We start from the raw sequence: 1,136,287 nt of genomic DNA, 5'->3' as shown, positions 1-1,136,287 counted from the left end.
AGGGGCAGTGCTAGAATTGAACTCAGATGGTCTAACTCCAGAGCTCAGTTGTAACTGCTGGGACCTGGTACCTCCTGGAGGGGAGGGGAGGCGACTTGCCCAAGTCAGGCAGCTCGTACACCCTGGCCACAGCCCTCCCCTCACTTTTAGTCCAGTTACAGCACACTGCTGGTCATGGCACGAGAATTAATGAGAGTCTGTCCTGCTTGGAGAGTACAGGGGTCACAGCAGAGTCACGTCTCTGGGCAAGTGCCAAGTCAGGGAGCAGAGCCAGGCATAGAGCTCCAGGCTCAGAGCCGCTGGGGGCGCAGACCTGCTCCTCCAGGTGCCATTGTCCTGGTGGGCTCCGTTTTGCCCACACCCACACTCTGCCCTCTTTCTCTTTAAAACGAGGCAAGAGTAGGAAGGCAGGATTCAAGAAGAGGGTGGGGGGTGTTTCTTCAGTTTCCCCTTTGAGATTCTTGCTGCAAAGCCAAGGAGGCCCACAGTCCGTGGCCAGATCCCCTGCGGTTGCTCCATCCAGCACTTTGCTGTCTTTGGAGGGTTTAGAGCCCGTGGGACTGAGAGTTCTGTCCCATCTGCCATGTCATGATTGCTCTGTGAATCATCTCGAACCTTCTTTTACAAGGCAAGGGTCAGTGGAACTGATTGCTCATCAGACTGTTAAGATGGTTATTTCAGTGTCCTAAAAAGAAATTGCCCGATGGGTGTGTCTATTGGGCAGCTCTGGTTATTAACTCAACAGTGATTGCACAGCACCACTGGATTCTGACTGCCAACTGTTATAAAAAGAAGCAAGTTACTGGGTTATAGAATTTGCAGGGACTTTACAAGTCATGTATTCAACTCCCTCCTAAGCAGGAGTCCCTCCTGGTCCCCAGCAGTGGCCAACCAGCCCTAGCTTGCCCACTGCTGGTGCGGGATTCTCCCCTCTTCACAGGTCATCCGTTGTGTTCTTGGACAACTTCTTACGAGGCTGAAATCTGTCTCTCTGTAGCCTCCTTATTGCTCTGGACCCCCCGCTTAGAGGCCACCCAGCATGTGTGCTCTCTCTTCCCCTCAGAGATTCAAGGAGAGAGGATATGTGTCTCAATCTTCTCTCCTCCAGGCTGTCAGCCCTCCCTTCTTCAAAACATCATTATGGAATGTGGTTTTCACTGGAGTTCTGTGAGGGAGTAAAGATAGACGCTTGCATTAAATCTTCTGCATTTAACCGAAGGTCAAGACTCCATTCCCCATCCCTGCAGAGAAGTCTCATCTAGCTCAGGACCCCCCAAATGCTCTGAGGGCAGTGAAACGACATTAGTGGGCTGTAGGGTGGGACAGCAAGAGGGAGAGAAATGGTATAAGAGAAACTTCATTTTCCATAATAGGAAGTCAGTAATAATGGTCTAAAACTGAAAAATCATGAGAAAGCAGGGCTAATGTGTTATTTGAAGTTCTGAGGCAAATACTGGAAGAAATTGCTGAAAATGTTGAGAGGAGGGGCTCTCTTGAGAGCCAGATCTGGGTAGGGTTGGGACAGGGGACTGCTGATTTTATTATAAACCTTGAGTACTATTAGGCTTTTTAAGCTAAGTACATGTACTTAAGCTAAGTGTATTTGTTGAAAATTATCTCTAAAAAGTCTCCCAAATGGAGTCTGGGCTCAAAGTCTTGTTAGTAGGGAAACAATTAGGGGCCTAGGTTTGGCTTTATTTGGCAGGGTAGATTTAAAAGACATTGAGATATGTAGAAGGACAGACCTGGATATAAATTTGGTCTGGTGAACTTGCCAGCTTTGTGACTTCGGGCAAGTTACTTAACCTCTCTGAGCCACAGTTCCTCATCTGTAAAATAGAGGCAGTGCTAGGACCTAACTCTAGGGGGTTGTGAGGATTAAATGAGATGAGGCAGGCTCAGGGCACCCAGCAGAATGGGGGCTCAGGGGCCATTTCCTGGCCACAGATTCTCTGTTGCTCGATCCCAGAGATATCCTGAGGACCAGAGCAGCCGTCAGAAAAAACACGTGTCTCAACTCCTGCCTGCAGAATGTTTGCTCTTCATAGAAGTCCTGGATTCAGTGCCTTATGGCAGAACAAACAAGCAGGAGTCCTTAATGGTTCCTAGTCCTCCTTCCCTCTCCATCCTCAAGGAAATTAGCTTTTTGTGTGTGTGTGTGTGGTACGTGGGCCTCTCACCGTTGTGGCCTCTCCCGTTGCGGAACACAGGCTCCGGACACGCAGGCTCAGCGGCCATGGCTCACGGGCCTAGCCGCTCCGCGGCATGTGGGATCTTCCCGGACCGGGGCACGAACCCGTGTCCCCTGCGTTGGCAGGCAGACTCTCAACCACTGCGCCGCCAGGGAAGCCCGGAAATTAGCTTTTTAACCCTTCTCCTCTCATAACTAGTTCATCTCTGGGAAAACTTTGAACCCAAGAGCAGCCGGGGGTTGGGGGTCACTTCAGTCCATTTTTTTTGCCATGAAGTGGGGGCACTGCTCCTCGAGAACGGCCAAGAAGGGGACCACCAGGCCAGTTCATCCTTTGTGCCTGCGGGTAGGGGACAGGAGCTATAGCCTCAGCCTCTCTGCAAAACCCTAGCAGGCCACGGGATTTGGAAGACTTGGGGAGCTTGTCCCGAGGTAGGCTAGGCTCAGCTCACTCCTTTTGGAACCAGAAACTGAGGCAAAATAAAACTGCCTTTTCTGGGTAGGATTCTGGACAGTTCTGGGAACTTGTCTGCAAAACAAATTGATTTATGGGGATCCAGCTGTGAGGAACTGTACAAAACAGGGATCAGAGGAGATATACTCCAGATGTGGCTTCATTAAGGTCAGGGGTAGAACAATGGGATTGAAAGACTTCCGAGGTCCATTGGGCCATGGAGACTTCGAGAAAGTATGGCCAAGGGCCTGTGGCTTCCAGCTGCTGATTCCGAGCTGTAAAACGGCTTTGAACTCATTCTGTCCAACCTCTTGAAACTACAGGTGGGGACCCCAAGGCCCAGAGAGGGAAGGGGCTTACCCAGCATCACACATGGAGGGGAGACAAGGCTGGACCCAGAAGCCACATCTGCTGCTGCCGGTACCAACATCTGTCTCATCACCCACCCCTGCCTCTCACTCCTGCCTTTTAGAATCCAGCCCAAGGTTGTTTTCTTAATCAAAAGTTGAGGGAAGACTTAACTCTGCCACACTCTGATGGTAACTTGCCCAGTGAGGAGACCAGGCTCACCCTAATGCTGGGGGGAAAGCTCCCTCCCCACTTCACAGGCTGCTGAGACCCTGGGTGACACCTTCTGTTGGAGCAGTCGGTCCCTGTGCTTCTGGAGCTGGAAGTGGTACTTTGTTAGGTGCCTGTTCCCTGTCCTCTGAGGGTGAGGGCAGGATGCCCTCCTACTGCATTGCCTGTATTGGGAATGAATTTCAGTTTTTTTTAATGTAGTTTTTTTTTAACTATTACAGCTATTATTTATTTTATTTGGCCATGCCTCAGGGCACGTGGGATTTTAGTTCCCCGACCAGGGATCAAACCTGTGCCCCCTGCATTGGAAGCGTGGAGTCATGACCACTGGACCGCCGGGGAAGTCCCAGATTTCAGTTTTCTGAAGCTTGGAAATGAGATTCACATTTGGCAGAATCTCAAATCAAGTCTGGTCTCCCACTTCTACTACAGCATTCCTGACATGTCTCTTTTTTTTTTTTTTAATTTTTAAATATTTATTTATTTATTTATTTGGTTGTGCTGGGTCTTAGTTGTGGCAGGCAGGCTCCTTAGTTGTGGCTCGAGGGCTCCTTAGTTGCAGCTCACTGGCTCCTTAGTTGTGGCATGCAAACTCTTAGTTGTGGCATGCACATGGGATCTAGTTCCCCAGCCAGGGATCAAACCCAGGACCCCTGCATTGGGAGCGTGGAGTCCCAACCACTGCGCCACCAGGGAAGTCCCATCTTCTTTTTTTTTTTTTAAACACTTTATTTTTTCCAGATTATTAAAAAATATATATGCTCAGCTGAAAATTTGGAAACTATGCAAGAATATAAAGAAATCACTTAAGTTCTCACAACCCAATGACAGCACCATTTGGAAGCATTTCCTTCCAGTCTTTTTTCATTATTACAATTCCTTTTATTTGGCTGGAATTGGCTCAGTATTAGCTTTTGCCAAATGAACATGGTTCTGTCCTTTGGGGAAATGCAGAATTAGTCTCCTTCCTCTGCCTATAACAGGGGTGTAGATGTGTGACAACAATATGCACCTCCAGATTCTTCCCTCCTCTGGGAGAAAATTGCAACTCCATTTTAAATGCCAAAGTTTTTAACAGTTATGGTCATTGCCATTTATTAAGAGCGTGCTACTTAAAAGGCACTGAACTAGTATTTTCATACATTGTTTAATCTTCATAACAGTCTTACAAAGGAGGTATTTTCTAGCTTCAATTTATAGAGGAAGACACTGAGGCTCAGAGAGAATGGGTCCCATTTGAACTGATGGGAATTGAGTTCAGTGAGATTATCACCTCCCTTAATCTGGCCTTTTTATCTTTATTAATGCAGCCTTACTAAAACTGCCTCTTGAATGCCAGACTTGCAAATCACACCTTTACATTTGTTCCTGACAAATTTATCTCCTTGATTCTGGTCCACAAAGATCTTTTTTTTTTTCTCTTGTAATAATCTCTCTGATGCAACATGACTCATGTAGAATTCCTAGCAATGATTAAAAAAAAAGGAAAAGAAAGCCCTCCTAGCACATTGCCTGGCACATAGTACTCACCCAGTACCTGTTTGCTATTATTATTATATGAGGTGGGTGACACTGTTTGGTTACCTGGGTTTCCCTCTGTTCCCCACAAAACACACAACAATGTGCTAAAAGTAGCATTGTGCTAAGGAGGGGTCCAACCACCGTGGTTGGTCTCTGAGATGGCTTCTAGAACATCCTTCCTTTCCAGCTGTTGGCAGAAACAAGAAGCCAAGAAGATGCTCCCTTGAATTTGGACCCCTCTGTCCCATGCCTGGCCCTGCCCTACCCCTGGGGTCTCATCATCCCACCCGTTGGTTGATACGGTAGGTCTGTCTTTGGTGAGAAGGGCCCCCTTCCCCCCACCAGCCTCCCAGCCCCTGACATGGCAGCCTGCCTTGCTGTTGCTCGTGCTGCTGACCCCTCAGAAGAGACGTTCCTTTTAGTGGGGTGGAGCTGTCAAAATGGATTTTAAAACATGGGTTGTGTTTTATTGTAATTTTTGGTTGTTTTCTAAATTTGGTCACAATCATGTCTTCTTGTTCTAAAAAGAGAGGGAGGAAGCAGCTGCCCCCTGGGAAGGCTTCAGAGAGGAGAAGGAAGGGAAGAAAGCCCTCAGGCTTCCCTGCTAATTGTTCTGCTTCCTTCCTGATCTCTCGAAAGCCCTCTCTGTGGGAGTACAAGGGACAGATGTGGACTTGAAGATGCCCGCATGGTCTCCCTGACCTGGGAACTTCGTGGAGGGCAGACTGTCACCGGCCCCTGATGACACTCACCAAGGCTACTGGCCCCGTACAAGTGCCAGACAACACAGACCCTGTTCCCACCTGGACCCAGGAGATTATGATTCAAGGTGGAAACAGAGAGATGGGAGGAGCCTGAAGAAAGGGCTGATCTCGTCTTCCTCAGAGAGGGGCGACATCTGTGCCATCTTGAAAGGCTGAGCAGCCTGTGGATAGGTAGGGGGAAGGCGGTCCAAGGGGAGGGCAGCCTGGCCAGGAATGGTGGGCAGTGGTGTTACTGGAATGTGAGGAAGAGAGGCTGGGAGGTGAGGCCAGGTCCTGGCAGGGTCCACATCTTGTGGGGGGCTTGGATGCCAAGCTGAGGAGTTTAGAGGTCATCCGGGAGGCAGCGAGGAAAAATGGTCTTTGCAGTCAGGACAAGACTGCAGCTGGCCGAGGGGCAGCTTCCTCCCATTGCATCATCCTCCCTTGAGTGTCCATCCCCCAGAGCTGCAGATTCTATCACATTCTGTGGTTTGGTTTCTGTCCACAACGCTGCACTGAACTACCCCTGCCAAGGTCCAGGACCTCTTGTTTGCTAAATCCATTGATAAGTTTTCTTCCTCATGTTCCTGCATCTCACCATTGCATTTGGCCTGGTCCACCCCTGTCTCCAGGCATTTTCTCCTCCTCTCCAGGTAGGCTCCTGGCTACCACATCTCTTAGTTCTCCACTCAACCCAGACTTCTGTGGGCTTCCTTTCCAACATCCTTGAGCCACATTCCCCAGGATCCTAGGGGACCCTTTATGTTCTCCCCCAGAGATCTCAAACACAGATGTGGCTTCAATGCCAATGGTTACCCGTGTCCATCAGTTAGGAACTGTATTCAGCTGCAAGTATCAGAAACCTGAAAAACAGTGGCTTAATCAAATTCAAGGCTTTATTTTTGTTACATAAGAGGAAGTCCAGAGTTAGGCATTTCAGGGCTGATTTGGTGGCTTTGTGGTGCTGTTAGGGATGGTGCTCATTCTGTCTTCCCATTCAACCATGCTTAGCATGTGCCTGTCACCCTGTAGTTGTAATATGCTCCCCCACCCCCCACCAAGCATTTAGTGTGTCATCATTCAAGGAGAATGAGAAGAGTAAAGAGCAAAAGACCTGCTAACTGAGTCCGTCCGCCATTAAAGAGCTTTCCCAGAAGACCCTTCCTGTTTCTGTATTAGTTATTGCCACAGTAACGCTCTGTAACAACCACCCCCAAACTCAGCTGGCCAGGCTCAGCTGGGCAGCACTCCAGACTTGGGCCAGCCAGTCTTGGTCTAGGTCAGTTCCAAGTGCACTAGTTCTGGAACCCAGGCTGAACAAGCAGAGATGAGCCGGGGAGGATTCTTCTCATGGTGAGTCATCAGAGCAAGCAAGCCAAACTGCGCAAGCAAACTTAAGGTTTCTGCTTATTCCTTCTGCGAACGCTCCAAAGGAAGTCATGGAGCTAAGTCCAGCATCAGTGGGTGAGTACTCACCCTCCATCCCCAGTGGCAGAGGAGAGCCCATGTTTGTGGAGTAACATCCACATTCACACAGTCTCCATCCAGTCCTGTGTCCTGTCACCCCTTCATTGAACAGGAGGCCGACAAGTGTGGGCTTTTTGGCTGGCACTTTGCCATCCTAAACAAACTCAAGGTTTTGATGGTGAGGAAGGAGGGAAGAACGGAAATCTGGTAGGCACACTTTGGCAGGACTTTTTTCAATAGCTGTGTCCCAGGAACTACCAGGTAAAAAATAATGAAGTTAGAGAACACACTGGCTGGCAGTGACACTAGTGACATTTATTATCCTTGGGAAGCCACCAGGACACAGAGACAGGCTATACCACAAGACTTATGTGGCCACCGAGTCCCCTCCTCCTGTTGCAACATTTCACAAACCTCCCTTATTTGGTGCTGTCATAAGTCCCACTGCACGAGGGCATGGGAGAACATTACCAGCAGAGGTGGGAGAAGTCATCGACGTCATCCCCATTTGGAGTTGCTTGTCCTTCTGTCTCTAGTGAAGTGCTGGCCTGTGTCATTCCCAGCACATGCTCATCAGCCCTGAAGGGTCCTGGCTCCGTCACATCATGGCCTGGCACCAAGACCTGGCTTCGATCTCTTGCCTTTGCTGTATCCATAGCTCAGATAGCTGTCAAATATATTCAGGTCCTAATATCATAGGGAGAGGAAGGTGCAAAGCATCTAAGACAAGAAGAAAGAGCTAGAGCTGTAAGATGGAAGCTGGGGCATTGCCTGCCTAAGGGCTGCAGCGGCTGTCCCACCACCAAATCCTGAGGAGCAAAGGAAGGAAGAGACGTTCACTAGACTGGATGTGCTGTTCCTGAGACAGGGAGCCCAGAATGGTTTCCAAAGCCCACGGCATTACTCGCCCTCTTAAGCCTCTCTCTTGCCATGTACACACTGGCAACTCGCACATCTCCCCCCAGCCTGGGTCTCTCCCAACCTGCTGCCTGCTGAGCACTTCCCTCCGGCTGTCCCATCCACCCTGAAAAAACAACACATTCTACCCTGGGCTCGTCATCTTTTCTTTCCCCAACCTGCTATTCTTTCTCCCCTGCTGTCCACAAAGCTGGAAAGATGTGGTTTGTCTCCCTGACCTCTACTTCCCTTTACTCTGGCAAGAACCCCAGTATTTCTTTGGGATCCACCCCTTGCCCTCTTAGTCTCTGTGGTCTGTATGACTCCAGCAAAACTCATGGATCTAAGTCAGTTAACACAGCCGTAGCGATTGGTTCAGTGGTGAGCATGTGACCTAAGCTGGTGAATCTCAGAACTTTCATGCAAATGCTAGGACACAAGCTCTCATTTGTTTCTGTTAGATTTAAACCTGGAAGGATATAGCTCCGAGAGGTGCTGGCTGGCAGCCACCTTGTGACCATGAGACTGGTGACCATCTTGTGACAATGCAGGAGGAGCTGTCAAGACCAGAGTCAGCGCAGAGTACCTGAGTTACAAGAGATGGAGAGAGAATATACTGATGATGTGGTTTGAGTCCCTGGATCCAGGTGGGCCTGAAATGATTGAGATCTGCCCTCATGTTGTTTAGTCATATGAACCAGTACACTTTACTTTTCCTCTTTTTAAAGGTCAGTTTGATTAGGTTTTCAGCCAATTGTAACCAGAAGTGTTCTGCTACACCTGTTTCACTGAATGGCAGCAGCACTTAACCAAATAAGCCAGAAGCCTGGGGTTCACATTTAGATTCACTCCCCACATCCAAGAAGGCTCAGCCCTGGGCCGTCTCTTTAGTTTCCTTCCTGCATCCCATTGCTGTCGCCTCAGGTCAAACCTATGTCCTCTCTTGCCTGAGCCATGGAATAAACAACCCATTGAGTGGCCTCCCTTTCAGCCTCAGTGTCTCAATTTCTCCTTCCCACTTGGCAGAGTTGTCTTTCTAAAAGCTAATCTGACTATGGCATGGTATTCAACCACTCCCCAAGCTCTGTTCGTTCACGTAAAGAATGACCTGGTCCCAGCCTGCTGCCAGTGGCCTGGGCAGAGTGGGTGTGACAGCATGAGGTTGCCAGAGCTGGCCTTTGGGGCCTCCCTCCCACCCTGGCACCATCAGCTGAGTGTGGCACAGAACTGCTCAGATGGGCCAGGCCCACAAAACCAGTGGAACTTAAAGGTCTGAGGGAGCAGCCGGGAGGTCAGGCCCCTGCTGCCCAGCTTCATAGAACCAGATCTCTGACCTGTGCCCAGGACTCTGGGTGCCAGGCTTCCCCTCTTCACTTACCCATCCAGCTTTACTGCCCAACCAGCCCCTGGCTACTCGAAGCGTGAGCCATGGACCAGCAGCCCTGGCATTGCTGGGAGTATATTAGAAATGCAGACTCTCAGGCCCCAGCCCAGACCTACCGAACCAGAATCTGCATGTTAATACTCTCACTGGGTGATTCTCAGGCACACTGAAGTCTGGACAGTCATTAAGGCTCCCTCCAGGTCATTCCCTGGGCCTCAGGACTGGGACAGAACAGCAGTGAGGTGTAGACGGAGGCATAGAGCTGGAAAAATCCAGCTTCCTTATCCCTCATCCCTGGGGATGTTTGTGCACCTACACTGGGGCCGTGGGATCTTAGAGTGGGCAGGGACCCTGGAGGTTCCCAGTGACCAGCCCACTGAATCTTGCTTGGATCACAGACACCTTTGAGAATCTCAAGGAAGCTATGGCCCCCATCTTTAGGAGAGCATGCATGTGTATGCACGTGGCTGCCCTGCACACAATCACAGCTGACGGCACACGCCCACAGGAGCCTCCAGGTAAAAACTTCTGCCTTAGAAGAATCCTTTCTGTAGCATCTCCAGCCTTGTTGAGAGCCCTGCAGGCTCTCACCACCTGCCACACCTGCATTGCACTCTGGTTACCCCCTTTTCTTGGAACTGGTTATGCCTCCCAGTGACTTCTTTCCACTGCCTTGTCCTGCTCTGCAGAGTCATGCAGAGGAGGTCACTTAGTCCTCCTCATGACAGGGATGAGAAGATAAGGAATTACATCTACCAGAGTTTGCCCTTCTCCACAATGTTCAGCTGTGGTTCTTTCCATATAGGATGGGACATCCAGACGCTTCCCAGCCCATCTTGGCCCCAGACATCCTCTGTTTCTCCGTGTTCCCATTAAGGGTTGGTCCCCAGAACACAGCATTCCAGGTGCAGCCTGACCAGCCTGGGGAAAGCTGACCACTCCCCCATTTGTTCTGAACACTAGCTCTGGGGACAGACATACAGCAGCAGATACACTGAGCTGGGGTTCAACTCAGACCCCCAGACCTCTCGTAAACACCTGCGTGATCTCAGCTTCCTTTTGTTGTAGGAAAAAATGGGGTGCAAGCGGAGGGTCACGTCCCAGGTCTTGAGTGAGTCCCTGGGGTGGGCCACCAAGTGAGGGTCCTTGGCTTCGAGTAGGAAAGAATTCAAGAGCGAGCCATAGTAAAGTGAAAGCAGGTTTATTCAGGGAGATACACACTCCCTGAATGCTCAGAGTGTGGGTCATCTCAGAAGGTAAGAGCGGCCCTGAGAGGTACACATTCCATATACAGAATGTGGTATGTCTCAAAAGGTGAGACTGGCACTGAGGTGTGGGTGTGGTTCGTTTTTTATGGGCTGGGTAATTTCATAGGCTAATGAGTGGGAGGAATATTCTAACTATCTTGGAGAAGGGGCAGGGATTTCCAGGAGTTGGGGCACTGCCCACTTTTTGACCTTTTATGGTCAGCCTCGGAACTGTCATGGCGCCTGTGGGCATGTCATTTACATATGCCAATGTATTACAATGAGCGCATAGTGAGGCTTAAGGTCTGCTGGGAGTCGAGTCTTCCACCAACTTGGAGCTAAATAGGTTCTAACCAGTTTCTGTGGTATCCTGTTCTTAATGGTTGTGTCATTCTTTTAATGGTTGTGCCCTGCCCCTTTCCTTCCTGTCTCACTTTCTCTCTTTCTAGCATTTGGGAGAGTCTAAATTGAAATCCCAGGTTAGACCACACATTCAGGTTTCTGTCCTGTTCTTTAAGTGCCCTCAGTGCCCTTGCCCAAAGGCATTTCCACCCCCCCACCACACCCCACCAGCCTCAGTTTCCTCACAGGTTTGTTGGGATGGTCAAATATGTAATGAAAATACTGGGGCTTTGAAATATGGGATTTTAAAAAATCAATTTATACTTTATTTTTGGCTGCGTTGGGTCTTCGTTGCTGCATGTGGGCTTTCTCTAGTTGCGGCGAGCGGGGGCTTCTCTGTTGCGGTGCACGGGCTTCTCATTGCGGTGGCTTCTCTTGTTTGGAAAATGGGCTCTAGGCGCGCGGGCTTCAGTAGCTGTGGCACGTGGGCTCAGTAGTTGTGGCTCGCAGGCTCTAGAGCACAGGCTCAGTAGTTGTGGTGCACGGGCTTAGTTGCTCCGCAGCACATGGGATCTTCCCAGACCAGGGCTCAAAGCCGTGTCCCCTGCATTGGCAGGCAGATTCTTAACCACTGTGCCACCAGGGAAGTCCCTGAAATATGTTTTTTAAAGTTTCTGTTACTTGTTATTTTGGAAAAGATTTCTGGTTGTTTCCAAAATCCATTTCCCCTTTCTTTCATAGGAATAGAACCTTAGCACACAGACGCTCAGCTTAAGACCATAAATCCCGGCCTGCCCTGTGTTAAGTGTGGCCCTGGGAGGTGAGGGGAGTGATGCACTCAAAATGCAGTCATGCTCTTCAATGGAGAGTGTGTCTTTCCTTGCCCTCTGCCCCTCCCCTGGCTGTGGACCTGGTGGTGTGCCATTTTGGAGCACAAGTATGAGTACAACACCCCTGGAATGGCAGAGCAACAAGATGGAAGGTGTCTGGGCCTGTGATGACTTCAGAGAGCAGCCTCCTCAGACTCGGGACGACTTTTATGTGAGTGAGAAATGAACTCCTATCTTCTTTAAGCCACTGTTATTTGTGGTGCTCAGCTCAACCTTATTCCAGCCTGATGAATGAATTTTCTTGAGGCGTGTTAATTCTAAGAGGCAGGTGTTGGCTTCAAATCAATAGGGAAGAGTTAGGGACTTGCAAATACCCTGAAGAAACCTGTATTTCCCCCTTTCTTTCTACTTTTTTCCTTCCTTTCTTCCATTTCTCTCCCCCCCCCATCCAGTTCTCCAACATTTAGTGGGTTATTCTTCTGTACCAGGCCCTCTACTTGGCACTGTGGTTATGAGATGATTAAGGCACAGTATCCGCCGAAGCCTAGCAGGGGAGACAGATATAATGACTAATTGTCCTCCAAGTCCAAGTCACAAGATTATGGTGAAGGTGTGTACAGGGTGATGGGTGAACCCAGCTACCACTTTGCCTTGGCAGGTGGGAAGCAGGGGGCCTGAGTTGGTCCATGAGGGTTGAGTTGAGGTTCTCTAGAAAAAGAAGGACTTGCTTTGCTGTTACTGCCTTGTGAGAGATCAACTTCCTTCTGACAAGCCCTGAGCAAGGAAGAGACAACTGCTTTGCAAACAAACACCTCATGTATTATTTCCTCTGTTCTCCTCACATATTTCGTCTCCTCCCCTGAATGATATGCCTCCCTGTGTCACTTAATTTCCACAGGAAACTGGAAAAAGCAACATCTGTCTAAATTTCCCCTAACTTGCTCCAGATTTCCAGGGTCAGAATGTGGACCCTGGGAGACATGGTCTCCGTGGGGTCAGAGGTGACAGCCCCAGAACTGGTGGACTCCCGCCGAGCCCCTGTGGCAGCCGGGCCGCCCCGGCGCCAGTTCCCTGCGCAATACAGATGTTCTGCTCGGCAAGGCTTTCACTGGGAGCATAATCAGTGGCTGAGGGGGCCCGTGGAGAGGGGAGTGCAGGCCTCGTTCCCACGGGCTCCTGCCCAACGTGGTTCCTGAGTTTTCTGTTCCTGGGAGAGCGGGTGGCCAGCAAATGCTCCAGCTCCCACACCAGTTGCTCCAAGGAAGCAACTTCCTCACATGGCCCCAGGCTGCCCCCAGCCATGGGGACATTGTTTTGTTCACAGCCCAGTGGTAATGGCATTTATTTAGGGGACACTTTCTCTTCTGCTACCCACAAGGAAGCAGCTCTGAGCAGGGGAAGGAGCAGAGATGAGCCTCTAGGGATCAGGTTACAGCCCTTGAAAAGCCACTTTCTCTCTGAGTCTCAGTCTCCTTACCTGTAAAAGAAAATGAGTTGGTCCAGGTGGCATCCAAGGGCAATGCATGGCGAAGGTGTGAATTTTGGAGGCCAGCAGAATCCCACCTGTGCCACTTGCTGCGCTCGTGGTCCTGCCTGGGTGGCCTTGCACCTCGCAAGCCTTGGTTTCCTCATCTGTGCATTGGGGAGGTGGGACCAGGGCACCTCGAAGGGTCCTCAGGGCTTCATAATGATGGGAGCGTCTGCCTTTCATAAGGAAGCTGAGGAAAAGGGTTTTATTCTCTCCTAATGGCAGAATATTTCTAATTCTGTGCCTGGTGAAGATAAGCAGGGTCATCTCAAAAGAACTGGCCTCCATGAGTTCCCCTTCTGCCCTCTGCCCCCCATCCATGAGTCTCTGCAGATCAAAACACTATTTTTCTAAAGCAAGAATCAGATGACTCTTTGGGGCCTCCTCCCAGGTCTTGTAGGATCCAGCCCTCAGACACCGCCCACACTGCTCTGCCCTCTCACTTTCTCTGGCCCCTCTCAGGCCCTTAAGTGGTCCAGCTGCAACCTCCTTTGGCCCTGGCCCCAGTAGTGGTGCCAAGGGGTGGCTGGGGGTAGCTCCTCCAGAGTCTTCCTCTGCTCCTCCAAGGCCACTCCAAAATCCTTTATCTAGGTCAAAACAGGGTGCTGTTGGTACAGGACCATGCCACATTCCCCAGGTTGCCCTTTCAAGATGCCGCCCCCCCAGCAGGCCGCCACTACAGCGTTTTCTCCGCCTGGAGCACTCCTCCCCCTCTTTCAGATCTTAGCGTCGCCCATCACTCCCTCCAAGTGGCATTCATGCACATCCTGCTGGTCCCCCCTCGCTCTCCTCTCTCATAGCACCTGGTCCTTTTCTTCAGAGAACTCATCGCATTTGTAACTACACAGGTATCTTGTACTTACCTGCTCAGTGCCTGACTCTTCCACTGAATTATAAATTCCAGGAGGACAGGGGTCATGCAGGTCTTGCCATACAGTTGACCCTTGAACATGAGGTAGGGGGCGGTTAAGGGAGCCCATTCCCTCTGGGGTTGAACATCAGAGTAAAACTTTACAGTCAGCTCTGGAGTTCCACATCCTCAGATTCAACCCACCATGGATTGTGTAGTTGTGTAGTATTTATAGAAAAAAATCTGCATATAAGTGGACCTGCAAAGTTCAAACCCATGCTGTGCAGCGGTCAACTGTATTCCCATTGCCTAATACAGTGCCAGTAAATAGTTGACTCTTGATAAACAACTGATGAATGAGTGAATGAATGAATCGCCCAGAGAATCTAGAATTTGGTGGCAAAACGATGTCAATGGGAAGGCAAATGGTTGCAAGTGATGCTGTGGTACCTGCAGGCTTGAGGCACTAGGCTTTGGCACCAACACTGTGGGTACAGTCCTGGCCTTGACACTTGGGTCTCTGGGAGGGCAAAGTCATTTTTCCTCTCAGCCCCAGGGAGAAGAGTGTCTTGAGAAAGATAGGAAGGTCCCCTGTGTTGAAATGTTTCTGAGAGGTGCAGGGAGGAAGCAAAAGTCTGAGACATGTCTATTGATTCCGCCACAGGTTGTGGTGACCTTGACAAGAACAGTTGCAAAGGATTGAGGAGTCAGAAACTAGACTGCTGGGGAGTTAGCAGGAGGTGAGGAAGTAGAGACTGTGACTTAATGACTATTTCTAGACATTAGAACAGGAATGGGAAGAGAGGTGACATTAGCTATTTCTTATCACACAGGATCACATCAAAATCAATTTGGAAAAGTTTCTGAATAATAAAAATGATTCATTTTCTGGATGGCTAGCAAAATATGATGCCTCAACTCCTTGTCTTACTTCTCTCAGAAAAGTAGGATGTCAGAGTTGAAGGGATCTCAAAGGCCGGATGTTCCAACACAATCCTCTCATTTGGTAGATGAGGTGCCTGAGACCCAGAGAGGGGCAGGGACTTGCCCAAGGTCACACAGCAGTTGAGGGTTAGAGCCAGATTTTAAACCCAGGCTTCTGTAGGCCCAGGCTGAGGTTCTTTTTCATATTTCATGTCTTTCTTTCCTCTGTCCTTTCCAAACAGTCTTTATTGGCTCCAGGAAATGGGGAGGATAGTTATTTTTAGTTTATTCAAAATGAATAAAATGGGTAATTTTTTTCCCCATATATCAGATCCAAAGTATGTCTTATGTAAGAGCTAAATGGGATGAGAAATGGTTCCACAGTGAGAACAAAGATTCCTTTGAATATTAAAAGCTCCAGAGTGAACTCCAAATGGGCCCAAATGACTGGGACCAGCTCCTAGCCTAGCTGACTACAGAAGGCTGTGCAGGGCCGTGTGTGTGTGTGTGTGTGTGTGTGTGTGTGTGTGTGTGTGTGTGTGTGTGTGTGTGTGTGTGTGTATGTGTGTGGTAGCAGGCTCCATCTGTGGGGTGTGATTGCCTGAGCACCAGGACGAGCACCACAAACCTCCTCAATACCTCTTTATTATTATGATTATTTAAAAAATATTTTTAGAGCAGTTTTAGATTCACAGCATAATTGAGCAGAAGGTACAGAGATATTTCCCATATACCCTCTGCCCCTACACATGCACAGCCTCCCTCACTGTCAGCACCCAGCACCAGAGTTATGCATTTGGCCCTTGAACAACATGGGTTTGAACTACATGGGTCTACTTATGTGTGGATTTTTTCAATAGTACATACTATAGTACCATAGGATCACCAGATATGGAACCACAGATAACAGAGGAAACTTGGAGATGGAGGGCTGACTATAAGTTATACTCAGATTTTCAAATATGCACAGGGTCAGCGCCCCTAACCCCTCTGTTGTTCAACGGTCAACTGTATATTTGTTGCAATGGAAGAACATACCCTGACACATCATTATCACCCAGAGTCCATAGTTTACATTAGGGTTCACTCTTAGTGGTATATGTTCTAGGGGTTTTGACAAATGTATAATAATGTGACCCTGCACCTTCTCAATACCTCTTTATTATTATTATGGTAAAATACACAAAAAAATTTACCATCCTAACCATTTTTAAGGGTACAGTTCAATGGCATTATTCACATTGTTGTGCAGACATCACCACTATTCATCTCCAAAACTCTTCTCATCTTGCAAAACTGAAACTCTATACCCATCAAATGCTAGCTCTCCATTATCCGCAGCCCCTGGCAACCCCCATTCTGCTTTCTGTCTCCGTGACCTTGACACTTGAGCTCTGTCACGGAAGTGGAATCCTACAGTATTTGTCCTTTTGTGTCTGGCTTGCTTCACTTTAGTCCCTCTCTGCATGTGCTCCCTGCCCCCCAATTCCACCGTTAGAAAGCCTTACCTCTGGCAGAGGATTTGATTCCCTGCTGAGGAGGGGCACACGCCCTGGGAAGAAAACACTTCAGGCGTTACTGGCACTTTTTCTTTAATGCCAATCAGTGGATGATTTCTTGAGAGCAGGTTTCGATGGGGGTAGGGTGACCCTGGTTGAAAGCAGTAGGTGAATAAGAGGGAGAGACATTAATGACAGAGAAAAAAGTTTTCCTGCCTGAAACAAAATGTTGTTAGGATGATTATAAATGAACCTGTATAATTGTTTTTATAACATAGCCACCACCTAAATTTATGTCTCTGGGTCTGTTGGCCTCATGTCTTGCTCTGACTTAATTCCTTGGGGTGTCATGGCTGAGGCGCCCTCTAATGGCTGCTAGTGATAATCACCATAATACCTTTGTGTTTGGTTGCAGTCTATAAATTAGCACACATTTTTTAAAATTTATTTTTTTGATTGAAGTATAGTTGATTTACAATGTTGTGTTAGTTTCAGGTATACAGCAAAGTGATGCAGTTATATATGTATATATGTATTATATATATATATTCTTTTTCAGATTCTTTACCACTGTTTGTTATTACAAGATATTGAATATAGTTACCTGTGCTATACAGTAGGTCCTTGCTGTTTATCTATTTTTTAATTTCTATCCATTTATTTGATCAAAATGGCAGTGGCGTGAAGTAGTTAGAATAGGACTTATTGTCTCTATTTTTCAGGTGGGGAAACTGAGGCTCAGTGGGGTAGAGGGACCTTCTCTATTTGTTGGTAGAACTGGATCAAGAACCCAAGTCTTTAGTCCAGGGCTCTTCTCATGGCTCCACATTTTGCTGGCATTTATTAACCTAAAAATGTCTAAGGATAACTGTTATTTGCAAACGCATGGTCCTCTCCCCACCCCCACCCCCAGCCTTCCACTTGACCCAGTCCTTCTCCAAGAATGATGCGTCACCATACAGATGCTCAAATTAGAAATCCAGGCGTTGTCCTTGATATTTCCCTCTCTCTTGCACCATATCCAATCTTCAGTTAAATACTGTGGTTTTTAATTCCTAAATATGTTTTTAGTATACCCACTTCTCTGCAGTTCTGAACTCCCATAGTCTAGGCCTCTATCTCTCACCTGGAGTTGGCCCTTTATATTGTTATTGCTGTCCTTTCTGCTCACCTGTTCCTCTGCGATTTCTTGGGAAATGTGGATTTGAACAATGTTAATCAGGTTTCTATGTTATAGGATTTCTCTTTGGTATGACAATCATGGTCACAGTGACTCTTCAGGGTGAGGGATCAAGCATTTTGCAAGCCCCAGACTTTCTTGGTCATTCCTGGACTCCTGCAGTCCATTCTCCCAACTGAAGCCAAAGAGTTTTCTGCTAACTGCAATCTTGATCGTGCTGCCTGCCCTTCCCATACCTCTCCTGCGACCCTGGCCTTTCTGCTTCTCTGACATGTGTAGGACACACCGTCAGTGCCCCACGCAGACCCCTTCTCCAGTCTCCTGCATCCGTCTCCAGCTGCAGCAGCAGCGCTGACTGCTGACACCACAGCTGCCTCTTCTGGGGAGCCACCTACCAGGGAGGTCACATTCCCCCACCCTCCACAAGCATCTCCTAACCATGATCTGGGTGGGTTCACAAAAGGCCTCCCACCCTGACCTCGAGGAGAGAAACTTTGCTGTGCAATTTATGCTCCCGAGCCAGCTGTGGATCAGGAACCAGTTAGACTTTACCGGAGAGCACCTCCACGTTCTTGTTCTGCTTCCCTCACTCCTTGTAGGTTTTTCCTGTCCAGCACTCCCTGGATACTTCCCTCTGTCAGCCTCCACCCTTCAGGAGCCCTCCCTAAGACACCAGCCGCCCCTCAGCCACCAGATGGGTCCTCGCACACTGTCCCTCACTCCCGTGCCTCATTCTCTCATAAAGCAGGTCTGTCTCCCCTATGGCGCTACCAGTTCCACCAGGGACCATGTATGTTTCTGTCCACAGTTCCATCCCCCATGCCTGGGAGGTGCTCAAGATTTGCCAAATGAAGTTAGAAAGCATCATAGATATCCAGAATGCCAATGAGAAATATTCATAAAATATGGCAGGCAGCAAGTTAACATCTAGAATATATTAAAACTTTTACCAATAAGAAGAGACAAATGTATTAATACAAGAAAAGAGCATGATCGGACAATTCATGCACACAGGTGGAGATGATTGCTACATCCATGGGAAAATATGTTAATCAGAAAATAGCAAATTAAAACAATAGTTGAAAGAACACTTTTTGACTACTGTGTTACCCAAGGTTGATTCTTAAAAGAGCATCATGCTGATGAGGGGAGGAGGAAACAGGCATTCTCATACATGGCTAGTGGGAAGATAAGTTGGTACCATGTTAGAATATAGCTCCCTAGGGCAGAAAGTTTGTCTCATTCTCTGTGGTCTCTCCAGTAGCCAGAACCATGCTTGGCACTGGGCACCAAATTAATATTTGTTGAGCAAATAGAAGGCAATTTGGCAATATCTATCAAGAACCTTAAGTTCTTCATACCCCTTGGTTTAGTAATTTTACTTCAAAAAGAGACCCTTAGAGAGTAGGACAAAGATATTTGTATCAAGACATTTTACACATTCATTTATAAAATCAGAAGACTGGAAACAGCCTGAGTGTCCACAGCTTGATGACTAGTTAAATTAATTATGGCACATCCACGCTGATCAATCTGATATAAATGATAAAAATGATGTATTTGAAGAATACTATGTATGTAGGATTAAGCTACTGACAAATGCTAAATGAAAAAATAATATAAAATTCTATATACAGTGTGACCTCAATTTTTGTTACCAAAAAAAAAAACCTGAGTTGTTAATGGTGGGTTATAGTGATTTTTATTTCTTTGTTTTTCTCCTTATTTTCCAAAATTTCAACAGTGAATATGTATTACTTTTATAGTCAGAAAAAAAAGCTTTGAAAAAGGGATCATGGTTAATAACAAAATTGTGGGCATCCAGGAAAAGTAGAAATGACTAGTCATCTTATTTTTCCCATTAATACTTCATAACAGATGATTTTATGGTGGGTTAGGGAACATAGCCCCGATTGAATTAGTCTGGTTTTACTTAGACAACAATGAGAAGTAAATTTCATGCTGTTGGAGACACTTGGTATTGTTGTCATGTTCTTAGTATATATTTTTCCATGACCTGGAGAATCTTAAAAATATTGGCTCCACTTTTTAAAAGAATTTTGCAACTTGTGTGACTGGAATTGATTTCTCCTGTGGCTCCTCGGATCTGTAAAAGGCATCAGAAGGCCACACGCTTGTTGACCTTTATTCTTTGCCTTGGCTAGAGAATTTCCCTATGGCTGGCTCAAGGTTTTCAAGAGGAAGGCAATTAAATGACCTAGCACAATTGCCTGCATTCTCAGCCCTGACCTTATCTTGATTAGGAGGAAGTGGATAGCTAGTTGTTCTAAATTTAGAGAATAGAAGAGAGCCAGATGTTTGAGACTGTCACGGTGGAGGAAGCCTTAACCCTTTAGGGCGTTTGTCCCACTCACCACTTCTCAGATATCTGTTTGTGCCCATCTTGACACAGAACAAAGGAGTTTTGATTTCCATTTTCCCCTTCCCCAAAATGTTTTCCTGGCTTCTAAGTCCATGGCAAACCTCATGCTAAGTATTGAAAGGACTCAGACCGCATCTGCTAGCTTATTATTATTATTATTAGTTTTGGCCGCATAGCACAGATTGTGGGATCTTAGTTTCCCGACCAGGGATTGAACCCAGGCCCTCGCAATGAAATTTCCGAGTCCTACCCACTGGACTGCTAGGGAATTCGCCTGTTGGCTTATGTTAAACCTTCATCATCTCTAAGATCAAGTCCAGGATTCAGAGCCTGGTAGTCAAGGCTCTTTACCACCTGGCCGCTCCCTCCTTCTCCTACCATTCTCACTACAGTGAGAGAACAGCATTTAAGAGAGCAGACTACAGGCAGTTGACACAGATTTGGCCCCTAGGATAGTGGGGAGACAGACATGAAGAAGGAGAGTACATTCATCTGAGAGAGATCTGGGTTTGAAGACCAGATACGCCTCTTACTAGCTGTGTGATCTTGGGCAAGTTATTTCACGCCTCTGTGTTTAGTCATTTCCTATTAAAGGGGGATAATAATAATGATATTAACAATAATGATAATATCAAATCCATAAGGTTTATATGAGCCTTATTATCATCATCACTGCATATAAGTAAAGCACTCAGTACAATGCCTCCCATATAGTTAGTACCTAATACACATTAATTCTTCTTTTCTCTTACTCATTCACTTGGAAAAAGTTTGCCGAGTTCTGAGTAGGTGCTGGAAATTCAGAAGGGGATAATGCACAGCTTGACCCCAAGAAATCCGTATTTTAGTGATGGAGACTCAGTGGGAACAGGCCAACATAACCCAGCTCCAGATATCACATTCCAGAAACCCTGGTCTCCTTCCCTTTCCCAAACACACCATGCACCCTTATACTTTGTGCCTTTGCTCACCTGTTCCTTGTGTCAGAAAAGCTTCCCCTCCCTCCTCTGCCATTTGAAGACTTTCAAGGTGCAGCTTAGATGGCATCAACATCGTGAAGCCTTCCTGACACCCAGATTATGACCTCGCCTTTGTGTCCACGGTGCCCTGCACAAACTTTCTGACTCTAGCCTTCCCCTTCTGTCAGGGCTGGTCAAATAAGAACGTCTCCCAATAGACTGGGAGCCTCTTGAAGGCGAGTATATGCTTGACCCATTTCCATGTCTGAACGTCAGCACAGGGCCAGGCACACTGTAGATGTTTAAGAAGTGTTTATTGGTTAAATGAGTGAATGAATGAATTAAAGGGCACCTGACATCATAGGAGAAACTGCTGCATTGACAGGGGAGACGAGGAGGAAGGATGCTTCCTTTCTGCTACAGTATTTTATCTGCTCTGCAGATAGTTGGGTCCCTCCTACTAATTCCATCTATGGACAAGGATAAGTTTACTTAGTCATAGGAAACTTGGAGAAGGTCCATGTCCTCAGCAGTGTCTGCCTGAGGAAGCTGTCCTGAGTGTGGCTTTCAAATTTCAGACATTGTCAGGAGCATCCTGAAAGGGTTAAGACCTTGTCCTGTTGCTGGTCTTGTGCCATTCCATTCTCTTTTCACTGTGTGGGAGACTATTTAATTGGAAGTGCAGTTGCTAAGGCCAATAGTGCAACAGAAATAATTGGGTGTACAACCACATGTGCTTTCAGGACTGGGACACAGAAATTTAATTTAATTCTAGTTTCCTCTATTTGTTGGGTAATCTAGGGATGACTCCGTCTCCTTTCTGGACCTCATCTATTAAATAGTGATTGTAGGAGGCGAGAGTTAGGGTGGTGAGACATTACTCTCTAAGGTTCCTTCCGGCTCTGATAAACCATGTCTGTAACTTACATGTTATCAGGTTGACCAAAAGCCCACTGACACTGAGTTGCTGGAAGGTGATGTGGATGGAGTTCTGGGAGAGTGTCCCAGTCCTTGTGAGTTCATGGCCATGGTTTAGGAACCAAAAGCTCAGAAATGCTCTGAAACCACAGATGGCCAAATCCACCCACTGGAAGTTCAGTACATACTTGCTCAAATTTGTAAACTAAAACCAGAATTTTTTGAGTTGTTGGGAGTATGCACGGCTAGATATAACCTGGTAGTGGGTGTGTGGGTTGGCTCATCCTAATGCGGGAGGCCTTCTCTGGGGCCAGTGCCGTCAAGTGAGGAGGCATCTCCCTGGCTAGCCCACCCTGGACATCAGGATGTAAACATCCCTATAGTGAGTCTTATTCAAGCACCAGGTGTTAATGATACCCTAAGGGAATTCTTTTAACTCACTATGTTATAGAGGCAACAACAGGGTCAGTTGAGAACTGAACCCACTGTCGGCTGTGAATTGCAGTATACACTTTTTAAAAAACTTGAGATATAATTCACATACCATAAAATTTACCTCTTTAAAGTGTACAGTTCAGTGGTTTTTAGTATATTCACAAAGTTATGTAACCATCACCACTAATTCCAGACTATTTCACCACCCAAAAAGAAACCCCATATACATTAGCAGTCACACCCCATTCCCCTCTCCCCTTAGTCCTCAGCAACTGCTAATCTGCGTTCTGTCTCTATGGATTTGCTTATTCTGGACTTTTCATAAAAAAGGAATTTTATGACATGTGACCTATCATGTCTGACTGCTTTCATTTTAGCATAATGTTTTTGAGGTTCATCCATGTTGACTGTATACTTTTTGAACAAGTAAAATCTATATATGCATATCATCTTTCAGCTAGCATAGAGGCAAAACTATAGTTAGAGTTTGGTGAGATCTACCAGCCCATCTTCATAGATAAAGAACCAGGCTAGCTAGGTCCTCCTTACTTTATTATTCCAGTTCCATTTTGGCCTTTTTAAAGAATTATGTATATAGATCTTTAAAATTGAGTCAAATTGGTTGATATTTTCAATTTTTGTTTTTTATTTGCTGGCAGGTTTAAGTATTTTCCCAACCTAAGATTATTTAAACATGTATATGTATTTTCTTGTCATAGTTTCATGGTTTCATTTTTTCATTTATAACTTTAATGCATCTGGAATTTGTGAATGGTGTGAGGTAGGCACCTAATTTTAAGTTTTCCCATATGGTTAGCAAGTTGTACCACCAGACATCATTTTCTAATGATTTGGAACCAATAGCATTAGCTTCTGCTACTTTTTATATATACTTGGGACTGTTTAGGAGCTTTCTTTTCTGCACTAATCTGTCTTTTCTTCAGCTGCTAGCATACTGTTAAATTTCTTGCCCTTTTATGATACAATTTAATATTTGTTAGGATGAGTTTATATTATCACTCGTTTTAAAGCATGCCTAGTTATTATCATACATTTATTATTCTAGTTTAGCCTTATTTGTTAAAATGACATATTTATTTTGTGTAATGTGTATTGCTATGTTATCAAAAATGTTAAATTCTGCCTTAGAGAACAATAGAAACAAGCAGCTGTGTAACATATTACAGATAAAGTTAGTAAAGCATGTATGGGCTGAACATAGATGGGAAGGACAGAAGGACCAAGGAAGCACTAAATATTCATGAGGTCTGAGACGTCAAATATGTGTGACAGCTATAGCACAGCTACAATATGAGAGCCACCTTGGTGATGACTGAGCAGAGAACAAGAAGGTCTGGGTCTCTGGAGTCCTAGAATTGCTGCTACACCAGCCTGGTCTGCTCCCTCCAACTTAGGCGAGAGTGGAAGACACTTCTATTTTGTTTAAGCCATGATTACATGACACTGAACATACCCTCACTGATATCACCCCTAATTTCATTTTTGTATTTGGTTGTCTGGCTTAGGATTTGCAGAACAGTGTTAATAACACTGATGGGAATGGATATCCTTCTTGTTACTTATGTGAATGGAATGGCTCATTAAGCATCCCACTGGCTTTGATTTTACATAGAGTACATTTGTCACTTTAGGAAAATATTCTTCTCTCGATGATGATGATGATGATGATGGAATGTTGAATTTTCTCAAGTGATTTTTGTCACCTATCAAAAAAATTATGTGGTATTTCTGCTTTGCTATATTGATATGATGAATTAGACTAATACATTTTTCTAAAGTTGAAACATATATGCCACTTCAATTTTTTTCTCTATCTCCTCTGTTCTCTTCTTCTATATGTAGAAGCTCTATTGCAGCTCTTGGCTCTCCAACTTTTCTTTCACCATTTTTACCTCTTTAACCATTTCCTTTGAGTTCTGGGAGAATTGTTCATGTTTGCCTTCTGATTTCTTGCTCCTTAAAGTGTGGTCCAGGGACCAGTGCATCACCTGAGAATTTCTTAGAAATGCAAATTCTTGGGCCCCATCCCAGACCTACTGAATCAGAATCTGCATTTTAACAAGACTCTTAAGTGATTTGTGTGCACGCTAAAATTTGAGATGTGCTGTAAGATCGCCCTTTCCAAGTTTCAGACTTTCCCCACTTATTATAGTAGTTTGATGATTTTAGTGTAAATTTGAAAGGAGAAATTCAGTGTGAGGCTTTGGGTCACCATTTGGGACCAGAATCCACAGGCTCTTTGTGGCAAGATGTGGGGAAGGGCGGTCAGCTACTGTGTGTGATGACATGAAATGAAAATGACATCCCAAAGGTCATCAAAATCACCACCAGGCATCATTAACCCAACAAGAAAGGATCCTTGTGTTGCATTTCTGAAGGGCAGTGTGTATCCCCTAGAGGGCTTTGCCCACACAGTTCTTTGACAAATTTATAAATGCCAAGTCGTATCCACATGAAAATCTCTTGCCCTGAGCTTATAGAAGAGGAAAGGAGGGGTTCCAAGAGACTGGTTTGGTGTCAGGCATGAATTTCCCTCTTTTCTTGGTGAGTAGAAGAAATTTCTACGGTCACTGATGTGCTTCAGGACCCCAGCATTGTGCCTGAGAGCTGCCTTGGAGGAGGTGGAGTATTCACAGACCTGAATTATATGAGTATTAGCATGTGGAAAGATTTCCCTTAATTTTTTTTTAGGAAAAAATTAATTGAATAATACCCAGTTCTCATCAGTCATGGCAGGATGGGCAGGAAAAGTCTTGGTAAGGCACAAAAAGCTATTGAAATGATTCTAAAGAACAAGAATCTTTAGGACAAATTGGCTCATTCTTTATTGCTGTCAAACCCTTTATTCCCTGGAGATGGTTGAAACAATACCAGCACATAACTCTCATTGTGGAATTAACAAACATCCTAGTTTTCTTAATGGTTTCATGAAGTTATTGTCTCAACAGGAAATTCTGGGCATTGTCACACATTCTTCTTGTTTATTAGTAGTAATAATAACTCTTTGCATCATAAATGGGCTCTAACCTTATAAGGCTTTTCCCCACAAAGTAGGTCATTTGATCTTTCCTGAGAATCCCATGAGACAGCAGGGTGAGTAGGCGTTAATGTGCCTATTTCGTAAAAGAGGGAACTAAGGGTCCAAGGAATTAAAAGACTTTCTTAAAGGCATGATATACAGTAAATGGCAAACTCAGGCCTCAGACTCCTGTTTTCTGGCTTCAGGGGAGATCTCTAAAGCACATATGGCCAAGTGTCTTTCATCCTTAAGCTTCCCCGTCTACTCAGTGATTTCTGCTTCTCTGCAGTGCCTGTACATATACGAAACATTGAGAACAATCTCCGTCCATGTGTAAAGTTCACTCTCTGCAGTTTTATGTTGAAATGCAATGTGTAACTTTAGTGAGGTTACAATCTTCAGATTAGATTCACATGGTCAGACATCTCTGGTTCTCTGTACACTGTTTAGATTTCCCCCACTTATGGCAGACCTTTGTTAAACTTCTGCTAAAGATCCACTCCAGTCCCAAAGAAGGTGAGATTCATTACAAATCAACAGGAACTGTTTATAAGTTATTTTTTTATTCCCTAAATTTGATTCATCTCAACTGATGGGAAGAGTAAAGTCATCTTATTTCTGCTCTTCTATAAACTATGCTTCTATTCCTCATCTTTCCATTAAAGAACTTACCAAATTTCCCTTATGTTCCATTTATTCTCCCTTCATATGTTCTCTTTGCCTAGAATACCCTTCCCTTCTTCACTTCACCACATTCACCGTTCTTATCCTTAAAGGGTCCCAGCTCAAAAGCTATTCCTTTGTGAAGCCTTTTCAAACCCAAAGTTAGACATACCTGTGCTCCTAAAAGCAATTTGAATGTATCTCTGCCATACCACGGACCTATCACAGTCTGAAATGTACTTAATTTAATTCCATATATACTGGAATTTCCACTAGATTTGAAGCCACTTTGGGGGCAGGAGTGACATCTTATTCCTCTTATATCCTCTGAATTTGGAACCTGACAACTGACAGGGATTCACTAAGGGTTGATCCATTTTCCTCCACCTGCTGGCTTTAGTGCACTGGGAATTCTTTTTGACCAGCTATCACTTTAGTTTTTACAGTCTAGGTGACAGGAAGGTCTTGAAGGAGGACTACTCAAACTGAGCAAGAATGAGCTATAATAGCTGATCCTTTTAAAGGACAGGAGGTACACTAAACTTGATTAATCTTGGGTTCTGTTCCTTTATGTCTCCCAGGTTAGAGCCATTTTAGTGTAGAGTTCTTTTTATCAACATCCTTCATGATTTTGTCCAGGACCAGTCCACCTTGAGGGGTTCGGCATTTTCTTTGGTACTAGGGCATTTCTTCCAACTCCTTCACAATTAGGGAATTAATACTCAATAGTTCTCAACCTTGGCTGTACATTTTAATCACTTAGAGAGCTTTAAAAAACACTGATGTGAAATGTTCATGGAATTCCCTTAAGTCTTTTGCTGAGTACTAAGCTGTACATGCACAGAGTGAGACTCTGAGAGACTTGGCAGGAAACGGCTACTGGAGGGCTACGAGGTCAACAGAGATTTTGGTAGTCTCACAGCACTGACAGATACTGGATTCCTGACTAGCCATATTAGAGAGACATCACCAAATACTCTGGACATTCAGTTGAGACCCCAGAAAGGCTGTGCCTTTCTGTCTTTAAAATAAAGGCAACTGCCTGCTAGAAAAAAAAAAAAGAGAGACTCTTTAAAAGGAGATAATCTAGACTCTCAACATCATATCCACAATGTCCAGAAAACAAACAAAAATTACTGGAAACATGAAGAAGCTGGGAAACGTGCACAAAACTAGAAGAAAGAACAGTTAGCAAAAACAGGTTCAGAGGTGATAAGATGATGGAATTAATAGATAAGAACTTTAAAATAGCTATTATCAACATGTTCAGTAAAGGAAGAGATGGACATAATGAATGAACAGATGGGGGAATCTCTAACAGAGAAATGGAAACAAACAAGCAAAAAAACAGAATAGAAATTTTAGAACCAAAAAATGTAAGATCTGGGGACTTCCCTTGTGGTGCAGTGGCTAAGAATCTGCCTGCCAATGCAGGGGACACGGGTTAGAGCCCTGTTCCAGGAAGATCCCACATGCCACAGAGCAACTAAGCCCGTGCGCCACTGAGCCCGCACTCTAGTGCCCATGAGCCACAACTTCTGAGCCCGTGTGCCACAACTACTGAAGCCCGTGTGCCTAGAGCCCATGCCCCACAACAAGAGAAGCCACCGCAATAAGAAGCCTGCACACTGCAATGAAGAGTAGCCCCCACTCACTGCAACTAGAGAAAACCTGCGCGTAGCAATGAAGACCCAGTGTGGCCATAAATTAATTAATTAATTATTTTAAATATACATATATATATAAGATCTGAAATTTAAAAATTTGCTAGATTGGATAATAGCAAATTGGACACTGCAGAAGGAATAAAGAGCAATGGAAAAGGTAAATATATGGACACAATGAAAGACTTTTTTCTCAGTACTTCAGCCAGGTGATTGAGGTCATCATCAACTGTGAGAAGTCACATTAGTAGAATGTACCCTTGATATGATGTGATGAGAATGATACTTTATCTCTGTGGTCTTCTTCCTTAGAATTTATAACGCAAGTCTAATTGTGAGAAAAAACACCAGGCAAATCCCAACTGATGACATCCTATAAAATACCTAATACTCCTCAAAACTATCAAGGTCATCAAAAACAAGGAAAGTCTGAGAAACAGTCACAACCAAGAGGAGATTAAGAAGACATGATGACTAGATGTAATGTGGTATTATGTGTGGAATCCTGGAACAGAAAAAGGACATTGGATAAAAACCAAAGAAACCTGAATAAGGAGTAGACTTTAGTTAAGAATAAGGTACAAATAATGGTTTATTAAGTGTAGCAAATGTACCATACTAATGTAAGTGTTAATAATAAGGGAAACTGGGTTCAGGATACGTAAGAGCTCTCTTTACTACCTTTACAATGTTTTCTATAAATCTAAAACTGTTCTAAAATAAAAAGTTTATTGAAAAAACTAAACTGACAATAACAAGTGCTGACAAAGATATGGAACAATTGGAACTCTCATCCATTGCTGGTAGGGATGTAAAAATTGCATAGTTTGGAAAACAGTTTGGAAGTTTCTTATAAAGTTAAACCTCTACTTATGGTATAACTCAGCAATATCACTCCTGGGTATTTAACCAAGAGAAATAAAAACATATGTCCTCACAAAGACTTGCATGTGACTGTTTATAGAGGCTTTATTCAGAATTACCACAAACTAGAAGTGACCAAAATGTCTATCAACTGCTGAATGGAGAAATAAATTGTACACATCCATACAATAGAATACAACTAAGTAATGAAAAAGGAAAGGGCTACTGATACATACAAAACATGAATGAAAATCAAAAGCATTATGCAAGTGAAAGAAGTCAGTTCATAAAAGAGTACTATATCATTCAATGTATTCAATGTATGCAATTCCAGAACAAGAAAAACTAATCTAAGGTAGAAAAAATCAGAACAATGTTTGCATCTTGAGCTCTGGGGAATGGTTAGGAAGGGGCAGCTGGGAACTTTCTGAGGTGATAGAAATGTTCCATATCTTGATAGAGGTGTAAGTCACATGGGTATACACATTTGTCAAAACACATTAAGATAAGTAGTTAAGATCTATAAATTTCAGAGGTATGTAAAGTATATCTCATTAAAAAAAAAAAAAAGTAAAAATGCTGATATCTATGTCGCACCCCCAGAGATCCTTATTTTGGTGGTTTCAAATGGAAGTTTTTGGGTTTTTAAAGTCTCCCTCAACCAAGGTTAAAAACCTTGATTATAGGTACTTGTCTAATGATAGGATCCTTCATCATTCCTGTTTGCCATGTAGATTTCTCTCTCTGACTTTGATGTGTAGATCATGGACACTAAGTGTATGGATTTACATGCTTACCTGATGGTCGGGTCCACCTGGGGATGGCTAATCGGCAAGCATCAGGATGCCAAAAGGCCCAAGAAGAAGATAGGATCAGGATAGAGTTTCCTGAAAGCCCCCCCAGCTCTTCTCTTTCTGCCTCTTCTGAGAATGGTCCTGCTTATTCAGGGACTGGATTGTTATGCTGATGGGAGAGGTAAACTGGAAGGGGACCAGTGGAGGTATCATTATGGGGCAGGGGGAATTCTTATTCCATAACAATTTTGGAAATTTTTCTGTCTTCAGTTAGCTGGTTTCACATACACAACAAGGTCCCACTGGATTCTGTAATCCTGACCTTCATCCTGATTTTGTCCTCTTGGTAACTTCGGACAGACTATAAAAAGAGAGAGAGCAGGACATGCCCATGTGTTGAGCACATGCCCTGTAATCTGCTGGAACTTTGCTTCTTCTTTCCACTTTGGGGTTAACACTGTAACTATATAACTTTCCTATTAGCTATTTTTCTTCTTTTGAAGCTGACGGGCAACCCATTAACATTTTTAGGGCAACAAAGCTTCTCTTAATACTATCCAACATTAATAAAACTGTATAATAAAAACTGAAATGATAAATCCTAACAGTTATTCCATGGATGCTCTTTGTCTGATATGTATTTCAGAACACATGGCCAAAGTTTCTGAGAGGGCTCACTAATAACTAGAACTTTGACTAACAATTTCCTCTAGGGTGCACCAACAAATAAACACATAGACTTAGACACTCCCAATTGAAAGGAATTTTTCAGGTCACTAGCCCAGCCCTCTCATATAGTGCCTGAAGAGCTGCTAAGTGGTACCCAGTCTCTGCTTGCACATGTCCCCAAACAGGGAGACTTATAAGACAATCAACATACCTGTGAGCAGTTCCAACAGCAAGTTTTTCCTGGTGTGAAGCCACACCTGCTTCTCTATAACTTTTGGCCACGGAGAACATTGGATCGCTTTTTCTGTTTGCTCTCCATGAGCCTTTTCTGCAACAAGTTAAATATCTCCAATTGCTTAAAACATCCCTCCTATGCTTTGAATTTGTCTGCACTCACCAGCTTGCTTTCTCTTTCCCTCAGGAGTCCTGGTCTATTTCCATTCATATCCAACACAATTCATCTGAAACAATGTCACTTGAGTGCCTTCTCAGTGCCAGGCGCTAGGCTTTGTGCTGTGGGGTAGACAGGAGCAAGTCAACCTTGGCCTTGTAAGACAGAGAAGGCTTGTCTGCAAAGGCCCTAGAAAACAGGCTGTGATAAGGGGCAGCAGAGAGGGACAAGTATCCTGTTTTCCCCCCAAATCCTCAGGCTCTCATTTTTCATAAATTTATTTATTTATTTTTGGCTGCATTGGGTCTTCATTGCTGCATGCTGGCTTTCTCTCTAGTTGCGGCAAGCGGGGGCTACTCTTCACTGCGGTGCGCAGGCATCTTACTGCGGTGGCTTCTCTTGCTGTGGAGCACGGGCTCTAGGCGCGCGGGCTTCAGTAGTTGTGGCACGTGGGCTCAGTAGATGTGGCTCGCAGGCTATAGAGCACAGCCTTAGTAGTTGTGGCACACGGCCTTAGTTGCTCCGCAGCATGTGGGATCTTCCTAGACAAGGGATTGAACCTGTGTCCCTTGTATTGGCAGGTGGATTCTCAACCACTGGGCCACGAGGGAAGTCCTCAGGCTCTCATCCTGCAGTGCAGCACGTTTGCTAAAATATATGACTGTGCAAGCTCAAGGCATGATTAGAGTGGGCTGCTCATCAAATGTTTGATGAATGCAAGTCACTTGACTAAGTCTCTGTGTTCCAAATTCCTGGGAGAGAGTGTGATTGGCCCAGCTTGGGTCAGAGGTCCTCCTGGCTCCGTCACTTGTCTGCAGAAGGGGCTGCATCCACTGGTATGAAAAGCCACACTTTCTGGGCTAGGAACAAGGAAAGTTCCATGAAATATGGGCATTTTCTCGATTTTATAGCTGGAGAAACAGATTCAGAGAGGTGAAACGACTTTGCCAAAGTTACTGCTTGTTAATGGCAAAATTGTGTTTGAATTCTGGGCTGCCAATTGACTCCCTGCATTTACTCAGCAATTCTTTCTGGAACTTGTTTAGTCATTCGCTTATCTATTCATGTATTCATTCAACTAGAACTTCTCTGGCACTAACCACGGGCATGATGTGAGGGCAGCATGGGATACAGCAATTAGTCACATAGATATGCCAAAGGGACACCCGTCAAGAGCATAAAAGAGAGTTCCTGCCCTGCTCAAACACACAGTTTTACTGGAGAAAGGAAACATGTGGACACCACAAATTCAGGCATTGTTGCATGAAATGACTCTAGGAGTGACTGATATTTCAAGGCCTAGAAGATATCAGAGCAAAGAGATCTCTGAGGACCAGGGTGGTTGAAGAAGCCTCCTATAGAGGCAGAACTCTTGAGTAGGTGCCTGCGGATAAAGAGAGAAAGAAGGAAGAATCCCAGTAGGCAAAGAGCTGTGCTGATTCTGCCTCTGAGTATTGCTCATTTGTATCCACTTCTCTCCATTCCCCACTGTGCCCTCCCCTGGTCCGAGTCACCAGCTTCCCTTACCTGGACACAGCAAAAGCCTCCCTAGCCTGGACACAGCAAAAGCCTCCCCAGCAGATCTGCCTCCCCCTTGCCTTGTTGTCCACGAATCCATTTTAAAATTCAATTGCCAAAAACTTCAAACATATCAAAAGTATAGCAAACAATGCAAAAGTCACAAGATACCCACCCTTTTGACTCAGTAGGTATTAACATTTCACTATATTTGCTTCAATTCTGTCTTGTATAGAAATATAAGATTATAATTTCAGCTAAATTCCTACCCTACCCCTTAACCCTCCGTCCACAGAGTAAATATTATCCTAATTTTGTGTGATGAATTCCCACATGTATTTTTATATCTTTTCTACTGATGATCCACAAACCACAAAGTATTAGGTTCATATCCTTTTGCAAGTTGCCTTTTTTCCCCCACTGCTCATTATATTTTCAGATTTGTCCTGATACATGGAGATCCGGTTCATTCATTTAACCATCGAGTAGTATTCCAATGTATAAGCAAATTGCACTTTACCAAGTTGTCCGTCTACAGATGCCTGGATAGGTCATTTCAACTTTTTTACTATTACAAATGGTACTTCAGTGAATATCCTTACATAGACATGCCTCACACACGTCTCTTTGGGTAGGAACCAAGAAATGGAGTTGCTGGATTAAGAATACCCATGTCTGAGGGGATCAGATTTTAAAAAAAACCAAAAAACAAAAAGGAATATCCAGATCTTCAACTTTACTAGGTGTTGCTTAATGGTTCTTTAAAACAGTGGTTCAGGTTACAGGTATACATCCCATTATATGTGAGTATGGGAGTTGCAGTGGCTCCACATCCTCATAGGTGCTTGGTATTGGCAATCATTTTTTTAAAAATCTGATCCCCTCTTGCCATGGCAGACAGTGGCATCTTCAGAATCATGCCTGACCACGTCCCTTCCCTGCTTATAATCCCTCCAGTCCTCCCCCACTGCTCTCTATGCATACCACCCAGAGTCTTGCTCTGCATAAGCTAGTCCATGGCCACTTCTCCAGACTCACCTCTCCATTCTCTCCTACTCCAACATGCATGAGTGCACACACACACACGCGCACACACACACATGCATGCACGTGCTGTGGTGCAGTCGAACCAAACCATGTTTGTTCATGTCCCCTAGCCTTCTATTGTCTTTGGGCCTTGGTTCAAGCTATTCCCTCTGCCTAGAATATTCTCTTCCTCTTCTTCAGAGGGCTGATTCCTACCAGATCTCAGCTTGATAGTTCATCCTTTGGGAGGTCTTTGCAGGCATCCCAGGGCTGAATGGGTGCCTTTCCTCACATTACCCCAGCACCATTGGCTTCTGGCATCGCAGTTCGCAGTGCACTGTCTGATAGTTGCCTGTCTATTACTTCCCTCACCCTCTAGACTGTGGACTCCGTGATAGCAGGGCCTGTGTGGAGCTTCTTATGGGAGTGTGCTCTGTGCCAGCCTACCTATTGAATGGATTTGTTAAATAATCCATGGGCAGGAGACAGGTCTGGGTGGAGCAGATGTGGGGGGCAGTTGGAAATCAGACTGGAGAGGAATTGCGGCCCTATCACCTTCATAACCCCAATTTCCAGGAAAGGAAACAGAGGCTCAGCCAGGTGACTGACCTGTCTAGAGTCATGCATTTAGTAAGTGACAGAGCAGCTTTGATTCCCAGTCTTCTGACTCCGTGTCCAGGCTCTTTCTGCTGCCCCTCAGCAGCAACCAGTGGGAAGGAGCCAGTAGAGAGGGAGGGACAGGGCTGCCAGGGAGGGAAGGCTGAGCAGGAGAGGGAGGCCTCAGGATCTAGGACGCAGGTGGAGGACTTGGCTCAGCAGATATGGCCCTGGATCCTCTGAGCCAGCAAGGAAGGAAGAACATTGGGCCAAATTTCCAGATCAGATACTTGTTCAGACCGTCCTGGGAGACTTGGGTGGGCCGGCCCTTCTCTGGGGAGGAGGAGACTTGTGGAAAGTAACTCAGCATCTCCCTCGGCACCCACCCGCCCTGAGTGGCCTCTTCCTGCTGCATCAGGAGAATGATTTCTCAAGGTCCCCTCTGGTAAGAGGGAGACCAGAGCCAAGGACAGCTGGGAGGAAACAGGAGCCTAATGCAAACAGGCAGGAGCTGGCCCAGGGCCTAGGGCCCGAGCGGAGAGTACACGGGTCAGGTTCAGAGACTCCATCCAGTTATTGCGTGTCTAGAGGAACTCACGTTTGCAAGGGCAAGTGGACATCGGTAAAACAGGGACAATAATACCCATGCCTCGTGTGAGTATGGTGGGGATTAAGTAAGGTGAAATATGTAAAAGGATTAGGTAATGCTCAGCACATAATATCACTCAATCAACTGTAGGTATTACCTTCTTACAGGGTTGTTGGGAGGAATGAACAGGATTATATGGTGGACAAACCTGTAAAACCGTGTGAGTGTTGGTGAGCAGTCCTTTTTCGTCAGCAGCTCGATAAATGAGTGTGGACGACGTGGGACATCCAGTGGACAGAGAGAAGGGGTGTGGACTCGAGTGACCAATCACCCTCCTCCGTTCCTTTAGTTTCTTCACCTGACATCTGCATCGGAGACTACACGAGTCAGTTCTGGAAACTGCTTAGAGATGGCACAGTCCAATCCTCCAGCTCACAAGGGAAACCAAGGCCTGCTGGGTGGAAGTGACTTGTCCAGGGCTGCAGACAAGGCATCCCCAACTCAGATCCAACACTGCTCCCTCTGTCCCCGCAGTTCAGCCCAAGCTCAGGACATGGCTCTTTCAGCAAGGTCAGTGGTTGGCTGTTCTTCCACATTGTCCACACCCGCCCCTAAAGTCAGCGGGGCTCCTGCCAGCTCTGAGCACCTCAGTCTCCAAGAGCCCCCTGCCTTGATCACCCTCTTTCTATCTTCCCATTGAGGGCAGTTGAAAGTAATTGAAAGCTACTTCCATCTCTGTTTTCCCCTGCAGAGCTCTCCTTCCCTGGGCCTCTCTGGGAGAGCTCGGGAGCAGGTCAGCGGCATGTATACCCCTGCTACCTTACCCAAGTTTCCTTCAGCATTGGGCAAGTGCAAGCATTTCCCTTCCCCTCAGACAGAGTCCCCTCCCTCTTTCCTTTTTAAAATGACACCGCCGACCACACACACCTTGCCATTGAACTTGCCCATCTGGCACACACAGAAGCTCATTCTGAAGGACCTTGAGTATGTGTTCCTGTTACACAGGTGGGATTTCTCTACTGAAAAACAGTTGCAGGAGAAAGCAGATAACAAAATTCCAGGCCTGTTAAGAGCTCATTTGACCCCAAGGACAGGCTGATGTCTGAAAGGCAGATTCAGTAACTGAGCTCACATCTTACCAAACAGTTTGGATTTTACTTTCTGGGTAAAAAGTTATCAGTCTGTGGCCACCACAGTTACTTTGAAGACATGGAACATTCTTATTGCCTCTGGAAGGAAAGCCCCCAGTCCCTGCATCCCATTCCCCAAAGTAAGGAGCACCAGGCCTCACCCATCCTTCAAGCCAGCAGAGCTGAGAGGCCAGCGTAGCACATGCTTGAAGAAATGGAAGGAGGAAACTAATAATATTTGTTAAGAACTTGCTATGTAAAGATGTGGTCTTAGGCCTTCTACATATACAAGCACACCTGGGAGTTATCTCGGGTTCAGTTCCAGACTACCACAATAAACAAAATATTGAACTAAAGCACATTACACAAATTTTTTGGTTTCCCAGTGCATATAAAAGTTATGTTTACACTACACTGTAGTCTAGTAAGTGTGCAATTGCATTATGTCTAAAAAATGTACATACTTTAATTAAAAATACATTATTGCTAAAAAATGCTGACCATCGTCTGAACTTACAGCAAGTTATAGTAGTAACATCAAAGATCACTGATCACAGCTTGGTGCTTTGTGACCACCTAGAGGGGTGGGATAGGGAGGGTGGGAGAGAGACGCAAGAGGGAGGGGATATGGGGATATATGTATACGTATAGCTGATTCATTTTGTTATACAGCAGAAACTAACACAACATTGTAAAGCAGTTATACTCCAATAAAGATGTTAAAAAAAGATCACTGATCACTATAATAAATATAATAATAATGAAAAGGTTTGAAATATTGTGAGAATTACTAAAAATGTGACATAGGGACTTCTCCAATGGCACAGTGGTTAAGAATCCGCCTGACAATGCAGGGGACATGGGTTCGATCCCTGGTCCAGGAAGATCCCACATACTGCAGAGCAACTAAGCCCGTGCGCCACAACTACTGAGTCTGCAGTCTAGGGCCTGCAAACCACAACTACTGAGCCCATGTACAACTACTGAAGCCGCATGCCTAGAGCCCATGCTCCACAACAAGAGAAACCACCACAGTGAGAAGCCCGTGCACCCCAACAAAGAGTAGCCCCTGCTCACTGCAACTAGAGAAAGCCTGCACACAACAAGGAAGACCCAACGCAGCCAAAATTTAAAAAATAAAAAATGTAACATAGAGACACGAAGTGAGTAAATGCTGGAAAATGGTGCCAACAGACTTGCTCAACGTTGAAGGGTTACCACAAACCTTCAATTTGTCAAAAAAAATCATACCTGAGAAGCGCAATAAAGTGAAGTGCAATAAAACGAGGTCTGCCTATAATATTATATGTGTATGCTTTTGCATACAACAGGCCAGGGACAGAAAGCTTTACTGTCCCTGATCCCCAGAGGAAGAAAAGGAGGCTCAGTTGCCTGATGGCAAGAGTAATGGAGATCAGATCTGAACGTTGAACTCAGTCCTCTCTGAGATCTCTCCATCCTGCCTTTCTGCACAGTGATGACACCCGGAAAAAGTTGGTGCTGCCTTTTCAGAGCTGACAACACTAAAGGCCCTTGGAGCTGGTCTGGCCACCAGGAGCTTTCTGATCTCCCAGATGCCCCTCCTGCCCTCCAGTCTGTCCGGTTGATGTCAGCTGGAACAGTTGGAGGGCTGGCCCAGGCATCCAGAGGTGAATGCCCTGTCCTGGGCCGAGGGCTGCTTGTTGGTAAGAGAGCAATGCTGCTGGCTCTCTGGGAGGGGAACCGACTGTGAACCTGGCTGACAGGACGTGCTGGCTGCACAGGTTTGCCTGGTATTGGAGCCAGTGCAGTTGGTCGCAGGGAACTTGATGAAAATAATCAGCTGCAAACTGCTCAAAAACAAACAGACTCCGATCCAGAGGTTTGAATAACAGCCCCCTCAGCCAGATGGCTGCAGGAGCCTTGCCAGGGAGAAAAAATGATCTCCCACCCTGAATTTCCTCTTTGTTCCGGACCCTGCTCTCTTTGGACGTCATTGGCTTCCCGCCCCTTTCATGCACCAGACACCCAGAGTCTTGTGTACAGGGAGCTTAAGGAAGCTTTCCCGAGATTAGGACTTGGGGACAGGGAATCCAGGCAAAGAAGTGGCTTTCTTGTCCCAGCATGAGTCACCCTAGTTCACAGCTGTCTGCATGTGGACCTGGAATGCTGCTTCCTCCTCCGAGGACACTCCCAAGAAGCCCGGGACCCTTGTGGGTGCAGAGCAGGAAGTCATAAGCAGGGCCGCTTTGTGTGGGGCAAGCCCTCTGGACACCCTAGTCCTCGCCAAGAGACTGTCATGTCTGAGCTATTGAAAAACTGAATGCTAGCCTGTTTCCACATTAAATTGCAACCACCCCTGGAGCTAAAGGTGGCCAGTGTGTCCTGCCAAACTCAGCCTCCCTATGGCTCCAGTAAGAGCATCGATGTAAGAGTAAGGCCGGTGTGGGTTGAATCCTTTCTCTGCTACTAGACATCTTCTTTGACCTCTCTGAGCCTCAGTTTCTACATCATTGAGTTTTAGTGAGAATTATAAAGAAATTATATTTTCAATGCATGCAGCACAGTATCTGGCACATAGCAGGCACTCTGTAAACACTGGTTTCCTCCCTCCTAGCCCTCTGGTCCAGAGCCTTTTGGTACTAATTTCTTCTATTACCCACTCCTAAATGCTTTCACTGATCCATAATCTAATACTTCATTCTTGGCTTTTAGCAAAGTTGCAGGTATAATCCTGGCAGTGTATAATTACATGAAGTCACATCAGTCTTATTTAACTTACAAGTTTACTTAGAACTTTCCTACCTCTATAAGAGGTAATGACATTTTAAAAAAATCTTAACAAACAAGTCTATGAATTTGTATTAAGGTTATCAAACGTATTAGTCAGGGTCAGCTGGATTTTGCTGCAGTAACACACACCTCCCAAATATGAACGGCTTAAAACAGCAAAAGTTCATTTCTCCCTCAAGCTATAAATCCACTGTAGGTTGGTGGAGTCTCTGCCCAACACTGACCTCTCTTAGATACTCAGGGTTCATCATCTGGAATGTTGTTGGCCCCTGCAGCTGGGGGAGACGATGAAGAGTTGCTTAGCACTTAGCAGAACTGGAACGCCTCAGCCCTAGCACACTTCACTTCACATTCGTTGGCCCGAGCAAATCACATGATCTCACTTAACCTCAAAGCAACAGGCACATCCAATCCTATTGTGTTCAAGGTGGGAGATAATTGATGAACAACACTACCGTCAAGCACTTGGAAGCTCAATGTTTTAAGAAGATTGGAGGAAACGCTGCAGGCAGGCAGAAACACTGAAATTCCACCCCTGCCATCCACCACTAGGGATTTGCTAGTCATTTGAAAAGTAGAATGTGCCCAGACATTTGCATAAAGAAGTTCCTTTTGTCCCTCCCTTCATTCTATTTCCTTGGTCCTCAATTTCCAGTGTGCATAAGAATGATTTGACATTGCATAACGTTGTATATACAATCCTAAAGTGTTTTCGAAGTGTTTTAAACATAGGCAGTTTTCCCTGTCTGTGCTGAATTTAGAACCTGACCTATTGAGGATGTGACTCTGTAGTATTTAATTAATACTAGTGCCTGACTTTATTGTTTTTTTAAAACCAGTTTATTGAAGTGTGATTGACATACAAAGAGCTGTACAACGTAATGTACGCAATCTGATGAGTTTGGAGATAAGTATACATCCATGGAACCATCACCACATTCTATGCCATAAACATGCCAATCACTTCCAAAAGTTTCCTCCCACCCTGTTTAACTACCTGAGTCTAATTGTTCCAATGTTTCATTGCTTTCTCCTCTTCTGTGCTTTACTTATGCTCTGAGGGGCCATTCCATCTCTGAATCCAATTGCAATTAATATTTTTTTTTTGATTTTGTGTATGTACTTGACAATAAGAGTTTATAAGAACTGATCTGTACCCAAAACTCTAAAAAAGTCTTCTACATATATGATGTCATTTAGTGATTCTCACCATAACCCTAAAGAATTTGTTTAGTAGTGGAACATTTCCATTCTACTGATGAGCTAATGGGAGCTCAGAGAGGCTGAGTGACTTGTGCAAAGACACACAGTGCATATGTGTTGAGATCAGGTTTTTGAACTTAATTCTGTCTGCCTTCAAATTCCGCAGGGCCACTCTGGGCACACAACGTTCCGGAACTTGGACATCCAGGAATTCCTGTCAATTAGGCATTTATTCACAGAATAAACATTTCCCTGAAGAGCTCTCCACAGCTGGCCAATCGCATGGCCCTGCCACATTTCGATCTAGGTGGTGAGATGCCCATTTGTCTTTGAGGTGTGACGCGTGAATTGAACTGTCAGTGTGTTATATGTGTGTGTGTGTAAGCTGGGTTCTGTGGTGGTGGGGGTTGTGTAAGCCTTCCTTGATGTGCAGGGTCACCAGATAAAACACGGACATCCAGTTAAATTTGAATTTCAGATGAACAACAGATTATTTTTTAGCATAGTAAGTCTGTCCCATGCAATATTTGGGACACTTATACTAAAAAATAATTTGTTGTTGACCTGAAATTCAGATTTAACTGGCACCTTGTGTTTTTATTTGCTAAATCTGGCAACTCCATCTACAGGCACGTGTGTCCGTATAAATGGGCTTACTTGTTTATGTCTCATGTGCACCTGAGCACGTGTGTGTCTGTGCCTGTGTGTGTCTGTGTGCCTCTGTGGGTCTGTGTGCATGCGTACCCCCGCTGCGGAGGAATCAGCAGGTGGTTGGGAACAAACAGCTCTACCACCCAAAAGCTTATCTCCCACCAGGCCAACCCCACTGGAGCAAGCGAGGTCAGGATGGGCCAGGGAGCTTGGACCTTCTGCTGAGGGCAATGAGGAGCCATGGAGGACTCTAAGCTGAGGAGGGGCAGCCTTAGATGTGTGCCGGAGACGTCCCTCTGGCTGTGTGGTGGAGAGGGCCAAAGGGGAGGGAGGCCTTGGTGAGAGAGAACGAGGATCTGGCCTCAGGCCTTGGCAGTGGAGATGGAGGGAAAGTGGCCAATCACGGGACTTGTTTAATGTTTCCGCTGGGGCTGAAGGAGGGAGGAGTTGGCGGTGATACTCAGCTTTCTAGCTTGGACATCGGATGGACTGTAGGCTCCTTGAGGGTCTGTCTTGCTCCCTTCCTCCTTCTCAGTGTCAGGCATGGTGCCTGGCATGTAATGGATGCTCTCCGGGTGTTAATGGCATGAACACATGCGTGCAGGAATGAGAGAAATGGGAACCCAGGAGGAGGCGGGGGAGGAAGGGAAGGTCTGGGAGGTAGGCTGACCTCAGGTACTTGGTTCTGAGGTGGCAGTGGGACTTCCTAGGGCGACGTCCAGCAGGCAGTTGGCCATATGGCCAGCTTAGGAAAGAGGTCCAGGCTGGAGAAGCAAATTCAGGAGGTATGAGTGGGTGGAAAAGGTATGAAACCACCAGCTGGGATCAGCTCACTGCAGGACACAGTGAGGAAGGAGAGGGCAATGGTGAAAGGAGGAAGCTTGGGGGTACAGCAGCATTTAAGGAGCTGGAAGCAGGAGTCTGAGAGGGTCAGTGTTTCCCCCTCACTGGGCTGCTGGCGATTAAGTGAGATACCCATGGCCTGGCAGCTCCAGGAAGGCCAGGCAAGGGTGATAAGTGGGACATTTAACAGGCACCAGCCAACAGGTGCCAGGTCTTTGGGCTCCCAGCTATGCTGGAGTCAACTCTGGAGTAGCTGGATCTTAGGGGAATGAGGGGAAGGAAGGGAGGAGGGCCTGGGCAGCTGGGGCAGGGAGGGGGCACTTGGAGGCTCAGGGCAGCTGCTCTGTAAAACAGAAACATGGAAATATTTTAACATGTAGGACAGTTATATAGGGATATCCTGGCTGCATGTCAGCCCTGGCGACTGACAGTATGTATGTATTTCATTCCTGGCTGTGGCCTCATGTTAGAATAGCGCCCAGCAGTGAGTAAATGATAGTTCACATCAGGTCCTCACACAGTGCCTGGTATATAATAGACTCTCAATAAATGTGCTTCCCAGTCTTCTTTTCAGGGAGTAAAGACGCCTCCATAGTAACAAGGAATTTCCTCCTCTGAGCACGATTTTTCTATTTTAGGGAATCAAATTTCCTTCCACTTGGGAAGACCTGTCTTTTCTGCCATTGAATTCCTGGGAATTTCAAAGGCACCAGGCTGCAAGCTCGCTGTGGCTCACGGCACAGTCAGAGCCCAAGTGAACAATGGCCTGATCTTGAGGGACAGTTCCAGTCAGGGTCACCCTTCTGGTAGCTTCCTCTTCCTTCCGACACAGCTTAGTCATCTGTCAGGAACCAGGAGCTTCTCCTGGGCCTGGCACATAATCTGTGCTGTGTGTTTGCTGTGATTATTTTTGTTATTACTGTCCCTGGGCCTGGTGTTTCCTCAAACTGAATCTTCTCTGTGACTCTAAAGCTTAATTTATTTTATTTTATCCAAGCTTCAGACTAATACCTCGATGGCTGTGGATCCCCAAACAGGGTCATTTTGCAGCAACTAATTCTAACACAGTCTCTTTCTGGTGATTTTTAAACACTCACACCACAGAAGAAGGTAGGCTTCCTTCAAGAGCTCACTTAATTTAGATAAATATTTGGCCTTGTGGATATACAAACAGTCCTAAAATGTACCTTTTCCTAGGCCTAGGGTCTCAAAAGGGTTTTCAGGATTCAACGCATATTCATTCAGTTATCAATTTGTCCACTTAGTTGTTCCCGCTGGAATGGCAACGAGGGTAGAGCTTTTTGTCCGTTTTGTTCACAGTTGTAAACCCAGAGTCAGAACAGTGCCTGCCACAACGTAGGTGCTCATGGCACATTGTTGAATGAATCAATGAGTGAATGAGCATCTTCTCTGTGTCAGGATACCCAGCATTGGAAAGCCAGATTAGGACACAATCGCCCTGCTGTCCACGAGCTTGTGGTCTTGTAGAAGAGCTCTCCACTTCCCCCCAACATCTGAAATTCAAAGCAGTTCAACACAACTCCCCGTGAGATATGTAAACACCCTGTACTGGTCACAGAAGCCTAACAGGAGGAATGACACTGTTGTTGGGAATGCCAGTGAAGGTGTCCTAGAAGAGGTGGCATTTGAGTTGGGTTTGATTTCCGCAGGAGGAGTTGGCAGAAGGGAAACAGGATGAGCCAAGGTCCAGAGAGGGAAACGTTGTCTTAGTAGAGGAAGTTGCAGGAAGGCAACCTGGGTTGTGTATGTAAGTCACTGTAATATAAGCTCCAGGAGGGCAGGGGCTGTGTCTGTCTTGTCCCTTGTTACATGACACTGCAACTGGCACATAGTAAATTGTAAACTGTAGCTTAAGAATGAATGAGTGATATGAGAATGGAAAGAAAAGATGGGACCTAGAAATCTTTTTTGGAGGTTTGTTTAGCACCTACAATGGGTTTCATCATCCCCTTCCATCCTGTGTAGATGCTCATGCCTAGAAGGAACCTTAAGTTCAACCCCAATCACCTCTGTAACACCCCACCAAGGGGTCATGTACTTTTGGTTGGTATGCCCCTTAGTGATGGGGTGCTCACTCACTCCCACACAGCTGGCCCCTCTTTTGTGTACATCTGATTGTTAGAATAGCCAGCCTTACATTGACCACACAGAAGCAGAGGGGTGGCAGGGAAACACCACTGAACTTGGCTTGGCTCCTGGCCCTGCCACGGACTTGTGTGGTCCCTTGGGCAGGGCTGGTGTAGCCAGTGATTACAAGTGTGGGCTCTGGTGTCTGACAGTTACTTGATGTGCAAGTAAGCTTAGATAAACTAAGCTTCTCCTCTGTGCCTTAACTTTCTTATCTGTAAAATGGGGATAGGAATAATAGTACTTTCCTCATAGGATCTTTGCGGGGATCCTCCTCAGTACCTTATTAGCAAATTAGTAAGTACTCAACATAATTAACCATGATTTGTAGTGTTATCACCTCCTTTCTGCCTCTCAGTTTCTTCCTCTGTATAATGGAACTTAGAACTCCTGCCTTGGATGTCTCAGGTGGTATGTTTGAGGAGCCAGAGAGAACGGGTGAGAGGCATCCACAGAGGGGAGGGTTGTGTGCTCTTCCCACCAGCTGTGGTGTTTGCCATGGGAGACTTCACCACATGGCTGGCCCCCCAAATCACTCCCACCCAACCCAGAACCCGAGTTTCCTCTCCACCTTTGGTGGCTAGGTTTCTGCTTCTTGCCATCCCATATCTCGACTTCTAAGATGTATATTTAGAACAGGCCTCTGCAAGGAGCAGAAGGAGGAAATGAAGGAAAGGAAACAGGCAAAGTTCTCTCTCTCAACAAGTCCTTGGGGGCCTCAGGACTCAGGCCCCTTTGCAAAGCAGGCTCGCCCAGCCTTTGAAATAACCACTTCCTTCTCTCTTGACCTTTTCAGATCAGAGAGGTGGGAGGGAGTGTGGAGGTTCACTTCCCAGACGTGCTAAACAGGAGGCTGCAGGCTTTCCTCTGATGTGCCCCACTTGTCCAGGGTCCCTGCCTCTGGGAGACAGGGCTCTGGGCTGTGGCCGCTCCTCCTGGGGTCTGCATTGGACTTGCCAGTGGCCCAGCTGCCACTGAGTACGCGGGTTTCTTTGAAGAGGTTTGGCTGACCTTCAGCAGAGCTGAGGTATTGTCAGAGCTGGAAGAAGTGTTAAGACTCCAGGGCAGTAGTTTCCAGGCTGGGGGTCCCTGGGTGTTGGGTTCCTGGGACTATGTCCAGTTCTTTCAAAATCCTAAAAGAGAGAGTCCATAGTTCCTGTGTGAGGGCTCATAGGCTCCTAATAGTGTCAGGTGTCTCCGTGTTTCTGAAGTCAATTCAGGGTGGTCCCTGTGCACCCTTGTGTTTGGAGAAAATAATAACATCTTTTTATTGAGCTTCTCCCCTGCCAGGAGCTGGACAAAACCCTTCACACATCGTCTCAGTGATCTTCAACCTGGTAAGGTGGGTACGCTTATGGTTCCTATCTTGCAGATGGAGAAACCTAGGGTCAAAGGGGCTAAGCAAGCTGCCAGAGGCCACACAGCCAGCCAGGATTCCAATCCAGACAAGCTGGTTCCCAGCTCCACCCTCAACCACTAGGAATAGTCTCCTGGAAGCTCTGTTACGTGTCTCTGAATATCACAAAAGGGGCAAACACATTCGTCATTACTCAGGAAAAGTACCGGCAGGGAAGATTTTTGGATGCAAGCACTCGACGTAGGAGGAATAATAACAGAGGTAGTGGGATAGTGCGAGCCAGACACCTTGTGTTGTAGAACTAAGGCCCAGTGAAGTGAAGGTCTCGCCCAAGGTCTTCTTGTGAACTGGCAACTGGGACAAGAACTTGTTTTATTTCAAGTGGACTCCTTGGGCCTAAATCCAGAGGGACCTTGGCTAGCCAGGAAGCAGGCCAGCAGTGGGTTTTTCCTGAGCTAGTGGCTCATACCTTTGATGGCATCAGCCTGTGGCTCTGACGGGCAGAGTCTCTGAGCTCCCCCTGTCCCAGCAGGCTGCTCCCTGTTATGGGACTGACCGCAAATCCCGACTAATTGTCCACCAGTCCCCACCTGCCTCCCACCAGCTGTACAGAGCTTTGGCCTTGCCAGACCAAAGGGCTGCTGAGTGCTGGTGGGGGCCAGTGGTATTCGTCTTCAGCAAACTCTTCCCTCATCACCTCTGTGACTTCCAATTCCCTACTTGTGCACGTACTTTACAGTTCGCAAAGTGCTTCCACATCTATTAGTTCATTTGAGACTCAAAGCTGCTCTGGGAGCTGGGCAGGGCAGGGATAATGTCCCATATTATAGAAGAGGAAAAGGAAGTTCCAAGAGGCAAGTGCCTTGTTCAAGGTCACATGCTCAAATAAGAAATTTTGGAGCCAGAAGTTGGAGCTGAGTCCACCCACACAGCCTCACCCCTTTAAAAAAGAGGAGTCTCAGGGAGCAGTGATGAGTAAGGTGCTAAGCTGGGTCCTGCAAAGCACTTTATATATAATTAACAGCATCACCATTAACCATATCTTTCTTTCCATAGTACACAAATACAAGTACCTCAGTTAAAACAGTTAAACCTGTATCAACTAAGATTCCAGTCCTGCATTCTGAGAACTCATTATGTGATGCAAATACACAGGTGTTCAAGTCAGAAGTGGTTTCTGTCTCACTGTCACCCTGGAAAGACGGTTCATCATCTGGGTCTTGGTTTCTACAAGTGGACAGAAGGTAATGATAACACTTACCTCGCTTCTTATAAAAACGAGTAGGACCATTACATACAAATTTCTTTCTTTTTTTTTTTTTTTTTTTTTTTTTTTGCGGTACGCGGGCCTCTCACTGTTGTGGCCTCTCCCGTTGCAGAGCACAGGCTTCGGACGCGCAGGCTCAGCGGCCATGGCTCACGGGCCCAGCCGCTCTGCGGCATGTGGGATCTTCCCAGACCGGGGCATGAACCTGTGTCCCCTGCATCGGCAGGCGGACTCTCAACCACTGCGCCACCAGGGAAGCCCCCATACAAATTTCTTTTATGAAATTTTTATATGACTGTTACACATGACAATGAATTTTCATAAGCAGGGAAGGCAAGGGAAATTTACATCTATAAGCTAATGATTATTAAGTGCTTCCTGAGTAATTTACATGGCTCATGCCATTAATTTGAATAATGGCCTTTAGGAGGCTAGTACCTTTATTATCTCCACTGGATACATGAGGAGACTGAGACGCAGAGATTTTAAGTAACAGGTAGCAAATGGCAGAAGCAGGATATTACATCTTGGTAATTTAGTGCCAGCAGGTAAGCATTTTAACTGCCCAGGTGCCTCAGAATCACCTGAAGGCCTGGATAAAACACAAATTGCTAGGCCTCATCCCAGAGGTTCAGATTCAATAGGTGTGAGAATTTGATTTCTAACAAGTTCCCAGGCGATGCCGACGCTGCTGGATCAGGGGCCACGCTGTGAGAATCCTGTGCCACACAGAGCTCTCCTGGTACTTCCTGCCATACAAGTGGCCAAATCAGGACCCTGAGGCCTGTTTGCAAGGTTAGCTGGACATCCATGCACTAGATACTTGATTTATGTCACAAGACATATGTTATGCTCATGGACAAAGTAGACGTGGAGGCTGAGGAGGTCCTGACTCCTTCAGAAACCAAGTTAGAGAAGTTGCCCAGTGCCTGATGGCCCTGCAGTTGCCAGAATCCTTGTAGCTGTGGCTACTCAGGTCCTTCCCCAGAGTTGACCAGGGGGAAGGAAGGCCACTGACTGAGGAAGGCACAGAGAACAGATTCACGGGCTGCTTCCTTGGCTTCCATCAGTTTTGCCCTTTAAGCTGGTCACACTCCCAGATTTCAGAAATCATCTATGAATGGAGAGATAAGGCATAGCCTGCGAAAAGAGAAAGCACAGACCGAGAAGATTTAAATTTAATTAAGATTAATTAAATTTATGTTTTTGAAAAGGAATAAGAAAAAGAACTTTAGAAGAATACAAGTATTTCAGAAAATAGGGGTTGAGCCAAAAGCAGGGGTCATGGGCAGAAGAGAGTCAAAAAATCAAGACATATGGATATCCAATTGTTCCGGAATTCTATATATTGAGAAGGCCATGCTTTCTCCACTAAACAACCTTTACAGCTTTGTCAAAAATCAGTTGTCCAACCCTCATAATGGGAGAAAATATTTGCAAATGAAGCAACTGACGAAGGATTAATCTCCAAAATATACAAGCAGCTCATGCAGCTCAGTATCAAAAAAAACAAACAACCCAATCCAAAAATGGGCAGAAGACCTAAATAGACATTTCTCCAAAGAAGATATACAGATGGCCAACAAACACATGAAAAGATGCTCAACATCACCAATCATTAGAGAAATGCAAATCAAAACTACAGTGAGGTATCACCTCACACCAGTCAGAATGGCCATCATCAAAAAATCTACAAACAATAAATGCTGGAGAGGGTGTGGAGAAAAGGGAACCCTCTTGCACAGTTGGTGGGAATGTAAATTGTTACAGCCACTATGGAGAACAGTATGGAGGTTCCTTAAAAAACTAAAAATAGAACTACCATATGACCCAGCAATCCCACTACTGGGCATATACCCTGAGAAAACCATAATTCAAAAAGAGTCATGTACCACAATGTTCATTGCAGCTCTATTTACAATAGCCAGGACATGGAAGCAACCTAAGTGTCCATCAACAGATGAATGGATAAAGAAGATGTGGCACATATATAAAATGGAATATTACTCAGCCATAAAAAGAAACGAAATTGAGTTATTTGTAACAAGGTGGATGGACCTAGAGTCTGTCATACAGAGTGAAGTAAGTCAGAAAGAGAAAAACAAATACCGTATGCTAACACATATATGTGGAATCTAAAAAAAAAATGGCTCTGGTGAACCTAGGGGCAGGACAGGAATAAAGACACAAACATAGAGAATGGACTTGAGGACACAAGGAGGGGGAAGGATAAGCTGGGACAAAGTGAGAGAGTAGCACTGACATATATACACTTCCAAATGTAAATTGATAGCTAGTAGGAAGCAGCTGCATGGCACAGGGAGATCAGCTTGGTACTTTGCCGACCACCTAGAAGGGTGGGATAAGGAGGGTGGGAGGGAGATGCAAGAGGGAGGGGATATGGGGATAAACATATGCATATAGCTGATTCACTTTGTTATACAGCAGAAACTAACACAACACTGTAAAGCAATTATACTACAATAAAGATGTTAAAAAAAAATCAGTTGTCCAAACTGAATAGCCAAAACAATCTTGAGAAAGAAGAATAAAGTTGCAGGACTCAAACTTCATGATTTCAAAATTTACTACAAATCTATAGCAATCAAGACTGTGTGGTATTCACATAAGGATAGACGTATATATAAGGGAACAGAATTTGAGAGTCTAGAAAGAAACCCTCATATTTATGATTAAATGATTTTCTGCAATGGTGCCAAGACCGTTTAATGGGGGAAAAATAGGGTCTTCACCAAATGGTATTGGGACAACCAGATATCCACATGCAAAAGAATAAAGTTGGACTCCTGCCTCACACTATATACAAAAATGAAGTCAAAATGAATGAAAACTATAAGACTCTGAGAAGAAACATAGGGGTCAATCTTTGCACCCTTGGATTAGGTAATGGGTTATCTCTCCATTTATTTAGATCTTATTTAATTTCACTCAGCAATGTTTTATAGTTTTCAGCACCGGTCTTTCACATCTTTTGCAGATTTATACCTAATTATTTCATATTTTATGCTATTATAAATGACATTATTTTTACATTTTAAATTCCAATTTTTATTGCTAGTATATAGAAATAAAGTTGATTTTTGTACATTGATTTGGTATCCTGCAGCCTCACTAAACTCACTCCTTAGTTCTAGTAGCTTTACTGTAGATTCCATCAGATTTCCCCATAGACAGTCAGGTCATCTGTGCATAAAGGCAGTTTTACTTCTTCTTTTCCAATGTGGATGCCTTTTGTTTCTTTTTCTTGCCTTAATCAACTAACTAGAGCCTCTGGTGCAGCAAAGAATAGCAGTGAAAGTGGACATCCTTATCTTGTTCCTGATCCTAGATGGAGAGGGGCATCTTATAGTAAGTACGATGTTAGCAGTGGGGTTTGTGGGGGCCCTTTGACAGAAGGAGGAAGTCCTCTTCTATTCCCCTTCAATTCTTAATTTGCTGAAATTTTCATCAAGAATGGATGTTGGATTTCATCAAATGCTTTTTCGGTATCTACTGATACAGAAAATACAGTGATCACAGATGGGAGAGGGTCCAAACTCAAGAGTGGCCTCTGTTTCTCTCAGAATGAAGGAAACAGGGAAGAAAGGGCCCTGGCCAGTGAAAGGAGCCTGTCTAGGGGAGCTGGGCTTGCCCCACCTCTGCTCTGCACCCCTCTCCTTGCCTGGCATTCCTAGAGGTCAGATCCTGGCCTGCGAACTCCAGAACCAGTGCTCTTTCCTCTACACCAAACTGTCTAAAGACTTTGACTCCGGAACTTTGAATGGTCAAGGCCCTGAAGATGGATGGCCCCTCAGTAGTATAAAATAGTAGCAGCCATTTACAGAGCACTTTTGGAATGTCAAGAACCAGGGCTGGGTCGAGGGTGAGGTAAGTGAGCCATCTCTGGATGCAGAATTTAAGGAGGTGTCCACAGGACTGTAGGCACCTCATTCGCTTCACCCTAATCCCAGCCCTGCAAGGAACAGTGCTAAACACTCCACTTGCATCTGTTCCCTTAATCCTCAAAAGAGCCTACAGTGGTAGGCTATTATTCTTATTTTTCGCAGAGGAAACAGAGGATCAGAGAGGTGAAGTGACTTACTGAATGATAAGTGGCAGAGCTGACTTGGAAGCTCTGAAAGTCTATTCATGATCCGTCTGTGCTCGTAATCAGTAGTTCTCAACTCCAGTGGATCAGAATCTCCTGGAAGGTTGGTGAAAGCACTGATGGCTGGGCCCCATCCCAGAATTTCTGATTTGGTAGGTCTGCTGTGTGGGCAGAGGAATTTGCATTTCTAGCAAGCTAGTCCAGGGACCACATTTTGAGAACCACTCATTAAATCTCCGGGGGCATGAAGATTCCAAGAGTAAAAGAGAGAAGTATGAGAAAACACTGCCAGATCCCTCTGGCTTTGAGAAAGGAAAGAAAGCATCCATCTCCCAGGACTGGACCAAGAGTTTCCATGTCATTTCTGGGCGTGTGTTGGAGTTCCAACCCCATTCCAGAACGCCTGCCACAGAATCAATGAGCACTTACGAGTCGAACTGAGGGATGAACGGACCAGTCGTGCTGGGACCTCTGCAGGGGCTTATTCATCCAAAAAGAATGCCTGACATTTATTCTGAACAGCGTCTTTCTATAAACCCTCAATTCTTGTGGTACCAAATGGCATTTTTTTCCTAAATATATTTCGAATATTTTCTAATTTATTCTTAGACATGTGTATCAGAGAGACATGGTTCATCAAATTTTTCAAGCCTTTGAATAAGGGCCACTGCAAGATAATGGGGGGGGGAACCAACACAGAACTATTCATCATGTTATAAGAAAAGCGAACTTAAATGAGGCTTGGCCAAATCGCCAAGCTTTAAACACGTGACAACATTCCAGAGTTGACCCTAGTTTCTGAGGGGTTAAATTTTTCTTTAATTTCCCAAATCTTTGGACCCCAAGACCCCCATTCAGCTGCACTTGGCCCTAAAGTGCAATAAGAAAAAAAGCTGATTTTATTCATTCACTTGATCTTTATCAGGAGTATCACAAGGAATTCTCAGCACTGCGGCCCACTGGAGTCACTCGGGGAGCTTCTAAAAATCTCTTTGCTCCTCGCCACATCCCAGACAAAGCACGTCAGATCTCTAATGAGGCTTCTGAATCTTAAATATCTCCCTTGAAGTGAGACCCTTGCTTAGAATATGGAGACAGCTACTGCCCAGGGCTCTGATTGGAGGGGTGATGAATGGGGAGTGAACTCCTATTTGTTAAAGGTCTTCTGATGCCACTTAACAACCCTCTGAGACAGGTATTATTACTGTCTCTACTTTGTAGAGGACACACTGCCGGTCAAGGAGGTAGAGTGACTTGCCCAAGGTGGCACAGCTGGAACTTAGCACCAGGCTTCGATCCTTCCTCCTTGGGAGGGAGGAAGGAGGCGAGAGTGCCCGTGGCAGCCACTGCTTGCCCCCACCTGCTCAAGGCAGCCCTTCTTTGTCCGTCCTACCTGGACCCCTGTGTCCGCTTGGAAACAGTTCATGATCTTCTCCAGTTCTGAGGCCTCTGTAGCTAAAGGTCAAGGACAGGACTGTTCTCCCATCCCTGCCCCCCAGGACTTGCTGTTAGGTGGTGGATGACAGGGGCCCTGCTGGCTTCTCTCTGGGACTCTGGCTTCTGGCATCCCCTCCTTTCCTGTAATCTGATGAGTAATCAGCAGCTGAGGTCACCATGTGTCCTCTCACAGACCAGGGCAGGCCAGGGCCCTGGGTGACCTGGCCAAGCTTGGCTGGAGCTTGTTCCTTATGCTGCTCCTAATGTATGCACAGCACCCAACAGCTTTGCTGCCCAAAATGGGCTCTGATATTTGTAATATGAAATATATATTTGATCTACATCCCCATTTCTGGCACAGAGTTCCCCAAACCCTTGGAATTTCCTGTGCTGAGAGGGATAAAGGTGTCTTTTGTTGTGTTAATGAAGTGACATTTAGACCAGCACCTAAGAATGGGGGCTGGTTGCCAGTTGGAACTTTCAGTCCCACCTCCAGACCCCTGAGGAGGGGAGAGGGGATGGAGGTTGAGTTCTATTGCCAATGGCCTATGATTGAAGCCTCCATAAAAACCCAGAAGTATGGGGTTCAGAGAGCTTCAGGGTTGGTGGGGAGAATGGTGCACTCCCAGAGGGCTTCGATGCTCTGAGCTCCACACCCTTTCCCCTGACTTTGTGCTATGCCTCTCTTCCATCTGGCTGTTCCTGAGTTATATCCTTTTATAATAAACCACTGATCTAGTAAGTAAAATGTTTCATGAGTTACGTGAACTGCTCTAGCAAATTAACCGAACCCAAGAAGGAGGTCGTTGGAACCTTCACTCTATAGCCAGTTGGTCGGAAGCACGGGTGACAACATCGACTTGCAACGGCGTTTGAAGTGGTGGGAGGGGAGCCATCTTGTAGGAGTAAAGCTTTCACTGTGTGATCTGCTGCTAGCAGGGTCAGAATTGAGTTGAATTTTAGGACACCCAGGTGCAGAGACCTGCTTGATGGTGTGGGGGAACCTACCCCTCCCAACACACCTCCACCTTTGGGAACTGGTACCAGAATCTTTAAGGCATCAGACAGCTTCACTGGTGCATCTCAAGGTAGGATCCTTATCCTTGCTTAATGGCTGAGGAAACTGAGACTTTGACTGGGCACAAGGCTTGAAGCAGCCACCTGGGACCAGGGCCAGGTCTCCTGTCTGTAAGAACCTGTTTGGGTTTCTAAGTCCCCCACTGTTCAGGTTCAGGCCTTCCTCACCCCCAGGCTCCTGTGGCATCCTTTCCACACCAATGTCCGATGCATCCCTCCAAGGCACAGCCTGGCTTGTCCCTTCATTCAGCAACCTTAAATGACATTGAAAACGAACACCTTTTTTTATTACGGAAACTTTCAAAGAAATGCAGAAGAGAACAGTATAATACCACCCTTCCCCCCAACTACCAACTCCTTATCTCCTTTCATCTTCACCCCATCCACTGCTCCCACCACTCCATATTTTGGGGAGCAAATCCCAGATATCGTATCATTTAATCTGTAAACGTTTCTGTAGTTATCTCTAAAAGATAAGGACTTTAAAAAGTATCCACAATACCATTATCATCTTTAACAAGATAAACAATAATTCCTTAAGATAAACAAAAGCCCAGAGTTCAAATTTCCCCTAAGTCTCTTGAATATTGTCACTGCAATTCATTTGTTTGGATCAGGATCAAAATAATGCCCAATTATTCCAGTGGGTTGACAAGTCTCTTTAAACCTCTAGATTCCCCTTCCTTTTGTTTTTTTCCTTGTAATTTATTTGTTGAAAAAAACTGATCGTTTATCCTGTAGAGTTAGTGTCTAACTCCACACTAACTGGATTTTGCTGTTTGCATCCCCTGTGGTGTTGTTTAACATGATTCTCTGTTCCTTGTATTTTAAAGAAAAAAATCTAATAGGAAAAATAATGATCTAATGTCACTACCCTAATAAAACTATTTTTATTCCTGTCTGTTCTCCTTTGATCCCTGTTTACATGCATATAACCTTTGGTGTTTTTTTCTGTTTAACACCACACTGTAAATATTTTCCTTGTTTCTATGTAAAACTTTCATAATTAACATTCTTAATAGCTACTTACTATTCCAGAGTGGTGTTAAGCCTTAGTCATTTTCCTACTGTTGGACTTTTAGGTTTTGTTTATTTTTGTCACTCTGATAGATAATAGTAAATTTTTCATGTCTCTAGTATAGTTATTTCTTTAGGGTAGATGAATGCCCAGGACTGAGACAGGGGTCCAAAACGGATGAATGGTTTTATGTATTCTGTACATATTGACAAGGTGCCTTCTCAAAATGTTGTACCAATTTCCATCATCACCAGTGATGTACACACGAACTCCACCTCTATGACTTTGCACTGCCTCCTCCCCACCTTGAACCTGGGCTAGCCTTACTGATTGTTTGACCAATAGTATATGACAGAAGTGATGTTCTGGAATTTCCAGCCAGTTTGCAAGAAGTCTAGGCCTCTAAATGCTTGCTCTGGGCCATGGCAGCTACCATGTAAGAGCTCCAATATACCGAGGAGACTGCTGTGCTAGAGAGGCCTGGTGTAGGAGCTGTGGTCAACAGATCCAGCCCAGCCCAGGCTGCCAGCCTCTCCAGGCATCGGACACACGAGGGAATCTTTGCATCCTCTAGACTCATTTGCTAGCTGAGTACCACTGAGTGCCCTCAGATGCCATGAAAAGCAAAAGCATTTCTCTGCTGAGCCCTGCCTGAATTCCTGACCCATAAAATTGTGAAATACAATAAAGTGGTTCTTGTTTTAAGCTGCTAAATTTTAGGGTAGTTTGTTATGCAGTAATAAGTACCAACAGGTGTCTTTATGCCTTCCCCCTTATTTTTCTTGTGTCAAGAACTATGTTCCTTTGATTTACACTCCAGTTTGCATTTTCCCAGGGATTTGGATTTGGATTCGTGTGGTTTTTTTTTCACCTTTGTAAATTGACCTTGTTTTGCCCCCGAGCAGAATTTTGACTCTGGAGTCACACTTATATAGTGAGTCAGGGACCCTGCATGTCCCCCCTCCCCCCAACCTCACTGGGCCATGTGATCCTGCTAAGGAGATTTCTACCTGAATGACCTGAAGTTTCCTTCCAGTTCTTCCATGATTCTAAGTGTCCTGGATGGTGGAGGGAGAAAATGAGATTTGTTTTCTAAACCCAACACCCATATCCACCTGATCATGGCATATCGAGTGCTGCAGATGAAATAAAAACTGTAAGAGACACTAAACATCATCTCAGTGCTCCTTGACAAGAAGCCCCTTGTAAGTAGTTCCATAGTAACCTGAAAACATAGAAATAAAAGAAGCTTTAGACCCTGAATGGTTTCTGCAGTAATATAATTTGGACTTTTCTGTGCCTTAAACAAAACTATATTTTTATATATGCTTTTTGCATATATTTTATATTTATTTCATAAAACATGAAACCAGTCTAAAGACACAATATTTGGGCAATAAGATGGGCAGTTTCTCATCTTAACTTACCCCCCAACCTCTACTCATGGTGTTTCTTCCTACTTAAAGCATTAATAGCATCTATTGCCTTTCTTTTTTTTTTTTTTTTTAGGGATTGAACTTTTTTTAAAAAAGAAGAGATGTAATACTATTAGAGAAATTTGAAAACAAGGTAACTATCCATAATGCTACCACATTGACACAGTGACAAGTACATTTTTATGTTCCCTGCTTGTTTTTATAAATCATGTGTGTGCAAATATTTTTCCAGACTTTTTTTTTACGTAATACTTTATCATAAGTATTTTCTCTGATCCTTCATAAACTTCATACCATCATTTTTAATGGTTATAGAATATTTATTCAAGACTTATACCCTAATTTATTTTATCATCCTCCTCCCCCTTTTTGAATATTTGGGCTGCTTCCAGTTTTTCACTAAGCAAGTCTTTGATGAGTATTTTTCTGCATATGGTTTTTCCATATTTCAGGGTATTTTCTTAGGCTAGCTTCCCAGAAGGGGATTATGGAGTCATAGTGTATGAACATTTTTATGGCTCCAAAGTATCTTTTGAAGAAGGTAGGTGTTCCATTTCATGAGGTTCACAAACATAAAAGAGGAAATTTGGCTTCAAAAAAATCCCGTGTAACACATCTATGTAAAAATTTGGGCAAAGAGAGGTTCTAATAGTTTTCTAAATTATTAAAGCGTGCCCTTCTTAATTTAAAAAAGTTACTTTTGATTCTGTTTGTTTTCGATGAGAGTCTTTGCTAAGATGTTTTACACTGCGGAGCTTTTCTAAAAAGAACCCACAGAGCACAATTTAACCTTTTCTTGATGACTCATGTGATCAGTATAACCATCAGCCATTTCCCTGGGCTGAATCCCGGAGGACTTTTAGGAATTTCTCAGGTGGAGAGGCTACTCGCTCCTTCACAAAACAGCCACAGACCAGGAGCTCTTCTAGAGACCTACCCCAGTCTCTAGTTTCACGGCTCTGCACTGAGTCGCTGGCTACCTGTAGTGAGCTGCTGCCTTCTCAGACACAGACTTGTCTGGCCAAAGACACCAATGCCAGCTCTGATCTTTCCTCTGTATTCACAGGCCACAGGCAGCTATTGGAACTGGGGGCCTGAAGGCCCAGCTCCCACCAAACAGCAAGGCACCCACATCAGCAATCATCCTTCTTGGCAAATATTATTTGTGAAGCACAAATGTTGAGGTGGTGAAAATTGCACGTTGGGATTTCCTTGGACTTGCCATTGGAAACTTGCATCTCCCACTGAAGTCCTGTGAAACTCCTGCAACTTCCCACGTGAAGGTGAAAAACTCTCAGTTGTCTTTTCGTGTATCCCCTGGATAACGAGGTAGGTGAATGGAGTTCTGAATAAAACCTGGGTGCCTAACCCAGGTGGTGGTGGACACAGTGAAATGTGAGTGGAATATGCATGGGCGGCCAGAAGACCCAGGTTGAAGTTCCAGCTCTGCCCTTCATTACCTACTGGCCTTGAGAAAGTCAGTTACTTAACCCTTCTAAGTTTCAGTTTTCTCATCTCTGAAAGGGATAATAAGACATGCCCTGCCGCCTCCAGGGTTGTTGTGATAATGACATGAGATAAGTGGTAAGGAAGCCATGAAAGCCCCTACCTACGCAGGTCACCATAACCTTATTTAGATTGTAAGAATACAGACCTGCTCAGGCCAGAGCAAGCCAACATTTTATTTTGTCAGCTTTCTGGTGGGAAAATGTATGATGTTTCATGCGTCATTAAGAATGAGAGGCCTGGCAGGGCTGGGATTCCCAGAGCATGAAGCAGGTGTGGGGAGTATTCGAGGGGTTGTCTGAATCCTCAGTGGCACTGGGGTGCTGGAGAGAGAGTGAGATGCTTTTCTCAAGAGCTCTACATGTGAGAAAAACAAGTTGCAAAATCCAGGATATATATATGCTTTTCCTGTCCATATAGGAAGGGATTATATAGGGAGGGACTGTCCATGGAGAGGCAGGGGGAAGGCCACATTTTTCTGAAAGCGGTAGCATTTAGACCATTTAAAGTAATATGTTGATATGATGGTTGTTAAGAGTGTGGTAAAAATATTAGAGGAAGCAGCTGGAAGAAGGGATCAGTTTGTGACTGACCTTAGTGGTCAGGAGGTGTCAAAGGGTGTCTGGGTATCCCACCAGCCAGTGTCACAGCCCCACCCATTGAACCTGGCTCTGCCCTCAGCCTCCTAGGTGGCGTCTACTCTTGCACTTCTTCCTCCATATTAGAACCTGGTCTGCTTGCACACAGTGGCAGGGAGGTTTGGGATTGATTTGGAGAGCCAGGCTGCCCTCTGCCATAGGTGTCACGCTGTAGTTCAAAGAAGGTGAGAAGTATTCTCTTAAAGCCTTTCAGCCGAGTTCAGGGTCCTCAGCCCCACCCTGCAAAAGCTTTTGAATGGTCAGATCCATCTGTTCCTACTGTGGGGAAATGCAAAACACATGGGCCGCCTGGCTCAGAGCAGGGTCCTGTGAAAACCACACGCTTCAACGATGACAATTGTTTGTCTCTCTTTGGGCATCTCTTCGGGAGACAGAGCAAGACAAGTTTAGCTCATCAGAAGTCACTGGGGCTTTCACTTTACCCTGAAATTTACTAAGTCAAGTAGTGTGGGTGAGAACAGACAAATGATTCTTACAGTAAGGGCCCCTCTATATTCCCACCGCTGGTGCTGATTAAGAGTTTTGAAATGGGCTTCCCTCGTGGCGCAGTGGTTGAGAGTCCGCCTGCCGATGCAGGGGACACGGGTTCGTGCCCCGATCCAGGAGGATCCCACGTGCCGCGGAGTGGCTGGTCCGGTGAGCCATGGCCACTGAGCCTGCACGTCCGGAGCCTGTGCTCCGCAACGGGGGAGGCCACAGCAGTGAGGCCCGCGTACCGCCAAAAAAAAAAAAAAAGTTTTGAAATGATTACTTCCTAATATGGGTTTTGGCCCATTTGTAGGTCATGAAATCTATTTAGTAGGTTTTGACCAGCCTCTTTTTTTTTTTTTAATTCAGTGGAATAGCACAGAATAGAGTAGAAAATACCTGAGCTCATTACATGTAATAAGTGCAAATACTGTTGCATGAAACTTTTGTTTCAGAAGTATGTGTTTATGGGATTGTGAGACCAAGCGTCTTGGTCAAAAAAAGTTTGAAAGTCACAATCTGCTAGTGTTTCTCAGTGTGGGCACAGTTGGTACTTTTGCTGGGCTATTTCTTTGTTGTGTAGACTGCCTCTTGCATTGTGGAATTCAGCATCCCTGGCCCCTGCCTGCCAAATGCCAGTAGCATCCCCATTCATTGTGACAAAAGAAACTTCCTTACCTGGACACCCTCTAGGGGTGCCATTGACCAAACACTTGAACCTATAGGGTTGAGTAAAGAGGAAGATGCAATCTATTGCTGATTCAAGACCTCTCCTGCGGATTTGCAGTCAAGGCCAACAGAGCCAGAACCGGAGGCAGTGAGGCACATAAGTGGGGAGAGAGAGGGGCTGTATTTTTTGGAAGCTGTACCACTTACTGACCACTCTCAAAAGCAAGGTGTGGCCCTGCCCTCTGGGGACGTCGGTCCTTAGTCAGTGATAAAGCTCCTATCAGTTTGGGCAGATTTCACATCCTGCCCTCTCTGGCTTATCACAAAGACACATTTATCAACCCTCATCCTCCTTGAGACAAAAATAGCTGTTAACTTGAATACTTCCATCTTCGCCACACCCTTCTTTACAGATATTGGGGAAAGGACAGTTATTATCAGATGTATTGATGAGGGATTTGGGGTAGGATGGAAGGCAGACAGCCCCCAGGAGAGAGGTTTGCACACATCTTCTTCAACAGGCCCCCTTCTCTAGCCAAATGGCAGGCAGGGGATCCCCTGGTTGTCTTATTTCTTTGAATTTGCACAGCAGAGATGGATTAGATTGGATTTGGGATCATGTGCAAGGTCCCTTCCATTTCTGGGCTGCTTTGTTTCCAAAATCTTGGATTCTAAAGGCCTTAACTGAACAGAATGCATGATCTCTTGCTCTTTCAAGGGTATGGTAAATAGGAAAATCCACCCAAGAGAGGTCTTGGCAGCCTGTCTGAGCTAGAAACTGCAAATGCATCACTGTGGGGGATTATATTTGAACAGGAAAGTGTCCTAAGGCAAGAAATGCCAAGATAGAGGTCAAGAACCAGGTGCTGTGAGAAATATAGATGTGAAACTTTAGGCCAGTGGCAATGAAACTTCAGTGCACATAAGATGGACCAGAGGAGCTTCATAAAATTCCAGTTCCCTGATTCTGTCTGCAGACATCCTGATTTGGTAGGTGTTGAGTAGAGACTTGGAAGCTATGCTTTTAACATTTTCCCCATGAAATTATTCTGATGCACGTGGGCCACAGGTTAGGAAACACTGGTCTGGACTGGGGCTGACTAATGCTGATTGGCAGAGTGACTGAGACTTTTATCCTTTAAGGGTCTGTTCTCTTAGCTGCCTTGACTATTTCATTTGCTCATTTACCATCATTATGGAATATGGAGCCACCAAGAAATCCCCAAGAAATTACCTGAGTTCCTCTCTGACCCCATAAGGTAGTCACTGTTAACACTTCTCATGGTAATCAGAGTTCTTACCCCCGCTAATACAGCCACTGTTTTCTTTGTCTGCTGGCTGTCTGGCATGAAGAACTCTAAGTAACCAGGTGGTACTCTCAGCTTCAAGTTTAGTGGCCTTACTATATCCCTTGGAAGAATTCTTCCCCTGCAAATCAGCACCTCTACCCCAAAAGAGCCTAGGGTTTCAGTGGATCACTGGAAGAGAGAGAGAAAGGGCTCAATCCTAGTACTATCCCTTGATTCCCAGACCCAAGTATTGTAGCTACTGGGGACACAGGACCATGCAGTGACCATGGGTTCCATGTTCTGGAGGACAGTGCCACAACCCTGCACTGTATTGCCCCTAAGCTGATGCCTTAGCTGAGCCTTTAACAGGCTATTCCACCATTGTATTAAGCTAGTGGCTTCTGGGTGATGTGGTAATGCTAAAACCAGTGGGTTCCTTGGTCATTCACCAATTTTCACACCTCTTTTGCCATAAAATGAGTCCCCTCATTTGAGACAATGTTGTACGGGACACCACACTGATACATCAAGCATTCTGCTACTCACTGAATGATGGTGCCGGCAAAGGTACCTGGTCAGGGAAGGCAAACTCATATCCAGATAGGTATCGATCCTGGTAAGGAAGAATTGCTCAGGAAGGGTCCGAAGAAATCAACTCGCCATCAAGTGGCTGGGTGGCCTCTTCGAGGAATGGTACTATTTTGAGGGCTCTGTGTCAATCTCTGCAGCTGGCAGGTTGGCCATTCCACAATGTCAGGAGGTAGATCTGCTTCAGAAGGATGGGGCCCCTGTTCTTGAGCCGTGTTTGCCTAACATTTACCCTGGCCATCACTGTCACTCTTCTTAAGGCTCCACCATGTCAGCCCTGGGGTTGCCAGGGCAAGAGCCTAGCTAACGTCCACAGGATGAGCCACTCTGTCCACCTGGTTGTTGCATGTCTCCTCTGTGACGGATGCTCTCTGGTGAGCATTGTGAGATACAAAGACCAACACATTTTGTGCCCATTCCTCTATGTAATCACATGATACTTAGCTTCTGGCAGAACCTTTGTATTAGCTCCCTGACTTATGAAAAGGTCTAGTGGAAGTCCTTGAAACTACCTTCCTTTTTCTACCTCCTAGAGTAAATCAGAAGCAATACCACATCCCAGCAAGTATTGCAGAGTTTAGAGCTACTGTTAACAGTTACATGGTGCAGGGGTAGTGGGTCCCATTGTATTTCCACGAATTCTCCTGAATGGCCTTTGAAAAAACCAAATGGATTGTGGTGGATAATAGTGGATTGCTATAAACTTGGCCAGATGGTAGCCTCAATTGAAGCTGCCATGTCAGATGTGGTAGCTACTGGAATATATCAATACAACCTTTGACACTTGGGATGCACTATGGTCTGGCAAATGCAGTCACAGCCTCTATGCGGGGGGAAATCAAAAGCAATTTGCTTTCATATGGCAAGGAGAATAGTCCAGGTTCATTTTTTGGCTCCAGGGCTATGTTAACTCTCCTGTTCTCTGTTATACTATAGTCCATAGGGGCCTTGTCATCCTAATATGACACAGATCATAATGCTGGTCCCCTATTTGGTAACATCATGCTAATGGGACCTGGTGAGATGGACGTGACAACCACTCTAGGAACCCTGTTAAGATCATGAGTGTGAGAGATAAACTCCACCACCTAGCTTATCCTGGGTCACTCAGGTGTTAGTCTTAGGTGCCTCTTTGGTATTAGGGAGTAAAATCCTAGGGAGCAGAAGTGAAGAAAAGAGAAGTGAGGCAGGGAAGGAGGAAGAGCCAATGAGAGGCATTAGATGATTGATCACTCGGTCTTGTGAGAGCATCTCTCAGATGGCGTATAAATGACTTTCTCAGGACAGTGCATCTGGTTGAAGAAAGGAGAGAAATGTATTTGCTGGCTTCCATTGGCTAAATATGGTGTTATTTCTCCTGCACTTCCAGGTTGCTCGGGCTGAGTGGATTAGGCAGTGTGTCAGAGGTCAGCATCTGCAGGGAGGCCCTGGGCAGGAAGGGAGAAGTGCTCAGTGTGGGTAAGGGGCAAGGGGCTGTGACGGGGACGGGGACTCTGGGTGTCTAGACGTTCCCACCAAATGGGAAAGGGAGCCCAGGTTTTTATCCTGTCAGCCACTGGTTGAGAGCAGCTGGGGGGTCAGCACTGATTCCCTAGCACTTCCAGTCCGCTATGCTGTGGGCAGAGCAGGCTCCAGCAGCCAGAGAAAGTGCTCAGGTGAAGGGAAGCAGTTGCTGGCAGCTGGATGACCTTGCCTATGGTGCACATAAATGATGGAGGCAGAGGGTAGGGACGGGCACTGGCAGTGGCACCTAAGAGGTGTTTGACACACCCTCCCTCCTTTTTTTTCTTGTCCTCTTCCCACTAGGATTGTCAGATTTTCATATTCATCTCTCATGCAGAACAAATCAGCTCTTAGTAGCCCATGGTCTTCCTTGGCATAGCCAGACACATCAAGGTGCTCATCAGAACAAAAGCATCCTCCGTGGAAGGCACGTGTGGGGTTACGCTGTCATTGTTTTCTATTGTTTACCCAAAGGGCAGCCCTTTTCTCTGGATATTCCAGTTAATTCTTTTCTAGTCAGCTAGTTAGGTCTATTCTGCTTTTTCTGCTCCTGAAACCAGATGAAGATGCAAGCTTTGAGTGTCTCCTGTGAACTTCCCCACCACAGCTCCTCACGTGTCCCCACGTCTCGAGGAAACATGTTCAGAAAGACATGCGCTATGTTCTTCATAACTTCTTCCTAAACCACAACCTGGGATGCTTCTCACTGATTTTTGTGCCCCTTCCAGCTGCTTGAGACAGTCTGGAGAATGCTTTTGGAGATTGCGTTTACTGGGACAGTTGGGTGGTTTATAGGAAAATGGAACAGCCCGTTAATTTAGTTGAGTCCTTCAAGAGCTGGGACATAGATCCCCCCACCTCCACACGTCCCGATCTCGCAGATTGTACTAAAGCCGTGGTAAACAATTTAGACCAGCTCCAATATGACACAAAGCTTCCTCTTGGCTATTTCTACAACTTCATATTGAATAGAAGGAAATCGCTTAAACCCTCAAAACACAGTCTGGCAGGAGGCGAAACGTCTTGTTTGGCATCCTGCCCCCATCCCTCCCACACCGGCAGCTGGGACCATTTGGTCCCCCTTCAGCTCCCAGGCCGGATGCCCTCCCTGTCCTCCATCAGTCTGAGTTCACAGTTCCCACCTCCAGGCCCAACTTTAAAAATGAGAGCCCTGATTACCTAGGAACATGGTCTGGCTTCCCAGGTGAAATAGGTACAAAATTAACAATATTAACATGCATCCATTTCCAGTCATTTGTAGGAAAGAAATGTGCTCTGGGGACTTATATCTTTAGATTCTAGTGAATTAGATATTATCAGATACTTACACAGAACCAACAAACCATGAAATGTGCACAAACGACTTCCCTGTCAGAATAATAAAGGAAACTGCTGCTTTATGCATATGTATCTTGGACTGATAAATTGGACCACAGTCAAGCCCACCAATCAAAATACAGCTATCCTTTCATCCATCAGGTAACATGCATAACTGAGGGGGACCAGGTTTTTTCATCATGGCATTTTAGTTTTCATTTTTTCAATGTGGGTATTCTTAATTTGTATATTAAACGTGTAGAAATATGTTCTTCCACATCCTTCTTGAAACATGCTCCCCTTCTCTATCTATTTATGTTTTCCCCCCATTTCTACCTGAGATATGAATGCTCAATCTCTTCCACTTTTCTCTTTCTTATAAGAAAAGGCAGAGTGCGTATGTGATGAGAAATGGCAAATGATTCTTAGACTTGGTGTTGGGGAACAATAGGGATGGTAGGGATCATGGCAAACTGGAGAACATGGCCTTGACTGAAGGCAGCCACCCACTTTTCATGCAAATCAATCACTGGCACAGGGAATGCAAGCCCCATGTTGCCAGGTTTTCCAAAAATTTAAAAAGAAGCCAGAATTCTGGATTTTAATGTAAAATCAACTAATTATCAAATATATTGCTAACTAATTTAATTTGGAGGTTGACACCAGGCAGGCTGGACAAAACATACCTGTGGGACAAATTGAGCCCACTGCCACCAGTTCACAACCTGTGGTTTTGAGCATCAAATAGAACAATAGAACTATTATATAATCATAGTTGATGTGGCTCTTTCGAAGCAATATAGAATTCTAGTTCTTTTTTTTTTAACATCTTTATTGGAGTGTAATTGCTTTACAATTGTGTGTTAGTTTCTGCTGTATAACAAAGTGAATCAGCTATACATATACCTATCTCCTATAGTTCTAAGAAAATCAGTTACATTCCCAGTCGATGTGGTACTTTATAAGCAATAAAAGATATAGAACTAATAAGGCAAATTCCTTATGATTAGTAATTCATAATAAAATAAGGTATGTCCAGCACAGCATGGCTGCAAGTGGGAGAAGAATTCATATTCACAGAATAAGAAAGAAGCCTAACCGTTTTGTTAGAATGCACTTTGCCTTTTGTGTTAGCTTCATGGGGGGCCATCCTAGCTCTAGAGCTGCATTGGCTGCTTTTCCCCTCCCTCCTATTTGCACCCCCCCTGCCCCCTGCAAACCCTCCATAGACCCCAGAGTCTGGGTTAACTTCACTACCAGGCTGAAGCCTCTCCTGCCTTCTCCAGACCATGCTGGTTTTTCTTTCTTTTTTGAAGACTGTGTGCATTAATCCCAGAGCTGACCCCTCACATCTGTACAGCACTTTACAGTGGACAGAGCACTGTGGCATCCAAGTGATTTCATCGACATTCCAGCCACCCACCCACAGCAGGATCATTACGTCCATTTTATAGATGAAGAAATAAAAAGTCACACAAGGATTTGCCCAACTTCACTCTGTAGCTAGGGCCAGAACTGGACTGGAATCCAGGCTCCTGACCCCAGGCCAGAGCTCCCGCTGGAGCCCTCACTGCCCATGCTGGCATTAACCCCTTCATGCATGAGTGCACCATTATCTCCAGTGCAATTTTGCTTTCAAGGGTGGGGAAATGGGTGTAATCCTCTTGTTCACAGACAGGTAGTGTGATGGAGTGGTGAAGAGCATGGGTGTTGGTACCTGTCATGCACTAGCTTGGGCACATTTTAAACCTCAGCTTCCTCATCTATGAAATAAGGATCATTGAAGTATCACCTATCCAGGGCTGTTGCGGGAATTGATTGTCATGAGTAAAGCATTTAGCACAGGGCCAGGACACAATCAGCACTCAATAAATGTTAGCTACGATGTCCATCCCCATCCCATCTCTGCAGGTGGTGACTTGCCATCTAGAAAGGAAAACCAGGAACTGACCGCAGAGTCACAGCCCACTGTGGCTATTGGTGCACCAGGAAGAGACGCCCTTGGGCCTGCCTGGCTTCAGAACTCTCCAGGTCTCAGCTGATCTCAGTGGTGCCTCATCTCCCCCAGATATCTTACACTACTGGGCCTGGTGGTAATCACAATAATAAAAAGCCACCGGGCTTCCCTGGTGGCGCAGTGGTTGAGAGTCCGCCTGCCGATGCAGGGGACACGGGTTCGTGCCCCAGTCCAGGAAGATCCCACATGCCGCGGAGCGGCTAGGCCCGTGAGCCATGGCCGCTGAGCCTGCGCGTCCGGAGCCTGTGCTCCGCAACGGAAAAGGCCACAACAGTGAGAGGCCCGCGTATCGCAAAAAAAAAAAAAAAGCCACCATTTGAGGGTTTAGCCAGTGCCAGGCCCTGTGCTAAGATCTGTAGAGGTGGAATAGTCTGCCCTCTGCTCCCTCCCCGCCAACCATGCACACTACCCATGTGTGCTTCTGTAGGCTGAGGCTGGTTCTTCTGTCCCCGATCATCACAGTGCCTGGAGTGGTATCTCACCTAAGAATTGTGTTCCTTCATTCGTCCCCTGTTTATTGGCATCTCCTACTGCCAGGTACTATTTTAGAAGAGAACAAAACAAATATAAATTCTTGCCCTTCTGGAGCTTACATTCTGGTGGTGGAGGATGGTGGTGCCGGCAAGGTATAAAGAGGAAAACCTTGCAATAGTAGATAAATTTAAAATTTTTATTAGGGTTCTCTTTGCTGCATTTATTTACATGAATCACTTATGCCGCCCCAAGGGGGCCATTCCTGGGCATTCAAGGGGGTTGTGTGTCAAGCGTGCAGGGCGAGGCACAGCAGTCAGGAGCCCAATCCAGCTGTGTGAATTTGGGACATTCACTGCGTCTCTCTGAGCCTCAGTTTCTTCGTTGTCATTTAGGGAAATCAGAGCGATTCCAGCCTTTCTGGGCTGGTGAGAGGATTTCATTGGCCCGTAAAGAGAGTGCTTTGTCTGCGAAGCAGCCCGGACAGGCACAGACGTGAGGGCCGGAGGGAGCTGCCCTCTGACCCACAAGAGCGCGGGCGCGGGGCTTTTCTCGGTTACACAAGGCCACCCGGGTGGAAGCCACGGCTGGGGGGCGCGCATCTGTCGAGGGGGTGAGTGGCGTGGGGAGGTGGTCAGCGCGGCCAAGAGCCACGGGACGTGAGTGCGCCGCTGCGGCACTGCCCGAGGTGGGGCGCGGCGCGGCGCACGGGGGACCAAAGGGCGCGGCAGAGTCGGGTTTCAGAGCGCGGGTGACTCAGGGCGCGGGCCGGATCCTGCCCACCGCTGCCGTTGCCGCTGCCCCTGCCCAGCGCCGCCTTTGTTCCCGGCAGGAAGGGCGAGCGGCCCGCGCGCAGAGCCCGTCGCCGTCCTTAGAGCTCGGCGGCCCGGTGCCCTCGGAGGCTCGCGGAACTGCGGGATGGCGCAAAGGTAAGACTCGCTGCCCCGCGCCCCGGCTCCCCCCGGCCCCTCCCGGCCGCCTCACTTTCTCTCTCTCCGCCACTTCTCGCAGGAGGGACACGCAGTGTTGGCGCCTGCTGTGGCTGCTTTCCATCTCCGTGCTTCTCCCCGCTGTCACCCGGACCCGCTCCGCGACAGGTAAGCAGCCCGGCCCGAGGGTGGCACCGGCTACCTCCGCACCCGGGGGAAGTTGGTTTTGGCTGCGGGCGCGGCTGCGGTGCGCGCCTCATTCCTGGACATAAAAGGGAGTCCTCGCCTCTCGGTGCGCACTGGTGGTTCTGCCACGGCTTCCCCGGGCGCTGCCGGGGGTTCGAGAGGCGAATGGGAGTCTCTGGGCGGCCGGAGCGGGTGGAGCGCTGTCCGGGCACCCGAGGTGTCTGAGCTAGGCGCAGCCCTTCCAATCTTGGGCAGAGGGGGACTTTGGAAGCCCAGTGACAGCGCCAGCGGTTCCGCGGGGACAGTTAGCTCCAGCTCACCCAGGGCCCGCGCTCAGGTCGCGCGTGCTGGCTGGCTCATTGTAAGGGCAGAGCTGGTGCCCTCTCTGTACACAGGTGCGGAAGCACGACTGCCAGCTGAGACACCTGGTGCTTTGCCGCGCAAGAAATAACGGGACTGAATTGCCCTGATGCCTAACTTAGCCCTGAGTTACCTGGAGAGTCCCATCCATCGTGGGCAGTAGCTCCATGTGTGATGGGAAGAGCTATGGACTGGGGACCAGGGGATCTGGCACCTTCTGTTCCCAGGTCTCACTTTCCCCGCCAGGACCCAGAGGCGGTTGCATGACTAGTGGAGTCTGAGTTAAAACAGTTTTGAGTTAAAGTGTGTTCAGGCTTCCTGGGCTTGAATTGTGGCTGTGTTAGGTGCCATTGGACAATGAATTTCACCACTCTTTGCCTCAGTTTCCCCATCCGAAAAAGGGGAATACTTAGACGACCTTTCCTCCTAGGAATGCTGTGCAGATTAAAAGAGATATTAGAAATAATATGCTTTCCACACCATGGCACATACTGGGCACAAAATAAGTGATCGAAACTATAGGTTGATCCTTGCAATAGCTGTGTTGGAAAGCAATGCAGACATTTTTACAGAAGAGGACACTCAGGGTGAGAGAGGCTTAGGAACTGGCCTGTGCAAAAGGCAGGGCTTGGGTGCCAAGGTCTCTAGACTCTGGTCCTTCCCTGCTCAGCCCTTTCTCCATGCAGTTCTGCAGGAGAGCTACCACTCTCCAAATAGTAGCCTCGGACTGCTTTTGGATTTAGGAGATTAGTACACAGTCTCCATAGAATAAGTGTGCTGGGAGACAGGGTCTGGGGTGGGGGGGAATGAACACAACCTCTGTCTCTGTGAAGGAAACTGAGGACTGTCGAGTGGCCATGGTTAACTCTTCGTGTGCTGAAGGAAGCCTGGGACAGCCCAGATCCTTGCCTCCTTGGGAGCAAGACTCAAACACAATGACAACTTTTCCTGCCAGAGCATCCAGCCTGGCATTTCTTGCAGACCAAAGGGCAGCTGGAGCACAGTTTTGGCTTCTCAGCACCGTGGCCCGTGTCGGAACGTTGCAGTTTTGCATGTAATATGAGGTACTGCCAACTCAGCGGCAGAAGGCAGCTTCAGGTTCTGTGGTCTTTGTGAACTCTGCTGCAGCCCTACCCCCAAAATGAGGAAGGTCTGGGGAAAGAAAATTTGGTGTTTCTTTCTCCTCCTGCGTTTGTAGGCTGGCTCTCTGGATGCCAGGTCAGGGCTGTTTTTCTAACACAGAGGAAGTCCTGTGCCTATCCTTAATGTAAAAAGGGAGTGCCAGGAAACCCTCAGGAGAAGAATGAATGATTGTAGTGTTTTAATTACTGGCTAAACTTTTGGTTTTCTCTAAAGTTAGGAATACCCGTTACTGATGGGTGATTGATGGATATTCAGTGTCCCTCGAGGGGAGAATCTTCCTAGACCTGAAATATCCTCCTGTAAACTAAATCTGGCATGAAGTTTAATAAGGCTAACACTTGTAAACCACTTCATATGTGTGATAAGTTCATCCTTCATTCACTCAATCATCACAATCACTCCAGGAGCTGGGTACTGGGACTGTGCTTCAGATGAGGAAACGTGGTCCAGAGACCCCAGGCTTCTCAGCTCCTGAGGGTTTTCTGGCTCACCCGGTTTAAAGAGACCCTTGTCAGTTGGCCCCTTATCCCTCGCATCAATCCTTGTGCCCCTAGTGGGTGAGGGCTGAGCTGGTAAAGTTACAGTGTCACTGGAATGCCTGCTCTTTTAGAAGATAAGGAAGTTGTTGTGAGACGGGGGCAGTGGTGTCATAACTAATTTGTTCCTGATTACAAAATGTTAATATGTGCAAATGATCTACTTTTCTTTAAACTGTTTTATTGTGAAATATAACATCTATGCAGAAAAGTGCGCACAAAAATACAGTCCCATGATTTCTCACAAAGCAAACTTTCATGTAAGTGGGTCAAGAAATGGAATAGCCCCCAGAAGCTCTCCTGTGCCCCTTGGCTGTGATTTTTCCCTCCCTCCCCTCAGAGGTAACCATCCCCTTGACTTTTATGGTGATTCCTTCCTTCCTTTTAGAAAATAATGTTAGTACCTAAGCATGGATCCCCAAATTCTGAAGTTCAGTTTTTCTTTTTTTTTTTGAGCTTTATACATGTGGGGTGTCTCCTTTGGTGTCTGGCTTCTTTCCCTGAATATTAAGTTTTGAGATTCATTTATGCTGTTGCATTTCACTGTAGTTAATTCATCTTCCTTTCTGTACAGTATCCCACTGTATTAACTTACTGTCCATTATTTATCCATTTTTTTCCAATGACATTTGGGTGGTTTCCATTTGGGGCTAATATTGTAGCGTGTCTCTGACATGCTGTTTGTCCACGTCTCTTTGTGCACGTGTGCACACATTTCCGTTGGTTGTACACGTGGAAGTGCGGTGCTGGCCGACAGGGCAGGCAGGCCCTCCAAATGAACAATGGCAGCACGGCTTCCGCTATGGTTGTGCCGGGGCTCACGGCCGTCAAGCTGGTAGGAGAGCCTCTGTTTCTTCACCTCCTCACCAGCACTTGGTGTTGTCAGTGGGCTTAACTCCAGCAGTTCTAATGGGTGCACGTTAGAATCTTACTGTCATCTTAATGTATGTTTTCCTGATTATTAAGTCGATTACCTTTTCGTATATGTATTGGACATTTGGATATCTTGATTTACTTTTTTAAATCGAGGTGAAATTCACGTAACATAAAACTAGCCATTTTCATAATGACAATTCAGTGGCATTTAGTACATTTTCAATGTTGTGCAGCCATCATCTCTAGTTCCAAAACCCTTTCATCACTCCAAAGAAAGCTTCATTCCCATCAAGCAGTCCCTCCCCATTCCCCCCATCCCCACTCCACCAGCCTGTGGCAACCACGAAACTGCTTTCTGTCTCTATGGATTTGCCTATCTTGGATATTTCATATAAATGGAATCATACAATATGTGACCTTTTGCATCTGATTTCTTTCACTTAGCATAATGTTTCTGAGGTTCATCCATGTTGGAGCATGTATTAGGACTTCACTTTTTTATGGCCAGATAATAGTCTGTTGTTTACTGCAATTTGTTTATCCATTCTTCCATTGATGGAGACTTTTGGGCTGTTTCCTCCTTTTGACTATTATGATTAGTGCTTTTATGACATTTGGGTACATGGATTTGAGTACTTGTTTTCAATTATTTCAGTTGTATACCTAGCAGTGGAATTGCGGGATTATATCATAATTCCATGCTTAAATTGTGGGGAACTCCTAAACTGTTCTCCACAGTGGCTGAACCATTTCACATTCCCACCAGCAGTGTACAAGGGTTCCAATTTTTTCATGTCCTTGCCAACACTTGTTATTTTCTACTTTTCAGATTACAGCCATCTTAGTGGGTATGAAGTGGTATCTCACTGTGGTTTTGATTTGTATTTCCTGAATGACCAATGATGTTGAGCATCTCTTCATGTGCTTCTTGGCCATTTGGGGGAAACTCTGAGTACCAGTCAGGGCAGGTTCAGGTTTTCCCTCTAATCATCTCATTCTTGCTGGTGGCCAGCTGATGTGCTTTCCTGCGTGAGAGAGAAAAGGGTAAGAGTCACGCCTAAGATTTTACATCACTGGCCTCCCACCTTACCTGTGCCCCAGCCTGTAATGAGCTCATGTTGCTCACATACCATTAGAAGTTGTGATGAATATGAATGATTGTAGTGTTTTAATTACTGGCTAAATTTCTGTTTTTCTCTAAAGTTAGGAATGCCTGTAGTGGCATAATGTCCTGTCATTATATGTTTTAAAGCAGAGTGAAGGCTGAAAACCCCTGACACACTGAACCACACACAGCTCCCCATGTATATTTGGGATTTTGCAGTCTCCTTGACTTTTCACAAGGTGTGATGAATCCCCTTGTCTAAAATACACTCCCTCGCCTTGTTTCTCTTTAGGGCCTTATTCTACCTCCCAGCTTAAATGGCACCTCTTCCAGGGTGCCTTCCCTGGATCTCCCCAGCTAAGCTTTCTCATCACTAAACCGCCACAGCCCTTCACCTGTCTCTCCAGGCACCAGCCACTGTCCCCCCTGTACTGACAGTATGTTTATTTCTCTCTCCTTCATATGAGAGCACCTTGAGGGTGTGGATCATGCCTCATTCATCCAGAGTTGGCCACGTGGACTTTGGCCATTTTGTCATTATGATAAATAGTGCTGCTGGAAACATCTTCAGACAAATGGCCTTTGTTTTCTTTTGGGATTATTTCCTTTGACTAGATTCCCTCAAACAGATTTGCCCATCAAATAACAGAACGAGTTGGATAGTTCTTATTATCTATTTAGATGGATCTTTCTGAGATACAAATTGAATCATGCTGCTCCTTAGTTTAATTGCTCTCTCTGGGTTCTCCACGTACCTAGGATGGAGTCATGCTCCTTGCCCCCAAGTACCCCTTGTGGTCTGGCCTCCGCCTACCTCCTGTTCTCTACTCACACGATGTCCCTCTTGACTTGGGCTCACACCAGCCGCTCGCTGGCAGGTTTCTGGATGAGATATTCACTGTCCCACCTCTGTGTCTTTGCATGGGCCAGTCCCTTCTTGAGAATGCCTTTCCCCCTTTTCACCGGGCACCCCGTCATTCATCCTTTAAGATTCCTCTCTGGGAAGTCCTCCTGTTCTACCAGGCATATTGAGTGTCTCTCCTCTGGGCTAACACTGTATATCACCGTCTCTCAGTCACAGGGCTTCCCAGACTGGACCGTGATCATTGATTACTTGTCTGCTCCCACCACTACATAGGAAGTTCTGTGAGGTGGGGACTGGGCCTTGCCCGACTCTGAACCCCAGAACCTAGAGGGCCTGACACAGAGTGGATGCTCCCCAAATCTTTCAATGAATCAAAGAGGGAATGAATGGGCAGGTCCAGACTGTGGTCTAGAGAGAATGTTCCGATTTATCATGTCCTCTGCAGTGTCTAAGTCATCCTGAGTCTTCCATGGCTCTGCCAGCTGTGGAGTGGCCATGGCTGAGTAATCAGGGCACGTTATAGGGCTTTTAGTTTTCTTTTCTTTAATGACTTTAATAACTGGTTAGGCTGGAATTTACACTAATGTTACTTTGCTCTTTATCTTTTTTTTCATTACATCTATTTGTGTAAACAATTTATTTTCTAGCTTATCCCACTCATCTTATTCCTGAAAGCCTCTATTTTGTCAAAAGCTGCACGTTTATCTTTCTGTGCTAGCTAAATATATGAGCTTATTTTCGAGTTTTGTTTGAATGTCTACAGCTTGATCCATTTAAAATGAACCATTGATTAAATAGATTACATAGAGTGTATTCTGAGTTCAGTTCTTTTCCAAAGTGGTACCCAGGATTCCCTGAAATACTAATTAAAATGTAAACTATTCCTCCATCCTAGTATTGCTTCTGGTTATCATATAAAATTTTTCTTTTAATAATAGAATTTTTTTGTGGAATCTTTATACATACTATTGGTTGCTTTCTTGTGCGTATGTGTTGTTTTTAAAAAATCCCACATGGTCTTGATAATTGTTGCTTTGTAACGTGTTTTAAAATCTGGTAAGGGAAGTTACCCCTGCTTCCTCCATTAAGCTATGAATTCCTTAGCATAGACTGATTTATCACATAATTTTCTCATGATATGATTGGATACTGGGAGTGTCATAGTGGTGGTGGGCAGGTGAGGGTTATAAAAAGCAAGGCAATCTTAACAATAAGACTCAATTTAAGACATTAATATGCAGTAAGGAGAACAGATGAGCAACTAAGGCTTCAAAGTCAGAGGAACAGCTGTAGGGCCTGAGCTATTGCTGTCGACACAGAGCCCAGGGAGCTGAGGTGGGTCAGAGGTGTTGGAGAGGCCCAGTTTGCTGACTGACCACCTTCCTCCGCTACCACAATTTAAGAGAAAATTTCTAGGTTAGAGCAGAACCTCGAGAAACCCCAGACCTCTTCCTGGGCAAGATCTAATGAGGCAAAAATGAGGCCTAGGTCACCTATTGAGTGCAACCCACCCCTTATCTCCAATCAGAATCAACTCAACCCAACCCAACCCAACCCAACCTAATCCAGTGTAATCCATCCCAACCCAACTTTATCCAGTCCAATTCATTTCATACTTGTTGCATGCCATGGATGACTTAAAGAACTGGACAGGGCAGAAAACAGTTCTGAGGGCCCTCATATCTCTCTTAAGTGAGCAGGACCCTTGACTTCAGGTGTTAGGGCAGCCCCCTTTTTGGTTTGGGGAGCTTGGCTAGAGTCTGGCTTGCAGAGAGCAGCCCTGCCTTAGGTCTGTCTGGGAGTCACCCCTCCTATCACTGAGGGACTCAAATGAGGCCCAGCTTAAAAGGCCCCTCCACCACCAGGAGGTCTTTGCAACTAGTCTCCTCCCAAAGCAAACGTCTGCCGAAGTCCTCAAAACTGTCTGCCCTGTTCTGTGTTTTGGCTACTACTATAGATTTCTGTCTTCCTCCCATATCTCCTGACTGCCTGCCCTCTCTGAGGCCCACTGGGATAGGTGGCAGGGTGAATGAAGAGCCACACTGGACCCAGTGCCCTTCCTGGAAGGACTCACAATCTAGTAGTAGGGACCAGCAGCTGGCTTGACTGCTGTGGACCTTGTCCTGAGTGTCCTAATGAGGGTGCAAGCAAGCCTCCTCAACACTAAAGCAGGGATGTCCATCTCCACCAGAAGGTGGAGGAGGCGGAGGGAGGTAAGCAAGCTTTGAAAGAAGAGATTTATATTTTTCAGGAACATTAAAATATTTTGATAATAAAAATAATAGTCATTGTAAAAATCTAGGTTGGAAAAAAAAAAGGAGTTTAAAAAAGTTGCATATTTTCGCATGACTCAGAGATGAATCCTGCTAACATTTGGTGGACTGTTTTTCAAGTTTATCTTCTGTGCCTGAAGGTGCACATATGTTATAATGCGAATAGATCGTTCTGTGCACTGTATTTTGTTGCTTGGCATTTTTTTCCTTAACAATTACCTAGATACTTCCTCTGGAACATTGAATATTCTTCCCTAAATCCTTTGTAATTGAAATAGTATTTCATTATGTGGATGTCCCATAATTAAACTAGGCCTCTTTTAGGCCTTTAGGCTGTTTCCAGTTGTTTACGTCCATAAACACTATTGTGATGACTCTATTCTTGTAGCTCTGTACTTGACCATTCTCGTGACTATTTCCTAGCACAAATTCCTAAAACAAACTGTTGGGTCTAGTGCTTGCCCGTTTTTTTCTTAAGGCATTCATTGCATTTTTTTGGAAAGGCATAGTAATTTATACTCCCTGCAACAGCATAAGAGAACACCTACCTAACTTACCGCACCTTTGTCCACTGATGCTATTTTTCTAACTGAAAGGAGAAAATGACAACAGTGCAAGGGACAGTGCCAGCATTACTGCTCCAAACTGCCCTTAGTTAAATGGAGTTGGGGATTCCTCCCTCGCCCCTACCATTCATTCATCCATTTGGCACGGGCCTTGTGGTAGCGCTAGAGGAGAAGAGGCTTTTTCAGGAAATTAGAATGCAAGAGCTCAGGTCACAAGGACCTTGGTGGTTCTCAACCCTGGCTGCACCTTAGAATCACCTCGGGGATTCAAGAGGAATCTGAAGCCCAGTCCTCCCCGCGTCCAGGATTCCTAATATGCCTGGGATCCAGTCTTGGGCAGATTTCAAAATCTCTTGGTATGATTCTAAAGTGCAGCCAGGGTTGAGAACAAGCAATGCAGTCCAGTGGCTTCCTTTCAAAAGTGACAATGCTGAGTCCCAGAAAGGAAAGGTCCTGTCCGTGGTCGCAAGACAGGTGAGAGGCAGAGCTGCCACTGGACCCCAGAACCCACGTCCTGGGTTCAGATCTCAGGTCTGTTGAGTGACCCGGGGCCAGTGACTTCTCTTATCCATGTTTTCCTTATCTGTAAATTGGGACAATAATTCCTACTATGAGGAGTAATAAGGGAAGCATAGGGCCTGTAATTGGTGACAAGTTCTGTACCTCTTTCCTTCCTGTTCCCGCATCTCTGTGAGTTCCTTGAGGGCAGAAACCCTATGTTATTTATCCATGTTTCCTCAGCGTCTGACGTGGCACCAAATGGACACAATGAGTGTTTGAATACATTCATGAATGAATATTCAAAGCCTGGGGCTGTGGAGATCTTAGTGAAAACCTAGCATTAGGAACCCTGGACCATAGCAGAGTCTGTGTGAGCCTCCAGCTCTGCTGGAAGACCACCCCCAGCCATCCACTGTGATGATGGTGATGGTGATGATGATGACGGTGGTGCTAATGGTGGAGGGGCCAGAGCGGGTGGGAGCAGGGGCTGGGTGTAACAGATACGTCAGGGATGGAATACATTTCATGAAAGAAAAGTGAAGGTATGCCTTTCCAGTGCTGGAAAGTTATAACCATTGCATCCTGTAGAACAGAGAGTCCAAAAGCCGATGACAAACTACACCTAAATCCATGCAGTTTCAACAGCGTCACACAAAGAACCATCTGAAGTTAGGTGAGCCAGCTGCTTCCCCCCTTCCAGCGGCACAGTCTTAGTGCCTAGCTTGTTCTGTCTTTGTTTTCAGCAAACAGGTCTGTCTCCTGGCCTCCATTCTCTCCACCCACCCCCTATACTGCAGCCACGGGAGTCTTCTAGCTTCTTGCCACTCAGGTGTGGTCCACCAACCAGCAATATCAGTATCACCTGGGAACTTAGTAGAAATGCAGAATCTCCAGTCCCACTCACAGACCCAATTTATCAGAATCTGCATGTTAACAAGCTCTCTGGTGATTCACATGCACGGTAAAGTTTGAGCAGCAGTGTAAAACCAGCTCTTATTATGTCACCCCCTGCCTTAGAACCTTTTGTCATCTTCCTGTGCTAACCAACCTTGGTAGGCAGAGTACTGGCCCTCCCACTGTGTCCACATCCTAATCCCCAGAACCTGTGGATATGTTAGGTTACCAGACTAAGGGGAATTAGGGTTGCAGATAGAATTAGTATTGATAATCATCTAACCTTCAAAAAGGGAGTGGATCCTGGGTTACCCAGGTGGGTTCAGTGTAATCACAAGCGTCCTTAAAAGTGGAAGAGGGAGGTGAGGTGAGAAGGACTTGACCAGTCTTTGCTGGTGTTGAAGATGGAGGAAGGGGCCACAAGCCAAAGGAATACATGCAGCCTCTAGAACCTGGAAAAAGAAAAAGAAAAGAAAAAGAATTTTTCCTCAAAGCTTCCAGAGAGGAGCACGATCTGCTTAATTTTTATCCAAGATCTGTGTTGGACTTCTGACCTACAGAACAGTAAGGTAATACATTTGTGTTGCTTTAAGTACTTAATTTGCAATAATTTATTACAGCAGCCATAGGAAATGATTTTAACATTCCTTAGCATGGCATTTGAGACCCTCTGAAGTCCTACCAGTGTGCTGTTTTGGCCTCATCTCCAAGAATATCCTTCCTCGTAGCCTGATCTCAAAGCTCACAGCCCCCAGGGTGGCTGGAATGTCAGGAGTGGGGCACCCTGCGAGTCCAAGCTAAGGTTATTCTCCCTGCACCCCCAGCACCTAGCCCCATGTCTGGCTCCGGCAGGTACTCAGTCAATGCTTGTTAAACAAATAACCCAGTGGAAGCCTGCTATATTCATTCAGGTCACCACCAGCCATGGTGGGGCCCCAGTACACTGGAGGCACTGGAGGGGCTCTACTTTGCTGTCCCCCTGCTCTTCTGTCTTGGGCAAATCACTGGCTCTCTTTGGGCCTCAGTTTTCTTATCTGGGAAATGAAGGGGTTGGACCAGGTGAATCCTAAAAGCACTGTTAGCGAGAACATTCTAGGATATCTGAATTCACTTCACCCAAACTTTGTGGCGGTTGGGGGAGGTGATTCAACTCAGCAGCGCTCGGTCCAGTTCCCATCCTTCACTGACATCCTGTTCCATAGGTCAGGATACAGAACTGTGCCCAACGGCTGTGTGTATTTGGTACATAATGGAGACCACAGCTGCTCTCCTTCCCTGTCTAGTTAAAATGCCAAATTGCTCACTCTCCCACAGAAAGAAAAAGGGAGGGAAAAAAGAAAGCATTTCTCACTGCAGAGTTTTTCCACGTGACACATTTTCTAATTTTATTTCAGGCTTAACTGTCTAGAGTAGATGGCTTCATTTCAGTGTCTCCCCCCTCCCCTTTTATTAGAATATGAGCTTCCAGTTGAAGAAGTGGAATGGTTTTTCTTGTTTAATATTTGCAAGTGTGGGCTGCTATCAAACTACGGCTGAATGTCCTCATTTTCTCTGCTGAAGGAAGTGCTCTCAGGTGCACAGCACTAAGCTAGTGGTAGGATTCCTGGGGTCTGGACCCTCCATGGGAAGCTTGACCAAGTCACTTCTGTTCTTGGACTCAGATACTTAGTCTGCAAAGAAAGGAAAAGATTGGGTCACCACGGAGACTGTATGGACGATTGGAAGAACTGGTTGGTGAGCCCCATTTCTAAGAGTTGTTTTGTTTGAGACTTTATTGGAATTGTGTGCACCTAAATTTATATCTGCCATCAGCTTTGTCATCTCCGCACTGTCACTGCAGTGCATGGATTGGTTGAGATATTTTTAGCACCTGGAAAGAGTGTTGTAGCTTTGTTTCGAAGAAACTGATTCTGCTCCTGCAAGGTCTGTTGCTTCCAATCTCTTCCTTTCATCCCTTTGCCCCACTGGGTTCAGGCCTGTGTCGTGCTCACTAAGGGACTGTCACAGCAGCTTCCTGTCCTGGCCAATAGGTCCTCCCATCTCTCTGTCCTCTAGTGCATCTTTTCACAGCAACCCGAGTGGCAGGTCCCATTATGTCACATGCCCTTAAAACCCTTCCCTGCTTTCCCTTACAGCACCTTAAATTCCACTCTCCTCGAGCTGGAGCTCAAGGCGTCTTCTCCCCTCCCAGCGCTCCTGGTGCCCTGGCTCCAGCTACGGTGCCCTGGCTTCCAACTACGCTGAGCTCCACTTGTCTCTGAATTTACAAGTATGTTCCCTCCTCCTATCTTTGCTAGCGCTGCCCCACAGTCTGGAATACTCTCCCTGCTCTGTTGAAATCCTCTTTCTCCTTTATAGACTTGGTATTCAAAGTATGGTCCCTGTACCAGCAGCATCAACACCACTGGGGAGCTTGTTAGAAATGCAGGGTTCCCCGGTCCAGCCCCAGACCTGCTGCATCAGAATCTACACCTTACCTCGCCCCCTGGCTGATGGGAGTGAAACAGAAGTGAGGGGCGCGCCTTGTAGCGTGGTGGTCAAGTGCTGGGGCTAGGGGTCGGGCAGGGCTGGTTTGGTTCTAGGCTTTGCACGTACTAGCTGGTGACCTTGGACAATTTACTAGTCCTCTTCTAGCCTCAGTTTTCTTATCTGTAGAGTGGAGATGATAATAGTACTTATCTCAGAGTTCTTTGGATGAGTACATGGAGTCATGTCCCCAAAGCTCTTAGCACAGTGCCTGGCACACCATGATCTGTCAATGAAGCGTAATGGCCATGGTGACGAGGTTCAACCTCAGTGCTAACTGACATGGTTCTTAAACCCTCCTATGGCCTCCCTCAGCATTGCTTGTACCTGGTTTCTTCCATCAGAGTCACTTGCAAGCCCATCTACCTAAGGATGGGGAGAGCTGGGACAGTGCCATTCATTTTCAGGGTCCAGAATCATTGACCTTCCAGTGCAGGGAGACAAGCAAGCAAGGACTTTGCAAGTATGGGTGGGTGAGTTGGATAGAATTAATGCCAAAATTTCTAGGTATAAATGGTCATCCTGCCTGTCATAGCCTGGTAGGTTTTTCATTCACTCATTTGTTCACTCACTTTTATTTGATAAATACTTATTAACTGCTTACTGAGTGCAAGGCAGTGTGGTACATGCTGGCTATAAAATGATGAACAAGATAAGTGTGGTTCCCTTCCTCATGGAGCCTAGAATCTAATGGGGGACATAGACACTAAATAAAGGGTTGTAGAAAAAACCCTAAATGTCTATAAACAGTAAAAAGTGTTATGAAGAAGTGCAGGGAGCTATGAAAGCATGTGCCTGGCCACTCTAATACTGTGGTGTCAGGAAAGTCTCCCCAAGTTGTGACCTTTAAGATGAGATCTGAGGTGTGAATAGATTTAGCCAGGAAAGGGGGTGGGGCTGGTGGGTTAAAAGAGGAGTGGAATGTTCCAGATAGAGGCAACAGGATGAGGATAGGATGGAAGCAGCTGCTGGTGTGGCCTGAGCAGTCAATTCTCTGAGCCTGGTAAAGGAGGGGAGGCTGGGATGGGACAGGACAGGATGGGATGGGGCTGAAGTGGGGGGTCTCCAGCATGAAAGCAGGACCTCCTTCCAGTAGCTGCTTTCCCGAGCCTGGCCCTGGGTGAGCATCTCGGCTTCCACTGCCCCTTGGGTCCTGCCCAGTGCTCATAGCCCAGGGTCCATGGGCTGAGAGCCTCTGGGTGCTCTTTCCTGCCCTGCTCTTGCCTCTACTTACCCGAGAGTTTATGGCTTCAGGGAGGGGCACAGTGTCTCCACCTCTGTGTTGCCCAAGAGAAGTGTATATGAGAGACTTGCAGTAGGATGATAGGGAAGCAGGGCTGAGTGAGAGCCTGGAGCAGAGTCTCTGGTCTTACCTTGGCCACCCAGAGCCTCCCAGGCCATCATAGCTGCCTGGCTGAGAGGTTGTGAAGGTCACACAAGAAAAGGATTCTAAGAATTGCCCTCTGCAGTTAGTCTCGGCTTTGAAAAGCTTCTTCCTGTCTGTGAAATGAAGGGGTTGGACCAGCTCTGAGGCTCATCCAGATCTTATATTATCTCTTCTGATTTCTCTCTCTGGATCTCTGTATTTAGAACGTGTATCCACAAGTACATGCAGAATTCTCTTGCCAGGGAACAGAGAGGTCTTGTGGGGGAATAACTTGGGTGGGAAGTCCTTAGGTGTTTTCACATGGGAAGCAATTCCTTTAGAGATGGTGGGAGATGGGTGATTCATTACCCACTCCTGTCCAGGCCATTCCTTTAGAGACCTGCTTCTCAAACTGGGTGTGCTCGTGGTCCTTGGCTGTGTGACAGCAGTGTGCAAAGCTACATTGTTTATTTCCTGCATCCATTTTACTCAGCGGTTGATAACTCAGGGAGTCCAGTAGCAACTGGAAAATAATTTAGAATATTTTTATGTTAAACAGCCCACAATTATTATGGAGTGCAAAACTTAAGTGCTTTTAAAGATAGGGCAGGAGGCTTTAATTAAATTTCCAAGCTCTGTGGGGCTCTGGCCAGACCCAGGCCTTCAGGTATAGGGTCCCCTCTCTCTAATGGTGATGCTTTAGTGGAGACGATGTTATATATAGATTTGAGGTCCCCAGTTGGTGGGGGAGGCTTGGAATTATGGTAGCGGGTACAAGAACCCGTTCTTGTATAAACGTTTCCTCCATCAATAGTTACCTAACGCACTTGTGTGTGGAAGGGGCTACTGACATGTTTGGTTTTTTGCTATGACAAGATGGAGGTCACTGCTCTCCATAGCGCTTGTACTAGAACTTTCAGGTTCACAAGGGAAGGAACTTGTCTGTCACTGCTGGATCCCCAGCACCTAGAACAGTGGTACCACACAGCATGTGCTGAATAAATGCTAGCAGAATGAATAGATGTGTGTGTGTTGGTGGCCGTAAGAAACTTCCCTCCTCAATCTGCATTTACCTTTCCAGGAATAAGTGTGTGGGTGCACGAGCATGGGAAGGTTGGGTGGAATGTGAAAAATGCTGTTCATGCATATGCATGCGGTAGACTGGCCGGTCCCACTCAAGTTCAAGGTTTCTAAGAATCTCTTTGGAGGCAGCCTCCTACCCTGTGTGGTCCATGCTCCTTGTGGGAGAAGCACAGTTCACCATTCATGCACCTTGGGTAGCTGGGGCTCCTGAGCTCCCTTCTTAGGGTCTGTGGGTCCCCCAAATACCTCGCTCCCATCAAAACCCACCGGGGACCTTGAGGACCCAGAAAATGTTGGACTTTCAGGATCCTCTATTCTGGCTCTCCTAAATTACAGAGGGGGAGATGGAGGCTCAGAGAGAACAAGGGACATGATGAGAGTCACACAGCCAGAATATAGAAGAACTGGATTTAGAATTGGGTTTTCTGATGTCCAGGTGGGTGGCATCACACCACCCTCAAATGCCCAAGTTTTGCTGCTGCTTGGGTGTAGACATGTGCGTCTGTCCCATCATCAGGGATGTGGGAGGAAAGACGGGGGACAGGAATTCACATACACTGAGGGTCTCTCCTGTGCCCGGCAGCGTATGGTTAGAGCTGAGCTTTGGAAACATCAGCTGGACTTCAAATCCCAATTCAAATCCCAAATCCCAAATCCCAATTCAAATCCTCCAATTCCTCCATTTCCTCCAGCTGTGTGACCTGGGCAGATTGCTCAGAAGGAGGGTTGGTTCCCTATCTGGACAGGGGGTAGTGGAGGTCCCACCTCCCAGGCTGTGTGAGGCGCTCAGAGTAGAGCCCGAGAAGACAAGCCCTTGGTGGGGGAGAGCTCTCCCCGAAACCATGAACCGCACCCTGTGCACAACAGCGTCACTGGGGAGCTTTTAAAACATGTGGAGGCCTAGGCCTTTCCCCCAGAGGTCCTGATTGGGATGCAGCCGAGAATCAGACTTCTAAAGCCCTCAGGCGGTTTTTCTGCCCATCCAGGAACACAGTGCTAGAGCATACACGCCAGGAGGGCAGGGGACGCATCTGTCCTGTTCACCCGTGAATCTCCCACAGTGGCAGTGCCAGGCACCTGGTGGCTGGTGAATGAACGAATGAACGAACGGACAGATAAATAAGATGTGCTCAGCACCTGACATTACCCTGTACCACCACCCTGAGAGCTGGGTATTGTCATCTCTCTGTCCAGATAATGAAACTAGGCTCAGAGGAGTTAAGGAACTGGCACAAGGCTAGTAAGTGGATGAGGCCTGGCGTGCAGGTCTCTCTGGCACAGAATTACACGTCCTTCCCCTGCATCTGCTGGGCGAGGCTCGAGGCTCATCCTCCTCGGGTGCCCCCGAGGTCACCCTCAGTTTCAGGCCTCCAGTTAGGGGCATCTCCTGGTACGCACCTTGGAGGGTCTGGTTCCCTCTGCCATTACTCTGGAGGTGCACAGGCTCTTCCTCCAGCTGACATTTGGAGGCCATCAAGCTGTACTTTCATCTAGATTAAACAAGAGTCAGCCTGTTTCAAAATATGACTTCAGGGTCACCATCTGTTCTGGCTGTTCCCTTAAACTCAAATCCCATCTCAGAGCCAAATGGGGCTCCAGCATCCCGCAGGGAGCAGGTCTCTGCACAGTGGAGCAGGAAAATCTGTAGAAAGGAGCAGTGTGTTTGATAACAGCTGTAGGACAAATTTCTTATGTCGTTCGTTTCCCCCTACTCCAAGGCATCGAGTTGTTATATGTGAGCACCACAGGCCCCACTACGCATCCGTTCCTGTATTGGGTGCCTACTGTGTACCAAGCACTTCCCTGTGCCTCACCTTCTTAGGGCAGTGGGTGAGAGTGGCCTGGATAGTCGATAACTGTGGGAACACGATATGCTGGGCAAGTCACATCGTCAGTCTGGGCCTTAGTTTTCTCATCTTGGGGACACTGGACTGAAGTCCTTCCCAGCTCTGAAGGTCACCTCGAGTCTCCAGGCCTCTATCAGCCTGTTCAGTGTAGGCACGATTTCACAGCTCCTGCTGAGGCTGTGAACTCATTCTGCCAGCTGCTTCCCTGCCCTGGCTGAATTCATACAAGCTCATCTGTTGGGACGCCCTGGGCCGTTCCCAGGGCAGCTTGATTTTGCCCAGGGCATCACATGACAAGTGCTGAGAGGCTGCAGGAAAATATGTCTCCTGCTGTTGCCAAACGACCGCCTTCGCTCCACATTCCAAATCGCCCAATTCCACCCTCTGCTTGGCAAGGGAAAGGAAGGGGCCCGACTGCAGGGGCAGCAGCTCGAGGTGAAGTAGTGATGCCTCCTAAAATGGTCAGCGGCAGCCTTCCTCAGAAACCTTTCAAGGCACCCCATTGCCTGTTGCATAAATTTTAGTCTCCTTGGCTTGACATTCAAGGCTCTCCCTAATCTGTTTCCAGTCTCTTGAGTGAAAAAGTGATTAAGAGTAGAAAGAGCTGGGAAGGACCTCAGATGACCCATGTGTGAGTCCCAACCACACCAGTCCAGCTCTGTGGCCTTGATCTCCTTCAGCCTTGGTCTGTTTATCTGCAAAATGGGAGAGCAATTGTTCCCACCTTACCAAATTGTCCTGAGAGTAAATGAGCTGATGTTGGCTTCACGCTTCTAACCTGGCTTCATAATTCTCTCCTTTCTGTGCTAATGTTGGAGGTTACCTAAGAGTCCCATTGCTCCCATCCCCCGGGACTACCCACTTACCCCTCAGTTTCCTAACTCCATAGGTTTGCTTATGCTCTGCTTGCTCTACCATGTTCACCTGTGCGGAGCCTTCCAGGCGCATCTCCATCGCCCTGTCCTTCAGTTCAGGCACCTGTATCAGGGCTCTGTGTGTTGGTGTCTTGCCCTCCCTACTAGTCTGAGAGCTACTCGGGGACCAGAGCCCGAGTCTTCTTGATCTTCCAGAGTCCACCCCAGGCCCAAGTCCAGACAAGTGTGGCCACTGGATGCTGGTTGTGGGCAATGCCAGAACCCTGGACTGGGACCAGGATAGAGTGAAAGACAGGGAGGTCCACTCCTGCCTCGCCTTCCGAGATCCATCCTCCCCTTGTGGCTGCGTTTCTCTCGGGGCTGGCACAACGTAAGTTATGACTGAATTGCATGTGGTTAGCACCTCTAACTCTGTAAGAGATTTTATGGACCACGTGGTGTCAATCATGCGAAAGAACTCAAGAAATACCCAAGGACATGCCTTACTTAGAGACTTAGAAAGCTCCAGAATTACTCTTTCAAGCTCCTCCCACCATCAATGCCCCTCCCACCCCAATGCCTTACAACGTGGGGCTGGAGGTTGGAGGTGGGGGGATGCAGGAAGGAGCAAGAATCTTACCCTTCTTCTCCCAGGACCTCGAGGGCTGGCCTGTTCCGCCCCATCTTGCCCAGTGGCCCCAGCTCATGCTGTAGCCCCCAGATAGGCGACGAGCAGCCTCTCTGAGCTCTCCAGCCAAACCTCAAGAAGCTAATAGTATATCACGAGAAGGGGAAGCGTACGTTGCCCACAATCCCTACCCGGACCCTTGTTCCGGGAGGCAGCTGGAATGCACACTGAAGTCTAAGAGGCCAGTGTGTTTTAGAGCGGCACCCCCAGCTCAGTTTGGTGGGTGAGAGCCAAGGCAGGCATGTTTCAGAAGCCTGGTCATTCTGCACCCTCTTGCTTAAGGGTCAGCCAAAAGGATGGAAGATCGCAGCCCTCAGAAAAGTTAACATCAGGCCTCTGTTTGGCTATTAATATTATATTATACTTCAACAGTTGGATCAGATGAGAGCTAGGCTGTTAAGTGCATATTGAGCTAAATGGTGCTGGTGGGATCACTGTGACAAACAGCTGGCGTTCATTAGAGTTCTTTGTAATTGCTGAAAAAGACTATTGATTGTATGTATTGATGACAATAAATGTAATATGGTAAGACAGGCATACGGTCACTCTTCTCCAGAATCCATTAAGCTCATTCATTCACTCATGTGTGCATTATTCGTTCATTCATTCCTCCATCAATGCTCAATTTTTGCCTAACTCAGGCAAGCCCTGTGCTAGAGGGGTGAGGGTGAAGTTAGGAGATATAAACATGAAACAGATGATGCCTGACCCCCGAAGGGCTGACAGGCTGGTGGGAGACATAGGCAAATAAACAGATAATAACATAGAAGTGAGGAATTGGAGCTTCCTGGGAAACTTACCAAAGGAGGGTTTCTCGGCAAGATGGGGTGATCCATTTGCAGGCATTTAGAAAAAAATCAACCCTGAGGCCCAGCTTCCCAGTGTGGCTGGAGAGGACTTCCCCCAGGTAAGGGCAAGGGGAAGGTGGGGAGGCAAGGGAAGTAGCTATTGTTGCCCCTCCTGGAAGTGTGGCCTCCTCCGGCTTGGGACAGGCTTTCTCTGGGGAGCAGCTCCCTTGGAGGCCACAAGCTTCCTCCTGGCTGTAGAACCCTCGCAGACATGCCCAGGCCCCCTGGGCTGCACCTCCCAAGCCTCTCTGCATCCCACAGATCACCAACCTCCTTCCCCCAGCTGGGGCCACGTGGCTGCCTCTCCCTGTTGTCAATCGGTGGGATCTAGTCACTCAGGGGACTCGGCCTCCCATCAGCCTGTCTGGGAGGCAGCTCATTTGCTGTGGCTGTGCTGTGATCTGAGGGAAGCCCCATCACAGCTAGGGCCCTGCCTAACCCTGTGTCCATAGAGAATGGACCCAGGCTGGGTCCACATCTTGTCTCTGCCACTTACTACCTGTATGACCTCATCCCTCTGCATCTCAATCTCTTCATGTATAAAATACAGGTAATAATACCTTCCTCACTGGGTTATTGTGAGTATTAAACGAGTCAGTCCAGGCACCACACTTATAATAGGACTTGGCATACAGTAAGGGTTCAATGAATGTATTAGGTTTTTTGCCTGCTCTAACAAATTACCACAAACTGGTAAAGTTCTGGAGACCAGAAGTCCAACGTCAAGGTGTTGGCAGGGCTGCACTCCCGGTGGAGGCTCTAGGGGAGAATCTTTCTTTGCCTCTTCCAGCTCTGGGGGCTTTCAGTATTCCCTGATTCATGACTGCCTCACTCCAATCTCTGCCTCATAATCATGTCGCCTTCGCTTCTGTCAAATCTCCCCTGTGTCTTATAAGGACACTTGTCATTGGACTTAAGGCCCACCTGTATAATCCAGGATGGTCTCGTCATCTCAGGATCCTTAATTATATCTTCAAAAGACCCTTCTTCCAAATAAGGTCACGTTCACAGGCTCCAGGGATTAAGATATGGACGTATCATTTTAGAGGCCATCGTTCAACCCACTACAGCGAACATGGGCCATTATTATTATCGTTTAGTTGTTGTTTCTTCCAGCAGCTGCAGTTAGCCTGACCGTAGCGTCCTGCCCTGGGGTCAGGAGGGGGATGGAGTGGGAATGCTAAACCAATTTCCAGGTTCCAGCTCCTCTTGGTCAGCCCCATTTTATTCAAGCCATTCCCAGGCTGGGACAGGAAATTCTGCTTATGAAGTTCCACTGGCCACATTATAGCATTTCCGCATATTCAAATTTCACTAATCTGAGATAAACAGTCCTCTCAGGCCCCTACACCTGTTTGGAGCTCTCTGTCCATGTTAGTTGCTCCTTACACCTGAGCAGGCTATGCTTAACAAAGCATTTTCACATGCAGAACCACATTTGACCTTCACTGCAACTAAGCTGAAGGAGGTCATTTCACCCCATTTTGCAGGTGAGAAAACTGAGACCCAGAGGGAAAATTGCACAAACCTATCTTTCCTGGCAATTATAGACAACAGTTCAGGGGAAAGAAAAGAAGGCTAATATCATTGATGATAATTGCAGTAACAACAACCACTGTGCTATATTGAATGTATGCTTTGCTAGGCCCTCTGCCTAGTATTTTACATCTGTTATCTCAAGTCATTCTCAAAAGTCTCTCCTGAAGTAGGTGGCATTATTCCTGTATTATGGATGTAGACACCAAGGCTCAGAGAGATTAAGTGTCTTGTTCAAAGTTGCACAGCTTTTAAATGCTGAACTGGGATTTGAAGCCAGACCTGGCTGACTCTTTCTCCCTAATACTGTGCTGCTTGGAGATCCTTCTCTAGTTTGGAACATATGTCACGCTGGCCAAAATGAGAGCAGTGGCGGTCCAGTTCCCTCCCAGATCTGCTCAGAAGATGAAGCCCATGAGAGACTGTCTCTTGCTGGTGGCAAAGCTCCTTCCTGAGAAGCAGGTGCTGAGTGTTGATGCTCAGAGCAGTGGGGATCGGCAGCAGGGCAATGGGAAGAGGGAGGCAGACAGGCCCAAGGTCACCGAGGGCCGGGACAGTCAAGGTGTGCTCCCTGGAGTGGGGCAGCCTTGGGTTGAAGTGACATTCCTGGAGAGGAGAGGAACAGAGGGAGACTCAACTCCTTGCCTCAGACCTTTAAGGTTCATATCTTAAAATCGCCAGTTCTAGGACCTGATAGCTGTGTGCCCTTGGGCAAGTTATTTAACTTCTCTGTGCCTCTGTCCCCTCATCTGTCGACTGGGAACAGTAAGAGTGGGGTTGTCGTGGAGAGCTCCGGGGCTGTGAATCAGGATCACCTGGGAGGCTGGTGCCCAGGCCATGCCTGGACAAACTGAATCAACATCTCTGGGGGTGGGCCCCTGGCATAAATATTTTTTTAAAATCTCCCCGGTAATTCTGTGTAGCCAGGGTTGAGAACCACTGCTCGGCAGGTAAAGTACATGGCGCCCAGGACATGATAAGGGCTCACTACACACGAACTACTGTTACACTTTCCTCATACATTCACAAAATTAACATTTATTGGGCACCTCCCTGTGCCAGGCTCTGCCAGGTGCCCATATCACCTGCAGTTCATACTTCTTGCTCAGCCATTTCTAGCACTGCTTCCAAGAGAATGAGTTAATTGGGTTCGATGCTGTGTGAAGACATGACCCAAATCTAATATTCTGAGAAGAAGGTTTTACTGATAAGGGCAGAATCCAGAAAATGTGCCGACATCAGAGAAACTGAAACCCTGTGTGTAGGAAGTGGAGCCGAAGATCTCCAGACCTTTAAAGAGGAAGCTAGAGAGAAAGAGTGGGCTGCAGACTCTCTGTGGGTCCCCAGGCAAACATCTGCCCCAGCAGTGCCCCCACTTCGACATCTGTAACGTGGAAGGGTTTCTCATGGGTGGCTTTATGTTGGGGGGGCTAGTTTTTAGCCACAGAATCCTTTTCAAACAAGGCTGTAATGGGAACCCAAAATATCAAGCAAATTAAGTCTGAGTTGCTTTGGTGTGAGTGTATGGATCAGGGTAGATGTGTGGGTGTGTGAATGTGTGAGAGAGTCTCCACGGATGATTTGTGTGTGGATGTGAGTGTGTGAAGGTGTCAGGGTGTGTTAGTATGGGATGAGAGTGGGGGAAGGTGTGTGTGGATATGTGTGCATATACGTGTGAGTGTGTGAACGTGTGTGTATGGATATCTGTATCAGGGTGTGCGTGAGTGTTCGTGGGAGTGTTGTGAATAGGTGAGAGTGTGTATGAGTGTGGTTTTACGAGCGTGAATCTGGATGGGTGTGTGTGTGTGCATGTGTGACTGTATCTGCATGTGTTAGGGAGCTGAGGGGCAGGCCTCCTTTAGCCTCCCCTCTCCTGCTGGTGGCCTCCTCTGTGCCCCTCCCTGCCCTCCTGCCATCCCTGGCCCTGGGGAAGAGTTGGGAACTGTCTGGTCATCTGCCCTGCCAGCATTGGTTCTGTGTCCCCTTGCAGCGCGGAGCCTGGCATATTCAGGAGATCCTGAAATTGCCCACTTCCAGCAGGTTGCCACCTGTTCCTCTCTGGTGCCCCTCACGTGCCCGGGGCAGGCCCCTTTTCCTCCAGGCCCGCTTCAGTGAGTTTGTGAGTTTTCCTTGCAGAGCCCCGGACTGAGTCCTCTGGAGCTGCTGCCGGGAGTGATGACTCACCGCAGTTGATGTCATCCCCAGGAGTCAAGGCCTCCATCACACTCAAAGAGTCTTTGTTCCCCAAATGGAAAAGGAAGGGCCATAAACTGAGAGGAGTTACTACAAAACCCTTCCCAGATGCCCGTGGCCCTCATGCCTGCCCACACCTGCTAGCCTTTACTGTACCACCTGGTGCACGGGGTCCCTGCAGTGGCTGTGAACCCAGGTTTGGGGAAGACAGTGAGGAAGGGGTCTGAAGACGCTCACCGCAGCAGCACAGCAAGACCCACTGCTTGCTTCCTGGGGCTTGCGTATGGCTCTTGCACTGGAGCCAATTCTGCCTAGCCGGGTGTGTGTGCGTGTGTGCGTGTGTGCGCACGTGTGTGTGTGTGTGTGTGTGTGTGTGTTGCAGGGCCCGGTCACAGAATGAGGGACTCATGGCACTCTCTCCAGGCTCAGCTCCTCAGTTCCCTAGTCTCTGGGCCTACTTATCTGATTCTATTATTAATTCTGTAAAGGCTATAACAGTTGGAGGATGACTGTGAAGGGAATTGCAGAGACCATGAGGGTACCCGGCCCAGAGTCTGCCTAGTCTCTGGGTCCTGAGTGTTCCTGGCCCATCGTGTTGTCCATTCTCGTGGTGACTCTGGGAGGCAGCTTTCATTGCTGCCCCACTGTACAAATTAGTTCACAGCTCAGAGAAGCGAATTGGCTTGCCCAAGGTCACACCCCAGTTAGCGGTAGATCCAGGGCTCAAGTCCAGATCGTTCTGCTACCAAACCCCAGGAGGTTAACCCTTACCTGTGGCTGCCAACCAGGAGAGGGCATCAGACTCACCCAGGCCAGACTCTGGAAGACTCAGATTCCATAGGGCCAGGCAGGAGGGGCAGACCTCTGTCTTTCTAAAAGCTCCCTGGGTGACTCTGACGTGTGGCTAGGACGGCAACCTTCATAAAACATTATACTGCCTAGTCAGATTTGAATCCTGACTGCAATTGCTTATTATCTTCATGGCCGTGGGGCAGTAATTAACTTTTCCAAGCCTCAGTTTTCTATCTTGTAAAATGGGGATAATAATATTATCTCCTTCATAAAGAATCAAGGGTGAAGGTGAAATGATTGGTGGAAAGCTCTTCAAATAGTGCCTGTCACGCAGCAAGCCCACAGTAAATCTTAGCCACAGATGTTATTGTTTCTTGTCATCCATTCATAGGTCACCCTTGCCAGACTCCGTGCTGGTGCCAGGGACTGCGAGCTGAGTCTGCGTGATCCATGTCTAGGCATATCAGGGAAGGAAGGGAGCTAACCACCAGAATGCAGGGATGAGGGTGTAGCGGTGGAGGGATGGACGGGGACTGTGGAAACACAGAGGGAGAGCCGAGGGGGAAGCCCAGGAGGCAGTGGCCTGTAATAGGTTGGCTTCCGCACTGGGGTTTCAGGTGAGTTACTTCTGCTCTCTGGGGCTTGATTCCCTTTGCCAAATGAGAGTATGAGCCCCACCTTCCCTCTCTCCCCCCTGGAGAGGGAACAGGTGAGAGGATGCTTCGAAACCAGAGAGGGTGCTGGTGGGTGCAGACTTCTTCCTGCTGGGGCACCCAGCTGGGCCCAGCTCCTTCCAGCTGCTAGGCAGGGTAACCAAGCTGCAGGGCCCACACCTTGCCAGGACTCTGACCACCTCCAGGCCCCTTCAAAACCATCGTTTTCTCACTTGAGGTCAGAGGCCTGAAAGAAAGAGAGAGAGGAGAGCTCGTACAGTAACTTCATTGAGCAGGAAAATTCCTGCGCTATATATGAAAACCGGAAAAGGGAAAGAGGCGTTCTAAGGTTACATGTAGAAAAATGCTCTTCTGTAGTTCAGAAAAATGAGGTCTTTGATTGTTGGCAAGCCCAGGTCTTCCTTCTAAGTTGATCCAGGATTTTTTCCCTGGCAGCGAAACAGTTCTTTTTTCTAAGAAATGCATTGGGTGGTAGGTTTTTCTAAGAACCTCTTGCATCTTTGCTGGGTGTGGATTGAGCCCCTGCAGGAGGAATTCTGCTGCGTCCATTTTCCTCGGGAAGGGAGTCAGGTAGATCTGGGCGCCTTCAGGGACTCCAGCCCGGGTGCGGTGATGTTTCCTCACAGGCAGAGTTATGACATTTTCCTGGGCACAGTGCTCCCCACCTCCGGCCAGGCCACACTGTCCAAAGATGAGGACATCTGTAGGGGGAGAGCTGGATTTGTGCTGGTCCCCATTGGAGTCATTCCTTCCAGGCCTGAAGGCTGTGGGCTGAAGGAACCGGCAGTTAAGGGTGGTTAGAGAAACTGGAAAACAGATGGGAGATGAGGATGCAAAACTGAAGACATTCAGACCTGGCAAGGGCCTTTGGAAACCATCTGATGCAGGCCTCTCATTTCATGGACGAGGAAACTGAGGCTCAGAGAGAAGGGACTGCTCGAGATCATACGCTGCATTGGTGGCAGAATCTGCCTCCCAGGCTGGGCCCTGTCCACCATTCCATGCAGTGTCTGAGAGGCCATGGTGTGGAAGTCCAGAGGGCAGAGTTAGGCCCAGCCAGGAAGGTGGGAGCTACAGGAGGACATGCCTTAGCTTACTGGGAGAAAGAAGACTTAGAATTGCCCAGCAGTGGCCAGGGTTGTCCTGGGGCCGTTGAGCTCCTGGACAGTGTAGATGTGCAAGCGGAAACCAGATAGACTTTGGCGTGGAGGGATGTGGCAGAGGAAACTCCTTCTCCAAATGGTGAGCAGTCTTTCTGCATAGAGTCTGTGGCTTGGTGAACTCCCAGCAGGCAACAAAGGAGGCACTGGGGACCTCCTCTCTCCCAAGGGGTCAGTGCAGGGAAATCCAGGGGAGAAGGGGCCCTGCTGGGGTCCCAAGGGCAGTCATCCCCACTTTACCTACACACTTAGCCTGCTGGCTCCATCAGGGTTGGAACACCTGGACTCCCTGAGCCCTGCCCCCAGTGGGAGCAAGAGGAATCAGTAAGTCCCCGTTTAAGCTGACTGAAGTGTTCTGTAGTCTTCACAACGGCAAGTGGAAATGGGATGTGGGGAAGGGACACCTTTTGCTTTCCCAGGCAGCCGTTGTAGGAAAGGGGTAGAGGATGGGAGGGAGGCACCAGGGTTCTAGGCCTGGCTTGTTCACAGCTCCCCACTGACCTCAGACCTGCTCTCTTGGGTCACTTCCAGACCTGACTGTGATTCTGGCACAGGTGGTGACCCTCGCAGCTGCAGCCCAGGAAGCCTTCCTTGGGTTTCATGGATGCAGTTCTCCGTGTGGCCGCCAGGGGCCGCTGCTGTGCACGTTCCTGGAGTGTCCTCAGCCACCCTGTCTGGCTTCTCTGCAACCCTCTTTGACCTAGAGCCAGAGGAATGCTCCTTAGTCCCTTGGGGCTTTAAATGCTAACAAGCGCAGAGCGCTGGGCTCAGGTCCCAGATAATCATCTGTGAGATGGAGCTTTGCAAAGCCAGATACAGTTCCCTGAGGAGGCAAGGCTCCAGAGCCCAGGCTAGCCCAGGCTAGCCCCAGGCACTGCCTCAGGACCCCACAGATGGAAGGGCTGAACCAGCCCATTACATAGAAGGAGAAACTGAGACCTGCCTGGGGAGGAGAGATGTCAGCTGTCCTGGAGAGGAGGAGAGGGAAGGGTTCCATTTCTTCACCTCCTCTGGCCAGGTCACTGTCATCTCTGTGGAAGGAAAACCTGAACCCTGCCCTGTTTGTTTCTTCAGCACTAGGATTCTGCCCTGGTTTCCATGGAAACTGGCTTTGGACCCCTGGGAGGAAAGTTGCACCATGTGGTGACTGTTCACATTTTCCTCTGCCCAGTCCGCCTCTAAAGCCGTCTGATTCCCTTCCCTGTGCCCTCGGGAGGGGCTGCACCAAAGTTGTGCTTAGGAGCCCAAACCAAAGACTTGAGGAAAGTGAGGCCCAGTGGCATCTCTCTATTTCCTTTCCTCAGGCCACAATGCCAAGGGTCTGCTCTCTGCCAAGCCCTGATGTGGGTATTTGAAGGAGGGAGTCATGACTATGGCTCTGTGTATAGGGTGGGAGAGGAGCTCCAGTGTCTTGGGGTGCAGCTGAGTGAGCTTAGAAAGATTTGGCTGTGAGAAGATACGGGAGGATGTTACCGATAGAAGGAACAGCCTGAGCAAAGACGGGGACAGGAAAAGGGAGCGAATGAAGCAGTGAAGCAAAAGGTGTCTTGAGTGGAATTTCAACTTGATCCTGAGGGCGCTGGGGAGCCATTGAAGGCTCTGGAGCTTGTGAGTAGCATGAGTGGAAGACTGCTAACTGAGACACCTAGATCATGAGCTTCTTGAGAGCCTGCATTCTAGGTTCAGCTCCATATCCCCAGCTGCACATAAGGTGTGAGGTGGGGGCTTTATGAATGTTATCAAATTCATGAACTGGAAAAGTGGGTTGAAGAACCTCCATTGGAAATGAAGCTATCCCTATGCATTAATGAAGTGAAAGATTAAGACTGAGGTCAGATGTCCTATGAGATAAGTAGTTATCTGTGGCGAAGTGTGGCCACCTCCCACAAAGGGCCCCAAGGTTCCTGAGGCCAGAGAATTATGCAGTCAGTCCCCCATTAGCACTGCCCCCTCCAGTCTTGCCCCTCAAGGATGGTGAGCTGTCTTCCCACCAGCTGTGGTCTCCACCCCTAGCTTCCCACCCAGCACAGAGCCATCCTAGGACAAGTGTATGGACCAAGTTGCTGGGCCTGTTTGTCTTGGCTCCCTGGCTTCTCTCCCCTCCCTGGTGGCTGCCTGAGCAGGTGGCCTTCCTGCTGGAGGCCAAGGAGAAATGAGCCAGCAGGCCCAGGCGCAGCCCTGAGCATGGGTCACTCCAGGCCAGGGGTCGCTCCCTGCCACGCCACGCTGTGGGACCATGCGTGTGGAGGGAGTGGTGGTTGCTGAGAGCATGGCTGGGCCGACTTGGACTTCCTCTAGATTGTGGCTTGGCTCCCCCTGTGGCCGACCCAGTGGAAGCAAGGCCTGTTGCCTGATGCCTGCACGCCGGTCCTGTCTCATGGCTGAGGTCTGGGCAGCGGCGGGGGGGGGGGGGTAGGATTAGGAAATGATCTCTTTGCAGACTTTGCTTTTTGCTAAGCTTATACCTTTGAATCAAACAGAAGACCAATTTCTACCATTTGTTGAGCACTTGCACTTTTCCTCCATCATCTCATTTGGTCTCCATGTGTGAGATGGGTGGGATGTCCCCTCGTCAGCAGTAAGTTATCTGCCCAAAAGCTGCCCGCTTCGTAATTGGCAAAGGCTGGATCTGAATCCAACACCAAGGTAGTTCTCCTCTGCAGGCTGCCTTTTTTGCCCACTGTCCGGCTGGCCAACCAGTGGTCTGTGCCTGGCAGGGCTGAGGCAGCTTAGGGGTCATGGGAGGGATACCAGTTCCGGGTCATCTGTCATTCCAAGTCACCCCTAAGGCAGAATCACACCTCCCCTCTGTCTATCCTTGTTTCACTGCTCCATCTACTGCTTTCTGGCTGTGTCTCCTCATCCTGGAACTCTCTCCTTGACCACCCATTTCCCTGTCTATAAGATAAGGAGATTGGATAGATTGGTGATTTTTTTTTTTTTCCCAAACCAGAATCCTCCTGGAACTAAGAATTCCCAGAGTGGCCACATGGAAGCCTGGGCTTTACTGGCCATGGCAGCACTGGGCTGGTTTAAGCAGGTTTCTGGGTGGGAACCTCTCAGCCCCTGTCCTTGGGTACCCTGGAACCCCAGCTGTTCCTTGAACTCTCAGGACACCACTTAGAAACAAGCCGCTGGATGAGAGGCCCTGGTCATTCACTCCCTGTGGAACCACACATTCTACAAACCTGGAGTATCCCACCAGAGAGGGACTTCTCCTCCTGTTCTCAGTAGGAGAGAGAGAGGAGCTAGAGGAAAAGCTTTCACTGGATTAAATGGAGAAGAAAGCGAAGCTATCAGCAGGGTACTCATGGTTTTGTTTGTTTTTATCTTTAAACTGTGGAGGGGAGGAAAGAAATCTCAGTGGGTTGCTTGCTTTTCTATTTCTTTTCTTTTCACTTTTTCTTCTTTCTATAGAGATGGGCTGTATTTGAGTGAGGAGAAACATGAAGAAAAGGTTTTATACTTTCTAAAAGGGGATGTAGGATGTTAACATCTTTAAAAATATGTAAATGTCTTTATTTTTCACATCATGTACTTGGGGTAAAATTCAAAAAGTAGAAAAGAGTATCCAGTGAAAACAAAGTCTCCTGTCGTCTCCCAGCCACCAACACTGTTCCTTGGAGACAATCTCTGGTCCCAGTTTCTGGTGTATCTTTCTAGATGTATTTAATATATATATTAAAATATATTTTATATATTTATGTATTAATATATGTATTTCCAACTGATAGCAATTCTATTCTGCACCTTGTCTTTCTTATATGTTTGTTTCTAGTTAATACATCTTGTTTCATATTAAAACCTAAGGAACCATACCTTTTTAAAGGCTGCATTGTATTTCGTTGTATGGGTATATCAAAAGTTACTTTTTTTTTTTTTTAGAAATTTATATATTTATTTGTGGCTGTGTTGGGTCTTTGTTGCTGCACGTGGGCTTTCTCTAGTTGCGGCGAGCGGAGGCTACTCTTCGTTGCGGTGCGCGGGCTTCTCATTGTGGTGGCTTCTCTCATTGCGGAGCACGGGCTCTAGGTACACAAGCTTCAGTAGTTGTGGCTCGCGGGCTTCAGTAGCTGTGGCTCACAGGCTCTAGAGCGCAGGCTCAGTAGTTGTGGTGCACGGACTTAGTTGCTCCATGGCATGTGGGATCTTTCCGGACCAGGGCTCGAACCCGTGTCCCCTGCATTGGCAGGTGGATCCTTAACCAATGTGCCTCCAGGGAAGTCCCAAAAGTTATTATTTATTTAACCATTCCCCAAGAATTCCAAGACAGAATGGTTTAGATACATTTAGATACATTTTAAACAATACTGCAGTGGATATTCTTGCAAGTGCTTTATATGTCACATTTGTAACTGTATCTGTTCTAAAAATTCATAGATGTATAACTGCTGGGTCAAAGAGTACATATGCACTTTTACTTTTGATAAATATCGTCAAAGTGCCCCTCCTACAGTTGTTGTGCCAGTTTACAGTCCCACCAGCGATGCATGCGATGGCCTGTTTCCTCAAACTCTTGCTAAACAGAATATTATCCAACATTCTGATCTTTGCCAATCTGATAGGGAAAATGGTATCTTCATAATCTTACTTGTTATCTCTCTTGTTCTGAATGAGGTTGAGTATTGTTTCATATGTTGAAGAGCCATTTTTTTTTCTTTTACTGTGGAAAGAATTTCCTGTTCTTTGCCCATTTTTCTGTTGGATTTTTGGCCTCCTGCTTATTCGTTTGTTTTGTGTATTAGCGTAATTCATCTGTTGCCTGTGATATATGTAGCAAATATTTTTGTCCAGGTTGGGATTTTATTTGACACTGTGGGGATTTATTTTTGCTATGCAGAACTTTAAAAATTTATGTGTTGTTAAATTTAATGAAATTTATAAATCTTGTTATTTTTGCCTTCTGGGGTTTGTCATACTTTAGTTTCTGTTTTATTGCAAGTTGCAAACTGGACAGAAAAAGCATTGGATTGAGAATCAGATCTGCTTTTAGCCACCAGATCCCTTCCCTCCTTTAACCTCAATTTTGCCTTCTTTCTGTAAACTGAAGGGGTTGGACTTCATTCATTTATTTGTTCATCTTTTCATGCATTCATTCATCAGCACTGAGCTGGATACTGGGAACACAGAGATAAATGGTGTGGTCCACGTTCTTGTGGTACAATGGGGAGAGAGACAAGTGACCCAACAGGGACCTGCAGTGTGCTGGGAGTGGAAGTGGAAGACCTCAGTATATATTGAGGCGACATCTGATGCAGGCCTGGAAGGAGATGTAGGTCAGGAGGTGAAACAAGAGATTTCATGGGAGGGAGTCTTGGAGAATGAGGAGTTAGTTATTCTGGTAAAAATAACTGGTGGGGTGAGGTGGGGTGGTGGCAGAGGGAAGAGCATTTGACAAGGAGGGAAGGGGACCTGTGATGGCCTGGGGCACTGGAGGGAGGGCGTCGGGAGTGCTGGGTAGTCAGAGTGCGGCTGGGTCTAGACCACAAAGGCCTCTCCAGCCAGGTGCCCAGGCTGCCGCGGACCCTGAGAGCACAGATGGCCAGAGAAGCCTTCTCAACATGATCAGATTTGCCCTTTGTTGAGGATGGGACAATCGTTTTCATTTGAGTGTTGTGAAATATTTTCCATGGCATTTTTATAAAGAATACTACAAGGAATACTTTTGAATATCATCTAGTTTAAGAAATAAAAGGCTTCCCTGGTGGCACAGTGGTTGAGAGTCCGCCTGCCGATGCAGGGGACACGGTTTGTGCCCCGGTCCGGGAGGATCCCCCATACCGCGGAGCGGCTGGGCCTGTGAGCCATGGCCGCTGAGCCTGCACGTCCGGAGCCTGTGCTCCGCAAAGAGAGAGGCCACAGCAGTGAGAGGCCCGCATACCACACACACACAAAAAAGAAATAAACATCATCACTGTAGTTGAAAAGCCCCGTGGACCACTCCCCAAATCTCATCTCTCTACCTCCTCTAAATGTTGGCAAGAACATGCTTCTGGTGGACATGTAAAATGGCACAGTTGCATCTTAATGATAGTTAAGATAATAATTGTATCCAAAAAGAAATGATAATTATGGTATATAATGTAGGTGTTAGCTAATGCTAGGGAAGTAATCATACTGCAATACATAATATAAGTATCATATCAACACTTTGTTCACCTTAAACTTACACAATATTACATGTCTGTTATATCTCAATTTTTTAAAAATGGCACAGTTGCTTAAGAGAACAATTTAGCCACACTCAGTGAAGTTGCAGATGCATATACCCATATCATCCAATAATTCTACCCTAAGTGGTGGAATTACCTGCACAGGTAAGCACAAGGAGATGTGTATAAGAAAGTCCATAGTAGTAGTGGTTGTAATAGTGATGGTAACCTCACTCATCAGCAGAAATGTGAACTAATCCATAGTGGCTTATGTATACCTAGAGTACTGCTGTGAAAATATGAGACCTGGAACCACACGTCTCAACAGGGATAAATCTCAAAAATACAGCGTTGAGTGGAAAATAAAAAAGTTCCAGAATACATGCAGCATGCCAACATTTATATGAGGTTAGTAGACAGGCACAGCAGTGCTGCATTCTGTTAGAGACATATAGTCATGTAGTAAACACACAAAGGCATGCATGAGGATAATAAACACCAGACCCCCAGAGTGGCTGCCTCTGGGGCATAAGCAGGGAGAATAGGATCAGAGAGTCCATGAGAGCTTCAGCTGAGTTGATATTTTCTTTCTTAAGTGGAGTGGTGGGCCCATGCCTGTTCCTCATGTTATTCTTGTTCTAAAAATGTTAATAATATATTTTATTTAGCCCAGAATTTCCCCAAATTATCATCTCAACATGAAATCAATCTAAACATATTAAACAAAATGAATATCTTACATTCCTTTTTTCAAGCATTCCTTTTTCAAAATCCAGTTTGCATCTGTTGTCCCGCCTGCAGAGCTCCTGCCCACCTCTCTCTGGGACCTGCCTTCCTATCTCATCACCGCAGGTGCACAGGGGTGCACGTCACTGCAAGCCAGCCTGCAGCCTTCTCCCAGGGGACAGTGGTTGGGTGGACCAAGGCTCATGAACCTGGGGTCCTTTCCAGGCCACCACAATGGAGGCCTATTATTTCTCCCCCCAAGGGGTAGTGGTTAAGAACACACCTCATTAGTGGGATGCTCTCCTGAGGGGCTTACCTTGGGCAAATTTCTTACCTTCTCTAAGTTTTCTCTGGGGTAGAATGGGGATAATAGTACCTACCCTCATGGAGTTGTTGTGAGGAGTAAATGAGCTAGCTAATGTATGTGAAGAGATGAGAGCCTGGTAAGAGTGAGAGCCCGGGGAATGCGGGTGATGCTGACCATGATGACGACAGTGACAAAGGGCGATGACGATGATACGGATTTCAGTTGTCCTAAGGTCTGAGAACACTTGGTTTTGTCCCTGCTTTTTTCCCCACACCCTGAGGCACTTAAACAGTAGACCTCATTCAAAATAAAACAAAACAAAATAAACCTATCCACTTTTTTAAAAATTAATTAATTTATTTATTTGGCTGCGTCAGGTCTTCGTTGCTGTGCATGGGCTTTTCTCTAGTTGCGGCGAGTGTCGTTTTGGTGTGTGGGCTTCTCATTGCGGTGGCTTCTCTTGTTCGCGGAGCACGGGCTCTAGGCAAGCGGGCTCAGTTGTTGTGGCTCGCGGGGTTAGTTGCTCCGCGGCATGTGGGATCTTCCCGAACCAGGGCTCGAACCTGTGTCCCCTGCATTGGCAGGTGGATTCTTAACCACTGTGCCACCAGGGAAGTCCCAAACCTATCCTCTTTTAAAGAAAGAAATGGGGAAAAAAATCCTTAAGTTGATGGGGGAACACTGTAGGGATATTCTAGGAATATTTTTAAATGTTTTCCAAACTGCTAATCATGACTTGTTCATGGGTAATGATATCAATTCAGTAGGTTGTTTCCAGCATGTTTTTAATAAAACAAAAGAGAAAAAGAATTGTTAAACAGAAAGGAAAATATCATAGTGCCTGGTAAGTATTAAAAGTAAATAATGTTTTATGAAACATCTGTTTCGCTGTTACAGATATATATTTGTCTAAACGTGCATATTGGGTGGCCATGTAAATGCATTTCTTATTGTCGGTCGTTGTCAAAAAAGTTTGAAAAACAATAATTAAGACACAACAGTGGGGTTCCTGAAGGATCCCATTTCATTCCTGAATTTATGTCTTCCTCATTTCCAAGCGTAGTCGAATATATATGTGAAGCATGGCCTTCTCTCTCCCTCCCTGCAGAATTGGCTTCCCAGGGCCACCTGGACCTCACGGAGCTCATCGGCGTCCCGCTGCCCTCGTCCGTGTCCTTTGTCACTGGCTATGGTGGCTTCCCGGCCTACAGTTTCGGGCCTGGTGCCAACGTCGGCCGCCCGGCCAGGACCCTCATCCCACCCACCTTCTTCAGGGACTTTGCCATCAGCGTGATGGCGAAGCCCAGCAGTGCCCGAGGCGGCGTGCTCTTTGCTATCACAGATGCCTTCCAGAAGGTCATCTACCTGGGCCTGCGGCTCTCAGGAGTGGAGGACGGCAGCCAGCGGGTCATCCTGTACTATACGGAGCCCGGCTCCAAGGTGTCCCACGAGGCTGCCGCCTTCCCGGTGCCCGTGATGACCCACAGGTGGAACCGCTTTGCCATGGTTGTCCAGGGCGAGGAAGTGACCCTCCTTGTGGACTGCGAAGAACACAGCCACGTCCCCTTCCCGAGGTCCTCCCGGGTCTTGGCCTTCGAGCCCAGCGCGGGAATCTTCGTCGGCAACGCAGGAGCCACGGGGCTGGAGAGATTCACTGTGAGTCCGAGCCCTGCAGATCAGGGGGGCCTCTGGACACCGTGCGACAAACACAAGCAACTATTCTTGTTATTATCTTATTCTTATGTCCTCAAAGAGGCATGTATGCTGGTGGGAGAAAGCTAGGCCCAGAACACAAAACCTAGATTCCAGCGCTGAGTTTTCAGTGTAGCTTGATGATTTTAGACAGTATCTGGATTCTCTGATCTTCTCTGTGTTCTCTTATCTATAAGTAGGGATAAGAAAACCTAGGCCACAGGGTTGTGGAGTCATGTGAGCTAGCCTGTGTGAAAGCACTTTGTATGTTTTAAGGCATTATAGAAAGGGTAAGGTTTGTTAGATCCTTCAGTGATTTTATCTTTGGAAAAGGGTGGCAGTTGCATGTAATTTCTACAAAGGTGGAATAGCTGGGATGCCAGAGTGTGAGGTAGTTTCTCTCTCTCCTTTTGGATAATGCGACTTGAAAAAAATACCGGAAAACTGATTTTGCTGTCAAAATGTTTTTTTTGTTTTTTGCGGTACACGGGCCTCTCACTGTTGTGGCCTCTCCCGTTGCGGAGCACAGGCTCCGGACGCTCAGGCTCAGTGGCCATGGCTCACGGGCCCAGCCGCTCCGCGGCATGTGGGATCTTCCCAGACCGGGGCACGAACCCGTGTCCCCTGCATCGGCAGGCGGACTCTCCACCACCGCCACCAGGGAAGCCCAAAATGTTTTTTATGAATAAGCCATTCTAAAGCAGATCCCTAAGTTACTGTAGTTATTCATTTAGTCAGCACTATTCTTACTGATACCTTCCCAACTGATTCAGGACAGGCCTGTGGCCTGGGGTTTGGGTTTATCTGTAGGACAGTGGAAGATGGATTTTAAGAAGTTAAAAACCGATGAATAATTTTGAAACGCTTGCTTGGGGATAGTCATGGAGAACGGGCTGTCAGGTGTGGAGAGGGGAGGCAGAGTGGAAGCAGGGAGGTTGGTGGACACCTACTCTGGGGACAGTTCCTTCCAGCTGGGAAGCATTGAGCCATGGGGGAGAGACACTTTCTGGTGCGGGAGGCGTGCATTTTAGGGCTCGTTGTTGACAAGCTGGGGACCTGGGGACCAGTTAGGAGGCTGCTGTTAGTCTACGCTTTGAACACCATGCTCTCCAAGGACCTCTCTAGTTAGTGGGGCTCATAGTACATTGGCCCAAGGAGCATGCCCCTGAATGAGAACAGGTCTGGAGGTGGCTTGGTTTCCTTGTCACGGCTCTGGGCGGCACTCCTCACACCTGTCCTTTCACGGCTTCTTCTCTGTTACAAAAAAGTCATGTTTCCCACGGCTGCTTGTGCTGTAGACGTGGCCTCTGACCCCTCTGCTTTTCCCTAGGGGTCTATACAGCAGCTTACCATCCACCGTGACCCCAGGACTCCCGAGGAGCTGTGTGAAGCTGAAGAATCCTCGGTGAGCCCCTACCTCCCCCCGGCAGCCAGAGAAGCTGGCGCCCAGGCAATTTTTCATTCCCAACGTCATGGAGTCTCTGAAATCTCTCATCTTGGCAAGCACTGCATCAAGTCCTATTTTGGGCTTTTTGGCTTTATTATTATTTTTAAGAACTTCAGCCATGTCTTTGGTGTGTGTGGGGGAGGAGTTGCGTTTCTTCTAAGGTGTTAGGTTCTTCCGTGGCCGTGCCAGTCAATGGCGTGGTTTCCAGACTTCCTGCCAAGAAAGGGTGTCAGGATTCTAAAATCAAAGTAAAAACTCAAAGACATTCTGGGTGTAAATTCTTATAAAAGCAAAACTAAATTTAGCTTTTATGCTTGGCAAATGAATCAGTTCCTCAGCTGGGGGGCAGTGGTGGTGGGCAGGGGACAAAAGATGGGTCCTTTCCCCCCTCCTTCCCTCCCTCCCCCCCGCCAGAATTGACTGAGCACCTGCAAGGTGACAGACCTGGGGAGATGCTGGAGATAAAGGGATGAACTGGGAACTGTCTCTATCCTCCAGATGCTCACACACACCCAAACTGCAGTGACAGAGCTGAGTGTGAGTGGCCCTCAGACCCAAATTCTAGAGGTCAGGTAGGACAGGAAGGTGGGGGAGGAGCAGTGGGAAGCCGGTCAGGCCGGAGCTGATGCCTGACCGGTGACAGGCAAGTGTCATCCAGATGAAGAAGAGGTGTTCCCGGCAGAAGCCATGGCAATAATGCAGGAAAGGCAGAGATGGGCAGAGCGTGGCGTATTCCTAGAGCTTCTGCCCCTCTTTGGGTGGTGTCAGCCCCAAAGCTAAAATAAGCTGATTTTATTCATTTAGTAAAAACTGCTGCCAGTGTCGTTGGAAAGTCCCTCCAAGGTGGAACTTGGATCTGTGAGAATGTTTGCTCTCCTTGAGGCTGTGATCCCAGCCTGGCGTTCGCATGACGCTGAAAGAAGGGAAGCTTTGTGTGTATTTATTCCTTCATCTCTGTGTTGCTATTGAACAAACAGAAACAACACAAGCGTCCACAAATAAGTTACAAAATCATGGCATACGGTGTCTTGGCTGCCATTAGGGGGCTAACCCTGAAGACTAGGTAGCAAAGGGAGGATGTATTTCAAATGTAACGACTCCCAGTGAGGAATTCTGGCGACAGTCGCACAAAGAGGGAGTGCCTTTTGATCGAGATTGAAGGGCACCTGGGCAAAATGCAGGTAGGTATGTTAGAGAGACTACACTGATTGTAGTTTTTTGTTTGAGCAATAAAATGTGGAAGGAAACAGAAAGAATAGCCAAGACGTATGCTGTCTTCTCCATCCCACTCCCTCTGTCTCCATCCATCTCCATCTCTCTCTTTCTCTTTCACACACGCACCGTTCCTCCACAGGAGTTCATTTCTGTGACTCCGCAGTTGTAAACTGCCCCCCTCTGCCCAGCATGATTTGTCTCCACACAGGCGTCAGGAGAGACCAGCGGGCTTCAGGATACAGACAGAGTAGCTGAGATCTTGGAAGCCGTCACCTACACTCAAGCCCCGGTGAGTACTGGATGCTGTGCCATGTCCTCTTAGTCGGCTTTTAGGGGGCTAGGCGATATCAGAGAGTCCTGGTCTGACGTCTCTGTTCTCAGAACTGTGACTTCATTAGACAGTTCACCTGGGGAGGTCAGGAAAACACTGGCCAATGGGCACTTTGCAAAATCCCAACTGCAGGGGAACACCGTTACCTGGGTGCCACCCTGTGCTGTGGCCACGAGAGGGCTGTCCAAAGGTGAACTTTGTGCTCTGTCACCTCCCAGCTGTGTGAGCTTAGGTGACTTACTCAGCCTCTCTGAGCCTCAGCCCCTCTCCCATAAAACAATAATCAGCGTGCTATCTCATGAGGTCCTTGTGAGGTTAGATGAGGCCATGCAGGGGCAGGTCTCGGCCCAGTGCCTGGCACAAGGGAGGTGGCCCTGAACGGTGGCTGTTGTCACATTTGCTCAGGGCTCTGGCTGTGAGAAGGAAGTTGGGGCCCCCACTCCTATGAGATGCAGAGTCCTCCCAGGAGTTCGTTTCTGGCCCCATGGGAAAGGCAGCCATCCTCCCAGTGGTGTGGGCCTCCTCCCTCCTGGGAATGTGCCCCATGGCCAAGACAAGGAAGTGGTTTTGAAAGCACTGAATCAGACTGTGGAGGCACCAAGGAGCCTGTTGTAATGAAAACAGCCGGCACTGTCTGAGTCACTGAGCACAGAAGCCCCAGCCATCTCCTCGACTGGTCTGGCTCAGTCTACAGACTCATCTCTGATAGAAGAAAGCAGGGAGCTAGAAATAAGGTGGGGCTCTAAATTATAGACCTCCAGTGACAGAGGGGTGGATGGTGCAGAACAGGACCAGAGTCTGTTAGTGTGGGAGGGACTTAAAGGTCACCTCTTTCTGTTCAGATGCGTACAGAAAACTGCCCTTTGTACAAATGAGCAAACTGAGGCCCAGAGAGGGCAGGAGACTGGCCCTAGGGTGTGTGGCTGAGCTGAGGCTAGAGCACAGGTCCCCTCATGCCCCATCGAGGGTTCAGGCCGTGACCCTGTGCTGCCGGCCTGGGCGGTGTCGCAGGGGTGCATCCTCAGGACCACAGCCGATTTGGGGGTAGCTGAGATGGAGAAAGTCAAGGGTCCAAGGTGCCCGCCTAGGTGGTGACTGGCGGGTGGCTTCTCTGGGCAGTGTTGCAATCCTGTGTGCCCATCAGCCCTTGGCCACCCCATTGGCATGTCCAGGGCATAGGGCAGCAGGGCACAGAGCCGTGGTCCCCTGGGCTTTCTAGCCTGACGCTGCCCCCCGCCCCCAGGGTACCAGTTCACAGCTAGGAGTGAGGCTGACTTGAGCAGAGAGGCTAATAACCCGAGGTGGCCCTGAGCGACGGACAGGAAAGGGGAGTGGGGCTTAGGAGCATGAGATGTCATGGAGGCGGGTGCTGGTCAGGGAGGGCTGTAACCTTCTTTGCAGGGTGGTGTTTTCCATTCATTCCCCAGAGGAGGCACTGAGGTAAACGCAAGTGAAGTGCTTTGCCCCGGGGCTGCCCAGCCTGGAGGTGGCAGAGCCAGGTCTCCAGCCTGGACCCAGGCTGCTATCAGTCATGTCACCCCCAGCTAGGGACTTCTCTCTTTCACCCTCTCCTGGAAGGCTCCCCTCCCTGGCCACCGGCCTTGCCCCGCCCCCTCCAGGGCGGGGGTGGGGGGTGGTGGTGGAATTACTCTCCTCGGCTCAGACATTCCCCTCCCCTCTCTGTCTGGCTTCTCTCTTGGAATGAATCTCACTTCCCTGTCCTCAGCCTTTCCAGCCCTGCCGCCCTCCAGGACACAAGCCATGACTAGCGAACTGAATCATGGACTGCCTGAGCACTCAGGGCCTTAAAAAGCCAGGCCCTCCTGGCCTCCTTCCCCATTTAGGGTAGGAGTCCCTGCTCCCCAATTCTTCCCCCTGCTAAGTCAGCATGTGCTGACACACCTTTCCATTTCTGGAAAGCTCTATCTTTGACGAGTTAGAATTAATACCTTAGGGTTCTCAGCCCTGGCTGTGCATCAAAGTCCTGAACGTGTGTGTGTGTGTGTGTGTGTGTGTTTATTTATATGTCCATATGTGTCTGTGTATATATGTCTGTGTGTGTATGTATGTGTGCTTGTATGTGTTGTGCGTATGTGTGCGTGTAGGGGTGTGTGTGCTGGGGGAGGGTCTTAAAAAAAGCCTCTTGCCTGGGCTGCATACCTGGACATTCAGATTCAGTAGGTCTGGAGTAAGATCTGATGGTCCGTACTTACACAAGACTCTGCAGGTGATTCTGCGCCACAGCCAGGACCTCTCTTCCACCCACACCCAAATGCTCACAGATTCCCAAACAACACACCCTTTCACTCCTCATCTGTGCCTTGGGTCTTGCAGGTTCTGTTTGCCCGGAGGGCCCTTGCCCACCCCTGTCTCTGCCTGGCCAATTCCCACTCCTTCAGGATCCAGTCCATAGCCCATCATTGGAGGCCAGGGCCACGCTGCCCTCCTCACGCGTGACTCTCACTCCGGCAATCCCAAGTGTCACATTCATCACAGTTAGTTGGGTCTGGGTCTGCATCTCCCCGTAGTCCAGCAGTTTAAGGACAGATGCCCTTCTTATTTACTCACTTCTATATCCTGGGGATCAGCCAAGACATGGCACACAGTAGGGCCTCAGGAAATATGTGTTGAACGTGGGCCAGCAAATTACCCCCTTTTTTTTTTTTTTTGTGGTACGCGGGCCTCTCACTGTTGTGGCCTCTCCCGTTGCGGAGCACAGGCTCCGGACGCACAGGCTCAGCAGCCATGGCTCACGGGCCCAGCCGCTCCGCGGCACGTGGTATCTTCCCAGACCGGGGCACAAACCCGTGTCCCCTGCATCGGCAGGCGGACTCTCAACCCCTGCGCCACCAGGGAAGCCCAAATTACCACATTTTAATTAAAAACTCTTAAGGCTTGACATTCCCATTTTGTCACAGGCCACACTGGTTCTCCATCCACACTAATGCCTGAAAACCAGCAGCAGCCTGTTGGAGACAGGACACCTGACCCTGACTGCCGAGGGTCAGCTCACCAGCTCTGCCCTGAACCCAGGCTTCATGGCTGCCTTGTTGGGGTTTTGCCAGAAGAGGCTTTTAGCTGAGAGGCTGGAGTTGGTGATTTCATATAAGTCAAACTTTGCCACCTTGAGTTACTGAGCTCAGCCCACCCTTACCTGACTGTCCTGTGTTTCCCGTACGCTCACCTGCCCTACCTGCCTCATCTCAAATCCCAAGCCCCTTGTAAAGCCACTTGGCTTCCAGCCACCAGCAGTCTTGCTCCAGGCTAGGGAACCATGGTGAAGTGGCTTCCCCCAACCCTTGGCAGGGAGAGGAGAGGAACCTGCCTGGGGCAGGGGTCCTTACCGCCTTGCTAGACCACCATGCAGCTGGGGAATGGGGAGCTCTAACTTGGTCTTCTTCACAGCCTCTCCTTGGTTGGGGGGCGGTGACTGCTTGCTGCTCCCACTATACCCCCTTGGTTCCTGCCTCACTGGGCTTCTTTAGTGCACCCTCCTGGTCTCCTGGCCTAAACTTCAATACCCCAAATCCATGCTCTCATTGACACCAGGGTGAACTCCCTAAAGTACACACCTGCCCACATCTCCCCCATCCTGATACCCAAAGGGACACAGTTTGTTGCCTCTGGTTTAAGGCCAGACTTCTCACCTAAGAGCCAGCCCCCTCCCTCTCTCTGCCTCCCCAGGCTTTATCCCCCTGCTTCCATCCTCGAACCCTGGCCAAGCACAGGTTGTCAGGCCCTGGCAGTGCTGTGTCCTTTCTCACCTCAATGCCTCCTTCCAGCCCTGTTCTCTGAAACTGTTCATTCTTCAAGGCTCAACTTCTTGAAGCCTTCCATCTCTGCCCTCACCCTGGAGATTTTAAGGTACAGTAGACTATATCTTTTTTTTAGTACACGAGTATTCCATATTCATTATGGAAAAAACTACAAGTACAGTTGAGCAAAACGATAATCACCTTTAATATTAACACCCAGAGAAATCACATCTAGGGATGTTGATGATAGCTACCATTTATGGGCTCATACTATGGGCCTGGCCCTATGCCAAGCACCTCCATGCATTTTATAACTTTTAAGTAGTTATTATTGGCCCCATTTTACAGAGGAGGAAGCTGAGGCTCAGTGAGGTTATATGAGTTGCTCAATATAATATAGCTAATAAGTGGAGAGCTGGGATTTGACTCGAGTTTGGTTATAAGAACTGAACCATTAAATCCTAAGTTTTGGGGCGCATAAGAATCTTCTTTGTTCTGATGGACCAGAGAGTCATCATTTATATACTAGGTTCTGACATTAAGGAAATAACCTTCTGTTATTAGTCAGGATAGGTAAGTGATAGGTATGGTAAGAAATTTACCCTGAAATCTTAGCGTCTTAGTTGTTTCGTGTTCATACCACAGGTCCCACACTGGTCGGTAGGATCCCTCCATCCACCCTAGCCCCTTGAGCTCAGAAAGTGATGAGACTATCTGACCACTAACGAGCCCTGGGTCACAGGAGCTGCTCCCCGATCCTGGGTCTGGGGATGACCTTTGCTGCCCTTTATCAGGATTTCTGCCTAGCTCTCTGAACTGCTCTGTTTCCAACTGTTGGGGTTTTTGGTTTGTTTGCTTTTTCCTAGTTGGAAAAGGTGGTGAAGACATTGACTGGCTTTGGAAAAGTTACACAGAAGCTGAAGTTTCCTAGAAAGGAAACCACACCCATCTTTTTTTTCATAGGTATACAGGGCCAGTGTACCTCTGGGATTGGATTTATACAGCTTTTATTGAGCACAGCCCCCTTCCTCCCTCCCTCCCTCCCTCCCTTTAACGCATCTTTACTGAGCACCTCCTCTGTGCTGGCCTGGGATGCAGGGATCACAGGGATATGGTCTCTGTGCTCAAAGAGCTTCAGCCAAGAGTATCAGAGTCTTGCTGTAAACTGAACAAAGTTTAATTACCCTAACATACACCTTTTTTAGGGCCTGGGTGGCCCAGTGATCGCCCAGGTGCACAATAGGCAGGTCTAGGTTTTCTTCTGGTTTATTCAGCTTTTGTGGAGGTACTGTTTTCTCCAGTGATACTCACTGCCGTCTTTTCTGCTCTCCTGCTGAGTAAATCCTTTGGGTCTCATTTCCCCTGCAGTCTAGAGAAGCAAGAGTTGGCCCCATCAACACACCTCCAATCCTGTCTTCTCCCTCTGAGGATGCAGAGCTTTCCGGTGAACCTGTACCTGAGGGGCCCCAGGAAACCACCAACGTGAGCGCCGTCCCGCACAGCAGCCCCAAGCAAGGCAAGTCCCCGATGCACCTTCATACGCAGTGGGTTTTGTTGAGTGACGACTGGGTGATGTATGTGATAGAGAGCATCTCACTTGAGCTTCCCCTCAACCCCCTGAGGAAGGGACTATAATCACCCTCATTTCCCAAACAAGATGGGGACATCGAGTCACAGAGAGGTTATGTCACCCAGCCGAGGCTCCACGGCTCCTAAATGGCAAAGCCGGTGTTTAATCTTGGATGCCAGAACTTTTAACCCCCAGACTCCACCCCTCCAGAAGGGCCTGGGGTGTGAAAAGCTTGTGATAATTGTGGCTGCTTATTAAATACCTACTGTGTGCCAAGTGTTTACATACTTCCCCTCCAATCCTGACAACATGTCTACTAGTCGCTAGTATTAGCTAGGATTTTACAGATGGAAAAACTGATGCTTGGAAAGGTGAGTGATGTGCCCACAGTCACACAGCTAGTGAGTGGTGGGACTGAGCCAGCGCCCAGGCCTGACTCCAGAATCCCTACTCTTTCCGGCCTTGGCCACAAACTCGCCGACTCTCTGAGGATCAGGCCATCTAAACTCCTGTTGGCACATGTGGGAAACTAACTGATGGCCAAAGAGGGGCAGACACCCAGGAGGTCATTGGCAGGCCCTGGGGGCAGTGCTGGCCTCCTGACTACCCATCCAGGGCTCTCACCCCTGCCCAGCCATACAGAGGAGCCCTGGCAGAAGCAATTGCACAGGATCTGACAGGATCCCCCAGGCAGCAGCATGGCCGGAGATCGGCCTGCATTTTCTGCCCTTTATCAGAGGGGTAACCATTCAAACTGAGGTTACAGCCAACGCCAGAGCACTGAGCTTTAGGTACAAGGTCAAAAACAACCCAGACTGCCCACATTCACATGTACAGCCCTGGAATTGGTGACACAGAAAATTTAATGACCCAGAGACATGATCATGGTGTACTCCACAAGAAAAGCAGCTTTCAAAACTATATGTGTGCTGTGACCCTAAATTTGAATATATGTTATTTATATCTATTTATATATAACCATGTAGAGCACTGTGTGTGTGTGTGTGTGTGTGTGTGTGTGTGTGTTAGAATAATATACAACAGAATGCTGTGAGTGGTCATCTCTGGTGGTAGGTTGTAGGTGGCTTTTATTTTCTCTTGTACTTCGGTATTTTGTTTTCTACAATCCTATGCATCATTATTCCTTTTACTTCTGCCCTCAGTAAATGAATATTATTTTAACAACTAAACTTGGGAAGTCTGTCTGTGAGAGAAGGTATATAGTACTGAATAGAAAACAATTGTATAATAATTTAATAAAGTTACAATACCAGCAAGGAGTCAGGGTGTAGCCGTGGAAAGACCGCTGGATGAGACCCTTTGGACGGAAACCCTGCTCAGACACCTCTTTGCTGTCGGGCGTGGGCAAGTTGCTCAGCATTTCCAAGCTTTGGATTCCTCCGGCGTCCACTGCGAGCATTCACAACCCCTGCCTCCCGGCTGGATGAGAGGACTGAATGCTGTGGCTGCGGGTGTGGAAGTGGTTTGTGAATGGCACATGCTGTTCTCCTGGGGGGAATTAGGATCTCAGAGAGAGGGGCTAGGAGGGGGCAGAGGCTGCAGGGCCAGGAGACGAGGGCCTCCCCTAGACTGAGGGGTGAGTGCATAGGAGGCGGGACCCAGACTAAGCACAGCTCGCCTGTTCCCCGGCATGTGCCAGATTACTTCTGTGGCAGACAGAAGGCCAAGCAGAAACAGCAGAGGTGGCTAGAGATCCTCATTCTTGTTGAGCAGACAGCTCAGTGAGGAGGAAGGGGCTGAACCCCGAGCCCTGTCCCTGGCTAGGGAAAGCCTCCCAGGAGTTTTATCCCAAGGGTCCCTGACACCATCTAGGCGTAGGACCTTGGTCCCCCCCCAAAACTCGGTCCTCCAAGGGGTGGGGACTCAGAGGCCTGGGGTCCCTCTGCCTGCTAGCACAGCACCCCCTGGTGGTCAGATCAGGGAGGACGAGAGAGAAGTGAGAGACTGACCACTGCTGGGCATTCAGTCTTTTAAGTGCATGTGGGCACAAGGTCCCTTGAATAGTTCATCACCTCCCCCTCGACAGTGTCCTTACCATGGGACGTGCATGAGCACAGTGTGTGTGGAAAGGGCTGGCTTCAGGCCCCTCGCAGCCTCTTATGTGGGACCTTGTTCCTTCTCTGCAAAACGGGGTTAATAATCACAAGGTGCTAGTGTGCAGATCAGAGCAGGACACACACCGTGGGGTGACAGTGGGGATACTGAAAACGTAGGATTCCTGCCTTGGTTCTGCCCACCTGCTGCGAGGTGGTATGGAGGTGCTTGTGGGTAGGACAGATGGGCCAGCCGGAGACTTCCAGGAGGCAGTGCGTGGGATGTGCTTAGCCTGCAGCCCAGCCTGTAACAGGCAGGCATTCATGTTAGTATAATGTCTTTTTCTTTGCTTTAGGACTCCATTTGTTTTTTTAAATTGCCAAAGAAATATGTGCTTGTGGTAACAGTTCAATCAATGCCGAGTTGTATGAATCAAAAAAATAGTTTCCTCTGATGTCCTCTGGAAGAAACCAATACTGTTAAGTGCTGTGGTTTAGCCTAGTATGTGTGGTTTATCTGCATACACATATATACATAATTATCTATATATTTTATGTTATATATAATAATTAATATATTAATTATATAATGATAATATATATAATGATGATAAAACGTGTATTCTCATATATAGTTTTTCTTCCTTTTACAAATGTAGAACCACACTGACAATGAACATTTATCCCTTGCTAACTATATGTCAGGCACTGTCCTCAGTGCCTTTCTTGCATTAGTTTAATTAATCCTTGTAACACATAATCCTCAAAATGACCCTAGGAGATAGGAATTATGATCCCCTCTTTATAGGCAAGGAACCTGAGCCACAGGGTAAATGCCTTGCCACAGGTCACATTCCTAGTAAGCGGCAAAGCAGTGTTCTCACCCTATAGTTGGTGCCAGAGCCTGTGATCGAAACCACCACGTAATACTGCCTTTCGTTGTCCGATTTTCTGCAACATTTTTTCCCTCTTAATCCTGTATTATGGACGTCTTTTCAAGTCATAGGTGAAGAGAGACCACATTCTTTTTCATTTGCAAAATGCAGTTATTAAGTGCAAAATGCCTGCTTCCTGTAGGGTCTGGTGAGATCCTGAATGACACACTGGAGACAGTTGACACTGTGGATGGTTCCCCCATTACTGACACTGGCTCGGGGGATGGGGCCTCCCTTCACGTCACTGAAGAGGTAAGTGAATGGTAAATTTCGTCTGAGTCAGTAGTACATTTGCTTGCTTATTTCAGACTTGATGGTGACTTGTCTTGGGCACCATAGAGAGTCACAAGGGTTTTAATTGAATATCAGGGAGACTGCCTCCCTCCTGCTGGTACAGAGAAGGTGGGAGTCCCAGGGCCCCAGAGTCTCCCCAGGGATGCACCAGGACAGGGGAGGAGAGGCAGGTCCTCAAACCTGCCGGGAGATGCATGCTGGGTTCTCAATCCCTCTTGTTGTGAAGATGCACAGCCTCTTCTGCCCTTTGGGCCCCTTCAAGAGAGAATGAGATTAATTGCAGGTGTGTTTGCTCTATTGCTTGGTAATTGGCTTTTACATTTGCAAAGCCAGTTGTTTCAATGCTGGACACAGGGAGGGTGCCAAATTAAAGCAAATTATGTTTCTCACCTGTGGCCTCTGCTAAAAACCTTGTGTCAGCTCATTCTTTCCCCTATCCTGGGGTGAAAACTCAAGACACTTCTCTCCTCTTCCAGTTACTATCTGGTAACAACCTATTTTCACAGGTATTTCCAAAATCCCTGCAGCATAATATCAAAAATTCAATAAAAATACAAATATAACCAGGAGCCAGGCAGGGAAGGAAGCATGGTTAGGGATATTTCCTCTCTGTTTTCTTACTTCTTTCTCCTCCCTCTCATCACTCCCCCCCGACCTGAAAGTCTGGCCCACCTGGAGAAAATGACACAGTTTTTTTGTGTTTTTTTTTTGCGGTACCTGGGCCTCTCACTGTTGTGGCCTCTCCCGTTGCGGAGCACAGGCTCCGGACGCTCAGGCTCAGCGGCCATGGCTCACGGGCCCAGCCGCTCCGCGGCATGTGGGACCTTCCCGGACCGGGGCACGAACCCGTGTCCCCTGCATTGGCAGGCGGACTCTCAACCACTGAGCCACCAGAGAAGCCCCACGACGTAGTTTTATGTGGCTGGTCAGACAGTGATCTGGGCCTTTTGTGGGGAAGATATCTGGCTGCTGGAACATTCTCTCACGGGGGCTTTTGTGATTCCTTACAGGTCCTCCTGCAGGGAATCTAGGACCCAAGTCCATTTTTGGCCTTTTAACTTCCGCCTGGGCTTCCACCCTGTGCTGGTCACCCTGATCCTCTAGGGGGCCCTTTGGGTGGGAGTCCGTCTCCAGATGGCTTTAGCTGGCTCCCTTTGGAAGGGTCATATCAGTCATTCACTAGGAAAACAACTGCAGAGCAGATATCTCTGCCTCTCTCTCTTGACTCAGTCTGGATGGCTCCCTGCTTTTGCCTTTGGTAGTTCCCTAGAGGGAATCAAACCCCAGTCCCTTTGCCTCCCAAAGTCCAAACACTACATACCCAGCTCACCAAATGGTTTGTGGTGGGGGCCAGTGGGGAGCCACAGCACACAGAAAATTGTCTCCAAAGGAATTCTTACAAAAGTCTCTAAGCACTCAACCCCTAAATGAATTCTTTACCTTTTCTTACATAGCCGAAGGCAGGTGGTGGGCGAATGCTGATAGAACTGATTCCATTTCATTCTCTTTGCCTGTCCCATGTAAGTCGTCTGGATCCTTTTTTTAGAACACGGAGTTTACCTGAGGCTTATGGAATTGTACTTTGGGGCTTTAGCTGACATTGAGTCAGAAAAAAAATCTCATTTTAAAATCCTATGATATCATCTTTTCTCTGTTTTGGGGGGACAGTAATTCTGTAAGGATTTGATGTTATATGGAAAAATGGTTCTGTAGACCAGTAAGTTTGGGGAATGATCCACTCTGTATTCTTCTCACAGAGAAGGCTCTGAGAAGTCCTTCAGCAAAGAAATATGTCTAACTCTGATCAGCCTAGTGTTTTTAGTATCCAAAAGAACTACATTTTTGGGGGGTTCCCTGGTGGCCTAGTGGTTGGGATTCCAGGCTTTCACTGCCGGGGCCAGGGTTCAATCCCTGGTCGATCCCGCAAGCCATGAGGTGTGGCTGAAAAACAAAAAAAAAAACCCGAAGAACTACTTTTTGCAGCAAAACGAAGCAAAACCCCACCCAAATTTTTTTTAAAAACAAACCTTTGTGAAACAGATAAAACAGTCGGTTTGGTGACACCAACAGCCAAAGCTGCTCTCTGTTGCCATTTCCTGCATCTGCTGTGTAACCTTCAGAGAATCTGCCTGTGAATTTCCCGCAGAAACTGAGTCACAGGGAAAGAGGGGGGGTGTCCAGTCTGGAGAAGGCTGAGGAGGGCGGGGTTGCTGCCTGCGTACCTCTGAAGCACCATCATGGACGAAGACACTTGCCCTGTTCTTATGGCTCCTGGATGCGCACGTAGGGGAGGTCACAGGGAGGAAGACAGGTCTAGATTGAAGTGTCTAGCGCTATAGCAGGAGGTGTAGCTATATGTGTCTCAGGAGGCACTGATCTCCCAGTCACTGGTGTGGCAAACAGATGCTTGGAATCACATGGGAGACACATGTGCCTTGCAGTCTCTCCTGCCACAGGGATTCTGGGACTGTTGTGGAGCTGGGGTAACATCACAGATAACAAAGTGCCTTGAGGAAAGAAGCTACAGAAATGCAAGCGGCCGGAGGACACAGGCAGTCAGTCTTCTCCAGCCACAGCCACCTTGATCGGGGGCATGGGCAAGTGACGTGGTCCCTAGTGATGCCTTTGTTCCCAGGGTCCACATATGGAAGAAGGTTTGGCAGCAACAGCAGCAGCTGGGGAGGCCGAGGTGTCCATCAGCACTGCCAGGGAAGCAGAGGCCGGCAGTGTGCCCACCGAGGGACTGACCCTCTCCATGTCCACCGAGCACCCTGGGGAAGGGGTCACTCTGGTAATTAGCTCAGAGCACATGCTCCGCTTCACTTGCTTCTGGAGCTTGGTTGCGGCTCAGGTGGGAGCAGTCACTGGCCTTCCTCACCTCTTTGCAAAGGACAGAGTGACATCCTTGTGGGGCCGAGTCCCAGTAGACACTGATTTGGAGGCCGAGGCCTCTGTTGACTCATTCAGCAGGTGTTTGTGGAGTGCTGTGCTGGGCTCCAGGTGAATAGGATAGACCCAGCTCCTGGGAACAGAGAGGGAAGAGGGACAATAGAGGCACAGGGGAGCATCAAAAGGGGCCCAGAGCCCAGACTCGGGGGACCAAGAAGCCTTCCTGGGGAAAGGAGGCTGAAGGCGAGACCAGGGGGATGCTTAGAAGTGATGGGGTGAGACGTGTGTTCGGGAGGTGAGCCAGAAGGAGCAAAGGCCTGGAGGCATCAACAGGAGCACACACAGACCTAAACAAGCGCAGCATGGCTGTGGGGCCCGGTGTGAGCAATGGGGAGGGGAAATGTGGCTAGAGAAGCCTCTGAGACCGTGGACGCCGTGAGACGGAGCCTGAGTGTCCAGCAGAAATGGGAAGTCACTGAAGGGTGTTTTTTTTTTTTTCCAGATTTTATACATGCTCTTTAATTTCAGCTTTCAGTAAAGCATGAGTGACCTTAAACTCAATTATTTGATCTTAGCTCATTTTCCTTTAAATAATATATAACTTTTATTTATTTTTGCTCTCATTTTTACTTATTTATTAAAAAATATTTTTTGCTCTCATTTTTACTTATTTATTTAAAAATTTTTTTATTGGCGTATAGTTGCTTTACAATGTTGTGTTAGTTTCTGCTGTATATACAGAAGTCAGAGTGAATTAAGTCAGAAAGAGAAAAGCAAATATCGTATATCAATGCAATATGTGGAATGAAGGGTATTAAAGCAGGAAGTGATGTAGTCACAGTAGGATCTTAGAAAGATTGGGGGAAGCAAGCCTTGGGGGGAGGGTGGTGGGTTTGGAGGCTGTGTCTAGGTCTGGGTCAGGGGTGGTGTTTTCTTGCTCTGGGAGTGGCCAACGATGTCACCTCCTGCCAAGAGTCCCAGTGAGTAAAGGCCTGGGAAGCATCTATTGGACCTGTCACCACAATGATCAGTAACCTCGGGGAGGGCAGTTTTAGCTTCCCCTGGCCACAGCGCAGCGGATCAGTGATGGGGCCCCTTTGTGACGTCTTCCTATTCAGGGTCCAGATAACGAAGAAGGTTCAGCAGCGACAGCAGCAGGGGAGGCCGAGGTGCCCGTCAGCAGTGCCGGGGAAGCAGAGGCCAGCAGTGTGCCCACCGGGGGACTGACCCTCTCCATGCCCACTCAGGACCCTGGGGAAGGGCTCACTTTGGTAAGGAGTATAACGTGCTGGAAAGTTGAGGTCACAGCTGGGAGCGGATCCTGGCCTTCTCAGGGGGCCGGTCTCCATTCTGTTCAGCAAATCCAGAAGAACCTGAATGGGGAGGGGACACCTCTCTGACCAAATACTCCCTCAGAGGTGGAGTCTGCCGGTGCCTGGTGAGTGTACTGTGGGCCCTGGAGGCGTGGGGACAGAGCAGGCTGATGCAGGGCTCGGGAGCCGGGGTGGAGGAGTGCTGGGTGTGAGTGGAGGAGGTGATGGCGGGCACCGCCATGCCCGTTTCTGGGTGCAAGCACAGCTTCTCAGAGCTCAGTGGAGGGTCCAGGTGCAGGCAGGCCCTGGTGGGGTCCAAGGGCATGGCCAGGCCTTCTCAGCCCTCTCCTCAGGCCTCACGGAGACACTGCTCCCAACTCCTGAAGACAGGATGCAAGTATCCTAGGACACTCAGACTCAACAGATTCAAACCTAGACTCCTGTCTCCACTCCTTTTGTGTTCCCATCTCAGATGATGGAACCATCATCCCCCAGCTGCCTAATCCAGAATTCTCTTCCCTCTTCCTTACTTCCACGTTCTGTCACATGTCAAGTCTTGTTGATTTTTCTACCCCAGCACATCACAGATCTGCCTCCTTCTACCCTTCTCCAACGCCAGCCCCCTGTACCGAGACACCGCATCCCCAGCCCGGGCAATGGTTAAGGCCCTTCCTGGCCTCCTCCATCCTCTCTGCCCCCGGCTCCTCCTGGTGGGGGCAGCCCTCTGTGGACCATTGTCCTCACTGCAGACCCCGCTCCCGCACCTGGCCTCCAAGGCTTGCAGGGTCTGGCCTCGCCAGCCTCTAGGTCCACATCTTGGGCCACTGTCCCTGCTCTTGGCGCTCCAGCCTCACTGGCCTTTCAGTTTCTTGAGCATACCTATTTCCTTCTTGCCTTAGAATCTTCCCACACCCTCCCCTCTCTGCCTGGAACCTTTTCCTTCTCCTTCTTCCCTCCTTTAATTCCTGCTTATCCTTTAGAGTTCAGCTCAAACACCGCTTCATCAGGGAGGTGCCTCCCAGGCTGTGAAGTCTCCCCGTTAGACACATTCACAGTACCCCAAACGTCTCCTCGGAAGGCCTCATCACAACTGGCTCCCTTCCAGGCTGGAGGCTCTGTGAGGCCAGGGATCACATACGTCTTGCTCACTGATCTGTCTTCATCCCGGCTGATGCTGGGGACTCAGTAGATGTTTGCTGAGTGAGTGAAACGAGGGGCTTGTCAGGCCATCACATGTCAACACTGGCCTTTGAGATCATTCCACACATTCACTCCCAGCCCTTCACCTCTGGTCTAATGTCCAGACAAGGAAACCTTACAGTGGGGAAGGTGTGCCCTGGCCAGGTGACGGGGCTCCCAAGGCCACTTGGCAGTTACATGGATTATTGTAATTAACAAATCGTCGCCACCACCTTCTCCTGCTTCTTCTTCCTCTTCTCTTCTCCTTCATCTCTCTTCCCTCCCTCCTTACCTTTCCTTCTTCTTTAAAGGCAAATCCCTTGTCACAGGGTGAGAAAACTAGGGTTCAGGTCCCAGTTCTACCAAGTCTTTACTCAACAGAAACTAGAACTTAACTAGCAGAGCTGTCTGGAGATAGAAGGGCTTCCTGCGGAGGTAGGCAGTGCCAGTTCCTGAGGATGCGCAGGTTTGGGCCAAAGCACGCGGCACAGGTGTGCTGGAGGGTACTCCGGGGCAGGGATGGGACGACCTGAGAGGTGTGTGATGGCCTCAGCAGGTTCCTCCCCATAATCACACACCCACCAACCAGGGGTGTGGATGAAGTGTCACGATCCCTTATGCCAATTTCATTTCAGGGTCCAATCAGTGAAGAAAGCTTAACAATAGCTACAGCAAAAGTGCCCCTCAGCACTTTTGAGGAAGAGGAGGCCAGCGGGTTCCCCACTGATGGCCTGGTTCCCCTCACACCCACAGCGGCCCCCAAGCAAGTAGTCACTTCCGTAAGTGTCTCCTAGCATCCTCTCTGGCTCACAGTGGGGAGAGAGGTCAGGGTCACGGGACAGGAGCAGTTGCCGGCCTTCCCAGAGCCAAGTGCACAGAGCATTTATCTGGGTCGGCACCAACCGGAGGGAGGCAGGATGTAACTGAAGGAGCAGAGCAGAGGGGGTCAGGGTAGCAGGCTTTGTCCTGACCCTCTACCCCCATCTTTGTCCAAGGAGAACTTTCTCGGAATGTGGTCCAAAGTTAGACAGCATTGCTGGGGTGAGAGGCAGTAAGCACCATGACTGGGGAGGGGGTTTAGAGGAGATGCATGTTTCAGAAGGGGATTATGAGTCTGTGCTTCTGTGAGTGTGTTGGGTGTAATGACAGTTGTAGGTAGGGAAGTGCTTTGAAATTGGGCTAGTGCCACTGAAAGGAAAGTCAACGAAACTCCCCAGCAGCAGTGTGCACATTGCATCATGGGTGAGGTGACTTGATTCATCGTGTTGGTTTGGCTTCTCAGGGTCCTGGTGATGAAGACTTAGCAGCAGCCACAACAGAGCAGTCCCTTCCCACGGCTGGGGCAGAAGAGTTGGGTGGCGCTCTCCCTGAGGGGCCCCCGCTTCCCATACCCACAGTAGCTCCTGAAAGAGGAGTCCCTCCGGTAAGTGAAAATTTCACTTTGCGTAGAGGCATGAAGATTTGACTTGGCTGGTCTTACAGAGGAGAAAACGAAAGACCAGAGGCATGGGAAGGGCCTGCTCCTGGCTCTCCTAGAGGGAGGTTTTCATTTTGGTTCGCAAAATGCGGAATTTGGGCTTTTGAGGGTCCTCCAACCTAGGAACGCACAAGGAAGCTGCAGTTTGTGGAGAAGAAGCAGCAAGAGGTAAAAACCTAGGGCACCTGGCTTTGTGTCCCAAATTGCCCACTTCTTTAATTGGAATGAGAGCTTTCTAACAGGCAGAGCTGCCTGAAGATACAAAGGCCTATCTCAAGTGTCATTAGATTCCATCCTGGAGGTGGGGAAGCTTGTAAAACATGGCAGGGACTGTAGAGGAAATAGAAGCATCAGAGGTGTGTTTGTGTGTGTGGGGGAGGGGGCAGAGGGTCACCTTCAGGTCCCTTCCAACACGAGTTTTTGGGTTGCAACTGTACGACCTCACGCAAATCCCTTTCTTTGGGCTTCAGTTTCCTCATCTGTAGAAGAGGGTGGCTGTGAGGTCAAGTCAGAATGCAGGTCAGGGAATGTTCGGAAAGGTCTATGCACAGGTGTGAGGTTGTCACCACTTAAGGGCTGTGACTTTGTCTTTTAGAAGTGGGAAACCCAGAGCTGGTCCTCAGCATGGGCTTGTGTGAACTGGGGAATTAAATTGCCATTTAAGTGTCTCTCTCTCTCTCTCTCTCTTTCTCTCTCTCTCTCTCTCTCTCTCTCTATATATATATATATATTTTTTTTTTTGCGATACGCGGGCCTCTCACTGTTGTGGCCTCTCCCGTTGCGGAGCACAGGCTCCGGACGTGCAGGCTCAGCGGCCATGGCTCACGGGCCCAGCCGCTCTGCGGCATGTGGGATCTTCCCGGACCGGGGCACGAACCCGTGTCCCCTGCATTGGCAGGTGGACTCCCAACCACTGCACTACCAGGGAAGCCCTAAGTGTCAATATTTTTAAAGGAAAGAATTCGATTGGTGACCAGCTTGGGCCTGCCAGTTCCCCGAGCAACACTTGGTCACACATGCTTTCAGAGCCTTGACTCAAGTTACAGACATGTGGTCCCTTGGCCACAGTGCTCCAGGGCTGACCTGGGATGGGAGGGCTGTGGGACAGGACACCCGAGAGCTGGCTGTGAATCCTGAATGCCCACGGCTGCAGCGCCCGGCGGTCATTAAGCACTGCTTGGTCTCTTTATTTTTTATTCATTCACTCATTGGTGTTCTCCCTGACTCAGTGCATAGCAACTCAGGGCCCTCAGTCCATACACTTGGAGATTGAGATGAATATGACCTCGTCCCTGTCCCCAAGGAACTCACAGTCAAGGGGCTGGAAATAAGCCTTTTGCACTGACATTTATTAAGCGCTCTGGGTTCCAACTTGATCTGATTCTATGCACACCACTGCTCTCTGGTACAAGGAGAATCGTCTCCATTTTCCAGGTGAGGGGAGTGAGACTTAGGTAAAGGAACCTGCCTGCTGTGGCACACCCTTAAGAGCAGGGCTGGGATTTGAACGCAGGCGTGCTGGCCTGCAGAGCTCATGCCCTAGAGCATCCCCGAGAGTGTGGTATGGTGGAGAGGTCCCAGAACGGGAGCCGGGAGGCTGAGGTTCTGACTTGTGGTGAGTCTTGGTGTTGCTGTCTATAAAAAGAGGAAGCGAGCGAGAGCTCTGGTTTTTAACCTTTTCTTCATCTTAGAGACACCTGGGAAGCTTAGGCCGCTGCAGGTGTCCGAGTTCACTGCCAGACCAGTTGAGGAGCCCCTGGTGCTGGGGCTCATGCTCCCAGGAGACTCTACTGGGCAACAAACATGGAAGCCACCAGGCTGGCTGTGATGCCTGTGGCCCTGGGCTCACTAAACAGCCCCCCTGCTCCTCTGCTTCTCACCCCAAGGGACACACAAAACACCAAGACTGCATCTCGCCATGGTGATGCCACATCAGGTGCAGCAGCACTGGCTGGCGATGCACCTTCACGTAGAGCCAGTTTTCCTTTTTCTTTTTCTAAAACTTTTTATTATGGAAACTCTAAAAATTCACAAAAGGACTTAGAATAGTATAATAACCCCCCCACATACACATCACTCAGCAACATTACGCAAGTCGTGCTTTATCTGTTCCACCTCCTACAGCCATCTTTTTGGAGTGGAGGGAAGGGGAAGACTGGGGTATTTTAAAGCAAATCCCAAACACTGTATCATTTAACTCATAAACGTGTTAATGTGCATTGTTAATAGGTTGATCTGGGACCTTTTTTTCCCCTTAGCCACAGTGTCATCCATCAGTGGTAATAATGGATGTCATTATCTATCTAACAAAATTGACAGAGGTTCCTTCATATTATCTAATACCCTAGTTATTTAAAAATGCCTTTTCGCACTTAGTTTGAATCTGCATCCAAACAAGGTCTACTTTGTGTTTGGTTGATGTGTCTCTTAAGTCTCTTTTGGTCTATGATTGCTTCCCACCTACTTTGTTCTTTTTGCCATTGATTTATTGGGAAACCTGGTTCAGTTGTCCTTGGATCCTTTATATTTTGTGCTTTCAGAAGCTGGCACTTGGTGAGGGCCTGGTGAGACCAGCTATGCTGGTGACAGTGTCAGTGGTTTACTACTGCTGAGAAGTTCTTGATCAACACATATCAACACCATAAAACGGCATATTGTTGACCCAGACACTTCTGTTCTAGGAATCAATCCTAAAGGAGATAGATAGTCTGTTGTGTAAAAAGGCTTTGTGTACATGGATGTTAATCTCAGTATTGTCCATAATGGAAAAAAACTAGACACAGTTTAACTAGCCAACAATAGGGGAGTTAACTGAATTAAAGGATGTTCAAATAATGGAACATTATGCAGCTATTAAAATTATACTTATTAGGAGTATTTAATGATGGAGGAAAATACTTACCATATAATGCTAAGTGGAAAAAAAGCTGGTTATGAACTTCAGTATACTGACTGGGCTGACCCTGGAGGAGTCCTAGCCTAGTGGGACCAACACACGCACAACTGAGCTTCAAGTCAGGTGGTCCTACGGTGGTCTTAACTATTTAAAAATAGACACATGCAAAAACCCTGGAAGGAAATACCTTCCCTAAATGTCGGCAGTTGTGGCCTTAAAGTAGTAGAACTGTGAGGGTTGGTAGGTTCCTAATACATGGTGGTTTTTCCGTCAAGGGGGCTTCTGACTTTTCCAATGAGATGTTTAAAAAAATTTTTTTTTAATTTTTCTTTTTTGGCCTCTCCATGTTTGCAGGGGTCTTAGTTCCCCGACCAGGGATTGAACCCGGGCCACGGCAGCGGAAGCACAGAGTCCCAACCACTGTACCACCAGGGAATTCCCATCCAATGAGATTTTTAAAAAGCTCCAAGAAGAGAGAGAGAGAGGGAGAGAGGTGTGGGGAGAAAGGTGAAAGAGAGAGATGAACATGCAGGGTTTCATCGCGGCACTTAAGTAATGAAGATAGATCACCCTAAGTGCCTGTGTCAGGAATTTGTGATGAATTGAAATGGGTGCCCCAATTCCTGAGCAGACAGTTTAATAACACAGTAGGGACAGTCATGGGAGTACCCACTCTGGAATATCTTTTGGATCATTTTGAATCTCAGAGTCACCGAAGGCAGTGGGTGAGAGGGGCATTCATGTCTGGCTCTGCCACACCCCTCTCTCTGTTTATTCATGTATAAAATGGGGATTGTAGAACCTTCTCTCTGGGATGTGGTGAGGATTAAATGAATGAATACATGGAAAACTTTACCTGGCACATAGTACACGCTCAACAAATTAGGTATATAGAACTCCTGCATAAGCCTCCTCTTGAAATAAGCACAGTTTCTGGAGAGAGGAGGGGAGTGGGAAGGGGTGTCCAGTGTTCCACTGACATCTTGTTCTCTTTAGGGTGAAGCTGGGGAGGGGCTTCCTGACCCCCTTGGACCTGCTGGACCCACGGTGAGATTCCCACCTGGGGTTGTCACATGCACAGTGTGCAGGGGATGGGGATGCACAAAACAGCCACAGGCGGATCCTTCCTGTCTGCCCCCAAGTGCCCTCCAGTCAGAGCTCAGTTCTCTTTCCTGTAGCAGGACTCTCTCAGAGAGTCCAGGAGCAGAAACTATTTACATCCCATTTATATCCTGTGCCCTGAAAGACCCCCAGGTCCCTCAAACTAAGCACATCCCAAACTGCACTTGTCACCATGCTCCCAGGCCTGCTCTCCCCACAGGGTTCCCCTGCTCTGGGAATGGTACCCCATCTTCCTGATCATGAAAAGAGAAGCCAGGAAACATCCTCGAGTGCCCCCCCTCAATTCAGTCAGTCCCGAAGCCCCCGAGTCTAGCTGTGCAGCACCTCCTCATCCCTTGGATGCTGGCAACAGCCTCCGTCTCCTCACCTTTATGTCATCACCCCCGTTCTCCCACCTACATGCCCACACTGCCACAACCTGCCTAGACTCAGCTCTAACCCCTAACCCAGCTCTTCCTTATTCGATGATTGAATTAGGCCTTGCCTGGTTCCCATCTTCAGGAACTGAGTACCAGAAAGGTGTTTTGGAAGTTTCCTTTTGTTCTTTGGAGGAATCTGATGGTATTCAACAAGTACATAATGAGTGCCTTCTCAGTGTCAGATCTCATGCTGGACACTGGGCACCCAGAGGTATCTCAGGATTGGGCCGACCCTGGAGGAGTCCTAGCGTAGTGGGACCAACACACGCACAGCTGAGCTTCAAGTCAGGTGGTCCTACTGCCAGATCCAGACCCTCGCAGTTGCTGGTGGGAACACAGAGTAGGAGAGGTGAATTCTCTCTGAAAATGGGGTTGGGCAGGGCTCCATGGAGAAGGTGACCATGGAACTGGGCCTTGAAGGATGAGTAGGGATTTGAAAGGCAGCAGAAGAGGCTGTGAAAGAGTGTCCTGTGTTTGAGGACTGGCTGTGTGTTGGCCGCACAGCAGGGAGGGGGAGAGGGAGGAGGGCAGCTGTAGAGGGGACCAGGAGAAAAAGCCAAAAGGAAAGTTGGCAGCAGCAGTTATAGGGCCACAGAATATGGGAAAACTTTCAGTGACACAGCTGTCCTTGGAGAGTAGCAGGTGAAACTAAGCCGTGGGAACTTTTTCTCTGTACAGGTGGGAGTGGAGGCTGAGGGCTCCAGCCTGGGCTGGGGCGTGGACGTCGGCTCTGGTGACCCAGTGCCCAGCGAGGAGCTGTTAAGAGTAAGTGTGAAGGGTTAAACAGCCTAGTGTCAGGGGCAGCCTTCACGAGGATCCAGGAGGGAGGGACAACAGGGGCCGATAGCAGATGAAAGCAGATTGCCACCGTTGATAACTCTTGCGGCTGATGGTGGGCTCCTGGGACTCACTATCCTTTCCCCTCTATATTTGTATGTTTGGCATTTCCGTCTTCCATCAGTTTTAAGTGAGTCTGAGCCTTAGTTTATAGTCAGGAGCCCCACTTGGCCACTTGCCTCCTTCCCCCGGCAGCCTTCTCCAGCAGGCTCTTTCACAGCAGGTATGCCCATGACCTTCACCTCTACCACCTGGCTCTGCCCCCCACCCCCTTACCCATTACAGAGACCTGCTGGCCTCTTCTCTAGATAGCATTTCACACTTTTGCTTCCAGACCCTTCTCAAAATCCTTCCTACCCTGAGGCGGCCCCCTCCCTGCGTCTCCAGACCACTCATTCTGCCTCTTTGGCGCCTCTTGCTCTCCCAGCCTCTTGCCCAAGGCTGGGCCCCCACTGGTCCCTCTAGATTTCCCCCGGGAGCACCTCTCTTCTCAGCTACATCTCGGGCCTCTGTCCCCAGGGCCCCAACCTCATCTCCATCCCTTCCTCTGAGCCCTTGTGCTGAATCCCCACCTAGAAGGCTCCACTGGGCTGCCCTTCTGCTCACTCATCATGACAGGGCTGGAAGGGTTCAGGACTCACTGGATGAGTGGAGCGGGACCCAGCTGGGACTTCCAAGCTGGTGGCATCAGCCAACCCAGCCCGAGGCTAAAGAGACTAGTACACTGCAGGGATGTTTTTAATAAGGGTTAACAATAGGCAGTTTTGGACTAACCTCTCAGGTAATCAGAAAACTAAATTAGAGCAACTCTGAGAATTCCAACAAATTATATTTTTATTATGTACATACATCTGGGGAGAAAACATGATATAATGTGCTTAAAAAGACCTGGATTCACATCCCAGCTCTTCTCCTAATTAGCTGTGTGTGTGAGCTCTTAGGCAAGTCACATCATGTCACTAAGCCTCAGTTTCCCCATCTTCTAAGTAGGAATACCAGTCTCTACTTGTAGAGTTGTTTTCAGAAATGGAGTGAATGGAACATATATATTTGTCCCCTCCTGCACTGTTTCTTAACAAGGTGTCTATTTTTAGGGTCCTCCAGGTCCCCCAGGCCCACCTGGCTTACCTGGGATTCCAGGAAAACCAGGAACTGATGTTTTCATGGGACCCCCTGGATCCCCTGGAGAAGATGGACCTGCTGGTGAACCTGGTCCCCCGGTAAGCTGCTGAAGCCATTGCCCCCACCCCCGTGCCTATGGGGCTTCCTTTAGCCAGGGAGGGGGTACAGACTGCAGACCCCAGCGCTAAGGCTTACAACAGGGAGCGAGGAACTAGCTAGCGTTTGTAAACAAATTCCTCCTCGGCTGAAACATTACTAAGACTCATAAGAAGCAGCAGCCAGGCTTCCCTGGTGGCTCAGCGGTTAAGAATCCGCCTGCCAATGCAGGAGACACGGGTTCGAGCCCTGGTCCGGGAAGATCCCACATGCGGCAGAGCAGCTAAGCCCGTGTGCCACAACTACTGAGCCCGCGCACCTAGAGCCCGTGCTCCACAACAAGAGAAGCCACCGCAATGAGAAGCCCGTGCAGCGCAGCGAAGAGTAGCCCCTGCTTGTCGCAACTAGGGAAAGCCCGCGAGCAGCAGTGAAGACCCAGCACAGCCAAAAATAAATAAATAAAATTTATTTTTTAAAAAAAGCAGCAGCCAAGAAAAACATCACCCTGCACATTGTTCCGCTGCTTTATCTTAGTGTAGGAAATGCAGGCTCCCGTAGAATCTCGGAATCGTAGAGCACCAGTGCTGGGCCCGGGGGGAGGCCCCCAGAAACTACCTCGTCCAGCCCTGCCCCCGACTCCCCACAGAAGAGAAAATGCAACCCAGAGAGTGAAGGACCCTCGTCCACAGATGCAGAGCCGGCCGTGGCTGAACTGGGGCCAGGACAGGTGTTCTGCTATGGGCTGACACAAGGCTTTGGACCCACTGGCCTCACCCACTTGGTCTTCCCAGCCCTGGCCTCCTTTTCCAAAGAGGGTTCATATTTGATTCTTCTCAGAGATGTTGTGGGCTGATTATCCTTGATGTTCCTCAGGGCCCTGAGGGAAAGCCTGGACTTGATGGAGCCTCTGGCCTTCCTGGAATGAAAGGGGAGAAGGTACGGAGAAGAGGGGGGCGGGCTCCAACACGGGGAATCACCAGGCCCAGCCTGCCTCTCTGACGTCCAAGCCTGACCTTGCCTGATCCCATCCTGGTCCGCGCTGCTGGATGTCTCCCCATCCCGGAGCTCTTTATGCCCAAACCTGCACTCAGCGTCTTCCCCTGCCCACTACTGCATGTCCCCAGCTTCCGTGAATGGCACTGCCATCCACGAGTCCAGCCCCCTGGACTCGAAAGCAGAGTCTTCTCTAACTCCTCCCTCCTCTCCCTTTCCTACCATGAACCATCTGTTGCCAAGACTGGCCAATCTGATGTCCACCTCTCTTTCCGCCCTGACATGACGTTCATCTCTCCTCGCCTGCAGTGTGGCATCAGGCTCCTCGCTGGTGCCCCCTTCTCTCCACCCACAATCCAGCCTCCAGCTACCTGCCCAGTCCATCTTCCTAGAGCAGGCTCTCACCACGCACTGCCCTCTCCACTGAGAAAGCGCCAGCAACCCCCCGTTGCCTGCAGGACAGAGCCCTCACTATGTGCAGACCTTCAAGGCCCTTCCCGGCCTACCTTTCCAGCTCCACCTCGCGCCGCTTCCTTACACACCTGGCCTCCAGGCCAGCCAGCCAGCACTACTGAAAGGCTCTGGGCTTGCACAGCCTCCTGGCCCTGGCCTGTGGTTTCCTCTCTGGCCTGTCCTTTCCCTTTCCTCATTCTCAGAAGTTCCCAGTCCAGGGAAGCTCTCCTGGACTCTGTGAGCAGAAAGTACCCCTCCTTCCTCTGCTTCCCGTTAGCACAGTACTGATTCTGCGGGACCCCTCCAGCCAGGGTCACTGAAGCTGTTGGCTTACCAGTCTGCTCCCAAGCCCAGCCTTTCAAGCAGGGTGTGAGCGCTGTCTGTGTATCCTTAGAACCTAGCCCAGGCTTCTGTGAGCAGTTTGATGCATGAATGAAACTTCTTCAGGCGCCCTTTTTGCCCTCCATTCCTGAGTCTCACACGCCCTCAGTCTCGCTCTTCTCTGTAAGCCCCTATAGTCTTCCGTTAAGGTTAAGCCACGTGGTGCTGTGGGGCGGGGTTCCTGCCCCTGCTGTGCTCCCATGTTCCGCAAATGGGGGAAATAAAGATAAGGTGAGCTTCCTTCTAGAGATGTAGCCGTGAGCTTCACTGGGGTTCAGAGGAGGGAGGGGCCTCCCCTCTGGGGTGGGGACTGGAGGCCTTCTGTGTACCCAACCTGGACGGAGTTTTGGAAAGTGCTGACTCCCTAGACACCGTCCTTGTCACTGAATTTCCAGTTTCCGTCAGCTCTCAGGAGTATTTTTATTGAAACAGTAACTCGATTTTCGTGAAAAGCTCATTTCTCAGAAAAAGAAGAAACAATAGTCGAGCTTTATAGAACTCATTTTACACATACTGTTTCATAAGAAATTAAATTTTGCAGGAAACATCACAAGACTTACTCTCATCTTCCTTGTTCTTCTTACCAGCTTCCCTGCCCCAGACACTCCACCCACACCCCGCCCCACACCCCTCCCACACCCCCCTCCCCACACCCCCCTCACACCCCTCCCCACACACCTCTCCCCCACACACCCCTCCCCACGCAGCCCCCTCCCCACACCCCCCTCCCCACAAACCCCTCCTCACAGACCCCTCCCCATACACACCCCTCCCACACACACCCCTCCCCATACACACCCCTCCCACACACACCCCTCCCCACACACCCCTCTCCCACACACCCCTCCCCACACACCCCTCCTGCACACCCCTCCCCACACAGCCCCCTCCCACACACCCCCTCCCCACACACCCCTCCCAAACACCCCTCCCACACACACCCCTCCCACACACACCCCTCCCCACATGCCCCCCAATACACCCCTCCCCACACCCCCCTCCCCACATAGCCCCCTCCCCACACACCCCCCTCCCCACACCCCCCTCCCCACACCCCTCCCACACACACCCCTCCCCACACACCCCTCCCCACATCCCTCCCACACACACCCCCTCCCACACCCCTCCCCACACAGCCCCCTCCCCACACAGCCCCCTCCCCACACACCCCCCTCCCCATATACCTCTCCCACACACCCCCTCCCCACACACCCCTCCCACACACCCCTCCCACACACCCCCCTCCCACACACACACCCCTCCCACACACACCCCACACACACCCCTCCCCACACACCCCTCCACACACCCCCCTCCCCACACACCCCCTCCACACACACCCCTCCCAACACACCCCTCCCCACACCCCCTCCCCACACACCCCTCCCCCACACCCCTCCCCACACACCCCTCTCCCACACACCCCTCCCCACACAGCCCCCTCCCCACACACCCCTCCCCACACCCCCCCTCCCAATACACCCCTTCCCACACACCCCTCCCCACACCCCCCTCCCAATACACCCCTTCCCACACATCTCTCCCACACACACCCCTCCCCACACACCCCTCCCCGCACACCCCTCCCCACACACCCCCTCCCCGCACACCCCTCCCCACACACACCCCTCCCCACACACCCCTCCCACACACACCCCTCCCCACACACCCCCCTCCCCACCCCCCACACACACCTCTCCCACACACCCCCTCCCCACACACCGCCGTCCCCACACACCCCTCCCCACACACCCCTCCCCACACATCCCCCCTCCCCACACACCCCCGTCCTCACACACCCCTCCCACACACACCCTTCCCCCACCCCTCCCCCGTACCCCTCCCCCACACCCCTCCCCCACACCCCTCCCCACACACCCCTCCCCACACACCCCTCCCCACACACCCCTCCCCACACCCCTCCCACACACACCCCTCCCACAGACACCCCTCCACACACACCCCTCCCCACACACCCCTCCCCACACACCCCTCCCCACACCCCTCCCACAGACACCCCTCCACACACACCCCTCCCCACATCCCTCCCACACACACCCCCTCCCACACACCCCTCCCACACACACCCTTCCCCCCACCCCCTCCCCCATACCCCTCCCCACACACACCCCTCCCCCACACACTCCTCCCCACATACCCCTCCCACACACACCCCTCCCCACACAGCCCCCTCCCCACACACCCCCCTCCCCACACACCCCTCCCTACATACCTCTCCCACACACCCCTCCCACACAGACCCCTCCCCACACACCCCTCCCCTACACCCCCCTCCCCACACACCCCCTCCCCACACACCCCTCCCACATACCCCTCCCACACACACCCCTCCCCACATCCCTCCCACACACACCCCCTCCCCACACACCCCTCTCACACCCCTCCCCCACACCCCTCTCACACAACTCTCCCACACACACTCCTCCCCACACACTGCTCCCACACACACCCCTCTCACACACCCCTCCCCACACACCCCTCCCACACACACCCCTCCCACACACCCCTTCCCACACACCCCTCCCCTACACACCCCTCCCTGGCTGGTCTCAGACTTAAAAATACCCACGCCCATGCCCACATCGGCACACAAACACCCTCACAGGCGCATTCTGCAGCTGCTCAGACGCTCGGTTGTGCACAGAGCAGCAGGCTTGCCCAGACTAATTGTGGCAGATAAATCACATTTTTCTTCCTGGAATTTGCTGTGAGGCCTAATTTGTTGCCCTGTGTGTATACGATGTTTTCTGGTCAAGGAAAAGTAGACTCTAGAAGGACTTTGAAATTTTCATCTGGAGAGCTGGAGGAAAGCCTCGCACATGACATTTACCCCCCACCCCCACGCCCCCCCCCAAAGTAAACCAAGGAGAATAGTCTGAATGTGAAATAACAAAAATTGCTAAAGAAAATGAATAATCTCAGGGATGTAACACCACATAAGATCCAATGATACATTTGATCCTTGATGCCCCTCTACAATCTCTGCTCAGCTTACACACCTTCAGTGACAGGGGACTCATTTCCTGCCTTTATATGTACAAGCTGGATAAAATCATCTGTTTCTGAGAAAGATAAATCAAGGTCCCACATATCTTCTAGAACTTCCTTTGAAACTGCTACAAGGTGTACTTTTGATTTGAAAAGAGTCAGGAAAGCAATTGAAAAAGTACAGTTTTTTACCTTATGAACACCTTTTTCTTGAACGGGGTCAACTGGCAACACAATAATAATGTTTTCAGAGGATAGAGTCCAAAAGTCAAGAGATGGGACTAAGTTAACTTCTATTTCACAATATCCCTGACTGTGATTTGACTTGTTACTTGAAAAATGCATAAGGTTGGTACTTCCTTCAAGGACAGATTGCGTCAGGCAGCAGAAGATGGTGTGGCTGGTCACACCCAAGAAAAGCAGACAAAGAAACTGTAGCCTGCAGATTGGGCAACAAAACTGGAACCCGATTCTTTCTGTTTCTGCCCGGGATAAAAGGTCACACTTAATTTTTCCCATGTCAGGCCAGCAGGCGGGGAAGTGACAGAGTCTAGCCAGCCAGCCTTGCTTCCTTCTGCAAGCACCCCTCTCCTCCCACCATCCCATAGAGTAACGGGATTCTTTCTGTGATTCTCTCTTCAGGTGTGTCTCTTCTGTTATTCAACCCTTCTGTAGAGTACTTTCTCTCAGCAGTTATATATTTTTGTCTCTAAGGTCTCTAATTGATTTTTTCTTTTTTAAAAAATTTATTTATTTTTGGCTGTGTTGGGTCTTTGTTGCTGCGTGCGGGCTTTCTCTAGCTGTGCTGAGCAGGTGCTACTCTTCACTGTGGTGCACGGGCTTATCATTGCGGTGGCTTCTCTTGCTGCGGAATACAGGCCCTAGGCGCACAGGCTTTAGAGCGCAGGCTCAGTAGTTGTGGCGCACAGGCTTAACTGCTCCACAGCATGTGGGATCTTCCCGCACCAGGGCTCGAACCTGGGTCCCCTGCATTGGCAGGCGGACTCCTAACCACTGTGCCACCAGAGAAGCCCTGATTCTTTACTATAACCACTGTTCTTATTTCATAATAGTTTGTCCTTGTTTCTTGGCTGTAATATCCTCCCTTTTCTCCCTGAGAATATATAGTATTTACTTAGACTCCTGATTGGATCGTGTTCTTAGCTGTTTCCTCAGGAAACCTTCCATGGTTGATGTTGTCGTTTCTCTTTCGGAGTGTTGCCTCTCCTCAAATGTGTAGTGTTTCTTGTTTGTGTGTTTGCTTTAGAAATTGGAATCCCTCTTTAGTCTGTTTCCCGCCTCTGTACAAATTACTAGGGAGTTGGGTGGTAGCTACTTCTGCAGGTTTCAGGAAGGCGACGGGAAGAGTAGGATGTACCATCAGGCAGGGTACCTCAACAGCTGATCTTAGGTGTTTGGGGTACCCCTGGACCTCCCAGGGTCCACTAGCCACCTGGGGCTCTGCCCTATCCCTTTGCTCTAGTAAACAACTCTTATTATCCTTGTAGCAGGAGTGGAAGTGGGAGGTGAGGGGAGATGGGCAGGGCTCCATGGCTATCTAGCTCCAGAGTTTCAACCTATCTCCCTGTCAGAGCCACACCCTGCTCCTGGCTTCCGCTCTTCCCTTGCCTGCTATTTTTCTACCTGTGGTTCCTCTCCACCACTGGAGCCTCTGGTTTCAGCTTCCCATGTTTTCTCTTTGCCATTCCTCACTGTTTCAGATTCAGTATCACTCGCCATCTTATTTTTGAGCATGACTATTTTGGAACTATCCACTCTGTCATTGCTATGGATTTGATATAGGAAGGGGAATCTGGCCCAGGGAAAGAGGGGTTTGGGAGAAGGCACAGCCTTAGATGGCGGGTGTATCATGGTGTCAGGGCCTTCTGTGTGGCCGTGCAATTGCTGGCTTCTTCTCTTGTGGGTGCTTCTGTGGTTTCCTTGGAGGTTCTCTAGCGGGGAGCCCCCGACTGCAGTCCTCTGATGTAGTGCAGTGTCTCCTGTGCTGGCCACTCCTGACCATCTGCCCCCATCGGTCCTCCCCTCTATCTGAGCTCGCAGCTGACTCCTTTCCTTGGGATCCACATCTGACCCCCCCAGGAAACCTGTACTGTGTCTCCCATTGGCGGTGGACACGCAACCTGCTTTAGAGACCCCACCCCACCCCCATTTTGGGGCTATTCCAGCCAGATTTTGGTCTTTAGATTTTTCCAGAAGAGAACCAGCCATCATCCACATATCCCCAGAAGCCTAGGGAATACGTATCAAATTCTTGAAGTCCCTTCCCTTGGCTTCGAGGAGGGGAATCGGGCCCACCCAGTACACTGACAGCTCTCCAAGGGAATTCTCCCTCTACAATCTCTTCCTGGTTAATCTTCAACTTCTCCTTTTCACTCTTGAGGTAGGTGATGAGATAATAGTTGGAAGATGGGTTTCACAAGCTTTCAGCATGACCTGCTTAGCAAACTCACAACTACTGTAATGGGCTCAGGTTTGAGACATCAGTCAGAACTGAGCAGGAAGAGTCCCATTTTAATGTCCTGTTACTTAAGAGTCTGAAATCCTGTGTTTTCTTTTAAACGTACCTAATGAAATATATATTAATTGGCCCCGATTTTTTTTTTCAGGGAGCAAGAGGACGTAATGGCTCATTTGGTGAAAAGGTAAAAAATGAAAATGAAGAAGAAAAAGCTTTCTCCTCCTTCCTCCCCTCTCTCTGAGTTTAGTATAATTGAACTGTTGGGCTAGAGTATTGAATGTATAAATGTCATGGATCAGAGAGAAACATCTGGAAGGAACTGCTTGGGAAAGGCAGAACAGCTGGAGCAGAGTGAATAACCCACCAGGTTTTCTCCTTTCTCACCCACCCCACCCTAATTCATTCAATGAGCGCCATTAGCTTATCTCCAAGTGAAATGTCAATTGGCAAGATGGCTGTTTCTGTACAATCAAGTAGCGCTGATCAGAGAATCCAACGATCTAATTAAGTTCAAAGAACAATTTTCTGACTCGGTTGCGGATGTTGTTCCTTCCATGAGTGACTCCAAGGCTAGATAATCAGCCTGTCCCCTTCCTTACAGGGTGATCCCGGCAACAGAGGCTTACCAGGACCCCCAGGGAAAAATGGACAAGTTGGCGCTCCTGGGGTCATGGGACCCCCAGGGCCCCCTGGACCCCCTGGGCCCCGAGGTCCTGGATGTACAATGGGACTTGGATTTGAGGTGCGTTTCCTCCTTTCTGTGGTTAAAGAACAACGTGCGCTAAGGACTACCGGAAAGGCCAGCTAACTGAACGCCAAGGTGGTGCTGATTCCCCACTGAGCCCCAGCTCCCAGCATCACACCTGGCACAGGGAGGTGATCGGGAATCAGTACTGAAATTCTCATTCTTCTTCCTTCCCTAGGATACTGAAGGCTCTGGGAGCATCAGGATGTTGCAGGAGCCCAGAATCTCTGGACCAACGGCTTCAAGTGTAGGTTGACTTTTTACACCTTCATTTTGAGGATTGTCATGCTGTCACGCTGGAGTGGAGAGGCTGTGGGGTGCCATCCTGGCTCTCCTACTTTCTCTAATTTACCCGCTCTGCGCCTTCAGCTTCCAGCTGTGTGGTGGGGAGACCAGGTGCTCTTTATAGCTTGTTTCTTTGAGGAGTAGCACAGAGGTTTTGCACAAAACATCATGTGGGAAAACTTGAAAATTATCTTTCTCTCTCTCCGCAGTCCCTTACCATCAGGCATCTCTGCTTCATTGCCTCCTTCCTGCCGCCCATTCAAGACTCACACTTTGCCCCGTTTCAGAATCCCTTGCTCCTAACAAGTACCCTCCCCCACTACATCTACCCCCCAGGGAGGTGTTGTCCATCTTCTTCTATGACACCTGCTCTCAAGAGGACCAATCCCCAGGATCTCATTATATTTGAGATCCAAGTGGTACCCAGAGCTGAGCACACCAGTGCAAGAGGAGCTGAGCCTCACCAAGGGGAGCAGCACAGCCCCCTCCATGATTGAATAGGAAGACCTCCCCCACACCCCAGATGCAGAGTGCTCTGGGTTCAGGGTCAAAAGGACACTCACCCCGTGCTGGGAGAGGGCCTCTGGTCCTCTTACTGTCTGGGAGATATTCCTTCCTTCTGACTCTGTAAGGGGAATTTGCCCCTCATCTTTTGCTCCCATTATCTGGGACAAAATCCTTGTAAGAGCTTAGGGAGAGATGGCAAGATGGGAGGATAGATGGAGCGTGGACAAAGTGAATAGAAAAAAACCCAAAGAATATTTGTTTGTCTGTTTTGCCAGGGTCCCAAAGGAGAAAAAGGAGACCAGGGACCCAAGGTGAGGTCACAGATCTGAAGTGGGGGTGAGAGAAATTTTCAGCCTGGTTCTAGGGGCATTATCCACATACAGTGAATTTTTTTTCCACTCTCACTGCTATATCCAGGGTGAAAGAGGGATGGATGGAGCCAGCATTGTGGGACCCCCTGGGCCCAGGGGGCTACCAGGGCGCATCGAGGTCTTATCTAGTGTGAGTATCACCAGCATGGCTGCTTTTGCTAAAGGGGAGGGAAGGTTGTCCACAACTTCAGGGCCTTCAGGGCTGCTCTTTATGCAGGGGGCACGTAGCTGGCGTCTGGTGTTGGAGTTCCTACCTGCCAGCATGGCCCACCTGTCTGTTCCTACCCTGGTACCACTATTGTCACACATAGTGTGTCCAGAACCCTCTCTTCTGGTTGGCAGCATTTGCAGTCAGGAGACTGAGTGTAACAGAGCTGTAACCAAGAGGCAAGGAACATAAGTGGGGGAATGAGGGAGGAAAGATGGTTTAGGTTATGAGAAATCAAGGAAGACTTTCTGGAAGAAGTCTCCTTGAGCAGGGACTTGAAAGCTAAGAAGGATTTACCAGGTAAGTATGGAGGACAGGACTTCCAGAACTCAGGTGGTCAAGACACTCTGAGCCGAAGCGCAGAAGAGAAAAACATGGATGTGTCCAAGGCACAGGGAGCTGATGGGCATGGGGGTGGGTGGAGAGCGATGGAAATTTGGAGAGAAGACTGGGATGTGGGCTGGGACACGATCACAGCCACTGAATATTAGAACATCACATTTGTGAAAAACTCTTGCCCTTCCAAGAGAAATAATGTCATACTGGGACATGACAGAAAGACAAAAAGTCCCAAATAAGTGGAAAAAAGAATGACTAGAGTTTTTTTTTTTTTAAAGTATGATTAAAAAATATCAAGTATAGGTAAGGGTGTAGTGAAATAGATAATCTCACATACTTTGTTGGAAGTGTAAGTTGTACGGCCCCTTTAGACAGCTCTTTGGCAATCTGCTAAAACTAAAAATGTTCATACTGAAAACTTCCATATGGAAAGACCTCCATGCTGTATGATTGAGTGAAAAAAGCAAGTTGAAGAATAATACCTGCAGCCTGATGCCATTTATATAAAATAACCACATGGACAAACACACACACACACACCCAACAACACTGTTTTCTGTGGGTATTAATATTAATTTATAATTATATAACATAAATATAATATTTAAATATATATATTTAAAATTATAAAAGAAAAGAGGCATTTACGTATGGTGCAATTTTAAGATTAATCGAAGAGGAAAGTGATAAGGCGGCTCAGGGCTGTGTTGTAAGTGGGAGGGATGAGTGTGTTGGTAGTGGGTGGGTGTTGCCAGTGTCTGCTTGTGTCTGCCATGCGGGGTGACTTCAGTTAAAGCCTCACAGCCAGGAGCAAGGTGGGACACGTGCCACCCTCTGTCTCTTTGTCTGATTTTTCTCTTTTCAGCCTTTGATCAACATCACCCATGGATTCATGAATCTTTCGGACATTCCTGAGCTCGTCGGGCCTCCGGTGTGTATCCACAGCTGCCCTAGAGTGAGGGTCCTACCCAGACACCCCAGCTGAAACTAAGTTGGGTTGGTTTGGAATCCTTTGAGCTCCTGAAGCATAGAGCTAGAGTGTCTCGAAGTAGTGAATAGAAAGAGAGCTTTGCATTTCTGAGAAGTTGCTGTCACATTAATTTGTGCAGGGAGTTTTGTCCAGTGCAGTGGAAGCTTCCAGTCCCTTGCATCAGAAATATGTGTAATGGAAATCAGAGAATCATAAGTAACAAATTGATAGATGTCTGAGCAGTGCTTTGGGCATGCTTTTATTTACATGATCTCATTTCCCAGAATGGGAGGAGCCTAGAGAGACCTATCCTTGTGCTGATGGGGAAACTGGCGCATGAGGAGGGAATGTGACTGGCTTCAGTCTTTCTGGCCCCATTTAGAGATTAGGAACGCACAAAGAAGCTACGTTATTTCTGCAAGTCCACAGAGTCTGTCCATGACACAACAGGACCTAAGAGGAAGGAAGCTTCCTCCTGCAGTCTGTGCAATGAATCCACACTGCATCTTCCATATCTGCTGGTGACAGCTGGGAAGAGAGGAAAGAGCTCTGGCCCTAGGAGCCTTGGGTTCCAGCCCCATCTCCTCTACATAATGCTCTGAGACTCTCATCATCTCTCTGATAACACCTCACCAGCCTTTGGGGCAGCTTATAAGAGGTGATGGATGCGAAACTGCTTTGCAAACTGTGGCACTCTGTGGAAGCCGACACAGAGATTGAGGCTTATACTTCCACAGCTGCGCAGTCCAGATGTCTGCCGGGGCCACCCGCCCTGCAGTCCCCAATGAGGTTGGCCTGAACCTCTGCCATCCACATCCTAGGGAAAATTCAGTGCTCTCCCCAAGGCTTCTGCAAATATCTGCACGATTCCTTTAGAGCCGGTATCTCCTGCTGAGTGGCCTCTGTTGGTGGGTCATTTCACTGTCTCTTCTGTACTACATCCAGTGGGTCTCCCTTTCCTTGATTTCTACTAAAATCATCCAGAACACCCCAGTAAGCAAAGCCTAAAGCAAACAAGCAAGTCATTTCACAAAAGTTTTTCCCAAACTATTGGGGGTTTAGAGTGTTAGGTGGCTTAATTCTAAAGCAAAACACAGACAGCCTAAGATCTAAGAATCAACATCTCCGTTCTAAGAGTCCTTGGGCCTTGTCTGCCCCCACCCCTTCTCTCTTTTCCCCACCTGAGGATCCTCCTCCTGTTCCAATCCCTGACCTCCTCTTTGGCAAATCCAGGCCCTGAAGGGGAAGATTAAGATTTTCCAACTCAGAGGCAGTTCCCTCCCAGCTGTACCTTTATACTTTTCCACTCTACTATATGTACATCATATAGATATATGTATATAGTATATTATATGTATACACACACACACACACACACACACACACACACGTTAGTCCTTTGTTACTTCTGCATCCTCAGATTCAACAAACCTTGGATAAAAAGTGCTGAAAAAAAAAATTCCAGAAAGCTTCAAAAAGCAAAACTTGAATTTGCTGCATGCTAGCAATTATTTACATAGCTTTTACATTGGTTTTACAGCTATTTACATAGCATTTACATTGTATTAGGTGTTATAAGTAATCTAGAGATGATTTAAAGTGTATGGGTATATGGAGTATGTATGTAGGTTATATGCCAACACTACACCATTTTATATAAGGGCCTTGAGCATCTGCGGATTTTGGTATCCAAAGGGGATCCTGAAACCAATAGCCCTCGGATACCAAGGGACGACTGTACAGTATATTGAGAAAGTTGTTGCCGTTCAGTTATATCTCTCTGTATATATATATTCTGCCAAACTCTATGTCTTTAATAGGTATGTGGGTATCTGGGCTTGGAGGAAAAAGAGTCCTGGCCCCATGTGGAGTGAACCACAAATTTTCTGTTTCCTGGAGCCTTTAAAATGGCTGGTCCTTTAAAATCCTCCCTCTTACTGAGGGAAAAGAACTGAATCTCACCAACTGCCCCCACTTCCACCCCCAAATACCCCAGCACACCCTTTGGGCCCACTCCTCAGAGTTTAGGAACTTGTTTTCTGAGAATATTTGTGGAGGTTGAGCACTGCATTCATTGCCCCAGAGGTTTCTGATGCTGAGTGATTTCACGGAAGAGGAGGGTGGGACTTAAAGTGCTGAGAGTCCTGGCTCGGGGGAGCAGAGGCTCCAGACTCCTGAGCAGCTCCTGACTCTGTGCTGACTAGTGTGTGACTGCACGGTTCCTTCCCCTCCCGGGCCGCGGCATCCTCTGCAAAATGGATCCTGAGCCCCACTGTGTGGGAACATGCTTGGGCCTTTGGAAGGTGCTGGAGGGAGTGGGCCCCTGAGGTACAGGTTCCTGTTGGCCTGGCAATGCTGCTCCTAACCTGCCTGCTTTGTCTGTCTGTGTCACAGGGCCCCGAGGGCATGCCTGGGCTGCCAGGATTTCAAGTGAGTAGCACAGTAGCCATCTTCCTTTGTGCCCCGAGGCTGTATGCATTCTGTTCCTTCCACCTGGAATACCGTTCCTCTCCATCTGCACAACTGACCTCTAGCGCCGTCTTGTTCATGTAGCCTTTCCTCATTGCCCCCATCTGGAGTGATCCTTCCCTCCTTTGAATCCCATAGGGCTTTATTTTCACCTCTGCTGTCGTTCTTTTCTGTCTTGAATAACAGTTATTTGTACCCTTATTGTTTTTTCCTGAACTGTACTGTGACCAGCTTGCAGGGGGTCAGGTCTTGTTCATCTCTTTCTAGCCCAGGGCAGCCAGAGCCAGAGCTGGAGTCAGTGGTTGGCTTCCTATAAATGAGTGGATGAATCAAGCATTTCAAATAGATAGAGTCCGAGTAGATAAAATCCCTGGAGAGAGAGGACGGTGGCGATGGAGGATGGAGAGAGGGGAATCATAGCCTGGAAGTCCAAAATTAATAGTCTGTGTGCACCACGCTATGGGGCTTCCACCATGGAAGGTGAAAATGCATTTCTGTGTAGCAAGTGATCAGTTTAGTCTAAAAGTTTGAGCCTGCACTGAAGCCCAAGGCTCCAGAGTGAAATCTGCACAATTTCTCCATACATTGCAGCTCTGAAACGCCCAATGCCAATGGTGACACGCGCTGCTTCCAGGATAAATGAACGAAATTTATCAAAAAATGTAATAGAGGGCTTCCCTGGTGGCGCAGTGGCTGAGAGTCCGCCTGCTGATGCAGGGGACACGGGTTCGTGCCCCGGTCCGGGAAGATCCCACATGCCGCGGAGCGGCTGGGCCCGTGAGCCATGGCCGCTGAGCCTGTGCGTCCGGAGCCTGTGCTCCGCAATGGGAGAGGCCACAACAGTGAGAGGCCCGCGTACAGCAAAAAAAAAAAAAAAAAAAAAAAAAAAAGTAATAGAAACTTGTTGTTGATGGTAGAATTATAATGATCTCTTTTTCTTTTTTTAATACTTTTCTGAACTTCTACATTTTTTAAAAGGAGCATGTGCTATGCTGACACTAAAAATACATGGGAACTAGACATTAAAAAACAGGAGAGGGTGGCAGCCATGGAGAAGACCTCTTAATTAGGAAGAGAAGAGGCCAGAACTGTGAGCTTGAGCTCCAGCCCCACCTTGGCTGCTCCAAAGCCAGAGCATTTTCCAGACACATTTTTCTCTAAATGAGTGGTTCTGTGTTCCCGAGGGAGCCCTAGGCTCCCCAGAAGAGCCTTTGGGACCACTTCAGGAGTAAGGAGGGGGCCAAGTAGGCAGGATCCAGGCCACTGCTGAGGCTCCATTTGATGTATTTTATACATTGGGCTTTTGTTTGACTTTACTTGAAAAAGGAGAATAAAAAGAGTTTCACTGCTAAAAAATAATAGTAACAAATATTTGAAGGCCACTGCGTTAACCCAGAAGGTAGGGACTTGTGAAAAGGTAAATTGCAATAAAGTGTTGAACCTCTTTTTTAGGGGCAGACGTCTGGCAGTGTGAGTCATTGTCACAGATATTAAGTGTATGTTGGAGTTGAGACGAGGTCACCTCTGACCGGGTGTGCAGAATTTTGGTTCTGCAGAGGGAATGGCGGTGGCGGGCGGGTGAGGGGTGCAGAGAGGCTAAGGGGATAGGCTCGCCCCTGGTGGAGTGACAGGAGTGGAAGATGAGGCGCTGAGGCCGGCTGGGATCAGTTTGGGTGTCAGGCTCGGATGTTTGGATCCCATCCCATAGGTAGTGGGGAGCCAGAGAAGGGGCAGGATTCATGGAGGGTGAATGATGGGGGCGGTGGGCTGCAGGACGGCCCCGAGGACCCATGGGTGAGCAGAGGCAGTAGGCAGTTTCAATGGTGCCCATTGGAGGAAACCACAGTTCAAAGAGGAGTGGGGCCTCCAGGCCGCCTAACACTCAGTGCTGTCTTCTTTCCACCAGACCACAATTTCTAGACCACTTAATATTAGGAAAACATCGTGACTAATTGTGACTTCCACTGGCACTCTGTGTTCTTTTACTTTTTGGAACAACAACTTTGTTTAGTTAAAGCATTTTAATCTTAACAAACCACCGAATACCCTCCAATGATTCCTTCTAGGGACCCAGAGGACCAAAAGGTGACACTGGTGTGCCTGGATTTCCAGGACTAAAAGGAGAACAGGTAAGAAGGGCCCAGCTATCTGGGTGGGATTGTGCTCTAGAACCTGGTAAATATTTCGAATGGGCTGAAAGTAGCTGTTAACTTTTTAAAAATTTGAGATATAACTCACACACCATAAAATTCACCCCTTTCAATTGTGAAATTCAGTGACTTTTAGTATATTCACAAGGTTGTGCAGCCATCACCACTACCTAATTCTAGAATATTTTCATCATGCCCAAAGAAACACTGTATCTAGTAGCAGTCACTCCCCGGCTGTTAACTTTCATGATCTCAAGGTTCTTCCAGGGTGAAGGTGGGGTGGGTGGAGAAGCAGATTTTCATCATAGTTTGGAAAGAGAACTCAACCCAACGCTCCCTTGAATGCTATGCTTTGTCTAACTGCCCGCGGGCACCTGCATTAGAGTGTGCACTCCCCGAGGGCAGGCACATCCACTTTCTTTTCTGTAGCTCCAGTACTTAGCACTGCGCCTGGTACACAAATGGCACTTAAAACATTTGTTGGATGAAAAGATGTATAAGTAATGAATACAATGATGCTAATATTTAGAAGTCATTATTTTATTAAACTATTATTAGTGTAAGTGGGGGCATTCCACACTTGGATGGCAGTCTTGGTCCAGAAGTTGTGGAATATTTAGCATGCAGAGCATTTCCTGAAAATTCCAAGGGCATTGAAGTGACCTTTGTACCCTTCCACATTTGCCTCTTAGAATTAATTTCCCAGTTGGTTTTTATAGATAAGGGGAGAGTGACGTCCATAAATGGATTGCAGTTATTCTGGATTGGATTCATTTATTCATCCATCCATTTATATACTCATCCAGGTTACATCCATTCCCTAAGGTGTGCCAGCCAGTTTCCTATACTAGGCACTAGGGATAGAGAAATAAGATGTGAGGAACAGACATGCAGACAGCCAGCAGAGTGCATGGTCATTGCTGTAACAGGGGTCTGTATAAAGCCAGTGGGAGCAGCCCTGAGCCTGCCTTGGGGAGTCAAGGAGGGTGTGTGTGTCTCTAAGAGGAGGGAGCATTAGGCTACTCTCTTTCCTTCCTCCCCTCACCGTTTTCCACTAGCCCCATGGAGGGGGAGAGAGTCTCCAGTGTCTGTTGGGCCACAGTTCCAGGAGGTGGAGGGTTCAGTGTGCTGGGTCTGAGTTTAGCGTTACATGGGACCACGTCTTGGGATGCCTTTTGCTGCCACGGGCCTACAGAGATGGCGTGGGGTCAGGGCAGTTCTGGCTTGGGAGGAGGCCTGGTCAAGCAGGATTGGCTCTTGCTTTAAACGCTCTGTTTTCTATGTGGCGAGGCCGGGTGAATCTAGAGGGACCTACGTGCCATCTCTCCCCTAATCCCCTGCCCCTTTGAAAACTGGGAAGAGCGCCCAGGCAGGTCTGCTCTGATCCTCGCAGCCAACGCGCTTTCTCTCGCTCTGCCTCTAATGCTTTTGTGCTTGCTTCTTCTTGCTGCTGGCGTGCTCAGGACCGCTTTTCCTCACCAGCGAAGTGGTAAGATCCAAATACCGGGTGTGGGCTTGGGGGACGGAGAGGAGAGGCTGCTTGGCTTGCTTTGGCACCACTGCCTTGGCTGCTTCCAGCCCTGTTGAAGGGAGACTTTCGTGTGGTCCAGCCCAGTTCCCCAGGGGCTAGCATTGAAGTCTGGGGCCAGAGCCTTGAATGGTTCCTCTCCCTGGCCTTTTCTCTGGACATATATCTTCTTGGAAGCCTCCTGGGATAGCCGATGGCCCTGCTGAGCACAGGATTGGGGGCAGGATCCTGTGTCCCTGCCACCTGTCTACCCATCTCCCCTATTTCCCAGCAACTGAGATAACTTTGCCTGATCAAGTGAGCATTTGCACAGGAGCCTGGAGTTTGGAGGCAAAGTTTCACATGGAGACTCAGGGCCCCTGTGTTGGAGAGGCCTCCACTGCTCATGCTGTCATCACTTTCCCAATTTTAGATGTTTTAACAAGACTAAGGATTCTAGGTGGGAACAGATCTCAAGTCGAGTTGTTAGGAAAGCAAGCCACCAAATACATTAGGAACCAGAGGTTCTCAGGGGGTAGCCACACAGCCAGAGGTGGGACGGACCTTGTTGGGACTGATTCCTGGAGGGTTGAGAGTGGGGATGCTGATCTGGCAGCAGAGGGAGCCCCAGAGGGGCTTGCAGGACCCCAACCTGTGCTTTCGGACAGTAACTGATGGTACATGGAGCGAACAGTCCAGAGAACATTTAATGACTTAGGAGGCTATGCAGTATTCTAGCAAGAGGTCATTGTCGGGCAGTGGGGCTGGAGAGGCAGCGTGAAGGCCAGAGAAATCATGGCGATGAGCCTCTGGATAAGGCGGTGAGGCGGAGGCCCGGCTTCATCAAAAGGTTCTCTGAATTGCAGGGTGAGAAGGGAGAGCCGGGCGCCATCCTGACGGGGGATATTCCTCTGGAACGGCTGAGGGCCCGAAAGGTAACTATGTCACCAGATCCTGAAGGCACACATCTTCTACATCCTATCTTTGCTTCTGTCACAAACCGTGTGCATCTGAGTGACAAGTCCGTGTCTCCCTGTTTTAGGGTGAACCTGGAGAGCGTGGAGCCCCGGGACCGATGGTAAGCCAGAGCGTCTTGCCCCTGCATCTGGACTGGGGTTTGAAGCATTTATCGTACTTTGGCTCAACTAGATTGAGTTGTCCCAGCTGTGAAAATAAAAAGGATGTGGCAAAATGTATCTGTGTCAAGGGTAGGCTAACTGCAATTAAATAAAATCTCAGTGGTTCAGCACGATAGCAGCTTAGTTCTCACTTATGCAGAGTCCACTGTGGTGGTTCCCAGTTGGGCATCTCCCCTCCAGGCAGTGACTCTGGGACCCAGGATGCTTGCATCCTGTGACTCTGCCCTCTGGTGGATTCAGGGCCACAATGGCATCTTCCAGCTGATAGGCTGAGGTTGGGGAGGGGAAAGAGACCATGGAAGATGATGTACTCCACTTCTGGCCAGACCTCTGATGCAGGAGGTGGGGGTGGAAGTGGGGGTGGGGATAGGTCTCAGAAATGTGGTTTAGCTGTGTGCCCAGAAGGAGAGGGGAAGTGGATGGTGGTGAGACCCACAGTTGTATGGGTCTTGCCAGCTAAAGATTGTCATTACCCAGGGAACCTGGGCCTTTTGGCTTCTGGTCTTGGGTCTGCTGCCCATTTGCTGTATGACCTCAAACAAGTCCTCTTCTCTCTCTGGGCTTTTGTCTTCCCATCTATAAGTGAGGGTATTGAATGAGTACTAGATGACATCATAGCGTCCTTCTTGCCTTACTGCTCCAGGAATCTATAATTTTGGGGGGCTGCTGAACAATTTTTAAGCTACCAGTTCTCTCCAGATGAACCCTAAACTTGTCCCTCGTATGTTTCTTTCCAAAGAACAAAGAAAACTCAGAGAACATCCACCACGGGTCAGATAGTGATGCTTCAACACAGATCATCTCATTGCATTTTCACCACCCTAAGAGGCTAATGTCTGAACCCCCATTTTATAGACCGGGAAACCGAGGTTAAAGAGGTTAAGTAACTAGCCCACTGCCATACAGCTTGTTAGTGACACAGCAGGGATTTGAACCCGGCCTGTCAAACTCTGTGTCCAGGTTTTTCCCAGCACACCTCACTGCCTCCAGCTGACACCTTCATTCTTCTGAAACGTTTTGAGCTGGAGAACTGCACACTGGGGCTTGAATGCGGGGTTTGTTTGAGCTGGATCTCAGGCCTGGGGAGAAAGGACCTCACATTTCTCTAACAGGCATGTGTCCTTGATGAATGGCCCATAACCTCCAAGGTGCATCCTTCAAAGGACCTTCTAAAGCCTTTGGTCCCTTAAGTCAGGCAGAATGGATGCCCTAGAGAGGTGTCCTTGGCCCTAGCTTCAGGCTAAGGCAGACTGGGAGAGTCTTGTGTTAACCACTGGGTAACACTTACTAATACCCAGTATGGTGGGAAACACTAATTGTTAGCAATGGTGGCCGGCAAGCTGCTGCAGATGGCCAGGGTAGTTATTGCCACTGAAGCCCAGCTGTGCATAGCTTGCCAAGCACAGACAGTAAGGGGGCACCTTCTTGTAATTTGCATAAGGTGGCACATGGGCTGTCTATGGCCCTCATGATGAGTATAGCTTACCACACTAGAGCCTTGTTACTCGAAGTGTGGCCCATGGACCAGCATCATCAGCATCACCTGGGAGCTCGCTGGAACAGCAAAGCCTTATGCCCCACCCCGGATCCGCTGGATCTGCATTTTGATGAGATCCAGGTGACTTGCGCACAGTGATGTTTGAGAAGCCCTGCGCTAGAACGTACCGCCACGTGGCCTGTGGCCTGTTAACTACTTGCATTTCTTTTCCTGAGAGTAACCTGGTCTGGGTACTTTACATACAGAGCCTGTCTCAACACAGTCTATTTGCCATTCTTCAGGGTAAGTCTGAATACAGACTTATATAGAGAGAGCAGGAAGAAGGGGCTTGATAGGCCCCAGGCTTAAACCAGTCATTCCCCTGGGAGACAGGACAGACCCAGTTACAAAACAGGAAAGGTGTCAACTGGAAGTAGGGCTTGTTCTGGGAAGAGGTGGTACATTGTATGCATCCTAGACACTGGAAGGCATGAGGGTTCCGGCAGGAGGTTGGAAAAGGGCAGTGGCTCTGGGAGCATGGGGACACAGGAAGCAAGTACTGGAATGCGGTCCATGGGCAGGGGCTCATCTGGAGAACTGGGGAGCCAGGCCAAGATTCTGGTCCTTCGGGACAGGTGGGAGCAAGTTAGGAACCAAATCCTGAAGCAGGTTATTGGGCTTGGCTGACATGAGGAGTGAAGCAGGACTGCATTATTCCAACGGGGGACATGGAGAACCCTGGGACATAAGACCTAAGGCAAAGGTCCACGTTCTGAGCTGGCCCAGCACACGGCTACCTGGGAGCTAAGACCAGGAGCTACTGACCTCTTGCTTCTTTGTTAGCTCTGACTGGCTGAGAGGGTTGGGTCCAGCGTCTGGACTAGGGTAGAGCCCTGCAGGAGGGACTGAGCAAGTGGGTCCAGCTGAGGACAGAGAGGCCAGGGGACAAAGGAGCCAGGCAGGTGGACATTTCATAAATTCTCCTTGCCCTCCATCCTCCTATTAGTGGTTCATTGTCACCACTACCCACAAAGGTAGGCTGGATGCCCCCCATCTCCCTAGCCCTTGAGTTTCTGTTCTTTCCTTTTTAATTGAAATATATTTTACATACAGCATTATGTACATTTAAGGTGTACATGTTGATTTGATACATTTATATATTGTAATATGATTGCTGTTGTGGAGATAGCAGCTCTCTCACATCACATAATTATCATTTCTTTTTTATGGTTGGAATAAAGATCTAGACTCTTAGCAGTTTGAGGATTATAATATTAATACAGCGTTGCTGTCCATATTCACTATACCGTGCATTAGATCTCCAGGACCTAGCTGTCTACTAGTTGCAAGCTTGTACCTTAAACCTCACCTCTCCTATTCCCCCACCCTCCTACCCCTGGTAACCACCATCTTACTCTGTTTTTACAACTTTGGCTTTTTTAGATTCCACATATAAGTGACATCATACAGTATTTTTCTCTTTCTAATCTGGTATTTACTTTGCCTCCAGGGGCCCAAAGGACCACCAGGACACAAAGGAGAATTTGGCCTTCCTGGACGACCCGTAGGTGTTGGGGTTTCTCATATTGCATATGAGGGAGGACATGCGGGCCAGGCTGGCCTGCGGGCAGTGGGTTTACTAAGGCCTCTCCTGTGGGTTTCAGGGTCGCCCAGGACTGAATGGCCTCAAAGGCGCCAAAGGAGATCGAGGGGTCATGATGCCGGTGAGTGCCACACCAGAGACCCAGCCCCATGCTGCCCCGGGGACGCGGCCCCAGAGCCAGTGTCCAGAGGAGGGGCGGACAAGTGCCAGGTCCAGTGAGCAAGGCTCGTGGACAGAATGCTCAGGAACGTTATTCTTCTTCCTCTGCTGCCACTTCCAAAGATCCTCCAGCCCAACCCTGTCCTCCGGCTTGCTCTCAGGAGGTCCCTGCCACCAAATCCACCTTAGTGGAGCATAGGCTTCCTTGTCCAGACCCCAGAGGGAGGGTAGGAGAACACAATCTGGGCTTTCTCAAGAAGTCTGGTTTCAAATCCCAGGTCTTCTGACTCGGGTAATATCCCATCCTTCCTGGGTTACACAGTCCTGGGGGTTTCGCATGTTGCTGGGGGTGCTCGGTGAGCGCTCTGGAGAGAACACAGACGGTCGATCAGCTGTGTAGGCAGGGCCTCGCAAGATGACAGACACCGGAGCATCAACAGGGTCCCACGTCTGCAATAAGGAAGCCAGCATTTATTGAGCACCTACTGTGTACCAGACACTCTACAAAGTGCTTTTGAGGACAGGATCTCAGTCTTGATAGTAACTCTCCTAAGAGAAACTCAGTGGTGTTCTTGTTTTACACAGGAGGAAACTAGGGCCTGTACAAGTTAGTGACTCACTGAAGGTCCCCCATTTGCTGCATGCAAATGCAGCTCAAAGTGTGTTGCTGCTTCTGTTTGCACCCCATGGTCGCCGCTTTATATGCCTAGAAATGCAGAAATGCAATCGTATTGAATCACTGGGCACCGACTCACTCACCAAGCCTCCTGGGGCTCCAGGTACAGCAGACACCGGTGCCTGCACTTGAGTGATCACATGGAGCTTCCTCGTGGGCCGGAGGCCTCTCACCTGTGGCCATAGCCTCCCCCTCCCCCTCCCCTCCTGCAGCTTCTGCTGCAGGTCCAGCTTGGGCTCCAGGCTTGGCGGAGCAAACATTGCACGGTGTCAAGGCCAGGCTGACCTGGCTCTGAAAGTGACTCTGCCATCTAACAGGAGTTGGCGTTTATTGTTACATTTATGAGGGGCTCTCCCAGGCACTGTATCCTGGGAAGGCCTCACTCCACCCGCCGCTCCATATGAGGGATGCGTCGATAGAGGTGGTGGGCTCAGTATGCTCTGAGCACTGCTCTTGGGGTCAGAATCTGGCTTCCAGTCTCCATTCCGCCATGAATTGCTGTGTGGCCTTGAGCAGGTCACTTCCCCTCTCTGGCCCTCATTATGTCCAATTGTAAACCAGCGATGATACTTGCTCTGCTGTCGTGAAGATGCAGCGAGGCCACGGATATAGGTGTGCTCTGGGAAGAGACTGGCCTACCCATGGGAAGAGTTAGTTGGCTTTAGAGGACCCTCCTTTCCTCACTGTGTCTCCAAACCCTGGGGAAGTGTCCTGCAGCTGCCTCTGCATTCATAACAACCCGAACTCAGGGATGGCCTTTCTTTCCTCCCTTTAGGGCTCACCTGGCCTACCTGGTCCTCCAGGCCCCCCAGGACCACCTGGAGCTGTGATTAACATCAAAGGAGTAAGTTGGCAGTGGGGAGGTGGGGGAGACCTGAAGGAGGAGCGGGGGACAGCCCCAGACCAGCCTAAGCTGGAGTCGGGTGCCCTGATTCCCTCCTCTCATTCTCACTTCCCACAGGCCGTCTTCCCAGTTCCAGTCCGGCCACACTGCAAAACTCCAGTAAGTAGCGTATAGTCACTGCCTTGGCAGTGAAAGGCTTTGGCATAGAAAGCAACTCAGAGAAGATGAGTTTTTGTCTTGAGCCCCTTCTGTCTGTCAGTGTCCTCTTTGATGTCTTGTATCACCTGCATATAGACCCTTGAGTGACTCGAGGTTTCTAGATAATAGATTGTGGCACTGAAATGTACTGGGTCTTCTAAGGGCACACATGTGGACAGAGTGTGTCTTTTAATGCAGTCAAAAAGCAGTGTCTTTTGTTAGCATGTTAGCTTCATGCTTGGAGCAGTATGAGAAGCGGGGAAATAGACCCCTTAAAATACAGATGAGAATAAAAAGGCAATTCTAACCAGCGCTCTTTACATTGGGAGCTTTGGGCTAAAATCTATGACTGTCCTTTCTCAACTGTCATATTACTGCACAGCACACAACCCTGAGAGGAGGGACTTTCTCTCCCCCTTTGTAATGAGGAAACAAACTGTGACTCAGACAAGCTCACTGACTTGTCTAAGGTCACAGGACGGACAGAGCTGGGGCTATCATGCAGGTCCCCTGACCACCAGGCAGCAGGTACAGGCACCCCAAGGGGTCAGACTCGTGGCTGGTCATCCAGCTGGTCAGTGCAGTGTCCCCGGGGTGTCACCCGTATTAGGTGTGGGGAAAACCAGGGAGGGTGGGCCTCTCCCCATGCACAGGCATTAGTCATGGAACTGTGCATAACTGTTCTCTCATTCATCCAACAAATATTTATCAAGGACTTACCAAGTGTCAAGTACAAGTGAGGGACCACAGGGGTGAACTAGACAGGCGTGGCCTCTGTTCTTGGGAGCTTGCAAATTACAGTTTAGAAGATTCTTTGAAGTGGGTTCTTAATTGATGCCTGTTGGAGGTGGTGATGAGACTTGGGTCAGAGGCTTTAAAATGACGCAGTTTGGCTGAGTGTTTGCCCAGACATCTGTCCATGTCTAAACTTTGAGACACCCAAGTCTGCATCCCATGGCCTGGGAACTCTGGCATGGAAGGCAGAGGATAGGACCCACTTGCGTAAGGTGACCAAGGGGCCTGCTGGCTCCCAGAACTACATGAGGACAACAGCTAACCAGGTCACGTTTACATCAGTGGCCTGAAAGGAATCCTAAAACGTCAGGGCTGGAGAGACCCTCCTGGGAGATGGCTGCCTCCCAGCCATAGAGCAGGGGAGACCTCAACCCAGAGAGGCAAGGTCCCACCGTGAGTTAGTGCCCGAAGCCCCTCCCAGCAAACATGATATCAGGCTTCAAATGAACCGGCCATGGGACAGTACTTGAAAAACTCAAGAGCGTTGTAAAAATGCTACTGCAATTACCGTGACCTGTGCTAGGACACTTTGCTGTGACCATGGCCTTTGGGGGTCATGATGTTCCTTAAAATAAGCCAAAGATGAACTCAGAGCATTTTGGGTTTTGATTTCATGTTGCCTGTCTGGACACCATGCAGGCTGGGGCATGGATGTTTCTTGACCAGCTCTCAAAATGGACATTTGAAAAAGCAATGCTTCCTCTCACATCCAGCACTTCACAAGCCCCTTCTCATTTCAGCCCCTTACTAATACCTTAACATTTTACCCTTAACAATCCACCCCTGAGCGGAGCAACTTTATCAGCATAGCTGTCAGATATCAGCTGGGCACTGCTGCCTTTATTGTTAACTTAGAAATATTCTTCCTGGAAAATTCCTGTCCCCTCCCCTCATCTTCTCTTGGTGACCCCTGAGCATCTTGTGACCCTGCACCCAAAAGCATGGGGGGATCTGGTGTGAGAGGGATCATTCTGATTCTGCATGTTAACTGGGAAAAAGGTGAAGGTGGACTATTAAAAGCAGGGTGGCAGGTGGCTCTGTGTTAACAGACAAAGAAAAAAAGAAAGAAATGCAGGAATCTGGGGATGAACTGTGAAGGAATATTATCTTGAATAGCTTGGACTCCAGACCCCTGGCACTTAATGGGAAGTCTAGAATAGCCCCCCAGTCTAATGATAACTCCCCTTTATTAATTAGCACCACCATCAACTCCTGTTCAGTGTGCTCATCTTTGATTACACATGGCAGCAAAGCTAATGGCTGGCCCAGCTTCGTGGCTTGAGTACATCACTTGCACGAGTGCTTGACCTCTCACATGAATCAATCCTGATTGATCAGAAGGGAGGGCTAGAACACTCACAGTTGACCAGACCAAAATTGCCATGACTTTTTGTCTTAAAGCTTTGGGCTTTCCTTCTGCAGAGTTGTTCGGCCAGTAGGTCTCAGCCCAGCTCAGCTACATGATGCCCTCCCTGCCCCCACCTCCCGACCCTGCCCCACTTGAAGGCCTGGGATGCCTTGCATTGAGGGATACCGGGAAACTCAGGGCCTTTGGGGGCTACAACACCCAAGGAAGGCCTGACTCCATGACCTCACCCCTCGCCCCCAGGACAGGGGACTGTGTCTCCCTGTGCATGCAAACACCAGAACAGGGTTGCAGTGTATGACCTTGGCTTTCTCTCTCTCTCTAGGTTGGTACCACGTATCCTGGAAATTCAGAACTCATCACTTTTCATGGTACACACTCTTGTCTTCACCTTGTTTCTCTGGGACATTTCCTGACCCTCCTATCTCTGCAGAGGTGGTTTCCAATTGTCCAGTGCTGGGTGTAGACTTGGTGGTCAGGAAGATCTGTCTGGGTGTCATGGGAAGGGTGGTAGCTGGACAAAGGCTGTGGGACTGGTCACCTCTGTTTGCTTGTCACCCGTCTCCCTATTCTGTGCATCTCGGCTGAGTCTCCTAGCTAGCAGGCTGCACTCCATTTTTCCATTCATGTTAGTTTGCTCATAACACATCCACTGATAGTTTCTCCTTGCCTGGTGCTATCCCATGCACTGGGCTGAGACAGATGGATCCCATGCTCTTCCTGTCACCCAGGCCCTTAGACTCTGCTGGGTGAAACTCTTTAAAAAGTCGTTACAATGCAATATGCCAAGAGCTAATGCAGGGGAGGCCGTGGGAGCTCAGAAGGCCTTTGCTTCAGAGTGTTCCTGGACCAGCAGTGTCAGCACCTCCTGGAAGCTTGTTAGAAATGCAGGATCTCAGGCCTCATCACAGACCTGCTAGACCAGGAGCTGCATTTTCACAAGCTCCCTCCGAGGTGTATACACAGTGCAGTGTGAGACGCACTGGCTCTTAGTGATTAGTAAACATCAGCATGTTCATGGCCTGTAGGAGCTTATCTACCACACATTAGAGTGGGGATAGGCCAGGAGACGGGAGCCTGCAGGCAAGCAGTGACTCTGGTTCCCTGTCCCCACACACGCTGTCACACCATGTGTGCCCCTTTTGATTGAGAAGTCTGAACGCTTGCAGTTTAAACAGGGAAAGGCCTTTTTTTTTCCCCGAGTACTGACCTCTGGCTTGGCTCTGTCACTCCTGGCCTGCTTAGGTGGTGGTGTCCCTGCTGGTATCTGGCTTCATGGGCTTTTGGCCACTTTTGGTGACAAAGTCCAGGCTGTTCTCAAACTGCTTGTTCAGATCCAATTCAAGGCTCTCCCTACCCCTGGTGCAAGGTGGACCTTGGGGAGGAGATGGGGTGGAGCTCGATTTGCTTTCTTGGATCCCCAGTGTGTAGGCACACATTGGTCAGCTGATCTCTCTCGGGACCTGAGAACTCAAAGATCTAGTGTCCACCCACTCATCTAGGTGGGGAAAGGGGACTGCTTCCCTTCCCAAACTCTGTACTCCCAGGAGGCTTTCTCTGAGCCCCTCTCCCAGATAAAGAGTTTGCTTCTCACAAGTCCTGTGGGGAGTGGCGTACCGCACTTTGCGAGTGGAATACTTAGTAGCACCATTAGCTGTCCTCTGCGGCACTCCCAGAGAGTCCTCCCCTCCCCTTACACCACCGTGCTGCCCAGGCTTAGGTGGGATGGGACCGGGAGCTTGACTTGGTGTTGAGTCTCAGGCCACGTGTATGAAGCCGTCCAGGGGAGTTAATTGTAGCCTCTGCTGGGCTCCCATGATGCACTGCTGGCACCTTGAGGATGGTACTTATTCCATCCTGCCTCGCGCTACCCTCACTGTGTCTGTCTCCTTGAGAGCTTTCCGAGGTCAGGAATTGTGTCTGCTGCATCTACCTCTGCCTCTCCATCCTGTAGCAAAGGATTTTATACCCTCAATAGGCCTTTGTTGTTGAGTAGACTTAGCTCAAGGGGCTGAGTTTCAAATCTTGTCTCAAAAATGTTTTATATAGAATGAAGGTGATTTTCCACTCTTTTTTTTTTTTTTTTTTTTTTAATGTGTGTGTATTTGGTGGCAGGTGTTAAAGGAGAGAAAGGATCCTGGGGTCTTCCCGGCTCAAAAGGAGAAAAAGGCGACCAGGGGGCGCAGGGACCACCAGGTATCCCAACTCTTGTTCTGGATCTTGTCCTTGATTTTTGTTTCTGAGAAATCCAATTGAGCCAGTAAGTAAGGCTGATTACATTACCACCCTGTCCACAAGCTCTATGGAATTCCAGAGAGACCCAGTCATGGGCAACACGTGTGCAAGATTGAACTTTGTCAAGAGAGACTGGAAGTTCTGATCGTTCCAGCTTCATCTGCAGAACGAGGCCTGGAGAGGACCAGGGACAAGCCTAGGATGCCACAGGGTCACAGGATCTGAACTAGTGCTCGTTTCCAAGCCCAGTGCCCCCTCTGTCAGCTAAACCAACGTGGGGTCACTTCTGCTAGGAACTCATCATGGTTGCCAACTTGGAGGCTTTGGTGTTTGAATTTCTGAGATTGATTGTGGATTTTTAAAAAGCATTTCTTTTTCAGGCCCTGCTGTGGATCCAACTTACCTGAGACATTTTCTGAACAGCTTGAAGGTGAGCATTTCTCAACATCTGGCCTGTGTTTCCAAGTTCTCAGGCTTATGTCAGAGACTGGTTCATCTGACTCTTACTGGATGTTCTCTGCTTCCAGGGGGAGAACAGAGACAAGGGGATCAAAGGAGAAAAAGGAGACTCTGACAGCGGCTTCTCTGTGTCAGGGCCCCCGGGCCTGCCGGGAAGTCCAGGCCTGGAGGTGAGTAGCGACCCCTCCACACCCCTTCCTCAGGGAGTCACGGCGCTCCCTGAAGCCCCCCAGTGTGACGAGGCAGCTGGGAGCAAAGGCCAGTCACAGTACCACAGGCTGCAGGCAGGCCTTGGGCGTTGGCCTCTCTCCCCCATACTTGCTAATGGGTGGGGAGCCTGGCAGAGGCCACAGAGGAAAGGGAGCTAGCCAAGGCCACATGCACGCAGGTTGCTTCCAGGTAACCCACCACTGTGCCTTATTCACATCAGCGGTGGAAAACTCAGCACAAAGAGTTGTTAATGGTAAACACATCAGATAACAGAGGCAGAAGGGAAGGTGAGGGAGATGTTTTTAGGGGGCTATTTGATTCTTCTGAAATTTCATCAAAGAAGGAGCCTGTAGATCGGCTTGGTCTTCTTAGGATGAGAAGTTTCTCCAGATCACAAAACAGAAGTTCAAATTATGCCTCCACTGAGACTATGATCAGATCATTGACCCTCAGGGACCAGGAGCAAATTCTGGACCTGGAACTCGCCATGAGCATAGACCGAGCAAAGCCAGGAGACCAGGGTTCTCCTTCCAGCTCTGCTGCTGATTTGCTTTGGGACCTCGGGCAAGCCCTTCCCCTCTCTAGGCCTCTGTTTCTCCATCTATGAAATGCCGAGGCTGGACTAGATGAGCTCCAGGGGCCCTTCTGAGTCCAGGGCTCCCTAGGCTTCTCTGCTGTCATTCAACGTAACGACTGGGCCACCGCTCTTTAGGTCTTCCACCTCCTGGCTTGTGCCAGGACTGAGGATGATGATAACAATAGAGGGTGTTTACTGACTTCTTATCAATGTCCTAACAAAAAGAACAGATGGGACTTCTAGTGACTAATGGTGCTTTCTCTCTTCTGTTACTGTGCACTTGACAGGGCCAGAAAGGGGAGACCATCATCGGGCCCCAGGGACCCCCAGGTGCTCCTGGCCTGCCTGGGCCACCTGGCTTTGGGAGACCTGGTTCCCCTGGGCCACAGGGGCCCCCGGGGCCACCAGGACCTCCGGCTATCCTAGGAGCAGGTCAGTACTGCGAGTGGTGCCCAGCGTCACCACACCTGGGTGGCACGTCAGAGCCACACTATCTGACAGAGGGCTGCTTCCTGGGTGGAGCCTTCTTTCTCTTCGTTTTTCTTTTTAAATTGAGATATAATTTGCATGCCATAAAATTCACCCATTTAGAGTGCAAAATTTAATGGTTTTTAATATATTCACAAGGTTGTGCAGCCATCACCTCTCTCTAATTCCAGAACATTATCATCACCTTAAATAGGACCCCTGTACCGATTAGCAGTCTCTCCTCTTTTTCCTGATCTTCCCCTGATCTTGGAAACCATGAATCTACTTTCTGTCTCTGTGGATTTGCCTATTCTGGACATTTCTTATCAATGGAATCACAAAATATGTGACCTTTTGTGACTGGATTCTTTCCCTTAGCATAATGTTTTCAAAGTTCCCCCATGTTGTAGCATGTATCAGTACTTCCTTCTTATGGCTGAATAATACTCCATTGTATGGATATACCACATTTTGTTTATCTGTTCAGCAGCTGATGAACGTTTGAGTTGTTCCCACTTTTTGGCTACTATGAATAGTGCTGTTGTGAACATTTGTGTACAACGTTTTGTGTGAACATATGTTTTCAGTTCTCTTGAGTATAATGCCCAGGAGTGGAATCGCTGGGTCATATACATGGTTACTCTACTTTTGGAGGAACCACCAGACTGTTTTCCAAAGTGACTGCAACATGTTGCATTCCCACTAGCAGTGTACAAAAGGTTCCAATTTCTCCTCATTGTCAACAACATTTGTTATTATCATATCTTTTTTATTCTAGTCATCATTCATTCATGTGAAGTGATATCTCATTGTGGTTTTGGTTTGCATTTCCCTAAAGACTAATAATGATGAACATCTTTTCACGTGTGGGTGGAAGCTTCCTGGCTGCTTTGTCAATGCCTGGGCCTTAAGGGACTTAAGGACCAGCATTGATTCTACCCTTCTATGTAAAAATTTCACCCCTTGTACCTCACTTCCTCAAATGAAAAATGGGTGAAATAGAAGAAAATCTCCATTTATCAAGTACTTACCAAGTGCTGGGCACTCTGCCAGTCACTCTACTACATTATCTTACTAGATTCTCAGAAAGCCTTTCAAGGAAAGTATTAGCATCCACATTTTACAGAGGAGGAAAGTGAGACCCAGAGATGTTTAGGAACCTTTCCAAGGTCACACAGCTAATAAGTGGCATGAATGGAATTAGGACCCAGATCAGAGTAGCTCCGAAGCCTGTGTTCTTTCCACTGTGCCCATGGTGGAAAATAACAGCAGCAGCAATAATAGCATGAATGCATCATTTTTTGTTGTTTGGGTTGGCATGAGCCAGGTGTGGTGGAAGCACACCTGGGAGGAGACCTACAATGTCTGGGGCATCCGGGAGAACTTTACACAGGAGGTGACTTTGGGGCAAGTGACAGAAATGGAACTCAAACTAGCTCAAGTGCATAGGGAAACTTATTGGATGTGCAGGAGGGTGTGAACAAGCAATTTGTAAGAGGGGCAGGCATGCAGTGAGACTTCAGGTGCAGCCGGAACCAGGGATTCAGTCCCTGTGAGGATTCTCTGGCCATCTCTTGCTCAGCTGCTCTCTGACTGCAGCATCACGCTTCTTCACCATAAACCATATCCTCTGCATGGCGAGAAATACCAACAACCTACAGCTTCCACTGTCATCTAGAAATCTTGACCTTGTTTCTCAGTTTTAGTTTGAAAAGCCCTGGGGTGGGGATGTTCTGGGGAAGGACACTGACTGACCTGTCTTGGGTCAGATGCCCAACCTTGGACCAGTCATCTGTGGCCAGGAGGTGGGATCACATGAGACCATGACAGCTCCTTCTGGACCTGAATGGTCATAGAGGTGAAGGGGAAGATCTCAGGAGCAAGTGAGGATGCTGGTCCTGTAAAGAGAGAAGGTGCTGGGTGGATAAAACCATAGGTGCCTATACAACCTTGAGGGATACATAGGAATTACAAGGGGTGAAGGGGCATTGCAGGGTGAGTACAGGATTCAGAGACTCTGTTGTCCACAGTAGCCCTAAACTAGGGGGCCCTAGGACTCCTTGCTCCATTGAAAAGGATTACCCTTCACATAATATATAGCAATTCACAGTTTACAAAACACTCCCATATCCATTATCCCATTTAATCTTTTTGTTTTTTTTTAAATTTACTTATTTTTGGCTGTGCTGGGTCTTTGTTGCTGCGCCTGGGCTTTCTCTAGTTGTGGCGAGCGTGGGCTACTCTTTGTTGCGGTGTGCAGGCTTCTCATTGCAGTGGCTTCTCTTGTTGCGGAGCATAGGCTCTAGGTGCGCGGGCTCTTTTAGTAGTTGTGGCATGTGGGCTCATTAGTTGTTGCTCGTGGGCTCTAGAGCGCAGGCTCAGCAGCTGTGGCGCACAGGCTTAGCTGCTCCACGGCATGTGGGATCTTCCCGGACCAGGGCTTGAACCCGTGTCCCCTGCATTGGCAGGCGGATTCTTATCCACTGCGCCACCTGGGAAGCCCCTATCCCATTTAATCTTAACAGCAACCCCAGGAGGGAGATGAAATGCGTAAGATTATAAAACTCATTTTATGGATGAAGGCACCAAAGCTCAGAAAGGTTGAGTCTGACTCAAGGTCACAAATCCTAGGAAGAGGCATGGCTGGGGTCCAAATCCAAGTCCTCAGACTTTGTCTCCACTAGACATTCACCACCTGTGTATGAATTTTCAGGTCCTGTGTCAGACTACAGGCTTATTTGCAGTGACCTCAAAAATCTCATACAGTAATTTTACTGGGACTTGTACAAACATCCTTAACTCTACCAAGAGTTTTGCAGATTCTGGGGGGGGAATTGGAGATCAGAGAGGTAGAAGGAGAGCAGAGGAATTGCTACAATAACATTTCTTTATGTTTGCCTAAAGTAAGGACTCTTCATTTGGGAACCATAAAGTCCTAGAAAATTCAAAGGTGTGCCTCAGGGAGCTATCATCCACTAACATTCTAAGTAGAAGTGTGTGTGTGTGTGTGTGTGTGTGTGTGTGTGTGTGCGCGCGCGCGCGCGCACTTGCAGATATGCATATGTGCATTTTTCTAGGGGAGAGGGCAATAGCCTTGATTTGATTTTTAAGGGCATTTTGACTCCTCAAAAGGTAAGAATCTTTGGTTGGACGCTATACAATTTGCAAAGCACATTCCTAGTTTGTGTTCTCAGTTCTCAACACAGGCTAGTGAAGACGTACCTGTTTACATTTCACCGATGAAGAAGCTGGGGTTCAGAGAGCTTGTTGTTTCCCCAAGATCACACAGCTGAGAACTGACAAATCAGGAACTTGAGTCTCCTGGCTGGACGGCCAGGGCCCCTGTCACTGGCCTACCCTGCCCCCCTGTAGCCCAGCACCTTTTCTTCTTCTTTCTGAGCCTGCTTCCTCTGTTCAGTAATTACCTGTTTGTCTCTTGGGAGAAATAAGTTGTATGAGTCAGAGCATTTTTGGATGCAAGTGACAGAAAATTCAACTCAGACTGACTTATACAAACAATTGAAACAACAGGAATTTATTCACTTATAAAACTGGAAAGTCTTAGGCATGACTTCATCCAGGGCTACAGTCAAGAATCTCAGTTCTCCCCCAAACCAGTCAATGTGGCTGAGTCATATGCTGGGCACAGAGCTCCTAAGATTCGGCTACGAGGTGCAACACTTTGCGGCACTGTGAGTGGGGTGGTGAACGCTCCCCTCGGTGACCAGCTGAACGTCGGAGGCATTTTGCAGAGAGTATGCTATTTTGTAACTTCTCTTTTCTGCTTTGTCTTAGCTGTGGCCATTCCAGGCCCACCTGGCCCTCCAGGACAGCCAGGGCTTCCCGGATCCAGGAACCTGGTCAGTATTATCATCAGTGTGTCTTCATCCTTCTGCTTTGGATGGGTTTCCTTAGAACTTTGGCTGCAGTGTTTAGGGGCTGGCACACCTGCTCTGTTGGAGTTAGGCCTCCATGACAATAGAAATGGTATAATTTCACAAACAGGGTATTTATTATCTCTTTGGATGACTTATTAAGTAAAAAGATACAGACTACAAAATCATTTATGATTTAAGTTCCACCTTTCCAATCGTTAATTGACTAAACTGTAACAAGAGCCAATCATATTACATCAGAAAACACAGGCACAAGACCGTAAACAACATCACAGGAGGCCCTGTGCTGGTTACATTTCCCCTGGGTAATGCAGCCTTCTCCATTCTACCGAAGGATGTCTCTTGTACCTTGTTACCCTGCAGATCATTGGAGCAGGATATGGCACACAGAGATCATTGTGATGCACAGAAAAGGGACAAATACCTCATTAGGGTGTCAGGAGTCCTAGGAATGCTCTTTGGTCTTTGATAGATTTTATTTGGAAATTTGGGCTGCCAGATGAAGAACTGTCCAACAGTAGATGGAATTTCAATATTTGGTACCTTTGGGGGATGCCTGAGTCATTTTAATCACAAAGTCATCTTCAAAGCTAGGTGAAAATTAAGTTTTTATAATCTTTCTCAGTTGAAAAGGTTGATATTTCTTTGAGGCTTGACACTTCTCGATAGATTTTTCCAGCTTTTATGCCTGTGCCTGGCTAGGCCGAGATGGCTGTCTGATCTTTGGCAATTTTCTAGACAGAGAAGTTACAGACCCCCATTTTCTGCTGTGTATTTAATACTGGAACTACCCAGCCAGGCAAAAAAGATTTAAGACGTGGGTAGAGTAACTCACTCGCTTACATTTCTTACTCCAAATGAAAAGCAATTTGCAGCAGCATGAGCTAACAAAACACATGTAACGATGTCGGTGCCGTTGTGCAGCTCACACCAATGGAAGCGGGAAAACGTACCCATGATTTTGCCAGTACCAACGTCCAACAGAGCCAACTCTGCTAACAGTTTTTAAATGTCTTTGAACTCTCAGGATACTATCTTCTTTGTCTTAATTTGTTTATTGTAATTGAGATTTGTGTTTCAAGGTAATGCATGTTTTCGTTTTATCGGAAAGAAAGTCCTCTGGTTATTAATGAAGTTATATATCTCTCTGTGGCACAATAAGACTTTGCCCTGGCTGCGAGGGGATGGCTCATATTTGACTTTACAGAGAGGCCAGTTTTTCAAATCGTGCCATCGCTGTGATGATAACCGCAATGTTTGCAATTTGAAATTATCTGACAGGTTACAGCATTTAGCAACATGGCTGACATGTTGCAGAAAGCCCATTTGGTCATAGAAGGGACATTCATCTACCTGAAGGACAGCACCGAGTTTTTCATTCGTGTCAGAGATGGTTGGAAAAAATTGCAGGTAATTCTTTAACAAACCGCCTCCAAGTACCCTGTAAAAATAACATCCTACTCCTGTAAATGCCATTTTTCCGATTTGAAAATAGGCGAACAGTTTCTAGTTGATGTTTCATTTTCAACGTGCTCTTTTCCTTAAAGCTGGGAGAACTGATCCCCATTCCGGATGACAGCCCACCCCCCCCTGCGCTTTCCAGCAATGTGAGTCGTTTCCCTGCCTTACCTCTAACTCCTTCATTCACCAGCACTTGCTGAATCCCCTTGGCATCCAGTATCAAGCTCTCCAGACTCTGGACAGCCAGCTCTGCATGGTTCACTATCTGGCAGAAGCCCCAAAATTGCCAAGTGCCAACAGAACGTTCTCACAACAGCTGGAGGGAGAGCTGGACCCAGACGCTGGAGACCTGCCATTCCCATGTCGTAGCTGAATCCTCTTGGGCAAGGGAATTCCCTTCTCTTGGCCTCAGTTTATTGATCTGTGAAAACACGGTTGGCATAAGCAATCTAGAAGAGCCCTTTAATATTTGACACTGAGACTTCCTTGCCTGATAAGAACACCAGCAGCTTGCGTTGTCCACTATTTTAACCTTACAGCTACCCTTTGAGGCAGGTGATAGCATTCCCACTTTGCAGGTGAGGAAGCTGAGGCTCTCAAGAGGTGCCTTGCTCTATTAAGTGAATGAGTTGGTTGTAAAACATGGACTTCTTCCTTGATTCAGCACTCTTTCTAAAAGTCTGGAGAATATCCACTCCCTTTCCGAGGATAATTTTTCGTTCATGTGTGAAACTCTTCACAGTTAAGAGTGGTCCAAAGACCGTGACAAACTGTTTAAAGCAGCTTTTCAAGAAACATTGCACTTGTACCTTAATGTACGGTGAAGAACAGATTGAATGCATATTCAGGACTGTTTTTTTTTTCCTTTTTTACCTGACAGTCTCATCACCTTCAGCTTCCACTGGCGTCTATTTCAAGTGCTAATTATGACAGACCTGCAGTAAGTACAATTCATGCATTTACTGTACAGATGCCGAAAGTGTGTCTGTCATGTGCCAGTCCCCATGCTTGGCACACAGTTCCTGCCCTCAAGATGCGTATAGACTAGCCAGAGAGGCAAATAAAAGATAGGTAATTCCAATACAGTGTGAGAAGTCGTTTGGGTGAGGCAAACACAGGGCACTGGGAGTGTTAGGAAGGTCAAAGAAGTCTGCCTTCTTTGGAGGAGGTGACCTTTAAATCACGACCTGAAGGACAGCTGAGAACAGGGGAGAGCCAGGTAAGGGGAGGGGAATGGGAGTCCCAGGCAGAGGGAGTATGGAACAGAGGCAGGCAAGGGCAAGTGCTGTACATTTCTCTAATTCCAAGTATTTCAGTCTTGCTGAAGGAGTAGAGTTCAAGGCAGGTAAGGGAAAAGTATAGTCTGCATAGGGCAAGGTCAGTCATCAAGGACCTGAAAGCCAGGCCAAGGGCTTTGGCCTTTTCCACTGGGCAGTGGGGGAACAATGAAGGATTTTAAGGAAGACAAGCGTAAATATGAGAAGGGCATCAGAGAAATTACCTTGCTTATAATGTACAAATGGATTAGAGGGCACAGGACCAGGGACCCAAAGACAGTTAAGTAGTTACTGTATTATCTGAACTAGGATCACAGCCGTGAACATGTAGAAAAGTGGGCAGATGGGAGAGAAATTAAGGAGGCAGGAGTGACAATTTGGTCATTGGTTGGGTATGGGGCAGTGAGGATGAGGGCGATCAGGAATGATGCCCAGGTTTCTGCTTGGGTAACTGAGTGGTGATAGATTTTTTTTTCCAGGGATCATTTTGTTGCTTAGATCTGAAACTCTCACTCTATTTCTTCACTAGCTTAAATGAAGATTTTATTCAGATAATTGCAGGAACCTCATGGAACTCAATTGCAGGAAGTACAACAGGGCCTGTGGACTCTTGTTCCTGCTATTAGTATCTCTACAGACCAGCCTCTGCAAAGGTCTTTCCTCCTGCTTCCCCTCCACCCTCACCCCAGCACACAGACATAGGTTACATCTGCAAAGCTTGCGCACAGCCTTGGGTTGCCATGGCACTGATCCTGGCCTCAACTCTATGGGATCTTATGGCTGCAGAGCTCAATACCACCTCAGTCTTGGGAGAGGTAGTCTACATGGGTCAGTTGCCTACTCCCAGTCAAATCAAGAGTAGCCAAGGGACTTCCCTGGTGGCGCAGTGGTTAAGAATCTGCCTGCCAATGCAGGAGACACGGGTTCAAGCCCTGGTCCGGGAAGATCCCACATGCTGCGGAGCAACTAAGCCCATGCACCACAACTACTGAGCCTGCGTGCCACGACTACTGAGCCTGTGTGCTACAACTCCTGAAGCCCACATGCCTAGAGCCCGTGCTCTGCAACAAGAGAAGCCACCACAATGAGAAGCCCGCACACCACAACGAAGAGTAGCCCCCGCTCGCCACAACTAGAAAAAGCCCGTGCGTAGCAACAAAGACCCAACGCAGCCAAAAATAAATAAATTTATTAAAAAAAAAAAAAGAGTAGCCAAGAGAGGAATGGAGATGCAGATGTGGAGAGTGGATGTGTAGACACAAGGGGTGGAGGGGATGAATTGGGAGATTGGGATTGATGTATGTGCACTGCCATGTGTAAAATAGATGGCTGGTGGGAGCCTGCTGTGTAGTGAGGGGAGCTCGGCTCAGTGCTCTGTGGTGACCTAGGTAGGTGGGATGGGAGGCGGGTGGGAGTGGGGTCCAGGAGGGAGCGGATATGTGTATACATGGCTGGTTCACTTCGTTGTGCAGCAGAGGCTAGCACAGCATTGTGGAGCAGCTATACCCCAATTTTTTTTAAATGTAAAAACAAAAAAATAGAGCAGCCAAGAGAATGAAATTGAATGGCCTGAGGCCACTCTGTTTAGCAAGTATTGTGGGGACACTTTCAAAGAAGAAGGCATAGACTTGGCGGACACCAGAAACACGTTTCCTTTAGTGCTGCCATCCACCGAGCAGGAACTGATGTAGGGCCTGGTGAGCCTGCAGTACCTGTAGGATATCTGAGTGGAGAGCAGCAGGAGGAAGCAGGATCAGAAGGTCTGCAACCCTGCAGTGGGTCTGGTCTGGAGATACAGACTTGGGAGTTTTCAGCAGAGCTATGGAAATTGTCTTGGGGATGGTAGGATTCCCAAAAGAGAATCTATATGGTGAGAAGAGATTGGATTGCGAGGAGCAAAAACAAAAAGGAACTGATGGAAGACATACGAGAAGGAAACCGGGAAGCCATCGCCAGAGAGGAAGAAAGAATGCCAAGCAAGATAGAAGCCAGCAGTGTCAAATGCTGCCAAGAGGCCCACTGAAAGGACTAAAAGGTGTTGTTCAAATTGAGAAACTAGAGAAAAGCATTTCTGTAGCATGGAGAGATGCCAACAAGATTCTAGTTGGTTGCAGAGTAGATGGGAGGTGAGGAAATAGAGAAGCAAGTATAGGTAACCCTTCAGAAAGCTTAGTTATGAGGGGAGACGTTAGGGCAGTAGCTACAAAATTTTTTTATAAATTCTAAGGCAATACATATTCATTGTAGAAAATTTGGACAATGAATAAAAAGAATGGGGAAGGGGACTTTCCTGGTGGTGCAGTTGTTAAGAATACACCTGCCAATGCAGGGGACCCGGGTTGGATCCCTGGTCCAGGAAGATCCCACACGTCGCAGAGCAACTAAGCCCATGTGCTGCAACTACGGAGCCCGTGTGCTGCAACTACTGAAGCCCACGCACCTAGAGCCCATGCTCCACAACAAGAGAAGCCACCGCAAGCAGAAGCCCACGCACCGCAACGAAGAGCAGCCCCCGCTTGCCGCAACTAGAGAGAGCCAGTGCGCAGCAGTGAAGACCCAACACGGCCAAAAAAAAAAAGAATGGGAAAGAAAATAGTAAATCACTTATAATTTTACACAACTACAACCATCTTCAAAAAGCCATTTTAATGTTTGATTGTGGAAATGTCACTGTCTTCATAAAAATGATATCTATTCATGATAGAAATGTTCCAGCGGTTAAAGGTATAGAAACATGAGAACATAAAAGCCCCCAATCTCACCATTCAGAAGCAGCCATCATTGCAGACATTTCTCTGTGCATCTCCTTAAAGAAGGAGAGGTGGATGTGGTGGGGTTGGAGGTGTGGCGGGGAGACCTGCACTCACCGCTGCCCCTTTCCTAGGTGTCCCCTGGTATCAGGGAAGCGCAGTCCATCAGGGCCTCTTGCGACTGCCCTTGGGTGTAGCCCCCAGAAACACGGCAGCAGAAAGGTGATGAGACCATAGGGCCTCTTCCCTCGGGTGCCACAGTCTTCAGACACATTAGAGGGAGGAAGACGTGTTTAAGATATTTAACAATATTTTCCTTTTCTGGCAACATGGGCCCGGGTCCTGCACCAGCTCTATGCTAATGAGATAAAAGTTACTCCTGACATGAGATTGAGGAGGGAGATGACTACCCCTTGAGTACTGAGTATAATTCCGAGGGTACAGCAGAAAGGGCTGGGAGAGAGGGCCGCAAAAGAAGGCTGGGTTTGGGGAGAGAAAGAGTGGGAGAAAGCAGATTATGGAATGGCTTTTATTTGGGCTCCTGACAAAGGTGGCAGGAATGTGAGGCTAGAATTACTGTATGACCCCTAGTTTCCAAAAGGGTCTATCCCAGCAGTCTTAGTAATAAATGTCATGACCTTCTCCTTTCAATGCCTTTTCCCTCTGGTCCCTCATGATCAGCCCCAGGCCTACTCAGGAGGTGGAAGAAAGGGCAGGAGGCAGATAGCTTGATGTAGCTCTGAGATCTAGGACCAAAGCCAGCTTAAAAACCTCCTAGAAACTCAATGAGGGGCAGACCCACAGATGGCCTGCCTGCAGGCTGGATTCAGATCTCTGAAGTGCTTTATTTTGTTTTGTTTTCCTCATATATGGAAGAAATTTCTACTATTTAGAGCTGTTCAGATTGCTGACGCAGGCTGCTTTGGGACACCTGAGCTCTCCTTCCCTGGAGATGGTCCAGCAGGGGCTAGAATTCCAATGTCAGGTAGAGGTTGAGTAAGGTGACCTCCAGCGTGCCTTCCGTTGCAGCAAGTCTGGGATCTTATTAGGAACATGTGAAGGTTATGGGGTTGGAGTTTGCTTTAATTCTTCAACTGCACCGTCTTTTCTCTCACTTTTTTCAGCTACACTTGGTCGCTCTGAACACGCCATTTTCTGGGGACATTCGAGCTGATTTTCAGTGCTTCCAGCAGGCCAGGGCAGCAGGACTGTTGTCCACCTACGAAGCATTCTTATCCTCCCATCTGCAAGATCTCTCTACAGTTGTGAGGAAAGCAGAGAGATATAGCCTTCCAATAGTGAACCTTAAGGTAAAAATAAATATCGTTCCCATTGCCTCCTGGATGGACTGGTTTCCACGGGGACTAGAGGCAGTTGCCACTCCTGACATCATCAGAAGTATGTTGTTTCAAGGCCCTGATTAGCTGTGTGACTTTGGGTGGTTACTTTCCCTCTCTGGACCTCAGTTGCCTTATATTTACAATGGCCCTTCCTGTTTGGATGGTTTATGACCCTTGGAGCAGACAGGAGGGATAGTAATGACCTCTTTCATTTATATAGCTTTTGTGCTTGTTTACAATGCACTTCATATCCATTATCTTAATAGATACACCCGATAAAAATGGGAGTTATTCTTTTCTGTTTGTCAGTTGAGGAAACTGAGGCTCACAGGGAGAAAGCAGTTTACTCAAAGTCACTACAAACTGGAATTAGTTTCCTCGACCCCCTCTTAGTTCCACCTGAGGATGCCTTCTGTAGAGCACTGGCTGAGGGGCACCAGAGAACAGCTGGTGAGCCCTGGTCCCAAGGCAGAGCCACTCTGTCCTGCACCCTGGTTTGGTACCCTCAGATATTTCTCTGCCCTCATTCACTGGCAAGGCAGGGCCCCGCATCATCCCTCAGTTATACCATGGAAATAGCCTACTTCTTTAAGGCTACAAGGGGCAGCTCTGTTGCTGCTCACACACATCCTGGGTCCTGACCCCTAACCAGACCTCAAAGGTGCTTCGAGACCCTTTGGTCCCTGTGAACCCCAGTACTCCAGTTTGGAACCTTGAGGCTGGCAAGTCCATCCTGACCCCACACCCAGCACTTCCCATCCCGTCTTCCAAGGTTCTGTTCCACCACATTCATCCACTTAGACTGTATTCTTGGAATACAAATAACCGAAGGAAAAGGAGTAAGAAGTTCATCTCCACATCATCCACTTGTAGGTTAGCACAAGGCTTGGCACAAATTCGAAGCTCAGTATATACGTTTAAAATAGCAATGATAGGGCTTCTCTGGTGGCGCAGTGGTTGAGAGTCCGCCTGCCGATGCAGGGGACGCGGGTTCGTGCCCCAGTCCGGGAAGATCCCACATGCCGCGGAGTGACTGGGCCCGTGAGCCATGGGCACTGAGCCTGCGCGTCAGGAGCCTGTGCTCCGCAACGGGAGAAGCCACAACAGTGAGAGGCCCGCGTACCGCAAAAAAAAAAAAAAAAAATAGCAATGATAAAAACCTAAAACACACTTTTGATAGGGAGGAGACTTTATACACATATAGTAAAAGAAATTACCTCAAGAAATAAGACCGTAAAGCCAAAAGGGTTCAAGGAAAGATTATAAAATCAAACCACAAGTATTTCCTGAGTTCTCACTCTGTCCAGGATCTGGGATTGGGGTTAGGGACTTCTGGGCCTTGAAGAATGGATAAATATTTGCAGGCTGTTTGTATGATTCTAACATGGCATTTTGTCTCCATAGGGCCAAGTACTTTTTGATAATTGGGACTCAATTTTTTCTGGCCATGGAGGTCAGTTCAATACACATGTTCCAATATATTCCTTTGATGGCCGAGACGTAATGACAGATCCTTCTTGGTAAGTAGAGATGGAAGCCCTTGAAGTATATCATATGATAGACAGTTTTAGGAGACAGTCTAACAATGGGATGCCCTTATCAGCTGCTCCTTTGGGGTGCTGCCAGCGTAAAGCCTCAATGAGGCAGCCAGGGGCCATGGAGAGAGCCTGGCCATGGAACCAGGAGACCTGGGTCCAGTAATTTAATATGGGACCTTGAGCAAGGCACTTCCACTCTTTGAGCCCCAGTTGCCTCACCTGTCAAATGGGCAGGATAATCATATCCATATGGATAAGACTGTTGTGAGAATTAAAAGGTAAGTGTGAGAACATCTAGCATACAGTAGGCACTTAATAAGTGGTAAGTAATGCTATTCATGGTGATTCTTTAACCCTATACTGTGAGTTACACTCTAATTCTTTGAAAATTATGTATGCTTTTAAGAATAGAACAACTCAGTAAACTTTTCCTCAGTGTCTACTCTATGCCAGGCCTAATGCCAGGCCTGGAAGTCACAGTAATAAACCTACACAGCCCCTCTCCTTTCAAAGCTCGTAGTCTGTGGGAAGATAGACACAGACTAGCTACAATTCTAGATGTAATATTGTCATTGGAAAATGGAGAAACAGATAAGATGGTAGGAGCACAGAGGAAAGAGTCATTATTCCTTGGTGGTGAGAATCAGGAAGCCTTCCTGTAAGAGGGGGCGTTTAATGGACTTGTGAAAGATGAGAAGGAATCACTGAAAATGAAAGCGAGGCCATTCCAGACTAAGGGGCCTCATGAGCAAAGGTTCAGATTCACGAAAGCAGAGAGTATGATTTCAGAGCAAGTACAAGCTGGATATGGTTGGAATGCAGTGTGTTCAGAAAGTTGGAAACAGTGATAAAGACAGAGAGGTGATGTGCAGTCAGACCCTGGAGGGTTCAGGAGTTTGACTTGACTCACTAGACTTATGCCAATTTGCTCACCGAGATATGCCACAAAGAAGGGTCATTTCAAAAAGTAACACAACAAAATTCCTTTTCAGGCCCCAGAAGGTTGTTTGGCATGGCTCCAGCACCCACGGAGTCCGTCTCGTGGATCAGTACTGTGAAGCGTGGCGAACCGCCGACATGGCAGTCATGGGCTTGGCCTCCCCGCTGAGCACGGGGAAGATTCTGGACCAGAAAGCATACAGCTGTGCTAATAGGCTAATTGTTCTGTGTATCGAAAACAGTTTCATGACAGATGTGAGGAAGTAATGACCTTCCCATGATTCTTAAGAGTTTTCCAATTTTTTTTTTATGTGAAGAGTTGACACTGAAATCTAAAATGTTTAAACGTTGTAAATATTAGTTTTTTATTACACATTCATCACAACAGCAACCAAAGAAAACATACCTCAATACACTCAAAACTGAAGACAGAAAGGACTCAGATCAAAGATAAAATCTGATCCATCTATTGGTGCTAGATTCTGCAGGAAACCCATGCAGTGTAAACACATCCCAACACGGTTAACAGCAAGTTGAAAACAAAGGCCTTGGCACTCTGCCCACTGCATCCTTCAGAAAGTGATTTCCTTCTTTTAACCGTTGTTGAGTGTAAGATGTCCTTCATGTTTTCTTACAAAGTCAGTGTTTAGAAGTGTATCCCTTTCTAAGTTATGTGCAGACCAAATGTTTTGTTCTTTAATATACATCCATTGTTTGCAACTGCTATTCATACAGAGAAACAGAACTGCTCAAAATGATCCTATTTGTATTTTCTGATATTACCAGACTTTAATGTTTTTTTCCTAAAATATTATTGCCATCTTGCTTTAGGAGTTTTATATTTTGACACAACGTATTTTAGTATGGTATCTGTTTATATAAATGACTTGCTGGAAAAGTTTAAACTCCCAATGATCTGAAACTAGAGAAGAAATAGCACATAATTACTACCTTTCCTGTGGTGGCCCTTTCCCCACACCCCACCCTGATTTTATAACTTCCATTTGGCAATGCTTGAATTATAACTGCGATTCAACAAACAGGTTCATGAGGATGAATTTTCTGAGACACGTATACCTTCATGCTGTACACTTTGATTCTTTTTTTTCCATGTAAGTGAACATAAAAACATCTTTTCCAGGCGCTTTCTTCTGTTTGACTTTTTTCCCCCAGTTCCTTTATTCTTCACCAGTGATGTGGAAGCGGCCCTGGGGTGGGTTTGCTAACCCTGTCACTGCCACTTGTGCTACCCCTCAGGAGATGATCAGAGAACAGGAAGATTTTCCCATCATGCTCCTCTGCTCCTGCCTGTTGTCTTCCACTCAGTGGGGGCAGAAGAGCCCCAGTGTGACAAACAGGATCAACTGTGTCTCAACACATGACTTTGGGCAAATCTGCCTTTTTCTCTCAAGGAGGTTGGGATAAAATAAGTAATATCAGCTCTCAGTTCCTAAATATCAGACTTAACATAAGTCCCATTTATCTTTCCTCATAACCCTGCAAGGTAAGTAGTTTTATCTCTACTTCACAAATGAAAAAAAAAAAAAAAAAAGTTGAGGCTCAGGAAGTCACTTGTTCCAGGTCACAAGGCTGCTGAATGGTGGGTCTGGTTTCAGGCCCAGGGTCCATCTCACTCCAGTGCCCAGGATCGTTTCAAGGAGCAACTGCAAAAGGCTGCCTATTCGCTCCCTCCCAGCTCCCAGGCTGTGACTCTCTGGCTCTTGGCTTGATGCTGCAGGAGAAACAGAATCACCAGGCAAGTGGCATGCTGGGATATTTCCTCCCATTCAGCTGGGCTGGCCCAGAAACTCAGCGAAGTGAATCCACCCTAATAGTCCTTGAGGTAGGAAGGAAATGGAGGACCAAATAAAGGCAGACAGCCCAGAACCTCCACTTAGGGGCTTCCTAAATGGAAGAGCAGTGAAAATCTGAGTCATGGGATGAAGACAGTTATAGGTTGGAAAGCCCCAGAAGGGATTGTTGGGGACTCACTCACCTACCCAGTGGCTGGGGTGCCTAGCATGGACAGGAACTGAGGGGGGAGGGGGGCAGGAGGTGCTGAGGTCATGAAAAGAAGGTGCCTTCCGTTTTAGCCAGAGCCCGCAGCGGCTGTGGGCCACAGAAGGCACAGGGTGGTGTTGGGGTTTGGGGGAGCCAAAAAGAGGGGAGACCCCTTTTGCTGACCCCAGGAAGGCGGTTGACATTCATGCCCTGGCTTCTCAGTCCTCTTTGTGCACCGAAGGAGGGTATGACCAACCGGCCCTCCCAGAAGAGGCCTTGCATCAACCCCAGTCCTGGTTAGACTCTGAGAATGACAGTCAAAATCTTGGGCCTGGCATTCAAGGCCCTTCACTGCACATCAGTTTTCCTGTCATTTGCCAAAGGCCACTAGCCTGAGGGCCTCGTGAATACTTAAGTGAGCCACATGGGCCCCCCTACCAGGCTGCTGTCCGTGCCCTGCCCCGTCTTGGGAAAGCCTTAGCCACTCTAGGTCTAGCCTGGCCCTCTTGCCAACAGCCAATGCAGACTCTGCTTCCTCTGTGACATCCCCCCGTCCTCTGAACCTGCCTACCTTTTGTCATGCTTTCTCCTCTGAACACCTGGTGTATTTCACACCTAGATCTTGTCACACAAGTGAAATGCAATGATTGAAAGGTCTCCAGCCTTCACTTTATCCCTGAATGTCCTTCAAGGCTGGGGAGGAGGCTAGCGCTCTCAGGCATAATAGGGGAGGGAAGAGAGGCCACAGTGGTCTTTACAGTGCAAGAGGTCTTGGGGTACTTGCTCTGAGTCCATATTGTGGACTCTCATCCAAGGTCCCCTGTCCAGAAGCAGAAAGACAGAAGTGGCTGTCCCATATCCACTCACATCAGGGGCCAGGTTCCATGGGGGAGGCAGACTCTGGAAGGCACGAAGGAGCCGAGAAGTTGGGAAGGAAGGGGAGTTGGGGGAGACACAGAATGAAGGGGGAAGTCCAGGGCAAGCTCTCTGCCAAAGTCAACGTGGCTGCGTGGTGGTGCCTCAGAAGAAGCGAGGGAACGAGGAGAATGGATCACAAGAGCCAGTCTCAAATTTCCTGCACCCTCTGCATTTAGATGGCTTGGACCATGTTGCTTGAACCTGTAGGGAGTGCAAGTAGGAGACGGCATGGACCTCAGGGAGTGGCAGCAGTCCAGCTGAATAGCGATCAGTGAGGGAAACACAAGGCAAATTCATAAGCCAAAAAACAACCAACAACAAAAAGGAACGTATTAGCTCACGAAACCAGGAAGAAGGACAGGGAATCCAAGAGATTCAAGCAACATCGTCACTTAGTCTGTTTCTCTTTTTCTCTGTGTGTGTCTGTCTGTCTTGCTTCTGCTTTTCTCTGTATGTGTCTTCTTTCCCTTCAGCGAGAACAAGATTCCTTCGTGTGCCAGGGGTCGTTCATAGCTCCAGGCTTACGTTACTCCAGACCCCAGAGGGTGGCCTCAAAGGAAAGAGAAGACTCCCTCTCCCCTCTGGGACTATATTAATTCCTGAAAAGGATTCTGGTTGGTCCCACTAGTGTTGTGTGTCTATGACTATGGGTGGCAGCTCCATCCAAGATGAGTTTTGCCAAAGAAATAATTCCTCCACCCATAATGTGAGGAGGTTTGCAATGACCAGAAAATAGGGCTCAAGAGGTTGAGAAAAAGACCAAAGAGAGAGAAAGAGATTCCAGCACCAGCAGCAGGGAAGGGCTGAGTGTAGGGGATGTGATGGTAGATGCTGGCCCTGAATTCTAGGATAAGGTATGTGGACTTCATCCTGCTGCTGGTGGAGCAGGTTGGGAAGATTTTAAGAAGCTGAGATATGGGATGGGGATCAGTTCTGTGTTTGAGAAAGATCAAGCAGGTCTTTTGTTTATTCATTCATCCATTCAGAGATACTTCTTCAATAATGCTTTTGTAGCCAGCACCATGTTTGAATTTGGAGAAATGGTGCCCCACTTTTCAAATCCACCAAGCCTATTCTCCTGCCACGGATTGTTTCAAATCCCATGTGTACCTCCTCTTCCTCCAACTCCTCAAAGACCTTACCAGTTGGGGCAAGTGTATGTGTGCAACCCCTGCCTAACCCAGCGCTGGGGGAGTACCTCTCTGGTTATTCCTTGAGCTCCTGAGTCACCAAGATACCGCTGAGCATCCTCAAAGTTCTTTGATCACCACTGGCTGATCTCCCCTGTGTCTTCCATCTTGTACTCCAACTTACAGGGCAGTCGAGTGTAGGCAGGCCTTTGTCTGGGTTTGAATTTGGACTCTGCCACCCACTAGCTGTGTAATCATCTGTAAGTTACTGAAAATCATACCCTACGCTCAACACTTCCCTGCAGCTCAGTTTCTTCATCTGTAACATAGAGGTAGTAAAGGAAACTACTCTCCACTGAGTTAAGTTGTTAGAAGCTCTGGGAGTGGGGTTGTGACCCTGAGTAAGTACTCACTGTCCTTGGCCTGCCCTAGATGTCTCTCAAGATGAGCTGGGGGCCCCTTCTCTAGACTTGCTGGATGGCGTCCTCCAATCTGCCTGGCTTCTCTGTCTGCCTTCAAGCCCAGAGCTCTGGCTCAACCTGTACACACTAGTGCAGCTGTACCTGTTGTTGAATATCCACTGTCCCAAGTCCCTGGGTGTCCTGGCTCCCCTGCCCCTCTGCTCATCCTCCGCATAACCCTACAACTAAAATGTTATCATCTGGCCCAGTACGGGCTCCATGATTCCGCTCTGGCACTGGGGCTATATTCCTTCTGATTGACAGGAGCATGTGCCACAATGACAGTGAAATAATCTGATTATTCCCCTGCCTAAGCCTGCCCAGCACCCTGAGTTCCAAGCAGGACCCAGAATGCCCTGTTATCTGATATGTTCATAGGAGATTGCCGGCCCCACCCCTTCCTCCAGACTTGCTCCTTCGCCTCTGATCCTTCTCTCGGGGAATGGTGCCACCAGCCAACCAGTAGCCTAGGAGTCATTTACTTACTTATTCAACAATTATTTTCTGAGTGCTTTCTTAGCAATAACAGCAACAATAATAATGAGATGTAAAGTAGGTGCGAGGAAGTTCAGCAAAGTCTGGATATTTCCATGGTGGTTACTTCTTCCAAATCTCAAAGTGGTTTTTTTGTTTGTTTGTTTGTTTTGCGGTATGCGGGCCTCTCACTGTTGTGGTCTCTCCCGCTGCGGAGCACAGGTTCCGGACGCGCAGGCTCAGCTGCCACCGCTCACGGGCCCAGCCGCTCCGCAGCATGTGGGATCCTCCCGGACCGGGGCACGAACTCGTGTCCGCTGCATCGGCAGGCGGACTCTCAACCACTGCGCCACCAGGGAAGCCCCCAAAGTGTTTTTTAAAATATCTCGGGGCACTCTTCCTTTGTTGCATGTGTTGGTGCTCCTTTGAGATGAAGAGCGGGCTCTTGTCTTACCTCTGTAGGACTGCGTCTCACATCTCCATGCTGATCTCCTGGCCCACAGCTTCTCCCTTCCAGTTCATTCTCTACACCAGGAGACAGAACTTTCTAAAAAAAACTTGCCACACTGTCAGTGTTTTGATTTGGGGTCCTCCTTAGATGAGGATTCATTTGCCAGTAGTTTATGTGGGAGGTGATCCCAGGATACACCAGTAGGGGAATGGGGAAGTGAGATAGGGAAGGGAAGGCAGGCTTTAAAGGGGGCATCTAGTCACCACTGCGGGTGACCAGATCATCCTCTCCTTTTAGGAACTCTGGGATCCAGTGTAGAACAGGCACCTCAGAGTTTCCCACCTAAGGGACAAGGAACTGTGGTATTTATACACCAACATCCACCAGTCATTGAAAGGCAGAGGGGCATTACATTCCAGTACCTCTGACCTGCCGTGCTCAGTCGCAGTGGGCTCGGGCTGCCAGAGAAAGGTCTCAGGCAAAGAGATGTAAACACTGGCCATAGGAAGCTGGAGGTCTTCGGGCCGGCACCACAGAGCCAGTTACATCAGGCTCAGTCTAATGGGAAGCCACGCGGGTTTTATTTCAAGAAAATAATTTGAGCTTAGAGTAACTTCCCCAAATCTCATTGAAATGATGAAAATAATAAAAATAATAAGAAGAAAGAGCTCTGAAACACCACTGTTATAAAGGAAGAACAACATCAACCAGGCAGAAGTCTTGAGAATTTCTGGAAGAATGAACCTAGTGTGATTGGATATCTTACAAAGGCAGGGCCTGCTTGTGAGTCTGTCCAGATGCTGGCGCCCACAGCACTATGCCAGCCAGGGCTGGAGGCAAAGATACTCTGGGACCCGTGAGGGAAAGCTTATGGGGACCTGTGGCGATTGCTGCCAGCACTCAGAAGAGCTATCGATCCTGTTCAATACAGGCTTTCATATTTATAAATAGCAACATGTATTTGATTTGACGAATCTCCTCAGTCATCTGAGGAGATTAAGCAGTCTCAAAAAGGGAACCAGCAGATCAATCAGAGCCAATGGCTTTTATCAAAAAGAATTATTACAGAAAACAGGAGCCAACTTGAAAAATTCAAGTTTGTGTTTCAGTGAAATGTCAGAGGGTAAAAGAAGCATCAGATGGGATACTAGGAGAACAAGGAACACTACTTGAAAATTTAATACATGATTGTATGAGCCCCCAAATAAAATAGGACTGCAGCATATATACTATTGAAAACTGATTTAGTGAATTATCAGTAAACTCATAAGAATTAATACAATCCTCTCAGAACACAGACAAAAAGATAAATTCATGAGATTAAAAAAAGAAAGAGAGAGGGCTTCCCTGGTGGCACAGTGGTTAAAAATCCGCCTGCCAATGCAGGGGACACGGGTTCAAGCCCTGGTCCGGGAAGATCCCACATGCCGTGGAGCAGCTAAGCCTGTGCGCCACAGCTGCTGAGCCTGCGCTCTAGAGCCCACAAGCCACAACTAATGAGCCCACGTGCCACAACTACTGAAGCCCATGCTCCTAGAGCCTGTGCTCCGCAACAAGAGAAGCCACCGCAATGAGAAGCCCACGCACCGCAACGAAGAGTAGCCCCCGCTCGCCGCAGCTAGAGAAAGCCCGCACACAGCAATGAAGACCCAATGCAGCCAAAAATAAATTAATTAATTAAAAAAAAAAAAGAGAGTGATAGATATAATGTCCCAATATTCATATAGCAGGAGGAGTCATAGCATAAGAGAGAAGAATGGATAAGAAGTGAAATATCAATTAACAAAATAATGAAAGGAGATTTCCTGAGCTGAAAGAGTTTTAGCTATGGATTAAAGTGATTCATTAGTCCTGGGCAGAAGTGTTGCAAAAAAATTCACCCAAGGGCACATCTGGTAAAATTTCTGAATTTCAAGTATAGTGTAAAAATCCTATAAATTTTCAGTACAGAAAGAAATTCAGACTGGCATTGGAGTTCTCGTTTGCAATATTAAAAATTAGAATACAATGGAGCAATGTGTAAATAATCCTGTAGATTAAGAATTATGACATTAAAATTTTGCAGCCAAACTGAGAACAAAGGAGAGAGACTTCCAGAAATGTCAAGACTCGAAATTGTAACACCCAAGTACCCTTTGTGAGAAACAAACTTAGTGGAACAATTATAACCCAATATAAATGAACAGAGAATTAGGCGCTCACAAAGTAGAGGGCATTGTAATACACTAGAAATCTAATAAGAGAGTCAGGGTAATTTATAGTTGTGTCTAATCAGTGTTTCCCAATTTGTAATGTGTGTACCACATCTAGATTGAGGTGATTTTTCCTTTAATGGTTATATACTTATTTTCATATGTGTTAGAAATATATAGGGAGCACCAAATCAATAATTTCATGGTTGTTTTTATTCAATATGAAGCTTAAGTGGGTATTTAAGTTTTTAAAAATATGTTGGTTTAAAGAAAAATATTAGGTAACTAGCAGTACAAACGGTATATTGTTAAGATAGTAGGCAAATGAGTGAGTTTGGGGAAAGGTTGGACTAAATAATTGTTGATAGTGGGGTTGTAAAATATGTTCCAGACTTTACCAACTTGCGATGATGATAAAATAGGTTCATGTTTCCTTTAAAACCCAAATTATAAGTCTGATCTCCTAGGTGGGAAATTAACACAAAGTCCTTTTCTTCCCCAAATATTCTTCAATAATTCTACCTTCAAATATATAAGGTTTGCTTATATTTTCCCCAGGAATCAGGTCTACTCATCTTCTACCTGTGGGTACCTGCTGGGAGAGGGGAACTCAGAGATGTCCCTTGTGCCAGACTCACTTCCCCGGTGTCAGTGCTCCACCGGCAGTTAGCAGGGAGCTTATGATGCTGAGAACTGTGCTGAAGTCATGCTGGTCTTGAAGAGATGGGCTCTGACATGACCACCCTGTTCTGGTGTCTTGACACCTAGACCACCTCCCCCGTCCACTGCCACCGATACAGATCTCTGCCAATCCATGCCATGGTGCTTTCTCAGAACTCAAGCAAGGATGCTTCTTCTCACAATGTTCTCATATTTAAGGTGTCCCCAGTGTCACAGCTCTTAAATAGTACGGCATTTTGTGTTCATCCATAGTGCAATCTTCTTCAAGGCATCCCCACCAGCAGGAGGGAGGCTGACTTAGAAGTTCTACCATTAATCCTACTCTGTATCCACATCAAACATGTCCCAGACTGTGATGATGAGTGTTTTGGTGTCCCCAAATGCACAGCCTAAGACAAGACTTGATGCAGGTGATCCCAGGAAGCAAAAGAGAGGGAATGGGGAGAGTGAGACAGAGAAGGGGGAAAAGTCCATCTATGGATGGATCATAATCAATGATGTGCTATGAAAATGTAATGATCAAAACTGATGCAAAAATACATAGAAAATCTTAATATTCTAACCACAAATGAAATGTAAAAGATTATTAAAAAAATCTCATCTCCCCAAATTCTGCATTCTTAGATAGTTTTATGGCCGGGATAGGAGCAATTCCTCAAAGAAAGGATGATGCTACAGATGAAAGAAAAATTAAATTGGCAAATGAAAATGAAAGATGCCTATTACATTCGCCCTCTTGGGTTTCTCTCTCTCTCTCTCTCTCCATCTCTCTCTCTCTCTCTCTCTCTCTCTCTCTCTCTCTCTCCCCCCCATATGTACAATACAATTAACTCACGTACAATAAAAATGCACTCACCCCCTCCTTAAGATTTGACAACCAAAGTGACATTCAGCTATCACATCTAGCTGCTGCAAATTGAGGGTCTCTGGCTGATGTACATTCCACTCCACCAGGTCCTGATGCTGGTCATTAAATTATTATTTATTGAGCAAATTGGGGTATAGAAGAAGAGTAATTGCCCTTGAAGATCTTATATTCCAGTGGGAGGGGAAATATAAGCATGCAAACAAATAAATAGATAAGATGAAATCAGGTACTGAAAATATCTAAAAGAAGACAAAATAATGAGGTGTGATTTGGGCAGGGGGATGCTGAGATAGCTTTCTGAAGAGATGACATTTGAGTTGAGATGTTAGCAACTGGTGTATTGAGATGTCTTGATTAAGGTATAAACATAGAACTATTTGACTTCCTACAGATGCTATCCCTGGCCATACTATATTTGGGGCACAGTCCTTTGTAGTATAGAACCTCTGGGGAAGTATATGAGTTAAGGTCCATCCAAAAGACAAAAAGCACTCTCAGTATTTGAAACAGAGGGAATCTGATGCAGACAATTAGTTACATGAGTGTTGGGAAAGCTGAGGAACAGAATAGGACACAGTAAGACTAACCAGATATTATCAAAAGAGGGACAAAGGGAGGAGAGTGTGTTACCAGAGCTTAGAAACGAGCATCAGGCAGCAGAAGTTGGAACGGGCTGAGCCTGGAGTCATAAAGGAAGAAGAGCCCACAGCCAGAAACTGCACTAGAGGCAGATAGGGGGAAGAAAAATGCCTTGATTCCTTCCTTCCTCCTGCTTTCCAATCCCTCACCTACCAAAGGTAGTCTGAAGTCATCTGAGCCAGTAGCTTGGGCAGCATGGCCTGCAGGGATCAGGCTCCCACCCCCAACATAGGGCAGAATTGGGAAAGAGTGAGAAATGCACCTTGAGGGCAAACAGGCCCGGGAGAGACACAGGAAGAGTCCATGACTTCTTGGGTATTAAAAGTCTACTTTAAGACTTCAGTCACGGGACTTCCCTGGTGGCGCAGTGGTTAAGAATCCACCTGCCAATGCAGGGAATGCGGGTTCGAGCCCTGGTCCGCGAAGATCCCCCATGCCACGGAGCAACTAAGCCCGCGAGCCACAACTACTGAGCCCGCGCGCCTAGAGCCCATGCTCCACAGCAAGAGAAGACACCGCCACGAGAAGCCCGCATACCACAACGAAGAGTAGCCCCTGCTCGCCGCAACTAGAGAAAGCCCACGCGCAGCAACGAAGACCCAATGCAGCCAAAAATAAATAAATAAATAGAGAAATATATTAAAAAAAAAAAAAAAGACTTCAGTCACAAACTCTATTTCAATCTCTTTTCCCTTTCCCCTGCCCTCACGCAGAGCATTCTTGAGCTGAGATCCTGACCTCTAGGAATGAAGATGGGGAAGGAGTCTGATCAAGTTCTGAGGTATATTCTCCCCTTCCTTCTTCAAGGCTCAGCCCTTCAGGCGTGTTTGTGGTGGGAGGGAGGAGAGGAAACAGGACAAGGGTTTCTTTACTTACCTGGCCAGGGCTGTCGTCCTTTCTAGGTTGGCTGTTCCTATTTCTCTAGCTTACAGTGGCCACTGACACCCTCTCTGTGGCAGGCACTCAAATGCTGGTGAATCCTCTGGAGGACCTTCCTACAGGAGGTGGGACCAACTACCTTCTGTAATGTCCACTTAGCCCAACTGAGAATCTCACCAGGGCAACAGTAGAGGATAGGTAGCTCCCCTTTTGCCCCAATTCCCATCTTGAAACAAAGTCGATCTTCCTCTACCTTACTCGGCTAAGTCCAAGGGCAAATTAGAAAAGGCTAACTGACTTGAGGACAGCATGCTCATTTCCCCTTCTCTCAGGGACCCCTCTCTCTTGCTGATTCTTTGGAGCCTCCCCAATATTTGGCTTAGGGGGAGGTCACCTCTCATCACAAACACTGCACTCCCCACAAAGCAGATGATTCTTACTCTAACTCCCCTCCTTCTCTCCTTCCCCGTCATCTCATGAAGATTAGAAAGGAGGGATGGGTGGTAGGGACTGTCTGACACCTTTCCATGAGCTCTGGGAAAGGAACCTGGTGTCATGGTGGGCCGCTGTCTTGAGAAAGGGCCATTCTCCAGTTCTCATCTCTGGGCTTTAGCTGGAACTCCCGGACAACAGGAAAAGTCCCAGTGAACATCCTGTTACCTCTGTTTTGTTTTGTTTTTCATAAATTTATTTTTGGCTGCGTCGGGTCCTCATTGCTGCACGCAGGCCTCTCACTGCGGTGGCCTCTCCCATTGCAGAGCCTGGGCTCCAGGCGCGCGGGCTTCAGCAGTCCTGGCATGTGGGCTCAGCAGTTGTGGCTCACGGGCTCTAGAGCGCAGGCTCAGCAGCTGTGGTGCGCAGGCTCAGTTGCTCCATGGCACGTGGGATCTTCCCAGACCAGGGACTGAACCCGCATCCCCTGCATTGGCAGGCAGACTCCCAACCATTGCGCCACCAGGGAAGTCCCCATCCTGTTACCTTTGAACAATGGAAGGGAGGCAGAGACCCGGGGGAATAGTGTCCCAGGAAGGAAGAACAGCAAATTTTGTAAAGGTCTTGAGATGCAAGCTCACTTGGTGTGTCTAAGGGACAGAAAGAAGCTGGAAGGAGCTGAAGGGAGAGTAAATGGGAGAGAAGACAGAGCAAGACAAGGGAGTCTAGGTAGGCAGCTGCAGATCACCTAGGCCATTGTAGACTAAGGTAAACGGTTTGGACTTTATGTCTGGTTGCTCTGAGAAGCTACTGGAGGATTTTAAGTGAGAGAGGGACATGAACTGGTTTTATTTTTATTTTTTGAGGCAGTAGTATCATCATGACATTATCCACCATCAGAAAATACAAAACCAGCATGGACCCCTTAAGTACACAAGGAGAGTCTCACAAGCACATACCTCCTGAAGCTAGCATTCATTTTATTACTGAGATAGATACAACTATCTAGATTTTTGATTTCACCAGATCTATTAGGTTTAAAACTATGTGAACTGATTTTTGTTTGAAAAGACCACTGTGACTTATGTGTGCTGAGTGGACTGTGGAGACAAATGGACCAGTTAATAAACTGTTGCCATGATTTAGCTGAGTGGTGATGATGTCCTGGGCTATGGTTGAAGCAGTAGAGATGGTGAGAAGTGGGCAGATTTGGGATGAATTTAGGAGGAGTCTGGCTGAAAGGTCTCAGTTATGAGAGAATGATTCTTGGGATTTGAGCCTGGCCCATTGCTGGATGATGGTACTATTCTTGGTATGGGAAGGAAGAGGAGGGCAAGATTTGGTTTCGGTTGGTTGTTTTTCTTTATTATCATATCTCCAGGGTCTAGAAGAGTATCTGAGTAGGTGCTCAGTAACTATGTGTTGAATAATTGAAAAAGCAATAGTTTGATCAGGTTCTAGTTGAGAGGCCAATTGGCCATACTCACGTTCTTGCCACCTGTGATTAAATGGTACATTGAACCACTCCATATATGTTTGTGAAATTCTATTTAAAAGGGGGAAGGGGAAACAATTCCAGTTAGTTGTCATTTGCCGAGTAGCTACATCCCATTCTTCTGCACAGGGACAGCAAAAACTCATTTCTCTGGCAGAGGAGCAAATTCCTTCTGTCCTCCTATTGGTCCTACCTCTTGGGGGACTTGGGAGAATTCCACTGAGCAGTGGCAATCTGGACCCCAGAGTGGAGGGATCTCTGCTCTTCACCACAGGGTCCATTTTCTGGGGACTCTTCCTCCTGCCCTGAGCTGACTTGAAGCTCCACAAGGTGATGAAGGTCCCCACAGGCCTTGGGCTGTGTTCCACTCAGTGGGGTTTCAGGATGAGATTCTCCCTCTTACTCCAGCTCCCCAGGGTACCCCTCTTCCCAACGACAGATTTCTGCTGTTGAATTACTTTAAGGAAGAATCATCAAAATCTCTGCACCCTGGAAATCTTGCTGCAAGGAGAAGGACCTCTCTTTTATCTCCCTGCTGTTCCCTACTGCTTTCAAACAGCCCGGCTTTGACGGAAGCATCCTTTTGGGTAGCGCAGAGCCAACCCACTCTGACACCCTGACATCTTTTGACCTAGACCTTTCCTCACAGCTGGCAAATATTGCCAGGCTGCTTACCAGCCCGTGGCCTGGAAGGCCAGCCTCTCCCCATCCTCCTGGCTCCTCACTACCTTGCCTCGCCAGTTCCACGTTTTAGAGTCTATTATTACTTACAGGTCCCCCTTTGCAGGTATCAATTTCTGTATTATTCAGACTTCTTTGGTTATGGGACAGAAATCAAGCTATACCTAGCTTAATTTTAAAAAAGAAGAGTTATTGGCTCCTGTAAAAGGTGGGCCTGGGGCTTCCCTGGTGGCGCAGTGGTTGAGAGTCCGCCTGCCGATGCAGGGGACACGGGTTTGTGCCCCGGTCCGGGAGGATCCCGCATGCCGCGGATCGGCTGGGCCCGTGAGCCATGGCCGCTGGGCCTGCGCATCCAGAACCTGTGCTCCGCGGCGGCAGGAGCCGCGGCGGTGAGAGGCCCGCGTACCGCAAAAAAAAAAAAAAGAAAGGTGGGCCTGGCACTGAGATCACTGTGTCCAGTAAACAAATAACATCGTCAAGCCCTCTCCCTCCGGCTCCCATCCTTTTGCCTCCATCACTCACCTTGACTTTTCTCTGTGCTCGGGCCTCATTTTCTCTTACTTGTGTTGGCTTCATCCTGGCAAGGACAGGGCACAGAAGCTACGACCACCGGAAGCTCCTGGCTTATATTATTTAGCTCAGTTATGCCTAGGCAATGAGAAGGTGTCTCTTTCCTCCCCCCTGCTTTACTGGCTGTAAGTCCCAGCTGATCGCCCCAGCTTTTATCAGTCTCCTCATTCAGTCCTGGAGGCCGGGGATGGGGTTCTGTGATTGGTCAGGCGCAGGTTGCATCATCATCTGTGCGGACAGGGGTCAAGAATCAGTGATTGGCAGCCTCAGTAAAATCTACGGCCTGGCTGAAGCAGGGGAGGAGCAGATCTCTAAAGGAAGAAGGTGAGTGTGCTCTCCCTTAAGAAAGGAGGAGGTGGACAGGGAAACACAGCAAATCCCTCTCGTAGGAAGTCAGATTTAATGCCAGGAACCAGAGAAAGAGTACACATTCAGACGCTGGTTTTGTTTTCTAGGTGAGACGAGAGAAGTGAACTTTGTGGGCAGGAATTGTAATGAGGAAGTGAGCGCAGGGGTCTTCTTCCGTGGAGAAATAGCACTAAGGGGGAAGTTGTGAGAGGAGGCCTACCCTGCAGCCCGGCCTGCGGGAGGCTCTTGGAGGTGGAAGCCATTTCAGGTGATGACTCAGTGCGGTGTATCACACCTCCCTCAGTTCTGCTCTGTCCAATGCTCCAAAACCAAATAAATAGGAACTGTGGCAGACTGGGTTCTTTTTAGCAGCAGTACACTCGGGTTTGTTTTCATGGGCATGAGTCCACTGCAAAGCAATTATTTTCTCTTGCCTCTTTGCTGCGTTAGAGAAATTGAGCAATTTTAAAGAAATTGAAAGAAACAATTTTGTAACTTGCAAAATGGAATCACATAGTAACTGCCAAGTTGGCTGTGCTGATACATCATCATGACTGGTTCTCCTTTTTATAAAAAATTAAAATTATATGTATTTAAAATGTACATGTTTTGGGAGTTCCCTGGTGGTCCAGTGGTTAGGACTCAGCACTTTCACTGCCGTGGCCTGGGTTCAATCCCTGGTCGGGCAACTAAGATCCCGCAAGCCAAGTGGTGCAGCCAGAAAAAAAAAGTACGTGTTTTGATGTACATATACATAGTGAAATGATTACTATAGTCAGGCTAGTTAACATATCCATCTCTCCATATCGTTACCATTCGTGTGTGTGTGTGTGTGTGTGTGTAAGATGAGAGAACCCGAGATCTATTCTCTTAGCAAGTTTCCAGTATACAATACAATACAGTATTATTAACTATAGTCATCATACTGTACATTAGATTTCTAGAACATACTCATTATATATAACTGCAACTTTGTACCCCTTGACCAACATTCCCCCACCTTCCCACCCCTGGTAGCCACATGCTACTTTCTGCCTCTATGAATTTGACAGTTTTGGATTCCACATATGAGTGAGATCATACAGCATTTGTCTTTCTGTGTCTGGCTTATTTCACTTAGCATAATGTCATCCAAGTCCATCTATGTTGTTGTACATGGCAGATCTCCTACTTTTTAAAGACTGAATTATGTATATATATATATATATATATATATAATTTGTTTATCCATTCATTTGTTGGAAGACGCTAAGGTTGTTTCCATATCTTGGCTATTGTGAATAATGCTGCAATGAACATGGAAATGTAGACACCTCTTTCATTTCCTTCAGATATATACCCATAAGAGGGATCGCTAAATCATATGGTAGTTCTATTTTTAATTTTCTGAGGAATCTCCGTACTGCTTTCCATAACAACTGCACCGATTTACATTCCTACCAATGGTGTACAAGGATTCCATTTTCTTTACATCCTCTCTGATACTAGTTATCTCTTGTCTTTTTGATAATAGCCATTCTAACAGGTGTGAGGTGGTAGCTCACTGTGGTTTTGATTTGCATTTCCCTGATGATTAGTGATGTTGAGCATCTTTTCATGTACTTGTTGGTCATTTGTATATCTTCTTTGGAAAAATTTCTATTCAGGTCCTTTGACCATTTTTAAAATTGTGGTTTGTATTTTTTTTTTTTTTTTTTTTTTGCTATTGAGTTGTATGAGTGCCTTATAAATTGTGGATATTAACCCCTTACCAGATACATAGTTTGCAAATATTTTCTTCTATTACATAGGTTGCCTTTTCATTTGTTGATTGTTTCCTTTGCTGTGCAGAAGCTTTTTATTGACAGTTTGATGTTGCCCCACTTGTTTATTTTTGTTCTTGTTACTTGAGCTTTTGGTTTCCTATCCAAAAAAATTACTGCCAAGACCAATGTGTCAAGACTTGTCCTGATCGTATAGTTTCTATTAAAATCTTAGCGTGCCAGAATCAGAAGGGATCTTAGAGATCATAGCCAACCCTCTCACATTACAGAGAAGGAAACTGAGGCCCAGAGAGGGGAAGGGGGGTGATTTAAAGGACCCAGTGAGTTAGAGGCAGAGTGAAGTCTATCACTGAGGTCTTCTGAATTGTTGCACGAAGATCTTTCTATTAAGTCACTCAAGGATGCTTATAAGGGAGTGTCTGCTACAAATTTGCTTGTAAATGTCCTTGAAAGCAGTTGATGGGAAATTTCAGCCTGCTGCTTCAAGTGAAATTGCTAAATGAATTCGATTCTTGCATGCCAAAAATATCTCTGCAAAGATGTAACTTCGTCCTGGTTTAAACACGGGACACTTGAATTCAGCCATCCAGGATGTGCCCTCACCTCCCAATGGCCTTTTTGTCTCTGAATCCCTGTGGTCTGAAGGTAGTCTTCCCAAATCTACTGTTTGACTGTGTTTTTGTTACCTGGTACCCTCTGGGTTCCCCATCTTGACTGTTGGGCTCTGCAGGCCTGTCGAGCTGCCCCCACTTTCACAGCGAGGCTGTGAGCCAGTTGCTCCTCCAGACCCACCTGGTTCTGTGCCCTGCAACCTGATCCATCTGGAATACAGCAGTGGGTTCTCTTGCCCTGTGATGTCCAGTTAGGTTAGGCCAGTTGGCTGGAGATAGGAGGGAGGGAGAAGAGTGAACTTAGGGTACTTATTTGCCGGGTTCCCTGTCTATGGGATCTCTAGGTCTGGCTGCATTCCCCCATTGAAAAGCTCAGCTCCCATCAAGCAGCTCCCTGCACAGGACTCTCTCTCCAGGCACCAGTAGCTCTTCCTTCCCTTTTCAGGCCTGTGCTGGTAAGAGCACCTTCTGTTACCAGTGCCTCCATGAGCCCTTGGCGTTCTGCATTCTCCCTTGAGGTTTCTCCATACCTGGCCATCTCTTTGAAAATAATCCTTTTATGAAACTCCCCTCCAATGACCCCATTTGAGTGTGCCACCTGTCCAGCTGGGACTCTGACTGATAAACTACCTGATTCCAACCTGGGGTCTCAGTCTCCCCCAAGCTCTGGGGCATATTCTATCCCGGGAGAGAGAATCTTCGGAGCCTCAGTTTAGGCGTCAGTTTGTCTGTAGGGTCCTTGAGCCTGAACTCTTAGGTCTTAACAACAAATTGTAACCTTATTCTGGAGAACAAGCCTCCGACACCTGAAGGTGGAAAGGAGATGGCAAGGAGCCAGAAATCAGGACCTGCAGAGCTGGGCTGGGCATCTGGCCGATGTTAGGTGTGTCATATAATAGAGGACAGGGTCCAGCGATCCTGAAAGAGAGCCTACTCTGGCAGCATCAGAAGCCAGCGTGTTCCTGTGCTTTCAGAGGCTGAGGAGAGCTGGGGGAAGGCATTTGTGTCCACGTTCAGACCAGAGCACTGGGGAGACGCAGCACCTGCGAGGGCCCAGTGTGATCACGGCGGCAGGGGTCTGCTGACTTGACCAAAAGAGCCCCCAGGGAAGGTGAAGCACAGCACGCTCCTCTCAGCTCTGACACCCTCCCCTACCCCCAGTAGCATGCTAGTCCGAGTCCTGGGTCCCAATGGAGCCCTTAAGCTCCAAGTCCCTGATCTGACAATCACAAGCTATTCACTGGTAGCCAATGTCGTCTTTATTTGCATCTTTATCGTGCTAGACACAAAATTTGTTAGATTGAGAATAATTCACAGTTGCTTACAACCTGTTTCCTTTAGACTGCCACTTGAGCCCAAAACTGTGTGGGGTAGTGCTTTCACAGAAGAAATGCACAGTTGAAAATATGCCCAAAGTGATAATATTACCTCACGTTTTTAAAGTGTTTCACAGTTTGTCAAAGATTTTCTCAAGCATCACGTATCAATTGATTCTCACAATAAACCTATTATATATGTGTATATGTATATATCTGTCATCTATCTATCATCTGTCTACTATCTATCGTCTGTCTACTATCTATCTATCTATCTAACATCTATCTATCTGTAAAATGTATCTGAAAAGCTTGAGGATTCAAGAAATAAAATAACTTACCCAAAGTCATAAGTCTAGCCAGAATGAATTGCTTCTTTATATTTCTTATGATCTCATGTGTAATATATTCATTGTGATTATGGCTGTCTTCCACTTAAGTCTGTGAGCTCATTAAGCATAGGGTTCATGGCTTATTATATTTTTTGTCATACATACCTAATAGGTGTGTGTATATGTATATACACAATGCGTCTACATTGCATTGTTAATGTTTAATAAATAAGAAAACAACCAGCCATGTATCTACCAGATTAGGAAATGAAACGTTGCCATAACTGTTGAACGACCCTCTGTGTCCCTTCCCTGTATCTTTCTCTCTCAATCTCAACTACTATTCTGAATTTTGTCTTTATCATATGAATGTATCCTGAAAAATATATGATTTACTTATGTATGTCATTTAACTTTATATAAATGGGTACATGGCCTGTTTATCCTCACTCCTCCTGCACATCCTCCACATACACAGACACTGCCCTGCTCACAGTAGGTGCTTGGACTAGCCTGGCCCTAGCGTGACCAAGAAAGCCTCTGTCTGCTCACCATGCTCTCCAAAGAATTGAAGAAGTCTGCTCAGAGGTTGAAGTTGGGTTCTGGCTAAGAAAAATCGTAGAACAAAACAGCTCAGGGCATCCAGCTGTGTCGCATGCCCATACTGCCACTCCAGGGGAGTCCCTTGTAGTCCCAAATCTGATCTATTCAGGGGGATAGTCCCAGTGGACTGTCTCATTACTTGAAGCTGGAGTCCCACTTTAGAGCTCAAAAGTGTCTTCTCTCAAGGCTTTTTCTGAGTCACAAGTGGCAAGTACCACCCCTTAATGACCTTGTACCCTCTATTAACCCAACTTCCACTTCCTTACACATTTCCCTCTTAAATTCCTGGAGAATTTATGACACATTTTAACAACCATTTAAACAATGCAAGCAGTTTCTGCAAACCTTAAGAGTGGCACTTTTCAAACTGTGGGCCATGAACCATTAGTGAGTTGTGAAGTCAATCTACTGGGCTCAGACCAGGATTTTTAAAAATTGACATAGAATTGAGCATTACCTGGTCAAGAAGCTAGGATTACAAAATATCAGCATGCGTTCCCGGTAGCAAGCGGTAAATATTATCTTGTGAAAGTTCACAGAGGGATCACCTTGTGGTTTGGATGGGCTCTAGGTGTTTGAGTGTCCATGACTGACCTTAACAATTACCGTAATCCCAGCCAGTTGCCATATGGTTGGTTCAGGGATGGACAGTAATCCTCGGCCTCAGCCAGTTAGGATGTGTCACTCCCTGGCCACAGTTGGGGGGACACACGTCCCAATTAATCCAAGGATCTGTCTCTTAGGGAATCCAACCAAATCCTTTGACGGGCCTGGAAATTTCACAGATAAATACTTTGGAGATGCCAATCTGGTCTGAAACACAAAAGGGCTATTCACTGTTCACCCCACCTCCATCCCAGGTCAAAATTTGCTGGGGAGGGAGGAGAGACCAAGAGCAAACAAATAAGACACAGGGTAATTTCCAAGTTACATCATCAGTAACCTACTTATAAAAGTCATGGTTTCGCTGCCCTAAAGAGAGCTTTGTAGGCAGCCACAGGTCCGTCTCAAGCTCCAGGTAATCCTAAGGAGTACTTTACATACTGGAATTACATATATAAAAATATATTATATACTGGATACTTAGGAGGCTGAATTCCTAGGGAAACAGGGGTTTGGGAATCAGCTGCATGCCCATGCCAGGGGTGGGTGGCAGGCAGGGGAGCATTTGAGGTTGTCCAGGAAGGACTGTAAGTTGAGTCAAAGTGAGAAGATGTGGGACAGACCCCAGGGAGAGCAATAATGCTTGGGGATGTACAGAGAGAAGAGTGGTAAGAGAGAAGGCCGCCACCACCACACTTGTACTGTTGCATCGTGGTGACACAAACAGGAGCAAATTGTCCCTCCTGCCATCTCTGGCAGCCTGCCAAGACCTGGTCCACATTTGCCTGTCAGATTCCCAAGGCTTTTGGGATAGAGAACTGGGTAGCGGGAGAAGTGGAAGGAGGAGGCTACTGGATATGCGTTAGAATGGATAGAGGGCCTCTCGGAAAGAAGGAAGAGCATGGGGTGGCACAGGATACATTGTGAGATTTCAATGTAATCCTTCTGGCACCATTAACAGTTTTTCTTTTCAGTAAACACTTATATGACTTTTTTGCGTGTGTGGGGAAGTCAGACCATTGTTTCTTTTGATGAAACATTATGATAAAGGGGGCTAGGAGGTGGTCCAGCTCTACTGGAGTTATGACACTACAATAGGTATTAATCATGTGTAGCCATCTCCCTCCCTATACTATGAGCTCCTAGAAGGAAAAAAGAGCTAGGCTAAAAGGAGGTGACCTGCCTATGTTTGAGAAGGAAAGAACAGTTGAGTGGAAAGATCTTATGCTGAAGTCTCGCCCCTCCGGGGATACCCGCCCTTCCCCCACTCAACTCTACCCATAAGGACTAGGAGAGAGAAAGCAGTGCGTCCAGGAGACTTGACCCCATACTGGCTTTTGGTTGGAGTTGGGAGGAAGAAACCCACCTCAGAAATACTACGGAGTCATGCATAAAAGGAACTCTCAAATAGAGTGTGGAATAGAACCTTCCAGAAGCTGAGACACAGATCCTATAAGCTTGGTGGGTTTACAGCATTTTCTTCTTTCATTTCCTTTAGCGTCACAGTTAAATTCCTTTGGAAAGTACCACGCTGTCTCAACTATCTTAACGGAAATGAGGAAGGAGTCTGAGTTACATTCTGGAGTCTGAAGGAGGAGTCAAGAACTGTCCTCTGGGGCGCTGGGTGTGAGACCCCGGGGGTGGAGTTAGCCATGCTAGTGTGCTCTGTCCCCACCTGAGCAGCGCTCATCCAACGCTCAGCTCTCCAAAATCTCTTCGAAAAATATGTCCTAGCTTTTGCTTTTGACTTACACGAGATGCTTCCCAGAACCTGGCTCCTGCAGCCATGTGCCTCATCCCTCAGCTCAGCTGTGGAGCCATGAAGACACTGGGACTCCTCAAGAAACAACCCCTCCTTCCCTTTTTCTCAGAACTCTGAAGGTGGCCAGGGCCCTGGGAATGCCACATGGCCTGGTTCTGATGGGCTCACACAAGAGAAACAGCACTTGCCCTGGTGTGATTAGTCTGCAGAACCTCCCTCGTGGCTCTTGTTTGGTCCAGCAAGTTCGGTCCAGCTGACTGTTGGTGCTGACTGGGGACGTAGGGACCCTCAGCCTCTTGGGGACAAAGTCCAGGGAGCATGTAGAGGAGTCAAAAACACAAGGGACCAGGAGGGCCTCCGTGCCAGGTGAAGGGGGATCGGTTTTGAGCTGGAGTCCTGAGATTTAGGATGTGGAGTGACTGAAGCCTGGGGACTGGTTGGTGGAAGGCGGATGGTAATGCTTCACCTTGGGAGCACTCACGTTTCCCCTGAAAGATGGGGGCAGAGGCCTGCAACCAACAGCTGTGGGGCTTTGTCTGCACAGCATCCCTTCTGCTAATAGGAACCTGGTGAGGATTCCTTTGGGAAATGACTCCTGCCCAACCACCGGTGCCTTATGTGTCTGGCAGTGTTGCCAAACCCAATGGCCCATCCATCCTGATCTCCACCACAGGAAAGGGCAGGTGGCAAGGGCACCAATCACCATGCCCCGAGACCCTGGCTTCACTGTCTGGCACAAGGCAGTGGTTCTCCACATAAGGCAGTATTGCACCCCACAGCCCTGGCCTTGGAAAGGGAGGGGTGTGCAGTTTGGTGGTGGTTGTCACAATGACTGGGGAGCATTTTGGCATCTAGTGACTGGGGGTCCTAAACATTAGCAACTCCCAGGACAGTGCTCCATAACAAAGAATTGTCCTATTGAAAGGCTAGTAGCCTCTCTGTTGAGAAACCCTGACCCAAATGATGGGCACCTGACCCCAGCTGGGCCATTCAGAGTCTATCCCTGGGATTTTTTTTTTTTTTTTTTTTTTTGCGGTACGCGGGCCTCTCACTGTTGTGGCCTCTACCGTTGCGGAGCACAGGCTCTGGACGCGCAGGCTCAGCGGCCGTGGCTCATGGGCCCAGCCGCTCCGCAGCATGTGGGATCTTCCTGGACTGGGGCACGAACCTGCGTCCCCTGCATCGGCAGGCGGACTCTCAACCACTGTGCCACCAGGGAAGCCCCTATCCCTGGGATTTTGTTTCAGAACGTCTGGCAGGAGAAGGTGGTGCTCATCCCCTCTACCCCAATACTTGCAGGAGTATGTCTGCAGGAGAGAATGAGGACCAGGCAGAGAAAAGGCTGAGATGAGAGATGAAGAAAAAGAGAGCTTGAGAGCTAATGACATCATCTGCCCTTGTTCTTTTCTGGTATTTCAGCCAAGTTTTTCTTCTTTTGTTTTTTGCTTAATGCTTTTGAGTTGGCTTTCTCTTGTAAACCAAAGAATCTCCACTAGCAGAGGCTTTAGGAGGCAATGTTGCTCCTCCCTGGCCACAGGTGTAGGGGATCCAGATTTTAGAAAGCAGCTTTAACTCTCTGTCTAGTCTTCCCAAGCATCCCTCCATACTTTCCACAGATAAGGAAACAGATCCAGAGAAGGGTCAAAAAGCAATACGTCAAGGCTTCTGCCTCAGAGCTCGGAAAAGAACAGAACAGCCTACTCTTATTTAACGAGATCAAATCTAAGCTCCGGCTATTGAGTTGGGGGTGCGATTATGTCTTTAACGTGCCATTTGGCATTCAGGGGAATGCTGAGAGACACCAAGGGGAGGTTCACCAGGAAATTTCAACCTGGTTGGGGCCAGCATGGCTGCTTGGATCCTGTTGGTCTGGCTTAAAAAGTGGCATATTCAGATGGAACTGGAAACACGGGGCACCCAAACTGAAGGGCAGGGAATTTCAAGCCCACTAAGGCTCACCCTCCTTCATCCTAGTTTTTCCAGTTCAGGTAACTTAACAGGTCTGTAGGTTCTGCCATTTCCTTTGCAAAAGACCTTCAGGAGAGAGTCGGCATCCCTCTTGGGCCCAGAGAATTTTTAGAGGTTGCTTGTGGCCAAGATACTATAATTAGATGAATGGGATCCTTTGCCCTTGCCCTGTAGGTTGGAAGGAGTTGTAGGGCTGGTGCTTGCTGACTTGGGTGGAGGCTGCCCTGGGGGCTGTGGGCCACCTGCTTGCCTGTAAGTGCAAACTTCCATCCCGACCTGTTGGGAGATCTGATCCGTTGGAATGTCCACTCTCCACTCTGCCCCCCACCTTCCCACTCCCCGTCTCCCCACCCATTGCACAAACTTAAAAGTCACCGTCAGTTTTTTCTGGCACTGAAATAGTCTTCATTGCTATTGGTATCGAAGGGAATTCAAACAAAAGCTATTGGCAATACAGTACAAGAGAAATTCAGCTTCTGGTGTTATCTCCCCTTCTCCAACTGTGAGAGCATGCTCACAGGCTGTCGTTCCTCCTCCCTCTTTCAAGCTGATGTCTCCAAATGCTTGGGTTACTTTAGGAAATTTTTGTAAGTGGTTTTTGAATTTGTTTTCACTTGAACTTTTGTTACAAATGCCCAACTTTAAACACACCAGAGACAGGGATTTATCCTCTACTGTTGCTGCTTTGGAGGAATTTGTTGAGGTTTCTTCATGTATGATTCAGTTTTGTAAATATCCCATCGATACTGAAAAACAGAAGTACTCTGCATTTTGCACAAGTGACCTTGTGTGTGTTGGTGGGGGTGGGGTGGGGGGAGTGTGAGCGCTTACTCAGCCTTGGTATTTATCCTTGATTGTTTTTTGACTGCTTGATCTGCCACTTAGAGTTGTATTAAGCTCTCCCCAGTGCTGCTGTGTTTCTGTTGAATTCTCTCATGAAATGTGGGTGCTGTTTTTTGGATGTATAGTTCTAAATGTGCAAGTGAATTTGTATGTGTGTGTGTCTGTGTGCGTGTGTGTGTGTAAAATTAAACTTGTGCAGATCTCCTACAAAGAGGCCACATGGCTATGTGCTCCATATCTTCTGGCTTTTTTTTCTCTTTATACTTTTTAAGAACGTGTGGTTAAAGGGAAATTTGATCCAAGGGGAAGGGGTAGGGGCAACCTATTGAAAACCTTCAATTTGTCTTGCCCACACGGAATCTTCCTGGCTGACCAGGGGGAAAAGCTGGGCTCTCCCTGAGACAATGTAACTGGGTAGGGCAGACCAACCCAGAGGAAGGGTAAGCGACCTTAGCGAGGCACCGAGTCTAGTCAGGGCAGGCGGCAACTGAGGGAAGAGTGACACATGACCACGTGCAGACAGTCCACTCTGGAGATTCTAACAAGGAGCAAGACGCTTCCGCAGACGAAGAGAGAGCAGCAATGGGTACTTGAAAAGCGGAGGCAACCACATTAGGAGGTCCGTCTGCATGGAGCAAACACTCATCCACTGAGCTCGGTTTTGGCCAGAGATTCCAGTCTTGAAAAGGGGGTGATAAAAAGGAGTCTGGGCCAGACGGAGGGTGTAGGCAACACAGGTGACCAGTGCAGCAGCCTAGACTTGAGAACAAGGCAGAACCTAGTTATCAGCCCACTGGAGGCCGAGTCCCGGAGAGGGAGGCCGGGATTGCTTAACGTCCAGCTGTCTGAGAGCAGGACTGGTGCAAACAGAGCCACAGTCTGCAGCTTGGGACTGTTTCTCGGGGCCAGAGAGAAGACGGCTCCAGCCTGCTAGCCCCCAGCCCTAACTCACAGGGGCCAGGAGATTGGCATTACTTTTTGGCTCTCTTATGGGGTAAAGAGGGTGGTCAGGCCCAGAAGATGTGTCTCTGGGGAAAGAGGAAAGCAGGAAGGAGAGCTTAATGTACCTGTATCTGTCTTTGCAGATCAAGCAGTCAAAATGAGCAAAGGTAAACTACCAGGATTAGATATACACACACACACACACTCACAAATTCATGTGAGCAGGAAGAATCCACTTCTGTTTTCCAGTATCTGTAGGACGTTTACTTAATCTAAATAAATAAATAAGTTCTTCAAAGCAGAGAAACTTTCCACAGAGCAATCCTTTGTCGGTAGTGTGTTTAAAATTAGACTTTCATAACAAAAGTCCAAGTGAAAACAAAACAATAAAAAACAAAAACCAAAACATTTTCTTAAAAGTAACCCAAGCATTTGGGGAAACCAGCTTGAGAGGCGAGTGGGGAGAGACAGACTGTGAGTATGTTTTTAATGTTTGAGAAGGGGTAGAGACACTGCCAGAAGCAGGGTTTTTCACATACTGTATTGCAAAACAGCTTTTGTTTGAACCCCTGTGAGACCTATAACAGTTACAACTGCATTCTGCTCTAACAGAAAACTGGATAGCGATTTTCAAGATGTCTGCAGGATGTTAGGTAGTAGGAGTTCCATTCCTGATAACTGGTGGATTGACCCTTCCAAGGAAAAAATTCTAAATGCAGAGGCAATATATCTTCCTAAATGCATTTATGAGCTGGCAAGAAAGTAAGAGAGTCTCAGGCAAAAATCCTAAGTGAGTACTAAGTGAAAGAAGGACTGCGCTGGCTGTGGCTCTGAGGGCATTGATTGAACCAGGTGGACTTGAGCTTCTGTTGTCGGGCCTCACAGAGGACAGAGAATCATGAAGTACAGAGACCAGGGCCATCTAAGGCCCCTAGACACCTCGTCCGTAAAGGTGAGGTGTCTAGGGGCTCAAATGTCAACCCCCAAATGTCTACACTCCCAGTTTGTGTAAATGGGAAATAGCTACTAACCCCATCAACCACCAGGGGGTTGCAAGACCCTAGGTGCTAAGCAAAAAAAGGGAAATTAATGTCGTTACGGAGCCTGTGGGACCACAATCTGCCCCTCATGTAGTTTGAGGCCCAAGTTCATATTACCTGTGTGTTCTAAACAGTAAACAACAAACAACCCACGCCCCCCAAACTCAAGCCAATAATTTGTTAGGTTAATCTGAGACTGGTAGTGGTACAGGTGGCAAGAACTAGTGCAAATCCTTGATAGAGGAACCTACCTTTATCTCAGACCTTAAAGAATTTCCACAAATAAAATCTCAAGGAAATGCACAGCTTTCAATAAAAAGGAACCATCCTTACACAGAGGCACTGTAAATGAGAAAACAGACGGAAGAAATAGACCCACAAGAGTTCAAATACTGGAAATATCATACACAAACAAAAGTAGGAAATAACTATGATTGCTATATTGTTTTTTTAAAAAGAACAAATTGAAAAACAAGGAGATATAAGGAAAGATCAAGCAGATTTGGAAAAGGTCCAAATATGACTTTTACAAATGAAAAATCAAATAAAGTAAAAACTTAATGGAAATGACAAACGATTAGAAAATGAAATTTAAAAATTAATTACAGGGAATTCCCTAGTGGTCCGGTGTTTAGAGCTCTGTGCTTTCACTGCCTAAGGCCGGGGTTCAATCCCTGATCCGGGAATTAAGATCCCACAAGCTGTGTGGTATGGGCCCCCAACCCCCCAAAAATTAATTAATTCCACTTACAATAATGTACAAATTTACCTAGAAATAAATTTAACAAATGTTACAAAAGGCTTGTAGCAATAAAAACTACAAAACATTGTTGAGAGGAATTAAAGACTTGAATAGATGGAGAAATACACCATGCTCACAAATTAGAATAATCAATATTATAAAGATGTACATTCTCCCAAAATTGAGTTATAGATTCAATGCAATTCCAATAAAAATTCTAGCAGGCTTTTTGGAGATATTGACAAACTATCATTAAAATTTACCTGGAACTGTAAAGGTCTTAGAATGGGCAAAACGACATTGAAGAAGAACAAAGTTGGGGGGGTTACTCTACATGATTTTAAGACTTACCATAAAGTGTAGTAATCAAAACAGTGATATTGGCATTAAGACAGACAAATAAACCAATGTAAAAGAAAAGAGGATCCAGAAACAAACCCACAACCAAATGATTTTTGACGAATGTACCAGTGTAGTTTTATGAGAAAAGAACATTTTTTTCAAGTCATGCATCGACCGAATGTCAGTATGGAAAATATTGAACCTTGATTCATACCTCACATCCTACACAAGAGTTAATTCAAAATGGCTCAAAGACTTAAATGTAAAAGCTAAAACTATAAAGCATCTAGAAGAACGTATAGGAGAATATCTTTGTGATTGAACGTAGGCAAATATTTTCTGGACAGAACACAAAAAGAACTAACTATAAAAGAAAAAGTTTAAAATTACTGCTCTTTGAGAATAACAATAAAATAACAGTCAGAGTGAAACTATTTACCATACACACATCTGACAAAGGACTCGTATCCGGATTATATAGATAACGCCTATAAATTATTAATAAAAGACTTGGGTGAAAGACTTGGACAGACACATCATAAAAGATGATACGCAAATGAGTAACAAACACAGATGCTCAACAGAGAGCAGCGCTCAGCGAGCCTGCAGCTGCTAGAATTTGCAAGGCAAGAGTTCAGGAGAGAAAGGAGCTATGTAGGATGTTTAGAAAGCTGCATAGGGGGTCTGTTTGAGTCTGTGGTTGAATATTCATCTACGCACACAGGGAAGGAAACCCCACAAAGCCAGCAATAACAACTTTAGAGGAAAGAAAAATTACTGAGATGCTATAATGTTCTCAGGTAATTCTGAGCTCAGACCAGGTCAGGAATCATTTGAGCTCTCTCCAGCCAAAGTAGAGACACTTTGTTGAATATATAGAGCATTTAACAGAGATCCCAGAAAGGCCGTACCTTACAAGTGAGGAAAAATTAGTCTTAGATTAATGGCTACTTCGGACTTGTCCTAAAGGAGTTTTAAAATAAGCCTCAAAAGAATCAAATTAATCTGCAAGTAACCTAGCTCACTGTCAGAAAAATTTCAAGATTCTTTAAAGGAATACAAGAAAATCAAGCATGTCACACCCTAAAATTTGCAATGTCTGGCATCCAATAAAAAAAAGTCACTAGAAATACAAAGCAGTAGGAAGATGTGAGCCCAAAATATCAGTAAACAGAAACAGACCCAGAAACAACAGAAATGATGGAGTTATCTGACAAGTACATACATTAAAACGGCTAGTATAGCTATGCTTCATATGCTTAGGGATATAAAGAAATATGTGGACGCAATGAGAGGAGAAATAGAAGATTTTTTAAAGAACCAAATGAAGCGTCTAGAGATGAAAAATTCAACAAAATAAAGCATCCAGATATGGAGCAACAGGACTCATTCATTGCTAGTAGAGATGCAGAATGGTATAGCCACTTTGGAAGACAGTTTGGCAATTCCTTACAAAACTAAACATACTTTCATCATATGATCCAACAATCATGCTCTTTGGTATTTACCCAAATGAGTTGAAAACTTATGTCCACACAAAAACCTGCACTCAGATGTTTACAGCAGTTTTATCCATAGTTGCCAAAGCTTGGAAGTAACCGAGACATCCTTCAGTAGGTGAATGCATAAGTAAACTGTAGTAAGCCTGTAGAGTGGAATATTATTCAGTGCCAGAAAGAAATTAACTATCAAGCTATGAAAAGATATGGGGGAATCTTAAATGCGTATTACTAAGTGGAGGAAGCAGACCTTAAGATACTACATATTGTATGATTCTGACTATATGACATTCTGGAAAAGGCAAAGCTATGGAAACAGTAAAAAGTCAGTAGTTGCCAAGTGATAGGGGGAGAGAGGGAGGAGTAGGCCAAGCACAGAGGATTGATACTATATCAATACTCTGTATGATACTATAATGGTGGATACATGTCATTATACATTTGTCAAAACTTACAAAATGTTCAATACCAAGAGTGAATTCTAATGTAAACTATGGACTCTGGGTGAGAATGATGTGTCATTGTAGGTTCACTGATTGTAATTAATGTACCACTCTGATGGGGGATATTGATAGTGGAGGAGGTTATGCGTGGAGAGGGCAGGAAATACATGGGAACTCTATGTAATTTTTGCTCAGTTTTGCTGTGAACCTAGAAAATAGGTATTCTTATTTATTATTTATACTTTATTTATAAAATATAAAGTCTATTGAAAAAGCAGAGAGAAAAGACAGATTACCTACAAAGGAGAAATCAACTAATATCTGATTTCATAAAAACAACAGTGGAAGCCAGAGACAGTGGGATTATGTCTTCAATTGTTGAGAGAAAACAATTATCATCCTACAGTTCTATATCCAGTGAAAACACTGTCCCATAATAAGGATTAAATATAGACATTTCAGTCAAACAAAACTAAAATTGTTTGCCACTAGTTAACTCTCACTAAAGGGAATTCAAAAGGATATACTTCAGGCAGAATGAAGGTGATTTGAGATGGAAAGTCTAGAAGTAAAAAGAATGAAGATCAGAAAAAGTGGTAAAAAGTGTATTCAAAAATGGCCACACTTACTCCCCTCTTGGTCTCCACGCCCTTTTGCAATGTGATTTTGCAGATCCTTTTATCAAGAGAGGGAGTCTATTTCCCCACCCTTTGAATCTGGGCTCAGCTCAATTCATGCCAAATCAATGGGATGTGGCAGAAATTATGTTGTGCCAGTTGTAAACTTCCATTCACTATTTTGGACCCCTGAACTGTCATGTTAACAAGTTCAGACTAGCTTGCTAGGATTAAAAACCACGTAGAAAAGCTGACCGAGACTATTATAGATCTGTTCAGCATCAAGTTGATCTGCCACCCGACAGCAGATTCATATGGGAGCTCAGCTGAGATCAGCTTAAATTTGCCTAGACCAGAAAAACTGCCCAGCCTACCCACAGTCTTGTGAGAAATAATACATGGTTACTATTCTAAGCCACTAAGTTTTGAGGTGATTTGTTATTCAGTTAGGAGCACCAAGAGTTAGCAATAGATAATAATGGTATAAATTGATAATGTCTTATGGGTTAAAAAATAAGATAGAAATAAAATATACAGCAATAGATAGATAGCATATGACTAGAGTTGAAGTGTTCTAGGGTTAAAAGAAAAGATGTTTATTTTTCTCATGTAATAAGAACTCCAGGGATAAGCATTTCAGAGCTGGTTCAGTTGCTTAAGGAATTTATCAAGGACCCAGACTGTCTCCATTTTTCTCTCTGTTATTATTAGCTATGGCCATCATCCTTATGTTCACAAGATGGCTGCTGCACCTCCAGTCATTGCAGCTGTGTTCCAGGCAGAAAGAGGGTGAGAATGTGATATGTCTGTCTCTTCTTTATGAGGAAAACAATATCTTTCCCAGAAGCTCTACCTGGTAGACCTCTGATTATATTTCATTGGCCAGAAATCTGCCACATGGCGATATCGAGGTGCCAGAAGCCTGGGAAATTTTTAGTTAAGTGAACTGCTTTGCCAAAGAAAATGAGGATTCTGTTATAAAGTGAATGTAGCAGTGGATGTAGATTAGGCAACTAGCAGTCTCTGCTCTCTACTTAAGAGAAAACATCTTCCTTGAGGGAATAATACAAAATGAAAAGCAAAGCAAACAATGTACTTAGCATAGAGATGGAGAGGTAGCATTGTGCAGGGGACAGGGCACTAGAGTGAGAGTCTCCTAGTCCTGGCTCAGAAGCTGACTTGCTGGGGGACGGTACCTCATTTTCTTCCCCTTTAAATCACGACGTTGGAGTAAACAAACTACACATTTTTGAGGGCCTGTAGAGACTGTGAAGGGAACTAACGTTTATGATCGATTCTTCACGTGCAAGAGCACATTTAGACCTTACAACAAATACATGAGTGTCATTATCCCAGTTTACACCGGGGATGTGAAATCTCAGAGAGATCAAGTAGGGTGCACAGATCCCACATCTAGTAAATGGCAGAGCCAGAATTCCAACTAGGGCCTGCAGACCTCCAAAGCCAGAGGCTTCCTTCGATTGCCCATTCGTTTCCAGAAGGTGAAATAAGCACATGCATTTTTATTTACTGAGTTTTAAGGTCACACTTCCTAAACGAAGTGTCTTTTAAAGCATGACCTGGTGACACTTCCCCTGGGGATGTTTATTACATACGCAGACTCCTGGACCTCCTTCAGATGAACTGGAGCAGACTCTCTAGGGCTGACACCAGGAATCTGCGTTTTAAAAAGCTCCCCTAGAGACCTCCCCGGTGGCATGGCGCAGTGGTTAAGAATCCGCCTGCCAATGCAGGGGACACGGGTTAGAGCCTTGGTCCGGGAAGATCCCACATGCCGCGGAGCAACTAAGCCCGTGCGCCACAACTACTGAGCCTACTCTCCACAGCTACTGAAGCCCGCGTGTCTAGAGCCTGTGCTCCACAACAAGAGAAGGCACAGCAATGAGAAGCCCACGCACCACAACAAAGAGTAGCCCCCGCTCCCGCAACTAGAGGAAGCCCGCATGCAGCAACGAAGAACCAGTGCAGCCAAAAAATAAATAAATGAATAAAAATTTAAAAATAAAAAAATTAAAAGCTCCCCTAGTAATTTAGAGACATTTTAAATTGGAGAACCATGATTATAAACGTATAATGTATTGCTCCATTCTAATGTAGTTTATTTATAGATCAGTGGCTCATGGAAATTTCCTCCAAATATCAGGAAAATAAAATTTAAAAATAGTCTGTTTCTCCTTCCTGTTCCTTAGTTTCCTAATGAATATGCTCAATTCCATGGAAATGTGAAGAACCTGGAAGTATGTCATAGAAGATATCTGATTAATTGAGGCTCTGTAAGGCAAAGGCACGGATTACTGTGAATGTGAACGCTGATTAGAATCACACAAAGCTGGAAGGGGATGGGCAAAGGAAATGACGTTACTAAATATTTACTATGTTCCAGACACTATTCAGACACATTATGTCATTTAAGTGGTCTAAGACATGTGATTCGATCCCTTTTATTTATAAATGGGGCAGGTACTATTATACTTCCATTTTAGAGATGAAGAACTTAATGATGAGAGAAGAACAATCACTTGTCTGAGATGACTCATTCATTCATTAACTCATTCACACAGTATCTCTTGAGGGCTTATCTTAAGCAAGACATTGAGACCAGAGCAGCAAAAAAAAAAAAAGCAGTCTAGAGACCTCAGCTGTCACAAGGCCCTGACCTACCCACCAGGTCTCCACTGAAGAAACCAGAACTGAGAAAGCAGATTGGGGCTGAAGCCTGGCAGAAACAGGCTCCCTGCGGTTGGACTGCCTGCTGCAGGGAGCAAGAAGAAAGCTTCCTGCTGGTGGTCTCAGGCAGCCCTAGAGAGCAGGCGGTAACCTTGGTTCCAGCAGTAGCTGCATCCCTGGTTAGGTGGTTCAGTGTATGTATACCAGACCCTTACTTGCCCAGAGGAGAGGAGCAGGTGAGGGGTCCGATGAGAGAGAGCCTAGAAGTAGAATTTGAAAGGGAAGAAGGGGAGCCCCCAAATCTGAACATATCCTCTCACTAACCTTGGGAGATAGATATTATTTCCATTTTATAGATGAAGAAATGGAGGCTCAGAAAGGTTAACTGACTTTCTCAAGTAAATGTTCAAGCCAGAAGGGGAATAGTGCCTGTCTCAGACTTCAGCTCCAACACCTCCACCTTGCCCCTTTAATGCTCAGGAGGGAGGTCTTCACAGGGTTGTAAAATGCTCACCAAGTAGTGCTAAAGTAATTTACAAAGCGATACTAGAGGCTGGTTCTGATTCCTGTTACTAAGGTTTTTTTAACTCCAAGTTCAAATCGCACAGAAAATAAAATTTTCTCCCTAAAAGGTTCTGTGGAAAATGTTCTCTGTTCTATGTAACAGCCTCCTCATCTGTGTTTGTGTCTGAAGAGAGGACTAGTCTGACAGGAAGAGTGATAAATCTGGAGCTTGTTTTGGCGTCCCGGAGGAAAGGTGGGTGGAGCGTCTCACAGTAAATTAGGAATTCAGAATGAAAACGTAGCCGAGTTTATTTGGGTTTCTAGTGACACCTCAGAATTATTGTGCAGGCGTGTCAAAGGCGGCTCAAAGTAATGACTGCTCCTCCTCCGCCCTCGGGATGCTGCGTGCTAAGAAGGGGGAATGCCTCTCCTTTGGGGATGAGGGTGGGAACCTTCCCTTTCCCACCTGAATCAGGAAGGGACAAGAGGAAAGGATTGTGGTTTGGAGTCCAGTCTGGCTCTGCTGAGTTCCGGAGAGGGGCGGGAGGCAGTTCGGGGGCGTGTCTGAGCTCGGGATTTGAGGTCTGACGCCAGGATTTGGAGACTTTCTTCAGAATTTTTTTTGGGGGGTATCTACGTTTGGGGGTGGACGCTGACAGTGGGAGGAAACAGGAGACTGGGTCGTATCTGAAAGGCACTGAGGTAGGATCTTGGGGCGGGGGGCGTTGAAAGTTGAGGCGAGGATCTGGGGGGTGGAAGTTGAAGCCTGCCTGAAGGTACTAAGGATGTGGGTGAATGTGTCGGGTATTGATGGTGCAGGGCTGTGAATGGGAATCAGGCTCAGTACCAGATCTTAGGTGAGAAGTAAAGAGGCTAGAAGAAAAGAGCGTCGAGCAGCCACAGCCTTTTCCTAAAGCGACTCACACCCAGACACACCCATCGTCCCAGACACACCCAGTGCCCTCGGTGGCTGGAGGCAAGGCAGTACCGGGGCCGGCTAGACCCTGCTCCCACCGGGCCTTCTCCGAACTCCCAGCGGCTTCCACAGCTGCAGGGGTCTGGCGGGTCCCCCCAGCGGGGAGTCTGAGGGCGTGGCCAGCGGCCCGGCGCCCGCGGCTCTGGATTGGCTGCCCAGAGGGCCCGTAGGCGGGGCTCTGGGTTGGGTCCCGCTCGGCTGTTCGCAGACGGCGGGGAGGCGGGGCCGGCGGGAGCCCGGCAGCCAATGGACGCGCAGCCCCGGAGCAGTTACAAAGGGCCGAAGCGAGGCCGCCGCGGCGGCGGGGGAGGTGGGGCGAGGCGAGGTTTGCTGAGGCGAGGCGGCTGCCGGGCCGGGCCGGGCCACAGGCGGTGGCGGCGGGACCATGGAGGCGGCGGCCGCTGCTCCGCGTCCCCGGCTGCTCCTCCTCGTGCTGGCGGCGGCGGCAACGCTGGTCCCGGAGGTGACGGGTGAGCGGCGGCGCGGCGGGACTGGCGGGCGGCTTCGGGGCGCGCGGACCGGGCCCGGCCTCTGGCTCGCTCCTTCTCTTTCTCAAACATGGCGCGGGGCCGGGGGCGCAGGTGGCGGCGCCTGGGCCGGGGCCGGGCTTTCCTGCTCGGGCCGCCGCCACGCTAGCCGCGGGTGGGGAGCGGAGGCGGGGCTAGGGCCTGGGTCCGAGCGCGGGTGGACTTGCCCGGCAGCCCGCGGCCGCCCCGGCTGCCGGCTCTCCGGGGGAAGTGGCGTCGGGCGAAGCCGTCCGGGGTCGGGGGCTGCCCTCTGGGGAGCGAGTGGGCGCGGGCCGACGGCCGGAGGGTGTGAGGCTGGCCGGGACCGGCAGAGCTGGGACTGCTCCCCATTCCCCTCGGGGCGCTGTGTGGCGTTGTCCCGGGCACCGCACCCTGAACGAGTAGGTGCTCCAGGCTCCGGGGTCCCGGGAGGGATTGGGGTCCGAGGAGGCTTCCAGGGCGGGGTGTGAGCTCTGAGCCTCCAGGGCCTCCCCTAGCAGTGGGAGGGGGGGATGTGTGGCAGAGACCCCCGGGTCAGCAGGGCCGCCCTGGCCTTTGGCGCCGGCCTGACCCCGCCGAGAGGGGCCGCTTCTCCAGACAGGGGTGGCTTTGGAAGGGGAGCTACTGTGAAGCTTTGTGTGAGGACAAGGAGGCACTAACATGTGCGGAGTGCTTCTTCTTTCGTGCTTCTGGGGAAGTGTTGAAGTGAATCCAGTAACCAGAGGCTACAGATTGTTTTCGTAGTAGAAACTTGAACGTTTGCTCACTCTGCGGGGGTTTGGAATGTTTGAATGGAAATGACTCTGAATTGATCAAACGCTTTTATTTCCTCGAAGGAACATCGCTAGAGATGTTCCATTTCTTGAGTGACAGTAGTTTGAATCAGTCGTCTGTGTAGCTGGTTTTCGAGGGAGTGTTTCTAGCGTTTTCCAAAATATTAAATTAGGATGGGGTATGGTCGTCACCTACCTCGCGGAAGGAGAAGTGAAAAACTTTGTTAGCATCCAAGTTATAGTACTAGAAACTGAAATATAGAGCCTTAGTGTAAGCAACTAAGATAAAGTGAAAGTACGTTTCTGTGTCTGTAATTGAACACCAAATGTTTTTAAAACAAAAACTTCAAGACTTAGGGTGCCAATTATTATTAATAGCTACTGTTTTTTAAGAGCTTACTATGATGCAGATGCATAAAGTACACCAAAGTACATTATCTAATCCTCACAACTAAACCCTTAGGGCTATGTGGCATTTGCCCCATTTTATTTATTTATTTATTTATGTCTGTGTTGGGTCTTCGATTCTGTGCGAGGGCTTTCTCTAGTTGCGGCGAGCGGGGGCCACTCTTCATCGCGGTGCGCGGGCCTCTCACTGTCGTGGCGTCTCTTGTTGTGGAGCACAAGCTCCAGACGCGCAGGCTCAGTAGTTGTGGCTCACGGGCCTAGTTGCTCCGCGGCATGTGGGATCTTCCCAGACCAGTGCTCGAACCCGTGTCCGCTGCATTGGCAGGCAGATTCTCAACCACTGCGCCACCAGGGAAGCCCTGCCCCATTTTATAGATGAGAAAACTGAGGTGTGGAGAGGCTAAGTACTCAATTATTAAGAGCTGGAGTTAGTACACTGAGGGTTCAGTGTTTCCAAAACCTATACACCTTAATATATACACCTCACTGTCTGGCATAGCCCATTTTTCTTTTTTAGTCCTCTAATAGTGATCTTTATTATTCACTTTTAGATTTTTGTCCTCACAATTAGAAAAACAGGTTGGCTTCTTTCTGACTCCTAGTACATTCCTTTTTTCTGGCCCTGCCACGCAGTGGTATCTAAATTCCCCAACCAGGGATCGAACCCGTGCCCCCTGCAGTGGAAGTGCCAAACCCTAACCACTCCTAGTACATTCTTGGAGTCCCTACACACTGGGCCTACATTAGAGGAAACAATGGAGTTTTGACATTGGCCTGAGAAGGGGGACAAGATAAATGTGTGGACAGGTGGGAGAATCAATATAGTTATGCATCAAGCATAAGTAACATTTCCACACCACTATTAACTCAAGTAGCGTAGTTCACTCTTTTCCACCTAGCTTAGCACACAAAGTGTTCGTGTATTCAAGCATCAGTATTGGACTTAATAGATGTACAGAGTATTGCTCAGCCCATGCCCTGGAGGAGCTTACAGACTACCCTGGCATGCCTACAATACAAAGCCGATCCAGGAGCTATTACTATGCTTAAGCCTAGACTACCTCAATTGGTCTGCCTGTTCTCTTTGATTATGTTGATGTTTCCATTCATCCTTTCATATATTCTGAAGAAGCGCAAATGCTTTTTAAAATTTATAATTTGACTTCCTTTTTAAGAGTTTGCAGTTGTTCCTTATTGTCTCGGCATCAGTTTTGTATTTCTCTGCCCAGCTTCTGCTCTCTCCAACATAGATTTCTCTAGGGAAATTGGTTCCTTGTCCGTGGTACACAGTTTAGTACCACTATGTCTACATATATATCCTGTGTGAGAATGCTTCCTTTCTGCCATTTCATAACCTTTTCTTTCAAAACATGCCTAAAACCCAACTCTTATTTACATTAATGCCTCTTGAATGTTTTGTCCTTTCTTCATATGCAGCCATCAGTTTAGTCCTGCCTGTTACCCCTCAAATCCATTTGCTTTCCAGAGTTTCTCTCACCTAGGCTTTTTTATAGGCTGCTGCCAAGCTAATCTTCCTTAGCCATCCCCACAGAGGGTTTACGAGATTTCCCATTTGTATTCAGTGCTTAGAGCAGTACTTGAGGCTTATGATTAGGGCCATCTCTGTGTATCCAACCAGAGATCTCACATCCCACTACTGCAAACCCTCGATTCCAGCATTTTCTATTTTTCCACCCACTCCACTTTTCAGCCTTTTCACTACATATTTAATTTTGCCCCTTTTGGGAGTGTGAGGAGAGAGGTTCTCAGTCCTGACTTCCTATACTGCTTTAGTTTGTGAACTCTTTATTTCCCTGAACTGTATAGAACTTACACTTTGTGTTGTCTATTTCTACCATGTTGCACTGTTACTTAAAAATACTCTCGAACGTGTTATAAGTACCCAGAGGGCAAGGATCATGCCTTTTATTTCTTTTATGGTCTCAGAACCTAGCACTATGTTTTATATTCTGTTCCACTTAAATGCTTGTTGTTTAAATTAATTCTGTTTGACTTGAGTATTCCTTTAGTGTTTATACTGTTATATGTAAGTACAGTTTATACAATATTAATTGAGAATTCTGTGTACAATCAGGAAAAGCCATGTGATGTGGTAAAAGAAGCAGTTGGTTATTAGATTTGGTTATTAGCCCCAACTTCTAGATATGCAGAAAATGGGGATGATGCCTACTTTGTCTAGTTTATGAGATTGTGAAGATCAAATGAGAAAATTGTATTGGCATTTGAGGTTGCTATTTTGTATTGTTATTAATAGGAGGGCTGATGTTCAACCAGCAATTCCCACTGGGCCACGTGTGTTTTGATTGGTTAGACATTCTTTCTGATTGGTTGGTACCACTGGGGTGCTAGTTGTTAATACTTTTAATATCACCCCTGCAGAGAGGCATCAGTATTCAAAGAGGGAAGTGAGTATTCTAGACTGAAGTGACTGGGGGAGGCTTCCTGGACACTTTAGGACTTAAACTGACTTTGAAGGGTGGCTAGAATTCAGTTGGGCAGAGAGGGGGATTTGATGAGTGTTAAGCTCTCTCTTTGTAAGCTGTGTCCCCCAACTCCCCTAGGGCAGGAAGCAAAAGCTTCTATTGTCTGGCTGGCAAGTTACTCTTTATAGAGTTAATTTCCTTATTCTGAAATGTGGGGTTTGGATATACTAACCACTGTTATTTTTTCCCAAATTCTAAAAATTCTCTAATATGTGACTGGAAACAGAAAGGTAATCTAAGTGGGATGAGTAAGGGAGAGTAATATAATGGGATGCCCACCAGGGCTAGGCATTCAAATGTTGAAAGTCATAAATCACTGAGTTTACGGATGGAAAAGCATAACTCTAGAGATTAGGTGAATTTCTCAGGGTTGGGCAGAACCAGGACAGGAACTTTGATTTTTCTGATTCTAGATCTTGTGTCCTATATGGCAGTTTAAAATGTGAAGGATTTGGAGGGGGGAGGAACAGAGTTAATGGAGTGACTTACCTAAGTGAAGTTACCTTGAATTTCACAGAGCTTAAGAAAAGTGAGTTCTGAAAGTGGGAGGGAGGGGAAATAATTATAGGTTATAAAGTCCTCAATAGAAGGTCAGTACCTTTTTTATACTGCTGATAAAAGGGCCTGGTGTAGTGCTTTTTTTTTTTTTTTTGCAGTACACGGGCCTCTCACTGTTGTGGCCTCTCCCGTTGCGGAGCACAGGCTCTGGACGCACAGGCTCAGCGGCCATGGCTCACGGGCCCAGCCGCTCTGCGGCATGTGGGATCCTCCCGGACTGGGGCACGAACCCACGTCCCCTGCATCAGCAGGTAGACTCTCAACCACGCAGGGAAGCCCGTGTAGTGCTTATTGATTGAGAAAAGTAGGCTTATAGTAGTTTGGAAATTTTGGTTTAATTGAAGTGGGATGTAATTGAAAGGCCTTGTAGCACATGGTTAGGTTTAGAATTTTAGATGATCTACTTTGTTGTTGAAATTAAATGGGGAGGAACTTCCCTGGTGGCACAGGGGTTAAGAATCCACCTGCCAATGCAGGGGACACGGGTTCGAGCCCTGGTCCGGGAGGATCCCACATGCCGTGGAGCAACTACTGAGCCTGTGCTCTAGAGCCCGTGAGCCACAACTACTGAAGCCCATGCTCCTCAACAAGAGAAGCCACCTCAATGAGAACCCCTTGCACCGCAACAAAGAGTAGACCCTGCTCACAGCAACTAGAGAAAGCCCTGGCACAGCAACGAAGACCCAACACAGCCAAAAATAAATAAATTAATTTAAAAAAAGAAATTAAATGGGGAATGGACATGTTCAAAATAATGAAGAAGGAGATAAATCTTGTTCCTGTGGGGAAGGATGCTCCTGTGAAGACTTTCGTTGACAGCTTCTCCTAGGCCTAATTGAAACAGTTGCCTGAACTCAATGCTGTTCTTTAGTACAGTTGTATTGTATCAGATATGTTCATGTCTAATGAAGTGGGTTTTGAAAATGCCAGTATCCTATGGATGGCCCTTTTGATATGAGAACATGTCTTTTCAAACCACAGAATCGCCTGCACATGTCAAAAAACCTCATGCCTTTTGCTGTTCTTTCTTGGTCATGGCTTGCATAATGCAACTTTTTCTGAAAAGATGGACGCTGGTTTGATACCATGTGATTGGGTCACATCTTCGCCTCTTGGTTCTGGAATTGACAGCAGATGCTGGCATGTTTCTCAGGAATTTTCATGTCTTGTTACATAGAACTGGCTGAAAAAAACTTTTGGAATCTTCTCAAAATTTATAGTCTGTCTTGACCCAGCCTAACTGCAATACTTAGGATAATATTTAATGCATTATTTAATGTAATTTTCTCAATATCAAATCTAAGCAGTTTCCATAAACATTAAGATTTGCTGCTACGCTGAATTAGATCCAGGTTTAGCTGTACAGTTTTAGTCCAAAACTGCAAGTAAGTTTCTTATGGTTACCCTTTTTACATGTGAACTTAACGATTGACTGACTTGTAGGCTTTTTGCCTTAGACACTTTCTCAAACACTAGGTAGAGTAAGTCTGATTGGTTTTATGGGTCAAATTTTATAGATCACATCTGGCCTTTTGTAAAGCTGCTCTTTCATTTTGGCAATCTGAGAGCAATATACATTATACAGAATGATTTATAACAAAAATATTATGACTTGCAGGATGTACACACAGGTTGCTTTGACATTTCTGTGAAGGTTCAGTGGTCCTTGCATCATTTTATCAATCTGTAAGGAATATATTTTAAGAATGTGCTAGGAATTCTACCTGCCTTGTCTCATTTAATTCTCATAACCAGCCTTGGATGATAGTTGTGTAATAGTACAAAAGCTTCTTACTTTTGTACCAGTTAATTTCCAAAAGACTCTCTTTTTTTAAAAAAAAATTAATTAATTAATTAATTAATTTTTTTGCAGTACGCGGGCCTCTCACTGTTGTGGCCTCTCCCGTTGCCGAGCACAGGCTCCGGATGCGCAGGCCCAGCGGCCATGGCTCACGGGCCTAGCTGCTCTGCGGCATGTGGGATCTTCCCAGACCGGGGCACGAACCCGTGTCCCCTGCATTGGCAGGCGGACTCTCAACCACTGCGCCACCAGGGAAGCCCTGTCGTTCATATTTTAATCATAAATACATTTGTAAAAGGAAGACACTGCTTCAAATGGAACAGATAGTGACTAACAGTAGTCCAACCACTGAGACTCAAATGATTGTGCATTACCATTGTGCATTACCATTAACTCCATCAGCCTGGGTAGGCAGAGTTGTCAGGATTTTGCTCAGATTGGAACTTAGTTTGTTCCTTTGAAAGTTTGTAAATAGAAGAGCTTCTGTGTTTCCATTCTACAGACCAGGAAACTGAGGTCATGATGTTAATGAATGATGGAGCCTGTGTTTAACCTTTGCAGAGTGTGTACTCTTTCCTCTACATCATGCTGCTTTCATACACAGTAAATATCTTTTTTTTTTTTTTTTTGCGGTTCGCGGGCCTCTCACTGTTGTGGCCTCTCCCGTTGCGGAGCACAGGCTCCGGATGCACAGGCTCAGCGGCCATGGCTCACGGGCCCAGCCGCTCCGTGGCATGTGGAATCTTCCCAGACCGGGGCACGAACCCGTGTCCCCTGCATCGGCAGGCGGACTTTCAACCACTGCGCCACCAGGGAAGCCCAGTAAATATCTTATAATGCTCATTTTGTCAGGAAGGTTTTCTTCCTTCCTTCCTCCCTCCCTCCCTTCTTTCCTTCCTTCTTTCCTTCACCATGAGAATATGCTTCAGCTTGTTCTTATTACAGTTTGCATCTTTGCAGCTTACTCAGATGCTTGCAGTCTTTCTTTGACGTTATATTTTTCGGTAATTCGAATCTCTCCAATGATTCTAATGATGGTTGATCCCTCACTATTTGTGTTGATTTATTTATATTCATAGCAAACTCTTTGCTTCTCAAATTAACATAGGCACAGACCTGAAAATTTGAATCAGAGAAGAGAAAAAAGCTATCATTGTCCATCGTTAACATTTTGGCTTATTCTATCCCTTTGCATTTTTTTGTATAATATAATCCTTCTTTAATCATTCTGTCTCAATAGTTTATCAAAGCTAAATAAATATGTTTTTAAGATGGCAGAGCTTTGGCTTGTAGAAGAAATAGCTCATTTAATCTTAGCAAATATTTAGTAATGGTCAACTCAGTGGGAGGTATAGAAAAAGACGCACACTTGCTTTCAAGGAGTATGATGCTGGGGAAATATGAATACAGATTCAGTAATAGCAACCACAGGGATTGCTCTCTAAAGGTGATAGGACTTGATCTTGTGCCTTGCAGAATAGGTAGGGTTTAGAGAGGATGAGGGGCAGAGGGAAAGTACTCCTAGGTAGGGGAGGATGATGTGAGTGAAGAAGGAGCATGCTAAGTTTAAAAATTTTAAGGGGAGGAATGGAAGTTCATGATTTAAAGGGTGGGCTCAGAGAATTATGAACCTTGAAAATCAGGAAAAAGAATGTTTAACTGCACCACAGAGGAAATGGAGTAGGGTGGCTACCTAGAAGGTTTTGGAGTAGGTATGATGGCCTTGGGAATGGAGTGAATGGGTGGCTCTGTGACATTTTAAAGAAGTAGGAGCAGCTGGTAGTCATGCCTTTGCATGGCTGTTGCCTTGCCTGCAGGCTCTTGGCTTCCTCCCTCACCTCTTCTATGTCTTTGCTCACATGTCACCTTTTTCTCAAAGAGACTTACCCTGACCACCCTTTTGTAATTGTCATTACCTTGCTTTGCTTTTTCTTTCTTTCTTTTTTTTTTTTTTTTGCGGTACGCGGGCCTCTCCCATTGCAGAGCACAGGCTCCGGACGCACAGGCTCAGCAGCCATTGCTCACGGGCCCAGCCGCTCTGCGGCACGTGGGATCTTCCCAGACCGGGGCACGAACCCGTGTCCCCTGCATCAGCAGGCTGACTCTCAACCACTGCGCCACCAGGGAAGCCCTGCTTTTTCTTTTTTTTAACACTACCTTCTGAAATACAGTATTTACTTATCATATTTACTTATTTACTATGTTTATTGTTTCTCTCTAACTACTAGGATATAAGCTTCATGAAAGTGTATATCTTTGTTTTGTTAATCAGTGTATCTAGAGTGCAAAGAAAGTGCCTGGTGCATCGTAGGCACTCAGTAAATATTTGTTCAATGGCAGTCAGTGGCTCTTAACTGTAAAAAGGTGGAGTACAAAAGTTAAGAAGGACTCTATGAAGTAAAAAAAGAATGACTCCAGGATTTTTATACCTATATAATGCCTTTAACTAGTAAGGAATTTGGTGAGAGAAAGATAGAAGGGTAGTGAATTCTGATTTGAGCATGTTGAGTTTGAGGTGAAAGTAGGATAGGCAAGTGAAATGGTTCAGTAGGCAGCAACAATATAAGACTGGAACATGGTTGGAATGGGAGAGGACCTTAGGCAGAGAAATGATTATCAGCATTTCCTTCCACCCCATTCTTTTGGATTCTCATGCCCCGCAAACCACCTTAAGTGGAGTATTTATTTTGATCCTGAATTCCTGGCTTAGATGTGGAGCCTTGCTCAGTTCACTGTTAGATTCTTCACTCCCGGTTGCAGGTCCATGTTTTGTTACCCACCCCCACCCCCACCCCCAAGCCAAAGAAGTATATATTCAGAATCATTTGTGAACTTCTGGTTCTACTGAAATTGGCCTTTAGGCTATGCTGCTTTCTCTGCAGTAATATGACTGACTTCCTGGGAATCTGCTCTGGTTCCTGGCTGAGGTACAAGAGAGGGAGTTTCTTGTTTGAGGCCTGCATTTACTCCACTGGCTTCACGTCACGGTTGTGACGTTAATAGGTATTACCTTACTGTCTCTTGGAGCTTCCTGATGGCAATATTGTTAAACGCTTTTCATGCTACTGTTTTTCTCTGTGAACCAAACACTGGTGCACTTGTACATATCTCTAGACCATCTTTATTTTTCTCTTTGGATTGATCTAACTTATTTGTTTTCCTTCCAATTTTGAAGGCATTTAAATCATGTGACTTGGTTGCCAGAAATGTAATAAAATCTTTATGGGAACAGGTATAAGAGCCCCCACATATTTGTCTGGCATTAGATTCTAATCAGTGTGTCTCTTTGTCTGGCATTAGATTCTAATCGGTGTCTCTCTGGGACTCACTTTTCGCAGGAGGATAACACCTAACTTAAATGATGATTGTGAAAATAATATGTATCAATAGTAGTGTTTATAGAGTACCTAGCACATAGCCTGATACTGATAAATATTCAATAAATGAGACATACATTTAAATAAGTGAAGAAATGCCTTTTGGAAGAGGAAATACATGTCTGTGTAATGAAGAACTATGATTAATTGGTAGACTGAGAGGCAGATTTCACTCAATGTAAGAAAGGACTTTGTATCAATGGGAGCTGTCATGAAGTGGAACATTATAAGGTGTTATGTTCCCTGTCACTGGAAATATTCAGGCAGAGGTGGGAGGCAGAGATAACCTTCTGTCCAAGAAGTTGTAGAACACATTTCTTGCATTAGGTGAGAGGATGGAATTGATTATCTCCAAGCTCTTCTTCTATCCCAGAATTCTGTACTTACAGGTGTAGTCCAGGCTTCCTTGCTCATTGCTTTTAGCCAGCATACAGGCTCTCAACTTCCCTAGCATTCACGGCTTCAAGATGAGCACTGTTTTATAACTTTATCTTATTGTATGGGAAAAATTTATTCAGTGCTTGGCTTGTCCTCTGGCCGTTTTCTATAAAAGAATTTAGGACGCTTGAAATAAAAATATATGCAGTAAGACCAAAACTAGTGATCAGAAGGATAAGAACCAATAAGTAAAAGAGGAAAAGAAAGAGAAAAATTAGCTATAACTTTTACCTGAGGAAAGCTTTAGTAGTTGAGCACAATAATTAACTTTGAGTTTTCCAGGATTGAGGGCAATAAGGGAACCCTGAGAGTTTGCATAGATCTCATTGCCTGTTGTTGAGAACACATGAGGAGGCTGCCACCTTCCTTAATAAAATGGAGCCCCCAAACACGAAGACTGCAATGCAGGGAGAATTTCCAAGTGTTAAAAGAGTTCCAGGACCTGGCAGCCCTGATTCTTGTTCTCAGCCTTCCTCTTTAATATGTTTGAGGATTCAGTTTAGTGCTGCTGCTACCATTTTTATTCTGTACTCTAAGGACACACTAGTTTTACCTTAATGCCAGTGAAACAGCTGGTATAAGGCTGGAATGTTTAAATCAAGCTATCCTAAAAGCTATGGATAGAAAGCAACATAAAACTATTCATTCTGGTTTACAAAGACTCTGTCTTCAGGTCCTTATCTTTTGGCCTGTCTCCATTTGGCAGACAGAGTCTGAATACTGCCACCAAGTGAACTGAGCCAGACATCTACCTCTTTTCCCACAGGCCCAACTCAGCAAGGTCCAGAGTGTGTCTTTGCTTGGGTTTCCTGTTTGAAGAACTGCCTCCTTTCTGGGTGATGAATTATGGGAATGATGACTTCCTTTAGGAGAGACTGCAGTTACCTAGAGAGCATATGTTGGTTGTATAGTAACCCAATATTCATATGAAAGATACCCACGTATGTTACCATAAAGGACATTCTTTGGTTAGAGACATGCTTATTTCACTGGGGAAAACAAGTTTCTCTCTGCTCTTGAGCATAATCTATTATAGAAATCTTTGTATAAGGGGCATTGGGAAAAAAGTGAAGAATTTGGGTTTATCACTCTCCATGACTTGAATGAATTCACTTGCCTTGCGTATTCTGCAGTTGCAGAGTTACTTTAGGCCTGTTCCAGTGTTTCCTTGTTCTAATCAACAGGCTGAACCTCCTTATTGTTGTTCACTTGCTTCAGGATAACCATTCCATCTAGATTTCCGAGGTGTGAACCTCACTGATTGCATAATAGTGTATATTTATAGTTCTAGGACACCTTGTACAGGCATCCTGTTACATTTCTACAATATAAGATCTTTAAATATGTATGGAAATAACAAATAGCTCCCATGCAGAAAAGCAAAGACAAATTTTTTTTTTTTTACTAGAAATAAGGACTAATATACATATATCAGAGCACTGAACATAGAGGAGATAAACCTGAAGAGGAATATAGAGATAAAAGCAGTAACGGTGGCTTTTCATTTATACAAACACACAAACTCTTAACCCTCTCTCTCTCCTCTCTCTCTCCTCTCTCTCTCCCTCTCCCTCTCTCTTTCTCTCTCTTTCTCTCTCTCTCTCTCCCCCTCTCTCCCTCTCTCCTCTCTCTCTCCTCTCTCTTCTCTCTCTCTCTCTCTCTCTCTCTCTCTCTCTCTCACACACACACACACACACATACAATATGTGTATGGGGCTTTTTTTTTTCTTGATGTATTCATTCCCAAACCAAACTATAATGTGCTCTAATTGAGTCTCTTTGTTTAGCACATGGCTATTGATTTGAGTACTTTCTCCAATTGAAAAACTGACATTTAAATTTTGTTATTCAGTGTACAACTGATTTGAATAAAACACCAAGATTGTGTATTGTAGATTTCCTTCAACAATAATTATATGTAATTATTTTACCAAAATAAACAAGTTAAAGTAGTTTTAGCTATTTTATCTCATTTCACATTTGGGGAAAAAATTACAGACCAGGGATAGAGTTTGCTCTTGTTTCTCAATGAGGAAAGCTAATTTCTGATTGCTAGTTCCAGCTGGTTCCACCAGAGAAGTGTATCGTTGATGCTAGTAAAGAGCACTGAGCATGTGGAGAGGAAGCGCAACTGGAAATAGGTCAGGCTGGCCACATGCTGCTAAAACAGGTGACAGTTTTCATGAGTGTGGTATCTCAGAAATTTTAAGGAACCTGTGAAGATTAACTGAGTTTATGCTCCTAAACTTGGAGCATACTTCCTGGCACATAGAAAACATGAAGTAAATGATTGTTATTAAGAAAATTGTTTTTTATAGAATCATAGAATTTTTAGACTAGAAAGGACCATGAGACCGTGATTATCATTTTGTCTAACGTTATAAGTTAGGAAACTGGAGCTCAGACATTACGTGGTATTTCAGGATAAGCAGGATAATTTCAGGATAATAATTCAGCTAATGACTGAACAGGAATCCACTCCCTCCTCACAATTTTATTTAGCATCCCTTTTCTGACTCAAGCCTCCATTAGGGAGAATGATGTTTTTAAAATCGCCTAACTTTGTGGAAGATTTCTTTAAATACTATCAAATCAGACCCTAACAGATGGATGCATAGATGGATACATAATGATAAAATCAGTATAGCAAAATAGTAGCAGTTATGGAATTTAAATGGTGGTTATAGAGGTGTTCACATTTCTGTCAATTTTTCTGAATGTTTGAAAATGTTCATAATATAATGTTGGGGGGGACTAAAAAAAATCTATACCATCTCCTCACCCCAGATATGTTTCTATTACTGATTTCTTTGAACACAGACCAACCAGCGGTACTTGCTACAGCCAAAGGAAATAAAACAACTGGGGGTCCAGGGCCCTCTGGCATGCACATTCTAGGCCCTTTCCTTGACAGTCTCCAGGGATTGAGAACCACAGGTCTGTTTCTGTCCTTTTCTTTCTTTTCTCTATCCTTTTTTTAAATTACAAGTGATAGTTGTGCATTGCAAATTTGAAATTCCCTACTCACCAACAAACAAGCCAATTAACACAATTAGCACTATAGGTGACTTTCCTATGAACAAAGGCTCTATTTTTTTTCTTTCTATTGTTTTGCTTTCTCCCTTTCCGTGGTAAATTTTACTTTTGTTCTTTTCCTTCTTATTTTTAATGCCTTTATAATCTTGAGTATTTCTATTCTTATATAATCTTTCTCCCCAAGATCACAATTGTTTCTTCCACCTTATCCTTTAAAAACAAAACAAAAACAAAAATGTGGCCACATAAATATTCTTTTAGCTGAGGCCTTTCCGCCCTTTCTTATATATCACCTAAGTTTTGTCAGATCCAGCCTACCCTTGCCTTGTGATCAGAGAAGGCGAAGGAGGGAGTTTCAATAAATTGGGTTTTAGGACTCAGGCAGAAACCTTAGGGGATACTCTTCAAGGGTCAGCAGACTCAGAATTAGCTGTGCATTGCAAACAGATGGTATGCCCTAAGGAAATAGTTGCTCTAAGCAATTGGGTCCTTGCATCTAATTTAGCTTAGAGATCCTGGAACAGGGAAAACAAGTCTCATGAAGCAAATGAGTATAATCACCTATGAACCATTATAAACCATAGCTAGGGCCTAATAACTATTAACTTATGTATAGACGTCATAACTCTGTGCCGCCATATACACATGCTGCATAATTCTGTACAACATAATTCTGTGCTGTATCTTCTATTCTCCAAAGGATAAGTAACATCAAGCCTTAGCAGACTCTAACCAAGCCCCTGCTAGAGGCCTTCTTCAGTAACCAAAATGGTACTAGTAATTGGAAAGCTGAATTCCTAATGCTAAGTCTTGGGACGTCTAGATTTTGAGGTCTGAAAACTTTTAGGTTGATTACAGTACATCCCCAAGCTCCAGTTTTTATATACACATAGTTTAGTCTTAAAAGGGTAGTGTTCCTCAAAGGAGTTCAGACAACCCTAGCTGCTTGCATCCTCATGCCCCAAGGGAGGCCATGGATTCAAAGGTTAGAAATATTGTAACAATATAACTATTATAAAAGCGTCTCATTTTGAGTGGGCTTTTCTGCCCTTGCTTGGTTTAGTTCAGGTTTCTCTAGGAGACTGTAACTAGAATTGAACTGCTTTCTTTGACTTTTTATTTGACAAGGGAGATGACCATTTCAGACTAGGGAAGGCAAGAAGGTTATAGCCTGTGTAAGTTGTGGTTCACCAAGTCTCAGATTTCTAACAGTATCTATCATCTTCCTTTTGGCTAAATTCTGTTATTTTTTCCTTTGTTTTGCAAAGGGGTGGGAATGACATAAAGCTAAATACCAAGAGACTCAATTAAGAGTAGAAAATGTGATTGCTTCTGTGGAGCGGGAAATAGGAAGGGTTGATTGTTCAGGAGTTGTTACCTTTTTTTTTTTTGGTAACAGTCTTGTAGAACTATTTGACACCTTAAACTCTATACATATACAACTTTGATCAAAATAAATCTAAGTTAAAAAAATTAATGGTAAATATATGGCAGTTATAAATCCATGAGTGCTTAGTAAATATGAAGGATTGAATTCCCCTGTTGAAAAGACAGACTCTTAGATAGGATTAATACAGACACAGAGGCCTGCAATCTAACAAAGTTTTTCAAGAGACACTTAAAGTGACATCAAAGGTTGAAAGAGTGGAATAGAAAAAGGCAAATCTGACCCAAAAAAAAGTAGGTATGATAAGATTAGTACCTGAGAAAATAAAATTCAAACTACAATAGCATTAAAGGGAAGAAAGAGATGTATTATATTTTATTTTGATAAGAGGTACCATCTCTTAAGACATGTCATGAATCTTTATGCAACTAATAATATATTGTCAAAATATGTAAGGCCAGAATTGTTAAAAATACAAGAAGACATTGATAATTTCACTGTTTGTAGATTAAGAAAGCAGTGCTTGAATAACATAATAATAAATAATGTATTCCAATTTCATAATCATGAATAATATTTTTGCAAAATAATTCTGCAGTTTTCCAGGAAATTGATGATTTGGAAGTCTATAAAGAAAGGTCAGATTAAAAATTAACAACCAAAAAAAAAAAACCAAAATAAAAAATGTATCTACTTGGAAATGTAAGATTCTTCTTCTAAATAATCCTCAGGTTAAAGAAGAAATTACAATTGTAAATTACAAGCCATTTAGAAATGAACAAGAGCATATCAAACCTAGTGGGAGTTTTGCTGAAGGAGTACCCAAAGGAAAATCTGAAAGTAAGAATATTCAAAATCAAGCCATAGACCAAGTAAATACAAAGAAAATAAGGATTTAGAAACAAATTAAAAAAAACAGATATGATACATAGAACCCCAAATCAGTTCTTTGTAAACACATTATTAAAATAGACAAATATTTGTTAAATCTAAAACAGAAAGACATGGATAGAAAAATGGCAAAGGAGAATGGTGTCTTTTTGTTGAACTGTAATGTATTTTAATGTCCAATTTCAGTTTTTTTCTCTTTAAGGTTAGTGCTTTTTGAATGCCATTTGATTAATATTTCCAGATTCAATGTCTTGACAATGTTTTTCTGTGTTTTCATCTAAAAGGCTTCTTGTTTTACCTTTCACTTTGAGATGCACAGTCCATTTGGAGTTGATTTTTGATTATGGTACGAGATTTTATTTTATTTTTTTCATTTTAAAAATATGTATGCCCAGTTGACCCAGTACTATTTGTTGGTAACGCCTTCCTTTTCCTAGTACACTGTGTTGTCACGTGTACTATAAATCAAGTAGTTGTATATGTGAGTCTGTTTCTGGAATCTCTATTCTATTTCATTGGTCTATTTGCTGTTGTGCCAATACCACACTGTCTTAGTATTATAATGTTATAATGGGTCTTGATATCTAGTAGTTAGGTTTTCCAAAAGCATTGTTTTTGAAGATTGCTTTGGCTGTTCTTGGGATGTTTTTCCACATAAATTTTAGAATCACCTTGTCAGTTCACACACACACACACACACACACACACAACCCAACCTGTAGGATTTTTTCTTTCTTTTTTTTTTTTTTTTTGCGGTACGCGGGCCTCTCACTGCTGTGGCCTCTCCCGTTGCGGAGCACAGGCTCCGGACGCGCAGGCTCAGCGGCCATGGCTCATGGGCCCAGCCGCTCCGCGGCATGTGGGATCTTCCCAGATCGGGGCACGAACCCGTGTCCCCTGCATCGGCAGGCGGACTCCTAACCACTGCGCCACCAGGGAAGCCCAACCTGTAGGATTTTGATTTGATTTTGTTGAATGTACAGATCACTTTGCAGAATATTGACATTTTTACAGTATTGAACCATCTAGTGAGGAGGCTGGCATGTTTCTCCATTTATAGATAAATACATTTTATTTTATATTTTTCATAATGTCTATCAAGTATTGTTTTGAAGCTTTCGCTGTAAAGGTCTTACATGTTGTTTTTTGTTAGATTTATTCCTAGACATTTGATTTTGGGGGATGCTTTTGTGAATGATAATATTTTATAATTTGTGCTTTCTATTTGTTGCTGGTTTAAGAAAAGGCAATAACTTCTTTGTATAGTGACTTTGCTTTATCTTGAATAGGTGTTGAATTTTATCCGTATTTTTGTTTATGTGATCTATTCACATTTTCCTAAACTGCCTAAATAACTCTCTTATTCCTGAGTCTACATACAATATCTTTGTATATCAGCGCCCTTGAATGACCTCCTTTCCTTTTTTAGCCTTCCATAAGCCTCAGTTGAGATGTCATCTTTGAGATAAGTCTCCCATTTCTGTGCTGCCTCTGCACTTTGTCCATATTACCCTTTATCAGTTGCATGTTTGTTCTCCACATTACATTGTGAGCTCCTTGAGAGTAGGAGTCTCATCCTAATCATCTGTCTTCCTAGAGGTGTGTTCTTTCTTCCTTCACAGATGACAACACAGTGTTCTTTTCTGGTAAAAGGTGTTCAGGCCTTATTCTCTGCTTCTAAAATTACTAACTACACAGGCCTTCGCCTCATATCTTCAACTATGGCTCTAGTAGGTCTTTTGCTGTTTGCTGGCCGAGGTGAAACTCTCCTCTGCCCTTAATTCAAAGGCAGCTGGTGGGTGGTTACCACTTCATTCTCTTACCACAGTTCTGTTTCATACGTCATTCCCCTATTCCAGAATGATATGCTACTTTCATTTAGGTTCATCACCATATCTTGGTATGTATGCAAGCAACTCACAATGTCTCCTACAGCCACTCTTGCTTTCCAGAGGGAAAGGGTTGAATCCTTTGTCTTGTTCTACTTGGGAGAGATCACCCTAGATTATCTAATAATCCTTTTTTTCTTTTTGTGCTTTTAGAATAAATCTAGATTACATTGGTATAACTTTTAGGGCACTCCTGTTTACTCATCTATAAAATAAAGGGTTAGGATCAGGTAATTATCAGTTGCCTTCCAGCGTGAACATTTTATGGTTTAATGAATTATGATTCTTTATCATTTGGGGGTATTACATATAAATGTGTGTACTGGATGTGTCCCAACACTTCGTTAATTTGGGTTGGAACTGAAAACGTACTTCCCTGTAGGTATCTCTCACATGCTACAAGAGTGAAGTTCTTGGGTTAACCCTGTTCAAGCAGTCACATTGCTGAAAAACTCTGTATGGATATTTGTGAATGGAGAGAGAAACAGCTACCATGAATGCTCGCTTAGTGCTGTATGTGTGCATGTTTATATTATATTGTGTCAGTGTTGCCTCCTAGAGCTGTATAAAGGTTTGTGTTGGTTCTCTGTCCAGCATCTAGAACAGGAACTGGCACATTGTAGGTGTTAAAAATACTTGTTGAATGAGTGCATAAATGAATTTTTGAGCATTTTATTATGTGCTAGGCACTGTTACTAAATCTTCTGTTATCTCATTTAACCCTCAAACCTTCTGAGATTGCTATTATGCATTTAGGAAACAGGCTCCAAAAGTTAAGCAACTTCCTCAGAATTACTTAGAGGCTGATTGGCAGAGATAGGATTCGAACTTGTTTGTTTGTTTGTTTGTTTCATCTCTGAATTTCATGAAAGAATGAAATGAATTACTGTTCTCTTGTAATACCCACTAGTCAACATAGAATCCAGTGAGAAACTGTATAAAAGTGTGTTTAGATTGGGGAAAATAAGAAATTCATTTATTTATTTTTTAGCACTCCCCATCATAAATACTAGTTTGTCCATTTTTTTCATGGGCTAGGGTGAGGCAGAGTGCACACATCTGTATATTAACATACCCCCTCAACTCATTGCAGTGGAACAAAAACAAGAAGATCACCTGATAGGAATGGAATTATAATCACTTTGTATACAGCTTTAATAGTAAGATCATTCCTTTGTCCTTAAACATACTTCTATGAAGTATCAGCTTTAATGGCTATATAGTGTATAACTTACAATTGTATCATAATTTATTCTGTCATTGCCCTGTTGTCACTCATATAGGTTGTTTTCAACCATAAAACGCTGTAACAAACATCTGTGTGCTTATATCTTTGCTATCATCTATTGTTTTCTTAGACTAAATTTTAGGAAGTAGAATTAATGAATTAAAAGATATAGACTTTTTTTGTGTGTGTGCGGCACGCGGGCCTCTCACTGTTGTGGCCTCTCCCATTGCAGAGCACAGGCTCCGGACACACAGGCTTAGCGGACATGGCTCATGGGCCCAGCCGCTCTGCAGCACATGGGATCCTCCCGAACCGGGGCACGAACCCATGTCCCCTGCATCGGCAGGTGGACTCTCAACCACTGCGCCACCAGGGAAGCCCGATATAGACTTTTTAAAGGCTCTTACTATATCTTTGCAAATTATTTTCCAGAAAGAACAGTTTGAAATTGACAATCCTTAGGGTTAAATATCCTGAGTTGGAGTTTTGAAGACAAGATAGGGAAGAGGGATGGAGCACAGAGGGGCATATTAAACATTTTTTATAACTTTGAAGAGATATAATACAGTCACATTTTTCAAAATTCAAAATGTGCAAATGGATTTATAGTGAAAAGTCTCCTTCCACTCCTATCTTCTGGGTACCCAGTTCCCTTCCTTGGAAGTCAGTGTTACCTGTTTCTTTTATATCCTTCCAGGGAGATATTTTGTAATATTTGCAAGCCAATATATGTATGCATTTTCCTCCCTCCCTCCATTCCTTCTTCCTTCCTTCCTTTTTCTAGCACAAATGTTACTATCTCTGTGATGACCTAGATGGGTGGGATGGGGTTGTGTGGGAGGGAGATCCAAGAGGGAGGGAATTAATGTATACATATAGCTGATTCACTTCACTGTACAGCAGAAACTAACACAACATTGTAAAAAATTATACTCCAATTAAAAAAAATAAAATTTATATTAAAAAACAAATACAGTGTTGTGCACTATGTGGATTTTCACTTAATATGTCTTCAGGTAAGTCTACAATGTAGTACATAGAAAACATCGTATTTTTGTGTGTGTTTGTGGCTATATGATCTTCCATTTCATAGTGGTACCATTATTTTACCAGTTCTATTGATAGATGCATAGGAAAGATTACAGTCTAGTATAACTGATTAGGAAATTAATAACCTATTATGTAAGTATATATAAGCCACTTTACACATGTACAAATTTATCTATAAGTTATTTTCCTTCTGGGTCAGAGGGTATGTTCATTTGTAATTTTGAAAGTGTTGGGTTGTCCTCCATTTATATGATGAGAGAAGTTATTCTGGGCAATAGGATATTTTACATCAAATGGGCTTGAGAGGTACCTACATGGGAATTTTGGACAGTTGAAAGGAGAGCACTGAGAATTGGGGAAAGGATTTCAAAAATGAAGGTAGTAAGGGATAAAAGAGAAAATTTGCTTGCTTGGCCATTTTATTGAGGACCCTGCTAGTAGCAACCAGCCACATACTAAAGAGATATTCCTTGGATGTTTTTTTAAGAAACACATACTAGATCTCTCCTGTGTGCCAGGATCTAGGGATGCAGAGATGCTTAAAGCATTAAACTAGTTCCTGACCTGAAGCAGTTCATAGTTTAATGGAGGAAAAAGAATAAACGATTATAAAATGAGGTGCACTGCTGTAGTTATTGCACCTTGAAGATGTTAAGTTGAACTAGGTCAAAAAATGAAAACATGGATATTTAACATTTGATGTAACTTGTAAAATAATAGAATCTTACTATTTAAAGGATTGTTGAGTTTTGGACTAACTTTTCATTTATCACAGAAGATCCCTACTTCACGAACTCTGGCTATTGGTCATTAAGCCTCTGCTTAAATATCTCTAATGACAGGGAAGTCATAACCTTCTGAGCAGCCAATTCCATTGTAGGGAGGAGCTGTAGTTAGGAAATGATTCTTTATGAAACAAAATTTACCACATCCTGACCTCATGATTTGATTTAGTATTGGAGTAAGATAAATTGACTCAGTTGCTACATCTATAAAATGAGATTGTCTTCACAGCGATGGTATCTTTCAGATCAAACTTTGCTGAATTAATTCTTTGATTCTCTGACTCATTTACATGGCAGATTGATATTCAGGTAACACTTACTGATTAGTTGTTATATTGGACATTTGTGGGATTTTGTGCCCAGTTCTCCCTCTGTCTCCCCCATCACCATGGCTACAGTTAACAGTAAATGTTGTTGACTCTTTTTAAATCTGTTCTTAAACAGATTCCCCAAATCTACTAAGCAATTATCCTGCACTTGTGCAGTTTATTTTGAACCTAAGTGAAGGCCTTTGTAGTAATTGCCCCTATTAAATCTCATCTTGCCATTTAGGCAGCCTTTTCGTAGTGTGCTTTTCTCTGATAACAGTTAACATTATATCAGCTAATTCTGTGGAGCTTTGGAGACTAGAAAATGGAGGTATTGTGAAAATCAAGTGATTGAGAATTTCAGAGTGCCCTCATTCATTTGTTGAATTATATAAATGATTCTTCTTAAGTGCTTTAAAGGTGACAGAAGTAAATGGAATTTATCTGAAGAAATGTTTGGATAAGTCAGGTTTTTGTTTTGAAGCCCAACATTTTGGAGTGAAATGTTATCCAGACTAAAGGAGAACTTACTTTCACAATGTATGGTGCTGTTATGTTGATAAGCTTGCGTTGACATTACTGCTGCAGAGCGACCCAGAGGGTGTGGAGTTAAGAAGAACCACTGAATCCTTTGAGGAACAAAGCCCTTGGCAGCAGGGTTTTGGCCTTGTTTATAGAGATATGCAGCATATTTTAAAAAGAGGAAGAGAACCTATGTGGTTCCCTAGACTTGGAAGAGGGAGAAGAGGAGAGGATAGGCCTCCTTGAGATGGGAGTGGAGAGAAGAGAGAAAGGTGGTTTACTCAGAGAAGCTTGAGTAGACCAGTAGACTAGATGGTAAATTGACATTAGTACTGGAAAGGATTTAACTTTGAACTTTTGCCTTTGCCTTTGCCAGCAATGGCGTGATCTTCTGCTTTTAAGCTAGCTAAGCGGACTGAATGAAAGGCATTGTGCGTGTTAGTTCCTTTACCTGTCTGTTGGTGTGTATTTGTTATATTTGGAAATACTGACTGTGCTGTAAAGAATAACTGTGCTGTAATAGACAGGGTAAGGGAAAGAAGTGTCATTACCAGCAAAGTCAGAGTGGTGAAAAGATTGGAATCCAGTGTCTGGTGAGAGCAGTCTTCATCCTCCTGTTCCTTTTTAGCTGCTGATCTGTCTTATGTCTTAGCAAGAAAAAACCTCTGAATCCTTCCAGGGGCCTTTTTTATCACAGATACTACTCTTGGAGGAATAGTGCTGTATTTGGTTTTGAATGTGTTGACTCTGCACTAACAGGTAAGACAAAGTATGCCCTGGAAGGCAGTTAGAAAAGGAGTTTGGAGCACAAGTGCAAGGAACGGGGAGTTTAGAGACAGATGTGAGCTGCAGCAAAGGGCTGAGTGTGCTGGTGGGCGCAGTGTCATGTGACTGAGACAGAAGGTTGTTAGTGTGTCTCATGTCCTAAAATATTTAGAAAAGGATGAATTCAATCAAAAGGGCATCACGAGTGAATTTCAGTGAGATGTTTCAGTCTAGTTCTTGATGGGGGAAGATGGGTGATAGAAGGATAGAGAGACCAAATAACAAGGGTTGAAAAAGGAGAGAGTATTTAAGGGTATGCCTAAAAAGAAGGGTAAGTTGTATAGACACTCTAGGCCTGGGAAGACAAAGTTTCTGGTACTAATTTTTATTTCATCAGCAAGGCTCATAGAAATGCCTGTTCCATATAGTATTCACAGGCTGTCTACCTCTCCACTGTCAGATATAAGGGCTCGTGAATCAACCCTTGGTAGCCCTGGTATTATTAGGTAGAAGTAATAATGCCTTGATATGTGACTGCTGGATACACTGAAATGAAGGAATCATGGAAATTTCCTTTATAGATGGGACCAAGAGCCAGAATCTCAACTTGGAATTTATCCCTCTGATACTAGAGTATAGTGAAAATGATAACCCCAGGGGTTCTGCTCTTTTTACTCTTCCCACTTCCCTTGACAGCTAGATGTTTGGTTTCTGACAGTCCTTCACGTCACACCAACATCTTCAAACTCAATAATTCTATGATCTATTCTGCAGTATTTGGAAATTTCTACTGCTAATAATTGTATTCCTGGCCTGGGACTGACAGTTTTCTGTGAACACAGTAACTTTTCATTGCAGTGCTGAATCACAGAGAAATCTTTGTGAATACATTTTAATAGGGATCAAGCTTAAGTTAAATTTTAGTTGCAGGAGAGCTACCAGTGCAAATAGTTAAAGTGATAATTAACTGAGTAATACCTTCCATGCATAGGCAAGTTCGCACATGCATAGGTTGTAACAAGTACATCATGTCTTACCTTTCTGTCTAGAGGCTAGAGTTTTGTGTTTTGTTCGACCTTGATTGTGACACGAGTGCAGATTTCCAAAATGTTAAAGTGTGGGAAAATGTGCATCTTAGAATTGAGGAAGCTGTGGCTACTAGTCGAGATTGGGGCACAGAAGCAAAAGGTGGCTAAGGTAGGAGAAAGGCACTAAACAGGGAGTTTAGTTCTTACCTTTACAATCAAGCAGAAAAGTCAACAGGAAGCTGTACTATTGAAAAGTTTTGAGTTACTTCACATATGGATACCAGTATAGAAAAGAACCACATATACTTATTCAGGTTCATGATGATAATTTACTCACATCCACCTTAGGCTGGGTAGAATATTGTTATAAGTCATTTTGTACTCCTAAGTTTTGGTTTCTTCATTAATAAAATGGTAGAACTGCATTAGAACTAGATAACTTTCAAGGTTTTGTGTGGTTCTGTCAGTCCAGGATTCCACAGTGGAATTTAGGCACTACATTTGGGAATAGGTGTTTCTTTGGTGGCCTACAGATAAAAATCATGTTTGGAACAATGCTATGTATTGTATGTGATAATTCTGTATGTTCACATAATTTATATTAGTTTCAGAATATGTTAATGTATCTCATTTGATAATCTCAATGAGATGATGAAATAGGTCAGGAAGGTATTATATTCATTTTGCTGATGAAAAACCATTGTGGTTAGCATATTGAATAGTTATTTAAATTTGATGATCTTATTAACACTTGAGATACTAGTCACGAGGATGAAATCTTGCCGCTGAGGAAGAAAACCCTGTCAAAACAACTTCCCTACCTTCATCTATCTGGCAAATTTACATATTCTCCAGTTCTGACTTGAATATCCTGCAAAGCTTTTCTTGATCTTTCTTATACCTCAGCATATTTGAAGCACTTTGATCAGCCTGCTCAGGACTCTGGATTTGAATGATCTGTTTAATGCCTTACTCATTCACCCTAGTGAACTCCTTAACTCCAGATACCTTACACCCCACAGCCTACATAGCACCTGGCATATAGAGATGCTCAATGAAAAACTGCAGAATGAAATGAAAGAGCCCAGTTGATGGGCTGGTGTTAAAAGGGTGCTGTGGAGGAGGGGAAACTTGGGCTCTGGGGTGGGAATAAGACATCTTGTATACTTTTTTTTTTAGATAGAAATTTTGCCCTGTACATGGATTTAAAAATTAAAAAAACAAAACAAAACAATAACCTAGTTTAATAAAAGGGAGGTAGCTAGGGATCAGATCTATTAATGAAATAAATTTGGATTTTTAAATAATGGGAATTAAAGCTCATGAATTCATGGGAATTTTTAAATTTCTGTTTTATTTTTTCCCTAAACTACATTACTATATCATACACATTTAACAGCAACTTTATATTTAATTAAGACTGATTTAGAGTACTGCAATAGAATTTTTAAATTCCCTCAAGAAATAAACCCGTACCTGGTTAAGCACTGTGTTATATGATGTTTTTATTTATCTAGAGACCTGTTCTTATTGAAAGACTCTTGTTAAGAGAAGCCCTTTTTTAGCACTGACTTTCTCAAACTTGCCATAATGTAATGACCCCTTTTAAAAGAAAAATACAAATGTATTTTTCATAGTAGTTGTATAGACATGAAAGTAGATATAAAATCTTTGTTTTTGGCTCATCGACAACTATAAACCAAGTCTGCAAATTAAATATAAAGACAATTATACAAAGCCAAAAAATTCAAATTAATACAGTTATTCAGTGTGACGGATGATATTTAGGTTTCACAGTAGAAAAAAATAGCCTTGGGTTTGATTTCATTTTAAATCTGTTTCTATATTTTAACTTCAGTGATACTGAAAGCAGCAAGTGCTGATTCTCAGATGTAATGTTGTGCAAGGTGGTATTAATTTCTGCAAGGCTTTGTAAGTTCAGGTTTATCAGACCTCATACCTAACCAAACACTTGCCCGCACACATTCCTCAAATACCAATTTTAATGAGATGTCAACTGTTACGTTCACTTGCTGATGAGGTTAACATTATGACATTATTGAAATCTTTGTTAAATGGCTCTCTAACACAATTAATGCTGGAAGTGAGAATGGAAAAATGTCATTGCATACTTACAACCACATTTACTGCTAATGAACTTTTGCAGATTGTACTACAGAGGTGGGACCCATGTAATACTTGTAGCGTGTATTTGGTATTGGCTTTTGAAAATACCATGAATATACCATGCCTATATCACCATATGCTTTGATGATTCAAGTTCCCTGTACTTTTCACTCTTTCAATTACAATTACTATGAAACGCTTGCTCGTAGAATGTGCCATGAGGACATTTGAAGGAGATCTTAACCTAGCTGAAGAAGCAGCAGTGAAAGCCTACTGACAGTACTTGTTTAGATAGCAGTTACTCATGATCCAGAATGTTTATCATTCATCTTAGATTATCTTTTAAATAAAAATATTAAAAAAAATTTTGGGGGCTTCCCTGGTGGCACAGTGGTTAAGAATCCGCCTGCCAATGCAAGGGACATGGGTTCAAGCCCTGGTTCGGGAAGATCCCACATGCCGCAGAGCAACTAAGCCCGTGTGCCACGACTACTGAGCCCGCGCCCTGCAACTACTTAGCCTGCGCTCTAGAGCCCGTGCTCCAGAACAAGAGAAGCCACTGCAATGAGAAGCCCACACACCGCAATGAAGAGTAGCCCCCGCTCACCACAACTAGAGAGAACTGACAGCAATGAAGACCCAACGCAGCCAAAATTAAATAAATAAAATAAATAAATTAAAAAAACAATTTCTTTGTACACAATTTTAGACTCCCCTTCTTCTCCCAACATATTTGTGACCTCCTGTTTGGGAAACACTGCTTTGGCAAAAAAAAAAAAATTTTTTCTTTTTTTCTTTTTGGCCGCGCTGCACAACATGTGGGATCTTAGTTCCCTGACCAGGGATGGAACTTGCATCCCCACTGCAGTGCAGGCACCCAGTCTTAACCACTGGACCACCAGGGAAGTCCCTGGCAAATATTTTTATTTCTTTTAAAGAAATGTTTTTTATTTTATCTTTTTACTTTATTTATTTATTTTTGTTTGTTTGTTTTTGTTTTGTTTTGTTTTTTGCTGTACGCAGGGCCTCTCACTGCTGTGGCCTCTCCCGTTGTGGAGCACAGGCTCCGGACGCGCAGGCCCAGTGGCCATGGCTCACGGGCCCAGCCACTCTGCGGCATGTGGGACCTTCCTGGACCGGGGCACGAACCCGTGTCCCCTGCATCAGCAGGTGGACTCTCAACCACTGAGCCACCAGGGAAGCCCCTTACTTTATTTTTTTAACATCTTTATTGGAGTAAAATTGATTTACAATGCTGTGTTAGTTTCTGCTGTATAACAAAGTGAATCAGTTATATATATACATATATCCCCATATCCCCTCGCTCTTGGGTCTCCCTCCCACCCTCCCTATCCCACCCCTCTAGGTGGTCACAAAGCACCAAGCTGATCTCCCTGTGCTATGCGGCTGCTTCCCATTAGCTAGCTGTTTTACATTTGGTAGTGTATATATGTCCATGCCACTCTCACTTTGTCCCAGCTTACCCTTCCCACTCCCTGTGTCCTCAAGTCCATTCTCTACGTCTGCGTCTTTATTCCTGTCCTGCCCCTAGGTTCTTTATATCCATTTTTTTTTCTTTTTAGATTCCATATATATGTGTTAGCATACGGTATTTGTTTTTCTCTTTCTGACTTATTTCACTCTGTATGACAGTCTCTAGGTCCATCCACCTCACTACAAATAACTCCATTTCGTTTCTTTTTATGGCTGAGTAATACTCCATTGTATATATGTGCCACATTGTCTTTATCCATTCATCTGTTGATGGACACTTATGTTACTTCCATGCCCTGACTATTGCAAATAGAACTGCAATGAACATTGTGGTACATGACTCCTTTTGAATTATGGTTTTCTCAGGGTATATGCCCAGTAGTGGGATTGCTGGGTCGTATGGTAGTTTTATTTTCAGTTTTCTAAGGAACCTCCATACTGTTCTCCATGGTGGCTGTATCAATTTACATTCCCACAAACAGTGCAAGAGGGTTCCCTTTTGTCCACACCCTCTCCAGCATTCACTGTTTGTAGATTTTTTGATAATGGCCATTCTGACTGGTGTGAGGTGATACCTCATTGTAGTTTTGATTTGCATTTCTCTGATGATTAGTGATGTTGAGCATCCTTTCATGTGTTTGTTGGCTATCTGTATATCTTCTTTGGAGAAATGTCTATTTAGGTCTTCTGCCCATTTTTGGATTGGGTTGTTTGTTTTTTTGATACTGAGTTGCATGAGCTGCTTGTAAATTTTGGAGATTAATCCTTTGTCAGTTGCTTCATTTGCAAATATTTTCTTCCATTCTGAGGGTTGTCTTTTTGTCTTGTTTATGGTTCCTTAGCTGTGCAAAAGCTTTTAAGTTTCATTAGGTCCCATTTGTTTATTTCTGTTTCTATTCAATTTCTCTAGGAGGTGGGTCAAAAAGGATCTTGCTGTGATTTATGTCATAGAGTGTTCTTCCTGTGTTTTCCTCTAAGAGTTTGATAGTGTCTGGCCTTACATTTAGGTCTTTAATCCATTTTGAGTTTATTTTTGTGTGTGGTGTTAGGTAGTGTTCTAATTTCATTCTTTTACATATAGCTGTCCAGTTTTCCCAGCACCACATATTGAAGAGGCTGTCTTATCTCCATTTTATATTCTTGCCTCCTTTATCAAAAATAAGGTGACCATATGTGTGTGGGTTTACCTCTGGGTTTTCCATCCTGTTCCATTGGTCTATATTTCTGTTTTTGTGCCAGGACCATACTGTCTAGGTTACTGTAGCTTTGTAGTATAGTCTGAAGTCCAGGAGCCTGATTCCTCCAGCTCCGTTTTTCCTTCTCCGGATTGCTTTGGCTATTCGGGGTCTTTTGTGTTTCCATACAAATTGTGGAATTTTTTGTTCTAGTTCTGTGAAAAATGCCATTGGTAGTTTGATAGGGATTGCATTGAATCTGTAGATTGCTTTGGGTAGTAGAGTCATTTTCACAATGTTGATTCTTCCAATGCAAGAACATGGTATATCTCCATCTGTTTGTTATCATCTTTAATTTCTTTCATCAGTGTCTCATAGTTTTCTGCATACAGGTCTTTCGTCTCTTTAGATAGGTTTATTCCTAGGTATTTTATTCTTTTTGTTGCAATGGTAAATGGGAGTATTTCCTTAATTTCTCTTTTAGAATTTTCATCATTAGAGTATAGGAATGCAAGAGATTTCTGTGCATTAATTTTGTATCCTGCTACTTTACCAAATTCCTTGATTAGCTCTAGTAGTTTTTTGGTAGCCCCTTTAGGATTAGTAAACAGTGTAAACAGTGACAGCTTTATTTCTGTTTTTCTGTTCTGGATTTCTTTTATTTCTTTTTATTCTCTTATTGCTGTGGCTAAAACTTCCAAAACTATGTTGAATAATAGTGTTGAGGGTGGACAGCCGTGTCTTGTGCCTGATCTTAGTGGAAATGGTTTCACTGTTGAGAACGATGTTGGCTGTGGGTTTGTCATATATGGCCTTTATTGTGTTGAGGCAAGTTCCCTCTATGCCTACTTTCTAGAGTGTTTTTATCATAAATTGCTGTTGAATTTTATCAAAAGCGTTTTCTGCATCTACTGAGATGATCATATGGTTTTTATCCTTCAGTTTCTTAATGTGGTGTATCACATTGATGGATTTGCATATATTGAAGAATCCTTGCATTCCTGGGATAAACCCCACTTGATCATGGTGTATGATCCTTTTAATGTGCTTTTGGATTCTGTTTGCTAGTATTTTGTTGAGGATTTTTCCATCTATTTTCATCAGTGATATTGGCCTGTAGTTTTCTTTCTTTGTGACATCTTTGTCTCATTTTTTTATCAGGGTGATGGTGGCCTTGTAGAATGAGTTTGGGAGTGTTCCTCCTGCTGCTGTATTTTGGAAGAGTTTGAGAAGGATAGGTGTTAGCTCTTCACTAAATGTTTGATAGAATTCGCCTGTGAAGCCATCTGGTCCTGGGCTTTTGTTTGTTGAAGATTTTTAATCACAGTGTCAATTTCGTTGCTTGTGATTGGTCTGTTTATATTTTCTATTCCTTCCTGGTTCAGTCTCGGAACGTTGTGCTTTTCTAAGAATTTGTCCATTTCTTCCAGGTTGTCCATTTTATTGGCATAGAGTTGCTTGTAGTAATCTCTCTAATCTTTCTAATTCTATTGATTTGAGTCTTCTCTCTTTTTTTCTTGATGATTCTGGCTAATGGTTTATCAATTTTGTGTATCTTCTCAAAGAACCAGCTTTTAGTTTTATTGATCTTTGTTATCGTTTCTTTCATTTCTTTTTCATTTATTTCTGATCAGATCTTTATGATTTCTTTCCTTCTGCTAACTTTGGTGTGTTTTTTGTTCTTTTTTCTCTCATTGCTTTTGATGTAAGGTTAGGTTGTTTATTTGAGATGTTCCTTGTTTCTTGAGGTGGGGATGTATTGCTCTAAACTTCCCTCATAGAACTGCTTTTGCTGCATCCCATAAGTTTGGGGTCATTGTGTTCTCATTGTCATTTGTTTCTAGGTATTTTTTGATTTCGTCAGTGATCTCTTGGTTATTTAGTACTGTATTGTTTAGCCTCCATGTGTTTGTATTTTTTACAGATTTCTTCCTGTAATTGATACCTAGTCTCATAGGGTTGTGGTCGGAAAAGATACCTGATATGATTTCAGTTTTCCTAAATTTACCAAGGCTTGATTTGTGACCCAGGATATGATCTATCCTGGAGAATATTCCATGAGCACTTGAGAAGAAAGTGTATTCTGTTATTTTTGGATGGAATGTCGTATAAATATCAATTAAGTCCATCTTGTTTAATGTATCATTTAAAGCTTGTGTTTCCTTATTTATTTTCATTTTGGATGATCTGTCTATTGTTGAAAGTGGGGTGATAAAGTCCCCTATTATTATTGTGTTACTGTCGATTTCCCTTTTTATGGCTGTTAGCATTCGCCTTACATATGAGGTGCTCCTATGTTGGGTGCATAAATATTTACAATTGTTATATCTTCTTCTTGGATTGATCCCTTGATCATTATGTAGTGTATTTCTTTGTCTCTTGTAATAGTTTTTGTTTTAAAGTCTATTTTGTCTGATATGAGAATTGCTACTGCAGCTTTCTTTTGATTTCCATTTGCATGCAATATCTTTCCCTCCCCTCACTTTCAGTCTGTATGTGTCCCTAGGTCTGAAGTGGTCTCTTGTAGACAGCATATATACACGTCTTCTTTTTGTATCCATTCAGCCAGTCTGTGTCTTTTGCTTGGAGCATTTAATCCATTTACATTTAAGGTAGTTATCCATAGGTATGTTGCTATTACCATTTTCTTAATTGTTTTGGGTATGTTATAGTAGGTCTTTTCCTTCTCCTGTGTTTCCTGCCTACAGAAGTTTCTTTAGCATTTGTTGTATAGCTGGTTTGGTGGTGCTGAATTCTCTTAGCTTTTGCTTGTCTGCAAAGGTTTTAATTTCTCTGTCAAATCCGAATGAGATCCTTGCTGGTAGAGTAATCTTGTTTGTAGGTTTTTCCCTTTCATCACTTTAAATATGTCCTGCCACTCCCTTCTGGCTTGCATAGTTTCTGCTGAAAGATCAGCTGTTAACCTTATGGGTATTCCCATGTATGTTTTTGTTTTTCCCTTGCTGCTTTTTTTTTTTCAATTGTGAAAAGATATATGTATTTTTTACATCTTTATTGGAGTATAATCGCTTTACAATCGTGTGTTAGTTTCTGCTTTATAACAAAGTGAATCAGTTATACATATACATATGTTCAGATAGCTCCTCCCTCTTGCTTCTCCCTCTCTCCCATTCTCCCTATCCCACCCATCCAGGTGGTCACAAAGCACCGAGCTGATCTCTCTGTGCTATGCGTCTGCTTCCCACGAGCTATCTGTTTTATGTCTCGTAGTGTATATATGTCCATGCCACTCTCACTTTCTCACAGCTTACCCTTCCCCTACCCCATATCCTCAAGTCCATTCTCTAGTAGGTCTGTGACTTTATTCCCATCTTACCCCTAGGTTCTTCATGACATTTTTTTTTCTTAGATTCCATATATATGTGTTAGCATACGGTATTTGTCTTCCTCTTTCTGACTTACTTCACTCTGTACAACAGACTCTAGGTCCATCCATCTCACTACAAATAACTCAATTTCGTTTCTTTTTATGCCTGAGTAATATTCCATTGTATATATGTGCCACATCTTTTTTATCCATTCATCCAATGATGGACACTTAAGTTGTTTCCATCTGGCTATTGTAAATAGAGCTGCAATGAACATTTTGGTACATGACTCTTTTTGAATTATGGTTTTCTCAGGGTATATGCCCAGTAGTGGGATTGTTGGGTCATATGGTAGTTGTATTTGTAGTTTTTTAAGGAACCTCCATACTGTTCTCCACAGTGGCTGTAAAAATTCACATTCCCACCAGCAGTGCAAGAGGGTTCCCTTTTCTCCACACCCTCTCCAGCATTTACTGTTTCTAGATTTTTTGGTGATGGCCATTCACCACTGTGAGATGATATCTCATTGTAGTTTTGATTTGCATTTCTCTAATAATTAATGATGTTGAGCATTCTTTCATGTGTTTGTTGGCAGTCTGTATATCTTCTTTGGAGAAATATCTATTTAGTTCTTCTGTACATTTTTGGATTGGGTTGTTTTGTTTTTTCGTTATTGAGCTGCAAGAGCTGCTTGTAAATTTTGGAGATTAATGCTTTGTCAGTTGCTTCATTTGCAAATATTTTCTCCCATTCTGAGGGTTGTCGTTTGGTCCTGTTTATGGTTTCCTTTGCTGTGCAAAAGTTTTTAAGTTTCATTAGGTCCCATTTGTTCATTTTTGTTTTTATTTTCATTTCTCTAGGAGGTGGGTCATAAAGGATCTTGCTGTGATTTATGTCGTAGAGTGTTCTGCCTATGTTTTCCTCTAAGAGTTTGATAGTTTCTGGCCTTATATTTAGATCTTTAATCCATTTTGAGTTTATTTTTGTGTATGGTGTTGGGGAGTGTTCTAATCTCATATTTTTACATGTACCTGTCCAGCTTTCCCAGCACCACTTATTGAAGAAGCTGTCCTTTCTCCACTGTACATTCCTGCCTCCTTTATCAAAGATAAGGTGACCATATGTGCGTGGGTTTATCTCTGGGCTTTCTATCCTGTTCCATTGATCTATATTTCTGTTTTTGTGCCAGTACCATACTGTCTTGATTACTGTAGCTTTGTAGTATAGTCTGAAGTCAGGGAGCCTGATTCCTCCAGCTCTGTTTTTCGTTCTCAAGATTACTTTGGCTATTTGGGGTCTTTTGTGTTTCCATACAAATTGTGAAATTTTTTGTTCTAGTTCTGTGAAAAATGCCAGTGGTAGTTTGACAGGGATTGTATTGAATCTGTAGATCGCTTTGGGTAGTAGAGTCATTTTCACAATGTTGATTCTTCCAATCCAAGAACATGGTATATCTCTCCATCTATTTGTATCATCTTTAATTTCTTTCATCAGTGTCTTATCATTTTCTGCATACAGGTCTTTTGTCTCCTTAGGTAGGTTTATTCCTAGATATTTTATTCTTTTTGTTGCAGTGTTAAATGGGAGTGCTTTCTTGATTTCACTTTCAGATTTTTCATCATTAGTGTATAGGAATGCCAGAGATTTCTGTGCATTAATTTTGTATCCTGCTACTTTACCAAATTCCTTGATTAGCTCTAGTACTTTTCTGGTAGCATCTTTAGGATTCTCTATGTATAGTATCATGTCATCTGCAAAGAGTGACAGCTTTACTTCTTCTTTTCCGATTTGGATTCCTTTTATTTCCTTTTCTTCTCTGATTGCTGTGGCTAAAACTTCCAAAACTATGTTGAATAAGAGTGGTGAGAGTGGGCAACCTTGTCTTGCTTCTGATCTTAATGGAAATGCTTTCAGTTTTTCCCCATTGAGGACGATGTTGGCTGTGGGTTTGTCTTATATGGCCTTTATTATGTTGAGGAAAGTTCCCTCTATGCCTACCTTCTGCAGGGTTTTTATCATAAATGGGTGTTGAATTTTGTCGAAAGCTTTCTCCGCAACTATTGAGGTGATCATATGGTTTTTCTCCTTCAATTTGTTAATATGGTGTATCACGTTGATTCATTTGCGTATATTGAAGAATCCTTGCATTCCTGGGATAAACCCCACTTGATCATGGTGTATGATCCTTTTAATGTGCTGTTGGATTCTGTTTGCTAGTATTTTGTTGAGGATTTTTGCATCTATGTTCATCAGTGATATTGGCCTGTAGTTTTCTTTCTTTGTGACATCCTTGTCTGGTTTTGGTATCAGGGTGATTATGGCCTCATAGAATGAGTTTGAGAGTGTTCCTCTGCTATATTTTGGAAGAGTTTGAGAAAGATAGGTGTTTGCTCTTCTCTAAATGTTTGATAGAATTTGCCTGTGAAGCCATCTGGTCCTGGGCTTTTGTTTTTTGGAAGATTTTTAATCGCAGTTTCAATTTCAGTGCTTGAGATTGGTCTGTTCATATTTTCTATTTCTTCCTGATTCAGTCTTGGCAGGTTGTGCATTTCTAAGAATTTGTCCATTTCTACCAGGTTGTCCATTTTATTGGCATAGAGTTGCTTGTAGTAATCTCTCATGATCTTGTGTATTTCTTCAGTGTCAGTTGTTACTTCTCTTTTTTCATTTCTAATTCTATTGATTTGAGTCTTCTCCCTTCTTTTCTTGATGAGTCTGGTTAATGGTTTATCAATTTTGTTTATCTTCTCAAAGAACCAGCTTTTATTGATCTTTGCTATCGTTTCCTTCATTTCTTTTTCATTTATTTCTGATCTGATCTTTATGGTTTCTTTCCTTCTGCTAACTTTGGGGTTTTTTTGTTCTTCTTTCTCTAATTGCTTTAGGTGCAAGGTTAGGTTGTTTATTCGAGATGTTTCCTGTTTCTTAAGGTAAGATTGTACTGCTATAAACTTCCCTCCTAGAACTGCTTTTGCTGCATCCCATAGGTTTTGGGTCGTCGTGTCTCCATTGTCATTTATTTCTAGGTATTTTTTGATTTCCTCTTTGATTTCTTCAGTGATCACTTCGTTATTAAGTAGTGTATTGTTTAGCCTCCATGTGTGTGTATTTTTTACAGATCTTTTCCTGTAATTGATATCTAGTCTCATAGCATTGCGGTCAGAAAAGATACTTGATACAATTTCAGTTTTCTTAAATTTACAAAGGCTTGATTTGTGACCCAAGATATCTATCATGGAGAACATTCCATGAGCACTTGAGAAAAATGTGTATTCTGTTGTTTTTGGATGGAATGTCCTATAAATATCAATTAAGTCCATCTTGTTTAATGTATCATTTAAAGCTTGTGTTTCCTTATTTATTTTCATTTTGGATGATCTGTCCATTGGTGAAAGTGGGGTGTTAAAGTCCCTTACTATGAATGTGTTACTGTCGATTTCCCCTTTTATGGCTGTTAGTATTTGCCTTATGTATTGAGGTGCTCCTATGTTGGGTGCATAAATATTTACAATTGTTATATCTTCTTCTTGGATCGATCCCTTGATCATTATGTAGTGTGCTTCTTTGTCTCTTCTAATAGTCTTTATTTTAAAGTCTATTTTGTCTGATATGAGAATTGCTACTCCATCTTTCTTTTGGTTTCCATTTGCATGCAATATCTTTTTACATCCCCTCACTTTCAGTCTGTATGTGTCTCTAGGTCTGATGTGGGTCTTTTGTAGACAGCATATATACGGATCTTGTTTTTATATCCATTCAGCCAGTCTGTGTCTTTTGGTGGGAGAATTTAATCCATTTACATTTAAGGTAGTTATCCATAGGTTAGTTGCTATTCCCATTTTCTTAATTGTTTTGGGTTTCTTTCTTTTTTTTTTTTTTTTTTTGCGGTACATGGACCTCTCACTGTTGTGGCCTCTCCCGTTGCAGAGCACAGGCTCCAGACACGCAGGCTCAGTGGCCATGGCTCACGGGCCCAGCCGCTCCACGGCATGTGGGATCTTCCTGGACCAGGGCACGAACCCATGTCCCCTCCATCGGCAGGCAGACTCTCAACCACTGCGCCACCAGGGAAGCCTGGGTTTCTTATTGTAGGTCTTTTCCTTCTCTTGTGTTTCTTGCCTAGAGAAGTTCCTTTAGCATTTGTTGTAAAGCTGGTTTGGTGGTTCTGAACTCTCTCAGCTTTGGCTTGTCTGTAAAGGTTTTAATTTCTCCATCAAATCTGAATGAGATCCTTGCTGGATAGAGTAATCTTGGTTGCAGGTTTTTCTCCTTCGTCACTTTAAATATGTCCTGCCAGTCCCTTCTGGCTTGAAGAGTTTCTGCTGAAAGAAGAGCTGTTAACCTTATGGGGGTTCCCTTGTGTGTTATTTGTTGTTTTTCCCTTGCTGCTTTTAATATGTTTTCTTTGTATTTAATTTTTGATAGTTTGATTAATATGTGTCTTGGCATGTTCCTCCTTGGATTTATCCTGTATGGGACTCTCTGTGCTCCTGGCCTTGATTAACTATTTCCTTTCCCATATTAGGGAAGTTTTCAACTATAATCTCTTCAAATATTTTCTCAGTCCCTTTTTTTTTTCTCTTCGTCTTCTGGGACCCCTAATTCAAATGTAGGTGAGTTTAATGTTGTCCCAGAGGTCTCTGAGACCATCCTCAATTCTTTTCATTGTTTTCTCTTTATTCTGCTCTGCAGTAGTTATTTCCACTATTTTATCTTCCAGGTCACTTATCCATTCTTCTACCTCAGTTATTCTGCTATTGATCCTTTCTAAAGATTTTTAATTTCATTTAGTGTGTTGTTCGTCACTGTTTGTTTGCTCTTTAGTTCTTCTAGGTCCTTGTTAAACGTTTCTTGTATTTTCTCCATTCTATTTCCAAGATTCTGGACCTTTACTATCATTATTCTGAATTCCTCTTCAGGTAGACTGCCTATTTCCTCTTCATTTGTTACGTCTGGTGGGTTTTTACCTTGCTCCTTCATCTGCTGTGTGTTTTTCTGTCTTCTCATTTTGCTTAACTTACTGTGTTTGGGGTCTCCTTTTCGCAGGCTGCAGGTTCATAGTTCCCGTTGTTTTTGGTGTCTGCCCCCAGCAGGTATGGTTGGTTCAGTGGGTTGTTTAGGCTTCCTGGTGGAGGGGACCGGTGCCCGTGTTCTGGTGAATGAGGCTGGATCTTGTCTTTCTGGTGGGCAGGTCCACATCTGGTGGTGTGTTTTGGGGTGTCTGTGGCCTTATTATGATTTTAGGCAGCCTCTCTGCTAATCGGTGAGGTTGTGTTCCTTTCTTGCTAGTTGTTTGGCATAGAGTGTCCAGCACTGTAGCTTGCTGGTCGTTGAGTGGAGCTGGGTCTTAGCATTGAGATGGAGACCTCTGGGAGAGCTTTTGCCATTTGATATTACATGGAGCTGGGAGGTCTCTGGTGGACCAATGTACTGAACTCGGCTTTCCCACCTCAGAGGCACAGGCCTGACACCCAGCCGGAGCATGAAAACCCTGTCAGCCACGCAGCTCAGACGAAAAGGGAGAAAAAAAGAAAGAAAACAATAAAATAAAATAAAGTTATTAAAGTAAAAAATAATTATTAAAAATAAAAAAAATTAAAGAGTAATTTAAAAAAAAGAAGAGAGCAGCCAAATTGAAAAACAAAGCCACCAATGATAACAAGCACTAAAAACTATACTTAAAACAAAACAAAAGAAAAAAGCAAAAACAGAACCGTGGGACAAATGGTAAAAGCAAAGCTATACAGACAAAATCACACAAAGCAGCATACACACACACACTCAGAAAAAGAGAAAAAGGAAAAAAATATATATATCATTGCTTCCAAAGTCCACTACCTCAATTTTGGGATAACTCATTGTCTATTCAGGTATTCCACAGATGCAGGGTACATCAAGTTGATTGTGGAGATTTAATCCGCTGCTCCTGAGGCTGCTGGGAGAAATTTCCCTTTCTTTTATTTGTTCGCACAGCTCTTGGGGTTCAGCTTTGGATTTGGCCCTGCCTCTGCATGTAGGTCACCTGAGGGCGTTTGTTCTTCGCTCAGACAGGACGGGGTTAAAGGAGCTGCTGATTAGGGGGCTCTGGCTCAGGCCAGGGGGAGAGAGGGGTACGGAATGCGGGTTGAGCCTGCGGCGGCAGAGGCCAGTGTTACGTTGCAACAGCCTGAAGTGTGCTGTGTATTCTCCCAAGAAAGTTGTCCCTGGATCACAGGACCCTGGCAGTGGCAGGATGCACAGGGTCTTGGGAGGGGAGGTGTGGTTAGTGACCTGTGCTTGCACACAGGTTTCTTGGTGGCTGCAGCAGCAGCTTTAGCATTTCATGTCTGTCTCTGGTGTCCATGCTGATAGCCGCAGCTCGCACCCTGAAACAATGGTCTCTTGCTTCTTAGGCAGTTCCAGACTTTTTCCCGGACTCCCTCCCGGCTAGCTGTGGCGCACTAGCTCCCTTCAGGCTGTGTTCACGCAGCCAACCCCAGTCCTCTCCCTGGGATCTGACCTCCAAAGCCTGAGCCTCAGCTCCCAGCCCCTGCCCATCCCGGCGTGTGAGCAGACAAGCCTTTCAGGCTGGTGAGTGCTGGTTGGCATCGATCCTCTGTGTGGGAATCTCTCCGCTTTGCCCTCTGCATCCCTGTTGCTGTGCTCTCCTCCATGGCTCCACAGCTTCCCTCCCACCATACCCTGTCTTAGCCAGTGAAGGGGTTTCCTGGTGTATGGAAACTTTTTCTCCTTCACAGCTCCCTCCCAGAGGTGCAGGTCCTGTCCCTATTCTTTTGTCTCTGTTTTTTCTTTTGCCCTGCCCAGGTACGTGGGGAGTTTCTTGCCTTTTGGGAAGTCTGAGGTCTTCTGCCAGCATTCAGTAGGTGTTCTCTAGGAGTTGTTCCACATGTAGATGTATTTCTGATGTATTTGTGGGGAGGAAGGCGATCTCCACGTCTCACTCCTCTGCCATCTTGAAGGTCTCCCTTGCAAATAATTTGCTGATCACTGCCTAGGAGTACAGGATTCAAAGATGGGAAAATAAAACAAATTTTAAATCTTGGCCCTTCTTAATGTAATGAGAGACACTTAACGGCAAAGTGTAAATAGATTGATTTGTGCTAACCTAAAGGTATGCAAAGAGGGCTATGGGAAAAAATTGAAAGGCGTCACCCAGTTGTCTTATGGGTAGGGGAGAGGTTTAGATCACATCATGGAAAAGATCTTGTTTGAATATGGTCTTAAAAGATGAGAGGGTGGTTTCAAGTAGGCAGAGAGATAGTATGTGTAAAGACCAAGGTCATGAAAGACATGATTATCATAATAATGAGACGTGTATGGCCCAGGATAGCATTTGTAATGTGAGCAATAAGTTGGAACCCCAAAGTAGAAGTTTTCATTGTTAGACCCACTGTTTAGCTCTTATTTCATATACTCTAAGGGAGCCATGAAGATCATAGAAAAGGGAGAGGTATTCATGGTAGTATTTTTATATATAGCGATTACCATAGTGTATTGTAATGTTCTCCTTCACTGGCTGTTGGAGCTACTCAAGGGCTATGACCATGAGTTATAAATTTTTGTATACTAAGCTTTTGGTAGAGCAGCTGTTAAAGCTAATGCTTAGAAAACATTGGTTGAATGACTAATCATGAGTAAAGAGGATTCGGAAGAGAATAATGACAATCTCCTGTGGTGGTTTTAATTTTTTGTGGGTGATAGACCACTTTGTGGTTCTGTTGAAAGCTATAAACCTTCTCCTTGAAAAGGTAAATACGTACAACATTTGGCCTACAGTTTCATGGGATCCTTGTATCCCTGAAGCCAGTCCGTGGATTCCTGGTTCAGAATCCCTCCTTAGGAAATTATACCCAGGGAACCTACAATCACCGCCAAACCTCACCATGAATAAGCTACTGTCTCTTTTAACAGTCTTTTAAATGTTAGATTATAACTGTATCTTTTTCTTATAATTTTCTTGAATTCTCTTCATGCTTGGGAGGATTTAGTTTAAAGAACTGAATTATCTATGGAGAAAGAAAATAATTTTTATAATGATTGAGGTAAAACTTTGCTGGTCTGTAAAGATAATAGACAAGCATGCTAATTAAGCTAGCAACCAGGAAGCAGCTGCTTGAGGTAATGCTGATGTTCCTTGAGTTTGGGTTTAGCAAGTGAGTTAGGGGTCCTCAGGACCATCCTCTAGCTTGATGATTTGCTAGAAGAACTCACAGGACCCAGAAAAGCTGTTATACTCATGGTTTTTATTTATTACAGTGGAAAGATACATATTAAAATCATCTAAAGGAAAAGGGACACCTCATGGGGCAAAGTCCAGGAGAAACCCAGTACAAGCTTCCAGATGTCCTCTCCCAGTGCAGTAGCACAGGTGCACTCCATAGCTTAGCAATGATGTATGACAGCACATGTGAAGTGCTGCCAACCAGGGAAGCTCACCAGAGCCTTGGTGTCCAGGGTTTTTACTGGGGCTCAGTCACAAAGGGTTTGCAGCATTCTTATCAGGGAAAATATTTCAAGGTGTCAGAGCTCATCTCCCAGGAACTGGCCAAGGGCCAGTCCTGAAGACAGGCCTTTCTTGGGGATGTGTAAGGTTTGAGCAACTTGGGCCTGCTGAGTGAACCCTTTCCTGCACACCAAGTTAGCTGTTCAGAGTTAGCTAGCTTTCTTCTGGCCTGCCCGCCTAGCCACTCTTTTTCTAGTTACAGTAGGCCTCTCATCACAGATGGCCATTCTGCAAACCTGGACTCTTCCCTTTCCCTTACCAACATGTAAAGTTTGATTGGACTCAAGGACATATGTGTGCTTTGTTGTTTCATGAGATCCTAGTGATCTGTCACTCATTCAGCACTTTTTGAATGTTGCTGTGTACCAGGCCTAGTTTTAGATGTGGATCATGAGGGAGAGGAAAAAATAACAGTTCTGGTAAGCAGTGTATGCTTTGGGGAACACTTAATCTTGTTGGAGCTTAGTGAAAGGTTGTGTGTGTGTATGGGAAGGTGTTGGTGATAATTAGAAGACTTCCCTTAAGTTGAGTATAAATATCAAATAGATAAAAGTGGGCATGGAGCTAGTGTTTCTCCAGTCATTTCTGTAGCCAGTTGCCTGTGTGATTGGAGCACATATGTATTGTTACCTTGCTTATGAGAAAGTACCCTAATCCTAGTTAGAAGATACATGTCTTTTGGGGATTTGCAAAGGAGAAAGGAATGTCTGGCGTAATACAAATCTATTTCCATTACTCCATTACCATAAACTTACCCTGACATTTCCAACCTACAGTGAGGAGGTGGTAGTATTTTCACATTGCTCCCCAGTCGGGGGAATATATGAATGCCTAGTTTTGGACCAATAAGAATAAGTATAACCTTTATAAATTTCAGTGTACTTTGTTTCAAATGGGAGGGCAAATGCTTGCCTTACATTGATGAAATTGCACGTAACAGTTTTTCTATACTTGGAAGCCAAAAGTTTTAGGAAAAAGCCTGGGTCCAAATTTCAACATGTTTGGCTCCTACATATGTGTGCTTCTTAACAGAATTTGGAACTTCTCAGGTTAACAAAGAGTTTGGTTTTTTGAACAGAGCAAAGAAATTGTATAATTATAATAGAATCAGGAATGTATTAGTACAGAGAATATGGGATAATTTAAAATTGTTAACCTTGAGAATTTTTTCTGACAGGATCTTTTCTTTTCCCCCCAGCATTACAGTGTTTCTGCCACCTTTGTACAAAAGACAATTTTACTTGTGTCACAGATGGGCTCTGCTTTGTCTCTGTCACAGAGACCACAGACAAAGTTATACATAATAGCATGTGTATAGCTGAAACCGACCTAATTCCACGAGACAGGCCATTTGTATGTGCACCATCTTCAAAAACTGGGTCTGTTACTACAACATATTGCTGCAATCAGGACCACTGCAATAAAATAGAACTCCCAACTGTTGGTAAGTTGTTGTATAAGTTTTTTCTTGATACTACAAGAAAAGCTCTTAGACTCTATGATTTTAGAGCTGGAAGGGATCTTAGAAATTGTCTATCCCAGTTTATTCAGTATAGAGGCAAGAAGTAACTTGTCCAAAGTAGTAGAGTTATAAGGGTAGCCAAGATCCTGACTCCTGCGTGTGTGTTGAGAAGGTGGTTCCAAGATACTTTCTCTGAGGTCTGTTGTGCCTAAAAGGGTAGCCTCTTTAGAGAATACTGATAAAGCCCACCATAGCAATATGTCCTCAGAGTGAAATTTTTTCCTTGTATAATGCTCCAGTCTTTTAAAGCAGTCAGTAATGGGAGGGAATTGAGAACAGCACTAAACAGTCCAGGTGCCTTCATTTTGTAATATCACCTTGCCTTATGATCTTTATGTATAAATTATTATATACGATTTCTAGGTTTTTGGTCCTTCACCATAGTTTACATTTTAAAATGTCCTGGAAGAGCCAGGAATTTGAAAGCTTCATAAATGCTTAGGATTAGATTAATTTTAAGGTTCTGATTTAAGATGCCAGTCTAAGCTCATCTGTTTAACTCTTCTGACACTTTCCCCAAATCCAAAATACCTACTGTAATAATCAAAGGAATACAAAAATGAGGAAAACCTATATTAATGCTAAGAGAATTAATGGAAGAAATGCTACCCACTTGCCTATAGTTGTGAGGAACTCTGCAGTTTATAGTGCAGATTATAACAGACTAGTGAAGAACTGACTAACTATAGGAAAAGAAGTAGGTGAAAGACCCTCTTGCAGAATCCCACCAATACCTTAAGCTGAGGGGCTGGGTGTGAGGCTAGGTTACAGGGGCAAACTCTCAATTCTCCTTTAGGAAGCACCTGCTTTCAGTGCTCACTTTCCACTCAGAGTTGGTCTAGGCATCATGCTAATTAAAGTAGGAAGCACTGCTGTAGCTCAGAGGAAAAGGGCCAGTCCTGCCAGTTGTAGAAGGAAGGCAGTCCTCCACCTAGTTCGAGTGATAACAGCAAAGTAAAACCAAATCTTCAGCATGATAGAGAAGGTCCCTGTGGCAAAGCTCTGTCAGACTGTAATTTTTCTTTTATATAGGCATCTGCAATTCTAATATGACAAGGAGAATGATAATTCCAGAATTTCCCATTTCCATTATTTGAAATGGCTTGAAATATCAGAATGGAGACTCACAAAACCTTATGAAGAGCTCACTTTATTTTTAATGCTAAAATACACAAGTACCTCATTCCCAGGTCCCTGATAATCAGACAGCAAAAAAATTTATCAAATGGAAAGATTGCATGGTTCAAAAGAAGTGAACTGAACTGGATAAATGAGAGTAGATGTCATCCTATGAAATACACTTACAACATGTTAGGGAAGAACTTTCAGACAGTTCAAGGTCTGTTTTCAGTTGTTCACAATGAAATGAGAACATTGCACAGTTGTTAAGATCGCTTTCAGATGAAAAGCTCAATTGATGAATTATTTTTAAAAATGCAGTATTGAAAGTGAACAGCAGACTGGATGTTGTAACTTTATTGTCAAGTGTGAGACAAGCTTAAAGCAAGACAAACTTGAGAAATTGTGTTACAATTCAGAGAAAAAGATAGTTGGTGAGCAAATTAAGAGACATAGAGGACAGATCTAGGTGATCCAATATGCTTAGCATAAAACCAGAAAAAGGCAAAAGGACAGAAGAGAGAAGAAATACTATGTAAAATTAATGAAAAAATACTTAACCAAATATATATAATGAAAAAACTATCAGTTTTCAAGAATAAAGAAAAATTGTGCACACATTCAGCACAAGTGAACACTGGTTACCTATAAAAGGAAAAAAAAAGTTCAGATTTTTTCCTTTTTTTAAATACCAGAAGGCAATGGAATATCATAACATTGCTTGTTACCCAAAATTCTTTAGATGAGCCAAGATTTTTCATATATAAAGGCAACAAGCATCTTTAGATAATTAAGTATTCAGTGTATAAGGACCCATATACTCTTTCTGAAAGGAATTACTAGAATTAGGATTCTTTATCATATGAAATCAATCCAAATAAAGATCTCAAGAATGATAAAGATGTGATGTGAAAGAAAGGGTGGTGAGCCATGAACCAGCATGTGTCAGAATGAATGCCGAAATAGCTGTAATTAATGTGTTTCTGAAACAATGCAAATTGTTAATTGTTAAAAGAGATTATAAAAAAAGATCTTTAATTAAAAGTCTAAGTGATTAAAATAAACTAGAAAGTATACACATGCAAACTATTAAAAAAAGAGGATATATTTTTGCATGAAAAAAATTGGTGGAGATATATACACAGGTGAGTTTGGGGGGATGGTGAGGCTGTAGTTAATTTTTTTTTTTAATTTTGCTCATCTGTATTTATATTTTTTAATTTTTTTTCCTGCTATGAGCATATACTAGCCTTCGAATAAGAAGATAAGCCAAACTATTTTTTAATGAAAAAGAAAAAGAAGACAATGACTTAAGAAGAAATATTTAATGGGAGTTGTTCCAGATTATTGGTTCTTCTATTAGCGATCTGACAGGGCTAAGGGGGGTGGGTGGTGGTCCTACAGTGTTTGTGGTAGCTGGCCTTGTTATTTAGGGGATGGCTCAAGACTTCAGGAAGACTAAGTGGATGTTCATAGCGATCATAAAAGGAGAGCCAATGGGAGAAGATTAAGTGCTTCACTTGTTACGGGTTTGAGCTTTATGAGCTGCTATGATGAGGCTCTGAATAATGGTAGTAGTGGCCAACTGCAGGAAATGTGGAGGATTTAGGAAATTGTGGATGCCGCCTACAGTGTTATTGTTGTTGATGTTTATTTCACTTGAGGCCCTTTTCCAGGAAAGCCATCATCTGGCCTTGGTCCTGTCGAACTGGCAGCTGTCATTGCTGGACCAGTATGCTTCGTCTGCATCTCACTCATGTTGATGGTCTATATCTGCCATAACCGCACTGTCATTCACCATCGAGTGCCAAATGAAGAAGATCCTTCATTAGATCGCCCCTTTATTTCAGAGGGTACTACGTTAAAAGATTTAATTTATGATATGACAACATCGGGTTCTGGATCAGGTAATGTATTTGTTTTTTTCTTTTTCCTAAGATGTCTTTTTAAAATTAACTGTGTTATTTATTAGTTGGCTAAGCCAGTTGGCTTAGTATGTTAAAACTTGGGATAGTGTGAATACTACTCCAGCTTTGAACCTAATAAAGGTCTTTAAGCTAGGTCTGTATCTGACTATGGCTAGTTTAGTAAGGACAAATAAAATTGACTGACTTATTTGAGCAGTAAAAGTAAGTCACCTTCACATTTGTGTAACTTTCAAAACATTCTCACCTTCTCATGACTGTGTGAGAATAAGGACAGTTATTCCTCTGTAGCTGAGGCCGAAGTTCACAGATGTTCAAATAATCTGCAGTTTACCCATTCTCTTCAGGACTGTTTAGCAGCTTTATTTTTGTATTGAAAGCAGGCATGACAGAGAGTGTGTTTGGAATTGTGAAGGTTATTTGCTTTTTCAACATTAAATTGCTGTCTCTGGCTCAGGCCTAGTTTTTTATTAAACTAATGAATTTTTAGTCATTTTCTCACTTTAGAAAAAAGTCTGACCACCTTGTTATTTAATATAGGTTTATGGATCCATGGCCCTTCTGATATTTGCTTTTCTCAGTTCTCTTTGCTTTTTGTGGGATCAGAAATAGATTATCTAATTACCTGAAGCAAATTTTGGCATAGCAGTCAGTGCTTCATATTTAAATCAAAAGGGAATTTAATTTTCACTTTTTCTTACATGTGCTTTGGAAGGATACTAAGAGAAGATTCCTATCCTCTACAGTATTGTAATTTGACACTTAATGCCTAGCCAGGAATTAAGAGATCTAGATTCCAGTGCAAGCTTTGTCATTGATTGGCTGTCTGATCTTGGTTAAACCATGTTTTCTCCTTGGGCTTCTGTTTGCTCATCAGAAATATGGGACAGATACTGTTGATAATAATACTTAAAGTGGTTTGTTAGGACTTTTAAATGAGATGTACTGTCCTTTAAAAAGTATAAATTAACTTCAAATAAGGGCTAGATTCATGGATAAAAAGATTTAAAAATATATGTATAATGAATTTTATAATCAAGTGATTAAAGGAACTTTATTGGTTTTTTAAATTAATTAATTTTAATTTTTGGCTGCGTTGGGTCTTTGTTGCTGCGCGCAGCCTTTCTCTAGCTGTGGCGAGCGGGGGCTACTCTTCATTGTGGTGGCTTCTCTTGTTGCGGAGCACGGGCTCTAGGTGCGTGGGCTTCAGTAGTTGTGGCACGCGGGCTCAGTAGTTGTGGAGCACGGGCTTAGTTGCTCCATGGCATGTGGGATCTTCCCGGACCAGGGCTCGAACCCTTGTCCCCTGCATTGGCAGGCAGAGTCTTAACCACTGCGCCACCGGGGAAGTCCCTGAAGGAACTTTAAAGCAGAAATTGTGATTGGGGGAGGAATATGACTCTGAAGCACAAAATCTCACCTGATGATACAGAAAGTTCACATAATGACAAATGTCTTTAAGGGAATGAAGGTGTATTCATGTATATATATGTATGTTTATTCATTTAAATATGAAGAAACTGACTTCATGGCATAAAGTTTTCTTCTGTAGAATTTGGCCGTACATATTCAGTAAGTGAGTTCTGCCCATGACTGCTAGGATACATACAGGCTTACGGTGGAGCCCGGGTCTCTTAAGGCAGCCTTTAGGGATCCCTGTGACTGTTGTGAGGAGGGAGGCAGTGACTGGCTGGATTGAGATGGAGCAGCCTTAGTACTAAAGATGTGACAGTCTTTGGGCAGGAGTGGTGGAGGAGTGGAGAGAGATTATTTTAGGGTTCCCCTTTGATTCTGAGTTAGTTCAAAGGGTTCCCAAAGAATATCTGGCTCATTCTAGAAGCTAACCTGGACCAACAAAATATGATAAGCAAGGGCCAAAGTCACAGAAAATTAGGGTGGCTTTAGATCATTTGGAATTAATCCCTTGGACCTGCTCTCTTGTTGCCACACTTACACCCAGGGAAATCAAAGCAGTTCCTGCCACTTGGCACAGTGGTATGTATCAGGCCTCAAGGAGAGCAAGCCTACCTAAAGGATTAAAACAAATTGCTGTCTGGATGGCAGTTTGTTTCTGAATAAGAATATATTTATTTACCTTTTAAGATACAGACATGAAGTAAAGAATGGAATTGTAGTAAAGAATGGAATTGTTCTTTTTCCATTTTATCTATATTTCTATATATGTCAGGGACCCAGCTCTATTGTTGAAAGCTTCTCTCCCTCCTTTTACACGCTGCAAAAACTTGTCTGCATTGTTTGCCAGCTCTGTGGCTTTGGGCAGTTAGCTGATGTCTCATGCCTGAGTTATTTCGTCTTTAAAATGAAAGTAATGAACCCTGCCCAGTGTACATTACTGGATTGTTGTGAGGTTCAAATGAAACGAGATGTTTGTGTGAAAGCACTTAAGCACTTGGTAGATTGTAAAGTTATATCCAAATGACAGGTGTTATTCTTATTGAAAAGATATTTGGAAAAAATCTGATATACAGTATGAATTTGCTGCATTTTACAAAAAAACTAGTTTAAGGCCTCCTTCCCTGTCATAGTTTATTCTGTGTTAATGGCTTTCAGATTTATCCAGACAGAAGGTATCTTCTGTTGAATGACAGCAGAAAATTCCATTGCTTTTCCTTCTATTTATTATAAAGACTGAATGCCATTTCATGAATGGGACTCATGCCTCTGAGTAAGTCAAATGTCTGTGTATAATATCCTTTTTAGTTCTTTCACTCATTGAGGAAAAGATAAAACATTTTATGTTATGAATTCAAATGTTTATTACTCAGTACTATGACCATAATTGAGGAAAGGCCCTATCTCTCTCTCAAAGACTGTACTTTTAACTTAGGAATTGCAGGGAGACAATGGAGAGATGTGTTCTGGAACCTAGCTCTAAACTTAAAGCTAATCGTATCCCTGTTGCATTTATTTGAATCACAGGTTGTGCATGTGCCCATATTTAAGCTGTCATTAGATTGCAAAGTATGTGGGAACACGCAAACATGTGCCAGATTTATTTATTTGGTTGTGCAGGGTCTTAGTTGCGGCAGGCAGGCTCCTTAGTTGCGGCACATGGGCTCCCTAGTTGTGGCACTCACACGGGATACAGCTCCCCAACCAGGGATTGAACCCGGGCCCCCTGCATTGGGAGTGCGGAGTCCCATCCACTGCACCACCAGGGAAGTCCCCTGTGTGCCAGTTTTTGAGAGTGTGCGTCTCTTAGGCCAATGTTTATTATGTCTCATTCATGCTTACGATCTCTTTAATGCATGCATGTCCTTCAGGTCTTATTTTTGTTGTTCACTGCATGTAAAGGTGCTTGGACCCTGTTTCCCCATTAAAGTTTTCGCTCAAGCAGTTCTAAAAGGTACAGAAGTAAAGCAGAGAATATAGAGATCTGAATTAGGCCTGTTTATTTTTGTCTTTAGAAAAAAACTATTACTTTTTTAAAAATGCTCAGATTTTCATGTGGGTTATGGTAACCAAATACAGATAATATGATAAATCTAGATTTGATTTTTAATTCTAGTTCTGCATCTAGAATCCAGTTGTGAAGGGGAAGACAAAGACTTTCTTTGTCCTGTTAGGCTTTCTTGACCCTGCGTGAGTCCTGAATATGTCAGGCATTTTCAGACTTCCCATTTGCTATTCCCTTTCTTCTTTATTCCCTGCATTTCTAACTTCCAGATCAGCCTCCTGAAATGAACTCTTAAGTATACTTTAAATCTTTAAGTACATGGTGTGGCCCTGTTCAAAGGCTTTAAGAAAATTTTGTAAGTTAGTGTCTACTGTAAACAACATAATTAGGAATTGGTTATTCATAATACAGAAGAGCTCCTTGACTTAAATAAGGATTTTTCACAGATTTATTTTTAACCAGCAGTCTCCTTATAAAAACAATTGTTTACAATTAGACTGCTAACTACTTTGCAGGAAGTACGGAGGATGGATAGAGCAAGGGGAAGGAAGGATCTATTTGAGAAACTTAAAGATGAAAAGAGACAACTTAAAGATTTAACATTTGGATTTATTAGTATTTCACACCAGAGAATCAAAGAGACCAGATAATTTTATTTACTTCCATTAGTTTAATTTGATCTAGCAGGCAACTCAAGATAGATTATAAGTGACACCAATTTATGTGTATTAGACTATAAATAAAATACTGTAGAACACGATGTACACTGATATTTTGTCAGTGTCAGTATAATTCGACAGTTCTTAGTCCATGGGGAATTGGACTAGTCCCAAATATAGTGTTACTTAAATTTTGTAGGTAGTTAGTAAATACTTTTATGTAAATGAAATAAGTGTGGTAATATTTAAAACTATGTATTTTATAGTAAGGTAAGTTCAGTTAGTGAGAAAATTGCCAATGTTTCATCACCAAGGTAAGTTACTTGGCATCTTTCCTTAAGATATTAGTGTTGCCTAGGCAGCCAGTTCCTGGCTCGTAAATTGGTAAATTGCTTGCCTTGAAATGGTTTCTGTGATAATTTTTACTGATTTATTAAAAGTTAGACCAGAATTTACTTCTTCATTTCTTATGCTTACACACTTTTCTCCTCCTTTTCTCCTTACACACTTTTCTCCTCCTCCTTACACACTTTTCTCCTCCTCCTTTTGTAAAACTGTTACCAGACTCATCTTTCTGAAATAAGATTTTTAAATTATTTCTTTCCAGTCATGAAATGAATGGAAATGTTTACTAGTTCCTCTTTCACCCACAGCTCTCATTGGTCATCTTGAGCCGGGCATTCAGTACTCTTCACATTCTGGTGCAGCTTCTCTTCTACTGTTTTACTACATACATTTTTTTTTTTTTTTTTTTTTGGCAGTATGCAGGCCTCGCACTGTTGTGGCCTCTCCCGTTGCGGAGCACAGGCTCCGGACGCGTAGGCTCAGCAGCCATGGCTCACAGGCCCAGCCGCTCCGCGGCATGTGGGATCTTCCCAGACCGGGGCACGAACCCATGTACCCTGCATCGGCAGGCGGACTCTCAACCACTGCGTCACCAGGGAAGCCCCCCATACATCCTTTTTCTGCTTATCTATCTAAGTTGGTTCCCTAAACATGTATCATCCATTTCTTCTACTTTTGCTTGCATATTCCTCCTACCTAAACACCTTACCTCCTTGTCTTCTTCTTTGTCCTATCCCTTCTGTAAAGGACAATCTAAATTCAGCTTATCTTTTAAAGCCTACCTTGACTCTCTAGGCAGGAGTTTCTGGATTCTTTTATTGTATTTATTATTTTCCTTTTATCATGAATTATTGTTTTTGCAAATTTACTCTATATTTCCTCAGTGAGATTGTAAGTTCCTTTAAGCAGTTAAACCTTTCTGAGTCACTCTTTTAACGCCTATCGTGGTGTTAGAAACAGGTACCGATATTGGTTGTTTGTGTCGAATACTATTTATTTTTATCTTTAGGTTTACCATTGCTTGTTCAGAGGACAATTGCGAGAACTATTGTGTTACAAGAAAGTATTGGCAAAGGTCGTTTTGGAGAAGTTTGGCGAGGAAAATGGAGAGGAGAAGAAGTTGCTGTTAAAATATTCTCCTCTAGAGAAGAACGTTCATGGTTCCGTGAGGCAGAGATTTATCAGACCGTCATGTTACGTCATGAAAACATCTTGGGATTTATAGCAGCAGACAATAAAGGTGAGTAACATTTGCTTCTCCTTTGAGTGTTACAAAATATACTTAATCCTTTCCACAAAGAAGACTACTAAACATTGTCATATTTGATGAGAAATGGATGTTTGTAATATAAATTAGACCTATTAAGTAAAATAGAATATATTAGAAGCCTTTAGGAACAAGAACTTCTTAAAGATTTTCTTGACTCTTGACAACATGTTCCTAAACCTCTAATTGCTTTATAAAATGTAAAGAGCTATTTAAAAAAAGGTTACATGCTTTTGTTGTTTGGTTCTGGGAAGTTAGTTACTGAGGATAGTCATAACGTAGAAAAAAAATTTATCAACTCTGGTTGCCCAGAGTTTTGAGATAGGCTAGAGCTCATATGTTTCCTTTTAATCTCTTCCTGACCATTAGGGCATTCTAATATTTCTTAATGACCTTATGTATAGGGAGAGTAAGAATAACTTCTCAGTGTATTCTGTGTTTAAATTGCTAGGCTAAATAGATTAATCTTTTAAGTAAACTCACTTAAATAGAGAAATGGTTTCTCCAAAACCACCTTGCCCTTAGTAACCATGTGGACCTTTTCTTGCCTGTGGTACACAGGTGCTTGAGGCCTGGGGGCAGATGCTGAAGCAAGTGAGGAAGCCATGTCAGTAGGTAGCATGAGAGGTGACTGTGAAAAGTGAAAAGTGACTTCAGACTGCACTTCATTTACTTTCCTGGCTTCAGTTATTATAGTAGTGCCCACAATCGTACCTTTATAGCTTTTGTCAGAGGCTTGTATTGGGTTGGCCAAAAAGTTCATTTGGGATTTTCCATGAGATGTTACAGAAAAACCCAAATGAACTTTTTGGCCAACACAGTATTACAACTCGACTCTCATCACACCCACCCTGAATCAAATGTATTTCCCAGCTTTCCTATTTTTTTAAAAAAAATGCTATCATCTTTTTTAAAGGCCATAACCATAGTCATCTTTTTACTTCTCTCCCTTCCCATTTTCTTCAACAATATTTATTTCTTTGAAATATTAACAATGTTTAATCTCAGTTTGTGTTCATGGGTGATTTTGATTTTTCTTTTTGCTTCTCTGTATTTTCAAATTTATTTACAACAAATATTTATTACTTGTTTTTTTAAACTTTTATTTATAGGAAATTTCCAGTATATAGAAAAGCAGAGAATAGTATAATGAACCCCCATCACCCAGCTTCAACAATTATCAGCTCACTGCCAACCATATTTGAGCTCTGATTCCACCTACTCTGCCCCCTCTGAATTATTTGAAGCTAATCCCAGAGAGCATATCTTTTCATCCATAAATATCTGTTTGTATCTTCAGATTATGGGGAATCTTTTTTTGTGAAACATAACAATACTACCATTGTCAATTTTTAAAATGCCATCAAATATCTAGTCAGTTTCACATTTCTGCAGTGGTCTCCCCCTTTTTTTTTTTTTTTAACAATTGGTTATTCACTTTAGGATCCATTGCATTTGGTTGATATTTATCTTAAATCCCTTAAAATCACTAGGGTTACCCTTTGTCTTTTTCTTCTCGGAGTTTATTTGTTAAAGAAACTGGATTGTTTGTCCTATAGGGCTTATCATTAATTGAATTCTTATAGTATCTCTGAACTTGCTCCTTGTATAATTTGAAAACTGGTAGTTAAAATTAGAGACTGAATCTGATTATTTTATTGGTTTCCTGAAAATATATACGTTCTACATATTCTTTCTATTGCATCAAATCAGGAGGTGTATAAGTGTGATTATCTGCTTTTCGTGACTTAGGGGCGGTGATGGATGTAAGCAGGGATTATCAATAGATACTACCAATTCAGTATTACTTAATTTAAAAACAAAACAAACAAAAGCAGTGATCATAGTCTGACCAAGTCCTTAGTTTTCACTTTCTTCTGTCTTCGACACCATTTAGCTTCTCCCCCAACCCTTAAAACAACCTTTGTTTTCTGTGACTCTGGACTTTCTTATTTCTTAATAGGTGTTTTTGTTTTCTGAAACTCTTCTTAATACATATGAAGGCTCTAATTCTACAAATAGTAATTTCTCCCTCAAAGAACTTACCCACATTTTTGCTTTCAAACTCAATGGTAGGTAGTGGTGACTTTCAAATATACATTTTGAGGTTCAACCCTGACCCAGGCCCAGCATGTTTTAGGCTTGTTCCAAGTTGTAAACACACTAACTGACACAAAATGTTCCTGCTGCTGGTGCCCTGAACTCTTCCCTTTTGCTCAGGCAGCAGCCAAGCTGTTACTGTCATCTGGAGGTTACCATGGGAACTGACAACCCTGCTGGCTTTTCCCTACACCTCCTTTCTTCTTTGTCAGGGTTAATGGACTTTGCCTAGAACCTAGACCCTCCATCCCCTATTCCCCTTTTCTTTATCTTTCTCATACTGATTTAGTTAATTCCACCTTAGACAACCCTTTATGTGGGCATAGCCTCTAATATGTCCTTCTTCCTTCCACCTCTCTTGTCACTTAACCTCAGAAAACCTCCCATTCTTCCATCTTGCTGTGTTCCTATTTATTTCTTGTATTTGTGAGCCTTTCTGAATTCAGGTATGGTTAATAAGCATGCAGATAAAGCTAGTGATGTACCTGTATCAAGGAAAGGTATAAGTTTGAACAGAATCAGTTTACAAAGTTTATGAAGAAACAAGTTGATAAAGAACTAGTATCATGAATATTTAAATCCTTTCGAAAATACCCAGAAATCTCCTCCAGAATCTTCTGAAAACATTTCATTCCTTAATCTTTTCTAATCAGAATTGCTTTCTTTCAATTAACAACCTTCAAAATATAGAAATTGTTTTATGTCAATCAGTTTTTCTTTTGTTTTACAACTAATGGGGAAGTTCTTATGTGCCATGCATTGTACTGAATGCTTTTTAAAAATCTATTATCATATTTTTTAAAATCTTCTTAGTAGTCTCACAAAGTAAGGTATTCTTGTTGTGTAAAAGAAGGAACAAAGGCTCATTGGTTAAGAAACTTGTCTGAGGTCATGTAGTCAGTGACAGCCAGGCCCTGATTCCAACCCAGGTCAGAATGACTCCAAGTGTGCATCTTTTACTGAATTGTCCTGCCTCCTAGTATTGTTGTAATATTTTTGCTTTCATGATTTTGTGAAATATATGACTTGCCAGCTACTCCTAGGTTAAATTGGCTTTTGTGGACCAGCCTAGCCTAGAAGCCCAGCCAGAACCTTTACCATGATTCTCATGGGAACATACATTTCCAATTCATGTACTGGCTTACAAATGAACTTTTGGAAGGACACATATTCCTAGTTGTTGAGGTTCAAAATCACCTTGTGTAAAACTGGATTCAGTCCTAGCCTTTTCTCCTCATGACATTTTTAGCTCCTGTCTCAGCTTCCCCATGTGTCAGTGATACCACTATTTTTATATTTTTCTAATCTGGAAACCTTGGAATTGTAATCTTTTCTGGCTTCTTTGTGAACGGTACACACAGTCTGTTTGTCATTAAAGCTTGCAGTTCTCATTTAAGCTCCCTTTCAGTTTCCAATAATATTCCATTCCCACTATAGCCACACTAGGTTCCAGGTACTTCTCATCTTCTTCCCTCCCTCCTCCCTTGTTTCCCTCCCCCCTTCCAGAAACAATCGTTGAGCACCTAACCTGAACCAGGCACCTAACTTGAACCAGGCATTCCTCGAAGCATTATCCCAGCCCTGCTACCATCTGTGTGGACTCAACATCACCATTTTTTAACTATGATTCCCTCTCTCTTGAATGGGATTAGTTATCCTTGCCTTATCTCAAGATTAAAGGGGCTTACTTTAAGGATCTAAAGGATACATACGTGAAAGTATAAGAAAACTGAAATATAAGAAAATATGAAAGAAATATATACAAATTTGAGGTACCAACATATTGCAGTTGTGTGATTCAGGATTGAGAGTAAAAAATGATAACTTTTGAATAAGTCATAAATGTTCTATAGCCCATCTGAAATATTGTTATTCTACTTGGCAGACAATGGTACATGGACTCAGCTCTGGTTGGTGTCAGATTATCATGAGCATGGATCCCTTTTTGATTACTTGAACAGATACACAGTTACTGTGGAAGGAATGATAAAACTCGCTCTGTCCACAGCAAGTGGACTTGCCCATCTTCACATGGAGATAGTTGGTACCCAAGGTAACTCAAAGCAATCCTGTTGTTTAAGCTTTAAATTCCCATGGATCTAATGTCTGTTCAGAAAATTTTTGCAAGAAGTCAGCTTAATTGGAGATATTTAAAATGAGTTTTTAGATGAGAATATTTTACCTTTCTGTTGAAAATCTAAGGTGGATTTATGAATCTGGGAATTCGTTCAGAGATTCTCCAGTCATTGTAACAATACTGATATTTTTGTAAGTTCTTAAAAGTAGTAGCGTTTAGTCTTTCTTGTGATTTTTGAGGATCTTGATTTTGGAATTTAGTTTATGTGCAGTACCATATGAAATGTGAAAAAGCTTTGTAAACATCAACATGCTCCATAAATGCTATCTGGCTATCTAATAATTATATTTGACCCTAGGATAAGGAGACTGCATGAGACAGTTTTACAGTTGAAAAATTGAATACTAAGTTTATGAAATTTTTATGCTTTGATTTTTGTGCCATATAAGATATCAGATGCCAATATATTCTCTGCTGTAATGATTATCCACTTGCTACCTGATGACTCCCCCAACTCCCAACTTTACAACACACATGCTGTTTTACTATCTCAGCCAGCCCCATCTTTGTAAATTTTATTATTGTTGATTATAATAGCTTTATTGAGTTATAATTTACCCATTTGGTATACAATTCAGTGGGTTTTAGTATATTCACAGAGTTGTACAGCTATCACCACAATCAGTTTTAGAACATTTTCATCATCTTAAAAGAACCCTGTAGTTCTTAGCAGTCATTCCCCATTTCCCCCCAAACTCTTTAGCCTTAGGCAACCTCTAATATACTTTCCATCTCTATAGATTTGCTTATTCTGGACATAGCATACAAAAGGAATCATACAATATGTGATCTTTTGTGACTGGCTTCTTTCTCTTAGTGTATTTTCAAGGTTCAGCCATGCTGCAGCATTTATCAGCAATTCATTCTTTTTTATGGCTGAGTAATATTTCATTGTATGGATATACCACATTTTGGGTATCCATTCATCAGTGATGGACATATGGGTTGTTTCCACTTTGGGCTGTTATGAATAATGCTGCTATGAACATTGTTGTACAAGTTTTTGTGTGGACATGTTTCCAGTTCTCTTGGATATATACCTGGGAGTGGAATTACTGGATCATATAGTTACTCTAAAGATTTGTGAAACTGCCAGACTTTTTTTTCCAAGTGCCTGTACTATTTTACATTTCCATCAGCAGTCTCTGAGGGTTCCAAGTTTTCCACATTGTAATTATTACTTTTTAATTTTAATTATTTTTAAATTACTTTTAAAATTTTATTTTTTTTCATTTTAGTGAGAAGACTAAATAAATAGATTAGATTAAAATACATAGTCCCTGCATAGTACAACTTTTTCTAGTGGTATTAAGGTATATTATACATTTAGTGAGTACATTCCAGTTGATAGACAAAGGAAGTGATTGAGATTCTTGGTTCTTGAATTCGAATATCAGTGACTAGGATTCCTGTAAAAAATTCATAGGGTATCAACAAACTAGTATCTTTAACCCCCAGTCTTTGCATATTAGACTTATATTTTTTGAGCATCATCCATTTTCTTTGAAGAAATGTAATTTCAGCAACTTTTTGTGTAATGATTCCCTTAAGGTGGTTTAGTAATGGCCTAGGTATTGCGGTGATGGGGGTTGAAATGCTTCGACACTGGGATGGGAGGAGAAGCTTTTGAACCTAAAGGTGAGATTTGTGATTGGTATTACCCTTTAAGCAACCATGTTTAATTTTTTTCTTTCTTTAGGAAAACCAGCCATTGCTCATAGGGATTTGAAATCAAAGAATATCTTGGTAAAGAAGAATGGAACTTGCTGTATTGCAGACTTGGGACTGGCAGTAAGACATGATTCGGCCACAGATACAATTGATATTGCTCCAAACCACAGAGTGGGAACAAAAAGGTATACTTATGGCTACACAGTGATTAATATGTTCTGAAATTGACTTCTTTTCCTTCTCATTTCTAGACACATATCTTTTCTGAAACTCGACCTTGTACTTTATTAGATTGCTCACAGGTAGAAGATCTCATGGTCTTGCCTGCTCTGAAACCAAGGTTACCTGACTTAAAAAGGTAACTGCTGATGAAAGGTGGCCTTTCCAGAAAATATTACCGTTATCATAATAGTAGCTAATGTTTATGGGGTACCTACTATGTGCCAATCATTTTAATGGGTCTTTTATGTATATCATTTATTGTTCTCTACAAATGTTGTGCTGTAGTTAGCCCAACTGTTTTCATATTTTTATCTCCTGAAAACATGCCTTTCTCTCTTCAAACTTTCCCATGTGCTGTACCCTAGAGCATAGTTTCTGCTTTTATTTCCCTAGCTTGTACTTAGTCTTCCTTTCTCATAGAAATCCTTTTCTGGACTGTTAGATGTCCTTGGCAAGGGCCCTCACTGCATGCTGAACTTGGACCATTGAGGCACTTAGCACATTATAACTGTCCATTTATTTGTCTGTATATTCCATTGGATCATAAGCTGCTTGAGAGCAGCCTTGTATTCCCAGCATCCATTTGTGCCTAATACATAGTAAGTCCTCAATAAATATTTGTTGAGTCTATGAGTACTCAAAGGACCTAATTAGGTAGGTATCACTACCCTCAATTCAGAGATGAGGAAACCGCCTTGTGGAGGTTAAGTAATGTGGCCAACGAACCTCATGGATGGTAAGCTGAAGAGCCAAGATTTGAACCTGGGCCTTTCTGACCCAAAAGGCTTTGCTCTGTGTATCACACAGCATTTGCCACCACATATCTTCAAACTGCTACCTTGGACTTGAATAGAGCCAATGTTCTATCTCAGTCGTATTTGTGACTTACGGATTCGACAGGGACTCTCAGATCTCTTGACTCAGTGTTCCAGGCAGTGGTTGCTGCAGGTCTTTCTGAGTCCTGGGACTTTTGAAGCCTCAGAACTGTGCAAGGTGGTATCAATAGGAGAACTGGCGTTCATTTTTATCTATTATTTTGTTCCCTGGAGTATGTCTTTGTCTTTCCTTTTATCCTGTATTAGTGAGAAGACTTCTAGATTAAAATATAGTACATAGTACATAGCCAAGTAGGTGGTGTACATTAGGACACCTAGGATAGTCAGTTATTACTTGTGGGTCATTGGAAACTTAGATCATAAGGCAGATAGCATAAAATTGCTGTTTCAGCTTTTCATGGGATTTGGTTGACATCATTAATTTACAAACTAGTTGGGATATTTAATATTTTTCTTGAGTCTAATATGATCTCAGTTATGTGTGGAAGCTTGAGCTTCAGAGATCAGACCCAGGGAGAGGACAGGGGTGGGCTGTGTAGAAACAGTCTGAAGGGGCTGGAGGCTGGTGCAACTGACTGCACCTGAGGTTATACACAGAGGAAGCCTGGGCTGCCTTAGAGGCCAGGTGCCATTGTGTGGGCAGTGCATGAGGGGAGGGTTGGGACCTGCCATTACAGCCTTTTTCCTGGCATGAGCTCTCAGGCAGCAGGACACAGCCTACACAAACTCCTGGAGCAGTCACAATACATACCCCACCCCCCCCACCCCAGGCTCCAGGAGCAATCGATCGTGAGCTGCCTCTGCTCCCCTCATGCGCTCTGGGGGCACACGTGAGCTGCCACCACCACCAACCCCAGGACCAGGCATCCGCCGCCACATCTGCAAACCCTCTTTCAAGAGGATAACTGCCAGCACATGCTGAGGAAAGAGGTGACAGGCATCCATACTAAAAACAGCCCTTGCACCAAAAGTATTAAACCCACACAAGGTACACAGGGACACCCCCACATATAAACAGTCTTCCAAGATCACCATCAATAACTGTTTCTCCTAAACTCACAGAATAAGAAATACAAGTAAAGTGAAGAAGCAGAGGAACCACTCCCAGTTAAAAGACCATTAGAATTCTCCTGAAAGAACAAACAATGAAACAGACCTCTTCGGTCTAGGGGACACTGATTTCAAAAAGGAAATAGTGGAAATACTGAAGGAATTAAGAAAGGCTATCAACAGAAATGCAGAGTACTATAAAAAGGAACTAGAAACCATAAAGAGGAACCAAGAAAAATTAGAAGAAAACTCACTTGTTGAGACGAAAACTAAAGGCAATGAATAGCAGAATAAATAATTGAGAAGAACGAGTAAGTGAACTGGAAGATAGAATATGGAAATCACCCAATCAGGATGGCAGACAGACAAATGAAAAAAAGAGACCTATGGGATAATATAAAGCATGCCAATCTAGGCATAATAGGGATTCCAGAAGGGGAAGAAAGAGAAAAGGGGATCGAAAATGTATTTGAAGAAATTATGACTGAAAACGTCCCAAACCTAAGGAAGGAAACAGATATCCAGGTACAGGAAGCACAGAGGGTCCCAAACAAGGTGAACCCAAACAGATCTACACGACGACCTATTATAATAAAAATGGCAAAAAGAGAGGATTCTAAAGGCAGCAAGAGAAAAACAAAGAGTTAATTACAAGGGATTCCCCCATAAAGTTATCAGCTGATTTCTCTACAGAAATGTTGCAGGCCAGAAGGGAGTAGCAAGATATATTCAAAGTCCTGAAAGGGAAAAATCTGCAACCTAGGATACTCTACCCAGCAAGATTATCATTGAGAATAGAAGGAGAGAGAAAGAATTTCTCAGACAAGCAAAAAACTAAAAGAATACAGCAGTACTAAAGCTATCCTAAAGGGAATATTGAAAGGTCTTCTCTAAATAGAAAAGGAGTAACAGTCTATAGGGAAGAGAAAATCACAATTGGAAAGCAAATTACCTAAATAAGCCAGTACACACACAGATTAAAAAAAAAAAATTCTGTGAAAGTAATGGTAACCACAATGAACAGCAAAAGGATGAACATGAAGATGTAAAAGAGGACATCAAACTCATAAAATGTGGGGAAGGAGGGTAAGAAAATGTAGATTTTTCTTTTTTTTTTTCATTTCCTAGATGTGTTTGAGCCTGTATGACTACCAGTCTAAGGCAAGTAGATATAGGACGGGGTTAATATATTTCAGAAACAGAGTAAACACAAATCAAAAACATATAGTACCTTGACAGAAACAAAAAAGAAGAGAATGTCAGTGTAATACAAGAGAAAATCATCAAATCACAAAAGGAAAAATAATAGAAAAGGACAAAGAAGAAATATAAAATCAACAGGAAAACAAGGTCAAAATGGCAATGAATAACATATCTATCAATAGCTACTTAAATGCCAATGGACTAAATGCTCCAATCAAAAGACAGAGTGGTAAGCTTCTGCACAGCAAAGGAACCCATAAACAAAACAAAAAAACAACCACAGAATGGGAGAAAATATTTGCAAACTATGCAATGGACAAGGGCTTAGTCTCTAAAATTTACAAACAGCTCATATGGCTCACTATCAAAAAAAGCAACCCAATCAAAAAATGGGTGGAAGACCTAAATTGATATTTCTCCAAAGAAGACATACAGATGGCCAAGAGGCACATGAAAAGATGCTCAGCTAATTATTAGAGAAAAGCAAATCAAAACTACAATGAGGTATCACCTCACACCAGTCAGAATGGCCATCATCAAAAAAATCTACAAACCATAAATGCTGGAGAGGATGTGGAGAAAAGGGACCCCTCCTACAACTGCTGGTGGGAATGTAAATTGGTACAACCACCATGGAGAACAGTATGGAGGTTCCCTAAAAAAACTAAAAATAGAACTACTATATGATCCAGCAATCTCACTCCTGGGCATATATCCAAGAAAACCATGATTCAAAAAGATACATGCATCCCAATGTTCATTGCAGCACTATTTAAAATAGCCAAGACATGGAAGCACTCTAAATGTCCATTGACAGAAGAATGGATAAAAAAGATGTGGGGTGTGTGTGTATTCACACACACACATGTATATATACATATACACACACACACACACAATGGACCATTAGCCATTAAAAAGAACGAAATAATGCCATTTGCAGCAACATGGATGGACCTAGAGATTGTCATACTAAGTGAAGTAAGTCAGACAGAAAAAGACAAGTATCATATGATATCACTTATATGTGCAATTTAAAAAATGATACAAATGAACTTATTTACAAAGTAGAAACAGACTCACAGACTTAGAAAACAAATTTATGGTTACCAAAGGGGAAAGGTAGGGGGGGAGTGATAAATCAGGAGGTTGGGATTAACATACACAATACTATATATAAAACAGATAATCAATAAGAACCTACTGTGTAGCACAAGGAACTCTACTCAGTACTCTGTGATAACCTATATGGGTAAAGAATCTGAAAAAGAATGGATATATATATTAACTGAACAACTTTGCTGTACACCTGAAATTAACACAACATTGTATATCAACTATACCCAAGTATAAAATAAAAAATTAAATTAAAAAATAATAAAAATATACTCTCTCTCAAAAAAAGAGATCTCTCAATATCCTGTGGTAAACCATAATGGAAAAGAATATGAAAATATATATATATATATATATGTATATCTGAATCACTTTGCTGTACAGTAGAAATTAACACAACATTGTAAATCAACAATACTTGAATAAAATAAATTTTTTTAAATAGAAAAAAAGAGTGGCAGATTTGATAGAAAAAAACAAGAGCCTACAATATGCTGCCTACAAGTGACCCACTTTAGGGCAAAGGACACACATAGATTGAAAAGTGAGGGGATGGAAAAAGATTTCATGCAAATGAAAATGAAAAGAAAGGGGAGGTTGCGATACTCATATCAGACAAAATAGACTTTCAAACAAAGCCCATAAAGAAAGATAGAGAAGGACACTATATAATGATAAAAGGATCGATACAGGAAGAGGATTTTATACTTGACAACATATATGCACCTTATAATATAGGAGTACCTAAATACATAAAACAAATACTAACAGACATAAAGGGAGAAACTGATGGGAATACAATAATAGTAGGAGACTTTAACACCCCATTCACATCAATGGACATATCTTCTAGACAGAAGATCAATAAGGCAACAGAGATCCTAAATGACACAATAGAACAATTAGGCTTAATTGACATTTTCAGGACATTACATTAAAAAAAAAAACCAGAATAAACATTCTTTTCAAGTGCACATGGAACATTCTCTAGGATTGACCACATTACTAGGGCATAAAACAAGCCTCAACAAATTTAAGAGTATAGAAATTATCTCAAACATCTTTTCTGACCACTGCAGCATGAAACTAGAAATCAACCACAGAAAAGAAATGAGAAAAAAAAAAAAGATTACATGGAGACTCAATAGCATGCTACTAAAAAACCAATGGGTCAATGATGAAATCAGAGAGGAAATTTTAAAATACCTTGAGGGACTTCTCTGGTAGTCCAATGGGTAAGGCTCCGCACTCCCAATGCAGGGGGTCTGGGTTCGATCCCTGGCCAGGAAGCTAGATCCCACATGCATGCTGCAACTAAGAAGTCTGCATGCTGTAACTAAGAAGTCCACAAGCTGCAACTAAGTCTGCATGCCACAACTAAAGATCCTGCGTGCCACAGCTAAGACCCAGCACAGCCAAAATAAATAAAATAAATATTTTTAAAAATACCTTGAGACAGATGACAAAACACAACCATACAAAATCTATGGGATGGCAGCAAAAGCAGTTCTTAGAAGTTCATAGCAATACAGACCTTGCTCAAAAAACAAGAAAAATCTCAAACATCCTAACCTACTACTTAAAAGAATCAGAAAAAAGGAAAAAGGAGAACAAACAAAACCTGAGAGCAGAAGGAAGGAAGTAATAAAGATCAGAGGGAAAAATAAGAGATTTTAAATAAAATAGAGATTTTTTAAAAAAAATAGAAAAAAATCAATACAACCAAGAGCTGGTTCTTTGAAAGGATAATCAAAATTGACAAACCTCTGGCCAGGCTCACCAAGAAGAAAAGAGAGAATCCAAATAAAGTAAATGAAAAAGGAGACAGACATAACAACTGATACTGCAGAAATACAAAAAACCATAAGGGAATACTGTGAACAATTAAATGCCAACAAATTTGACAACCTACAAGAAATGGACAAGTTTCTAGAAACATACAGCCCACCAAAACTGAATCAAAAAGAAATAGATACATACAGCTGATTCACTTTGTTGTAGAGCAGAAACTAACACAACATTGTAAAGCAGTTACATTCCAATAAAAAAATAGATAATTTGAACAGACTGATCATTAGAGGTGAAACAATCTGTAATTTAAAAACTCCCTACAAACAAAAGTCCAGGACCAAATGGCTCCACAGGTGAATTCTACCATACAAAGAAGAACTTACACTGATCCTTCCAACTCTTCCAAAAATTGAAGAGAACACTCCCAAAGACACTCTATGAAGCCACCATCACCCTGATACCAAAACCAGACAAATACACCAGCAAAAAAGAAAATTACAGGCCAATATCATTGATGAATATAGATGCAAAAATTCTCAACAAAATATTAGCAGACTGAATCCAAAACACACAAAAAAGACCATACACCATGACCAAGTGGGATTCACTGCAAGTTCACAAGCATGGTTCAACATTCACAAATCAATGTGATACACCACATGAACAAAAGAAAAGACAAAAACTGCATGATTGTCTCAATAGATGCAGAAAAAGCATTTGACAAAATTCCATTCATGATAAAAAAGAACTCTTACCAATGTGGGTACAGAGGGAACATAACAAAAGCTATTTATGACAAACGCACAGCCAATATAATACTCAGTGGTGAAAAGCTGAAAGCCTTCCCACTAAAATCTGGAACAAGACAAGGATGTCCACTCACACCTCTTTTATTCAACCTGGTATTGGTAGTCCTAGCCACAGCAATCAGACAAGAAAAAGAAATAAAAGATATCCAAATTGGAAGGGAAGAGGTAAAGTTGTCATTATATGCAGATGACATGATTCTACATATAGAAAATCCTGAAGACTCCACACATCAATTACTAGAACTGATAAGTGAATTCAGCAAGGTAGCAGGATACAAGATTAACATACAGAAACCGGTTGCATTTCTTTACACTAACAATAAAACATCAGGAAGGGAATGTTAAAAACAAAAAACTTTCAAAATTGCACCCTCAAAAATAAAATACTTAGGGGCTTCCCTGGTGGTGCAGTGGTTGAGAGTCCGCCTGCCGACGCAGGGGACACGGGTTCATGCCCCAGTCCGGGAGGATCCCACATGCCGCAGGGCGGCTAGGCCTGTGAGCCATGGCCACTGAGCCTGCGCGTTCAGAGCCTGTGCTCCGCAATGGGAGAGGCCACAACAGTGAGAGAGGCCCGCGTACCGCGAAAAAATAAAATGCTTAGGAATAAACCTGCCCAAGGAGGTGAAAGACTTGAGAACTCTAAAACATTAATAAAGGAAACTGAAGATGATTCAAAGAAATGGAAAGATATCCCATGCACTTGGATTGGAAGAATATTGTTAAAATGGCCATACTACCCAAAGCAATCTACAGATTTAATGCAATCCCTACAAAATTACTCATGACGTTTTTCACAGAACTAGAATGATCCTAAAATTTATATGGAACCATAAAAGACTCAGAATTGTCAAAGCAATCCTGAAGAAAAAGAACAAAGCAGGAAGCATAACCCTCCCAGACTTCAGACAGTACTACAAAGCTACAGTAATCAAAACAGCATGGTATTGGCACAAAAACAGACATATGGATCAGTGGTACAGAATAGAGAGCCCAGAGATAAACCCACACCACTACAGTCAATTAATCTTCGACAAAGGAGACAATAATATACAATGGAAAAAAGACTCTCCTTCAGCAAGTGGTGTTGGAAAAGTTGGACAGCTGCATGTAAATTGATGAAGTTAGAACACACCCTCTCACCATACACAAAAATAAAACTCAAAGTGGCTTAAAGACTTAAACATAAGACATTACACCAAAAACTCCTTGAAGAGATCACAGACAAAACATTCTCTGACATAAATTACACCAGTGTTTTCTTAGGTCAGTCTCCCTAGGCAGTAGAAATAAAAACAAACAAACGGGACCTAGTCAAACTTCCAAGCTGTTGCACAGGAAAGGAACCATTAAAAAAATGAAAAGACAAGCTACAGAATGGGAGAAAATATTTGCAAATGATGCGACTAACAAGGGCTTAATTTCCAAAATATACAAACAGCTCATACAACTCAACAACAAAACAACCCAATCGAAAAATGGGCAGAAGACCTAAATGTGCATTTCTCCAGGGAAGAAATACAAATGGCCAACAGGCACATGAAAAGATGCTCAATTTCACTAATTATTAGAGAAATGCAAATCAAAACTACAGTGAGGTACTACCTCACACCAGTCAGAATGGCCATCATTAAAAACTCTACAAATAAAAAATGCTGGAGAGGATGTGGAGAAAACGGAACCCTCCACTGTTGGTGGGAATAATGTAAGTTGGTACAGTCACTATGGAGAAAACTAAAAACAGAATTATCATATGATCCAGCAATCCCACTGCTGGGCATATATCCAGAAAAAACTGTAATCCAAAAAGATACATGCACCCCTGTGTTCATACCAGCACTATTTACAATAGCCAAAACATGGAAACAACCTAAATGGCCATCGACAGATGAATGGATAGTGAAGATGTGGTATACAGATACAATGGAATACTGCTCAGCCATGAAAAAGAACAAAATAATGCCATTTGCAGCAACATGGATGCAACTAGAGATTATCATACTAAGTGAAGCAAGTCAGAAAGAGAAAGACAAATACCATATGATATCACTTATATGTGGAATCTAAAATATGACAAATAATCCTATCTACGAAACAGAAACAGATTCAGGGACAAAGAGAACAGACTTGTGGTTGCCAAGGGGGAGGGCGTTGGGAGAAGGATGGAGCGGGAGGTTGGGGTGAGCAGGTGTAAGCTATTATATGTGGAATGGATAAACAACAAAGTCCTACTGTATAGAACAGAGAACTATATGCAGTATACTATGATAAACCATAATGGGAAAGAATATTTAAATAAGAATATATATATGCATAACTGAATTTCTGTTGTATAGCAAAGTGATTAACACAATATTGTAAATCAACTATACTTCAATTAAAAAAATTTATTTTTAAATTTAAAAAACAGCAGAAGCATAGTGAAAGGGGGAAAAGGTCAAAATTAATATTGACCCTCCCCCCACCTCCCCACCCAGGAGTAAAAGGAAGTTTATGAAACAGTTTAAAAGTAATGTCACTATTACATAAAATAAAATGCTGACTTCTTTTTTAGGTACATGGCCCCTGAAGTTCTAGATGATTCCATAAATATGAAACACTTTGAATCCTTCAAACGTGCTGACATCTATGCAATGGGACTAGTATTCTGGGAAATAGCTCGACGATGTTCCATTGGTGGTAAATCTCTCTCCCCTCCCCCAACATTTTGTCATGAACAAGTGGTTCAAGAATTGCCTTTTTTATTGAATGAAATTGTTTACCCAGTGATCACTGAGAGTGCCAGAAAAAATGAAAGAGATAAATGACATGACATGCTTTATCTTAGTGTATAGTTTTATCCTAATACACAGCTTTATTCCAGTGTAGTCTTTTTCTATTTCCACTTGAATTTTGGGGAGCAACGGAAACCAACCCCTTGTTATGTTGCAATATAGATATTTAGAATGGATAACTACTTGAGAGGCCACCCAGGAAGCTATTTCTAGCATGTACCTGAGTCAGACTGATTTTTTCCCCCTGAGATTATGGTTATTTTCTCAATCTTGAGAGCTGGAAATTACATATACAGAATACATATACTGCGTTGCATTACTTTTTTAAAGTAAGTTTGTGTTAGACTGAGCACTTTCAATGTTTACTTGAGAAATAGTCTCTTATCCTTGAGGACCAGGCTCACCAGACTAGTGCCTCAGGGTTTTGAGGCAGTGAGGGGTGGAGTAGCAAATAGGACAGGTTATTGACAGATGCAAGTAGAGGAAGGGACTTGCACCTCAGGCTTGCCTTGTAAGATTCACACCTTAGTGATAGAGTGTGTGTATCCCCGTACCAACTGAGAGGCTGTGCACTTGTAGAATAAAGGTTTCATTTCTTGCGCATTAGGGTTCTGGGAGAAAATCTGGTCATCACAGCTCATAGTTAACCATCATTAAAATAGCCTTTGCTGATCCCATGGCAATACTTAGTTTCAAGGTGTGGGCTCAGTACTGACTCCAGGAGGTGGGTTGTTGATGGAGATGTGGATGAGAGACTGCAGTCTGTAAGCTGTGTTCCATTTACCTGATTTAGTAATGGGACACTGTAACAGGACTCTCAGCTGTTCTTTTTCTGTCTGGTCAAAGAATGCTCTGACATTATCTGAGTAAATCCTTCAAAATAGATTTTTTTTCCTCTACCAATGTAGGAATTCATGAAGATTACCAGCTGCCTTATTATGATCTTGTACCTTCTGATCCATCAGTTGAAGAAATGAGAAAAGTTGTTTGTGAACAGAAGTTAAGGCCAAATATTCCAAACAGATGGCAGAGCTGTGAAGTGAGTATTTATTTTGGATACTACACAGTTCTCTAAACTGCTTCTGGTTAGTAAGTGGAAATTTGCTACTTTAAGGAAAACAGACATTAAGAATCCCCATTCCTTTATTTTTCATGGCTGTTAAACCAGTGAGTAAAAGTAGAATAATTTGTTTTTTATGTTCAATTTTAAGTATATTGAAAGGGCTGTGGAACGTTTTCAGTGGCCATTAGTGTATCAGAACAGTGTTTAGATCTGCCAATGAAACAAGCCTCCTACATTTTTAATTAAAGCTTCCCTTCAATCAGGGCAGCCCAGAATAGTGGGATGAGTGCTGGATGGAATTAGGAGGCCTGTATTCTAGATCAGCCTGGCTACCATTTCAGAGTCTGACTTTGGGCAAACCACTTCTGTTTTCTGGACCTTAATACGCCTTTTTGTAAAATGAGGGATTTGGATGATTATGAAGATGGTTCAGATGATTTTACATTTTATTCATCTCACTGCCCATATGACTATTCACCAGGAATTTGGGGAAAGTGCTTTACAGCAGTGCCTGAGCTTTTCAATCCCAGCTCTTACAAAAAGTTTTAGAAATATTTTTGTAGTTGTACCTTTAAAGAATTCATAAGAAAAATTTTATTTAATCTGTCCTTAATTGCTAGCTGTTACTATTATAATACTATTATAATATTGGTGAAACAAAGCATTTCCCTCCAGATTTGATGTTTTGTAGTTTAGGAAGAATAAAAAGCTGGTTACTTAAGTAGTTGATTTTACATCTTAAAATAATGTAGGCCTTAGTAGACACCTTTGACATCAAGAGAGTTCCTTGGCTACCTCCAACCAAATCAAGTATCCAGGCCCAGATAAAATATATTGTGTGCTCACAGAATCTGCATGTTTTAACGAATGGAATTGGGCTAGATCTTGTCTTGTAAAAATTTGATCTTGATACTACAAAGCAGTTACAAATTGGAATTACTCATGTACTCATTCAGTGATTAGAGCAGATTAGTATTAAACAGATGGCTTTTTAAGCATGAAGGAGAGTTAGCAGTTAACATTAAAAATGCACATGCAATTTGCACTTACTCTCACAGCATGCTGAATTAATGCCATCACTGGCATTTTTGTTTTTTTCTCCATTTGGCTAGTTTTCTATGTACTTATCACTAACTCAATCTTTCACTTTTCTAGGGTTTTACAAATCTCTCAATAGCTGAAACACATCAAGAATTTGAAACTGATAGGATACCTACAGAAGTATCTTCAGAACCGTCTGACTTTTTCCAGTCTGGACTGGTTGTTCTCTAGGCCAGCTTTCATCTTGGGATATCCCTCACCTTTCACCCGTGATTCCCTTTGCCTCTTTTATGGTGAATCCTCCTTCCTGGATCCCACATCTTCCTGTTTCTTGGTTTGCTCATTTTCCCCCTCTCTCAGCTCTCTGCTCAGATGTTACCTTGTCAGTGAGACATTACCTCTCAACCTATTTAAAATAGCACCTTCCTTCCCTGGCATATTTTATCTCCTTCTCTAAACGATGTTTCTCCTTAACACTTACCATTGACAGTCCATGTATTTTGCTTATTTATTAATTATATGCTTTAGCCTTCTAGAATATCAGCTTTATGAGAGCAGAAATTTTGTCTGTTAGTTCACTGCTATTAGTTCCCTAACACCTAGGATGGTTATCTAGTAGACTATAGGCACTCAGTTTGTTGGATGAATTCATGTATGGGCTGGGCCCTTGGTCATTTTTATCTGGAAACAAATGTTCATTTCTAAGGAATTTTCCTCAAGTATTTCCTTGATGTGTTCCTTTCCATTTTCCTCTGTTCTTTTTGTTCAACTCTGGTTATGAATGTAGATGTCCTGAACAGGCATTCTAATTTTCTTATCTTTTCCCTCCTATTATCCATCTCTTTGGGGTTTTTTTCCTCAACTTTCTGGGAGATGTATCAGCTTTTATCTTTTGAGTTTTTTATTATTATTATTATTATTATTATTATTATTCAGGTTTATCTTCTAGTTCTGTAAAGTTTTTCTAAAACCAAACAAAACCCAAAAAATTATCGATAAGTCCAATATCAGTGTTTTCTTTTATCTCTTTGAGGATATTAATGATAGATTGTTGATACTGTCTTCTTTCTATACACCTTCTGTTTTCTCCAAGGTGCTTTTTTCTGTTTTTGTCAACTTCTACATTTCATATTACTTTCCTCAAATGTTTGATCAAGCTCATACTCTTCATGTATAAAAGGGGCACTGAAAGCTGATGGGAAGCTTTGTGCACACGAATGGAGCTTATCATCATCAACTGTGATGTGAGCGTGATGTAACTGGGTTGCTTCCTTGGGGAACCACTGATGTCAGTCTCTTCAGGCTTTTCCTCTTGGGCGAAAGACTCTTCCAGTCTCTTACCTGGAGGATTATGTAAAGTCAGTGGCCGTGTTTTCGGAAGAAAGTTTATGGTCTTAGCGTTCAGTGTGTTGTCAGTGTGGAACTTCGCCATGTTCCCCAAGACAGAAATCTCAGTTCTACTCTCCCAGGTGCGAACCTCTCGACTTCTGCTGGGGTGGGGGTAGGGCAGTCACCCAACTGTGTGAGGTTGGGCGGGGGGCGGGGGGGCAGCTATCTGGGGTTCTAGCTCCTTTGGCTGATCCTATTTTTAGCCTGAACTCCACCCCAGGGGTACTTGATGCAGTTAATTCCTCACTTCTGGGGGGCATTTCATGGTGAGTCAGGTTCCTTCTTTGCCTTGAACAACTCTGCTTTAGTATTCAGCCTTTTCAGTCTACAAAGTAAATCACCCCTTGTCCATCTGCTTTCCAGCTCCTGGCACCAGTACCCTGTTGATGGGTATTTAGGTCATTTCTACTCACTTGCTATTACAAGTAATGCTGAAACAGAAATACTTGTATATATGTTATTTTAAAAGAAAATTTACAGGTAAAGATTATTATCCAAATCAGTGAAAAGTGGTGCATGCGTTAATGATCTTTCTTGTCTTTTCTTGTAGGCCTTGAGAGTGATGGCTAAAATTATGAGAGAATGTTGGTATGCCAATGGAGCAGCTAGGCTTACAGCTCTGCGGATTAAGAAAACATTATCACAGCTCAGTCAGCAGGAAGGCATCAAAATGTAAATTCTGCGGCTTTGCCTGAACTTTACTTTTTCTTCAGATCTGCTCCTGGGTTTTAATTTGGGAGGTCAGTTGTTCTACCTCACTGAGAGGGAACAGAAGGATATTGCTTCCTTTTGCAACAATGTAATAAGGTCAATTAAAAACGTCCCAGGATTTCTTTGGACCCAGGAAACAGCCATGTGGGGTCCTTTCTGTGCACTATGAACGATTCTTTCCCAGGACAGTTAACAAAATGTTGTGTGGTCTACCTTTATTTTTTATTAACACAAAACGTTTTTTTAAATGATTGCTGGTCTTAACTTTAGGTAACTCTGCTGTGCTGAAGATCATCTTTAAGGGTAAAGGAGCTGAATTGCTGAGTTATATGAAACATTTCTTATTTTTAAAGAAAGTGATTTACTCCTGGTTAGTACATTCTCAGAGGATTCTGAACCACTAAAGAGTTTCCTTGATGCAGACTTTGAATGTACTGTTCTATAATTTTCAGGATCTTAAAACTAACACTTATAAAACTCTTATCTTGAGTCTAAAAATGACCTCATATAGTAGTGAGGAACATAATTTATGCAATTGTATTTTGTATATTATTATTGTTCTTTCACATATTCAGAACATTACATGCCTTCAAAATGGGATTGTACTATACCAGTAAGTGCCACCTCTGTGTCTTTCTAATGGAAATGAGTAGAACTGCTTAAAGTCTGTCTCTGTGTGTTAAAACATGTAGTGTTTTAATTCAAAAGTTTATTTACCTGGATAACCCAGACTTTTTCTGTTTTGTTTTTTGGAAGAGTTTTTCTGGTATGTCATTTGGTATTCCATTTTGAAAATGCCTTTTTCCTACCAAAATGTGCTTAAACCACTAAAGAAATGAAGTGGCATTAATTGGTAAATTGTTATCATGGTCATGTTTGAATATTCTCACGTCACGCTTTTGCATTTTAATTGTGTTGTCTAAGTATACTTTAAAAGAATCAAGTGGCACTCTAGATGCTTATAGTACTTTAATAATTTAAAATCTGTAGCATACAGACTAATTTTTCTAAAGGGAAAGTTTGTCTAGCTGCTTGTGAAAAGTTGTGTGGCATTCTGTAAGCCATTTTTTTTCTTTATCTGATCAAAGACAGTGTTATTTTTTTAAGAAATGAGCTACGTTTAAAATTAGAATATGGTTAATGTTAAATGATAGGCCTTTTTCTTGGAAGGTAAAGGTAGTTAATAATGTGGATAACAGTGTGTGAGAGAGTCACATTTGTTGTGTAGGAGTCAATGTTCTGTGGATTTTCTGTCTTTGTACCTAAGGTTAGAGTTAGTGTGGTTTTGAGGTCTCACTACACTTTAAGGAAGGCAGCTTTTAATTCAGTCTTTCCTTCTCTGTGCAGATACTGCAAATGCCTAATTCACATGGTTATGGAATGAATTCGGTGCACCCTTGATATTTGGGAAAGTGGTAGCTAAGGAATATTCTGAGGAGAGGTTCTCCATTTACAGATGTTTTTGGTCAAATTAAATGTTTAAGGCAAATTTGTCATGGTCTTCTCACATTAAGTTGAAACTAGCTTATAATAACTGGTTTTACTTCCAGTGTTGTTAGAAAGTCTGCAAGATTTTTACAGTTTTTGAAGTCCTCTTTATCACTGTGATCTTAATCTGGGGGTGGGGGTGGGGAACCTATCATAGCTGTGAGGCAAGACGTTCACCTTATAGTGCTATCAATTTCCTGATGAAAGGGTCAGAATAACCTGTACAGTATTTTGGTAAGAGATAGTGGCCACTTATGCTGACTGAGCTGCATTCTGTTAATGTCTTATCTCTTATACATAGAACAAATCTGAAAGACTATTTGGTCTTAAAGCCAAAGTAATTTCAGAATGAATGACATATTACATAGGAATTTAGTGTCAATTTTATGTGTTTAAAAACATCACGAGGAAAATATGTTTAGAGGTTAATATTTTGAGTCCAAATTTGAGGGGTTTTTGTAGTTACCATGATTTCATCAAAGCAAATGAGTGAGTTTGAGAGGTTTGTTTTTTGTAATTGTGTTATATTTCCTGTTTATTAATCTCTAGCTCTGTGATCAGGTACTTTAAAAAATTTTTTTGGCCATTTACAAGCCTACCAGATCTGCTTTATGAAATCCAGGGGACCAATGCATGTTAATCACTAAAGCTATTTTTATATAATTTTAAGAACATACCAAAAGTTCTTCTCTGATTTAAAGTTGTGATACATGATTTCTCACTTTCATATAAGGTAATCAACTTTTGCTGAAGATATTCTTCATTAAGTCAAAAAATAAGTTACAATTTTACTGTTCTTGCCTAAATGGATAAAATGTACTTTTGATGAATCAGGGAATTTTTTAAAAGTTGGAATTTAGTTCTAAATTGGGTTTACATGTTACTCTAGATAATTCCATTTTCTTGGCTAATGATGGTTTGATAACCCCAATTGGCTAGTATTGAAAATGAAAGTAACTTAAAAGATTTATAGATCATGATTACTGTGGCTATAACTGCAGAAAAATTTGAGAATGAATTTTATTATTTAAAAACACAAACCTTTGTTTATACTGCCTATCTTCAGATGCTCACTTTCCAAGTTTCAGCTTGGCTAAAATATACCTTCAGGCAAATTATCTGTCCACGTCCACTTTGTTAGTGTCCCCAGAGGAACGGGGATGGGGGTCGGGTATGACCTAGTGGGGTGTAGACATTCCTGGTCCTTTCTTAATATCTCAGCTCTCTCTCTCCCAAACTGCCTTCCTGCTGGTCCCTGACTCAGATTGGGATGGCAGCAAGGTGGTAGCTGTGGCAATGAAGCAGTAGCCAGTTGTATCTTCCATAGGACAGGGTAAGGTCCAAAGAGCTGAGCCTCTAGTTATGCTGTAATGATAGTGCTCAGGAAGTGCCTCGAGTCAGGATACAGTGCCATGGTCATCAGAAATTCCAAATTTCAGTTCTTAAAAACTTTCATTGGTCACTTGGCCATTTTGCAGCTCATACATGGATTACCTTTTTTTTCCTCCTCTACATTAAAGAACTGTCACATACAGAATATTTTGTAAAACAAGATGGCAAAGTGCTAATTAAAATGCACAGCAAAATTAGTATTCCATTAGACATGTCATATCAAGAGTTTATTTTTACACCTGCACTGAAAGAGTGGTTGTAAGTAAACTGTTTCTTGACCATGGCAGTGTTCTGGCTCCAGATGGTAGAGAGTCCAAATACTGGTTCTGTCACAGCTTGGCAGAAATTGCCAATTCAGATGTTTTTGAGAGTCTAAAGAATAGCTCATGACATGTACTACAGCTTCTTGAGTGTTTTGTAATGCTGGGATGCCCATGGGCCCTCTCTCTAGAAATGCTGGACTTCTAGGACATTCTGAGGATTGTCAGTACATTTAAACTTTTCAACCCTATTATGCAGTCTTATTTGTAATTGTAAACTTTAAAAAATGTGGTTAATAACATTCAACCAGTTTCTTAAAACTTAAAAAGAACTTCAGTGAATGTTTTCATTTTTAAATGAATTTTGTGAATTGAATATCATGAACCATGTTTTGATATCCCTTTTTCACATTGTGCCAATGGAATGGGGTGTGTGGTATTTCTTTATATGTCAAGGAGATGCTTCAAAATGTCAATTGCTTTAAACTTAAATTACCTCTTGAGAGACCAAGGTACATTTACCTCATTGTATATATGATGTTTAATATTTGTCAGAGCATTCTCCAGGTTTGCAGTTTTATTTCTATAAAGTATGAGTATTATGTTGCTAAATTACTCAAATGGTACTGTATTGTTTATATTTGTACCCCAAATAACATCTATACTTTGATTTCTATATTTTATTGTATTTGTGCAAAATCCTTTTGGCTTTATCACTGTAATCTCTGGCCTATAAGATGTGTACAGAAAATGTCCATATAAATTTTCATTTAAGTTGGATGATTTTGAGAATCCTCTAAAGAGGAGAGAAAATACAAAAACTGCAGTTCCCCGTAAGTTTTTTTAAACTGTATATTGTATTTGTAGTAATATTCTGAATGAACTGTAAATAGGAAGTAGAGGAATAATGCTTATGTCAAGTCCTAACACTACAGTAGAAAAATGGAAGCAATGCAAATAAATTACTTTTTTTCCCAAGTGCTAGTGGCATAATTTAAAATAAAGTGTGTATATTGGAGTGAGCCATGCTGTTATGAAATGCAGTTGCTGTAAATAGAGACTAGAATCTTTGGATGACTACCTGGTACAGGTTACAGTATCAGAACATGTTTGAGAGGTCCCCACAGGTGCACACAGGTGCATCTGTGTGTGTGGAGGCTTCTTTCCACATGCTTGGAGGTTATTGATCTGTCAGTGGACAGGATGGGACATGTCTACATGTGAACTGCTTTGCCTCTGGCTCAGCAGATTTTGCTAAGTTTGTGTTAAAGTGGTGTTTAAGTTTTTCAATGATTTTCAAAGGAAATTTAGAGTATTTTCATCTTCTAAGTTTTACCTTATTTTTCCTTCTTTTCCTAATTTAAGGATTTGTGAGAAATAATTTGTAGAAATAAGTTTTGTTTGTTCTGTTTTTTGTTTTTTTAAGTAGATTTGAACAGTCTCCTGGGAGTGAGAACTTGGCTGATAAAAGAACTAAGGAAGTAGTGGTAGAGAGGGGAGATGTCATCCCCAAGCCCTCGATGGACTCTGGGAGAGGTTTTGCAGATGAGATTGTTCTTGCATTAAAGACTAGTCACTTCAATTCAGAGACTGGATTTAGGGATTTTTTTTTTTTCTTCATAATAAAGACGTATCACTAGGATGTAGAGCTTTTGTTGGAAGTTAGAAGAAAGTAAGATTATTTTTAAAACATTATATAGATTCAGAGAAAGCAGAACTAGCTTTATCTCTTTATCACCTCTTCTGCCCCTGGGGTTTCGTAATTTGGAGAAAGTGATTTTACATATATGGCCTGCAACTCTGCTTTTTTTGTTTCATAATTGAGGATTTAGAAAACAGTGGGGCTATTCCAAAAAAGTGAGTAGAAAATCTGATGTTACAAAAGCTAGGGCTTAGCCATGTATGACTTCTACGAGTTTGAAAATATTCAGTTAAATAATATTAAATCATTGTGGAAATAAAGGATTCTTAGTGTGAGTTGAAGAGAAATGGAAAAAAGAAGAAACTTAAGATGACTATTTTCTTTCCTATTATGAAAGAATAGAATTATAAAGGGATATTGGCAACTTAAAGTATTTCAAAGAAGGGAAAGGGACCCTAGACTGTTGAGAATTACAGGATTTGGATACAACTAAACCAGCTTTCAAAAATGAAAACCAAAAAAAGAAAAAAAGTGGCAAAGCAAGACTAAAATGATTTGTTCTCTGTAGATCTACCTTACAGGAAATACTAAAAGAAATTCTTCAGAATGAAAATGATACCAGGTGGTAACTTGAATCCACAGAATGAAATAAAAAGTACTGGAAATGGGAAAGATAAAAGACTGTATAAAGGTATTGCTGCTGTAACAAATTACTACAAATGTACTGACTTAAAATAACACCTACTTATGATGATGTCACATTTCTGAAGTCCAGGTATAATGTGGCTCAGTTGATTCTCTGCTGCATATTTCGGAAGTCCAAAAAAAAAAAATCAATGCATTGGGTGTGCTACATTCCTTTCTGAAGGCTCAGGATGAATTGACTTCCAAGCTTATTCAGGTTGTTGGCAGAATTCAGTTCCATGTGGTTGTAGGACTGACATCCCCATTTCCTTGGGGACTATCAGCCAGGGGTTGTTCTTCGCTTCTAGAAAGCGCTTACATTCCTTGGTCCCCACTGCCATCTTCAAGGACAGCAAAAGCAGTTCCAGTCCTTCTCACACTTCATCTCTCTAATCTCCCCTTCTCTCCATCTTTCCTCTGCTTCTCTTTTCCACCACATCTCTCTCCAGTGGAATCTTCTACTTTCTTCTTTGCCTTTTCAGGGATCATGTGGTTACATTAGCCTAGATTATCCAGAAAGGCCCAATCTCCCTATTTAGTAACCTCAATTTCATTTGTAAAATCCTTTCACAGCAGAACCTTGATTGAATAAACAAAGGATGGGAATCTTGAGGAGACATCTACCTACCACAATACCTATTTTCTCTTTAAATGGCATGTTATTGTATGACACAAATAATAATACTGTATTGTTGGTTTTATTACATAGATGCAATGTACATTACAATAGTAGCACAAAGGAGTGGGTAGGAAATGGAACTATACTGGAACAAAGGGGGATTCTGTATTTTATTGGAATTACATTAGTATTAATCTGAAGATATTGGTTAATTAAAATACATACTGCAGTCCCTAGAGCATCCACTAAAACACTCAAAATACAGTTGAAGAAAACAAATCTAAATGGCACACTAGGGACTTCCCTGGTGGTCCAGCAGTTAAGACTCCATGCTCCCAATGCAGGGGGCCAGGTTCGATCCCTGGTCAGAGAACTAGATCCCACATTCTGCAATCAAAAGATCCCACATGCCACAACGAAGATCCCGTGTGCTGCAACTAAAGACTCGGCGCAGCCAAATAAATATTTTTTTTTTAAATGGCACACTAAAAAATATTTAACACAAAAGAAGGCAGCAATAGAAAGATGGAGGTGCAAAAACATTTGAGACATTTAGAAAACATAGTAAAATGGTAACCATAAATCTAACCATACCAATGATTTCATTAAATTTGATTCAAGTATTTAGTCCAATCATAAGGTAGAAACTGTCATAATGGATAAAAAAGCAAGACTTAACTATATGGTGTCTACAAGAGACACTTTGGATTCAAAGACAAATAGTATAAAAGTATGGAAAAAAATATATACCATGAAAACAGAAACCATAAGGGAGCCAGAATGGATAATGTCAGACAAAGTGGGATTTGAAACAAATTACTAGAAATAGAGGACATTTCAAATGATAAAGGGTCAGTATATGAGGGAGATATGTTACCCAACCAAGCTTGGGTTCGCTCTCCTGCATGCGGTAAAGCCAATCTAGTGACACCAGGTTGTGGTGAAGGAAAGTAGTGTTTATTGCAAGGCACCCAGCGTGGGGCCAAGCAAGAATGGGCAGCTCGTGCTCGAAAGACTCGAACTCCCCCGTGGATTTTAAGGAAGGGTTTTTAAAGACAAAGTGAGGGAGGGGGCCATAGGGTCAGTGGTCAGGTTCAGGCCATAGGGTCAGGTCAGGTCAGTCAGGTTCATGCATAATTCTGACTGGTTGGTGGTGAGGCAACAGGGTGATGTTTTGGGACTCTCAGTCATCAACTTTCTGGTTCCCAATGGTCTGTGGTCTACATGCTTGTGGTCAGAATGCAGTTAACTTCTTCTAGCTGGTAGGGGTTTTATCTGCAAAACAATTCATGGATATGCCTCAGGATATTATCTATAGCCCTTGAGGAGGAACTAAAGGTCCTTGACTTTGTTTTATATATATATTATTTTGTCTTGCTTGACTGTTTTCTTTTGTTTCTGCATTTTCTCACTTCTGATTAAATTTGCCCTTTGGTACTTGGGGAAGGCCTTGGAGGCTAAAACTTTTCTACAAAGAAGGCGTGGGGAACACGGGGATCTGCCCCTGGGAGGGGACTGCAGGGTCCTGCTTGGTTTCAGATATAACAGCTATTAATATATATGCACCTAAAAACAAATATATGGAGAAAATAGTGACAGAACTGAAGGAGAAATGGACAATTCAGCAATGATATTTGGAGATTAATATCACATTCTCAATAATTGATAGAACTTGACAAAAAGCAAAAAAGAAAATATCATCACCCAACTTGTCCTGACATGTGTAGACCAACCACCACAGCAGAACACACATTCTTTCCAAGTCCACATGGAACATTCTCCAGGAAAGAGCACATACTATGCCATAAAACAAGTCTCAATGAATTTGAAAGGACTAAAATCATAGAAAGTGTATTCAACCATGTTGAAATTAAGTTAGAAGTCACCAACAGACATTTTGCAGACCCTCAAATACGTGGAAATTTAACACATTTCTAAATGCCTGTATTGAAGAAATCAAGGGAAGTTAGAAAATTTTAATGGAATGAAAAAACAGCATATTGAAATTACAGTATGCAGCTAAAACAGTACTGAGAGGGAAGTTTAGTTTTAAATACCTATATTTGAAAAGGTATTTAAATTCCATGAAGATAGATGCAAAAGTCCTTCACACTATTAGCAAACTGAATCCAGCAACAAATAAAAAGGTTTCTACACAAGGACCAGATAGGATATATCCTGGAGGTGCAAGCTTGATTTCACATCCAAAAAGTTGTATACCATATTAATAAAATGATAAAACCCATACGGTCAACTAGACACAGGAAAAAGCATTTGACAGAATTTGACACCCATTCATGATAAAAACCCAAACTAGGAATGTAAGGCACGTTCCTCAACCTAAGTGAAGAATTTTTTCAATCTATGAAAATCCCACAGCTAATAAACTTAGTGATAAAAGAGAGCTTTTCTTCTGAAATCAGGAGCAAGCAAAAATATCCACTCATTTTTATGCAACACTGTAGTGGAGGTTCTATCCAGCTCCTGATCTCCCTCTCCCCAACCCCTCCCAAAGATTAAAGGAATTCAAATTTGAAAAAGTAAAACTATTCACATGATCTTGTATGACCCTAAGACATGATCTTGTATGATCCTAAGGAATCCACAAAAACGCTACTAGGATAAATTGCAAGGTTGTGTGATACAAGATCAATATATAAAAATCAATTGAAATTCTCTATTAGCAATGAGCAATCCTCTTAAAATTAAAAAACTTCCACGCACAATAGCATTAGGAATACAAGAATAAATTTCATTGAAAAATTATAAAAGTTTCTGAGAGGGGCTTCCCTGGTGGCACAGTGGTTAAGAATCTGCCTGCCAATGCAGGGGACATGGGTTTGAACCCTGGTCTGGGAAGATCCCACATGCTGCAGAGCAACTAAGCCTATGCGCCACAACTACTGAGCCCGCATGCCACAACTACTGAAGCCTGCGTGCCTAGAGCCTGTGCTCTGCAACAAGAGAAGCCACTGCAATGAGAAGCCTGTGCATGGCAATAAAGAGTAGCCCCCACTCGCCACAACTAAAGAAAGCCCATGTACAGCAATGAAGACCCAATGGAGCCAAAAATAAATAAATTTTTTAAAAAAAAGGTGCTGAGAGAAATTAAAGATCTAAAAATAAATGGAAAAATGTCCCACATTTGTGGACTAAAAGATTCAGTACTCTTATAATGGTAATTGTCCCCAAATTGTTCTCTAGCTTCAACTCAATCCCTATCAATATTCCAGCAGGCTTTTTGGTTTGTTTAGAAATTGACAAGCTGATCCTAAGACTTGCGTGGAAATACAAAGTATCTAAAACGGCCAGAATTATTTTTTTAAAAAACTGAGGAATTACCCTACCCAATTTCAAACTTATAAAGCTGTGATAATCAAGACAGTGTTTGTTGGCATCAGGATAGGCAGATAAAGCAATGGAACAGGATTAACAGTCCAGAAATAAACCCTTACATATACGAAAAATTGATTTGACATATGTGCCAAGACATTTCAGAGTGAGAAAGATCAGTCTTCAATAAGTGGTGCTGGGACTACTGGACACCAATATGGAAAAAAAAAAAAAAAGACAGGAAGAGAGAGTTATTTAGACCCTTAGCTTATTATAGACCTAAAGATAAAAGCAAAGGCTGTACAACTAGAAGAAAATGGGAGAAAATCTTCATGACCTTGGGTTAGGTAAAGACTTCAATGTGACACAAAAAGCAAAATTAAAACCATGTTGATAAACTGGACTTCAAAATTAAAATCTTTTGGGGCTTAAAAATAATTACTGTTGTCTGTGATCAAGGTGGTGGAGGAGTAGGACGTGAAGCTCACCTCCTCCCACAAAAACATTAAAAACACACCTCCAAGTAGAATGATTCACACAGAACATCTGCTGAATGCTACCAGAAGACCTCTGACTCCCAGAAGGGCAAGAAAACCTCCAAGTAACTGGGTAGGACAAAATGAAAAAGAAAAAGAAAGGAATTGTGACGGGGCCTGCACCCCAGGGAAGGAGCTGTGAAGGAGGAAAGGTTCCCGCATTCCTGGGAAGCCCCTCACCAGTGGGGAGACCAGTCTGGATGGAGGGAGAGCTTCAGAGCCTAGAAGGAGAGTGCAGCAACCAGTCTGAGAACGGCAAAATGGGGAGTAATATGCACAGAAGGTCAGCACCACCACCCTGCACTCCCCAGCATGAGAGGCTCATCTGTCGGTGTGGGTGGGGGCTGGGGGCTGAAGCTCAGGCTTCAGAGGTCAGACCCAGGGAGAGGAGCAGGGTTGATTGAGAGGGGACAGCCTGAAGAGGCTGGACTGTGGCAACTGAGAAGGAGCCTGGGCCCACCAGTGAGGCAAGGTGCCACTGTTGGGGGGCATACAAGGAGCGAGGTGGGACCACCATAAGAGCTTCTTTCCCTGTGAGTGCTCTCAGGCAATAGGCCACCACCTACGGGAGCTCTGGGGGTGGGGGCAGGTTGCCGCCACCATCGTGGGCTCCAGAGGCAGGCATGGGCCGCCGCTGCCATTATGAGACTCGAAAGCAGGTGCCAAGCCCTGCCCCCGCCATCCCAGGAGCACACAAGTGCCACTGCACCTGCACACCCCACATCGAGGGGATAATGGCCAGCACATGATGAGGAAAGAGGCAGCAAGCATCCAAACTAAAAGCAGCCCCTCAATTCTGGACAAGATGGCAGGACTTGAGCTCACCTTCTCTCACAAAAACACCAAAATCACAACTCACTGCTGAACAACCAAAAAAGACTGGAACCTACCGAAAAAAGATATTTTACATTCAAAGACAAAGAAGAAGCCACAATGAGATGCTAAGAGGGGCACTTCTGTGACATAATCAAATTCCATACCCACCAGGTGGGTGACCCACAAATTGGAAAATAATTATATCACAGAGGTTCTCCCACAAGAGAGTTCTGAGCATCATGTCAGGCATCCTAGCCTGAGGGTCTGGCATTGGGAGGAGGAACCCCCAGAGCATTTGGCTTGGAAGGCCAGCGGGGCTTGAGTGCAGGAGCTCCACAGGACTGGGGGAAACAGGGGCTCCAATCTTGGAGGGCACACACAAGGTTTCACATGCACTGGGACCAGCACAAAGCAGTAACTCCATAGGAGCCTGGGCTAGACCTACCTGCGAGTCTTGGAGGGTCTCCTGGGGAGGCAGGGGTTGGCTGTGGATCACTGGTGGGGGCAAGGACGCTGGTGGTAGAGGCCCCAGGAAATACTGATCAGTGTGTGCTCTCCAGGAGGTCACCATTTTGGCACCAAGACCTGGCCCTACCCAACAGCCTGCAGGCTCCAGTGCTGGAACACTTCAGACCAAACAACCAGCAGGATAGGAACACAGCCCCACCCAGCAGCAGACAGGCTGCCTAAAGCCGTACTGATCTCAAAGCCACCTCTAGACACACTCCTTTACACAGCTCTGTCCACCAGAGGGACAAGACCCAGCTCCACCCACCAGTGGGCAGGCACCAGTCCCTCCCAACAGGAAGCCTACACAAGACCTAGGACCAACCTCACCCACCAGGGGGCAGACACCAAAAGCAAGAGGAGCTACGATCCTGCAGCCTGCGGAAAGGAGACCACAAACACAGAAAATTGGACAAAATTAGATGCCAGAAAAATATGCTCCAGATGAAGGAACAAGATACAAACCCAAAAGAACAACTAAGTGAAGTGGAGATAGGCAATCTACCTGAAAAAGAATTTAGAGTAATAATAGTAAAGATGATCCAGGATCTTGGAAAAAGAATGGAGACACAGACCAAGAAGATACAAGAAATGTTTAACAAAGAGCCAGAAGATTTAAAGAACAAACAAACAAAGATGGACAATACAATACTGAAATGAAAAATACACTACAAGGAATCAATACCAGAATAAATGAGGCAGAACAATGAATAAGTGAACTGGAAGACAGACTGGTGGAAATCATTGCTGTGGAACAGAATAAAGAAAAAAGAATGAAAAGAAATGAGAACAGTCTCAGAGACCTCTGGGACAACATAAAACACACCAACATTCACATTATAGGGGTCCAGAAGGAGAAGAGAGAGAGAAAAGCCTGAGAAAATATTTGAAGAGATTATAGCCAAAAACTTCCCTAACATGAGAGAGGAAACACTCAAGTCCAGGAAGTGCAGAGAGTACCGTACAAGATAAACCCAAGGAGGAACACACCCAGACACATATCAAACTCACAAAAACTAAAGACAGAGAAAAAATATTAAAAGCAACAAGGGAAAAATCGACAAATAACATACAAGGGAATCCCCATAAGGTTGTCAGCTGATTTTTCAGCAGAAACTCTGCCGGCCAGAAGGAAGTGGCACAATATATCTGAAGTGATGTAAAAACCGACAACCAAGAGTACTCTACTCAGCAAGGCTCTCATTCAGATTCAACAGAAAAATCAAAAGCTTTACAGACAAACAAAAGCTAAAGAATTCAGCACCACCGGACCAGCTTTACAACAAATCCTAAAGCAACTTCTCTAGGCAGAAAAGGCCACAAGTAGAAACAAGAAAATTACAAATGGGAAAGCTCACCAGTAAAGGCAAACATAAAGTAAAGGTAGGAAATCATCCACACACAAATATGATATCAAAACCAGCAACTGTGAGGAGAGTACAAATGCAGGATATTGGAACGGCATTGGAAATTAAGAGACCAGCAACTTAAAACAGTCGTGTATATACAAAGACTGCTATGTCAAGACCTCATAGGAACCACAAACTGAAAATCTACAATAGATACACAAAAAAGAAAAAGCAATCCAAACACAACACTAAAGATAGTCAAGAAATCACAAGAGAAAAGAACAAAAGGGAAGAAAAAAGACCTACAAAAGCAAATTCAAAGCAATTAACAAAATGGTAATAAGAATATACATATCAATAATTACCTTAAATGTAAATAGATTAAATGCTCTAACGAAAAGACAGAGACTGGCTAAATGGATACAAAAACAAAACCTATATATATGCTGTCTACAAGAGACCCACTTCAGATCTAAGGACACATACAGACTGAAAGTGAGGGGATGGAAAAAGCTATTCCATGCAAATGGAAATCAAAAGAAAGCTGGAGTACCAATACTCAGCTGACAAAATAGACTTTAAAATAAAGACTGTTACTAGAGACAAAGAAGGACACTACATAATGATCAAGGGATCAATCCAAGACAAAGATATAACAATTGTAAATATATATACACCCAACATAGGAGCATCTCAACATTTAAGGCAAATTCTAACATCCATAAAAGGAGAAATCGACAGTAACATAATAATAGTGGGGGACTTTAACACCCCACTTTCACCAACAGACAGATCATCCAGACAGGAAATCAATAAGGAAACAAGGACTTAAATGACACATTAGACCAGATGGACTTAATTTATATTTATAGAACGTTCCATCTGAAAGCAGCAGAATACACTTTCTTCTCAAGTGCACATGGAACATTCTCCAGGATAGATTCCATCTTGGGCCAGAAATCAAGCCTCAGTAAATTTAAGAAAATTGAAGTCATATCAAGCATCTTTCTGACCACAGTGCTATGAGATTAGAAATCAACCACAAGAAAAAAAAAATGTAAAACATGCAAACACGTGGAGTCTAAACAATATGTTGCTAAACAACCAATGGATCACTGAAGAAATCAAAAAGGAAATAAAAAAAATACCTAGAGACAAATGACAACAAAAACATGACAATTCAAAACCCATGGGACGCAGCGTAAGAGTTCTAAGAGTGAAGTTTGTAGCAATACAATCTTACCTCAGGAAACAAGAAAAATCTCAAATAACCTAACTTTACACCTAAATCAACTAGAGAAAGAAGAACAAACCAAACCCAAAATTAGTAGAAGGAAATAAATCATAAAGATCAGAGCAGAAATAAACGAAATAGAAATGAAGAAAACAACAGAAAAGATCAATGAAACTAAAAGCTGGTTCTTTGAAAAGATAAAGTTTATAAACCTTTAGCCAGACTCATCAAGAAAAAAAGGGAGAGGGCTCAAATCAATAAAATTAGAAATGAAAAAGAAGAAGTTACAACTTACACCACAGAAATAAAAAGGATCATAAGTGGCTACTGCAAACAGCTATGGGCCAATAAAATGGACAACCTAGAAGAAATGGACAAATTCTCAGAAAGGTACAAACGTCCAAGACTGAACCAGGAAGAAATAGAAAACATGAACAGACCAATCACACGTACTGAAATTGAAACAGTGATTTAAAAACTTCCAACAAACAAAACTCCAGGACCCGATGGCTTCACAGATGAATTCTATCAAACATTTAGAGAAGGGTTACACCTATCCTTCTGAAACTCCTCCAAAAATTGCAGAGGAAGGAATATTCCCAAGCTCATTCTATGAGGCCACCATCACCGGCTACCAAAACCAGACAAAGACACCACAAAGAAGAAAATTACAGGCCAATGTCTCTGATGAACATAGACACAAAAATCCTCAACAAAACACTAGCAAACCAAATCCAACAATACATTAAAAGGATCATACAGCATGATCAAATGGGATTTATCCCAGGGATGCAAGGATTTTTCAATATACACAAATAAATCAGTGTGATAGTCCACATTATTAAACTGAAGAATAAAAACCATATGATCATCTCAATAGATGCAGAAAAAGCATTTGACAAAATTCAGCACCCGTTTATCATAAGAACTCTCCAGAAAGTGGACATAGAGGGAACTTACCTCAACATAATAAAGGCCATATATGACAAACCCACAGCTAACACCATTCTCAAAAGTGAAAAGCTGAAAGCAATCCCTCTAAGATCAGGAACAAGACAAGCATGTCCACTCTCGCCACTTTTATTCAACATAGTTTTGGAAGTCCTAGCCATGGCAGTCAGACATGAAAAAGAAATAAAAGGAATCCAAATCAGAAAAGAAGAAGTAAAACTGTCACTGTTTGTAGATGACATGATACTATACATAGAAAATCCTAAAGATGCTACCAGAAAACTACTAGAGCTCAACGAATTTGGTAAAGTTGGAGAATACAAAATTAATACACAGAAATCTCTAGCATTCCTACACACTAACAATGAAAGATCAGGAAGAGAAATTAAGGAAACAATCCTATTTACCATCACATCAAAAAGAAATACCTAGGAGTAAACCTACCAAAGACCTGTACTCTGAAAACTATAAGACGCTGATGAAAGAAACCAAAGATGACACAAACAGATGGAAAGATATACCATTTTCTTGGACTGGAAGAATCAACATTATCAAAATGACCATACTACCTAAGGCAATCTACAGATTCAATGCAATCCCTATCAAATTACCAATGGCATTTTTCACAGAACTAGAACAAAAACTTTTAAAATTTGTATGGAGACACAAAAGACCCTAAATAGCCAAAGCAGTCCTGAGAAAGAGAAACGGAGCTGGAGGAATCAGCCTTACTGACTTCAATAATCAAAGCTACAGTAATCAAAACAGTATGGTACTGGCACAAAAACAGAAATATAGATCAATGGAACAGGAAAGAATGCCCAGAAATAAACCCATGCTCCTATGGTCAATTAATCTATGACAAAGGAGGCAGGAATATACAATGGAGAAAAGAAGCCTCCTCAATAAGTGGTGATGTGAAAACTGGACAGCTACATGTAAGAGAATGAAATTAGAACATTCTCTAACACCATACACAAAAATATACTCAAAATGGATTAAAGGCCTAAATGTAAAGCTGGATGTTTATAAAACTCTTAGAAGAAAACATAGGCATAACACTCTTTGATATAAATCACAGCAATATCTTTTTTGATCCACATCCTAGAGTAATAAAAATAAAAACAAAAATAAACAAATGGGACCTAATTAAACTTAAAAGCTTTTGCACAGCAAAGGAAACCATAAAACGAAAAGACAACCCACAGAATGGGAGAAAATATTTGCAAATGAAGTGACCGACAAGGTCTTAATTTCCAAAATATACAAACAGCTCATGCAGCTTTATACCAAAAAGCAAAAAAACCAAAAAACACCCAAACAACCCATTTGAAAATGGGCAGATCTAAATAGACATTTCCCCAAAGAAGACATACAGATGGCCAAAATGCACATGAAAAGGTGCTCAACATCACTAATTATTAGAGAAAAGCAAATCTAAACTACAATGAGATATCACCTCACACCAGTCAGAATGGCCATCAAAAAGTCTACAAACAATAAATGGAGAGGGTGTGGAGAAAAGGGAACCCTCCTACACTTTTGGTGGGAATGTAAATTGGTACAACCACTATGGAGAACAGTATGGAGGTTCCTTAAAAAACTAAAAGTAGAACTACCATATGATCCAGCAATCCCACTCCTGGGCATATATCTGGAGAAAACCGTAATTCGAAAAGACACATGCACCCCAATGTTCATTACAGCACATTTACAATAGCCAAGACATGGAAGCAACCCAAACGTCCATCGACAGATAAATGGATAAAGAAGATGTGGTACGTATGTACAATGGAATATTACTCAGGCATAAAAAAGCAAAATAATACCATCTGCGGCAACATGGATGGACCTAGAGATTATCATACTAAATGAAGTCAAAAACAAATATCATATGATATCACTCATATGTGTAATCTAATTTAAAAATATGATACAAATGAATTTATTTACAAAACAGACACAGACTCAAAGATTTTGAAAACAAACTTATGGTTACCAAAGGGGAAACTGGCGGGGGTGGGGGTGGAGGGAGGAGGAATAAATTAGGAGGCTGGGATTAACACATACACATTACTATATATAAAATAGATAACCAACAGGACCTACTGTATAGCACAGAGAACTCTACTCAATATTATGTAATATCCTATATGGGAAAAGAATCTGAAAAAGAATGAATATATGTATAACTGAATTGCTTTCCTGTACACCTGAAACTAACACAAAATTGTAAATCAACTAAACTGAAATAAAAAATTTTTAAATTACTTTCAAGAGAAAAGATGAACCAAGATTGACAGAAAAAGTTTACAAATAATGTAGCTGATAAAAGACTTGTATTTAGAATACATAGAGAATTCTTATAATTCAAGACAAATGATATAATTAAAAACGGTCAGAAAGCTTTATAGACATTTTGCCAAGATATACGAATGGCTAATAAACAATTTCTTATGACTATTGATAAAATTAAAACCGTAATAAGCAACTACTCCATACTAGAATGACTATAGTAATAATTTTTAAAAAAATACTAAGTGTTGGTGAGGATGAGAAACTAAACTCTTCAAACATTGATGGAATGTAAAATGTTACTACAGTCCCTTTGGAAAACAGTTTCTTTTCTGAAGGACAGTTTCTTCAAAAGTTAAATATAGACCAAAGGGGCAGGGATCAAGATGGAGTAAGAGGATGTAGAGCTCACCTTCCCCCATGAACACATCAAAAATACACCTACATTTGGAAAAATTTTCATGGAAAACTATCTGGAAACTGGCGGAAGAACTATACAAACAAGGCTTAAAGAAAGATTCCCAAGTAGCCAGGTAGGACAGGAAAAAAAGCACTGAGTTGGGACTTGTGCTTCCAAAAGGGGTCTAAGAGGAAAAGAAAGACTGTGCAGGCAGACTCTTGCCCTGGGGAGTGAGTGGGCTGAACCACAGACTGGGTGTCCCAGTCCTGGGGTCCTACACGAAGGAGACAAGCACCCTTGGCTGCTGAGAGAACCACTGGGACAGAGAGAAAGGTTGGAGAAGCCTAGACTCCACTTGCTAGGAGTTCATGGATGCTGGCTTGCCAACAGACAGGGTGGAGAGAGACCTGCCCTAGTGGGTGCTCCTTCACTTCATTTCCCAGTCCATGCTGGGCAAACACCCTGGCTCTACCCACTCCATATATGGCTTGGCACAGGATCTAGGGCAGCCAGGCCCTGGGAAAAGACTTTATCTAGTGACACAGAGGTGGGCTGGGCTGTGGTCCAGGTGGGGCCATTGTTGGTACTTACTCAAACAGCGCCAGGAAAGCAGTGCTGACCTCCAACAGCAGTGCAGCCACTTTAATTCTTGCAACCACATGCCCCAAGCCTCAGTCCCAGCCTAGTGAACACTCTGGCCCTGCTCACTCCATGCCACAACGTTGCACTAGATCTGGGACAACCACAACAGGAAAAGACACAACCTTGGGCTGTGACTGAGCAGAGCCTAAGATGCCTACACAGGGAGCACATCAGACCTCTGTAAGCACGCAAGTGTCACTTAATTCATTGCTCCCCTCCTTTGGGCCAAAAGCCCTAGTGTGGGGAGAAGGAAAAACACTTAAAAGGAACAGAGCCTGCTTGAGTCTGACCCTGAGGGCTTCTGCTCCAGCAACTTGGGAGCTGACCCCAAGCCCTGGCAGGGCTGTGGCAGATACTGAGCAGGGAAGAAATCCCACCTCACACCCTGCACAGGATTTAGCTCCTCCAACACTAGCCATACTCTCTATCAAACTGATAGTGGCCAGCAGACCCTGAAGAAAGATGTGGCTGTGTCCACATTAAATACAGCTCTCACACCAAAGACATTAAACACATACCATCTATATAGGGATATTCCCACATAAAAACACCCCTTCAAGATCACAATAGAGAACTGTTTCATCTAAATTCACAGAGAAAGGAAAATGAAAAGGCAGAGGAAGTACTCCCAATTGAAAAAGCAAGAGAAAACCCCTGAAAAACAATTAAACAGAGGTAATCAGTCTACCAGACACTGAGTTTAAAGATTAGTAATAAAAATGCTAACTGAAGTAAGAGTATTGATATAAACAGTGGTCATTTTAACAAGGAACTAGAAACTATAAAGATCTAATCAAAAATAGATTATTCAATTTTTGAGATAAAAGCACTCTAGAAGCAATGAATAGCTGAATCAGTGACACAGAAGAATGAACAAGTAAGCTGGAAGACAGAATAAAGGAAAATTGCCCAATCATAACAGTAGACAAACAAATGAAAAAAAACATGAAAGCAACATATGAGATCTATGGGATAATATAAAATGTGCCAACATATGCATAACAGGAGTTCCAGAAGGTGACAAGAGAAAGAAGGAGATAGAAAATGTATTTGAAGAAACTACAGATGAAAATTCCCCAAACCTCAAGAAGGAAACAGATATCTGGTACTGGAAGCACAGGAGGTCTCAAACAAGATGAACCCAAACAGGCCCACACCAAGACATCATAATTAAAATGTCAAAAGTTAAAGATAAGGAGAGGATTCTACAGACAGCAAGAGAAAAACAACGTTAATTACAAGGGAAACCCCATAAGTCTATCAGCTGATTTCTCTGAAGAAATTTGCAGACCAGAGCCCTGAAACGGAAAAACCTGCAACCTAGGATGTTCTATCTGAAAGATCATCGTTTAGAATAGAGGTGGAGATAAAGAATTTCTCAGATAAGCAAAAACTAAAAAGAATTCAGCAATACTAAACATATCCTAAAAGAAATGTCGAAGGGTCTTCTCCAAATGGAAAAGCAAAAATCTATAGGAAAGGGAAAATCCCAATAAGAAAGGCCAGTATATAGTAAGGATTGAAGATCACTTAAATAAGCTAGTACATTGATTAAAAAACAAACAAAAAACTGTAAAAGCAACTATAACTGCAATAAACAGTAAAGGGATAGGCATGAAGATGTAAGATATGGCATCGAAAACAATGTTGGGGAAGAGAATAGAAAATGTAGATCTTTTAGAATGTGTTTGAACTTAAATGACTAACAGTTTGAAGCAAGTAGACATAATTATGGGTCAAAATATATGAACCCCATGGTTACCACAAAATCAAAACCCTACAATAGATACAGAAAAACCAAAAAGAAAGGAACTCAAGCATATTACAGAAAAAAAATCAAACCACAATAGGAAAAACAATAAAGAAATGAACAAAAACAACTGGAAAATAAGGAGTAAAATGGTAGTAAGTACATACCTATAATTTAAGTGTCAATGGACTAAATGCTCAGTCAAAAGTCATAGGGTGGCTGACTGGATAAAAAAAGACTGTTCAATATGCTGCCTATAAGAGACTTGATTCAGGGTGGAAGACAGACACAGACTAAAAGTGAGGGGATGGAAAAAGATATTTCACGCAAATGGAAACAACAAGAAAGCTGGGGATAGCAATACTCATATCAGACCAAATAGACTTTAAAACAAAGGCTATAGAAAAGACAAAGAAGGGCATTATATAATGATAAGGGGATCAATACAAGAAGAGGCTATTATACTCATTAACATATATGCACCCAATACAGGAGCACCTAAATATGTAAAGCAAACACTAACAGGCTAAAGGGAGAAATGAATAAAGTAACAGGTGACTTTAACACAACACTGACATTAATGGACAGACCATCCAGACAAAAAGCAATAAGGCAACAGAGATCCTAAGTGACACAACAGACCAATTGGACTTAATTGATATCTACAGAAAACTATACGCAAAAAAAGAATACACATTCTTTTCAAGAGTGCATGAAACATTATCCAGGATAAATCACATACTAGATCACAAAAGCAGCCTCAGTAAATTTAAGAAGATAGTAATTATATCAAGCATCTTTTCCGACCACAATGGCATGAAACTAGAAATCAACTACAGAAAGAAAGACAGGAAAAGAACAAACATACAGACTAAACAGCATACTGCTAAAAAAAACTAATGGGTCAACAATGAAATCAAAGAGGAAATCAGAAAATATCTCGAGACAAATGAAAATGAAAACACAATTTTCCGAAAATCTATGGGATGCAGCAAAAGCAGTTCTAAGAGAGAGTTCATAGTGGTACAGTTCTCTCTCAAGAAACAAGAAAATTCTCAAACAATCTAAACCTAAAAGAACTAGAAAGGGAACAAAGCCCAAAGTCAACAGAAGGAAAGATCAGAGAGGAAATAAAATAGAGCTAAGATGAAAACCAAGAAAAGATGAAACCAAGAACTAGTTTCAAGAGCTAAAGTTTTTTTTTAAAAGATAAACAAAATTGATAAACCTTTAGCCAGGCTCACCAACAAGAGAGAAGACCCAAATAAAGTAAGAAATTAATGAGGAGAAATAACGAATATGACAGCAATTCCAAAACAATCATAAGTAAGTATTATGAACAGTTATGTGCCAACAAAATGGACAACCGAGAAGAAATGGACAAATTTCTAGAAACACACAGCCTGCAAAGACTGAGTCAAGAAGAAACAAACAATTTGAACAGACTAATCACTGGAAGTGGAATAGAATCTGTAATAAAAACAAAACAAAAAAACCCCCAAAACAACAACAAAGCTTTCTGCAAACAAATGTCCAGGACTGGACTGCTTCACTGGGGAATTCTACCAAACATATGGAGAATTTAGACCTATCCTTCTCAAACTATTTCAAAAAAATTGAGGAGGAGAGAATATTCCCAAATTCATTATATAAGGTCACCATTACCCTGATACCAAAACCAGACAAAGACACTACAAAAAAAATTACAGGCCAATATCCTTGATAAATATAGAAGCAAAAGTTCTCAAAATATTAATATTAACACACTGATGACAACAATACATAAAAAGATTCATATACCATGATTGAGTTGGATTTAGTTCAGGGTCATGAGGATCAATCAACAATCACACACATGGGGGAGCTTCAAGATGGCGGAAGAGTAAGACGTGGAGATCACCTTCCTCCCCACAAATACATGAGAAATACATCTACATGTGGAACAGCTCCTACAGAACACCTACTGAACGCTGGCAGAAGACCTCAGACCTCCCAAAAGGCAAGAAACGCCCCACGTACCTGGGTAGGGAAAGAGGAAAAAGAATAAACAGAGACAAAAGAACAAGGATGGGACCTGCACCAGTGGGAGGGAGCTGTGAAGGAGGAAACGTTTCCACACAATAGGAAGCCCCTTCGTGGGCGGAGACTGTGGGTGGCGGAGGGGGGAAGCTTCGGAGCCGCGGGGGAGAGCACAGCAACAGGGGTGCGGAGGGCAAAGCGGAGAGACTCCTGCACAGAGGATAGGTGCCAACCAGCACTCACCAGCCTGAGAGGCTTCTCTGCTCACCCGCGGGGCGGGTGGGGGCTGGGAGCTGAGGCTCGGGATTCGGTCGGAGCGCAGGGAGAGGACTGGGGTTGGCGGTGTGAACACAGCCTGAAGGGGTTAGTGCACCACGGCTAGCCAGGAGGGAGTCCGGGAAAATGTCTGGAGCAGCCGAAGAGGCAAGAGACCTTTTCTTACCTCTTTGTTTCCTGGTGCAAGAGGAGAGGGGATTAAGAGCGCTGCTTAAAGGAGCTCCAGAGACGGGCGCGAGCCACGGCTAAACGCACGGACCCCAGAGACGGGCATGAGACGCTAAGGCTGCTGCTGCAGCCACCAAGAAGCCTGTGTAAAAGGACAGGTCACTATCCACACCTCCCCTCCCAGGAGCCTGTGCAGCCCGCCACCGCAAGGGTCCCATGATCCAAGGACAACTTCCCCGGGAGAACACACGGCACACCTCAGGATGGTGCAACATCACGCCGGCCTCTGCCGCCGCAGGCTCGCCCTGCACTCCGTACCCCTCCCTCCCCCCGGCCTGAGTGAGGCAGAGCCCCCCAATCAGCTGCTACTTTAACCGTGTCCTGTCTGAGTGAAGAGCAGATGCCCTCAGGTGACCTACACGCAGAGGCAGGGCCAAATCCAAAGCTGAAAGCCAGGAGCTGAGCTAACAAAGAAGAGAAAGGGAAATCTCTCCCAGCAGCCTCAAGGCATCAGATTAAATCTCCAGTCAACTTGATGTACCCTGCATCTGTGGAATACCTGAATAGACAACGAATCATCCCAAATTGAGGAGATGGACTTTGGGAGCAACGATATATATATATTTTTTCCCTTTTTCTTTTTTTGTGAGTGTGTATGTTTATGCTTCTGTGTGTGATATTGTCTGTATAGTCTTGCTTTTACCATTTGTCCTAGGGTGCTATCTGCCCATTTTTATTTTGTTTCTTTTTTTTTTTAGTTTACTTTTTAAAGTTTGTTATCATTGGTGGATTTGTTTTTTCATTTGGTTGCTCTCTTCTTTCTTTTATTATTTAAAAAAAACTTTAATAATATTTTATTTTAATAACTTCATTTTATTTTATCATTTTCTTTCTTTTGTTTTCTCCCTTTTATTCTGAGCCATGTGGATGACAGGCTCTTGGTGCTCCAGCCAGGCATCAGGGCTGTGCCTCTGAGGTGGGAGAGCCAAGTTCAGGTCATTGGTCCACAAGAGACCTCCCAGCTCCACGTACTATCAAACGGTGAAAATCTCCCAGAGATCTCCATCTCAGCGCTAAGACCCAGCTCCACTCAACGACCAGCAAGCTCCAGTGCTGAACACCCTATGCCAAACAACTAGCAAGACAGGAACACAACCCCACCCATTAGCAGAGAGGCTGCCTAAAATCATAAGGCCACAGACACCCTAAAACACACCACCAGACATAGACTTGCCCACCAGAAAGACAAGATCCAGCCTCATCCTCCAGAACACAGGCACTAGTCCCCTCCACCAGGAAGCCTACACACCCACTGAACCAACCTTACCTGCTGGGGGCAGACACCAAAAACAACGGGAACTACGAACATACAGCCTGCGAAAAGGAGACCTCAAACACAGTAAGTTAAGCAAAATGAGAAGACAGAGAAATACACAGCAGATGAAGGAGCAAGGTAAAAACCCAGCAGACCTACCAAATGAAGAGGAAATAGGAAGTCTATTTGTACAAGAATTCAGAGTAATGATAGTAAATATGATCCAAAAGCTTGGAAATAGAATGGAGAAAATACAAGAAACGTTTAACAAGGACCTAGAAGACCTAAAGAGCAAACAAACAGCGACGAACAGCACAATCAATGAAATTAAAAATTCTCTAGAAGAGATCAATAGCAGAATAACTGAGGCAGAAGAACGGATAAGTGACCTGGAAGATAAAATACTGGAAATAACTACCGCAGACCAGAATAAAGTAAAAGAAATGAAAAGAATTGAGGACAGTCTCAGAGACCTCTGGGACAACATTAAATGCACCAACATTCGAATTATACGGGTCCCAGAAGAAGAAGAGAAAAAGAAAGGGACTGAGAAAATATTTGAAGAGATTATAGTTGAAAACGTCCCTAATATGGGAAAGGAAATAGTTAATCAAGTCCAGGAAGCACAGAGAGTCCCATACAGGATAACTCAAAGGAGAAACATGCCAAGACACATATTAATCAAACTATCAAAAATTAAATACAAAGAAAAAATATTAAAAGCAGCAAGGGAAAAACAACAAATAACATACAAGTGAATCCCTATAAGGTTAACAGTGGATCTTTCAGGAGAAACTATGCAAGCCAGAAGGGAGTGGCAGGACAAATTTAAAGTGATGAAGGGGAAAAACCTACAAACAAGATTACCCTACCCAGCAAGGATCTCATTCAGATTTGACGGAAAAACTAAAACCTTTACAGACAAGCAAAAGCTAAGAGAATTCAGCACCACCAAACCAGCTTGACAGCAAATGCTAAAGAAACTTCTCTAGGCAGGAAATGCAAGAGAAGGAAAAGACCTAAAATAACAAACCCAAAGCAATTAAGAAAATGGGAATAGGAAAATACATATCAATAATTACCTTAAATGTAAATGGATTAAATTTTCCAACCAAAAGACAAAGACTGGCTGAATGGATACAAAAACAAGACCCATACATATGCTGTCTACAAGAGATCCACTTCAGATTTAGGGACACATACAGACTGAAAATGAGGGGATGCAAAAAGATATTCCATGCAAATGAAAAATCAAAAGAAAGATGCAGGGGCTTCCCTGGTGGCGCAGTGGTTGAGAGTCCGCCTGCCAATGCAGGGGACACGGGTTCGTGCCCTGGTCCAGGAAGATCACACATGCCGCGGAGCGGTTGGGCCCGTGAGCCATGGACGCTGAGCTTGCGTGTCCGGAGCCTGTGCTCCGCAACGAGAGAGGCCACAGCAGTAAGAGGCCCATGTACCGCAAAAAAGAAAAAAAAAAAGAATGCTGCAGTAGCAATTCTCATATCAGACAAAATAAACTTTAAAGCAAAAACTATTACAAGAGACAAAGAAGGACACTACATAATGGTCAAGGGATCAATACAAGAAGAAGATATAACAATTGTAAATATTTATCCACCCAAGAGAGGAACACCTCAATACATAACGCAAATACTAACAGACATAAAAGGGGAAATAAACAGCAACACAATCACAGTAGGGGACTTTAACACCCCACTTTCACCAATGGACAGATCACCCAAAATGAAAATAAATAAGGAAACACAAGCTTTAAATGATACATTAAACAAGATGGACTTAATTGATATTTATATGACATTCCAGCCAAAAACAACAGAATACACTTTCCTTTCAAGTGCTCATGGAACATTCCCCAGGATAGATCATACCTTGGGTCACAAATCAAGCCTTGGTAAATTTAAGAAAATTGAAACCGTATCAAGTATCTGTTCCAACCACAACACTATGAGACTAGATATCAATTACAGGAAAAAATCTGTAAAAAATACAAACACATGGAGGCTAAACAATACACTACTAAATAACCAAGAGATCACTGAAGAAATCAAAGAGGAAATCAAAAAATACCTAGAAACAAATGACAATGAAAACAGGATGACCCAATACCTATGGGATGTAGCAAAAGCAGTTCTAAGAGGGAAGTTTAGAGCAATACAACTCTACCTCAAGAAACAAGAAACATCTCAAATAGACAACCTAACATTACATCTAAAGCAATGAGAGGAAGAAAAACAAAAAAACCCCCAAAGTTAGCAGAAGGAAAGAAATCATAAAGATCAGATCAGAAATAAATGAAAAAGAAATGAAGGAAATGATAGCAAAGATCAATAAAACTAAAAGTAGGTTCTTTGACAAGACAAACAAAATTGATAAACCATTAGCCAGATTCATCAAGAAAAAAAGGGAGAACTCAAATCGATAGAAATAGAAATGAAAAAGGAGAAGTAACAACTGACACTGCAGAAATACAAAAGATCATGAGAGATTACTACAAGCAACTCTATGCCAATAAAATGGACAACCTGGAAGAAATGGACAAAGTCTTAGAAGTGCACAACCTGCCGAAACTGAACAAGGAAGAAATAGAAAATGTGAACAGACCAATCACAAGCACTGAAATTAAAACTGTGATTAAAAATCTTCCAACAAACAAAGGCCCAGGACCAGATGGCTTCACAGGTGCATTCTTTCAAACATTTAGAGAAGACCTAACACCTATCCTTCTCAAACTGTTCCAAAATATAGCAGAGGGAGGAATACTCCCAAACTCATTCTATGAGGCCACCATCACCCTGATAACAAAACTAGACAAGGATGTCACAAAGAAAGAAAACTGCAGGCCAATATCACTGATGAACATAGATGCAAAAATCCTCAACAAAATACTAGCAAACAGAATCCAACAGCACATTAAAAGGATCATACACCATGATCAAGTGCAGTTTATTCCAGGATTGCAAGGACTCTTCAATATATGCTAATCAATTAATGTGATAGACCATATTAACAAACTGAACGAGAAAAACCATATAATCATCTCAACAGATGCAGAGAAAGCTTCTGACAAAATTCAACACCCATTTATGAAACAACCCTCCAGAAAGTAAGCATAGAGCGAACTTACTTCAACATGATAAAGGCCATACATTACAAACCCACAACCAACATCATCCTTACTGGTGAAAAACTGAAAACATTTCCACTAAGATCAGGAACAAGACAAGGTTGCCCACTCTCACCACTATTATTCAGCACAGTTTTGGAAGTTTTAGCCACACCAACCAGAGAAGAAGAAGAAATAAAAGGAATCCAAATTGGAAAAGAAGAAGTAAAGCCATCACTGTTTGCAGATGACATGATACTCTACATAGAGAATCCTAAAGACGCTACCATAAAACTACTAGAGCTAATCAATGAATTTGGTAAAGTAGCAGGATACAAAATTAATGCACAGAAATCTCTTGCATTCCTATACACTAATGATGAAAAATCTGAAAATGAAATTAAGAAAACACTCCCATTTACTACTGCAACAAAAAGAATAAAATATCTAGGAATAAACCTACCTAAGGAGACAAAAGACCTGTATGCAGAAAATTATAAGACACTGGAGAGAGGGGTAAGATGGTGGAAGAGTAAGACGCAGAGATCACCTTCCTCCCTACAAATACATCAGAAATACATCTACACGTGGAACAACTCCTATAGAACACCTACTGAATGCTGGCAGAAAACCTCAGATCTCCCAAAAGGCAAGAAACTCCCCCCACCTACCTGGGTAGGGCAAAAGAAAAAAGAATAAACAGAGACAAAAGAATAGGGAAGGGACCTGCACCAGTGGGAGGGAGCCGTGAAGGAGGAAACGTTTCCACACACTAGAAGTCCCTTCCCCGGCGGAGACTGTGGGTGGCGGAGCAGGGGAGCTTCGGAGCCGCGGAGGAGAGCGCAGCAACAGGGGTGCAGAGGGCAAAGCGGAGAGATTCCCACACAGAGGATCAGTGCCGACCAGCACTCACCAGCCTGAGAGGCTTCTCTGCTCACTCGCCAGGGCGGGCGGGGCTGGGAGCTGAGGCTTGGGCTTTGGTCTGAGCGCAGGGAGAGGACTGGCGGCGTGAACACAGCCTGAAGGGGTTAGTGCACCACGGCTAGCCGGGAGGGAGTCCGGGAAAAAGTCTGGACCTGCCGAAGAGGCAAGAGACTTTTTCTTACCTCTTTGATTCCTGGTGCAAGAGGAGAGGGGATTAAGAGCACTGCTTAAAGGAGCTCCAGAGATGGGTGCAAGCCGCAGCTAACAGCGCGGACCCCAGAGACGGGCATGAGACGCTAAGGCTGCTGCTGCCGCCACCAAGAAGCCTGTGTGCGAGCACAGGTCACTCTCCACACCTCCCTTCTGGGGAGCCTGTGCAGCCCGCCACTGCCAGGGTCCTGGGATCCAGGGACAACTTTCCCGGGGAACGCACGGCGCGCCTCAGGCTGGTGCAACGTCACGCCGGCCTCTGCCGCTGCAGGCCCGCCCCGCACGCCATGCCCCTCCCTCCCCCCGGTCTGAGTGACCCAGAGCCCCCGAATCAGTGGCTCCTTTAACCCTGTCCTGTCTGAGCAAAGAACAGACACCCTCCGGCGACCTACACGCAGAGGAGGGGCCAAATCCAAAGCTGAACCCCGGGAGCTGTGAGAACAAAGAAGAGAAAGGGAAATCTCTCCCAGCAGCCTCAGGAGCAGTGGATTAAATCTCCACAATCAACTTGATGTACCCTGCATCTGTGGAATACCGGAATAGACAACAAACCATCCCAAATTGAGGAGGTGGACTTTCAGAGCAAGATTTATTATTTTTCCCCTTTTCCTCTTCTTGTGAGTGTGTATGCGTATGCTTCTGTGTGAGATTTTGTCTGTATAGCTTTGCTTTCACCATCTGTCCTAGGGCTCTATTCGTCCTTTTTTTTGTACTTAAAAAAATTTTTTTTCTTAATTATTTTTTTATTTTACTAACTTTATTTTATTTTACCTTACTTTATTTTATTTTCTTTTATCCTTTCTTTCTTTCTACTTTTTCTCCCTTTTATTCTGAGCCGTGTGGATGAAGTGCTCTTGGTACTGCAGCCAGGAGTCAGTGCTGTGCCTCTGAGGTGGGAGAGCCAACTTGAGGACACTGGTCCACAAGAGACCTCCCAGTTCCACTTAATATCAAATGGCGAAAGTCTCCCAGAGAACTCCATCTCAGCACCAACACCCAGCTTCACTCAACGACCAGCAAGCTACAGTGCTGGACACCCTATGCCAAACAACTAGCAGGACAGGAACACAACCACACCCATTAGCAGAGAGGCTGCCTAAAATCATAATAAGTCCACAGACACCCCAAAACACACCACCAGACGTGGACCTGCCCACCAGAAAGACAAGATCCAGCCTCATCCACCAGAACACAGGAACTAGTCCCCTCCACCACGAAGCCTACACAACCCACTGAACAAATTTTAGCCACTGGGGACAGACACCAAAAACAACGGGAACTACGAACCTGCAGCCTGCAAAAAGGAAACCCCAAACAAAGTAAGATAAGCAAAATGAGAAGACAGAAAAACACACAGCAGATGAAGGAGCAAGATAAAAACCCACCAGACCTAACAAATGAAGAGGAAATAGGCAGTCTACCTGAAAAAGTGTTCAGAATAATGTTAGTAAAGATGATCCAAAATCTTGGAAATAGAATAGAGAAAATGCAAGAAACATTTAACAAGGACCTAGAAGAAATAAAGATGAAACAAGCAATGATGAACAACACAATAAATGAAATTAAAAATACTCTAGATGGGATCAATAGCAGAATGACTGAGGCAGAAGAATGGATAAGTGACCTGGAAGATAAAATAGTGGAAATTACTGCAGAGCAGAATAAAGAAAAAAGAATGAAAAGAATTGAGGACAGTCTCAGAGACCTCTGGGACAACATTAAACACACCAACAATCAAATTATAGGGGTTCCAGAAGAAGGAGAGAAAAAGAAGGGGACTGAGAAAATATTTGAAGAGATTATAGTTGAAAACGTCCCTAATATGGGAAAGGAAATAATTAATCAAGTCCAGGAAGCACAGAGAGTCCCATACAGGATAAATCCAAGGAGAAATATGCCAAGACACATATTAATCAAACTTTCAATTAAATACAAAGAAAACATATTAAAAGCAGCTAGGGACAAACAACAAATAACACACAAGGGAATCCCCATAAGGTGAACAGCTGATCTTTCAGCAGAAATTCTGCAAGCCAGAAAGGACTGGCAGGACATATTTAAAGTGTTGAAGGAGAAAAACCTGCAACCAAGATTACTCTACCCAGCAAGGATCTCATTCAGATTTGATGGAGAAATTAAAACCTTTACAAACAAGCAAAAGCTGAGAGAGTTCAGCACCACCAAACCAGCTTTACAACAAATGCTAAAGGAACTTCTCTAGGCAAGAAACACAAGAGAAGGAAAAGACCTACAATAATGAACCCAAAACAATTAAGAAAATGGGAATAGGAACATACATGTCGATAATTACCTTAAATGTAAATGGATTAAATGCTCCCACCAAAAGATAGAGATTGGCTGAATGGATACAAAAACAAGATCCATATATATGCTGTCTACAAGAGACCCACATCAGACCTAGAGACACATACAGATGAAAGTGAGGGGATGGAAAAAGATATTGCATGCAAATAGAAACCAAAAGAAAGCTGGAGTAGCAATTCTCATATCAGACAAAATAGACTTTAAAATAAAGACTATTAGAAGAGACAAAGAAGCACACTACATAATGATCAAGGGATGGATCCAAGAAGAATATATAACAATTGTACATATTTATGCACCCAACATAGGAGCACCTCAATACATAAGGCAAACACTGACAGCCATAAAAGGGGAAATCGACAGTAACACATTCATAGTAGGGGACTTTAACACCCCACTTTCACCAATGGACAGATCATACAAAATGAAAGTAAATAAGGAAACACAAGCTTTAAATGATACATTAAACGAGATGGAGTTAATTGATATTTATAGGACATTCCATCCAAAAGCAACAGAATACACATTTTTCTCAAGTTCTCATGGAACATTCTCCAGGATAGATCATATCTTGGGTCACAAATCAAGCCTTGGTAAATTTAAGAAAATTGAAATTGTATCAAGTATCTTTTCCGACCACAACGCTATGAGACTAGATATCAATTACAGGAAAAGATCTGTAAAAAATACAAACACGTGGAGGCTAAACAATACACTACTTAATAACGAAGTGATTACTGAAGAAATCAAAGAGAAAATTAAAAAATACCTATAAATAAATGACAATGGAGACAAGACGACCCAAAACCTATGGGATGCAGCAAAAGCAGTTCTAAGAGGGAAGTTTATAGCAATACAATCCTACCTTAAGAAACAGGAAACATCTCGAATAAACAACCTAACCTTGCACCTAAAGCAATTAGAGAAAGAAGAACAAAAAAACCCCAAAGTTAGCAGAAGGAAAGAAATCATAAAGATCAGATCAGAAATAAATGAAAAAGAAATGAAAGAAACGATAGCGAAGATCAATAAAACTAAAGGCTCATTCTTTGAGAAGATAAACAAAATTGATAAACCATTAGCCAGACTCATCAAGAAAAAAAAGGGAGAAGACTCAAATCAATAGAATTAGAAATGAAAAAGGAGAAGTAACAACTGACACTGCAGAAATACAAAAGATCATGAGAGATTACTACAAGCAACTGTATGCCAATAAAATGGACAACCTGGTAGAAATGGACAAATTATTAGAAATGCACAACCTGCCAAGACTGAATCAGGAAGAAACAGAAAATATGAACAGACCAATCACAAGCACTGAAATTGAAACTGTGATTAAAAATTTTCCAACAAACAAAAGCCCAGGACCAGATGGCCTCCAAGGCGAATTCTATCAAACATTTAGAGAAGAGCTAACACCTATCCTTCTCAAACTGTTCCAAAATATAGCAGAGGGAGGAATACTCCCAAACTCATCCTAGGAGGCCACCATCACCCTGATACCAAATCCAGACAAGGATGTCACAAAGAAAGAAAACTACAGGCCAATATCACTGATGAACATAGATGCAAAAATCCTCAACAAAATACTAGCAAACGGAATCCAACAGCACATTAAAAGGATCATACACCATGATCAAGTGGGGTTTATTCCAGGAATGCAAGGATTCTTCAATATACGCAAATCAGTCAATGTGATACACCATATTAACAAATTGAAGGAGAAAAACCATATGGTCATCTCAATAGATGCACAGAAAACTTTTGACAAAAAGTTTTGATAACACCCATTTATGATAAAAACCCTCCAGAAAGTAGGCATAGAGGGAACTTACCTCAACATAATAAAGGCCATATATGACAAACCCACAGCCAACATCGTCCTCAATGGTGAAAAACTGAAACCATTTCCACTAAGATCAGGAACAAGACAAAGTTGCCCACTCTCACCACTATTATTCAGCATAGCTTTGGAAGTTTTAGCCACAGCAATGAGAGAAGAAAAGGAAATAAAAGGAATCCAAATCGGAAAAGAAGAAGTAAAGCTGTCACTGTTTGCAGATGACATGATACTATACATAGAGAATCCTAAAGATGCTACCTGAAAACTACTAGAGCTAATCAATGAATTGGGTAAAGTAGGAGGATACAAAATTAATGCACAGAAATCTCATGCATTCCTATACACTAATGATGAAAACTCTGAAAGTGAAATCAAGAAAGCACTCCCATTTACCACTGCAACAAAAAGAATAAAATATCTAGGAATAAACCTACCTAAGGAGACAAAAGACCTGTATGCAGAAAATGATAAGACACTGATGAAAGAAATTAAAGATGATACAAATAGATGGAGAGATATACCATGTTCTTGGATTGGAAGAATCAACATTGTGACAATGACTCTACTACCCAAAGCGATCTACAGATTCAATGCAATCCCTGTCAAACTACCACTGGCATTTTTCACAGAACTAGAACAAAAAATTTCACAATTTGTATGGAAACACAAAAGACCCCGAATAGGCAAAGCAATCTTGAGAATGAAAAACAGAGCTGGAGGAATCAGGCTCCCTGACTTCAGACTATACTACAAAGCTACAGTAATCAAGACAGTATGGTACTGGCACAAAAACAGAAATATAGATCAATGGAACAGGATAGAAAGCCCAGAGATAAACCCACGCACATATGGTCACCCTATCTTTGATAAAGGAGGCAGGAATGTACAGTGGAGAAAAGACAGCCTCTTCAATAAGTGGTGCTGGGAAAACTGGACAGGTACATGGTAAAGTGTGAGATTAGATCACTTCCTAACACCATACACAAAAATAAGCTCCAAATGGATTAAAGACCTAAATGTAAGGCCAGACACTATCAAACTCTTAGAGGAAAACACAGGCAGAACACTCTATGACATAAATCACAGCAAGATCCTTTTTGACCCACCTCCTAGCGAAATGGAAATAAAAACAAAAATAAACAAGTAGGGACCTAATGAAACTTCAAAGCTTTTGTACAGCAAAGAAACCATAAACAAGACCAAAAGACAACCCTCAGAATGGGAGAAAATATTTGGAAATAAAGCAACTGACAAAGAATTAATCTCCAAAATTTACAAGCAGCTCATGAATCTCAATATCAAAAATACAAACAACCCAGGCTTCCCTGGTGGCGCAGTGGTTGACAGTCCGCCTGCCGATGCAGGGGACACAGGTTCGTGCCCCTGTCTGGGAGGATCCCACATGCCGCGGAGTGGCTAGGCCTGTGAGCCATGGCCACTGAGCCTGCGTGTCTGGAGCCTGTGCTCCACAGCGTGAGAGGCCACAGCAGTGAGAGGCCCGCATGCCACCAAAAAAAAAAAACAAACAAAAAAACCACCCAATCCAATAATGGGCAGAAGACCTAAGTAGACATTTCTCTGAAGAAGATATACAGATTGCCAACAAACAAGTGAAAGGATGCTCAACATCACTAATCATTAGAGAAATGCACATCACAACTACAATGAGATATCATCTCACACAAGTCAGAATGACCATCATCAAAAAATCTACAAACAATAAATGCTGGAGAGGGTGTGGAGAAAAGGAAACCCTCTTGCACTGTTGGTGGGAATGTAAATTGATACAGCCACTATGGAGAACAGTATGGAGGTTCCCTAAAAAACTAAATATAGAACTACAGTATGGCTCAGCAATCCCACTACTGGCCATATACCCTGAGAAAACCATACTTCAGGAAGAGTCATGTACCACAATGTTCATGGCAGCTCTATTTACAGTAGCCAGGACATGGAAGCAACCTAAGTGTCCGTCATCAGATGAATGGATAAAGAAGATGTGGCACATATATACAATGGAATATTATTCAGCCATTAAAAGAAACGAAATTGAGTTATTTGTAGTGAGGTGGATGGACCTAGAGTCTGTCATACAGAGTGAAGTAAGTTAGAAAAAGAAAAACAAATACCGTATGCTAACACATATACATGGAATCTTAAAAAAAAAAAAAAAGTTCATGAAGAACCTAGATGGCAAGATGGGAATAAAGACGCAGACCTACTAGAGAATGGACTGGAGGATATGGGGAGGGGGAAGGGTTAGCTGGGACAAAGTGAGAGAGCGGCATGGACATATATACACTACCAAATGTAAAATAGATAGCTAGTGGGAAGCAGCCGCATAGCACAGGGAGAGCAGTTCGGTGCTTTGTGACCACCTAGAGGGGTGGGACAGGGAGGGTGGGAGGGAGGGAGACACAAGAGGGAAGAGATATGGGGATATATGCATATGTATAACTGATTCACTTTGTTGTAAAGCAGAAACTAACACACCATTGTAAACCAATTATACTCCAATAAAGATGTTTAAAAAAAAAACAACAATCAGACACACACAAGAATAGCAAACAAAAACTATGTGACACACCACATAAACAAAAGGATAAAAGTCATATGATCATCTCAATAGATGCAGAGAAAGCATTTGACAAAATTCAATATCCATTCATGATAAAAACTCTCAAAGTTGGTATAGAGGGATCAACATAATAAAGGCCGTTTACAACAAACCCACATCAACATAATACTCAATGGTGAAAAGCTAAAAGCCTTCCCACTAAATTCAGGAACAAGACAAGGATGTCCGCTCTCATGATTTCTATTTAACATCGTATTGGAAGTCCTAGCCACAGCAATCAGATGAGAAAAAAATAAAACACACCCAAACAGGAAGAAAGAGGTAAAACTGCCACTATTTGCAGATGACATAATACTTTATATAGGGAATCTTAAAGTTTCCAACCCAAAAACTATTAGAATAAATGAATTCAGCAAGGTTGCAGGATACAGAATATACAGAAATCTGTTGAATTTCTATACAATAATAATAAAATAAGAGAACGTAAAACAATCCCGTTTAAAAAATTGTTTAAAAACAACCTAGGAATAAACTTAACCAAGGAGGTGAAAGACCCATACTCTGAAAACTATAAAACACTGATCAAGGAAATTGAAGATGATTCAAAGAAATGGAAAGATATCCTGTGCTCTTGGATTGGAAGAATATTAAAATGGCCACACTACACAAAGCAATATACAGATTTAATGTAATCCCTATCAAAATACCCAGGACATTTTTCACAGAACTAGAATAATCCTAAAATTCATATGGAACCACGAAAGACCCCAAATTTCCAAAGCAATCCTCAGAAACAAAGAATAAAGCTGGATGCATAATCTCCCAGACTTCAGACTATACTACAAAGCTACAGTAATCAAAATGGCATGGTATTAGCATAAAAACAGGCATATAGATTGATGGAACAGAAAAGAGAGCCCAGAAATACTGCACACCTATGGTCAATCAATCTAAGACAAAGGAAGTAAGAATATACAATGGAGAAAAGACACTCTTCAAGCAGTGGTGCTGGGAAAACTGGACAGCTACATGTAAAACAATGAAATTAGAACACTCCCTCACACAACATACAAAAATAAACTCAAAAAAAAAAAAAAACTCAAAATGGTTTAAAGGCCTAAATGTAAGAATTGAAAGCATAAAAATCCTAGAAGAGAACATAGGCAGAACACTCTTTGACATAAACCATAGCAATATTTTCTTGGATCAGTCTGAGGCAAAAGAAATAAAAGCAAAACCAAACAAACAGGACTAGATTAAAGTTTTTGCACAGCAAAGGAAACCATCTAAGTGAAAAGGCAACCTATGGAATGGGAGTAAATACTTGCAAATGATGCAACTGACAAGGGGTTAATTTCCAAAATATACAAGTAGCTCATACGGCTCAATATCAAAAAACAATCCAATCAAAACATGGGCAGAAGACTTGAACAGACATTTTTCCAAAGACATGCAGATAGTTAACAAGCACATGAAAATATGCCCAACATTACTAATTAGAGAAATGCAAATTAAAACCATAATGAGGTATCACCTCGCATTTGTCAGAATGGCCATCATCAAAAAGTCTACAAATAACAAATGTTGGAGAGGATGTGTAGAAAAGATCCTGGTCTCTGCTGTTAAAAATTTTGGAGGCAATTTCAAAAGTTGAGACAAGCATTCCTAAAGCCCCTTCCACCTTTTGCACTTTCCTCTGTTAGGGATGCTCTGACCAATAAAAGTCATAGTAACCATCTTTAATTTTAAATTCTCTGGGGCCTTAGGGACTGTATCTGTATATGCCCATAGGCTTTAAAGATACTCTCTAGAAATTCTGAAGGCTCCTCATTCCGTTTCTGTATTCCCTTCTGTGTTTTATTAAGGCTTCTTTGTTTCGGCCCCCTCTTCACAATCCTGCAAGAATGCGGTCTCAATAATGTCCAAGTTTGGGCCTATCCCCAGCATCACACCCCAGTTAGGATGCATTGCTGGTTCAGCTGTGCTGGCAGCAGCCTGTATCGGGCCGCCAGGGGTTTCTGAATGAAGCTCACCTGCCTCCTCCCCAGCTCTACCCAGCACCATTCTACATGCTCCTGAAATGAGGAGGGTGGTTAATAAATTTTGAACACCGGCCCAGGTCGGGTTGTGGGTTGCAAGAAATCGATGAAAGAAAGTTTTCCATTCTTTTTGGGTCATCTCTATAAGTTGGCATATTTTTCTTGCAATTAAATAAATCTGAAATTGAAAAAGGAGAATGGACCCAGGTCAATCCCATCGGCTGCTCCATTTCAGCAATCACACCTCCAGTGGGGACTTGCCTTAAGGGATTTTGCCCCATCTGAGTTTGGGTAGCTCCCTGGCCAAATCGAGTACCCTGGCAGGTATGAGACGGGAAGACCGCTCCTATTTCCTGTTTCTCTATCCTCAGAGACCAGCGGGGGCAGGAGTGGGGTGGGATGAGCCTGAAGCAGCAGCAGCAGCAGCACCAGCGTGGGGGATGGGAAAGGAACAGTCGAAGTGTTTGAATTCACAGCAAGTCCTCCTCCTTTGCTTTACAATCAAGTGAAACAAGTTTCTTTGCCTTCCCTTCCTGTTGGGCCATAATCTTACATTTTATGACACAATAACATAAAAGACTGTACAAAAGGTATTTCATAGCATTTTCCTTCCCATTTACAAAATAAATCTAGTTGCAAGATTTTATTGTAATTTAAGGATCTATTTTCAGGCCATTTTGCTCTGGAGTCTAAAGGATAGTGTGGCTATACAGTGTTACAAAAAATACCATCTTTTTCTTTCTCTTCTATGGATTCGTAACTGAAAGTCATCTACTTTTGGAGAATGCAGGCTAGAGGGCTGCAAGAGGGAACCGAATCAACATTGCCCATTTTGAAGGGGCTTTGCTTCCAGTTGCATCAACGAAACCTCTCTACAGGTTCTCTCTGCTTGGTGCTTCTTGGGCACCAAGAAGCTCAATCCCCAATAGCCAATTCCTAACAATTAAGACAATCAGACCTAGACAGACAAGGGCAAACAAAAGCAGAACAAAAAAGACCAAAAAAAAAGTCCTGGGCCTTTAACCCAGGTACCTCAGCAGCTGTAACCTCTTATATTGTCTGCCCACATCCCACCAGCCGAGTCTCCAACCCACTACTCGGTCAGGATCGCACAAACAACCTGTGCACAGGTGCGTTTCTTTAACGAGGTTACCCAGAAGGCGTCTTCCAAACCCAAACCCCCCAAACCGTTTTTTCATTGCAGAGCAAAACTTAAGCGCCGAAGGTCTGTGGCACCTCACCTGGGAAATCCAAGGGACGGTCCCTGGAACTAATGGCCCAGGCAGCTGCTTGGACTCATGCACAGGCTCTCAGTACCGGCGAGGGGCCCACGAACCACGGGCAAAAGCTCCATTTGGACTTACCTCCTCTCTGGCTCGTCTTGCCGGACACAGCAAGCCAAAACGCTGAGATACCCAGGCTTGCAGCAAAGAGAGGGCTTATTCACAAGGCAGCCAAGCGAGGAGATCAGAGGACAAATCTCAAATCTGCCTTCCTGAAGGCAAGGGCCTCGGGTGTTCGTGGGATAACTAAGAAAGCAGCAGGGTGGTCTGAGGCTAGGAAGCACTTATATCATTCTGCGCAGGCGTAACCAGGCTACAGGCCTCTGCGCAGTCAAAACGTCACACTCGCGCATGCCCAGTTGAAGGGTTGGTGGTCCTATCCAGTCTTAACTGGCTTAGCTTGAACTAGACGCAGCTGACCGCAAGTTCCTAGAAAATAAGTGAGGCAAGCATCCTATTGTTTGGACTACCTGCCACTTGGAGAACGTGCAAGTCTTTAAATGACCTTGATTAGAGAAGGCAGGTGAAATGGATTTAACCCGTGGTTTCAGGTATCTGCCTTTACTTGCTAAGCATGGCAACCCTAATTCAAGAAAACTGAAGACATTCACACAAAGAATTGCCGGTGAATGTTCACAGCAGCATTGTCCGTCATAGCCAAAAATGGAAGCAATCAAAATGTCTACCAGCTGATAAACGGATTCTTTCTTAAAGTGCTATATTTATTCGGTGGCTTACTATTCAGTGATCAAAAGGGATTGACTGCTCGTACACGATGCAACATGCATGGGCCTCAACACCATCACAGCCAGTGCAATAAGCGTGACCAAAAGACTATGGGTGGAAACCAGTGGACTTCTTTGCAATGAGGGGAATGTTCTGAAATTGAATTTTGGGAATCAATTCACTACTCTATAAATTCAATAAAAAATCATTAATTATACACATATAATGGGTGATTATATACTGTGTAAATTATACCTCAGTAAATGTGTTAAAAAAAAAAAAAAAAAAACTCTCTTCTGCCACTCTTCCTGGCCCCAGCATACTTTATGTGCCAGTCCTAAGAACTCATCCTTCTGTCCCCCAGCATACCCTGCTTCTTGCCTCTGTGCTAAGGCTCTGCTGGCTGCTGGGACCACGTGTGCCCTTTCCTCTGCCTTGCTAACTGAATCATTCCCCAAGGCCCAGCTCAAATGTCATTTTCTCCACCTGCACTCATGCTGCCTGTTGGTAGATCACTGATTCCCGGTAGTATTTCCAAGTCACTTGCCTCAAATTCTAATTGTGCTTCATTCCTGATTTAACCCCCTTGGGGATTTTTAGAACTCTTTTCCTCTTCACCTTGAAGGAAGCAGAGGGTTTTCACACTTTTCCCTTTCCAAGCACCTAACATCAGGACTCACAAGATAGGTTCCAGGATTATTTGGATGCGAACTCTGCTGGACCTTTGGCTTTGCAGGGAGCCTGTCCTGAGTTTGATGTGCCCTGTCAATCACAGTACCGCTTCTGGGGGTGTCATCTCTGTGTCCCCACCACATTCTGTTTACGAAGCCATGTCATATGTACACACTCTGCCCTTTAAGCTCTTGTATAAATTTTGTGTCCTTAAGTGGTTCCGAGGTATATCTCTGTCAGCTAGATAGGAATACCTCAAGAACGAGGACGTGTCTCATCCATTTGAACCTCTTGCCTAGCCCAGAGCTGAGCAGGTCCCAAGAAGACTTTGGTGAATGAATGAACATCCAGTTAAAGGAATCCTGAAAGAATATAACTGATCTGACAGAATCCAGCTACGGAGCTGGTTATTTACTTTACAAAAGCAAAGTCCTTCACTCCAGTGATCCCCAAATGGAGGGCCTGCCAGCTTTTTATAGACATTTCCAGCTCTAATATTTTATGATTCTAATATAGGTTTTACTTTTTTTCTTTCTTAAACCAATAAGTGAATGAAGTCTGCTTTGATCTTATTGGGATGTTAATATTTTCAATCTTTACTTTAAAAAGGAACAGGAGTTCGGTTCATTAGACTGCAGAGCCTGGGTTTTTAAGGAATGTGTCCTAGGTGTGGGTAAGCGTGATATGGAAATCCAGTGCTTGCTAAATACTGGTTGGATTTGGCAGGATGGCTCACCAGATATAGTTTGATTCCTCTTGGACTCTTTGGTTCCTTGGCTATGTCTGAGTCATTCCATAAGTCAGGCCGTGGGTCTGTGACTCAGGGAGCAAGGGGACTTGCACAGTATGTGACATATAATAGACACTCGATAAGTATTTGTTGGATGCCTGCCTGCCAAGGCCACGTGCTCTAACTTCTCTCAGACATGCAGACACTCTTTTGCTACTTTCCAGGATAGATGCTTCGCCTGCCTCTCTGGGGTACCCATTTTCAGTGACCAGGGGTGCATCCCCTATTTCATGGGACAATATGTGATTTCGGGGAAGTAATACTTATTAAAAGGTCTTTCTGGTACACTATCACTCCTTTTCATTGGTCCCACACATCAAGCCTTTGCCCCAGGACAGCCGGGTCAGAAATCAAGACCATGTCCCTTGGGTCAACTCTTTGCTTGGGTGAACAAACTGCACTTCTGAAACTGCTGTTCATGCTTTCCCAAGCGTCTCTCTGAATGATCCTGATTTCTTACTCTATTGCTACTAATCCATGCTCCTGCAGAAGATAAACCAGATTTCAGGTCTGTGTGGGTCTCAAAAGGTAATGATATTTATAAAACAAAACAAAAAGCCTTCCAATGCAACCTATTCTCCAAACATACTCAGTAGATGGCAGTGTTGCTCTTTCACCGGTATTTGGTCTTAGGGGTGTTTTTTTGTTGTTTTTGTTTTGCTTAGTTTTTATAAGATTTAGAACAGCTGAAGTTTCTGTCTAGCTTAGATTGTGGGTTCCACAAAATGTAGTTCTTTTTACTCAATCAGTCTTTTTTGTTCAGGGCCCTACCAAAAACCCTAAGTCCCTTGGGCAGACTAATAATTAAGTAAATCTTCAAACTAGTATTCTATTTAAAATTTTTTAATTACAAAAGTTAAGACATGGTTGTAAAAGTTCAAAAGACACAGAAATGTAGAAAGTAAAAGTGAATGAAAGTTTTCCAGGTGTTTTACTATGCATATAAAATACATATATAACATTACATATATTTATGGGGTCATACTATTCATATTATTCTACAACTCACATTTGCTTCTTTACATAGTGTGTGTTCCTCCACATCAATACGTACGATCTTCATTCTTCCCACTTTCATGGTTTATGACATTTACATTCTGTTCTGGAACTATAGTCAAGTCTTCAAGGCTTGAACTTCTGAATACTTAAACACAATAAAAATAATATTTACCATATTGTGGTTATATAAATATTAATCACTGCAGAACAAAATGTGATCAGATCTACAGAGAAGAAAAAAAAAATCCATGTACTTAACCCATACCATACAATTGTCAAGATTCAAAGTTGTTTTTTAATTTCATTTTATTTAAAAAAAATTTTTTTGCAGTACGCGGGCCTCTCACTGTTGTGGCCTCTCCCGTTGTGGAGCACAGGCTCCAGACACGCAGGCTCAGCAGCCATGGCTCATGGGCCTAGCCTCACCGTGGCATGTGGGATCTTCCCGGACCGGGTCATGAACCCGTGTCCCCTGCATCGGCAGGCGGACTCTCAACCACTGCACCACCAGGGAAGCCCTAATTTCACTTTTATTTTCCTCACTTTTACTCAGATGTCACTGTTTTTTATTAGTTTGTTGAATCTCACGTTTCTTGAAATCTCATTCTTTTCTCCCTTTTGCTTTGTTCAAGTACCTCCCTGAGTAATCCGTAAATTTTAGTACATCTGTTATAAGCTTTCTCTGCAGAGCTGAAAATATCTTTCCCCCACTGATTGTTTGCTTGGCCTGGAGTTTTTAGGCTTAAATTCATATTCCCTTGGAATTTTAAAGACATGGTTTAAAAGTGTTTCTGATGGAAAGTCTGATGTTAGTCAGATTCTTATTCCTTTGTAGCTGACCTTTTTTTTTTCCTGTCTGGAAGCTTTTAAGACTTTATCATTGTTCCTGGGGTTCTGAAATTTCTACGAGTGTCTAGGTATGGGTCTTGTTTTTACTTATCCTGCTTGGTACCTGGTGGGCTCTTTCAATCTGAAGATTTGTCTTTTCCCCTAGCTCAGAAAAATTTTCTATTATGTCTTTGGTTCTGCTTCCCAGCCCCACCTTTTTTTTGGTTCTTTCGCAAACTGCAAACTCGTATTGAATGAATGGGTGCTGACCTCCTAGATCTTTCCTTTGTCTCTGGACTTTTCTTTCATTTTTCACTGCTTTGTGTTTTTCCTGTGTTCTAGGAGATTCCATTGACTTTTAGATAACTGGTCAGGTTTTCAGTCTTGACCATTCTATTATTCCTTTGTTTGTTGGATTTTCTAAAATTTTGACAATTTTAAATTTCCAGAAATCATTTCTCCTTCTCTGATGCCTCCCTTTTTAATGGCAGCTAGCTCTTGTTTTAGAGGTTTCAAATTCTGTCAAATCTCCCCAAAGATAGAATTTTCTTCTTGAACATCCCCTACTATGTTTTGCTTTTTTCCAAGATAACTTCTGTTTGTTCATCTTTGTTTAGCTCTTTCATGCTCTTGGTTTCCCTGAAGTGTTTGGCAGCCCATAGCTGTTCATCCACTTTCATAAATGAAGGTCTAGATTAATCTGTCTAGATAGCTGGTAAGGCCCGTTTCCCCAGGAGGCCTCTCCCTTGAAGGAAGGGCTGGCTGCAGGCTCATCAGTGGTTGGGCCACATCATCAGCAGGCTTTACCTCGGGCTCCCCACACTTGCCAGTGTACGGAGAGGTTTAAAGAATGCACTGGAGCACTTCACTGTGGTTTCTTCTTAGGCAGAGAAACACCCTCCTCCCCTTGACATATATGTCTATTGCAGATGTCTAGAGCGATTTTAAGCTCTCTTCTGCTCCTCTCTTGAGTTTTGACACACATATTAAGATCCCTTTCTGGATAGATGACCCACATTTTTTTTGGATAATAATTCTTGGATCCTAGGGGCCCAACAGACAAAATTTCTACTACTAGTTGCTTTTTATGGATTGAGAGTATGTTGGGGGGTAGGGGGAAAGAGAAATGTGGGAGCCCAAACTGGCCCAGGTACTGTGTATGCAGTTCTTTGCTCAGTTATTCTGCCGAGGCCCTGTGTTTCTGTTTTCTAGTTCTTGGCTCTGAGTTGGGAGTTTCTCTGGAACTCCCTTGAGAAGGGAAGTTCTTGGTCCTGGTGTTCGGGGCTATGGTTTACCTTTGCTCTTTCTCTGTCAGTCTGATCCCATCTGCTTTCCAGCTTCTTGCATTTTCTCAGACTGTCTGACCTGCTGGCACCCTCTCTTATTTTCTAGCACTGATATAATTCTTTAAAAAATACCTTATATGGGACCCTGGTATGGTGGAGTGGTTAATGCATGTACTCAATTTGTGACTTCCGATATAAGTTTTTCAAACTTAAGAGTTTTTCTTAATTTATGAGATTCAAAAGGTATAAGACAGATATATAAAGTGGAAATATCCCTTTCATCCTGTTCCAGATAAAGACTACTAATTGTCCCCTTATATCTTTTCTCCCCTTCTTCCTTTAAGAAACAAAGCTCCAAATCTTAGCTGGGCTCGTGACCGCTCAGCTAAGGAGGACACTTCCTGGGTGTGGCCATGTGACTGAGTTCTGGCCAATGGCAGGTGAGCAGAGCAGCTGCTCAGTCTCACTCTGGCTCCTCTAAAGGGCGTGGACGTGCCTCTGCTTCTTTGATTTCCTCTTTGCTCTTGGCTGGAATGCAGACAAAGTGGGGAGCCACCCTCATCTATGCAGGGGAGGGCGACACTGTAGGGATGGTTAGAGCATCAGATGCAAGGAGCCTGGGGAGTCCCTGACACTTCATCACCAGCCCTGGTTTCTGAGAGAGAAATGAAATGCTGTCTTGTTTAAGCCTTGTATTCTGAGGTCACTTTTTGCAGCAGCCTATCCTATCTCCTAACTGAGACAGTCCCTGGGCTATTCAGTTCTCCTCCCTGGAAGCAACCCATGTGAACATATTGCTGGATCCTTCCAGGGATAATTCATGCATAGACTAATACATACGTGCATGAGTGCCCGCATACATACATAAACGTACATACACACATGTAGCCCCTCTCTATTTTTACGTAAATGGTGCTGTAGCAAAAAGCTGTTCTTTAGAGAAGAGGCCAAGCTCTGTTTGAGAAGTATTGCTGGTGACAGCCCTCAGCTCAACCTTTCCTCTTCGGTGCTGACAATTTGAGCTCTGTCTCCAAACGTGCATACCGCCCCCCCACAAAACCAAAGTGCAGCTCACTCTGCTTTGTGATGGTTTCTTACAAGCATGTTCCTCAGAGGACTCATTCCTTTCTCCCTAAAAAGAAAGATTTATTGAAATGTTGCAACCACACAGAATAATCTGTGTGGAGTTCCAGTAAATTCACTTTTCCTCCCATCTTGTGTCTTTCTGGGGCCTTTGTATGATAGGGTTTGGTGCTCCAGTGGCTGCCCAGTGGTCTCATCCATTAGCCCAAACCTGGTGCTGTCTGTGGAAGCTCTGAATGCAGATGTCACAGCTGAAGAATGAAGCAGACTGTTGAATGCTCCTTGAATGGTCTGTCCACTCTCTGCCCATTTTCCCCTCCCCCCACAGTCATGTCCCCATGCTGGATTCCAGTGCCCTGAATTGATCTTGTGAGGGAAAGCACTGGAGACTGGACAGCATCTCCTCTGAATTTTCTACGCTTTTTAAAAAGAAGAGAGAAGCCAGGAATCCACCTGGGTTGGTGGGGAAAGGGAAAAGGTGTGTGTGTTGGGAAGGGGGAGGGGTGAATGAGATCACTCTCAGAGCAGAGAGGTGATCTATTAATAGAGGGCTGCTTGTTTATTTCATTTATAGTGGTGTGTATCTGTTAACCCAGAGTCCTAATTTATCCCTCCCCCTCCTTTCACCTTGGGTGACCCCAAGTTTGTTTTCTACGTCTGTGAGTCTACTTCTGTTTTGTAAATAGATTCATTCGTATCCTTTTTTCAGATTCCACATGGGATATCATATAGCTGTCTTCCTCTGACTTACTTCACTTAGTATGATAATCTCTAGGTCCATCCCTGTTGCTGCAGATGGCCAGCACATCTTCATGGATAGCTGACTCTCAGAACAGACCAGTGGGAAGAGAGCTGACTGGCTGGTCTCCCAGGTGAGGAGCACACCACCGGCTTGTTCGTAAACCCAGTTAGATCCGCTGGGAGTTTTCTCTGCCTTCATGTCGGTCATTGAGGGGTTAAGCCTATGCAGACCCTCGGGGGTTTCAGCCTGGACTCCCAGGCCATTCATCATTGGGGACCAGGGCTTCAGGAACAACGCTGACTAGCAATTAACCTACACTAAAGGGAGCATTGCCCACCCCCGCATGTCCCTTATCTGCAGGCCCAATTACTCTACATTAACACTTACCAAGAAAACTGCCTGTTAATTGGAAGGGCAGTAGAAAGAAAGGCCACACACCTACCCAGTCTAACTTAATAATCTCAAAAGAAGCCATTAATTAATGGGAAACGTTGCACATTCAGATCTTGTTTGGATGGTTTGCCGCTAACTGTGAGTTTGTGTTTCTGAACTCGGCTCTGCGCTCCCCCCTCCCTCCCCTCCAGCACCTCAGGTTATAAAAGACACACTCGTAAGTGAAACTGCACTTTGAAGAATGTCCGCACTGACCGGCGTCCTTACAGATTCCTGGGAACAATCTTCTTATTGTCTAGATGGGGAAACTGAGGTGGCGAAAAAAGGAGAGAACTGCCCAGAGTCGCAGGTTCCGACAGCAGCTGGCTGCCTCCCTGGCCGGGCTTCTCTTCACTGCCCTGTGCACTGGCGGTGGTCTGAATGTAGCGGCAGCCTCCTCTCTGGTGCCCAGGTGCCAGACAATCAGGTTTGTTAGCTTTCATGCGGACTGATGAAGGGTGAGAAGCAAGAGTCTTCTCGGAGGGGATCAGGAGGGTGGGCAGCAGGCGCAGTGTCCCCGGGCAGCCGGCTCTAAAACGCCCGTCAAGGCTCGCTCCCGGGCCCTCCCCAGGTGCGCCGTGGGTTGAATGGCACCTACACCCTGCAGCCCAGCGATCCGAGGGTCATGGCGGACACTTCTCCCTCACCCCACCCCCACCTGCCATCAGTTCCCACGTCCTGCCCATTTGAATCCTGGGCATCACTCAGACCCAGCTCTTCTCTTCCTGCACACGTTCCTGGTCTCCCTCCCAGCTGGGCATCCTCCTGGCCTGGCAGTGCCCGAGGTCACCTCTCTCTCTCTTCCATTCCCCCCAGCGACTGTTTCATAATTTCCTGACATGCCTCAAGCCCTTCACCCATCCCTCCATGTCCTTATCAGATAACCTCACCTCCCTCCCCAAGAAAGTAGACACCATGGGGGAGGGGGTTCTGCTTAGTTCCCTTCCTTCCTGCTGGGACTGGGCCTGCCCTGCCTACAGGGCTGCCCTTTAGTTGCAGAGGTGTCCTGGGTCCCCCACCTGGGCTCTGAGTCTGTGCCTCCTCCAGGACCTTGCTCCTCTCTGACTTGACCATCGCACTCTCTCCTGCATTCTTCCCACACATTGGAAGACTCTCAAATGACTCCCATCTTAAAAGGGCACTGCTTCCCCAGCCCCCCTCCTCCAGCTGTAGTCCCCTCCCTCCCTCCCTTCCTCTTCCTCTTTTGTGTTGAGCCATCTACACTCCTTGTATATTCTCAACCTCCCACCCACTCTCAATTGCCCCATAGAGACAGTCTTTCCTAAATTCAAAATAAGCTCCTTGTTACTAAATCCAGGAGACATGTTTTCGGTTTGGGTTTTTTAACAAAATATGACCCTTTTTTTTAGAATTTTCTATGGTTGATGACTCCCTCCCTCCTTCCCGAAACTCACTGTCCCTTGGCTTCCGTGGACCCACTCTTCATTTTCCAGCCATCCCTTTCTGTCTGTCTCCTCATCAAGCGTTCTCCATGGGCAGCCCCATCCACTCTAGACGATGGCGTCCGTTCCCAACTAGATGCTGCTGCTGCTGCTGGTGATGGGTGGTAATGACGATGACTCTTGAATTATACTGAGTCCAGATCTGCTCCTGAGCTCAGGCTCATCTCCAGCCGCCTGGCAGACATCTCACTTGGGAGTTTTATAAGCATCTCACACTCACCATGTTCAAAATGAGCTCATTATCTTCCCTTTGTCCGCTTCTCCCCTAGGGCTTCCCATGCACATGGGAGTCATCCCTCCCCCCATCTCTCCTTTCCAATCAGTCAATCAATTAATCATCAAGCCCTATACATTTCAGTCTCCAAGGGGCCTCTCTATTCCCACTGCCATGACTTGAGCTGTGACAAATTCCAGTCTTACCTCTCTACCGCTAGAGTGATCTTGCTAAACCCATATTTTATCAAATGGCATGCTTCAGTAGCTCAGCACTGCCCCTGGGTCAAAGGTCAAGCTCTTTAGAACACCCTACGAGCCAGACTCTTCCAGACCACCAAATGGGACTACATATTGGAAAAACCCATGGATTAGGACAAGAGCTCGCAACTTGGCCTCAATTTTCTCATTTTTAAAAACCAAACGAACATCCCTTCAGCAATGTTGGTTCTTAGAACTTTGATATCCATTTCTTGATTTAAGGCATGAAACACTTCCATGAGGTAGGCACTATTGCCCCCATTTAACAGATGAGAATAATTGAAACTCACAGAGTCTGAGGTCACAAAATAATTAAGGCAGGATGTGAACTCCTGCCTGAGACTTCTCGCACTCTTCCCACGATCCCAGAGCTCAACAATCCAAGGGAGCAGAGAAGGGGTCTTCCAGTAACTCAGAGACCACTCTGACCGTGTCACAGATCTGAGAGACCTTCTCACGTTGCAGACATCATTTCCTGTGTGCACTGTACCTGGGGCCTGAGCCCCTACCCTGAGTTCTGGGTCAGAGAGAACTGCTCCCACACCTAGTCTCAGATGGGGTAGGGATGATGGAAGAGCAGAGGATCAATAGCCATCTGTCCAGCTGCACTGACAAGCTAATCTTTTCAGTACACATTTCATTAGCTCCTGCCAGGCTGCTCGCACCTGCTGACGGAGAGGCAGAACGGGGTGGGGTGGGGGGTGAGGGGTCTCTGCTTTATCATATGGCTCAGATGTCATGTTGGCAGGGGGTCTCCCGGCCCCTGAGATCCAGCTAAGCTCGGCTAGGTCACCGGTGCCACGCACGGGTGGAATCTGAATCATTCCCAAGGTTTTTGTAAATTCCTAGAGACTAGTCTTCTTTTAGTCCCCTCTAGCTCTTCCCCAAAGCAGCATTCACGACTCACCATCTAAATGAGACCTCCCTCAGCCCCACCCCACAAATTTCTTCTTCCCTTCATTGTGCTCTTACTACTGCTGCTGCTGCTACTGTCAGTCGTACTACTAATAACAACAGCAAACATCTAGTGAGCGCCCCCTGTATGCTGGGCACGGCACTAAGCGTCTGGCCTGCCTTACAGCAGCCCTGCGAGGCAGGGCTGTTACACGTGTCCATTTGGCACATGAGCAACAACTCTGAGAGGCTATGGGGGCGACAGTGTCCACCTCCAAAGTCCAAGCTCTTGCCCAGCATGTCACATTTGCAATTTGTGGAATTATTTGACTAACTTCTGGCTCCGCCACCAGACTGTGAGCTCTGCAGAGATGGGGAGCATGCTTGATTCCTTCGCCACCATGTCCCCAGCACAATGATTTTTTTTTTAAACGATACAAGGTATTGCACATAAGTTTCTTTAGACTTTATTGCTCCCAAGCCAATGGAGATAAGAAGCCGGTTTTCATTTGTTTTTGTGGGGGAGCGGTGGGATTTTGTTTTGGTTTTGCTATGCAAAGTCCCTCTTCTCCTTGGCTGCTTGAGGAAGACTGCTTCCGGCAAATACAGCAAGTTTGGGTGATATCTCGCTTAGATCCCCCCCCCCACACCCCACCCCCGCTTCTTAAAACCAAACCATGTCCAGAAAGCGTCCTCATGCTAGCTGATAACCCCTACCTTCCCACTGCAATAAACAAGCTACTCCAGTTTCGCATGTCATGCGGTGTGCCTCACTTTTCAGAATTATGTTCGCTGGCTTTCCTGGAGGTCTGCCGCCCCTCCACCTCCTCCTACGTTTCCCCTGTTCATTCTCCTGCTCTATTTTCACTGCTTTGGGCAGCCCTTCCATAATTTTAAGTTTTATTTGTCTCCAGTTCCAATAAAAATTGTTTCCATTGGATGATTTCCAGGAAGTGAAAAGGGGTAAGTTGACATCGTGTCATGAGGTGACTTTGTGGGGACTGGGATGAAGCTCTCTGGGGGGCAGCCCCAGCTGCTTGTTGGCATGTGGGCTGTGGGCTTCCTGGTACCAGATCTTTCGGGTATTCGTATTGCGGGGAAAGGACTGAGCCAGAATTCTTGGTGTCTGATCATAAAGTCCTTGCTCCTAAACATTATAAGGTTCCCATTAGCCATGCTATTGGAAGAAAAATAGAAAACACTGATAAGCTAAAATAAACAGTTAAAATCACCCATCATGTTTCCACCTAGAGGAAACCACTGTCAAATGTGTGATATGGTGGTTGAAAGACTTTTTCTATACATATACATGCACACAAAAATATTATCATATTAGGCATGTGATTCTGAAACCAGATATTTTTACTTAGCACTGTATGAATGTATTTCTATATCAATCAACACAGACTTATTTAACTTTTAGTGGCTCTATGGTATTCTAGTGTATGCAGGGAGTATGATTTATTTAATTAGTCCTCTATTGATGTTCACTGTTTCTAATTTTTAACTTTTTGTACAATGCTGCATTAAATATCCTTGTATATATATCCTGTGTACTTACTTGAGTTTTTCCCCCTAAGTCAGGGTTTGTCAACAATGACACCGTTGATGTTTTGTACCAATAATTCTTATCCCTGGGGGGCTGTTCATTGCAGAATGCATTATAGAATGTTGAGCAGCTTACCTGGCCTCTACCCACTAGATGTCAGTATCAGTAGCGCATCCCTGCCCCCTGTGTCCTGACAATCAATATCTCCAGATCGCCAAATGTCCCGTGGGTGGCAAAATTGCCCTTGCTTGAGAACCACTGCCCTAAGGATAAATTTCCTAAATCAAAAGTTTAAAGGATATGGGTATCTTAAGACTTTTGTTATCTATTGCCAAATCACCTTCTAAAAGTTGCAGGATTTATCACTTTATACTCCCACTAACACTGTATGAGCGTGCCCAATTTACCACTGTATGGATATGAGCATTATATCCATAATTTAATAATTTATTAAGACAAAAAGTTCTTTCATTGTTTGATTTTATTACTAAAGTTGAACATTAAAAATACCACATTGGGGCTTCCCTGGTGGTGCAGTGGTTGAGAGTCCGCCTGCCGATGCAGGGGACACAGGTTCGTGCCCCGTTCCGGGAAGATCCCACATGCCGCGGAGCGGCTGGGCCCGTGAGCCATGGCCGCTTAGCCTGCGCATCCGGAGCCTGTGCTCCGCAATGGGAGAGGCCACAACAGTGAGAGGCCCGTGTACCACAAACAAACAAACAAACAAAACACACCACGTTGATTGTGTTGATTGGCTATTGTTTCTGTAGCGAACTATCTCTCTGAATAATTTACCATTTTTTCTTTAGGAAATTTTTTATTTTTTATTTTTCCATATGATCCTTTAATATATTAAATTAAAAGTACATCCCTTTCGTAGCCTGCTGTTTGTCTTTCTGTGTTGATATTTGTGGTAGTATTTGTTTTAAAATCCTTAGGAATCTCATAACCAGCGCCAGGGAAAGCATTCTTGCACATTTGCCTTTGGGGGCTCTGTGTCCCTCCCTGCCCCTGAGCCTCCTACCCGGCTGGTCTTTGCCTGGTAGAGGATGCCTTTGGGTCATGCTCTTTTATATTAAAATCTGCTGAATGATCCTTTTGTGTTTGAGTGAAAAGTTCTTGCTCTGAAAGCCCACTTGTCAGGAGGAAGCCTTGATCTGGGAAGACTGACCTGGGGCTTGACCATAATTAGTTCAGGTTAATTATTGCCAATCTGTAGATTTGCAGCCCAGGGGCCTCTCTTCCCCTAAGCCAGGTCCTCTGGAGGTTTCTTTTATGAGCTCCAAACCCTGAGGGAGGACTTAAAGTAATGAATTTTCCTGTAATCAGATTTGAGGGTTTGTTCCCTGGGCTATCCAGTCAATTGGAGAATTGCGCACTGACTGGTTTATTTGGCCAAAGGATGCTGAAGATGAAGCACAAGGCATCTGATAAGCAACCCAGTGAGTATATTGAAAAAATGACTTGACATTTCAGAGACATCCACCTCTTCTATTTCATGAAGTTTTTAGAGGGAACAGATTAATTTACAAGGAGAGGATATCATCTGGGAGCTACTCAGGAAAGAACAGGGTAGTTTTTGTTTTGAGTATCAGGGAGTGAGACTCTGATTATCCTCCAGTGAAACCTTCTGAGTTTCACCTTAAACTTCTTCCCTATGGGAGTAACACGGTTTGTACATGTTTATAAGTATTTAATTTGTTCAATATTTATTCAGCATTCATTTGTTTGTTCATTCATCCATTCAATCACCAGGAGGCGATGGGGATGTACAATGCACGGTATGAGGCTCCTGCCCGTTTTAAGCAGCATGCCGTTTTAGCGTACATGCCGCCTGTATCACTGGGCGAAAATAGGTGCTTTGCAAGGGTTTGTGTTACGTACATCCGGATTTACAATGTGAATACCTGCAGAGACCAGGTGGCAAAGTCAGTGAAGCCGGTTCAGGGATCAGGAAGAGGATGAGAGCGGGCTGCCCTGAAGGCGAACAGTGATGGGTACCTGCCTGTCAGTCCACAGGCATTCCGTGGACGCTAGCTCCTTCTCCCAGGAGAGTCTCCCATTTGAAGCCCTCAGAAATGCAACAGCCTCACTAGCTCTGAACTTGGAAAAAAGCTCCTTGCAAGCGGGTTTCCCACTCAAAGAACAGGAGAGAATTTCAGACCTTTGTGTTGCTTTGAGGCCTTGTGGTCAGAAGCAGAAGGGAATTGCAATATCTCCTCTTGTCCTGTGGCAGGTACCTAAATGGTCAAATTCAGGCCCCAGGCTGGGTGGGACCTCTAACAGAGGGGAGCATCCCAGACCAGAGCTCCAAGGAGCCCTGGAGCTGGGAGGCAGCCAGGTGGGAGTGAGGGCAGTGGCTGCAGAGAGGACCCTCCTGCCCTCTGACGCATCACTGCAGTGAATCATGTGTATCCTTCTGACTCCTGATCACATTCATTTCTTGTTTTTCTTTATAATTGCATGATTTTTCTTTCCTTTTTAGCAAGTCTCATGGGTGATATAAAGGGAATTCTTGAGGGGAAGTTTCCACTCAACCCACTTCTTCTCAGGAGTTGCTTACTGGTTTCAGACAGGAACGTAGGTTATAAAATTTTAGGAAAAAGACTGTTCTAAAGACGTATTTCAAAAGAGAAGTTCATTATAGAGGGATGTGAAGCTCTCAAAACTGTCATTCTGAGTTAATTCCATTCCGTAGTTAATTCCAATAAAGGAGAAAAGAAAGAGGCAGCTAAAGGCCCCGGCATGGCTGTGCAGGAAATGGTGCCAGTCTCGAGAAACATAACCGCTCTAAGCCAAAGATGCGGTAAGAACACACATGCACACAGACATGCAAGAGGTGCAGCAAGGGCACGCAGGGACATGGTCAGGATGGTAGCCCACTGTGGCTGAGATTTGTGGAAAAGGACCAAAATTTTGCTGGTTCTGCTCCATGTGAGTTCAAAATTGCATTTAACTGCTGATAGCAGTGACCTGAGATACAGCAGCTTAAACGAAACAGGAGTGTGCTTTTTCCTCTCGGGCAGTGCAGGGTTGCTCCAGCGGCCTCACCGTGTTATCACAACCTTCTATCTTTCTGCTCTGCCATCCTTCGTAAGTGGATTCCCTCTGCAAGTTCACCTCATGGCCCAAGGTAGCTGCCAGTGCTCCTGCTGGGAAGAAGGATGTGGGGAAGAGCACAAAGGGTGCCTTCCAAATGTGTCAGCCCCCTTTGAAGTAATTCCCCAGAAATCCCCCCAGTGACTTCTGTGTATTTTTGATGGGCCACCTCATCTGCAAAGGAGGCTGAGACATGGGGTTTTGTAGCGTGGCATGTGGCCGCATTCAGCCATGAGGCGAATTCTGTTACCAAGGGAGAGGAGAGAATAGACGATGACCAGGCAAGTAGCAGTTTGTGACACAAGCTCAAGGAAGACAATGAACAAAGAAGGCAAAGCGCTCCCCCTCTCCTCCTCAACCTGCGATGCGTGGTGCACTGTTACTAGGCAAGAGAAAGCCCAAGACTGGAAGCTCTAACTAATTTGCTTCCATCTGTAACAGGGAAGAGCCAAATCTGACTACATGTTGGATCTGTTTCTTTTACTTTAACCTTTGCTTTCCGCTGCTTTTGTTCATTAAAAGGATACTGTCTATACATAATGGCCTGCCTCGGAGAACCCTGCCCCTCTGCCTGAATGTTAACCAAAGTGCCTTTGTTCAGGCAAACATCCGGACCCTGTCCACCTGTGGATGGCTACAAGAAAGAAGAAATTAACACATCCCCTCCCCAAGGCTGGCCATTCCAGGTGATATTTGCAAAACTTATAGCCTTTTTACTTTACTTCCTCATCTCCACCCCCTCTCTGTGCTATAAAAGAAACTGGCATCCAAACCCCGATAAGATGGTTATTTTGAGACTTTAGTCTGCCATCTTCCCGGTCTGCCGGCTTTCTGAATAAAGTCGTATTCCTTCCCTCAACACCTCGTCTCTCATTTATTGGCCTGTCATGCGGCGAGCTTGGACTCGGTAACACGTCTTCTCCTAAAATGTAAGAGGAAGTTCAGACCCAGGGAAGTTGAGGAGATAGAGCAGAATGTAAAAGGATTTCAAATTCCAGCCCCCTGGATAAGTTTTAACACAGGGCAGTGAAAGGACTGAGAAATCCTGGAGAATCTGATGGGGGAGGGGCTTGAAGGGCATCACATTTTCTGAAGTGTGCTCCACAAGATGCTGTTGGATGTTACATGAAGAAATGGCTCCCAGGTCACAAAGTCTGGGAAACTCTTGATTAAACCAAGTGAAGCTGTTTATTTCGCTGCAGAAAATGTTGGAGTCATTAATATGCTCACTTGTCTCGTGATTTTTTTACTTTTCTTTCTAAAAGACAGCATCCCCAAGCTTGTAGAGATGGAAGTCACTTCTTGCAGAGGGTCCCACGGGATTTGTCCAGAGTAAATATTTGGGAAATAGTGGTGTGGGCAGAGGCTGCCTCCTCATCTGCTGGGCTCTAGCTTTCTCAAAGCGCTGCCCATGGAACACCTGCGTCAGAACCAGCTTAGCCTCATTTCAGACCCACTGAATCACAATCTCAGGGCTGTGGCCTGGAAATCTGCATTTTCCCAAGGTTTCTGGGTAATTCTCATACTCACTGAAGTTTGAGATCCACTAGATGACAGAGCTGAGCCTTCACTTTACGAAGAGTACAACTTGATGAATTTACATCCAGGTAGCTCCTCCTGGCCCCCTCAAAACTCATTTCTCTCATCACCATTTGGTATCTGGCTAATTTTCTCAGCTCTGTTCAGAGCGGCTTGCATTTATCTTTATTGCCAGTCTCTTTATTGATTTAGGTCCTTCTCTGCAATTCGTCAAGCTTGGATTGTATTTTAATCTTGTCCTCCAAAGTAGCTAAGATCCCTTCCAGCTTCGTATCATGCAGAGATCTGATTAGCTGGGTCTCGATTCCATTCTTCAAGTCATTAATGAAAATATTAAATGGTCCTGGGTTGGTACGAAGGTCTTCAGGGTTCTCAGTAGATGTATGGCTTCCATATCTGCCACTGGCCTCTGCTTGGTGCAGTTACAGGTTCGAGATCACACCCAATATTTCAGTTGTACGTTACCATTTTCTCATTTACAAATCCACACATGTAGTGCAAATCTATGTAGGAAAAAACCCCATTAATTAATTCAATAAATATTAGACCAGCAAATGCCTTTAAGGCCTCCTTTACTTTTCCTCTCACATCAGTGGCATGTTGACCACAGGGTGAAGAAGCTTATATCAAATATGTGCATTAGAAAGACCAATTTTTATGTAAAAGGGAGCTCAGCTCCAACTCTGAGGTACACCATTCCAGGCTGAGCCAACCTCATGACAAGCGGCTTCTACATAATAATGCAGTAAGAGCTCACTTTTCTGAACATTTCCTAAGTGCCAGGCACTGTTCTCATCTCTTTACATGTGTTCATGTATTTAATGCTCACAACACCCCTATGGTATGAGTGCTGTTGTCATCACCCTTTTCTAGATGGGCCGCGTGAGGCACGTAACACACATACGGTGACCGAGCTGGGAAGCGTCAGAGCAAGATCTCAAACTCAGGCAGTCTGGCTCAAGTGCCCAGACTCTGGGTCACTATCCTGTACTGTTGCAGCAGAGACTGAATGAATCATTTGGGAGGAAATGCCTACCCAGCGCTCAGAGCCCAGAAATTTCCAGAAGACTGACCGTGAAAACAGCTCTTCATCAGTTCTCATTTAATGTCTGAAACCTCTGTCAATCAATATTATTTGCTCTTATTGTCTAAATGAGAAAAAGAAGCACCAGGATAACTCCCCCAGAATCAACCCCAGGCCCCGCGGACTCGCTCCTCCCTGGGGGCTTGCCCAAGAGATGTGCCTTGGAGAAGCAGAGGCTGCAAAAACGGGTGAAGAAATAAGCGTTGCAGGTCAGATGTTCGGTCCACCCCATTCTCCCTAGAAATTCTTTCTGTGGCCTCATCTTCAAACCTGTAGCAAAGCACTGACAGGTATGACAGCTGCAAAGCCTGCCTTTCTCCGGAGTGGCCTCATTCCCCGAGTAGGCCTGGGAGATGATGGCTGGGCTGAATTTTCTCTCTTTCAACAAACTCACTCAGTGGCTCCAGGCCGGGCCTGGCCTTATTCCAGGAGCTGAACAAGACCAGCCCCCGCCTTCAGAAATGTAAGAGTTGAGCAGATATCAGCCACAGTCCTGCTGGCCCTGACATGTGGAGGTGTGGGCTGGTAGCCAGCGTGCAAGCTGTCCCTGCTCTGGGGGAGCAGGAGGGAGCGAGCGAGCGAGGCTTCCTGGAGGATCTGGGCCTTGAAGCTGGATCTCAGTGACAGCCGAGGGGTGGGCTGAGGGGGCTCCTAAGAGGGAACCGACAGGCATGCGTTGCCCTCATGAGCACTGGAGCGACTCTGGTGGCTGGTGGCTTCTCAGCCAAATGCCTGCCAAAGCAACCGACAGAAGTCACATTTTCACCTCAGTTCCTCGGCCCTTCAGCCTGGCACTCAACAGCTCTTTCTTGAGCTGATATGCATCTCATTAGTCAGTCAAGCTGAGGCAGCCAAGGCCAGGGTGCCCAGAATAAAAAAACTGCCACCACCACTTCTCGCTTGGCCAGTGAGAGGAGGCTGGGACACGGTCAGGTCTTTGTTCTCGGAGTTACGACTATGGAGCGCTTTGTCCATCGGCCACCAGAGGGCGACGGTAGTTCACACATCCGGATATTCCTGTGGCGAAGGGGGTTGGGGGGCAGGGTGCCGCAACTGCCTGGGCGATCTGGGGAAGATGATAGGGACTCCCGCACCCTCAGAGCTTTTAAAAACCTTTAAGGGTGGGGGGTATTCCAATCTTAGAGAGCAGTCTAGTTTAAGAATGGCTCCTGAGGTACAAAAACACTTGATCTGGCAGAACACAAGAGAACTGGGTTCAGACCCCCAGCTCTGATGCTCACAGACGGTGTTTACCCTCAGCCTTAGTTGCCTCATCTGTAAAATGGGGATAACACTGCTTGTCGTGCCTATCTTACCAAGCGGTCATGAGGTTTAAATGAGACAAAGGAAGTTAATGAGCTCTGAAGGATGGATTTGTGAAGGCAAGAGATTTTGATCAAAGCTGCTTTGTTCGTTGCCAGTATCCTTCCTGTCACGGGGAGGGAGGCGGAGCCCAAGGAGCCCATAGCGCAGGAGACCTCAAGGGCGAGGGAGGCGGGGCAGCTGGGAGAGGCTTGGTCATGATTCACGGGTTCTGCCTGACCCTGACTCGCTGCGTTACCTAAGGCAAGTCTCTCGATCTGTACAGTGGGCAGATGGGATCTCTCTGTGCCCTACCAGCTCTGCCTTTCCAGTAGCTCCCACCCTTCAGTGTCCCCTGAGCTGTTATGACATGGAAGGCAGTGGCAGGGAGAGAGAGATCGCTGATCCGGGGAGCTGGAGGGGAGGGGCTGAAGAGTAGTCCCGATGCACAGGGAACCTTGGGACTCTTTTTTTTGGGCGTAGATCTTCTCATCTATGGAATCGGCAGATTGGACTAGTTGATCTCTAACCATTGTCTCCCCCTAACCTGTCTCAATACATACACATAGAATCCACGTGGATACTAAAATTCCCTGATTCTGATTCCGTTAGAAAAACAAACAACAAGCAAACAAACACTTTGCCCTTGGACAGCTCCTGACCTCTACAGCACCCCTAACGTGCCCCAGCTACACGACGACTGAAGCACATTACCATGTGCACGTGGCCCTTCCCCCCACTATCATCAGAGGTAAAATGATAGAACACTTAGTCCAACTAGACAATGGGCTAACAGGATGGCAGTGAGAACCACGGTCTGGTTGCCTTCCTGATGCTCCAGGGCCTGGATGCTAAGCTCCACCTTCAAGCTGTGGCCGTAGCTGCCCTTTGTCCAGTCTCTGGTGTCCTCGTCTCCAGCAGACTGAGGCTCTGCAGCTCCATGTTGGCACCTGGTCCTTTTGTGGCTCCAGTGGCCTGTGGAACATTGTTACCTTGTGTGGCCCATATTTCTTCAGTTTTATCTTCTAATGCTTTCCATTGATTTTTAAAAAATTTGTTACTTCATCTTTTTCTCTTTCATACTTTTTATTTTAATCGTGCATCTTGTAGTTCAAATGCACGCAGTTTATTTTTTTCAGTTTATTTAATTTATTTATCTGTGGCTGCATAGGGCCTTTGTTGCTGCGCGGGCTTTCTCTAGTTGTGGCGAGCAGGAACTACTCTTCGTTGCGGTGGACGGGCCTCTCATTGCGGTGGCTTCTCTTGTTGCAGAGCACGGGCTCTAGGCGCATGGGCTTCAGTAGTTGTGGCTCGTGGGCTCTAGAGCGCAGGTTCAGTAGTTGTTGCACGTGGGCTTAGTTGCTCCGCGGCATGTGGGATCTTCTTGGACCAGGGCTCGAACCTGTGTCCCCTGCACTGGCAGGCGGATTCTTAACCACTGGGGAAGTCCCTCCATTGATTTTTAAATTCCAGTGCAAATTTAAAGCAAACTGAAGTTTATAGAGTGTAGGAAAGGAGAATCCATCTAAAAAGTCCCCACTTGGAACTGGGATTACTTCCCCCCTCTCCTCCCAAGATCTGCATTTCTACCCTCTCCCTCCTCTTTGCTCCATACAGGTACAGTTCCTCCCAGTTTCAAACAAGCCTTCCTTTGAGGCTGTGCTTATATCAGGATAGTCTGGCTTCCCTCTTCCCTAGCTGTGACACCAGCATTAACCTCCTCTAGGGTCCTTTCTAAAATGAAGACTGGATCCCATCACTCTCTTGCCTAAAGATAAGGGTGGCTCCTATTTGCGTTCAGCCAGCATCACTATCCTTAGGCTGTTGCCACTTAGAATAATAGCAAAGACTAACATTCATTGCACTTTCACTCTGCATAAGGCTCTTCACTAAGTGCTGTATGTATGCTATTCTATTTCATCCTCATAACCATCTTAAGAGGTGGGTCATATTATTATCCACATTTTGCAGATGGGAGAATTGAGGCACTGAGAAGTGACCCAGGCCCAAGGTCACTTAGTTAGGAAGCGATGGTGCTGAGATTTGAATCCTGTTTGCAAAGGCTACCCCTTATCACAGTACAATCCACCTCATCATTTTGAGAAGCTTTCTGAGATTACTCCTAAGGGACAGAATTCAAAGTTCCTTCATCTTTGCCTCCAGGTTTTCTTATTATGGTCCTCCTTGAAAGACACTTTGCTGTGTGCCTCTCTGCTCCGTTACTAGATTGGAAACAACTCAAGCATGAGATCAAGGCAAAGATACTCAGAAAACATTGGTTAAATGGAATCCTCCTCTGTTCCAATAGTTGCCCGGTATCGCATACCTCTTTTTCTTACCCTCTTCCTCATCCTCTCTGCATTTGGACTCTGTGTATACCTCTGCCCATCACGGCCAAGTCTCCAGGGACAGACATCCTTGTGGCCATGTACAGCATCACGCCTGGACTCTGCTGTTGCCCCTTCTCCTTGCCAAAGCTCTCCCCCCTCGTGGTCTCCAGCATGCTGCCCACGACTGGTCATTTTGCCTCTGCCAGCTTCTCTTCTGTCTCCATCCACAGCCCTCCCACCCCAGGCAGGGAGCTGTCCCCAGCTTTGCCCCCATCCCCATTACATGACCCACCCACAGCCCATACTGGGGGACATAGAAGCCGTTCCATAAACAGGAGCTGGCTGAATATTTACAGGGAAGTAGTAAGTAGTACATTAACAACTTACATTGATGTTGTAATGATCCGCAGTGAAATATTCCTTCACCTATTTGCGAAATTATCATTCCAAACCACGGAATACATTAGGTTTTATGATCTACTTGCTTCTTTGGGGAAATATAAATCTTGAAACATCATCTTCATATGACAGGGCAAAGAGTCCCCTGGGATACAAGATGTTTAAGAACAGTAACTGAGAATCAGAAATAGTTTGTGACTAATATTGGGGTTTTGTTTATGGGCACAAATAAATCCCAGGTCTAGGGCCGACCTGTACAAATCTGCCCGCGATGAAAACTCTGATCACAAATGATGGAATGGGGAAACAATCTGAATTTAAAGAGGTGACTGGGGGGCAGGGTTGCAGTGTTTAGGAGCTAATATTTTCTGACCATAAATTTGTATTCTGTTCAAACATTCATAGTCACCAACTAAACTAAATACGATAGAAACTAGGAATTTTTATCGATGGTCTACAGCCACCCAGGTTTGTAAGTAGGTCATATGAAATGATGCAGTTCTTTTTTCTAGGATCGTCAAAAAAGGCCCCCTCACCCTTCTTTCACTGTTCAGGTGAGGAGCTATCGGTGATACTTGACACGAGAGGGGCAGAGGAAGACATATTGGCATTTGGGGGTCTGCGTGACTGGAAGGTGGGTGGGGGGTCCTCTTGGGGGGCACTGCTTGGGAGTGAGAAGACCCATGTTTGCTTCCCACTTGTTAGCCTTGGTCAGGCCTCTTCCTTGTTTAAAACCCATCACATATGATACTATGCATAGAAAACCCTAAAGACTCCACACAAAAACTACTAGAACTGATAAACGAATTCATCAAGGCAGCAGGATACAAGATTAACATACAGAAATTGGTTGCATTTCTTTACACCAACAATGAAATATCAGAAAGGGAATGTTAAAAAAATACCTTTAAAAATCAAACCCCCCAAAATAAAATACTTAGGAATAAGCCTGACCAAGGAAGTAAAAGACTTATACACTGAGAACTATAAAACATTAATAAAGGAAATTGAAGATGATTCAAAGAAATGCAAAGATATCCATGCTCTTGGATTGGAAGAATTAATATTGTTAAAATGGCCATACTACCCAAAGCAATCTACAGAATTAATGCAATCCCTATCAAATTACTCATGACATTTTTCACAGAATTAGAATAAACAATCCTAAAATTCATATGGAACCATAAAAGACCCAGAATTGCCAAAGCAATACTGAAGAAAAATAACAAAGCAGGAGGCGTAAACCTCCCAGGCTTCAGACAATACTACAAAGCTACAGTAATCAAAACAGCAATGGTATTGGCACAAAAACAGACATATGGATCAATGGAACAGCATAGAGAGCCCAGAAATAAACACACACCCATGGTCAATTAATCTTTGACAAAGGAAGCAAGAGAGTCCTCTTCAGCAAGTGATATTGGGAAAGTTGGACAGCCTCATGTAAATCAGTGAAGTTAGAACACACCCTCACACCATGCACAAAAATAAACTCAAAATGGCCTAAAGACTAAAATATAAGACATAACACCATAAAACTCCTAGAAGAGATCATAGGCAAAACATTCTCTAACATAAATCATATCAATATTTTCTTAGGTCAGTCTCTGCAGGCAGTAGAAATAAGAAAGATAAGCAAATGGGACCTAATCAAACTTACAAGCTTTTGCACAGCAAAGGAAACCATAAACAAAATGAAAAGACAACCTATGGGCTGGGAGAAAATATTTGCAAATGATGTGACTGACAAGGGCTTAATTTCCAAAATATACAAACAGCTCATACAACTCAACAACAAAAAAACAAACAAACCAATCAAAAAATGGGTAGAAGACCTAAACGGAGATTTCTCCAAAGAAGAAATACAGATGGCCAATAGGCACATGAAAAGATGCTCAACATCACTAATTATTAGAGAAACGCAAATCAAAACCAAAATGAAGTACCACCTCACACTGGTCAGAATGGCCATCACTAAGAGGTCTACAAGTAACAAATGCTGGAGAAGGTGTGGAGAAAAGGGAACTCTCCTACACTGTTGGTGGGAATGTAAGTTGGTGCAGCCACTGTGGAAAACAGTATGGAGGCGCCTCAGAAAACTAAAAATAGAATTACCATATAGTCCAGCAATCCCAGTCCTGGGCATATATCCAGATAAAACTGTAATTCAAAAAAACACATGCACCCCTATGTTCATAGCAGCACTATTCACAATAGCCATGACATGGAAACAACCTAAATGTCCATTGACAGATGAATGGATAAAGAAAATGTGGTACATATATATATACTGACACAATGGAATACTACTCAGCCATAAAAAAGAATGAAATAATGCCATTTGCAGCAACATGGATGCAACTAGAGATGATCATACTTAGTGAATTAAGTCAGAAAGAGAAAGACAAGTACCATATGATATCACTTATATGTGGAATCTAAAATATGACACAAATGAACGTATTTATGAAACAGAAACAGACTTATGGACATAGAGAACAGACTGGTGGTTGCCAAGGGGGAGGGGGTTGGGGGAGGGATGGAGTGGGAGGTTGGGGTCAGCAGACGTAAGCTATTATATATAGAATGGATAAACAACAAGGTCCTACTGTATAGCACAGAGAACCATATTCAGTATCTTATGATAAATAATAATGGAAAATAATATAAAAAAGAATGTATATATGTATAACTGAATCACTTTGCTGTATAGCAGAAATTAACACAACATTGTAAATCAACTATACTTCAATTTTAAAAAATTGATTTAAAAAAAACCTATCACAGACTCTCCATGGCTTCTAGAACAAAGTCCAACCCTCAGAATCCTTAGTCTGGCTTATAAAACCTCTGTGATTTGACGCTGCCCCTCTCTCCAGGCTCATTTCCCATCACACCAGGCTTTGTGCACTCAGTGCATGCTCTCTACTTCTTGGTCCCTCAACCTGCAATGTCTGCCCAGATGTCTATCCTTTTGAGCCATTTGGTAAACAACTGCTGATTTTTAAAAACACCATGAAGGTTATCTTGTCCCTGAAGCCTTCTCAAAGATAGTTTCTCCTCCTCCAACTTTCTAGTAAACCCTGAACACTGCCCTCTCCCTCTGTCTGGTGACCTCCTGGTACACAGAATGATAGAATATATTTCCCTGCCTCACTGGTTTTGGACTTGGCCAAGGGACTCGTTTAGACCAGTGACATGTGAATGCAAGAGCCGAGGCCTTAAGAGGCAATGTCTTTTTTATATTCTCTAGTGCTTCTTTGACTTTCCACATGTAGAATGTGTCTTTGGCAGCTACTGTTCCAAGGAGACTACGGAATCATGTGGAGCAAATCTGAACCCAGCTCCGAGTGAGGGCAGCAGGCGCGCAGCACTTGGTGGGGGTGTGCTGGGGGTGGGGAGCTGCCTTCTGGGGAACGGTGGGGGAAGGCGGGGCCCTCTTGGGACGGAGGGCAGGTAGGTTTTTGCTTGATGCTAGACTGGGAGGAAAAATCAGTGTTCAATTGTGATTTTTTTTTTCAGATGTTCATTTTTTAATTTTATTTTTTTTTATTTTTGGCTGCGTTGGGTCTTCGTTGCTGCATGCGGGCTTTCTCTAGTCGCGGCAAGCGGGGGCTACTCTTCCTTGTGGTGTGCGGGCTTCTCATTGCTTTGGCTTCTCTTGCTGCAGAGCGCGGGCTCTAGGCACACAGGCTTCAGTAGTTGTGGCACGTGGGCTTCAGTAGTTGTGGCGCACGGGCTTACTTGCTCCGTAGCATGTGGGATCTTCCTGGACCAGGGCTCGAACCCGTGTCCCCTGCATTGGCAGGAGGATTTTTTTTTTTTCATTTTAACATCTTTATTGGAGTATAATTGCTTTACAATGGTATGTTAGTTTCAGCTTCACAACAAAATGGATCAGTTATATATATACATATGTTCCCAGATCTCTTCCCGCTTGCATCTCCCTCCCTCCCACCCTCCCTATCCCACCCCTCCAGGCGGTCACAAAGCACCGAGCTGATCTCCCTGTGCTATGCGGCTGCTTCCCACTAGCTATCTACCTTACGTTTGGTAGTGTATATATGTCCATGCCTCTCTCTCGCTTTGTCACAGTTTACCCTTCCCCCTCCCCATATCCTCAAGTCCATTCTCTAGTAAGTCTGTGTCTTTATTCCTGTTTCACCCCTAGGTTCTTCATGACATTTTTTTTTCTTAAATTCCATATATATGTGTTAGCATACGGTATTTGTCTCTCTCTTTCTGACTTACTTCACTCTGTATGACAGACTCTAGGTCTATCCACCTCATTACAAATAGCTCAATTTCGTTTCTTTTTATGGCTGAATAATATTCCATTGTATATATGTGCCACATCTTCTTTATCCATTCATCCGATGATGGACACTTAGGTTGTTTCCATCTCCAGACTATTGTAAATAGAGCTGCAATGAACATTTTGGTACATGACTCTTTTTGAATTATGGTTTTCTCAGGGTATATGCCCAGTAGTGGGATTGCTGGGTCATATGGTAGTTCTATTTGTAGTTTTTTAAGGAACCTCCATACTGTTCTCCACAGTGGCTGTATCAATTTACATTCCCACCAACAGTGCCAGAGGGTTCCCTTTTCTCCACACCCTCTCCAGCATTTATTGTTTCTAGATTTTTTGATGATGGCCATTCTGACTGGTGTGAGATGATACCTCATTGTAGTTTTGATTTGCATTTCTCTAATGATTAGTGTGATGTTGAGCATCCTTTCATGTGTTTGTTAGCCGTCTGTATATCTTCTTTGGAGAAATGTCTATTTAGGTCTTCTGCCCATTTTTGGATTGGGTTGTTTGTTGTTTTGCTATTAAGCTGCATGAGCTGCTTATAAATTTTGGAGGTTAATCCTTTGTCAGTTGCTTCATTTGCAAATATTTTCTCCCATTCTGAGGGTTGTCTTTTGGTCTTGTTTATGGTTTCCTTTGCTGCGCAAAAGCTTTTAAGTTTCATTAGGTCCCATTTGTTTATTTTTGTTTTTATTTCCCAATTGTGATTTTAAACAGATTGTGTTTGCTTAAGAAAGTAATTAGCTGTGGACATTTCTTTGCAAATGGCTTGAAACCGTGTCTTTACTCAGTTATGCAGATGTTTGCAGGTAAAGAGAATTTTATCTTTAATATGAATTCACCAAATATACTGAGTGTCCACCAGGTGCCAGGCAGACTAGAGAATGGATTTGGGCACGGAGTGGTGAATGGATGAAGAGAAACACAAAAATGAATAAATCGAGGTCACCAATTTCAATGAGCTTATTATCTACTTTAATGTTTTCCCATATTTGCTTTATCTACTTCTTAAATTTTTTTTTCAAAACTATTAGAAAGTAATTCCAGGCATCATAACTCTTCATCCCTATGTATTGTAGCACAACTCTCCTAAGAACAACATACTCCTATATCACCATATACCATTATTACTAAGAAAATTAATAATAATCCTCTAATATCATCTAACATCAAGTCTACATTCAAATGTCTCTAAAATGGATTTTATAGCTGTTTTGTTTTAATCTATTCTGTTGTGGTGGTGGTGGTTTTTTGGAATTACCTGGAGTAAAAGCAACATCTGATTAGAGTAGTAATTGGCATTTCTGTTCATCACACAGCATTTGCTTGCACTGCAGGGTCCTCTGTGAAAGGAAGTCACCAGACTTTGCAGGGCTTGCCCTGCACGCTCTTATTAAGTAACGTCAATTACTGAGGCTTATAAGGAGAGCTGGCCCCTTTCCAATTCTTCTTTCCAACTGTACCTAGGAAGACCTTAGGCTTGTATCTCCTGGACCATGGAATATCCACTCAGGGAGAATGAATGGGCTGCAGCAAAGTAGGTTCTTTGACCCCTTCTGCAGTTGCCAGTGTCAAACTGATACCATTCAATTTGGCAAACATTTATTGTCTACCATGCACTGGCCCTTTCACACGTATTACACTGTTAAATGTTCATAGAACTCTGCAGAGCAGTATAGTGGTTACGAGTCTCAGCTCAGAAACCCAGGTGTACAAGAAATATTATTATTCTTTATTTCCTTTAAATCAACTTTGGACTCTTGGAGTTCTTTTACCATGATTATTTTACCTTTCTGCTTCAGTTATCACTGGGGTCTTCCTTCGCTGCCCTCTTTCCTCCTTCCCTCTCTCAACCGTTCTCTCTTCCTCCTCTCTTTGCCCCTGGCTCTGCCTTCCTCCACCTCCCCACCTCACCCCTTCTGCCCTCCTCTTCCCTCCCTCATCCCTTCCTCCTCCTTTTCCTTCCCGTCTGTCTTCTCAACCACACTGAGCTCCTTGGGGATGGGGCCATGGTCCACAGTCATGACAGTAAATTCCCATTTATTGAGTGCTCACTGCATACCAGGCACACAGATGCCTCTAATTAGCCCTCACCTAATCCTGTGAAGCAAGTTTATTGGTTATGATGCCTTAGGCTGTAAGTAAAAAGAAATTCAACCAACAGTGGCATGAACCATGAGGACACTTATCCTCTCCTTAACAGGGTGTCTGTAGGAGGATGTCATCTTAGTTCAGAAGGCGGCATCAGGACTCCAGCCTGCTCTGCCATCCTTCCTTGGGCTTATTCCTTCATGATCTCATGATGGCTACTGGGTCTCACTTCCATGTTCAAAGGCAGGAAGTAGGGCAGAGGCCATGGTTGTGAGAGCCTTTACTTTCTTGTGCTTTTGTTTCGCGAGACAATGGCTTTCCCAGGAGCTCACCTGAAAACTTGCCCCTCTCAACTCACTGCCCTAAAGAGTTATATGGCCACTCCTACCACAAGGAAACTGAGTGGTTAGCATTTTTAGCCTCTGTGGTGGTGAGAAGAGAGGAAGGAGTTAGGAATGGCCTTCGGGCAGCCATTTAACAGCGTCTGCCTCATTACTGGCCTCACTTTTACAAAAGAAAAACTGGGCACAGTACTTGACTAAGGGTCCCATTGCTAATAAGTGACCAAGGATTTGAACCCACATTTCTTTGATTCAAGTTCACAAAAGTTTCTCAGAAAGCAATTCTTATTGACAGAGGGTACTCTACAAGGCACATAACTCTGTCACCACCCCGCTGCATACATCTATTCAAAATCTCTGAGTTCTTACTGTGTGCCAACCCTGGGCTGAACACCAGGGGGCCAGAGATGAATGAGGACGACACAGGCCAGTGAGTTCATTAACAGATGATTCCAGTACAGAGTGTAAGTGCTCCAGAGAGCAGATGAACAGAAGCACGAACAGCTAAGGCTCAGAAGTGTACCCTGACCGATATCACCAGTTAGAAGGTGGCAGAGCAGAGACTCAAAACCTAAGCCGACTAATTACCGAGCCAGAACTCTGCTCCCCTCCCCCTGCGACGTCAGCCGTGCAGTGAGTAACTCTGACACTTAAGCGAGAAGTGGTCCCCAGGTCAGTGCAGGTGGTTTCTCAATGGTGGTGATTCTTCTCATAGCACTCCACAAAAACCATGACGAGAGCTTAAAGAAAACAAAAGCACTGAAAGAAAGTAAAAGCATCTCCAGAAATAATTGCCCCTGAAAACCTACTGTATTGGTCAACTCTGGCTGCCATAACAAAGTACCACAGACTGCGTGGCTTAAACAACAGACATTTTTTTCTCACAGTTCTGGAGGCTGGAAGTCCATAATCAAGGTGCCAGCAGGGCTGGTTTATGGTGAGGCCTCTCTTCCTGGCTTGCAGACAGCCACCCCTATCACTATGTCCTCACATGGCCTTTCCTGTGTGCACACTCAAGGCGGTGGGGGGGGAAGGAAGGAAGGGAGGGAGGGAGGGAGGGAGGAAAGAAGGGAGGAAAGATAGAAAGAGAGAGGGAGAGCTCTCTAGTGTCTCTTTCTCTTTTTATAAGGACACCAATCCTATTGGATTGGGTCCCCACTGTTATGGCCTCATATAACCTTAATTACCTCCTTAAAGGCCCTACTTCCAAGCACAGTCACAGTGGGGCTTAGGCTTCAGGATGTGGATTTTGGGAGAACACAATTCAGTCCATAAGACCTGTTCAGTGTTTTTACTGAAAAACAAAAGTTTTGGTCCCATCTAAATTGGCTCAGCACAGAGTAGACAGCCATTTGGATCATCCACATCCTACTTATTTTCTTCAATGCTGACCATTTCTTCTCCCCTTAATTGAGTTTCCACTTGGCTATGTCTGCAGACCCAGTGAAAGGAAGTGCCAACTTATCACAACTTGGAGAAAAAAACCCAGATCAGTCCTCAGTTTCTTCCTGAAGTCCCCTCCTTGAATCCTCCTACTGTAGAAGCTGAAAATACCAGATACTCACTGCCCCATATCCTTTGCACCAAGCTGGACCATGACCCCGGCTCAGCCAGGATGACCCATCACTTTGAACTGCAAGCTATGAAGCAGAGAAGGGGGGACCCCACAGAAGCCATTCTGGCAAGGGACTGGCCGATCTGGTGGCTACATCTGAATCTAACATCAGAAGGCTGACCATGTAAACTGTGGCGTGTGGGTCTATGACACCAGCAGTGGAGTCTCCACCAGGCCAGTTCTGCAGTTGCATGGCCTCCCTGGTGGGGTTTGGGCCCTCTCATAAACTCTGTGTGCTACCCAGTGTCCTATAACAAATTCCTTGTCTGTGTAAATTAGAGTAAATTTCTGTCACTTGCAACTAAGAAGTCTGGTTGATGCCTGCCTGACATTGGAAGGAGTAGTCTTACTACTAGCTTCCTACTAAGCACAAAAGATGCTGCTAACTTCCTTTTTAAAAAAATAAACTTCTTATTTTAGAATGATTTTAGACATACAGAAAAACTGCAAAGATAGCAAAGAGAGTTCTTGTATATTTCATACCCAGTTTCCTTTATTATTATTATTTTTTTTTTTTTTTGCGGTATGCGGGCCTCTCACTGTTGTGGCCTCTCCCGTTGTGGAGCACAGGCTCCGGACGCGCAGGCTCAGCGGTCATGGCTCACGGGCCCAGCCGCTCCGCGGCATGTGGGATCCTCCCAGACCGGGGCACGAACCCGCGTCCCCTGCATCGGCAGGCGGACTCTCAACCACTGTGCCACCAGGGAAGCCCAATAAACCACTATTGATACATTATTATTAACTTAAGTCCATTAAGTTAAGTCCATTAATAATCTTAATTATTTACACTTCCTTAGTTTTTACCCATTTAAACCAGGGTCCATTTTCTGTTCCAGGATCCCATCCAGGATACATTGTATTTGGTCACCATGTCTCCTTAGGCTCCTCGTGGCTGTGACAGTTTCTCAGACTTTCCTTGTTTGTTTGTTTTTTTTAAATTTGTAGTTTAAAAAGATTGAGATGTAATTGACATATTACATTGTAGTGTCCTTGTTTTTGATGATCAGTTTTGAGGAGTACTAGTCAGGTGTTTTGTAGAATGTCTTTCTACTGAAATTTGTCTGATATATTTTTTCTTGATTAGACTGAGGTTATGGGTTTTGGGGAGGAAGGCCGTAGAAGCGAATTGCCAATCTCATCACATCATATCAAGGGTATATACTAGCAACATGACTTATCACTGTTAATGTTGCCCTTGATCAGTCGGTTGAGGTAGTGTTTCTCAGATTTGTCCACTGTCAAGTTACTCTTTTTCTCCTTTATCATACTGTACCCTTTGGAAAGAAGTAACTATGCGAGGCCCCAAAATTACCAAGGAGGGAGTTACATTCCACCTCTTGAGGGTGGGATATCTACATAAATTATTTGGAATTCTTCTACATGGGTAATTTGTCTATTCTATTTTCCCCCATTTATTTATTTATTCAATCATTTATTTATATCAGTATGGACTCATGGGTATTTGTTTTGTATTTTGGGTTATGATCCAATACTACTTTATTTTGTTGCTCCTATGTCCCATTGACATACCCCCCATTGATGTGGGTTTTTAAATTTTTTTTAGCAATTTCTTACTTTTGGGCATTACAAGAAGCTCTAGGCTCACCTTGTATATTTCCTGCACCATTCTAGGCTCAGCCATTTCCCTGTGAACACTTTCTTTTACTGGAGTATGGTATTAGAAACCAAGAGTTGGTGCTAGGTTTGCTTTTTGCTACTGAGTCATTGTTGCCATTTTGTAGCCCCTTTCAGGTGAGAAGGCAAGGAAATATATGTGTGTACACTAACCTATGTATATACACAAATCTATAAATATTTCTTTGTGTTAACCATCTGTGTCTATATTAAGTTAAACATGAATTCATACTGATATCTCCAACCACATCACCACATTGATCATTCTAAGCCATCTCCCTTTGCTTATGTGAAAACTCCCACTCCAACAAGGAGACACCTGGCTCCACCATCTGCCATCCATACTCACTTGTTCAGTTCCAGTGGTTTCAGAATTGTTAACCCGCCCACCCATGGTAACAACTTTGTCAACTAGAGTGAAGTGCTTGTGTGCCTTTAGTTTTGTAGACTCTACTGATTTCCAGAGTTACCGAGGGTGGCACCTTTTTCTCCCACCCCTTTCAGTGAGGTTGTTTCATACATTTGTAAAAAATTCCCTTTTCTCCCTGGTAGGCAGATTTCAGACCATGTAGAGTCAGCCTCAGACAGTCTCTGGGACCCTTTCTTTCTACTGACTTCCCTTCCTCTCTTCCATCCTTCTGCCCTCTTCTTGGACCCTGGTTTCATCCTGCTCCCCTTTACCTGGTGTGGGCCAAGAAGTAAACATTTGGTTTCTATCTTGAAGGAACAAAGGTGTGTTCTTACAATTGGTGGTGATGCTCCATAGACCTCTGGGGGATGAGATCCATTGTCCCAGGTCCTCCAGGGGAGAGAAACTAGAAAACAAGAACATTCTCTAATGTTCATACACACTCTGATCGCATTACTTCAGTATGCTCTTATGCTAACTTAACTGCCATCCACAGACAGGAGGATGGAAAGGAAGACAGGGGGCGAACAGGGTCAGAGGACACCATCCTGCCACCTGGAGGACTGTGAGGACAGGCTGCAAGGATGGGTGGGAATCAGCCATGCCAGAGCCATGCCACAGTTCTACATGATATAGATTTCCAAAATCAAATCATTCATGGAAACATTCACCTTTAAACATTTTGTCCTTTAAATGTCTCTATTAGGTTTATTTTTTATAAGTCATCAGAGTATTGGAATACTCTGAAAAATCACTCACTCCTCCTTAAAAGGTGATCTAACTAAATTCTCATAGTTATAATAGTCCTTGTGGCTCTCGGGTAGTGGTGGTGGGGAGATGTGGGAGGCTAAAGTGTGAAGTGACATCCTTATCAGTTCTGTCCCTGGGGATGAGAAGAGAGCCTGACAACTCTTGCCTTTGATAAACACCTTTCTTATTCTAATTATACCTTTCCCTAAAGTAACTTTTCCAGCTTCCCCCCTCACCCCACTCCTTACATCCCTGTATAAAAGAAGCCTATTCAGACAGCTTGTGAACAATGCTGCTTCAGGATGGTTTAATCCGGGAAGGGAAACCTGTAGAGGGTCTTATCTGGGGTGAGCGTCTCAAGCAACTAAGATTATCTCCCTGTCACCTTGTGACCCATCTTCTTCATGCCACCTTTTAATTTTGGTAGCAATTACGGTGTATATGGATAATGCCCATTAGCATATTCATGTCATCTCTTCATATTTATTGTCTGCACAACTCATTAATCTTCATCTACTTTGTGTGCTTGACAGCTCAATCTATTTTGCAATCTCTGGGAAGCAGCCATAGCCCCCCAAAGCTTTTGTTTTCCTGTAAATAAACTGTGTAGGGGACCAGAGGACAATGGTGCATCCCGTGGTGATTGACACCAGCCACGGCTACTAATCAGGATGGGACTTCACTGCCAGCTGAGTCGAGTGCATCATGGGGCCATTGTTCCAATGCTGCCAGGGCAAGAACACACACAGCCAGTCACCTTCACAAGATGGGCTGATTGTTCTTCAAGATTAGACCGAGTTGCCTTATTATCTGTCCCAGACAACAAGGCATCTCACCCAAACAGACGCATTTGCAGGAATGGCCAGTACACTGGCCAGATTTGAATTGCTAATGTATAATCTGCCCCGCACAGATGTGCAATGAATATTTGGATGTTGTTTTGCCCGTCAGTCTAGCAGGCTGAATTGATGAGGTGTTGAGTATTCAATGATGGGTCCTGGACGTTGGCCAACAGCAGAGTTTGAGCACTTGAGCTGAAGATAATCAGATTACCCCCCAAAGTGCCTCTGCAGTAATTCAGCGGCAAATTCTGTTACTGAGGCTATTTGGTGGAAAGTTCTTTTTTCCTTTTTGGTGCAATTAGATGTTTTGTTATGCTTTTCAGACTTGGGACAGTTATAGAAGTTGCCTTTATTGTGTCCTTACTTGCCAACTGTTAGGGCTGTGAGTAATGTGGAACTGACTGCCTGGGTTTGAATTGGCCATTTTTGAGTGTATTTTCTTAAGCTCGTTTTGCCTCAGTTTTCTCATCTGTTAAAATGGGTTGAAAAATTCTATCAGCCATATAGAGCTGCCATGAGGACACAGTGAATTGATATCCATAGAATAAGTCCTAGAACATTGCCTGGCTCATAGTAAGTGTTCAACAAATATTAACTATAAACCTATTATTGGTCACTTGCTTTCTCTTGAGATTACTGTGGTCCAATAGGTTGGATACACTGGAAATAAAATTAAACCACCTTTGTTATCTCAGGATGTCTCCTGGCCTTCACCATGCTACTCTGCCTAGTACGTTTAGAATTGTATGGAACATTTCCCACACTTATTTGACCATGCAAGCCTTTTCTCTGGAGCATCTTTCACACCTTATTTTGCCTAGAACATAGCACAGGAAAATCTACCTAGAAGATGATAACACAACAGTTGCAAAGGTTTGAAAGAAAAACGTGATTCAGGAATTTTATATATGATCAAGCTATTCATATGTGAAGGCAATGGGAATTAATTATGCAAATACATGTATTATTTCTGAGAAAATGGTACTCAACGTGTGTCCATAGGAAGAGGATGATGGCTCTGAAGGAGGAACTCAAGAACAGCAGCCAACAACTTGTAGGAAGCAGTGAGACCAGTTGATTGTATTGAAATAAGTCTAAACAACTGCAACAAGTATCTTGTCAAAACTGACATCAAAAGATTAAAACATTTGAAAGAAATTATTATACTGAAATAATGGGCTATTGGCATACATCAATGCAGATCAAAAGAATGAAGAAGGGGGAAGGAAAAGCAAGTGTCTTTTTAAGAAAAAGAAAAGGTAGAAAGGATACACTTCTGTTTAATAAAGGTATAGTAAGAACCACCAGTCATCTTTAACAAAGACTTAAAAAAATCTAATAAATCATTAAAGGCCAATACTCTTAGATATGAGGAAAAAACCCCTTAAATCCAAGGTTTCTCTGCTTATTAGACAAACAAAAATAAAATGAAATATTCAGAAATTAAAATATGAGTAAAATATAATTATTCAAATGTGAACATAAAGAAAGTCAGGTCTGGCAACATTAATATCAAGCAATGCACAGCTATACAAGTCAAAGAGTATGAAACTGTTAATTGCACTCCTTTATCTCCAGGCCCTTGGACAAGGAAGGTTGTAAATAGATATTAGCAAGATGTATTGTGGAAGTGGAAGTAATGGGCAAAATGTACATGGGAAGGGATGGCTTGTGTGCCAGGGCCCCTTGAGTGTAAGATCATTTTTTAACTAGAGAGGACACCTATTTTATCTTCCCAACTCACCTTCTGGGATCTGCTTCCTCCTCCTTCCTCTGTACACCCTGAACTCCTTTCTCCCAGCTATGATTCCTGCTGCTGTGTGATCCTGGATCCTACCCACAGTTGATGGGAGCCAACCTGAGCCCGGCAAACCACAGTACCTTGCCTCCTGACTTGCTTCCTTACTTTCAGGGAAGGCACCTGAACCAAGAAGGTGATGTCTTCAATGATGTCTTTTTTAACACTGAAGAAGAAGGCTGGTTCCTCTTTGATGATGGAAAAGTAAGATGGAGGTTCTCGGCTGCTATTGATGGTCATGTTTCCTACCATGAGAAAGAAACTAGTCTATAATGAAAGACAGTGACGTCATATATTTAAAAAAACAGTTTCCTAGTGGCATGTGAATTTCTGGTTCCATTTGAACCTCAGGCCTAGCTATATACCTGTACTTCCCCTGTTTCAGTTATGTAATTTTTCCTTGAATCATCTATCCCTGTAGCTTCCTAAAAATTTCCCTTTTCTGCATTAGCTACAATTGGGTTTCTGTCACTTGCAACCAAAAGAGTTCTGGCTAATACAGTTACCTTGTTAAAGTTTTAAAATAGTGGTATGTCCTGACATATGATATTGTATTAGTCTACTGAACTGAAGTGTTAAGTTAGGTTTCCAGGTCCCACAATGAAAGGGAGCATACAATTAAGCTGAAAGCAAGCTGGACAACATGGTAATTTGGTTTGAAAATAAACGTCACCAGTTAGTGATTTTTGTTTTGAAAATTACTAATATTTTTGGTGTACTGCTAGGCAGTTTTGCAACCTTTTCATATGTCTACGTTTTTCTGATTTTTTCCTTGTTTTTTTTTTTTTTTTTTTTTTTTGCCGTACGCGGGCCTCTCACTGTTGTGGCCTCTCCCATTGCGGAGCACAGGCTCTGGACGCGCAGGCTCAGCGGCCATGGCTCACGGGCCTAGCTGCTCCGCGGCATGTGGGATCTTCCCGGACTGGGGCACGAACCCGTGTTCCCTGCATCGGCAGGTGGTCTCTCAACCACTGCACCACCAGGGAAGCCCATATTTTTTCCTTGTTTTTACTTTTTAAAATTTTAAATATTTACTTTCAGAATTTAAAGTCAATTATTTTTCTGCTAGGTTGCTTGTAGTAGCAAACAGTTGGAGCAATCATAATATATAATAATTAGGGATTAATTAGAACAGACAATACTTCCTAAATAGGGCAACAGTTGGTAACACAAATGTCTAAAAGTACACTGTAAGAACATAAGTGACCAATAAGATTATTTTATGCTTTCTTTTATGTTTGAATTTTTTTATCTTATGAGAAAAATCAGCTTATGGTGTATCAGAAAATACAAGCAAACAAAAGAAAAATTTAATGCCTACGGCTTAATCACACCCACCTGGGGACAACAAATGTTACCACCTTGGCGTATATTCTATTAGAAACTTTTATAATTTTATATATATATATATATATATAAATATTCTCACATTTATTCATTTAGAAAACCTTTTCTATAAAAATGGGACTATATCACTTGTGCTTTTTTAAAAAACAACTCAATGAGGTATAATTTACATGCAATAACATGCACTCATTTTAAGCATACATTTGATTAGTTCTGACAAATTTATACACCCTTATAACCACCACCATAATAAAGATATAGGACATTTCCATCATGTCAAAAAGTTCCTTTGTGCCCTTTCCTAGGCAATCTCTCTCTCTCCCTGGGCCACAGGCAAACAGTGATCAGCTTTCTGTCACTACAGATTAGCTTTGCTTTTTCTTTCCTTAAGGTTTCACATCCATGGAATCACACAATATGAACTCTTTTGTGTCTGACTTCTTTCACTCAGCATGTTTTTGAGATTCATCCACATCATTGTGCTTATCAGCATTTCATTCCTTTTTATTGCTGAGAAGTATCCCATCGTATGAATGTACCACAATTTGTTTATCCATTCACCTGTTGATGGACACTTAGATTTTCAGTTTTTGACTATTAATGGAAAAAGATGCTATGAATATTTGAATAAGTCTTTGTTTAGATATATGTTTCCACTTACTTTAGGCAAAATATCTAGAAGTGGAATTGCTGGGTCGTGTGGTAAGTGTCACATATAATTTTGTAAGAAACTATCAAACTGTTTTTCAAAGAGTTTATTCCGTTTTCCATTCCTATCAGCAACGTGTGAGAATTCCAGGTGCTCCACAGTCTCACCAACATTTTTACTGAGTCTTTCATTTTATGGGTATGCACTGATACCTCATTGTGGTTTTAATTTGCATTTCTTTAATGACCAGTGATGTTGAACATCTTATCATGTGCTTATTGGCCACTTGTATAGCTTCTGTGAAATGGCCATTCAAATCTCTGCCCATTAAAAAATGTGGGTTGTTTGTTCTCTTACTATTGAGTTGTAAGACTTCTTTACATATCCTGGATGCAGGTCTTTACCAGATATATTAAATATTTTCTCCCAGGCTGTGACTTACTTGTTCTTTATTTTTTTTTAAAAAGATCACTGTCCTTTGAAGAGCAGTTTTTAATTTTGATGAAATCAACTTACCAATTTTCCCCTTTATGCTTTGTGCTTTTTGTGTCCTATCAAAGAAATCTTTGCCTACCCCTGAGGTTATGGAGATTTTCTTCCATTTTCTTTTCTAACTTCTGCAGTCTAGCTTTTACATTTAGGCCTATGATACACTTCAAGTTCATTTTCGTATATAGTGTGACGTAAAGGTTGAGGTTCTTTTTTTTTCATACAGATACCCAATTGTTCTAGCGCCATTTCTTGAAAAGACTATCTTTTCCCTATTCAATTACCTCGGCACCTTTGGCAAGAATCAACTGCCCACATATGTGCAGATTTATTTTAGAACTCTATTCTGTTGGACTGATCTATTTGTGCATCCTTACTTCAGTACCACACCGTCCTGACTGCTGGGAAACCTGATATTGAGTTACACAATCCACAAACTGAGAGGGAAATACTACTTGTTGGGGTTGCTTAAACATTCTGTCCATCCCCCCATGGTGTGACTTTCCCTGGCGAAGGCAGACTTCCAATGCTACTCTTACTGGGATCCCAACAGACAGGGGCAATTCATCCTGACCTGTGAAAGATGGCCTTCATCCCTAAGAAGCTCATGGCATTCTACAGTTTACACATCAGCTTCACATCCTCTGTCTCACTCATATACTGATTCAGTCCTCTCACTAACTCCCTTCACAACCTCCCTATGGGGTGGGCTACTTAGAATCTGATTATACCCATTTTATAGATAAGGAAACCTAGACTTTAGAATTATCACCATGACACCTTCTCAATAGTTGTGGAACCCTGAAATTCTAGTTTAAGTAACACAGAAAAGCAAAGGCCGATCTGACTTCATCAACTTAGCAGTCTGCTCTAATTCTGCCTGTAAATTTCTTGGGTGAGTGGCAGGTCACAAAGGTAAGTCACACCTGTGCTACACCTGTGCCCTCCCCCCCCAAACCCCCAACGCACACAGACACACACACATACATATACACACACATACACACAACCCCTGAGAGACTTCTAGGCTATATTTGTCTCAAATGACTTCAGTGGTTAGCCTAGTGATAGTGCTTCCTACAAGACAGTTCAGCATTTGCTTGTGGTCCTGATTCTGGGTAACAGGACCAGTTAACCCTTACTGTGAGCTCCGCGCAATCCCCAGTCCGCTGGACAAGGACACAGTGCTGGCTCTAGCAGCCCCTTGGCTTGGAGGCAGTGTGGTAAAATCGCTCCCTATCTCCCCTGCCAAGGGTTGCTGTTTAATCAGAGGACAGTTGTCACTGAGAAAGCTCCCCACCCCTCAGCTAGCAGGCAGGAGAGCACAGGTGTCTGGGTGGTGGCACCCTCACAGGCTGTTGGGGACAGAGCTGCAGGGGACTGAGGTTAGGAATGAAGCAGTAAGAAGTTCAAAGGAAGTAGCAGGATATAAGGGGTTTTGGACAAAGTAGAGGTGGCGTGAGGGGCTTCAGAATGAAATTAGAAGAGGGCTGCAATTGTCCCTCTGTGTGACCTCAGGCAGGTCCCTTTCTCTTTTTGGGCCTGTTTTCCCATCTGTGTAATAGTAAATTAGGTTGCGTGATATCTGGGGTCCTAGTAAGCTCTGAGTCTACTTGATTCAGGGAGTTGGAAATGCAAAGAAAGGAGGTCACAGGACAGTTAGTGATGTTGGCAGAGGTGGACAGAGAAGGGCTGATGGTCATGAACAGGGATGGGGGATGAGCAGAGAGTAGGGCAGTGGAGTGTCCAGGTGCCTCATTTTCTTTATGGAAGGAGAAGACAGTACAAGTGAAACTGGCATACTGGGCCCGTTAGAAGGTGGTGAGGCATTTACTGATGAGGCATCTGTAGTACAACTGAAAGAACTGTTGACTTGGTCCAGGGCTTCCTGGCTGTAAGCCTCAGCTTTTCAACAGTACGCATAGCTACAATAATTGCCTGGAAAGATGCTGTGAAGGGCAAATGATACAACCTGGAAAGGGCTTTGCCAACTCTAAAGGCTGGCCGAATAGGGCTTCAGTATCATTACTCATTAGATCCTTTCCAAACAGGAAGAACCGCAATACTGCTCCCCGTCAGCTGAGTGAGTGGATGTTTTCTAAGTACATGCCTCCAGCCCCACCTCCATCTCGTGTGTGTGTGTGTGTGTGTGTGTGTGTGTGTGTGTGTGTGTGTGTGTGTGTGTGTGTGTGTAATCTGAGCTAACTGGTGATCCATGGAAGGCAGTGAAGGGTCAGGGGTTGCATCCATGTGCACAGGTGAGCGAGCTGACACAGGAAAACAGTGACCTCTTTGAAAGAAGAGTGCATGGGAAAGAAGCTTCCATCTCCAGCTCACCCATCCTTGGATGGGGGTGGGGACGTGACAGTATTTTCTGGTGAGGATTTTTTCAAACACCCAACTCTTAAAACCTTTTGAGTTACAACAGCTTGCATTTCTGCTTTGTGCAAGGAAATGACCCTGATAACTCCACTAGGACTTTGAATGACCCGATGTCTGCAACAGTGAGGGCAGGTGGCATGGCCTCCAAGCTGCAGTTCTCACGGGGTTGGGATAGGGCAATGGGGTGGGTGTGGGACATCAGCACCTCTTTTAGGGTCAGAGCACTAATTTGAAGACAGAAAAGTGTCCTGTCCCCCAGCTTTGATTTGACTCAAAGAATGCTATATTTATGTTGAATTTCATAAAGTATTGAAGGACGTGTGATATTTATGATTGTCAAAGGGGAACTGGCTGAGAAATTCTGGTATGTGCCATCCTGGATGGGTCAGGTAATCATGGGTTGAATCCTGGTTCACTCACTTTTCAATTGTGCCCTTGAGCAAGTCTTTCATCTCTCTGAGCCTCTTTGTGTATAAAATGAGAGACAATCATACCCACCTCACAAAACTGCTCTGAAGATGAAAAGGGAAAATGAATAACAAAGTCTTTCTAAACCTGAGGACCTGAACAGGTGTGCCTGCAGTGGGGTAGAGGACTTTTGACTGAATACACACACAAGGAGCTTGGTCAGGGTGGAGGCAGACTGAAGAACGGTAAAGTGGTTGGACTTTGGAATCAAAGCCTTGAGATGCTGCCCATCCCTCCAGGCTGTGTGACACAGGCAACTGCTTAACCACACTCATCTCGAAAGGGAAGAGTACCGACACCTCATAGAACTGTTAGGATGAAATGAGTTGTCTGATATGTGTCTCACGGCCCACAGTTAAGTGCCAGAAGAATTACTACTGTTAAGATCCTGGACAGTTCACTTCAGTCTTCCATGCTTTTATTTCTCCTAACTTCACCTTAGTTCTGGAAGCTGTGAATACCTCCTATGGGCAAAGCTCCATCCTAGGTCCAAGATGCACCAGAGGCTGGAAGCTCAGGCAGGGCTTTGCATCCTTTCCAGATCTGTGGTCTTACTGTCACCTGCTGGGACCTCAGACAATGAAGGGAAGTTAAACTTAAAGCCCATGAACCCAGGTAGCCCATTTTGGAGGGATCTGCATAAAAATGGTCAAATAGGCAAAAGTTTTAGTGCTTGGAATGGGTAAGCAAGCATCAGTTATGGCTCAGCACATGACTGAGTCTGTCTGTCCTAAACCCAGTGGTCAGAGCCATCAGGCCTTTCTGGAAAGGCTGCAGTTCCCTGAGAAATACATGCACCAAGCCACAAAAGATGGGATGAGCTACTTTACTGGATGGTAAGCTTTCACGACGCCAAAGGAAAGAGAACTCAACTGAACTTTTCATTCCATAAGACTCAATAAACCTGACACTCTCGTTTTAGTGAACTCCTTACTGGTACAGTCATTTCATTTCATTAAAATGCTCCTGCAAGAATCCAATCTTTCTAAATGTAATGAAATGTTAATGAATACTAAGTCTGACAACATTAAATTTGGTAGTGATTTAAACATTAATAAAATAAAATAAAATACTCCTGTGGTATATACTGACGTGATAAATCACAACCTGAAACTTCATGCTCTAAAGAACCCCAAAGAACAATATAGTAGTGCAGCACGAAACCACACGGAACTTCGAGAGCTAATTTTTGATAACCCTAAATTGCAAAATAGCTAGTATTTATATAGCCCATACTATATGCCAACTACTATTTTTAGTACTTTACATATATTATGGTAATCCATCACAACCACCCTATGAGGAAAGTACAAGAGTAGTTACTCCACTTTACAGATGAAGAAGCTGAGGCCCAGACATTAAGCAATTTGCCCAAAGTCACACAGGCTGTTAGGCTCTCAAGTCTGTGCTCTTAGAGTTGATTAATGTGGAACCTTTGGCTAGTGATCTTTGCTATTTCTAAAAATGAATTTAGCTTTAAGGATACGTGGGAAAGTGCTTTATGTTTATTTGTACTTAGACCAATAGGTAAATAATGAACTCTAAGACTGGTCAGTGCCACCAGAAGGTCAGAGAAAGTGGAAGGGGAAGGTCACTTCCAGTTCGGGAGCTGGGTAGAGGGTCAAGGAAAGCTTCACAGCAGTGGCATGAGGCAGGCCTTGAAGGATAAAAAGCACTTGTGTCGGGCTTCCCTGGTGGCACAGTGGTTGGGAGTCCACCTGCTGACGCAGGGGGCATGGGTTCGTGCCCCGGTTCGGGAGGATCCCGCGTGCCGCGGAGCGGCTGGGCCCGTGAGCCATGGCCGCTGAGCCTGCGCGTCCGGGGCCTGTGCTCCGCGGCAGAAGAGGCCACGGCAGTGAGGAGCCCGCATACCGCAAAAAAAAAAAAAAAGCTCTTGTCTCTTACACTTAGCAGGCGCTTACTTAATAAAACACAAATATTAATGAAGCTAATGACTCAGATAACACTAGGAAACAAACCCTAACCAAGATGCACACTGCACACGTGACAATAGCCATTCATTCCAATATCCAGTTAACTCTAGTTTCTGATTCAGGCTTGGCTGTCTACAGTCCTAACACCACCACCATAGATCACAGAGGCCAAAATCTAGTATTTTGTCTCTTCCTATGATAAACATCATTTATTGTCATGTCTGTATGCAAAAACACAACAAATCATCTTTGTTAAAAAAAAAATACAAAGCATTCTTGCTATGGATCCAGGCAAAGGTATGACTAACAAAAATTTCCTAACAGAGGTCACTGAACACTGAGGTGGACTGATTCTGGAAACTACAGTAAGTGTCTTCTCATTACACTATGAAGCCAAATTAATCAACTTTGATGATGATACACTTAAAGTGTTAAAACCAAATAAGGCACAAAATAACTCAAAATTTATTCGTACAGCAACAATCTAGAGAACATATAATTAAAATATTCTGCTGAATGTGAAATTGTACCATATTTATATCTTAATCAACATTGTAAGACTCAGAATTATTACAGCCTAAAAGATACTATTTTTTTCTAAAAAAGCAGACTGGGAGATATGGGGGTACAGGAAGGTGATTCAGATTTAAGATTCAAGTATGTTAAAAAAAAAAAAAAATCTCTTCTGCCCTAGATACTAGGCTTTTTTTCTTTGGTTTCAAAACTGGGTCAACAATCTACAAATGTGATGTTAATGAATACAGCATAAACACCTGAAAAAAATCTGATTATACCAGCAGCTTGGTGACATATTGGTAAAGCTGTTCTGTAAATGCTTCAGGGGAAAACTTCTCTTTCACCCTGGCTCTTCCGGCCAGTCCCATTGTGGCCTTTAAGGAAGGTTCATGGATGAACCTTTCTATTGCTTCTGAGAAGTCAACTGGGTCAGGCTCACACAGAAACCCTGTGACGCTGTGGACAATGGACTCCAAGGGCCCGCCTGAATTAACAGCAATGACTGGGCACTGCATGTACATGGCCTCCAAGGGAACGATGCCAAAGTGCTCATTGCTTGGTGTGTAAAGCACACACATGCAGCCGTGGAGGAGTGAGATTTTCTGTTTGTCCGAGCAAGACCGAAGGAAAGTCACGTACTGGCCTAGGTCAGACTGCTGGACCATTTTCTTCAATTCCTGGTAGTGTTGTACATTCTCCAGGACTCTCTCATCATAACCACCTGCAATGATCAGATGAACTTTGTCCCAATCTTGGGATGACAATCTTCCACGCAGCTTTACTAGGGCTTCTAGTGCCAAAGTCAGATTTTTCTTCCTTTCATATCTGTTGATGGAGAGGAGTATGAATTTTTTCCCCTTGGGGACTATGTCATCAAGCTTTTCAAGAACAGCTGAATCAAAGCTGGTGATATTCAGAGATGGGTAGAGGACATCGGGGTCTAGGTGAGACAGGGACTTGAACGTTTCCTTAAAAATGGCAGCTGTGAACCGGCTGTTGACCAAGATGCAGTCTGCCATGCCTGTGGTGTATTCCTCTACCCAGTCGATTGGGGCTCTGTATAGGCGTTTAATAAAAGAATCTCTCCTGGTGAGAAGCAGATCTGGGAAGTGACAGTAAAACAGGATTTTCTTACGCCGTCTGGCCAGCTTGAACACTGGGATACAGGCAGACACCTAGCCAAAGCAAAAATCAACAGCAGATGAAGTGACTGGTCAACTAAACTTCAACCAAATCAAAGAAACAGATACCTACCCTGCCTGCTAGTCTGTGGGCCCTTCATGGGCAATGTCTGGTTCTGCGTTGTGTGCCCCCAGACTCTCACCTGGTACGATGCCTGGTATACAGAAAGCTGGCAGACGGTTTCTGGATATGTGCTAAATATTTAAAGCTGCAAGTCCAGTGCTTTCCTCTAGAACAGCACTGTCCAATGGAAATAAAAATCTAGTCACTACACTAACAACTTCTTAAAGGTTAAATTAATTTTAATGTATTTTATCTAAAATACTATCACTTCAAAATGTAATTAATACTTAAAACGTTGATGAGATCTTCTATTGTTTTTTTCTTTTTCACATTAAATCTTTAAAATCAGATGTGTATTTTACACTTACTGCACATCTCAGTTCAGACTAGCCACATTTCAAGTGCTCAACAGCCACCTATGGCTAGTGGCTACCACACTGGACAGAGCCACTCCAGTATCTTCCTCGTCCTAAGGAAGTGAATGAATGAACTATAGTAGTTTAGAGTGTAGGCTCTGGAATCAAGATTGACAGGGTTTGAATTTCAGCTCTACTAGCTAGCTGTGTGACCATGACCAAGTAATATACCTCTCTCTCTGGGCCTCAGTTTCTTCTTCTGTAAATTGGTGACAATTCCAGTTAAAAAAAAAAACCCATATAGTTTTTGTCATTTTTAGATGCACTGGTGCATGTAAAACGTGTAAGAATTTAGTACACACTATGTTCTCAGTATTTATTGAAATGTTAACCGTAATCATTACTAGAGACTTTCCTGTTGGGTAATCTTTACAAGTCAATCTCCGGCTCACTTAACACCTGAAAAAGGTGAGCTTTAGGGATATTGAGGGATTTATCCAAAGCTACTTAGAAAATAGCTGATATGGAACTTGAATTCAGGTCTCCCACTTCCAAGCTCGGTTTTTTCTCTATCCACTACAGTCTCAGCTGCCTCATGCTTACTGACTAATTTTACACATGCAGGATATTTGGTAAATGTCCACGTTTCGCAAAAAGAAATAGCTTGTACACAAGCAAGGATGATCAAAAGTAACTCAGAAGTAATAATTAAACAAATACAAATACAAACGTGATGCCATTTCCACCTATTAGTTTGGCAAAGATTAAAATGCTGATAACATCCAATGTGAACAAAAGCATGGAGTAACAGGCTCTATCACTGTGGGAGAGTAGAATGACAGAAGAGTAGAATGACAGAAGGCAAATTTGGCAAAAGCTATTGACATTTAAGATGTACAACTCTTTGACCTATCAATTTTGACCTACCAATTTTATTATTATGAATTTCAAAGGCTATGCTTGCAGAAGTACAAAAAAAAAGGCATAAAGATGTTCATTACAACACTGATCTATTCACAAAAAACTGGTCACACTGATACTGTCCTTTAGCAGAAGAATGTATAAATGATGGTACAGTCAAACAAAAGCAAATTTTCCAGCCACTATTAAGAATGAAGTGAATCTCTAATATTGATATGTAAGGATGTCTCAAGTAAAAATTTTTGGTGAAAAAGAGCAAGTTGTCCAATAGTAGGTGTGTCATAATCCTAATTATTACAAATAAAACATGTCTATGAACAGACATAATATGCTGGTATAGCCACAGACAATTTCTGAAAGCATACAGAAGAAACTGTTAACAGTGGCTATCTTTAGGGAGTGGAACTGGAATGGGGCTTTTACATTCTAGTCTTTCTTATTATTTGAATTTTTAGTCCTGAATGTTACTTTTTAAAATAAATATTTTTGGGGATGAAAAAACAAAACACAGAAAGAGTCTAGAATAGCTAGAGCCCAGATCCAGGTGGACATTATCTACCAAGGTAAAGAACCTGGACTTTTCTCCAAAGACTAATGGGGAGCCATGTTAAAGTTTTAATAGAGACATGACATGTTTAGCTTAGGGTTTTATTAAACACATGACACTGCTGAGGAGCGGAGTGGCCTGACAGCAAATGCTACAGTGGGATGCATGTGGCTTGGAACTAGTGTTAAGAGAAATAATGCAAAACAGGGAAGACATACAAAACATGACTGAAGGCTGACTTCTAATGCTTGCGTTTCTTAGAGAGAGCACCAAGGCCCATATGCTTCAGAATCTCCCGATGATCCAGTGAAGATGCAGATTTCGGGGCCCCACCTCAGGGGCCCAGGATGAACACACCTGAGGGTGGGGCCAAGCAATCTGCCACTTTAACGGGTCCACACTAAAGTTTGAGAACCACAGTCTCACTCCCACTTTGATCTCTCCAAATCAGTTCCGATCTTTCCGAACCACAGACAGGGAGAGGTCAGCAGAGGTCATGCGGCGCGCGCTCCGTAGTGAGAAAAAGAGGGGCGGCGAGGGCCGGTCGTGGCCACCTCACCTGGTCGCACACTACCACGTCGAACTCCTCGTCGCCAAGGAACAGCACGTATAGAGCCAGGAAGATCATGCGCACGTAGGCGCAGATAGCGGCGCCGCGGCCGCCCCAGCCCAGGCTGCGAGGCAACCAGTCCCCGGCGCAGCGCACCGGCAGCTCGCTGCTCTCCGCGAAGCAGTGGCCGGGGTCGTAGTGCGCAGTCCAGATCTTCACGCTACATCCGCGCGCCCGCAGCGCCAGGGCTGCGTCTACAACCAGCCGCTCGGCGCCGCCCACACCCAGGTCCGGGTGCAGAAACAACACGGACGGTTTAGGACCCAGGTCCTCATCTTGGCCCTGCTCCTCCGCCATAGCCCGGGAGCCGCACCTTCACCTCTCACGCTTAAACGCTTCCGCGCATGCTCCTTCCTCCAGCTTCCCAGATGGCCCAAGACGGGGACCGACCACGCCCCGCGGCGCGTGCGTCGGTTAGGTCACGTCAGCGCAAATATGTAGGTGCCTAGTAACTGCCGGAGTAAATTTCTCGTCTCATCATGGCTAGATCCTCCCATTGGTTGAGACTGGACTCTAGGAAGGACGATGTGATCCAAAGGAAAAATACATGAGGTCTGTAATTCCCATACAGCAGCTCACAGGGTCTCCTCTTGCAAAATTCCTACAGGCATATCGTAGGACAGCCCAGGCGTCCCTGGAGTCAGCGAGGACCCTGCCAGCAGGTCTGGGGGCGGGACCTGAGTCAATCCCTCCGGCCGCCGGGCTCTACCGCTTCTCCGCTGTCCACTTCAGCTTCCTGCCACCCTCCTGTCTCCAGCATGGTTTGTGGCCCCAGCCGTCCCTCCTTGTCCCGGCTTCTCCCAGGCGCCGAGATTCCTGCCTTACGCTTTGTCCTGCTTCCGCGGCTCCCTTGTTTTCCCCAGCCCCCCGTGCATGTCCCGGTCTCGGCCGTCAGGGTCTGGGGGCCGGCCGGCGGCGCTCACCAGTCTCTCTCCTTGTCTCCCTCTACAGCCTGGTCCGACCCCCAGTGGTACTAACGTGGGCTCCTCAGGGCGCTCTCCCAGCAAAGCAGTGGCCGCCCGGGCGGCGGGATCCACAGTCCGGCAGAGGTAAGGCTCTTGCGACCCTCTCGGCTGTGGGCTCCGAGGGACAGGGCCCAAGAATTCGTTGGTCCTGAGAAGGAGATCCCGGGATGTTAAGATTCATAAGGGCAGAACGAGCTAGCTGCCTGTGATGTGACCGTAGGGGTAGTTAAAGACTTCTTGGTCTTTTGCGTCTCGAGAGGGAGGCAATATTTTCTTCGCATTGCTCAGCTTTGAGTACCACTCTTGAAAAAGGAAAGTTAAACTGGAGTAAGGTCATAGACAGCATTGAGAAAACCGATGTCATTAAAATGGTGTCTTTAGAGCTGAGCTCTCCACTCACATTTCTATCTGGAAGTCCCATACACACTCGGTCTAACATGACTCGTCTAATGCGCAGCTCAGTCTTTCCTTTCACCTCAGCTCCCGCCGCCAATCATATCTCCCTACGTCCATAAAGCACTGCTGTAAACTCGTTCACTCAAAGCCAGAACTTCAGCGTCATCTTGGATTCTTTTAATGCTGTCTGTATCCAGTACGTTTATATTGTACATGAAGAACTTCTCATCCGTTTTTTCCTTCTCCATTTCTACTGCCTCAGTTTAGCCCTCAGTTTCTCACATCTAGAGAATTTTCTACCTAACTCGCCTCCTCTCTAGATCATTTCCACTCTAATGCATCTTCTGCTCTGATTCTGGCACACTGCTGGTTAGTTTCTTGTTGCTGACCTTAAACACGGTGGGGAGGGGGAGAGGGTTACCAAAGCTCTTGGTGGTGGGTTTTTTTCCCCCCCAGCCTAATTGCTTCTCTCCTCTCTCTCCTGTGATCCAGCAACAGTGAGCTTATTACTGTTTTCTGAACTCACTAGACACCCCCCCATCCCCACCCCTCCGGCCATTTGTGTATATTCTGCAAGACTAGGCTCAGGGATTATTTCCTCTTGAGGCCTTCCCTGACTCCAAAGGCAATAGCAGCTACTAGTCTTCTTTTTTACTCCCAAGCATTTTGTTCATACCCTTCTAATAGCATTTATGTTTCCATGTTTATCTCCTTCATTAGACTTTGACGAAAACTGCCCATCAGCTCTATCCTACCATAAGGCTGACACAATAAATGATGAGTGAGGGAAGGAATCAAGCCACCCTGTAATCTTGGGATTTTTTTGAAGGAACCAGTGGGGGTTTTATCTAGAGAGGAAAAGACCTTGAAGAGATACACAAAAACTATTCTCAAGGATGTGAAGAGGGATGAGACTTCTCTTGTTGGCTACAGTAGGTAAATCTAAAACTGATGATTTGAACTTACATGAGACAGATTTCATCACAGAGCAAAAACAATTCCAGTAGAACTGTGAGAAATGCTAAGATGACCCTGAATGATTGTGAGTTCCCTGTCATCAAGATGTTCAAGGTAAGGCTGGGATGGACCAGCTGGAAAGTGTGTCAGGCTGTGGTGTAGGTTATTTGGGCCTGGGGTGCTGTCTTGTTCCCACCCTGGATTTCAAAGATTCTTTGTGCTGGAATGGAAAACGTGTCCTATCGGTACAGTTCCTTGGGGAGTGGGTCTAGTTAAGGAGAATTGGTAACACTGTGGCAGAGAAGTTTGATCATCTGAAAACTCTTAAAAAAAAGAGAAATCTTGTGTTTATCAAATAAATGAAACAAGTATTTACTTAATAAAATTGAAGTAACTGCTGCACAAGTGAAATGGAGAAACAAACATTTGAGGACAGATGCAGCTTATCAAGTTGGGGGTGTTGATGTCTTTTAGAATTCACTACCGCTGGGGCCAGTGTAACTCAAAAGACCATGGTTGTATGTACTGAGACACCCTACAGAGTTCCCATCTAGAATCTTGGCACTCTTCTAAGTGTTACTTCATGAGTGTAATGTAATAGGTATTGACTGTTCAAGAATATATTCCCTCTTTGTGAGTCTGTAAGAAAAAGTTGAAGCTAACAGTTAATAATAGTGCTGTGGATTATGTAGTCCACAGATTTGCATTCTATCTCATGTTCAGTGAGGTAATAGAAGTAGAACCTTAAGAAGTAACTATGGGATTTAAGGTCAGGCCAGGGTTGGAGTCCTTGCTCTGTTACTACAGGATAAACGGAAGTTGCTAGGATGAAAAGGAGCAATAACACATGGTAAACTGTAAAGCCTTAAAATGCTTCAGTGTTCAGGATTTTCTTTTTTGAATTTCTTTCTATACAGCAGGTTCTTAGTATCTGTTTTATACGTATTAGTGTATACATGTCAATCCCAATCTCCCAATTCATCACAGCACCGCCCCCCACGCTTCCCCCCCTTGGTGTACGTACATTTGTTCTCTACATCTGTGTCTCTTTCTGCCTTGCAGACTGGCTCATCTGCACTATTTTTCTAGATTCCACATATATGCATTAATATACGATATTTGTTTCTCTTTCTGACTTCACTCTGTATGACAGTCTCTAGTGTTCAGGATTAATGGGAATCAGGCATAGTAAGGTGATGGACTAGCTGGGGTATTAAGGAAGTCATCAAATAGTTATTGAGGGTACATGCCAGGCACTGTTCCAGTCATGAGGCTGTATCTGTGGACAAGCTAGTCAGGGTTTGACCTCACGAACCTTATATTCCAATGTAAGAGACCATAAACAAGGCAAATAAATAGATAATTTCAGGCAGTAAGGCCAAGAAGAAAAATAAAGTTGTGTGGAGACTAGAGGGTGGGTGAGGATAGGGTGTTCAGAGTAGGTGACAGGTGAGTAGAGACCTAAAAGAGACAAGGGAGCAAATTATGCAATGGTCCGGGGAGGAATAGGCTTCCTAGACAGGAATAGTTAAGTGTAAAGACTCTGAGGTGGGAATGAGCTTGGCTTCTTTGAGGAACAGCCAGAAGACCACCATGTTAGAACAAAGTATGTTCAAGGTTGGTTATGAAAACCATTGCGTTAGGGTATAGGAGGAGGGAGCAGTTACACAGTGGCCAGAAAGGGTAAAATAGACCCCAAAAAGAAATTTAGGAGATTAAAATGGGCTCTGTTAACTTCTACCTAGCTTCCCAATAGGGGGGATGGGAGGTATTTTGGGTACATTTTTGGTATTTCTAGGTGGCCTGAATCCTCTGCTATGTCTGTGTGCCAGCAGATGTAAGAAATCTTCAAAGAGCACAGACTGATTCCTTGGGGGCTCCTGGAGATTTTGAAGACAGGAACTGGAGTTAGGTGGGTGTGGGAATAGTAGAAAGTACCTGGGTCCTAGTCTTGGCTCAGCCGATGACTTATTATGTCCACACTGGGTTTATCATCTAGCTCAAGTTCCTTTTTATGAATGAGGAAAATTTCACGTACCTACTCCACCAATTAGATGATGTGTATCTGTGTGTGTGAAAGCTCTTGTAAGTGTATGAATTACTCTGTAAATCCCTGTACAGTTTACAATCAGTTTTCCCATAGAAACAGTCATACAGATGGAGTTAGAAGTTCCCAGGTGACCATGTAGCCCATAATTAATGTGTCTGAAATGTAATCTTTATAGTACAGTACATCAGAATCATCATTTGACACTAACTGTTTTTAGATTTCTAGCATGAACACAGCTCTTTTTGCTGGAGCCCACACTGAAACCGGGACCCCACTCTCCCACTCCATGCAGCAGGGCAGCCTCCCTGAGCTCTAGGCCAGTGCTTCTTGCATTCAGAGTGTGGAATCAAGTCTGTGGTAGGGTGAGGTGGGGATTAGGAACCAGAGTTGGGAGGCAAGAAGAGACGGTGGGGACAGGGTATTCACTTTTGGTTTCTCCCTGTTTGCCCGTCTTTTTTCAAAAATCCAGAACCAGCAGTCCACGGATAACTGGAATGGGATTTTGAGGGAGGGTGTGTTGGGATTCGGTTAATGGCGAGGGGTGGTGACGGGACAGGGCTTTCTCTCTCTTCCTTTCCCCTTCCCTAGAATTTCTGAGTTGGTGATAAATGGGCTGAAGGTTTCTTCTGACCTGTCTCATACTTACTACTTATTTTTACGTGGTACCAGTTTTGCACTGAGGGGAAATGAGAAGTGGGATTGGAGGAGTGCTGTGTGGGAGAATAGCTGTTGGGGAGGGTTTCCTAGTGACCAAGGAGAGGAGGGAAAGGATTCCCTGGCTTCCTTCCTGGTCAGTGGCATTAGTGCTGTTCGCTGCTTCTGTGTGCCAGGGCTGCCTGCGCCACACAGCTCACTTCACAAGCCTTGATCCCCTTGTGAGGGACAAGTTCTGGTTGGGTGTTTCCTGCATTTTTTTCACATCCTACCTCTGTCCAGGATCTATAGTCAGTATATCAAAATAATGAAAACAGATTGCAAAATAATATTTCATAAAATATATACTGTTTTGAGACTTGGATTACAATTACAACTTACGTTTTTTGTCTTTTTTGTAGAAAATACAGTAATTTAAAAACATTTTAAAGTAGTCATTTAAAAATCAGGTAATAGGGATTCAGGGTATTTTTAAGCAGGAGTTTTTTACTTGACTTCACAAAAATACATGTGAAGTGAAACTGAAGTGCACTGTCCAAATGAGGTGCCCATATGTGTAAGTGGATGGGCTCAAGTCAGAACTGGGTCCACAGCCGAGCGTGGCTGCCTGCTGGCTATGTGGCCTTCGGCACTTTGCCTAACCCTTTATGAGCCTCATTTTCCTCATTTATAAAATGGAGATGGTAAGTACTTTTCTGGGTTATTGTATGCATCAGTGTATGGTGGGTACTCAGTTCTTAGTGGTTATGATCAGTGGAGTAAAAGCAAGCAAAAGCAAGGAGGTATTAGCAAAGAAAAAGTTAATTTTTTGGTTCTTTACCAGTGTAATGGTAGCATATGTTATGATGCTCTGATAAGGGTTTCCAAGAAAAGGCCATTTGTCACATTTTTTCTCTTCACAGGAAAAATGCCAGCTGCGGAACGAGGAGCGCAGGCCGCACCACCTCAGCAGGCACTGGGGGGATGTGGCGATTCTACACAGAAGATTCACCGGGGCTCAAAGTGTAAGTCCTGGGAGCAGACCTTGTGTTTCTGTCCAGAATCACAGAGCCCTTTGGCAGCACTCTGTCTCTGCCACCAGTGGTGTTTGCTTTGATGAGATTTGTAATACACAGCAGCTTCCTTTGTGCCGGGTGGGCGGGGTCTGGTTTGTCCATATAGCAGCCAATTAGTTTAGGGCCTGGAATGACATCTGTTCATGGTTTGAGTGAAAGCAAGGGAACATCTTCATGTAGCTCTGTCAGAATAAATGATGGGAATAGAGAGAACTGGAGGGAAAACAGTTTAATTAGGTGAAATTGCTCATGTGGTGTTCTTGTCCCACACTGAGAAATAGAGGAGTAACCACTTGAATAGGAGCTAGGTGATTTTTCAAAGCTCTCCTGGAGGCATAGGCTGATATTATTGCAGTCTAATGGGAGTTTCTGCATTAGCCTGTGTTACCAAAAGTTCTTTGGCCTCCTTGTCGTTGGTGGGTGGTGACTGGACCCGTATCACTTCCCAAGTTCTAGGCCTGGGAATGCTCATTAGGTGATGGGATATGGGCATCTCGGGGAAGCCCTGTCCCCACGCCTCACCTCGCTTTCTGGTACTGTGAAACCTAATCCCACAGGTTTCTGACCAGGTAGGCTCTAGGACACCACTGCTTACAGCTGTTTCCTGACTGAATCCAGTGGATGAGGAATTGGAATAATGACAGCAGCTCTCATTCATATAGCACCTCAGGTTCAGAAGCTCAGATTCAGAGAGGCAAAGCTACTTGTCAAAGACAAACAGCCAGCAAGAGCTGGAGCCAGATATTCTGGGACTGTTAAATTCCATGCTCTTTCCATTCTGCCTGTTTGGTAACAGAGACACAATCAGATTTATTTGGATTAGTTTAATTAACTTGACCAGTAGCTTGACTTAGATCACAAATTTAATTTAGAAAGACTTGCCTAGAATTCTTGAGGTTTTGTTTTATTTATTGATTTTTTTTCCCCCCCTGTTATGACGAAGACTTACAAGGTGAGAATGTATTTCAGGAAATAATTCTTGGGGTTGGGGATGTGTGAGTTGGCAGCGTTTTGGTCCTTGTTAGAGGTAATTTTTCTGAATATTTCAGAGACAAATTTTGAAGCCCCTTGCTCTTCAGGGTATCCAGGGGACAACATTTTAAACCTTCTCGAGGTGGTGAAACAACTGTTCTCTTGTGGGTGAATCTGGCTTGTTCTTGCTTTGGGCTGTTGTGCAGCCAGGCTTGCTTGCTGCTGTTGTGAGTCCTAGGAATCGAGAGAAGCTATTCCTTTGCAGTGTCATAAACCACAGTCTCATACCAGAGAGAGAGGTTTTTGGTGAAAGGACATAGTTGGGAAATGGTATCCTCAAATCCACGTCTTGGAGCAGTCAGGTACCATCCTGGAGCTTGCTGTTGGCTCTTCCTGGGAGTTAGAATTTTTTTTCAGGTTGATAACAGTAGCATTTCCTGAGAGCTTACTAGAAGCCTACACCGTGTGTGTGTTAATATATTTAATACCTCAGCAACCCTATGAGAGAGGTGCTGTGATTATCCCCACTTTACAGACGAGGCAAATGATGTTTGGAGAAGGTGAGTCACAGGGCCACAGTCATATCAGCTTTATGCTTTATGGCTGATGTTACCTAACGGCGCTTTAAAGTAAGGCAGTATGATCCAGTGCATCATGACGACCATCTCTTCCTAGGTACTTTTAAGTTTGTTTACTCCCATAATTGTACAAATTTTGGAAGAACAAAATAGTGTAGCAAGGACTTGGATCTCCATGCATTGATGATTGTCCACTAGTGGACTCTTGTTACCGCCTGCTCCGCTGGGTTACTCTACTGCCCAAATTATAAAGATTCCTGGGGTCTTTTCCTATGTCCACCCCCAGGTGTACCTGGGAGGTGAAGTGACATCTTGAATTCTCCAAAACTGTTGTTGGCAAGAGGAGTCAAAAAGACGAGGCCTTTGACTGACATCAGCATTGACAGGTTGTGTAAAATCAAGGAGTTCTAACTTTAAGAAACCCATGTACTAATTCTCAACCTGGAAAGCATTTGATTTAGGGAAGGGCTGATGAGTAAAATCTACTTCCTTTCTACAGTAAACTAAATATAAATCAAACTTAATGTTGCCTAGAATGTTTGCTCCCCTAAATATAGGAACCTTAAAGCAGTAAAATGAGCACAATGTGTGGAATCAGAAAACCTGAGTTCAGATCCCTCCTTTCCATTCTGGCTCTGTGTTCTTAGGCTCTATGTTCTCATTTCATAACATTAATATTTGTTTCATCTGTGTCTTGAGCTTGTTAATCATATGGGATCATATATTTGAAAATGCTTCATAACTTATAATGAGATATTCATCTTTGTTATGCCTAGTTTATTGTAGTTAGACGATGAAGGTGGTCTTTATTAATTTGAAATAATAGTTTGGTAATTGGATCATTTGCACTTAAAGAGTTTGGGAAATTTTTTAAATTACTTTTTATTATGGAGAATATCAAATGCACGAAATTAAAGAGACTAGTGTCTCTAAGACATTAGATCCTTTTTTTGTGTATATTTTAGTATGTTTCATTAAAAGATAAGGATTCCTCCTTTCTAAATAACCACAATGCTGTCACCCTCAAAATATCCACAGTAATAATTTTTGGAATATTTTTAAATGTTGTAAATAATATTCTTCTACGGATCTTAGGTGCTTTCCCCTCCCTTTTCCCCTAGGCAGTCTTTAATATTACAAATATATTAATGTATTATTACTGAAACTAAGCCTGCCTTTTCTTATTTCCAGTGGCCCTGTTCCAGTATTGGTTATGAGTCTTCTGTTCATCGCTTCTGTATTTATGTTGCACATTTGGGGCAAGTACACTCGTTCATAGATTCCGCTACATCCATCTGTCTGTCATCTGAAGAAGAAAGGAAAAAAACCCCAACATATCTTGGACCAAAAGCATAGTGATTTTCTGTTCATGAGAAAGAAATTTTCTGTAAGCTTACTGTTTTACAGGGAACTTAATGAAAACTGATTTTAAGGAATCATTTTTTTCCTGTGGCTAATAAACTTTTAAATTCATATACCAAGTCTCATTGCTCATGCCTGGCTGCTAGGGCCCTTAGTCTCTCTACCTTTAGATTTACAAGTAAATATGCAGAAAGCATTTTGTGGAGATTGTTTTTTTGGTTGGATTGACAGTTTCTTATATGACCATGTAGTCATTCAAATGCACGATACTGTCAGTGGCCCTGGCTTGTTTTCTTCTAGGTATCTCTGTCTTGGTCATTGTTATTTTGGGTGTTCTGTGGTTTTCAAGGAGTGTGCCTATGACTCCATCAGGCAGATCTGTGTTCAAAGGCAGCTGGTACCCAGCGGAATCGTCAGAAATCATCCAGAAATCTTGGATGAAATGTTTGCTCATTCTATTCTTTGTCTCTAAAACCATACATAATATTTTTGCCTCTTCTTTCTGTCAGTTCTTAATTCTGTGGGTGTAGATGAGGGGTTTCAATCTATTTGTCACTTGTTGCTAAACCCCTTTTGAAAGAATTCATTTGATAAATTGGATTTCTTATATAAAATTTTGTTTTCATTTTGGAAATTAAAGACCTTAATAATCAGTGTGAGATACCATTTCTAAACTGAGTTGATATAATTCCAACCAAAAATAAAAATGTTTGAAGTTTCACTTAGCTTATGCTGCCTTCTGGGTATGAGCATTCACTTTTTGGTAGACCATAGGAAATACCAAGAATAGCTCAAAGGTGCGCACTCCAGGAGTCTAGGACTCTAAGCCACAATTTCTAAAGATTGAGATCCATTTAAAACGCCCTAGTTGTCCAGCAGAATCACAAAATGATGAAGAGGTGTATTAGTTTAAAAAAATCAATAATTTGGAAAACATCTTTCTCTAAGCCTATTAAAAAAATTTTCTACAACAGTTTCGTAAGTGTTTTTCTTAAATCCTGGCTGAAAAGTAATTTTAGGTCCAAAGTGCCAAATTTAAGTGGTGAAAGTATGTATCTTTAAAAATGATTTCCTAGGGCAATATATGGGTGCGTGTGCTCTTGTAAATCCTAACAGATGGCAAATTATTGGGGGAAAAAATGATGAAAAACTGGTTCCCTTTGATCTTGGGAATTGATTATTGCATGAAATAAGTATCTTCATTTTGAAATCAGAGGAAAAAGTCTCAATTTTCATTTGGAAGAAATTAAAGATGATAGTATCTATAATAGAATTTTTTTCTGATATTCTTGTTGACAGTACTAATAACAGTTAAAAGTTACACATTTAATTTGGAAAAGAAATCTGCTCCTCTGCAGGAGGGGTCTTTTTCTTTGGGGGAGAAGCTGAAGCCGCTTGGGGGAGCCATTTGGTTGTAAGGGGAGCACTCTTCACTGCACAGTGCTGCTGTTAGCCTCCTCTGCTTAGCAGTGGTCTCTAGTGGACTGATTGCTGAAAGTCACTGATTTTTCTGAGCTAGTGATTTATAAGAAAATGCTAGTTTTCAGTGGCAGAGCAAGATGCTTCATTCAGCAGAAGGAAAATTGGGGGTTGGGCATAAAAATGTACAACATTTATTATGTAGCTGTTTTTGGCTCTGATGAGACAATGCTAATACCATAGCTGACAGTCTTAGTGTTCAAGCTGTTCCTTTTTCTCTCTTTTTCTTTTTTTCCAATTTTTAAAAATTGTGGTAAAATACACATAACATAAAAAGTACCATGTTGGCAGTTTTTAAACTGTGCAAGTCAGTGGTATTGAATACATTCAGATTTTTGTGCAGCCATCGCCACTATCCATCTCCAGATCTCTTTTTCATCTTGCAAAACTGAAATTCTAAGCCCAGTAAATAGTAACTCTACTCCCCCTCCCCCTTCCCCTCAGCCCCTGGCAACCACCATTCTACTTTCTGTCTCTATGAATTTGACTTTCTAAGTACCTCATATGAGTGGAATCATATAATATTTTTTCCTTTTGTGACTGACTCATTCCACTTAGCATAACGTCCTCAAGATTCATCTACGTTTTAGCATATGTCAGAATTTCCTTCCTCTTCAAGGCTGAATAATATTCCACTTATGTATGTATCACATTTTATGTTCCTTTCTTTTTAAATAGGGATTCCTAGACTGTTGTTTCCTAGGGGATCATGAGCCATTTATAGTAATTTCAAAAACTTAACAAATTAGACCTTGACCTGCATTGAGGCTACCTTGGCCCAAAGAATCCTCAAGCTCCCTTGACTATGGGCTAAAATCTAGCCATTACTGAATGGACACAGCCCACACATGCTGAATAGAAGCTCTAAGTGATTAAAACTGGGAAAGTGAATTACATTATAACTGCAACTTGAGCTGAGCCTTATAAGTCACCGGGGAACAACCATATTAGGGAAAGCGCCCAAGAGTCCCTGAGGCTAGTGAGGGATGGAAAGACTAAGATCTCTGGGCCCAACAGTGCCTTGAACACATTCCAGTAAAAGAGTAGACGAGAAAAGATCTATTCCTGGGAGAGGCGAAACATGTTATATACCTTCTGTTTTCACACCTGTCCTAGTCTAGACTCCACTTTTTTTTCCAGGTGCTAATGTCCTCATAGGAAGAATTGAAAAAAACCTTCTGAAATGCAAATGTTGGCATCAAGTTAAAATGGATGAAAATGTCTACAAAGCTGGCTTCATTCAACAGGAAATACGGTACAGTATGTGGTGTTCCTATGCACAGGAACTCCAGAGCTGCACTGCCCCTCCCCTCAAGTGCTGCAGGAGGAGAGTTCCGGCCAGGACCAAGTTTTGCACAGGCTCCGGACGCGCAGGCTCAGCGGCCATGGCTCACGGGCCCAGCCACTCCACGGCATGTGGGATCTTCCCGGACCAGGGCGCGAACCCATGTCCCCTGCATCGGCAGGCGGACTCTCAACCATTGCGCCACCAGGGAAGTCCCCAGGACCAAGTTTGTTTGACTCTCCTAGGAGGTCTAAACTTACTGCACTTACGACCCCATCTTCCAGGCTTGGAAGTGTTTCTGACCTGGGTTCAACTGCTGGCCCTGCCATTTACCAGTTGTGAGATCATGGGTGTCTCACCTCTGTTTTTTGGGTCTCATTTTCCTTAGCTGTAAATGACTATAGATATGATAGTTCCCACCAAATAGGAAGACTAAATGAGAAGAAAGATCCAAGAGTTGCTTTGTTAATTAGCTAAGAGTTAACACGTGCTTATTCTCAGTAATTTTGGAGATGTAGGTTTCTTGTTAAATCAAAAACCTAATGAGGAATTTACTATTTGCCCCATTTTACACAAGAGGAAACTGAAGTTTAAACCACTCAGCTTGTAAGTGGAAGGGCTGGGATTTAACTCCAGATCTCTGACTTACCCACTGGAGTCACATAGATAGGATTATTAAGTATTTGGGTTGAGGGCTAGGGAAGGGTGTCACAATAGAGCTTGCACACAGAGCTTTAAAAATAACACAACTGCAAGAAAAGCGCCATCATTTGGTGTACTCCAGACATTACATAGCTTCAGTTTGAGGTTTTGGTTCCGCAGAAGGAATTGGTTTCTCTATTTCAGTCCTGAGCTTTGTTCAGTCTATGGAACTCTTGTGTTTGTAGAGAAAGTGTAGTTGTTTATTCGTTCAACAAACACTGATTACTGTGTGATATGCTTTTCTACTGGGGTTTTAGAAATGACCTGGTGAGGTGACTCATTGCTTTAAAAGGCTAGGCATTTGGATGTTAGGATCCTAGTCCCACCTGGGGCTAGTGGGGCTACAAGTCCTACATAACTGTTGATTATGGAGAAACCAGGCAGGGACCCCCCTCAAGGGCCCCTCAACTATTGGTGAAATCAGTAGTTGGGACCACAGTTTAAGAACCAGTATGCTCATGGTGTGTGGGCAATGGTGCCAGGGATTGCAAAACTGGAACTACCTTCCAGGAAATCTATACTGTATGGCCACGTGTATAACAGAGGAAGACCGGGGAACCCTGGGATACTCTAGCTGGAAGGGCTGAGAGTTCACACTGTGTTCTCCCCATTGTACAACAGAGTTCTGGGGCCCCAGAGAGGAGGGGCTTGCCCAAGATTGTGCAGCAAGTCTGTAGTAGAGCAGAGGTCAGAACCAGGCTTCCTGTTTCCAGGCCAGGGCTCCACCTCCTAACTGCACTGTGAGCCCTATTTGGGGCCTCTGCATAAGCCAGCAGACCTCTCTGGAGGCTAGACTCTGGAACGAGGTAAACCAAGTGATGGGCTTTGCTCAGTGGGCAGTGTTAATGAAAGGGAGAGGAGTAAAAGCAGCAAGGTTAGCTAGTAAAAATAAAATGAATAATGTTAGTAAATTTAGGAGAAAGTCAACGAGTTCCTAAGACTTGACAGAGAGACAAAATAGGGAGAAGCAGCCAGCAGAACTGCACTGTTTTGCACTCTTGTGACCACAAATGTTAGGTGAGCCAAGAACACAGCGAGATTGACCAACCAGGGTTAAAGTAAAGGCTAAACTTTTAAATACTATTCCTGGCCGCTCTGGCAACTAGGTCTCCTTCCCATGCTAAAGATAAAATAAAACATGCAAATTAACTGAATAGAAATCAAAGGTGTAGTCATAAACAGTCTAGATCACTCCATTTGGGTAAAGGGCTGGAAGTCTGTACCTCACAAAGCAAATGAAGACACGAGAAGAACTTGAATAAGAGGGTTAAATTAGCCCTGCGAAGTACTTGTTTTCCTCCCTATCGATGCTGGTCATAGGCGATGCAGGTGGTAAATCCTGTTCTTGCCTGTCCCTATGGTCTCAAGCTGTTCTAACAGACAGTAGTTGCTGGGAAGAAAATGGAAGCTCATTCTCCCAGGGCCCTATCTAAACTGGTTTGGGCTGTAAAATTTAAACAGGGGTTCTCAAAGTTTAGCATGCACTGGAATCACCTCAGGATAATCTGCTTCTGCTCCATGGCAGATCTGGCTAGCCCCAGACTGGGCGTCCCAGCTCTCTAAAACACAAGTCACACAGTGGGGTTTATTCCAGGCCCATCTCAGGTACAAGTGTGTTAATTTTGTCCCCCTTTCTCTCTGAAGCTTTAACTATGGTGCTATTTGTTCTGAAGTCTCTGCACTGCATCTGGGGAAATCCACCTGCCTTGCGTGGCTTTGCATTTTGTGTGTTTGTGACCTGGTGGTATGCATGGTCAGCTGGCAGTGGAGTGGAAGGCCCTGAGAGCCTGCAGAGCCCTGGTTCTCCCTTCAGTTCTCTTTGACTCAAGGCAGTACCTCTTTTCAGAGAGCATGTGCTGCCTGAATGAGCAAAACAAACTCTTGTCAGATTTCCTTTTGTGGTAGCCTTGCTGCACTGAAACCTTCAGTCAGCTCCAGGAGGCAGTAAAAACATGAAAGGTGCTGCAAGTCTTTCACGACTGTGCTGGCAGGGATTCCCTTACTGGGTGGGCCATTAGATACTGGCTTGGCACTCGCCCACGTCTGTCCATCCAGATGGTGTAAAAGGCTCTAGCCGGCACACGTCCCACCGTGGGAGAGCTGTCGGGTCCACCAGACTTGCGAACACTTCTATGAGACCCAAGTGATGGTGGGAGGGGCCAGCAAACATTTGCAGTGATGTGTGCATATCCTTTGCACTTCTTGTTGGTGCGTTTAGTAAACCGAAATTAAAGGAAATTTAGGTGAGTGGTGAGCTGTCATTCTCACCGATCTCTGAACCTGGTGCAGGCCTGATGGTCTGACCTTGCTCACTGCTCTTCCTCTTTTCTTCCTTCTCATTCCCCTCCGCCTCCTTTTCTTTTCGTTTTCTTCTTTCTCCTCTTCCCTTGACCCTCCCCCTCCCTTCTACCCTCCCATTACTCTCTTCTGTTCTACACAGCTTGAATATTCCTGGGCTATTGTTTGTACAAATACAATAAACTGTGCAAAGAAACACAATCCTCCAATGAAAGTTATTTAAAAGTAATTCTGATTTTCACTTACATTTTCCCAAGTTGCTATGGGTTGAATTGTGTGCTCCAAAATTTATATATTGAAGTCCTAAGCCCTAATACCTCAGGATGTGACCTTATTTGGAGATGAGGTCTTTACAGAGGTAATTAAGTTAAACTGAGACATTAGCATAGTCCCTAATCTGATATGAACTGCATCCTTCTAAGAAGGAGAAGTTTGGACACAGGCAGCCATACAGGGAGAACACCTTGTGAACTTGAGGACATCCATCTACAAGCCAAGGAGAGAGGCCTGGAACAGGCTCTTTCCCTCATAGCCTTCAGATGGAACCAAACCTGTCAGCACCTCGACTTTGGACTTCTACCCTCCAGAACTGTGAGACAATATGTTTCTATCGTTTAAGCTGCCCCGTTTGTGGTATTTGTTATGGCAGCCCTAGCAAACCAATACATACTAAAGGGGAAGCTAGTCCGTAATTCTCAGTGATGTTTTTAACCACCACCCTCCCTCCTGTCTTCCTAGTTCTCTCACACCTGCAGCAGCTGTGGTACCTCTTGATCTCTAAACTCCAGAAACCCTTCCCCACCACTAGCTTGAATGACTTCTATTTTTCTAACACCTCTCCTGCTGAGCAAGAAATTAGCAAACTTTTATTCATTGCTCTGGTAACTTAACCTTGAGAAAGGTGGTGCCCCAAATTGGAAACAAAAGCATTTTGGGTCACTGGAAGTGGATAGCCTTAATGTAAACGTAAATATGGCCTATTTCATGCACAAGGTGAGCACAATTTCTATTTGGATTGTTTAGTCCAGAGACTTGTTTATGTCATGGTGAACTGAGAAAACCCCAGTGTTCTGACTCAAGACCAAGAAGACCTTGGTTGGTGGTAAATTATTAGCAGGGAATTTGGTAGTGACCAGAGCTTGTTTAGCAGAGTGGATGGCATTCATACAGTAACCATAAGTCTGGACCAGTGAAGGCCTGGCACACCTAGCTAGGATTTGAGGGTATATACAGCAGCTTGGGTGTCCAGATTCAAGTTTTCACTTATGTGTATTATCCTTGCATTCCTAGAATGAGCTCCACTCTGTCACTGTAATAAAAAGAGTTAACATAGCAGGCTGAACACTGCTATTTTTAGAGGTTGGCCCCTGGCTGGTGGTCTGCAGACTTGGCATTTAAGGCTGATTGATGATGTGATTTCTCCTGTACACGAGCTTTCCTTCTGAGAGTCTGGAATTTTGGTAGTTATGCCTAGGCAACCACTGCCAATAAAATCTTTGGGCACTGAGTCTTTAATGGGCTTTCTGGGCAGAAACATCGCACACATGGTTGCATTCTTCGCTGCTAGAGAAAGGATCATTCTTGATGTGTCCCTCACAGGAAGGAAAGAGTATAGGAAGCCTGCATGGATTTCTCCAGAACTCACCTGTGTCTTTTTCCTTCCATGATCCTATTTTGTATCCTTTTACTGTAATAAACCTGAGCCATGCTGTGAGTACAACTATGTGCTCAGTCCTGTGAGTCATTCTAGAAACTCAACGAACACGTGGGTGGTCTTGGGGAATCCCTCAAAGAGTCACGGTGTCTTGCTTTTTAATGTGTTGTTGCATTGTGTCTGCTAATATTTTATGTTTTCTTTATTGATATTGTTCAGTTCAACTCCCATTTATCAAGCTTTTCTTCATGCACATTGTTCTAGACATTGACATATAGCAACTTCTTTAATCTTTTGAGGTGCCCAGGACAGCTCATTTTATAGCTGTCTCAGCTGAGAAAGCTGAGGCCCACAGAGATGGAGTGACTCACTCAGAATCATGGAGGTCCTGACTGCACAGCAGAGCTGGGAACCAGGGCTATCTGCCTCTACGTTAGGGTGACCAGCAGTCCCAGTTTGCCCTCGACTGAGGGTTTCCTAGAGCATGGCACTCTGAGTACTAAAACTGCGACGGTCCTGGGCAAAATCAGGACACCTGGTCACCCTACTTCAAGTCCACAGCTTTTTTTATACTTTATCCAACTAGATACTTCTATTTTCCTGAGGGAGAGCTTGTCCCCATTAGGAGGTGGCCTATTTAGACCCAAATTGGAAGAGCCAGACACCTGGTCTCTCAAGGAGACCAATTTCCAAAGACCTTGCCTTAGTGCCAAACACTCTGCACCTCCCAACCCGCCTTGCTCAGTCTGCTCTTTCCTCTTCTCCACCAAGTGCACCGCCCATCTCTGCCCACCACATTTTTCAGCATTACTGGTTTTAATTTCCTGCACCATCCCCTTTGCAAAAACTTCTTTCCTGATTTAATTACTATTTCTCTTAATTAAATTTCATTCTCTCGATTGTCGTTAAACTCCTGAAGTTGTTTCTCCAACGAATTTAACAGTGAGGCCCTGTGCTTAGAGATTAATTGTCGTCATTTTTCCCTCAAACACAGGTACTTTCTTACTTCTCTTCAATTATCTGTGGGCAAAAGGAAAGTGACCATCCTTCTTCCCAGGGCCTCTCTGAGAACAAACACCGCTGGGGGCTGCCGTGAGAGAGAGGGAGAGGGGAAGAGAGGGAGAGGGGGAGAGGGGGAGAGGGGGAGAGGGGGAGAGGGGGAGAGGGGGAGAGGGGGAGAGGGGAGAGGGGGAGAGGGGGAGAGGGGGAGAGAGCGAGAGAGGGAGAGAGGGAGGGAGGGAGGGAGAGAGGGAGAGAGGGAGGGAGGGAGAGAGAGAGGGAGAGAGAGAGGGAGAGAGAGAGAGAGGGAGAGAGAGAGGGAGAGAGAGAGGGAGAGAGAGAGGGAGAGAGAGAGGGAGAGGGAGGGCAGGGCGGTGGGGGGGGGGATGCCAAGTCTCTTGAATTTTTCTCCCACCTTCTACTGAGTCTAATCTCAGGGTAAGTAGCCAGAAAGCCCCAGGTGACTCAGGCGGGCTCGTGAACAGCCTGGCGGGGGTGGGGTGGGGGTGGGGAGGGGCTCCAGGGGCACAGCTCAGTTTTCAGAGATGATGGCTCCCTGCCAGGAGGGGTTTGGGATGGTGCGGAGGGATATAGGGGCTGCCTCTGGCCTCAAGCATTGCACCCAGCCAAGGTCTCTCAGAGGAACTAAGGCTGTGGCTCAAAGGAACAGAAACACTTCCGGCTAGAACTTCCCTTCCCTGGAACGCCCCTCTTAGGAAACCAAAGCTCCAGTGCTCTACCCTCTGATCACCTTTCTCACGGTCTCAGTACAGCAGCCTTTTGACCTTTCAGCCTCAAACTCCTGTTTTCCCAGCTCCATCACCCCAGACTCTCCTCTGTCTTTGTGCACAGACCCTTGAAAAACGGTGACTAGAGAAGGATGCATGGTTCCGGGTGGGGCCCAGTAAGCTTCCTGTATGAGCTAGTTGCTGCATCCTCTGGCCCTGTATGGGTGAAGCACCCGCAGAGGTACAAAGCACAGGCTCTGGGGCCCTCAGACCCAGCCTGGCACATACAGTCTGTGGGATCTTGTTTCTCCAATGCCCCAAGCCTCAGTTCCCTCGTCTGCAGATATTCAGATATAGTACCATGTGAAAGGGGTACAGGGCTGCCTTTTATTATATGTCAGGATTAAATGAAACAACGGAAGTAAAGAATTCAGCACAGTGCTTGGTGTGTAATTAGCCTTAAACAACAAGTAGTATTACTCACACTGAGTAGCATTTGCTCCTATATGTCACAGAATCCCCAACTTTTAGGACTGAAAAGAAAACTGAAGTCCTTTAAGCCCTCTCATCTCCCCAGCCATTTGATTATGACATTTCTATTTGGTCTCTGACTCTGCTTGGGTACCTCCTGGGATGGCGAACACTGCTCTGGGGAATCCCTGCCTTCTTTGGGTTACTCTATAGATGTCAATTAGCTCTGTTTACAGGTGTGATGTATTTAAACTGCTTTCCAGTTGCAGGGAACAGGAAGCTGTCCCCTATTCAACTACAATAATGTAGGCTGCCAGAGAACAGGACACAAATGATCATTTGGAAGATAATTCAGCAAATAACTCAATGACATACTCACAGATGAAGGATTCAGGCTCTAGACTCTCTGCCTACCCAGTTCCTGGGAGGGGCGGGGTCCAGTCCAGCTGCAGATAAGGTCCTGAGAATGAGGTAGAACCCAGTTAATTCAGACACGTTTTATAGACAAGGCCTCAAAAATCCCGAAGGAACTTTTTTTTTTTTTTATATCTTTATTGGAGTATAATTGCTTTACAATGGTCCAAAGGAACCTTTGAAGTCACCCTTCTCCTGAGTTCACAGGACTCACAAACAATACCATCCATCCCTGGTTATTCATGCTCATTAAATGTCAGAATAAAGAGCTTAGAGCTCAGGAGGGGCTCCATCCCCATTACTCCGGGGCCGCTTAGCTGCATTTATGATGAGAAGGCCCTGGGGTGTCTAACTACCCGATTTGCTTAATAAAGTCCTCCCGGTCCTGCTGATGTTACCAGCTTCATGTCGCACATTCTTGTGCTATTGGGGTGGTGCCAGAATGTATTTAAATATCCCATTGTGTCTATTTCATTTTTATTTAAAGGAAATGAATTTCAAGGTTTAAAGCAGATTTTCTAATGCAAATGCACCTATGCAGCTAGGTGTGAGGAGCCAGAGGTAAGGGAAGGGTTACAGTATAGGAACTGTAGGAGGCATTCAAGGCTCATCTAGCTGGAGGTCCTGTTCTCCTGTGAACTGTGGCTTGTGAGACGGTGGATTCTCATTGTTAGCAAGTACATATTTGTATAAACCTGAATTTTCATTTAGTGCTTAATAGATTTAATTTTACCTTAATGATATATTTTATTTCTTTTTTTTGGTATAAATTTACTTATTTATTTTTGGCTGTGTTGGGTCTTTGTTGCTGTGTGCGGGCTTTCTCTAGTTGGGATGAGCGGGGGCTACTCTTCGTTGCGGTGCGTGGGCTTCTCATTGCGGTGGCTTCTCTTGTTGCGGTGGCTTCTCTTGTTGCGGAGTACGGGCTCTAGGCGTGTGGGCTTCAGTAGTTGTGGCTCGCAGGCTCCAGAGCACAGGCTCAGTAGTTGTGGTGCATGGGCTTAGCTGCTCTGTGGCATGTGGGATCTTCCCGGACCAGGGCTCAAACCCGTGTCCCCTGCACTGGCAGGCGGATTCTTAACCACTGCGCCACCAGGGAAGCCCCAATGATATATTTTAAATGGACTCCTAGAAGGTTTGGATTGGACCTTAGAACTTAATTTGACCAATCCCTCCTGTTACAGATGAAAAAATTGAGGCCCAGAGAGGTTAAAGTTTTTTCCCCAAATCACACAGGTAGTAATAAGTGTAGGGCTGGGATTCAAGTCTAGATTTTAAAATTTCAGATGGTATTGGTTCAAAACTCACCCCACGTGCAGTGAGATAAGCTTCTTTAGCAGTCTCTCTGGCATAAAAGGGAAGTGTTAATGTTTCCTCATCCTCTAGCTCCGAGATCCTGTTTATTTGGAATTAGCTTGGTGGAAGGATCAACTTGCCTGCTCACAGCTGCTGTCCCTTCTCATGCCACATTGAAGAGGAACCACAACCCCCTCTCCTTGACCTCCCCTCACATGCTGCACACACGGCAGCTACATACGTACAGCAGACTTTATATGAAACTTGAGGAAACAGAGGTTTGTGTCACCATGTTGCTCGTTTCCCCTTCTTTTTAGAGCACGCTTCTGTAGGATTCATCCCAGAAATTCCCCCATTTCAAAGCACAGAGTAACATAGCTCATCAATTCCCTTTCACTCAGGACTACGTTTTGCTGCAACAGAGACCTGTAAAACAATGCCTTAAATAAGGTTTACAATTTTTCTCTCATGTAAGTCTGGAGGTAGGCATTCTAGGGCTGGTAAGGTAGTGCCACAATCTCATCAATGTCCTAACCTCCTCTCATCTTTCCATTTTGCCATCCTTAGCACAAGCCTACTGTCCTCAAGCAAGATCACCTCAGGACTGCAAAATGACTGCTGCAGCACAAGTCATTACATCCATGTTTCAGGTAAAGGAAGAGGAAAGGCCAATAAGGGGCCTGCCAACAGAGTCAGTGCCCTTTTCAGGGAGCATTCCCAGAAGTCTCATACTATAGTTATTCTTTCATTCAATTGGCCAGAAGTTACTCTCATGGGCACTCTTCTCTGGAGGGGAGCCTGGGAAATCTAATTTTTCAGTTGGCACATTGCTACCTCCAACAAAATCAGGGCCCTGTGTAAGTAAGAAGAGAAGAATAAATTTTGGGTAGGCAACCAGAATGTCTGCCACAACCCCCAACTCAGGTCTGGACCTATCTTTGCATCCCAATGACTCATTATTCTATTAAACCTAAGAGGCCATCACAGGGCTGAAGGGAGGGAGCTGGAGTAAAAGAAATGGCTGAATCTTTCATCTGCTGTCTTCACTGACAGTCTCTGAAAGTGGATGGCAACAAAGAGATTTATTTGCCCACTGATACGAAATCTACCACCCTCCTTAGAAGGCAGAAGCGGTTACAGTTGCCTTTTATTTTCCTATTGCTACACCCAAGGATTGTTGTGAGAATGCAAAGACAGATATGAGACAGCATGTTATAAACTATAAAACACTATTCAGCAACAGAAATGATCGTTTATCGTTATTATAAGTGTTGTCACGTCTTCTAAAGCCGTGCGCTCAGCTGAAGAAAAGGATTTTCTGAGAGAGAGCAAGAGAGCCAAAGAGAAAAGGAGAGAAAGAGTGAGGGGGAGGGGTAAGGGAGAAGGGAAATGGGGAGAGAGAAGAGTGGAGGCCCCTTTTCTATCAAAGGCAGAACAAAAATATATTGACATAATTGAATCCTATGTCTGACCCAAACACATATACAACTACCTGGGAGACAGCATCAAAGTTCTTTGCTCAGGGCTCTCTGATTATTTAAAAAATATCTCCCTCATTTTTAAGCAATATATGTATATTGAAGACTATTTGAACCATATGAAAAGGCACAAGGAAGTTTTTCTTAAAAACCTGCTTTATTGATATATAATTGACATAAACTGTGCACATTTCAAGTGTGTAATTTTATGTATTTTGACATAAGTATACACCCATGAATCCATCACTACCCTCAACATAATGAACACATCCGTCACCCCCAAAAGTTTCCTATGCTCCCTCTCTCCTGCCCCTTCCTGGTCAACCCCCTTCCTGCCAGGAATCAACTCCTCTGCTTTCTGCCACTCTAGATTCCTTTGCATTTTCTTGAATTTTATACAAATGGAATATAAAATTCCATAAAAACATGTACAATGTATGTACTCTTTTTTGTTTAGCTTCATTCACTTGGCATAATAATATGAAAACAAAAAAAAACAAAAAAATGCCAACAAACCTCACAACTTACAGAGACATATAATTAATGACATAACACAGATCCACCAGGATTCAGAACAGTTAATTAGCCATATTCGCTTCAGCTCTCATTTTTTTAATGTGATTTATACAAGAAAAAAATTGTAACAATTTGCATAATTCTATGAATAATTATAAAACAAACCCCTGTGGGCAACAAGTGAACGCTGTAAGCACCCTGTTATCTTCTGTGTCTCCTCCCTGACACCCATGTCTTCCCCCCCAATTCTAGGTCATCACTATCCCCACTCTTGGGAGACTCACTTTCTTGCTTGCCTTTCTGGTTTTATGACCTAGGTATCCATTACCCAGTAATGGTAGAGTTGAGCCACCTGTTTGTGAATTTTATATGAATGAAATCATACTGTTTGTCTTCTTCTGTGACTTGTATTTTTTACCGTTATGTTTGGGAGATTAGCCATGTTGTGTCATGTGGCTGTGGTTTGTTCATTTTAATGGCTGTATTCAATTTTATGAATATACTGCAGCGTGGCATGGCCCACACTAGAAAGAAACCTTTTAAATGTGATCATCACTGTTTGGCCTGTGTTCGCACCCAAGCCTTGTACCCAACAGACAGTCGTCATAGGATAGAAACAAGTGAAACACCCCAACTCCTGCTGCCAGTCCCCTGACCGCCACCCTGTGTCCATAGAAAGTTAATCCATTAATATTCACATATGCAAATCATAAACATTTACAACAATATCTTCTGTCCTGACACAGTATTCTTTCTGAAGAAGCAAAGCACAAAGCAGCTTCTAAAAAAAAAATCATGAACTTTATGTAATTTCATTAGTCAGCCCAGGCTAATAAAAAAGTACCACAGACTGGGTGGCTTAAACAACAGAAGTGTATTTTTTCTCATAGATCTGGAGGTTGGAAGTCCAGGATCAAGGAGTCAGTAGGTTTGGTTTCCACTGAAGCCTCTCTCTGGCTTACAAAGGGCTGCCTTCTCCCTGTTTCCTCATGTTTCTGTCTCCTCTGCCTTCTCACTGTATTCCCTCTTTCCTTCTGTTTCCTAATCTCCTCTTTAAAGACCCCAGTCAGATTAGATTAGGACCCATCCCAATGGCCACAGTTTACCTGTTTCAAGGCCCTGTTTCCAAATATGGTCATGGTCTGAGGTACTAGGGGTTAGGACTTCAAAACATGAATTTCAGCCCATAGCAGTTGCATTGATCTTAATACAGCCCATAGCAGTTGCACTGATCTTAATACACCTAGTTACATTCTCCGTGGGAGAAAGAAAAACAAGGATGAGGTCAGACACTCTCCTTCTACAGCCTGCTCTTCCCTTTTCACTCTTTTCCTCAGGCCTTCAATCCAGAACGTCCTAGCTCACTGCTCCTAAATGATGCTCTCACTATAAATTGCATAGAAACATAAGACATCAAAACCTAGTTTTATGTTTCTTTGTGTATAAGAAATAGTAAGAGTCACTGAAGTCGGTGCTTGCAGTCTGAGACTTTTCTAAAAAGAGTTCAGTGCATTATTCAAGTTGAAAAAATAATAATTTGGACCTTAGCCTGTCTCCAGCAGATGGACGACGCTGCCCGTCCCCTGCCCTTTCTTAAGAAGTTCCCTTTATTCTGTGATACCCTAAAGTGTCTGCTGGCATGGTGGTTTACAAGCACCTTCTCACGTGGTGAATAATTAGGTCCTAATCACCACCCAGTGAAGTAGAGAAATAATTTGAATCCCTGTTGTACAGATGAGACAACTGGAGCATAAAGAATGTGGGATTTTCAAGGTCACACAGCAAGAAAGGCACAAAGCCAGCTTCCATTTCTCAGTCTAGGTAATATGAATTCCACAGTTCCATGTTGCCTTCTCTCCCCAAAGTGGCGGTCCATCCACCAAGTTTTTGTTTCAATTGAGGTGCAGTGGTGCTAGTCATTGGGAGGGGGAACAACTGAAAACACTATGATGACTCAGGGCAGTCAGTAAGAAAATGGGCTTTCTCGGTGAGGCAGAGATGGGGAAGTAGTCATCTCTTTCTTCTGATAGCAGGGCGTACGTTTTGTTTTTCAATCGGCATGCTCACTGGATCCTTCTTATTACCCTTTGCCTTTCATGCTTTTAAAGCTTACCCACAAGCATTTTTTTCATTCCATCTGTATTTAGTAGTTGTTGTTCTACTACAAAGAAGACTTTCCTCTCTTCTCCATCTATTTGTGTACTCATTTATTAATTTATATCACTATAGTCTCACGGTATCTTATTTTATTCAGTGAGTTTTTGTTTTATTCCACGGGTTTCGATGACCAGACTGTGCTTGTTCAGTGGGAACCCCTTCATTCTGGCTCCTGGGTCCTCTTGACATGTTCCCGTAAGTCCATGAGCCTATCCTTACTTGGCACAAAAAGGTGTTCCACATTCTTCTCATATTTTCACTGCCCCAGCCTTAAACTCACTGTATTTTGAGAACTGGTGGATACCACCCAGTGTTAAAAGTAGAAGTCTTGAACCACTGTAGGAGCCAGAGGAGACAGTGATTTCTCCTCAAATTATGACCCTTCTTGACCTTCAGATGAAAGGATTAAGAGGATGATTGCCCCCATGTGCTTGTAATTCATCCCAAGGATAAACAAATCTACTGTCTTAAGTTTCTCATGATTTCCATTTCATGGAAGAGAATTTCAAACTAAGCCTCAGAGACACTAGGCGGGAAATGGGAATTCAAATCTGTGGGATAGGGTAACGGGAGATCAATACGGAACGGACTGCCGCCCTTACTAACAGTGACCCTGACCCACACAAGCCTGTGTGTGGGAGGAGCTTGGGCTCCTCCCAAGGAGCCTGCAGAGCCGGCGGCGAGCAGGAAGCCTCAGAGTACAGAGGACCATGTCACTCTTAACTCCCAGATGGTGAGAGGTAAGCCTCTGTCCTGGGGACACCGGAGTGGGCGGGGTGTCCTTTCTACACTCACAGGTGCAGCCAGAGCTGACTCTAAGATAAGACAGGTTTGATCATGGCTCGTTTTCCTTTCCATTAAAAATAATTTCAATTAGGAAAGACTTTAAGTTTACAGAAAGTTACAGATAAAAATGTCATAAGCACCAATGTACCCATCACCAGACGGAGGAAATGTTAACATTAGCCTTAGATCCTTTTAGAAAGAAAATAAAGCTACAGATAAAATTGAAACCCAATTGCCCTCCCTCTCTCTCCAGAGATAACTCTCAAGTTAGTACGCAGCTTCTCGGTGCTCAATATTACTTTGTTTTCACGTGGGTAAACACCAATATATAGTATTGCCTTGTGTACTTAAAACATTTCATAAGCAGTATTGTTACCCACGCCATGCAGCCAAGGCTCCAGGCGCGGAAACTGTTTTCTTTTTTTCAATCATACAGGTTAGTTGTTTTTTTATCAACAGGAAGCCACGAAGGCCAGAAACAAAACCAGACTGAACCAGCTAGGTCCAAGATGGCGGGCAAAGTAGGCTAAAGGTCACTGCTTTCCTTGCCTTGATTTATCTCTGCGTTTCCATACCAACCCCTGAAAGCTGAAAGATACTTACCCTGATTTATCTCTGTGTTTGTTTCAAAAGTACCTGGTGTTTGGCAGAGATGCTTCGCGGGCTGTACTTTGAGAGATACACAGTGGTCAACCATCCCAAACCAGCTCTGACGACCACGGGAACACGCCTGCGCAGATGAAACCAGGGGGCTGTCCCAGCATTACCTTCGCTTCATTACCTTGCTAACATCTCCGCCCAAAGCGGGGATTTGTGCTCTGCTAGGCACAATTTGTTCCACGTGCAAAGGAGCGTGGCAGATTGCGCATGACCTGGCTGCCCCTGGAAATCTCCGCCCCTTTCCTAGAGCCCTGATGACCTTCTCCCTCCTAACCCTAAAATTCCCTTACTCCCCTCTTTGGGGAGAAGGTGCTTCTAGAGTTTGAGCTTCCCTTCTCCATTCTCTGGCCTTTGGGTAAAAGCCTGTTTTGCTTGCACCAAACTCAATTTCATTATTGGGAGCTCGAAACTGAGTGGGAAAGAACTCCCTGTCTGATAGGGGTTGGGGGAAGGGAGAGCTTAGGTTCAGCTAGGGCACCAAGAGTGGGGGGTCTTACGTCTAATTCAGTAACATTACCATACTGCTTGTATCCGTTTTCAACTGGCTTTTTTTTTTTTTTCGGTACGTGGGCTTCTCACTGTTGTGGCCTCTCCCGTTGCGGAGCACAGGCTCCACACACGCAGGCTCAGCGGCCATGGCTCACGGGCCCAGCCGCTCCGCGGCATGTGGGATCTTCCCGGACCGGGACACTAACCCGTGTCCCCTGTATCGGCGGGCGGACTCTCAACCACTGCGCCACCAGGGAAGTCCTCAACTGGCTTTTGATTTTCACCTAACAGTGAGATTTATTGATATTAATAATGTAGATCTAGTTCATTCATTTTATCTGATAGTATTTTGTTGTATGACATTTTTATAATGATATATGATATTACTCTTAATAGTCCTAATGCTTTGTATATTGGATTTTCTTTGAAGATAATAAACTCACCTGGAATAATGACAGTTTTGTTTCTTACTTTCTATTCCTAAATCTTATTTCTATTTTTAGTATAATGTTGGCTAGGAGTTCAAGTGGGGATTATTTTCTTGTTCTTCTTCTGGTTTAAAAGAGATTTTAAGGTTTGCATTTTTAGGTATGATGCTTGTGGTAGGTTTTTGGTAGTTACCTTTTTACCAGGTTAAGGAACCTACCTCCTAGTACTATTTTGCCCAAGGTGTTTTTTCCCAAAGTCCATTCATGACTGACTTCATTATGTTTCTTTTTCTGAACCTATTGACATGATTATATAATTTTCTCCTTCTAATTTCCCAGTTTAGTAAATTACATCAGTAGATTTCCTAATGTTAAAGTATTCTATATTTTTAAGGAAAAGATAAGATAGAGGACCGTCCTCTATTTGATCATGATGTATTTCTTTTTATACATTGCTCAATTAAGTTTGCTATCCAGCTGTCTATCTATGTATGTATTTAAAAAATTCTTGTATTTGGGTACATGTTTGAAGTGGGGGGCCTGTATATATTTCCCCCCTGTCTGGTTTGTTATCTAGACTATATTGGCTTCATAAAATAAGTTGAGGAGTTTCATCTTTATTTACTGTCTGGAAGAATTTATATATAATTGGAATTATCTGTTATATGAAAGTTTAGAGGATCCACCTGGAGAGCCATCTGTAACCTATAATTTCTTTGTGGGAAAATTGAAAATCTATTAATTCAAGTTCTTATTTTGTTATAAAAACAATTGGGTTTTCCATTTCTTCTCAAGTTAGTAATGGCAAATATGGTACTTTACATTGGGGCAGACAAACTATGGCCTGTGAGCCAAATGCAGCAGCTTTTTGTTTTTGTAAATAAAGTTTGATTGGAACACAGCCATGCAATTCATTTATATATTGTCTATGGCTGATTAGGCTGTGCTCCCCTAATCAATCCCCAGTACCTATCCTCTATCTCCTTGAATCTCAGAGCTTTTCTATTCTCAGTATAGATGAAGAGTTTAAGAGTTGAATTTTCAACTCACTTCATCCAACCATTTACTCATCCATCCATCCTTCCATTCAGTGACTATTTACTGGGTGTCTACATTCTCAACATTATTCTAAAGCACTGGGGATATAGCAATGAACAAACAATTCCATGCCCTCATGAGGCTTACATTCAAAGATGGAGACTCAGACAATAGACAAATAAGATAGTACATATACAATATGCCTGGTGTATTTGGGAGAAAAGTAGAAAGTCTTTGGCTACCGTTTCCATTTCTGTAACATTCTTTGGTCTATTCAAGTTCTTTTTGTATCAATATTGCATTTTCTATATTTTACAATTTATCAGTTTCATGTAGGCTTTCAAATTTATTACTGTGGAGGGTTTCATTCTTCTATTTTCAACTTTTTGTACCATTGTCTTTTGTAGATAACATATTGTTGGATTTCATTTTTTTAAAGCCCAGTCTGACTCTTTTTCTCTTCTAATTGGGACAGTTAGCCCATTTATATTTATTTTATATATTTAAACTTAGTTGCCATCTTTTTTCATATTTTCCATTTATATGTCTTATTTCTTTTTATTCTTACTTATCACTGGGTGTATTGAATTTTCTTCTGCTGGTTTAAAAGTTATACTCCAGACAGATACACCAGAAACACATCTACGCGTGGAACAACTCCTATGGAGCACCTACTGAACGCTGGCAGAAGACCTCAGACCTCCCAAAAGGCAAGGAACCCCCCACGTACCAGGTTAGGGCAAAAGAAAAAAATAAACAGAGACAAAAGGATAAGGACGGGTCCTGCACCAGCGGGAGAGAGCTGTGAAGGACGAAAAGTGTCCACACACTAGGAAGCCCCTTCGCGGGCGGAGACTTCGGGTGGCAGAGTGGGGGAGCTTCGGAGGTGGAGACTGCGGGTGGCGGAGACTGCGGGTGGCGGAGTGGGGGAGCTTGGGAGCCGCGGAGGAGAGCACAGCAACAGGGGTGCGGAGGGCAAAGCGGAGAGATTCCAGCGCAGAGGATTGGGCCGACCGGCACTCACCAGCCGAGAGGCTTGTCTGCTCGCCCGCCGGGGCGGGCGGGACTGGGAGCTGAGGCTCCGGCTTTTGTCGGAGCGCCGGGAGAGGACTGAGGTTGGCGGCGTGAACACACCCTGCAGGGCGTTAGTGCACCGCGGCTAGCCGGGAGGGAGTCCGGGCAAAAGTCTGGACCTGCCGAAGAGGCAAGAGACTTTTTCTTCCCTCTTTGTTTCCTGGTGCACGAGGAGAGGGGATTAAGAACGCTGCTTAAGAGAGCTCCAGAGACGGGCGCGAGCCTCGGCTAAAAGTGCGGAGCCCAGAGACAGACATGAGACGCTAAGGCCGCTGCTGCCGCCACCAAGAAGCCTGTGTGCGAACACAGGTCACTATCCATACCCCCTTCCGGGGAGCCTGTGCAGCCCGCCACTGCCAGGGTCCCGGGATCCAGGGACAACTCCCCCGGGAGAACGCACGGTGCGCCTCAGGCTAGCAATGTCACGCTGGCCTCTGCCGCCGCAGGCCCGCCCCACACCCCGTGACCCTCCCTACCCCCCGGCCTGAGTGAGCCAGAGCCTCCGAATCAGCGGCTCCTTTAACCCCGTCCTGTCTGAGCAAAGAACAGACGCCCTCCGGCGACCTACACGCAGAGGAGGGGCCAAAGCCAAAGCTGAGCCCCTGGGAGCTGTGAGAACAAAGAAGAGAAAGGGAAATCTCTCCCAGCAGCCTCAGGAGCAGCGAATTAAAGCTCCACAATCAACTTGATGTACCCTGCATCTGTGGAATACATGAATAGACAACGAATCATCCCAAATTAAGGAGCCCTGTGGATGAAAGGCTCTTGGTGCTGCAGCCAGGAGTCAGTGCTGTGCCTCTGAGGTGGGAGAGCCAACTTCAGGACACTGGTCCACAAGAGGCCTCCCAGCTGCACATAATATCAAACAGCGAAAATCTCCCAGAGATCTCCATCTCAACGCCAGCACCCAGCTTCACTCAACGACCAGCAAGCTACAGTGCTGGACATCCTATGCCAAACAACTAGCAAGACAGGAACACAACCCCACCCATTAGCAGAGAGGCTGCCCAAAATCATAATAAGTCTAAAGACACCCCAAAACACACCACCAGACGTGGACCTACCCACCAGAAAGATAAGATCCAGCCTCATCCACCAGAACACAGGCACTAGTACCCTCTACCAGGAAGCCTACACAACCCACTGAACCAACCTTAGCCACTGGGGACAGACACAAAAAACAACAGGACCTACGAACCTTCAGCCTGCAAAAAAGAGACCCCAAACACAGTAAGATAAGCAAAATGAAAAGACAGAAAAACACACAGCAGATGAAGGAGCAAGATAAAAACCCACCAGACCTAACAAATGAAGAGGAAATAGGCAGTCTACCTGAAAAAGAATTCAGAATAATGATAGTAAAGATGATCCAAAATCTTGGAAACAGAATAGACAAAATGCAAGAATCAGTTAACAAGGACCTAGAAGAACTAAAGATGAAACAAACAATGATGAACAACACAATAAATGAAATGAAAAATACTCTATATGGGATCAATAGCAGAATAACTGAGGCAGAAGAACGGATAAGTGACCTGGAAGATAAAATAGTGGAAATAACTACTGCAGAGCAGAATAAAGAAAAAAGAATGAAAAGAACTGAGGACAGTCTCAGAGACCTCTGGGACAACATTAAATGCACCAACATTCGAATTATAGGGGTTCCAGAAGAAGAAGAGAAAAAGAAAGGGACTGAGGAAATATTTGAAGAGATTATAGTTGAAAACTTCCCTAATATGGGAAAGGAAATAGTTAATCAAGTCCAGGAAGCACAGAGAGTCCCATACAGGATAAATCCAAGGAGAAATACGCCAAGACACATATTAATCAAACTGTCAAAAATTAAATACAAAGAAAAAATAATAAAAGCAGCAAGGGACAAACAACAAATAACACACAAGGGAATCCCCATAAGGTGAACAGCTGATCTTTCAGCAGAAACTCTGCAAGTCAGAAGGGAGTGGCAGGACATATTGAAAGTGTTGAAGGAGAAAAACCTGCAACCAAGATTACTCTACCCAGCAAGGATCTCATTCAGATTTGATGGAGAAATTAAAACCTTTACAGACAAGCAAAAGCTGAGAGAGTTCAGCACCACCAAACCAGCTCTACAACAACTGCTAAAGGATCTTCTCTAGGCAAGAAACACAAAAGAAGGAAAAGACCTACAATAACGATCCCAAAACGATTAAGAAAATGGGAATGGGAACACACATATCGATAATTACCTTAAATGTAAATGGACTAAATGCTCCCACCAAAAGACACAGATTGGCTGAATGGATATAAAAACAAGACGCATATATTTGCTGTCTACAAGAGACCCACTTCAGACCTAGAGACACATACAGACTGAAAGTAAGGAGATGGAAAAGGTATTTCATGCAAATGGAAACCAAAAGAAAGCTGGAGTAGCAATTCTCATATCAGACAAAATAGACTTTAAAACAAAGACTATTAGAAGAGACAAAGAAGGACACTACATAATGATCAAGGGATCGAACCAAGAAGAAGATATAACAATTGTAAATATTTATGCACCCAACATAGGAGCACCTCAATACATAAGGCAAACACTGACAGCCATAAAAGGGGAAATCGACAGTAACACATTCATAGTAGGGGACTTTAACACTCCACTTTCACCAATGGACAGATCATACAAAATGAAAGTAAATAAGGAAACACAAGCTTTAAATGATACATTAAACGAGATGGAGTTAATTGATATTTATAGGACATTCCATCCAAAAGCAATAGAATACACATTTTTCTCAAGTTCTCATGGAACATTCTCCAGGATAGATCATATCTCGGGTCACAAATCAAGCCCTGCTAAATTTAAGAAAATTGAAATTGTATCAAGTATCTTTTCCGACCACAACGCTATGAGACTAGATATCAATTACAGGAAAAGATCTGTAAAAAATACAAACACGTGGAGGCTAAACAATACACTACTTAATAACGAAGTGATCACTGAAGAAATCAAAGAGGAAATCAAAAAATACCTAGAAACAAATGACAATGGAGACACGACGACTCAGAATCTATGGGATGCAGCAAAAGCAGTTCTAAGAGGGAAGTTTATAGCAATACAATCCTACCTTAAGAAACAGGAAACATCTCGAATAAACAACCTAACCTTGCACCTAAAGCAATTAGAGAAAGAAGAACAAAAAAACCCCAAAGTTAGCAGAAGGAAAGAAATCATAAAAATCAGATCAGAAATAAATGAAAAAGAAATGAAGGAAATGATAGCAAAGATCAATAAAACTAAAAGCTGGTTCTTTGAAAGGATAAACAAAATTGATAAACCATTAGCCAGACTCATCAAGAAAAAAAGGGAGAAGACTCAAATCAATAGAATAAGAAATGAAAAAGGAGAAGTAACAGCTGACACTGCAGAAATACAAAAGATCATGAGAGATTACTACAAGCAACTCTATGCCAATAAAATGGACAACCTGGAAGAAATGGACAAATTCTTAGAAAGGCACAACCTGCCAAGACTGAATCAGGAAGAACTAGAAAATGTGAACAGACCAATCACAAGCACTGAAATTGAAACTGTGATTAAAAATCTTCCAACAAACAAAAGCCCAGGACCAGATGGCTTCACAGGCGAATTCTATCAAACATTTAGAGAAGAGCTATCACCTATCCTTCTCAAACTCTTCCAAAATATAGCAGAGGGAGGAACACTCCCCAACTCATTCTATGAGGCCACCATCACCCTGATACCAAAACCAGACAAGGATGTCACAAAGAAAGAAAACTACAGGCCAATATCACTGATGAACATAGATGCAAAAATCCTCAACAAAATACTAGCAAACAGAATCCAACAGCACATTAAACGGATCATACACCATGATCAAGTGGGGTTTATTCCAGGAATGCAAGGATTCTTCAATATACGCAAATCAATCAACGTGATACACCATACTAACAAACTGAAGGAGAAAAACCATATGATTATCTCAACAGATGCAGAGAAAGGTTTTGAAAAAATTCAACACCCATTTATGATAAAAACTCTGCAGAAAGTAGGCATAGAGGGAACTTTCCTCAACATAATGAAGGCCATATATGACAAACCCGCAGCCAACATCGTCTTCAATGGTGAAAAAACTGAAAGCATTTCCACTAAGATCAGGAACAAGACAAGGTTGCCCACTCTCACCACTCTTATTCAACATAGTTTTGGAAGTTTTAGCCACAGCAATCAGAGAAGAAAAGGAAATAAAAGGAATCCAAGTCGGAAAAGAAGAAGTAAAGCTGTCACTGTTTGCAGATGACATGATACTATACATAGAGAATCCTAAAGATGCTACCAGGAAACTACTAGAGCTAATCAATGAATTTGGTAAAGTAGCAGGATACAAAATTAATGCACAGAAATCTCTGGCATTCCTATACACTAATGATGAAAAATCTGAAAGTGAAATCAAGAAAGCACTCCCATTTAACACTGCAACAAAAAGAATAAAATATCTAGGAATAAACCTACCTAAGGAGACAAAAGACCTGTATGCAGAAAATGATAAGACACTGATGAAAGAAATTAAAGATGATACAAATAGATGGAGAGATATACCATGTTCTTGGATTGGAAGAATCAACATTGTGAAAATGACTCTACTACCCAAAGCGATCTACAGATTCAATACAATCCCTGTCAAACTACCACTGGCATTTTTCACAGAACTAGAACAAAAAATTTCACAATTTGTATGGAAACACAAAAGACCCCAAATAGCCAAAGTAATCTTGAGAACGAAAAACAGAGCTGGAGGAATCAGGCTCCCTGACTTCAGACTATACTACAAAGCTACAGTAATCAAGACAGTATGGTACTGGCACAAAAACAGAAATATAGATCAATGGAACAGGATAGAAAGCCCAGAGATAAACCCACGCACATATGGTCACCTTATCTTTGATAAAGGAGGCAGGAATGTACAGTGGAGAAAGGACAGCCTCTTCAATAAGTGGTGCTGGGAAAGCTGGACAGGTACATGTAAAAATATGAGATTAGAACACTCCCCAACACCATACACAAAAATAAACTCAAAATGGATTAAAGATCTAAATATAAGGCCAGAAACTATCAAACTCTTAGAGGAAAACATAGGCAGAACACTCTACGACATAAATCACAGCAAGATCCTTTATGACCCACCTCCTAGAGAAATGAAAATAAAAACAAAAATGAACAAATGGGACCTAATGAAACTTAAAAACTTTTGCACAGCAAAGGAAACCATAAACAGGACCAAACGACAACCCTCAGAATGGGAGAAAATATTTGCAAATGAAGCAACTGACAAAGCATTAATCTCCAAAATTTACAAGCAGCTCATGCAGCTTAATAACAAAAAAACAAACAACCCAATCCAAAAATGGGCAGAAGACCTAAATAGACATTTCTCCAAAGAAGATATACAGAGTGCCAACAAACACATGAAAGAATGCTCAACATCACACTAATCATTAGAGAAATGCAAATCAAAACTACAATGAGGTATCATCTCACACCAGTCAGAATGGCCATCATCAAAAAATCTAGAAACAATAAATGCTGGAGAGGGTGTGGAGAAAAGGGAACCCTCTGGCACTGTTGGTGGGAATGTAAATTGATACAGCCACTGTGGAGAACAGTATGGAGGTTTTAAAAAACTACAAATAGAACTACCATATGACCCAGCAATCCCACTACTGGGCATATACCCTGAGAAAACCATAATTCAAAAAGAGTCATGTACCAAAATGTTCATTGCAGCTCTATTTACAATAGCCCAGAGATGGAAACAACTTAAGTGTCCATCATCGGATGAATGGATAAAGAAGATGTGGCACATATATACAATGGAATATTATTCAGCCATAAAAAGAAACGAAATTGAGCTATTTGTAATGAGGTGGATAGATCTAGAGTCTGTCATACAGAGTGAAGTAAGTCAGAAAGAGAGAGACAAATACCGTATGCTAACACATATATATGGAATTTAAGGAAAAAAAATGTCATGAAAAACCTAGGGGTGAAACAGGAATAAAGACACAGACTTACTAGAGAATGGACTTGAGGCTATGGGGAGGGGGAAGGGTAAAAAAATAAAAAATAAAAAAAAATAAAAGTTATACTCTATTTTGTGCATCTGATGATTGCTTTAAACTTAAGACTAATATATATTTAAAAACTTTCCCCTATTAATCTGTTAAACTTGTCAGTATTTATGTCTTTCCCCTAAAAAGACAAATACTCTAGTCTGCTCTCATATCCTTCAGTTTCTTCCCCACCCCCTTCCTATGCCATCATTATATGAAAATGATTTTGTTTCCTTTTTCAATCATGCTAGATTTTTTTTATTACCTTCCTAGATTTATGTGTCTAAAATTTTGAGTACTTTTTCCAAAATTATTTTCAATGTGTGGTAACCCTTTTGGTACCTTGTATGCCTGAGAATGTTTTTTACTACCCTTCATATGTTAACGCCAATTTTTGGATATAAAGTTCTACCTTCCAGATTATTTTCTTTCAATTAAAAAAAATTACTTTCATCTTGTATCCAACACTTCTTCTGCAAAGACTAATGCTTCTCTGTAGATGGTCTACTCTTTCTCTAGGTATTTCTCTGCTTTGTCTAGGTAGGTATTCTCTACCCTTGGAAGTCTTTTCAAATTTTACCTTTGTCTTTGGGACAATTAAAAAAAATATTACTACAATCTAAGTATGGGCTTTCATTCTCTGTCTACTTTCAATGTGACATCCTTCATCTTTCCTTGATTCTAGAAAATTAATGTCCATTTATTTGTTCAAATATTTTCACCTTTCTGTTTTTGTTTTCCTCGCTCGTTAGAACTCCTATTTGGATGTTGAAAATTTTACATCTAATCTCTTTATTTCTTAGAATTTTTTTCTTTTGTGTTTCTTTAAAAAAATTTTTTTTTTCTGTTGACATCTGGAAGAATTCCTCATTTTAATCTTTCAGTTCACTAATATATTCTTCAGCTAAATCTGTCCTATCATTTATCTGCATCTGTCTGATCTAATGTGAATATTTCCACTTGGTTTTAAAATAATTTGTTGTCCTTGTCTCATTATCCAAATATTTATTATGTTTATTTTAAATTTTTGGTCTATTCTTCTGTTTCATATAGTCCACAGTGTTCTATTTGCCATTTTTATTGTAATTTTGTTTTGTAGTCTTTTTTTCAGATGTCTATTTTTTTTTCCCAGTGAACTCATGCTACTCTGGTAATGTCTATTGGGGGATTTCCAACAAAGAGTTCTAGTCTCTATCTGTCCCTGTGAATATAAAGTGTGGGTAGTGGATAGTGTAACCACAGGTCCACTATTGATCACTCCTGATTGCTAACTCCTCATAAGGCAACCCTGTGGTTCAGGGTTTCAACTTTAAACCTTTCAGGACAAGATGCAACATAGTATCTTGGATTGGATCTTGGAAAAGAATAAGGACAATAATGGAAAAAGCCTGGCAAAATCTGAATGTAGTTTTGTTAATAGTGATGTACCCTTGTTAATTGTACTGCAGTTATGCAAGACATTAACATGAGTAGAAACTGGGTGAAGGGAGTACAGGAAACTTTTCTGCAAATCTAACATTATTCCAAAATAAAAAGTTTTTATAAATATTTTTGATAAGTGAGCTGGACACTCATGATATGTGTAATTATCTATAGGTGTATTTCACTTTAAATGAAACATTTAAAAAATGTAACACACACACGTGCACACACACACACACACACTCATACCCCTTAAAAACCCTTTCAGTCGAAGCACCAGTGGGAAGACAAAACCACCCTTGGTTGTAATCCTCCAGCTTTGAGGTTCTGAAAGGGGAGGGTTGGAAGAGTGAAAGCTCAAGGCAAGCTGGTCCATCTTCACTTGAAGTTGCCCCACAGTTCACTGATGCTCTTCTTATTTTTAAAAGTTCTATTCGGGCTTCCCTGGTGGCGCAGTGGTTGAAAGTCCGCCTGCCGATGCAGGGGACGCGGGTTCATGCCCCGGTCTGGGAAGATCCCACATGCCGCAGAGCAGCTAGGCCCGTGAGCCATGGCCGCTTGGCCTGCACGTCCGGAGAAAGTTCTATTTTCTCAAGTTCACTAACCTTTTTTTCTGCACTGTCTAATCCACTGTTAATCCAATTTTAAAATACTGTATTTTAAAATCTCAGACATAGTTTTCATCTCTAGAAGTCTTATTTGGGTCTTTTGAATATTCTCCATGTCTACTTAACTTTTTGAATGTTGGGAGTACAGTTCTAATACCTGCTAAGGTCTTTCTCTGCTGATTCTAACATCTGTGTTACTTCTGAGTTGGTTTTCATTGGTTGGCCTCACTATGGGTCACGTTTCCCTGATTTTTTGCATGTCTGGTAATCTCTGATTGGATATCAGACATTGTGAATTTTACCTTGTTGGAGTTGGATATGTTGTATCCCTATATATCTCCAGTTTTGACCTTGGATATAGTTAAGTATTGGAAACATTGTGATTCTCTCAGGTCTAACTTTTACAATTCGCTAGGTGGGTCTAGAGCAGCACAGTTTGTGACTAGTCATTCCTCACTGCTGAGGCAAGACCCTCCTGAGCACTTCACCCCATGTGCCGTGAATTATGAGCTTTTTTAGTCTGACTGGTGGCTGTAGGCACTGTTCCCAGTCCTGTGTGAGCACCAGGCCTTTTTTCTTCCAGTCCTTTCAGGTGGTTCTTTCCTCCACTTCAGGTAGTTTCTTCACATGATGTGTCGTTGATGCATGCACGGAGGGTTCTATGCAGATTTCTGAGGTCCTCTCACTGTGCGTTCTCTCCTCTCTGGTGCTCTGTATTACGAACTCTGGTTGCTTTGGTCCCCTGGACTCTCAGCTCCATCTCCTCGACTCAGGGAGTCTGCAGGCTCTGCCTCAATTCCCCCTCAGGTGCCACAGCCAGAGAACTGTCATAGGCAGTACATTGGGACAGTTTGCTTCTGGTCTCTCAGGCATGGTTGTCTTCTGTTTTGTGACTTCTATGTCTTGAAAATCACTGTTTTATGTACTGTCTTCCTTCCTTCCTTCCTTTCTTTCTTCTTTCCTTCCTTTCTCTCTTTCTTTTCTCTCTCTCCCCCTCTCCCTCCCCCTCCCTCCCTCCCTCCCTCCCTCTCTCTCTCTCTCTCTCTCCCCCTTTCTCTCTCTCCCTCCCTCCATCTCTTTCTCGCCCTCTTCTTTCTTTCTTGTTTCGTAAAAGAGGGTAAATTGGTCCCTGTTACTCCATCTTGGCTGGAAGCAGAAGTCCCACATTCTTTTTTTGTTCCCTCATTTAAACAGTGTGTTTAGGGAGGTTTCTGTGGTGAGAGCAAAGAGGGGCCAGGACAGCTATCCCAGTTTCAAAGCTCAGTGGCTCCCTCTGCCATTGTTACCACAAAGAACTCAAAATGTGGCCTCTCTGTGTAGCCACTTAGTCTCTCAGAGCTAAGCTTTCTGCCCGCAGACAGTGTTTCCTAGAGCTTCACAGGCCTTACTCTCCAAGGTGGACAGGGCGCAGGTTTTTTAAAATAGAGAAAACAAAAGATTGTGTTGAAGGGGACACCGTTTGTGAAATGGCAGGGCCGAGGGAGATGCCAGTGCAGATGCAGAGGTGAGGTGGAGGCAGAGGCCAAGGCCCAAGAGATGAAGATGCCAAACCTGGGGCCAAACGCAAGGCCACATGACAGCCATGTCTAAGGAAAAGTCCATTCATTCACATACTCCATGTCTGGGCAGGGGCAGGCACAGAGTAGAGGAGGCAGTCATGTATAAGAAAAGGCCCACATGTGTCTATGCAGGATGTTGAGCAATGGAGAAGAACTTGGTGTTTGCAACACTTACATTCTTTTGCAGGGCTCCCAGGAAGGGCACTGTGGAGAGGCTGCCTGCTTAGGAACTACATTCCCAGTCCCCTTTGTAGGTGGACATGCGGCTTAGAGGCAGGCCACAGAAGGTGCCACTGATGTTCACCTCCCACGCAGGCTAATCCACATGCTTCTCCCCTTCCAGCTGGTTGGAATGGAGACCCCTGGAGACAGTAGGTGACAATGGCAGAGCCTGCAATATCTCGGGACTAGCCCACCTAACTAGGGCATGAACAATTTTTGCTATCATGATGGTGAAACTGCAATGTTATGCTAAGAACATTTTCAGTAATGAAGTGACTTGATCATTTGGTAAATTGACCTTTGACAATCCAATTTCCAGCAAATTCTTCCTTGAGGGTATATATATATATATATATATATATATATATATGAATAACTTTGGCTTGCTTCCTTTAGAAAGACCAAGTGGTGTTTTGAGTAGAATAACACACCAGTTTTAGCTAAGAGCTGATTTTACTCATAGATTTGCATATTTTATAGTTTTTTTTTACCCTGTGGTTAGATGAGGAAGGACTTGCCTCCATTCTTGTCCCTCCATTCACAGTATGCCAAGCCCCCTCTCATGCTCCCCCTACTATTACAAGGAAGACAACTTAAGAGGAAGAAACCAAGGGAACTAGAGAGAGGGAGAGAGAGATGGCAATCACAGAGGAAATTCACTCAGTGGTGTCAAACCTAGACTAACGTAGATGAGAGACTCAAGGGGAAAAGAACATTTTGCCCCATCCGTGTGTGTGTGTGTGTGTGTGTGTGTGTGCGCGCGCACACACATACTTGATTGTTGAATTACTAAAACATGTCCAGTAATGTCCTGTCCTTCTTAATGTTAGAGGCATAACAATGGACTTATAGGTCTAACTCCTTTATTTTATAGATGGACAAGCTGAGACCCATATAGACACAGGGCTGCTCAAGGTCACTGTTCATAAGTTGCAGATTTGGGCTTTCCCAAATTCACTTGATTCAGACTTCACAGAGGCCCCCTCCCACTCCTCATGCCCAAATGCACATTCGAGCTATGGAACTTGCCTCTCTGTGAGCTGGTGAAAACCACAGGGCGAGCCTGCAGGGAGATAAGCTCCCCATCATCACTAGGCTGCCACCCAAACAGACTGCACAGTGCAGGGAGAATGACATGGCAGAGAGAAGCTTCCCACACAGGGCCCCCCACCAGTGCCCCCCTCCGTTGCATTTTTCAGGGGAATCCCTCCTGTCTTCAGCTGGTGGCCCCAGGAGGCAAAGGTCTTGAGTCACTCTGGCCGCAGCACTGGGCTGGTGACCACAGAGGGTGACCACAGGTCTGGGGAGCTGAGGCTGTCTGGAAAGCAGTTTCTCTTTTAATGTCTCTCTAGAGGCGGTCCTGTCTGCCCTTCCCAGCCTCCTCCCAGGCTGACTGCTCTCAGCCACGCTGTGACCCTATCTTCCCTGGAGCCCATGTCAGTGGCATGCAAATGTTCCAGGACATTCAGGAACCTCTCCAGCCCACTGAGGCTACCTCTGTGTGTCTCACATGTCCGGGGCCTTTCGCTATTTCCAGAGAACACCAGTTGCTTTCGTACGTCTGTGCTTTAGTACAAGATGTTTCTTCTGTCTAGACTTCTCTCTCCAACCCGGACTGCTTAGAACACTCCCTCCTCATTCTTTTATTTTTTACAATTATTTATCTTTAAAAGTTGGGTAAAATATACATAACATAAAGTTTAATATTTTAACCTTTTTTTTTTTTCAGTGACGGTTCAGTGGCATTAAGAACATTCACGTGGTTGTGCAACCATCACCACCATCTGTCTCCAGAACTGAAACTCTGCATCACTTAATAATTCCCCATTCCTTCCCCCAGCCCCTGGCAACCACTGTTCTACTTTCTGTCTCTATGAATTTGACTACTTTAGGTAACTCATAGGGGTGGAATCATACAGTGTTTGTCCTTTGTGACTGACATTGCACCTAGCATAATGTCTTCAAGATTCATCCATGCTATTGCATGTGTCAGAATTTCCTTCTTTTTTAAGGCTGAATAGTATTCCATTGTATGTATACATCACATTTTGTTTATCCATTCATCTGTTGATGGACACTGGGTTGATTCCATCTTTTGGCTATTGAGACATAATTTGTGGCCTAACATATGGTCTGTCCTGGACAATATCCCACGTGTACTCAAGAAGAATGTATATGCTGCTGTTGTTGGGCAGAGCGTTCTGAGTTATGTCTGTTAGATCTAGTTGGTTTATTCAGTTGTCCCAGTCCTCTAGTTCCTTACTTGTCTTCTGTCTGGTTATTCTATCCATTCTATCGAGAGTGGGGCATTGAAGTCTCCAACTTTTATTGTAGAATTGTCTATTTCTCCCTTCAATTCTTTGTCAGTTTTTGCCTCATACACCTTGATGGTCTGTTATTGGGTGTGTAAATGTTCCTCTTCATGCTTAAGCCTCTATCCAGACACTCCCTCCTCGGGTGCCCTCACCCCTGCCTCCCTCTGTCCTGGGCAGGGTCACTCTCCTCTGTGCTCTCACCATAACTTGGATACACCTCTGTGTCCCACATTCTGCTATCCTGAGTAACTTACATGTTTCTCGTCCCATTTAGTTTGTCTTGGAGGTCACAGAGTTTTGTCTTCTTTATGTTTGCATCTTCAGAATCTGGCACAGTAGGTGCCCAGTGAATGTTTGTTGAACGGACATTTGTCATTGAATGCAATTGTTGTGTCATCCATGTTCTTCCTGGGATAAAAATAACTGTAGTCAGAAATTCTCAACACACCATTGCTTTTGGTATCAGTAACGTATAGCCTCCAAGGTGCTTGTTCTTCTCCCTCGTTTGATCCGCACCCCAACCCTATAAGGGAGGTAGGGCGGGGTTTACAGCTCCACTCTACGGGTAAGGAAACTGAGACTCAGAGGCTCAGGCTGAGCGTCTTGCTAGAGGTCGAGATGGCAAGAGGCAGAGCTAGGACTTGAGCCCAGGTTAGTCTGGCTTCTGACCAGGACTCCTTTCTCTGCCCACTGCCCTGGTGGGCTTGGCTCTTTGTGGCTGCCCTGGATGGGATCACAGCCTGTGTGTGTGGAGGCCGAGCCTCTTTTCTCTTGGGGAATTTGAAGTTTGCCTTTGGATGTGTTACGAGGAGTTCTGAGCGTCTCTGAGATACACCTCATGAGATTATTTTAGAGATAGTGAATGCTGAGTATCTTGCTTGCTGAGGCACAGCGGGGAGCTGAGGCTCCAGTCTGGGCTTCCCTGACTCCAGGTTTGATGTGCTTGCCATTTGACCTAATGTACCCTGGGCAGTCTTAGGATAGTCAAGAAGCTTTTTCATGTTTTGAGCTAAAATAGGTCCAGTGTGTCCACCCTCCCACTCTGGCCTCTGGAGCCCTTCAGAGTGAATCTGCTCTCTCTGCTCCTAACACCCTTCCAGGGATGTGCATGTGTTTCCCTGAGTTTTTTTTCCTCAGGCTGTACGGCACCAGTGCCTTCAAGTTCCTCCACTGCTTTTCTAGAGACCTCCCTCTCCGGGCCACCTCCCTCCCTCCAGTTTGTCTATTGGCTGGGTCTGAGTCACAGGGAGAGCACACCCATAACAGGGCATCACTGGGCTGGCAGGGAGACTGCAGAGGCTCTAACTGCAGCTTCCTCAAATGGACAGGCAGCTGGCTGTCAGGCAGAGAGCGGGGGTGTGGGGAGGAGAGGCAAAGAGAGCCCTGGCGTGTGTGATGGAACAAAAATAGAGGGGCTGGGGTTACTGTGGGCCAAGCTTCTTCCCAGCACATGTTTGCAGGGAGACTCTGGTTCAGGTGAGCCCACCAGGTCCTGTGCTGGTTGTAGGGTGAGCCCCCCCGGGGGGCGAGCGCTGGATGCTCCCAGGCTGTTCTGCTTCAGTGGTCGGAGCAGGGTTCGGAATGATGTTTAGCAGAGTCCGTATTGTGGTCCTTGAGACCTCGGGCAACTGGAATTCTGTTTATAGCTCCCTTCCTTTCTGTTCCCGGGGTGCTCTAGAGATGTCTGGTTTTACTGGTCCATTGACTGGATGTGACAGTGAGGGGATAACAAGGACAAGGGATGACTAGAGGGGGTCCAGTGAAGGCCTCCTGGTTAATTTTCAAGTAAATGATGATAATAATTACACTTACCTTATAGGATTGCTGAACATATTAAAAAAGGCAATGCATATATATGCTTTGTGCAATCCCAGCTCTGTACAGGGCAACTACACTTAGTACTCACCCCGTGAGGGCACCTGGTGGCTCTTAGTAATGTTTCCCTCATGACCCTTTGGGGGCCAGAGTGACATCTGTCACCTCCACGCTCTGAAAGCATTTGTGGGCTGAGAACTGGACTGAACAGCAGGGCTGGATTTTAGTCCTGGCTGTAAGTTGCTGTGTGACCCAGGGAAAACTCCTTCCCCTCTCTGGGCCTCTGTTTTCTTTCCTGTTCCATGAAGGACTTGGGCTAGAAGATCTTTGAGGTCCTTTGGCCTACAGAAGCTGGGGGATCTGGGCCATGGGCCAGGGTGCTACTTTCTGATGCTCTGGACTCTTTCTTTAGGGAAAGGAACCTCTCTCCGCTCTACCTTTTGCCGAGCTGGTCTGCTGGTTTCCTAGACCGGTCCAGCAATGCTGGACATGGGTCTGGAATGGGGGTTCTGAGGTCAAGACGGTTTCCCTTGCATGAGGGCAGGCGCCAGGACCAGTGCCTCCTTGCTGCATTGCCTGACAACACCCCCAGGAAAGGGGTGCTGCCTGGATTGCTTTCAGTGACCTTGCCCCACCTGCCCCAGACAGCCCAAGCCATGTCCTCAAGTCACAGGGAGAGTTTAGCATGTCTTGCTGTGACACATGGCCAGAAGGCAGTAAAACCCAAGCCCTCCTGGTGGGCAGGTGATCTTCATAGAGCTAGCCAGGCCTGACTCAGAGCCTCAGCCTGCCACCCTCCAACCAGCTGTTCCCTGGGCCACCATACAGAAATCACGCCATGGGGGATGGCATCGGGCTGCAGGAAAGCGTGTCCCTGGCTCGGGGGCCAAGGAGAGGAATGCAATATCAGCCTGGCACCAACTGGTCCGAAAGAACAGCTGACTCTCTGTAGGGAAAGCTGAGATGAAGTCCCAAGTTCAGGACTGGCCGGTAGCCCCAGGACAGGGATGGCTGATAGTCTGAGCAACTGCTGAGGAGAGAGCTGGACCAGACCCTCTGAGGCCACGCTCCTAACTCCACCCTCCACCTGACGGTGCATGACCTTCACTTGATTCCTGCCCCCTTCTTCGGACCTCGGCTTCCCCATCTGGGCTGAATATGAAGGTCTTAAGAGAACAAATTTTGTGGTGTCTTTACTTAAAATTTGGGGACCCTGTTCCTCCAGCCTTTAGCAGAAATGCTACTACGAAGGGTGAGTGTCTGACATGTCATTTTGTGCTGCCTGGGACGTTCTCCCTCTTCACCCAGACTCCCCTTTCCTTACCACGTCCTAATCTGAGCTGGTACACATTCTCCTGTTTTCTAGAAGGAATACTACCTTAATTCTGGATTATACGGAATGACAATCTAGACATTTCAGCGTCTAGTTGAAGATGGGCTAACCAAGGAGGTTTTATTTCTAGTTCCAGCTCTCCCTGTGAGGTCTTGAGCAATTCTCTTCCCTGTCTGGGCCTCAGTTTCCTTCTTTGTAGTGGGAGGTGTTTGAGGCAGGTGATCCCAAGACTTCTTTCCAGTTTTGCCTCAGGGTCTCTAATTTCCCCTTGGAAATTTAACCTTTTTTTTCTCTGTTTGTCTCAAATGACTGAGACAGTCAACAGGGATTAAATGACTGAGAAGCAAAACAACTTGGCTATAAACCGTCTCAGAAGGACAAGGAGACCTCTCACCCTAATGTGGAGGGCAGTTAGAGAAATGCAGCCCCACTTCCGCTGGTAAAAAGAGATGGGGTGCTTACTGTTCATATCTCACCCACGGTGGAGGGTTTGCAAGTGATCACACACAGACACATCAGGGGAGGGAGGAGGTGCTGGGTCAGCAGGGGAGCCTGGAGCATGTTTGTCCCTGAAGGAAAGTCAGGCAGAGAAGCATGCTTGGCACCAGGCCTTGCTGGGATTATCTTCATCACAGAGCCATAATTTGTTTTTCCACAGCTCTCAGGATTGTATAAGGGGATTCCAGAAGCTTCACGTGAGCAGTGAGTACCCAGTATCCTGGGGCTGCCTGCCAGTAAGACGACCTCTCTCAGTGTCTGCTGCCACCACCTGCTGATTGGGAGCTGGCCGCTGCCTGGGGCCCTTGTGAGAGACTCGTCCGGAAGCTGGTGTTCACCTCTCGGGCATTTGCGAGCCTTCACTGTGGAGCTGTCAGCATGCTTGTGTCAAAGGGCTTCACCTGCTTGTGCCAGTGGAAGGGCCACACTCCAGGAGGCCCTCCTGTCACCCTGCTCCGTGGCCGACAGCCTGCGTGCAACTTTGAGCAGCTGGGTCTTTAGATTGCTGCTGGAGGGAAGCTTAAGCTTCTGCTGCTAATGAGCTGGGCTTTGAACAATGAGCAGAAGAATAGGAGGAAGAGCTTTCCCGATGCAAAATTGCATGGGAGGAGCCATAGCAAATTTGGGTAATACAAAGTAAACCAGTTTGCCTAGACTAGATCAAAGGTCCCATGCGACTGCCCACAGACCTGTGATGATTAGTGAAGAAGGGTCATCATTCACAGCAATGGGGAAAATAAAGTCCACAGAATGACTTTTGTAAAACTAAGGTAGCTTCTGGAATTCTTCTTTATTTTTAGAGATATCCTTGCTGCTTTTTAACGTTAAAATGTTTTTTTCCTTATAAAATGATGGTGATATTAGATGGTAGTTGGTTTTAAAAAATGTACCTATCTGATAATCCTATGTTAATTCTCTGTGATTAAAAAAATTGTTTTTATTGATCTGTGAATTCCAAAATCTAGGAACCGGTGTACTCTCAGAGGACTTGGATAGAGGGCGGTGGGAGACAGGGCAGAAGTGGTAGGCAAGGGCCTGGGGTGGAACACCCTCATCTATAAGCAGCAGGGGACCATGTGTATTTCATCCACTGTGGAATCCTCAGCATCTAGCACATGGGTCAGTAAACATTTTCTGTAAAGGGCCTGGTAGTGAATATTTGAGGTGTTTTCGGCCATACTCCCTCTGTTACAGCTACTTGACTCTGCCTTCTTAGCACAAAAGCTGCGGTAGACAATATGTAAATGAGTGAGTGGGGCTGTGTTCCAATAAAATTTTATTTACAAAACCAGTTGGTGGGCCTGATTTGGTCCAGGGGTTTTAATTGACTAACCCCAATCTCTGCTAGATTGATAAGAATACTTATCCTGTTCAGTAAGTATTTATTGAATTGATGTAAATTGTTTCTAGAGGGCAAAGAGGAGACATTGGAAGGGTCTGAGGTAGGATGTGTAAGGACCACTGCAGTAGACTGTGTAAGGTGGATGGGGGAGCATGGGGTAGAGCCATTGCACTCGGTAAGGAGCAGTTACAACATCCCAGGCCTGGAGTTGGGAGGGCTCAGCTTGGAGCAGTGCAGTTGAGAGGGAGTGAAGGTGTGAGAGTAGCTTAGCTGATATTTAAAGGGAGTAGGAAAAGCCACGAATGGCTGGAATTTAAAGTCCCAGTTCCTTAAACTCTGCTTTTTATGCCCCAAATCATGCTTCTAGAAGACAGAGCTCTAGTCTATCTGAAAAAGCCTGGCTCTTCCAAACCAGAATCTTGGCTTTTAAGACGCTTCTTGCTATGAACTTCAAAAGCCAAGAATTTGATTCTTTGCTTTCCCTTTACATTTCAGCTATGCGGGATTTGTTCTGAGGCGGTAAGTCCTGAACGTCTCAGCCTCCTGATTTTGTTTGAATGGGAGAAACGCTGTGCATTAAAAAAATGAGAATGCAAATGTACTTGCTAGTGTAAGGAAATATTTTTCTGCTGTATTTGGTACTAATAAGAGGCAGGAAAACTTTGGGAGGGTATGTCTCTTGGCAAAGGTATGATGAATCAGTTTGGACATCTGTGGTGATGAGGGTCATTCAGCGGGGATGTCTGGTGGCCACCCAAGTTCACCCAAGTGGTGAGTCTGGCTGAGCATCCTGGAGTGAGCTGAGAGAGTAGAGGAATTCTCTAACAGTGGGAAGAGCCAGAAAATCTGAAGTGTACCCTTTGAAAAATGCTATCATTCATGAGCAGAAGACAGTGTTGAAGGCAGTGGAGGGGCCCCCAAATGCATGGAGCGTCAGGATTGGGTCATGTCGCTGAAACCAAGGAAAGAGAAACTCTCCAGGGGAAGGGCTTGGTTAGAGAGCATCAAACCCTATGGTTTCTCTTTTTGGTTCACTCATTCTTTCACCAAACATTCAGAACTGCCTTCCCTGTGCTGGCTCTATTTTGGGACATTGGGATATAAACTCAGACCCAGCCCCTGCCCTTAGAAATACCTGACCAAGTGAGGGAAAGAGATGCAAACACAATTGCAGTTCATTTTAAGGCCTCCCACAGAAGTCTGGCTAAAGTATACCCCTTAGACCTCCCTATACACGGAGTAAAGGGAGATGGAATTCTATTTACCACAAAGCTGTTCAAAGATGGAAGGAGGATATTTTGGAGGTATCAATCTGTCATCCTGTCACCCAGGATGTTCAAAGGTTGCTGGATGACCATCTGGTGAGATGATTACAAAGGGGATATCAACCTCATCTATGGCCTTTCTTCCAACCCTGAGTTAGGAAGCAAATCTTATGACTCTGCTGCCCTTTCCCTGTTTCTCCAGGTAGACTGTCAGGCAGCTGTGGCTGTGAAGTCTGCTTGAGGGTTGCATTTCTAGGAGTGGAAAAGTAAGGAGAGTAGCGCTGGGCATAGCAGGGACCCTGAGTCAGGCAGCAGAGCCGTGCGGTCTAGTTCCAGCTCTGTCGCTGACTCACTGCGAGACCCTGGGTGAATCCTTCCCTTCTCTGGGCCTTAATGTCCCCTTCTGCACCACTGGGGGAGGTCGATTAGGTGTTTTCTGTGGTCTCTCCCACTGATTCTCATGCTGACTCTGGGAAGGACCATTTGGTTTGCTTGCTTGTTATAGCTGTACTAAGATACAGTTCACATACCACACGATTCACCCATTTAAAGGGTACAATTCAATGGGTTTTAGTATATTCATGGAGTTGTACAACCATCACCATAACCAATTTTAGAACATTTTTATCATCCCCAGAAGAAACCCCATGCCCTTTGGCCATCAACTCCTAACCGCCCCCGGCCCTAGGCCATCACCAATCTCTCTGTCTCTATAGGTTTCCCTATTCTGGGCCTTGCATGTAAATGGAATCATATGACAGGTGTTTTTTTGTGCCTGGCTTCTTTCATTTAGCACATTTCCAAGTTTCATCCACGCTGTAGCATGGATCACTATTTCATTCCTTTTTTTTGTTTTTTGTTTTGCTGGATAACATTGCATTGTGTAGATACACTACATTGTATTTGGGTTGTTTCCATTTTTCAGCTGTTATTGAGTAATACTGCTATGAGCATTAGTGTACGTGTTTTTTTACGTGGAGGCATGTTTTCAGTTCTCTTGGGTACACACCAGGGAGGTGAATTGCTATATGATGCCTTCTCTGATCTTATATCCTGCACTACCCCTTACACTCCCTAAACTCCAGCCACAGTGGGGCTCTATCCACCCCTAAGCCGTGCTTTTAGGCCCCCCACGCTGTTGCCTACATTGCTGTTACCTCTGAGAAGCTCTTCCCTCTCATCATTTTGGGTTCAAATACTACGTGTTATTCTAGGCGTAGCTCAAATATCACTTCCTCCACTGCTGCCTCCTGTGAGAGTCATGTGACCCCAAGGGCCCGTCTATTAACACTAGTCCTTTCCATTGTGGACTGAAATTATTCTGTGCCCAGGTCTTATTACCTTCCTAGACTGTACCCCTCCTGGCCTCATCTAGACTCTGGTTTCTGGATTCACTTTTATATTCCAAGTGCTCGCACGTAGCAGACCCTGCATAAATGTTTGAATAGGGAGCATTTGATGTGTTCTGTTATTTAATGATTTGAGGCGATACCTCTGCACCCTCTATGGCTGTCAGGATCGTAAGAGCCCTTCCCATCTCCTCAGAATGAAGACACATTCTCCAGGCAGCACTTGGGGAGTAAGGCTGAGTTGTCTTCAGTTTCTCTGGACCATTCCCCCTGTCTCCAGGCTGACATGGGCATCTCAGCCTTTCCTCACATTTAGCTTAAATCTAATGAATTACTCTGAAAAACAGGGTTATACATTTTGGATCCTGACTTCTTTGAGCATTGCTCATGACTTTGAAATTTATAAACATAGACAGCTGTCTTCCCAGATGACCTACCAAATCATATTCCCCTAGAAAGCAGAGCTCAATTAGATATTTAAGGCATCAGATAGTGAAATGGGCTAGATGACTTCCTGCCCCATGCAAGGTGGGGTGTGGCAGCGATCAATAGTCATCTGGTCTCACACTGAACATTTCCAACAACAAGTAAATAACTTCCGCCCAGGGCCACTTGAAGGGTAGGAAAGCTCTTTACACTACACTAAAATCTGCCTTCCTGCAGCTCTCAACCGCGGTGCCTGGCTTGGGCCCCCGGGGCCCCTCAGATGATTTCCACTCCTTCTGTTCTAGCACAACCCTTCAAGTTTTGAAAACAGGACTGTGGCTTCTGTGTTTATCCTTATTCAGACAGAATAGCCCCAGTTCCTTCAGTAAGTTCTTAGTACATAATAAGAAACAGTAAAAATAATAAATAGTAAACAATCAATTAATAATAATAAATGCTTTCAAATAAGAAAAATATCATAATACTGCAATAAAAAGTGACAATATTAAAATTGCAGGCTTAATATCTGATCCCCAAGCATTCAGCATATACTGGGCATCGTGTCAAGCACTTAACATGGATTAACTCTTTCTAGTCTCACAACAGCCATATGAAGTGAGGACTATGATGGTTCCCATCTGACAGATAAGAAAACTGAGGCTTGAAAAGAATAAGTAACTTGAAAACCTCACCTAGCTAGGGGTAGAGGTAGGTTCTGAATGCAAGCAGTTCTTCTTGAGTTCAAGGTCAAATTTCCATGTGCCCAGCCTTACTGCTGGGCCCCGCCAGGTGGCCACGACTTCTCCAGAGAGCTGGTAGCAGGCCTTGATCTCCTGTGGCCAGGAGACATGGGTTCCAGTGTGGACACTCCTAACTTGGGTGTGAATCTGCATGAGGTCCCCTCCTTGCCTGAATCTTCGTAACTTCATCCATTAAACATGGAACTAGCTGGTCTGAAAGGTTGCCAGTGGCTTGTGGTTTGAATATTCCAACCTTTCCCGAATGCATTGAACTCTTCCACATCTCTGGGCCTTTGAACTTCTGGTCCCATTGCCTGTAAGTTCCTTCTATTGTCTACTGCTTGACAAATAATTCCTCATCTTTTGAGACCTGGTTTGAATTATTGCTTCTTCTGTGTAGCCTTCCCTGAACCGCAGGGAAGGTCAGCCTCCTTAGCCCCTGTTCCCTAAACACTTGCATAAATCTCTGCTCTAGAACCTGCGATGGTCTCCTCAGATGAACAGTGACCTTCTCAAGGACAGAGGCTTGTTTATTCATCGTGGCAACCTCAGCACTTAGCACAGTGGGGTACAGTACTTGTCTTTCTAAGGACTTCAGAATGGCCGAGTTGGTTCGGGTGCCATTTCACCGTCACATCTGCTAGATGGCGCTGCAGCCCACAGCAGCGTCACCCCAAGGTCTGCAAAACCGCAGGTCCTGCCAGTGGGGGTGGTAGCCTCAGGCCAAGCTGGGAGATCACTTAGCCAGAAGCCCAGGAAATGTACAAGTTTCTATTTTCTCCTCATCTGTTCAGTTTTGAATGCTGCTGGGATTGAGCCCTTTATCTTTCCCATTCCTGAAGGTCTAGGAAGGCAGGGGCTGCACCCTTCTTCCCTCCTCTGCTGCCTCATAGCAGGAGAATTTAGACCATTCCTTTCCTCTGTCTTTGGACTGTTCCAGGTTTATTGTCCCATGTGTGTAGGACCTGCAGGTTTCTGCCACGTGTCATTCTCACCTACTCCTCTGAACAAAGGAGGGCAAAGACACAGTTAAGTACCTCACAGTAATATTTCTGACCCAAATGGACTTCCATTTCTGATCCTTTTACTGTTTATTTGAATCCACTTTGTTTTAATTTTTCTATTTTCGTTTATCTTCTTTCTACTCTTCAGTGTCTCAGCATGCCCTATACTCTGTCCTTCAATAGAGGGATAGCAGAGGTAAAGGCCACTGAATCTGGGTTGCCTGGGTCTGAATCTCGCTTTTGCTACTTGTTGTCTGACCTTGGGCAAGTTACTTGACCTCTTGGTGATTCAGTTTCCTCACCTGTAAGATGGGGGTAATAATAGTACCTATCCATAAGAATTGTTGTGAGGATCAAATGAGTTCTTAGTGCTTTACTTTAGAAGGGGCCGGTGAACACTAAGTGCTTCTAAGTACTTATTATAGAGCTAACACCTGGAATCTGTTCATTACCTGTTGAATGTACCTCTATGTTAGGTTTGAGTCCCACGAAGGCAGGGGTAGGGTTTGTCCTGTTCACTGTCCCATCCTTAGCCCCCAGAAGAGTGCCTGGCATATGAGAGAGGCTTAATTAAAATTTTGAAAGAAATAAAATCCTGTTTTGTTTCTCCTTTATGATGAAAAAACTGAAATGATGATTTATAATTGCTTACCCATTTAAATTGGTTAGAATTTAAAATTAAAAATACTTAGTGTTGGCTGGGGCATTAAATGGGTACTTTCATTTATTGCTGGTGGAGTGTAAAATGGTTGAAGCTTTCTCGAAGGCAATTTGACAATATGTAGAAAGAGCCTGAAAAAAAGTTGACTCAGTAATTCCACTTATTATTTTTTTAATCTGAGTGCTCAGATACACACAAAGTTTTAAGTACAAGGCTGTTCCTAACAGCAGTATTTATTCTTTTATTTTATTTTACTTTTAATTTATTTTCTTCCCGTGTTATTGAGATATAACTGACATACAGCACTGTCCAAGTTTAAGGTGTATAGCATGATAATTTGACTTACATACATCCTGAAAGAATTACCACAAGTTCAGTGAACATCCATCATCTCTTAGAGATATAAAATTTTAAAAAAGGAAAAAAAAATTTTTTCCTGGTGATGAAAACTCTTAGGATTTACTTTCTTATAATTTTGCATATACAACATACAACGTGCTAATTATATTAATCATGTCGTACATTATATCCATAGCACTTATTTACCTTATTACTGGAAGTTTGTACCTTTTGACCATCTTCATCCAATTTCTCCCCTCCCCACCCCAGCCTCTGGTAACTACAAATCTGATCTCTTTTTCTGAGTTTGTTTGTTTTTGAAGTATAATTGACCTACGACACTGTGTTAGTTCCTGGCACACAACATAGTGATCCAATATTTCTATACATTTCAAAATGAGCACCACCAGCAGTATTTATTCTATTAAAAAATCACTAACGCTTGAACAGAAATATTATGTAGCTATTAAGTGATCTCTTCTGCGGGATAGTTTATAATGTGGGAAAACATTCCTGATATAAGCGTAAGCGATAAAAAGTAATCTACAAAACTGGTTATACAGAACCAGGGTCCATTATTTAACCTCACTAGTCCCCATTTCCTTATCTATAAAATTAAAATAATAATAGTGCCTATCTCTTAGGATTGTTATGAAGTTTAGTAAAGTGTTTTTTATTAGTTCTGGCATGTAACAGCTCAATAAATGTTAGATATTGTTATAAAACATTTATGAGAAGAACCAGACTGGACGGAAATACAGCAGAGTGTTAATGGTGGTTAATCTCAAGCGGTGGGATTACAGGAGTTCTAATTTTCTTCTTTATGAAATAAAATATATGTAAAGCAGCTAATAACATTCTGGACCCTAGCAGGTGCTCAAAAAAGCTAATCCTAACCCTAGCATTATTCTGTCCTCTATTTTCTCTCTCGCTCGCTTTAATGACGGACAGGTATTACTTTAAAGTTTAAATAGCTTTCAGCTTTAAAGTAAAGCTTTATACGTATTTTACACATAACGTAAATGTTACAGGATAAGCTTCACATATATGTTAAATATACAGCCCCAATGCCAGTTCTTCATAGTTGTTAATTAATTAACAGCCCTGACTTGACACGCACTCTGTGCCAGGCCTAGTGAGAGCCACTTAGGTCATGTGGCAAGGGGAGCTGACTTGCGACCTTTGCCTTCAGCTGGGAGCCCTGGACAACCAACTCAGTTCTGCTTGCATCCTTCCCTTTGTGAGACGCTCACGAATATTCCTTCCCTGTGGCCACTGTTGTTTTGATAACACATTCCTTCTAATGACTCAGTAGTTTTCTCTTTCCCCATTTTTTCCTCAGACTTTCCTTTTTCACAATAAATTCCATTACTATCTTAACTGCCTTCTCCTGATTTTATCCGCCACCACACTCTCCTTTCCCATGCAAAACAAATAATTCATCTCTCCCTTGTAAATGAAGTCAAGATTGCTGATAATAAAAATGTCTACCTCTTTCAAGTCCAAATAAAAAATATATGACTAAGTTGGGATTACAAACCAGAGAGGAAAGGATGACTAATTTGATGAAAGATATTGGGAAATCTGACCAACTATTTTGGAAGAAAAAAACGAGATTCCTACGGCATACCGCACAAAAAAATCAATTCCAGATGGATTAAAGAATCACAGCTAGGAAAACCTAAAGAAGATATTGGTGAATATCGCATCTCAGGGTGGGGAAAACCTTTCTAAAGACTTATGATATACAAAGGTATATGTGCCAAAACAAACATAAAACATCTCCTCCACTCAAGAAAGTCTAAAACAGAAAAGAAAAACATATTCGCAAGATTTACAACAAAGATGGATATCCTTAGGATAGAAAAAGTCTTTACAAATCAATGGGAAAATCTAAATAAGTCAACAGAAAAATGGGCAAAGATAAGCAAAATTAAAAGATAAGTGACAGACCAGGAGAAAATTTTTATAGCATATAAAACAGATAAAGTATTAAGAAAGCATTAATTGTTTAAAGAGCTCCTGTAAATCAATATTACAAAAGACAAAGAAAAACCAGCTAAGTCTCTGAACAGGCAAATCACTGAAGAAGAAGTAAAAATATCAACAAAGATATTAAAAAATGCTCAACCTCACCAATGACCAGGGAAATGCAATTCTTTTTTTAAAAAGTCACCTTTCTACCTAACAAATCAGCAAAAATTAAAAAGTTTAAAATAACCAGAGTTGTAGTATATATGAGGGATGCAGACACTTTCATACTCTTACTGGTGAAAGTATATAAATTGGTAAGATCTTTAGGAGGACAATTTGGCAGTAAATTTTAAAAATATTCATCCCCTCTGAATATTCGGAATTCTCTGATCCAAATTCTGCTTTGGAGGATATATTCTTAGAAATACTACACTTGTGCCCAGAGATGTATGCAAAAAGGTTCTAACTGTTTATTGTAGTAAAAAGTGAAGGAAAAGATATTCACATATTTTAGAGAATGCTAACAGAAGTGCACACAAATGTATGTATGCATAGAATTGTCACTGTAGTTTTGGAAGGACTTGGAAATATCTCAGATGTCCAATAAAAGCAGATTATGTAAATAAATTATGTGTATCCACTTAATAGACTACTACTCAGCCTGTAAAATGAATGAGATAGGCCTATATGTACAGATAAAGATGTTCATAATAATAAAAAATGAATAAAGTAACCATTACTTTAAAAAGTAAGTTGCACGAACATATCTATGAAACAGAATCAGACTCACAGACACAGAGAACAGATTTGTGGTTGCCCAGGGGGAGGAGGGTAAGGGAGGGAAGGATTGGGAGTGTGGGATTAGCAGATGCAAACTATTATATATAGGATGGATAAATAACAAGGTCTTACTATATAGCACAGGGAACTATATTTAATATGCTGTGATAAACCATAATGGAAAAGAATATGAAAAAGAACATATACATATGTATAACTGAATTACTTTGCTGTACAGCAGAAATTAACACAACATTGCAAATCAACTTTACTTCAATAAAATTAAAAAAAAAAAAAAGCAAGTTTCAGGACTTTAGGTGATGTCTGATCCATTTATATAAACATAACCATGACCCCTGCAATCAAGCTGTGTGCCTCTGCTTGGATGGGTGGGGGCCCTGTTGATGGAGGCTAAGCCATGACTGCTGGCAGAGCTGAGAGGCAGCCCCGGTTACCAGCATCCTCTGCTTTTAACCCATCACTGTCAGGGGAGGGCTCTTGCCTAAGGATTCTTTCTCTCTTTAGTCTGCTGGGTGGATGTGGGACTCCCTTTGCTTGTTAATCTGGTTTAAAGAAAGACATGACCCCATTAGCAAATTCTGAAGGTTTCTTCTTATTAAAAGAATGGGATGGCCACTATTTCTCCATGAGCATAAAAAAGGACAAACCAGAAGAAGCTCCCTGAAGACTTGTGGCTCCATACCAGGAAGTCTTTCCCAACAAAAATAGTGGATTGTAAGTGGTTAGGCAGGAAGACCCTCTGTATCAGAAGGAAGGAGAGAGAACAACTGAGGATGAAACCATGAACTCAGTTTGGACAGGTCTTTCTCTCAAGGTCTTCTGCCTCGTATGAAGTTGAAATCTGCTTTTTTTGAGGTTCTATCCTAGGTTCCCGGAGGTCAGGTCCCTCTTTCTAAGGAGAACCCTTTAGAAACTCAAAGAGAGTGTCCTATCTCTCTTTCTTTTTTACTTGATATAGGTCTTTTATTTTTTGTTTTTAAAATTTTTATTGGAGTATAGTTGCTTTACAATGTTGTGTTAGTTCTATTCTCTCTTGTATCAGCTTCATGAGGTAGAATCCCCCGTCACTTGCGGGGTTCAAATGGAGGCCACAGTGCCATTGTTAGAGAAGCTGAAAAGGGAACCCCCATGGGTGAGAGACTGGACTAGATGATCCCCACTAACCCATGGTTTCTTAGAATCTTCTTAGAATCTATGAATCTAAGACTTTCTGGTGAAGGGCTGTGTTCATCTGCATTATCCACTTGCCTGTGGCCTTTTTCTCTATGAGTTGCATGAAGGGTATCAGGAAATATGAATAGAGAAGGAAGTTCTAAATGAACGGGCTGTGAAGAAATGTGTCGCAGTCCCCAGTAGCAAAGAAAGAGGTCCTCAGTGACTTCATGTGACTTCAGTACTTGACCTTGAAAGGCCAGTAATTCTTCTCAGTGATGATTCCCACAGGGAGACTTTTTCTCTTTTGAGTTGAGATGAGAATGGCTCTGAATCTATATGAGGTTCCACAAACTGCCAGTGTGTGAGGGATAAAAGACTACTAGTCAGGGGTTTTGCAGGGAGTCAGATGGTTGGGGTAGCCACATGGGTGTTGACCAGGAATCAGAGCAGTCTCGATCACTGTTGGCCCAATGGTTCCTCTTTGAAGAAGAAGATGGCTAAGTGATAATCACACAAATTATTGATGTCTTATTTTCCATTTAGATTTCCTTCAGTCAATTAGAAGATGAGACTGGAGAATATTCTCACAAAGTATACTAAAATACAGTTCTGTGAATTTTCTCTAAGATATTTGAATTTCATTTCTCTGAATAAATATAACATTTCTTTAGATATCATAACTTTTGCAGATGTTTATTTCATTTTAAACATGTTTCGTAGGAACTGAATACTTTTGAGATGTGAAGAGAGCAAAAAGAGGACAATACACATGTAAAATTGTAATTTTAAAAAATTGACCTAGTACTACAAATAAAATAAAACCAAAGACCAGTTATTTACTTTACAGCCCTGGTAGAAACCCAGCTGTAAGAATTTTGAAACACTGATGAAGCAATCCCTCCCTCTGTTCTTTGGATCCCATCCCCTCCTGTCTTCTAAGGAACTATCAGTAACCTTTTCTCTCCTATGCAGTCAATCATTCTATTTCAACTGGATCATCCCATTGATATGGAACCATGATAAATCCTTTCCCATTTAAGAAAGCATCTAATGCTCCACATCCCACCCCAGTACTGCCCATCTCTCTCCTCTTCTTTCACAGCTAAATGCCTTCGCAGAATTGTCTATACTTGCTGCCTCATTCCCTCACCTCCCACTCAGTCCTCAACCCTCTACCCTAACTTCTGGTCCCATAAGTCTACCAAAATTGTTCTTAATAGAGTCATCAAGCATCACTACTTCACTGCATTCAATGGCTGTTTTTAGTCTTTATTTTACTTGACTTCTCAGCAGTTCTTGACACCATTGACAACTTGGTCTTTCTTGAAACTCTCCTCTAGTGATTTCCAAAGTGCTACCTTCCTGGTTCTCCCCTCACCTCTCTGGTTGCCCATCAATTCCCCATGAATCCACACTTTCAACATTGGTATTCCTCAAGTTCTTATCTAAGGCCCTTTTCTCCTTTTCATTCCATACTGTCTTCCTCAATGACTACCTCTATCAGTCTTTAGGAAGACAACTGTAATTTATTTGTCTTCAGTCTGGATGTCTCCTTTGAGCTCTGGATCTGAATATCCGACTGGTCACTTGCCTTTGCTTGGATGTCTCAATGGCTTCTCAAGGTCACATGTCCAAGACCGAATTCATGATCTTCTTCTATGTACCCTTAATCTGTTCCTATCTAAGTGAATGCACGGCCCGTCCATGTGCTTTCACAAGTCAGAAAACTAGGCTTCATCTCTGACACTTCCCTCCTGTTACTTTTATTCTGTGAATATCTCCTGAAAGTACCCACTTCTCTCCATCTCTACTGCATTAAAAATGCAAGAGGAAAGGGGTTACTTTGACAGGAAGTGAACTCATCATTGGTGGTGGTATACAAAGAGAGTCTGGTTGGCCCCTCGGCGTGAATGATGCAGCAGGGGCTAGATAACCAGGTGATAGAGAGTGTTCTCTCATCCTCTCTCACCTGTCTAAGCTGTGCGGTGAGGGGTCAGGCCTCCATTCTCTTGGACCACTCCTTTCTCCTGCTTGTGTAGGCACTACTCCACAAGACCTACACAGCTCTTGGCCATGAGGCCAATTTCTAACCAAAGTCTCTTTTAGAAGAGGGCTGCGTTCTTCTGAGCTGCTAGTCTCTCCAGACGGAATCCAGTTCAGATGGGAAATCTGAGGCTCAAGAGCAGGGCAGGGACTTACCCCAGGTTAAACAATGAGCCAGAGGTAGAGCTGAGGCTATGATCCAGCCTCCTGCCTTCCAATGCTTTATTTTCTCATTATTCCCTGCTGCCCCTCCCTCAACAGTCTGCTCTGTCTCATTTAGGGCTGGTGAGTAATAATTTGCACCAGACCCTGGCAGATGATAAATTACACCTGTCATGCAGGAAGGATGCTTCAGTGCTGCTCTGGGCTAGGGTGTCAAAAGACAAGAGCTATTTGTTTAAAATACAAACAAGGAGACTGGAGACAGAGTAACAATGTCCCAGTGGATGCCTTATTTTTCTACCCTCATACCTGAGGATCATAAGTCCAGTTCCATAACCATAATTTTTAATTTCAGAGGCAAAGAGAAACCAAAACAAAATCAAAGCAACCACCACCAACACTATCACCACCAACAAAACCTCAGTGTTTGTCAGTGGGATTTTAATTTGCGAGTTGTCGATTCCAACAGCTAACTGCTAGGTCTGGTTGAAGAGGAGTCAAAGGTATGATTCATAATATTTGGTTCTGGGGTAAAGAGAACAAGTACAAGCCAAATGAAGTGGGTCTGAAACAGCTATATAATAGGACTTTGACTTATAGTCTGTAGGCTTAACCTGTAGCCCAATGTTCCAAAAATCCTTTTGATCTCTTCTATAGTGTTTGAAAAAAAAAAAACCTTCATGGTAAGAGGTCATCAGAAAAGGTATAGAGATAGATGGTTGAAAAATGGAGAAAATTCTCAAAGACTGAACTGGATCCAGAAGCTCCTCCATCAAAAAAAATTGGGATTTTGCACAGCTGCTCATGAATCTATTTTTTGCTAAGTCTAAAATGACTTTCTACCAGTTATTAATGTGTATACACTGATGTAAAGTTATAGTATATAACAATGAAAGATACACATGGCATTTTTTTTACTTATTCCATACATATATCCAAAGTGAAATATTCATTATTTTCTTACCACTTTCAATTTTTAAAATTCTCTGCTTTTATTTCTCTCATAGCAATATGTAAACAGTCATGTCCTGATGTTAATACCCTCAGGTGCTGGGAAGAGTCTGGGAAGAGTGGGTGTGGATTTGATCTGATGCATCCTTTTCCCCACATTCATAGAGTGTTATTATTTTTCCTGCCGAAAATCAGGAAGGTTTATGAAATCCTTTTGTTCTACGGCATGTCATTCTGAGGAGTTTCCCTGTTGGTTACTCCAGGGTCCCTGTAACATATCACCTACGGATTCTGCATTATACAGATTTAAGTATAATAGCTGGAATAGTGATTCTCAGAAAATAAGGAGTGGGGAGAGTGAAGCATGTCTCATGGGGGAGGATAATATTAGGATCTACGGACTGAGGGGCATGTAGTTTGAGAACATATTAAATATTATCATATAATTTTATGTCTGGAAAACAAAAAATAGCTAACATATTCTTAGTGAAAACTACAAGAAGTAAAGCTCAATGAAATCTTCATGGTTTATAGGGTCATATAAAAGATATAAGAAATCCTTTTAAATTAGCCCTAGGGGTAGCTGAGACGATGGCCACAAAAACCTGAATCTCTCAAAAACAATAGAGAACAACAAGAAGGATAAATACAACCGCAAAATCCATGTCTTCAGCATAACCATAAGAAAGAGAACGCACAAATTTCAGATTTACTCCCAAGTAGACAAAAAACTCGAAATGCCAGGAAGTTATTTTTCATGCTTTGCCCACTAGCATTCACGAAGACCAAGGGTGGTAGGGGAAATGCTACATGGAAGAGTGAAGAGGGTAGACAGTGTCAGGCCCAGGCTTGATCTAAAATCACTCCTAGAAAGACAAAGTCTACTCTGAGTTGGGAAAATTCTGAAAAAGAGTCCTGGTATACCACAGTACCTGCTATAAGGAAGGAATATAAAAACATATGTTATTTGAGGTAGCAGTTTTCAAAAGGCACTGCTTCTGAGGGAAGAGAATGTGAAAAGGCCAGGAGACATGGTTTTTACAGATATGGTGGTGATGGGGAAAAGAAGCAAAGGGAACATTTTAGAGTCTTGCAAATAAGAGAGAACCAAAAAACTGAAGGACACGAATTCCTTCCTTAACCACAAAAAATAAAAGCCACCTTTTAAAGATATTCTGCACTGACTCATGGACATAAAAAGGGCACCCTTGAACTAGGAATTAAAGAGAATTGGTTGAAAACAGAAAAGAAATGTAAACGAAGACAAAATCATATCAGAAATCAAGATTAAGTGTCCTGCATAGAGGGAACTTACCTCAACATAATAAAGGCCATATATGACAAACACACAGCCAGCATCATTCTCAATGGTGAAAAACTGAAACCATTTTCACTAAGATCAGGAACAAGACAAAGTTGCCCACTCTCACCAATATTATTCAACATAGTTTTGGAAGTTTTAGCCACAGCAATCAGAGAAGAAAAGGAAATAAAAGGAATCCAAGTCGGAAAAGAAGAAGTAAAGCTGTCACTGTTTGCAGATGACATGATACTATACATAGAGAATCCTAAAGATGCTACCAGGAAACTACTAGAGCTAATCAATGAATTTGGTAAAGTAGCAGGATACAAAATTAATGCACAGAAATCTCTTGCATTCCTATACACTAAGGATGAAAAATCTGAAACAGAAATTAAGGAAACACTCTCATTTACCATTGCAACAAAAAGAATAAAATACCTAGGAATAAACCTACCTAAGGAGATAAAAGACCTGTATGCAGAAAACCATAAGACACTGATGAAAGAAATTAAAGATGATACAAACAGATGGAGAGATATACCATGTTCTTGGATTGGAAGAATCAACATTGTGATAATGATTATACTACCCAAAGCAATCTACAGATTCAATGCAATCCCTACCAAACTACCAATGGCATTTTTTACAGAACTAGAACAAAAAATATGGAAATACAAAAGACCCAGAATAGCCAAAGCAATCCCGAGAAAGAGAAACGGAGCTGGAGGAATCAGGCTCCCTGACTTCAGACTATACTACAAAGCTACAGTAATCAAGACAGTATGGTACTGGCACAAAAACAGAAATATAGATCAATGGAACAGGATAGAAAGCCCAGAGATAAACCCACACACATACGTCACCTTGTCTTTGATAAAGGAGGCAAGAATATACAATGGAGAAAAGACAGCCTCTTCAATAAGTGGTGCTGGCAAAACTGGACAGCTACTTGTAAAAGAATGAAATTAGAACACTCCCTAACACCATACACAAAAATAAACTCAAAATGGATTAAAGACCTAAATGTAAGGCCAGACACTATCAAACTCTTAGAGGAAAACATAGGCAGAACACTCTATGACATAAATCACAGCAAGATCCTTTTAGACCCATCTCCTAGAGAAATGGAAATAAAAACAAAAATAAACAAATGGGACCTAATGAAACTTAAAAGCTTTTGCACAGCAGAGGAAACCATACACAAGGTGAAAAGACAACCCTCAGAATGGGAGAAAATATATGCAAACGAAGCAACTGACCAAGGGTTAATCTCCAAATATACAAGCAGCTCAGGCAGCTCAATATCTAAAAAACAAACAACCCAATCCAAAAATGGGCAGAAGCCCTTAATAGACATTTCTCCAAAGAAGATATACAGATTGCCAACAAACACATGAAAGGATGCTCAACATCACTAATCATTAGAGAAATGCAAATCAAAACTACAATGAGGTATCACCTCACACTGGTCAGAATGGCCACTAACAAAAAATCTACAAACAATAAATGCTGGAGAGGATGTGGAGAAAAGGGAACCCTCTTGCACTGTTGGTGGGAATGTAAATTGATACAGCCACTATGGAGAACAGTATGGAGGTTCCTTAAAAAACTACAAATAGAACTACCATACAACCCAGCAATCCCACTACTGGGCATATACCCTGAGAAAACCATAGTTCAAAAAGCATCATATGTACCACAATGTTCATTGCAGCACTATTTACAATAGCCAGGACATGGAAACAACCTAAGTGTCCATCAGATGTGGCACATGTATACAATGGAATATTACTCAGCCATAAAAAGAAACAAAATTGAGTTATTTGTAGTGAGGTGGATGGACCTAGAGACTGTCATACAGAGTGAATAAGTCAGAAAGAGAAAAACAAATACCATTTGCTAACACGTATATATGGAATCTAAAAAAAAAAAAAAGGTTCTGAAGAACCTAGGGGCAGGACAGGAATAAAGACGCAGATGTAGAGAATAGACTTGAGGACATGGGGAGGGGGAATGGTAAGCTGGGACGAAGTGAGAGAGTTGCGTGGACATATACACTACCAAATGTAAAATAGATAGCTAGTGGGAAGCAGCCTCATGGCACAGGGAGATCAGTTCAGTGGTTTGTGTCCACCTAAAGGGGTGGGATAGGGAGGGTGGGAGGGAGTCACAAGAGGGAGGAAAAATGGGGATCTATGTATATGTATAGCTGATTCACTTTATTATACAGCAGAAACTAACACACCATTGTAAAGCAATTATACTCCAATAAAGTTGTTTTAAAAAAATAAGAAATTTACTATCTTCCTAGGATGGCAGGAGACACATATGAGATAGATAACAAAACAAGTCAGCAAGTAAGAAAAATGTCTGAATGAGTTATAGACATGAGAGGTCAAGTCATGCCTGGAAAGGTCTTCAGTTAAATATCTAGCTTGATCTACTGTCACATCCAACAGAAGTACTTATCAGTTGCCAGGAATTTACAAGAATGATTAATTATGCCTTTATAGATGCACTGAATAGAAGATATGGGATGATAAAAATAATTCCCCTTGAGAACTTGGGGCCAAGATATGAAAGCAACCTGTGTCTATCAACAGACGAATGGATAAAGAGGTTGTGGAATATATATATTGGAATACTACTATACTACTATACTGGAATACTACTCAGCCACAAACAGAAGGAAATTTTGCCATTTGTAACAACATGGATGGACTTGGAGGCATTATGTTAAGTGAAATAAGTCAGACAGAGAAAGACAAATAGTGTATGATATCACTTGCATGTGGAATCTTAAAAATACAACAAACTAGTGAATATAACAAAACAAGAAACAGACTCACAGTTATAGAGAAAAAACTAGTGGTTACCAGTGTGGAGAGAGTAGTGGGGAGGGGCAACACAGGTATAGGGGATTAAGAGGTACAAACTACTATGTATAAAATAAACTACATGGATATATTGTACAATGCAGGGAATATACCCAATATTCTATAGTAGCTATAAATGGAATGTAACTTTCAAAAATTGTGAATCACTATATTGTACACCTGTAACTTGTATAATACTGTACATCAGCTATACTTCAATTAAAAAAAAGAAATTGGAAAAAAAAAGATTAAGTGCCCTTTTACAAGGTGCCCAAGAAAGAATAGACTAAAATGAAATTTTAATTAGAGGAATTGAAGAAAGGCAGGAAAACATATAAGAGAATGAAAAGAAGATAAAGAAGCAAAAAGGGTTAGGGAGAAAGTAGTTGACTGGAAGGCAAAGAAGAAACAATATATATAATTGGAGTCACTGAAGAGGATAATTCAAGGAGACTTTCTGGAAATGAAAGAAGATCAGGATCTACATATTGAAAGGGTCCACTAGGTACCTGGGAAAAGTTACTCATAAGGATCAATTCTATGACATATTCTAGCGTAACTATTAAACTTTAAACATAAAGAAAAGTCCTTAAGGCCAATAAACAAAAAGACCAAAAGATGCACAAGTGCAAGAGAATTAGAATTGTTTTTTTTGTTTTGTTATGCAGCAATAGATAACTAATACATATGGATTCTCATATATTGAAAAAGAGAAGTCCGGCTTCCTTAGCATCAGTAGTTTAAAAATGAAGAGCAGGTATGCCTTGAGAGTCTCTCAAATTGAATAACACTCAAGTAAAATCATACTGACATAATTAAAAAGGTAGTGAATTTTTCTACAAATTGGATTTCCCTGTAACATATAATATTGCATTAGGAATGCACAAAAGTGAAATTGTTGTATGAAATAGCTCATTTAATCAGAAAGAATAATTTAAAAAACTATTCCTCTAATGAAGACACTCTCCTCAATTTTGCATTTGGGATACTGCCAAGAATTATTCGTAGATAAAATACTGGGATATTTTTTCTATTCTGTTCTATAGTCAAGAATCAAACTGATGTATTGTTGAAGATATCAAACTTCAAGCTTTGCAAAAGAGCTGATCATAAATTATTTTGCTTTTAGTTGTGATGAATCCACAGAGGACAGGAATTGAGTATATTTCCTAATGCATGGTTAGAGATACATTTGAATAAGATGTGCTACTTTTTAAATTAAAGCCTTGGAGACCATCATTGAAGTTGATGATGTCTTTCGAGCTGTGTCAAAATTATTTGAAGTTAATGAACTAAATTGGGAAAAATTTTTTTAGTGTGTCTTGATGGTTGAATCAGCAATGCTGGGTCTGAAATTAGACATTTTTTTTAATGGAAAAAACTTTAAAAATTTCATCTGCTTTTAGGATATATGTTGACTTTATTTGAAAGGATTTTAATCTTGCTATCAAGATAGTAATTTTTTATTAACAAAATTGGGTAGAAGCATCAAGTTATTTGCTTTGCTTTGCAAAAAATTAAATGTGGATAACAAAGTTCTCCTGTTTTACGTGAGGTTCATCATTGACTGTCATTTGCCCTATTTTTGAAACGCCAGAGAAGAGACCAACTGTGTCAATTTAAAAAGCGATCAAACTTTTAGTAGAGTTTGGCATATTTACTTGAGATATATTTGGAACTTTAAATACATTTGAATTGAAAATTGAGGTATATAAACCAAATTATCATTCATTGCGTTATACTCCAGGCATTTATGGTGTCATTTCTCCTAAAAACACTGCAGTGGTTTCTGAGGTATACACTATTCCTCAGGGTAGAACCTCTCAGACTGAGAAATGAAATTTCCAAAAGAAGTCCACCAGGGTTTCCCCACAAGTTTGATCCCTGGTCCAGGAAGATCCCACATGCCGCGGAGCAACTAAGCCCGTTTGCCTCAACTACTGAGCCTGCACTCTAGAGCCCGTGAGACACAACTACTGAAGCCCCTGCGCTTAGAGCCCGTGCTCTGCAACAAGAGAAGCCACCGCAATGAGAAGTCCACGCACCTCAGTGAAGAGTAGCCCTGCTCGCTGCAACTAGAGAAAGCCTGCGCGCAGCAACAAAGACCCAACGCAGCCAAAAATAAATAAATAAATAAATAAATAAATAAATAAATAAATAAATAAATAAATAAATAAATATTTTTTTTTAAAAAAAGAAGTCATCCAGGGCAGACCTCAGAATCTCCTTCCTTTCATCTAATTACACTCTGACAATGACACAGTTACAGATGAAAGGAGACTGGTGATGGGAAGTGTGATGCACTCCAAAACGTGAGGATTTCCCAGATGAAAGTCCCAGTTCAGTGGTTCTCAGATTTTTTTGCATTCATGCCAAATGTTCGAATACTAGAATTTGAACTAGAACATGTTTCATGGTACCACACATGAAGCACTTCCCCAAAGTGCTTATGTAAAACCAGTGTTTTATGTAATACCAGTGTTATGTAAAACCAGTGTTCCTTCAAAAATACTTGGGAAACACTTTCCTAGATGACAATGAGCTAATACATGTAGTGCTTGAAAGAAAAAATACTGTGACCCAAGAATTAAACTCCGTCAAGATGTTCATGCATGAAGAAACTGGAAATATTAAGTTGTATAACAGGTCTCAGCAAGTATACCATACATACTTCCTCTGAAATAATTACTCAAAGATGTTCCTTCCAGTGCTATTTCTAATTGAAATAATAATAAATAAAATATTCTAAATAGGTATAGTTGTAAAAATAAATATTTTCAGATATGGAGAAAATTGCAATTTTATACCTTCTTAAAATTATACAGAAAATATTAAACTGAATATAATAGCAGGAGGTAAATAATGGAGTTAAAAGTAGATATTAATTAGTTAGGAAACAAAATCTAAGAACGGATTTTTCTAAAATAAACAAATCTCTGATAGGCTTAATCCACTAAAAGAGCAAAACATATAAACACAAATACACACAAAATCATACAGGTATATTCAACATCATTACACTGGCAGACTCTATTCTGCTACAGACTTTTTTCTTCCCCATCTCCTCTCTTCTCTCATGGCATCTTCTGAATTCCCTCTCCTCCCTAAGGCAGCCAATGGAAATGACCTGGTATATATCCTTTCATACATTTCTCTATTCTCATATAACCCTGTGAAAAAACATATATCCATATATAGGATTTTTTGTTGTTTCCTTTTTATAAAACTGGATCCTTATTAAAGACATCTCTCTATAAATTCTTTTTTTTAAATTTTATAATACCTCTTGGTCAACCCTTCAGGTCAATGGATACAGAAGTCATTCATTCTTTTTAATGACTGCCTATTTTTACTTTTCCCCCACTACAAATAATGCTGCACAAAACGTCCTTGTATATATTATGTGTTTCTTTAGGAAAACTTTCTGCTGGGTCAGTATACAGACATGTTTTAAATATGAGTAAATATTGGCAGATCATTTTCTGAGAGGGATGTGGTAATTCATATTCTCACCATCAATGTATAAATGTGACCATTTCCCCATATTTTCACCAGAAGTTGGCATTTTAATTTAAAATGTTTTCCAGTTTTACCAGTAAAAAAATGGCATAGTGTTATTGCTTTGTTTTGCATTTTCTTGACTATTTTTGAGATTAAGCATCATTTCTTATTGGTCATTTAGGGTAAATATCCCTGATGTACGCAACTTACTGTGAAGAGTGCCAGAAAAAAATTGTGTGTGTGTAGGCGTGTGTGTGAGAGAGAGAGAGAGAGAACGATACATTAAAAATGGTGATGATAGATGAACCTGGATAAAGGGTTTATGGATGTTCTTTCTCCTCTTTGTGAAACTTTTTTAAGTTTAAAATTATTTCAGAAAAGGTTTTTAAAGATATTTAAGGCTATATATTTTCATCAGGATATAGCTTCAACTGAGTCTTACAGGTTTTGGTGTGAAATACTGTAATTTTTTACTACTTTCCAGATAATTCGTACTTTCTTTGATGCAGTCATTGTTTAGAAGGACATTTTACAATGTCCAAGTAGTTAAGAAATTTTCATTATCTTTATATTGGTGTGCAGTCAGAGAGTGTGGCTTATAAAATTTCTACTTTTAGAATTTTATTAAGGTTTTCTTTTTGGTCAACTACATGGTTGATTTTTAGAAATACTTCAGTGTTCAAGAGATAATGTGTTGTTTCTATTTGTAGAAGCATGAGTTTTCTATCTATGGCATAATTTGAATTGCTGATATATATTGTTGGTTGTAGTCATGTTTGCTAGGTCTTTTATTGTTGTATTTTGTTGCATTTACTCCCAGTGTATCAATTTCTGAAAATGGCATATTAAAATCTCCCACCAAAGTTACATTTTAAAAATCAAATTCTCCTTGTATTTCTATTAGTTTTTGCCTTATATTTAGCTGCAATATTTTGGAGGGCAGAAAGTTTTGTTACTTTATCCTGTTTAATGTTTTGACTTTAAATGTACTTTTGTGATAAAATATTGCTACTTTTGCTTTCATTTCGTTTGAATTTGCCTGGTTTCCCTTTATTTTAACTCTTTCCCTATCTCTTTAAGTGTGTTTCTTGTTTTTTAATTGTACTTTAAAGGAGGAATTCAGCCTATTTACATTTAGAGTAATAAGAAATACCCTTCCATGTAATCTTATGTTTTCTATGTGTTTTACTTTGCTACTGCTTTCTGTTTTTCTTTAACCAATTAATTAATTAATTAACTTGCTGGAGCAAGTTTTTATTCATTCCCTTTTTCCTTTTTGCTAATTTGGAAGCATTTCTCTGCTTTTCAATTCTGCAAGTGGTTACTTTTTTCATCCCAAGAATCATCATTTCATGTATTACCTCTTATATCTGACTATGATAGTAATTATCAACTTGCTTCCACCAAATTGCTTTATTTACCTATGCCTCACTCCTAATAGCAAAATGAAAGGAAATATTTAGAAAGGTTTTGTTTCTCTACTTGCAACTTTCTCTTTATTTTTCATTTCTAGGTTTTGCTCAAGTGATTTTTAAACACTTAGTCAAGGCTATTATTAGGTTTAGCTTTACCTGCTCTAAAATTCTTCACTTAAAACTTTTGATCAAAACCTCCACTCATGCTATTTATTTACCTATACATACATTCATACATATATACAGGTTGTATTAAAAATATTTAACAACCTAGCTGAATCGATAGCAGCCACGAACAAGCATGGTTACCAGTGTTGCTCACCACCATTTTCCCTCTATTTTTTATCTTTCTCCTGGAGCTGCCATTTGGTTAGCACAGTTTCTTAAGTATGTTCCTCAGACAGGTGACACCCTCAGAATTCTTGCATAGCTTCAAATACCTTTATTTACCACGTAGGTGTTATTCTTCTAGCTTGTTATTTGTGATTGAAAAATCTGATTCTAGTCTGGTTTTAGTTCTCCTTTCTTTTTTATCTAATTTCTCCTTTCCGTCAGTTGCAAGGGAAAAGACTGTAGTTAACAGTGGAGAAACTGAAACTCAGGTTTTTTTAAACCAAGCTATGTCAAAGTCTATTTCTTTCTTTAGTCAACTGTGTCTGGGGGCTGGGGGTAGAGGAAGTGGAAGACGTTAGTCAAAGGGTACACAATTTCAGTTATGCAGAATGAATACGTTCTAGAGATCTACTATACAGAGGGGTAACTATCGATAATAATACCGTATAGTATGCCTGAAATTTGCTAAGAGCATAGATCTTAAGTATTCTCACTACAAAAAAATTGTAACTATGTGAGATGATGGATACATTAGGTTGATTGTGGCAGTCACTTCACAATGTATATGTAAATCAAAACATCACACTGTACACCTTAGAGATATATATATATAATTTTTATTTGTCAATTATACTTTAATAAAACTGGAAAAAATTGTGTCTGGGACATGAAAACCTCTTTTAATTTTGAAATTTATCTTTCTTTAGGTAAAAACACCTTTCTCTCCTTCTGGAACTTGCCTTACTTGCCAGTTAGGTCTCCTGTATCTGTCCTCCAAGAGTCATATCTTTTCCCTTCAGGGTTTTCATCTTTTTGAATTTGTTGCTCTGTTGTGAGATACTTCTTGTACAGGCTACTAACTTTGTTTTCAGAAAAACTATCTTTTCTTTCAGTTTAGGTATTAAAAGTTTCAATGAGAAAGCTATACTTTTAGACCGAGACAGTCTTTTTTTATTCTCTAACTGGATCTCCTTAAGAGTTCTTACAGCTGTTTAATTGTCACACTTGATTCTGCTCCAGTGGGGCCCCTGCTCTTCATGCTCTGCTTTGTCTACTTTGTTCTGGTTACTGAATGCTGGTTAAAATAGTTACTCTTTTCTTTAGCCTGTTCATGATTTCGCTGGATCAACTGTTGGGTAAAATCATTGGAATCTCTCCCCTGCTGGCAAGGCCTAGGCGGTTCTGGTCTCATTAAGCAGTGGGGAACACAATGGCCAGGCATTGTAGCTTATCCTGAGCAGGAGGGAGCTTCTGAGCAAACCTCTCCCCAGGACCTGGAGCAGCCCCTCAGTTTCAGGGACCAGGAGTAGTCATCCTGCTTCCTGCTCCCCTGCAGGTCCTCTAAGGCCAGGAGGATCGGCTGGCCCTCCCAGGACCACACACGCTGGGCCCCTCCGGGTGCACAAGCCATCCTCTATGTGTGAGCTGGTGGCCTCAGGTGCCCCGTCTGGTCTCCTCCCGCCTCACTGTCCTGCTGTTGCCTTCCTCCAGAAAGGGAGCGAGAGGGAAAGGGAGTGAGAGTCTTTTATCCAGAGGCTGCCTCGCTAGAATCTCAGTCTCGATATATATTATATTTTAGGGCTTAAAAATGTCATTAAAGTTTCCAGCATTGACTGGAAGGAAAGGGGAGGGAGGAATAAAAGAAAGCTCTGAAAGTACTGCTTTGCTAGGGAAGACTATACATGCTGAGTATTTATGCACGAGCACGTGCGTGTGTATCTATAGCAGTTACAGGGCCGTATCTAAGCCATATAAGGACCTGCTGTGACCCCAGCTTGTCCAGCCCTCCTCACAACTGAAGCCACTTGTTCCTTGGTGGGCTCAGTTTTCTTCAAGTCCTGAGGTCTCTATTTCTACAAGGTAGCCAGTTAGCCCACACTCAGGAGCTCAGGGGCGTAACCATGCCCTGCTTCTGGGAACCTGACTTCTGCTCTGATCCTGGCATCAAGCCCGTCCCCTCCCTCAGTCCCTCCAGGGCCCAGCCTTGTTTTCCTCTTACCTGTCCCCCTGCATATCATTTGGGGTTCAGTCAGAGAAGCAGAGCCACTTCCAAAATGTATGCAATAAGGGATTAATTATAGGGATTTGACCTTACATAATCATGGGAACTGGTCAGTTTAAGGGACGCTGTAACTTCTGTGTCTGGTGCTGGAGCCTCAAGTCAGCAGAGCAGACAGTTGGGAAGGAATGATGGGAAGGAAGTAGGGAATCAAGGACAAATTGGAACCTGCAGGAATGGGCTGGAATCCACTTGGTGTCTCACTTCCTTCAAGACTCTGACTTTGATGACAGGGATGACTTACAGGAAAAGGTTTGCTTCTCCCTGTGGAGCACAACTCTCAGCTGGCCCAGGGAATCAGGAATTAAAATGGGCAGGACTGGCAGGTGTGGAGGGTTGTACTGTGCATCTGTATGCTGTCCCATGCCACCCAGGTGAGCCTGCAGGACAGCGACAAGGTGGGTGAGGCCTTGTGCCCTGCCCTTCTAAGCATAAGAAAGAATGTGGCTGCTACTTCCTTTCCACTTTCCAAATCTCAGGGAAAATGTTCCTGTGACCAAAGCGGACCAGGAACTACACAGAGGAGTGAATTCTAGGAAACACAGTTCCAGCTCAGCTAAACTGACATTATAAACCTCTGTTCCCTTTGAGGCTGCAGCTCAGTCACTGACCCAGGGCCATGGGCTGCCCGGTGGCCTCATAGCTCACCTGCGGCTCCTCACCTGGCCCCGTGCCTGCCTGCATTAGTGGGAACCTCTTTCCCACAGGCACCAGGCACTCTCAGCTTGGCCTTCCCTCCCAGGGCTTGTGAAGCTATCATTCCTGCTGTGACTTGGCTCTGGGAAACCAGACCTGATTCCAGTTGGAAGTCAGAGGAATTTATGGACAATTCCTGGTGGTACCTGACTCTCATAGAGCAAGGCTCTCTTCTCTGTTCCGGATTCATGGGCAGTTTTAGGAAGCTGAAGCCATGTGTGAGGAGCCTCTCTGAGCTACCATGGAGCTCAAGGCCCAGGAGTTTGTACCTAAGAGACTGGATGCAGCATTGACCTGGCCAAGGAAGCCCTCCTTCCCTCCCAGTCCCATCCTGGAAGGGGAATGTAGGTCATTCCTGGTGTTTCCAGGATACTGGGCATGACATAGGGCCTAGTGCAAACTCTTCACTGTTCTTATAGGGACACTGAACCCTGGAGAATGACGGGAACTAGCCCAGGGAACAGAACAGCATTAAGAGCAACGTCTGGAAGTAGACACCTGGCTTCATGTTGGGGCCTGGCCTCTTCCTAGGGTGTGTGACCTTGAGCACATCACTTAACCTCTCTACTCTTCATATCCTCATACATAAAATGGGGGAAAACAATAGTACCTACTTCATTGGACTGTTAAACAGATTAACTGACATCTTGTTAAGTGCCCAGCACCAAATAAGTGCTCAATAAAATATATTATTATATGTGGACAGTTTCCCCACAGCTAGAGCCCTCCAGCCCAGGGAAGCAGGCTATGCGGAACTTTCTCCAATCCCAGGTGGTTCTTCATCTCAGCCACCTCTGCCGGCTGTTGGTCACCTCCCTTTAACACTTGGCATCATCTTGCCTTGCACTTGAGTTAGTTGCTTGCTTGTCTGTCTTCCTATAAATCTTGGATGTCACCCAGAGTTCCCAGGGGCTGGGTTTACTTCATCTCTCCCCAGGACACAGTCTGGCACAGACTACGCCTTCCGAAGAGCTTTGAGTGAACGGACGTCTTCGATTCCCAGAATTTCTGATTTGGAGGGACTTGAAGGTTGTCTCCCCACCTGATTTCAAGAATTCCTTTTCAGATCATTCAGAAGATACTCTTTTAGTCTCTGCTTGCATACCTCCAGTGCTGGGAGACTCACTGTTGCTCAGGGCAGCCTATTCTATTTTTTTTTTCTTTTGCGGTACGCGGGCCCCTCACTGCCGTGGCCTCCCCCGCTGCAGAGCACAGGCTCCGGACGCGCAAGCTCAGCGGCCACGGCCCACAGGCCCAGCAGCTCCGCGGCACGTGGGATCCTCCCGGACTGGGGCACGAACCCGCACCCCCTGCATCGGCAGGCGAACCCTCAACCACTGCGCCACCACGGAAGCCCCAGCCTATTCTATTTTTAAAGACAGCTCTATTTTTAGAACTTTCTAATTGTATCCAGTACAATTAACTGTTCTACCATTTGCATCAAATTTTGGTTGGAGACTACAGAAACATGCAGGGAAAGAGCTGGTAAATAAGGATTGTTCTGGGTTTATGGCTGAGGTTACAAAACAATCAAAAGGGTGACAGAGCACACAGTATAACTTTTATAAGCTTCTCTCAACTACGCAGAAACAGGCTCTTGGAAATGTCTCACCATTTCTGCCTCCAGCGTTTACTGGAGAATCCTTATATGGTTGTTACTTACAAATCCAGACAGGAGTTTACAGAGGGCTCAAAGGCAGCAGTTTATAGATGGTTTGAAGACAGAAGTTTATAGAGAACTTGAGCATTTTTTTGCATGCTTATCTTCTAAAAGTTATTTTTCTGCTCCACAATTTTGGAAGTGGAGTTGTTCAAGTTCTGAGAGTATATGTGAAAGCCCCAGTAAGAAACGGGTTAGACTTTCATCTCCTAGGATAGTGTTTCTGCTTCTGGAAGGGATGCTAGGATTTTAGGACAGGTGCCTCCCAGCCACACAGAATGCTCTCTGGAGTTTAGCCAGAACGTCAGCCCCCATGGATTAATTTGAAATTCACTCAAATAGTCATTCTTAAATGCCTACTCTATGGAAGAACTGCATTTCAGGCACTCACGACTGGATAGGGGGTGGACAAAGACAGGGTGGTGAGGACTCAAGCCCCAGCCGGAAAGTTCTTAGAGCCTCCCTGTGGCCAAGCAGTCTGCAGCAGGTTAAGGCTTCCCAGAAAACTTCAGAGAATGCTTCCACTAAACCCTGCATCTAGAGCAAGCAGGAGGGACTTGGAGGCACAATGTGGTGTAGCTGAAAGCACACCAGAAAAGGGAATCGGGTCCCTGGGGGTATATGTCCGTTTGCTGATAACTCAATTTTTTTAGGGGAAAGTGAAGACACTAAGATGTTCCCAGCACTAACAAGTTGAAAATTTAAAACTAACAAAGCAGTTACAATCCTCCCCAGCTGCATAGAGTTTTGTGGTCCCCATCCTGCCCTCCTTTGAATCTAATCTTCTCAATACCCCAAGAAGTAGACAGGATGAAGATCATGATTTCTCTTCTATAGATGAGGAAACTCAGATTTACTGACATGCCAAGGTCACACAGTTAGGGACGGGCAGATCCCTACCCACCTTGACTGTTATTAGGCCTCTGACGCTAACAACCTGTAATTATGTGATCAGCCTTGGGACAGCAAAACATCTGTCGGGGGAGGTGAATATTTAGATGGCAAATGTGACTTTTATGTGGAAGATGTCTCAATACAGTAGCATTTTATAAAGGGAGACAAGGAATAGGGGCTCACGCTGTCTCTGGGATAGCGACGTTTTGTCAGTTTATTAAATTCAGATTTATTGCTAACTCCCTGACCAAAAACAGAGCTGTTAGCAGTCCATAACATGGAGCAGAAATATGAGTTTTCAGTGAATCCAAGAAAAAAATAAAGAGAAGAAACCTTAATGGCCTGTCACTTGAAATAAATCTTAGTGGTCACATAAACCAGGATGACAGGAATTTATATTGTTCCTCAGCACTTGAATGACTAATGTGGTCAGAGTGAGGAGACACAGAAATTATTTCTCTTAACAAGCCAGCACCTGCATGCACACTCTTGGAACTGCTTTGATGAAGTCCTGAATGTCGCCTTAACATCCCTCAGTCATGCTGTTTGTGGGCAGTAACCTTCCCACACAGCTTGAGACAAAGGTGGCATTTCAGCTCTGTCCCAGGGGCTCTGGAAGGTTCTTAATCAGAGGAGTAGTGCTGAGATGCTAGAGAAAATCACTGGAGAAACATTGACATAGGCAGGGCAGGGGCAGTGGAAAAAGGCCTCAGAGTGTCTCGGGGTGAATGTACATCTGAACCACCCCCAATCCCACCCCGTGCTGGGATTCTGGATTCTGCAGCATCAGAAGTACTAAGTAGAGCTGGAAGAGTCCTCAGAGTTCAGTTAGTTCCATTGTTCAGATGAGCAGACTTAGGTTTACAGGATGGAAACAACTAGTGCAAAGTCACAGAGCAAGAGAGTGTCAGATGCAGAATGAGAGCTCAGATTTCCAGACTCCTGGGCGTCACATAGCCTCTGTTAGTGGACAATGGTCCTTTCTTATTTGAGCCTGAATGAATATAAACCTGCATGCCACTGATATCTACTGGATGTCCCATGTTCAGTACTGAGAATGTAATCGCCCAACTAAACAATCCTACTGAGGATGTTCCCCATGAAAATCATTACTGACCCTAAAAATCCTGCTCACAGATACAGTGTGTTACCTTCTACACTGTGTTTTCACATTCTTCCTCTTATGGGATCCTTATGCACTGAAAAGGCTGACAGGATGGTTGCTTTTGTTCTTATTGTATAGATAAGAAACCGAGCTTCCTAAATTAAGGCTAATAAGGCTGCACCTCCGCTATCTCAAAGGAGCAAGAGTCTGAGGAATCAATGAAATCCTGAATGGATTGTGACGAAGTGCTGTTAATGGGTCAAGTTAACAACGTTGCCAGGTGTTGTGAAGAATACACAGAATCCCCAGCTCCGACCCTGTTCCTGGAGACACTGCAGTCCACTGCAGAACCAAGAGGCCATCAAACCCCGACCTCTTCTGGCCCGGGCTGTCCTAGCCTTCTAGAGTTCACACAACCAGTTCCTGGAGGTTCTGGTTAATTAAACTAAAGCGGGTTTGTTTTTTTTTCTTTCCTAAAAACAGTTCATCTAAAACTGAATCCTTTAAAAAGGATCTCTACATCTGATTTGATGCCCTATTCTTTTTGTCATTAAATTTTTTGAAACTATTTTGAAACCTGTTCATCATAGAGCACTTCTGGCTAAATTTTATCCTTCTACTCATTTATCAAATTTGCAGTATTTTATGAAGATGGTATTTCTTATCTACGCAGGTGTCTTTTCTTTTAAGAGGTATAAAACCAGGCTTTCCTCAAAATGATATGTATCTAGCAATAAATACTTGCATTAAAAACCTGAATTCCAGTCAACTGTTATGCACAGACACACCTGATCCTGTCTGTGTAATTACAGATGATATGTAATTACATATAATCAGCTATTAATTTATGAACTAAAATATGGAGCCTATATTCCAGGTAACCCAGAATGAGCTGCTGCAGATTTGATTTATTGTGACCTAAGAATGGGCATTGGAGGTTATCCAGGTAACGCACAAAGAACACAGGGGGATGCTGTCAGAACCTGGAGGGGAGGAGGCCTTTGAACTCTGGCAAATGTGGCATGTATAGAAGGGTTGACAGGAGTCAACCTGGGGCTTGGCATTTGAGCCCATCTAGATCTTAAAAGGCTTTAGAAATGATGACGTCAGCAGTCATTTCTTTCAGTCATTCCACCAATTAGCACATATTTATGGAGCACCCACTGTGTGCCAGGCACTACACTTGATTCTGGGAACACAACTGTGGGCCTAGACACACAGGCTCCCTGACCTCGTGGAGCCTACCCTCTAGTGAGGAAGACACATCTTAAGTCACAATCACACATCTGTGTCATTTCCGTTTTTTCTATGTTAATAGAATTCTGAAACTGTTTGGCATGGCAATATGTCCAACTAACCAATGACATTTCCCAGGCTCCCTTGGAGCTGAGGATAGTCATGTGACACATTCTGGCCACTGAAATGTAAGGAAGTCTGTTGGGTATTGCAGGAAAGTTTTGCTTTCCTGATGTTGGTGCTATCCCTTCCATCTTGTTGTTTCTTCCCCCCACCCCTTTCTTCCTAGAATGTGAATGTGAGACTAGAAGCACCATCTTGTAGCAATGAGGTGGACATACAGACTTAAGTGAGAAAGAAATTAGCCCCTTCTCTTTGGTCAAACACACAATAACTGTGTCTCTCTTACATGCAATCCCTACTGATAAACTCACCTGTGCCTTGGACGTGAGATTATGAGGCCAGAATTCTCTTAATGCGTGGTAGGAGCCTGGAAAGGGTGACCCCAGCAGTGGTCAACAGCCAGGACTCCAGAATTATGTCTGCAAGGGCTGGCAGATAAGGAAGTTCTAGTCTCCTATGTTTCAAGGGCTCCCCCAAAGCAGAAAGCATGTTGTAGTGGGTTGTAAATATTCTTTGCATCTACCATCTGATTGCATTGTGAGGTGGAGGGAAACGCACCCTCTTGCCTACTTCACAGGGCTGTCACAGAGAAGGAGGAGATGGGAGCGTGTGGGTGGAAATCTGTAAAAGCTGTGGAGCTGCAGGAAGGTCAGTTAACTTTCTTTTAATACCAGGCAGTCTGAAATTAGAGGTAGCAAGGCAGGAAACACATATAATGAAAGCCTAAGGAAGAGGCAGATTTTGAACTGGCCCCTGAAGGATGGTGCTGACCATGATGGACAGACACAGAAGGCTGAGTACATAGGACGGTACAGAGCTGGGGGGCCAGGACAGCAAAGACTGAGAACCAGTGTAGAAAAGAGGTAGGCCAGGACCCAAGTACTTTCGTGTGTTAAAGAATGGACTGGAAACCAGATCAACACTCAGGGTAAATGACCAGTGACAGGGTATGAGGGGTGTGTGTGTGTGTTCATGTCAAGGGTGACGAGTGAGCGGGGAGGTCAGCTAAGCTGAAGGGATGTGGAGCTGTGGTTGAATTTTTTGAAGCGGTATTTCCAAGGCCTGGGGGCCCAGTACTAGAACTTGCTCTACAGCACACGCTTAGAAGAAATCCGGGCCCAGGACAGCCTCCTCTTCCTTCCCAGGGCCACCCACCAACACGCACACACTGGGAAGTTCTTTCCACACGGCATGGCAGGGCCTTGGAGAGATCACAACAGGGAGATGAGACAATTAGCTCCTCGCATTCTTCCTGCAGGAACAAATCCGGGCCCCCATGGCATCTGTCCCCTCCTGTTCCTCCAGCTGGCCTCCTTGCCACGTGCACGCCCTGCCCGCAACCAGGCCCAGCTGCTTGCAGCTCTCCTGCCCACTTCCGTTTCCAGGAGGGGTTCCGGAGGCTGGAAGCGAGGGGGGCGGAGTGATTGATGACAGTGCGCGTGTGCCCCTGGACTCCTCGTCAAAGTTCTCCTACAGGGTTGGCAGCTTTATGTTGAAAGCTGCTCCGTAGCTGAGGCGGCATATGGACTGTTGACAGAGCAGCTGCTGGGGAACAAGACGCTGAAAGGAAGCCTCAAGGGATAAACAGAGAAACCCATGTCACCACGTGGCACCCAAGGCGCACTGCTCAACGCCCAGCTCGCAGACTCTCATCTCCTTCCGGGTAAGGAAAGTGGTTTTAGGCAGCTGCGCTAGATCTTATGCTCTTAAAATAATGCTCATCATCATGTTAACATTTGTTGGGTGCTTACGATGTACCAGCCAGTTCTGTAAACTACTTTAGGTGCATTATTCCAACTCCTCCTTCAAGCAAACCTCAGCCAAAATAACTATTATTGATCCCATTTTCTTTTTTTTACAGATGAAAAAACCAATGCTAGAAAGTTTAAGGGTATCATGCTGGTCAGTTAGTAAGTGACTCAGGTTTAACTCCAAAGCCCTTACTCCTAAACATGACTGTGGTTTTCTCCCGCAAGCATTGTGAGCGTCAGATCCCTGGATTAATACTGGTAACTAAGATGCACCCTGGTGTGATTTACCACGCAGGGTGTGGCACGGAGGCATACATGAATTAGATGAATAACATATCAATCAACCCTGGGGGGGGGCTGCTTTCACATCCATTTTGCAGGTAGGAAAACAGGCTCCTCAGGGAGTCTTGCCTAAGACCTCATACTAAACTTGGCAGACAGGAGACTTGAACTCTGATCTTCAGAATAGAGCTCTGGAGTTTTCTCTGCCCTACCTGGTGTGCATCAGGTTAAGTGGGGAGAGAGGTAGGCTGGGTGAAGGGGGGTGGAGAAGCATGAGTGAGAACATAAAGCTATGAATGTGATTTATTTCAGTCAGTTGCTGATATCTTAATAAATCCCTGGTCTGTAGAGCCTGGAGAATATTGTTTCTCCAGGAGAAAACAAGAGCATCTAGTTTCAGCAAAAAGATGTTAATTTCTTTTTTCTTGTTGTCAGAGCCCCAACTGCATCCTAATCCCTGGGGAGCTATGGGTCAGTCTCCGTCCCTCATGTCTGTCAAACGCCATTTTCCCCAGGTGGATCGGTTGCCCCAGCTGGCAACCTGGACCTTCCAGACATGCAGACAGAAACCAAGAGCCCATTCATCACACTGAAAGCTGTTACCCGACAGAGATCCAATCCCATCATGAGGCTAGAAACTTGGAGAGAAATGAAGTGGACTAATTTTTTCAGACTCCAGAGGGAGAAGTTCCCCAGTATCCAAGGCAGCACCATAAACCGCATGAACAGCACTAGTAGCTCCACGTGGGTGTGTGGCAAGACATGGCTTGGCTGTTGGCATGAAGACAAGAACAGAAGCCTGCCACATCTGGATTGCAGACACTTTTAAGGGTCCACTGAGACCATAGGCACTTCTTTTCCAGCCTCTGGGAGGCACAGGGGTACCCTGAGTGGGTCCTCGTAGATAGAGGCAGAGGAACCAGACTCCTGGGCCCTTCTTGACTGACACCCTCCTTTCCGTCCACCCTCCCCCCAGCTCCTCTCTCCTCAACCTCATCTGATACTCTTTGACCTCTGGGTGTTTGCTTATGCTCTGCCTAAGCAAGGATGTGCTTATTATGCACATCCTTCCTCCTTTCTGCCACTAAACTTTTATTTATACTTAGGAGCCTAGCTCAAGCCACACCCCTTGCACTCTCCCTGGCAGAACTGGACACTTTCTGCTCAAGATTCCCACAGCACTTCGCATATTCTTCAACTTCTCATATTCTATTGCCTTTGTTTGCTTTAAGGGTCTGTTTCCCACATTAAGCAGAGAAGGAAGTAGCCAGCCCTATTCCCTTCCAGAAGTCCAAGGACCTGGTAGATTCTGATGCTTGTTTGTTGCTCCCTTTTGAATGAACAATAAGGTGTGATGTCTAACCTTTTGGCAACCTCAGGTTGATTTTCTTTTGTATTATTCATTTTGTACAAACTCCTGAGGGAGCTTTGAGAGACCAGTGGGGAGCAACTTGGAGGACTCGTGAGATGCTGAGACTCCTGGAATTTTGCCCATCCTGAGTTTCTATCCAAACAGAAATGTGTACGCAGAAAAAATATCTTCCCAGGCCAAACCTGGGTATTAGAGAGAGAAAGGGCTTACTGGAGACAGATTTCAGTCCCAAAGACCCCCACAGGGCTTCTTGGCACCGAGAGTGCTCCCTCCTCAGCCCTTCCAAGCCTTGGTCATGTCGGTATCTTTCCCAGCATCCAAATCAGACCAGAGGGATTCGTGCCAGTCAATTCCAGCTTCCCCGTCATTCCGCACACCAGCCCTCGATCTAGAGTGAGTCATCCACGCTCAAGTTCTTTCACTTGTGGATAACAAAGATGCTGACTGCATAGGATGGTTACAAGGATGAAATGAGATGTTATTTATTTATCCACTTATATATTTAGAGTTTTTTATTGCCATAAAACTCTTATATATTTAGAGTTTTTTACTGCCATAAAACTAACAGAATAAAGTGCCCTGAAACTTAACCGTAAGCTTGATAGTTTTTCTTTCCATAGATGTATATACTCAGGTAACTATCATCCAGATCAAGATTTAGAGCTAAATGAGATTTTAAAGGCTGACAGCTTATAAACTGTAAAGCGCTGAAGAAATGTTGGTTTTGAATTATTACCAGGAGGTGGAGCCTCTTTCCCATTGAATTCCTCTCCTTCTACAAGATCTAGGTTTCTAGAAATCATTAGCATCAGTTGCAACCACCCTAGCAAATTGTTGCAGGTGCCAGGGCTTCAAGGCCCCAGCCAGGCAGAGTGGCCATGGAGACACAGCCCACACAGACCCACAGCTCTCTGAACCACTGCTCAGGGCATGTAACCCCTGTACCCACTCCCTCAGACACCAGGATGTCCTCACAAAAGGGGGCTTATGACAAAACAGCTGTTGTGTAGTTTCAATTCAATACAACTTGACTCAAAATATATGCCCTGTATGCTAGGCCCTGGGCAGAGAAGGGGAGAAGGAGCTTCCTAGGCTGGGCACTCCAAGGGGGCTTATAGACTGTGGGGCTGTGGCCATTAACAGGTACTTACCTGTGAAGTGAGGCCCACAGTGTCACCCTTCTCTCTCAAGGGACTCTCTTCCTGAGGATTCCCAGACCTCTCTCTCTAGCGCTGGCTGCTCCTCTGGGCTTTAGCCAGCTTCTCTGCTTTATCTGCTAGGTGTTTCCACCTGGCTGCCCCCTGGCCCCTCAAGCTCAGGCGTGTCCCTAAGAAAACTCATCTTTTTACCTCCTACACCTGGCTTCCTCCTCCTGGCTTTCCTTCTTCATTCTGGCATCACTAACCCCCAATCATCCAATCAGAGCCATGTCCCAGGGACAATTTTGCCCTTGCCATGCTTCTTCTGCCCCTTCTCTACTGCCACCTCTCCGTTACCTCTGGAAACCCCTCATTCTGCTGGGAACCTTGGAGCTGGCTCTTTGCCAAAGCTGGAATCTGCTGCCCCATTCGCAGCCATTTCAGGACCTAGAAAGATGCCTCTGCTCTAGAAGTGCTCCCTGAGTCCTTCAGTTGCATGTTATCAACCGCATCTGCCTGTTGACTGCTGCCACTCTTCATGTGAACCTCTTTCAGGGCCTCTGCACACTTGCTACCTCGTCTCACTCTGCTCTCCCTGTCTCCTGGTGCCTGGTGTGGTGTTGACCCTGTCATTGGTGGATGAATGGATGAGTGCTGAGTTCATGACGAGACAGCATAAGCAAAGGCAAAGCTGCTGAGCCATTAATCATACTTTCAGAGACCCCAGCCTTTAAAAAAAAAGACCAGGAAATGCTAATTCAAGTGGGGGCTTGAGAGTCTTCTTTCACCTTCTCCATCTCTGACCCTCGCACTAACAGAAAAGGACAGGTGGCTGACACCTCACCGTCCTCAGTGTTTGAAAATGCTGAATCTGGAGAAACTTTGTCATAATTACCTACCCACTTGAAAGTACAAACTCTGTAATTTGCCTTTAAGTGATCTTAAGTTAATATAAATAATGAAGTATGCTCAGAATACTCAAGTACTGGTACATCCAATTGAACACAATTAAAATTAAGATGGATTTATTAGTATTGTGACTATTATTGATTAAAATGGTAATGATAAATAAGGAGAAATGTTAAGTACAACAGGGAGTTGGTAATATTTCTTCAAAGTAATCATTTTGCTGTGACTACCCAATTATTAGTACATTTAATGTGTTATTCAGTGCAATTAATTACCCACTTTGCTTCTGGGAAGGCACTAGGAAAAAATTGCTTTCTGCCTGGAGTGGTGGTTGCTGAGGAGAGGGACTGGGAAAAGCTGCTGCTTGCTGGAGCCTCTGTGATGAAGACCATACTCTTTGGGGATGTGGCTCCCAGCAGCTCTGATAGAAGCAGCAAGTTCCCTTGGGGAAGAAGAAGGGACACAACAGAGACCAGGTTCTTGGTCTCACAGTCAGGTGCTTTTGTAGCCATGGGAAGTGATGGTGAACAGCCTGGAGAGGGAAATCAGAAAACCTGGCTTGCTTCACTCTGTATGACAGACTCTAGGTCCATCCACCTCACTACAAATAACTCAATTTTGTTTCTTTTTATGGCTGAGTAATATTCCATTGTGTATATGTGCCACATCTTCTTTATCCATTCACCTGTCGATGGACACTTAGGTTGCTTCCATGTCCTGGCTATTGTAAATAGTGCTGCAATGAACATTGTGGTACATGAGTCTTTTTGAATTATGGTTTTCTCAGGGTATATGCCCAGTAGTGGGATTGCTGGGTCGTATGGTAGTCCTATTTTTAGTTTTTTAAGGAACCTCCATACTGTTCTCCATAGTGGCTATATCAATTTACATTCCCACAAACAGTGCAAGACAGTTCCTTTTTCTCCACACCCTCTCCAGCATTTATTGTTTGTAGATTTTTTTTTTTTTTTTGTAGATATTTTGATGATGGCCATTCTGACCGGTGTGAGGTGATACCTTGTAGTTTTGATTTGCATTTCTCTAATGATTAGTGATGTTGAGCATCCTTTCATGTGTTTGTTAGCCGTCTGTATATCTTCTTTGGAGAAATGTCTATATAGGTCTTCTGCCCATTTTTGGATTGGGTTGTTTGTTTTTTTGATATTGAGCTGCATGAGCTGCTTGTAAATTTTGGAGATTAATCCTTTGTCAGTTATTTCATTTGCAAATATTTTCTCCCATTCTGAGGGTTGTCTTTTCGTCTTGTTTATGGTTTCTGGACTGGGTCACCTAGTTGTGGGACGTGAGTTTAACCACAGCGCCTCCCAGAGGTTCATTTTTCTCATCTGTAAAATGGGAATGATATAGCTTGCTGGCAAAGAACTGTATGTGAAGGGGATCTGTCAGAGGCACAGATGTGTGGGGCCTTGGTGACTGCTTATCAGGAGACAAGACATCCCCCAGGCTCAGTCTGACTTGTGGATTTGCTTCTGGTTCCTGTAAACCACCTCTGGGAGTTGCCCCCTCAGCCTGTCCTAGGTCCCTGATGCCTTAAAGCAAGGTGAATGTGGAGGGTTACACACCTGCCTTCCAGCCCACTTCACCCGTATCCCCTGACCCAGGTTATAATGTCCATGAACCTCCTTTCCCCTCCTCGCTGGGAAGAATGTAGATGGGTGAGATGATGAAATAACAATTGTTAAACACTTCTGGGGAGCTCTTGCCCATTCATTTTCTTATTTGTGCGTACAACCATCCTACTAGGTAAAGTAGGTTTTATTAATCCCATTTTAAAAACGAGGACACCAGGGTCTAAAGAGGGAAAGTGACTTGCTCAAGGACACAGAGCAAAGTGGCAATTTGGGGTCTTGAACTTGAATCATCCGACACTGAGAACCATGTACCCCTGCCTCTTTAGCTTTCCCATAGTATTGTCACATTTCCTTATCTCTGGAGTCTTCTGGCTCCCAACCCTCCCCAATGCCAAAGATTCACTGTATTGTTTCATAAAGCTAATTGCTAGTTTTTATATAAAGGTTTTATTTTATGAGCTCCAAATTGCCCAAATTAGATTTTATTAAGTTCACACGTATGATTTTCCTTGTTTTTATTAAAATTAAGTTCACTCATTTGCCATTTACAAGGGAGTTTGAAATTAGGATCGTTTTGTAGCCACGGAAACACAGGGAGAATCTTATATGTGATCAGACTTTTACCCACAGAATGGGAAGAAAAGGCAGCTGGTAATTAGGTGCATAATTCATAGGCAAGCTCCTGGAGCACGTTGGGCCTGCTCTTCTGCTTTGTGGTTGATGGTTTATGAAACTCTTTCCAGTATGGCTGTGTGCTGGGGAGGGGTGGGTAGGATAAAGTGTTGGAAGGAGCTGGTACCAGTCCCAGCTCTGCCCCTCCTTCATTCTGTGGCTTTGGGAAAGGAATGTCTCTTGTTTTGGGCCTCAGTTTCCCCATCTGTAAATTGGGGGATCAAAGAAGTTAGGCATAGAAAGAAGTTTTCATTCCTTGTCTCAATTCTGATTGCTGGCAGTGAATGGCCATAATGCTGCGATGGGAAGGATTTTAATGCCATACCTGGACTCAGCAGAAAAATGCATCTTGATTAACTAACTCATTCAGCAACTATTAACTGAGCAACTACTAAGTACCAGGGACTCTTCTAGGCACTTGGGATAGGTGAACACATCAGAAGAGGCTTCTGTTCTCAGGAAACCGCAAGAATAACAACAGAAACAGACAACTAAATACATCACATTTAAAAGATGATGATAGGGACTTCCCTGGCGGTCCAGTGGTTAAGACTTCACTTTCCAATGCAGGGGGTGTGGGTTCGATCCCTGGTTGGGGAGCTAAGATCCCATATGCCTCATGGCCAAAAAGCCAAAAAAAGATGAAACAGAAGCAATACTGTAACAAGTTCAATAAAGACTTTAAAAACGGTCCACATCAAAAAAAAAATCTTAAAAAAAAAAGATGATGACATTACAAAAGATAAATCAGAGAAAGTGATGCTACTTTAGATATGGGGGTCAGCCAAAACCTCTGTGAGGAGGTGATATTTGAGCTGAGACCGGAATGACAAAATAGGTCCAGTCATGAGACGATCTGGTTGCAGCAAATGTGCAGATTGCAAGGTAGGATGGAAGTCAGCATGTCCAAGGAACAGAGACAAGGCCAGTACATCAGGAGAGGTGGAGATGGGCTCAGAGCGGTAGACTGTGCCTAGATGGTGACGGATTAGTTATGTCTGCATTGACATAATGGGGAAGAGTGTTTCTAATGTGTGCCTCCTACTTGCAATCCCTGGACTAAACAATCCCAGCCATGACATTTCAGTAGCCCGCTGGCAAGAGCCCCTTCCTGGTATAGGGGTGGGACTCCACTTGGGTAGATGGAGGGGAGGGTCAGGTGAGGAAGGGCGTGACATTTGAACTGGGCTTTGATGGATGCTCATTTCCATACCCAGGGGTGACATGCCCCTCTCCATGGCATCCAGTTTTGTCCTGTAATGTCTGGAATGTACTTCTTCCGGCAATTTAGGCAAGACACCCTGGTCTGGGTAAGGAGGATTGTCTGTGGCGGCAGAGAAGCTGGGCCCAAGTCCATGCCCTGCTGTTCTTTAGCCACATGACTTAGCTGGTCGCTTCAGTTTTTCTGAGCCATAGTTTCCTCATCTTTTTTTTTTTTTTTTAAAAGATGTTGGGGGTAGGAGTTTATTAATTAATTTATTTATTTTTGCTGTGTTGGGTCTTCATTTCTGTGCGTGGGCTTTCTCTAGTTGTGGCAAGCAGGGGCCACTCTTCATCGTGGTGCGTGGACCTCTCACTATCGCAGCCTCTCTTGTTGCGGAGCACAGGCTCCAGATGTGCAGGCTCAGTAGTTGTGGCTCACGGGCCTAGTTGCTCTGCGGCATGTGGGATCTTCCCAGACCAGGGCTCGAACCCGTGTCCCCTGCATTAGTAGGCAGATTCTCAACCACTGCGCCACCAGGGAAGCCCTCCTCATCTTTAAAATGGGACAGTAATAAAATTTACCTCTCAGAGTTCTATAAGAATTAAATAATAAATTAGCTAATAGGGCCTTATAAAATGTGATTTCAGCATTTTAATATTTATAACATAAATTAGTTATAATACTTAAACAATAAAATATTATTACTAGGATTTAAAAATTATTATTATTAGGACGACTCCTGACACTCATTCCTCAAAAGAATTTGATGTTTTTTCTTGAGTGTAAATTGTCACAGCTTTTATGGAAAGTAATTAGCAGAACGCAGCATGCCATGTCCTAAAAAACTGCTTGTTTCTTTTGGCCCACAAATTCTACTTCTTAGAATTTAACAAAAAGAAATAAGTGGACTTCTCCTTCTGGCTAAGATGGAGTAGCTAGAAGCAGCCTAATTCTTCTGCTAAGAAGTAGAAATGCTGAACAAAATACAAAAGAAATGGAGATGAATGAACTATTGCGACAAGCAAAAACAGGGATGAATGTCACAAACATAATGTTAGGCAAAAGGAACCAGATGCAAGATCTGTACAATTTTATATTTGAATTTTATATAAAATTCAATACAAATGATATATCTACAGATAAGATATATGTAAATATATAAAATTCAATCATGAGGTGTTGAAGGTTAGGATAATGTTACCCTGGGAGGAGGTGTAGTGACTGCATGGGGGCACAACAGGAGCTGGGGTTCCGGTAATATTGGTTCTTGATCTGGGTGGTGATTCTATGGAGTGTTCACTTGGTGAAAAAGCATTAAACTGTACATTTTTGAATTGTGCACTTTTCTATATGTATGGTTTACTTTGACTTAAAAAAGTTTACCTAAATAAAAAAGGAAAGAATTTGGTTTATGGATAAAGATGTGTAAACGAACAGCTTTATCACAGCATCATGTATAATAATGAAAAATAGAAATAATCTAACAGTCCAAACATGGGAAATACTTCAATAGAAGTATTTTATTAAATACTTACATAAAAGTGTTACTGATACTCTTTAAAATGATGTTTTCAAAGAATTTTTAACTAGGTGGGAGAATTTTAATATTACAATGATAATTGAGCAAAGTATATACCATGAACCTGTATGCAGAATCTGAGGCTGGGTTATAACTGGGCAACCTTCTTAGCCCTGAAGGATGCAGCAGGTGGGAGAGGCCGAGTGTGGGATGAACCCCCTTCTGCTCAGCATCTGCTGTTCCCATCTTCAGGGGAAGATTAGGATAAGGTTAGGATCCTATTTCCTGACCTTGTTCTCTTTGTTCCCCTCTCTAAAATCACCCGCGTCCTTTCACCACTCTCTTCAAATCTCCACCGTCTTGGAAACCCCACCTAGGGGCCCTGTCCTCTCCTCCAGAGTCCCTTGCCCTCCTCGGTCTGAGTTCTCTGGTCTGGATTGCTCCCCAAAGTCTCCCGCCTAGCACTCCTCTCCAGTTCCCACAGTCAGTCCAGATGCAAGTCTTGGGGAAGAAGAGAAATATGTTCCTACCTGCCCCATAGTTTACAAAACTGCTCCTGCCTGTAAAGTTGTTAAGTGCTGCATGTTATTAGTCAGAGTTGTGTTTGAAACTCTCTCCATGGTCCCTCTCACCACTTGGCTGCCCACCCTACCCTAGGCCAGTCATATTGGATTTAGGATGGCTGCTGCCTAATTACATGAAGATCTGGGAGAACCTTTGCCTTCACCACGTGCAAGAGCCTGGCTACGTTCCTGTTCAGGCCACCTTCCTCCCCACTGCTCCTTCCTAGAGCCTTGGAGTGGAGTGCGGGAACACCTTCCACATTTTCTACAATGAATTTTCATTACTTTTATAATCAGAAAAATATTAAATAATGTTCTTTTTCTCTACGAGTGCTCTAGATGAGTGCTTCTCAAATGTTAATGTGCTATGCCTACAAGTCACTTGGGGAGCTTGTTAAAATGCAGCCTGTGATTCTGTAAGTCTGGGGTTTGCCCTGGCATTCTGCACCTGCTCCCAGAGGATGCCAAGGCTGCTGGTCCACACCGTGCTTTGAAGAGCAAAGTGATAGAGAACAGCTGGAGAGCAGGTGCAAGCTGTGACCTGTCTCCTTGCTCTTCACTGCCCCCAAGCCCCCATGGTTCACAGGTCTTTACATTTTGCTGAATATTTAGTGTAACGACGATTAAGAAGTTTTCCAAGAAGGTTGGAGTCTACATATGTATCTGGGCTAACCAGAGCACTTTGGAGGTTAGTTCTTTAGAGAACAGGTTCTCAGATTTGAGCCCCCTTACTCCCCAAGCAGATATAACAAGTTGAACCCATGGAAATGGACTTAGGTAAGAGGCAAGAGGCCAGTACTTTAGCCCCAGCTATGTCTATGACTCAGTTTCCCAAACTGTGATTGATGGAGTTTAGTATAAGTTGTTGGTAAAGATAATGATTTTCATGATCCTGTGAAAGGGTTGTCATGAAGTTAGGGAGCACTCAGTTACTGAGTCCTCACTGGAGGCGGGAGGGCAGCCTCCTGGGTATCCTAAAGGGGATTTGAGCATCAGAGGGGAAGGCAGCAAAGAGACCTAGGGGATCCTGATTATAACAAGTCTCAACTAGCTTTCGTTTTCCAGTTCCATTACAGATAAAAAGTTCTTATAATGTCTTCTTGGAAAGACAAATAGGAAAATATTGAAGCTACATTGTGAACTATTTGTTTTATTATTCGAAATTTCTGAATCAAGCAGTGTTAGAGTGGAAAGGACACGTAAAGGCCTCTAGTTCCGTCTGCTCAGGTGTTTTGTAGAGCCTTGGAGCTGTGGTTAGAGAAAGCCCCCCAAGTTCAGAGGGGACCAGACCTTTTGTGATGCACCCTGGAGTCTCCCAGAGAGATGGCTGTGGTTATCTGGCCTCCAAGCAAACACTTCCAGGGACAGGGGATGACTCCCTGGCAGTCTTTTCACCACTAGGTGGGTCTGATTGTTCAGGAATTCTCCCAGGTGAGTGGAAATCTGCCTCCCTGTGGTCTTCACCCACTGACCCAAGCTCTAAAGTAGGTGTTTTCAAACTTCCCTGGTGACGAGCATCTCCTGGGAGGCTTATTTAAAATTCAACCCAACTCTAATCCATATAAAGCAGATTCGTAGGTCATTCCTGGAGATTTTGATTCAATGGGGCTTGGGAATTTTTTTTTTTAATAGCCATGCTTACTCCCTTCAGGCACATGAAATCAGTGAAGGGGGCACTTGAAAACCAAGATTAATTTCTACATGAAAAGATGCTCATCATTGCTAATTATTAGAGAAATAAAAATCAAAACTGTAATGAGGTACCATCTCACACTGGTCAGAATGGCCGTCATTAAAAAGCCTACAAATAATAAATGCTGGAAAGGGTGTGGAGAAAAGGGAACCCTCCTATAGGTAGGAATGTAAGTTGGTGCAGCCACTATGGAAAACAGTATGGAGGTTCCTCAGAAAACTAAAAATAGAGTTGTCATAGATCCAGCAATCCCACTCCTGGGCATATATCCAGACAAAACTATAATTTGAAAAGATACATGTACTCCAATGTTCATTGCAGCACTATTCACAATAGCCAAGACATGGAAACAACCTAAATGTCCATCGACAGATGAATGGATAAAGAAGATGTAGTGTATGTACACACACACACACACACACACACACACACACACACACACGCATGCACGCACACAATGGAACATTACTCAGCCATAAAAAAGAATGAAATAATGCCATTTGCAGCAACACGGATGGACCTAGAGATTATCATACTAAGCGAAGTAAGTCAGAAAGAGAAAGACAAATACCATATGATATCACTTATATATGGAATCTAAAATATGACACAAATGAACATACCTACAAAACAGAAACAGACCCACAGACATAGAGAACAGACTTGTGGTTGCTGGAGTGGGGGGAAGGAAGGATTGGGAGTTTGGGGTTAGCAGACACACACTATTATATATAGGATGGATAAACAACAAGGTCCTACTGTATAGCACAGGGAACTATATTCAATTTCCTGTGATAAACCATAATGGAAAAGAATATAAAAAAGAATATATATATATATGTTCTGAATAACTTTGCTGTATAGCAGAAATTAACACAACATTGTAAATCAACTATACTTCAATTAAAAAAAAAGATTAACTCCTTTGACGCAAGAGGAGCATCCACTATTGAAAGTGGCAGATATAGGCTGACTTCTTTATATAATATTTACCATATGAACTGCTAGGTAATATTTATTTTTTCATCTGAACTTAAAATATGAGGTGTGTATCTATACATTTCTTCTAAATGTTTGAAAATGCCCCTATCTCTGTGATTGTGAGAAAGATCAGTAAGGCTGTTTTAAGACAGATAAAACTGAACAAGGGATTGAGAGAAAGAAGATATTAAAATATAAAAAATAGCCCACTAACATAGTTGTGATTAATAGTAGCAAAACTGAAGTTAATGTCCAATATTCAGGTTAGTGGATTAACTTTCATTTTAAATATGTTTGTCAAAACCTAGGAAGAACTATAAAGGTATTCATGTCCTTCAATCCAATACTTTCCCTGGAGTTTTTCTGGAATTTTAGAGTAAGTAAATTGTTCAATAGAAGATAAAGGAGCCTTATGCACAAAGATGCTCAAAGAGGCATTATTTATAGTTTCAATAAAATTATGAACAAATTCAGTGCTAACAATAGGGTATTAAGTAAACTGAGATATAACCATGAATGAAATATTATACAGCTATTAAAGTGATTAGAAAATCTACACTACACATCAACTTACACAAATGCTTAAGACAGACAATGTAAGTTAGCAGAATCAAAATCTGGTCAATTTATACTTTTTTTTTGGTATATGGCTGAGTATTAGAAGAGAACATGGAGAAAGCACACTTAAATAATTATTTGCTTAATAAATATATACATATTTAAAATAGTCTCAGTAATACAATAGTGTGACTATAAAGCCAATGGAATAATCCTTTTGGAAGAAGTAGAAAGTCAAGGCTTTGCTAAATCCCTATTGAAACCAAGGACCCAAAGGTCTTTGAGGTCTTGAGGGAGGGCCCTCAGGGTCAGCTGGTTCAACTTCCTAAGCATTGTAAGGATGCTTATTTTAGTACCCCTGACATATAACACCCTGTTCTCTCCCTGACTTCTGTAACTGGTAAGCTACCCAAGAAGTTTTCCTCAAAGTTCGTGCCTACCTTTGGGAGAGGCCCAATGTGGGGGGGTGTTGGGTAGGGGCAGATGCTCACAAGCGCAACTAGGAAAGCCAGACTTACCATCTCAAATTTTGTTTTTTTCAGACCAAAATTCTTTTGTTCAGAGCAGATTGGCATCAACTTCTCAAAATTTGCATCGTAGAACAAAGATTCATGTTTGAGTAAAAACAAAGAGAACAGCACAGCTTGCGACTCAAAGGTTCCTCCTGCCCCCACTACCACCCGCTCAATTCTCTATTTCTAGTCTGCTGGGCAGAGAAGCCCATTGAGTCGGACTGGGAATGATTTGCTGAGGCGAGAGCTTCTATCAATAGAATAAAGGATGGACCCAGGGCAAAGACTCTAGGAGAGCTGGCTTGGGGGCTGGCCCAGGGCATTAGGTTTCCTTATTTCTGGGTTAGGGACAATGCTCATGAGCATTAAATTTACCAGGTTAGAGCCTGCATAAATGTGATATTACTGCTTATTTTGCAATGAGCTAGATTTATGTAGAAAGAGCACATGTTTTAGCATCAGAAAGCCTGTATTCAGTCTTGGCTCTGCTACTTATTAGTGATGGGATTTTGGCAATCACATCCCCTTGCCAGGCCTCGATTTCCTTATTTATGGAATGGGCAAATAATTGCTGTCTTGTACAACTCACAGGGTTATTGTAAAGGTCATTTAAATAATCAATTGAAAGTGCTTGATAACTGCAAAGTATTATGCACACTAATTATTTTAATAATTAATAATGGTAATAGTGATGTCACAATTCATAATTTTATTCCGGAGTCCTAAATATTGATTCTTGCAGGCTTGTAATTATATAAGGGATGATTTATTGGCTGCCATGTATTGAGGTTGTAGTATAAGTTAAATTTTTTTTCCAGCTGTGCTGATTGGGGAAAGGGTGGTGTGCAGGCGGGGTGGTAAACCGGGAAATTGAAGTATCTGAGGAAGACACCTGTCCGGAGAAAGCCTGACTAGGTACCTTAGTCCAAATCCTTGAGTTATATATAATGAGGAGCATGCAAGCCAATGTCATAAATGATAGGAAGGCATCTTGAAGTATCTTGTGAGAATGATGAATTGGAGGTGTCTGAGATAGGTCAGATGGGGAGCTGGCCATTGGAGGGACTTCTCATTGACCAGTGACACTGAAGCAGATCCACTCAGGACCAAGGGGGAATACAGGTGACCAAGAAGGTGGGTCACCTTCCATCTGAGCCTTCTCTAGACGATTTGTACCCCTTCCTCCCTTTCTTCCTGAATCTCAAGGCCGGGGACCTAAAACCCTGAGATGTGAATCTACAGTTCACTGCTCCCTCTTTCCCTTTTATCCCATCCTCCAGCTACACAGATGGAGTGAAGATACGTAATGCATGCTTTAAAATGTTCCTTATTACTCAAATGATACACCGATTCAATTCTTTTTGTAAAAGAGCTACAGGAGACAGATGTGGTATGTAAAAGGAGGTGAGCTCCCTTCCCCCACTCCTCCACACCCCTAGAGGAAGTGTGGTGGATGCTCATCTCCCCTCTTGATGCATTTACACACATACATATATTAATCACATATCACTTTTGCTGCTTGCTTTTTTCACTAAGTAATATATTGTGGAGATCTTCCTACTGCCGTATCTCTAATGCACTCTGCTTTCTGAGGAATGGGTAGACCGTAATTTACTTAACTATTTCCCTCCCTATTAACAGTAAGTTAGGCTTTTATTTTTTTGCTACTGCACACAATACTGTGATGAACATTCTTGGATCCATGTACAAAAACTTGTACAATGAGTTGTGTGGGGCACACAAACAACTATTTCTTGTGGGAAGAGTCCTAGGAATGGAATAGCTGGGTCAATTGATATGTGCATTTGAGATCTGATGAATGTTTTCAAATGGCCTTCATCAGTTGGCCTCACCAGTTTACACACTTAGTGTGTATGAGAATGTCTGTTTCTCCACATTTTTGCCAACACTTGGTATCTATCTTTTTTTACTTTTTGTAAAAGAATTCTTTTTTCCCTGACTAATGCAGCTTTGTGTGATTATGAATTGTGTGTGAATTATTAATTTTCTGTGAACTATTTCCTTTAGAAAATTTTATAATTGAGTAGTCTTTTTCTTTCTGCTTTGTTAGAAACTCTGTATGTTCTGGATATTAATCCTTTACCAGTTAAGTGTGTTATAAATATTTTCCCCTAGTCTTTTAACCTTGGCTTATGTTTTAACTTGGTTTATGGTATATTCTGACTGACAGAATTTTATAAATTTTATGAGCTTAAGTCTATGAAATTTTTATAGTTTCTAGATTTTATCTTTTTGTTAGGAAGGCCCTAACATTCTAAATTCATAAAAAACATTCATCTATATTTTCTTCTAATATTTTTATAGTTTTGCTCTTTAACTCATCTGAGGGTTATTTTCTGTGGATGGATGGTGTGAGTTAGGAATCTAATTTAATTTCTTCCCCAGATGAATAGATAATTGGTCCAGTCTCACTTGTGGATTAGTCCATTGTTTCTCTACTAAATTGAACTACCACCTTTATTGTATACTTAATTTTCATACGTAATCGGGTTTACTTCTTGGTTTATTAATCTGTTCCATTGATCTATTTGTCAATACCTGCACCAATACTAGACCATTTTAATTACTATAGCTTACAGTGTGTTTTGACATCTGGAAGGATAAGACCTGAATAAAAAATGCTGTTAATTTAGGCTGGAATTGCATTGATGGACAAATGTGGGGTAAATCAGTGTATTTTCAAAACTAAGTCTTCCCAATCAGCTTTATCACTTCACATATTTAAAAGGTTTTCATGTTATTTGATCTTCAAATAGATCTTACACATTTAAAAATTATATTTGTTTTCTAGGAATTTTATCCTTTTTGTTATAAATTGAATCCTTCTAAAATTACTATTTAATTAATACTAGTATACAGGAAAGTTACTGATTTAAGTATATTGATGTGTATATCCATGTTTTGAACTTTCTTATTAGTTCTAATAGTTTTCAATTGATTCCCTTGGATTTTTTTAGGTGGGAAATCATATTATCTCCAAAAAGTGAAAGTTTTTTTTCCTTTCCAAGCTTTACATCTCTCTTTTCCTTGTCTTTTGAACTCTGGGGCAATAATGCCTCGTATCAGTGATAGCAACCAGTTTTGTCTTGCCCTTATCTTTAGTGGGAATGCTTCTGAGATTTCACCATTAAGTATTTCATTGTTGATGATTTCTGACAGGTATCCTTTTTCATGTTGAGAACTTACATTCCATTCCTGACTTACTGAGATTAAAAAAAATTAATTGTGAACCTTGAATTTTATTGACTCCTTTTTGTATTTAATGAGATAATATTACTTCATCTCTGTGATAAATTACAAGATAAATTTCTCTAATATTGAACTGCCCTTTGCCCCTTGGATAAGCTCTTTTTGGACAAAATATATTTTAAAAATATACTCTTGTATTTGATTTGTTAATATTTATAATTTAGGATATTTGCATCTCCATTCCTGAGTGACAACTGGCCATACTTTCCTATGATTCTTACTCTCCTTGTTCTTGTCTCTGATGTTATTCTGTTTCTAGCTATAATCTATGGCCACTCCAGTTTTCTTACTCTTCTCCGAACACCTCAAAGACAGCACACTCATGGCTGGATGCTGGATACACCTGGCTAAATATCACCACCTTAACTAAACTCACTGGCCCCCATCATCCTCTACCCCTTTAACCCGCTCTATGTCCTCCATAGCATTATTTCTATCAGAAAGTATATTATTAACCAAATTGTTTCCTTGTTTATTATCTGTCTTTTCCTACTAAGCTATCACCCCACTGTAGCAGGGCCATTGTCTCCCTGGGTGCTGCCACATGTCACAGAGTAGATGCTCAGGAAACACTGAATGGATGAGTGGTTTTGTTTTGTTTTTCCAGGCAAGGGGCTTGGGAGACAGAATTCTCGGTCTATTTAGGTTTGAAACATGTTTCAATTTTGTCTTTTCCATTGCATGCTAGTTGGTTGGCACAGGATCCTAATATTTAAGTGCCAGTCACTGCATTTGCAAAGTGGGGATAATAAAGGCACTCATCTCTTGGAGCTTTAAGGGCACTCAGTGAGAAATGGATATAAAGTACTTCTCACTATGCCAGGCATGTAGGTAGCTAGTGTTCAGGAAATGCTTACTATTATTGTTACCAACTTCCTCACACAACACAGAGAGTCCTCCCCGAGTCTCAGTTTCTCCTCACTGTCCAAGGTAATCCCTGCCTTGCTTATTTCACAGGGTGATATGAGAATCATGAGCATGGAATTTGAAAACAGTGAGGTGTCATGTGAATAATGTGATTCTTGCCTGCCATGTTCAAGAAAGAGTCCCATTAAAGGAACCAGGGAAGTAGTGTGCCCCTTGGGCAGAGAATAGACCTGGAGCTGGACAGACCTGGGCTCAAATCCTGACTCTATTTACCAGCTGTGTGACTTTGGGCAAATTACAAGCCCCTCTGATCTTCATCTTTGTTGTTATTGCTGTTCATTCTGTAAAATAGGTGATAATAACACCTACTTCATGGGGTTACTGTGGGAATTAGATCAAAGTGAATATATAAAAAAACCAGTTTAGCAATTTTCACAGAAGTGGGTATTTAATAAATGATATCTATTAATATTATATTTGTCTATGAAAAGGATTGGCAAGCCATAATTTAGAACATTCTCTTTCCAATTTCCCATCATCGAAATAATCACACTTCGCACATCCTCACTGGCAGATTTCACAGCTAGTGCATTCAGGAAAAGTTATTTATTTGAATAACAAATTCTCTGCCCAATTCCCTGAACTGCACATTCAAGCAGGGGTTGTTATAAGTCGACGGTGTGGGGTGGACTGAGGTAGGTGTGGTGATGATGGTCGTAGTGCTAATATGTGCGGGCCCCTCGCTGTGTTCCAGGCACTGTGCTAAGAGCTTTACAGGCACTCCCTCATTCATCCTCATCTTACAGATAAGAAAGCAGGAGCCCAGAGAGGCTAGACAACATGCCCAAGGCCACATAGCTATCGAAGGCAGAGGCCATATCTGAGCCAGCTGCCTGACTTGGGAATCCTTGTTCAGTATTAGAATGGGACAGAGGTGTTTGGGCATAACAGCTCTTCTTTCAAAGCTTACGGAACAAAGGGAGAGCACAGGCCTCCAGTGTGCCACTTTTCACGGGTATAGGTTACTTGCTCGTAGTATGTGCTTGACTAATACTTTTCTGAATGAATGAAAAATCAACGAATAAATGCATCAACAAAGGTAGTCTTCCTCTGATAACCCTTGTAAACAAGACCATAAGTGTATGCTGTAAAGTTTACAAATAAATGCTGGAGAGGGTGTGGAGAAAAGGGAACCCTCCTACACTGTTGGTGGAATGTAACTTGGTGCAGCCACTACAGAAAACAGTATGGAAGTTCCTTAAAAAGCTCAAAACAGAGCAGCCATAAGATCCAGCAATCCCACTCCTGGGTATATATCCAGAAAAAATGAAAACTCTAATTTTAAATGATACATGCATCCCAGTGTTCATAGCAGCACTGTTTACAATAGCCAAGACATGGAAACAACCCACATGCCCGTCAACAGATAATTGGCTTAAGAAGATGTGGTATATATACCATGGAATATTACTCAGCCATAAGAAGAATGAAATATTGCCATTTGGAGCAGCATGGATGGACCTAGAGAATATTATACTTAGTGAAGTAAGTCAGGCAGAGGAAGACAAATATTCTACAAAAATATATATGGAATCTAAAAAACAATACAAGTCAGAAACAGACTCACACACATAGAAAACAAACTTATGGTTACCAAAGGGGAGGGGGGAGGGACAAATTAGGAGTATGGGGTTAACAAACTACTATGCATAAAACAGATAAGCAACAGGGATTTACTATATAGCCCAAGGACTTCTATTCAATATCTTGTAATAACCTATAATGTAATATAATCAGAAAAAATAACTGAATCACTACGCTGTACACCTGAAACTAACACAATATTGTAAACCAACTATACTTCAATATAAAAAAAGAGTATGCTATAAGACTATATGCTTATAAAAGAGTGTGTTGTAAATAAGACTATGAGATCACAAAGAAAACAATATCATTCACTTTTAGCCCAGAACTATAGGCAGTGCTCCATCTTAGCACCTATTCTTGGCATTTGTTTCCTTCTATTAATTATATTAATCTATGTGGCAGGCTCACCAAACCCAGGCTGTGTTTCTCAGCTTCTTGTGCTGTGAAACGGATTCTTGCCAATGGAATGTGAGTGGAATTGATGGGTGGCACTTTCTGGCTGTGGTGGTTAAGAAGTAGACGTGTGCTTTCTTTTATTTTCCTCATCTGCTGGCTGCATGCAGGGGATGAGGACAGAGCCACAATATGGAAGGAACCTGGGTCCCTGGAAGACTGTCCACCAAACAGCAAAGCCTGTGTTGGATGTTCCCATGAGTGACAGAACTTTTGTTCTGGGACACTGGAATTTGGGTATTTGTTACAGCTCTTAGCATAGCTTTTCTCAAAGCTTCAATTCCTTCTGCATTATCTAATCTCCTTCGTAGAGTTTCAAAAAAATATATATATATATATATGTACACACACACATACACACACACACATACATGTTGGTTCATTTTGTTGCTGATAATTTGTGAAAGTACAATGAATAAAAAATAGAGGCAGAAGAAGAAGGCCCTAGAAGTTCCTTCTCCCTCTCTTCTCAAGGTATAGAAATGGTCATTATAATTTACAAAGTAGTTTTCCATAAACATTTAATCCTTATAATTCAGTGGTGCATTTACTTTTATACAGAGGAGGAGATTAAAATTCAGTTAAGGGATTTTCCCCAGGTCACCCAGCTGGCAATTAAATGGCAGTGTGGGGACTCAAACCAAGTTTGTCTGGCCTTGCCTCCTCTGCTTTTTTTTGTCACAGCACACTAATAAATGTGAAGTGGATAAGTTCCCTTTCTGTAAACAGGGTGTCTAAGATGGTTTTGATAAGTGCCTTGTCTCTTCCTTCTTTACACCTTTTTTCTCTGCCAGGGTTTCCTTGGGATGTAGTGCCGAAAGCTTGTGATTAAAAACAGCAGCAGAAACAAGAGGAAAACATCTCCTAAAAATAAGTAGTGCCTTGAAACACAATGTACATGGACTTTTAGGAGGTGGATGGGGGTGTGTGACATAGAGGAGCCATAGGGAGAGCTTTGATTCTCCACAGGAGGCGTTTTTCTATTGTCAGCTACTCCTGGGAGGCTCCACGAACTTGATCTCAGAACCAGGGGCAGGAGAATTGGACTCATCCTTCCACTAAGGCATGAGAAGACTTCCTTCAGGAGTTCAAACTGCTTCTAAGGTAGAGCCCAATTAGCCCATGTAGATTATGTTATTCAATTATACGGTTGGTTCTAAAGTATTTAATGAAATGGGAAAATGCTCATCCAAAAATACTGAGTGATAAAATAGTATGATGCAAAATAGTATAATCAAAAATTTGTTGAGGGAACCCTCCTGCACTGTTGGTGGGAATGTAAATTGATACAGCCACTATGGAGAACAGTATGGAGGTTCCTTAAAAAACTACAAATAGAACTACCATACGACCCAGCAATCCCACTACTGGGCATATACCCTGAGAAAACCATAATTCAAAAAGACTCATGTACCACAATGTTCACTGCAGCTCTATTTACAGTAGCCAGGACACGGAAGCAACCTAAGTGTCCATCAACAGATGAATGGATAAAGAAGATGTGGCACCCATATACAATGTTATATTACTCAGCCATAAAAAGGAACAAACTGAGTTATTTGTAGTGAGGTGGATGGACCTAGAGTCTGTCATACAGAGTGAAGTAAGTCAGAAAGAGAAAGACAAATACCGTATGCTAACACATATATATAGAATCTAAAAAAAAAAAAAAAAAATGGTCATGAAGAACCTAGGGGCAAGATGAGAATAAAGACACAGACCTACTAAAGAATGGACTTGAGGATACGGGGAGGGGGAAGGGTAAGCTGGGACAAAGTGAGAGAGAGGCATGGACATATATACACTACCAAACGTAAAATAGATAGCTAGTGGGAAGCAGCCGCATAGCGCAGGGAGATCAGTTCGGTGCTTTGTGACCACCTAGAGGGGTGGGATAGGGAGGGTGGGAGGGAGGGAGACACAAGAGGGAAGAGATATGGGGACATATGTATACGTATAACTGATTCACTTTGTTATAAAGCAGAAACTAACACACCATTGTAAAGCAATTATACTCCAATAAAGATGTTTAAAAAAATTTGTTGAAATTTTTATATAGTTACATACACACTTGGCAAAAAGACTGAAAGAGAATACACCTCGGTGTAGCTGGAATTATTTCTGGGTGATGAGATCTGAGTTGAAATTTTTTTATTTTTAAATTCTTTTCTGTCATTTTTAATTTTCATAAAATAAACTATTTTTATAATCATAAAAAATGTTAAGAAATAAATAGAGGTTGGTTTTCCTTGAATTGATTTGATTTTAAGGTTTTTGCTTATTTTCAAATTATAGCTTTGTCAGGAGATAAAGGAAAATTAAATGAGTTACAGAAAATTTGCCACAAATAATAAATTGCTATTAATGTTATAAATTATATAATCAGTTATCAGATTAAAATTAAAGCCACCATAACAGGTTATTCATACAACACTCCGAACTTTCTTATTTATCCTGAGTTGCCTTGTCTACTACGTAGAGTTTAGATAACATATAAGTTGTTTCATTTTGTTGTTGATGTTTTGCTCTGGTTGAGTTTTTCCCCCCAATTATACAAACAAACAGATTCAAAACTCCATAGCTAAAATTAAAAAGCAGACTAGATGACAAAACATATGTATGTAAATTTGACAGAAAGTTCAGAATTGCATTTTCTAAAGAGTGTTTTAAAAGTGTTCTTTATAAGAAAACAATCAAGTCCCTAGTAGGTAAATGAACAAACGCTGTAAGCATATTTTGCTCAATAATAATATAACTAATGAAATATAACAAATGGATAAATGTTAATTCTGACTAGGAATCAAAGCAGTGCAATGTAAACAACTATGATAAACCCCAAATGCTGACAAAGATAGTTGTGGAACTGGCGAGCTTCTCTGCAGCCTTCCTTGAATCACCCTAGTGATAGCTATCAAGAGCCACTAACTACCACGCTGACCCTATCTCTCAGTTATCTCAATTACGGAAATCTGCTGTGCAGATAACTCAACAGAAACAAAAGCCTAAATGAAGATAAGAATTAATTCTAGTATTTTCTCTAAGTGTAAGGAAATATACTTGAAACAACCCAATGATCCACCAAATAGGAATGGAAGTAAATTCTAGTAGCCCAACTTAATAAAATGTAAGGCAATGGTTATAATGACAATTGTGAGGATCACACAGAACTATGAAAAACATTTATTATACAATATTAAATGTAAAAGAATATATAATTATATTTCTGCTATGATTGCTATTACTTCAGTGTAAAATTGTATGTGCCTATGATCAGGGATGGAAAAGAAGAAAAAAATGAAAGCAGTTGCATCTCAGTGAGGTTGTAAATGATCTTTCCCCTTTCTCAAATATTTAAAAAATTTTAATTTTGAATGTGTTTTAATGAAAAGAAAGATTTTTATTCCTACTCATCTCCATAAATAAAGAAAAATCTTCTAAATGTGAGATTCTGTGAAATTTGAGTTGATTTAATTCTTGTTTAGAAATAAAAATGATTAAAAATCACTACTATTGGCTAATTAAACAAATATTTATTGCACTTCATATTTGTTTTCTATAGTGGTTGTAACAAATTACCACAAACCATGGCTTAAAACAACACAAATTTATTATCTTATGGTTCTGCAGGTCAGAAGTCAGACACGGTCTCACTGGGTTAAGATCAAGGTATTGGCAGGACCGTATTCTTTCTGGACTCTCAAGGGAAGAAGAATCTGTTTCCTTTCCTTTTCCAGTTTCTACAGGCTGCCTGCATTCCTTGGCTTATAGCCCCTTCCTCCATTTTCAAAGCCAGCCATGGCAGGTTGAGTCCTTTCCACACTGTATTACTCTGACCATCTCTTCTGGCTTTTCTTCCACTTTTAAGGACTCATGTGATTAAACTGGGCCCACCTGGATGATGTTCCTATCTCAAGGTCAGCTGATTAGCAACCTTAATTGCATCTGAAGCCTCAATTCCCTTTTGCCAAGTAAGGTACCCTATGAATCATTACTCTGACTGCCATAAGCCCCTACTCTGTGCTACATGTGGTGCTAGTTGATATTGGGGAAAAGGGGAGGTGGGCTCAAAGATGAAGTTAATGGTTAGAAGTTTAGATCAGCCATCAGACTTGGGAGGACAGCATGGTTCCTTTTAGCTGGAAGACTCAAGGCGGGGTGGGGGGAGGGTTCATGGTGAATTGGCATTTGGACTGGGCCCTAAAGGGTAGGTAGGATTTGGATACAAAAATTGTCAGAGAAAGCCAATGGCATTTCAAAGAATAAATATTAAATGAAAGCTAGTGAAATAGCCATTTTTGTAAGGGAAAAATGTTCAAATATTGACTTTTTAATTCAACCTCATGCATCAAAGCAAAAGGCATGGGGGCAAAAGACAGCACTAAGTGTCACAGGAAAAATCCAGAAAGTCTCTTTTACCTCCTTTCCAACTCAGCCAGAACTTCTAGTTTGTTTATCAGCTGTTCATACTCTTACTTTTTTCCTTACACAGCCTCCAAGGTGCCAGTTATGCAGTTCCCTTCCAAGTAAAGTAGCCTCTTAGCAACCTTTTTTTCATGGTTTATGAAAGCTTCATGCTTTGAGCAGAACAAATTCTGCTGTTTGGATTGGACCAGCTGGAGCTCGAGGCTGCTTAACAGAGAAACTCCTACTGAATGCCAATTGTCTGGCCCTATCAGATTGTCTCTGCCTAGGACAGTTGAGCGGGAGAGTCCAAGAGAAGGCAGAAACCCCAGGAAAGGGGGAGAGACAGACAGACCGACAGACGAGGTGAGCATTGGCTCAGAGCTGCTACTACCTCCTCCCAATAAGCTCCCCATTACTGAAGACTGTGTATCTGTTTCTTGAAGTCAATGAAAATAGTGTTTGGCATGTTTTAAAGAGGAATCATGAGGCCCCACCAAACGTCTGAGTCTGTTGTGTTTGCAGGTTATTTTGGTTATTAATATTTTCCTATTGATTTGATTATTCATGAGCTGGAAACACTCCTTCTGGTAGCCAAATGCTTCTCTTTTGCGCCTTATCACACAGAGCTTCTATTTACTGATTTTCAGATAATTACCCATAGAATTTTTTCTCCCATTCCTGGATAGACTCTGTATCATATCACATCATATCACTTTATCAGTCTGGGTTCGCAAAGGTGAGGCTGCTCCTGAACCTCCATCTCTAACATTCAGAGCAGACAGCACTTGGTGGATGGTGTTGCCACAGACTCTGCCTTAATAATCAACTCTAAATGACAAAAGCAGAAAGATAGGGTGAGAGTGAATTACAAGCCTTTGCATTCAAATTTGTGGGGTTCCCCCTATAAAAACAGAACTCTATTAAAACTCAAAGCAGAGGAGGACTTATGACAGCTGCTGAGTTGCAAGGCAGGCAAACCCCTAAAGAAAAAAAAATAGTAGGCTAGTTAATAAATTAACTCAGGAAAGAAAAAAAGGCAACTAAATAAAAGAAGACAACTTCGAATGGTATTATTAGTTATTACTATTATAAGACGGAATAAAATGGAAGCAGACAGGAAGGAGAGAGAAAAGAAATGGTTCACAAAGCATTTCTCAGAAATTTAGAATCAGGAAGATTTTGAATTAACCCCTCTTTATAATCACATGCTTCAAAGAATTACAAAAAGGACATTAGAAACAATAACCGGCAAACTGGAACTCATTACCAGGCAACGGGAAGAAAGAAAATAGGCTTGTGAATGAGAGGGTAAAGCCAGCCAGACTCAAGAAATTCCATAAATTGTGCTTTAAGACAAGAGAGGGCCTTGAAGATTGGCAGAAGAGGAATGTTCTCCGAGGTACAGGTAAATCTGAACGAAGTGAAAAAGAAGTAGGAGGAAAAGAGGAAGAAAACAAAGAAAAATTCTCACAACAATACGGTTTGTAGGAACAACTCAACAACACCCGCAAACAGAAACCCTTTTATGGTCCCCATTTATGGTCCCCTTTAATACACCAACCAAAATAAGAGCCCAGCCACAGGTTTTCTTTCCAGCCAAAATGTGTCTTTGCATTTAAGAAGAAAAGATGTTTGCACACCTAGAAAGTCCACAAAAATTAATCAATCTTGGTGCTGAAAGAAAACACTCAGAGGTCAGAGAAATTTGTTACTCTCTTATCTCAGGTGAGGTTAAGAGAAGGACTGTGCTAGGTTGGGCAACCTCCCACCCTGGTTGTGCTGGGATGGAAAGGTTCCCCAACATGAGGGACTTGCTGTGCTACAGACAAGACAGCCCTGAGCAAACTGGGATGGCTGGTCACCCTAGCACTGGTTTCCTCCACGTGACAACCTAGGCAAGCTAATCAGGCTTGACAGTCAGTAAAATTAAGATAGAGAATTCTCTAAACTCTTCAGGTACTGAATTTTCAAGTTGTTTGTTTTCTTCTGTCACCTAGGAAAATGTTCCTAGAATATTCAACATTTGCTCATTCATTCACTCATCCAGTTAAATAGTGATCGTGGGCTTTTTAATGCCTTGGGCTGGGTGTGCGGTTCCAATGGCAAACAAGCCTCTGCCTTCATGGGGCTTAGAGGAAAAGTGGGAGAGCTGGGTATGAAATACACAAACATGAAGATGTATATGATTGGAAATGTGATAGAAGGTATGAAGGAAAAGGACAGTGTGATATGACTGAGAGTGATATAAGATGTCATTTAGACTGAAGGAGGGGACTTCTGGCTGGAAATGACCCACTGGAGAAGGGACAGGAAAGCAGAGACCTGAAGGATAAGAGGAGAGGGGAGGCAGAAAAAGGATGGGGCTACAGTGGGGAAATGTGTGTCAGGGTAGAGACGGAGGACAGAGAGTGTTCCAGACAGAGGGGCAGCACATGCAAAGGCCCTGAGGCAGGAAGGAGCTTGGTGAGTTAAAGGAGGTGAGAGAAGGCTAGTATCTCTCTGAAATTAAGCTGGAAGAGCCGGAAGTACCAGGAGTGACTGTGGCAGACCACGGTCCAAGCAGAGTTAGTGAGAGAGAGAGAGAAGTGGACCCAAGAAGCAAAGGCTAAAGGTCACTGGTGGATAGTGATTCTTTTTGCCTACACTATTCTTATAGAAATTTAAAGAAATAAGTATAGCTACCCCTGTGGTCTCTCTGATGAACACGCATTATAAAAGACTCTGAAACAAAGCTGAAAATAAGAGATTTAGAAGAATGTGTCGTGGCAGATAAAACCCTCCTCAATCTGAGAACTGCAAAAATGAAGGGAAAAAATAAAAGGCTGTTTCTAGCTATACTAAATGCCAGAATAAGGGAGGTATTAAAATATGGGCAAAATTTTGGTGCTAGTGGATGGCCCATGTCCAGAAGACCCAGAAATGCCTGAATATTGCTTAATAGTCACCTTAAAAGAGTCCCCAAGTGTTATACCAGAGGGACTCTGGTATAGGAAAGCAACATATTCTTGCTGAGTACCCATAACCTGTTAATTATTCAGGTTAAAGTAGCAGGGAGGATTTTTCTATGCTTCTAAACTCCATCTTTGGACCTACTGAATATTGTAAGTAAAATCTATGTGAAGATGTTGAAAATGCGTTTTACAGTTTTGAAGATGAAACAAAAGCCAGACTACTGGATTACAGAAACTCATAATCACGTTGACAGGGTAGAATGATTGACCTACCAAGAGGATGAAATTTAGCAATGATAGGAGCCCAGTGGTCAGCCAGGAGGAGCTCAGTGATGAGGAAGGAAAAGGGCTAGGATGAGGATTTTCTGTTCAAGAGTCTAGGCTCAGGCTGGCCCCAGGCTGCACGGGACCCAGGGGGCAGCCACAGTGTGCACACAGACACGTATGACCTCTGCCTGGGAGGCTAAGGCCCAGGTGGGCGGGGTGGCCATTTCCATGTAGTCCTCCAGCAACTGTCTTTCACCCAGTAGTCTGTCTGGTGGCACAAGTCTGGGGATTGGGGCACATGTGCTACTTAAGGTTCTTGTCATCTTCTCCTTTGCTTCCAGAAGGTGGAACACAAGCTATAAAACGACGACAGGTAACTGTCTCTCTGGTTAACTAAACCTCCAGGCACCTACATGCCAAACGGCACAGGGTAACATTTAAAGGACAGACAAGTACATATATGGAAAAATTTCAGAAATGATTTTAAACCCAGGAAGTCAATACATTGTGTGGATTTTAAAATATAGTTCAAATTATGGTGTGACTCGACACTCTGAATTTTTATTTCAATTCTTGCCATAAAATTCCCACTAGATCTTTTATTTTATATGCTTGAACTAAATGTTAGAAGGTTTTATATGGCAAAACAGAATAAACAGGGCTTCCCTGGTGGCGCAGTGGTTGAGAGTCCACCTGCCGATGCAGGGGACACAGGTTCGTGCCCTGGTCCGGGAAGATGCCGCGGAGCGGCTGGGCCCGTGAGCCATGGCTGCTGAGCCTGTGCTCCGCAATGGGAGAGGCCACAACAGTGAGAGGCCCGCGTACCGAAAAAAACCAAAAAAACAAAAAACAGAATAAACAGAAAAGTTATGCATGAAGTCAAGACCAGCGAGGATGAGCTTAGCCAATCGTCAGTGTTAGTGAAAGGCAGCTGGGTCGGGTGGTGCTAGTGTTAAATAGAGCAGAGCACGGACTCTGGAGTCAGAAGGACCTGGGTTTGAATCACACTCTGCCACTTAATGTCTGTGTTGGTGTTGTCATATGATAAATGGGTTAGTGGTACTGACTTTGGGAGGGTTAAATGAGATGATGTATGCAGGGCATTTAGCACAGGGCCAGGGATGTAATAAACATTCAGATTTATTATTATTGCTATTATAGTTAGTATTATTATTGTAGGATGCATGAAATCATGTTGTGAATCCTCACTATCAACGGATTTTTTAAAATCAATTTAATAATAGACCCAAGAGACAACTAATCCATTAAATTAGCAGACCTGGTAAATATCCCAAGAAGCCAACAAATTAAGTAGCATATAGTGAAATCATCACTGTAAGTCAAGAGAGGATTTCAACATCAAACCTAAGTGTTACGGACTGAATGCTTGTGTCCCCTTCCCACTTCCCATTTCATTTGTTGAAATCTTAACCCCCAATGTGATGGTAGTTTGAGAGGTTCCACCTTCATGAATGGGATTAGTGCCTTTAGACAAAGAGATGGGACAGAGCTTGCTTCCTGTCTCTCTGCTCTCCACCAAGTGAGGATACAACAAGAAGACAACCATCTGCAAACCAGGAGGCTGGCTCTCACCAGATGCCAGATCTGCTGGCACCTTGATCTTGGACTTCCCAGCCTCCAGAACTGTGAGAAATAAATGTTTGTTGTTTAAGCCACCCAGTCTATGGCAATTTGTTATAATAGCCTGAACTGACTAAGACACCAAGACAATAGGAGTCGAAAAAATAAGACAACAGTATTGGCCCAGTTGCTTAGAGGTGATAAATTTATGCAGTATTCAGTATGTAAGAAATAATGCTAGATAATATCACCTACTTAGAATATGCAAAGCTAAAATGTCTCTGCCAAAAGGCAGACAACGATGAGGTTTTAATGAAAAGAACAAATGGGATAAGATGACAACAAGGAAAGAGAAAAAGCTAATAATAGATTAAGAATTAATCACAAAAAGATGATGTTAATATGAAAATAAGCTTAAAAATGCACCCTATTTTCACAACCAGAGAAATTAAAATAATTTATTAAAAATATCTATAGCATCTAAATCCCCCATGCCAGGAGAAGACATACACAGAAATATTGACAAGATTATGCTATTGAGAGATTATTTTTAGCAATTAAAAAGTAATAATAATAAACATGAAAAAAATATATCTAGTAAGAGTAGCAATCTCAAACATGGAGAAATAGGCCAGAAAGGAACCCAAATATGTATAGAAGACATGATACATCATGTGTATCCATTTCTCAAGAAGTAGTTTTGTTTGGTGGGAATTATGAATCTAGCAATTCAAGACAGAAATACAAAACCGAGAAAATGGATAACATTTGCAACAAGTTGGGCAGTGGTCTCTTTAGATACATGACTTAATAAATTGCAGGAGTTTTATTTTTTGTTTGTTTTATTTAGTTTAAACAATACAGGTCACTAGCATAGAAATCTAGATATAAAAACTATGTTGAGAGATTTATGTATCCTTCAAGCATGACCAGAGTGATCCTCCTAAATCATATATATCATTTCAGCCTTAAAGACATCTGAAAGTGAAGACGTTTTCATAGTCCACTGCTGAAATCTTCAGTTAGGAGCAGATGCTCTGAATCAGGCTGCATGAATTGAAATCCAGGCTCCATCACTGATTGGTGCTAGCTAGGAGACCAGGGACTAATTACTGTTTAATCCTTAGTTTATTCATCTGCGACATGAGGATAATAGTGTCTGATAGCACATGGCTGGTGCATGGTGAACACAGATTAACTGCCGATATTGTGTGGACTTCCCCCTGCATTTTTAGTCTTCTCTTCCATAGTCTTCTAGAAAAAAGCTGTTCCATGAATATACCCCATCATCTCCAACCTTTGTGTCTATAATCTGATGTTTTTAAAGTGAATTGAGGCTTGCTATAATCACAAATAGAGTAAGTAGCAAAACCCAGATTTGAAATCATTCGTTGGCTACCAGACTCCTGCCTTCCCCCACTTCTACCTTCTAACACTCACTTCCATTTTGATGGAAAAACTTGTATCAGAGCAATCTCCTTCCAGGTAAAACTAGGGAAAAATATTTGTTTGAAGGTGCTGGTGAGCTACCAAGTAACCAGGACTTGAAGTTTCAAGATCCTTGAAAGAAGGAGAACTCATTGAACTGAGCTAACCATTCTGCATTGCTTTTTCTCTCAAAGCATTTGCTGTTTCATAAGAGGAACTAAGCAAATGGAAGCCTATTCTACATTCATGGATTAGAAGACCCAATATTACCTCTTCTCCCCAAATTAGCTTATAGATTATTGTAAGCCTAATCAAAACATCAGCATATGTGTGCGTGCGTGCGTGCGCGTGCGTGCGTGTGTGTGTGTGTGTGTGTGTATAACAGGCTGCTTCCAGAATTTATATGAAGACACAGAGGGCCAAGAACACCTAAGGCAATCTTGAATTATAAAATTGGAAGGCTACACTACCAAACAAAGCTATAGTAATTACAAGTGTGTAGTAGTGGTAAGAGAGAGATAAACCAGTGGTATAGAACAGAAAGTCCAGACATGGACTAACACTTGTCCAGTCACCTGATTTATGACAAAGGGGACATTGCAGTACAATAAGAAAAGATTCTTCTCTTTAACAAATGGTTCTGGGTCAACAGGATATTCATATGGAAAAATAATGAACCTTGTCACCTACTTCACACCTTATGCAAAAATTAATTCCAAGTGGATTATAATTATAAATGTGACAGTTAAAATTACAAGGCTTCTAGAGAATAACAGGAGAATACATTAATGACTTTGGAGTAGAAAAAGAGTTCTTAAACATTAGGGTGGAAGTAGCACTAAATAAAAAGGAAAATATTAGAAAACTGGATGATATTAAAACTAAAAACTTTTGTTCATCAAATATACTATTGAGAGTGCGAAAAGCAACTACTAAGTGGGAGAAGATATTTGCAATAAATGTATTTGACAATGAAGTTGTGTCCAGAATGTAAAAGGAATGTGTACAATCAATCAGAAAAAGATAAACAATCCAATGTTTAAAAATGCAAAAAACCTTGAATAGAACTTCAAAAAAGAGGATATCCAAATGGCCAACGAGGATATGAAAAAGGGCTCAGGATCATTAGCCATTATGAAGATGGAAATTAAAATTAGAAAGCAGTAACACTACATTCACTAGAATGGCTAAATCTAAAACACTGACAATATCACATGTTGACAAGGACGTGGAGCAACTGGATCTCTCATACATTGCTGGTAGAAGTGTAATTTGGAGGTTAAGCCATTGAAATTACTAATATCCAACTACTTTGACCTGCAAAAACTATAATTTCCTAAGGTTCAAATGAATACAACTATTTTGGAAAACTTTGTCAGCAATTATTAGAACTTAATATATAAATAGCTTACGATCCAGTAGCAATTTCACTCTTAGGTGTAAATCCAACAGAAATGAGGACATATGGGCACCATAAAACATGATTAGGAATATTCACAGCAGCATTATTTGCAATAGCTAAAAAACTGTAAACCGCTCAAATATCCATCAACAGCTGAATGGAAAAATAAAGAAACTGTGATATATTTATTCAATAGGATATGCTTCAACAATGAAAATGAATAGACTATATCTATAGGTGACAACATAGATGAAAAACACACACATAATATTGAGTGGAAGAAACTGGATACAAAAGAATACAATACAAAAATGTTGTATAAATTTCCAAAAGAGGTAAAACTAATCTATGGTGATAGAAGACAGAATGGTGGCTACCTTTGGGAAGGGGGTATTAATGATTGGGAGGGGCACAAGATGGGGGTTCTGGGGCACAAATGGTCTGTTTCTTGATCTGTCTGCATGTGAAAATCCATCCAACTGTACACTTATGCTTTGTGCACTTTACAAATGTATACATTTGTGAAATGTATACATACTTAAATTAGTTAATTAACATAATTTAGTTAAAAATCAGGGGTGATAGAGAACCCCAGATAGGTTTGTAACCCCAGAATGTTGGGGTGGGAGGGAGAGGTGCCCCAGTTATCATCAGGAAATGACCTAGTAGGTATTTTGAGATGTATCTGCAGATGTGAAGGCATGACCTGTTAAGGCAGAGAGGACTTAAGGACAGCACTTCACCATCCCTCCAAGCTCTCCATGCCTGCATATACTTTGGAGGAAACTGAGATGTTTCCTGAGCTGCAGTGGAGGACTCACAGCTGCTGAAAAGGCCATGTTATTTCCTACTCTTATTCATATCCTGCATGCTACCTGCTCACTGGTTTATGGAAAACACTGAAAACTGAGCCTTCTAAATTTGGCTCTTTGGAGCCCATACATCTTTTCTTCTCCCCCCAAAACTTCGCTTTTGAAAATGAAATTCTTGATTCTCACAATTTTCAGATCCTAATTTGGAAGTTAAAAGTTGAACTGACATCTTTCTTTTCACAGTCAGCTTTAACAATCTTTACTCTCTTCAAGGCAATGACCCTCTGGCTGAAAAGGACAAATGTGATGTACAAAGATGTGGGAAAAAGAAAAACACATTAAAATACTTTAAAATGTTATCTTGACACTTTATATTGTATTTATATTAACTTTCATATTCATTCAATTATAAGCAACAATAAAGTGCAATATAAAATAAATCTTTAATATAGTTGTTTAGGGATGCCAAAACGGCAACAAAAATAGATGGCATTGTATGCCAGTAATATGGCGCCCAGAACAAGGAGGGTGACCTGCCAGTTTTCCATTGTTCTGTGGCCAAGTTTTGGTTTCACACACTGTAAGTGGGTCATTTATAAACCAGAGCATGTTTAGGTATGGACAAAAAATGGAGGGGTACTATATTAATCCTTTTGAGCTACCATAACAAAAGCCCATAGACTGGGTGGTTTAAACAACAGATATTTATTTCTCACAGTTCTGGAGGCTGGGAAGTCCAAGATCAAGATGCTGACAGATTTGGTGTCTGTTAAGAACTGGCTTCCTGCTTTCATAGACAGCCGTCTTCTCATTGTGTCCTCATGTGGTGGAAGGGACAAGGTGGCTCTCTGGTATCTCTTTTATAAAAGCACTAATCCCATTCGTGAGGGCTCTGTTCTCATGACCTAATCACCTCCCAAAGGCCCTATCTCCAAATACTATCACCTTGGAGGTTAGGATTTCAACATATGAATTTGGGGGGACACGTTTAGTCTACAACAGGTGCTGACACTTCAACAATGGTTGAAGAAACTATATGTTTTAGCCCCACCCCCCAAAACCTAAAGAGAACATATCTGTTGACTTCAAATATATAAAAGGTTGTCCCCAGTTAGTATTTAAAATTTTCCTTGAACATGTGTTTTGTTTTGTTTTGTTTTTTGCGGTACGCGGGACTCTCACTGTTGTGGCCTCTCCCGTTGCGGAGCACAGGCTCCGGACACGCAGGCTCAGCGGCCATGGCTCACGGGCCCAGCTGCTCCGCGGCATGTGGGATCTTCCCGGACCGGGGCACGAACCCGTGTCCCCTGCATCGGCAGGCGGACTCTCAACAACTGCGCCACCAGGGAAGCCCTGCACATGTGTTTTGCATTATATTACCTTACGTACATTTTTGGATAAGGATGGATAGGTAAAACATTTCCAAACAAAGACAATACAATTCAATTCCTTACATTGATCAGATCGACCTGTTCAACATACTTCTTTAAGTTTAAAATTTGTTTTTCATTTTCAAATAAAGTTTCAGATCAAATGAAAACAGAGTCTCATTTTATTAAGGCAATTATATGTGTATTGCTGAAGAACTTATTGCTGCAGAAGAGATTACAAAAGCTTGTTTGCTTCTTTTTTTTTGCATTACGCGGGCCTCTCACTGTTGTGGCCTCTCCTGTTGCGGAGCACAGACTCCGGACATGCAGGCTCAGCGGCCATGGCTCACGGGCCCAGCCGCTCTGCGGCACGTGGGATGTTCCCGGACCGGGACACGAACCCGTGTCCCCTGCATCGGCAGGCGGACTCTCAACCACTGCGCCACCAGGGAAGCCCGCTTGTTTGCTTTTTTAAGTGATTTTATATAATAGCTATTTTCTGCCCAGTACAGCACAGAAAATACATCCTTAAAATTTAGTATACAGTATTAGAGACCATTCATTGTCCCTATTTGCTTCAATAAACTTTGGGAAATAAAATATCCATATTGAGTTTTTTTTGAAGAAGCTTCAAAATGAATTGGGGTTAGCAAAACAACAACAAAAATCTATTAAAACATGCATTTACATGATAAAAATAAACCTTTAGCTATCTGAATCATAGAAAATAGGGATTATATTTCTTTTATATGGAAAGAATTCCCCTTTTATGGAAAGAAATATGGATTAGTTACTTGCATTTTTCTAGCTAGTGTTTTATCTCATGAAATTGATCAGATATAAATAAAATTCAAGGATCAAAGAATGGTAGGAGCGGGAACAAGTTTGGTGCACACTCAGCTGAAGTGATCAAAACATAAAACACCTTTGGTTTCACAGGCTTTGCACAAGAACATTAAATAAATCTCCATTTAATAGTAGTTAAATAACATCCACCCTAATGCCCAATTACTTAGAGCAAACTTTCTGGTCAGTACTTTAACAGACATCTCAAAAATACTTGTAACATTCTATTGCAAAATTCTCCTGTTAAAGAGACACAGTGCCTTTAAGGTGTCATCAGTTTAGGTGTTTCAGTTCCATTCCCTCTGTCTGTCCCATCCCATCCCATCCCCCTCCACTTTGTTAAGTTCGTTCCATTCAGGTTCGCTGATTCCTGGCCTTCTACTGTGCACTTTAACATTTCAACATGGGGTGTCCTCTTTAATAGGAAATTTATGGGGCAGGGTTGGGGTATTTGTAGTGTCCAATGTTTTTGAGACTATTTCATCATGAATGCCTCTACTGGAAACTGCAAAGTGGTTTCTCATTTAAACTTCAGCCTGTTTTATCTATTTTATCTCAGGTAAGAAGCAGAGTCCCATTTAAGGAAGAGAAATTTGCTTCTTGTCAAAACTCATTCACTCACATAGCCACAAGTTTTAAAGCCTAATTAGTTTCTTATCTTCTTGGAGCTTAACACAACACAAAGATCTGAAAGGCCCCTAGATACCTTGTAGCAATGGCTTGGGAAAGAGGCTTTAGAATGATTTATTCATTCATTTATTCATCAACACATTATTTTACAGTGTTTATTGTGTTTTGGACACAGTGCTAGATGCAGGGGAAAACAACAGTAAGGCACAAGGTCCCTGACCTCTTCACAATTCCTCAGGTGCATATCATTTCCTTCCCCCCACCTTTTTTTTTCTTTCTTTCTTTCTTTTGGTTTTGAGCTCATATGTAGTTTCTCCTAATTATCAGCTCTTAAGAAATGGGTGGAGGCCCAGATTCCAATTCTGTACAAGGCACGTACATTGGGTGAGACTAGCCATATGCCTCAATTGGCACATATTTCTTTTGTCAAGAAAGGATTTGTTATGTCTTTCATAGAGATTTAAAAAATAGATGCAGTTTTTATTCTATTCCGTGATGGAGATATCACTAAAGTTCATTAAGGAAAATTAACATAGGGCAGTTGACACTGAATTTGGATTTAGTGATGCTATATGACATACAGTCTTCAGGACATAACTAAAAAATTGTTGTTTATCTGAAATTTATCTTTAACTGGGCATTATTTATTTTTTTCTAAATTTGGCAATCTTATTTGGGCATCACAAATTTTATGAAGTGGGTTAGGTCCACAGTTTATCTTTCAGTAGAATCCAGTCCAAACACTGCCAACCAGAAGAGGCCCAGAGATCCTTTAGGATTGAATAGCATATGAATAATACCTGGCGTGTACCAGGCACTCTGTAAATGCCTAATTAAAAAAACCCAAACCTACTAAATAAGACGGTTTCACCTGGGTTAGACTTTGTTTTTCTGAGGTCTGGGCCTTCTCTGGTGAACTCATAAACACATCTGTGGGAGGGATTTCCCTGATGGTCCGGCGGTTAAGACTCCGCTCTCCCAATGCAGGGGTCTGAGTCAGGGAACTAGATCCTGCATGCTGCAACTAAACGAACCAAGAGCTTTTCTATATTTGAGGCTAGAATGAAATTCATAAAAATTAAACTGCTCTGTAGAGGGCACGATGGTGCTTCAGGTGAATCTCTGGGTTCATGGCACAAACACTCTTTTACATAATGCTTATCTCGGAGACTAGAACAGTTCCAAAAGAGCTTCTCTCATTTGCCAAGAAAGATCTATTTTAAAAACCCTTATTAAAAAAAAAACCTATTTAAATATCATGGCAATGATCCCCCCAGGAAAGGTGTAGTATTACAAAGAAAATTGTAAGATAAAAACAGGAAGGGACTCTGAGGGAAAATTCTCTTCCCAGCTGAGACTTTCTGAACTCACGTACCCAATTAACTCCAAAGAGATTCACTACTCAGTATTTTTTAACTTACTTGTACATGAATATTTTACAGTGATTTTAAAGAACAGATGTTCTCATATTTTTCCCTCTTGCAAATAATCTTTTAAAATGTCTTCAATATTCCAAAGTACTTAACCTTTGCTCTGAGGTAATTACAGGTAAACATCTCGTTACCCACCAGGCGGGGTTTTGAAGGATGTTCCTAAATCACCTATGAGTCGTGTTTGAAAGTTTCTGGCACCTGGTAGAGTCTCCCAAGAATAGGATGAGGATTTACTCAACACAAATGCCCAGTAATGTCACTGACAATAGTTGAGACTTCTTTCAAAACTCCCTCAGGACCCAGCTTCACACCAGAAATAAAAGGCAGAAGGTTGAAATCAGCCATGGATGAAAACACAGAAGTAACTGGGGATGACTAGGTTGCAAAAGAGTAATGGAAAGAAGACAGGAGAGCTTTCATTCAAACTCTGAAATGCTATCAAGAGGAAGAAGTAAGGCCAGAGCCAGCATATCTAGGAGAAACTGAAGGAAGGTAGATTTCAGTCTGTGCCAGAGGAGACCCTCCAAGGATGAGAGGTCCCACTTCTCTGCTGAACACAGCGACGGGATTGAAATACCAGCAGGGGAAATGGTCTAGATGAAGCCTGCCTTTGCAGCTCTATGATTCTGTGGTTCACAACAGTAAAGCCAGAATGTGCTATTTCACACCCCAGACACTGAGGATTCCCATTTGAATCTGAGTCTCAGCTCTAGCTGAGTGACCTTGGGTAAGTTGCTGAAGCTTCTCTATCTACAGCAAAGCATTGTTGTAAGGATTGAATAGCATGTGAATAATACCTGGCGTGTACCAGGCACTCTGTAAATGCCTAATTAAAAAAACCCAAACCTACTAAATAAGACGGTTTCACCTGGGTTAGACTTTGTTTTTCTGAGGTCTAGGCCTTCTCTGATGAACTCATAAACACATCTGTGGGAGGGATTTCCCTGGTTGCCCAGCGGTTAAGACTCCGCGCTCCCAATACAGGGGGCCTTGGTTCAATCCCTGGTCAGGAAACTAAGATCCTGCATGCCGCAATGAAGACCCCGCATGCCGCAACTAAGACCCTACGCAGCCAAATAAATATTAAAAAAAACAAATAAAATAAACACATCTGAGGGAGAAAACCGTGGAATGTCCCCGTAGTTTAGTGGGGTTGAAGAGGTGAGCAGCCTGAGCCCTGGTGGGTTCGTGGGAAGATGGCTGCAGATTTCATAGTGGGTAGACGCCTGAACCAGCTCTGGCATTGCACCTCTGGAGCTATGGGGTATTGGAAGGTAAGTGAAAAAGGATTGGGTACTGAAAGTCACGACCTACCTTTCAAGGCCCATTTTGGCCTGCAAGACTTTTCTGCAGGAAATAGTAGCAGCACTAGATAGGGATGCATGGAATGGATGGTAGGGGGCACAGGATAGATGGTGGGGGACACTGGATAGATGGTGGGGGACACTGGATAGATGGTGGAGCATATTGGATAGATGGTGGGGCACTGGATAGATGATGGGGGACACTGGATAGATGGTGGGGGACACTGGATAGATGGTGGGGGGACACTGGATAGATGGTGGGGGACACAGATAGGTGGTGGGGGATACTGAATGGATGGTTATTTCCAGTGTCCATGCAAGAGAGCCACACGGGATTTTTCCTACCCAACAAGAGTTTCAAAATGTGGAATCTTTTGCAGTTTTCATACAATCTAGGGGAGGGGAGGGAGCTGTTAGGGTAAGATACTGGACCTCTTGCTTTTGGTGGATGTGACCATGAAACAGTTTTACCTTAATTTGCAGAATATATAAATGTGTCCTTCCTTGCATCCCTAGAGTATGCAGCACTTCTGCTTTTCCCTGGCACTTTCCCACATCAGCACTCTGTCCTCAGTGTCTCTTCCACTCAGCCTCAGCTTTCTCAGAACAATCTCTCTTTCTCCTCACTCCCTTCAGACTGCAGGTATCTGTCCTGGGGCTGCACTTATGTACTATTTACACTTTTTTCCAATATTATAGGGAGTTAGGAAAACATCAGGGAGGAAATATTTTTTGTCATAATACTAACTTTTTGTCTTTACATAGTTCAAAAAAGGCAACTGAGTTAAGCACGTTGCCTGCTTAGGCTTCAGTTGTCAACTCCTTGAAATGCAGGGATCAGAATCTCTAAGATTCCTCTGGTTCAAAAGTCTTGTGATCTTTGAGATAGTTGGAAAGTGCTATTTAATCATATTTATAGTCACAGTGGCAAAAATGGAACTGCCATGGTGTGTCTGGATATCGTGACTTGTGTAGTAGACCTTTCATGTCAATGGCTGACCTTGGGAAGAGGGCATGTTGGCCTGGGAGAGATACAGGCTTTATTCTCTTACTTAAAAGCACTTCAGGAGAGATTGATCTCTAACCTCAAATTGCTTAAAGATATAGGCTCAGGGTCAGCCCTCACCTCTCAATCTGCAGCTTCCTGGAAAACTTATTCAAAGCCAAATGTGAAAACATTTTTGATTTAACAAGTAATCACCAACGGTGTAATCATTCTTATAAAGTACTCCCATGGTCCCTTCCATTCTCTACCAGAATCCTCAATATCTTTATGCATAAAATGGAGGTAATTGTTGGAAGGATTATTGGGAGGACTGGATGAGATAAGGTTTTAAAAGTTTCCTCTCACAACTGCTGTGAATAGGAGGTTCTTAGTAAATGGCAGCCTCAGCAGAAGTTATTGCCATTGTGCCTAGGCTCTCACATATGCTGTTCTGTTCACACCAGTGAGGTTATGGCTTTATCCTCCCTCCTATTATTCTGGATCCTGAAAGTGTCTTTTTTGAGGAACCAGATTTCCCAGCTGTGAACACAGTGAATCCAGGGGGAATTTTCTATCCAGTGATCCATTTCTTTGGAACTCCATTTGCATGATTTTCCATATTTAATGACATTCCACCAGCAGGATAAACATACATGCAAGGTTGAACCATCTTTTCTTTCCCCTTGGATCAGGAACCCAAGAAAACAGGTGCAGGAAGCAGGTGGGAACTGTGGTGAGCAGAATGCTGCTATGCCATACTTATCTTGCTCAATGGCCCCACAGGGATGTGGGTGAAAGAAATAAGGGGCCCTTCAGCTAACGAGGGGCTCATCTCTGTAATATATAGTGTGTCTACAGAGAAGGGGCATGGTGGAATGCCTACATGCAGTTCTCCCAGAAGCCCTTTCAATCAAGACCAGAAAAAGGCAGTTTCCATGGCAGTGGTTGAGAGTTGTGAGGGGAGCCACATTACCGGTGGTTTGTGTAGAGATTCAGGACGCATGAACAATGTGGGAACCGTTCTTTAGAGATTTAGGGCATACAGTTTGGCCCTGAAGGGAAAGAACTAATTACGTCTCGGACAAGTGCAGTTTGCTCTTCTGGCTAGAGGAGAAAAGGAGAGGGCCCAAATAATATCTCTTTGACCTCTTTTAGAGAATAGGAGAGTTTCCAGATTGGATGAGAGAAATGACAGAAAAGAATGAATGAAAAGACTTCCAAAGAGATAAACAGAAATCAAGGTTTAGAGAGGGGCAAATGGATGAATGTGGCATTTTAAAATGTATGTACACGTACCCTCACCTTATTCCATAGCGTGCTTTGAAAGACTTTGCCGAAGTACACACAATACAGAAGGTTAAGAAATGAGTGAAGGGGTTGGGTTTTAAAAGGCATGTAGGGCTCTGGCTAAAGATTGTAGCCTAAGGGCATTTTTAGTTCTTGCTCTCCTTACAAACCCACTGAAAACAACAAGAAATTTTTTTAAAAGAGGGAAAAGACCCTTCATCTTCAATAAAACAAGGAAAAGGCCACAAACTATGAAGCATACCTAGCAAATACTGTGAAATCTGGAGGAAAATGAGAGAGGAATGGGGACTGCCTCAGGGCTTGAGCAAGATAGACATTTCCTAAATGTGAGGATTCCCATCCTGAAAGGGTCTTTTGGTTAGAATGACCTCGTCCAGGGCTGGGTGGGTCACAGATGGATAACAGTGTCCCTGGAGAGGACCAATGCATCCCTGGGAACAATTGGGAAGTTGGTGCTGAAGGCAAATCTCATGGGTCTACCATTCCCACAACCGGAGGCTCACTTCTGATCACGCCCAAGGTGGGATGGGTGCAAGGAGGCTGAGGAGGCAGCATTTGCTATTTGCCAGAGAGCCTGTGGCTTAAAAGGCTTTCCACGAACAGTATTGGCTAAAAATCTGAAGGGAAATACACATCCAAGTGAAAGGGAAATAGCGAATTTGATGAAAGGGGTTTTGTGACAAGAAACATGAATCAAAGTTTCACCCCCCTCCCCAGCACACCTCTCCTGCCCCTCCCCAAACAAAACTTCAATAAATAGCTAATCTCATTAAAAGCCAGTAAGGAATACAAAATAATCCACATAAGACTTAGGTTAGATCCTGCAAAGACAGAAGGCATATGACTTATAAAAGAGGCAAAAGCCTAAGAGACATCTTGATTATGTTTGAAATATCCAAGATGTTTCACTCTGGTGTGTCTGGTGATGCCAAATTAAAGCATTATTTCTGTTGTGAAAAAAATAGACTTGGTCATGGACTTGAGTTAGCCAAGTAAATATTTTCTTGGCAGTGCACAACATCAGTGCAAAATGCCTATTATGCACTGACTGTAATTATAACATTCAATTAACGTTCTTAAGTGATTATCATTTCTGGCCTGGTGGTGGTTGGGACTTGAAAGATATGAGCTCTGCCTGATATCTTTGCCAGGAAACCACTATCTGATATTTGAGTTTGGAGATTTGATGTGGACACACTGGTACAGAGGATGGAGGGGATGTGTAAGTCGTGGCAAGTTTACATCACAACTCATTATGACTTGTTATCCAATCTTTTCAGTGAAACTGATTTTACTAAGGTTAAAAAGAAAAGTCCAGTTTCCAATCCAATAGGCACTTTTCAGTATTAGTTTACTTGACTTATTTCTGGGATATGTGGGGTTTTGACCATTCTTCTCCAGAGGATTAGAAAGATAGTACAGAAAGTAAGGTCTATGTAGAGAACACATTAAACCTCTCCTCAACACAGTAGGGCAGTGATTTATTGAGTGCCTGTTATGAGCAATTTGTAATTATTTCTCAAGTTTACAACCATGCTGCAGAAAAGCTGTCATCACTCCCATTTTACAGATGAGAAAACTGACCTAGGTTAAGTCATTGGTTCAAAATCAAACAGATAGTAGTAATTGGAGGAGCTGAGATTCAAACCCAATGATGAGAGAATGAGCCAATTAGCACTGAAAGAGTCATAGTATTGAGCATTCCTCAGTCAGAAATGCTTCTTGAAAGAAACCTACCTATTTAAAAGCTTTGGTGGGGTTCAAGACGGAAATATGAATACACACATTTTACTCCACTCTCTGGCAAAATATCATTAAACGGGCCAAAGGAACATAATTAGAGGTGAGAAAATAAATATGCAGGAAATAGGGAGTGGTGCTTTCCACTTCCTAGAAATGACAAGTGCTTCCTGCAGGATGCACTGGGGACATACATGCATGGACTGAGCAGGTCGGTGGGGCTGACCAAGAACACTGGTCACATTCCATCACCGTCTCCTGGCTCAATGCTGGGCTGGAGGTGAGAATGAGCCATGGAACCTCTAGATGTTTATCAGAGCAAGACATCTACCCAGGTGCACTTGCCTGCCTCATTCAACCTGCATGGTGACCGGGTGAGGCAAGGACCCTATTTCACCAGCTTCTAACACAGCCTGGCCCCAAGAAGGGACAGAGTCAGGGCTTGACTCTCCTCTGGTATTCATCCCATTTATGCCTGGGAGGCCAACCGCTTACTCAATTGGTGCAAAGGAGTCCAAAGAGTCCTTGTCTTCTAGGATTCTCAATCTTTTGTGGAGTGCAGAATAAACTGAGCTCTGACAAATGGCAGGGAAGCCCCCAAGGGCAGGGCACGCCCAGAGGGAGTGACTCTGTGTGTGAGGGAAAGGGGCCTCCTGGGAAAAGGTGCCACTGTGCTAGGCTGTAAGTAACTGTGACCCTGAGTGGAGGGAAGCTCTGAATGAATGGGAGTATACGAAGAGGACACGAGTTGCTGGGACAAGGGAAGCAAGTACTTGAGAAAAGGGGAGCGACTGGGCAATACTCCACACCCACGCATACCCTGAGGGGGCACACTTCCAGGCGTGTGAGGGAAGTTTGCTGAGAGGTGCGTGAGCAGGAGCGTGGTCTGAGCAGTGTTTTCCCATGCTTTGGAAGGTTCTGGGATATTCCTGAGTGCCCTGGCAGGAGTCATCATGGGAGTAGTTCAGGGGAGAAGTAGGGATTGCAGCTCTTTATGGCAGAAGGAAACTTCCTATCAAGACAGGGATAATGTAGCCTTGTACTGTATCTGAGGTGGTGGATTATGGTACACCCCAGGGTCTCAACAAACAGGACGGAAAAGGAAAACAGTCCTGCTAGTACTCACTGAGCACCAGTTTCCCCGGTTGTAAATGGGGAGGTGTAATATATCCTCCATCATGTGGTAACTGTGTAATTGAGCCTGGCATGTACAATATAAACTCAGCAACTATAAATGGACTCATTTTTTTGAGCTATTCGTGTTCCAAATCCAATGCTTCTTCCTCTATTCAACAATGACCTCTTCTGGGAAAGCAAACAAGCAGAGAAACAAATTTAAATTTCTTTTGTATAACATCTTAAAATTTGCCAATTTCCTTCTTCCTACATCTTTGGCCATGCTTTCTCATGCCATCTCATTCCACGGTTTTGTACATGTTATTCCTTCCGTCTGAAACACCCTTCCTTGTCATCTCCCCAAATGACTTATCCTTCAACACTCAGCTCAGTTGTCACTTCTGCCCCTGCCTCTGGTCTGCACGTCCCTCCATGATTCACCCTCTCATGGTGTACCTTCATCCCGGATCACAACCATCTAGACATCAGTCTCCCTCACTAGACTGTGAGCCCCTGAAGACGGGGTCTGTGTTTACTTTCTTTTTTTACCCAGCGCCCAGAATGTAGTAAATCTGAGCAAAGGTTTATTGAAGATTTGTCTTGAAGGAGAATCCATGACATATTGGAAGAAAATGCATTTTTAACCAATCTTGGCATTGAGTCACTGTGCACTCAAGAAAAAAAAAAAAGAGAGAAGTTCTGAAATTAGATAAACTCTCATGATTCATTCATTTAAACAATTTTTACCCCTGAGGACTTCTTTATTGGGCATTGGTCCAGGATCTGGGATGCAAAGGTGAGAAAGAGAGTCAGTCAGTCAGTGTCTGCACCCACACCAAAAGAGTGTGACATCAGGGCTCCACATCAGGTATTCAGAGGGAGGAGCCACGGACCTTTCACCCACAGTGAGGTGCTGGGATTGTCTTCAGATACCTGAGGCTTGTAGCTGTCCTCTGACACTGTGTCGTAGACTGGATAGGAGCGTAAAGAGCTGTTGGATTCGGGCCCCTGTAATATGTGTAGAAATAGACGTAGAAAGAGCAGCAGCGGTCCAGGGGTCAGGAGACCCAGGTTCTTGTATGAGGCTTGCTATCAAAAGTTGTGTAACTTTGGGCAACCTGCTCCCTCTCCTTTGAGAGAAGTTTCAAACTTTTGTAAGTTTCTGCTTATACAAAAAGGGGTGGGATGAGATCATCTAAGGTTCGTTCCAGAAAGCTTCGGTCTACGACAGCTTGAAGCAGGTCCTGAAATCCATCGGCAGCAGCGCTTTGATTGCAAAGAAACCCCGTGGCCTGCAAATTGGGCCTTCCCTGTTCCCAGCTGTGCGACTGGCATCTCACCAATATGGTCACAGCATCTGGTTTAGAGCAGCAGTGCACAGCCTTGGAACTGTCAAACCTTTACTGCTGATCAGTTAAAGCCATCTTAATGTCTAAATGAAAGTCCATGAACTAGACCAACCAATTGGCCTCAGAAAGGAAGGGGAGGAAATCTGAGCACAGGGAGGTGAGTCTGTTTATTTGTTTCTTAATTCTAATTAGAGAAAAGAAAAGAGTGCCAGGAGTCTTTAGTGATTCACATCTTAATAGCCTGGTTATAATTTATTAATCCCTTTCATCAAATTTTCAACATCCCTTTCCCCAGGAGTCTGAGTGACTCAGATGTATTTATTGTTTGTAGGTGGGGTATCATTAAATATTTGGCATCTCCTAAAGCTGGTTGGGAAACTGGATTATATACCACGTGAAGGCAAACTATTTCTGAAGGGAGAGGCATGAGTAGGTAAAACATTGGGCAGAATGAGTGATACGTGCAGACACACATAGGTTTATTCTTTCAAATATTGATGACCTCATATCTATCTCTAATACTGACAATGCAAGTCTGCTATTTTACTTTCTCCTGTAATTTTCCCTTACTGGCCGATCCAGTGATTCTCCTTAAAGTGGAATACCAGCACTAGTGGTAAATGTATCATGCTTTTAAAAAATTATATATATTATATGTAGTGTGATGATTACCACAATAAAGTTAGTTAACACATCCATCACCTCAGATAGTATCCTTTTTTTTTTTGGTGGTGAGAACATTTAAGATCTACTCAGAAAATTTCAAGTATGCAAAACACAGTATTGTTACCTACAGTCACCATACTGTATATTAGATCCTCAGACCTTGTTTATTTTATAACTGAAAGTTTGTACCCTTTGACCAACATCTCTCCATTTCTCCCATCGCCCCAGCCCCGGGAACCACCATTCTACTCTGATTCTATGAGTTCAACTTTTTTAGATTCCACATATAAGTGAGATCATCAGTATTTTTTGCTTTTTGCCTGACTTATTTCACTTAGCATAATATCCTCTGGGTTCATCCATGTTGTCGGAAATGGTAGGATTTCCTTCTTTTTTTTTTTAAGACTGAATAATATTCTATTGTATATGCATACAGCACATCTACTTTATCCATTCATCTCCTGATTTCCATATCTTGGTTCATGTGAATACTGCTGCAATGAACTTGAGAGTATAGACATCTCTTCAAGATAGTGATTTTGTTTCCTACAGCTATTTACCCAGAAGTGGGATTGCTGGATCACATGGTAGTTCTATTTTTAATTTCTTGAAGAACTTCCATACTGTTTTCCTTAATTGCTGTACCAGTTTATATAACCACCAACAGCAAGCAAGGGTTTACTTTTTGCCACATCCTTGCCAACGCTTGTTATCTCTTTCTGTTAACGGCCATTCTAACAGGTATGAGGGGATATCTTGTGATTTTGATGTTCATTTCTTGATGATTAGTGATGTTGAGCACATTTTCATGTACCTATTGGGCATTAAGAAATCTTCTTGGACAAGTGTCTATTCAGGTCTTTTGCCTATTTTTAAAGTTGGATTTGTTTTTTATTTATTGAGTTGTATGAGTTCCTTACATATATATATATATAAAAATATATAAATATATACTTTTTTTTTTTTTTTGGCTGTGCTGGGTCTTCGTTGCTATGCGTGGGCTTTCTCTAGTTGTGGCGAGTGGGGGCTATTCTTTGTTGAGATGCGTGGGCTTCTCACTGTAGCGGTTTCTTGTTGCGGAGCATGGGCTTTAGGTGTGCGGGCTTCAGTAGTGGTGGCATGAGGGCTCAGTAGTTGTGGCGCACGGGCTTAGTTGCTCTGGGGCGTGTGGGATCTTCTCCGACCAGGGATCGAACCCGTGCCCCCTGCATTGGCAGGTGTACTCTTAACCACTACACCACCAGAGAAGTCCTATATTTTGGATATAAATCCCTTATCAGGTATATGTTTTGCAAATATTTTTCCCATTCTTTAGGTTGCCTTCTCATTTCATTAATTTTTCCTTTGCTGTGCAGAAGCTTTATTTTTTCATGTAGTCCCACTGTTTACTTTTGCTTGTGTTGCTTCTGCTTTTGATGTCATATCCAAAAAACTATTGCTAAGACCAATGTCAAGGAGGTTTTCTTCTATGTTTTCTTCCAGGAGTATTCTTTTTTAAAGATTTTTATTTATTTATTTATTTATTTTGGCTGCACCAGGTCTTAGTTGAGGCATGCAGGATCTTCGTTGTGGCATCTTTTAGTTGCAGCATGCGACTTCTTAGTTGCAGCATGTGGACTTCTTAGTTGCAGCATGTGAACTCTTAGTTGTGGCATGCATGTGGGATCTAGTTCCCCGATCAGGGATTGAACCAAGCCTCCAGGCCGCCTGAATTGGGAGCGTGGAGTCTTACCCACTGGACCACCAGGGAAATCCCTCTTCCAGGAGTCTTATGGTCTCTTACATTTAAGTCTTTAATCCATCTGAGGTCTGTAACTTAGGGATTCAGTTTTATTCTTTTGCATGTGAATATCCGGTTTTCCCAGCACTATTTATAGAAGAGGCTATCCCTCCTGCATTGTATATTTTTGGTGCCTTGTCAAACATTAGTTGACCATATACATGTGGATATTTTTCTGGGCTCTCAATTATGTTCCATTGGTCTGTGTCTGTTTTTACACCGGTATGATATTTTGATTACCGTAGCTTTGAAATATAGTTTGAAATCAGGAAGTGTGACACCAACAGTTTCATTCTTTCTCCTCAAGATTGCTTTGGCTATCTGGGGCCTTCTGTGGTTCCATATGAATTTTAGAATTGTTTTTTCTATTCCTATGAAAAATGTCACTGGAATACTGATAGGGATTGCATTGAATCTAGATTGCTTTGGGTAGTATGGGCATTTTAATAATGTTAATTCTTCCAGTCCACGAACATGGGATAACTTTCCATTTCCGTCTTCTTTAATTTTTTCATCAGACCTTTCACCTTCTTGATTAAGATTATTCATAAGTATTTTATTTTAAATGAGATTTTTTCTCTACTTGCTTTTCAGATAGTTTGTTGTTAGTGTATAGAAGTGCAACTGATTTTTGTTATGTTGATTTTTTATCCTGAAACTTTACTGAATTTGTTTATAAGTCTAATACTTTTTGGTGGAGTCTTTAGAGTTTTCTACATATGAGATCATGTCATCTGCAAACAGAAAATTTTATGTCTTCCTTTCCAATTTGGATATCTTTTACTTCTTTTTCTTGCCTAATTGCTCTGGCTAGGACTTCCAGTACCAAGTTGAATAGAAGTGGTGAGAGTGGGCACCCTTGTCCAGTTCCTGATCTTAGAGAAAACGCTTTCAGCTTTTCATTGTTGAGTATGATATTAGCTGTGGGCTTGTCATATATGGCCTTTATTATGTTGAAGTATATTACTTCTATATCTAGTTTTTGAGAGTTTTTATCATGAAAGAATGTTGAATTTTGTCAAATGCTTTTTCTGCATCTATTGAGATGATATGATTTTTATCCTTCATTTTGTTGATATGATCTATCATATATATTAATTTGTATATGTGGAAATGTCCTTACATCCTAGGAATAAGTTCCATTTGATCATAATCCTTTTAATGTGCTGTTGAATTCAGTTTGCTAGAGTTCAGCTGAGAATTTTTACATCATGTTCATCACGTTTATTAGCCTGTAATTTTCTTTTCTTATAGAGTCCTTATCTGGCTTTGGTATCAGAATGATACTAGCCTCATAAAATGAGTTTGGAAATGTTTCCTCCTCTTCAATTTTGGAAGAGTTTGAGAAAAATTGGCATTAATTCTTGTTTAAATGTTTGAATTATTTAGAATTCACCAGTGAGGCTGTCTGGTTTCTGCTGGGAGGTTGGGAGGTTTCTGATTACTAATTCAGTCTCCTTACTTATTATTGGCCTGTTCAGATTTTCTATTTCTTCATAATTCAATCTTAGTATATTGTATGTTTCTAGGAATTTAAGCATCATCTCTTCTAGATTATCTAATTTGTTGGTGTATAATTATTTATAGTAGCCTCTTATGATCCTTTGTACATCTGTGGTATCAGTTGTAAGTCTCTCTAATTTATAATTTTATTTATTTGGATCACTTCTCTTTTTCTTCTTATTCTAGGTAAAGGTCTGGTAGTTTTTATTATCTTTCAAAAACAAACTCTTAAATTTCATGGATCTTTTCTACTGTTCTCCATTTCACTTATTTCTGCTCTAATCTTTATTATTTCCTTCCTTCTATTAACTTTGGGCTTAATTTGGTCTTCTTTTTCTAGTTCCTTGAGGTGTAAATTTAGGTTATTTATTTGAGATCTTTTTCTTTTTTTCTTAATGTAGGTATTTATAAATATAAGTTTTTCTTTTAGAAGTGTGTTTGCTGCATCCCATAACTTTTGGTATGCTGTGTTTCCAGTTTTGTCTCAAGATATTTTTTGATTTTCGTTTGATTTCTTTTTTAACCCATTGGTTGTTTAGGAGTATGTTGTTTAATTTCCATGTATTGTGAATTTTCCAATTTTCCTCCTGTTATTGATTCATACCATTGTGATTAGAAAAGATACATGATATGATTTCAACCTTCTTGAGTTTGTAAAGACTTATTTTGTAGCCTAATATGTGCTCTATCCTGGAGAATATTCAGTGTGCCCTTAAAAATCATGTGTATTCTATCTATACACGTCTGTTAGTCTCATATGGTCTATAGCATTGTTTAAATCTGCTGTTTTCTTATTAGTTTTCTTCTGGATTATCTATCTATTGTTGTGAGTGGGATAATGAATTCCCCTACTATTATTGTATTGTTTTTTTAATTTCTCCTTTTGGTTCTGTTAATATTTGCTTTACATATTTAGGTGATCTGATGTTGGGTGACATAAATATTTACAGTTGTTATATCCTTTTCATGAATTGGACCCTTTGTTATTATACAACTGACCCTTGAACAATGCAGGTGTTAGGGGCACCAACCCTCTGTGCCATTGAGAATCCACATATAACTTTACAGTAAGCCCTCCATATCTGCAGCTCTGCATCCACAGATTCAACCAACTGTAGATCATGTAGTACTGTAATGTATTTAGTGAAAGAAATGCACATATAAGTGGACCCATTCAGTCCAAACCCACGTTGTTCAAAGGTCAACTGTAGGGCTTCCCTGGTGGTGCAGTGGTTGAGAGTCTGCCTGCCGATGCAGGGGACACGGGTTTGTGCCCTGGTCCGGGAAGATCCCACATGCCGCAGAGCGGCTGGGCCCGTGAGCCATGGCCGCTGAGCCTGCGTGTCCGGAGCCTGTGCTCCACAACGAGAGAGGCCACAACGGTGAGAAGTCTGCGTACCGCAAAAAAAAAAAAAAAAGTCAACTGTATAATGACTTTTTTTGGTCTCATGATCATTTTTGACTATTTTGACTATACCATATCAGACTATTTTGTCTGATATAAGTATATCTATTTCTGATCTATTTTGGTTCCCACTTGCTTGGAATATCTCTTCCATCCCTTCACCTGTATGTGTCCCTAAAGCTACAGTGAGTTTATTATAGACAACATACCATTGGCCTTGTTTTTTATCCATTTGGCCATTCTGTGTCTTTTGACTGGAGAATTCAGACCATTTATGTTTAAAATAATTATTGATAGGTAGGACCTACTATTACATTTTGTTCATTGTTTTCTGACTGTTTTGTAGTTTCTTTCTTCCTCTTTTGCTGTTTTCCTTTGTGATTTGATGACTTTTTGTAGTGGTATGCTTTGATTCCTTTCTCTTAATCTTTTATGTATCTACTACAGGCTTTTCCTTTATGGTTACCATGAAAATTACATAAAATGTCTTATGGTTATCCTGCTTTAAGCTGAGAACAACTTAACTTTGCATACAGAAACTCTATATTTTTATTTCTCTGCCCCCTCAAATTTTAGATTATTGACATTAAAATTTATGTCTTTTTATATTGTGTATGCAATAACAAATTATTGTAGTTATAGTTATTTTAATACTTTTTTAACTTTTATACTAGAGTCGAAAGTGATTTATGGACCATCACTACAATATTAGAGAATTCTGATTTTTTTTTTTTTTTTTTTTTTGCGTTATGTGGGCCTCTCACTGTAGTGGCCTCTCTCGTTGCGGAGCACAGGCTCCTGACGTGCTGGCTCAGCGGCCATGGCTTATGGGCCTAGCCACTCCGCGGCATGTGGGATCTTCCCGGACCGGGGCACGAACCCGTGTCCCCTGCATCGGCAGGTGGACTCTCAACCACTGCGCCACCAGGGAAGCCCGAGAATTCTGATTTTGATTATATATTTACCTTTACCAGTGAGTTTTACACATTCTTATGTTTGTCTGTTTGTTTTAAAAGATTTTTTGAGGTGGACCATTTTTAAAGTCTTTATTGCATTTCTTACAATATTGCTTCTGTTTTATGTTTTGGTTTTCTGGCCGTGAGACATGGGATCTTATCTCCCTGACCAGGGATCGAACCTGCACCCTCTGCTTTGGAAGGCGAAGTCTTAACCACTGGACTGCCAGGGAAGTCCCTACATTCATATGTTTTTATGTTGTTAATTAGTGTTCTTTCATTTCAGCTTGAAGAACTCTCTTTAGTACTTCTTGTAAGACAGGTCTAGTGGTGGTGAATTCCCTAAGCTTTTGTTTGTCATGCTTTTATTTATTCTGTTCTCTTCACCTACAAAGAACCAAAATATGTGGCAACATTATTAAGGCTCTATCATTATTACAGAGCAGGAATGGACCTCAGGAGTTATTTTAAAGATGAGGCCTGGAATGAAATGATTCAGAATCATAATTCTAAAGACGGAAAGGGACCTAGTGTGTCTATCCTCTTTTGAGACTATAAACTCTTCTACAGAATTTCCAATAAAAGTTGACCTATCTTGGGTAGTCTCCCTCCAGAGACAGAGAGCTTACCATCTTCTGAGGCAGTCTTTCCACCATGAGAGCTTGACTATTAGAAAGTTCTTCCTCAACCAGCTAATATCTTTCTCCCTTTAGCTTCTTCTCTGTGTTTTTCAGTTTTCCCCCTGGTGAGCAATAGCAGACCCAGATGGTGGATGGACCCAGAGTGGGAAGAATCCTGAGAGAAGGACAGCCAAGTTTGACACAAACACCAGCAATCCCAGGTATGTCTGCTTCAGATGGGATAATTCCCTAGATACAGTGGATATTAACTAATCATATGGCTTGCTCTGATTAGAAAAAGGGATCCCTTTGTCTAGCCTAGTTTACTGGAATTCTATAATTGATTTTAGTGCTAACGTCTTGGCCAATAATGCCATATTTTGGTGCTCTTGAGCAGGTCTGTCTTCTTTGGACTTGAGGGAGAAAGTAATTGGGCCAAGGCAAAATTTAGGGTATATCTGGTTCCCCTGGCCAAATCCCATTTTCATATCACCTTCCAAACTTATAACTTCTGATATAGCAGATATTGACACTCTAGACCCTTCAGCTCACATAAATTAACCTTAAACTTACACACTGCATCCTTGGGCTCACACTGCACCTTCTCAGCCTCCTTTCCTAGCTACCAGATGCTTTCCTGGCCTCATATCATGGCATCATCCATGTTTTTGGGCCCTCCATTTCTGAGTTCCTCCCCTCCTTATAAAGCGGAAGCCCTTTAACGTCTTTGGCCCAACATTTATTTACATGGCTCAGGGCCTAGCCAGCACCCCCAGCTTTCTTATCTACTAAAGTTTTCCTTGGAAAACAGGGTCTTCAGCATCTTTATTGGCATATCTGGAAAATGTACACATTCACAACACAGAGTTGTTTTTTCCTTTCCTACCAATAGCCAATGTATAAACCTAACTTACCAGAATCTGCAAATCCTATATTTTTAGTTGTTTTTAATGATGTGAACCAGTTACTTCCCAAGAGCTATCTCATCCACACTGTTCCACTGTAATGGTAAGGTGACCATTTTCATGGGAGGAACTAGGAAGCATACCCATTGCCTAATTTCTAACCATCCTGAAGATAGCTTGCCAAAAAGCCTCAAGATTTCCTAATGGTTGGATACACCACATCTGGAGTCTGTGTACATCTTAAACCCAGCCAACTGATGAGCAAGCATGATGTGGAGAAGCTCACCCAGGCCTCCTGAATATTTGTAAAGAAAGAAATAATGAAAACCTCACAAAGTACAAATCCTAGGAGGCAAAGTGGCTAACATCTAACTTTCCATTTATGTTTCAAAGCACTCACTTGAACAGTGGGGTTTAGGATGGAATTTGTATTGAATTTCTTACTAACGGATCTTTAGAGAACATATGCACTGCCTGCTGTTGTCCAGATATTTTCTCAAGAAAGTTACCTTCCTGTCTGGTACTTTCCAGTACTTATTACTTTGGCCAAAAATCAAATCAGGTAAGGGAAGATTTGGCCTTCAAGTGACATCTGTCATTATTATAATGATAATAGTGATAGCTAACTACACGGCAGTTACCTGAGTCCCAGGCATTTTATACGCATTGTCTTTAATCCCTCCATCTCTAGGAAAATATGTATTATTGGTGATAGTAATAAGATGGCAAGATATTTTGCTGAGATCTCAAACCTATGGGTCCTTGATCAACTGCCCACCTCAGTCTGACACCAGTCCTGCTAGCTCCATGAGCAAGGTAAAAATGGACAAAGCTAGTCAGAGGAAATATGTTTATAGCTACAAAGGGAGCTTTGGTACCAACTCTTCCCACACTGGTGAGATACGTTAGACTACGTCTAAGGACCAATTTTCTGCTACTGGATGGACAAAGTCCTACATGAAAAACCATCCTAGCTCATTCTACGAGCTATCATTCTCACGAGCAGAAAGAAGAAAGAACACACCCAAGGGAAAGAGCATAAAGGGAAAGAGTGTCTTCCTAAGATCTAGTGCAATAGGCTTATATCTCCCACCCTACCCACCCTTACAAATTTAATGGTAGGAGAGAGCAGTCTCAGAAGCTAGAACAGCTTCCAGAACTTCCTGGCCAACCAAAGTTACAGACATAATCAATCCAAAAAGGAAAAGGATCCAATAGGGCGTGCCATGTGGAAGGAATAATGTTTTAAGTTCTTTGTTCCTCCTTCTGAAAGCTTTTCTTGTTAGTACAGAAATGGCAAATTACTGAGATGTGTGCAGATGCTCCCTGCTCCTGAATCATGGCCAACATCCTAATCAGTGACGGCTCTCATTCTTGCCAAACCTAGAATTTTTCTCAACATCATGCCTTAAGCAGTTATATTAGATGACAGGAAATGGTGAGTGTTTAAAATCCTTTCACCATCATTATCTTAGCACCTCAGTAGAGCAGTGCCTGTTCCCCATGTCAGAAACCTCCTGCTGTGGGGAGACTGTGCTTTCTTTCCTCCCCAGAAGTTGGGGTCTTCAGCCAACATACCTCCATATTTTGGGGCTCTCTTTAATTTAGGGATGTGGCCCTAGGCCAGAAAAAACAAGGATGTCAGAAAAGTCCTGCCTGACTCTTCACGAGGCCTCTTCTCCAGTCCTTGCCTCTTCTCTTATGTCTAGACCTGGGAGCAATGAATGGGCAGCTCAGCCTGTTTTCCTCATGGTTACCTGCTAAGTTAGGCAAGATAATCTCACCTATTCCATCTTCCGTACAGAAAGTCATTTTGTACAATCAAGCTCACCAGACAGGTTCATACAGCATGCATGGAAGAATGAAGTAACACTCCCGTGCCCCCCCCCCCAATGTTAATAACATCCTGAATAAATGCCAAACCAGACAGGAAGTCAGGACAATAGGCATAAACTTGGACTTTCTTGAGCCAACCTGGATGTCAGTTCACTTATTCAAAAGTACCTCTAAGAAGAGCATAAGATCAGTCCCACACCCAAAGAATGTAGAAATCACAAGCATATCTCAGGATTAATGTGACTTCACAGTGGCTTCTAAGAAGCCACTGCTTGTCCTCCACAGACTAGTGGAAACCACAGTGTGGCAAGCATTTGGAGAGAGTGTGGATGGGTCGCTTAGTCAGGCTGCCTTAAGCTTTAAGGAGTGGCTAGCTTTCCCTGCTCCAGAGTTGGGGCACAGCCTGAGGAAAGGGTACTCTACAGGCCAGTTAGCCTGTTTCTGGCCAAGGATTCAAGCCAGCAGCTGAATGGAATTCTAGGCTCACACATTAGCCAGCCCAAATTGCCCGGATGTTCTATTAGGGCTTGAGGACATGATTAGTAATGAAGAGAGTGGATATCTACCTGCCTTGGCTCACCCTTCAAGGACTCCATAGGTCACAGCACAAGATCCAGAGGTACCAGTCCTGGCTTCTTACAGACAAAACCAACCAATATCGTCTGTAGTGTATAAATAAGGTCATAGGGCTTAGAAGTAGTGGAACCAGGATTGATCCTTTCCTCCAACTCTTCATCCCAATGCATTACTGGTCTGGGAGTCGGGACACATGCATTTCAGCCCTGTCTCTGCCACACTCCATGGAATATCAGGAAAGCTCTCTCTTTAGTCTCAGTTTCCTCATCTGACAAATGCACGGCTCACACCAGGCCTTCTACAATTCTGACATTTAATGATTCACTACATTATCACCCACTCCTAATGTTCTGATCGAGGGACTTGGTATTTTTATCTTCTTTTTTTTTTAAAAAAAGTCATCAAATCAGGAATTCAAGCCTGTAGCCAACGAACTCCCCCCTCCCACCCCTTTTGAGAAACAATCCTCAGAATCCCAAGGAAACCAGGTCCAGGACTTCCCCCAGGGGAGGATTCTGCATGCGCATAACTTATTCTGTCTTAAAAAAACAAAACTCTTGTGACATCCTTCCCCCCAGTGAAGTCATCGACTTGCAACTTCCCTTCCCTTCCCAAGTCCTCGCAGAATTTTAGGCAAATTAAACTAGGAGCATTTGATCTCCCCAGATGTTTTGGTCACAGAAGGGCCACATGTGTGCACACATCCCTGGATATTTTTAGATTTTTTTACAGGCTCCAAAGTTCTAACTGCTTCTTCACTCAGCGCTTTGTGGCCGCTGCTGGGAGATGCTCTGTCAAAGCAGCCAAGGCAGAGCCTGATGGAAGAGGGCCTGGCACGGGGAGGCTCCCAGAAGTTGCTTTGAATGACCCCGGAAAGCTGCAGGGTTTCAGTCCCTGAAGCCTCTCTGGCCACCAAGAGGAAACAAACCGCTGCCATTTAAGACTTATGGGTGGGCTTCCCTGGTGGCGCAGTGGTTGAGAGTCCGCCTGCCGATACAGGGGACACGGGTTCGTGCCCCAGTCTGGGAAGATCGCACATGCCACTCACAACAGTGAGAGGCGTGCGTACAGCAAAAAAAAAAAAAAAAAAAAAAAAGACTTATTGGGGTACACAGACTCTCCCTGAAAGAGTTCTGGCTGAAAGTCTCCTAAAAATCATACCAAGGCCCCAGTAAAGAGGTAACAAGATATAGTGGAGAAAATATTGGGCAGAAGGTCAAGAGATGTGACTCTGGCTCCTTTATAACCAGTTACTTTTTCTCTACTGGGCCTTAGTTTCTCTGTCTGCAAAATGGGATACTTCATACACGTCGAAAAGAGGTCTGCAAACTATGGCCTGCAGGTTGCTTGCCTGTTTTGTTAAATAATGTTTTATTGGGACAAAGCCCCAATCCCATTTGCTTACATATTATCTGGGGCTGAGTTACAACAGCAAAGTGGGCTAGTTGTGACAGAAACAACATGGCCCGTAAATCTCATATATTTAGTCTCTGGCTCTTTAAGAAATAGTTTGTTGACCCCTGATGTAACAGATACTGCCTTCACTGTTCCAAGACATGCCAAAGGTATCCTACTGTCAGCAGCTGGGACTCTCCTCCTTTCTCTTGGAGGGAGGGGTCATGGAAGTTAATGTCCCTGGGAGCAGCCCTCAGCCAATGACAAATGGTTGGAGGTAGCTATCTCAGCTTCCTCACCTCACGTGGGACAAACCTGAAATGAGTTTCGTATTGTCTCCTAGACGTCACCACTAGGACTGAGCCCCAGATGCCTACAACAGTAGCCTCCCCATCACCACACCATGTGTTGGCTTCCTCCCCTGTCTCCCCTCTCTACTCTTCTACCCCTGCTTCCTGGATTCCATTCCCCCCAAACCTCTTATACTCAAATCTTAGACTCAGGGTCTGCTTCTGCAGGTGCCCAGCCTAAGACAGGACATGAGTCTTACATACCTTCTTTTTTTTCCCTGGTTGGCATTCCATCTGCACTAAGCTGCCCATTCAGTTCTGGGCTTGGATGAAAGACCACAAGGCAGGATGTGGGATGTTTTCCTGAATAACCACCATGGTGGTGGATGACACACGCTGGAAGCGCAGGGGAGTTTGTTTGCCATGGGTTGAGTCTTGACCACAGGAGAGAAAATGACAGATATATGTGCCCTACTTTCCTCCTCTTTGGACTTCTGTGAAGTGTGGTTTCTCTTTAGAAACTTTCCAGGGAATTTCCATGTGCTGAGAAAGCATGCCTGCTGAGAGACCTACTGTGTTTCTTTGGCACCTCTCTGAGTAGTTGGACAGTGGTTACCTGTGTGAGAGCCCCTGCATCTTCCCTTGTCTCACTTCTGAATCTTTTCTCCACCCTAACCACCCTGAGTTTGCACCTCCCAAGTAAAGTCGCAGTACTATATCCTTGCCTCAGGCTCTGCTTTCCAGAGGACCTGAGCTAAGGCATAGAGTTGGTTTAAATATCTCTAAGGACTCTTTCAGCTCTGACATACTAGACTTCTATTAAATTCCATTTTTCACATACCTAGCAATAAAAAAGATATTGTATATCTACTGTGTTGGACATGAAACACCATTTAATTCTCACAGAGATTAGTTTTTCAGGTATGCCAGGGGTATTTCTTGTCACAATTCAAATCAGACCAACAGAGGATGTTATAATAATAATTATTAATAATATTTATTAAGTTCTATATGTTAGACCTTGAGTTATACTTTAAAGGCATTAATTATTTGACCCTCATTTAAACCTTATCAGGTTCTATTATTACCTTCATTTTACACAAGAGGAAAATGAAGTTCAGAGAAGGTAAGCCGTTTATCCTAAGTTGCATGGTAAATGGCCAAGCCAGAATGTGATACCAGGTCTGACAGTTTCCAAAGGCCATGTTCAAAATTATGTACCTTATTACATCTGATATAAGCAAATATAATACTCTTCCAAAACTTTTTCTTCGAATAGACGTTTCACTAATTGAAAATATATGGATGGCAAATAAGCACATGAAAAGATGCTCAACATCATTAGTCATTAGGAAAATGCAAATTAAAATCATAGTAAGATACCGCCATACTTACTAGAATAGTTAGAATTAAAAGACTGGCTATACCTTATGCTGGTGCGCGTGTGGAGGAAGTGGACTCTTATACACTGCTGATGGAATGTAAAATGGTATAATTAACTTGGAAAACAGTTTGGCAATTTCATAAAAAGTTAAACATAAATTGAACATATGACCCAGCCAATCTACTCTTAGGTATTTACCAAGAAAAATGAAAACATACGTCCTTACGAGACTTGTATATAATTGTTCATGGCAACTTTGTTTGTAACAGCCCAAAACTGAAAACAACCTAGCAGGTGAATGGACAAATTGTGGTATATGCATATAATGGAATACCACTCAATAATAAAAATGAATAAATTTTTGATACATGCAGCAACATGCATGAATCTCAAAACAATTATGCTGACTGAAAGAAGCCAGATAAAAACAAGTACATACTGTATGATCCCACTTGTATAAGTGCTAGAAAATGCAATAAGAAGAACAGAAAGCAGTGGTTGCCTGTGTGTATGTGTGTGTGTGTGGGTGTGTGAAGAGGGATGAGAAGGATAATAAAGGAGTCCAAGGAAACTTTTAAGGGTGGTGGATATATGTTCATTGTCTCCATTGTGGTGATGGTTTCATGGGAGTATACATATGTCAGCTGTCATCAAATCGTATGCCTTAAATATATGCAGTTTATTGTAGGACAGTTGTATCTCAATATAGCTGTAAAACACAAAACTAAATTCTGTGGGTAACTGCAGACCACAAGAGATGACACTGGAGAATTGTTCTTTTGCATTGTCTTTTGGGATTGCCCATGGAAATTAAACCAGTGGTGAAGGAATGAGCTGACTGATCTTGTCTTGGCTGACTCAGAATGGTGTAGCCAAAGAGAAAAAGAGATAGGAATGCAGTATTGGCAATTTAGAGACAGTCTCTTTACCTCCTAGAGCTTCAGCTTCCTCATCTATTAAATGGGATTGTCTCTTGTGCCCTGCCTTCCCCATAAAGCTAATTTAAGGAAAAGTAAGCGACCTGGCTCTCAAATGTGAATGACCAAATTTCCTGTTGATATAACATGCATTTGCCAAGCATCTGGTGGCAATCCCAGTCCTGGATGCTGTAGGCCCACCATGGGGGGAACTGGGAGCTTACAACTCTGCCTCTAGAACTGGCACAGACCAGTTCTAGCACTGGCACTTTCTTCTGGTCTCTGCTCCTCTGTCATTTTGTTACCAGACCCTGTTTGTCTGGTCCCTCAGACTCATTCCTGTCTCTGATTCCCACCTGCTTTGCCTGGCCCAGTTGGCCTGACATCACTCTCTGCAGTTTCTCCAGCTCCCCATGGATCCTCTTCATTGAGGGACAATAGGCTAGACCTGCCTACCCACCCCAAGATCAAGGAGAGACTGGCTCCCCTTGTTCAAGGTCACCCCAGGCACTGGGGAGACAGACCTGGATGTCAAAGGGAACCCACAGTCTTGTGGGAGAGACAGCTGTGCCAGCACCTGTCCTGTGTGATGATCTATGGTACAGGTGCCATCTGCCACCCCAGGGACATGAGGGTGCAGGGGGCTTCTCAGATGAGGAAATGGCACAGCTGGACCCAGAAGGATGGGTGAATCCTGGCCAGATAGAAGTAGGAGAACATTCTAAAGAGAGGACAAGAAATCCCCTGCCTCAAGGGCAAAGGCCTTGGGGTATTGGGACACTGTGAATGGCTTGATGTGACCACAAACACACAGGAGGTGAGGCTGGAGGGTAAGCCAGATTATCGAAGTAAGGCTTGGTGCGCCATATGCCGAGGAGTTTGGGTTCGAATCTGAAGGCACTGGGTAGGTACTGCATGGTTCCAAGCCAGGGTGTGACACTCCCAGTTCACTCATTTGTGGGGTCCTTCTCAAATCTAACCCAGAAGGGTTGCTTTCTCTCTAGAGCAGGGCTTTTTTTTTTTTTTTTTAAACATCCTTACTGGAGTATAATTGCTTTACAAAGGTGTGTTAGTTTCTGCTGTATAACAAAGTGAATCAGCTATACATATAAATATATCCCCATATCGCCTCCCTCTTGCATCTCCTGCCTACCCTCCGTATCCCATCTCTCTAGGTGGACACAAAGCACTGAGCTGATCTCCCTGTGCTATGTAGCTGCTTCCCACTAGCTATCTGTTTTACATTTGGTAGTGTATATATGTCCATGCCACTCTATCACTTCGTCCCAGCTTACCCTTCTCCCTCCCCGTATCCTCAAGTCCATTCTCTACGTCTGTGGCTTTATTCCTGTCCTGCCCTTGGTTCTTCAGGACCATTTTTTTTTTCTTTTTTAGATTCCATATATATGTGTTAGCATACGGTATTTGTTTTTCTCTTTCTCACTTACTTCACTCTGTATGACAGTCTCTAGGTCCATCCACCTCACTACAAATAACTCAATTTTGTTTCTTTTTATGGCTGAGTAATATTCCATTGTATATATGTGCCACATCTTCTTTATCCATTCATCTGTTAGTAGACACTTAGGTTGCTTCCATGTCCTGGCTATTGTAAATAGAGCTGCAATGAACATTGTGGTACATGACTCTTTTTGAATTATGGTTTTCTCAGGGTATATGCCCAGTAGTGGGATTGCTGGGTCATATGGTAGTTCTATTTTTAGTTTTTTAAGGAACCTCCATACTGTTCTCCATAGTAGCTGTATCAGTTTACATTTCCACCAATAGTGCAAGAGGGTTCCCTTTTCTCCACACCCTCTCCAGCATTTATTGTTTCTAGATTTTTTGATGATGGCCATTCTGACCAGTGTGAGGTGATACCTCACTGTAGTTTTTATTTGCATTTCTCTAATGATGAGTGATATTGAACATCCTTTCATGTGTTTGTGGGCAATCTGTATATCTTCTTTGGAGAAATGTCTGTTTGGTCTTCTGCCCATTTTTGGATTGGGTTGTTTGTTTTTTTGATATTGAGCTGCATGAGCTGCTTGTATATTTTGGAGATTAATCCTTTGTCAGTTGCTTCATTTGCAAATATTTTCTCCCATTCTGGGGGTTGTCTTTTCATATTATTTATGGTTTCCTTTGCTGTGCAAAATCTTTTAAGCTTCATTAGGTACCATTTGTTTATTTTTGTTATTATTTCTATTCCTCTAGGAGGTGGGTCAAAAAAGGATCTTGCTGTGATTTATGTCATAGAATGTTCTGCCTATGTTTTCCTCTAAGAGTTTTATAGTGTCTGGCCTTACATGTAGGTCTTTAATCCATCTTGAGTTTATTTTTGTGTATGGTGTTAGGGAGTGTTCTAATTTCATTCTTTTCCATGTAGCTGTCCAGTTTTTCCAGCACCACTTATTGAAGAGGCTGTCTTTTCTCCATTGTATATTCTTGCCTCCTTTATCAAAGGTGACCGTATGTGTGTGGGTTTACCTCTGGGCTTTCTATCCTGTTCCATTGATCTATCTTTCTGTTTTTGTGCCAGTACCATACTGTCTTGATTACTGAAGCTTTGTAGTATAGTTTGAAGTCATGGAGCCTGATTCCTCCAGCTCCGTTTTTCTTTCTCAAGATTACTTTGGCTATTTGGGGTCGTTTGTGTTTCCATACAAATTGTAAAATATTTTGTTCTAGTTCTGTGAAAAATGCCATTGGTAATTTGGTAGGGATTGCATTGAATCTGTAGATTGTTTTGGGTAGTATAGTCATTTTCAGAATGCTGATTCTTCCAATCCAAGAACATGGTATATCTCTCCATCTGTTGGTATGATCTTTAATTTCTTTCATCAGTGTCTTATAGTTTTCTGCATACAGGTCTTTTGTCTCCTTAGGACCTCCTAGGTATTTTATTCTTTTTGTTGCAATGGTAAATGGGAGTGTTTCTTTAATTTCTCTTTCAGAATTTTCATCATTGGTATATTGGAATGCAAGAGATTTCTGTGCATTAATTTTGTATGCTGCTAGTTTACCAAAACTCTAGTAGTTTTCTGGTAGCATCTTTAGGATCCTCCATATATAGTATCATGTCATCTGCAAACAGTTAGTTTTATGTCTTCTTTTCCAATCTGGATTCCTTTTATTTCTTTTTCTTCTCTGATTGCTGTGGCTAAAACTTCCAAAACTATGTTGAATAATATTGGTGAGAGTGGGCAACTTTGTCTTGTTCCTGATCTTAATGGAAATGGGTTCAGTTTTTCACCATTGAGAATGATGTTGGCTGTGTGTTTGTCATATATGGCCTTTATTATGTTGAGGTAAGTTCCCTCTATGCCTACTTTCTGGAGGGTTTTTACTGTAAATGGGTGTTAAATTTTGTTGAAAGCTTTTTCTGCATCAGTTGAAATGATCATATGGTTTTTATCCTTCAGTTTGTTAACATGGTTTATCACATTGATTGATTTGTGTATATTGAAGAATTCTTGCATTCCTGGGATAAACCCCACTTGATCATGGTGTATGATCCTTTTAATGTGCTGTTGGATTCTGTTTGCTAGTATTTGTTGAGGATTTTTGCACCTATGTTCATCAGTGATATTGGCCTGTAGTTTTCTTTTTTTTGTGACATCTTTGGTTTTGGTGTCAGGGTGATGGTGGCCTTGTAGAATGAGTTTGGGAGTGTTCCTCCCTCTGCTATATTTTGGAAGAGTTTGAGAAAGATAGGTGTTAGCTCTTCTCTAAATGTTTGATATAATTCACCTGTGAAGCCATCTGGTCCTGGGCTTTTGTTTGTTGGAAGATTTTTAATCACAGTTTCAATTTCAGTGCTTCTGATTGGTCTGTTTATATTTTCTCTTTCTTCCTGGTTCAGTCTCAGAAGGTTGTGCTTTTCTAAGAATTTGTCCATTTCTACCAGGTTGTCCATTTTTTTGGCATATAGTTTCTTGTAGTAATCTCTCACGATCCTTTGTATTTCTGCAGTGTCAATTGTTACTTCTCCTTTTTCATTTCTAATTCTATTGATTTGAGTATTTTCCCTTTTTTTCTTGGTGAGTCTGGGTAATGGTTTATCAATTTTGTTTACCCTCTCAAAAAATCAGCTTTTAGTTTTATTTATCTTTGCTATCGTTTCCTTCATTTCTTTTTCATTTATTTCTGATCTGATCTTTATGATGTCTTTCCTTCTGCTAACTTTGGGGTTTTTTTGTTCTTCTTTCTCTAATTGCTTTAGGTGTAAGGTTAGGTTGTTTATTTGAGATGTTTCTTATTTCTTGAGGTAGGATTGTATTGCTGTAAACCTGCCTCTTAGAACTGCTTTTGCTGCCTCCCATAGGTTTTGGGTCGTCGTGTTTTCATTGTCATTTGTTTCTAGGTATTTTTTGATTTCCTCTTTGATGTCTTCAGTGATCTCTTGGTTATATAGTAATGTATTGTTTAGCCTCCATGTGTTTGTATTATTTACATATTTTTTTTCCTGTAATTGATATCTAGTCTCATAGCGCTGTGGTCGAAAAAGATTCTTGATACGATTTCAATTTTCTTAAATTTACCAAGGCTTGATTTGTGACCCAAGATATGATCTATCCTAGAGAATGTTCCGAGCAATTGAGAAGAAAGTGTATTCTTTTTTTGGCTGGAATGTCCTATAAATATCAATTAAGTCCATCTTGTTTAATGTATCATTTAAAGCTTCTGTTTCCTTATTTATTTTCATTTTGGATGATTGTCCATTGGTGAAAGTGGGGTATTAAAGTCCCCTACTATGATTGTGTTACTGTTGATTTCCCCTTTTATGGCTGTTAGTATTTGCCTTATGTATTGAGGTGCTCCTATGTTGGGTGCATAAATATTTACAATTGTTATATCTTCTTCTTGGATTGATCCCTTGATCATTATGTAGTGTCCTTCTTTGTCTCTTGTAACATGGGACACTCTGCACTTCCTGGACTTGATTAACTATTTCCTTTCCCATATTAGGGAAGTTTTCAACTATAATCTCTTCAAATATTTTCTCAGTCCCTTTCTTTTTCTCTTCTTCTTCTGGGACCCCTATAATTTGAATGTTGGTGCACTTAATGTTGTCCCAGAGGTGTCTGAGACTGTCCTCAATTCTTTTCATTCTTTTTTCTTTATTCTGCTCTGTGGCAGTTTTTTCCACTATTTTATCTTCCAGCTCACTTATCCGTTCTTCTGCCTCAGTTATTCTGCTATTGATTCCTACTACAGAATTTTTAATTTCATTTCTTCTGTTGTTCATCATTGTTTGTTTGCTCTTTGGTTCTTCTAGGTCCTTGTTAAATGTGTCTCGTATTTTCTCCATTCTATTTCCAAGATTTTGGATCATCTTTACTATCATTACTCTGAATTCTTTTTCAGGTAGACTGCCTATTTCCTCTTCATTTGTTTGGTGGGTTTTTTCCTTGCTCCTTCATCTGCTGTGTATTTCTCTGTCTTCTCATTTTGCTTAACTTACTGCGTTTGGGGTCTCCTTTTTGCAGGCTGCAGGTTCGTAGTTCCCATTGTTTTTGGTATCTGCGCCCAGTGGGTAAGGTTGGTTCAGTGGGTTGTGTAGGCTTCCTGGTGGAGGAGACTGGTGCCTGTGTTCTGGTGCATGAGGCTGGATCTTGTCTTTCTGGTGGGCAGGACCACGTCTGGTGGTGTGTTTTGGGGTGTCTGTGAAATTGTTATGATTTTTTTCTAAGAGAGGCATCCTCTCTTAGAGCAGGGTTTCTTAACTGTGACACTACTGACACTGGGGTGGATAAGCCTTTGTTATGGGCAGCTATCCTGTGCCTTGTAGCAGGTTCAGCAACATCATCCTGGCCTCTGCCCACTGGATGCCTGTAGCAGTCCCCCAGTTTTGACAACCAAAACTGTTTCCAGATGTTGTGCCTTGGGTGGCAAATCTGCTCTTGGTTGAGGACCACTCCTCTAGAGTTTTTTCCTTCGTTTCTTTTCCTTTTTTTTTTTTTGAGTATAATATATATACAGATGGCCCCTCCTGTATTTGCTCTCTTCTCTCCTTCTAAAGCCCGGCAATGCCTGGCTTCCAGCCTTTCCACTAGGTACACGGATATATGGTGTCCTTGGCTCCCCACACAGCCTCATCTTAGCACCTGTGGCTCCAGCTCCCTGCTCATGGGGGCTCTGGCTGGGGCTGGCTTCACGGAGCCAGCTGCCAACAGCTCTGTCCACCTCTGCACCAGGCCAGCAGGGTACCTAATCCCCTGTGGGGCACACCATGTGGTGCTGAGGAGACTCCTGGATGGGGTCCCAGTGAGGTCGGCTGAGACCAGAACTGTCCAACACTGTTGGCCCTGTACCCTCTGTCCCTCAGTCCCACTGTCTGCCAAGCTTAGAGCCTGTAGGGGCGAGTCAGCTCAGGAAGCCTGCCAGGGAGAGGGCACCAGGCTGGTGACAGAGGGCAGGTGGTGGCAGCTGGAGGCCATGTGACTGCTGCAGGCTGTGTGTGTCACAGGGCAGAGCTGGGCCGCTGGCTTATTCCTGGGCTCAATCTGAGAAGGCCTCACATGACTTCTCTGTGGGAGTATGTGTGTCAGGGGCGGGAGAGGAGACTGGAGGGAGGGGGAAGTGATTTTAGGATCCAGGATGGAAATATAAAATATATTTATGAATCACAAGCAAATATTCATCATGTGAGCCCACTGACTTTGCCAGTGCTGAAATCAGGCTTCGGGCACAAAAAACTGTATCTCACCTCCTGCTCTGTGCAGGCTATGGTAGCCGAGAGGGACACTAGGAATGGAGGAGAAGGTGGGGGAGCCAGCCATGCGACCAGCCTCTGTCTCCCAAAGTGTCAGCAAAACCAGAGCACAAGGGATTCCCTGGTGGTGCAGTGGTTAAGAATCTGCCTGCCGATGCAGGGGACATGGGTTCAATCCCTGGTCTGGGAAGATCCCACATGCCGCGGAACAACTAGGCCCATGCACCACAACTACTGAGCCTGTGCTCCAGAGCCTGCGAGCCACAACTACTGAGCCCATAAGCCACAACTGCTGAAGTCCGCATGTCTAGAGCCCATGCGCCTAGAGCCCGTGCTCCGCAACAAAGAGAAGCCACTGCAGTGAGAAGCCTGTGCACCGCAACGAAGAGTAGCCGCCGCTCACCGCAATTAGAGAAAAGCCTGCGCGCAGCAACGAAGACCCAATGCAGACAAAAATAAATTTAAAAAACAAAAAGTAAAAAAAAACCCAAAGCACAAAACCAGCCCTCAGTTCTAGTGCTTTCCATATGCTTATTTGTATGTTAATCTCACAACAGCCCATTTCCCAGTGAGAAAACCAAGGCCTGAAGAGGTTCCTCCATCTTCCCTTTTCTTCCTTCCTTAGGGTTTTCAGGGTTTAATCTAGTTTTGTTTTAATACTCCCACTGTCAGCTCCCTCTACCTCACCATGGCCCCAAATAGCACAAGCTGGCAGGTACTTCTTGCTGATGGGGCGAGGTGAGAGGTGCTGAAATCACTCTTAAGTCCAGGGGAGAGGCCTCCATACCCTGGGGCGCAGAACCCCCAGCTGAAGGGGTCAGAAATGCAGGAGACCAGAGTCAGGCAAGTTCTAAGGCAGACAGGCTAGGGTTTCAGTGAGGTTTCAGAATGCCCCGGAGGCTCCTCCCCTCAGGAATGAGAGGAAAGCCCCAGGGTTCCTCCAGCAGCCCCACCTCCCAGCCTCCAGTGGGCCAGAAGCTTTATTTAGTTGCACTGAAATCCCACAGACCTGGGTCAGGACTCCTAAGCCCATGTCCTCACTGTCCAAGAGGACAAAAGCTCGTGAGTGGGCTCTGTCCCCTCTGGGAAGAGAGCCACCTACCTCGTGCTTGCTGAATGTTTCACCTCTAGGGTTATTACTTTCAAAATAACATTTAATATATTTAATGTCACTACACAAGCAAGGTATGTTCAGTGCAGAATATCTGGCAAGTCCAGTAAAGTATAAAGAGAGGAGATTAAAAATTCACCATCATCTCACCAATCAGTCAACCACTGCTCAAATTTTGGTATGTAGCTTTCTCATCTATAAATTATAAAAAGTAAAACCAGAGTAATACTTTATATATATATTTAAAAAAATGATTGAGGCATAATATATATATTAAAAGGCATAAATCTTAAGTTTATAGCTCAGTACATTTTTACATACGTAAAAATGTCTGATTTTTACACCCATGAGACCATCACTCAGATCAAGATATAGAACATCTCAGATCCCAGAAAACTCCCTCCTACCCTTTCTCGGTCAATAACTACGTTCACCTCCAAGATGTAGCTGGTATTCTGAGTTTCATATTTCCAGATTAGATTTGCCTATTCTTGAGTATCACATAACTGGATTCCCACAGTATTTATTCTTTTGTGTTTGGCTTCACTCAGCCAATCTGTGACATCTACTACATGGCCTGGCCTAGTAAGGGTACTTTGTGTTGGCACAGGAAAGCTCTGTTGGGCGCATGTTGAGTGAATGAGTGAGTGAGTGAGTGAATGGATAGGCTTTGGTGACGGGGTGGTCTCCTGGGTTTTCTGGTCACATTTGGTGGTCCCTGTGGAGAAGGGAGAGCAGCCGGGTGGCTTGTGTCATAATCCAGGTGAGAGAAGATGAACTTGAGCTAAAGAGGAGGCACTGGGGAGAGTGAGGAGGGTGCCTGTCTGCCTGGCACTCACAAGGGTTGGGTTGGTGCCCGTGAGCAGCAGAACCCAGAGTATTTTTAGAAAGCCCATCAGAGCAGCCACTGACATGGTGGCAGCCTCGCTGTTAGTGTCCCATGGCTCGATGCTGAGCCCCCACCTGGATCCACCCCTGTGCTATGAGCCCACTGCCCCGCTCTAAGCAGGTAGGACTCATGCTCAGCAGTGTCTTGGCGTGATGAACAAGCACAGAGTGAGGGGTCTGGAGTATCTCTGGAGAGCACTCCACTGGGACACAAAAGCACTTGGAGAAATGGGTGCTGTCATCCTGTACCCCAAGAAAGAGATGCATACTCTCTAGGATCAGAGTCACGGCAGAGCTTCCAGCCAATGTACCCCCTTTATTATTTAAAGTTCTCAAGGTTGAAAGGGACCCCTTCTCTGGCCCTTACCTCAGCTGGGGCTTGAGCCCCCTTTGACATTCTTTCCAACACAGGCTCAGTTGTCACGGCTCCCTTTTTGCTTTTTCTGCAATCAACACCCTAGGCCCAGCCAGCATCATCTCTCACCTGCCCTGCTCTAGCCACCTCCTTTCTCCCTCTGTTCTTGCTTCCTGTTATTCATTCTACTCTACAGCCAGGGGTCAGGTGCTCTCCACTGTTGTAGCCTTGACAAAGTGTCAGGACACAGTTGGAGATGGAGCAATATTACTGGAGAGGGATGGAGCCGTGGTCAGTGGGAGAGAGCTGCTGGGCCATGCCAGTGGAGGAGGAACCATGGAGAGAAGAGTGGGGAGACGCCCTGAGACCCTGCTTGGGCTAAGAGGTCTCACGGGGTGGGACGGGGAGGCAGTGCTGGGATGACATAGGTGGGCCTGAGACCAGGCAGGGTTTTATTATTTTATGAAGATCCATTGCCCTTTATTCCTTTCCTTGGGCTTGTAATGGATGGGTTGTGGGAGATGGAGAGGAGGGGGAAGTGCTGGTTGTTTTTCTTGTTTTCTGTATGATTGGAGAAATGGCTTTGGGAATGTAGGAAGTCACTTCTCCATGAGTTCATGAGCTATTGGGGTAGAGGGCTGTCATGCTATTATATAAACTTCTAAATGAGACGAACAGGCCTCGGACAAGCTGTTAGAATGACTGTTGATTATTGAGTGTTTGTGCAGCATGCGACCTGGCGTGGGTTGTTAATGCTGTCCTGGAGACAGCGAAATTTCAGATCAGCAGCATTTTGGGGTTCCACTTGGAAAAAGTCCACCCTTCAGCTGACTGGTGCTGTCCTCCGCTGGGTGATTTAGTGGTCAGACTTGCTCAGTCAAGAGGGAGCAGCATCACGACAAGACACCTGTGCCCATCTGCCAGTTTGGATGAAGAGCCAAATCACAGGGTCAGTAATGCCTCCTGGCCAGAGTACACGAGCCGAGCAGCTGTCCCTGACATGCTGGCCAGGAGGGGTCCTCTTACCAAGGCAGCCAGTTCACCACGGGGAGTGCGAGGTCTCCTATGGTCAGAAGGGTATGTGAGTGTCACGGCTATGGTCAGAGGGAGGCAGGAAGCCTGCTCTTGGCCCCTCACACAGATATGAATCCAGGAAGCTGGAAAGGAGGCCATTAAGGTCAGGATGGAGGATACTCCCAGCATCCCCTGCTGCCAGAGGAATGGGTCTGTGGTGCACTCAGGGACCGGTTGGGAGAAGAGGTAGAAGCTGAGTGTGTTGCAGTTAAATAATTCCTAGACTGCAGAGCATCTCTGAGCTTCGTTTTCCTCTTTTGTAGAATGAGTAAAATAAGATGAGTGATGAAAAGTGCCCCATAAGTGGAATGATGTTACACGCATCTAAGGCATTGTTTTCCCCAGGAAATTTTGTGTTTACTATTTTTGTCAGCAAGTTGGAGGAAGCTACTGTATGCAGGCCTATCACATGTGTACAGAAAAATTCAGCTGGGAGGGATGGCTGAGACACAGGTAAGGGGGACCTCGGGTTGCAGGATCTGAAAACCCTACACTACCCTGGTTTCTCTCCCCTGGGTGCCCTCGCTGCATGACCCTGGGAAAACGCAGTGGCCCTAAAGGAGCTGCATCCTTATGGTGGCTGCTGCCTCTCTCTGAGGTAGGGTTTCTCCACCTCAGCACTGTTGACATTGTGGACCAGACAAGACTGGTCTATCTGGTTGAGGGGACTGCCCAGAGCACTGAAGGATGTTTAGCAGTATCCTTGGTCTCTACCCACTAGAGGCCAGTAGTGCTGCCCCTCCTCTCCTTTAGACAACCAAATGTCCCTGGGAGACAAAACTGCCCCTGGTTTGAAACCACCTTTCTAGCTTCATCCTTTGAACAGCTCTGCCTGCATCATGTGTGGCTTGGTCGCATCGAAGTACAGGTGGCTCCTTTAAATAAACAAGGCTTTCTCACACCCTTCCTACATCTTTGCATACACAGATCCCTCCCTCCAACGTCCTTCCCCACTCCTGCCTTTGAAGCTTCGTAAAATCTTGCTCATCTTTAAAAACTCATCTCAAGACATCCCTTCCTCGAGGCCACCATCCCTGAGGCTCGTGGCCAGCTAGTGTATTCATAGGGCTCTTCTGGAGCCCTGGCTGCACGGATTTTAATTTTTTGCTTGCGATTTTATCTCACTGGACTGTAAGCTTCTTGAGGGCAAATCCTGTATCTTGTTTATCTTTGCTCCCCAGTGCCTGGTACACAGCCTAGCATAGAGGTGGGCTCAGTAAATCCTAGGTGAGTAATATCATTTAATGAGTCACTACCGGCTGGTCACGGGATGTAAAATGCTCTAATCCAAATGAGACCACTTTTCAGATCTTAATAAAGCAGGGAGTCGAGTACTCCATCCTCAGGCAGTACAGCAAGTCTCATCTCTTATGCAGAAGAAAACCAACTTATTATTATTTTAATCTCCAGGATGCCAGAGAGGTGTAAGGGAGTTTCCTCCTGTGAAGAAATCTCTTTCAGACTCTGCCCTTGAGAAAACACTGGTGTGGCTGTAGTAGGTAGAGCTTCCTCTCTGAAAGACGATGAGTGAGGTCAGACGCTGACCCCAGCCAAACTTTCTGCTTGTGTTCCTTCTAAGCAAGGGGCTCCAACCACATCTTTCTTCAATGCAAATATCATCCCTCCTGTCCCAGAGCAAAGCCCCACCCTGCAGCTTCCAGAACCCTTGGCTACGGGACTTTCTCCAGCTCTCCCCTATGCATTGTCAAAACAGAACAGACTGCGCAGAAGGAACACGTTTGGTGCTGAGACTGGAGCCAGGGCACTACGTGCAGATCCAGGCAATCTGCTCCACTCCTCCCAAGGAGAGAGGAAAGGCTTTTATTACTTGCTGACAACCAAGTCGGTGATGGGAAAATCTCTGGGTGACCAAGGCTAAGCAAAGCAAGAGACACGCAACCTACACTGATGCACTTTGAAAAATAAAGAGCCTCTGGCTTTAAATACCCCAACTTCTTTGTGTGTGTGTGTGTGTGTGTGTGTGTGTGTGTGTGTGTGTGTGTTTAGGTGGTGGTGGTGATGCCAAAGCCGTCAAGTCCAACCTCCACCCAGAGCATGAATTGCATCGATGGCCCCCTTCTCCACCTCCCTTGGATACCTTCAGTGACAGGGACCTCTCACTGTTAGATAGTCCTGTCTAGTAGGAAGCTTTTGGTCACTTTGATGTTTACCCTTTTGTCCTAAGTCTAATTCTTTGCTCCATTTGGAATTGGTCCAGTCCTTCTTCCCCAGGAAAGATTTTCAGAGGTAACAACTTTACTACGCAAATCTTTCCTTCTGGCTAACCAGACCCAGGTCTTTCAACTGTCTTTCCCGTGACACAGTTTTGAGTCTCCTCCCTTCCTGATCACCTTTTTCTTGTCGCCACAATAAGTAACACAATACTCCAGTTGTCTGTAGTCTCAGAGAGTAAGTTATTTGGGACAGACAAGTTTTCCAGAGGGCTGAGGAGCTACCTCTTGAGCACCACACTTTTAAACAGCAATGATAGAAAGCATGCAGGATGCGGGTCCCTTTTAGCAAGCATATATCTGTACCAGTTCTCTTTCTGACATTTCTCATCACCTCTGACGTCGTCTCATGATACTTCTCCCCACACACCTCCCTGAACCTCTTTGCACACCATCTTCCAACAAGACTGGACTTTCTGTGCCATCAGTGAAAGAATGAGGACCAACGAGAGGAAGCTGCAAGAGGTCAGATTCCACATGGACATGAGAAGAAGCTTCTAATGGCTGAGTAGTTCCACGAAGGGAAGGAGGGGCACCGGCTGGGAGTGAACTCTCGGCCTCGAAGGTATCGAGCAGAAGCACCTGGCGGAGCTGTTTTTGGGGCGGCCCCCCTTGTACATCTGCTAAGGACTAGACTAGGCGCCTCAGAGTCTCCTCCAGCCCTGCGATTCTGTGGCTGTGGGCAAAGATTCCACGATGGGATTTTATGTGAATGAGGGCTCCTGAGTGTCCTTGTGACGGTTGTGAGAGAGGGAACAGAAAGCCAGTTCCTTCAGCCAAAGAGCTGTGGGGCTGGTGGCTGAGCATGTCTCAGCCGTAGTCTGTGGCTGAGGTGAGCCCCTCAAGAAGAGGGACCGGCATGCAGAGCGTGGTGATGGGCGAGAGGAAGGAGGGCATGACTCTGCCTCCTGTGTTTGGAGGACTGAAGGGACACAAGGTTTGAGTGTCCATGGGTCAGTCCCCCCTGAACCCCCGTCAGGAGAGCAGGTGGTCCTCCAACTGGTCTGGGAGTGTTTGCAGTTCTGAAAAGTGTAGGAGTAGAGTCTGGGACATTGTCCTGGAACCATTTGCCAAATTCCTGGACACCAGAGTAGCCATTGTGTTTGATTAAAGGAGATGATGGATGGAAATGATTGGCCACTGGCAGGTAGATAAACGTCTCCCCTCTCTCCCGTTCCTCCCTTTGTATGACAGGAAGCGAGACAACTCACTTCACCTTGGGGTGGTTTTGCCATGAAATCTGTTTAGTTGGGTGCTTGGTGCCCTCATAGGACATTTTCTTATTAACCCCATGTTATTTGGGGAATCAGGTGTTACTTATTATGGTTGCTTACGATCAACACTACTATTAATAGCAACCTTGTGCCAGGCACTAGGTTGAGTACTTTATAAACTAAATACAAAGGTCAGGCTTAGGAAAACTCCAAATCTCACTGGGTCACAGCTGGAAGGTCCCCAGATGTCATTTTCATCCAGTCTTCATGTTCGAGAATATAAAAATCCAGGCTCAGATAGTAAGCCACCAACCCTAGCTCTGGATGGATCAAAGTCAGCTCCCTAAAAGAGGCTGTGGTCACAAGGATTCCTGTCTGCCTGGTCCTCCTAAGGTTTCCAGGAAACCAGTCCTGCAGGAATGCAGTTAGAGGCAGTGGCTTCCCCCAGGGTCACACAGAGACCCTCCTCAGAACTGCTCCACCCATCCCGTGTCAGGAGGCTGGGCCAAAGAGATACGTTCTGCAAAGTCCAGGGGAAATAGAGGGCCTTCTCTTGTCACTGTGGATGGCAGAGAGGCAGTGACAATCTCAGGTCAGGTTCCTTAGAAGCAGAGGCTGAGAAAGGGTATTAGGTGTCACGGTTTATAGAGGGAAAAACCTGCAAGGGAGGGAGATGGAGAAGCAGGATAGGGAGGGGAAAGGAACAAACACAGATGTGGTTGAGGGTAGGGCTACCAGATAAAATACAGAGTGTCCAGTTACATTTGAATTTTAGATAAACAGCAAGCAATTTTTTACTACAGGGATTTCTAAATATTGCATGGGACGTACTTATACTAAAAATGTGTGCTTTGTTGATCTGAAATGCGAATTTAACTGGATATCCTGTATTTTTATATCCTAAATCTGGCAACCCAGTCTAGGCCAACCAATCAGCTCTGTTTGCCCCAATCTAAGAAATTACCTGGGACGTGAGATTTTCAGCGCCCTAAACTGTGGTCTCAGGTAAAGCCTAGCCTTGGCCTAATCCTTGCGGAGGGGGTGGAAGTGGGACTGACACTCTGGAGCCTAAAGCACTTTGCCAAGGTGTCTCCTTGAGAGAAGGGCAATGCCCTTTCAGATCCCTGTTTTACTTAGTCATCCCTGTGCTGGTGGTAGTTGTGGGGGGTGGGGAGCGGTGTGGGGTGACCCCCTGCAGAGGCAGCTCCTGTTTCCTGAGGGCAATTCTCCTAAGAAAGGGGGCAGCTGTGAGTCCGTTACAGGCAAGCAGGTCACACTCGTAGCATCTGAGGGGGGCCCTGCAAAGGGGGCCAGGGTGGGCACCACAGCGTCTCCTCCACTGTCTACAGGCCAACAGCCCAGAGGCTCTACTCCACCCCTTCAGGAGAAGGGGTGAAAACTAAGCCTGATTCCAGTCCGTTGATGAATGGGGCAGCTCCTCTGTTCTGAGCTGGATGTATGGGAAATTCCAGTGCAGGCTAGCTGGGATGTGCTGCTGCCATGTTCCCAAAGCTCTGTGAGAACCCAGAGGAGGGGCTTTCGTTATTATTCCTAACTGGGAGAAGGACCAGAACAGATTTCACATAAGGAGTACTTTCTGCACCCGGCCTTGAAAGCTGGTGGGAATTTGGCCACGGTGGGGAGGCGAGGTGGTGGTTGGAGGTGGAGGGGCATGTGTGGTCATGGCATAAAGGTCAAAGTCGTGGAGGTTGAGGTGTAGAGACACAGGATACAAAGAGGACTCTCACCAAGTCCTCCAAGAACCGGTTACATGGGGCTTTAATTTCTTTTCTGCAGACTGGTCCCTAAGCCGGGGGAACACAAGGCCTTGCCTTGTAGATTGTAGATTCTAGGGCAACTTTTGCCTGAACATGCAAAGGGCTGAAGGACTTATTTTCAGACCCAAGCTAATGCTCTGGAAAGTGCTGGCGGCCCTGCTGACTTGGGGATGCCCAGGCACCTGGGGAACGTCCCAGCTCCTGGCAGGGGAGGCCCCGCCACCCGGCCCTGGCCCAGATCCATGGGAAGACAAGCTTCCTTCTCACCTTTCCAGTATATCCTGAAACCAGAAGCCCCATGACACTGACTCCTCTGTCCCTGCTCTGGGATTTCAGCTCTGGCTGAGGCAGGATACCCACACTGCTGAGAAGCCTGAGAAGCTTCTGGGACAAAGGTGCAGGGAGGGTCAGCTGGGGAGAGCGATGGGACCCATCCCAGATCAGTGTCCCCATTTCTGGGCTGAACTCGGCCCAGCATTGTAGAGCTCAGTATCTGAGCCTTCCAGTGGCCCTGTGATTTTTTTTTCAGCCCTTTGCAGAGGGAAGCAGGGCTATTAAGCCCTTATTCGAACCACTGACTTGCTGTGTGACCTTAAACATGTCACTTGGCCTTGCTGAGTCCTCCTTCACATCTTTACTAATGACAAAAACATCAGCACTAGCAACTAACATTCTTGTAGCTCTTGCCAGCTTTTGCAATAGCAGAGTCACATAAATTCTCTGATTTAATCTTCTTAGCAAATTGTGAAGTGGGTGAGTGGGCAAAGTGGCATTAGTATCTCCATTTTAAGGAAGAAGAAATCAAATTAAATATGAGTCCTACTGTTACAGCCACAAGGCTCCTGGGATTAGGGCTCCTGACTCTAGGACACCAAATAGACAATAATCTCTTATCAGAGTCTCCAGGAAATGTCAGAGACAAGTCAGCAATTTAAAAGTCTTGATGATAGGGACCCAGGGGGCGTTTGGTTTCCATGAGTTTTCTGACACCTACAGAAGCTGGGCTAAGGAGGGCAGGGTGTCCTACAATTCTGTTTCTGCTGTAGTCTGATGTGAGTTCAAATCTCAGCACCCTTTGCTCTTAGAAATACAATAACAATACGCCACTCTGAAGCCACAATCCAAATTGTTGGCAGAAATAAAACAAGATTTGACAACGTGGGGTTTCTCTTGGGACCCTTTAGGGAGGTCCCAGGAGCCTGGGGGCCGGCGTGCTTTTTAGATTCCAATGTGACTGTATCTCAGATCTGTTACTGCTCAGAATCTAAAGAAGCAGACCAAGCAAGTGCTGAGGGTTCCAAGGTTGTTAGGTCTCTTCTAGACGGGGTAGGGGGCTGAGGAGGGAAGCAGAACCAGGGAAAGAAAATAATAAAAACAGCATTAATGAAGACTTTATTTTTTCGGGGAGGTGAGAAGGAAGCAGTAGGGAAGGTGTGAGATTTGGGGCCAGCATGCAGTTTGTAGCCAGACACGTAGATTTCAGTCCCAGCATAGCCACTTATGAGCTAAGTGAATCCAGGCCAGTCACTCATCTCTCTAAATCTCACCTGTAATCTGGGTGTGGCAGGACTACCCCCCAGCACAATTGTCAGGGTCCAGGTTTCCACAGTGCCTGTAGAGGGCCTGACCACATCGAGGACTTAATATGTGCTAATTCCACTGATTTCCCCACCCCTTCCCTTAAGTGGATCACTCACCTAGAAAGTATGAAACCCTCTTTCATCAAAATATACAAAAACTCTGTCTTAGAGAAGTCTGACAAAATTAACTTTTAAGCTGAAAAAAAGTCTCTGCATGAACGATGGACCAACTGGCTTATTTTCTTGTGGCCTTGCTAGCCGTGCTCCCCCAAGCACACGCGCGCGCGCACACATGCATGCACGGAATTGGAATGCCGTGGAGAAGGAAGGCCAGGCTGTGACAGTCCCAGCATCTCGCCCAGACTGTGGAGGCAGAACAGGCCCTTCCGGAGCCCCTTGGGATTGGGGTCTGTCCTTGCCCCCTGCCACAGACTGAGAACAGTCCACAGGCCTGGTGTCCACTGCCCACTCTGCCCTGTGAGGATGGTGCCTTGCATCCCCAGAAAAACTATGGGAACACAGCCTGCCAAAGACCTCTCATCCTGATTTCCCCCTGGGGAAAGAAAGGAAGGAAACTGGAGAAAGAAAGATGAAATGAAAGCAAAATGATGGAAGGAAGAGGGAAGGTAAGAGACCTGGTACAAGTGTGAAATCAAAATAATAGACTCAGGCTGGTGAGATGCATGTGAACAGAGTGTGACGTGGGCATCCCCCACAAATAGACCTTCTGTTAAAAATAGCCTTTGTCTAAATGTGGAAAGAGTGTAAATATAGTAGCGGTTTCAGCTTACTACTAGCCGCCCCAGCTCCAAGTAACAGAGGCTTATTATAGGTTGTGTGCGTCAGCAGCAGGAGAGGAGGGAGGGCAGACAGACAAGCCCTGGGCTGTGGGTACAGTACCCACCAGCTGGCCAGGGGTCAGGCAGCCTCTGGTGAAGTGGGATGGCTGGATTGCCCTAAAATGCTCTCACAGAGCTCCGATGGGCAGAAAACGCTAGCCCAGCTGGGGAGGGAAGGAAGGAAGGAATCACAGTGCTGAAAAGGAACTGGGGAGGATTGTCTTAGAAATGCCGTTCATTCTCATCTGGAGTTTCACCAGGCAGTGTGTCCAGGAGGCTGCTTGCTCCTGGACACCGCAGGAAGTTTTCAAAGGAACCCCCTGGGATGACCAGGCTGTGGACAAACCAGTTTCCTCAGCCCTGAGTGCAGGGGACAAAACCCCTAGAAACCTGTGGAAAGTGCCAGAAAGGAGTTCAATTCAAGTCTTTAAAAAAAGAAAAAAGACTTTGGGTTTTTATCTCCATGTCTTGGGCATCACTTAGTAGGTATGCGGAGCATGGTGGTTGGATGGCTGATTGTACAGATGCATGCGACTGAAGGTGCTGCTTTCCTGGGGGTAGAACCAAGGGAGAGAGAACTGTTCTGTGCGAAGCTCACTGCTCTTCATTCTCTTGATTCAGGTGCTGAGGGGCGACTGCCCATGTGGATGCTAAGACCTGCTCCTGGCTGCCTGTCTCATCTAACCTCTTAGGGGACCCTCATTATCCTCTTGATCTATCACTCTTTAACCCAGGTCATCTTTCCTCCCTGCTCAGCACGTTTGTGCATATATCACACATACGCACAGCCCAGAGTGCACACGCACACAAACACACACACATACACACACACACAGAGTTAGCAGTCTGAGGCCCATTTCCAGCAAGAGCCCTTACACCCCTTGCTTCCTCTGGCCTCTTACTCCCACTGTGTCCCTCTGTTTGCTCTGCTTTAGCCCTCTGGTGCTTCTTTTCATCACTAACCTTGAGCTTGCCCCTTGGATGGAAGATACACCTGGCTCCTCCAGGTGGATCTTCAACTTCTTCTTCTCAGACACCATTGGGGCTTGCCCTCTGGCTCTGCTCCCTCTGGTTCTGCCAGCCTGGGTGACTACCCCCCTGATTTATCTCTTGCCTGAGGACTGATGCCCTTATCATCTCTCACCTACACACTGGTACTGGTCCTATGCTTCCAGATTCTCCCCAATATCACCCAAACTGCCCTGAAAACCACCTTTCCAAGATGCAGGCCCAAGGGTGTCACTGCCCCACGCAAAATGCTGGCAAAGGCTCCCCATGGCCTATTGGACAAAGTCCACATCTTGGAAGGCACTTACTTGACCCCCTCTCCATCTGCTTTTCCAGCTGTGTCTCCTGGTACTCTGCACCAAGCAGTCCACCCAAAGACTCTGGAGATGAGCTCTTGTCCACCGGGCATATCCCCCATTCATGCCTCTATCAGGGACCAGTCTCTTTCCTTAGGCTGAAATGATTCTCCTCCAAATCTTTGCACATGAAAATTCTACCCATTCTTCAAGGCTACAGCTTCAAAAGGCTGTACACATCTTCTGGGAAGCCTTCCTGTATCTCTCCTCCTACAGCCACCACCTCCTTTTTCACTTCTACCTCAAATCTTAAGTCAGTTTTATATACTTGGAAAATGAATCAAGAGGCCTTATATCATGTCTGGGTGAGGTGCCCTCCCATGTGCTCCAACAGAGCCTGTATGTTCCTTTCCCAGAACATTTATCACTCTGTGTTGGTTGTCTTTTTAACTGTTGGTCTCCCCCACTGGATTATGACACTCTAAGGGCAGGGTCTGGGAGGCCTTGTTCATGCCATATCCCCGGTGCCTAGCATGGTGGGTGCTTGGTTCCTTGCACCAATTGAAATGGGCCTCCAGGGCTCTCTATTTCTGCTATGGTCTAAATATTTGTGTTCCCCAAATTCATATGTTGAAAGCCTAATCCCCAGTGTGATGGTCTTTGGAGACAGAGCTTTTGGGAGGTAATTAGGTCATGAAGGTGAAGCCCACATGATGGGATTAGTGCCCTTATCAGAAGCGACAGGACAGAGCTTCCTCTCTCTGCTTTCACTCCCTGACACGTGAGGACAAGCAAAACAAGGAAGAAGACAGCAAACCAGGAAGAGGGCTTTCACCAGAACCCAACCATGCTGGCACCCTGATCTTGGACTACCATCCTCCAGAACTGTAAGAAATAATTATCTGTTGTTTAAGCCACTCAGTCTATGGTACTGGTTATGGCAACCCAAGCCGGCAAAGACAATTTTACCTTTTACAGAGGCCCCTACTGCTTCCAGGCTCCTCTGCTACTTTCCACTGACCCTGCCACTGGCCCCTCGTACAGGTATGAGGACCACCCAGATACAATCCTGAGATGATGGGCCTGGAGTCAGAAGAACTGGGTTGGAGTCTCAGCTCCACCTCTTAGCTATCTGCCATTGGGCAAGTCACTGTACCTCTCTGACCAGTTTCCTTAACTGTGAAAAGGGGTAACACCACTCACTGCATGGGGTTGCTGTGAGGACTGAGAGACAGTGTGGGGCTGGAAGCATCTGACAGACTGTGCAATGCTCTCCAAACATTGGGGCCTTCGTTACAGCCCTCACCCACTTACGGCCGTGCTTTGGAAACCTGTTCAGATCTAGCCACGTTGACTCTAGCTGCCATTTGGGCTCCTAAGGATGTCCTAGAAAGGACTTTTGCCACCTCTCTGCGTTAACAGCTCAAAATCTCCAGACACTTCTGATTGCCAGGACCCTTTTGAGCACACGATGGTTTTCTTCCTCAAAATCCTTAAAAAGAAAAAAGGCTTGAATGGCAATCAGGACTGGCAGAAGTTGGACTGTCATTGTGAACGGAGGAAGGAGGCTGCAAAAGGAGATGGGAAGAAAGTGGATATGCTGATAGCCAGGCTGGTGCTCTTCCAGGTAAGTCTACCTGCCCTGGCCCCAGGCGGCCCTCCTGGGGTTGGCTGGGCCTGCAGGCTCCCAGGATACAGCAGAACTGACAAATAGCATAGCGTGGAATACCAAGCACTGGGCAAATTATGGCTTCTCCGCAGAGCGTTAAAACGGTGGAAAGAGCCGGGCTGTAGATCCAGCAAAGCCCAGCTTCAGTCTCTGTTCTGCCCCCTTACGAACAGAGTAACTCAACCAAGTCTCCTAAACTCTTACAGCCTCAGTTCTTCATCTGTAAAATGAGGATCATTTTGATAAGAACCAAATTCAAATGTGATTGTTTATGGAAATCTCAAGCACCGTACCTGTGCTCAATAAATGGTAACTGTGACTGATTTTAAATTGACTTCTCCAGACTAGTATTTCATACTGCCAGGAAACAAGCAAAGACAAATTCAGAACACTAACGTGTTGGGGTTGATTGTGTTATTTTTTAAATACCTCTCAATCAGGACAAAAAACCTCCACAAAGCACTCTGAAAAACTTGCCATGGAAGCAAGGATTTGGGGGAAGGACAAGAAAAGGGACTCCTGTAGGATTGTGCTAGAAGAATCAGAGCCTCAAATTGCTTAGAATCTCTAAAATTTGTGCTGTAGCTTATTATATAGAAATTCTTACAGCTAGAATGCAATATATGTTTCCCGATGGCATACACTAATAGAATTATATTGGGGGTGTGCTTCTGGAAGCATGTCCCCTCATCAGCCACCAACCTATAAGCAATCTATACCTCTCCACGTATATTTGCCTCCTGTGTCTTAACTTTTCTTATATGTGCACACATCTGTGGTTTCATGTAATAAATGGTCATATGAGTGGGCGGGGGTGTGGTGAAGAGGACAAGAGCTCAGATTTTGAAGGAAAATATTCCTGATTCAATCCTTGGCTCTGCTTTGTGTTACCGGAATGGCATGTTGGGGAAAACATAAGTTTACCTACCTTATCTACCTCAAAGATAGTTGTAAAGATGAGGGATACTGTGGTAAAATGCTTAGCATAGTTCTAATGGTATCATTGTATAAATTCACACACACATACACATAAATACAAATACTTATCCACATATGCAGATATACTCATTCATATATGTGTGCACTGACAAATAGCATGTGTACCCACACACGTGTGCATTTAAGTATAGACAGAGACACAGGGCATGTGCAGCTTTCCTATATAATCTAATCAAGAATGTTGTTTCTCCCAGAGTTGGGGTCCAGAGACATCTTTGAGTCCTAGTTCCTATAATGTTCTGGATGAGGGACTGTGGGTGTGGGCATGCCTTGCAGACAGGGAGCCAAACTGACCAAGGGCCCCAGCTGCTGTGCACTCGTACTTGTGTTGAGGCCACACTTCCTATGGGCTGCTCCCACCCAGTCAGCCACTGAGTGAGTCCCAGGTGCTATTACTCATAGTCTCCAGGACACAGGGGCTTCTCTGAGAGTTGACTGTGGTTTGAAGACTCCCTCACGGCCTTCCTCAGGCTTCCTCAGCGCATAGCTGAGGTCTAGGATGCTTCCGGCCGACCTTCTTCCCCACCCTCCTGCATTTAGGTCAGACTTGCATTCTGGTGTGATGGCTCTCCCAGCTGGCCTCTCCCAGCTCCCTCCCCCTTTTCTCTCAACTGCTTCCCCAGGTAAAATCCTTACGTTTAATCCTGTCTTGGCTGTGCTTCTAACACCACAGGGGAGTGTGGAATCCCAGGTCACAGAGGAGCCCAGGATTCAGAAGCCCCAGGAGCCCAGAGGACGGAGCAGACTTGCATCCCTGATCACAAATGTTATACCTCATTAACCTGCACACCCACATTGCCAGGCAGTACTTATTATCGTCCCTGTGAGGTGAGGAGACTGAGGTCTGGGAAGCTCTGTCACTTGCCCAGGCTCATAGGATCAGAAAGTAGCAGAGCCTGGTCAGGAACCCAGGCTTCCTGAACCCCAAATCTCTACTCTCTTTGATCTGTGCTGCCCGTTGAGCGCCTTACCAAGAGCTTCCACAAGCATCATATCGTATCCTCAGTTTCCCCTGTGATGAGGCAGGGTGAGTTCACCACCCCCATTTCACAAATGAGAAGCTGAGACTCAGAGAGGTGAGGTCAATCACCCAAGGTCACTTGGTTAGCAATTAGAACCCAAGTCTCCTGCCAAGTTCCAGCCCAGGGCCATGCCTTTTTTGTCCCTCCTCCAAGGGACTTGTCCCACTCCCAAGCCACTTTAGTCCCAGCAAAAAATCTTGGAGTTGCTTGTTCCGCCTGCCATTCCCCACAAATTCACATTTCCTCTCTCTTCCTGGGAGCAAAAGCCCCAGGGTGGCTGAGAGCCTGGCTGTACCAAGTACATAGCAGCCTGCGGTCCGGCCTGGGGATGTGGGGAGAAGCTCCTGCTCCCCACATTGGAAACCTGCCCACTGAGCCTCCTTCCTTCTTGCTTGAAAGTGCTCTAGAGTTTCTGTGCTCACAATGCATCTCTTTGGAAGTCTGCCCTCTGAGGGTTGCCATGGTGACTATTTTGGTACTGCATGCTAGAAAAAGCCGAGGCACCTGCTGGTCACACCACCAAAACTTGTCTCTCTGAAAAATCAGCAGATGGCATTTGTCAGAAATTCCTACTTCTTGATTAATTTGGGAAAAAGAAGAGTGTGTGGCAATGCTGATATCCTTTAACCTGGATTGGCTATGTCGGTGTTTTGGGGAAGACGTGAAATCGCTGTGCACAAACCCCACGAGCTTCCTTTGAAGTGATGGGTTGCTTAGTTTTCCCAGAGAGGCTAAGAAGTTTGGTGATTTGAATTTTAGTAGATGAAAACAAGGGGAAGATCATGATGTCACTTCTCTATTAAGAGGGGTTAGGATGTTAGGGCCAGTTCTGCAAAGGTTCATATCTCACTTCTAGTAACTTCCACAAATTCTCAAACATGCCTCAGATTGGATCCGACTTTTAATTAACATGAACGGGAAAAAAAAAATCATGATTTTTTTGATTCGAAGCCCAGCTTTGCCATGCATTAATTGTGTGACCTTAGGGAAGTCCCTCAGCCATCCAAAGCTCAGATTCTCCACCTATAAGACAGTGATGATAATAGTATTTATTTCACAAGTTTGTAATGAGGATTAAATGAGATAGTTATTATTATCACCATCATCATTATTATTAACTAGAATTCAATTTAGCCATATGCTCATATAGATTTTACATATAACTCTGTTCATGAAAATAAATTAGTTTCACTGTCTCAATCTAAGCAATGATATTTTAGTTAGGATAACATAACCCCCCCCCCAAAAAAAAACTTCTGGGTGCACATTGTACAATGCATCTCTAATTTAACTGTTATCTCATTCTGCTTTTTTAGGGACTTGTTCCCCCAGCTCTCAGATCCTTGTTTTCACATGCCCCTTTCACAGTTTGCAATACTCTTTGTTCCCAATGTAACTTAGCAAACTTTGAATGTAGGCGTGAGCTGGTTCCCTAAGCATACATTGACTACCACTTCTTAATTTTGGGCTCTTTGTAAGAGCCTTCTGCAGAACGGGTTATGGAGTTTTCTACCCTTTTTCACCTACTGGTTCTCTGTGGAGAATGAGCCTCCAGTTCCTCACTGGCAATTTGATTCTATAATGAGGCCTGGTAAATTAGGGATGGCAGAACCTGGGTGACTACTCTCCCCTCCTGTGGCCATGACAGACATTGCTAATCAACTATAGCACTTTTCCCACTGAGCCCTGAAGGACCTGGGAACCTTCCTGAATATAGTGCTCAAGGCAGCCATGCTAATTCACTAGAGTTGACACAGGAAAGGAAAGGAAATCTGTTTGTCATTCTTTGCATTGGGGACAGAACCCTGGAATGGAAAGCAGAAAAGGTAATGCTAATCCCAGTTCTGCCTTTAACTAACTCTGTGAACTTAGATTCCTCATTTCCTTCTCTGAGGCTCAGTTTCCATATTTGAAATGAAAGAAAGAAAGAAAGAAAGAAAGAAAGAAAGAAAGAAAGAAAGAAAGAAAAAAAGAGGAAGTCTTTAATTCCTTCAAGTTCTAAAATTCTCCATACTTTCATCATCCCCCTCCCCACCTCCCACTACAGACACACATTCTCCCATCAGGTGGGCTCCCAACACCCAATGCAGGCTCTGATCTGTTCTTTTCTTGGGGCTTGTCCAAATGATCAGATTTTATCAAACATCCTGGGGTGGCTGAGTGCTAAATAAAACATTCTCAGATGCTTAGAATCACCAAATTATAGCATTTTTGAGCTGAAAGTCACCTTAGAGCACACTGAGCTAAATCCTCCACACTAAAGGCAAGGAACTAGAACAAGTGAGTTCAGTGACTTCCCTGAGGTCACTCAGCAAGTTAACAAGTTGATCTGGTCCCCATTTGGGGATCCATCATGTATGAGACCAGGCCAGTCCTCGGTCATGTGACCTGGGCTCTACCAATTGGAGGTACCCATGGAAGAATCCAGTTCAGAAGTGTAGCAGGAAGCCTTGGGAGTGTCAGAGCCTGAGGTTTTGGTGTTCAGTGTTCAGCGTGTTTGGTGAAAGCTGTGGTGTTTATGCCCAGGCATGTTGCCAGTGGGGCCTTCGAAGGTGTACTCTCACTTCGTGGTTTGGGCACTTTCCTGGCTGGCTCCCTTTATGCTGCACTCTTTGGCTGTCCTGGAGATTCTGAGAACTATCTAATATTCTTTAATAAATTCTCTTTCCATTAAAATGAGCTAAGTGGGTTCTGTTGTTTATACCAAGAGTCCTGACTGGCACACCAACCCTTGAAAGGGAAGGAAATTCTAAATATAAATGCCACTTCGCAGACACTTGTTAATCCTCTCTCTTCTCCTCCGCCCTCCTGCCTTTCTTCTGTCATGCCTGTCAAACTCATCATCACTGAAGCATTGTGGGACCTGTGAAAAGAGATATGTTGGATCTAAATTCCCACAAAATGACACTGAGTGTTTGAAAACGCTTACAAAGAGGCATTGCTCCTCAATGGGGAGGGGTAGGCATCTCAAGGATTTGTGAAGGCTGCCGGGGGTGAGGGCGTGAGGGTTAAGGAGGGTGCAGAGGTTCCTTTAACACCTCTTCTCCCATCTGCCCCATTCTAGACTTTAAAATATTATTAAGAATAATGGAGGATAATTTTCATTGGTTCACATATGAACTTGAATAGGAGTTGATTCCCAGGTTGGTTGTCCTGCTCTATTCCTAGGTCCCTCCTTGGAAAGACTTGTGCTATGTAGCAAGAGGTGCCTACAGATTCATTTGCTTGGAAGGACCTTCCATGCTATGACAAAACAATTACAGTTGATCCAAAAACAAACAAAGAGGGACAGGAGGGGAAATAAAGACCAGCATAGCAAAGGAGAAGCTGAAAACAGCTAGAGCGAATTCTCCTTACTCAAACTCCACAAATAGCAATTGTTCATACAACTCTTTTGACCATGAATCCCGACAGGCAGAGGGTGGTAGTGGGTGGAGTATGGACTCAGACCTGCCTGGCACCCATTAGATGTGTGACCTTGGGCCTTTTGGGCAGATTCTCTAACCTCTCTGAGCCTCGGTTCCCTTATTTTATATATTGTATATATTATAGAGTATGGTCTTCACTCTGTTCTCATTATTTGTGATAGTTTGTCCTACAGAGTGACTGGGAATGTTGCATTAACAAATATTTGAACTGCTATTCTGAGGGGAAACACATAACCTCCTTTTCTGTGTGTTTCTGTTTAAAGACACCTTGTTTAATATTATTGTTGATTCACTGACATTGAACTCCTGGCCAGCAGCACTGGAATTCATGCCTGAATGAAGCTCATCTAACACATACTTTCTCTATAAGTCACATCACAATCTCCTTGTATACTACTATGCTTGGAGACATTTTAAACATCAAAATCTCTAAGAAAAAGAGCACAAAATGTGAAAATAGATGGCGAAAAGGAGCTTGTTTGCAGTATGAGAGCTGAAACATGAAGGCAGAGTGTCACCTTGTTCGACCTCAGCTGGGAATGTATGCGATGGGCAGCTCAAATTTTTTACTGCTCTGCCCATTTCTGCAAATGACTGTAAAGTGCTGTGAGTGTTGATTTTGGGGTTACAGATCAATTTTAACAAGTAGGTGAATTTGTACATATGCAATCTGTGAATAATGAGGATTGACTCTCTATATATTTATATATTGCTACCTTACCTCACTTAGCTTTTGTCAGGACCAAATGCATGGGAGAATCCATCACAAACCATAAGACATTGTAGAAATGAATCTAATGGTTATATAACATATGTGCTGGTGGATGCCAGCTCATTCTCTCTGGCATCAGCTCAGGAGTCACCTTCTCCAGGAAGTCTTGTACCAAAGGCAAGGACCTAACTGTAAATACAAACTAGAACAGGTTCCTTGCCTGCCTGGGTGGGGTGGAAGGAAAAGAAAGTCAAGAGGGCAACTCGCTTACTTCATTATACTTCTCACCTTGTCCAGGAAGCTAGATGCAAGGCCATACACTGCCAAGCGGCAAAGTCAGGATTTGCATCCAGGATTTCTGATTCCAGGCTTTGCCTCTAGAATATACTCTAGAATATACTCTAGAATGCCTAGAATATACTCTAGAATATACTCTAGAATGCCTCTAGAATATACGCATTCCAAATTTTGTCACATCATAATTGAAACAAAAACACATCACTTAAAAGTTCCTGGAGAAAACGCACGGACCCTTGAGAATACACCTCTGTACCTCCTCCCATCATTCCAGTTAGAGAAACATCGATTTATTGGAGTTCCTCCGAAGTGTGCTAAAGGTTATAAGCCTCTTTTTCTGCCCCCTTCACACCATCACCCCAGTGGTGACATGGTGGTTCCAAGATGTCACAGATGACAATGGCATGGGATGAAGACTTGCTGCTGTGGGATCACGTGAGCTGGGAATGAGCTGGCCTCATGGAGGATTAAGGATGGAGATTCGACCTAGGAACAGGCTGAACTGGCTAAGCATGAGCAAAGAATACCAAAGAGGCTTCTGATATGGGGACACTGCCTGATGGCCTCACCCCAGTCCAATTTCCCCTCTGCTGTTTGAGAGTTTATGGGGATATGGGTTCCCTGCACAAAGGCAATATTTCCTACAACTAGTAACCTGAGGAACTCATTCATTCCACAAACATTTACTGAACGCCTGCTGTATCCCAGGACTTGTGTAAATGGTTGGGCATACTGACATTAGCATTAGGGTGTAGTCATATCCTATTTACCTTAGGAGAGATAGTCAGACCAATTGTTAAGAATGTGTGTTCTGTGCTTTAGTTTCCTCATAGGTGAAACGGAGAAAATGCTAGTACTTACGCTACACAGTTGATATGAAATTAAACAGGCTAATACACGTAAAGTTTTAGACCAGTGCCTCCCATGTAATAAGCCCTCATTATTAGCTGTTATTAATTTAAGTGGGCCTGTGAGAAAGAGAGTGAGAACGAAAAGTGTTGTGCTGGCAACTATTCAAGTGCATATGCTTCTGAGGACACGCAAGGTGGGATTTTGAGGTATCATAGTGATTAGGTATGGATTTCACCTTATGGATTTACTTTAGAAACTAACCCCTACATTAGAGTAACCCCCACTACAGTAGTAGTAGTAGCAGTAGTAGCAGCAGCAGCAGCAGCAGCAAATATTTACTGAGCACTTATGTATGGATCAGGCCACAGTGCTAAGCGCTTTGCCTGTGGTATTTAATCTAATTCACACAATAATGGGTTCTATTGTTTAGGTTTGAAGAAACTGAAGTATAAGGCAGTAAAGCAATGTGTCCAAAGTTACAGCTGACACATGGCCAGGTGAGGAGGTGAACTTAGTCTCTACAGGTGCAAATGCTGTGTCTTAGCCAATAAGCTTTACTGTCTCTGAGGAAACTCACAGCCTAGTGGTGCTGCTGGCAATTTTAAAGAAATAATCCCGATAGGTGGGAAAAGTGCTGGAAGAGGTGACATGATAATTAAGCTTTTCACCAACCTGTTCTCCATCCCGCTCTTGCTGGTGCCTGGATGGCAGGGACCAGATCTCATCATCTTGGTTCTCTTTGCACCAGCAAAGTGCTCGGTAAATATTTGCAGGTTTGGTTTGATTTGAATGAGATACAACGACTCTTTCGGATGGTGCTTGATGAGTGAGCTAATGATTTCTCTAGTGTGGATTACAAGCCCTAAGGGTGTGTTATTGTTTCTGAAGTTGGAGCCAGAAATGACAGTCTCTGGTTCAGGATGTGTAAGTGTTTAAAATAGGAATAATGTTTATTGCAAGCAAATTTGCTAAATGTGGGTCCCTTTGGTTTCTGGGTCATTTGCAACTGGCTACCTTAGACTCTTCTATGTTCCAAAAAGCTCCTGGCTGTTCTGTTTCCCCGTGTCATGAATTGAAAATGCAGAATAAGAAGGCAGATCATATCTTTGCAATGAAAACCCCACGGGCTACATTTCATCTGTAAAAGCTGCTATTTGCCAACTGATCCTTCCCCCAGTCCCATGCTCCTTTTGCCTCTGCTTCGGGCACACCCAGAGGAAGGGAGATCACTACCATTCATTCCATCTTTGGGAAGTTCTGAGCCTCATGCAGGGTCCTCTTACTAAGTGCAAGCTGCCTGCCTAGAGCTTTCTCCCACTTGCCCTGCCTCCCCTTCCCAGGCCCCATCAGCTTCCTTTACCTCAAGACAATTCTTTTTTTAATATTTATTTATTTGGCTATGCCAGGTCTTAGTTGCAGCATGCGGGATCTAGTTCCCTGACCAGGGATTGAACCCGGGCCCCCTGCATTGGGAGCACAGAGTCTTAACCTCTGGACCACCAGGGAAGTCCTTCAAGACAATTCTTTAGAGACTAGATATTACCACTGCCATATTCGCGGTTCCTTTGAGAATCCTTCATAGAGTATTGTTTCCAGTCCCCTCACAACCTGGTCAGCTTAAGTGGATGTCAGTGTGAGGTCCAGAACTGAACATGGTGCTCTAGATACAGTTTAACTAGCCCTGGAAATGTGGACCATGCTCTTTAAAACATCTTTCTTGTTTCTGCAGCGACACCCGACCTTTGATGCAGCTTGAATGTACAGTGAACTGGATTCCATAGTTCTTTCTTTTGCTATTGCTGTCAAGACAGATGGCCAGTACCCCATAATAAGGAGGCATCAGTCCCAGGGCCCTGAGGCCTGGTGGGAAATTGCCATGAGTGGGGAAACGAGAGGTTGCCTCTTCTCCTTACACAAGTTCCTGGATGTACAGAGCGCATTCAGGTGATGAGGACCAAAGCCCAGGAGAACAGGCAGAGGAAGAAGGCCTTGGCGCAGGGTGAGGAGATTTGGGTTTGAAGCACACTATTCCACTTGCCATGAAGTGGAGGTGTCAGCACCTCTGTTCACTGGGAGGAGACATGTTAAAGACACAGTGGCACGTAGCCTAAGTGTTCTGGGTGACCTCTAGTCCCATCTCGTTAGGTCATACAGACAAGAAATATCAGTCCGACATCCGGAAAGCAATATCAACCTTTTTACATTTTCCCTGAGGTCTCTTTTAAGTAGGCAAAATGAAGAGATTTCATTGAGTGAATTACAGCAAAATTTATCTTTGCTTGTGTATCTCCCCAAAGCTGGCCATGCTTTTTTAGCTGCACCATTTCCCCAGCTGGAAGTTCCTTTCTTCCCCCTTCTCTCCTCCTAAACCTATAAACCAAACTCTCTAATGAGGAGGAGAACTATCGGAAGAAAACCTAGCTCTTTTTTTAAAAAAATTCTTTAATTAATCAATTTATTTTTGGCTGTGTTGGGTCTTCGTTGCTGCATGTGGGCTTTCTCTAGTGGCGTCAAGTAGGGTCTATTCTTTGTTGCGGTGCGCAGGCTTCTCATTGCGGTGGCTTCTCTTGTTGCGGAGCACGGCTCTAGGCGAGCGGGCTTCAGTAGTTGTGGCTCGCGGGCTCTAGAGTGCAGGCTCAGCTGTTGTGGTGCAAGGGCTTACTTGCTCTGCGGCATGTGGGATCTTCCTGGACCAGGGCTCAAACCCATGTCCCCTGCATTGGCAGGCAGATTCTTAAACACTGCGCCACCAGGGAAGTCCAGAAACCTAACTCTTGATTCTCTCTTTTCTTGCTCCTGCCTTTAACTGTGTTGTTCACATTTACTCCATTCTTTCAAGAGATGCTTAAAAAGTGTTCAAAGGCATATAAAATACATGTTTTGGTGGGAAAAGACTGTGCTTGCAAAGCAGTGTTTACTCACCTAAGTGAGTTAGCACTTCTGTCTCCTCCCACTCCTCAATTTACACTGCAGGAGCCTGTAGGGGCTTGGGGCACTGGGGGGTGGGAAGGGAGGGTGGAATAAACACAACAAAGCCTGGGTTCAAATTCAGCTCAGTCAAGTCATTTAACTTCTCTGAGTCTCAGTTTTATCATTTGCAGAATGGGATGACAGCTACCAAGGAACGATTAAATGGAATAATGAATGTGAGGCATTTAGTATGTGGCTGGAAATGATATACCTCTTCCATAGCAAGTCACATTCAGCCAGCAACATTAGGCTGGGGCCTAGGGGATATGCTCACAAGTCTCAGACTGAATTTGTTTCCTGGAAAAATCCATGGTATAGTAGGGGAGATAAGTCAGGCAGAGTAACACCTCTAACAGAAAGCAGAGTATGCTGAGAGGATAGGACAGGACTGTGAGAGAGGCGAGGATAGGCAGAGCCCAGAAGTCTCCCTGGAAAGGTGAGGCTTGAATGGTCCCCGCTGAATGGCCAGATTTGACCACAAAGGAAAACAGAGGAAAGGAGAGTGATGTTTGTACAGGGAGAGAGAATTGCTACACAGAATGAGTAGGTGGTAGGGCTGGAAAGCGGATGGAAGGTGGGAATTAGTCTGATTAAGGTCTGACTTTCTTATTCCAAAATTGGAGCTACAAACAGGTCTTCTAAATGGACTTTTGCACAGACTCACAGAGTATGAGCAAAAACCAGTCCAGAGAGCTTTAATGCCAAGACCAAGTGGGAAGAAAGAGAAGTACTGCAAGTCAGAGAGGGCTCACTGTTTCTCACTCCTCCATGCAGACTCCAATGGAGGATGGAGATATTCCAACAGCCTATGGTCCCCGAGGAGACTGGGTCCTTCTGCATCCCCCCACTTACCCAGTAACAGGATCAATGTGAGTATCATTGCCTCAGGCTGTCCCAGAGGGATGAACTTCAGCTCTTCTCTTTTATGGGGCCAGCTGGGTGTAGCTCTAATTTTTATTGAGAGTCATCTGTAATTCAGGCCTGGACTGTTCGGGCAAGAGTGACCGTCAGTTCTTTAAAAATGTATAGCTAAAAGCCTGTCACACTTTTAACACTGCAAACATAGCATTGGCTCCTGTATATAAACTGCTGGTGGCATCCATAATCTTTATATTTAAAGTCTACCTGCTTCACCCACTTTAGGATAGTGTTATCTGCTTACAGATTCTAGTTTACTCAAAAAGAATTTTCCCCAGGACTCTTAACCAAGATGTATGAATGCCAGGTTCAGGCTGTTGGAGGGTCTCTCTATAGGTTCAAGAGAAGGTATGTGAGATGTGGGGTAGGGAACAGAAGGCCCAGGAAGGAGAAGAGAGCAGTGGCAGAAAGACCACTCAGGGGAGGCCTGGGGGATATCATAAATACCCAGAGGAATGTCTGGGAAGTGGGCCAGGTAGGGGGCAGAGCAAAGGACAGACTCAAGAAATAAAGCCCAGGGCTTCCTTGGTGGCACAGTGGTTAAGAATTTGCCTGCCAATGCAGGGGGCACAGGTTCAAGCCCTGGTTCAGGAAGATCCCACATGCCACGGAGCAACTAAGCCTGTTTGCCGCAACTACTGAGCCTGCACTCTAGAGCCCGCGAGCCACAACTACTGAGCCCATGCGCCACAACTACTGAAGCCCGCGCACCTAGAGCCCGGGCTCCGCAACAAGAGAAGCCACTGTAATGAGAAGCCTGCGCACCGCAACAAAGAGTAGCCCTCACTTGCCGCAACTAGAGAAAGCCCACGTGCAGCAACGAAGACCCAATGCAGCCAAAAATAAACAAATAAATTTAAAAAGAAAAAAGAAAGAAGAAATAAAGCCCGGGACAGACTACGACTCTAAAGTGGTGAGACAGGCACCAACCACAGGGAAAGTTCTTAGGAAGGATGTAAGGCTCCTCTTCCACGGAAGTAAGATGAGAGAGTTCCCTTCTAGGCGATTCTATTTTCTCTGTACAGGAGATCATTCTCTCTGGGGGTAAGATGCTGGGGTGGAAGTGGGGAGTGGGAAAGGGATGGATGGTACCTGAGGGCCCCAGAGGAAGAGCCTAGGGTAGAGGATGAAGACCTCAGGGGCAGGAGCAGGAATTAGGGCCTCCTGCATGATTGGCTCTCTCTGTTCACACTCTCCACTCCCCTAAGTCTCCCTGTAGAAACAAAGTGCTAAGTACAGCTGAGCAGCTAAACTACAGGAGAAGAGCCTGGGTTGCTCTGGGGTCTTCAGAAGGCATAAGTGATTGAAGTGATCACTGCCTCCTGAAAACTGGAAGGCCAGCCTCAGGAGGCGGTTGGAAAATGATGGATATGAAATGACCAGAGAAGGAGCAGACATATATATACATATATTGCATGTCAACTCACGGTTTCCTTCCTTTACCCCATTTTTTTTTTAAGGCATTTCCAACTTTAGAATGTTTGAGCTGGAAATGATCATGTAGTCAAATCTTCTATTTTGCCACAGGGAAAAGAGGCAAGTACATGACAGAATGATGGGTGCTCCAACAGAAAGAGCAGGGTCATATGGGAGCACTTGTGAAGGCCACTTACTCCCTGCCGGGGGTGACATCCCAAGGAGGCTCTCCAACTCAGACGCAGGAAGGGGACCCAGGGGTTCCAACGACTTCGTGGAGCAGCATCAGCCACTGCCCGTGGGGTCTGCCTAACCCGGCGAGTGACTCCCTCTCCCTTCCTCCCCCCCAGGCCCTGGATCCCTGCTGGGGTTCTCCCATGTGCACAGGGCACAGACACACACCTACGCTGGCTCTGAGCCCTGGCCACCCCTGGGAATGGTCTTACAGGGTGGCAAGCTCTTAGAATACTTGACTGGAACTAGAATTTCATTGTGGAAAATCTCCTCAGGCTCCAACCGCTGACTCATCCCTTGAGCCTTGTCCAGGAAATCAGTTTCCAAGATTGCACAAACTCACATGCAGAAAAGCTATCAATATGTTCGCATTTGTATCTATGTCAATCTCCTTTCCTTACTCCTTGATATAACGAGTTATCTAATTATGGTGACATCTGTTGAGGAGGAATCTAGCTTCCCTCTCCCCGAACAGAACCGGGTACAGGGCTCTTTGGGGAGATCGCCTGCTGCAGGGTTTATGGGAGGTGGGCAAAACCCCCACTAGGAATCAGCCACGGCTGCCACATGGCTCTTGTTATCATCAGCAGCCAGCTGCTCCCCATCACCAGTACCACCTCAGACATGGGCAGACCCACAGACGGAGCTACAGGCTCATTGCCCAGAGGTCTCTGTATTTCCAGCCCAGGCTGATTGAGAAGTCAAGAGAGTAGGCAGGAGAACATGTGCTGGTTGCTTCACCTTTGTCTAATCTTAATCCAGAAATGAGTTTATATTGGTTAACCATCATATGACCTGGAAGTTAAGGTATCTGCAACTTCTCTCTCATATCAGCATTCCTCAGAGCCACAGTTTAAGGCATGGCCAACATTCATTTATTCAACAAGTATTTGTTGAGCATCTAGGTATTGGGTACTGGGTACGGGGGTTCCTGAGATAAATAAGCACAATCTATGGAGAATTTAACATACAGTGACACAAATGATAGCTGCACAGGCAGGTGGTGCCCAAGCCTTGAAGAGGGTGCTGAGAGAGACTTAGAAGATGGGGCCATCCGGTCCAGGGATCCTCTTGCCATAGCCTCTAGGCATCTTTAGAAACCGCAGCGTCTTCACCTTTCATGCTGAACCCCAAAATACTCAAAGTGGCAGAGCCCAATATACCAATCCACAGTCAGGAGGGTCAATGGCTTCCCGGTGAACTTGGATTCATTTTGCTGGTGCTTCTCATTGTTCATTTTCCCAGGAGAATTCTGAGCAGCTTTGATTTTTGTTTTCAAGCTTCCTGTGTCTTTGGGGTAAATGTGGCTGTGGTACATATTTCTGACAGAATTTCTCTTCTTGATGTGTTAGTCCTAATTAAAGTGAGGGAACACAGCCTCCATCTCTAACACAAGCCCTCGCTATAGTTGATAAGATCTTTCTTTAGGTCCTATTACTAAGTGTCATTTGGAAGTATTTTTTCAATTAAAAATATTCTTCCACTGTCTTTTCTAGGAAATTCCTAATGGTGTAGTAATCAACAAACAAAAGTTTTAACCTAGTGACCCCAATAATAGAACTTTAGGGCTATAGAGGATTTCAAGATCATTTAATCAAATCTCTTCATTTTGCAGATGAAAAAAAATCAAGGCACAGGGTTGAGTTTTGAGAATACATGCTGCAGGGCTTACCCTGTGCCCCTTCTGTACTCAGATTCTTAGGTTCCTGTCCTTACACACATAGCTGTTTTTTCCTTTAAAGATCAAAGTATCCTTGAATACAAATAATACTTTGTTTACAGCACCATAGTTAAATTCCATTCTAAAGCTTACATTCTTTCATTCATTTGACCATTTATTGATACATTCTACAAATATTTATTGAGCACGTACTATGTAAATGCATCTTGCTACTCACTGAGGAAGATGCAAAAATGAATAAGTCATAGTCCTTGTGCTCAAAAGGCTCAAATCTATTATAGGAATTAAAACATGGACACAAATAATTTAAATAGCAATAATAACAATAACAGCCGTTGCGTATACAAAGTTCACTATATTCCAGGCACTGTTCTAAGTCTATCACATATATTAACTCATTAAATCCTTACGGTGACCTTAGGAGAAAGGTATTATTATTATCGCCATTTTGTCAATGAGAAAATAGAGCCCTATGAAGGTTAAGGGACTTGCTCACGGCCACAGAACTGGCAAGTGGTAGAGCTGTGGTTTGAATCCAGACAGTCGGCAGCTAAGATAAAAACTGATTGTTGCAATTAGAGGGCAACATTTGAAGAGGTGTGAAAGCTCTGAGGAGGAAAGGTGCCTTCCAGGTAGGAAAATTGGAGAAGGCTTCATGGAGGAAGTGGCACCTGAGTAGGGTTGCCAGATTTATCAACTAAACGTACTGTGCTGACTTGTGACCCTCAGTGTGGAGGTGGACCCGGGGCAGTGTGACAACATGTACAAAAGAGGGATATTCTTAGAAGCAGTAGCCCAACTGGTCTCGTTACCCTGAAGATTCTCCCACTCCTTCCAATCTCTCTGCCCATTTCATCTAGAAAGAGAGATATGGTCCTGTCACTCTCTACTTAAAACCTTTTAATTTACAATAGCCAGGACATGGAAGCAACCTAAGTGTCCATCAACAGATGAATGGATAAAGAAGATGTGGCACATATATACAATGGAATATTACTCAGCCATAAAAAGAAACGAAATTGAGTTACTTGTAGTGAGGTGGATGGACCTAGAGTCTGTCATACAGAGTGAAGTAAGTCAGAAAGAGAAAAACAAATACCATATGCTAACACATATATATAGAATCTAAAAAAAAAAAAAAAGTGGTTCTGATGAACCTAGGGGTAGGACAGGAATAAAGATGCAGACGTAGAGAATGGACTTGAGGATGGGGGCGGGGTGGGGTGTGGAGGAGAAGCTGGGATGAAGTGAGAGAGTGGCATGGACATACATACACTACCAAATGTAAATTAGATAGCTAGTGGGAAGCAGCCGCATAGCACAGGGAGATCAGCTCGGTGCTTTGTGACCACCTAGAAGGGTGGGATAGGGAGGGTGGGAGGGAGATGCAAGAGGGAGGGGATATGGGAATATATGTATACATATAGCTGATTCACTTTGTTATACAGCAGAAACTAACACAACATTGTAAAGCAATTATACTCCAATAAAAATGTTAAAAAACAAAAACAACCTTTTAATGGCTCCCCAGTGCTCTCAGGATTCAGTTCTGATTCCTTCACCTGAGATTTACCCTCTCATTCATTCACATCCATTTGCTCATTCATTCCGTTTCTCAACTTTTTTGCATACAAACTTCCATTGCCATGACAACCTCAAAATACTTCAGTGGTTTCCCATTGCCCAGATGGTACCACTTCTCCAGACTGGCTTTCAAGGCTGTCCACAGTCCAGATCCTCATATCCAAATCCTTTTTGCCAAAGAAACAAGCTACTCTAACTGGGTTCTTCAGATTTCAGGAGGAGCACATTCTGCTTACAGCCAGCTCCACACCTTGGCCCATCTCATCCCAGAAAATTAGAATCATCCTTCCATTTGTCTCCACCTGTTCCCTCCAGCCTAACCCAAGTTGACCTCCTCTCCCCCATAACTCTTTCAGCCTTTGCCACTCATTCAATCACACCCTGACCGCTCTGCTTTTCCAGCAACACAGTGCTGTCCCCAATTCTGTTCCCTACAGAGCTGCAGCAGGGCCCTTTTATTCCATGGGGGCGTCTGGAGTGTCATCCCTAGGCCTTTGCTCACAGAGATGATTATTTTATTTCTATGTGTTTTTGCTGGCAGTGGTCTGATGCATCACACATCCAATTCAATGTGCGATGTGCATCATACATACTCCCCTTCCGAGAGGAGTAAACAGTGAGATGCGTGAGTGGCTGTCATTTGTCTCAAAATGTCTGCATTCTGAGAATTGCAGACTGCTGATAAGATCTGTCAATCAAGTCATGAACATTGTTAAAACTGGCAAAGACCCTTTTCAAACTTTTTTTTTAAAGAGAAAATCTAAACTCCTTAGTCAGGCCCTTAAAGTCAAAGTCTCCCAAGAGTTCATTAATCAACCAATAAATCAAAGAATTAATTCAATAAATATTTATAGACTGCCTACCACATGCCACGCACTTTGGTATATGCTGCAGAAGGTACTGAACGAAAAGGACAAAATCCTTGCTCTCCTGGAGTTTGCATTTTAACAGAGAAGTAGACAACAAATGCCTAAACTAAGGGTCTGCAGACAGTGGTCGTTGATCAAATCCAGCTTGCCACCTGTTATTGTACATAAAGTTTTATTGGAACATAGCCATGCTCTTTTATTTATGTACCGTCTATGTCTGCTTTCACACGACGATGGCAGAGTTGAGCAGTTGTGATGGAGACCGTATGGCCTGCAAAGCCTGAAATATTTACCATCTGGCCCCTTTATAGAAAAAGTTTGCCAACTTATGACCTAGAAAAATAAGTATATAATATGTCAGGTGACGATTCATTTCATGAAGGAAAATGAACAGATGTGAAGACAGAAATGATAGAACGGAGGGTCTCTGGATGCGTACTCTTAATAACGTGACCACTGAGGACAGATCTGAATAGCGGAGGGAGCAAGCCACAAGAGACAGATAACTGAGGAAGGGATCTAGAGAGGAAATAGCAAGTGCAAAGGTCATGTCACAAAAAATCAAGAAGGCTGTGGGGTTGATGCTGAGTGAGTGAGAAGAGAAATAGAGATGGAATTGGGGAGCTGGTGAGCGGCCAAATCACGATGCACTGGACCTTGGTTTTATCCTAAGTGAGGTGTGAAGCCTTTGCAGGTTTGGGGCAGAAAATGGTCTGATTGTGTTTTGAAGGATCTCTTTGCTGTGTAGAGAGAAGAATGTTGGGTCAAGGGTAGAAGCAGAGAGGCCAGTTAAGAAGCTTCCACACCAGTCCAGGTAAGAGAGGCTAGTGTCTTGGACCAGGTCAATCGCCGTGCAGTGATGAGAGGTGGTCTGATTCAGGGTACATTTTGAAGGTAGAGGCACTAGGATTCCCTGATGGGTTAGCTGTAGAGTAATAGAGACTCCACGGTTTTGGCCTGAGCATCTTAAAGAGTGGAATTGGCATTTATGAGATGGGGAGAGAAGGCAGATTGGGGAAGTGAGCGAGTGAGCATCAGGATTTCTTCTCTGAGTGTTTATTAAACGGTGACGTGGGATAGGCAGCTTCACCCCGACTGCCCTCCTTCACCCACTTCCTATGGCCTGCAGGGCCCTGTGTGGTCAGGTCCTGTTGACCCTTCCAACTTACTTCCTGCCTCTCTCCTTAGCCCTGCTGTCCAGCTATGCAGGTCTTCTGCTCTTGAGCAGGTGGCACACCTTCTAGCCTGATGGCCCTCCCAGCATGGCTTCCTGGATGCCCCTTCCCCACCCTTTCCAGTTGGATGCATCTCCTTCAGGTTGCAACTTAAACATGACCTCCCGAGAAGAGATCTTGCCGACCACCCTACCTAAAGTGGTCCCCCTTCCATTATTCTCTACCTCAGCTCCCACATCTTACACAGTGCTTTTCCCTGTTTTAATTATTTTATGTTTGTTTACTTGTCTTTTGTCTGCCCTTCTGGCCCCTCTTGCATTCCACAAAACTGAAAACCATAGACTATGTGTCTGTCTTGTTCAGTATTGTGCCCCAGAGCCTAGCATATTCTCAGCCACATACCTTTTAACTTTTTCTTTTTCAGCTATAAAACTCTTTCCTCATGCTGAAATCCCATGCAGGAGTGTGGTATACTCATTCATTTATTCATTACGTGGATAAAACAGGGTGACTCTGGTTGAATTGGCACTGAGGGGCCCCATATTGTGGCCCTTAAACTGAGAACTGTTGTTCTTGTCAAACTGGATACCTCCCACGCTCCAGTTATCAGAATGTTAGAATGTCCAAGGGCTTCCATTTCCTGGGGCCGTTAAATGCCAAAACGAAAAAATAAAGGAATACCAACATAAGATTGGCAACATTTCGTTTTGCTAAGTAACGATAGGAAAAAAATAAACAGCTACTCTATTAGTCAGACTGGGCTGCGGGAACAGCACCCCAAGTCTCAGAGCCACAGTTTATTGTTCACTCATACAACGTGCCCAGTGAGGTTGGCAGGACTGCGGTCGCTGGGGGAGCCAGGTGGACAGAGGCTGCGTCTTGATGCATGTTTCCATAGTCTCTGAGGCAGGGAAGTGGAATTGTCTGACTCTCGCAAATTGTGCCTGAAGGTGACACACTCTTTCTGCTTACTTTTCATTGGTGAAAACAAGTCACTTGTCCAGACCTAACTGAAATGGGGACTGGGAAGATTAATCCTCCCCTGTGCCTGTGAGGTGAGAGTCAGAATAATTATGACCAGCACCCGTGACTCCTCCAGGTACCGATGACTATGACAATCATTTTATAAAAAGAATGGCACTTTGGCACCCAAAACATAAGACGGACATCATATCAGAATAAAAGCAAAACTTCAAGTTGAATAAATTAGCTTTACTCAAAACTTGCTCTTTGCCCTTATTTTTCTCACCTTCGCTGTTGGTGGAAGGAAAACAGTCACAGGTCAGCGTGGTCCGCAGGCCAGTTCTGGTTAGCCAGTGCCCTAATCCACTCGGTGGTCCCACCTCCTCACCTGCATATGGCTTCCTTTACCTGTAAGCTTGTCCTCTGCTTGGTCTCCCTGTATCCCACTTTCTCGATCTTTCAAGGACCAGCTGGAAGCCATGCCCAAGCAGGGACGTGTTCCCTCCAGCATCACTGTGCCCTTGCCTCTTGGGGCTCTGAGACTTTTCTGTTTTTCTGTGCATAATGTTGAGGGGTTCAGACTACAGATGAACAGAGAAGCTACAGTCTGTTTCCATCCCTACTTGTTCATAGAAAAAGTGAAAACGATAAAGGCAGAGGTTCATCAATTAGAGTTCCCTATGTGGAAGGAGACGAGATATTCAGAGGGAACAGATCGCCCAGGCACTATTTGAAAACCCTCAGAACTACAGTTTCCCCAGACAAATGTATCGACTGGGAAGCACAGATGACAGGAGACAGCAGAGTAAGCCTCAGGTACCTGGGCGTCTGTGTGCTTTGGACTACCTAGACTTCTTCTCAGGTGTTCCTGGGCTCTGATTTTCAAGGGGAGAGGGGAAAACTTCGTTTCTCCTTTCCTTGGCGCTTTTCTCCCTACACAAACTTTGGGCCATTTCTATTTCCTTGTAGGGGATCCATTTGAACTTCAACAAGACAGAGGGAGGGAAGAGTACCTGTACATGTTTCCGATGCTACCATGGCTCTAAAAAAATGAACCTGGATCTACTTGGTCAAAGTAGAGCTAAGATTTGAATAAATCAATTATGCAAAGAGTTTTGTTAAATAGGCCCAATTTGGCCAATGCACATTTACCAAAGCTTAAAATAATAATAATAATAGCCTAAGTTGTCCAGCACTCTATAGTTAGTTTGAAAAGTGCTTTCATATGTATGTTCTCACTTGATCCTCATCGAGACTATGCAGGGGTGGATTATTATAAAGCTCAGAGAGGTTAGGTGGCTTACTGAAGGTCACACAGCTAATATATCACTTCAGGTGTTCTGGGTGGCAAATACTGGAAAACTGGCTTAAACAAGAAAAAGGATTTATTCTCTAATATGATTATAAGTCTAGGGTAAAGCAGGCTTCAAGTTCGGTTGTAACAGCAGCTCAGGTATATCATTAAGGACCTGCACTCTGTCTACATCTCTGCTATACTTGGGTTGGCTTTGCCCTCAGGCTGGCAACAAGACAACTGGTAACAAGACAGCCACAGGAGTACCAGACTTGTCATCCAGACATGATAGTAGCAGGAGAAGAGAGAGAACATAGCTTCTTTGGCCTTCCTGGATAGTTGGAAAACTTCATTAGGCGCAAGCTCCCTACTCCTGCCCCCAATGATGCCTTCCATCTCATTTCTGAACCACTTATTTGGATGAGAAAAGTGGTTATGCTCAGACTACTTGGGCCTGGCCTGGGAACTGGAAGGGGTCAACTTCGTTGGAGGTATATAACTACATGGGCTGTGTCCACTTTAGCCTGTAAAAGACAGAATTAGCATTGAATTTTGTTTTTCCCACTATATCACAGATGTGACCCTGCTCCCGAGGGATTACCATATTATAAAATAACAGCAACACGACAGCTCTTTTTGAAGTAGTAGATTCTCTTAGTATTTTCAAAATAAGAATTGAAATACATTTTTAAAATATCGTTCCTATTCTTCCTCTACCTCTGCCCCAAGTCAGCAGGTAAGTTGTCTTGAGCCCAGGGCTGGGGTACAGAGTGGTCCCAGTGGATTCCGGCCAGCATGGCATTGCTTGCCTATGACAAATGAACAGTTCAAGTTTCAGAGAAGATGCCTGAAACTTGGAGTTCAGAGGGAGGATGGCGGGTCCTGCCCCAGGCCCAGCCAGCACTGATGAGGACCAGGAGGGAGAAGAGTCCGCCTCCAGCAGTGCTGAGGAAGTGGTGGAGGGCTTCCAGGAACATCTCCTCGATGCCTTGGTCCAGCCCAACCTGCCGTAACACCAAGGTTTCTCATGGCAGATGTTTGTTGAACAAACATTTGTGTGTGTGTGTGCTTTGGATACATACTCTCGTTTGCTGCCTACTATATCCCTGTGGGGTGGGAGATACCACTTCCCTTCTACAGATGAGGAACCAAAATCTCAGAGAGATTAAGTTAATTTGGGGGGTGGGTGTCATAGTTAGTATGGTAGGCTGAACCCCCAAATTATCCACATCCTAATCCCCAAAACCTGTGAATAAGTTACTTTATGTGGCAAAAGGCACTTTGCAGATGGACCTTAAGATAAGGACCTTGAGATGGGGAAGTCATCCTGGATTATCTGGAACGGCCCAATGTAATCACAAGAGTCCTTTAAGAGGGAGACAGAAGGGTCTGAGTCAGAGAAGGAGATGTGACCATGGAAGCAGATGTCAGAGTGATACCATTGCTGGAAGGAGGCCATGAGACAAGGAATGCAGGCAGCCTGGAGAAACTGGCAAAGGTAAGGAACAGCTTCTCCCCTAGAGTCTCCAGAGGGACACAGTCCTGCTGATAGCTTGATTTTAGTCCCATAAATCCCATCTTGGACTTCTGACCCCCAGAACTGTAAAATAATAAATCTGTGCCGTTTTAAGTCATTCAGTTGGTGGTAATTTGTTATAGCAGCAAGTGGGAACTAATACCTGTTAGCAAGGAGAGAAGTGAGGCTTTGAGTACAGGCCTCTCCGGCTTTGACTTCCATTATGCCTCGGGCCAGGAGGCCTCGGTGCTAGGCCTGTAACTCACTCTCTGCAGCCCAATTTCCTGCTCCATAAAATGGCAGGATTGTGGGATTGGATTGTCCTGGTTGATTTCAGCTACAGGAAAACACAGTGGGAAGCTCCTGCCATGGCCCAGTGATAATGACCTGAACCACGAATAAGACAGCTGGGCAAGAATGTAGGAGCTGGTTATGAGAAAATAACAGAGATAGGACCTGGTGAGTAACTAGATGTGGCAGGTGTCTTGTGCAATGATGTGGGCTGGGCGGTATCATTCACCTAGATGGGACACACTGGAGGAGGACCCAGGTTTTGGGGAAGATGAGATCAGGCTGGGGCCTGTTGAGTGTGATGTTTATGTGAGACTGACCCATGGGGGAGGGGAGGACCATCTGGATCTAGGGGTCAGGAGAGTGGCCTTGGGGGACAGCTAGAGATGTGGGAATTGCAGGTGAACAGGTGGTCGTTGAATCCGTGGATCTGGTGAGATCAATGAAGGAGAGTGAGGACTGCGAGAAGAGAGGAGAGCCAGTGATGAACCTCCAGGGGAACCAACACAAGGAGCAGCCAGAGGAAGAGGACTCAGAAAAGGAGACTGAGAAGCAGCCAGGCAGCGGGCAAACCAGTGAAGAGAGGGAGGGAGAGGGGGAGGGAGGAAGGGAGAGAGAAGGCATGTGACAACATCAAAAGCTGACTTCAGCTTGGGTAAGTGAGACATGTCATTAATTTTGGAAATTCAGAATCCCTTGGTGACCTTCAGGAGCATTGTTTCCATGGAGAGGTGGGTAAAAGCCAGATTGCACTGGGTTAAGGAAGGAAAGGGAGGAGAGGATACGCAGCTGGCAAGTTATAGGAGACTTGCTCCATCTTGCTGGGAGAAAGGGCCTAGATGCGATACAAAATACACCAAAGACAGCCAGGAAGCTTTCCAAGCAACAATTAGGAGGGGAAAGAATTCCTTAATAAAACAACAGCAACTACTCAAAAGGTTGACAATAACCCCACATGGTGGTCGAAGTAAGAGGCAGATAAAAGCTTCCCAGGAAAGTGGCAATATGAGTGGTGCGGGGGATCAGCAGTATGGCCACCATCCCCCCAAGGCTGCCCTGCACGTGGCCTGTCTGTCCTAAGGGCCGAGAGCCCTGGAGAGTAACTTTCAGATCATGTCTTCCACCAGCCTCAGTTTCTAGCTGTCAGCGCCAGGCAGTCCTCTTACCTTCACTTTGGTCAGATGCTGGCTCCTTGATTTCCTAACCTTTCTGCATTATCTGGGTTTGGGGAGATTCCTCGACTGCAGTTATTCCAGGATCCACAGCAAGTAGACTGTGGGCTCAAGGCTGGGGAGCAGATACTGCTGACACCCTGGCTCAGCCCTTCACGTCCACAGCCTAAGTCCTACCTGCCAGCACCTGCAGGTCATTGCATGTGGGCTTTCTCTGGGCACTAGAGCCTGCTCCCTATGCATGTGTGAAGATGAATGAATGAATTCCACTGTCCCCAGCCCCCAGACTAACCCTCAGCGAAGACTGTAGGGAGCTGGTGTATCCACACCCCAGCTCTGTCACCTGCTGGGCAGGAGAACTGTGAGGCGAGGCTCTGCATTGTCACCCACAGTCCCAGCAAGACCGAGCTCCAGGTGTCCACAGTGGTAAGTAACTTGATAACACCCTTTATTGCTTTCCTTTCCTTGCCTGTCTTACTTTCGCTGTTTCTTGGGATTACCTCCCAAATAAATGACTTGCACTGGAATCCTTTTCTCAGGGTTTCAGGGGCAACCTAAACGAAGTGAGAGGGATTGACTGACCCAGTGCATGTGAAGCTCCTTGCACGTCAGTGGAGAGTGGTTCCTGACAGCTGTGACACTGGGCAGCCAGTCTTTGCCAGTTAATCACATCTTCAATATCACCAGCATCCAGACCTACTATGTCCCAGCTCTGGGCTAAGCACTTTACAAACATTTTCTTATTTGTGCAAGAGGCCCTGTGTGGTAGATGGGATAGTGGCCCCCTGAAGATGTCCATATCCCAATCCCTGTAACCTGTGAATATGTTACCTTACATGGAAAGAGAGACTCTGTAGATATGATTAAGGACGTTGAGGTGAGGAGATTATCCTGGACTATCATCTGGGTCCTTATAAGAGGAAGTCAGAGTAGAGAGAAGGAAATGTGACAATGGAAGCAGATGTTGGAGTGATGTGAGGAAGGAACCATGAACCAAGGAATTGCAGGTGGCCTTTAGAAGCTGGAAAAGGCAAGGAAAAAGCTTTTCCCTTAAAGCCTCCAGAAGGAAAGCAGCCCGTCAACAAGTTGAATCTAGAACTTCTGACCTCTAGAATTGTAATAAATCTGTATTGTTTTAAGCCACTAAGTTTGTGGTAATTTGTTACAACAGCCATAGGAAACTAATACACTCGATGTAGAGGTTAAGTATAGAGATTCTGGAGCCAGAATGCCCAAATTCAAAGCCTGATTCTATCACTTAGCAGCTGTGTGACCTTGAGCAAGTTATTTAACCCCTCTTTGCCTGCATGTCCTCATCAGTAAAATGAGGATAGTAATAACATCTGACTCAGGGTTGTTGTGAGGCTTAAATGAGTTAATACAGGCTTATTTTACATGCTCAGAGAACTCACATGACTTGCCCAAGGCCACAGAGTTAGGAAGAGTCAGAGCCCTCAGTTCCATCTGCCCAGTTGCAGATGGAGTGCAACTGTCCCAACAAGAACTTGGTCTTCAGTCCCCTTACCTACCCCGCTTCTGACCTGCTCTGCTCAGCTACTCTCCTTTCGGTAGCTGATCACTAGCTCAGACTGAAGGTGGCTAGAAAATACTATGATTTGCATCAGATGCCTAAAGGGCCACCTCACATTACCCTTGCAACAACTCCAGTTGTGAGGAGCGGCAGTTGGGCTGGACAGGGAGTAGCACTCCCCATTCGGGGATGAAGAAACTGAGGTTGAGAGAGGTTAGAGGACTTGCCCAAAGTCAATGGGCCCCTGAGAGGCAGAGCTGAGGTGGATCTCCTGGCTCCTGATTCTGAGCCTTTCCTGCTGCCTGTCGAATCCTTCTAAAGGCTCCTGCTAATTTCCTGCTATTCAAATCCCAGCCAGTGAGAACTGCCATTGATTTCATGCTCATTTAAGAGAATGTGATACAATTTGTGTGGAAACACAAAAGACCCCGAATAGCCAAAGCAATCTTGAGAAAGAAAACCAGAGCTGGAGGAATCAGGCTCCCAGACTTCAGACTGTACTACAAAGCTACAGTAATCAAGACAGTATGATACTGGCACAAAAACAGAAATACAGATCAATGGAACAGGATAGGAAGCCCAGAGATAAACCCATGCACATATGGTCACCTTATCTTTGATAAAGGAGGCAAGAATATACAATGGAGAAAAGATAGCCTCTTCAATAAGTGGTGCTGGAAAAACTGGACAGCTACATGGAAAAGAATGAAATTAGAACACTCCCTAACACCATACACAAAAATAAACTCAAAATGGATTAAAGACCTAAATGTAAGGCCAGACACTATCAAACTCTTAGAGGAAAGCATAGGCAGAACACTCTATGACATAAATCACAGCAAGATCCTTTATGACCCACCTCCTAGAGAAATGGAAATAAAACCAAAAATAAACAACAGGGACCTAATGAAACTTAAAAGCTTTTGCACAGCAAAGGAAACCATAAACAAAACCAAAAGACAACCCTCAGAATGGGAGAAAATATTTGCAAATGACGCAACTGACAAAGGATTAACCTCCAAAATTTACAAGCAGCTCATGCAACTCAATATCAAAGAAACAAACAACCCAATCCAAAAATGTGCAGAAGACCTAAATAGACATTTCTCCAAAGAAGATATACAGATTGCCAACAAACACAGAAAGAATGCTCAGCATCACTGATCATTAGAGAAATGCAAATCAAAACTACAATGAGGTATCACCTCACACCAGTCAGAATGGCCATCATCAAAAAATCTAGAAACAGTAAATGCTGGAGAGGGTGTGGAGAAAAGGGAACACTCTTGCACTGCTGGTGGGAATGTGAATTTTTACAGCCACTGTGGAGAACAGTATGGAGGTTCCTTAAAAAACTACAAATAGAACTACCATATGACCCAGCAATCCCACTACTGGGCATATACCCAGAGAAAACCATAATTCAAAAAGAGTCATGTAACACAATGTTCACTGCAGCTCTATTTACAATAGCCAGGACATGGAAGCAACCTAAATGCCCATTGACAGACGAATGGATAAAGATGTGGTACATATATACAATGGAATATTACTCAGCCATAAAAAGAAACGAAATTGAGTTATTTGTAGTGAGGTGGATGGACTTGGAGTCTGTCACACAGAGTGAAGTAAGTCAGAAAGAGAAAAACAAATACCATATGCTAACACATATATATGGAGTCTAAAAAAAAAAGGGTTCTGAAGAACCTAGGGTTAGGACAGGAATAAAGATGCAGAGGAACAGAATGGACTTGAGGACACGGGGAGGGGGAAGGGAAGCTGGGACCAAGTGAGAGAGTGGCATGGACTTATAAATACTACCAAATGTAAAATAGGTAGCTAGTGGGAAGCAGCCGCATAGCACAGGGAGATCAGTTTGGTTGTTTGTGACCATCTAGAGAGGTGGGATAGGGAGGGTGGGAGGGAGATTCAAGAGGGAGGAGATGTGGGGATATATGTATAGGTATAGCTGATTCACTTTGTTATAAAGCAGAAACTAACACACCATTGTAAAGCAATTATACTTCAATAAAGATGTTAAAAAAAAGAGAGAGAATGTGATATAAATCCTGAATAGTCAGTAGCATGTACACATTTTATTTCCCTTAATATTGCTTTAATTGAGTATCACTTGGGTAAATAGTTTGATTAGCAAATGTTTATGCTTCGTCGATTTAACAAAGTTAGACTTTTCCAGTGGCTGGAAAATACTGAGCAATGTGATTATTTTGATTTTTCTGATGAACCCAATGGAAACCCAGGGTCGCTTGTCAGGGTTCAGTGTCCTACGCTGAATCCCGCACAGGAAGCCTGCGTCACTGACATTCCCAGTGACACTGAACAAATTCCTTCCCCTCTCTGGGCCCCAGCAACTCGATCTGGAAAATGAGGGGGTTGGACTAGATAATCCCTTAGGGTCTTCATAGCTGGAGGTTTTGACGACCGACCCCCGCCCCCGGCCCCAAGCCAAGGCTCCTAGAAGCATAGAGATTCTCTCCCAGCCTACGTGCTAGGTCTCTGCCCTGAGTCCCAGTGCAGGAGGAGGGTCAGCCAGCGGCATCGGGAGCTGAGCCCTGCACCCCTTCAGCATCCTGGCTGCTTTTGTTTGCTCTCCGCCGTCATGGGGAGGCTGCCCTGGCCCAGCCTCAGCTCTTCCATCCCCGAGGGGAGGTTGCCATGAGCAGCTGGACCTCTTCTTGGCAATGCAGAGACCAGATGGGAGCGCCTGTTTCCTGGGTCCCTCTTTCTGCCTGTTTGAGAGGTTTGACCGAGCTTTGACCAAGGGGGCACTGTGCATGGCTGAGGGCTAACATGGCTCCATGGTCAACTAACCTGATAATGAATCCATCCATTGACTTTTTTTTTTTTTTTTTACATTGTAAAGATGACCTATTCCTTCCTTTTAAAATTGGACACTTTCAACTTATTTCGTACTGCCAGTGATCGCCCGAGGTGCAGCATTCTTTGAAGTGTGAGGGTTTTTTTCATGTTCTGAGGATGTCTTAGAGCTCAAATATTCTCAGGCCTCAGCAGCTTGGGGATGTAAGTGAAGTTCTGGTGACATGAATGACCAAGTCTTGGTGGCCATTAGCCCTGACCTGGATCTGAAATCAGGGAGATCTGAGTTCAGATTCTGTCTCTGCTTGCTCTCCAGCTATTTGAATTTGAGCAAATTGTTAAGCTCTATGGGTACTACGTGAAATACCAGAGTGACTTGCAAAAGCTGCTCAATAAATATTACTTTCCTTCCCTTGGTCACTATCTTGCTCAAGGCCCACAGGGGAACTGGGTATCTTCCCAACTCTGAGACCCCAAAACTTTATAAAACCTTATAGAGGTGAAGGAGGTGTTATTTGAGTTTGATCTGGAAAAAATGCATAGAGTTTGGAAGCATGGAAATGGGGAAAGGATAATCTACAAAGAAAGAATATAGTGAACAAAGGCCCAGAAGCGATAATGTATACTGTGGTAGGGGAAAATGAATCCGTTACATTTGGGCCCTACTGGGTCAGGCAGTTTAGACAGAGCTTTGTTTTTCTTTTCTTTTTCCTTTTTTCCTCTGTTTGCTTCTTTACTTCTTAACTGTCTGCGAGAGGTTAAAGCAATCTGAATCAAGTTAGTTAAATTGACTTTTATTATTGGATTATAATCATTTGTGCAATTATGAAACCAGGTGTTCCTGATTGAGATCAATTATTCCTTCACCTGATCACTATAGAGCTAATAAGGACTTAGAATTGCTGTTCAAGTGTACTTCCAGCCGGGTTGAAGCCTTCTGGAAAGGCATTTATTAAGCGGAAGAGTGGTGGAAAAAAAATCCAGGGGAGAACAAGGACAGAGATAAAAATCCTTTAGGAAAAGGCCTAGAAAGGCTGATTTGATCATTAAGTAGCCTTGATGGGTGGCTGGCTGTTGACAAGGAATCTTTGAGGTGTTCCTACAGGAACTTTGATGGGCGGGGGGCGGGCGGTGAGGCAGAGTGGGGGTGGGGTAGGCAGGGGGTGAAGCAGGAAATGAGGACACAGACACTGTGTAAACTGCAGGTTAGAGACCCATTTATGTTGTGTTCCTCTGCTGAGGTGGAGTTGCCCTCTGTCCCTCCTGAGGCTTCAGTCCTGACTCCAGTAAAGATAAGAAGACGCCACAGCATCCCCTTCACTGTGTGAGGAGTGTGTGGACGTACAGTCTCCGCTCCAGGAGGTTTTGGATTCCAAGAATTCTAGGTTCCTTCACATCTGGTCCCTATGAGACCTCTGTGAGGAGGTCAGAGCAGTAGTTATTAGTTCCATCTAACAAGTGGGGACCCTGAAGCTCGGTCAACAGATTTGCCTACACTCACAGAATTAGTGACTAAGATGGGGCTGGGACCAAGCCCTTCAGATGCCAAGACCACCAAATAAGGACCACAACCTTATTGCAACATGTCCCACTCCGTAGGCAAGTAGAGTGAATTGGTCATCTCTACAGTGGTTTGCAAGCCAAGATACATGTTAAAATCACCTGGGGAGATTAAAAACGTACCTGTTCCTTGGGCCGTTCTCTAGATTCAGTTAAGTAAGAGTTTCTGGAGTTGGGCAGGGGTCCCATTGTGTTTTAAAAGCCCCTGAAGTAATTCTAATGTGAGCCTGGGCTGTGAACCACTGATCTAATGGGTGGCTAGTTAGGTAAGTGTAGCCTGGACGGCCTTGGGGAATTCAGCAGTTGTATAAGGCCCTATGGGTTGCAAATGACAGACACCTAATTCAGCTAACTAGGTTTGGTTATTTGCAGGGGGATTTACTAGAAGGCTCATTTAATCAAGAGGCACATAGGGAATAAAGTGGGATCTCAAAGACAAATGGTATGTGGGAGTAGAGAACTGCCTAATCTCACCTCACCCATCTCCACGCCCCCTTTCCCTCATGCCAAGTTCTGTGTTCCCACTTCATTCTCTCCCTTCTCAGGCTGTTTCTTCCCCAGTACAAGGGAGCTGGTCACTGCCGACTCTAGACATCTCCACTGTTGGAGAAGATCTGCAACTTCTTTCTCCCCCATCCTCGGGCAGGTGCCCACTCCAGGCCAATCGCTTTGGTCACATGGCTGTGTCACTAAGATGCTGGCAGCCCCCGTTCAAACCACATGGCCAGGGTGGGGGAAGGGGTTATTTTCCAGAAGAAGGAGGGGGTACTATTCTAGAAAGATCTACAAGAGAGTTTCCCTAGCCATCATCTGTGACCTCCATATAGGATTCCTACAGCTGGATTGCTCACTCGAAAGCAAATCCTTCAGTAGTTGACCTGAACGTCCTGCCCTGGTCTGGAACCTCACACCACCAAGGAGCAAAAATCAACAGCTTTGAAAGCAGGACAACCCTGGACCCAATCATTTCATGAATGCTGAGCAGCAGGACCTGCAAGGCAGAGGAGCTAGATGCTGAGGCAGCGCAGACACCATTTCTGCCCCCCACCCCACGTTAAGTCTGCCAAAGACTCACAGCCTTGGATTTGGACAGGACTCTGTATTAGTCAAAGATCTTTGGGTTGCAAGTGACAGAAGCCCAACTCAAACTGGTATACACACATAAGAAAAGGAATTGCTAGTCTCACATGACGGTAAAATTCAAGGTATTTGCTTCCAGGGGTGACTGGATTCAGAGCCCAGACACTGTCCTGAAGACTCTGTCTTACCCTCTCCCTCTCTCAGCTCTGTTCTCCTTTGTGGGCTCCCCTCAGGCAGGTTCTCCCCTCACAGAGGTAGGAGGGTCATCAGCCTCTCAGCTACCCCTAAGGAAAGACCAGCATCTTTTCCTCCAATAGCATAATAACAAAAACTCCAGGGCTGAGTGTCACTGGAATAGTGTGGGTCCTGACCTGAACCTAGACCTGTGGTCAGAGGATAAAATTGCACGAACTGAGAGTAGAAGAGGTGAAAGCTTTGCGGGGGTGTGGAATGGGTGCCAGGACAACAGATCTCCTTTAAAGACCCCGAAGCTCATTTAGTCCAACATGCCACCACCCAACTGCCCAAACACAGTATTCTGTGAAGCCTTCCCTGACAGCCTGACTGCGGTTAACACTCTCTCTTTGTCCATCTCTCATTTTGTACACAGGAAATACACAAAAATCACTCCTGGAGTGAAACTGCTGAGAGACTGGGTGTGAATCTATTATCTGGGTACCCTAGCACAGGGCTGCAACAGGGCTTCTCAGAGTTCTGTTGGATCACAGGACTCCCAAGAGCCATCAAGCTGAGTAGGTGGAATTCTGAAGCTGGGCCCATAGCCCTAGTGTGGAGTTCCAGATCTGCTCCTGATCCACTGTGTCCCTCAGAAAAATCCCTTCTCAAATTTAGGCTTTGAACACCCCATCGTGCCCACCTATCTGTCAGGATTACTCTGAGGTGTGCCTTAAAACATGTGGGAGCAAGGTGTAATTGTCAACTAGTATCATTATGTTACTTGCCCATAGAATAACCAAGGTCCACTTTCAGAAGATATAGCATTATGAAAAAAGTTTAAAGGTGAAAAACTCATGCAATGATGGGACTGCCGTACAGCATAAAAAACAGTCTAGAGAAAAATGACTTTATTATGAAATATGTGCTTTGAAGAAAACAATGCAGTGGGGGGATGTGGGAGAGCAGAACTAAAAGCCAGAAGTTCGTGGAGCGAAACCAGAGAGCATGGCCGTGCTGGAGAGGAATCGTGAGCACAGGCGGCTGCTGAGGTTCTAGCTGGAAAAACCTTTACGTGCGGTCTTTCCAGGCCTGGCCACGAAGGGATGCTGCTTTGGAAGGCCTTTGTCAGGCCTTCTGCTCCATTTCCAGTCTTCAAAACGAGGGCCAAGGAGTCGGGTGAGCTTTGCAGGCAGATTACAACCAGACCCAGTTCTGTCTGTTGACACCATGGCTGCTCCCTTCCCCGACACCAAAGGCCGTCTGGCTTTCTTCACTCTGTCATCTTGGGCTGTAAGTAACCCACTTAAATCACCATTGGACAGGGAGAGGCTCACAGCCTGCTTTGCAGCTCTCCTTCCATCCAAGCCATTAGTATGTTTAATAGCTCTGGCCCCATGCTGATTTCTGACATGCAGTAATTAATTCCTTTCCACTCAGAGATATAGCCATTCACAGGTCTTGATTCAAAAATGTCTCTGCTCTGTTCCATTTGAAAAACACTTAAAATGTTGAGTAGGAAAACTGTTTGGCCTTTTGTGAAAAGCCACTGATCTCTATCCCATCCTTAAATGAAAATAAATTCCAGATGTGTTAATGATCTAAATGTAACATATGAAGCCATAAAAATACTCTAAGGTGAACATTTATATAATCTTAGGGTGGGAGAGTTCTTTCTAAGCAGGCAACCATAGGCAGAAACCATAAAGATGGAGGTTCATAAGTTTGTTCACATCAAAAATTTAAACCTGGGGGCTTCCCTGGTGGCGCAGTGGTTAAGAGTCTGCTTGCCAATGCAGGGGACACGGGTTCGAGCCCTGGTCCGGAAGGATCCCACATACCGTGGAGCAACTAAGCCTGTGCGCCACAACTACTGAGCCTGCGCTCCAGAGCCCGTGAACCACAACTCCTGAAGTCTGGCACCTAGAGCCCGTGCTCTGCAACAAGAGAAGCCACTGCAATGAGAAGCCTGCACACCACAATGAAGAGTAGCCCCCGCTCTCTGCAACTAGAGAAAGCCTGCACGCAGCAGCGAAGATCCAACACAGCCAAAAATAAATAAGCAAAATAAATAATAATAAATTAAAAACAAAACAAAACAAACAAGGAATAAAAAAACAATCAAGTACAAATTTAAAAAAAAATTAAACCCCTGTATGGCCTAAATTGTAAAATGAAATTGAATTAGAACAAAAGAAAATGACAAATTGGGGGAAACTATTTGCAATATACTTTGGCTGCTACCTACAATAATGATGATGCTAACATTCATTTCTATGTGCCAGTGTGTAAATATATACACAATACTAACAGTTTAATTCACAAAGGAAAAAAACTAAATGGTAAAGAAGCATAAGGGAAAATACTGTACTATGCCACCTTATATGAGGCACTTGAGTATCTGCAGATTTTGGTATCCGTGGGGGTCGTGGAACCAATCGCCCATGGATACCAAAGGACGGCTGTATTCCATCTTATTTATAATCAAATTAAAACAGCAATAAAAGGCTGCTTGTGAAATTAATCAAGACAATAAAACAATAATACCTAAATGTTAGTTAGGGTGCAGGAAAATGCTCACCTTCACACATTGCTGTTTAGAGTCTAAATTAGTATAAACTTTCTGCAGGGGAAATTTGTCAAAATCAGAAGCATGAATCCATTTCCACATCAAGGATTCTATCTTGGAGAAATAATTAAGGATACGTACAAAGATATTACTATAAGGTGCTATTTTAATAGTGAAGATTGGAATTAATTCAAATGCCCAACGATTGAAGCTTTGCTAAATAAGTTATCATACATCCACACTATGCAAACATTAAACAATTATGTTGTAGGTGTGTATTTACAAATATGGAAAGAGGTTACTATCTCTTGTTAGTAAATAAAAATAGCTTATAAAAACATATGCTCAGCATACAAAATCTCATTTTTTCCAAAAAAATCATGGAAAAATAGTCTGGATAAAATATACCAAATATTAACAGTGGTAAAGTTATCTCTGGATAGTAAAATTAGAGGAGCTTTCTATTTGCTTTTTGTTTACAGATAATCTCTAATTTTTCTATAATGAATACATATTATAAAATAGGAATAACAGAAATGCTTATCTTATCTTTCATGATTAGTATGGGGATTAAATGATATAGAAAGTGGTTTAGGTACCCCTCAGATGCTAACTGTGATTTCCAAAGAGAGAGCCCCAAGAAGGAGATGATCAGAGAAGTTGGGGAGGATGAACCAAAGGAAAAACAAACTTGAATAAGCTCATGGCATGCAGAGAAATTAGGGTGAAGGAGACATAAAATGTGAGAGTGGACAGAAAATATGGCCACAGACCTACCTTTGTAGAGTTTGATAGAGTAGAACAAGGAGAGAGGATAAACAGAACCAAGAAGGGAAGAGGGTCAAGAGAAGGACCCTACTGTTTTCTCCTTTTTTGAAAATTTATTTATTTAGTTTTGGCTGCATTGGGTCTTCATTGCTGTACGCGGGCTTTCTTTAGTTGCAGCGAGTGGGGGCCACTCTATGTTGTAGTGCGCGGGCTTCTCATTGCGGTGGCTTCTCTTGTTGTGAAGCATGGGCTCTAGGTGTGCAGGCTTCAGTAGTTGTGGCACGTGGGCTCAGTAGTTGTGGCTCATGGGCTCAGTAGTTGTGGCTCATGGGCTCTACAGCACAGGCTCAGTAACTGTGGTACAAGGGCCTTGTTGCTCCATGGCACGTGGGATCTTCCCAGACCACGGATCGAAACCCGTGTCCCTTGCATTGGCCGGAGGATTCTTAACCACTGCGCCACCAGGGAAGTCCCTCCTTTTATTTTTGAAGATTATGAAGTTCTGAGAATGTTTGAAAGTGGGGAGGGCTTGTGAAGCTTCATGCAGATATGTGCAAATAATCAGTCTGGATCACAGTTCATAAAGTCCTCCTGGGTCCACGGCCCCTGATGTGTCCCCTAGATAGTCTCCCTCTGTTTCATCTGGAGGTTCTACTGATGATCCTTACCTCTCTGCAAGTATTACACAGTTGTGGTGTTATTTACCCCAAGGCAATGGGTGATATAGCAACCTTGGGGAGGATTCTCAATCCCACACAAGGAAAAGTCAAGTTAGAAGGAATTCCAAGGGCCCTGGCCAATTGGAGGATGTCCCGTCTTAGAAAAATATCTTATAGTATCTGCACCAGAAAGAGACTTGAGGATGACCTGGCTAATGCTTAGTCAATACTACTGTCCGCATTTCAGTGGAGAGATAGCCAGTTGTCCAGCCTGTTCACACATTTTCAGTGACAGGTAGCTCACTGCCCCAAGCCAGTCCTCCACAAATGGATGAGCTCCAGAAATCATGATAAAAACTTATGTCTAGAATTTCTAAGGTCCTTTTTCAAATTTGTTATGAACTTTTGATAGTTCATATTTTCTGCATATATTCACTGCAGACACTTTCAAGTTTGATTTTCAAATTTTTTATGATCCCTTTCACACATAGCTATTATGAATATAAATTATTGTTTTATAGACTACATCCAATAATTCCACCATGTAAAGTCTCTGTAGTTATGTTTCTATTGTCTGTTGTTTCTGCTCGTTCTCTCTTGTGGAGGTGAATTTCCTTTTGTGACTTCTTATCTTGGACAATTTACTGAAAATTGTATTAGAAAAGCTATTGTCAGGAATAGTTTGAGGCCTAGAATGAAAGTACATTTCTCCTGAGAGGATTCATGTTTGCTTCTAACAAGAATCTTATTAAAGTATATATACTGAATAAGCAGTTAGTCTGGGGTGAGACTCAGGAATCCATATTCTTAATAAGCTCCCTGGTGCCACTGATGTCCTGGATCCATGGACCACACTTTGAGAAGCAAGGGACTGGAACAGGACCCAAAGGTTTAGAACCAGGGTGTAATTCTTGGGACTGTATCCCTTCTGGTCCCAGCTTATTGTGGGAAGGGTCTCCTAGGAGATGCCTCACTGTGTGTGGCCTGTGCTTTGCTTTCTGTCTCTCTCACCTCTTGAGACTGCCAGAACAAAGGTTTAATTAATTTTGAGGGAGTAGTGTGTTCAGATCAAAAGCAGTTACAGTGCTTGCTTATCTTACTAAGTTTTCATTTTCCGTTTATTTTTAATCCAGTAATCCTTTATTTTCTTGTCATCTCTTTGATGCTTTTAAGAAGATTTTTTTAAACGTACATTTTTAGTTGCTTTCAGTGGGAGGATTGGTCTAAATAACCTACTCCACTGTTCCTAGAAACAAGAAGGTCTATTACGCCAAGCACTTCACATCTTCACACTCATGAACTCCTTAATTCTCTTGAAATAGTAATATCCAAAGAACCTCCTAGCATTATCTCCTTTGTCAACATAAGACTTTGTAGGCATCTATGATTATTTGTTTAGAATAAATGTGTAAAGTTCTCCCCTGTCCCTCCCTTGTCCTGCTTTTAAGGCTCCGTGCAGAGCTCCTTCGTTCAGCAGGCCTTTCCTTGCTGCTCTATCTTGCCTGGCTGCTCCTCTTCGGACAGTCTTCTTGCGAGCATGTCCCAACATTTCAGAATGGGGCTGCTAAAAGGAAATATTAAGATCCACTTCTCATTCCCCAGATGAGGAGACTGAAGCCCCAAGAAGGGAAACAACTTGCCCAGGATCTCACAAAGAATTATTGCTGCTCGTAAGACGAGAACCCAAATCCTCCTCAGCCAGCCTGGAGGCGTTTCCACAATCATACGCGAGTCCTTCGTTATGTTGCGCCAAGCTTGCCTCTCAACAACTTCCATGTAGTAATTAATCAAGAAATGGCAAGATGTGTGTCTTCTAAATCTGGGAAAAACACCAAAAGAGCTCAGTACATTTTTATGTAATTTTTATCTGCCTAGGTCTGAGGATAAAGGTCTCCATCCCCGAACAGCTGAAGAGGAAGGAAGCAGTCAACAGACACTCTTGGAGAAATAACAGTTCACAGAGTTTTATTTTAACTGTCCCCTTTTATTTAATTTCTATCTGTGAGACCTCTGAAATCTGAAGAGCCCTGAAAAAGCCATAGAATACACCCACTGTCCTCCTGGAAGGATTCCAGTAAAAACAGCTTCTAATTAAATAAACGAGCTCTGCCATGTTTGCTTCAGATAACAGAATAACGCTTCCATGACAAGCATGTTTGACTGCAGTCAGTTTATTACTTGTTAAATAATCATTGAGCCTTGCTGTTCCTATCCATCTTACAACCTTTCACTAACTAAACACAGAAGAATTGTAAAACAAATAAACAAACAAACAAACTAATCATAATAAGAAAAAAATGGCAATGCTTAGGGAAACTGGAATGTCTGTAATGAAATCCATTAAGAAAGGAAGCAAAATGACTAATTCAGGAACTGGGTAGTAACTCATTCAATCTAATTTCTTAAACTCCTGAACTCCTGGCCCCCAAACACTTCCCGGACCATATGTCCTCCTGAGCACCACCCCATGCAGACAGACACACACACACACACACACACACACACACACACACACACACACACACACACACACACACACACACACACACACACACACACACACACACACATCCCTATGCCCCTGCTGCCATTGTCTTTTCAATGGTCTCAGACATGGCACACACTCCCATGCCTCTGTGCCTTAGAGCAAATTAGGCTTCAGGCTGCAACACTGACTGCTGTTTCCCCACCTATCAAAATCCTTTCCAGCCTTCAGGGTCTAACACCAGCTTCCCTGAAGATTTCTCAGGGATGATGCTCCCACCCTACTTGTGGGGGATCCATTTTCGGAGAGGCCATGGAGATCCAGCCTCTCTGGAAGGGGCTCTGGAAGGCACATGGACCCTCACACCATACTTATAATTTTTTTTTTTTTTAGCATAAGTATGTCCCATGGAATAGTTGGGGTATCCTTAGGATACTAAAACGATTCTTCATGATTTATCTGAGATTCAGATTTAGCTGGGTTCCCTGTGTTTTTCCTGGCAACCCTACTCAGGGGGCATGCCTGTGGCAGTGGTTCCTATTGGAGGACATTTGCAGGTCTCACTGGTCTGGGCATAGCCCAGGCTATATGCCGCTTGCTGAATGATGGCTCACCTCCGCCTTGATCTCTGCCATTTAGTAAAACAAATGAGTATAAATTGTACATAAAATTGAGTCTCCTCGAACATGTGTGTGACTTTCAAACTACTGTAGAAAATTTTAAAAATAACAGCAATAGTAATAATAATAATTATATCTGTACTGCCAGGCACACTTTCAAGTGTTTTACAGATGCATGTTCATCTTCATAACAACCTTATGAGGTAGGCAACATTATTGTCTCTGTTATACAGTTGGTCCTCTATGTCTGTGGGTTCTGTATCCACAGATATGGAGGACTGACTGCTACACCATTTTACATAAGGGACTTGAGCATCGGTGGATTTTGGTATCCTGGAACCAAGTCCCCCATGGATACTGGGAAAAGACTGTACAAATGAAAAAACTGAGGCACTGAACACTTAAATAATTTGCTCAGTTGGCAGGTAGGTTGCTTGTAGTCAGTAAGTGGCAGAGCTGGGATTGAATTCTCACAGTCTGGCTTCAGAGCCTGCCTTCTCAACCACTCTCTTCTACTGCATCTTTGATAGCCAGTACTAACACACTACTCACAGCCCCTCACAGCTTATTGTTAACATACCAGTGTGCTGTGACCTTACATCTGTGAGCAGCGGCCTACAGAATCAATTCCAAATTCATTTTCTGGGAGTCATGACTTTTTGTAAGCTGATGCAGCTTACTTTTACACACCCAACTCCGGATATTCCCCTTCCCCACGTATGCTCCAGTGAACCTCCCTGTGGGAGGAGAGGCCCTTCCATCTAGTGCTAGCATTTCACGTGGTGTCTGGAAGGAATGAATAGAAACTCAGAAATCTTGCCGTTTACTGCTACTGCTTTGGCACACACTCTGTGACACACAGCAATACATTATTTCTCTCAACCCATTCTTTCTTCTCCAAAAGGAAAATTCCTACTCATTCTTCAAGATTTAACTCAAATGTCACCTCCTCTGTGAAGGTTCCCCTGATTTTCCCTGGTTGTGTTAGTCCTCCCTCCTTCTGTGCTCCTTTGGTACTTGGGTCAGGCTTAACCCCTGGTCTCTGGATTCCCAAATCAGATCTCCTTCTGCTGTCTCGACTCTATCTCAATGAAATATTTCTTTGGAACAGAGCTTCTCCACCTTGACTGAGGCTCTGAATCAGCCAGGGAGCTTGGTAATATACGAATACTGGGTTCCCACTCCCTAGATTTCTGATTTGGCATGTTGGTTGTAGGATCCAGACACCAATATTAAAAAAGAAATCCACGGATAGTTCTGAGCCACAGTGATGAGCCATGGTTCAGAGCCAGGATTCTGAGTAGAAGTGACACGCTACATAAGCGTGCTGAAGTTGAGCTCCATTCTTGATACCTAGTGAATACACTCCTCTCTGTTGGCTGCGCCCTTAAGGGTGGTTATGACTGAGAGCCTGAAAGAGCTTTGGGGAGAGCCCTTAAGGTCACTTCCAATCCAACTTTCTATTATTCTGATGACATTTTTGACATGAGATTCAATTTCATGCACCCAAAGGAGCACCCCTTACTACAGTGATATCAGGAAGAGGGAAAGGTGCCTATTTTAGAAGTTGTTTAGAGGAGAAAGACTTTAGAATTCTCTAGTATAAACCCAGGTGGGGAAATTAAGGCTCAGAAAAGTGAAGGAAGCTGACCAAGTTTCCGGTTTTCCTGCCCCTATCCCTTGTGCCCTCACATACCTTGTCCACCTCACCCAATGCCAAGTCCCTAGGGTGGCATTCACCTTCATTTGAAAGTGAAAAGAAAAAGGGCTTGACCCACGCACACAGTTTATATCCAAGCAAAGAAATTACACTCTGGTTATCCAGTAAAACATAATTTTAAATGACACCCAGCCTCATAAAAGACACACACACACACACACCAAGGAACATCACACAATTCAACAAAACCCTCTATCGTAGTATTATTCAAACCAGTGTAAAGCAGCTGCATTTTTAAAAAATTAAAATTGAATTCTGAGGCATATCCAAGAGATAAAAGTCAAAAAAAGCCAATATATCATGATTGAGTATGCATGACCACAACCCGTAATCTCTGCCATTCTCTGCAGTGTAAACAAACCTGCTGATTGTTGATGGTATTGCTGAAAACATCACTAATCAAACCTTAAATACCAAATACATTTAAGCAAATAACACTCCAGTTACAGTCATTCTAGCTAATCGTGAAGAAAATCCAAATTGGAGACCAGTTTGAAAATGGCCAGAGCTATCCTGTAGCTGTGCATTAATTGACCAACATCCTAGAGGCAGTGCTTTCTCTTAAGTACAGGAGGCCTGAAACACAAAAGGAAATAAGGAAGAAGTCCAGGAGGCAAGCGCTAATGCAATTTCAAACTGGAATTACATCAGCAGCTTTAAACAGATGGCAGAATGGGAATAAATGTGTTAGCTCCTTTCTCTTACTTGGGCTTTCATTGTTTATATCATTAAAAATAAGGAGAGTTTAAAATAACATATATCGTCATGTAGCGACTCACAGAGACACACAAAACTAGTTTGAAGGAAAGACTGAATTTGGTCATACTCCTGGTTGTTTTGAAAATAACTGGGTGAATTCAATTAAGTGACCCGCTGGCTATTTACAAAAGAGGTTAAAACCTTTAAAGGCATACTGACTATGATCGAGCTGGTCACCGAAAACTCCGGATAATCCAGAGATCAGTTTAAGAACATTTCTCCTGTGTGTGAGAAGGTGTTGGTGGGTTATGGGATCTTACACTCCCCAAGTTCAATAGACTTAATTGATTATCTAGTCCACGGATAGCAAAGAAATGAATGAGTGTCAGCACTTTCTGTTCCCAGACCTCAACAGACAGCACGAACCTATTCTGGAATCATTCCTGCTACCAGAGGTTTAGTCTTAGAATTCTTCTCCAGACAGCCCCATGCTGCTTGCTCATGACAGACTGGGTATGTGGGAGCCTTTTCCCCTTCCCTGATCTCATCCAACTCATTTATTTTTCAGATGAAGAGACGGAGGCCCAAGGAGAATAAAGTGTCCAGTGATAACGATCATAATGTTCTGCTCTATAAATGTTTACTAAGTGCTCGATAAATATTTATTTACTGTGTGCCTGGCACTGTGCTAAGCACCTTGCATGAGTCATCCCACTTGACCTCACAACAATCTTATAGAGGCAATTTTTGTTCCTGTTTAAAAAATGAGGAATCAGAGTCAGGTCAAATACTGCTCTCCTTGTCGGGATGTTGGAGTAGGCGCACATGAAATCCCTTTCTCATCTTTGAATTCACAGGAAAGCTAATACAGTACTTGAAATGCTTAAAATACACTGGAAATAAAGGGAATACCTTTGTGGGTCAGGAGGAAAGAGAAAACCTATTTATCTATTTAGTAATATTTAGGAATTGAAGTGGGGCCATGGAAACAGGGACTGGACATGAGCTCCCCCCAAATAGCTGGGAGCTCTAAAGTACGTCAGGGCTTGCATTCTACGCTACATACATCCACCTCTATCAAAAAGTTTCCTATGAAGTTAGGAAAGTGCCACAGAGGGGAGTGAATTTGTGCTGCACTGAGACCTACCACCACCATTTTCCGAGGTGTGGACACACAACCCACCTCAGAGGATCTGGGTTCACATCCCCATTCTTGCGAATGTAGCTTTCATTCTCTAGGGATAAAAAAAAGTTTCCTTGTCTTCAAAACAGAATGTCAATGCTTCTACTGTGTACTCACAGCTTCTCATAAAAAAAGTTAGGTAGGCAGCCTCCAAGATGGTCCCCAATGATGCTCAGTGATGAGTATTCATGCCCTGTAATAGTTCCCTTGCACACTGAACAGGGCTGACTTGGTAACCACAGAGCATCAGAATAATTATGGTGTATGTCTTCTGAGGCTTGATCACAGAAGGTATGATCAAGCCTCAGAAGACATTCTGAGGCCTGTCTTTTCCTTGTTCTCTCTTGTATCACTCCCTCCGGGGGAAGCCAGTGCTGTGCTGTGAGACACTCAAGCGATGTTATGGAGAGGCCCGCCAATCTGCCATCCAAATAAGTAAGTCATCTTGAAAGCAGATCTTCCAGAGCAAGTCATGCCTTACGATGACAGTACCTCTAGCTAATATCTTAACAGCAACCCCATGAGAAACGACAAACTAGAACCACCCAGCTAAGCTTCTTCTGAGTTCCTGACCCAAAGACACTGTGAGATAATGTTTGTCGTTCTAAGCCACTAACTTTTGGGACTAATTTGTTAAGCAGCATTAGAGAACTAATATCAATGTAAATAAGATAATAACTGTAAAGTGCTATCTCTTTATATATCTTAGGGAAAATTTTGATATCAACTGAAAATCTGATTTCAGGTCACTGCATTTCTACTTTATTTTGTACAAGTCACTTGACCTTTCCCCTTGGTTTCTCCTGCAAGTGGGGAGTGGTGGAATTAATCCAGCACTGTAAGTCATTACTAACAGAAGATGTAAAATCTCAAGTCCCAGAAATGAAATGCAAAGGGCTGAAGCCAGCACTGTCTCCCCTACCCGTGGTATATGGAAATTAGGATTTGAGATGGTGTGCTCCAAGATGACACCCCCGAGACCTTATTGCCTATATTAGCATCCAGACTGGTCAGCTTCTTGTTAACATTTCACCCTAAGCCTGCTGAATCACCTTGATGACTTTTGCATACACTAATTGAAGGCTTTACTTTAGGAGAGAAAATAATAGATACACATTTTTTCACCTGCTTCAGGTATTACCAAAAAAACTTTATGACATTATGTCAGTATTTCACATGATTAGTCATACCAAACAAGCTAATATATGTCTTATTTCTTGTTGGTTTTTATCATTCCTTTCCTTCAAAATCAGACATGGATATAATTCTTTGTTAGAGCTAACATTTTTATAAAATTAATTGCTTTCACAGGCATTTGGGAAAAATTATTTTGAATTATCATTCTTTTTTAAGGGTTAAGAGCTTTTCACACCCCTTCATCCTTGGGTCAGAATGAGATTTTTTAAAAATCACATTGGGACCCCAAACATTAGCTGGTTATTTAAATCATGATATTTCTCCAAATTTGTATGTGTGTGTTTATCCAAATATCTCAGTGTGAATTATATGGATGGATTTGTTGGGCCTTTTTTAAAAAAAGAATTATCTTGTGGTATGAAAAATTTTCTAGGTGATATATTACTTGGGAACTTGTCCTAAGGCTAAGAAACCAGTAGTGTTACAGTTAAAAAATATTTTTGTATTTTTAGTGTATCTAAAATAGCAGATCCTAATTATTCTTACCTATTGCCTTAATTATGTACAATTAAAGTTTTTCTTCAGTTTATTTCTCACATACATATTAATATCGGAGCCTGCCCCCCAAACATTTTCACCCAGGCCCAAATGGGCAGCAGAGAACATCAGCTCAAAGCTTCCTGAAGTTCCAGGGCATTAGGCTCTAGTCTGATTCTGTCCCTGGGTAGTTGTGGGAGTTTATCCAATTACTCGAATTCTTCAGGGCTCAGTGTCCTCGTCTATAACATACAGTGCCTGGTGGATGGTCTCTAGAGTCCTTTGGTTCGTCTTTCCAGGCCTAACTTTCTAGGCTTCTAGTGAAGCATTGCAGACTTGTCTGGTGATAGCGACGAAAGTACTCTGCTTCCCGATACGAAACAGATAGACTTACATCACCTCTGACCTGTTAAAGCCCCCAAAAGGCACATTTCACCTCCTTGGTCTTCAAACAGGTGGAGAGTTACCATCCCCATTTTACTACATCAACTGAAAATCTGAATTTTCAGATTTTCAGATTTCAGAGAGTAGGAACAAAGTATGTAAGGTCTCTAACCATGAGAGATTTGAGGCCTGCCTGGGTAGCTTTCTCTGAATGGGTCAATATTTAAAAATTAATTTTGTTTTCTGATTAAGCAGTAATAGTTAAAAAGCACAAATGACAAAAAAAGAATAACTAACATCTATGGTGTGCTTGCTCTGTGATGATACTCTTCTAAAACCTTATCTATGTTAAATCATGTCAGTCTTACAGTAAGCTTCTGAACTAGGCACTATTATTCTCTTCATGTTAGAAATGAGAAAACTGAGGCACGGAGAGGTTAACAACTGGCCTGAAGGCATATAGCCCGTTGGTGGCAGAGCTGGGATACAAAACTGGTACCTTGTATCCTCAATCCCTCGCTGTACATATGAAAAGATATAAATCTTACAAACGATCAGTAAAATGAAAATAAATAACATACTATTTTTTAATCCATCAAAGTAGCAAAAAGTTTAAAAATTTTAAAATTAGATAATATCCAAGGTAAAGAAGCATATGGGGTATTTTCATATACTCTGGTAAGAGTATAAATTGGTACTGCAATATAAGTGCTTTAAAAAAAAATCTTCCTGGAGTACCACCCACATATATGTGCAAGGTTACACAATATGATACTGTTCTAAAACAGCAAAAAAATTAAAGTCACCTGGGTGGTAGGGGAAGCAAAAAAAGTTGCATCAGAATTTCCAGGTATGGGGCCTGGGCACTGGTTTGATTAAAGCCCCTTACATGATTCCAGTGCAGAACCACTGGACGAAATATGCTTCAGTCTCTATTTGATGGAATAGTTTTGTTTTTTTTTTAATGAGGTAGATTTATATGTAACTGACAAGGAAAGAAAATTGCAGAATATGTATTGTATGATGCCATCCATGTAGAAACAAAACAATACTTTGTATTTCTATGTGCATACATACATATGTTTAAATATATTGAAAAAAATCCAGAAAGAGGCATGCCAAAGTGATGTGATTACCTCAGGGAATTTAGGCATGGTGGTCAAAAAGGATTTTAGCTTTAATAGCAATGACTTTAATATCTTACAAGTAGATTAAAAAATAAATTTTAAAGTATTTATAGATGTTAAAAAAAATGAGTACATTAAACCATACAAAAATAGAAAAGAAAAAACCGAAATCATAATCCAACCAGCTAGAAAAAGCCATTAAAATTTGTTTTGTCTATTCCTTCCTGTCTTTCGTCTATACTTGCATATATATTTATTTTAATCTTTTTCTTCCCTTTTTACACAAAATAGGAATTATTACATGATGCCTTTTCCCTTAAAAGTTTGCCAAGATTTTCTCCATGGAAGCTCCTGAAGCTCCTGCACCAATCCCTGACGGTCCTGCCCTTCCGTGAGAGTCTGGCTGGGGACGGGGTCTAGGGTGTGGACCAGGGGTGGGGGTGGCAGCTATCATATCACATGGGCCACCACTTATGGGGGTTTGCAGGGTTCCCCCAACCCTGCCACAGGGCCTGGCATTCCTGATAAAGGATTTAAAGTTTTGGTGAATGGAAACTCCCTTTTAGCATATGAGTTTGTTACTTGACTTTCAGACACACTTTCAATCTGTTTGAAAGTAGGGGGTCATCTATAATTGACTTCATCCCAAGAAATGGAACCAAACTATGGAAAAGGAGAGGAATCAGGTCACATGGTTCAAAAGGGAGGCATCTGACAATTCTAACCCTTGAGTGGATTCGACTGTGTCTTCCAGTCTGCATGCCTACATTATGACCCAATTGGTGGTGTTGCAAAGTATCTGTTCTCATGGTTTATTCAACTCTACAGGTTTACGAAGCACTGACACTGGGTTGGGCACTGGATGGAAACAACACATTAAGGATTTGGTTGCTGGTCTGTGGGTTCTTGTGGTGCAGAAAGGAAGACACGTATAAATGTAGAGCCTCAATTCAAGGCAGGCTATGATGCACTGTAACTAGCAGAGCCCTTACCAATCTGTCAAATATGGGTGTAATAATGGGACAATAGGATGAAATTCTGCTATCCCTAAATCCATATTCATGGGGGGAGGGGAAGTAGTTTTCCTACACCTCTTGCATTGGTTCATTCTTGAACCCATAAACTTGAAGTCACAACCCTACAATGGCTAGAATGCCATCCCTGTGTTGGCATCCCATTTTGGCTGCCTAGAGAAGTATAGCTGCATTTTAACTCTGATTCAGGGGCAGCTAACATTAAATACACACAGTCTGTTAATACCTGGGAGGTAGTGTGAGCTTGAATCTTTCTGGCTCTACTTCCTTATCTGTAAAATGAGGATCTTTCTTTTTTTACATCTCTCTCGTTTACCTCTTCCCACACACACTTGAGAATCAAATGAGTTAATGGATGTGAAGGCAGGCTCCATATTTTAGACAGCTATAGAAACGTAAGGCCATTATATAGATTTTTATCAGACTGCAGGTTTATCGAATGTTTATATTTCATCCTTGGAGACCCTTGCTTTTATTTGAAATGCAGTATTCATCTCATCGTTTTTTTGTGGGACTAATCTTTTTATCCAATGTCTTCAGTCTGTTTGCTAGAAAGCTGTTTAGGTGACAATGTTGATATTCAAAAGCCAATCTGAAAACACTTTCTATCTAAGAAGTGTCAAAAATCACAAATGTGTGTCTTTTTTAAAAACTGACTTTATCAACTGTTTTACAACCCTGGCGAAAATATTATGTGTTTTAGGTGTATGTCTGCTCTGAATATTTCTGGCATTCTTCATGGGCTTGAATGTGGTTCCTGATTTATTCCTTTTAAATAACCTGGTGATCCCAGGGGGAATATCACAATCTATAAGTATCACTATTTACAATGAGATGGATTTTCCTACCTTGCTAATTGCAGTATTAATTTTCATTTACAAGTTGGTAATTCCTAGCATCAATCCTTTCCCTGTTGGTGGGGTAGGGCCATTGTTTTCAGAGAAAGCCCCAGGAACATCTTTTCTACTCTAATCTCCAGTTGTGCTACACAAAACAGAAAACAAGAGGAACAAAGGATAAGATAATTTCCTTGATGGTAGACTAAAGCAGGCAGAAATTTCTCAGGTTTCTTAACACGCTTTCCACTCAGAACGACACTGCTCTGGGTTTCATCAGCATCTCAGAATCATTTTCATCATTCTCCCTGCCTCACCCTAACCAAACTCATTCCCACACCATATATGAAAGTATTATCATCGTTATTGCAAGATTTATATTCCCATTCCACTCCCCCCTTGCCTATTGCATCCCATCGCCAGGTATGAGAAGAAAATCAAGAAGTAAAAGCATTTCCCCACATGCTCTGTTTCTCTGCTTTGAACCCTCAGTCCCAGCTGCCAGCAGGAGCACCTCAAGGGCTTTCAGAAATTCAATCAGTTCCCAGATAGGAGTGTAAGATATTAAGTTTCACACTGTTTTCCTCTATGATTTGGATTTTCCACTTTTTGAGTAAAGTCTAGTAATTTTGCTTCTAATGGGACAAAGGAGGAGCAAGAAATATGGAGGTGCTTCTAGGGCTAGAGCTCGGGAATTTAGGAATCCCCACAAAAAAGGCTGACCCTTCCTCTTCTTCTTTTATTATGGGTTTCAGGATAGTGGAGATCAGCAGATCATCAAGATCTGGAAAGCAGCAGAGACAAGAAGTCAAAGGAGTTTATCTGAAGCTGAGCTGGACCAGCAAGGACGCAGACCCAGTGGCCATGCTGGGGTGAGTGAGCAGCCTTGGCTGAAGGGCATGAAGCACAGCCAGTCCTTGGAACTTTGGGTTTCTCACAACGCTTCATCTCTGTATCACAGTTTTACAACAGAGAATCATCTAGTCTTTTTTTTTCTCTTCTTGATTGGAAACCTGCAGCTTTTAAGAAATAGGAATTGTAGATGTAAACAGAACTAGAAAGTGACCTGTCACAAAGCTGGAACAGGAGGACTGAGGGCCGAGGGATATTTCTGAGAACAGAAAGAAACTCATGAAGGGCTTGGTGTGTCTGGATGTGTTGAGAGGGATTTTACAGCTTGGTCTGAGAGCTCAGGGAAAAATTAATAATAGGTACACAGAAAACTAAGCAAATGAAAAAAAAAAGAGGGCTCTATTCACTCTAAGAAAACAATGTACAAGAAAGAAAATGAAACTTTAGTACACTACATAGTTCTGCTGTATGTAATATTTATAGGATCATGATGTCGTAAACATTGTATGTGAGGAAGAGAGGTAAGTTGAATCTTCCTTAGTAGGAATTTAATAAATGGTGGCTAAAATGTAAAAATCAGGAAATAGAACTATACACGTGTTATTTACAAACGTGGGGGAGAGAGTGGCATGGACATATATACACTACCAAATGTAAAATAGATAGCTAGTAGGAAGCAGCCGCATAGCACAGGGAGATCAGCTCGGTGGTTTGTGACCACCTAGAGGCGTGGGATAGGGAGGGTGGGAGGGAGACGCAAGAGGGAGGAGATATGGGGATATATGTATATGTATAGCTGATTCACTTTGTTATAAAACAGAAACTAACACACCATTGTAAAGCAATTATACTCCAATAAAGATGTTAAAAAAAAAAATGCCTCGGAGACCTTCAGGATGGCAGAGGAGTAAGACGTGGAGATCACCTTCCTCCCCACAAATACATTGAAAAAAAAATCACTATAATATTTCAAAGTGCTTGCTGCTTGAGAGCAGCCCTTTGGAGTGGAGCAGGGCACTGCAATTTCTCATGGCAAAGCCAACTGTTCAATTTTAAAGGATGTAGACATTTTAAAGGATGTTTATGCATTTTAAAGGGAGTCACTAGGACTGTCCATAAATATACAGTGAGCTCTTGAACTTAGATGTGGTCAAACGATGTGCTTTTGTCAATGAAATGCAACCGGAAGTGAAGTTTCAGGAATGAGCTCACGATCCACCGCATTCCCTTCCCTACCTCAGCCTTTGGTATCTTATTAGGACACCAGTTGGAGTTCTTAATAAACTCTGGTAATATGCTCCTTTAGTTATGACTGTCAAATCTTGATATCTTTTAATAATCCATTTATTAGTTTACTAAGTTTCCCTTGGTTATAAATAAAATACTTACTACTATTCCAGGAAGACTTCTAAGAGCTTTCCATGCATCAAAAAATGAGCATTCATGGTATTTCCCATCATTCATTGATAAGAAGAAAGTAATTGTATTTTTGGTTCAGTTTATAGCAAGTCAGAAGGACACAAACATTGCTTTAAGGTAATTTTGTATATCTCTGTCCTAATCCATATGTGCCGATTTTGAAGTTTAACTCCTAAAAGCCAGTCTTATTTCCTTTTTTTCAAGTTTTTCAAGTCTTTGTCATTTCCAGGTCCTGAACAACATACAAAAACATTTTGCAAACTGTAAAGTGCTGCACATATGTAGGGGTTTTAGAATGGAGCCTGGAACTAAACTTCCCATCTCCATTTACAAGTAAGGAAACTGAGGCCCAAACAGGAGATGGGATGTTTTCAAGGTCATTGAATAGGCAAAAGAATCAGGAGGAGACCCAGGCTCTCAGCACTCTGCCGCGCTCTCCTTCCAAACTGCTGAAATCATTCCAGGCCTTTCCTGGCCCATCTCCCACATATTATCAGAAGAGCACATTTCTCCTTTTCCTGATCAGACCTTAACAAATTACCCCAAAATGTAGAGGTTAAAGCAATAAACATTGAACTCACAGTTTCTGTGGGTCAGGAATCCAGGAGTTGGTTAGCTGGGTATTTCTGGCTCAGGGTTTCTCACGACTGCAGATAAGATGCTGGCCAGGGCTTCAGTCACCTGAAGGCTGACTGGGTTGGAGAATTTGCATCCATGCTCATTCATGTGGCTCGGGGGCTGGAATTCACCTGGGCCTCTCCATAGGGCTGCTCATGACAAGGCCACTGACCAGAGAGGGAGAGAAAAAGAGGAAGAGACCTGAATGCCAAACTGAAGAGCCTGAACTTTATTTCACATAAAATGAGGAGTTATTGATAACCAATGACAATTGCTGAGACTTCTCCAAAGCCTTTTTGGGACTCATCGTTGATGTCAATTGCTGTTTAATTATCTGGGCCGAAACCATTCTATGTTGTCTAAAATCCTGTAACTAACAGCTGAAAGAAACTCAAGAAAACAAAACTCAGTAGCAAGAATCCTATGAACACCCTGTTGTGGCACATAAACACCACAAAAAGGGAGGCAGGGAAACTCATACCCAGTATCTCATTAGAACAATATTCCAGGAAGAGAAGAAAGGTTTACTTTTGGACTTTCCCTTTTACAAAATTTACAATCACAGGTCCTATGACTTTAGGTTTAGAAAGGAACTTTGAAATGATCTAGATTGACGTAAGCTGATGACACCCAGACCTACATCTCCAGCTTCAACCACACCTCTGCTCTTTACACCTGTTTATCAAGCCGTCTGCTGGACCTGGCAGTTGGTTGAACTATGGATACTCTTATTTCAACCTGTCAGGAATCGGATTCATCATTTTTCCACCCCCTTTTGCTTTGGGTGTTTTATTTAATTAAACCATCATTTGCTCAGTCACTCAGGCAGGAGCCAGTAGGCCATCCTCTCTTGAATGTGAGAAGCCATATTCAACTGAGTACCACCTACTGATTCTACATCTAATATACCTCTAGCTTCCTCCCTACTCTCAGTGCTCTCAAATTGACTGCTTCTCCCCACCAACCCCCCCATCAAAGCTTCCCCTCCCCCCTACCTCCAGTTCTTTAGGAATGTGTTACCTTGCCCAGAATATTCTCTCTGCCTGTCTGGAAAGCTTTTACAATTTTCTCAAGACCCTGTTCATATGTCACCTCCTCTCTATGGAATTAGCCTATTCTTCCTCTGGATTCCCTGCACATTATCACTGACTTCTAACATCATTCTAACATGTTCGCCTCTTACACAAAATAAAGAGCTCCTTTTATTTTATACTTAGGGAAACTCTGGTCCCCAAAGTCTAAGTGACTTACTCAAGTTCAGGTTCATTCAGTTTATCAATAGCAGAGCCAGGTCTAGAAGATATTCTAAAAATAGGGCTCACGCCCAAGGACTCCCTGTGATAAAACGTACACTGCTTCCTTGGCTATGGAGAAGTATCTGCTGGGCTGAATGCATGGTTGTCTTTGAGGTTAAAGCTGTACCCCCAAAGACCTGTCCTGCATTGGGGGTGCAGAGCCTGCCTGCTAATACTCCAGTCAGTGGGCCTGGGAGTATTTGCATACAGGGGCTTGGTGGAGATCTTTCGGCTTTGCTCACAGGATGGCCTGTGGAGAGGAAGTGCCATTCTGCTTTGTGAGTCACCCATTTCCACTCCACAGAGGCCTTGTCAAGTAGGAGGCTGTCAACTTTCATCTCCATCTCTCTTACCCCTGGGGCCAAAAGTCAAATTCAGTTTCTGCTCACTGTTTTGATTTTTAGTGGCTCCTCTGGCACCCCCAGCTCCAGGACCTTTAGCAAGTGGCTTCTTTTGAAAGTTTAAGGTGGAAATCTCTGAGCTGGGCCCATCCTTCTTCTGACAGGTGTGTAATCGATGGGAAGTCTCTCACTGGAGGCTATCCTTTCCTGAGTCTTGCTAAAAGGCACTTTCAGCGATGGGAAGTGCTCTTAGAGACCTCTTACAATGGACTGAGCTGGGCTAGAATCGTCACCTTTTTCCTCCAGGGTGGCATTCACTATCACCAACCTTTCTGGCAATTGGAGAAGAAAGTGAGGATGCAGACAGAAAAGAAATCTCTCCCTTAATACATACAGGACAGAATGTTCTTAGGGACAGGCAGAAAAGCAGTGACTTGGAAGAAACTTATGAAGGGTGGGTGGATGCTGCACCTTTGGGCTTTGGTTCTGCCCCTCCGAGTATCTTCTCTCTCTTGGGGTTCTCTGACTTTGATTCCTGTGGCCCTTCCCTACCAGCCCCACAGGGAGCACAAGCCCTTTCCCCGTTTCTCTTGAACACACTAAAATAGGCTAATACTTTCCAAAGGGGCTTCACTGACACACTAAAGAAAACAAACTCGGAAAACATCAACAGCATTGAAAACCATCCAGCTTACTCAGGATCACATCTTGATCCTAGGAATCCTAGAAGCAAGCATAAAAGAACTTCATCAAGCTTCCCCCAACACCCTATCCAGTTCTACCCTTAATCTTGTTTCTCCCCCTACAAGTTTCCTGCCCTTCTCAACCATAAGGCCTCTAGGTACCATTGTGTTTTCTGGAACCTGGAAGATGGTGTGGAGGACACTTTTGTTCAAATCAAATGATGGCAGGAAGGAGACCAGTCAGGAGATAATGGAAAGCTAAATTAAGGCAGTGGAGGTGAAGCCAGGCAATAGGGTAGAAATGTAAGAAATATTTAGGAATCAGAATAAGTAGAATTTGGGGACCTATTAGGTATAGGGTGGAAGGGGTTGAATCTTCTTTTTCTTGCCTTATAAGATACCTGTTAAATTTAAGCTGGAATTCCCTATACCTTTTGAATGCTGGAAATGATATTGCTAAAAAAAGAACTGGAAAGAGGGAAGCAAAGAAAGCACAAGGGGTAGAACAGAACTTTTGTTATTAATGAAGATATATGTAATGGCATGTAGCTTCTTTAAAGTGTGATTTATTAAGGTGTAATTTACATACAATAAAGTTTCCACATATTAAGTGTACAGTTGAGTTTTGACAAATGCATACACCCATATAACTACCACCTCAGTCAACATATAGCACATTTCCACCACCTCAAAATCTCCCCTTGTGTCCTGTCCAGTCAATAGCTCCACCTCCATCCCTAGGCAACCACTGATCAGCTTTCTGTGACTAGAAATTAATGGTGTACGTTCTAGAATTTCATGTAAATGAAAACACATATAATCTTTTGTGTCCAGTCTTCCTTCATTTAGCATTGTTTTTGAGATTCAGCCCCATGTATCATTTTATTTTATTGCTAAGTAATATTCCACCTTTCAGATATACCACAATTTGTTCATCCATTCACCTACTGATGGACGTTTGGGTTGTTTTCAGTTTTTAGCTATTACAAATAAAGCTGTTCTCAACATTTGTATGCAAGTTTTTGGGTGAACATATATTTCTATTTTCTTAGGGAAATACCTATGAGTGGAATTGCTAGGTCATATGGAAAGTACATGTACATTTAACATTATAGGAAGCTGGAAGCTCATTTGTTAACCAACAGAACACTTCTTATCATTATTCACCATAATTCAAGGACGAAGGAAAAATAAATTTAGCCCAATCCTGCTTGAGTTATCATAAAGTTTAAATTAGTGGGATCTGAATTAATGAGATTAAGCCATTATAAATGTCAAATTAATCCAAAAATGGTTTGGATTTTTAATTCATATGAAAAGAGTGGTTCTAAAAGAGTATGATATGCACCAAGGGGAGGGAAATTTTGTGAAGTTTGTATATTTCCACCCAGAAAAGAACAGCAATACATTGTTATTTTATCAGTGGGATTCAATGATATAAAATAAAACTGTGATGTACTCTATAAAAATGCATAGGGTATTACTGTTTTACTTTAATGGAAGCCATCATGGGACTTGCAGCATTGTTTTGCTTATAAAATAACGTGGATCCACTCTATGCTATGATATCATCCTTCTGAGTTGACTCAGCCAGAAAGCTGGGGCATGTATGTTGCCAGGTAAGCCAGCAACTTGGAAAATTACAGCTCTGCTCTTCTTAAGGGTTCCCCTGTGAGTGGGAGCCTTAACATTGTCTCTAGGGGGCTAACATCTCCAGGAGCAGCCTAATCATTGGCTCAGAAACTTCTTTAGAAGCTGACTGACAGCAGCTGCCAATCTAGATAATCACCAGAGAGCCCCAATTAGAGCTCTGACCATCGATCTCACCACCAGGATTTAGGACTTTAATATGTATCCACAAGTGGAAAAAAAATTACCCCCTGAGAAAAAAGCAGCATTTTTATAGTATGCACTATATTATACAGCCATATTATACATTATTTATAACTCATAGATGCATTTTTAACCCATCTTCTTAAATGTTACATTGTTAGTCTAATAAGGTTGGTATTTAAAACCTTTCTTTTTCTCATCTTCACTTTGGAAAGGGACATAGTAAATCTGGAAGAAAATATAAATGAAAGAGTATTTTTAGAATTCACAAAAATAGGAACTCTTTTAAAGTAATTTGTACTATTGTCACTTCTGGGGCCTTCGTTAGCCACCTAAGGAGGAACCCAATGTTTTCAATAATCCTCCGGATGAGGCCAAGTTTAAAACACACGCTCTCTATAAGGATTATGTAAAGATGTTAAAACTTGGCCAGAAAGGTGACAATGTATCTTGATAATGGAGACAATCTTGGAAGTTGGCTGGTCTGTCCAACCACTATGAACTAATGGTGGGTAATCAAACACAGCAGGTCTGCACAGATACAGGCAAATGCCAAACAGCTTCCTGTATGCACAGAATTCAGCTTAATTAGTCACAGAGGAGAAATAGGCACATTTAAGCTAATCCAAGAAATCATTATTGTTCGAGTTGCATACATACAAACATAAGAATTGTTGCCCTCTTAAAACAAGCAGCTCCTACCTGCAAAGGGAGGGCACAGGAGATAGGTAAGTGACCTTTATATAAAGGAACTGTCCAGAAGATGAATTCTCTCCATCATTTCTTTTCGTGGTTATTTCTCAGTAGCTCTTATTTCACCCAGTAGATGATAAATGTACAGTGCATGCTAACTCAAGAGTGACTACTAACAAGAAATATAAAAGGACTTTTAAAGTGTTTGGATGGTTTTATGAATGAAGGGCTACAGGTACTGCTGGCAAGGGGTGGTATAGACGTGACTATTAAGGCAGGGCTTTTTACAGCTGTCTCTGGGAGTCTTCATTGGCAACTGGAACAGGACTGGCAAGTTGCCCCAGCATTGCAACTAAGGCTCTGAGTGGTGAGCAAAAGGCACTTCGTGTCCCACTTTCTCAGTCCCAATCTCTCCAAGGAGGCTTTGGGTGGTGGGGTGCAGCCACAGCAACATGGGCTTATTGAGAGTGCTAATTCCACAATCCGCTGTCCCACCCATCCCCATTCCATCCATACCCCTGCCTCACAAGGCAAAAGGACCTGGAGGTGAGAGAGGGTCAGCCTTGTGGGAGGCGCTGCATTCACAGAGAGAGGCTATTCCCTTTCCTGAGTAAGGTTAAGGATGTCCTTCCTGTTCTCAGACCATCTTGAAGTAATGTGCTTCCCCTCTCTAATTATTCACGAAGGTAGGAGGTGCCTACAAGAAGAGGGGCTGGCATCTCATTACTTTATCACTGCTTAGGCTGTGTAACCTGAATGAGAAAAAGACAGAGACAGTCTCCCCATCTGTGTAGGTGTAACTGGGGGCTACAGAGGCATCTGCATCAGAGGAACATAGTAGGAAAGCCACCAGCTGGGGTTCAGTTGGAATTTTCTGTCAAATCTTTCAAAAGATCTTTAATGTACAAGGTTGCTGCTTGGGCATGAGTCCCTTTCCAGCTGACATGTTGGAGCCACTACTGTCCTCACCAAAACCATAGAAAATGAGATAGACTGGCAGCCAGCCAGCCCAGAAGGCCACAACTGTACCCAGTTATATAAAGAGACATCTGCCCTTTCCTTCTCCTTCCTCCCTTGCCCACACCAAAAGTTCTCAGCACCCAGAAGCTGGAAGGGAAGGCGTCGGAAGCCACATCCAGCCTCCCTCCACTGTGTCCCGAGCATTCAGGGCCAAGGCGCTGGCCTGTGTGAGGGCTACCCCTTCTCTGTCCCTGGATGAAAATCTAAGTAAGTCCCTCAGCCTTCCTGGGCACTCTCAGGTAACAAAAAATCCTGATATTTTTAATCACAAAGATGTTTTCCTTTCAGCCAATAAAATGACCAGTTGACGTGTAACTGTCAAAACATTGCTTCATTCAGAGTGAAAGCTCTCCACTTCCCCCCAGTCCTGGCCTGCCTCAGGCCTGAGGGCTGTGGTAGATCAGCTTCATTCCTAGTCTTTCCCCACCTGGCTCTTCTACTTCTTAGCCACTCCCTGGGCTGTCTCTAGCTTCCATGGGGTTGGAAATAAGATGAGGGCAAGTGGAGAGAGGGGTAGAGAGAGAAGAAGTGAGGGGGCAGGGAAGGTGTTCCCTAACTGTGTAGATGCAATCAGCCGTGGTGTCCTTTGGGCAGGGTGGAGTCCCATAGCTAATTCTGCCTCCTGAGTGATGCTTTCAAGAGTGACTCAGAGACATCCTCTCTGCGGCCTATACTGTGGTCCCTTGATGTGAGTGAAGACCACTTCAGCTCCTGAGTATCTGGAGGCCCTTCCCATTATATTTCCAGGCAGTCTTCCCTGGGGGAATCCAAGATGACACCAGGCTAACTCCTCTTCCTGCTTCCTACTGTGGCCATATCTGGTCTCTGAAATATCCTCATCCAGCCACTGCCCCAGTGCTCACTGTTTGCTCCTGACATAGTCTCCACTTTGTGGCCACAGACCCTTTTAGCAGGGTCTTGCCTATGGATTGTTTTTAGACCAATTTTTGGTCTGATTTTTGTCTGACAGAAATGCAAATGACTTTTGTTTGGTGGAACAGATACCTCAATGGGTTATGATTTATGGTCCTGTTGGAATACTGACAGATTTTGTATCTAACCCAGCAATCTTAACATTGCTATAAATACTTCTCAAATGCTCTTCTAAATGGTTTTAACATCTTAGTGGCTCCCTCATTAATTAGCGAGTTGAATAAGATATTTGACTTGTGTTTATTTCATATTTGAAAGAGAGTCATAATTTTATCTCTTTGAAAATTATTCCTTAACAAGATTGAAGTCCAACACTCTCTGCTAAGAAATTCTACTACTACTACTATTTGATGATAGTACTACCTTACATGTCTATAGCAGTTTATAGTGTGCAACTTCCTTTCTGCAACGAGAAGCTTCTTGAGGACGGAGGCTGGCTGTCTTGTGCACCATTGCATTGTATCCCTTCTGCCTGGCATAGTCTCTGGTACAAAATAGGAGCCCAATGATTATTTGCTATGAATCTCATTTGGTGTTCATATAACCCTGCAAGGCAGGTAGAGAGATCCGCTTCCTTTCTTTCACAGATGAAATGTATTTGGATGGCTTGCTCAATGTCACACAGGTAGTGAGTTAAGAAAACTGGGACTCAACCAGACCTTTTTATTGCTAGGGCAGTGCTTTCTGAGGACACTACAATCGTCTCTCATTTTATAAACATGTCCTTAATACTCCCATACAAATTAGAAATACTTCCTGGCTAAAAGCTTCCTTAAGTGACTGCTTCTGTTAGGATGCTTCTAAAATTTTTAAAACATAATTCAATATATAAAACTTCACAATTTATGGTCATAAACATGAAGTTATCTAAGGTCATGGCAATAATTTCTAGAGAAGTAATTAAATAAATCTGAGGAGGCTGATTTCTGATTGAAACACTGGAATCATTTTTGCCCCAGTAGAGCAGTGTATCTTGGTTTACTAAAAATCCAAATGTAAAGAACCTTTGTTTTCCAAGCAAGTCATAATTAACACTGGAAAATCAGAAGCTGACTCCGTCTGCAGCTGGAATTTTCTTTAGTCCATATTCTTGTTTCCCTGGATGCCAGCTGGACTCCCCTCCCCCTTGCCCCAAAAAAATCAAGCAAAACAGAGCAGTTGTTGGTCCCTTTAAAATATGCTCGAGTCCTCATTACTTTCCATCCACACTGCCAGCACGCCATTATAAACCATTACCTGTTCTTATCTAAAGTGCTGCAAAAATCTCCCAGCTCATCTCCCTGTACCTGTTCTTATGCTTCTCTCATATCAACACCACAAGTAAAGTGATTTTTACAAAACACAATCTGATCTTGTTGTACTTTTAAACCCTCTCTGTGGTCTCCCACTGCTCTTAGATAAACCTAACTCCTTATTGTGGGTTTGATGCCCCACGTGATTTGTCCTTGCCTGACTCTCTTTCCAGTTACCTTCACCCTTGCTCACATTGTACCTTCCCCATCTCAGAGCCTTTGCACATGCTAATCCCTCTTCCTAGAAAGTTCTACCTTTGCCTTCATTTTGCTAATTCCTGCTCCCCCATCAGGGCTCAACTTTAGTGTCATTTTCTTGGAGAAGACTCCTGTACTCCTCCAGCAAGTGCAATCACACATGTAATTGCTTTTTCAGCATCTATCTTCCCCCCAGACTCTAAGTTTCTTGAAATCTATCTTGTCTGTAGCCCTAAGTTCAATGCCTAGCACAGTGCCTGACATACACAGTATTTCACCAGTTCTCAGATGCACTTTTTTTTTTTTTTTACTTTTAAACATCTCTGAAATCAGGATGCAACTTTCAATCACTAGTATGTCATAGTTTAAATGGCAGTATTTTTCTTTCTTAGTGTAAGTGGAATAATTGTGTATCATACAACCAATATTATCTTACATTTGAAGAAATATGGTGGTTGCCACATGAATGACTACCTGTAATGAAAAGCCTTCAGTTATTTGGTTTTTTGCCTGAGTACAGAAATTCTACTACTTATGAATGGCTGGATTCTGAAAGACTGTTTGCAAGTAGCAAAGCAAAACAGCCAGTTGCTGTTTCTCCACTGGTAGTGGGCAGCATCAGTGCATTTTCGCTTGACTTCTACCTAGATGTCATGCATGTTGGAAGTTCACTGGGAGAGGAGCATGTTATCCGGGGCAACTCACACAAGCGCCTGCCTGCTGCTCTGGTGTCTGCTGATGAGACTTCTGTCAACACAACTCCATATCCCAACCACTGCTATCAGCACCTCCCCTGCCAAAGCTGATGTCACATCAGCTGCCCCCATCACTGTCCTCCTTATACTCCAAATAGCTGCTTCTCTCTGCTAGCTGAACAGAACAGCCCTTTGGTGCTCACAAGACACTTCATCCTGTCAAACATGCAGAACCTTCTGCTGGGAGCCCAGCCAAAGCCTCCTGGTAGAGAAGCAGGGAACTATAGAGTGCTTGATCACTCATTACATTCCTGCCTTGATAATTGGTTCAGAGGCCTCAGGCCACCAGAATGGTTGAATCACTTTTCTTTAGAATCCAATTCTAATAGAGAAACAGCTATATAAAGGGCCCAGTAACTTCCAGTTTTGCCTTTACATAAAACGTTAGCCTGTTTTTTTTCCCCTTCTTGGGAATCAGCTTTTCCTTTGGTAGAGACCGTTCCACCCTGATCATTTACTGAGAAAATTCTCTCCTTATCCATGGGCACGTCACAACCCTAGCACAACTAGACTTAAGTAGAACAGGTTTATTCAATTGACTGTGGCCTTGATAAGTTGTACTCATGATTGACGAGGCTGCTATTTCTGGGTGTCCTCTCCCATCATCACCCTGCCTGGGGCTTTACAAAATAGCTGGGTTGAATCACACTGACAGAACCTTTTAGTCACTTTCAATTCTGCCAAGGAAACATAGACATGGGCTTTCAACTTCTAAATTAACTTTGATTCCCTCCAGACCCTGATCCCTTTTAGGTCACAAAGCATCTTAAAACTGAGCTGAGGTCTTCCGGGAAGATGGCGGAAGAGTAAGACGCGGAGATCACGTTCCTCCCCATAGATACACCAGAAATACATCTACGCATGGAACAACTCCTACAGAGCATCTACTGAACGCTGGCAGAAGACCTCAGACCTCCCAAAAGGCAAGAAACCCCCCACGTACCTGGGTAGGACAAAAGAAAAAACTAAACAGAGACAAAAGGATAGGGACGGGTCCTGCACCAGCGGGAGAGAGCTGTGAAGGAGGAAAAGTGTCCACACACTAGGAAGCCCCTTCGCGGGTGGAGGCTTCGGGAGGCGGAGTGGGGGAGCTTGGGAGCCGCGGAGGAGAGCACAGCAACAGGGGTGCGGAGGACAAAGCGGACAGATTCCAGCGCAGAGGATCGGGCCGACCGGAACTCGCCAGCCGAGAGGCTTGTCTGCTCACCCGCCGGGGCGGGCGGGACTGGGAGCTGAGGCTCCGGCTTTTGTCGGAGCGCCGGGAGAGGACTGAGGTTGGCGGCGTGAACACAGCCTGCAGGGCGTTAGTGCACCGCGGCTGGCCGGGAGAGAGTCCGGGGAGAAGTCTGGAACTGCCGAAGAGGCAAGAGACTTTTACGTCCCTCTTTGTTTCCTGGTGCACGAGGAGAGGGGATTAAGAACGCTGCTTGAGAGAGCTCCAGGGTCGGGCGCGAGCCGCGGCTAAAAGTGCGGAGCCCAGAGACAGACATGAGACGCTAGGGCCGCTGCTGCCGCCACCGGGAGGCCTGTGTGCGAACACAGGTCACTAGCCACACGCCCTTCCGGGGAGCCTGTGCAGCCCGCCACTGCCAGGGTCCCGGGATCCAGGGACAACTCCCCCGGGAGAACGCACAGGCGCGCCTCAGGCTGCAACGTCTCGCCGGCCTCTGCCGCCGCAGGCCCGCCCCACACTCCGTGCCCCTCCCTACCCCCGGGCCTGAGTGAGCCAGAGCCTCCGAATCAGTGGCTCCTTTAACCCCGTCCTGTCTGAGCAAAGAACAGACGCCCTCCGGCGACCTACACGCACAGGCGGGGCTAAATCCAAAGCTGAGCCCCTGGGAACTGTGAGAACAAAGAAGAGAAAGGGAAATCTCTCCCAGCAGCATCAGAAGCAGCGGATTAAAGCTCCACAATCAACTTGATATACCCTGCATCTGTGGAATACCTGAATAGACAACCAATCATCCCAAATTAAGAAGCCGTGTGGATGAAAGGCTCTTGGTGCTGCAGCCAGGAGTCAGTGCTGTGCCTCTGAGGTGGGAGAGCCAACTTCAGGACACTGATCCACAAGAGACCTCCCAGCTGCACATAATATCAAACAGCAAAAATTTCTGAGAGATCTCCATCTCAACGCCAGCACCCAGCTTCACTCAACGACCAGCAAGCTACAGTGCTGGACATCCTATGCCAAACAACTAGCAAGACAGGAACACAACCCCACCCATTAGCAGAGAGGCTGCCCAAAATCATAATAAGTCTACAGACACCCCAAAACACACCACCAGACGTGGACCTGCCCACCAGAAAGACAAGATCTAGCCTCATCCACCAGAACACAGGCACTAGTACCCTCCACCAGGAAGCCTACACAACCCACTGAACCAACCTTAGCCACTGGGGACAGACACAAAAAACAACAGGAACTACGAACCTTCAGCCTGCAAAAAAGGAGACCCCAAACACAGTAAGATAAGCAAAATGAAAAGACAGAAAAACACACCGCAGATGAAGGAGCAAGATAAAAACCCATCAGACCTAACAAATGAAGAGGAAATAGGCAGTCTACCTGAAAAAGAATTCAAAATAATGATAGTAAGGTTGATCCGAAATCTTGGAGATAGAATGGACAATAGAATGGACAAAATGCAAGAATCAGTTAACAAGGACCTAGAAGAACTAAAGATGAAACAAGCAACGATGAACAACACAATAAATGAAATTAAAAGTACTCTAGATGGGATCAATAGCAGAATAACTGAGGCAGAAGAACGGATAAGTGACCTGGAAGATAAAATAGTGGAAATAACTACTGCAGAGCAGAATAAAGAAAAAAGAATGAAAAGAACTGAGGACAGTCTCAGAGACCTCTGGGACAACATTAAACGTACCAACATTCGAATTATAGGGGTTCCAGAAGAAGAAGAGAAAAAGAAAGGGACTGAGAAAATATTTGAAGAGATTATAGTTGAAAACTTCCCTAATATGGGAAAGGAAATAGTTAATCAAGTCCAGGAAGCACAGAGAGTCCCATACAGGATAAATCCAAGGAGAAATACGCCAAGACACATATTAATCAAACTGTCAAAAATTAAATACAAAGAAAACATATTAAAAGCAGCAAGGGAAAAACAACAAATAACACACAAGGGAATCCCCATAAGGTTAACAGCTGATCTTTCAGCAGAAACTCTGCAAGCCAGAAGGGACTGGCAGGACATATTTAAAGTGTTGAAGGAGAAAAACCTGCAACCAAGATTACTCTACCCAGCAAGGATCTCATTCAGATTTGATGGAGAAATTAAAACCTTTAGAGACAAGCAAAAGCTGAGAGAGTTCAGCACCACCAAACCAGCTCTACAACAACTGCTAAAGGAACTTCTCTAGGCAAGAAACACAAAAGAAGGAAAAGACCTACAATAACAAACCCAAAACAATTAAGAAAATGGGAATGGGAACACACATATCGATAATTACCTTAAATGTAAATGGACTAAATGCTCCCACCAAAAGACACAGATTGGCTGAATGGATACAAAAACAAGACCCATATATTTGCTGTCTACAAGAGACCCGTATGCTAACACATATATATGGAATTTAAGAAAAAAAAAAATGTCATGAAAAACCTAGGGGTGAAACAGGAATAAAGACACAGACTTACTAGAGAATGGACTTGAGGCTATGGGGAGGGGGAAGGGTAAACGGTGACAAAGCAATAAAGAGGCATGGACATGTATACACTACCAAACGTAAGGTAGATAGCTAGTGGGAAGCAGCCGCATAGCACAGGGAGATCAGCTCGGTGCTTTGTGACCGCCTGGAGGGGTGGGATAGGGAGGGTGGGAGGGAGGGTGACGCAAGCGGGAAGAGATATGGGAACATATGTATATATATAACTGATTCATTTTGTTGTGAAGCTGAAACTAACATACCATTGTAAAGCAATTATGCTCCAATAAAGATGTTTAAAAAAAAAAAAAAAAAAAAAAGAATGTATTGCAGCCATGACTCTGAAAAAAAAAAAAAAAAAAAAAAAAAAAACTGAGCTGAACACTTTCATTTAAAAGAAAAGGAAGGGGACTTCCCTGGTGGCGCAGTGGTTGAGAATCCGCCTGCCAGTGCAGGGGACACGGGTTCGATTCCTGGTCTAGGAAGATCCCACATGCTGTGGAACAACTAAGTCTGCATGCCACAACTACTGAGTCTGTGCTCTAGAGCCCATGAGCCACAACTACAGAGCCCACGCGCCACAACTACTGAAGCCCCTGCGCCTAGAGCCCGCACTCCGCAACAAGAGAAGCCACCACAATGAGAAGCCTGCGCGCTGCAGTGAAGAGCCAATGCAGCCAAAGATAAATAAATAAATAAATTTAAAAATAAATAAATGAATTAATTTAAAAAAAGAAAAGGAAGAAAAAAGGAAAACAGATAAGTGAGAAATAATTGAAGCAAATATGACAAAGAATTAAGATCTATCTCAAATAAAATCTTATCCAAAATGTAATATAAGTTAAGATCTTAGTAAATAATTGAGATCTGTCCAAACTTTCCAAGCCTGAATGGAAGCGACGACAGAACTATCCAGTTAGAGGTGCCACTGAACTCTCCTTGGCAGAGCTCTCTCCACAAGTGCAACAAACAGTGGCCTTAGGAGGCTGTACTGAGCCAGGAGTCGCGTGTGGATTTGAATCCAGTAACCCAGAGAAGAACATCTGATGAGGTTGCCCCAACTGAGGGACCAGGAGCAGATGTCAAAAGCTAAAATATTGGAAGGATGTTGGAGAGAAATATATTGCTGGGTATATAGACATTGAGATCCTTTAAGAAACCAGCTGAAATTATCTAATGACAAATTTTTAACATCGCTTGTGATGACAGAGTAGAATCTCAAGCACATATCACAAATTTTGAGGAGTTTCTGATCTTCAAATTGAACAACTGGGCATCTGACTGAAGGAAATCTCCAAGGCAAAGGGCACCCCCAATTCCTGAGGGGTTCAAGCTAGAGGCCAGACTGGGCCGTGAGAGATCAGGGACCTCTTCACTTGAAAACAAAAATATTTGAGAATCACCTGTGCTGGCAGCCCAGAGGAAACCTGCGGCACCCAGCACAAAGCCCAAAGGAGCAGGGTTTCTCCCTGATCAGGTACCTCTCTGCTCTTCTCTGATATGGCCAGACATTCCCTGATGTGTAAGACAGGAAGGGTGTCAGACACAGACACTCTACCTATGTGGAATGGAGGCCAAGACAGAAAGAGATCTGGGTACAGAAAGTTTTGTCAACATAAAGCTCCCCTGGTACAAGATGTCTCCTGATAGCTGCATCCCTGAGCTAGGATTACATGGTCAACCAGCCCTCCAGTTGAAGACTTAAAGATTAAGTCCATCCAAGTAAGATCTAAGAATTCATCCACCTTAATTTTGGGCAAATACAGGACAAAATACTCAGATATAAACACACATGCACACACCACAGAGGGACTATTAAAAAACTTTCTACAACATAGAAGATAAATGTAGCACTCAGAGATACAGAAGGGCCATTCTTAAAATGTATATTTCATTCAGGTCATGGAAGTAAATTTTAGAGATAGTCTGCCTTATACCCTTGAGGAAATAAGAGCAAAGATTCTAAGAAAGAAGAGATGAAAGTTGAGATGGTAAGACAATATATATGTAATGAAATAGTTAATTAAATAATATATGTAAAGGCAGTGCTACAGTAATTTGATAATTGGCAAAGGCAGTAAAGGACAGAACTAACTTCAGAAAATCAGATCTGTAATGTGGAGGGTAAACTTGGGGCAATCTCTCAGAACGCACAAGAAAAAGTCACAGAGGTTGAAGTGATAAAAAATATAAATGGAAGAGTCAGAAAATGAAGCATCAACGTGTGGGTCTGCTGCTTACTAGCTCTAAAACTGTTGCTCCTGAGTTTTAGGTGTTTCTCTAACACCTAAATGGGGTGATACTACTACTACTCCTTAGGACCCTGTAAGGATTGAGTGAGATAATGAGTGTAAAGTGCCTAGCATTTAGGAAGCATCAAATAAATGGTAGCTGCTATTATTATTATTACTAGTGCTTCTCCCACTGCTTTTATATTACTATTATTAGATAAATGAATGCAAGGACACATGGGAAAAAATCAGTTCTGTGGTCTATGTCCCAGGACAATCCACTGGATTTTGTCTATAGATTGATATTTTTTCTCAAGAAGGGCTCATGGCTGCTGCATTCCTTGAATCCTTTTCCTGTTTGTTTTTTTTAAAGGATATCTGCCTATTACCTTCATATGTAAATAATAATTTGATGGATATAAAATGTTTGTGTAGAACATTCTCTATAGCTGTGCACACAGTGTACCAGTTTTCTGACACTGAATGTCATGATGGAGAAATCAGAGGCCAGTTGATTTTTTTTTACTTGTAATACTTTACATAGAATAAAAATTACAGCGACAACACTCTTTATCATCGCAGTAACTCAATATATGCTTCAAGGTTTTTTTGTTCTTAGTATTTTGGGTTTTTTTGTTTTTGTTTTCTGGAATGAGTGCTCTGTTTTCCTGCAGGTTCAGCTCTTGGTTTATAGAAGTTTTCTTCTATGATATCTTGCAATGCATGTTTGTCTCATGTTCTTTTCCAGAAACTCTAACATGTTTATGTTGGTTGGTGTTTCTCTTCCATGTCCATAGTTTTTCCTTCTAACAATTTATAAACATCTTCTTTCCATTTTCCTGAATTTACTCATGCTCTAGTTATTGCAGTTTCAAAGGTGACTTATCTTTCCATAGTAGTGTTACTGTGTGTTCAGTTTCTTTCCTAACATTGTTAGCTCACTTTTTCTCCTTTGGCCATCTTAGAATCTCTTCCTTGAGCTCCTTATCTCTCTGTTGTGCCTTCCTTTTCAACGGGGCTGTGTTCTCTTTAAACTTCTCTGAGGGATGAAAAAGTATCTGACTTTTTTCTACGTTCTGGAGTAATTTTCTCTTATAGCTGCAATGATTATGTCAGATGTGAATTTCTCAGCTGCTTTTCACTTCTTCACTTTCCTTGTTCTTTTATTTTTTGTAGTGTCTATGGATAGGACCCACAATGGGTCTCTTTTATTCACCTGTTCTTTGAGAAGAGGGTAGTTCTACCTAGTCTTCTGTTTGCTCAAAAGTGATGTGTATGGTTGGGGCAGAGGAGTGATCTGGAGCAGCTGACAGCTTTGGTCCAGACACATTGTTTCTGAAGATATTAAGAGAATCTTTTTCTTAATTTTCACTGTTTGCCCATTTCAGCTGAGCAGATAACCCAGATAGGAGGTAGGTCTGGCTCACAAAAAAATCCCTAAGTCACAACTGATGTCCATCTCGTTTACTTTTAGAGAAATCTGGACCATGTTGAGGTCTGCGGGGTTACACATCATCTCTCAGCATCCTTCTTCAAACTGATCCCGAATTCACTGATTTGGCAGATATTCTCTTTTGCCTATGAGTTGGAAGTTGTAGCTCTAACTATATTTGTTGGAGATGCAGTTTTCTTCACTATTTATGTTCTTTGGATTATTTCAATAGGTTACAAACTGGGCACTATAGTAAACAGGCTTTTTACCAGAAGTCCAATGTAGCATTTTTAAGATAAATATCTGATGACATCACCCCCTTTTTCTGCTCCCCATCTACACCTCCAGCCTCTTCCTGCACTTTTTCCTCCTTCACCCTTCTGCATCACGTGACATCATTCACTTGTTCTCCCCCTGAAGTCTGTCCCCTTGTACCTTTTGTCCTCTCTACCTGGAATGCTCTCTCTCTTCCACTCCCTTTGCGTGGCCAGCTCCTCTTATACTCCAGTCTCAGTTTAAACATCACTTATGAAAGGACGCTTTTTTGAACACTCTAAGTTTACATCCATACCATTTTCCTGCACTTGGGGTGTCAAATCTCCCTTCATATTTGGTCAGCAGTTCCCACAATAACATCTTAATTTCTCTTAATGTTGTTATAATGTTGATTGGACAACAAATAATGAATTCAAATTTACAACTGCAGTTTTCAAGTGAATATTCTCTAATCTAGACTGGATATATTAGCGTCAAACTACATACACATTGTGAATTGATTCTGAAGTATTGTGTGTTTGTGTCTGTTACGGATATTCGTGCTAGAACACAAATAGTATAATGAAGGTATGTAATAAAAAAGGATGTTCTGGAAATCTGTATCAAAACATTCACTGGTGCATAGGTCAGTGCCTGGCACGCAGAAGGTGCTCAATAAATGTTTTGTTGAACAAATGAATGATTGGTGTACTCTTGAGGTTTATGTTCCTACACAGTATGGTCCATCTCTATCCAAATAAAAGGTAATTCAGAGACAGGAGGTTCTGTTCAGGTAGAAGAGAGAATAGTGCAGGATAAATCAGGGTGTTTATTCAAGTTGTTCTGCCAGCTTGCCTCACTGTTTTCATACTTCCTGTTCATAGGTAACCACTTTGTAAACCTAGATGCAAGATGGAAGTCCTGCAGATTTCTGCAAACAAGCTGCGTAAGGCATTCTCAGCATTTCTCCAGGCTGTCAGAGGGCTTAGATCAAGTGTTCTCACACATTGCCAAAGCTCTTCTCAGACATATTTGCTCCAGGCTTTTATCAACTGCCAGGAAATGAGCAGCTGTGAGTTCCAAACCTAACAGGTATGTGGAGCTGTCAGCATGTTCAATTCTGATCAACCGGAGAGGAGAAGTAGTGCCGGGGTCAGCCGTGTCTGATACCCCTCCCCTCTGACCAGCAGGAGTTCGTGAAAGCTCCAGGCTCCTGCTGAACTGGGGAATTGCTGTGGAAGGGGCTCAGCCTGGGGACTTCCGCCAAGAAGTGCCTGGCTCGCCAGCTGCACGTAGCCCCCCGCCCCCCACCCAGTGCCTTGTCATTTGAGATGACATGTATGATTCCAAGGGCAGGCTTAGCTCCGGTAGCCTCCACTGCCAGCAGTCCATGGACTGTACTAAATTAATTCTAGTACATCTAATAGTACATGTGTACTATTTAAAATGTGGTTTACTGTGATACTAAATTTGTTTTACCTGGTTTTAAAAAACTAAGAATTTAATTAACTTTTTCTTTCTTTTTCTTTTCAGCTCTTTATGGAATTGAAAGTCAACTGAAGCTCAGGGAAGTTTTTCATTGTTTTGATAGCTCTCAGGTTGTGGCTGGGTCTTAGTTTTTGTATGTGGTTGCTTTTTTCAACTAATTACTTTTTAAATGTGTTAAGACTCCTTTCTAACTTTAATCTGCTTTAGAGTGATATTACCATTTTATCTTTTAAATTTTATTAACTTTTATTTGAGTGGTTTTAAGAGTTTTCAGTGTTAAGATTTCATTCCATTACCTAGAGTCATAGACTTTCAGAGCCGGGAAGGCCCCTGAGATCTTTGTTAAATCTCTTCTTATAAAGGTGAAGAAACTGATGTAAAGATGTTAAGACACTTGCTCAGATTCTCAGAGCCAGAGGTGGAGCTGGGGGCGAGAAAAATCAGGTTTCCTAACCCTCAATTAAAAGGTATTTCCACTACAGCTGCTTATCCTTTTAAGATATTTTCACCAGCTTAGTACCTTACTCTGAGAGTCACTACAACTGCCTTTGATGAAAATACATATGCCAACTTGTATGAAAAAGGCAAAGGCAGTGAATTATAACTAGAGTTAATGTGATTTTTGTGATTTTTGTCAATTCCTCACCCAAGTCCCAAGAAATGCCAATACTCATGTCAAACAGTCAATCAATGGTTAATTAGTATTAAGTCCTTCTATATGTCAGGTGCAACATCTGCCAAAATGTGGAAGTCTTTGGTTCTCGTGATAGGGCCACAGGAGATATGAAGTCCTAGAAAGCATATCTATAATACTGGTAAACCAGATCAGGCAGTGGATATTGGGGGGGTAGTGCTTGGAAGCCAGATATATTTGGATTACACATCATGAGCTAAGAGTAGCAGAAGAAATCTGATGTGCTCTTTCAATTGGTAATACTGATAGGGTGTACTGAATTTAGTAAGCCCTTATATTTTTGTTACAATAATAATAATAATATTTTCATGGCATCTTACAGTTTGCAAAGCTTTCACTTCTATAATCTCATCTAATTGTCACAATAAATATTTTAGATAAGTATCTTCCTTTTCAAAAAATGACACTGAGACTCTAAATCTCACAGCATATTATTGGGAGAAATTAGATTTCAACCTAACTTCTTTCTATTCGAAAATCTCATGATCTGTTCATTGCCATTTCTTTCTTCCTCCCACCTTTAACACACATTCATGGACCATTGTTTACATGCCAGAGACTATAGTAAGGAACGATTCCATCAAAAGTGCAAAATTGGTTCAACACAAGGAAAATTATTAGCTTAATCTATCACTTCAATAGACAAAGCAAAAATTAGGTTTTGTGGCTGCCATGAGAGTGGTAAGAAACAGCTCTCTTTGGAATAGCTCATCCAGTTCACATTTTACAGATGAGGGAAATCTGGCATGGGGGTGGGAAATAGCTCAAACATTCAGTGAGACAGAAGCAGCTGTAAACTGACTAGCTTGTATATTTCTAGTAGACAACAGTGCTTCTCAGGAGACACACAAAACCATGTACTTGGTAAAAATCTTGGTGCATTTCTGAAGAGCAAAAATGGCTTATACACACACACACAACACATACATGCACACACAGATAAAATACATATACAAGCAAGTTAATATCATTCTCGATGGAGAAACCACAGAAAGCCATGCCCCCTGAAAGAACAGGATATTATAGTTTTTAATTACATTAGAGATGCTCTATAGAGATGCCCACAAAAGGGAATTCACGTAGAAAAGGAAAATAGAAAAATCACCTTCTAAGAATCCAAGGGAATCCACCTAAAATCTAAGTAAGGTAAACAAAGTGGCAGAATGTCAAATAGATACATAATAACTAATTCCTGAGAACGTGAGATAAATAGCCATAAACTATCATAAAAGAAAGCTGATTTATAATAGCAACAAACATTAAACATTTTATTTATTAATTCAGTAAATATTTATTCAGTGCCCACTACTTGCCAAACAATATTCTGGGTACTTGGTTTACAGCAGAGAATGAATAGACAAAGATCTTGGCCTCAGGGAGCTTCTGTTTTAATGGGGGATACAGACAAGGCGTAAGTAAATAGTATCACACCTTTGAAGCTAGTGCTGTGGGAACAATGGAGAGCAGGAGGAAGGGAATCAGGACTACAAGCAGTAAGCATGGGGTTATACTTTTAAGTAAGATAGTCAAGGCCATTGAGAAGGTAACATCTGGGTCAAGACCCGAAGGAGGTGAGTGAATTAGCCATGCAAATATTTGAGAGAAGAGTGTTCAAGACAGAGGAACGAGCTAGTGCCAAGGCCATGAAGTAGGGGTCTCTCTGTTGTGTTAGAGAAACAGCACAGCAAGGCGACCAACATAGCTGCTGAATTAACACTGAAGTGGGAGTGGTGGATAATCACGCATAGCCTTGGAGACCCTTGTCTACTATTCTAAGAACACGGGCTTTTGCTCTGAGTGAGATACAAAGTCACGTGGTTATTTAGCAGAAGAGGGTGACTTGAACTGTATGTATATCACTCAGGTGATGTGTTGAGGCAATGCTGTACTTGATTACTGCTCTACCTTCTCTCTGACCCTGGCTCAAACCTTCATCATCTCTCACCTCAATTATTGTAGATGATAGTGGCTTGGGCCAAGATAAGGAGAGTGGAGGTGATAATAAGAGGCTGAATTATGGATATATTCTGAAGGTAGAGTCAACAAGATTTCCTGAGGTGGAGTATGAGAAGAAAAGAACGGCACTGAGGATTTCAGCCTTGACCCACTGGAAGGAGAACTGATAATTAACATAATGTGGGGCATGTGAGAATGACAAAGAAAATGCTAAAATCTTTACAGGATGGTACCAGAACTGGGACTTTATCCTTGTTCTTCTCTGTACTCCATGTCTGGCACACAACAGGCACTCAATAAATGTGCGTTAAATAAATTGATGAATGAATAAATAATAACTACTGGAATCTCCACTCTGAGCTATAGTTTAAACCAGTTCTCAAACTCTCATGTGCAACAGAATCACTGTGTTATGACAGATTTGGGGGCTCATCCCCAGAGTTTTGATCCAGTAGTTCTGGGATGGGACCTAAGAATTGGCATTCATCACACATTCCCCAGGGGAGGCAGCGGCCGCTGGCTCAGGGACCACACTTCGAGAACCACGAGCTTGACTGCTGTACTGACGTGCTTGACGGTGGGCACATCCCTGCCAAGCCTGAAGCACGGTGAACTCCTGCCTTTTGTGCATTGTGCTCCCATGTGTATCAGCTTCCACGGGCCAAGCGGCTTCAACCATTCCTGACCACTCTGGGTGCCCTTATTTCTGCCCCTTAAAACTTTCCCTTTTGGTTTCTACTATAGCCATCTATTGTTTTTTTTTTTTAATCTAAAAATTATTTTATCTGTTATCTCTTTTTGTTTGAAGCAGCCAGTTGTGCCACTGAATCTCAGCTGCCTCTCACCTCTTGGGGCTATTTCCTTCTTTTAGTTATGTCTCAGCCCAAATGGGAAAACAGTCCCTTTTCCTTGATTTCCTTAAAGCAATGTAATTTCTCATGAGGCAGCTGTGTGAAGTAGATGTTTACTGAGGATTCTAGCATAGCTCAGCAGATAACTTAAAATTTAACAGAAGACACCACATCTCTGTCCCCAAATTTCATAAGCCATTCCCACAGAGACCAAATTGCTTCCCTATTCTCTCCTTATGACTTTCATTCTTCAGTCTTTCTTACCCCACCCCCTTCAGAACCACTCCCCACCCGAACACACACCCATACCCACTGTCCCCTAAACTCAAAGTCCTTCCCACTTTGCTCTACAGAGCAATTCATCTCTTTCTCTCACCCAGGCCCATTCAGACCATGCCCTGGGGGTTTCCCTTCCTACCAAAGTGATTTATTTTTCCAACAAAGATGACTTTCCCATTTATGGGATTTCGGCATCTAACTTTAAAATGAAAATATTTCTCTCTACCATAACACACACACACACAATTAACTTTAATAAGCAAAAAAGTCCACACCTCATTATGGTTCTAGTTTGCATTTCTTTGTTCATTTAGGTACTGAGGTACTTAGTGGGGTTTTTTTTGTTTCCACTCATGTGTATTTTCCAAGTAAATGTTAACTTTCTATTCTGATAGTTTGCCTTTTAATTTTGGTTATGCCAAAGTGTTTTAATTTTTACATAGTCAATCTGCCAGTCTTTGTTCTTTGTGACTTCTTTAATCCTTTGTAATCTTCCTTGCTTTTCCCTGGGAGTTTTTTTCTGGAAGTTTTATGGTTTTTGTTTGGATTTGGCTTTCTTTTATATTTGACCTTTTATTATACCTGGAATAATTCACCTGTGATATAAAATAGAGTCTAAATGAATTTTTTTCCCAACTGCTAATCAACCTTTTTTATAGTCCTATCACCCAGCACAAGCTGTGACACACAGTGTATTCTTACTAAATTTTTTAAAATCAATGAACGCATCTCTGTACTCTGTAGCAAATAACTCTCCTCTTCCCCCACTGACCCTGTTTTACTTGGGGATTTGAGGAGCACAAGTGCTCTCCATCCTGCCACCCACCATCACCGCCTATCCACATATATATACTTTGGGAAAAGCAAATTACTCTTGGAAATGTTAGTCCTTCCCAAGTTGTGAATCTACAGTCGGAGGCAGTCAGAAAAGATTTAAGCATTGCTCAGAGGGCAAGGTCCAAATGCCCTCCTGTGTCTCTGACAACAGAGGAATGAGAATTGGAAAGGAAGAGATAAAACTACCTCTATGTATATGCAGCTGGTCTGGTTCTGTATCTGGAAAATCCAAGAGATTTCAGAAAAAAACTACCACAAATAATAGGAGAATGTAGTACAGTAGCACATTATAAAACTCAACATATGAAAATCAATAGCTGTCTTTCCCTGAATCTAATCATAAATAAACTGAATGTCAATCAAATTGACAATTTTCATTTTACAAAATAACTGTCTTGTTCTCTTCAAAAATGCCAAGATCAAGAAAGACAAAAGACAACAACAACAACAAAAGCCCAAGGAACTGTTCTAGAATAAAGAGATTAAAGAAACACACAACTGAATGCACTGCTGCATTGTGTGATCCTGTACTAGGTCCTAGACTGGAAGGGGGTGGGGTGAGGAGGATGGAAAGGAAGGGGCAAAAAATATAAAGGACATTATTGACTCAAGTAATTAAATATCAGTTGTAGATTAAATAGTAGTATTGTGATGTTAAATTTTCTGAACGTGATAACCAGACTGTTGTTATGAAAAGAAATGTCCTCGTTCTTAGGAAACACTGAATATTTAGTGGTAAAAGATCATGATATCTCCAACTTACTCTCAAAATAATTTCAGGAAAACAAAAACAAAACCATATATATGGGGGGGGAGGGTAGGGAGGCAGAGAGAGAGACAGAGACAGAACGATAAAGCAAATGGGGCAAATGGGGAAAACGTATATGGAAGTTCCTTGTACTATTCTTTCATGTTTTCTGTAAGTCTGAAATTACATCAAAGTAAAAACATATATATAAAAATAAGAACCTTCATATTTACAAACACCAACTAGTTAGAACATAAAAGGGAAGACAAAGCCTGTTTATACAAACAAGTACCTAGCATAAACCTAATCAGAAATGTCTAAAACTTTATGAGAAAAATGAAAAAAAAACAAAAAACACATTCCCCAAAGACACAAAAATATATTTTTGTAAACAGAAAGATGTTCTTGGTTAGAAAGCCTCAAATTCAGAAAAGTCAGTTATCCCTAAGTTAAACTACAAATTTATCATGATCCTAATAAAAATATCATCAGGTGTTTTATTCCCCCAAACCTTGACAAGTTGATTATACAGTTCATTTCAAAAATAAGCAGGCAAAAGTAATTAGGAAATCTCTGTAAAATAAGAGCAGTTGGGGATTGGGGAGACCCCTATCAGGTATTAGATATATTTTAAAAGTTTGATAATTAAATTGTGGTATTGGCATATAAATAGGCCAACAGAAGATAATAGAAAATCTAGAAATAGCCCCAGTTTAAAAGAAAATTTATTATATGATAAAACAAATCATAGAGAAAAGATGATCTGGGATAAAGGACAGCCAGATGGAAAAGATAAAATTTGGTCCATTCCTCACATCATATACCAGGATAAATTCTAATTGAATCAGAGTTTTAGAAGAAGAAAGAAAGAGAGAGAGAGAGAGAGAGAGAGAGAGAGAAAGAGAGAGAAACAAAGAAAGAAACAAAGGAAGAAACAAAGGAAGGAAGAAAAAAGAGACAAACCATATGTAAGAAGGCATGGATCAATTCAAAGTCTAGAGGCCATAAGAAAATGATTGATATATTTGTCCATATAAAACTTGTACAGAGCAAAAACACACCAAAATATAGTAAAAGACAAATGACAAGCTGAAAAAATATGAACTTATATCACAGAAACAAGTTAATATTCCTAAATATAAAAAACCATAAATAGAAATAAAAAAAGAAATGACTTATAGGAAAATGAGCAAGACTGGCATGGAAAAAATGCAAATGGTTCCTAACCATATGAAAGATGCTTAATATAACTCGAATTAAAGGAAACAAATGCAAAGGACATTGAAATGCCATTCTAAAAGTTTGACTATTGGCAAGATTTAGGAAACAGACATTGTCATACATTGCTGGTGGGAATGTAAAATGATACCACCTCTATTGAGGGGAATTTGTTAATATCTATAAATATTAACATGTATGTGTTTACCCTTTCACCTAAAATCCCAATTCTAGGACTCTAACCCAAAGACACACTGGAAAAAATAGAAAAAGATATAGGTACAAGGCTACTCACTGCATACTGCCCAAGAATCAACTGAATAAACTATGATATATTTACATAATTGAGACCCCACAAGGAATGAATATATATGTATATCCCTAATAATATATATGTACATCCCTAAGATGTACATACTCTTTGTCTTAGCCATTCTATTTCTAGGAATTTATACTACATGAATAATTTAAAATATATGAAAATTTGACTACTTTATTCATTCTGGTATTATTAATCATATTGAACAAATACTTGTCTCACCTCTATCTCAGGGCTTTGACAAGAGTGCAGTAAAATTAAAAGGTCAAAATAAAAAAAATTTCTTTAAAGACATAATCTAAATGTTCAGAACAGGGGATTGATTAAGTGTGCATACTGAACACAGAATAACTGGAGAGATCCCTCCTCCAAGAAGTCTTCCCTAATATCCCACATTCACACAGCTCATTGTGAGGACCTCTCTATGGCACTCTTCACCTCATGCCTTGCTTTTGAAGAGTCTGTATGTTTCTTCCCTAGGCTGTAAGTTCCTGGATCCAGGGGACCATGTACTGCTTATCCCTGTATCTATTCCACCATGACTCTTACCTTTGCTCCTGAAGACTGATCTGTACCTTACACACACTAGGCCAAAAACGGCAAATAGGTTTTGTTTGCAGCATTAGCCCTAATCATTTAACAATGGCTTCCTGGAGCACCATGTTGAGAATGATTCTGAGGCTGAGTGCAGGCTTAGTTAAAAATAGTGCTACAATTAATTCTATCTGCTGTACACATGGGAGAGGAGAATAGAGGCACATATGCCATGCCTTGCATAGGAAACTATACGTTGGTCACACTGACCTTGAGTAATAATTATTCTATCAAATACATTGACTCATAATCCCTAGCATGTTTAAAAAACAGACACACTCACATACAACCACAATATATAGCAGACTATGTTAAAGGCGATTAGGAAAAAATAAAACATACTGCAGTTTTAATTCCAAAGGAAAAGACATTATAATTAGCTAGGGAGACCAGAGTCTTCATGGAAGACGTAGACTAAGTCAAGCTGTGAAAGATGGACAAAATGCTAAAATCTGAACAAGAAGAATTAGCAAGAAGGGCATTCTAGGCAGGGGAACCAGTGTGAACAAACACATGAGATAGAAAGGTCAGTTTGATGGAGTGGCCATCCAGCATTTCCCTTCTTCCTAAAAGGGCCCCAGATTTCTTTCAGATTTCCACCCTTCCATCACGCAGCCGCATGTGTCAGAAAGACTGACTCCTCTCCCAGCTCTAAGCATGGCCCTGACTGGCTGAAGAGTAATGCCACTCCTGATGTCAGTGATCAGTCTGGGAACAGCATGTGTTCTGTTTCTGGCCAATGAGATACGAGGGGAATTTTCTAGGAGGGCTAAATAGTCTTCTTATCCCAAGAGAAAACCACAGGAAAGATGGTGTTCCTCTCTCTTCAAGATGTCACCATGTTTGGATATGATGCTTGGAACTGCTGCAGCCAATTGCTTCTGGTCTGAGGTTGAATCCAATACCAAGACTGGCAGAGCAGAGAGGTGGGGTCCTTGATCACATCGCTGAGCTGCTAAGTCAATCATCCCTGTAGCCCACCCAATCTCTGGAATCCCTGTTATGTGAGAGAATATACTTCCTTTTTCTAGAAGTCAGTTTGGGTTTCTGATCACAGCAGCTGAAAGCATTCTGAGCCCTTAGAAAATGGTGAGCAGTCATGACTGGTTAGAGCAGAAGTTACCTGAAAGGAACTTGAGGGAGAGATGGGTGGGAAAGCAGGCTGGGGGCAGACCTGATAAGACCTTACATGCCAGGCCAAAGAATTTATAAATGTTGGGGAGCTCGTGAAAGTTTTGGTAAGTAGTGGGGAGCAGACTCTCAGAACAGATGGGATAAATATTGGTGCAAATACGTGGTGTAGCTAGCAAAAAACCAATTTGATTCAGACTTCTCTCTCCTGAGCGAAATATGAATCTTCTGAGCAGCATCTTACCCAGACTGGGAACAATATGGAAAGGACGTGGGCGTTGAGTGATGATCAAGTTCCCGGGCATTGGTCTCAATGGTCACACTCAAACACAAATGCTGCCCTTGGCTGCAGTCTCGCCAACATCATGTGTGAAACCAAACAGTTGGTTTCTCCGCTTTCCTTGGCAATGGCAAAGCCCCAGTTGGAGCCCCATGTTTGTGCTAAACTCCAGGCGGCACAATTCTGATTTATAACTTTTTAAATTATTATAAATGTGATTTCTTTCCATTGTAGGAAAATTGGAAAATACATATAACAAAAAGAAAATTAAGATACTTTTCAACCTATCTCTAAATCACAGATAACATTTTGTTGTATCCCTTCCAGACTTTGTTTCTCTCTATGCATATACATTTAGTAAATGAAAATTATATCATGATGTATATATTGTTTCATCTTTTTTTCACTCAGCAATATATGGTGAATGACTTCTCATATCAGTAAATATTTTTCTACAAGATTATTTTTAATGGCTCCATGAATTTCATTCTAAGGAAATATCACAATTTACTTGACCAGTGCCCATTACTGAATGTTTATATTATTTCCAATGTTTGCTATTATGTACACAGATGCTGCTGCAATGAACACCCTTATACATAATAACAATCTACATACATTGTTCAGTTATCATTTTAGAATAGAATACTGGAAGTAAAATTGCTAAACAAAGGTAGAATAACGTTAAAATTTTTTTAAAAATCATTTCAGGGCTTCCCTGGTGGCGCAGTGGTTGAGAGTCCACCTGCCAATGCAGGGGACACGGGTTCGTGTCCCGGTCCGGGAAGATCCCACATGCCGCAGAGCAGCTGGGCCCGTGAGCCAAGGCCACTGAGCCTGTGCGTCCGGAGCCTGTGCTCCACAACGGGCGAGGCCACAACAGTGAGAGGCCCGCGTACCGCAAAACCAAAACCAAAACCAAAACCAAAAATCATTTCAAATTCTCTTAACGAAGTAAGTATATAACTAAGTGAAAGTGTCCCCTTCATGTGAGTTCTCCATTCTACGTTTTTTCAAAGCTTTTATAGTATCTATTTAATATCTATTTAGACATATGTCTAGATATACAAGTATCTATTTGTATAATTTATCTATTTATATAATTCAATAGATATATTTATATATACGTACAAATATACAAATATATATATATATATTTAGATAATTTGTTTTTCACAGGAACAATACATCTGTGGTGCTGGTATGAAGATTTCTGAGTACTGCATGTCACATTGTCCCATCGACAATCCCATCTTGCTATTGAAACTGGATGGGGTTATGCTTTCAAAGCAGGGCAAGCAACCCAACTGCTGCCAACAAGGATAGCAGTGGGGCACAAAAGGTAATTAAAATGATTGCCAGAGGCAGGTGACTTCAAACACTGTTAGTCCACTGCAATTCCACTGTGAACCACTCTTTAAAATCTTTCAGGTTTCTTGTTCTTTGCACCTGAGAATGACTGGGCACCACCTCCACCTTTCTCCTCGTTGCCATGGTACATGCAACATCATATAGTATCAGAAGATTTGGCTGTATCACTGACCTTCTCAGTGCTGTCATCCAACCTCTACGTTACCTGATTATGCAACCTGCGAAACGGGACTGCAGGGTGTGATATAGCGTGACTGAAATGGACAAACAGCATTCTGAGAGGTCAGATTAGAGTGGCAGAGTAAAGCCAAAACCATTTTCTGGAGTCAGGATGGACAATGCCAAGGGCAGAACCAAGCACAAGAGTCAATGGCAATGCAGTGATGAGTCAGGGAATGGGCGCTGGAGGATTTGCACTGCCAACCAAATCATCCCACTGGGCTGTGGTTCCCTGGCATGAAGCCTCCTTGTGGAGCCAAGCACATACCTCCCTGATTATTCTGTGAACTGTCTTAAAGGCACCACCTGCTAAGGGTAGAACCAACCATCTGCGAGCCAAACTATGACATCAGAGTCATTTTGCATAAGACCTAGAAATCAAATCAATGAGATTCACTCTATTCAACCACATTTGTTCATTCATTTAAAAATTCTTACTGAGAGTGAACCATATTGAAGTCCTGAGCCAGGCTCTGAGGATTCAGAGGTGAATAAGGCATAGTCCCTGTCTTAGTGGGACTGAGACACACACAAGACTATTTTAGTAGATTGTGCTGGTCACAGTGATAGGGACCAGAAAAGTTGTTCTGGAATACTTTTGAGCAGCACATGGAAGATTACATAGAGGAAGTGATGTTCAAGCAAAGAACTCCAAATATGCAGAAGTGAATCAGATGAAGATAGAATGGCACGAGAGTGTTCAGGTAGAGGCAGCAGCTCATACAAAAGTGAGGGCTTAACAGATTAAGTCAGGAACTGCTTGAATTTGTAGTGACCAAAGCAGAGAAGGCAGGGGAGGTGGTGAGAGCTAGAGCCAGGGAGGTAATCAAGGGCCATGTAGGACCTCATACACCATGCCAAGGATAATGAGACCCACTGAAATGTTTAAGCAGAAAGATGGCCAGACTGGCAATTTTAGAAAGCTCACTGTGGCAAATGGACTGGAGAAGGCAAGGCTGGAGGCAGGGAGGCCACACCCCTGAAAACTGATGTCAAAATAAATAATTTTCTTTTCCTACTTCTCCTCTGTTCCTTATTCATTAACATTTATGGAGTATCTACCAAGTGTCAGACCTTGTATGAGGCACCAGAGGTAAAAAGAATAGGGTATTTGCCTTGACTGCCCGGGGAAGCTACGTGCTTGTGTGATGGGTTTGTCCAAGAGTGCATGTCATTAGAACTTAAGCACACTAAATTCTCTGCGAAATGCACTGCAAAACCTACTGTTTAGCTTTGGTTTCCATAAAGAGGCAGCCCTCCCAGCCCCCTTAATCCAATTAAAGGAGCTCTCCGTCACTGTGAATGCTAGCCTGGCCATGCAGAAAGTTCCTGGCCATCGAGGATGTTCTGTTCCTCGAGCTCGGCCTGGGCTGTTGGGCCCTTGCTCCTCCCCTGAGCTGTTTCCATGGGCTGCTGGCCATACTCTGAAAAAATGCACAGGTTGCCAAACTGTCAGCAAAAGCTTTAATGAATGGTTCTAATTACATTCAAGTAGCAGAGCCCACTGCCATTTTAATCAAATCTGGGCCTGGCAAGCTCTTTGGCAGGAATACAAGAGAAAGCCTCATGAAAATCCTGCCAAAACACTAATCACCTTTTATCCGAAATTTGCCTGATGGAGGCCTGGATGAAAAACGCTTCGGGGGGGCGGGGGAGAAAAAAACCCAACAACAACAACGTTTTGATATTTTAAGGAGCTTATTTTGGGGCTTGCCATAAATTACTCCATGTGGGGAGGGGAGAAAATTCCAAATCATGAGTTGCCAGGTGACTTCCCTTCAGGAACAAATCCTCACGGAGGCGGAGAGGGCTAGCCCCTCCAGGGTCTGAGACGGGCACGCTTAGCCAGGTCCAAGTGTACCTTGCACACTGACAGAGACATGACCACATGGCCTTGTCCAAGACCTTGTCAGAATCCAGCTCTGGGAGGGAAAAGACCCCCAGCCCTGCTCTGTGTCCTGGCATCACCTTAAACCTATACCCCGTCACTAACTGGAGTTCTTCCAGCCTGGCCTGGAGTGGTAGTAAATAACTTTTTTTAAAAAAAAAGGATGGCTTTCATATTCATTACTGTGATTCTCAAAGGCTAAAGGGAGAGAGCTTCCTCTACTGAACTATTCAAGGCAAGGACGCAGGTAATAGGGGAACTAAAACCCAGACAACTCTGTTCTAGCCAGAGCGAAACAGAAAAGAAAGGTTTGAGACAAACCAGGTTCCTCTCCCCTGGGGCAGAACAAGAGGAGAAAGATTCAAATTGCAGCAAGAGGGAATTTGTTTACAAATAAAAAAGAGCTTCCTGACAATGAGGATAGACAGTGAATAGGGAACCGAGATAAGGGGTAAAATCTCCTTGACTCATTGACTCTGCCCTTGGAATACACTGCGGGTGTTTCCACACACCATCCATCTGTAAAAGCTAGTGCCCTCAGGTAACAAAATGAAGGTCTCTAACATTTAATTCTAATACCGTAAATATCTCAGCCAGTTGTTACCCCTAGCTTGTTGGTTAGATTCAATTTTCCACATATTTTGTATCTTTTCGCCTGGTAATGTGCCCTCCAAGAGCTCTGGGATACGAGGGAGTTTGGGGTACCTGAAAGTATTTGACACATGAATTTGGAAGCTCTTGTTTTTATATCTAATCCCTTGACTAGTTATATGACCTGAGCCTCAGGAGTTCAGTTTTTGTCACTCATAAAATGAGGATTAAAATATCTGCTCTGCCTATTGTATAGAATACTTGCAAGAATTAAATAAGATCCTTGCAAGTATATAAACTATCATATGTATTTTCTATATATCCTATATATTTTACCCTATATATTTTATATATATATACTATATATAATTATATATATATTTTTATATCCTATATAGCGTATATAAAAATGCACTGCAAACATGAAAGCACTTTACAAATGTTTGCTCATTTCTTTATTTTTGTATAAATGTAGCTACAAAAGAGTGAAGGTCTGAAGTTGAGTCTTGAATATCACTATTCACTGGCCACACGAAACTGCATTTTTGTTTCCTCTATGTAAAATGGGTGTAGTACTGCCTCATAGAGTTGTTGAGAGAACTGGATAAGATAATGGATGTGAAAGCACTATGAAAAATGAAATAATAGAGAGACATGATTATGCCAAAACATGCTTACTGTGGGACTTAAATTATACAGGTTGGATCCTAGAGATATACCAGGAATGGAAAGTTAGTTCAAAGCCAGTAGTTTAATTTGGGGAGAACAAACATTTCAACAGATACGGGGTTCCAACAGAACGAATGTCTATCCAAGTAATAGTTTCTCTGAATCCATTCTGGTGGTGGAGTCCAGCTCAGGCTACCACATGGCTAGAACACCAGGTTGAGTGTCCAGGCCTCCAGGATTAGTCTTTCTGGAAGATAAAGCATACTCCAACCCATAAAATGTAACTACTCCAGGGCTCAGGGAAGGACATTTGGTAGGTAAATTGTCAATGGATTGACAACATTTTTTAACCCTTATCTGTGAAATAGCTAAAAGTCATAGGATAAACCTTCCTTTTATCGTTGAAAAACTTGGACTTAAAAGAAAATGTCCACAAGATAGAAGTAAGGTCACATAACCAAAGATGAATACAAAAGTGTGGTGGGGACACTTAAGAACAGTGTCCATAGGCCTGAGCCCAGGAAGTATAGAGTGTTCTCCACTAAGGACCTGTAAGGAAGGATGGAAAAGTGAATGGGAAGAGGAACTTGCAAGAACAGAGTTAGGAATGCTAAGATCAAATAAGGTGAGAGATAAAATTTAAAAGAAGGAGAAGGAGAAGAAGAGAGAGAAAAAAAGATTTCAACAAACTCAGAGAAAAAAAAAAAGGTGTAATCCAACAGTGAGAGCAGCATTTTCCAACATGAGTTCCTGAAAATTAATTTCGTGAAACGATATTAAAGGATATAAAAAAGAAAAGAAAAACTGTGGTCAAATATGTTGGATTGTGCAATCGATTAATGAAGTTTCTTTATTGAGGGACTTCCCAGAGAATTTAATGCTAATGTGCACTGAATATCTCTAAGAAGATACAGTGAGTGTATTTCCCAGACTTATATGACCACAGGATTTTTTTTTTTTCCATAAGGCATCTTACAGAAATAGAACCCCATATAAAAGTTTGGCTTAGGAAACACTGGCTTAGAAGATCCAAAAGAGAATATGATTCCAGACCAAAGGAGTCTCTGGAACATTAGAGATTTTGCCATTCCATTAGTTCATTTATGTGTTCCTTCCAGAAATATTTCTCAGCACCTATTGTGTGCTAGGCCCTATCCCAGGCCCTGGGAACACAGTGGTGAGCAAGGCAGATGAAGTCCCTGCTCCAGTGGAGGGTCTGTTTACTGAGGATGGAAAGGAGAGTAAAAACATAAACAAGGAAACAAATATATGAACAAGACTATGATAGACTGGATAATGGCCCCTAAGGAAGTCCATGTCCTAATCCCTGGACCTGGTGAATGTTACCTTATATGGCAAGAGAGACTTTACAGATTTGACTGAATTAAGAATTTTGAGATGGGGAGATTATCCTGGATTTTCTAGGTGAGCCCTAAATGTAAACACAAGCCTTCTTATAAGAGGGGTTCAGGAATGTCAGATGGGAGATGGTGATGGGACGATAGAAACAGAGGGAGAAAAGGCTATGTGATGAAGGGACCCAAACCAAGGATTCAGGCAGCCTCTGGAAAAGGCAAGGAATGGATTCTCCACTACAGTCCCTAGAATGAACCAGCCCTGCCAACATTCCACAGTCTCATTTAAGACTTCTGACCTCCAGAACTATAAGAGAATAAAAGTTACAGACAGCCCCCAAATTATAACAGTTCGACTTAACGATTTTTCGACTTCATGATGGCGCAAAAGTGATACGAATTCAATAGAAACTGTACTTTGCATTTTGAATTTTGATCTTTTCCCGGCTAGTGATAGGCAATATGATACTGTCTCACGATCCTGGGCAGTGGCAGCCCCACCTCCCAGTCAGCCACGTGATCATGAGGGTAAACAACCAAGACATTTACTACCATCCTGTACCCAACCATTCTGTTTTCCACTTTCAGTATTCATTAAATTCCATGAGATACTGAATACTTTTTTTAAAATATAAAATAGGCTTTGTGTTACATGATTGTGCCCAACTGTAGGATAACTGTAGGTGTTCTGAGCATGTTTAAGGTAGGCTAGGCTAAGCTATGATGTTTGGTAGGTTAGGTGTATTAAATGCCTTTTATATTTATTTATTTATTTTGGCTGTGCCGGGTCTCTTAGTTGCGGCATGCAGCATCTAGCTCCCCGACCAGGGATCGAACCCAGGCCCCCTGCATTGGGAGCGTGGAGTCTTACCCACTGGACCACCGGGGAAGTCTGAAATGCCTTTTGACTTAGGATATCTTCAACTTACGATGGATTCTTTGGGACATACCCCCACTGAAAGTCGAGGAAGAGCTGTATGTTGTTTTAAGCCACTAAGTTTGTGGTAATTTGTTATGGTAGCAACAGACAGCTAATACAGAGATCATATTAGCTGATGATAAGTTCTGTGAAGAAAATACAAGGGGACCTGATAGTGTGAATAGCTGGGGTGAGAACAGGCTTCTGCTTTCAACTGGGTGGTCAGGGAAGGCCACTCCGAAGGGTGTCAGTTGACAGTGTACACAAGATAGCGCAATTCAGCTTCTCTGTTGCCGTGTCCCCTCCAGAAAGGAAAAGGGGGCTCACTGGCATTTGACCGTTTGACACTGTTGGTCCAAAGAACAAAGACTCACTCAGGTCACTTTAAGGGATGAACTGCTTATTGAAAGGATACATGTAGAAGCAAAGATACCAAGATTATCACCCTTGGCCAAGTCGCAAGGAAATGGAGGGAGAAGACTCCCAGCCAGACTCCCAGACAGAAGAGGAATTGCATTATTGAGATGGGATGAGAGTTGTTCAGAAATGGAAAGTTGCTCAGAATCCAGAGCAGGATTGACACGGTCACTAGTGGAATAGAGGATCCTTAGCCTAAGTCTCCCCATTTAGCTGACTTCCGTCTCTGTCTTCGGTTTTCTCCATGTGTCTTTCTGCCTTGGCTCCAAATACCAATGGCTTACTATGCTAAACTCTTTCATGAAACTCCCCAAGAGAGAAAATCTGATTGGTCCAATTCTTCACCATCCTCCTCATTTGTCACTGGCCAGCCTAAATATTGGCTGCCTGTCTATGGGTCAAGTGCCCATCCCTGATCCAATCAGCTATGACTGCAGTAGCCAGGCTGCTTGGCCACGAATGCACGAGGAAGTGCCCAGGACCACAGCAGAGAGAAATGGGGGTAGGCCTACCTGCTTCCTCCTGAAGAAGCTGTGGGTGGGGCTGGAAGTTGGCACAAAGACTTGTCTCAGTAAATCCAAATTCCTGGAGAAGGAAGCTGTTTCCCTGATATCTTATCTACACAATGTCTTAGTGCTATTCTTAAACAAAGAAATCTATGTAAAATAATAGAACTAAAATTTGTACTCGCCTCTTTATCATTTGAGTTATTCAAGCAGCCACTCCCTCAAGATGATATAGAAAGGATTTCTTCACCCTGGTGTCTGACCCCAGAGGTTTTCTTATAAGCGACCTGCATTTCCTGAGCTCCCAGATACATGGAAGGATCATCTGAGTGTGTAGAAGGTAGCTGTAAGGGCAGCTGGTGCAGGTAACCTCTAGGTGTGTTACCCTGGCTGAAAGGAACAGAGAGCAAGAAGGAACCAGAGGTCAAGAAAAAATTAGAGAGTCCGGTTCCTCTTTCTTCATGAGATCCCAGACATGAACCCAGGTGGGTGTTTTATGGGATCAGAGAGACCAGACAGACGCTCTTCTCCACTCTCATTCCCTTCAGCAGATGGAGCCTATGCGGTGACTGTGGGGACAGGAGCGAAGTTCCTGAATACCATGGAAGATGAGAATGTAGAAGGACTCAATCATTTCAGGGACCCCAAGTGTGAAGCTCCCTTTGTAGTTTATCTCTTTTAATCCTTACAATAGATTGGAGTAGTAAGGAGATCTTTATTAGCCCATTTCACTGAAATGGAGGGTTGCAGAGGTGAATATCCATCATGTCCAGAGACTTCCGACCTCTCTGTGAAGCATCGCTCCCACCCGGGCAGTTCCCAGAGCAATGGGATTCCAATCCCTACCTACTTTCTGCCAGCTCCCTTTTCTCCCACCATACACACAGCTTTCCTTGAGCAGACCTCTGGACCTAATAGTCACTACTGTACAGCAGAGAACAAGAGAAAATAATACCCTAGAACACTGACAAGATCTGGCTTGGGACAGATGGCCACCAGGCACAGCTTGGGGAGGAGGAGGAAGAGGGAGCCCAGGCTCCATCACTTATCAGCAGAGAGCCCTCATGAAAGCCACTTCACCTCCCAGCCTTCATGCCCTCAACTACAAAATATTTCCATCTGCCCTGCCATGTTACAGAGCTAGGTAAGGAGTAATACCGAGACAGTTTGTGAAAGTGCTTCAAGGACAATGAAGATTACTGTAGCCAGAAGGAAGGTTGCTTAGCCAGACTAGAATATCTCCCCAGGAAGCTGGATTCTCTTATCTTCTCATTCACTGTCCCAGGAGACTCCTTGCTCTCTCACTTCCAACTCCAGCTGCAATCAGTGGTACTGGAAGGCAGGGGACTTTGAGCATTTTTATATCCTCATTAGCTCAATGACTCGTACTTGAATGAATGTTTGTGCAGTGTTTGACAGTCTATACATATTTTCATGTAAACCATATCATTTATTCCTCACAAAAACCCAATGTTGATCATAACCCTTTCTAGTGAGCACTAACTATGGGCTAAGCACTGCTATTAGCAATTTTCTGTGCATTATCTCATTTACTCATCACAATAACTCCATGAGGCAAATGTATCATTATTATCTCCTTACTCCTCCTTAAATGGGAAAGTTGGAGCACAGAGAGGTTAGGGAACTTGCCCAAGGTCACACAGTAAATAAGTGACAGAACTGGGATGCACTCCCAGGGTGGCTGGCTCCAGAGATTATGCCCTTTACAACATGTTAAGCTTGTTAACATGTTGCAACATGCTAAGCTTGTAGCATCTATTTCATTTTTATTTACATATGCCATGTCATTCAACCATCACAATAGCTCTACAAGGCAGGTAATTCCATTATACTGGAAAGGAGCAGTAAAGTGATTTTTATTAATCCGGACAGTTAACAGAGCAGGACTCACATCAGTTCTTCTAACCTCAGTCTGGTTCTCTTCCCTCTCTCATAATAAAGGTAAAAACAAGCTCTTTTCAAGGTGCTCTGGAGATAATTGAGATAACAAAGGGCAAGTGGTTTGATTTTCTTTGGAAGAAAGGTTCTTGAGAAACTTAACATTTGATTATTGTTCCTGCATTTTCAGTGAGGAGCAGCAGTGTGGGGGTGATGCCAAATATCAATCAGGCGACGAACAAATCAGTCATCTTCTGGGTAAGTGCGCACATCAAATTAGCATTTTAGGAGTGAGGCGGAGAATGAGATTTCTAATAAGTCTCTCTCCAAAACATATACCAGCTTTCAAAGACATTTCTAACATCTAACATTCATAGGATTTTCACAAGAAAGTTAGTAATCCTAAAACTCTCCTAGGCTAACAGTGTTTTCTCTTAGAAATTGTAACAATAATAATTCTGAAGAAAGCAGTAAAGTTCACTTCTTTATTTTCCAGTTTCACATACCCCACAGTGGTCATACGCGGGATGTTGTTGATTTCTAAAGAAAAAGCTTGCTTTAACCGGTGGAATTTTTACAAGGGTGGAAACTTACAAAAGATGATTACTCAGTGAACTCAATAAGCCATCATTCACCACAGACATAAGAAAGCAAGATATGACCTTTCACCTTGAGTATGACCGTTAAAATGAGCCAGAAACATGGAAGGACATGTGGTAGCGATAGAGGCCGTCTTTTTCTTGTCGATTCAACTCCGGACGCGCAGGCCCAGCGGCCATGGCTCACGGGCCCAGCCGCTCTGCGGCATGTGGGATCTTCCCAGACCGGGGCACGAACCCGTGTCCCTTGCATCGGCAGGCGGACTCTCAACCACTGCGCCACCAGGGAAGCCCCTCCATTCAACTTTTATTCTTCTCTTGTAATTAGGGTAAAATTTTAAAATTATTTTTATAGTGCTTGACTTTTTCCAGCTTTATTGAGATATAATTGACATATAGCATTGTATAAGTTTAAGGTGTTGAATGTGATGACTTGACTCACATATATATTGCGAAATGATTACCACAGTAAGGTTACTTAACACAACCTTCACCTCACATACTATAATTTTTGTGTGTGTGGTGAGAACATTTACATATATAATACAATATTGTTAACTATATTCACCCTGAATACTAGATCCCCAGAACTTATTAATCTTATAACTGAAAGTTTGTATCCTTTGACCTCTCTCATTTCCCTCTACCTCCTAGCCCCTGGCAACCACCATTCTACTCTCTGTTTCTATGAGTTTGCCTTTTTTTCTTTTTTAGATTCCACATATAAGTGAGATCATACGGTACTTATCTTCTCTGTCTGACTTATCCCACTTAGCATAATATCAACATTTTGGAGTATGGCGCTCTGACACTTACTAGCGCTGTAATTTTAGGCAAGACCATCTCTTTAACCCTTAAGCCTCAGTTACCTTATCTGTAAAATGGAGACAGTAATAATACCAACTGGATCATAGCAACTACCATACATCAGATACTGGTAGAAAGCTGGAGATGCAGCATATAACAAGACAGTCAAGGCCCTTAATCCTATGGAGCTTATGTTATAGAAGTACTCAATAAATTGTTCATAATTATATTATTACTGTTATTTATATTTTTTGTTGATTGGAATTTGGTCCTATTTTTCCATATCATTTTTTCCTTAGAAAAGATTCTGTCTTTTTCAATAGAAATCTTTTTCTTGCTTAGATAGTGAATTTTTTTTTAACTGTTGCTAAAAGTAATGGGTATGAGTTGCCTTATAGACAAAAAAAAAGGTGAAATTTTCTGTGCAGGCCAGGCCTGGCAATTTCCTGAGGTCGAAGAATACTGGAGAGGTATGAGGTCTTCTTAGAACAATCTCTGAAGAAAGCATGCTTATTACTGAGTGCACAGGGAGTGCTTTGAGTAGAAAGGATTCTGGAAGCATCAAGGGGCCCTGTGGCTGTGGCCTCTGAAGAGACTTAGATGGATATGCTTAGGAAGGGCCAGGCCTAGAGGTGCCCTCAGACACGTGTAGCTGAGGAGAACCTCCAGGAACATGACATGTACACGTGCTTGCGGTGGCCTTCTCCAGTTGTCTACTCTGAGAGGGACCCTCAAAAGGCAGACTGACCACTCACCTATGCAGGCTTGCATAGACCCACCCACCCCACAGCTTCTCTTTGGGACCCAAGCAGACTTCTCTGCTTCTAAGGCATATGGACAGTTTCATCTGGACACTCCTACATGGCTCCAGGACCTTCTTCCATAAGTTTGCACATCATCTCAGCCCAATCTTTATTGCTGGAATCAAAGCTTTGAAACAGAGGACACAGGGAGGAAGATTTAACTTCCAATTCACCTCTGCATTTATTTGCTAACAAAGCTATTCCTAATTAATCTTTTTTATAAATGGGTAAACATTATCACAGTTCATAAAGTTTTTTAAAATGGATAAACATTTAGAACTTCAGAACAATAAAATTTTAGAGATGGAGGGATATTCGAGCCAATTAATCCAACCTCCTTTGTTCAGAGCTGAGGAAAAGAGGGTTTGGAGAACGGAAGGGACACTTCCGAGATCCTGTGACTAATATCTGGGAAATCTGGGACCATGAACCAGGTCCTCTGACTCCTAATCTAGTGCTCCTTCCACCTCTTGATCAATTTACAACCTGGAGCAGGAAATTTGACTATCCTTCTAATCTCCTCCCAACTTGTGCAGCTACAAAAATAGATACAATCTGGAAGCCCAGCCATGCCAAATATTGTGGCAGACTTCCCAGCCTCACTCTCCTCCTCCCCCAGCTGATGAGAAGTTGAAGCTCCATAACACTCTTGCTAGAAATTTGAAAATTATTTCTCCTTTATTCTTTCTTATCTCTAAATCCCACTGCCCAACCAGGTTCAAAGACCACTGAGGATCCACTATTCAGAGAGGAGGGATTAGATAGATCATCAGATAAACACAGTCCCCTGTTTTAGATTCTATAAATTTGAAATATATGAAACAATTGTGAATATTTATACTTTAAAAAGACCCAGACTAATGATGAAGAAAAACATGAAGTCTTCAAGGGAAACCTATGTGGCTGCATGAGGTCTTTCTCCAAAGAGGAAAGGCTAAAAAGAAGTTGGACTTATTAAAAGATTAATTTCAAATGGTGGCTGGATCCTAAGAGAGAAGCATCCTAGAAACAAAAGACAAGAGCATTTGAACAGAGATGGAAGTTGAATTTGAGAAACTGTTTTCCTTCATGCTGATACTTGGCAGCAAAATGGAAAGAGTACATGGAGCTATATGTACAAGGGTACTCATTGCAGCACTATCTGTAATAGAAAGAAATGGAAATAATCTATATCTCCTTCCACAAGAGACTGGTTAGAATAAATTACAGTGCCTCCCTACTGAGGAATATCATGAAGCTGTTTAGAAACAGAAGGTTAAGCTATATGTTCTAACACAGAATGGTGTCCAACATACATTAAGATACTACACAGTAAAAAATAAGTCACAGTATTATATAGTATGATCCCATTTGATCTAACAGAAAATGTATACATTTGTATACGAGCAGAAAACTTCTAGAAGAATATGCAAGAAAATTATTTGCCGGGAAATGCTAATAGGAAGAGAAAGAGAATGAGAGGCTTTTATTAGTCATCTTTCAACCTTTTGATGTTAAGCTTTTACCATGAGAATAGATTCCTTCTAATATCTTTTCTATAAACCACAAAAATCTAATATTTTTTAAAAACCACAAAAATCATCCAGAATTGACTTTTTTCTCATAAATTTTAATTTATTAATAACTCTTCCACAACATAAGAAATAATGAATGTAAGAGAACTATCCAGAGCTCTTCACCGAATTCCTCTTTTTCTTCCTTCCTGAAGACTTTAGCCCTTTATCCTCTCCATCCTTGCCATCACCATGTGCAACTTGGAAGGCTGACACCACGTAAAATTCCACAATCACATGCTTTGTTGGCCTCTTGCACACACCCCTGATTCATTCTACATCAGCCACCAGCCTTTGACTACTTGTTGGACCTCGTTGTGATACCTAGAGCTAGAACGTGGAACTTCCTTTCTCTGGTCAGAGCCCAGAAAGCTATGATCACAAAGCTATGGCACAGATGCTCCAGCAAGTCCAACCAAATCATCCTTATTCTCCTTTTCGGTAAAAGTACAGATCAGGGAATTTCCTTAGTGGGTGCCAGTGAACTGCAGCAAGGCATTTGCCCAAGTATCTGCAACATACTCGTGGACCTACATAGAGTGGACTGAAGGGGACAGAGCTACAGATTTAACAAAAATGTCCACAAGGTATAGATTACTGATGATGGCAACCTGTATAGAGGCACCTAAATGTCTACAAAGTAGTCCAGATTTGGGCCTTTTCTTTCTTTTGTTGGCGAGGAGAGGTATTTTAACAAATAATTTGGGGGGTGCTTTTCTTGCTCAATCTGTTTATCAGTGATTTGGAAGAAGACTGGAAAGCCAGGTTTTTAATCTTCACTAGCTTTTCACCTATCACACTAATTTTCCTTTTCCTCCCATTTTGTGAAAGCATTCCAATTTCTGAACTTGAAAAGGTATGGACTGGATCATTTCTTTTCTACGTTAACAACTTGCCTTTCTGCATACCTACATACTTTATGATTCCATTTATAGGATGTTCTGGAAAAGGTAAAACTATAGAGATAGAGAATAAGGGTTAGGGGTGGGAGGAGGGATTGACTACAAAGCAGCAGCATGAATGAATATTTTTGGAAGATGAAACCCTCTGTGTCATGATTGTGGTGGTAGATACTATGCATTTCAAAACCCATAGAACGATAAACCATAAAAGTATGATTTTTACTGTCTGTAAACTTTAAAATAAATTTAAAAAAACCTTGCTTTGTCATTTTGACATCCTAATATCTATAGTAATATTAATAAATGATAATAATATTAATAATACATATAAAAATGAATGGTAACTCCTCAGTTCAACAGTGTATTTACCATTGAAAAGGTAAAATTTCTCTGATTTCTTTAGTGTTGGAGCTGAAATAGCTGATTGGAAATATACATCATGTCATCTTCTGCTCCCTGCCTCTCAGTTTCATCTCTAGTCATTGCTCTTTCCTCCCACTTCACATTCCCAGTCATAAATATACCAGGTTGTTTCTTGCTCCTGTGCCTTTGCACAAACTCTTAACTGATAACGCCTTTGCCCTCTCATCTCCCTCCATCAACCCTGAAAACCCTTGAGCCTTCAAAACCCAACTCAGCCATCAGCTTCTTGGGAAAGGCTTCCCTGACTCCTGGTACAAATTGTGCTTATTTCTATGACCACCCCCATGATGCTGGACTGTGAATGTGTACCAATGTACCACTCATCCCATTATCACCCCATTAAACTGAGCTCCCGGAGGGTAGATACTGAGTGTTCTTATTTGCTTCTGAATCCTTAGAACTCAGCACAGTGTTGGGTACATAATCCTGCACTCAATAAATATTTGTAGACCTTAAATAATTTTAAACAACTCATGTTTTTTGGGTGTTTTTTTTTTCTGATTAGGCAAACTAAATCACTAATTATGTGTTTGAATAAGAGGGCATTTTTCCAAGAAAAAAAAATTCCCTAACAACATAATCATTTTCCCTTTTCCAACATTTTGTTACTACTTGGGAACAATTTCATATATTAAGAGGATAGTCAGCAGCAATCCATTCTATAGCATGTTTTACAAGATATTTCCATATCTCGTTTTAGTCAATTTCCTTCTCATTTTCAAGTACTGGTGTAAATAAGCTTGCCCCACCTTTATGGAGTAATTCCTAATTACTGCAGTCCCTTATACTTAAGAGGACAAGTGCTTTTGACTTCAGCTGGGGCTTATCCTGCACCTGAAAGCAAAGGGAGAGATATAGGTAGGCCACACAGACTCTCTTAAAGGGACTGTGATACATTGCTGCAAGAATCTCAGACTAGTGTTTACAGTAAAACCCATGTGCCTTGCTCAAATACTAAGGGATCTGAAGGGATTGGAGGGAGGGATTTCCAATCCCTGTATTCTGTATTCACCAAAGCTGATCTCATTCCCTGGCTCCAGTAACAGGATAGGTCAAAGACATCTGGCTGTTTCAGGCAGGGATTTTGGCAACTGCTGGGATGAACCCTTGCCTCCAATGAGACTGTAGCAGGCTGGGTCTGCAAGGAGAGCTGCCACCCTTGTTGTCACATTTGTCTGAGTCAAGGCTAGACAAGAGTCTGCCTGGAGCTGGGGTTGTGGGCAGATTTCTAGAGGTCTGGATAGGATGCAAGTGATGGCAAGGCCAAGGCTGAGGGCATGGGAACATGGCTCGGGGGCCTTGGCAACACCACTCATGAACACACTATCTGAGAAGAAGACTGGCATAGGAACATGTGCTGTCACATCGCTCATCCTCAATTTCCCTGTCAAAGATGGAGGATTAGAACCAGTGATTTCTAAGGCTCCCTTCTTGACCCTGGTGTAGGTAAAATGGCTTGGTCACAAGCAAGGTCGGGCAGGAGCAGTGGGCAAGGCAGCTCAGAATTCATGGTGAGCTGGACTTCATGCTGAGCTAGAGAAGGACACAAGGTAAGAGCAGCCCCCAGGGCTTCTTGGATGGCTCCTGAAGCTCCCTGCTCCAGTAAGTCTCAGGGAAGCTGGCTCCTGAATCAGCCAGGTTTCCCAGGCCAGCTAACAAGCTACCTGCTTAGAGGAAATATATTTGCCCAGGGAAAGGCCTTCAGAGGCCCTCGGAGCTGCACAGAGTAATCCACGAAAGAATGCCAGGGGCAAGACAGGCATTTCTCACCTCCTTTTAAGCTCTGCCCCGTCCTCCCCTCCCTCAAGTGTATGCGTCATTAGAGAGCAGCGCACGTGGTAGACATACAGCAACTTTAGAGTCTAAAGCCATGGATTTGAGCCTCAGCCCTGACTGCTGTGCATTTATGTGACCTTGGGTAGATTCTCTTCCCTACGTAAACCTCAATGTTCTTCATGTGTAAAATGGAAATTATATCACCCACCTCCAGAGATATTTCCATGATTCAAATCAGATCACTAAATAGCTGTGCCCTGTAAACGGAAACACCAGATAGACCTAAGCCATTAGCCATGTCCAATTATTTTGGGAAATTGTTGGGGTCTAAATGATGCATTAATAAAACCAGAGCTGGAGAGAAAGCCTCTCTAGGCTCTGTGCAGACTTGCTGTCTCCTATGGGTCATCTGGCGATTCCCCCAACCCTCCCCTCCAGCCTTCCGGGCTTGGCTGTGGGGCCAGCCAGCCACTAACAGGATGGCTTACTGCTCAGACCAGACAGTCCCCAGGGTTGGAGGCCTGTGCCTGTCAGCCTATCAGCTGGCACATTGACAGACAAGGAATCTGGCCAATAAATGTCTAGGCGGGATGGTACCAATTCTCAAACCTGGTGATTCAGTGCAGTGAATCCAAAGGGGTAAGAGGCAATACTAAATGCCAGAGGTCTGGTGGACCACAAACCTTAGAACTTCAAGGCCATGGAGTATTATGGAAGGCAGGTGGATCTGCGGAAAGAGCATGCCATTCCTTGTGCAGGAGACAGTGTGTTGAAACTTTGAGTCCCAGAACACTGGAATACCAAGCTCCGCTCTGCTCTTTACTGGCTATGTATCCTTGGCCAGAGCACTTCACTTCTCTGAGCCTTGGTTTTCTTGTTGTACAATGGGTATTTCAATAACAATATTCCAGTAGCTAATATTTATTAAAGGTATATTATGTGTCAGGCACTGTTGTTTCATGTCCTCCGTGGGTATAACACATGCAACCTGCTTCTCAGGATTCTTTCAAGGCAACTGGCTAAAGTACCTGATAGGCTAATAGGCACTCGACAAAGATGAGCTTCCTCTCTGCACCCCTTATCCTTAAGTTGCACAAAACCCTACTGCTCTAGTGCAGCAATTTCTTTATTCTTTGTGAATCCAGCTCCACCACTTAGCAGCTGTGTAGCCTATGTATTGTAGTTACTTAACCACTCTGAACCTCACTTTTTTTTAAATAAGGTAAAACAATGAGAGATGACCTCATAGAGTTGTGGGAATGAAATGAGATGGAGAAAAAGTGCTTAATTCAATGGCCACACATAGTAAATTCTCAATGAATATTCGTTGCTTTAATGGTTTTTTATCACCCCTCATATTTGTGTCATGTTTTTCACATATGAAGCACTTCCACATCTGTTAACTCTTCGGATTTATACTCTGTGAGGCAGACAGGGCAAGAATTATTATTCCTATTCAACAAAGAAATGGAGGCTTGGAATTGTGGAGTGACTTACTCGAGGTCACATGGTGAATAAGTAGTGGAGATGAAACTTAAACCCAGATCTTCCTCCTCTAAGCCCAGTGTTTTTTCCCCTTTAAGAAGCTGCTGAGAGGCCACTGCCAGAGCCAACCCCTCCAAGTTGGTCCTTTGGCCTGAAAAGGAATCCCATCTGTGTGGCCAGTGGTGTTTGACAGTGGGTGAATGTCGCGGGGCCCTGAGTGAGTCCGGAGTCTCCATGGCTGCTCTATAAATGGAGGCCCATCCCAGGCAACTAGAGGCCCTTGAGGATAATTTCTGGCAGGGACATGGCTCTCAGTGAAAACAATTCCTGCAGAGCTTGGAAGTCCTCAGACATTTCAGGGTCCCACAGAAATTGAATGCAAAATCATATGCATAAGTGCGCCGTGTTTTTTTTCTGGGTAGAAGGTCCAATGCTTTTATCAGATTCTCAGAAGCATCCCTGATCCACAGAAGGGAAAGAACAGTTGTTATAAGCTGCCACTTTGACTTCCACACTGAATTACCCTCTTCCAAGTCCTGTTCCCTGGGGGTGGCTTCTGTGAACCATGACCATGACCAAAAGAAACAGCCACCCTCTGTTTGCCTGGCCTGGCATGGCCTTTATTTTCTTCTTGTTTATATTTACCAAATTTACTATAGTGAATAGAGAATACCTTTATAGTCACTTGAAACAACAAAGTTTTTTTTTTCTTAAGTTTTAAGTCCATTACTTAACCCAAGAAACAAGAGTTAACATAAGCAGGGTTTACCACTTTGTCTCAGCAAACACGATTTAGATGTGCTGTTCCTAATGAAAACCAAAGCAGAACAAATAATTAAGTTAAGAGTAACAGCAACAATTTAGTAGTTTGCCAATTAGCAATTCACTCCAACATGTATTGAGTAAATGCTGAACTCACAGAACACCATGCTTAGTGCTTCTAGTTTAATTGGCCTCCGTGCAACACTTGGCATGGCTGGCCTCTTGTCATCTACACCACTACCTTCCCTTGGTCTTGGTGACACACACTTCTCTGACTACCCGTGGGTTCCTTGTGCACATTCTTGTGCAGGTTCTTCTTCCTCTGCCTTCTCCATAGATATTGGCTCTACCCACCTGCCCCTTGTTATCTGGCTGGCTATCTCCCTGATGATTTCATTGGCTTGCACAACTTTGTTTACCATTTCTATCCTGATGATTCCCAAATCTGTAACCTTAGCCCAGATATCTTGAAAGAATTCTAGATCTATAAAGCCAACCTCCTACTGGACGCCTCCATCTGAAGGTCCCACAGACACAGACATTCAAACTCGACATGTCAGAAGATGAACTTCTTATCCCCAAGGTCAACCCACCTCCAAATCATGATTTTCCTCTTGTGCCTTCTACTATTGAATCCAAGCAAGACCCAGGGATATCTTTCCTACTGTTACATCCAGTGATCTTATACATGTCGGTTCTTCCTCAGCACCTTCAGTAACCTTCAAATACCTTGGTTATTCTACTAACTTCGCTCACCTGCATGAGGACAACAGCATTCTAACAGGTCTCTTTGCCTCCATTCTTGCCTGCTTTGAGCAGTTGATATCTATGCAGCAGCCAGAGTGATTTTCCCAAAATGCAAACTAGACCATGTCAGTCTGTCTACAACTCTTCAATGGCTCACCAGTGCCTTCAGGATAAGGTTCAAACATCTGAGAATGTCTTACAAGCTTCTCTGTCTCCAACACCCACCTCTCTGCCTACTTCTCTAGACTCCATCTACTGCCATCTGTATTAGTTAAGATTGAGGTCCCAGCTGCTAAAACAAAGACACAAATATCACAGTTGCTTTTAAACAAGTTAGGCAATTTTCTCTCTGTTACATAGCAATCCAAGCATAAGCAATTCAGGACTGATACAGGAATCCTGATTTCTTCTATCCCATTGCTCTACTATCCTACTATCCTCACTATGCAGCTTCCATCTAAGGTGGCTGATCTTGTTCTTACCATCACTTCCCTTTTCAACCAACAGTGAAGGGCTAAAGGGACAAGGGTAGGATCCAGAAGAGGTAATATATTACACCCAACCACATCCCATTGGCCATTATTAAGTTAGTTACCTACACTTGGCTTCAAGGGTAGCTATGAGATGCAGTATTTTGCTGAGTAGCCACGTGCTGACTCGTTCTTGTTTTGACTTAAGATTTTGTAACCACTGAGAAGCTTTTCTCTTCCCACAGGATGGTGTCTTCTCCCAAAGAACTTGCTATAGCCGATTTTAATTGTTTACCTGTTTTCCCACTGCATCTTGTTCATCTTTGTTTCCTTGATGCCTAGCATAATGCCTCCTGCATAACAGGTTATAAATATTTGTTGGTTGGATTAATGGAAAAAAATTAAACTAAAATTAGGACTCAAATTATATATACACAGTATGAACTTAACTATGGAAAAAACCCCACCAAACCAAACAAATATAAACACCAACATAAAAAGAGTCTTGAATGGAAACATGTCAAAATGTTAACAGAGGTTGCTTATAGGCAACAAGGTTATGGTGGTTTCTTTCTGCTTCTAGTAATATTACTTTAATTGGGGGGAAAATAACATTAAAAACAAAGGGGGGGGGGCTTCCCTGGTGGCGCAGTGGTTGAGAGTCCGCCTGCCGATGCAGGGGACATGGGTTCGTGCCCCGGTCTGGGAGGATCCCACATGCCGCTGAGCGGCTGGGCCCGTGAGCCATGGCCGCTGAGCCTGCGCGTCTGGAGCCTGTGCTCTGAAACGGGAAAGGCCGCAACAGTGAGAGGCCTGCGTACTGCAAAAAAAAAACACAAAAAACAAAGGGGGACATTTTTCTCCTTTTAATTCATACTAAGATCCCTATAAGTCTCACTTAAGAATGATACTTATACTGCTTTTGCGCCATTGTTCTTCCAAAACACCAAGGTGCCAACTTGGGATGAATTTTTTTTAGGTTAACATTTAGAGTTAACAATCACCAAGTCCAGCCTGGTCATTTTATAGGTGGGAAAAAAAAAGGTCCAGGGAGAAGAAGATGCCTCCATGTATATGGTCTTTTTAAAATTATTGTGGTAAGAACACTCAATGTGAGATCTATTCAAGTCACAAAATTTTTTTTTTTAATGGTACAGTTACTTTTTAATTTTTTTTATTTATTTATTTACTTTTGGCTGTGTTGGGTCTTCGTTTCTATGTGAGGGCTTTCTCTAGTTGTGGCAAGCAGGGGCCACTCTTCATCGCAGTGCATGGGCCTTTCACTATCGCGGCCTCTCCTGTTGCGAAGCACAGGCTCCAAACGTGCAGGCTCAGTAGTTGCGGCTCACGGGCCTAGTCGCTCCGCGACATGCGGGATCTTCCCAGACCAGGGCTTGAACACGTGTCCCCTGCATTAGCAGGCAGATTCTCAACCACTGCGCCACCAGGGAAGCCCTCAAGTGCAGACTTTTAAGTATTGTTGACTATAGGCACAATGTTGTACAGCGGAGCTCTAGAACTTATTCATCTTGTGTACTTGAAACTTTACACTCACTGAATAGCAACTCATTTCCCCCTCCCCTTAGCCCCTGGCAACCATCTTTCTACTCTCTGTTTCTATGAGTTTGACTACTTTATATACCTCCTGTAAGTGGAATCATGTATTAGTTGTTTCTCCATGGCTGGTTAATTTCATTTAGCGCAATGTCCTTCGGTTTCATCCATCTTGTGGCAACTGGCAGGATTTTCGTCTTTCAGGCTGAATAATATCTCGTGTGTACAGACCACATTTTCTTTATGTTTATGCTGGACATTTAGGTTGTTTCCATATCTTGGTTACTGTGAATAGTGCTGCAATGAATACGGGTATGCTAAAATCTCTGAGAGATCCTGATTTCAAGTTTTTTGAATATATACCGAGAAGAGAGATTCCTGGATCATACAGTAGCTCTATTTTTAGTTTTTTGAGGGACCTCCATATTATTTTCCATAGAAGCTGCACCATTTTACATTCCCACCAACAGTGTACTAGGGTTTCAATTTCTTCACATCCTCACCAGAACTCATTACCTTTTTTTTGTTGTTGTTGTTAATAGCCATCCAAACAGGTATGGGGTGATATCTCATTGTGGTTTTGATTTGCATTTCCTTGATGTTTAGTAATGTTGAACATCTTTTCATGTGCCCATTGCCCATCTGTAAGCCTTCTTTTGAGAAATGTCTATTCAAGCCCTCTGCCCATTTTTTAATCAGTTTTTTTGGTTTTGTTTTTTGCTATTGAGCTGTAGGTGTTCCTTATATATTTTGGATATTAACCCCTTATCAGAGATACGGTTTAAAAATATTTTCTCCCATTCTGTAGGTTACCTTTTCCCTCTGTTGATTGTTTCCTTTGCTGTGCCAAAGCTTTTAAGTTTGATGTAATCCCACTTGTTTATTTTTGCTTTTGTTGCCTGTGCTTTTGGTGTCATATCCAAGAAATCATTGTCTAGACCAATATCATGAGCTTTTCCCCTATGTTTTCTTCTAGGAGATTTCTAAAAATTCATATTTTATATCTACACCTTTAATCCATTTTGAGTTGATTTTTGTGTATGGTGTAAGATAAGAGACTAATTTCATTTTTTTGCATACGAATATCCAGTTTCCCCAACACATTTACTGAAGAGACTATTCTTTCCCCATTATGGAAAGAATGGCACCCTTGTTGAAGATCAGTTTACTATATGTGTGTGGGTTTATTTCTGGGCTCTCTATTCTGTTCCATTGGTCTATGTGTCTGTTTTTATGCCAGTACCTTACAGTTTTAATTACCATAGATTTGTGATATATTTTGAAATCAGGAAGTGTGAGGTCTCTAGCTTTGTTCTTCTTTCTCAGGATTGCTTTGGCTTTTCAGGGTCTTTTGTGGTTCCACATGAATTTTAGGATTGTTTTTTCTATTTCAAAAAAAAATGGAATTTGGAATTTTGATTGGAATTTTGATTGGGATTTCATTGAATCTGTAGATCACTTTGGGTAATATGGATACTTTAACAGTATTAAGTCTTCCAAACCATGAATACAGAATATCTTTCCACTTATTTGTGTCTTCTTTAATTTTTTTCATCAACGTTTTATAGTTTTCAGTGTACAAGTCGTTCACTTCTTTGGTTAAGTTTATTCCTAAGTATTTTATTCTTTTTCCTTCTATAGTAAATAGGATTGTTTAACAAATTTTTTTTTTGGATAATTTGCTGTTAATATGTAGAAATGAAACTGATTTTGTATGTTGATTTTGTATCCTGTAAATTTAGTTAATTCATTTATAAGTTTAAGCTGATTAACTTGTGGCTCTGGATGTATAAGGCTTGGTTTTATTCTGTAGGGAATGCCTTTGATTCATATTTTAAAATTTCAATTGTTCTCATTTTCAGTCATGATGAACTGCTAGTCTAGAAACAATGCATCCCACTGTGTGCATGGCTCAATTTGGTGCCTTGGCCAGCTCATTGGAAATAAATGATGAAATGCCCTAGTGGCCTATTACAGATGCCACCCCATCACAGCATCCTAAGACAAGGCCATTTGTCTGCAGCTTTTCTAGGAAGAGGCCTCTGGCCAGATGTATTTCTTTTTTGACATGATTGTGAAGGCCATTTTGTGGTGATTAAAAATATATATGAGTTTATTCTTCTTTCCACTTAGCTCTTTACCCATTGGTTATGCAGGCATATAGAGGGCACAGAAGGGCAAGTCATTTTTTAAAATAGTTTAAAACTGAACAAATTCAAGGAGAACTGGAGGCTTGTCTTTCCATCTCTTTCTTGTATGCCATGCTCTGGGAGCACGCCTTCCTCAGCGTAAGCACACCATGAACATGCCTAGCTCAGCATCTTTTCTCACAGCTTCCTCTGTCCCTTGAATTCTCTCTCCCAACCTCCAAACCCAATGGTTCTGCCTCCTCCAGGAACCCTTCTTGATCTTCCTGGCTCTCTCTGGTCTCACTTGTCTCAGAACTCCTAGCTCATGGTCTATGTACATATGCCACTTCTTTTGCACTTCTCATATATACCTTAGGTTGTAATAAAATTTTTCATGTGAATCTGCTGTGTTTCTCCACAGGTGTGCTTTCCTTGAGGCAAGGGCCATGTCTGATTCATCTCCATTTCTTTAGTGACTTGCATTCACTAAGCACTCAGGAAATTCTGGTTGAATCAATAAGATCAGCCAAGATCCAAGCCTTGAGGGCAGCTTTACTCTGGGATTTGAGTCAAGATTTCTTTTGCAGCTAACCCAGAGCATCCAGCTATTATCCATAGATCTTCTGAAACAAGTCACCATTCTAGACCCTCATATTGAGGGAAAGTAGAAAAAGGAGTGTGGAACCGATGGGGAGGAGTCCTGGGTGCAACTCCAATCTCATTCATTGCTAATTGAATGAGTCATTTCATCTCTTGCAAAAATTGTTTGTTTGTTTTTTCCAACTGTAAAATAGTTGTTGTTGCACTTCATAGGTTCTAAGGATTCAATGAAGTAGTATACCCAAAAGAGCTTGTAGGCAAGTTAAAACACAAAATGCTTACTTTGTGCTTGTGTAAATATTACCTTTTTCCTTCTCTATTTACAGGCATCACTATTTTTCTGTTCTCTTTCCATCCATGTCTGACCTATCCACAACATTTCTATTCACAAAATTCACCCTAGCACAAGATGCTCTTGCCTATAGCAAACAGCAGTCTCTAGAAGTTCAAATTTTATAACTGCAAATGGAGTCATTCAAAAATACCAGGGTCAGGGCCACGGCTGGCATCTACAATGAGGGTCCAGAAGGAGTGATAAAAATCAAATGACCTCTGTATTGTTATAGAGAGTCAATATGCCCTGAAGGGATTTATCTTAGCAGTAGGAATGTCTAGGTGGTAACAATAAAAGGGAATGTGCAAATGGAACTGGTGCAAATTATACTGGGTATCCTATGTGAAGATCCAGTGTTTATTTATCTCCCTTGGTTCACAGTGCTGCCAGCACACCAGCATCCCACATTTCCTTACCTATGGCTAAGTAAATAGGGCCTGGTCATACAAACAGAGCATGGATCCTTCATCTTTCCACCATTTGATATGCAGAATTTATATAATGTGAGTGTTCATCTTATCTCTTGATTCTAGATATGTGAGAGCTCATATATGCGTCTAAGAGAAATATCCTTCGTGCCAAGATGTCAGGAGGGCCAGATCTATGTGGAGCTTTCCTGGGGCTTTTGTATAATGCAATGCACCCAGAGTCCAGAAGAAAATATTATCGGGTGAGACCTTGAAAGACAAACACCTCTGAACTGGGGGCAAAGGTCACAGTGACAGCTTGTTCTTCCTGTTTCTCCTACAATTACTATGTCTCATGGGTGGAGTGGCATTGAACCTAGAGGGAAACAGGAAATTTTGCTATAGGCTATGGCTTCTCTGCTCTCCTGCCATGTCTTTTTCACTTCTCTCTTCTTAACCACAGTCTGCCAAGTCAACCTTGAACAGCCATGAGCCTTCTATCTTAGAGTCATTGCAACCCCTTCCCCACATTTCTACCCAGTAGCTCACTTACAGATGCTTGTTCTCCAATTGGTTCCTTTCACACTGATAACTTCTTAGGATTAGCTACAGATTTTAGATTTGACTTCTCTCCTCTATCAAATAATGCACTGCAGGCCTAAGGCAAGGGAGGCACCCAGGTTCCTGGGACACTGCCCTTGCTAAGACTTCTGAGTATCCAGGTATCCAGGTCCCTGATTTCTGAAAGAGAAAACTGGACACACATATCCTCTGCAATACGTTTATAATTCCCTGTGAGATTCTCTCATTGGATCAGGGCTCAGTCTGATACTTTAGAAGAATATACTTTCTTTGTCACTAAATAAGGAGTGCAGTTGAGAAAAGGCTGGAGTTGGAACTGGCTATAGGCTCAGCAAGGGTGGACAGTGACATGGCTGCTTAGCAAGTCTCCAGCAATATGGGCAGCCTTGGTAAATGAGAAGAGGTCAAATGAATGGGAGGGAAGAGGGCAGCCCCATTCTAGCCTTTGCTGGTCATTCCATAGCTGGATTACCACACTCCCCATTACAAGTCCCTTCGTAGAAGACAGAGAACCTGAGTCCACAATGGGAAGAAGAGCAGGGTGGCTGAAGGGTGGGATATATAACAGATCTGAAGAAACTGGGAATCTTTAGCTTCTAGGGAAGAAGGCATGTGAGGCTCTTTAAGAGCTGCCTCCAAATATCTGAAATGTTGTCATTTGGAAATGAGATCAACCATGTTCTATGTGAAAACTAAAACCAACAGTGGAAGATAAGTTAATTTGGGCTCAGTGTTAAGTACCCCTTTCCTAACAAACAGAGCTGGCTATCAGTGGAAAAGACTGCCTTGTGAAGAAAGGAGGCCCCTACCAGTGGGAGTGTTCAAGTAGAGATTCGATAATAAGCCATTAAGAGCATGGTCTATGAGATTCCAACTTTTGGGACTCAAACCTAATGGCATCCAATGGCCTTCTCAATTCCACAAACTTCTGAGGCCAAGAGAGAGTACAGAACCTAATTCCAAAGAGCAGTGTTTCCCTGCACCTCCCTTTCTGTTCCCAGCACACTAATTTTCTCTCCTTCGGTGCTGGTAGGAAGCAGGACTCCATGAGAGGTGGTAAGTGAGACAAGGCTCTGCCCAGCCCTCTCAGCATGATTGGCAATTAGCTGGACTCCAGCCTTCCAGGACTCACAAGCTCTCAGCAGGTCGCGATACTCCACTGGTGCTTATTTAGAACCCAGGGAAGGAGGCAGCCACAGGTAGCAGGGGCTTAATTCTGAACCCATGCTAACCAAACATTAACATTTGCATTTAAAAACAGAAGCAGGAAAAAGAGCAATGAAAACTCTACTCAATTAAAGCTGTTTGCAAATGCAAATATGCCTGACACAGAAGAGAAAGGGACTCCTGAGTGGCCACCCCTCTCTGCTGACATCTGTGACCAGACAGAAGAGGGGAGTGTATACATATGCTGGAAGAAGAAACTGGAGTGGGTTCGCGAGTGGAGGATGAGGAGGGACAGAAAGATAATTTTGTTCTATACCTTGAAACCTATAATTTAACTCTGACATGAAAATTAGCTCTGTAGCTAATTAGCTTCCTAATATCATTTGCTGCCATAGAAAGGATAAAAGTTTATGAATTTATGAACCTACCTGAAAAAGAAAAAAGGGCTGTAAGTTTGCAAGAGGGGATCAGCTGACTCAAATCACAGGGGCCATTTCAGGGGATTAGGCCTATCATTGCCTTTGTGCCCTGAAAAGCCCCAAGAGGCAGGCTTCATGTTGTGTCTGCACACCATCACCCCCATGGCTGGCTTGGCTTCTCTGAGGAGCCCTCCAGTATTTGGAAAGGGTCTCCCTATACTGTGCAGGACTCTAAGCTCTGCAGCTCCCGCCACTGGTCCTCATTGTGCCCTCTTGAGCCCCTGAGCACACTTTCCCTCCCTCTGCCCAGGACAAGCCTACTGTGACTTGAAGTAATTTGTGAATCAGGCCATGAGTCCACTTGGCAGCTGGCCTGCTTACCCTATCAAACATCCTCCCTTCACCTCTCTGGACTGTTCTAGCCCCCTTGGCCTTCCCTACCAAGATCAATGTGATCCACTTAGGTTTAGAGCCTTCTGGAAGCTTCCAGAACTCAGCCTGGCCTTGGGAAATCTCTCTTTTAGTTTTATTTTCTTTAAAATATAATTATAGTATGTCAGCAAGAAGGCAGAATATGAATTTCTAACCCTCATGACTCCCATAGAAACACTGATTTTAACAACTACTCGTGGATGAGAATACCTTTATTAGAGTCTAAGAGTATAGCAGAGACGTTCCAGCACCTGGGTGGAGCATAAAATCCAAGAATAGGTGCATTGAAGAGTGTCAGAAGAGCAGTTTCCCTTTACCTATGCCAACCTTTCCCCAAGGTGGCCCAGCTCAAGTCCAAGAGAGAACCCCCTGACCCATGATTTCTCCCACAAGGGAAAGTGAGAGCAAAGTGAGTATCCAGCTTCCCCAGCCTTGCAGGACACTGCCCAAGATGCCCACTTCTGTCTCGTCCCACCCAGAACACTGAGGGGATGGACACAGCTGAATCATCTGGGAACAGCTAGAAGCAGAGAAAAGGGGTGAGGGCTCAGAGCAACCAGCATGCATCTCTCAACAACCACCCACAGATTCTACTAACTAGTTTGCAGTCTCCATTAAGAGCCCTAGAACACATCAACAAAGCTAAAAGTTGGTTTTTTGAAAAGACAAAATTGACAAACCTTTAGTTAGACTAAAAAAAACTGAGAAGACTCAAATAATTAAAATTATAAATGAAAGATGAGACATTAAAACTGATTCCACAGAAACACAAAGGATCATGAGACTACTATGAACAATTGTATACCAATAAATTGGATAACCTAGAAGAAACAGGTAAATTCCTAGACACATACAACCTACCTGATTGAATCATGGAGGAACAGAAAAGCTGAACAGACCAATAACAAGCAATGAGATTAAATCAGTAATCAAAAACCTCTCAACTAAGAAAAGTCCGGGACCAGACAGCTTCACTGGTGAATTCTACCAAACATTTAAGGAACTAACGCCAATCCTTCTCAAACTCTTCCAAAAATTTGAAGAGAAGGGAACACTTCCAAACTCATTTTACAATGCCAGCATTATACCAAAGCCAGACAAAAAACATTACAAAAAAAGAAAATTACAGGCCAATATTCCTGGTGAACATTGATGCAAAAATCCTCAACAAGATAATAGCACACCCATTCAACAACACATCAAAAGGACCATACACCATGATCAAGTGAGATTTCTCCCTAGAATAAAGATTAGTTCAATGTATGCAAATCAGTAAATGTACTATACCACATTAACAGAATGAAAGATAAAAATCATATGGTCATCTCAATAGATGCAGAAAAAGCATTTGACAAAGTTCAACATCCTTTCATGATAAAAGCTCTCAAGAAATTAGGTACAGAAGGAACGTACCTCAACCTAGTAAAGGCCATGTATGACAAGCCCATAGCTAACATCAAACTCAGTGGTGAAAAGGTGAAAGTTTTCCTCCAAGATCGGGAACAAGATGAGGATGTCCACTCTTGCCACACCTATTCAACCTAGTCCTGGAAGCCCTAGACAGAGTAATTAGGCAAGAAAAAGAAATAAAATGCATCCAAATCAAAAAGGAAGAAGTAAAATTGTCTGTGTTTGCAGATGACATGATACTATACAGAAAATCCTAAAGAATTCACAAAAAAACCTGTCAGGATTAATAAATGAATTCAGTAAAGTTGCAGGATTCAAAATCAATATATAAAAACCAGTTGTATTTCTATATACTAACAACAAATTATCCAAAAAAGAAATTAAGAAAACAATCCTATCTATAATAGTACCCTCTCCCCCAAAATACTTAGGAATAAACTTACCAAAGGAGATTAAAAAAATCTATACACTGAAAACTACAAAACATTGATGAAAGATCCAGCAAACCCACTTCTGGGTATATATCCAAAGGAAATGAAATAAGTCTCTTGAGACATCTGCACTCCCAAGTTCATTAGAGCATTATTCATAGTAGACAAGATATGGAAACAACCTACGTTCCATTGACAGGTGAATGGATAAAGAAAATGTGATGTATATATGTATATACATACAAATGGAATATTATTCAGACATAGAAAAGAAGGAAATCCTGCCATTTGTGACAACATGGATGAATCTGGATGACATTATACTAAGTGAAATAAACCAGACACAGAAAGACAAATACTGTATGATCTCATTTACATGTGGAATCTAAAAAAGTCAAACTCATAGAAACAGAGAGTATAACAGTAATTGCCAGGGGCTGTCGGCTGGGGAAAATGGGGAGATGTTGGTCAAAGGATATAAACTTTCAGTTAGAAGATGAATAAATTCTGGGGATCTAATGTACAGAATGGTGTTTATACTTAACAATACTGTACTGTACACTTGATATTTTCTAAGAGAGTAAATCTTAAATGTTCCCACCAGAATTAAAAAAAAAAAAAAAGGTAACTAAGGTAGGTGATGGATGTGTTAAGTAGCTTGATAAGGTAATCACTTCACGATATACATATATACCAAATAACTTGCTTTAAAAATAAGCAAAGGGGGGGCTGGCCGGGTGCTGCAGGTTGAGAGGAGCTACTGGAGGTTGCTGGCGAAATACTGTGAGCCCCTCTAACCTGGAGCTGCCAGCGTCCTGGGTCCAATGAACAGGGAAATCTACTGTAACGTGTTGTCAGTGGGGAAGCACTTGAATTCACAGAACAGCCTTGGAGAGTCCTGGATACATCAGAAGTACATCTAGATGTGGAACAACTCCTACAGGACACCTACTGAACGCTGCAGGAAGACCTCAGACCTCCCAAAAGGCAAGAAACTCCCCACGTACCTGGGTAGGGCAAAAGAAAAAAGAATAAACAGAGACAAAAGAATAGGGACGGGGGCTGCCCTGGTGGCGCACTAGTTGGGAATCCACCTGCCGATGCAGGGGACACAGGTTCGTGCCCCGTTCCGGAAAGATCCCACATGCTGCGGAGCAGCTGGGCCCGTGAGCCATGGTCGCTGAGCCTGCGCATCCGGAGCCTGTGCTCCACAACGGGAGAGGCCACAACTGTGGGAGGCCCAAGAACCACAAAAAAAAAAAAAAAAAAAAAAAGAATAGGGACGGGACCTGCACCAGTGAAGGGAGCTGTGAAGGAGGAAAGGTTTCCACACACTAGAAGCCCCTTCGCGGGCGGAGACTGTGGAGGGCGGAGCGGGGAGCTTCGGAGCCGCAGAGGAGAGCACAGCAACAGGGGTGCGGAGGGCAAAGCGGAGAGATTTCCGCCCAGAGGATCGGTGCCGACTGGCACTCACCAGCCCGAGAGGCTTGTCTGCTCACCCGCCGGGGCGGGCGGGGGCTGGGAGCTGAGGCTCGGGCTTCAGTCAGAGAGCAGGGAGAGGACTGGCGGCATGAACACAGCCTGAAGGGGTTAGTGCACCACGGATAGCCGGGAGGGAGTCCAGGAAAAAGTCTGGACCTGCTGAAGAGGCAAGAGACTTTTTCTTCCCTCTTTGTTTCCTGGTACGCAAGGAGAGGGGATTAAGAACGCTGCTTAAAGGAGCTCCAGAGACGGGCGCGAGCCGCGGCTAACAGCGCGGACCCCAGAGACGGGCATGAGACGCTAAGGCTGCTGCTGCCGCCACCAAGAAGCCTGTGTGCGAGCACAGGTCACTCTCCACACCTCCCGTCCGGGGATCCTGTGCAGCCCGTCACTGCCAGGGTCCCGGGATCCAGGGACAACTACTCCGGGAGAACGCACGGCGCGCCTCAGGCTGCTACAACGTCACACCTGCCTCTGCCGCCGCAGGCTCTCCCCGCACTCCGTACCTCTTCCTCCCCCCGGCCTGAGTGAGCCAGAGCCCCCGAATCAGCGGCTCCTGTAACCCCCTCCCGTCTGAGTGAAGAACAGACACCCTCTGGCGACCTACACGCAGAGGCAGGGCCAAATCCAAAGCTGAGCCCCAGGAGCTCTGCGAACAAAGAAGAGAAACGGAAATCTCTCCCAGCAGCCTCAGGAGCAGCGGATTAAACCTCCACAATCAACTTGATGTACCCTGCATCTGTGGCATACCTGAATAGACAACGAATCATCCCAAATTGAGGAGGTGGACTTTGAGAGCAAGATTTATTATTTTTCCCCCTTTTCCTCTTTTTGTGAGTGTGTATGTGTATGCTTCTGTGTGAGATTTTGTCTGTGTAGCTTTGCTTTCACCATTTGTCCTAGGGTTCTATCCGTCCGCTTTTTTTTACTTGAAAAATTTTTTTTTAATAACTTAATTTTACCTTACTTTATTTTTTTCTTTTATCCCCTTCCTTCCTTCCTCCCTCCCTCCCTCCCTCTCTCTCTCCCTCTCTTTCTTTCTTTCTTTCTTTCTTTCTTCCTTCCTTCCTTCCTTCTTTCTACTTTTTCTCCCTTTTATTCAGAGCCGTATGGATGAAAGGCTCTTGGTGCTGCAGCCAGGAGTCAGTGCTGTGCCTCTGAGGTGTGAGAGCCAACTTCAGGACACTGGTCCACAGGAGACCTCCAAGATCCACATAATATCAAATGGCGAAAATCTCCAAGAGATCTCCATCTCAACACCAACACCCAGCTTCACTCAATGACCAGCAAGCTACAGTGCTGGACACCCTATGCCAAACAACTAGCAAGACAGGAACACAACCACACCCATTAGCAGAGAGGCTGCCTAAAATCATAATAAGTCCACAGACACCCCAAAACACACCACCAGAGGTGGAACTGCCCACCAGAAAGACAAGATCCAGCCTCATCCACCAGAACACAGGCACTAGTCCCCTCCACCAGGAAGCCTACACAACCCACTGAACCAACTTTAGCCACCGGGGACAGACACCAAAAACAACGGGAACTACGAACCTGCAGCCTGCAAAAAGGAGACCCCAAACACAGTAAGATAAGCAAAATGAGAAGACAGAAAAACGCACAGCAGATGAAGGAGCAAGATAAAAACCCACCAGACCTAACAAATGAAGAGGAAATAGGCAGTCTACCTGAAAAAGAATTCAGAATAACGTTAGTAAAGGTGATCCAAAATCTCGGAAATAGAATAGACAAAATGCAAGAATCAGTTAACAAGGACCTAGAAGAACTAAAGATGAAACAAGCAACGGTGAACAACACAATAAATGAAATGAAAAATACTCTAGAAGGGATCAATAGCAGAATAACTGAGGCAGAAGAACAGATAAGTGACCTGGAAGATAAAATAGTGGAAATAATTACTGAAGAGCAGAATAAAGAAAAAAGAATGAAAACAACTGAGGACAGTCTCAGAGACCTCTGGGACAACATTAAATGCACCAACATTCGAATTATAGGGGTTCCAGAAGAAGAGGAGAAAAAGAAAGGGACTGAGAAAATATTTGAAGAGATTATAGATGAAAATTTCCCTAATATGGGAAAGGAAATAGTTAATCAAGTCCAGGAAGCACAGAGAGTCCCATACAGGATAAATCCAAGGAGAAACATGCCAAGACACATGTTAATCAAACTCTCAAAAATTAAATACAAAGAAAACATATTAAAAGCAGCAAGGGAAAAACAACAAATAACACACAAGGGAATCCCCATAAGGTTAACATCTTTCAGCAGAAACTCTGCAAGCCAGAAGGGACTGGCAGGACATATTTAAAGTGATGAAGGAGAAAAACCTACAACCAAGATTACTCTACCCAGCAAGGATCTCATTCAGATTTGATGGAGAAATTAAAACCTTTACAGACAAGCAAAAGCTGAGAGCGTTCAGCACCACCAAACTAGCTTTACAATAAATGCTAAAGGATCTTCTCTAGGCAAGAAACACAAGAGAAGGAAAAGACCTACAATATCAAACCCAAATAATTAAGAAAATGGAAATAGGAACATACATATCAACAATTACCTTAAATGTAAATGGATTAACTGCTCCCACCAAAAGACACAGACTGGCTGAATGGATACAAAAACAAGACCCATATATATGCTGTCTACAAGAGACCCACTTCAGACCTAGAGATACATACAGACTGAAAGTAAGGGGATGGAAAAAGATATTCCATGCAAATGGAAACCAAAAGAAAGCTAGAGTAGCAATTCTCATATCAGACAAAATAGACTTTAAAATAAAGACTATTAGAAGAGACAAAGAAGGACACTACATAATGATCAAGGGATCGAACGAAGAAGAAGATATAAAAATTGTAAATATTTATGCACCCAACATGGGAGCACCTCAATACATAAGGCAAATACTAACAGCCATAAAAGGGGAAATCGACAGTAACACATTCATAGTAGGGGACTTTAACACCGTACATTCACCAATGCACAGATCATCCAAAATGAAAATAAATAAGGAAACAGAAGCTTTAAATGATGCATTAAACAAGATGGACTTAATTGATATTTATAGGACATTCCATCCAAAAACAACAGAATACACATTTTTCTCAAGTGCTCATGGAACATTCTCCAGGATAGATCATATCTTGGGTCACAAATCAAGCCCTGCTAAATTTAAGAAAATTGAAATTGTATCAAGTATCTTTTCCGACCACAACGCTGTGAGACTAGATACCAATTACGGGAAAAAATCTGTAAAAAATACAAACACGTGGAGGCTAAAAAATACACTACTTAATAACGAAGTGATCACTGAAGAAATCAAAGAGGAAATAGAAAAATACCTAGAAACAAATGACAATGGAGACACGATGACCCAAAACCTATGGGATGCAGCCAAAGCAGTTCTAAGAGGCAAGTTTATGGCAATACAATCCTACCTTAAGAAATAGGAAACATCTCGAATAAACAACCTAACCTTGCACCTAAAGCAATTAGAGAAAGAAGAACAAGAAAACCCCAAAGTTAGCAGAAGGAAAGAAATCATAAAGATCAGATTAGAAGTAAATGAAAAAGAAATGAAGGAGATGATAGCAAAGATCAACAAAACCAAAAGCTGGTTCTTTGAGAAGATAAACAAAATTGATAAACCACTGCCAGACTCATCAAGAATAAAAGGGAGGAGTCTCAAATCAATAGAATTAGAAATGAAAAAGGAGAAGTAACAACTGACACTGCAGAAATACAAAAGATCATGAGTGATTACTACAAGCAACTCTATGCCAATAAAATGGACAACCTGGTAGAAATGGACAAATTATTAGAAATGCACAACCTGCCAAGACTGAATCAGGAAGAAATAGAAAATATGAACAGACCAATCACAAGCACTGAAATTGAAACTGTGATTAAAGATCTTCCAACAAACAAAAGCCCAGGACCAGATGGCTTCACAGGCGAATTCTATCAAACATTTAGAGAAGAGCTATCACCTATCCTTCTCAAACTCTTCCAAAATATAGCAGAGGGAGGAACACTCCCAAACTCATTCTATGAGGCCACCATCACCCTGATACCAAAACCAGACAAAGATGTCACAAAGAAAGAAAACTACAGGCCAATATCACTGATGAACATAGATGTAAAAATCCTCTACAAAATACTAGCAAACAGAATCCAACAGCACGTTAAGAGGATCATACACCATGATCAAGTGGGGTTTATTCCAGAAATACAAGGATTCTTCAGTATACGCAAATCAATCAATGTGATTCACCAATATTAACAAATTGAAGGAGGAAAACCATATGATCATCTCAATAGATGCAGAGAAAGCTTTTGACAAAATTCAACACCCATTTATGATAAAAACCCTCCAGAAAGTAGGCATAGAGGGAACTTTCCTCAACATAATAAAGGCCATATATGACAAACCCACAGCCAACATTGTCCTCAATGGTGAAAAACTGAAACCATTTCCACTAAGATCAGGAACAAGACAAGGTTGCCCACTCTCACCACTCTTATTCAACATAGTTTTAGAAGTTTTAGCCACAGCAACAAGAGAAGAAAAGGAAATAAAAGGAATCCAAATCAGAAAAGAAGAAGTAAAACTGTCACTGTTAGCAGATGACATGATACTATACATAGAGAATCCTAAAGATGCTACTAGAAAACTGCTGGAGCTAATCAATGAAGTTGGTAAAGTAGCAGGATACAAAATTAATGCACAGAAATCTCTGGCATTCCTATACACTAATGATGAAAAATCTGCAAGTGAAATCAAGAAAACACTCCCATTTACCATTGTAACAAAAAGAATAAAATACCTAAGAATAAACCTACCTAAGGAGACAAAAGACCTGTATGCAGAAAATTATAAGACACTGATGAAAGAAATTAAAGATGATATAAATAGATGGAGAGGTATACCATGTTCTTGGATTGGAAGAATCAACATTGTGAAAATGACTCTACTACCCAAAGCAATCTACAGATTCAATGCAATCCCTATCAAACTACCACTGGCATTTTTTACAGAACTAGAACCAAAAAATTCACAACTTGTATGGAAACACAAAAGACCCTGAATAGCCTAAGCAATCTTGAGAACGAAAAACGGAGCTGGAGGAATCAGGCTTCCTGACTTCAGACTATACTACAAAGCTACAGTAATCAAGACAGTATGGTACTGGCACAAAAACAGAAATATGGATCAATGGAACAGGACAGAAAGCCCAGAGACAAACCCATGCACATATGGTCACCTTATCTTTGACAATGGAGGCAGGAATGTACAGTGGAGAAAGGACAGCCTCTTCAGTAAGTGGTGCTGGGAAAACTGGACAGCTACATGTAAAAGTATGAGATTAGATCACTCCCTAACACCATACACAAAAATAAGCTCAAAATGGATTAAAGACCTAAATGTAAGGCCAGAAACTATCAAACTCTTAGAGGAAAACATAGGCAGAACACTCTATGACATAAATCACAGCAAGATTCTTTATGACCCACCTCCTAGAGAAATGGAAATAAAAACAAAAATAAACGAGTGGGACCTAATGAAACTGCAAAGCTTTTGCACAGCAAAGGAAACAATAAACCAGACTAAAAGACAACCCTCAGAATGGGAGAGAATATTTGCAAATGAAGCAACTGACAAAGGATTAATCTCCAAAATTTATAACAGCTCAATAACAAAAAAACAAACAGCCCAATCCAAAAATGGGCAGAAGACCTAAATAGACATTTCTCCAAAGAAGATATACAGACTGCGAACAAACACATGAAACAATGCTCAACATCACTAATCATTAGAGAAATGCAAATCAAAACTACATTGAGATATCATCTCACACCAGTCAGAATGGCCATCATCAAAAAATCTAGAAACAATAAATGCTGGAGAGGGTGTATAGAAAAGGGAACACTCTTGCACTGCTGGTGGGAATGTGAATTGGTACAGCCACTATGGAGAACAGTATGGAGATTCCTTAAAAAACTACAAATAGAACTACCATATGACCCAGCAATCCCACTACTGGGCATATACCCTGAGAAAACCATAATTCAAAAAGAGTCATGTACCAAAATGTTCATTGCAGCTTTATTTACAATAGCCAGGAGATGGAAACAACCTAAGTGTCCATCATCGGATAAATGGATAAAGAAGATGTGGCACATATATACAATGGAATATTACTCAGCCATAAAAAGAAACGAAATTGAGTTATTTGTAGTGAGGTGGATGGACCTAGAGTCTGTCATACAGAGTGAAGTAAGTCAGAAAGAGAAAGACAAATACCGTATGCTAACACATATATATGGAATTTTAGAAAAAAAATGTCATGAAGAACCTAGGGGTAAGACAGGAATAAAGACACAGACCTACTAGAGAACAGACTTGAGGATATGGGGAGGGGGAAGGGTAAGCTGGGAGGAAGTGAGAGAGAGGCAGGGACATATATACACTACCAAATGTAAAATAGATAGCTAGTGGGAAGCAGCCGCATAGCACAGTGAGATCAGCTCAGTGCTTTGTGACCACCTAGAGGGGTGGGATAGGGAGGGTGGGAGGGAGGGAGATGTAAGAGGGAAGAGTTATGGGAATATATGTATATGTATAACTGATTCACTTTGTTATAAAGCAGAAATTAACACACCATTGTAAAGCAATTATACTCCAATAAAGATGTAAAAAAAAAAAAAAAAGGTTAAGAGAATTGCGGCTATTTAGCCCAGAGAAGAGAAATTTAGGGAATGACCTGACTATTTTCAAATATTTCAGAGGACTTTATGTGAGAGATTCAAAGTAATGGTTTTCTGTGCCTATGGAGAATAATAAAAAACAAATGGACAATTAAAAATAATAATAAGCAAAGGGCTTGAACAGACATTTTTCCAAAGAAGACATACAAATCACCAACAAATTCATGAAAAATTGCTCGACATCACTAATTATGGAAATGGAAATGAAAACCACAATGAGATATCACCTCATACCTATTAGGATGATTATTAAAAAAAAATAAGATAAATGCTGGCAAGTATGTGGAGAAAAGGGAACCCTGGTCCACTGTTGGTGTGAATGTAAATTGGTGCCGCCATTATGGAAAACAGAGAGGAGTTTCCTCAAAATATTAAAAAATAGGACTTCCATATGATCCAGCAATTTTACTTTTGGGTATTTATCCAAAGGAACAGAAATCAAGATCTTGGAGAGATACCTGCACTTCCACATTCACTGCAGCCTTGTTCATAGTAGCCAAGATGTGGAAATAACATAAATGTTCACTGATGGATGAATATGTTTAAAAAAATGTGGTATATACATACAATGGAATATTATTCAGCCATTTGCAAAAACATGGATAGATATGGAGGACATTATCCTAAGTGAAATAAGCCAGACACAGAAAGACAAATACTTTATGATATCACTTATATGTGGAATCTAAAATAATCAGTCATAGAAGCAGAGTAGAATGGTGGCTGCCAGGGGCTGGGAAGAGGAGGAAATGGGGATGTGAAGGTTAAAGGGTACAAAGTTTCAGTTACACAGGATAAGTAAGTTCTGGAGATTTACTATATAGCATAGTGACTTAGTTAACAATACTCTTTTGTATACTTAAAATTTGCTAAGGGGGTAGATCTTATGTTAAGTGTTCTTACTGCAAAATAATAATAATAACAATAATAAGAATGGAGGTGGAAGAAAACTTTGGAGAGGATGGATATGTTTACCGCCTTGATGGTTTCATGGGTACAGCTTTTTATATGTCAATCGTACCTCAATAAAGTGGTTTTTATAATATGTATATAATTATAGTCACACTTAGTAAGCACATATTATGGGCCACATATGTCATGTGCATTATTTCATTTACCCTTTACAGGAACCCTAGGACTTAGATGTTAGATGACTATTTCCACTTAACAGTTGAGAAAACTGAGTCTAAGAGAGGCTAATTTACTTGCCAAAGGTTACAGACCTGGTAAATTCTATAGCCAGGATTTTGAACCCCGGCCTGTCATTTAGTACCAATATCACTACCTCACACATGCAGGACCTTTCACAGCTCACTGATTATCACTGTCATTAACTCTGTGAATTCTCTCATTCCCCAGGTGCGGGTGAAGAATGTGAGCCTCACAGAGATTGAGTGGCCTGCCCCTGTCCACAGTTGGCAATCAGTGGTTCTGGGGCTGGTACCCAGACTCTCTGCTCTGCGCTCTCTGTACCACAGCACACTGACACACACCTGCTAAATATTTTGTCCTAAAATTGTTTTCTTTTATTATGACTTCCATAAAACACAACCAAAAAAGGTAAACACATGAGATTAACACAGAGAAATGTTGAATGACTGCCTATAATTAAACTTATTTTTAAGACCCCTTTCCATGGGCCCCTAAACATGATGTAATTGCAGTCCAAGGCTTCCTACACACAGATAGATATCAGCTCCCGGCCACATGTAAATACTAGGCTCTGGGTCCAAATGATCTCCATCTAAGACTCTTGGGGGTGGGAATCATTCAAAAGAGGCAGTGAGGCTACAGAACCCTGCCCAGCTCCCCATCCATACAAAGCAATTTCCTGCCCTCCCTCCTATTTCTTGTCCCCCTGCCGGTCCCTCCCACTTTGAGGCTGGATTTGCCCCATGACTACAACTCCCATGCTGATCCCCAACCTAAGTTCTCCTGGGCTGGGGCCCATTAATGATTCCTCTCTGGCCTCCCAACCAGATCTGGACACTGTGCAGCATACTCCCTATAATCTGACCATACTCCTTCCCAGATATCTTGATACCTATAGTCTGTAGTGAACTCAACCCCAGATAAGACACTTTAAAGAATAATGTCATCCATTTATCTGAAAGTCCATAATGCATAGAACCCCCACTGAGTAAAAGTGGACCCTTAGTAAAAGCCATTAATTAAGCTGAATTTAAAAATATCGGGACTTCCCTGGTGGCACAGTGGTTAAGAATCCGCCTGCCAACGCAGGGGACACGGGTTCGAGCCCTGGTTCAGGAAGATCCCACATGCTGCGGAGTAACTAAGCCTGTGCGCCACAACTACTGAGCCTGTGCTCTGGAGCCCATGAGCCGCAACTACTGAGCCTGCGTGCCACCACTACTGAAGCCTGCGAGCCTAGAGACCATGCTCCGCAACAAAAGAAGCCACCACAGTGAGAAGCCTGTGCACCACAACGAAGTGTAGCTCCCGCTTGTCGCAACTAGAGAAAGCCCACTCACAGCAAAAAAGATCCAATGCAGCCAAAAATAAATAAATAAAAATAAATTTATAAAAAAGAAAATCTATATCAAGTTAGCACTCTTTCCAAATATCATTATGAATTAGAGTTCCTTAAATGATTACATTCATTATTTGTAACAAATTTATTTTGGGATGTCTTAAAGAACAAATTTGAAGATTAATCAACTAATGCTCCCTGATACTGAAACTGCTAAACTTCTCATGGAATATAAAAAGCAAATTTACTTTTAAAACATCCTCTTCCAGGTTATGGGGCTTAGGGCACTGATTGCAAGTGTTACTTGGCTACTTCTATAAAAAGGTTTGTGATACCCAGTAATAGTACTCTTAAAGAATAATTAGCATCTTTAGAATAGGATTCATGAATATTACTCATCGCAGCTTGTGGAATTCAACCAAATCACAGCCAAGGGACCAACGCCTGGTTGATATCCAGAAACAGCCAGACCTGGCAGTCTGGTCTGTGGCGTCAACAGTCCAAGCAAGGAGTGGAGAGAACTCAAGGGGGCATGGGAGTAAATACTTCCCACAGCATCCCAAAGATGGTCATCTGGCTCAAGTGACCCTAAAATTCAATTTTTCATTCCCAATAGTGCCTTTTAAAAAATGTCAGGCTTAATTATTATAATAAAGTAATCCAGTTTTGATGCTCTTGTGCCTTATTTAAGAATACTTCCCCACTTTCTGTTTTTATGTGATCTCTATTACACAGTTGAGTTTCACCCATTTTTGGTAGTAATTTCTATCTTTCAAAACATGTGCTGAACCTCTATTTTACTCACAAATGAATGAGAGTCCCTGATCTCCAGGCAGCCTCTCCTTTTACCTCCCTGCTCTGTTAAACACTGCCATTCCCTTCCTAGTCCCTCCAAAGTGGGTTCCACCTAAAGCAGACTTGCTACCCCATCCTCTAGATGAGTCCTCCACTCATTTCTCTACGTATCTCCCACCCACATCCTCATTTCCTCTGTGGACTTCAGATGCAGCTGACACATCTAAGCCCATTCTGGCAGACTGTCCTCAGAAAGGACTCCTTTGATTCTGCTGTCTCCTTGCTGTATCTGGTATTTAGTCTTAATGATTTTCTTTGTGTGTTTCATCTCATTCTATTCACTTCCCCCAACTCCTCTTGACAAGCATCATTTTGGTTTCTCCATCAATCACCAAACTCCTTTAGAAATATAATGGAAAGGAGGGTGGAGTTTCAGGAAGGATGGCTTTTGAAAACCTGAATGCAAATGGCATTGCTAACAAGCTGTGTGACCTAAGGAAAATCACATAGCATCTCTGAGCCTCTATTTGCTGGTCTGTAAAAGGGAGATTATCACCCCAATTAACCAGGGTTGGAATACGATGATCATGAAATGACGAAAGGGAAGGAGCTCCACAAATCACAAAGAACTGTCCAGAAGTAAACTGTTATTCCCCTAGCAACATCCCTGCAGCTGTTAGCAGCTGTATAATTCTTCCAGCCACAGGACCCAATGTTCTCATCTCTTCTCTTGAAAACTTACTCCAGGGAGGCCCGTCCCAATGACCCCAGTTTTAGTTTCATAGAAGGTGCAGCTGGGTCCTCATCCATTGCAGCAAGGCTCTAAGTTTGCTAGTGGTCTGCCACACAGGTAATTTCTTAAAACGTCCCCATGGCACATCTTATTCCTTCTCAGTCCTTGGAGAAAAGCACCTGGTAAGTGGTTAATCCGAGCCATCCTCACCACCTTGCCATTTCACACATGTCTAGGGGCAACAGAACGGTGTTGAAAGGGCACAGGCTTTGAGGTTTGATGGGCCTGGGTTTGAATTCTACCATCAACCCTTACTAGCTGTGTGATCCTGGCAAGTCTCTTAACTCTGTGAGCCTCAGTTTTCTCATCTATAAAATGGAGACAATAATATCTCACATAGGCACTCGATAGTAATCATTACGATGATGATTTATATTACAGAAATGTGAGGAATTTAAGGAGAATCTAGTTTTACTGCTACTTTTACTGGGATTGTTCATACTTCTTAATAATTGGTTAACCAAGTCCCAAGGTTTCCTGAAACCACTGTGCCATTCATAGGCCCAAGGAGGGAAACCCTCCAGCATCCCCCTAGATGACCAATTTTTCTCCTAGGACATCTGCCAAGATAAATCCCATTTCTCATACCATGCTCCATATCGCCAGAAAATGGAAATAAGACAAATATAACTCTTGGATTAATTCCAAACTGAACCACTCACTGTTCCCCAAATAAGCCCCTTATATTCTTGCCCAAATCCTGCCCATCTTCCAAGTCTCACACTCTCTGCTCCCCCTGGTGTTCTTGGATAATATGTCTTATCTCTTTCTCTGTCTTGATACCTCCCAGAGGGCAGAGACCCTGCTACCATCTCATTGGGGAAGTTCAGAGTGGGGCTTAAGGGGAAGAGGAGATGGGGAAGATGGTACCAATGACCTATACAGGAAGTAGAAAGATCAATTACTGAAGTCAGGGAAAATTTGAACCCAAGAGTTATCCTATGTTCAGACAGGATGCTCATGATGGGAAAATGCAGTCTAGTGTAAGAAACCGAATGAGAGAAGAGCTATGGGGACTCTTTACCCTGGAAAAATGCAAAATATCCTCACAGGGCTTTCCACATACAATGTTCTGGAAGGCCATGATTAAAATCCATAAATAATGAGAAGGTAGATGTGAACACAGAATACACATTATTGTTCAATCAGTGCAGAAATTATCATCAATTAGGCCAACTGGAGAGTCTCAGAACTGTAGAGATGTTCAAACTGTGCTAGAGGTCTCTCCTCCTCTGAATACTTTTAGTGTGTTTAATATTCCTTTTCCCTGCAGGATCCCATGTTTTGTAGCTGTCCCCTTCTCAGGCTCCTCAGGGTCAAAGTTGAGTCTGATTCCTGCCTGTCTTCTTGGTAACCAGCAGAAGGTCAGCCACAGAATCCTCCTCTGTAACTGGGTGATGGACCACATTTCCTCACATCTGAGTAAGCCTCAGGGTCAGGGCTTGAGATGCAGAAATTTGATTGATTCTGAGTCCAGTATCTTTACAAGACAATGCAACCACCATGCTAGCTGAGAGACCACCATGAATAACTGCTGACAGAGACCTGCCCACCTCCTGGCCCCCTCTTCCCTTACCTGTCTAACCCTGGCAGGAATGCCTCCTCAACCCTACCTGTGGGCTCAGCCTGGCCCCTAGCTCTTTACCTCTATCTTGTCCTGAGGTAAAGGGAAGCATGAGGCCTCGGTGTAAGCGTAAGCCAACACACGGTGACTGAGCCAACTCAGACTTAATATCCAGGAGACAAGACCTCCAGTCTTTTTACCATCTAGTCAATGCTGTAACAACAATGGATTCGGAGTGCTATCACCTTAAGAAATCACCTGTTTTCATTTTTCCTTGTTCTAGTATACACATAACTTTTGCATAGCAAAAACCAAAGAAAAATTACAAGTTTTATTTTGCTTCACATTATAAAAATTTGTTTCCATCTTGTTACCTAGTCTCTAGTGGTCTAGTGGCTGCATAATATTTCATCAGGTTGATATACCACAATTTACTTAACCAGCTCTCTATTTTGGGACAATTAGTTACTTCCAAATTTAAAATAAACAATACTGCAATGAATATCTTTCTCTGAATTTAAATTTTTTTCAAGGATAGATTTTTCAGAAATGGAATCAATGATTCAAAGAATAAAAGCTTTCAAAGACAATACGGAGTATTTAAAGTTAGTGGGGCATTTTTTTTAACATCTTTATTGGAGTATAATTGCTTTACAATGTTGTATTAGTTTATGCTGTATAACAAAGTGAAATATGTATACATATATCCCCATATCTCCTCCCTCTTGCGTCTCCCTCTCACCCTCCCTATCCCACCCCTCTAGGTGGTCACAACACACTGAGCTGATCTCCCTGTGCTATGTAGCTGCTTCCCACTAGCTATTTTATATTTGGTAGTGTATATATGTCAGTGCCTCTCTCTCAGCTTACCCTTCCCCCTCCCCGTGTCCTCAAGTCCATTCTCTACGTCTGTGTCTTTATTCCTGTCCTGCCCTTAGGTTCTTTAGAACCATTTCTTTTTTTTTTTTTTTTTACATTCCATATATATGTTAGCATATGGTATTTGCTTTTCTCTTTCTGACTTACTTCACTCTGTATGACAGACTCTAGGTCCATCCACTTCACTACAAATAATTCAATTTCATTTCTTTTCATGGTTGAGTAATAGTCCATTGTATATATGTGCCACATCTTCTTTATCCATTCATCTGTCAATGGACACGTAGGTTGCTTCCATGTCCTGGCTATTGTAAAGAGTGCTGCAATGAACATTGTGGTACATGACTCTTTTTGAATTATGGTTTTCTCAGGGTATATGCCCAGTAGTGGGATTGCTGGGTTTTATGGTAATTCTATTTTTAGTTCTTTAAGGAACCTCCATACTGTTCTTCATAGTGGCTGTGTCAATTTACATTCCCACAAACAGTGCAAGACGGTTCCCTTTTCTCCACACTCTCTCCAGCATTTATTGTTTGAAGACTTTTTGATGATAGCCATTGTGTGAGGTGATACCTCACTGTGGTTTTGATTTGCATTTCTCTAATGATTAGTGATGTTGAGCATTCTTTCATGTGTTTGTTGGCAATCTGTATAACTTCTTTGGAGAAATGTCTATTTAGGTCTTCTGCCCATTTTTGGATTGGGTTGTTTGTTTTTTAGATATTGAGCTGTGTGAGCTGCTTGTATATTTTGGAGATTAATCCTTTGTCAGTTGCTTCATTTGCAAATATTTTCTCCCATTCTGAGGGTTGCCTTTTCATCGTGTTTATGGTTTCCTTTGGTGTGCAAAAGCTTTTAAGTTTCATTAGGTCCCATTTGTTTATTTTTGTTTTTATTTCCATTTCTCTAGGAGGTGGGTCAAAAAGGATCTTGCTGTGATTTATGTCATAGAGTGTTCTGCCTATGTTTTCCTCTAAGAGTTTTATAGTGTCTGGCCTTACATTTAGGTCTTTAATCCATGGAGAGATATACCATGTTCTTGGATTGGAAGAATCAACATTGTGGAAATGACTATACTAACCAAAGCAATCTACAGATGCAATGCAATCCCTATCAAACTACCAATGGCATTTTTCACAGAACAGGAACAAAAAATTTCACAATTTGTATGGAAACACAAAAGACCCCAAATAGCCAAAGCAATCTTGAGAATGAAAAACGGAGCTGGAGGAATCAGGCTCCCAGACTTCAGACTATACTACAAAACTACAGTAATCAAGACAGTATGGTACTGGCACAAAAACAGAAATATAGATCAATGGAAGAGGACAGAAAGCCCAGAGATAAACCCAAGCACATATGGTCACCTTATCTTTGACAAGGAGGCAAGAATATACAATGGAGAAAAGACAGCCTCTTCAATAAGTGGTGCTATGAAAACTGGACAGCTACATGTAAAAGAATTAAATTAGGACACTTCCTTACACCATACACAAAAATAGTAGGGTATTTTTAAAGACTTTACATTACTATAAGCAATATGTAAATAAGTATTTCAGTTTTAGCACAGCATTACCTTTATCAGGTATCATGATAATTTAACATTTTTACTAATTTAGAATATATAGTAGTATCTCATTAAAATTTTTTTTGTACTTCTTTAATTACTGGTGAGTTGGAAGGTTTCCTTTATGTTTGTAACTAACCACATTGCAACTTGTATATTTTAACAGCACAAGAATTTTTGCTCTAGTGGTCTAGATGTTTGGGTTCCTGCATTTATAAACTGTTCTCCCTGGCTCTGGCTTTATAACCTATATGCTAATTTCCCTGATACCACTTGATCCGATATTTGTCTACTGTTTAACCAAAGTCTACAGACTTGGGTAGGGACTTATAATCATGGATTAAGACAATGTCACTTGCAGTTAGAAGTTTGGGCTCCAGTATAAACTCTGGTGTTTTTTGTTTTTTAAACTATATGGCATTAACTGATTCACTTTTTCTCTTAGAGCCTCCCTTTTCTCACTTGGAGAAAAGAGTAACACCACTTATCCGCTTACCCCACAGTGTTATATGAGAATTGTGAGCCTTGTAAAAGCAGGGTCAGACAACTTTTTCTATAAAGGGCCATATGGTAACTATTTTGGGCTTATAGATCATATGGTCTCTGTCACACCTACTCAACTCTGCTATTGTAGCATGAAAGTAGCATAGACAATGATAGTCTATGAATGAGTATGCCTGTGGTCCATCAAAGGTTTTTTATGAATATTGATATTTAATTTTATATTTGTATAGAAACATATCATTTATATGTAGATATATTTATGTATGTAAATAAATTTACATTTTAGTAAGTTGCATATAATGTATGTTATAACATATTATATATAACATTTTACGTGTTATATATAATATACTTACATTTAAATGTTATATAATTATATATAAATGTATAATTTAATTTTATAAAATTTTCATGTATCACAAAATATTGTTCTTCCTTTGATTTTTTTCAACCATTTGAAAGTGTAAAATGTAAAACCATTCTTTGCTCATGCTCTATACAAAAACAGGCAGCAGGCTGGATTTGGCCCACAGCCTGTAGTTTGCCAACCTCTGCTCTAAAGCCCTATCCAACAGCATGAGATCTCATGGGACAGTCAAAACAAATAGGTAGATAGAACAGGACTTTTCGTTGTGAAAACAAGGGACAAAGAAGGTGGAGTGACTTGCCCAAAGCCACACAGCCCTTCAGAGGCGGAACTGGGATTTCAATCAGATCTGCCTGATTCCAAACCCCCAAGCAATGTCTACTGTAGCAGCTACCTCCCCAGTCAGTGATTCTAGCCCTGGGCCAACTCTTTCCTGCCAGAACCTATTCCTGACCTCACCTCCTTCCTAAGCCTGCTCCACAATGCCCCCACCCAAGGCCAGGGACTGCCATGGCAGCATCAGAATTTAAGAGAGAAAGAGCATACCTAGCTCTTTTGGCTTCTACAAAGAGGCCCTTGATTCTCCAACCACAGAGCCATGTATTTGCAGGAATCAAGCACCAGCTTTCCACATTCACGGAGATGTTTAGTGGTATACAGACAGAGTTCAAATCTGCCTGCCACGTTCTGCACTCACTCGCTTGTCAGGTATCTCAGATTATAAATCTTTTCTCTCATGATGTGTGACCATTACCACATCCTTCTTTTTAGTCTGCTTTTGAGAAGTTCTATACTCTTGGAGGACAAGGCCAGCAACAATAACAAAATCACCTCTGCTGGAAACAAGAAATGATACTACGACAGGAACAGGGCTAGGTCAGTGGAAAGAGAACACAATTTGTAAAACGATCACCAAAGTTCAAGAGTTGATTCTGCCATGAATTATCTCATCACCCTGAGGTTTAGTTTCTTAGCTGAAAATGAGGATAATTAGCTTCAAATGAGAACATATATGTAGTGTGCTTTGTAAACTGTTGAGTGTTATACAAACTTTAGTTACCAATACTATTATCAGGCTTTTACTACTCCAAACACTATCTTGAATCATGATTTTCTCAGCCCTATTTGAAAGGTGATGTTTGTCATCTTCTACAGAAGCTCCAAGGCAATGTTTTCAGATTTTTTTTTCCCCTCAAGCATTACTTGATTTCTTGAATGAATGGGAAACTGAATTCATTATGAATTCTATTGGCACCAGCACGAATCCAAAGTATACGGGTCTGAAGTGACAAATGATAGGATGTTATTGCAGGGGCTTGTGGGGGCTGGCAGCACAAGCAGAGGAGCAAGCCCCATCTTCCTTGGCAGTGGCATCAACAACCTCTGCACAGCACCAAGGCTGCTGCCTACACTGAGCACATCGCAAAGCTTCCTACAGCATCAACTCTCAGCATGGCTGGGCCCTGAAACCCCAGGGATGTCAGATACACACCTCACCCCGGCTCTCTGGGGACTCAGTCACCTAGACAAGCATCCTCTCCTTAGGTTCTGATCAGTGCCTGTTAACCCTGCCTCACTTGGTACAATTTATTCATTTTACTTATGGGGAAATTGAGGCTCATATGGTAAAGGTGACCTGCTCCAAGTTATGTAAGCCCTTGTCTTAGCATTAGGAGACTTTGCTGTAAGTTCCTATTCTGCAACCGACTAGCTATGTGACCTTGGTCGACTTATCATTGGTGAAAGGTGATTAATTCTATCATCTAGCATTTCAATAGCGCTTTAGGGTTGATCAACTGTATTCACAATGTAATCCTTACAATAAGGTAGGCATTGTGGTAATCTGCATTTTGTCTAAGAGGAAAGAGAAGTTCAGAGAAACTAAGTGATTTGCAAAGTTACATTACTAATAAGTGATATCTTCTGGATCCAAATAAAATATTTTCTCTACCAATTCATATGGCTCAAATTACTCAGTAATGAAACAGAATTAAAACTTGCCTTGAAAAACTTACAGGATATATATGAAAGTATGCTGAACTAAAAACTACTCGACCATCGGTTCCCAGCATCTTGAAAATGAGGGCTTATATTAGCTATCTATTGCTGGGAAATCAACCACCCCTAAACGTAGCAGTTTATAACAACATTTATGTTCTCATCCAGTTTCAGAGGGTCAGGAACATGGCAGCAGCTTAGTTGGGAGACTTTGGCAAAGTTGCAGTCATCTCAAGACTTGACTGGGGCTGGAATCCTCTTCCAGGCTGTCTCCTGTGGTTGGTGGCTGGAGGCCACCATTCCTCCCCATGGGGGTCGGGGAGCCATCTCCATAGGCTGCCTGAGTGTCCTCATGATGTGGCAGCTGGCTTCCCTCAGACTGAGTGATCCAAGAGCGAGACAGAGCACACCCAACATGGAAACCACAGTCTCTTTATAACCTAATTTTAAGAGTGACATACCATCACTTCTGCACTTTTCTATTCTCTAAGTGCAACCTACACTCAAGGGGAGAGGATTACACCCATACACATGAATATCATGAGATCAGGAGCATGAGGGCCATTTTGGAAACCGGTTACCATAAGATACCTTTATAATTCTAAAATCTTTGTTGACTCTCATGAGATCAAGATCATAATTTTTGTATCATCTGTTTAATTGATAAAATATTAAACTACATGAAATTGCTCAGATTTGACTATTTGTGACTCACAAAACTGGTAATTTCATATGGTTCAGCCTAATTTTTAACCTCTAGAAGTTCTCAGATATTTACTAACACTTTTTGATTAAGTTGTACTTTATTAATTATAATAGCATATGTGTTCATTGGGAAAATGTTAATATTTATAGTTGGAGGTATGTTATTTATTTAGTCTTTGGACAATGCTTGGTGGAAAATGGATTCATGCTTATCCTCCATCTTTCTAGAATTAATTGCATAAACCCACAGGGGTCTAAACCTCAGAAACTTAATCACCGAACAAGCTAGGTATGACAATAACTCTAGTAGATGCCAAGAGTCCTTTTTATTATAGCATACTGCCTTTCAGTATGTCTTATTATCAGACATAGAAACAGCCCTTCTGTTAAAAGAACAATTCTAACGAATCAGTTCCGATTTGCCAGTCAGAGGCTTCTGTCATACTTTACAGTCCTGAAGCAATGACCCTAAAGGAACAGTGTCTTAAGCTTATTTATGATTTTAGTCCCCCAACTTTTGATAGTCTCTACTTGAAGCTATTGGTCTGTTGCCTCCTTACTGATCTACATGGTTAATGCTCTTACCGTCAATACTACTCTATACAAAGTAGTTGATGCCAACAGTTAATTTAGTGAGCTGCTATTCTACACAGTTACTGAGAAACTTCTATGGGCAGAAACTCATCTAGCTCCTGGAGGTATAGTTGTGAATGAGACAGGCAAGATCTTTCCTCTCATGAACTTTATATTCTAATGGTTCTCAAACCTGGCTTTTTAGAAATATGGATCCTTACGACCCACCCTAGACTTACTGAATCAGGAAATGTGGGATTGAGGTGAGGAATTTACATTTCCTAATGCCCCACAAGTGACTCTGATGCAGCTGAGTCCATGGCTCAGCACTTGGGAACCACTGGTGCATATTTCAGTTCTCAACTGCTTCACCTCCCATTTAGTCCACAGCCCACAGCAATGGTTGCCACTTAACGACTTCACAGAAATTGCTCTTGCTAACATCACCATGAACTCCTGAGAGACAAGTCCATTAATTATTCTAGACTTCTCTTACTTTCTCCCTATGGCATGATGTTGCTGGCCTCACCCTGCTTCTTAAAATCTCCCTGGCTTTTAACAACATTCTCTTTTTGTTCTCCTCCTACATTCACTCTGGTTGCTCCCTTTCAGTGTCCCGCTGTTGATCCTCTTCCTTTCCCACTGGATAAATGGTGGCATTGCTCAGTATTCTGGCTTCAGTCAACTCTTCTCACTCTCCAAAGTGTTCCTGGGTGATTTCCCCCATAACCCTGGTTTAAGCAGTCTATGTCAATGACTTGAAACCCTGTACACCAGACCACATTCCCCAGGACTAGTAGCACTCATCAGCACACAACACTCAATAGACCCAATGATGTAACCCATTTATTCATGAAGGATATTAATAAATATATTCTTACTTAGGATCCAGTGGTCCAGAGCTATTTATTAAGCTAAACAAACACTGTAATTTAACTCAAACTACATGGTGAACTTCCTGAGAGCAGGAACTGGGTCTTTTTATTTCTGTGCCCTCACTTATTCAGGACACTTTTTTGAGAATATAACAGAATAACCAGTTAAAAAATTGACTTGTGTCAATCTCAGTACCCAAACCCATCAGAAAAAAATAGAAAAAGTCTATGTTCCTGCCCCATGAAGTTAACCAGCCTTTTGTTTCAGAGAAGTCACCAGGTGAGTGAGCTTCTCTAAAGATGAGTGCTAAACAATATTTTCGTGTTTTAAATTCTGAACCTGAAAGGGAAGAGGGGATGGAAGCTATTTATTGAAGGCTAAAGGGAAGGGAAGGACAGGGAAGAAGATAGGGTGGCACAAATGTGACATTCTTTGCACAGGTGTATGTGTGTGTGCATATGCATATTAGCTCCATATGTGGAGATAATATATATGTATATGTGCACATATATTCTATAACACATATATGAAGATCATATATATATATATATATAATACAATATCTCATACGATTACTATGAAAAGTAAATGAACTAATGTAAATAAAACACTGAGCATGTACCTGGTACATAGTAATGGTGCATTCTGCTCTCTCCAAAATCCTACTTGCTTAAGCAAAGACAAAACTACAAAGAATTCTCATTTGAGTCAGACCCAATTGTTAAGTCTAACATTAGGCCAGAGAGTGAGTAACTGCACTGTTGAAATTGTATACGTAATTGCATACGTTTGTTTTTCTGAGGATAGAAGCCATAACTTTCATGAGATCCTCAAAAGAGTCCGTGTCTCTAAAAATTTCTACAAGGCCTAAGAATCATGTGCTGGCCAACATTTCAACAATTGTTATCATTCTTACTTATTCCTGAACATACTACTTTCCCAATCAAGATAAGTATCAGTGACTCAAAGATGCTCCTTTTAAGGAGGCTAGTGGAATCTTCATTCATTCATGCATGCATGCATTCATTTACGCAAGAGGCAGTCATTTGTACTGACTCTACATTTGACATTACTAAGCCCAGGGTACAGAGACACACAGACTGTGAGATCGTTCAAAAGACAACTACCTAAGCTGTGATGAAGGCTTAGGTAGTGACCTAAAGTGACCATAAAATCTGAAAAAGGAACATCCCAGAAGTTTAGCAGCAACAGCTTCAAGATCTGCTACTGTCAAAAACAACAAAAATTGTTCTGAGGAAGGGCGATCACTCAGTAGGGCACAGAAATGTGACAGAGAATGTTTTCTCTTTAACTGGACCGAAGCTAAGGAAAGATCATCTCCCAACAGCCCCACCCGCACCCTCCCTGCCTCTTTATTTTCAGGTTTTTTGAACTGAAATTTAAAAATCTCTTTATGTTCTATAGTTTTTCTTTTAGCTTAGTGTGAATTGTGGGCTCTTGGAATCTTTGAAGTGGGAAGGTCCCTAATCTACAGACACGACACATAAATTAGGTATAATCTTGAAAATACCCAAGGACAAGAGTCTTACTACCTTGAGAGATCCATTCTACATTTGAGTGGGTCTAATTATTAGCTGTTTCTTCCTTGTTTTGAGCTAAAATTTGCTCTAATTTTCACCTTAAAGTCCTAATTCCATCTTCTGGGACAATACATGTCTTCTACATCAATATTTTAAATTAACAGGTCATAAAATAAATTTTGGAATTACATCCAGCATTATATTTAATGCAACTGAATAGGATAGAATAGGATAGGACAGAATAATAGAAGAGTAGAATAGAAAATATTAGAGTTATAGCATGTGAGAGACAGGTTTTTTTTTCAAGGTTTTGTTTCAGTTGTTTATAGATGTAAATGTGCGCTAGGTTTGATATAAAATGTCTTTCTTGCTATGGGTTGCCACCGAAAAGTTTGAAAAACACCAATTCCTTCAGATAGGTTAAGACATCTGTGTCATGGACCCCTATGTCTTCTGTTCTCCAGATTCAATATCCCAGTATTCCTCAGTACTTGTCCATTTGTTTCTAGTCCATTCCCTACTTTGGTCTCTCTTCTCTGACTAGGCTCTCTCTTGAATGTTCCTCTTGAAATGGAAGGCGCAGAACCTCCCAGCTAGGACAGGACTGGGGGACCAGGGTACAATACACACGTTGGGGCAGGAAGACAGGCAGGAGTTCTCCCTGCTTCAATGTTTGCTAAGTCCTCAGATGCCTTCAGCAGTGGAGAACCAAGGTCATTGACCCTATCACCAGAAAGCTTCCAAGAAGGTGTTTTTGGGAGACGTGGATTCAAAAATACATAGTGCACAGCTGCTCTACCAGGTTTCAGGGTAGTACCAAGAGAGAAAGAAGACCACCATCCTGTGCACTCCAGGCCCACACACAATTATTATCTCACTGAATCTGTGAGTTACGCATTATCGTTTTCACCTCATTTTATAATAAGAAAACTGAGGTTCGGAGAAAAGATGAGAAACTTCTTGATGTATTTTAGGAGTTATAAAACTTGCAATAAATGGTCATCAGACAACCTGCAATGTGCTATAGGTGACAATGGTGGTAGCTCTCACTTAAATAGCACTTTGTTGTTTTCAAGACAGTCTCATATCCTGTATTCCAATCATCCAGGGGTATGTGCAGGGTCCATGATAGGGTTCCTATCTTCCAGATGAGAACATGGGTCCAGGGAGATTATGTTACTTGTCCAAGACCACACAGCTAGAAGGTAGTACAGCTACTTCTAACTTGGGTCGCAACTCTAAATCCAATGCTATTTTCGTGGGCCTCTCTGCCTAATGCTGACAGTTTTACCCAGACCTACAGAAGCAAACTACTCTTTATCTTCCCTGGTCTGGAAATTTACAAAGAGATTCTAGGATGCTAATGCTCTATCCAGCTATCCTGTTATGACCAAGATGGCATTAGCCTTTGTGACTCTAGAATAAGATGGATTCTTCCCGTAAATGGCCAACAAGCTGGGGCCAAGTTGTAAACATTATTTACATCAACCTCAGACAGTAGCTGAATCTGTAGCTGGGGTGCCAGGGAATATATGAGAAAACCAGGCAGCCTTAATCCCTGCAGCACGTGTGAGGAAATAAAGACCACCTTGACTGATGGCTGGCTTGATACGTCTGAAGAGGATTAAGTCTGGCTGCAACAGAAATGGCTGGGAAGCCAAAGTGAAGAGAACTCGATGAGGTATGGCCTACAAAGTTTAAACTTCTAATCTCCACGGACCAGAGTGACTTCGTAAGGAATTCAAGAAGAACGCAATTCGCTCAACATATAATAGGATCCTGAAATCCGAAGAATGTTTTCCTGAGGGCAGAAAAAGGCAAGAAGTGTACTGGTGCCCACTGTGGGACGACTGAAGGCTCAAGCAGACTGTGGCAGTGCTACTTTGATAACTCAGTGCTACAGGGGTATTGCAAGGGTTGATGACATTTGCAGGTGTTGACACCTACCCAAACTCATCTTCTAGCTTAACAGGTAGAAGCAAGCAGCTAAACATATCCACGCATTCATCCAAACCAGCAGACTGGCAAAGTCAGGCCCAGCAATAAATGGAGTTTAATCTCTGGAATTTAACTTGAAATACCGTCACTGGATTTTTTAGGTGATTCTCTGGCCCCCCCAATCCCTGCCCACTGTTTTTCTTCCTTTAGGGGTTTGTCTTTTGATAATAAGCTCTACTTGCATTTGCAAAATATAAAAAGTGAACTTCCAGATGGACTTCTTAAAGTGCAATCCAAACATGAGGGAAACAAGAAATCCAAAAGTCAAAGGCGAGTGGGAGGTTTTCTTCTCCTCCAAATCTCTGGGGAGTCCGATTCATTCAGCATGTTCACATTCTGGTTTAATTTCCATTTTCTATAATAAGAGATGAAGATGTAATATGTCAATGTTGATGTATCAGAGAGATGATGAATTCCAGGCTAAAGCACGGCGACATCTGCTTGGAAACGAGATGGAAGAAATTAAGATGCTTACCATGATTATTTTCCTCCCGAGCAAATTTATAGTATCTTTGGTCTCAAGGGCAGAAATTCCAGACAGATTAGCTTTTCATCTCCTAGGTAACTCTCTGAACTGCACAGCTATAGAAATTCTTTGCTTTAACATTGGGTGTCCTTATTAGGGAAATATCTTAAATTCTGTGCCAACAAAGAAACTCATTGACTACTAAGCAATAATCATGAAAAAATTTATGACATGGATTACAAACAGGTGCTCCAAAGAGAACAAAAGCTGGGGTTATTCACCGCTTGGACTAACTGGAAAACATTATTTACAACTAGCACAGTACATTTTATGCTTTTAGTAAATATTTTTTCTGGGCTATGTGTCCTCATATTCTAGGGAGGGTAAGTTTGCTTAAGTACCAGAGGGAATTGGCGAATGTAAATAGAGCTACATAATAATAGGTGCTAGAGCACTAGAATTGCCTATACTATACTCATTCATAAATTAATCAACAAAAATGTATCCAGGCTCTACTACATTCCTGTGTTCAGCTCTGGAGATGCAAAGATAAATACAATATGATGTCTGCTTAGTTCAAATTTGCTTTATTTACTTTTTACAAACATCTTAGGAAGCTGTGCAGGCATAAGCATGTCCATTTCATAGATGAGGAAGCTGAGGCTTGGTGAGGTCACATACGAGGAAGTACCAAAGTCAAGACTGGTACCCCAACCTTCTTTCTTCAAATCCAGTGCTCTGCCCACTCCCTCACACACTGGCATGATTGAGATGAGATCCAAAGGGGCTTTGGATGACACAAGGGCAACCACTGAGGGCAACCTCAGTGCCTGAGGACATCAAAACTGGCTTTTGACCCAGTATTAACATCCCAGTGCATTCCATTTTCATTTTTTATCCAGATGTTTAGCACCGTGTAGACACAGCTATGGTCTCAATCATGACTAAGTGATACTTTTCAGGAATTACTGAAATGCTCATTGAAAAACTATTCTAATTGCATTTTGAAATGATCCAGTGGGGGAAAGTGTTTGGACCTTTTTGAAGCAGTTTCTCTCAGAATTTAAGCAACAGGAGTTGTAAAATATTCCCCAAAATATTGCTTGGCATGACAACCTCTTTCAACACAAATGAGCCATTGATAAAAAGGAATTTGTTAAGAGAGACAGGAGTTGGGGTGAAGCTCATTAGCCACTTGGTTGCCAGGGAAGCGAAGCTGCCAGAGAAGCCTGGATTGAAGATGAACACGGTGGGTGGGGGCCTGAGTACACGGGTCATTTGCAGTCAGTAGGGGGCAAAGAGGACATTTTATAGCCTTATTAGGTACAAATGATTTGGTTTTTTTATACTGGCAGAATCAATATGTAACTACTCCAAAATAACCATGATGAAATGGAAACAACACAATAAAATGGAAATGATTTTGGGGTGAGAAAAACCTAAATTGGAGGATTCCCTTACCTGTTAGTTGTGTGACTTTGGGCACATCTCTGAACAACTCTGAACTTCCATTTCCTCATCTCCAAAATGAAGATAATCAATCCTATCTCATAGGATGATGAAGGATTTGAAAGCACTTTTTAAATGATAAAACAGTATGTGAATCCAAGTTTTCCTTTTTTATTTACAAGAGAAATTCAAATCCAAATACAGTGTTGAACATCTCTCTGTGCTCAAATATTATTCATCACCAATGCACTCTAACTTCCAGCTGCCCCAGCCTTGGTCACACTCGTGCTGCATCTGTCCTAAGAATGTATATTCAGAGTGCCTTCTGTGGGTGTTTCCCAAGGCTTCAGTTCTGTGATCACAAGCCTGAGAATGTTTGCTGCATCTCTGATTTGAGAAAGCAAGCCCTTCGATTAGTTTTCTAAGCACCATTATACAAAAGGCCACACAGAGACTACATTCAGATGTCTGACGGCCATCTTGAGCTTGACTCTTGATTTCTAACCTCTCCAGCCTGTTCCTTCACTAGTTCCTCGCACCTCAGCAGACAGCAACTCCATTCACTTTTCCCCGTCCATGTCCAATCCACCCCCCAGTCCTGTCACTGCTGTCTTGAAATACATCACTCATACAAGCTCTTCTTGCCTCCTCCCCCAGGGCCACCCTACTCCACCCCCCAAGTACCCTTGGTCTGGAATACTGCCAGTCTTCACTGGTCTTTTCCACCCTTACCCCTTTACAGTCTATTATTCCTGCAGCAACCAGAGTGACCCTTTAAAGATATAAGTTAGGCCAATCACAGAGACCCTTTCCTAGCTCATTAAGAATAAGGGCCAAAGTCTTAACCACGGTCTACAAGACCCCAGCTGAGCTGATCTGGCTTCCCACTACCTCTCAACTTCATTTCCTTCCGTCTGCTCAGTTAATCCAGCCACTTTGGTGCTCTAGTCCACCAATACCCTCTTGCTTTGGGAAAAATTTGTGCTTGTCATTCCCCTTGCATGGATTATTTTTATCCCAGATGCTCACGCTTCATTTTTTTCACTTTACCCAAGATTCTGCAACAAACATCATTTCCTTGGAGAAATAATCTCCTGATCTCTTCTGCTGCTTATTGTTCTTCTTAGCACTGACTTATATTATATTATGTTATATTATACCGTATTATATTATGCCACACCATACTGTATTATATTATTGTTTATTGTTTGTCTCCCTACTGGAATATAAGCCCCACAGGGGCAGATATTTGGTCTCTTTCATTTGTTGCCGTATCACCAGCATTTAGATTAAATCAGTACATTGTAGATGCTTTCAGAGGCTGTGTGACACATCCTTGAAACCATCAGGAGACCAGGGCTGCCTTTCAATTGTGGGCATACTTAATCCAGCTTGGTCGATGGTATAATCGAGTTTAGAAAGAACCATGTATCAACCAAAAGGTATCCTGCCTGGAGCTGAGAAATAAGGAGTGATTGAAGAGCACGAAAGTCCTAGCTCACAGGAGTTAAGTAACTTGCCCAAACTTACAGATAAAATATAGAAAAATTAGTATTTGAACTGAAGGGGCTGAGAACATGCCACCCCAAAATATGCCACTTTGGCATATTGATTATTTTGAGCTGAAGGCACATGCAGGAGGGGTTCTCTGACCTCCCCCTTTTGACCTAAAAACAGGTTATAAAGTTTCCTGTAAGCAAGGTGACCTCCCTGCACCAGGAAAAGAACATTCTTATCACCAGGTGAGTTGACACCAAAATGGATCTGTACAAACAAACCTATTAAAATAATCCTTATATTCCATTAGTTTCCCCAATATATTTCCTAGTCACTTTTCCACAACTCACTGCCCCTAGAAGCTTAAATGCCTTTTCCTTTGTTTTGTCACTTTTCCACAAATTTATCATTCCTTGTTTAAAAGGGTATATAAGCTCTTGGTTCTAAGAGCTTCTTAGGGTTTTAATTTTTCTTATGGAGGCTCCTATGTACATGTAAAAATATTAAATAAAATTTGTATGCTTTTCTCTTGTTAACCTGTCTTATGAAAGTTTAATTCTCAGGTCCAGCCACAAAACCTAAGAGGATAAAGGAAAAATTTTTCCTCTCCTATAGAACAATACTGTAGACAATGCTACCTCCCTAATGCATTTAAACTGAATTGAACGTTCCTGCAGTAGCCCCCAGATGTAGGTGAGTTGGACCTCTGAGTTAGTTCCTGCAGTCTGAAAAGATACCATAGAATTTCTAGAGCTGATAAGCAGAGACATTGAGCCTGGACAACGATGGCCACTCCAGGGACCTCTGGTGGCTGCTACCTCTGACACCCAGGAAGCTGTGAGAAGTGTAGCCTCCTCTCAGGCCCTAGGAGGGTCTCCAAAAAGAAGATTCCAGCCTATTGGTCCAGCCTGAGCAGGTATCATGGAATTCACCCAGAGAAAAGGTGAACTTTAGCTTCATTAATGATTGTGAAATTCTGGCGTTTGGTTCCTAGCGACTGCTTCTTTCCTCTAATTCTCTTGAAATCTCTCAGCTATGAAAGCTGGTCACCAGGAAGATGTTTGTATCCCTCAAGGGGGCTGTCCTCTGGGCTAGAGACAACGTCCTGACTCCAGAGGCTTACCAGGTCCTCTGAAGTTGGCAGAGGAGATGGGTCAATGTTTGTCCACATATCTAAGGAAGGAGATGTTTTCATGCAGGCACCACTAAACCTCGATAAAGGCACTTCTCGCCAGTCTTGTAAGAGGCTGGGTCCTGTCCCTTCTGTAGCTCCCAAATCCTAGCACACTCTGAAGTGAACTGTCTTCGCCAAGGGCAGAATAAGCAAAAATCCTCATCAAGACGTTTTGATCTCATACAAATATCAGTTCTGATGATCTCCAAAACCCTCTCACTGTGCTTTGCACAGGCATTACCAATAACCAACGATATTGTTCTCTCCCGGGCATGCTGAGAGAAAAAGCTATTTTGCTGAAGATCGTTTCTTTGACATTCACGCTCCAACAAGGATAGTCTCTTCTGGGCCTAATTTGACTTCTTTATGTGCCAAGAGGAAACTTTCTATCTGAAGGGCAGGCATACAGATAACTGAAGAGCCTTTAGGAGGTACTTTATAATTTCCTTGAATTTCCTAGAATGTTTGGAGAATAATGTGTATTGATTAGCTGTCTCTTTCAAAATGCTTACACTTCTCCTACCCTTTTATTTTTTTAAGGGAATTAACAGTGAAGAGAAAAAATAAGAATATAGCGACTCACTCATCCATACATTTCCATGAAATGTAACAGAGTCCATGCAAGGACAGTGGAAGCCAAGCGGCTATTCCTGATGAATTTGGAATTGAGGTCATGGAAATAAGAGAGATGGCAGTGACTCCTTGAGACCATGTTATAATCTGAATCTGACACTAGGATGGCCAGCGTGGTGACTGCACGGCAACTTCAGGAGGCAAGAGTTGAGATCAGGGGCACGTGACCTTCAGCTGCCTGGCACAAAGGGAAGGGGAGTTCTGAGCATACCACAGACCTAGTCTGTGTCATTTAACATGCAGAGCATGACACTCCTAGGGCAACGTTCTCATAGAAAATTCTGCTTCCAACCAATGAACTGGCACAAAACAAAAAAATTAAAGCTATGACCAACGATGTCACATAACAGCAAAACAAGCAAGTCCGAAGGTTTTTTGTTTTTTTTTTTTCACTATAGTGCCCTATGTGCAGGGCTTCTGAATTTTTTTTTCCTCCAGCCTAGGCCTTACCTGGTCACTCCAGGGGATCGACATTTTAGCATAGCAAAGACTACACATTCATGACACATTAATGAGCCATGGCTGAAGTTTTGCTAGTGGAAAGAGCACTAGATTTAGGGATAGGAGACCTGGGCTGTATTCCTGATTGTGGCTACTAGCTGCATAACTTTGCACAAATCACCTAATTTTCTTAGTCTTGTCGCTACATCTATAGAATGCAAAACCTGGAAAATATAAAGGACTAATCTTATGAAGTAGGCATTATCATCTCCATGTTACAGGTGAGGAAACTGTGGCCACACAGTTAATAAGGAAAAGAACCTAGGCAACGTAAGATTTTTTAGATTACGTTTCTAGTGTCTGTCTACACCATGATTTCCTGAGCTGGCCTTGACCAAGAAGGAGAAGGAGTGATCAGGAGTGGACTTCACAGCGTGAGAAGCCCAGGAAGGGGTGTTAGCAGAGAGGGGAAAGAATGGCAGCGAAGCTACTGCTTATCCACCCAACACTCAAGTCCACTCATGCTCTTACCCCTTGGATACACCCTCTGGCTTCTAAGGTGAGGAAAAGACCAGTCCCTAAATCTCTGAGGACCAATGCAAGTGGACATGCCTCACAAGTAGAAACAAAGGCCTGGAGTCCATTCAAGGAACTAGAGCCTTTGATTTTACGTTAAATGCATTTTACATTTAATGTACTGTGAGGTGAGTAATTAATTAATGCACAGAGCATTAAAAGTCTCACATTAAACTTCACTGAGCCCAGTTTTGAGTGTGAGGTAGCAAAAAATAACAGCTCCTGAAACCATTTTCTCTTTTTTTCAAGGTGTCCTTTAGGGAAGTTGGAGTTACAACAAAAGAAGTAAAAGAGTTTGCTTTGGTCTTCTTTCCAGCTTTCCTGTAACTTCTGGGTCCACCCTCAGTGCCAGCAACAGCCCCACCTCCTTTCCTCTGACAAGTCTCAGTCACAGCCTCACCTCCTAAGGGAAGCCTTCCCTGGCTGCACCCAGAGTCAGGGGACCTATTCAGTGTTCCCACCCAAAGCACCAGGAATCTCTCCTCTACAGCATATCTCACGCTTCTACTTGTTCCATTAAATTTTGGTAATTATTGGTTGAGTGTCTGTCTTCCTGAGAGACCCTGAACTTCTTGAGGACAGTGACCATATCTGTTTTGTTCACTCCTGAGTCCACAGAGCCAAGGGCAGTGCCTGGCACACAGCAGTAGGTGTTAGCTGAGCTGCGCCCTGTTCATTAGTTTCTCCTTCCACCCCAAGGTCTGAATCACTTACCACCAAGAGCTATTCACAGGGCATGCATGACGTGTGGCATCGTGTTGGGTGACGTGGAGCCCAGGAACTCATCTTCACTCCCGGAGTGAGCTGGCACTGAGCCAAGAGGCACCATTGCGGCATCTTGGAAACAACACTGCATTTGTAGTCAGGACACCCTGCTTCAAACTTGTTTCCCCATCTGTAAAATAGGAATATAAACACCTAATACACCTACCTCACAGAGTTGTTCTGAAGATCACATGAGAAAAATAAATGAGAGAAGTTTCTATATCATGCAGCATCTTACCGTGAATGCCCAATTTTTACAAGTGGCATGAGAGGAAGGTGACTTCTCCTAACCCCCACAGCAGAGCTCTCTTGTGGCTCTCTTTATCACCTCCTCCTCTCCAAGCCCCTCACAGGTGTGTGTTCCCAGAGCTCTCATGGCCTACCCCCTTATTTTACAGATGAGGAAACTGCAACCCAGACAGAGGAAGAAGTGACCTGCCCAAAATCTGACATGGAGTCAGAGGCAGAGCCAGGACTAGACCCTGGGCATCTGTGTCCTTTCCACCTATCCACCTTGGGCTGCCTCCTTCCCATGTCTCCTTGAGTCAATTTCCATACCCCTGGATGGCTCCTTCTGCCCCTTTTGAAACCATTCCTACCCTCACTACACAGACTACAGATACACAAAGGTGCCAGCTCAACTGTTTGTTAAACATGAGTTTAGTTGGGATGTATAGTTGTTAGAGGGCCCAAAATATTTTTGCCTAGGCCAGCTTGATCCTTAACACCTCTCCCATTTTCAATTCACTGATTATTTTAATGAGGCACCTTACCAGCATCCCCTCTTACTCTCTCCCTGCAAAAATAAACACATTTTTCCTCTATAGAAGAGAATTTTAGATTCACTGTTACCTGATCATTTCATGCCTGGGGAGAGGAGTCTTAGCAGATCAAAGCCCAAGTGTGTGGTGCTGAGGTAGGGACGGGGAGAGGGGGATCACGAAGGAGGAAGGGTAAATAGTGCAACAACACCAACCGAAGTAATGGCACCCATTCATTGCACTTTCTATAGCAGTGCTGTGCTAAGCCCTTAGCCTGTGCTATTTTTGTTCTAAAAACAGACAGTAACGGGGTGTACTATGTTGAATACTGCCCCCCTTAAATTCATGTCCACTTGGAACCTCGGAATGTGACCTTATTTGGAAATAGGGTCCTTAGAGATGTAATTAGCTAAGATGAGATCATACTGTAAAAGAAGAGAAAACAGAGACACAGACACACAGGAAGAACAGCATATGACTACAGAGGCAGAGACTGGAGCGATCCTTCTACCAGCCAAGGAATGCCAAAGATTTCTGGCACCTGCCAGAAGCCAGGAAGAAGAAAGGGAGAACAGTTCTCAAGAGACTTTGGAGAGCGTACGGGCCTGCTGACACCTTGATTTTGTACTGCTAGCCTCCCAAACTGAGAGAGAAGAAACTGCCGTTGTTTTAAACCATCTACTTGGTGGTAGCTTGTAACAGAAGCAATAGAAAATGAACAGAGGAAGTATTAAAACTCCCACAACCTAGATAAAGTTAGAAAGTGTTTCAAATCCAGCATCTTTGAACTTGGTAACAACAGTAGAAGGAAGTGGGGGGGGGATTCCTATGATTAGTCTCCATTTCATGGATTAGGCAACTGAGGCCAGAGATGTAAGACAAAACGCCACAGTCACATAAGAGTAAGCATTACAGCTGAGACATCCATTTCAAGTCAGGCCCAGAGAGATGCTGCCCTAAAACACAAATACCCTTCCCATTGCCCATCCTTTGCTCCCTCCTCCGAACAGAGGGGGAAAATCATATCTCTTTCCCAGCATCATCTGGGGCAGGGCACACTTCACAAAAGCATGAGCTCTCAGGCTCCTCCAGCCCCTCAGCCAGGCCTGTTTCTGGGTGGCAGGCCCACCCTTCTTAGATCTAACTTCCTAATTCTGACTTGCAGGGACCAAAAGAGAATCCAAAAAACTCACAGATCTTTGGTAAACTAGGAACATGGACTTGATCTAATAAGACAAAATTGGACTACATTTGAAAAAAGTAGAGCGCAGTCAGCTTGTTATTTGGCCTTGAATGTGAAAACACTTCAACAAAAGTGGTTTCTCCTTATCATTAATTCTCTTAAAGAGAAATTTACCTAAAAGTCATCTCCCTTAAAGTGTTTTGAAAATTAGATGAGATTAAAACGAGGATGTTAAAATGAAATTAAGCCATTGTTTTAGGAGGCAAGATTTTAGCTAACTGACCTGGAGCCTTGAATGTCAAGCTGAAAATTTCTAACTATTCTAGAAGCTACAGCAGAGATCATCAAAGGGCTGTGAGTCAGGAGTGATGTGCGCTCTGGAAAGGCTAACTTGGCAGCCATGAGAAGGATGGATTAGAGGAGAGACTGGAAGACAATTTGAGGAGGTTGTGGTAAAGGTCCAAAGGAGAGAGCTGAAGCCAGGGCTGAAGTGGGAGAGGATGAATGAAAGCAGAGATCAAAGACACATGGCTGGGCTTCCCTGGTGGCACAGTGGTTGAGAGTCCGCCTGCCGATGCAGGGGACACCGGTTTGTGCCCCGGTCCGGGAAGATCCCACACGCCGCGGAGCAGCTGGGCCCGTGAGCCATGGCCGCTGAGCCTGTGCGTCCGGAGCCTGTGCTCCACAACGGGAGAGGCCACAACAGTGAGAGGCCCGCGTATCGCAAAAAAAAAAAAAAAAAAAAAAAGACACATGGCAGATGTACAATGGCATTTACTCATGGCTGATTGTGGGGAATCAAATGGGATAAAGCCTGGATTTTAACAGTCAATGAAAGTGAAAGGAGGAGAAGGAGCAAAGGTAGGCAGGAGGATGAGTCTGGTTTTGTCAACAAGGAGGCTGATGTGACCATGGGAACCCTGGCCAGTTATTTGAATTGTGGTCTTCTCATTTCTGGACTTTGTTTTAGCGACAGAAATATAAACTCCCATCTTATTTAAGTCATTGATATTTTGGGGTTTCTGTCTCTTGCAGTCAAATATAAGCCTAATATCAATATTGGGGCTCTTTCCCCACAACTACAATCTCCTTTGAAAAGATAACACTTCATCCCCAGAATGTTCATAGTTTTAAAAGAAGCTGCTTCTCCCTCTCAGAGTTCTCATATTCAACCTATCGTCAAAGCTTACAATTTCTCCTTTGAAGATAACTTTTAGATTTGCCTTTCTAGTCTAGCATTCTTGATGATGCTCTTGTCTATGTGACCACTCACCTGGTACAGCATCCTCCTCTCCATCCCACCAATGCAGACACTGCTAATGGCCTGTCGTACACTGCCCTGATTGACAGCCCTGCAACCTGCCCCAACAATTCCAAATGCCCCATCTGACTTTCAAGATCCTGCCAAATCTGGCTTTGACTGATCTGACATTATTTCCCACCTTTTACCGACATGAATTTTAGTTCTAATCAGACCAGTCTTCCTTCCAAAATACTATACCCGTTCTGAGCTCCACAATTCACTCTACTTATTCTACATGGAATAGCTTCTCACACTTCACTTGGCTACAGTGTGTATTTAGCTATCTCCATCTTTCAAGGACTTGAACAAATTAGCCACCAGTTAGGAGCAGGTATGACTTGAACCAGGACAAAAATCCAGTAAGGCTACAGGCAAGCTCCCAGCCAGATATCATAAGCAACTAGAAAGCAGAGATCCCATCCAGTACCTCCTCAACATCAACCCCTTCCCGTAGTTCTGAGAAAAGTGGTCAATACTGAATCTGGAGAGATTCTCCAAATGTGGGAAGAAAAATAATGCAAAATGAAAGTGAAATCATTTAAAGATTTAGAGACAAATAACTAAAACTAAAACTAAGTGATAGCCTCTCCCACATAAATATAATTGGATTTAAAAACTAGAATCTACCACCTCATACCCTTTAGGATGGTTACCATCAAAAAATAGAAACTTACAAGTGTTGATGAGGGTGTGGAGAAATTGGAGCCCTTGGGCACTGTTGGGAATGTAAAATGGTGCCGCCGCTGTGGAAAACAATGTGGCAGTTCCTCAAAAAATTAAAAATAGAATTACCATATGATCCAGCAATTCCACTTCTGGGTATGTATTCAAAAGAATTGAAATCAGGGTTTTGAACAGATATTTATACACCCGTGTTCATAGTAGCATTTGTTCACAATAGCCAAAAGTTGGAAATGTCCATTGATGGATGAATAGCTAAACAAAATGTGGAATATACATACAATGGAGTATTATCCAGTCTTAAAAAGGAAGTTCTGACACATGATACAACACGGATGAACCTTGAGGACATTAGGTTAAGTGAAATAAATGAGTCACAAAAAGACAAATAGTGTAATCCACTTATATCAAGTACCTAGAATGGGTAAATTAATAGAGACAGAAAATAGAATGGTGGTTGCTAGGGGCTAGGCGGGGGAATGAGCAATTATCGTTTAGTGGGTTCAGAGCTTCTGTTTGGGAAGATTAAAAGAGTTCTGGAGATTAGCTGCATAACAATGTGAATGTACTTAACACTACTAAACTGTACACTTAAAAATGGTTAAGATGGTAAATTTTATGTTGTGTACTTTACATCAATTAAAAATAAATGTGTTTTTTAAAAATTAGAATGTATAGTATTTGGTGTTCAATTCTGGAAGCACATTTGAATCACCTGGGGAATTGTTAAAACAAGACATTGATTTTTCCCTCCCCTCCCTTTCTCCTCCCCTAGAGATAGTTATCTAATCAGTTTGAAGTAGAGTTGTGGATGATTCTAATGTGTACCTACAGGAATCACTATAGCACAGGAATTAAGAAAAAAATGTCAGTGATCTCACACATACTTTATAGACATGGAGTCTTAGAAGAAATGTGTGAGAGCAACAAGAAAGAGCTTAGACTTCAGTTTAACATACCTGAGGTGGATTCCCACCCTACTACTTCCTAGCTTTGTGACACTGGGCACCTTATGCTTTAGTGCCTGGCAAAGTACTCAGTGTCTAGCCTGATGCCTGGCACACAGGAAGCTATCAATAAATATTAGATTAAAAAATAACACATCTCTCCGGGAGCGTAATGACAATATTGTTACATTAGTCTGAGAATTAGCTACTAGAAACAATAAAGGTAAAGTCCCGGGCTTCCCTGGTGGCGCAGTGGTTAAGAGTCCGCCTGCCGAGGCAGGGGACACCGGTTCGTACCCTGGTCCGGGAAGATCCCACACGCCGCGGAGCAGCTGGGCCCGTGAGCCATGGCCGCTGAGCCTGCACGTCCGGAGTCTGTGCTCCGCAATGGGAGAGGCCACAACAGTGAGAGGCCCGCGTACAGAAAAAAAAAAAAAAAAAAAAAAAAAAGTAAAGTCCCAAAATAGCACATGGCACACAGTAGGCATGCAATAAATGACAAATATTATTACAAATATTACGGAAAGACCTTCAGAGATCATTTAATTCAACCTCATTTAGCAGATGAAAACAATGGGGACCAGTTAAGAGAAAGGATTCTTTACCCATGGTTCATTTTATTATATAATAGCCTTCCACGATTTAAACTTCTGTTCTCTGATGTTGCCTACACCAAGACTTCCAAATATCAACATTGCTGTTCAAACCATCACTTATGACAAGAATTGGGATGTGTTCTGATAAACCTGTAGGTGCCTTGCTCAGCAATGTTACATGGGCAGAATGTATCTCTTTATGACAATCTGTGGAACATCAAATCTTAGACTTGACACTCCACAGGTCTGAGTCACTATGTATCGAAGGCAATTTCCCTGGGTTCCCTGGGGAGTAAATCACTCCTTGCTGGTTTTCAAGGGTTTTCTCTAAAATGAGGCTTCAAAGCTTCCAAACTGTCAAGACTTCAGTGACCTACCAACCAACTGTGGTGCTCCATGGCTCTCAGTTATTCACTGACAGCCCCTACACAGTGTGGTCAGAGGAAGGTACTCAGACCACCTCTGGGGCCCATTAAAAATGAAGATTCCAAGACCTGAGGGTGCAATCCTGCAACCTCCATTTTGCCAGACTCCCAGGTTACTCTTATGCATGTTAAAGTTGAGAATCATTGTCATTCCAGGAACCATCTGGCAGTTCATTCATTCCAGTGTTCAATATTTTACTGAGCAGGTACTCCATGCAGGCCCTGTCTTTGGCACTATAGACAAAGTAAAAGAAGACATTGTTCCTATCCTCAAAGAACTCAGAATCTGCTAGAGGATAGACAAACTACAGGTGATATAGTACAGTGTGGTCATTCAATCATTTCATCATTCACCAAATAAATATCAAGAGCCCACCATATTCTAGGCATAGATTCACATACAGAAAGGCTGTACGGTATAGTAGTTAAGCCATGGACATGGCATCTGCACTGCCTAGCTCTTATACTATCAGCATGACCTTGGGCAAGTGACTTAACCTTTGTATGTCTCAGTTTCCTCATCTGTAAAATGGATACAATAATGACACTTCTCTCACAGGATGACTGTGATGATCCAATGAGTTAATAGATGTAAAGCCTGGAATAGTCTCCTGGCACATAGTAAGTGCTGAGTAGATTTCTATAGGAATCTAAGCTTCATGAAGGCCAGGATCTTTGTCCCTTTTATCCCTAACACGTAAAGTGGTACCCGCCACATAGGAGGCAATTACTAAATAATTGTTGAATGGATAAACGAATTTCTGTGGGAGACTGCCATCAACATGGCAAACTGAGCTGTAATTAACTGATTCTTCTCCTCACTTTCAACACATATATGTTGAGAAATATAAATAAACATTTAAAAATACATATATGGTCTCAAAATAAAGATAAATCCTCAGATACTGAAAAATCAAGGAAAGAAATCACAAGTATAAGTGTAAGCAGAAGCTGGCACATTAGAAGTCTCAAAAATTGCCAATTCTAATGATGGTGGTGGTGATGATGGTGATGATGTTGATGCAGCTGCCTGAAGATGACGGCTGGATGAAGATAAGTCTTGAGAAGAATTACGGGGCACAATCTTCCTAGACCAACTACATGGGAATTCATTCTCCCTGCTTTTGTCTGTGATAAATATCACCCACATATTTACCAAATAGATTTCAACATCCATGAATGTGGAGCTGCCTAGCTCATCTCTATCTCACCTGTTCATCACATGATCACTGGATTTCATACACTAAACTAGTCCCAGAAATTTCCCTGAGGCACTTTTTCCTGGTCCTGGGTCATCCATATACAAAGTTGTAAACTCACAGACTCTAATGTTTAGAAGAGACATAACATGTCAAGAAGTTCAAACTCTCAGCCAGTGTTTCACTTCACTGCTCACCACAGCTGCTAAGGTTGCTCAGCCTACTGATCATATCTAAGGAAAGGATTCAAACTTTCATGAGTTTGTTAGAAGAGATTAACATTGAGACTTCTTACAGCCTGCTATAACCTGTTCTAGCTCTAGCTGCTTGGGATACCAATCTATAAGGGATGATAAAACATTAGAAAAATAGTAATATGGCACCTGAAAACTCAGGTTTCTACATGATCCTTTAAATAACTGGCAAAATGTAAGTTGGACCCGCTGAAAACAACGTTAACACATTGGAATAGAAATTTAAAAAGTGTTCTCAACTGGCGTTAGCCAATCCAAGGTGAGCATTTTCATTTTTTGCATGTGCAAAGTATACGGTGAAACTACTGGATACACCACCAACTCTGAGACCAGCCAGTTAAAACCAAATAGTTCACGGTGCAGTGCCGTTCACTGGGAATGAGGGATTCATTTTATTATTTCAAATGTAAACACTTGGCCTTTCTCACCTTCTGAGATGGCCCGCCCTCTGTCTGTGGAGTGTGTTTCTCTCTAAATAAATCCACTTCTTACCTATTACTTTGCCTCTCACTGAATTCTTTCTGCGATGAGACATCAAGAACCTGAGCTTCATTAAGTCCTGAAACCAGGTGTGTGATCTCAGTTGGAAGACTGTGGGTTTTGGCTGGGTTCGAGTCCCAACAGCGTGGGTTCGAGTCCCAGCAGTGTGGGTTTGAATCCCAGTCTGGGTTTTGGCCGGGTTTGAGTCCCGGCCGTGTGGGTTCAAGTCTCAATCTGAGGTGCACGATTTCAGCTGGTGACCACGAAGGGACAGTGATAAGGTAAGAAAATGTTTGAGAGTTAGGTCTTGGTCCTACAGAGGCCCATGGGATGCCACAAACCAGGCACACTGGGGAGGAAGCTCTGCTGCTGTCTGCTCATTTTTGACTGGCAGGTCAACCCCGTATACTTACGCACATCCAACAGCAGGTCCAGGACAGAATTGTTCATCTCTATACTCTTCTCCTTGACGCTGAGGTTTTTCTCCTACATTCTTGTGTTCTTATTCATTCCTGCTCTATTTCTTTCTTTCTTCTGTTAACCCCAGAAGACCTGTGTGACCACCAAGGTGTACTCTTTATTGCTTTTACTCCTCTCCCTCTGACCCTTACAAATGCTGACCCTTTATTCCCAACTGATAGCTAGACCAACGCCTGCTCATCGTCAACACTGTTGGGGATGTCTTCTGTGACATTTTTTTGGCGACTTTTTGGGAACTAACACTGGCTGGGAGACTACCTTGGAAGGGATAGCGTCTAAAATCATAAGTGCAAATCTTCTGACCAAATTGCGCAGTGGATTTTGACTTAAGAGTGGAATTTTGGATAGCCTGGGAGTTAGAGACGTCACCTCAGGCTTGTATGAAGTGGGTCAGGCTGCATCAATCCCAACCAATACCCCTCTGGGCCATATACTCTGGGATTGGGAAAGATGTGGACAACAGGAATTAAAAGGAAAAAACTTATTAGGTTATGTAATCAGGTTTGGCCACAGTATGAGTTAGGAAATTTAAAATGAAGTGAAGTACCGTATATTCAAATTTTCATGGCCTTGCATCTAGGCAATGAAATCCAAAAGGAATTTAAGGTGTGTATAGCTCAGAGGGATAACTCTAGGAAGGACACAGAGGACATTTTAACTGACCCACCCTACAGGGCCATGGATCCTGAACAAACGTGGATCCCTCCTCCTGCTAGGTACAGGTCCTTTTGACTATGCATTTCATAGCTCAGTCTGCCCCAGACATCAGGCGTGAAATTCAGAAAGCAACTGCTGGTCCTCAGACTCCAGTGATTGTTTTGTCCCAATTGGCTTATTTGGTTTTCAGTAATAGGGATATGGCCAAAAAGACTGAACGCACCCAGAGAAATATGAAAAAGGCCCAAATGATTGCAGTGGCTTTGTCCACTCAGAGACCACTAAAGGGGAAGCCGGTTTTTCTGGACCAATCTGGCCCTGGCAGACCACAAGGCCCATGGGTACCCATACAAGGCCAGCATACCCTGTGTGGACAAAAAGGGCACTGGAGTGAGGATTGTGATCGATGTGCCCTTTGCATACAGCCAGGGCATTGGAAGAGGGAATGCCCCAGATGCCAGAGAGCGAAGGGGGCCCCTCGGCTATTGATGGTTTTGCAATCAGAAGACTGAAGGGGCCCAAAGCCGAAAGTGGCTCTGCCTAGAGATACCAACTACATAACTAATGTCGAGCCTTGGGTGGTCATTGATGTGGCGGGCCACTTGATAGAATTTCTTATAGACACTGGTGCAACCTTCTTGATCTTAACCCAAAGGACTGGAAACTCTGGCAATCATAAGGAATACGTAATTGGGTTGTCAGGGAAGAGACACAGGCACACTTCCCTGGAACTCCTTTTGTGCAAGATCAACGGCCAGCTGTTATTACATGCCTTTCTGTTTGTGCCTGACTGTCCCATCCCTTTAGTGGGAAGTGATTTATTAACTATGTTAGGGGTCACTCTGTTTCTCGAGGGGCAAGGGAACCACCCTCATCACCAAATGGTTCTAACAAAAAGCAAAAAAGAACAGATAAAATCTGAAGCTAAAATAGAAGCCATAGTAGACCCTGGAATGTGGAATATCGAGGTTCTGGGCTTAGCCAAAGATATCCAGCTGGTGATTATTAAGTAAAAAGGGTTACACAGTGTCTAAATATAAGGTACAAATTTCTTAAACGTAGGGAAGATCCTTAAAAATGTTTGTAAGTAGATTATCAAAATAGGAGGCCACTGGTCTGACTAAACTGACCATAGCTGATATTCAGAGCCTGACAGGAATTTTGGAAGAGGCCTTCTCCCCTAAGCTAAATGAGGAAAAGTAAAACTTTCCAACTTAGGTGAATGGGTATGTCAGTCCTTCAGTATCATTGAGGTAACCACCCAATTCTTTGACAAAGAAAACAAAACTGTCCTTGTCTTACAAATGTAGTCTTTATAGGGCCAGAGGTGTGGCTCCAAAAATAATCCAAAACCCAGGAATCCTTTTACCACTCCTCAAACCTCCCCTATTTATCTTAAGAGGCTTGCAAATATTAAACAAAGGGGAAACAAAGTCATCTCAGGAGGAACTTGCCTGTACCTTTGAGATGCAAATGTCCTATCTGGTCTTCTCAGGAACTCTTCTCTCTGCCATCTTTTTAAACTGCAAATTTTAAGAAGAGGGTAAAGTAATTTAGAACTTGACTTGTCAAGGATAAATAGAAATCTTAAGTGTCTTGTCTGTAAACACTAGTTCCATCTGCTAGATTGATCTGTTCCATCTGCTAGAAGCCCAATTTGAATCCAACCCCTTGTAACTGATGGCTTTTATGTTGTACCTGACTTAGGGCTGAAATTTTGGAATGGGAACTATGAGGCCTCTGTGTTTGTTTGTGTGTTCATATGTATTTATATGTGCATTGTAGGTATATGGTATTGCCAAAAATTAATCGTAAAAGAGCTCTACTTAATTGTTTTTTTAAAATTAAGCCCTTATGTAAATACTCAGAAATAGAAAACAATCTGGCCAGAATAAATTTCAGGTTCATGTCATCTGGAAAATATTTAATACTAAACTGATATCTGCTATTGAAGGTGGCTTAAACTTGTTGGTTTGATTAATATAGGCGTGTTAGAGTCATCAATGCTAACTATATTACTTCTGTTGTACCTAGGTTTACTAGAGGTCAAATAAGACCTTATTCTATCTGTTACAAATTTGTCAACAAGAAAAGTAATTCAATGTGAAAAAAACTTTTAAGAAAAGTAAGATATGTGTTTTTAGTAAGAGAAGGTGTGAAGAATGAAAAATACTGAAAAGAGTTACGCATGATCAGAATTTTCTAAGACTGGATTGAATTTAGTTGGGTAAATGGATTTTGTTAGGAATGGGCCAGCACAAGACTGGATTTGGTTTCTTCCTCCAAAGTATTCTTGAAATGCTGCTTTTGACAACAGATTGTGTGAGTTTCTTTGCCTTTAAGTGACTTGTATTTGCTTTTGAGATCTTTTGTAACTTTGGTTAAGGAATAAGTATTGTCTCACAGTGACCTATGATCTTATTTGATCAAGTGTTTTAAAACTTTTTGACAAACTTCCCAAATATCAAATTTTAATTAAGTTTCTTTTGATTTCCAGCTAACTTTAGGGTACTTTATAGGTCCCCTGAGGTATCTTAAAGAGAAATATATAACTAGGATTATTTGGTATGTTAAGTTAAATGTAATAATTCGTAATTCTGGTTATTGTGACCAAGTTTCTTTATCGATTACACTGTAATCAGATGTTTAACCATGATTTTTAAGTCTTTTGTCATTTATAGATATTTTTGTACTCTGATGCTGTTACAAAAAGTGCTTCATCATCAAAGAGATTCACAGAAAGGCTATGGAAACAATTACAACAGTTCCACACCAAGATGATGGCTATGTGAGGATTCCAGCCCATACTGACTTAAAACAAGGAGCTGCCCTGCCCCTGGAGCCCCTAGATCAGGCATCGGAGATTTTTACTCCCTGACAGACAAGGTTGATGCCCCTACTCAGCCTTGAAGCAGTTACCGAAGACAGACCATCACCCTTCTGCTTCCCGTAAGAATATGGGAGTAAACTCTCTGAGGGGGAAATAAAACAGGAGGGAAGGAGGCAGGGCACAACCTTTGAAAGAATGACATAGCCCGAGGACATGACATAAACTGATCAGAACCAAATGGGTCCAAGATGGCGGACAAGTCAACTTCCACTAGACCTTGAGCCTCAGTATACACTCACATCAACAAGCTAAATGACACACCCACAGGTGCCATGACAGTTCCAAGACCAACCATAAGGATCAAAAAGTGGGCGGTGGCCCAATTCCTGGAAATCCCTGCCCCTTCCTAAAATAGATGGAATACTCCTCCAGCAATTTTAGCCTATGAAAATAGCACTCATTAGCCTATGAAATTACCCAGTTCTATAAAAACTGACAACCCCATACCCTGGTGCCTTTCTCACTTTCTGAGATGGCCCACACTCTGTCTGTGGAGTGTGTTTCTCTCTAAATAAATCCACTTCTTACCTATCAAAAAAAAATATGAACACTTTAATATACCTCCCCCAAAGCTGATCTGATTCTGAACAATCATAATTCCTAGACAATTCTAAATAAATAAAATTGTTAGGATACACTGAGTAGTCTCATTTTTAACATAAAGAGGCACACCATTTTTACTACCAGAAAATCAGTTTCTCCCTGAACCTTCTAAAATATTAAATATTTAGAGATTCTCCTCTTCAAAAGCACCCACTTGTCTCTGTCTAGCCCTCGTTCTGTCATTGGAAACACCCTCTCATTACCTGCCTCCAGCCCCCCAAACATCCATACCCATGCTTGGTCGGCCTCTGAAAACCAACTTTGCTTCTAGACAGTCAAGGATTCCTGGAGGAAAGGTAACTACTGGGTGACCTCAGTTCCCCTGCCCACTGGCAGAGGCAGCACAGTACACTTATTAAGCCCCAGGGTCAGGCTACCTGGGTTTACTTGCTGGTTGGAGAATGCACGTCACCCCTCGATAACCATCTGACCCTGAGCAAGTTACTCAACATCTCTGAGTCTTTTACCTCCTCTGTGCCACAGGGATGACAGTCATAATACCTTACTTATCGTGCAGTTATGAGCTAAAATGAGGGAACACATGGAAAGCATATAGAACAGTGCTTGGCACCAAGTAAGTGCCCAATACGTACTAGCTATTTTTTACTGTTGTCACTGTGCCCTCTTTGATCCTAGATGACTCTTTCCTCTCCACTCTATCTCAGATTTGTGTCACCTCATAACCAAATTTCTGCCATGATTTGAGGCTAGGACTATGGAAATACAGTAGACATTACGGAAGATTTCAAGAAGGCAATAACATTAAAGTTGGACAATAAAAAATTTCTTTCCCTCTATTTGAGTGCTTATCAGAAAACTGGAAAAGGAAGAAATTAAAGAATTGCATAATCCCCTTAAAATTCTCTATAGACCAATCACGGTCCCTTCAACTTCCATCTATATATTATCAGATGGGTATATTTAGTACTCTCTCTCCCCATCCCAATATGTCACATCTTCCCAACCTTGTTTATTTGTCAGAGCTTTCCCCCTAACTTTATCTTTTCTAAACCTTCTCAGCCCAAACATATGCCATGTGCCAGCTACAGTAACATCAGGGCTTAGCAGAGAGGAGTTACACATCCAAATTTTCCTGAGCCCTCTATTCCTAAGAATACGAGTAACTTTGAAGAAACCACACACTAGACTAGGTAAAAGTAAATACCTATAAATACTAGTTAGCTAAAAATAAAATAAAATAGCTTATTGGACTCAAATTGCTTTTTATTTGTGCCATTTCTGTCAGTGTCACACATAAATTTTAATTATACTAAAAGAAGAATTAAGGAACAACTGTCAGGCAGACAGACTGAAAGTGACAGGGTTGCTGTAGGTTATGAACGTTGTTCACTGCACAAAGGCAACCAGCTGAGGGGTTAGTGGGGCCTGAAATCCAGCTTCTCACTCAAAAAGCCATGCATCCTGGGACACGTGGAATTTACTCAGAAGGGACATATTTTTCTACTTCATACAAAGACACCATATGGGCTAGGAGTGGTTACATACAGGGTTATTTAGTAAATAAGCAAATATATTGAGGATAACGGGACCCAGATTTCTCACTGTCAGAGAAAAGAGTTTCAAATATGGAAAGGATGTTGGGTTGGTGGATGTATCAATGTGAACTCATGACATTTCATACAGATCGATATAATTTATGTGAGTCTGTGAAGGTGTGTACATGAATACATTTCCTAGCTACTTCCACCAAGTGGGTCTAGAATCCATGATATACCAGTAGCAATGATCATATTAATATTCTCTGATAAAAGGAATCAGAGCCCATTGGAAAGATAGAGGATTCCAGGGCTAGGACAACGAAAATACAAGATGAGTCAGGAACATCTTGTGGTTCTAGAAAGTAAGAAAGTGCTCAAAAATCTTGGGAACGTGTCAAAATTACAGAAGGCTAGCTTGAAAGGGTTCCCTCCTTCCACCTGTCTCTAGTCTCCCAAACACCCATACCCATGCTTGCCAAAATCAGGGAAAATATGAGCATCAAAATAACTATTGACAATCATAGATTATAACTCATTAAATAAAATTATAATCTAGTAATTCATACTGACACAAACGAATGAATAAAAAATAAATGGGAGAGAGGGAAAAACTGTACCTTAGAATACCAACTAATAAATACAGAATAATAAAAGTTAGAAAATTGTCATTTGGTAACTATCAGAGTAATAATTCAGGCAAAATGATCAATGGATGCTTACATTAATGGGTGAAAATTTAACGGGAACAGGATATTTCATCCCAAGGTATAACCCCATAAAATATTTATCAATTAGTGAATACAAAATACTTATTCATTAACGACAAAATCACTATTTATTAATCTTTTTTTTAACATCTTTATTGGAGTATAATTCCTTTACAATGGTGGGTTACTTTCTGCTTTATAACATAGTGAATCAGCTATACATATACATATATCCCCATATCTCCTGCCTCCTGCGTCTCCACGCTATCCTCCCAATCCGACCACCCTAGGTGGTCACAAAGCACCGAGCTGATCTCCCTGTGCTATGCAACTGCTTCTCACTAGCTGTTCTACATTTGGTGGTGTATATATATCCATGTGACTCTCTCACTTCGTCCAAGCTTACACTTCCCCATCCCCCCGTCCTCAAGTCCACTCTCTACGTCTGCATCTTTATTCCTGTCCTGCCCTTAGGTTCTTCAGAACTTTTTTTTTTTTTAGATTCCATATATATGTGTTAGCATGTGGTATTTGTTTTTCTCTTCCTAACTTACTTCACTCTGTATGACAGACTCCAAGTCCATCCACCTCACTACAAATAACTCAATTTCGTTTCTTTTTATGGCTGAGTAATATTCCATTGTATATATGTGCCACATTTTCTTTATCCATTCATCTGTCGACGGACACTTAGGTTGCTTCCATGTCCTGGCTATTGTAAATAGAGCTGCAATGAACATTGTGATACATGACTCTTTTTGAATTATGGTTTTCTCAGGGTATATGCCCAGTAGTGGGATTTGCTGGGTCATACAGTAGTTCTATTTTTAGTTTTTTGAGGAAACTCCATACTGTTCTCCATAGTGGCTGTATCAATTTACATTCCCACAAACAGTGCAAGTCAGTTTCTTTTTCTCCACACCCTCTCCAGCATTTACTGTTTGTAGATTTTCTGATGATGGCCATTCTGACTAGTGTGAGGTGATACTTCATTGTAGTTTTGATTTGCATTTCTCTAATGATTAGTGATGTTGAGCATCCTTTCATGTGTTTGTTGGCAATCTGTATATCTTCTTTGGAGAAACGTCTATTTAGGTCTTCTGCACATTTTTGGATTGGGTTGTTTGTGTTGTTGATATTGAGCTGCATGAACTTCTTGTAAATTTTGGAGATTAATCCTTTGTCAGTTGCTTAATTTGCAAATATATTCTCCCACTCTGAGAGTTGCCTTTTCATCTTCTTTATGCTTTCCTTTGCTGTGCAAAAGCTTTTAAGTTTCATTAGGTCCCATTTGTTTACTTTTGTTTGTATTTCTATTTCTCTAGGCGGTGCGTCAAAAAGGACCTTGCTGTGATATATGTCATAGAGTGTTCTGCCTATGTTTTCCTCTAAGAGGTTTACAGTGTCTGGCCTTACATTTAGGTCTTTAATCCATTTTGAGTTTATTTTTGTGTTTGTGTTAGGGAGTGTTCTAATTTCAATATTTTGCAGGTTGCTGTTCAGTTTTCCCAGCACCACTTATTGAAGAGGCTGTCTTTTCCCCATTGTATATTTTTACCTCCTTTATCAAAGATAAGGTGACCATATGTGCGTGGGTTTATCTCTGAGCTTTCTATCCTGTTCCATTGATCTATATTTCTGATTTTGTGCCAGTACCATACTGTCTTGATTACTGTAGCTTTGTAGTATAGTCTGAAGTCAGGGAGCCTGATTCCTCCAGCTCTGTTTTTTGTTCTCAAGATTGCTTTGGCTATTCTGGGTCTTTTGTGTTTCCATACAAATTGAGAAATTTTTTGTTCCAGTTCTGTGAAAAATGCCATTGGTAGTTTGACAGGGATTGCATTGAATCTGTAGATTGCTTTGGGTAGTATAGTCATTTTCACAACATTCCTTCTTCAAATCCAAGAACATGGTGTGTCTCTCCATCTGTTTGTATCATCTTTAATTTCTTTCATCAGTGTCTTATAGAATTCTGCATACAGGTCTTTTGTCTCCTTAGGTAAGTTTACTCCTAGGTATTTTATTCTTTTTGTTGCAGTGGTAAATGGGAGTGTTTCCTTAATTTCTCTTTCATATTTTTCATCATTAGGATATAGGAATGCAAGAGATTTCTGTGCATTAATTTTGTATCCTGCTACTTTACCAAATTCTTTGATTAGCTCTAGTAGTTTTCTGGTAGCATATTTAGGATTCTCTATGTATAGTATCATGTCATTTGTAAACAGTGACAGCCTTACTTGTTTTTTTTCTATTTGGATTCCTTTTATTTCTTTTTCATCTCTGACTGCTGTGGCTAAAACTTCCAAAACTATGTTGAATAATAGTGCTGAGAGTGGGCAACCTTGTCTTGTTCCTGATCTTAGTGGAAATGGTTTCAGTTTTCCTCCACTGAGAATGATGTTGGATGTGGGTTTGTCATATATGGCCTTCATTATGTTGAGGAAAGTTCCCTCTATACCTACTTTCTGCAGGGTTTTTATCATAAATCGGTGTTGAATTTTGTCGAAAGCTTTCTCTGCATCTATTGAGATGATCATATGGTTTTTATTCTTCAATTTGTTAATATGGTGTATCACATTGATTCATTTGCATATATTGAAGAATTCTTCCATTCCTGGGATAAACCCCACTTGATCAAGGTGTTTGATCCTTTTAATGTGCTGTTCAATTCCGTTTGCTACTATTTGGTTGAGGATATTTGCATCTATGTTCATCAGTGATATTGGCCTGTAGTTTTCCTTTTTTCTGACATCTTTGTCTGGTTTTGGTATCAGGGTGATGTGGCCACATAGGATGAGTTTGGGAGTGTTCCTCCCTCTGCTATATTTTGGAAGACTTTGAGAAGGATAGGTGTTAGCTCTTCTCTAAATGTTGATAGAATTCACCTGTGAAGCCATCTGGTCCTGGGCTTTTGTTTGTTGAAAGATTTTCAATCACAGTTTCAATTTTAGTGCTTGTGATTGGTCTGTTTATATTTTCTTTTTCTTCCTGGTTCAGTCTTGGAAGGTTGTGCTTTTCTAAGAATTTGTCCATTTCTTCCTGGTTGTCCATTTTATTGGCATAGAGTTGCTTGTAGTAATCTCTCATGATCCTATGTATTTCTGCAGTGTCAGTTGTTACTTTGTTTTCATTTCTAATTCTATTGATTTGAGTCTTCTCCCTTTTTTTCTTGATTAGTCTGGCTAATGGTTTATCAATTTTGTTTATCTTCTCAAAGAACCAGGTTTTAGTTTCACTGATCTTTGCTATCATTTCCTTCATTTATTTCTGATCTGACCTTTATGATTTCTTTCCTTCTGCTAACTTTGGGGTTTTTTTGTTCTTCTTTCTCTAACTGCTTTAGGTGTAAGGTTAGGTTGTTTGAGATGTTTCTTGTTTCTTGAGGTAGGATTGTATTGCTATAAACTTCCCTCTTAGAATGCTTTTGCTGCATCCCATAGGTTTTGGTTCACTGTGTTTTCATTGTCATTTGTTTCTAGGTATTTTTGATTTCCTCTTTGATTTCTTCAGTGATCTCTTGGTTATTTAATAGTGTACTGTTTAGCCTCCATGTGTTTGTGTTTTTTACAGATTTTTTTTCCTGTAATTGATATCTAGTCTCATAGCGTTGTTGTCAGAAAAGATTCCTGATACGATTTCAATTTCCTTAAATTTACCAAGGCTTGATTTGTGACCCAAGATATGATCTGTCCTGGAGAATGTTCCATGAGCAGTTGAGAAGAAAGTGTATTCTGTTGTTTTTGGATGGAATGTCTTATAAATATCAATTAAGTCCATCTTGTTTAATGCACCATTTAAAGCTTGTGTTTCCTTATTTAGTTTCATTTTGGATGATCTGTCCATTGGTGAAAGTGGGGTGTTAAAGTCCCCTACTATGAATGTGTTACTGTCTCTTTCCCCTTTTATGGCTGTTAGCATTTGCCTTATGTATTGAGGTGCTCCTATTTTGGGTGCATAAATATTCACAATTGTTATATTTTCTTCTTGGATTGATCCCTTGATCATTATGTAGTGTCCTTCTTTGTCTCTTGCAATAGTCTTTATTTTAAAGTCTATTTTGTCTGATATGAGAAATGCTACTCCAGCTTTCTTTTGATTTCCATTTGCACGAAATATCTTTTTCCATCCCCTCACTTTCAGTCTGTATGTCCCTAGGTCTCAAGTGGGTCTCTTGTAGACAGCATATGTACGGGTCTAGTTTTTGTATCCATTGAGCCCGTCTGTCTTTTGGTTGGAGCACTTAATCCATTTACATTTAAGGTTGTTATCCATATGTATGTACCTGTTACCATTTTCTTAATTGTTTTGGGTTTGTTAATGTAGGTCTTTTCCTTCTCCTGTGTTTCCTGCCTAGAGAATTCCTTTAGCATTTGTTGTAAAGCTGGTTTGGTGGCACTGAATTCTCTTAGCTTTTGCTTGCCTGTTAAGATTTTAACTTCTCCGTCAAATCTGAATGAGATCCTTGCTGGGTACAGTAATCTTGGTTGTAGTTTTTTCCCTTTCATCACTTTAAATATGTTCTGCCACTCCCTTCTGGCTTGCAGAGGTTCTGCTGAAAGTTCAGCTGTTAACCTTATGGGGATTCCCTTGTGTGTTATTTGTTGTTTTTCCCTTGCTGCTTTTAATATGTTTTCTTTGTATTTATTTTTGATAGTTTGATTAATATGTGTCTTGGCATGTTTCTCCTTGAGTTTATCCTGTATGGGACCCTCTGAGCTTCCTGGACTTGATTGACTATTTCGTTTCCCATATTAGGGAAGTTTCAACTATAATCTCTTCAAATATTTTCTCAGTCCCTTTCTTTTTCTCTTCTTCTTCTGGGACCCTTGTAATTTGAACGATAGTGCGTTTAATGCTGTGCCAGAGGTCTCTGAGACTGTCCTCATTTCTTTTCATTCTTTTTTCTTTATTCTGCTCTGTGGTAGTTATTTCTACTATTTTATCTGCCCAGTCACTTATCTGTTCTTCTGCCTCAGTTATTCTGCTGTTGATTCCTTCTAGAGAATTTTTAATTTCATTTACTGTGTTGTTCATCATTGTTTGTTTGCTCTTTAGTTCTTCTAGGTCCTTGTTAAACGTTTCTTGTATTTTCTCCATTGTATTTCCAAGATTTTGGATCATCTTTACTATCATTACTCTGAATTCTTTTGCAGGCAGACTGCCTATTTCCTCTTCATTTGTTTGGTCTGTTGGGTTTTTACCTTGCTCCCTCATCTGCTGCGCCATTTCTCTGTCTTCTCATTTTGCTTATCTTACTGTGTGTGGCGTCTCCTTTTCGCAGGCTGCAGGTTCATAGTTCCCATTGTTTTTGGTGTCTGCCCCCAGTGGGTAAGGTTGGCTCAGTTGGTTGTGTAGCGTTCCTGGTGGAGGGGACTGGTGCCTGTGCTCTGGTGGATGAGGCTGGATCTTGTCTTTCTGGTGGGCAAGAGTGCATTTGGTGGTGTGTTTTGAGGTGTCTGTGAACTTATTATGATTTTAGGCAACCTCCCTGCTAATGGATGGGGTTGTATTCCTGTCTTGCTAGTTGTTTGGCATGGGGTAACCAGCACTGTAGCTTGCTGGTCATTGAGTGGAGCTGGGTCATAGCGTTGAGATGGAGATCTCTGGGAGACCTTTTACTGTTTGATATTACATGGGGCTGGGAGGTCTCTGGTGGATAAATGTCCTGAAATTGGCTCTCCCACCTCAGAGGCTCAGGATTGACACCCAGCTGGAGCACCAAGACCCTGTCAGCCACACGGCTCAGAAGAAAAGTGAGAAAAAGAAAGAAAGAAAGAAAAAATAAAATAAAGTTATTAAAATAAAGAATTTTTAAAAATATTAAAAATAAAAAAGTTATTTAAAAAAAGAAAGAAAGAAGAGAGCAACCAAACGAAAAAACAAATCCACCAATGGTAACAAGCGCTGAAAACTAACCCCCAAAACCCCAAGAAAACGGACAGGCAGAACCCTAGGACAAATGGTAAAAGCAAAGGTATACAGACAAAACCATACAAAGAAGCATACACATACATACTCAGAAAAAGAGAAAAAGGAAAAAAAAAATATATATATATAAAATAAAGAGAGCAACCAAATCAATAAACAAATCTACCAATGATAATAAGCTCTAAATACTAGACTAAGATAAACATAAAACCAGAAACAATTTAGATTCAGAAAGCAAACCCCAAGTCTATAGTTGCTCCCAAAGTCCACCACCTCAATTTTGGATGATTCCTTGTCTCTTCAGGTATTCCATAGGTGCAGGGTACATCAAGTTGATTGTCAAGATTTAATCTGCTGCTCCTGAGGCTGCTGGGAGAAGTTTCCCTTTCTCTTCTTTGTTTGCACAGCTCCTGGGGTTCTTTGGATTTTGCCCCTCCTCTGCATGTAGGTTGCCTGAGGGTGTCTGTTCCCCCGCCCAGACAGGACAGGGTTAAAGTAGCAGCTGATTAGGGGTCTCTGGCTCACTCAGGCTGGGGGGAGGGAGGGGCGAGCCTGCAGTGGCAGAGGCCAGCATGATGTTTCAACAGCCTGAGGCACACAGTGTGTTCTCCCGGGGAAGCTGTCCCTGGATCACGGGACCCTGGCAGTGGCGGGGTGCACAGGCTCCCGGGAGGGGAGGCGTGGATAGTGACCTGTGCTTGCACACAGTCTTCTTGGTGGCTGCAGTAGCAGCCTGAGCGTTTCATGCCAGGTGTCCATGCTGATAGCCGCGGCTCACACCTGTCTCTGGAGCTCATTTAGGCGGTGCTCTGAATCCCCTCTCCTCGTGCATCCCCAAACAATGGTTCTTGCCTTTTAGGCAGCTCCAGACCTTTTCTTGTACTCCCTCCCAGCTAGCTGTGGTGCAGTAGCCCTCTTCCGGCTGTGTTCATGCAGCCAACTCCAGTCCTCTCCCTGGGATCTGACCTCTGAAGCCCGAGCCTCAGCTCCTAGCCCCCACCCACCCTGGCTGCCGAGCAGACAGGCCTCTCCGGCTAGTGAGTGCTGGTCGGCACCAATCCTCTGTGCGGGATTCTCTCCACTTTGCGCCCTGCACCCCTGTTGCTGTGCTCTCCTCCTTGGCTCTGAAGCTTCTCCCCCCCGCCCATCCCCCGTCTCTGCCAGTGAAGGGGCCTCCTAGTGTGTGGAAACTTTTCCTCCTTCACAGCTCTCTCCCAGAGGTGCACGTCCCGTCCCTATCCTGTTGTCTCTGTTTTTTCTTTTTTCTTTTGCCCTACCCAGGTACATGGGGAGTTTCTTGCCTTTTGGGAAGTCTGAGGTCTTCTGCCAGTGTTCAGTAGGTGTTCTGTAAGAGTTGTTCCACATGTAGATGTATTTCTGATGTATTTGTGGGGAGGTAGGTGATCTCCACGTCTTACTCCTCCACCATCTTGAAGGTCCCTCATTATTAATCAATCTTAGAGTGGATAACCTTGCAGACACCATCTTAACCAAGTGACAAAACCAAACATCACCAGTAATGGAATAAATCAACATTACATGCCACCTGATGTGTGATGCATGGAACAGAACAAACATGTCAATGCTTTTATGATTTTCCTGACAAACATACATAACCTGAATCTAATCATTAGAAGAATTAGAGAAATCCAAATTGGGAAACATTCTACAAAATTATGGGACTAAACTCTTCAAAAATGCCAATGTCATGAAAGATAAGGGAAGAGTAAAGAACTATTCCAGACTAAAGTGACAAGATGACTAAATGCAACACAAGACCTTGATTGTATCCTGGATCTGTAAAAGACATTATTAAGACAATTAGAAAATTTCTAAAGGAGCCTATGGATTTTGATGTTTGTTTTGAGGGTATGTAGAAGAGTATCCTACATACAAACTAATAGAGAGTGAAAATGTAACAGTAACAATAAAAGAAGTTTGCTAATCCAAAAGTGGGGAAAAAGAAAAAAAAAACCATAAAACAGGGAGAATAGAAAAAAATTTTAATTATAGGCATAAACTAAAATATATATAAATATATAATTTACATAAATATAAATACTAAATACTTTTATTAGAAGACAAAGATTAGAAACAATAAAAACAAAATATAAAATTTATTCATAGGTGCTTATAAGAGTTTTAAATATAGGTACAGAGAAAGATTAAAGGTAAAAGGATAGAGAAGCTATATCATACAAACACTAACCAAAAGATAGTTGATACAGCTATGTAAATATCAGACAAAGTAAATTTTTAGAAAAAAATCATTGCCAGAAATAACAGATACTTTTGATAATAATAAAAGTTTGTTATACCAGGAAGATATAACAATTTCTAAATTTGTATGCACCCAATAATATAGTTTCAAAATAAGGCTAAATTTTACAGAATGAAAATAAATAGCTAAATGTGCATCATTATGGAAAACTTAATATACTTCTCAGAATAACAAATAGCAGGAAAAAATCAGTAAAAACAAAGAAGACCTAACTAATGCAATTAACAAATTTAACCTAATTGAAATATATAGAACACTGCAGACAAAGATGGAATATACGCTCTTTTGAAGTGCATGAGGAGCAGTTACTAAAATTGACATATGCTAAACCATAAGCTTTAACAAATTTGAAATAATTGAAATAAAGCATGTTTTCTGACCACAGTGGAATTTAGATATCAGTTATGAAAAGATGACTCAAAAATTCCCCTATATTTGGAAATTAAGCAATATAATTCTTATAACACTCATGGGTCAAAGAAGTAATGATAATGGAAATTAAAACGTATGTTTAATTGAATGATAAAAATTATACAGCATATGAAAACTTGGGAGAGGTTAAGTTAAAACTGTACTGAAAAAGAAAAAATAACTGTACTGAGAGGAAAATAAATCTAAAAGCTTATATTAGAAAATAATAACTAAAAATCAATGACCTTTGTATCTATCTGAAGAACTTAGAATAAAGAACAGCAAAGTAAACTCTAAAAAGAAGGAAGAAAACAATAAAGAGGAGAAATTAATGAAATAGAAAACAAATACACAAAAAACAGAATGAACAAAACCAAAGTATGTTTCCTTGAAAAGACTGATAAAATTGATAAACTCCTGGCAAGATTCATTAAGTAAAAAGAAGTATGGACAAATTTGCTGTATCAGGAACAAAAGAGAGTACATCACTACTGAACCTACAGGAATAAAAATGATAGGAACAAGGTATTATGAAAAATTTTGTGCCAATAAATCTGAAAACTTTGATGAAATAGATAAATTCCTAGAGCACAGCTTTCTAAAACAGAAACAAAATGAATTTTAGAAATGTGAAAATTCTATTTCTATTAAATAAATTGAATATGCTATTAAAAAATATTCCACAAAGAAAACTCCATGCCCAGATATAAATTATCCTAAACATTTAAGAAAGAAATGACACCAATTTTATATAATTTCTTCTGGGGTGTAGAAAAAGAGATAACACTTTCTAAATCATTTTGATAAGGGCAGTGCATCCTTGGTACCTTCTTACTCTGGAATTCTATGAAATAACTGTAAGATAAATGATAGGTAATAATTTATTAAGAACTCTCCATGATATGCCAGGAACCACTCAGTGCCACTTCAGGAAGTCCCTCCAAGTTTTTTGCTACCCTAATTGTGAGGACTTTTTTTATTATTATTGAATAAAATCTTCCTTTGTGTAGCTTCCTTCCATCATTCCTATTTCTACCCTAAATGTGTGACATTTGGATGAAGCAGTTTAAATTGGGCACAGTTTAATGTAGTTTAAAAAAAAACAAATTTTCTGCCCTTTTTGGAGAGGAGGGTCAAGTAATGTGCAAAACAGACCATAGATGTCTTTACTCAATCCCTGAGCTTTACACCATCACCAATCCCTGACTCTTACAGTGTCAGCTTAAGGTAAGGAAAAAGCTCATGGTGTCTGTTTTACGTATTACTTGAGAAAGATGCAGCACAACTAAAGAAAGTAAGGAAAGAGCTTCCCAAGTAATGATGGCAACTCTTGGCTGCACTGAACTTTACACTTCACAAAACATTTTTCATTTGTTATTTATAAGAATCCTGGGAGGGAAGCAGGGCACTTATTATTCCCACTTTACATGGAAGAAAGTTGAACTCAGAAAGGATTAAATATTGGCCCAAGTCACACAGGTAATGAGTGATAAGGTGGGTTTTGAACTTAATGCCTTTGATCCCTAATTTTACGCACTTTCCACAATACCACACAACCCTCAAACGGCTAAGTAATGAAAGTGATGCATATGGGAATGCTTTAACTATCCAGGGTTATACAAACTGGAAAGATGAACGCTAAAGAGGGATAGACTGAGAGAAGCCAAAGCAAAATTATTATCTCTTGCTGACAGAATGGCTAGTAGCCACCTTTTGCATGTGTCCTTCATATAGGCAAGACCCAGATTAACTTACACTTCAAAAAGTAAGCATATAAGAACCTCGGCCTCCAAGATATCTTTCCCACCAGCCTGAAATTTGCTTCCTTATTATGATAGCACTGGAAGCATGGTCTTCCCTGCTGCCCAATATTCTTCCTATAGTTCTGCCTTCTTGGCTCACCATCTGCTCTGTTACAGAAACTACATCAGATTATCTTCAACCACTTCCTCTCTCTTGCCCTCTACAGCAAACATTAAACAACTGTCAATTCTAATCAATTCATTCTTTCAATAAGGGTTTAAAAGCCAGCCATGTGCCAAGCCTACCTGATACACTTCTTGATATACCAGACTACATAATGATTCGTATTTTACGTGAGCATCTCTCTCAGCAGACTCAGAGAAACTCCTGGGCAGGCCCGTATCTTATATATCTCTGCATTCCTAGAACTTAGCACAACTCACAGCAAATAAGTGATCAGTAAATATTTGAAAGAAAAGAAGGAGAGAACTCGTCTCCCTTCTCCATGCTAGAGCTATTTGCTGATTTCTCCCTGGACCTCTGCTCCTAGCTCCAGGTTTTCCCCTTCTGCCCATCTTACTTATTGCCTGCATTAGAAGGATGTCTGTAAAACACAGATATGAATTCTGTGAATATGTCTGATCTCTACTGAAAAAAATCTTTAAAGTCCTTAGTGTTGTCCCAATTCAGGCCAGCTGCAGGCAGGAGCATAAGCACCCTCTAAAAGAGAACTGGCTCTAACATCAGACCCAACCTCCTGGCCACCTTCTCCAACGCTGCCACTCCTCTTGGCTATGCCAAGGTCAGGTCTGGTCCTTTGACCCTCTGAATGGTGGACCTTCTCATGCTGTAACTCTGGGCTTGGGCCTGCCTTACTTCCTGGAAGTACTCTGTGGGCCCTCTCCGCCCCATATCTGGGGGAAGGTCCTCATGCAGCTCTGACATCCAGATCCCCACACCAGGCCCAGGCTCTCAGTGCCCACTTTCCCACGAGGAGGATGCGGGTAAGAATAGCATATTAGACTCATAATAATCTGGCTACAGGTCAGCCTCCTGCCTCATCCTTCATAAAATCTATATTTCAGTCACCTCAGAAGTTTTACCACTCCCTCAATGTGCTATGTTCTTAAACATATGCTCTTCCTGCTGCCTTAAATGGTTCATCTCATCCTTCCCACACAACCACCTTTTACCTGCCTCATCTCCCTATAAAACTCCTACTGATCCATCAAGGTCCAGCTCAAACTTCATCTTCTCTCTCCCTGAGCCCCAGTCTTAATTAAATATGGTTTTGGTGATTATGCTTCTACTCTAACACCAATCTCATTTTACTCTGACAGCAGTTTATGTCTGTCTCTGCCTGCAGACCAGGAGCTCCAGGAAGATGGGGACTTTGTCCTGTTCAGTGTTATATACCTAAAGATTAGCTCCATGAATTAAAAGCAGGAACTGTGCCATTGTTGAATAAATGAAACTGGGAAGCATTAACAAACTGTCTTTTAATAAATGAATAAATGTTTTACAGGTAGCTTCTATTACACACTTGAACACCAATACCCACTATCTCTACCATCATCAACATGAGGGTGTACATTGATAGACTGATTCATTCATTCATTTGCTGAATCCCTCATATTGCAACATAACGGGTTAGATGTTGGGGTCATGGAGGTAAATAAAGCATAGACCCTGTCTTTGGGGAGCTCAGATTCTTCTAGAATCAATTATAAAACAATGTGAAAATGCATTAATAGACATATGCTTAGGGTTAATATATTTCAAAAAAACATATTATTCTTTTAAAACAAAATGGAGTTCACATGCTTGTGACAAATGTTATTTAGTGGCTGATAACAGTGCAGAAATTTTGAAGTGGTTTCATCACCAGCCATTTCATTCTCTGGGTGACTTTGGTTGAAACCAAGATCAAGAAAGCTTTTAAATAATACTTCTTTCAAGCTGAAAATGTGAATGAGTTTCCACCTGAAAGAAATGATGAATCCTTTTCCTAAAACAGAGGTAATTGTTAGCAATTTCAGAAGGTGAACTAGTAAAGGATTCATTCTCACATCATTCTCATCTGTCTGATGGGGATGGAAGGTTTATATAGGCTTGACTAGTCCCCATGGCAACAGCCTTTCTCCTGGGTTACCATAGGAATTGTGAAGGCCTTTATAAACCTCCATTAGCACAGCCTAGGCCAGCAGCAGTCAGAAACATCAGCTGAGGAAGATACTGCAAAGTGTCAGTGAGGGCATCTGGGAATTACTTTTACCCTAGAGTAGCTGAGCAGGTCTGTTTAGCCCCCACCTTTAAAGCTACAAATACAAGGTAACACCAGAATCAGTCCAATGCCTTGAACACTTCACACGAAGGGGTTTTCAAAATACAGACACAGACAGATTTGACCATGTTTCAAAAGATTTTGAGAGACTAGGAAGGAGTCTATTCTGACAAAGCCTCACACAGAAGAGGTAAATTCATGCTTTTTTTTTTTTTCTTCAGGAGAGGGCATTAAAACCATATTAACAATTAGTATAGGGATGGTGGTGATGGTTATATAATAATGTGAATGTTCTTAATACCACTGAACTGTACACTTAAAAACTGTTAAGTGTAAATTTTGTTATATGTATTTTACCACAACTAAAAATTTAAAAACTGATACAGTAATTATGATACCACCAATATTGAGCAACTGCTATATCACAGGCACTAATGCTAGGCACTCAGATGTTCTACATCACATCATCCCACAAGCCTGTGAGTAATTATCCCTACACCGAAGATTATTATCATCCTTACATCAAAGATGAGGACACTGAGCATAAGAGAAATAAAGTAAGTTGCTCCAGGGTACACAGCTAGTAAGTGGTAGAGACTTCAGTCAAGTCCACGTCTCTCTGACTCTGGAATCTTGGTCCTCAACCACACAACTTCAAAAACAATGTCACATTCTACAGCAGCTCATGGATATGGTAAACACATTCTGTTGAACTGATACAAAAAGGCTCTTGTTAAATTCTCTTTAAATATTTGTTGCTTTCGTTTTTTGTTTTTTGTTTTTTGCGGTACACGGGCCTCTCACTGTTGTGGCCTCTCCCGTTGCGGAGCACAGGCTCCAGAGAGCGGCATGTGGGATCTTCCCAGACCGGGGCACGAACCCGTGTCCCCTGCATCGGCAGGCGGACTCTCAACCACTGCGCTACCAGGGAAGCCCTGTTGCTTTCGTTTTTAAGGCATAAAGGATAATCTCAGAGTATGATTGCAGTAGGACTTTTATTTGGATTCTAACCTCTGAATTTTTTTACATCATATATTTTCAGAGAATATAAAACTATTTCCACTTTAAAAAGTTGCAGTGTGTATGTAAAGATCAATAACTCCTAGCACTTTCAAAGAGCAATCTATATTTTAAAAAAACAACCACTGGGACTTCCCTGCTGGTCCAGTGGGTAAGACTCCTTGCTCCCAATGCAGGGGGCCCGGGTTCTATCCCTGATCAGGGAACTAGATCCCGCATGCATGCCACAGCTAAGAGTTTGCATACTGCAACTAGGAGTCCACATGCCGTAATGAAGATCCCACATGCCGCAACTGAGACCCAGAGCAGCCAAAATAAATAAATATTTAAAAATAATTTTTTTTAAAATACCAAAATTTACAGGAGAATTGTACATATGGAGAAATTGTTTAGTAGATAAACTGGAGAACTGCAAATAACTTTTAGGAACTGGAGAGTCCTTTCTCATCAGGGCAAATATACTGACCAGGTTTCATGCTTGAAAATGTGGAATGCATGTGATAGCAATCTCCTCTATGGGCTTTGGTCAAGCCGTATGGAAGAAATATGAAAAAAAAAAGAGTGTGAGTAAGAAAGAATATGAAAAAAGTATGAAAAAATCCTCTTCTGGGAAGAAAGAATTCTAAAACCCTAGGGAATTTCTTCAGTAGCAAGAAGGAAGACATTAGGAATCAGTTCTTTAAAAATAAGCCTTTGGGGCATGCCACCAGAGAAGAGACACGTCCTCCTCTGAGGTTTCTTCCACGTGCCAGTCATAGCTGTGAAGGACACTAAGTGGGATCCTTCTACCAAGAGTCAAAATTCTGGGTCCCAGCCCCTGAAGCTCTCAACGCTCAAATATGTAAATGGGAGAAGGAATTACACTCTTTCTCTTCAAAGACTTAAGTGGAAAAGAGGATACTAATTAGCAAGCAATGAAAATATGCCAAATTGCATCTACTTTATTTTTTGCTTTTGAAGTACACTTTCTTAAATATCTGGTGGTGTTTCTCTTTAGCTGCTTTGATAATTTTTTGTTTTAAAAAGTAAAACTGAGAGGAAATGAGTTGTTTAATGGGTATATAATTTCGGTTTTGAAAGATCAAAAAGATTTGGAGATCTGTTGGACAACAATGTGAATGAACTTAATACTACTGAACTGTACACTTAAAAATGGTTAAGATGGTAAATTTTATGTCATGTGATTTTTATCACATTTTTTAAAAAGGTAAAATTGATGACATTTGTCTTAACTCAGGTTGCTATAACAAAATACTATTGACTAAGTGGGTTACACAACAGACATTTATGTCTCACAGTGCTGGAGGCTAAGGGGTTCCAAGATCAAGGTGCCGGCAGATTCCATTCCTGGTAAGATCCCTTTTCTTGGCTTGCAGATGTCTGCCTTCACACTCTCTCAGACAGAGGGAGTGAACTCTGGTCTCTTCCTCTTCCTGTAAATATACTAATCCCATCATGGAGGCCCCACCCTCAAGAACGCATCTAAATGTAATTACTTCTTGTAGCCAGCATCCAGGAAGAGAGCGCTCTGGGCACCCTTGCCCTCTTAACAGACAAAATCCAGAACTCTTGCCTTGCCCTCATGTTAACCTCACTTCTAGTCCTACTTCTGCATTAATTCATCCTCTGACCTCTTGCTCTGCCTTTGTCCATCACAATGATGACGGACATGATTTCTTTGACCTTGACCCTTAACTCTTCTCGTGGGTCCTCATGTTGAACTTGTCCTCAGGTTAGATCTACTTCTGACCACTCTATAATCTGGGCCCAGGCTTTTGAATCTTACCTCACATGAGGGCTCACCCTGGCCCACCTCAAAAGTGGGATGCATTGGACATGAAGACAAAGGCATTATCAACACACTGGACAAAAAAATTATGAAATGACAAGCTGAATTTTATCAAGAATAAATTTAAACTCTGCTCTTTGATTCACACTATATTGATTGTTTCAATCTAAGAGTCAAGAAGATGTGGCTTATAAAAAGAAACGAAACTGAGTTATTTGTAGTGAGGTGGATGGACCTAGAATCTGTAATACATAGTGAAGTAAGTAAGAGAAAAACAAATACTGTATGCTAACACATATATATGGAATCTAAAAAAAAGAAAAAAAAATGGTCATGAAGAACCTAGGGTCAAGGTGGGAATAAAGACACAGACCTACTAGAGAATGGACTTGAGGACACAGGGAGGGGGAAGGGTAAGCTGGGACAAAGTGAGAGAGTGGCATGGACATACATACACTACCAAATGTAAAACAGATAGCAGTGGGAAGCAGCCACATAGCACAGGGAGATCAGCTCTGTGCTTTGTGACCACTTAGAGGGGTGGGATAGGGAGAGTGAGAGGGAGGGAGAAGCAAGAGGGAAGAGATATGGGGATATATGTGTATGTATAGCTGATTCACTTTGTTATAAAGCAGAAAATAACACACCATTGTAAAGCAATTATACTCTAATAAAGATGTTAAAAAAAAAGATGTGGCTTGATAGCAGTTCATATGACATAGACTTTGGGCTTTTATTGACCATTACTGACAAATCCAATGTTAATCAACATTATTCAACAGTGTAAAAGGTCACTAAGATTACTAATATGATGTTAGCTACATCAGAAAGTCAGCAAAGTTTTTTAGTGAAGGGACAGATAGTAAGTGTATTAGATTTTGCTGGTATAGACAATCTTACTTACAAAGCAGAAATAGAGACACAGAGGTAGAGAACAAACGTATGGATACCAAGGGGGGAAGAGGTGATGGAACAAATTGGGAGATTGGAATTGACATATATACACTATTAATACTATGTATAAAATAGATAACTGATGAGAACCTACTGTATAGCACAGGGAACTCTACTCAATGCTCTGTGGTGACCTAAATGGGAAGGAAATCCAGAAAAGAGGAGATATATGTATACGTATAGCTGATTCACTTGCTGTACAGTAGAAACTAACATAATGTTGTAAAGCAGCTATACTCTAATAAAAATTTTAAAAATTAAAAAAAAGAAGGTCACTAAGATTACTAATATGATGTTAGCTACATCAGAAACTCAGCAAAGTTTTTTAGTGAAGGGACGGATAGTAAGTATATTAGATTTTGCTAGCCATCCAGTCTCTGTCACAATTACTCATCTGTTGTTGTCTATCAAAAGCAGCCAGAAAAAGTGTGTAAAATAATGGGTGTGGCTGTGTTCCAATAAAACTTTAATTACAAAAGGCAGAATTTCATTCTTTTTTATGGTTAGGGGTAGGATATTAAGAGATACAAAATACTATGTATAAAATAAATAAGCAACACGAATATATTGTATAGCACAGGGAAATACAGCCATTATTTTGTGATAACTTTAATGGTATATAATCTATAAAAATATTGAATAACTATGTTGTATACCTGAAACCAATACAATATTTTAAGTCAACTATACTTCAATTAACAAAAACCAGTATTTATACAAACTGGGTCAGTTTGCTGACCCCTGGGCTACAAAATACTGAGCCACGATCAAGTAGCTGATATTCTCACAGTACCCTGCAGGCATCAAGCTATAAGCCAATTCTTGAGTTTATTTCTGGGCTCTAAAATTTAATTGGTCAAAGATAAGAGAATAGAGGTTGGGACTGACATATATACATTAATATGTATAAAATAGATAACTAATAAGAACCTGCTGTATAAAAAAAATAAATTATGATCACTTCCTCCAAAGAGAGAGGGAAAAAAAAAAAAAGACAAGACAATAGAGCCGTTCCTATTGGTCAGTACTGGCTTATTAGTCCATTAACCTCGAGCATAATTTTTCAAGTCAGCTAAGAATCTACCTAGAAGTACTGACATTCCATTTGAACTGCCCCATCTGGTTCCCAAGGAGAATATGGCTCTCCTTGTCAGAGCCTTGCTGAAATCAGAGCACCCAAGGATACCACAGCCCTCTGCCAATCTAAGAAGTGAGAGAGGTTAGCATGTGGCATGTTAGTCCTAGTAAACCCACGCAGCTTCTGAAGACCATCAGTTCCTTTACAATGTTTACCAGGTGATCTTTTAATAGACTATCCTAGCTTCTTAGCTGCAAGATGGCACATCTATGGGCAAAGGTCACAAACTGGTAGCCTGTTGGCCCTATCTGTCTGCAGATATCTTTCATTTAGCCCATGAGATACATTTTTCCCCTTTAAATAGCTATTCCCATTTGAAAAATAACAAAAGTTAACATAAAAATGTTGAAGATCTAGCACTTCTGGGCATGGCAACAGCCAGCTGATGCTCAGTAACAGCTGCCCTTTTAAGAGGGAGCCTGCCCTTTCCCGCTCCCTAGAGTCTCCAACTGCCCTACTTGACTCTTTTTAGTTATTTTCTGGTCTCCATAAACATTTAAGTTTACAATCTCTCTACATAACCCACTTTTTCCCCTTTTAGAGAATCATGACTGTGCTTAGCTGATTCCAGTCTCCTGACACACATCCCCCATTTTTCACTCCATTTTTCATTCATTTCACTCCATTTTTCAGCTTCTCCAGGATAACCGAAAATGGCCCAGTAATCTCATTTGCAAGGTCTCGCAGTTCCCTAAAATACGATGTTCCTGGGCAGGAGGTTTGAATCAGCTTTGGGCTCATTAACAGTCTCTTCACCAGTATGGCCTTCATTGATCTTTTTTATGCTCCTGTTTGTTCTACCCTGTCCATTCATAAGGCCATTGTCCTTGACAGAGCGAACAAAGGCCAAGAGTTTTTAAACGGCTTTGAAAGCATTTACCCAAGGCATTTGCTTTTGCCATTTTTTTTTTTAACTCTTCAGTTTGCTCCAAACAGAATTTTGTGTCTTTTATGACGTACTGACCATTGTCCACAAGTCACAGTTTATCCTGAGCTTTTGCTTTTCTAACGTCATTTGCACAAATCTTCATCAACCTCTGTGCTCATTCTTTGGTTTCTAGTCATGTCCTTTGAATATCTAGTCATGCTCACACAGAGAGTTGCTGTGAAGCCAGAGGATTCTTTCTATTCAGGAACCACTCTGTTTCTTCTTCATCAGGATTGTATGCAATTTCATAGACAAAATGTCCACACAGGGACCTTCCCAACTCTTGTGAGACATCTATCACTTTATAATTTCAAGCTAGCCAAATCTTTTCTCTAGATTTCTTTTTTCCCCTTGGTTAACACAAGCTCTTTCTCTCAATTTTCTCTCCTTTCTGATCACAATTAAATACAGAAGAGGGTCTCATCCCTTTATCTACCTGCTGGGAGGGAAAAAATTGTAGGGCAAGTAAGTATTTACTAGAAGCTGGGTAGAATCTGAGATTTGCTTAGCTCTGAAACTGTCTGGTTTCTAACTGTATCCTTTGAATTATATGGGAATTGAGGAGCCTCCTGGGGAGAAGAGCTCAGATATTTGGGTTATGTCAGAATAACTGGTGAGGTAGGGGCACTCAACAGAAAGTTAATTGTAAGAGGACTTGCAGGATCTCTTGGAGATCATTTACTTCAAAAGAAGAGAAGCCTTGCATGACTTGTCAGACTCAGTGATGGAGCCTGAGGGTCTGTGAGGAGAGAGGTTCCAAGTACCAAGACGGGGAGTTTTTACTTCAATCCACTCTGACCCCTCTATCCAGGCAGACATGTGTGGCCTGGAAAGAAGGGAACACTGAGTCAACTCAAAGAGCTTTCGGCAAAAATGGGTTGTGGGCTCCTCTAAGAGACTGAGACATGGAGAAAGGAAAGGATCAGCCAGTGGAGTAGCAGTGGGCATCAAGTGATGATATATATATAAGCAGGGACAATCAAGATACAACAGACCTGCAATCTGGGTCAGGGACTCATTTCTTCCATCTGGCTGGAAGATCTACAGGATGCCCCGTGTCAATAATAACTTCTTTTCTTTCATACTCCTGCCTTTCTCAAGATTTGACTCAGAGCTCAATGCATCTCTGTTCCATGATTTGTCTTGTGATATGTGGCACTACCATGACTCTTCAACAAAGTGAACACCTCCATTGCCATATTCAGGTATGAGGATCCCCCCATCAAGTCTCTGAGACCCTAAAGCTATATCCCTTCTGGTATTAAAATATCAAAATTATTCTATTTCATAGTACTAAAAAGTCTTTCCAACCCCTTGCCCAGTCTTCACCTTTCATTCCCTGAAATTCCTCCCTTCAGTCTTACGCTTCTGGATAAGTAATAAACAGCTCTACAATTTTATCTGAATAGTCATAGGGACATCATGAGCTTGCCAGTCCTCATGTGATCATAGTTACTACCAATGATGATGACAGGTACCACTTACTAGGTAGCTACTATGTGCTGTTTACATGTATTCTCTCATATATGTATTTTCATCCTCACTTTATAGATGAAAACACTGACACTCAGGAGCCTAAATAACTTTCTCAAAGTTCCAGAGCTATTAAGGAGCTGGGGTGGTATAACAGGGCCCAGATGACATCCTCAAAAGAGATGATTAAAGAAAGTTTAATGAAGGAACAATTTTAAGGTGTGAGCAGAGTTACAGAAAATCTGCAAGGGGTGATAAAGCAAACCATGGACAGAAATAGCAGAAAGCTTTCACTATCCTTGGGCATGAAGGGAAAGAAGGGTCAGTGGTTACTAGAAGCTGGAGCGAAAGCTGTAGGAGAGGGACACCTGTCAGGAGCAGCCACAGCCAAGCAGCAATCCAGCAGAGGGGGAGCTGGGATAATAAATATCCTGACCTCACTTCCCACCCTCAAACTACCTGCCAGAACCTCCCACTGGCTAAACCCAACAAGAAGCAAAAGAATAAACTTTGGGTCAGCCTTTCAGCACACAGAGCAAGGTGAAGGGTGGAAAGTGGGTCTGAAGGAAAATGGAGAACATCCATCAGAAGTGAGATTTGAACCCTGGTTTGTCTAACTCCAAAGCCCTTGATCTTTGCAAAATGCCATGACAACTGTATCTCAAACTAAGAGCTCATGATTTCTAATAGTAGATCTCCAAATCCAAATTCCATTCTCAGACATGTCTTAGGCAGTCATTCACCTCCCAGGTAACCCTACTTCTTCCAAGTTATTCTTGCAAATAATGACCTGAAGAAGCAGAGGAGAGAGCTGTGCCAGCACCCATAAGTTCTGCAGTGTCCTATTCAGCATAGAAGAATCCCTGGAGATACTTATGATAACATTTGCCCACACAAATGATTCATTAAGAGTGGGATATCTGAGCAGACTCTGCCACAGCCCAGACACATGCTTCAAGAAGTCAGTCCTCTTCTGATTGGAGGACTGGCACAACCCACAGTCCCTTAAAATCCTTTACTCTTTGATTTTCTCTTTGGTCTTTATTCTCCCACCCTGTCTACCTCTTTCTTAAGGAGGTACACCAACAGGCATTTCCCAAGCTCTTTCACATTCTCCTCAGTCAGGGAAATCAGTGACTGCTGGTTACTGAGCCATTGTGTAATCAACATGCCCTCATCCATGGATATCTTCTATGACTTTCCCAAAGATGAAGAAATAGTAATTATTGGTCAGTTCCTAACACAAGAATTGGGCCACTTTTTCAAGCAGGCAATATCATTGCTTTAAAAAACGCCATGTGAAATACAACATAATTATGTATGCAGAAAATCCTAAGAAATCTATAAAAAAGTCTTCTAGAGCTAATAAACAAATCTAGCAAGGTCATGGTTATAAGGAAAATATATAAAATCAATTGTATTTTTATAGACTATCAGTGAAAAATTAGAAAACAAAAAGAAACAGTATCACTTACAGTTGAAAAAATGAAATAGGAATATATTTAATACATATATGCAAGACCTGTACATTGAAAACTACAAAATGTTGCTATGATAAATTGAGAATACCTAAATTGAGATATATATATACGTTCATGAATTGCAAGTCTCAACATTGTTAAGGTATCAGTTTTCTCCAGATTGATTGTGGATTCAGTGTTATCCCTGTCAAAACCCCAGCAGTCTTTTTTTGCAGAAATTGACACACTAATTCTAAAATGTATATGGAATTGCAAATGATCTAGAATATTCAAAACAATTTTGAAAAAGAAGTACAAAGTTGGAAGACTTACCCTACCTGAGTTCAAGACTTACTGTAAAACTATAGTAATCAAGACTGTGTGATACCGATGTAAGGATAGAAAAATGGATCAACGGACCAGATTAGACAGCTCACACATATATATTTTCAAAAAGGTGACAAGGTAATTCAATGAGGAAAGGGCAATCTTCAACAAATGTTGCAGGAATTACTGAATATCTATACAGGAAAATAATTAACCTCAACCCTTACCTCATATCATACCAAAAATTAACTAGAAATAGATCACAGAACAAAACATAAGACTAAAACTATAAAACTCCTAGAGGAAAACATAAGAAAAAACCTTTGAGGGCTTCTCTGGTGGTGCAGTGATTGAGAGTCTGCCTGCCAATGCAGGGGACACGGGTTCGAGCCCTGGTCCGGGAAGATCCCACATGCCGTGGAGCAACTAGGCCCGTGCGCCAGGGCTGCTGAGCCTGCACTCTAGAGACTGTGAGCCACAACTACTGAGCCCACGTGCTGCAACTACTGAAGCCCACGCGCCTAGAGCCCGTGTTCCACAGCAGGAGAGGCCACAACAATGAGAAGCCCGTGCACCTCAACGAAGAGTGACCCCGGCTTGCCGCAACTGGAGGGGGCCTGCACGCAGCGGCGAGGACCTAACACAGCCAAAAATAAATAAATAAATAAATAAATAATGGTGTTATTCCAGAGGTTCCAAATTCAGATGCTCTAAAAAAACCAAAAAAACCAAAACAACAACAACAACAACAACAACAACCTTTGAGACCTTGAAGTAGGCAATGATTTTTTTTCAAGACAAAGGCTTGAAACATAGAATAAAAAAACTAATAAATTTAACAGCAAGAGTCCTGAGGCTACTTCCCAGGTGGTTTAGCTTGGCACCTAGATAAGTCTATTTCCCTCTGCTTATTTTTGCCCTGTGTTAACATGCATGTTGAATTGACCTTTGGCTGAAACTCCTGAGTTCTATATGGCTTGAGGAAAAGTGCTCCAGCCCAGCCTGCCAAAGCTCTCTGTGCTGGATTGGGTCTCAATCCCATCAAACAGTAAAATGTAAGTTTGCCTTTGTTCTTTATAAATGTATATCTTTGTAAATACATAAGAAAAAGAAGAGGCTGAGCTAAGACAAAATTTATGCTTTCCTGGGACCTAGGCCAAAATAACATCTAACACCGTCAATGGTCCATGCTTAGTACAGGCTTCAGGTACTGTTGCCATGCTTTGTCCCATCTGTTTTAAGAGCCAGTGTCTTAAGTTACCTTAAAATCCTTAAACTTAATTAATTGGCTGCCACCTTTTTTTACCCTGTCCTGGAGAAGGAGAACTCTTTCCAAGAAGATGTGCCTTGCATAACCCTCACTGTCACCTTTGGAATACAGTATATCAGGATTGCTGTGGATACTGTCCCCATTACTGAACCTCAAGTCCCACTAAAGAACCCAGCCTGGGCTTATGAGGGCATGGACATTGATAAAGATATGCCTCTACTTAGAGGACTCAGAGATGTTTTAACTGCTTTAAGCTCCCATAAGGTCTCTGAATCCCTGTCCTCAGGGTCAGGACAATGAGATGGGTCATAAAAATCTAAAGATAAAAGCAGTTGAGGCTAAAGACATCCTTTGAAGGAAGAGCACACATCGGTGGTCTCACAGCTATGAAAACCTTGACCCTACCTCTGGCTTCGTCCCTCATTAGCCCTGGACCAGTGGACTTGAGTCTTCATTCTTCTTCATGAACTCAGCAATTTCTGAATTTCTGATCATGCTGAAACCTCCTCTCAGAACCTCAGGGCTCTAGAAATGTCTTTAGCATCAGAGGTGTTACTTTGGATGTAGTCCCAGGTGACCTGCTTTACCCAAACATTGGTTGCTATTCTGTTCTTTAATAAGAGCACAGAACTGAGGAAAGCTTTTGAGATTTTTGCAGCATCTCTGTCTCAAACTTTTCAGTTCAGCCCTTTTATGGCCCTTAGAGACACAAAATGTTCCTTAACTTCCAGATAATTACCCTCTGGTTAGGGAGAAACTGGAACAAGTCTCATAATTTTTTGAGCTGAGACCTGCCCTGTTGACAAGGTGGGTATGAGGATCAAAAAAGAAAGCGTAAACTACATGTGCAATAAAGTCACACACATTCTGCACACAAGGAATATTACATAAAATGTGTCTTCCATTAGAGGATGCATTAATGAGATCCTCAGTCTGAAAACAAAGTACAAAAACTTAATTAGCAGAAACCTTACTTGAGTTCTAGATTTAAACTAAAAACAATTACTTAAGCAGTGCACTGTCTTGATCTCCTTTATATATCATTAAAGATTGTATTTCAGCTACTTTTTTATGTGTTTGCCCTGTTTTCACTTACGCAAAATGTCCCTTTCGACCAGAACTCTGGACTACTCTCCTAGCCTAAGAGGACACTCTACACTTAATAGGTCTCAGAGATAGCATTGAAATGGGCCCTTTGCCTGTCCCTAGAGCCTTCTTGGACTTTACCATCAGCCTTTCTCTATAAGTACCCTATCTTCAATATAAAATTTAAGTCTTGTAGCTGATACATTGCAGATTTAACTCATGCTTAGCTTTCCACCCTCCTCCTCCTCATACTACCCCTACCCAGCCTCACTTGTCTCATTTGTGTACATGTCAATCTGGATCTTAACGTCATTGCAAAACCAGAAACTATATGTTTCCTTCATCTTGAGGAGGCCTCCAGCATTGTCTAGTTCAATGCTGTGCACACAATAAATCCAAATACACGTTTTAAAATAAATTGATTAATACACTAAGCTTCTCTCAAAAATATTTATATATATATATTTCAATATATATATATCCTTGGGAGCTGGACATGACCAGCAAGGACAGTGGGACTCTGGGGTTTGGATGGATATGAAGTGTGAAATGGTCAACAGAGAAATGGAGTTACAAGAGACACTTTTGCCAAAAATTGGAAAGTTGTTAATATGGGCCCAAACTCTCCCAGAGGCACCGCTGGGAACCTGGGGATTACAGACCATTAAGCCTCACCTCGGTATCAGGAAAACAGATGAAGAGTTTAAAGAAAGACAGAATAGTACAACACAGATAAGGTGGATGTGACACTAGGTCTCAGCATGGCTTTCCCTGGGGAGCCTGAGCCTCTATAACCAGGCTGAGTTCTTTGATAAGGAGAACGAAGGAACAGACTGTTCAACAAGGTTGTACGAGGATCAGATTTGCTCATGTTTTCAGCCAGTTTGGGTGGGGAGTAGAACACAGACACTCTAGGAAGAAGAGACAGAAGAGTTTGCATGGGATCCTGCCTGGATTCAAACATCTTTTTAGCAGCAAACAAATGTGATTAACCTGGGTGGCACAGCAGTGAGCTGGAAAGTCCTAAGCAGTCACTTCCAGCCAGGTTTTCTACAGTGGGTGTTTCTGTTGGTGAATCCTACATTCCTACTGATTGTACTTAAAAAAAAATCAGATATGGATTCTTTTGAAATAGGAATAAATAGTCCAATGAAGTATACTTAACTATTGATCATAGGGCACTAGAGAGTTATTATACCCAAATGCCTATTAGCTCTTTCTTTCTTGATAGATTACCAGCACCTACAACACCTAAGACCAATGCTAAATTACAGACCCCCCCGAACCCACTCCCCTGCCTATGTTTCCTGTTTCTGAAATAAAGAGCACCACTGTCCTCCCAGTCACAAAGGTGTGAAACACGGGAGCCATCTTTAACAACTCTCTTTTGCCAGTTCTATCCCAGTAACATCCTTCTTCTCCATCCCCATTACCACTGCCCTAGGCCAGACTTCATCAGGTCTCACTGGATTAAAATGATAGCTTCCTAGCTGGTTCTTCTGCCTCCTGATATTTCCCTTTAATCTCCCTCTATACACTTCTTCCAGATCAATCTTCAAAAAGCACATCTGTCATTGTGTCACAACACACTCCTCAAAACCTTCAAAGTCTTCCCATTGTCTTAACAAAATCTAAACTTTGTAACCTGGAATTCGAGAGTGGCATAATCTGGGCCTAACATATCTATTTAATATTTTGTTATTCCCCTGTATTTTCACTTTCCCTCAAATAAATTTAACTTTAATTAAAATAATATCTACTATTTATTGAATATAGGCATGGTTTTCTCCCTCCCTCTCTCTCTCTCTTTCAACCACTCTATGAGATGCCTTATGATTGATCCCCATGGGACATATGAGGAAACTGAAGTCCGAACAGATAAAATAACCTGCTAAAGACTGTCTGATTGGTAGGTGGCAGAGCCAGGTCACTACCTGCAAAGCCCAGGTTTGGGGTTCTGCCTGTCCCCCATAGAACTTAGCCCTTTTCTGGGAGCACCTGCACTGCCCCCTCTTCCTCATGAAGGTGAAATGTTTATATTCCTCTTGGCTGATGCTTTTACTTCCTTGAAGTTTTTTGTTGCACAACCTGGAACTAGGAGTTTTTCAGCTCCAATTTTCTATAAAGGATTTGACCCATTAGAACAGATCACTCCTAATGATTGCTTTGTCATTTATTTCTAATTCTATTTATCTGAACTGGGAGTTGTTCTTGCAGAGTGGAACAATTTTTCCTTCTCTTTTGCTAAGCAATAAAGAAAGAATTGGATAAATGACATGTATTCACTTAAGGTAAGTCAGGTCGGTGTGTGAAATCTCATCTGAATCATCCCTTCTCCATGGCCTGATTTTCACAGAGAACTGAGAAGCATGTAAAGAGTTGGAAGAGTTGGGCAGAAGGCACAGTCTGAAGGCACAGAGGAAAGAAGATGTGATGCTGTAAGTTCTTAAGATTGTCAGGAGATTCATGACCTGCTAATGTTGAAGCTAAATTAGTGCTCTTGTCAAGCTTAAGTAATATTAGCTGATTATTTTCGTAAGTCCAATTCTAGCACCTCTAGGCACATTGTACAGGTTTTTAAAACAGAGATAATCCCCTCACTGTTCTTTGCAGACTACCACACTGACATAAAAATGCTTATGTAGATTTTTGAATGAATATGAAATCTTGTTAACATTTGTACAGGATCCATAATGTTGTGTTAGATCTTTTCTTCACTATGTATCTCTGCAAATTATATGTATCAATAATAAAACATTTTCATAGTACTTTGTAGTTTACAAAGAAAATTTATGTTATCTCATTTGATTTTTAATTTTTCCTTGAAAGGTAAGTAGAATAATTATAGATAAGGAAGTGTGACAGACAGGGAAGGAGACTTATCTATGCAACAGGGATAATGCATGGAAAAGAAAGGATTTGATCCCTGGTTCTTAATTCCAAATTCAAAGCTCTTCCCAAGCACCTTCTAGACACCTGGCACTTGACTGGTCAAGAGGGACAGAAGGCTGAATGAGACCTCAAGAAGCTTACAGCAGAGTGGATGGATGGGCAGAGAAGCCAGTGTAAAGCAATCTGAGAAGATATAATACATAGGGTGTTATGGAAGCTCTGAGGAAAGGCTTATATATCAGCCAGCGGGCTAGTGGAGGACTTGTGAGCTGAGTCTTAAAGAATGAGTGGGATTCAGCCAAGCAAAGGATAGGCAAAAAATGATAGGAATTCCAGGCAAGGGAAGAACACAAGCAAAGGCACCAAGGCCTGCATGGTTGGGGTGGTGTCAGGTGTGGACTCTGTGCAGTTAATTGCTGCAGAAGCAAAAACGATCAGGCAGGGAGGCCTGATCAGTGAGGCCAAAGACATCTGCAGATATTAGGTCATGGGAGCTCTTGTATGGGAAGAGCCTGGACATGTTTCTATAGATACCAGGGAATTTTTTAAATGTTTTAAGCATGGGCTTGGCCTGGTCAGATTTATATTTCATTAGATTGTGTTGACTATGGGATGAGGATATACAGGAAATAAACAGAAATGAAAGCAGGGAGCCTTGTACGAAGGCCATTGCAGCAGTCCAGGAGAAGAGAGATGAAGCCTGACTTAATTGGGCAGGATTTGACCAATGATATCATGTGGCTGGCAAAGGAGAAAGAGAAGTTGAGGGAGACTTATAGGTATCAATAGAAGTAATGCAGGTAGAAGAGCTCACCTTGGGAGAGTGTGAAACAGTGGGCAACTCTCGTGACTTCCAATATGTGAAAGGAAGAGAAACCTACAAAGAAGCAGGGACAGAATTGCCATATACTAGGAAAACCAGAAGGATGATGCAAGGGAATTCAGAGTTTCAAGAAAGAAAAAAATGATTAATAATATCAAATACGAGAAAGAGATTCAGTGAGGTAAAAACTAAAAAACATCTATTGGATTTGGCAATTAGGAAGTTATTATTGATTTCAGGGACAGCTGTTTCAGGGGAGCAACTGGGCAAGAAGCCAGAGGGCAGCAGGTTAAGGAGTGAATGAGAGGTAGGAAACTGGAGGCAGTGAGTGCAGGCAAGCTTTTTGAGATATTTGGATAAGATGCGATCCAGTTACAGGTGAACATGGGGTAAAGGCATTTATGTTTTGGTGAGATTTTTTGTTCTGTTTAGTTTGTTTCTTTTTTAGGATTGGAAAAACTTGACCATTTTCATATTCTGAGGAAAAAGATTTCATGGAAAGGAATAAGAGGTGGTGACTAGTAAAAAATGTATAAGAGGAGAAAGTAGCATCAAGGATACACATCCTTTGAGGCTGAGGAAGGAAGAGGCAATAAATGGTAAGCTACTGAAAGTTGAGAGAGATCATACCTGAGGGATCAATTTTCTCAGTGGAGTAAGAGACATGATATTCTGCTAGAAATGTAGGGTGCGGGGCATCGTGTATGGAACTCAAGGAGAGTGGTAAATGTTCAGAGAGTTACTGAGAAGAAAAGGGTGATTAATCATGGACTCCCAAGAAGAAAAAAGCAGAAATAAATGTTGGGAGAGAGCCAACTGATGAGGAAAAAATGGAGGGATCAAGAGCCTAGAGGAGGCAAAGGCATGGCATGAGGCTACCAGAAGGGAGTTGAAGACTTCAAAGGGGAAGCCCTTCTTGGTGATGGTCCTTGAGTGACTGAAGTTGAGGCAAGGTGATGGTCTCTGGAAATGGGAGTTCCAGAATTATCTGACTAGGATGTTGAATAGTGCAATTCTTGTCACTGAAATCTCCTAGGATGGTGACGGCAATTGTTGAGATGGAGAGAAAGATCATGAATCTGGTGCCAAAGTCTTCAATAAATGAACAACAGTGACTGGGAGGCTAGTAGAGGACAGTGATACAGAAGAGATAGTGTCACTGGCAAAGCTCCTTAACAATTCCTAGGAAATAAAAATAGAACCTGGGTAATAAAATAAAGTCTAGTGGGTGGAGTCAAGATGGCGGTGTGGGAAGACGCAGAGTTTGCATCTCCCCACAACTAGGGCACCTGCTGGATACTGGTGGGGGACCTCGACACCCAAGGAGACAGGAAGAACCCCCAAGCGAACCGGTAGGACGTGGGGGGACTGAAGGGGGAGAAGTGGAAGCTGGACAGGACTGGTGGCCGTGAGGAGTGGCTGAGAGGGAGGAGCGGTTCCCTCGCCTGGAGGGACCCTCAAGGGCTTGGATCAGGGTGGAGCACACCCAGTGTTTTCCCTGACCAATTCGGCAGGGAAGTCTGACCAGCTCTCGGGCCAGGTCCTATGCCCTCAGAGGTCCCCTCCGGGCTGGGTTGGTCGAGGGGGTGTAGGAGGGAGGCCCAAGAGAGAACAGGAGAGGCAGGCCGGAGGGGCCCTCCTGGACTGCAGGAGTGTGAGAGGAGGGCATTTGCCCCGCCCACTCAAGCACAGGAAGCCTGCTGGGCTCCCAGGTGGGGTCCCCCACCCTCTGATACCAGAGGTGGGAGGTACGCCTGGGCTCCTTCTGTTCTGTTTAGTCTAAGGCCCACCCCTCACACTCCCCAGGGTCTTTTCCAGCCCTGTGGGTCCTAAGCATAGGCCCCGCCCACCATTCAAACCTCACCCCTGCTTAATCCCCACCCTCCACAGCCAAGGCCTTTTCCACCTTTTTTTTTTTTTCTCTCCTCTTTTTCACTGTTGTGGTTCTGTTTTACCTTCTAGTTGTTGTTTCATCTATATTTTTATTTTTACATTTTTTCTAACATATCTGTTAGTTTCCTAGTCTAATTTTATTTTTTACTTTGTTGTTCTCCTTTTTTTCTCTTTCTTTTCTTTTTTTTGCCGCTCCACACGGCTTGCAGGATCTTGGTTCATGAGCCAGGGGTTGGGCTGAAGCTCCTGCGGTGGGAGCTCCAACTCCAAACCACTGGAATAACAGAGAACCTCAGATCCCAGGGAATATTCATCAGAGGTCTCCCAGAGGTCCTCATCTCAGTGCCAAGACCCAGCTCTACCCAACAGCCTACAAACTCCAGTATTGGAAGCCTCAGGCCAAACAACCAGTAAGATAGGAACACAATCCCACTCATTCAAAAAAAAGGAAAAAAATCAATGAGATGGCAAAAAAATATGTCATGGATGAAGCAGCAAGGTAAAAACCTACAAGACCAAATAAATGAAAAGGAAAGAGGCAATCTACCTGAAAAAGAATTTGGAGTAATTATAGTAAAGATGATCCAGAATCTCAGAAACAGAATGGAGGCATGGATTGAGAAAATACAACAAATGTCCAACAAAGATCTAGAAGAACTAAAGAACAAAAAAACAGAGATGAACAACACAATAACTGAAATGAAAAATACACTACAAGGAATCAATAACAGAATAACTGAGGCAGAAGAACGAATAAGTGAGCTGGAAGACAAAATGCTGGAAATAACTGCCGAGGAGCAGAATAAAGAAAAAAGAATGAAAAGAATTGAAGACAACCTCAGAGACCTCTGGGACAACACTAAATGCACCAACATTCGAATTACAGGGGTCCCAGAAGAAGAAGAGAAAAAGAAAGGGTCTGAGAAAATATTTGAAGAGATTATAGCTGAAAACTTCCCTAACATGGGAAAGGATATAGTCACCCAAGTCCAGGAAGTACAGAGAATCCCATACAGGATAAACCCTGGGAGAAACACACCAAGACACATATTAATCAAACTAACAAAAATTAAATTCAAAGAAAAAGCATTACAAGCAGCAAGGGAAAAACAAAAAATAACATAAAAGGAATCCCCATAAGGTGATCAGCTGATTTTTCAGCAGAAACTCTGCAGGCCAGAAGGGAGTAGCAGGATATACTTAAAGTGATGAAAGAGAAAAACGTACAAGCAAGATTACTCTACCCAGCAAGGATCTCATTCAGATTCAACAGAGAAATCAAAAGCTTTTCAGACAAGCAAAAGCTAAGAGAATTCAGCACCACCAAAATCAGCTTTACAACAAATGCAAAAGAAACTTCTCTAGGTGGGAAATACAAGAGAAGAAAAAGACCCAGAAAAACAAACCCAAAACAATTAAGAAAACGGTAATAGGAACATACATATTGATAATAATCTTGAATATAAATGGATTAAATGCCCCAACCAAAAGACACAGTCTGGCTGAATGGATACAAAAACAAGACCCATATATATGCTGTCTACAAGAGACCCACTGCAGACCTAGGGACACATACAGACTGAAAGTGAAGGGATGGAAAAAGATATTCCATGCAAATGGAAATCAAAAGAAAGCTGGAGTAGCAATACTCTATCAGATAAAATAGACTTTAAAATAAAGACTGTTACAAGACATACAGATGGACACTACATAATGATCAAGGGATCAATCCAAGAAGAAGAAATAACAATTATAAATGTTTATGCACCCAAGATAGGAACACCTCAATACATATGGCAAATGCTAACAACCATGAAAGGGGAAATCGACAGTAACACAATAATAGTAGGGGACTTTAACACCCCACTTATTGACCACCCCACACCAACTGACAGATCATTCAACCAGAAAATAAATAAGGAAACACAGCTTTAAATGACACAACAGACCAAATAGATTTAATTGATATTTATAGAACATTCTACCCGAAAGTGGCAGAATACACTTTCTTCTCAAGCGCACACGGAACATTCTCCAGGACAGATCACATCTTGAGTCACAAAACAAGCCTCAGGAAATTTAAGAAAATTGAAATCATATCAAGCATCTTTTCTGACCACAACGCTATGAGATTGGAAATTAATTACAGGAAAAAAACTGTAAAAACCATAAATACATAAAGGCTAAACAGTGCACTACTAAATAAACAAGAGATCACTGAGAAATCAAAGAAGAAATTAAAAAAATACATTGAAACAAGTGACAATGAAAACACAAAGACCCAAAAACTATGGGATGCAGCAAAAACAGTTCTAAGAGGGAAGTTTATAGCAATTCAATCTCAGCTCAAGAAACAAGAAAAATCTCAAATAAACAATCTAACCCTAAACATAAAGCAACTAGAGAAAGAAGAACAAAGAAAACCCAAAGTCAGTAGTAGGAAAGAAATCATAAGGATCAGAGCAGAAATAAATGAAACAGAAACGAAGAAAGCAATAGCAAAGATCCATAAAACTAAAAGCTGGTTCTTTGAGAAGATAAAAAAAATTGATAAACCCTTAGCCAGACTCATCAAGAAAAAAAGGGAGATTATGCAAATCAGTAAAATGAGAAATGAAAAAGGAGAGATCACAACTGACACCACAGAAATACAAAGGATTATAAGAGACTACTACAAACAACTATATGCCAATAAAATGGACAACCTGGAAGAAATGGACAAATTCTTGGAAAGGTACAAGTTTCCAAGACTGAACCAGGAAGAATTAGAAAATATAAACAGACCTATCACAGGTAATGAAATTGAAACTGTAATTAAAAATCTTCCAACAAACAAAAGTCCAGGACCAGATGGCTTCACAGGAGAATTCTATCAAATATTTAAAGAAGAGCTAACACAGATCCTTCCCATACTCTTCCAAAAAATTGCAGAGGGAGGAACACTCTCAAATTCATTCTACAAAGCCACCATCACCCTGATACCAAAACCAGAAAAAGATATCACAAAAAAACAAAATTATAGACCAATATCACTGATGAACATAGATGCAAAAATCCTGAACAAAATAATAGCAAACAGAACCCAACAACATATTAAAAGGCTCAGACACCATGATCAAGCGGGATTTATCCCCAGGATGCAAGGATTCTGCAATATATGCAAATCAATCAATGTGATATATCATATTAACAAATTGAATAATAAAAGCCATATGATCATCTCAGTGGAAGCAGAAACCACTTTTGACAAAATTCAACACCCATTTATGATACAAACTCTCCAGAAAATGGGCATAGAGGGAACCTACCTCAACATAATAAAGGTGACATATTGACAAACCCACAGCAAATATACTCAATGGTGAAAAACTGAAATCATTTCCACTAAGATCAGGAACAAGACAAGGATGTCCACTCTTTTTTTTTGCGTTACGCGGGCCTCTCACTGTTGTGGCCTCTCCCATTGCAGAGCACAGTCTCCTGACGCGCAGGCTCAGCGGCCATGGCTCACGGGTCTAGCCGCTCCACAGCATGTGGGATCTTCCCGGACCGGGGCACGAACCCGCGTCCCCTGAATCGGCAGGCAGACTCTCAACCGCTGCACCACCAGGGAAACCCAGGATGTCCACTCTTGCCGCACTTATTCAACATAGTTTTGGAAGTCCCAGCCATGGCAATCAGAGAAGTAAAAGAAATAAAAGGAATACAAATTGGAAAATAAGAAGTAAAACTGTCACTGTCTGCAAAGGGCATGATACTATACATAGAAAATCCTAAAGATGCCACCAGAAAACTACTAGAACTAATCAATGAATTTGGTAAGGTTGCAGGGTACAAAATTAATTCACAGAAATCTCTGATATTCCTATACACAAAAAAGAAAAATCAGAAAGAGAAATTAAAGAAACAATCCCATTTACCATTGCAACAAAAAGAATAAAATACCTAGGAATAAACCTACATAAGGAGGCCAAAGACTTGTACTCAGAAAACTATAGAACACTGATGAAAGAAATTAAAGATGACATAAACACATGGAGAAATATACCATGTTCTTGGATTGGAAGAATCAATATTGTGAAAATGACTATACTACCCAAAGCAATCTACAGATTCAATGCAATCCCTATCAAACTACCAATGGCATTCTTCACAGAACTAGAACAAAAAATTTTACAATTTGTATGGAAACACAAAATACCCAGAATAACCAAAGCAATCTTGAGAAAGAAAAATGGAGCTGGAGGAATCAGGCTCCCTGACTTCAAACTATACTACAAACCTGCAGTAATCAAGACAGTATGGTACTGGCACAAAAACAGAAAGATAGATCAGTGGTACAGGATAGAAATCCCAGAGATAAACCCATGCACATACGGTCACTTAATTTACGACAAAGGAGGCAAGAAGATACAATGGAGAAAAGACAGCCTCTTCAATAAGTGGTGCTGGGAAAACTGGACAGCTACATGTAAAAGAATGAAATTAGAACACTTCCTAACACCATACAGAAAAGTAAACTCCAAATGGATTAAAGACCTAAATGTAAGGCCAGACACTATAAAATTCTTAGAGGAAAACATAGGAAAAACACTCTTTGACATAAACCACAGCAAGATCTTTTTTGACCTACCTCCTAGAGAAATGGAAATAAAAACAAAAATAAACAAATGGGACCTAATGAAAAAAGCTTTTGCACAGCAAAGGAAACCGTAAACAAGATGAACAGACAACCCTCAGAATGGGAGAAAATTTTTGCAAATGAAACAACAGACAAAGGATTAGTCTCCAAAATATACAAACAGCTCATGCAGCCCAATATCAAAAAATCATTCAATTTAAAAATGGGTGGAAACCCTAAACAGACATTTCACCAAAGAAGACATACAGATGGCCAAGAGGCACATGAAAAGATGCTCAACATCACTAATTATTAGAGAAATGCAAATCAAACCTACAATGAAGTATCACTTCACACCAGTCAGAAGGGCCATTATCAAAAAATTTAGAAACCATAAGTACTGGAAAGGGTGTGGTGAAAAGGGAACCCTCCTGCACAGTTGGTGGGAATGTAAATTGAAACAGTCACTATGGAGAACAGTATGGAGGTTCCTTAAAAAACTAAAAATAGAACTTCCATACGACCCAGCAATCCCACTACTGGGCATATACCTTGAGAAAACCATAATTCAAAAAGAGACATGCACCACAATGTTCACTGCAGCACTCTTTACAATAGCCAGGACATGGAAGCAACCTAAGTGTCCATCAACAGATGAATGGATAAAGAAGATGTGGCACATATATACAATGGAATATTACTCAGCCATAAAAAGAAACAAAATTGAGTTATTTGTAGTGAGGTGGATGGACCTACAGACTTTCATACGGAGTGAAGTAAGTCAGAAAGAGAAAAACAAATACCACATGCTAACACATATATATGGAATCTAAAAAAAAAAAAAAAAAAAAGGTTCTGAAGAACCTAGAGGCAAGACGGGAATAAAGACGCAGACGTAGAGAATGGACTTGAGGACACGGGGAGGGGGAAGGATAAGCTGGGGCAAAGTGAGACAGTGGCACTGCCATATATACACTACCAAATGTAAAACAGATAGCTGGTGGGAAGCAGCCGCATAGCACAGGGAAATCACCTCGGTGTTTTTGACGACCTAGAGGGGTGGGATAGGGAGGGTGGGAGGGAGGGAGACACAAGAGGGAAGAGATATGGGGATATATGCGTGCTTATGGCTGACTCACTTTGTTGTACAACAGAAACTAACACAATATTGTGAAGCAATTATACTTCAGTAAAGATTTAAAAAAATAAAAAAGTTTAAAATAATAATAATAAAGTCTAACATTTTTTTTACCTTTGTGCTTAGTCCACTTTCACTTGCTCACAGGGTCCTCGGAGCAGAGGCCTTGCACCAGGCACTTCCCACCAGAGTTAGTGTGAGACGGCTGTGCGGTCACCTCAGCTCCGGCCGCGAGCAGAGACGCCGCAGAGGAAGCTCAATTCAAGACGGCGGCGGCGGGCCGTGAGCAGAGACGCTGCACAGGACATCAATTCAAGACGGCGGCGGCGGGCCGTGTGCAGAGACGCCGCACGGCACGTCAATTCAAGATGGCGGCGGCGGGCCGTGTGCAGAGACGCTGCACCCGGCACTGCGATCTGGAGCCTAAGCAGCACAGCTGCGCCTGCCCCAGTGGACTCCGCCCCCTCCCCGCTGTCAAGAACCCTATAAAGCCGGCCTGCTGACTGCCTGTCAGGGCGAGCTTGTACTCTACAGCGTGAGCTTGCAACTCTCTATTCTTTCATCAAAGAATTAAACGTTTGTTTGCTTCTGAACCAAACTCCTTCTCCTTCTATTGGTTTGAACGACACCAGGCAGGAGGACTCTTGTTGGGGCCCAACTGGAAAGGGCCAGTAACAATAGTGGGTTATATAGCCAAATAGAATGAAACAAAATAAATTGCAGTTTTCACTAGGGTGAAAGTGTAATGTCTATAAATGTAAGAAAAAATCCGGGAGTGTGTCAACCCCCTTCCCAGTTTCATAGGGCATGAAAAATGGAAGAATGAGTAGCTTCCCCTGGGGAAATCCGCAGAGGGCAATCCAGATCTCAGCAAATGAGGGGGGTGGATGGGGAGCCGTCCACCGGGAAGCAGGGACCCAGGGCACAGAGGAGAGAAGTGGGACGTCAATAGTGAGAGGAAGATTGGATCATTCAAGTAATTAGAGGGACACCAACAGGAGAAAAGGAGAGTCAGGTGTGGCCTTTCATCCTGTGATAGAGAATTGCAGAGATGAGAAGCCTGCTTAGAAGATATTTCCCCACCCCACCCCCCATCAAATATTCTAACTGTGGCCCAGACTGGGTGAGCATCTCAGGTAGTGTCTGCCTAGTCTCAGGGAGCCCATGAGGACTGCTGAAGGTTTGCAAACAGATTTCCAGAGCCTTCCTCTTGTCTCCTAATACTTGGAGGAAAAAAAAAAAAGTATTCTTAACTCATCCCACATTAATGTTTTATCCAGAATAAATTTTGCAATTAAAAAAATCAACTCTCAATCTTTTTAAATATGTTCAGTTAAAATGTGCAAAACAACTATTATCTTCTTCTTTTAAAGAGAAACAGAGAAGCCTTTACATCTGCTTTTTCATATTTCACAGGAGAAAAAAAATGGAGCAAATGATGTGATTGAAGCCAAGGTTGTCCATAAAGTGTGAAAGCACTTCCTTTCCTTCCCAGGAGCTAGGGCTAACTCTAGGAGGGAGAGGAAATTAGCATGAAAGTTTTACTTAAATTACAAGATGGGTGGAGACCTTGCCCAAAGATGCTATCTCCCTGTCTCCTGTGACAGACAATGAATGGCTTTCAAGACCAAGGGCATTCTCTTTATTATGTAAATAGTTTCCAAGAAGCTCATAATCTGTTCTATTGGAATAAGTGTGATGGTGCTGAAAGCATGCTGACCCAGGAGTTTAGGGGGTCTGCTGGGTCTGTCTTCACTCCACTACCTACGCATTGTGTAACTTTTCAGTTAGACCCTGTTTCCTCATTTTCAAAAAAAAAAAAAAATATATCAGAACCTATGCCACAGAGTTGCTATGAGGATTAAATAAGATGATGATGGGAAAATTGCTTTGTAAGATGGAAAGCACCAGATGCATATTTGTCTATACTAGGGTGGGCTGGAACTAATGCTTCTGCATCTACTGTCTAACTCTTGGCCAAAGGAGTGAGCAGAATGCAGTGGGGTAGAAACTTTGGGCAGGCAGGATCCTGAATGCTTTTTGAATCACACTGATGGGAACCATTCCTTTATCTGCCTAGAACTGCCCTGATTCATCCATTTGAAAAATTTTCAGAGTAAGAGTAAGAAAATACACAGTTGTTACAATTTTCTTCACAATCTAGTCAAGAAATAATAGAGCTTTTTTTCTTAATCACATTAAAGGTTCATATACATAATCCAAAGGTCATCAAAGCTGTTTCTGCCAGAAACACATACCAATATTACATATATGTATTTATACATACACATATAAGTATATATACACAGATACATATGTAAATATACACATATGTATACATATACAATTATATAATTATATATTTAATTCCTGCTGTACATCTCCATCTGGATGCCCACCAGTTCCTTAAACTCAAAGCCCGAAGTGGAGAATGAAACTTAGTGGTTTAAGACAATGTATTGTTTCTCACAACTCTGTGGCTTGTCTGGATGGCTCTTCCTGCCTGGGATTATTCATGTGGCCACGCTCAGCTGGCAGATCTGCTGCGGGCTGGGCTCAGCAGTTGCTGTTGACTGGAGGCCTCCCTTTCCCTCCACAGGGCCTTGGGCTTTCTGATGTGTCTCAAGACACAAGAAGAAGAAGCATTGCAAGGGTGTGAAAATGGAGGCCACAGGGACTTCTGAAAGCCTAGACTCTGAAGCCATACAGTGTCACTTCAGCTGCATTCTACAGGTCAAAGCAAGTCATAGGGCCAGCCCAGGTCCAAGAGAGAGAGGAAACAGGCTCCACCTGATGAGAGAAGCAGCAAGTCTCACTGCAAAAGGCACACAAGATGGGAGATGTTGCAGCCATCTTTGGAAATAATTTGCCACATCTGATTCCAGACTTCTTCCTTCTTTCCATCCTTCCTGTTCATTAAACTTATAATTACTAAGCACCTGCTATGAGCCAAGCCCTCTTCTAGGTGCCAGGGATGCACTCATGAATGAGACACATGAGACCCCTACCCAGGCGGAACTTAAATTCTAGTGGAACTAAGCTAATAGATGAAGGAGCTCATTTTAGCTTGGGATAAAGGGTGAGGTGAATAAGGACTGAGGTGGGAGATGAGCAGGGCAGAGAGACTGCCTTAGATTGGCCATCAAAGAAGCCCCTTGAAAGAGAGGACATTTGAGCTAAACTTGGGCACAGAGACCCACAAGTGCAAAAGCCCTGAGGCAGGAGCAGATTTGGGCATGGCTGCAGCATAGAGAGCTGGGGGAGAATGGCAAAGCGTGTTTTCTTTATTAGCCACAGACAAAACTGGGCATCAAACTTGCAAGCTAGAAATGTCAATGTCATCCTCAATTCCTCTCTCTCTCTTATCCCCAGATTCACTGGGGCTGAAATCCAGGTGATTCTTCTAAAACCTCTCAGGTGGGTCTCTTCCTTTCCATCTCTATTACCACTCTTCTTGGTCTCTTTCACCTGGATCTGGGATTCACTCTCTTGCCTGCCTCTGTTCTCTTCCCACTTTAATCCAGTCTTCAAAAAGCTGCCTGAATGATCACTTGAAGATATAGCTCAGATACAGCTCAAAAACCCTCAGTGACTCCCCACTGCCACTGGATGAAGTCCAAACCTCTTCACTTCTCTTTGGAAGTCTACATAATATGGCCCCCTGTTTACTTTTTGAGCATGTCTCCCCACTCTGTGTCTAGACTCTGTTGTGAGAGGGCCGTTCTTTTGAGGTTGAAGTATTGCTCCTCTCCCAAAATGCAAGTGAAATGAGAACTGAAGCCATAATCTGCCATTAATCTTTCAGCACGCATTAGGAAAGCAGATGTTTCTAAAGCCAGCTCCTCTAGACAGCAGGAAATTGGACCAGAAAGGAATCAAAGTGAAGAGAGAGGAGGGAAGAGATAGGCTCAGTGCTAGCAGTAAGGATCAAGTTTAAGTCTGAACCTGAAGTGAGTAGCTCTTGGGGACAAGTACATGAATAGTGGGGGTGAAGGAAAGATCTAGAGTCATTGACAGAAAGTGGAATGGTAATTCACATATCATTCATCATTCACAGAAGGCCAGAGCTGAAAATGACCTTGGAGGTCCTCAAGTCCCACCCCTTACCACACAGAGGAGGGTAACCAACCCAGAAAGGGAAAGTGCGTTGCGCTTGGTCCCACAGGTAGTCCGTAGGAGATCCAGCCTGGCCCTCAGCCCCCAGACTCCCAGGCTGTGCTGCCTCATCTCACTTCCCTCTAATCCATCCTCCCACCCTTCCTAGGGTGGAATGACCTCATGGAGTCAGGCCCAGAAACGGGGAGCCTGATGTTGCTGTAGAATGTAACAAAAAGCCAAGGGGAGGAGGGTTTTCTCCAGCCATTGGGGTTATACTTTCCCTGGCTTACAATGGAAGCACCCAGGTCCAAAGCGTCTGGGTCAGAGACAGAGGCTCCTTATCTTTGGCTGTGCTGATGTGACACATCAAGAAGCTGACAGGAAAACAACCAAGTCCATTTATTTGACTGCCATGATAAGTGAACTGGATCAGCTGCGCAGCCGGGCCAAGGAATTGCTCAGAAAGATGTCATTAGAGTGACCAAGAGAAAAAAATCACCCCTGGCAGTCAACCTAGTGGCCTCTTACAGCTAAAAATAGCCATAGCATCATAATCTTTCTAAAGTGGTTTCACATCCATTATATCAAATTCACCACCCAACACCTCTGTGGGTAGGTACTATTTTCACTATTTAAGGATGAGGAAATGAGAAACAGAGGGCACACTCAAGGTCACATGAACTCGTAAATAGAAGAGTTGGAATTTGGGCACAGGTCTTATGATTCCAAATGCACATGACTAATATTATTTAACCTTAAAAAGGAATGAAATTCTGACACAGGTTACAACATGGATGAACCTTGAAGACATTATACTAAGGGAAATAAGCCAGACACAAAAGGACAAAAATACTGTATGATGCCACTTATAGGAGTTACCTTGAGCAGTCAAATTCATAGAGACGGAAAGTAATGTGGTGGCTGCCAGGGGTTGGGAGGACGAGGGGAATAACTATTGTTTAAGGGGTACAGAGTTTCAGTTGGGAATATGAAGAAGTCCCAGGGATGGATAGTGGTTAAAATGGTAAATTTTATGTGTATACTTTACCACAGTAAAAGATAAAATTAAAAAATATTTTTTTCAAAATCCACATAAATGCAGTATTACCTGTCTTCTAACAATTCTATTTCTAAATCATAGTTTGTAGAATGCTGGAACTGAAAGGAGCTCTTAGTTTACGGAAGAGGAAACTGAGGCCCAAAGAGGGCCAGTGATGAATGTGGGTCAGTCAGGAGGTTAGGAGCAGAGCATGTCCTCCTAGCTCTCCCAGTGCTTTCTGGCCTAAGTCACCTCTGCCTGTTCTCAAACCTCCATGGCTAGTGTCTCAGTCAGACACTTGGGCTGCCGTAACACAATGCCACAGACTGGGGGGTTTAAACAACAGAAATGTATTTTCTCACAGTTCTGGAGGCTGGAAGTCCAAGATCAACCTGCCAGCCAATTCAGCTCCTGGTGAGAACCCTCTTCCTGGCTTGCTGATGGCCACCTTCTAGCTGTGTCCTCACATGGCAGAAAGAGAGAGATACCTCTCTCTCCTCCTCCTCTTATAAGTCCACCAATCCTATCAGTTCAGGGCCCCACTCCTATGACTTCATTTAACCTTAATCACCTCCTGAAAGCCCTATCTACAAATGCAGTCACTTGGGGGAAGGGTGGTTAGGGCTTCAACACATGGATTTTGAGGGAAACAATTCAGACTATAGCAGCTAACACTAGGCACTTACCACATGCCAGGCCTTGTGCTTTTGCCTGGAGCCTCCGCTTGTCTTTCCAATCTTTCACTGGTGGAGTGCCCCTGGACTCAATCTTGGCTCTCTTCTTTGCCTATATCCACTACCTGAAGTGACTGAGGTCAGTTCCACAGCCTTCTCACAGTTATGTCTCCAGTCCTGATCTCTCCAATGAACTCAACATTTCCTTACGTGAAGATGCTAATGCATCTCAGATTTATATCTAAAACTAAACTCTTGATTGTTCTCCCCCAAACTTGTCCCTCGTTCATTTTTCCCCATTTTAGCAACCCTATTCCACTTGCTCGAAGTCAGCCTTTGACATTTCTCTTTCCATTCCAGGAAATCCATTTGCAAATCCTGTGAGCTCTGCATTAAAATGAGTATTTCTCAATTCTAATTCTGGGTATATTCCTGAAGAAAATGGAAACATTAATTTAAAATATATATATACACCCCTATGTTCATCGCAGCTTTATTTGCAATTGCCACAATATAGAAGCAACCTAAGTGTCCATTGATAGATGAATGGAAAAAGAACATATTCCTCAGCCATAAAAAAGAATGAATCTTGCCATTTGCAACAACATGGATGGACCTTCATGGTATTATGCAAAGTGAAATAAGGCAAACAGAGAAAGACAAACACTGTGTAATTTCCTTTATACGTGGACTCTAAAAAACCAAACAAATGAACAAACAAAACAAAACAGAAACAGACTCATAGATACAGAGAACAAACTGGTAGTTACCACAGGGGAGGGGGTGGGGGGACAGGCTAAATAGGTGACGGGGATTAAGAGGTACAAACTTCCGGGCTTCCCTGGTGGCACAGTGGTTGAGAATCCACCTGCCAATGCAGGGGACACGGGTTCGAGCTCTGGCCCAGGAAGATCCGACATGTCACAGAGCAACTAAGCCCGCGTCTCACAACTACTGAGCCTGCGCTCTAGAGCCCGGGAGCCACAACTACTGAGCCCATGCACCACAACTACTGAGCCCATGCACCACAACTACTGAAGCCCGCGTGCCTAGAGCCAATGCTCCACAACAAGAAAAGCCACGGCAATGAGAAGCCCGTGCACCACAGCGAAGAGTAGCCCCTGCTCGCCGCAACTAGAGAAAGCCGCGTGTAGCAACGAAGACCCAATGCAGTCAAAAATAAAAATAAGTAAATAAAAAAAAAAGAGGTACAAACTTCTAGTTATAAAATAAATAAATCACAGGGAATATAACGTACTGCATAGGGAGTATAGTCAATAATATTGTAACAACTTTGTATGTTAGCATTGTAACTAGACTTATCATCTTGATCATTTTGTAATGTATAAAAATATTGCATCACTATGTAGCGCAACTGAAACTAATATAATATTGTATGTCAATTATAACTCAATAAGCAAAAGATTATTTCTCACCTTCCCTCCTTGAATTCTCCCCATACAAATTATCATCACTTCTTGGCCAGCCTATTGTAACAGGCCCCTGTCATGGATTCTGTGATGCACTAATCAGGTCCCCCTTCAGGACTGAGGCATTTGTTCCCCCGGCTGCTGGGGGTTCTGGCTGCTGAAGTCTCAGAGTTGCATCCCTCTTTGGGAATGGCCCTCAGAAAGGAGCTGCTTCACCCAAGGTTGCTTTTCTCCCCAGATATCCACCTGGGTCAAGCCCTCATGTAATCCAGATGTCTGTTCAAATGCTATCTCATTACGAAGGCCCTCTGACCACTCGTATGCAAAATAATATCCCCTTTATTCTCTGGCTCCCTGACTCTGCTTTAACTTTTCTTCATAGCAGGTCTCAGCCTCCAACCCATATTTATTTGTCTATTTATTTATTGTTCTAGAATTTAAGCTCCAAATACTGGGGGTACGTGTGTCTGTCTGTGTGCACTGGCGACTGCTTAGCCCCAGCACCAAGAACAGAGTCTGGTGGCACATGGTAGACGTTTGTATCAGTTTCCTCTTGTGGCTGTAATAAAGTACCACAAACCTAGTGGCTTAAACAACACAAATTTGTTATTGTGCAGCTCTGGAGGTCAGAAGTTTGAAATGGATTTCCTTGCTTTTTCCAGTTTCTAGAGGCCTCCTGTATTCCTCGGTTTGTGGCCCTGTTTCTCCATCTTCAAAGTCAGCAGCAAAGCATCTTCAAATCTGTCTCTGACTCGTTCCTGCCCGCCCCCCACCCTGCCTCCTGCCTCCTTCTTCCACTTCTAAGGACTTTTGTGACTACACTTGGCCCACCCCATTAATCCAGGATAATCTTCCTATTTTAAGGCCAGCTGATCAGCAACCTTAATTCCGTCTGCAACCTCACTGCCCTTTTGCCACACAACCTAACATATTCACAGGTTCTGGGGATAAGGACATGGATACCTCCAGGGGTGCCAATATTCAGCCAATCTCAACACTCAATAAATATTTTATAAATAAATGAATGATTAATTATCTAGTTTCACTCATTCAGCAATCCCTTAAAATCAGTGCTATTATTCTCCCTTTTTACAGATGAAGGAAATAAAGCCTGAAATGATAAGTCACTTGCACTTAGCTAATTCACCTAGATAATAAATAACGAAACAGAATTTCAAGTATAGACAGGCTGACTTGAATCAGTCTCTGACTGCCCCCACTTGCTTCATTTTCCTGTAATCGTCAACTCGATCTCCCGCACTAGACTCAGAGATGCTAGAGGGCAGAGACCATGGCTTTGCATATTTGCAACCCCAAAGCTCAGCCCAGGACCTGGCAAACAGCAACAAGAGCAACAACGGTAATAACAGTGGGAATGTACTGAGCACTTGACATGTGCCAAGCACTGTTATAAACATTTTATCTGCACCCCAAAATGTTTGTTGAGTGCATGTTTTGTGGATAAAACCATCTTTTCTCACTAAATCTCATTTTTAGCCCTATCTAATACTCAAGCTCTATACTAAATGTGCAAATTAAGTCATATTGAATTGGAGAGGCTCTAAAATATCATCAAGAGTAGGATTATTTCTGTCTTCTGGTCTGAATCCAGAATCCCAACTCATCATCAATCAGTCTGTCTAATGAATGAACATTCACTGTGAATAGATTTATCCATTCTAGATTAAGGCTTTGATTTGACAAACTAGAAAATAATGACTAAGATACACAGAGGTCTTCCCAGTTCCCTAAGCACACTCACATATATATTTAACTCTCAGAATGGCATTGTACGTAGGGGAAGAACATATTATTACTCCCACTTCATGACATGAAAGCTTAGACTCAGAAAACCTACATAGCTTGCCCAAGGTCATCCAAGTAGTGAGGACCGCAGTCCAGATTTCCTCCTTCTAACTCCACACTTTTCTGCTGTATTGTGCTGCCAAGTAGAACATCATATGCCTTTTAGAACGGGGACTGCCCATGCAGACTGGCAAAGCTCAGCGTCCATGCGGATTCGCGGGGACTGTGCCAGCTCCTCAAATCTGGTTTACCCACTCAGATCACCCAGCCCTCCCGATCACGAGGTTTACAATTTCTCAGTCTGCACAATGAAAGAGAGGCCCTATGAATTCAAATCACTCCATAAAATCTACCCAAAAAACAAGTGGGGGAGCGGGGAAGAAGGAACAAGTGCCATTGGGAGGGTTTTTATTTGCCCTGAAAAATAATATTTTTACTGAATATAAATTCTGCAAGAGATTCAGGGGAAGAATTTAACAGGTTTAGGAGATTTCTATTTTGTTTTCTTTTTATCCACTTTTCTAAGCATCCTTTCTATTTCCACTGTGCTTTGAAAAGAGTGCAAGAGGACTCAGGCTCTGGGATAAAGAGAGAAAGAAGAATCCTAGAGTTACGGAGCCTGGCTAACCCCTTTTCTGTGAAGCTCTGTGTGCTCCTTTGTGCAGTAATGAAGAGATGGGAAGAAAAGAATTGTCCCCACATTATCCGCCACTAGGCCAGCCAAAAGGACCTCTGACTCAAGGAGTGAACCATACCCACTACAGGCTCATTCCCCTTGCATCTTCGCTGCCAGATGACACTCTCAGAGAACTCTGTCCCCACAGCAATTCTCCATGGTTTTGGGGTCAGGAGCTGCCACGGGAAAAGTATCTAATTCCACTTTCACACACTTGTGGTGTCAGCAACCCAAATATGGAGGTCTATTTTAATCGCATTTTCACTACTCAAAGGCAACAGTGCAGGGAAAGAAGCCCACTTGTCAGAATCAATGAAGAAATCTTCCAATTCATTTCTAGGCTATAATCATACTGAATTCACCTCACCAAACATCCTACAAGGTTTGGTGTTCTAAGCGACTCGGGGGTTTCTAAGTCCAATCCACACTGCATACTCTAGCCAGAGAGAATTTTCTAAAGCACAGATTTCTCCCTGTCAAGTCTGTTCTCTGAATTGTCTCCAGAGTGATTTTTCTAAAACATACACTCATTTATTCCACAAGTATATATTCAGTTGCTGTTAGGTGCCAGGCACTTACCTAGGTATGGTGAGTGATCAAGGCAGGCAAGTACCTGTGTTTGTCTAGAGAAAGGAGACAATGTTAATCAAGTAAACAGATAAACAAGATTAATCAGATAGTAATAGAAAAAAATCAAAGTAAGTCTTGGGATAGAAAGTGACATGGGTGGAGTGATACTTTGCGGGTAAGTCACATTTGAACCAAGGGCTTAGAGACAAGAAGGAAATTATGCCAAGATCTAAGAGAATAGCATTCCAGACAAAGGAAGGAGGAAATCCAAAAGGTAGAAATGAACATGGTTGTTTGCAGAACACAAAGAAGGGCCAGGAGGCTGGAAGATACAAGTAAAGGGAAAGTAGTGGGAGTTGAGGCAAGAGAAGAGAGGCTGGGACAGTAGTGGTAGAAAAGCAAATACATAGGTAGGCTCAAGACATAGCTTGGAGGTAGACCTCATAGCACTTTCTGATTGATTTGACATGGGACATAGGAAAAACATAATCAACGATGACTCTGTGTTTTGGGGTTTGAGCAGCTGAGTGGATGGTGGTGACATTTTGAGTGGGGACAAGAAGGGAACAAAGTTGGGAGGAAAACAAGTGTTTTGCTTTGTCTGTGTTACGTGTAAAATGTCCACTAGACATTCAAGTGAAAGTATCAAGTCAATAGCTGGATACACAAATCCAGAGGTAAACAGTCTGGGGGAAACATAAATGTAAGTGTCATTGGCATATATCCTTGTTACTTGCAGCAGTGAAATTCCTGGGGAGAAAGGATAAAAAGAGGGAAGAGCAGAGCCCTAGGGCACTCCAATATCCAGAGGTCTAGCAGTGGAGGAGGACCAGCAAAGGACAGTAAGAGAGGGTGGCCAGTGAGGTGGGAGGAAAACAAGGGCAATGCCACACAAAGAGCCAGGAAAAGAAAGTGATCAAGAAGGAGGGAGCAATTAACTGTGTCAAGTGTTGCTAAGCAGTTTAGTTTAAAAAAAAAAAAAAAAGGAAGAGAAGTGATCAGTGGCTTTAGCAAAATGGAAATCCCTGGTGACCTTGAGAGGAGAGGTTTCAGTGGGATGACTCACTCCTGCCTGGCACGGCACTCACAGCCCAGACTGGGGCTGGCAGATGCCTTCCAGGCTAGTGAGCACATGCTACAGGGTCCTGGATGAAAGGACACATGACAGTACCTCCTGGAGGAGAAAGCTTTATGCACAAGGGATGTCTGAGCTCTTACTTTAAGGTGCAAATGCGTTTACAGAGTGAGGAAAGCATGGGGGTGGCAGACAGGTGGGAGGATGGTGAAGGACATCAAAAGTAGAGGGAAGAAAACCTATGTGAAGAAACAATTGTGAAAGGACTTATATGCCTTGGGATGGTGCAGTGGGTGAACGGTGGCCCCCAAATAATATGTCTATATCCTAACACCTGGAACCTGTGAATGTGATCTCATTTGGAAAAGGGGTCTCTGCTGATGTAATTAAGGATCTTGAAATGACTTCATCCTGGATTACCCTGGATTATTATGACAAGTATCCTTGTGAGAGAAAGGCAGAGGGAGATTGGAGACAGGAGAGAGGGGGAAGACCCACAAAGGCGAGGTGAGGATGGAGGCAGAGATGGGAGGGATGCCACCACTGCAGAGCCATGGAAGCTAGAAGAGGCAGGGACGGATTCTCTCCTAGAGCCTTCAAAGGAAGCACAGGCCTTTCAACCTTGACTTCAGACTTCTAGCTTCTAAAAGTATGAAAGAGTATATTTCTGTTCTTTTAAGCCACCAAGTTTGTGATAATTTGCCTCAGCAGCCCTAGGAACCTAATACAGATAGACAGAAGTTCATTGTGGCAGGCGTTCAGGATGTTTTTCTGGGTGCCCAGCGACCCTTCTGTTACACTTTTCTATCAGATGTGGATCTGAGCCATGCTCTCCTTCCTGGGTAGCAAAGAAAGCAGCCACTTACAGCTAGCCTGGCTTCTTTACAAGGAAAGCCAAGGCCTGTTAGTCAAAACCAGACATAACAGTGAGGACACCTAGGTTTCTAAAAGAGGCAAGGCCAAAATGTGCTAATGGAAGGGAAAATCCTTTCCTCTATAGGACTTCGAATGGGGCGGACTCATTTTAAAAACAGACCAAAAACCCACTACTGCCTGGGTGAGGCATATCTGCCTGGTAGGTAAGCATAAAGAAATCAGCCACCGCTCTCAGCAAAGATGATCTGAACTGGAACTGTGGACTCGCAATCACCCAGGGGACCAGAGCCACCCTTACCTCTCACTCTGGGACCGGCTGAAACCTGAGGTGTCACTCAAATTTGTGAGATCAGAGAGAGGTGGAGCAGGTTGTTGGGCAGAGGTGTGCAGTGAGGGCACCAGGCCACAGAGGAAAGCATGTGGGGAAAGGGGACTCCACAGAGACAGGAACCCATCAGTGGAAAGGAGACATCGTCCAGGAGGACTTTAAGGCCCCCTGTGTGGCGTAAAAGAACAAGGAATCAGTATCCAGATTTTGTGGCTTGATACTGTATGTCCTTCTTAGATCTGGGAAAGAACCTCATAGAATGGCACCATTGTCCACTGTCTGGCTGACGGGTCTGGTGAAGGCTGGTGGGGCAGGCTGGGGAGGGGATCCCGGGGTCTGGTGAAGGCCTTCGGTGCCTCTATTCTCTGGGACGGGAGGGGCGCTGTGTCTTGCACCACCCCACCTTCCCCACCTCCCCGCCCGAGTTCCTATGTGAGAGAAGTCACCTTGGGCGATGACAGCAGCAAAGAAACCCCTCCCCAACTAAGCTGGGAGTAAAACCAAGGTACTGAGGTTTTCCAGCCATGATTAGATTTGCTTTATATAGCAATCACTCTAAGAGCAGTGTGGAAAATGGAGTGCATGGGAAGAAACTGGTAACAGAAAGATCACATTCCAGAATGTTTAAATAACAGTCCAAGAGAAGGATGAAGACGACCAGATGAAGGCAGTGGCAGTGTGGGCAGAAGCGCTCACTGAAGAGGGGGCCCTAACTTGGGAGACTGAGCTGAGAGCTGTTCTGTTAACCAAGATGTGGACAGAGGCGAGTGGCAGGATTCTCCACCTGATCCCTATTCCCAGAAAACTGGGCTGTTGGAACACCAGGGCTCCTCAGGGGTCAAGAGAAATCCTGGGCACTTCTGTGTTTGAGGATTTTGGTGATTTAAATAAAAAGATAGAAATGCAAAAACAGGGCCAAATAAACCATGGTACCTCTGAAATATTTCCTTTTTAAAAATTATGGCTTGGGGTTTCCCTGGTGGCGCAGTGGTTGAGAGTCCGCCTACCAATGCAGGGGACACGGGTTCGTGCCCCGGTCCGGGAAGATCCCACATGCCGCGGAGCAGCTGGGCCCGTGAGCCATGGCCGCTGAGCCTGCGCGTCCGGACCCTGTGCTCCGCAATGGGAGAGGCCACAAGAGTGAGAGGCCCGCGTACCGCAAAAAAAAAAAAAAAAAAATTATGGCTTTTAAACTGCATGCACGATGCAAGGCATGTTTGTTTACTCTTCAAAGGCAATCATAGAAATGATCAGTTTATTCATTATACCATCAGGGCTTTGGTCTCATAAAGAGATGCAATTTTCAGTTGTACAATGAGAGTCTTCTCTCAGTCTTGGCAGTGTCTTGCTGAGACTGTGTGCATAACCCCGATTAGAGATGAGGTTAAAAATAGACATGGGGGGCTCGACATGAATGTGAGACCTAGGCATGCAGTCCTCTGGATAGACACGGGGGCCTGCATGTGGATGTCGAATCCTGAAAAACCGCTCAAAGAAATAATTAATCCAAAGGTGCTGGCTGGAAAGACCTAGAAGCCAGAGAGACCAGGCTGAGAGTAAAAGCAAGAAGCCAAGGGGGTAGAGCCCAGAAGCACCCCAAGACCCGCCAGCTGGCAGCCACATGGGTGGGGATATGCTCTGAGACTTTAAGGAGACAGCCTGGAGCTGAATCACTTAGTCCCTCCAGCCAACTGGGCAAGAATAAAAGCACATGTCATAGGAACGCAGAGCTTCTGATCAGGTGGGAATTTGTCTCCCCCTCCCATAGTACTCTTTTGAGCCTTAAGTCCACTAGAGTGGCCTTTCTTGATTAGGATTCTGATCTATATTTGCTTATTCTCTTATCTTCTATCTCTAACTCCCGGCACATGTACGATGGGGCAGTAGAGAGCGGTGAGAAAAGCACTGGCTTCGAGGTCACACAGATCTAGCTTCAAATTCTTGGGCACAGCAGTGCATTATTCTGAGCCTTGGTTTCTCTACTTGTAAAATGGGGATGATAGTAGTAACCGCATAGGATTTGTTGCGAAGATAAACAGATAACGGTTGTGAAGGTGCCTTGTGATCGCAAAGCATCACAGGCACTAGCCCAAAGTGAGGTCATGCTTATTGTAATTGGTGTGGGGAACTCCCCCGGCCCAAGACGGGGAGTCAGGGGCTGTAGCCACAGCATCATAACTTGCAGCCTAAGGTTTCAAGCAGCCATAGCTCCCTCCCTGTGACTCAGTGCCATGAGACGCCTTTCATCCCAACTTCTCTTTCTCTGAGGCCCGTAACTACCTGTTTCACTCCAACTGGCTCTTGCATGGCCTGATTTGGATCTGTTTTTCCATATATATGACTGGAGCACCATCCTGAGCCCAGGTCCCCTTTCACCGCCATAGCTGTCCTACAAGGGCCCTCGCTTGGGCACTGACTGTGAACATACCTGGTCTCTGTTGGTGGGAGGAGCAGAATGAGGAGGGGAAACGCAATCATAATGACCCTTCACCAAGTATGCCCCCATGGACAAGGCTTCATGTTTCATCCTGGTTGTTCTTCAAAGCCCAGCTAGCATATAACCTCCTCCAGAAAGCTCCTTGAGGTTCCAGATGTTCTGAATTCTGAGTCTCATCTGCTTCCTCTAATGGTCCTGAGAACTCTGGGCCTTAAATGATAATGATGTGAATTCGTATAGATATTTCTCCTGCCCTACCATGCACTCCTTGATTTATCTATGATTTACAAAGGTATCCTTCACAGTGCTGGACATACAGTGGATGCTCAGTAAAGTTTATTGAGATAATAACAAATCCCCTCATTAAGGTCTTCTATTTACCAAAGGTATCTTTTCCCTGCCACAATGTCAGTGCTTTATAGCAGAGGTCAAGAAACCAAGACCCACCACCTGCTTTTGTAAATAAAGTTTTATTGGGACACAGTCATGTCTGTTTATTCAGTGTCTATTTCTGTTTTCATGCTACAGTGGCAGAGCTGAGAATCATGGCAGAGATCTCACAGACTGCAAAGCCTAAAATATTTACTATCTGGCCCTTTACAATAATTTTGGTCACCCCTGTCTTACAGCAAGGAAGTCCAAATTTTCTCATCTACAACACAGGAATAATAGCAACAAGAACAACAACCGGGCTTCCCTGGTGGCGCAGTGGTTGGGAGTCCGCCTGCCGATGCAGGGGACACGGGTTCGTGCCCCGGTCTGGGAAGATCCCACATGCCGCGGAGCGGTTGGGCCCGTGAGCCATGGCCGCTGAGCCTGTGTGTCCGGAGCCTGTGCTCCGCAATGGGAGAGGCCACAAGAGTGAGAGGCCCGCGTACCGCAAAAAAAAAAAAAAAAAAAAGAACAACAACCAACATCACAGAGCTGTGTGAAGATCAAAAGGGATAGTGGAGGTAAAATTGTTCTGTAGAGGGCATCCACACTGCCCACCACACGGGGTCAAGATGAGGCTGGAAATCTCAAGAGATGATGTGAGAAGTGTGAAGATTCACTTAAGGGATGGCCCGTCCCATCTAAGCTGACACCTGGTAAACATACAGTGCTACACAAATACAGAACTCAAATATCGGCCCATAAGGAATCCAACTCCACCCCGCCCCCCAGGGCAGATTCTCTGCATACGACATTAATTCAGATGGGGCTGTGTCTGCGGGAGAGAATGACATGGGCCCCTGAATGTTCCTGTTCCTCATTTATGATAAATGCTCTGAGAAGTAAGGAAGTCCTTTAATTAATGCCATTGGCAGATTTGCATAACTGCTGGTTGTAGTAGATAAGAATGATTTTTTACTTGATTTGACGGAGCTAACATGAAAACTCCAAAATATTTTCAATTAGCCTCCTAGCTAGTTATCAACATGGATCTCACACATCCTAAGGTGGGCCTCCAAGTCTTGAGGCAGTGGCATGTTTTAAGACCCAGGGGAAGTGTGGGTGATGGGGTAGGCTGGTGGGGACAGAGCCCTGGGTTTATAAGGAAGAAGGAGACATTTTGTCGTGACTGAGCTAGAAGAGGTGTTCAGCACGAGGGCAGAGCTGGGGCTGGGATTTGAAGGCCATGCTGTTTCCGGCTTCAGGCTGTCTATGGGCTGGGATGGTAGGATAGGAGCTATTCTCTTAACAGTGGGCATGCAGCACAGCTGACTTCATCAGGCTGAGTTGTGTCATCCACCTTACTGAGATATGAAGTCTTCCCCAGAAAGGGGAAGCTGTGTGGGGACAAGCTTGAGCCCCAAGCTCCTGACACCCACGTGGCTATCGTCTCCCCACCCCATGCTGTGTCGGTACCTTACTGTCCATCAGACACCTTCACTGCCATCATCCCACTGAACCCGGGAAGGAGACGGGGATCTGAACACTCTGATTGTGCAGAGGAGGAAACGGAGGTCCAGAAAGGAAACACTGCACGCGAGCTCCCACCAGTGGCACACACATATGGAAACGTGGCTCCGGGCCCTGCGGTCTTTTTCTTCACCACGCTGCCCGCTGTAGTAATGGCCTCCTGGCTCTCCAACCCTGACTACAAAACTCTAGGCTGTTCCTTCTGATCCCAGTGCCAGCAGTGAGGCTGGACCTCTGCTAGGACCAGACTTTCTGTCTGAGATCCCCCTACTGGGTACCCCCAAATTCTGCTCCCTGTGTCATGACACAAGAGTCCTACCAGAGCTGGGGCTAGGGCAAGGAGGGAGAGGCAGCAGGGCACAAACTTAAGGAGGTGCTCACTTTCAGGGTCACGCAATTACCTTGTTATGAGGATTAAATGAAATAAAGTGTTTAGAAACAGAACCTGGCACACAGATAGTGCTATAAAACCATTCACTATTGTTAACAGTAGTAGTAGCACTAGTAGGAGTAGTGTTGAGAGAATCTCTGTTTCTTCCTGTGTTAACTAGAGATGAAATTAATTTTTGTCAGTGAAGAGACTGTGACTGTTCTGAAGCTATGTGAATGTGAGCTATTATTGTTCCAGAAGGCCTTATACTACTTTGGGGTCTCAACTGTCCCTGAATGAGGGACAGTTATCTTTGTCCTATTCATGGCCACAAGTAACCCCTGACCCTGCCCTGCCCATCTTACATGCCAAGAAGCTTGGACTCCATGCTGGAGCTAACAGGAGCCACTGAGGATTTCAAGCTGAAAGTGATATGGCAAATCCATGCTTGATGAAGACCTCTCTGGCGGTGTGATCTTAGGCCAGAAAGGGCCAGACTTGAGGCAGGGAGGCCAGTTAGAGACAAGTGAACAGTCCTGGCAAGAGACAATGAGGTCTGAAGTAGGGCAGTGGCAGTGAGGCCAAGAAAGGACCACGCAAGAGAGTGTAGATGGGGAAGTGAAATATGTTCATCACTCCTGGAAAAACAACTGTGAATCAGTGATACCATCTTTATCCCCCAAAGCAAACAGATCCTTCATTAGTGCTAGCAATTGGGAGCTGTGTGAGGTTTGGTACCCACTAGCTGCTAAACGTGCATATAAAAGGAAGCACACCATATGCTGTGGTGAGTTTATGCCAATTGGCCCCACTCAGATATATACAGCTTTAATTTTAACACTTTATTTGAACAAAAGTCTACTTCTAATGAAGCTTAGGATTCCCAGAGTTGCTTCCTGCTGGCCAATTTGACTTGATGTCTTTCCTCAGTGATGAAATGTCTCTTTCAATAAGTATGTCTAGGATTCAGATGTCAACTCAATAGAACAGGAAACTTCATGGACAGATGGAATGAGAGGTCTTTGAAGGTAACAAGCTCCCTGTCACTGGAAGCATTCAAGAAAAAGCTGGATGGCCACTTGATGGAGTAGTTGCAGAGAAGATTCAAACATCAGAAGGTGAGTGGGATGGGGATGTTAGACCTGATGACCTTTAAGGTCTTTAAGAACCATGACATTCTAAGAGGTTGAATCACAAATGTAGTTCTTGGCTGATTAGGGGAAGCCCATAATCACAGCAGAGTCAGAATGAGGATCTAAGACTTTTCAAGCAAATTCATAAGTTATAACCACCTTAGGGAAGAAATCTGGCCAACCCATGGGCCAAGATAGCCCTAGGGCATAAGAATGGAAACGTCAGCGTTCAGTGTCATTCCTAAAGAGCCTGGAACAAATGAGAAATTTCTTTTAGGGATAAGAACTAGGAAAACACTGGTTTTCTCTTCTATGTAACTAACCAGGTGTGTCTTTTCACTTTTGCCATTAGGAAGCTCAGAACTTAATTTGCACATGAAAATAACAACAGTGCAGACCCTTGTATCAGCCTGTCATCAGTGCTCTCTCCTATCCTACCTTACCACCATGCTGGCCTCTTATTTTAATGTATACCTTTCCTAGACCTAACACTGTTTGTTTGTTTTTTAATATTTATTTATTTATTTATTTTGGCTGTGCCGGGTCTTAGTTGTCATGCGGGATCTTTGTTGCAGCGTGTGAGATCTTCAGTTGTGGCATGCGAACTCCTAGTTGCAACATGCGTGTGGGATCTAGTTCCCTGATCAGGGATTGAACCCGTGCCCCCTGCGTTGGGAGCACAGAGTCTTAGCCACTGGACCACCAGGGAAGTCGCCCTAATATTGTTTTTAATCCATGGTTTACATTCTGTTGCTTCCTATAAACTACCTCAACTGCTCTGAGAAACAAGGAAGGAAATAAATAATAAAATACATAATAAACCACCATCTGGGATGCCAGTTATTGTATTCCACTGATAAATTGTGAGGAAACAGCACAGGGAGCATTAATCTGGGAGCCACTTGAGTTATCAACATTCCTGTGCTGTGGTGGGGGTGAAGTTAAGGTGTTTCCTAAACTCAGTCTCACTTTCTGTAAAATGGGCTGAAGCACCGGCTGGGATTGGGCTTTGGCTCCCAAGATCTCCTTCTCCTAGTGCCCTGCCCAGGTTCCCAAGTGCATCTCCAAATGCTGTCTCTCTGCCAAGTTCAGGCCTTCCCTGGACTTTGAGGTTTCCTGCCCATAAACAACATCCTAGGCTTCTTATTTATTTTTTTAAACAATATATGTATATAGTATTCATTATGTTTCTTGCACTATTTTGAATACTGTAATATAGTGATTCATGTAAATTTCATAATGATTTTATGACAGAGGTACTCTTTATGCCCATTATAAAGAGAGAAAAACCGAGGCCTTTACAGACAAAAAGTCACTCGTAATTGACAGAGCCAGATTCAAAACCCAGGAAACTAAGCTCTGAGTTCATGCTCTTAACTATATGCTCCTTCAAATCCAGTCACGACTTTGGCTCAGCTCCCTGACCTTATTAAAATCCCTAACCTGGATTATTAGCTCTCCTGGATTATTGCCCTCCTGCCACCCAATTAAGCAAAGATTTTTCTGAGTACCTACTCTTGGTCATGCTCTATGCTGCACTGGGGACAGGAGTCAAACATACGCCTCACTCACCAGAATCCAAAGAGGAATTACATAAATGCTATGTGGAATCTCTGGCAATGGGCTATGTCAATGGCACTTCCCTTGGTGGGGATGGTGATGGAAGGGGGTGGAGAAGAGCATTTCAGGTGGAGGGAAAAGCGTGAACAAGGCCGCTCTGGGCATGAAAGTACATGGTATGTGTCCCAGGGTCTGGCTCTTGGCTTTCTCTCCAGTCTGGTCTTGTATCACTCTTCCCGTTCAACTGTTTTTAAGACATATTTATTGAGTGCCAACTATTAGTCAGGTTTTGTTCTAGGTGCTGAGGACACAGCAATCAAGAAGACAGCTTCATTCATGACCCCTACAAGGTAATGGAGAGATAGAGTTCATTAACAAGTAAAAATTATATGCCACATGGTGGTAAGTGTGATGAAGAACATGCAGAGTAATGTGACCGAGAGTGGTGGAGGGTCACTGTTATAGGAAGAGTGATCAGAGAAGGCCACTTTGATAGGATAACATTTAGCAGAAACTCAGATGAAATGAAGGAGTGAGCTGTGAAAATATCTGGTATGATGGTGTCATAGGTACGAGGGAGAAAAAATGCAGGTGCCCAGAAAATGAACTATGTTTACCATTTTGAAGAATAGCAAAATGAGGGTGGCAGGAGAGGGGAAGGGTGAGGAAATGAGATCTGAGCTGTAGTAGGGCTCTGGACCATGTAGGGTCTTGTTCACTAGAATAAGGACTTTGGATTTTGCTCTCGCAAAAGGAAGCATTACAAGCTGTTGTGGGCCAAGCCATTACAGTCACTTGAACCTTTCTAAATCTCCATGCAAAGCCAAGTTCTGTCCTACCTCAGGACCTTTACCCATGCTCTGCCCCCTGCCAGGAATATCCTCTCCTATCTCTTTGCTGAGCCATTTCCTATTCCTCTAAATTCAGTCCCTCAGGGAAGCTGGTCCTGACCCTCCCAAATAGATTAGATTCCCCTGCTGAACAACCTCACCATTCTATACTTCCCTTTTGTGGCACTTAGCAAAACTACCATTACATAATATAAACCATTACATAATATAACTTTCATTTATTACTGTTTCTTCCACTAGATAGTCAGCTCCATGAAGAGAAATGGTGTGTCTTTCCTCTTCACCCCTGTATCTTCAGTACCCAGCACAGGGTCTGATTCTTAAGAAGTACTCAATAAATATTTGTTGAATGCATGTAAGAATAAATAAGTGAAAGATAAGGATGAGAAGGCAGTTGGAGCTTCTAACCCTGGGCTGGGGAGCAATTTAGGCCTTAAACCACAAAAAGGCCACATGGAAAGCATATGAGGGGTGTGGTTCAAGGTACAACTAAGCCAAGCTCCTGATGGCTATGAGCAGGAGAGATGGAAAGGTATTGAGACTGAAGGTAAAAAGAATAGAAATCCATTTTTAAAACTGTTTGGTGGACTCCCTGCCCTGTGTAAAATTCTCATATTAAGAAAAAAATATACGTTATAGATGCTTTCACGAATCTGAGGACTCACAAAGGCCTCAAGGTATATCCCATGGGATTCCTCTGTGGCTGGTGATAATAATCAGCTAGTAATGTACCAAACAACGAAAACAAGTACCAAGGAGCGGAAATTATACTTTATGGCAGTCAGGAGAACTGGGTTCATTCATTCACTCATTCATTGTTCTTGCAATAAATACTGATTATTGACCACAAATTAGGGGCTAGGCCTTGGACAGGCATTGGATTTAGGCTTTGTTTGTTACCTACAAAATATACAAACTTGGACAAGTCATTTAACCTCTCCATATAAGAAGGAAAACAGCCCTCATTTTTAAGGGAATGGTCATCCCTATTAAAGGGAAGTAAAAAGCCCTCCGGTACTTGAGCTGGGTCTCTATATGGAAAGAGATGATATAATAAAAGCCCTTAATTCTGTCCCTTGAGTTTCCTTTCCCTCTTTGATTCTGGCTGGCACACCCAAAAAGTCTAGAATTGTTGTCAGCATTTGCTTTGTGGCCTAGCAAAATCCCTACTTACTCCTCAAGGCCCACATCAAATGTCAGAGCTCTTGACACCTTCCCTGGCTCCCTACTCCATAAATCCCTGCCATCCTGCCCCACTTTGAACACTCAGTTCATCGGGTGTTATACAGCTGACCACTCCTTGTGACTTATAGTTGGGTTCATCTGAGAGCGGTGCTTTCTCCCTTACTGCCCCAGCCTTTGGCTAAGTGTCTGACCCAGAGCAACATTCTCTATAGCTCCATGGGTAAAAAACCACCAGGCCAGCAGAACAGCTGACAAACCATGCTGGGATAGGAAGAAGTTCAAACAGACTTACCATAACCAGAAAGAGACTTCTCAACTAAACCGGCCAAGAATATCATTTAGCCTCTCCGTATAAGGAGGAAAAGATGACAGCAGCTTACTTAGCCATCTGTGTGGGGATGTGCCAGGTCTCCAGATGGGAGTTTGAGCCTGAGGTGACACACCCTTGATGCCTTTCAGGCCTTGGGCATCTCTGGCTTAGGGATGCTAATACCTTTTCTAATGTTACTAATTAAGGGACAAATACAAGACACAAATTCTTTTTTTTTTTCCTTTTTTTTTTTTTTGCAGTGTGTGGGCCTCTCCCGTTGCGGAGCACAGGCTCCGGACACGCAGGCTCAGCCGCCACGGCTCACAGGCCTCGCCACTCCGCAGCATGTGGGATCTTCCCGGACCGGGGCACAAACCCATGTCCCCTGCATCGGCAGGCGGACTCTCAACCACTGCACCACCAGGGAGGTCCACAAATTCTTAAATCGAGCAGTTGTTCCACATATATCAAAACTATGTTATCTCACTATATTGCTTTCACTTTGTCTAAAAAACAAACTTTTGTTTGTCGAGTACTACTCTGTGCAGGCATTGTGCTAAGTGTTTTATGTGTATTATATAAAACCAATGTAGTGAAATGAAGGAAGTTGTTCATTTTGTTTTTTTTAATTTTATTGAAGTATAGTTGATTTACAATGTTGTGTTAGTTTCTGCTGTACAGCAAAGTGATTCCATTATACATATATATATTCTCTTTCGTATTCTTTTCCATTATGGTTTATTGCAGGATATTGAATATAGTTCCCTGTGCAATACAATAGGACCTTGTTGTTTATCCGTCCTATATATAGTAATTTGCATCTGCTAATCCTAAACTCTCAATCCTGAGGGAAGTTGTTTTTATATTCCCCCTTGGGACACCTCTCAGAGAGAAAACTTGAATATAATTGTAAGCAATATTTTGATGGACAATTTGAGTGAGAGATGAGACCCCAAAAGACATACTGAAGTAACAACAGATGAGTGCTAAAACTTTCTTCTGATGAACAGTCAGATGTTCACTTAATGTCAGGGCTTTTGAACTGCTGAGTAGCAAGATGACTCTGGACTGTGTAATGGTGTGCAAGTTTGGGGCAGAACTGAATTGTTCAGAAATCATAGAGAAGAGGCTGAAGACAGTGTTCTGGAGGAATCTTGGGGACTGTGGGATTTCCCATCTCTCCTGGGAAATCACCAGAAAATTCTTCCTTATTTCCCAATGCTCTTGGGACACGAGGATTATTTGACAGGCTAGAAAGAGAATCTGAGGTCAGAAAGTCAGCAGACATAGGGGAATAGTCATAAATCTGGTTACGTTTAATCCACAACCCCATGAGGCAAAAAGTATCGCCCTCATCTTACAGTTGAGGAAACCGAGGCTCATATAGATTAACAAACTTATCCAACATATACAGCTAAAAGTGGTTGGGCAGCCATTCAAAACACAACTGCTTAATTCCAATGCCTATAATGTTTAACCCTAGGAGACACTTCCCTCTATGGTTTGATGACTGTTTCCTACCTATCAAAAGTTTGATAAGTTTACTGCTTTTATAAGGTTACTGCTCTCCCTAATTTTATTTTAAGCCATATTAATGACCGGAGAAATAGTTGTACACAGAATAGAAGGAGAGGAATGCTTAAAGCCATGGAGTGTAAATAGCCTACTGATCTCCCATCTTCAGAAAGAGACCAGAAGTGAAACTTCAGCAGGAGGAGTAATTGCATGTAAGGGAGGGAGCAGCCTCTTTGCACACATGGGCACACGCTGCTGAAAACGAGATTTGAGTTATCATTGCCATAGTCTCGACAAACGCCCACTATGGAATGACATCACTGCCAAAGCCCAATTAGCTTAGAGAAGACCCTGGCACTGGATGATGTTCCTTCAAGATGGCATGAAATTCCAAATATAGATTGGGTCCGCACTGGGCGATGATTCAAGAAATTGTATTGGCCGGTTCACAGGACAGCTTGGCAACTAGAAATCCTTGAAACAGGCTTTTGAAAGTGTATTACCCTCTAAAAAGACAGAAGTATAATAATTATACCCCAGATTCCTCAGTAAACATCTTGAAAAAGCAATGCAGAGGTTTTCTGTAAATGGTGTGGTTGTATCATAAATTATACTCAGAGAAGATGAAGGAAAAGTTTATCAAGATGCATCATTTTCTGGAGTTACTTTGTGTTTTCAGGAAAACAATTGTTAAACATTTAAAATAGCAAAAATTCCTCACATTTTATAGCTCTTTACAATTTATTGCATGCTTTCATGTACTTTATCTGATCTTACCCTCACAACAACTCCATGTGATTACTGTTGCCATTAGAGAGGTATATTTTGAGGATTGTTTGAGAACAGGAATGTTGTATCACTCTTCTGTGTGCCATCAGCATGTTTCCTAGGGCCTGACATATCACAAGGACACTATAAATGTGAATGGAATGGAATACATTGGAGTAGAACTGAGTGACTCACCCAAGCCAGAAAGTAACAACAACAGAACTCATAGCTCGGTACACGTTACCTGATGTGCTGTGACATCATTCAACCAAATGTTTACCATGCACCTGTTTTGTACCTGGGCATGTGATAAACATTGGAGGATCAGAAGAGCATGGGAGAAGGCCAGGTATAAAAGAAGCATAAGACATGGTTCCTGTGAGAAACCGAATATACAAATGGACAACGGCCAGACCACAAATATAGATAGAACTCTGACCCACAATCTGCAGCCATCAGACTAGGAAGTCAAACAACAACTCCTGTAGTAATCAGCCCCAAATGGCAGGAACTGATTGATAACTGACGGCTTCCCTAATTTTTGTTCTGACTTCCAACTTAGGATCAACCAGAAAAAGCCAAATATGTCCTACTAGCCTCACCCCTAGTTAGCCTGCCTCCAGCTTTCCCATGCCAACAGCCTCCAATCAGGACATGCTTCAAGCCTTTTCTTCTTTCCACTATAAAGCTTTTCCACTTCCCTGCCTGCCTTTGAATCTCTGCTAAACCCAAGTGATGGCGGCTGTCTCCCTTGCTATTGAAAACTCTGAATAAATAGCTTTTCTTATTCTCATTTGGGTGGGGTGGTCTTTGTTTATCTGTACACTTGTGTTTAAAGCACTTATACTACAGTGAGGAGAGAAGAAAGAACAAGATATATACATAGGAAACAAAACAAGAGTTACAAAACACTGCCAAAATGAATGGTCAATTGCTTGATAAAACAAGGATTCTTAAGTACTAGTAGTGCAAAGAAATCAGTCATAGCGGCCTGGAGGAAGTATTCTAGGACCAAAGTTGACTTGTCTCTGGTAAGGGGTATAGAGGTGGCCTGGATGGACAGGGTGTGAGGAATACCCAGTCACGAGATGTCACAGAGATGACCAGGCTTCCTAGGCTCACCGACTACTAGGCATGTCTATAGATCCACAAAGTATCGAAAAGACCATGGATATTTCTCCTGTCACTTTTAAGTGCTGGATAAAAACTGAAAGACTAGAGGGCCCACGTCTTCTTCCGGCTGAAATGTGTAACCATGAAAGACAAGCAACTACAGGGGTGGACATGTAGATACATAAGAGGGGTGAAGAGGTAGGTGTTCAGGACCTAACTCTGATAATAACTCTAATTATCTGGCTGATAATGAGCTTTTGGAAAGGTACAAGGGAATCCTATCAAAACCACAAGATTCTTCATCAACCTGATAAAACATTAGTTCATACAATAATTACTGAGCAGTTAAGCTGTGTCAAGTATCCTTCAAGGAGCTAGAGATACAATAGTGAATAACATGGACTATGCCCTCACAGCCCTAACAATCACTTGCTTTAAGCTAAAATTTCAAAGAAAAGGAAGAAAAATGCCAGGAAAATTCTAAATCGGATCATAACAGAGTTTTACATAGAAGATATAGGAAGTATCCAATAGTGCTGAGAATCCAATAGGAGAGGCAACCCAGGTATCCTTGCCTATCTACATACCAGTGCCCAGAGTATGGACATAACCAAAGTCACCCTAAAATGTTAACATTGACTAGGAAATATGTAGAACTTAATAGGATTCATATATCAGTCCTAGTATCAACTGGCTTTAAACTTCCATCCTTCCCATCCTCCAAAGGCCATCAGAATAGTATCTTAACTCTAACATAGTTGTGATCACGTCACTCTCTTGCTCAAAACATTTTAGTGACTCCCCATTACCTAGTGCATGTTTTTCAAGGCCCTCTGTTATGTGGCCTCAATAAATATTCCAGTGCATTCTTCCAAAAACCCTATCCCCCAAAGATCCCTTGCTCCATTCATTCTAGATCTGTGTTGTCCAATATGGTAGCCTCTAGCCACATGTGACTATTTCAATTTAAATTCATTAAAATTAAATTAAAGATCCAATTCCTCAGTAGTATTGGCCACATTTAAAGTGCCCAATGGCCACATGTAGCTAGTGGCTACCATGTTGAACAGTACAGATATAGAACATATCCATCATCATCGAAAGTTCTATCAGACAACACCCTTCTAGACTAATCACCAGTCTCTGAACACATTCTTTGATTCCTCACTTCTGTGCCTTTAGTCATTCTGATCCTTCTGTCTAAAATGCCATTCCCCATCTCTATCTAAAAGAATTCTAGACGTTGTTAAATTTTCCATTCAAATGCCACTTCCTCCAGGAAGATTTCCTAAGTAAAAATTAACTGCTGTCCTCTGTGTTCCTTCGAGTTACATGGAACCACTGTTTTGTCATTAATCATACTCTGCCTTGAACTAAGGTCCTTGCGTAAGTAACTGTTTCCTCCAACAGAGAAAAATGTTCTTTTAGGGCTTTGTATCTGGTAAAGAGTCTTACACATAGTTAAGGACCAAAAAACTTTTGGCTTTCTGTTAAATCCTGGCTGAACTGACTCCTGACTAAAACAAAGCAATGGGAAAGAGAATGACAATACCCAGAGGAAGAAATGAGTGGTAGGCAGAATAATGGCCCCACCCCCAAAGATGTTCATGACCTCATCCCCAGAACCTGTAAATATATTAGGTTACATGACACAGGGGGAATTAAGGCTGCAGATGGCATTCAGGTTGCTAATCAGCTGACTCTAAAATAAGGAGACTATCCTGGATTGTCCAGCTGGGCCCAAAGGACTCACAGCAGTCCTTAAGAGTGGAAAAGGGAGGTGGGAGAGAGAGAGCCAGACAGATGGTAGTGTAAGGATTTGGCCAAACATTACTGCCTTTGAAAACCGAAGAAGGGGTCATAAGCCAGAGAATGTGGGCAACCTCTAGAAGCAAGAAAAGGCAAGGAAACGAATCCTTCTTAGAACCTCTGTCTATCAAGAGCAGCCCTGCTGATACTTTGATTTTAACCCAATGAGACCCATTTTGGACTTCTGACTCCCAGAACTATAAGATAATAAATCTGCACTTGTTTAGCCATTAAATTGTGGTGATTTTTTACAGCAGCAACACAGAGTGGCAAAAGAATATCAGAAGTCAAGATGCATGAGTTTTGCATGGATCAAAAACTGACAGTATTTGTATTCTTCATCTAGCACTTGACCTCCAAACATTTGTCCTATGAGAACAATCAGAATTGTCATGAAGGTTAATATCAGGATGTTCATTTACAGCATTATTTATGCCAGTAAAAAGGCCAGTAAGAAGGAACTAATAGCTAGCCACACAACACAGTATTATGCGGCCATTAAAAAATATCACTTCTTTGAAAATTATTCAGCAACATGGGAAAAGCTGATGATCAAGTTCAAAATGCAGGATACAAAACAATATATGATACCAATACTGTAAAAGTTGAAGTAAATGTTAATGATGGATTAAAAAATATTTTAATGTTAGTGATAGTAATCTTTGTGGAATAAGATTAGGGGAAATTTTTGTTTTTCTATTTATACATTTTTGTATCTTCCAGTTGTTATGAACTTGAATTACTTTTACAATCAGAAAAATAAGCAATTTTCTTATATAAAGCAAGCCCCTCAAGCAACAAGAACCACAAAATTAATCATGCTTTTGACTGAGTATTCTCATTCACGAAAATGTATCCTAAGGAAATAATTCAAAAGAAGAAAAGAATCTTATAAGTAAAAAGGCTTTCACAGCAATGTTACTTATAAGAGTTTAAAATTGAAAGCCACCTGAATATCCAGCAATTTAATTATGATAAAGCAAATTATAATATATTTGCTTGATAGACTATTTGGGAAGTCATAAAAATAATTAATACAAAGACTATCTAGGAATACAGAAACTACAGAATAATGCAAAGTGAAAAGCTCAAGCAAAAAACACAACGTTTACAATTATAATAACTCCAATTACATGTGGATAAAGATGGGGAAAAGAGATAGGAATTATAAGTAGTTGCTGTGTTAAAGAAAAGAGGTTCTGAGTGTAATTTGTATAAGGTTGTTTTGATAGTAAATACGACTATCTGATAAAAACACACAATGGCATGTAAATCAAGAAACCTGAAGAATAAAGACTGGTTAAGAGCACTAAAAAAAAAAAAAAGCACTGGAATAACAATGATAACAGAAATAGAAGCAATATCTGCAAGAAAGGACACGCGAGACCACCCACACAGGGATATGTATTTTCATTCATCTATCCCGCAAATATTTATTGAGCCTGTTTCCTCACATATGAATAAAACTGTAATGAAAAATGAGGAATGACAAACGTAAAATTTAGAGTTTGAGTTACTCTTGGGGAATTAGGCAAATTCTATTGAGGAGGGGAACCCAGAGAGTTTCATAAGGATTGGTAATTTTTTAAGCTATTTCTTTTTTTGGCTGCATTGGGTCTTCATTGCTGTGTGCGGGCTTTCTCTAGTTGTGGAGAGCAGGGGCTACTCTTTGTTGCGGTGCGTGGGCTTCTCATTGCGGTGGCTTCTCTTGTTGTGGAGCACGGGCTCTAGGTGCATGGGCTTCAGTAGTTGTGGCACGCGAGCTCTGTAGTTGTGGCTCGCAGGCTCTAGAGCGCAGGCTCAGTAGTTGTGGTGCATGGGCTTAGTTGCTCTGTGGCATGTGGGATCTTCCTGGACCAGGGCTCGAACCCTTGTTCCCTGAATTGGCAGGCAGATTCTTAACCACTGTGCCACCAGGGAAGTCCCTAAGCTATTTCTTAAATTGGGTACATGGATGTTCTTTTTATTATTCTTCTGATGTTTCACAAGTGCTTACAACAGTGCTTGGCACATACTGACTCACACAAGAAATTGTCATAGGATGAAACTTTTCAGTGGCTCCCTAAAGAAAGCTCAAACTCTTTAATGTGGTGCATAGAACTGGTCTGGACCTAATTTATCAACACCTATGACGTCCCACCTAATCTACAGTTACTCTTGTTCACTAGTCGCCCAAAACACAGGAAGCTTTTGGTGCCTCCGAGAGTTTGTTTCTTCTTCCTGGAATGATCTTTTTCACCTAGAGAGCCCCTAATCTCAGGCCCAGTCCACCATACCTGCTTTGTAAAACCTTGTTGATCTCCCTAATTGCTTTCTCCTCTGTGTCCCTGTGGTGTTTTCCTTATTTAATGCATTAGAAGCTGACTTGCACTAATCTATTTCAGTCTCTCACATTAATGCTATATTGCTTACCAAGTCCACTTAGCTCCATTATATTTGCAATAACACTGTGAATCTTAATTAGCCCACTTAACAGATGCAAAGTCTGAGCTTCCAAAGGTCAACTGATTTGCTAAATTCACAGTTGATAAGTGAAAGAGCAGGACTTGAACACGGGTCTTCAGATCATGTGGCCTCTGAAAGGACAGGGCTATCAGGGCAAGGGAGGGCAAAAGAAGGCTGAGGGGATAAAACTGAAGTCTCTAACAATACAGTCAGCATTTACAAGATGAGAAAGGCCATTTTCATGAGAATTAAGATAGGCCATGAAGATCTAATTCAGTGAGGTTAAGACACTTAAGTTATACCTGTTAAAGTAGAAGGTAGAATGGATTAAAAGAATAACCACAAAATTTTTTTTAATGTCAGATGAATTCAACACAGTGAGCCCTACATCTCACCAAGAGATTCCCAAATAGCAGACCAGTCTCTAAATCAGGGAACCATGTCTTATTTTTTCTCTTATTCCAAGTGTCTAGAATAAAGCCTGGAACTAAAAAAGGACTCAATACATGCCGAATTAATGAATGAATGAAAGGAGATGCCATTACAAAGCACAATTAGTTTTTAGCTTTCCTGCAACTGCTTCTCCTTGGCCACTTGGCCCTTTGAGTTCAGGGGAACTGAACTTCAGTTTCTTAAGCATTAAGTAATTCAGATCCTGAGGCATGTGTCTAATGCTCAAAACCCAATCAAAATATTCATTTTTTTGAACAGGTCAGCAATATTTAGGCAGTAAACTGGATTTAGACAGCAAACACCTGCTCTATCTTCTATACTATCTTTAACATTTAAGACATGTACAATGCCTGATTTGAAATATACCCAAAAGCCACAGATCCAAAGAACAGAAAATCTACAAAGCAAGAAACCTTGACTTGCCATAGATAAATGGCTCTGATGAAACTAACAGTAACTTGGAACAAAAAGACACCATCGAAAAACTCAAGGGCTTTGAAACCATCCCACCGAGTGCCAGTGGCTATCCACTTTATAAGCTGATCATAGAAAACATGTTTTTGGAAAATTAGTCATTGACAAATCAGCCTTTAGCAATTCTTTTTTTGTGAACTAATTCTTGAAAAATTGACCTTGAGCCAAGGCTGGACACTGGGACTAGGCACTGTGCAGGGTTTCACAGCCTGGCCCATGGAGTTAACCCATAGTTCTTGATTGACCATGGTTCTGGGATACACTTCAGGCAAATAACTGGTCTAGGTTCAAGTAAGTTGATTAAAAGGCAGTGTTCTCAATAAGAAAGGATTTAAAGGATGTGCCAAGGAGTACCTCTCCTGGAATGGGTTGAGGGTATTGCCCCAACTGCCTTCTCTCTGTGCCTCACTGTAGGTTATCAATTAGCCACAGAGAGGAAGATGTGGACAACAAGCCTCCTCAAAGAACTAAGGCTGGATCGCCCATATTACAGTTCACATTTGCAGTTACTCTGATGGGTTCTGCCATCCCCAGACCTAAACTTCACTCACTCATTCTCTCATTTAATAAATACTTATCAAGTGTCCATATCCTGTCCGAGGGGCTAAGAACACAGTAATGAACAAGACAGGCAAGGTCTGGGTGCTTACCAAGCTTAAATTCTAGAAGGAAGAAACGATAATAAGAAAATATCAGGGACTGTGAAAGTTGAGAGCCCCAAAAGTTTTTGCTACTGCAGTCAACAAGGTGTTTAATCTTTATTCCATGTCCCAGAGACAATAGACAAACATTTGCTGTTAAACTAGACCAAACAGCAGACCTACTCAGATGCTCAGCAGTCCCTGGAATGATTTGATTACAGGGGATGGAGAGGGGGCAATTTCTCTATTTGGTCCAATTTCTAAATGGAAACTCACAGTGTTTGATGCATAATGAATGTGAATAATTAATGCATCTGAGAAAGGAAAATTTCTTACCTGTCAGTTAGTTATCTTGGAGGTTACACATCCATCACTCCTCCCCTGAGGGGCTACATTTATCTCCATAGAAACTGGGGGCAACCCAGAATGTTAATTATGCCTCAATGCCAGATTTCCCCGCTCAGAACGTGACTCACCAGAAGACCTTCTAGGGCTAAGTTGTTCTGAAAAGTAGAAAATTTAATTTATCTGACATATTTTTAAAGCCCCAAATAATGAAGTGTTTTAATGAGCCTAAGAAATTATCAAAAGACTGACTCTGTGCACCCACACATTTGAGAAAGAATTGCATAGAAACATGCACTTCCTTCTGGGAAAGGCTGAATGGAAGAAATGATCCTTGATTCATTAATGACATCAGTACCAGCACCTAGAACAATGACAAGCACACAGTAGATGCTCACTGAATATTATTTTTATTGTTGAGTGTTATGTTGAACGTTGTTGAATGAACTACCAGTTCTGTGCTGTGAGGACATAACAATTCTCATTTTATGGTGATATTGTACAGTGTCTTTTTTATCCACTTTTTAAAATCTATTCCTTAAAACAACATCAAAAATAGGTACAGGTCCACAACACATTATCCATAATTTTTTAAAAACTCTAAATACCAAAAGTTTGGGAAAACTCATATGACGACAAAGCCTGATTTTATCTAAAATGAGCCTACTCATAGTCTTTATGCTATTTACTTAAATATCGATATATTTTGCTGCATAAATATTAATATGATTGCTTTTGGAGGGTTGAGCAGGTCCTGCTGGGTTTGTGTTAATCTATGTAACATATACAACATATTACCTTCCTAAAAATTCTGAAAAATTCAGGATTCTAAGATACATCTTGCCCCAAGAATTTTGGTTGAAAAGATCATGGACTCACATTGTCATCCCAATTTTATTAGCTCAGGAAAGCTAAGCAATTTAGCCAATATCACAGTGCTAGTAAGTATATACTTAAACCAAAATTCTCTGCTTACACATCTTTTGGGTTTTATTTTCCCCACTACACTAAAACTTCAATTAATCTGAAACTGAGTATTAAGATAATTGTTTATCTTATTAACATAAAAGAAGTAAAAGGATCAGAGGCAGCACACACTTGGTCAGTGAAGCAGAAACTGGGGAAGAACAAACGGCATAGGGTCTGGAGCTAGGTGAGGGTTGTCTCATATGGTGAGACCTCTGTTCCTTGAAGGGGATTGAGTTCTGAAACTCAATCTCATTCTCCAGTGCCATTTCAAATGCATGTGAAATAGGAGCTGACCAAGGGTTGTCCTGTAGGTGTCTTTGAATAAGTCAGATGTGACCCAACACAATATTATAATACAACATGCATTTTTTTTTAATCATGGGTCTTTTATGTGAAGGTAAATGATACCCAGATCCCACTCTTGGGGAGAGAGAATAATAAGACTAAATTATAACGTTGGTACTTTTATCAGTAAGGATAGTCTAGGTTATGCTGCAGTAACAAACAACCCACAATTCTCTGTGGCTTAAAATAACAAAGGTTTGTTTCTTGCTCATATTACATGCCCATCAGGAGAAATCCAGAGGGGCTCTATTCAAGGTTATCACTCTGGGACCCAGGATGACAATGCAGCCACTCTCTCAAACATTGCCAGTTGCCTGACAGAAGGAAAGAGAAGGTAACAGAGCATGCACTGGCTCTTTAAGCTTCTACCCAAGCTCGTCCTTTGTTGTCACTTCCACTCACACAGTCCACAGGTCAAAGTAAGTCATTTAGTCACACCTAACATCAAATGGGCAGCAAGAACAAAATTCATAACTTCTGAGATTTTGAATAAATTTCCCTATTCAATAAATACTTTCTTGAGTGCCTGCTAGTGCTAAGCTCTGTTCTATATACTGGGGATTAAAAAAAAAACTGTACTGAATGCTATGAAGAAAAGTAAACGAGCGTAAAGGGTGGTGAGCAATTAGGTTGGGGAGGAGGAGGTGAAAAGTAAGTCCAGGGAAGGAGTCTCTGAATGAGAGGCCTGGAATGATTATGGGAGAGAGCAGGGTAAGTGAGATTCTGCTTTTGAGTCCAAAGCAAGACACAGGGAACTCAAATCCCAGGAAAATCCACAAGGATTCCTAAAATAGAGACAGAGAGTGAGACATCAACAGTTTGAATCTGTGGGGCTGAAATAGTTGGGCTCTTTCTCTTCAAGCCTGGTAATACACTGCCCCACTTCCTTCTTTTTCTGACTGAAACAACTCATGCAACAAACACTTCCTTTTTTCGCCATGGTCAAGCAACATGCAAAAGTGTTTTACTGCAGGAGAGAAGAGCAATCAGCAAGTGTTCTATAAACAAATAAAATTATCCACCATTTACTGAGCAAAATTTATGCTCCAGGAAGTGTCCTAGGTATTTTAGATACCTTATTTCATTGAATAGGGTGTTGTAGAAAAGGATAAGATGTATAGGATTAGTATTACCATTTCACGAATGAAAAGGCTGTCAAGAGTGGTAACTGAGGGCTTCCCTGGTGGCACAGTGGTTGAGAGTCCGCCTGCCGAGGCAGGGGACATGGGTTCGTGCCTTGGTCCGGAAAGATCCCACATGCTGCGGAGCGGCTAGGCCCATGAGCCATGGCCGCTGAGCCTGCGCGTCCGGAGCCTGTGCTCCGCAACGGGATAGGCCACAACAGAGAGAGGCCCACACGCCGCAAAAAAAAAAAAAAAAAAAAAGAGTGGTAACTGACTTTCTGGAAAGGAGTAGAGATTTTCTGTGGGAAAGATGGAGTCTGACTCCCAAGCCTGCGCTCTAAATTACCATGAAACATAGTAAACTTTAGACTTTTTGGAAGGAAAACTTGTGGAAATCCATATCCATGTGAATTCTTACTTGATAATTTAAAGATGGAATTGCCCGTGTAATAGGAAACGGGAACATTACTTAGGCCTCTTTGCTAAGACATCTGCAAATGGTAATCAGGTCTTCCTACAGGTAAGAGTGAACCCATGGCTACTTCCTCACACCTTCAAATACTCATCCAAAGATCACCTTCTCAGTGAAGTTTTCCATACTATCCTATTTAAAATTGCAGTGACTCCTCCTCGGCACTTCCTACCTTCCTCTCCTCTGGCTTTGTGACCTTTCTCCTCTGGCATTTATGACCTTCTTATAAACCATATGATTTATTTGTTCACTGCTTGTCACCCACCACTAGAAAGTAAGCCCCATAGTAAAGGAAATTCTTGTCTGCTTTGTTAATTACTTTTATTTCCCCCAGAGCATAGAAAAGTGCCTTACACTCAATTAGTAATTATGAATGATCAAAATGAATGAATGAATGGAAGGATTCAGAGAATGGTCTCTTACTCAAGCAAGAGTCCTTTTTTAAATTGAAGTAGAAATGACATATAATATTATATTAGTTTCAGGTATACAGTATAAGGACTCAATATTTGTATACACTGCAAAATGATCACCACAATAAGTCTAGTTACCCATCCACCACCATATAGAGTTACAAAAACTTTTGCTTGTGATGAGAACTTTTAAGATATACTCTCTTGGCAACTTTCAAGTACGCAATACCATATTGTTGACTATATTCACCATGCTGTATATTACATTCCCATGACTTATTTATTCTATAACTGGAAGTTTGTACCTCTTGACTCCCTTCATTTTACCCACCAGAGCAAGCGTTCTCAATCTGGGATACATGAACAGGCCCAGGGGTGTCTGTTAATGCCTTAAAATTGCATGCAATTGTGTGGGGAGAAAAATGTATTTATGTGTATAGTCTGCATCTCAAAGAAGGCAACAACTCAAAGGTTAAAAAACACTTTGTGTGATATATCCATCCATACAATGGGATATTATTCAGCCATAAAAAGAAATGAAGTACTGCTACATGCTACAACATGGATGAAGCTTGGAAACATTACGCTAAGTGAAAGAAGCCAGACACAAAAGGCAACATATTGTATGATTCCATTTATATGAAATATCCAGAATAGGCAAACCTAAACAGACAGAAAACAGGTTAGTGGTTGTCAGGGGCTGGAGGAGGAGGGGGAAGCATAACGCGAGGAGGCTGTTTAATGGATATGGGGTTTCTCTTGGAGTGATGAAAATGTTCTGGAACTAGTGTTGATGGTTTTACAACATTATGAATATATGAAATGCCCCTGAACTGTACACTTTAAAATAGTTAAAATAGTAAATTTATGTTATACGTACCTTACCACAATTTTTTAAAAAAAGAACCACTTGTGAATGAGGGAAAGAAAAAGATGAGGCAAATCATCTCATATATCTAACAAGATGGATGGTGGAATCTAAGTCTGAAAAGCTGTCAGTTGCAATAAAACATTCTAATAATATATGGAATTGGAAGATTTATAATACTAGGAATAACAACTTATATTTGTATCAGGTTTTGCAGTTTTGAACAAATTTCCCAGTGTATTATTTAAATTCATAGGGAAGAAAAACACTTGTGAGGTTGGCAGGGTAGATACAATTCCATGATTATCTCCGTTTTATAAATGAGAATAATGAGGTTCAGAGAGGTTAAGTAATTTTCCCAAAGTCACATAGCTAGCAAAGGGTAAAATGAGGATCTAAACCCAGCTCTGTTTATGCTTTTGGCAATTTGGTTCTCCCAGCTCTTTTCAACCTTTCAACATCTTTCCAGAAATCACCAGTGTTCCTGTGGTAAGGTTCCCCAGGTGAGGTCAAAAGCTAAGTTTCTTCTCTGACATCTGGAATCGTATCATCTCAGTGTGGTCACACTGGGTACTTCATTGTGACCAGAAGTTCTGTCTAGAAATGGTATACAAGGGACTTTCCTGGTGATGCAGTGGTTAAGAATCCACCTGCCAATTCAGCAGACATGGGTTCGAGTCCTGGTCTGGGAAGATCTCACATGCCATGGAGCAACTATGCCCATGTGCCACAACTACTGAGCCTGTGCTCTAGAGCCTGCAAGCCACAACTACTGAAGCCCGCATGCCACAACTACTGAAGCCTGTGAGCCTAGAGCCCGTGCTCCACAACAAGAGAAGCCACCACAATGAGAAGCCCGCGCACCGCGACGAAGAGTAGCCCTCGCTCACCACAACTAGAGAAAAGCCCACACACAGCAACGAAGACCCAACACAGAAAAAAATAAGTGAATAAATTAATTTAAAAAAAAAGAAATGGTATACAATCTATGATATGTGAAAGCACTAGGAAAACCAGATTGTTACTTATGTAAATTTTTGAGAGTGAGAATGTTTTAAAATGTGGGGTCAATGGCAAGAAAAAGAGGTAATCAAGGCTAATGAATGAAACCAAACCTCCTCATCTTACCATGAGGAAACCTTGGCACTACAAGGCTAGTAGCTTGTCCAAAATGACACAGAGAGCCAGTGTCCAAGGTAAGCGTGGAATGCTATGCAAACACACAAGGGTTCCTAGGGAAACAGCCTTCCAAAAGAGTACCTGGGAAGATATCATTTAGTTTGTGTATTTAGGAGTCCAAGAATAAGTTGACATTTATTATAAACACAGAAAGGGGAAGAATTGGAGATTCGGTGGTAATAAATGACCTAAATTTAAATGAATGCTTAAATTTAGCCTCAAATGAATCTGTTTTCCACCTCTGTCATCTCCACTGGGCTGAAGCACAATGACATGGTGGCTTTTCTATCTTACCCAGGAGTGGTCAACCAGTCACGTTTTGTAAGCACAGTTACTGGCTGGATGAATAAGGTAGGTCCATAGTGTCACTTTCATCCATGGAGACACAGATGGTCAGAGCTCAAGGGGCCGTAGAGATCTTCCAGTCTCGGGTTTCCCAGCCACAGTGAACTGGCCTCCCTGAGCCAGTGTCCAACTGCACCTTCCTTCTCAGAGACAGAGCTTATGTTTGGCTCCCTGCCCCCTCCTCACCTTCTGCTCCCTCATCCGAGAGGGGTTACAATAACTGGAGCATCAGCCATCTCAGGGAAGACACATGGAGGAGAAAACTTCAAAGAGAAGAAGGAACCTGCTAGAGCAAAGTAAATTTAGCAAAGCTTCTCAGTGTATGCTTTGAGCTGGAAGGAAGATGTTCAAAACCATGTAAACTAAACCTTTACTCCTTCCATGAAGAAATTCAGGCCCAGGGAATGGATGTGACTTGTCCAAAGTCACAAAGTTGAGAAGTAGTAGAGTCAAGACTAGACTCAGATCCTCCAAATCCCAGTCCAGTGCCTTTTCATGATATGTCATCTCAGTCTCTGTCATTCTTTTTAGGTAAAATAATCATGAGCGATAACACACCAGTGCCACATTGGCATTGACTGTACTATGTATTGTTTGCACATTTCACAGGGTATATTTTGACTCATGACACGAGTGAGGTCATGGGTTTCTGTGTCATGCACCTATATCTCTTTGTAACTAGTACGAATCGCCTGTCTCATAGAATGTACGCATGATTTGTTTGACGGAATGGATGCTTTGGATGGGACAGGTGAGACAGGTGGGCTTCTAACATGGTTATTAAGTTCTCTCATGACACACCACCCTTTTCTCAGGTGAAAGCCGTCTCTTCTTGTTCCCTCTCCCCCATTTTTTTCTACCTGTTGAAATGTTTTTCAAGCACCAATCAAAAGCCATCTCTTGTCCTCTTTAGCAGAAAGGGAACTGCCAAAACTCTGGCATCAAGCAGCCTTGGATCTAGATGCTACCCTGACTAACGCTAACTGTATGGTGTGGACGAGTTACTTAACCTCACTGAGATTTAACTCAGCCAGTTGTAAAAGAGTTAATAATATTGACCTCATTGGATTTTTCTGTGGAGGAAATAATATAATATATGTAAAATTCCTAGCACAACATGTGCTGCACGATAGCTGCCTAACAAATGTTAACTCCCTTTTCCTGGGAGACCCCTCCCCTCTCAGTGTCCGTGGCTTCTATTTACCCTTCACTAGTTTATTATGCATTATTTTACAAAGTACGCATAACCTTAGAATACTGTTTTCCTACTAGATCATAAACTTTCTTGAGGGCATTACTGTATCAGAGAAATCTTCGCATTTGCCCCATCACGACTTCCCACAGCATCCAGAATGATGCTTAGCACGAATGTGGCACACAGAATTTATTTTTGTAGAATTGAATTGAAGTGTATGTGTGTGGGGGTGATGGAGGGAGCACATAATGTAACAGGCCTTTCGGATAACTTGTCTGAAAAGTAACCGCTCCTATGCTGGTGTCATGTGTTTCTTAATCTTATGTCTGTTCCTCCCACAAGAGCAGGGGGCCAGGTGTTTGGCAATGACGCCCTTCCATTAAAAGTGAACCTCTGAAGAGCTGACACCCCCTCCATGAGTGACTGAGCTGCACTTCTGTGTTGGGTTGTCATGCCCCCACGAAGAGGAAGTGGTACTTCAGGAATGGCAGATGACAAGGTGACGTCACCCATCTCCGTCAGTGCTCATTTCGTTTCTTCAATTTCAACAAAGAGATTATAGGAAAGGTTGTTCCTTTATCACATGGGTGGCCTCTCTCTGTTGTTTATTAAGGAAAATAGGGAAGGTTCTCCTCACTGTGGCCTTCACTACAGAGCTTCCCATTTCAGCACTTACCTCTTGTCTCAACTTTCTAGAAGAGGCAAAAGCCAGTAACTGAAACTTAAACGGTAAATTCACGGATCACATCTATCTAATGTCATAATATAAAATAATTAAAAAAACAAACAAAAAAATTTTTGATTAGAGTATTGATACCTATGCTATTCCTAACATAATTAAAATTAACAAATGTCTATAAATTATTATGACCAGACAGGATTTATTGAGTTCTTGTTAGGATCAGGTCACTGTGCTGTATGTTCAATTACTTTGCCCAGTCCTCAACCAGCCCTATATGGAGGGTAGTATCAGCAGAGAGGCAAGTAACCTGTCCAGGATCCTACATACAGCTGGCAAGAAGCAGAGCTGAGATTTGGACCTACATTTGTCTGACTCAAGAGGCTGCATTTGTAATCATTACCTATACTGCCTCATCCTTCTGCGCCTGGTATTGAGTCACGAGTTAGTAATATGGAAATTGATGATACACAGCCTCCTCTACATATATATTCTTTACATAGAGAGAATATATATATGCATGCCTTCTTTTATTGCACTTTGTTTTATTGAGTTTTGCAGATACTGCGTTTTTTACAAATTGAAGTTTTGTGGCAACCCTGTGGGGAACAAGTCTATCAGCACCATCTTCCCAAGAGCATTTTCTTACTTTGTGTCTGTGCCACATTTGGTAATTCTCACAACATTATTATTATATTCGTTATGGTGATCTGTGATAAGTGATCTTTGATGTTACTATTTTAATTGTTTTTCTGTTTTGTATTTTTAACTAAGATATGTATATTGTTTTTTAAGACATAATGCTATTGCATTCTTAATAGACTACAGTTTAGTGGAAACACAACTTTTATCTGCACTGTGAAACCATAAAAATCTTGTGATTCACTTTATTGCAATAATCACTGTACTATGGTGGTCTAGAACCAAACCCGCAATATCTCTGAGGTATGCCTGTATATAAAATTATATAATTATAATACAGAGTGATTGGTGCTGTATTAGCACCATTTAAAAAGGGCTGTAGCAGACCCCAAGAGGTGGAACTAAATTCTAAGTTGAGGTCTGGACAAGAGAGAGAACTGAACATCTTCCAGAGGTTGTTCTAGGTGTTTTCACATAGACGATCTCATATCATTTTATTTAATTATAAAATACTCCTGTGGGATACATGGGTAATGCTATCCCCATTTTACAGATGTGGAAACCAGGTCTCACAAGATAATAGCAAACACCTATCTAGTACTTACCATGTGTTGGATGCTATTCTAAAACCTACACATTCATTAGTTCACTTACTCTTCAAAACAATTCAACTGTACAGGTGCAAAGCCCATTTCAGAGAAAAGGAACCTGAGTTCTAGAGTGTTTAAGTCATTTGCCTAAGGTCTTACCACCACTAAGCGGTGAAGCAGGGTGGAGGGGCTCTTGAGTTCATCATGTTACTGCTCTGTAGGGGTTAAGTAATGTGGCCAAAATTACCACCCAGAAAGGGGCAGAGCAGGAGTTTGTCTATGTCTGCCTTTCCGTAATAAAAAAAATGCCCTTTTAAAAAATTATTTAAAATTTTTTATATTAGAAAAATAGAGTGGAAATATAAATTGGAGTAAAATGCCCTGAACGTAAAGAGTTAGAACTCTGTTCCATGGCAAGGGAAACCCTCAAAGGATTTTGAGCAGAAAATGTAAAAAACAATATGATTCAATCTGCATTGAGTAGGAAAAAACTCATTAGAATGTAAAGAATGAATGACAAGTAGGTGAGGCAGGAAGTAACCAACCCAATGAAGAGGATGCTGCAAAAGTCCCAGTGATGAAGGTCTGAGAGAGGACAAGGTCATGGTTAACAGAGAATGGTGGTGATGATGGTGGGGGCGGGGGATTCAAGAGAGTTCTCAGAGACTGCACTGGCAGGACTTATCCAGTGTGGAGGGAAAGGGACAAGTCACAGAGGAACCTGAAGTTTGTAGCTTGAATGACTAAGAGACTGGTGGTGCTCTTAAATGCCCGGGGTAACACAGAGGGATAAGAAAGTTTTAGACATGTCAAGTTTCTGGTACATGTAAACCCCTCTGTGAAGCTAAACAGGAGAGAGTCATTTCAGGAGGTAAGAATTATTTAGTTTCCTGGCCTCTGGCAATGACCTTCCTAAGTAGCCTTCAGGACTGAGTAAACCAATCTGCTCTTTGTAAACTGTTCTAGCCAATAGAACAGTTCTATTCTATTGCAGCCTCTTTTCTGCAGCAATACATATGAGGGATGCCATTCACGGACACAGCAACCCTTTAACCACACCCACGATGTCTTAGAATCCTCAACTTAAGGGAGACAGCTGGTATATATTGTGTACAATTCCCAGAGGGCCAGCTATCATTCCAAATCACAAAGTTTTTTCCTTAAGAATTTCTGGTGACTTAGGAAAATTTTTAGGATGTAATCAGGTTAAGTGGAAAAAAACAAAACAAAAATACATAATATATTCAAAAAATATAATATATGTATATAACACACACAGAAAAAACACAGGAAGGAAATGCACCAAAATGTTAACAGAGGTCCTTCATTAAGGAAATCTTTATTGAGCACCTGTCATATGCCAGGCACTGTGCTATTCATTAGGTATGGTAAGAAAAATGGACCTATTTGATGCCTTCATACAGCTCACAGGTTAGGGAACTAATCTAAGCTAAGAACTTAAAGATACTTATGAAGCAAGTGTACAGATTCTGAGTACAAAATCCTTCTAGTCTTTTATAGTTGACTGAGTCCTTGCTCTCAACAATCATGTTACTGTCCTGCAGGAGTAAAGTAAAATGTTCAAAATTACCAGCTAGAAAGGGGCAGAGCCAGGGCTTGAACCACATCTGTTCCACACCCTCACTGACACCAATTCTTTTAGTGGCTAAACATTATCAAGTGTTTCTAAAACATTTCCAATAGAAACAACTCTCTTTTGCTCTCATGTTTCATTTGTTTACATAATATACGATTAAATTCTATAATTACAATAAAAAGTATAAATGGCATTTCCATATTTGTGAATAAATGCAAGTGATTCTTGGTGGGTATGGGCCCATCTGGATGGGGCACAAGTGCCTGAACACACTAGAGAAGAACCCCCAAGAGAAGGCAGACAGCAGAAGCAAGAAGAACTACAATCCTGCAGCCTGTGGAACAAAAACCACATTCACAGAAAGATAGACAAGATGAAAAGGCAGAGGGCTATGTACCAGATGAAGGAACAAGATAAAACCCCAGAAAAACAACTAAATGAAGTGGAGATAGGCAACCTTCCAGAAAAAGAATTCAGAATAATGATAGTGAAGATGATCCAGGACCTCAGAAAAAAAATGGAGACAAAGATCAAGAAGATGCAATAAATGTTTAACAAAAACCTAGAAGAATAAACAAAAAGAGATGAACAATACAATAACTGAAATGAAAAATACACTACAAGGAATCAATAGCAGAGTAACTGAGGCAAAAGAACAGATAAGTGACTTGGAAGACAGAATGGTGGAATTCACTGCTGTGGAACAGAATAAAGAAAAAAGAATGAAAAGAAATGAAGACAGCCTAAGAGACCTCTGGGACAACATGAAACGCAACAACATTCACATTATAGGGGTCCCAGAAGGAGAAGAGAGAGAGAAAGTACCAGAGAAAATATTTGAAGAGATTATAGTTGAAAACTTCCCTAACACGGGAAAGGAAATAGCCACCCAAGTCCAGGAAGTGCAGAGAGTCCCATGCAAGATAAACCCAAGGAGAAACATGCCAAGACACATAGTAATCAAATTGGCAAAAATTAAAGACAAAGAAAAATTATTGAAAGCAGCAAGGGAAAAACGACAAATAACATACAAGGGAACTCCCATAAGGTTAACAGCTGATTTCTCAGCACAAACTCTACAAGCCAGAATGGAGTGGCATGAGATACTTAAAGTGATGAAAGGAAAGAAGTTACAACCAAGATTACTCTAGCTGGCAAGGATCTCGTTCAGATTTGATGGAGAAATCAACAGCTTTACAGACAAGCAAAAGCTAAGGGAATTCAGCACCACCAAATCAGCTCTACAACAAATGCTGCAGGAACTTCTCTGAGTAGGAAACACCAGAGAAGAAAAGGACCTACAATAAAAACCCCCAAACAATTAAGAAAATGGTAATAGGAACATGCATATTGATAATTACCCTAAACGTGAATGGATTAAATGCTCCAACCAAAAGACACAGGCTTGATGAATGGATACAAAAACAAGACTCATATATATGCTGTCTACAAGAGACCCACTTCAGACCTAGGGACACATACAGACTGAAAGGGAGGGGATGGAAAGAGATATTCCATGCAAATGGAAATCAAAAGAAGGCTGGAGTAGCAATACTCATATCTGATAAAATAGACTTTAAAATAAAGAATGTTACAAGAGACAAAGAAGGACACTACATAATGATCAAGGGATCAATCCAAGAAGAAGATATAACAATTATAAATATATATGCACCCAACATAGGAGCACCTCGATATATAAGGCAACTGCTAACAGCTATAAAAGAGGAAATCGACAGTAACACAATAATAGTGGGGGACTTTAACACCTCACTTACACAAATGGACAAATCATCCAAACAGAAAATTAATAAGGAAAAACAATGTTTAAATGACACAATAGACCAGGTAGATTTAAGTGATATTTATAGGACATTCCATCCCCAAACAGCAGATTACACTTTCTTCTCAAGTGCGCACGGAACATTCTCCAGAATAGATCACATCTTGGGTCACAAATCAAGCCATGGTAAATTTATGAAAACTGAAATCATATCAAGCATCTTTTCTGAACACAACGCTATGAGATTAGAAATCAATTAGAGAAAAAAACGTAAAAAACACTAACACATGGAGGCTAAACAATACGTTACTAAATAACCAAGAGATCACTGAAGGAATCAAAGAGGAAATCAAAAAATACCTGGAGACAAATTACAATGAAAACACGACGATCCAAAACCTACGGGATGCAGCAAAAGCAGTTCTAAGAGGGAAGTTTATAGTAATACAATCCTACCTCAAGAAACAAGCAAAATCTCAAATAAACAATCAAACCTTACACCTAAAGGAACTAGAGAAAGAAGAACAAAGAAAACCCAAAGTTAGCAGAAGGAAACAAATCATAAAGATCAGAGCAGAAATAAATGAAATAGAATCAAAGAAAACAATAGCAAAAATCAATAAAACTAAAAGGTGGTTCTTTGAGAAGATAAAAAAAATTGATAAACCATTAGCCAGACTCATCAAGTAAAAGAGGGAGAGGACTCAAATCAATAAAACTAGAAATGAAAAAGGAGAATTTACAACAGACACTGCAGAAATACAAAGCATCTTAAGAGACTACTACAAGCAACTCTATGTCAGTAAAATGGACAACCTGGAAGAAATGGACAAATTCTTAGAAAGGTATAAACTTCCAAGACTGAGCCAGAAAGAAACAGAAAATATGAACAGACCAATCACAAGTAATGAAATTGAAACTATGATTAAAAATCTTCCAACAAACAAAAGCCCAGGACCAGATGGCTTCACAGGTGAATTCTATCAAACATTTAGAGAAGAGCTAACACCCATCCTTCTCAAACTCTTCCAAAAAATTGCAGAGGAAGGAACACTCCCGAACACATTATATGAGGCCACCATCACCCTGATACCAAAACCAGAAAAAGATACTACAAAAAAAGAAAATTACAGACCAATATATCTGATGAACATAGATGCAAAAATGCTCAACAAAATACTAGCAAACAGAATCCAACAACACATTAAAATGACCATACACCATGATCAAGTGGGGTTTATCCCAGGGATGCAAGGATTCTTCAATGTACGCAAATCAGTCAATGTGATACACCATATTAACTAACTGAAGAATAAAAACCATATGATCATCTCAACAGATGCAGAAAAAGCTTTTGACATAATTCAACACCCATTTAAGATAAAACCTCTCCAGAAAGTGGGCATAGAGGGGACCTACCTGAACATAATAAAGGCCATATATGACAAACCCACAGCAAACATCATTCTCAATGGTGAAAAACTGAAAGCATTTCCTCTAAGATCAGGAACAAGACAAGGATGTCCACTTATATCACTATTATTCAACATAGTTTTGGAAGTCCTAGCCATGGCAATCAGAGAAGAAAAAGGAATAAAAGGAATTCAAATTGGAAAAGAAGAACTAAAACTGTCACTGTTTGCAGATGACATGATACTATACATAGAGAATCCTAAAGATGCCACCAGAAAACTACTAGAGCTAATCAATGAATTTGGTAAAGTAGCAGGGAACAAAATTAATGCACAGAAATCTCTTGCATTCCTATACACTAATGACAAAAAATCTGAAAGTAAAATTAAGGAAACACTCCCATTTACCATTGCAACAAAAAGAATAAAATACCTAGGAATAAACTTACCTAAGGAGACAAAAGACCTACATGCAGAAAATGATAAGACACTGATGAAAGAAATTAAAGATGATACAAACAGATGGAGAGATATACCATGTTCTTGGATTGGAAGAATCAATATTGTGAAAATGACTTCAGACTATACTACAAAGCTACAGTAATCAAGACAATATGATACTGGCACAAAAACAGAAATATAGATTTATGGAACAAGATAGAAAGCCCAGAGATAAATCACACACCTATGGTCAACTAATCTATGACAAAGGAGGCAAGGATATACAATGGAGAAGAGACAGTCTCTTCAATAAGTGGTGCTGGGAAAACTGGACAGCTACATGTAAAAGAATGAAATTAGAACACTCCCTAACACCATACACAAAAATAAACTCAAAAGGGATTTGAGACCTAAATGTAAGACCGGACACTATCAAACTCTTAAAGGAAAACATAGGAAGAACACTCTTTGACATACATCACAGCAAGATCTTTTCTGATCCACCTCCTAGAGTAATGGAAATAAAAACAAAAATGAACAAATGGGACCTAATGAAACTGCAAAGCTTTTGCACAGCAAAGGAAACCATAAACAAGATGAAAAGACAACCCTCAGAATGGGAGAATATATTTGCAAATTAATCAATGGACAAAGGATTAATCTCCAAATTATATAAACAGCTCATGCAGCTCAATATTAAAAAAACAAACAACCCAATCAAAAAATGGGCAGAAGACCTAAATAGACATTTCTCCAAAGAAGACATACAGATGGCCAAGAAGCACATGAAAAGCTGCTCAACATCACTAATTATTAGAGAAACGCAAATCAAAACTACAATGAGGTATCACCTCACACCAGTTAGAATGGGCATCATCAGAAAATCTACAAACAACAAATGCTGGAGAGGGCGTGGAGAAAAGGGAACCCTCTTGCACTGTTGGTGGGAATGTAAATTGATACAGCCACTATGGAGTACAGTATGGAGGTTCCTTAAAAAACTAAAAACAGAATTACCATATGATTCAGCAATCCCACTACTGGGCATATACCCAGAGAAAACCATAATTCAAAAAGACACATGCACCCCAATGTTCATTGCAGCACTACTTACAATAGCCAGGTCATGGAAGCAACCTAAGTGTCCATTGACAGATGAATGGATAAAAAAGATGTGGTACATATATACAATGGAATATTACTCAGCCATAAAAAGGAACGAAATTCAGTCATTTGTTGAGACGTGGGTGGATCTAGAGACTGTCATACAGAGTGAAGTAAGTCAGAAAGAGAAAAACAAATATCGTATATTAACGCATATATGTGGAACCTAGAAAAATGGTACAGATGGACTGGTTTGCAGGGTAGAAATTGAGACACAGATGTAGAGAACAAACTTATGGACACCAAAGGGGGAAAGCAGCATGGAGGTGGTGGTGGTGGTGGTATGAATTGGGAAATTGGGATTGACATGTATACACTGATGTATATAAAATGGATGACTAATAAGTATCTGCTGTATAAAAAAATAAATAAAATAAAATTCAAAAAACAAAAAAAGAACCTCCCCCGGCTACCAGCATGCAGCATGCTGTGGGCCTTGGTTGGCATAGCCACCAAAGTAATCAAGAGAATACATGAATCCAAGAAGTCAATTAAGTGGAAACTGATTAAAAGAACATATATTGTGTCATATATCTGGTCACACAGCTTGAGATTGCCATAACGTTAGGCAGTCATTTAAATCATGTTGACTTCCCTGTCAGCTGAAATCTTATTTTCATTATTATTATATCTGCCACTAAGTCACAATTTTGTGTTGTGCTGCAGTGTGTTCCCTCCCAAATTTGCATGCTGAAGTACGAATCCCCAGTACCTCACGATGTGACTTTATTTGAAGTTAGAGCTTTTAAAGAAGAAATTAAGATAAAATTAGGTCATATGAGTGCACCCTAATCCAATATGACTGGAGTTTTTATAAGAAGGGGAGATTAGAACACAGGCAACACACAGACTAAGGGACAACTGAGTGAGGACAAGAAGGTGGTTGTCTGCTAGCCTAAGAGAGAGACCTCAGAAGAAAGCAACGCAGCTGGCACCTTGATCTTGAACTTCCCTGCCTCCAAAACTGTGAGAAAATAAGTTTCTGTTGTTTAAGCCATCCAGTCTGTGGTATTTTGTTATGGCAGCCCTGGCAAACCAATAGAATGCTTATCTCAACAACTGGCACATGGTGAGCGCTCAGGTATTGATTGAATGAATGAGTGAATGAGGATTGTATATGTCCCACATCCTGCATTTCTGTGATTGATTTTTTGAGGACCTTTAAAAAAGAAGTTTAATAAGCAAAGGTGTGCTTGAGTAATCTGCCAGCACTGAGATTTTAAGAAAAGAGAGTGGGCCTTCTCTTTCATCCATTTCTACCTCTGGATCCTAGGACTGGGGAAAGGAGCTCCTATAAATTCCAATTTAAGAACATGTCAAATGATCAGAGGCAAAATCCCAGCACTATTAGAACAGAGCCAGTCCTCGATGGCTTCAGAGAAGACTTTCGCTCCCTCATGTTGGGCAATGATGTCTCTTGGGGCTTCACTGAGGCCCTTGTGCACACAGACAAAGCTGGGAAGTAAAAACGACCAAGAAAATTGGCAGGCAGCCAAGAAAATCTCCGAGGCCTTTGATACACAGCGTATGAGGTTATGGGAACAAGGCTGAACTTTCTCCCTCTCGTCTCCCAAAGGACAAGAATTAAGAACTTAAGAACCTGACACACCACCTGGATGTGCTCTTAGCAATGTGACCTCAAAACTGAATGGTAAATTACCTGGATTGTTATCATTAGCACAGAATGGAGGGCCCACCTGAACTTCGAAGGTCCGTGGCCCAGCCTTCTCATTTTGAAAGGAAGGAAACTGAGGCTCTGAAAGGGGAAAGGTTTACCCCCACTCTTGTCATTGTCACTTCTTAAGCCTTTGCCATAGAAACCAAAGATGTAGCTGACTACTTTCGTCTTTCATATTGTTACTTTAATACTGTATACTGGGAGGATATAAAAGGATTTAACATTCTATGGGGTGCAGGAAAGTCCAAATGTTTAGAGACTTTATTGGGGGTTTCGTCAAGGCACAAGATACTGTCCTCATAATGGCATAGAATCAAAGCTTCCCCTTTGCCTCTTTTGTTTTGTCCATTTGGGGATGTGTCAGGGAGGGATGGGCTTAGAAAGTGGCAAGAGAAGAATAGGCTCCAGCTCATCTCAAACTCCAGGAGCGTCTACCTTGACAGAAATAAATACCTTGCTTTCCATTTCTGCACATAAGATTCATGTGAAATGTGAGATCAGATTTAGACAAAAGTCATTCAAGTGATTAATTCAGCAACTGTTCAAGTTGTTGAGGATGTATACTGGAGATGCCATGACAAATAGAGCATACATGGTTCTTGCCTTTGTGGGGCTCATAATCAAATGGTCCTTGTTGCTCCTTCAATTGATTTTGAAAATAGAAATCTTCACCAACTGTAGTGGTGAGGTTGTAAAACAATCAATCATCCTGCTAAGCATCTTGCTATGGACTGAATGTTTATGTTTCCTCAAAATTCATATCTTGAAACTCTAACCCCCAATGTGATGGTATTTGGAGATGGGGCCTTTGAGAGTGGAGTCCTCACGGTGGGGTTGGTACACATATAAGAAGAGACACAAGAGGACTTGCATCCTCTCTTTGCTTTCCAACATCTGAGGATACAAGAAAAAGACAGCCAGGAAGCAGACCCTCATGCAGAACCAAATCACCCAGCACCTTGATCTTGGACTTCCCACCCTCTAGAACTGTGAGAAATAAATTTCTATTGTTTTAACTATACAGTGTATGGTATTTTTTTCAAAGCAGCCTGAACTAAGTCACATCTGCATGTGCCCAGCACGGGTACATACAACTGGGGAGGGAGTGATATAAAAAAAGATACATAAGATATGGACTCTATCCACAGTGAGCTCAAGATCTATTTGGGAAAATGAGACACACATGTGAAACTGTTGGCCAACAGCAGTTTAAAATAAAGTGCTGGGTTGATGGTTAATAACTAGAAAATGTACAGTAAAATGATAAGGACAACAAATTATGAAGAAGTTTAAGGAAAGATCAATATAGGTAGAGATACTAGAAAAGCCTTTATCAAGAAAATGGTGGGCTTCCCTGGTGGCGCAGTGGTTGAGAGTCCGCCTGCCGATGCAGGAGACGTGGGTTTGTGCCCCGGTCCGGGAAGATCCCACATGCCATGGAGTGGCTGGGCCCGTGAGCCATGGCCGCTGAGCCTGCACATCCGGAGCCTGTTGCTCCGCAACGGGAGAGGCCACACCAGTGAGAGGCCCGCGTACCGCAAAAAAAAAAGAAAGAAAGTGGTGCCAAAGTTAGTCTTAATGGATGGGAGGGAGGGGTGGGACTTCCGGGCAGGAATGACACAGAGGCACACAAAAAAAGAACTCGACAGTCACTGGGTAGGGATAACAGAAGAGAACCAATTAAATAACCACAAATTGTGAATGTTATAAAACAAAGCCAAACAATTCCGATCACACCTAACAAACAAAATTATAATAGAAATACCATGTCTGCTCCCCAAACACATGCACATTCTAACACATTCTTGGAAAGAGTGCTGTAACGTTGATTTATATCTGACAGTCCAAGTAAAAAGTGAAAGAGCTGCCAAATCTGCCTATATAAATCCCAGTGATGTCACATGTTTTTATCCTATGAACTGAGGACAGAAAAAAAGATTTAAGCCTTTGAGACAGCAGACAATAAAACGGTACCCTAGTGAAGCTTTTCAGAGGAGCCACTAGAATCATATTTATCATGTCCAAGACTGACGTTAATTCTTATGTGCAGACATTCTTCAGCATTCAGATGCACAACATTAAATAACTCCAACAGGTAAATTTATCGCGCTATGCAGAGCTGCATTGAGCTGTACAGAGGGACCGTATAACTACAGTACTACACAGTATCAAACACTCCATAGGATCCCTAATAAGCTTCTTCTGTCGACAGCCAGGTGACTGACAAGACCCTCTTCCAAAATCCTCCTGGATGAAACTGTTTCTCCTGTGCCTTGTGGTATAAAACCCTTCAGCCGTAAAAGCCTTGAGCAACTGATGAGAATTCAAACTGCTACCTAAATAAGACATGTTTTAGGTAATCCTGACTGGTCCACGAAAAGGAGGAGTGATCCTCTGTCTTGGTGAGGTTACAAATCCAAATCCCTAACTGTCAGATGAAAACGTCATTGCTGCTGCTTCCTTGCTGCTCTGAAGAACGCCCTTGGGATTTCCCTGGCGGTCCAGTGGTTAAGACTTCGCCTTTCAATGCAGGGGGTGCGGGTTTGATCCCTGGTCGGGGAGCTAAGATCCCAAATGTCTCGTGGCCAAAAAACCAAAACATAAAACAGAAGCAATATTGTGACAAATTCAATAAAGACTTTAACAAAACAAAAAAGGTCTAGTCCACATCAAAAAAATCTTAAAAAAAAAAAAAGAAAGAAAGAATGCCCTGCCTTCTAGACCTCACTTAAAGAGCCTCAATTATTAGCTTTACAAACTACTGCTCTAATCAAAAGCCTAGCAAGAGAGGTAAGAATCCGGGGCACATGGATCTTTGGGGCAGAGCCAGAAATCTGCATTTCTAATGAGCATCCCTAAGTAGTTTCCTAACTTGGTTGATTACCAGAAGCATCTGGGGGCAGTTTCAAAGGGTAGATTCTCAGACCGCCTGAATGGAATCTCCAGCAGTTTGTAAATTGCGATTGAAGTCATGGATCATTCTGCTGTTCAGAATTGTTTATATAATGATGAAAGGGAGAGATTCCAGTTGGTGTAGGTGTCACTTCTTTCTAATTGTTTGCTTCCTTTTACAAGAAAAGGAGAGTTTAGTAACCCACTGTGTTTCCATTCTCGCTGTGGACACCAGGAAACTGAAAGGTGATAGTAACTCTTCCTGGTTTAGATTTCTAGGTACAATTGTTTCCCTTTCTATTATTAGGTTCTCGAAGTATTCTTTCCAAATGTAACTTCAAATTAAGTCACATACAAATAGTCAATGCATAAATTACAAATTAGTGCAATATAAATAATTCCAATTCAAACTTTACCTTAAATTTCAGAAAGTCACCTTCTCTATTCAGCTTATAAATGGGGGTGAATCTCGCATTTTACAACTTCATATCAATGATGGGGCTTCCGTCCACCTACTCATTGGACAAATGACAGAGGATAAAGGGCCCAGAAGGACTGCTAAACTTGACAAAGTGGAGGAACCAAGGCGTGTTCAGTTGCTTTACGAGCTTACTTGTTCCCTCTCAACCCAATTATCTGCTAAAGAGAGCCAGCTGTGATGTAGTGACAACAAGGCGTGAACCTGCAGCCAGAGAATGGGGTTGGAATCCCAACTCTGTATGGCATTCCATAAGTCATTACCTCTGTGGGTCTAGTTTCCTGATTTGTGAAAAGGGGGTAACAATCCTGACCTTCCGCGTCTCTTGGGGTTATTGCGAAAGTTCTTTGTAAAATGAAATGTTTTATAAGATGTAAATTATTTAACAACTAATGGAAATAGCTCAGAAATGCTAAATAAAATATATTCAGATGTGATAACTGACTCTTCATCAGAGAGTGCTTTCCCATTTCAAGGAAGGAACGGTAGGTTTTAAAAAGAAATCTAGAGTATTCTAATGCGCTCCTCAAACAGATGAAAACTTGCAAGAGGGCAGTGTGCAGAGTGAGGTCCCAGCGAGGAGCATGGCCTGTGGCTGTCAGGGTGTTCAGCTTTACACTGTCTGTGCACTGATCAGATAATGCTTGGTGCACTGTTTTCAATCCTTGACAGCTCACTGTAGGAGGCCTTCACCACCTATAGCATGTCCAAAGGAAACCAACCAGAGTACAAGGGGCCTGGAAACAATGTCCCATTAAAAGTAGTTAAAGGAACTTGGTAAACGCAGACTGGAGCAAGTTCAAGGGACAGGCCCCGGTCTTCAGATGTACAAGGTAACACAGAATTGTCAGGTAAAAGAGAAGTTTGTTTCTTTCAGTATGGATTCCCCAACGTGTGAAAGTTACTGGAGACAAGATGTCAATTAGGGGAAGACAAATTTCAGAACAGAATACATTAACAAGTGAAATAGTGAGCTGCTGCAACGTCAATGGCCAGATATTTCAAAAGGGATTCTTGCCCTTAGTGAGAAGCTGCAATAGATATTCTTTGAAATGTTCTGACCGTAAGACTGACTGGCTATAAGCCAGTCCCTTCATCACTGGCAGACACAAAGTTTCTTATTCTTGGTGACAGGCTAAAATTCTTCTGCTAAAGAACATAAACTTGACTTCGTAGACCTTGGGAGTTACCACTGAGAAAGCCTTGACTTTGGGTCTCTAAGCCCATCCCATGCCCAACTGGTCTTCTGTACTTACTACTGCACTGTGATTGCTACACTTCTCAGATCAAGGCTTGACGCAAGCTCCATCCCCCAAAGCTGCCTCTCTTGGCACCAAGCCAGAAATCTACTGCTGCCATTTGTGTTTTCATTTAGTAAATAAAGATCAGAAATGGCTGCTGCTTTAATAGATTGAAATAGATTATTTGGTCTGCAAATAAATATCTTGGGGGAATTAGAGAAGATTTGGAGAACAACAGTCAATCTCAATGTAATTAAAAATAAGCTCTCACCTGCTACTAATTTCCTTCTTGTTTCTTTGCTAACAGAAATCTTTGTTTGAACAAAGAGGTAAAAGGCACAGTTAGAAGCTGTTTACGTAGTGCAAATGAGAGTGCTAATTGTAGGGAGCCTGCATGTTAATGAGAAAGAGGTTATTTATCAGTGTGAAATTCTGAGTGCAATAAATTGCAGGTGATATTTCAGGAAACATTCATTTTCTAATGATTTCTTTTCACCTCCAACAGTGGTCCCAAATCAAAGTGCAGTATGTTGTAATGAAATAAGAACTGGTCTGAAAGACAAGAAATCTGGTTATGGTCTCTCTTGAATGAGGTGCTTTCCCTCTCTGAGTTCCGGGCTCAGTATCTGTGAAATTAGACATCTCTAAGTTTCCTTTCAGCTCTGACCATCATAGTATAAGCCCGAGGAGTATACCTACTGCTCCTACAGAGAAATAAGTTTCTATTTCTTGGGATAACCTTTGTTGTTCTGAAACCAACTTACAAAAGTACATTCTTGGAAGAGGCCTGGCTTCCTAGCTCCTAGGTTTTCCCCTACCCTGGCTGCTATGGTTCTGCCCAGCTCTTTTTGAGGAACTCACCGAAGATCCCTGGAAGAAAGCCTTCTGGCAGCACCACAACATCACATGCCTCCAGCTGTCCTCAGACCCACTCAGTAGCTCTGAAGATGCTCCAGGACCCCGACCTCCCTGTGACTCATTTTTTCAGCTCTTGAGCACCCACTGTGTGCGAGGCACAATGCTAAATACTAGGAACACAGAATTGTGCAAGGCAAACATAGGCCATGCTTGCATGGAACTGACTATCTAATGGGGAACTCAGATGTCCAACAAATAATTATCCTAAATAACGACGTGGTAAGTGCTAAATGGCAAAAATATGTCATGTCATGATGGGGGTCCTCACTTACCCTGGATGGTCAAGAAAGGCCATCCTGAGTGACATTTTCATTAAGGGCTGAAGTAGAAGTAAGCTGGTCATGGGAGGAGGAGAGTACAAGCTGAGGAAACAATACACAACATGCTGGGGTAAGGAGCCCAGCCCATCCAAAGACTGGAAGGAAGGTCGAAGTGCCAGAAGACTTTGAATAAACAGAGAATGGGCAAACAAAGACCAGAGAGGTAGGCAGGGCCAACTCATGTAGGACTCTGGAGGACTGATTAGGATTTTTGGACTCTGCCTCAAGGCAATTGGAAGCCATTAATCGATTTTAAATGGAGAAGAGATGTGACCAGACAGAAGGGTGGTATCAACCTCCCTCAATTGTTGTGTCTAAAGTTAGGTTTCTAAGGGACTTGTCAGAACCCCTGTATCTCTCTTCCATTCCCTCCCAGGGCCACATATATATACCATGCCCCAAGGGAAAAGGGTATCCCAGGGTGCCAAAGCAACCAAATATTCCAAGTATCCAAGAAACATGAATCCACAAATAATGCTTTGGTAACCATTCTCACTATGGGAAGAGATTTCAGCAGAGACCTTAGGTAGCCCTCCACCCACCCTCCCTCCAGCTCTCCTCCCTCAGGTGTACCAGGTAATTGGGAGAGGTAAACAGGAGGGACCCAACTCCAAAGGGAAACAGCAGGACAGGAAGTGATAAGCAGGGAACCCCAAAGGCCACAGCACAAAGTAAAGTGGAAACACAGGAAAGGGTGTAGAAAGAAAAGACACCTGCAGGCTCTGGCCACAGACAAATGGAGTTGTCAACTCCCGCTCCCAGAAGCCTCTGCATAAACTGTCGTCAAGCACTTGTGGGTACAAATGCCTGTCAGGTGAGAGGCAGTAGCCAGAGATGGGTCATAGGAAGCCAGCTCCCTGAGCACATGGGGGATGCTAGAGGCTGAGGCTGAAGGAGACAGATTAACAGCCTTCACAGTGTTTCTTAAAGCATTATCCACAGACCATATGTTTCTGAATCAAAAGGATATGGTGACAAAAGTAGATCCCCCAGCCCCAGAAGCAGCCCTCGTAAGTAGTATAGAGGTGGAGAGCAGGATCCAGGCCCTGAAGTCAGACTAATGGTTTCAAATCCTGACGCCACACACTTACTAGCTACGTGAACTCAGGCAAACTGCCTCATCTATTTTAGCCTGAGTTTCCTGGCATGTAAACTGAACATCATATTATAATAGTACCTACTTTATAGGGTTGTTGTGAAGAGGAAGTGAGATAACCCATGCAAAGTACTTAGAATGGGGCCTTCCTGGGACACAGTAAGACACTGATAATTGTTAACTATTAGTATAACTAAGTCAAAATCACTAAAAGTGGGCCCGGGAACCTGTATTTTTATTTATTTATTTATTTATTTATTTTAGTTATCTAGGATAAAAAGTGGTGAAGAAAGGAATGAAACTCCCACCAATTCTTACCATCTATATGCCAGCCTCTGAGCTAAGCCTTTTATGTGTATTATCTCATTTAGTCCCATGACATGGCACTAATAATCCTCTACCTTTCAGATGAGGAAACAGAGGGCTAGAGTGGTTAACTACCTCGCCCAAAGCCAGATGCTGAAGTTCCAGATACTCTTTCGGGACAGTATATTCTACCAAATTGGAGACAGGGCAGTCACAGGGGACCAGAGCAGGCTGCCAGTGCTGAGCTCAGAGTGGTTGTGAGAAGACTCTGCAGCCTCTGCCCAGTTGGATGGGTTGGGGAGGGGAGAGGGTAGATTTGGGGAAGCGCTGAAGCTGGCCCCCAGAAGCCACGGTGCTTCAGCCCCAGTGATTAAGGGAGCCAAGGAGAAGCGCTCAGCCTGAGTGCTGTTGGGAGTTGGCTCAGCCCGGCCCATCACCCACTGCCAGGAGCTCTCCTTGCTCCTCTACTGCCCCCACTGCCTCACGCCTTTCCAGCAGTTTGCATGCCTTTCTCAAGGCACGGGGTGTGCAGCCCCCACCAAGCCTGACCACCTGACTGAAGACCGGCAGGCTCCGCAAAGCCAAGTGTGATGCCTAGAATATGGAGGCAGGAATGAATGAATGAATCCTCCGGGGCAGTGAAGACCCCCCAGATCAAAAGAGTTTGATCCTTCCAGCGGCCAAAAAGATAAGACTGGCAGTCAGGAGTCTTGAATTTCAGTCCCGTCTCTGCCATTTTCTTGCTGTGCGCCCCCAGCACATTGTTTAACATCTCAATATCTGCTTCATTGTCTATAAAATGACTGCTATAATCATTCAAATGAGAAAATGGATTTGAAAGATGCTTGTAAGTGATAAACTAGTGTACCAGGATGACATTTACCCCCTGTGTATAGAAGCATGATAGTGCCCTATCAGATTGGAGCAAAATGTGTTACACACCGAAGAGTCGTTGCCTTCCTGGCAGGACTGGCCCTCCTTTCTTTGTGTCCCACACACTCTCCACGAATGCATGAACGAACAAATGATCCCTCCCCAAAGAGGACCTTTTCATCCCCAAAATTCTAGAGGTAAAATTTCAAAACAATTGCAATTTTCTCTAGATACACAGATGCCAGGCACAGGAGCACTAGTCGCAATAGATACCCAGGTGGGGACCTAGCCACTGACAAGTGCATGGCATGTTCCTCATGAATCCCTCCAAAAATCCTGTGGGGCAGGAGCTGCCTTGGTCTGACACACTCTTCTCTGCTCCTACCTGCCTCCCTGTGCCACCCACCCCACTCCCCAGCTCTTCTGCTTCCTCAGTTCACCTTTCAGATCCGATCTGAGCTCAAAGGTCAGTTCTTCCAGAAAGCCTTTATGATGGAGGATCTGAAGGAGTAGGATGCCCAGGTTCTTCCTATGACAGCTCAGCTGCCTATCAACTCATTACAAAGGTACTGGTCTCCAGTGGAGAAAGAAAGATACTGCAATGTAACACTTACACCCAGGGCCATGTTTACCAGAGGAGGGAAGGTGAGATTGCTGTTGGACTCATTAGAATTGATTACTAGCAAACCATCAGGTTAACAGGAATAACAGCAAAGAAAGGAGAGTCTCCAGGCAGGGTTAAAATCAGCCCTTCTGTAAGACAAGGAACTGAACTGACAGAGCAGTTTTCTGTGGCAACACACAGGGACATTTTTGGTGGGGGGAGGGCATAGAAGTTGGCCAGCTCACTGTGAAGCCAGAAGAGAAGTGTTCTGTTGTGGTCCATACCACAAATGGTCTCCCCCCACCATCCCCAGGAGTCACAGTGAAGGCTCTCAAAGAAATACCTTCCTGCATATCTGGCCTGTAAGGGAAATTATGGTCAAGAAAACAGCTGAGTTGGAAACAAAATTATTCCAAAGAGGCAGGGACTCAAAACCAATGTTCGTAGCCTAAAAAGTGGTGAAGAAAGGAATGAAACTCCCACCAATTCTTACCATGATGGGAATGTCCCAGTTTTCTAAAAAAGGCAACAATCTATATTCCTCATATCAAATTCAATGAGTCTCAGGCACCAGGAGATAGGAAGAATCTTGTTACCATCCCCTCTAACACACACACACACACACACACACACACACACACAAAACTCCTCCCCCGCAAAACAAGAAGTGCTTCCTATACCGAAACTGATGCATCAAACTCCTAGGCCCTACCTCCAAAAATAAGAACCCTGTCAAGACTCAAACACTCAGTCTCAGCAGCTTATAGCGGAAGGGGCTCTGAGGCCATCCAGGCTTGGATCGGAATCACTTTCCAGTCATGCATTGCAAAGCAAATTACCTAACCTTTCTGAGCCTCAGTTACTTTATCTGTGAAGTGGAAAAAGAGTATCTTTCACACAGGGTTGTTATGACCTTCAAAAGATATGACTAATGTAAAGCACTTGGCATAATGCCTCTGAAACAGTTGTGCCTCAAAGATGTTCTGAGTTCTTCCTCTATTCCTGTAGGTTTACTTGAGAACAAAGAAGTCAGAAGAAATCTGGAGAATGTCTCCATTAGGTAAAGGAAACTAAAAAATGTGGGGAGCCATTTCTTCTTCTAATTGAAGGTTGTGAGGATTAAGAATACCTTCTTTGACCCATCAAAAGCGGGTTAGGGTCTCTCCCAGGTGCCCCTACAGCACCTTCTTACCAACCCAATCACAGAACTTAGGCCACTAGTTGATATATTATGATCACCTACTTACTTGTCTCCAACACCTACTAGATTATAAAGTTTAGAATCTTCTTCATGGATGTTTATCCAGTCCTTTGTGTCAGGGCTGAACATTTTTTTAAATTATTGACATCAAAAATTTTTAATTAATAAATATTTTTAATTAAAAAATTTTTAATTAATTAATTAAGAGAAACATGTAATGTAAGAATATCTTACAGTTAAAATCTGGATCAAAACCTGAAATAACATCTATAATAAGACTGGAGAATGGAAGCCAGGAATAAAAGATGAGTTAAGGAGTGAAGTTCCTTGACTCCAGGAAGAAAAAGTCAAAAGATATTGTTTACTCCCTTCTCTAAAACTTAGACAAAACAAGTTAGAAAATGCTTTTTGTTACAAAAGCAATGTAGAATTTAAAATAAATACATACTTCCCGAAACAATGGAGAAGCTAAGAAGAAAGAAACAATATACCATAAATAGAAAAGGACCCCCTAAAAGGTAAGAAAAAGTAGAAAAAGGAAAGTTAATGAAACAAGATGATAAAAAAAATATATAAAATATATCTGTTTTAACAAGAATATGTAAAGGAGTTACAATGCCCTATTCAAAAATCCTCAGATTGGGGCAAATAACAAAACCTAACTATTTGTTGCTTACCAAATACACCTTAATACAAATCAGCACAAAAATATAAAGAAAAGGTGAAGGAATATTATGTAAATGCTAAAAAAATCATAAAGCATCACTACAATAGTACTATCACATAACATTGAATACCAGGCAAGTGCAAAAGAAACCATCATTTTATATTGGTGAAGGGTTCAATTTACAGTGAAAATATAATTGTCTTGAACATTTATATGTCAAATAACACTGCATTAGCAAATGTAAAGCAAAAATTGTTAGAAATACAATGAGAAGATGACAGAAATATGATTATATTCAGAAATGCTAATACATCTGTCTTTGACAGACAAAATAAATGAAAATATAGGATATAAAGGTGCTGATTAATCTATTTATTAAAACTGACAATATACGATTTTATAAAAGTGAACAATATTGCACAAACAGAAAATACACTTTCTTTTCCAAGACCTATAGTCTATTTACAATAATTTATCACATATTAGGATATAGAGGAAATTTCAAAGTTCCAAAGCCAAAGTTTCACAAGCTGTATCTCTGAATATGATTTCATAAAATTTTAAATTAATAATGAAAGTTTAAAGAAAATCCCAGCCCCTTAGAAATTTAAAAATCACTCTACTAAACAATTGTTAAAGAGGAAATAGAAATAATAAATGTAGATAATTTTTAAATGCAGATGAGAAAACTATATATAAAAATTTATATGAAATACCCAAACAGTTCTCAGTGAAAGGAGTCCATAGTCTTAAATATTTCAGTGTGTAACATGATGGGGAAAAATGAACTAATCTGTTAATTAAAATCTAGAAAAAGAAAAATAGTGTAACAGTATAAAAATAGTAAACTTTTTATATTTGAAAAATAAAAGGAATGAATAAACATAAAAGAGCATAAAAAAAGGTAAAATGATAAAAAAAACCCTAAATACCCAGTACTCAGAATTGGTAAATAAACCCAAGAGCTGGTCTTTGAACACAGCAATAATGTAAACAAGCTTCAACATGTAACTTAGAAAGAAAGGGAGGATTCTGGGGAGATGAAGATGACAATGGTAGGATCATTTTTGGATATACCCAAATCTCTACATAAAAACAGAGAAACTAGACAGCAAAACCAAAATCCATAGACAACATTTACAACAAAACTAGGTGACAGGTGACTTCATCATATGAAGTTAAAATTTGGTCTTCTGTTTTTCTCATGGTGGTAGGTTGAATAATGGTCCCCAAAGATATCCATGTCCTAATCTCTGGAACCTGTGAATGTTACCTTACACGGCTAAAGGGACTTTGTGATTAAGTTAAGGATATTAAAATAGGGAGATTATGAGGAAGGCAGAGAAAAAGACACAGAAAAAGAGGGCAGTGTGACAAGTGAAGCAAGATGCTATACTGCTGACTCTGAAGGGGCCATGAGTCAAGGAATGCTGGCTGCCACTAGAAAGTAGGAAAAGCCAAGGAAATGGGCTCCCCCCTAAAGCCTCGATTTCAGCCCAGTGTAGCTGATTTTCAGACTTATGACCTCTAGAACTGTAAGAAAATAAAAGTGTGTTGTATTAAGCCACCAAGTTTGTGGTAACTTGTTACAGCAGCAGTAGGAAGCCAATACACTTACAAAATCATCTTTGATAATAAAGCAAGTCAGGAGCAATACAGGCGTACCTCAGAGATAATGTGCTTTTGGTTCCAGACCACCACAATAAAGTGAATGTAGCAGTAAATCGAATCACACAAATCTTCTGGTGCATATAAAAGTTATGTTCACACTATACGGTAGTCTCAAGTGTACAATAGCATTGCGTCTGAAAAAACAATGTACATACCTAATTTTAAAATACTTCATTGCTAAAAAATGCTAACCATCATCTGAGCTTTCAGTGAGTCATAGTAGTAACACCAAAGCTAACTGATCACAGATACTATAATAAATATCATAATAATGAAAAACTTTGAAATATCGTGCCCCCTCAAATTTCATATATTGAAACCTAATACCTAATGTGTTGGTGTTAGGAGATAGGGCCTTTGAGAGGTAATTAGGTCCATGAGGGCAGAGCCTCCATGAATGGAATTAGTGCCTTTATAAAAGAGACCCGAGAGAGCTGCCTTGCCCCTTCTGCCATGTGAAGTTATAGTGAAAAGACAGCTGTCTATGAACAAGGAAGTGAATTCTCACCAGATACCAAATCTGCTGGCATTTTGATCTTGGACTTCACAACTTCCAGAACTGTGAGAAATAAATTTCTGTTTATAAGCTACCTGGTCTATGGTATTTTGTTATAGCAGCCTGAAAGAACTATGACAACCATAGTTGAAATATCATTTGAAATATTCAAATATCATTTCAACATTAATCAACATAAAGAAACTATTAATGAAATATTTGCATTCTTTTGTTTCTAACTCTTTGAAATCCAGTGTGAATTTTTCAATAACAGCACGTCTCAGTTGGGACCAGCCACACATCAAGTCCTCAACTGCCACCTGTGGCTAGAGGTTATATCATATTGGACAGCACAGTTCTAACCTGTAGCTTATTTGTATACTCTTGAAAACTCTAGAAGTCAAATGCATCAAGATTTTTAAACAAAAAGATGAACTGGCTTCTTTAAAGCGGCATATTGAAAGTCTGGTTCACAGGAAAATGTGGGCCCTCTCACCAGGGCAAAAAATGTCCCCTGCTAGGTGGTGGGCTTTCAGGCCATGCCACCATGGTCTCTCCGAATCTGGGAGACCATGCTGATGTGTGGAGCTGTGTGACTGCAGTAGTCCTGACTTTAGGGATGATAAGACAGGCTGCCCGGAACAAAAAGCAACTCCTAATTAGAGTGCCTTGGCTTAAAACCTCCACACTACTCACTTCTCTAGGGTAAGAGATTGCAAGAGGCTGTCACAAAGCAACTCTTACCCAACTCTAATATATTAAGCCATCCTCAGCTAATAAGGCATTTGTTTAAATTTCCTCATCAGATCATGCATTAAGTTTTACAGAACAGAATATCATTGTATGACAATGTAGAGTTTGCAAGTATTTTTCTGTTGTTATCTTATTATATTTATCTAATATAATTATATATCATTGCACTGAGGAAAGGAAAAAGAAATCTGTAAGTTTTGATAGGATCACCAGATCACTTTACATCACCTAATTCTAATTAAATGACAGAAACATAAACCATCATTAATATAAAACTTTTTCTCATATATTTATTGAGGTTTCCATATTAGAGGGAAGAAAATATTTCTTAGCTCATTAGCACGTGTTAACATAGTCATTAATAGATTCTTTTTTTTACAGACTTGGTAACCAAAGAGAAGGTTAAAAATAGGTGAAATCTCATTTTAAGTAGTAATATTAAGGTTAAGATTCTCCTTCACAGAAAGTGGGCATTATTCACAGTATTTTTGCTCTCATCAAGACTGTAGTTCTAAAGTATTTACTCTGTGGAGCAGGTAAAAATGGAAATCTTTGCCTGCATGCTACATTAGTGAGCTAAAACACCCATTTTCTCTCTGTCACCATTTCTCCATCACCTATTATTGAAGTGCTTAGACATTTTGACAAGGGTGTTATTTCACTCTGAAACCTTACAAAAGGGAGGAACAATATTTCAAAAAATATGATGAAAACATCCAAGGCCATTAAGCTCCTCATTTCCTTTTTTTTTAATGGTCAATTAACTTTTTTTTTTTGCACTGAATTTATTTCCTTTTGGTAGTTTGCTGTGCACACAAAAAAATTTCAATGAGAAGAAATTCAAAGTCTCTCTCCCACAAAATAAAATCTTTAAAAATCATATACTTCCCCCAGAGGCTTGATTTAAGTAAAACAGAATGGAATGTTCAAAATTCAGTGTAACAGCATCAATCATATAAGTCCTCTTTAATAAAAATTCTGTATGACAAATGTAGCACCTGCATTTTAGAAAGTCTAGCTGGTACAGGATAGTCACCATCTCTTGAAACAGTTATCACCACTTTCATAAATTGTCTCACTAATATCTGCACCTTTCCTTTGGGGCTCAGTATATCTGGCTGCATTTGCACTACACAAACACACACAAATAATTCTTAATAGATGCCTTTTGAAAGGTCCTGTTGACTAAGGTCTGAGCAAGGAAGTCCTGAGGGATTGCCTAATGAGAGTAGCCCATGAGAACAGATAGACATGGAGGGTTTAGGACTAGCAATCTGCACGAAAACCATGCCAGAAATGGGAATGCTTTTTGTTAAATGGGAAGCAAAGCAGATAGGCCATGCACCCCCAAAGTTAAATTTGAGTGTTGCCAAATTAGTGTAAATAGAAAGACAAAGAAATGAGCAGGTATCAAAACAGAGCAAAATGAGATAAGATCAAGAATCAGGTGAGTTAATAATAGCCAGTATGGGAACTAACCTGGTGAGCATTGTGTCCTTCAGGTAGGACCTATCACTGGGTCGGATAAGAGCATGTTTTTAGAGCAGCATTTTCCAAACTTTAATGTGTGTAGATTTCCATGGGAAACTTGTTAAAATGATCTGAGGCCAGGTAGAGATTCTGTATTTCCAACAAACTCCCAAGTGATGTTGATGCTGCTGGTCTAAGGGCCGAATTCTGAGCAGCAAGTAGCAAGGACAGAATCTTGTCATACGTCAATAATGACTGCAGCAGTAACATTTTCCACCTTTGTTTTACAAAATCCTATTTTTTAGAAGCGATTTTTTCTAAAAAAAACTTTTTTGTTGTTGTTTTTTGCTGTACGCGGGCCTCTCACTGTTGTGGCTTCTCCCGTTGCGGAGCACAGGCTCCGGACGTGCAGGCTCAGTGGCCATGGCTCACGGGCCCAGCCGCTCCACGGCATGTGGGATCTTCCCGGACCGGGGCACGAACCTGTGTCCCCTGCATCGGCAGGCGGACTCTCAACCACTGCGCCACCAGGGAAGCCCTAAAAAAAACTTTTTAATCAATGCTCTTTAGGAATCATACTTGGGTAAAGAATGGGACAAGACTGGATTTGGACATGGGCCAGGATCTGCCAGGCAAGAAATACTCTGTGTCCTCAAGGAAATCAGGATCTATAGAAAAAGTAGAAGGACCTCTTTGAACTCCTTATTTAGAGAGTGATCTAGGGTGCACGTAGTGACATAAAAATGGCCAAAGCCTGCATGAACCTTGAAAACAACATAAAGAGATTCAGCTCTTTAAGGTGACTTGGCTCTGAGTTTCTGCTTAACAGCAACTCCAAGAAGAAAGTAAAACAAGAACAAAAAAATTCCAGGGGCTATCCTCACAACAAACCTGTGTAGTAGGTACGGCTGATAACTCCATTTTACAGATGAGGGACAGCGTTTCAGAGAGATTAAGTGATCTGTCACAGGTCATTCTCCTAGTAAGAAATAAACTAGCATCCCCAACCAAGGTTGGTTAGAATATTTCATAATAAAAAGATTTTTAAAAATTAAAAGACTAATTCTAAAGCCAAAATACAATTAAAAATGATCATTATCATATCTTCCCAAGCTACTTCATAAGGTGTTTAAGAAGCTCCAATGAAATGATTCAACATTTGAAAGGGCTTGGAAAATATCTGTAGCAAAACAAGAAAGAAAGACAGAAAGAAGCTGGCAACAAAGGTACTTTGTAAACTACAGAGGATGAGTTTAGTTGTTGATGTGATTTATCATTATTAGGTCCCAAGATTGTGGAGCCAAGTCAAGGCTGCAAACATAAATCAATGCTTTGTCCAGCTTCAGGAGATAAAAGAACCTCTTTGAACTCTAAACTTCAACTTCTCTTGGCCTTGGTATCACCCTGTGGTAATTTATATAAATGAAGCCTAATTGCGAGGAAGATTATTTCTCTTTCCCCAAGGAAATACCAATGGCATTCTACCCCCCACACCATTCTCTCTCTCTCTCTCTCTCTCTCTCTCTCTTCCTCTCCCTCTATCTCTCTCTCTCTCTCTTCCTCTCCCTCTCTCTCTCTCTGTCTCTGTCTCTGTCTGTCTCTCTGTCTCTGTCTCTGTCTCTCTGTCTCTGTCTCTCTCTCTCTCTCACACACACATACACAATTAGATATGACTTAACTTCTTCTTATGAAAGCAACAAAAACTGAGATCCAGAGAATAGTGATAAGCCCAAGGTCAATAGGAGACAACAGAAGAGTCAACATTTTAACCAACCATTTGACTCCATACTGCCTCTTCTCTGAAGAGGAACTGGGAGCAGGATGGACTACACCTTCCTTCTTGGAAATACATTGTTTTTCATTCATTCATAATTTGACACATGTTTGTCAGAGCTAGACACTGTGTGAGTGCCTGGTGAATAAGACATAGTCTACCCTCATAAGTGTTTCTTTGTGCTGGGTACTGCCTTTATTTTTGTAATTAAATTTGCATAGAGATGTGGATCCTGAAGAATGGATAAAATTTTGATAGGAAAGAAAAAGAGCAAAGGGACAAATTGCAGATGGTTTTTGCATGCCATTTTAGTGAGTTTAGAATTGATCTTGTAAGCAATGGAGAACTACTAAAAGTTACTGAGCATGGGAATGCAACAATGAATGTAGACTTTAGGAATGCTGCATTGAAGAGAGGGGAGGAGAGATAGGAGGGAGGGAAACCCATCAGGAAGGAGGTAAATATAGTGTCCAGATTTAGAGTCCCAGCATATAGGGCCTCACTGCTACAGAAAGTGGTAAAGAAGTAGGACCTGGATCTGGAAATCTTTGGTTGGGAGGCACATGGTTGGGAGGAGGACTCAAAGAAGGCCAGGATTTGTGTTTGTTTGGGGGGAAAGTAGCAATTCTACCAACAAGATAGATTTGAGGAAAAAGATAATGGGTTTGATGAAACAGATGACTCTGGTGGAGACTTCTGGAAATACTATAACTGGGTTGCTGTTCTAGTGTCATTAATAATTGTCATCATTCATCTCATTCAGTGTTTAAGAGAGCACACATGCAGCTATCTCCTCAAAGTAGAATCAAGCTTCCCATTCATTCTTGGGAGCCCTCTATGACTATTTGGGCCATGATTTTTGATTTGTGGAAATCTCTGTTCTGAATTGGACTGATTTCCTAGAAACAACAATAAAACCGGAAGATAGTTCTAATTTCCTCACCCCAGCTTCATCTGTCCACATCCAAAGCTCCAAAGCCTACCTTAAACACTTTGACAAAGGCAATTCCAAGCCTCTCTAGTAAAGGATCTTGGGCCTTGGTTGATGGGCTTCCACAGCTTGAATTTTGCATCAGAATCCTTCCAGCATGGCTTAAGTTCCTCCCTCTTCACAAGACTTCAATGAAGACAGCTGATCCTGATCCACCCCTTAATGACTAATCAAACCTAATATTATTTTTGAGGGAAGGTCTGACCTGCTCCTTGTATTCATCTCTTCATCAGCATTCAACGTATCTGAGCACTTTCTATGTATCAGGGTCTGTGCCAGAGACCAGGACTGGTACAGAGAATCATGCATGATTCCTGTTTGAGTACCTTAGTTTCTAATATGAAAATAATGCAGTAAAATAACTACAAGAACAAGGAGAAAACACTCAGAGACAGATAAGAAAATTGTTAAGTGCTAAAAATTTTAAAAAGAAAGAGATTACTTTCATATGAGGAACAAGGAGGCTCATGAGAGGCTCTGTGGATAAAGTAGCACTTAGCTGGTCATGGAGATAAAAGCTTGTAGACGTGCGGACTTGGAGAGGAGCAAAAATGGTCAATCCTTTGAGCCAAAAGACAAGACTCAAGACTAGTTTGGCTGAGGGAGTTTGAGGGCAAGGTGAAGCCAATGAAAGGTGATATATTTAGGGGATCTGCCCTACAGGGAGGAAGTAGTTTGTATTGATGCTCGGTGTAGGCTCTGCGCTAACCCATGAGCCTTTTTCCATCTATGGTCAGTCACATGAACCTGGATTCAGAAGAAAAATACATAAAGATTTTAATTTAGCCTCAGAAGGAGAAGTTTCTACCAAAAAGGTGGGGGGGGGGTCGCTGAAAACGGTGAGGGAGGACAAGGGTAGGAAGTTTGCTCTTATCTCAAGAGTGGTACCATGGCAGGGGCCCTAAGGTTTTACTTACATAGCTACACCAAGCGAGTGTTTGGATGAAATATCATGTTTTAGAATGAAGTCTTCCTTAAATGTTAGACTATGTAGCAACACATAGGAAGAATGTCAGTGCACTCGATCAAACAGGGAAACAAGCAAATCTCCTTAAATAGTGAATGTCAGGAAATGGTCATTATCCCTCACTCTTGCCAGGCTGAGTAATGTGCCTGTAAGTTTTACCCAATAACATCCTCAATGAGAAAAAACACAGAACAATAAAATTAATGAAAGGTCTGGCAACCAAATTAAAGACTCACAGGGAAAAAAAGTCCCCCAAATAAATGTGTTGGAAAACCCACTTTGCTAATCATGCCAAGAACTAAGTCCCACTTGAACTACTGGGGCTTATGTGTGAACCCTCTTTAATGCCATTTTCAAGAGAGTGCACCTAGAAAATACAAGTTTCCCAGGGAGAATCACAATTGTGCAATGGCATTTTTGTTTGTTTAATAAAATGCCTTTTTGTATCTCCTTTATTTGCAGAAGGGGTTTCTTTTTGTTGAGATACTAGATCCTTTCTCAACCTCATGCAACACTGTAGGTACAAAGCGGGAAAGAAAACGTTTATCTGGGTACAAAATTAAGAATAGAAAGCTAGTATCTTGAATAGGTAAGATTGATGGTGAATATTTTAAAACACAGCATAGCTTATTAAGAAATATGGATCAAGGATTCTTTTCAAAGTAAATCACTTTCAGAAAACTAAACATGGTTGCTATAAAAACAGAGCTGCATTTTCATTCAGCAAATAGACCATTTCTGACAAAGTGATCCTATCTGGAAAATACTGGTGATCCCCACTGGAATCAACACAGCTAAATGGGGGTGGTCCAAGTTATTCCTCCCCAGTAGCAGCAAGGCAAGTTGAGCCAGTAGGACTTTTCTTTGCCTTATTTCCCACTAATTCAACTTCTCTAATGAAGAAAGATGTCAAGGCAACAGGTATCTTATTTGGAGGAAGGCACTGCACAAGGGTATACAAGATCATACAAGCTTGTAAACATTGGCATCTGCCTTTCTGTAAGGACATGGGGACAGAAAATAAAGCGTTTTAATCACATGAACTGGCTAAAATGAAAGAGAGAAGAGAAACAGAATAAAGGTAATCAGCTCCCACAAAGGATCACTACATATATTTTTGTTTGAAAGTACTAGAAAAGTGTGATCATCAGCAACTAGTATGAGTTCCATAAAAGTTCTGAAGCCATGTTTAAAATGCTAGCACATGCATATCTATCACACTCACTCACACACACACACACACACACACACGGCAATTTGGCATTTTGAATGCCTATGATATGTTCAACCTACCCTTTTCCCTAGTAAATGGGCCTATGTAATCAGCAAAACCATAGATATCAATTCGAAAATATAACTGGGTAAAGAAGGAGTCTTAAAAAAATAAAAAAGGATGTCTTGATTCCTTAAAACTTTTATTCATAGAATAAAAGTTACTTTCTGCACACACTTGTGACTCCAATGAATTGTATTAGCAGTGGCAAGTGGCTACTTTCTCTGCTCTCTGAGGCCAACCTGCAGCTGCCTTTACTCCCCTCTCTTCATTTTGAACAATTAGAAGAGCCATTGTATTTCAAGCTACTCAGAATGAAAACCCTCCAACTCTGCAGAAACTATAAAACCAAGTCACATAAAGAAATTTGCTGGCTTGCCTGGCTCTAGGAAGTAGAGGTCTACTAACCACTTCATCAACAAAGCATAGTACCATCCCTGCTGTCCTTTCCTTAACTGCACGCTGAATGCCAGTCTCACTTTTGTGGTACTATGGGAAAGAAAGAGGAAATCATCAAGGGTTCCTGAGCATCCACTGAGACATTGCTGAGACCTTATCTTTACCTTACACAGCATTTTCTCACCTCTGTAGCGAGTATCCTTTTGATTAAAAGTACTACATCTTCCTTGGTTTACGTAATTACTTTGAAAATTGTTTTGATATTGCAAACTCCAAAAGAGCAAAAGGCTAGGTGGTCTCAGGGGAAGACAAATTTGTCAAATGCTATGGCTAGGATTTACTCCCTTAGCAGCCAGGAAAGAGTTAGAAGATGGCAACTGTACTTTGAGCAGAGTCCCCTCTGTGGAACACAGCTGGCATAAGTTCACCAAGAACAAGACACAGAAAATCTCACCTACTTTTTTGATACAGAAGAAGACCACAGATATAAAATATTATATCTCAACCAGTATTATATCTGACCAAGTGTCTCATAATATACTTATATATCGGAAGAAGAAATACAGATTGAATGATCATACAGTTGCCCAATGAGTCTTGTTTAGTGTACTAAGGTCAACCAGAAGAGATAGCTCCATTGGTGTAAAAGATTGTTTAACTAGCTTCAACTCCTAACAGTTCTCTCAGTCCCTAAAAATGTGATACCAACCTGGAGGGATGCTTATAGAATCACTATGTATTGTCTTTCAAGGTTAGTATATTAGTTACACATTTTCTGTGCATGTGTATGGAAATATTTGAGTACCTGACCTGTCATTTTCCCCTGAGAATTTCTGCACTGTCTCCCACTGGCTTCTTCTAGGTCCCACCTACTAGAATCTGTGTTGCTCTTACATTTAGCATTTTTATTCTCCTCTACAATATTTAGTTAAAATCCCTCTTTGTAGGTAAGTCTCCCACCAAAAAAAGCACTATTTCTTCCATGTCTTTATAAGAGATACTTTGCAATATTAGTTTGAACCACTTTTGAAAATCAAAAGAAATGGTCAAATATCAGCAATTTCATACAGCTCTACATAGGAAACCAAATCCAAAGTCTTCTGCTGAAAATTCATTGCAATTCATCACAATCTGAGGGAGGGGGCACTGCAATTTATAGACATCTGTGAAGATGATATAGGCAAGCATTTGAAGAAGTAGATATTACCACTAATGTCAGCTCAGAAAAAACATTAATTGGACAAATTTCAATGAGCTTCAAGCACATTTTTCTCCTTCTCTTTACAACTCTATTCCTGAAGATGAAAATTTTCTCTCTCTGCTTGATACCAAGAAGGTCACTACTTCCAGCAAACTTAAGAATTTACCATGCTGTACTGTAGTGTTGATGATTTTCACTGTCCTCAATTTTTAAGGCTTCCTATAAACAAGGGAAAACAAAGAAATACCCTCTTCCTTAGAATTCAACAGCTAGAAATTCCATTTAGAGCAAAATTGAAAACATATAAAAGGGAATTTAATCGTTCCATTTTAAATTCTTAATAGAAACATTTTACACAAATATATCAAGTAAAATTATAAATGAAATTATGCATAAAATATTTTATATTTGTAAACAAAAGTAACTTTGTAATCTGGAAAGAGTATTTATTTAGTCCGTTTTCTAAAATATAACTGCTTTTTTTCAAAGTAAAGTATTTTTGTAATTAAAAAATATATATTTATCTTATGTATAGATTCAAGGTGTTACAAATACTCCATCTCACAAAACTGAATTATAGTTCATAATAATCCTTCAATGAGTTCCCAAAAGATGGACCTGAATTATTATAGAATGTGCCTTGCCATTAAGTATTTCAAATATAATTTTCCCTCAAATTTTTAATAAAGAAAAAATTGTGACCAGATGGAATAAAATGTAAATGTCTAAAATGCTAACCTATTTATAATATATGACCAATTAAAAAAATGGGAAAGGGGAACTGAGAATATGTTGCCCCCAAAAAAATGACTAAAGGGAGATTTTGATAATTTTTACTAAATTTCTGAATTTGATAACTTTTGTTGTTTCTTAACATCAAAAAAATATGAAAGCATAATTTAATGAATCTGTAGAACACTTAGGAGTGAAGAGATGGGAGGAAGGTGAATGGATATCTATTTTATTCTTTTATATCTAAGAATCCATTACTTAAGCAGAACAGTTCATCGTGAAACAAAAAATGAATGTGAAAATAGTTGAAATAACTAGTGTTAAGCTACAATGATATATATTTTAGGCAGGTGTTATTTCATCTTGCCTAGTTCTGTAAAATTCTCTCATAAAAGTCCCTGACTCTCACCAAAACAGTCAGGACATGATGGAAGAACTCTTTTTTTGAGTTTGTGACTCATATAGTTAAAACTTCACTTGAAGTATCAGAGTTTCAGTTTAAGTTCCTTTTATTTTTTCCTCTGAGGATGTAGATAGTTAGAAGTTATCCAGACATTTCACGTAGAAGAAATAGATGTGGAATAAAATAATCAGCATTAGCTATGGGTAGAAATAGAAATTACCATGTAAATTATTTATCTGCCTGGTTGACTCCACACGTAACTAAACAAGCCAATTCTAGGCAAGACAATGCTACATGATTCTGAGAATTAAAAAAAACAGGCATTTATCTATTTGTCTATTTTATTTTTGCCTCATTTCACAATGTAAACACAGAGAAATGCTTACAATAGCATTGAAAAATATAAAAATAAAACAACAGGACAAAATAAAATACAAATAAGAGCTATAGGCTAGGGAAAAACAAGCTCAGATAGGCAATCACGATGCCCTCCCACACTGTGAACTATAAAGTTCACTCTAATCTTCCGGAATGCCACGGCAAAAGGGAAGCATTATTTTTATTATTCATGATGCTAAAATGTAGCTATCTTTTTTTATCACTTACCTCTAAAATAAATATCTCTAAATGCGGTTGAGGAATGTGATGTAATGCCCTTAACCATGGTGCTAGCTACTTTCCAGTTCTTCCTCCACCCCAAATTCGCTCTCTGCCTTTCTCTCTGTTCTGTACTGCAGGACACTGTCCCTCCCAGGCTCCTTGCTGGTTGGCTTCAGGTTGGGTTTGGCTGGAGACTGGAGGTCAGGAGAAGAGAGAGGTTAGAGATTCCTTCCCTGCTCCTCTCTGCTTTGGCCATGTTTCTGTGAGAGGCTGCATTCCTTCAGGACCACAAGCTATGCTGGGTGGCACTTCTCACAACTCCAATAACCCTTCAGTCCAAATTGGTAACAGCCTCCCACTTTGCCAACCTCTAGCCACCTCAACATTTTTTGTTAGTTCTCTTAACTCTATCCACACTTGTCCTTGAAGACTTCCTTTGAAAGAATGGTGTGGCTTTCCTACCAGGACCCTGATTGATACAGATGAATTCCTACAGCAATGCCTTATTTCAAAAGCTTACTTCTCAGAAGAAAAGTCAGAGCATAACAATAGCCCTCAGCCACATCCCAATAAAAACACCTCTGTAAGAGGTGAGAAATATTGTTCAAGTATACAGAAACAGCCTAGAACAGTGCTATCCAATAGAACTTTCTGAAATGATGAAAATGCTTCATATATGTGTTGCCCAATATAGTCGCCATTAACTATATGTAGCTGTTGAGCTCCTGAAATGTGCGTAATGAGACTAAGAAACTGAATTTTTTATTTTATTTCAGTTAAATTAATTTATACTTACATAGCTACATGTGGCTAGTGGCTACACTACTGTACAGCACAAGCCTACATTAATCCAAGGACAAAACCTACAGACTACCCGAATTTATGTACAAAAATAAGTATAGTCCCTGCTGATAAAAGCCTATAGTCAAAGAGTGTTAAGAGAAGGCCAGTGATTACTATAATATAAGGAAAATTATGGGAAGTACAATAAAAAGGACACAAAGTCAAAAAGAGGAAAAATTCGTACCAAATCACAGGTATTAAGGAAATCTTCACGGAGGATTTTGAATTTAAGATGAGCCTGGACAATTGAATAGATTTTGTATTAGTTTTCTATTTCTGCTAACAAACTATCACATGCTTAGTGGCTTAAAAGCAACACAAATTTATTATCTTACAGTTTTGTAGGTTAGAAGACCAACATGGCTCTCCCTGGGCTAAAATCAAGGTGTGAGCAGGACTCCATTCCTTTCTGGAGGCCGTAGGGGAAAATCCACTTCCTCGCCTTTCCAGCTTCTAGAGACCACCCTCATGGCCCTCTTCATCCATCTGCAAAGCCAGCAATATAGTATCTCTTTTTATATTCCTTTGACCACAGCTAGAAAAGGTTCTCTGTGATTACATCAGTTTACCCGGCTTATCTAGGATTAATCTCTCCATCTCAAGATCTTTAACTTAATCACACCTGCAAAGTCCCTTTTGCCATGTAAGGTAACATAGTAACAGGTTCCAGAGATTAGGATGTGGATGTTGCTGGGGGCCCGTCTTCTGCCCACCAAAGATTGCCCATAGCAAGAGGTGAAAAGAAAAGGGTTCCAGGAGGAGGTACAGGCCAGGAGCAAGACAGACCAATAAGACAGGACAATCACTACAATCTGTTAACCAGCTCACCCAGGTAGCCTGTGTTCTCTATTTCGTCTCTAAGACATATTGTAATATATGCTGACTACTCAGGGCTGATAGGCCTCTCTAGGACACCTGCCTACATGTACTTCCGTCAGATGAACTGTATGCTTAGGAAGAGCCAGCTGGGTTTTTTCTGCCACCTATTTAGGCCTGTTGCATTTGTCATTGTAATACATAATTTAATTAAATACTACACAAACCAATATGAATATGAAAAGAGAGTTGTTGTTTCCATGCAAATTAAATTGAATGCTTTGGAAAGACTCTTATTAAGGAACTAAAAACTTCTGCTAACAATTTTGGTGCTCAACGCTTTGGGAATCACATTCCTCTTACTGTGTATCTGATTTTAAATAGGGAATCTTTGTCACATTCTTCTTTCTCCACCTTGGGACATGGTCTGGAGTCCTTGCTTTCTGCCTTATAATGTTTAAGGTTCAGATTACGGGCTCTTTAGAGATTTGCCTTCCCTCTCACTTTCCATCATTCCCAAACCCAAGTTCCTCCTCTTGGTTACAGTTTGCTTCCTCTGGAGAAAGAGACTTCCAGGAGTATGGAGATTAAGAATAGGGAGCTGGATTTGGTAATTAGGGGATCATTATGGACCTTCAAGAGAATGACCTTATCAGCTGTTTGAGTGGACAACTGAGTAGCTGTCAGGATTGCCACATCAATGATCTCATGGGCATAAAGACCAGAAGAAGAACACAATGGCGCCTATTACAATGGTACAACAACGATGACAAAAGCACTTGCACATCGTTGACAGTCTTTGTCTGCTGGTGTAGCCAAGATTTCGAGAGTGGAGGGCCTCCTCTCTGTCATTTATTATTGTGAAGTAGAGTGTTGCCAAGTGTACACTTTAAAAAAGCACCCAGCTAGACAGCTAGGGATAGCAATAAGTTTAAAAAGAAAAGAAATAACTTTGCAGCCCTAGGACTGAATTCAGAAGTGAGAAAGACACCTCCGCAAATCACTTCACCCTCATGCAAACAAAGCTGAATATGCCCTGATTTATTTGCCTGTCCAGGGAACTGGCCAGATTTTTTCTAAAACTCTGGAGGGCAGTCTTTGTGCTCATGTTGCCTATGGACATGGCCTGGGAGATGAGCCTCTGACTCTGTTTTAGAGGCAGTTCTAATTCTCTTGAGCTGCTGGGGAATGGCAACAGAAAGTGTTTTAGTACATATGAGCACATGCATATCTGAGTATGTGTACATATGCATCTATCTTATGTGTGTGCATGTGTTTATGCATGTGGACACATTAGCTGATGTAATGCAATAGATACCTAAAAACATTACATACAAAAAAAATCAAAATGGACTATTCCCTATCAAAATAATGCCAATAGAGTCAGGTAGATACATGTGTCTCATTTTTGTTTTTTAAGTCCTGATATTGAACTGCATAATCTTTTACATTTTCATCCTAAGGTATTTCATAACATCTTGTAAAAAAATTGTTTCCTTCTGTTCTTCAGTCTTACAAAGTTCTCACTGACTTTGCTACTATAGTCTGGAACAATTTAAACCTTTAGCATTCCAGTTCTCAAAGAGATCTCCCTATTGACCACACTGAAGGAGGTATGGCATGGTACAAAGGGTCCCAAACAGTGAGCCAAAGGACATGGGTTTAAGCCAGAACTCCACCCATTATGAATTTAGGCAGGACCTTTCATACCCCTGAGTCTATTTCCTCATCTGTAAAATGGAGCTAATAACCCTTGACCAATCTTTCACATAGGAGTTTAAAAAGAGCATCTGGGAATGGGCTTTGTAAACTTTGAAGTGCTGAGTAGAGGAATGAATAGGTATTATTACAGCTACAATTGTTAAAGTAGGTCTCATGCCTGAGAAGCAGCTCCACTGATGAGTTCTCTGGTATGGTGAGACAGGAAGGAAATTATAGGATTCCAACACACACCTGTCCTGTGACTTCATTCATGAAATTCAGGGTGGAAATTTAAAATATCTCCCTAGATTTCCATTAGAATTACATTGGCTTCAAAGGAGGTAAAAGTCAAGATGTAACAAAAATTTTTATTCTAAATTGTTCTGAAGTGTGGGTTTTCAATCATCATGATTCCTTAAATTAGAATAGATCTGCAAAAATAGATACAGGCAAACATTTTTTCCTAGAATTTTTTCATGTAAGAGTATGCAGCCTGCTATGTAATGTCACACATTAAAATAACATTGGCATAGAATGAGAGTAAAACCCTTTCTCTGGAAATAAGCATATGTTATTAAAATTATATACCATTTGTAGCCAACTACTAGAAAAGAATCCACACTGCAGTGTTTAAGTTTAGGATCAACTTGGAGCACTGTGACATTGTGCAATAAGCATAGGACTAGGAGGCAAGAGATTTGAGTTCTACATCCAGATATTCCACTAATTAACCTACTGACTTGAGTAAAGCATTGGCTTCCATACGCCTTAATTCTCTCATGTGTAAAATACATTAACACCACATGCCTACTTGCCTGTTTCATAGGGTTCTTACGGGGATCAAATGCAAGTATCTATGAAAATGTCTCTGTAAAACTATGAAATGGTGTACAGAAATAAAGAATTAAGAAAATGAGGTTTACATGAAAGCTCCTACAGCATAATATAGCCATTTACCACAGTTTATTGTATGTGTAACCCACAGAGATACATTGGTAATTCTGTTTTTCACACATTAACTTTAATAACAAGGTTACGAAAAAAATAATAACAAGGTTATTGACCTTGACCTTAATAAATCAGCTAAAGGAGAGAGCTAAATAGGCTCTTCATCCATCATTGCTCTCTACAATTTTTGAAGAGAGCTTACCATCCCCAAGTCATACAAACTTTAGGTGCTCTGACAAAGTTGTATATAGAACAAGCCACAAAAATTGCTATTATGAAGTTAATAGCAAGAATGTGAACACCATTGAATATTTTAAAAATCCCATAAACACAATGTATTTATAGAACAATAATTAAGAAGACAATATCAGACAATATAGAAAATGATGCCGTTGAAAACTCAATGTGTCTACTGAATGGAGCAAAAGTAACTTGCAGAGAAAAAAGTCATGATGTTAGTCATCTTTTTGTAAAAGTTAAAGAAAATCAGCTGAATATTTTAAAGGATAAAAGGCAACTCAAACCAAAAAAAAAAAAAAGGAAAGAAAAGAGAAAAATAAAATTAAATAGCCAAGTTGGAAAATTGAACAGAAATGTAATTGAAAAATGAAACCATGATCCTACTTGCTAAAAACAGATAGACCAACAGCCAGAAGTAAATCAAGAGTAAACTGCAAATAAATTAAATAGAAGTGAGAAAGAATATAAAATCAAAATACAAAATAGAGTAAATACACAGTTGTATGAAAATGAATTCTACGTAATGAATAATTTATTTTTACAAAATATGATAAACAAAAACTGAAAAATAAATTGGAGATAATATCAAAGAAAGCAGAGGGATTATATGAGTTCATAGATAAATTATATAAAATGATCAGGGAATAATATCAATTATTATAAACCACTTTCAAGCATAGCAAAAATGGTAAAACTATAAGTAAACTCTGATCTTGGCTATAAAACCTGATAAAGATAGTACAAAAAAACCCCACTATAAGCCAATTTCATTTATTAATAAACATGTAAAAATGTTAAACAAAATAGTAACAGAGAGAATTCAGCTATTTACTAAAAAATAATACACTATGAACAAGTGGGATTTGTCACAGAAATTTAAGGAATATTCAACATAAGAAAAATTACCAAAACAATATATCACATTAATAGTATAAACAAACCAAAAAAAAGTACTTAAAATATATAAACAGCTCATGCAGCTCAATATTAAAAAAAAAAAACTCAATCAAAAAATGGGCAGAAGACCTAAATAGACATTTCTCCAAAGAAGACATACAGATGGCCAAGAAGCACATGAAAAGCTGCTCAACATCACTAATTATTAGAGAAACGCAAATCAAAACTACCATGAGGTATCACCTCACACCAGTTAGAATGGGCATCATCAGAAAATCTACAAACAACAAATGCTGGAGAGGGTGTGGAGAAAAGGGAACCCTCTTGCACTGTTGGTGGGAATGTAAATCGATACAGCCACTATGGAGAACAGTATGGAGGTTCCTTGAAAAACTAAAAATAGAATTACCATATGACCCAGCAATCCCACTACTGGGCATATACCCAGAGAAAACCATAATTCAAAAAGACACATGCACCCCAATGTTCATTGCAGCACTATTTACAGGTCACGGAAGCAACCTAAATGCCCATCGACAGACGAATGGATAAAGAAGATGTGGTACATATATACAATGGAATATTACTCAGCCATAAAAAGGAACGAAATTGGGTCATTTATAGAGACGTGGATGGACCTAAAGACTGTCATACAGAGTGAATTGAAGTAAGTCAGAAAGAGAAAAATAAATATCGTATATTAACGCATATATGTGGAACCTAGAAAAATGGTACAGATGAACCAGTTTGTAGGGCAGAAATAGATACACAGATGTAGAGAACAAATGTATGGACATCAAGGGGGGAAAGTGGCGGTGGGGTGGTGGTGGTGGTATGAACTGGGAGATTGGGATTGACATATATACATTGATATGTGTAAAATAGATAACTAATAAGAACATGCTGTATTAAAATAAAATTCAAAAAAATTAAATTAAATTAAAAAACAAAACAAAACAATAAAAACCCATACTTAAACATATGCTCAAAGGGTTTTCAAAAATAAAAATCAGAATTTATTTACTTAAACAGAAAATACCGGAATAGAAAGATATTTCATTATAACCTCACAAAAATGCTATTAAATCCTTACTATGTGAAAAGATATTGAAAGGAGGATCTACTTAAACCCATGAACTAGCTTTCTACATAAAGGAGGAAAACATTAAATATGTTCTCATTAACAACAGAAACAAAGTGCAAATGCCCATTGTCATTGTTTACTAATTAATACTGCATTTCAGATTCTTACAAATGCAATGACACTTAAGGAAATAATTTTAAATTAGAGAGAAAAAAAGAAAATGTTAATTTCAGAAGTATCATTGTATACCAATATTTTAAAATCAGCTATAAAATTATCAGTTATTAAAAGAGTTTAGCAAAATAGTCAGTGATAATATAAATATATAAATCCATAGTATTGCTCTACACCATTTCCATATCATTAAAAGTAGTCAGAAATTAAAATTAAAAACAATTTATTAATTCCAACAATGAAAATGTAGAATAGAGATGTTTTAAAGGAATGCAAAATTTATGCTAAATTGTGAATAGAAAAATAAATATAAATATCACAGAAATGAAAATCCTTCATAGGTTAATTTGTAAATTAAAACAACTTCAAAGTGAACTTCAACTATTCCTAATATAACTTGAAAAATATTTTTAAATTCATTTGCAATGGAATTCCTTTTTAAAATGGAATCAAATTAGCAATCCTTGATGCAGTTACTTCTAGCAGCCCAGTTAAATTACCGAAAAGGAGGATAAGTCCAAAATTAAAAACAACTCTGAAAACTGAGACATGCAGACAAGCTGGATGCCAGAATCTGGGAGGAATTTTCATTATCTATAAGACCTATGGAGCTGGATTGAGAAAAAACAACTGGTGACTTCCTTTTGCTTTACAACAACATAATAGTTCTTAAAAGTTCAAACAACATGAAATAAAATGTGAAGACACTTGTCTCTCATTCACAATCTCCTCCCTGCCTCAGAAAACTAGGATCAGGGCCAACCAGATTGTTGAGCATCCATCCTTCTGATATCATGATATTCCTATTTTATGACTTTTCTTTCAACCCTCTCTTCTTTCTACATTCATTCAAAGGAGGTACTTCTAGGAACAGATTGTTAAAAGGGGGAGTAATGTTTCACAAAAAAAGAAAAACTAACAGGGATTATATGCTGAAATGGAAATTCTTCTCAAGAAAAGGATTATATGGAGGTGCAAAAAAGAAAGAGGCCTGGTACAGTACAGTTCATTTGGGGAACTACAATTTTTCATTTATTCCATTGTTTCAGAACATTAGAAAACTTGAAAGAGAGAACAGAAGATAGCACCTCTGGTGAGCAAAGCCACACTACATGAATTCTGAATAAATACTTAGAATTGGGCTCAAAATTGCATGCAACAAACTGTAGAACTATGAAGGGATTTGGCACAGAAGACAGAAGAAGGAGAAGCCATGCCATCTCTCTTTTGTAAAAACTTCCATATGGATAACTCTCTCATTTGAAAATGAGTAAATCACACACATACACACACACACACATGCACACACACACACACACACAATGAGGACTGTAAAAAAATAATGCAGAAGAAGGGAAGAAGTCCATCATCCTAAAAATGAAAAGAAAAAGGAATTTTCTGAAAATAATCCTCTGTAGGAAGCAGAAGACATCATCAGAAATTTTTGTGTGATATTTGCTCAGATGCAAAAACTAGGTCTCCATGAAGGAGGATCAGAGAGCAATAAAAAAGGGAGGGAAAAAGTAAAACGTTACAAAAGAATGAGAAATAAACCTAAATTTCATGAAAACCATTAAGGACATTAACATATTTCCCCAAATATTGCCCAGTTCAGTTGAACTTATAGGTACATTTTGCCAAATCTTCAAGGAACAGATCATCTATATCTTATACAAGTTTTTTCAAAAAATACAGAAAATGAGATAAAACAGTCTAACTCATTTTCTAACAGTAATATTGGGTTGGCCAAAAAGTGCCTTTGGCTTTTAAGTAAAAATAGAAGGCACATTTTTCATTTTCACCAAGAACTTTATTGAACAACATGTTCACTGTTTTGTTCCACTACCCTCTACCATTTTTTTCAGGCAACTTCATAATTTCATATTCCCAAAACATTTTATCTTTTTGAGCAAAGAACTGTTCCAGGTGCCTTTTACAGTCTTCCAGGGGATTGAAATTTTTTCCATTAAGAGAATTTTTTAAAGACCTAAATAAATGGAAATCCAAAGGTGCAATGTATGGTGAATATGGCAGATGAATCATAATTTCCCAGCCAAGCTGTAACAGTTTTTGCCTTGTCATCAAAGAAACACGTGGTCTTGTGTTATCCTGATGGAAGATTATGCATTTTCTGTTGACTAATTCTGGATGCTTTTCGTTGACTGCTGCTTTCAGTTGGTCTAATTAGGAGCAGTACTTGTTGGAATTAATCGTTTGGTTTACCGGAAGGAGCTCATAATCGAGGACTCACTTCCAATCCCACCATATACACAACATCACCTTCTTTGGATGAAGACTGGCCTTTGGTGTGGTTGGTGGTGGTTCATTTCGCTTGCCCCATGATCTCTTCCATGCCACGTTATTGTACAGTATCCACAATTTGTTTTAAAAAAGGAACGTTTTCATTATGTTTAAGTAGAGAATTGCATGCGGAAATATCGTCAAGAGGGTTTTTTTGCTTAACTTATGTGGAACCCAAACATCAAAGTGATGAACAGAACCAAGCTGGTGTAAATGATTTCCAGTGCTTGATTTGGATATTTTGAGTATGTCAGCTATCTCCCGCATGATATGATGTTGATTGTTCTCAACTAATGTCTCGATTTGATCGCTATCAACTTCAACTGGTCTACCTGACCGTGGAGCATCATCCAGCGAGAAATTTCCAGCACAAAACTTCACAAACCACTTTTGACACGTTCGATCAGTCACAGCACCTTCTCCATACAATGCACAAATCTTTTTTTGCGTTTCAGTTGCTTTTTTATCTTTCTTGAAATAATAAAGCATAATATACCAAAAATGTTGCTTTTTGTCTTCCATCTTCAATATTAAAATGGCTACACAAAAATTCACCTATTTTGATGTCTTTTTTTAAGTGCACACTGATATGACAGCTGTCATACACAATCTAACAAAATTGTTTCGAATGAAGTTAAAGACAGCTAAGTGCTACTAGAGCCATCTTATGGAAAAAGATGAGTGAACCTTTTGGCCAACCCAATATAATCAAACTTTCGAAACTGGATAAGATTGGAACAAGAAAATAAAAATGTTGGCCCAGTACCTCTACAAATAACAGATGCAAACAGTCCTAAGTGAAATATTAACCAACCTGAATTCAAAAATATATTTAAAAATTATACATCATGATTACATGAATTTTCCCCTAGGAATTCAAAGGAAATCTGTCATTGTAATCCAAAATACTAAATAAGTAAAAGAGAAAAATCATGAGTATTTAAAATGCATTTGGAAGAGACTGACTTCCAGAATGATGAAGTAAGGACCTCTGAAAATCTGCTCCTCCATTTTAAAAGCAACAAGAAAACCAGGAAAAAAAAGTCAAAATCAACTTTTTCAGAACTCTGGAGATTAACCAAAGATTTGCAACAATCTGAAGATCATTTATTCAAGCAAAATGGCTGAGGCTTAATAAAAACAGTGAGCTTTGTGGTATTTTACCTTGCTCTATTCTCATCCTCCTCTCCCATCTCCATGGTAGTCTTGAAAACCAACAATCTAATAATCATGGTAGCTGTGAAAAACAGCAGCTTTGCAGCCACTGGAGAAGGCTGACATGTTTGAAGCTGCCCAAAAGCCCCAACTCCAGAGAACTGTTGCTACTGGCCATGTCTAGCCATTTCTGTAGTAACCCCCATTTTCAAAGCTCATCTTTATACAACTTGATTCAGGGCTTGCTCAATGAGAAAAAACTTTTACCTGAGCCATTTGTCAAAAAGTATCAATTGACCATCATTTAACACAATGGCTGCCTGTAATGTTGATAAAAGTTGGGGCCAAAAAGAAGTTGACCTGAAAAAAGTCAAAGGAAGGAAGAGGTGCAAGATGGCAGTATAAGAAGACTGTGAGCGCACCTCCTTCCACAGAAACACCAAATCTATACCTACATACAGAGGAATTCCTCCTAAAGGAGACCCAAGGCCTGATTGAACAGCTTCTACACATAGAAGGACCATGTAGAAATGGTAAGAAAGATGCAGACAGTATCCATAGGAACCCCACCCCCAACACACTGACCTGCAGTAGGGAGGGATATTGCTGAGGAGCTTTAGCACAGACTTGCTCACTCTGGGAAACAGTGAAAAACAGCAGTTTAAAGGGTACCTAGACTATACGGCAAGGAAATCCATTTACTAACTTTAGGGCTTCTGTCAAATGGGTAGTGAACTGCTGAAGTCCTCTTCAGGGTCAGAGGCACTAGCAAGCACCATTGTTGGATTTCTCCCTGGACTCCCTGTAGCTTGTATCCACTCCAGCTCCAGCTGTCCTGCCATGGCTGCCTTGACGTGATGCTCCCAAGACTGCCTCCAGCCCATGCCCACTCCAGCTCCACCAAGGCAACCTCAGCACAGCACTCCCAGGGACTGCCCCTGGCCTGCACCTGTCCCAGCTGCAGCCAGCCTGACAAAGCAAAAAAGCCCAAGCAGTCTACACAGGGGACTCTCCCACACAAACCACTTCTTCAAGACTGGGAGAAGTAATGTTTCACCTAATTCATAGAAACAAACACCAAAAGTCAAACAAAATGAGGAGACAGTGGAATGAGTACCAAATGAAAGAATAAAATAAAACACCAGGAAAAAACCCCTAATGAAATGGAAATAAGTAATTTACATGATAAAGAGTTCAAAGAAATGGTCATAAGGATGCTCACTGAACTTGGGAGCAGAATGGAGGAACTCAATGAGAACGCCGGCAAAGACTTAGAAAATGTAAGTAAAAATCAATCGGAACTGAAGAATACAATATCTGAAATGAAAATATACTAGACGGAAGCAACAGCAGATTAGATGATATAGAACAATGAATAAGAAATCTGGATGATGAAATGGTGGATATCGCCCAATCAGAACAGCAAAAAGAAAAGATTTGTTTTTAATGAGAAGAGTTTAAGGGGCCTCTGAGACAACATCAAGCATACTAACATTTGCATTATAAAGGTCTCAGAAGGAGAAGAGAGAGAAAGGGACAGAAAACTTATTTGAAGAAATAATGGCAGAAAATTGCCCTAACCTAGGGAAGGAAACAGACATTCAGGTAAGAAAGCATAAAGAGTTTCAACCAAGAAGAACCCAAAGAGACCCACACCAAGACATATTATAATTAAAATGGCAAAATTAAAGATAAATCACATACAAGGGAAGCCCTACACAATTTTTAGCTGATTTTTCAGCAGAAACTTTATAGGCCAGAAAGGAGTGAAAGGATATATTTAAAGGGCTGAAAGAAAGAAAAAAAAAAAACTTAAAACCTAGAATAATCTATCTGGCAAGGTTGTCATTTAGATTTGAAGGAGAAATAAAGAGTTTCCCACATAAGTAAAAACTAAAGGAGTTCATAACCACTAAACCAGCCTTACAAAAAATGTTAAAGGGTCTTTTTTAAGCAGAAAAGAAAGGCCACAACTAGAAACAAGAAGATATATGAAAGAAAAAAATCTCACTGGTAAAGGTAAATATATAGTAAAGACAGTGGACCACCCACTTAAAAGCTAGTATGAGGTTTAAAAGACAGAAGTAGTACAATCAATTATAACTACAATAACCAGTCAGAGGACACACAAAATTATAAGATGTAAAATATGACATCAAAAAACATTGGTGGGGGTGGGTAAAATGTAGTGCTTTTAAAATGCTTTCAAACTTAAGTGACTATCAGCTTAAAATCAATGGCTATATATACAGGTCTATATATATAAACCTCATGGTAACCACAAACCAAAAACCTACAATGCATACACAAAAAATAAGGAGAAAGAGTCCGAGCACTACACTAAAATAATTCATCAAACTACAAGGGAAGAAACGAAGAGAAGAAGACAGGAACTGAGAAGACCTACAAAAACAACCAGAATACAATTAACAAAATGGCAATAAGTACATACGTATCGATAATTTATTTAAATGTAAATGGAGTAAATGCTCCAATCAAAAGACATAGGGTAGCTAAATGGATAAAAAAATAAGACCCATCTATATGCTGCCTATAAGAGACTCACCACAGATCTAAAGGCACACATAGACTGAAAGTAAAAGGATGGAAAAAGGTATTCCATGCAAATGGAACAAAAAAGAAAGCTGAGGTAGCAACACTCATATCAGACAAAATAGACTTTAAAACAAAGACTATAACAAAAGACAAGGGCATTATGTAATGATAAAGGTGTCAGTCTAACAAAAGGATACAGCATTTGTAAACATTTATGCACCCAACATAGGAGCACTTAACTATGTAAAGCAAATATTAACAGAAATAAAGGTTGAAATAGACAGCAATACAATAATAGCAAGGGACTTTAATACCCCATGTACATCAATGGATAGATCACAGACAGAAAATTAATAAGGACACATTGGATCAGATAGACTTCCTAGATATATACGGAAGATTCCATCCAAAAGCAGCAGAACACACATTCCTTCCAAGTGCACATGGACCATTCTCCAGATAGATCACATGTTAGGCCACAAAACAAGTGGCCTAACATGCAATCTCAATAAATTTAAGATCTTTTCCAACCACAATGGTATGAAACTTAGAAATCAACTGTAAGAAGAAAACTGAAAAAGCACAAACACATGGCGATAAAACCACATGCTACTAAACAACTAATGGGTCACTGAAGAAATCAAAGAGGAAATTAAAGAATACCTTGAGACAAATGAAAATGGAAATAGAAATTTCCAAAATCTATGGGATGTATCAAGAGCATCCTAAGAGGGAAATGTATAGCAATACAGGCCTACTTCAAGAAACAAGAAAGATCTCAATTAAACAATCTAGATGTACATTTAAAGGAACTAGAAAATGAAGAAAAAGCAAAGACTAAAGTTAGTAGAAGAAAGAAAATAATGAAGATCAGGTGGAAATAAATGAAATGGAGACAAAAAAACCAGAAAAGATCATTGAAATTGAAAGTTGGTTCTTTGAAAAGATAAACAAAATTAACAACATTTAGCCAGAGTTATCAAGAAAAAAAGAGAGAGACCCCAAATAAATAAAATCAGAAATGAAAGAGGAGAAATTACAATCAACAGCACAGATATACAACAGGTCATAGGAAAATACTATGAACAATTACGTGCCAACAAATTAGACAACTTAGAAGAAATGGATACATTTCTAGAAACATAATCTTCCAAGACTAAAGAAATATAAAATCTAAATAGACCAATTACTAGTAAAATGGAATCAGTAATTTTAAAACTCTCCAAAAGCAGAAGTTGGGTCTAGATGGCTTCACAGGTGAATTCTACCAAACATTTAAAGAAGAGTTAATACCTATCCTTCTCAAATTATTCCAAAAAATTGAAGAGGAAAGAACATTTCCAAATTTATTTTGCAAAGCCAGCATTACCCTGATACCAAAGCCAGTGAAAGACATCACACACACACAAAAATTGCAGGCCAATATCCCTAATAAACATAGATGCAAACATCCTTAACAAAATATTACCAAATCTAATTCAACAACACATTAAAAGGATCATACACCATGATCAAGAGGGATTCATTCCAGAGATGTAAGAATGGTTTAACATCCACGAATCAATCAAAGTGATACACCTGATAAAAACCCTCAACAGAGTCAGTATAGAGGGAACATACCTCAGCACAATGAAGGTCATATATGACAAATCCACAGTTAACATCATAGTCAACGTTGAAAAGATGAAAGCTTTTCCTGTAATATCAGGAACAAGACAAAGAAGCCCATTTTCACCACTTTTATTCAACATATTATTGGAAGTCCTAGCCACAGTAATTAGGCAAGAAAAAAAATAAAGGGCATCTAAATTGGAAAGGAAGATGTTAAACTGTCACTATTTGCAGATGACATTATACTGTATATGGAAAACCCTAAAGACTACACACATACACGCACACACACACACACAAAACTATTAGAACTAATAAATGAACTCAGTAAAGTTGTAGAATATAAAATTAATATACAGAAATCTATTGCAGGGGCTTCCCTGGTGGTGCAGTGGTTAAGAAACTGCCTGCCAATGCAGGGGACATGGGTTTGAGCCCTGGTCCGGGAAGATCCCATTGCCATGGAGCAACTAAGCCCATGTACCAAAACTACTGAGCCTGTACTCTAGAGCCTGCGAGCCACAACTACTGAGCCCATGTGTCATAACTACTGAAGCCCACGTGCCTAGAGCCCATGATCCACAACAAAGAGAAGCCACCACAATAAGAAGCCTGCGCACCACAACGAAGAGTAGCCCCTGCTCGCTGGTCAGCTACATGCAAAAGAATGAAACTAGAACACTTTCTAGACAACCATATACACACAAAAATAAACTCAAAATGGATTTAAGACTTCAATGTAAGATCTGAAACCATAAAACTCCTAGAATAAAACATAGGCAGTAAGCTCTTTGACATTAGTCTTAATGATATTTTTTTGGATATGTCTCCTCAGCCAAGGGAAACAAAAGTAAAAACAAACAAATGGGACTACATCAGACTAATAAGCTTTTGCATAGTGATGGAAACTGCCAAGAAAAAGAAAAGGCAACCTACTGAATAAAAGAAGCTATTTGCAAATGATATATCCAATAATAGGTTGATATCTAACATATATAAAGAACTCATACAACTCAATATCAAAAAACAAGCAACCCAATTAAAAAATGAGCAGAGGACCTGAATAGACATTTTTCCAAAGAAAACATACAGATGGCCAACAGGCACATGAAAAAGTTGCTCAGTATCACTAATCATCAGGTAAATACAAATAAAAACTACACTAAGATACCACCTCACACATATCAGAATGGCTGTTACCAAAAAAGCCAAACAGGGGCTTCCCTGGTGGCGCAGTGGTTGAGAATCTGCCTGCTAATGCAGGGGACATGGGTTCGAGCCCTGGTCTGGGAGGATCCCACATGCCGCGGAGCAACTAGGCCCATGAGCCACAACTACTGAGCCTGCACATCTGGAGCCTGTGCTCCGCAACAAGAGAGGCCGCAACAGTGAGAAGCCCGTTTACCGCGATGAAGAGTGGCCCCTGCTTGCTACAACTAAAGAAAGTCCTCACACAGAAACAAAGACCCAATACAGCAAAAATAAATTAATTAATTAATAAACTCCTACCCCCAACATATTCTTAAAACAAACAAACAAACAAACAAACAAAAAGCAAGAACAGCAAGTGTTGCCAAGGATGTGGAGAATAGGAAACACTTGTGCACTGTTGGTAGAAATGTAAATTGGTGCAGTCACTATGGAAAATGATACGGAGGTTTCCCAAAAATAAAAATAGAACTACCATAAAATCCAGCAATTCTACTTCTGGGTATTTATCAGAAGAAAACAAAAAACTTTAATTTGAAAAGATATATGTACCCCTATGTTAATTGCAGCATTATTTATAACAGCCAGATATGAAAGCAACATGTGTCCATTGATAGACAAATGGATAAAAAAGATGTGAGATATATATGAAATGAAATCTTGCCATTTGTGGCAACATGGATGGACCTGGAGGGTATTATTCTAGTGCTAAATGGAATAAGTCAGACAGAGAAAAACAAATACTGTATGATTTCACTTATATGTGGAATTCTAAAGACAAAACCAATGAACAAACAAAATAAAACAGAATCATAGATACAGACAACAAATTGCTGGTTGTCAGAGGGGAGGGGGATGAAGGGATGAACAAAATAGGAGAAGGGGATTAAGAGGTATAAGCTTCCAGCTATAAAATAAATAAGTTATGAGGATATAACATAATCATAGGCAATATAGTCAGTAATATTGTAACAACTTTGTATGGTGACAGATGGTCCCTGGACTTATTGTGGTAATCATTTCACAATGTATAAAAATATTGAATCACTATGTTGTACATCTGAAACTAATATAATATTGTACATTAATTATAAATCAATTAAAAAGACATAAAAGGAAAATCTGGGAAATAAGATATCCATAAGGGGCTTTGAAAAGCTACAACATATTCCTGGAATCCAGAAAGCTACATGCACACACAGAGCAATGCACATATCCAGAAAAGACCTAAGAAGTCCGTAATTTATCACCTCTGAACTTGAGGTTCTGTGCAAGCAGGAGGTGAAGGCTAAGGCAGAATTGTAAACTGTCTGGCTGTGTTAAAAGTGTGCTCAACACACAAACTGAGTCACTCAGCCAAGGCTTGGAAAATTATTGGCAAAACATTTAAGGAAATATCTATCCAAACATTATCTGATCATTAAGCTAACTAAGCAGAGACTTTAGTGGCCACATAAAACAAAGAACACAGACTTCACAGAATTAGTTCAGGAAAGTCACTAAGTAAGCAAACAGCAACAATAAACTCTGGGGGAGGAGGGATTTGATTTCCAAAGTTGCCACATTATATTATTATAAATGTCTAGCTTTAACAAAAATAATTATACTACATGCTAAGAAAGTATGATCCATACACACACACACACACACACACACACACACACACACACACACACACAAACTGTCAATAGAAACTGTCCTGAGGAAGCATGGATGTTGGTCTTTCTAGAAAAAGACTTTATATCAACTATTATGAATACATTCAAAGAACCAAAGGAAGCCATGTCTAAAGAACTAAAGTATGAAAAAATGTCTCATAAACTAGAGAATATAAAAAAAATAGAAATTATTTTAAAAAACAAATAGAAATTCTGGCTTTGTAAAGTAAAATAACTGAAATGAAATTTCACTAAAGGGGCTTAACAGCATATCTGAACTAGCAGAAGAAATGATCAGTGAACTTGAAGTTATGTTGATTGAAATTGGTCTGAGGAATTGAATGAAAAAAGAATGAGGAATAAAATATCTAGGAATAAACCTACCTAAGGAGACAAAAGACCTGTATGCAGAAAATTATAAGACACTGATGAAAGAAATCAAAGATGATACAAGTAGATGGAAAGATACCATGTTCTTGGATTGGAAGAATCAACATTGTGAAAATGATTATATGAAATAAAAGGAATCCAAATGAGAAAAGAAGAAGTAAAGCTGTCACTGTTTGCAGATGATATGATACTATACACAGAAAATCCTAAAGATGCTACCAGAAAACTACTTGAGCTAATCAATGAATTGGGTAAAGTAGCAGGATACAAAATTAATGCACAGAAATCTCTGGCATTCCTATACACTAATGATGAAAAATCTGTAAGTGAAATTAAGGAAACACTCCCATTTACCACTGCAACAAAAAGAATAAAATACCTAGGAATAAACTTACCTAAGGAGATAAAAGACCTGTATGCAGAAAACTATAAGACACTGATGAAAGAAATTAAAGATGATACAAACAGATAGAGAGATATACCATGTTCTTGGATTGGAAGAATCAACATTGTGAAAATGACTCTACTACCCAAAGCAATCAACAGATTCAATGCAATCCTTATCAAAACTACCACTGGCATTTTTCACAGAACTAGAACAAAAAATTTCACAATTTGTATGGAAAATCAAAAGACCCCTAATAGCCAAAGCAATCTTGAGAAAGAAAAACGGAGCTGGAGGAATCAGGCTCCCTGACTTCAGACTATACTACAAAGCTACAGTAATCAAGACAGTATGGTACTGGCACAAAAACAGAAAGACAGATCAATGGAACAGGATAGAAAGCCCAGAGATAAACCCACGCACATATGGTCACCTTATCTTTGATAAAGGAGGCAGGAATGTACACTGGAGAAAGGACAGCCTCTTCAGTAAGTGGTGCTGGGAAAACTGGACAGCTACATGTAAAAGTATGAGATTAGATCACTCCCTAACACCATACACAAAAATAAGCTCAAAATGGATTAAAGACCTAAATGTAAGGCCAGAAACTATCAAACTCTTAGAGGAAAACATAGGCAGAACACTCTATGACATAAATCACAGCAAGATCCTTTTTGACCCACCTCCTAGAGAAATGGAAATATAAACAAAAATAAACAAATGGGACCTAATGAAACTTCAAAGCTTTTGCACAGCCAAGGAAACTATAAACAAGATGAAAAGACAACCCTCAGAATGGGAGAAAATATTTGCAAATGAAGCAACTGACAAAGGATTAATCTCCAAAATTTATAAGCAGCTCATGCAGCTCAATAACAAAAAAACAAAAACCCAATCCAAAAATGGGCAGAAGACCTAAATAGACATTTCTCCAAATAAGATATACAGACTGCCAACAAACACATGAAAGAATGCTCAACTTCATTAATCATTAGAGAAATGCAAATCAAAACTACAATGAGATATCATCTCACACCAGTCAGAATGGCCATCATCAAAAAATCTAGAAACAATAAATGCTGGAGAGGCTGTGGAGAAAAGGGACCCTCTTGCACTGTTGGTGGGAATGTAAATTGATACAGCCACTGTGAAGAACAGTATGGAGGTTCCTTAAAAAACTACAAATACAACTACCATATGACCCAGCAATCCCACTACTGGGCATATACCCTGAGAAAACCATAATTCAAAAAGAGTCATGCACCAAAATGTTCATTGCAGCTCTATTTACAATAGCCAGGACATGGAAGCAATCTAAGTGTCCATCATTGGATGAATGAATAAAGAAGATGTGGCACATATATACAATGGAATATTACTCAGCCATAAAAAGAAACGAAATTGAGCTATTTGTAATGAGGTGGATAGACCTAGAGTCTGTCATACAGAATGAAGTAAGTCAGAAAGAGAAAGACAAATACCGTATGCTAACACATATATATGGAATTTAAGAAAAAAAAATGTCATGAAGAACCTAGGAGTAAGACAGGAATAAAGACACAGACCTAGTAGAGAATGGACTTGAGGTTATGGGGAGGGGGAAGGGTAAGCTGTGACAAAGCAAGATACAGGCATGGACATATATACACTACCAAACATAAGGTAGATAGCTAGTGGGAAGCAGCTGCACAGCAGAGGGAGATCAGCTCTGTGCTTTGTGACCGCCTGGAGGGGTGGGATAGGGAGAGCGGGAGGGAGGGGGACGCAAGAGGGAAGAGATATGGGAACATATGTATATGTATAACTGATTCACTTTGTTATAAATCAGAAACTAACATACCATTGTAAAGCAATTATACTCCAATAAAGATGTAAAAAATAAAAATATAAAGTGAGAGAGCGACAGGCAAAAAAAAAAAAAAAAAAAAGAATGAGGAAAAATAAGTAGAATTTCAGAGACCTGTGGAATACCATCTAGCCTACCAATATACACATATGAGACTCCCAGAAGGAGAGAAGAGACAGAAAAGAGTAGAAAGAATATTTCAAGAAATAGCGAAAAACGATAATTTACACATCCATGGAGCTCAATGGACTCCAAGTAGAATAAAGAGATCCACACTAAGTTGCATTATAATCAAACTGTCAAAGAAAAGTCAAAGAGGATATCTTGAAAACAGCAGAGAGAAGAAACTATCACATTCAAAATATTCTCAGTAAAACTAACAGCTGATTTCTCATCAGAAACTAGGGAGGACAGAAGGCAGTGGTATGACATTTTCAAGTGCTGAAAGACTGTCAAGAATTCTATATCCAGCAAAACTATTCTTCAAAAATGAAGGGGAAATTAAAACACTCCCAAATTAACAAAAACAGAGAATTGGTCATAAGCAGACCTACCTTACAAGAAATACTAAAGAGCCAGTCCTTCAGACTTAAATGAAAGGACACTAGACCATAAATTGAATCCACAAGAAGAAAAAAGGACACAGGTAAAGGTAACTACAGAGGTAAATATAAAAGATACCATAAATGTATATTGTTTGTAAATCTTTTCTTCTCCAATCTGAGTTAAAAGACCAACTGCACAATTTAGAGAAGAGCTAACACCCATCCTTCTCAAACTCTTCCAAAAAATTGCAGAGGAAGGAACACTCCCAAACTCATTCTATGAGGCCACCATCACCCTGATACCAAAACCAGACAAAGATACAACAAAAAAAGAAAATTACAGAACAACATCACTGATGAATATAGATGCAAAAATGCTCAACAAAATACTAGCAAACAGAATCCAACAACACATTAAAAGGATCATAGACCATGATCAAGTGGGATTTATCCCAGGGATGCAAAGATTCTTCAATATACACAAATCAATCAATGTGCTACACCATATTAACAAATTGAAAAATAAAAACCATATGATCATCTCAATAGACGCAGAAAAAGCTTTTGACAAAATTCAACACCCATTTATGATAAAAACTCTCCAGAAAGTGAGCATAGAGGGAACCTCCCTCAACATAATAAAGGTCATATACGACAAACCCACAGGAAACATCATTCTCAATCATGAAAATCTGAAAGCATTTCCACTAAGATCAGGAGCAAGACAAGGATGTCCACTCTCACCACTACTATTCAACATAGCTTTGGAAGTCCTAGCCACGGCAATCAGAGAAGAAAAAGAAATAAAACGACTCCAAATTGGAAAAGAAGAAGTAAAACTGTCACTGTTTGCAGATGACATGATACTATACATAGAGAATCCTAAAGATGCCACCAGAAAACTACTAGAGCTAATCAATGAATTTGGTAAAGTTGCAGGATACAAAATTAATGCACAGAAATCTCTGGCATTCCTATACACTAATGATGAAAAATCTGAAAGAGAAATTAAGGAAACATTCCCATTTACCACTGCAACAAAAAGAATAAAATACCTAGGAATAAACCTACCTAGGGAGACAAAAGACCTGTATGCAGAAAATTATAAGACATTGATGAAAGAAATTAAAAATGATACCAACAGATGGAGAGATATACCATGTTCTTGGGTTGGAAGAATCAATATTGTGAAAATGACTATACTACCCAAAGCAATCTACAGATTCAACGCAATCCCTACCAAAATACCACTGGCATTTTTCACAGAGCTAGAACAAAAAAATCTTAAAAATTTGTATGGAGACACAAAAGACCCCGAATAGCCAAAGCAGTCAGGAGGGAAAAAAACAGAGCTGGAGGAATCAGACTCCCTGACTTCAGACTATACTACAAAGCTACAGTAATCAAGACAATATGATACTGGCACAAAAACAGAAACATAGATCAATGGAACAAGATAGAAAGCCCAGAGATAAACCCACACACCTATGGTCAACTAATCTATGACAAAGGAGGCAAGGATATACAATGGAGAAAAGACAGTCTATGCAATAAGTAGTGCTGGGAAAATTGGACAGCTACATGTAAAAGAATGAAATTAGAACACTCCCTAACACCTTATACAAAAATAAACTCAAATGGATTTGAGACCTAAATGTAAGACTGGACACTATCAAACTCTTAGAGGAAAACATATGCAGAACACTCTATGACATAAATCACAGCAAGATCTTTTTTGATCCACCTCCTAGAGTAATGGAAATAAAAGCAAAAATAAACAAATGGGACCTAATGAAACTGAAAAGCTTTTGCACAGCAAAGGAAACCATAAACAAGATGAAAAGACAACCCTCAGAATGGGAGAATATATTTGCGAAAAGAATCAACGGACAAAGGATTAATCTCCAAATTATATAAACAGTTCATGCAGCTCAATATTAAAAAAACAAACAACCCAATCCAAAAATGGGCAGAAGACGTAAACAGACATTTCTCCAAAGAAGACATACAGATGGCCAAGAAGCACATGAAAAGCTGCTCAACATCACTAATCATTAGAGAAATGCAAATCAAAAGTGCAATGAGGTATCACCTCACACCAGTTAGAATGGGCATCACCAGAAAATCTACAAACAACAAATGCTGGAGAGGGCGTGGAGAAAAGGGAACCCTCTTGCACTGTTGGTGGGAATGTAAATTGATACAGCCACTATGGAGAACAGTATGCAGGTTCCTTAAAAAACTAAAAATAGAATTACCATATGACCCAGCAATCCCACTACTGGGCATATACCCAGAGAAAACCATAGTTCAAAAAGACACATGTACCCCAATGTTCACTGCAGCACTATTTACAATAGCCAGGTCACGGAAGCAACCTAAATGCCCATCGACAGATGAATGGATAAAGAAGATGTGGTACATATATACAATGGAATATTACTCAGCCATAAAAATGAACGAAATTGAGTCATTTGTTGAGACATGGATGGACCTAGAGACTGTCATACAGAGTGAAGTATGTCAGATAGAGAAAAACAAATATTGTATATTAATGCATGTATGTGGAACCTAGAAAAATGGTACAGACGAACCGGTTTGCAGGGCAGAAGTTGAGACACAGATGTAGAGAACAAACGTATGGACACCAAGGGGGGAAAACCACGGAGGGGTGGGGATGGTGGTGTGCCGAATTGGGTGATTGGGATTGACATGTATACACTGATGTGTATAAAATTGATGACTAATAAGAGCCTGCAGTATAAAAAAACAAAAAAACAAACAAAAAAAACTAATACTAAACTTTCTTTAGGTTATTTGCATGCAAATATGTTAATATAAATGTTTCAGACATTACATGAAATTTCTAAAAATCTTATATGTTCTGGTATAATGTTATAAGTCATAATTCTAGTTATTACTTTAAAATGTATATATATATATATAAAGACACATGCACCCCAATGTTCATTGCAGCACTATTTACAATAGCCAGGTCATGGAAGCAACCTAAGTGTCCATTGACAGATGAATGGATAAAGAAGATGTGGTACATATATACAATGGAATATTACTCAGCCATAAAAAGGAACGAAATTGGGTCATTTGTTGAGTCGTGGATAGATCTAGAGACTGTCATACAGAGTGAAGTTAAGTCAGAAAGAGAAAAACAAATATCGTATATTAACACATATATGTGGAACCTAGAAAAATGGTACAGATGAACCAGTTTGCAGGGCAGAAATTGAGACACATATGTAGAGAACAAACGTATGGACACCAAGGGGGGACAGCAGCGGGGGTGTGGGGGGGTGGTGTGATGAACTGGGCGATTTGGATTAACATGTATACACTGATGTGTATAAAATTGATGACTAATAAGAACCTGCTGTATAAAATAAAAATGAAAGACAACTGCACAAAGCAGTAATTTGAAAACTGTGTTGATAGGCTTATAGTGTATAAAGATGTAGTTTGTATGATCATAATAGCACATAGGAGGTGGGGGTGAGGAATGAAACTATATGGGAGAAAAAAAATTTATACAATTGAAATTAAGTGGGTATTAATCCAGCATGGATTGTTATAACATGTTAATCCCCAGGGCAACCAGTAAGAAACTAATAAAAAATATGCAGTAAAAGAAACGACAAAGGAATTAAAATGGTACATTTAAAAATATCTATTTAACACAAAAGAAAGCCGTAATAGAACAACAGATGGAGAAAAAGACTTAAACCATGTAGAAAACAAATAGCAAACATAAAATGGCAGACACAAATACTACTGTGCGAGTAATTACAGTAACTATATATAGATTAAACACTCCAATTAAAAAGCTGGGATCAGCAAAATGGTTAAAAACAAAAACATGAGCCTACTATATGTGTTCTCTACAAGATACATGCAAAGATTCAAAGACAAATAGGTTGAAGAGACAAGGATAGAAAGCAGCATGCCATGTAAACAAAGTAGACCTGGAGTGGCTATACTAGTATCAGAAAGAAAAATAAAAACAACAGCTACTAGACTTTAAGTCAAAAATAGTTAATAGAGACAGAGAAAAACATTTTTAAATGGGAAAGGGGTCAATTCATCAGAAAGACATAACAATTATAAATACAAATGAACCTAACAATGAATACATGAGGCAATAACTGACAAAGTTAAAGGAAGAAATAGACAATTCAACAGTATTAGTTGGAGAATTCTGTATTTCAGTTTTAATAATGGATACAACAACTAGACACAAGACCAAAAAGGAAAGAGAAGACTTGAACAACACTATCAACCAACTACACCTAAAAGACATCAACAGAATATACTCCACCCAATGACAGCAGGATATATATTCTTCTCAAGCACAAATTAAACATTCTCCAGGATAGACCATATATGAGGCTACAAAAAAAAATCTCAACAAATGCAAAAGGATTGAAATAATACAAATTATGTTCTCTGACCACAATGGAATGAAATAGATAAATATAACCAGATGGAGAATTCATCAAGGTTGTCAGAAACAAGACCCCTATAAAAATCAATAGCATTCAAATACCAACTATGTGTTAGATAATAATGCAACATAGTTGCAACAAAAGAGCTAAACGGTATCTAGCAGTCAACCTAACAAAGAACAAAGGAAAACTCCAGTAAAAACATCAACGATTTCAGTAAATGGAATGATATATCAGATTCATGGAGAGATGATTAACTTAGTCAGTTCTTCCCACTTAATCTGCAAAGTCAATGCAGTCACAAAGAAAACATCAGCATTTTAAAAACATTTAAACAAATAATCCAAACTCTATAAGGGGTTATAAAAGTCCCCAAATAGCTTATAAATTTTTGAAGAAAAGGAGAAGAGAGGGAGAGATTCCCTCTAACCAGATATTATGACATTCTAAAAAGATAACGGAATTAAAACAATATGGTACTGGTGAAGGTCAATTAGGTCAATGGAATCAAACAGAGAGCTCAGAAATAAATTTATGTTTGTATGGAAACTTGATATATGATAAAGGTGCATTTCAAAACAAGGGGAAAATAATTGTCTAGATGACACTGGAAAGACTGGCTCACTATATCAATAAAAATAAAGTTGGACTCCCTGCCTTACACCATTTGCAAAAGTGAACTCAAGATGAATTAAAGACCGTCCTACAAAATATAAAGTTATAAAGCTAACAGAATAAAATATGAGAATATCTTTGTGACCTAGAGATATGAAATGCTTTCTTAAATAAGGTCCAAAATGCACAAACCATAAGATTAAAAAAATATATTGATGGCTTTACTATGTCAAAAAACGGATTTCTTACTTACAGATAAATCTGAAAAAAAAATATGAGCAATAATTATAAAAAATATTGTTGAGAGAAATTAAGGAAAATTTAAATAAATGGAGAGGTATACCTTGTCCATAAATTGGAAGACTCAACATTGTTAAGATCAACTCTTCCTAAATTGATCTGTAGACTTCACATACTCCCAATGAAAATTCTAGTGTGCTTTTTTCTAGTTATTGACAAAACCAATTCTAAAGTTCATATAAAAATGCAAAGGACCTAGAATAGCCAAAACAAATTTTAAAAAGAGAAAGAAAATTTGAGGATTTAACATTGCCTAATTTAAAGACTTATTACAAAGCCACAGCAATCAAAATGGTGTTTATTGATGAAAAGATAGAAAAGTAGATCAATGGAACAGAATAAAGAGTCCAGAAATGGACCAACATGAATATGGACAACTAATTTTTTAACAGATGCAAAGGTAATTCACTGGAGAAAAAAATCATTTTCAACCAATGGTGCTACAAAAGTTAGCTTATATATTTTTAAAATAATCTTTGATCCATATTTTGCACCTTCTACAAAAATTAACCCAAAATGGATCATAGACATAAATGTAAAACCCAAAACTATAAAACTTGGAGAAGAAAAGATAGGAGAAAATCTTTGTGATCTTGAGTTATGCAAAAATTTCTTATATAGGAAAACAAAAGCACAATCCATAAAAGAAAATAATGATAACTTAGACTTCATCAAAATTTAAAACTTCTGCTCTTTGAAAGACATTGTTAAGACAGTGAAAAGACAAATCACAGACTACAAAAACATACTTGCAAAGTACTTGTATTTAGGACATACAAGTATATAGGAATACAAACACATAAATACAAGTATACATAGGATATATAAATACAAGTATTTATACAAATACAATATATGATCAAGGACTTAAATCTAAAATATATAAAGAACATTCAGAATTCAATAAGAAAATAACCCAATTAAAAGTGCACAAAAGATCTGAACAATTAAAAAAGATATATAGAGGGAAAATAAGCACACAAAAAAAATCCTCAACATAATCAGTTATTAGAGAAATGCTAATGAAAACCACAATGAGATACCATTCCTTGCCTATTAGAAAGGCTAAAATTAAATAAAATGACCATATCAACTGTGAGTAAGGATGTGGAGGAACTGGAACTCATACATCCTGCTGATTGGAATGTAAAATGGCAAAACCACTTTGGAAAACAGTTTGGAAGCTTCTCACTCAACACTATGCATTGTCTGTGTGTGTGTAAAATCTATTTCTATGCTCTATATGTTTAAGTTTATTGATTTTTTTACCACATAGTATTCCATGATACCTATCCATCCTCTGCAGGAAGAAAGTCAAGTTTACTTTCAACTTATTTATCCATTCTCTGCAGGAAGAAAGTGAACTTTATCTTCAACTGTTTACTACATCCTTTTACATCAACCCTTTTTTATCTTTTTAGGAATTTATCCAGGAGTGGGATTGCTGGGCCATAGTACATATGTACAATAAACACTGTTACATTGCTTTGTGGAATGGCTGACAAAGGTAAATTCCAACCAGTAGTGCACATGAGTTTCCATCTCGCATTTTTTTTTGATAATTGCCAAATGGTGATCTTTTAATTACATAATTCTTTCTAAATTTATTACTTGGCATATAAGGGAGAGCTTTTCAATCTCCACCTGCTCATTTAATTATTCATTTATCTAATCAGTATGGACTCATGGATTTCTATTTTATTCAAGGGATTATAATCAATCAAAGTCACTATTTTGATGCTCTAATTGTCCCAGAATGGGAGTCCCTTCAAGCTGGTACCTCTGTCCTTTTGATAAATCTCCATCAGTTTTTTAATAGACTTTTTTAAAGAGCAGTTTTAGGTTTACAGAAAAATTGCACAGAAAGTACAGAGAGTTCCCATATATCTCTCACCTTTCACCCCTCTCCCCACACAGTTTCTTCGTTGAGGTCAGGTAATGAAGGTCAGGTAATATTCAGGGATTCTGAATACCCTAATAAACCAGGAGGCCATTAAATACATTCTCAGAAGTGGAATCTTTCCAATCTTTTGTTGCCAAAATGTTGCCTCATGTAGGCTTTATATATAAACAATAAATTCCATACTCTAAGCTTAGAGATATCTTCACAACCTGACAACACTTTTGTAACACTTCCTTCTAATCACAAAGGAAAAAACAGAATGTTTGGAGCCATTTCTCTATTCCCTGAAAACATGCCCCACGCATGTCATTCCTAATTCCTGTATATCACAAAATTGATTGATCATAGAGCCACAGAGTTAAAACTATCAGAAATTTTTTGCAATCATTATCTTATAGATGGGACAACTGAGGCCTAGAGAGGTGAAATCACTTCCCTTAAGTTCATAAAGCAAATTAGCAACAGTGATAACCAAAGTCTGTTGATTTCTAATCATCTTACCAAATATTCCTACAGTGATAAAAATTAATTCTCCCACCCACACATAAGCCTTTCATCCACTGGTTCACTTAAAAACTGTTCCAGGACCATTGTTAATAATTATTACCAAACATCAGTAGGTTTCGATACTAAGCTGTAAAACAACAGACAGCACCACACACACAATTATTGCTAATGATACATGGTGGACCAGTGTTCTACCTAATCGATAGGTTTCTTTCATTTGTTTTTGTTGTGTGTGTGTGTGCATTTGTGTGTTTTATTTTTTTCCTCCAATTTCTGTGAGTATCATATAAAAAGGGAAGTTGGAAATGTGAAGGCTTCTATTGTTGCACAGACATGTGACTCTTGTCAAAATGGCATTAAAATTGCTCAGACACTGAAATGAAAGCAAATGTGCGTACCTATCACATTATGTAGGGAAACCAATGTAGGTTGAGTTGCATGTCACAAAATGCCCCACATGTGACATACAAGGAAAATGACATAATCCAAGTATTCAGCAAAAGCAGCCCACAGTAACAACTGCATCATTTCTGAAGAGGAAGAGAGAACAGATGGCTCAGCAAGCAATTGTAGAACAGCCAGCTTCCCCCTCCACACCTCCAGAACCAAATTGCCTCCCAGTGTCTCATCCCAGGCCCTGGGGAAACTCAGAGGCAAAACACTCCAGTACCATATTAGCAGCAGCCATGGCAAAAGAAGTCCTAGGTCACAGTGCCCTGGGCTTGGACCCAAAGGACCTATGTTCACAGCCAGATTCTTCTTCTTACCTTCCACATTACCTTAAACAAGTTATTTAATTTCTTTAAATTGTATTTTCTCATCTCTAATACACGAATAAGACAACACTATAAAGTTAAAGGAGATATTGAAATGAAAGTGCATCAAGAACTACAAAGTACTCAACAAATGTTAAAGCTCGTTAGTTAAAAAATACAGATTAGTTAGAAGCCAAGCTGAAATCTAATGGCATATATTGTATGCAGTATTCAAAGAGCTCTAGTCCTAGTTGATCACAGCTTCAGTGAATTTTGGTGGTCTCTGTGTTGAAAAGTCACCATGACTTAATTCTTATTACAAGAGAGGGATAAATCTGTTTCATTCGTTACTCATTTAATAAACATTTATTGAGCATCCACGCTAAGTCATACATGACGAAACATATGGTAGCTGAGGCTCTTTGGCTGCTAATTTTTTTTAAAGATAATGATCTCTCTTTCTTTTGTTGCTATTGCTTACAGGGTAAGCATGGCGGGGAAAAAATATTTAACTACATCAGGAAGGCTAGAGACAGACATTTCTGGATGATCTGTGTATCAGCTTAAGAAATAATAATGACTTACATTCCTAGGGTTAAAAAAAATGATTTCATAGATGTAAACTTTTAACTCTCACAGTGGCTCTGTGAAGCAGGAATTATTTCCCACTCTTTGCAGCCTGAATGCAAATCTAGCTACTCTGACTTCAAGTACAAAACATCCCCCACTATACCACACCGCCTCTCACTTTAATGCCAAGGGACCTAAGGGTGGGGAAAAGAAAAGTCTCCTCTGGCAAGATAAATCATAATTATTTTCAACACTCTAGTGGATATTGTTGGGGCAGTTTCCCGGAACTTTACTATCCTCAGACTTCATAAATGATAGAGAAAAACAGGTAAAACAGGCACTAAGAAAACGATTAAAATGAGACTAAGAATGGTCATCATCAAAAAATCTACAAACAATAAACACTGGAGAGGGTGTAGAGAAAAGGGAACCCTCTTGCATTGTTGGTGGGAATGTAAATTGATACAGCCACTGTGGAGAACAGTATGGAGGTTCCTTAAAAAACTAAAAATAGGACTTCCCTGGTGGTGCAGTGGTTGAGAGTCCGCCTGCCGATGCAGGGGACATGGGTTCGTGCCCTGGTCCGGGAAGATCCCACATGCCTCAGAGCGGCTGGGCCCGTGAGTCATGGCTGCTGAGCCTGCGCGTCCAGAGCCTGTGCTCCGCAACGGGAGAGGCCCGCTTACCGCAAAAAATAAATAAATAAATAAAATAAAATAAAAACTAAAAATAGAACTACCATAAAACCCAACAATCCCACTACTGGGCATATACCCTGAGAAAACCATAATTCAAAAAGAGTCATGTACCACAATGCTCATGGCAGCTCTCTTTACAGTAGCCAGGACATGGAAGCAACCTAAGTGTCCATCGACAGATGAATGGATAAAGAAGATGTGGCACATATATACAATGGAATATTACTCAGCCATAAAAAGAAACAAAATTGAGTTATTTGTAGCGAGGTGGATGGACCTAGAGACTGTCATACAGAGTGAAGTAAGTCAGAAAGAGAAAAACAAATACCATATGCTAACACATATATATGGAACCTACAAAAAAAGAAAAAAATGGTTCTGAAGAACTAGGGGCAGGACAGGAATAAAGACGCAGACGTAGAGAATGGACCTGAGGACATGGGGAGAGGGAAGGGTAAGCTGGGACGAAGTAAGAGAGTGGCATGGACATATATACACTACCAAATGTAAAACAGATAGCTAGTGGGAAGCAGCCACATAGCACAGGGAGATCAGCTCAGTGCTTTGTGTCCACCTAGAGGGGTGGGGTAGGGAGGGTGGGAGGGAGACACAAGAGGGAGGGGATATGGGGATATATGTATACATATAGGTGATTCACTTTGTTATACAGCAGAAACTAACACACCATAGTAAAGCAATTATACTCTAATAAGGATGTTAAAAAAAAAATGAGACTAAGTAATTTCAATAATCCTTTTTGTTACTGTTTTAATCCCACACATTAATACATAAATTAATACATAAATCCCACACATAAATACACTTATTTTATTTGTTTATTCACTGACATTCTGCTAACTGCAGAAGAAACTCCCAAAAGCTGAGACTAGACCAAAACAGTAGAACACTACTAATTGGCGGATCAATAAAGTACTCCATTTTGTTTGCATAAATAGACATTTTGATGGCAATCCTTTGCTTTGATGGCAACCAAAACAGATTAACTGGATCTTTAATAGATGTATATAATAAGAATCGCAGACAGTATGCCCTGAAGATCGTCATTCTTGTCTTTAGGCAGATGGTAGAAATGGAGGAAGGGGGAAGAGATGGGAAGGATCTTTCCTAGAGCAGCTGTTGCATGTGGGCACCATGCTGGGTGCGTCACATGTTTTAACTCTTTGAAGCTTCATAATAACCCTCACTACAATTTTACAAACGAAGAAACACTCAGATCAGTTAAGACCCAGTTCCATCTTTTTGCCCCACTGCCTCACATTATCTTTGAAATGATCTGTTGTGGAAGGGCCAGAGCACGTGTATGTGACAGGGGAGCACTTTGGCTCCTGATACCCCTTAGAGAGGTCAGGATTCCAGTGTCATGATTCAGGAATTGGATGTACTGCCAAGGTCACAGATGGTACAGAGTAGTCCCAGAGAGAGAGACCCCTTAGCCTCTGTACAGAGTAGTCCCAGAGAGAGGTAAGGGCTAAGGATGGAGTCTTAGAAACACAAAGTTGGGAGCTAGGGGGGCAGAAAGAGAAACACAAGATGTGAAAGAATTAGAAAAGCACAAACCAAGTATTTGTTAAAAAAGAATAGTTGGTCAAAAGCTATGACAATAAGTACAAAACAAAAATGTCAGTAAATTAGGTGGAATTAACTTTTTTAATGATTGCAAAACATAAGGACACATTTTACAACAGAAAATTGGTAAGTACATAAAAGTATAAAGAACTTGGGTGGGGTGGGGCTGGGAAATCACCATAATTCCACCCTGATGTGATTTATTTTTTAATTTTAACATTTCAGCATAGTTTCTTCTAATCTTCTCGGAACTTTTTATACAGTTGAAATCATACTGAATATGCAATTTTGTGTGCCATTTATTTAAAGTTATCGTGAACATTTGCCCAAGCCTTTAAAAACTCCTATATCTGTTTAAGCTTGCATTCCACTGAGCCACAGACACCAAGGGTAAGGTCAATGTTTTATTCTTTTTTATATATTTCCGTAGAACTCAGCATAGTCATTTGCAGAGGAGGTATTCAAAAAATATTTATTGAGTGGAATATGAACACCAGTGCCCTCTCATCACCCCTTAATTTACTAATCCTCTGAAGCCCTATGTCTATGGTTAATTTTATGGTACATTGTGTCTGTTCTCAGGATGCTTTATAATATCTGTTTCAAGCATTTATGCTACCCCTCACTAGACAAAGTGTTTTCTGGGGGAAAAGTTCTTTAACTCCTCTCATATTTTTTGCTTTCCATCTTCACCAACAATGCCTACCACAGTGTTCCTTCCACAGAAGACAATTTAGTCTCATTAAATTAAAGATAGATTATAGCTATAAAAAATTCAAAGAACTAGAATACATTTAATTGTATCAGTGATACTTCTAGCACCAAGACAGCTTTTGTTTTTTCCGAAGTTTCAATCCCTATTATCAAATCCTCCTTATGCTTTCTTTCTGCCCTTCTTCCGCTTCCAGTACTATATACAGGGGTGTGTGTGTGTGTGTGTGTGTGTGTGTGTGTGTGTGTGTGTGTGAGAGAGAGAGAGAGAGAGAGTGATAGATCTAGAAAATTCTCTAGCCATGAACCATGTATAAATGAGAAACTAGAACTTTGTAATGATCTTTCTTTCTTTGTACTCTTGACAAGTCATCAAAACAGGATAATTCAAATTTGGGCTGAATTAAAAGAGGTAAAATACCCAGAACAAGGAAGAAAACATTATCCTCTGCTCTGTGATGTTCAGTAATCCCAGGAATACTGTGTTCACCTCAAAGAACAAACACTATAAAAGAAAACTAAAAGGAGAATAATATCCCAATGAAATGCCCAGAAAAGTGATGGGTGTCAAAAACATACGCAATTATTAAGGGAGCTGGTTTTCATATAGGAGAAGGATTAGATGATGTAGGGCCTGGTAAGTCATGGGAAGTCCTTGACTTTTCTCTGAAGGAGCTGGCAAGTGGGTTTTGAGCAGAAGAGTGACATAATATGACTTGGGTTTTGCGGGGATCAATTTGCTGAGAATAGATTATCAAGAGGCAAGAGTGGAAGCAGGAAGACCAAGTAGGTGGCTATTGCAAAAATGCAGAATCCATGACTCCAAAGGGTGGAACCTCCATTGCGTGGAAGTCATAGGCAGGCATGTTGTATAGGCTGACTCAGAAGGCAGTGCGCTCTCAGCCGTCAAAAGCGTACAAGTAGAAAACCACTTGGCAAGTATATTGCAGCGGTTCGCTTTATAACTTAAAAGTCATTTCCAAAATTGAGACTCCACGGTCATTGCCTACAAGCTACCCATACCTTCAGACAGCTTAATAACTCCATAACCATGTTAACAATTTATTTTTATTATAAAAGCATAATTTATTCACAGTAGGAAATTAGAAAATAGAGATACAGGTAAGCAAAAGGAAAAGCAATGAAAATATAGTCCTAACATCCAGAGATACTCATGGTTAGGGCCATGGTATATATTTTTCCATCACATTTTCTTGGCACATATATCTTTAGATAGATAAATAATAAAAAGCAGGTTTTTTTCTAACTAGACAAGATTACCATCTTTATAGTATTTTATAATCTTCTTTTAAAATTCAGTGTATGGTGAATATATTCTGCTGTCAATTTATATATTCTGCCAGAATCAGAAACCCCCTATAGACAGCCCCTATAACAGCCTTGAAGTAATGAGTAATGTAAATAAGCGAGAAACTGGCAGGATACACATAGGAGATTTAAGTAATGAGATAATGTCTTCCTCATGAGTGTCTCCCACCTGGCTCTAAAAGGCATATTTTGAACCATCTCCCATATAATATTTCACAATCCACTGCCAGTTTCAGCACCCTTCCCTCCATCATCATAACAAGTTACATCCCAAGTCAAAAGACAGGAACATAATCAGAAAAGAGTGAAAAAACACCTGTCATCCTAATTGAGCCACAGAGGTCTCATCTTACTTTTCCCTTGTTACCTCTGGGCATCTTATATTTCAGCAGTCATTCATTCCATGAGCACTTAAAAGTTTCCAAATGACGCTGAGCTTTATTCACCACCTTAGCACCAAAGGTAATACCTTAGTATTTCCTCAGATACAGCATCTGTAGATTCATTCGACAGCAAATATTTATTGAGTATCTACTATGTACCAGGCACTGTTCTCAACATTTGGGATAAAGCAGTGAACAAAAGAGGAAAAAATCTCTGTGGAGCTTTTATTCTTTTTGGAGGAAATGGACAATAAAAAGTAATTAAATATGTTAGATGGTGATAGCTACTATCAAAAAAAGCAAGGAAGGAGGATAGGTAGTGACATGAAGGAGGAAGGGGACTATGATTTTAAATAGCATGGTCAGGAAAGTCCTTGACACAAAAGGTGGCTTTAGAACAAAGACTGAAGAAGGAAGGGAGTGTACCATAAGGGCAGTAAGGGAAGAGCTTTTCAGGCAGTGGCCCTGAGGTGGGAAAGTACTTGGGCGGGCATGTTCTAGGATCAGAATGGAGGCCAACGTGGGTGGAACAGGGTGAGGAGAAAAGTAATAGAAGATGAGGTCAGAAAAGGTAGCCAGAGGCAAGATCACATGGGGCCTTGTGGATCATGGAACATCTTGAACTTTTCTCTGCAGGAGGTGGTAACCATTGGTGAGTGTTGAGCAGAGAAGAGGGACATGACATGACTGGAGTTTCTGGAACATCATCTTGTTGAGAATAGATTATAGATGGCAAGAGTGGAAGCAGGGAGACCACGTAGGGGACTGGGACAATCCAGGAGATGGTGGCTGGGGCCAGAGAATGGCAGTGTGGGTGGGAAGAGGCAGTCAGATTCTGCACAGATTTTGAAGCTGCAGTCTTAGCATATGGTGACAGTTTTGAGAAAGAGAGGAGCGTCAAGGATGTCACCCAAGTTTTGTCCCTGAAACTGAAAAAATAGAGTTATTGTTTACTTAAAAGGGGAACACTGTGGAAAGAGCAGGTTTGCAGCAGAGGTAATTAGGAATTCAGCTTTGGACATTTGAGTTGATTAGCCATCAAAGTGGAGATGTCAAATAAATAGTTGGATATGTTAGTCTGAGTCTAGGGGAGAGGTCCAGGTTAGAAATTTGGGAGTTATCAGCACATAGATGGTATCAGGAGCCATAGACTAGAAAAGACTACCAAGGTAGTAAGTGTAGATAGAAAACAAACAGGTCCGAGAACCAAACATGAGGACATGCCAATGTTGAGAGGGCAGAGCCCATGTGGCAGAACGAGTAAGGGGGAAAAAGCGTCACATACCAATATGCACAACACCTTTATGCTAACTCTAGGAAAGGTCTAAGTGAAAAGTTCCTAAGAAAAAGGAAATTACACGTTATCAGCTTAGTGACCCTGAGATACACATAATGATACAGGACTGTAACAGTGTCTGATCCTGGACAAGAAAAGAAACACTGACCAGAAAAGACCTCATCCCTATCACTTAACAGTGACTTCAGAACAACTCCGTTAATTCCAACTAAAGCCACTTCTAACAATATTCAACTATATTGTAATTTAAATAATCACTTAATATTCCATTATATGAATATAAAATTATTTATTTATTTAAATAATTTCCTATTTCTGGAATTTATGTTTTTATATCTCTTGGCTATTTTAAATAAGACTTTAATAAACATCCTTCTAAACACATCCTTGTAAACAGTTGAAGACAATTGTTTTCTTAGAATACATTTCTTTTTTTTTTTTTTTTTTTATTTCGGTACACGGGCCTCTCACTGCTGTGGCCTCTCCCGTTGCAGAGCACAGGCTCCGGACGCGCAGGCTCAGCGGCCACGGCTCACGGGCCCAGCCGCTCCGCGGCACGTGGGATCCTCCCGGACCGGGGCACGAACCCGTGTCCCCTGCACTGGCAGGCGAACTCCCAACCACTGCGCCACCAGGGAAGCCCAGAATACATTTCTATAAGTATAATTACTAGACTAAAGGTGACGCACATTTTTAATATATATTTCCAGATTAGCCTCCATAAAGGCTGTACCAATTTACATTCTCATTAATAGAGTATAAGTGTCTTATGAGAGACATAACAAAGCTAGCCTGTGAAGTAAACAACCGCTTTTAGCAGAATCTGTAGGAACAGCCTTCATCTGATATTTTTTCTAGCTTCTAACATCCAGACACCCCATTGGTTCTTACTCTGGCTTTAGACCTTGGAATTAGGTTTTCAGAGACTCCTTTCCCCTCCACTCCTGATTAAATTGCTTCAGGGTTCTTTCCAGTCCCTAAACCTGCTTACCTTTGGTTACCCAATCCCCATTCCAGACTCGGCGCAATCAAATCCCTATTATCTGTCCAGCACACCTCAGAGTTTTCCCTCATTCAAGCTCAGGAGCACCAGGAAAGAAAACTCACCTGTCTAAGACCCCTCCCATTGGGAACAGGGAGAGGTAGTTAGAGACCAACTGTCCTGGTTTCTCACCTTCCATGGGCCCCTTCCAAAAGCTTGTCCATCCACTAAAGCCTTCCTTTATTCTGGCCCAAGAAGAAGAGACTGATTTTCCCACTCCTGTGACCCTGCCCAACCTCAATGATGTGGGTCAAGCATAAGAAGAGAGTGGAGCCTCAATAATTAACCTCACCTGAGACTCACAATGACCCTGTGAAGTACATATATATCCAATCACATCATGTGCACTTAAGAAAAGCTTCCACTTTTAAATGAATTGTCTTACTACTTCTAAAAGAACAGTGCTTATTGAGATAAATGAAAAGAGGTGGTTGTTTTAAATCAGTATGATTAATGTTAAAAAACAGCTGTTAAGGAATACTAGGTAATCACATCCACACAAGATACCAACTGGGAGCATTACAGTGTTATACCTACCATAATTTAGTTCTCCCTCTCCACGAAGTCACTCAGAGTGGCAGCTGTGATCTTGGGCTTTGCACATTAGAGACCATTAGGAAAAGCAGCATGATTCATCATCTTCTGCTTGTGTTATTTTAACTTAGTCATTTGGGAGCTGATCTTCTGAAGCACTAACAATAGTCTGAGACTAGATTGATTTTCTTCCTTAAATAACTTGTGGATTTTTTTTTAACTGTTGAAATTTCTGCCATTTCAGATAAAGATACATAAAATCTTAGAAGTGGAAGAGAACATGGAGGTCACTTAGAACAATCTCTCACCCTCATCAAACTATTTTCTATTATAATATTCCCGGCAACTATACAGATGGTCCTTGATTTCTCCCAGTGATGGGAAGCTCACTACTCATATGAGAGGACATTTTGATTTTTCAGATAGCTCTCATTAGACTATTTTCTTTAATGTGTTCCTATATGAATCATTTTTTTTATATTTCCTTATAGATTAATCCAGGAAGAAATTATGCTCTTATCCACATAATACATCTTTACCAAAGGCAGATTTTGTTTTGCTTCATCTACTCATTTCTGGGATAAGCATTTGCAGTTTCTCTAAATTTTACTTTATCATCCTCAGTATCTCAGACACTCTCCTTTGAGTGAATGTCTCTCTTGGAAAATAGTGTACAATGGTGTAAGAATTTAACACAAGGTTCCAGATGCAATCTAGCCAGGGCACAGTATGAAAGGACTATGTGGGCACAATGTTTCTACAGATGCAAATTTAGGTTTCTTGGAAACCATGTTACACTATTGGCCCATCTAAGTTTACGGTCACAGAAGCTCCTGGGATTCTTTTCAAATAGTCTGCTTTGCTTTCAGGATGTCCCTAGTTCTACAACTCAAGGATTTGCTTTTTAACCTAAATCCAGTATTTTATATATTTATAGCTATCGAGTGTTTATCTTTCAGGCTTTGTACAAGTTTTATTTTTGTAGGCCCAACATTTCAGGTATTAAGACCATTTAACTATACCCACTGTCCCTCCCAAATTCTCATTCTCTGAAAATGTGAGGAGTGTCTTCAATGGCTTCATCTTGATGATAGTTCTGGGTATACAAGGATAGAGCAGAGGGGGAGAGACATCAATCCTTTAATCGATGATTTTTGGAGTTTTATAAATCAGCTATTGAACTAGAGCCTAGTGGTAAAAGCAGTCCCCAACTGCCAGAGAATTGTGTGTCTTGATGGAATTCTCAAGACCCCTCACCCCCAATTTTCCATAAAATTTTTTTTATAAGATGGTGCTTTGGCCTACACAAAGGTACTTCATAAGAAGCAGCCCTTGAAACTCACCACTGCATTTCATGTAAGGATGTACTGAGCAGGTGGTTTACTATATGACATATGTCCTCTTTAGGAAGAACCCATAGAAGTTTCTTCCTGCTCTCAGTGTTTTTCTTTCTTATAGACACTTTTATTTATGATGTTTTCTCTTTGCTTGAACTGTTAGGAAGCCCACAGCAAAACCTGTAAGCCACCTCTAGAAAAAGTACAGAGCATGGAATAACAGAATCACATGGCATACGTTTTCTGGACCAACCACACACTCACGGTTTCATCTTGTTCTCCCTAACCTTGTTTTTCCTTTATCCTAACTTCCTCACCTCACCTCTCCTCTCCTCTCCTCTCCTCTCCTCTCCTCTCTCCTTCCTTCCCCTTCCCTCCCCTTCCCTCTCCTCCCCTCCTCTCTCTTGCTCTCTCTCCTTCATTTGATTAAATTTTACATACTCTTAAAGCCACCAAAAAATCTTGTTAGAACAAAAATAAAGATGGAACATAGATGGGTGGATAATCCAGATCACGTTTCTCTAAGTATTTTATCCACAAGGATATCATGAGAATTTTTTTAGATACTTTGCTGAATCAAAATACACTGTGTCTACAGCATTAATGTGATCCACAGGACTTAACGGTCATTTAAAAGAAAGAGGAAATGTCCTAGTCCTACTGAATTCTAGTGAAACACTAGTTCCTAACAATCACTGCTTTCTTTTCTAAATGCTTACAAATTGTAAGCGTAGTTGCATTTTTAGAATTTTTCCAGGGATTGATATCAAGCTGGCTACTCTGTCATTTGGTGAGACTGGGGTGGGGAGATACATATTTTGTTCTTCCTTTAGAAATTTGGAATATTTGCTCATTCCAAGTTTTCTGGAATCCCTCCTATCCTCCATGTCTTATCAGAAATCACTGATAATAGCTGTGAATTCTTAACTGCCAGTTCTCTCAGTATTCTGGGGCAAGTAATAAATGCAGTGAACTATATACTTAAGTCCAAGAAAAATTAGGCATCATTCTTTTGAGAATAAAGTTTGAAGTATGTTACAAGCTGTTAGACCAATTAAAATATAATAATTAATATTTTGTGCAAATAATTTTACCTCAATTATAAGCTTCAAAAGAGAGGAATAAGGGATATTAGGGAATTAACATTTATAGAGTACTCACTATGTATAGGTACCATGCTAGGCGGTTTACATGTTTTCTTACTTTACATTCATAATAATCGTATGATTTTAGTTATTGTCCATTTTAGAGATAAGAAAACTAGGTTTTTGAGAGGTTAAGTAGCTGCCCTAGATCACAAAGATAAATTGCAATCGTGGGTCTTGAACCCAAAGCCCATATCTTTCCCCCATATCAGACATGTGAAATTGGGAGGAATAACATAAAAATGGTTAGCCAGACATAACCTTTATCTGATTGAAAAATGACAGCCAGGAGCTCTGTGCCTTCCTTAGTAATCTTGTTCCTTCAGCACAAAAGTCAAGCCTGGAGCTAAGAACACCTATATGAAAGAAGAATTTTGTGTCCCTAAGATTAGTATATGTCAAAGAAAATATTCTCTTACCAGGATACTAAGAGCTGGCAAGGTGATTCATACCAAAGCCTGAGGGGAAAACTCTCTTACTAAGAGTTAAGCCCTCTTGTCTAAATATGAGAAAATAAGACAAAAAGTGTCCTTAGAGCAGAGTGAAGAAAAGAAAAAAACGATTAAAAGTTAGATCAGGCAATGACATTACAATTAAAGCTTAGTTAAGAAAAATTAGTATCTATACTTAGCTGCTTATGTCTCTTTACATTTACTTTAAATTGCAGCTGAAGCCATAACAGTAGGGTGTATAGGAGAGACTGATCCAGGAGGCTGGGGTAGGTTCCAGATATCTCTCCTTTCATAATTCTCTCAAGCTAACGCTAGTGCCCAAACACAGGTGAGAAGTTTGGGCCATTGATTTTGCACAGAATGCTGTCCCAGCATCTAGGAAAAAAAAAACAAAGCAAAGATGTCTTCTAAAATTGAGACTAGTGGGCCTTCCCTGGTGGTCCAGTGGTTAGGACTTCGCATTCCAATGCAGGGGGTGCAGGTTCAATCATCAGGGAGCTAAGATCCCACATGCTGCACAGCCAAAAAACCAAAACTTAAAACAAAAGCAATATTGTAACAAATTCAATAAAGACTTAAAATGGTCCACATCAAAAAAATCTTTTTAAAAAAATTAAAAAATAAAATTGAGATTAGTAAATAATTAATATGTAATAGATAATATAACTTTCTGTAGAAGTAACCCATCCTAAGAAAACGTTTATAAATATGTTGCTAAGAAGAAGAGTGACTTCCCAAGTCTCCATCAGATACCAAAGTATTTCACCAACTCATTCTTGATGACTAGACTACATTTCTAGGAAGACATGACTAGAATGCAACAGAGGTGAAGATAGTAGTGATATCTGATCATATTATTACTTGCTTTGCACAGGTTACTTCAGAGAAGTGATAAAAGAATGAACTAGATAACAAACATCAATTTATCAATTTTTATCCAGCAGTATACAAGGAAGAGGGTGTTTGCATTATAGATGAGCCACTTTGATTCCTTACACAGAACCAGGTAAGGAATGTTATTTTTATGAATGGAGAAGCCATCCCAAGCAACAGAATACCTACCACAAAAGGGGCAATCCAGTCAGATAATTCTGCCTAACAGAAATAGCCCTTTAAAGCATACAACTTTCCGTTCCATTTTTGTCTTGTCCTTCTTATTCCAGCTATTCATAATAATGGCTGCACCCAATCAGACCCAAGCCTAGTGAGACTTCAGGAGCCTCATCCCATTGGCTATAGTACCTATGGAACCCTACTGTATGTCATTCAGTCTCTAGCCCTAGAACTTGGTACCTTTCATCACCATTTTTTTTTTTTTTTTTTTTTTTTTGGCAGCAGCTACCACTACAAAAGCGACAGCCTTCATATTCTGAGTATCTACAATGTACCAGGCAGGCAGTGGGCTCAGCCAGTTTCATAATCTCAATTAGAGCTCATCACAATCATACAAGTTCTATTAATACCCTCAAGTTAAAGATGAGGAAACGAGGTCAGAGAGCTAGTATGTAGCAGAACTAGAACTGAAACCCAGATAGGTCCAATTCTAAAGCCCATACTCCTTCCAATGTGTCACATTGTCCCTCTAACTACAGAGTATCCTCTTCCTCTCCAATACCCACTCCTTTCTCTGATCTTTTCTCAGTGTTAAGCACCCTGAATTTTCCATAATATATCTCTGTAATGACTTAGGATGCTTTTGCTGTTAACGCTACTGTTCCAAGTAGTAGTAAACCTAACTCAAACTGGCTTAAACCTTCAAGGAAGTTTGTTCTGTTCATGCAACTAGAAAGTTCAGAGGTAGGGAAGGAGCAAGTATGCTCTGCTCAGGACTCCAGCCCCATTTCTCTGACATTCTGTTGGCTATGTTTTACTCTGTGAGTTGGCTTTGCAAAGTGGTTACAAGCAATTGTGTCATTACTCACATCCAGGGAAAAGAAAGTGCCACTTCAGAGAACACCAAATAAAATTATGAAGGTTCACTCTGATGACTCCCTTTAAACCAGTCTCAATGACCGAGGGCGATAATATGCTATGGCTATCTTAGGTCTCTGTTCTTCATCGCCAGAAAAATGCCTGAGCAAAACATCCCAGCAAGAGAGATAAGAATGCCCAGCTTGGTTAGACCAATGGCCCTCAGCCCTGGCTGCACATCCACATCATCTAGTGAGCTGTGTATGCACTACCAATTCTCAGGCCCCACCCTCGATCAATTTGTAATTTTATTAAATTCCCCCAATAATTGGAATGTGCATCAGAGTTAGAAGCACCTGGTTTACATTAATCAAACCACACTCCTGGAGTTAAGAGTAGAGTCAATCCCACCCATACCAGTAATTCCTCTAGGGTGAAGAGGAATGGGTGAGATGAATGGGGAAGAGGCAGTCTCCATGCCCTTTACAGCACTTACCATGCTGTTGTAGCTGCTTATTTTAATTGTCTCTTCCCCTCTAGACCATAAATCCATGGGGACATAAACTGGGCCAGTATTACTCGTCACTGGATCCCCAGGACCTAGAAAATACCTGGCATCTAGTAGTAAATGCCCACTAAAACTTTTTAATGAATGAATGAAACTCAGACTCTATTGAGCTGGCCTTGCAAAGGAGCCCTATTCTCCTTTAAATGAATCAGGCATCTCCTGAAGATTAATCTCTCAGTGTTCATTATCTCTCCCCAGCTCAAAACTCTTGGGGTTCTCCTCTGCCTTCATCATAACCTCCAGCAACTTTGCCATGTGTTAAAGGTCCCCTACAGTTTATCCTGCCTCTTCCTCTCCAGTATCATCTCTGAGAATCACCTGTACTTAGAATACCTCATGATTAACGAATTCCTCTCAAATGCATCCTATCTACAAGAGGTGCTCTCTTTAATTTTTTTCTCTTTGCCAACATAGAGAATGGCTATAAAATAACCCTATTTTCATTAAAAATTGAACTGATGTTCCGTCCAAAGCAGAATCTTGAATTGTATGAAGGATAATAATAACAACACTAAAAATAATCCTAACAACTAATACTTTTGCAGCTCCTGTATAAGCAAGGTACTGCTCTTAGCACTTTGTATGTTACATATTAACTCATTTAATCATCCCAATAAGAGATGGGTATGAGTATGATTACCACGTTCCCAGATGGGAAAACTGAGGCACAAAAACTATGTGACTTACCCAAAGCCACATAATTAGCGAATGGCAAACCAAGGACTGAAGCCTTAGACATCTGACTCCAGAATCCAGGCATTTAACCGCTGCAACTTTCACAGTCATTAAGAGAGCAAGCAAGGTGTCACAAGAGGCTAAACTAAGATGACATCAGTGGAAATGAAGAGACAGGGTCATCTGTGTATTCACAGAGAGATACTATAAATGAAAGAAGAGCAGTGGAAACTCAGCAATACCTTGGCTTACAATAGTGAAAATGAACCCAACCACCATATTATAGGACAAGAGAGAAATCTTGGCAGGGTATAGGTACCTTAAAAGATGAGCTTTTAAACAGAGATTTTATATGATCTGAAGATTAATAGTAACCAGGGGCTACCTAGAAAGAGTCTGAATGTGAGGGTAGCTGAGGTCAGAAACATGTGAGAATCTGAGGATGAGGGGCCAGATCCATTGTCTAATACCTGAGTCAGACTGAGACTCAAAAATTTTTAAATTCAACAACAGAATCAAGGTCTCATCCTCTTGAGAGAGGCCCCTGGATTTCAGAAGTCTAGAAATGTGTATAGAGAAATAAGGCAAAACACAGCAGGTGATGCCAGCTGGAACCTTCTCTGTTTTATTCATGCCTCGTTGGCAGACGGCTGGTTCCCAGGAGGTGGCTGAATCTCACAAGGTTCGGATATTAGAGGAAACAAATAACTAATTGTGCTGAACCTCAGTTTGGATTCATTCTGGGGTGTGGACAAGCGTTTGTGTCTCCAGAGCTTGCAGTGAAGTGGAAAGCATGCATTAGACAGCTTGGTGATCTGAATTGAACAGAATAATTGAACTGCTGCCAAATCTGTGGATGACTAGATGTCCTGTGTGAGCCTGGAAAGTCCTGAGAAATCATGGTAATTGTCAAGCATGGCCTACACTTGAAAGGTAAGGCATGTCCCTCCTTTCCCCTGGTAACACATTATGCATCTCTCTAAACTGAAATTTAAGTTTGGTTAAATTCTTGTAGAATCTATGTGTATTTTCATCTTCTACATTCTTCTACCTAGATGAATAACAGGTTTGCTCCCTGCTGTGTAAAAGAACGCTTCCCTTTTATTTGCTTTAAAACTACCTATTTGATGCATCGATCCCTGCCCTCCTGTTCTAGTTCAGTTCAGAAAGGCCAGAATTAGAACAGTTTCTGAATGCTCCCCATCTGCAAGAGCTTATGCTCAGAGTTAGGCAGGTAAAAGGAAAAGGATTAAAACGTTGGTTCTTGCCTTCAAGCAACTCCCAAATCATCGGGAATGCAGACACAACTTTTTATAATACAAACCTGTGACCATGGCACAATTAAAATGACATAAGGTCTCAGTGGTGATGCAATTCATTATGCTGCAGGAATGTGGGGAGGCTTCCTACTGGAGGCAACTCTCAACTTAACTCTGAAGGTGGAGTAAGATTTCAACCAGAATTGAAAATGGTTTGAGTCCTCTGAGATTCCTTTAGAAATGAGGTGTGATATGAATACAAAATAAAATAAACATTCAAATTGTTGTGTTTGCAGGTGTCTACATGAAGATGTCTAGGAGGCAGCTAGCAATTCAGGATTGTAAGTATAGACATGAAAGCCACATACCTATGGAGATAAGCAAAGCCATGGAGGTCCATTTGACAGGGCAGAAGCGGAGAGCTGGAAGAGAAAACTGAGTGTGGAACCTTGGGGAATACCTGAGACCGAGGCAGAGACAAAAGTGGAGCCAGCAACATGGGCTGAGAAGCAGTGGTCTCAAGGGAACAGAAAATTATCAGCATGTCAACAGACAAGGGTCTCTGAAAAATATATCTCATAGGATCAAGACTGAGAACAGGCTGTAGGATTTGATATTTAGACGCCATTCTCAACCCTCATTAGAGTAGCTCCAGTAGAGCAGGGAGTGTGGAAGTCTGATTGAAATGCACTGAGAAATGAAAGGGAGGTAAGGGAATATTCAGAGCTCTTCTTTTTCAGTAAGTGGCGTAAAGGGGAGATGGCAACTTGAATATAAAACTGGATCAAGAAAAGGATTTTGCTAGTAGCATTGGTTAGGTACTATATGACTTAGTTGAACCAAGCAATTAGGGTTTATAGTCCAAGAGAGAGTGTAATACAAATGCATAAGTTATTTATGGACCTTATGTATGAGTTATGGGTTTATGGTTTTAATAAGTGTAGTACGTTGTTATTGTTTCCTTTGCCTGGCTCTTCTTTTGGTGAACTGAACCTGCTCTAGTAATACAGGTTTAGCGAGGGCTACCAACCTTAATGCACACACACATACACACACGTGCCCATGCAGTTTTTGGATCAAATGACGGGCATGTGACCAACTCAGGATTTTTCAAACAGGAGCTAGCAGAAGAGATTGAGTCCCTCTCTACAAGCAAAGTTGGGGCATGAGCATGGAAGCTGCTAGTAGCTATGTTTCAAGCCTAGTGGAAAAAATTAAGAGTGAGAGAATAAATTCAATACATAGTGAGAAGCAAAGACAGTAGACAAAGAGAAAGAAACATGGAAGCCCCTCAGATGTTCAAGTCCCTGATTCAAGGGGTCCCAAAGGCCCAGCTCTACCCCTGCCCATCTTGCAGTTTTGTGAGTCTTCCAATAAATTTCTCTGTTCACCTAATCTAGATGAGCTTCCATCACATGAAGTTAAGAATACTGACTATTATAGAAGGATTGGTAAGGGTGAAGAAGAGTTTCAAAAGTTGCACTTTGAGATTTCCAATGGATGAAAATATTTTCAATATTTTTTTAGTTGACAGTCGTACAGTGAGCTGGAGTTGGAAGAACATGCCAGACACAACACAACTTGGTAGAAAACTTGGAGGTAATATTAAGCATATAATACTTGCTAGAATACCCTCATTAAATGTTTGAGAGGCGGAATAGAGTAGGCTTATGTACCCAGACTTTGGAGCCAGATGACTTGGGGTTAAAAACCTGGCTCCAACTATGGAGAACAGTAAGGGGGTTCCTTAAAAAACTAAAAATATAACTACCATATGACCCAGCAATCCTACAACTAGGCATATACCCTGAGAAAACCATAATTCAAAAGGAGTCATGTACCACGATGTTCACTGCAGCACTATTTACAATAGCCAGGACATGGAAGCAACCTAAGTGTCTATCAACAGATGAATGGATAAAGAAGATGTGGCACATATATACAATGGAATATTACTCAGCCATAAAAAGAAATGAAATTGAGTTATTTGTAGTGAGGTGGATGGACCTAGAGTCTGTCATACAGAGTGAAGTAAGTCAGAAAGAGAAAAAAAAAATACCGTATGCTAACACATATATATGGAATCTAAAAAAAAAAAAAAGGTTCTGATGAACCTAGGGGCAGGACAGGAATAAAGATGCAGACGTAAAGAATGGACTTGAGGACACGGGGAGGGGGAAAGGTAAGCTGGGACGAAGTGAGAGAGTAGTATTGACATATACACACTACCAAATGTAAAATAGATAGCTAGTGGGAAGCAGCCATATAGCACAGGGAGATCAGCTCAGTGCTTTGTGACTACCTAGAGGGGTGGGATAGGGAGGCGCAAGAGGGAGGGGATATGGGGATATATGTATACATATAGCTGATTCACTTTATACAGCAGAAACTAACACAACAGTGTAAAGCAATTATACTCCAATAAAGATGTTAAAAAAAAAAAAACCTGGCTCCACCACTTATCAGCTGTGTGATCTTGGGTAAATTTCCTTGTTTATTGTGCTAAAATACATATAACATAAAAATTTCCCACTTTAGCTATTTTAAAGAATACAATTCAGTGACATTTAGTACATTCACAATGTTGTGTAACCATAGCCACTATCAAGTTCCAGAATATTTTCATCATCTCAAAAGGAAACCCCATTCCTCTCTACCTCTAGCGAATATTAATCTGCTTCTGTCTCTATCAATTTGCTTATTCTGGACTTTTCACGTAAATCGAATCATATGATACATGGCCTTTTGTTTGTGACTTCCTTCACTTAGCATGATATTTTCAAGGTTCATCCATCTTACAGCATGTATCAACCTTTATTCTTTTTATGGCTGAGTAATATTCTATTGTATGGATATTATCCATTTTGTTTATCCACTTTGTTTATTCACTATTTGATGGATATTTGGATTGTTTCTAACTTTTGACTCTTGTGAATGGTGCTGCTATGAATATTTGTGCGCAAGTTTTTGTTTGAACACCTGTTTTCAAGTCTTTGCTTTGTGATACAATAACTCTATGTTTAACTTTTTGAGACACTCCCAAAATGTTTTCTACAGTGGCTGCACCATTTTACATTTTATAGTGATTTAAGAGTTCTTGCTTTTCCTTGAATACACTTGCCAAAGATGCAAGTGTATTTATTGATTGTTTCTTTAAAAAGAGCTCTTTAATTTATTAAGCAATTCAATAATTTTTCCATTTTACAATTCACTAGTGTTATTTTCAAATTTTAACTTTTCTAAAATTTGAATATATCTTTCAAGAGATGTCAAAGACATTTGATAATGGCCAATTAGAGGAGCAAGTTGAGGCACAGTTGTAGTTTCTACATACACATGATCTTAACTGTGCATGGAAGGTATATTCATCCATTGTCACTTCAGATGAGTTATTTACATTGATAGCCAACATGGGGTTAAATTTTAGCTTAAAAATGATTTCTGCATTTTACTTCAAATTCAATCCAAAATCACACCATGTAGCACAGTTGAAAGGAAAATTTTTGTGTATGCAGATGATTTTCTGTCTCATACAAAGCAATACAATTAAAGGTAGTAGAAAATGACAAATTTTTCAGGTGGATAATAAGATGTCCAAAGCTAGGAACAGGAGTGTGATCAATGCTGGCTGATTTCTAGTGATGCTAATTGTCATCCAGCTATATGTACTTCAATTAAGGAAAAAAAATTATTAGTTTAACCCAGTGGAAAAGCAAGTAAACCCCTTTCAGTATGCTTTCAAATTAAACTGTCAACTCTGAAGGTGAATAGTGGTTATGTTCAGAAGAACGGGAATGAAAAGGAGTGTGTCACCATAATGTTAGATAAAACTGAAGGCTGCAAAAAGAGATGCAGGAGGGATTTCAGACTGAGTGTGAAGCTGGCTCAAACTAAAAATTTGGTTGCAACAGTGAAAAAGAAAAAAGTAGTATACAATTGTATTAATGAATTTATACTGTACTGTATTTATTTACAGATGACATGATTGTATATTAGAAAATGCAAAGAAATCTCCCAAAAAGCTACTGGAACTAAGAAGTGAATTTACCAAGATCACAGTATACTAAGTAAATATAAACAGAGTTATCTCATTTCCATACAACAGCAGTTGGGAAATTATATTTTATAAAAACAAGATACAAATATGCAAAATCAATCATATTTCTATATATTAGCAATTGAAAATAAAACCAATATAGTATCTTTTGCAATAGTGTCAAAAACATATAGTGTTAACAAAAGACATGCAAGACATCTACACTGAATAGTAAAAAATACACCTAAGAAAAATTAAAGAAGAGCTAAAAGTATGAAAAGATAGATTACATTCATGATTTGGAAGACAATAAATATTGTTAAGTTGTCAATTCTCTCCAAAATAACAACTAGGTTTAATGCAATTCCAATAAAAACCTGGCAGGCATGTTTGTTTTGTTTTCTTAAAGAAATTGAACTATGAACCTGCAGCCTGCAAAACGGAGACCCCAAACATGGTAACATAAGCAAAATGAGAAGACAGAAAAACACACAGCAGATGAAGGAGCAAGGTAAAAACCCACCAGACTTAACAAATGAAGAGGAAATCGGCAGTCTACCTGAAAAAGAATTCAGAATAATGATAGTAAAGATGATCCAAAATCTTGGAAATAGAATAGACAAAATGCAAGAAACATTTAACAAGGACCTAGAAGAACTAAAGAGGAAACAAGCAATGCTGAACAACACAATAAATGAAATTAAAAATACTCTAGAAGGAATCAATAGCAGAATAACTGAGGCAGAAGAACGGATAAGTGACCTGGAAGATAAAATAGTGGAAATAATTACTGAAGAGCAGAATAAAGAAAAAAGAATGAAAAGAACTGAGGACAGTCTCAGAGACTTCTGGGACAACATTAAATGCACCAACATTCAAATTATAGGGGTCCCAGAAGAAGAAGAGAAAAAGAAAGGGACTGAGAAAATATTTGAAGAGATTATAGATGAAAATTTCCCTAATATGGGAAAGGAAATAGTTAATCAAGTCCAGGAAGCACAGAGAGTCCCATACAGGATAAATCCAAGGAGAAACACTCCAAGACACATCTTGATCAAACTGTCAAAAATTAAATACAAAGAAAACATATTAAAAGCAGCAAGGGAAAAACAACAAATAACACACAAGGGAATCCCCATAAGGTTAACAGCTGATCTTTCAGCAGAAACTCTGCAAGCCAGAAGGGACTGGCAGGACATATTTAAAGTGATGAAGGAGAAAAACCTACAACCAAGATTACTCTACCCAGCAAGGATCTCATTCAGAATTGATGGAGAAATTAAAACCTTTACAGACAAGCAAAAGCTGAGAGACTTCAGCAGCACCAAACCAGCTTTACAACAAATGCTAAAGAAACTTCTCTAGGCAAGAAACACAATAGAAGGAAAACACCTACAACAACAAATGCAAAACAATTAAGAAAATGGGAATAGGAACGTACATATCGATAATTACCTTAAATGTAAATGGATTAAACGCTCCCACCAAAAGACACAGACTGGCTGAATGGATACAAAAACAAGACCTATATAAATGCTGTCTACAAGAGACCCACTTCAGACCTAGGGACACATACAGACTGAAAGTGAGGGGATGGAAAAAGATATTCCATAAAATGGAAATCAAAAGAAAGCTGGAGTAACAATTCTCATATGAGACAAAACAGACTTTAAAATAAAGACTATTATAAGAGACAAAGAAGGACACTACATAATGATCAAGGGATCAATCCAAGAAGAAGATATAACAATTGTAAATATTTATGCACCCAACATAGGAGCACCTCAATACATAACGCAAATACTAACAGCCATAAAAGGTGAAATTGACAGTAACACAATCATAGTAGGGGACTTTAATACCCCTCTTCCACCAATGGACAGATCATCCAAAATGAAAATAAATAAGGAAACACAAGCTTTAAATGATACATTAAACAAGATGGACTTAATTGATATTTATAGGACATTCCATCCAAAAACAACAGAATACACATTTTTCTCAAGTGCTCATGGAACATTCTCCAGGATAGATCATATCTTTGGTCACAAAGCAAGCCGTGGTAAATTTAAGAAAACTGAAATCATATCAAGTATCTTCTCTGACCACCATGCTATGAGAACAGATATCAATTACAGGAAAAGATCTGTAAAAATACAAACACATGGAAGCTAAACAAGACACTACTTAATAACGAAGTGATCACTGAAGAAATCAAAGAGGAAATCAAAAAAATAACTAGAAAAAAACGACAGTGGAGACACGATGACCCAAAACCTATGGGATGCAGCAAAAGCAGTTCTAAGAGGGAAGTTTATAGCAATACAATCCTACCTTAAGAAATAGGAAACATCTTGAATAAACAACCTAACCTTGCACCTAAAGCAATTAGAGAAAGAAGAACAAAAAAAACCAAAGTTAGCAGAAGGAAATAAATCATAAAGATCAGATCAGAGGGCTTCTCTGATGGCGCACTGGTTGAGAGTCCACCTGCCAATGCACGGGACACGGGTTCGTGTCCCAGTCCGGGTAGATCCCACATGCCACGGAGCGGCTGGGCCCATGAAACATGGCCACTGAACCTGCACGTCCGGAGCCTGTGCTCAGCAACGGGAGAGGCCACAAGAGTGAGAGGGTTGCGTACCACAAAAAAAAAAAAAAAGAAAGAAAAAAAGATCAGATCAGAAATAAATGAAAAAGAAATAAAGGAAAAGATAGCAAAGAGCAATAAAACTAAAAGCTGGTTCTTTGAGAATATAAACAAAATTGATAAACCATTAGCCAGACTCATCAAGAAAAATGGGAGAAGACTCACATCAATAGAATTAGAAATGAAAAAGGAGAAGTAACAACTGACACTGCAGAAATACAAAGGATCATGAGAGATTACTACAAGCAACTCTATGCCAATATAATGGACAACCTGGAAGAAATGGACAAATTTTTAGAAATGCACAACCTGCCAAGACTGAATCAGGAAGAAATAGAAAATATGAATAGACCAATCACAAGCACTCAAATTGAAACTGTGATTAAAAATCTTCCAACAAACAAAAGCCCAAGACCAGATAGCTTCACAGGCGAATTCTATCAAACATTTAGAGAAGAGTTAACACCTACCTTTCTCAAAGTCTTCCAAAATATAGCAGAGGGAGGAACACTCCCAAACTCATTCTATGAGGCCACCATCACCCTGATACCAAAACCAGACAAAGATGTCACAAAGAAAGAAAACTACAGGCCAATATCACTGATGAACATAGATGCAAAAATCCTCAACAAAATACTAGCAAACAGAATCCAACAGCACATTAAACGGATCATACACCATGATCAAGTGGGGTTTATCCCAGGAATGCAAGGATTCTTCAATATACGCAAATCAATCAACGTGATACACCATATTAACAAATTGAAGAATAAAAACCATATGATCATCTCAATGGATGCAGAGAAAGCTTTCAACAAAATTCAACACCCATTTATGATAAAAACCCTGCAGAAAGTAGGCATAGAGGGAACTTTCCTCAACATAATGAAGGCCATATATGACAAACCCACAGCCAACATCGTCCTCAATGGTGAAAAACTGAAAGCATTTCCACTAAGATCAGGAACAAGACAAGGTTGCCCACTCTCACCACTATTATTCAACATAGTTTTGGCAGTTTTAGCCACAGCAATCAGAGAAGAAAAAGAAAAAAAAGGAATCCAAATCGGAAAAGAAGAAGTAAAGCTGTCACTGTTAGCAGATGACATGATACTATACATAGAGTATCCTAAAGATGCTACCAGAAAACTACTAGAGCTAATCAATGAATTTGGTAAAGTAGCAGGATACAAAATTAATGCACAGAAATCTCTGGCATTCCCATACACTAATGATGAAATGTCTGAAAGTGAAATCAAGAAAACACTCCCATTTACCATTGCAACAAAAAGAATAAAATATCTAGGAATAAACCTACCTAAGGAGACAAAAGACCTGTATGTAGAAAATTATAAGACATTGATGAAAGAAATTAAAGATGATACAAATAGATGGAGAGATATACCATGCTCTTGGATTGGAAGAATCAACATTGTGAAAATGACTCTACTACCCAAAGCAATCTACAGATTCAATGCAATCCCTATCAAACAACCAATGGCATTTTTCACAGAACTAGAACAAAAAATTTCACAATTTGTATGGAAACACAAAAGACCCCGAATAGCCAAAGCAATCTTGAGAATGAAAAACGGAGCTGGAGGAATCAGGCACCCTGACTTCAGACTACTACAAAGATACAGTAATCAAGACAGTATGGTACTGGCACAAAAACAGAAATATAAATCAATGGAACAGGATAGAAAGCCCAGAGATAAACCCACGCACATATGGTCACCTTATCTTTGATAAAGGCGGCAAGAATATACAGTGGAGAAAAGACAGCCTCTTCAATAAGTGGTGCTGGGAAAACTGGACAGCTACATGTAAAAGAATGAAATTAGAACACTCCCTAACACCATACACAAAAATAAGCTCATAATGGATTAAAGACCTAAATGTAAGGCCAGAAACTATAAAACTCTTAGAGAAAAACATAGGCAGAACATTCTATGACATATATCACAGCAAGATCCTTTATGACCCACCTCCTAGAGAAATGGAAATAAAAACAAAAATAAACAAACGGGACCTAATGAAACTTAAAAGCTTTTGCACAGCAAAGGAAACCATAAACAAGACCAAAAGACAACCCTCAGAACGGGAGAAAATATTTGCAAATGAAGCAACTGACAAAGGATTCATCTCCAAAATTTACAAGCAGCTCATGCAGCGCAATATCAAAAAAACAAACAACCCAATCCAAAAATGGGCAGAAGACCAAAATAGACGTTTCTCCAAAGAAGATATACAGATTGCCAACAAACACATGAAAGAATGCTCAACATCACTAATCATTAGAGAAATGCAAATCAAAACTACAATGAGATATTATCTCACACCTGTCAGAATGGCCATCATCAAAAATTCTAGAAACAATAAATGCGGGAGAGGGTGTGGAGAAAAGGGAACCCTCTTGCACTGTTGGTGGGAATGTAAATTGATACAGCCACTATGGAGAACAGTATGGAGGTTCCTTAAAAACTACAAATACAACTACCATACGACCCAGCAATCCCACTACTGAGCATATACCCTGAGAAAACCATAATTCAAAGAGTCATGTACCAAAATGTTCATTGCAGCTCTATTTACAATAGCCAGGACATGGAAGCAACCTAAGTGTCCATCATTGGATGAATGGATAAAGAAGATTTGGCACATATATACAATGGAATATTACTCATAAAAAGAAATGAAACTGAGTTATTTGTAGTGAGGTGGATGGACCTAGAGTCTGTCATACAGAGTGAAGTAAGTCAGAAAGAGAAAAACAAATACCATATGCTAACACATATATATGAAATCTAAGAAAAAGAAAAAAGCCATGAAGAACCTAGGGGTAAGACGGGAATAAAGACACAGACCTACTAGAGAATGGGCTTGAGGATATGGGGAGGGGGAAGGGTAAGCTGTGACAAAGTGAGAGAGTGGCATGGACATATATACACTACCAAATGAAAAATAGATAGCTAGTGGGAAGCAGCCACATAGCACAGGGAGATCAGCTCAGTGCTTTGTGACCACCTAGAGTGGTGGGATAGGGAGGGTGGGAGGGAGGGAGACGCAAGAGGGAAGAGATATGGGAACATATGTATATGTATAACTGATTCACTTTGTAAGAAAGCATAAAGTAACACACCATTGCAAAGCAATTATACTCCAATAAAGATATTTAAAAAAAAAAAGAAATTGACAAGCTGATCTTAATGTTTATACAGAATTGCAATAAACCTAGAATAGTCAAAATAATGTTGAAAAAGCAGAACAAAGTCAGAAATTATAAAATCAGATATCAAGACTTACTATAAAGCTGCAGTAATCAAGACTGCATGTGGCATTGGTATAAAGGCAGCCAAAAAGATCAATGAAACAGAAAAGAGAATCCAGAAACAAACCCACACGTGTAGTCAATTCATTTTCAACAAAAGTGCCAAGGCAAATCACTGGGAAAAGAAAAATCTTTTCCACAAGTGGTGCAAAAACAACTAGATATGTGTAGTAAAAAAAAAATTGAACTTCAACTTCTACCTCACACCAAATGTAAAAATTTATATTAAATAGATAATATACCTAATGCGAAAGACAAAATAATAAACCTTCTGGAAGAAAATATAGAAAAGTATTTTCACAACTTTGGCATAGACTAACACACAAGACACAAAAAGCACTAACCATATAATATTAGTAAATTGAACTTTATCAAAATTAAAGTTTATACTTATCAAAAGATACCATTGGGACTTCCCTGGTGGTCCAGTGGTTAAGACTTCACCTTCCAATGCGGGGTTGCAGGTTTGATCCCTGGTCAGGGAGCTAAGATCCCAAATGTCTCATGGCCAAAAAATGAAAACATAAAACAGAAGCAATATTATAACAAATTCAATAAAGACTTTAAAAAATTGGTCCATATCAAAAAAATCTTTAAAAAAAGATACCATTAAATAAAAATAGAAGCCAGAGACTGGGAGAAAATATTTACAACATCTATATATGGAAATTGATTTATATCCAAAATATAGATATGTATTTTTAAATTCCTGTAAATCAGCAGTAAAAGAAATAAATAAAAATTGAGACTTAGAGATACATGAATAGCTAATAAGCACATGGAAAGACGTTCAACATCATTAGTTATCAGGGAAAATATGAATTAAAACCACAACGGGATACCACATCACAACCAGTGGAATTAAAGTTTTTTTAAGTAAATAGCCAATGTTGGCAAAAATGTGGAGTAGCTGAATTCTTATTCACTGCTGCTGCAATTTAAAGACTACTTTTGAAGGTTTTGTCCATTTTTTAAAAAGTTAAATATATACCACAGGTACATAAATTGTCAGAATACATCAAATTATACTTAATATCTGCATACTTTATTGCATGGATAGTGCAATATAAATTTTTTTAATTAAAAGTTGGCCAAATCTTTATAGCTGAAGAGGCCTAACCTTAAAAATTTCAGAAACTTGTTCTAAGCAGTATGGTCTGAAGTTACCCTCTTAATTTCCTGTTTGCCGCACGTATTATTTAGGAGACTGTATTTTTTTAGTGGTTCTCAAATAGATGAATATTTGTTATTTAAATACAGTTGTTAATTTCTAGTTTTTAGTATATTGTGGTCAACAATGTAATTTGTATAATTTCTACTACTGATATTTATACAGGTTTTTCTTTTGGAGTGAATGGATGATGAATTTCCATAAAGGTTTTATTAACATTTTTTTAAAAGGACACCTGAAATATCCAAATAGGTATAAAAGATATAGAAAATAGAAAAATATAATAGAAATGAAAATAGAAAATATTCCATTTTTAATATTTTTCTATATTCTGTCAATGATTAATTTTTCTTTATATTTTGAACAAATTTTGCACTACGTATCTCAAGGGATATTTGGTCTGCTTAAATATATTTTCATTTGGAATTATACCCATTATTAAAATAACTTTTTTCATTTTAAACTTGTATTGCATTGCTTCAGATATATTTCCTACAAACAGAATTTAGATGAATCTCATAGAATGTTTTAAAGCAATCTGAAGGTTCAAATCTTTCATTATGTAGTTTTTATCTCAGTAATTTACAGCTATAATTGATATATCAGATCTTTATTCTTTCATCTTGTTTGATGTTTTCTGTTTTCATGTTTCCGTAGTGTTCCCTTTTTTGTAGGGTTTTTCACATGGATCATGTTCCTTTTTTTCCTGCTTTTTAATTCTAATGATTGCTTTTGGTTTTAGTCTCTATTCTCTAGTTGCTAGAGTCAAATATAAAATGGTATCTGCTACCTTTCTCTACTCTGTACGTCTTCTCACAAGTAGCGTGAGAGTAAATCTATCAGTTTATAAATTACTTTAAAATTAACTGGAGTTTTACATCCAGATTATTATCAAATTTATTTATCCATTATAAATCTCCTTTGATAATAATTTTTGACATCTGCCCTCAGTTGTATAGGCAGATTTACAATACTTATTTTTGAACAGTGGTTTTCAAACTTTGTTCCATGGAGTCCTCCGGTTTTGGAGAGGTCCCTCACAGGTTACCTGTGGTTGGGTCTCTTGGTTCTTCATGCCTCTTTAACCACAGAATGACAATTATAGGTGTCTCATATTTTGGGTTTTCAAAGAAGAAATTTTTTATCTCCAGATAAATACTAAAATACATTTGATAAACACAGATTCGGACATATCACTATTTTAATTGGTTTCAGACCTACGGACAGCCCTTTTCTAGCCTAAGTTCTCCATTCTTCAGCTTTTCCTTCAAGTAATTTTTTTCAAGGAGGGTATATATTTCTGAGTCCTTGCCTATCTGAGATGTCTTTTTGATATTTCACTAGTTAAAGATGACTAGGCTGGGTATAAAAGCCTTATGTTACAAACTTTGTTTCTCAAAACTCTATATGTAATACTCCATTTTCTTCTAAATTTAAGCTTTCAGAGTAAAACCCAGAAAATGGTGAGACTTTTGTTTTTCTTTTCTTTTCTTTTCTTTTTTTTTAGGTAGTCTCTTTCTTCCTCTTATATGCTTGTGGAAGTTTTCTTATCCTTATGAATTTAAATTGTTGCCAGGATACATCCTTATGTGTGTCTTCATGCATTGACTTGTCTGGAACACAATGGTTTTTTCAGTATGGGTCTTACTTCTGCTCATGAATTTTTCCTGTTATATCTTTAATTATTGCTTTTTTTCCCATTAGTTTAAGTATCTTCTTCAAGAATACCAATTATCTATATATTTACTCTCTGTTCTTTAACATCCTTATATTTTGTAATCTATGGAGGAATCCAAATAGTTCCCTGAAATCCTCCAATTTCTGGACACTCCAGTAAATCATTTCAGAAACATGTTCTCCCTCTAGGAAGGACTTCTAGGTCTCCTAGATACTCTTTCTTCCCTTGAAGTCTTTTTCACACACTCCATGTAGTTTTTCCCCACTTTATTGATCTTTGTACAAGTGGAAATCTATTCATTTTGATATTTATCAAAAGACAGGAAAGTTGAAATACTCTCAGCTCCACTCTAACTATTAGATGCGCACAGCCTCTGGACTGAGGCCTAGTTTCCAGCATGACTTCCTCTAATGCACCCTTCTTCTACTGAGGTTCCATATTGCTCCAATGACACTGTCTAATTTCCTGGGCCTGTGAACCTGCAATGTACATAAAAATCGGCAATTCCCAGCATGCACTGTCACCAGGGTTTTGGTGGTGGTGGTTTGGTTTTATTTTTTGTTTTGTTTTGGTTGGTTTGGTTGTTTCTGACCCAACCTAAACCTAAGGAGCTTTACCTGTAATACATTTTCCCCTGAAAATGCAATATGTCTCCACCAGTCCTCTGACTCGGCCAAAGCTGACCTTGTTTTCTGAGAAGCCAAGCTGTTTTCTGAGAATTTTAATTTCTCTGATGTAGAATGACGTGACAATACTCTCAACTCACATGGGTAAAAGCCCACCTGCCCAGTTGTCTTGATAATGGACAGACGAGAGGACTCAGTGCCTTCCCTCCTCATTTCAAAAGTTTTTTTGTGTCATGTAGTAAACCTGATTAGGTGTACCATAGAAAAAGACACAGGTAGTTTTATCTCAGTCTTGCTTTACAGTTAGTATAGATTCTTCCCCAATTTTGAGATTATGCTGTCCATGGTTTTTATTTTGATATTTAATTTATTATGTTTTTTTCTTTGTCTTCATAGGCATTTTAGTAGAAAAATTGGGAAAGACTTCACCAGGGGCTTCTAGCCAGGCTCCACTTTTAGCTGGAACTCCTGTAGCTTCTTAATAAATAATTAAAACATGTCTGGGGAGGATATTCAGCAACTAAATCAATGCTAGAGATTATTCACTAAAGATGTGAAATCTGGGTATCTCAATGTGAAAAGAGAGGAAATATTGTTTTTTAGGAGCAAAATAAAATTCCTAACAACTGACTAAGATTCCTTATAGAAATGATGACAAAGAATGGTATTCCCAAAATAAAAGGCTTATGCTGAGAGCTCAAGTTGCTGTCCACTCAAGTAGAATTAAGAGTACCATTCTGCAGATTTGGGATTAATGTCACCACATCTAGCCCTAGCTATAATGCAGGCAATAACATTTTGTAAGAAAGAACACCATGTGGCAGACTTGCTAATCTTCTGGATGAGAATAAGCTGGAAGTTGGCAACATGTATTGACATGCCTTGGACCAAAAGGAGTACTTAACATGACACTGCAGTTTTCAGAGCTATTCAGAGATAAGAGATATATGGTCAAAAATAGTGTGATATATGGGCAACTGTAAAACAGCTGAATACTAAGCACTTAAGTCAAATGAAATTTTAAAAACTTGTTCAAACAAAAGCCTAGAGGTAATAGGAGACCAGTTAGTATCAATAGTTGATGGCTATTTGAGTGGAATGTGGTGGAAAGGCTGCTAGATGAGGGTCTAATTAAGGTTGAATCTTGTCGTCATTTTAAAAAAGAATTTAGGTTAAATTCTTTAGTTAAAGAACTTAATAAAGAAATGGGTAGATGGGTCATTTTGGGAGTTGAAACTGCTTCCACAAAGAATAAAATGTTCCCCCATGAGAAACATGAGGTGCCCATGTCTAGTGCCCTAAATAAAGAAGGCCCCATCACCTTTCTGAGGTCAATGTTAATATCCCCAACCTTCCAAGAGTTGAATACCTCCAAGTTCCTCACCAACCAAATGAGCAGAATTTACCAAGAAAGAGCTTGCCTTCACCATGCTAAAGAAAGGCTAAATCTGCAGCCTGCTTAAGCCTAATTTCCCAAGTAAGAAGTACCATAAAGCAAGATAGGAACAGGGATACAGAAAAGGGGATGGAAACTGAGCAGCTGAGATCAGGAGGTACACAAAATATATTTAAAAACAGAATCTCAGTACTCTGGCAACACATAACAAGGAAGCATCTTGTCTGAACTAGTCTGTCCTGGTCTTTCAATAGGAGGGGCCCTGCTAATCCTTGGATAAAATTATTTTAGAACTGAAAGAGAATTTGGAGATTATCTAGTCCAGCCCCCTCACTTGAGGACACTTAGGGCCTGAGAGATTAAAAGGCTTGCTGGGCTCATGCAGTAAATTAGTTGCAGAAGTGGAATTATAACCCCAAACCTCCTGATGCTCACTGAGATATTCTTTCCACTACAACAACAATCTCTTCATGGCTCTTTTTATGAAAATTCTAAGAGAGGAAAGAGATATATCAGATATATTCTGATACAGTGGAAAGAGAACTTTATCAACTATAAATTCTGAGTTCTAGTCTTCTCTCTCCTAGTTTGAATAATAGAATCCTAGAAATCAAGACTTCATTTAGTTCAACTTGCCACTCAAAGAAAGAAACCCCTACATAATATCCATGAACAACTAGGTGGGTGACCCAGCTCTTGTGAACACCTCCCAGGGGTGGATATCTCACTACCTGGGAGGGAGCTGATAGTGCTCGATGACCTGAAATCTTCTGAAGCTTCTCTGAAACTTCTATTTTCACCCCCAAGAAGGGGTTTTTATCTCTTCTACATGTTAGCACTGCTCACTTAGTTCAACAATCATTCACTAAATGTCCATACTTGCTAGATTCTGGAGCTATAGATTTAGAATTATAAAGCTGACATTGAAGAACACATAATCTAGTCAGGGAGATGATCCTTAATTACTATTAAATATGATAATGCATGCCACAAGTGCCAAGCACATGTAAACTCTCAATAAATATTAGATACCATTCTTATTAACTATTACATAGCTCTTTCATCACCTTGTATTCAGACTACATTTCCACTTCTTTCAAGCATGCAGCATAGAATGTGGCTTGTAGATCAGGGTCAGCAAACTTTCTATAAAGGGCCAGACCATAAATATTTCAGGCTTTGAAAGCCATACATCTCTGTCACAACTACTCAACTCTACATTTCTAGTATGAAAGCAGCCACAGAGAATATATGAATAAATGGGTATAGTGTGGCTGTGCTCCAATAAAACTTGACTTATAACAAGAGGGCTGGCTGGGTTTCACTACAGGCCATAGTTTGCCAACCTCTGCACTGGATGCTTCACTGTCCTAACCACCCTCCTTTAGCCTATCAATGTCCCTTTTAAAGTATGTCATTGAAAGCTAAACACTCTGCTCTAAAGATGGCAGGACCAGTAAAAAATATAATAGGGTTATTAAATACCATGAATAGGATGCCATAAGTCAATTGTTGTGGTTCAAAATGGTCACTTTTTTAAATAAGTACTTACATTAATTTATTTTTAGTTTACAATGTACTTTCAGAAATACTCTCATTTAATTTTACTCACTGCATCCCATTATTGGCTTATATTAGTTTCAAGGTCAATTAGAAATCTTGAGAATAGGACGAAGTCTTTATTAAAACAAAGGGAGTAAGTGAAGATCAACAGTCTAAATAGTGCACAACCTCCAGCCTCCCTTTCACTAATCATCCCTCAAAATTCTGAGAGTGGGACTTAAATCTCCTACCCCTGAGAAGGGCAAGAGATTGAAGGATTACACTCTTGGGAAATATGCCTAAAAAAAAAAAAAAAAACTGACATTTGAGAATCACCAACTAAACAGCTGGGTTCTTTCTGATTGGAGAGTGAAATTCACTTCAGCAATTGTCAAGCTATGCCCATAAATATCTAGTCTTCAATTGGCTTTTTAGTGCCTCATTTTAAAATATGAACAGACAGTCAAGGATTACCAGGCATTTCAGAAAAAACCCCAGTCAATATTTAAGCCAGAGACCAATATAAGCATGAAAAAAAAAAAAAAAAAAAAAGGAAGGAAGGAAATAAGGAAGGAAGGAAGAAATGAAGGAAGGAAAGAATAAAGAATGAAAGTTGAAGAACTAAAAATAATACAAGGATTTCCACTAAGATCAGGAAAAAGACAAGGTTGCCCACTCTCACCACTATTATTGGAAGTTTTAGCCACAGCAATCAGAGAAGAAAAAGAAATAAAAGGAATCCAAATCAGAAAAAAAGAAGTAAAGCTGTCACTGTTTGCAGATGATATGATACTCTACACAGAAAATTCTAAAGATGCTACCAGAAAACTACTCAAGCTAATCAATGAATTGGGTAAAGTAGCAGGATACAAAATTAATGCACAGAAATCTCTGGCATTCCTATACACTAATGACAAAAAATCTGAAAGTAAAATTAAGGAAACACTCCCATTTACCATTGCAACAAAACGAATAAAATACCTAGGAATAAACTTACCTAAGGAGACAAAAGACCTACATGCAGAAAATTATAAGACACTGATGAAAGAAATTAAAGGTGATACAAGTAAATGGAGAGAGGTACCGTGTTCTTGGATTGGAAGAATCAGCATTGTGAAATTGACTATACTACCCAAAGCAATCTACAGATTCAATGTAATCCCTATCAAACTACCAATGGCATTTTTCACAGAACTAGAACAAAAAATTTCTCAATTTGTATGGAAACACAAAAGACCCCGAATAGCCAAAGCAATCTTGAGAAAGAAAAACAGAACTGGAGGAATCAGGCTCTCTGACTTCAGACTATACTACAAAGCTACAATAATCAAGACAGTATGGTACTGGCACAAAAACAGAAATATAGATCAATGGAACAGGATAGAAAGCCCAGAGATAAACCCATGCACATATGGTCACCTTGTTTTTGATAAAGGAGGCAAGGATATACAATGGAAAAAAGACAGTCTCTTCAATAAGTGGTGCTGGGAAAACTGGACAGCTACATGGAAAAGAATGAAATTAGAACACTCCCTAACACCATACACAAAAATAAACTCAAAATGGATTTAAGACCTAAATATAAGGCCAGAAACTATAAAAGTCTTAGAGGAAAACATAGGAAGAACACTGTATGACATAAATCACAGCAAGATCCTTTATGACCCACCTCCTAGAGAAATGGAAATAAAAACGAAAATAAACAAATGGGACCTAATGAAACTTCAAAGCTTTTGCACAGCAAAGAAAACCATAAACAAGACCAAAAGACAACCCTCAGAATGGGAGAAAAATTTGCAAATGAAGCAACTGAGAAAGGATTCATCTCCAAAATTTACAAGCTGCTCATGCAGCGCAATATCAAAAAAACAAACAACCCAATCCAAAAATGGGCAGAAGACCTAAATAGACGTTTCTCCAAAGAAGATATACAGATTGCCAACAAACACATGAAAGAATGCTCAACATCATTAATCATTAGAGAAATGCAAATCAAAACTACAATGAGATATCATCTCGCACTGGTCAGAATGGCCATCATCAAAAAATCTACAAAGAATAAATGCTGGAGAGGGTGTGGAGAAAAGGGAACCCACTTGCACTATTGGTGGGAATGTAAACTGATACAGCTACTATGGAGAACAGTAAGGAGGTTCCTTAAAAAACTAAAAATAGAACTACCATATGACCCAGCAATCCCACTACTGGGCATATACCCTGAGAAAACCATAATTCAAAAAGAGTCATGTACCACAATGTTCACTGCAGCTCTATTTGCAATAGCCAGGACATGGAGGCAACCTAAGTGTCTACTGACAGATGAATGGATAAAGAAGATGTGGCACATATATACAATGGAATATTACTCAGCCATATAAAAGAAACAAAATTGAGTTATTTCTAGTGAGGTGGATGGACCTAGAGACTGTCATACAGAGTGAAGTAAGTCAGAAAGAGAAAAACAAATACCATATGCTAACACATATATATGGAATCTAAGAAAAAGAAAAAATTGGTCATGAAGAACATAGGGGCAGGACAGGAATAAAGACACAGACCTACTAGAGAATGGACTTGAGCACAAGGGGAGAGGGAAGGGTAAGCTGTGACAAAGTGAGAGAGTGGCATGGACATATATACACTACCAAATGTAAAACAGATAGCTAGTGGGAAGTAGCCACATAGCACAGGGAAATCAGGTCGGTGCTTTGTGACCACCTAGAGTGGTGGGATAGGGAGGGTGGGAGGGAGGGAGATGCAAGAGGGAAGAGATATGGGGATATATGTATATGAATAGCTGATTCACTTTGTTATAAAGCAGAAACTAACACACCATTGTAAAGCAATTATACTCCAATAAAGATGTTAAAAAAATAATAAATAAAAATTTTAAAAATACAAGGAATTTTAAATGGAAACTTCCCCCCAAAATCTGTAATTAATACCTTCAGAGAGATTGTTAAGAAAAACTATTAGATTTACTAAGCAAGAATAAAATGCCACAAAAAAAAGAACATTCAAATACTTAGAAAATAAGGAAAAGTTGTTAGTATTTAAAAATATGACAAAAGAAAAAGTCAATAGAAAGACTGGAAGATAAAATTGAGGAAGTCATCCAGAAAGCTGAACAAAAAGAAAAAGCGAGAATATCAGTAAAGAATATTTAACAAATAACTAATAGGAATTCTACAAAGAAAGAACGGAGATAACGGAGAAGAGGACATTATCTAAGAAATAACACAGGCAAATTTCTTAGAACTGAAGAAAATTAGATTCCCGGTTGAAAAGAGCGCAACACAATGTGCACAGCCCCTTGGCAAGTTATAGCCCAAGTGTTAGAAGTTAATCAGACAACTAAGCTTTATTAACCTGGACTAGGCATTGGTGGTTCTGCAGCAAACAGAGATAAACCCAGACTTTGGAAGTTTATATGCTAATGGTGGATCAGTCCCCTTCATGTACCCCCCAAAAATCCTCTCCACTAAAAGAAACATTTTTCCCATAGTAAAGAGTGTTTGGGGCTTCCCTGGTGGCGCAGTGGTTGAGACCCCGCCTGCCGACGCAGGGGACACGGGTTCGTGCCCCGGTCCGGGAAGATCCCATATGCCGCGGAGCGGCTGGGCCCGTGAGCCATGGCCGCTGAGCCTGCGCGTCCAGAGCCTGTGCTCCACAACGGGAGAGGCCACAACAGTGAGAGGCCCGCGTACCGCAAAAAAAAAAAAGAATGTTTGGCGCTTAGTAAATCGGAAGCCTGGTCCAGATTATCATCCTGCCCTATCATGACTAATGGACCCACTCGTATTCCTGGCTGGTGGAAACTTAACTTTCCTACCCAAGGAGGTCCTGCCTATCCCCGGTTCTCTGAAGGAGGTTGTATGTAAATATTTATGCTTTCTTGCTGCAGTCCATCCTAACAACCGACCTTCCCACTGAGTTGGCATAGCAGTGGAAACCATGACATCAAAAACAAATGTAATATATATCTGCCTTCTCAAATCCTTTTTGAAAAAAAAAATGGGGTCCTACAAAGCAAATGAGAATAAATAGCTATATAAAATACAGTTTAGCACATTTTGTGGTCTTTTCCATACATTAATTCTCTTTAGAACCCCATTTAATCCTCTTTACAAATGTGTGAAGTAGCTATTCTTGACCACAAAGTTCAGAAGGGGATAAGTAATTTACCCAGGCCCACAGCTAGGGAATGCTACTGATGGAGTCACACCTGGGGTCCTCTGACCCAAATCCCAGATTCTTCCTTCAATTGTACAAACTTAATTGTACAATGAATGCCCCTCTTAAACTCTTCTCACAAAAACAAACAAAAACCTGCACAAACTTGTGTAAAGCAACATCTATCATAAAATCATTAGTAATCATGAATCGCAAATTAATCTCTGAACTGATACACTAGAACACTTGATGCTGCCATGAAACATATATGAAATACCAAGACCATAATCTGAGAACTATGACAAACTATAACTACAGCCAACTATAACAGATAGTTCAGTGGCCTGGGGGCTCAGATATCAGTGATAATTCTGTCTTACCTTTCGTCAAACCATATAACCTCTCTGGACTAACTACTGGTCCTTATCTATGAAATGAAAGGTTGAGACTAGATTAGTGCTGAATTCCCTTCAGCATTATTTCTGAAAATGCAAGACTTTAATGTAGTCTCTATTTAACTACACTTTATTAAATAATTAATAAATATGAAAAATTGTTTAAACTCACTATATTAATTAATAAACATGAAAAATTATTTAGAAATTGTTTAAAGTCATCAAAACCATAAGTCAAATCAAGAGGCCAATTTACCTATCAAATTAGCAAATGTTTTTAACTTTTAATATTCCTTTTTTATTGAAGCATAGTTGATTTACAATATTATATTAGTTATTACAAGATAATGGCTATAATTCCCTGTGCTATACAATATATCCTTGTTGCTTATATCTTTCATATTTCTTTAATATCCAAGTAACACTCATTCACAGAGAGAAAATTAGAGCTAGTGATACAGAAAAGATCCCACCCATAATCTTACCAATTAAAAAAAACTACCATTCACATTTTCATGTATGTCCTTCAAAAACAACACTATGTTATTCTTTTGGTTTCATAACTGATTTACTCCCCAAAACATATTGGGGAGTAAATCAGTTTACTGATTTACTTTTTCATTTCAGTACATAGCTATATCATCCTTTTATGTGGCTGTATCATCATTTATTTGACCAGTTCCCTAGTACTGAACATTATTTGTTATTATTTTGCTATTGTAAACAGTGCTGAGGTGAACATCTTTGAATGTACAGCTTGCTTGATTATTTCCTCAGGATAAATTCCTCTATGTGGAATTTCTGGTAAGCACATATTTACGGCTTGCGGCAACTTTTGCCAGACTGTCTCCAGAAGTACAATTCGCTTTCCCACTAGCCCCATTTGAGACTGCCTATTTCCCATAGTTTCATCAACACTGAGTTAATAATCTTAACGTTTGCCAAAATGATAGGCAAACCTGTTTAACTTGGAGTTCTTTGCTTACAAGCGAGTTAAAACTTTTCACACATGGCTATCAAGCATTTTTAATTATTTATTTCTTTATGATAGTTACGTCCTTTGCCCATTTTTCTATTGGCACGTTCATGGCTGGTGAGGTGGAAATCACCACGTTTCCTTGGACTTTTTCACATAAGGAATAGCTGAAGGAAAAGAAGTTTGTTTAACTTGAGGAAAAGAAAACTCAGGTGAGAAATGATTATACACTATAAACATTTGAAGAATTCCCCCTGATACACAAGCCTGTGTAGGACACAGAATGCAGACTGCCATTTATTAGGTGTTAAAATATGACAACTGGGCTTTGTACAAACCAAATAGCCTGAGACAGGTCTCAAGCTAGTCTAGGTATCATTTGAAGGTGACCTCCCATCCATCCCTCTTGTAGATGGATAGACATGAAATTCTAAACATCCTACCCCAGCCCACAGCAGGGGTCCAGGGTGCAGGCTCCTTGATAGCCCAGCCCTTCACAGTTACTTCAAAAAATCAGGGAAGAGTGGAAGTGAATTCTAATCTTGAATAATTACCATATTCAGGAGGTAGATGTTAGTCACACCAGAATTGCGTTTATCCTATTTCTTATTACAAATAGTGTAACAGAACTCCTGGGGATATTGCAGGGCAAATGAACTTTAACCACAAACTTTTGTCAATGTGTTTTCAGAGACCTTGGGCTCTAGTTTTAAGAGGAGTATACCCCTTTAGGTTGGAATTCAATTCTATGTGCAATGGTAATTTCACACTCTCACATAATGGGAGGCAACCCCATTCCTGGCTTCTTGCTCTGAGAACACCTACCCAAAGTCCACCTTCTTGGAAGGCAGGCCATGTAGTGGCCTTCAAGACCTACTATTAGTTCTGGAGGTAGAATAGTCATGTCCAGGCCAGAGTTCTCAATCCAGGCTGGACCCAATACCCAAAGTAATATGGGAAGCAGGGAATTCAAATATGAACAGCTCCATGTGACCTTCTGCCTGGATATCCAGGAACAAGGTCATTTACGTGGCAAGCTTTCCCAGCAGTAGCTGTCCATTGATACATTCACTTACCCCCATGGGATTTCAGCTATGTCAGAAGCTACACTGGTAAGGACAGAGCCTAATTTTTAAAATCTGTCCAAGACGCTATAGTCTATCAGTGCCATGGTCAGGGGGCAAGTTGCAGTCTCATCATTCCAAAGCCAGTGGAAACACGCTAGAGTAGGTTGTCAGCCATGAAAGAAGAGAGGGCACAAAGCTAAACCTGATCAGTTCCCCCTTTAGAGGACAATTCAGAAATTACCCAGCATCTGTAGCTAAGTGGTCAAGGAGTTTAGGATTACTGCAGCTTAGACAGAGCATCATGCTAGTTGCCCATCATTAAGCATGCAAGGAGGGTTCTTCCTCATACAAGGGCACAGACTGTGCCAGGGCCTCAGCAGGTCTGATAAGTTGGAATGGACAGTGGTCATTCTGTCTTCTTAACCATAACCATACACAAGGAGTCAAGCTTGGAAAGACATCAATGCTACCTTATTTAAGAAGGATCTGACAAAACCCTCCAAGAGCTGGGCACCTAAGGGATTAACATCCAAGTAATAGCAGCTAATGTGACCCTCTCTAATCTCTTCAGTCCATTCTCCCTAACCAGAGATGGCAGTTCTACCCATGCCAGGATACTATACATTTACTACAGCACTCGTACAACATGAGAAGTTCCCGCACACAGGGAGTTCCTTTAGCCTACAGGTGAGCATATTTCTCCACCTTCACATTTAAGAAAAACTGACTTGACTACTTGGTATTTAACTCTATAAATAAAATCATAGACAAAATAAAAGTGCAAACAACCAACTGGGAAAAATATTTACAGCAAAATGAAAGATCATATCATTGTTGTTTGAGAAACTAATTGATAAGAAAACACAAAGTCATAAAAGACAATTAACCAAATAGAAAATACAACTATTATAAAACACACACACACACATACACACCCTGTCCATCAAAAATGTTCATTCAGACAAGCAACAACATTTTACTTATTTCTTGGCCTCTCAACAAAATGTTTTTAATGATGTTTCTCAAAGCCTCAGAACCATAATTTCAATCATCCTGAGCATTCCAAGGGAGCTTCTAAAGTCTCCCAAAACAGCTAGGATTGAGGCAGAGTGTGCTCCTTTAGAAGGGATTAGTGACTGATTAGCAACTGGAGACCCTTGGAGCCTCCCTACTACCTCTCCTGGCCCTAGATCACTATCTGCTTTACTTTTTCCTCTTGGGCCACCAGCCCTCCCTCCACCCTAGAAGTGAGCTCTCAGGAAACCCTCAGAGCCCATAGGTCCCAATGGGACACATCAGGTTTATCAGCTATATTTCATCACTGAATACCCTCTATCTCTTTCTCTGGTATTCTTTCATAATGAGCATAGCAAGAGGGAAAAAAGCCTGGAAATCAGGCATCTCATACCTGAAAACACATTGGCTCTTTCAGAAAAAGTAATTCTAACCGTATAGCAGAAAGCAAATGTATGAGATTGGAACTGTGTGAACAGATTTCCTAAGGATTCAACTGAATTTAAATGACTAATTCACGCAGTGTAAGAGACAATCATTGAGGCATGTAGAAAGTATACTGCTGATCTAGGACCTACCCTGGCTTTCACACTTTCACAATTTTTCAGAACACAGGAATCGTTCACTAAATAGTGACAGGAATTCTTAGCAAAGAACAGAAGGTCGATTAGAAAAGACCAATTTGTCCTTGACCTTTGACCGGTCTGTAAGTGGCCAATGGATTCCCCAACTAGCTGGTTTAATTAAACCCTAGGCAGCTGAGAACAACTCGGGGTGATCTGACTCCTAGAAAGAAGGAAAGAGCTCTGGGGACCAGAATGTGTTCCAAGAAGGGATTTTGACTCTAGATAAACTATGTAATCAGGGATTAGAAAAAAGTGCTCACCATAGGCAAGAATCATATAATTTTAGATTGGAGAAGACCTAAGAGGCTGTCATAAGATCCAAGTACCTATACAATGCATGAATGGCTTCTACGGCATTCCAGATAGGTGTGCATGCAGTTCTCCCGGGACTGCCTCACCTTACAATTGAATAGAGCTGCCTTCAATAACCTAAACTGAAATCTACCCCCTGCTGTAAGTTTAACTTCAGACTTAGGTGGTGTTGCACATGTCACTTGGAAATCAGTCCTGGTTGCTTCTGTCTAATATGGGATCTGGAAAAGCAGGATGCTACAAACCTGAGATAGTGTAGGGAGTGAATGGAACCCAATGAGTGGGACTCAGCTTCATGCATCCCATCCATCCTTTTTTTCCTTCCCTTTGCCTCAGAATAAGAGGTTTTCTCCTCCCATGAAAAGCTAATATTTCCATCTGCATTCTATCCCAGTGGTTCTCAAACTTTAAGGTACATCAGAATTACCTGGAAAGCTTAATAAAACATAGACTGCTGCTTACCACCCCAAAGTTTCTGATTCAAGAGGTCTGGGGTATGACCCAAGGATTTGCATTCCTAAATTCCCAGGTTATGCTGTTGCTGCTGGTCCAGGAACCACACTTTAAGAACCACTGCTCTAGATCAGGGGAGAAAAACCTTCTGTCAAGGGCCAGATGTAAATAGGTTAGGCTTTCAGGACATACGGTCTCTGTTGCAACTACTCAATTCTGCTGTTGTAGTGTGAAGGCAGCCAAAGACACTATGTAGATGAATGGATATGGCTGAGTTCAAATAAAACTTTATTTACAAAACCAGGCCATGGATGAGCCTGCAGGCTGTCATTTACAACCCCCTGCTCTAGACCCTTGCTCAGAGTTCTACTCTCATCCCTTCCTTTCACAGACAAAGTTTCTTGAACAATTCACCACTCATTGTTTCCACTTCTTCACTTCCCATTTACTCTGCAATCCTTGTAATCTGGCTTCTACGCACTCCATTCCACTGAAATTGATCTCAGCAAAGTCATCAGTACTGTCATATGATAGCTTTCAGTCTTTTTCTTACCTACACTTTTCTCTTGCAATGATTGTTGGTTTCATCATCTTTTTGGAACATCTTCCGCAATCAGCTTCTTTGACATCACTCTCATAGCGTCTGTCATACTTATCTTTCTGCTCCTTCTGAGTTTTCCATTTCTCTGGCCAAGACCAGCTTCATGGAGTGAGACCGATGCAGTTGCACAAAACTCAGTGTTCAGAAGGGCCCCTGCTTGGAGCTTAATATACTATAGTCACTGTCTTGAAATTCTGAATAATTTTCTCTTGGAATTTCTGTTTGGTAAGTTAAGTCCAATGGGACAATGGAACACGCACTGGGCTTGGAGTCTCAGCTCATGTTCGTCCACCTCCTTCTACCTCCCAGAGATGGGTTTTCCCCGCCCACTGCCATGCCCCCTTGCATGGCCTCCCTCACCCTACCTCTACCCCATGACCATTGCCACTCCCTGAGCCTGGAAAAGGCCTGGGCACCATACTGGGAGGATCAGGGTTGGGCACACATTCCATTCCTGTGCCACACCAGCAGCACCATGGCATGTGTGGCAGGTGACCAACTGGAGGCTGAGTCTTGGCCCATGAAACTCTTGGTACCCCCATCCAGGTCTTTTTTTGTGCTGTGGCACAGAGGTCTGAAGATCCTTGGGGGCCACCCATTTGCCATGAGTTGAGGCAGGAGACCATGCATAAAGGAAATGACTGGCTTAACTTCCCAAAACCCACCATTGGCCAGGGCGTGGTGTGGAAAGTCCACATTGACAGAAGGAATTACCATTCTTCAGGCCCAAGCAAATGAGTACCCATATCGTGGGACAGGGCCTGCAGTTGACACACAAGCATCCCCTTGCCCAGAAGTACTCCTTCAGCCAGCTCTATGGGAAGGTGGGAGGAAGGAAGAGAATTCCCTCTCTTCCTTCATTCAACCTTCCTGAGTTTGGCTTGAATTTGTCTCTTTTGCCCAGCTCAAGGCACCCTCCATAAATGAGCCATGAAATAATATGAAATGTATTATTTCAGTAATTCCACATACAAGCTAAATGCTCTGATATTTGCATTTAAAATTGGCATTGCTGAAAGAAGCCAGTCACAAAAGACCACGTAGTATATGATTCCATTTGTATTAAATAGACAGAATAGACAGGACTATAGACAGAAAGCAGATTAGTGGTTATCTAGGGCTAGGGGAGGGGGTAATTGGGACTGCTAATGGGTGTGGGGGATTTCTTTCTGGGATGATGAAAAATGTTCTAAAATTAGATTGTGGTGGCGGTTGCATAACTCTGTGAAAGTACTAAAAACCACGGAACTGCGCACTTTAAATGGGTGGATTTATTGTACGTAAAGTACACCTCAATAAAGCTGTTAAAAAAAACTGGCATTGCACAATGTAAAGATGAATGATAAAATTCACGCTAATAATTTAAAAGTTTTAATTTTTCTTTATTGGAATGACATTAAACAGCAAATAAAAGCCACCATGATGTCAAGAGAGAAACCACAGATGAAAGAAAAAGCTATGTAGCACTTTTTTCCTGTTTTGAACAATGACTCTTATATTTTCATTTACGTTGGCTTTGCCTCTGACCTCTTAAATATTGGTGCTTCCCCTGGTTTTACCCTAAGCCATTTTTCCTCACAGTCTCATCCAAGATCCAAATTTCAGCTACCACATGCTCCTTCATGCCTCACAAATCTTTATCTCTGGGCCAGACCACTCTATACACAAATATGCAAAGGCCCGGTGAATATCTCCACAGGCGCTTAAAACTCAACATACATATACATGTACCCATAATCTGTTCCTTCTCTGTATCTCCTATTTTAGTGAAGAATATTACCATCCACTAAATTGCTCAAACCAGAAACATTGGAGTCCTTTTGATATTTCTCCCCACCCCCTTTCATTCAATGATTCACTAAATTCTAAAACCCCAAGTATATTCTAACCTAGACCCTCTTTTAAATTTCCTCTGCTTCTGGGCTGGTTCATATCCTCATCAAATCTTACCTAGACTATTCAAATGGCTTTCTTATGAATCTCTTTGTCTTTAATCTCAACCACCTGCAGTTCATCTTTCACTCTTTCATCTTTCACAGATTTGCTAAAATGCAAATCTGACCATGTCACTCCCAGGCTCAAAATAGGTATATGTGTCACCATAACCTACATAATAAAATGGAAAATCATCATGGCATACGAGAACCATGCACACATATAGTATTTTTTAACTTTCGTCATAATATTTTTATAGTAGAGAAACATGGGGAACAAGGCAAATGCCCAATAAAAGAGGAGTGGTTAAGTAAATTGTGGTACATCACAATGATGAATGAGTTCATTTAAAATGTTAAAATATTAATTGTAAAATAAATGATGATATGTTCACATGCTACTTTATTATATGATGCAGTCATTTAAAATCAGATTTAGGGACTTCCCTGGCGGTCCAGTGGTTAAGACTCCACGCTTCCAATGCAGGCGGCATGGGTTCAATCCCTGGTCCAGGAACTAAGATCCCCATGCTGCACAGCATGGCCAAACAAACAAACAAAAGTCAACAAACAAAACAAAAATAAACAAATAAAAAATAAATAAATAGGGCTTCCCTGGTGGCGCAGTGGTTGGGAGTCCGCCTGCCGATGCGGGGGACAGGGGTTCATGCCCCGGTCCGGGGGGGATCCCACATGCCGCGGAGCGGCTGGGCCCGTGGGCCATGGCCGCTTGGGCCTGCGTGTCCTGAGCCTGTGCTCCGCAGCGGGAGAGGCGACAGCAGTGACAGGCCCGCGTACCGCAAAAAATAAATAAATAAATAAAATCAGATTTAAAAATAATACTTTTTAAAAAAATTACCACAACTGACCACCAGTTTTAGAAAAAAAAAACTAAAACTGAAAGGTAAAAATGTTTATATCTTCTTAAATTAATTTATCATATGATAAGAAAATAAGATACCCAATCCAAGGACTAAGTGAAAGCAAAAACTCAGAGAAGAAAAGAGAGTGCTAAAGCTCATTTTCATCATGAGAATATTTGCCAAATCAGCTCAATTTGACTTTTAGGTTTTCACAATCCCATGAGGATTGTTCTAGGATGGAAATCTAATGGACAACTCTTCCCATAAAGTTGAAATCTCAAAGGGTTATGCCACCAGGGTAAGGATAAATCAAAATAAACTGACTCCCACCTTCAAAGAACATATAAAGAAACTTTCTTGTGTGAGACCTTCATTATGAGTAGAGTAACAAAACTTAAATCTCCCCTGAGAACTGGTAATTACAACCAGCATTTACTCACGTTTGCAACCTAAATTTATATTACTTGATAGGTTTCAAAGAAATAATATTTATAAATCTCAAGGTGAGAATTTACCTTAAAATGTCCCTGCCATACAAACACCTGTTACTCCCCAGCCACCTGACAAAAATAAATGAAAATCCTCTGTGAACGAAACCACCTTTATCACAGTCTCAGAGTTTACCCAAAGTTCCAAGGCACAAATCAGAGTCAAAATTCACAAAATGCATAATAAAATAAGAATAAACAGGCTGATTTAAAGCACCCTGAGCCCACAGCTGCCCTGGACATGGCCCTGCTGACCAGAAGGCCCAGGACCCAGCCCCACACACCAGTGCACAGGCACTAGATCCAGGACCCCCAGGGCCCTGCAGCCAGAGACCCTGGGACCCAGCTCTGTCAATCAGTGGGCAGGCACCAGCCCTAGAATCCCCTGGGCCCTGGCCCCACCCAGCCAGTCTACTATAGCCTTGGGACCAGCCTCATCTACCAGTGGGCAGACACCAGCCCCAAGATATCTGCAGCCCTGCAGCCTGCCCTGGCAGGACCCAGCCCAACAACCAGCAGGCCAGTACCAGCCCTGGAACACACTGGGCCCCAACCCCACTGACCAGAGGGCCAACACGAGCTTCAGGACACCCCAGATTCTGCAGCCAGCTGTGTCAGAAACCAGCCCCACCCACCAGTGGTCCAACACCAGCTCTGGGACTCCTGGGCCCTGCAGCCAGTCCCCAGGTCTTGGCGTTGTTCATCTGTGAGACGGCACTAGCCCCAGGACCTGGCTTCACCCACCAGTGGGCAAGCACCAACCCCAGGATCTTCTGGACCCCAACTCCGCCTCTCAGTGAGCCAGCACTAGCCCTGGGCCCCCTAGGGTTCCACAAACGCCACCTCATGACCCAGTCCTGCCAACCAGCAGCCAGCAGCCTCTGCACAAGGCAGGGTCTGGCAACCAACAGGACCAGGGGCCAGCTACACCTACCAGAACGTCCACAGTAGTCAGCCTGACACAACAGAAGGACCCACGCAGACCACATAGGGGGCACCCTAGAGCATATGGCTCTGGTGACCAGAGGTGAGTGCACTGCTGGGACGCATAGGACATCTCCGACAGAAGTCCACTTCTCCAAGATAGGGAAACATAACCAACCTACCAGATACAGAGAAATTAAAAAAGCAAGTCAGGCAAAATGAGGCAACAAAGGAACATATTCCAAAAGAAGGAACAAGATAAAACCCCAGAAGAAGAACTAATTGAAGTGGAGACAAACAATCTATGTGAGCAACAGCTCAAAGGAATAATCACAAAGATGATCAAGAACTCAGGAGAAAAATGGATGAACAGAGTGAGAAGTTAGTATTTTTTAACAAAGAGTTCAAAAATATAAAGAACAACCAAACAGAGATGAAGACTACAATAACTGAAAAGAAAAATACACTAGAACGAATCGACAGTAGACTGAATGATACAGGGGAATGGATCAGCAAGAGAGAAGACAAGAGTAGATTTTACTTCAGTGGAAATCACTGAAGCTAAAGGAAAAAAAAAAGAATGAAAAGAAATGAGGACAGTTTAAGAGACCTATAGGACAACATCAAGCATACTAACATTCACATTATAGGGGTTCCAGGAGCAGAAGGGAGAGAAAGGGGCAAACAAAATATTTGAAGACATAATAGCTGAAAACTTCTCTAACCTGGGAAAGGAAAAAGCCATCCAAACCAAGGAAGTACAGAGAATCCCAAATAGGATCAACTCAAAGAGGACCACACCAAAACACATTGCAATTAAAATGGCAAAAATTAAAGATAAAGAAAGAATATTAAAAGCAGCAGGTAAAGCAGGTTGTATACAAGGGAATTCCTATAAGGCTATCTGCTGACTTTTCAGCAGAAACTCTGCAGGCCAGAAGGGAGTGGCATGATATATTTAAAGTGATGAAAGGGAAATACCTACAACCAAGAATACTCTACCCAGCAAGGCTCTCATTCAGACTTGATGGAGAGATCAAAAGTTTTACAGACAAGAAAAATTTTAAAGAGTTCAGCACCATCAAAGCTTTACAAGAAATGTTAAAAAAGCAAAAAAGAAAAGGTCACAACCAGAAGCATGAAAATCACAAAAGGAAAAAGCTCATCAGTAAAGGTAGTAAATCACCATGTACAAAGCTAGTAGGAAGGTTAAGAGACAAATGCAGTAAAATTATCTATATCCACAATAATCAGTTAAGGGATACACAAAACAAAGAGATGTAAAATATGATGTCAAAAACAATAATTGTGAGAGGAGGAAAGTAAAAATGCATGTTGTTAAAATACATTTGAATAAATACGTTTGAAATTAACAGATCAGTAACTTAAAATAATCATATATATTACATATATATTATATATAATCATATATATATATATATATATGGTAACCACAAACCAAACATCTATAATAGATTAATAATAGCAAAAAAGAGAAAGGAAACCAAACATAACACTAAAGACAGTCATCAAGTCACAAGGGAAGAGAAGAAAAGAAGAAAGGAAAAAAAAAACTACAAAAAAAACTCAAAAGCAATTAACAAATGCAATTAACAAAATGGCATACATACATATATATAGATAATTACTTTAAATGTAAATGGACTGGGACTTCCCTGGTGGCGCAGTGGTTAAGAATCCACCTGCCAATGCAGGAGACACAGGTTCAATCCCTGGTCCGGGAAGATCCCACATGCTGTGGAGCAACTAAGCCCATGAACCACAACTACTGAGCCTGCGCTCTAGAGCCCATGAGCCACAACTACTGAGCCCACGTGCCACAACTACTGAAGCCCACATGCCTATAGCCCATGCTCCACAACAAAAGAAGACAATGCAATGAGAAGCCCACACACAGCAACAAAGAGTAGCCCCTACTCACCGCAACTAGAGAAAGCCCGCACTCAGCAACAAAGACCCAACACAGTCAAAAATAAATTAAATAAATAAATTTAAATAAATAAATGCAAATGGACTAAATGCTCCAATCAATATACATAGAGTAGCTGAATGGATACAAAAACAAGATTCGTATATATGCTGCCTACAAGTGACTCACTTCAGATCAAAAGACACACACAGACTGAAAGCAAGGGAATAGAAAAAGTTATTCCATGCAAATGGAAATCACAAGAAAGCCAGGGTAGCAATACTTATAATAGACAAAACAGACTTGAAAACAAAGACTGTTACAAGAGACAAGGAAGGACATTACATAATGATCAAAGGATCAATCCAAGAAGAAGATATAATCATTGTAAACATATATGTACCAAATATGGGACCACCTAAATACATAAAGCAAATACTAACTGATATATAAAGGGAGAAATTGACAGTAACACAATAACAGTAGAAGAATTTAACACCCCACTTACATCAATGGAAAGATCATTCAGACAGAAAATCAATAAGGAAACACTGGCCTTAAATGATACATTAGACCAAACAGATTTAATAGATATATATAGAACATTCCAACCAAAAGCAGCAAAATACACACTTTCCAAGTGCACATGGAATATTCTCCAGGATAGATCATATGCTAGGCCACAAAACAAGCCTCGATAAATTTAAGAAAACTGAAATCGTATCAAGCATCTTTTCTGATCACAATGCTATGAGACTAAAACTCAACAACAAGAAAACAACTGCAAAAAAACCCCACAAACATGGACTAATTACCAGTAATGAAATTGAATGAGTAATTTAAAAACTCCCAACAAAAAGTCTAGGACCAGATGGCTTCACAGGTGAATGCTATCAAACATTTGGAGGAGTTATACCTATCCTCAAATTATTCCAAAAAATAGCACAGGAAGCAAGAATTCCAAACTCATTCTATGAAACCAGCACCATGCTGATACCAAAACCAGACAAAGATATCACAAAAAAAAGAGAAAATTATAGGCCAATATTACTGATGAACATAGATGCAAAAATGCTCCCAAAATATGAGCAAGCCAAATCCAACAATACATTAAAAAGGTCATACTACCGTGATCAAGTGGTATTTATCACAGGGATGCAAGGATGGTGCAATATCTGGAAATCAATCAATGTAATACACCACATTAACAAACTGAAGAATAAAAGTCATGTGGTCATTTCAACAGATGAAGAAAAAGCTTTAGACAAAATTCAACATCCATTTATGACAAAAACTCTCCAGAAACTGGGTATAGGGCTTCCCTGGTGGCGCAGTGGTTGAGAGTCCGCCTGCTGATGCAGGGGACACGGGTTCATGCCCTGGTCTGGGAGGATCCCACATGCCGCGGAGCGGCTAGGCCCATGAGCCATGGCCGCTAAGCCTGTGCGTCTGGAGCCTGCGCGTCTAGAGCCTATGCTCCACAACAGGAAAGACCACAACAGTGAGAGGCCTGCATACGGCAAAAAAAAAAAAAAAAAGAAAAAGAAAGAAAGAAAAAATGAAAGTGGGTATAGAGGGCACATACCTCAACATAATAAAGGTAATATATAAGTCCACAGCTAATATCATACTCGATGGTGAAAAGCTGATAGCATTTCCTCTAAGATCAGGAACAAGACAAGGATGCCCACTCTCACTACTTTTATTCAACATAGTATTGGAAGTCCTAGCCGCAGCAATCAGACAATAAAAAGAAATAAAAGGAATCCAAATTAGAAAGGAAAAAATAAAACTGTCTCTATTTGCAGATGACATAATACTATACATGAAAAATGCTAAAAATGCCACCAAAAAAACTACTAGAGCTCATCAATGAATTTGGTAAAGTCGTTGGATACAAAATTAATATACAGAAATCTGTTGCATTTCTATACACTAACAATGAACTCTCAGAAAGAGAAATTAATCCTATTTAAATCACATCAAAAAGAATAAAATTGCTAGGAATAAGCCTACCTAAGGAGGTAAAAGACCTGTACTCAGAAAGCTATAAGACACTGATGAAAGAAACTGAAGATGACAAAAACAGATGGAAAGATATACTGTGTTCATGAATTGGAAGAATTAATATTGTTAATATGACCTTACTACCCAAGGAAATCTACTGATTCAATTCAATTCCTATCAAAATACCAAGGGCCTTTTTCACAGAACTAGAACAGATAAGTTTAAAATTTGAATAGTGACACAAAAGACCCTGAATAGCCAAAACAAACTTGAGAAGTAAGAACAGAGGTATTGTGCTCTCTGGCTTCAAGCTATACTGTAAAGCTACACTAGTCAAAACAATACGGTACTGGCACAAAAACAGACACATAGATCAATGGAACAGAACAGAGAGCACAGAAAACTTATCCCCTATGGTAAATTAATCTATGACAAAGGAAGCAAGAATATACAATGGAGAAAAAACCATCTCTTCAATAAGTGGTACTGGGAAAAGTGGACAGCACCACATAAAAGAATGAAATTAGAACATCTTCTCATACCATAAACAAAAATAAACTCAAAATGCATTAAAGACCTAAACAGAAGACCAGAAACTATAAAACTCCCAGAAGAAAACAGAGGTAGAACACTGTTTGACATAAACCATAGCAATTTTTTTTTGATCTGTCTCCTAAGGCAAAGGAAATAAAAGCAAAAATAAACAAACGGGACTTAATGAAACAACCAAACAAAAAGACAAGCTACTGAGTGGGAGAAAATATTTGCAAATGTTATGACTGATAAGGGTTTAATATTCAAAATAAATAAACAGCTCATACAACTCAATTACAAAAATAACTCAATTAAAAAATGAAGACCTGACATCTTTCCAAAGAAGACATACAAATGGCCAGTAGGCACATGAAAAGATACTCAACATTGCTAATCATCAGAGAAATGCAAATCAAAACCACAGTAAGGTATCCCACCTGTCAGAATGACTATCCTCAAAAAGACCAGAGATAACAAATGCTGGCGAGGATGTGGAGAGAAGGGAACACTTATACACTGTTAGTATGAGTGTAAACTGGTGCAGTCACTGTGAAAAACAGTATGGAGATTCCTCAAAAAACTAAAAATAGAACTACCATATGATCCTGCAATCCCACTCCTGGGTGTATAACTGAAGAAAACAAAAACACTAATTTGAAAAGATATATGCACCCTAATATTCATAGCAGCATTATTTACAATAGCCAAGATGGAAGCAACCTAAGTGTCCATCAGATGAATGGATAAAGAAGAAGTGGGGGACGAGGGGAAGATGGCGGAAGAGTAAGACGTGGAGATCACTTCCCCCCCACAGATACACCAGAAATACATCTACACGTGGAATAACTCCTACAGAACACCTACTGAACGCTGGCAGAAGACCTCAGACCTCCCAAAAGGCAAGAAACTTCCCACATACCTGGGTAGGGCAAAAGAAAAAAGAATAAACAGAGACTAAAGGATAGGGATGGGACCTGCACCAGTGGGAGGGAGCTGTGAAGGAGGAAAGGTTTCCTCACACTAGGAAGCCCCTTCGTGGGCGGAGACTGCAGGTGGCGGAGGGGGAAAGCTTTGGAGCCGCGGAGGAGAGCACAGCAACAGGGGTGCGGGGGGCAAAGCGGAGAGATTCCCGCACAGAGGTTTGGTGCCCACCGGCACTCACCAGCCCGAGAGGCTTTGCTCACCAGCCGGGGCGGGCGGTGCTGGGAGCTGAGGCTCGGGCTTCGGTCGGAGCGCAGGGAGAGGACTGGGGTTGGCAGGGTGAACACAGCCTGCAGGGGGTTAGTGCACCACGGCTAGCTGGGAGGGAGTCCGGGGAAAAGTCTGGACCCGCCGAAGAGGCAAGAGACTTTTTCTTCCCTCTTTGTGTCCTGGTGCGCGAAGAGAGGGGCTAAGAGCGCTGCTTAAAGGAGCTCCAGAGACGGGCACGAGCCGCGGCTAAAAGCGCGGACCCCAGAGACGGGCATGAGACGCTAAGGCTGCTGCTGCCGCCACCAAGAAGCCTGTGTGCGAGCACAGGTCACTACCTACACCCCCCTTATGAGGAGGCTGTGCAGCTCGCCACTGCCAGGGTCCCGGGATCCAGGGACAACTTCCCCGGGAGAACGCACAGCGCGCCTCAGGCTGGTGCAACGTCACGGTGGCCTGTGCCGCCGCAGGCTCACCCCGCACTCCGTACCCCTCCCTCCCCCCGGCCTGAGTGAGCCAGAGCCCCCGAAGCAGCTGCTCCTTTAACCGCGTCCTGTCCGAGCGAAGAACAGATGCCCTCCGGTGACCTACACGCAGAGGCGGGGCCAAATCCAAAGCTGAGTCCCGGGAGCTGTGAGAACAAAGAAGAGAAAGGGAAATCTCTCCCAGCAGCCTCAGAAACAGCAGATTAAAGCTTCACTATCAACTTGATGTACCCTGCATCTGTGGAATACATGAATAGACAACGAATCATCCCAAATTGAGGAGATGGACTTTGAGAGCAAGATTTATGATTTTTTCCCCTTTTCCTCTTTTTGTGAGTATGTGTATGCTTCTGTGTGAGATTTTGTCTGTATAGCTTTGCTTCCACCATTTGTCCTGGGGTTCTATCTGTCCAGTTCTTTTTTTCTTTTTTTAAAAAAATTTTTTTCTTAATAATTATTTTTTACTTCAATAACTTTATTTTATTTTATTTTACTTTATTTTAGTTTATCTTCTTTCTTTCCTTCCTTTCCTCCTCCCTTCCTCCCTCCCTCCCTCCCTCCCTCCCTCCCTCCTTTCTTCCTTCCTTCCTTCCTTCCTTTCTTTCTTTCTTTCTTTCTTTTACTTTTTCTCCCTTTTATTCTGAGCCGTGTGGATGAAGGGCTCTTGGTGCTGCAGCCAGGAGTCACTGCTGTGCCTCTGAGGTGGGAGACCCAACTTCAGGACACTGGTCCACAAAAGACCTCCCAGCTCCACATAATATCAAACGGCGAAAATCTCCCAGAGAACTCCATCTCAACACCAGCACCCAGCTTCACTCAACGACCAGCAAGCTACAGTGCTGGACACCCCATGCCAAACAACTAGCAAGATAGGAACACAACCCCACCCATTAGCAGAGAGGCTGCCAGAAATCATAATAAGGCCACAGACACCCCAAAACACACCACCAGACGTGGACCTGCCCACCAGAAAGACAAGATCCAGCCTCATCCACCAGAACACAGGCACTAGTCCCCTCCACCAGGAAGCCTACACAACCCACTGAACCAACTTTAGCCACTGGGGACAGGCACCAAAAACAACGGGAACTACGAAACTGCAAACTGCAAAAAGGAGACCCCAAACACAGTAAGATAAGCAAAATGAGAAGACAGAAAAACACACAACAGATGAAGGAGCAAGATAAAAACTCACCAGATCTAACAAATGAAAAGGAAATAGGCAGTTTACCTGAAAAAGAATTCAGAATAATGATAGTAAAGATGATCCAAAATCTTGGAAATAGAATAGACAAAATGCAAGAAACATTTAACAAGGACCTAGAAGAACTAAAGATGAAACAAGCAATGATGAACAACACAATAAATGAAATTAAAAATACTCTAGATGGGATCAATAGCAGAATAACTGAGGCAGAAGAACGGATAAGTGACCTGGAAGATAAAATAGTGGAAATAACTACTGCAGAGCAGAACAAAGAAAAAAGAATAAAAAGGACTGAGGACAGTCTCAGAGACCTCTGGGACAACATTAAATGCACCAACATTTGAATTATACGGGTTCCAGAAGAAGAAGAGAAAAAGAAAGGGACTGAGAAAATATTTGAAGAGATTATAGTTGAAAACTTCCCTAATATGGGGAAAGAAATAGTTAAACAAGTTCAGGAAGCACAGACAGTCCCATACAGGATAAATCCAAGGAGAAATACGCCAAGACACATATTAATCAAACTGTCAAAAATTAAATACAAAGAAAACATATTAAAAGCAGCAAGGGAAAAACAACAAATAACACACAAGGGAATTCCCATAAGGTTAACAGCTGATCTTTCAGCAGAAACTCTGCAAGCCAGAAGGGACTGGCAGGACATATTTAAACTGATGAAGGAGAAAAACCTGCAACCAAGATTACTCTACCCAGCAAGGATCTCATTCAGAATTGATGGAGAAATTAAAACCTTTACAGACAAGCAAAAGCTGAGAGACTTCAGCAGCACCAAACCAGCTTTACAACAAATGCTAAAGGAACTTCTCTAGGCAAGAAACACAATAGAAGGAAAACACCTACAATAACGAACCCAAAACAATTAAGAAAATGGGAATAGGAACATACAAATCGATAATTACCTTAAATGTAAATGGACTAAATGCTCCCACCAAAAGACACAGACTGGCTGAATGGATACGAAAACAAGACCCATATATATGCTGTCGACAAGAGACCCACTTCAGACCTAGAGACACATACAGACTGAAAGTAAGGGGATGGAAAAAGATATTCCATGCAAATGGAAACCAAAAAAAGCTGGAGTAGCAATTCTCATATCAGACAAAACTGACTTTAAAATAAAGACTATTACAAGAGACAAAGAAGGACACTACATAATGATCAAGGGATTGATCCAAGAACAAGATATAACAATTGTAAATATTTATGCACCCAACATAGGAGCACCTCAATACATAACGCAAATACTAACAGCCATAAAAGGGGAAATTGACAGTAACACATTCACAGTAGGGGACTTTAACACCCCTCTTTCACCAATGGACAGATCATCCAAAATGAAAGTAAATAAGGAAACACAAGCTTTAAATGATACATTAAACAAGATGGACTTAATTGATATTTATAGGACATTCCATCCAAAAACAACAGAATACACATTTTTCTCAAGTGCTCAGAAACATTCTCCAGGATAGATCATATCTTTGGTCACAAAGCAAGCCTTGGTAAATTTAAGAAAATTGAAATTGTACGAAGTATCTTTTCAGACCACAACACTATGAGACTAGATATCAATTACAGGGAAAGATCTATAAAAAATACAAACATATGGAGAATAAACAATACACTACTTAATAACGAAGTGATCACTGAAGAAATCAAAGAGGAAATAGAAAATTACCTAGAAACAAATGACAATGGAGACATGATGACACAAAACCTATGGGATGCAGCAAAAGCAGTTCTAAGAGGGAAGTTTATAGCAATACAATCCTACCTTAAGAAACAGGAAACATCTCGAATAAACAACCTAACCTTGCACCTAAAGCAATTAGAGAAGGAAGAATAAAAAAATCCCAAAGTTAGCAGAAGGAAAGAAATCATAAAAATCAGATCAGAAATAAATGAAAAAGAAATGAAGGAAACGATCGCAAAAATCAATAAAACTAAAAGCTGGTTCTTTGAGAAAATAAACAAAATTCATAAACCATTATCCAGACTCATCAAGAAAAAAAGGGAGAAGACTCAAATCAATAGAATTAGAAATGAAAAAGGAGAAGTAACAACTGACACTGCAGAAATACAAAAGATCATGAGAGATTACTACAAGCAACTCTATGCCAATAAAATGGACAACCTGGAAGACATGGACAAATTCTTAGAAAGGCACAACCTGCCAAGACTGAATCAGGAAGAAATAGAAAATATGAATAGACCAATCACAAGCACTGAAATTGAAACTGTGATTAAAAATCTTCCAACATACAAAAGCCCAGGACCAGATGGCTTCACAGGCGAATTCTATGAAACATTTAGAGAAGAGCTAACACCTATCCTTCTCAAACTCTTCCAAAATATAGCAGAGGGTGGAACACTCCCAAACTCATTCTATGAGGCCACCATCACCCTGATACCAAAACCAGACAAGGATGTCACAAAGAAAGAAAACTAAAGGCCTATATCACTGATGAACATAGATGCAAAAATCCTCAACAAAATACTAGCATACAGAATCCAACAGCACATTAAAAGGATCATACACCATGATCAAGTGGGGTTTATTCCAGGAATGCAAGGATTCTTCAATATACGCAAATCAATCGACGTGATACACCATATTAACAAACTGAAGGAGAAAAACCATATGATCATCTCAATAGATGCAGAGAAAGCTTTTGACAAAATTCAACACCCATTTATGATAAAAACCCTGCAGAAAGTAGGCATAGAGGGAACTTTCCTCAACATAATAAAGGCCATATACCACAGCCAACATCGTCCTCAATGGTGAAAAACTGAAAGCATTTCCACTAAGATCAGGAAGAAGACAAGGTTGCCCACGCTCACCACTCTTATTCAACATAGTTTTAGAAGTTTTAGCCACAGCAATCAGAGAAGAAAATGGAAAAAAAGGAATCCAAATGAGAAAAGAAGAAGTAAAGCTGTCACTGTTAGCAGATGACATGATACTATACATAGAGAATCCTAAAGATGCTACCAGAAAACTACTAGGCTAATCAATTGATTTGGTAAAGTAACAGGATACAAATATAATGCACAGATATCTCTGGCATTCCTATACACTAATGATGAAAAATCTGAAAGTGAAATCAAGAAAACACTCCCATTTACCATTGCAACAAAAAGAATAAAATATCTAGGAATAAACCTACCTAAGGAGACAGAAGACCTATATGCAGAAAATGATAAGACACTGATGAAAGAAATTAAAGGTGATACAAATAGATAGAGAGATATACCATGTTCTTGGATTGGAAGAATCAACATTGTGAAAATGACTCTACTACCCAAAGCAATCTACAGATTCAATGCAATCCCTATCAAACTACCACTGGCATTTTTCACAGAACTAGAACAAAAAATTTCACAATTTGTATGGAAACACAAAAGACCCCGAATAGCCAAAGCAATCTTGAGAACGAAAAACAGAGCTGGAGGAATCAGGCTCCCTGACTTCAGACTATACTGCAAAGCTACAGTAATCAAGACAGTACGGTACTGGCACAAAAACAGAAATATAGATCAATGGAACAGGATAGAAAGCCCAGAGATAAACCCATGCACATATGGTCACCTTATCTTTGATAAAGGAGGCAGGAATGTACAGTGGAGAAAGGACAGCCTCTTCTATAAGTGGTGCTGGGAAAACTGGACAGCTACATGTAAAAGTATGAGATTAGATCACTCCCTAACACCATACACAAAAATAAGCTCAAAATGGATTAAAGACCTAAATGTAAGGCCAGAAACTATCAAACTCTTAGAGGAAAACATAGGCAGAACACTCTATGACATAAATCACAGCAAGATCCTTTTTGACCCACATCCTAGAGAAATGGAAATAAAATAAATAAATAAATAAATGGGACCTAATGAAACTTCAAAGCTTTTGCACAGCAAAGGAAACCATAAACAAGACCAAAAGACAACCCTCAGAATGGGAGAAAATTTTTGCAAATGAAGCAACTGACAAAGGATTCATCTCCAAAATTTATAAGCAGCTCATGCAGCTCAATAAGAAAAAACCAAACAACTCAATCCAAAAATGGGCAGAAGATCTAAATAGACATTTCTCCAAAGGAGATATACAGACTGCCAACAAACACATGAAAGAGTGCTCAACATCATTAATCATTAGAGAAAAGCAAATCAAAACTACAATGAGATATCATCTCACACTAGTCAGAATGGCCATCATCAAAAAATCTAGAAACAATAAATGCTGGAGAGGGTGTGGAGAAAAGGGAACACTCTTGCACTGCTGGTGGGAATGTGAATTGGTACAGCCACTATGGAGAACAGTATGGAGGTTCCTTAAAAAACTACAAATACAACTACCATATGACCCAGCAATCCCACTACGTGGCATATACCCTGAGAAAACCATAATTCAAAAAGAGTCATGTACCAAAATGTTCATTGCAGCTCTATTTACGATAGCCCGGAGATGGAAGTAACCTAAGTGTCCGTCGACAGATGAATGGATAAAGAAGATGAGGTACATATTACAATGGAATATTACTCAGCCATAGAAAGAAACGAAATTGAGCTATTTGTAATGAGGTGGATGGACCTAGAGTCTGTCATATAGAGTGAAGTAAGTCAGAAAGAGAAAGACAAATACCATATGCTAACAGATATATATGGAATTTAAGAAAAAAAAGTCACAAAGAACCTAGGGGTAAGACAGGAATAAAGACACAGACCTAGTAGAGAATGGACTTGAGGATATGGGGAGGGGGAACGGTAATCTGTGACAAAGCAAGAGAGTGGCATGGACATATATACACTACTAAACGTAAAATAGATAGCTAGTGGGAAGCAGCTGCATAGCACAGGGAGATCAGCTCGGTGCTTTGTGACCACCTAGAGGGGTGGGATAGGGAGGGTGGGAGGGAGGGAGACGCAAGAAGGGAGAGATATGGGAACATATGTATATGTATAACTGATTCACTTTGTTATAAAGCAGAAACTAACATACCATTGTAAAGCAATTATACTCCAATAAAGATGTAAAAAAGTAAATAAATTAAAATTAAAAAAGGAAGTGGTATATATATGCTATGGAATATTACTTGGCCATAAAAAAGAATGAAATTTTGCCATTTGCAACAAAACAGATGGACCTGGAGGGTATTATGCTTAGTGAAATATATCAGGCAGACAAAGACATACTCTATGTTATAATCACCTATATGTTGAATCGAAAAAATAAAACAAGTGAATAATTATAACAAAAAAATTATAAAAAGCATTCAAGAAGACCTAAATAATGAAAACAATATTCCACATTCATTGGACTAGATAACTCCGTATTCCAGAGATGTCCATTTCTCCTAATTTAATTTATAAATTCAATAAAGTTCTAAATAAAATCCCAGCAGGTTTTTTTTCATTGACTTTGCCAAACTTTTTTTAAAAATTACATGGAAGAATAAAGGGGCATGATTAGCCAATACATTCCTGAAGAAAAACAAAATTTGTTTTACCAGATATGAAAACTTCATATAAAGCTGACATAATTAAGAAAATATGATACTGGCCTAATGACAAATTAGCTAAAGAAACAGATTATATATCCCAGAAATTTACCCACACATATATGGAAACTTGGTTTATGATAGGGCTAGTACTGCAAATCAGTGGGAAAAGAATGAATTTTTAATAAATTGTGCTGGGACAATTGGTTATCTTTATTTAAAAGAAAAAAGAAAGAAAGAAAATGTACTTTTGCCTCACATCACACACAAAGTCAATTCCAGGTGAGTTAAAAACATAACTGTGGGGCTTCCCTGGTGGCGCAGTGGTTGAGAGTCCGCCTGCCGATGCAGGGGACACGGGTTCGTTGCCAGGTCTGGGAAGATCCCACATGCCGCGGAGCGGCTGGACCCGTGACCCATGGCCGCTGACCCTGCGCGTCCGGAGCCTGTGCTCCGCAACGGGAGAGGCCACAGCAGTGAGAGGCCCGTGTACCGCAAAAAAAAAAAAAAACTATGAAAAACATAACTGTGGAAGATAGAACTATAACATGTTCAGAAGACAATGTAGGAGAATACTCCTAACACCTTGGAGGGGGGAGATTTTACTTAACAAGACACAAAGAGAACAAATCTTAAAAGAAATTTTGATAAATTTGACTACATTAAAATTAATATTATCTGTTTACCACTAGACACCATAAAGACAGTAAAACAGAATGGGAGAAGATATTTGAACCCATGTAACCTAAAGAATTAATATCTAGAACATATAAAGAACTCCTACAAACCAATAAGGAAAAGAAAACCCAAGAGAAATACAAGCAAAAGATTTGAAAAAGCACTTCACTAGAAGATACACTATATGAAAAGATGTTCTGCCTCACTATCAATTTGAAAATTGCATATTTAAACCCAATGAGAAGCACTTTATACTCACCAGAGTAGCAAAAATTATACCGTTTGCCAATATCAAATTTTGACAAGGGTGTAAAACAACCAGAATTCTTACACATTGCTGGTGGGAGTGTAATTTGGTTCAACCACTTTGGAAAACAATTTGGAATTACCTATTATTTGTCACTCTATGACACAGCAGAGTCACTCTTAGATATACACCGTAAAGAAATTCTTGAACAATTGTAATAAAAATTGTGTATTAAAATATTTTTTACATTACCATTTATAATGGGGAAAAAACTGGAATAAGCCCAGATGTTCATCATGGCCAATAAGTTGTGGTATATTCATATAATAGAATAATTTACATCATGCAAATGAACGCAATGTAACACACAATGACATGGAAAAAAACATAGGTGCTTAATATCGGGTGTAAAAAATACACAGAAAATTCATTCAGTATGAGTCTATTTAAATATAGATAAAAATATTCATAAAACTATATGCTATTTAGGGATACAACCAAATATGTGATAAAATTATAAATAAAATCAAAGTTACAATAAACACAAATTTTAGGATTGTGGTCATGTGACCTCCAGGAGGTAATAAACAGGATAAGAAAGAGGCACACAGGGACCTTCAAAGATAATGGTAATGTTCTTTATCTTAAACTGAATAATAGGCATATGGGTGTTCATTATTTGCCGATTCTTTATAGCTTATATGTTACTTATAAATTTTTGTATATAGTCAACATTGATTTTTTTTTTTTTTTTTTTGCGGTACGCGGGCCTCTCACTGTTGCGGCCTCTCCCGTTGCGGAGCACAGGCTCCAGACGCGCAGGCTCAGCGGCCATGGCCCACGGGCCCAGCCGCTCCGCGGCATGTGGGATCCTCCCGGACCGGGGCACGAACCCGTGTCCCCTGCATCGGCAGGCGGACCCCCAACCACTGCACCACCAGGGAAGCCCTGTATATAGTCAACATTGAATAGGTAAAAGAATATATTCTGATGTGAAAATGCATATTGAAATTACCATTATAAATTATACTATGTAGCAACATGTAAACATGCTTTTGATATGTTATTTTAAAATTAGAATAGAAGATTACATATCAAAAACTATGTTTACCAATTAGAGATAAATAGATAGAGTGGGTGGGTAGATAGATAGAAAAAAAAATACTATGTTTACAACTACACACAAATTATAGTTTTAAATGGATACAAACAAAATACCAGCAAGGGAAAAGAAAAGACACTTGATTTTTAGTTTAATTTTTTTCATCTTTATTTTTATTTTCATTAATGTGGTCATAATTTTGTGCCAATAATAAAATGATACAATTGAAACAGAAAATGGATACTATGAACAGGTCTTCCATTAAAGCTAATTGGACCATAGGCCAGATAACCAAGATACCACTATTCACCTGGTGGCAGCTTATCTCAACTGCAAACAAAATATCCAAGGAAAAAAATCAATCTTATGATTGCTGCACTTGTGAACCTTGCTTTACATAGCAACCAAAACATGCCTCACCAGTCTTCTTCATCCATGTTACCTTTGACCATAATCCTGACAGAAACAGGGTACCCAGATAGCTGAGAAAGGACACTGTCACAAAATCTTTCTTAAGGCCAACTCTGTAACCCAATGACCTCATTTTATAAAAGGCATTGATATTAATTCTACAGAAAAGAAACATTATGACCAACTTACTCACTATTAGGGGACTAAGAAGAGGGAATATCATTTAAGGAAACTGCACCGGGTTCTATTTGATTTGCAATCAAAACTGTTCTTACCATCCTGCATTTAAGTATCATGAACAATCCAAGGTTATCAGAAACATTTATTTCAATCATATTAAGAAATAATCTAAATGTCTCCCAAAGAGATATAAAGAAGAAACTTGAGGAGCATTAATATTTACTGTTGTACCTGTTCAAATGTCTAAAGTTTGCAAAAGAATAGGAAATGAAGTACAAATTAGTGATGGTGTTTAAATGACTCTAAATCACAACTAAAGTGTTCATACCATCAAACTTAGAAGAAAAAAAATCAATACTGCTATACTGAAGTTAAGAATAAATTAGAGGCATGTAAAAGTCTGGAATAACAATATGCTATAAAAATTACTGATATAAAAATATGCCATTTAACAAATTTGATACTACAGAGGCATAAAATTCTACATAGAGTCTGGAAGCAACCATGTGAACATAAGGAGGTAGCTGGGGTAATGCCAACATGGTTAATTCAGAAAGAAACTCAAATTTATAACTGGTTAGGTTTAATTTCTGTTTTGAAGATAAATTACATGCCAGAATCTATATGCTTCAGAAATTTTTCTACTGATATTTAAAGGTAAAAACCGGACTATATAAAAAATACATTTTCAGGAAATATCTTCCCTCTTTTCTCCCCCAAATCTCATGAATAGCTCAGTTTACACACATGTATGCATGAACTCATACACATATTCATATGCACACCTCCTAAACTATATTTTCAACAATTAACAATTCTACGTTACCAACTATAATGAAGTATATAGATATAAAACATTGTAATTGTTTAAAAACTAGCTGTATAATTTTGGTGTTCAATGATTTTTTTAAAGAAATTGATTTAGGAAAAGTTGGAAAAGAAGCCCAAGTTGATTGACAGTTTGGAGTTTGTGTTTCCACTGTCTGATCATAGCCAAATGCAAATGTGATTAAGTTCTGAGAGACAGGAATCTGCAAAGTGTATGCAGCTTATTAGAATCTTCCCTCTAGGTACAATCCAGCAAGGGCATCAAAGGTGACCTCCCAGCTTGTTGCCTCAGGAGCCCCTTAAAATAGGGAAGGGAAGATAATCTTTACTTCATGCACCAAATCTGACCCATTGGTGGAGCTGGTATTGGAAGGTAGGGTGTTGAGTTTGTACCTGAGATCAAATAGGAAAAACAAACCTGAAACGGTTTGTCTGCCATGGGCACACAAGGAGAAAATGGTGGCAGAGATGTCACATGATTTCCATCTTTGCCCTAAGCAAATTCTGCAACTATCTACATCACTAGGAGGTAAAACATACTCATACACATATACGCATCCTGTTACAAGTGCATTTCTTTATGCTATTAATCGTGTAAAGAAAAGTTGCGTAAATATAAACCCATTTTGTATAATCATTCAACAAAGACATTTAGAAAACCCATTTTATGTATACATTTAATAGAGTCATAGTTATATGTACCACACATCGTTCTAGGTACCTGAAGATATAGATTAAGAACTGGTTTGTGCTCCCAACAAATTCACAATCTAGACTAAAAGATATAAAAATTATCATCATACACAATGCCAGTGGAGAAATGTACAAAGTATTAAGAGACACAGAGTAGGAGCAACTAACTCTTCCTAAGGGAACTTACAGAGTTTTCTCAGAGGAGGTGACATGGCTTTTGGTCTTGAAAGACAGATAGGCATCTGTGAAGTGAGATTGGTCAAGGTATTCCATTCATCAGTTAATCAACAAACAGGGTCTTTTAGTTGTGCCAGGTTCTGTACAAGTGACTGGGAATATAAATAAATGCCAAGTCATACCCTCCAGGAGCTGTGGTCCAGAGATATAGAGGCAGATGAGTAAGATCCAATAGAGAAAGACACTGGAGTGGTAATGGGGAGTGGAATGGTAATAGGAATTGCGATTCAAAGGAATATTACAAAAAGTTATTTTACAGAGTGAAGAATACATTTATAAATCACCCTCTTGGTAGTTCTGTTTCTACCTGGGATATAAAAAGCTGGAAAGAGCTCAGTCCAACCCTAACAACAATAAAAAGCTGGACAGGCTACAAATCATAACTTCTCTTGAACCATCAGAGAGCTGCAGTTGCAAGACAAACAAGCAACCTGAATTCTAAGGAAAGACAGGACCTTCCTAGGAGAGCCAGGACAGGAGAACTGCCTCATCTGAGCCAAGGCAAGAGAAGAAGAGACACTGGGTACCATGTAACGGATAAGAAGAATTCAGCTGAATTTTTAAACTAATTGCAAAAGATCACGTATGGGTTAGATTTTACCTGTTTCAACTCATGGCAGCTACACTGCAAACATTTGAAATAATAGGCTTGAGTAGAAAGACAGCAGCTTACTTGGGTTCAGGAATAGTTGGCTTTTCCAACCCTGCCAGGCCCTACATTTCTAGACTCTCTCTATTCCCTCTGTTTCTGCTCTCAAATCAGCTAATCTTTGTCTGAACTCATCTCAATCTTGAAAGATGTTGCTGTAAGCAGCAAGTATACAAAAGCCAAAACACAGCAACACTCTGGCTCTTTGTAACCACTTCCCCTGGGCACTCACATGGGAATCAAATAAGTGATCTTGTGTTCACTAAATACACACACACAAAATCTTCAAGTGGTAAAAGATGGTTACTATGGGACTCGTACTCTAATTCACACACCTCTATATACCTAAGAATCTCAGTCTATTCCTATTTCAAAATCATTACCAACACTTAGAAAAGTAAACAAGACTAGAAATAGAATAGAGAATCCAAAAATAGACACATATAATCAAAAGGCACCAAAGCAATTCAGTGGAGAAAGGAAAATACCTTCAATAACTGGGTTAGAATAACTGGATATCCATACCAAAACTGAGAGAGAGAGAGAGGGAGAGCAAGTGCGAGCCAGCAAATGAAAGAGAGAGAGAGAGAGGAGAATGAATATGAATCTTGACTCCTACCTCACACCATACACAAATATCATTGCAGAGATGGGTCATAGACTTAAATGTAAAGGTAAAACAATAAAGTTAGGGGGAAAAAAACTTAGAAGAAAATCTTTACAACATTGCGGTAGGCAAAAACTTCTCAAGAAGGATAGAGAAAGCATGAACCATGAAAGATAAACATTGATAAATGGTATTACCTTAAACTGCTCCTCAAAAGACACCATCAAGACAGTAAACAGGCAAGCCACAGACTGGAAAAAATATTCACAATACATATATCTGAAAGTATGTTTAGAACATAAAAATAAATCCTGTAAATCAATAATAAAAAGACAAAGAACTCAATTTTTTAAATGGGCATAAAACTTGAACAGATAGCTTACAAAAGAAGACACACAAATGGCCCATAAACACATGTAAAAATATTCAACATCATTAGTCATCAGGTTAATGCAAAGTAAAATACAATGAGATACCACTGCAAAGTAAAATACAGTGAGAGACCACACACACAGACACACACACACACACACACACGGTTGTAATAATAAAAAAAAAAAATTATCGGGCTTCCCTGGTGGCGCAGTGGTTGAGAGTCCGCCTGCCGATGCAGGGGACACGGGTTCGTGCCCCGGTCCGGGAAGATCCCACATGCCGTGGAGCGGCTGCGCCTGTGAGCCATGGCCGCTGAGCCTGCGCGTCCGGAGCCTGGGCTCCGCAACGGGAGAGGCCACAACAGTGAGAGGCCCGCGTACCGCAAAAAAAAAAAAAAAAAAAATCATCAACAATGCCAGATGTTGAAGAGGATGTAGAGAAACCTAAGTTTTCATTTGTTCTGGTGGGAGAGTAAAATAGTACAACTTTGGAAAAGTGCTTAGCGGTTTCTTTAAAAGTTAAAAATACATCTATCTACCTTACGACCCAGAAACACTACTCAGAGATATTTTTATTTTCCCAAGAGAAGTGAAAATGTATGTTTAGATGAAGCTTTATATAAGAATGTTCATAGCAGTTTTATTCATAGTAGCCCCAAACTGGAAACAATCTAAATGTCCATCAACAGGGGAAGGAAGTTTTTTAGAACTGTGGTACATTCAATGAATGGAACACTACTCAGCAATAAAAAGGACTGAACTAGTGATACACATGGCATGAATGAATCTTGAAAATACTATGCTCAGTAAAAGAAACAAAACACAAAAGAGCACATATTGTACGATTCCATTTATGAGAAATTCTAGAGCAGACAAAACTAACCTATGGTGATAGAAAGGAGGTCAATAGTTGAAGGGTGAGTATAGGAACTGACCAGCAAGGGGCATGAGGGAACATTCTGGGCTGATGATAAGATTTTATGTCTTGGTAGGCAGTTGTCAAAACTGATTGAACTTAAAGATCTGAGCATTTCATTATATAAATTATACCTTAATTTTTTAAAAGGTTAATAAATGCTGCTAAAGGTTTATATTTCAGGTGGTACCTCCCTAGATGTAATTTATAAAAATGTAAACTTTTTCTAAAGTCCTGGCTCTGCACTGACTTCTGGCATACATAGAGCTTGATTCTCCTTATACTTCCATGAACCCCTTGCACTTAGGTTGGAGGAGCGGTCACCCCTACCCAGCTGAAACGCTGGCCTCAGATCTTGGCAGGGGAGTGGGAGAAGTAGCATTCCAGAATAAACTCCGAGAACAGAGTGAGACAAATCCCAGGGACACTACAAGAAGAAAGGGACCTTTACCACCTTACTATGGGACAGTGATCCAGAGATGACTCACCAGGTTCAAAACTCTATAAGGGGGTTATCAAGGAATGATTCTTCACACCCACCCCTCTGTGCATAGAAGCAGAGAGGCGATAACTATGTCTTACCTTAATTTTTCAACTAACTATAAAATAAATGAATTACCCAATTCATTGACTTGAACTTCTCCATTTTGTCTTTCGAATACTCAACTTTGAATATAATCTTGGCTGGAAGAGGCCACCTGATCTTTGCTCTCACAAAAGACTTTCTGAAAAAGGGAACACGATTGACTTTCACTTAAATGTTTTGTCTCGCGAGTGCATTAAGTCACTGATGCCAGGCTAAAGTTGATTTCATATCCAAAAATAACCAGTTTGGCCCATAACTCCTGACAAGAGCTGGCACAAATTGAGCATGCTACCATCCTTCAGAACTGAAGTCTTTGGGCAAACGTGTAAGTGAGTGAAAAAGTTCAGCAGAGAAAGTTGGTAACTTCATTTTTAATGTGCTTATTAGGGCTGAGACTAGTGTTGCTGGATTTTAGAGACATTTGGAATAAGAATGGAAGTTTGGTGTTCTTTGGTCACAAGAACACACTGTGACTTAAATATAGAAGCAGATTACTTATTATTTTTGCCAAAGAAAAGTGTTTTGATGATTTTAGGTCTTTGGTCTATTTATTTTACAAATGGATAGGTCTTGCAGAATCCTATTCTGAACCACAATCCTCACTAACAAAAGCTACAACCTAAATGTAGTTTTTCTGCCTGTGATGAGTAGATGCAGGGTTGGGGAGGCCCTAGGCTTCAGCTTGATTTGTATCCATCCCTAAACAAGTATTATACTCTGAAAGCAACCACATTATGGGGACTGTAGCATTGCAGTGCACAGAGTAATGTTTTTCCTGGTAGATGTCTATTGTTATTTAATTCAGGGAAGTATATATGAGGTTGTAATAAAAAAGGATGATGTTTAGTGGTTAAATTTCTGATTTTCTTATAATCATACCCTTCTATCTCTATGACCACTTCTTTGTAGGTTCGCCTTACCCAGTGGTGCTGCTCTACACAATTCAACTCCTGAACCTTCTATTACTTTCCTGCACTATCCCCCACCCACTTGGCAGACCCCTCCACTCACATCTTAACTACCACAACTTTATCAATAGTTCCCAATCTTATGACTGCAATCCTTTTCTCTCTCTTTTTTAAATTCAGATCCTACTGCTTACTTTTCACTTGGATAACCCATCATGCCCCCAGCACTGCCTATCAAGCCAGCATCACCACCCCCATTTTCTATACTATCCCTTAACTGTATCACCAGGCTGTAAAACTCTCTTTCCAAAACCTTGACTGCTGATTTATTTTTCTCATTTTTTCATCCACATCCTGTCAGTCAAGTCCTGGTAAGTCCTCTTTCATAGTGTTCTCTCTCCACTGACATCTCCATTGTCCAATCCACCAGGATCTCTCTCTTGGATGACTGCAGTAGGCTCTTACCAGTTTCCCTGAGTGTCCATCCCCCATCTATTCTCCACACAGCAGCAAGAGTATCCATTTCAAAATGCAAAACTGAACATGTCACCTCCAGGTTAAAATATTCCAATGTTTTCTTACTGTTCTTGAAATAAAAACAAAGGATCCAATGCTATCTGCCCCTGCCTTTCTTTTCAGTCTCATGTCAGCACTCTCTACTTTCTTGCCATAGACTAACCCTACTAATCACATTTCACCATTTTGGATGCATGTTCCCTGCCACCACAGGGCCTTTGCACATGCTGTTCCCATTGTCTAGAATGCTCTTCTCCCTTTCCTCACCTCCCTTTGCAGTTCACTCCTCTTCAGCCTCGGTTCAAAAAAAAATCTATTTTATTCAGAGAAAACGTTCCTGATTTCTAGTGGCCCAAACTAGATCAGATCCCACCCTGCTATACATTCCCATATCATCTTATACTTTTCCTTCAGAGCATTATTATAGCTCGTAATTAATCTTTGTGTGATTATTTGATGAATGTCTGACTCTCTCACTGGTCTATAAACTCCAGAATGGCAAGAGTCGTGCCTATTTGGCTCACTATTAAATCTCTGGCATGCAGCACATTGCCTTACACTTACTAAAAGCTCAGAGAACATTTGTGGAATTAATGAAAGAAGGTCTTCCATGTTTGCCATTTCCTTTGTCTTCCCATTGCCACCACCACTGTTCAGACCCTTTTTGACCTCATGTTTAGGTGACCAAAATATTATATGGGTCTCCTATCTCCAACTTCTCTTCTTTCAAATTTAATCTGTATATCCTCAGATCAATCTCTCAAAACATTGCTTTCATTGTGGCTCTTCTCTGGTTTAAAATTATTCAAAGCTTAAAATGGAAAACCCTTACCCTAAACCTCTCATCTCTCCATGATCAGTCTTTTTTCATCTCTCCAGGTTTCTATCTGACTTCTTGACTAAACTCTCCAACTCAGTTCCACTGATACAGACATTCATGGCTGTCCCCATACTACTGTGCAGGTTGTGCACTGAACGACCCCTGAAATTCTGTCTATATCACAGTCTATGTGAATGATACCCCTGGAGTTATGCACAGCATAAATATGTGGCAAAACATGTCAGCCCCATGAACATCTCCTTACATTTCTGCTCTCTTACCTCCCACCTTTGATAAAATATTTGCTTTGTCTGGAATACCCTCCCTTGTTCTCCACCAATCAAACTCTAACCCATCTCCATAGTCCTATCTTCCTTCTGTACCCAGTTACAATGATCTGCACTCCTGAATTCCTATAACACATCTTACCCAGGCAATTCCCTTGATATATACTATAATCTATATATTGGTTTTTAAATTTCTTTAGTGTGATGTAGTAGAAAGAACACTGGAATTAGAGTCAGAAGATGTGCCAAGGTCTACTTCAACAACAGCAAGGGCACTTCAGACAACACAAATGAGTGATCTCAGACAAATAGCTTAATGTCCAGAGCCACAATTTACCGTCTGAAAAGTGGGAATAACAGTACCCCACAGGTTGTTGTGAGTGTACTTGAAGGGTCTAATCCCACAGGCTTTTGAAAAGAGAATGATTTGCCTGAAGGCACTTTGCAAACAATGAAGTACTATACAAAGTGTTTGCTGTTAGCTGGTAATTATCTTCCAAACAGACTAGAAACTCCTTGCCAGAAAATGGCTGTGTGTCTTACTCCTGGGTGTCCCTCAGAGTGCCTAGTAGTGTGTCCTCCACGTGATAAGTAGTCAATAAACATTTGCCGTAAAAGAATGAAGTCAGCCTGGCAGCTGCAGGCAACAGATGATGGTGTCCCACATCTCTGCTGCTCACGGCTTCTGTCAAGTCTGCCATTTCTGTGCTCAGCCCCTCCCTTCCTGCTGCACCCACCCCGCAGCTGCACATCCCAGCCTCCCCCAGCAGCAAATTCTCAAGGCAAAGCCATGAATCTAGGGGCTGTGCAATATGGAGCCTGTGACTTGTGGGTGCTTTTCACTTTTTCCACTTTCAGGACAAAGAATGGGAGAAATGATAGAAATTCTGCTGCAACATGTTAGGCACCAAGGGAATTAGTACAGAGTTGTTTCAGGAAGTCATTCAATTCTCTGTGAGTTTTCATGTGAATGGGGTAGAATCACACTTCAGTCTAATCAATAGAGTTCTTACATAATCACTTAAGAGTCTATATCTCCATCAAGAAAGTAGGGCTAAGGGCTGAGGATGGGGATGGATAGGCCATCTAAACATACAAAAAAAAATTTTTTCCTAGAATCAGAATTGCAAGAGATCTTTGATGTCATTTAGATTGAATTCCAATCAAATACAATAATGTCTAATATATCTTGTGGCCTCTACTGAAACATTTCCACTGACAGGAAACCCACTGTCTAGGAAGACAGCCCATTGAGAGACCAACTATAATTTCCCCTTTACAGCACTTTAATCCAAACCCTGATTTCACAGATTATGAAATTGAGGCCTGCAGCAGAAGAGACTTGACATCATACAGTAACTTAGAGGCAGAGCTCAAACAGGCTTCTGTCATCCCTCAGCCCATAAAAAAGTTAAAATACTTCTGTGCCCCACCCTATCCCTTTTTATTCCTACTCTTTGCTCCTGGTTCTGTCTCCAGAGCCACAGGGACTCTATCTAATTCCTTTTCCACATGACAACCCTTCAAATTTTTCAAGAAAGCCTTAATTCAGCTTTTGAATCTTTCTCCAAAAGAAGAAGTCACGTTCTCTACCCCCATCTTTTCAATTTTTCTTCACTTGGCATGATTCTATACCCTGACCACCTTTAGCACTCACTCTCCCACAGGTTGAAGACACTTTTTTAATTAGAGACACCCAGCACTGAACAAAATCCCAGCAGTAAAGAGTACAGTGGGCCATGAGCTTCCCTTTATCTTGACACCTCATTTCTACCATGGTACAGAGAAATGGCTTTACCTTTTTAGCAACCAGATCGCACCGCTGAACAAGTTATATTAGTTATTTACTGAGCACTTAATACATCCCAGGCACTGTTCTAAGTACTTTACATGTGTTTCATTCTTACAACAATTCTAACAATATTAGTTAGAACTAATATCACCATCTTCCTCTTCCAGGTAAGGAAAATAAAACACAGATTTTAAGAAACATACCCTAGATCATACTGCTGGTAAATGGCAGAGCCAGGACTCTCACCCAGACTGATGGCTCCAAAGCCTGCAGTCTTAACTTAATGCCACAAATGACTTAATGAAAAATAAACCTCTGAATAAAAAGTTGTGAATTCTGCTCTTTGCTGTGAAGGGAGATCTTTCACAACCTGTAAAATGGAGTGTTTTGCTTTATTCTGCATCCATCTCTATTAAATTTCAGATTGTGAGTTTGGGTTTCTCCTTTTTTAAGCTTCCATTCTGTAATTCGAGATATTAGCTAGTTTTCCTCAGGTTATGTTATCTTCAGATTTGATTATGTATATGCTTTCTAGCTTTTTATTTAAGCTGCTGGTAAAAGTGATGACTTAGCAAAGGGCCTAGTAATATAAAAACTTAATTGGTAGCAAAAAAAATCTAAGGGTTTACCCTTCTTTGTTCTTGCTTAGCCACTTAGAAAGCTGTATAACTATAGCTAGTTTCTGGCCCACATTTCTTCATTTTTGTCAAAAGGATATGACAACAAAATTTAACAAACACTGTATAAAAATCAGGATATACTAAGACAACAGAATTTCCCAAACCTCTCTGCCTAAGTATACCTTTCAAAAATGGAAGTAAAGCTAGTATGGTCTGATTTGTTCTTTGTGAATCCATGTTACCTCTAAATCATCACAGCTTTTGGTAAATTACTCAAAAATCATCTCTTTAATGATATGTTTTAGAAATGGTAGCTGAAGTTGTCATCAAGCTTACTGACCAATAATGTCCAGTATTTACCTTTTGTTCTTTTTGGGGTTTAGTGGAACTAATTACAGCTTTCTCACTCCACATCCATCCTTAGAAGCCCAATAAAAGTTTCCAACAGTGCCACCTCAAACAAATATGCACATTCTTTTAGTATCATGTGCAGCTGGTCATCTGAACCTAGGAACTGAAACATATTTCCACAGCTTCAGACTCTCATATCCAATTTCCTCCTTGATATTTTAATCTGGACATCTACGAGGCATCTTCAGTTTAATATGTCTCCAATGGAGCTTCTAGTCACCCCATTCTAAAACCCGCTCCTCCCACAATCTTCCTCATCTCAATAAATGGCTAGGCCACACATCTTAGAGTCGTCCCTGATTCTTCTCCTTCTCTCACATGCTATAGGTAATCCATTAGCAAATCTTTTGGGCTTTGCCTTCAAAGTTTTCCGGAATCCAACCACTTCTCAACACCTCTACTGCTACACTCTAGTCCAAGCCACCTTCAACTCTCTTCTGGAGTATTACATTAGCTTCCTAATTGATATCTCTACTCCACCCTTATTCCATGTAGAAGTTGCTAATAGCTCAATCAGGCCCTCTGGAATCCTTTTTATCAGTTTGGTTGGTGAGCCCTTCCCTCAGCTGCTGTGGGCGCATCAGGGAGAATTGCACTTGGGCAATGGAAGCTACCACACCTGGAAGTGCCTGGAATTTACACTGTCCATACCTTTCCCCAGAGTCTTTACTCAATAACCAGGGTGAAGGTAAAAAGCCTCTCTCCCTTGTCTCAAGTGGGAAAAATTCTAAGGTGATATTTATGCTCCACAGCTCCCCATGGGATTAGGCTGAAGCTACTATGCAGAACCCAAAATCACATTCTTGCCATTCTCCTTCCTTTCTAGCCCGCTCCCTCACCCCCTACCAATTTCTCTGGAAATCACATGCACATCCCCATCTCAGGCTCTGCTTCTAGGAAACTCAGGCTAACACAGTCCCATTATAGCGGACAGAGTGGTCCTGTTAAAATGTTTACGTCATTCCTTTGCTCAAAACCCTCCATTGGGGCTTCCCTGGTGGTGCAGTGGTTGAGGGTCCACCTGCTGATGCAGGGGACATGTGTTCGTGCCCCGGTCTGGGAAGATCCCACATGCTGCGGAAAGGCTGGGCCCGTGAGCCATGGCTGCTGAGCCTGCACGTCCGGGGCCTGTGCTCCGCAACGGGAGAGGCCACAGCAGTGAGAGGCTCGCGTACCGCAAAAAAAAAATAAATAAAATAAATAAAACCCTCCATTGGCTTTGCATTTCACCAAGGGAAAAAAAATTCCAAAGTCTTTACCATGGCCTCAAAGACTCTAAATGATCTTCCCCAGCTAACTTTCTGAATTTAAGTTCTTTCACTGCCCCCTTATCCATTCCACTCCACTCTCACTTGTCTCCTTGATATTCCTCCAAATGCTCTGCAATCTCCTATATCAAGGCCTTTGTACCTATGTTTCCTCCACGAAAAAAGCTCTTCCCCCAGATATCTACTCGGCTTGCTTACTCTTTTCAAGTCTGTGTTCAAATGTCACTTATTACAGAGGCCTTCTCTAACTACCCTATTTTAAAACAGCACACATATCCCACCTCCTGTCACTTCCTTTGTTATCTGTCTCCTCCTATGAGAATGTAAGTTCCCTGAGAATGGGGATCAGTGCTTAGTACACTCTTATATTCCCAGCACTGAAACAGTGTCCGGCATATTTCAGGCAATAAATAAATTTGTTGAATTAAAGTAGACTATCTTTTGACTTTCTGCACACAAACCACACAAACACACATACATATCCAACAACTATCTTTGATTTCAAAGCCCTATTAACACTCTGGTTTCTATTTTTTATACCTTGGAGACCACTACCTGTGATGGCCACAACAGAAGTAAAATAGAAGTCGTGTTGTTACAGCTTTTCGCTGTAATCTATTAATGTTGTTCCACTAGGGAAAAAATGGATAATATGTGGAAGTCAAGAAACAATAGAGCTTTGCAATCCAGAAAGCTTGAGAATTGTACTGTTAGCTCAAATGGCTCATAGTCAAGTTGCTACACAGATAACTTCAAAATATGGAGCACAGTTGCTATCAGCAGTGAAAATTAAAGAAGTGAAATTTAAAGTTAAGAAAAACATGTAGCAAAGATCACTGATACTTAAAACCAAAGAAAGCCCAATAATTATTTAATCATATGAAGAGTGGCTATATTTCCCTTATTACTCATAGGAAGGGTTCTGTGGTAGGTTCTTGGAATGGACAAAAGTAACATAGAGGAATTTTTGGATTTGTTAGCACTGTGAGCTGTAAGTTGACCATGAAAATGAAATGGATATGTTTAAACTATAATTTTAAATGTATAATATTGACCCTGTGGCAGAAGCTGATGGTATGAGAGACACAGGTTGATCTATGAAGGAATGTCACACTTCACTTAGCTCAAACCATAACTCAAGTATCTATAAAAACACTCCTTACCCCACAGCTTAAGACAGCTCCCTCCGCTATCTCAGTACTCTTAATACTCTCTTGTTTTTACAAAAGATAAATCAATCAAAATGTCATAAGAAGTCGGTCTTCACTGTCCATGTATTAGCTAAGGGAACTGTGGGGAGGATTACAGCTTGTTCACAGTTAGTGGAGGGAGTGGTTGGTTCCAGGCTTCCTGCTACACCAAGCCCAGAGCCTCCACTCCCTTCTTCAGATTCGTGCTCAGCTTTCCAACCCTCTGGGACATGCTGGCTCTACCCTGAGGTCTTCTCACCACTTCTCTCCAGTGAGGTCTCCAGAAATTGTTCCCTCCTATGTCCCTCTGACATAATTGTCTATCCCTTGGTCTGCCCATTCAAACGTCTCCCCAGTGTGCCCCATGCTCTCTGCACCCAGGCTCAACAGCCGTCCCTGCCTACCCTCTGCTCTCTCAACTACCAGGTCCTTTGCTCTGTTTCCTTACTGATCCTAGTCGGGGGAACCTCTCTCTCTGACAGAGTCTTCACTGTCCCCAGAGGGAATCATTATTTATTTCCCAAAGGGGACCTCTTTTACCCTTTGACCTTCCCCCAAAAGCTCCTCTACAATCTGTTGCAGGGCTTTTCAAGGAGTAGTCTCAAACCCCCTGAGTCAAGATCTGAGTCTGGGCCAGAAATTCTCAGTTCATCGTATGTCATTTCTAATGAGCTTCCTAGGAGATTTTGTCGCACAGGTCAAGTTTAAGAACCACTGCATTCATCCACCACGAGAGAGCATCTCTATAAACCTCCCTCCTTCTCTTACAGAAGTCCACCACTCCCCATGGGCAGCATCGCAGGTAGAGAAGGTGTATGGTCAGGGCCTCTCAGAGGCCAGACCACTTCCAATTCCTGAGAATGGCAGTATTTTAGAAAAATTAAGAAATTCCAAAAGAGCATTCCAAAAATTGTGATATATTCTAAATGTTTACACTCAATAAATATATATAGTCCAATATAATTGTGCTACCTGCAGGTTTACAACTTACAAAATTTATCGTACCCAATAGCCAATGTGATCTGGTCATAGAATAGAGTTTAAAGTCATGTGTGATACCTTTTAAAAAATATAATTAGATCAGTGTATGTCTGTGGCTATGCTAATCCCATTTGGAAATAACATCAAAAGTTTACATGTAAGACTCTTCTTAAATGTGAGGCCTTGGCAATACGGCCCTCCTGATGCCTACTGTGACTGGCCCTATCTGTTATCACTTCAAAAGTGGCAAGAACCCCCTTCCCAGGATGCACGTATTCCGAGATTTGTTGTGCAGTTAAAGAAACAAAGATCACTCTCCAGGAAGATGGAGTACAGCCACCATGAAGTGGAATAAGAATAGCTGGGAGGGTCTGGGAACATTCGCAAGGTGAGTACTCCCCAAGCATGCTCTTTTGCTCAAGGCAAACCCTGCAGATACTACTGACCTAGCCTGGGGAGAGAAAACTGCATCTGCTGAGCCAGATTGGTGCACTTGTCACTCTCTGTGATTGACAACCCTTTGTTACTCCCATTCTCTTCCCCACCTCAATCCTATAGCCAAGTCTTTATTGAAACTTCCAACCTGGTCTCCACTATGTTACAGGAAATTAAGGAAAGATGTGATGACTGTTTGGAGCAGGGTGACCCTACTGGTGGCCGTGGTAACAAGTAGTGAGATTCCCAAAGAGGAGGCGGGTAGCAAGGTCACGGGCCCCCTCACTGCGTCCAGTGACACCCTGGAGAACTGGGACTTGGTTTCAGGAAGGGAGCTGGTGGGGTTCATTCTAGTTGCATAAATTGAAATTTTCCTCCACGCTCACCTTGTTTTAATCATGAAAATCTGAATCTTTACTATCAGTGACACTCACTAGAGAAAAGGAGTTCCATAAGGAAGGGGGTTTATCCTCCTCCTTTGGGCCTCATTCCCACTTCACCCTGAGAAACCAGGATTGAAATTTACAATACTTGGCAGACACTTAAAGTTGGGGGTGTTCTGTTCATCCATTTTCTCCCCAGGGAAAAATAAAAATGCTTTCCACACCGGAAGCCTTTCTGCCTTCCTGCCACCGTACCAAAGTAAAGCAATATCTCCTTGGCAGCTTGTGCCAGGGTAAGAAAACAGTAAACCCCCGGGCAAATGCATCCAGCCGCCTGTCTGCCAGGAGAGGGGTCTGCAAACTTCCTCCTTCCTCCTCCAAACAGGCGATCTGGAGTTACAGTCTACCCATGGCTGTGTGGATTTATTTAGCTACAATGTTATCATCTCCATTGAGCCACAAGTAAGAGACAACTCTCTGCTTTTATTTTTAACCTGAAGAGATTATTTTTGAGTTAAGGCTTTAAGAATTCAGATCTATCAGGAAAGAACAGCTTGTGTAATGAACTTCCTGTTTTCATCATATTTGGACAGGGAGCCTCCTTGTTGCCTGTTATTATTACCCAGTTAATATGAACTGCCTGGAGTTTATTTTTAGCCGCGTTGACTCTATTGTAAGGACTGCATAACTGCTTTCAAAATGGGAAAATGTAATTACGGGATCTAACACTAAGTTGGGGATATTCTTGGGTCCTTTCACAAGGCAATGGCTTAAAAAATGAAAATAGACCATTTTAAGTGGCTAAAGAAAACACAGTTATTTGATCCAAAATAGCCCATTGATCCTTTTACAAACTAAACACTTTCTTCACAGAATAAAGTCTCGTTTCTGTTTAAGTGACCTAAACATATGAATTTATTTCCAAGTTCAGAGTAGGGGGAGGCGAGTGAGGAGGAGAATTGGTGGAGAATAGAGGCAGGAAGGGTGTAAGCACATTGACCAAAAGAGCAAAAGATTAAAACTGTGCCGAAAGTACCAAAACACCTAACCGGTTTCTCAGTTAAGGGCTGGGAATGCTCATCTCAGTGCATACCCGTCATTCTACTGTGTGCACCCAGTGCCTCATCCAGTGGCTCCACGGGCATGAAGGCGGTCAGCATTTGGCAGGCTGCACGGGATTATGCCCTCACACTTGGTGGCCTTGAGTTAGTCACTCACACAGGCCTCTGCCTCAGCGCCCACCTCCTCCATGACTCCAGATACTTGCCCACACGGTTATGCATTTGTTCCACAGAAATGAACTGAGCGCTCAAAATATACTAGACTCCAGGAATGAAGTGGGAAATAAGACACTGTCTTTGCTCTAAGTATGATAAGAGTATTGGTAGAGAGAACTCCAGGGGATTCCAGGAGCACAAAAAAGGAGATGCCTAACCTAGCCTGGATGAGAGGAGGAAAGCTTCCTGGAGGAGGTGATGTCTTGAGCTGAGTCCTGAGGTAAAAGCTGGGCTCATCCTGAAAAATGGCATCGTAAGCTGAGGAAGAAGCTGGGACAAAGGCCCAGATGTGAAAGAGATGGAGGAAAGGCCAGGTCGCCTGACTGAAGTGGAGAGTGTAAGGGGACATAAATAGAATGAAAGCTGCAGCGTTAGGTGGGGGCCCCGTAAACCATAGTAAAGCCTTTTAGCTGTATCCTGAGAGTAACAGGGACAAGTTACAGTAAAGTTCTAAGAGTAATAATATTTAATAAATATCATAGACATCAGTGTATGAATGGATAAACAAAATGTGGTATATACATACTGTGGAATATTATTAAGCCTGAAAAAGGACAAAAATGTTGACACATGCTACAACATGGGTGAAACTTGAGGAAATTATACTAAGTGAAATAAGCCAATCACAAAAGGACAAGTACTGTATGACTCTACTTATATGGGGTTTCTAGAGTAGTGAAATTCACAGAGAGAGAAAGCAGAATGGTAGTTGCCAGGGCCTGGGGAAAGGGGAAGATGGACAATTAGTGTTTAATGGGTTTAGAACTTCAGTTTAGGGTGATGAAAAAGTTCCGGAAATGGATGGTGATGATGGTAACACAACAACATGAATGTACTTAATGTCACTGAACTGTACACTTAAAAATGGTTAAAATGGTAAATCTTGCGTTATGTGTATTTTACAATTTTTAGATTAAAAAATAGAAACATAACTGCAGTGGCTGGATTTTTATTGATATAGATAGATAGATAGGTAGGTAGACAGATAGACAGAGATAAACAGAAAAGTAGAGGTAGGGAGACCATTTAAGAGTTTGTTTCAATAATCCAGTGAGAGATAAAGTGGCCTGAACTTAGGCTATGTGAATAAAGAGAAGAAAACAAAGTTCAGATTCATTTGGACATTAGACTAGGAAGACCTAATACTGATCGGAAGAGAGCACTTTGGGAAAAGTAGGGCTTAGGATAAAGTCCAGATTTCTAGCTGGGGAAACTGGGTGGATGGTGATGAAGCCAGTCACTAGGAACAATGAATGATTGGAAAAAAAGAACTGTTTAATTTCTCATGGAATAATTTAGAAAGTAGATGCAATCAAGTCATTTCAATAAGGAACAAAGGATATTTCTCTGTCCATGGGATAAAAGATATAAATAGAATGTAGTTAAACCTACAACTAAAATGCAAAATTTGCTTTGCAAACCCTCAGAAGAAAGCAAACATGATCACAAGGGATAGTGAGGCTCAAAGTAGAGTGAAGGTTGGAGAGAGACCAGAGTCCAGAGGCTGGAGATGGGGTCAGGGACAGCTGCAACATGTATTGCTTGATGGTTTTTAAAATGCTTTATGTTTTGACTGAGTCATTTCACCTGCAGTGGAGCCATGAGAATGTCGTGCTTCACTCCTCAGTCATCATCTCCCAACCCTCCCCTGAATGTTCCCTCCATGTCAGTCTTCCAAACCCACTCACCATTTTCCTAACACACTATACCCTTAGACGCCTCCATAACTTCTCACAGGTTCATGCCTCTGTCTTGAACGCCCTTCTCCCTCCTCCTGGACCTGGCACATTTCAACTTATTCTTCAAGATTCATTTATTTTGAGTCTGTTAACAAACAACTTTCGACCTGTGTCGGATACTGGGTAGGGACAGAGATGATAAGACAAAGTCTCTGTCACTAAAGAGTACTGGCCAGGCAGAGAAGTAGACAGTAAACAGGTAATTGCAATAAACAGGGCACTGCTGTAATCAGAAGCAGGTAACAAGTGCCACAGGAAGACAGCAGAGAGAAATACACTGCCTTGGGTTGGGGGCGTTGAGGGAGGATCACAAAAAACCTTTGCTAGTTCAAATGGCATTTGCCGCAGGAAGAATTTCCCAACTTCCCCGAGAAGTTAGCTGCTCTTTCCTCTCTGACCTCATGGAACTTTGTTTTTCCAATGCACAGTATTTAACACAGTGTACCATAATGTTAGATAGGTTCTCCTACTCACCTGTGAGCGCCTCAAGATTACAGTCCTTCACGGAACCCCTCACTGTTCAGCCCATAGTATGTGTTCAATAAATGTTCATTGGATGGGTGGATGAATGGATGGCTGGCTTAAGAGTGGTTATTAATCCTGTAATTTAACACCTTCTATGGCAAGGAACTCATTGAACCTCTGCTACTAGTTTTCTGTGAAGTCTATAGAAGTAAGAGACATGAATTAACAAGATTTTCTCACTGTTGGAAGTACTCTCTGAAAGCAGAAGACGTAACTGTCTTGGACATTCTTTACTTCTTCCAAACCTCTAAAATATCATTCAGATATTTCGGACTCTAATATGCATTCCTTTTTTTTTATTGGAATATAATTGCTTTACAATGTTGTGCTAGTTTCTGCTGTAGAACAAAGTTAATCAGCTATATGTATACATATATACCCTCCCTCTTGAGCCTCCCTCCTACCCACCCTCATCCCATTCCTCTAGGTCATCACAGAGCACCGAGCTGAGCTCCCTGTGCTATACAGCAGCTTCCCACTAGCTATCTATTTTACACATGGTAGTGTATATATGTCAATGCTACTCTCTCAGTTCGTCCCCCCCACCCCTTCCCCTCCTGTGTCCACAAGTCCATTTTCTATGTCTGCATCTCTTTTCCTGTCCTGCAAATAGGTTCATCAGTACCATTTTTCGAATACATATTCTTAATACTCCAATACCACAACAGTTGACATCTTAGGTAGACTTTATACGCAGGCAGAATCAGCCATAGACAAAGACGAATTTTTGGTGAATTTTCTTTTCCTCATTTGACAACCTTCTTCCACTCCAGACCCTCAGAATTTCAAGGATTAAACTGGTCCTGTCAATTCAGCCACAATAAGGTGGTAGGCTGGTATGAACTCACCTTCCCAGTAGTGTTTGCATGTTGGATAAGGATGCCTTGGAAGCAAAATTATTCAACCAAAAAGTATTTTTCTGAGTACTTGTTATATACGAAATCTTGTACCAAGTGCATCAGGGAATACAAAGAGAATAAAAACATGTCCTGGTCCTCAAGAGGTTTATAGTTTAATTTGGGAGAAACTCATAGACCCATGAAATCTTAAAACACAATACAAGAAAAAATATTCATGATGGTGCATTGGTACATGGCATACTTTGGTCCCTAGGAAAAATACACAGAAACAAAAAGAAATGAACCTTAATCTAACCCTCCATCCAGTCCCCTCTACAATATCCTCAGCAGCTCTCCAGTCAAATACTTCCAGCAATAAGGCATCACTACTTCAGAAGAGAATCCATCCTGCTGCAGAAGAACACAGAAATTCTACTCATAAAAATGTGTCCATGTGTATAATCTTACATTGACCCGAAACCGGGCTTCCTATAACTTCTATCCATCTCAGAGAATGACAGGTAAAGTTCATTTGCTCTCCCTTTTCAAGGTAGCCCTTCCAGCATGTAAAGAAACACATCTACCCTAGGACCGCTCTTCTTCATGCTAAACATCTCCGTTTCCTTCAAAGGCTGCTTATCCAGTATGGTTTCCTGTGCTTGCCGTCTCAGTCATCCTCTTCAAAATATATTTAACTTGTTAGTGTCTCTCTTAAAATGTAGTACCACAAACATATTAAAAGTTAATAATATCATTAATAATATATTATTTCTACATATGTATATATAATATTTCTAGTAACTGTAATATTAATTTTGAGTTAATGTTTATATTATCAAACTACCTACTGGATATTACCACTTGGACCGTCTCAAACTTAATCTGTCCAAAACCAAACTCCTGATCTTCCTCCCACAGTCTTCCTCATCCAGTGTACGGCAAACTCCAGACTGCATTTCTTGAAGCTCTGGCTCAGACCAAAAACTCATCTCTCTTTCATTAACTCCTTCTCTAATACTCAGCAACCCTAGTGGCTCTACTTTCAAAACAGAATCAGAATCTGACCACTTTTCCCCACTTTCACCACTATAACCTGAGTCCAAATGACCATCATCTCCCAGCTAGGTTTCCTGCTCCCACTGGTCCCACATCTCCCCATCGCAGTCTGTTCTCCAGAGTGCAACCAGATGATGCTCTTAACACATGTCAGACCATGTTGTTCCTCCACTTAAAACCCTCCAGTTGTTCCCCGTCTCATTTTTAAAGCCCTTTAAAACGGCCTGCATGCTCTGGCTCCCTCATCCCTCGATGGCCTCCCACCACTCTCCTCCCATCCTCCATTCCTGCCACATCTGTCGCCTCACTTTCCTCAAACACTCCAAGCACAACCTTGCTTTGGAGTTTCTGCACAAACTGTTCCCTCTGCATGGAAACTCCTCCTGGAGAGACATCACTCTCTCCTTCCGATCTATGCTCAGATGCCACCTGGTCACACTATTTAAAATAGCAAATTCCACCCTCACACCCAGAGCACCCTATCTCTCCCTTATCCTCTTGACTTTTCGTCACAGCACTTAATACCAACTGTTACACCATATATTTTTTATTTGTTTTACTGACTGTCTTCCCCCCTCCCCATTAGAATGCAAATTCTATAAAGGCAGGGAATTCTATCTGTTCTGTTATCTGATGTATCCTTGGGACCTAAAATGGCCCCTGGAACATATTAGACTCGCATGTTGAATGACTGAAAGAACGAATGAGTGAATGAATGAATATGTTCCAACTAGATAAACTGGGGTGAGATCTACAAAAACAATTCTACTCAATTGCCTACACTTTTCCTAATAAGATACCATAGTTTTACCCACCATCTTTTATTAATTTCTTCTTAGGATTTGGGCAAAGGTATTGGCTTAATTCAATTATGAACCTTATGTCATAATTTCCACAAATAGTAGAGCTGTAGATGCTATAATAAAATGGACCTCTTCAAGGCTTAAAAAAATCTATTAAGAACGTTCTCATCTAATTTTGAATTTTAATGATTAGTTACAACAATGAGTAATTAATTTTGATATTTATAGAAAATGAAATGCATTTTTTCCTTTCTGAAAATCTAGCACTTCAGGAACAGCAAATTCTTGGAGAAAAAAATTCTAATGAGATCATTAAAATTGATAGTGTTGTACTTACCTAAGCCGTAACAGGCACAACAACTGAATGGGCACCAAATAATATCCTCCTTCTTGTGCCTGACTCTGCTATCTGAGTTCACCACTTCCTCCAATCTGTACAAAACTGCCATTGGAGGAGTTCTAGGGATAAAGCATGAGCTTCCCGGTACCTAAGGCACAAAGACAAACACCTGGTTTCTAACTTGTGTTACAAGCAAAGCTAATGTTCTAAATCCAGAAGGAATGTTATCACTTAATTTTTTTAACAACAGATTTTAGGTAACATGAGGTACAACATCCTCAGCAATATTTGCAAGAAAAAAATGCAAAAGCACGTTCCAATAGATAATTCTTAAACTGAATCTCATAAAGGCGCAGAGCGTAACACTAGATTTTTAACTTGGTAAGAGCATTTCTATCAGGAACAGAGGTTATCCAGCCCAGATATGTTGCTTCCTGATACTACAACGGATCACAAGAACAGAGATTAGAGTCCCTAGAAGAGGGATGGAGAGCTCACCCGTTCATTAAATCGTCTCTCTCCAATATTAGGTGTCTTAGGTGAGCCTTTGGCAAGTGCACAGTTAAAGTCACTTCAGGACTGAATTCGCTGACAAGTGCCTGAAGTGCCAATAGTCTTTGATGTTGATTATCCATACGCTTTCAACACCAGATGTGCAGGAAGTCAGGCTGACATTCTGTTGTCAATTTTTGAAGAAACTGACTTGTATCCTTGCCATTCCATTTCTACTCAAAGATAAGCTGCAGGGGTTCCTGCAGGTGACATCAGCGTTTCCCTTAAAGTGGAGTTTGAATCCACTCACATACTTCGACACTCTTAAGGACCCTGAGTTTTTCACTATACTGCAGATGATTTGGTCCAAGACCTTTCTTAGGACAGGTGTAACCCATCAACCATTTCAACTATTTTTAAAAAAGAAAAGAAAAGCAACAAAATGAAACACCCTCCTATGGGCCCCGCCGAACTAATACTTGGTGTGCCTGCCAGAATGAGTTAGCTGCAACAAATAAAATAAAATGATTTTTAAAATGCTCCTTTGGACCAGAAGGAGTCGACTGCTTGTTAAGGTTAGCTGATATTATCCACTTTAACGTTGGAGAGCATCTGCCAAATGCAGCGATTTTAGCTCCGATGAGTTGAGGCTAGGCTGCTCTTTCTAACAATAATTAGTCAGCAGGTTCAGCTGCTTCTGTTCTAGTATTGTTTATTGCAAAACATTACCAAAACATTGACAAAGCTCAAAAGAAAGAAAAATCCACCCAAAATTCTGCCATCCTACAAACCAAACTGTTTACATTTTTTTTATGCTCCCTTTCAGTCCCTGTCCATATGCAGACAGAATTGTTACAGTTGTAATCATAGCACAGACACAATTTTGTAGTCAGGCTTGTCTCAATTAGAGTTTTTAAAGCGTTTTTCCAGTTCACTCTCTCATCTTCATTTCTGCTACTAGGAACACTTCACCCCCACCATTCCTAGTGACCTCCCGTGGGATCTTAAGTGTTGAGGAAGGCTGAAAAAGAATAATAATCAACAGAATTAGGGGAAAGGGTTAAGTTCCCTGTGTAAAGGATGGAGTCTCTAGAATTAAACTTGTGTGGAAAGGATTTCTTTCACCCTTTGTTCCCGTAGTTGGAAACCTTTATGAAAATCGCTATATTTCCCCACCATCAGGCATGTTTTCATTATATTAATAAAGAGGCCTCGCAGGTATTTTCTCTTTACCTAGTTTGTTTTTAAGGCCTGCACAGTATTTAGGACATAGGCATATAGAGACATCTTTTCTTCCAACTGCTATAAGAATTTATGAAACTTGGAATTTTTTAAGTGTGGCTACTACTCCATGCTATATTCACATGAACATGAAGTGATATATGCAGCTGTCAAAACACTGGATACCTGGATGCATCTTTTTACATTTTAACTTGTATTCTTCAGTCTCTGGCTTCCACACCAGGCTGCACATCACTCGTCTGGGGGTGGGGAATCAGTAAAAAGAAAAAACAGACCCCAGGGCTCACCATTGATCAGGTGAAGCAGAATCTCTGGGGCTGTCTTTGGACTGATGGTTATAACACTGTACATTTAAAATGGCAAAAAGTGTCTGTCTTTCTTGATAACAGCTCTGACTGTTATGGTTTGTGGATTTTTACACGGATGGTAGGGAAAAGGACTATAAGGATTTGGATAAGGAATGGAAGAAGAATGCGGCCTATAGATGCTTTGTTGAAATGTCCTTCTTTGAGTTAGGTAGACCCAAAATGTGAATCACCTGCTCGGATAACCCTAGCAAGCATCAAGAAGTAATAGTTTTGGGGCTTCCCTGGTGGCACAGTGGTTGAGAATCTGCCTGCTAATGCAGGGGACACGGGTTCGAGCCCTGGTCTGGGAGGATACCACATGCCGCGGAGCAACTAGGCCCGTGAGCCACAACTACTGAGCCTGCGTGTCTGGAGCCTGTGCTCCGCAACAAGAGAGGCCGCGATAGTGAGAGGCCCGTGCGCCGCGATGAAGAGTGGCCCCCACTTGCCACAACTAGAGAAAGTCCTTGCACAGAAACGAAGACCCAACACAGCAAAAATAAATTAATTAATTAATAAACTCCTACCCCCAACATCTTCTTAAAAAAAAAAAAAGCACTCTGTGTCTGAGAGATCCTAGTGATTTGACCTTGGACAAATAACTTAAAAAAAAAAGAAGAAGAAGAAGTAATAGTTTTGTGTTTTTGCGAGCCGACCTAGCCTCTGCCTTCCATACACAATCCTGGAACCCTGAGGAGGCCACAGCCACAAAGGGGGAGGATGTCTGGTGTTGATAATGTTGGGGCAGTATATATCAAATCTTTTCTTTTTTTTAATTAGAATGCTTTGACCCTGGAAAGCTTTCACTTTCAATTCTATGTTCTATATTGTTTCAATTTTTATAAGCATGGATTCATGCATTATTGGTTCATTTCTTTTTTTAAAAATTGAAGAGTGGGTTATACCCATATGCAGTCCTTTCAAAGGAATGCTCTCACCTGTTCTCCAATGTGTCCTGGAATCCGATGAATCAGATCACTAGTCCCTCCTCTTCAGAGGAAACAAATGAGGGAGAGGATCTAAGGACAGAATCTTTTCCTCTCTCCCTGCATTAGGCAAAGAAGGAGAAAGGCTTTCCAGGAACAAATAACAAGAAAAACAAAGGAGTGGAGGTACTACATAGGTTGGTGTGTTCAAAGATTTAGTGATTCATTATCCAACTCCTACTTACCAACCAGGGTGCAATTTTGTCCCCTGGGGGACATTTCAGCAATGTCTGGGGTTATTTTTGGTTGTCATAACTGGGAGAAGAGAGTACCACTGGCATCTAGTGGGTAGAGGCCAGGGATGCTGCTGAGCATATTAGCATGGCACAGGATAGCCCCACCCCCCAACAAAGAACTATCCAGCCCCAAATGTCAGTAGTGCTGAGGCTGAGCCCCGGGCTGTAGCATGCAGTGCTAGGCAGTGAGCAGCTTGTAGGAAATAAACCTGAGAAGCTCATTTAAAAAAAGCCAGATCGGGGGAGGCCTTATATTTTATGCCAAGGAGCTCGGGTCTCTTTTTACTGTGGATGATGGAGAGCCAATGAAAGGAAGTTACCTGATCAATTTGGATTTCAAATATATTGCCCTGAAGGGTAAGTCAGAGGAGGCCAGTTACTGAAGGCAGAGAAAGCCCTTAGGGTGCTGCTGTGAAGCCCAGAGAGGAGTGTGAGGGCCTAGACAAGACATGGCCAGAGGGATCGACAGGGCAGCCAACACACATTTAGGGTGTAAAAGTCAGCAAGTGTTGGGAATTGAATGGATGTGGGAAGGGCAGGGAGGATTCCAGGATAACTCCCAGGTTCCTTGTTCAGATTATTGGATGGATGCTGGTTAGATACAGAAAGAGATTTAAGGAGGAAAAAATAATATATCTATAAAATATAAAGGTTTTACAAAGTCTTAGGTATTCTCTGGAGGAGATAAATAACAGAATCTACTCATATAACAAATATTTTAATAGCCATTATCTGTAAAAAATTAGTTTATACCTAGAGCTGGTTAGCTCCTTATGCAAGCAAGCTATTAGATTGAGACTTAGTCTTTCAATTTAAGGGGAAAAAATGTGATGTTATTTTGAGGAAGTCTCCAAGAGCCTTAATGGTTCTGTGATTTCAGGAGATGGAGGGTTTCCCCTTTTTAATCTAGAGTCAACTACACTTAGAGATCATCATGAGGGAACCATACCTGCGGAGTTAATTAAGGTAAATAGGTTGGCAAGGGCTTCAGCCAACTACTCAAGCAAGATCAAAATAATTCTGGCAGCAGAAATTTTCTTCTGGAGCTCTTTTCAGCCTTGAAAGACTGGATTTTTTAGAGCTGATGAAAATAATGGATTCTGGCTATGGAGAACACTGGGGACAACAAAATGCAGAGAGGCGAAGTAGTAATCGAAATGATTGGTTTAGTAATCAACCCATGCACATGATTCTGAATTTCTTCATCCTGAAGTGATATCAAGGAAGATAAAGTCCCCAAATGTGGAATATTGGTGTCCCTGTGGTCAAGCCCAAAATATTCCAGAATAATTTAATTTTTGAAAAGGACAAGTTGTTTTTAAAAGAACTGTAATTTAATGATTCTTTGGATGACTTGATCTCAGTTATATTTGAGATAATATCTTGATAATATGGCCTGGAACTTTTTTTCTTTCTGATCTCTCTTATAAAGCAAGAAATAAAAGCACTTGTTTTTTGAATAGTCCAGCGACATAGTAGTATAATCACAATTTGTTAATATTATAAATAGTTATTCACGAAGACTTCCAGAATAAAATATGTGCCATAAATTCTTTGTTGTCATACATTTATTTTTTCACTTCAGTTTAACTTCATTCCTAAAATCTCACTGATTGAGTTACATGTAGAGACAGATGCAAGGACATTTTGAAAGTTCAGATTAAGTTTAAGAGAAAAATATTTACTTTCAACCAGTCTAAAATATCCAAGTCGAGGTTGTAGATAAGCTCTGAAGAGCTAATACTTCAATCATCAATAATGCTGCCTCTGGTTGGAAAACTAAGAGAAAGTCCACGGATTTATCCCATAGCCTGCCATTTACCATTATTGGACTATGATTATAAATGGGTTTGATAAGATATTTTCCTCTTTGATTCAGACAGTTTATCCTGGAGAAGTGCCTTAAAAGGAAGAATTAGACAATTGCAGGTTTCTGATGGATGTAGCTCTGGTGGACCCGCTGCCAATCCTGGCATTCACATCCCCTGAAATTATGTCAGCTAATGAATACTTAGAAAACATAAAGTTCAGAAGGCTGTCAAATTACTGTACAATTTGAAGTACCAGTATGCACATTGTAGGAAAAAACATATATGTTAAAACCTAGATCAGCCTTGTGAGGAGCTGGAGTAGTCCATAAATTCCATAAAGTCTATAAATTTCATTTTTATTCAGTAGGTGCCACCTAGGTGCTGGCCACCATGAGAGAAGTTTTCACAACAATGTATGTCATCTATCCAACAATTCTTTGAAGTAGTCATTGTAGTCTCCCATTTAGAGATGAAGAAGGAGACCTGAAGTTCAAAGTCATCTTTCTAGTAATTGTTGAAGTCAGGATTTAATTCAGGTCTTCTGACAAAAAATCTACTTCTTGGGCATTACACCGTTCTATCTCTTAAAACTTCTAAAAGCATGATAAACTAAGTTCATCATTTTCCTTCCCGATTTAGCTCCTTCTATTGAAAACTCACCATCCCTCTGTCTCCTCCCCCCAAGGCCAATCAACTGTCAACTCCTCCTATTTTTGAGGGTTCCTATCCTGCCTTCAAAACCCTTGCTATTCAATGTGGTCATGAACCAGCATCATTGACACCACCTGGGATCTTATTATAAACACAGCATCCCAGTCCCCACCCAGACCTACTGAACCAGAACCTGCATTTTTATAAGATCCCTAGGTAATTCATGTGCACATCTCTAGTCTAAGTGACTAGCCCCTCTCCATTCCTGCTACCACCGTTATTCATCAGGCTCTCAGTGTCTCTGATCCTGAGCGTTTACCAATCCCCTAACTACTCTTCCTCTGTTTTGGTCTCTCCCTAATCCCTCATCACCCAATTCCTGTTCTTAAACCACCAACACATTGACTTTTCTAAAGAAAAGATTGAGTCACTCTCCCCCACCCCCAACTCAAAAACTTCCACTTGCTCTTCAGGGCCAATGAAAAATAACAATAGTTAACAAGTACATCCTTTGTGCCACATATTTCATAAACCCTTTACATTAATTAACTTGTTCACTCCTTAATCAACCCTGTGAAATTGATACTATTATTAGCTCAGTTTTAGAGATGAGAAAACGGACACTGAGCGAGGTTAAATAACTTGCCAAAGGTCATGCAGCTGGTAAATGGTAGAACCAGGATTAAAGCTTCAGCAAACTCTTTAGCCTGGCATCGAATGGCCTCCGCATTCACATGAAAAAGGAAGGGAGGGTCTTTGCCCAAGTACCCACTTTTTGCCGGGAACTTTACTAAGAATTTCCTCTGGATTATACCATTTAAACCTCACAACAACCCTATAGCAAGGTTTTGATGTTATTATTCCAATTTTTACCAGTCAAACTAGGAATGAGAGAAAACTGAACCAAAATTCAGTTAACTCCAAGCCAATATAATTTCCACTGTATAGCGCTACTATTCCTTCCACCTGGAAGGTGTTCCCTGCATCTCTGAAGGCCCTAATTTCACTGCCTTTTAAGGCCAGTATAAATCTGAGGCACAAATTTTCCCCTTTTCCTCCAATTTGGATGTACTCTTTCCCTCCTCTGAAATCTTTTTTTTTTTTTAATATTTATTTATTTATTTATTTATGGCTGTGTTGGGTCTTCATTTCTGCGCGAGGGCTTTCTCTAGTTGTCGCAAGCAGGGGCCACTCTTCATTGCTGTGTGCGGGCCTCTCACTATCGCAGCCTCTCTTGTTGCGGAGCACAGGCTCCACAGGCGCAGGCTCAGTAATTGTGGCTCACGGGCCTAGTTGCTCCGCGGCATGTGGGATCTTCCCAGACCAGGGCTCGAACCCGTGTCCCCTGCATTGGCAGGCATATTCTCAACCACTGCGCCACCAGGGAAGCCCCTTCCTCTGAGATCTTAATAGCCCTTTACCTCCAATTTTCTTTTGGCACGACTTCTATTTTCTTTTATGGTTATTTTATGGTTATTTTTGTATGTGTGTAAATATGTATATACATGAACCATGATTCAGTAACTGTGATTATTGTTCCTGAACTGTCAGAAGATTAATCTAAGGAAACAAATGAAATTAGAGCCATTATATTAAGAAAATTTAATATGAATTCATGAACAGGAAAAGATACAAGTGTGATAATTGAGAGTTGAAACAAGAATTATTATCCTGGTTAAGATAGAATTTGAGAAACAGACAAAAGTTAATATTTGCTACTTAATTTCTTCCCATAAAATCAAGCAAAACTCTGTTATGAGTTGATTTTCATGCAAGATGTTTCTGGATTTTCCACCAGCTCATCAGTTATTTTCTGTCACTTTGCTTACATCTTTCATTCTATTTTATTTTTCCTGACAGCCATTATCTGTTATAAACAATCATTTCAGATGGCTCCATTTTGATAATAGTTCCAAAATTACCTCAATATAATTCCAACCTTTTCTTACTACCTGGCATATATCATCCCACAAATAGCCCACTTTAAATTAAATGGAATATGAAGGGAAAGAAGACTTGGCTTAAATATTCTTTTAAGGACTCCTACTGTGATAATTCCTATAACACTAATAAGCCATTGGCAAGTAAGTTTAAAAGTTTACCAGTCCACTATTTTTCCAAGGCATATGTCACATACCTTATTGTCAGCCAAATAATAAAATTTATATTTTTTACTATTCGTTATTATTTATTATTATTACTGATCCCCAGTAAAGAGATTTATGGTCTTATAACTGCATACAATTTTATAATTCAATAAGTATTTTAATATTGGCCACAACCAAGAAAAGTTTCATTTCCTCTTTGACTGAGACTGACTCCCACAACTAAATAAAGGTCAGTGGTCACTATTCCAGTAATTCTTTTTTTTAACGTGCTTCAGAAAGCAGAGATCTAAAGTGTATTTCCAAAACCGTTTTAAGATTCACTTTAAGAGGGGGATGTAGTAGGCAGCTTTGGACCTGAATCCTTTCTGGAGAGAGCATCTCACCTGGTTTCCATGGAACACCCTGTAGGACAAACTGAAAGGTGTTTAAGTCAAAGGAATGTCCAAAAGCCCAAAACGAACTTCACACATATCAATTTTTTTTCTATTTGATTCAAAAGAGAACTGGAACTAAGTGGAAGTATCATTATACTTACAGTGCTGTAAACTCAAAAGGGCCTTGAAGTTTCGATAATTTAACAGCACTAGAATGTACATTTCATGAGGGGAGGCACCTCGACTCTTGCTCATTGCAGATTTTTCCGGCATTTGGCACAGTGTCTGCCATATAATATGTGCCTAATAAATACTTGTGTAATAAATGAATAAACTCCCCTCGTTACACTGATGAGGAAATTGGAGGCCAAAGCAGTCAGATGACCTAACCAAGGTCACACAGTAACTTTGAAGCTGTCCCAGCACTTAGAACTTCAGTCTATAACCCCTCGTTTGGTATCATTTGTGCTGATTTCAACAGAAGCAAATGCAGATGTTGAGGTGGGGACAGAAGTGAATGAAAAGTGAAAATAAAATAGAAGTCTGGAGACTATTTTCAAACACCTCATCAGAAGCCAAAAATAAAGTTTATATAAGATTGGAAAAGGAGTACAACAAAAAAAAATTTTTAATTAAAAACTCTTCCAAGAATAAACAAACAAAACTCCCACCTTGTCTGATTGATGGCCACAACAATTACAGAGGTTTTAAAAAAACAATTTTTAATAATAGAAAATTAGCCCATTTAAGGAAAACAAGGAAGCCCACAAAACATAGCAGGTTAGCCATAAACTGAAAATTAGACCAAATATAATTTGAAAAGTACTTTGAGAAGGACTCCAAAGGCAATAAAACCCTTTTTATAACACATTTTTTAAGTGGGCTGAAGAATCTACGTAACAATTTAATGATCAGCGTCTAAAAGAGGTACACTCAGGGAAAAAGATCAGACAGCAGTTGAGTAAATGAATCATTTTTCTTGGTCTTCGGGGGGGAAAAAAATGCTAGAGGGGAGATTCATGCATCATAAATGACTTCTGAAACATACAAGTCAGTTCTACTATAGCAAATAGTGAAAATTCTTACTAAAATTCTGCTAACCATCATCAAGTAGAGAAAAACAGGCAGAAAACATTGTCTACTTCTATTTAAAACTAGTTTATCCATACTGGAAGAAAACATACATTTCTGACTAATCACTTTATTCCATTATCTCATTTAAACTTCAAAATAATATGAGGATATAGGTATTACCCCTACAGATAAACAGACTGAAGTTTAGATAGGTTAAGTAATGTGTCCTATTTAACACAGCAAATAAGAGCCTGTATATGAACCAAGGCTGGTCAAACTTCTATATCAAGATTTTTACCACCACATCACACTGCCTTACTCTTACCCCTTCTTTCTTTTTTTTTCCCCCTTTGAATATAGCTGAATTGGTTTGCCCAAATCTCACCATGATGTAACACATTAAACAGCCAGGTTTCTAAATATGTGCAAGGAGGGACCTTGTCATATTTGACTTTGTGTCTCTAAAACCTAACCATTGCTTAGCACAAGGTAAATGTTCAGTAGGTGTTTGATAAATTGAAATGAGTTGGATAAACGTAACGCATATTGTAGTACCATGGCAAATTTCTGACAAGAAACACAGTTGGTTATGTCTGGGTTCACAAAGTCTATACTTTAAAAATTGAGACTTAAAGGACTGCAACAGATAAAGGTTAGATTTTCCTACAATCAATACGTTGGCTCTGACATAAAGAAACAGCCACTGTACAGGACTTCCCTGGTGGTCCAGTGGTTAGGAATCCGCCCTTCCATTGCAGGGGGTGTGGGTATGATCCCTAGCCGGGGAACTAAGATCCCACGTGCTGTGCAGTCAAAAAAATAAAATAATAAAATAAAATAAACAAAGATGTATTCAAAAAAAGAAAAAGAAACAGCCACTGTAGTTGTAGGTATCAGTGGATCACAGAAAATCAGTGCATTAGGCAGAGTTTCATGTTGCAAACAATAAGGTTGACATTGGCTACTGGAAAAAAAAAAAAAAGAGAATTCACTGAAAACTACTGGGTAATTCACAGAATCAACACAAAGACGGAAGAACTAGGCTCAAAATATAAGCAGAAACCAGGAAAATATAGGTAACCAGAACCACTGACAAGGTCACATGCCAGGAATAGCCTGGTTAGGTGCTCAGCCATCACCGCTGAACTTTGGGTGGCACAGCTGGATCGCCACCACTTACAGCTTAGGGAACTCTGCTAAAACTGCTGACAGTCATCACTGGACTGGACACTGGATGCCACAGCCACCACCACCACCACCACAAGAAATGCTAAACTGTCCCTGCTTCTTTAGGTAACTCACCACAGATTCAAATTCTTGGGCAGGAGACTATGGCTGAAGTTAGTCAGTCTAAACTTAAGTTGCAAGGGAGAAATAAATAACTGGCTTTTCTGGCCTCCACCATGGGTGGGCTCTGCATCTCCCCAAGTCTACACAAGATTCCACAAACACAGAAAGTGAATTTGAATGCTGGGTGACCACAATAGAAAAGATGTATTTACTACAAAATTACAACCTGAGAATCTTCTAGCTAAGGGGGTCTCCAAAATCTAGTAACGACCTCCAGGTTAATCCTGTTTAGGAAGTGGAATGCATTCCTAGAAAAGGGACCATGATTTTATCAGCACTGTAGAGGGACATTACCGCAGGGGTTGCATGAAGGCACATTTCCTGCATCAGAGATTGACAATTATGGTTTCATTCCCTTCAAAGTCCCTGAACTTACGACATGCCTGTGGCCATAATTTCTTACCACACCTGTTCAGACATTTGTTGATTACTTCCTCCTAGGCTACAGTAAGGCTTCTGAAGCCCTTCATAATGACAGTGATGATGGTTACATTTACTAAGTGCCCAGAGCTGTGCTAAGAGCTTTACAGGTACTAAGTCATTTTATTCTCACAATTACCCTATGAAGTAGGTACTATGATTACACTCATTTTATGGATCAAGAAAGTGAGGCAGAGAGGTCACTTAACTTGCACAAGGACACACAGCAGGAAAGCAGCAGGGCCGTGGCTGGAACCAGGCAGGCTGGCTATAGAACCCCTCCTCTTCACCACCTCCCTTTGAGAGGATTTCCAGCAATCCCTACTGGACTGCTGGCTTATACCATTTATTTCCTTGATCAGATCAGCCACTACAGAGAATTAGCATTTTACACATCCAGCGTAGTACTTTTGTGGCACCTCCAGCACTTCTACTTGCACACCTTTATCAACCCTTATGGATCAAACCTACTTACCAGAAGGAAACAATGTTGAAAAGGAAAATCATAATAGAAAGAAAAAGCAAACAGGTGATGAGTCCCACTCACCAGCTCTGGCTGACGGTGAGCTTTGGATGGATCTCAATCTGCTGCATTTGAACTATGCAGTTAAAATAACTATACAGTCAGCCAACCACATCCACGGGTTTTGCATCCGCAGATAAACCAACTTTGGATCAAAAATATTCAAAAAAAATTCCAGAAAGTTCCAAAAAGCAAAACTTGAATTTGTTGCACACCAGCAACTATTTATATAGCATTTACATTGTATTTTTTATATAACTGAAATAATTTTTAATTGAAACAGTTACCAGCTCCAGTTGAAATCACAGCAGTTTCTTAAAGCTATAATGATCTGTCAACTCAAAGAAGTATAATTATTAGCCTATAATTTGCTTGTATACAAGGGAAATCAATCAAGATTGTTTTCATGTCCTCTTAACACAGCAAAAACAGGATTTAGATACGAAAAATAAAAAATAGAGAGAGAGAGAGAAGAAAAACCACAGTTTGGGAATAGTAAACTTTGTTTTCTTTTCTTTGGCAAGCTACTTATTACCTGTCAGTAAACAAGGAAGCCAGGTGGGGTATCCAAGCCTTGGTGGGGCACCTGGGTCATCAAGGAAAATAATTCCAATAATTTAACGGTCCTTCAAAATCTTTAGGCATTTAAACTGTGACATCTTCAAGACAGGGTGTCTCTACTGTGTCTATTTGTGCCTTCCTTCTGCACCTCCACCTCCATTAGGCCAGGGCTCAGCATCTCCCTCACTAGAATCTCTCAGATCTTTAACATATGTAGAAATAAAGTTGCTGATAATAAATTTTTTCCAAAGCAAGTTGGAGCATGATAAACTGATCTTAAAATTCTGAAGAGAAGATGTACAAGTATAGCCTTGAAAATTTTGAGGGCTTATCATTTACTGAGAAGGGAGTTTTCAAATATCTTTGATTTGAATTTGTGTATTCTTTTAGTTATGTCATTCTTTGTTTTATATATTTTGAGGCTGTTATTATGTGCATATAAATTTAGATTTATATACCTTCCTGGTTAACTAAAACTTTTAACATTATGAGGTGTTCCTCCTTGTATTTACAACTATTTACATAGAATTTACATGGTACTAGGTATTATAAGTAAACTAGAGATGATTTAAAGTATATGGGAGGATATGCAAAAGTTATATGCAAATACTAAACCATTTTCTATAAGGAACTTGAGCATCTGCAGATTTTGGTATCCATGGGGGGTTCCTGGAACCAATTCCCCTTGATACTGAGGGACGACTGTATTACCATAGTGCTAAGTGCTGTAATGAACGTATATACATTTTTTTCCATTGCACTTTGTCGCCTGGGTGTCCTTGCCCTGAACCCATTCATTTCAGGGCTAGGAAATCTCAGGGTCATCCCCCTGCCACATGCCCACAACTTCCAGGCAAACTTCAGCTTCTGAATCTTAGTTACCTTCTTTCAGAAAATGGACATCTGTCCTCAGTTTAAAGAATAAAAATGTTCCATCCATGATCCCTCTCAATTATATTATGTAACAGACAGGGCTCAAACAGGAAAACAGAGCCACTCTAAGTACTTAAAGAAGAGGGAAGGCAATGCAGTGAATTGGTTATACAAGTGACAGATGAGCCGATAAGCCAGAGGACAGTGAAGCAACTCAGAGCTTAGCAACAACAGGAAGCCACTACCACCCCTGGGTGGAGGGACAAAAGAAAGAGGTGGTGACACTGGAGCCTGGGATGTAAGCTCTCCTAGGCAAATGTGAAAACCCCTGGTCTATGTAAACATTTCTATAAAACAATACTTACCACTTCCCCACATTCTAAATCAGTGCTTATAATCTTCTGACAATCTTTTTTTTTCCCCTAGATTATCTGAACTTCAGAGTTCAAACCCCAGGTCTTTCCATTTTTTTCTAGACGAGATTCTGGTCTTCTGTCTTCTAGAGAACAAATTTTGACCAGCCTTAGATGTGAATCAGCCCTCCTGACCAATCTTCTAGCTCTTCTTAAATCATCTCACTTGTTCTACCTGATTTTCTAATGACATTGTTAACTTGGACTACTCATAGTACACTCGGCAAAAGTGTTATCAATACAAGTCATCTAACATCTTAAGGACATTAATAAAATAATATTAACAAAATGCATGGAACAGATTATAGAGAGGAAGGATGAGAAAAGTTGCAACTCTTTAGGTTGCAAGGTAACAGAAACCCAGCTTAAATTCAATTAGGCAAAAGGAGGATTGTATTGGTTTGGGTGCTACAAGAAGGGCAGGACTACAGGTGGACCACAAAGACAGAGACTTGAATATAAGCAACCTTGGAACCAGAAACGTGAGTCCCACCAGGATATTCTATCTCATCATTGCTTTTTTCTGCAAGTTTATTTTATTCATTTAAACTAGCTGCAAGCATATGATGAGGAAAATGGCTGCCAGCAGCTACCATACTTCATCTCGGCTTTACAGCCAGAGAAGAACAGCCCATACTTTGAGTACTCCCTAGTTCAAAAACCCAAATGATTAGCTCTGACCACCCATTCTCCATCAACTGTGACCAGGTGCAAGGTCTGTAAGAACATAGCAGCTCACATTCAAATCAACTGCTTAGAGTGAAAAAAGGAGTATGTCCCAGAAAGGGTGGATGATGTTCCCAGAAGAAAAGGGAAACCTGGTGGGCAGACAAAATAACAGACATTTACTACAAATAGTATAACCTGAGCCCCAAAATACCTATTCCGGTGAAGGAAGAGAAAGAGGCCAAAAGGAAGAGAAAGATTTAGGGAAAACACTTAACATGTGATGATGAAAGCAAAAGCTTATTTATGTGGAAACAGATTTCTTTCCACTGCCTTCTTCCAGATAAGATTTTTAGATATGTAATATTAGTCCTAAAATGTCCCAGCTCCTCACTTCCCATACCTAACACAGCACCCAGTGCAATACAGACCAAATCCTACTCCCCTTAATCCAGTCTATCCTTATGCTTCTTCTCCTCAACTAATATGCCAAAATACCACACAAGATTTTGTGTAGTCTAACAAGCTCAACCTCCCACTTTCTGACAAAATTATAAGTAAGTAAAAAGATGGAAGTTAGTCACAACTTTAAAACTCATTATTTGATTAAAACAAAAATAACTACCTTAAAGATGGGTTGCATTTATTCTTCAGCGACATCAGCATATCATAAATGATTTGGAGGAAAATAGTTGTATCAACCAGGAATTTGATTTTTAAAATCAAAATCAAAAATTTGAATTTGTAGGAACAGTTGAATCAAACAGGAATTAGGTTGGTAATTTGGCTAAAATTTAGTAATCTATCCTACTCTTAAGTGGTTAGACTAAATTTTAATCCAAAATAAATCTATTCTGGATAGATTTACTGCATTGTATTTCTCCTGTATTGTAAATCCTCAATAAATGCTTATTATATAAGTAATACAGCACCCATAGGCACAGAAAGAAAGAAAAACTTAACTCTTCCTTTAGGGAGGAGGTCAATAAGAGCATCATGAGCTCACTAAGGGGATGGAGTAAGTAAAGGAATTGTAGATAAGGGAAGAGTATGTGCAAAAACAGAGGTCTGAACAAGCAGGAGAATGCCAATTAGTTAACTATTAGAAGAATGGAGAATACAAATGGGAGAGTGGTGAGAGAGGCAATAAAAAAAGTTGGCAGAACTTGAATCATAAAGGGTTTTATAGTTCATGTTAACTAATTAGATGTTCATTTTGAAAACATGGGAAGGCTGAAGATTTTTTAGTTGGGAATGGGTGAGGGAGAAGAAAAATGATCATATTTGCAGTTTTTACATTTTATAATAATCTTGCTGAAAGCACTGAGGAGATAAAATGAAGAGATCTGGGCCAGAAGCTAAGGAGAACCATTATAGGTGAATATTATATTAATTCATGGGGTAAATAATGAATGCTCCAAATTGAGACATTCTAAAATATTTCATCAAAAGAAATAATAGGATTTGAATCTTGGATATGAGGGAAAAGGCAGAGACTAGGGTTTCAATTTCCCAGCTGAATATGTTGGTGCCACAATCCAAGATCAAGAATATAGAAGGAGAATGTTTGTAAGGGGGCAATAATGAGCCCAGTTTAGGACATAGTATGTTTCCTGTGGTAAGTCCAGGAGAAGCTGCCCAGGAAACACTCAAACTTGTATGTTTATCATCTGGGACAGAGGTCTGAGCTAGAGAAAGTGATTTGAAACTATGAGAAGAAAAGTGGTAATTCAAGCCATGCAATTGGATGAAATAATCTAGGGGAGTGTGCAGAATAAAAAAGAGGAGTCTCTAGGACAGAGGCCTGGATTGTATCCAACTTGTTTTTACTTTGGCCTATTTCTCAATTAGAAAATACTCTGGTTTATAAAAATTAAAAATATAAGAAAAATAGTACTTTAGTTGAAAAATTGGCATAGGACATACAGGGAAAATTTTTATATGAAAAAATATAAATAGCTAAACATTAAATATATGTATATACATATATATGTGTGTGTATATATATAGATAGATATAGATATATAGATATAGATATATACACACACATATACACACAGTAGAAGATACGGTTGATTCACTTAGAGGCGGGTAATGACCTTCCACAGAGCAACCCCCTCCAAGGACCTTGAGTGGAAATATTCTGCTTTCAGCTCAAGTGGGTAATGGGTATAGAAATAGACAGATGGCATAACCCACACAGATATTTTTCTTGAAGGCCAAGGGTTAACCTCTTGTACTAGTTCTTTGATAGCTAGAGAGTGTCCTGAAGGCCCTTCTGAATGGCCTGCATTTTGCCCAGGTCATGGAAGACATCCATGATATGAGAGCTGCAGTGATTTGAAGGGAATTAGCAGGGCTGCAAGTAACAGCTACTATGGAACTGAATGCCATAAAGAGTAACAAAAACTCTGGCATGAGAATTCTATGGCAGTAAGAAAGGTAGGTCCCCAAACTTCCTGTGGACTGATATCAGTGGCTTCAATGACAGGTAGAATTGTTTACATTATATAGTTGTAACATTTGGGTATGGACATAAAGCCAACCACCCTTTTACTAACATGATATACCTCTCTGACTTGGAAAATCTCTGAAGGGAAAAATGAGTCTCACCCTTGAGTTCTCAAATACACATTTTTCATAGTTGACTTTGAGATACTATAAGAGGCTTGTAAAAACTATCCAAAGAACGGACTTTTGTTGACAGTAAATCATAGAAGTATATCATGTCACCCAAGAAGACTGATTCCTCAGTCCCAGCAGTCATCCAAGATGTTGTTCAATGGGTGTTGGAAGATGGCCAAGGAGCGCAGATGCCAAACAGCCCTGCAATATATTCAGACTCATCAAAATATGCCTGGAAGGATAGTGTTTACTTGCCATTTCTCCAAGACACAAAGTTATAACTGCCCTGGCTGTCAAATTTCAGAAAGATTTATGCCCCATGTTCAGGAAGATCAATGATAATGATAATAATAACTACCATTTATTGAGTACCTATCATGTGCCAGGCCCTATGCTAAGACCTGTACATATGTTAGTCCATTTAGTTCTCACAACAGCCCTATGGTGGATAAATAATGCTTATAGCAACTTCTTCCAGGTCGCATAGTTAGAAAGTGGTAGAGCCAGAAGTCAAACCCAGATCTTATTGATTCCAGTGCCTGTCTGTGGTGGTCTTTGCTTTATGCTATATTGCCTCTTCTACTGAGAGCTGGTACAGGCTGTGTATATGAGCATGCTAAAGTGACAGTTGTCATTCTAGAAAAATTAAACACCACTCTTTTTCTCATTAAAGAGAACCAAGATAGCTCCTGCAGGAGGTGTAGAAAGCTGAAAAATCCACCACCATAAGTGTTGTCATACTCGAAAAGAACTTCAGCTTGGGTTGAAAAGAAAGAACAGCTTTGGTTCTGTGGCAGTAGAAACACCAGTTCCAGCTCCACCATGTGCCATCCTAGTGATGGGCACAGAACATGGGGGCCAGGATAGCTCTTCTGCCTTCCCATTTGAGAATCCTTACCTGTACGTTGTAAAGTTGTTCAGAATCCCTGGCACAGAGGTAGCAAATGGGATGGCACAAGCCAGGTACCAAGGAAATCTTGATGGCAGAAATTTGAAGTGAACTAAAAGGTGTCTGGAGCAGATTTAGGGGGGAGTTAAAGTAACTTGAGATCCAGTGAAAAGTAGCCCCCAGGCAATCTTGGCTTACACTTCAGACGGTTTAAGAGGGGCACTCTTTTTAGAACATGGCCCAATAAGGACATCCATGGACAGTGTCCAAGTTTTTGAGTCAGATAGGGAGACTGACCTGCCAAACCAAGTCTTCATCCACAGAACCACCCAATATTTCATCATAGAAGCCAGATTCTTTAGCTAGGAATACCTCTGAAATGCAGAAAAACCCCTCCTAAAGTGAGACCTAAGAGGTAGTAAGGGTCAGAGGCCAGCTGTCTCGCTGTGGGGTTATGAGTATGGACTGCCAACAGCTGTGGACAGATAGACAGACAGACAGACACACACACTCTTACACATACACACACACGCGTGCGCGCTTAGGGATAGGTAATATCACTGGCTTTGATTCTACCCCAAGGACAAGTTCTACCAATTCAGAAAAGTGTTAAAGGTTTGAGTACCAGTTCAGTGTGAAGGGCTCTTCTGAGGCCTCCTTGGAATTCAACCAATAAAACTGAGTCATTCCATTCCATCTCCTGGGCAAGAGGCCAAAACGATCACTGACCCCACTTCACGCTGAAGCCTATGGACATCACTGATGGCATTCCCATCTGCTGTCACAGTAGGATAAAGTGTAACCAACAATCACAACACGCTTTGAAAACACAAAACTTCCATCTTTTTCTAAAATCGCTTTTAGTTTCAACAACCAAAAAAACGTGTCTAGAGAATTTCTAGCCAGGAGTATTCTACCTTTTGCTGTGGCAATTCTGTCTGTTCTGTCTGTGGCTATTAAAATTACACAGGAAAATGACACAGAAAAATTGTGATGTGATCACTTTATCAGGCCCCCTGATGGTGACTATTGAAATTCAATATGAAGTTATTATTTGATCCTGTCCACAAAGACAAATAAGAATATTACTTCACTACTACCTTTAAGGGAATTCAACCTTTCTTGGAGCTCTGCTGAAAAACACAAGTCCTCAGAAATTCAGTCTCATCTTTAAGAAGATTTATAGAAACTTAAGGGATTAAAGTCTTGAGATCTGGAATAAATTAAATAATTTTTAAAACATTTTAAATAATGTTCTTGTTCCATTGCTTAAGATGATTGATTACTTCTGAATGTATCATACTTTTCCAGACTACCTTCTACAACTGTAGCCTTCACACTGAAAACTGGTCTTTCATTATAGAATGGGCACCAAGACAACTGAGTTTCTTTTAGATAATAAGTTAATTAGCAGTCATTTTGTATAAAATCAAACATTTAAATATTTATATGCAAAATCAGAATTATTTAGAATTTTGAAAAAATATTCTTACCCAGCACAGACACTATAGTTTAAGGAATATTCCTGAATCACTTCCCGTGACTCACTAACCAGCTACCACATTTGTTCAACATACAAAAGCACTGATCTTTGATTGGGTCAATTTTATATTTTTTCCAGAGTTAGACAGATTTCAGATTTAACCAATTCCCTAAATTAACCTTATAATCAATTGTCACATCTCTTTTCATGCAGAAAGAAGGGGTGGGGGTTGGAACTCCAACAGATCCATGAGTAAGTTGCTTGGAATTAAATTCTTTATTTGTAAAATAGTGTGGGTGGGGGCAGGAGGAACTCTTTGAAATTCTTTGAGTACTACTATTTGAAATAGTTTTCATTTTCTTCATTCATCTCTCACCTCCTCGTCCTTATTCGTCTCATTATTACCACTCAAAAATCCTCTCATTCACCTCAATTCCCTGTTCCATTCCCTTTAGTGGCCTTCCAAAAACTTTCTCTTCCTCTCTGTTCCTAAAATCCCCAATCACAAGACTCTACTTCTAGCCTGTTAATATTCAAGGAAAATAGAATACAGCTGAGGTATTTTTCTTGTTACTTCCTTTCTCTTCCTCTCTGAACTCCTTTGTATTGTAAACTGTATTCCTCCTTTTAATCTTTGGCTCCAGGATGAAATGTCTCTCCTTCTGATAAGGTTATCCTCTTCACCTGTACACTTGATCCCAAACCTCCTGCCGTTTCCTTACTTCTTTGCTCCTTCACTTCTCCTCCTTGAATTTTTTAATCTCTCCTGACCAGTCATGTCTTATTCTGCCTACTCAGATAGACCTAGTCTTTAAAAATAAACAAACAAAATTCTTCTCTTGACCTTGCCTTTTCCCCCAGGTTTCCTCCTCTTATCATCTCATCAATACCCAAATTATTAGAAGAGTGGTCTACATTTGCTTCCTACTTTTCTTCACTAGCCCTTACTCTCAAATGCCTTCTAAGATCACAATGACATCCTACACATCAAATCCAACATCATTCTCTAAAGCTTTTGCAGTATTTAACACCGTGGATGACTTTGAATCTCCTGAAACCCTTTCTCCCCTTGGTTTTCTGATCCTGTACTATCCTGTTTCTCCTAAGAACGTCCTGGCCATGCCTCCCCCTTGTTCTTCCTTCTCCTGCCCTCTGACACCAGGTATTCCCCATGGTTTTACCCTTGGACCTCCTCTTTACATCCCCTTACTCTATCCTTTGATAATCTAGGTATTTGAGGCTCTTTTGACATCTGGGTCTCCAGTCCAAAAGCTCTCTCTCAAGCTGCTCCACACATATGTCTCTACCTGACAGACAATCTCATTCATAACACTAGGAGCTCCTCAAAGGCATAAACCATGTTTTATACATTCTTGAACTTCAATCCCCCACCTCCACCATCAGTGCCAGGAACAGCGTAGTAGGAACTCAATAAAACTTATTTAAGCTGAACTAAACAGTACCTCCCATCAACACCTGAAACTGAACAGACACGAAACTAAACAGCTATCTGGGCCTCCACAACCCAAAACAAGCCAGCCTCCTAACTTCTCTATTTCCCTTAATCACATTACTCACTTCTAACCTCCAAGCCGTAAGATCTCAGCTCCAACTATGACATGTTCTTTCTCCTTGCCCCCTACAGCCAATAAATTACCATGTGTTAGTGACTCTTCCTTTGTTATGTTTTTATATCTGTCTACTCATTTACCTTCTTTCTATCATACCTTCAATCCAAGGCCTTAGTTACCTCCCACATATCTTATTGTAATAGCTTTCCAAATCAGTTTCTCCATCTCTCTTACATACTCCTTCTAGATTAATCTTCATTTAACACACTTCTAATGACACTGTTCTGCATCTCAAAAATAGTTAATATGTATCCCTGGCCTAGAAAATTAAAAACGTGTTGCCCTAGCATCCAAAGTTCTTCATAATATGGCTCCCAAAATACCTATATGCTTAGAAAGACTAGAGATCTACTCAAGTTATCTCAAGAAAAGAAAACATTTCAAAGGATACTCACTGATCAACTGAGAGTTGTCAGAAAACAAGAAAGCTCTAACACTCAACCACTCTTTCTGTCACTGTCTCTGCTTCTCTTTTCAGTTTCCCTTCTCTCTATTGCCCTGCTTCCTCTAGTTATTCAGTTTCCATTCCATCATAGTCTCAGCTAGCACAATACGACCACTCCCAATACCTTTTAAACCTTGGCAACTCTCAACACGTCCTTGCAGTTTCTGTCCCCACTGCTAATTGGTTCAACCTCTTGATTTCCCAGTTCCAAATCCTACAGAGTCCAGATGGCCTAGTCCACCTTTTCATGCTGGATCACAGATATGCCACAGAACAACCTATAGATTGTCTACACTTGGATCAGATGCCCATCAATTCCAATCAGATATGAACTAGTCACATGGGGGATGGGCAGGCCAGCAGGTTCAGAGACACCTTGGGACACCTTGGGAGCAAGGCTGTGGGCAGAGAAGATTCCTTTTTTGATACAAATTAAATTAAAAAGATAAAACCATGGGCTTCCTTGGTGGTGCAGTGCTTAAGAATCCGCCTTGAGTCTTGGTCCGGGAAGATCCCACATGCCGCGGAGCAACTAAGCCCGTGCGCCGCAACTACTGAGCCTGCACTCTAGAGCCTGAGAGCCACAATTACTAAGCCCACGTGCCACAACTACTGAAGCCTGCACCCCTAGAGTCCGTGCTCTACAACAAGAAAAGCCACTGCAATGAGAAGCCTGCGCACCGCAACGAAGAGTAGCCCCCACTCACTGCAACTAGAGAAAGCCTGCTTGCAGCAACTAAGACCTAATATAGCCAAAAATAACTAACTAACTAACTAAATAAATAAATATATATATATATATATAAATAAAAAGATAAAAACAGCAGTAAAATTCAGATATAAAAATATAACAGGGCTTCCCTGGTGGCGCAGTGGTTGAGAGTCCGCCTGCCGATGCAGGGGACGCGGGTTCGTGCCCCGGTCCAGGAGGATCCCACGTGCCACGGAGCGGCTAGGCCTGTGAGCCATGACCGCTGAGCCTGCGCGTCCGGAGCCTGTGCTCCGCAATGGGAGAGGCCACAGCAGTGAGAGGCCCGCGTACCGCAAAAAAATAAAATTAATAAAAATAAATAAAATAAAAATATAACAGAGGGACTTCCCTGGTGGTCCAGTGGTTAAGACTACATGCTCCCAATGCAAGGCCCAGGTTCGATCCCTGGTCAGGAAACTAGATCCCGCACGCCGCAACTAAGAGCCCGCATGCCACAGCAAAGATCCCGTGTGCTGCAACTAAGACCCAGTGCAGCCAAATAAATAAATAAATAAATATTTTAAAAAATATATATATATATGTATATATAACAGATACGCAGGTTGACTTAAATGCAAACAATTCTTATAAATTTTAGGTAGAAAAACAACACTTTTTGTATATACCATTGTCTATAAAGACCTTAAAATTTTAAATTTTGTGAATTCTTATTGAGAACCCTCTGTAAACAAAGTATGTGACTAGCTGCTATAGGATGTACTAAGAAATATTCTTTTTATTCTTTCTAAATAATAATAATAAAGAAAACAAATAATGTCAACAGTAGAAAAAGTCTCTCCACATGACTCAGAATGTGAGAAAACTGCCTCTGCATAAAAGAAGATCAAGTTTTCTCTCAAAAAAAATTAAAAATAGAGAAAATTAAGATACCAATTCCATAAGGTAAAGTTTAAAAGAACAGTGAATTTTTCCTCAGAAAAACCCTTCCCCTTTTTCACATACCACAGAATATGCTATAGGCAGGCCTCACCAAAATATATGTCAGAAAACTGGAAAAATAAAAGGAAAATTAGGATAGTGGGAATAACTGCAGTGTTAGAAGTCTTAATTCTCAGGCAACTTCCTCACAGATCTTGCTATGTGTCCTTGATAAATGTTTAGCTCTTCTTAGTTCATTTTATTATAAGACCAGGGATTTTCTCAAACCTCAGATAGTACCTTTAGAAGAAATCATCATAATGGCACCAGACCTGAATTATTCCCCCTCTTTATACCACTGATTTGCAGGGCACTTGTACAGTAAATAGTGAATCAGGTGAGTCTCCACTGGCAAAGGTTGTTAAGTCTCTGTTTCTATCATATCACCTCCAACTAGTACTCAAAATGGAGCTATTACACTCAGACTCCTGTCTCTTGTTCCCTCCTCACAACCTCTTTCTACCCTCTACCTCTTCTCCACTGCACATTTCTCCTTTAATCTCTCCCTCTCACTCTCTACTTCTTCCCTTCCTCAAACTTCATTTCTGGGTTTTCCCTCTCTCTCTCCTACTACTCTCCTGCCTCTTTCCCCATCCACATAAAAGAACTAAGGTGAAGAAGGAGTATGTTTCTTGTTCTTCCTCTGCTTCCCTACTTGAAGAACTACAAATTCTACCTCTAGGTAACAGAAGTCTGGTAACAAAGACATCTAACAAAATGCCAGCTAACATTTTAAGTATACTTCAGACTAAACTATTTGTAAGTTTATCAGAATTTCATGAATAATTTTCTCTTTGCATTTGAGTGGTAGTCCATTTGGGTATATTTATTTTGATTTTAAATGGTAAGCTAAATGTATGTTTTCATTTTCTACATTTATTATACTCCCTTTAAAATGTTTTGTCTAATGACCATCATGTAACTTCAGCATCCACTCACATAGTGCTTCCTTCCCCAATCTTTACCAAAATTTATCCCTCTCTCCCAAATAGTGGGTATTTGGTGAACATTCCCTCTCCTAGTCCGAGCCTCTGAACTGAACAACGGAGGTCTCTGTGCCAAAGAGTAAACAGTATAATGTTCGTTCCTTGGGAGCAGCTACATCCAAATATCATATTGAGAAAAGTTCAAGTGTACACAGTACTCGAACCTGTGAACTCTGAAAAATGTGGCTTAGAATCCCAATAAATCTGGCTTTTGGAATGGACATTCCAATTTCCAGTCAGAATGAAGATATTACAAGAAAAGCCTGGAAGGAGAGGATGAGATTTGTCTATCTGATGAATACATCAACTAAGAAATGGAAGAAGATGCCAGAAATGGTTGGCTAAAAAGTAATACGTCAAGGGCTTCCCTGGTGGTGCAGTGGTTGAGAGTCCGCCTGCCAATGCAGGGGACGCAGGTTCGTGCCCCGGTCCGGGAAGATCCCACATGCCGCGGAGCGGCTGGGCCCGTGAGCCGTGACAGCTGAGCCTGCGCGTCCGGAGCCTGTGCTCCGCAACAGGAGAGGCCACAACAGTGAGAGGCCCGCGTACCGCAAAAAAAAAAAAGTAATACGTCAAGCATTTAGATTGTACAGGCAAGTCTTTACAGACAATCTAAATTTCAAAAAAGTATGTTCAAAATTATGCTTAAAGCATAATAAATCCCCCAAATACCACCTTAAAACAGTCATATAAATTAGGATGGCGCCCACAGGTCTAGGACTAAGGCAAAACCTATCGGCCAATATCTGCTGGTGCACCAAACTGCTGAACAGACATAGCACATAAGTACATAAGAACCAGAACAGCTAGGTCAAATGGCTCTCACCCAACACAGTTTTCCTAAGTCTTCTTCTGTAGTGTCATGGGCTAATGAATTCATAATCAATGAAAAAACTTACTACAAGCCTGCTATATGCTAAGCTTTGTGTTAGGGAATTTAGGGCACCCCTCCGCCCTACATGATGAACAAAATATCAAAATTCTAAATAAAGACAGGATTAGTATTGCCTCAGGCTCCAATGCGGCCCGGCATAGTATTGTTACTGATTCTGACTTTGTTTAAAATTTTGACATTTTGTTCATCATGGATTTTTCTCATTAATATTTTTTTAAATTGCATTAAAATGTTATTTAATCTTGATTACTGACTTTTTTGGTGCCCCTTTAAATTTTGCACCTTAGGCAACTTCCTCACTCTCCTCATCCTAGTTCTGGCCCTATTCAGAGTTTACAACCACACAAAGGGTTGGAAATTTTTTTCTGAAAAGGGCCAGATAGTAAATATTTTAGGCTCTGTGGGCCATGTGTTTTCTGTTGCAACTACTCAACTCTGCAATTCTATAGCTAAAATATCACAGACAATAGTTCTTAAAACAATGCTTGTGACTGTATTCCAATACAACTTTATTTACAAAAGCAGGCTGCAGATCGTATTTGTCCCTCAGGCTGTAGCTTGTTAACCCCTAATCTATACTAAATCCTCATTCAGTTGTCAATTCTAGAGAGTGATAAGTTGTTTCTAAATATTTAAAACTTACCCTTTGAGTCAGTGGCTCTAATCTAACCAGTTTTGATCAAAATTTTTCTAAAATGAACTAAGTACATCACTGCCTCCCTTTAAAAAAAATGATTTTTTATACATAAAAAAATTTAAAGAAAATTAAAATCACCCACATCATACTATCTAACAGTAGCCACTTTTACAATTTTGATGAATTGCCTTCAAGTCTTTTATATTTAAACATTTAATATTTTAATAAAGAGTATTGGGCAGGATAGGCCTGATTATGCTGTGGTAACAAATTAAGCCCCAAATCCCAGTAGCCTAACTCAACAAAAGCTTATTTCTCACTCAAGCTACCTGTCCATCATGGGTCAGCAAGGACCTTTGTCCATCAAGGACCCAGGCTGATCAGGAAACTCCACCATCCTGTATTTGCATCTGGAACATATGACCTCTTCAGTCACCTTGGGAAAAAAGCAACAGCTGGAATCTTTTACACCACATCTTCTATACTTCAGCCCAGAAGTGGCACATAACTTTTTCCCACAGCCCACTGTCTGGAACAAGTTACACAGCTATAGGGAGAAGGATGGAAATGTCAAGGACATAAAATGGAATGTTTGGTGACCACCGCTCTCCTTGTCACATTAAAAATCACACACTATATATAAGTTTATTCCTCTCTTTGCCCTTAAAATTATAAGCATTTTTCCACATCATTAAATCTCTTCATAAACATATAGATATGACCCTCTGTTACTTAGTCATTGTTTCACTATTATCAATAATGCTGTGTGCCAGGCACTTTCCTAAGTACTGAATACTTTATATGCAATTTTCTCATTCAGTTCTTACAACTAGTGTATGAGGAAGATACAATAGTATAACCACTTTATGATTCTGAAAATGGAGGCCTAGTGAGTTTAAGTAAATTTCCAAGGCCACACAGTAAGTGGCAGATCTCGGACTCATACACAGAACTGTCAGACTTTCAAGCCCATGCTTTTAACCAATGAGTGTGAACTAAAGTACTGCGGTCCAAGTGTGAAACACAACACTGCTGCACTGGGTTATTGACCAGAAACTGCATCATCACAGGAGTGGAAAAAGATGCATATGACCATGAGGACCTGTTGTTACCAGTAACTTGTAGACAATAGAAACAATGACAGACGAAAATTGGAACCCAACAGAAGACTAATCATATTTTCCAATTCTTTCTCTTTCTTTCTCTGAGAGGTATTTGGAAAGATGACTGGCCTCTTTGAACTCATTAAGGTCCCTAGATTCTTAGATCATTTTGGAGGGAGGGGGAACCCTACAGATACAATAGACTCCTGCTACTGTGGAAATTTGGAGCTTAGGAAGGTTTCAACTGCAAAAAATAGTAGAGGAGTAAATGTAAGAATCTTCTGAAAATTTAACTATATCTAATCTATCCTTACTTAGTATGTGTTCTCTACTTAAAGCAAGAATTGACATGTACAGGTTTCTGTTGTACAGGGTGTGTAGTATTTTTCATATATTCATATCTTGTCATAGTAATTCTACAAATTATAGTACTTACTATGTATTGTCCATATCTTAAAATTCTTAATGAACTAAATAAGTTATATTTTAAAAGCACTATCAATATAGTAATTAAATATTATCACCACAACTATATTTTAAGATGGCAATCTAAACCACATATCAAATAGATAAAGAAGATGTGATACACACACACACACACACACACACACACACACACACACACACACACACTGGAATATTACTCAGCCATAAAAAAGAATGAAATAATGCCATTTGCAGCAACATGGATGGACCTAGAGATTGTCATACTGAATGAAGTAAGTCAGACAGAGAAAGACAAATATCATATGATATCGCTTACATGTGGAATTTTAAAAAATGGTACAAATGAATTTATTTACCAAACAGAAACAGAGTCGCAGATGTAGAAAACAAACTTATGGTTAACAGGGGAGATAGGAGGGGGAGGGATAAGTTGGGAGGTTGGGATTGACATATACACACTACTGTATATAAAATATTCAATAGATAACTAATAAGAACCTACTGTATAGCACAGGGAACTCTACTCAATATTCTGTAATGACCTATGTGGGAAAATAATCTAAAAAAGAGTGGATATATGTATATGTATAACTGATTCACTTTGGTGTACAGCAGAAACTAACACAGCATTGTAAGTCAACTATACTCCAATAAAAGTTAAAACACACACAAACACACACACACACACACACACACAAACTTAAGCATGCCTAGTCTGTTCAGGTTGCTATAACAAAAATACCATAGACTGGTGGCCAAAACAACATTCATTTTTCACAGTTCTGAAGGCTGGAAGTACAAGATCAAGGCACTAGCAGATTCAACGTCGGGTGGGGACCCACTTCCTCGTTCATAAACAGCCGTCTTCTCATATATCCTCACTTGGTGAAAAGAGGGAGAGAAAGCTCTTTGGGGTACCTATATAAGGGAACTGAACCCATTCATGAGGGCTCCATTCTCATGACCTAATTACTTTCTGAAGGCCCCACCTCCTAATGCCATCACACTGGAGGTTATGATTTCATCATATGAATATTGCGGAGACACGAACATTTGGTCCTTAACACATGTCAAGTTTTGTTTTAGTAATAAGTCCATTCTCAATTACTGTGGAGCAGAAAGAGAAATTTCTAATGGTCAAGTTTTATTTATTTAGAAGTTGTATTTTTGTTTCCTATGGCTGCCAAAACAAATTACCACAAACTTGGATGACTTAAAACAGCAGAGACTTATTGTCCCACAGCTCTGGAGGTTAGGTGTCCAAATCAAGGTGTCAACAGGGCTATGTGCTATCTGAAGGTTCTAGGGAAGGTTCTTTCATTGCCTCTTCCTAGTGTCAAGTGGTTGCTGGCAATCTTTGTCACTCTATGGTTGGTAGACGCATCACTCCGACGTCTGCCTCCATTGTCATATGGTATTCTTCCTGTCTCTGTGTCCAGATTTCCCTCTTCTAATATGGACACCAGTCAGTGGACTAGAATTCATCCTAATCTAATATGACCTCACCTTAAATTGATTACAAAGACCCTATTTCCAAATAAAGTTACATTCATAGGTACCTGAATTTTAACATATCTTTTGGGGGGACACAATTCAACCCCCAACAGAAGGCATAAATATGTTTTCATGTCTTCCTTAGGGGTGTAGGTAAAGATGGCAGAAAGAGAAGAATTACTCTCCACCAACTCTGGTAGAAGGCTCTGTATTGAGTTTTGATAAATTTTTACCAACAGACCCACATTCAGATACTCTATCATAGGGTTAAATACACAGAGTTTCAATTCTTGAATCGGTTTTGGGGAGCAAAACTGGATACATATACCCCACATATAACATTGTTCACCGATCAATCAATAAAAGGGCTCCCAGTTCAAACAAACTACCTTAAAAACAAAATTTGACAACCAACCCATCTGAAAGTTAAGAACTTCTTATAATTTTGACCAGTACTCATTTTTCTCTCTTTTTTCTAAGGACAAGCACTCTGTTATTTGATATATATTATTTGTAAATGCTGTTGGAACTTACAATAATCCATGCACTAAATGGTTAACAACCAATATTAACAGACGATGACAATGATGATGATGATGATGATGATGATTATGATGCTGTAGATCATGATAGCAATAAATCTAAACTTACATTTCTAAGAATGCAGTAGCCTTCTGTTTTTTATCATAAGAAGTAAAATTTTTAAGTAGATAACTGCATTCAAGTGTTTATTATTTCTTACATAATAAGTACAGATAAAGATCTGGAGCTTATGTTAAAAATAAAAAATTAACCAAAGCTCAAAATAAATATATTCAGTAGGGAACAATAGTCTCATAACAATGTAGGCTTTCGCAGAGCACCTTGGAGTGATGAATCATTGTACTTGATGATCTTAAACTAGTTTACATATAATTAGAGAGGCATGGAAGTTAGGGGGCTGGTATTGTTGTTTTACACAGAAAGCTAGCACCAGACATCAAATAAGAATTCAGAGGTTTGTATTCATATTATGTAAGAATTACAATAACCCTGACAGAAAAAAAAAATCTAGTCAAACTATAAAATGATTTTTCACTTCCGTTTCTGAGTCATTTAGCACAAATAGCAAACCAAAAATAAAAGCACAACATCAGGAAAGGAATCAAGCTAATTTTGTATTATAGCTAGATACATACATATATATAAACATACGTGCATACATACATACGTATGTGCATACATACAATACATCTAAACATGCATACATACATAAACATACATGCATACATACACCCATGGTTAGATACACAGATGAGAGATATTGTGTCTTAAGCGTGTAATACATACTTATAATTTTATAAATTTTTACAAACAATATTCACAAATATGTTGTGATATTGAAGGGGCTTTTTTTAGCTTTTAACCTGTATTATTAATACTTAAATCTTCTAGAGACCATTTTTTTTCCACTGGCACAGGACTGCTACCGGCTGAATAGAGACAGAATTTTACTTTAAATTATCCGTTAGATGAATCTAACGGATAATTTTTATGTTATATGGGGTTATATGTTATATCATACATACTACTCTTTTCTTCTAAAAATCAAAACCTTGAACAAGATCCATGTCTCCCAAAGTCCTGTCTTCTTATTGCTACTACCCTATGCCTATTAGGCATAACCTTGCTTAATTCTGCTGATTGTCCCACTTTAATGTAAGTACTACAGTCCTTTCTACTTCAAACCCTTATTCTTCAGTCTCTAATCCTGGGATCCCATCCCTACTGCCCTTTCTTGGGATTTGACCCTGCTGAGACCTGATCCTTTCAGCTTCAACTGATGACTCTTTCAATGGAATAGAGTGCTGAGTAAGCCCTTAACAAAGGAGAAAACAAAACAAAAACATTCTTCTTTACTAGATCAAATATAATTGCAAGATTTGAACTTATGAAGCAATGCATCCCTCTCATTACTTGCTTAGCCGCCCTTCTGGCCATTTCTTTGCCAGAGCCTAGGAGCCCAATCACAGTTATATCCCCAAGAGCTGGGAACCATTCCTCCTGGGCTGCTTGGACAGTACAGCTCATACTGCTCATTAGGTTCTGTCTGTTTCTCCATTCTGTCTTGAACCTACTAAAGGAGGCTTTGATACATAGATGAAGTTATAAAAACCTCTCTGCTCCATGAATCCTAGAAAATAGCCAAAGCTCCATAAATATGTGCCTATTTCTACTTAAATCCCTGAACACTCAACAGCTCTATCTCAAATACCAATTCTGTCTGATTCCTAAACTCCATAAAAATCTGCCTGTTTTACGCAGAAACCTTCTGTTGCTTTTCCTGTAACCTACCAAATCTGTAGGCACTGACTCCAATAAAATATCCTTCCTCCACAGAATCCATGAATCAAGCCTCAGCCAGATTTCCTAACCTACTGGGACTGGGATTCCTGCTCTGTCTAGTATTATGCTTCTTTCACTGGAATGAAAGAGGAAGTAGAATGGTTTGGTCACTTGGTCAGGTCCAGAAAAATCAGTACACACCACATCAGGAAAATAAGGAAGCTCAGAAAAATTTAAGAAAAAATCAACTAAGTTTTGATGCTGTACTCAGTAGCAATAAACAGTGAGACTATGTTTCTTTGGATCCCTTAGATGTAAGAGAAAAAGAATCCAAAGGGAAGTAGAAATTCTCTAGGATGGTCAAATCCCCAAAAAGACATGATAGTACTAGAGCCCCCCATTCTATGAGCCTGAACACCCCAGGGTGATCTAACAGTTACTAAACTCAGATGCAGTATCATTAAGCAAGCAGCCCAGAGACCAGCATCTCAAATGGACAATTGATGAACAGTTTCAATTAAAGTATTCTAAAAAAGATCTGAAGTGGCTTAATATTGAAAATATATACCCTCTAAACACAGTCCTATATGTAGATAGACATATCATAGTTAAAGTGAAAAAATAAAATCTGTTAGTGAAATTAAGCTAGAGGAATCTTTACCAGTCTTTGCCATGTTCAACCTCACAATTCTGACCACTTACCTTAGTGTGATGGATGAGGCTGATAATGGAAAAATTATATTCACCACTAGGCATTATATTCATGAGACTGATGCGAGGGTGACTTTTCTCACTTGGAAAATTAAATTTGCCCAGTTGGAAGGATAGTGTAGAAGGGCATTACTTATAAGAACAAATATGACACAATAACAACTAATGGCTCTACAAATGGTATAGAAGCAGATTTTCTTTTTTAATTCATCTCTTCCTGCTAATGAAACTGAAGATGATATGTATTGTTTCTTGTCAACACCACTGATGTTGAGTTTTGGCCATATGCAGAAAGCCTAATAAATAAATTTGAATGAGCTAGAGTGTCACTTGATAATTATATTCTAAAAACACTGAGTTTACACTAACATGATACCCAAAAGAGATGTCTTAGGTAAATACACAACCAGAAGCTCAGCATCCACATTTCCATACTCAAAACACAATAAGGTAAAAGTCCCTTTGATATTCTTGAAATCAACAACAGAATTTACACATAAAAAGAGCTTATTATATATAAGTTTAATACATAATAAAGACCACTCATCAGTGCAGAAGAGAAATAATACACAGTAAATAATGCTGTGATAAATTTATATCTGTAGCCCATAAATAAATTTTAGATGAATAACGGTTATATGCACAAATTGAACTTTATAATACCTAGAAGAAAATATAATTATATGTAAAAAATGTACATTGGAAAAGAGTCATGGAAGTCATCTTAAAAATCATGTAAGAGTTTTTAAAGTAATAGATTCTTACACCTTTTTTCTTTTAAAAAAATCTGAGTGTGGCAAAATATAAATAACATAAAATTTACCATTTTAACCATTTTTAAGTGTACAATTCAGTGGAATTAAGTACATTCACAATGTTATATAACCATCACCACTATTTCCAGAACTTCTTCATTATACCAAACAGAAACTCTACTCATTAAGCAATAACTGCCCTTCCTTCTCTCACTCCAGCCCCTGGTAACCTCTATTCTACTTTCAGCTCTATGAATTTGCCTATTCTGTATACCTTATATATATGGAGTCATATAGTATCGTCCCTTTTTGTCTGGCTTATTTCACTGAGCATGATGTTTTCAAGGTTCATCCATTTTACAGTGTCAGAATTTCATTCCTTTTATGGCTGGATAATATTCCATTTTATGTACATTTCAAATTTTATCTATTCATCTGTTGATGGACACTTGGGTTGTTTCCACCTTTTGGCTATTGTGAATAATGCTGCTATAACATTGGTGTACATATACCGAATTGAGTCCCTGTTTTTAATTATTTTTCATATATACCTAGGAGTGGAATTGCTGGATCATATGGTAACTTACGTTTAACTTTTTGAGGGAACACCAAACTGTTTTCTGCCATAATATCTCTGTTTTCTGTTTAATTTCTGCAATGTCTGAACATAGGTGCCCCTTTTTTATGTTTCAACACATTTTTTTCCAACTTTTTCTTTTTTTTTTTTTTTAACATCTTTATTGGGGTATAATTGCTTTACAATGGTGTGTTAGTTTCTGCTTTATAACAAAGTGAATCAGTTATACATATACATATGTTCCCATATCTCTTCCCTCTTGCGTCTCCCTCCCTCCCACCCTCCCTATCCCACCCCTCCAGGCGGTCACAAAGCACCGAGCCGATATCCCTGTGCCATGCGGCTGCTTCCCACTAGCTATCTACCTTACGTTTGTTAGTGTGTATATGTCCATGATTCTCTCTCGCCCTGTCACAGCTCACCCTTCCCCCTCCCCATATCCTCAAGTCCGTTCTCCAGTAGGTCTGTGTCAACTTTTTCTTTTTTTCAATTTTTTTATTGTGGTAAAATACATATAACATAAATATATTATCTTAACTATCTTTAAGTATACAGTTCAGTGACATTAAGTGCATTCATACTGTTGTACAGCCATCACCACCATCCATCCCCCAAACTCTTTTCATCTTACAACTCTGAAACTGTACTTATTAAACAATAACTGCCCATGACCCCCTCTCCACAGCCCTTGGCAAGCACCATTTTACTTTCTTTACTTTCTTTACTTTTTTTTTTTTAAATCTCCCCTTTCCCCCACCCCCTAGCCTCTGGTAACCACCATTCTACTCCCTGTCAGTATGAATTCAGCTTTTTGTGTTTGTTGTTGGCTTTGGTGGGTTTTTTTTTGGACTTAAGTGAGATCATACAATATTTGTCTTTCTGTGTCTGGCTTTTTTCACTTAGCATAAGATCCTCCAGTTTCATACATGTTGCTGCAAATGACAGGATTTCCTTCTTTCTTAAGGCTGAATAATATTCCATTATATGTATCACACTTTCTTTATCCTTTCATCAATCAACAAACATTTGGTTGTTTCCATATCTTTGCTCTTGTGAATAATGCAGCAATGAACATGGGAGTACAGATATCTCTTCAAGATACTAATTTCATTTCCTTTGGTTATATATCTAAGTGGAATTTTGGATCATATAGTAGTTCTATTTTAATTTTTTGAGGATCCTCTACACTGTTTTCCGTAGTAACTGTACCAATTTATATTCTCACCAACAGTGTACAAGGATTCCCTTTTCCCACGTTCTTGTAAACAGTTGTATCTTTTAAGTTATCCTAACACATACTTATCCTTGTTATCTTTAACACATCCTAACAGGTGTGAGGTGATATCTCATTGTGGTTCTGATTTGTATTGCCCTGATGATTAGTGATATTGAGCATATTTTCATGTACATATGGGTCATTTATATGTCTTTAGTCCTTAGCCCATTTTCTAATCAGGTTATTTGGTTTTGCTATTGCATTATAAGAGTTCCTTATATATTGGAGATGTTAACCCCTTATCAGATATATGGTTCACAAATATTTTCTCCCATTCCATAGGCTGCCTTTTCATTTTGCTGATTCCATATACCCGACAAGTGCAAAGTGCCCCCACTGTACCAAGCTCAGAGTGTTTGCCTGGCCTACCCCGCCCCCATCTTGACATTCTCCCAAAAGGATCTGCTTTTCACACACAGTGAAAGAAGAAAGAAATGAACCTGCAATTGGGGGAAGAGCAGAAGGTGGCCTCCTCCAGACCCCAAGGCCTTTAATCAAAATCCGGGTTTACTTAAGAACCTGTCCTTTGACGCAGGCCCTGTCCCAGCCAAGACAAACCCAAGTCATGTTGATCCCCTGCTTCCTTGGGTCCAGTGTGACTTTATGCAGCACTGGCTCAGTGACTCTGAGACTCAGGATGTGAGACACCTGCTTGGCTCTTTCTGTTCTTTCTGTAGGTGGCAGTGGCAGGGGCATTATCCTTTTTCCCCCAGAGTCTCTGGGTGTGATTCTTAGCCCTGTCAATGTTTTACTCAAATGCATCCATTTATCCAATTTGAATGGTTAAGATCTGTGCATATGTATATAAACTATACCTAAAAATTTAAAAACTATAAAGAACAACAACTTCAAGTGGGGAGGAGTGGGTGGAAGTAAATGGGAAGTGGGTGGAGTTAGATGAACAAGAATGTCAGAAATTGATACGTACTGAAGCTGGGTGATGGGTGCATGGGGGGGAATCATTATAGTCTGGGTTTTTTTAAATATATATTTGAGGGCTTCCCTGGTGGCTCAGTAGTTGAGAGTCCGCCTGCCGGTGCAGGGAACATGGGTTCATGCCCCGGTCTGGGAATATCCCACATGCCGCGGAGCGGCTGGGCCCATGAGCCATGGGCGCTGAGCCTGAGCATCGGGAGCCTGTGCTCCACAACGGGAGAGGCCACAACAGTGAGAGGCCCGCGTACCGCAAAAAAAAAAAAAAAATATATATATATATATATATATATATACATTTGAAATTTACCATAATAAAAAGTTTTAAAAAGTTAAAAGATAAATACAAGTGGAGAAAAATACTTGTAGCAAATATGACTGAGTCAATCTATCAAGAGCATGCAAAGATTAATAAGAAAAACCCTACAATTTCAATAAATTACAAATGGCATTAATATATAATTCACAAAAGGAGAAATGCAAACAACTAACATATAAGGGGTTATATGTTAAACTCCATTTATCAAAAAGTAGAAATTTGAATACGATTTTTTTTTGCCTATCCAATTAGCAATAATTTTTTAATGCTCAATTCTACTTCACCCCTACCAGAGTTAGTAGAAAAGAAATTAACAGAGGAAATGAGACCTGATGATCATAGGAAAAAATATTTAAGGGATCCCTCTGGCAAAAAGAAAAAAATGCCACAGGAAATTACCTTCTCTCATACCCCAAGCTGGTTTGTTCCAACCTACAATCCCAGGTCGCCCACCCTCTGAGATGTGTTCTGGACTATATCTTTCAAATGCATAACTACCAAGCTTTATCCTTGCTGTGTTATGCCTAAATTTTAGTTCTCCACACACCTTGCCCTTACTCCCTGATCTCGTATCTCCCCGTCTTTTAGATGGAGTCCCTAACCTCTGCTGTCTAGTCTTCTAAACTTGACTCCTTTTCCCTCTAACATGATATACGTGAAACTTCCTTATATCTAGCAGAATTCCCAGTGTCAGCGCCCCCACACCCAAGCTGATACGTTTTTCTTCAAATTATAGTGGAATCATATACTCATAAAGATAACATGGCATTATCTATACCATAAAGATAGTAAAAGTAGCTAACCTTATTATATACTTCCTATGATCCAGGCAATCATGAGTGCTTTACATACATTATTCAATTGAGGCCTCATAACCCTCTTACGTGGGTAGGCAGCAGTATTTTTATTTTGCTTATGAGGCAGATGTTAAGTGACTCATCAGCCTCACAAAGCTGTTGATTCTAGCCAAGCTGATCTGACTCCAGCACACACTCTACTGCCTCCCTGGGCTTTTATGACGTAGAGCACGTCATGAAGACCGTGATTTGACCTACAGAATAAACCCCTATTATAATACAATGTAAATGCAACGTCCTACTGTATGTATGGCATCTAGCCAAGGAAATCAAATATCTCCTGGGAAACAAGTCACTACTGAAGTAAATAGAGCCTTATTTTTTATAAACCATTATTTTCTATGTCTTTTCTAGTAAAAAGAATTGACAGATACAAAACAAACAAGAAAAACCAAAACACCATACCATCACATAACACTGAAAGGCCACTGACTGAAAGGAAAACACAGTCTTATATAAAACCAGATATTAGCATGCCGGGATGCTGAGTGGAACTTTTCCTGTGGCCCAGAACTGATACCGATCTACTGATGAAATCTACAGACACTGAGTCTCCGTATCAAAAACGGGCAGACACCTTCCCTCGAGGCTTACTAGTAGCCAAAACCAACACTATGACAGAGAGCAACCCACTGACCCTCACACCTTTTCCCAGGCCATGTAAGAAGCCTGGGCAGGGAGAGCAGAGTGATCAGGGTCCCCATCCTTGCAGAGAGTACAGTACTCATTGTGAGGAAACTGCCTTTTCCCTATCCTAAAATGCCAAGTTTGTTGGAGGGAGGAGGGATGTGCTGCTCCAAGAGTTGGGAGTAACTTGCAGAAAGGGAGACTGCTGGCACCTCACTGCGCCATGAGTAGAGCAGAGGGGAGCCTGGTGAGAGAGTTCTAGGGAGGGCTTGGCCTGAAGACGGGGGCGTGTAATTGAACACAGAGACTTGTGCTCACTTCTCACTGTAGATTTCTGAAGGCAAGAGGCTTCCTGGAGTAGCCGTGTAGCAGCACACCGAGAAAGTGGAGTAGTAATCCTGGGAAGAAAGGATGTGTGGCACCTCCACCCCATTTTCACGGCAGAATGTATAGAAGAAAACCTCAGTGGTTTCCATCGGTCCACAGAAAGGACTACAGAACAGAGGAGGGACAGAGAAACTAAAAGGGCTAGCCAGATACCCAGGACAAGTGAGGTGACACTCTACCAGTGAGAGGACTGAAGACATGGACCGCAAGAGGGCTGCCCTCTCTAAGGAAGTCCTCGTTGACAGAGTGGACCAGGCTGGCCTGAACAAGAAACCATCATGTAGAGACCATTTCCTCAGCAGAGGCTGCGAGAAGCAGATAAGACCAAAGTGACCAGAGTGAGTATGGATGGGCACCTTCCCACAACTGGCAGGTGGTCAAGTAGAGAGGACTGTTGTTACCTCCTCTATCCTCTATCCAAGCACCCCTTGCCCCAATCCTAGATGGTCTACTTGACAGAGAGTAAAAGAGAAGATATCTTAGAACTCTCACTCTGCCCCTCTCCTTCTCTCCCTCTCTCTTTCTCCAATCCCCCTCCAGCCCACTTTTTGGGTCCCTTGAGCAATGGTTATGGGGAAAGTTTTAAATTGGATATGATACTGGAGTTTTAAACTGCACTGGACAGAGCTTATGCATCAAAAATGATCAGAATGTTTTGATACTTAACTAAGATGCCATTAAAGGAAGGGAAAAGAAGATTCTACAGAGTTTAGTAGAAAGAATTGACTGGAAAAAAGTTAAAGTGCTTAATATATCCCACCTATGCTGTTGATAGATCAATTACATTACACCACACTGTACTGGAAGAACTCTTGACAGATTCTTACCACTTTAGAGCACGATGTGCAAGGATGCCTGAGGTACTCCAGTACCTAACGCTAGTTTTCTAACCTTCTTGTTTAAAAAAGAATCACTTAATACAATTTCCCTTCCATGGCATTCTATCACTAGAAATCCGGGCACCAGGAGTTAAAAAAATCAAGTCAAACTAAAGACATAAGTCACATTTTTGCACATCAGATAAACCTGCAATGGGACCTACAGCCCCCTTCTCTGTGAGTCATCTTAATACTACGGAAAGCTGTGACCTTGTGTTTCCAGGAGGACCAGTCATGTGGCTCTGCTGCGCAGATGAGTCATAAGAAACCTGGCCAACCGTACTTTGACATCCTCAAACTACCTCCTTGGGAGCTGGCCATTTTATTTCCACTCTCCTTTTTTTCCCCTCATATTTCTTTCCAGAAGCCATCCTTATCTGAATTAGTATGACAAGAATATCCAGCCTGTCACCCTATTGAAAGGACAAGAAGAATTTCAAAATTCACTGTAACTACAAAGTGATTCTACTATATGATTCCTACTTTAAAAAGTAAAATGGCTTTTTTTTTTCTCCACCAGAAAGTGGTCCAGATTCTCAACAGTCTCCAGTCTCAGTTTGGTACCATAATTGCCATAAATAAATTTCTTACGCACTAAAACCAGTTTTGCCCTTTTCCCAGGAGACTTTTGTAAAGCTCAACATAAATTCAGCTATCTCATATGATGCAATTGTGATTTAGAAAAAGCCAAGACCATCATCAATACACAGTTCCATCCTCCCACACCAACAGCCCAATCTAACTGCCGCCAAGTCCCCAAACCCTGAAACTCCCACCCACAAGCTGCCAAACCCTCTGGTTGCCCTATCACTGGCAGATGCTACGATGCTCTGTCAGTAAAAGGTTTGTGAGAAGCTGAAAAGTGTACAAAATCAAAGAGAATGCAAAGACATTTTTACTGAATTCAGTACTTCAGGATTCTGGAATACTTAATGCTTAAGAATTAAGAGAGATTTGGGGATCAATATCCCTGTGAGTCTCTATTTGGTCAACTTCACAATGGCTACTACCTGCCTACCCCAAAAGGAATCAGAGGTGGCAGTTTGAGAAGACTTCGAACCTGCCCCATAAAAAATATCATATACATACAAATCTGTAAATACAAGATATTTCGATCATGAGGAGACGTGTGTGTGCCAAGGTCATTATTTCTATGTTTTGAAGTAACACGATGAACACTCAGAAGTGGAGCAAAGTTATTCTGCTAAGGGGGAAGCCAAAATCCACTGTCATTTACATGCACTGCATTGAGCTATGTCCAAGGATATTGACTTAGTGACACAGTGAGCTGAAACGCCATAACCACAGTCAGGTTACTCGTAAAGAGCTCGCTAAGGTCCTTCACCAAATCGTGTAATTTTTATTTGAATCTGGGAAGCAATCTGAGATTCTGAGCCCCTCATCTTACACATGGGAAGACTGACACCCAGGAGATTTGTGTCAAACAGCTCAGAGAGCAAAATGACTAAAATCCAGACTCCTAGATTCCAAGCCCTGTACCCTTTCAACTCCTTTTTTTTGTTACCCAGACTAATACAAACCCACTGTTCCCACATACACTTTGCCCATCCAAGTCTCACCTCTATGCTACTACCCATGTACTCCAAATCCCCAAAACTGCTTCTCTGACTGCTCGAGCTGAAACTCTCTTTACCCAATTCTTAACTCAATCCCTCCTGGTAGCACTGTCCTTTCCCTAAGACCATGCCCCTAAACCTTGGGCTACTTGTCCTTCCCAATGACTACCTCCTGTCTCAGATTTCATTCCACCCAGCCCCAGGACTCTTTCTCTAATCCCTAAACCCCAAGCATCTTTCAATCAATTCTTACTCTGAGACCTTGTATCCTGCAGTAGCATATTAGTTTTCTATTATATTGGTATTTTATTATGGTATAGCAAATTACTGCAAAGTCAGTGATTTAAAGCAACATGGATCTATTATTGTAGAGTTGTATGGGTCAGACATTCTGACATGGATCTCACTGGACTAAAATCAAGGTGCATTCCCTTCTGAAAGTTTTGGAGAGAATTCATTTTCTGGCTTTTTCCATCTTCTAGAGGTCTCCCACATTCATCGACTCATGGACTCCTCCTCCATCTTCAAAGTCAGCAACATAGCACCTCTCTGATCCTGCTTCCATCATTACATCTCTTTCCCTGACTCCCCTCTTCTGCCACCCTCTTCCACTTTTAAGGACAATTTTGATTGCACTGGGCCAACCAGAATAACCCAGGATAACCCCTCTTTTTTAAGGTCAGCTGATGAGCAACCTGAATTCCATCTGCAACCTTAATTCCCCTTTGCCACATAACCTAATGTATTCACAGGTTCTGGGCATGAGGACATGGACATCTTTGAGGGGCCATTAATCTTTCCTCTTCCCTTCAGCAACCTCTCCTCATCCCTTGACACCCTCCACCCTGATATAGAGAAGAATGGATTCTAAATCGACTGAATCCCCAAATGACCACCGGGGCTTGTGGAGAGAGATGTTCCCAGTGGTCATTTGGGGATTCTTTCCTCAGAGACCTGGGAGGGACATTGGCCAGGGCACTCCACAACCCTCTGTCTGCATAGAGCTACAGAGGGCTGAGCCTGGAAATGGAGAAAAGAAAGGTAGGACCTGGCATGGAATCCAAGGACCCAGAAAGACCAGCACACGCAGTGCTATTGCTAAGGCTGGCCTTGCTGCTGATCAAACACAACATAAACACACAGGCCACTGAATGTGTGGGTTGAGCCTTCAACTGAAAATTCCTTGGAAACAGACTTCATAGTCAAAATTATGAAAGCCATTGCATTGTCAGGTAATCTACATTTGCTTTAGGAAAAAAAAAAGTCCCAATTCAGACAATTATGGAAGACATTATGGAATCAGCCCTAGAGAGTCCTATTAACCACCTTGTAAAGACTTATTTTTCAATTTTGAAAAAATTGAATATTCATAGGAAATTGCAAAGATAGAATGAGAAATTTCAAATATAAACATATTTAAACAGAGAAGTGTTTATAGTTCTATGTCATGAGATTTACACTTTAAAAATGTAACTAGACAAATGTACATGTCTGTGTCCACCACTTGGTCAGAATCCTACAAAGATGGCAGCAGCACTGCATGGAATTGAAGGACTTACCTACCAACAGGCCTTGATCGGGTGGCTTCTACGAATCCACACAACCCTAAGATATAGTATGCAGTGAAGCACAGAGAACTTGACAAGAGCCTATATCAGCAGTGTGAAACCACAGGGAACTCTCAGTCCTTGAGGCATACCTGCTGAAATGGGGAAATTCTCTTGAAACATTTTCAAACGGTTTATGCTCAGTGTATGGGAACTGTCTGACAACTTCAAAGATGCCAGCCATCTCTGAGAAGAAAGATAGGAGAGCTGACTGAAATACAATCTTAAGGTCTCACTTCTCTCCATCCCAGGAAAGAACTCAAGAAAAATCCTCTGAATCAGTCCCACAAAGTATCACAGAATGTTAGACCTACAATGGCCCGTAGAAACTTCCTAGTTTGGTCCAATCCTTTTATTTACAGATGAAAACAACCCTGAGACTTGGGATAGGGAAAGGGCTGCTCAGTCATACAGCTAACTAGCGGGTGTGCCAAGATTAGAACCTAAGTCTTCTATCTCCCAAACTGGCATGTTTTCTTGTGTCCATATTATCCACCTTCAAATATATACTCTGGAAATTCCAACATGATTTTAAGTAAGGGGATAATATGATCAGATGAGTAATGCTGTGTGGAATAAATATGAGGGGGGCAGACGTTGATAGGAGGAGACCAGTAAAGAGGCTGTTGGAATATACTGAAGACTATATATCATGGTGGTTTCAACTAAAGTGATGGTGATAAAAGTGGAAAGAAGCAAAAGGATTCAAGATATATGTTGGAAGTACAGTCAGAATCAGCTGAACTCTGTCATCTGGGTCATCAGTAACAAATTTCTGACCATGAAATAGACCAAGGTGAGTAACCTGTAGGAGGGGTCATACCTGAAAACTTGGCCTTATTCTCACTGTTGTTATTAGGACCCAGTAACAGCTATTTAGTTCAGATGGTCCCACTTGTCTTGGCAAGCAGCACCTACCTGGCTAGCACATTTACAGTCCCAGCTTCCCCCATGCACTTAGACAGGTTCCTGACTAGAAAACTGATACACAGACTGTGCCCCAGGATTAGGTTTAACAGTACACTGGGTTTGGGGTACTGGCATCTCTGTCTGTATCAGCTCTGCCTTATCTGCTTGTAAGTTCTTCTACTTGCAGGTTCAAGTCAGCCCAGATTTAGTGGCACATTAAGAGCTTCCTACCCCGTGTGCCCAGAAAGGCAAAGCAACAGCAACCTTGATGCTGGTGTAAACATCAAATGAAACCTGAATCACCCAAACATTCAGCACACAGCTGGTTCAGGAATATACTCCCTCTACACTAGATCCTCTGGTTTCCCGCCAGAGCTGGAATCCTAACCAGTTCACTGGGGAACCTCTGTGAACTAATGACCTCTTCTCTAATGTCTGTAGTCCTTTCCTGAGACTGGCTTTCTACACCCCTCACTCTGTCTCCCATACTCTTCCTGGGCTTGCAACCCAGACACACACAGACACCAAGAACAATTACTGACCCAAAGACCTGCTGTTGCTCTCTGCATGTTTCTCTTGGATTCAACGGGGAATCAGATGCGAGTTGGTTTTACCACATTCCCCCAGGCTTAGCTTTGGTTTTTCCATTTAAAAAGTCTGCCTTGTTTGTTTATTTTATAGTGGTAGAGGGAAAAGAGAATGGTCAACTCTCAAGCACTCCTCATTGAGATGTAAATTCATGCAACCACTTTGAAGAGAAATTTGGCAAAATCTTGAAGAGGTAAAGATGCACATATCCTATAATCCTATCCCTAGGTATACGCCCGAGAGAAGTGGATAATAGACCCACCAATAAAATAGTGGAAGATTTTTCAGAGCCGCTTTATTCCCAATAGCAAAACTGTAAATAACCCAAATGTCTAACAAAAGAAAGGATAAACAAATTGTAGGATAGTCATAAAATAGAATATTAACCAGGAATTTAAAGAAAACTTACTTATATACAATATTAGTGAAGCTCAAAATATTATGTTCAGCAAAATAATCCAGACCCAAAAGGTATATACTGTATTATTACATTTACAAGAAGTTTAAGAATGGGCAAAACCAAATCTAAAAGGTCAAAGTAGTGGTTATCTCTGATGGGACATAGAGAATGGGGTTATTGACTGGAAAGGAAATGGGGGAACTTTCTAGGGTTTTAGAAATATTCTATATTTTGATCTGAGTGTATACATATATGAAAAGTCATAAAATTGTACACTTAAATTTGTGCATTTTACTGTGTCTAAATTATACCTCAAAAAGTATGAAAATAAAAATAACAGTAATATGTTATCATTATAGAATGTTTTAAATAAAGATAAGCAAAAGGAGTAAATAAAATTGTTCACTCCCACCAGATATAGCTACTGTTAAGTACTTTTTGTAGCCATGTATTTTTTTTTTTTTTTTTTGCCATACGCAGGTCTCTCACTGTTGTGGCCTCTCCCATTGCGGAGCACAGGCTCCGGACGTGCAGGCTCAGCGGCCATGGCTCACGGGCCCAGCCGCTCCGCGGCATATGGGATCTTCCCAGACCGAGGCACGAACCCGTGTCCCTTGCATCGGCAGGCGGATTCCCAACCACTGCACCACCAGGGAAGCCCTATGTATTTTTTTAATTTACAAATCATGCTGCTTTTTAAATCAGTTGTTTTCTATTGAACATATTTATTATTTAATTGTTTTTATGAGAAGTGATCTTCAAACTTTTTAGTAGCAAAAACCTTTCCTGAAACAAAATTTTATGTGAACCCTCAATATACAAATATTGCTCTGCTTAAAGGATAATTAAGGAGTCACACCTGTCTGTGAGTCCTACTCTGTGTCCACCTCTGGCAGCCTCGTAGCCATCTTTTTTTTTTTTTTTTTTTTTGCGCTACACGCGCCTCCCACTGCCGTGGCCCCTCCCGCCGCGGAGCACAGGCTCTGGACGCGCAGGCTCAGCGGCCCTGGCTCACAGGCCCAACCGCTCCGCGGCACGTGGGATCCTCCCGGACCCGGGCACGAACCCGCATCCCCTGCATCGGCAGGCGGACTCCCAACCACTGCACCACCAGGGAAGCCCAAAGCCATCTTAATAGGACCCCAGCAGTCTGAAAATCACTATCTTGGTTCCATTTGTAATGAATGCATTCCAATTCATGAATGACCCACAGTTTTGGTAACTCACATGGTGATAACACCTGAGTATTACCACTTCTTCTCCTTTAGACCACAAAGAAAGTTCTGCAGTTGTCTAATGAGAACCAACCACATTCACTCACATCCCTCAACATGCCTCAAGAAAAGATTGTTTTGTCCAATCCTCCAATAAGGCCTTTTTAAGGTAGATAGGTGCGTGAAGCCGAAAGAACTTGTGAGGTCTTACAATGGAAAGGGAGGGAATTGCCAGCTGGGAAATAGATCCAGGAAAGGGAAAGATAGATGGTGAGGAAGAAGATAAAGATATCTGGTTTGGTTTGTAAAGATAAAGTCCAAGAAAAAATATGAAAGAAATTTTGGACAAAGAGGTAATGGAGCTAATTGGAAGCGACTGCAGAGGATGGAAAAGATATTGTAAGTTGGAGGAATTTGACATCTTCAGAGCAATTGGAACAGGAAAGCTCCAAAATGCTTTTTCCTAGGTAATTAACTAGTACCCACCCAATGCTATTTCTTTATAATACAGCATCTTTCCTGTTATATGAATTTATAATGAATTTATAACTTCATTATATGCTAATAAATTATATACACTTGTGACTGTTTCTAGACTTTTGATTCTATTCTTGTGATCTGCATATCTATTTCTGAACCAGTTCCACACAGAACAAATCATACTTTCACCATATGTTTTAATAACTTACAGGGCAAGTCTCCCTTCATTACGTTTTTAAAATATTTTTTAGATATTTTTAAATGTTTGTAATTCCATCTAAACTTTAGAATCATTTTGTTGAATTCCCAAAACCTGTCCTTTTTATTTTGGTTAGAAGTTATAGAGTAATTTAGAGGAAATTCACATTTTTATCATTTTGACTCTTTTCATCCAGAAATATGGTCTGTCTCTCCACTTATTCAAGTCTTCTCCTGCCCTCGGGAAGTTTTGTTGCTTTCTTCATACAGTCCTGCATATTTGTTAAATTAATTCCTTGGTCTCTATTTTTTACTGCAATTGTGAAAGAAATCTTTTTTTTCTATATAATTTTCTAGCTGGTTTGTGTTGGCATTTATTAGTTTGTATTGGTTCATATATGCATGGGAAACCAACATGCATTATGTATATACGTATACACATACATGTGTATATATGATATGATATGTATGTATATATATGGGCACACACACACTAACCAGACTGCCTATCAAAAATTCATATTAATTCTAAAAGTTCTTCATTTGTTTTGCTTATATTTCCTAAGTATTTTCTGGGTAATGATAATTTTGTCTTTTCCTTTCCAAAATATATACTTATTTTTCTGTTTAAAACAATGGCTAGGAACCCCCATAATAATGTTAAATATTTTCAGTGGTATATGGCACCTTTAATTGAATGTTTCTAAGTTCTAATCATTAAATGTTTATTCTTAGCTTCTCATGATTAGGCTTTAGTATGTTAAGAAAATCTCCTTAGTAAGTCCTACCTTACTAAGAGTTTTATCAATAATGGATAGTAAATTGTATTAAGTGCCTTTCTGGCATCGTGTTTGTTCCTCTTTTAGCCTATTTAATATAATGAATTACATTAATAAATTTCATGTTGAACTAACCATAAATTCCTCAAATAAGCCCTACATTACATGGTTATAGTATAATATGTTTAATTACATCGATTTTCATAGGTTAGATTGATACAGTTGTGTGTGTACATTAGTTTTGTCAGATTTAGGTATCAGAATTATGTCTGCTTCAAAAAATGAATTGAGGAGATTTCTATACATTTCTAATATCTAAAATACTTACTTAACAAAAGAAATATCTTTTCCTTGAACATTTCCAGGAATTACCCATAAAATCATCAAAGCCTCATGCTTTCTGGGTGGAACAGATCTTTGACAATCTTTAAAATTCCTTCTGCGGGTCCTGGTATATGCAGGTCTTTAATTAATTTTGGAAACTTGATTTTTTTTTCCATCCATTTTATCATGACTTTCAGATCCATTAGCTTGAAAATGAGCATCATGTTCACTTGTGACTTATCTCCCTCACCTCTGTGGTTTCATGCTCATTTACAATTCTGTGGTGCTGGTTTTCCTTTCTTCTTCTTTGGCCTTAGTTAGAGGTTTTGTTTGCTTTTTCTCAGTAGATTAAATGGATTTATCATTTCCCTTTATGTTTGCCAACTCTGTAATTTTTGCATTTAACTTTGTTTCTATCTCCTACATCCTCATTTAATAGAACATCCTCATTGTTCTATTTCTAATTTCATCAATCATTTATTCTTCCCTTTTTCATATATTTATATGTTTAAGGCAACAAATCTGCTAAGTACTGCTTTGGCCATACCCTTAAGTTTTTAGGAGCAGTTTTCATTGTCATTAATATATACATTTTCTCTTTGTCCCAAAAGTGATTTAGGAGAATGTTTTTTGATTTATTCAAGAGTTTAGATTTTTTGGCTTTAATCAATTTCATTGTTATGGTATTGTAGTCAGAGACTGTGGCGTATACATTTTCTGCTTTTAGAAATTTAAGTTTTCTATTTGGCCCATTATATAATCACATTTTATAAATGTTTAATATGGACACTGGGAAACAATGTATATTGTCTCTTTGTTAGGGCATAGAGTTTAATATATATCATTAATTTTTCTCAACTGAATTTTATATATCCTCATTTCTTTATCCATGTATCTTCTCAATTACTGAGTTGCAGTTACTGTGATCATCTCAAATCCCCCTAGTATTTGCAATATTTTGGTTTATATAGTTCAGTGTTGTACCCTCCAGATATAAATATCTCTTATAAATTCTACCTTTTATCACTACAAAATGCATTACTTTGTTTTATTTAATATTTCACATAATGCTTTTGCCCTGAAATCTATGTCTGATGGTACTACCACCCATTCGTTCTTTACTATAATTTTTGCCCAACTTCAAATTTAACACCCCTTGCTCACTGTTATAATGGCATACAGCTAACTGTTGGCTTGGTTTGTATAGAGGTAAAATATACATACAATGAAATGCCTAACCTTAAGTGTACATCTTTTTATTTTTTTAAGTCTACATCTTCATAAGTTTTGATAAATGTACCAATCCATGTAACTACCACACCAATCAAGATATTGAACATTTCCATCACTCCAGAAAGTTACCATATGCCCCCACAGGCAACCACTGTTCTTATTTCTATCAACATAAATTTTCCCTCTTCTATTATTTTATATAAATAGAATCATTCAGTATGTTATTTTGTGTCTGGCTTCTTTCACTGAACATGATGTTTGGGGGATTTGCTCTTATTGCTGCATATATCAGTAGTCCATTCTTTTTTCTTGCTGAGTAGTATTCTTTTATATGAATTATACCATAATTTATCCTTCTGTTGATGGATATTTGGGTTCTTTCCAGTTTGGAGCTAGTATAAATAAAGTTGCTGTGAATATTCTTTTGCATGTCCTTTTGTGGGCATATGTTTTCATTTCCTCTGGATAAATACCTAGAAGTGGAATTTCTGGGCCACAGCACAGGTATATGATTAATTTTTCAAGAAACTGCCAAATATTTTCCAAATGATTGTATAATTTTGTACTCCTAACGGCAGTTTCTCCACATTCTCACCAGCAGTTGGTGTTGTCTATCTTTTTAATTTTAGCCATTATAATGGATATGAAATGGTATCTCATTGTAATTTTTTTTTTTTTTTTTTGCGGTACGCAGGCCTCTCACTGTTGTGGCCTCTCCCGTTGCGGAGCACAGGCTCTGGATGTGCAGGCTCAGCGGCCATGGCTCACGGACCCAGCCGCTCCGTGGCATGTGGGATCCCCCCGGACCAGGGCACGAACCCGCGTCCCCTGCATCGGCAGGCAGACTCTCAACCACTGTACCACCAGGGAAGCCCCTCATTGTAATTTTAATTTGCATTTTCTCTGAAGACTAATGGTAATAAGTAATTTAATGTGCTTAATGGCTATTTGTACACATTCCTTTATGAACTACCTGCTCAAGTCTTTTGCCCATTTTGTATGGAGTTGTCTATTTATTATTGATTTGCAGGAGATATGTATATTGTAAACATTTTCACCCAGTCTGTGTCTTCCCTTTTCATTTCTTGTTGTGGTAACTTTTGATGAGCAAAAGGTTTGAATTCCAATTTATCAATTTTTTTTCCTTTCTATTTAATGCTATTTATGCTCTCTCTGGGAAATCTTTGCCTAACCCAAGTGTGTGTTTTCTTCTAGAAGCTTTATAGTTTTTGATTTTACATTGGTGTTGATGATCTACTTCTTAAGTATTTTATGGTTTTCGGGGTTTTCTGATATAGAATTATATTCTTAATTGCATTTTCCAATTGTTTGCAACTGATCTATAAAAATATAATTGAACTTGTTTCTGTGGTCTTTCTAAATGCATTTATAAGTACCAGTAGTTGTTTTACAGATTCCTTAAGATTTTCTAAGTACAGAATTATGCCTTTTGCAGGCTTTATATCTTTTACTTCTTTTTCTTGCCTCATTGCAATGGCTAGGAGCTCCAGTGCAACATTAAATAGAAGTACTAAGAGAGGATATCCATACCTTGTTCTCAGTCGTGAGGAAAGGCTTTCAATATTTCAGTGCTAAATACGATGCTGCTACAGGTGTTTTATAGATGTTCTTCAACAAGTTAAAGAAATTTCTTTCTATTCCTGATTTGCTGAGTCAAAAATTATTGAATTTTGTGAAATGCTCTTTCTGTATGTATTGAAAGGATTATATAGGTTTTCTCCTTTATTATGTTAAAATGTGAAATACATTAATTTTTGGGTTAAGCAATTTTGTTTCCTGGACTAATCCCCACTTGATCATGATGTATTAACATTTTTATACAGTCCTGGATTCAACCTGATGATATTTTTTAAGGATTTTTATTTCTGTTTTGGTATCTGGATAATACTCACCTCATAAAATGAGTTAGAAAATGTTCCCTCCTCTATTTTCTGAATTTGTTTAACATTCATATTATTGCTTCTTTAAATGTTTGATAGTATTCACCAGAGAGACCATCTGGGCCTGTAGTTTTCTTCACAGGAACGTTTTTTACCACACATTCAAAATTTTAATTACATATAGGGCTATTCAGATTTTCTATTCCATCTTGTATTAGCTTTAGTAAGTTGTGTTTTAAAGAAATTTCAAAACATCTAATTTCTTGAATTTACTGGCATCAAATTTCCATAATATTTCTTTATTAATCTTTCAATGTCAGTATGATCTATAGTGATATTCCTCTTTCATTCCTAATTACGGTAATTTCTGTTTTCTCTCCTTATCAGTCATGGTAAGAGTTCATCAATTTTATTGTACTTTCAAAGGAAAAACTTTTGGCTTTGTTAATTTTCTCTATTAATTGTCTCTTTTCTATTTTTCTATTTCTGCTCTTTATTGAGTTGCTTTGGGTTTAATTGGTCTTCTTTTTCTAATTTCTTAAGGAGGTTTGGAGACAGAGCAAGCTATGAACGAGATTTATGTGTGAAGGACACCAAATTCAAGCCTGAGTATCACTTTCTCTTGAAGTCTTGGAGACGACCTCCAGGTGGCAGACACACACACACACACACACACACACACACACACACACACACACGATACTTGGTCTCTAGTAGCAGATATTCAGATGTTCTTCATCTTTGGACACAGATTGAGTGTTTCTGCATATTGCAGTACATCGTTTGTAATCCAGGGCCAATCAAAGTCCTGAAGGACCAGTTTGACTGCTTTGAACATGTCTGGACAGTCTACTGGTGCATCATCATGGCCCAGACTAACATAAGTCTGGACTTTCAGGCAAGGATAAGGTCCTAAAGTTTAAGCCTCTGTTTCGCATTTCTAAAGGTTTTCCTAGGAAACCAGTGAAATGAGAGTTGCCTCAGTATCACTGTCTACCTATATTTGAGTTCTTTATAGGTACCAGAATTATGAAGGTTATTTATTCTGGACTGTGGTCCCAGATATCTACAGCTACAATTTTTCAGGTTTTAGCACCCTGATAAACAAGTGATGTCAACCAATTTGAACTAATTAAAATTCTAAAACGTTATCAGGTTATCAGAGTGGTGGGAGAAAAGGTATATGCGAGGGTTGAAGTGAAAGAAAACAAGGGGAAAAGATTATTACAGTTTCAAATATAACTGACGATGTAAGCAAGGGGTTCAAAAACTGGAAACTAAGAGAATTAGATATGCTGCCCTCCAGGATGGAAGTCTGTGGAAGCCAGTGATTTCCAAGGAGGCTTTAGACCTAAAAAGTGGGTTGTTTGGTCTTTCCGGATATCTTCTACTTTCCTCAGATTATTTTCTCCTACCCCTTTCTAACAGTAAGTAGTATGTCTTCCTATGATCTGTTTATTTCCCTGATGAACTTAAATCTGTGGAAACTTTTCCATTGTGAAGTCATGAAATTGCAAAAGAACTTGGAAAAAATAACCAATCCCATTGGAGATAGACCTGCCTCCAACCCGGAGATCTCCTCCCGAATTTGTGGGGCATCCATTCAGTTTCTTTACCACCAGAGCTATATTCAGGGTAACTGAATAAATCTAGAAGTTGTGGGAGCTCTAATGTGGCAGTGGAGGTGAAGGTGGGGCCCACTTGCTAAGAACAGTCTGCTCTCATAAAACATTTAAAGCAAGGCAATATTTTTGCACATTTTTCTGTAATTGAATATCATTAAGATACTGAATATACAATGCATCTTGTTTTTTTTTATTCTTTCAAAAACTATTTATTGAATGCCTACTATATACCAGGCATTGGGCATTGTGCAAGGGATAGAGGGATACAATGGTGAGCAAAGAAACAGAGAAAAGAAAGCTAAAATACAGTCATGAGTGGAAAGGGTAGGAATGGAGGTGGAATGTTGGTGTGCTCCTTTATTACCAAAGACTTTGCATATTCTTGGGTCCTTGAGTCAGAAAAAAGTAGTTACGCTGGATCCCTCTGACATGTATAGCAAGGAGAGAGAGAGTGTGTGTGTGTTTGTGTGTGTGCTTGTGTGTGTGTATGTGTGGTGGTGGTGGTGGATTTTGGAGAAGATGAGGGACCATAAGGAGAATACCTCAATTTCTGCCCAATAGAAGTGGGAGGATGGAATCACTGATGTTCCAGAAGCTAAGAAAGGAAAAATGTAAATTATTTTCTTTACGCATGTGGTTTGCACAACATCCTCCAACATAAGACTCCCACTTGGGTCCTAAAGTTGGAAAAATTAGGGAGTATGGAGATGGTGAACAGAGCAACAAGACTTGACATGGTATTCCAGGTGTCAGCACTAGTAGATCAACTCCGAGAGTGAGACCTTTGTAGGATATTCTTCAGGTTCATTAGCCATGTGCATTATAAATCTGGAATTAATGTCATTTACCTAAATTATAGAGATGTATTTCTCACGTAAGTCCCTATACGCAGGCAAGGTAGCAAAGAAGAGTTCTTTAAGTGGGGATAATGTGAAGAGCCCCTAAGAAGAATTCCCTACCCTAAATCGTATTTCCCATGTTGAATGAAACTCATTTTGTTCCACTGCTTAGAACCCATCTTTAATCATCTCTCTATAACCACAAAAGCAGTTATAACATAGTATAGTAAAGATTCTGAAATAAGATTGCCTTGTTCACTGTGGGCTTCACCACTAATTGCTCATGTGACTCTGGGGTATGTTTCTTAATAGCTAAGAATTACATTTATTGAGCATGCAATCACTTAGCAACTACAGAACCAAGCACTTTACATGTATTTACATGTGTCATGAATCCTCACAATACCCTATGAGGTATGAGGTAGGTAACATTATTATCATTATCATCATTATCAGATGAGGAAATTGAGGCAAGTATGTAACTTTCAGGTCCAAAACTAGTAAATTGAGGAGCTGAAATTCAAACTTAAGTAGTTTTAACTACTATACTACAGTTCCCTCACTTAAACCCTCTAAGCTACTATACCTACCTCAGGCCATAGTTGTAAAGATTAAGTAAGATAGTGGTTGCAGACTTGATGGAGTGCAAAAAGTGTTCAACACTATTATTATTTCAGATAAATCGATTCTTTAAAAAAAAAACTGGAGCAATACCCAGCAAATCCAATTCTACCTTACTGAGCCTCTATTATGTATTAAGCTCTGTATTAGGTGCTAAAGTGATATACTGATGTATAAGACTTGATTCCTGCCCTCAAGAAACTCACAGAATTTAAGGCTTACTCACATGTTCCCCACATAAAATCCTTCAGGAGCTCTAAGTTGCTTTCAGAAAGCTCATATCCCTACCTTGGCACAAAAGACCCATCAGGATTCTACCCCTTCTAGCCTCTCTGGCCTCATCTCCTGCCACTTCCCCCATCCACACTTCAGCCTAACTGAGCTACTTATCATTCTTCAGAAGTACAAGACATTTCATATCTCCATGACCTACAACATGCTGTCCAACTCAAATCTACCTGGAATCCGCATCCCCTGCTAGATTAGATGCTCCCTCTCTGTGCTCCCACAGAATCCTGCACACACTCGCTGCACTTATTACATTGTACTGCAACTGTCCTGCTCATCTGTCTCCTCCACTATACTGTAAGCTTCCTGAGGACAGACTGCAGTAGTGGTGTCCTATCCTAGCTCCCAAAACAACATAAGTGTGGTAGGCATTCAATGAATGTGTATAGAATGAACACATTAGTAAACTATAATTAGTGCTCTAATGGAGGTATAACAATTTAATGGTAGAGTGAGTAAAGAGTGAAACACATTGGGAGGGTCTGCAGTGACTTCTTTAAAGAGGCAGCATCTGAATTGGCTCTTCATGGGAAGGTAATGCTTTGGCAACAAAACTGGGAATTTCAGAGAACCCAGATCATCAAATCTATTCTCAAGAAATTTTCAATTAAAAAAATCTTACTGCTGTACTATAAAACTCTTAGAGGAAAACATAGGAACGCTCTATGACATAAATCACAGCAAGATCCTTTTTGACCCACCTCCTAGAGAAATGGAAATAAAAACAAAAATAAACAAATGGGACCTAATGAAACTTTAAAGCTTTTGCACAGCAAAGGAAACCATAAACAAGACAAAAAGACAGCCCTCAGATGGGAGAAAATATTTGCTAACCAATCAAGTGATAAAGAATTAATCTCCCAAATATACAAGCAGCTCATGCAGCCCATATCAAAAAAACAAACAACCCAATCCAAAAATGGGTGGAAGACCTATATAGACGCTTCTCCAAAGAAGATATACAGATTGCCAACAAACACATGAAAGGATGCTCAACATCACTAATCATTAGAGAAATGCAAATCAAAACCACAACGAGGTATCACCTCACACCAGTCAGAATGGCCATCATCAAAAAATCTACAAACAATAAATGCTGGAGAGGGTGTGGAGAAAAGAACCTTCTTGCACTGTTGGTGGGAATGTAAATTAATACAGCCACTATGGGGAACAGTATGGAAGTCCCTTAAAAAACTAAAAATAGAACTACCACATGACCAAGCAATCCCACTACTGGGCATATACCCTGAGAAAACCATAATTCAAAAAGAGACATGTACTACAATGATCATCAGAGCACTATTTACAATAGCCAGGACACGGAAGCAACCTAAGTGTCCACTGACAGATGAGTGGATAAAGAAGATGTGATACATATATACAATGGAATATAACTCAGCCATAAAAAGAAACAAAATTGAGTTATTTGTAGTGAGGTGGATGGACTTAAGAGTCTGTCATACAGAGTGAAGTCAGAAAGAGAAAAACAAATACCATATGCTAACACATATATATGGAATCTAAAAAAAAAAAGTTTCTGATGAACCTAGGGGCAGGACAGCAACAAAGACGCAGACGTAGAGAATGGACTTGAGGACACAGGGAGGGGGAAGGGTAAGCTGGGACGAAGTGAGAGAGTAGCATGGACATATATACACTACCAAATGTAAAACAGATAGCTAGTGGGAAGCAGCCACATAGCACAGGGAGATCAGCTCAGTGCTCTGTGACCACCTAGAGGGGTGGGATAGGGAGGGTGGGAGGGAGGGGATATGGGAATATACGTATACATATAGCTGATTCACCTTGTTATACAGCAGAAACTAACACAACATTGTAAAGCAGTTATACTCCAATAAAGATGTTTAAAAAAAAAATCTTACTGCTGCAAGTAATGTTATCCACTCCCAGTTCTTCTATTTGCATTTCTTCTCATTCATTCATAACCAAACCATGATGATCACATCAAAAATACAGGGATGTGTACAAGGAGGATTGTAGCAAAAGGATAGAAATGGGGAAAGGAAAATAGTTTGAAAAGTAGGAGGAAATGGCACTAAAATTAAAATACCAAGCTGATAGGAGTGTCTCACCTGTATCAGATCAGGGACTATGTCATCAGCAGTTTGATTACTCTTACATTTATTTAACTTTATGTCATTTTTTTACTACATAAATTTCTATAACAGGCCCACACTAACTTAAGATGCAGAGACAGTGATCCCTGAAGGCAACCAGTATCATTTTAGAAAGGAAACCTTTTGACCCATGTACTCTGCACTCCACCCAATAAGCCACTGACATTACTAAAGAGTCAGTGGATCTGATACAGTATTAAATACAGGCTGCATCATGCAACAAAATTCACAACGACTGTACTCATTGTATTCCCTGCTTTAAGCACCAACTCAATATTTAATGCACACCTGTTAATGGGAAAGACACTGTTGTTGGCACTGACAGGGATACCTGGATTAATCTGGTATGATCCAGACCCTTAAAGAATGCACAGAGTAGGTGAGCCAAATGTGTACATGATAATGCAATTCAGAGTGTCATAAATTTATGAAAAATGTAGCACAAAAGCAAAAAAGAAGCATTCATTAATCTTAACAGGAAAAATGGAGGAAGATTTCATGGCAGGGTTAACTGGGACTCCTATGAAAAGTTTTCATTGTATTTCTTTTTTTATTTTCATAATTTTTTAAAATTACAAAAGTGATATATGTTCATTATTAAAAAAATCAAAAAATACAGATAAGCAAAAACCACAAATAAACCACTATATTTTAGTATATGCCATTTAAAATTTTAATTTATTTATAAAAATAAGAAGATATTTTACATTCTTTTCAGTAAGCAGCTTTCTTCAGGCAACAATATATTACAACCATCTTTCCATGTTATTTACTATACTTCTGCAACTGACTTTTATATTTAAAAGGTGCATATCACAAAAAGAGTACACAGTAAAAGCATGTCTCCCTCCCACCCCACCCCCATTATCTTATAGTTTTAAACAGAAGCAACCACTGTTACCAGTTTCTTGTGATGGTTCCACAAGTAGTCTATGACTATATGAGCATAAGTGTATATATTTCTCTTTTTAAATAAATGGCAGCAATGCACTCAGCTTTGTACCTTGCTTTTCTCCCCTTAGGCAGTATACTTATCATTGCCTTGTTCCTCCTAATGGCTGCAAAGTGTTCCATTATACAGATATATAATAACTTATTCATCTAGTACCCTTTGATGGACATTCAGAATATTTCCAACCTCTTGCTATTAGAGTATTACTAGACATATCCTTAAAATGTAAACATGCACACATTTGTGAATATATCTGCAGAAAAATTGCTAGAAGTGGAGTTTTAAGGTCAAAGGATATGTATATTTTTAATTTCGTAGATATTACCATAGTGTCCTCCATTCAGACGGTCCTAATTTCTACTCCTGCCAGTTACAAATGAGAATGCCTACCTGTGGCTATTCCCTACCTGTGGCTGCCCAGCAAGATACTATTTTCCATTCCCCTCCCTGACCACACACAGACAGGTGAGGTCACTTGTCTGGTAAATGGAATAAGGAATGTGAACAGAAATGTGTGTCATATCCAGGCCACAGAAACTGAGAAGAGAATATGCATTTTCCACCCTTTCTTTGCTTTTCTACCAGCTGGAAACAGAAGATTTCAAGGCCTTAGGGAAAGAGAGAGTCACATGATGCAAGGAACCCAAGTTCCTGAATCACCACATAGAGAAAAACTGTCTATCAACCAGAAACATCCACATTGGACTATTACATGAGGGCGAAATAAATTTCTATTGCATTAAGCTTCTAAAATGTTGGTGTTTGTTATAATATCTTGCTTTATGCTAACTAATATACCAAGAAACCCCTTTTTATATAAAACACCAGATCCACAGTCCAGAGGAATACACATGGGAAATGCTGCTTAAGTATTTCAACGTTAAGTATGAAAATGCCTATTAAGAAAGTATCCTTCATTTCCTGGATTACCAAGAGCTGTTTTTTGTTTCTTCTTTTTTTTAAATCAAGAATGGGTATTGATTATCAAATACCTTTACAATGTCTGTGGAAATGACCCTAAGATTTTTTCCTTTTACCTATTAAAGTGAGATATTGCATTAATATTTCCTAATGTGGAAATAGCCTCACATTTCTAAAATAAATTGGGTTTACTTGGTTATGGTATTTTTATATGATATTGAATGCAAAAAATAACCAGAACAAAATAATATACTGGGAAATTCTTTAAACATGATTTATAAATTTTAAATTTCAATTAAGGAAGTAAAAAGTAGAAGAGACCTTTCTGAAGAACAAATTTGCTATCTGGAAAAGCAAGTGAATGAGTTAACACACTATCCAGGGCAAAAATAAAAAGAAATGGAATTCCTGAATGAAAAAAACAAAAAAAAAAAATAGAAACAGAAGGCAGGCCTAGAAGGCCTAAGCGGAAATAAAAGAAGTTCCAGAGGGAGAGCAAAGACCATACTGGAGAAAGCAATAATCAAAACACAGTACAACAGAATTTAAAAAAAAAACAAAAAAAACCACACAATACAAGAAAACTACCCTCAGGAGGAGACTAGAGTTGTCAGAACAAAAGCATTCACTGATTGCCAGTCAGGATAATTGAAAAAAGGCATACATATAGATATATCCTCATGAAACTTCTGAAGTTTAAGAATAAAGAAAAAATATAAGCTTTCAGAAAGAAAGCACAGGTTACTTACAAATGAAGGAGCACGAGGCTGGCAATGGGCACGGATAAGAACGTAGGCTCTGAAGTAAGACTACCTGGGTTCAGATCTTGGTGTGAAGTTGGTCAAGTATTTAACTTCTTTGCGCTTCTGTAAAACAGGGATGATGATGGTACTTAGCTTCTAAGGTTGGTTGGAAGCAGTATTTGAGATAACACACAGAAGGTCTGGCACATCATTTGAGTCACCCAATTCCTATCTGTTAACACTGAAAGCTATATCAGAGACTCAAAACTCTGCACACTTTTGAGAGGACAAAAGCCTGCCCCCTCCCCAGAGCTTAATGTGTGGCACTAATGACCTGAAGAGCTGGCTGGACTAGCCCACCAGAATGCCTCTAGTGGTACCTGAGCTCCATGCTAGTGAGAAGTGAAATGATGGGCGAAAGGAATCTCACTGATTATTGTTTAATGTGAACAAAGCAATGACAACAGGTTTTTGGCCTAGAGCGAAGATTATCAGAGAAGAAAAAGTTGTAGCCTCTGTCAAAAGTAAATGGACTCACAGTGGAATCTCTCGAAGTCAGTGAGGACTCTCCTACAGTATTACTGTTATTCAGGACTCTACAAAAAGTGAAACAGTATAGGACTTGTGGCTGCCTGATTTGGGTGTCATAAAAAGTTATTTCATTCATTCAGCAAATTCTTTGAGCACACCTATGTGTCAGGAACTACACTGGGGATCTAACTGTGAACAAGACACACCAAGCCCCTTCCTTTAAAGAGTTTACATACATGGAAACTTCCCTGGTGGCACAGTAGTTAAGAAACCGCCTGCCAACGCAGGGGACGTGGGTTCGACCCCTGGTCTGGGAAGATCCCACATGCCGTGGGGCAACTAAGCCCGTGTGCCACAGCTAGTAAGCCTGAGCTCTAGAGCCTGCGAGCCACAACTACTGAGCCCATGCACCACAACTACTGAAGCCCACACACCTAGAGCCTTTGCTCCACAACAAGAGAAACCACCACAATGAGAAGCCTGCACGCCACAACGAAGAGCAGACCCCGCTGGTTGCAACTAGAGAAAGCCTGCACGGAGCAACAAAGACCCAACAGAGCCAAAAAAATTTTTTTAATTAAAAAAACAAGAAGAAATAGAAAATATGAACAGACCAATCACAAGTAATGAAATTGAAACTGTGATTAAATCTGCCAACAAACAAAGTCCAGGACCAGATGGCTTCACAGGTGAATTCTATCAAACATTTAGAGAACAGCTAACACCCATCCTTCTCAAACTCTTCCAAAAAATTGCAGAGGAAGGAACAGTCCCAAACTCATTCTACGAGGCCACCATCACCCTGATACCAAAACCAGAGATACTACAAAAAAAGAAAATTACAGACCAATAACACTGATAAATATAGATGCAAAAATCCTCAACAAAATAATAGCAAACAGAATCCAACAGCACAGTAAAAAGATCGTACACCATGATCAAGTGGGATTTATCCCAGAGATGCAAGGATTCTTCAATATATGCAAATCAATCAATGTGCTACACCATATTAACAAATTGAAGAATAAAAACCATATGATCATCTCAATAGATGCAGAAAAAGCTTTTGACAAAATTCAACACCCATTTATTACAAAAACTCTCCAGAAAGTGGGCATAGAGGGAACCTACCTCAACATAATAAAGGCCATATATGACAAATCCACAGCAAACATCATTCTCAATGGTGAAAAACTGAAAGTATTTCCTCAAATATCAGGAAAAAGACAAGGATGTCCACTCTCACCACTATTATTCAACATAGTTTTGGAAGTTCTAGCCATGGCAAACAGGGAAGAAAAAGAAATAAAAGGAATACAAATTGGAAAAGAAGTAAAACTGTCACTGTTTGCAGATGACATGATACCATGCATAGAGAATCCTAAAGATGCCACCAGAAAACTACTAGAGCTAATCAATGTATTTGGTAAAGTTGCAGGATACAAAATTAATGCACAGAAATCTCTTGCATTCCTATACACTAACAATGAAAGATCAGAAAGAGAAATTAAGGAAACAATCCCACTCACCATTGCAACAAAATGAATAAAATGCCTAGGAATAAACCTACCTAAGGAGGTAAAAGACCTGTACTCAGAAAATTATAAGACACTGATGAAAGAAATCAAAGATGACACGAACAGATGGAGAGATATACTATGTTCTTGGATTAGAAGAATCAATGTTGTGAAAATGACTATACTACTGAAGTAATCTACAGATTCAGTGCAATCCCTATCAAATTACCAGAGGCATTTTTTACAGAACTAGAACAAAAAATCTTAAAATCTGTATGGAGACACAAAGGACCCTGAATAGCCAAAGCAGTCTTGAGGGAAAAAAAGGAGCTGGAGGAATCAGACTCCCTGACTTCAGACTATACTACAAAGCTACAGTAATCAAGACAATATGGTACTGACACAAAGACAGAAATATAGATCAATGGAACAGGACAGAAAGCCCAGAGATAAACCCACGCACCTGTGGTCAACTAATCTATGACAAAGGAGGCCAGGATATACAATGGAGAAAAGACAGTCTCTTCAATTAGTGGTGCTGGGAAAACTGGACAGCTACATGTAAAAGAATGAAATTAGAACACTCCCTAACACCAGACACAAAAATAAACTCAAAATGGAGTAAAGACCTAAATGTAAGACCAGAAACTATCAAACTCTTAGAGGAAAACATAGGGAGAACTCTCTTTGACATAAATCACAGCAAGATCTTTTTTGATCCACCTCCTAGAGTAATGGAAATACAAACAAAAATAAACAAATGGGACCTAATGAAACTTCAAAGCTTTTGCACAGCAAAGAAAGCTATAAACAAAACGATAAGACAACCCTCAGAATGGGAGAAAATATTTGCAAACAAATCATCGGACCAAGGGTTAATCTCCAAAATATATAAACAGCTCATGCAGCTCAATATTAAAAAACAAACAACCCAATGAAAAAATGGGCAGAAGACCTAAATAGACATTTCTCCAAAGAAGACATACAGATGGCCAAGAAGCACATGAAAAGCTGCTCAACATCACTAATCATTAGAGAAATACAAATCAAAAGTACAATGAGGTATCACCTCACACCAGTTAGAATGGGCATCATAAGAAAATCTACAAACAACAAATGCTGGAGAGGGTGTGGAGAAAAGGGAACCCTCTTGCACTGTTGGTGGGAATGTAAATCGATACAGCCACTATGGAGAACAGTATGGAGGTTCCTTAAAAAACTAAAAATAGAATTACCATATGACCCAGCAATCCCACTACTGGGCATATACCCAGAGAAAACCATAATTCAAAAAGATACATGCACCCCAATGTTCATTGCAGCACTATTTACAATAGCCAGTCCATTTACTTTTGAAGCAACCTAAATGCCCATCGACAGAGGAATGGATGAAGAAGATGTGGTACCTATATATGATTGAATATTACCCAGCCATAAAAAGGAATGAAATTGTGTCATTTGCAGAGACGTGGATGGCCCTAGAGACTGTCATACAGAGTGAAGTTAGTCAGAAAGAGAAAAGCAAATATCGTATATTAACGCATATATGTGGTATCTAGAAAAATGGTACAGATGAACCAGTGTGCAGGGCAGAAATAGAGACACAGATGTAGAGAACAAACGTATGGACACCAAGGGGGGAAAGTGTGGGCGGGGGGGATGAATTGGGAGATTGGGATTCACATATATACACTAATATGTATAAAATAGATAACTAATAAGAACCTGCTGTATAAAATTTTTTTAATTAAAAAAAAATGTGAAAAAAAACCCCCACAATATTGTGGAGAAGGCAGCAGTGGCAGCAGCAACGGCAGCTCTGGAGATGCAGTCCCGGTCCCGGCTTCAGCCCCAGTCCCGGCTTCAGCCCCAGTCCCATCATGGTGGCACTCGCTGAGCTCCTGGCCGCCCTCGTGGCCACAGCCTCGGGCTACTTTGTCAGCATCGACGCACAGGCCGAGGAGTGCTTCTTTGAGCAGGTCACCTTGGGCACCAAGATGGGCCTCATCTTCGAGGTGGCTGAGGGCAGCTTCCTGGACATCGACATGGAGATTACAGGGCCTAATAATAAATGAATTTATAAAGGAGACTGGGAGTCCAGTTGGAAATACACATTTGCTGCTCCCATGGATGGAACATATAAGTTTTGTTTTAGCAATAGAATGTCCAACATGACTCCAAAGATAGTGATGTTCACCGTTGATATTGGGGAGGCCCCAAAAGGACAAGACATGGAAACAGAAGCTCACCAGAACAAGCTGGTAGAAATGATTAATGAGCTCACAGTGGCAATGACAGCTGTAAAGCATTCCTATACATGGAAGTTCGGGAGAGAATACACAGAGCAGTCAATGACAGCACAAACAGCAGAGTGGTCCTTTGGTCCTTCTTTGAAGCTCTTGTTCTAGTTGCCATGACATTGGGACGGATCTACTACCTGAAGAGATTTTTTGTAGTCCGGAGGGTTGTTTAAAAAGCCTTTTCCTGATGGTCCCAAACTCATAATTCACTGTTTACCAAATATCTTGGGCATAATAATGTCATTAGTTTCTATGTTTTTATTTTCTGAACTGTACATTCACAGCTTATGTTTCTTTGTGATTAATAGATATTGGGGAAAAACACTTTTTCAGGAAAATTATAGTGAAAATTTGATTGGCATAATTTCGTATTTGAATTCTTCCTCCATTATACAGGTCTTTCCAGAACTCAGACGCTGTAATTTGAATATAGGTGTATAGTCCTTATTATATCTTCTTTCCTTTTGCTTTCATAATAAAATACAGTTTGTTCAGGATAGTACTTTACTGATAGCACTTTACTAAAATGACTGCATTCTTGGGATCCCTAATCCTGCAGTTCAAGTCATTAAAGATTCATTTTGTTGAATCTTTGAGAAACAACAATCTGAATCTTGACATTTTCTGTCCAGCCGAAAATGGCAGAGCCCTGTGACTTAGAGGACGCTACCAGGTGGTATTTTCATACTTTGTCTACCTTGTTTTTGCATTAAAGATAAGTCTTTAACCAACAACCTTTCCTCCCGCTAAAGTTTTACTCTGAACCTTAGAACTCAGTCACCTCCAGTTAAAATTGTTGACACAAGCAGCTAATAACCATTTTTTGGTTTCTGCCTAACCGTGTAAGAAGTCTCTATTAAAACCAATTCTCTAGGTGTTTCAGCGAACGGTAGCTCTTTTTCTTTCTGTGCTGGCACATCCACTTCTCCACTCTTGGCACGTAGGAGGTATGCATTCAGTACTAGGAAAAAATCTGGATTTCTAATGCTAAAGGGCTAAAGCCTCTTGGATTTCTTTGCAGTGATATACAGCCACTATTTCATTTTTGATCAGTGGCATTTTGGTCACTGTTTAATTAGGGTACTGAACATCACTGTCAGTACTAGGGTTTTTGTTTTTGTTTTTCTTGGGTCTTTCTATTTTTTGTTTTTCTTTCTTTCTTGTTTTACTTGGGTCTTTCTTTTCTTTTGAATTTTGTTTTGTATAAAACGAAATGACTTTCTCTGATGATGGGTTTAAAATTAAAAGAGCATCTAGTTTTGGTGTGGGGATGATCCAGAATTATGTTGTGACCGATGTATATTAGTTACTTGCGCTTTTTTTTTTTTTTGGATCTTTGCAAGGGGAAAACTACAAGTAATGAGTTTTATATCATTAATTTAAATTTGTTACAGGTTTTCATGTTCAGGATAAACAATTTTTCAACCTTGGGTGAAAATACTTGCAACAGTTTCAGGTGACTGTGTTTTACCTTAGGACAACTGCTGCATTCCAGTTTGTGTGCGCGTGTGAAAACACTTCAAAATTGAGTTAAAAGATGTAAATTTACAATTGGTTGTGTATCTAATCTGCCCCAGGTTCAGTAAATAAACAATTCTCTAAAAAAAAAAGAGTTTACATATATGGATCTTGACTTATATGACCCAAATGAGAATGCCCACGTAAGGTAAGAAACCTATCCTACTGATTTAAGCCATTACCAAAACATACACACACACCTTTTAGTCCAATTACACAAGAAACAAAAAAAGCTAACTTTTAATATTGTTAATCATGAATAGTCATATGCTACTTTAACTTAATTTAGTCCCTTTTTTTATAGTTCTGCAAATGCAAAGCTAGCATAACGATTTGGTGGAACTCGTGTTAATCAGTTCAACTCTAGTTACTAAGCACTTAACACCAACCAGAAATATTTTAAATGTTCCTCTTTGTATACTAGCTAAAAATTCCCTAGCCCATTTGCCCACCTTCAGACAGAAGATTATTTCTTCAATCCAAAAGGAAGATATTAAATTAAATGGCATACAATGAATACAGTGGGTTGAATTGGTGGTCCCTGAAAAGATAGGTACATGTCCTAATGCCTGGAAACTGTGAATGTTACCTTATTTGAATAAAGAGTCTTTGCAGGTGTAATTAAAGATCTTGAGATGAGGAAATCATCCTGGCTTACTAGGTGGGTCCTAAATCCAATAACAAGTGGAGTATTAAAGTCAGTCCTTATAAGAATCAGTCCTTATAAGAGAAAGGCAAAGAGAGATTTGAGACAGACATAAGAGGAAAAGACACAGAATAGAGAAGGAGGAGGCTATGTGACCACAAAGGCAGAGACTGGAGTGAGGTGACCATAAACCAAGGAGTGCCAACAGCCATCAGAAGGTGAAAGAGGCAAAGAATGAATTCTCCCCTAGAGCCTCCAGAGGGAGTGAAGCCCTGACAACACCTTGATTTCAGACTTCTGGCCTCCAGAGCCATGAGAGAATAAATATCTGTTGTTTATGCCACCCAATTTGTGGCAATTTGTTACAGCAACCATAGGAAGCTAATACAGTGAACAAAGGCATTTTGGTAAGGAATCATGGGTTGAAGTCCCACTCCTGTCATTCAGTCCCTATTTGTTCTTTAGTAAGTTGGTTAGCCTCTCTGAGCCTCCATGACCTTATTTGTAAAAATGGGATAATCAAGGGCTTCCCTGGTGGCGCAGTGGTTGAGAGTCCGCCTGCCGATGCAGGGGACACGGGTTCGTGCCCCGGCCTGGGAAGATCCCACATGCCGTGGAGCGGCTGGGCCCGTGAGCCATGGCCGCTGAGCCTGCGTGTCCGGAGCCTGTGCTCCGCAGCGGGAGAGGCCACAAGAGTGAGAAGCCCACGTACCACAAAAAAAAAAAAAAAAAAAAAGGGATAATCAAACCTGTGCTGCTATCCCCCAGGGTTCTGATAAGAATCAGATGAGATCATATAGGTGAAAACATTCAGAATACTGTAAAATCCTTTACAAATATGAATTATTATTCTTATACTTTATCTGGAATTTAATGAGGTTTGGAGCCCAGGCTCTTTATTCAAGCCCACTTGCTGCAACCCTTTACATAAATCAGCACTTGTCTAATTTTAGCAATGCCAACATTATATCAATTTTCTTTTTTCTTTTTTTCTTTTTTTTTTGGTACGCGGGTCTCTCACTGTTGTGGCCTCTCCCGTTGCGGAGCACAGGCTCCGGACGCGCAGGCTTAGTGGCCATGGCTCACGGGCCCAGCCGCTCAGCGGCATGTGGGATCCTCCTGGACGGGGGCACGAACCCATGTCCCCTGCATCGGCAGGCGGACTCTCAACCACTGCGCCACCAGGGAAGCCCTATATCAATCTTTAATATTAAATTTTATTTATAGAATTAAACTATCACTAATATACATAGTACCTCTTTAGTGTTAGGATTTAATGAAGGTCTAATTACCACTAACCTTATCCATTTCACTTCCCTCCATATATCTTCTACTACTGTCACACTTATTTAGAAAAGAGACCATCTAATTGGTTTATTGCCCCCATATACATTAACAAATCAGTTCTAACTGATCTGCCTTCAATAATATCTGTGAACTCACTTAACACAATCATAATTCTTTCTCTAGCTGACCTTAATTATTCCTTACTGAATTTTTCTTGGCTAAGAATGAATCATTAATAACCTCTTCCTCCTATTTTCTGGTTTTCCCCAATAGGTGGATCCTGATCTACTGCCAGACCTAGTTTCACCTTTCCTGAAATCAAGTATATTTATGAAGTATAACCATAAACTAAGGATATCATTCCACAAGTTATGCACAAAAGTTTTATAACTCTATAATCTCACTTTATCCATGTACGAGTTTATATTTTCTAGAGAATTTTTCCATTTTTACTTCACAAGAAACATCATCAAACATATTCCAAACTATTGAGAGGCTAGTTCTACTGCAAGCTTCAAATTTCTTTCCTTCAGGGGACTTTCCTGGTGACGCAGTGGTTGAGAATCCACCTGGCAATGCATGGGACACGGGTTCGAGCCCTGGTCCAGGAAGATCCCACATGCCACAGAGCAACTAAGCCTGTGCACCACAACTACTAAGCCTGCGCTCTAGAGCCTGCAATCCACAACTACTGAGCCTGTGAGCCACAACTAACGAAGCCCATGTGCCCTAGAGCCCGTGCGCCACAACTACTGAGCCCACACGCCACAACTACTGAAACCCACGTGCTCTAGGGCCCATGCTCCACCACAAGAGAAGTCACCGCAATGAGAAACCCATGCACCACCACGAAGAGTAGCCCCCACTCGCCGCAACTAGAGAAAGCCTGCATGCAGCAACAAAGACCCAACACAACCAAAAAAAAAACATTTCTTTCCTTCAGTGCAAGAGTTTGACATTAAAAATAAATAGTACTCTGATGATGCAGTCTTTATTTTCTTGTGCCATAATCATTCTTTTCTATATCAGAATTGAAAGATATTCAAATTTTCCTTAGATCTAACACAGAGTACCATAAACATTTTATTCTTTGAAATTTTGTCTCTTCAGAGTAACTTAAAAGAATTTTTCCCAAACAGAAGTTCAAAACAGTAAAACCTTGAATGGGCTTTTGAGATTTGTAAATGTAATAATCACTTGCAATTATTATTATCAATAACACACATCCTTAAGATGAGATGTCCTTTAGGTGTCCCTACCAAGCCACTGAATTGTGGGCAGTAAGTTATTTTAACATGCTTCACTACGTTTCCATAAGTAGAAATTAAATCACTTCCAAGATGTAAATTAAACACTTGGTTCTCAGGATCATCACTAAAAATTTCAAATCAAAAGTTACACTTAGGGGACTTCCCTGGTGGCGCAGTGGTTGAGAGTCCGCCTGCTGATGCAGGGGACACGGGTCCGTGCCCCGGTCTGGGAAGATCCCACATGCCGCGGAGTGGCTGGGCCCGTGAACCATGGCCGCTGAGCCTGTGCTCCGCAACGGGAGAGGCCACAACGGTGACAGGCCCGCATACCGCAAAAAAAAAAAAAAAGTTACACTTAGGAAATCCACAACCATTATTTTGTAGAAATACAGATGAATACTACTCTATGGCATTATCCATAACTTTAAATATAGGCTTTACCTGCCTACAAATGGGTTTATAAAGGTACCTACTATTATCACTTCAGATCAATAAGAAATTTACTAACAATGGTTTCCTAACTCTCTGGTCTCTAAATGACCTACATAAAAGTAAACTGCGAACCTCTTCCAACAACCGTTAGCCTCTACATTTTTCAGACAATCGGATCCCACGTGAGACTGCCAAAATACTACTAATTCTGTGAAATGTGCTAATCCTCCTGATCATGAAAACTGGAACTAACGATCTTCATTAAGAATTTTAACTCTGGATCCTCAGAATACTTCTTAAGAAACAAAAAACATCCTAAGAAGCTGTCCATTCCCCAGTCACCCATCTTAGCAACCAAGTGTAGAACCTGGCTCCTCGCCACTAGAGGGGGGTGTTTCTTCTATTGGTTTCTCTTTCGCCTAATTTGGCTTACCAGAATTTCTGGTTCAACTAGAAATTAGCCTCAAGATCAACATCCTGACCTTTATTTCCCCTTCATACTGTGTGGCCCTTTCTTTTTATTTCAGGCTGTAAGCCACCACTAAAATATCAACTTCAATCCCTGATTACCTGTACAATTATGTCCCATGTCCTATTTCATTGCCTTTTTACTAACAAACAAGATACACAGAGCTGATTCTAGAGACTTTGACATTAGTTCATCTGAAAAAAATCAGAAAATGCAACCAACCTCGCTTATTCTTTTTCAGGAAAAAGGCTTTTTTTCATTTTCCATGTTCACATTATTTCATTTGAATCACAACAAAACTACAGAAAAGAATTGAACAATTAGTAACAAATTCCAAAGAAGAAACTCTATGTCTTTAAGTGACTTGCCCAAGATTTCAGGTAGCAAATAGTGAAGCCATAATGAAGACTCAAGTGCCCTGACCCCTAGACATTTCTGGTGCTACCTGTTCTATAGGCACTAGATGAGAAAATGGACTGAGGACTGACCTACTCTTACTTTTGCCATACCAGTCTAGAGCAAACAGCTGTGTGACTACTTAACTCACTATTATTTCTGGCAAAGATTATACACGTCTTAGACTAGCCCCCACTGGCCATAAATTCACAAAGTGAGACAGGAGTAGATGAGAGAGATAAAGGACAAGAGAGGCTCAGGGGAGAAGGAAGAGATGAAAATAAATCTATTAAACAATTTTGAGGCCAGGCATAAGATGCTAAGTATGCAAGAACAGGGACCAAGATGCATCGAGGAATCAGAATCAGGAAAAGAACAAATGAATGACAAAAAGAAGCAGTCACACCACCAGATAGTCAAATGATCCAAAAGGCTCCAGAAGAGGGACTTCTCTGGTGGTCCAGTGGTTAAGACTCCATGCTCCCAGTGCAGGGGGCCCAGGTTCGATCCCTGGTCAGGTAACTAGAACCCACATGCCGCAGCTAAGAGCCCGCATGCTGCAACTAAAGATCCTGCATGTAGCAACGAAGATCCCATGTGCTGCAACTAGGACCTGGTACAGCCAAATAAATAAATAAATGTTTTTTTTAAAAAAGGCTCCAGAAGAGATGATGGCGGCTGGCTGATTCCTTGCTGCTTTCTGTGAAGAACCCTGGTTCTTCTGTGAAGAACCTCTAAGGGCAGAAGCCCTTAGAGAAGACTGAGACAAGAATTGGCCAGTTAAAATCTGCACCCACTTTCTGAAGCCATAAGGGGAGGGAAGAGCCCCAATAAAAGGAAATCTATCATAATAAAATCAAAACCGTTTGACATGAATCTGCTTGGGACAAAGTGAGTATACCACTCAGAATGCTTTTCGCTGCAAGTGACAAAATCCCAGATAATGCTGGCTTACACAATAAGGAACTGTGTTATCTCACAGACCTGGAAGTTCAGAGGTAAGGCAGACCAAGTACAATACAATCAGAAGTTCAGTAAGGTCATCAAGAGCTCAGGTTTCCTCTCTCTGTTCTGCCATCTTCTAGATCAGCTTCCTCCAAAGCTAGTTTCTCTCATTACCCTAAGATGTCTTGAGCTTTTCTAGCTATCATATTCAGACATAACAGCATCAGAGGAAGAAGAGGCACCATCTCTTTCTTTTATCTCTTTTTAGGGTCAAGAAAACCTTTCCCAGAAGCACCCCGGCCCTCCACCAGGCTTCCCTTCACATCTCATTGGCCAAAATAGGTTACAGGCCATTCCTAACCCTTCATTAGCAGAGGAAATGGGATTAACCATGACTGCTTAGACTCATCATCTAGGGTAGAATTAATGCTGGGTAGTCAATCACTATGACCATACCATGGGCAAGTTATAATGTTGAGTATTATTGTGACATTGTTTTCACTCCATAACAAACCTATAATTTATTATGTTGCTTCCAAGATTTTAATGATGAGGCATGTGCTTTGCCCAAAATTTAGATAATTACTCTTTGCTGACATTCCATATTTGCCATCATAAACTTTTTTATCAGTTATAAAACATTTTATTACAATTTTCTTGGCCAATCCACTATTTAAAAAAAAAAAAACTTTAATGCAATATTTTAGAGCAAGAATGGTAAATAGGTTTGTCACAGCAACTCCAATAGGTACAGCTACTTAGAATCCCATTTCAAGAAAGATCCAAAGATGAGTTTGGATCCAATAAGTAATAGTGCCATGACTGATTAGTGATGTCTACCATGTACTCAGGTTTGCGCACAACACATAGCACATATCTGCCAACTCTGATGTAGAGAAAATCTATTTAAATAATTTCCCTCCAATGACAATGGATCTCTCTGCCTTATTTTTATTTTAGTCAGGAGCCAATCTAATTCCTACCCTCTCTTTATTATTCCCATCTAATTTATATATTTATACACATAATATACATCAAGTATGAACTCCAAAAATTATTCTATAGATAATCAGAGCGTTCCACAGGGACCCTTTTGTAAATATATAGAAAGGGTTGGCAGAATGGCTTAATTTACAAACTGTCTCACTTAAATAAAGCAGGGGGGGTGTCTTTGGGGCCCAGGCTAGTTGTGGATCTCAGCAGCCTTCAGGGACAGAAAGAAAAAGAGAATGGCAATCTATTCCCAATTAAAGTGGACTGGCCCACAGTTGCAGGTCAAAAGGGAGAAAGGAACCAAAGCCTAAACCTGGACAAAGGTGATTAATCAATAATTGGAGAATGCTTAAATAATGGCAGATTACAAACAGTATGCAGAGTTTATGTGTATAAAATGCATTTGAAAAGACAGAAAAGGACAACAGTGGTTATTCTTGGGTAAATTAATTTATGGCTTTTTTTCCTTTTGTCCTTCTACTCATCTACATTTTTCTGACTGTCCTGTACTGCACATACACTGCCTTTTTAATGAGGGGAAAAAAAACAATAATGGAAACATGTTTTTATCTCATCCCTCAATGTTTTGGTTATTCCAATTAACCTCTTATTGCCTTGTAGTTAAGATCGAGTTTGTCCAAGTATGCTATTGTTGGGCAGCTAGGTTGTCTTAACCTTTTGGTATCACAAGCAACAAAGTACTCTTGTAGTTGAAAATTAATTTGAAATATAAAAGAAGAAAAATTAGAAAAATCTCTAGAAAATGGACCAAAAGTGTTTAAACACCCCATAATATACTAAAAGTATCACTACTCAAAAATTAATAACTTAGGATATTCACACCAAATAATTGTTTTAACCAAATTGTCCAGTTGACCAGTTTACTTTCAACTAAATTGTATTTGGACAAAATTGATTTTGGCCAAAATAACTTTAAGTCAAATTGGTATTGGACGGAGTATACTACCAGCATCAGAGGAAAGTCTAAATGCAGAGAAAAGAAATAGCACCCCTCCCAAAAAAAAAAGGTTCAATAATAATCAACAGGCAAGTCTGAAAGAGAAACATCACCTGGGGCAATGTTTCAAAGTAGAAGGAAGTGTCTATCAAGGAGCTATAAAACTAACCCAAGTAGCTTAGAAAGTGCTAGTAAGGATATCAAGTAAATTCAGTTTCAGCTGCCTGCTTGGACACTCTCCCCTAGGTAGAACAATGCTGGGTTTTCTCCAGGTTCCCTAGATGAAAAACTTAATCTGTTTGGAGTTCAAATTGAGGATGTATGTTCCCCAAATCATTCATCCACAATCACTTTCCCAGTAAATGAGGTTCTGGAGCTGGCCACTGCATGATGGGGAATCCAAACCACTTCTTGGGCATATTATGGTTCCCCACCCCAAATTATAGAGGGTAATATCCCATATTGTCAGACAAGCAGAGGTAGCAGATGATGTGAATTTGCACGGAAAGAAGCAATCTGAACTGGATTGCCGCAGGAGTAAAAGACCCAGGTAGTGGGTTTCAGCTTCTAGAATAGCTGGTTAGCATGGCCAGAGAGAGTTAGAAGACATCTCTGGCTTGAACAGTCTTCAAAGGAACCTGATTACAGTTAAGATTTCTTTTTAGCCCATTATTGCTCCATGGAAAATCCTGGAGAGCTTTCTGAGCAGCCTGTATTCATTCAAATATTAACTGGCTGTCAGGCTGCTGGTGTTGCTGAGGTAAGCAGAGAGGTAGCAGGGTAGAAGGCAAAGACATCTGTGCCATTAAAGAAGGCATTCTATAGGAAGGAAAACAGAGAAATGCATTTATATTCAGTCACAGCAAAGAAGGTGTGAAAAAACAAGGTAGATGAATCAATTTGTTTCTACTAAAAAGCAAAACAATGTAGAGGGACTATTCACAAATGGTGTTGGGGCAACTGAGTAGCCATTTGGAAAATAATTAAATTTGGACCTATGTCTCACACCATACACTAAGAAAAATGCATCAAAAAACTTAAGTGTAAAATAGAAGCCATAAAAGTAGTAGTAAAAAAAAAAAAGTAGTAGTAGAATATGAGAGAATTCTTTTATAACCTTGTAGTGGGGCAGGCTTTTCTAACTATGACACAAAACCCAGAAGTCATAAAAGAGAAGACTGACAAATTCAACTACATTTTAGGGAAAATCTACATGGCAAAACACTATAAGCAAAGACAAATGACAAACTGGGGTCGGGGGGGATGATGCAACTCATTTTACAGAGGGCAAATCTCCATATTATAAACATCAGCTACAAGTTGATTTTCAAATGACCGCCCCCCCAAAAGAAGAAAAGAATATAAGAGATACTTCACAGAAAAGGAAATACAAATGGCTTTTAAACATATGAAAATATATTCAAACTCACTGTTAAAAAGAAATAAAAATTAAAACCACACTAAGATAACAATTTTCACCCACTGGATTGGAAAAAATCCAAAAGTTCAATAACGCATTTTGTTGGCAAGAACACAGGTAGTCAGGCACTCTTATACATTTCTGATGGGGGTATAAATTATACAGCCTCTATGAAGGGTAGGACCTGTAAAATCACTATGAGATACACTCTTTGACCACAATTCCACTTTTAGGAATTTACCCTACAAATATATTTGTACAAGTGTGAAATAATCTATGTAACAAAAGTATTTACTGCAGCATTGTTTCTAATAGCAAGAGATTGAAAATTTCCCAAATGTCTATCAATATGGTACTGATTAAATAAATGATGCTATAGCCACACAATGATGTGGAAGAGATCTCCAAGACATACTGTTAAAATGAAATATACCTCATATATTTTTCCACTGTTATGGAAAGAACACCAAGATACACTGTTGAGTGAAAAAGGCAGAATGGAAGCAGAAGCTTCCATTTGTATAAAAAAGGAAAGGAAAACAGAATTTATATTTGTATTGGCTTGGGTATGCATTTTAAAACTCTAGGAGGATAGGAACTGAGTAGATGGTGGACAGGAGTGGAAGGGAAACTTTTTTGTTTCTGAACATTTTGTTGTTTGAATCATGTGAACGCATTACCTTTTCAAAAGTTAAATCTTAAGATTTAATATATTAAATGTTTAGAAAATATAATTTGAGTTCCTAGATAATATTCTACATTTATGTCCCTCAGTCTATGGGTGATAGATTGTAGACAAGTGACAAGAGGCCTTGAACTGTAAAGCAAAGTGAGGGTTACAATAGGAAATCTGATGACTAGAAGTGAAGAACTTACCAATGAACAGGTTGTACAGACCCAGGGTAGAGACAGTAAAGAAAAGAGGGAAGGACACCATCTTGTGAAAGTATCAGAGCAAAAGTGCCACATCGAAATAAAGAGATAAGCCAGAGATTAACTCTTGAGGAGGTTTAGGATCAAAAGGTGATATAATTCCTTAGGATACTTGAATTCTTTAGTTCAAACACAGATATCACAGAGTGCTGTGACTCAGGGGTACTGCCCTCAATATGGACAACTAGATGTGTCTGTAGTCTAGTCGCAATGGAGAGACAGGCGGTTCAGAAGCAGCAGCACAGTGATGTACAGCAGGTCTTCTCTGCTGCTCTCTCATGCTGAACCCCTGAGTGAAACTCTCTCAGAAAAGTTAATAAGGCCACAAGGCTGGTTGTGATCAAGAAAATAGAATATTTTGAATAAAGCTTCTTGAAAACTGCTTTCATTCATTCATCAAATGTTTACAGAGCACCTATTCTGTGCCAAGAACTGCTCCATGGGCTCAGTAAATTCATCCTCCCAAATAAATATGTCCAAGATAATTTAAACAAAAAGGCATTTTAAAGGATTTTGAGATAAATAGAAGCTTCTCACACACAAAAAATTTAAATATAAAAAGTCGCTAAAAAGTTAACTTGCAACTATAAAGTGCCATGAAACTATGGTAAATGGACTTCAAATTGTATACAGGTTATCCTGTTGTTTTTAAAAAGTGAAATTAATGACTTAGCATGAATTTAAAATAAGACAATCATTTTCAGAAATTAGAAATAATGAGTAAAATTTAATAATTTTACTAAACTTAAAAAGTATCAATATAAATCTTTAAAATATGGCTTTCTATTCTCATCACTACAATTGATAAAACAGGAAAACATAACCGGAAAAGAGAACTAATTCAGAACAGATATCAGGGAAGAATTTTTCCAGTAGTGAACTATAAACATGAGTAACAAATAATGAAAAACGTATTATGGCAAAAAATTAGAATCAGTTACTAATTACATGATCTAAGTAAGAAAACAGATACCTAAATACGTAGAAGAGGCATTTAAAAAGTAGCCCTAAATTAATGGACAAACCATGTTTTTACTATCCAAACCTAACTCAGATAATACATAAATCTGCAATGTGTTAAGATTCGGGTATTTCCCAATGCCTATAAAGTCAGCTCTCATTTATCCATAAAAATGTATCCAACAGCAAACCAGCAAGTTTGCAAACAGAATTTATTGTATTCTTCCTGTTTGATTTGCTAACATATTTCCAACTTAATACCTACTTGGTACTTTCCTTTTGACCTGCCTTCTCAATATTTCACTTTCTCTATCTGTTTATACTCTAAAAGGATGTAAAGACTTACAAGCCCACCATCACCAGTCCTTTTCTAGGAAAAAGCAAAAAGGACAGTTCTGCCTCAGCTGCTACATTTAAGAAGAAATGATTCATGCTTAGCATGCAGTGAGAATCAGAAAAGAGCACGAGGAGCAAACAACAGTATCCATTCCAATGAAAGTTTATTAATTTGTATGAAGTCAATTTGTGACTCATCCACATTCAAATGAATGAACAAAAACAAATTCCAAAGCTAAATATAAAATGACTTTTGGACTATCCAGGTTTCTGCTTGTTTCCACTTTCTGGACAAGACAAGGCTGTGATGCTGGCAATACATTAACACTCTCAGGCCACCAAGATCCCACTCAGTGGCTACAGTTATTTATCAAGTAGGCCAAAGAAGTTTAATATAATATTACTACAAATTACAAATCTGTATACTATACAAATATTTGTATAGTATACAAAAGAGCTACTGAACCTCCTGACTACAGCAATCAAGTAGTGACAGGAGACCAGGCCAGAGCTGACTCATGATTTACATTTAACCAGCCTTAAAAAGCATTCAACTTTAGAACCTGAAAGGATCCTTAAAGATCATACAGTCAGCCCAACATTATCCTTTTACAGATGATATTTAGGCCCCCCGCAAAAGATTAATTAACTTACCCAAGGTTGGGCAGCTTCATGGCAGCAAAACCAGCCCCAGGCCTCTGAGAAGCAATCTAGTGCTTTCTGTAAAATACAGCATCCCACTCCTGGAGAATATGCTGAAGGAACTGATCTTGTACATGTGAGGCAATTTTTTTTTTTTCCAGAGTTGGGTGATAGGAAAGGGCTACATTGTAGTTATATGTGGAGAGATATTTACTTGCTCCATCAACCCTAACTAAAATGCAGATCTTATTTCATAGGCATAAATAATATCCTGAATTTATCACACATGCGTAATAACTTTTCTCTCCCAAATCACTGTGGCCTTCCAGAGTTTACCAACGACTGGGGGAAACAGGACTAAGAAATAAACTATCTTTTTAACCAGATTGCAAGCCTGTCCTGTTATTTATTAATGGATAGAAAAATATTATTTAATGAGATTAAAAAATAATATTAGCACTTATACTATTAAGTAATCTTTCCTTCTCTGGTTTTTACTCTTTTCTAAAATTTTCTGTAACACAGAAAGTCTTTCCTGATCTATTATTTACTTTTTCCTTGTTAAATATTAATATTCTAATTCACATGAGCCTTTTTCTAAAACTTCTAAGAAATCATAATTCCAAAATCTCTTTGCCTAGTTTACTTCTGCATATACGTAGTGTTATACAAATCTATTTAAACATATCTTAGAAAGGATAAGAAACTCAAGAATTTATGTGTTGAACTGGTTATACATAGGTGCCATGGTTCTCAATTTTTTAAACCTTAAGAAATTTTCCCAAAAGAAGTTGATATTAACATTTCCTAGCCTACAGCATCCCATTCTTCATTGAGAGGAAGCAGCATAAGTGAAAGTACACATAGAGGGGGAAAGACTGTAGAAAAGTCAAACCAAAAGTCTGTCAGGGAAAAAAAAAAAATCATAGCAAATCTTCCTACACGGCTATAATAGGTACAAGCCAAGTTGCAATTTCCTTGTATCACCATGTGGCTGGCTGGGCTTGTGGTGGGCACTATACTCAATCAGGAGTGTTAAAAGTTGAGGTAAAGAAAACAAACCACTCATGTCAAAAATATCCTAATCCATATAACTGGTTAACTTATATTATGCCTGTTCTCCTTCATATTCAAATTTAGATGGGAAATATTTTATGGATATTTACTATCTCTGTTAAACTTAGGTGCCACAGAAATTTCAAAGATATGTGAGACATGCTTTTGAAGCTTATAGTTCAACAGGGCAATAAGCTGTGGACACAAGAGCACAAAAAGAAGGCAGTAAAATAAGGACTTTATGAAAGACTAAAGCACAATCTGGGTTCATTTCTTGAACTAGTTTTAGAGGAAGGGTAAGATTTCAATAAGCAGAGAAGGGAATGCCATAAAAAGGAAAACTATGAACAAATGTGGAAGGGTAAAAGGATGTCTGAAGAAAAGTGAGGATAACAGTTTGACTAGGATAGGAAAATTCTGTGGAAATAAAGAGGCCAGGATGTGGAGGCTTTGGGGTTTTATTTTGGAGACATATCCAGCTGCTGAAGACTTTTGAGCCCAGGAGTGATATAACAAAAGCCGTATTTTAGGAAGAATAATCTGGCAATGATAGAATTGATAAGGAAGGGATAGTATGCAGGTAGGTCAGACAGAAAACTACTACCATTGTCCCATGTTCCTAAGCCCAGTAATTTAAGTGTATAAGTCAATGTCAGCCCAAGCTACCAAATTTTATATACATATCTTAAATGTAGTATAGAACTTCTATAGTGATTCAGGAAAACATGGACTTACACACAAGTCTTTTAATTTTCTTTCCTATCTTCACCTTAGGTAACAACTTCTGGCTTGGAATTTTCATTTCACCTTTCCTCACCCAATTTTTGTATCAGCAAGACTCATCATCATTCTTTACATATTAGCAAAATCAACAAGATTTATGTCAGTGATTAATCAGAAGAGTCTTTAAAGCAATTCTAAATCCCATTTTGTTAAAGTAACTGCTTTATATCACACACAATAAATTTCCCCCAAATTTATATTTTATTTTCCAAGAGAAAGAGCACTTTCTTTCTTGCAGACAGACTACACCTACAAAACCAAAACAAAATGAAAGATAATTATCAAGTGAATCTGTAATAGTTACTTCATAGAAAGAATTTTTAACAGATTGGCTGCCATAAGTATCATGAAAGCAGAAACTAACTGCTTTCTTTGCTTTGGGTGTAAACTAGGCCACACATGAATGTCCCTCTTCTAGAAAAAGGACCAAACCAGGTTAAGTTTTCCACATTTCACAGATTAAGATAGTCTTATTCTATTTGATTTCCCAAAAGAAGAGATTTAATTATAAAGTATTGTTTCATTTGTCATCAAAAAGGTATTTTATATTACTGAAATGGTCATATTACATAAGCCTTACAGAAAATTATGCCTGACTTTTAGTAAATCAGACTTTTGAAACAGTATAGAACAATAGATATTAATTTGAAAAAGAGAACGATTCACTTGGTTTGAGGTCACCTAAAGAACTGCATATGACTACAGCCCTAGGTTTAAGCAGAGGATGGTGTCCCAGTTTGTAAGAGAGCCTTGTCTCTGCTTCCATGACTTTCCATTTGAGTGCAAAAATGTTGCCACTTATCGGTGACCACTGGAACCTCTCCAACAGTCAGTCCAGCTTCCTACCCAGAGGAGTACTAAGCCAGCTGATTGGCTCAGTGCAATCAGACAACAGCCCTCAGCCTCACAGTAGTCAAGGAACAAAGATTGGTGACCCGATACCCAGGAAGAAAAGGACGTAAAAGGCAGAGGAGGGGGAAAAGAGGCGAGGGAAGCATATAATCAACATAAACGTCCAGAAAGTCACATTCACTCAAAGAGTCAAAGGGAGAAATGCTTTACCTGGAGATATTCAGACAGGGATGGAATTTTTTTTTTAATGTAACATAAATAAGGAAACCGGTTTGAAACGGTCACTGAGGAAACCCAATTCATATAAACAAACTTAGCTAGAAGCTTTATAAGTACCTTCAGTGGGCAAGGATCTTTTACATACTAACATTTAAAAATGTAGTTTACTCAACAAATTCACTGAAAGGTGTTCTGTTTCCTAAAAACTGTACCTAATAACTGTTCTTTTCAGTGATTCCAGTTCTGCACGCGATTTCAAATTGAAGGGGGAATGGGTGGGGTGCAGGACATAAGAAATTTTTACAGCATGGAAATAAAAGTATTTTTAAACCTTCTTGGGGGTGAAAAGTTAGGCAAGAAGTAATACGTGGAAACTGTCAAGTGCTTCTCTACACATCCACCCACCAGATACCATCGCAGCCGGCTAGGGGAGTCTCCCTCTTCTTGCCTGACAGCTTCACTTTCTTTGAGGTCTGGAGCTGGTGATCACACTGGCCCGTCATGGTATTTTCATTTAACAAAGCAGTTACTCAACAGGGGAAAAAGCCACAAAGGAGCAGAGCAACTGCTGCTGCACCCGTGATGCAAGTGCAAGATGAGCCCCGGGCCGCCACCGCCGCCTCGGCTCCTCCGTGACGTCCGGGAGGGGTATCCCCGGCTCTCAGGAAGTGGTGGCCGCGGGCGGCTCCGCCCCCACACGACTCGGGGCTGGCCGGGCCGCGGGGTGGCTGGACGGCCGGGCCTGCCGGCTGGCGGGGATCGCCGTCCCACACCCGCGCACGCCCCGTGGGCCGCGCGTCCCGGGCCCTCCCCCGCGCCACCACTGAGGGCAGGCGCCGCGCCCTGACTCGCCGTCCGCTCAAGTCACAGCCCGCGCGTCCCACTCTATCCCACAGCTCACACCCACTCACCCCGACCCCCTGGGCCGAGCCCGGCCCAGCGTCGCCGGTCACCAGACTGGGTCGAGCCGAGTCCAAGATGGCGACTCCGCCCCCGCCCCCTCCGCACTCCCCGCGGGGTCTGGGCGCCCCCTCACGCGGCGAGCTGGCGCCCTAGGCCCGGCTAAAAATAGCCAGGCCCGACTATATTTGGTGCGGCCGGATCCCGGCGCGGCCGCGCGCACCCCGCCCCGCCCCGCGCGCACCCCGCCCCGCCCCGCCCCGCCCCGCCCGGCCCGGCCGAGAGCTGCTCTGAATGGAGAAGGGGCGGGGGTGATCGAGGGGAACCTACTCCGCTATCTGCCGCGCGCGGCGGCGGCGGGGCCCGGCCAACCGCCGAATTTAGTAACATTGCCTGCGTCAATCACGCGCCTCGCGTGCGTCAGTGCCGCGCGGCTCCAGGTCCTGCTACCCCCACCCGCCCGCCTTTGAATGGATGCAATGTAGCAGCGCCCTCCTTCTTTGTGAGACTGGATTGGAACCCGTGGCAGTGCAGAGGCACTGTTCCTGTCCGCTAGGTCAACTTTCGTAGTACCCTTCCAGGTCTTCTCCACACCACCCTGTCTGAAGCGGAAGTGGAGGCGAAGAAATATACCCATAGCATATGTATAATTCTAGTTTTGTTTCCAAGTTTCTTGTGGTAGCTCGAACCTTCAGTTCTGAGTTGTGTGCTCCGCCCCACACACACACGCAAAGATTGTAACAGGTCAAAGACATAAATGTCACGTCTGATTCAAGCGGACCACATGGGGACCATGTCTGTCTGCATTGTTTCACTCAAATACTTTCTCCTTCTCAAAAAAATCATTTTTAAAAGAGGTTGTTTTCACCCAGCTGCAACCTTTGGAACTAGGAGACTTTAATTCTGATAAAATTTTGTTTTTGTTTTCAGCAAGAAATTCACACTTAAATTCATCACTTCCAGGAAGAAATTGCTCTCCCTAACAGAATCGCCCAGGCTTTCAGCTCACCATTTCATAACAAATGTGTCCCAGGAGACCAGAGCAAATCCCGTAGCGAGGGACTGACTAATAAATCCTGTTGACTGATTTCGAAATGTTTAATTTGGGAGGTGGGAGGGTAGGCCCGTCTACAACCATCAAAAAGTGAAAGTGCGACCTGAGAGTTACATTTCTGATGGGAGGGGGGTGATTTGCAAGTCAGACCCGCTCAGCTGTTCAACACGTGTGTTTGTTTTACACACAATAAGTAGCTTCTGCTGCAGCGCGCGCGGATGACGGATGTGCACTTAGTTGGGTTATAAAGTCCAGTTAGGAAACCCACATTTAAGTGTAAAGAAATAAAACCTTATCTTCCCAGAGCCATCGGTATCCCTGTGCAAAACACGCACCCAGCAAATGATGGGAGGAGGAGAGAGATTAGCCTAGGCGCAGGGAGCCAGAGAGACGTAAACAGCTTTAGAACTGTTGCTTGGGGAAAGAGCAGCACCTCGGGGAGTCTTCGGACTGGTGCCTGACTCCTGCACCCGCTGCCAGGTCACTCGGAGAAGCTGGCTGGCTGAGCCTTCCCTTTCGGAAGAGCTGTCCTCTCTCTTACCCCCTCGCCCTGGCTCCCTGCCTCGGGGCAGCCTCGGAGGCGCGCCAGTAGCACTCCTCCAACTCTACTCCACCCGAGTCTGACAGCTGGGCGGTCCCGCCTGACCCGCGGGCGGGCCGCTGCACCCTCTTACAGAATAGGGCCCGGGCAAGCAGCGCGGTTGCAAACGGGTTGGCAGCGCGGGTCCGAAAGGCCCCCGGGCCGGGACTGGCCGCGCGGCATAGTTTCCATTGCGCTACCCTGCAAATGGCCGGGGAACGCGCGCGCGCGCGCGCACACATGCACACACACCCCCTCCCTCGCACACGCGGAACCGGCTGGGCCAGGGGAGGGAGGAGGAGGGTGACGTAGCGTCCCATGGCGTCACATTGACGTCTCGCATTCCAGGCACTCTATGGAGAGGCCGCTAGGGCTCCTGTGGCATAAATGACGTGCCGAGAGAGAGAGCGAACGCGCAGCCGGGAGAGCGGAGTCTCCTGCCTCCCGCCCCCCACCCCTCCAGCTCCTGCTCCTCCTCCGCTCCCCACACACAGACAAGCTCACACCCGCTCCCTCACTCGCACACACAGACACACGCGCGCACACACGCTCCTCACACACACTCCACTCTCTCCCGCGCGCTCACACCCCTCTCACCCTGCGCCCTCGCGGGTGCAGCGCTGCGCGGCAGGCGGACGCCCCTCCCGGTCTCACTTTGCAACGCTGACAGCGCCGGCGGTGGCTGTGGAGGTGGGAACAGAAGCGGCATCCTACCCCCTGGTCGCGGCCCGAGCCAGGACGCCCGCGGAACCCCTCGGCGGCGCTCTCCCATGAATCGGGATCGCAGCATCCCCTGCCAGCAGCTCACTGCCTCTGGGAGCCGCTGGACTTCTACACCGCAGCCCTTCCGGGACAGCAACTGTGACTCCCACCCCCCCCGCCGCCCCCAGTGCAGATTTCGGGGCAGCTTTCTAGAAACTCGCTCTAAAGACGGAACCGCCACAGCACTCAAGTACGTATGAGATTCGCTCAGTTAATAGGGGGACTTGCTAAAAAGTTGGCGCGCTGGGAAGCTTAGCTTCTGAAATTGACAACTTTGAGTGTGGGGTTTTCCCCCCTCGCCTCCTCGCTCAGGCTTTGCTCGCGGAGTCGCCGGTGGGTTCTGATCTGAAACTTTTCCCCCGTAGCGGGCCTGCGGGGATCTCTGGAGCTTGTGGGATTCCTCTCCCTACCCAAAGAGGCGAAAAGCCTCTAACAAAGAGGAGGACCGGGATTTGTGCAGTAGCAGCTCCAGCGATGTAATTCAGGGTATTTCGGCTCTAGTTGTCATGGTAATGATGCTCTAGGCGGCGGCAGCGGCAGGGAGTTGCAGCTCCGGTGATGAACGGCAGTAATTTTCCTGCCTTTTAACTAGGATTGAAAATAGGGGCTCCGGTGGGTCCAAGTTAATATGCCTAATGGTGACTCCGAGACGGTTGACTGGGAGGAAGCTTGGGAGGGAAGGGGCCTGGTCAGCAGCGGCCGGAGTTTGCAGCGGCGCTCCGAGGATCTCAGGAAAGAGGGCGTAATTGTAGGAATGTGGCTTATTGTATTGAAATGAGCCTGGGGCTCCACCAGGCACGTCTGCCTGGCATCGCCGACTTGCCCGTTTACACTTTTCCCTTCGGAGGTAATCGGGTGTAATTGCCGACCCCAGTGCCCCGACACGCGTGGGAACGGTGTCCCTCTCCTCCGGGCCTTGAGTCGGTATGGGAGAGGCGTGTTTTACTCTTAACTGACAGAACTCGCGCTTTTGGAGAAGTTGCTCGTAGTGTTTTACTCTTCATAGAAATGAAAGTTCTCGGTGGTGAGAGGAGAGCGGTCAAGCGGGCGCAGCCTGCGGAGGCTGACTTCCAAAGGCACCTCTCGAACCTGTTGGAAGCTTGGGTCAGTCGTGAGGGAGAAAGCATTTGTCCCTTCGTTCCAAAGAACGTTCTTGGAGATTGTCATTTATTTATTATGCCCACGGATTCTCCAGAGGGAAGAGCTGCAAGGAGTTGGGTAATCAGAAATCTCGGGCTATTATCCCAGAGCCCTAGGGTGCCAGGAGAGAGGTACTGGGCGCCCTTCAGTCATTTCATCGCGAATCCAATCCTGAATCTTCTTTTCCCACGACGGAGAAATATTTTATAGAACTGAGCTAGGGAAAGGAACAGCTGCCTAACGCGGCTGCTGAGCACAATGAATGAAGTTTGAGTTTATTCGAGTTCTCTTATCCGAGCAAGACGCTCGTAATGTGAATATCAAAGACCTCTTAGGCCACAGCAGCCTCCACACCCGCTCCCTGCCCCCGCACCCCCACCCCCCCACCCCCACCCCCGCTTCCCTGGGACCGTGCGCTCGCAGAAATTCTCCCCCGCGGTTTGTCTCCTCTCCCTCTGTCTTTCTGAGAATCTCTGTCTTTGCCTTTCTGTCGGTCTCTTCTCCACTCCTCCTGCCCCCGCCCAACCTCCGCCCCCGCTCCCCAGGGTTGGAAACTCCGTGGAGGAGCCCCGGTCACAATGGTGCGTTTCACGGTTTCCTTCACACACTTCACCACGGGGAGGGGAACACGGGGGTGTTCCTTTCGTCTGCCCACGAGAAAGAAAGGGGCTTTGACAGAGGTAGTTATTTCTTCCTAATTTACAACCCCGAGGCTCCGTGCTCCCGGCCGCGGCGGCCGCGAGCGGGAGCGGAGCAACGTGTTTCCAGGCTCTGAGGCTTTGCCTAGGTAACCGGTCGTTTCGGGGCGGGGGGGTAGGGGGGGCGGAGAGAGCCGAGGGGCGCTCGGCTCGGCGGCTGTAGGAAGTGCGGTGTGGCTCTTCCCCGTGAACGCCGGGCGCTCGAGGGGAGCCCCTTCCTTGGGAAGACGCTACCCTCGCCCACCCCAGTCAGAGGCCTACCCTTGGAGAAAGACTCCGCTTGAAAGGCCGCGGTGAAGGGCGGGAATGCGGGCACCTGGAGGAGGTGGTGGGAGGTTGCCAGAGACTCCCACTGAAGATGCGGGAGGGACGGGAAGCGCAAGCTACAGCCGTGGGAAGATCCGCCCTTGACTGCGCTAGGGCGAGCGCAGGCTTTCTGTAGTATCAGCTGGGGCTGGGGTTGGGGATGGCAAGGGAATCCCCCATTTCCTGGCCGTCGAGGGCTCCCCGGATCTGGGGGCTCCGATACCCTCTTTCCTTTCAGGCAAGCCCAGGGGCGGCGGGAGACGAAACTTATCCGACACCCGCGGCCCGCGCACCCCCGAGGTTTTTGGAATTTTGGTAGTTTGGGGTTTTTTATTTTTCGAGTCCCCGTTCCCATCCGTTAAGCTGCGAGTGGGTGCGGGCAAAGGGGGCGCTATAGGCCGGATTTTGGGGCCGTGGGATCCTTACCCGAGGCCCGCCGAAATGAGCTTCTAGCTACAAAGTTTCGCTAAGGCTTTGCGCAGAGACGCTCACCCCAGAGCCGCTCTCGGCGCCCTCCGGAATGTGCCCCCCTCCGGGTCGCCGGATGGCCCCGAGCCTCGAAGTCGCCCACCCTCTGGGATACCGCCCGCTGGGCGCAGGGGGCCTCCCTCCCCTCTCACCACCAGCGGCAAACGCCAACCGCCTTGTGCCTCGTTTCCAGCGCCGGCCTATTTCCACTGTGTCCTTTTGTTTGCTTGACCCCTGGCCCCCGAAACTCGCGGCTAATAGAGGCGAAGCTCCATTAGCATTTAGAATGAAAAGCGCAGACTTTCTTAATTCCTCGGGGCATTCATGCATTCGTTCCGTACCCTGTGCCTTTCCTATGCAACGTGTAAAATTTGTATTTGAGGGGTGGGGGCGGGTGAAGTTGGAAAATATTTTCCGCTCGTGCACACTCACAGACTCCGATTCGGGCGGAACTCCTTCCTCAAGTGTTCTCCATTCTTCGGTTTTCATGACATCGTTAGCTTGGAACCAATTGTGGGGGCAGATAGATTAATTTCTGGGCGACGACTGGCTGCGCGTTTTTTTAGCCTCGGTTCGGGAACCACAAAACCGCGGTGAGCGCGGGCAGCCTTTCCTCGGCTCCCCCAAGGCGCTGTGATGCTTGCTGCCCGGGGACTCCGGTCACCTTAAGCACTGCTTTCTTACCCTTCTAATTCTTTTGTAATTAATGCATTTCTAGAGATCTATTCAACCCTCACCGCCGTACGCCCAGTCCAGGCCGCGGTGACCCAGCGTGGTCTCACTGTGACCTTTGTCTTCTCTCCTGGTGCCCGCAGAGCCCACTGCGGAAGAGCGCAGCCCGGCAAGCCCCAGCCCTGAGACTGGACCCTCAGCGGAGCCGGGCAGCACCTCCGCCGCTTCGCCCCGCCGGACGTCCCCGCCTCCTCCACTCTCAGCCTCCGCTGGAGAGACCCCCAGCCCCACCATTCAGCGCGCAAGATATCCTCCAGGTAGGTCTGAAGGCACGACCCCTTATTCCTCCCGGGCTGGGATATGTGGGTGGGGGAGCCACATACCCAGCAAGCAGGCTGGTCGACTTGCCCAGCGCCAGGACAGCGAGTGACTGCTGGCCGCGAATTTCACGGCACAGGTGGCTTCCTTGCACGAATCTCCTCTGGATACCACACCCTGTTGCTACCTAGTGGAGCAGCCAAATTAAATTAATCGTATTGCTCAAAGATATTTTTCCTGAGAAAAATGCAAATACACCAACAGATTTGGATCTTTTATACATTTTAATGTCTTCATATTTGCTCTATTTTTAATGCTAATGCATTTAAGTTATGGGATCATTTCGAACAATGCAAAGCATTTTTGTTTGTATAAAACGCAAATCATTTGGGTGCAGACATTTGGATTATTGAAGCTCAAAGGGAAAGAGAGAAAGCATTTGAGCTGAAAACCAAGGAGTAAATTTGATTTGGGCAAAAGAAAGGATTGCAGGTTTGGCTTGTAATACCTCTTTATGCATTTGGTAAAGGGATACCAGGTGCCTGGCCAAAGAGATGCAGATAAATAGAACTCAGTCCCAGCAAGCTCATCTTCTATCTGGAAACCTCAGAAAGACAAAAAGAAGAGCAATAGGTAGGGATTGGCAAAGAAGAATGATAGAAAAGACTCATGGAGAAATTCAAGGGAGGAGAACAAATGAAACATCAGGCAGTGTTCTTTCTTTTAAATGACTAGCCTTTCATTTTACCCCAACAACTGGACAGCAGGATAAGTGCTCTTTTAACTTCAAACTAATGAGTGTTTGTAGGGCGCTCGGAAAATAAAGGCTTGAACTGGCCTCTCCTCATCACTGCTTCTTCCACCAGGCCTTCAACACCTTTCTACAAGTCAAGATTTCATCCCATACATGTATGACTCAATCAGATTTGGAAATGTGGGTAAGAGAAAGATGTCAAAGGAGATGTTAAGTATTCACTTTTCTATTAGTCACACCTTTTACACCATAGACTCCAAAGACACGTTAAGCACGTGGTTTTCCTTTGGCTCAGAAAAACCAACCACCAGAAACTGCCCAGCTTACTATTTATATTTAGCCATAAAGAAAGGGAAATAATTAGATAAATTATCCACTAGATCCAATATTTCTTAGGGCTTTCTCATCCAGTTCAACCTCTCTGAACAATAGTAAGCACTCCAGATATCATTGCTTTGGGGGCTGAGAGAAACTAAACCTATTAAGAAACTGCTTTCTTTTCTAGGGGTGCTAATTCTTCTGTCATGAGAAAATATGTAGATAACTAACCTATTATGACAACTGTAAACTACTGTTATAAAGCAGCCACTGATATATTTTATTTCTTAGAATGGGGGGGAAAATACACACACACACATATATATATAGCATACATGGCAGAGAGCAGGTTTGGTGGGTGTTCTGTTGCAGCTGCTGATCTTTTTCTTTGCAGATGGTGCAAACTCCCCCGAGTCCATTTCCTGGACCTACGTTCCTACCTCACCACCTAGCTGGCTGAAATCATCAACAGGGGTCCAGTTTGAGCAGGCTGCTAGCCTTTCTTGGAGGAGTAGGGAGAGGGTGGGAGAAAGCAGCCACAATGTGTGTGGGTAGCCTCAGTTGGCACTGATAAAATGTTAGAATGTCACTGGGCCAGTAAGTCCCATGTAGGACACCTTTTTTTTTTCTTTCTTTTACTAACTCATAGGTTTATAAATCAAAGCGTGTGACTTGGGGGATGAGTAGTCTCTTTCACCCAAAAGAAACCAACACAGCATTCACTGGATTTCTTCTTGTCCTCCCAATTTGTGGCCGAGGTCACTTCATTTAATCTCTAGGGCTAAAAACCACTTTTAAAAACACGACTGGGCTTATGAGGGAAGACATCAAAATTCACAGATATAGTGGAGGACAGGGCAAGGGAGGGAAGGTGAGCACAGAAATCCTCAGGAGGCTGGGTTTTGGCAACCTGTGGCCCCTTTGGCAGTTTGTCAGGGATTCAACTTTCTTCCCAGGGGAAGAAGGAAGGAAGGAAGGGAGGAAGGAAGGAAGGGAGGGAGGGAGGAAGGAAGGACGGACTCTAAGTCTATGATACTAGAAGGTGAAAAGAATGTCACTTCCTCTCTATTTCCCATATTGGAGAGCGACAAGTCCATTGCTACCTATTAGCTAGCAAGAGTGCCGACTTGCTTCTGAGAGACCTTTTTCCTCTCCCTTGCAGATATGCCCTGTGTGCAAGCCCAGTATAGCCCTTCACCGCCAGGTTCCAGTTATGCAGCACAGACATATGGCTCGGAATACACCACGGAGATCATGAATCCTGATTACTCCAAGCTGACCATGGACCTCGGCAGCACCGAGATCACGGCCACGGCTACCACGTCCCTGCCCAGCTTCAGTACCTTCATGGAGGGCTACTCGAGCAACTACGAACTCAAGCCCTCCTGCCTGTACCAGATGCAGCCGTCGGGGCCCCGGCCTTTGATCAAGATGGAGGAGGGCCGCGCGCACGGCTACCACCATCACCACCATGACCACCACCACCACCACCACCACCAGCAGCAGCCATCCATTCCACCACCCTCCGGCCCAGAGGACGAGGTGCTGCCCAGCACCTCCATGTACTTTAAGCAGTCCCCGCCGTCCACCCCCACCACGCCGGGCTTCCCCCAGCAGGCAGGGGCGATGTGGGAGGACACGCTGTCCTCGGCACAGGGCTGCATCGCACCCGGCCCGTTGCTCGACCAGCCGATGAAGGCGGTGCCCACGGTGGCAGGCGCGCGCTTCCCGCTCTTCCCCTTCAAGCCCTCGCCGCCGCACCCGCCCGCGCCCAGCCCCGCAGGCGGCCACCACCTCGGATACGACCCGACGGCCGCTGCCGCGCTGAGCCTGCCGCTGGGAGCCGCCGCCGCCGCCGCCGCCGCCGCCGCCGCGGGCAGCCAGGCAGCTGCGCTCGAGGGCCACCCGTATGGGCTGCCGCTGGCCAAGAGGGCGGCCGCACTGGCCTTCCCGCCGCTCGGCCTCACGGCCTCCCCCACCGCATCCAACCTGCTGGGCGAGAGCCCCAGCCTGCCGTCGCCGCCCAACAGGAGCTCGGCGTCGGGCGAGGGCACGTGCGCTGTGTGCGGGGACAACGCCGCCTGCCAGCACTACGGTGTGCGCACCTGCGAGGGCTGCAAGGGCTTCTTCAAGGTGAGCACTCGCCCCTCCGGCTCCCTCTCCCCTCAGCAGCCAGCCTCCCCAGACACCCGCTCGAGTGAGCGAGTGAGCGTCTAAGCGGGCCCTTCCCGGTTTGAGAGGTGTACTGGTTATACTGTGCATTTCAGAAGCCTTTCCTAGCACCCTCACACCCACTTTCTCAGGGCTTTTTAACTTGACGTCCATTACAGGAGGCCCAGACGGGCTTGAGGGGGCTGTGAACTTCCTGACTTGGCGTTACCTCCTGCTTATTTTTCTGGAGAGAGCTTTCAGCAGATTCGCAAAGGGATCTGTGACCTCAAAAATGCAAACACCTCACTGTGTTCCTCTTCTGTCCATCCAGGATGTCTGAGGGAATAGGGTCTGTGTGCCAGGCCCTGGGTATTTGTATCTCATTTAATCCTCCTAGGAAGAGCTAGGACTCTAGACTCAAACAGAACTGACATTGAATTTTGGTCACCCACTAGCTATTTTTACTAACAGCGTCTTGAATGTTTAATTATCCTTGTTTCATAGATGAGGAAATGGAGGCTCAGGGAGGTTAACTGCCCCTGGACACACACTCAGAGAGTGAGATGGAGGCAGGATGCCAACTCATGTTTGCATGACCTCAACGTGCATGCCCTCTTCACAGCTCTGCAGCTGCAGAATAGACAGGGGCAGCTGATGGATGCAGTTTGGGGCAGCTTGCTCTGTAGAAGATAGTAGCTGGGGTCTCATCTTCTGTACCACACAGAGTGGGGACACTCTTCATTATCTCAGAGACCCAAAGGAGAATTTTATAGCGGGAGGGTCTTCAGCCTCCCCCTTATTTTGCCCAGGAGGATACTGAAGTCTAGAGAGGTGATTTAGTTGCACATGGGGACAGTTCCAGCTGGTTTCTCCTGACTCTTGAGTTCAGTGCTCTTCTCACCACTCAGGGGGAACAGGCCTTGTTCTCTTGCAGCTCTGTTTTTGCTGCTGACTCCCAGACTTCTTCAGACACTTAATTCTGTGCCACCCCCCCCACTCCTCACTCCCCTGGCTATTATGTCAGGCATTTGCAAACCCCTGGATGCTCAATAATCACTTCCTAGCCTTCAGTGCTGGGCAGGGTGGAGGGAGAGGAGAAGCTGGATGCTGATTGGATAATGAGGATTTGGGAGGCCAATAGGATGTATCTGGGAGCATGCTGGAATTGGAGTCAGAACACTCAAATAGGAGTCCTTGATCTGTCACCTACCAATTTTATGATGTTGGGCATGACACTTCCTTCCAGGCCTCAGTTTCCCTATCAGGTGAATAAATTTCAGAGAAAGGCTGTGAGTATTAAATGAGAGAAATGTTTATGAAAGCACTTTATAAGCTTTAAAGGGCCATAAAAGAATAGTTCATTATAAATGAAAATAGAAACATTTATTAAAAAAATGCACATGTGTGCATTGGTATACATACCAACAAGCAACAGTTATTTTTGATCTGGAGATAGGAATTATGTGATTAATTTCTGCAGATAAATGAGAAAATGCTTGTGGAAGGATTTTGCAGTATGTTAAATGCCATACAGGAGGTATGCAGGATTATGATGTTTTAAATGTAGAACCATCGGTTTAGCCGTTTTTTTTCTGTCTTAACTACTCAAGCTTTACTTTCAAGTAACTGCATTCCTTTAGCAGATTTGCTTTTTACAGCATTTCAGCGGAAATGCTGAAAGGCAGTGAAATGGGCAGCTGAAAGGGGAAAAAGAAAGAAAAACAAGAGAAGTATAAGTAATCCACAAATATAATCACCCCTGAATTGACCAAAATACAGGAGTGGTGATACATTCCTCGTCTACAAATGTCAATTAAGTGTTCCCCAACAGCATCCTTCTTCAGCAGCAATATCTTGAAAACAAATCTATACTAGAAAGGGTAGGGGTAGGATAAGGGAGAACCACCCCACAGATCTGTTAATTAAGGGAACGGGAGCAGGTTTTACCCAGTGGCTTTCTACCATTAAATTGAATTCTTTAAAAATGTGACATGAAGTGCAGTTAATGATGGGAATTCAGTGATTGAACCATAACGATCTCTCCCTGTCCTTAAACTATTGTGCAGGCATACACAAATGTGAGGAAGGTTTGAGGTTATTGGGAAAACGTATACCTGAAGCAAAATGCCACCAGCACTGAAACTGGGATATCTTTGAGGACGATGGCAAGAAATAGAGTTTTTTTAATTACTTCATGTTCAATGAAAGAGAGCTTCATTTAGGAAACACAAGTCTCCTACCCTTACAAACTGCTGCGAATTTAAATGGTGGAAACCTCAGAAGTATGTTTGTGTTTTGGAAATTTTGCATTTTAAACTAAAATCACCTGCTAAAGCAGGGAAAATGTATCTGGCTTTAAATTTTATATAAGCAGTTTAGGAATGATCTCTTAAAATGAAATTAAAAGGTGATAGAGTGAAAACTGATACAAGGGGGTTGAGAACTGCTGAAAATTAAAAAAGATAGAAAGTAAATCTATTTAGAATTTTAGACACAAAATAGATCACCAGTCCCAAATTACCTGGATTTCTTTTTTTTATGCAGCCCAGGCTTACCAAATAAATTCCAACTTTCTGCTCTATTTGGAGTTGAATAGATTCAGGTAATTCCTGAATGAGTGGTAAATACACATCCATTTGCACAAATGTTTTTAATTTTTTTTAAAAAATCAAGCATTCTCTTATATTTGGAGCATAAAATATCCTTTATTATTTCTTCATGTTTCATTTTAAAATTATACATGATTCTGAAGAATACAACATTATTTTATAACCAGGCCCAAGTTTTATGATACGTCTTTTACAGTATGGCTATTTTGATGTCTGTGTCAATAGTCATTTATGAAATAACCAATTAATGGGAATTTTTATTGAAAATATATGGCTCTCATATTCCTTCTTTTATCTCATTCTTTTTGTTTGTTTGGTATTTTTTTTTCTTTCTTGGATGTGATAGCGGTTTTTAGTATCCCGTTTTACGATTTTGCTTTCAAAAATGAGAAATGAACAATTTACCATTCTTTTAAAAATAAAATACACTATACAAGCTGATTAAGTGATTTTTTTGCATTAAAACATTATTTCCTATATGTTATAACTAGACAAGTCCTCGTTTTTGCTTTTTATGATTTCATCTCTATTGGGGAACAAAGCCAGTTTCTGTGATATTTGACTTACAATAGTGATATCCAGCAAAGTACAACCCAGATCATTTTGATTTTATTTTAATAAGGTCAGCAATAATCAGGGGAGTGGAACAAGTAGAAAATTGTTCCCAAAGGGATATTAAAAGTGAAGATAATCTAATCCTCCAAGGTATGATATGTTGACCTGGTAATTTCAGATATGATTTTATCATTCAGACTTGGGTGTCTCCTGAGACTTGCTTCAGAACAATCCGAGATGATTTTCATTGTCAGCAGCTAACACTAATAAAATTGTTTTTCCTGCAGGCTAGCGTGTTAGGAAATTAAATTTATCTAATTATACAAATTGCACTGTCGCTTTTCACATTGTAATTAAAATACATCTTGTCAGGTCCTACCTCTTTCCAGAAACTATTAGTTGACTATCTCTGTATTGTATTTCCTCAGAGAACAGTGCAGAAAAATGCAAAATATGTTTGCCTGGCAAATAAAAACTGCCCTGTAGACAAGAGACGTCGAAACCGATGTCAGTACTGTCGATTTCAGAAGTGTCTCAGTGTCGGAATGGTTAAAGAAGGTATGGATATAATGCTTTTTGTCCAGCTTGCTTATAAATATTCTCAGATATCACTGAAAAAGTTAATGTTTACATTAGAATGGTGAAGTTTCCTAGTTTCCCTTTCTTTTCAACATTTTATTTTTATGGTGTGTATTTACATTCAAAAATAGCTGAGGTCTACTTATTCTAATTTCTCAAAATCAATAGAGAGCCTGTGTACATACATCTTTGTTCTATTTGAGAAGGAGACTTTTAGGGCTAATTCATTACCAAATGTAAGTATGGGGTGGCTTTTATGCTGCTCGTTTCAACTCTCATTAAATCATTGTGTGGCTATTACTCCAAACTTATTGCCACTTTTAAATGGTTGGTATCATTAATGATTTGCTCAACTGTAAAGTGTTTTGATTCCTTTTCGTGATTTATGGCTGTTCATGGATATCTTTGAAGACATTTTTTGTTTGTTCCTCTCGGTATCAGTCGTCCGTACAGATAGTCTGAAAGGGAGGAGAGGTCGGCTGCCTTCCAAACCAAAGAGCCCATTACAGCAGGAAGCCTCTCAGCCCTCTCCACCTTCTCCTCCAATCTGTATGATGAATGCCCTCGTCCGAGCTTTAACAGACTCAACGCCCAGAGATCTCGATTATTCCAGAGTAAGTTTTATGATGTCTTGCTCTTGAATGAATGATCAGGGTCTCTGTTCATGATAATAGTAATAAGAGTGGATTGAATGACTTTGTGCCTGGCACTGTGCTCAACCGTTTTCATACCTTTTCTCTATTTTTCACTTCACTTAACAATTCCAGTGCATCCATTGCACCAAATAATTTTTGCCTTATTGAATCTCTAAATGCCTTAACAAATGACCCTGACAGTGCTGCACCTGTCATACCCATTGTTGCAGGATCCCTGATGGTTGTGCCAACGAAAATTTGCACAGGTGAATTACAATTTGTACATTTCTTTCATGCTTTAGACAAAGTGACTACTTTTTTTTTTCCATATTGTGACCAAACCATCTGGGTAAGCTTCAAGTTATCCTTAAACATTTTACCCAATTGCACTGGCATTGACTGACCTAGTGCTTATACTGAGGGATTAAACCATTGATGGAGAGGAGCAAACACTGGCCTTGACATCGGGAGGTGTCAGGAGGACTGGGATGGAATGCTGCCTCTGCTGCTTCCTGCCTGTGTCACCTGGCTCCTGCTCTTGGCTTTCTCATCCTTACAGTGGAGATGATTACAATATTTAACCTCAGAGGGATGTTTTGAACATCAGTCACACAGGAATGACGGTTGAGAAAACATTTGAAAATTGTAAATGATTACCAGTGTTGTTATTTAAGCCAACCAAAATGTATTAACACTTTTATTTCATATGGGATATAGTAAAATATCATCAGTTTAAACCCTGCAATTTCCCAGAAATTTGGATAACACAAAGAATGATGAGGAAGGATTTTCGGAGCAAAGGTATAAACATTACTGGAAGGCAGTTTTAAAAGAGACTTAGAAAAGCAGACTTCTAGTAAGACAGGGTCTCACCCAAGAAGAAAAGAAAGGAAAAAGATCTCAATTATTGAGCAATTTCTATGTGCTAGGCATTGTGGTACTTTGTCTCATCTAACCATTGAAAGAAGCATGAACTGTACGAATGGTTAATCCCACCGTAAGACAAGAAAACTTAGAAACACAGTTTACGCACAGATAAGAGAGATACCAGTCCAGGGATCCCCAGTTGGTTGATTTGGCTTGGCAGCAGCTACCAGATTGCCCTCTCCAGGTCCAATCAGTATTTCAAACTTCTGGTTGAAGAGCTGGCCAAGAGTGTGAGAGTGTCTGCCATATGCCCTTCTTTTAGGCTGCAATGTTGACGAAAGTGAAGGGGTGATTTGTATATCTGCTGTGATCTTCCTTCCCTCATCCCCTCCCTCATTTTAGGTTGTGAAGCCTCCTCTCCACACTTGAGCACAAGACTTCATATGAGAAGCATGGTAGACCCTTAGCATCAAAGGTTGAGGACTCTTACTCTGATTACAAGTAGCATCTCTTGACTGAAGTCAAGTCTCAAATAATAGTCTAACAGAATAATGCAGTGATTAAGGGCTTAGGTTTTGGAACCATGCAGGCCTCGATTAAAATCCCAACACCATCATGTACTAGCTGGGTGATCTTGAGCAACTGATTAAATCTTTTAATGCATCAGTTTCCTAATCTGTGTTGTGGCGTAATAATAATAATATCTACTTCCCAGGGAAGTTTAAATAAGATGATACTTGTCAAAGCTTTAGCACAGTGCCCTGTATGTTATCTCCTTGACCAAAACTTCTTATTCTATCCTTTGTTGAATGTTCTAATGAGTATAAACACTACACATGTCAGGTGCTGTGTAGCAAAACCACTAAGGTAAGTGTTATGATCTCTCATAGATGAGATTAAAACTGAGAAAGGCTAAAGGACTGACTTGCCCAAGGTCACCTAGTAATATGTATCAGAGATAGAATTAGAAGCCAAGTGGGCCCAATTTGGCCCCCAAAGTCTGTGCTCTTAAAACCATAATTCCTTGCATCTCTGGTTTCAGTGAGAGTGGGTGAGAGAAAAGCATTTGGGAATAAAAACTTTTCCATGAGCCAACTCTGGCCTTCCCTTATGCAATTCATCTGAATTAATGAAGCTTCTTGGCACTGCCTTCACTGAGGCTACAGCACACAATCTGACCTTGTTCTGGGGCATTTGAAATCACTATTGATGGCCAGTCCAGAGGTTTAGTCCACGAAGTGATTTGGTGGGTTGGGGGGGCCCAAATTATCCAATTATTGGTCTACATGGCCTAATTAGTTATTCAGCAGCAAACCCTACCCCGTACTTTGAGTTGTCCCAGATGGGAACTGCCTCACCGTGAAAAATCAATCCACTGTGTTTGCTTGCTTCTGCACCATTCAGGGTGTTAGGCTAGAGTCATCATCCTCATCAACAAACATTTATCCAATTTAATTGTTAGCTTTGCCCAAAATAACAGATTGACCATGCCAGAGTCTGGGTCACACTGATACTACCTTTGGGGCCTGGCTCAATTTTGTAAAGCGTATTTATTTTAATTGCATTGTTTTGGAATTGGGTTGAACCTCATAGCTTGGATTCTCCTGCTTTTAGATAGCTTTACAAAATTATCAAAAATTGGACCCAAATCAATTAAATTAAAAGTCTTTTTTTAATAAAATACAGTGAGTTTTCATCAAAAACTTGGATGAAGGCAGAGAAGGCATGCTGATCACATTTGCAGATGACAGAAAGCTGGGAGGGATCGCTAATATGATGGATGTCAGTGTCAACATTCAGAGTGATTTCGACGAGCTGGAACAGGATGGGCTGAAACCATCGTGAAGAAAGGTCACAAAAATAAGTGTGAAGCTCAGCATTTAGAATATTTTTAAATGGGAGAGCCTTGGCCTGTCAGTGGTTCATGTTAAGAAGATCTCAGGAGTTTATTCCATACACATTCAGTAAGAACCAACCAAGTGTGCAGTGGAAGGGAGGGATGCAAAATTAGCTTAGGCCTCAGTAGTAGAAGCATGGGACTAGAGCCAAGTTGATGGTGTCCCACGGACTCTGTCAGTCCACACTTCAAGGGTGGAGTTCAGTTCCACGCTGGGATTTAAGAGGATGCAGTGTATGTGGATACACTGTTTCTGGAAACTCGAAAAGGATGGTTGGAGGAAATGGAAATACGTAGACAGAAAGGGAGAAGATTCGGCAGGATTAGGTCACACTTTGGCCCTGTTGCCAAGAGGACTGTTGCTCCCTAGGGCAGAACTAGATAGTGAAGGAGGGGGCCCTTCCAGCTCACTCTGAGGACAAGGAAGAGCTCTCCTTGCTACAAGAGCTGCTGTGGAAGCGTGAGTTCATCAACACAAGAAGAAACTAAGGAGAACACATAACAGGGTTCCTCACAAGGAGAGAGGTTATTTTGACTGATAATAATTTCCTTCCAATGTTAAGATTTTATGATTCTAGGGTTTACCTTACTGTCCCTAAATGCAAGTGAATATATATACATATACATATAAGAATATGTGTTGTTAAACAACTTGTTACTTCACAAGATTGAATTTGCTTCATTCTCTTTAAAAAAAAAAATTAACATAAAATGAATGAAGCAAAATGAATTTATTGAATGCCTACTTTGAGCCAGGCACCATCACGTACATTCTTACATAATTTCACTTAAACCCAGTTTATGTGGTACAATTTATGGTTTCAGTCATTTTTTTAATGTCATTCATTGAAATTCAATTTTCATATTACCTTCTCCTTAAAGTTTTTTATTTATTAATTCATAGAACTGGAGGTGATCTTGAGGTCATCTAATCCAAAACCCATATTTCAGAAGAGTAAATAAAGGCTTAAAAAGGCTAAGTGGCTTGCCTAAGGTCAGTGGCAGAGCTGGGGTTAGACCCAAATCTCATCACTCAAAGTAATATGTTTCTCTTTCACCATACTGCCACTTCTGTTTAATAGCAATATACTAGGTTTTTTTTAATAGAAGCTTTATTAGATTTTAAAAATTACAATAAGAGTAATTTATAAAAGGCAGACCATTTAGAAGTGAATAAAGTGAAAAATGAAAGTCTCTTCTTCATTTATTCCTGCCTAGTCTATATCATAGTGGTATACATAATTTTACCTTTTAAAGAAGAATATGCCCTGTCAGTTTTGAGTCAGACAATTGGCTTGACCAAAACAATTTATTAAAGATGCTACCTTCCCCCAGTGAATCAGAGAAATGAGAAAATGTTTTCCAGGCAGGTATGTTCTAATCTTGTACCTGCCTATGTGCCTTTAAGGTAGTAAGTGAGCATTTTCCTCGTTTGTGGGAAAGGGAGGTGAGGAGTTGTTCCAAGTCACAGAGGGAAGGGGGTTTTCAAGGCCAGAAAGAGGGCTCTTCACTCTGTGAAGCGTTCCTGGCTCTGGGAACTTTTCTTCTCCTTTGGGCCAAACTTCTCTCCTTCAAAAGTGAGCTCAGATCATTGTATATCAGTGCAGTCAAAACACGTCACATTTGATTTGTTTCTCCTTGAAATGTTGCTATTCTGTACCCCACAGTTGCCTTTAATGGAGCATTACAAGTATATATAGATACTGGGCTTGTCTTCAGAGCCTGCATAATTACTAATGAGAAAATGCACTTCCCATCCTCATTAGTTGGTCATTTCAAGTATTTTCCAGCAAACTAGGATGTTTTCTGGTAATGGGTGTCACTTAGTATAGTAACAGACTCCAAATACAAGAGATACTGCCCAGATAAAACCAGGCACCAGCAAGTGGCATTTAAATATGTTAACAAGATAGCCTAAGAAACAACATGGTTGACACGTGTTAAACCTACAAAATAAACAACATGAAGATTCTGCAAAGAGGGTGCTTTCATGAAGCTACTCAGAAGACCCTCTCAAATTGCCACCAACTCACTAGATGATTTCAGGCAAGTTCTGCCCCGCTGTAGGCCTCAGTTTTCTCATCTGAAGGCCGAGGAGATTGGACTAAATGCACTGCCATGATCCCTTCCAGCCTTCTCCTTCCCTGACCCTCTGATTCCCCTATGGGTACAGGTCTGCATTTCCCAAAGTGTGGTGCGCAGACTGCATGTATCAGAAGGAGTCAGGGTGTTTGCTTCAAATGCAGATTCTCGGGGCCACAGGCAGGCCTACTGACTCAGAATTGGGGGACGGGGGAAGGCAGGCAGGAATCTGTATTCTGAAGAGGACCTTGGAGGATTCTTTGGCACACTAAGCCTTGAGAACGATCGATATGGTTTAATAAGAACAATTCCATTTTACCTCGTATCTCCTGTATCCCAACTTTCTTGGGGTTGAGAAGGAATGAGCAATAGAGATAAGTTTAACAGAAAGTCATTGATTCATTTAACAATTCTTCCAGAGCAGTGGACACGTTATTGAACAAGATGCAGCTCCTGCCCTCATGGAGCTTACAGGCAAGTGAAGGAGACAGAAAGTAAACAAATATATAACTGCAGTGATGCCATTGACGGGAGGAGAGGAGGGTTTTTTGGTTTTGGTTTGGTTTTTTAGAGAGGGGAGGCAATTAGATCAGAAAAGAAAAAATTGGGGATAAAATATATTCATTGCCACTTTTTAAAGTGTCACTTTTTAAAGTGTAAGAACCTAAGAATATGTATACATAGTTTGGCTCATAGAATGATAACATCTAAAATATAAAGAAATATAAGGACCCAGGGAAAAGTTACATTCTAAGTGGAAACAAAGTGTTCTTAGGACATTTTACATATTTAGCCTGGACTGACACCGAGGAAGAGTAAATAGCAGATTCCACTCTGTGAAATGCGATGAAACATCACATTGCTAAATTTTAGGGCTGGTGTTCACCAAGGGTCTCACGTAATTCCCAAATAACTTATTTTAGGCCTAGGTTGTGGCTGAAATCTGACCTGTATAGCCATGGTATTGCCATTTGAAATGTGCCAACTCAATTTAGTTTAAATAGTATTCATTGTTTTTTGCAGCTCTAGCTTCTCAATCTAAGTGCTTCGGAGAAATCTGCATTAGACATTAGCTATCAGTAAATGCAATATTGTGTCTTTGACTAGTGGTAAAACCTGATTACTGATTATTCATATAGGCTGGAATAAAAAGCATAAATAGGAAAAAAAGATTCATTTTTAAAGTCTTTCTCTATTGGGCCTATGTCTGATGAGAATGGTCAATAAACAAGTATTTCTAGATTTTTCTTTGGTGAACCCCAAAGCTGCTTATCCCAGAGACAGAGGGATGTAGGGGAGCACAGAAGCAGAGATGGGGGTCTGGTTCTTCCAACTCCACGTACAGTATTCCTTAGCGAGGTGTTTATAAATTGCTAGTCCAGGCAGAGAAAGACTCTAAAATGTTTTGTTCCGTTTCTTTAAATCTTATGTTCAGTAGAGGGGATACTTGATTTGTCTGTTCCCCCCAGCAGTTGATGCTGACCCTCCAGTCACCCCCAAGTTACTGGTGGCTCAGGCTGAATCCAGTTTGGCTCCAGAATTCTGAAACATGAACCAGAATCGCTGCAGGTGAAGCTCAGAGGGTCTGGCTGGAGTCTGGCACACAGGGCCTGCTGGCTTTCCTCCCTGCTGGACTCTATCAGAGAAAACAGCACACACAGGCAGCAACTGCATTTCCCTGTGTGCAGGATGCATGAAATGTGAGCCCAGCAGGGGTGGAGGCCTGCAGAGGACCCTGGGGGAAAGCTAAGTGCTCTGGAGGATTCTGAGCAAATATTGGAAGCAGGGAGATTATTGAGTTGTGAGCCATGGTTTCAGGGACTTCAGTGCAGGAGAGAGCTGTTAGGTCCCATTCCTTGACATTCTTTAGTCTTTTTTTCTCCATTTAACACACTATTTTAAAACAACAATGCTGAATCAGTATCAAATTCTAGGCAATACCGTCACACCTGGTGTGATTAGCAACATTTAGAATCATCAAATGCAAAAGCCATCACATGGAACATTCACCAGGGTAGATGATGATCTGGGCCATAAAACACACCTTAACACATTTAAAAGAATAGAAATCATACAGTGTCTGCCGTCAATCCCACAAAGGAATTAAACTAGAAATCAGTAACAGAAAGATAGCTGAATGCAAGAGCCAGAAGGAATCAGCTAGTCTAGTCACTTCCAGCTTCAGAGGCAGAAACAAACCCAGAGAAGTTAAGTGCCTTGTCTAGGGCTGCACAGCAAGTCAGTGCCAGAGTCTGGAGGAGGTCCCCATGACCTACCGCCTGATCCAACATTCTTTCCTCAACTCTGAATTACCTGGGAGTTTCACATGTAGTGCTGTCAACTTTCTAAAGGTGGTACTGCCCTGAATTTCATCCTGCCCCTGGAGAGCATATGGAATTAGATTCATATAAGAAGAGAAAGTTTAAAAATAAAATCTTTTTTTTTCCACTCTCCTCCAGTTAATAGTATGTGTGCTGGAAGGAACTGGTGGGGAGTGTCTATGACACCAGTATCATGCTGTCATCCTTGAATATCTGTGGGAAGGATGACTGCTTCCTTCTCCTGGACTTTGCTTCCATGGTCCATTACAACACAGAACATCCAGGGCTTCACAGAATCCAGGCCCTGGGTAGATTATTGGGAACAGAGGAGCCAGGGATTTGAACTGGACCTGATATTATGGGATCCTAGAAAAAGTCAGGGCTGAAAATTAGAAACCTTCCAATTCAACCCCTTCCCCCATTTTATAAATATGGAAGCTGAGGGACAGTGATAACTCCAAGTATCAAAACTGTTATCAGTATCATCACTGTCGTCATGTGTTAAACACGTTCTATGCGTCAGGTCCTCTGCATGTATTATCACATTTAATCATCACAACAAAATGTTAAGGAAGATATTATCCCCATTTTACAGAGGAGAAAACTGAGGCTCAGAAAAATGAAGTAATTTACCCCAGATAACTATAGCAGCAGAGCTACATTATTTCACAAATTAGGAGGCTAGACAAATCTAGGATCAAAGTAGCTTGGCTCCTTGTCTGATGTTTCTTTTGTTATTTCATGATGCCTCTTGGGAAAACACAAAGAAAAAAAAAAGACCCAATTAAGACAAGTGCCTCATTTCCTCACACCTGTGTAGTTCTACAGTGAGCACTTGGCTGCTTATTGGCCGTTTGTCCTCCAGCCAGGTTAGAGTATTGTTGCAAACCTAGGCACTCCCCTGACTGTTCTTTCATGGAACAATATTCAACAACAGTTTATTGAGCGTCAATTATGTGCCAGTCACTGTGTTGACAAAATATGGGACCAAATGAATACATACATGGAGAACTCCAATTAAAGCAAAGCAAAATCCTTTTTAAAACTATCCTACAGGCCACCAGCTAGTAACATCAGACCTATTAACAGCTAGGAGGTGTAGGACTGGAAATCACAGAGCCATGTTTAAGTCTTGGCTGTACCACTGTTGGTTATGTAACTTGGGAAAGTGTATTAACCTTTCCAAGCTTCTTTGAGCCTCAGTTTCCTCATCTGTAAAATAAGGATTAAAATCCATGCCCTTTGAGGATATCAATGGAGACACAAAAGCACACTCAGCTGTTTTCGTGTGAAGGCAATGACGTGCATATTTATATGAATGTTTTTGCACATCTCCTAAGTCTCTGTGTTGTTGGTTGTCCCTTGATTATTATCTCGCTGTATCCATCTTTCCCGCCTGACTCCAGTGACTCAAGCAAAACCCAGACTCTACCAGCATATCTAAAAGCCGTGTCGAGATTTTATCCCTGTTTGTACCTTTCTTCTCCCGGGGCCCTCTAGATCAATGATGTCCAATAGGGTGTTCTGCTGTGATGGAAGTGTTCTAAACACATGTGACTATTGAGCACTTGAAATATGGCCAGTGTGACTGAAGAACTGGATTTTAAATTGCATTTAATTTTGATGAATTTTAGTAGCCGCGAGCCCTGAGTCTGATGGCACACAGCTGCCTGGGCCCTGCCAAGGACACACTCCTCCCCGACCCCTTCCTTGTCTGTTTTATCTCTCAGAAATCCACCTGCAGCAAGCATCCATCTTCTCGTATTGGTTAATTCCGTGATTCTCAAACTTCACTGTGCATGAGGATTCACCTGGAGATCTTGATAAAACAGTTTCTTGGGCCTACCCTCAGAGCTTCTGGTTCTGTAGGTCTGGGGCAGAGCTGGAGATTTTCATTTCTAACACATTCCCAGGTGTTGCTGATGCTGCTGGGCCAGGGGCCACAGTTTGAGAACCAGGGGTTAATTAAGCATCTTGTTTGGAGACAGCTGTGCCTTAGGGAATCTGTGGATGCTGGAGGCCCATGCAGACACAAACCCCTGGGGTAATGGTTCTCAACACAGCAGCCCTTTGGAATCACCTGGGGAGCTTTTAAAATTCCTGATGACCAGTCCCGATCCCAGACCAGTTAAATTAGAATCTCTGTGGATATGACCCAGACATGAGTGTTTTTTTAAGGCTCCCCAGATGATTGCAGTCAGGATTGAAAACCACCGCACTAATGGGACTTAAGCAAATTTCATTGCCTATTAAGTGGTAACAGAATCCACTCTATCTATGTCACAGGGCTATTGTGAGAATCCGATGAGACTGTGAATGCAAAAAGGTTTTATAAACTGTGGCACCTAAAAGTAAGGATTTAGGTGTTGAAAATCTTGGAAGAGCCAAGCTGCAAATGATGCTGTTATCCCTGTTGGATTGAGATAACGCCGCTATCTGTGGTTTGCATTCTAGTACTGTCCCACTGACCAGGCCGCTGCAGGCACAGATGCCGAGCACGTACAACAGTTCTACAACCTTCTAACAGCCTCCATTGACGTATCTAGAAGCTGGGCAGAAAAGATTCCCGGATTTACTGATCTCCCCAAAGAAGATCAGACATTACTTATAGAATCAGCCTTTTTGGAGCTGTTTGTTCTCAGACTTTCCATCAGGTAATTACTTTTATTTTATCTTCCTCAGTCCACTCCTTCCTTTGAAGAAGTTTGAAACCTGCTGTGTTTGTAACTAAGTCAGCAGTGAAAAGTTTGCTCAAGGTGGACATATGAAATATGACCAGGCATTAAAAAACTGAGCAGTGGGTGGAGCCCTGGGCTGGCAGCCGGGACTCCTGGGTTCTAGTCTCAGTTTTAATACAGACTTGCTCTAAGACCCTGAGCAGGTCACTTGCTTCACCAGAAGTTTAGTTTCCTTCTTTGTAAAATGAGAATGTTAGATTTGGTGTTCTCTGAAGCCCCTTGTAGCTCACATTCTGTGATCCCAGGAAGATTCTCATGGTGCATAAAGTATTTCCTGGGAGCAAGTATTTGCTTTGAACATTGCATTTACCTCCCAAGTTTCTATTTAACAAGTTGCTGTTCTCATACACCAGATGGGGCGCTGAAGAGTTCCCACAGCTTCTCAGCCCCCAGTGTTTACTCCAAGAGAATAGCTTCTGGATCAAAAGATTTGGTTCAGCTTATGACACTCAATGACACCAAACACAAAAAGGAACTGATTTTTCTAAAAGCTAGAACCTGGGATCTAAGCTTCTCTCTTAAAGTCCACATTAGCATTTTAAATTTCATCTTCCTTGCTTCCTTTTAGTTATATATTTATAGGAGATGGTACCAACACGTTACCAATTTTATAGGAAAAATCATCACCTTTCCCCTCTTTGTCTTCCCTACCACCCCCTCCCCAGTTTCATACCATACTACCAGAAACTCTCACTTAAAGTGCAAATTCCCATGCCTCATTCCCAGCTATTTCGGTTTGGATCTACCTTGAAGGAAGTCCAGAAATCTGCATTTTTAAGTCATGCTCCAGCGATTCTCATGCTGGTGTTCTGAGGTCTGGGTTTTAAACCCTGAGGGTGAATCATTCGCTCCCGTGCATCCCTCTGTGGAGGGATCTGTGGGAGAGACTGAGGTGGAGTTACTACTAGACTGCCAGTGGTTAGCATAGTTACAGTCCTGTGTGTGCAGGAGCCACGCTGAGCCAGCAATGTGACTACCATCTATTTGGCAGGCAGCAAAGGATTAAGTAGGTGATAAGCTCCATGAGAGCAGGCACCATAGAGGCCCTATTTACCAGGTGTTCTCCAGTGTCTGGCTAAGGAACGGCACAGGCTTTGTGCTCAGGAAATACTTCCTGAGTGAATGAACGAATAAAGCTGTTCATCCAAGAAGCACAATTAAAGAGACATTAACTTGTTAATGAAGAAGGCCAAGAGAGAGAAATATGTGGCAAGAGATTTGAAAATTAAAGGAATTCATGAGTAAGGTAAGGACCACCTAGAATTCAGAATTAGTTATACCTAACACTCATTGGCCTCTTGTATACCAGGCATTGTGCATGAGCTTTCAAATCCTTTGTTTCATTCAATTCCCACAACATTCTTTGGAGGTAGCAATTATAATTCCTGTTTGATAGATAAGGAAGAGGAAACTCAGAAAGATTAAAGGAGTGCCCAAGGCCCCACAGCGAAGTGGTGCTCACTAGAAGTTCCAGGGCACCTTTCATTAGAAAAGAATGGGATGGCTATGGACATAATATAAACTATCTGGATGGGTTGAGAAATAACCCTCTACAGCCCCACTGTTTAAAGCAGAGAATGTAATACAAAATAAGGACTGTTTTTATTTTAGACCACTGTTAGTTTGTCATTGATTTCTGGCGCTTGCAGGAACTTGGTGTTTTTAGAGTCTGCACAATGGAATTTTAGTGTCTAGCCTCGGGCCTTATCAGTTTTTGACATTTAAGGAAATGAAAGGGAAGTTGAAGGAGCGAAGTGCGAAGGGGCACTGAAGGGAACAGTCTCGTGTTCACTGCAGAGAGTACTGGGCACTGGGCTTCACTCCCACCATCCATGAGTCCCAGGATGAGCCAGCAACTGCTTGTAGCAATAAGAGAGCAGACGCCCTACCCTGAGCATCCCCAGGGCTGAGGCTCCCCAGGGAAGTCAGCAGGCACCTGGTGGTGGTTGTTTATCCCAGGAGCACAGTCTTGTTCATGGAGGGCGTCTGGGCAGGTTTCACAGCACCACGCTGGGTTTTGGACGCTGCCCCAAGACTGTGTGGGTGCCTGTGTGTTATGATGTTATCCCACTGGACAGACTGAACAGACCTATTTAATGTGTCTCTGTCCCTCACCCACCACGACTTTCTCTCGTAGGTCAAACACTGCTGAAGATAAGTTTGTGTTCTGCAATGGACTTGTCCTGCATCGACTTCAGTGCCTTCGTGGATTTGGGGAGTGGCTCGACTCCATTAAAGACTTTTCTTTAAGTTTGCAGAGCCTGAACCTTGATATCCAAGCCTTAGCCTGCCTGTCAGCACTGAGCATGATCACAGGTAAGCACCACCCTGCCGTGACTTGAAGGGACTTTGTCCCCCTCTCTCTCCTTTCCTGGCTTATGGTAGATTCTGGCTTTGGCTGTCACACACACAAGAAATTAGGAAACTGATTGCCACTTTGCTGAAATCTGCTGTTTACCCTAGTTTAAAACAAGAGACAGGGACTTCCCTGGTGGCGCAGTGATTAAGAATCCGCCTGCTAATGCAGGGAACACGGGTTCGAGCCCTGGTCCGGGAAGATCCCACATGCCGCGGAGCAACTAAGCCCATGCGCCACAACTACTGAGCCTGTGCTCTAGAGTCCGCGAGTCACAACTACCAAAGCCCATGCGCCTAGAGCCTGTGCTCCGCAACAAGAGAAAGCCCGTGCACAACAATGAAGACCCAACGCAGCCAAAAATAAATTAATTAATTAATTTAAAAAAAAACAAGAGACATACACCTGCAACTTATTGTCATGAACTTCTAGGAAAGAGGATTCCCAGTCTATTTGGTTATTGTCAACAAACCCAATATATCAAAATCTAAGTTTCCACAGGACCTCTGTGGGCAGTTGGACTCTCTGCTTCAGGGTTATTTTTACAGGGAGTTTTGAAGGAAGATTACCTTAACCAGCCTGTTCCTGTGGGGCAGAGGGGCGAGTCTTCCCCTTTCCCCAGTCCTTGGCTAGTAACCCAAAGTAAAACCAAAGAACTGCACGCACATAAAATACACCTTTATTTATTTACAGCTTTATTTAGCAACTTTGATTGGCAGAGGACTGAGGAAAATGGATATTCATATAAAGCAAAAATGGTTTAACTCAACGATTTTGAAGGGTTAAAAGCAGAAGCCTAAAATATATTCAACTTCTTTGTTATGCCGTTCTCCCCCTATGTGTCTCTCCCTCTCTATCCTTTGGGAGATAAAGGATTCCAAGGCAGAATGAGAGAGAAAGAGAAAGGCACAGTGGGTAAGAGAGGGGATACCATCTCCCTGTGGCTGCTGGAGGCTGCAGGCCCCAGCTCCCCTTTGCCCCTTTACCCTTTCAGAGTTTCCTGTTCGATCTCATCCTTCTTGATCAAACAGGGGCCTGGTGAGACAGTGACAGTAGATGGAGGCCCCAGAAGAGGCTAGCCAGACCAGGGGTGCACCTCCCATCCTTTTCGTCAGACCCCAGTACGGGCTAGGCCGTTGGACTGAGGATTAAATTTCAGATTCTTGCTACACTCTTGGCCGTGGAAAACATGTTTTTCAGGCAGGTGATGAGTTTCACAGAGGACCAGATGCATCCTGTGGCACAGATGGGCCTTCTTTCTGATGCATTGTCTATATGCACCTTCTTGGGACATCCGTTAGCTAAAGTGAGATGTGTCTGAGTACCTTAAGAGGCTAAGCTGGTTCATCATTTAATGGTTTACGTGAAGGTCAAGAAGAGTAAAAGCATGCGCTGTGGGAGGAATAGGACACTAGCATGTTCCCTTAGTATTCCAAGTGGAACCTGACTCCTCCTGGTCTTTGATGCTAGATGAGAAACTCCGTTCTTTTGTGAGGGTTCCAGAGACTTCCAAGGGAGCCATTAACAAAACAAAAAGAAACTCTGTCTCCAAGAGTATGGATTTGATTAAGGGGGCTTTCAAATGGCAACGTAAGGGAGCACCTGAAGAAAATAAACCCATTTAAAGCACAGACATATTTCTCCAGCAGTACTGAAATGAAATTGGCTCAAAGGCTACCTTTCAACTAAAGGTCTTCAGTTCAATTTTAAAACCATTCACCTCTTCCTAGGACAGTTAAACCTTCAAAACTAGAAAGTATGAAATTTAGTTAATTTAGAAAAACAGACACAAAAAGTAGAGCCAACCTTTGCTTTCTGTGAATAAAGCCAGCACATTGCCATGTCTCTATGGAAATGGGTTTTGAGTCTAGTATATCAACAAGTGTCCCCTGATCTAGGTACTCTGCTGCAAGTCAGTGGGCTTTCAGAGATGATAACACATCCCTAGAGGAGATAGAATATGCAAAAGAATCCATGTGATACAAGGTGCTGAGTGCTATGGTGGGGATGTGAGAGTGGGTACAAAGTGCCAAGAGACCCATGGTAGGGGGTGGTCTTCTCAAAAGAGGTAACATAAAAGAGTCTAAAAAAAGAGTGGATATATGTATATGTATAACCGATTTGCTTTGCTCTACACCTGAAACTAACACAACACTGTAAATCAACTATACTCCAATAAAAATTTTTTAAAAAGAAGTAAATATGTCCAAACCGGGGGGAAAAAAAAGAGGTAATGTGAGCTGGTCTTTGATAAAAGCTTAGGATGTCTCCAGGCTAAAATGGAAGGAGTGAGAATTCTAGGCATAAATAAAAATGTGCTAAAGCCATTGAAAATATGGCTGTCATACATTTCAGGAAGGAAATGTGTAAAAAAATAGAGTGATGGGAAATGAGACTGGTGTGATAGGTTAGGGTGGGGCAGGGCATGAAGAAGCTTTTACACTTAGGTGAGAAGATTGGGGGTTATCTTGAGAGCAGTGGGGGATCCACAGAGATGAGCGTCATGGCCAGGCTTGCATTTTAGAGAGGTCTACCCTGACGGCTGGTTTTGAGCACAGATTTTAGCAGGAAAGAGACTAAGAGGGAAAAGGCCAGTCCAGGTGTGAGAGTTGTGGTTTAAGAGGAGGGCCCGAGGCCTACATCTTTTTTTGTTTTACCCTTTAAGTAGAAATTAATAGACAACAGTGAGGTCACAGCATGCGGGTGGGTGCCAGGCAATCCCAACCTGGAGAGATCGGCAGTTCAGTGCACAGAATACAAACTAGGAATTAGGAGAAGGTGGTTGCTAGTCTTGTCTCTGCCTCCAGTTTACTGTGTGTCCGGCAGTTATAGCTGCTCATCCACTGCCTATCTATGTAGAGGCATGCTCAGGGAGGAAGCAGTTTGGCATGGCAGAAATTGCAAGGATTTTGGAGACCACCATCCCCAGGTTAGAATCTGGGATCACGTATTTAATAAGTACGTACTATTGAGAAATGCATTTCTCTGAACTTCAGTTCCCCCATCTGTAAAATGGGGGGAATAATATCTATTGCCTCTGGTGGCAGTAAGGATTACAGAAAATTAGGTTTGTGATGTAGCTAAACTGGATTCAGAATAAGCACTCTTATCCACTTACCCACTATCCACTTATCCACTTATCCACTACCCTGGAGGGATGGTAACAGGGACTCCCTCAAATGAGGCACACGCCTGCCCCTTCTGCAAACCCTAGGTGGTCCAAAATCAAACTCAGTGTCATGAGGAATCAGGTGGTGGCCTTAGAAGCAGTGTGTTTGGTGAATATCTCTTTGGATGCTTGAGAGAGGCTCAAAGAACGACAGCGATATTAAAGGAATTCAGCTGCAGTTACTGGGCACTTACAATGGGCCCGGTCCTTGATGGGCTGTATCCAGATCCTGTGCTCAGTCCTGCAGCCTGTGCAGAGCTGGGTGTTACAGGTGCTGTGGTTATAACACACAAGAAAAAGAAGGCCTCTTCTCTCATTTCTGGATCTCGCAGAACTCTCTTTGTGATTTGCTGGTTCGGAGGGGGTTTGAAATGTGTGAAAGCATCAGGAAATGGCAGCAAAGGCAATGCCTGAGCAACAGCAGTGCACATTGTTGTGGATATTAATTTTCATTTGAATATGGGCTACCCTGAAATCTTGACTTCTAAATAAGCTCCATTGACCATAAAGCGTGCTTGTCAAATATCAGTTGGGCTATTGACAGCAGAAAATTCATCCCAAAATCTTCTGCTCCAAACCACACAGAACTCATGAAAAGGAAATGGGGTCTTAGACATTTAACCAGTCTTGCTTTCCAGGAAGGTTCTGAGAATCTGGACAGTATTGGTAGTTTGTACAAACATGACTTTGTTTCCTAATTCTTTTTTTTCCTCTTCCTCCACCTCTCTTTATGTGCCCTGGTGAAAAACTAGGTGGTGAGGTGGGGCAGGAAATGGTTTCTTTCAGATCACCCTCCTTTCGCACAGTGAAAGGGAATTCCCCACAGTTGTGGTTGTCAAATGTTTTTAGGTCCCCAGTTCATCTACCCTTTTCCAGTGACATATTCCTGACATAGCAGTAATGGAAATTCTTCGCTTCTGATGGAATATCAATGAGGTGGTATCTAGTTGCAGTTAATTATGTATAACAAGTAAGAAGCCCCCCAAATAGAAAGTTAGTGTGGAATTACTATATTATAAGTATCCATTCACTGAGTAAATACTGAAGACCTACTATATGTGGGGCATGGTGGCAGTCCCTAGGGATGCAAAGATGAGTCATGTGTGAATTCTGCTGTCAGAAAGTGTATGGTCTACTAGGAAGTCATATATGATGATGATGTAGTGAACTCAGTGTGTGGTGGTGAGTGCTCAGGTCCTTAAAAGTGCAGGGGAAGTTCAGACTACTGCTAGCACTTTGCAGGTGAAGAAAAGTGGAGGTGCTGGTCATGAATAGCTTCCCAAGGAGGTGGTATCAAGAAATGAGACCATTTAGAGGAAGGACATTCCAGACGGAGGAAACAGCATAGCAAGGGCATGGCAGTGGAACACTTCAACACATTTTGGGGAAAAGCAAGTAGGGTGGAGTTGCATTATGTATCTTTTAAATCCTATATATAATCTCAGTAGAAAGAACAGAAAAATTAAAAGAGTACAAGTTATTACATTTGATGATTTTATGTCTTTGAATGAGCGTGAGAGAGAAGACATGAATCCACTGTGGGCCATGGTCTCTCTGCTTCTGGTGGTGAGAGCTGAGAGTGTGTCCTGCACTTTGGGGAAATGTAAAGAATTTTCAGGAGAAAATATTGATTCTATGTAATATTTATCTTATGGCCTAGAATTATGACCTAACCTCAGAGTAAAATGCATTTCCCATATAGTAAAAAGGGAAATAAGATTGGAAAGGCAATTTTGGACCAGATGGTGGAGGGAACTTGAGTGCCCAAATGGCATTTTGCAAAACACTACACTAAAAGAATGTTCCCCGTGGCTTTCTTTCCCTACTCATGTCTTCCGTCAGGTAGAAAATGCTCTTTTCTTTCTGTAGTCTTTTTCTTTGTCTTATTGGAACATGAATTCTGAGACTGAGGAGGAGGCAGAAAGCAATGAAACAGTGACATGGCAGACCCTGGCAGGTGGCTGACCCTGCCACACCCTCTACCACCTGTCTTCCCAGAGCTCCACTGTTCTCTCTAAATGGTTACCTGGTTACTCTGTTTTTATATCACATATAGCCATCGGCTACATTGCAAGGAAAACTAAGTGTAAAACTTGGCAGGGCCATACTGTTTTTTTTAAAAGGTAGTGGAGAAAGGTTATCATGAGGTTTGGAGATTGGAGAGCTGAGTTCAAGTCTTCACCCTGCTTACTTCCTAGCTCTGCAAGTTTGGGCAAGTTCCTTACCCTCTCTGAATCTCAGTTTTGTCGTTTTTCACAGGGATGATAATGTCTACTTGTAGGTTTCTTGTAAAGATTGAATGAGCTAATGTATACTTTGCAGAAAAAAAGATTAGACAAACCTTTATTATTATTATCCTAAATGGTAGGAGTTTTACTTCCAGGAAGAGCTAGCTGTTCTATGAATCCATAAAAATGTGGATGAATCCCTACAATTGTTTACGCACATCACATTAAGCAATTTCTTTGTGTCTTTCTTTTCCAGCTAGACCCAGGGTTTCTTAAGGGCAGGGAGAGTCTTACTCATCTTTAAAATTACTTTAGCGTTGAAAGGTGTCTGGCACAAAGCAAATATTGGTTGAATGAATGGGTTAATTGTGAATAGCAGAAAGTTTCCCAAATTAGGAAAATCTGAATTATTTATTTTTAGCCCACCACTTTGTTAGTAGAAAATAGTTAGAATTCCTGAGAACTACCTTATTTCAATTCAGATTGACTCAGTAATATTTAATGAGCATCTTCTATGTGCCAGGCATAAAATCCCTTACCCTCCAAGAGTTTGTGGTCTCCCTGGGGAGACAGACACCTGCTCTAATAGATCAGAGACAGACAGACTGACTGAAAAGCACTATCACAGCCTGAGCACAGGTTGCTGACCGACTTGTGGTTTCCTGATCAGCGTGGGCTCAGTGTCTCTGGGACTGCCTGTCAGTAAAGGATGTTATTATGACATGAGAAGTAGCAGTGAGATGACTTCCCAGAGAAAGAAGTAGAGCTCCGAGCAGGAAGTTCTGTTTGTTAGTTGGTGTTTGAGTTACACACACATCTCTCCCCAGTTGCTCGCCTCTCCTTCTCCTTTGGCTGGACCTGTATTATTGCTGTTGCTGGGTTGGCCTGTGTGGAGACCTGCTCAAAATCAAAAGTTGCTTTTCCTTATTGAGGCTCCTGATGGTATCATCACCCCTTTCCTCATCCCCTGATCCTTGCCGTGAGGAAGAGGATTTGGCATTTCTTGTGTGGGTCTAAGAGGCAGACCTGGAAACTGTAGGAAGGCAAAATTTAGCTCAACATAAGAAAAACTTTCTAAAAGACAGAACTATTTGAAATTGGAATAAGCAGCCATGGACAGTGAGTTCCTGCCTTGGGGAGTGAGGTTTACAAAACAGAGACTAAATGAACGTTAGTTGTAGACTGGGTCAAACATCTTATGGGGACTGGGGTTGACTATAACAGACCTTCTCCAGCTTTCACGTGCATGCGAATCACTGGACATCTTGTTAAATTGAGGATTCTGATTAGGTAGTCTCTGCAAGGCCTGAGACTCTAACAAGCTCCCAGGTGATGTTGGTGCTGCTGATCTAGGGACCACACTTGGGTAGCAAAGACAAGGGAATCTACTGGTAATTAGGATTCCATGAAATTAACAATAACTACCATTTTATAATACTCAGTGCGAGGCACTGTGCCAAGGCCTCTGCCTGTGTTATCTGTTTAATGTTCTTTAGTAAATAGATTTGGAAGGACCTGAGATGGGTTACAGCAGAGATGGGAAGCAGAGAGACCAGTCAAAAGCTATTAAAACAACATGGGTAACAGATATTGAAAACCTGGTCCAGAGGCAGTGAGACTGAGAGAAGATAGGTGCAAGGAACATTGCAGAGATAATAATCAGAGTTCTTGCAGTGGATTAAATATGAGCCGGGGAGAAAAATTGTTAGAGATGATTGTGAGAGTGACGGGGAGGATTGTGGAATCCTTAGTAGGCCAACTCAGAAGTGGCTGATTTGAAGGAAAGTTGAAGGGAAAGTTGAGCTGGGGATGTGGAAGATACTTGCTAATATTTATTAAGTACTTACTGTATGCCAGGCATTGTTCCAAATACTTCACATGTCCTAATTCATCTAATTTTCACAACGACTCATGAGGCAGGTACCATTATTAGCTCTATTTTATGAATGTGGAAACAGACCCAAAGTCACCCAGCGAATAAGTGATAGAGCAAGGCTTTACATCCAGGAAACCTGGTTCCAAAGCTTCTGATGTGGTAGGTTTTAGAGTTTGTTAAGTTCTTTCCTGTTGTTAGCTTCTTAATAACTCCCAGCTTGCATATTTATTCTGAGCAACCCACCTGTTTAGTATTCATTTAATATAGTTTACGGGTCCCTCCATTAACATATGCACTTAACAGGTATTTATTGGGTATCTCCTATGTAGTAGGCTTGGTGCTGGAGATACAATGATGAGCAAGTACAGTCTATGCCCCCATGGAGCTTACATTTAATGGAGGAGGAGGCAATTGTCGCAAAAATATCTGATTTCAACCTGATATCATTCAAAGGGAAAAAATAGAGAAAATGCCATAGGAGAACATGATCTAGACTGGGAGTAAAAAGGGAAGCTTCCCTGAAGAATTATTTGATCTGCAATCTAAAGGATGAATAGATGTTAACTAGGTGAAGAGGGAAGAACATGAACACAAACCTAAATAGCTTTATTATTTCACTCAATCAGTCCCTCCCCCTCTCTCTCCATCTCTCTCTCTCTGTTTCCTCCCTTCTCCCTCCCTTCCTCCCGTCTCTCCTCCTCCCCCCTGCCTGCCTTCCTCTCTCTCCTAGCAGAGATGTCTATGGCCTGGATAGCCAGAATGAACAGGAACCCAGCAGTGTCTTTAGATACTAACACCACGCAGGGTAGGAGTGCGGTCTGTTGTCTGTCTGCTTTGTTCACTGCTCTAACCCCAGTGGCTGTAACATTGCTTGGCACAGAATACATACTCAAATATTTGTGGAAAGAAGCAATTAGTCAATTAGCTAATTACGTACACGGAAAGTAGGAGGGAGTTACAGGGAGGCTGAGTTAATCTCAGGAAGAGGAGGAACATTCTAACAGTGTTCAAGGCAACCAGGTACAATAGAAATATCTCTGGACTTGGTGTGAAGGAAATTAGCCACTTGTTCATTTTGACCAATGGGCAAATCACTTAACTCTCTGTGCCTTAGCCTTCTTACTCATTAAATAAAGATCATCTTTGTCCTGCCTAATTCACAGGGTTATTGTGAGGGTGCAGTAAAATAATCTAGGTAAAAATGTAATGTAAAGTGCTATTAAATATATTTTTATTATCAGGGTGTAATAGTGAACTGCCAGTCCAGCTGGTGCCAGGTACTGTCTTTCTGGTATCTCATAGTGGGAATTCTTGTCTTAGGAGAAAGTTTGAACTAAATAACTCAAATTCTTTCCAATTCATGTATTCTACGGTTATGACATATAAATCCATTATGTAACCATTTCTATAAGTTGTATTTTAAAGTTTTGAGTGCATAAAGCTGAGTTAAAATACTGAAGTATTGGGTAAAAATGTTGTAGATCAAAATGCAAAAAATACTAAGAAGTTTGTTTTATTTAGTGGTGGACAAAGATCTTAAGCTGAAATCTGTATGTAATTCTCTAGGGAGGGGGAAAATCCGAATGTCTGATTTCCCCTAGAAATTATGAACTCTCTGTATGTCAGCTCTGCAGCCATGTTTACCAAGCTGCAAGATGAAAGGGGGTCCCTTAAACTAAAATGCCAGTGATTGGGGTTTTAAGGAATTTCAAATTACTCAGAAGGTCCCAGACACTTAGTGACTCCCAAGAGATTTGAAAATCTTGCTGACTGCTGGCAGTGGTTTGCCTGGAGACTGAATTTTATCTCAGCCCTTTTGAAAGAGTAAAGAAGCCACAAATCCAGTAGCTGTTCAAAACAACAAAGAAGGTGCCCTTGGCTTCTAACAGGAGTGTCTCTGAATTCCTCAAGGAATTCCAGGCCTAGGCTTGATCCAGCTGGCAGGAGGTATCGATCTCCACTTGAATTCACTGAATAAATAATGGTTGCCATAGTTATCGAGCAGTCACAACTGGTTGGAGAGCAGGGAAAACTCCGAGGCACCTTCTGTGAGTTTGGCCATGAGAAAGTCTGGTTACAAGGTTCCATAATCAACCCCCTCCTGAAATCCAGCCCACACATTGCTCAGTTTCTTTATCCTGATAATGAATATGGGATCTTGAATATAGTGCAAGGCATGAGGCACAGAAAGGAAGGGAAAGCTTAAATCAATGGATCGGTATTTTATTCTGGGAAAAGCATCTCTCCCTGCATATGAACCTAATTTGATATATTTCAGTATTTAATAGAATTTGCTATCAGCAAGATGACTGTCTGATCGTGTTACAGCAACTAGAGGGGTTCTCAGAGGACCAAATCCCAGTTTGTTCTATTTTAACATTGTTTATTATACCAATAGCATTAACCTGGATATTTAAAAGAAAGGAAAAGAGTTATCTGACAATCTCATGAATATTTTCACTTTTCTGTTTCCTTTCATCCTTCTCTACATGCAGAAATACTTTTTACATGGATGGAATCACAGCTTAGATACCATTTTATATTCTAATCTTTATTTAATGTGATATTATATATTTTGCCATGTCGCTTCACAGCCTTCATATTTGTCCTTTTTGATGTCTACAGAATCTTCTATTATGAGAACATACCATTTTTCACCTAACAGTTCCCCTATTCTTCTTCCCTTTATCTTTTTCCATTTTTTAAAATAGGTAATGCTACCCCAAATGTCTTCATGCATATAGTCTTATTCTTCTGTTCAGTGTTTTCTTCAGATAAATTCCCAAGAATGGGATTACTTGGTCAGAGGCTACGAACATTTTATAGCTCTTGAAATTTACTGCCAAATTTGCAGCCAGCTTTTTTGCTTTTGGGGGAAAATAAAACTTTAGGCAGAGCACCATTGCAGTTGAAGTTCACTCTTGAGTGCTTCTTCTGAGACTAAAACAAGGGGACTATGTATTTAGTAAAGATAAACCATAGAGGACAGCTTTGCACCTGGCCTGATTAGTTAATAGCTTCCTAGGGGAAAGCAAAATCCTGCACTGCAAAGCTTGGGAGTCAGGGGACTTTATCTCCTTTGTTTGACCCTGCAGCTGCCAGCCATTTGCCATGTGTCAGGTATTGTCTTAGGGGCTGACTGTGCCACGCATGTAGCACTCTACAGTTGGCAGAACACTTTTATGTAGCATCTTCTTAGCTGAACCTCACAATAAACCATGGAGGCGAGCTTTATTATAATCATACTTTTTCTTTCAATTCATTGTGTAATATTTAAGAAACACAGAAAAGAATGAAGAAGACTACAACAAAGACTTGTGTATCTACCACCCTTTAATCCCCATTTTCCTAGGAGGATGTTGAGCCGTAGAGCAATTAGGTCACATGATTAGTAAGTAACAGAACCAAAAATGGAACGCAGGTCTGTCTGACTCCAAGTTCAGTCACCTTTTCTCTATATTATGTTGCATTGAGATGAGAGACCTGTAAGTTACAGCCCACTGAGATGCTGCTGGCAATTTTCATGGTTGTACTTTAATATAATTACAAATATATACAAATGTGCATCAGAGCTGGAAGGGACCTTAGAGGTCATTAAATCCAATCTCTTCCTTTTCATAGGGGCTCTAGAGAGGAAGGCGCTCCCCAAGTCATACACAACTAGCCAAGCTGGGGAAGAATGCAGATCTCCTGGTTCCTGGGCCTCCTTTTATTTAGGGCAAGAGAAAAAAAAAGTGTCTAGATAGTTGCTTCATTTTTCCGATGATTTGGGGAATTAACTTTTCTAACAAAAATATTCCCAACTAAAAAAAAAATTAATGTAGGAAAAATTAAAAACTAGTACTTGATTTCCCATTGGATGGAGATCTTCCATCTCTCAAGAATTATTATTTTACATGTAAATATACCAAGAGATGAAAACTTTGACTAAGATAACAGGGGCCAAGCTCTTCTCTCCTTCTCTTCTCTCAGAAAGAGACTCTGATACCTACATGCTGAGGGAGAGCAAATTGATTTGTACTGGATGTCATGCTCCTTTCTGTTTGCAAGGAGATGCAACATTGCTCTGGAGCAAGAGGACAGAGTCTGCCTCAGAAGACTGGGTTCAAATCCCAGCTTTTAGCAGCTGTGTGACTTTGGGAAAACCATTTAACCTTATTTACAAAATAAGAGATCATAATATTTAACATGGGGATTATTTATATATTATTTTATAAAATATAAGATACTGGTGTTCATGTATGCCACATTATAAAATGCTTGCACCACCTCCTCTGGGCCTCCTCTCTTCTCTTTGACTTTTCCGTCTCCACAGCAGAGGAACGTGTGTTTTGTACCAGGTGTAGGTCAGGTGTAGGTGTGTGCCAGGTGTAGGTCAATAGGAGTATGGGGCTGGGAGAACAAAGAAAAGAAAATCTGGATTCTTCTCCAGCTGGTTAGCATGAAGATACAAGAATGCGCTTTGTATCAGGTCTTGCAGGGCAGCCTTTGCATTAACAAATGGAAATTACAGCCATACTTACCAACCCAGCGTGTCAAGATGGGAACATTTTTTCATTTGCCTGGATGTGTTTCCATTTCACTCTGAAAAAGAGTTGCTTCCTGATGGGGCTTTTGTAAGACCTCAGTCAGATAATGTGTGCAAAATAGTAACCACTCTGTTACTCACTCAATGTGGCTCTGTGACGGGAACTGTGTACTTCATCTGCATTATATGCCCAAGCTGATCCTCCCAGAAACCCTGAATTGGGTATGATTATTATCTTCATTTTATAAGGAAACTGGGGCTCAGAAGTTAAGAGACTTACTCAAGGGGACACAGTGAGTAAGTGACAGGACTGGGATTCAATCCCTGTTGTTGTTTAATACCAAAGGCCATGAACTACCTCTAAGAGGGAGGGCACTTTGACTGTAAAATGCCATCCCAATTGGCAGAACAGGACACAGGCCTCCATTAGGGATTCAGGGTTTGTTTGTTTGGTTTTTTTAAAAATATATTTTTGGCTGTGTTGGGTCTTTGTTGCTGCACGCGGGCTTTCTCTCGTTGTGTTGAGCAGGGGCTACTCTTCGTTGCGGTGTGTGGGCTTCTCATTGCGGTGGCTTCTCTTGTTGCGGAGCACAGGCTCTAGGTGCGCGGGCTTCAGTAGTTGTGACACACGGGCTCAGTAGTTGTGGCTCACAGGCTTAGTTACTCCACGGCATGTGGGATCTTCCTGGACCAGGGCTCGAACCTGTGTCCCCAGAATTGACAGGCAGATTCTTAACCACTGCGCCACCAGGGAAGTCCAGGGATTCCGGGTTTTTTAAGATGTAACTGCCTCCTAAATTTTTCTATCCTTTTCTAACCCTCTGCAGAACGACATGGGTTAAAAGAACCAAAGAGAGTGGAGGAGCTATGCAACAAGATCACAAGCAGCTTAAAAGAGCATCAGAGTAAGGGACAAGCTTTGGAGCCCACTGAGCCCAAGGTCCTACGTGCCCTGGTAGAACTGCGGAAGATCTGCACCCTGGGCCTCCAGCGCATCTTCTACCTGAAGTTGGAAGACTTGGTGTCTCCACCTTCCATCATCGACAAGCTCTTCCTGGATACCCTGCCTTTCTGAACAGGAGCAGCCTGAGCAGGGAGCTGCCTCATCCGCTAGCAGCCGCTTGCTAAGCAGCGGAGGGATGGGTCTGGACACCTACCATCTTCTGTCCTTCCTTAAGAGAAAAAGCAAGCTCCTGTAGAAATGAAAGACTTTTTTTTTTTTTTTTCTGGCACTTTTCCTTACAACTGAAAGCCAGAAAACTTGCAGAGTATTGTGTTGGGGTTGTGTTTTATATTTAGGCTTTGAGGTTGGGGTGTGGCGGGTTATAGTTCATGAGGGTTTTCTAAGAAATTGCTAACAAAGCACTTTTGGACAATGCTATCCCAGCAGGAAAAAAAAAATAATAATAATAACTGTTTTAAAACTCTTTCTGGGGAATACAATTATAGTTGGTTTGTATTTAAAAACAAGAACAACCAAGGGTTGTTCGCCAGGGTAGGATGTGTCTTGAGATTGATCCCTTTAGAGTACACTTCTTGTATCAAGGGTACGTATGTGGTGCAAACAAAGCAGAAATTCCCTCTTCCTAATTTCTTTCTTCCTTATTTTATTTTAACAAATGGTGAAAGATGGAGGATTACCTATAAATCAGACATAGCAAAATTATAATGGCTGTTCGCTTCCATATACAAGTGCAATTTTTAAAGTGCTGTCTTACTAAGTCTTGTTTATTAACTCTCCTTTATTTTATATGGAAATTGAAAGGAGGCAGTCATGTTAGCAAATGACACATTTTCCTAGTAGAGGCTTTGTCCACCTGCCCTTTAGAACCCTTCTGAGGTATGGTCCATCCAAGAATTTAGGCCATTCTTGATGGATACAGATCCCTGCCCTGACTGTCCAACTGTCCTAAAGGAGGCTCAGATTATAAGATGGATTGAATACAGCTTTTTTTTGTCATGTTCGGTAAATCCAGCCGGAGTTCCCTAAACTTTCTTCAATTATAGAAACCGACTGACACATTCATTCAGAAGGCCCAGGAGCATTCAATGAGTTTTAAGCGTTTGAACCCTAGATGAGAACATGCAAATGAGTAGGAATGGATCATACAGGGTAAGCACCAGGGATAATAAGGTTTTTAAAATATATATAATTTAATTTTTGTTATCGGTTAAAGAGACAATTTTGGAGAACAAGCAAGTCTTATTATAAAAAAAAAATAGTGTGAATGTAAGTACTTAGAAAGGATTAGTGGGCTGCGTTTCAACATTCCGTGTTCGTACTCCCTTTTGTATGTTTATACTGTTAATGCCATATTATTATGAGATAATTTGTTGCATAGTGTCCTTATTTGTATAAACATTTGTATGCACGTTATATTGTAATAGCTTTGCCTGTATTTATTGCAAGACCACCAGCTCCTGGAAGCTGAGTTACAGAATACTTAAATGGGGTGTTCACAGTGAACTTGGATACACCAATTAGAAATTAAATAAACAAATATATATATAAATATAGCAGGTTACATATATATATTTATAATGTGTCTTTTTATTAACCATTTGTACAATAAATGTTACTTCCCATGCGGTTATTTTATGGTTCATTTGCAGTGACTTTTAAGGCAGTACTGTTTAGCACTTTGATATTAAAATTTTGCTTATGTTTTGCTAAATTCAAATAATGTTTGAAGATTTTTAGGTCTAAAAGTCTTTATATTATATACTCTGTATCAAGTCAAAATATCTTTGGCCATTTTGCTAAGAAACAAACTTTGAATGTCAAACTGATGTCACAGTAGTTTTTGTTAGCTTTAAATCATTTTTGCTTTAGTCTTTTTAAAGGAAAAAGAACAAAACGATGCTGTTTATACTGTCATTAAATTATACAATCAAACAAATGCCAAATGAATTGCCTAATTGCTGCACAGGATAGCCGAGATAGCAAATCATATATGTTTTTTTTCCAAGAGTCATTCTGATATTTGATCATGTATTATGTTTGTGTGAGCTTTTGTGAGAGATTATTATTTTTATATCAAGATGATAGGATTTGGAATGTTAGGATCTTGGAATGTTAGACTTAGAAGGGGCCTGACTTGTCAACTAGTCCACCCACCCTGAAATTCATAGAGGAGAAAACTGGGGCCCACCAAAGGGCAAAGAGTTACCCAAGTCAGACAGCTGGTAACAGAATCGAGACTAGGACCTAATTCTTCTTTCCATGGTCTTTTTACTTAATTTACTGCACCTATAGGGAAACAGGCTTTTAGAAATAACCACTAATATTTATTTACATTTTACCATGAAAAAGTAGTACTTTTGCAGTAATTTTTTTAGCTTATATGCAAACATAAAAAACATTATTAAATATCAGGAAAGCTAACATTTCATACAAGGTAGCTTCAGACCAAATTCAAAATGAATTTGGATAAATTAGAAATACTGTGCATACATATAACCCTTTTGTGCACTGTTAGTCTTGGAATGTTAATCCTTGTTTTTTTGTCATGTCTGTAAAGGAAAAACAAAACAAAACAAAAAAACAGAGCCCTAGAGAAATGCTGTCACTTTTCATTTTTACACCCATCAGATTTAAGGAAAAGACTTTTTAGCTGATATTGATTGGTTGGAAGGAATGAAGGTTTTTAGTTATAGGTCCAGACACTAGTGCTGAAAATAAAGATTATAGCTAGTGTTCTTCTGTCTTCCATAGTTATTACAACTATGAGAGCCCTCCACCAAGTCATCTGTCAATTCAAGTCTCTTTTTTTACCTTAATGTTGACACACAAGTTCATACAGAGTGGATGACCAAACTAGCTCAGATGAGGACAGCAAGAATTAAAGCAGGTGATTCTTCCCTTGTGGGAGAGCTCTCTCAGTGCGAACATGCCTTCTGTGGGCGGAAATCAGGAATCCACCAGCTGTTAATGGAGAGTGCCTTGCTTTCATTTCAGAGAGCAGAGTTTTCCAAAGTTTCTCTGCTCCTCTAACAGCATTGCTCTTTAGTGTGTGTTAACCTGTGTTTGAAAGAAATGCTCTTGTACATTAACGATGTAAAGTTAAATGATTAAATTAAATTACATTTTATCAATGGCTGCTGGTGTGTTGAATAAGCACGCTTCATTTAACAGTATTTTCTTAACCATTTATATAATGGTATTTGCTGTGAACTCTTAAACATATCCCAAATGGATTTTTTAAAAGGCTTACTAATACTGAAAAATTAATAGGCATTCTGAATTGGAAACATATTAAACCTCACTGATTGGGAAGAAAGACATTCTAAATTCAATAACCATTTATTGACTACTTCCTGCAGGCAAAGCACAGTTGGGTGCTTTGAGGAGATACAAACATGCACAGTGTATGAAGTTTTTGCTTTCAACTGTATATAACATAAGTGGAGCTAACAATCTGTTGCCTAAACTTATCATTTAGGGGTATGAAGGATTTATTTCTATATAAGATGACAGGATATCAGTTGTTTGTGAACCAGAATTTACAAGAATCAGTGAAAGAGTTCGCAAAGATTGATTGGTACTCTCTGCCTTTTTGCTGAAGCCATTACTACTACATTGCTTAGAAACCCCTCTGTGGGCAATGCAAATACAATTTTTATTCAGCTCTACCCCAAACACATATTCCAAGTTAGTACAAATATTTTTTTGTGTGTGCACTGATAGCTCAAAACTAGAAACGTGGGAGCTCTCATGATTTTCTTCATTAGTTCAGGCATAAAGTATTTTCTAAGTGCTGTGTGTGGTCTAGGAGCCAAACCCTTCTCCCTGCTTCTTGCCAGTGCCTTCATTTCCTCAACTATAAAATACAGTAAGAAGAGAATGAGAGATACAGCGGAGCACCATCTTGCATACAAATTCAAATATAGGTGCTTGGCCCAAAGGGAAAAAAGAAAGGGGGATTGGGGAAGCTCCTTTTTCGGGGACTCTAGGGGCAAAAGTTTGGTTTGAATGGGGAGGGAGGCAAGGAAGATCAGTTCTAGATAAGGGGCATTTATTTGCCTTCAGTTGAATTTGCGTAAGTTAAATGCACAAAGATAACGCAAGAAGCTAATTGTTGACTTTTAAAAAAATTGCGGTAAAACACACATAAAACTTATCATTTTAACCATTTTTAAGTATCCAGTGATGTTGAGTACATTCATATTGTTCAAACAATCTCCAGAACTCTTCAGCTTGCAAAACTGAAGCTCTGTTCCCATTAACAATAACTCCCCATTCCTCCCTCCCTCAGCCCTTATAACCAATAGTCTTCTTTCTGTCTCTGTGAATTTCACTACCCTAGGTACCTCATATGAGTGGAATCACACCGTATTTGTCCTCTTGTGTCTGGCTTATTTCACCTAACATAATGTTCTCAAGAGTTATCCATGTTGGAGCATGTGTCAGAATTTCCTTCCTTTTTAAGACTAAATAATATTCCATACCACATAATATACCACATCTTGTTTACCTATTCACGTGTCAATGGACACTTGATTTGCTTCCCCCTTTTGGCTATTGTGAATAATGCTGGTATAAACATGGGTGTACAAATATTATCTTTTCAAGACTTTGCTTTCAATTCTTTTGGCTAAATGTCGACCTTTGAGCTTAAGTATTATGTAAATTATTTTCAAAGATAATCTTGATTATATGTGATTTTATGGTTTGTGTTTTTTTTTTTGCCTTAGGCACTGATTTCAGACCCTCCCCATTTCCTTCTCTCTGGTAGCTCCACGAGCAAGCTGCTTATAAACCTTTGTTCTAGGACTAGGAGAAAAATGGGAAAGACTAAAATCAAAAAAGGAAAAGACTGAAATCTAAGAGTATTAAATGGTCCATCATCTTGTCCAAATACTTTTCTTTGAAAAAGCCCATACTTTTCTTTGAAAAAGCCCATACTTTCAACCCAATGGGTTGAAAATCTCATCATGTTTCAAAGAGGATTTTTGCACCTTCTATTATATGACACCCCTCACCATGAACAAAATTCTTCAAAAGGTATTTAAGAAAATTATTCCTCAGGGTCATCGCTGAGTTGTGACACTAACAGACAATACTTTTTGTTTGTGTGTTCTGTTTGGTTAGTGTTGCAAGCACACTCATTCCTGTTTTATTTTTTTAACTCTGCTCATTTCATGGCTCCAACTGGGAGCCAAGGATCACTGGCCCCTTACCCGATTAACTGCTATGATGCTGGTCATCCTCCAGGCTGGGGCTCTAAGGGCATTTGATTCAAGGAGAAGAGGAGACTCAACATTTATTAGGCATCTATTATGTGTGCCAGATACTCCAGTAGATATGCTCATACATGATCACACTTAATGCTCACTACTTCTGAGAAGGTGTCATTACTCCCTGTCTGAAAATGGGGAAAGAGGCTAGGAGAGGGTGAGTACCTTGCCCAAGAGCCCATGGGATTTGAATACATGTCAATATGGCTCTGCAACCCCTGGCAGTCTTCCTGGTGCTTGGTCTTTAGACCCCTGCTCCTCTCTGAAGCAGAGAGAGCATTTACCCTCAGTTCCCAGCTCATCAGCAAGTGGTAAGAAACTCTACCCAAGCACCAGAGCTACTAGCCTATAGAGTGACACAACCTCATTTTCTCTTTCTGTCAAATTTATCACCTGTCCTACTAATTCTTCAGATTCCTTGACTCATGTCCCCTACCGTTTTTTCTCCAGGTACTCTAACTTTGTCCCTCACCAGCCTTAGACCCACAGAGCCTTGGAATAATGAAGCCCTGCTTCCCTTTTGGAATCCCTTTCTGGTGCTTTCCCTCTAAACACAAATGTTCTCTATACTCAGCGTGGACTGCAATCATTCAACCCCTCACAACTCTTTCCTGCCCCAGCCAACTTCCCAATTTCCAGCTGATTTAAAACTTACACTGAGGCGTTATAGTCAACAGCTTAAAGGTTGTCCTCCTTCAGGTTCTACAACCTCCTCTCTGTTCCCTTCTGACCACGTTCAGTAAACCCACAAAGACCAGTCTCATCATCCCCATAATCTGCTTTCCTTGTCCCTGCAGAGAGTTGCTGGAGCAATGCAGAGAACCAGACAGTCCTTGACCATCTCAGGGTTGTTCTCTTCCCAGCAGCCTGGCCTTCATTTTGCCCATTGAACATGAGTCTCCTAACACACTTTCCACCTTTTATTCCTAAAATCCTAATTTCTTCCCCCTGATCATTTCATCCTTGAACATTTTTCTTGCCAGTTTCTAATCAATTGTTCAGAATTATACAAAGGTGTTTTTAAGTATATATTAAAAAAGACACATAAATATACTAACCTAACATAGCTGCTTTCATATGTTTCATTGTCCACATGAACATACTTAGGTTTTTCTTCTTATTTAAAAAAAATAAAGAGTACATCCTTATATATTTGCATTTTTGCTTCCTACATTGCCAAGAGATTCTATGGGAAACTAAAATAATATAAAATTGGAAAAATAAAACCGATTGAAAAGAAAAAAGTAAAATAATTCATATATACAAAAAATAAAACTGACTTAAGACCAAAAAATAATTATAAAATGATTTATACATACAAAACAATACTATAACCAACATCTATGAACTTACCACCCAACTCTAGAACTGTTGGAATCTCTGTGCTTCCCTAATCGTATTGCCCTCTTCTCCCCAACAGCCTGAATTTTGGTTTATCATTGCATATGTATATATTCCTAAACATTTTACTGTTTAGAGTTACACTTTTAAAATTTTATATTAGTTGTATCATAAGGTATATATTCTTCTGCAACTTGTTTTTCTCTTTGCTCAAAATTATGTTTATCTATCGACAGATGAATGGATAAAGAAGATGTGAGGTATATATATACATACACACACACACACACACACACACACACACACACACTGGAATATTACTCAGCCACAAAAAAGAATGAAAGAATGCCATTTGTAGCAACATAGATGGACCTAGAGATTATCATACTAAGTGAAGTAAGTCAAACAGAGAGAAACAAATATATATCATTTCTATGCAGAATCTAAAAAAAATGACACAAATGAACTTATTTACAAAACAGAAGTAGACTCACAGGCATAGAAAACAAACTTATGGTTATCGAAGAGGGTAGGGGTAAATTAGGAATTTGGGATTAGCAGATACAAACTACTATATGTAAAATATATAAACAACAAGGTCCTACTGTATAGCACAGGGAACTATATCCAGTATACTGTAATAGACTATAATGGAAAATAATCTGTATATGTATAACTGAATCACTTTGCTCTACACCAGAAACTAACACAACATTGTAAATCAACTATACTTCAATTTTTAAAATATGTTTATCCATGATATCATATGGCTCTAATTCATTAATTTTCACTGCTTTGTAGTACTTCTTTTAATACATTATAATTTCTTTATTCACTGTCCTTTCAATGGTTATTTAAGTTGTTGTTTTTAAGTTGTTATTTAAGTTGTTATTTAAGTTTTCATGCTCTTACTATTACAAGCTATAATATCAGGAATATTTTTGTACACATCTCCTGATAAACATAGGCAAGAATTTTTCTAGGCTAGTGGTTTTCAAAGTGTGGTCCCAGGACCAGTAGCATCAGCATCACTTGGGAACTTGCTAGCAATGTAAATTCTCAGGTCCCACCCCAGACCTACTGAATCAGAAACTCTGGGGATAGGGCTTAAGAATCTGTGCTTTAATAAGCCCTCCAGATGATTATGATGCATGCTAAAGTTTGAGAATCACTGCTCTAGGATTACCAAGAAGTAGAATTGCTAGGTTATAAGGTATGCAAATCTTCCCCTCTACGGGGTGTACCAATATTCTTCAAAAGTGGTTGTACCAATTTACACTCTGAACAACATTGTATGAGGGTTCCATCTGTTCTACATCTTCCCCAACACTTGAATTCATCAGGATTTTTTATTTTTGCTAACTCAGCATTTATAAAATGGCACCATGCTGTGCTTTATACAATTATGAATAGAGCTGCCTATTTACCTACAGGCCTTTGTGTGAACATGCTTCATTTTTCTAGAGTAAAATACCTAGGAGTGGAATTGCTGGGTAGGTTTAACTTCATAAGAAACTGTCAAACCTTTTTACATAGGAATAGAATATTTAGCCCGGCACATAGCTACTCAGGATAAACACATTTCTCAGATTTCCTTGCAGCTAGGGGTGGTCTTGGCACTGTGTTCTGGTCAATGGGATATAAGTGAAATTGTCATCTGGGTACTATGTCCTATATGCCACTCTCTCCTTCCAGATGGGATTTGACAGTGACCTTCTAGAGACAACATTATTATTGTCTGGCCCCAGAAAGCGGCTTTATGGGTAGAAATTTCAGCTTGGAGAAGAATCAAGAGTAGTATCATAATAGGTGATATTTTAGGATGACTTGTACATAGGGCTGGTCCTGGAATATGTCTGATTGGTATTGTAACCCACATGTTAGCTGGGGCCTCTTTTCCTTAGGATCTAGAAGGGATTGTTTTGAACTCCCTATTCCACAAATAGTGAGGTCCAAAGACCTCCTCAAGATATCTGCCAATTCTGCCAATTTTTACATTAGCTCTGGTTTCAGGTTCCCAGTTCTGTTTGCTTAGCTCTGTTAATGGACTGTCTTGCTGTACTGCTGATGTCATCCTTATTTCTGGTGTTGCTCTAGAAGTAGAACCGTCTCTCTACCCCATCAGTTAACTGTGGTTGAAGAGGAACATGCATTGACCCTTCAGAAAATATTGTGACCTGAATAGTTTAAATCTGAAGGGGCTGTAAATATAGTGGCACTGTAACTATCATGTCTAGTGTAGTAGGAAGCTTGACTTGGCTCATGAAGCCATTGTGGAGGGTAGTTTTGGTAGAATCATCCTTAGTACCTAGCACAGTGCCTGGTTCACCAGAAACCCTTAGAAATGCTTACTTAATGAATTCAAGTTAGATATTCATTGATGGAGGTGGGAGATGGAAACCACATCAAATTCCCAAGAGATAGACTATGTCATGATTTTTGAAGTTGGTATCTAGAGCCAAAGTGTCTAGTCTCATATTTTTCTGAACTTCAATCCAAAGAGAGAGAGAGAGAGAGAGAGAGAGAGAGAGAAAATCAACACAACCCCAAGGAAGGTTTGTTTTTTCCCTTCCCTTTAGAAAGCAGCTGTCAGTTTAACTTATCCCAAAATACTGTCAGTGATGAGCATGACTGAAAATGTGTTTTATCTGTAATTAGAGAGATTACATTAAACACTATTATTTGCAGACACACATTGAATTAACCCTAATCGAGGCTAGCAAATAGTAGAGCCTGCCTATTTTTCACCTCAAAATTTTTAGAAAATTGTGACAGTTGACACACAAGGGACAATGCTGACAAGATTTCTTTCCATCAAATACCAGACAGTAATTACAATTGCCTTTAAAAATGTTTTAAGCAGTTTCGTTAGTAAATCAGAAGTTGCCACAAATCATGCTGATAGTTTCTAAACATGGAGGTTGTTGACTGTGCATTCCAATATGAGTTTAATGAATTGATTTTCTAAGGAATTTAACTTTTCATGTTTTCAGGTGTAATTAATTCACTCTGATTAATGTGATTAGCATAGATATCAGTGGATTACACATGATGCCCTCTATTTATTCACTTATTTTTAATCTGCCACACTGTCCATTGGGAAATTATATATGTGTCTTTTGGGGGAAACATCTTGCTCACGGCTCTGATCACATTGGATTTCTGCAAAGCAGAATCCTGGTAGGAATTCATTGATTATTTACAGGCTATGCAGCAATGTACTTTTGTTTGAGGGACCTATTAAAATTTACACAGTTCCGGGCTTTAAAGAGCTTATAATCCAGAGGGGAAGATGAGACAAACATTCCGATGCAAGTCACTCACAAGGAAGAATGACTGTCCTCAAATTCTTCTTTTTCTGAGCACCTCTCCCCTCCTCCCCTTAAATAATGCTATTACTCAATGGCCCTCCTCTTCTCCAGTGCTTTCCACCATCCTGGGTACTCTTATTTGTGGCTTCAACTACCACTCCCAAATCTATATCTCTAACTCAGTCCTTGCAGATGCCTCCAGGTAGCTTCACCTGTATATCCCACAGGTACTCCAAATTTAACATACCAAACCCCAATCTCCATCCAAACATGCCCCTCTTGTCTTCCCAATCTCTGTAAATGCCTCCTCCATCCATCCAATCAGCCAAGCTATACTATTATTGTGAGTCTCAGGACAAGAAGAAATTCATTTATTCCCCATCGTTCTCAAAATTTAACATTCATTTTAACGTTCATTAGAATCATCTGGAAAGCTAATTTAAAGCACAGCTTCCTGAGACTCGTGCCCAGAAATTCTAATTCACCGGTCTGGAATGGGATCCATGAATTTGCATTTCTAACAAGCTCACATGTGACACCAACGCTGTTGGACCAGGGGCCACAGTTTGAGAACCATTGCCCTAGATAATGAATATAACATAGACACATTTCCATGAGCCTTCAAATCCCTACTCGGTGAGCAATCATTGTCAGAGAATGAAGGCCCAGGAAGTAAATCTCCTCTGGAGAAAGCCTCTCTGCATCAATCAGAGGCAGTATGAATTAATGAAAAGGCATGTGATTTAATTATCCCTTCATCCATTAACTATGTATGAGTGTCTACTCTCTGCGAGGCACAGTGCAAGGCACTGAGCTATTCTCTGAGATACAGTGCTGAGTAAAACCATGACACAATCCATGTTTTAACAGGTGAACTCAGGCACTCCATTGAGACTTAGATAATCTGTAAAATGGGGACTGTACAGACTTTATGAGAGATACCAAATAGAGGACTAAAGTAAATGTCTAATTCAGCACCTGGCACACTGATTCTCAAAAAGGATGCTGAATAATTGGTAATTAGTTCTTATTTTTTATGTGAGAATTAGCCACTCTAAAGTGCTATGCAAATGCTAGTTGTAATTATTTTTAGCATTATTTCATAGACTCCTCAATGAGTTTACCCAGGTAGTTTTTGTTTTAAAAAGAGTATTGGTTTATTTACTCATGTGCATATACATATAAATAAGTTCTGGAAAGATATATAACAAATTGTTAACAGTATTTATTTCTCTGTGGAATAATTATGATTAATCTCCAAAGATTAATCTATATTTTCTAGATTTTTTTACTTCTTTCTCTTTTTCTTACTTTTTAAAACTTGAAGTAGAGTTGACTTACAATATTATATTAGTTTAGGTGTACAACATAGTGATTCAGTATTTTTATAGATTATACTCCATATAAAGTTATTATAAAATATTGGCTGTATTCCCTGTGCTGTACATTACATCCCGGTGTCTTATTTATTTATTTCTAAATTTATTTATTTATTTATGGCTGTGTTGGCTCTTCATTGCTGTGCACGGGCTTTCTCTAGTTGCGGTAAGTGGGGGCTGCTCTTCCTTGCATCGTGCAGGCTTCTCATTTCTGTGGCTTGTCTTTGTTGCGGAGCATGGGCTCTAGGCACGCAGGCTCAGTAGTTGTACCTCACGGGCTCTAGAGCGCAAGCTCAGTAGCTGTGGTGCGTGGGCTTAGTTGCTCTGCGGCATGTGGGATCTTCCCGGACCAGGGTTCAAACCTGTGTCCCCTGCATTGGCAGGTGGATTCTTTTTTTTTTTTTTTTGCGGTACGCGGGCCTCTCACTGTTGTGGCCTCTCCCGTTGCGGAGCACAGGCTCCGGACGCGCAGGCTCAGCGGCCATGGCTCACGGGCCCAGCCGCTCCACGGCATGTGGGATCTTCCCGGACCGGGGCACGAACCCGCGTCCCCTGCATCGGCAGGCGGACTCTCAACCACTGCGCCACCAGGGAAGCCCCTATTTTTTAACCTAGAAGTTTATACCACTTATTCCCCTTTCTCTATCTTGCCCCTTCCCCCACACCTCTCCCCACTGGTAACCACTAGTTTGTTATCTATAACTATGAGTCTGTTTCTGTATTGTTATATTCGTTCATTTGTTTTAATTTTTAGACTCCACATATGAGTGAAAACATACAGTATTTGTCTGATTTATTTCACTAAGCATAATAACCTCAGGACCATCCATGTTCCTGCAAATGGCAAAATTTCATACTTTTTAAAGGATATACCATAATATATATATTAATATATATTCCATTATAGCTTCTTTATCCACTCATTTATTGGTGAAAACTTGGCTATTGTAAGTAATGCTGCAATGAACATTGGGGTGTATATATCTTTTTGAATTTGTGTTTTAGTTTTCTTCAGATATATACCCAGTAGAGGAATTGCTGGGTCGTATGGTAGTTCTATTTTTCATTTATTGAGGATTCTCTATACTGTTTTCCATAGTGGCTATACCAATTTTCATTCTCACAAACAGTATACTAGGGTTTCCTTTCTCCACATTCTCACTGACACTTGTTATTTGTTGTCTTTTTGAGAATAGCAATTCTGACAGGTGTGGGGTGGTAGCTCATTGTGATTTTGATTTGCATTTCCCTGATGATTAGTGATGTTGAGCATCTCTTCATGTACCTGTTGGCCATCTGTACATCTTCTTTGGAAAAATGCCTGTTCAGGTCCTCTGCCCATTTTTTTAATCAGCTTGTTTGTTTTTGTGATATTGAGTTGTATGAGCTTGTTATTAATCCCTTATCAGACGTATCATTTGCAAATATCTTCTCCTGTTCAGTATGTTGTATTTTCATTTTGTCAATGGTTTCCTTTGCTGTGCAACAGCCTTTAAGTTTAATTAAGTCCCATTTATTTATTTTTGCGTTTGTTTCCATTGTCTGAGGAGACAGATCCAAAAAGATATTGCTAAGACTGACGTCAAAGAGTGCACTGTCTGTGTTTTCTTCTAAGAGTTTTATGGTTTCCAGGCTTACATTTGGGTCTTTAGTTCATTTTGAGTTTATTTTTGTAGATGGTATGAGAAAATGTTCTAATTTCATTCTTTTCCATGTAGCTGTACAGTTTTCCCAATACCACTTATTGAAGAGACAGTTTTTACCCCACTGCATATTCTTGTCTTCTATGTAATAGATTAATTGACCATAGGTACATGGGTTAATTTCTGGGCTCTCTCTTCTGTTCCAAGGATCTATGTGTCTGTTTTTGTGCCAGCACTATGATGTTTTGAATGTTAATGTTGGTATGCTTGATGTTGTCCCAGAGGGACTCATTTTTTTAAATTTGTTTTTCTTTTTGCTGTTACGACTGGGTGATTTCCACTATTCTATCCTCGAGATCACTTATGCATTCTTCTGTATCACCTAATCTGCTATTAATTCCTTCTAGCTTATTTTTCATTTCAGTTATTGTATTCAGCCTCTGACCGGTTCTTTTTTATATTTTCTAGTACTTTGTTGAATTTCTCACTCTGTTCATCTATTCTTTTCCCAAGTCTAGTTAGCATTCTTATTACTATTGCTTTGAACTCTTTATCAGGTAAATTATTTGTCTCTGTTTCATTAGGGTTTTTTTCAAGGACCTTATCTTGGTCTTTTATTTGAAACATCTGCCTCTGTTTTCTCATTTTTGTTTACCTTTCTCTGTTTGTCTCTATGAAATTAGGTGAAACAGTTACCTATCCTGGTCTTGAAGGCATGTCCTTGTGTGGGAGGGTCCCTATGCAGTCTGCGTGTCTCCAGCGGCTTTAGTGGGAGAGCTGGATCTGAAGTGAGCATGGGCCATGTCTTCCCCCCTGCACTGGCAGCCACCACCTTGATGGGAGGTAGGGCTGCAATCAGCGGGGCTGGGTGCAGAGAGCCAGGTGCCAGCACCAGTTTCTCCTAGGCTCAAAGGCAGTCCCCGCCCTATCGTGGGTGGGGCCAAGGCCAGAGGGGCTGTAGCAGGAGCCCTGAGGAAGTTGGGTTTCTCCCCAGTGGGATGGAGTCTCCACCTTGGTTGGGAGCATGGTCAGAGCCTGAGGGCTTGGGGCTGCACTTCTGAGCTGGTTCCACTTTTCCCCCAGTGTGTGGAGCTTGGTTAGAGGCTGGGCTGGGGTCAGAGGTGTTGGAACCGAAGGGGTTGGAGACACGCTGTTCATCTGGTTCTGCTCCCTCCCCAGTGTGAGCTCCTGATGGCAGTGGCGGGCTCCTGCCTGGCTAGAGGCAGGGCCACACCAAGCTGGTTCATCTCCCTCCAAGTGTGAGCACACTCACTGGCAGTGGTGGCCTCGGCCTTAGCGGAGAGCAGCGGCGGAACAGGAGCCTGGTATGGGGTGGGGGGCAGGCCCTCAGAGCACCAGGCAGTTTTCAGACAGCTGCCTCCACGCTGGGACTGGGAGCAAGCAAGTTTGTGCACGTGACCTTTCAAGAGCAGAGTCTCTGTTTCTTACAGCCCTCTGGTAAGCCCCACTTCTTTTCAAACCAGCTCTTGTTCCTAGTGTTGAACCCCAGGGCTGGGGTGCCTAATATGGGGCTCGAACCCCTCACTCCTTAGGGAGGATCCCCAAACCTGTGATATCCCTGTGCTGTTCTGGGTCACCCGCGAGGGGTGCAGGTCCTCATTGGATCACTTCTCCTTCCCTCCTACCAGACTCTGTGCGGTCCTTTCGTTACAGCCTAGGTCGTAGGAGAGTCATTCTGCCAGTTTTCATGTCATTCTCAGTGAGAGTTGCTCAATATGTAGTTGTGGTTTTGATGGGTTCGTTGTGGGGAGGTGAGCTCAGGGTCCTCCTATTCCACCATCTTGATCCTGCCTCTTGCATTTTCTAGATTTTATTAAACAACCGTATATGATTGGTGTAATAAGCATTTAGCAAAGGGAGAAAGAGAGAATGAGTCCACAGGTCCTGCAAGGAACAGGTAAACACGTGGAAGCCCTCAGGCAATGTTTCCAAATGTGGCTGCATATTAGTATCAGCTGGGGAGTTTTTAAACATCTAATGGCCTGGCTGCCCCCAAGACCAATTCAATATAAGTCTCTGGGGCTAGAACCCAGGCTTCAGTAGTGTTTAAAGCTCCCCAGCTGTTTTCAATGTGTGGCCAAAGGGGAGAACCCCTGCCTCAGGAGAACTCCTGCATTTTCTTGTTCTTGGTAGGTCCTGGTAGTCCTGGCTTATGGGGGGCTTCCTGGGTCCCTACAACCAAGCTCATCCCCAGGAGAGACATCAGTGTTCCTTGGCTCCCAGTATGAACATAGTTTTGTTCAGATTTCAGAATAAATGGATGAAGGATGAAATGAAATGGATCAGGGCTAGAAATGACTTTGGCCACTGGATGAATATAGGGAGAAATAGTTGAAAGAAGATGTGGGTTAGAATATCTGGGTTCTTTGTGAGGTCTGTCATCCAACAGCTATGTGATCTTAGGTTACTTTTCACTGAACCTCAGGTTCCTCATGGCTTTGCCTTTCTGTGATCTGTTAGGATTAAATGAACTAAAACACATGAAAAGAGTTTTGTGAAATGTAAGGTACTATATAAATATTATTATTTTTATTATTTTGTAACTAATAATGTGAAGAATGTGCTCAGAGAAAGATGGTATCTGAGGAAGACACGAGAAAGGTTGAATTACCCTCCCATAGGAGACCCAGGCCTCTGGATGGACAGGGAGAACTAAGTTCAAAGTGAATTAAATAAGGGGCAAATCCATGGACTGAAATGAAAAGCAACTTGACATGCTAAACACGAAACACTTCTTTCTCAGAAATCCAGAGAAGAGACTCTGAGAAAGATCTTCCCTTTGCTTTTATGATGGCTTCCAGGAATTTATCCCAAAGTGGTGATGTCTCAGAATAAATAGGTTTTCTTCTCATAATTAAGCCAGAGGTTCTGGAAAAGGGCTGAGCACAAGGCTGAATTCACTACTGAGATTGCTTGCAGTTTAGCTTAGGTCCCAATGAGGCGGTCCCTATGTGTCACCAAAAAAAGAATCCTTGCATATAGCTTTTTAAATTGGTGGTGGTTTTCCAGAATCCTTGCATCTGGACGACAGCCTACTTATGCCTCTAGACTGACTTTATTTTCCTCTGAAATTAATTTATTCTTTGAAAATAATAGGCCCTGGAAGGAATTTTACTGCAGCACTCTTTGTGGGAGGAGCTCAGCATTAGAAAGGGCCATCTGAGATATCATTTGACGTGGGTCATGACGAAGAGAGCTGAGAGCCCCTTAAGCACAGGGACCATGACTTTTTCATCTTGGTATCCCCTACATGTGCAGGACCCAGAAAAAGTACACAGTGAATCAATGCCCTGGAAGCATATCCTGTAGGCACAGTCCCTAGTCCATGGTAGGAAATTAATGAATATTTGTGGAAAGAATAGCATTGTCACCAGGTCTAACACACTGACAATGTCCGCTATCGTGCAAGCATGTTTTCCTTTTGTTCATCTCAGCCCACTATCAGCTGCAACTTCTCCCATAAAATGGAGATCTATTGCCCCACATTCTCAGGGTTAAGATGCATCTGTACTGAAAATAAACCATAGTGTTTGTATGGCACATTATAGTTGTGTTACTTTTTTATAATTATTATAGACATTTATTTAAAATAATACATTTACAGCCCAGATAGGTCCACATTGTATATTCCAGGTTTAACCAACTTCATAAAAATACTTTGAGAACGGCTGCATCCACAGATTTTTAAACTACATGATTATTTCTTTGCCCATTCTTCTCTCTCTTTTCTTTCCCGAATAACCTCTTTCAGATATGGTTCAAGATAGAATTTATCCTCCTCATATTTTGTCCACTGCTCTTCAGGCAAGATCTGCTGCCTCACGGTCAGGTCCAGTGCTCTCAACGCAGAACACCCTGTTGTTATAAAGGTTCTCAGGAAGCCTTCTTATGGATTCTTTTACATCGTCATTCTCATATGTTGTATCATCTCACATTAAGCCCAGTTTATTGAACCCGGCAGCATTGTAATACCATTTTCAAATACCCTCCAGCCATTTGCCTGACGCTGCAACAGCAGGCTTGCTCGCCATTTTGACCTGAGACCTAGCTGTATTATTGAACTGGAGCTTGGCAACCTGAGGAAGAATGACTGTTGCAATAATCATTGCAGGCAAAAGATAAAGGAAACCTAAGCAAAGACAGTGACAGGTTTCTGACTTGGGCACCTGAGTGGATGACAGTGCTATTCACTGAGATATGAAGGAGGTATAGTTTTGAGGGGAAATAGGACACATTTAGTTATAGACCCACTGAGTTGTAGGTGCCTATCATCCAGGTGGCGGCGCTGGGTAGACCACTGAATATGCAGGTATGAAACTTGGGAGACACCTGGATAGATATATTCTTGAGCATTATCAGCATATAATAGTTATAGAAATCCAGGGGAAAAAATGAGTATAGAGAGAAGAACAGTGAGAGCAATTTTAAGGGGAAGGATGTGATAGGCCAGTAGCAGAGGATTGAGGAGAAAGGTGAAAATGGACACAACATGAAAGAAGAGAAAGTAGTGTGGAAGGGGCCATGAGGTTAAGGGAGAGATTTTTAAAGATTGGAAAGACATGTTTAAATGCTAATGGGAAAAGACAAGATGGACCTGCAAGGCACCTCTGTATCTGTTCATCACCACATTTGACCACAATAACCCTCAGAAAGTGTTGACTTCAGCCTTTCAGACCTTTAGCACAAGTTCCTCTCTTAGCCACCTCTAACTCCTACAAAAAATGGAATTCTAGGAAATAAAGTTCTCAGTTCATCCAGGTTGACATATCACAATCCAGCATAGTTCATCCCTTGTCAACTTGGTGTCTACACACACTCTTTAACTATATTTAATTTCCAAATAAAACCATCAACGAGACCATGCTTTCGTATAACATGATTAAACTACTCTTCACATGACTGAAAACATGTTAACCCTCTCCTAACCAAAAGATACACAAAGTCCACTTCATCTATCCTGAAGAGCAAAGTTTTGCCATCCATCAGGCACTAAACTGAACCTTCAAAAGGCTATTACATAATTCAATCAAGTGAGCTGTTTCTAGGTGATGGGAAGACTAGTATTGCCCTCGTTTTCTGTAAAGTGAGTTCCCTGGTCAGCAATAATGCTCTGTGGGATACGATGACGGTGCATAGGGCTTTCTGTAAGTCCATACATAGATGGGTGTTTAGGGAAGAATCACTGAGGAGGGGAAAGCAAATCCATATGCAAAGTAAGTATCTATTCTAGTAAGAACAATACACTTTCCCTTCTATTATGGAAATGGCTCTGTATACTCAGCCTGATGCCAGGTGAACTGAGAAACAATGTCATATATTTGACTGGTGTTGGTCTTTGCTTTTGGCAGTTAGGGACTCAGTAGTGGAGGTAACCAGCCTGGCTCTTTAATCAGCAACATGGACAACCTCTATCCCTGTAGCCATGGCCACTTTATTTATGAATGCCTTGGTCAAGGACAGGAGTGACTGGGGAAAGAGGCTGACTGACATCCACAAAACAGGTCATCTTGTCTACCTGATTAAGATCTTGCTCTTTGGTTAGCATTCACCTGGGACACAAATATCATATTCTGTGCTCTTTCAAAGAGGTCTATCCTCATACCTTTTCTCCAGAACTCACTGCCTCCAATTCTCCAGTCATCTTCCTTCCAATCCAAACTCTTAGTGATTTGCTCATGAATTAATGTAGAGCAATACTTTTGTTCATCTTCCTTCCAGGCGAGTTAACCAACCAGGTGTACTGCTTGGAGTTTTGACCACCAAAGAGATTTCTCTTCAACACTGTCCTTCACAGTCACACTGAGTGGAGCTATAGTGCTGCAGGCATCCAATTTCAACTTCTGCCAGTATTTTTGGTGTTGATTTGGAATGAGAGACTGAAGAGGGGTGTGAGCTTAGAGAATAATTCTGGAGGGAGGGGAAAGAATTTTGAAGAGAAAAGAGAGCTGCTGTCCACAATGGAAAACTAGGGAAAGAACAGAGATATTTAACAGATTTTATTAATGTTTAAAATATAATTTTTCAATATAGAACCTCTTCCCCTAGTCCCACGGGATTTTCGGTAAAATATTCATTTCTCATCCATGCATGAAAGAGGTGGACCTACAGTGGGAATACATCAAAATGCTGAGTGCAGTCTCAATAGTAGGCCTGGAGCAACAGCTATAGCTGCTCCCAGGAAGCCTGCTACACCCCTGTTATATTGGCGGAAACCAATGCAAAGCACTATTATTAAATTGCTGTGAGCAGTTTCTGCCCTGCAAGAATACACTTTGAGGCAGATTGTCCTTTGTCTCAGGAGGCTAAAGTCCTGAACTGGCCCTTTAGTTACCCAAAGTTTCTACCTGTTTTTCTTGGGAAGATCTGTTGTGTAACCTGAATGCAGATATTTTAGCCTAAAAAGCTAAATGACTGTGGTATAATATAAATTGTCCTGGCTAGGTTTTAGCAGCCAAAATTATGCATCTACAGATTTTGTTGCTTCTTTTTGGAGAAATGTTTATTTTCTTTGTAGACAATTAAACTGGATGTTCTTCACCTAGAAGTGGTTGCTTACTCCTGTAGAGATGCATGTGCCCTTACGTGCAGAAATAGGAAGCTGTGAGGAAGAGAAAGGCAGGAGGGACATGTAAGTAAGGTCTTCACCTCACCCTGGAATAGTCCTTAAAAGCTGGGCTTGGTTTGATGCATGCCAGCTGTTTAATGTCTTGTACATGGGACATGTGGTTAAGAGCATGGGCTCTGGGGTTAGATCACCTTCATCTGAATCCCCCCTCTACCATTTACAGGCCGTCTTGCCTTGAGCAAATTACCTAACTTCTCTGTTCTTCATTTTCCTTATTTTAAAATTGGAGGGATAATAGTTGTTACTCTATAAGGTTGTTGAGAGGACTGAAATGAGTATGTACAGAGTTTAGCACAATGCCGGGCATATAGTAATATCTCAATAAATTTTAAAACAATCAAGAAAATACTGATACTGGGCTATCAATGCTATGATTGTTTTGTAGGAACCAGCAGGTGAGGCCACACTCCTTTGGGTAGGCTGGAGTCTCTTCTGTAAAGGTACAATTCCTACTGGCACTCATCCCAAGAAGATATGGATTCCAGGAGTAGATGATGGAATGAGAAATCAAGGATAGGTAACATGAGAAATGGGTCAGAAATGAGTGAGGCAAAAGGATTTACAGTGAAGGCCCAGATCTTCTGGGGGAAATGGAGAAACAGTCTCTGAAATTAATAGCGGGGCTTCTGACCAGAAGTAAGACCCCCGAAAACAAGAAATGAAGGCTGTCAAGCTCTGGTCAAGAAAGATGCTTCAAGATGATAAGAAACTTATGTATGAGATAAAGGGGAGTTGGGATCTGCACCCATCTTGGGGTACCCGCTCACGACTTATGAGGAACACACTGAAGAGGATACTTTTTCTGTCAGTATTGCTGTATAACAAACCACCCCAAAACTCAGTGTCATAAAACAATAATTGTATTATACTCTTGGTTTCTGTGGGTCAGGAATTTTGACACAGAACAGCAAGGCTGGCTTGTTTTTGGTCTCTGATGTGTGGGGCCTCATCTAGCAAGGCTTGAATGCTGAGGTGACTTGATAGCTGGGGTTTAGGATCATCTAGAGGTGTCTTCAAAGTTGATGCTGGCTGTGGCTGGGACCTCAGGTGGGCTGATGGCTGGAAAAAATACAAGTGATCTCTCCATGTGGTGTCTCAGCGTGAGATAGTTTGGGCTTCCTCATAGCTTGGTGGTTGGGTTCTAAAAGTGAGTCTCCCAAGAGAACTGGGCAGGGAAATGATTCTTTTTTATAATCTAACCTTGGAAGTCACATAGTGTCGCTTCTTTCAACCACAAATCCACCGTTTCTAGGGAAGGGAACATAGATTCCACTTCTCTATGGGAGGACTGTCAAAGTCACATTGTAAATAAGAGTATGTGGAATGGGGGTTATTCTTTTTGTCACATTTAGAAAATATAATCTGCCACCGATGGATGACACTACCAAACTGCTCTCTTGCCTGGGTTTTGGGGGAATTCTTTTAACATCCCTTCACACCTGGGACTCAAAAGCTAAATGAGCAAAGCTCTATTTGACAGTCCAATAGGACAGCATTCCTTTAAAGGTTAGAATTGGAAAAGTTGGCTGCATGATATGTTATCAGCTGGAAGGAAAAACCACTTTCAACACAGTGAGTGGAAAACAGGGACAAACATAATTATGGAAAAGCAGGAGCAACAGAAGCAAATCCTGCCTGGAGAAGCAATGGAGAACAATAGTAGCAGGATGAAGAATGGGGAGAAACAGCAGACCAGTGAAGACCATAAAAGGAAAGAATAGTTTCTGTGAAACAAATAAATCTTGGGCAAATTTAGCCAATCTTTTTTTTTTTTTTAAGATGTTGGGGGTAGGAGTTTATTAATTAATTTATTTATTTTTGCTGTGTTAGGTCTTCGTTTCTACGCGAGGGCTTTCTCTAGTTGTGGCAAGCAGGGGCCGCTCTTCATCGCGGCCTCTCTTGTTGCGGAGCACAGGCTCCAGACGTGCAGGCTCAGTATTTGTGGCTCACGGGCCTAGTTGCTCCTCGGCATGTGGGATCCTCCCAGACCAGGGCTCGAACCCGTGTCCCCTGCATTAGCAGGCAGATTCTCAACAACTGCGCCACCAGGGAAGCCCCAAATTTAGCCAATCTTGACTTACAAAGAGTATAAGTTAAATGCCCCCTCCCACTTTAAATTAGGGGGGACATTAACTGAGAGAAATTATTTGTTGTTAATGTGTATTAACACTAAGTATTCTGTCATATTCAGGAGTGACAGCTCAAATGGGGACCATACTTCTAAGACATGATGACATCTCAGAGCTACATAGTAATTACTACTATTGCTTCTTATAAATTTGTTCTAACAGGTATACTACATTCATTTCTTAAATGATTATATGATATTGAATTAAGGATTTTTCAATGTTATATCTTTTATTTATTATGTTAAGCATCCAGTATCCTAATTTGTGTTATCTCTGAGTCTAGGTTATACTTCTGGAGTTTGTCAAACTATTTAGGCATCACTACCTAGAACATTTTAGCACCAGGTGGCAGCAAAATCTGAGAGCTGAGATAAAATTCTTGGCAGGAAAGTAAACAATTAAGAATTTGCCTCAAACCTCAGGATGGTTAATAAGGAGTAACAAATGCATAACTTCCCCCCTCCCCTTGCTTCTGTTTAGAGCTCCTTCTCTCTCTCTCTCTCTCTCTCTCTCTCTCTCTCTCTGTCTCTCTCTCTCTGTCTCTCTGTCTCTCTCTCATTTTAGTGAGTGATTATCCAAATTGTGCACACACCCTCCCCCTGCCCCCCCTTACACTCACTTATACTCTCGAACACACAGAGAAAACAGCCGGTCAGCCAGCTGAGTGGACTGTGCTGGAAATTAGATTCAGAAGGGCAAGAACTAGGATAGCCCAGAGCATAGAAAGCCAGCAGAATAAACCAAATTGGAATCCGTTAGGAAAATCCAGGGTCTAAAGGAACAGAGACTAAGCTCAAACACCAATTCCAAATGGCCAGAAGCAGAACCAAAGTCAGGTAGCTGAATAAAACAAAGAGGAGATGTAAAGCAAGAGCAGGTAAGACAGATAACAGTAATTGATCTTTAGAGGTCAGTAAGGGCAAGTGCTTGGTTATTTTGAGCTAAGCTAAAGAGACAGAGAAGAAACTAGAGTCATTCTCTCTTCTTAAATGTATCCAAGTGTTAATGACATCAACTCTACAAGATTCTCCATTCTCTATGGACTGGCCAAAGAACAGAATTCTGGGATCTTTTTTCAGTTTTACCCTGTACTTGCTGGATGATCCCGACTGGCTGTTTCCAAGCTTGAGGTGACTCCTTCATCAGATGAGAGTCAGTGATAATCTAGTCTTGCCAGAAGAGATGGTAGTGATTTGAGATGGCAGCTCAAATTTGCTCTTATTTAAGAAGCACTGCCTTAGTCACTTCAGATTTTTTTCTGGCTAGGGCCTGGTACTTAAACTACCAAACCAGGTAGAAATGCATACTTCTTTTTTTGTAAAAAAATGCATACTTCTTAAACACAAATACAAAATCATTTTAAAGTCCATTAAACAGATTTTTTGGTTGGAGAGTAACTCAAAATTGTCAAGCAACTTTCCTTTCAGGTGCTTCCTTAATTATGATAAAGTTCCAAGTTGTATTTTTCAATAGTTATATTTTGCCAGTGTTTTTTAAAAACGGGTGTTAGGGCTTTTAGGCATTTTTGATCCTTTTTCCTACTTGTTGAAAAGGCCCACAGTTCAGTCCTTGGAACATGTATCAAACTCTCATCAACATTCATCAAACTCTCATCATCGTCTGAAAAATCTCTAAAAGGTTTGGAAGGGACTCTGTTGTAATCTTTATTTCTGAAGCTTCCCACACAATTGCATGGCTGTAAAAATGGATTTTCACATCATGTGTCTAAAGAAAAAAACAAGTGTCTTTGTTCCATGGTGCATTTCAGAAGATTAACAGGTGTTAACAGATGGGAGGATTCCAGCTTTTGCTCTTAAGAGTAAAAGGTCTATCGTGGTCAGTAATTGCCTCTTAAGAAGTAGCCGTGTTCATTTCTGGCCTTGCAAACCAAGAGGTGGACTGTCTTTATAGAGCAGGTGTTTGTGGACAACTAGCAACAAGTAGGAATCAAAGCGCCCCATGGTGAAGAGTTGCTAGGTGCCTGGGGAAGCCTTAAAGTGGCAGTACCTCCATGTTCCAGGGTTATACCTCGGGAACCTGATTTTGTAGCATGGTGACAGAGGATTTCTCTCTCTCTCTCAGGTGAATGCTTACTAACAAAATCTGAAATATAAACCAGGAAGCTTGTTTATTAACTTATAACTAGGAACTTGGATCCTCTGATTTCTACCTGTGATCTACAGACAGATCTACACAGAAAGCCAAATTATTATCAAAAGTCTGCTGCACATAAGCATAGATTCACCATAAGGTGAATTAGCACATGATTCAAATGTTTAATAGCATTAACTTTGATAAAGTCCAATGTACTTGTCTCCACAAGGAACAAGACACATCAAATCCTTCACTTGTTTCTTTACCTTAATTTGATCTAATAGCTTTTCTAGTTCTGACATTTTATATTCAATTTCAACTTCATGTCCATTTTCTTCTGGTGCAAATGGAAGCATAATAGGAAATCAAAAGAGTCAAGACCAACCACAGTAGTAGAGAACTGTGGCTCGAGATATATGAGGAGGAAGAAAGAGTGCTCTAAATACTCTGTGTGACTTCAAATCTCTAGACCGAGATAAATTCTATTCCACAATGTACAAGAAACACAGACACTATTTATCATCCTCTGAGGTGTCACAGAGATGAGAAGAGGTGCTTGAACACCAGAAATAATCCTATATTTTGACTTTCTAAATAGAGAAATTATTTGAGCCTTCAAAGACAGGAAAAGTGAGTCTAACGAAAACCTCTGGAAAAATTCAGGCAGATTATTGAGCATAGAAAAGAATGCAGTGATCACCAGGAAGTAAAATGAGTTCGCTACAAATGCATCAGTCATTCAACCAGTTTATCATTTACGTTCCAGGCTGCGTTATTAGTAGATACATTTATGTATTGGTTTATCCGATTTAAGATAAACCCAAATTTAGATCATAAAGTCAACCGGATGGTACTTAATTTTCTTTCTATGTTCCAAATCAGTTCAGGTAGAAGCAGTTATTTGTTCATCAGAAGTCTGGGTAAAGCTCAGTAGTGAGTCCATCCTGACCATGCACCCAGTCTACCTCCTGCAGTCACCCTGAAGGTAATGTTTTAGTTCTAATAATATTGCCTGCATTTGGAACATCTCTAATTCCACTTTCAGAATTCTCTTCTGAAGTTTACTTTCTGTCTTTACAGGTAGAAAGTCATTGCCCTTTGGAGAATGGGTTTTTAACGTTTTCAGAAATAATCAAGTCTATTAGAAACAAAAAAGGATGAACCTTGATCACCTACTCAATTGAATGAGGGGGTAGGGAAGTGAGGAACGCAGAGATTAACGGTCTACACTTAAACCAAGGAAACTGATTTAGTTAGGGGTCTTGTAAATTGGTTCTGAAAGCAATCTCTAAACAGGGTTTTTGTTTTTTTTTTGAAGGTTTTATTTTTTGGTTTTATTTTTTTAACATCTTTATTGGGGTATAATTGCTTTACAATGGTGTGTTAGTTTCTGCTTTATAACAAAGTGAATCAGTTATACATATACATATGTTCCCATATCTCTTCCCTCTTGCGTCTCCCTCCCTCCCACCCTCCCTATCCCACCCCTCCAGGCAGTCACAAAGCACCGAGCTGATCTCCCTGTGCTATGCGGGTGCTTCCCACTAGCTATCTACCTTACGTTTGGTAGTGTATATATGTCCATGCCTCTCTCGCGCTTTGTCACAGCTCACCCTTCCCCCTCCCCATATCCTCAAGTCCGTTCTCTAGTAGGTCTGTGTCTTTATTCCTGTCTTACCCCTAGGTTCTTCATGACTTTTTTTTTCTTAAATTCCATATATATGTGTTAGCATACAGTATTTGTCTTTCTCTTTCTGACTTACTTCACTCTGTATGACAGACTCTAGGTAAACAGGGTTTTTTTTAATGGAGGAAAATGTCCTTAATACTTTCAAATTCTTAAAGATTGTCTTGCTTTTGAACGTTTAAAAATGCAAGTTTAGGTCTTCCCTGGTGGCGCGGTGGTTAAGAGTCCGCCTGCCAATGCAGGGGACACAGGTTCAAGCCCTGGTCCGGGAAGATCCCACATGCCACGGAGCAACAAAGCCTGTGCACCACAACTACTGAGCCTGTGCTCTAGAGCCTGTGAGCCACAACTACTGAAGCCCGCGTGCCTAGAGCCCGTGCTCCACAACAAGAGAAGCCACCACAATGAGAGGCCCACACACTGGAACGAGGAGTGGACCCCGCTCGCTGCAAATAGAGAAACGCCTGCGCACAGCAACAAAGACCCAATGCAGCCAAAATAAATAAATTTTTTTTAAAAAAAGCAAGTTTAAAATGATAAGGGAGATTGAATATAGGAAGACATACAGACTTTTCTATATCTTCCTTTCTTCTGATCTAGCAATGTAATTCTAGCATTACAAATATCTTTTAGTAACAGAACAGGTTTCATTCCATTTCAAATGCATTTTTACATGTATGATTTTTTTAAAATCGGGATAACAGATTTTATCTTCTAATGCTCTGATAGGCTATAAATCTTAGCTCTTTTATTTAAACTTAAATAGAATTTTTTAAACACACAGGAACAAAGATTTAGGTAGTCTTAAGTTTGTATCTTTTCTTAAATTATTTGAAAACAAAATTCAAACTTTAACTCTAAATGCAAAAATATTCAGCTACCAATAGATTCACATTATGTTCAAGTGCTATGTTATACAGGACTTAAACCAAATTTTAAAAGTTAGGAGATCAGCAGTAGAACCAGAAAGTAACGCCTGTAATGTTATTTTTCCAATCTGCCTGATCCATGCAAATTTCCCCAGGAGACATTTCAAATACTCTTCACCAGAAGTTAATTGAATAAGAAATTTAAAAATAAGAATGATCTTTATCTATTTATAACTTACCCTTATTCCAGAAAGGATTGAAGATGGTTTACAAAACTACATATAATTCAATTAAAATTTTTATTTTTTAATTTATTTTTTATTGAAGTGTAGTCGATTTACCATGTTGTGCCCATCTCTGCTGTGCAGCAAAGTGACTCAGTCATACACATGTAGACATGCGTTCTTTTTTATATTCTTTTCCATTATGGTCTATCCCAGGAGATTGGATATACTTTCCTGTGCTATACAGTAGGACTTTGTCGTTTATCCATTCTAAATTCAACAAAAAAATTTTTAAAGCAAGGGAAGGATTAAAAAGAAAACAAACGTGGGTAAAGTAAGAAAAGGCTGAAGTGAGTATTCACATTCATGATTTGAAGTCCGATACACTTGCCAAACTTGACTTAGGCTTTTTAACAGCCGTTGCAAAGAAGGAAACAATCAGTTCCATAATTCATAAAGTTTGGGAGGGGGGAAAGGTCTATTTAGAGGGGGACAACATTCTAGATTCTGAAGCCTGGGGGTGGAGGAGCTCAATCATCTGCTAACCTAAAATATTTCTTGATGGTTGAAAGCTAAACTGGGCATTTTGTCAGGAATACCTGAAATGCAATCACACCATGTTACTCCTCTGCTCTAAAAAGTTCAGGAGTTCTCCAAGGCCTATAAATTAACTATACATGTCTTAATCTAATATTTTAGGCCAAATATCAAAACCAAATCAAGGTGACCTCTCTGAAGGCAGACAGCATTTCTTATTCAATATGGTGTTAACCAACATTGTCACAGGCCTTTGTGACAGAGTAGGTATCAACAGACACTCAAAGATGTTATGTAGAGGAACTCTAAACCAGCCGAGAAAGTTGGCAGAAACCTCTCCAGCCCTCATTTCTGTACTTGTAGGGCCTTCCTCTGACAGCTTTCCCTGTTGAATGCTGACCGATATCTTCAAAGTCAATAATAATGATAGCATCTCCATCACCAATAACAGCTACAGTAACATCACTTTGCGTTTGTATAGTGCTCTACAGTTAACAAAGTGCAGATACAAAGATTTTAAAAGTATTCTCACAACCAGTTTGCTTTTTGCTCTGAGTAGGGATCGTGGACCTTCCTACAATGCAGAAACAAAGTCTTGTAGAAGGTATGTCTTTATTAAGTGGTGGATGCCATTTCCTCCTGATTTCCACAGCAGGTTGTGGTCTCTTCCTCCCCTTCAAATCCTGGTGGCATTTGGTTTGCACATCTCTTATGACAATAATAACTCCCTATGTTTTATATCTGGTGTTACAGTTTGCAAAATTTCTTATGCTAAGTACCTGTTTCTTTTTTCATTCTCACAACAATTTCATTTAAGGAGAAAACAATCCTTTACCTTGAGTACCCTGCTGCTCTCCCCACACTCTCTAAAAACATAAAAAGTGAAAGCCATTCTGTAGATTAACACTGCCCATTGCCACCACCTCCAACGGAAACTAACATTTTTTCAGCTCGCTATTCTCTGCCAGATGCTGGGATAATTTTTTATAAATAATAAGTCGGCCTTTGGTATCCTCAGGTTCTGCATCCAAAGATTCAACCAACCACGGATTGAAAATATTTGAAAAAAATTCCCGAAAATTCCAGAAACCAAAACTCGAATTTGCTGCACACTGGCAACTATTTACATAGCGTTTACATTCTATTTTAAATTATTTCTATAGCATTTACATTTATGCCATTTTATATAAGGGACTTGAGCCTGCTTGGATTTTGGTATCTGTGGGGGTCCTGGAACCAATCCCCCTTGGATTCCACGGGAGGACTGTACAGCTTCAATTTATCTCTTCTTTGCCTTTAGATTGTTCAATTTGATTCCCTGCCTCCCAAAAAAAACCCAGCCAAAATCTAGAAATAAAATATGTACTTTCCTTCTCTGTGGATACTCTAATAAGGAAAAAGAAAAGGGGTGGCAAAGCTGAGAAGGAACTGACACCCTTTCTGAAAACTTTCCTGCAGTGGCTGATTTAGGGACCAATTCTGTGGATTTCAGCAGGATAGTGTAACACATTGGGTGGATCAAGGCTGTGTTGACAAGAGCTGCCACTTACGGGAATTTCCAATGAAGACATCATCAGGTAGGAAAAGACTCCGGCAGAAGTATTTTGGTGAGGAGGCTCTTCATTCCTCACATTGGTTCAGAGTAACAGTTCCAAGCCAGAAGAAGGCTGGGGAGAAGAAGCAAGATGGAGGCCACCACCGGAAATCTCCTGAGAGGACAGGAAAAGCCCTGCTCCAAGTGTGGCATTACCCAATTCCAGAGGGCGCCCTTCATATGGAATACAATGTGCATTGTGCCCTTGGAGTTGTGCAACATGCGATCCTCCCCATGGTAACTGGCTCTGTCCTCCCCATTCCACTGAGGGCTATAGGGGGTATCCATGTTGGGGACTCTCACGAGAACTGGGAACTCTCAAGTTTTCTTACTCATTTGATGGTTTGATGCCTGGCATTTTGATTTCAGTTCAACGGGATTCTCTAGACAAGTTGATCAGGACCGTGTAGGCAAGTATCATGTCCAACGTGTGATTCCTCCTACAGAAACTCAGACTCCTTGTGGCAAAGATTTCTCTGGAAAGAAGTCAATTTCACGTAAACTGTGTGGCCCCATTCCTTTAGTTATGTTTTTTTCTGGGAAAAGCATCACCATTTGAGAAAAATGAATTAGAAATTATTCTAATTCCTATATGGGGCCTAGTAACTATTTCTCACCTGCCCTTTAAGTCTATGGTTCTCAAAACCGACCACACTTAAGAATTAACCAGAGAACTTTAAAAAACATATTGATGCCTGGTTTCCACTTCAGCCCAATGAAATCATAATCTCTGAAGGTAGGAACCAGGTAATTACATTTTTTAAAGATCCCCAAGTGACTTTGTTGTGTGCCTCAGGTGGTTTTCTTATTCTTCCTCTGATCTCACCCTCAGTGACAAATAACTTTAAGAAGGCTTGTGGCTGCGGGAACTCAGTTGTGAAACTGGAGAAGACTAATCAGATTGCAAAGGTGATGAGACACACATGTCATTGAAAACAAATATTATCAAATGCCACATTCCAGGGCATGTGCTGGGAACACACAATAAATGACACAAGGTGCCTGCCCTCAATAAGTTTCTGTTCTAGTTGGAAGGAAGATATGTGAACGACTATACTGCAGAGTAAAATTAAATCAAGGTACTGTGGGAACAGGTGGTGGTGGGGGATAAAGTAAGGTTTCTCTGGAGAGAAGAAATTTGAGGTGTGTCTTCAGGGAGAAGTAAAATTTTGATCAATGGAAAGGAAGCAGAAAACATTCCAAAGAAAAGAACAGCTTGAGCAAAGGCATAGAAGAAAGAAAGTGGATGGGATATTAGGAAATTAGAGGAACCTTGTGGAGCTTCAGAAAATGGTGGGCTATGAAGCTGGAAATTGAAATTAAAACTTGGAGAGCCTCAGAAGCCCCCACAAGAAATCATAAGTGTGTGTAAGATTGTATGATGCGTGTCTGAGAAGGAGGGGGCCACAACAAAGGTTTAAAAGTAACTAGTGCCATGACCAGATCTGAAACAAATAGGAACATGATCAACATGAACTTTGGTAAATACATTTGAGGTAGTTACTCATCCTACCTTCAGGCAACCTTCTCTGCTTATCTGCCCCTGGGACCTGCACTCTGGGGACCTGAACACACCTTTGTTTCATTCTTTGTGCCTTTTACATATTTTCTCTCTGTTCAGAATGCTCCGTCCTCCCTTCTTTAATAATTCCTATGTATTGACCAAACTCTGAAGTCACCTTCTCTGTGCTTCTTTCTATAGCACTTGTGTAGGGATAGCTTAAAAGGGCTTGTTAACTGTATTGTATTCGTTGACATGTCTGTCTTTCCCTCCAGAAGGTGAGCTCCTAGAAGACAGAAATGAGATCTTTTTAAACTTTCAATCAGCAGGACTCAGCACAGTGGCTGGCCTATTGGCTGTGCAGACTGACTGATTGAATGAATGTGAAAGCACTTACCAGATGTTAGAAAGATTCAAACTTACAATTTATGTCCTGCAATGTTAAAGTACAGGGATTCAGGAACATTTTTTCCATATTTAAAACCCTTTGCTCAGGCTTGAAACATTTATCCTCTGAAGCGTTCATTTATATAAGCAAAATGAAAGTTACTGAACCTATCAGTTTATTTCCATGGAGCAAGCAATATTTCTTTCTTTAGTAATAATCTGCCAAAGGAATATTACAGTTAATGTGTCTTTGGCTAGAGGAAATATAAATACCATTCAAAAAGCTCCTGTAATCCATTGAGGCCTACAAAAGGGAAAGAAATCCCCTAAAGGGTGTGACAATGACATTTGGGCATTTGCTGGGCTGAGAAGAGGGAGGGTGGAACTCTGTGAATTTTGTTGATTTCCAATCCCTTAAATGTATTTCTGCTGGTTGGAGAATTAAAAGGTTTACTGGTGAGAGTGTCAGTTATGAAAGGATTGAGGATAGATTCTATAATCCTGTAAAAGAGAGCCTCGGCAGGTTCTCCAACAGGAATCTAGAAATATTTGGTATCTTGGAAATCATTTTGCACTATTGTTATATTCTCTTAGTTCTTCTATGACAATCCTGCTGCTCCTGGAAGAAATGGCAACTTTCATGAACTTCATTTTTGCCCCTGGAAGAAACGGCAACTTTCATGAACTTAATTTTTGTTGCTCTCATACTCTATTTACAAGGCACTTTATTTTTCCCTGCAGTTCTATCAGGCTTTGCCTCATGTATTTTGGTGCTCTGTTGTTAGGTACATACACATTAAGGATTGTTACATCTTCATGGAGAATTAACCCCTTTATCATTAGGCAAAGTGTCCCTCTTTATTCTTGATAATTTTCCTTGTTCTCAAGTCTGTTTTTTCTGAAATTAATATAGCTACTCCTTTTTTTTGAAGATTTATTTATTGTTTAGTTAGTTAGTTAATTTATTTTTGGCTGCGTCTGGTCTTAGTTGCAGCACACAGGACCTTTGTTGTGGTGCATGGGCTTCTCTCTAGTTGTGGTGTGTGGATTTTCTCTTCTCTAGTTGTGGTGTGCAGGCTCCAGAGTGCGTGGGCTCTGTAGTTTGCGGCACTCAGGCTCTAGTTGAGGCATGCAAGCTCGGTAGTTGCGGCACTCGGGCTTAGTTGCCCCAGCATGTGGGATCTTAGTTCCCTGACCAGGGATCGAACCCATGTCCCCTGCATTGTAGGGCGGATTCTTTACCACTGGACCACCAAGGAAGTCTCTATATAGCTACTCTTGATTAGCATTAGCATGGTATATCTTTCTCCATTCCTTTACTTTTAACCTTTCTGTGTCTTTATATTTAAGGTGGGTTTCTTGCAGAAAACATATAGCTGGGTCATGTTTGTTTGTTCACTCAGACAGTCATGCTGACAAAAAAAATTGGTGTATTCAGAGCATTCATATTTAAAGTGGTTATTAATATAGTTGGTTTAATATTTACCATGTTTATAACTCTTTTCTGTTTGTACTTGTTTCTCTCCTGCCCCCTTTTTGCACTCTCTGGTATATCAATTATACTTCTTTTTAAACTTTTTTTTAGTAATTTCTCTAGAGTTTATAATGTATATTTCAACTAATCTAAGTCCCCTTTCATATTACACTTATCACTTTATGGGTAGTTCAGTTACCTTAAACAGAGTTTTCCCAATTCCTCCCTCCTATTCCTTAAAACATTGCTACCATTTATTTTACCCAATGTATTGTTACTATTATTACTTTGAATAGTTATCTATTAGACCAAGTAAGAAGAAGAAAAATAAAATATTTTATTTTAAATTTATTTATTCCTCTTCTGGGCTCATCCTTTCTTTACATATCCAGATTTGTAATCTATTACATTTTCTTCCTCCCTGGAAGAATTTCTTTTAACATTTCTTGCAGAGCAGGTCTGCTGGAAATTAATTCTTTCACTTTTTTTTTTTTTTTTTTTTTTGGTCATCTGAGAAAGTCTTTATTTGTCCTTCACTTGTAAAGGATAAATTTGCTGGATATCAAATTCTAGGTTTGTGTTTTGTTGGATTCTTTTTTTCCTAACACTTTGAATATTTCACTCCACTCTTTTCTTGCTTGCATGCTTTCTGACAAGAATTCAGATGTAATTCTTATCCTTGTTGCTCTATACATAAGATGTTGTTTCCCTCTGACTTCTTTCAAGATTTTCCCATTGTCTCTGCTTTTTTTGAGTTTGACTATGACATACTTAGGTGTAGATTTTTTTGGCATTTATCTTGCTTGGTTTTCTGTGAGTTTCCTGCATCTGTGGTTTGGTCATTAATTTTGGAAAATTCTCATCCATTTTTACTTCAAATATTTCTTCTGTTCCATTTTCTTTCTCCTCTCCTTCTAGTATGCCAATTATGTATACGTTACATCTTTTGAAATTGTCCCACAGTTCTTAGGTGTTCTGTTCTTTTTTTTTTTTTTCCTTTGCATTTTAATTTGGGCAGTTTCTATTGCTATATCTTCACACACACTCATTCTTTCCTTGGGACCATGTCCAGTCTACTGAAAAGCCCATCAAAGGTGTTCTTCATCTTCATTAGAGTGTTTCTCGTTCTCGGCATTTCCTTTTGATTCTTTCTTAGAGTTTCCATCTCTCTCCTTCCATTACCCATCTGTTCTTGTATGCTGTCAATTTTTTCCGTTAGACTCCTTACCATATTAATCACAGTTATTTTAAATTCCCTGTCTAATAATTACAAAAATCTATGTCATATCTGAGTCTGATTCTGATCCATGCTTTGTTTCTTTAGTCAGTGCCTTTTCTTGTCTGTTAATAGGCCTTGTAATTTTTTGTTGAAAGCCAAACATGTTGTATCAGGTAGTGGGAACTGAGGTGAACAGGCTTTTGGTGTGAGGTTTTACATTAATCTGGCTAGGAGCTGGGCTGTGTTTAATGTTTGCAGTAGGTATAAGAATTCAATTTCCTCTAGCATCCTTGTGGTCTGGATTCTCCTAAAAACTCCTTATATAGAGACTGCACCTTGCAGTTCTTTCAGTTCTAATCCGCTGTGATTATTCTGAAGACCTGCAGATATGGTGCTAAGGTGTAGGGGGTGCAGAAGCATTCAATAATTATGATTTACCTATGATTAATTTTCAGTCTTTCAGTGGTCTTGTGTCTTTGGGCTTTGACCTTCACAAGTGTTTCTCAGCCACTTCCCTGCCCTAGGAGAGACAGGAAGTCTAGAAGGGGCTGCAGTTGGGTAATGCAACCCTCTCTCAGCACCTCCACTCTCCCCCGCCATTCGTCTCTGGCTATGTAGGCCTTTGTTATAGAGAAGGCTCCATATATTTCAACATAGTTTATTTTCTCCTCCTCTGCCAGAAACATGAGTTTTTTTTCTTGGCTCTTCACCATGAGAACCTGGTGAGCTTCCTGGAGGTAAAGCTCATGAAGGTATGCAGTTCCCCCCTAAGACTGCAGGCCCCAAGAGTTTCTCACTCTCACACTAGTCCACACTCCACCTCCAAGGATTTGTCAAAGTTATCATGTAAATGTTTCCACCAGCTTAAGGCTCCAGGGACTTCTGTTTCAGATAAGCTAATGTTAGTTGCGATTCTCTGTATTTGCCTGTCTCTCCAGATTTCGGGGGGAGGGGCAGTTTGCCCTGAACCTCAATTCTTTTATGAGTCAAAGAAAGGTAATTTACTTTAAGTTTGTTCGTCTTTTTTCTTGTTGTACGGATGGGGGTGATGACCTTCAAGTTCTTTACAAGTCAGAGCTGAAACTGGAAGCCCTCAGAACTCTGTAAAAACAAATTTAAATAGTGCTTTGTCATTTATCCAATTATTCATTTATTACAGGTACAAGGTATCGAACTAGAATCTATAGGTGGATACTGAGATAAGCAAACATGGAGCCGGTCCTCAGGAAGCTTATATTCTAACGTGGGATGGTACAAGACAGCTTCTCAACCCCTGTGCTTGACTGTGTCATAGGTGTGTGGAAGCGTTAACTTTCCAAGCTCCCAGTGCAACTGAGCCAGTGGCAGAGGCTGAGAACAGCTTTCTCTCTCAGTTTTGCTTATAAATATCATTTTCTATTTGTGTCATGACAAGGAAAAGGGTGAAAAACACTGGAGGTGGCAACAAAACACACACCAAATTACTATAATAAAATGCAGACAGTGATGCATCAAAAAAACATCGGATTATTAAGGTGGGTGTTTAGAGGAGGGAGGCCTTAAATCTAGAAATTCTAGAAAAATTACGAGAGGTCACATTTGGAGTGAACATGGGAAGATGAGTAGGATTTGAATGTGCAGAGAGGGAGGGGCAATCGATGGAGAATATTCCAGGTGTAAGGCACAGGTAGGATTGGGAATAGGATTGGGATGAAGAACACTGAGTTCAGTTTGGTTAGAGCAGAGGATGAGTGAAGAGGAATAATGGGAGCTAAAGTCAGAAAGAAAGGTTGGGTGCATGTGAAATATATCAACTTGCACATTTGTATATTTATCATGTGATATTAATTGATATTCATGACAATACTAAGGTACTACAAAATTCAAGGTGCCTTGTAAATTGCCAAAGTTTAAACAATATTTAGTAAGATTCTAATGCTAAGTAAGTTTACTGTGTTTTAGTTGCAAGCATAGTATGAAATTGCATCTTTTGTTGAAGGTGAGTTGGATGGTAAGGGGTGTGGGTATGAATTAAAGTCATTGATAAAGCAAAAATTACCATGTTAAAACTACTCTTGAAAATTGCTTAAATTGCCCATAAGGTCTTTTTTTTTTTTTTTTTGCGGTACACGGGCCTCTCACTGCTGTGGCCTCTCCCGTCGCGGAGCACAGGCTCTGGAGGCTCAGGCTCAGCGGCCATGGCTCACGGGCCCAGCCGCTCCGCGGCATGTGGGATCTTCCCGGACCGGGGTACAAACCCGTGTCTCCTGCATCGGCAGGCGGACTCTCAACCACTGCGCCACCAGGGAAGCCCATCCATAAAGTCTTTTAAGCATGGTTTTATAAATACTACCTTGTGCAATAACTGTTGGGAGCACTAAGTTCTGAGAATTATTAAGATAATTAAAAGAACAAAAAGGTGGGGAAGGAGTCTTTAGAGAGATGTCTGGGCATTTAAGCTATTCTACGTGTTAAATGGTTATCAAATTCCTAAGTAGTGAATGGTTGATAAGCAGAGAATTCTAGTGTTACTGTTTGCCTGCAGAGTTCACTCCTTTTGGTTTGATGTAAGGTCTCTATAATCTTAATATATATGAACAGATTGTTTGGTAATGGTGTAAGTGTGTGGTGGCAGGAGCCACTAAAGCAGAAAGTGGAAAGGTTTAAGTACTAAAGCCAGGGAACACTATGTGTAAGTTTAAAATGATATCATAAGATAATAGAAACAAATGGAATTTTGTGTTGATAACAGAACTCTCTTGATTGAAAGTAGAAGTTCACCTGAGCTAGTTTAAGCAATTAAAGAAAATGCAGGGTGAGAGCTGGGGTAGGGTGGGGGATTAGTAGGCTTTGGGGTTTAACCAGACCTAAGTGGTTAATGCTAAGCCACTCTAGGTCTAAGCTAAGCCTCAGGAATGAGCTGGAACCAGGAATTTGAATGTGATGCAAACTCTGTTTCTTTTTTGTGCATCTAATCATTCTCACCTACCTCTCTTTCTATCATGGCTTTTCATTTTATATTCTAAAGGTTGAAGGTCTCTAACAAGGGTAGGGATTACTGCTGCTATTTCACCACTATTTCAGAGACAGGTAGTAGAGAGAAATGCTATTAAGGAAGTATATATTCCTTGTCTACTAAGAGGTTTTATTTGTTTTAAATCAAGAATTACTAGCTCTTTATTTTCCTTTTTTATTATGGTGTAACTCACACAAAGTATATACACAAATCTTAGGTGTACAGCTCGATGAATTTTCACATATGTAATCACAACGGTTCAATACACAGAAACTTTCCAGCACCCCAGAAAGCTACTTATGCTCTCTCCCAGTTAATCCCACATTAAAGGTAACCACTATTATCACTTTATTTTTAACCTTTCTTCATCTCAGTTCACCAGATTGTTGGAATGTTAGAAGGCACAAAGATAGAATGCATTCAGAACTGCAGTAGATATTTCAATAGTTCATATGCTAGAGAAAGAACTTAGTGAAGGTAGTGGCTTTACATATTTTTTGAACATGACCTACAGTAAAAAAAAAAAAAAAAAAAACCCCACATTTTTTAACAACATAGCCTAGGATATACATACAATCATCTCTCCACAATTTCAAGTGGGATCATGAGCAGCATGGCTTCCTCTGATTCAAGGGTCTATGGAGTCAAAAACACAGCCACCAGGAGCTCTGCTGTGAGCACCTTCTCCATTCAAGAAACAAGCCATATTAAAGCTAGAATCCTGGTCCCAATCTCAGATTCCTGGAACAGGTATCTTATTGTTCCAGCTTGGGTCAGGGGTCTGCTCCTGGACCAATTCACTATGGTCAGGAGCACGGGTCCATGCCTGTATAAAATGGCTGCCAGAGGCTCATAACTGATAGCCTGCAGATCTGGTGGGGAGAAGCAGTTCCCAGAAGAGGAATGGACCAGGAAGACAACCTAGGAGGTCTATATTATTGCGCCAAATCTGAATTTGATTCTCAGGTTCTCCATATACTTGCTCTATAATACTGGAAAAATTATGTCTTAATTCATAGAGTGAATATATATTGTTTCCTTAGCCTGTTCCAAGAATGTGCTACTTTCTAAGCAAATGATAATATACACCTTTCCTCAAGAAACAGCCTTATTCAGGTATAACTGATATACCATAAACAACATCCATATTTAAAGTGTATAATTTGGTAAGTTTTAACATATATACACCCATGCAACCAGTACCACAAGCAAGATAATGAACATATCCATTATCCCCAGAGTTTCCTCGTGCCTCTTGGAAATCCCTCCCTTCACCCCTACTCCATTTAGCTATTATTCTTAATTCTTCAAATAGCTCCCACAATTCCTTACAGACACAAATTAGATTCTGCTGTTTGAAAGTGATCTTTTCTCCCATTACAATTTTAAATAGGTGATCGCTGTTTAGGAAAGCTATTGCTCTAGCCATTTTACTGAACGTGTTTCAATTCATTCCTTGGGTTTTCCAAGTAAGCAATCATAATATCCAAAAAGAATATTTTTCTTTTTCTCCATTTATTTATTTATTACTGTTTGTTTTGTTTGGCCTTCCTGGTTCAGTTAGGACCTCAGGAAAATGTTGGCTAGTAGCAGCAGGCCTGCTCCTAACAATTTCAGTGCCCAGGCAAGAGTACAAAAAGAGGTCCACATACCATATATCTAAATATTTAAAGATTATAAAGCTAACAAACTGTTAGATTAAAACGTTCTATTTAGCTACCTTGAACACACCTAACTTTTAGCAAACATATGTATAATAACCTAGAAGGCTAGGTTCAAGTTTAGAATCCTTGAGTGTCACATCTCCCTAGTGTATTTGAGGTAGATTTTTTTCAGAGCTTAACTTGAATGACCTTTACTTCAAAAGCTCTTGTTTTGGGGCTTCCCTGGTGGTGCAGTGGTTGAGAGTCTGCCTGCCGATGCAGGGGGCGCGGGTTCGTGCCCTGGTCTGGGAAGATCCCACATGCCGCGGAGCGGCTGGGCCCGTGAGTGATGGTCGCTGAGCCTGCGCATCCGGAGCCTGTGCTCCGCAACGGGAGAGGCCACAACAGTAAGCTCTTGTCTTGCATAAAAAATTTTTTCCCATGGTATTGGCTAATACTTTAACTTTTCTCCTTAGAATTAAAATCTTATAAACACCTCATTCCTAGAGTAAAAGAAATCAGCACTCATTATACTCACAAAGAAAATCCAAAACGCTTAGCAGATTTTATGCTTTATTTTAGAAATTACCTTTCAAGGCAATTCTTACAGACCCCTAATATTCATTGGTCCACAATTTCTACCCCTACTCCCACTCCACTGGAAGACCCTAAGAGCTGAGTTTCCTTAGCTATGGCTTGAATATCCTTATGACTTCTAAGGATAGTACCATCAGTGGATACGTTCTGAGCAAGTCATCTGAATATTCACAAACGCATATTAAAAAGGCTGGATCTGGAAGTCAGGCCATCCAGGGAGGAGGACTTGTGACCTGGACAGGGCTTCAAAGCCAACCGTTTGTTCATTGGTATCAGCTGGAAGAACTTGAAAAGGGAATTAGGAAACCCAGTTGAAGTTCCAACTGTGTCACTACATGGCCGAACTGCTAGTGAGTCACTAGAACTCTTTGTTGAGGCTTAGCATCATTATCTATAAAATTGGGATAAGGATACTGGCACTGGGTTGACACTGGTTCAACCCGTTTTTGGGAAAAAGCACAACTTGTCTGAGTTTCAGTTTCTGTGCCTGTTACAATTAAGACTTGTGCCGTCTACCTCAGAGGGGGGTGTAGATGGAGAAGGCATAACCTCTGTGAGCTTCAGTTTCTACAGGTGTAAAGAGGTAAGAACACCCGGCCAGCCCACCAATAAAATTCCTAGAAGAACAGAGGAAAATGGACAAAAAAGTTGCAAAATGTAGTGGGCTATACAGATGTGAATTGTCTCACACTTAAAACTCAACGAACTGACACACTTAAAGAGCATTTGTGCGTCTCCTTCCTCTTGGCTCCCTTGTTACAACCCCACAACATAAATCAATACCACTTAGTAAGACGGTCCAGAGCGGCGACCGCGTCTGTACACACAGAGGCGCCAGCCACACCCCTCGAGGCCGGAACTGGGCGGGAGGGGGCGTGGCGCAGCCCAGCCCGCCTATCGCGACGCCCCGTCCTGTCGCGCCCGCGCCCGCGCCTGCGCCGTGCGTACCCACCGGCCTCGAACGTCCCGGCGGGAGGTAAGGGGATCACGATAGGCCCCCACGGGGGCGTAAGGCCCTGGCCGGCGTCGTGGGCCGGGTGCCCGTCCCGCGCGCGGGAGGGGCGCCCCGCAGGAAGCAGGGCATCAGGTTGTAAGTGCGAACGCTGTGGGAGTTCCTCTCGGCTTGAAGAAGTGGTGGTTTCGGTTTTGGAGGTGCTTTCGAAGCGGGTATAGGGAGGCGGCCGGTCGGGCGAGCTTGACGGCCTCCCGGGGTCTCAGGGTGGAAAAGTTTACTTCGTCTGTCCTGCGTGTGACGCACCGTGGGTCTTAGGTCATCAGGGTCGCCGGCGTCTAGGTCTGGAGAGGGTCCCGCGCACCCGTTCGGGGGCGGGGGTGGGGGGAGGTGGCGTTTGGTTTATGTGGCCCAGGTGCGCGGTGGGTGACGCTGCGAGGGATGACGCGAGGCTCGAGGGTGTTTAGGGGAGGTCCTGGGGCGCGAGGGGGGAGCCTCCTGTCAGCCATACCAGGGAGGGTGGTTCGCAGAAGGCCCCACGTCTGTCTCCCCTTTTTTTACAATTCGGAATCGGAGGCTCAGAGAGCAGACCGTACGGTAGGTAGGTCCGAGGGCCTTGACTTTTCTTTCCAAATTCAGTACCCCTTCCCCCAGTGAGAAATACGGGGCGACGTGCCTGAGGGAATTCGGTGCCCCAGGTGTGGGGAAATGTGGAAAGGTGTTCATAACGTTTTTGGAAGGGGGCGTTGCCAGCGGTATTGGACTTTTCCTGAGAAATGGGGCTGTTCACTTATAAATAACCTTAAGTAATTTGGTTAACCTCCCAGTACTTTTTCCTTATTGGAAACGTGAGTAGTATGGTACTCAGCTGGTAATAGTTGTAAGCACTAAAGGTGGTTTGTAAAGCACCTGGCACCCGCCCCGCCCACCCCAGGTGTTAGTGCAGTGAATATGATTGCAATTCTTTGACCTCAAAATATTTGTCCTGTCTTATGGGAAACATCAGTTTACACATTATTTTAAGAGACTATTTATTTTGAAATATTTTACAGTTACAGAAAAGTTACAAAAGTAATACAGAGTTCTCTACAATTTCCTTTAATGTTAACATCTTACGTAACTATAATGCAATTATCAAAAGTAAGAAATTAATTTCAGCACAACGCTGTTAACTAAATCACCAACTTTCTTCAGATTTCATCGTTTTTTATACTAAAGTCCTTTTTCTGTTCCACGATTCAATCTAAGATCCCACGTTGCATTTAGTTGGCATGGCTCCTTGATCTTCTCCAGTCTGTGACAACTTCTAAGTCTTTTCCTGTCTTTCATGACCGTTACACTTTGGAAGAGTCCTGGTTAGTTATATTGTAGAGTGTCCTTCAATTGGGTTTTGTCTGATGTTTTCTCAAGATTAGATTAAGGTTGTGTACTTTTGCTGATACCACAGAAGTGTATATGCCCTTCTCAGTAGTTCGTCATATGAGGGGTACATTATATGACACACTGCATTTGATATTGCTCTTGATCACTTGGTTAATAAGGTGGTGTCAGCTGGGATTCTCTAATGTAAAGTAACTATTTTTCCCTTTGTAATTAATCAGTATCTTGGGGGAGAACTACTTTTAAACAATGCAAATATCCTGTTTCTCCTCAAACTTTAATTTGTTGATTTTAGCATCCATTGATGATCTTGCCTTCAGTAATTATTACTGTAATGTTCTAATGGTGGTTTTCTGTTTCCCTCATTCCTTTGTAATTTATTAATTGGAGTTTTTCTGTAAGGAAGAGCTGCATCTTCATCCCATTTATTTATTTATTGTTAATTTATTGTTTTTGTATCTGTATGGACTCATTTATTTTTCTATTGGTTATTTTCCTACACTTTCGTTATTTGTTTTATGTCTCAAATTGTTCCAGCTTCGTCCATTTCAAGTTTTTTCAGGTTGCTTCTTGTGCCCTTTTTATAGGCTCTCATCCTTTTTTGAGAACTTCTTGCTTCTTGGATGCTCCAAGCTTCTCTTGCATTTTCCCTGCCCTGGAATCCACCATTTCTCCAAAGACCCCTGCTTTCTTTGTTTGGAGAGTAGTATTTAAACACCAAGGATCTGGGCGCTAGGTGTGCTCATTGCTACTGGGTTATCATTACTTCCAGTGCCTGGCAGAAGACATCTTAGAAGCGTGTGTGTGTGTGTGTGTGTGTGAGTGTATGTATTATTTCTAGCTGTATATACAGTCGTCCCTTGGTATCCACAGAGAATGGTTCTAGGACCTGCAGTGGATAGCAAAACCCGAAGCCACTTAGGTCCCATAGTTGGCCCTTTGTATCTGCGGTTCCATATCCACGGATTCAACTAACTGTGGATCATGTAGTATTTATTGAAAAAATAGTATTTATTGAAAAAACTTCACTGTAAGTGGACCCTCTCAGTTCAAATCCATATTGTTCAAGAGTCAACTGTAAATCCATATATTTCATGGAGATACAGGCACACATATGTGTATATTCATGCATCTGCAAAGATTTATATTTATTTTTGTGTTTATCTGTATATATCTGTATACACACACGTATTTTAGATATATGTCTGTATATATATATATATATATATTTTTTTTTTTTTTCTAAACTAAAGTTTATCCTGATACTTCTGTTTCTAATACAGTACCACAGGGTTCATTCTAGTCTTGCCTCTTATTTGTAACTTCTTTCTTCAACAGTGAGAAATCTGGCTTTTGTGTTCTACAAAATATTTCCTTATTTGTTCAGTCCTAGTATACACATAAAGTAATTTCAGGATTTCTAACCCATAGTCCTATGAGAAACAAATAACTAGAGTACAGTATAGTTGTGTGTAATTCTTTTTGTCTTTAGCCTTATAGTATCCAGTTTAGTATCTAGGATCCCATATCTAGACACTAGTATCGAGTATCCAGCATCTGTTTTCCAAAGTTACCTAGATTAGTTATTTTCTTCCCCTACTTCTTTCATTGTGGTTATGTTGTTCATTTGTAATACAGTTAATTTTATTTTTTATAGTTTGTATTTCATTTTGGGTTCCCCCACATCTCGTTGTTTTTGTTTTTTAATATACAAAAATGCACCTTTTGTGGTGTACAGTTCTGTGAATTTTGATAAATGCATATAATTGTTTATCCACCACCATTCTCATGATACAAACAATTCTGTCGCCCCAAATATTCCATTACACTAGAAAAATAAAGTGAAAAGTAATACAACAACTTTACAGAAGTTTGAGAAATTAGGCATTTTTGTGTGTTTTCTCTTGTTTTTTCATAGACATATTTTAAATACCTGTGATGTTAATGTATTTTTTAATCCTGTGTTTGAATTATATCAGAAATATTTCCCAGTTTTCTGTCTTAAAAATCAAGAAATGCTGAAATACATTTTCAACTGATTATTTAATCACACTTTTAAACCACAGTTTCTATATTGAATTACGACCTTCCCTTAATAGCTTATAAACGTTATTTGAGCTATTTTATGATCAGAGGCACTGTTGGATGACTTTGTTTCAGTAACATCATACTTTAATGCAACTATTTGAATGCTGTGTTCCCTTCTTAGTTTTATATGGGTAATTTATTATAATTTTATAGAAATGGAAATGGTGGAGAGAAAAAAAAATACTCTCTAGAAGTAGACCAAGAGTTGGGAAAGTCTTGGGAGGGTCTTAGGCCAGAATGTCTTCCCCTAGAGATGGCCCTTGTGAGGCAGCAGGTTATTCCTTGAGCACAAAAAGCTGAGGGGCAGAGTCATGCACTCTGACCTGGAAATATTGCTTTTTGAATTCAAAAAAGAGAGCTATCATCATAGCATAGGGGAGCAGTGAAAACAAGCCAAATAGTCAATAATTGGGGTTTGTCAAGTACACCATAAACTGATTAGTGGAGGAGAAGGCAGAATCATTTGAGTTGTATCTCAAATGATACACAAAGTTGAGAGGCAGATGGGATATAAAAGAGCATCTAGACAGAGGGAGCACCTTGCAAGCCAAAAGCAGAGATTGGGTGATGATATTTCAGTAGGTTGGGTGGATTACTTATGAACATTTTATTTTCTTGTTCAGATAATAGGGAACTCTTAGAAGTTTTTATTCAGAGGAGGAGCATGTTGCCTTTGTTGTTTTAGATATATTCTTTGGTGGTAATCTATGGGGAAAAATTGGAGAGGGGAAAGAGTCTAAACACAGGCCAAATAAGACATTTGTAATGTGCTATGCATATTGTGCTGTTTGACTAGAGTGATAGGATTAGAAATTGTGTAGAAGAGACATGTGAAGAAATGTTTTAGTTCCATTAGCATCTGTTGAATACCAGGTATTTTAAAAAACATTTTGATAGGAATAGTAATAGATATAAAGATAGCTTCTTATATAATCTGCATAGTGGAAGAAAACACAAGAGGCAATGTGACAAACTGGGAACATTAGTGTTAGGGAAATATTGATAATTTATGAGACTATTATATGTTAATATAATAAGAGAAAGACAGTCCCTGTAGCACGAGCAGGCAATTGATGAAAGAAGAAATGCAAATAGAGAATAAGTCAATCTCATTAGTAATATAAAGAATGCAAAATAAAACAATAATGAGATACCATTTTTGTCACCAGTTGAATGTCTTAAGAAGAATGATAATATCAGGTATTGGTTGGAGTATGGATAAATGGATATTTTAAAGTTTTTTAAATTGAAGTATAGTTGACATACAATACTGTATTTATCTCCAGTATACAACATAATGATTTGACATTTTTATACATTATGAATTTATCACCATGATGTCTAGTAACCATCTATCATCCTACAAAGTCATTACAATATTATCAACTATATTCCGTATGCTGTACCTTACATCCCTGTGAGTTGTTTATTTTATAACTGGAAATGTGCACCCCTTACTCCCCTTCACGCATTTCACTCACCATGCTGCCTCCGTTCTGGTGACCACCAGATTATTCTCTGTATCTGTGGATCTGTTTCTGTTCTGTTTTGTTTTTTAAATTCCACGTGTACATGAAATCATACGGCATTTGTCTTTCTTTGGCTTATTTCACTTAGCATAATACCCTCTAGGTCCATCCATGTTGTTGCAAATGGCAAGATTTCATTCTTTTTTATGGCTGAGTAATAGTCCATTGTGTGTGTGTGTGTGTCTGTGTGTGTGTGTCTGTGTGTGTGTGTATGTATGTATGTATATGTATCACATCTTCTTTAGCCATTCATCTATCTTTGAGCACTTAAAGGTTGCTTCCATATCTTGCTAATGTGAATAATGCTCTATGAACATAGGGGTGTATATATCTTTTCAGTTAGTGTTTTCATTTTCTTCAGATAAATACCAGAATTAGAATTGGTGGATCATATGATAGTTCTGTTTTTAATTTTTTGAGGAACCTCCGTACTGTTTTTCATAGTGGTTGCACCAGTTTACATTCCCACCACATGCATGTGGGTTCCCTTTTCTCCACATCCTTGCCAACAACCAACACTTGAAATTTCTTGTCTTTTTGATGATAGCCATTCTGACAGGTGTGAGGTGATTGCTCATTGTGGTTTTGATTTGCATTTTCCTGATGATTAGAGATGTTGATCATCTTTTCATGTGTCTGTTTCCCATCTGTCTGTCTTTCCTGGAAAAATGTTCAGATTCTCTACCCAGTTTTTGATTGGATTGTTTATTTTTTTGATGTTGAGTTGTGTGAATTCTTTGTATATTTTGGATATTAATGCCTTATCAGATATATCATTTCCAAATATCTTTTCTCATTTAATAGGTTACCTTTTTGTTTTGTTGATGGGTTCCTTCACTGAGAACGCTTTTTATTTTGATGTAGTCCTATTTCTTTGTTTGCTTTTGTTGCCCTTGCCTGAGGAGACAGATCCAAAAACATATTGCTAAGACCAGTGTCAAAGAGTATACTGCCTATGTTTTCTTCTAGGAGTTTTATGGCTTCGGGTCTCACATTTAAGTCTTTAATCCAGATAAGTGGACATTTTGATATGTTGCTAGTGGGAATGTAAATAGGCACAGCCTTTTTTGGGACATTTAGAATCAGAAGCCTTAAAAAATGTATGTACCTATTAATTCTATTTCCAGGTATTTACTTTAAATAAATAATCATAGATGGTAGTATGGATTTGCATAAAAGAAGAGTAATTACACTGTGGTTTAGTTTATAATAGTGGAAAATTGGAAACATCCTGAGTGGCCAACATTAGATGATTAAATTATCGAACATCTGTACAATGTGATACCATGCTGCTATAAAAAATACATTATAGAAAAATAATAATTTACATGGAAACATTTTTATTATATTTGATCAGGTTATTCACAATAAATCTTTTATTTGTTCTTCATTGCTTCCTTTATTCACCCAGTAACAGTATACTTTATTATATTTTTTTGCTCCTTGCCATTCCTTTCTTTTGGGTTTATTTTCTTTATTGTTAAAGCATGCCTTTTAGTAGTTCTTTTAATGAAGGGCTTGGTAATAAACTCAGTCTTTGTATGTCTGAAAATGATTATTTTACCTTCACTTCTGAATAATAATTAACCTGGGTATATACCAACTCAGCACTTTGAAGATATTCCTATCTTTTGATATGTTGCTTTGATGAAAAGTTTACTGCTTTTGTTGTTTTAGTTTATCTGTCTTTTATCGCCGGTTTGCTTTTTAAGATATTTTTTCTTTGTCCCTAATGTTCTGAAATTTCCCTTCCATGTGTTTAGGTAAATTTGTTTTTTATTTATGCTACTTAGTGTTTATGTGCATTTTCAGTTTGAGGCTTTACATCTTAATTCTCAGCATATTCTCTTTGAATAGTGCCTTTTTGCCATTTTATTTATTCTTTCCTTATGGGACTCCTACTTGTTATTGAGCTTGTCATTTTATCCTTAATGTTGCTTATCTTCTTTTTATGTGTCCTTATTCCTCTGTGTTCATACTGATAGCTTCCAATCAATAATTGTCTTTTCAGCTACAAAATTTACTGTTTAACCCATCTTTGGAGGTTTTTATTTGTAGAATTTTTACTTGGTTTATTTTCAGATTGACCTGTTACTGTTTCATAATATTATCTAATTTTTTTTAAGATTTTGTTTCTTTCTTTATATTTTTATTTTGAAATGTACCTATTTTAATTTTATTTTTAGGTTACTTTATTATCTCTAGTCCCTTAGCTGTAAATTTTCCCATTTTGTTGGGTCTGTGGACCAATCTTTTGGCGGTGAACTTCCCCATCATCTCTAATTCCCACTAACTACTGTAGCTGTTAGACTCTTTATTTTTGGTGTCTGGAGATTTTCCTTTTTTGCTTTCAAGCTTAGATTAACTGTAAAGACCAAGTTACTGGTAGATGAGATAATCTGTATAACCAACACTTCAAGATTTTCAACTGTGAAAGAGAGAAACAACATTATTTAGAATAATAGTTCTTAATGATTCTGGAGTGATAGAGCTTTTTGATAATTTCTTGAAAGCAAAGGACTCTGTCTTCTGAAATAATTCAAAAATATATTCATCATTTTTTGTAAACAAACATTCAGGAACTCTCAAGTCCCAAACCCCTATCTCTATGGACCCAAGTCTAAGATACCATAACCCAATGGAATTAACATAGTCAACTTATTTTTAATATGGGAGAGGTTATGGCTAATTAGATGGCATGAAAACATGATGTACAACAGTGGTTTTCAAGCTTGCTTAAGCAGTGGAGCCCTTTATTTACAGAAAATCGAATAAGTTCAAATATATGAGATAGATATAAGTAAATTTTCTCCAACTGAAGCAGGTGTGGGGTCATGGAGCCTGTCCACTTGATAACCTTTACCATCACCTACCCTGACCCCAAAGACATAACCCTGTACTCTCTGGAGCACTGCTCAAAAAAAAAAACTACTGGTGAATTAGAAAGAGCATTTGATTGAACTCTCAGGAATACTGGGTTCTTATTCCAGCTCTGTCACTGGTTACGTGTACTGATTGTAGACAATGCTAATCACTTTGTAAGAAAGGGAAGATGCAATTTAAAGGACATCAATGAGAAAAGTTGCATTTTATAATATATTTGAAGTATATAATTACATATGTTATATTAGAAATGGAGTTTTTACAGCAGAAATATTAAGAATGAAAGTTTTTCTTCCAGTTTTGCCATTTGACACTTTTTTAGAAAACATTATTCACTGTCCAGGATACATTGGGAGATAAAGACTTGAACAGTATACTTCTGGTTTTTTGAAAAAAGTTAGTTAATTATATGCATACATATATATATCCTTATATTAAAAAGCCCTGGAAAGACATACATCAAAATGGAAGTACGGGGGTGGGAGGAGGAAAAATGGAAAGAGTAGTTAACTATAGGTGAGGAGATGATTGTTGATTTTATTTTATTCTCTTTTTCCTATTTTCTAATCATTCTAAAGTGAATATACATTACCTTTGTAGAGAGAAAAAGATTTTAAAATAAAAGTTTTGTTAAAAAACCAGTCACTGAAGTTCAGCATTAAGTTGAGTATGTGTTTAGAATATATTATAAAATTACCTAATTGTTGGCTTTTAAAAATAATGGAAATTGATTTTTAAAATTCTTAAATAAATATTTCCCTTTTAGGTTTTTCTACATGAGTGGAGAAGGTAGATGTTGCAAGTAGAAGAGATACAACATTTTTTTAGGATGTCTGAAGATGAAGAAAAAGTGAAATTACGCCGTCTTGAACCAGCTATTCAGAAATTTACTAAGATAGTAATCCCAACAGACCTGGAGAGGTTAAGAAAGCACCAGATAAATATTGAGAAGGTGAGTTTTTTTCTTTCTTTCTTTTTTTCCATTTTTTTCTTTTTTTACCACAAGAAACAGTTACATATTCTGATTTATATGTTGTGCATTTCACCTACATTGAGAATATTAGATAAGAGTCTTTGCTAAAACATCTAGCTCCTGTTGATTTAACGACATTATTCATTTTTTCATCCGGTTTTTCTGTTCTACAAATACCCCTCTCACATTATTCCTTTTTTAGGAAGGGATATAAGAATAGAATCAATGCCTTTTTAGTTATACACAGTGATGAATTGAGCAGTTAATAATTAAAATACGAACTGTTTGATAGTTGACTATAATGTGAAGGTGGTGGACTTTGGCTAAAGGGCTTCCCTTAATTTCATTCACCCCATGGCAAGTTTTCTGAACTGTGAGTGTGTGTTCCTGTCCTTTTCAGGTGCATGTAGATTTAAGAGGGAAAATCACTGTTTGATATGAGGGAATTTCCCAACTTCACTGCTTCCCTTTGAGGAAAGCCCAAAGTTGAGAAGTATCAGCTAGAGGTCAGTTTAAGAGATAGGTAGAAGGAAGAACCAGTCTCAGTGCCTGTGGTGGTTTCATAGAACCTGGTCTGGCTAGGATCTGATGGAGTGGTTGTGGCATTTATGGGAACGTCAAGTTTACTGAATACTGAGCATTGATTTGGCAGGTTACCTTGTCTTATTTGCTGTGGGACAGGTCAGTGGTATTTGATCCTTCAGAAGAACCTCCCCCAGTATAAATTTTAAGCTGTGTGGCCCTCCATTAATTTTTTGGGGGGTGTGGGGGGAGGGTGGAAGTGGTCATTAAGCCTTTCAGTATAAATAATATTTATCACCCTCAACTGCATACCTTATACAAGTAAGAAGAGTGTCAACTTTTTCTCTCATAGATACCAGCTGTCTTCCTAGTACTTAAGTCTTTTGTTAAAGTATAGAAAATAAGTGCCAAGAAAAATAAGATGAAAATTTCAATGCAAATATGAATAGAATTAAAGATTAATATTTAGTCATCTCTTAACTTCTTTCTTCTTTATCCATAAGCAATAAGTGTGATGACTTTTAAGGATGGAGGAGTTGTCTGCTAAACTGGTTATTCTTGTCATGAGCAGAAACAAAGTGTTCCATGCTTTGATTAATAAGGAGGGCACTGTAACAATATAGAAATGGAGTTGTTTACTTCTGATTGATCATATCTGTGTTTGATAATGTGTGTGTCAAAGTCCTGAGCTTATGTTGAAGTGCTCAGTTACAAAGATGGTAAGAATTTGGCAAGTGAATTGATTCTGAAAGGAATAAATAGGTGGACTGTGGTCTATTAAGACTCTTTCTTTTATTGTCCTATTTTCCCTTTGGCATTTTCCCTTTGGCAAATTTCCCTTTCCTTGTATTTATTCTATACGAATGTGCTTGCTGTCATTACCCTCAGATCCTAGCCACATGTACCACCCAGTCATCAATGGAAAGGCCAGAACCCTGGGAGAAAGTTGTGGGGATAGAAACATGTCTATTACTGATTTAATTAGCTGCGTCAGAATTCAGAAGAAAATTATTCCAGAGTTATATAGATCTTTTTCTGCTGGAACATTTTTCCTTTACCGTTTTCTGTAATTTTTACTTACTAAGAAATTTTTAAACAATATCAGAATAATTATAATTTACGGTATAGGTGATGCAGTCTGAAGCTAAGCAGTTAAACTCGTACTGAGCTATGTTTTATTCCATAATCTTGATCATTCTGTCTCTAGGTTTTCTAGTTTAGTTATGAAAGTAATTTTTTTATCTATGTAAGATTGAATAGCATATTTTAATAGATAGTTTATGGCAATGTAAAAACATTTAAAAGCCACAGTGTTCACTGTGGACAAAAGAGTTAAGAACTAAGTTTAGACTCCAGGTGTCTAACAGTGCCTCATTTTCAAAAAGGCATGTTTTTCCTGGGGGAAGGGTGTAGAAAGATAAAATATTTATTATGTTAGCCATCAGTCATCCAATATGAATTTAAAAGAAGAAAGTCAGACTGAAGGGAAATTGAAAGTAAGCCTTAGTGGAGTGATTCTGCAACATCTGAAAACAATGAGAGTAGTGTGCTGTGGACACCTGGGACTATATTCCATAGGTCCTTCAGCATTACGTTTTATTACACATGATAGACTTGATTAGAATGTAATCCTGAAATTTGAAGTGTTAGCATTCAGCTTTCTTGGCTAATATAAAATAGACTTAAGCATAGTTAATAGGAACAATATCATAAGCTTGGAACATAATTTTCTTTGTTTCATTTTATAAGGGTTTGGGGGAAAACTTACTGTGTAACATGTACTGTATTAGTTAGTATATGGTTAAAATGCAAGTGGCAGAAAACCTAAAAATAGCTTATTATATGAGATAGAGGTTTTTTGGTTTTGCTTTTATTTTTAATCTCTCATAGTTTTGGAGGTGGTCTGGGGCTCCAGTGGCAGCTCAACAGTCATTAAAGACTCAGGCTGTTTTTATCTTTCTTTCCAATCCTCAACTTGTTTCTGTCTTACATGTAAAACAGCAGCTCCAGCTGTAGCTCTCACATCCACATTCCAACTAAGATGAAAGAACCAGAATCCTATTTTTTCTGAATATGTTCTTTTTTCTCTCAATTCTCTCTTTTTTTTCTTTTAAAGAAAATCCTCCTGTTCTTGTTTTATGGATGCAGTATCATATAGTCTCTCTATGGTGGTATTATTATTATATTTTTTAAAGTTTTCTTCTTCCTTTTCTGTGTTTCCTTCCTTCCTTCCTCCCCCCTTCCTTTTTCCCCCCTTCCTTCCTTCCCCCTTCCTTCCTTCCTCCCTCCCTCCCTCTCTTCCTTCCTTCTTTCCCCTTCTTTCCTCCTTCCTTCTTTTCTCTTTTTCCCTTTTCTTTTCTTAAATGTATTCTTCTCTCTCTTTCTCCTTTTCTTCCTCCCTCCTCCCTCCCTTTCTTCCTCTCCTTCCTTCCTTCCTTTCTTTGTGTCAGTCTACAGTATTTTAGGCTTTCCTTGGCTAGCTGTCGATATTTAAGAGTGCTAATTGGAAGGGGTGTGTGTGTGTGTGTGTGTGTGTGAGAGAGAGAGAGAGAGAGGGAGAGAGAGAGAGAGAGACAGAGAGAGAGAGAGGGGGAGAATGGGTAGCAGGGTAGTAGTAGGGGCCTTATTACCTGGAGAGGTGAACAGAGGAGGATCTATTTTGATGGGGAACCACCAGATACTCTCCTGGAGTGTTGTCTTCTGTGATGATAGAGGCAGTCCAGTTGCTTGGGCCTATGGAGAGGACATCTGATAGACTACCTATTCCTTACATAAACTTTCAAGTAATCCTTCTGTTTTTAGCCCCACCATACACATCCTCCTGGTTACCTGGTACCTCTGGTTACTGAATCTTTCTGCAGTAGTACTATGCATTCATTGGTTTGCTTCTCACTGCCTTTCTCCCCCACCATCCACCCCTTCTGCAGCCCTAGGTTTCTGCTTTCTCTGATCTGCTAAGTTCAGCTGCAACACGTCCATAGTCTTTCCAGCTTCCAAAATTTTGTTAAAATTTCTTGTCCATTGATATCTTCTGTTGTATTCTCATTATTATTGTGAATTTATACCTTTTAAAGTTCTTTACTGTCATTTTAGTTGAGTTTGGGGAAAGAACAGAGATGAATGTGTTCAGTCTGCCAGGTTTAATGAGAAGGGAAATTATTACAGGATATAAATATATGTTAGCGTTTCATAAGTGTTGGTGTTTGCTGTTTCTTATATTGTTAACATTGAAAATCATGTAAAAAATTAGCTTTCTAATCTGCAAGAAGTTTACAGTCCAGTTAAGGAAATAAGATAGGATATGATGGGGCAACATATAATTAGGTGTGAAAATGAGTGTTCAGGACTGTTCAGGCAACATGAAGCCTGAACTATGTGGTACAAAATCAGATATAAGCAGTCTTATTGATTTGTTATGTATTGATTTGGTTTCATTTATTTGTTTTTTTAACTTGTGGTTACAGCAAAAACCTTTCCCATTTCTCTTTTTAGTCTGAGAATGTTTATTTCAATCTTACAATCACATTTTCCCCCTCATTCTTTTTTTCTGATAGACTCCTGATTCAGTTTGCTTTCTCCTGTGTTATAGGATAGGAAAGCCTCAGCACAGGTGGTGAACTCCTCTCCAACTGTTTGGAATAATAGCCTTTAATAATGTAACCTAATTTAGGTTTAACATCGTGTAGCAAGCAAAGAAAGTCTGACCTATTTTATTCCTTATTTTTCTTAGAATTTTATTATTTTAAGACATAAGATCATCTATTCAATCTTCATCCAAGACACTAATCTCTTCTACAACTTACTTGACAAGTGAGCAAATAATAATAATAGTAAAGATAGTAGCTGTTGTGTTTATTTGTTGAGTGCTCTGTAAGGTTTTTATATATATCATATCATTTAATCCTCAGAACATCCCTATAGGTTACCCTTATTTTTGTCTTCCTTTTTTAGGTGGGGAAGCAGACTTGGAGTGGTTAAATTACTTTCTTGAGATCACTATGCTGCTAAATATATTAATCTTCTAATGTTGTGCTTGAAACATAGTGTGTTCTAAGTTTGTTCTTACTCTTTCTTGGTTTTCATTTTCCTCTTAGTCATGTTTGTTGTGGACAGTTCTATTTTATGATGATTTTCCTCAATGAAGAAGGAAGATGTAAAAAAAAAAAAAAATAGAGTTGAATACTTTGGCTTTCCTACATCTATTAGCAACATCCACTCCATTTGTTCACCTTTCAAACTTTGTGTTTTTGTTCAGATCCCAACTTAGTAATGTTCTATGGAACATGCCCTGGTTGATTCCATCCTGGGTCAGATATAAATGCACCATCCTCACACAGCACTCTGCAGTAGACCTTAAGGTTCACCACCCCATGATTGATCTTTAGAGTTGTAAAGGTAACATTAAAATCTTTCTCATAGAGTTATTCTGAGGATTGAGATATTATGTTAAGAACCCTTGAATGCAAGGTTGATACTTGGAAATGAGTTACTTATAAGTAAGTTATCATTCCCGGGCAGTCAACATTGGTGCTGTCAGTTAATTGTTTGTAATCATTAGGAGATTCACAGCATTCCTGAGACCCTTTGTGTTTGTTTTGGGTTTTATATTTTTTACACATGGTAGGCACAGTAAGTTGCCTTACATTAGCTATACTATAAGGTAGGTATTATTATTTATCTTCATTACATGAGTAATCCTAAATTTATGGCTTATAATCATTGGGCCATCTATTAATATTATGTAGCTTTACTTTTAGAGTCTTTGATATTTTCTCTTTTGTTGAGTTTAATAAAATAACTTTATTTGAATTGAATACTTACACTTTTTATCATCTACAATACTGATTATTATCCCACCTAATTAATCCCCCACAAAACCATCATCTTCCTTACGAAAAGTTCTGTTCATTCTGATCACTGAGATATCCTCTGATACTTGGCAAAAGAAGCCTTCATCTACTTTTTCTGCTTCTTTTCTCATCACTCTTCCCATCATACATTATACCACAAACACATTGATCTTACTTCAGTCCTTTGGATTCCACATGTGACTTTACACCTCAGAGTATTCCCAGGTCTTTTTCTCTCCAATTGAAACCTCTTTTTTCCCTACTATGCTTTGTAAATTCAAATAAATCTTTTAAGTGTCAGCATAAAGTTTAAATTAAAGTGCTTTTATACCTTAAACTCCTAAATTCTGAATATTCTCTATGTTATATCATCATCAACTTCCCTGAACCTCTAGTGAATAACATTATATAATTTTAGAAAATTATTTTTAATAATTATGAGTAGCTTTCATGTTTGTATACTCTAAGCAATATGAAGTAGAATTATTATTGTTATTCAATTTTGAATCAAAATATTCTGGAAGATGAAATGACATAAAATGTGAGGCTACAAGTATATAAAGTTGATTAAATAAATGGTGGGGTGTTCTAGAGAGAACTTTTAGTCCAGGAACCACTCTCAAAATATTTGTTCTCTTTGCCCAGCAGGCAAAGCAAAACTGAGACCTGGGTGTCACTGCTAAAGAGCACAAAGGGATGAATGTTGGAAGCCTGAAAACACCTGTGCAGAGTTGTTCATCACACCATGATGTGGGTTTATAATCAGGGTTATCCAAAAAGATAAAATAGAAGAGTGGGTAAAAGGAGACAACGTATTCACCAGGATGAGAATGGTGAACACGGCTTTTGTCTCACCAGGATAAGAATGGGCTTTCATCTCATGGGAAAGTCTAGGGGAAAGGCTGTTTCTGTGAATGTTGGATTCTCTGCTTATGCCTGTGCCAGAGGAGAACCATGGCGCCATAGACCATGGGGCCATAACATGTCAATGAAGAACAACATGAATGCATGTAGTGAGACAATACATCTTTCTGAAATGACTGAAAAACAGTATCTATGAATTTTTTCTGTAGTTGTTTTTCCTCTTTCTTGATCCTGTTTATTCATAGCAATTAAAGGTATTTATCAGAAGTTTCAGCATCCTGTGGAGGAAAGAGCAGAATCCAATGCACTTTGGGGATGTCATTCTGAGTTCCACCTACCTTGAAATGTTGGGGCAGAGCTTAATGGCCTGGAAGCCACTCAAGAGCAAGTAGTGCTGAGACAAATCCTTCTGCCCACTCTGTGAAGATAAAAGAAAAGTATAAATCCAACATCATCTAGAAAATATTTCCTTGCAAAGCTGCCATTACCTTTAAAAACCCTGTAGAGAGAAGCCCGAAGGAGAAGCCCTTGGCAAAGACAAGCTATTTTACCCAATCTCTTGACAGATAATCTCCCCGTCATTGCTTTTCAGTCTCTTTGAATCTACTCTTTGTTATTTTCTTTGTAGACAATCATGTGAAGACAAACTGTTTTATTTCTTCCTTTCCAGTCTTTGCCTGTCTGCCCACTTCCTTCCTTCCTTCCTCTCGTTCTTACTTTCTTTCTTTCCTCTCTTTCTTTTGTTTCTTCTCTTTCCCTTCCCCTCCTCCCTCCTTTCCTTCCCTCCTTCCCTCCTTTCCTTTCTTCCCTCACTTCCTTTCTTACCTTATTGTGCTGACTAGGGCCTCCAGTGCAATATTGAATAGGAATGGCAAGATCAGACATCCTTACCTTGTTCCCAGTATTAGGGAATGGTCTTTCACCACTAAGCATGATGTTGACTGTAGGGTTTTTGTAGATGCCTCTAATGTTAACTTCTTTTTTAAGTTTGCTGAGAATTTTTATAATGAACAGATGTTTATCAAATGGTTGTCTTTAAATCTACCATCTTGCTCTTTTTGTCTGTTTGTCCCATCTATTCTTTGTCCCCTTTTCTCATCTTTTACTCCCTTTTGGATTAATTGCATATTTTTTAAGATTCCATTTTTTCTTTTGTTGACTTATTAATTATACCTCTTTGTATTTTTATTTTTAATGGTTTACAGTTCAGAGTATTCATCTTTAACTTATGACAGTCTACCTTCAAGTAATGTGTTTTCATATATACATATATATATATATCACTTCACGTATATTATAAGAATCTTGGACTTCCCTGGTGGCTCAGTGGTTAAGAATCTGCCTGCCAATGCAGGGGACACGGGTTTGAGCCCTGGTCCGGGAAGATCCCACATGCCGCGGAGCAGCTAAGCCCATGTGCCACAACTACTGAGCCTATGCTCTAGAGCCCGTGAGCCACAACTACTGAGCCCACGCGCCACAACTACCAAAGCCCACACGCCTGGAGCCCATGCTCTGCAACAAGAGAAGCCACCGCAATGAGAAGCCTGTGCACTGCAAAGAAGAGTAGCCCCCACTCACCTCAACTAGAGAAAGCCCGCATGCAGCAACAAAGACCTAACGCAGTCATAAATAAATAAATAGCCTTATAACAGTACACTTCGATTTCCTCTCTCAGGGTCTTTGTAGTATTATTATAATATATTTTACTTCTATGTAATGTGATTTTTGTTTTAAACAGTGTTATCTTTCAAAGAGATTTTTAAAATAATAAAAAGTATATTTTATATTTATCTATATATTTACCATTTTTCAGTGCTGTCACTTTTTTGTAGAACCAGGTTTCTGTCTGGTATCATTTTCCCATCAACCTGAAGGACTTCCTTTAACATTTCTTGTAGTACAGGTTTGCTGGTATTGAATTCTGCTTGCATTTTTGTGTTTGAAAAAAAAAATGTTTATTTTGCCTTCACTTTTAAAAAATATTTTCCCTGTGTATAGAATTCTAGGTTGAGTTTTAGATTGTTTCAGTACTTTCAAGATGTTGCTCTGGTGTTTTCTGGCTTGCATTGTTTCTCATAAGAAGTCTTCTGTCATTCTTATCTGTGTTGCTCTGTACTTCACATATCTTTTTTTCCTCTTGCTGTTTTTAAGATTTTTCTATCACTTATTGTAAGTAATTTTATTATGATGTGCATTAGTTTAGTTTTGTTCATTTTTCTTATTTATGGTATTCCTTGAGTTTCTTGGATCTGTGGGTTTATAATTTTTACCAGATTTGGAAAAGCTTTGGCCACTCATTTTTCTTTTTTTTCTTGCTTACTGGGATATAACTGACAAACAGCACTGTTTAAGTTTAAGGTGTACAGTATAATGATTTGACTTACATACTTCATGAAATGATGATCACAATAAATAGTGAAGGTCCATCATCTCATATAGATACAAAATAAAAGAAAAACACTTTTTTCTTTTGTCATGAGATTTAAATTAGGATTTACTTTCTTAACAACTTTCATATATAACATACAGCAGTGTTAATTATATATATTAATCATGGCATACATTACATCCCTAGTACTTATTTATCTTATGACTGGAAGTTTGCACCTTTTGACCATAAACTATATGGTTCCTTTATATCTTTAGTTGTGGAAAATCTCTTCTGCTAGTCGTTAAGTCATTCTCATCCATAATTGCTCTGAAATTAGTTGTAATTTTGGTGCACCTATGGGAAGAGGTGAGCTCACGGTCTTCCTCCTCCACCATCTCAGTCACTGTCTCATTAGTTTTTCAGAATTTTTTTCTCTCCTTCAGGGAGCCCAATTGCATACATAAAATGTTGCTTTCAATTGGCCTGTGACTCATTGATACTCTATTCATTTATTGTCCATCTTTTTTTCTCTCTCTGTGTTTCATTTTGGATTGATTCTACTTTATATCTTTAAATTTACTATTCTTTTCTTTGCATTGTCTTACCTTCAATTAAACCCATCTGTTGCATTTTTCATTTCAGATACCTTTTTTAAATTTAGGAATTGAATTTTTTTTTTTTTTTTTTTGCGGTACGCGGGCCTCTCACTGTTGTGGTCTCTCCCGTTGCGGAGCACAGGCTCCGGACGCACAGGCTCAGCGGCCATGGCTCACGGGCCCAGCCGCTCCGCAGCATGTGGGATCCTCCTGGACCGGGGCACGAACCTGTGTCCCCTGCATCGGCAGGCGGACTCTCAACCACTGTGCCACCAGGGAAGCCCCTAGGAATTGAATTTTTAAAAATATCTTCCATGTCTCAATATGCTCATGTTTTTTTCTTTCTTAACAACATGGAATATATCATAATAATTTTTAATATCCTTGTCTATTAATTCCATTATCTCTATCATATCCGAATCTGTTTCTATTGATTGGTTTTTCTCATTGCAGATCATATTTTCCTGCTTTTTTGCATTCATGGTAATTGTTTATTGGATTCCAGACATTCTGAACTTGTTGGATACTGAATATTTTTACATAACTTTGAGTACTTTTGAGCTTTATTTATTCTGAGACACATTTAAGTTATTTGGGAACAGTTTGATCCTTTTGAGGCGCTTTTAAGCTTGCATAGGATCAGAATAGCCTTTATTCCAGGCCTAATTTTTCCCCATGTAGGACAGTGCTTTGGAGTACTCCACCTGATGTCTAGTGTGTTGAGAGATTTTTCCAGTCTGACTTGTGGTCACATGAACTGTTTCTGGCCTTGTGTGATTTTGGGGGATTAGTCTACCTGCTCTTTTCCAGTGGTTCTTTTTCTGACTTCAGGTAGTTTGCTTATGTGCATGTACTGATCTGTACTCAGCCGAAGACTCAAAAGGAAAACCCTGCGGATCTCTGGAACTCTGTCTCAGTATAGTGCTCTCATTTCAGTTATCTCCTCACATGCAGCTTTTTCCTCTCTGATACTCTGCTCCACGATTCTTGCAACCCTGACCTCTCTGGATTTTCAACTGTTTCCTTAACATTATTTTTCTTAAAATATCATGACAGATTAGTATTAAGTAATAAATTTTAAAGTGGCTTATTTTCAGACATGTATCTTTGGCTTACATTCTTTTTGTTAATATCATAACATTAAAGGAGCATTTATACTGGGTCTGATGGCATCAATTAAATTTTTCTTAGAAGCAAAAGTAGATTGATAGTGGTTTTAAATTTATTTGATTGCGTAGTGGTTTTAAGTTTATGTTTGGTAAATATATTCTCAATATAGTCTATTTTTAATTTTTACTGGAGTATAGTTGCTTTACAATGTTGTGTCAGTTTCTACTGTACAGCAAAGTGAATCAGCTATACGTACACATATATCTGCTCTTTTTTGATTTCCTTCCCGTTTAGGTCACCACACAGAGCACTGAGTAGAGTTCCTTGTGCTATACAGTAGGTTTTCACTAGTTATCTGTTTTATACATAGTTTCAATAGCGTATATATGTCAATGCCAATCTTCTAATTCATCCCACCCTCCTTCCCCCTTGGTGTCCATGTGTTTGTCCTGTACATCTGTGTCTCTATTTCTGCTTTGCAAATAAGATCACCTATACCATTTTTCTAGATTCCACATATATGCATTAATATACAATGTTTGTTTTTCTCTTTCTGACTTATTTCACTCTGTAGATGTAGTCTCTCGGTCCATCTACATCTCTACAAATGACCCAATTTCATTCCTTTTTATGGCTGAGTAATATTCCATTGTATATATGTGCCACATCTTCTTTATCCATTCATCTGTTGATGGACATTTAGGTTGCTTCCATGTCCTGGCTATTGTAAATAGTGCTGCAGTGAACATTGGGGTGCATGTGTCTTTTTGAACTCTGGTTTTCTCAGGGTATATGCCCAGTAGTGGGATTGCTCGGTCATATGGTAGTTCTATTTTTAGTTTTTTAAGGCACCTCCATATTGTTCTCCATAGTCTGTTATTTTTAAGCTTAATGGCTATTGTTTAGTTCTTAGATGATATAAAAAACAAAAATTCAGGAGTATCAAAAGAGTTTTTTGCTGCATTATTCACTACCAAATTTAAAGAATATGCAGAATAGGGAATATAAAAATACCCTAGAAAAAATTTCAGTGCTCTACTTTTATAATCTATTTTTCCTTCTATGTGTATATGGGGCATTTTCATGTTACTGTGCTTTCAGAGTAGTGTGTGTGTGTGGGTTATACCAAAAATGTGTTTAATGTCATTATTCACATCTGCTAACATCTTAATTATTTGGGTTTTTTATTTCAACCAAAAATAATGTGTGACATTTGGTGTTGTTTATATTTTATACAAGTATTCCGTCATAATGTTATCACATTTTCCTGTCAAATGAAAAATTTTCCATTATCACGCTCGTTAAGTTTCTTGGATGAACTCTGAAAACTAAACATTACCTTGGTAAAAATTAAGACATATATATTAAATGTTCATTCTCATTTTTATATACTTTCTAGTCTGCAGTATCCATGTTACTTTTTCTCAAATCAGATTTTAGTTTTCAATACTTGACTCTATCATTAACAGACATTTCAAAGTCTTCATATATAGTAACAATATCTGATGAATGCTGTTAATCTTTTCATTTTTCACACTCTTTTACATTCTCATTTTTTTCACCTCCAAAGAGTGTGCATTATAGACAAAATACATACTCTTTTTCAGTAAAATAAAGAGTATTTAGTGGGTTTTGTTTGTTTTTACCATTTACCAGAATTTTGTGTGTAATGTTTTTGAAAACTTCCTGTTGTATGGACTTTGGACAGTTAATTTCCACTACTAAGGCAGTAAATATTTTAGCTGGTATGTTTAACTTTGGGTGGGTGAGTGGGGATTTTTGAGGTAAATTGGGAATAATCACTTAGTGATTAAAAAAAACTCAGTACCTTTCCCCTTTCTTTCATATAGTATCAGAGGTGCAGAATCTGGGACAAGTTGCATGAAGAGCATATCAATGCAGGACGTACAGTTCAGGTAAGGCTATTTTATTGTTTCAGGTAAATCAGTATGAAAAGACAGTCTTAAGAAAATTTTGCTAAAATATATACCCTTGTAGCTGAATCCTTTTATATGTATTTGTAACTATTTCCTTAAGGATACATTTTTAGCAATAATTATTGAATCAGATGTCATACATATTTTTAAGATTTTGATTCATATCACCAAAATTTTCTCCAGAAATGATACATCAACTTACACTTTCACAATGAATGCATTTTACAACACTAGTATTACTCATTCCTCAAATTTTTGCTAATTAGTAGGTTAAAATAACACTGCTTTGTCGTCTTAATCTGGATTTTTTCTTTTATTGCTTTGAAGGGTGGAAGCTTTTTATATGCACCTTGGATAGTAATGTTTCTTTTTTAATTCTTTATTGGAGTATAATTGCTTTACAATGGTGTGTTCGTTTCTGCTTTATAACAAAGTGAATCAGTTATACATATACATATGTTCCCATATCTCTTCCCTTTTGCGTCTCCCTTGCTCCCACCCTCCCTATCCCACCCCTCTAGGTGGTCACAAAGCACCAAGCTGATCTCCCTGTGCTATGCGGCTGCTTCCCACTAGCTATCTATTTTACATTTGGTAGTGTATATATGTCCATGCCTGTATCTTGCTTTGTCACAGCTTACCCTTCCCCCTCCCCATATCCTCAAGTCCATTCTCTAGTAGGTCTGTGTCTTTATTCCTGTCTTACCCCTAAGTTCTTCATGAAATTTTTTTTTCTTAAATTCCATATATATCTGTTATCATAAGGTATTTGTCTTTCTCTTTGTGACTTACTTCACTCTGTATGACAGACTCTAGGTCTATCCACCTCATTACAAATAGCTCAATTTCGTTTCTTTTATGGCTAAGTAATATTCCATTGCATATATGTGCCACATCTTCTTTATCCATTCATCCGATGATGGACACTTAGGTTGTTTCCATCTCTGGGCTATTGTAAATAGAGCTGCAATGAAGATTTTGGTACATGACTCTTTTTGAATTATGGTTTTCTCAGGGTATATGCCCAGTAGTGGGATTGCTGGGTCATATGGTAGTTCTATTAGTAGTTTTTGTTTGTTTGTTTGTTTGTTTTGTGGTATGCGGGCCTCTCACTGCTGTGGCCTCTCCCGTTGCGGAGCACAGGCTCCGGACGCGCAGGCTCAGCGGTCATGGCTCACAGGCCCAGCCGCTCCGCAGCATGTGGGATCTTCCGGGACTGGAGCACGAACACACGTCCCGTGCAATGGCAGGTGGACTCTCAACAACTGTGCCACCAGGGAAGCCCCTATTTGTAGTTTTTTAAGGAACCTCCATACTGTTCTCCATAGTGGCTGTACCAATTCACATTCCCACCAACAGTGCAAGAGGGTTTGCTTTTCTCCACACCCACTCCAGCATTTATTGTTTCTAGATTTTTTGATAATGGTCATTCTGACTAGTGTGAGATGATATCTCAGTGTAGTTTTGATTTGCATTTCTCTAATGATTAATGATGTTGAGCATTCTTTCATGTGTTTGTTGGCAGTCTGTATATCATTTTTGGAGAAATGTCTATTTAGGTCTTCTGCCCATTTTTGGATGGGGTTGTTTGTTTTTTTGATATTGAGCTGCATGAGCTGCTTATAAATTTTGGAGATTAATCCTTTGTCAGTTGCTTCATTTGCAAATATTTTCTCCCATTCTGAGGGTTGCCTTTTTGTCTTGTTTCCTTTGCTGTGCAAAAGCTTTTAAGTTTCATTAGGTCCCGTTTGTTTATTTTTGTTTGTATTTCCATTTCTCTAGGAGGTGGGTCAAAAAGGATCTTGCTGTGATTTATGTCATAGAGTGTTCTGCCTATGTTTTTCTCTAAGAGTTTGATACTTTCTGGCCTTACCTTTAGGTCTTTAATCCATTTTGAGCTTATTTTTGTGTATGGTGTTAGGGAGTGAACTAATCTCATACTTTTACATGTAGCTGTCCATTTTTCCCAACACCACTTATTGAAGAGGCTGTCCTTTCTCCACCGTACATTCCTGCCACCTTTATCAAAGATAAGGTGACCATATGTGCGTGGGTTTATCTCTGGGCTTCCTATCCTGTTCCATTGATGTATATTTCTGTTTTTGTGCCAGTACCATACTGTCTTGATTACTGTAGCTTTGTAGTATAGTCTGAAGTCAGGGAGCCTGATTCCTCCAGCTCCATTTTTCGTTCTCAAGATTGCTTTGGCTGTTCGGGGTCTTTTGTGTTTCCATACAAGTTGTGAATTTTTTTGTTCTAGTTCTGTGAAAAATGCCATTGGTAGTTTCATAGGGATTGCATTGAATCTGTAGATTGCTTTGGGTAGTAGAGTCATTTTCACAATGTTCATTCTTCCAATCCAAGAACATGGTATATCTCTCTATCTGTTTGTATCATCTTTAATTTCTTTCATCAGTGTCTTATAGTTTTCTGCATACAGATCATTTGTCTCCTTAGATACGTTTATTCCTAGGTATTTTATTCTTTTTCTTGCAGTGGTAAATGGGAGTGTTTCCTTAATTTCTCTTTCAGATTTCTCATCATTAGTGTATAGGAATGCCAGAGATTTCTGTGCATTAATTTTGTATCCTGCTACTTTACCAAATTCACCTATTAGTTCTAGTAGTTTTCTGGTAGTATCTTTAGGATTCTCTATGTGTAGTATCACGTCATCAGCAAACAGTGACAGTTTTACTTCTTCTTTTCTGATTTGGATTCCTTTTATTTCTTTTTCTTCTCTAATTTCTGTGGCTAAAACTTCCAAAACTATGTTGAATAGTAGTGGTGAGAGTGGGCAACCTTGTCTTGTTCCTGATTTTGGTGGAAATGGTTTCAGTTTTTCACCACTGAGAAGAATGTTGGCTGTGGGTTTGTCATATATGGCCTTTATTATGTTGAGGTAAGTTCCCTCTATGCCTACTTTCTGGAGGGTTTTTATCACAAATGGGTGTTGAATTTTATTGAAAGCTTTTCCTGAATCTGTTGAGATGATCATATGGTTTTTATCGTTCAGTTTGTTAATGTGGTGTATCACACTGATTGATTTGCGTATATTGAAGAATCCTTGCATTCCTGGGATAAACCCCACTTGATCATGGTGTATGATCCTTTTAATGTGCTGATGGATTCTGTTTCCTAGTATTTTGTTGAGGATTTTTGCATCTATATTCATCAGTGATATTGGCCTGTAGTTTTCTTTTTCTGTGACATCTTTGTCTGGTTTTGGTATCAGGGTGATGATGCCCTCACAGAATGAGTTTGGGAGTGTTCCTCCCTCTGATACATTTTGGAAGAGTTTGGGAAGGTTAGGTGTTAGCTCTTCTCTAAATGTTTGCTAGAATTTGGCTGTGAATCCATCTGGTCCTGGGCTTTTGTTTGTTGGAAGATTTTTAATCACAGTTTCAATTCCAGTGCTTGTGATTGGTCTGTTTATATTTTCTATTTGTTCCTGGTTCAGTCTCAGAAGGTTGTGCTTTTCTAAGAATCTGTCTATTTCTTCCAGGTTGTCTGGCATAGAGTTGCTTGTAGTAATCTCTCATGATCTTTTGTATTTCGGCAGTGTCAGTTGTTACTTTTTGTTTTTCCCTTGTAATTCTGTTGATTTGTCTTCTCCCTTTTTTTCTTGATGAGTCTGGACAATGGTTTATCAGTTTTGTTTATCTTCTCAAAGAACCAGCTTTTAGTTTTATTGATTTTTGCGATCGTTTCCTTCATTTCTTTTTCATTTATTTCTGATCTGATCTTTATGATTTCTTTCCTTCTGCTAACTTTGGTGTTTTTTTAAAATTCTTCTTTCTCTAATTGCTTTAGGTTAGTTTATTTATTTGAGATGTTTCTTGAGGTAAGATTGTATCGCTCTAAACTTCCCTCTTAGAACTGCTTTTGCTGCATTTGTTGTCGTGTTTTCATTGTCATTTGTTTCTAGGGTTTTTTTTTTTTTTGGCTGTGTTGGGTCTTTGTTGCTGCGCGCGGGCTTTCTCAAGTTGCGGTGAGTGGGGGGCTACTCTTCGTTGCAGTGTGCAGGCTTCTCATTGCGGTGGCTTCTCTTGTTGCAGAGCACAGGCTCTAGGTGCATGGGCTTCAGTAGTTGTGCGTCGTGGGCTCTAGAGCATAGGCTCAGTAGTTGTGTTGCATGGGCTTAGTTGCTCTGCAGCATGTGGAAATCTTCCCGGACCAGGGCTCGAACCCGTGTCCCCTGCAGTGGCAGGCGGATTCTTAGCCAGTGTGCCACCTTGGAAGCCCCTCTAGGTATTTTTTGATTTCCTCCTTGATTTCTTCAGTGATCTCTTGGTTATTTAGTAGTGTATTGTTTAGCCTCCATGTATTTGTACTTTTTACAGTTTTTTTTCCTGTAATTGCTATCTAGTCTCATAGCGTTGTGGGCAGAAAAGATACTTGATACGATTTCAATTTTCTTAAATTTACCAAGGCTTGATTTGTGACCCAAGATATGATCTATCCTGGGGAGTGTTCCATGAGCACTTGAGAATGTCCTGTAAATATCAATTAAGTCCATCGTGTTTAATGTATCATTTAAAGCTTGTGTTTCCTTATTAATTTTCATTTTGGATGTTCTGTCCATTGGTGAAGGTGGGATGTTAAAGTCCCCTATTTTTATTGTGTTACTGTCGATTTCCCCTTTTATGGCTGTTGGCATTCGCTTTATGTATTGAGGTGCTCCTATGTTGGGTGCATAAATATTTACCATTGTTATATCTTCTTGGATTGATCCTTTGATCATTCTGTAGTGTCCTTCTTTGTCTCTTGTAATAGTCTTTATTTTAAAGTCTATTTTGTCTGATACGAGAATTGCTACTTCAGCTTTGTTTTGATTTCCATTTGCATGGAATATCTTTTCCATCACCTCGCTTTCAGTCTGTATGTGTCCCTAGGTCTGAAGTGGGTCTCTTTTAGACAGCATATATATGGGTCCTGTTTTTGTATCCTTTCAGCCAGTGGGTGTCTTTTGGTGGGAGCATTTAATCCATTTACATTTAAGGTAATTATTGATATGTATGTTCCTATTACCATTTTCTTAATTGTTTTGGGTTTGTTATTGTAGGTCTTCTCCTTCTCTTGTGTTTCCTGCCTAGAGAAGTTCCTTTAGCATTTGTTGTAGAGCTGGTCTGGTGCTGCTGAATTCTCTTAGCTTTTGCTTGTCTGTTAACGTTTTAATTTCTCTGTCGAATCTGAATGAGATCCTTGCTTGGTAGAGTAATCTTGGTTGTAGCTTTTTTCCTTTCATCACTTTAAATATGTCCTGCCAGTCCCTTCTGGCTTGCAGAGTTTCTGCTGAAAGATCAGCTGTTAACCTTATGGGGATTCCCTTGTATGTTATTTGTTGCTTTTTGTTGCTGCTTTTAATATTTTTTATTTGTATTTAATTTTTGATAGTTTGACTAATATGTGTCTTGGTGTGTTTCTCCTTGGATTTATCCTGTATGGGACTCTCTGTGCTTCCTGGACTTGATTGACTATTCCCTTTCCCATATTAGGGTGGTTTTCAAGTATAATCTCTTGAAATATTTTCTCAGTCCCTTTCTTTTTCTCTTCTTTTGGGACCCCTATAATTCGAATGTTGGTGTGTTTAATGTTGTCCCAGAGGTCTCTGAGACTGTCCTCAATTCTTTTCATTCTTTTTTCTTTATTCTGCTCTGTGGTAGTTATTTCCACTGTTTTATCTTCCAGGTCACTTATCCATTCTTCTGCCTCAGTTATTCTGCTACTGATTCCTTCTGGTGAATTTTTAATTTCATTTACTGTGTTGTTCGTCATTGTTTGTTTGCTGTTAGTTCTTCTAGGGCCTTTTAAACGTTAATCGTATTTTCTACTTCCACGATTTTGGATCAGCTTTACTCTCATTATTCTGAAATATTTTTCAGGTAGACTACCTATTTTCTCTTCATTTGTTTGGTGTGGTGGGTTTTTACTTTGCTTCTTCATCTGCTGCTTATTTCTCTGTCTTCTCGTTTTGGTTTACTTGCTGTGTTTGGGGTCTCCTTTTCGCAGGCTGCAGGTTCATAGTTCCTGTTGTTTTTAGTGTCTGCCTCCAGTGGCTAAGGTTGGTTCAGTGGGTTGTGTAGGCCTCCTGGTGGAGGGGCCTGGTGCCTGTGTTCTGGTGGATGATGCTGGATCTTGTCTTTCTAGTGGGAAGGACCATGTCTGGTGGTGTGTTTTGGGGTGTCTGTGAATTTATTATGATTTTAGGCAGCCTCTCTGCTATTGGGTGGGGTTGTGTTCCTGCCTTGCTATTTGTTTGGCATGGGGTGTCCAGCACTGGAGCTTGCAGGTCGTTGAGTGGAGCTAGGTCTTAGCATTAAGATGGAGATCTCTGGGAGAGCTCTCGCCGTTTGATATTACATGGGGTTGGGAGGTCTCTGGTGGTCCAATGTCCTGAACTCGGCTCTCCCACCTCAGAGCCTCAGGCCTGACACCCGGCCAAGACCTGTCAGCCACATGGCCAGGTACCTGGGGAGTTTCTTGCCTTTTGGGAAATCTGAGGTCTTCTGCCAGTGTTCAGTAGGTGTTCTGTAGGAGTTGTTCCATATGTAGATGTATTTTTGATATATTTTTGGGGAGGAAGGTGATCTCCACGTTTTACTCCTCTCTGCCATCTTGAAGGTCCTCTCTCGTGTTTGTGAATCTATAGTCTTTTTCACCGAAAAATGCATCTCTGGTCGTCTTACATTTCAAAAAGGTTATTATAGCTGCAGTATAGTGAATAGACTGGGATAGAATGAAATGAATGCAAAAGATCATTTAGGAGTGGTTACCGAGATGGTGAAGATAGAGAAAAAAGATTGATTTGAGACTTAGGTGGAAATTTGACTTGCCTCTCTATATGTGTATTTTATTTCTTGCTACCTAGATTATAGCCCTAAAGATCAGGGACTATGTCTCCACTACTTGTGTATGTCACAGTACCAGGTGCTCAGCAAGATGCAGAGTTTATTGAATGGTACTCTACCTGTTAATGTCAATGAGATTATTATGACTTGCATTTCTTACCATCTTCACTGTTTAACATGTCATTAAAAATCACTTATGATTTTCTTGAGACAGTGGTATGGTCAAAGTGTTTGTTTACTGATTTAAAAAATATATATGTATTTACATTATTGATCTCCTTCTGGCATAAAAGCTTCGTGTGTGCCATTAAAATAATGAGATCGAAACTGTTGTTAGATGTGGGTATTTGCTTAGTTTTATTCATATCTTCCTTGAATTTTTTGTATAGGCTTGTTCTTTGCTAGTTTGTGTAAAACTGATTTTTAGACAATTTCATGAACGGTTACTATAAATTTTCTAGATTTATCATTATTCGATTTGTATAGTAAGGAGTAAGTATCTTTATTTTTGGTATAGCGTCTTTGTTGAAAAGGGGTTCTTAATTTAAATGTGTCAGTCTTTATCTAATTTATCAGTGTTTTCTCTTGTGGTTCATGCTGTTGGTATCTTGTTCAAGGAATGTTCTGTATCCTAAGATCAAGAAGATAATTTCCCTATATTTTCTATTGAATGTTTTAAATGTTTTGCTTTTAACAGTTAAGTTGTTAATCTATCTGGTATTGATGGTATGAGATAGATATAAATAAAATTTTGTTTTATTTCTTTTGGAAAACCAGTTATCTCATTATTAACTGATTTCTGCAGTGTTATTTCCATATCACAATTCCATATATGCATAAGTGTGTCTCCATTCTTTCTTCTCTGTTCCACTGGTCAATTTGTCTATTTCTCCACCAGGGTCCACACTGTGTTAATTAAGACAGTCTTGTGATAAAGCTTGATATCTAGTTGGATAATATGATTACCTTATTCTACCTTTTCAAGTGTGTTTTGGCAATTCTTGGCCATTTAGCCTTCCATATAAAATTTGGAATCTGCTTTTCAAAGTTCATACACAGTCTTGTTGGAAATTTGGGAATTGCATTAGATTTATCCATCTATTTAGAGACAAATTATGTATTTACGATGTCCAGTTTTACTGCCTGTGAATATGGGATATTCTTATACTTGGTTATGTATTCTTTATTATTTGTGTATCTTTATAGTTTTCTGCATACAGATTGTGGTGCATTTTCTGCATACAGATTGTACATTTTAAAGATACCTGCAAAGTATCTTGCATCCTACATCATCTTCTACAGTATGACGTTGCTACTCACCCACAAACAGTAGCAACAGTGGCGTCTAATTCTCCTTCCTTTGAATCTGAGCTGAGGCAGAAGTAATGCCACCAGACTTCTGAGGCTAGATCAGAAAAGGCCAGATAGCTCCCACTGGTTCTCTGAGGATGCTTGCACTGGGGGAACTTAGCCATCATGTGAAATGTCCAAATATCTGAAGACTCCCACATGGGAGATAGCCACAGCCACAGCTGAGCTCAGAAATTTCCAGCCTCAGGTGCCAGCACTTGAGTGAGCCATCTTGGACATCAGTGCAGTTGAGCCTTCAGATGACTGTGGCTTCAGCCAACATCTGACTCAACCGCATGAGAGACCCCAAGTGAGAACTCCTCAGCTGACTTCCTAAATGTCTGATCCGCAAAATCATTAGCAGAATTAAGTGGCGGTTTTAGGCCTTTAAGTTTTGGAGGAATTTGTTATGCAGCAACAGATGACTGGAATACAGGGCTCACACTTAACTTTGTTTCTCTATTTCAGTCTATTTCATTAATCTGTTCTTAAGTACTTCATTGTTTCAGGGTTTGTGTGTGTGTGTGTGTGTGTGTGTGTGTTCTGGGGAGGTGTTAAACATGTCCTTTTAAATTATGTTTTCTAACTTTTGTTGGTGTATAGAGAAATATAGTTAGTTTTCATATATAGATCTTATGGCCAATTATCTTTAAACTTATTATTTCTAATAATTGGTCTAAATCCCTTTGCACTTTCTATTAATAGGGTTTTTGGGGGGAGGGTGATATTTTTCTTCTCTTACAATATCACCCATTTTTCTTTTCTTGTTTCAATTCTTTATGGGTTTTTTTCAATCTGGCTCACTGGTTATTGAAAGAAACAGTTAATAAAGCAACTTGTTCAAATTTATCTTTTAAGGAGTTTTTTTTTTTTAATTTATTTTTGGCTGTGTTGGGTCTTCATTGCTGTGCTTGGGCTTTCTCTAGTTGTAGCGAGTGGAGGCTACTCTTCGTTGAGGTGCGTGAGCTTCTTATTGCGGTGGCTTCTCGTGTGGATCATGGGCTATAGGTGTGTGGGCTTCAGTAGTTGTGGTGCGTGGGCTTAGTAGTTGTGGCTAATGGGTGCTAGAGCACAGGCTCAGTAGTTGGGCATACAGGCTTAGTTGCTCTGTGGCATGTGGGATCTTCCCAGACCAGGGCTCAAACCCATGTCCCTTGCATTGGCAAGCAGATTCTTAACCACTGTGCCACCAGGAAAGCCCCAAATTTATCTTTTAAAAATGATAAATGATAACAGCTTATAAATGATAACATTTATAAATGATAACAGCTCCCTCTGCAAAAAAATTCTTACTGCTATTTATATATATTTTTTCTGAAAGTAAAATTTCATTCTGTATGACAGGATTGTTGACCATTGTAAGGATTGTTGACCATGTGTGCAGAGTGCTTACACAGCTCCTCTCAGGGGAATTGGAGTAAATTTGATTTGATACTTGCATTTTTAACTGCTAGATCAAGCTAAAAAGATTCCTGGCTTTTTGTTAGTTTAATTTGAAACACATTATAATTGCATCACTTTTTATCATTTTTTTGGCTTGTCATAGAAAAGTACAAAACATATTCTTTAAAACTCAGCTCTCCCTGTCCCTCTCCCCAAACAGTTAACATATGGTAATAATACTAGTTGATAATAGAGGATTCTGAAAAATGTGTCATGGTTTCTGCTTTGAAGAAACTTACCTAGATGAGAATTCATGAAATGTTAAATATTTAAATAATAATTTAAAGCTTTATAAAATGTTAATATAAGTCAGTATATGACTAATTGTCAAATATTTTATAGAGACCAGTAAGTGAAAGAGTGCCAGCTATCTGGATGCTAGATAAGGGCAGTGTTATCCTTATTTTTCAGATAAAAGAAGGCTGAAGAACAGAGAAACTTTGGTGTTTGTCTAAAGCACAAGGCCTTCATAAGTGGAAGGGCAGGGATCCAATCTGGAATTATTTTTACTATTAACTCAGATGGATAGACAATCCAGGAATATTCTCAGGTATACTGTGCTTAATACCTATATTGTAGGTCTTCATTAGATATTTGTTGAGTAAATGAATGGAGGCCCTTTTCTCCTTTGGTTTTCATTCCTTTTGGTGGTTCATTTAATATTTTTTAAGCTATATGTATTCTTTTTGGTGCCTTCTGATTTTGAAGTAAGTGTGAACTCATTACTATTAATACCTTAGTATAGTAGTTAGGTAATACAAGCAAAGAGAAGTCCAGATTTATTTTAATTAAATAGTTATGACTCTGGAGTCCTTAATGATAAATTATATGACATCTAGAATGTGTTTACTCTAAGTTGTTTAAATGTTTACCAGTGGACTTGTGCTCTGTGTTTGTAAAGAAATTAGATTAATTATTGATACCAAATGTTTTCTGCTGTGTACATTTGCTCTTAAAATTACATGTTGTAAAAACATATTAGAAATCCTTAAATCAATATTTAACAAAGGCAAATATATGTATAGCCTCTCTTCTTTTAATCATTAAATACATAATTGGACATTTTTCAGAATTTTAATTAACTCAGAATAATTACTTTTTACAATTATCAGTATGGATAAGTATTCATTTAAACATATCTTTTAATCTTTAGACAGAAATTTCAGGATATTTCTGGAAGAAGGGAAAAAGCCATAACTAGTTATTAAATTTAATTTCAAAACTATAAAGAGAGAGATGTCACCTTTACTGAAAGTTTGGCCATAGTTTGCTGTTTACTGCTTGCATACTGCAAAGCTTTTTAATTAGTGAGTTGGTATACTTTCTTTTTTTTTTTTAAACTTCCTTGGTTATATACCATGTATCAAACTTGGTATTTTTGCAGATTTTCAGAACTTGGCATATTATCTTCCTTTCTGACCTGATTATTAGAAGAACAGAAACATTTGAATATTTACTACATCCTAGATACTATTCTAGACACTGGAAATATAGCTGTGAGCAAAACAGAAGAAAATTCTTTTCTCATTGAACTTATATTCTGCAGGCGGGAGTGAAGAAAACAGAGACATTTTTAAAATAAATAAATATATAATATTTAGATGGCTATAAGTACCTTGAAATAAAAGTAAAAGCAGGTTTAAAAGAACAGAGAATCACAGAAGGTGATGAGTGTTCTTTTATATAGGGTGGTTATGGAAGGTTTCTGATGCCATTTGAGCAAAGACCTGAAGGAAGTGAAGGCATAAACCATCGGGAATAGACTTCTCCAGGTAGAAGGGAAATCAAGTGTGAAGACTCTGAGGTGAGAGGATGCGTGGCATATTCAGGGAGTAATAAGGAGGTCAGTGTGGCTGATTGTGAGCACGGGAGAGGAGGTCAGAGAGATCAGCTGGGCCTGATTACGGAAGGCCTTGCAGAATATCATAACAAAGTTGGATAGAAAACCTTTGGAAGGTTCTGAGCAGATGATAACCTGATATGATTTAAAAGATCACCTTGACTATTATGAAAAGGATAGATTCTAAGGGAGCAAGGATTGAAGCAAGAATACCAGGTAGGTGGCTAATATAATAATCAGGATACTATGGGTCTACTTTTTAGAAAAATGCAGAAACACCAATGTACAGACAATTTTGTGTAGAATGTCAGGGGCCTAGTATGTTATATTTTTACCTACTCTCTGTAGCCCTAGGAAATGGTTCTGAACTTAAACGCTTGAGAGAGGAATAAGGAACTACCCTGACAACAACCTTAACATTGAGGTACCTTTTTCAAAAATTACACACACACACACACACACATTTCAAATGTACAAATATGTAGGAAATAATAAAAATAATATAACACTCATCACCCAACTTTGTCAACTCTTAACATTTTGCCACAGTTTCATCCCCTTTTTTGGAAGAAAACTTTAAAAATACCACTGAAGTCCCCTGTGTACCCTTTCTTGATTCCATTTACTTTGTTCCTGTCTGCATCTGAAGGAAATCTTTTCCCCTGTTTTAAGTATTTATCATTTTTGTGCACATAACTATATATAAGTAATATATGATATTGTTTTGCAGTTTTCTTTCTGCTTTTTTCCAAACAGCTTTCTTGAGGTGTAATTGACATATAATAAACTATACAATTCGATAAGTTTTGACATATGTATACACCATGACACCATCACCACAATCAAGATAATGTGAACCCATCACCAGTGAACCCAGTTAAGATAATGAATATATCCATTGCCCCCAAAAGTTTCCTTATACCCATTTGTAACCTTCCTTCTGGCTTCTCCCTCCCACATCCTCCCACATGCACATACACCCTCACTACTCAAGCAACCATTGACCCGCTTTCTGTCACTATACATTAGTTTGAATTTTCTAGAATTTTATATAAATAGAATCATCTAATACATACTTCTTTTTTGTCTGGTTTCTTTCACTCTGCATGTATATTTTGAGGTTCATCCATGTTGTAATGTGTATCAGTATTTCATGGCTTTTTATTGTTAAGTAGATACTCTGTTGTATGGATATACCACAGTTTGTTTATCCATTCGTCCGTTGATGAACATTTGGGTATTTCCAGTTTTGGGCTACTACAAATAAGGCTACTATGAACATTTGAATACAAGACTTTGTATGGAAAAAGGATTTCATTTCTCTTGGATAAATACTTATGAATGGAATGACTGGGTCATATTCTTCACCTTTCTAAGAACTGCCAAGCTGTTTTCCAAAATAATTGTACCATTTTATATTCCCACCAGTTCCTTCATATCCTTGCCAACACTTAATATGGTTAGCCTTTTTAATTATAGCCATTCTAATACGTCTGTAGTGGTATCTCATTGTCATTTTAATTTTCATTTGACTAATGATGTTTCTGATTCATATTGAATTAATTCAGTATTTTTTATTCCATTTTGTCTTCTTTCTTGTCTTGCCGGCTTTAACTCTTTGTTTTTTTAGTGGTTATTTTAGGGTTTATAGTATACCTCTTATTATAGTTTATCTTCATGTGAGATTCTACTATTTCACATATGTTTAAGAAATTTACAGTATACTTCTTCTCCCCTCCCAGTCTTTATGCTATTGTTGTCATATATTTTACTTATACATGTGTTATATACTTAATAATGTTTAAACAGTCAGTTGTCTTTTTCAAGTGATTTAGATATTAAAGGGGGAAAATCTTATCTATTTACTTCTGTCATTTCCATTTTTGGTGTGCTTAATGCCTTTGTGTAAGCCCATATTTCCATGTGGTGTAATTTTCCTTTTGCCTGAAAGACTTCCTGTAACATTTCTTAGAGTGCAGTTCTGCTGTTGATAAATTCCTTTGTGTATCTATCTAAAAAGGCTTCATCTGGCCTCTGTTTTCAAAAGGAATTTTTCTGTATATAGAATTTTATATTGAGTTTTTTCTTTCAGTACTTTACAGATGTTGTTCAGCTGTCTTTTCAGTTGCATTATTTCCGATGAGAAATCTGTTTTATTCTTATTTTTATTCCTCCGTATGTAATATGTCTTTTTCCTCTGCGTACTTCTACATTTTCCCTTTATAACTGGTTTTGAGCACTTTGATTATTATGGGCCTTGGTGGAGTTTTCTTCATGTTTCTTGTGCTTTGAATTTATTGAGCTTCGTGGATCTCTTGTTTTATAGTTTGCATCAAATTTGGAAAATTTTGGGCCATTATTTCTTCAAATATTTTTCTGTCCCCTCCAATCTCTGTTCTCCTTCAGGGACTCTAATTACACATATGCTATGCTACTTGAAGTTATCTCACAGCTCACTGATGCTCTTTTAAATTCTTTTGGATTCTGTTTTCTCTGTGTGTTTCATTTTCTATAGTTTCTTTTTCTATGCCTTCATGCTCACTAGTCTTAGCAGCAGCCGTGTCTATTCTGTTATTCCATTCAGTGTATTTTTCATCTCATATTATAATTTTCAACTCTAGAATTTTGATTTGGGTTTATTTTAATATCTTCCATGTCTCTACTTAACTTTTTGAACATATGGAATACAACTATAATAGTTTTAATATGCTCTGCTAATTCTAACGTCAATGTCAATTCTGGGTCAGTTTCAATTGATTGATTATTGTCTTCATTATAAGCCATATTTTCCTCTCTCTTTGTATGTCTGGTGGTCTTTGCTTGGGTTACCTTTCCATGGCTGGATGGTAGATATTTTCATATTCCTATAAATCTTCTTGAGCTTTGTTCTGGAATATAGTTAAGTTACTTGGAAACAGTTTGATCCTTTTGGGCCTCACTTTTATGATTTATTAAGCTTGATTGGAGCAATGCTTGTCTAGGGCTAATTATTTCACCACTACTGAAGTAAAAACCTTTCTGAGTGCTCTATCTAATGCCCTATAAATTAAGAGTTTTTCCAGTTTAGCTGGAGAGAACAGACACTCTTTCCAGCTTTGAATGAGTGATGGGCACTGTTCCCTCTAATCTTTTGGGATGATTTTTTCTCCAGCCTTGGGTAGTTTCTTCACATACATGTTCTGATCAGCTCTTTGCCAAATACTTGAGAGCTACCCTTCTGTGTATCTCCAGCATTCTCTTTCTGTACAGCTCTCTCCTCTCCAGTACTCTGTTCTACAAACTCTGCAGAAGCAAAAGTCTATCTATTATTACATTTTGAAACTGCAAGTAGAATAGGTTTAACAGTTTTATTCTCTGAGATAAGAAATCATTAGGAATAAGAAAGATTTTGTGATCACATTTTGAAACAGTGAAAAAGTTGAAATTGTGACTACTATAATAATTGAATGAAGAACATTAACTTGGCTTTTATAGAAACTTGGTCAGCCTAGCCTCTGTAGCAGTGGTGATGCAGAGCTTGCTGAGAACACAGATTTCTGGGACTTACCTTAAAGATTCTGATTCAGTAGATGTCAGACCACATTTGTTTTTTTTTTTTTTTTTTTTTTTTTTGATTTTTTTTTTTTTTTTTAAACATCTTTATTGGAGCATAATTGCTTTACAATGGTATGTTAGTTTCAGCTTCACAACAAAATGAATCAGTTATATATATACATATGTTCCCATATCTCTTCCCACTTGCGTCACCCTCCCTCCCACCCTCCCTATCCCACCCCTCCAGGCGGTCACACAGCACCGAGCTGATCTCCCTGTGCTATGCGGCTGCTTCCCACTAGCTATCTACCTTACGTTTGGTAGTGTATACATGTCCATGCCTCTTTATTGCTTTGTCACCGTTTACCCTTCTCCCTCCCCATAGCCTCAAGTCCATTCTCTAGTAAGTCTGTGTCTTTATTCCTGTTTCACCCCTAGGTTTTTCATGACATTTTTTTTTTTCTTAAATTCCATATATATGTGTTAGCATACGGGTCTCTTGTAGACAGCAAATATATGGGTCTTGTTTTTGTATCCATTCAGCCAATCTGTGTCTTTTGGTGGGAGCATTTAGTCCATTTACATTTAAGGTAATTATCGATATGTGTGTTCCCATTCCCATTTTCTTAATTGTTTTGGGTTTGTTATTGTAGGTCTTTTCCTTCTTTTGTGTTTCTTGCCTAGAGAAGTTCCTTTAGCAGTTGTTGTAGAGCTGGTTTGGTGGTGCTGAACTCTCTCAGCTTTTGCTTGTCTCTAAAGGTTTTAATTTCTCCATCAAATCTGAATGAGATCCTTGCTGGGTAGAGTAATCTTGGTTGCAGGTTTTTCTCCTTCAACACTTTCAATATGTCCTGCCACTCCCTTCTGGCTTGCAGAGTTTCTGCTGAAAGATCAGCTGTTAACCTTATGGGGATTCCCTTGTGTGTTATTTGTTGTTTTTCCCTTGCTGCTTTTAATATGTTTTCTTTGTATTTAATTTTTGACAGTTTGATTAATATGTGTCTTGGCGTATTTCTCCTTGGATTTATCCTGTATGGGACTCTCTGTGCTTCCTGGACTTGATTAACTATTTCCTTTCCCATATTAGGGAAGTTTTCAACTATAATCTCTTCAAATATTTTCTCAGTCCCTTTCTTTTTCTCTTCTTCTTCTGGAACCCCTATAATTCGAATGTTGGTACGTTTAATGTTGTCCCAGAGGTCTCTGAGACTGTCCTCAGTTCTTTTCATTCTTTTTTCTTTATTCTGCTCTGCAGTAGTTATTTCCACTATTTTATCTTCCAGGTCACTTATCCGTTCTTCTGCCTCAGTTATTCTGCTATTGATCCCATCTAGAGTACTTTTAATTTCATTTATTGTGTTGTTCATCGTTGCTTGTTTCATCTTTAGTTCTTCTAGGTCCTTGTTAACTGATTCTTGCATTTTGTCCATTCTATTGTCCATTCTAGCTCCAAGATTTCGGATCAACCTTACTATCATTATTTTGAATTCTTTTTCAGGTAGACTGCCTATTTCCTCTTCATTTGTTAGGTCTGATGGGTTTTTATCTTGCTCCTTCATCTGCGGTGTGTTTTTCTGTCTTCTCATTTTGCTTATCTTACTGTGTTTGGGGTCTCCTTTTTTGCAGGCTGAAGGTTCGTAGTTCCTGTTTTTTGTGTCTGTCCCCAGTGGCTAAGGTTGGTTCAGTGGGTTGTGTAGGCTTCCTGGTGGAGGGTACTAGTGCCTGTGTTCTGGTGGATGAGGCTAGATCTTGTCTTTCTGGTGGGCAGGTCCACGTCTGGTGGTGTGTTTCGGGGTGTCTGTGGACTTATTATGATTTTGGGCCGCCTCTCTGCTAATGGGTGGGGTTGTGTTCCTGTCTTGCTAGTTGTTTGGCATAGGATGTCCAGCACTGTAGCTTGCTGGTCGTTGAGTGAAGCTGGGTGCTGGCGTTGAGATGGAGATCTCTCGGAAATTTTTGCTGTTTGATATTATGTGCAGCTGGGAGGTCTCTTGTGGATCAGTGTCCTGAAGTTGGCTCTCCCACCTCAGAGGCACAGCACTGACTCCTGGCTGCAGCACCAAGAGCCTTTCATCCACAGGGCTCCTTAATTTGGGATGATTCGTTGTCTATTCAGGTATTCCACAGATGCAGGGTATATCAAGTTGATTGTGGAGCTTTAATCCGCTGCTTCTGAGGCTGCTGGGAGAGATTTCCCTTTCTCTTCTTTGTTCTCACAGCTCCCAGGGGCTCAGCTTTGGATTTGGCCCCGCCTGTGCGTGTAGGTCGCCGGAGGGCGTCTGTTCTTTGCTCAGACAGGACGGGGTTAAAGGAGCCGCTGATTCGGAGGCTCTGGGTCACTCAGGCCCGGGGGTAGGGAGGGGCACGGAGTGTGGGGCGGGCCTGCGGCGGCAGAGGCCGGCGAGAAGTTGCAGCCTGAGGCGCGCCTGTGCGTTCTCCCGGGGGAGTTGTCCCTGGATCCCGGGACCCTGGCAGTGGCGGGCTGCACAGGCTCCCCGGAAGGGCGTGTGGCTAGTGACCTGTGTTCGCACACAGGCCTCCCGGTGGCGGCAGCAGCGGCCCTAGCGTCTCATGTCTGTCTCTGGGCTCCGCACTTTTAGCCGCGGCTCGCCCCCGTCCCTGGAGCTCTCTCAAGCAGCGTTCTTAATCCCCTCTCCTCGTGCACCAGGAAACAAAGAGGGACGTAAAAGTCTCTTGCCTCTTCGGCAGTTCCAGACTTCTCCCCGGACTCTCTCCCGGCCAGCCGCGGTGCACTAACGCCCTGCAGGCTGTGTTCACGCCGCCAACCTCAGTCCTCTCCCGGCGCTCCGACAAAAGCCGGAGCCTCAGCTCCCAGTCCCGCCCGCCCCGGCGGGCGAGCAGACAAGCCTCTCGGCTGGCGAGTTCCGGTCGGCCCGATCCTCTGCGCTGGAATCTGTCCGCTTTGTCCTCCGCACCCCTGTTGCTGTGCTCTCCTCCGCGGCTCCCAAGCTCCCCCACTCCGCCTCCCGAAGCCTCCACCCGCGAAGGGGCTTCCTAGTGTGTGGACACTTTTCCTCCTTCACAGCTCTCTCCCGCTGGTGCAGGACCCGTCCCTATCCTTTTGTCTCTGTTTAGTTTTTTCTTTTGCCCTACCCAGGTACGTGGGGGGTTTCTTGCCTTTTGGGAGGTCTGAGGTCTTCTGCCAGCGTTCAGTAGATGCTCTGTAGGAGTTGTTCCATGCGTAGATGTATTTCTGGTGTATCTGTGGGGAGGAACGTGATCTCCGCGTCTTACTCTTCCGCCATCTTCCCGGAAACCAGACCACATTTGGAAAGATACTGCTCTACAGAGTCTATCCTAGTTCCACAGGTAGTGTAAATACAAAGAAAGTCAGACATGGAACTGGTAGAAGTAAAATGTGACTTTCATGATTTTACTAGGAGAAATATAGAATACTTGAGCTACTTTTAAATTTTTTAAAAGAAAATTTTAAAGGGAGAAGCAATAGAAAAGAGAGGGAACAAGGAGGAGAGAGGAAGTGAGGATGGTAGACAAAAGTTAGGAAAAAAGAAGAAAAGATTAGAGAGAAGCAAGGCCAGGTAGAGAACAGAAGAGAAGATAGAAGAGTAGATTCCAAAATGAATGCTGTTAGGAGGTAAATTGTTTTAGGTTATTATGACTTTAGAGGAATTTAAACTTAAATTTTGCCTTGAAATATTTGTGAGCCGATTAATCAGGATTTAGGATCCCGCCCCCCCCCCCTTTTTTTAAATAGGTATAGTACCTATGCCTCTACTCTGATTGGCAGAGTATACCTATAGTACCTATGCCTTTATTCTGATTGGAACTATAGAACCTCAGGGAGAAAATTAAATCTAAGGTACCATCACTTGTAGGATACACCAGTATTTTGTGTACCTCTGAGAGAGAAAAGTGCTGCCAGTTAAGTATAGCACAGTGCTTTTTTTTAACCATCTGTTTTAAGATACATTCCAATTTCAGAGATGTTAAAATGTGGGAAAGATGTTGTGTCCTCAGATTGATGAAATACAGTATTTAGAAGTCTTCTACCTTTCTACTCCAGCTCTGTCTTTTCCTGATTTATTCTTTCTATTTAGTAAGTTCTATTTTTTCAATATTATTCATCAGGAGTGGCTCAAATCTCACCTCCTTCATGAGGTCCGTGTAGATCCTTACAGTAAGATGTTTCAAGTTTCCTTTGAGCATGTTTCTTATGCCCCTTTCAATTTTGAATATTTCTTCTTAATGGAAAAGCAAAAGAGGAGTTAAGTAGTTCTGCTTTCTCTGTATTGTCTGCTAACATTATACCATCTGCCCCAAGCAGTAGGCCTGTACCTTCTTTCTTGTTCCTCTTGCCCTACATGCATTTTTTAAAATCTTTTTTATCGTTCTTAATATTTTTCGCCAGCCTCTGCTCATTCTGGGCTCTTACGTGGTTCTCCTCATTTCACATCACTCTTTTTTATTCATCCTTGTTTACTTACCTTTCTTTTCATTCCTGTTTTTTTTTTTTTAAAAACAAGTATCTTAAAATTCTGAACTTATAGCACACCTTACCCAATCATATTGGATTTTTTTAAGATGTCACTTTCCTTCCTTATCCGATTAACTTTTAACTTTTTTTTATAGTGTCAGAATTTTTACTTTTTAGAAACTCTCTTTTAAAAAAGGTTTTCCCATTACAATATAATCTCTGCTATGGCATCATACAAGTATTTTCTCTAAACTTGACTCACTTGCCTAAAGTATCACTGTTTCCAGTATTCCTTTTTGTAACTATTATGAACACCAAGATGGCAAGGTTGCTTTCTCATGGTTTTCATTTCCACTTTACTATTTTATGCTTCTGTGTCAGAATTAATTCCCCAAAAGTAGTTCCTTTCATTATTTCTTCCAACTAATGGAAGATGAAATGTTTCATATGCTAGTGACTTACATTATGCTTTCCTCGGCAAGTTCTAGCTGGTTTCTTGATAGTTGGAGATCCCTGTTGTTGGACCACCACTTTGCTACTTTGTGGAAAATATTATAATAAAAATTTCTAAAACTATTATTGTAACTTTCTATTATGAAATATAATATACATGCTATAAAAATCATTAAGCATAAATATAAACCTGAACAAGTTATTGTACTGTGAATACTCATGTAACCACTACTCAGATCAAGAAATAGACAATTACCAGCATCCTAGGATCCCCTCATACCCTCTTCCCACTTATAAACACATGTCTCCCTGCAAAAGTAATCACCGTCTTGATTTGTATGGTAACTGCTACTTAGTTCTTCTGTATGGTTTTACCACCAAAATACATAATTAAGACTATAGTTTAGGGCTTCCCTGGTGGCGCAGTGGTTGGGAGTCCGCCTGCCGATGCAGGGGACACGGGTTCGTGCCCCGGTCTGGGAAGATCCCACATGCCGCAGAGCGGCTGGGCCCGTGAGCCATGGCCGCTGAGCCTGCACGTCCGGAGCCTGTGCTCCACAACGGGAGAGGCCACAACAGTGAGAGGCCCGCGTACCGCAAAGAAAAAAAATTAAAAAGTAAAATGAGTTAGAGAATGTTCTCTCTTTCTCTTGAATAATTAGTGTAATTTCCTTTAACTCTTTGGAAGATTGGCCAGTGAAGCCACCTGTGCTGGTGTTTGTTTGGTTTTGGTTTTGTTTATGTGTACAGGGAGGTGGGGGAGTTTCAAAATGCACATTTAATTTTTTAATAGTTATGACTAGTCAGATATTTTTCTTGTCAGTTTTGGTAAGTTACAGTTTTCTAGTACTTTATCCATTTCATCTAACTTTTCTAGTTTATTGACATAAATGTATTCATAATATCCTCTCGTTACCTTTTTTTTTAATTTTAATTTTATTTTTGGCTGCATTGGATCTTCGTTGCTACGCATGGGCTTTCTCTAGTTGCGGCGAGCGGGGTCTACTCTTCGTTGCGGTACGTCGGCTTCTCATTGCGGTGGCTCCTTTTGTTGTGGAGCACAGGCTCTAGGCACGTGGGCTTCAGTAATTGTGGCACATGGGCCCAGTTGCTCCACAGCATGTGGGATCTTCCTGGACCTGGGATCGAACCCGTGTTGCCTGCACTGGCAGGCAGATTCTTAACCAGTGTGCCATCCTCTCTTCTTATCTTTTTAATACCTGAAATATCAGTAGCAATGTCCCCTTTTTTTCATTTCTGATTTTGGTTATTTGAACCGTCTTTATTTTTTTTAGCTACTTCTGAGTGAATTTTACCAACTTTATTAGTCTTCTAAAACTGAAAATTTGGCTTTTTTAACCTATTGTATGCTTGCTTTTTCTATTTAATGAAATTTATGTCCACATATTTATTATTTTCTACTTTCTTTGCATTTCTAAGTTCCTGAGATGGATGTTTAGTTTATTAATTTTCAGCCTTTCTTCTTTTCTAATATATTTGCATTTAGAGTTATAAATTTCTAACTACCGCTTCATCTGCCTATAAGTTTTAGTGTGCGTTATTTTTCTAATGCAGTTCAGAGCATTGTAATTTCCATTGTGGGGACACCCCTGGTGGCACAGTTAAGAATCCACCTGCCAACGCAGGGGACACGGGCTCGATTGCTGGTCCGGGAAGGCCCCACATGCCGCGGAGCAACTAAGCCCATGTGCCACAACTACTGAGCCTGCACTTTAGAGCCTGCGCGCCGCAATTCAACTACTGAAGCCCACAAGCTCTGGGTCCCGCGTGCCGCAACTACTGAGCCCGCGTGCCTAGAGCCCTGTGCTCTGCAACAAGATAAGCCACTGCAATGAGAAGCCTGCACACTGCAATAAAGAGTAGCTCCTGCTCGCCACAATCAGAGAAAGCCCATGCACAGCAATGAAGACCCAACACAGCCAAAAATGAAATAAATACATTTATTTAAAGAAATAATAATAATTTCCATTGTGATCTCTTCTTTGCTTTGTGGATTATGTATAAGGGTTTTTCTTTGTTTCCAGACATGTAGTGTTTATGGGTATATTTTTGTTAACTGTTTCAAGTTTAATTTTATTATGATCAGAGTACATGGTCTTGAATGAGGTTCCTTTTTTTTTCTTTTACTTTTATTTGCATTTATTTTTTGTGACATTTACTCCCCGGCCGTAAGTTTTTGTTTCGTCAGTTTCTTCTGGGATGGGATATCTTTTTCTTCTGGGCAACCTCCTCTTCTGGTTTAGGAATAATCTGTTCATTTTCAGTAAGGATCATCTCAATGTAGCAGGGAGAGCTCACGTATGGGTTGACCTGACTATGAGCTCTGTAAGTCCTGTACCACATCGTGGGGGCTTTGTTCACCTAGATGTGGTTAATGACCAGAGAATCTACATCTAAGTCCTTAAGTTCAGCATTACTCTCTGCACTTCTGAGCATGTGCTGTAAAAGTTCAGCACTCTTCTTGGGCCACTGACCCTGCATCCAGCCCCACTGTTTGACCTGGACACACCTACCAACTCCACCATTGTAACGACAGAATGGCACGCATTGCTTCTTTAACGTGACATCCTTCAGATACTTGGTGGCTTTTCAGATATGCATACCCTTAATGGCCTGGGCAGTTTAACGAGTGTTCTTAAAGTGAACATGAAGATTTCAGCCTCTTGACTTGCATGATTTTGTGGGGTTTTTTCTGGGTCAGGTGAATAGCGAACCATTTTTAGAGGTCACCTCAGACCACTTACCAGAAAAGTCCATTTTTTTTTTATTATAGTTGATTTACAGTGTCCTGTTCATTTCAGATGTACAGCACAGTGATTCAGTTATACACATACACACACACACACACATACACACATATTCTTTTGCAGATTCTTTTCACTTATAGGTTATTACAAATCATAGCGTATAGTTCCCTGTGCTATACAGTATGTCCTTGTTGGTTGTCTAGTTACATATAGTAGTGTGTGTATGTTAATCCCATCCTCCTAATTTATCCCCCTGCCCCCCGCCCTTCCCCTTTGGTAACCATAAATGTGTTTGTTTTCAAAACAACCATAAGTTGTTTTGTTTTCCATAAGTTTGTTTTCTGTGGGTTTATTTCTGTTTTATAAAGAAGTTCATTTGTATCTTATTTTTGTTTCAGATTCCACATATAAATGATATCATATGATATTTGTCTTTCTCCAGCTTACTTCACTCATTATGACAATCTCTAGGTCCATGTTGCTGCAAATGGCATTATTTCATTCTTTTTATGGCTGAGTGATATTCCATTATATATATGTACCACATCTTCTTTATCCACTCCTCTGTTGATGGATATTAAGGTTGCTTCCAGGTCTTGGCTATTGTACACAGTGCTGCAATGAACATTGCGGTGCATGTATCGTTTCAGATCATGTTTTTCTCTGCATATATGCCCAGGAGTGGGATTGCAGGGTCATATGGTAGCTCTATTTTTAGTTTTTTTTTTTTTTTTAACATCTTTATTGGGGTATAATTGTTTTCCAGTGGTGTGTTAGTTTCTGCTTTATAACAAAGTGAATCAGTTATACATATGCATATGTTCCCATATGTCTTCCCTCTTGCGTCTCCCTCCCTCCCACCCTCCCTATCCCACCCCTCCAGGCTGTCACAAAGCACCGAGCCAATATCCCTGTGCCATGCGGCTGCTTCCCACTAGCTATCTACCTTACTACGTTTGTTAGTGTCTATATGTCCATGACTCTCTCTCGCCCTGTCACAGCTCACCCTTCCCCCTCCCCATAACCTCAAGTCCGTTCTCTAGTAGGTCTGCGTCTTTATTTCTGCCTTACCCCTAGCTTCTTCATGACATTTTTTTTCTTAAATTCCATATATATGTGTTAGCATTACGGTATTTGTCTTTTTCTTTCTGACTTACTTCACTCTGTATGACAGACTCTAGGTCTATCCACCTCATTACAAATAGCTCAATTTCGTTTCTTTTCATGGCTGAGTAATATTCCATTGTATATATGCGCCACATCTTCTTTATCCATTCATCCGATGATGGGCACTTAGGTTGTTTCCATCTCCTGGCTATTGTAAATAAAGCTGCAATGAACATTTTGGTACATGACTCTTTTTGAATTACGGTTTTCTCAGGGTATATGCCCAGTAGTGGGATTGCTGGATCATATGGTAGTTCTATTTGTAGTTTTTTAAGGAACCTCCATACTGTTCTCCATAGTGGCTGAACCAATTCACATTCCCACCAGCAGTGCAAGAGTGTTCCCTTTTCTCCACACCCTCTCCAGCATTTATTGTTTCTAGATTTTTTGATGATGGCCATTCTGACTGGTGTGAGATGATATCTCATTGTAGTTTTGATTTGCATTTCTCTAATGATTAATGATGTTGAGCATTCTTTCATGTGTTTGTTGGCAGTCTGTATATCTTCTTTGGAGAAATGTCTATTTAGGTCTTCTGCCCATTTTTGGATTGGGTTGTTTGCTTTTTTGTTATTGAACTGCATGAGCTGCTTGTAAATTTTGGAGATTAATCCTTTGTCGGTTGCTTCATTTGCAAATATTTTCTCCCATTCTGAGGGTTGTCTTTTGGTCTTGTTTATGGTTTCCTTTGCTGTGCAAAAGCTTTTAAGTTTCATTAGGTCCCGTTTGTTTATTTTTGTTTTTATTTCCATTACTCTAGGAGGTGGGTCAGAAAGGATCTTGCTGTGATTTATGTCATAGAGTGTTCTGCCTATGTTTTCCTCTAAGAGTTTGATAGTTTCTGGCCTTACATTTAGGTCTTTAATCCATTTTGAGCTTATTTTTGTGTATGGTGTTAGGGAGTGATCTAATCTCATACTTTTACATGTACCTGTCCAGTTTTCCCAGAACCACTTATTGAAGAGGCTGTCCTTTCTCCACTGTACATTCCTGCCACCTTTATCAAAGATAAGGTGTCCATATGTGCATTGGTTTATCTCTGGGCTTCCTATCCTGTTCCATTGATGTATATTTCTGTTTTTGTGTCAGTACCATACTGTCTTGATTACTGTAGCTTTGTAGTATAGTCTGAAGTCAGGGAGCCTGATTCCTCCAGCTCCTTTTTTCGTTCTCAGGATTGCTTTGGCTATTCGGGGTCTTTTGTGTTTCCATACAAATTGCGAAATTTTTTGTTCTAGTTCTGTGAAAAATGCCAGTGGTAGTTTGATAGGGATTGCATTGAATCTATAGATTGCTTTGGGTAGTAGAGTCATTTTCACAATGTTGATTCTTCCAATCCAAGAACATGGTATATCTCTCTATCTATTTGTATCATCTTTAATTTCTTTCATCAGTGTCTTATAATTTTCTGCATACAGTTCTTTTGTCTCCTTAGGTAGATTTATTCCTAGATATTTTATTCTTTTTGTTGCAGTGGTAAATGGGAGTGTTTTCTTGATTTCACTTTCAGATTTTTCATCATCAGTATATAGGAATGCAAGAGATTTCTGTGCATTAATTTTGTATCCTGCCACTTTACCAAATTCATTGATTAGCTCTAGTAGTTTTCTGGTAGCATCTTTAGGATTCTCTATGTATAGGATCATGTCATCTGCAAACAGTGACAGCTTTACTTCTTCTTTTCTGATTTGGATTCCTTTTATTTCCTTTTCTTCTCTGATTGCTGTGGCTAAAACTTCCAAAACTATGTTGAATAAGAGTGGTGAGAGTGGGCAACCTTGTCTTGTTCCTGATTTTGGTGGAAATGGTTTCAGTTTTTCACCATTGAGGATGATGTTTGCTGTGGGCTTGTCATATATGGCCTTTATTATGTTGAGGAAAGTTCCCTCTATGCCTACTTTCTGCAGGGTTTTTATCATAAATGGGTGTTGAATTTTGTCAAAAGCTTTCTCTACATCTATTGAGATGATCATATGGTTTTTCTCCTTCAATTTGTTAATATGGTTTATCACATTGATAGATTTGCATATATTGAAGAATCCTTGCATTCCTGGAATAAACCCCACTTGATCATGGTGTATGATCCTTTTAATGTGCTGTTGGATTCTGTTTGCTAGTATTTTGTTGAGGATTTTTGCATCTATGTTCATCAGTGATATTGGCCTGTAGTTTTCTTTCTTTGTGACATCCTTGTCTGGTTTTGGTATCAAGGTGATGGTGGCCTCGTAGAAGGAATTGGGGAGTGTTCCTCCCTCTGCTATATTTTGGAAGAGTTTGAGAAGGATAGGTGTTAGCTCTTCTCTAAATGTTTGATAGAATTCGCCTGTGAAGCCATCTGGTCTTGGGCTTTTGTTTGTTGGAAGATTTTTAATCACAGTTTCAATTTGAGTGCTTGTGATTGGTCTGTTCATATTTTCTATTTCTTCCTGATTCAGTCTTGGCAGGTTGTGCATTTCTAAGAATTTGTCCATTTCTTCCAGATTGTCCATTTTATTGGCATATATTTGCTTGTAGTAACCTCTCATGATCTTTTGTATTTCTGCAGTGTCAGTTGTTACTTCTCCTTTTTCATTTCTAATTCTATTGATTTGAGTCTTCTCCCTTTTTTTCTTGATGAGTCTGGCTAGTGGTTTATCTATTTTGTTTATCTTCTCAAAGACCAGCTTTTAGTTTTATTGATCTTTGCTATTGTTTCCTTCATTTCTTTTTCATTTATTTCTGATCTGATTTTTATGATTTCTTTCCTTCTGCTAGCTTTGGGGTTTTTTTGTTCTTCTTTCTCTAATTGCTTTAGGTGCAAGGTTAGGTTGTTTATTCGAGATGTTTCCTGCTTCTTAAGGTGGGCTTGTGTTGCTATAAACTTCCCCCTTAGAACTGCTTTTGCTGCATCCCATAGATTTTGGGTCGTTGTGTCTCCATTGTCATTTGTTTCTAGGTATTTTTTTATTTCCTCTTTGATTTCTTCAATGATCACTTTATTATTAAGTAGTGTATTGTTTAGCCTCCATGTGTTTGTATTTTTTCAGATCTTTTCCTGTAATTGATATCTAGTCTCATGGTGTTGTGGTCAGAAAAGATATTTGATACAATTTCAATTTTCTTAAATTTACCAAGGCTTGATTTGTGACCCAAGATATGATCTATCCTGGAGAATGTTCCATGAGCACTTGAGAAAAATGTGTATTCTGTTGTTTTTGGATGGAGTGTCCTATAAATATCAATTAAGTCCATCTTGTTTAATGTATCATTTAAAGCTTGTGTTTACTTATTTATTTTCATTTTCGATGATCTGTCCATTGGTGAAAGTGGAGTGTTTAAGTCCCCTACTATGAATGTGTTACTGTCAATTTCCCCTTTTATGGCTGTTAGTATTTGCCTTATGTATTGAGGTGCTCCTATGTTGGGTGCATAAATATTTACAATTGTTATATCTTCTTCTTGCATCCATCCCTTGATCATTATGTAGTGTCCTTCTTTGTCTCTTTTAATAGTTCTTATTTTAAAGTCTATTTTGTCTGATATGAGAATTGCTACTCCAGCTTTCTTTTGGTTTCCATTTGCATGGAATATCTTTTTCCATCCCCTTACTTTCAGTCTGTATGTGTCTCTAGGTCTGAAGTGGGTCTCTTGTAGACAGCATATATAAGGGTCTTGTTTTTGTATCCATTCAGCCAATCTGTGTCTTTTGGTGGGAGCATTTAGTCCATTTACATTTAAGGTAATTATCGATATGTATGTTCCTATTCCCATTTTCTAAATTCTTTTGGGTTCGTTATTATAGGTCTTTTCCTTCTCTTGTGTGTCTTGTCTAGAGAAGTTCCTTTAGCATTTGTTGTAAAGCTGGTTTGGTGGTGCTGAACTCTCTCAGCTTTTGCTTGTCTATAAAGTTTTAACTTCTCCATCAAATTTGAGATCCTTGCTGGGTAGAGTAATCTTGGTTGCAGGTTTTTCTCCTTCATCACTTTAAATATGTCCTGCCAGTCCCTTCTGGCTTGCAGAGTTTCTGCTGAAAGATCAGCTGTTAACCTTATGGGGATTCCCTTGTGTGTTATTTGTTGTTTTTCCTTTGCTGCTTTTAATATGTTTTCTTTGTATTTAGTTTTTGACAGTTTGATTAATATGTGTCTTGGTGTATTTCTCCTTGGATTTTCCTGTATGGGACTCTCTGTGCTCTCTGGACTTGATTAACTATTTCCTTTCCCATATTAGGGAAGTTTTCAACTATAATCTCTTCAAATATTTTCTCAGTCGCTTTCTTTTTCTCTTCTTCTTCTGGAACCCCTGTAAGTCAAACGTTGGTGTGTTTAATGTTGTCCCAGAGGTCTCTGAGACTGTCCTCAGTTCTTTTTATTCTTTTTTCCTTATTCTGCTTTGCAGTAGTTATTTCCACTATTTTATCTTCCAGGTCACTTATCCGTTCTTCTGCCTCAGTTATTCTGCTATTGATCCCATCTAGAGTATTTTTAATTTCATTTATTGTGTTGTTCATCGTTGTTTGTTTCATCTTTAGTTCTTCTAGGTCCTTGTTAAATGTTTCTTGCATTTTGTCTATTCTATTTCCAAGATTCTGGATCATCTTTACTATCATTATTCTGAATTCTTTTTCAGGTAGACTGCCTATTTCCTCTTCATTTGTTAGGTCTTGTGGGTTTTTATCTTGCTCCTTCATCTCCTGTGTGTTTTTCTGTCTTCTCATTTTGCTTATCTTACTGTGTTTGGGGTCTCCTTTTTGCAGGCTGCAGGTTCGTAGTTCATGGTGTTTTTGGTGTCTGTCCCCAGTGGCTAAAGTTGATTCAGTGGGTTGTGTAGGCTTCCTGGTGGAGGGGACTAGTGCCTGTGTTCTGGTGGATGAGGCTGGATCTTGTCTTTCTGGTGGGCAGATCCACGTCTGGTGGTGTGTTTTGGGGTGTCTGTGGACTTATTATGATTTTGGGCAGCCTCTCTGCTAATGGGTGGGGTTGTGTTCCTGTCTTGCTAGTTGTTTGCCATAGGATGTCCAGCACTGTAGTTTGCTGGTCGTTGAGTGAAGCTGGGTGCTGGTGTTGAGATGGAGTTCTCTGGGAGATTTTCGCCATTTGATATTATGTGGAGCTGGGAGGTCTCTTGTGGACCAGTGTGCTGAAGTTGGCTCTCCCACCTCAGAGGCACAGCACTGACTCCTGGCTGCAGCACCAAGAGCCTTTCATTCACATGGCTCAGAATAAAAGGGAGATAAAGTAGAAAGAAAGAATTAGTAGAAGAAAGAAAGAAAGAAAAAGAAAAGGGAGGGAGGAAGGAAGGAAGGAAGGAAGGAAGGAGGGAAGGATAAAAAGAAGATAAAGTGAAAGAAATTAAGTAACATAAAATATAATAAAAATTTTAAAATAAAATAATTTTTAAGAGAAGAAAAAGGAAAAAAAAGTTAAGAAAAAAAAAACAAAAACGGACGGGTAGAACCCTAGGATAAATGGTGGAAGCAAAGCTATACACACAAAATCTCACATAGAAGCATACACATACACACAAAAAGAGGAAAAGGGGAAAAAATCATAAATCCTGCTCTCGAAGTCCACCTCCTCAATTTGGGATGATTCGTTGTCTAAAGGAGGGAAGGAGGGAAAGAAAGAAAGAAAGAAAAGTAGAATAAAATAGAAGTTATTAAAATAAAAAATAATTATTAAGAAAATAATTAAAAAAAACAAACAAAAAAAAAACGGACAGATAGAACCCTATTATAAATGGTGGAAGCAAAGCTATACAGACAAAATCTCACACAGAAGCATACACATACACACACAAAAAGAGGAAATGGGGAAAAAATCATAAATCTTCCTTTCAGAGTCCACCTCCTTAATTTGGGATGATTCGTTGACTATTCATGTATTCCACAGATGCAGGGTACATCAAGTTGATTGTGGAGCTTTAATCCGCTGCTTCTGAGGCTGCTGGGAGAGATTTCCCTTTCTCTTCTTTGTTCTCACAGCTCCCAGTGGCTCAGCTTTGGATTTGACCCTGCCTGTGCGTGTAGGTCGGCCGGAGGGCGTCTGTTCTTCGCTCAGACAGGGCAGGGTTAAAGGAGCTGCTGATTCGGGGGCTCTGGCTCACTCAGGCCGGCGGGGAGGGAGGGGCACGGAGTGCGGGGCGAGCCTGCGGTGGCAGTCAGGTGTGACATTGCACCAGCCTGAGGCCCGCCGTGCGTTCTTCTGGGGGAGTTGTCCCTGGATCCCAGGACCCTGGCAGTGGCGGGCTGCACAGGCTCCCCGGAAGCGGGTTGTGGATAGTGACCTGTGCTCGTACACAGGCTTCTTGGTGGCGGCAGCAGCAGCCTTAGCATCCCATGCCCATCATTGGGATTCGCGCTTTTAGCCGCGGCTTGTGCCCGTCTCTGGAGCTCCTTTAAGCAGCACTCTTAATCCCCTCTCCTCGCGCACTAGGAGACAAAAGAAGAAAAAGTCTCTTGCCTCTTTGGCAGGTGCAGACCTTTCTCCGGACTCCCTCCCGGCTAGCCGCGGCGCACCAACCCCCTGCAGGCTGTGCTCACGCCGCCAACCCCAGTCCTCTCCCGTCGCTCCTACCGAAGTTGAGCCTCAGCTCCCAGCCCCGCCCACCCCGGCGGGTGAGCAGACAAGCCTCTCGGGCTGGTGAGTGCTGGTCGGCACCGATCCTCTGTGCGGGAAACTGTCCGCTTTGCCCTCCGTACCCCGGTTGCTGTGCTCTCCTTCGCAGCTCCGAAGCTTTCCCCCTCCGCCAGCCACAGCCTCCGCCTGCAAAGGGGCTTCCTAGTGTGTGGAAACCTTTCCTCCTTCGCAGCTCCCTCCCACTGGTGCAGGTCCCTTCCCTTTCCTTTTGTCTCTGTTTATTCCTTTTTCTTTTGCCCTACCCAGGTACGTGGGGGGGAGGTTCTTGCCTTTTGGGAGGTCTGAGGTCTTCTGGCAGCATTCAGTAGGTGTTCTGTAGGAGTTGTTCCACGTGTAGATGTATTTTTGGTGTATCTGTGGAGAGGAAGGTGATCTCCGCGTCCTACTCTTCCGCCATCTTCCCCAGTAATCTTCGCATGTATCTTTTCAAATTAATGTTTTTCGATTTTTTTGGATATATATCCAGGAATGGAATTGCTGGGTCATATGGTAGTTCTATTTTTATTTTTTTAAGAAACCTCCATACTGTTTTTCACAGTGACTACCAAATTACATTACCACCAACAGTGTACAAAGATTGTGTACTGTATTTTTAAATGATATTCATTCTTTTCTACAATCTACATTTTGCCTTTTATGGTTTCCGGTTATCTCCTGAATTTTCAAGCTTGATACTTATATCTTGGAACAAAATAACCATAGTTTTATAAGTTACATTTGCTAATTCCCCTATTAGAAGTCCCTTTGGATGTTTCAATTGTCTGTTGTTTCTGCTGTTTCTTCATTATGTTGTGTATGTCCTCATGTGCTTGATTGTCTTTGATTGGTGGACATTATATTTGAAAAATTATTTATGGAAGTTATTGATAGCTAGATGTGACATTATTTTCCTCCAGAGAGGATGTTCATTTGCTTCTTCTAAGCGTCTGGGGTACTAACTTCCAAGATTATCTTTATACTATTTCAGAGATAAAGATTTATGTTAGCTACACAAAAGACAGGAAGCCAAACTGCAGTTCCTGCAAGGGCTGATTTATTTCAGGATCACCTGTGCTCCTAGGGTGCAGTTCTTTTAAGATTCCAACCCAAGGTACCATAGTGCTTATCCGTAGCAGGTCCTGGCATTGGATATTTTACCCTGAGATTTGTGAGGCTGTCAAGGACTCTGGTAATCAGATACACTCAAGCAAATGTGACCTAAATTCAGGACTCACGTCTCTGGATTTCTATCTTTGCCCAATTCTTGGCCTACAAATTTCTCGCTATCTTGTTTGCTTTTTTTTTTTAATAATAGTGTTTATTTATTTTTACTTGTTGACAGTTTGCTTTATTTATTTATTTATGGCTGTATTGGGTCTTCGTTTCCGTGCGAGGGCTTTCTCTAGTTGTGGCGAGCGGGGGCCACTCACTATCGCGGCCTCTCTTGTTGCAGAGCACAGGCTCCAGACGCGCAGGCTCAGTAATTGTGGCTCACGGGCCCAGTTGCTCCGCGGCATGTGGGATCTTCCCAGACCAGGGCTCAAACCCGTGTCCCCTGCATTGGCAGGCAGACTCTCAACCACTGCGCCACCAGGGAAGCCATTGTTTGCTTTTTTGATGCTTTTGAATTTATTTTTCTTTTGGTTTGTTTTGTGATTTATGTTGCTTTCATCTTTTTAAGTAGTCATTGATGGGAGGGTTATTTTAATTATCCAGCCTGCTATAGCCAGAAGCAGAAACACCTACTTTATATTCTTCACATATTAACTTTAGAGAGACTCTGTAGCTATATAGTAGCTGTCCAATATAGTAGCCCTTAGCCACATATAATTGTTGAGCACTTAAAATGTGGCTAGTTTGAATTGAGATGTGCTGTGAATGTAATATATATGCCAAATTTCTAAGACTGACTACAAATAAAATCATGTAAAATATTTCATTAATAATTTTTATATTGATTACATGTTGAAATGATAATGTTTCGGATGCATTGGGTTAAATAAAATATATTAAAACTAATTCATCTCTTCCTTTTTACTTTTTTAATGTGACTGTTAGAAAATTTAAAATTACATAGTGTATGGCTTGCATTTATGGTTTGTATTGTATTTCTTTTGGATAGTATAGCTATATAGTAAAGTTGTTGAGCACACATGCTCTATAGCCTGAATTTGATTCCTGGCTTTACTTTTTACTAGAAGTGTAATCCTGGGATATTTTCTTAATTTGCTTTTAATTTTCTCTTCTGTAGAATGAGAATAACAGTAATATCTATTTCAAAAATAAATTGTGAAGGTAAAACAAGATAAAGAAGGTAAAGCACTTAGCATAATGGACAACTTATAGTAGTGTTGATACAAATTTAGCCATTATTTGTGTTTTTGTTATTATAGTATCAGATTTTATAGTTAAATGGGTATTTCCTTTCTCTCCCTTAACATTTTTCCCTTCACCCATAGTAATAAAGGGTTCTTAAAGCTAGACACCGTAATTTGACTGGGGATGTAACATATGTACAGATTCTATAAGAGGGGAAGAATATGTCAGAGGCAAATGCTCATTAGCTGCAGAAACTTCTTAATGCTTCTCCAAAGTAACATCGCCTAAAATACCTCTATGAACTATGTAGCAAGTACATAACCAAGTTATAACTGTAGTCCAGAAAGGAATCACACAGCCAAGAGGTGTGTAGGAGACAATATTTTTCCAGGACTTGAGAACTGGACTCTAGTCCTAATTCTGCCACTGTGTTCAGCTGGACTCTAGTTTCCATATTGTAAAATTGTGAAGTTGAATTGAATGATCACATAAGCCCCTTAGGGTTCCATGAATTTTACATCTAAAATGCTTATGTATCACATATTTTTAATCCACAGTCCAATTATCTTTAGGTTTTCCAGCTCACATGGGGATGATAAGAGTGGACATAAAGTTAAATGAAGCATAGAGTCATGATAGGATAGAGGTACAACTTTTTGATTCACCCACAATATCTTACAAGATGTTCTAGGTGGTAGCTAAACTATTTTTTTTTCAGAGTTAGCTTTAATTTTAGTAGAATACAATAGATACTTTAGATTGTATTAAGGTACCGTATAGCTAGGAATTATGGTTATAGTTTAATAGAAAGGTTGCTGGACTTGTAAGAATACCTGGGTTTTAACCTGAGTTTTGCTGCTAGATAATTAAGTAAATCCTGAACAAATTTTGTTTTGATTTCTCTATGTGTAATAATGTGGAATGTAATAATATGGACTACATCACCTCACTCAAAGTAGGCACTTGAAAAATTTAAGAAATCAGTACTTCTTGTTCTGTCTCCTGTACAGGATTTGCATTACTGTCTGTGAAAGTACATTAGGGGAAAAGAATTTAAAATATTATATGACTAGAGATCTATAATTTTAAATAAGCATCATATATAGATCATTCTTACAAGTTCTGTTTAATTGTAAAAGAAGAATTGGTTTTCATGTTTTTCAAAGTCTAGACCACTGAAAAAGATGAAAAGCTCCTCAGTTTATTTTATGAAGCTAGCACAAACTTAAACCTGTTAGAATAAGTTTAAACCTAGTGAAGATAGTATAGACACACACACTGTTCATGTGTGCATCCATGCACACACACACACACACACACACACACACACACATTCACATACTCATACAGATGTACTAAAATTCCAAATAAAATATTAGCAAATTGAATCCCACAGTATATTAAAAAATTGTATATATTGACCAAGGAGGGTCTATCTTAGAAATATTAAAATGGCCCTATACCATGAAATTTGCCCATAATTTATTATATCAACATTAGAGAAAAATTTATAAATTATGGCAATAGGTGATTTTTAACAGCAGAGAAGATCATTTCATAAAAATCTAGCAACTTCAGAGAGCAATTCAAAGTAAAACAACAGTGAGATAACATGTAGTACTGGCAGTATATGGGGAAATGGGAACTCAGACTTTAGTGGTAGTGTGAGTTGTTAAGCCTTTTGAGGAAGAACTGATAATAGCTACTGAAATAAAGATACGTATTATCCTTTGAGTGAGTACTCTAACTTTGGGGAATCATTCCTACAAAATGTAGTATAATAGTATATGCTAGAACACTAATATATACTGTTACCATATATTAGGGTTTATAGTCTAGTACATTTGTTTCATAGTTTGTAATAACTAAAAACTGGAAACAACATGAATGACTTTAATCACTGGAGGAGTGATCGAATAAATTATATTACATCAGTACTATGGAATATGGTACAGTCATTGACCAGGAGGGATATCCATTATGATATTGTTAAGTTGGGGTGTGGAAGTTTGTCAATTGTAGATTATTGTGCATAATGTAATTTGTTTTTTATAAAAAGAAAAGCTTTATATGCTAATGTTTGTATGAGCAATAAGTATGTGAAAGGACTGAGTTAAGAGAAGTGGTAGGATTGGTGAAGTGGGGAAAACTAACACAACATTGTTAATCAGCTATACTCCAATATAAAATAAAAAGTCATTAACTTTTTCTTGATGTGTTTCTGCAGTGTTTCATTTGTTATGAAGAGCATTTGTTACCTTTGTAATAATCACATTTAATGAAGGAAAAAATGCTAAATAAATTCAGAGTATGAGGATGTGAGTTCTAAAGAAGCTGGATTTGGCCAGAGACGTGAAAAAACAGAAAAGTATTAATACATACTGTCTGTTGTAAAGAATACTTCTGATTTCCATTGAAAGCCATTATCACAAATTACCTCTGAAAATAAAGATATTTTATATTAAGAGATGGTGGCTTTAAAGATTTTTTTTTCTTTTACAGCAACTCCGCTCCAATATCCGAGAAATGGAGAAGCTTTGTTTGAAAGTCCAAAAGGATGACCTTGGACTTCTGAAGAGAATGATAGATCCTGTTAAAGAAGAAGCATCAGCAGCAACAGCAGAATTTCTTCAACTCCATCTGGAATCTGTAGAAGAGCTTAAGAAACAATTTAATGATGAAGAAACTTTATTACAGCCTTCTTTGACCAGATCCATGACTGTTGGTGGTAATGTACTAAGTCTTATTCTTGATCATAGTATAGTAATGCAGTTAATTAAGTTTACCTCCTTGTATTGATATTGCAGATTATATATAAATCTCCAGGGATCACCTTCTAGTCCAGTATGCTGAATTCTTGGACCCTGAGTGTGCTTGGAATTGCATATCCTACAAGTTTTACAGGGTAAAAAAATTGAGGCTATGCTGTATAGTGAGGAACTTAAAGGCTTCAAGTACCTATTTGTGCATATATTAAAAATAAATTTTAAAATATTTCCTAAGGAAAATGTCATCCTTGTCTGCAGAGTACTCCTCCCTCATCTCCAGGTGCGGGGGTGGCCTAGGCAGGCATGCTTCTTTCTTAGGCATTCTGGTTTTCAGAGGGCATGTTAGATCTGTCTCCCAGAAAAGTCTGCATTGGGGGTCATGCCATTAACTTTTATGAAGTGATACTCTAAGAAAGAGGCCAATGAAACTGGTCATGATAACTCTTCTAAGGATGTAATTGATAATTGTTGATTGCATTGTATAATGTCTGTGTAAGGAACCCTGAAAAAAATTCTTTGTTTAATAGGTAGTAGTACTTCAAAGCGATTAATCCTTTTTTTTTTTTTTTTTTTTTGCGGTACACGGGCCTCTCACAGTTGTGGCCTCTCCCGTTGCAGAGCACAGGCTCCGGACGCGCAGGCTCAGCGGCCATGGCTCATGGGCCCAGCCGCTCCGCGGCATGTGGAATCTTCCTGGACCGGGGCATGAACCCGTGTCCCCTGCATCGGCAGGTGGACTCCCAACCACTGTGCCACCAGGGAAGCCCCAATTAATCTTTTTTATTCTTCTGGGTATTGAATGGCATCACTAATAAGATTTCTCTACTTGTTTACTGGAATACTTAAATCTAAATTTTTTAATTTGCAAAAGCCCAAATTTTGAACTTTCCTGGCTTTGTTTTATAATTGCTGTCCTTGTATTTCCATTTTTGTTTTAGAGTTTCTCTTTTTAATTTATGCCATCTTATTACAGTTTATATATGTTATAAGCCACCTTAAAACTTTATGGAAAGGGTGTGGTATAAATAAATTACAAATTAGAATACAATCTGAGAGATGTTACAGCTGACCTGTTTTCCTCTTTTTATTTACCTAGGAGTTAGGAGGTTCCTGTATCACTCCCTGTCTCCAAAACCAGATTATTTTTAACACTGTATTTTCAGTGCTAATGATCCAGTTTTACAGGGAAATTTTTTTTTAAAATAGAAGAAACATTTAGGCCATCATCCAGAGTTTCTGGGTAATCTTGCTTTTATTGCCTCCTTAGTACCTAAGCACATAATACATAGTACTTGGCACATAGTGGATTATTAATAAATGTTTTAGAAATCTGAATGAATAAACATCTTTTTAGAGACAATTTTATAATTTCAGATGTGCTCTAATCACTTCACTCTGTTGATAACCGCTACCTAGCAACACTGCCTAAAGTGTTGTTCTGGGGAGAAGGAAATGTTAGCACTCAACCTTGGTCGAAGAGTGTTTGGGAAGAATGCTTTTTGATAGTTTGTAGTTACTGTTTACATCATCTTGTTCATATGTAATTATCACCTCCATAATGATGCAGCTGAATGTTGTTCTTACCATGTAGTGCAAACCTATACTTTATGTTTGTGTATAGAGAAACTGGGCCTTATAAGTTCCCTGAGATTAAGGAGTCATCTACCAGACATTGTGACAGTTGTGATGACAGTAATAAAACTGATAATATTGGATTTTCTTGTAAGAGTCACTGGCATCAGTCTCTTTTGCTATTTAGGTTTTTTTTTGTTGTTGTTTTGTTTTTTCGTTTTTTTTTGCGGTAAGCGGGCCTCTCACTGTTGTGGCCTCTCCCGTTGTGGAGCACAGGCTCTGGACGCACAGGCTCAGCGGCCATGGCTCACGGGTCTAGCCGCTCCGCGGCATGTGGGATCTTCCCAGACCGGGGCACGAGTCCGCGTCCCCTGCATCTGCAGTCGGACTCTCGACCACTGCACCACCAGGGAAGCCCTGCTATTTAGTTTTGAATCGCTATCACCAGCAATTCCTTAGCAAACAAAACTTTTGAGTTCTATTTAAGTATTCTAGCTTTAATTTGCATTTTAGTATTGCATTGTTTGTGTTCCTACCAGTAGGATTGTTTGGGCTCAACAAGTTTGGGTTTATATGTCATCAGAGGAATTGGGTCATTATTAGAAAAAGGTAGTTTACCCAGTTTGCTGGCAATTAACTTTCTCTGTAGGGAGCTGACTGGTGTTAAAAAAAAAATGTTGGCAAAATTTGAGGAAGCATGTGTACGGAGGAAGTGAAGAAGATTGGGGCAGAGCCAGAGGATAAGGGAGAAGAAATAGGTGAAATTTGTTTTCCAACTCTGTTGGTTCTCAAACTTCTCAATTCATGGAATACCAAATTAGCTAAAGAACTAATCACTTGCCACTGAGAGAAACTACAAAATTAACTCTCTGCATCTAGTGCTGATTTAATTGAAACAGTCATTCTATTTATAAAATCAGATACCTAAATTATACCTAAAACAGTGTGTATAGTTTCAAATTCTGAACTGTCTGCTGGTCAGATTGTGCTTTGACTTTGAATCCATTGCCAACATTAGCAGTTAAAATTAACTGTCTCACCCAATGCCTGAGTATTTCACCAAATGTGAAGTTTCTACTAGGTTGTGTTAAATCCATAAATATTATTAACAAGTAATTGAGAGGGTGGGAAAGAAGAATAACGAAAAGAGAGCAACTAATACGTAAGACTTTAATAGTGGGGTAAGAGCTGGGTTTGCTCCATGTGTGGTCTTCTTCTAGCTGTAGACTCTTTTCTGTCATTCTACATGTTTTTATACTGTGCTCTCTGTTTTTTTCTTATTTTTGCTTTAGGTACTCATAATAGTAATGACAGCCTATACAGAAAATATATGTTTGATTTGCACAGAAATTAATGCCTTAAAATACTTTTTCCTTTAAAAATTCAATCTGATTATAAATAAATTGGTTGGAAACATCAAGATTCAGGAGCAATGTTGCCACATTTCCATGACTGAGATCAAAATACAAAAATAGTTTTTCATTTACAGATAGAAATAACAAGTAGAATAGAATGTTTTATGTTCTCTGGAGAATGAAAGAAGCTTATTAAGTTTAGGGGGAAGCTGTGATGATTTTGCTGTTTCTTTTGTCCAGATTCTGAGAGTTCCTAAAGCAAATCTTCTCTGCCGATCTTGCCTGATCTGAGAAACTCCCTTCTTTCTCTCCTGTGTGTCTAGTTCATTTTTAGCATATTGCCTCCCACCAAGAGAAGTGATGAGCCTACACATTTGTTTTGTATTTAGAAAGGTGTATCAAGGCATACAGAGCAAACCAGTGCTTCTCTCTTTCTTTCTTACTCCCCATCCAGCACACACACTTCATCAGTGCAATAGAAACAGAATCTTATTACATTTTAAACAAATATTCACAAAAGGAAAGAATCCAACCTTAAAACTGCTGGGAACTTCAGACCAGCATATTGAATTTAATGAAATATTAGATATTATCACAGTACATATATACACTTGTATTGAACAGTTTTGTAAATCACATAGATGCTTTTGTATATTATTCAGAAGGTGTGTTTTGTATTGGTTTTAATATTCTTAAAAATTCTCCTCTGCAGCTTAGTTAAGCCATGACTTAGAAGTCATCTTATTTCAATGGGTAGGTTTATGTAGATGATCAGTAAAATAATGTCACTATGTTAAAGCTGTTAGAACATGAAAGAATTCAGGAAATGCTTTTGAATTAACTTAGATTTATAATGGAACTTTTTCTAATGTAGTAAAATTTAGTAGAAATTCCTTAAATATGTCTTGTAATTCTTACTAGAGTCATTGCCCTTCGTGATGTATGGAGAAAGGTGGGGGGGGGCAGAGAGAGAATATGTTTAGACACAGAGAGAAAGGAGGAGTCTTATGTCCATGTTATTAAGCTTATTTTTCACATGAATTAAAAATATCTTAATGTTTATTTGAGTTTATAGTCAATAATATTTTATAAATAGAATTTGAAAAACACTGGTGAGTGATACGTATAGTCCACGTGCCCTTTACACTTGCAGTTGTTTGCAAGTGGATGGAACTGAGATTGTTATGTCCTGTAAAACAATAGCAATTTTGACTTCTGTGGACAGGATAAGAACTCTTTAGCCATCTTTCCTGCAGCTATAATCTATCTCTGTGTTTTGCCTCATCATGTCTGTAGCAACTTGTAAAAGTTCAAAGTCAATGGATGATCACTGAGATATAGTGATTTTTAATACAAGCTGGAATAAATGAATTACGGAAGTTGTAGAAATTAAAAGATTCCTTTCTCTATTGTTAGTCACGCCTCGAATTGATTAGTGATGTTCCGAGTTGTAAGTTTACAACAGGATTTTCCATGGAAGAGAACAGATTTCTTTGTTCTAAGACTCCATTTGAACTAAGATGCATACGCAGTTTGGTTTCAAGTGAAACATAAATGACTTAAATATTTTTTATTTTTTCACTGAGGGAAATCTTTTGTGTTTGCTTCAAATGTCAAACATTTCCCATCCCTTCATTTTTTAGGTCAAGAATTTATGTAATCACGATAATAATAATTATTTTGTTATACATCCTGGCATATTTCATTGGAATCTTCTCTAACAGAACGAAGATTATGCCTTAAAAAAAATCTTTTGAGTGTTGTTATGTTTATAAAGTTCTGCTTTACATTTGATCTGTTAATGATAACAGTTATCATTATTCATCATCCTATTAAAGAAGTTGGGAGCTCTTATTACAAAAGCAATATTAAGTAGAAGAAAGATCTTAGAGTAATTAATTACTTTGAGAAGTATTTTTATGTGATAACTTAAGACAGGGTAAGTAACTCTTTTAAGCATTTGTAAAAATCAGAGCTTTTAAAATGTTGGATATTTGCTATATGTTGTAATGTAAAACATATTTTGTATTTGAAGTTTTTGCTCTTCCTTTAAGGTAGGGAAATGTACTCATTTCAGTGAAGATTCAAAATTAAAAGAACACTGTCAATTCTAATAAGCCTACAAATTAACTTTTAATCAACTGACTGTGCCCTTCCTAAACAATTCAGATGGGTTTTTTTCCTCAAGAGGTAAAACATTCTCAAATTTTGAAAGTAAAATAGTAATGCAGTTTTATAAAATACCACTTTTATATTGTATGTCTTTTACTTTGTGCTTTGGCAAGACCAGACTGCTGATTTTATATTAAGCTATATTGGTTGTTGTTTTTTTTTTGAGGACCTTTTTCATGCTGGTCTCTCCACCTAGAATTTATATTCCTATCTTCTTAGGCTAGTAGGAAAGATCACCTTTTTTAGTTTGGTGCACACCACACCAAACTAGGTCAGATGCCACCCCCAGCTTGAAACTCCCATAAATACTATATGTATCTATATTTAGCTAGATATCAGTGCACTCTCTTATTGTTTTAGGATTGTCTCTTTGTATGTCTTCTCTGCTAGAATATAAGTTCCTTGAGAGCAGATACTTTGTATTCACTTTTTTTTATCCCTGGTACTCAACACAATACATAATGGGTCCTCAGAAAATATTAAAGTGGTAGGTGTTTTGAGCTTGCAGTAAGGAAGACAAAGGGAAGTAGACCTTCACATCTCTTCTTTCCATTTCCACCGCCACTATCCTAGAGCACACCATCATCATTTTGCACCAGACACATTGAAAAGCCTCCCAACTGGTTTTTCACTCTTTAAGTTTTCACCTTTCAACTCCATCCTTAATCTGTTGTTCACACTACAGCTGTGGTTACCTTTCTAAATCTGAAATCTGATTATGGCACCCTCAGCTTCCCGTCTCCCACTCCTTTTAAAAGTTCCAGATTGATCTTAAGAGAAAGACAAAACTTTAATATAGTTTACAATGCCATAAATGATGTCATCTTAGATTTCCAGCCTCAACCTTTGCTTTCTCTTGTCATAGTCTATGCTTCAGTTATACTGACTCCTTTCAGTTCCCAAACTTATGCAAATATTATTCTCCCTGGCCTGAATACTTTCTCCTTCCCCCTCTACCCATGCCCCAGTTCAGCTATATAATTTCTGTTCATCCTCAGGCTTCAGCTTCAGAACCTTCTCAGACCACTCTTCCTCCACAAGTCTAGGTTAAATACCTTTCTTTGGTGCTCACATAGCATTCCATGCTTACCCATATCATAGTTCTTATCAGACTATAGTGAGCTTGCCTGTTAACATGTCTATATCACACATTATATAGTAAGTTCCATTAACAATAGTGGCAGTAGCAGTGACAGTAATAGTAACTATTAACCACTTGTTCTTAATAGATAAGCCAGCCACAGTGCAAAATAAATACCACCTCATTTTACAAATGAGGAAAATCAGTCAAAGAGGTGAAATACCTTCCCAAGTCAAAGAGCTAGTAAATAGCCAAACTAGGATTCTAACCCAGATCGTTCTGACTAGGCCCATACCCCTAACCACTATGACTTGGAACTGTTTTGTGATTTACCTTAGCACACTGATTGGCATATAGTAGGCATTTTATAAATATCAGTTTAATGAATGGATTGGTAAAACCAATAGAAGGAAATAAGAAAGACTTGAAAGTGGAGTTTGGAGTATAAATTAATTCATCTTTATAACAGTGTTTAATGAGGAAAGCCTTAATGGGTTGATGACTTTTTAAAATCCAGAAATGACATAGAAGCAGTGGAGGCATGGGCCAGAAAAATTACTCTGAGGAGAAGGGTAGCGATATGTACAAAAAGATACATATGGTAAGAGATGTTAGTTTGATGACAAATTTATTGTTACCAAAAATGACTGATTTTCATTGCTAAAAATACATCACTTCCCTACTTTTAAAATCTTGTGAATCTGATGTTTATTACTAAAATAGCCAAAGAAATGTTAATGATTTAGCAATGAAAAGTGTTAAACATATCTACTGGGTATCTCTTCATAGAACATTGGCCAAATAGAATAGTTCTACTTTGTGCTACTTCCACATCTAGCCCTAGTTATTCAGATTGGGTAAGTTGTATCTGTAGCAATTTTTTTAGATGACTTTGTAGAATAATTAAAGAAAAAATATTTGTTAAGTAACTTGCCCATAGATATATAATCAATTTACTTTTAGCCTGAATTCTGTTAGTAAGCATTTCACATGGTAGTTGTTTTATGGAATTGATTCATTCTACCGTCTTTCTAACAAAGCAGATAAACTCTAAACATGAGGCTATGTTCATCCAGGAACATTTCACACTGCTGAAGACGAAGCTGATCCTCAGAGTATGACTCAGATATATGTGTTGCCTGAAATTCCTCGAGATCAAAATGCTGCAGAATCATGGGAAACCTTAGAAGCGGTATGTTAAAAATGATTTTCCTTTTGGTAGCTGTGAGGCATGAAAGTAAGTAACTTCCTCTTTCTCTTTCTTTTTAAGGACTTAATTGAACTTAGCCAACTGGTCACTGATTTCTCTCTCCTAGTGAATGTAAGTATATAACTGTTTTTGGCTCAGAGATGTTAGATTAATAGGATAAGAGACTTTTATCAATCACTAGGCTTCTGAGCAGAATTTTAATAGAATTTACAATTTTTTAAAAATTAAGGATCTTTATTCTTTTTTTTTAAATTCATTAATTTTTTATTTTTGGCTGCGTTGGGTCTTCGTTGCTGCGCGCAGGCTTTCTCTAGTTGCAGCGACCGGGGGCTACTCTTCATTGCGGTGCGCAGTCTTCTCATTGCAGTGGCTTCTCTTGTTGCAGACCATGGGCTCTAGGCACGCGGGCTTCAGCAGTTGTGGCACGTGGGCTCAGTAGTTGTGGTGCATGGGCTTAGTTGCTCTGCAGCATGTGGGATCTTCCCAGACCAGGGCTCGAACCCATGTCCCCTGCATTGGCAGATTCTTAACCACTGTGCCACCAGGGAAGTCCCGAATTTACAATTTTTAAGACTGGTATTGAGCCAGGGACAGAAGTCTAACTGTCCTCAAATCCCAGTTCAATTTAAAAAAAAAATTATTAAGCACTTTTTACACAAAAGGTACTTGGTATTGGGGTTCTGACAAGGTTGGATATAAAAATAAATGAAGCCTGCTGTCTGCCTTTAAGGATTTACAGTGGGTGGCCATAAGCTTGGACTCACCCAAAACTGAAATTTCAAGCATTATTGTTAAATGCAAAAATAAGGTGTGAAAAGAAGTATTATTGGCTCCAAGGAGAATTGTTTAATTCCAAGGGAGGGAGCCAGGGATTGTGACATAGAAGCATTAAGGATAGTGTCACAAGATAGGTAGCATTTGCTTGAGCCTTGGAAAATGAGTAAAATTTCCACAGGAGGGAATGAGGGGGTGCATTTGAAGACATCTAAACAAAAACATGGAGTAAAGAAGGGTATAGCCTTTCAGGAATGACAAGAACTACAGTGTAACCAAAGCATAAGATACCATGGGCAAACTAAGCAAGGAGATTGAGATGCCATTGAAGGCCATACCAAAGAATTTGAACTTTACTTTGTAGGTATCAAGGAGCCAGTAGATTTTTGAGCAGATTAGAGTGATGTGATAGCCTGTGCTTCAGAAAGGTCACTGTTAGCAGTGTGAATAATAGCCCTAGGGAGGAGGAGATTATAGGTGGAAGGACCTTAGGAATCAATTGCAGGAGTTTAACTGAGAGCATGGCAATACAAGTATAAAGATAAAAGACAGCTGAGAGGTATTTCTGGGGTAGACTTAGTAGGAATTGGAGGAAGATGGAAGAGTCAAAGAAAATAAACATTAAGGCTTTATTCTGCGTAACCGGGTAGCCAGTGATACTATTAACATAGACTAGGGAACATAAAGTAGATTTGGTGGGAAAGATAGAACAGATTTTGTCATTATTTTTATAAGTTATTCTTATTTTTCCTTCCCAGGAATTGTGGGAAGGGGTGTGTGTGTGTGTGTGTATACGTATGTATATACAGGTGCAAGTCTGTTTCTGCGTATGCTTCTGTCTGGGTTTAGTTCATTGTTCTTGATCAAACCATGATTTAGGGGTTGTACATCTTTGAGTTATGGTTTCCCTGACATCTGGCTTTAAATTAGAAGAAGTTCCTAGATCACACAATCTCAGAATTGTCCTTTTGGAAAGGAGTTAGGAGGCCTACTAATCTAATCCTTCTACTCTTGCACCAACTTCTCAAATAGATGATCTTTTGCCTATTTTTGAACAATAACAGTGCAGGGATACAACCATTCCATTTGGAGTCTCTAACTCTTAGAAGTTTTTTCTTATGTAAAGTAAACTCTACCCTTAATAACTTTCCTCTAGTACTTTTGCCCTCTGGAGCCATATCCTGAAAAAGTTTGGTCTTTTTACCATACAAAAGTTTTTCACCACAGCCAACATAATACTCAGCGGTGAAAAGCTGAAAGCCTTCCCACTAAAATCTGGAATAAGACAAGGATGCCCAGACAAGACAAAAATAAAACATATCCAAATTGGAAGAGAAGAGGTAAAATTGTCAGTGTATGCAGATGACATGATACTATGTCGATGGGCATTTAGGTTGCTTCCATGTCTTGGCTATTGTAAATAGTGCTGCTATGAACATTGGGGTGAATGTGTCTTTTCACATTACAGTTTTCTTCAGATATATGCAGAGGTGTGGGATTGCTGGATCATATGGCAACTGTTTTCAGTTTTTTGAGGAACTTCCATGCTGTTTTCTAGAGTGGCTGTACCAATTTACATTCCCACCAGCAGTATAGGAGGGTTCCCTTTTCTACACCCTCTACAGTATTTGATATTTGTAGACCTTTTAATGATGATCATTCTGACCGGTGGTAGGTGGTACCCCTTTGTAGTTTTGATTTGCATTTCTCTAATAGCGATATTGAGCATCTTTTCTTGTGCCTATTGACCATCTGCATGTCTTCTTTGGAGAAATGTGTTTAGGTCATCTGCCCATTTTTGGATTGGATTGTTTGTTTTTTTGTTATTGAGTTGTATGAGCTGTTTTATATTTTGGAAATTAATCCCTTGTTGCATTGTTTGCAAATACTTTCTCCCAATCCATAGGTTGTATTTTCATTTTTATTTATGGTTTCCTTTGCTGTGCAAAAGCTTATAAGTTTGATTAGGTCTTGTTTGTTTATTTTTGCTTTTATTTCAATTGCCTTAGGATACTGACCTAGAAAGAAAACTTTGCCACAGTTTATGTCAGAGAATATTTTGTCTGTGTTCTCTTATAGGAGTTTTCGGGGGTCAGTCTTGCATTTAAGTCTTTAAGCCATTTTGAGTTTATTTTTGTGTATGGTGAGAGGATGTGTTCTAACTTCATTGATTTACATGCAGCTGCCCAACTTTCCCAGCACCACTTGCTGAAGAAACTGTCTTTTTCCCATTGTATATTCTTGCCTCCTTTGTCGAAGATTTGACTGTAGGTGTGTGGGTTTATTTCGGGGCTCTCTTTTCTGTTGCATTGATCCATATGTCTTTTTTTTTTTGTGCCAGTACCACACTGTTTTGATTACTGTAGCTTTGTAGTATTGTCTGAAGTCTGGGAAGGTTATGCCTCCTGCTTTGTTCTTTTTCTTCAGGATTGCTTTGGCAATTCTGGGTCTTTTATGATTCCATATAAATTTCAGGATTATTCGTTGTAGGTCTGTGAAAAATGTCATGGGTAATCTGATAAGGATAATATTAAATCTGTAGATTGCCTTGGGTATATGGCCATTTTAACAATATGAATTTCTCCAATTGAAGAACATGGGATATCTTTACATTTCTTTGCATCATCTTCAGTTTCCTTTATCAGTGTTTTATAGTTCTCAGCTTTCAATTATTTCACCTCCTTGGTCAGGTTTATTCCTAAGTTTTTTTTGTTGTTGTTGATGTGATTTTAAAAGGGATTGTTTTTTTACTTTCTCTTTCTGATATTTCATTGTTAGTGTAAAGAAATGCAACAGATTTCTGTATGCTAATCTTGTATCCTGCTACCTTGGTGAATTCATTTATCATTTCTAGTAGTTTTTTTATGGAGTCATTAGGGTTTTCTCTATACTACTCAGCCATAAAAAAGAATGAAATAATGCCATTTGCAGCAACATGAATGAACCTAGAGATTATCATACTAAGTGAAGTAAGTCAGAAAGAGAAAGATACCATATGATATCACTTATATGTGGAATCTAAAATATGACACAAATGAACTTATTTACGAAACAGAAACAGACTCACAGACATAGAGAACAGACTTGTGGTTGCCAAGGCGGAAGTGGGGCTAGGGAGGGATGGATTGGGAATTCGGAATTAGCAGATGCAAATTATTATATATAGAAGGGATAAACAACAAGGTCCTATTGAATATAGTTCCCTGTATAGCACAGGGAACTATGTTCAATATCCTGTAATAAACCATAATGGAGAGGGAAAAAAAACAAAAAGTTTTTCACTTCTTTGAGATCAACATTATCCTTCCTAACCCTACCACACCTCAGCATATTTTCTTCTCTTAAGAACTCTTGATTCTCTAATGTGTTCTTTCTAGAATATGATTTCTCAGCTTTTCAGTACTAGCGACTTACTCTGCTTGTTTTCTAGTTTGTGGATTTTTTTCTTGGAATGTAATGCCTAAAATTGAGTACAGTAAATTGTTAAAAGCATTTTCCTTTTTTAAATGCTTCTAAATCAGAAGCAGCAAAATGTTTGAAATTTCTGAATTAGGTATCTGTATAGTGTGTTAATATATTTGCATATAAAAGGGAATAATACAATATAAATCCCAAAATATTTGTTGTTTTTACAATCAAGATTTATTCAATAATTGTAACTCATAATCTGATCTAATGCAGTTTGTAAAATCTGTACATAGTTTGTAAAATCTGTGTGGTTACACAAATATTTACATTTGCCAAAAGTCATCGATATGTACATGATAACATGGATAAGTTACAGTGTATGTAAATTATACCTCAAAGTTGATATAAAAAACAAACTAAACATGTACAAAGTTCTTCTCATTCAAAAGGAATACATTTCTCTTCCAATGGAATAGGCACATGAAAGGGGAATTAAGGGTTTGTGGCCATTTAACAAGTTGTATTTCTGATTACATTATGTAAGCAGCTCCTAGCCCCTAATCTGAGGAAGATTTGTGCAGGAAAACTTTGGGTATAGCCATGGCTGTAAACAAATGTCCTATTTATAATAGTCTGTGTAAGGACATGAGACAGAATGCTATTAGGCAAAAGCTCAAGGGAGAACCCCTGATTACTGTTCCCAGGGTGAGTGAGTTCTCATGACCACATTGTCAAGCACTCAACAGAAACTCCATTTAGACACCATATGATTTGGGAACATAACAAGAGTGACCACATCCTCTCATTATCATCACATGGTCATGATAGTATCTAGGCTAATTAACCATGTATTTATGGAGTGCTTTCTATGTGCATAACACTGTGCCAAACTCAATGAAGAATAGAGAATAGTATAAAAAAAGAACCTATAGTTTAGTCAAGATAGTTACACAACATTGTGAATGTACTTAATGCCACTGAATTGTACACTTAAAAATTGTTAATTTTATATATATTTTTACCACAGTAAAAAAGTACTTGCAAAGCCATTGAGAGATCCACATGTGGTCCAATACATGTTAATAAATTAATATCTACTAGGCACCCTGCTTTTTTCTTCAACCTTATTGCTCAAGTGTCCTCTTCTATTCCTGTAACTGTGGAACCAACCCTATTTCTAGTCAAGGGGAATTAGAAGAACTCTGGGCCATTCGCTCAACAGCACATCACCACTGCTACTAGTCCAGTTTTGTCTCTACCTTTTGTCTTATTCCTTATGGCTCTTATAATCAAGTTTTAGTCCCAATGCATAAAACTGGGTTGTAATAGATTAGATCAGATTCCTCCATTTATTACCAATGCGACCTTGAGGATGTTAACAACACTAGCTTTGTAAATTGGTGGGAAGACTCCATGAGATATTTTCTACTATTTCCCACTCCCTTCCCTACCACACTGACCCACTGCATTCCTTCTTTTGTCCCTCCCTTATTAGATTCCCTCTTTGCTTGGTATTCTGCTTTGCCACCACTAATACCTTTAGACATTTTAGTGCTATGGTTCCTATAGTCCCTTTCCTATTACTAAAATCTCCTAATGTCAACACCATACTTACCTACTCTGTTTATTGCCTACTGTAGGACAGTATACTCTGCCTGTATCTCATAGTGTTTGTTTCTGGGCTTTTCTTTGTATATGATTGCATGTTAATTAAGGCATATAGATTATGTATCTTTGGAGTTCAGAACCAAGATAGCTCACTTGGTTGGGATCTAAGACTAAAGCTGGCCTTGAAAGCTGGCTGGAATTTAGAGAGTGAAGAATAAAGGAGCATACCTGGAATTTTGGCATTAGCTTCTTAAACCTGTAGCTTTCCAAGCACACTGATTAAACTGTACAACTACCAGCAAGGGAAAAACAATTCTTCATTAGTTTTGACTTCAAATGCCTAAATTGCATTCTACTTGACAAATATTAATAAATCACATTTTTTCAGACTCTTAGGTGCTCCTATAACTGCTTATTAAGATTCTGTTATTTTTTTCAGGCAGACAAGGAAACCTAATTCAGTGTTTCTTAAAATCCATAGACATATTCTTAGAGTATTTCGAGAATTGTTTTCCTTTAAAAAGGGAAAAGTCTATACATTACTCTAGTTTGAGAAAGCTACAGAGTCTCTCATAAATGGTTTTAACTCATTGTTAAAGGGATGTTGAGAGCATATATGAGGTGCCAAATGTTAAAAAGGAAGTTTAATGGTTGTCAGATTTGGGAGGCCTAGGAGATGAAAGCAAACATAAGCAAATCAGAAGCAAAAAGGGACGGCTGGTAGATAGTGGTGTGTAGGCTTCTGAGCTGCCACTGTTGTTAGGACCTTGGTGTGCTGTACCAGGATAAAGTTATGTATGTATGGTTTGGCCCAGCATAAAGAGCCAAGGTCATAGTGGACAAGTGGTGACCAGATTCAGCTCTGAATGGAGTCTAGTTTGGCATTCTATGGACAGTGATAGACAACTCTTGACACCAATTTGCTGCCTAGCTATAATTGTCTAACTATATCACTGAGTCCTCCTTACTCAAGGAATAGAATTTGAAAATATGGGCAAAATTTGAGACTCAAATCAAGCAAAATAGGGGAAGAAGAAAGTATAAAAAGAAAGAGGGCCAACTGTTTGTTGATCCCAGGAGAGGGGCTGGTCTGTGCTTTGCTTCACCTCCATGCCATTATTTAAGCAAGCTTCCTGATATCAGTAAATATGTCTTTACAGGTGTGGACTACTGTCCAGGGTGAGATAGGCTTTATCAAGTACTGGTGATTGCGGTGATGGGGAATATTACAGTTCAAATAATCAGTGATCTCAGGCTTCATTTTGTTTTGTGGTCCTTTCTCCAATTATTCCAAAGGATTTTAGTGAAAAAAAATTTTTTTTTAATTAGAGTATAATTGCTTTACAATGTTGTGTTAGTTTCTGCTGCATAATGAAGTGAATCAGCTATATGTATACCTATATTCCCTTCCTCTTGGACCTCCCTCCAACCCACCCTCACCCCCCCACCATCCCACACGTCTAGGTCGTCACAGAGCACCAAGCTGAGCTTCCTGTGCATTATAGCATGTTCCCATTAGCTATCTATTTTATGCATAGTAGTGTATATATGTCAATCCTAATCTCCCAATTCGTCCCACCGTCTCCTTCCCCACCTGTGTCCATGTGTCCATTCTCTGTGTCTGCATCTCTATTCCTGCCTTGCATATAGGTTCATCTGTATACCATTTTTCTAGCTTTCACATATATGCATTAATATACGATATTTGTTTTTTTGGCTTACTTCACTCTGTATGACAGACTCTAGGTCCATTCACATCTCTACAAATGACCCAATTTCGTTCCTTTTTATGGCTGAGTAATATTCCATTGTATATGTATACCATATCTTCTTTATCCATTCATCTGTCATTGGACATTTAGGTTGTTTCCATGTTCTGGCGATTGTAAATAGTGCTACAATGAACACTGGGGCACATGTGTCCTTTTGAATTATGGTTCTCTTAGGTTATATGCCCAGTAGTGGGATTGCTGTGTCATATGGTAGTTCTATTTTTAGTTTTTTAAGGAACCTCCATACTGTTCTCCATAGTGGCTGTATCAATTTACATTCCCACCAACAGTGCAAAAGGGTTTCCTTTTCTCCACACCCTCTCCAGCATTTATTGTTTGTAGATCTTTTGATGATGGCCATTCTGACTGCTGTGAGGTGATACTTCATTGTAGTTTTGATTTGAATTTCTCTAATAATTAGTGATGTTGAGCATCTGTATATCTTCTTTGGTGAAAAGTCCGTTTAGGTCTTCTGCCCATTTTTTAATTGGGTTGTTTGTTTTTTTGATATTGAGCTCCATGAGCTGTTTGTATATTTTGGAGATTAATCCTTTGTCAGTTGCTTCGTTTGCAAATATTTTCTCCCATTCTGAGGGTTGTCTTTTTGTCTTGTTTATGGTTTCCTTTGCTGTGCAAAAGCTTTGAAGTTTCATTAGGTCCCATTTGTTTATTTTTGTTTTTATTTTCGTTACTCTAAGAGGTGGGTCAAAAAAGATCTTGTTGTGGTTTTTGTCAGAGTGTTTCCTATGTTTTCTTCTAAGAGTTTTATAGTGTCCAGTCTTATATTTAGGTCTTTAATACATTTTGAGTTTATTTTTGTGTATGGTGTTAGGTAGTGTTCTAATTTCATTCTTTTACATGTATCTGTCCAGTTTTCCCAACACCACTTATGGAAGAGGCTGTCTTTTCTCCATTTTTTGTTCTTGTCTACTTTGTCATAAATTAGGTGCCCATATGTGTGTGGGTTTATCTCTGGGCTTTCTATCCTGTACCATTGATCTGTATTTCTGTTTTTGTGCCAGTACCATACTAACTTGATTATTGCTGCTTCATAGTATAGTTTGAAGTCAGGGAGCCTGATTCCTCCAGCTCCATTTTTCTTTCTCAAGATTGCTTTGGCTATTTGGCATTCTCAAGAATGACATTGGTAATTTGATAGGGATTGCACTGAGTATGTAGATTGCTTTGGGTAGTATAGTCATTTTCATGATATTGATTCTTCCAATACAAGAACATGGTATATTTCTTCATCTGTTTATGTCATCTTTGATTTCTTTCATCAGTGTTTTTTGTGTGGTTTTTTTGCGGTACACGGGCCTCTCACTGTTGTGGCCTCTCCCGTTGTGGAGCACAGGCCCTGGATGCGCAGGCTCAGCGGCCATGGCTCACGGGCCCAGCTGCTCCGCAGCATGTGGGATCTTTCCGGACCAGGGCACGAACCTGTGTCCCCTGCATCGGCAGGCAGACTCTCAACCACTGTGCCACCAGGGAAGCCCCTCATCAGTGTTTTATAGTTTTCTGAATACAGGTCTTTTTCCTCCTTAGGTAGGTTTGTTCCTAGGTATTTTATTTTTTTATTGCAATGGTAAATTGGATTGTTTCCTTAATTTCTCTTTCTGATTTTTCATTGTTGGTGTATAGGAATGCAAGAGATTTCTGTGCATTAATTTTGTATCCTGCAACCTTACCAAATTCATTGATTAGTTCTGGTAGTTTTCTGGTGGCATCTTTTGGATTTTCTATGTATAGTATCATGTCATCTGCAAACAGTGACAGTTTTACTTCTTCTTTTCCAATTGGTATTCCTTTTATTTCTTTTTCTTCTCTGAGTGCCTTGGCTAGGACTTCGAAAACTATGTTGAATAAGAGTGGCGAGAGTGACATCCTTGTCTTGTTCCTGAGCTTAGTGGAAATGCTTTCAGTTTTTCACGATTGAGAATGATGTTTGCTGTGTGTTTGTCATACATGGCCTATATTATGTTGAGGTAGGTTACCTCTATGCCCATTTTGTGGAGAGTTTTTAACATAAATCAGTGTTGAGTTTTGTCAAAAACTTTTTCTGCATCTATTGAGATGATCACATGTTTTTTTCCCTTAATTTGTTAATATGGTGTATCACATTGATTGATTTGCATATATTGAAAAATCCTTGCATTCCTGGGATAAACCCCACTTGATCATGGTGTATGATTCTTTTAATGTGTTGTTGGATTCTGTTTGCTAGTATTTTGTTGAGGATTTTTGCATCTATGTTCATCAGTGATAGTGGTCTGTAATTTTCTTTTTTGGGGATATCTTTGTCTGGTTTTGGTATCAGGGTGATGGTGGCCTCATAGAACGAATTTGGGAGTGTTCCTCCCTCTGCAATTTTTTGGAAGAGTTTGAGAAGATTGAGTGTTAGCTCTTCTCTAAATGTTTGATAGAATTCACCTGTGAAGCCATCTGGTCCTGGGCTTTGTTTGTTGGAAGATTTAATAACAGTTTCAATTTCATTACTTGTGATTGGTCTGTTTATATTTTCTAATTCTTCCTGGTTCAGTGTTAGAAAATTGTACCTTTTCAAGAATTTGTCCATTTCTTCAAGGTTGTCCATTTTATTGGCATATAGTTGTTTGTAGTAGTCTCTTATAATCCTTTGTATTTCTGCATTGTCTGTGATTTCTCCTTTTTCATTTATAATTTTATTGATTTGCGTCTTCTCCCTTTTTTTCTTGATGAGTCTGGCTAAAGGTTTATCAATTTTGTTGATCTTCTCGAAGAACCAACTTTTAGTTTTATTGATCTTTGCTGTTGTTCTCTTTGTTTCTGTTTCATTTATTTCTGCTCTGACCTTTATGATTTCTTTCCTTCTACTGACTTTGGGTTTTCTTTGTTCTTTTTTCTCTAGTTGCTTTAGGTGTAAGTTTAGATTGTTTATTTGAGATTTTTCTTGTTTCTTGAGGTGAGATTGAATTGCTGTAAACTTCCTTCTTAGAACTGCTTTTGTTGAGTCCCGTAGGTTTTGGGTCGTTGTGTTTTCATTGTCATTTGTTTCTATGTATTTTTTTTATTTCCTCTTTGATTTCTTCAGTGATCTCTTGGTTATTCAGTAGTGCACTGTTTAGCCTCCATGTATTTGTGGAGTTTTTTTCCTGTAACATTTTTCCTGTAACTAATTTCTAATCCATAGTATTGTGGTCAGAAAAGATGCTTGGTATGATTTCAGTTTTCTTAAATTTTCCAAGGCTTGATTTGTGGCCCAAAATGTGGTCTGTCCTGGAGAATACTCCGTGTGCACTTGAGAAGAAAGTGTATTCTGCCACTTTCAGGTGGAATGCCCTATAAATATCAATTAAATCTATCTGGTCTATTGTGTCATTTAAAGCTTGTGTTTCCTTATTTATTTTCTGTCTGGATGATCTGTCCATTGGTGTAAGTGGGGTGTTGAATTCCCCTTCTCTTATTGTGTTACTGTGAATTGCCCCTTTTATGGTTGTTAGCGTTTGCCTCATGTATTGAGGTAGGTGCTCCTGTGTTGGGTGCATAAATATTTATAATTGTTATATCTTCTTCTTGGATTGATCCCTCGATCATTATGTAGTGTCCTTCCTTATCTCTTGTAACAGTCTTTATTTTAAAGTCTATTTTATCTGATACAAGTACTGCTCCTCCTGCTTTCCTTTGATTTCCATTTGCATAGAATATCTTTTTCCAACCCTTCACTTTCAGTCTGTATGTGTCCCTAGGTCTGAAGCGGGTCTCTTGTAGACAGCATATATATGGGTCTTGTTTTTGTATCCATTCAGCCAGTCTGTGTCTTTTGGTTGGAGCATTTAGTCCATTTACATTCAAGGTTATTATTGAATGTATGTTCCTATTACCACTTTCTTAATTGTTTTGGGGTTATTTTTGTGGGTCTTTTTCTTCTCTTGTGTTTCCTGCCTAGAGAACTTCCTTTAGCATTTGTAAAGCTGGGTTCGTGGTGCTGAATTCACTTAGCTTTTGCTTCTCTGTAAAGCTTTTGATTTCTCCATCAAATCTGAATGAGATCCTTGCTGGGTAGAGTAATCTTGGTTGTGCGTTTTTCTCTTTCATCACTTTAAGAATATCCTGCCACTCCCTTCTGGCCTGCAGAAAAATCAGCTGGTAACCTTAGGGGGATTCCTTTGTACGTTATTTTTTGCTTTTCCCTTGCTGCTTTTAATATTTTTTCTTTGAATTTAATCTTTGTTTAATATGTGTCTTGGTGTGTTTCTCCTTGGATTTATCTTGTATGGGACTCTCTGTGCTTCCTGGACTTGGGTGACTATTTCCTTTCCCATGTTAGGGAAATTTTCCACTATAATCTCTTTGAATATTTTCTCAGACCCTTTCTTTTTCTCTTCTTCTTCTGGGACCCCTATAATTCAAATGTTGGTGTGTTTAGTGCTGTCCCAGAGGTCTCTGAGATTGTCTTCAATTCTTTTCATTCTTTTTTCTTTATTCTTCTCCTCAGCAGTTATTTCTACCATTCTGTCTTCCAGCTCACTTACTCATTCTTCTGCCTTAGTTATTCTGTTACTGATTCCTTCTAGTGTATTTTTCATTTCAGTTATTTTGTTGTTCATCTCTGATGGTTTGTTCTTTAGTTCTTCTAGATCTTTGTTAAACATTTCTTGTATTTTCTCAATCCATGCCTCCATTGAATTTCAGAGATTCTGGATCATCTTTACTATCATTACTCTGAATTCTTTTTCAGGTAGGTTGCCTATTTCCTCTTCATTTATTTGGTCTTGTAGGTTTTTACCTTGTTCCTTCATCTGTGCCATATATTTTGTCATCCCTTTTTTTTTTTTTGGACAGGTGGGATTGTGTTCCTGTCTTACTGGTTGGTTGGCCTGAGGCTTCCAGCACTGGAGTTTGTAGGCTGTTGGGTAGAGCTGGGTCTTGGTGCCAAGATGAGGACCTCCAGGATACCTGACTCTGTTGAATATTCCCTGGGGTCTGAGGTTCTCTGTTAGTTGAGTGGTTCGGACTCAGAGCTCCCACCGCAGGAGCTCAGGCCTGACCCCTGACTTGTGAACCTAGATCCCACAAGCCGTGCAGGATGGCACAAAAAAAGGAGCAGAACAATAAGAAAGAGTAAAAAATAAAATAAATTAGAAAACTAACAGATATGTTAGAAAAAAATTAAAATATAGATGAGGGTGTTCCCTGGTGGTGCAGTGGTTAGGAATCTACCTGCCAGTGCAAGGGACACAGGTTCAAGCCCTGGCCCAGGAAGATCCCACATGCCATGGAGCAACTAAGCCCATGTGCCACAACTACTGAGCCTGTGCTCTAAAGCCTACGAGGCACAACTGCTGAGCCCATGCACCACAACTACTGAAGCCAGTGTGCCTAGAGCCCCTGCTCCACAACAAGAAAAGCCACCACAATGATAACCACGCGCACTGCAATGAACAGTAGCCCCTGCTCGCCACAGCTAGAGAAAGCCCATGTGCAGCAACAAAGACCCAACACAGCCAAAAATAATAAAATAAATAAATTTATCAAAAAAATATATATAGATGAAACAACAACCAGAATGTAAAACCACCACAATAGCAAAAAAGAGGAGAAAAAAAGAAGCCGGAAAAGGCCTTGGCTGTGGGGCATGGGGCTTAGGCAGGGGCAGGGTTTAGGTGATGGGCGGGACCTATGTTTAGGGCCCACAGGGCTGGAAAAGGAGGGGCCCAGGAGTGCCTCTGGCCTTGGAGGGCAGAGGACCAGGTCCAGGACCCCAGCAGGATCCCTGGGCCTGAGCGGGTCGGGGATATGCTAGGTGTGTTCCCCCATCCTCCGATCCCAGAGCTTCCCTCCCTGTTAGCCTCTCTTCTTCCCCCCCACTCCTATGCCCCTAGGACCCATGTGGCCAGAGGGTGGCCCCAGAAGGCAGGGGACCAGATGTGGAAGTTCAACAGGCTTCCCAGGGCCGAGTGGGCAGGGGAAATGCCTGCAGCACTTCCCCTGATCCTCTGGTCCCAGAGGGTTCCCTGTCCACTGTCCACCTCTCCTCCTCTTCTCCCCACTCCATCCCTCCCACAACCCTAGGACCCATGCGGCCGGAGGGGGCACCAGAGGGCAGAGGACCAGGCTCAGGAGCCCAGCAGGCTTCCCGGGGCCCAAGTGGGCAGGGGAAACGCCCACCGCGCCTCCCCTGGTCTTCCGAGCCCCTGAGGGTTCCTCCAGGCGTGGGAACCCCTCCCCTCACCCAGCCACCCCTCATGGGCACCGGTCCTGTCCAGCCTCCACTTCTCCTCCCCCCTCACTCCCCCCCACATCCTATCCTGTCGCTTGGGGGTTCCTCCTCCCATCTCCTTGGGCTTCAAGGTCCCCCACCAGCGTCCGGCAGGTGCCCTAGTTGTGGGAAGATGCGAACTCCGCGTCCTCCCGTGCTGCCATCTTGACTCCATGCCCTTGGAAAAAAATATTAAAAACTTTTTAAAATTACACTTTATTGAAAAAAGGTCATAGAGCTTCAGTATCCAACCTTTTTAGAAAAAATCATTAAAAATATTTTTTCTCCTGAGGTCTTGAAATCACTCTTGGAGTATAGAAATGGCAATAATCCTGGCAGCCTGTACCATCGTGGCAGAATTATTTTGGGGCTGAGAGAAAGGAGACATGTTGCCTTTTCCCTCTACTCCTCAACTAGTCAAGATATGACGGTTGATATTTTATACCTGTGACTGATCTGCTAGCATAGGCTTTCTGGCAAGAACTGAAAATGTTGGGGGTGTCCCAAATAGAAATAACGACAGAAATCAAGACAAGCTGAATGTTACAAGCACTGGCACTCGATGCCTCTTTGGGTTGGAAAAAGAAAGCCAACATAAAAGAAGTTTTATTGTCTGAGGAAAATACAAATTGAATGAATGAATGAGTGAATGCTACGAGAGATTTAATGTTGTAGTGCCCCAGAAATTTTCAAGCATCACAGGAAAAAGTTTGATATATTTTTTGATAGAAAAGATGGGAGTTAAGCTTTCTTGGGAAGACAATGACTTTTCAAATTTTTACCCTCATACTCTACAGACACTGTCTCATTTTATCCTCAGTTCAGCTGTGTGAGGTGTAAGGATCATTATCCTCAGTTGGCAGATGAGAATACTGACACCTAGAGAGCTTGAGTAATTTGTCCAAGGGCGCACAGTGATAGTGCTGGGATTTGAACACAGGACATCTGACCAAAGGTTGTGCCCTTAATCCTATGGTGTATAGATACTAGTGGTTTTTAAAGTATGAGAATCATGGAGTTGCACCATCAGCGTCACCTGGGAACTCATTAGAAATGCAAATTCTCAGGCCTCATCCCAAGCCTGCTAAATCAAACTCTGGGGATGGGGCCCAGCAACCTGTGTTTTGAGAAGTCCTCCAGGTGATTCTGGTGCACACTCATGCATGAGAACCACTGTTGTATTTGCTCTGACAGAGATGTTGGAAGGAAAACTGATAAAGAACTTTTTTAGGGATTGTGTTAGAGATGTCAAGATAGTAGTGGAGAATATGGGAATGAAGGGATACCATGTAAAGCTCCAGTAGTGAAAAGGATATGAGAAGGGAAAGAATGTCATTGATACTGGTAGAAAGCAACTGTGGAGAAAAATTAGATGTGTTGTTTGGGTTTCATGTTCTCAAATGAAATGATTGGAATTAGAACAGTGTGTTAGTTATAATTGCTTCAGTATAAATGAAGAGGTCAGTTACATAAGGGCAATCAAATACTTCAGGATTAAAGTTGAATTATTTCACAGTCATTGTAGAAGTTGAAATTTAGCTGGGATCAAAGAGGGAATCTCTTCTTTTTTCTGTGAATTAAAAAAAACAAAAACTAAATAGTGTATATGTTGATGTGATTGTGGTTACGTGGGTTTATACATTTGTCAGAACTAATCAAAGTATATGCCCTAAAAATTGGCCGCGTATTATCATATGTAAATTCCGTATGAATAAGTTGATTTAAAAATGGGAGTGTGGGACTTCCCTGTGGCACAGTGGTTAAGAATCTACCTGCCAATGCAGGGGACACAGGTACGAGCCCTGGTCTGGGAAGATCCCACGTGCCACGGAGCAACTAAGCCCGTGCACCACAGCTACTGAGCCTGTGCTCTAGAGCCCGTGAGCCACAACTACTGAAGCCTGTGTGCCTAGAGCCCATGCTCCACAACAAGAAAAGCCACTGCAATGAGAAGCCCTTGCACCGCAATGAAGAGTAGCCCCCCGTCACCGCAACTGGAAAAAGCCCGCGCACAGCAGCAAAGACCCAAAACAGCCAAAAATAAATAAATAAAATTTAAAAAATTTTTAATAAATAAAAAAATAAATAAAAGTGTGTTCCTGTGTCAAGTAGTGAGTTCCTGTCACTGGAGGTGTTTGAGCAGAGATTCAGTAGCCACTTGTCAGAAGTGTAGTGAGACTTCACACAGCTGAGGGGAAAATTGCACTCAATGACCTAAACATTCCTTCTACCCAGAGATTCCATGAGTTGCTGTTGTGTCAGCACAGGTGTTGCCTTTTTATGTAGAATGCTTTATTAATATGTTGGATATTAAACATTTTAACTTGTCACGATTTTAAAATGTATTAAAGTGTACAGGTGTAAAACATGGGCCAAAAATAAAACATGGGACAGTAAATTCATTTACTACTCCCTAGTGCATATCACAGGTGGAACAATTTCATGGCAGATCAAGCCATATTATATTCTTATTCCTAAAATATAATAATTTGTGTTTATTGGATCAAGGGCATTTAACTCCTAAGGAAGTTTGCCTGTTTTAAACTGAAGCTTCAAAGAAGGTAAGTTAGAAAAGGCTTTTTGGTTTGATTTTGTTTTTGTTTTTTTCTGTAAAACCCAACATGACACGTAAATGCTTATTTAGATATTTTTCCTCCTGGAAAGTAGATTCATTTGGAGAATAATATGTTTGTATGTTTGATTGAATTTTAGTGTGAGATGCTTTTTCCTATAAAGGTGCCACCCTCATCTAATAATTAAGTTACCCTCTTTTTTTCATATGAGTGAATTTTACTTTCGACATCGTTTATCAGATGCTATTAAGACTGCAAGGCTGCAGTACCCAGGGCTCTGATTACAGGAATTAAAATAGTGTGTATTGGCTGACTGCTGCTCCCCAGCAGGGACGCTCACTCATAATTCCTTTGCATCTAGTCTCAGCAGGAGAAGATTGACAGCGTTGAAGACCATGTCAACAGTGCTGCTGTGAACGTTGAAGAGGGAACCAAAAACTTGGGGAAGGTAAGATTCTGCTCCTGCTGACAAATCAATGGTACTCTGGCTCTCAGGAATCCCTAGTATTAACCCAATTGATCTGCTCTCTTTAATGTTGAGGGAACCAGCAATTAAGAAAATAAGGAAGAAATGACACATAGGTAGTGCGAGAAATCAATGGCTCTTGTAATATTCTGCTCTAAGATTCATTCTGTTGGGAGAGAAATTTTTTCAAAGAGAATAAACTGAAGCCCTACTTTAAGGCATTTGGTGTTACAAGGGGATATTTGCAGGAGTTCAGGGAGAGGCATAGAGAGGGTTTCCAGAATCCAATAGGGGCAAAATTGTAAGGGCGTGACAGCACACATGGAGTGGGTCCATTTGTTTCCCATAGAATGTTGCTTTTAACCCCAGGTATTCGCACGAAATAATCTCTGCAATTTAAAAGCTTTGGGAGTATCTGTGGCTGCTGAAACTGTTTAAATAAGCCAGCTAGATAGTTAGTGGATTGATTGTTTTGCAAGTAAAATCAATTTATAGCAGTCTACTCTTTGTAGCTCATTTCTCTTAAGTTCTGAGATCTGGAGCAATTGTAGTACCTGTGGAATATTTTCTCCCCTCCCCTGACCCCAGAACGATCTCTAAGGTTAATTATGTACCACGAGTTAAAGAGGCATTGCCAGGAGTAATGAGAGGAAAATGCACATCACCACAGGGAGATATTCTCAACTCAATTTCTAAATTGAATTTTTTTTTTTTTTTTTTTACAGGCTGCAAAATACAAGCTGGCAGCTCTGCCTGTGGCAGGTGCACTCATCGGAGGAGTGGTGGGGGGTCCGATTGGCCTCCTTGCAGGCTTCAAAGTGGCAGGAATTGCAGCTGCACTTGGTGGTGGGGTGTTGGGCTTCACAGGTGGAAAATTGTTACAAAGAAAGAAACAGAAAATGATGGAGAAGCTCACTTCCAGCTGTCCAAATCTTCCCAGCCAAACTGACAAAAAATGCAGTTAAAAACCAAACTTCAGTATTACTGGCGCCAACATGTCTATCCTTTGCTGCTGTTGGACACTCAGTCAGCTTTTGGAACATGATTATATTCAAAATAGTGGCTACAGATGCTCAAGTGGGATTGAACTGTGATAAGTGGATATATTTTGTTGTTTACTGGGGTGTTAATGGGGATGTTAGAGATTGAGGAGCCTGGACTGAGGGTGTACAGTGTTTGTCAGGTAAAGTTTGAGGACTGCCAGGGAGCAGATTTTTTGCCTGGAAATGTGAAAACCCAACCATAACTTTGATAAGGATTTGTGATATGTGAACATGTTGGGTTATGGAAGGATAGTTTTCAGAATAGTTTCTTCCATAACCCTGACTTGGAGACTCCAAGGCTAAGCATATTGTAAATATGCTTCTTTATCTCCTAAATATAGTTTTTTTAGGCATTTTAGCAGAGAAAAGAACAGAAGTTCAGCAGCTTTTCATATCAAATAGGGAAATCAGGACCTAGCAAGGTGCATGAGTAAACTGCATAACGGAGTCCATTTGGTGAGCCCTATTGCAATTTGGTCTAACAATATTTTCAAGTGAAGGAAACAAATAGTGTAAGAAAATGGAAAGAGAGGCCCAAGTTCTCTTTCAGATATCTTAATTTATGACCCTGGCTTCTGCTCTGAACTCTTTTTTCTGCCTCTCTGTAAATAAAGAACACAGAGTCTCAAGTGGTAGACTTACAAAGCCAGTCACTAAGCTTGCTCTGTCAGCCTGTCTCTTAACACCTCAAATATCTAGTCCCCTCTGCCTTCCCTCCCTTGTAATTTTGAAAAGTTCTTTGACTTATGGGGTGAATTCTACCCATGTGTAATGCAGACTTCTCTCATAATCTGTTTTTTTTTTTTTAACATCTTTATTAGAGTATAATTGCTTTACAATGATGTGTCAGTTTCTGCTTTATAACAAATGTTTGTTTTTTTTTGTTGTTGTTTTTGTTTTGTTTTGTTTTTTTTTTTGGTATTGGCTGCCATCTTTGTTCATCCTCTACTGTAACCTCTAGGTAAAAAAGAAAGTGAGAGAAAGAGGAGGTGTCGATTTCCAAATACTTCCAGCGCTGTTAGACTTTGAGCTAAAAAAATAAGCAAGGGGGGAACACCAGATCATTTCCTGGGGCATCTTACAATTTCAGGGGGCTCATGTACTTGCCGTGCAGGGAGTGTTTGACCCTAAGTCTCTTAAGCTGGCACTTGGAGGAGCTAAGAACTAGCTTTCTACCTCACTTCTATTGCTACCATCCTTTTCCCCAGGCTTTGCTATCTCCTGTGATTCCTTCATTTTGCACAGCTGCTGTTTCTTCCCAAGAATGGCATTCATGCTTGCCTTTTCTCACATTCAAGGTTGATGATGGACAAAGCCTGATGCCAAAACTCAGTCCTGGTGGAGGATTTGTGGTGCTAATCTCAACACTTGACATTGACAGCAAGCATGGCTCAGCCCAACCCACTGTCTATCTCAAATAGCAGAAAAGTTTTAAATTTAGAAAAAAAGAACTTAAGATTATATAGGCAGCCTCATCCTGTACCCTCAACTGATTTGAAATAGGAAGGAACCACCTTTTGCCTTATTCTTTATTTTCTGAGGACAGAGGAAAGGGCACCTACACCACAGAAGATGTGAACTCTCTGCTCAGGAGCCAAATGGATTCATCGAGTAGTTGAATGGTTTATCACTTCTCTCTTGCTGAGTTTACTCTTAATAACTTTTATTGATTGCTACCTTTTACTTCTGTATCTAATCTAAAGAGACCTTTCTCCTTCATACTTTTTGCTTCTCACCAGTGAATTCCAATGAGGCAACCCACCATTTCTCATTGTTCTTAAATAACTGGAAAACATCAAGTATTGCTACCTGCTGACTCATATCTTTAATATAATACCAAGAAGGCAAGTACTTTGAGTAAGTGTCAGATTCTGATCCAGCATTTGATATGTGATCTTTATCCCAACCTGTAACGTTGGGATAAATACTTTTGGACTCCTTCTTTCTATATTTTCTGATCCTTGCTGTCCCTTTAACACAGGGCATTCAAACCAGAATGAGGATCGGAATTGCCCAGGGTGCTAATTTAAAACAAGATTCCTAAACTTCAGTCCCATGGGTTCTAATAATAGCCAATCTGGCCTGGTCAGCTAAAATTATAAATTTAAGATACAGTTATATCAAGATTCAGCTGTATTGTTGAATTCTGTAATTTCTAATATTCTACCCTTCAGCCAACCTAAAATTCTTATTCTGCCAACCTAAAATTGACTAGCTCACTGTCTTAACAGCAGTAGGGACTCATTATACTGTCAGGCTGGTGTTACCTCAAGACGTGAAGGAGAAAAGAGGCCTGTTATTGACCCTCACAGTTTGTTTTGGGAGCTCTCCTTTTTACTGAGCCAGTGTGGGACATCACTGTGGTATATGCTCATATAGGCCTTTGATTTTTACTACTCATCAGGATTTGAATATTACTCTAACAGTCTTCATGCTTAGGCAAGTTACAATCCTTTTAAAAAGTTTTATAATTTAAAATTATTTAGAAATTGTATCTAATTTCCCCATAATAGAACCTAATAGCCAACTTTTTGTAGAAATTCTAGATGTGCTTAAACAACTATAAATGATATACCTATAAAGTGTTTAGAAGTATAAATTAGTCAATATAACACAGAAACCAATCTTAAAATAGAATTTAATGCCCTACAGTATCAGATTAAATTTATCTTCTCTATGATTCATGTCTTATTTTTATTGCAACAAGTCAGAAGGTAAGGAACACTTCAAGTTCTTAAAATTTACAGGGTCTCATTTGGATAAAGGCAGCATTCCTAAAGCCTTTTTAATATAATAATCTGAGAATTTCTCTGTAGAGCAGAGACTTTGAAACTTTTTGGTTGTAATCCACAGTAAAAACTGCATTTATATCAAAACTCAGCATGTGCATTATGGAACAATACTTGCCATTATGTATAGTGTACTCTGATGTTTTTTATTGTTTCAGTTTTTTAAATATTCTAGTTGTAACCTACTAAATTGATTTCATAATCTACCAAAGGGTTTTTTGACCCTTAGTTTGGAAAAAAAAAAAACAAACACCCTTATAGAGGAACTGATATTTATGGAGTATTTTCTGTTTGCCAGGCACTTCACTAGGCATTTTACAGGTAAGGAAACTGGGTCTCAGAGGAGGTAAATAATTTGCAGAGGGTTATTCAACTACAAATGGGTGAAGCCAGGATGTAAACTAGGTCTGTTGAACTACAAAAACTTTTGTTACTCTCATACTGTGTTGCTTCTGTGTATTAAAATTGAGATGGGCTATTCACTCTGCTTCACCCAGACACCCATATATTCTGTAAGGCAGGCTTGCTTTGAAATTACACATGCCATTCATTTGCACTTTTCTTAAAATCTTCTGTTTCCTCACCAAATGGCCAGCAGCCTCGAAGTTTTTAATGGTGGCCAACGCAGAAGTACGCAGTGCTGAATTTGGTCCTTAGACTATAAAATTAATAGTGTTTCCATCCCACCCACACATCCTACAGATTTCCTTATATTTGTGAGTCATAGCCATCACTTAAGCAGTGCTTTTTATATTGAATTTTAAAATAAACTTTAATATTTTTTAAAACAATCATAACTCATAGAATCAAATGATTATCCCTTAAAATGGTACCCTTGGGAGGCCATGCACTTACTGTAGTGATGCTAGTATTACTTAGAATATTTTTGAAACTCTTCTTTTGGAATTGCCTCTAAAGACATTTTACAAATCACATAAAAAAGCCATCTCAGTGTTTATCAGTCACAGACTATGCTCCCTTGTCCTTATGACCTCTTCTCTCTTCCTTCCTCAGTTTTGCTTTTCTTCTGCTGATTTAGCTCTCCTACCCACCTAAGCTGGAGCCAATAACCTAAGAAGCCCCAGAAAAGGGGTGTGCTGGCCAGAGTTCCCGGAGCAAGAACTTTCAGGTTATACTGAAGCCGCATGCTGTATAGGGAGAGTTCTGCGAATCCAAAAGCCTTCCTCTGTGGGCTGCCTGCCTGCCCGTAAGTGCCCCAAAGTGGTTTGCGCAGGAGTAAGGACTGAATACTGGCATTGTCTATCAATCACAAGACGCTGTACATGAAATGTACACCATTTTTCTCCAGTGAAGGTCACAGAAGCCAAACCAAGCCATTCTTTGTGTTAACTTAGAAAAGTCATTTTCAGGGTCCCCCTTGCCCTTCGTTGCTGCCACATGACATCTTTGGGAGGAAGGATGAAGAAAAGCATGGGGAAATGGTTCTCCTGTGAAATGGGACATTTTCTTCTCATAATAAAGTATAACATGGCGGTGCCTATCAGGTACTTATGAGTGCTAGAGACTCTTTTTAAGTAGTCAGAGGCCTAATAAAAAGTAGGGAGGCTTCCCCCTAGCCTAAATTAATGTGAACAGTTCAGGTTCTGTTTGTGTTTTGAGTAACATTTCATGTTGTTTCTAACAAGATGTTCTCAACTATTTATATTCATTAATTTGACACCATTTCACAGAGACACTTCTTGGGTATTGTAAACAATCAGTGGTAGAAGATCCACATAGAGTCCATATTCCTGCCCTCAGAGGAATTATTTATTGTGGGAGACAAGAAAAACGTCTGTGCAATATTAACAACAGAAATAAATTCATATAGAAATGTAAAAGGTGTCAAAGGCAAATGATTTGCCCAAGATTAAAGCTAGTTAGCACAAAAGCTAGAATTATAGCCATGGTCTAAGAAAAAAAAAATCCACAAAGTAATTTAACTGAGTTTGTTACACCATATCAGGTTGCCCGCTGAAGCCTGTGGTCTTTCACACCAGCTTTAACATTCCAAATCAGTCAACAGCTATAGTGGAAAGAGAATTGGATGGGGAATCAGGAGATCAGAGCTTTACTTGTGGCTTTGTCACTTTTACTCAAGCGTGGCTCCTTTCTCCCATTCTAGCCAGGGAGTCTCCATTCTTTATATCTAGCCTCTTACTGGGTCTTGTTAATTGTTTGAATATTAGTTGCGTTCATTTCTTAAATATATTCATAACCATCACTCTAGTAAAAGACTTTATTACCTCACATCCCCTACCTCATCTTCCCCAACTTTAGGCCATTCCCCACATCATTGCCACAAGAACTGTCTTTCATTTTTCTGCTGAAATATTTTCAGCAGATCCTGTTGAATACCTGATAAAGTTCAGCCTTCCATATACTGGCCCCAGCTTTGTCTCTTCATATTCACTACTCAACCATCTGACAATGCCACTGAAAATCAGACATTCCGTAAGAATGATTTTAAGCTTTTTCTATGGTGAAGGTACAAACTGGTAATAAACTATGTTTATGTTTTTTTCCAGACTAAAGCAATTTCTGTAATACTACATTTTACAAAACTAGTCAACTGAGTTTTGTTTAAGCTCTTGAACAAGTCTAGAAGTTGTTTCCTAAGGAGAAGAAATCTTTTGTCCCCTCAGAGGAATTACATTCAATTTCTTAACCTCCAAAACAATGTCAGTCTTGTCACCTGTACATTGGATAGCCAAAGCATGAAGATTTTAATTTAGCAGCATAGATACTCCAGACTTGAATGGACCATTGCCCAGCTCCTGTGAGAAACTTGACTAATAAATATTTGAGGAAATTACTCGAGTACATACATACATGTTATCCATACATTTCTCAAGTACTTGAGATTGTCTTTTATTAAGGTAAATCACTAAAAAAGATGTTTACCAAGATTTCTTTAATTAACCCCTAAAGATGTTTTCCATTTTATTGTTAAAACCCTTGGTGTTAGCAAGGTTCAGCACAAAAAAAAGGCCCAATGGTGAGAATTTCTACAAATTATGTAAAGCTTACTGAATTCGCTTTTTATGTTGCTGAGTGGTGCTTATATGAGGAAACATGCAATAAATTCATTCAACAAACGTTTAACTGAATGCCTGTTGTATGTTGAGTGTCAGTGCCATACGTAGAAAAATATTAGACCTGTAGGATCTACCCATGTAAACCATGCAGGCTAATGAATTCAGATACTCAAAGCAAGTAAATCACAGTAAAACATGGTAAGTACCCTAAAAGAAGAGCAAAGTAATATGAGGACACAGAGAATGGAGTGACTCTTTCTGCCTGGAAAAGACGGGAAGGCTTTGTGGAACAGGTGGTATTTGAACAGTACTCTATAAAGAAGAAGATGCCTGACTGAAGACCAGGTTTGTGAGCTTTCAAGTGGTAAAGGAATTGCTCGTACAAAGGGTTCAAAACATGAACGAATATTCATGTTTTAGTGTGCTTAGAGAAAACAAAGGAATGGGAATGATGAAGCTGGTTAGATGAAAATACAGGCTGTGGTAGTTTTCATACGTGTATGTGTATATGTATTTAATATGTATATATTTTTGTATATAATAATTCTTTGTTTAAAGGGATTAATGTATTGCTTTGTGTCAAGTCTGTTATAAGCCTCTGAGTTCTTCCTTTTGCCTTCGTTGCCAGGGAAGTTAGTAATAAACCTCACATTTGCCTGGACTCTTGGTATATTTGGCATATTTGCTTTTCTTTCCCACATGTAAGAAATGATTTGTGCTTTCTTGCCTCTGCTGTAAGATCCCCTGCTTGACATTGAATGCCTGCTTTCTTCCTATCCTGTTATTCATTCCATAAATATTTATTGAAAACCCACTGAGAAAATAGTCATGAAATTTACTTTTGCCTTTTAGTGTCCAAGACCTTCATGGTCCAGTTTTCCATCTCTCTATGAATATTTCTTGACAACTGCAATTCAGTGGCTTCCATTTTCACTTGGGGCTAATTCTGCAATGTTTTACAACTTCATAGGTATAAAATTCTTTCATTTGTGCTAGTGTGATCTCCATAACTAGAATGTAAGCTTCTTACAGGGAAGGGACCTATCATCTGCTTCTTAGAGTATTTTATAACACAAAGTACAGTGATGAGAAGGGGAAAAGAAACTACACCCCTATCAGTGACTCCATGATGGTGAGTGATAAGGTCATGGCATGTGTGTTCTGCTGTTTTCAGGGATACGTACTGAAATGTTAAAAAGCTTTCTAAGACGTATCAAACCTTTGCTCAGTCCTCACTTTTGTATATTAACATAGGAATGAATGAAGCAAAAGAAGAAATCTGGATAACATCTCTAAGACTTGGAAGTCATGAATTGAAAATTTCAGAATTTGGAGGTAAAGACATTTCAATCTCTTTTTCCAATTAAAAGTCATGACTTGGAAGAGAGAGGATATGAATCACTGAAGAAATGATGTGGGAAAATTGTGTTATTTTCTGTCTTACCATAAGATTAGTGGGCTCAGAATATTAGAGACCCAAGAAGGCTTTATAATCTGATGGTCTAGTATTGAAACAGAATAGTGGCAGGAATTTAAATGGTTTCTCAGGCAAATAGATTGGAATTAGGCAAGGGCAAGGTTCAAGTTAAGAGGTAGGCATTTGACAGGATTTGAACCAAGTTTTCTAATACTCAGATTCATGTACTTATTCCACCAAACAGCCTCTCAGTGTGTTAATAGGAATGAAAAGGAATAAAGTGCTCGTCACTTACTAATTCTCCATAGAATTAGTCCATAGGTGTTATTTCCCTTTCTTTCCTCTCTAGGTTTTATTTTTCATAACAGATTGCTGCCTCTTATGGGTGAGGATGGGGGCCAACAACTCAGGGCTTCCTTAGTGTTCCCCTCCTTGCATCCCCCTCCCCATTGGTACCTTACCCATCTTACAGGGTAGTCATGAAGATTTAAAAAGTTATACATGTTAAGTGCCTAAATGGAGCCTGGCTCATAGTAACTGTACAAATGTTAGTTGCTGCTGTTGTTAACTATTACTATTATTTTTCCCCAAAGTTTAAACAAAAGGCACATTAATGAAAAATTATGTACCTACAAGAATAGTGTTAGGGAGACACCTAAAATGAGTGAAGACTTGATAAAAAAAATAGCAAGTATTCTTAAATTTTTTAATAGGCTTAGTTATTAAGATGGTGGTATAATGGTGACAGATGCTTGGTGGGAAGTAAATCTTTTTTCTCTCTATTAAGAATGCTACCCAAACATAAAAATGTATAAGATCTGGTTAGGAACAGGGTGATGATACATCCCATCTTGTCTGGGACAGTCTTGATTTACATCTCTTGTCCTGGTCAAATTATTACTTAATGCTCCCTTTCACTCTCAGATGTCCTGGTTTGGATGAAAAAAATTACACGGTCACTCTAGTTACACAGGCAGTGGAAATAAGTGTGGGGTTACCAAAAAAAAAAAGCATCTATGTTTTAAAATAATTTATAGTTTCTAGGCTCAGAGAAAAAAAAAAACATCCTAAGGTTCGTGGGAACTTGTAGATGTGATCCTGAAGTACTACCAGTAATCTTCGAGGAACCAGGAAACAGAAGGTGCCAGAACACTGAGCTTGGGCAAAAGTCTAAAATTTAAGGGATAAAGTTGCATTCCAGAAGCCAGAGAGCAGGGACTTCACCTTCTAATCCTAGAAAATTTTTAAGTGGACTATTCAACAATATTTTAAATCAGAAAGCCATGCTCATTATGAAGGCAAAGAATTATGCAGAACTGATAAATCAGAAGAGAGGCCTTGTTTTTTTCCCTATGTGCATAGCCAGGGATGCCCTGCTCTATTCCTCTGCTTGGGCAATGGTTAGGGCAAGAAAACAATCATAGTATCAGGCTTCCAAGACTGATCTGATCTTCCCTAGGCAAGTTTACACACGGCATCATGAGAGTGGGCATACAGCTTCCTCCCTGGCATTCATCCCAGTAAGTAAAACACATGAGAGACAGCACAGATGGGCAAGTATGTGATCTTTTAGCTGAGTGGCCGAGTTGGGAAAGAAACAACAGGACAGCAAGGCCTAGCAATACTTTGCTATTAAAGTAAGATACTAATAGAGAATAAAAATAGCCTCTATTAATGTAATTCTCCTGGAGGGGAGAAATTTAGGAAAGTATAGCTCTTTCTATTCCTATGCAAGAAAACCACTTCTTGTGGGAAGGCTCCCTTGACCCCCCAGCTGCACACACACCTCCAGGCGCCTGTGGTTAACTCACAGCACGGCACCTACAACATTCTATTATAATCATCTTTTTACCCGTGTATTTTGCTCCTTCGCTCAACTTTGAGCTCTCTGACAGTAGGGGCAGTCTTGTTCACTGTTGTATCCTTAGCCTGGCAACAGTAGATTAATGCTTGCCGAATGGTAAATGTATGGTGTTTTGTAAACCACATGTGGCATTCTGTCAACTCACTGTAGTCTGTCCTTCCACGAGGCTGAGTGACTAAGCTAGGGGTCAAATCTGCCTCACAGAAAATGTGTAGTGTTCATGGGAAAGTTTCCAGCACTTCTGCAGGACTCTGCACTGCCCCAAAGAGCACTCCAGTGTCATTCTGAAAGTTATGCATCTCTGGGTTGGTGTAAGATTTTAATCTATTCTAGACTAAAACTCTTAAGACCCCATAATCAATTTAGGGTATAGGATTAAATGTGACTAGATATCAGATAATTGGGATTCACAGATGACCGAGTCCATTCCAGTTATGGTGATGCTTTCTTGTCCCTTATTCATTTGTTCATTTATTATGTAATTTGGCTTTTTTTTTTTTCCATCAGAGACTTATTAATCACTCACAGTGCTCTAGGTTGCTGGAAATACAAAGATGGAGCAGTTCCTGCTTCCAGAGCATTCACATGGTGATAAGGAAAAGGGATACATATACTTCCAATTTTCTATTAGACTGGGTATTCTAAAACATATAAATAAAGGGCTGTGGGACCACAAGTGGTGATAATTCATCCTGGGCATTGAAGGATGGACAGAAGGAATTTACTAGGCAAGGTAGGGGAGAGGGAATAAAGGGAGCATTTTAGAGAAGCAATTTGTAAGCTGCACTTTTCCTCTTCCAGTGACTCCAAAACCTATTCTCTAAGGGCAGGCCAGCCCTTCCCCAGTGTGCTGTGCAAGAGGGACCTTTGACGCTTCAGCTAAAGGCTAGGTTTGAGTTATCTGCACATGGATTCATATAGCTTCCCATTCTGAGTCATGTACTATTAAATAATCTAAAAAATAACTTTAAAACTGGAAAATCTTGCGACTCTGGTCATCTGGATTCTGAATGTTCATATTTATGACAAATTGAATTAGTAAAAAGTCTCAAATATAGAAATATTTTATAAATATAGTTTTATTACTTGGAAATACATACAAAAATTCAAACACAGCTAAAAAACAGTTGCCAAGCAGCAGTCCTATCCAACCTGTTTTAATGAACACATAAAACAGTTATAATCAGCATAAAACAATTTAAGTCCTAAAACAACTTACTGTCTTCAGGGTCTTTAAATATTGGGCTTAAAAACTGATTATTCTTTACAGTTATTTAAATCATTCCCCCAAATATAGACTACTAACATTTCAGTTTGGTTCATATTTTATTTAGAAAACAGCAAAAGCCCTTTAACGATTTTGAAAACTGGAATACTATTTGTCCATTTCTAGTCTTCTGTTACTTTATAATCTCCATGGTGTCTCAGAAATTCACAACAGTTGCTAACAGAGCATTTGCAACATCCAGCAGCTCTCTGCGATACTGAATTTTGGGCCTAAGAATCCTAAAACTATTCAAGGTGACAAGATTTTTACTTCTCATTTTTGCAGTTTTGCTTATGTCATTTTTTTTGTCCATGCAGACTAGACCTCCTTGTCAGAGAAAAACAAAACAAAACATTGAATTATTCTGCTTTTCCAGATTGTTAATCCAATATACTCCTTTTCTATTCTTTTTGCCGATTCAGGTTTTTAATTCTTTCTTGGCAACTTCAGCATTTTCTGAATTTTTTTTAAAATTTAAGCTCATTCTGAGCTTTAACATTTCAAACACTGATTTTTATATTTCACTTTGCTCTTTTTGGGCTTTATCATGCCAGTTTTTCCTTCTTTTATATGTGATCTTGACAAATTGACTTCATCAAAGAGCTCTCCATGAGATGCTTTAGATGCCCATTGTCTGTCTTCCTCTCTAGGTCCATTTAACTTAAAAAAGGTTCAGAATTTCATCTAAAGTAAGTTTTCATCCTTTTATGGTCCCCCTCACTACTGTAACACTTTTTGAAAAACTGGAAAAGGTAGTGGGCTGACAAGCAGTCTAATTTTGGTTTTGCAACTCGACTATGTTCTTCAGTCTAGTCTAGCATCCCTTCTCTTCACGGCTAAGGAGCCTGAGGCCTGGAGTAGATTGGATAAAATTAGAAGACTTCCACCTGTAATATTCTCTGATTCGTGCATGGTTCAGAGGGGAAGACGTCTAAATTGTGAGTTCTAGATTCCTGGAAGTTCTCTCTTTACATCCAACTGATGACAAATCCCTATGGAATCTCTTGTATTTGTTCCTCTCCATCTCTGCTGTCACTGTCTTAGTTCTGGCCGTTATCCCTCCTCTACTGGACTCAATTTAATCATAACCTAGACTTGCTGCTACAGTGTTCTTTCTCAAACTTAAATATGAACATACTTGCCTGCTTAAATTTGTTGCTGGATCTCTACTGGCTATAAGATACAGTAAAAACCCCTTCCTTAGCTTGGCATACAAGGCCCTGCACAATCAGCTCCAACTTTCTTTCTCACTGCCCTAGCCACAGGCCTTCTCCCCACCCGACCCTGCACTAGCCCTGTGGCAGAACTTACTTTATCTAGTGCATTTTGCTGTTTCGCACTTGAGCTTGTTAACTTTTTATGAAATTGGGCACCAAGTCCTCATGAGTGCTGAGCCTTTCAGGGATACAAAATTACCCAAGGTCACTGCATATCTCATTCATTCAATAAACATATGATGATGACTACTAAGTGTCCAGAAATGCTAGGCACTGGAGACACAGGCATACAATTCAGTATCCTTGTCCTCAGTGGCTTCACACTCTAGAGAAGACAGTGATGATAGTGGCAGGGCTAGAGCTTAAGTCCCCATATGCATGAATGCTAAATAAAGTTTCAGATCCACTCACTTTTTTAACAGGCACTCAGTTATATTAGATCACATTGAACATGTGCTCCTTGAGGCCTTTATCATAATAACTACTCTAAAACCAATTCTGTGCAACACAATTCTTAAGTGTTATCTTTTACTATTTTTTAAAAGCCAATTACAGGATTACAAATTTATTCCAGTCAACTGCAGGTGCTTTTGGTTTTGTGTGCTAGTTTAATGTTTGTAAATTTTCATTCTGACCACCTCACATTTGGTCCATCTTCTGACCTGAAGACTGTAGCTCTGATTTCAAAGTTAATGATTGAAAGCAATGAAGAGAACAGAACTAAGGCCCAACCTTTAGGAAGCTCTGTCCTGCTTTTCTAGCATCTTCTACTAAACATGCCCCTTACTACCTTGTTAACATTTATTATTCTAAATGAAATGATGGGTAAGTCATGCATAACTAAGAATTTTAGGCTGATTTTTAAAAATAACAATCATTAAATATTTATTATAAATATTTTATTTTAAAAGAATTGGAAGATGTTACATATATTACATACTACATATAATGGCACATGTCAGCCTTTTAAGCTTAAAAATAATCTTTCCCCAAACTGGGATTGACTTAGACTCCAAGTATAAAATGACTCTTGGCCTATAGCACCAACCCAGGCCCAGAGGAAAGCCAATTTTGAACCTGTCCTCTGGCATTGGGCTTCCTGATATGACACTTGAGGGTCCTCTCCCTCTGGTTTTGTTCCCTGGCAGTATTGAGGCCTGGCACAGGGACCCATTTGACTACACCGCAGGCCTAGGACATCAGGGAATCTATAGGGCGTAGGGTCCTCTAACAATTTTACAATGGAAAAAGCAAAACAAAACAACCTATGTGCCTTATTGTCTTCATTTTTGGTCTATACAACTAGAACAAGACTACAAGATAGAGGAAGGTTAGAATTACTGAAATACATTTTCTCTGCTGGTTTTTCTCTTTGGAAATTTAAGTATCGTGATAGGAGGAGCCTTAAAAGTCATCTAGTTCAATATTGGTAATCTGTTCCACTAGTATCTCCTTTTCCCAGATTTAGGTATAATTCAAAGTTTTAAATGCCATCCATATGACACTTTGTTAGACAAACACATAGAGATTTAATAACACTTTTCATTTTCTTTTTCTTAATTCATAAGGACAGTTCCTGCCAAATGTTCTGGCTTATGGCTCTCCTCCTCTTCATAGTATGTTTAAGTTACACATTAAGAATCCAAAAAAAACCCACTATGGAATTTTCATAAGCAACATCCAACCAA

At 41.7% G+C, this 1,136,287-nt stretch overlaps 6 protein-coding genes, 2 long non-coding RNA genes and 2 pseudogenes across 20 annotated transcripts; 7 read left to right on the top strand and 3 right to left on the bottom strand.

Moving 5' to 3' along the window:
* Positions 1-65,534: 65,534 nt before the first annotated feature.
* COL15A1 (collagen type XV alpha 1 chain) lies at positions 65,535-168,125 on the top strand. Of its 3 annotated transcripts, XM_067743836.1 has the most exons (42): positions 65,535-65,693; positions 65,913-66,009; positions 66,092-66,177; positions 99,175-99,722; positions 101,089-101,163; positions 102,629-102,709; positions 107,875-108,022; positions 111,208-111,317; positions 113,995-114,150; positions 115,367-115,519; positions 117,376-117,519; positions 118,023-118,163; positions 122,110-122,160; positions 123,333-123,419; positions 124,586-124,711; positions 125,583-125,645; positions 132,173-132,208; positions 132,626-132,766; positions 132,948-133,016; positions 133,837-133,872; positions 133,979-134,062; positions 135,345-135,410; positions 137,844-137,879; positions 139,985-140,047; positions 142,442-142,510; positions 142,618-142,653; positions 145,702-145,755; positions 145,856-145,915; positions 147,405-147,473; positions 147,591-147,632; positions 150,158-150,203; positions 151,948-152,028; positions 152,448-152,497; positions 152,595-152,696; positions 153,601-153,745; positions 157,577-157,641; positions 158,959-159,087; positions 159,225-159,284; positions 160,019-160,078; positions 164,290-164,475; positions 165,910-166,025; positions 167,036-168,125. In XM_067743836.1, the coding sequence occupies exons 2-42, from the start codon at positions 65,999-66,001 to the stop codon at positions 167,247-167,249; spliced, it is 4,095 nt and encodes a 1,364-aa protein (XP_067599937.1). In that variant the 5' UTR covers positions 65,535-65,693; positions 65,913-65,998; the 3' UTR covers positions 167,250-168,125. The 3 variants fall into 3 exon arrangements, with proteins under 3 accessions (XP_067599937.1, XP_067599935.1, XP_067599936.1); XM_067743834.1 differs by lacking the exons at positions 65,535-65,693; positions 113,995-114,150 and having other exon boundaries at positions 65,852-66,009; XM_067743835.1 differs by lacking the exons at positions 65,535-65,693; positions 153,601-153,745 and having other exon boundaries at positions 65,852-66,009; positions 152,595-152,688; positions 157,610-157,641.
* Positions 168,126-181,076: 12,951 nt separating this feature from the next.
* Positions 181,077-274,964, top strand: TGFBR1 (transforming growth factor beta receptor 1). 4 transcript variants are annotated; one of them, XM_067743832.1, is made up of 9 exons: positions 181,077-181,178; positions 241,877-242,122; positions 244,984-245,226; positions 250,676-250,906; positions 254,919-255,086; positions 256,870-257,026; positions 266,423-266,547; positions 267,551-267,681; positions 270,686-274,964. In XM_067743832.1, exons 2-9 carry the CDS (start codon positions 241,987-241,989, stop codon positions 270,809-270,811), a joined length of 1,317 nt encoding a protein of 438 aa, XP_067599933.1. In that variant the 5' UTR covers positions 181,077-181,178; positions 241,877-241,986; the 3' UTR covers positions 270,812-274,964. The 4 variants fall into 4 exon arrangements, with proteins under 4 accessions (XP_067599933.1, XP_067599934.1, XP_067599931.1 ...); XM_067743833.1 differs by lacking the exon at positions 181,077-181,178 and adding an exon at positions 200,421-200,522; XM_067743830.1 differs by lacking the exon at positions 181,077-181,178 and adding an exon at positions 201,106-201,266.
* A 68,391-nt stretch (positions 274,965-343,355) lies between these two features.
* Positions 343,356-963,169, bottom strand: LOC137227638 (uncharacterized). 4 transcript variants are annotated; one of them, XR_010944939.1, is made up of 10 exons: positions 962,979-963,169; positions 941,631-941,747; positions 884,188-884,338; positions 661,167-661,229; positions 650,690-650,870; positions 562,127-562,330; positions 407,202-407,297; positions 397,232-397,385; positions 374,784-374,864; positions 343,356-344,580 (listed from the first exon to the last, which is right to left on the bottom strand). It is a non-coding gene; the product is annotated as an uncharacterized lncRNA (long non-coding RNA). The 4 variants fall into 4 exon arrangements; XR_010944941.1 differs by lacking the exons at positions 397,232-397,385; positions 407,202-407,297; XR_010944942.1 differs by lacking the exons at positions 343,356-344,580; positions 374,784-374,864; positions 397,232-397,385; positions 407,202-407,297; positions 562,127-562,330 and adding an exon at positions 638,178-644,176 and having other exon boundaries at positions 962,979-963,167.
* Positions 351,157-356,190, bottom strand: ALG2 (ALG2 alpha-1,3/1,6-mannosyltransferase). Its single transcript, XM_067743827.1, has 2 exons — positions 355,749-356,190; positions 351,157-353,295 (listed from the first exon to the last, which is right to left on the bottom strand). Exons 1-2 carry the CDS (start codon positions 356,094-356,096, stop codon positions 352,393-352,395), a joined length of 1,251 nt encoding a protein of 416 aa, XP_067599928.1. The 5' UTR covers positions 356,097-356,190; the 3' UTR covers positions 351,157-352,392.
* Positions 356,409-364,901, top strand: SEC61B (SEC61 translocon subunit beta). Its single transcript, XM_067743828.1, has 4 exons — positions 356,409-356,560; positions 356,751-356,848; positions 361,724-361,825; positions 364,618-364,901. The coding sequence occupies exons 1-4, from the start codon at positions 356,558-356,560 to the stop codon at positions 364,703-364,705; spliced, it is 291 nt and encodes a 96-aa protein (XP_067599929.1). The 5' UTR covers positions 356,409-356,557; the 3' UTR covers positions 364,706-364,901.
* Positions 373,775-382,655, top strand: LOC137227639 (uncharacterized). The gene is made up of 3 exons (XR_010944943.1): positions 373,775-376,764; positions 381,511-381,583; positions 381,685-382,655. It is a non-coding gene; the product is annotated as an uncharacterized lncRNA (long non-coding RNA).
* Positions 945,553-946,283, top strand: LOC137227634 (transmembrane emp24 domain-containing protein 2 pseudogene; annotated as a pseudogene).
* Positions 963,170-965,018: 1,849 nt separating the features above from the next.
* NR4A3 (nuclear receptor subfamily 4 group A member 3) lies at positions 965,019-1,004,725 on the top strand. Its single transcript, XM_067743826.1, has 8 exons — positions 965,019-965,553; positions 968,791-968,964; positions 971,200-972,170; positions 975,781-975,910; positions 976,373-976,545; positions 986,188-986,387; positions 988,609-988,787; positions 1,001,456-1,004,725. The coding sequence occupies exons 3-8, from the start codon at positions 971,202-971,204 to the stop codon at positions 1,001,701-1,001,703; spliced, it is 1,899 nt and encodes a 632-aa protein (XP_067599927.1). The 5' UTR covers positions 965,019-965,553; positions 968,791-968,964; positions 971,200-971,201; the 3' UTR covers positions 1,001,704-1,004,725.
* Positions 1,004,726-1,018,249: 13,524 nt separating this feature from the next.
* LOC137227012 (cytochrome b-c1 complex subunit 7 pseudogene) lies at positions 1,018,250-1,018,591 on the bottom strand (annotated as a pseudogene).
* A 22,449-nt stretch (positions 1,018,592-1,041,040) lies between these two features.
* Positions 1,041,041-1,128,894, top strand: STX17 (syntaxin 17). Of its 5 annotated transcripts, XR_010944937.1 has the most exons (9): positions 1,041,041-1,041,111; positions 1,049,734-1,049,919; positions 1,062,107-1,062,172; positions 1,097,470-1,097,695; positions 1,104,992-1,105,107; positions 1,105,186-1,105,236; positions 1,121,860-1,121,946; positions 1,122,690-1,124,864; positions 1,126,811-1,128,894. XR_010944937.1 is itself a non-coding variant. In XM_067743820.1 (8 exons), exons 2-8 carry the CDS (start codon positions 1,049,761-1,049,763, stop codon positions 1,122,927-1,122,929), a joined length of 945 nt encoding a protein of 314 aa, XP_067599921.1. In that variant the 5' UTR covers positions 1,041,041-1,041,111; positions 1,049,734-1,049,760; the 3' UTR covers positions 1,122,930-1,128,894. The 5 variants fall into 5 exon arrangements, 4 of the variants coding, with proteins under 4 accessions (XP_067599921.1, XP_067599923.1, XP_067599924.1 ...); XM_067743820.1 differs by having other exon boundaries at positions 1,122,690-1,128,894; XM_067743822.1 differs by having other exon boundaries at positions 1,041,105-1,041,225; positions 1,122,690-1,128,894.
* The last annotated feature ends 7,393 nt before the right edge of the window (positions 1,128,895-1,136,287 follow it).

The sequence above is a fragment of the Pseudorca crassidens genome, chromosome 7, assembly GCF_039906515.1.
Source record: "Pseudorca crassidens isolate mPseCra1 chromosome 7, mPseCra1.hap1, whole genome shotgun sequence".
Taxonomy (NCBI): Eukaryota; Metazoa; Chordata; class Mammalia; order Artiodactyla; family Delphinidae; genus Pseudorca; species Pseudorca crassidens.
Note: the sequence above shows the minus strand (reverse complement) of the source record. Positions and strands in the feature narration are given on the sequence as shown.

Excerpts from the sequence above, each read along its gene's own strand:
- STX17 (XM_067743820.1), top strand. The coding sequence starts at position 1,049,761 with ATGTTGCAAGTAGAAGAGATACAACATTTTTTTAGGATGTCTGAAGAT. Across the intron at positions 1,097,696-1,104,991 it reads CAGATCCATGACTGTTGGTG|GAACATTTCACACTGCTGAA; the intron begins GTAATGTACTAA and ends ATGTTCATCCAG. Across the intron at positions 1,121,947-1,122,689 it reads GAACCAAAAACTTGGGGAAG|GCTGCAAAATACAAGCTGGC; the intron begins GTAAGATTCTGC and ends TTTTTTTTACAG.
- ALG2 (XM_067743827.1), bottom strand. The coding sequence starts at position 356,096 with ATGGCGGAGGAGCAGGGCCAAGATGAGGACCTGGGTCCTAAACCGTCC. Across the intron at positions 353,296-355,748 it reads ACGTGGTAGTGTGCGACCAG|GTGTCTGCCTGTATCCCAGT; the intron begins GTGAGGTGGCCA and ends TGCTTTGGCTAG.
- NR4A3 (XM_067743826.1), top strand. The coding sequence starts at position 971,202 with ATGCCCTGTGTGCAAGCCCAGTATAGCCCTTCACCGCCAGGTTCCAGT. Across the intron at positions 976,546-986,187 it reads GAGATCTCGATTATTCCAGA|TACTGTCCCACTGACCAGGC; the intron begins GTAAGTTTTATG and ends TTTGCATTCTAG. Across the intron at positions 986,388-988,608 it reads GTTCTCAGACTTTCCATCAG|GTCAAACACTGCTGAAGATA; the intron begins GTAATTACTTTT and ends TTTCTCTCGTAG.
- SEC61B (XM_067743828.1), top strand. Across the intron at positions 356,849-361,723 it reads GGATCCACAGTCCGGCAGAG|GAAAAATGCCAGCTGCGGAA; the intron begins GTAAGGCTCTTG and ends TTCTCTTCACAG. Across the intron at positions 361,826-364,617 it reads GATTCACCGGGGCTCAAAGT|TGGCCCTGTTCCAGTATTGG; the intron begins GTAAGTCCTGGG and ends TCTTATTTCCAG.
- TGFBR1 (XM_067743830.1), top strand. The coding sequence starts at position 201,182 with ATGGAGGCGGCGGCCGCTGCTCCGCGTCCCCGGCTGCTCCTCCTCGTG. Across the intron at positions 257,027-266,422 it reads CACAGAGTGGGAACAAAAAG|GTACATGGCCCCTGAAGTTC; the intron begins GTATACTTATGG and ends CTTCTTTTTTAG. Across the intron at positions 266,548-267,550 it reads TCGACGATGTTCCATTGGTG|GAATTCATGAAGATTACCAG; the intron begins GTAAATCTCTCT and ends CTACCAATGTAG.
- COL15A1 (XM_067743836.1), top strand. Across the intron at positions 114,151-115,366 it reads CTGGGGAAGGGGTCACTCTG|GGTCCAGATAACGAAGAAGG; the intron begins GTAATTAGCTCA and ends CTTCCTATTCAG. Across the intron at positions 142,511-142,617 it reads AACGGCTGAGGGCCCGAAAG|GGTGAACCTGGAGAGCGTGG; the intron begins GTAACTATGTCA and ends TCCCTGTTTTAG.